The sequence below is a fragment of the Puma concolor genome, chromosome A3 (assembly GCF_028749965.1).
Source record: "Puma concolor isolate L17-30 chromosome A3, mPumCon1.1.hap2, whole genome shotgun sequence".
NCBI classification, from domain to species: Eukaryota; Metazoa; Chordata; class Mammalia; order Carnivora; family Felidae; genus Puma; species Puma concolor.
Genome location: NC_141669.1, coordinates 33,531,901 through 34,684,967, shown reverse-complemented (window position 1 = coordinate 34,684,967; position 1,153,067 = coordinate 33,531,901). Strand labels below are relative to the sequence as shown.

At 37.7% G+C, this 1,153,067-nt stretch overlaps 2 long non-coding RNA genes and 1 pseudogene across 3 annotated transcripts; 1 reads left to right on the top strand and 2 right to left on the bottom strand.

The window, feature by feature from the left end:
• The first annotated feature begins 275,766 nt into the window (after nt 1-275,766).
• On the top strand, nt 275,767-1,137,888 carry LOC147582354 (uncharacterized). 2 transcript variants are annotated; one of them, XR_015249014.1, is made up of 9 exons: nt 275,767-275,891; nt 423,660-423,704; nt 799,334-799,406; nt 817,469-817,596; nt 961,289-961,400; nt 1,056,269-1,056,469; nt 1,060,852-1,060,940; nt 1,066,576-1,066,717; nt 1,135,751-1,137,888. It is a non-coding gene; the product is annotated as an uncharacterized LOC147582354 (long non-coding RNA). The 2 variants fall into 2 exon arrangements; XR_015249015.1 differs by lacking the exon at nt 961,289-961,400.
• On the bottom strand, nt 806,959-809,868 carry LOC112864134 (Y-box-binding protein 1 pseudogene; annotated as a pseudogene).
• On the bottom strand, nt 1,092,304-1,134,237 carry LOC147582355 (uncharacterized). Its single transcript, XR_015248697.1, has 2 exons — nt 1,134,153-1,134,237; nt 1,092,304-1,093,106 (listed from the first exon to the last, which is right to left on the bottom strand). It is a non-coding gene; the product is annotated as an uncharacterized LOC147582355 (long non-coding RNA).
• Nucleotides 1,137,889-1,153,067: the final 15,179 nt, after the last annotated feature.

Sequence of the window (1,153,067 nt, the reverse complement as noted above, 5' to 3'; positions counted from 1 at the left end):
CGATCCACTCGCTACAGAACATCAGGGTTGTTCTCAGTTTGGATTGTTAAGAGTTAGCCTCCGTAGACATAGCTTTTCATTCCTCTTGGTTGAATACTAAGAAGAGGATGGTTGCTTTATATGAAAAATATGTATTTCAGAAACTACCAAATTGCTTTCCAAAGTGGCTGTACTATTTTGCATTCCCACCAGCAATGTGTTTTTTTCTTTTTTCAATTTTAATTCTGGTAAGTCTCTAGTAGCATGTCATTGTGGTTTTAATTTGCATTTACTTGTTGAGGATCTTTTTGTGTGATTACTTGACACCCATGTATTTTTAGCGAAATGTCTGTTCAAGGCCTGGCCCAATTTTTAATTGGGTTGTTTGGTTTTTTATTGCTGAGTTTTAAGAGTTTGTTTTTTTTAACGTATCCTGGACATAGATCCTTTGCGTGGGATTGTGTTGACTCCGTAGATCAATGTGAGAAGAATTAACATCTTAAGAATGTTGTCTTCCAACTCATGAACACTGTATACCTCTTGTGTCTTCATGTATACCGGGTCTTACTTGATACCCCTTGTCTTTTATTGTTTTCAGGATATGGGGATGGCACACATTTTGTTAGACTTGTATCCACGTATTCTGTTATTGGAAATGGTATTTTAAAAAATTTTAATGTTTAAGTGTTCATTGCTGATCTATGGAAGCATATTGATTGTGTAACCTGGGACCTCGCTAAACTCATTTACCAGCTCTAGGAGTATTTTAGTAGATTGTGTGGAATTTTCTACGTAGATGATCGTGTCATCTGTGAATAGAAGGACTTGTATTTTCATCTTTCTAATCTGTATGCCTTTTATTTCTTTTACTTGCCCTATTGTAGAAACAAGGACTTCTGATAGAGCACTGAATAGGAGTGTTGAGAGTGGTCGTCCCCGTCATACTCTCCTGATCTTAAGGAGACAGCATTCACCTTCAGTATGATTAAGTATGACACTAGGTGTAGGGTTTTTTGTGAATGCCCTTTAGCTGGTTAAGAAAGTTCCATTCTGGGGCACCTGGGTAGCTCAGTCGGTTTGGCATCTGACTTCGGTTCAGGTCATGGTCTCATGGTTTGTGAGTTGGAGCCCCGCGTTGGGCTCTGTGCTGACAGCTCAGAGCCTGGAGCCTGCTTCGGATTCTGTGTTTCCCCTTCTCTCTGCCCCTCCCATGCTCATGCTCTGTCTTTCTCTGTCTCTCAATAATAAATAAATGTTAAAAAAAAATAAAAAAAAAAAAAGAAAGAAAATTCCATTCTGGGGCACCTGGGTGGCTCAGTCAGTTGAGCGACCGACTTCGGCTTGGGTCATGATCTCACGGTCCATAAGTTCCAACCCCAGATCAGGCTCTGTGCTGACAGTGCAGAGCTTAAAGCCTGCTTCAGCTTCTGTGTCTCCCTCTCTCTCTCTCTCAAAATAAATAAACATTACAAAAAAATTCAAAAAAAATGAAAGTCCCATTCTATTCCTACTCTGCTGAGAGGTTTTATCAGAATGAATGTTGAGTTTTGTCCAATGACTTTTCTGATTATATTTTTCTTTTTTAATCTGTTGATATGGTGAACTATGTGGATAGATTTTTGAATGTTGAACCAGCCCCACACTCCTGGGATAAACCTCGCTTGGTCATGATGTATTATTCCCCTTCTAAAATTTTTGGAGAATTTTTATGTATACATTTATAAGAAATATTGATCTGTAGCTTTCTTTTTTGTACTTACCATCTTTGTGTGATTTGGGTATTGGAGACCCACAAAATGAGTTGGCAATTGTTCCATTTTCTTATTTTCTCTTAAAGAGCTTGTGTAGAATTGGCATTATTTTTTTCCTTAAATGTTCGGTGTCATCAATCAGTAAAACTATTTGATCCCAGAGAGTGCTTTGATAGAAGCTTTTAAACTAAAAATTCAATTTCTTTACTAGAAATAGGATTATTCAGGCCATCCATTATTTTTTTATTGAGTAAGTGTAAGTAGTTTATGTTTTTCAAGGAATTGGTCCATGTCATCTAAGTTGGTGAATTTATGGGCATAAAATTATTCAGAGTATTTCCTTATTATCCTTTTAATGTTGTAGTGCTGCAATGACATTTCCTCTTTCATTTTTGACAATGGTCCTTTTCATCTATCTTGATCAGTGTGGCTAGCCATTTTTCGATTTTGTTGATGTTCTCAAAGAATCAGCTTTTGTTTATCAATTTTTTTCTATTTGTCTATTTTCAGTCTCTTTAGATTCTGTTCTTATTTTTGCTACTTCCTTCTTGCTTTGGGTTTCAATATTCTCTTTCTTTACTAGTTTTGTAAGGTGGAAGCTTAGATAATTGATTTGAGACTCCTATTTTCTTTTTTTCTTTCTTTTTTAAAGAGCAGCCTTTTTTTTTTTTAATGTTTATTTTGAAAGAGAGAGACAGAGTGTGAGCTGGGGATGGGCAGAGAGAGAGGGAAACAGAATCCGAAGCAGGCTCCAGGCTCTGAGCTGTCGGCACAGAGAGGATGCAGGACTCGAACTCACAAACTGTGAGATCATGACCTGAGCCGAGGTCGGTTGCTTGACTGACTGAGCCACTCAGGCACCCCTTTTCTAATATGTTTTAAATTCTTTAAATTTCCCTCTAAGCATTACCTAAGCTGCAACCTGCAAATTCTGAGAAGCTAGCTTTTTATTTTCACTCCATTCAAGATATTTCCTAATTATCCTTAAGTTCACTTTAACCCATGAATTACTATGTATCAGTTGCATTGTTTGCAAATACTTAGGGTGGGAAGGGACACAGGGGGAATGATAGGTCAACTTCAATGGAAGAGAGAGGAAGAATGTGAGGGTACAGGCTCAATTTAGCTGCATTATTATTTCTTTTGATGTCAGGAGTGCATCCTTGGTGATTTCCCGAATATTTGTACTTTATTTACACTTTAAATCTTTCTCTTTCCTTCTTTATATTAAGCAGTAAGCCAAGCTAATGTTTGTGCAACAACTAACAGTTTGCAAAGTGCCTTCTATTATACATTAATTTGTTTAATGTCATTGTACCCCTAAAGCCATCATTCCTATGGTAAGGACAGAAAAATGATGCCCAGCCTAGAGAAATCATGGGATTTGTCCTCGTCCTCCATTAGCGAGCGCTAAAACTCAGTTTTATATCCATATCTTTAAACTCAGATTTTCAAATCCAAGATTCTTTTCAAACACTACACCTTTGTTCTTGTAGCAGGCATATGAGCTTGCTTTAGGGGGCAGTACGCCAGGGGACATATTCTAGTGAGAGCCTTGAAGGGACATACATAGAGACTCTCCAGGTATACTCAGTAGGAAAAGGCAGCTATGAGGATGGGGGAGTTTCCCAGCAGACTGATGACTGGAATCTGCTGGAAGAACAAAAGGGATACCTAGAGAGTGGGCCCTACTTGGGTAAGGGAACTCCCAGGCACACGTAAGAAAACACCTGTATGCCCTTGGCCCCATAATCTGATGCCAGGTGCTGCCTTTCCTCTGTGCCTCTTGATGGTAGGAGTGCTGACAGGAGAGAGTCATGGAGAAGCCCATTTGATTCTCCACAGCAGCTATTCATCAAGGATCCTCCCTATGCAAAAATTCTGCCTTTATTTTTCTCGTCCATCTCGGAAGGAGAAAAGCCTGATTTGGTGATGGGAAGGGGAAGGGGCTCTGTGGGTGAGAAGGGCCTTGCCTGGCGGGAATCTGGGCTGCTGCCTGAGCCACAGAGATCAGAAGGGATGCAACTGAATTTCCTACATGTTTTGGGACATTTCCTATTTCTGATATTTTGGCTCAGAAAATTCGGTGCTGAGAGGTATAAGAAAGTTGCAGGCGTAGCAAATGGTCAGAGCGCAAATCCCTGATCCCTTGCCTACTCTTGTAGCCTCAGGCAAACTCATTACTCTCTCCAGGCCCTGATGCCTCAACTGTAAAATGGGCGTACTAGTACTCACTTCGGTGGGTTTCCTGTGGAACCCGGTATTGGCACCTTCATCTTAGGTTTTCCTAGATGGGATGCTGCTTGAGGGCCAGGACCTTGCATCACCAGTGACTAGCATAGAATTGCACTTACCACGCTGCTGCTCAACAAATGGTTGTGGACTATAAGTGGCCGGAGGGAAGTGGTAGGTGTTAGTGCGTCAGCCAAACCCAAGTTCAAATCCTAGCCTCCCTCTTTGTTAATTGCGTGAGTCCCTTCATTTCCTCCATCTCACTTTCCTTGTCCCAGTTAGACAGCATGCCTTGTTTGTTGTGGAGATTAAGGGAGGAAATGCATGTGTGGTGAGCAATGGAGAAATCACCACAGTGATGACTGTAGGTAGACGTGAGAGAAACAGTACTGAACGTGGAGTCGGGTGGTCCGCCCCCAAGTCCCCGATCTGATAAAGTACCAGCTCTCTGATCTTGGACCGGTCATCTAAACTTAACTTTCTGAGCTTTGTTTTCTCATCTGTCACATAGAGATGTTAAAGCTTCGTGGCCTCCGGACTGCTGTATGGTTCCGAGAAAGTGATGTATGGGAAAGTTTGACATTCATGAAGCCCTAACAGATATGAAGAATTATTATACTCTGAAAAAAAAAAGTATTATTATACTCTGACCCATGTTTCCTCAACCACCTGAATCCTCTGCAGGATGTCTGAGACCCACAAGGGGCTCTGAGGGTTCAGTCCATTCCTTCCTTTGAAGGAAAGTTGCTTTTCATGAGAGTCTGCTGCCCCCTGGTGGGTGTCATCGCCACATTGCAACAAATTTTCCTGGAAAAGATGAGGTGTTTTGGCTGGGGACATCTACCAAAACAACGCACTCCTGCCCCTGATATCTGAAATTGCGCAGCCGCTTTTGGGGCTGGAGCCTCAGCACATTTGGGGCAAAGAGGAGACGAACTTCTACCCTTGCAGAGGAGCTTGCCGCTTGTCAGGTGGCTGGGAGTCTTGTGGCCACACTGCCATGCCACCTGCAGCTCAAAGGGTCCTGGAGGGTCCAGCTGCCGCCCTCCAAACATCTCACGGCTATGGTATTTTTCTGCTGGAAGAAGAGACATCTGGTAGGTGCTGTTTTGGGATCCAGGAGCTCCTACGTTATTGAGCTCCTTGTAGGCCCAGAGGGGATACATTCAGCCTTTCTGCCACTGTGTAATTTATTTTTCATCCCACGGACGAACATCTGCTAGTCCTTGCCCAATTACAAGGGTCTTATATTTTATTGCCAAAATTTTGGAAAAGCTAAGAGTGGAAGGCGGGGACAAGAAACTCAAAACGAACTGTAATCTCATAGATAATCAATATCAACATTAAAAATCTTTTGTTTTCTTTTAAATATGTTAACTGTGGAAAGTTTGAAAGAATGATAGAATGAATGAATACCCATGTATTCGTCACTAGATTTGCCAGTTGTTACCGTTTTGCCACACTTTCTTCAAATCCTGCTCCAATGTTTTTTGTGTGCTGAGCCATTTGAAAGAAAGCTGCAGAAATCATAGCACTTTACTCTCAAATATTTAGCAGGCATTTTGTACAAGTGAGGAACTTCTTACACAGTTATGACATTCTTATCACAATAAAAAAATTTAACAATTTCATACTACACCTAACTTATATTCTATATTCCAAGTTTCAAGTTTCTCCAATTGTCCCCAAAATGTCTTTTGTGTGTGTGTGTGTGTGTGTGTGTGTGTGTGTGTGTGTGTGTGTATTTGTGTGTTTTAAATTTGAGCGCTAATCAAGGTTTCTGCATTGTATTGGTTGTTATGTCTTTATAGCGTTTTTAGTGTAGAATAGCCCACCTTCATTGCCTTCAATGTTTTTTCATAGTGGATTTTTTCAAGAGTCTGGGGCTGTTGTGTTATAGAATGTCCCACAACTGGATTTATCAGATTGTTTACTCACGTCTGGATTCAGGTTCGCCATTTGTGGCGGGAATCCTTCATCGGTGACATCGTATGCTTCTTGTTGTATCACATCAGGATGCTACCGATGTCAGATTATATCACTGCCTTTTAATGGCCCTGTGCATCTGAATCACCTGAAGAGCTTTTTTCTCAATACAGATTCTTGGGCTTCACATCTGGAGTTTCAATTTCATTGGTCTGGGGTGCACTCAGCACATTTAAATTATTTACAAGTTTCTCATGGAGTCAGTTGGGGGGTGGCCGGGTTTGAAGCCCATGGGAGCCCAGCCCTCCAGTCTCTCTCCTTTGTGAATTTGCACTCTCCATCCATATGTTGTAAAGCCTCTCTTCCAAACCAACAGACTCAGAGCAGTGCTACTGAGTCCCCCAAAGAACCTCCTCAACCAAATCACCTCCCACCTCCCACGGGATCCTGGGAGATGACTCACTCCAGCCTCTTTGCCTTGGGCCACAGACTCAGGGGCTAAGTTGGACCTTCTGCTGGGGTTTGGATGGTGGCAGGTCTGATTATGGGCATGGTGCTGGTGCTAAGGAGCCTAGAAGGAAGTCTTCCCGGGGAGGGGAGGTGCAACAGGCACAATCTATCCACTGAGGTGATGGGAAAGGAGCTAATGTGACCTGTGCCCCTGAACTTTCTTCCCATGGCCGGGAGTGACATTTCTGGAAAGATCAGACTGACTTTGAAAATAAGAATTTGAGGAGCGCCTCGGTGGTTCAGTTTGTTAAGCGTCAGACTTACGATTCGTGGGTTTGAGCCCTGCATTGGTGCAGAGCCTGCCTGGGGTTCTCTCTCTCTCTCTCTCTCTCTCTCTCACTCTCAAAATAAATAAATTAATTAATTTTAAAAAAAGAAAACAAGAATTTGAAGATACTCAACATTCCCTCTTCATATTGCAACAGATCAGCTAGTGACGATTCCCAACATTTGTGTTCTCTCTCTTTCTATCGGACCCCCAGACATCCCCCACAGTGCATTTAAGGCATATATGAACTTCACTCTCTACTTCAGTGGAGAAGACAATGGAAGTGTAAGTGGGCTTTAGAGATGCGGATGTCAGCATAGATGGAAAATGGAAAGAGGAGTCGGATCTGTGTGATCTTTTGAGCTGGTGACTAGGAGTCAGTGCAAGGCAGTTTAAAAAAGGTGATCAGGAGGTGTGGAGAGTCAATCAAAGCAGGAAGACTTGCAGGAACGGCCACGGAGGGAACCGTGTTCTCCTGGACCGTGAGAGGAGAGAGGCTGGCTCAGGAAGTGCTGAGTGGAATGGCTAGAGAGGAGCTGCAGAGGGGATGAAAGCAGAGGAAGGTTAAAATTAAATCCTGCAAGTTTGGGAGGGACTTGTCCTGGGACACTTTTATTCATGGGGTCTCCCACACGGAGCCAGGAGACTGTCTCCTCAGACATCTTTCTTAGTTGCATCCCTTTTCAGACCTCCAAAACCAAACTGAAGGGGAAGAAGATGGTGAGGAAGCAATGCGCGAATGAGAACACATGAGGTGAGAAAACCAACAGTGGTCATTTTGGGGCTGGGCTGAGTGTGGGCAGGCGTCTGTGTGGTAGGAGACTATAGGGAGAAACTCTATGAGCGTGTGTGTGTCGGGACATGTGTTCGTCATGCGTGGGCACCAAGGAGTGGAGTTGTGAGGTTGTGCGAGTGGCTGATATTGCTGTGTTTCAAATTGTTTGAGGTCACGGTTCCAGACTTTTAAAATGGTTTTGTCAACTCCTCAGAAGAATTGAGTCCACATTTATTTATTTATTTATTCTTGAGAGAGAGAGAGAGAGAGAGAGAGAGAGAAAGAGAGAGAGCATTAGTGGGAGAGGGAAAGAGAGAATCCCAAGTAGGCTCTGCACTGTCAGCACATGCGGGGATCGAACCCATGAACCATGAGATCAACACCTGAGTTGAAATCAAGAGTCAGGTGCTTAACCAACTGAGCCACCCAGGTGTCCCAAGTCCACATTTTGAGTTTTGGTGTCTTTTCAATCTGAGCCACCAAGCTTAAATAAGAAGGCTTAATCTAAAGTTGTGCAGAGTGAGTTCCATGGAGTGTTACTATATTTCAGAGTGGGAAAATGTTTGGAAAAGACTGGGGTTGACCAAGTCAAGGAAGTTCCTTTACTACGTATACGTCTTAGGGCCTTAGAGCTTTGTGAGTTTCCAGGCTAGACTGTGGTGTGCAGTGTTTCTCAAACCACTAGGTCGTGGATCCTTTTCCTTGGTACTTAGCATCTTGGGAAGCCAAACTTGTATGGACCACCCTTTCAGAAACAATGTTTAAGTTCTAAACATTTGTTAAGTCATAAAAAAAGACTTATTTTTAGTACAAAAAACTTTATTCATGCAATTGATTTTAAGCAACATTAAAAAAACTATATTCAAAGGTGTTGATTTTAAGTAAATTTAAAGACTCAATTTGATGTTTTTTAAATGATTCATCATGGTGGTGGTGAGACAGCATGAGATTTGCTCTTTCCACTTTTCATTCTTTTCACTGGGCAGTTATAGGCTCGATGTCTATTATTTTATATGTTAACTTGGACATTTAACATGCATATTTAACTTAAATTGACAAGTCAGAATCTTTGCTCTTCTCCCAAACCAACTCAGATGTAAGCATGCTTTAACTCTAACTATCCCCTACTGACTTATGTGTCATTGTTGTCCAAGATTTTAGTTCTGTCTTATGTCTGGAAGCCCCCAAATTAGACATGACGACTATTATTTTATACATCAGTGTTTGTATAGATCGTTTGCATGTTAACAATCTTGCTTGCTTTCTTCATTCCTTCTTGCAATTCAGACATTAGTTTTCTCACTGAGGATCTGTGTATAGGAAGCTCTGCTTTGCTTTGTCTATCGGTTCTTTATATCACTTTATATCACTTTGTATCTTTATATCATTTTATATCACTTTATATCCACTTTATATCTTTATATCACTTTATTCTTGAAGAACAGTTTTGTTTGGCATTAAATCTAGGTGGATGGTAATTATCTCTAAAGTTCAAGTTCTTCATCTATTAGATATGGATATTAAATATCGTCCTTGGTGACTTCATCGGCAGGTTCGTAGGAGGACCATATGGCTTAACAACTAAAAGCTTTAAACAATAAACGTCAAATGTTTTGTTTCTCCTCTGCTTCATGAGAAAACCTTGGAAGTTGTGTAAGACGGCACCACTTTTTCAGCAAATAGGCTCTTTGCGAAAATGTCCTAGCATATTGTTTCTCAATCTTGTTTTTGTTATGTCCCTATAAAGAGACTTTTTAGCTATATTTTCCTAATTCCTCTCCCCTTGTAAAATTTAATACAGATCTACCTCTTATGTACTATATGTATATCAGTGCTTTATTCACAAAAAGAGTAAAGATTATTTATCCCCCTACCCCGAGAATTAATTTTTCCTTCCTCTTCAGGGCCATATCAACCTCGCTGAGAATGTGTGTCTAGTGGTATTAGAAAATTAGCATTTTCAAACCACAGCATTGCCTAAGCATTAAAGGATCCAGCTTTGGAACTGGGGAGTCCTGAGATGGAATCCCTGCTCTGTCACTCACTCTGTGTCACACTGGAAAGTTATTTCACCTCTCTAAGCCTGTTTTAGGCTGACATATGGTGATATGGTGACAGTAATTAAATGAGCAATTACTACAGTGCCTGGAACACAGTAACTGCTCAATAAATGTTAGTGATTCATAAACATTTCCAAGATAGTCTGTATTTCTTAACACTTTTCTTTTATTATTTTGTTGTAAGAACAACACATACATGCTTTAATATACTGGACATTAAAGAAAAAGAAGTTATCGAACTCCACCCTTTCTTCCTCTCTAGACCCAATCCTCAATGTTGTAAGGGAGACCCCAGAGGAATGAAAAGCCTGCTAAGGTGCCTGGCTTGCTGGCCTAGTGAGAGGGAGCTGTCTCTGAGGGGCCTTATGGGAGCCCTGGGGCTGGGGAAGCAGACAGAGGTCCTTCAAGGACAGTTCTCAGGGCAGCTACGCAAAGGCCATCACAGGGTCTAGCTACCTTGGAACACGGTGGGGGAAATTCCCCAGAGGTCTGAGAACAGTAGCCTGAAGTCCTTTCTTTATCTTCCTCTAGGACAGTGATTGGCAAAATGTGGTCTCTGGACCAGCAGCATCAGCATCACTTGAGAATTTATTAAAACTGCAATTTATTTGGGCCTCACTCCAGATCTTCTGAATCAGAAACTCTGGGGCTGGAGCCCAGTGAATTGTATTTTTACGAGCTCTCCAGATGATTCTGAGGTACTTTCGCACTTGAGAACCACTGTTCAGGGACAAGTATTCCCTCTCATGATGTCCTGTGGCGGGCAGGATGGCAAAAGTTGTGCTAAGAGAGGGGCCAGCTGGGGGCGCCTGGGTGGTGCAGTCGGTTAAGCGTCCGATTTCAGCCAGGTCACGATCTCGCGGTCCGTGAGTTCGAGCCCCGCGTCGGGCTCTGGGCTGATGGCTCAGAGCCTGGAGCCTGTTTCCGATTCTGTGTCTCCCTCTCTCTCTGCCCCTCCCCCGTGCATGCTCTGTCTCTCTCTGTCCCAAAAATAAATAAACGTTGAAAAAAAAAATTAAAAAAAAAAAGAGAGGGGCCAGCTGAATCCTCTCCTAAGGAGAAGCAGGGGTTGGAAATTTAGAAGGTTTTGGACCAGAAGTCAACTGTGAATGCCTGAACATTTCTTTTTTTTTTTTTTTTTTTTTTTTTTTTATTAAAAAAATTTTTTTTTCAACCTTTATTTCTTTTTGGGACAGAGAGAGACAGAGCATGAACGGGGGAGGGGCAGAGAGAGAGGGAGACACAGAATCGGAAACAGGCTCCAGGCTCTGAGCCATCAGCCCAGAGCCCGACGCGGGGCTCGAACTCACGGACCGCGAGATCGTGACCTGGCTGAAGTCGGACGCTTAACCGACTGCGCCACCCAGGCGCCCCCTGAACATTTCTTAGAGACCTTTAATGTAGCTGGATTCTGCTCCAAAGAAACTGTTACTTAGAGGTCAGTTTGATGCCTCAACTGAACCCAACCACCAACAAAAACATATAGGAGTTTGCCTGTGTGCTGAGGGACTTCCTCCCCAGAACATTATGTTTTCTTTCTATGTGAAAACAGAAGGTCAAGGTCATGCCAACGTGTGGCTTAGTTAGAGAGTACATTGTATGTTTTGGCCCGAAATGTCTCATGAGTCCAAGGTTAATTTTGTGCTGGCCAACCTGATCCAGTCCGAAGAATGTTCTGGTAATTTACAAATGTATCATTCTAAAGTGAAGGTAGTTGAGCCGATGATAGACTTTAATTCCTCTGATTGGTTCTTTTTCTTTTTAAATTTTTAATGTGCTTTTATTTTTTGAGAGAGAGAGGGAGAGAGAGAGCGAGCAAGCAGAGAGAGAGAGGGAGACACATAATCCGAAGCAGGCTTCAGGCTCTGAGCTATCAGCACAGAGCCCGATGTGGGGCTCCAACTGAGGAACTGTGAAATCATGACCTGAGCCAAAGTCAGACGCTCAACTGACTAAGCCACCCAGGTGCCCCATCCTCTGCTTGGTTCTTAAAAGAAAAAGAAAACAGTGGAATTTAAGCAGCTTTCCTTCCACTGATTTTTTTTTTTTTAATTTTTTTTCAACGTTTTTATTTATTTATGGGACAGACAGAGACAGAGCATGAATGGGGGAGGGGCAGAGAGAGAGGGAGACACAGAATCGGAAACAGGCTCCAGGCTCCGAGCCATCAGCCCAGAGCCTGACGCGGGGCTCGAACTCACGGACTGTGAGATCGTGACCTGGCTGAAGTCGGACGCTTAACCGACTGCGCCACCCAGGCGCCCCCCTTCCACTGATTTCTAAACCTTGGGGAGAAGAGATTGGTTAGTTAAGGATTAGGCCAGGTTACATATAACAGGAAACCGAAAATAGCAGTGACTTACACATGTGAATAAAATAAGAGTTTTATTATCTCACAGCAAAGAAATCTGCAGTTAGGTAGTTCATGGGCAATGGTTACCAAGATTCAGGCTCCTTTTATATTTCCGTCGCATTGTCCTAGCTTGTGACTGCCATCCTCAGTGAAGGTCACCTCATTTCCAGAAAGCAGGGCTGAAGAAGGGGATAAGGGAAGAGAAGGAAGAGGGAGACAGGAAGGAAAAGGCTGGGGCTGCTTTCACCATGCCTCCCTGGGAAGCCTGGTACAGAACTGTTTTTTGGCCAGAAAACTGGCCGCAAAGGAGTCTGGGAAATGTAGTCCCATCCTGAAAGGCAATGATCCCAGCTGAAAATCAGGGTTCTGTTACCAAGGAAGAAAGAGGGCTGGATAGTGGGGGTAAGCAGATAATAACCCGTGTCCTATGTGAGACTGATTCTGGGGATGTACAGCATCTTCAAGGGACTGGGGAAAGAGCACTTTGTAAGGGCTGAGATGTGGTGACAGCCTCAAGCAAAAGCGTCGAGATGATGTCCTGAGACACAACCTTGTTTCTCTGCTTTTCCCAGCAGATATAGGGAGGTCTCATGCTGAGCCTTGCTCCAGGAGCAGCTCCATCCATCCCAAGGAGGAGAATTCAGGGCTTTCCCCTGGTTCCCTGCTTCCTCTCCTCATTCTCTGATAGCTGTGCCCATAATGTGTTCCCCCTTCCTCCATTTATGTCTCCTGGATTCTCACTCCAGTTCCTCCATTTTCATTTGGAAAATGGAGAAACTGAGGCTCAGGAGAGGTAAGCAACTTTCTGGTTGCAGAGCTACATTTTGGAATCGGATGTCTGAGGGTCCCCTATGTCATGATGGGTGTCCATGACCTCCTTGCACTCCTTCTATCTCCTAGCTGAGCCTGAGAGGGATGGGCTGGGAACTCTGCTAGGGTTTCTTGGGTGTTTTAATGAAATAGGGTGCATTTGACAACAGAAAAGTGTGCCTATTTGTGGAGGGGAGAGGTTACAGTTAAATAAGTTATTAGGGGGCAGAGTGTGTGAGGGACCTGGATGGGGTAGATACAAGGGCAGAGGTGCCGAGAAACTCCCAGTTTTGGGGAGATGCTGTCTGAGAGAGGCCCTCTGACTCCAATAGCACTGAAGGGTAAAGTCATCAGCAGCCCTTTCCAGCCCTATGTGGACATTCTCCCAGCCCTTTGCTCACAGCAGTAGGGGACCCTCCACAGCTTGCTGGAGCCTTGGGCTTGTGGTTTGGAGAAACTTGGAGCCAAGTGGAAACTCTTGACCATCGGGACTTCATTTCCCAGTGACTTGATAGGCCTGAGACTGCTCAGAGTCTGAGTAATCAAAGCTGTGGGCCCTGAGGGAGACTCAACAGAATTTGGCTTTAAACATTTGAATGTATAACAATAGGGGAATGGTTAAATAAGTTCAGGCATGAAAGACTATGCCGTAATTAAAAAGTAATAGGGAATAGGCATAAAAAGCTCTCTGAGATGTATTGTTAAGTGAAGGAAGCAGCTTGTAGAACAAATTTAAAAATACAATAAAATAAAAATAAAAAATAAAAATAAAAATAAAAAAATAAAAAAATAAAAATAAAATACAATAAAAATAAAAATACCAACTGTCTTCCAAATGCACATGTATGAAACTGTACCAAAATGATGTTTTAGGATTCCAGCAAAACAGTAGCTTCTCTGAGCCTCACTTGGTTGCTGTGAATCTTAAATGAGAGAATATATGAATATGCTTTGCAAAAGTTAAAAGTGGAAGACAAGTGTAAGGTAGAGGCTATGAAACTATCCTGTGCCATTACATTCTTGTCCTTGCTCTCAAGGGGAAACTGGGATAAGAAAGGAAGGAAAAAATGGAGAGCTGATTGTAGGACAGACACTGTTCTAAGCACTTCTCATGCATTACTTGCATATGCCACAACCCTGTGAAGTAGGTATTATCATCATCATCTCCATTTCACAGTTGAGGAACTAAAGCACTTTCAAGGTAATTGCTATGGTCATTCAGCTGGCAAGCTGCAGTTGGAACTTGAACCCAGAGTGTTGCTCTCAATTGCAGGAACACGTTGCAGCACCCTGGACACATTCATAGTCTTACGTATGAATAAAGATTTGCATCTGAAAATGAGTATGTGAAACTGATTTCAAATACTGCACACTTCTGCCAGGCACAGGAGTAACAGTGGGTTAACATTTTTTGGAGCGCTTGCTGTGTCCGAGACACTCTTCTGACTGCTTTACAAGCATTGATTTAATGCACGCCTTTTGCGCAGGGGTTAGCCATTATCCCCCCTTTGCAGTTGAGAAAAGTGCTGTGCGGAGTTTACATGCAATGTCAAAGTCGCATGCCCAATGCAAACATATTTAAGATGTGGTCTCCGCCCTCAGTTAAGCATGTAACAGAGTAATAAATAAAATAATGCAGTGAATGCTGCAGTGTCATATTTACAAAGTTCCCAAGGTGCTCAGAGAAGACCTGCAAGGGAAGGGGCTGGTTGACATTTTGTGTGGGGTCCTGTGAAGCGGAGGTGCACGCGATTAAGTCAGGGGGCATTGCACGCGATTAAGTCAGGGGGCATTGCACGTGCAAGGCCTGGGATGAAGGAGTGCGGCCCCAACCTGAGCTTGCGGGTCACAACAGAGCCCCATGCCAACCGCAGCGCCAGCCAAAGAGAGGTGGCAGCCGCTGTCTGAGGTGCAAGCCCTCTGCAGACCCCGCACCTCCACAACCCTTACATCCCCGCGGGGCGGGGCCCGCGCTCGGCTCCCGCCGGGAGGAGCCCAGTCTCGCCGTGCGTGACCAGCAAGGGGCAAACTGCGCTCCTGATAGGCTGAGATGGTAAGGGACCGCCCCTGAAGGCTGAGCGATGATTGGTGGGAGCGATAGACGCGTAAAGGGACTATCGGGATTGGTTGCCGCCTTCACCGCCGTAGGAGGGCCGGGCGGAGACGCCTCACCCAGAGAATTTTTCAGGTAAAAAATAAGCCCTGTCTTCCCGCTACAGACTCTTGTGGGGACTTTCCGTCATAGGTGCATCACTTTACATCTTTTTTGTAAAAAACCAAGTATCCAATAAGAGAATTATCTAGTCATCCTCTACGGCTGTTCCCGCGGGGAGCGCGGCGCCGTCAGCGAAGTTTTTGATTGGCTGCTGTGGATGGGGCGGGCTAGAGGGGAGCTCGCGCCGCCCGGGGAGGGAGCCCGGCTCCCCGCTGTTTCTCCAGCCTTGGGCGGGCGGCGCCCCCTGGTGGTTTGCAGGAGTGACGAACGCCTGGCGCTGTTGTCCCGCGCAGTCGGCGCTTGGTGTACTTGGCTCTCGGGACCGAAAGCCTTTTGACGGCCCTTGGTCGATTCCAGCTTTTACATTAACTCCGTCTCCTTTATTTCCTGGCTGAGCCCTATCTGTACAATGGGGATAATAATGTCTACCTCAGAGGGTCCCTATGAAGTTTCAATTAATTAATATGCTTAAGGTTCTCACAGTGTCAGGCACATGACAGGTGCATAATAAACGATAACTGGTGGAGATCTGTAAACTGGTTAAGAATGCATGACCAGCCATTGATTCCCAGGTTTCTTAGCCTCTTCCTGTTTCCTCTCCTGTATGTGAGACTAACAATAGCACCTACTTCGTGGAATTGGGGATTAATTGAAATACTACTGGTAAAACATACCCAATACCCAATAGCCAATAGCAATCGGTAAATGGTGGCTCCTATCACTGTTAACTGGTACGATTACTATTTCCGTTCTTCTTCCTCCAGGCAAAAGGCCACTTCAGCCCAAGTTGGCGCCTCCAAAAGAGGAATAGTAGTTTACTTTGCCTGGAATTACAGTCTGTAAATCAATGACCATTCACTTGTGTGAAGACCAGGCTTGGAAAATCTCTGTATCACGGTCCTGCCCGCCATTTCCATTATTCTTTTATGGACTGTCTTCTTAAGCTCCAGTGGGTGCCTGAGAAGAGCATAACATAATCATTAACATTTTGATGCACAGTTTATCAGAGTACCTTTTTTTTTTTTTTTTTTGGAAAATTTACTTATTTTGAGAAAGAGAGAGGAAGAGTGCGTGTGCGTGCAGGGGAGGGGCAGAGAGAGAGGGAGAGAGAATCCTAAGCAGAGGATGTCAGCGTAGAGCCTGATGCAGGGCTCGATGCAGATCTGGAACTCATGAACTGTGAGATCATGACCTGAGTCGAAGTTGGGCCCTTAACTGACTGAGCCACCCAGGTGCCCCTATCAGAGTATCTTTTATATTGAGTGTAGTGTTTCAGTATTGCGAGGACAGGGCACACAGAATGATATATTGTGATAGGGTAAGATAAGGTGTCTGGGATTTGAAAGTGAAGGACCTAAGTATACATATACTCTGAAGTGAGCCTGGGGTGGGACCAGTCATGGTGAAGCATGTGGGGGTGGTTGGGTGCGAGGCAGCTGGGAATCCTTGTGAGGCATGGGAAGAGTCTGGACTAAAACTCAGATTGGAATTCTGGATATATGACTTTGGACCAGTCACTTGTATTTTCTGAGAATTAGTTTCCTTGTTAGTAAAATGGAAATGGAATAAGATTCTCTTATATGGTGTCTGGCTCATAATAAGCACTCTATAAATACTAGTTATTGTTACTATTATTGTTTTTAGTTCCTCCCTTAAAATATGTTGAGCACTGGGGAGGGAGCAAATGCAGTCTTTTAAGTTTTTATACTCCAAGAGTTGTGGGTGCTTGAGATCACCAAATAAGCAGTTGGGAGTTTGGTGAGGGTAGTCCACATTTCCTTTCTTTTCCACTTTATACTTGTTATTTCCTCTTCTGTCCCTGGTCTATCCATTAGGGGAAGACACACAAGTGACCTAGTTTAATGAGGTCTTTATAATTCCTTGGATTCTTCCCTACCCTGATATAAATCTGCTCACCTCCGATCATTTGCCCCACATTCTTCCTTCCTTTTTGGCCTATGAGATGGGATTCTAGCTACAGCTTAGGCCCTGTGCACAGTGATCTCCATGTACCTTGGCAGCCCCAGGATTTTGGCATTCTTCTTAGGGTGACTGACTTAGTAATGGAAAGCCCAAGGGTTGAGGTGGTACTGATTAAGCAGTATAGTGGGGATGGGGAGGGTAGTTGACATCCTCTCCAGTCATTCAACAGCTATTTTTTTTGCATGATTACTATATTTTGCCCACTCTTGGGGTTATATGTGTTCCATTCTCAAGATGTATATAGAGCTGTTTCTCAGTTAAAAAAAAATAGACACATGAGGCACCTGGGTGACTCAGTTGGTTGAGTGTCCTACTCTTGATTTTGGCTCAGTTCATGATACCAGGGTTTGGGATTGAACCCCGTGTCGATTCTCTCTCTTAAGATTCTCTCTCTGTCCCTCTGACCCTCTACTACCTTGCTTGTTCTCTCTCTATCTCTCTAAAAAGAAAAAAAGAAATAGAGACAGAATTTTTAGTGAGAAAATCTGGGGCTTTCGTGTTGGACAGACTTACATTTGAATCTAGTCCTTTACCATGGTCTTAGACAAGTTGCTTATTTTCAGTTTTCTTATCTATAAAAGGGCAATAAATGGAATACTTATCAGCAGTAAAAAAGAATGAATTACTGATAAATGAAACAATGTGGATGAATTTTAAAATAATTATGCTGAATGTAATATGGCAGAAAAAAAAGAGTACATACTGCATGATTTCATTTATATAAAATTCTAGAAAATACACACTAGTCTATAGCATCAGTAAGCAGACCAGTGGTTATCTTGGAACAAGCAACTGGAGAAGGTTAGAAGGGAGGACACAAGGAAACTTTTGGGAGTGATGGTTTCACAAGTGTATTCATATATCAAAACCTATTAAGTTGCACACTTTAATTTTTTTTTTCAACGTTTATTTATTTTTGGGACAGAGAGAGACAGAGCATGAACAGGGGAGGGGCAGAGAGAGAGGGAGACACAGAATCAGAAACAGGCTCCAGGCTCTGAGCCATCAGCCCAGAGCCCGACGCGGGGCTCGAACTCACGGACCGCGAGATCGTGACCTGGCTGAAGTCGGACGCTTAACCGACTGCGCCACCCAGGCGCCCCTTAAGTTGCACACTTTAAATACGTGCGGATGATTGTATGTCAATGCCACAATAAACCTGTTAAAACAGGGATAATAAAACCTTTTTCTTAAATAGCTGTAATTTTTGTAATGAAGAAAAACATGTTAAAGTGACCAGAACAGTAACAGCAAGCAATAAAGGGCATTTCTATTCTCCCCCACTTGCATATATTTTAAAAAATAGTAGCAAAGCATTAGCTTTATTTTCATACATTTATATGACAAGGCATGTAAGTGGGTACCGACACCTTACATGGGTAACACAGGGTACAATTTTTCCTGCTTTCTTTCGGATCATAGGTACACATATTATAAGAATTAAATGAGACAATCATGTGAGGAACTTTCAGTAGTGCTAGGTATGTAGCGAACACAATATTTTTGTTGTTTTGATAACTACAGATCTTCCTTGACTTATGATGGGAAGACATGCTGATAAAACCGTCATAAGTTGAAAATATCATAGGTCAAGCACATATTTAATTTATCTGACCTACTGAAAGTCGTAATTTAGCCTGCCCTACCTCATATGTGTTCAGAACATGTACAGTTGCCTGCAGTTGGACAAAATCATCTAACACAAAGCCATTGTATAATAAAGTATTGAATATCTTATGTAATTTATTGAATACTCTACTAAAAGTGAAAAACACAATAGTTGTAAGTGTATCGGTTGTATGCCTCATGATTGTATGGGTGACTGGAAGCTGAAGCTTGCTGATGTTGCCTAGCATCTTTGAGAATCATACAGCCTATCACTAGGCAAAGAAAAGGTAAAAATTCAGAATTTGAAGTGAGGTTTCTATCAGATGCAGATTGCTCTTGCACCATTGTAAAGTCAAAAAAATTGTAAGTTGACCTATCGTAAGTTGGGGACTGTCTGTATTATCATTATTTTATTATTTATTTATTTATTTATTTATTTATTTATTTATTTATTTAATATTTATTTGAGAGAGAGCGAGAGAGCGAGCAAGCAGTGGAGGGGCAGAGAGAGAAGGAGACACAGAATCTGAAGCAGGCTCCAGGCTCTGAGCTGTCAGCACAGAGCTTGACGTGAGGCTCAGACTCATGAACTACAAGATCATGACCTGTGCCAAAGCCAGACGCTCAACTGACTGAATCATCCAGGTGCCCCTGCATTATCATTATCATAGATTTGACAGATGGCATCAAGTGACTGATCAGTGAATATTGGTTGTAATTAAGAATTATTTTTATTACTATATTGTATGGGCAGGAAAGACTTGCTAAAATGCCAACGAAGTTGATTTTCAAAAGGCTTTGCCTTTCTTGAGATTTCTTGATGGGGTTGAATTTTGGTCTCTGGCAACAAATTGTGACAGAAACTATCTGGAAGAAATTTGGTTAATGTACTTTTCAGGAATAAAATAACTCATCATGACTGCTAATACAGATAATATTAAAGGTGTATTTATAGTGGTCAGTGAAGTCAGATCAAAATAAAGTCTCCAGTCCTAACAAAGTGGTACTAGTGTTTGGGAGACATTTGTTACAGACGTAAGAACTCCTCAGAAGCTTGTCAAAATGTAGATTTGTGATGCTTACCTATAAAGATTCTGACTTGGTGGTTCTGGGATGGGCTAGGAATCTGTGTTTTAATACTCATACCCAGTTGATTTTTGATACAGGTAGTCTGTAGACCATACTTTTGAGAAGTTCTCATCTAAGACATTAGGTACCTTGGACAGCTCCTGGTACCAAGATTTTCAGGACACAGGATAGCTCCCAGCATCTCTAGCCTCTTCCTGTGGAAAACCGTCAAAGGGTCTTGCCCATTTCCCTAGAGAATAAAAAAAAACAACAACCCAACATCTGTTAAGACCACACTTTGGGAAACTCAAATTTCTGGTTTCTGATGACAAAGGAGAAGGTATACGCTGTAAGAGAAAATAAGTCCAGAATATTTGAAAACTCTGGGGCAGTGGGGGAACAGGTAGTCTTCAGAGGATCTGAGACCCTCTTGAACTTGTGTGCAAAGTTGTGAGGTAGATTATATACTTATATTTTGGTGGATGGGGAGGTTAACTTTTTCTCTATTTGAGGATGGAAATTTTCTGGATCAATTAATTTGTATACTTTTCTGTACAATTTACATATGTTGCTAGACCTTTTAAGATTTGTGTGGGAGACTAGAGAGTTTTATTTAAATTTCTCCTTGGTATTTAAGTACTAATAACTATCAGCATCACTTCAACTAGGACAACATCAATAAAAACAAGCAAACAAGCAAACAAGCAGAGTTGAATACTCTGACATCTTAAGCTGTAACTTGAAGAAATCTCAAGTGTTGTGATGTAGGTTCCTTAAAGTTGGTACAGAATTGGATATATCTCATGTTGGCTAATCTGGAAACCGTCTTATCATAAGTCACCATTAATGTGGGAAATGAGCTTATTAGGGTGATTAAGGCATTTTCTTTCATATATCATTTGATCTTTAAATGTTATCTTTGATAGTCTAACCAAAGAGAAGTCAGTGGTTATGAAGTGCTGGGTTAGCTAATATTTGCAGCAGGTCAAACTATTCCTATAGACAAAGTGATGGCTATTAACAATATTTTATTTAAAATACAGTCCCAAAGGCAAACCAATTAATAGTAAGCAAACCATCCTATATTCATTATATGTAGTCTGTCTGATGATAATCTGTAGCTTGATATTCTCATATACATAATATATGTAAAAAGAAAGTCATTCTCACAGGCCTAGTGGATTTGAATTATCTCTCTTGAAAGATGTTGTTTTTGACTATGGAGAAGACTTTCTTGAGTCAGTACAAACAAGAGGAGCTACGCCAGTGGTAGAGAGGAGGGATCAGAGCTATTAATATGTTCATCCTCCCCAAGAGGCTAAGGGCATGCATTTGGGAGGCAATTTGTATCCATGACCCTGACATTTTTCTTTCTGTGAGGAATGGTGAGATAGAAATTATTGACTCAAGGTCCTAAGCAACTTGGCAAACCTTTTGAACTATCTGTGCTAACTTCAGAGTATAGATAACCCAGGTAGTTTCTTTTCTTGGCTTCTGTGATGCCAGCTTCTCTTATTTGATCTCCAATTTCACTGGATGTTCCCTGTCAGTCTCTTGACTTGCTCCATTTTTGCTTGACCTCCAGACTCTTTCCAGGGTTCTCTTCTCTAGCTACACTCTCTCCCTGGTGGATTTCATTTAGTCCTGTAATGTTAATACCATCTATATGCAGATGACTCCTGAATGTAAGACTCCAGTCTTGACTTGTCCTTGTGCTGCAGGCTCATAAATCAAACTGCCTACCTGATGTCAAACTGCCTCCCTGACTTGAATGTCTAATAGGCATCTTCTTTGTAACGGACCCCAAACAGAGCTCTGTTCTCTATTGTCCCCTCTCCCCAAACTGTTCTTCTCCCAGTCTCTCCTCAATGGCATCACCTTTTCCCAGTTTCTTAATATGAAAGCTTGGGAATATTCTATTCTTTTCATTGGGTGTCACATCCAGCTAATCATTTCCATCTCTGAAATATATCTCCAATATATTCACTTCTTTCCATTTCTACAACCATCACTTTTGGGTTAAACAATCAAATACGCTCATCTGGACTATTTTAATGGTCTCTTAAGTCTTCCCTCAGCTTCCATTTTTGTCTCGCTCTAATCCTTTCTCCAAACAGCAGCCAAAATAATTATAAGTCAGGTCATATAATCTCCCTTCTTAACCCTTACCAATGGTTTCTCATGGAATTTAGTGTAAAATTCAGTCTACTTTCTATGTATATATGTATGTGATCTCTATACTCAGCCTGGGGCTCGAAGTCATGACTTTGACATCAATAGTCCCATGTTCTTCTGAATGAGCCAGCCAGGCGTCCCCAGATTATCTTTTTATGACTTTTAAACCCTAAATGATATGGTCATGCTTATTTCTCTGACTCACCTACTGCTTTCTTGCTTTCTGTGTTCTCAACACATTGGCCTTCCTTGAGTTCCATAAACACACTGAGTTTATCCCCACCTCAGAGCTTTTGCACTTTCTCTTCTGCCTGGAACTTTCATATTGAAGAACTTCATGTGGCCAGCTTCTTCTCAATATTTAGGTTTCAGCTCAAAGATTATTTTCATAGAGATAATTTATTCCTGACAGAGAAATCATTCATTTATTTCTCTGTTAGTCTCTATTTCCCATGTCACCTTGCTTTGTTTTCTTTGTATTTATCACTTACTGGGTACAAATTTTAAATGTCACATATTCAAACAAACAAAAGAAATGGAAGTTTTGGGGCACCTGCGTGGCTCAGTTGGTTGAGCGTCCAACTTCGGCTCAGGTCATGATCTCATGGTTTGTGAGTTTGAGCCCCACATTGGGCTCATTGCTGCTAGTGCAGAACCCTGTTTGGATCCTCTGTCCCCCTTTGTACCCCCTCCCCCACTTGCACATTCTCTTTCTCTTTCAAAAATAAATAAACGTTAAAAAAAAGAAATGGAGGGGTGCCTGGGTGGCTCAGTTGGTGAAGTGTCTGACATCGATGCAGGTCATGATCTTGCGGTTCATGAGTTCGAGCCCCATGCTGGTCTTTAGGCTGACAGCTCAGAGCCTGGAGCCTGCTTTCATTCTGTGACTCCCTCTCTCTCTGCCCCTCCCCAACTCATGCTCTGTCTCTCTGTCTCTTTCTGCCTCTCAAATAAATAAACATTAAAAAAAAAAAAAAAAGAAATGGTAATTTCCTTGTTTTTAATAATAACCACAGTAAGCTAAACTACTGTCACAAACAGCCTCAGATTTCATTGGCTTGACACAATAAAGTCTCTTATACATGTCAGAGTGGGATAGATTACAGGAATAAGGGCTAGAGAAGGAGGGTCTGACCTATTTCGACTTCTTGTCCACTCTGATCTCTTTTGAGTGGTTGAAGACTTTTGCCTCTGCTGCCGTCGGTCACCTCATGCTGCCCTCCCTTCTATTTGGGTCTTTGCCAGTCATCCAGCATCCTTTTTGTCTAAGGCAAGTTGCCTCACCTGTTCCACCGGTATTGTCCATCGGGATTAGGGGAAGCTTTTTGACGCTCTCCCCTACCATTCTGTGCTGATGAATACTGGGGTAGGGTGTTGTAGGACAGCTATGCTGGGTTTTCTTTCTGCTGGAACATGCCAGCCTCCATTCTGCTCTGCTGGGAACACTCCCTGCCATGTGGGACATAATGTGAGGTTGTAAGAAATTCTCTGCTGTCAGATTCCTGAACCTATTTGGGGGCTGTATCTTCACCCAACTCAAGTTTCTTTTCTGAGGTGGGCCAGGAGGAAGGGACTCTATTTAAGGAACCACCACCAATAATTTTCTCTCTTGCTTTTATCTCCCAGTTTTGAAGCTCTTTCCTTCAACTCAGAAAGATCTTTGATCTCCTCTTTATGTGGTGAGGAAACTGTCATCTCATCTATACTCTTTTGCAAGCTGTGTTTATGGATAAACTCTGTGTCCTCTTCCGGGCTTTGTCTTCTTGACAAAACTTATTCAAAGCCAAGGTTTTTTTTTTTGTGTGTGAAATTTAAAAAAACAAGGCAAAAATAAAGCAAAACGTTTCCTCTCCAAACATCTCGATTTGCAATACTGTTGTTTCTTCTATGAGTTAAAAAAAAAATCTGTGTATGCACTCAAAGCCACCAAGAGTTGAGCCAATGTTAAAGGACCCTTGCTTCTTAAAGGGTATAGGGAATGTGAGGGCGGAATGAGGTTGGCTGTGGAAATGGAAGCCTCAGTGAAGGTTTCAGAATATTCCTCCTCCACCACATCTTGTGTATGACCTCTTTTCCTCCCAGAACATAATCTCCATGTGAGTAAAGATCTTCATGATCTTGTTTATTTATGAATTTCTGGGACTTAAAACAGTGCTTGTACAAAGTAAATGTTTGTTAATTAAACAATTTATAATGATTAATTCATTAATATTTGTTGAATGAACAGAATAAAGGCTTTGGCATTTTTCTGAGCTTCTGTTGAAGCTACGACTTCTGTCTGCTCATATCTTCCTATTTCTATACCCCTTGAAATGATTTGAGTAACCATGGATTACCAACTGAATTGTGTTGACCTATGAGAAGCTCTTAGCAGATCCTCTCTTTAGACTCAGCCATATAAATAAAGACTGAATTCAGTTCCTTTTCTGAAGCACAGTTACCAGGGGAGGCAGCTGGATGGCTAACACAGACCTTAAGAAGGTCCCTTCTAATGGTAAGAACTGAAACAAAATGGGGTTTTGTTATCCAAAAGTTAATATGATTCAAAAAGATAGAACTAAAGTATTTCTATGTTTTTTTATATAACATATTTTCTTGACGTTATTTTAACTTCTATTGCATTATATGATTTGGGCATGACATTCGTCTTAGATTGAAATGATTTATTAATATGCTGTTTCATACTGTTCATTTTTTTTTAATTTTTTTTTCAACGTTTATTTATTTTTGGGACAGAGAGAGACAGAGCATGAACGGGGGAGGGGCAGAGAGAGAGAGGGAGACACAGAATCGGAAACAGGCTCCAGGCTCTGAGCCATCAGCCCAGAGCCTGACGCGGGGCTCGAACTCACGGACCGCGAGATCATGACCTGGCTGAAGTTGGACGCTTAACCGACTGCGCCACCCAGGCGCCCCATGTTTCATACTGTTTAAAGGAAGTAAATGCTTTATAAAATTTGGAAGAAGACAAAGAAAGGAAATCCACTTCTTTTCATGAGGGTCAAATTTTGAGGTGAAGATTTTGCTCCCTAGTCACAATCAGACCCCGATATGTGGCTCTACCTCTCTTTTCCAAGGCCATCTCCTCAAGTGCCGTGTGTGTGCCCAGCCTTCCCAGGCCAGCCAGGCTCTTCTGTTTCAACATGCTGTTCCCTCAGCCATTCTTCCACTTTGGGCTCATCCTAAATTCCACATATTCTTTAATACCTTACCTCTTCTTCCTCCCCATTGGGATTAACTTCCTTTTTCCCCATAGCATGATTTTATACCTCTGTTCACCATGTATTTCATTCTGCCTTGGGTTTGAGTGGATTGATGGCATGTGGATCTCTTTTACTAGCCTTCCAGCCTCTGTAGAGGCTTCACTCGCTATGCCTACCACAGTGCTTTACACTCCACAAATGCTCACTTATTAATGCTGTCATTCAGCACTTAGGTGTCCATGTTCCAAGAACTGGTCTAGGCCCTTAATATAGCTACCTAGGCAAAGCTTTCTGCTTGTGGCTAAACAAAAGTCTGTATTACACTATTATTTCAATTATATAGCCTTGGGTTTTATTTCAGTGTTTCAAGATAGATGGTTTTTTTTCTTCTTCTTCTTTGTCTTCGTCTTCATCTTCTTCTTTTACTTTTGAAACTTAAATGCAGGACTTAAACAGAGGATTATACTTTTGATTGTACATCATCCCCAGATTTATTCATACTTCTGCCCTTTTCTCATGATTCAGAAAGGGAGCTGAATCCTTTATATACCTGAACACATAGAGACATTTCTTCCAGTGTAGGAGGGGGTTGGGGTGAAAGTTCCACCTGTGTTCACCCTCTGCCATCTTGGTTTTAGTTTGAATTGCTTTATAAGGTAGGGAGTCCCTTTTGAAACATTAATTTATTAAATACGTATTTTTTGAGCACCTTCTTTGCATAAAGCAGTGTGACCAGTTCTCCTTAGGTGTGCTTTTTTTCTCCTAGGAGGCACCATCTTCCCTAAGTGAACATCTCCAGTCTTGCATGTAGAGCTGGTAGTGACTAGAAGGATGAAGGCTCCTGGTCATAGCTGATAGTGTTGAGGTGGAACTAGAATTCAGGACACTTGACTTCCAGTCCAAAATTTCTTTTCACCTTTCTAATGTTTCGTCATTTCATTGTGTGCTTCTCACTCTACCAGTTATTTTCAAATGCGATGATACTTACAAACTGCAGCTTTCTGTGATTATTATTACTACAGGTCAACCTGAACTGAATAGTAATATTTGAATAAAAGTCATTTTACATTAAAATTAAAATGATACCCTTCTTCTTATCTGTATTTCCTCTTGGCATAAACTAGCATAAACCATCCAGTTTTGAAGGGATTATTAATTTCCTGCCAAACCTATCCGCACATTGACTGTGTTAGCTTATTAATTATGAAATCACTCAGTGCTAAAAGGGACAATCTCTGAAATTTCTGTGGTTGAACCAATAGGAATTATTCATATAATAACATTTGAGAGTGGCTGCTTGTTTTTTAATGTTTATTTATCTTAGAGAGAGAGAGAGAGAGAGAGACAGAGAGACAGAGACAGAGCGTGAGTGGGAGAGGGGCAGACACAATCTGAAGCAGGCTCCAGGCTCTGAACTGTCAGCACAGAGCCTGACATGGGGTTCGAATTCACAAACTGTGAGATCATAACCTGAGCTGAAGTCGGACGCTTAACTGATTGAGCCACCCAGTGCTCCTCAGTGATCAGGTGTTTAGTGGGAGGCCTTCCGTGTAGTGATTCAGAGACCCAGGCTTCTTCCATTTTGTGGCTCTACCATTTCTAAGGGCTTCAGAATCCTTTGCTCCGGATGGTAGATGGTAGATAGAAAAGAGAGAAGACAAAAAATGTGTAGAAGATTTTTATAGGCTAGACTTGAACTGGAGTACATCATGGCCCACAATCCACTGTCCAAGAGGCTGTCGTGTGGCCACAACTAGAGACAAAGGGAAGCTAGCTAGAGAATATGGTCTTTGCCTGAGTGGCTGCTTCCTAGCAACAGATGTAGCACCGTGGACTGGAGCAGGAATGTTCAATCTCTGTCGCCGTTCGGGCTAAATGGTGAAGCCAGTGAGGTCTGAATTCTCATGCCCCCAGCGTCTTGTTTCTTTTTCTTTTGCCCTGCTCCATGACCCACCCTTCACCTCCTCTCTCACCCTAGAGGTACCCAGTCATCTGTCCTTCATCAGAAACTGCTCTCAGGAAGGAAGCCATGGCTGTATTGAAGTCTCAGTGACAAACGAGGCTCAATCTAGGGCTGCTTGCATTTGAACAGAAGAAAACCTCATTTGATATAAATAAAAAAATATGAAGCTCTAATAAGAGAATTTGAAAGCATGCAAAGTATTTGGATGGAACAAGAAGCATGCAGTCCCTAAAATTAAACCACATGTTAGATCTGGCTCTGTCTTTCTACACAGCCCCAAACAACCACAGGGCTCTTAAGAATGGATTTCTTTATTGTTTCACATAATTTGGAAACTTTCCATAAAGACAGGCTTTTATGGACTAAATTGTGTCCCCCTAAAATTCTTCTGTTGAGGCCCTAACCTCCAGTGCCTCAGAATGTGGCTATATTTAGAGATAGGGCCTTTAAAGAGGTGACTGAGTTAAAATGAGGCCATTCATGTTGGCCCTAATTCAATCAGACTGGTGGCCTCAAAAAAGAGGAGATTAGGACACACACGGCATGTGCACAGAGGCATGACCATGTGAGGACACAGCAAGAGGCCAGCCGCCTGCAAGCCAAGAAGGAGAGGCCTCAGAAGAAACCCAACATGCCACCCCCTCCATCTTGGACTTCTGGCCTGCAGACCTGTGAGAAATTACATTTTGTTACTCAGACTGTTGTGGTTTGGTTATGGCAGTCTGAGCAGGTGAATACACGGGTTCTCCCATTTTGTATATGGATCAGTATTTTTAGGTATGAGAGGGGGCTATGAGAACGGTTGGGAGCAAGGAGTCCTGACTGTCAAAGAATCACAGGTTAGTGGAAAAGGCTAATAACTGAGGGCGAATGGGTGCCCAGGGTGTACTCTGTGAGGTGTTCTCCTGAATAGTGAATCTGCACTGTCAGCTCACAGTGAGCACCCCTAAGTGGTGATCAGGTAAATTGGTGCTTGTCTCTATTTGTGTTTCTTTCCACCCGTTTATCTTTTTTTTTTAATTTTTTTTTAACGTTTATTTATTTTTGAGACAGAGAGAGACAGAGCATGAACAGGGGAGGGGCAGAGAGAGAGGGAGACACAGAATCTGAAACAGGCTCCAGGCTCTGAGCCGTCAGCACAGAGCCCGACGCGGGGCTTGAACTCACGGACCGCGAGATCATGACCTGAGCCGAAGTCGGACGCTTAACCGACCTAGCCACCCAGGCGCCCCTCCACTGGTTTATCTTAAGTTACACTGTGTGAATGGAAGATTCCTGCAAAAGGCTTTAACACGTGGAAGATAAAAATTCTAGCTAAATATTAATCAAAAGCTGATTTCCCTAAACTGTATCAAATACCTAGCTACCAATACATATCGGGATGGCTCAGTTTTAAGTTTTTATTTGAAAGGTGGTTCTGTGGTTAGCACAGTCAGCATGGAGCCTGGGCTGCCTTTTTTCTTTTTTTTTTTTTTGCTAAGAAGACAGACACTCAAGTCTTAGTTCTCATTTGCTTCTGAAACTCAGCAATTGCCAAAATATTTTTTTAGCACCCAAAGCCGAGTTTGGGACTCTAAAGTACCTTAGGGCATGCCAATGCTGGGTTGGCAAAATGTTTCTCCTTTCTTGCAGACACACCAGTGGCTCTGGGGCCTTTTCCAGGAAACAGTGGTGGAGAATTCAAACCCAGTCACAAATCCCCTGTGGGTGGACAGGAGAAAGCAGGCATCTGGCATCCAGAGATAGGAAACAGAAGCAACATGGTCCTGTCAAGTAGCTTTCCACAAGGCCTTGTTAGAACTCAGTTCTCTTTATCTTAAGAAGCAGTCATGAGCTGCTTAATTTGAGATGTTTTGGAACGCAAATCATACTTTTGGCAAAAAACAAAAAAACGATGTCAACCATCTGGCTACATCAAAGGCATCAGCGTAGAAGAGGGAGCTTGTGCAATGGGGGGGGGGGCATGCAGTATGGGAGAATGAGTCCTGAGCTGGGGTTCTGCTTCCCACCCTGCCACCAGCTGCTTGTGTATCGTGGCCCAATCACTTTAACCTTGAGTTTTCCTCACCTGGTACAACAGAGTGGGTCTTGGTGGGACTAAGCGGGGACTCTTGGTGAATAGAGTTACTCGCTAAACCCAAGTTTACAATCACTTATTTGCCCAGGAGAAAAGGACTTCATCGCTGTCCACCATTGGGTTTCAAACATTTATAGACATATCTGATGGGTTGGTGCATGTGTAATGTCTCCGACTAAAGTCCTATTCTAGGGGAGTGATAGAAACCACGGAGAGAGAACTCAACAGAAGGAAGAAGGAGTTGGGCAGGGAGAACCTGATTTAAAAATAAGACATATGGGGCACCCGGGTGGCTCAGTTGGCTAAGTGCCTAACTCTTGGTTTCAGCTCAGGTAATGATCTAATGGTTTGTGAGTTCGAGCCCCACGTCAGTCTCTGTGCTGATAGTGCAGAACCTGCTTGGGATTCTTTCTCTCTTCCCCTCCCCTGCTCACAATCCCTCTCTCAAAATAAATAAATAAACATTAAACGAATTAAAAAAAAAAGGCATAAGTGCCTGGGTGCAATATAGTGGCAGAATCTTGAACTCATATAGTTATCCTAGGACAAAGGTTTTGTTTGAGAATTTAAGGTGCTGTATCAATAAACTTGCTGAGGATCCTTCCTCCCATTGCTGATGATGATGTAGAAGGAACAGTGCCCTTCTCATTTTGAAAGAAGGGCTTGTTCTTATGGGCAGGGCCAACTTTTACCTCCATGACACCATCATGGGATGGGAACCATGGCAGTGGCCATGACCATCAATCCAAGTCATGAATACATATAAGCATCCCCAGGGCTACAAGGAAAGCAGAGAATGGTAACATGTAAAAGATAAGACTTTCTGCCAACAGAAAGATAAAGGCTTAGAGCCTTTAAGATTTAGGTAGATTGAAATATTCAGCTTCCAAGTAAGAGGATGTGGTTGGAGAAATGGACTTTGAACTCGATTCCAGTTCTAATCTTCAGTATTTCTCAGAATCTGAGGGAGAATTAAACCAACTCTCACAAATGAAATAATAGTGGTACTGAGCATTTGTTGAATCACCTACGTTGTGCCGGGCATCGTGATGATTACTTTACATTTGCAACGAATCTGAGGGGTGGATGGCAGTAAACCCAGTTTAAGATGAATTTGGAAAACTAATTTGCCAAACTCAGCAAGTGGTATTCAAATATTCCTGATTCCAGATCTTATGCTCTCTCCACTCTATCATAACATGATGGCAGGAGATGTTATGGAAGGGCCTTTTGACCATGCTCGACCAGATGCCCAGAAGGTGTGGCTGTCCCCGGGAAGCTGCCATGTCAGAGCCCTGAGGTGAGATGTCCAGAGAGAAGGATGAGTCGGGACAAGCTGAGGCAGAACCTTTATGTCATTGAGGTGCTCTGGTCGCTCTGTCGCTGCTCCAGGATGGGGGCAGTGGAGGATGCCCCCACTGAGTTACATTTCTGGGCACATTGTCATCAAGACTGGATCTAAGTGAAACAGTGAAATGGGAAAATAGTGATGACAATAAAACAACAAACGGAGCACCTAGAATTTTTCCAACATTATTTCATGTTAAGAGCTGAGCGAAACACTTTATAAACCTCTCTTTTAATCCTTATTCCTTCACAAGTATCATTATTTTGCAGTTGAGGAAACAAAAGCTCAGGAAGATTAAGCAAGTTGATTATGAAATGCGTGAGTGGCAGGCAGAGCCAGGACTTGAAGCCAGGTAAATGGAGCTCCAAAGGTGTTTGTGCAGAATCACTATCCTGTTGTGCCTTTCTAGAACAATTCTCTCTGTCCAGTGCTCTCTTCTTCCACCCTGAATCACCCACATTCCTTTCTTGTTCTGAATGTTGGACCCTCTTCCTCACTGAATGATCGCCGGACTCTAGTGCTCTCTGGCTCCAGCTCTGCTCCTCATTTATGATCCTGCGGAAGGTACTTGATTTTAGTTACATATTTCAGGGCTGCAGAGGAAAAAGTTGAGATCTTTTGTGTTGTGTCAGTTGTCTCTACTGTAGTCATTGTTTATATTTACTTATAAAATAATTAGTACCAGGAAAAAGACAGGTGATTTTCAGTGACTCCAAGAGGATCTGAACAGTTCTGGTTGAATTACTATAACAAGCTCAGTGAAGTGGTGTGGGTTTAATATTATAAAATGCAATTTCCTGTAACAGATAAACAGTGATTGGTGAATGCAATTTCCTACAGCAGATACTTAGGTGATTCTTATCGTCTCAAGGCTAGAGGTTGTGCAAAAATTAACCATTATAGCAAAATCCTCAAGAGACTTTTGTGTGAAACTACTAAATTTTATGATGACAAAATACAGAAAAAGTACAAATCTGACCAAAAAAAAGGATTGTACCTTTCCAGCTTATCTTCTGTTTATATTCTTTGTGGCTTTAACTTAACTGGCAAATATTTTCCAGTTCCTCCCTTATCTGTATAACAAGGTTTAATTGTTAGTCCTGTGCAGAATATTGTCAAAGTCTCATGTGACTAGTTCAAAGCTTCTTAATCTCTCAAAAGTCTATCAAAAAACTTGTGGCTTTTGGATTTTTTAAAAATTATTTTTATCTTTTCCCCACGTTTATTGAAATATAATTGACATACAAGATTGTGTAAGTGTAAGATGTAAATGCGATGGTTTGGTAAAGGTACATATTGTGAAATGATTACCATAATAAAGCTAGTTAACACTTCTATCATGCCGCATAATTACCATTTGTGTGTGTGTGTGTTTGTGTGTTGTGAGAACATTTAAGAGCTACTCTGTTAGCAGCTTTTAAGTATATAATACAATATTGTTAATCGTAGTCACTGGGCTATACATTAGATCCTTAGAACTTTAATTTTAATCAATGGTTAATTAAAGAGTTTTGGTTTATAATTTTTATTTCTGTAGTGTAAATTGAAAATATATTTGCATTTTGACTTGTCTCTAGTTGAGAAACAATAGCTTTGATCCCCACATAAAGGAATTTTGAGCATCATTCAAGGAAAAGTACTTTTTTTGTGTTGGCACGGGGAGTGACTTTTCCCTTGGGTTTTGAAATCCTGAGGTACAGAAGTGCTTCCTGAAGCTGGTCCAGCAGGTCATGCAATATGGGCACTGTTTTCTCCACGCTGATGTGACTGGTGAACAATTGCAGAGGTTGGGAATGTAAGTGATGGTGCACACAGGGCTTGCCAGAAGGTTGTGTAAACCAGAATATGAAGCAGAATATGAAGCCACACTCCTAGGAGAGTGGCCATATGGACTTGAATTTCTTGATACTTCATATATTCTTTAATATATTCTGTTAAAACTTTATTGATGGTGTGTTCTATGCAATGTGCTAACATTATGATACAAAGGTTAGCAAGACAGACCAGTGTCCTCAAGTGATTTACAGCTTAATGGGGAAAACACAGTTAGATGAGCAATTATGGAAAGGTAGGATAAGTGTCATGATAGAGAAAGTATGGGAAGGGTGCTAGGAGAACAGAACAAGGGCATCAAATGCAGGTCAGGAAGTGGCATTGTCTGAGCCTTCCTCTTTGACCTATGAGTTTTATTTTTTTATTTATTATAAAAAATTTTCAATGTTTATTTTTGAGATTGAGAGAGAGACAGCATGAGTGGGGGAGGGACAGAGGGAGAGGGAGACACAGAATCCAAAGCAGGCTCCAGTTTCTGAGCTGGCAGCACAGAGCCTGACGTGGGGCTTGAACTCACGAACTGTGAGATCATGACCTGAGCCGAAGTCAGACGCTCAACTGAACTCAACCACCCAGGTGCCCCAACCTATGAGTTTTAAAGAAGTGTGTTGTTTAGTTTCTGAGTGTTTGGAAATTGTCCTGTTATCTTTGTTATTGATTTCTGGTTCAATTCCATTTTAGTCACATAACATATTCAGAAATATATATATATTAGCCACATAATATATTCTGTATTATTTTAATTCTTTTAAATTTGTGAGGTTTGTTTTATGGGCTAGGATGTGGTCTATCTTGGTATATGTTCTGTGAACACTTGAGTATGTATTCTGCTCTCATTAGGTAGGGTGTTCTATAAATGTTGGTTAGGTGCTATTGGCTAATGGTATTGTTGAGTTCTTTTATGTCCTTGCTGATCTTGCTGTAATACCAATTAGTGATTGAGGAGTGTTGCAGTCTGCAACTGCACTTTTGGAATTGTCCGTTTCCCCTTTCAATTCTATCAGTTTTTGCTGTACATACTTTGCAGCTCTGTTGTTTGGTGCATTTACATTCAGGATTGCTGTGTTTAATTGGTGGACTGATCCATTTGTCATTGTGTAATGTCCCTCTCTGTCTCTGATACTTTTCTTTGCCCTGAAGTCAACTTTATCTGATATTAATATAGTCCTTCCTACTTTCTTTTGATTAATGTTTGTGTGGCATATCTTTTCCCATCTTTTTGCTTTCAACCTTTAACTTTCTATCCTACTGTTTACATTTAATGTTATTATTGTTATATTTAAGGTTTAAATATACAATTTATCTTTGTGCTTTCTACTTGTCCTCTGTTTAAAATTTTTTCTTTTTGCTGCCTTCCTGTGGTTTACCTAAACATTTTATAGAATTCCATTTTGATGTTAACACCAAACCTGTAGTGTTTTTTTTAAATGTTCATTTATTTTTGAGAAAGAGATAGAGCATGAGCAGAGGAGGTGCAGAGAGAGAGGGAGGCACAGAATCTGGAGCTGGCTTCAGGCTCTGAGGTGTCAACACAAAGCCTGACGTGGGGCTTGAACTCAAGAACTGTGAGATCATGACCTGAGCCAAAGTCAGACGCTTAACTGACTGAGCCACCCAGGCGCCCAGACCTATAGTGTTTTTGAATGTTTCTCTCTATAGAGTGTTTCTAGTAGTTGCTTTAAGTATTATGCCACACACAGTTACACTCACACAGGCACACACATGCACACATGCTCATATCTTATCAGTCAACTCTTGTCATCATTTTACCAGTTTTTCATGGAGTGTAAAAATCTTACCTCCCTTTATGTCTCTTTATCTTCCTTATTTATAATAAAGATGTTTTAACCATTTCCTCTACATACATTCAGAACTGTGTCAGCAAGTATTATAATTTTTGTCTTAACTATCAAGCATAATTTCTAATACTCAAGAGGAGAAGGAAAGTCTATGGTAGTGACTTATATTTTTGCTTATTATGTTCTTTCTAACAGTATTCCTTCACCCCTCTGGAGAAAGACAACAAGGTGAAAAATATATGACTCATCAAATATTGTGACTTACCCTGAAATATTTTTTTTTTTTTCTTGGAAACTGCCATTTCCCTCAGGAACCCTTACTGGAGCATGTAACTCATGTTTTTATGCCCTGTGTGGAGATTTGGCTTTTCTGTTTATGTGAGTTTTGATAAATACAACCAGGCTGCACATTTAGCTGATGTCCCAGCAGGAACTGGAGAGGCAAGTTTGTCAAATGTAAATTAACATATGTAATCTTAACATACTTCCACTAACTGGTTTAATATGTGCTCTGTTGACAAAGAAGTCTCCCAGGTAATAAATGTTGAATGCCTGGGAATAGAATATAGACTAAAACCCCAGCCAAAAATTTAGCTCCTGAAGCCAAGATTTGGGCAAAGAGACAAAGCGGTTGTTTTGCTATTTTTTTTTTTTTTTAAACTCCGGATGAATTAGTTAACTAGATAAAGAAACATAAAAATGATATAATCCTTTTTAGTTGAGTTCTCATTAAAGAGAAGTTTGATTAAAAATAACAATGAATACATTAGCTCATTTTAGTATAACCATGTGTATCGTTATCATATATATGTAAATATATTTCAGTAAGGGGAAAAAACCTTAGTATTTTTGAATACTGTAATTGGCTCAGGGCTTTGGAGAAACCAGTTTATTTATTTATTTATTTTTATTAAAATATAATTGACATATAACGTTGTATTAGTTTTAGGTGTACAGCATAATGATTTGATATATGTATTTATTGCAAAATGATTGCCATAATAAGTTTAGTTAGCATCCATGACCACAGAATTACAAATTTGTTTGTGTGTGTTGTGTGTGTGTGTGTGATGAGAACTTTTAAGATCTATTCTCTTACTAACTTTCAAGTGTATAATATAGTATTGTTAACTATAGTCACCAGGCTCTGTGCTACATCTCCAAGATTTATAGAAGCCCTGTCTTAATAAGTAAAAATGTTTAAAGTATGGAATATTTGGATGGATGTATACTGTTAATACTTCTAAGAATTAATAATCAATGAAATATTGCCAAATAAAAATCCTGATACAGGGGTGCCTAGCTGGTTCAGTTGGTGGAGCCTGTGACTTTTGATTTTGGGGTTCTGGATTTGAGCCCCATGTTTGGGATAGAGATTACTTAAAAATAAAATCTTAGAAAAATCCTGATACATTGGTTTTAAGGAAAAGATAAAAAAATTGTCATTGCTACACTCAGTGTTGATATGCAAGGAAGTTTCTCAAATATTGCAATTTGGTTACTGAATTAAAGTAATATTTTCATTGATCATTTTAGTGCTGTTAATCTGTCAAGAAAGTGTTTCTTTTTATAGTTGGGCCAAATTCAAATTTCAAAGTATATTATGTCTGGGGGCGCCTGGGTGACTTAGTCAGTTAAGCCTCTGACTCTGATTTCGGCTCAGGTCATAATCTCATGAATGGTGAGATTGAGCCCTGAGTCGGGCTCCACACTGGCAGTGCGAAACCTGCTTGGGATTCTCTATCTCCTTCTCTCTGTGCCCCTTCACTGTTTGCATGTGTGTGCGCACACACACACACACACACTCTCTCTCTCTCTCTCAAAATAAATAAATAAATAAATAAACATTTAAAGTATGTTTGAATTAAAGTTTGTCAGTAGTGGAACCATTAACATTTGGGTTGGGTAATTTATTTTTTTATTTTTTTTTAAGTAGGCTTCATGCCCAGCATGAAGCCCGATGCCAGGCTTGAACTCACAACCCTGAGATCAAGAGTCAGACGCTTAACCAACTGAGGCACTCAGGTGCCCCAGGTAATATTTTATTGTGTGGAGATACTCTGTGTATTGCAGGATGTTTAGCAGCATCCTTGGCCTCTACGTACTAGGTGCCAGTAGCAAAAACCCCCGCTCTTCAGTTGTGACAAATAAAAATGTCTGCAGGCATTGCTGAATGTCTCCTGGAGACAAACTTGATTCTTTTTGAGGACCACTTGTCTAAGTTATTGGAATGTCCAAAACAGTGCAGTTAAAATGACTAAGTCTTACTAAACATCTATTCTACAATGAACATGAGAGAAAGGATGCCTTTAAATCAGAGTCAGTTATGTTTAAGTAGACCATACTTGATGGCATCCGGAGACCTCCATTTCCATTCTCATCCAATGACTAAATTTGGATAACTATAGCGGACTCTTTGGTTTACATATGTTTTCATTTTCCTCTTTTTCTTGGCTTGGTTTTCCTTTCCGTGGTTTTGGTGGATAGCCTATCTCCTCCAAGGTAGCTTAGAACAAAGTATACCCCATTATATTCAACATAATATTTCAAGGATACCCATGTTAGCTAAATACATTGTTGATTTAATTACTGTGGCATTGAATAAAGAGGTTGGACCTCTTCTCTCTGAATAAGTGCTTTATTGACCTTTTCCTTTATAGCTCTTCATCACCCTAATGACATATTCACTAATTTCAAAAGGAGTAATTCTCCTCCAAAGGCTGATAATTTCAATTAACTATTTTGATCGAGGGAGGATTTATGTCTTTGCCAGTTGGGCTAATTGCTCATTCCAGGCTTTTAACTGTTCCCTGGCTAATTTCTTTTTAAGAGGCATCCGAACCAGCCTTTCTTTTGCTTGTTAGGTGCTTGGCAGCTTCCCAAAGTAAGCAAAGATTGACTTCCAGTATGTGGTACTTAGTACACTGAGGATTTTGCCATCTCCTTCATGTCGTCTACTGTCCCCTTCACTTCCTCTAGGCCCAGGTTTCTTTCTCTTAGGATGCTCTTTGCTTTCTTATTGGACTAATAATGTAACTTTAGGAGCTCAAGTGAGGCTCGCATAGTGAAAATCATTAGCATTTATTTTTGCTGGGCTTGGTATTACCATTTTGATGTAGACTAAGAAAATGGCCAGTGTGGGGCATGTTCAGTATAAGGGTTGAGTGGTTAGGGAGTCCTTAGGAAGTGACCAGCCATTTTAGTTTGCCTGGGACTGAGTGTTTTCCCAGGACATGGGGCTCCCTTTGCTAAAATTAGGAAGTCCCAGGCAAACTGGAATGAGTTGATCACTCCAGGAATACTACTGTAATCCACATGTCTCAGGATTCAGCAGCCTGTGAACCCAAATATTGCCACATAGTCAACAATACCTAAAAATCAATAATTCTAAATCCCTGCATCATAACTGCAGACACTTAGTCACCTGAAAAATCTCCCAGATTTTTCTAGGAATTTCCAGACAGTGCCTAATATTTGCTCAGAAGTAAGGGCTTCTCTCTCTTTCTCTTTCATTTTTCTTTCCTTCCGCTTCCAGTTTCCAGCAGTGGCCTTCAGTCTGCAAGCTGCCTAAAGAAGTGCCTCCTTATTGCCAGTGATGTTGGAAATGCCTTTGAAAATACTGGTACACCCCCTGATCTGGTCTTTCTGCTGCTTTGCCAAGGATGGTTTTCAATTGTGGGAGATTCCAGATTCTAAAGCCTTCAGCCTATTCAAAATGCCCAGAAAGTCAGAAGGTCCTTTTGCTCTTGGGCCCCCTCCTCATTTCTCCAATCCCTGTTTCCTCCAGCTCCCTTTCTTCTATTATCCTTTTCTCTCCCCGCCTCCCACCCCCACCCCGCCCAGCCTTTGCCAACTTATTTTCAGGTGTTTCTGCCCCTCCAAAATGGAGAATCAAAACTCCTTTATACAACACCAGCCTGCACCATGGAGAGAGTATGGTCTTGGTCATCTCTCCCACTCATTCAGAGGCTTCTTTTCTGCTCAGCCAAGCCACTGTCTTACATGACTGTGAAGTGGAAAGATTTTCCAACCTGACCAAGAATTTCCTTTTAGGCTCCAACTGCTTAATTAAAATCAGCTTAGGCTGTTCCTAGCTCCTATGGTTGTATAGCAGAGGTCTGGGCCTTTATCCATCAAATCCAGAGTTACCAGAAAACCATCTGGGCAGGTGGCAGGAGGTCAAGGGTGCTGTCATATGCTGCATCAGTTGATGAGCACTGATGTGTTTCAAAGTACTGAATTACAGGGCCATCAGTGACCCAAACTCTCATTTCCCCATTAGCCACTCTCACCGTAACGTGGGTCATTCTTACATCTTTTGTAAAAACAGCAGATGAAAAACAAGCTATCATTTAGAAGGATTTTCGCTGCAAGTTACATAATTCTGATTCAAACTGGCCTAAACAAATAGAAAATCATCTTGTAACAGTAACAGTAAATCCATAAGTAAGGTAAGCTTCAGAGTTGATTGATTCAGTGGCTCAGAAACATCAAGAAACCAGATTGTCTCCATATCTATGATATGTAATCCATACACTGTTTTGTCTTTAAAATAGTTCTCCTCCTTGTTGCAAGATGGCTACCAATAGAAACTGGGAAAACCTGTGCCCTTGATTTCACACTTTAGAAGAAAGAGAGAGGGAGAAGAAGATAGAGAGATTGGGAGAGGAAAGGATTAAGTGAGGGAAGGATGACTTTCTCAAATATGGAATGCAAATTCATTTAATCAGATTGGGCCTTTAGGTCATATACCCACTCGGTGATCAGTAGAGTCACTAGGAGAATGCCATCCATTGGTTTGGCATAGACTAATCAGAGTCTATGCCCCAAGTGAGCTTCTCTGAGTCACATGAAAGATGGATGGGTAGTTGAACAGAATTGGGATTCCTTTAGGAAGGAGGAAGAAGGGAATGGATGCTGAGTAGCCAACTGACAGAGTCTCCTACACAGACAATTCCATTTTATGCCATTTCTCTATCCCTGTGAGGGCCTTTCAGGAGCTTTGCTAATATCCTTACATGCTGGCAGTATGAAGAGTGTAAAGAGGATGGGTATTGGAGTCCTGTGGACTAAATTTGAGTCATGGCTTTGTTGTCTTCTGTCTGACTTCAGACAAGTAAGCTAATCTTCCTAAGCTTCTATTTTCTTAGCTGTTAAATAGCTTAATGCTACTGACTATGGAACATTATTGTGGGCATTAAAGATATAATGTATGTGAAATATTTATCATAGAACTGGGCACATGTAAGTACTCAGGGATGTTAGTTTTCTTTGACCTCTCCCCCCCGCTCCCCCATCCTGGCCAATAGGCCATAACTGCCTATTGACTCCCTGTCCCCATCCATTTTGGTCAGTTCTTAGAAATACTCATTTGCAATTCTTCCTTTTTGGGGCTATTCTGCTGGGCTTCCTTGGGCCATCCAGGGGGCCTACAATGAGGGTTATGTGTCTAGTCAGTCCTTGCCGAAAGGTGAAATTGCTGATGTGATACATACCTCTTTACTATATAATGTCAGGTTCAGTCCCTCTCTTTGTGGGTGATTACCCTACAGTGTTCAGCTTCTTGAGTACCTAATCCTGGAACAAAAACAGGTTGGGATTGAAATACCTAGATTCTCCCCTTTCTGGATATAGAAACCGTCATTTGAAGATCTCTGAGTTTCAGGTTCTTTGTGATACAACTGTGATAATAAAACTTTCTCTTGGTTATTCTTTGATATTACAGTAACTTGGATAATATATATGAATGCACTTTAAAAATGAGTGTATGAAACCATGTTGAATAAATTGGAAAATCTGCTATTCTCCAGTTTCAGCCTCTCAGGCATCTAAGATGTAGACCCAGAAGTATCACAACTGAATACAGAACCATCTTACCGAATAGGGGATGTCTGGTTGACTTCCTAGGCTCACTCCCATTTCATTCCTTTTCTTCTTTTATTAATCAAATTTTTAGGACATTCTGTGGGTGGTAAAAACGGGGGGGGGGTGCAAAGACAGCTAAGATACCTGGCCTTACTCAGTAGTGACTTATTTACCTCTCTCCACTTCCCCTGAATTCACAAAACTTGGTTGAGTAACATAAAATACGAGAGCCCCCTGCTTCTCCAACTCCATCTGAAGAGGATGCCTTTCAGTGCTGTTGCAGCTTTTGAGCATCTGAGTGCCTGGTTCCAGTGGATACTGATGCTGAGGATGAAAGCACCCTCCAGGGAAGGGAAAGGACTTGTTCTAGGTCACACAGATTGTGTACTACTTTGTTCACAGTCTGTCTCCTGATGAGCTGGTGAAGGTAGAGCTCAGTCCAAGGCTCTGTTCTCTCTCTCTAATTCATGGGTTCTTCTAAACTTTCATGAGTGGGTTTTCTCTAGGATCGAGGGACTCACTATTTAAAACTACACTCATCTCTTCTTCATACCTGGAGTTCCATCAGTTCTCTGGATCAGGTTGCTGTAGATAGAGTCTGGAACTGGTAGAATGAAGACCACTTGGTTCTTTTTTCAGTGCAGGCTTGGTGAGGAACCTTGGACCAGTCACCATCTGGCAAAGGGAGGAGGGTGTGGCAGTGGGGACAGAGGTGAATCCTGTTCTGTTTTTGAAACCTTCAGGAAAGAAGCCTCTTCTTCCTACCGTATACCAGAGGTATGGAAAGGAAGTGAGAGTTTGACTAAAGATTGGAGGTTCACAGTTGCTCTTTAATGTTTCTGTTTTGATAATTGGTGTTTCAAAGACAGATAATCAAAATGGTAATGGACAGGGGAATAGGGTATAGATGAGGCTGAAGTATGTTGAAATGTTTTAAGGAACTTTTAAATGTATTTACATAGCAATGTGGGAATGTTTTTCTAATATAAATTCTGAGACGGAATTAGACAATACCTGTGAAAGGCTTTCAACTCTTAGGAGGTTGGACACTATTCAAATTTGAAGTGTGCGCATTATTTAAAAAATTTTTAAGTTTATTTATTTATTTTGAGAGAGAGAGACAGGGCAAGCGAGGGAGAGGCAGAGAGAGAGAGAGAGAGAGAGAGAGAGAGAGAGAATCCTGAGCAGGCTCTGTGCTGCCAGCCCGATGCAGGGCTTGAACTCACCAAACCGTGAGATGGTGACCTCAGCCGAAACCAAGGGTCAGATGCTTAACGGACTGAGCCATCCAGGCACCCTGAAGTGTGGGCATTATTAATGAAAATAGTTTTAAGATATGTCAAGCACTTTGCTCTTCAAAAGACAGGGGTGTTATGAACACAAGGCCAAGTAGGGATGACGTGCACGAGTTCCCAGTGGAGTGGCTGCCCTTTCCTGGTGGACCGACACCTGCGGCCACTTAGCCACTCTCACTGCTTAATCACGGGCCAGAAACACTTCCTTTTTCTGTTTCCTTTTTCTCCGCCCTCCCTACCATGCCCCTTTACTCCTCAGTTTCCTTTTCTTCCCCCCTTTCAAATCCTTTCAGGAGGTTTGGACCTTTGCTGTAGGCCTGACTGACTAGCAAAGCCAGTATGTTCTCAGGCATCTGTTTTTCTTCTGCAAAAATGGAACAGTAGTGCCCGTCCTTGGTGTATGGTCAGAACTAGGACTCGTATCATGCTAGGGATGGAGGGAAGAACATTGGATTTCAAGGTAGAGTATGTGTTTCCTACTTATCAAGGCAGTTATTTTGAGTAAGCCATTTACTTTCTTTAAACTGGCTACTGCATTTTAAAAAATAGGTGATAATTAAAAAACAAGCTAAAAGGGTATTTGCAAGGATCAAAGAATGCATACAAAAATGCTTCAGTGTCCATAAAGCTCCTTACAAATGTCATTATCTTCGAGGCAGAATGGGCTTCCAGTTTGCCAGGCAAGTGGAGATAGAGGAATTCACCACAGTTGATCCTGCTTACAAGTGCTAGAGAGTTTGTTTGCCTCTGCAAGGAATCTGCCCCTCTTTAGGAATGAGGATGTTTCATAAGAGTTAATCTGTTTCTTTAACAATTCTAGCATATTTTTTGTGTGCCTATGAAGTATAAGGTAGTATCTTGGGCACTGGGCATAATGATCCCTGGCCTCGTGGAACTTAGTCACATGGGGAGGGGCACAGAAGATAAACAAGTAAACACACAATTAAATTTATAATTCCCAGTTATGATATGCTGTGAAGGGAACTGTTAGGGCTGTGGTGGAGAATTCTGGAATGTGGAGTGGAGGGAGCTGCCCTCTGTGGACCCTCCTAGGATGTGGCTCTCTGAGCTGGGAGGAACCCTGAGACGTCACCAGTCTTTCCTCTTGTCCTTGGTTGGAACTCTACTTAAGTATCCCAGACTCAGGAAAGCTAATCTTCTTTTAGAAGAGCTGCCCTCAGTCACTGGTTCCTTGACACTTGCCTTCTGCCCTGCTTTGGGGATAACATGCCACTACTTTTGCCCCCTCCCTGGGTCTGGGCCCTGGGATCTGCCACCTCAGTGTCTCCTCACCCTCAGCGGAGGACAGAGACTCCTGATCTACCAGGGAAGAGCCCTTGCCTAAGCCTTCACCTGTAGCAACCAGGCCAGTGTCTGCGATGCCAGCTCCCAAGCCTGCGGGCTAAGTGAATACCAGCAGCAGTCATTTGGGGAGCTGACTAGGCTTTTAGCAGGAAGCTAATGGAGCCTTCTTTCTTCTCATGCATGCCTCCCTGCGAGAACTTGGCACTTCCTCAGGCGGCTCACTCAGTACCTGTCTTCTGGATCAGGTGTTCTCCAGGGAGTCAGAAGCTTGTTGGCATTTTTTTCCTTTCCCAGCTTTAAAAAAAACAAAACAACTCTGCTCTCTGAGATAGAGCAAGTAACTTCCATGAAATAGAACTGGGCAGTCACATCTAGAGGTGAAGGGTAAAATAAGTGGCAGGAGTTTTCATGATCTTGCTACCCAGGGGGTCTAATGGCCCATTATGGCTGGCAAAGAGGGCAACAATTTGAGAAGCTGTGTGGAAATGAATTGCACCCTGGGCTGGGAGTCACAGTACTTGGACTCTGCTCCTAACCAGATGGTGACTTTGGGCAAATCACTTCACCTTTTTGGTCTCAATTCCCTTATTTGTGAAATGAGGGGGATGGTTTGGATGATGTCCCTAGATTTTTCTACATCAAATGAGATTTGACATGGCATTTTCAGATACAGTCATTGAAAAGCAATACTTACTAGTCTCTTCCCTTTCCTTCCTTCCTTCCTTCCTTCCTTCCTTCCTTCCTTCCTTCCTTCCTTCCTTCCTTCCTTCCTTCCTTCCTCTCTCCCTTCCTCCCTCCCTCCTCCTCTTTCTCTCTTTCTTACTTTCTTTCTGGCCAGGAAAGAGGCTAATTCTCTGCTGGTGAGATAACATGTGATTTCACAGTTCCTGTAGATTGGTGACTTAAATTCTTTGTGACTGATAGGTAATTTCTGCAAATCTCAAAGACCCCACCCCATGCTCCCCCCACTAGACTGGCCTCTAGCCCCTTTCTCATTGGTAGGTTCAAGAAAGTGATTCAGTTGTTCCTCCAATCTCCAGTGGGCAAGGAGGAGGAGGGGAAGTCAGGTGTTGGGTGGAAAGGCCAGATTGGCACAGAGAATTGGAATTATTGGTCTGACATCACTCCCTTGGTATACTTCCAATTCTGGCATGCTCTGTGTGCCCTCCAGGAGTGTCACTCCAGGCTTCCTTGCCAGCCTGGAAGGTGGAAGGAAGGGAGGTCAGTGTACCTGTGTATGGCATCAGTTCACTTCTATGACGATGGCTCTCCCACAGCCCCGGCCCACACTGGCCTCTGGTAATGCTACTCTGTTGCTTTTCCCTTAGTATTAAGTATTAAGAACTTAAGTATTAAGAACTTTCTGCAGGGTACATTTGTTCCCTTAATCCTACCCACGTTTCTACAAACGGTCTCATGTGGGGTCAATTCTGTTCCTTGTCAGGACACACAAAGCAACCAGCAGTTAAGATTATATTTATCTGTGGTTTTCAATCATGACTGAACATTAGAATTTCCTGGAGAGTTTAAACAAATACTGTACTCGGTCCCTATCCCTGGAGATAACGATTTAATCAGTCCAGAGTGGTGCCTGGGATTTATATTTTAAAAAAGTCTCTAATTTGCAGCCTGAATTTGAAACAGACACTACCACTGATTGGTATTAATTGTTGGGGCTGGGGAAAATACATCTTTTTTTCTGAGAATCAGGGTCATTTCCTTGGTTACAGAGACCCACTGTTTTTATTTCTTTTAAAGGTTTTATGATCAAAATTTCATATATACCCAAAAGTGGAGAGAGTAGACTAATGATTATGCAGGTACCCATCACTCAGATTCAACAGTTACCAACTCATGGCCCGTCTGATGTAGTTGTACACTTTTATACACTGACCAGCAACACATGGAGTGTTCTGGTGGCTCTACATCCTTACCAATATATGGTGTCGTCAGTCTTTAATTTTTGTTGTTCTCGTTGGAATGGAGTGATAGTGTGGTTTAAATTTTCACTTCCCTGATGTCTAATGATGTTGATTACCTTTTCATGTGTTTATTGGCTGTTGTGTGTGTGTGTGTGTGTGTGTGTGTGTGTGTGTGTGTGTGTGTATCTTTCTGCATTTAGAAGTGTCTCCATGTACGTTAAGTCAGTCTTTCATCTTTTTACTGTTTTTGCATATACCGAGTACATGTTTTTTTGGGTTTTTGTTTTTGTTTCTGTTTGTTGGTTACGTATGTTTGCTGAAAATAATTTTTCCCAGTTGGTGACTTGACTTCTTTTTCTTACTGGTATCTTGTGATGAACAGAAATTTTTAATTTTGATGAGGTCTAATCTGTCCATTTCTTTCTTTTATGGCATGTGATTTTTGTGTCTGGTACAAGACAATTTTGCCAACTCTGAAATCATGAAGATATTTTTCTATGAAATCTAGAAGTATCAGGGTTCTGTGCTTTGTTCTTAGAACTTTGATCCATCTGAGGTTAATTTTGTGTGTGTGAGGTGAGATTGAGTTGATGTTCATGTTTTCCTACCTAGATATCTATTTGTTCCAGCAATGTTTGTGAAAAAAGATCATTTTTACCCTTTAAATTGACTTGGTAAAATCAATTTGTTGAAGTCAGTTTGTTTTATGTTGTGTGCCTATTTCTGGACACCCTATTCTGTTCCATTTTATCTATTTGTCCTTATTCATTACCCTACTATTGATTAATACAGCTTTATAGTAAGTCTTGAAACCAGATAGTGCAAAACCTACTTTATTCTTTTTCGAGATTATTTGAATATTACAGATTCATTGAATTTCCTTGTATATTTTAGAATCATGGTGTCTATTTTTTTTCAATGTACCTTGTTAGCATTTTTTGACATAACGTTTAGCTTATTTATCAATTTAAGGAGCCTGGACATCTTAACAATATTGATCCTTTCATTCCACGAGGCTCACACATTTCTCCATTTATTTAGATCTTTTAAAATTTCTCAGAAATGTCTTAACAGTTTTCAGTGGAGGGATCTTGCATATATTTCACTAGATTTATTTCAAAGTGTATAATGTTGCTACTGCTTTGAACATTAAAACATTTTTATGTTATAATTCTTTGCTGTTGTACATAGAATAATCTAGTCCCTAATGGTTCCAACATAATTTTTCATTTGCATTATCTCACAAAAGTCTCAAAACACAAATACCAAAACTATAACCAATTATGAAATTAGTTTGAGCACCTTTTAAGTTCCTTTTGTACTGAGTTAGAGGTCAGCAAATTATAGCTATGAGTTGGCAGGCTGTTTTAGTCAATAAAGTTTTATTGGAACACAGCCATGCTCATTCCGTTAGATATTGTCCATAGCTCCTTTTTCACTGTATCAGCAGAGTTGAGTAGATAGATGCAAGAGAAACTGTATGATTCACAAACCTAAAATATTTAGTGTTTGTTCTATTAAGAAGAATTTGCTGATCCCTGCCCTAAACAGGATTTCTCAGTACTGCTCAACAGTAATATTGATATTTGGACCAGACAGTTTTTGCCATGGGGAGCTGGCCTGTGTATTACACAATGTTTACCAGCATTTCTGGCCTCTGATTACTTCTTAGATACCAGTATCAATTCCTGCCTGTTGTGGTAATCAAAAATGTCTCCAGACATTGCCATATGTCTCTGGGGGTCGAAATTGACAATAGTTGAGAACCAGTGCCTTAAGGTATACCCCACTAAGGATAAATTGTCAAGTTACTGTATTATAAAGTTTTTTGAAACATTTCCTTTTTGTGTGGTTATATCGTCAAGCTGATACATACTTAGATCCATTTGGTTAATTTTACTTTTGAATCTTAGCTTTGCTTTAAAATTCAATTTTATAATTATATGAAATATGGACATGGTTCCAAAGTCAGATCTATAAAGCAAGATATAATTGCAGGAATCTAGCTTTTAATTCTGTACCTTCCATTCTGCTTTTTACCTTTTGCTGTGAGTAACCATGAAGAAGTTTGCTTTATCCCTCAAGTGTATGTTTCTTTCTTCCTTCCAACCTCCCTCTTTCTTTCTTTCTTTCTTTCTTTCTTTCTTTCTCCCTTTCTTTCTTTCTTTCTTTCTTTCTTTCTTTCTTTCTTTCTTTCCCTTCTCCTTCCTTCCTTCCTTCCTTCCTTCCTTCCTTCCTTCCTTTCTCCCTCCCTTTCTTCCTCCCTGCCTTCTTTCTTTCTTTCTTTCTTTCTTTCTTTCTTTCTTTCTTTCTTTCTTTCTTTCTTTCTTTCTTTCAAATATCAAAAAGAGCCATTCATACCAGAACAAGGAAAAGGATGTATTATCCAGATTACATCAATACAGGAAATACCAAGCTGGTGTGTGTGTGTGTGTGTGTGTGTGTGTGTGTGTGTGTGAGCATGATTGTGCCTGAATGATTTGACACATGCCTTCTAGACTACTCTAGGTGGCTTCTTCATTTTATCTGCTATTGTCTATGTCACTTGGGGTTCCAGTAGGAAGCAGATACTATACCAATGGCGTAACCATGGAGATTTTAGTGAAAGGACTATTTATAATGGTGTGGGAAGGATTAAGGGAGAACAGTAAAGGGTGGTGCATCATTCTGGGCTAGCATGTCAGGAGCCCATCCCTAGGCCTGAGCAGCAAGGGGAGAGTGGTAATGGGAGTCCAGAGAGAATGGCTTTTTTTTTTTTTTTAATTTTTTTTTTTCAACGTTTTTATTTTATTTATGGGACAGACAGAGACAGAGCATGAACGGGGGAGGGGCAGGGAGAGAGGGAGACACAGATTCAGAAACAGGCTCCAGGCTCCGAGCCATCAGCCCAGAGCCCGACGCGGGGCTCGAACTCACGGACCGTGAGATCGTGACCTGGCTGAAGTCGGACGCTTAACCGACTGCGCCACCCAGGCGCCCCGAGAATGGCTTTATAGAGAGGGCTGCCTTTGTTAGATGTGTGCACCTAGCTCAGCTGACCTGATGGGGAGGGAGATAGATGATTTTAAAACTTGATTTTACTTTCTTCTTCTCTTCCAGTACCCAGCTGGTATTTCTGAATGCCTGGGATCTAACTAATGCCAAGGGCAGGTGAATGCACTGATGCAGTCTGAACTTGTCCACCTCTGACAGCAAAGAGTTGAGGAAGATGGGTAGAGAGCAGATTTGAAAGGGTGAAAGGGAAATAGCCAGCACATTGCTGGTTTACCTTCTTGTATGGAGGAAGGGAATTACCTTCTATGGAACAGTAACCATTCTCTAGGCTCTGTGCCAGACACTTATATCATTCCTATAACACTCCTTGTTCCTATCCCTCAGAGGAAGAAGCACTCGATGACTTACCCTAGGCTGGAAGTGGGATTCACAGTTTGTACTGGCTCATCTCAAAGTTGTTATTCTGTGCATCACACCATAATGACCCTAGTACTCTGTGTTCTGTCTTGTGCCCAGGGAGACAAACAATAGACAAAGCACAATAGAGCTTCTGTGTTGTCTTATGTGAACATTCTTTCTTGCAATAAAAAATGAAAAAATAGGGAAGAGGTGGCTAGCTCAAGGAAGTTGTCTTCTCTGGATCAGAGGAGAGCATGGGGCCGATAATGACCTGTTTGCAAAGATGGGGAGCTGGGGACCAAAGGCAACTCACTGGTTATCATTGGTTAGCATGTCCATCCCAACCTGTGTCTTTGGTAAGTGTATCCCTTACTGGGTCCCTTCTCATGGGTTCTTACTTGGCATTCATGGGGCCTTGGAGATCCATGGACAAAACTGTGTTTCAATATGATTGGTCCGTTTGTGATACAATGTACTTTACTTGTGCATTTATAGATTTTACTGACTGATATAGACATCCATCCCACTATGCAAAAGGTTAAGAACATGTATGTGACAAAGAATTCAACATTGGTTAGTCATAGAGGACTTTAGTTTTAGTGAGAATATGATTTGAAATCACACATCCCTTATATAGGGCAGAAGAGGCAATCCATGTGATGCCCAGTTTCACTGTTCTAAATGGGCAAGGAAAAGGCAATGCTTTCGTCAAGTAGAGACGAAAGAAAGCAAGCATGCCGAGGAATAGTTCATCAAGAAATGTTTATTACATAAATATTAGGCATTGTAGTAAGTGACAAAAAAAGGGAGGGGCTGTAGCTATATAGTTACCCCTCCTTTTCTCTGTCCAAATATTAGATCTTGCCTTACATTCTTGCTTTGTTTTGACAGACAGGTTTGTTCTTGGCGGACACAGTTGAGGTAAGGTGGGATTGGAAGATTAAAGACCTTGCTGACCCTTTGTATGTGTTAAACCATAGAAAGACTAAGTCACAGAGACATGGAGTTAGAAGGCACATTGGAGTCCATGAGATTCAACCTCCTACCTAAGGAAGGACTCTCCTACATAACTTGGGTGACAGCTGGTCATTTGGCCTCTGCTTGACATGCCACCGATGGAACACTTAAGATCCTACAGAGCACAACATTTTCTTAACAATAATGAAATAGTATCAGTACCACCACTAATTTCATTTATTGAGTGCTTACTGTATGCTGGGGACTGTGCCACGCACTTTAAATGCATCTCATTTAATGAAATTAAATGCATTTAAATGGTCTCATTTAATTCTTAAAATGACTCTGTGGAATTGGTGATACTATTTTCATTTCACAGGTGGTTGAACTGAGGCTTAGTGATTTGCCCTCACAGCTACTGTCACAGGTATGAATGTGTGCATCTGTGTTTGTGTTTGTAGGTGTATGTTTGCATGTAAAATAAATATGGGGTGCTCTGCTAATTCTCCCACAAGTACAGGCCTCACACACGCTGCAGCAGATCTGGTAGGACACTATCATGGGTGTCCCAGACAAGCCAATCATTTGGTGACTTCTTAAACTTATTTGGAATTTCCTAGAAGTCATATTTTTTTCCTCCCTGATAACTTATTGGGAAATTAATGTATATATTTATCCTTATCTACCTTCTTTCTTTAACTCATGTTGACCTAGTATGGATCCAAAGTTGTGTCTTGGAGATTATGACCTCAAATACTGCTTGGTTTGATTTGCCTCTTAATCCAGTGCCGGGTGGCAGTTTCAGAACCTGTAGGTGGGACATTTCTAGGTAGGAGATTTCCTCCCAGCATTCATTCCTTCAGTAGCTGACTTGGGGGTGAATGGCACTGTTGATGAAAAGAGGGATGCTCAACACAGAGACAGATTTCCTCCTCTGTAAAATGATGCAGGCAGGTTCAATGGATGCCTAAAGTTCTTTCTGGCGATAACATTGTGTGAATCTATGAATCTGAAAGTGAAAATGTCAGCTTGGGGATAATAGAGAACACAGCACTAGTTGGCTTGGTGGAATAATGGCAAAATTTTATCATAGATAAAATTACTTTTATCCTATTAACTTAATTACTTATCATTGCTAAATAAAAATGAAGCTGTTGTTTTCCCTCAAGGCTGAATGCTGAACACTTAGCTAATGCCAAATTCCTGTTAAAGGGAAAGGTCCTTTGTAATTTTTGATGTGACAGCTAGATGGCACAATTGCTCCACACTGTTAGTCAAAACAACCCTGCATTTTTAGGTAAAGTGGGTCTGCAGGAGGTTGCTGAACCTGCTGCTCAGTGGGAATACAGGATGCTATAGCTGGAAGGGACTTCTGGAATTGTCTGGTTCAATCCATTTTATTTTATTTTTTATTTTATTTTACTTTATTTTGTTTTAATTGCACAAGTAATACATAAATACATTTTGTTTAAAAATTTATTTAATTTACTTTTTAATTTTTTGGGGGAGAGAGAGAGAGAGAGTGCACACACCTAGGCAGGGGAGGAGCAGAGAGAGAGGGAGAGAGAGAGAATTTTAAGCAGGCTCTGCACTGACATTGATATGGGGCTTAATCTTGTGAACCATGAGATCGTGACTTGAGCAGAAATCAAGAGTTGGAGACACAACCGACTGAGCCACCCAGGGCCCCACATAAGTACATTTTAATTGTAAAAGTTTATGTCCCTCTTCCCCATCTGCTCACTTTTCCTCTGCTGTGTCCATTCCCCACTCCTAGAAAAAACCTGTTGTTAACCCTTTAGGGTATTTCTTTAAGGTACTTCCCCTGCATGTATACACATACGCATATGTACACGTATGTGCTTCTCAACAAACATCCACAAATCTCCTCATATTATAAGTGAAGAAAGACACAGTATGGGGTTTGGAGCCCAATATTGTGTTATGGGAAAAGCCTATGGTGTGAAGTTCCAAAGACTCCATTATTTAGTGCTCATCTTAGCCTCATTTCCCTCATCTTGCAAACTGTTCAGGTGTACTAAATAGGATGAATAGATGCAAATTCTCCTAGCTCAGCTGGCCTGACCATAAGTGTTAATTTCCTTTCCTATCAGTCTTTGCCACATTCACTCAACTGATCAGTGCAAGAGCACAGTTCTCTCCATCCTGTGCCTCTGAGGAAGCTTTGAAAGATGTGAGTACCTGTGTACACGCATAATCACATGCAAACTCTAGCTTACTGGCCCAGTGACACATAAGTACGAATCCTGCTGTTGCCAAAGCCTTGCCTGGCCACTGTGTGCCTTGCTGCTATCCAGCTGTATTTGCTGCCTTGAGCTGTATTTGAGGGCAGGAGGGAAAGACCCTTGTGCAAAGTGGCACAGGAACTCAGAAAGGTTCAATTGACCAGGGGTTCAAGTTCAAATTCATCTCAGCTCGTAAAACTTGTGCAAAATGCTTATGTCCCCTATCCCCAGGCTGTAAAGCCAGAAAGTGAGTTTGGACCCCATTAGAGCTTATACTAGTGAGAAGATACATAAGCCAGGAAGCTCACAATGCTTTTCTTTTGCATTGTTTTCCAGAAAGCTCAGAGCCAAATTGAATGTGAATTGAAACCACTCTCCTGGGTTTCTGGGGTAAGTGTCTTCCATTTCAGTTGGTTATTATTGTGATGGTGTGGATTGTGGATCTGTAAAGGTGGCGATGAGGAGGTAGGCTGCATTGTTTGCTGAAGCATGGGGCTTCAGGCACTGCCCTTTGGGGTATCATGGGTGGGGAAGGGGTTCTGACCATTTTTAAAATGCCACACTCTCAGTTTTCCATAACAATCTCTGTATTTCATTTGGCCATTTTTAGAAAATACTTTCAGGTATGTATTTGAAAATATTTAAAAATAAGATCTTGAAGTCTCCGAGGCTTGATTGGACATTAATTGAATGGTGTTTCATAAAAACAACATGACCTTAAAAACATTTTAAAAACAAAACAAAACCGAGAGTAGTAGCTTTCCTGTCACAGTTAAGAAAACTCTTTCCTGAAATGCAAAGCTGGCTTTGGAGGAAGCTAGATGGCAGGCGGCACAGGTCTTAAGGGCAGGCTACAGGCTTTGCAGGTTGATGGATTTGTTCTGTCCCCTGACCAAGCTCCATCAGATGGGGCCAGATCCTCCCTTGTCTCTGTCTGGTTCTGTGCTGCTCACTGAGTGATAGCTCTTTTCTTCTTTTCACTGTGGATGTGGATCTCCCTTATGGTCACCGTGTGGTTTTACTCAGGAGGAGAGAGGGGCTATATAACCTGCGTTGGAGGTCACAACCTGCATTGTTGGCTCTTGGCTCTGCTGCTCTCTGCAAAATGAGAACTGTCTCTCCACTTGGTTCATATCCTGCCTGAAGTGACTAGAGAATCTAATGGAGGTTCCTAGGGTGGGGACCTGGAACACACTCGAGGGGGATTATCTTAGGGACTCCCTGGGGCCATGTTTTTATGACACCTGGATGGTGCTTCCTGAGATACAGAGGGATCAATTTTCCAGTTAAGAAGAAAGGATGAAGAAATAGACCTCAGAGCACAGCCTTTCAGTCACTCCTCCAAGCAGCCCCATTACTGTCAATCTGGTACTTAGCTTGTTGTGAGATAAACCAGAATGACCACTGCCGCTTTGACAGGTTTTCTCCTGCTCCCAGGCAGGTGGAGGGGGGAAGCAGCTGAGGCTTTGGATTTTAAGTATGTCTCCTGTCATGATGTAAATGCCAAGCTTCCCAATGAAAAGGAAAGAGATGATTTGATGGCTCAGTGGAGGTATGGAAGAACTCCTTCACATCCCAGCAGAAGGGATGGCAGAAAGGATGGGAAATAAGTTTTGACAAAGTCTCCCTTGAAGAAGCTTAAATGAGTCATTTTTCTTTTCCAAAGTTAGACGCAGGCACGGTCTACAGTCAAGGCTATGGGTTATGCTACTAATAATTCTATTTAAATAGAATTTCTTCTCTTTTCTGCATGAATTGCTATTGACAGTGTTTCAGCATCTTCCTTGCCAACGGCCTCCCATTGGAGAGGCTTGTCTCCGAGTAGAACTGTACCTGAACCACTCAGGTAAAAGCTGCCCAGAATTAAGCAGGAAAAAAAAAAAAATGCCCGCTAGCAACAGCCGTGTTTAAATGGTTGCTATCTTGCCTCTGCAGGGAGCTGGGCAGATTTAAAAAATGCAACGTCAGCTATGTTGGTGCAGTGCTCAGAACTGATTAAGAAGGCTTCGCTATTCAGTTCTCTTTAAATGAAATGATTTTCAAACTCCTAACAGTTTAGATGCCAAAGGAGAGGGAAGAAAGCCCAAGCTGAAGGGGGAAAAAATCACTCTCTAAACACAGGGGCTCTTTTCACAATGAGAGGAAAAATCAGTTTTGAATTGCTGCAGTGGGACAAAGGCGGACTGCTTCAGATCTAGGCTTCAGGGCCTGTGTGCAAAGTGTGTGGAGGACCCTGTCACTTGGAAGGAGCCCGCTGACCCAGCTGGCCATCAGCTTGGTCCAACTTGTGAATCCTACAACAGGGCTCCTTCCTGACTCTGGGCCTCTGACCTCCTTTTCCTTAGAGCACTTACTTTGGAAGAACTTCAATTATTAATTCTTTCTCTGCTCCTTTGAGATGTCAATCTTCCCCTTGCCTCTTGCCAGTTTTAAAGCCAGGAGTGTCTTTCTCTGGGATCTGGGAGCCGTCCCTTTGAAATACAGTCATCAGGAAAGCTAGCACCCCATCTCCTGTTCTCTTTGGGCAGGTAGGAGTCTAACTTCCATAGCACCAATTAGCAAACACACACGGCCTACTGACATTGGCCAGCCTCTCTGCTAACTTCCTCTAATATTTTTCCACCAGCTCGCTCCAACACTTCACAGCTCTCCCACCTTGCCTTTTGTTCAGTCTCTCCTCTCTACTGAGAGAGTCTTGAATAAAGTCTTCTTTGCCAGTTTCTCTGTGTGGTGCAATTTTCCTTTGACACCGCTCAATCCCAATCCCCTTTCTGAGACTCGGGGGTCATGCCACCCCCTGTGGAGCAGTCTTCTCCCCAGATGGAACCACCTGGAAGATGCCTCCCCTGCCTTTACTTCTGGGCTGGAAGAAGACCCCTCTGGCTCCTCCCTCTTTCATCTGTAATCCTGGAAATGCTCACATCAGCAATCCTTAGGAGAGAGGACACAGGGAAAGGGAAGGGAGGGGCCATCTACCCCCAATTCTTAGTTATGCCTTGGGTCTAATCTCTTTTCCCACAAGGTTCTCTCTATTTTGCAATTTTATTTTAAAAATACTGTTTTATTTCTTGAGTGGAGAATAATCTGAAAATGCTATGCATCGTTGTGGGAGGGAACGTCTCTTGAGCAGCTGCATTGGGGTTCCAGGAGTGAGTGTCTCGATGGCTTTCCTTTGAGAAATAAGGGTCCACTGGGTGGAGATGATCCCTCTCAGTGTGCTGCTGTATAGCCTGGACTCTGGAGTCCACCTGCCTGGGCTGGCAGTACTCCACTACTTGTGGAGTATGACTTGATGCGTGACCCTGGCTACGTTGCCCAGGTCCCTCCCCATGCCTCAGTTTCCTCACCTGTAAAATGGGGGTTACTCATAAGGCTGGCATGAGGGTTATAAGCTTATGTGAAAAATGTTTAGTGCCGTGCCCAGTGCAGAGTAGATGTCCAATTAATGCTTAGCCATAAGCATCATTATAAAATGCACATTATTTTCCTGGAAGGAGGCATGTGCAGTTGTTACCAAGGTAAACTTTGAGGGGAAACATAGTACGGAGGGAGATGCATCTTTTGTACTTCTTTGTACTGTTTCAACTTTTTACCCCAATACTTCTTTTATGTAAAGATTTTAATTAAGTAAACATTTTTTCTCTCTGGCAATTAAGTGAAATAGCCTGTTGATAGCATGGAAGGAAATGCTCTTCTAGAAAGGATGTTTTAATAGGTCTTTGCCATTTCAGAGTAGAATTTAGTCTTGAGCCTGTTTTTGAAAATGAAAAATAAACATGTGAAACAATGCTACCTACTGCATACTTCCTTCTTCTACACCCTTTTGATTTGATTGAGTTAAATTTACCTGGTGATCCAACAGCATCACTGCTAGGAAAACACTGTTTCAGAGATGAACTGCTGTTCATGATGGCACCACGACACATGCTGGGGGTGGAAAAAAATGTATTGTTTTCAACCTGATAGAAGAATTCCTGTCTGAGATTTGCCTTTGTTTTGAACAATTCATTGTTAGCTCCTTTAGATATGAGGGGATGTTCTTCTTGCTCTGTTTTCCTGCCCCCATTGGCTGAGTTCAGAGACCAAGAGAGGGCAGAATTTCTCTAAGAATCTGGGAGCAGTTTTAGAGTCCCATAGGCAGCTGAGAAATGAATTGATGAGGGACTCAGAGATGGAGAAAGGCAAGAAAGTTGACCGGGGAGAGGTTCTGGTAGGAATGATTGAGGGGATCTTTAGAATAGGGTGGCTTTGATTTTAAGTTACTCACTGGGCATTAGTATGCCCCACACCCACACTTATGTTCCACATAACCGCTGTTGTGTAAGGGTTTGGGGAGAAATGAAAGAAAGAGACTGGGGTGATGAGGGAGAGGAAGAGAAGAGGGTAGCCTTAAGAGGACTGACCTGACTAAGATCATTATTTAGGGGATGGAAGAAGGCAAAGCTAGAGGAAGAAAATGCAGCCTGCCTGAGATGAGATGGGATGTTGGGCTTCCCATCATGTGGGACTGGGAGGCTATAGCCATTTCCTCTATTAGTGTGGCAGTGACTTCTAATTGTCTACCAACATCTATTCTTGCTTTTCCATCTAGGACTCACCAAGGCACGTGACTGCCTTGCTAGAGACTATGTTTGCTTTGCAGCTAGATGTGTCCTTTTGACCGTGCATTTTGTCAGGGGAGGGTGAATAAAATGTGCAACATGAGTAATTTCCATTTTATTTTCTTGATGGGAAATGACTTGCCCCTTATCTCCTTTTTTCCTCCTTTCCATGGCCAAGAACATGGAAGTAGCAGTAAGTCCAGTTTGACCTCAAAGATAAGGGCAACTCCTAGAAGGCTTGTCAAGTGCAGATTGCAGAGCCGTACCCCAGAGTTTTTGACTCAGTAGATATGGGGTTGGGCATGAGAATTTGCATTTTTAACCAGTTCTTGTGTGATGCTGGTGCTGCTGGTCCAGGGAACCGCATGAGCTGGCACAACAAGGCAGAAGGAGGCTAGGTTCCCATATGCTCTTGTGGAGCAGAGCCATTCAATGTTGTCTCCTGTCTGGACTGTTACCATAAAGGTGGAGTAAACTTCTGTCTTGCTGGACCCACAGTGTTTTTGTATCTCTTTCTCTTTATTTATTTATTTATTTTAAGTAGTTGAACCTGTATCGTACTTGATACAAATGTTACAGGGAAGGGTTACTTGGTAAAGGCTGGAGGACTTGGGGACTCCTGGCTCTTAGGTTTGACATGGTTGATTTTTTATTTGGAAAAATAATAAAACAAAGGCGATTACTTGTTGAATAACATAATGACTTCTTTTATGAGAGTATCTCAAATAGGCAGTGGACTGAAAACATTCTTTCCACATTTGAATCACTGCTTCTTTTCTTGCCTTGGGGAAATCTAGAAACTTGTAGGCCTTTGTGTTCTCATTTAAATGGGGCATGTGATTTCAGTGTTGTTGCTCAAAGAGGGATACTTGGGGCATTGCCTTACATCGTTGGACATTCAAATATCTCCTATGTGCTTGTTAATATAAACATGAAGATAATGATAAAGTTAGAATGAATATTTTCTGAATGCTTACTGCGTACCTGGTACTATGTCCTTTATATGCATTATATCATTTATTCTTTTTAAAAAATGTTTATTTTTGAGAGACACAGACAGAGCATGAGCGGGGGAGGGGCAGAGAGAGAGGGAGACTCGGAATCTGAAACAGGATCCAGGCTCTGAACTGTCCATACAGCCCCATGCGGGGCTCATACCCACAAACTGTGAGATCACGACCTGAGTCGAAGTCAGATGCTTAACCAACTGAGCTACCCAGGTGCCTGCATTATGTCATTTATTCTTACGCTAACCCTGTGAGGAAGCATTACTATTGCTTGATGAAATTGAGGCTTGGAAGCCTCAAGCCACAGGTGAAGATTCCATTCTGGGTCTGCCAGATACCAGAGCCGATGACCTTAGCCTTGGTAATATTCTCTCCCTCCCTGGGAGATGACCCAGTCTGAGATCATTTTCAGGCTCAGTGCATTGGGATGAACATTTCTTAGCAATTGGGTATTTTAGTGCCTATGTGTTTTCAAGTGCAAATATTGTTTTTTTTCTCTGAGCAGTCAGGCTTACCTTGCACAGTCTAGACTGCTGTGCTCTGGCTCTAGGCACCTGCTGTGGGGACTGTCAGTTGGAAAGAGAAAGGGGAACAGGCTTTAAAAGAAGACAGATGGCTTTGGGTTGCCTAGACTTAAGGCTGTGAGAATTTACCACCATGCAAGATGTTGGATTCCAATACAGTGTTGGGATTTGGTAAGTAATCACCTGTCTATGGGGGCAACTGTGAGGGAGCCCATCTGATAGCAGTCTCAGGCAGGGACCGTGGTAATTTTCTAAGTTATGTGCCTCTGGAGCAACGTCAAACCCTAACAAAGCCAAGCCAGCATGGTGGGAAGCATTAACCACTATTGGAACAAATCTATCTCTGCAGAGGCCCCTCTTGGGCCTCTGGCTACTTCTTACAATACATTTTCTTCCCAGCCTGTCTTTCCTTTAAAATTTACTTGTTCTGGTTCTCATTCTTTTCCTTCATCTGTCTGTATCAGAGCAGAAGAGTTTTTGAATTAGTTAATAAACAGTTAATTAATTAATCCCATTCTTACTTTGATGAGATTATTAGGATCAAGCAACACCAAGAGCAGAATGTATCTTGAATTCTACACAGACCCTAGGAATGACTGCATTTTTACATGTATTCAAAACTGTATGAACCGCTGTTCCTAAATGTCCTGATTAATCATTTGTAATAAACTGTAGGCCCATAGCACCCTGTCTTGACTTGATTTGACTGGATATACATACATACATACATATATACATATATATATGTGTATATATATATGTATATATGTATATGTATGTATGTATGTATATATGTATATTTTATACATATATATATTTCAAGACTTTAGTTTGGGGATCAGTAAACATTTTCTGTAAAGAGTCAGATAGTAAAACTTTTGGTTTGTAGACTATATGGTTTCTGTTGCAACTATTCACTTTGGTATTATAGTGGAAAAGCAGCCATAGACGATAGGCATATAAATGATTATGGCTGTGTTCCAATAAAACTTTATTTACAAAAGCAAGTGGTGCCTTGGATTTGGCCCATGGGCTATAGTTTGCCTACCCCTGACTTAGTTTATTCAGTCAGCTGCTGAGAAAGGTTGCAGGAGGAAGAAGTAGCTGAAGCCATGGTTTACAGGATGAACATTCCAAGCTATCTTGGCATTCTGGCTCCTTCTCAAGACAACCAGATTAGCAGCGCCTGGGTGGCTCAGTTGGTTAAGTGTCCAACTTTGGCTCAGGTCATGATCTCATGGTTTGTGAGTTCGAGCCCCGCATCGGGCTCTGTGCTGACAGCTCACAGCCTGGATGGAGCCTGCTTTGGATTCTGTGTCTCCCCCTCTCTCTGCCCCTCCCTGACTCATGCTCTGTCTTTCTCAAAAAATGAATTAACATTAAAGAAAAAGACAACAAGACTAAATATGGTAGAGATAAATAGAAAATACAAATTTTTGGTTCAAAATATGACCTTGAATATATAGGATGAGGGTAAAGTGTTGGAACGGAATTTACATGAAAAGACCTGAGTCTTACTTTGCCTTAAAGAGGAAGCATCTGGGAAGCCTTGCCTGTGAACAGAGATGAACATCTTGGGTTGTATTGCAGGTGACTGAGTGTAATCAGTGATGTTATAGTCCTGCTGGGTTCTCTGATGGTCAGATTGTCCCTGGGGTGTGGTGTGCAGTATGGACATCTTATTTTGAAAGGTTTGTCCATTGACAAATTAAAGTGCATCTCAAGAAGGGAGACCAAGATGGTTAGGGGCCAGGACACTATTCATTGTCTGTGAGGAATCATGAACTGAGCTGTATATCTTTAGTCAGGGAAGAGAGGACCAAACTGAGGATTGTCTTTATCTTCATTTGTCTATTACGAAAGGCAGTCGGTCTTGTCTGTGGCTTAAGGGCCATGGCATTTGAGCACAGCAGCTGCCCAATTTGTACTTGACTAAACAATGGGCAGAGAGGTTACAGGAAGGGGGTCAGGCCTGGGATAGGGTAAACTCTCTCAGCGAGCATTGTCTGCCAGTGGAATGGCTGCTTTGGTTACTTCTGAGCACGAGGACAGCCGTCGGGCACCAAAGAGTCACTGCAATGCAGTAACATTTCCTTCTGCAGTAGGGAGACTGAATTTTTTAATACTCTAACAAAATGGCCTTTAAACAAAGATAAAAACAGCGAGGCCAGATGGGTTATATTTATTGTTTGTAAAATCCAATAGAAATATTCTCTATAGTGTACAATGTCTTTGGCTGAGCAGGCATTCAAGTATCGAGGGGGATAATAAACACTATTTTCAACAAATTGCTTGTATCACTCAAGAGGGGAGAGGGAGAGGTAATCATGTAGTATTTAGAAGTTTGTCAGGTGGCTGGTGCCACCTGGGTCCCGTTACCAAGGCCTTTGATGGATGGAGGGTGATTCAGAAATGTGTAACTTTATTAGGAACTCTACAAGAATAGTGAAATCCTCTGTTACAGGGCAAACTGTCTCCCTGTTCTTCAGACTCTGTTATCCTCCGGGTGGAGTTGTGGAGCATTTGCTATGTGCCAGGAATAGGTCTAAGCATTCGATGTGTATTGATTTGTTTATTCTGTCCTTGGTGCTAAACCAAGGATGGTTTGGCACCCCAGGGAACATTTGATAATATCTGGGAGACATTTTGATTTTCATAACTGAGGGGGCGGGAAGTGCTACTAGAATCAAGTGGTTGGATGCCAGGGATGCTGCTAACATCCTGTGAGGCCCAGGACAGCTCTCCACAACAGAATTATCCAGGCCCAAATGCTGATAATGTTGACGTTGAGATTCCCTGTTGTAAAGTAGGTGCCATTATCATATCCATTTTACAGATAAATTGAAAAGTTAGAAAATTGGGTAACCTGTCTTGCCTCCTTGTTTATTTAGTGATGTTATAATGTGTGTAGCCTAGGAAATACTATGTGTGGTTGTTATATTGTTTTCTGGGAACCAGGCAAAAATGGGATTCTATTTTCATTTTTTATTTTATGCTTAATACAAACATTCTTTTTTTTTTTTTTTAAATTTTTTTTTTCAACGTTTATTTATTTATTTGGGACAGAGAGAGAGACAGAGCATGAACGGGGGAGGGGCAGAGAGAGAGGGAGACACAGAATCGGAAACAGGCTCCAGGCTCCGAGCCATCAGCCCAGAGCCCGACGCGGGGCTCGAACTCACAGACCGCGAGATCGTGACCTGGCTGAAGTCGGACGCTTAACCGACTGCGCCACCCAGGCGCCCCAATACAAACATTCTTAACGAGTAAACCAGTTCTTTCCTGAGGAGTTTGTTAGTGGAGTCAGACTAAAAATGCAGGGAGACTCTGGAAGCTTGGAGAAAAGAAGGCATGGTCCATTTTTCTTCATTGTGTGTGGTGCTCTTTAGGGCTGATGACAGAGACATTACCTGTTACCTGTGTAGGTCGGTACAGGTGAATAGTACTTCCTCACTAGAGCTCGTCTATGTGTCCGAAAAGGAAACCACTTATATCTGTGACTTAAGAAGTAGATCAAAATTCTCTGTTTTTTTTTTTTTCCCTCTTTGATGTGGTCCTTAATCCTGACACTAATCCCTAGCTGTGAACCTGAATTTCTTCTAGAAGTAACTTGTTGCTCACTGTGATAAAGCGGTTTAAGGTGCAAATGTGTTATCTGGAAGGGATAAACTAAATTAGGCTTTTGCATTTGTTCTAGAGGCGTCTCAGGATTCTTAGGGAAGGAGAGAGGTCAGAGGATTTTAGTGGAGAGAAAAGATAAAGGAAAAGGAAAACATCATTTATTACAAAGGAAGGGCTGCTGTGCCTGGGGCCTGGAAAGGAATGGAAATTGAAACAGCATTTGTTTACCTAGTTGGTAGGAAACTGGCCTTTTCTTCTTTCTCCAGTTTTTAGGTCCCACTGGTTTGGCTCTGCTGGTTTGGCTCTTCCAGAAACAGTCCCATTGATGGTATATATGTCTCTGCATAGTGTATGTGATTCACCTTTGAGACTTTAGTACTTAGCGCAAAGCCTGGCATATCTTTATAGATGCATCCAATCAGCTGGCATTTAGGGAATACCTAATCCATATCTGGCACAATGCTAGGTATTATTTCCTGATTTCAAGAGGCTAAAAGTCACGTGTAGGAACAAGGTAAGTAAAATGAAGGCTAAACACAGTATGGAGAGTGCTTAGAATAAAGTATGCGCAGGGTGCTCTGGGGCATCAATGCACGCAAGGCAAACCTGGGGTAGAGGGCAGTTAGGGAAGGTCTCCTCAAATAGAAATTTCTTGACTTGGGGCCCCTGGGTGACTCAGTGGGTTGAGCATCCGACTTTGGCTCAGGTCATGATCTCACAGTCTGTGGGTTCGAGCCCCACGTCGGGCTCTGTGCTGGCAGCTCAGAGCCTGGAGCCTGCTTCCGATTCTGTGTGTGTCTCTCTCTCTGCCCCTCCCCCACTCATGCTCTATCTCTCTCTCTCTGTCAAAAATAAATAAACATTTAAGAAAAAAAGAAATTTCTTGACTTGATTTTTGTAAGGCTTGATTTAGTTAGCTGGTAAGAGAAGTGGTGGAAAGGTATCTCAGCCCAAGGGAGTAGCATGGGCCAGGAACAGAAGTGTAAACTTTAGTAAGAGACAACGTTGTAAGGGGTTCAGCAAAATGAATGTGAGGGAGGGGTGGAGATGAGGCCAGGCATGTGGGCATTAGCCACACCTAGAGTCTTCATGTCATTCTAAGGGTTTTGAATGCTGACCTGAAATCTGCAGGACTCTGCTGAGGGCACAGACTGTGCTTTCAAAAGTGACCTCTGGCCTCTGCTTGCAGAATGGATTGGAGAGAGGCCAGACCAGCAGTGGGAAATGGTACAGTGCAGGTGAGAAGTACAGAGGCCTGAGTGCTCAACGCATAGTAGCGATGGCTAGGAAGGGAATGATCTGGGAGATCCTTGGAAGTAGAATCTACACGGGTTGGTGACTGCTTTGATGTGAATAATGACAGGATACTTTCTGACTCCCTTGAAGTTAGGCATGACCATGTGACTTGCTTTGGCCAATGAAGTATGAGTGGAAGCACTTTATGATGCTTCATCAGAGACTGAGATTGAAGTTACAAAATTATTTAACAAAACATTTTAGTAGAATATAACATTAAAAAAAAAAAAAAAACCAAGACAGGCACTAGAAAAACAACCCTTGGGATTTAATTTTTCTACAGATTTTTCAGCATTTGACTCGTATTTTTTTCTACATCTTAACTGGATATACTCTTCAGCACAAACACCCACCCACCCACACACACATACACACACAAAAACACATCTCCATTCAGGCTAGGATATAAAGTTCTAAAGGTATTTAAATGTTTATTCATTTTTTGAGAGAGAGAGAGAGAGAGAGAGAGACAGAGACAGAGACAGAGACAGAAAGAGAGGGAGACACAGAATCAGAAGCAGGCTCCAGGCTCTGAGCTGTCAGCACAGAGCCCGATCCTGGGCTCGAACTCATGAACCATGAGATCATGACCTGAGCTAAAGTCAGACGCTTAACTGACTGAGCCACCAGGTGCCCCTAAAGGTATTTAATGAGAACAGAACAGTTTGACTTTGGTGTGGAGTGAGTCCAGTGATGAAGACACACATATTAAATGGTCAAAGTTGTTGGTTCGTAGCGTCCTTCTCTTTCAGTGGTTTGGGCATGGCCCTGCACTCAGCTTTACAATATTCATGGACTAATTAATGAGGACAGTCTTCATTTGCCTCTTTCTCCTTCCTCTCCCACTTGATCTGCTGACCTGCTTTTTTGACCACCTTATTGCTAACTGCACTGTTGTGGCAGGGAAAGAAGATCCAGCTAAATCAGTCTGGTTTGCTAGTACCTGCTCCAGAGGACTGGCAGAAGGGACTGAAAAGTGACCCAGGAGAATAGTCTACTGATAGTGTTTTTAAAATTCAGATCATTCTCTTCCTCAGCTGCAAAGACCACTTTGATGGGTGTTGACTTCAGGGTTGAGAACTCCTTCCCAAGAAGTTATTCTATAAGTGATGAAATATGTCATCTTGAACCTATATCTCTGTCTACCATTTGAGAGCTACTATACAGTCTTTGATGGTCCATAAAATGAGATGGGTGCAGAGTGAGGCTTTCTGGAATATGTGGCCTGGTAGGAAATGCCCTTGGCAAAATTTCCCTTCTGCCCTTCTCCCCTACCAACTGCCAAGATTTAAACTATCAGATGGAGAGATGAGCTCTGGAAGTCTCATTTATTACCAAGATGCAAAGGTACTGAAATAACCACAAAGAAATGAGATTCCTTCTTCAGATTGCTGAAGAAGGAAGTGAATTGATCTGTGACTTAGAGGTGTCTCCTTCAGTTAATCATTGCTGACTCTTCACTGCCTGCAATCACTATAAATCACCAGGAAACTGTGGAGAAAACGGACACATGCGGCATGGAAGGAAATGGAAATGGGCTGCATATTTCTACATAGTCTTGCTGAAACAGGACTCCTGTTTTTAAGATGCAGTGCCTGACACAGAAGGCAGGGAATGACAAATGTGTCTGAATTGTTGGTTAGCAAAGCTGGCCTCGCTTGGCTGACGGCCGTCTGATGGTCGCTGCCCTTTCCCATCTGCTTCACAGGTTCGTTGCCAGTAGGGGAAACATGCTTCGCTTAGAACCATGTCCCAGTCTTGCTTGGTGTTTTGATAAATCACAGGAACCTTAGAAGCAGCTGAAGGTGACTAGAGAAAGTATCTCTTCTGCACCCTGTCCTGCATCAGAGTGCCGTGGTAAGCTGGTTCCACCTTGGCAAGACTAAGCCAGGGATGCTTTTTCCCAACAGGGTGGGGAAGAGGGAAGGCAGCTTTGGTTTTCAAATGAGAAGGGTCCCTTGGCACACTGAGTCTACTTCCATAGTTACGGCCTTGGCAAGCTGACTAAGGCAGTTGTGTTTTATGGGAAGCCTCATAATGCTTTGCAGAAATGTTCTCCCTCCTGGTGCTTCTGCCTGAAAGCATAGAGGCCCTTCTTTTTTTGGACAAGGCATTTTGCAGTGTCCTTAAATGTAACCTTTATTCCTGCAGGCCCCAGTAACTGGGGGCAATAACTGAAGAGTGTATTTGTTTGTGACTTGTGATACCCACCACTGGTCTCTCCCTTTGTAACCAGACGCACGGGGGGCATCTCTCTGTGCTGTGTGGCAGCCATCATGAACCTGATCTTGCCTCCACTCAAGTTCCCTGTATTCACTATAGTGGATTGATCTAGTGGATTGATCTCGCTCCTTAAGGCCATTGCTTCGGGTCTGTTACTGCTGAGTCATAAACATCATTTGGGGATGTGAGAGATTTAAGATGCATCACCAGCAATAAGGTCCCAATGACAGAATTGTAAAGATGGTGCTAATGGAAATGGAAAACCAGCAGCAAGGTTGGTGACTGGATGGCTTTCAGTCATTTGAGGAATTGGAGTTCTATTCAGGTAAACTAAGGAAGAACCTAATTGTATAAACAGTAAGAAGAGAAAATAATTAAAGGGAAGGTAGGAAGAGGAAACATAGGTGCAGATTGCTTGGGGTCTAGTGGAAAAAGTGGTGAGTTCTGTTCTAAAATGGATGTAGCATTGGTGAGCTGTCAGTGAAGGCAGGTGGTTTTGGAGTCATGTTTGGTAGGAAGCTGGAAATCTCAGAAGGAATGAAGATTTAGAAGTGAGGTCTGCACTAGTGAAGTAAGTTTGAGTCTTTTGTGTTGATGTGATAATAGCCAGACCCAGGGGAGTAGGTATGATTGCACAGAAGCATGTGTGGAAGAGAGAAGACACCGGTGGAGGACGTCTGAAATGTTTACATTTGAGGGCTAGGAGGAGAAAGGGGCAGGGGCAGTGGAGATGAGGATGATCCGTAGGAGGAGAGAGCACAGAAGGAAACAGAGTTTCAGGAGTGTTGTGGAGGGGTCACATAGGAGGAGGACTGAGATGAGGCCATAGGATTTCCAATTAGAAAGGTCTCAGGGATAGTGGAGAGAGCATTTTTGGTGGAGTATTTGACATAGAAGCTTGATTCTGGGCAGTTGAGAGGTGAATGAGTGATGGAGAACCATGGGAGCTAGTGGGAGCTAGTGAACATTTGAGAGAGGGAGATGGGCTGATTAATGTGATGGAATCTAGGAGAACCAAAGCCCAGTGATCACCATTAGCACTGGAGACAGGTTGAGATCCTTACTTTGCATACTGAAGAGGCCAGAGGGGCAGGTGAAGCACTGAAGCTACTTTGAGGTGAAGGAAGGGGGAGGTGAGGGGGAGAACCTTAAAGTTTTCAGTGAAGTAGGAGGCTCAGCTCAGGTCATAGATCTCATGGTTTATGTGTTCAAGCCCTACATCAGGCTCTGTGCTGACAGCAGGAAGCCTGCTTGGGATTTTCTGTCTGTCTCTCTCTGCCTCTTCCCTGCTTGCACTCTCTGTCTCTGTCTGTTTCTCTCAAAAAAAAAAAAAAAATAAACATTAAAAAAAAAAGAAGGGTCTTGGGTACTTTAAGATTATAAGAGTAGAATAGATTGGAATTGCTGCCATATGGAGTAGGATAGACAGTTAATAAGGATGAATAAAAGGATTAGTGAACAACTGATGTGGAATAACATAGATTAATAATGGGAACTGGTCAGCTGGCTTTTATAATTTTCAGTTGCTTAGGAACAGGAGTAGATAAAATGGATGATTGGGTTTACCCAGGGCTGAGGATTGGCATGATTGGAGTCATCATAGGTTGGGAGTAGATCTGGGAAGAGGATTTCAAGGTGTCTCCATGTGTCCCTGTTTAACCACAGAGACCCCTTGATGAGTGACAGAGAGGCCTCAAGGTCCCAAATGGCGCAGCACAAATGAGCTTACCAGCTTTCTTTCACTCAAAAGGTTCACAGAGATTTTCCTGACGTAGTACCTTTTGAAGAAGAGTGTTCATGGAAAGGAGTGTGGAAAAATGGGAGCTGCTAAGAGGATTAGGACAGTCTTGGAAATCAGGGGTAGTAGGGACCCTGGGCTTCTAATCTATGTCAACAACTACATCAGTTTTTAAGAAAATGTTTATTTATTTATTTATTTTGGAGAGACAGAACACAAGTGGGGGAGGGGCAGAGAGAGAGAGAGAGAGAAAGAGAGAGAGAGAGAGAGAGAGACAGAATCTGAAGCAGGCTCCAGGCCCCTTGCTATCAGCGCAGAGTCTGATGCGGGGCTTGAACCCATGAACTGTGAGATCATGACCTGAGCCAAAGTCAGACGCTTAAGCAGCCGAGCCACCCAGTCATCCCAAGAACTGCATCATTTAATCCTTTCCCTAAGGATGTGAAATAAGCACAGAAGGCTCAGACATGGGCCTAGGGTTGCCAGGATTGTCAGTAAGAAGATGGACCAGGAATCAGGCTCAGGTTTGTATGGCACCGAAGTGCATGAACCAGTCACTGCCCCACATCACCACCTTCCTTGGAGCTGTAGAAAGTTCCAGGAAAGGAAGCGGCTGATTGGTTCCATCACTGAGCTCTGGGGTAGTTCTGAACATGGGGTTAAGTGCACTGCTGAAGAGGTTTTGGACAAGTAGCACCAGCCTTTGCTCTGCTCCTCATAGGGCAGCTTCCCAAGCACAACAGGCTTGGACAAGTGTCCTTCTGTGAAGTGTGGACAATAATGAGGGATGAGATTGTTTCTGGTGTGATGTGAATTCCTCATAACTCATTTCTTAGGAGAATGCTCCTCAGTGGGCTTTTCAGTTCTCTTCTCACAAGCTTGGAAATTTGTGTTTAAACTGAAGGTGGGAACATTCTGAAGTATCTCTTGCCTATGTAATTGTACCTTCCATTTCTTTCTCGGTGGAAGCAGGACAGGCTACGATTTGAGTGAGAAAAGTATGTGTCATTCATTCACTTGCCTTCCTAGGAAAATCTCCTGTCAGGAAGCAATGGTCCTGTGTCCTGGGCAGTGGACAAAGGCCTTCAGAGAGGGAAATACAGTAGCAGTTGACAATGAATGAACTAAAGCTCAGAGAGAAAGAAAGGAAAGAAAAGAAAGGGAAAAGAAAGGAAAGAAACATCCTGAGGGACCACATGAGTCATGAGCCAGTGAGAGCTGTGAGCATAAGTGGTGTGGAGACCAGAAGCCCAGAGCCAAAAGCAGACCCCAAGCCTGCAGCTAGAGGCTTGTGTGTTATAAAAAATAAAAACAGCCCCCCTGGGGCTACTATGCCCAGGAAAGCCAACATTTTAGAAGATCAAGAGCTGGCCTTCTTTCATTTCTGAGTTTTATTTTACTCAGAGCTGGGAATAGAGGAAAACAATCTGAAGGGAAGACTTCCAGAGGCTATGTTTGGTTAGTTGTTAAGTTCACTATTATGATAGCAGCATCTCAAATGACCCCTGGGGCGCCTGGGTGGCTCTGCCGGTTAAGTGTCCAACTCTTGATTTTGACTCAGGTCATGATCTCATGATTTGTGAGCTCGAGCCCTGCATCAGGCTCTGTGTTGACAGCACAGAGCCTGCTTGGGATTCTTTCTCTTCTCTCTCTCCGTCCCTTGTTCTGCTTGTGCATTCTCTTTCTCTCTCAATAAATAAATAAACATTAAAAAAATGTGTGTTTAAGATGTTAAGTTTGGGGGTAACTTATTGCACAGCAATAGATAACTAATACAACTCTGAATTTCCACATGACTACTTTCTGTGCCTTTGGAGTAAAACAGGCTCTTCCTGGAAAGATAGAAAAGAAAGCTTTATAATCACTCCAGGCCATATGTCAGTTGGGCTCCTGAGTCTATAATCCTCCTTGCCAAGACACTGATGACCTCTCGAAAGAAACTGGAGAGGTTAAAGTCTCCGTGTCTTCTGATGGTGCCTATTACTCTACTTGTGTTCCTAGATAGGAAAGGTTGTGAAAATTCTTTGGTATGTGGTTCAGTAACACTTAGCACTCCCTGAGGAAATGGAAAGATTAGGTAGTGGTGTTAAGGTCAAGTTTTAGGCCAGGGTAGAGCCAAGGCCTTATCAACTGGGCACTCTCTTTTCCATAGGAATCTGCTTTTTGATTGGGCTCTGTTCTGGATGGTGGAGCATCCCCTTCCACTTTCCAGACAATGTCCTGCTGTTCCTGACCTCACCACAGCAAACTGTCCCCCCTCATTTTCTGAATTACTAACCATCTTGTTATTTATTTATTTATTTATTTATTTATTTATTTATTTATGGTATAATTTTCATTTATTTTTGGTTTTACATTCCCAGTCGAACATTGTTTTCTAAAGTTACTTAGGTCAGTTCCTTTATTTTTTTTAAAAATTGGATTATGGTTAACATACAGTGTTACGTTAGTTTCAGGTGTCTAATATACCGATTCAGTAATTCTATACATTACTCAGTGCTCATCAAGGTAAGTGTACTCTTAGTCCCCATCACCCATGTCACCCAATCCCCCTACCCACCTCCCTTCCGGTAACCACCAGTTTGTTCTCTGTATTTAAGAGTCTGTTTTTTGGTTTCTTTTCTTTGTTTGTTTGGTTTTTAAAATTCCACATGAGTGAAATCACATGGTAGTGGTCTTTCTTTGACTTATTTCACTTAGCATTATAGCCTCTAGATCCATCCGTGTTGTTGCAAATCAACCATGCTGCTTTTCATTAACTCTAGATACCAACCAAGTATTTTTATGATACCAGCCTTCTGAGCTACCACCACTTTTTAAACAAAAATTGTTTACCATACTGATAGTTGCACTTACCGTTCTTCTCCTGGCTCTAGCCACCCATCATCATTGTACAGGAGGAAGAAGGCCAGATTTTGCCTTAAATTATAGTGTCTGGAAAAAGATTTTAGTGTTTTTCTTCCTTGAGGCTGATATCCTATCCTTTCCTAGTACCACCCATAGACAATTGTTAGGGAGCTCCTCACTTGGCAATATTTCAGTTTGTTCTTGGATATAGACACCTATGTTTGAAAAAGGTGCTGCATGAGACAATATCTTCTAATGGCATAGCTACCCCTTTTGACAAAATTATGTGTGCGTTTCTCTTCTTCCCACACTTGGAATAGAAGTAATTATATTACATTTGAATTTCAGGTACTTATTAACTAAAAGATAATGAAGCACTCCTCCTCCTTCCCTTCCCCCAAATAACAGTTATTGCAGACCCCCTCTCTCCTCAAACTTTCAACACCTTCTCTCCCAGCATTGCTTTCGGCTGGTGTTCACGCATCCTACTTTATTGAGGGCATCAAAGCAATTGGATGTGGCTTCCACAGACTGCTCACCTGCCAGTGTGTACCTTTCAAACTCACAGCAAGTGCCTCCACTTGTTCACTAGATCCCATCTTTCTCTTGTTTCAGGACATCACTATAGCCACTCTCCCTTATCTCTTACGTCACTGACTACTTATTCTTTACTGAATCATTCTTATGAATGTACTATTATACCTCCCATCTTAAAATTTCATGTTCTCCACCAGCTCCCACTCCATTCTTTGCACCAGATGCAGCAAAAATCCCAGAAAACACTATCTATGCTCCCTGTGTCTAATTTCTTTCTTCCTGATTTCCCTTAAATATGCTTAATCAGGCTTTCCCCCAAGTCCTTCTTGGAAATGACTCTTATCAAGGTTACCTGTGACCTCCATGTTGCTGTTGTCCCATGGTTAGTTATCAGTCTTCATCTTTCTTGAACTGTTAGCAGCATTTGGCATATATGTTCATTCCCTGTTCTTTGATAATACTTGCTCTGCTTGGCTTCCAGTATGCCATACCCTCCCGGCCCCTCCTCCTTGGCTTCCTTTGCTGGTTCCTTCTCTTCTCCCTAATCTTTTAACATAGGAGTGTCCTAGGGCTCAGTCCTTGATTTTGTCTTCTTTTCTATCTCTAGTCAGTTCCCTGATGATCTCATTCAGTTTCATGGCTATTAATACGATCTATATGTCAGTGACTCCAAAATCGATATGTCCACTCCAGACTTTTATACTCCATATTCTTATCTCCGTTTGTCGGCTTGGCATCTCCACTTGGATGTCCCATCGACTTCTTAAACCCAATCTGTCCAAAACTGAATTCCTATCTCCTGATTTTTGCCAAACTTGCAATAGCTGCAGCCTTCCCCATCTTAGTTGATAGCAATCTCTTATTCCATTATTTAAGCCCCCAAACTTGCAATTACCCTTGACTCTTTTCTTTCTCTCACCACCCATGTGTAAACAGTCAGGAAGTCTTGTTGGCTTTATCTTTAAGATTGATCCAGAATCTGACCACTTTTCACCACGTCTTCTGCTTTCACCAGATCCACCATCATCTCTTGCATGGATTCCTGTAATAGCCTCCTGGGTCTCCTTGCTTCTGTTCTTGCTTCTCTACAGTCTTTTTCCAACCGAGCAGTCAGATCAACACTTTTGAAAGATCATGTCACCTCTTAATGTCCTTAAAATGGCCTGCCTAATTTTATTTCTATTACTTCTGTGATCTTGGCTGTGGTATTTAACTCCTCTAAGCCATAGGCTCTTCATTTGAAAAGCGGAGAAGGGTATAATCCTTATAGTACAGGACTGTTATAAGGATTAACTGAGATAATACATGTAGTAGTAAAAAAAAAAAAAGAGCAGTTATTTTATCAATATTACTAGTAATTATTAAATAATATTGTGAAGGTTACTGACCTTAGCTTGGCGCTCAAGGCCATTTATGTTTTTTCCCAATTATTCCTTATGCTGTATTTCTCATGGTTCTCCCCTGTTTTCCCGTTTTCTTGCTTATAAAATTTGCAAAATGGAGATAAGCCCTACCCTTGCTCATCAAGCTCCTCTTATTATAAAAGGGGCTGCACAAATAGAAGATATTGTCATTCTGTTCCCAAGGACTAAAAGGGCTATTCTTTCTCTGCAATAATAACATGGTGCTTTTCCTTCAAATGTTTCACCTGGGAACCTGAAAAAACAAACAAACATATGTATTGCTATGGCAGCATCAGAAAGGGAATTAGCACCCGAAGAGCTTATAAGTACTGCCTCCGAGCAGGCTTCAAGGATGGGTACTTGCTTTGACAATTTAGAAAACAGCAAAGACCCTTGCTTCCCTGCCTTGTGATACTATTAGTCCTTGTCATCTCTGTTTGATTAATTAATGTTACAGTGGAAAAGAGATGCCACTCATTGTGTATTCTTCTTGGTGCTTAAAGTTGATGGGGCTTGTTTCTCTCCTTTAATTGAAATGCTTTCCACACAAGAGAAAGAAGCTCAGCTTGTTAGATTCTCAGAGAGTATCCACTCACCCTTAGGCCCAGAGCACAATCATTTCAGTGTAAGTTGTGACAGAAGAGGAAAATGTGTCATTACTCAGTCACCTTGTAAAAGATTTTATAAAAAAAATTGGTGAGATGTTTGAGTTCAGCCAATGGATGGATCTCAGGAGATGAAAGATTGTGCCTTAGAACTTTGTTGATGGGCCTTGAACTCCTGTGTTTGAGGTACCCTGCAAAGCTCCTATGTGAGATCTGATCCTTTAATCCTGCCTTTGAAATTTTCTCTCTCTAGGGTTGTCTGTATGGTTGGAGCTGGACAATAGGTTTGGGGAGGAGGAGGAAGAGGGAAGAGGTCCTGGACAGAAGTAAGGCACAGCCAGTTCTCTGAAGACAGAACTCTGACTAATGTCCCATTAGTTCTCTATTTTAAATTAGAGAAGACCAGGATATGTGAACCACAAAAATCAAAATCTGATGTAATGAACAGAGAGGTGGCAGCCACTGTCAAATACCTTAAAGTCAACTTGGTCCTTACTGTGTTTAGCAATTGAAAAATTGTTACCATGTACGTAGTATTTGAAAAGAAATTTAACTTACCAGCTATTTAGGGGGCTTGGGTCATCTGCGAAGCATTGTAATATGGTAGGAGATAGGCTTTGTGATCCTCGATGGTGGGATAAGATAAGAGAAGCATGACCACCATGGGCTAGCTTCACCGCACCAGCTGCATGCCCTTGGGCTAGATATTGAATCTCTCTATCCCTCAGTTTCCTTCTCTGTAAAATGATCAATATGATAATAATGATAATATTTTACAGGGTTGTTAAGGGTTAAATGAGATAATGTATGTGAAACTGATTGGACTGAAGTTACATTGTTTGACTCTACATGCTTTCAGGACCATAAAGGGCTGAGAGGAGCATGACAAGATCATAACACGATTCCCACCCCTCACCCCTAGATGTGCCAGGAAAGTAAATAGACAATATCAATACAATGCAAGTGATTATTCTTTAAAGAAAAATGATTAGGAAGACAAGGAAATGAGATGACCTTTGACTAAAGAGAAATCGGAGTGCTTTGGAGAAGATGGAATGGGTGGATAGAATTGCTGGTGGGGATGTGGACAGACTTTCTAGGTGTAGGGAAGAGCAAAAGTCAAGGCCCAAAGTCTGGAGAGCCCTGGGTATATTAGGGTAACCTTATCAGGATGGCTTTCCAGGAGCAGGCTGGCTGGAAGAGAATTGGAAAAGAAGCCCAGAGTCCAATTAGGTTGAGATTGAATGCTGCTGGATGAGTAGTTTGGGTTTTATTCTGTAAAACATTGGAAGCTGTCGACCTAGGATATTTTGTTTATTTTTTTCGCAGTTGAGTGACAATGATCAGGTCGGTGCTTTAGAAAGATAATTCTGGCTCTAGTGTGTCTTAGGGGTGGTGGACAGGGAGACTGCAAAATTCTAGGGGAGGGATGATGAGGGCCTTAACCAGGGAGGCTAGATGCAGGTGGGGGGAAATGGATGTGAGAGATGTTGCTGAGGGAGAATATGCAGAATCTGGGAACTTACCGATGTGATGGCTCAGGCTGAGACAGGCCAGGCCTAGGTGAGACCCAATGTTGCTTGGAAGGCTTGACAACGGGGAAGGTAGACAGGCTAGGTACCTGTGGTTGCTGAATGACTAATTAGGATCACTTCCCCATCAGTCACAAGCAAGGGTAGGGGAAACTACGCAAAACTGAAAATCACCACAGGCTCCATTCAAGGCCCCTGGATCTGTAACTCTGGCTCGGGATAGAGTCACAGCACTCACTTTATCCAGGTACTCTGGGAGATGAAGCCTGAATTTCCAGTGTTCTCATGTGCAGCCATTGGAGGAATCAAGCTCTCACCCTGTCTACTCTTTCTGTTCCTCTCCAGCAGACTGCCTGAAGACCGAGGCTTTGCCCAACCTTCAGCTGTCTGAGGGAGTTAGCCCCGATAGCTGAGGTGAGGATGCTTTTTTGGGAATTCTACTTCACTGCCAGCCCCAGAGTCCCAGCCCTGGTCCAGCCACCAACATCAGGGAGCAGGCACACATATGTTTAGGAATTGGCATATAGAACCTAAAGAAGTAATTGTTTTGATTGTTACTCTTTTCTGCCCTTTTCTTTGGTTTCATTTACTATCATTATCTAATCCTTCAACAAGAAGTTCTTGAATGCCCAGTATGTGCATGGGAGAGTACTTCTTATAGTATGATTAGATGTTGAGGAACTTTGTGTTGCCTAATATGCTTTTCTGTCTGTTAACAGAAAAAGAACTGCCCAGGGAGAGTTAGCACTGGGTTTTAGAGTGGCTTGCTCTTTAGCTCAGTTGATCATCAGCATTATTTTTGGTTAGAGCTTGCAGTCTTTATAAATCTAGTCTAACTCCCGTATTTTACAGACTTGAGCTCAGAGATGAGGTCAAATGACTTCAAAGACGACACAACTAGATTGTGTCAAAATTGGGTTTGGAACTCATGTTTTCCAGCATGTGTCTTTTGAAATTCCCTTGTCTCTGAAGCTGAAAACCCCAGAATATATCACAAAAATATCCTCGTATAGAATCTTTTTTTTTTTTTTTGGCAGAGGAGTCAAAGGGTAGTAACACAAATTTTGTTTTATTTTAAAAATATATTTGACAAATAAAAATTATATGTATTTAAGACATACAATGCGATGTTTTAATATATGTATAAATTATGAAATGATTATCATAGTCAAAGTAATTAACATCTATCACCTCCCATAGCTATCTTTTTTTTTTTTTTGTAGCAAGAACACTTGAGAGGTCTCAGCAAATTTCAAGTATATAATACATTATCATTAACTATAGTCACTATACTGTACATTAGGTTCCCAGGACTTATTCATCTTATAACTGAAAGTATGTACCCTTTGATCAATATCTTCCCTTGTCCCCCACCCCCAACCTCTGATAACCGCCATTCTACTGTCTGGTGCTATGACTTTATTTATTTATTTATTTATTTATTTATTTATTTATTAGATTCCACATACAAGTAGTATTATATGAGATTTGTCTTTCTCTGGCTTATTTCACTTAGTGTAATGCCCTCTAGGTTCTTCCATATTGTTGCAGATATCAGGATTTTCTTCTTTTTAAAGGCTGAATAATATTCCATTGTGTGGAATAAAATTCCATTATATTTATATCTAAGTATTTCATTTTTTGGGTGCTATTGTAAATGGTATTGTGTTTTTAATTTCATATTTCAGTTATTAATTTCTGATATATAGGAAAGTAATTGACTTTTGGATATCAACTTTATATCCTGGACTTTCTATGCTTGCTTATTATTCCAGGAATTTTTAGTCTATTCTTTGGGATTTCCTACTTGGACTATCAGTCATTTGAGAACAAAGGCATTTTTCCCCTTTCTTCCCAATATATATACATTGAGTCCAATATTGTATTATTTATGTACATATATATTATAATACATATATTATGGATATGTATATGTACACATATTCATATATATGTATATTTGTGTATAAATATATATATATATATAAATATATATATATATATATATATATATATATATATATATATATTCCCTATTTAAAAAAAACACTTCTCTGACATTCTTCGTCTTTTAAATTGGTGTGTTTAGACCGTTCTCATTTAAAGTGATTATTGCTATTTTATCTACTCTGTTTTTGCTTGTATGGTTTCTGATAAGTCCACTGTAATTCTTATGCTTATACCTCTATAGGTAAAGTTTTTTCCTCTGACTTCTTTCAAGAGTTTTTCTTTCCTTTTCAGTATGATTATGATATAACTATTGTAGAGTTTTTGGTATTTATCTCCTTTGGTTGTTCCTAGGCTTCCTATATCTGTGATTTAGTGTCTGCCATTAACTTTGGAAAATTCTCAGCCATTACTTCAAAATTTTCTTCTGTTTTTTTTTTTTTTTTTCTTTTTCTGGTAATTCAATTGCACATAGGTTATAAGTTTCAAAATTGTCCTTCAGATCTTGGATGTTGTGTTTTTTTCATTCTTTTTTATCTTTAGATTTTAGTTTGAGTAAGTTTTATAGACTTATTTCAAGCTCATTGACTCTTCAGTTCTGTCTTGTCCACTGCTGAGCCCATCAAAGCCATTATTTTTATGTTATAGTGTTTTTGATTTCTAGCATTTACCTTTGATGCTTTCTTAGAATTTCCATCTTTCTGCTTAGACTTCCCATCTGTTCTTGTGTGTTATGTGCCATTAATATATTAGTCATTGTTGATTTAAATCTTCTGTCTGATGGTTCCAAAATCTGTGTTGTATTTGAGCCTGATTCTGATGCTTGCTTTTTATCTTCAGATTATATTTTTTCTTGCCTTTTAGTATTCTTTGTAGTTTTTTAATTCCTTGTAATTTTTTCTTAAATCTAGGCAGGATAGGTATGATGTATTTGATAGGTGTATTTGGTAATAGGAACTGAGATAAATAGACCTTTAGTGTGAGGTTTTTTTTAATTAACCTAGCCAGGAGTTGTTTGTTTCCTTTATTTCTGGGTGCCAGAGGCTTTAATTTTTTTTTTTTAATGTTTATTTACTTTTGAGAGAGAGACAGAGGCATGAGCAGGGAAGGGGCAGAGAGAGGAAGACACAGAATACGAAGCAGGGTCTAGGCTCTGAGCTGTCAGCACAGAGCCCCAACAAGGGGCTCAGGCTCACAGACAGTGAGATCATGACCTGAGCTGAAGTCTGACGCTGAACCAACTGAGCCACCCAGGCATCCCCTTGGTTCCAGAGCCTTTAAATTCCTCTAGTGTCCTAGTTGCCCCTCTTATCTTTTGGGCTTTCCTAAGAACTCCTCATTAGTCTGCTGCAACACTTTAAGATGTAATCCACTGTTAATATACTGGAGCCCTGTTGGTATGGTAGTCAAGTGTACTGGTGGTTAGGTGTTCTATATTTTTATGAACAAATCTCAGTCTTTTAGTAATTCTGTGTTCCTGGTCTGTAATCTTCACAACAGTTTCTTAGCTTTTACTTTTTCTATCTTTGGTGAGACAGGAAGGCTAGAGAAGAATGGAGTTGAGGAAATGTCCTTCCCTTCAGAGGAGATAAAGAGTTTTCTCCTTTATCCTTATCCTTTATCCTTATCCTTCCCTTCAGAGGAGGTAAAGAGTTTTCCTCTGCAGAATGGTCCTTTGTCATGGAGAATTCTCTGGTATGTTTTACTATGGTTACTTTCCCTACTCCCCTGACAGATCCATGAAGGAACTTTCTTGGCCCTTTACAGTGAGAAATGTATAGAGTTCCTGGTGGTAAATCCATGAAAGTCTGGGCTCCCCTCTAAGACTGTAGCCCCTAGGAATTTTTCATTCCCAAGATAGGAAACCCAGCCACCAGGGATTTATGAACATGACCACTTAAACTCTACTAGTTTATGGCTCCAGTAGTCTCTGCTCCAGGTCATGATTCCATACCTGCTCCAGGTCATGATGATCATGATTGTGATATCAATTATTCATCTGTCTTTCCAGATTTCAGGATAGTGGTTGGCTCTAAGACTTGAGTTCTCTTGGATCTAAGAAAAGTCATTGGTTTTCAGTTTGTTTAGTTTTTTCCCTGCATTGTTGTAAGGATAGAAGTGATGACTATCGACCTCTACATGTTGGAGCTAAAACTGGAAGCCTATCAAAGTTATTTTTAACTAGAACTAGCTTCTACCACCATTCCCAAATCCTAGCTTCCTGAGAACATGACTCATGTTCTTGCCCATGACTCACTGAAGGAATTTTACACAGTGCCAGTCATATATTTGGGCACCGTGGAGTAACTTTGGAGCAAGACAGACTTGGCTTCACAACTCAGCTTTGTGATTTGCTATGGAAGAGGCTTGAAAGTTTTTATTAACATTGTTAATAGTAGAATTCCCCCAGTTCATTCAATAATTGTTTACTGAGCACATATGTCAGACATGGTTGTAGCTGTGAACAGACTAAGTCGCTATTCTAATATAGTTTTCTTATTGTTTTATCATGCTAAGTTCCAAACAGCATCGATACAGCCAGAGTTCTAGATTAATCCCCGCAAAGTCCTATGAGAATTATGAATGGGATCTTGACTAGTAGAGTTCTAAGGGTGGGTGCTTAGAGGAACAACAGAATTTTCTGGGCCTGTGGGAGCCAGAAGTATGATCCAAAGTGTTCTCAATCTTCTGGGAACATCTTAGATCCTGTTCTTAAAAAGTTCTCACCGTGGGAAGATTGGGGCATTTGTTAGATCCCTCAGGGAGAAAAAAACTCTTACTAACCCCACTTTGGGAATGTTTGCTTGTGAGTTACCTTTCCAAACTTAAAAATTAGTAGGCATTTATTGATGATTTTGTGGGGCTTATGGAAGAAGATGAAACAAAATTGAAATTATATTTTATAAGATAGGCTAGATATCTTCTCAAGTGGAAAATAAGCAGTTTCTCTTCAAGCAGATTTCAGTATCAAAATTTCTGGACAATCCTGGAATGCCCTCAGGGAGGTTTAACAGGACCTGACCTCAGCTAGTGCTTAATAGTTTGTTTTAAAGATATAATATAAATCCCATTTACCAGGGAGTTGCTCATATAACCTCTGACACACATTCTTTATTAAGACCTGTTCAATGTAGGCACAGGTTTTTAGCCCACAGGAAATCAGGATTGTGCCTTAAGGAAGTTTCAGAGCATTTTGCAGAAAATATTATGAATTGAGAAATACCCAGGGAGAAAAGTTTAAATGGAAAACAAGTAGTTGAGGTTTTTCTTTAATCCAGGTACCTTTTTTTCCCTGTATCTCTCGTCTTGGTGCTCTTGTACTTCTCAGGTGCCCATATCCTCGTGGAACCTCCTAAAACCCAGAATAATCTTGAAGTGCCAGTTTCTTAAACAATTAAAAAAATTTTTTTTTAATGTTTATTTATTTTTGAGACAGAGGGAGACAGAGCATGAACGGGGGAGGGTCAGAGAGAGGGAGACACAGAATCCGAAGCAGGATCCAGGCTCCGAGCTGTCAGCACAGAGCCCGACACGGGGCTCGAACTCACAAACCGCGAGATCACGACCCGAGCCGAAGTCAACCACTTAACCGACTGAGCCACCCAGGCACCCCTTAAACAATTTTTTAAAAATGTTTATTTATTTTTGAGAGAGAGAGAGACAGAGCACGAGTGGGGGAAGGGCAGAGAGAGAGAGAGACAGGCTCCAGGTTCTGAGCTGTCAGCACAGAGCCCGACTCAGGGCTGGAACTCATGAACTGCAAGATCATGACCTGAAGTCAGATGCTTAACTAACTGAGCCACCCAGGTGCCACTTGAAGTGCCAGTTTCTATTAAAAGAAACTCCTGAATAAGTGAATAACTTTGGGGTCAGCAATTCATACTGAGTTCTTTAGAAGCAGACCCTGAGAAGGGGATTCTGGTGCTTGTGATTTAATCTATAAGGGAAAGAGTGAGTCAGGATAGGGAAGGGGAATGAGTTGAAAGTTTCATGTAAAGTCTAGCACTGGCCTGATCCATGTGTGTGCATGGGGGAAAGAACTCTGGAGCATAAATGACATGTAGTGCCAATCCCTCTGATACCCCTGAATCAGTCAGTTTCTGGTAATGAGTTGCCCTAGGTCTGTGTGTGGGAGGGAGCATAATTTCCTATGGTAAGTGGCTCCTATTATTCAAGAGCAGTTCTCTCGTGAAGTAGGACAAAGTGTTAGCCATTAGCCGCTGTCTTAGTAAACTCAGGCTGCTATAGCAAAGTACCATGGATTGCGTGGTTTATATTCATCTGAAATTTATTCTCACAGTTCTGGAGGCTGGATGTGCAAGATCAGGGTGCCAGCATGGTTGAGTTTGTTGAGAGTCTTCTTCCTGGTTGCAGATTGCCAACTTCTTATTGTATTCTTTCGTGGTGGAGAGCAGAGAGAGGAAGAAACTCTCTCATTCTTTTTATAAGGGCATTAATCCCATTCACCAGGGCTTCACCCTCATTATCTTATCTAATTCTAATTACCGCCCCAAAGCACCACTTAATACTGTCACATTGGAGAGTAATAATTCAATATATGAATTTGGGGGGACAGAAGCATTCAGTGCTGTGTTCCAGCAGCTGAGGGATAGCTACATAGCCCTATGAAAGAGATCTAGATGGGGCACCAATAGCATCGACTCACGGTTGGAGATGAACAATGAACAGTCTCCCACGGGCCAAAGATAGGACCAGATGAGATTGGTTTCAAACATATACAGTGTTAAAAACCATGTGTTCATGATGTGGTTATAAATAGAACAAGGTTGGCTATCAGTTGACAATTATTGAAGCTGGGTAAAAGATACCATTGGATTTATTATATTATTCTTTTTAATTTTGCATAAGTTTGAGATTTTCCACAATCATGTACATGAAAGTCAATTCCAGGTAGATTGAAGTTTTATTTATTATTATTATTTTTTTTAAATATAATTTATTGTCAAGTTGGCTAACACACAGTGTATATAGTGTGCTCTTCGTTTTGGGGGTAGATTCCCGTGATTCATCACTTGTATACAACACCCAGTGCTCAAACCAACAAGTGCCCTTCTCAATACCCATCACCCATTTTCCCCTCTCCTCTGCCCCGCACCCCATCAACCCTCAGTTTGTTCTCTGTATTTAAGAGTCTCTTATGGTTTGCCTCCCTCTCTCTCTGTGTTTATAACTATTTTTCCCTTCCCTTCTCCCATGGTCTTCTGTTAACTTTCTCAAGTTCCACATATGAGTGAAAACATATGATATCTGTCTTCCTCTGACTGACTTATTTCATTTAGCATAATACCTTTCAGTTCCATCCACATTGCTGCAAATGGCAGGATTTCATTCTTTCTCATTGCCAAGTAGTATTCCGTCCTGCATATAAACTACATCTTCCTTATTCATTCATCAGTTGATGGACATTTAGGCCCTTTCCGTAATTTGGCTTTTGTTGAAAGCACTGCTATAAACATTTGGGTACATGTGCCCCTATGAATCAGCATTCCTGTATCCTTTGGATAAATTCCTAGTAGTGCTATTGCTGAGTTGTAGGGAAGCTCTATTTTTAATTTTTTGAGGAACCTCCACACTGTTTTCCAGAGTGGCTGCATTAGTTTGCATTCCTACCAACAGTGCAAGAGGGTTCCCGTTTCTTCACATCTTGGTCAACATCTGTTGTTTCCTGAGTGTGAGGTGGTATCTCAGTGTGGTTTTGATTTGTATTTCCCTGATGATGAGTGATGTTGAGCATCTTTTCACGTGCCTGTTGGTCATCTGGATGTCTTCTTTAGAAAAGTGTTTATTCTGTCTTCTGCCCATTTCTTCATGGGATTATTTGTTTTTCAGGTGTTGAGTTTGGTAAGTTCTTTATAGATTTTGGATACTAACCCTTTATCCGATGTTATTTGCAAATATCTTTTCCCATTCCATCAGTTGCCTTTTAGTTTTGTTGAGTGATTCCTTTGCAGTGCAGAAGCTTTTCATCTTGATGAGGTCCCAATAGTTCATTTTTGCTTTTATTTCCCTTGCCTTGGGAGACGTGTTGAGCAAGAAATTGCTGTAGTTGAGGTCAAAGAGGTTGTTGCTTGTTTTCTCCTCTAGGGTTTTGATGGTTTTCTGTCTCACATTATATTGATTCACAAATCAATCAATGTGATACATCACATTAATAAAAGAAAGGATAAGAACAAAATGATCCTGTCAATAGATGCAGGAAAAGCATTTGACAAAATATACTAATCTTTCTTAATAAAAACCCTCAAGAAAGTCGGGATAGAAGGAACATACCTTAACATCATAAAAACCATATATGAGAAGCCCACAGCTAATATCATCCTCGATGGGGAAAAACTGAGAGCTTTTTCCCTGAGATAGCTGAGATCAGGAACACAACAGGGATGTCCACTCTCACCACTGTTGTTTAACATAGTGTTGGAAGTCCTAGCCTTGGCCATCAGACAACAAAATGAAATAAAAGGCACCTAAATTGACAAAGAAGATGTCAAACTTCCACTTTTTGCAGATGACATGATACTCTATATGGAAAGCCTGAAAGATGCCACCAAAAAGCTGCTAGAACTGATACATGAATTCCCATTTACAGTTTCACCAAGAACTGAACCATAAAATACCTAGGAATAAATCTAATGAAAGATGTAAAAGATCTGTATGTTGAAAACTATGGAAAACTTATGAAGGAAATTGAAGAAGACACAAAGAAATAGATTGAAGTTTTAAATGTGAAAGGTAAAGCACTAAAACTCCTGGAAGATATCAAAGGGGAATGTGAATATGACCTTGGGAAGAAAGAGAGCACCAATCAAAGAAAAATTAGGATTCCTTATTCATTTAAAGAAACCATTAAGAATATGAAAAAGACAGCCGTTCATTCACAAAATATATTTGCAATATGTATCACTGACAAAAAACTCATTGTCGTAAGATATTCCTGCAAATCAAGGAAGGAAAAAGACAGACAACCCAATAGAAAGTGGGCATAAGACTTGCATAGATCTTTTCCAGGAAAAAGCATACTTAGTGTCCAACAAAGAAAGAAAGTTGTGGGGTGCCTGCGGGGCTCAGTCGATTAAGCGTCTGATGGCAGCTCAGGTCATGATCTCATGGTTCATGAGTTCAAGCCCCACAACAGGTTCTGTGCTGACAGCTCAGAGCCTGGAGTCTGCTTCAAATTCTGCACCTCCCCTGCTCATGCTCTGTCTCTCAAAAATGAATAAATGTTAAAAAATTAAAAAAAAAAAAAGAAAGTTGCTCAACCTCAGTAAACTGGGAAATGGAAACAAAAACCATAAGGGGGTATTTCTTTACTTTTTTAAGTCATTTAAATTTCCTATGGGCTCTAGGTGAGCATTTAATAAGTAACACAGAGTCTTTTAAATAAAATTACTCATGAGAGTGATTCATTTTTCTCTCATTTCTCTAAGTATTATTGTGATACTACATAATGTGATTATTTCTACACATCTGCCAGAATGACTAAAATGAAAAGGACTGACCATACTAACTCTTAGCAAGAAGGTGTAAGAACTGGGACTTTTAAAAAAAGTTTTTATTTTATTTTGGGAGAGAGGGAGAGAGAGAGAGCACGAGCGAATGAACATGGGAGGAGCAGAGAGAGATTCCCAAGCAGCCTTTGCATTGTCAGTACAGAGCCAGATGAGGGTCTCAATCTCAGTAACCTTAAGATCATGACCTAAGCTGAAATCAAGAGTCAAATGCTTAATTGACTGAGCCGCCCAGGTGGCCCACAGCTGGGACTTTTATATGCTGCTGGTGCAAGGTATAAGTTGTTACAACTACCCTGGAAAATTGATAGTGTCTGTAAAAGCTCAACATACATGTATACCCTCTGACCTAGCAGTTCTACTCCAAGGTATATATGCACAACTGAAATGTATATAAATGTGTACTATATGTCAAAGAATGTTCAGAGCAATTTTATTCTTCATCATTCTTAACAGCATCAAACCAGAAACAAGCCAAATATCTGTCAGTTGTAGAATGAATAAATAAATTGTGATACATAACACTATGCACTAATAAAAATAAACAGATCACTTTTTCATCTTTCCAACCTAAAATCAACAGGACCAATCACAGGTTTCCGAATCTCTACTGTTTATTAGTGAGTTAGTAGTTTACCAGGAAACATTTCATATACCCATAAAACAATAGCACCACAAAAAATAACCTTGGGACAACAAGAAGGAACTAGAACAGAGCCTTGTGTTCACTGCCAATTTCATCCCTATGGTTCAGGAAGTAGGAGGTGCTAAAAAACAGAGATGGTTCTTCATCATCGTCATCATCATCATCATCATTATAACTTTTTTATGTCTCTTTGTGTTCACAAGATTTTGAAAGTAAAAGTGGAGATTTTCCCTCTCTTAAGGTTGTGGAAAGGATCCACTAATTAGGCAGAGGCATTGCCTTTTATTTTTGGGGACTTTTTTTTTCTAATCATTGACATCTGCTCACTGAGATAACAGGAGTTTATATTTTGCCTTTTTTTTTGTGGAGAAACTTCTGGAAGGCAGACAGAATTGAGGTGTTCCAAGCTTGTTCTCAGAAACCTACCTGTCTAATATGACTCAGCTTAGTTTCTTATTCCCATACTTCCAATACTCTCTTACGGCTCCCTGATAAGTGTAATAGCATTTATCATAGGTTTTATTGCTTAATTGGGTAATTACTTATTTAGGGTCTGCTAAGCTCCATGAAGGCTGAGATCATGTCTGTTTTGCCCACTGCTGGCTCCCCGGTGCCTAGTGAAATATCTGGTACATAATAGATACTAAATTATTTGTTGAATGAGTCAAGCTTAGCTTGTCATTGAGTTAACCCAATAAAATCAGGCCAGTTTTATACTGCAATTCAGAATGGATTTATTCTTATTCTATACACAATTCTCATAAGCTTATTTACCTTGTTTCCAAGCTCATAAGTGATCAAAAGTAGGATTCATATAGAAATTGTATATTTATATCTATGTCTGTCTGAAAGATACTGTACTTCCTAAATTTAATACAAAGTTGGAAAGAAATCTCTCCTCCACACAAAACTTATTGACTTGGTTATATTTTCTATGTTGCAGTATCAATCATCCCATAGTTTTAAGTGTTTTATTATTTTATGTTCATTGTTGAGGATAAACCCTCAACAACAGGAAGTTCCTGGTAATGCCAGCGGTGCATAGAACTCAACATATATCAAGACTGTTGGGTCTAACCACTTACCCAGTTCTTGAATCTCTCTTCATCATCTAGCAGCATCAGTATTGCCTCGTGGAAGAAAGGGAGAATCACAGGCTCAACTCCAGACTTACTAGTCAAAATCTCCAATGATGCAAATGTCACAGTAAAATCTGAGAAGCACCCATATGGACCATCATGAACACTCTTGGTGAGGTGAAACTCAACTGCATTTTGGAGAGGCCCATTTCATCTTAGCAGATTCTTAGAAGGCTGATACTGAGCCCAAATTTGACCTTCTGTCATTTCCCATTTGTTCCTAGTTTCACCTCCAGGGCCTTATACAAGTCTACTTCATTTTCAAATGACAGTTCTTCAAATATCTCAAAGCAGCTTGTCCTACCTGAGGATGTTCCAAGCCAGTATCTCCTAGAACTTCAGGGGATGTCAGTTTTATAAACTGTCCTGTGGAAACAGGTGGTTCAGTGCTCACATAAACTGCATCTATGTTTTGTCTTGGAAAGTTTGATTTGAGGCTCTGAGAAATAAGAACAATTGCTTATTTTCACTTAATCCATTTTCCCCAAACTAATTTGTTCAGGAAAAATTTTTAACTTGTGTAACGATTAGTAACATCTTCAAGATTTGAAGAACATATTTTGGGAAATATGACTCTTGGCTGAAATTGCTTCAGGTGTTTGTGACAGACTGAATAATGGCTCCTGAAAATATCCAGGTTCTAATCCCTGAAATCCATAAATGTTATCTATATGGCAAGATGGACTTTGCAGATATGATCAAGATAGGGATCTTGAGATGGGGAGATTGTCCTGGAGTCCTTGATGGGCCTGAAATGTAATCACAGGTATCTTTGTAAGAAGGAGGCAAAGGGAGATTCAACGTTAGATACAAGTAGGGGATGTCACAATGGACAAAAGGTTGGACTGAATGAGAGAAGGAGAAAGGAATGTAGCAAGTAGGATTCTAGGATCTGGGAAAGGCAAGGAAATGGATTCTCTCCAAGAGCTTCCAGAAGGAACCAGTCATGCCAACACTGTTTCCTTTAGCCTAGTAAGAATGATTTCAGACTTCTGGTCCCTAAGATGATAAGGAACTACATTTGTGTTGGTTTAAGCAGCTAAGTTTGTGGTAATTTGTTACAGCATCATAGGAAAGTAATATGCTCGCCACGTCACTGCCTACTCAAACCTTCCAAATGGCTTTCAAATATTCAAAGGAAAGAAAATCCAAGCTCCTTACTGTGGCCTGCAAGTCTGTACCCTATTTTGCTAACCCTTGGACAAGAGCCCTCCCTTGTCCAGGGTGCTTGAATTGTACTCCTCTTCTGTTACTCAGACCTGCCAAACTCAATCTTGTTTTAGGGCCCTGCACTGCTCAGCTCTCTTATTTAATTGTTACCTATTTATTGTCAGTTCTTTCACCGCTCTCAAGAGAAGAGAGCCTGGCACAGAGTCAGGGCTCAGAATACATTTGTTGTTGAATGTATAAATGGAGAATTGAATATGAATGTGGTTTCAACTTCCTTTGCTATCCTGGTTGCTTCCTTTGGAATATATTCTGTTTGGTTTATGTGTTTAAAAATATGATTTCCAGGGCTGACTCCCAATATTATGGATTGTTAAACAAAGCAGAGATGATATTTCTGGAGAGTTTTAGGAAGCTTATATTTCACAGTTAAAAGCATACTATACCCTTTTGTGTCTGAATTATTTTATAATGCATTTTTTAAAAAGGAGGAAAATCTAAACCTCTTTTTTTTTTTTTTTTTTTTTTAACCAAACTCAGGCAACTTAACCTGACTGCCCAGTCTAAAGTTGCAAACCACCTGTGGTCAACATTCCCTATTTGCTTCCCTACTTTCTTCTTCTTCTTACTACTCAACACTAATATCTCATGTAGGTCACTTATTTTTCTTGTTTGGTGTCTGACCACACAAAAATGTAAGCTCTATGCTTACAAAGACCTTGTCAACTTTTAAAAAAGCTGTGTTTCCTGTGCCTAAAGAGTGATTAGCACAGACTAGATGCTTGATAAATGCATGCTAAGTGAAAGTGTACATGAATAAATTAACCAGGTGAGTTTGTTCCCCCAAATACTGGCCAAAAATTCATTTCAAAATCATTATTTTTATAATAATTTCTGGGAAGAGAGAGCTAGACACTCATGAAAATCCATTTCCTTTTTTTTTCCCGAGGTACACAGCGAAATTATAGTTATTTCCCAGAGTTTGCCTGCAGTTCAGTATAGCTAATGCCACATGAGCAGAAGCATTATGTCTGTCTCACAGGTATGCTCCATTAAACGCACCAAACCTAATTCTCTCTAGTCTTTACCCTCTTGTGTTTAACGTGTCTGTGACAGGACAACATTGCATGTATTGAGGCTGACAGAACCTCTGTCAGTCTGGGGCCCTGTATAGTTTTGCAGAACCAAACAGGAAATGCCTTAGACTCTTCATGTGAGGGAGAGAGAGACTCCACTTGCACAAGTCTGTTACGCATCTTTGGATGTATTTGTTAACAGCGGTTAGGCTATCGTAACAAGTAAACTTGTCTAAATAAGTACTGTAAATCTATTAAAGCAGTTAACATGCAAAAAAGCCTAGTATAACATTTTCATTATCATCTTTATTTTTTTCCCTGCATGCTGTCTTTGAGGTCCTTGGTTACACATGACAACTTGAGGAATGGGTTATTGGACAACTAGGTCACCCCTAAAGGAACCCTTAAACCATTCATTCTCTCTTCTTGGCAGCAGAAAGCAATATCCCTGCTTTAGCATTTCGTTCTCATCTGGGTGATTTATGGAGGCCTCTGAATTATTGGGATTGCAGCAACATTTGGCTGTTCCCCAGGTGCCAATACACTGTCATTAAAGAATCAGCAGGCTTGCAGTTCCTCTCACACACACCCTCATTTGCAAAGGCGTGTGTAAGCACCGTGGACCCCAGAAGCGCTCAGTGAAAAATCAAATCAAACCAATGATCTGGTGTGATCAGCAAACATAGACAGAAGAGATTGGAAGCAGAATGGACAGAGCCCATTACTGCTGACACATGCACTCTTCACCAACAAAATTGCACAAATGTGCAATGTTTCATCCATAATTCAGAATATATTTATGTTTCTTCCTGTATTTTATTTTCACAATATCATACCTTGTAGTGGTTTGGCACATATTATAGTTCTTATTTTGTGGGGAAACTGGGACTCAGAGGAATTAAGGAGAGTACCCTCTCTGGGTTAAGTAACAAGCTTCTGTGGGAGAAAGGGGGGTACCATCAACAGATGGGGTAAGCTGGCATTTCCTGCATGAGCATCCCCTTCCACTGGCAGAGAAGGACAGGATTGGGGTCAAAGTATGGGCAAAATGGTTGGGCTTTAGGGGGATGTGAACATCTTGAAATTATTAACAGCCTTTATGTGTGCCTGTGTGCATTTTCTTAGAGAGAAAGCCCACAGCCTTCAACCAGTTTTTGAAGGAGATAGATAGACACCCCCAAGTGATTAAGAGCCATTGTTAAAGTGTTCTGTAGCTGCAGATTGTCTTGGGCACGACCTAAGGAACTAATATCCAAAGCCCTGCTGTGGGAAAATAGTACTTTTGTATAAGAGGAACGGGACACAGAGTCTTAGGCAGGATTTCTGCCTTATGGATATTTATTTTACTACACAAAACAATATGAATATCCAATCATATAATCCCAGAAAATTCATCTGGCTCCATGGTGATCAGATTTATATTTTGCCAAAAAATAATAAAGACAAGCTTGACATTCGAAGAAGAAAATGCTTAGCCTTAACAAAATCCCGTGTTTCCATTCCAGGTAAGCTGAATGAAACTCAGAAAGCTTTTATCTTGGACACCAATATCTATACAGTGGAAGAGTTAGTTTAGAGTTACTGAAAGCAGCCATAGGTGCTGTGGCATCAGATAAGGGAAATAGAGACTTAGACGGTTATTTTGTAGGCATTAGAATTTCAGAGGGGTTGACAAGGTCATACTTACAACTCCGGCTCTGAACATACCTGTCTTAGGGACAGTTATACACTGACATTTTCAGAACCAGTGCTTAACCAAGCATGGACCGTGAATGAAACCATCACCCTGGGAGGGCACTGTGGTCGGGACTAGGGGTCAACTGAGGGAGGGAGTGTAATGGAAAGAGGAATAGCCCTGCAAATTGCACTGAAATGGGGGAAATGATCAAGTTTATTTCATTTTGTTGAAATTAAATATTAAGTCCTCCTTGGGGCACCAAGGGCAAACCCTCAAGCCAGTTGCTGGTTGTTTTCTATTTTGGCTTTAGGAGTTAACTCTGGGAAGCTGTTTTTCCTAGCTTAGGAATGAAGTCGCTGAATTCTCAGCACAGTGTTGATTCAAGGAAATAATTTTGGTTTGTACAATTTGGGGTACTTCTGAGAACAGAAGTAATCAGAGTGGCAGTGATAGGGTCAGGAGCCCCAAGAGGCTTCCTGTTCTTGGTGAAAAAGTCTCTAATCTACATGTTTTTGTAAGAAATCAGAATTTTTTAGAAGTCATCCCATGATTGCTGGCAACTTTAGAGTGAGCAGTGAGTGGGACTAATTTTCCACTCAGGATGTAAAGTATGTATAAGAAACTGAAATGAAATGCAAAACATGAAGAATGTATCTTCTTTATATGCTCTCTCTCTTCACTCTTTACCCACTGATTGTGAAATTACTATTTATCTCAACGTTCATCTCTTCGCCTTTCTAGAGCTTGTCAACTCATGTTTTTAGCTGCAAAACATTACTGTGGCATTGCAACCAGGCCTGAGTTCTTATCATATTCTAAGTCCTAAGGTCTGTTGGGCAGGTTCTTGAATTTTTTCTGCTGTTTAAAGGAAAGAGGTGGATTCAAATTGCACTTGCCCACTGAAGGTATGTATGTATGTATGTATGTATGTATGTATGTACTATGTATGAGTATTCCTATGAGCAATAGAACAAGAATTTGGAGACAGGATAGAGATAGAGAAGGATACTATCTTTTGAGCTCATTCTTTAGTTAGAGGATATGAAATCTAGTCCTCTGTACAGCATGCTAGCTACATGAACTATGGGCAATCCAGATAACCTTTTGTTTTTTTACTGGCAGCCAGATTTATTTTATTTTATTTTAATTCCCGTATAGTTTACATACAGTGTTATGTTTGTTTCAGGTGTACAATTTAGTGACTCAACAACATTACTCAGTGCTCATCACAGTAAGTGTGCTCTTAAGAAATCCCCGTCACCTATTTTACCCATCCCCCCATCCACCTCCCCTCTGGTAACCATTAGTTTGTTCTCTGTAGTTAAGAGTGTTTTTTGGTTTGTCTCTGTTTTTCTTTGTTCATTTGTTTTGTTTCTTAAATTCCACATATGAGGGAAATTATATGGTATTTGTCTTTCTCTGGCTGATTTAACTTAGCCTTGTACTCTCTAGATCTATCATGTTGTTGCAAGTGGTAAGATTCCATTCTTTGTTTTCTTAAATTAGGCTTACACCTAGCACGGAGCTCAACATGGGGCTTGAATTCACAACCCTGAGATTAAGACCTGAGCTGAGATCAAGAGTTAGAAGCTTAACCAACCGAACCCCACAGGCACCCCAAGATTCCATTTTTTTTTATGGCTGAGTAATATTCCATTGTGTGTGTCTACCACATTTTCTTTATCTATTCCTCTATGGATGGACACTTGGGCTGCTTCCATAACTTGGCTATTGTAAATCATGCTGCTATAAACATAGGGCTACATATATCTTTTAAAATTAGTGCTTTCGTATCTTTTGGGTAAATACCCAGTAGTGGAATTACTAAATCATATGGTAATTCTATTTCAAATTTTGAGAAACATTTAAACTGTTTTCCACAGTGATTGCACCATTTGCATTCCCACCAGCAGTGTGTAAGTGTTCCTTTTTCTCCACATCCTTGCCAGTACTTGTTTCTTGTGTTGTTGATTTTATTCATTCTAACATTGTGGTTTTGATTTACATTTCCCTGATGGTGAATGATGTTGAGCATATTTCATGTGTCTGTTGGCCATTTGTAGATCTTTGGAGAAATGTCTGTTCATGTCTTCTGTCCACTTTTAATTGGATTATTTGGGTTTTGGTGTTGAGTTGTATAAGTTCTTTACACATTTTCGTTACTAACCCTTGATTAGATGTGTCATTTGCAAATATCTTCTCCCACATAGTAGGTTGTCTTTTAGTTTTGATTGTTTTCTTTGCTGTGCAGAAGCTTTTTATTTTGATGTCGTCTCAATAGTTTATTTTGTTTTTGTTTCTCTTACCTTAGGAGACATACCTAGAAAAAGGTTGCTATGGCTGATGGCAGGGAAGTTAATACCTGTGCTCTCTTCTAGGATTTTTATGGTTTAAGGTCTCACATTAGGTCCTTAATCCATTTTTAGTTTATTTTTGGGTATTAAGAAAGTGGTCCATTGTTCTCTGTGTCTGTTTTTGTGCCAGTACCATACTTTTTTGATTACTTCAGCTTTGTAGTGTATCTTGTTATCTAGGATTGTGATAGCTCTAGTTTTGTTCTTCTTTTTCAAGATTGCTTTGGCTATTTGCAATCTTTTGTGGTTTCTAACGAATTTTAGGATATTTTGTACTAGTTTTGTGAAAAATGTTATTGATATTTTGATAGGGATTGCATTAGATCTAGTAAATTGATAGTAGATTGCTTTGAGTCATATGGACATGTTAACAATATTTGTTCTTCTAATACATGAGCATGGAACATCTTTCTGTTTGTGTCATCTTTAATTTCTTTCATCAGTGTTTTATAGTTTTCAGAGTATAGATCTTTTACCTCCTTGGTTAGGTTTATTCCTAGGTATTTTATTACTTTTGGTGCAGTTGTAAATGGGATTTTTTCCCTTGATTTCTCTTTCTGCTGCTCCATTTTTAGTCTATAGAAATTCAGTGTTCTTCTGCACATTGATTTTGTGTCCTGTGACCTTCCTGAATTCATTTATTAGTTCTGTGGTTTACTGGTGGAGTCTTTAGGGGTTTCTACATATAGTATCATGTCATCTGCAAATAGTTACAGTCTTACTTCTTTTTTAATTTGGATGCCTTTTTTATTTTATTTTATTTTTTGACTTATTACTATGGCTAGGACTTGTAGTACTATGTTGAATAAGAAAATGGCAAATGTGGGCATCCTTGTCTTCTTCCTGATCTCAGAAGACAAGCTTTCAGTTTTTTTTTTTACCATCGAGTATGATGTTCACTGTGGGTTTTTCATATATGGCCTTTATTATGTTGAGGTATGTTCCCTCTAAACCTACCTTGTTGAGGGTTTTTGTTATGGATGGATGTTGCACTTTGATGCTTTTTCTGCATCTATTGAAATGATTGTATGGTTTTTATCCTTTCTCTTATTGATATGATGTCTCACGTTGATTGATTTGCAAATATTTTTTTTAACATTTATTCATTTTTGAGAGTGAGAAAGACAGAGCGTGAGCGGGGGAGGGGCAGAGAGAGAGGGAGACACAGAATCCGAAGCAGGCTCCAGGCTCCGAGCTGTCAGCACAGGGCCCGATGCAGGGGTTGAACTCACCGACTGCTGAGATTATGACCTTGAGCTGAAGTTGGCCGCTTAACCAACTGAGCCACCCAGGTGCCCCGATTGATTTGCAAATATTGAACTACCCTAACATCCCAGGAATAAATCCCACTTGCTTGTGATGAATGTATTTTTTAATGTATTGTTGGATTTAGTTTGCTAATATTCTGTTGAAGATATTTGCATCTATGTTCATCAGAGATATTGGCCTGTAGTTCTCTTTTTTTTGTAGTATCTTTATCTGGTTTTGTTATATGGGTAATGCTGGCCTCATGGAATGAATTTAGAAGCTTTCCCTCCTCTTCTATTTTTTGGAATTGTTTGCAAAGAATAGATTTTAACTCTTCTTTAAATGTTTGGTAAAATTCTCCCGTGAAGCCATCCGGTCTGGACTTTTGTTTGTTCAGAGATTTTTGATTATGGATTCAATTTCATTGCTGGTAATCAGTCTGTTCAAGTTTTCTATTCCTGATTCAGTTTTGGGAGGTTGTATGTTTCTAGGAATTTGTCCTTTTCTTTTAGGTTGTCAGTTTGTTAGCATATAACTTTTTATAACATTCTCTTATAATCCTTTGTGTTTCTGTGGTGTCAGTTGTTATTTCTCCTTTTTCATTTCTGATTTTGTTTATTTGAGTTCCCCCACCCACTTCTCTCTCTCTCTCTCTCTTTTTTTCTGTTGATGATCTGGCTAAATGTTTGTCAATTTTGTTGATCTTTTCAAAGCACCAGCTCCTGTCTTCACTGATATGTTTTGTTGTTTATTTTTAGTTTCTATTTCATTTCTTCTAATCTTTATTATTTCCCTTCTTCTCTAAACTTCTCTCTTAGAACTGCTTTTGCTGCATCCAAAAGATTTTGGATCACTGTGTTTTCATTTTCATTTGACTCCATGTATTTTTTTTATTCTTCTGATTTCTGGTTGACCCATTCATTGTTTAGTAGCATGTTATTTAACCTCCATTATTTGTGTTCTTTCCAGATTTTTTCTTGTGATTGATTTTTAGTTTCATACTATTGTGGTCAGAAAAGATGCATGGTATCACTTTGATATTATTGAATTTGTTGAGACTTGTTTTGTGGCTTAACATGTGATCTATTCTGGACAGTGTTTCATGTGTACTTGAATAAAATATGTATTCTACTGTTTTGGGATGGAATGTTCTGAATATATCTGTTAAATCCATCTGATCAAATGTGTCATTCAAAGCCACTGTTTCCTTGTTGATTTTCTGTTTGGATGATCTATTCATTCATGTAAATGGGTTGTTAATGTCCCCTACTAGTATTGTATTAATATTGATTGCTAATAAAGGTATTAGCTGCTTTATGTATTTGAGTGCTTTCATGTTGGGGGTACAAATATTACAATTGTTATGTCTTCTTGTTGGATTGTTCCCTTTATGATTATATAGTGTCCTTCTTTGTCTCTTATTACAGTCTTTGTTTTAAAGTATATTTTGTCTGATGTAAGTATTGCTACTCTAGCTTTTTTTTCACTTCCATTTCATGAGAAATTCTTTTCCATTCCTTCACTTTCTTTTTAAAATTAAAAAAAAATGTTTATTTTTGAGAGAGAGAGAGCAAGAGAGAGCGAGCACAAGTGAGGTGGGGGGTGGTGCAGAGAGAGGGAGATGCAGAATCCAAAGCAGGCTCCAGGCTCTGAGCTGTCAGCATAGAGCCTGATGTGGGGCTTGAACTTGTAAACGGCAAGATTATGACCTGAGGTGAAGTCGGATGCTCAACGGGCTAAGCCACCTAGATGTCCCAACCATTCTTTCACTTTCAATATGCATGTGTCTTTATGTTCTGAATAATAAGAATAATTCATGATAGCTACACCTTCAGTTTTGTGGATAACTTTATTAATTTTAAGGAAAGAGAATATAAGGAATTAAACAATTATAGTAAACATAAAGGGGAGAAGAGTATACAAAGAAAGCTTAATACATCAAATTGGGTGCATACAACATCCAGCTTTCTGGCTGGGGAAGCCCTGTGGTGAACAGCCCAGTTAGAGTCCTGATTGAGGGTACTGGGTCCAGTGCCCTCCCCTCAGTTGAGGCTTCCAACTAGCTTTTCCCATTAGGGCAATATATATACTGTGTTTGTGATTAATGGTTAGTCATTATGTTTGCCTAAGTGCAGTACTGAGTGAGCTGGTTTTTTCTCTGTTTCTTTTATCATATCTCACAATCTTAGGAGCCTGGGCATTTGCATATTCCTCTTCCCTCCCTGATCCATTCCAGGGGGACAGCCTGGTCTGGCTCAAGGAGGTGTGGCACATTAATCCTTATTAGCATCAGGAACAGAAGGGCCAGTTCTGCTCCTGTGGTCAGATATGGAGTACGAGCCAACTAAGCCCCCATGATTGTGTATGTGTGACTCTGGGCAGAAATGCATGCAAGTCAAACAAACAGCTTCTATACAGAATACTGTATGTCTGGAATGAGTCTCTCTGTCTCTCTCTCTCTTCTTAAATTTTTTTATTTTTATTTTAGCACGCGCACATGAGAGAGAGAGAGGGAGAGAAAGAGAGAGAGAGAGAGAGAGAGAGAGAGAGAGTGGTGGGGAGGGACAGAGAGAGAAAGAGAGAGAATCCTAAGCAGGGTTCATGCTCAGCTCAGAACCCAATGTAGCGCTTGATCCTCTGACCCTGGGATCATGACCTGAATGAAATCAAGAGTCAGATGTTCAACCTACTGAGCCACCCAGGCACCCCTGAAATGAGTTTCTTGTAGGCAGCAAATGGATGAGTCTTGCTTTTTTATCCATTCTGTCACCCTATATCTTTTGATCGGAGTGTTTAGTCCATTTATATTTAAAGTGATTATTGATAGATATACACTTACTGCCATTTTGTTACTTGTTTTATGTTTGTTTCTGTAGTTCTTCTGTGTTTTTTTCTTCTCTTGCTCTTTTCTTTCATGGTTTGCTGGCTTTCTTCAGTGATATACTTGGATTCCCTTTTCTTTCTTTCTTTCTTTTTTTGCACGTCTATTACCAGTTTTTGATTTGTGGTTACCATTAGGCTTGTATATAATATCTTATGCATATAGCAGTCTATATTGTTGATGTTGCTTAAGTTTCAACCCATTCTTCTCTTCCCACTCTGTTTTAGGTATATGATGTCATACTTTACAGTCTTTTATTTTGGATCCCTTGACTAAATTTTTATAGATATACTTAATTTTACTGCTTTTGTGCTTCTTACTTTTCTTACTCCTACTTATTGTCTTTCCTTTCCACTCAAGGGGTCCCCTTTAACATTTCTTTTAGGGTTGGTTTAATTGTCATGAATTCTTTTAACTTTTGTCTGTCTAGGAAACTCTTTATCTCTCCTTTTATTATGAATGATAGCCTTATTGGATAGAGTATTCTTGGTTGCAGGTTCTTTTCTTTCAACACTTTGAATATATAGTGCTACTCTCTTCTGGCCTGTAAAGTTTCTGCTGAAAAATACGCTGACAGAATTATGGTGGTTTCCTTTGTGTGTAACTGTTTTCTCTTGCTGCTTTTAAAATTCTTTATCACCATTTTGCCATTTTAATTACTATGTGTCTTGGTGTGGACTTTCTTAGGTTGATTTTGTTGTAGGCTTTCTGTGCCTCTTGTATTTGGATTTCTGTTTCCTTTTCCAGATTCGGGGGGCAGGAATAAATTTTCTGCTCCTTTTTCTTTCTCTTCTCCTTCTGGGATCCCTATAATAGGAGTGTTATTGTGTTTAATGGTGTTGCTGAGTTCCCTAAATCTATTTTTATTTTTATTTTTATTTTTTCTCTCTCCTGTTCAACTTGATTGCTTTTCGTTACTCTGTCCTCCAGGTAGTCTTCTGCTTCCACTTGTCTACTATTTATTCCATCTAGTGTATTTGTAATTTCAGTTATTTAGTTCTTCATCTCTGATTTGTTCTTTTTTATGTTTTCTGTCTCTTTGTTGAGGGTCACACTGAGGTTTTCCACTCTTTTCTCAGGTCCACTGAGTGCCTTTATGACTATTATTTTAAATTCTCTATCAGACATATTACTTATCTCTGTTTCATTTAGTTCTCTTGCTGTGATTTTGTCATGTATTTTCATTGGGATGTATTCCTCTGTATCCTCATTTTGTCTACCTCTTTCTGTTGCCATGTGTTAGGAAAGTCATCTATGTCTCTTGATCTTGCAAGTAGTGGCCTTAGGAAGAAGAGATCCTGCTGTGCTCTGAAGTGCAGTGTCCCTTGTTTACCAGAATCTGGCACTTCAGGGTGTCTTCTATGTGTGTTATGTGTACTCTATTGTGGCTAAGCCCCTTTTGCCTTCAGCTAGTTTTCTGCAATGGATCTCTTTGCCTATTGTGATTTCTGTGCTGTTAGTGGGCCAGTCTCGGGCTGCCTTGGGCTTGAGTTGAGTCAGACCAGGCGTTTGCCAGAGATGCAGTAGCACCACACTGCAGGGTGCTTTCCTTGTCTTGTCCCCTGAGAAGCTTTCATTGGTGGGTGGGGCTTGCAGTCAGACCAGATGTCTGCCCCAAGTCCACTGCTGGAGCTGCAGTGGGACTGATATATGTGGTTATCTTCCCCTCTTCCTGCAGCAAGAATCACTTTGTAGTAATGCTGGCCCCTGTTGGGGCTGCATGCACACGGCCAGGCCTGTGACACCACTTTGGATGAGCTCTGGCCATGGTCATATTGGAGGGGCAGGTCTGTAGGAGAACGTGGGGGCAGGGTATCTGGTGTTAGCAAAGTTTGTATGGGTCTGCTGTGGGAGGGGATTTGGAGCCACTTTAGAAAACTCCTGCTGTAGGGCTGGAGGGGGTGAGTCGGTAGGAGAGGTTGGGGGTGGGTGTGCAGTGCCAGTAAAGTCTGCAGAGGTCCACTGTGGGGAAGGTAGAGGGCTGGAAGTGCAGGGGGAGGGGACCTGCAGCCCCTCAGGAGAACTGCCGACCTGCCTTGGAGGGGGTGGATCTCCACAGAAGTGCAAGAGGGTGGGATGCACCAGTGGCTAGCTAGGTGGAGAGTGTTGGAGCTGTGCTGGTTCCTGTAGGTATAGGTATACCTAGGCTGAGGAGGCAGCAGAGGGAAATGGTGGCCACTAACTCCTTTGTCCTTGAAGTCTCCTGAAGATCCTAACTCCTTCAGCAAATGCTCTGAGATTAGTAAACAAATTTCCTTCCCGATACTTCAGGCATTTTTCAAACTGTTGCTTCTGTGCTCTAACTCACAGGGCCGGTTATTTTGTTCCCTTTAAGGGCAGGGACTCCGTTTCCTATGTCCTATAGGCTCTCCCAGAGCTGAGCCTGCTGGTTTTTAAGTTCCAGGTGGTAAGCCTCACTGATTGTAAGGACTTGTAAAATTAGGCTGCACTGGATTTCAAAGCCAAATGTTATGCGGATTCATCTTCCCTGTGTCTGGGGCTTCTAGAGTGAGGGTCTGTTTCTCTCTCCTCTCTGCACCCATGGCATCCATACCTCCTGTGGACAGTTTCCAGGGCATTTATCTCCTGACTGTGTTTTTGCCCTTGCTACCCTTTATGATGTGGCCTCTTCTCTACATTTAGCGGTGGGGAGTCTGTTCTGCCAGTCTTTGGGTTATTTTCTGAGTTATTTATACTGATATGAGTGTTATCTAGTTGTATCTGTTGGACGAGATGAGATTACGGTTCTCCTACTCTGCTATCTTCCCCAGAAGTCCCTCTGTTAATCTTTTTGAGCCTCAATTTCTTTCATCTTTAAAATTCTTATTTATTTATTTATTTGAGAGGCAGAGAGAGACAGAGCATGAGTGGGGGAGGGGCAGAGAGAGAAGGAGACAGAGTCCAAAGCAGGCTCCAGGTTCTGAGCCAGCTGTCAGCACAGAGCCCGACGCGGGGCTCGAACCCACAAACCATGAGATCATGACCTGAGCCAAAGTCAAATGCTTAACCAACTGAGCCACCCAGGAACCCCAATTTCTTTCATCTTTAAAATGGGAATAGTGTATGCCTTGCCTGCCCTATGGTATAGGTATGAAGACCAAATGAGGTAATTCCCTATGCCAATATAAGATTGTGTTTCAGTCAGGAGAGGTTATGTTTTAGTAACAGACAATTCCAGAATTTCAGTTGCTTAAAGCAACAAAAAAAATTTTTTTTTTTTGTTTCACAGTACATGTCTAAAATTGGTTGGATGGGTTGGCGGGGGGATTCTTCTCACTGACGTTTCTCAGAGACCCAAGCTGACAAAAATTCCATTTTCTCATGATGCAGCCCTCTCTATGTGCAACCACTATGTGCTTCCATGATTATTGCATCAGGGGAGGAGAACAGTGGAGACTCAAATGTTGACAATTTTATATATACATTGGCCTAGAAGTGACATCTACTTCTGCTCATGTTTTATTGGTCCAAACCAGTAGATGGTCTTCTCTAACTTTAGAGGGGAAGAAGTGATCATTCCACAAAAACTTCCTGAACTTTAATAATGCCCATCATAGATGGTATTGTTGTATTTCACTGATTCTATGATGTGTTTTTTGGGTACCATTCTAGTATCTCTGAAATTGGGATACATTGAACAATCAATATCTTTTTATAATCACCAAAGCCATTCTTTCAAATTTTACCTCTGAAACCATAATGCATTTGACAGTTGGTGATACTTTAGATTTGGTGATAATATAGTATGATTGCTCTTCTTCATAATATAGTATGATTGGCCTTCAGTGTTTTTAAGGGACCATGACATGGATAGAGTCTGTAACCTATGCTGTGCTAGGTAGTGTCCTAGTTACGATTATGAGCTCTAGGTAAGGCCTTCTTCTCAGCCTCTAAATTTTCTTGTACCATTTGTGTGAGGCCAGGGGGAATAGAGAGTTTCTTGAGGCTCTCTTTCATTCCCAAGAATGACCAATCCTCTTCTCTCTTGCCCTGACATTGGACCCTGGTTCTAACACAAGTCTTTGAGGCTGTAAAGGTTTATAAGACTCATAAGTCTTATAAATGCTTATAAGACTGCAGTTTCTCAAGTGCAGTGATAGTATCTTTTCTCTCTTTTTCTCCAAAAAATCTCCCAGATACCCAGAGGGCCACGATAAATGCTGATTTTTGATTCAAAAATCCCATTCTATCTAGTGAAGAAGTGTGACTATCAGCCTATAACTGGGCCAGTGTACATGATCTCTTGCTTTGAGGGTGATGTTTTTTTTTACCTACATCATTCCCATTGCCTTCCAGGTCATTACCTTCTCTCTCTTTTCTGGTTTCCTAACCCATGGGCTCCCATAATATTTGCTTTACACACTGCTGCACTCAAATGATGATGGTTAATCAGAAGTAGGAGAGACTGAGGTTGGGGGTTGGAGGAGAGTAGGCAATAGAATGGAGGGTGGGTTGAATCTCAGACTGAAGCCATCTGAGGGCTGAATTCAGAAGAAGAAAGCACAGGTTTTCTCCATGGCTTGTCCCCAAATTGTGTGGTTCTCCCAAACCCAAGATCATACATCATAGTACTTTACACACATGACCATTAGTAATGTGAGCTTTAGCAAAAGGACTGAGATGAACCTTCCACACTATTCTCATTTGCAGTGTAGGCAGCCTTTTATGTATAATTTGGTATTTAAATTCTCCTGATTATAGCCAAGATAATGACCTTTATGGAAATTAATGGCTGAGTAAAGGCCTGCCCTCTTTGGGAGCTTCCTGGTAACACATCTGATTCTAAGATCCAACTCACTGGCAGTCTTGCCCTGTTGGAAACTACATGCGGCTGATCTGGGACCAGAGAGCCTTTTTTTTTTTTTTTTGTCCAGGAGTTTGGGGTTATGTTCTTTTCCAGAGCCTTCTTAGCTTGAGCTCCTACTCAGATACCCTGGGTCTTGACATTTTTTTTTTCCTGTAATCTCTGCTTTTAACCTGATTCACTGGTTTATGTTTTGTTGGAGATCTTTGAATACCATAGAGTTTATGGGCCACTGCCTGGTAGCTGTCTGGTGTCTTACCAATCTCCTCATCAGCTTCCTGCCCTTTGTGCTTCAGAACTGGATCTTAGGCTTTGCTCTGACTTTCCTCCTGGCCTAATCATAGTCTCCTGAGACTGACTCCAATTGGATCTGTTCTAGTTCCTTCCTGCTGCTTTCCTTGAGGGTATAGAATGTCCCTTTGTGTGTGTGTGTGTGTGTGTGTGTGTGTGTGTGTGTGTGTGTGTTCCTAGGGCTCCTCCCAGTGCATAGAATAACTGCTCATGCATTCCCAACCCATGCTGCCTCCAGCTGATGCTGCCATTGTCTCCTTCCTCTTCCTAACATAGCCAGTCCTGCCCTGGCTCAGCCACCACTAAGCCTCCGTAGTCATAGGTGCTGTTTGCAGTCTTGCTCCGTTTTCTCATTCCAATCTGCCTCTGTACATTGGGCATTTGGATGATATCACAGCCGGCTTTGAAGTCAGACAGAATTGGGCTCAAATATTGGTACTACACTTATTTTACTGGGGTTGATTTCCTTAACTTCAAAAATTGGGTTTAGCACTGCCCAGTGAAGCACCCAGCATAGTTTGTGTGCAATAACCCTTAGTCTATTATTAATATAAGAATGAGGGTAATTGTGGTTAAGTTCATGGAATTTTTAAACAAACAGACTGGAGTTCAGATTTTTGCCTCACTGCTTAACCAATGTCAGTTTTAGTGTCTGACTCCTAGCCTAGTGCTCTTGGCATTTCTCTGGGCTCTGTCTCCACATCTTTTCATGTTGGCAGACGTGGACCTAGCCAGCAACTTGGGTGCAGACCATTGTACACTGTTGGATCTGAATAAAGGCTTGATTATCTTTGTAGGGGGGAGAGTGTGTGAGTAATTGATGGTCATTCAGCCCAGTCTCTTAGCAGAAGAATGCTGGTTCTGCATGGCTCCAGGCAGCCTCAGCTTTTCTTAGCTCAGACTATTTTGGAGAAGAGTTAGCACTAGGGTGTATTAGGGACAAAGAGTGATGGGAAAATTAATAAGGTGCTTGTAAGAAAAAGTGCCCCTTCTTTTTGGACAAAAAAGAGGTAAGAACCATCATTAGGTTGAGCTGAGATAGAAGGGATAAGCTGATAAGACTTAAGAAATTTGAAGCTAGTTTGTTTGCTGGGAAAGCAAGCCAATGATTCAGCAATTTTCTCAAGTCAGCAGAAGGAGAAGGGCTGAGAATGGCAGAGATCATGACTCTGAAGGGAGCAGGTAATCTTTTTTTGGAGACTTAACAGCAGTCAGGCTAGAGAGAGATAGGTTCAGTATGGATAACTAAAATTCATATGTATTCCTCAATTCTCATTATTGATAGTAGTAACCACCTCCTCTCTTATGTAGTAGGTCTTTCTTCAGAGCTGTTCAGAAGCAGCAGCAATGATTGCTTTGATTTTATTGTGTTCCATTTTCTCTGCCCACCTTGAGGGGAACTGCAGATAAACCAGGGGAATGAGCTTAAAGATGAACTGGCAAACCAGGAGGGAGGAGCTAGTGGCCTGGGCCCTGGGGTTCGAGTTGGTGGAGGAGGTGTGCCACACAGAGGGCTGGGAGCAGCTCAATACACCTCCTGCCTGTCCCCAGGGGTACACAGGTTCACTTCTTCCTGGTTACTTGGGTCACATGTGTTTCTGTACACAAAGGCCTTTTACGCTTGGTGTAAACATTTTGAGGATTGTAGAAACACGATATTCCACTGTACAACTCAAATTCCTGAAGTGTCCTGCTTTAACTGCGTCATAACAGGAACTGTGTTTGGAGTGGACTGGGGAGAATTGCCTTTTCAGAGCTTTTTTTGGAGCCCTTTTAGAAGTAGGGAAATCAGTTTTGGATTATCTTTTTGTAAAGCTCTGCATTTCCAATTATTCAGAGTGTGCGAAATCTCCCTCTGTTCTCCCCCCTCCCCCCACTTCTAAGTTAGTCCTTTAGGTAATTCTGAGAACTCCAAATTTGTATTCTCAAAACTTGTTTTTAAAAATAGTCATGTAATTTCTCTACAGAATAATAGAATTTGCAGGAATTCTTGATGTGCTTCTTGGCTTTCCCAAAAGGTATTTCTTCACCAGGGGACCCAGTGCAGAGTGAAGCCCTGCATGATGATAGAGAGGGCCATCCCCAGAGCTCTGCAGGAGCAAAGGAAACAGAAATACCTGCCAAGTGCACACAAAAAAGTTAATAGGACAAGAACCTTGGGTTAGAAACTCAGAGTGCTCAATCCCAAGGGGCTGGGAACTTGCTATTTGGATGATCTTGCTGTAAAAGTTTCAAAGACTCAAGGGATTTATTAATAGTTAGGGCATTGAAACCTTTGGCTGCATGCAGCATTGCCCTTTTCAATAGTAAATTTGTCTTTTAAAATACCTAGAACTCGTACTTAATGTTCTTTACTGATTTAAACCAGGCAAGGAGGCAGTAAATCAGATTATCATCATTCTTGGGAAGGAGAGCAATCTGGAATGTTAATTTTTTAGGTGAAATTACTGGGAATTTCTTTCTTCTTTTCTCTTTCTTTCTTTCTTTCTTTCTTTCTTTCTTTCTCTTTTAAGAGAGATAATAAAAGAGGAGGAAAGCCAAAGGTAAGAAGTTTTTCTTTTTTCTTTTTTTCGGCAAAGTGTATATTCCAGGTTTCCATTTTTGTCACTTGGTGAGTTATAACTTATTGTCTATGTCCCCTAAAAGCGTACAGGTCCAGAGACCCACTTTCAGTGGAATAAGAGATTTTGTTCCTATGTGGAATATGGTCTGTAGGGATTTGTTTAGGGATATTAACCACCCTGTAATCACAGAAGAGATTCCCCTATGGCTGATCAAATTTGAGACTGTTGTGCTTCATACCTTGTCCACTGTGGCTGTATTGAAAAATGCCTTAATTGGCTTGGTAACTAACATATGGGGGTTTGGCAAATATGTTTGCTTTTTTAATTGTAAAGTGGAAATTTCTTTCCATTTAGTAAGGCTATTAGATATTTCCCTTTTCCGATGAGACTTGTCTCTCTATATGTATGGTGTGATACACTTTGTCCTTTACAAACCCAATCTTCTTAGAACATGGAGCAAAGCAGCTTCTCTGGCAGTGAGGGTAGGTCAGGGAGGAGACCTACTTAGGGAAAGGCTTAGAGTTAGGTGCTGGAGAGCCCCAGACTCATACTGGCACTGCCACTTACTACTGGTCGAAGCCAGTGAGTGCTTGGAGATTCACCTTCCCACTTATATACTTGGAATAATGGCATTGGCTTTGAAGAATGTTTGTGAGGTGGAGAGTGTGCATCCATGAAGAGTGCAACATATTGTCTGACTGGTTGGTATGACTTCATGAATATAGGATTGGCTCAATCCAACACTTTTCTGCTGAATCTGCCCTCTGCCTCCAACTTCCACCCCAGAACCTGGTTTTGTGAAACTGAAGATTGAAGTTGGAGGGAAGACAAGTAATTCTATTATGAATAGAGATATCTTGCACCCAGAATTCCAAGTCCCCTCAGAGAGCTTGAAATACCAATTCCTGCTCCCTTTTGTGGGAAGTGCGGTAAGATTCTTAAACACAGGCTCCAAAGTCTTCCCTGGAATCAAGGAATTGTAGGCTAATTACAGTGTCAGAGTAGTGCTTCATGACTAATGGTTGCATTCTGAATTGGCTCTTGGGATAATTAATCAGTGTAATTTTGCAAGCCTTCCATGGCCTTCTTTTCTCAGCAGTGACAACTTGATTAGTTTAGACATATAATAATAGTTTGGTACTTAAACAGGACTGGCTTCGTGATGCTCATTTTCATGATACTCATTTTCTTCCCCTTGAGTTTTTTTAACTTTTAATTATTTAAAGTCCTGAACAATCTTTTAAAAAATTAATGGAGAATCTTGAGGCTCTAGTTTTGATCATTTATGTGTTATAATTAGTGGAGAGAATTTTATCCCTCTTAGAGGGGACACAGCTGTGGGGCAACTGTCAAAACTGTATCTCTTATCTGTGGGATCTTCCTGGGCTTTCTTATTTTAGGCAGAACCAGTAACATTTCATCAAACTGGTGAAAGGGGAAGATTTATGTAGGGACTCGAGCACTGGACTTAGAGTGACCAACTGGTACCAATGTGTCTGGGACTTTTCCTGTTTTTGCACTGAAAGTCTTGTATCTTGGGAAACCTTTCAGTGTCAGGCAGAGACAGTTTGCCTGGGCTTCTCCTGCTTTCAAAACAGGACATTTCATTTCCTGGGAACCTTGGCTAAACTACAGCAGTTGGTCATCCTAACTGGACTGGGAGTGTAGAGGCCCAAGTTCTAGTCCTTGCTTTGCCACTACATTGGCATGTGACATTGGGCAAGTCACTTGTTAAGAGGATGATGGGGTGGATCATATAATCCTGAAAGTCCCTGTTAATGTTGACAGGAACAACTTTATGCTTAAGAGGCAGCTTATTATTGGAATTTACCTTGTGTGTCTTTACTTTGGGGTTTTTCTTTTTTTCTGAGAAACTAGTATCCAGTTTGTCCTGAAGGGTCACATAAAGGTTTCAAAGTCCAAAGTGGATAAAAATGTTCATAATACTCTGGATCAAATGTGAGATGTGGAGGTAGATGATGCTAATAAATGTTGGGGTGATAGAGTGAGCAGGTGCTGCTCTTGTTGATGTTATGAATCAAAGACCCAAAGCAACTATCCTACATTTCATGGCCGGGGAGGAAGTGGGCTTGGATTTTCTGTTTTTGCTAACGTGTAGTATTTCCCCACTAGAGGGGTTGAAGCCTTGGTTGTAACTCTGGAATCAAGTCTATTTATAAATAGGAATAAAAGGTTGCCAAGGCAACATAAACTGTGTGCACAGAGGTCGGGTGGCACTGGTGGTCTTTGGGCACTTGGAGTTCAAACTGTTGGTTCCCAGTGGACTGGTGATCACCTAATACAGCCATAACTTCCCAATTTCTCATCTCGTGCTTGGGATCCAAATACAAATAACACATGACTCTACCCGTTAGAAGCACACTGGCTTCCACTGGTCATGGAATAGTAATTAATTGCTAAACACAATATGGTAAGTTCTGTAACAGAAGCATAAGCAGAATGATGTGGGAGGGCAGAGCAGGAAGCAGTTGATCTACTACTATTCTGCTCCATAGGCCAATGGCACCCTGCTCCCCAGCCCACTGGCTCATGCAGATATGTCTATAGCCCAACGGGGTATTATTTAGGGTGGGACCAAGATGCTTCAAAGCTGCCTTTTTGTGGTTTTGTTTTTGGATGTAACAGGCTACGATGACATTAGTATTATTATTGTTCTGTTCAAGACAAAAAATAAAGATAACAAGAATGATTTGATTTTACATTGAGTTTTCCTGAAATCCACCACTAACTTACTTCTTGAGCTTTTCAGTGTATTAGTAGGCAGAGCAGTATGTACACCCGTGATAAATGTGTCCTTTTAAAATCCAGTGCTTTAACTTATTCCCTGCAACAGGAGATAGCAAAGAAATTTGGCTTCTGTCATTTTGAATCCTCATTCTCCTTTTAAATGACAGTTAAATGATGACTCCAACATGAAGTTTCTAGTTAAAATGGACACCAGTGTAGCCCCCCTGGTTAATGGTGCAATAATTTTTGGCATAAAGTGATACAGCATGTTTGATTTTAACTGTCTTATATTCAGGGTAACTTGACTTTGGCGTTTAATGATGGAAAATGTAAAGATTTGCAGAATGCAACAAGAAGCATTTCATGTATATTACTGATTTGTCTTCACAGCATCCTTGAGAGAAAGGAGGGGGAGGTATTGCAGTGTATGTTTTATAGAAAACAGAATTGGGGCCCAGGACAGGTAAAGGCCTTGCTCAAGAATGTGCAGCTGGTCAGTAAAAAGCCTTTTCCCTGCTCCCTTGTCTCCTCACCTATGTCCTTTTACCAGGCTGTGCTGCTTTTCTGTGGTCATCAAGATAGCTCAGGGAAGTCCCCTTTTGTAATGGAAAATTACACTTGCACTTACAGAATCTCAAAATACTACATCTGTGGGAGCCATTTCTTCAGATGTCATTATAGCTGAGATCACACTATTTTGAAACTTTTATGTCAGCATTCTTCAGGTCTTTTCCCAATGGTTACAGTTCTGGAGGGATCACACACCTTTCTTTAAAAAAGCAATGTTTGGATCGATGCTAAGTTTCACGGTACAATAGTGCATGTTGCAACAAAGCCCCAGCACACTGCGTTAAAGTTGGAAGCAGCTAGGAAGCCTCCAGTGAGACAATGACCTGGGCATGACAGCTGAGGAGGGTGCGAAGAGAGGGTCAGAGAATGTGGGGCCTGGGTCTTCATTCTAACTCTGGTCATAAATTTGCTGGGTGATACTGGGTCTCAAGGTCCTATCTATTTGTAAAATGGATGGGCTAAGCTGTATTGTCCAGTATGGTAGCTATTTAAATCAATTACAATGAAATAAAAAATTCAGTTCCTATGGTAGCTATTTAAATCAATTAAAATGAAATAAAATAAAAAATTCAGTTCCTTAATTGCACTAGCCATGTTTCAAGTGCTTGGTAGCCACATGTGGCTAGTGGTGCCATAATGGACAGTGTAGATGTAACACATTTCTATCATTGCAGAAAGTTCTACTGGAGAGCCCTAGGCTAGACCTATTAGTGGTTCTCCAAATGTGTTTCAGTGGATTTCCAGAATTCCTTAGAAATTCCTTAGGGGCTCTAAGAAGAGTGAGGGAGAGCTCAACAAGCAAGTGGGCCTCTGAGTCCCCCACCCTGGCTTCATTTTTATTTATTTTAAATAACATAGGTATTGTAATTTTGAATACCTTTGAATACCTTATGAACCTAAAACTAGATCCCCCCCATCCCCATTCCCTATTCACCATTATAACTCTAGAAGGAAGGGGGTGAGTGAAGAATAGAAGAATGTTCTAATCGAAGAGAAAGAGGAAAGAAGAAAACCTGTTCCTTACAGCCCGAGGAGCTGTGGGAAGAAGAGGGGAGATCCAGGAATGGGAGGGAAGACACATGTGTTCTGTTTCTGCTCAGCTGAAGCTGAGAAGGGGGACTAAGTTTGCAGATTGAGGGAAGCTGGGTATTTGTACTGCTTCCTATTCAAGGCCCTGGAAGACTATCTTGAGATGTACCCACCGCAAGGTGGAATGGCCATTTGATTAGGCAGAGTAAAAGCCTGACCTCAGTTCCCAACAGAGCAGAAGGAGCCTTTCTTTAGGGAACCTGGCTGGGAAGTTTGCTAGAAGTGGAAGTGGGTGGGGCAGTGTGGGTGGTCATGTTGCCAGGGCTGCAGGGTAGAATGTTGGGGTTAGGACTGTAGAAGAGTCACAGACAAACTTTAGGGCCACTGCAGGGTGGGAGGGAGCTGAGGTGGGGCCAAGAGAGAATGGGGTACCCTGGGCATAATCAGGCCAACAAAGAAGAGTCTGTAAATTCCATAAGTGTCAGCAGTGGAAACCAGTGGAATGCCTTGGGGTGGGGTTGTGGGGTTGATCAAACATGTCGCTCATGTGGATCCAGGCTGGCATATACCCAAGAACTAGCACAAGGTGGTGGAGGATGGGGCCTTCTCTCTTCATCCCAACCCCCAATGCCATAAGGCCACATACGCTCCCTTTACACCTGGATATCATCTTGGAGAGGAACTGGGGACAGGGAGAAAACCAGAAAGGCTGGGTCAGTCAAAATGAGACTGTTTACTAAATTGAAATGTATTTCTCCATTTCTCTTCCCCATCTACCCAGTGTGGTAACTGGGTTTTGAGGAGTAAGTTTGGTGGTTTGGGGGCTTTTAAAAATCCAATCTATTATAGAAAATTAAAAAAGAATGTATTTGAGGTGCCTGGGCAACTCAGTTGGTTGAGCTTCTGTCTCTTGATTTTGGGTCAGGTCATGATCCCAGGGTCATGGGATTGATACATCGGCCTCCACACTGAGCTTGGAGCCTGCTTGAGATTCTCTCTCTCTCTCTCTCTCTCTGTCCCTCCCCCCGACTCTCTCTCTCTCTTAAAATAAAATAAATAGTTTTCATAAAAACCCATGTCTTCTTTGCACTGAGTATAATGTAAATAAATTTATGACCCTGTACCTAATATATTGTCCTTCAACTAAGGTTTCACTTGGAGAAAGGATCACTTACTAAAATGTTGAAAGTCACTGGACAAGATAATCTCTGTGGTTTATTGTCTCTTAATCTTTATGTTTATTTTATTCTAGGATGGTAAGAAAGCAATGTAGCCATCAATCAACATATCAACCAGTCAACCAACAAGTATATTTGAATAAGAATCCTGGGCTGTATGTATTATCCTGAGGGATAATATGCTGCTTATGATTGTATATGTGTGTAGACCAGGTCATGATACAGAACGTATTTCTTACTTTGGGTTATGGTCAAAGAAGTTAGAAAATATTTGTCTAGATGGAGAGACAAGATATATATTCATGTAATGGGAACTTTCCTAGGTCTCAACCTTTTATAAGTAACTGGTTACATCAGCAATGCCAAATGAAAGTGCACTGGGGCTTAGTCTGTTGACCCAGAATCTTGGATTCAAAACCCTGGTGAAGCTCAACTGCTCTTCCTGACCTTGGATTTCCCTAATAAAGTTCCCTTCTTCAAGCATTTTTACATGTGCTTAATTGAAGAAATTTATATTACTTGCAACCAAAAGTACCTTTAATAAGAAAAGAAGAGCAATCTTGGGAGCAGGGAGCATATGTGGAAGACTTACCATAAATGGTAAAGCATCTGAGAGTGGAAAGAAAGCCAACCTCCTTTTCATCCCATTTAGGGTGCTCTGAGTCTGTCCTCAGGTTTCCCACCATATTCTCTGTCCCCATCATGCTCCCTGAGCTCCAGCAAGGATCCTCTTTTTCATGGCCTCCACCTGCCTCGCCATTTCCCATTTCAGTCTCATCCCCCAATTTTTATTCATCTTTCAACTTTGTCTACTTTCTACTTCCCCCTCAAAGGTCACCTCCATACCAAACTCTGTATTCCTCAGGGATGCAGCACTGTATGGTTGTACAAATCTTGGTTCTGCCAGTTACTAGCTGTGCAATCTTGGGCATGTTATATAAAGTTTGTGGCTTGGTTTTCTCATCTATAAATAGGGTAATAATAGCATCTCTTCTTAGGGTTGGTCTAAAGATTAATTGCCGGGAAGTGCCTGGCATGGTGAGCACAGTTTGCTATCATCAGTTTTGCATTTACCTCTCTCATGGTTAATTGCTTATTGATATGTGTGAGTCATGGCTCCTTGCCTGTTTCTCTCTCACTACTTGGTTCTAAGCTTCTGTTGTTTACTAATTAGTAGTACAGCTTCTCAGTCTATTTCACATTTTCACAGAATCCAGCTACTTATCTTTTTGTTAACGGAGATCCTATTAGCCTAGCTTTAGTCTCTGACTTTGCCTTCATTGTTCATGATTTCCCAGATTTGTGGCCCTGGGGCTCTGATAACATCTGCAGGTTCTTTCAGTGTCTTGGAATTGATTAATCTGTGTCAGAGCCTTGAAAAAATGTAAAGCAGCCATTATGGGATCTTACTATCTTCTCATCCATCCCTGCCTTCCATTCTTTATTGACATGCATGTTCTACTCTGCAGAGTCAGCAATCATTTTTCTTAGTAGCAAAGAGGAAAAGCAAAATAGGATTTGAGTAATTCTGCCTTCTCTCTGCAACTGAGTAACATCATATTTTCTGACTTGGGGATTGTACTCATTCTCTTTTTGTACGTAACTAAATGTGCCTTTATGGTTGTCTCTGTCATGTTGTACAAGGCTTCCCTTACACTCTGTGAATCTGAGCCATGCAGCTGAACCACTGCAACATGTCTGTGCTCCTTCTAGAACTTGTCTGTCTGATTCCAGTTTTCTCTCTTTAGCTCTTACCCATGGAACTATGTGCTTTTACTTCTTCATTTTGCTTTTTTCATGGTCTGTTTTCTTTTTTTTTTTTTTCCTTCCCCCTGCCCTACTTTGTTTCTTGGGTCTAGAAATTCAGGGTTCAGATGCTTAATTTCTCTAGGGAGATGTATCTTATAATTCAGAAGATCTTTCTTTAGTCCTGGCATAATTTGGGTTTGTTGGGGAGATAGAAATAAACTGCATTTTGGAATGTGGTTGGTGGGATATTATACTGTGTTGATCAGGTTAAGACTATATACATTTCTAAACCTGATCTTTGGACTCTGATTACTTTGTTTGAGTTTTTCTCTAGGGAAAATTTGTTGGCCAATGTCATATTGAAGTCAGGAAGATGTTAGAGGAAGGCAGTTTCCAACTCAACATAAAGAACTTGCTAATAAGCTGCTTTCTGTGGCATTAAGTTACCTGTCACTGGAAGTATTCAAACTATAAGTAGATAATCTTCTGTTTAGGATGTTGGAATAAGATTTCTGGATTGGATGGAAGAAGAGAGCCCCTAGAATCCCCACTACACAGAAGATTAACCTCAAGGATACTTTTTTTTTTTTTTTTTTCAACCTTAAAGACATATCTTGGTGCTTCTATCCCAGCACCAAGGACAGACAGGGCTTAGAGCAAATGCTTGTTGTAGGGCATATATTGTCAAAGCTTAAAGGCCCAAGCCTTTTATTCCAGGCTCACTTTTCACTTGAGGCTCTGGACATACTGGATTATTTTCATCCCTGTAAACATATCCTGTTCTTCCTTCCTTGTCTTTGAATATATAACTTCTGGTTCATGGAGTTTGCTCTTCTCCTCTTTTCATTTGGTTAAGTCTTACCTTGACTGTCAGGGCAGTCTGGTCTGGGGTGTCCCTCAGTGTCCTCCACTGCACTCTGGGCTTGTTTTGTAGACACATTGGACCCACTTCATGGTGCTGTCTGTAACCCTCCCTTCGATTGTTTCCCATATGAAATGCAACTTGTTCTGGGGCCCAGGGACTATGTTGAATGCCTCTTTGTTTCCCTTAGTGCCCATCACAGTGCCTGGCACAGACTAGGTGCCTAATTGATGGTTGCTAAATGAGTGAAAGGAGCTGCACCTGTGGGTTCCAGGCCTTGCAGTGCTAATGTGTCTCTGTTCCCTGATTTATTTCGGTCTCTGACACTTCCTTTATGAAACTGAATTACAAAGAACTTTTGGGGAAAAAAAATAATGATATATGAAAAATTGCCTTAGTGCATTGGAGACACCAAGCCACCCAGCATTTCTTCCTTCGCCAAGGCTGGCATGAGACAGAGAAACTGAGCTGTGCTGGGTGATCCTTATCATCTTTTTAGTGTGACTTGGCAGAATTAAATTATTCTCTCTTGCAGTTGAGGGTGTGGGTGGATGCCTTAAAATTTAATCCAGTACCTTGTTTGGGATATCAGATCTAGAGACGCTTTTGTCAAAACAGATAGGTGGATGGAGTAATCATTCAGTGTGCATTGAAACTTTCTCTGGGCGTTGGTTTAATTAACAAAGTTTGTCACAGAGCTGTACTTGGTGTTCTTTAATGCATGCATATCATTTCCTAACCAAATTTATGAAAATGTTTTGGGATGGTGAACTTCAGGGAATAAGTCAGAATTGAAAGTTCCAAACAAGTGTAATTATTATTGCATGCATGTTGTTTTCAGGCCCTTGGCCCTCCCAGGAATAGGCTGACTTCACAGTGTCTTATTAATTAAAGCAAAAACAAATGTGCTGCGGGAGTAGCTCTTTCCTCTCCTTGGGCTAAACTTGGGAGAATCACTTCAGCTTTTTGAGACTCAGTTTTCTCAGCTGAAAAGTTAAGAGTTTGTTCATTTTCAGGATCTCTTCAGCTTTTTAAATCTGTAAATAAGGCACAAATGTCTGCTTTTCCTTTTTCCAAAGACCTGCACCTGAAAAGTAGCTTTGTGGCTGAAATGATAAACTTATTTATTCATGCAAGGAATGTTTATTTGAATACTTATTATGTGCAGGTCACTGAGTTGATAGCAAAGTCCTTGTTTAGGAAGCCTAGAGTCTAGAAGAGGGGTTGACAATTTCTTTCTATAAAGGGCTAGATAGTAAATATTTTTGGGACAGTCTCTGTCACAACTACTCAACTTTTGCTTTTGTAATGGGAAAGCAGCCACGGGCAATATGTAAGCAAGTGGGTGTGGCCTGATTTGGCTCATGGGCTATAGTTTGTAGATTACTGACCTAGAATGTAGAGACATTTAGAGAATATATAAACAGATAGATATATGATATGTAAGTGGTAAGTGTCAATTTCACAGAGATACAAGATTAACAAGAGATACCACATTCACCAACAACTTAGTGTTTGTGATCCAAACAACCTCTCATTTTTGCACAGGCTTCAGTATCGGCTAGATATTCCCTGTGGCATGGCTTTGCCATGATAGAATTTAGGGCCATTTAGAGAAGTTTATCTGCATAAGTTGAGGATGGGAACAGCCGTGACTTGTCCTAAATTGCAGGGTGAAGGGGCGCCTGGGTGGCTCAGTTGGTTGAGCATCCGACTTCCGCTCAGGTCATGATCTCACGGTCCATGAGTTCAAGCCCCGTGTCGGGCTCTGTGCTGACAGCTCAGAGCCTGGAGCCTGTTTCAGATTCTGTGTCTCCTTCTTTCTCTCTCCTCCCCCACTCATGCTCTGTCTCTCTCTTCTCAAAAATAAATAAATAAATAAATAAATAAATAAATAAATAAATAAACATTAAAAAAAATTTAAAAAAATTGCAGGGTGAAGAGCTGCTGAAGGCAGATAGATTTCCACAGAGATTGGTCATTTTGAAGTTACTATTATGGGATTTGGTTACATATAATTAATCAATAATGCTGCAATTTCTGCTTTGCTTCTGTTCAATCAGTCTTAATAAAAGATTTTCTATAATTTAAAAATGATTTAGAACCAATAAAAAAGGTTTAATCATTAAAAAAATATGTCTTTTGCGGGGGGGGGGGGGGCGCCTGGATGGCTCAGCTGGTTGAGCATCTGGCTCTTGATTTGGGCTCAGGTCATGATCCCAGGGTCATGGGATTGAACCCTGCATCGGGCTCCACACTGAATGTGGAGCCTACTTTTGATTCTCTCTCTCTGTTCCTTTGTCCCTCCCCTGCTCATGTCCTCTCTCTCCAAGAAAAAAAAAAGTGTGTAAAAATGTATTTTGGGGTAGGGATTCAAGATGGTGGCATAGGAAGATCCTGAATTCACCTCCGCCCATGGACACAACAAATTTTGCCACTGTGTATAGAATACTTTCCTCTGAAAAAAGACCTAAAAACTGGATGAACAGAACCTCTACAACAAAAGATAAAAGGGTAGCATCAGAACAGATAGGAGACCTACAGTCCAGCAATTGCACTACCAGGTATTTACCCAAAGACTACAAAAATTCTAATTCAAAGGGACACATACACCCTGACGTTTACAGCAGCATTATCTACAATAGCCAAATTATGGAAACAGCCCAAGTGTCTATTGACTGATGAATAAATAAAGATGTGACATATGTACACAATGGAATATTACTTAGCCACAAAATATGATGAAATCTTGCCATTTGCAATGATGTGGATGGAACTAGAGAGTATTATGCTAAGTGACGTAAGTCAGTGAGAGAAAGATATATACTGTATGATCTCACTCATACATGGGATTTAAGAATCAAAACAAACAAGCATAGGAAAGAGAGAGAGAGAGAGAGAGAGAGAGGACAAACTTATGTTTACCAGAGGGGCGGGGGGCAGGGGGATAGGTTAAATAGGTGATGGAGATTAAGTAGTGCACTTGTTGTGATGAGCACCTGGTGTTGTATGAAATTGTTGAATCACTATATTATACACTTGAAACTAATATTACACTGTATGTTAACTGATATTAAAAAAAAAAAAAAAAACTTAAAAGAAAAAAAACAGTAGGAGAGGCAGAGACATGGTCTTCCCAAACAAACAAACAGACAAACCTGTCCTAGGTGTGAGATCCACATTCAGGAGGGATCTCAAAAATATACAACTTTTCCCTGAAAAGTGAGGGGTTTGTGTTTCACATCAGGCACCCCAACCCCTAGATACTACATAGGAGAGATGAGCACCCAAAATGCTTGGCTTTGGAATCCAAATTGGACTATGTCCAGGGAAATTATAGAACTGTAGAGAGTAAAAAAAAAAAAAAAACAAAAACAAAAAAACAAACAAAAAAAAAACAAACAAAAAAACAACAAAAAAACCCTGTAGAAAATAAAGAACATACTCTTAAAGGACTTGTGCACAGATTCACTTGCTCTGGAACCGTGTATAAAAACACCAGTTTGAAGAGTGCCTAGACCATATGTGAAGGATGCATACTTACTAATCTTGAAGCATTTGTTGGACAGGCAGGAATTTACTGACATTCTCTCTGTGGATGGAGACACCAGCAGGTGCTCTTTGTTGTGATATCATTCTAACTTAATGGTGTTGGTGCTGATGGGTGCCCCACTGAAGGCCCCCACCCATCCCCATGTTGTACCTATGTGTCACAGCTGGGCTGAATGAGAGCTCTGCTCACCTCTGTGCTGCAACCACGGCCCACCACAGTGTGGGCACACAGGGGATGCCCCTTGCGTGCCTGGTGCAGGTGGGTAGGGGGAATAGTGCTTATGAGCCCCACGGGACATCTCCTACACAAGGCCACTCCTTTAAGGTTGGGAGAGGTAGATAATTTGCCTAATACATAAAAACAAGAGAATCGGGAAAAATGAAGAGACAGAGAAATATGTTTCAAACAAACAAACAAACAAAAAAATAAGACAAAATCTCAGAAAAAGACCCTAATGAAGCAGAGATAAGCAATAGAGAGTTCAATGTAACGGTCATCAGGATACTTACTGAACTTGGGAGAAGAAAGGATGAAGACAGTGAGAACTTCAACTAAAAGAAAATATAGGAATTATCAAAAGAAATTACAAAGCTGAAGAATACAATAACTGAACTGAAAAAAAAAACTCTATAGAGAGGTTCAATAGCAGAAGGACAGATCAGTGAGCTAGAAGACAAAACAATGTAACTTACCTAGACAAACCAGCAAAAGGAGAAAGGATTTTTAAAAAGTTGAGGTAACATAAGGAATCGTTGGGACACATTAAGCAGAATAATATTCCCATTATAGGGGTCTGAGAGGGAGAAGAGCAAAATGGCCAGAAAACTTATTTGAAGAAATAATGGCTGAAAACTTACCTAATCTGGAGAAGGAAACAGACATCCAGGTCAAGAAAACCCAGAGAATTCCAAATAAGATGAACCAAAGGAGATCTACACCAAAACACATTACAATTAAAATGGTACATTTGAAGATAAAGAGAGATAAAAAATTAAAAATAAGAATTACCCTATGACCCAGAAATAGCACTACTAGGAATTTATCGAAAGGATACAGGAGTGCTGATTCATAGGGGCACATGTATCCTACTGTTTATAGCAGTACTTTCAACAAAAGCCAAATAATGGAAAGAGCCCAAATGTCCATCAACTGATGACTGGATAAAGAAGATGTAGTTTATATATATGAAGGAATACTACTTGGTAATGAGAAAGAATGTAATCCTGCCATTTGCAGCAACGTGAAGGGTATTATGCTAAGTGATATAAGTCAGTCAGAGAACGACAGATATCATATGTTTTCACTCATATGTGGAACTTGAGAAAGTTAACAGAAGACCATGGGGGGAAGGGAAGGGGAAAAAGTAGTTATAAACGGAGGGAGAGGGAGGCAACCATAAGAGATTCTTAAATACATCTGAGGGTTGATGGGGGGGGGTGGGAGAGAGGGGAAAATGGGTGATGGGCATTGAGGAGGGCACTTGTTTGCATGAGCACTGGGTGTTGTATGTAAGTGATGAATCATGGGAATCTACCCCCAAAACGAAGAGCACACTGTATACACTGCATGGTAGCCAACTTGACAATAAATTATATTAAAAAAATAAAGATAAAGAAAATATTAAAAACAGCAAGAGAAAATCAACATGTTACATGCAAAGGAAATTCCATAAGATTATCATCAGATTTCTCCACAGAAACTGTGACTGTGCAGGCCAGAAGATAGTAGCATGACATATTCAAAATGCTGAAAGGAAAAAAAAAAACTTCCAGCCAAGAATTCTCTACTGAGCAAGGCTATCATTCAGAATTGAAGGGGAGATTAAGAGTTTTCAGGACAAGCAAAAACTAAAGGAGTTCATCACTACTAATCTGGTCATACTAGAAATGTTAAAGGAACTTATTTAAGCTGAAAATGGATGACACTAATTAATAGCAAGAAACCATCTGAGTGTAAAAATCTCACTGGAAAGGGAAATATATAGTAAAATAGTGGATCAATCACTTATAAAGCAAGTGTAAAGGTTAAAAGACAATAAGTACTGAAAGCAACTAAAACTACAGTAATTAGTTAAGGGATGTATAAAATAAAAAGATTAAAAATATGAAATAAAATATATACAACATTGGAAGGGGGCATAAATTATAAGTAATTAATTATTAATAAATTAATAATAAATTAATAAATGATAAGTAATTAATAAAATGTCAATAAAAACATACCTATAAATGATTAAATGTAAATGAACTAAATAAAAAGACATAAGGTGAGTGAATGGGTCCACAAAAAAGACTCATCTATATGGTACTTATAAGAGACTCACTTCAGATGTAAAGACACACACACAAACAAAGGGAAGGGATAGAAACGATAATCCATGCAAATGGAAAGAAAGCTGGGGAAGCAATACTTTTATCAGACAAAATAGACTTTAAAACAAAGGCTCTACCAAGAGACAAAAAAAGGGCATATTGAATAATGGGTCAATCCAGCAAGAAGGTATAACACTTATAATTATGTATGCAGCCAACATAGGAGCACAAAAATATATAAAATGCAAATATTAATGGACTTAAAGAGAGAAAATGAGAGTAGTATAATAATGATAGGGGATTTTAATACCCTACCCACTTCAATGGGTAGATCACTCAAACAGAAAATTAAGGAAACATCAGCGTTAAACAACACATTAGACCCTATGGACTTAATGGGTATATAGAGAACATTCCACCCAAAAGCAGCACAATGAACATTCTTCTCAAGTACACATAGAACATTCTCCAGGATAGATCACATGTTAGGATACAAACTCTCAGTAAATATGATTGAAATCATATCAAGTGTCTTTTCTAACCATAATAGCATGAACTAGAAATCAATTACAAGAAGAAAGCTGGAAAAGCCACAAAATGTGGAGATAAGGCAACATGCTACTGAACAATCAGTGAGTCATTGAAGCAATTATAGGCAAAAGCAAAAAATACCTAGAGACAAATGGAAACAGAAATATGACACACCAACATCTTTAAGACACAGCAAAAGTGGTTCTAGAGGGAAATTCTTAGCAATACAGGCTTACCTCAAGAAACAAGAAAAATCTCAAACAATCTAACTTTACACCTTAAAGAACTAGAAAAAGAAGAACAACTGAAGGTTAAAGTTAGTGGAAGGAAATAATAAAGATCAGAGTGTGAAAAATGAAATAGAGACTAAAAAGACAGTGGAACGATCAACGAGACTAGGAGATGGTTCTTTGAAAAGAGAAACAAAATCAACAAACTTATAGCTATACTAACCAAGAAAAAAGGAGAGTACTCAAATAAATAAAATCAGAATGGAAAGAGAAGTTACAACTGGCACCACAGACATACGAAGTAACATAAGAAACTACCGCAAACAATTATACACCAACAAATTGGACACCTTATTATAAATGGGTGAATTCCTATAAAGACAATCTTCCAAGACTAAATCATGAAGAAATAAAAATTTGAGTAGACCAATTTCTAGTCAGGAGATTGAATCAGTAATCTAAAGCCTCCTAACAAAAGCCAAGGGCCAGATGGTCTCACTGGTGAATTCTATCAAATATTCAAAGAAGACTTAATACCTATCCTCAAACTCTTCCAAAAAAACTGAAGTGGAGAGAATGCTTCCAAACTCATTTTATAAGGCCCGCATTGCCTTCATACCAAAACTGACAAGTACACCACAAAGAAAGGAAAATTATTGGCCAATATCCTATATCCTTGATGAACATACATGCAAAAATCCTCAACAAAGTGTTAGCATGATGAATTCAACAATGCATTTAAAGGATCACACAGCACAATCAAGCAGGATTTATCCCAGGGATTCAAGGATGGTTCAACATTTGCAAGTCAATCAAAGTGATATATCATATCAACAAAATGAAGGATAAAAAGCATATGATTATCTCAGTAGGTACAGAAAAAGCATTTGACAAAGCTCAACATCCACTTATGATAAAAAAAACTGTCAGTAAAGTGGGTATGGAAAGAATGTACCCCTATATAATAAAGGCCACAGATAACAAACCTACAACTAACATCATACTCAATGGTAAAAACTTGAAAACTCTTCTTCCAGGGTCAAGAACAAGACAAGGAGGCCCACATTTGGCACTCTTTTCTTCAACATAGTATTGGAAGTCCTGGCCATAGCAATAAGGCAAGAAAAAAAAAGTAAAAGGCATCCAAATTAAAAAGGAAGACTGTTACTATTTGAAGATGACATGATATTATATATAGAAAACCCTAAAATGGTCAACAAAAGACCGTTGGAACTAATAAATGAATTTAGTAAAGTTGCAGGATACAAAAGCAACATGTAGTAACCTGTGGTGTTTCTATACACTAATCATGAACTATCAGAAAGAGAAATTAAGAAAGCAATCCCATTTGCAATTGCATCAGAAAGAATTAAATACTTAGGACTAAATTTAACTGTGGAGGTGAAAGACCTATACACTGACAACTGTAAGACGTTGATAAAAGTAATTGAAGAAGATATAAGTTAATGGAAAGATATTCCATGCTCATAGATTAGGAGAATTGATATTGTTAAAAGTGTCTATACCACCCAAAGAAATTTACAGATTCAGTATAATTTCTATCAAAATTCAAATGGTATTTTTCATTTTTCATAGAACTAGAACAAATCATTCTAAAATTTGTATGAAATCACAAAAGATCCCAAATAGTCAAAACAATCTTAAGAAGAACAAAGCTAGAGATATCATGCTCCCTGATTTCAAGATATAGTACAAATCTATAGTAATCAAAACAGTATACTATGGGAATAAAAAATCATACATAGATCAATGGAACAGAATTGAGATCCCAGAAATAAACCCACATATATACAAGCAATTAATTTATGGTAAAGGAGCCAAGAATGTACAATGGAGAAACGACAATTTCTTCAATAAATGGTGCTGGGAAAACTGGATAGCCATATGCAAAAGAATGAAACTAGACCACTATCTTACACCATACATAAAAACTAACTCAAAATGGATTAAATACTTAAATGTCAGTCCTGAAACCATAAAATTACTAGAAGAAAAGATACTAAGCTCCTTGACATCAGTTTTAGTGTTATGTTTGTGGATCTGACTCTAAAGCCTAGGGAAACAAAGCAAAACTAAAAAAGTGACACTACATTGAATAAAAAAGCTGCACAGCAAAGGAAACCATCATCAAAATGAAAAGGCAACTTACAAAATGGGAGAAGATATTTGCAAATCATGTATTTGTTAAGGGATTAATATTCAAAATATATAAAGAACTCATACAGTTCAACAGAAAAAAAAACAAACAGCCCAATAAAAAAATGGGCAGAGGATCTGAACAGACATTTTCCCAAAGAAGACATACAGATGGCTAATAGGCACACAAAAAGATGCTCAACATCAGAGAAATGCAGATAAAAACTACACTGAGATAGCATCTCACACCTTTTAGAATGGCTGTTATCAAAAAGGTAAAAAATAACAAAGGTTGAAGATGATGTGGAGAAAAAGGAACTCATACACTGTTGTTGGGAATGTAAATTGGTGCAGCCACTACTGAAAATTGTATGGACGTTCCTCAAAAAATTAAGAGTAGATGTACCATATGATCTAGCTATTCCACTTCTAGGTATCTATCTGAAGAATACAAAAACACTAATTTGAAAAGATATATGCAGTCCTTTGTTCATTGCAGCCTTATGTACGATAGCCAAGATATAGAAACAGCCTACATGTTCACTGACAGACGAGTGGATAAAGAGGATGAGGTATGTGTGGATACACACACACATACCATCCAGAATACTAAGCCATAAAAAAGAATGAAATCTTGCCATTTGCAACAACATGGTTGGACCGAGAGGGTTATATGCTAAGTGAAATAAGTAAGATGGAGAAAGACAAATACCATATGATTTCACTCATACGTAGAATCTAAAACATCAAAACAAGTGCACAAACAAAACAATACAAATATAAACTCATTGTTTGTATAAACTCATACAAACTCAGATTGATGGTTATCAGAGGGGAATGGGGTTAGGTGAGTGAAATGGATGAAGCGTGTAAATTGCCTGGTGATAGGTGGTAAATAGAATTGAGATGATCACTTTGTAGTGAATACAGATATTAAATGATAATGTACACCTGAAACTTATATAATATTGTATACCAATTTACCTTAATAAAACTTGGGGGGTGGGAATCTATATGCATTTCTTCTTTGTTACCAATGTAGAGGCCAAAAAAAAAATTTCACTTGCTCTGTGGTGCCGGGCTTCTTTAAAAACGACAGCAATTTAATGATACTCCTCTTTGCAGAAGTACATTTGCAGACCTGTCTAGGAGACTTACGATTAGGAAAAAAAAAGAAACGCCCAAGTCTACTATGCAGAGATGATTTTGCTGCTCTATAGCTGTGATGGTGATTTTGCCTTACTCTGCAGTCATTTTTAGTTCTTTGTTTCTGTGGTGAACTGATGTGATGCAGAGGAAGGCTGGCCAGGTCCTTGGCCATGCTTCCGTATGTGCCTTTCCCCTCAAACCTGGTCTGCATCAGGCCTGTGGGGCTGATGGAGGAAAAAAAAAAAGACCCTGTCAATGATGTGCCTGGACAAAGAGCAAGTGACATTTAGACCCCCTCCCCCCCGGTGGAGTAGGCCCCACCAAACAGATATATAGTGATACTTCACTCCAAGGGAATTAGCAGCAGGATTTTCTGATGAATGTGAAAGGCAGACAACTGGACCCCTTCACTATGTACAGACCCATATGTTACAACTGAGTGTCATTTTTTCCTGTTGCTTCAGCAGTCAACAGCAGGCCACCTGAAGAGGCTGAGCAGCCTGTTCAAGAATCCCTAGGCAAAGGGGGAAAGAAATGGATATTTACTGATTGCCTTCTTTGGGGGCATTTAATATACTTTATCTCACTTAATCTTTGTAATACCTTATGTGGGAGGGATTATTATACCATTTGCTTTAGGATGAAATCAAGGCTCAGAGAGGCTAAGGAGGTTAAGTAAGCTGCTCCAAGTCATGTACCTAATAAGTAACTGACCAGGGATTTAACTGCAGCTTGGGTTCCAAAGCCTTGTTCTACTCTACATTGCTTCAAAATAGTTTAATGAGAAACAGTCAAGCTATTTTGCTAGCAGTTCAAAAAGAGAAATAGAATTGCACTCTAGTACAAATTGGAATTTAGTGCAAAGCCTTCCACTCATAGGCAGGGAAGATAAGGGCCCTTGCAGTGCTTCTCAACTTTGAGGACACACTGGAATCATTTGGGGAGTTCAAAAAAATGCCTAAGCTTGTGTCTCATCCCAGTGATTCTGATTTGATTGTCCTGGAGCGTGACTTGGGTGTGGGGGTTTTTTTACAAGCTCCTCAGGTGATTCTAATGTGCAGCCAGCCAGGGCTGAGAACCACTGGCTTGGAGAGATTATTATATGACATGATAAGGGTTGACATCCTCTTGTAGCTCATCTGGACGTGTTTCATGGGAGACTTAAAAATATAGATAAGTATTTCTGAGAGAGAAAAGAGATAATCTCTGAAGTTTCTGGTTACAGCGGCTTTTTGTCCAAACCGCAGTCAATTTCATGGCTTAACGTGAATCCCAGTGCTGGTTTGATACCCTCTCAGACTGTGTCTCTTAGGGACATATGGAACGTGATTTTAAAGCATAATAACTATGATTTTGAGATTTAATATTTGGGATTTTGCTTTAGAAAGAAGGTATGATACTTGAATAACAAAAAATGATGGAATGTACAATTTCAGAAAGGCCAAGAATAAATGACACCAAGCCTGGAAATTATTCTCCTTGATTTTTAATTCTGGAGGAAATTTCTAACTTAATAGAATGTAATGTGGATGGAGTCTCAGAGTAAAGCATAGAGAAAAACGTCATCTGAATTCAGGGAACATAAGGAAAGCCTAATACACTGATTCTCATTACATGGTTTTGTCTAGCTCTTGTCTACAAGCTCAGCTGGGAGAGATGACAGCTATGAAAACAAGCTGTCCTTGGATTGGTGGCAGTAGCTGGTGCTTTTTTTTTTTTTTTTTTTCAACGTTTATTTATTTTTGGGACAGAGAGAGACAGAGCATGAACGGGGGAGGGGCAGAGAGGGAGGGAGACACAGAATCGGAAACAGGCTCCAGGCTCCGAGCCATCAGCCCAGAGCCTGACGCGGGGCTCGAACTCACAGACCGCGAGATCGTGACCTGGCTGAAGTCGGACGCTTAACCGACTGCGCCACCAAGGCGCCCCGCTGGTGCTTTTTGAAACAAGTGGGTTTAAAAATTTTTTTTAAATTTTTTAATGTTTATTTTTGAGAGAGAGAGAGAGCAGGAGAGGGGATGGGCAGAGAGAGAGACACACACACAGAATCTAAAGCAGGCTCCAGACTCTGAGCTGTCAGCATAGAGCCCGATGGAGGGCTTGAACCCACAAACTGTGGGTTCGTGACCTGAGCTGAAGTCAGACACTTAACCACTGGGCCACCCAGCACCCAAGACAAGTGCATTTTAGATAGGGACCTGATAGTACGGCATTTTACATTTTAAAAGCATATTTACATAATTCTATCACAGAGTGATTGCAAAATGGCCCTAATTCTCCACTCTCCCATGTATACAGGCCTTTTGAAATATGATTTTGGAATCTATTTTCAGCCTTTGAACCTAGGCTGGTCTTGTTATTTACTTAGCTGACAATGTGATGTAAGTAATGTTATGCCAGTTCTGACCTAGGACTCAAGAGGACTTACATGCTTTCTCTGCCACTATAATGGGAACAAGCCTGGGCTTGCCTATTGGAGAGGAGAGGTCACATGGAGCAGAGCTCATTATCCTAGTGAGGCCATGCTAGGTCAGCCAACAACCAGCTGACCACCAGACTCCTGGGCAGGCCATTAAAACTATCCCATCAAATCCAGCCAAGATCAGCGACCTAGCTTTCTCATGAACCCAAGAGAAATAGCAAATTAAATTACTGTGGCAAAAGACAATAGATACACATCCTCATGTGACAATAGAAGGAGTTATAATCCTTTCTAGATGAAGAGACCGAGGTTCAGAGAAGTTACATTTAGGAGGTTATCTCAGCATTGTGGAAAGGGTGGGTGTTTTCAAATTATACACATGCTTTCAAACCAAAGGGTTTGGTTTCAAACCAAAGGGACACCTTTGGTTCTGATATCTACTAGTTGTAAAACATTGGGATGATATTTCAGTTTTCTGAATCTGTTTCTTCATTCATAAAGTGGGGTTAACAGGACATGCTTGTAAAGTCGCTGTGAGGATTGAAGGAGGCAACCTGTGTGAAGGGCCCAGTTCATTGTAAGTTATCTATCAGTTATAGCTGTTGATGGTGATGACAATGGTTCAAGATTACGTGGCTAGGATGGGTCAGGGATATGAAAGCAGATCTTGTAATTCCTTGTAATTCAGCAAACTTTTTGTTTCTTCTTTTTCCCTTTCCCGGCCTATTTCCTTTCCCCTCTTCTTTCCATCTTTCTGTCCTCCTGTAGTGTGTTCTAAGGACTTATTTTGTGTTTTCCAGCCATTATTGGTTCTACCTGCCTTTTAAAAACCTTGATTTTTCCTTGAAGTATCTTCTACTTACTTTGCATAAAGATTATTCACCTTCCAGTATAATGTTGTATCTTACCCAGATATAAGAATTGTCCACCTCTTTGCAGTTGAGAATACAATTTTATTCTTGATTTCCACTTCATTGCAATGAAGTGAACTCCTTGGAATAAATATTTCAGTCCTTGTTTTAAGCCTTATGTTTATTTTGTTTATTATTTGTTTATTGTTTCTCCACAGTCAGAGGATTTCTCTTCACAGACTCCTAAGAGTCAGCAAGCAAGGACATTTTGCAGTGCACTGCCCAGAGCAAGAGTTGTGTGGAAGAAAACCAGTACATCTCAGAGTCCCACTGTCTGAAATTGTGGAGAGAAAGGAAATACACATCAAGATTATTTGTAGAAACAATTATTCGGTACTGCTGGTTTCATCAAAATGTCGTTTAGCTAAAATTTGGAAGCCTACTATTAATCAAGTTGCCTTGGGAAAGATCACTACTTCCCTTAGGACCCTGCTTTTAGCATCAAAAAGCAGATGTTTTGCTAGATAAGAAACAAGCATTTTTAACAGCAACATGCAGAGTTTAGTCAGCAAGAAACACCAAGTTTAATTTACGGTCACGACTCCATTTTTCCCTTGGAATTATTAACTCCAATGATGCTAACAAGAACTAATCCCTAGCCTTCTGAGATTGCTGGTCTATTTATTTTAGATCAAGATTTTCTATATTTCTAGGTTTAAGTTGGTTAAACCATTAAAGCCCTGATGATTCAATCTATGGTACTCTGGGTATAATTACATACACAAATTTTAAAAAATCGGTAATTGCGGATCTTTAAGATAATTTTTGAAAGCCATGCCTCCAGAAGTCTGGCTCGCCACACTTGTATTTTCATTTCCTGTATTCATTTCTATATGTAAATTACCTTTGATATCCCCTCAGGTAGCAAAACTGGGTGTTATTTTAAGTTGAAAATGACTTGAGTGGAATGTTCTGGATTTGTTTATAAGTAGTAGTTATAGAACAATCTATTTGAGAAAAGAGAAACAAAACACTCATTTAGGTTGTCAATTCAGATCAGATTTTTTTGGTTTTGATTGTTTTTTGCCCTTCCTACATCATTGTTGAACCAAGGACACTGATAGCCAGAGCTGGAGTTGTGGCTTGGTAAATGGTCACTTTGTTTTTTTTTTTTTTTTTTTTTTTTTTTTTTAAATAGCTGACAGATTTAAGTGCATAGAATCTTTTTTTTTTTTTTTTTTTAAATTTTTTTTTTTCAACGTTTATTTATTTTTGGGACAGAGAGAGACAGAGCATGAACGGGGGAGGGGCAGAGAGAGAGAGAGACACAGAATCGGAAACAGGCTCCAGGCTCTGAGCCATCAGCCCAGAGCCCGACGCGGGGCTCGAACTCACGGACCGCGAGATCGTGACCTGGCTGAAGTCGGACGCTTAACCGACTGCGCCACCCAGGCGCCCCAAGTGCATAGAATCTTGAAACCTGAGCATTGGGTGGTATGTGGCTGTCATTCAGGCTTCACACTCAATAATGAAGCCCTTTTCAGCATCCCATCAGATGGTCTTGCTCTCATTGTTGGGAGGAGAAGAGGCAGAGTATCCATTATGGCACCATACATTTTGTTATAAAAGTTGTAATTAGCTTCCAGTTCCATGCTCCACAAAGCAATCTTACCAGTTGGGGCAAAGGCACCGAAATAATTCAGAATCTGAAAGTAGGCCCAAGGGTGGAAATTAAATGCTCCTTTATGTTCACCATGCACAGTCTGGATGGTACCGGGTTGCAGTGCCTTCATCTGATACTTTTTTTTACCTTTCTGCTAAGTGATTTGAGGGACGTCATAGCATCAGGATATATTTTAGTTTTTTCTACAGTGTTCCTCTTGGCCCTGAACTCGGCTGCAGCAGCATAGATGGACATTGAGGATGTTATTCTTTCAATTTAACCATAGAATAGGAGTGGACAGTGGGGTGGGGATGTCTGTCTGTGGTTGGGCTTGACTTGGCACTAAACAAATTTGGTGTATCCAGAAATATATCTTCATCAGCTTTTAAAAAACCTGCTTCTTGAGATGAGTTGAATCGTAAATTCAGAGGTTTATTTTTCTCTAAGAATGTCAGTGGTAAAGGCCCTTCTTTCATGCCAACTGCTCATGAGTTTTCTTCGTACGGGTAAAAAGGATATATACATATAAATGAATTCTGGGGTGAAGCTTTGAACTACTTTTAGAAGTTTAAAAGGAAATCTGAGTACCTTGTCATTGTGTAGTTTATTTTTTTTTCTTTGTGTTACTTGCTCTATATCAATAAATTCCATTTTCTTTTCCTGTGCAAACAGAAAGACTATGTTTCCTGCTATCCCTTGCAGATGGGTTGGGACCATATGTTAGATTTTATCCGGTGAAATATGGTTGAAATTAATGTATGCTACTTGTAGGCTGGTCATTAAACCCACTGTGCAATTTTCCCCATTCTCTTTCTCCTTATGGGAAAGGCTATGTGTTGGGGATGACAATATCAAAAGATAAGGAGATTTAATCCTTGAGTCATTTAATTAAGTTCCTATTTTTTAATTTTTATTTAATTTTTAATGTTTATTTTTGAGAGAGCGAGCGAGAGAGAGAGAGAGAGATAGGAGACACAGAATCTGAAGCAGGCTCCAGGCTCTGAGCTGTTAGCACAGAGCCCGACGCGGGACTCAAACTCACGAACCATGAGATCATGACCTGAACTGAAGCTGGACACTTAACTGACTGACCCACCCAGGTGCCCCTAATTAACTTCTTAATTATTCCATAATTATTTTTGACATCAGAGCCATTATTATTTCAATTATGCAAGTAAAAGGAAAAAAAACCCTTCCCTATTTTTTTACCTTATTCTATAGATTAATTTTATAAGTGAGATAAATAAAAAACATGATAAGTTGGCAATTTAAAAATAATGACATAATTCTAAAGGGAATTGCTTTATACATGAGATAGAGGAGCAGGGAAAAAGACTTTAAAACCTTAATATTCAGAGGTTGGACCAATGGAACACTGACAAATTGCCTTTCAAAGATCATTTCAATGTGAATGTTTTTAAAACTTGATTATATGCTGCAGTGTTAAAATCGATGCTTTCTTCCAATGCTAAGACAAATGATTCCTGACGGGTGCAGTTTGTTTTACAATACCGCTTAAAATCAAAAGGAAAATATTAGTGCAGTAAAGCATGGACTACTGCAATAGAATTTTCCCCTCCGTTTACTGTAGTGCCATTGCCGCAGTGGTAATGGTGTGGGTCGCCATGTACAACATATTATTTTTTAAAATCTTAATAAAAATATGCATTTTTAGCAGCTTTAAAAACATTTTTTTAAGTTTGTTTTTGAGAGAGAGAGAGTGGGGGAGGGGCAGAGAGAGGGAGAGAGAGAGCATCCCAAGTGGGCTCTACACTGTCAGCTCAGTGTGGGGCTGAAACTCACAAACTGTGATATGATCTGAGCTGAAAACCAAGAGTTGGACCCTTAACCGACTGAGCCACCCAGACGCCCCTACTAGCCTTTTCAAGATTGATACACCCCAATCAATATGACACAACTCTTATTGAGAAATCACAGGCAAAACACAAGAGAAACACACTTTCAATTTATTTTTATTTATTTATTTATTTAAAAAAATTTTTTTTTTCAACGTTTATTTATTTTTTTTGGGACAGAGAGAGAGCATGAACGGGGGAGGGGCAGAGAGAGAGGGAGACACAGAATCGGAAGCAGGCTCCAGGCTCTGAGCCGTCAGCCCAGAGCCCGACGCGGGGCTTGAACTCACAGACCGCGAGATCGTGACCTGGCTGAAGTCGGACGCTCAACCGACTGCACCACCCAGGTGCCCCACACTTTCAATTTAAAGTACAGGTTGTCCTGGTAAACAGTTTGTAATGACTAATCTGTAGGAAACTTCATTACTCAATAGAATCGATGTACTGGCATATGCGATGGTAGCAGGTACCAGGTTTCCTGCTCATCCACGTCCACCCACCCACCCAGTTGCTGCTTCTAGTTCATAATGTACTCTCCCACATTTCTACTTTGGAAGCATTCTTGGAATATTCTCAGTCTTGTGGATGCTATGCACTTTTTTTTGGTGAGCATATATAAAGCTTAATTAACCTTTATTACTTTGAAACCCATATTTATTCTTAGTTTCAATTTATGTCTTTCTGCTTTTGAATTTTCAAAGATGGGGTTAGATAACAGTGGAAGCATTTGGGAAAATCTAATGATTATCCCAGCTTGGCCACTACCAGGTTGCATAATTGCAAGCAAATTATTCTGCTTTGCTGAATCTCTGTTTTACTGTCAGGAACTGACAGCAATTACCACTATTTACCTCCAAGTAGATTATTCCTTTTGATATTTGTCTTTTAAAATGCCAGAAAAAACCGTTATGGCTGATAAGAGAGCTATAAAAAAGACAATGTGGTGTGGAGCTTTGCATCAGGAAAGCGGGGTGTGAATCCAGGCTCTGTCATTTATTGGCTTAAGATCTTAGACAAGTCATTTAATCTCTAGGCCTGCTTCTTCAAATATGGAATGGGATAATCTTACCACTATCACAGGGTTGTTTTGAGGTTGACATGAGATCATGCAGACAAGTGCCCAGCACAGTGCTGATCTATAGAAAGGGCTCAATAAATATTTGTTAACTCTGGAGAAGTTAGGTACGAAACCTAAATTCTCTTGCAAGAGGCCTAGAGCAGAGGAGAGTGACACTGCCCTGTAAATAGTTACCTGTTTGTTGATTACATTCAACTGGCTGGATCAGTTGGTAAAGCATGTGACTCTTGATCTCAGAATCATGAGTTCGAGCCCCATGTTGGGTGTGAAGTTTACTTAAAAAAAAAAAAAAAGACAAAAATTGAGTCTAGTATTACCAGATAAAAAACAGAAACACAAACAAATTCATGCTGAATAAAGAATTCTGATTTAATTCTTATGTCACTAACCTTGAGAGTGGAGAAAGAAAGGGCAAGAATCTTTTGACCATTTACTTATAATTCCATAAGAAAATCAATCAATAAGGCTAAAACTCCTGTCTGTCATTCTGTGCTCCAAAACTTATGGAGTCCATCATATTTGGAATAAAATTAAAGTCCTTACCAGGGCCCAAGGGCCCTACAAGGTAGGAGGCAGGTTGCCTCTGTACTTCATCCTTCATCTCCTCCTCCACACTTTTCTCCAGCCCCACACACCTTCTTGGTGTATATATGTATGTATGTATTATTATTTTATATATAGAGAGAGCTTGTGGATGAGTGGGGGAGAGGGGCTGTGGGGGGGGGGGAGAGAAAGAGAGAGAGAGAGAGAGAGAGAGAGAGAGAGAGTGAGAGAGAAAATCCCAAGCAGGCTGCTGCTCAGCACAGAGCCAGATGTGGGGCTTGATCCTACAATTGTGGAATCATGACCTGAGCCGAAATCAAGAGTCAGACTCTCAACTGACTGAGCCACTTAGGTGCCTCTTGCTGTTTTTAAAACACTCTGACTGAAGCTCTAACTGAAGCTCTTTCCTTCAGGGAGCATCTTTCCCCTTTCTCCCAGATTCCCCCCCATACCTGGGCCCTTTCTGCCACCTAGATGTCCCCTCTAATACCATTTCTTCAGTAAGAAATCTCTTAAATAGTCACCCCTGCTCCTCTGTCCCATTCATCTGCACATTTTTCTTATATAGTTATAAAAATATAAAACAGCACTTTTAGTTACTTAAAATTATGTTATGTACATATTTGTTTACTTGTTTCTTATTTGTCTCTCCCACTAAAATGGAAGTTCCAAGAGAGCAGAGGATGTTGTTTGACTTACTGCTGTCCCTCGAACCTAGAACAGCACTCAACACAAGCACACACTCCAAAATCCTTGTTGCATGGACGTGTTTACTGTGTAGATCACCTCTCTGGTCGTCTCAGGCACTGGGATACTATGTTTACCGTGTGGGAAGATGTCAAAAGGTCCAAATGCTATGTGTTCAGAGGTAGCCACACTTAGCCATCTACAATGGAGAGCTTGCTGAAGGCAGATACTTTTCGAGATACTGAATGTTCTGTTGGTAAAGAGGGGGAGGTGACGGGAGGAAGACGTTGACTTGGGAACTCACGAACACTCTGAGTGCCAGGAGCCCTCAGGAAATCAGAAAAAGCATTGTGATTCCCATGGCCGTGCTGAAGGCGCTGTGACTACCAGGCGCTAGGGCAGAGAAAGCAGTCTCACTAGACATTAGAAGGGTGAGGACTGGAGATGGAGGTGAGCTGAAATGAGATGAGGTGAATGTGTTTTGTTTGCGAACGCTGTTGATAGAGACCTGCCGACGGTAATCCCTGAAGGGTCATCCTGACCCACAGAGCGTCCTTGCGGTTGTGTCCTGCACGTGGGCATTGTTCAGCTACATTCCCCCCTGCTCTCTCTGGTCTCCTTCCACCTTTAGTTTTGTAACCTTTATCTATGGCCTCATTTACTCCCTCCCTCTATCCGACTTTATTCTTCCATTTTAAATTTGTTTAAACATTTCAATTTTTCTGCAAAGTAACGTATGCCTAGGATAATTCAAGCAGTATAGAAGAGTTTCTGGAAAAAAAAGCAAGTGGCCCCTGCCCCTTGTGTCTCCCTCAGTTCTGTTTCCCTGAGGCCAGTTCCTTTATTTGTCTTTTTAGTCTTGATGTTCAATGCCAAAACTTTAGACTAGTCCTAATAGATTTAATGTGAGCCACATGTATAATTTGTAGATTTTTTTGTTAAAATTTTTTTAATGTTTTATTTATGTTTGCGAGAGAGCAAAAGAGGGGGAGGGGCAGTGAGGGAGGGCGACAGAAGATCCAAAGTGGACTTTGTGCTGACACTAGCAAGCCTGATGTGGGGCTCGAACTCGTAAACTGTGAGATCATGATCTGAGCCGAAGTCAGGTGCTCAACTGATTGAGTCACCGAGTCGCCCCTATAATTTCAAATTATCTAGTAGCTACATGAAAAAGTAAAAGTACACATATAAAACTTATTTTAACAATACATTTTAATTAACCCAAGGTATCTAAAATATTATCATTTCAACATATTATCAAATAGAGCTTATTAATGAGATAGTTTACATTTTTATATTGTTTTCAAAATCCGTTGTGTATTTTATGCTTACAGCACATTTCAGTTTGGATTAGACATGTTTTAAGTGCTCAATAGTCACATGTGGCTGGTGGCTTCTACATTGGAAAGTGATGCTCCAGGCAATGTGTGCCAGATCATATTTTAAAATTTATAGTATGTACTATACATTTATCAAATATAATATATAATATATATAATTTCTCCTTGGTATGAAAGATAAGATTGCTTATACCCTACTCTCTCCTCTTCCTCATGATTTTAGATCTATACACACACAAAAATGTATATCTGTGTTTACACACACAGACACACATATGTACTTATGCTTTCAGTTCTTTTACAGGTCACTTTTATAAGTTTAATGAAATAATATACCTAATGCTCTACTTCTGATTCTTCAGCTTCAGTAATATCTCAGTTATTTCTCTTGACCCCTCACTTTACGATGTTACCATTTCTACCCCATTCTTTCTGTACATTTCCTCCCTCATTTTCTGTTCCTTGTTTTGGCAGCCACGCTTCTGTAAAGCCCAGGTTGTAAATATTTACAACTGCACTCATGTGTTTTAATCTTGCTACAAAATTATATAGACAGGAAGTGAGTCTCTGTGTAATTTTGATTAATATTGATGGGCATACAGACAACCAGAATTTGATCTACCTGGAGCTGGAGACCAAAGAGAAAAGGAGTTTCCTTTCTGCCAGCCAATAAATTATGTAGTAATGGTTTTTGATAATGGAATGAAGTAGCAGATACTAATTTGAACTGGGACTTTTATTATTTTATGAGACCATTCCTGAAGATTAAATATAGTAAGGAAATAGATTCACATTTGATATGTAAATGATTTTTTCTCCTTCTGAAAAGTTGATTCTTTATGGATCAGGGTTATGTTCTGCAAAAGACAAAATGCTGAGAGCCTGGAATCAAAGAAACACAGAATCAGAAGTGTCATGTTGTGTTTTAGTGGTATTGGGGGCTCATATTATTCACAGGAAAGAGCATTTTCAGTAACTTTTGTTTTTAAAAAATTAGAATTTGATGTATTAAAATCACAAACTAAAAAATATTTTTAATCTCACTGCTAGATTCAATTCCTGATTATTATTATTCTATTTATAAATCTAGTAAGTGTTACCAAACACTTTAAAAAGTTTATTAATTACCTGATTAGGGGTGCCTGGGTGGCTTAGTCAGTAAGCATCTGACTTTGGCTGAGGTTATGATCTCGTGGTTTGGGAGTGTGAGCCCCACATTGGGCTCTGTGCTGACAGCTTGGAGCCTGTAGCCTACTTTGAATTCTGTGCCTCCCTCTCTCTCTGTCCCTCCCTTGCTTGCACTCTGTCTCTCTCACACTCTTTCCAAAAATAAATAATAAAAAAACACATTAATTACCTGATTAATTGTAGTCTTTTAAATATTTTAAACTTTAACGGACTTGCTTTTCTTAAGAAGTGAATGCCTATAACAAGTAAATCACTAAATCACTTCTAAGTACTTAAAATGCTCTAGTTAATTTAATGAATAAAATTTGTAAGTATTGTAAGTATCACATTCTTTTATATATTCTAATATATATAAATGTAGGCAAGTGCATTTATGTCTTTTAAACCGTAAGTCTATGGCACAAAAACAGACACATAGACCAATGGAATAGAATAGAAACCCCAGAACTAGACCCACAAACGTGTGGCCAACTCATCTTTGACAAAGCGGGAAAGAACATCCAATGGAAAAAAGACAGTCTCTTTAACAAATGGTGCTGGGAGAACTGGACAGCAACATGCAGAAGGTTGAAACTAGACCACTTTCTCACACCATTCACAAAAATAAACTCAAAATGGATAAAGGACCTGAATGTGAGACAGGAAACCATCAAAACCTTAGAGGAGAAAGCAGGAAAAGACCTCTCTGACCTCAGCCGTAGCAATCTCTTACTCGACACATCCCCAAAGGCAAGGGAATTAAAAGCAAAAGTGAATTCCTGGGACCTTATGAAGATAAAAAGCTTCTGCACAGCAAAGGAAACAACCAACAAAACTAAAAGGCAACCAACGGAATGGGAAAAGATATTTGCAAATGACATATCGGACAAAGGGCTAGTATCCAAAATCTATAAAGAGCTCACCAAACTCCACACCCGAAAAGCAAATAACCCAGTGAAGAAATGGGCAGAAAACATGAATAGACACTTATCTAAAGAAGACATCCGGATGGCCAACAGGCACATGAAAAGATGCTCAACGTCAATCCTCATCAGGGAAATACAAATCAAAACCACACTCAGGTATCACCTCACGCCAGTCAGAGTGGCCAAAATGAACAAATCAGGAGACTATAGATGCTGGAGAGGAGGTGGAGAAACGGGAACCCTCTTGCACTGTTGGTGGGAATGCAAATTGGTGCAGCCGCTCTGGAAAGCAGTGTGGAGGTTCCTCAGAAAATTAAAAATAGACCTACCCTATGACCCAGCAATAGCACTGTTAGGAATTTATCCAAGGGACACAGGAGTACTGATGCATAGGGGCACTTGTACCCCAATGTTCATAGCAGCACTCTCAACAATAGCCAAATGATGGAAAGAGCCTAAATGTCCATCAACTGATGAATGGATAACGAAATTGTGGTTTATATACACTATGGAATACTACGTGGCAATGAGAAAAAATGAAATATGGCCTTTTGTAGCAACGTGGATGGAACTGGAGAGTGTGATGCTAAGTGAAATAAGCCATACAGAGAAAGACAGATACCATATGGTTTCACTCTTATGTGGATCCTGAGAAACTTAACAGGTACCCATGGGGGAGGGGAAGGAAAAAAAAGAGGTTAGAGTGGGAGAGAGCCAAAGCATAAGAGACTGTTGAGAACTGAGAGCAAACTGAGGGTTGATGGGGGGTGGGAGGGAGGAGAGGGTGGGTGATGGGTATTGAGGAGGGTACCTTTTGGGATGAGCACTGGGTGTTGTATGGAAACCAATTTGACAATAAATTTCATATAAAAAAAAATAAACCGTAAGTCTAAAAATCAATTATTCAATTACATACTTTAATTTGTCAGATGCTTTGATATACCAGATTAAGCAATTAAAATTTTTTAAATATGTTTATTTATTTTTGAGAGAGAGAGAAAGAGAGAGAGAGAGACAGAGCATGAATGGGGGAGGGGCAGAGAGAGAGGGGGAAACACAGAGAATCTGAAGCAGGCTCCAGGCTCTGAGCTGTCAGCACAGAGCCCAATATGGGGCTTGAATTTTCGAACTGTGAGATCATGACCTGAGCTGAAGTCAGAAGCTTAACCAACTGAGCCACCCAGGCACCCCAGATTAAGCAATTTAAAAATATTGATACCTTGGATTTGTTTACTTTGTTATCTCTATTTGTCTCTCAGTCTTCTGTCCATTAAAAAATTTACCCACTGAAGATAGGGTCATCACCCTGAGCAGATTGGGGCTACTTCTCAGTGGCTGAGAAGGCTAATTAACCAGAGATTTGGGGCTGGGGCAAAACTGGGGCAGTTTTCCTTATGACTGTGTTGAGTCTTGCTCAAGACCCTGATCTATAAAATGCCATTTGTTTTGCAGCCTAAGTCCCTGGAGGCTAAGTTAAGACCTTAATTGTTATGTGACATATGAACTTTATTGTTTGATTTGGGTAGATGAAATTCTAGAACTCCTATCTAGATGGCTTTATCATTAGATGGGAATCAGTTGACCAATTTGAAGTTTGAGTCTATAATTATGTTTTTTCTTCATCCCCCTCTAACTGGCAAGGCCAGGACTCATAGGTATTTTAGTGGATTCTATAGGTTTCACATCTTTTCATGGCTTTTCAGTTACCACACTAAGGCCATGCTATTAAGAGGGGATAGTAGCCACTGTTTTGTTTTGTTTTGTTTTTGGCAAATAATTGGGAAGTCATGATTTTCTTTGTATGTCATGAAAATGGCCACTGTGTTGAACCTTGCAGTAGAACAAATGAACGAATGAAATTCCTCCCTTCCTCCCTTCCTCCCTTCCTCTTTCTCTCCTTCCCTCCTTCCCTCCCTCCCTCCTTTCCTTCCTTCCTTCCTTCCTTCCTTCCTTCCTTCCTTCCTTCCTTCCTCCTTTCCTCCCTCCCTCCCTCTTCCCTTCCTCCCCTTTTCTTTCTTTCTTTCTTTTCTTTTGTTTTCTTTCTTTCTTTCTTTCTTTCTTTCTTTCTTTCTTTCTTTTTCTTTCTTTTTCTTTCCTATCTTTCTTTCTTTTCCTTCCTTCCTTCCTTCCTTCCTTCCTTCCTTCCTTCCTTCCTTCCTTCGTTCTTTTCAAGTTAGTTAACATACAGTATAGTATTGGTTTCAGGAGTAGAACCCAGTGATTGATCATTTACATATAACACCCAGTGCTCATCACAGGTGCCTTCCTTAATGCCTGCCACCCATTTGACCTATCCCCCCACCCAACCACTTCTACAGTAGAACTTCCAACTAAACTGGAAGCTTCAAAACATGTTGAATCAGAGGCTGGAGGAACTCTAGAAAGGGACACTGGCTTTGGGGGAATGTAGAACTTTATAGCTTCCAGTGTCCCTTATGCTTCCATATATTAGGGTGAAAAACAGAGGCTATAAAAGTTTTAGGGCTCTTATTTTTCAGACTCTTTCCCTATTAACTCCAGCTTATACTGCTATTACTACTTCTTGAGTGACTGATACGTGCCAGGTCATGAGGTGTTCTAATCTCTAATGAGAACAGGCGATCCTTCCATTGGTATCTTAATATTTTTACCTCTGATCTATTACTCACTATTCCCTACTAAAGGGAAAATAGCTAATCTCATGGGTCAGAGTCTGAAATACTCCTTGGGTGACCCTTCCTTGGGGAACTGAATTACAGGACTTTGAGGTGCTTTCTGCTCTCATTTGGCCCCTCCCTTCCTGCATTCTGACTCCATGGGCTTCTCCCCTGCACCTATGTGGGTAAAGTGGGCCAGGCATGCTGTCCAGGCAGCTTGGTAAGTAGACTAGGAATCTTCTCAGATGGGCCATCGTTCTAAAGTTTAGAGAACAGGGAGGAGGAAGCCTTGCGTGAACTCCTTACCTCGTTCTTCCATCCACCTGTTAGTAGAGTTGGGGTTTGGGATACTTGTCCACCTATTGGTTAAATTGGTATTTGTTTCTCATTTAGCTATTGGTTCTTGTGGGCATGTTTCTTTTGGTTGAGAATCCCAGAGTGATAGATGGAGAATGGGGAGGATTTAAAACGCCACTCTAAAGCCCCTCAGGTCTTCATATTCAGATAGATTAAGTAACTTGCCTAGGTCACATAATCTAATAAGTGGTCAAACTAAGGTTTGAACATAGGTCTGTCTCCAAGACGGGGATGCATTCCACGCTGCTTCACTGCTCCTGAACCACTGCAGATTTGGAGCCAGGGAGTGGTCATGACCACCGCATGTGGCTGCTACTTCTTAGGGAGTACCTGTCACACTGTAGGCATGTAACCCACTCGTTCCCAACATTTTTGGTCTCAAGGCCCCCTTATGTTCTTAAAATGACTGAGGATTCCAAAGAGTGTTTGTTTGTGTGGATTATCTTTCAGTATTTTACTGTATTGGAAATTAACTGTGAAAATCTTATAACCCAGTAGCATACATTCCATTAGCCCTCAGAGCAATGAGGTTATCACATGTAGGATAGCCTCTGGAAATCTCCACTGTACACTCATGAAAGAGTGAAAAACATGTCTTAACATTATCATGAAAGTACTTGTGACCTCCTGGTCCCTTGAAAGCACCCAGAGGATCTCCAAGGCCCCTTACCACACCTTGAGAACCACTGTAGTAGCTGACTTGAGAGCAGGTGGGCAGGGGTGGAGATTCAGTCTCCCCTTGAGCGTAAGAAGCTGCAGGACAGACTTCCAGCAGAAGCCCTTACGTGCCCACTGGCATGCCCTGTGTCCAGTGTGACAGCATGTGGTGTTCTTTCACCTGCTGATCTTGGTGGCCGGATTTCAAACCCTGCCCGCCAAACTCCAAACCTGTCATAGCCTCTCACTTTGGGATTGGAGTGTGTGTGCTTGTGTATGTGGACATGCACATTGGGTATCTACTGCCAGTAACATTTACTTCTTGGCATTATGGGGACATGTGAGTAGGTGAACTATATGGCTATGGCAAGTTGTTCAGGTTGTGCGTTCATACACTAATTTACACATACAAACCTGCATCCTTTTTCTCCTTTTAACTTAAGGGGGTGTCATATTTCTAATCTGCTCAAAGATGTTAGTGGTAGTTCTGAACTAATTTGATTGGACAGGCTCTTTTAGAAAACTACTCGGGCATCAGCACGTGTCAGATAGTTTGGAATGGCAGAGGCAAGCATTGGGCAGGTCCCTTAAAAAGATTCCACCCAGAAAAATTAAATTAGTTAGGATTATTTACATTTATAAAGTTACCTATATTGCTAAACAGTTTCTGCGGGTTGGTCAGTCAAATTGCTAAACTAATATGTAGCATAAAGTTGGGAGTTCCCTGATAATTCTGAGTTTACTTTTTAACCTTAAATTTACATTTGACTCCATGTATAATTTATTACCAATTTTTACCCCACGGTTAAGCTATTTGTCATTAGCCCTAAGGGGCTTTTTGTGCTTCAGATCTACTCTTGAATCTAAAAGACATTTTGCTTGTTTCAATTTGCTACTCAAAAGGAAATGTGGCCACAGCGGTTGACACCACTTACCTTCAGTGCCCTTTGTGGGCTCAGTGATTGATCTGAGGATGAATGGAAATTGAGAGCAAGCTCCATATTCCTCACAGATAAGAAGCTTGTTTGTATTGCAAGCTTGGCTTTGTAGCATACCTCACGTGCACTCTTAGCTATCCTTCATGTGTGCAGTCACTGTGCCTCACCACTCGCTTTTAAGGCACCCTGTGGGAATCAGCAAAGGCGGGAAAGCCGTGAAGCCCAGGTAGTATGCCATTTAAATCAATTAAGTGGCGTTTAAAAATTGCTGCTCTCTCTCTAGGCTTGTAAAAATGGAAGACTATTCAGGAGAAAAGTTCGCTTTTATTGCGTGAAATTAAAAAATGTACTTTGTATCTGCAAACAATATGATGTTTTTGGATTGCTTAATATTAAGGACTAGATGGTGTGTACTTTTTTTCTGCTGCTGGTTGCAAAGGAGAGGTACTAGAGAAGGGCTATGTCTATGTTCCCAATGAACTACATTCACGTAGAGAAAGGACTTTTAATTGTATAGGACTTTTAATTCTTTAATTTAATACACATTGATCGATGACTGATTTCATCACATGGTACATGAATGTAGAGGAAAAATATAGTAAAGATTTGTAGTTCCTACCTTCATAAAGTTTATGATAGTTCATAATCTCTCCCTCTGGAGGGGCCTTCAGCCAGGCTGGAAGGCAGCCTTCCATTGATAAGCTCTGTAGTCACATGACTTAATGCCAGTGTCATGGCCTGAACTGTGCCTTCCACCCCCACCTGCCCAGATCCTTATGTTGAAGCCCTAACTCCTAATGTGTCTATATTTAGCAATAGGGTCTTTAAAAAGGAAATTAAGGTGTAATGAGGTCATAAAGGTGGGGCCCTAACCTGTTAGGACTGGTGACCTTACAAGAAAAGGAAGAGATACCACAGATGTATATTCATTGAGAAATCTAAATCTGCTGATATCTTGATCTTGGACTTCCAGTCTCCAGAACTGTGAGAAATACACTTCTGTCATTCAAGCCACTTGCTCTGTCGTATTCTTTTATGGCAGCCCAAGCAGACTAGTAACGTCCAGCAGGGAGGAGACTTGTTTGACAGTCTTGGAGAGAATGTGCTGTGCTGTGTTCAGTACAAAGGTGAAACATTCATTCATTTGCTTGTAGACCTTTTTGCCGTCATCATTATAATTTGATTGCTTTTATAGCAAGGAGGAAGGAGAAATGGGCTTGTGCTGGTCACCCGGTTGGGCCTTAATTCTAGCCCACAATCCCCTTCACAGCCCTGCCCTAGTCCTCTTCTTATCTTTTTTTTTTTAATGTTTATTTATTTTTGAGAGAGTGCAAGTGGGGGAGGGGCAGAGAGAGGGAGACAGAGGATTTGAAGCAGGCTCTGTGCTCACAGCAGTGAGCCTGATGTGGGGCTTGAACTCATGAACCGTGAGATCATGACCTCAGCTGAAGTTGGATGCTCAGGTGACTGAGTCCCCCAGGTGCCCCTCTTCTTATCTTTCTGGCTGCAGAGAACAAGTTATCTGGCTTTGTTACCAAGTGCAGGGTTGGTTAGCATAGGTAGTAGCAGGAGGCGGCAGGAATTCAGGGGATGGAGGCAGAGAAATGAGAGGGAGGATGGCACACTGAAGTCAAGGCAAAGGTCTGTGAGGGAAACGGGGCAGGCTAGGGTGGTTTCTCACGGACTGTGGAGCAAGACTGCCCAGGTTTGAACCCTGGCTCTGCTACTTTTCAGGTGGTGATTTGGGTAAGTTACTTAACCTCTCTTTGCCTCACTTTCCTCCTTTTTTAAAAAAAGATATTAATAGAGTTGTTGTGAGGTTTAAATGAATTGTATAAAGTGTTTAAAACAGTGCCTGGCAAGTGGTAAATGCTCTATAAGCATTAGTGACAATGCCTATGATAATGGTGATGGTGATAATGATGATAGTTGTTGGCTTTTCACATGTACTTGGATGAAAATTGGGACATACTTGTGTTGTCATGTTTCTTTCCCAAGGTTACTCTCAGTTCCATCTCAGGCAGCTTGAGCAACTTGGGTCCATCCATCCTCCTCCAGCTCAGAGGAGGGAAACTTCCTGTTCCTTATAATCTGGAATGTATAGAGTCTCCAGCACTAACACACAAAACTGTTCCTAGTCAGCATCTTTTTCACAGACTTAGGGCATTCTGGTCTGGGACTTGGATATCTACCTTGTGCCAAAAGGCTAAGTTACTTCCCTCAGATCGGCTCTCTTGGGTATTGGTGCCAGCCTGGATTTCTTTTCTGCAGATTTAATATTTGGGCTCCAGCCCCTTCATTTCTGATTGATTTTTCACTCTCTATCCCACTTGGGCCTCCTTGTTTTCTTCTTTGCTCAGGGAGCTCTCACTGAGCTGTGGGCTCCATGCTTGAGCTGTACCATTTATGAAATAATGACTTTACTCTTTGCTTTCCTTGGCATGTCATTTGCCATAAGCTCTATGAGTCTGTTTCCTGTATATCAGCTGAGTTCTATCTCACATGTCACCTTCCCACAAAACTTCACTATGTTCTAAATTTTCCCTGAATGGATGTCTCATGTGACATCTTGATACAAATTTAATCTCCTGAGTAGGTGATGGATGTTTCTAAAGAGCACATATAATCTTATATCACATGCAGAAGAAAATAGACATAAAAATAGGATGTTATATTAGAAATTTAGATTAAGGTGCTAAGGTCCAAAAGATAGGAGATACCAGAAGTTATCAGACAACAACTTCAGATTTGGTGACAGGAACTGGTTAGATTCACTTAACTGCATGCACTAAACATATATGAAAGGATTGGGTTGTTGGAGATGAAGGATGATGGCACAGAGGATTTCCTTGGACAGAGTGTGTTTCATCCCACAAAAGCCAGAAAACAATTCCTAGGCAGTGTTTAGAATGGCCACATCCACTTTCTTCTCACAGTGCCTCGTCACAATTGGTTACGATACTTTGATTAAGCTTGATTAAGCAGTTTGAGTCTTATAAAAATTAAATGAATTATCCACCAACTAGGGTTTGTTTCCAGTAAATGATTTTTTTTCCACAGAATTTTATAGATAATTGATGACTCTAAACCAGCTCATAAGGAGAGTCAACTATATACACTGGAATGTGATGATCATGTGATTCGCAGCTTGATTGTAGAATGATTCAGCCTGCATACTTAGCAAGCCATCAAATATCTGCTAATAGAGTGTCAGACACTCTCACGTGGTTGTTAAGTGTCTTCTTACGTGATGAGCATAGCGATCTTCACAATAAGCCCCAGTTAGTGTCCACATCAAATTCTGTGTACGCTCTGGTACCAGGCACATTATTGACATGTAGACTTCAATTCATTCAAACAGAAGGAACATGGGTTTTTTTTTTTTTTTTCGGATACTAATGCTAGCTGGGTATGATTGTTTTCCCCCAAATTTACAGTGACATCCTAACCCCTCGTGCTTCAGAATGTGACCTTGTTTGGAAATAGGGTTATTGGGGATGTAATTAGCTAAGATGAGGTTGTTGTACTGGAGGAGGGTGGGCCCCTCATCCCATATGACTGGTATCCTTATGAAAAGGGGGAATCTGGACACAAATATACACATGGGGAGAAGAGCATGTTATGTTGAAGACAAAGAATATCATGTTGAGGTGAAGACGAAGAAGGCAAAGGTGATGCTTCTACAAGCCAAGGAATGCCAGGGATTGCCGGAAAATCTCCAGAAGCTGGAGGAGGGGCACGGAGTAGATTCTTCCTCACAACCCACAAAAGGAACTGACCCTGACAACACCTTGATTTCAGACTTTTAGCCTCTAGAACTGTGAGACAATAAACTCCTGTTGTTTAAGCCATCTAGTTTGTGGTACTTTGTTACTGTAGCCCTGGGAGATGAATTCACTGTGTTTGTGAAATGGGTGAGATCTCCAAGAAGGAATATTTTGCAGCTTTGTGGACTCCTTTCACCATTTCCCATGCTTCATGTGCTGTAATAACCATCACTCATCTATTGCTTTTATCCCTGTATCTCATCTTTCCTTTCTCTTTAGAGAAACTGCACAAAGCCTGTAGTATCCAGAACGGATGGCTATTTGATAGATTAATTTGGTTAAGGCATGCAGAGATTTACTAAACGGCCATGGAATGTGTTTAGAATGTCCATCTCTAGCAAATGTGAGAATTTTCCGGTTGCCTGTGTACATTTTCTATAATCTTAGAAGTAAAGGCAAATGTCTAAAAGAATGGTAGACATTATAGCACACCCAATAAGGAGACGAAAGAGCAGAGCCGCAATTAACTGTAACACTTAGTAGGTAATGAACTTGGAGTGGAGGATTTTATATGTAAGCTAAGATTAATTCATTGTATTCTATGAATAATGAGAGCTACAAATAACTTCAGAAGGGAGTGAAATAATCAATTATTTAAACCTTTATTTTGAAATAATTGTAGATTCACTGGAAGATGTAAAGAAATGTATAGGTAGGCCCCATGCACCCTTTCCCCAGCCTCTTAATGTGAACATCTGGTATAACTATAGTATAATATGAAAACTGGGAAGTTGACATTGGTGTAATGTGCTTATTCAGATTTACTGGTTAATATAAGCACTGACTTATCTCATTTGTGTGTGCATGTGTGCATAGTGCTATGCGATTTTATTATATGCATAGCACATATATCCAGTATTACAATAAACATTCTTAACTGTACCATTACTGTAAGACTCTCTCATGTTAGCCTTTTATAGCCTTCTCCCCTACACATTCCTAACCCCTGGCAAACACTGACTTGTTCTTCATTTCTATAATTATGTCATTTCATAAATTTCACATGCATCAAATCATGCAAAATACATCCTTCCAACATTGGCTTTTTTCAATCAACATAAATTCTGTGGGGTTCATCCAAGATGTTACTTGTATCAGTAGTTCATTCCTTTTTATTGCTGACTAATATTCCATGGCATATCTATACTATAGTTTGTTCAGCCATCCACCCCTTGAAGGACATCTGGGTAGTTTTTTGGCTATTGCAAGTGAAGCTACTGTGACATTTGTGCATGAATTTCTTCGTGAAAATAATTTTCTTTTCTCTGGGATATATGCCCAGCAGTGCATTTGCTGGTTTGTATGGTGCAGTCCATTTTTAGTTTTAAAAGGAAATGTTACGGGCACCTGGGTGGCTCAGTTGGTTAAATATCTGACTCTTGATTTTGGCTCAGGTCATGATGTCATGGTTTGTGAGATCAAGCCCTGCGTGGGCTCAGTGATGACAGTAAGGAGCCTGCTTAGGATCTCTCTCTCCCCTTTTCTCTTCTCCTCCCCCACTTGAGCACACATGTGCCTAAATAAATAAATAAATAAATAAATTTTTTATTAATAAAAAAATAAAAGGAAATGTTAAACTATGTTCCAGTGTGGCTCTACCATTTTACATTCTCACTAGTGATTCAACATCTCCACATCCTTCCCTGAATTTGGTGTTATCACTGGTTTTTATTTTAGACATTCCGATAGGTGTAGTTGTATCTCATCGTATGCTTAATTTACATTTATCTAATTTTCATGTGCTTATTTGCTATCTGTATATATTCTTTTTTTCCGTGTCTCTGCATGCCTTTTGACCATTTTTGAGTTGGATTATTTGTTTTTCAAATGTTAAGTTTTGAGAGTTGTTTATACATTCTCGATACAAGTCCTTTGTTGGATATGTGATTGTGAATGCTTTCTTCCAGTCTATACTTTCTCTTTTTACCCTCTTAATAGGATTTTTTTAAATGCAGTCCAATTTATCAATTTTTCCTTTTATGTATTATGATTGTGATGTCAATGATGTGATCAGTTTTGTATTTTCAATGGGGAGGATGAAAAGAAGAGCATTAAACATGGGGAAAAGTAGATTGTTGCAAGGCTGATTCAATAGCCCGGATGAAAAGGCAGAGTCAGTATAGCAAGAGAGAAGAGGATAATAGTTCTGTTGGTAGTAAATGTAATAGGACTTCATGATCAAACATACATACATAGAGGGTGGGAGTATCAGATGATGTTTGGGATTTGGGTTTACACAGTTGAGTGGATAGTTTTGCCATTAACTGGGATGATTACATGAGGGAAGAGTAGGTTTGAGAGATGGGGCCGGGGTGACCAGGACTTGAGAATAGACACAATGAGCTTAAGGTGCCTATAGGACATCTAGGGTGAAATATTTAGTGGGCACTTAGAGAGATGGGTCTAGACTGAGGTGAGTGTTTGAAACTGGAGACGAGACTTGGGAGTCATTGACACTCAAGTGTGCTTGAGGCCATGGGAATAAGTGAGACCCTTGGGGAGAGACTGGCTGTATGGTTTCAGTTCTGCATGAGATTTTGGAAGATAGTAGTGGTGTTCGCTGAACAATGCAGAAGACCTGAAAACTGGCTAAGAAATTCCAGGTCCTCTTCTATTATCGAGAAGTTCTGGAAATCTGGACAAATGAGAATCTTTGAATATCTTCCTTTGAAAAGTGAATTCAGGGAATGATTCTAATTTATTTTTTATTGAGTTGTTGAACCTTAAATATAAGACAGAAAAGTCACTAGACAGGTCCCTGACTTTAACCTCCAATTCTCTCCGACCTATCTTTCTGTTCCACACTTATCCAGAAGGAATGGGGTTTAGCATTCTATCTTGTTTGCAATGAGAGAGACCCATTTCAGTCTGCTGCATCTCTATAATGCCACGTGAAGTAAATAAAAGAAAAATGAAAAAAAAAAACCTTTATAAAAAAGTAATAGCCGATGGAAATAGGTATTTGAAGATCAGCTTTTAATCAGCATGTGCCATTTAAGCCTTTAATTTTTAAAATGCTTGAGCACAGTGATTTATTTTCATGCTGTGAGTGACTGAAAGGGGAAGATTGAAATTCTTTTAAAAAGAAAGCTTGCTGCCTGTGGTCTCGTAAAATAATAGCACTATGTTCGGAAGCTGGAAGCCCACACTGCCCTTAGATATACAAGCTGTGCTTGTAGGAAAAGCAAATATGCGGGGAAGAATGGACCTTATTATGTTTAAAAGGGATTTGGAGGGATTTTGTTGTTCGAGAGTGGCAAAAAAGCCTTGAGGGCTCTGCAAATAGGCAACTGGATTCACAGATGCAGCGGGTTCTCGTGGCTGCTGTCACAAGCCCACACAGCCTCCCCCCTCCCCCACTGCCCTCCCCTGTCTCTGGAATGTTCCCTTGTGCTCTTGGCTCCTCTCCACCACCAACATATGCTTGGATTCCCACCTACATTTCTTTGCTATCAGTCTGAAAAGGATTTTTGATCTGAAACGAAAAATTCCTCTTGAGTATGACACCTTAAAATGCGAAAAGGAGGTGATACAGTGTGAGTAATCCACTTGACCAGCTGTGCCAGTCTCCAGGTGGACCATTAGGGAAAGGGGAGATGCGTGCCATGTCCAGCAGGTGGCAGTGTGAGCACGTGGCAAGGCAATGCTGGGAGCTGGTTCTGCATCTCTCTGAAGGTATGGTTCCAGTCCCCTACCTCCGACCTTTTAAGTTATTGGGAAATTGTGTAAAAGACTTTCCATTTGATAATTTATGGAAGCATCACTTGTCTCTCTTCTATCCAGTGGCTTATTTTGAAAGGCTGAGCTCTTTTAACAAATGAGCAACCTATACAATATGAAGGGAAACAAATGGCTTGATAGCCATTTGACAGCAAGTGTTTTTCTGCCTTAAGCACCCCATTGTTATAGTGATACAATGAGGACAAGGTCTTGGTTTTGATCTCTGCAGAGGCCAATTAGCTTTGTTCTATTGTGTGGCCAAGAACTTAACCTTAAATGTGTTTAACCACCTGGAAGTGCCTGTTGTACATATGGGGGTCAATGCTGAAGTGTTTGCTCAGTCAAAGAAATTCACTTGGGTTAAAAAAAGAAGATTGGTCTGAGTCATGCAGACTTGGGTCCAAATCCCTGCTCTTTCACTCAGTGGCTGTGTGATTCAGGTAAGTTAACTCTCTCTGAATATTTCTTCCTGTCTCTGTAGGTGCTGTGTGAAGATGTTAGCCAGTGTAGGTGAAATGCATGGCACACTGTAAGTGCTCTGTCAAGGGTAGCTACAAATAATAATGATGCTAAAAATCCATGGACTCTTCCTGTGACAATTTACCTGGATTTTTTGTACATCAAAGAGAACATGGTTTTGTCCTTCTGCTCTTTGCTTCAGTTAACTCTTTGCTCTAGTTAGAACATTCTCCATCCTGTCCTGGTCTCAGGCTGCTGGGAGGGGCCTGATGTGGAGGACTGCCTGGGCTAGAAAGGTTAAGTATACACTGTTCTCACATCACTGCATCCCACAGCTAAATATGAATGACCTTTGGATGATCAGTTGTTTTCCCGGTTGGTAGAACTATTCAAAGAATATGAGATACACAGGTCATGTGACTTCTTCAAGGGAAGAGCACCCAGATTTCTCGCCCTGTGATAACTCACATACATTGTTATGTTATAGACGGCTCTCTACCTTCCGTTGCATTGCACGCTGCTGCTACACGGACCTACGTCGTGCTTCTTCATCTCAGTGCACAGCTTCACTATCCATCCAGTTTTGTAAGCTGGATATCCAGGAGCTATTCTTGATGTCTCTCTCTGCCTCTTGCCCCATCACCAACTTTTGTCAGTTTTATCAAATCTGTGCCATGTGTCGTCACCTGGATTACAACCCCTCTTGTCCATTTATCCTAACTTCTTCTGGATGTCTACAGTAAACTTCTAGCTGGCATATGTTCATTCACTGTCCCTTCACAGCTCTCTGCTCTACTCTGAAGGTAGAGTGGTGGTCTCCTTACAGGCTCTGTCTGATTGCCTGTAGGTTGAAAATAACACTCCTGACTCTACTTACAAAGTCCTGCCTGGTCTGACTTCATTTCTCAACTGCTGTGTTAGTGGCCTCCGTTTCGTTCCTTGGATTTGCTACCATCCTTCCCACCTCTAGGCACCTGCCTCTGCCCTTCCCTTTCTCATTTCATCTAGATAGCACTACTGATTTTTGACTACCTCAGCTCAAATGTTACTTCCTAGGAATCCTTTGCCCCAATTAGGCAAAGTAATAATAATGAAAGAGCAAATCCTTATACAGCAGTTATCAAGTACCAGACCTCTCTATATTAACTAACTCATTTAATCTTCCTAACAACCCTATATGTTAAACACTACTGGTACCCCTCTCTTACAGGTAAGTAAACAGAAACATAAGGAAGGAAGTACTTTGATTTGCCCAAGGTCCTGCCTGATAAGTGGTAGTGTTAGAAAGCAAACCCAGGCCAGCTGGCTACAGCTGGGTCACTGCCTTCCCCATGGTTACCTGTGCTCACAGTATAATCTTCTCTATGGCACCAACTATAGGTGCCTGTTTGTGTTTATTTGAATGTTCATATCCCTGAAGAGTCTGTAAGCTCTGTAAGCATGAAAACATGATTGTTTTGCTCTCCCTTGTAACCGGAGCAGCTTAATATAGTTTTTGGTTGGTACGCAGTAGAAGTTTAATAAATACTAGGATGAGCAAATACAGATGAACGGAGGCTGTGAACGTTGACTGTTAGGTGCTTTCACATTTATGCTAGACATGTTTTACATAATCTGATTCTCATGACAACCCAGACAATTTTATCTTCATTTTTTACCTGAGGAAATGAAGGTCTATAGAGGTCTGGGGACCTGCCTGAAGCCAGGGCTGAGGAGGGGGAGTACCCAGTGGGTGTAAATGTACATTGACTTCAGAGCTCAAGGTCTTTGCGTGCCTCTGTGTGGTCTCTTGTTCTTTCAACCTGCCTTTCCTTATGCTTCTCCTAACATTTTTTGTTCGTGTCTTCTAAGTTCTCAAACAAGGTCCTCTATTCTTCAGGGTATCAGAGGCTTCAGTAAGAATTGAAATCCTAGCCAACCCCTCTCAAAAGTAAGGTGGGAGATTGCTATTTAGTACCAATATTACTTTACTTAAATACTCAATTTGACCATATCATGATTGTAGACATTTTCAGTACAGTCCAGGAAATTCTTTTCTCTTCTTTCTTTCTTTCTTTCTTTCTTTCTTTCTTTCTTTCTTTCTTTCTTTCTTTCTTCTTTTCTTTTTTGGATTTTGTCACAGTGTTATCTGAAGTCAGGACTTTTCTATTTTTATATGCAGGTGTTGGAATCCTGACCTTTTGTGAGTTAGTCTTTATGCTGGGCACGGAGTGGAGGGAATATGCTTTGCTATGCTGGGGATACACGGAATAGCCCTGGTGTCAAGAAGCTCACTTCTTGTGGAAAGAGATTGACATATAAGCAAAATACTATAAAGCAATGTGTCGTAGAGGTGAGTGCAGGACTGAAATGTGGGGGGGCGGGGGGACTGCAGGAAACCTTCAGACAGACATCTTGCTTGACAGACGTTTGTGTGGGTTCTGAGCCTCCTGCTTAGAGCTAAGACCCTGTCCTTGTGAAATTACAATATAGAAGGAAAGAAGGGCATTAAGTATATAAATGCATCAATGCACATGGAGATAATGCCTATGAAGAAGAGCAGGGTATGATGAAAGAGAGTAACAGGGTCATGATTCAGTTTGTGGAGGCAGGAAAGAGCTCCCAGAGGGAGTGACCCTGGGGCTGAGAGGGAGGTAGGGTCTGCCAGGATGGACAGGGTGCCAGCATTCTCAAAGCAGAGGCTGGTGTGCACGTGAAGGTGGGAAGGGCTTGGGGTTCAAGGAACTGCAGACTGGTCAGTGTGGCTGGACACAGGGAACAAGTGGGAACTCATGGGGTTCAGATCAGGCAGGACCTTGCAGGTCATGGTCAGGAGAAAGATTTCACTCATGTGTAATGGGAGGAGAACAACTGAAGTTTTTTTTTTTTAATTAAAGTATAGCTGACATACAATGTTATAGTAGTTTCAGGTGTACAACGTAGTGATTCAACAATTCTGTACATTACTCAGTGCTCCCTTGATAGTTGGTCGCCATCTGTCACCATACAACAGAAGGCCAGCGCCATGATGGGATTTATGTATGGGAATTTTGGAGAGTGGGTTGGAGAGAGGCAAATAGGGAAATGGAGTGAGCAGGGAGGGGGATTCTGTTAGTAGTTGTGTGAGACATTGGGTGGCTGGAGTGTGGTTTCTCAAAGGGCAGACATGGCTGGACCAGAAGGACAATGATGGGAACAGAATGTCCGAAATCAGGAGGAAGCAGACCATGCCAGGGAAACTGGCTCTGTAAGAGGCAGAGGGAGGAACAGGGGAGGAGAGCTGGGTGGTGAGCTGGAAAGGAAGGGAGGGAACATTGCTGTGCCCACAGTCTAAGCCAAGAAGATAGAATTTTTCCCTGACGGGTGGAACTACTAAGCATTCAGAACAGGTTCTAACAGATCAGCTTTGCATGGCAGAAGGAGCCCTCCTGGGACACTATCAGGAGGCTCAGGGGGTACAGAAGGTGGAGTCTCGTGCTTACCAAAATAGTCCAGGGGCATGAAGAAATAGCATTGCCCAAAGAGTTGCCAGCAATGATCACTGCCATTTATCAGATGCTGGTGATGGCTACCACTGTACCCAGTACCTGTCGTCTGTCATTTCTTTTTTTTAAATTCTTTTTAATATTTATTTTTGAGAGAGAGAGAGAGAGAGAGAGAGAGAGAGAGAGAGAGAGAGAGAAAGAAGAGAATGAGAGCGCAAGCAGGGGAGGGGCAGAGAGAGAGAGGGAGACACAGAATCTGAAGCAGGCTCCAGGCTCAGAGCTGTCAACACAGAGCCCAATGCGGGGCTGGAACCCCTGGACTGCAAGATCATGACCTGAACTGAAGTCGGATGCTTAACTGACTGAGCCACCCAGGCGCCCCTGCCATTTGTCATTTCTAATCTTTGTTACAGGACACTCTCCTGCCCCCAAGGGGGATTGCAACTGGGAAGAGCACGGGGTGGGGGTGGGGGGCAGGAAGCTTTTACCAGCCACACCATCCTTGCAGCCCTGAAGCCTGTCAGCACTCTGCAGGGTAGTGTTCCTTTACTACCAGGACATCAGAGTTCTTTAATGAAGTAGATTTTCTAAAGGTGATAGAGCTGAACACATTGCAGAAGTGGGATTTGAACCCTAGTTTCTCTGATTCCAAAGAACATGTTCTTCCCATTACCTCAAATAGTTTCTCATATCTCTAGTAAAATCTAACGATGCAATGCAGTTATTTATATGAATATTTTCCCTGTCCTCCTTGAATGTGAGTTTACCAAGGACAAGGACTGTGTATTATTTATTGCTACACCCCCAGTGCCAAGCACAGTGGCTGTCACAGAATAGATATATGTTTGTTGACTAAAAGACCCTGTAGAGTGGATGGAGGTTTATTATTTACTAAGAATCTGAAGTCCTTTTCACTGGAGGAGTTTTATTCAAAAGGTACAGCATAGGGAATATAGTCAGTGGTAGTGTTGTATGGTGACAGATGGTAGCTGCAGTTGTGAGCACAGCATAAAGTACAGAGAAGTCGAATCACTGTGTTGTACACCTAAAACTAATGTGGCATTGTGTGTCAGCCCTACTGAAAAAAAAATCTGAAGTCTTTCATTCTTTGCCCAGTTGAATGGCCCAACTCTTCCCATCTTTGTAATCAACCCCAGCGGCTGCAGGGAATACAACCCGAGGAACAAAACCCATGCTCCCTGCCGAGCCTCCTCCAGACGTCCTGCTTACACTTATGCCCCACTTCCCCGAGCCCATGTACCCTCACTTTGACATCTTTCACTCTGAAAGCGTTTGCAGGGCTGAGGATTGGAGAACCAGAACATAGGTTTCCTGAAAGGATATGGATCACAGGCACCTAATGGGATCTGAGAATTATGCACACAAGCTGTAGAGAAGCAGGGCTGCTGGAAGAAGGGATGGTGGTTATGTAGACAATTAAAATGCATACTGCGTAACACCAGCATTTCCCCACAGTGCTAGCGAACAGTAGGGTTTAATTATGCAGTAATAAAAAAACAGAGAAACAGCAGTAAATTATAATCTATTTCTGTGAATGATCTTAGTCCAATAGCTAAAATCTACAAATTATATAAAAGCAAATATTTCAAATTAAATCATGGAGTGTTTGTAAAGCACTGCTTGTCCATAAGGCATCAACATTTTTTTTATTGCTACCTTACTGTTTATGGTTAGGTAGCCTGGTCGCTGAGTTGGGGATGGAGTGGGGGACCCATTGGCTGGGGCCAAAATGGAATTGGCACATGTGGGAGGGACTGGGAGTGAGAAACTCTAAGTCCTGGGATAATGAAAAGGAGCCTGAGTGATTTGCAGGGCCATAGAGGGTTTTCCTTGGTTCCTCACAGCTTCTGGTATCAGGCAAAGGAGGGGAGCTCTGTACTCTTGGCCAGGTGGAGAGAAGAGGGTATCAGCCATGCCTGAGGCAGGGGACTGCAGTTTTTTATTTTTTTTTAAACTCAGACCACAACCCATAGGTGTTGAGGGATCCAGGCTGCCAGGAAGCATTCTATTTCCCTGTGCTCTCAGCGTTTCTGAACCCTGCGTGGCAAATCCAGGTTTTATGGAGCCTGAAGCTTAAAGAATTTTGGGAACCTCCCCCCCAAAGAAATGAGCTTGAAAATATTTTATTTTTGCAAATTTTATAAAAATATATGGCATGTGAACACCTTGCTAGGACTTGTTAAGTTAGTTTCACACAAATCCACCTTCATCAATCATCAACCTTCGGGGTCTACACACTTGTAAGATGTGTACTGACTGTAAGATTTTTATGAACCACGTGCAGCCAGAAAATGCTGTGGCAGGAAGGTAAAGCGGCATCTCTAGCCTGTCACTCACTAAGTTATACACATTTGGTCAAGATTTACATAAATCAGCCGTCATTGATTGAGTGTTTACTTCGTGCCGGGCACTGTTAGCACTGCTGGTGCTTTGTTGCTGGATGGTCTAGCACAGACTGGCATAATCTTTCATTCTGTCCATTTCCAGAATAATGCTAACCTGAGCCAGCCACTTTGTTTTTCTTAAAACTAATTAATTTTTAAAAATCAAGTGTAATTAACATAGGGTTATATTAGTTTCAGGAGTACAACATACTGATTCAACAATTCTATACATTACTCAGTGCTTATCATGATAGTGTACTCTTAATCCCCTTCATCTATTTCCCCCACCCCCCACCCACTTCCCCCCTGGCAACTACCAGTTTGTTCTCTGTATTTAAGAGTCTGTTTTTGCTTGTCCTTTTGGCTTTGTTTTGTTTCTTAAATTCCACATATAAGTGAAATCATATGATATTTGTCTTCCTCTGACTTATTATGCTTAATGTTATACCTTCTAGATCTATCCATGTTTTTGCAAATGGCAAGATCTCATTCTTTTTTATGGCCAAATAATATTCTATATTTATTCCATCTATATCTATATCTATATCTATATCTATGTCTATATCTATGTCTATATTTATCTATCTATCTATACACACACACACATACACATACACACACACACACACACACACACACACACACACCCCACATCTTCTTTATCTATTCATCTATTAATGGATGCTTGGGTTGCTTCCATATCTTGGCTATTGTAAATAATGCTGCAATAAACACAGGGGAGCATATACCTTTTCGAATCAGTATTTTCATTTTCTTTGGGTAAATATCCAGTAGTGGAATTACTGGGTTATACGGTAATTCTATTTTCAATTTAGTGCAGACTGTCCATACTGTATTCCACAGTGGTGGCACCAGCTTGCATTCCCACCAACAGTGCATGTTCCTTTTTCTCAACATCCTCACCAATACTTGTTGTTTCTTATATTTCTGATTTTCACCATTCTGACAAGGGTGAGGTGATATCTCATTGTAGTTTTGATTTGCATTTCCTTGATGGCAAGTGATATTGAGCATCCTTTCATGGGTCTGTTGGCCATCTGTGCATCTTCTTTGGAAAAATGTCTGTTCAGGTCCTCTGCCTATTTTTCTTCTAAGATTTTTTAAAAACAGATTTTATTTTTAAGTAATCTGCATACCAACATGGGGCTTGACTCATAACCCCAAGATTAAGAGTTGCACACACCACCAGTTGAGATAGCCAGGCGCCCCTCTAGGTAATATTTTTAAGAGACTTCAAATAATATATGTTTGGGCCCCTTGGCTTGCTTCATCATCTTTCCTCACAAGTGCCTCTGTCCATTTTTTTTTTTTTTTTTAATTTTTTTTTTCAACGTTTATTTATTTTTGGGACAGAGAGAGACAGAGCATGAATGGGGGAGGGGCAGAGAGGGAGACACAGAATCGGAAACAGGCTCCAGGCTCTGAGCCATCAGCCCAGAGCCCGACGCGGGGCTCGAACTCACGGACCGCGAGATCGTGACCTGGCTGAAGTCGGATGCTTAACCGACTGCGCCACCCAGGCGCCCCCCCTCTGTCCATTTTTAATTGGATTATTTTTTGTGTGTTGAGTTATATGAGTTCTTTATATATTTTGGATACCAACCTCTCACTGGCTATGTCATTTGCAAATATCCTCTTCCATTTGGTAGGTTGACTTTTTGTTTTGTTGATGGTTTCCTTTGCTGTGTGAAAGCTTTTTATTTTGTTACAGTCCCAATAGTTTAATTTGCTTTTATTTTCCTTGCCTGAGGAGACGTAGCTAGAAAAATGTTTCTACAATAGATGTCAAAGGGATTCCTGCCTATGTTTCCTTCTAGGAATTTTATGGTTTCAGGTCTCACATTTATGTCTTTAACCCATTTTGAGTTTATTTTTATGTATGTTGTAAGAAAGTGGTCTGATTTCTTTCTTTTGCATGTAGCTGTCTAGTTTTTCTAATACAATTTATTAAAAAAATTTTTAATGTTTATTTTTTTTTTAATTTTTTTTTATTTTTTATTTTTAAATTTTTTTTTAACGTTTATTTATTTTTGAGACAGAGAGAGACAGAGCGTGAGCGGGGGAGGGTCAGAGAGAGGGAGACACGGAATCTGAAACAGGCTCCAGGCTCTGAGCGGTCAGCACAGAGCCCGACGCGGGGCTCGAACTCACGGAGTGTGAGATCGTGACCTGAGCCGAAGTCGGCCGCTTAACCGACTGAGCCACCCAAGCGCCCCTTTAATGTTTATTTTTGATAGAACACAAAGGGGGGGGGGGAAGAGAAAGAGGGAGACACAGAATCCGAAGCAGGCTCCAGGCTCTGAGCTGTCAGCACAGAGCCTGATGCGGGGCTTGAACCCACAGACCATGAGATCACTACCTGGCTGAAGTCAGTCGCCCAACTGACTGAGCCACCCGGGTGCCTCTCTAATACCATTTATTGAAGAAACTGTCTTTTCTCCCAATGAATACTATTGCTTTCTTTGTTGTAGATTAATTGTAAGTTTATTTCTGGGCTCTCTATTCTGCTCTATTGATTTATGTGTCTATTTTTATGCCAGTACCATACTGTTTTGATTACTACAGCTTTGAGGTATACCTTGAAATCTAGGATAATAATAGCTCCCATTTTGTTCAGTCTTTTTCAAGATTGTTTTTAGCCAGCCACTTTGAATGACAGAGAGTAGAGTGGGGAGAACACTTTCTCAAGGGGCTATGCATTTGCTGTTGCAACCTTTGCCATTAGCTGGGGGATGATTTTTTTCTTTATGAGATCTTGGTATCCTGTGACAGTGACCATGGTAGCCCCAGAAGGTTCCTGGCTTTCTTGGATTTCCTGGTGCAAGGGTCCCCTCGCTCATCAACAACCAGTATCAGTGACTACAACCACCCAGGATTACATAGATCCTACACTCTAACTAGGACAGTTCATAATTATCTGAGGCCCTTGATAAAAATGTAGATTTCTGGAGCTTTTCTGGCTTCCTATCCCAGACATCCTAAAACAGAAGATTTGGAGACAGGACCTGTGAATTTGTAGTTTTAATAAGTACTTTAGGTGTTTCTTGAAATCAGGTAAGTTTGGGTATCATTGAATCAAGGGACAGGTGAAACACATTCTAAGGTAATAAGAGGGTGTGCATTTTCACTAGGTTAACTAATTGACTAGCTTGGAAAAGACAGAGGAGCATAATATTCCTGATGAGTGATAGAAATAAATTAACAATCAGTAACATAATTGTGCATGTATTGCATGCCAGTAACTGCACTAAACATCATATGAATATTTCATTTAAAGCTCCCCACAGTCTTTAAGTCTTTAAGGCAGAACCATTTTTACTTCTCTTTTACACCTAGGAACACAGGTTCAGAGATGTTAAGCACTTGCCAAAGTCACATAGGTATAAAGGATGGAGTCCAGATTTGAACCCTGGTGGCATGATGACAGAGCTTATATTCTTTCTGCTATGTTACACAGACTGAAACATTGCCCAGTCCTGGAGAAGCTATAATGCCCAACATGGCGGTTCAGGGAGAGCCTAGAATTCTCCCTCGCAATGGAAGCCACCGCCTAAAGAAGGCCCTGTTGGTGCACCTCAACACCCAGCACACTAAAGCTGCCATCGTGGTTGAAGGCAGTGGTGTGGAGGCTCATGAGCATGTGGCTGTCCCTCAGGTGTGGGACACTGTGGGCTCCCTGGGCAGTTAGCTGCAATGATGCCCTTGGCCACATAAGAGAGGACAGAAGCCTTGGCTGAGAGAGGCACCGGGGGCAGTGAGGGGTTGGTAGTGTGTGCTGACCCACTTGGCAGGGGGAGTGGTTAATGGTGTAGTATGATGTCTAAGAATGTGGGATTGAGAGTCAGATAGCCTCGGGCTGACCCGTATGACTGACTCGACCCCTTGTTCACTGTGTGTCTGTGTTCCTTCTCTGTTGATGCTGCAGCAGGTTCCTATGAATAGCAGTTTAGAATAACACCCATTTATTATCTCACAGTTGTGTGGGTCAGAAGTTTATGTAAAGTGTGGCTTAGAAGCATCCTCCACTCAGGGACTCACAAGACTAAAATCCAGATGTTGGCTGCATTCTTATCTATAGGCTCTGGGGAAGATTCCACTTCTGAGCTCATTTAGGATGTTAGCTGTATTCAGTTCAATTCAGTTGCCATTGCAAGCCTAAGGTTCTTATTTACTAAACATGTGGCTCCTTTAATTTTCAAATAAAAAAGGGCCTATCAAATCTTTCTCATTCTTTGAATCATTGACTACCTCTGCTACTAGCCAGAGAAAGATCCTGCTTTTTAAAGGCTCGTTTGATTAGCTTAGACTCATTGTGGATACTCCAGGATAATCTTCCTAGTTTAAGGTCAACTGATTAGTAACCTTAAGTACATGTGTCATGTGATGATGTAACAATACAGATGGCATATTCACAGGAGTAAGACCAGGGAGCAAAGATCATGGGGCCAAAAGTCTACCTACCACAGTGACCTTGGGCAAGAGCTCTTGGACTTAGTGGCCTAAAAACACCAGTTTTATAGATATGTGATATTTGCAGAAACCAAGATTTTTTTTTTTTTATGGAGGGAATTACATATTACTCTGAAATTCTGTGTTCCATTCAAAGGCAGCATATATTTTCCCAATGATGACTTTAAAGCTAAGAATAAGCTAAAATAACTTCTTTTGGAAAATATGCTAAAATAGTATCCAGAAGCAGCATGCATCATTTATCAACCACATCCTCCACCCACCCTCCCACCTCCTCACTCACCATGCTGATTTGAAAGTTTTCTAAAATCCTTTTCATTAAATTCTGGAGTGTAAAGCTAATGGACATGATGAAGCCAATGATAATGCCAGATTATACTTCAGTGGTGGTTTCCCCCCAGAAAAAGCATACTTACAAGCAATGCCATTTAATGAGTCTTTGAACCAAAGTCTAATTTGCAGGAAATGAGTACCTTGAGAAATAACATGGATACCTTATAATTTTTTAGTCAAAAACTGTCAAACAGAAGTTCTCACATATGGCAATTTTTTTCATAGTAATTCACTCAAAAGTATTTCTCTTCCACTGTGCCCTTTGCAAAAGCTCACTGAAAGTCACCCTCTCTTGTAAGCTATTGACAATGAAGGTGGTCTTTCATTCTATGTACTCTCCAAAGAACATTTTGGCATTGAAGAATGATAAAAAAGATGGAAAAATGAGAAACTAAATGTAGTTCCAGTTTCTAAGAAATAAATGCACCATATTTTAAGGTTGGCAACTGTTATATGCCTGCCACTTCTTGGTAGTTCAAAGAGAACAAGCAAGAACCTTACTTTTTCTGGGTATAAAACAATGGGAAAAACCTACTTTTAATTAGCTCAGACAGATATAAACAATAAAAGCAATGCAGACTATATGTTTTATTTGTGTTGTTTTTCCAGTTGCACAGAGAGAAATGACCTTGACATCAGTATAATGGATGAGACTTTTAATCAGTTTTTATATGGACAATGACTGATTGGAAAATTTTGCTAAGTGAGATAATCTGTAGTTTGCTGCCTGGGACCCCATGTGCTCGACAGTTTTGTGCTGTAGTGTAGATAGTGAGTAACACGCCTGTGCTCTGGTGTCACTTCTGCACAGTGGTCCTACTTACACTGCTTTATTTTTATGAGAATTGAAGTTATTCATATTCCTATGTGTGCATTTTAGAAAAATTAGAAAATACAGATAAGCAAAAGAGAGGAAAAAAATTCCACCTCACAGATGGCCTCTTTTCCTCATGATGTGTGTATATATATATATATATAGACACACACACACATATGTATGATATATATATATATATATATATATTTCCAGATTTTAAAAAAATGCACATGTAGATAAATTAAGCAATGTACTATGTCCTATGTATATTTTCCCCACTTAGTAGCTGGTGTCTCTTGTGGCCATGTTTACTATGGTCACTGATCATAATCACAGTTCCAAAAAACCTTTGTGCTTCTCGCTTTCCATTGTGATCCTTTGAGTCTGATGCTCCAGCCATCCTTGTGCTCATTTAGCATTTCAGTGTTTTCCACAAGGTAGAGGCTAAAAGGGAGCTAAACTCTAAAGACTGGTTCACAACAGTATTTTTGGATTTCCCCATTCAGAGCTCTAGGGATTTGTCTCCTGCTACAATTTGATTCCATAGGGCCTTCAAAAGTCACTTCACTGGATTCCCCGAATCCTCAGAGGTTGATAAGTATCACTGATGGAAAAATAGACTGGTATTTGAGTCACTTACCCAAAAGATCAGCCAAGACTAGAAGTGACACCCCTTAATTCCAAGTCCATGGCGTGTCCTGTTATTTCACTCCATCTGTGTGCCGCAAGAAAGGGAACATTGCACAAATGTTTGCATGTTTAATGTGACCGAGGAATCCTAGTGTGAAGTGAACAAAACTCCCATGATTACATCTTAAGCATTTCCCCCAGAAAATGTTTGCTTCTTTGAATAGTGTCCAAGCATATTTTGAAAACAAATTAAAAAAAAAGATACAACTTGAACATAAAAATATCTTCAGCAAATTTCTTTAAATATTTTTAAAGAGAATGAATATGAGTCATAAACAAAAAGCAATTTCACACAAGAAACACAATAGTACTTAACCTGTTAAATGGGAGGACTGTTGCCCTTCAGAGGGGTTGCTATGAAAGAATTTGGTTTTGTTGCTATGAGGCTGTTGTTTTCTCAACTAATTTTGAAATTCATCATAGCTTCAGGATCAGTTTATAAGGTACATTGGGAAAAGACCTCCATTACCTCACAGTCTCACTACCCTGGTATTTGAGCAAACCCAATTGTGTTATCCAACTTTAACACCTATTTCAGTTGGCTCCAAGTAATGTTTATATCTTGAAAGCTAAATGAATTAAGAACAACTCTTGCGTGATGCTGATTTGCTACCCCAGAGGCTTTTCGAAGCAACATGTACCAAACCCTGAAGACAATTCTGAAAGAGAGGCTGTAGAATGTTCTGAGCAAGGACAGCATTGCTTGTGAGAGTAGTGAAGATACAGTCTGAGCTGACTGCTTTGAAGGAGATAAAAAATCATTTGAGTGTTGAATTCTGGCATGTTGCTCAAATGAAGAGTTTCTATTATCTTGTATGTTGATCCAGGATATAAGATTCCTCTGTTATTTATAATAGCTGTCATCCTTTTTGCCTGCCAAATCAACAGTGAGAATTTCTTTGCCACTAGAAAATATATATGAGGAGCTACTCTTCTGGAAAGATCATAAAGTTTGAATAATTGAATGGCAGGGTTTTATTGGAGCAGTATAATTTCTGCTGTGTTTAGTTAAAGAATCTGCTTTTTCTTTGTAAACATTAAAAGTTTGTAAATGAGGGACATGTAGGGAGCCAAAAGCCAATCCATCTTTAATCCTTCCAGTCACTATTAATAGACCTGCAATTGCAGAAGAGAAGAGAAGGCATATAGGGATGGAATGGAGAGAGGCAACTGTGCAGAGTGGAGAAATAGAGATGTATCCAGTTTTCTTCTTTTTCCATCCCACCCCACAGAACGAATCTGAATATGCCTTTGAATGTAATACCTTTTCTTCTTTGGTTGGGACAAAGCACAGGCCAAGGGCTGATGTTAGAAGTCTTTGTTGGCAGTAGTAAATTTGGGCACTTGACATTCTTATTAAAAGATAGGCAGGTAGAAGGATATGTGAGTGGGGGCAGTCCTTATGTGATGCGCTAATCACTTACAAAGTAAGGAAGCTGGAGAATTCCTGGGCAACTTGCACTGTCTATATTGATTAGTAAAAGTAGGAGGGTAAAGAATGCTAAAGAATACAAAAAAGACATCTGATTTTTTTTTTTAAAGAAAAGAGCTTATTCATGAGTATAGTATTCTTACCACAATACATAGTAATTATTTATTTGGAAAAGATGAACCTGCTTTATTCATATCATTTGCTAAAAAATGACCTTGCTAAAATAGTGGGAGGCTAAAGATGAACAAACAATTAAATAACAGATGAAAACACTGGATGTTTTACTGAAATGCAGTCTTCCACCACCATCCTAAAGAAAAATAGACTTGATTTTATGGAGTAATCTGTTTATTTCATGCTTTTTCTTACCAATCTTATTTGTTTACAATGCAACTTACTTTTGTACTTGGATAGAATACAACTTTCAAAATGAGGTATTATACATATATATGTATGCATATGAAATATATAATATATGTAATATAAAATTATTTCTCTAACAAAGGTCTTCTCCCACTTCCCAAAATGGGCCTATGTTGAGTGGCAAATACTTTAAATACAGTGGTTCCCTTTATCCACAGTTTCACTTTCTGTAATTGGACATGGTCTGGAAACAGATGATCCTCCTGATGCATTAGAAGGACCATTATTCCAGTGTATGATTATAATTGTTCTGTTTTATTGGTCTCTTACTGTGCCTACTTTTAAAATTAAAGTTTATCATATGTATGTATAAGGAAAATATAGTATATATAGTGTTTGGTACTCTCTGTGGTTTCAGTCATCTGCTAGGAGTCTTGGAACATATCCCCTGTAGCTAAGTGGGGACTACTGTAGATGATTTTGCATGGGACATTACCTACCATTGACCAAAGGGTATCATACTTTAGAGGAATATTGAAAACAACAGAACTTCCTTTGCATGTAAGATTAGATCCTCATTTTTATTTCTGATGGTGTTTGTAATGAAAAGCAAAGATAGTCATTTAATTGGCCCCTCTGTAAAGCCCATCACCTGTGTTCTAGGTATCGAAGTGCTCTTAATTAGGTAGGCAACCTCATGAAAGAGAAACGGAAATATTCAATAATTGTGCATGTGACCTAATGAAGGTATTACTAGATGAGCCAAGGAAGATGTATTTCTGCATAAAAAAGAGCAGTCAGTTCCTTTGTATGACATTATTTTCTTAAAAGAATGGAAAAACTTAGAGTACGAAGAGTACATAGAAATTCAGATTGAAAGAATTCAAAGAGTACCTGAACTACTTGGCTTTGCTGTTCTCCAAGCATGAGCCTTTAAGTTGGATGAGTGAATGCTGGGAATGAGTGAGTGAGAGATTTCAAATCAAGACTGAGTTTGAGAACTAAGAGTCAGGACAAGAGAATTAGGAAAGAATCTGAACTCCTGCATATAACAAGACACCCAAATGGAAACTTCTAGAAGCAAAGTGGATGAAACTGGTATAGACTGGTATCCCTAATACTACAAACACAGACACATGCTAGATAACAACAGCAACAACAACAATGTAATAATAAATGCTGAGCTTAAAAAAATGAAATAAGTAAGTGCAAAATAAAGAGGGAACTCAAAGCTAGAGCCATGGAAGAGCAGGAAATATGGAGTTAGGCTGCAGAAAATTTGAGGGGGGCTCTTGCATAAAACATGGAAGACTGGATGGCTGCCTCATCCATGGAGGGAAACTGGGGAAAACTAAGGAAGAAGCAAGGAAGTTTTCTGGGTGCTGGGGACTGTAAGTGAGGTAACAGTCAGTTACAAGAAATCAAATCGCAGAATTTAACTCATTTTACTATTTAGTATTGGGATTGCAGTTTTATTAAATTTTTAATAAATTATTAAATTATTAATAAAACTGGTTCTGATACTTTTGAAGTCCTCAGAGAAGCAAATGTTAAACCACTCTGTATGGATAATTCCATAAATCAGAGCCTTGAGACATCTTAGAAAATACTATCTTCACTGAAAATGAGCTCATAATGAAAATTATAAATTACGTGAGAAAATTATGCATCATGAAAGAAAATTAACTGATGCAAGATATAGGAGAATTAGTACTCCATTAAGTAGAGGAATAGAATGATCTGAAAGATTTTATACAGGAAGTGTATTTAAAGAGCTTATAAAGCTTAATGAAGGAATAGAAACCATAATAAATGAACTGATGGTATAGAAATAGAACGTGTAGATTTGAAAAGTCAAGTGGAACTTCTGAACATAAAAAGTATTTTTTAAAATTATAAACTTAATACATGCCTTAAATGGCATGTTAAGTACAACAAAGAGATAATTAATGAAGTAGAAGATGGATCTGAGGAAGTCACCTAATGTGCTGACTCAACAGTAGATAGAAAGTATGGAAGAATGGTTAAGAAATATGAGAGAATGAGATGGACCAACATAAACCTAATAGTGAAGATAAGAAGATAGGGCTTTTTTGGGGCAACTGGGTAGCTCAGTCAGTTAAGCGTCTGACTCTTGATCTCAGCTCAGGTCTTGATCTCAGAGTTGTGAATTTAAGCCCTCCGTCAGGCTCCATGCTGGGCGTGAAGCCTACAAAAATAAATAAAAAAAAAAAAAATAGGGGCTTTTTAATAACTGAAGCTATAATACCTGACTTTTTCTCTTTTTCTTCCTTCTTTTTCTTTTTTCTTTCTTTCTTTCTTTCTTTCTTTCTTTCTTTCTTTCTTTCTTTCTTTCTTTCTTTCTTTCTTTCTTTCTTTCTTTCTTTCTTTCTTTCTTTCTTTCTTTCTTTCCACAACTGAAGAAATATATCAATCCCACATTGAAGACGTACTGGGGTTCTAAAGAATATGAAATATATTTGCTTATAGGCCTCCTATGGTGAACAGTGCCGAATCATTTAAGGCATAGACAAAACTGTAAAAGCAACCGGAAAGCAAAGGCTAATTGCCTGCTGATGGATATCTCATCAGCAGTACACTGCATAGGAAAATGGAACAATAGTTTGAAAGTTTTGAAAGAAAATCTGTTAGCACAGAGCCCCCTTCAGATCCTCTGTTTCCTCCTCTCTCTTCCCCTCCCCAGCTCGTGCGCTCTCTCTCTCTCTCTCAAAAATAAATAAACACTAAAAAAATGTTAGAAAATTTGTTTACTTAGAATTCTATACCAAGTTAAACTATAATTCAAGAGTGAAGGCAAAATACAGACATCTTCAGTTGGACAAAAACAAAACATTTAAAGATTTTTGCTCTAAGATCCACAAAAGAATGTACTTCATTAGGGAGGAAATTGAGCTATGAAAGAAGTTAGAATAAAAAACATTGGAGAGCTAAGATACTGCTGAGCATATTTGTAAATTTGAATAACCACTGACTGTAAAAATAAAATTGATTTGAGTGACAGTCAACATGGAAGCAAAACATTCCACAGCAATATTGTGGACAAGATTCCTCTCCAAGGAAGATTGGAGTCTATATTATTTAGGAGGATGACATAACTATTAATTTCAGACTATGTTAAGTCATACATGCATGTTCAAAATATAAAGGTAATAACTAAAAAAAAAGTAGAAAGAAATCAAGTCAACAAAGCAGTAGCAGGAGAAAAGGGAATTAAGAAATTCTGTCAGACAATGATAGGAAAGAAAGAAGAAAAAAATCAAAACAAAGGGATCATATGGTTACCTGGATGAATTTTTCTAGACTTTCAAAGAGTTGATAATCCTAGCTTATTCAAATTACAATATAGCTAGGAAAAGAAGAAAAGCTACTTACCACATTTCTTGGATCTGGTAAAACTTTCATCTTAAGATTGGGAAATAATTATGCAATAAAGCAAGTAATGTCTGTTTTACTTATGATTGATAGTGCACAAATCCTAATAAAATACTTTTTACCTGAATCTAACAATGAATTAGAATTAATATGTGATTAGTAGAATTTATCTGAGGAGTATAAGATGGTCCAAGCTCAGAAAATCAATTAATGCAACTTTATCCTCTTATGTACTGATAGAATAAAATCATATGATTGTCTCAATAGACAAACAATAGCATTTTTGAAAAAGTTCAGCTTCTATTTGTAATTAAAACTTTCAGGTAACCTGGAATAGAAAGAAATTTCTTTTTTTAACTTTATTTATTTTGAGAGAGAGAGAGAGAGAGAGAGAGAGTGAGAGTGGGGGGCGGGTGGGCAGAGAGAGAGGGAGAGAGAGAGAGAATCCCAAGCAGGCTCCACATTGGAAGCATGGAGCCAGTCGTTGGGCTTGAACTATATATAATGCCAACTTACAAATATCAGCAGTATTCTTATATTACAGCAGTGGTAAGTATAAAATAAAATATAAGAGAAAATACACTATTTGCCATAGCAACTAAGTTGATCAAGTACCTAACAGCTTATAAAAATATGCACAAGACTTTTATAGAGAAAACGTTCAGGTTATATTAAAAGACATAAAAGGAGACCTTAATAAATGAAGAGAGATAGCATATTGAAGGAGAGTTGAACCTAATGTAGCAAAGATGTCAAATTTCCTAAAAGTATTCTATACGTGGTCCCAGTCAGGATTCCAGTGAAGTTTTCATTTGTTTTGTAGATGTGAGAAAATTATTCTAGTACACCACATGAAAAAGATAAAGCTGAATCCTTGCATACTGGATGGCTTAAAGAACTCAGTGGAAAAGGTAGAACTATAAACTAATAGATGAAAATGTAAGGGAATATTTCTATTAGTTTAGGGTTAAAAAGACCTTTTAGGAAAGCTCCTGAAAGCAAAAACTGTAAAATAGATTGATGGATTGTTCTACCAAGGACAGTATAGACAAAGTTATACATACAGCTGAAAGACAGGAAAAAAATTATTTGTAATGTCTAAATTGACAAGATGTTAATATCTGGAGTGTATAAAAAATCCAAATCAATGAGAAAAATAGGCAACATACATGAATAGGCGACTCACAGAAGAATTCTGAATGACTATAAATATACAAAGAGAGAATGCTCAAAGTCACTAGGAATTAGAGAATTATGAGAAGACAATAATATATTATTTTACACTGATCAAATTGTAAACGCTACACAGGTGGCTAACATACAGTGTTAACAAGCATGTGGAGAGACAGAAGCTCTCATGCAAGTTCAATGTTTCCAGCCATTCTGGAAAATAATTCACAGTCAGTTCTTAGTGAAATTACACACAAAGCTTTTGTATTACCCAGTAATGCCAGCCTCAGAGAAATTCTTCCTCTAGTTTACAAGAGGACACAGATAAAAATGAAATGCTCTTTGTGTGTTGTTTGTGGAAGTGGAAAGTGAAGGACCTGGGGTCCCCAATCTTGAACGCCTAAAATGTAATGGTTGCATATTATGAAATAATAGAGTATTTAGAATAAACAAACTAGATGTACCTACAGCCACATAGATAAATCTTAAAAACAATATTGAGTCAAACAAGCAAGAAAGAGAATGAGAGTTAGTGTATTTATGTAAGTTGAAAAAATACCTACTCAAAACAGGTACACATTTTATAATCACATTAGGCAGATTAATGATGTATTCCCATCACATGAGACGGTGATATATGAAGGAGGGAAATGAGAAAAAAACCAAAAAACAAAAATGAAATGTGTACTACTAGTGATAATTTGCTATAAAATGAAAAATGTAATTAACTCAATTCTTTGCACTTGAGATCCAACTCAAACTTTGTGGTGTAGGCAAAATCAGACGAAATAAATAAATTCAAGAATATCAGTAATCATAATAAATGTAAATAGATTCAATCTGCTAAAAGACAAAATCTCAGATTGAAGAGAAAACTTTTTTTCCTCATTTTAAGAGACACAGCTCACACCTGACAGAAAGTAAAGAGATGGAAAAGCACATATCAGGCAAACAGGAATTGAGAGAAACCTGGTATAACATTATTAACATATTAATATCAGACTAAATAGATTCTAACTCCTAGAACAATATTAGGAATGAAAGCAAGAATTATGGATAAAAGAGAGTGTTTACCAGGCGGCTATCCCAATATAGTGGCATAGCAAATACACTGAATTATTAGGTACAGTACCCTTCACAACACATATATTTTATATAAATATAGAAACTGAAAACTGGCAGAAATACAACTGTAAATTGATAAAGTTCACGTAGTGGGTGATTTAATAGACTTCTGAAATCTATAAGTAGAAAAACATTTATATTCTCTCTAAGCACAGATGAAATATTCATAGATACTAACCACATACCTAGTCAAAAGTGAAGTCAGTATTCCAAAGAATGCCTATTATAGAGATCATGTTCTACAACTTTAATATAATAATAATAATATTAGGTACCGATAACAAAAAAGATATCAAAATTATAATTTAAAAATCCTCAAAAGCAACAACTCTATATGTAAACTGAAAAAATAACATACCTACACCTAAAATGGTGATCCCATGGAAGGCCTTTTCTGTTTTTGAATAACGGATAAGTTTGAGGATGGTAAGGAGGGCAAAAAAAAAAAAATAATGAAATCCATGTGAGAACAAACAAATCTTTATGTTATTTGGCCCTCAGAGCAATTCTGAGGTAGAAGTTTCTATTCCCATTTTTCCAGGTGAAGAAACTGAGGGTCAGGAACTTGCACAGAGTCCTACAACTTACAAGTTATGGAAGGCGAATTCACATCTATTTCCTTTCCTACTGGAATAGACATATACATGTTGAAAAGGAAATGACCTCTAAAGAGAAAAGATAGAATGGCTGATCTATACCAGAAATCCAAGGAAAAGAGGTGTTGTTGGTTTAGTCATTCCTTGGCCACTTCTTCTGGGAGGCAACAGGTAGAGGAGGCCACATGTGACCTCTCTAAAGAGTTGATGTTAGATAATCAAGCTTTCCCAGAAGAGAGACTAGCTCTCTGTCTCGTTCCTAAACACATTTTATAAATTATAAGTCATGTAACAAATGTTAGGTATTATCATTAATTTTATATGTTGCCCAGAAGTCATTGTGCTTCCTGGAAACTTTATGGAAAAAATTAATATTATTTGATCAATAAATTTTCAGGTAACGTAATGTGTGCCAAAAGAGTGACACAAGAACTTTATTAGGAGATTTGCAGTATGTCCCTGGACTAGAAAATAAAATGAGGTGGTGCATGTGAAACTTTACAGTGAGATAACAGTACTGTATTGCATATTGTAAAAATTGTTCATTTAAAATTTGCTAAGATCTTACGTCTTATGTTCAGTGTTTTTGTCACATACCCAAAAATAACAGCAATAAGTAAAGAGACTGGAGGGAAACTGTTTGGAGGGGCCGGATGTGTTTATGGAATGGATTGTGGTGATGTTTTCACAGGTATATATGTTTTCTCCCAAACTCACCAAATTATATACATTAAATAGGTACAGCTTTTTGTATGTTAATCATACCTCAATAAAGTGGCTTAAGAACTGAAATTCCAAACAGAATTATGTGGTTTCTGTCAGACCCGCTGTGTACTACCAAGCCGAGGTACTTTCATTTTTTCAGTTTAGGGTATCACCTGCAGTGAGGGTGGTGTGGGAATGAGGCCTGAAAGAAAGCAGAAACAAATATAAGATTACAAATTCTCAGGGTCTCTATAGTTATCATTATTAATATTTCCACTGTTAAGAAAAATTATCCAAAACTTGGAAATAAGACAAAAGGATGACGGCATGTCCTTTCAGTGTCATACTGGAGCATTGTCTAAGAAGCCTACCCAAGGATGATTTAGTTCTCTAGGGGAGCACAACCCAGAACTTCTTGTGGTGATGAATCTGCGGTGTGCGTATAGTAGCCGGCAGTCACCTATGGCTACTGAACACTTGAAATGTGACAAATGAAACTGAGATGCTGAATTTTAATTTTATTTTTAAATTTTATTTAATTTCAATTAATTTCAATTTAAATTTATATAGCCACATATGTGTAATAGCTCCTGCAAAGGGGAACCTACCTTTGTTTGCCATACTGTTTACTACTGATTAGGGCTCAGACTCTGTTAAGTTACCTGTTTATTTGTAGAAAACTGGCTATATAAAAAAGAGTTATTTGTTAGAGATGCTAATGATTTCTGTCTGGTAGAAAATATAACTCCAGAGTTACAGTTTTAATGCTTTCTAGGATATTAACCAGGACTAACATAGCACTCATATTTCACCTGGGCTCATCCAGCTGACCTTTTTATTAATCAATTAAGTAAATCTTTGATGCATGTGAAATCTATATTTGTAGAGAGTCATGGATTTTTACCAGTTTTGAAATTTATATTTTTACCCCATCAGGAGCTGTAGCTGAGATAAACAGGTATCCTTCTCTTTTCCTTTGGAAGCAGATGGATTTTCTTCTAGCTCACTTTTTCACTGGGTGTGGTTCTTTTAAACTTAATGCTTCCCTTTCATGTTTATTTGTAGAAAATTGGCTATATAAAAAAGAACTGCTTGATAGAGATGCAAATGATTTCTGTCTGGTAGAAAAGACACCCCCAAAATTACAGTTTGGACCCAAGTTCCAATGGGCTTTCAATGGACCCAAGGTTTAAGCTCCTGTTCTCCCATGCAACCATTAGTCTCCAGAGCTCTAGTTTTGTGTTATTAACATTTATTCCCAGGGCAGCTCTGGCTTCAGAGTTTGCTTACTATTGGTTTCAGCACATTGTTATTTTCCATGGGATTTGGGGATTTCTCTTTCTTTCCTGTTAGCCCAGCAATGCATTAAATGTATGTTTGCATTATTTTTTTCCAATATGTGGATGTACTGTGGCAAGTAGGCTTTCCAGAACTTCTAGTCTGATAAGTGTATATCCTTAAAGCATTCTCTACACTGCAGTAAGAGTGAAATTTCCAAAAGTGAATCTGACCGTATCTCAGTTTACTGTTCAAAATGCATCAGTGGTTTCACCAATTGTAAAGGTAAAACTTACCTCCTTAAAATGGCCTGCCAGGTCCTATATGATTTAGAAAATGCGTCTATCCTCATCTTGCGCTTCACTCTCCTCACTTGAGCCTAAGACTCCTTTCCATCTGTGAAGGTCATATTTTTTTCAGTCTCAAGACTTTCACATATGCTGTTCTCTCTCCCTGATCATTTTCCTTGAATCCTTTTTATCTAGTTCACTCTTCACTGCAATGTTAGCTCTGTGAAAGGAAGGACCATGTTCGTATGTTCATTGCTCTCTGCCCATGATCTTATATTGTAGGCATTCCACAAATATTTGTTGAGTGACTGCAGTCATTCAGTGAGTGAATGCCCAGTGAGTGATTTCCTTATGTTCTTTTTTAGACTTGCTACTCCTCCTGCATTCCTTACATTTTGAATAGGACCATGGATTTAGTCCTTCAGGCCAGAAATTGGGAATCTCCTAGTCTCTTCTTTCTCCTTCACTTCCATTGTTTATTAATCATCTTCTAAATATCTAAAGAAATTGTTCTTTATTTTCAGTCTTATTACTGTTGCGCTGCCTGAGTTCATTATTTCTTACTTGGATTATCATATTTCCTAATTGATTTCTATGCTGTAGCTTGACCTCTGCAAGAAAATCTGTTTCTTTCCTTCTTAAAGTTCTTAGATGACTCCCCATTAATGCCTTAATTTGACATATACATTTTTTTGTGATTCTTCCTCATCTCCCATCCCTCCCCTATTCCTCATGCATCTCAAGCTTGAGCTAAATTGAACAAACATTCATAGAGCACCTACTATGTGCCAGGCTTTGTACCAGGTACTGTAATGTTCATTACCTTAATTAATCCTCAGAAACCACTCTGAATTTGCATTTTCCTAGTGAAGATACAGGGATATAGACAGGAGAAGTGGCTTGGCTTCTAGGTCACATGGCTAATCTATGGCATAGCCAGGATTAGAAGTCAGGTCTTCTGAACCCCAGAGCCTATGTTCTTTCCACTAGTGTGTTGTCAGGGAAGAAGTTGGAGAACATCTTGGGGAAGAATATAAAATCTGTCATTGGATCACCAAGGTAAATGACAAAATGATGTCATGGCGCATGTAAAAATTAGATGTCAATAAGGGGTGTATTTTTAGAGATCCTGAGGAAGTTTTTTTTTTTTATCATTTTCTGGTTTTTTTTTGTTTTTTTGTTTTTGTTTTTTTGTTTCTTTTGGTTTGCTCCTCACCTGTTCCTTTCTCATTTTCTGTAAACAAAATCAAATAACAGTCCTTAGAAACAAACTCAGATTTACTCCAGTCCTGGACAGAACTAGAGAGCAGATTTCATATTAATAGTTTTGATTTGTCTTCTGGCAGGGTTTGGAATTAAATTTTTCTTGACTTGCAGTCTCGTGGTCTACTTATTACTGTTTGGCCCCTATGTTGCTTTCCTCCTATCAATCAGACCTAGAATGAGCTCCTGGGACCTACATGTTCCCCCAGTTCTCTACCTTGGGAACTGCCAGATCTCAGCCTAACTACTGGTTCTTAGACCTAAGAACCTGATATGCTGAGCTAATCCATCTACTTACACTCATCCTTGTTTTACCTCTAAATAACTTTTAAATTCTTTATTTCTTCTCCAGCCTCCAAATAAGTCTTCCCCGCCCCCCCCCCCCCAACAGTTTGACTGTCACAGACCTATCCTGCAAACCATTTCTGGAGTAATCTTTTTACAGCACAGGTAGAATTGTGCCATTCCTCTGCTTAAAACCTTTCAGTGGCTCCTGGTCAGCACAGGCTAAAGATCAATTAGCTTAGCATAACTGATACCTGCACCTGCCCAGCTTCCTCTCACAACCCAGCAACACTGAATGATTGTGGTGTCCTGGAATACTGAGTTTTTGGTTTTTTTTTCTCGTGATGTATCTTACCTGAAAGCTTTACTAATTCCTCATTTTGACCTCTACTTCAATGTTGCTTCCTGAGGGAACTCATCCCTAACCACACTGTCTAAAATATCCCTTTCTTTCCTTTATCCTCTCCCTTTACCTTATATGTTCTTGATGCTTCCCAGAATCTGCCATTACAGTGTGCATTTATTTATTTATTATTTATTTCCACCAGTAGAATATGTGTTTTGTCTGCCTTGCTCACTGCTATATCCACCCCCACCCCCTCAAATAGAATAGGGCCTGGAATGCAGAGCGTGTTTAATAAATACTTAAACTGAATGAATAAATGAATGACTGGAGTCTGTCCCCTCTGTCTGACATTCCTTTCTCCTTCTGGGCTCACTCTTCTCTAACCAGTAATATGTAGCTAAATGCTACCTTTTCCAGAAAGCTTTCCTAGTTACAGGGTGTCCTCAACAGAATCCATATAAGATGTTCCTCTTTAGTACCTCCATGATACTTTCAACATGTGTAGGAATGATAAGTATATAAATTATTAAGTGCTTACAATATGTCAGGCATATGCAAAGTACTTTTTATATGCTATTTCATATACTTTCCATAATAGATATCATCAACCCCAGATTGTAGACAAGAGAACTGAGACTTAGGAGGGCTTTACCTTGCTTGTAGTGACACAGAGAGTAAGCAGTTAAACTGAGATTGGAACCCCGGAAATTATGACTCTAAAGTCCTTGTTCTTAATAGAGATTGAGTATAAGGATACAAGGAAACATGTCATAGTGTCCACAGTTAACACTGGGATATGTCATGGGCTTCAGAGAGAAGGAGACAAATTGATAGGCATTACTGAGAAAAATAATCCGAGTTCAAGGAACCACTTGTATACTTCAGAGAGATTACAAGATTGCGTGATCATCTGTATGCATGCCTATTGGCAATTTTCTTTGAAAATGCCTCAAAGATAAATGGGCTTCTAATTCCCTGGTATCCAATCCAATCCAGTCCAATCCAGTCCAATCCAGTACATCTAGGGAAGCTGGCTATTTTATAATAAAGTATGGTATGGGAACCATCAAAACAATAATCAGGTGGGGAATTGAGGCTACATCCATTGGAAGGTGGATGTGTGCATGGATAATAATTAAAGTTTTATGGACTCATCCTTCAGTCACTCTTGTAAAGGCATTCTCAAGAGTTCAGTGCTAGTTACGTTAAAGACTACACTTAGCTTGGGTTCGTTCTTCCACTCCTCAATCCTGCTCATCCAATAGAAAAATAAATATAATAAACTCCTAATCCTCAAATTGTAGCTTAGAAATACCAGAGGTGCGATAGAGTTAAGCAGTTTCTAGATGTGATGGGATGGGTGTCAAAGACATTTCTATACTGAATCATTAGAGCTCTAGGCAGAGGAAAAGAAATGGCAGGACAATGATGCCTTTACCAAATAGTCGAAAGGAAACAAACCACAACATAACATGCAAAAGAGAGCTGAAGAGAGTCTGAAATTAAGCATAATATAAGGAAAAGAATATGCTATATAAGTGTGCTTCATGCTCTGGAAAAATCTAAAGGATATGAATTTGATAAAATAGGAGCCCCAAGGTATTATGGTGAAACAATAGAATTAGAAAGAAGGAGGGATTGTAGTGCCGACACAATTCCATTACAGGTAACAAATAAACCCCAGATAGGAAGTGACAGAATAGACAAAGCTTAAAATCAAATCACTAGCATGAAGGAGAAGCTTGGGGTGCAGTGGCATTGAAGATTTAAAAAAAAGAAAAGAAACTAAAGCAATTAGAGAGAAAGTGCTCTATATTGTGGACAAAGGATTCCTCCCAGGAGATTATGCCCCCTAAAATAAAGAAACCATCAAATGGAAGAGAAAAGATGCCCTGAAAAATAATTCAAGAGGATTCTCCTGAAATAAAAAAAGAACTGGGGCACCTGGGTGGCTCAGTCAGTAGAGCATCCGACTCTTAATTTTGGCTCAAGTCATGATCCCAGGGTCATGGGATGGAGCCCCACACTGGGCTCTGCACTGAGAGTGGACCCTGCTTGGGATTCTCTCTCTCTCTCGTTTTCTCTCTCTCCCTCTGCCCCTCTCCCCTACTCGTGCTCTCTCTCTCTTAAAAAAAAAAGAACTGAATGAGCATGTTGAAAAGACATTGTATACCAGGGAAAAATGTATATAGCTATCTAGATCAAGCCATATTCTTCTTAAGTTATGAATGATGTCAAAGATTAAAAAGAAGTACTTCTGGGAGAGTAGTAGTGCACGTACAAGAGGTCAATACTGGGAATGGTTTCATACTTCTTCCCAGCATTCAGTGCCTAGAGGCAGCATCTACAGAGTTCTGAAGGAATGTGCCACCTCCAAGTAATATAGTTGGCCAAGTTTTCATCCATTTATAAAGGCAGTAAGTAAAAAATTTTAAAGATGAAAGAATGTATAGAATATGTTGCCCATGATTCCTTAAGAAAGCACTACTTGACAAAAAACCAAAACAAAACACAATGACCTAGCCAACAAAGGGTGAGTCAACATTGTACTCAGAGATGAGGAATATGAGGTAAAGGTGCATGTAGGATCACTAAATCCAAAGAAGTACTGAAGTAAGGCTGAGTAACTAGAGGATTATGGTGGTGCAATAGAATGGAAATGTTTCACATCTTAGTGAAGAAAAATAGTAAGGGACCCAGATAAAGTGGAGGTAGGAGAGGAAAAGGGAGAAATGTTGACTACTTATTGTTCATAGCAGGGAGTCAGTTGATATGATCTAAAGCTGAACCATGAGGTTAAGAACAAGGAAAATATAATGGTTCTAATCTTTTGATGTACTTCATAATGTTTTTTTCTTACCTAAAGGAATATAACATTTTGGGGGATGAGTAGTCATTTATCTGGAGTTCTGCAATTTCCTTTAGTTTTATTTCAGATTATTTTACTTATATTAAATTCATGTGAAATAACATTTAATATATCAAATTAAATATTATTTGTATGGTTGTCCTACTGTCATAAAATTATTTCTGTTCTTTTATGCTTGTTTACCTATGAAATAGTTTGGTTTAGAGCAAAGCTTTTCTTTTAAAAAAAATCTTTATATAACTTTGAGAGAGAGAGAGAGAGGGCGGGGCAGAGAGAGAGGGAGAGAGAGAATCCCAAGTAGGCTCCACACTCAACACAGAGCCCAATGCTGGGCTCGATCTCACGAATCATGAGATCATGACCTGGGCCAAAATCAAGAGTAGGATGCTTAACCAACTGAGCCACCCAGGCGCCCCTGGAGCAAGGATTTTCAACCTCATTGTGTCTATGAATCACCTGGGGATCTTAGTGGAATGCAGGCCTGGGATGAGGCATGACGTTCTGCATTTCTAGTAAGGTCCCAGGTGTTGCTGCTGGTGCTGGTGTTGGTGCTGGTGCTTGGAACTTACTATGAGCAGCAAGAGTGTGTAGGCCATGAACTGACTCAGATCCCAGACTGCCTAGGTTGGATTTCTGGTGCCACAACTTACTAGCTGTTTGACTTTGAGCAAGTCCAATGCCTGAATTTCCCAATCTGTAAAACAGGAATAATAAAAGTGTCCCCATGTCAAATATTTAGAACAATGCCTGACAACATATGTCAAGTATTATAAAAATTGGCTATTATTACAGACCATATTAACCCTGGACCAGAAACCTAACTTCTCCGAACTTCAGTTTCCCCATTCATAAAAATAATTACCTCACAGAGCTGTTGCGACAACTAGAAATAACTTAAGAGGACTGCATAGTATCTGGCGTGGCATAGATAATTAAGAAATGATAATTACCAATGTTTGTAGTTAATTATATAAATTGTAATGTAATAATACTTATAATTTCATACAATAACCCATATAGTCTTAGGTCTACCAATCCATTTATTCATTCACTCATGTTTTATTCATTCACTCTACAACTAATGTTTGAGTTTTTCCTGTGTATTAGGCAGCACTATTCAAGCACTGGTATTGTAAACAAGATAGTCCCAGTGGACCTTTCCTTCTAGTGGGAGAGAGGAAACAGAAATAACACACAAAGCAGTAAGAAAACTAAAGCAAGATAAAAGAAAATGATGCGGGGGGTGGAGGAAGGGTTGTTGGAGACAGGGTGGTCGGGGGAGGCCTCTTTGAGAAGGGACAGTCGAGCAGAAACCCAACTGAGGTGAGGCAACTGAGGTGCCTCAGTTATTATGGGCACCTGCATGGCTCAGTCGGTTGAGTGTCCAACTTCAGCTCAAGTCATGATCTCACGGTACATGGGTTTGAGCCCAGCATCGATCTCTGTGCTGACGGCTCAGAGCCTGGAGCCTGCTTTGAATTCTGAGTCTTCCTCTCTCTCTGCCCTTCCCCTGCTCTCTCTCTCTCTCTCTCAAAAATAAATAAACATTAAAAAACATTTAAAAAAAAATAAATGAAGGATGGATCAGAATTTCCAGAGTATACAGTAAGGAGAGGTACTGTTTTGTGGAACTGTACAAACACACATGCTGGGTTATGATTTAAAGGGTTATTATGGGTACTGGTGTAAAAAGTTCCAAATACCCTGGGCTAAATTATGTAGACCCTTGTAGGTTGTGATAAGGAGTGTGGGTTTTATTCAGAATGTGAAGAAGCCGCGGAAGGAATCTGAGTACAAGAGAGACATAATGTGATCACTGTTTTCAAGTGCTTTGACTGTGTGGGAAGCTGACTGAGGGGAGCAAGACTGAAAGAATGTAGTGGTGATATCTTGCCAATTTACCTGTTACCTATGGCACTGTGGTGGGCAGAACAATGCTTCCCTTACCCACAAAGATGTCCAGGTCCTAATTCCTGGAATCTGTGAACATGTTAGGTACTGTGGCAAATGGAACTTTGCAGATGTGATCATAAATAAATAAATAAATAATAAATAAATAAATAAATAAATAAATAAATAAATAAATAAATAAAAATTTGATGAGATGTGAGGTTGAGATGGGGAGAGTATTGTGGATTATCTGGGTGGACACACTGTAATCACAGGAGTCCTTACACTTGGAAGAGGGAGACAGGAGAGGGGGTCAAAGTGATGGCATGTGGGAAGCATTTGACCTGCCATTGCTGGCTTTGAAGGTGGAGGAAGGGGCATGAGTCAATGCATATGGGCAGCCTCTAAAAGCTGGAAAAGGCAATGAAGTGGATCCTACAGCTTATAGAAAGAAACGTGACACCTTGATTTTAGCCCAGTGAGATCTGTGTCAGACTCGTGGCCTGCAGAACCATAAGGTTATAAATGTGTCTTTTTTTTTTTTAACAAACTTTTATTTATATTTCTTGAAGTTATTTATTTTTTTAATTAAAAGTTTTATTTGAGAGAGAGAGAGAGAGAGAGAGAGAGAGAGTGTGTGTGTGTGTGTGTGTGTGTGTGTGTGTGTGTGTGTGAGTCAGAGAGAGGGGCAGAGGGGGAGAGAGAGAATCCCAAGCAGACTCCATGCTCAGTATGGAGCCAAGCGCCCGGGCTCGAGCTCACGACCCTGGGATCACGACCTGAGCCGAAATCAAGAGTTGGATGCTCAACTGACTGAGCCACCCAGGTGCCCCTGAATGTGTCTTTTTTTAAGCCACTGCCTTTGTGCTAATTTGTTATGGCAGCAATAGAAAACTGAGACAAGTTTGTAATCTCTTAAACCTGGCTTCATTCCTCCCTCCTCCCAGACCTCTTCAGAGTGTTGACATGACATGTGGGTTTAAGTGCCCTCAGCAGTCCTTACTGTCCCAAGGCTTCCCCACGGAGGCCTCTGCTCCTTTCTGCTGGCTGCTGTGTGTCTGGTTCCCGTTCTGGATGTCCAGTACCCTCCTTGGCTGATTCCTGTACGAGTGACTAGCAGTTCAGGCCCATTCAATCTGAGATCTTCCGTTGCCAAAAAGGGATGTAGAATTAAGTTGTGGAAATTTGAGGAAGAGAATGAGGTGGGGGAGAAGTTCCTTTTACTTTTTAGTTTTCATTTAAAAATGCTAAAGCAGATGGATCATCTCGTAGTTGCTGGTATTAAATGATGGAAAGTTGATTAATTCACTCTGGGTTTATCACAACAAAGGACATTGGCTTCATTTGTCCAACCTGAAATATGGAGCCAAGCAAATAGCTTTTAATTCTGGAAATGTGTGGGCAGTGCTATGTGGATGTAAGCTTCTTTGTGTTGTGTCTCTGTTGAGTAGATCTGTGTTTCTCAAGTACACTGCTGCCATATGGTCTTCAAATAGAAATGAAACATCATCATTTTTATTATGAAGGACATCATTGGGTTGATCTAATGAATAATATCAAGGATAAATTATTAATGCCATTTATTCAGTAATAATAATGTCGTGTACTGACGAAACTCTATAATTTTGACAGTGTTCTAATGTTAAAAATATTTTTAAATTCTTACATGTATCTCGAACTCTTGCAGATGAGAGGTCACTAGGTCTGTCCAAAGCGAGGGCCAGAAACTAGAACCCAAGGTATCTGCTTCTTAATTAGCACCTTCACCAATTACCCCTGATAGCTTTAAAAGCTCCATTTTTGTGTGATGGCTTTTGGGAAAACGACTTCCATGAGTTTAGTAGCACTGATACATTAGAGCTCCCAGTTGTTATACGTTTCCAAGCATTCCTTTATCTCTTGATAAACAATGGCTAATGGATACAATTTAACCACTTCTTTGTGGTTAGTGTGTATTATTATGAATGTTAATTATTGTATTGTGAGGTTCATAGGAAATTTTAGCCGTTGATGCTTTTGCAATGTGATTCTACACTACCAGGCTTTTAAAGTTTATTTTATTGTCCTTTCTCTTTGTTTTTGCCTCCTCAGTATACACTGGCTTTTAATACTTCCTTGTTTCCTCCATATAGAAAGTTGCTTGGGGGACACACCTCACCTGTGGAGCAAAGTGCTTGGTCTTTAAACAGCCTCCTCTCTTGAATTTGATATTTGATATATTCTGGATGGTTTGCGGCGTCAGAAATCTGACTGCTGAACACATTGGATATTACTATGGAAATATAAGTAATGCACGCTTTAAAAAAAGTCTGTGAAGCTTATTTTAAAAATATTGCTTCCAGTTTTATCTCTTATCAATCTGATGACAAGTGTTGAATAACACGCAAATATATATGACAAATGTGGCAACTTGGAATTTGTTCTCTTATGAGATTTTCTTCTGTGGAGCAGCAACCAAGTAGCACGGTTTAAAATTTTTTTTTTTTTCAACGTTTTTATTTATTTTTGGGACAGAGAGAGACAGAGCATGAACGGGGGAGGGGCGGAGAGAGAGGGAGACACAGAATCAGAAACAGGCCCCAGGCTCCGAGCCATCAGCCCAGAGCCCGACGCGGGGCTCGAACTCACGGACCGCGAGATCGTGACCTGGCTGAAGTCGGACGCTTAACCGACTGCGCCACCCAGGCGCCCCATCAAGTAGCACGGTTTAAATAGCAGATTGCAACAAGGAATAAGAACGTCAGCTTAATAAAAAATTGTTTTAATTTGTTATTTTTGTAAATTCTTATTCCAGGCTTAATAATCTTTTTTTTTTTTAAGTTTATTTATTTATTTTGAGAGGAAGAGAGAGCGAGAGGGAGAGATAAAGCTTGCCTGTGTGGGGGAGGGGCAGAGAGAGAGAGAGGGAGAGAGAGAATCCCACGCAGGCTCCATGCTCAGCATGTGGATCCCGATGGGGGGCTTGGTCCCAGGACTGTGAGATCATGACCTGAGCTGAAACCAAGAGTTGGACGATTAACTGACTGAGCCACCCAGGTGCCTCAAGTCTTACTAATCTCTAATTATGTTTTGCTCTGTCATTATAAAAAAAGTACTAATTTGTTATTTGGTGAGCAGATCAATAGTGTTTATATGTTAATCTTAGAACAAGCTGTTAGGCACCTTACGAGTTCTCATTAAAAAATTGAAGCAATAGTACAGTGTGGGGGGATGGGGGGAAGGTTTCTTAACTTTGTATGATATAGCTCATTAGATACATAAAGTGCTCACACCATCCGGGAGAATTTTAATTGAAAACATTTTTTAAAAGGACAATCGAAGCCATGTAAATGTGTGGAGGAAAGCAAAGTGCTATCACTCAACAAGATGTAGTGTCATAACTTAAACACGGTCCCTGGCAGAGCATTTCTGGGGACTTGGCCTGTGGTGGAACTGAGCGCGTAGAGGTGCGCGAGCCTGGCGAGGTGGCATAGCAGATCCTGTAGGTCTTGATGCCATCCCGAGCCTCACTCCTTACTTCTGCGTTAGGTTGCCTGAAGTTCTTTCTGTCCCCTGCCGGTCTGCTGCCGGACCGGTGCTGAATAAAATGCTGGCGTGAAAACTGGCACATGAACCTGGAAGAAGAAGCTGAGGCCTGCCTCGTTTTAGGCACATCTAAGTAGGCGTCATCATGTTCAACGTATCTATTATCTTTTTAGAGGAGTGGAGGAGAGCAAGCTCTAAGATTAACACCGCCTGGCTCTTCCGCTAACTAGCTTTTTTGCCTTGAGCAAGTCACTGAACGATGCTGGGCCTCAGTTTTCTTATCTAAATAAGGGGGCTAATGATAGGAACAACCTCGCAATCTTGTCACGAAGGCTAGGTGAGGTAATATGGATAAAACACTTGGATCAGTGCCTGGTGCTTTAGTAAGTATAGACAGTTCAAAGTACTAGAGTGTCAACTCTTTGAGATCATTGACTGTATGTTTCAAATTGCTGTATCCACAGTATCTAGCATGGCACACAGTAGAGTGTAGATTGGATGTTCATATCACCTACTTCTGCATAGCAGGTTTTCTAGAAATCAAATGTGAATGGATACCAGAACTTCATATTTTTAGATCACATTGTGATGTAACAAGTATCTGTTAATAAAAGGTCAGGTTGAAAACATCAGGTTAAAAATATAACCTATAAAAGAGCATTTAGATCAAAATGCTTACAGCAGGGGCGCCTGGCTGGCTCAGTTGGTAGAACATGTGACTCTTGATCTCTGGGTCATGAGTTTAAGCCCCACGTTGGATGTAGAGATTACTTAATTAAATAAAACTTAAAAAAAGCTTTAAAATGATTACATCAAAAGCTTTGTTTTATTCAGAGGAAAAATATATGTAGATATGTATGTATAGGCACAATTCTTATGACAGAACAGTGATCTTACAATTTTCATCTATTTTTGGCTATTCAGTGATTATTGATTACTGAGGACTGAAACTTTGATCAGGTCTTTGTTTAATGTTGTCTTCTCAGTGGGTGCTGCCCTGACCACCATTCTTATTCCCACCCAAATCTGACAGTCCCAGTCTCCGTCACCCTATTCTAGGTGCAGAGCACCTAATTACATTACATTCTCTGTGGTTTATTTATGTTTCTTATTATCATCTATTGTCGTCAGCTAGAATGTAAACTACATTCTACAGAATGTACTATCTACAGAAGAATACTTGGTTTAATAGTACGTAGACATTCAACAAATATTTTTTGAATAAATGAATGAACTGATCCCATATGTGTAATTCTTTAAATTTCTCTTTCTTTCTCCCTTATTCTTAACTTTGGCACAGGAGTTTCTGTGTGCCCTTGTGTGAGTTCTGTTACCTCTTCTAGTTATCACTTCAGGTTCCTCATGTCAATTCAGCTTGATGTTCCATGTTCCTTGATAAAAGTGAAATTAGATGGTACTGAGATTTGATCCCTAACATAGAAACACTGAAACAGCATTGGAACACGGAGTGTTTGAAATGAAGTATGATTGTCTAAAGAATTTTATGTCAACACAATATCACAACCTTCTCTTTGAGAAGTCACAGAACCTACTTCTTTCTAATGTTGGTCTCTGTGTAAGACACTGTAAGCTGGACCATTTCAATCCATTTGCAAATGAGTATGTCTCTCAATATAGGACACATCTGACCTTCGTGGGCCTGAATAGTGACTGGAGAATTTAAAAATTAGGTTGAATTCCCTATTATCCTCTATGGTTTTTAAAATAAGTTTATTTACTTATTTTGGGAGAGAGAGAGAGAAAGAGAGAGATAGCAAATGAGCTGGGAGGGACAGAGTGTTGAGGGGGGTGGTGGTGTGGGGAACAAAGGATCCAAAGCGGATTCTGTGCTGACAGATGCGGGGCTCAAACTCATGAACTGTGATGTCATAACCTGAGCAGAAGTTGGACATTTAACTGACTGAACCATCCAGGTGCCCGATATCCTATACTGTCTAAATAGAAAATCCCACTGGTAAGATGGCTACATTTTTTCTTTAAATTTCTTCAAATTAAATATTTTGAAATGTTTTAAATAGGTAATCTCCTTCCTAAATGTCACTGGTGAATTTCAGATTCAAAGGAGATACTAAAGAACTATACAAATTTGTACTGTCCTCTTGCTGCACAAATACCATAATAACTTGGAGTCTGGTCTATGTTCACTTGACATGAGGAGAATTCTATTTCCAGTTTAATTCACCTGAAGGTACTATTTTCTTTTCTTTTTCTAAAATTGAGCTATAACTGACATATTAGTAATGATTTAGTATTTATAAGAAGGTACTATTTTCTAAGAAAGCAGTTATAAGTTCTTATGAGTTTTCTTCTTAATTATTATTATGATTTACTTATTCTATGATTTTACTTCAATGCAATAAATACAAATCTATTATTTAACAGGATTGACAAGCTGATGTCCATCTGTGAGTTGATCTTCTATTAATAATTTATTAATATTTTTATTTTATTTATTTATTTTAAATATAATTTGTCAAATTGGCTAACATACAGTGTGTAAAGTGTGCTCTTGGTTTTTGGGGTAGATTCCCAGTGGTCCATCGCTTACATACAACACCCAGTGTTCATCCCAACAAGTGCCCTCCTCAATGCCCATCACCCATTTTCCCCTCTCCCCCACACTCCCATCCACCCTCCGTTTGTTCTCTGTACTGAAGAGTCTCTTATGGTTTGCCTCCCTCCCTCTCTGTTTGTAACTATTTTGTTCCCCTTCCCTTCTCCCATGGTCTTCTGTTAAGTTTCTCAAGATCCACGTATGAGTGAAAACATATGATATCTGTCCTTCTCTGACTGATTTATTTCACTCAGCATAATACCTTCCAGTTCCATCCACATTGCTGCAAATGGCAGGATTTCATTCTTTCTCATTGCCAAGTAGTATTCCATTATATATAAACCACATCTTCTTTCATTCATCCATTCATCAGTTGATGGACATTTAGCCTCTTTCCATAATTTGGCTATTGTTGAAAACACTGCTGTAAACATTGGGTACATGTGCCCCTATGCATCAGCACTCCTGTATCCCTTGGGTAAATTCCTAGCAGCACTATTTCTGGGTCATAGGGTAGTTCTATTTTTAATTTTTTGAGGAACCTCCACACTATTTTCCAGAGTGGCTGCACCAGTTTGCAATCCTACCAACAGTGCAAGAGGGTTCCCATTTCTCCACATCCTCGCCAGCATCTGTAGTTTCCTGAGTTGTCAATTTTAGCCACTCTGACTGGTGTGAGGTAGTATCTCAATGTGGTTTTTTTTTTTCAACGTTTTTTTTTTTTTTTTTTTTTTTTATTTTATTTTTGGGACAGAGAGAGACAGAGCATGAACGGGGGAGGGGCAGAGAGAGGGGGAGACACAGAATCGGAAACAGGCTCCAGGCTCTGAGCCATCAGCCCAGAGCCCGACGCGGGGCTCGAACTCACGGACCGCGAGATCGTGACCTGGCTGAAGTCGGACGCTTAACCGACTGCGCCACCCAGGCGCCCCCTCAATGTGGTTTTGATTTGTATTTCCCTGATGATGAGTGATGGTGAGCATAATTTTCATAGGCTTGATTGGTGCAGATGGTTCAAAAATTAATCCAGTCTCTAGGGAAGAAATACTATTAACTTTGGTTGCACATGGCAGAATAAAACTCTTAATATTCACAAAAAGAAAAAGACATGATTAGAATGAATGCTTTCTTTCAAAAGTCATAAGTCACTATGGACAGGGCTAGGGCTTATTCTTATTTTAGGATGAAGTAACCTTGGGTCCCTCCCTTTTCTCTTAGCAGCACGCCTGTTGTTTCTGGTTTTCTAGCGCCTTGAAAGAATTCAGTCAGCTGAAATTTGGGGTGTGAAGCTTTGGGCCATTTGCTTCAGGGTCAATGCTTTGTTATCATGTGGCAATAGGACTGGAGAGTACAGGGAGAGATTCAGCCTGAGAGAATTGGAATAAGGGACAGAGGACTGACAACATGTCCCCAGCATCTGAGATCTTAGGGTTAATGAGCAATGCCATCAATTAAGCAGGGGAGAAACAGGGACCAGAGAAAGCACTTTTGCAAGAATATCTTGCTTCTCAAACATTAAAAAAAATACCTGGCAGAAGAAGCCAACAGAAGCTTATAATTCTTCATAGGAAAAAGGAATGTGGTCCCATGAGGGAGGGAGAGGGGCATGGAGAAAATAACTAAACATTTTTTTCCTTTTGATTTGGGCCCTGTAACTTCTTGCCAGTGACCAACGCAATATCTTTCAGAGCCAGCCTAGGGATAGTGTGTGTGTGTGTGTGTGTGTGTGTGTGTGTGTGTGTGTGTGTAAGGAAAACTGAGGAATATAAATTTCCCTTTTCCCACCTATGATGCAATTGCCCCAACACACAGAGTAGCATCTTTGCCAAGTGCTTCATATTCCCTTACCAAAAACAAAGCCCTTTAGTCCACAATGTATTCCATAAAATATTTAAAATGAAAGTAGGTCTGGGCAAGTTGACACAAGAGAGTGAAGGATCTTGACTCAGAGCATAAACATGCATAGGCTTTTTTTAAGGGAAAAGGAGTAGAAAGGATTGTCCAGACATAGAGTTTGCCTAGGGTCTGCATGTTAATCTACAGAGGATCCCCATTAACATTTCTGTTGCTCTGAAGGAAAATTACAGTCAAGAATGTAAAAGCAATCTGATCTTGCCAATTCTGTCTCCCTGGTAGTACCAGAGACCGCCATTTTGCAAAAAAGACAATACTAGTTTTGCTAAGACATACTAACATGTTTGCTTCCAAAAAAAAATCTTATAATAGAGAAGAAGATAAAATCTAGCAACATTAGCTTGTGTTTTATGAAATACATCCTTAGGCAACTGAAGTGGCCTTGTCAAGTCAATTTTCTCATGGAGAATGCAAAGCCTAGAACAGGCAAATCACTTGCCCTTGTGTTCCAGGAGAGGCTATGCTGAGAGCATCCGGAAGCTGAAGTCAAGCTCTGCAGAAATCTCCTCGAGGCCAAGTTGGCTCCTCATGAATCTCTTCTGCTTCCCTTGGCCTCTTTGTAGTCCTTTTCTTATGCGACTTAGCCCTCTGGCCGTACTGGTCTCTGCCACTGGATGCTTAGGTTTGACTATATGAAAATTGCACATTTAAAATTCTTTAGCTATTTAACCTCTGTCCAACATGACCTTGGGCAAACTTCTGTTTTCAGTAAATTGAAGACAAGAAGATTAGTTCTTACAGTAAAACAATGACCGCGATCCCCCAATTCTCTTTCTAAATAAAATGACCGTATCTCTCTTTATTTTTTGACGTATAAAATGTTATTAATAAGCGATAAAAAGCCTTCTTTGTCATCACTCTTCAAAATATGTACTTCATCTATGAGGCATTGTTTCACAGACTTGTTTTTCTTGGTACTGGGCTGGATTTTATCAGGTGTGTAGCCTTATCTCCTCACCTGCTAGTCCCCTTACAGGTAAGGAATTCATTCCCTCTGATCATGACACTACTGGCTGCTTACTGAGTGTCACGCATTGTGGTAAGACCGTCGACACATACCATCTCATTTAATCCATCCCAGAATTGTACAGGTATGAGGACAACAGCACTGGGAGTTGTAAATTCATTTCTTAGCCAAATTGAAACAGCTAGTAGATGGTGGAATTAAGTCTTTAAATACTATATTGTAAAATTCAATTTTCAGTGGACCATTTGACTATATTGATTATTCTTACAATTTCCTAACTTCTGCTTATTATCATAATACCAGCCAGTTGAAAATTTAACTTTAAAATGTATTAAGAGGACTAGAGTGTGAGAAATGAAGTACATACTTCCATGAAATGTGTCTCTATTTGAATGAAAAATAAATACATGGATTTGTACCTCTTAATCCCTTTTATCTGGTAAGAGGTATACACTTCCAATTATAAAATAAACCACAGGGATGAAAAGTACAACACAAAATACAGTCAATAATATTATAATAATTTTGTATGGGGACAGATGGTAACTACACTTACCGTGGTGAGCATATCATAATGTATGTAATTGTTGAATCACTATGTTGTACAATTGAAACTAATATAATACATGCAACCTCTTTTTCGATTAAAATTTTTAAAAATGGAAAAAATAAACATTAAAAAAATTAGAAAAAAAAATAGAGGACCCCATCACTCCAAAGAATGTGCTCTTCAGCCACTATACTTCTTGCTTCTACAACAATCCTGAAAGTTGTCATATAGGTCAGGCTTGACTCGTGACTTCATGGCAGTCTAGGGCAGCTCATTCTCTCTTTGAGTGTGAGAATTGTCTTCCACATCTTGCACTGATGTTGGTGGCCCTTAACCTCTGTCCACTGGCCCTAATTGTCTCTATGGGGACTTTGTCTTTTCCTTATCCATTGTCAATGTCCAGAGTGGCACAGAGGGATGAAGCTGGAAAAAATAACATCAACCTAGTGCTTAGCAACAGACACAAATCATCACTAACAATCTTCAAAGTGCTTTTTGACTGCAGCAAAATGTCAGTTTCAAAGTACACTGTGGGGCTTAATTTTATTTCTCTTGCTAAAAAGTTGGGGCCTTTTATACTCATTTTCATTTTTCAATAAGAAGTCACTGAATTTCCTGCCTAGATCTGGAAAGGCCTAATAAGCTATGCATGTGTGCGTGTGTGTGTGTATTTATGTGCACAATTGAAGGTGTGGGAATAAGCCAAATTCCAATTTGAGAGTGGCTTCCTTCATATAACACACAGGGTCACATGTTGACCTCCCCAGTATCTTGTATTTTGCTTTTAGATTGTGCTTTTATCTTAATGGTGCAGCTTATTAACTTGAAGAGAATGCTTACAATGGATTCTACCTAGTATATTGTCTTTATTATATTTTACTAATTATTTTCCACATGGAGAATATTTTTTTCAACTACATTATGAAACTCGAGGTTTTAGGCCTTAGTCTCTTCTCTCTTGTGCTGATTTTATTCTGTGTTCCTTTTAGCTTTCACTGTTGAGTAAACACGTATAGAGTATAGTTCGCCTTTGCATTCAGTTTCATGACTAGTTGAGAACTTTGATGACAGTGGATCATTTGTGATGATTTATGCCAACAGTGAAACACTCTTGAACCTGTTATTTACTATAAATTTTAATGTATCTACAAAACTGTTGTCTGCTTTTTCAAATAAGCCATCATGCTCAATATATAATTTCCCCAGGTGCCTTCTCTCTTAAAAGGCTGCCTGAAAAATACCTTTGTAATGAGCCAAATACAGCAGAAAAATTTTTTTTCACTTGAGATTACAGACTGAACGATGTTCATTTACCAAAATAAAATATTTCATTTCTTTTACATTTAGTATGTAACATTCAAAGCTTAATGTCTTTTTGAGGTAAAATTTAAATACAGAGAAATGAACAGAACTTCAGTGTATGATTCATTCTGATAAATGTATATGCCAATGTGACCACCATGAAAATCAAGGTGCTAAATATTTGTCACTCCAGAAAATTCCCTTGTTCTCATTTCCAGTTAATTCCTATACCCATAGGCAACCACTGCTCTGAATTCTTTTGAACTGCATGTAAATGGAATTATATAAAGCATACTCTATGTCTGGCTTCTCTTGCTGAATATAAAGTTTTAAGATTCACTTACATTTTTATGTGAGTCAGGAGCTAATTTAAAAAATTTGATTAGTATTTCATCATATAAATATACCACCATTTGTTTATCTAGTCTCCTGTTGATGGACATTTGGATTGTTTCAGTTTTTGGTTATATGTACAGAGCTGTTTGAACAAGTCTTTTTGTGGACATATGCACATCTTTTTTTGTGGACATAGTTTTTCATTTCTCTTAGGTAAATACATAGATGCGGAACTGCTATTGTAAAGTAGGTGAATACTTAGCTCTATAAGCAACTGCTAAACTTAACTTTAAAATAAACTGACAAACCTAATGCCTTTTAGCAAATGTTTTATTTATTTTTGAGAGGGGTGAGGGGCACAGAGGATCTGAAGTGGGCTCTGTACTGACAGCTAAGAGACTGATGTGGGGCTCAAACTCACAAACCACGAGATCGTGACCTGAGCTGAAGTTGGATGCTTAACCCACTGAGCCACCCAAGCACTCCTTTAATGACTTTTTATTCTGTAATAACATGAGAACTGTGTAGCTGCATTGAACAGCCAGACTTTGATGTAGCATTTTTTCTTAATAGCTTCTGATATGAGTTTTAAAAATACACTTAATTTAATTGATGTATTATTCCAAATAGACTTAAATTTTAATTCAAATTCAGGGTAAAAAAAAACTATAAATATCTTTTGATGTGTCTGTGTAATATATTGCGTCCCTACAGAACATACTTCTGGTTAAGACAAGTCTGAAGGATGTTGTTCTAGGTCCTGTTATTCAACTATTCAGCGACATTTAACACAGATTTTTTTTGTGTACCCACTATGTGCCAGACCTTTGGGATATATCAATTAAAACAAATACACAAAGATCTTTATGGTAGTGAAGCTGTTGGTACCCATATTTCTTTGGCTTATCTTTGGAGTCTCAGAGGCAATGCTCATTATGCTAATGTCTTCCTGCATCTATCTGCCAGAGGATATTCTCTAGCCACCGAAGCAAGCTTGGATGTGGGTAATCCAGACATGCTGTAGAGTTAGAGCCCAGGAGTGATCTTCAACCAGCGAAGTATGGAATGATTCTGAAGCACACCTACCCAGTCTTTCTGAGGGTCCCCTGTAGGGTGGCACTTGTCCCTCCAGTGGTATCCTGCTTAGTATCGTACACTGTATTGGCTTCCTTCTTTTTCCTTTTTCATTATCAGTTATCACAGTGCTTTCTGGCATTGCCTTTCAAATGAACTACTCGCAGCCACATCTTTATTTCAGGGTCTGCTTGAAACAAACTAAGGTTACAGTCTGGTGGGGAAGATATTAATAATAGATAAAAAGGGAAATAATGCAGTAATTTCAAGATGGTAAGTGCTATGGAGGGAGAAAAGAGCAAGGTAAAGAGTATTTGGAACAATAGGTGTGGATTTGCAATTTCATATTGGGCAGTCTGGGTGGGCTTCATTGAGAAGTGGCATTTGAATAAAGACTAAGGAAGTGACAAATTTAACCATATGGTTGTCTGGGGGAGGAGCATTCCAGCTGGAGGTACCAGTCTGCCTGTAGACTCGGGGAGAATGTGCCTGGTATGTTTGAGGAACAGCAGAGACCACAGCATGGCTGGACAAGCCACATGGAAATCAGTAGTAGAAGTGGTTTAAAGGGTAGTGGAACCAATTCACATTAGGCCATTATGTGCATTTTGGTTTTTACTTTGAGTGAAATGGGGAGCCACAGGAGGGTTTTGTGAAGAGGAGTGACCTGATTGGCTGCAAGTTTTACAAAGAGTGGTGGGGCTGCCACGGGTGGAAATGGTCTCTAGGGAGCCCTAGGCAGATCAGGGAGATATGTTTTAGAGGCCACTTCCATAATTCAGATGATATATGAAGTGGCTTACTTGAGAGTAGGGTCAGTGAAGATGGTGGTCAATGGCCACTTCTGTAAATATTCTGATGGTGGAGACAAAAAGATTTCCAGATGACTGAATATGGGATGTGAGATGAAAAAAGGGGTCAAAGATGAGTCCGGAGATTGGCTGTAACCATCCACTAAGATATACATTTCCTGGAAATGGGATTGTTGGTCAGGAGTAAGGTGATTGATATTTTGAAGGTATTGCCAGGTTGTTCCCTTCGGTAGTCCCATCTGTGACAGATCAAAGGCCTACCAAAAACCTTCTGGCAGTAACTATTCTATTTTTGAAGATCTGAAAATTTGTTTATTTTACCCTTGCTCTTGAATTTAGTTTCACTGAGTATAGAATTATACTTTGGCAATTAGTTTCTCTTAGTATTTTAAGAGCATTATCCAGCTGTCTTTTGGATGTCATCGTAGTTTGTAGAAGTCAGCTGATAGACTAAATTGTTGTTCCTTTATAGATGATGTGACTTTTTGGCTACTTTTTTTCTTTAATTGAAGTATAGTTGACACACAATGTTACATCAGTTTTAGGTGTTCAATATAGTGATGAGACACAGCATGTTATGCTGTGCTCACAGCAAGTGTACGTACTATCTGTCATAGTACGATGCTATTACAATACTGTTGACTATATTCCTTAATATGTGCCTTTTTTTTTTTACAGTTTATTTATTTATTTTGAGAGGGAGTGTGAGCAGGGGAGGGGAAGAGAGAGAGGGAGAGAGACAGAATTCTAAGCAGGTTCTGTGCTTTCAGCACATAGACTGACATGGGGCTTAATCATGACATGAGCTGAAACCAAGAGTCAGATGCTTAACTCACTGAGCCACCCAAGTGCCCCCCTAATATGTGTCTTTTATTCCTGTGACTTACTCACCCCATAACTGGAAGCCTATAGCTTCCACTCCCCTTCACTCATTTTGGCAATTCCCCACCCCCTTCCCATTTTGGCAACCATCAGTTTGTTCTCTGTATTTATGGATCTGTTTATGCTTTCTGTTTGTTTTTTCATTTTTTTTTTATATTCCACATGTAAGTGAAGTCATATGGCATTTGTCTTTATCTGACTTGTTTTATTTAGGATAATACCCTCTAGGTCCATCCATGTTGTCGCAAATGGCAAGATCGTATCCTTTTTTATGGCTGAGTAATATTACATTGGGTGTGTGTGTGTGTGTGTGTGTGTGTGTGTGTATCTTCTTTATCCATTTATCTATATATAAATGGGCACGGTTTGCTTCCATGTCATGGCTATTATAATTAATGCTGCAATAAGCATAGGGGTGCATATATCTTTTGGAATTAGTGTTTTCATTTTCCTTAGGTAAATACCCAGTAGTGGAATTTCTGTATCATATGATATTTTTAGTTTTAGTTTTTGAGGAACCTCCATACTGTTTTCCACAGTGTCTGCACCAATTTTATTCCCACCAGCAGTGCACGAGGTTCCTTTTTCTCCACATCCTCACCAACACTTGTCGTTTCTTGTGTTTTGATTCTAGCTCTTTGGTTATGTTCTATTTCTCTTTTTTGTCCTTGATGTTATGCAGTTTCACATGTCATGGGTAGGCATGGATTTCTTTGTCTTCAACTTGACATTATAGTGTTTCTAGAACTTGAGGGATGCTCTCTTTAAGTAATTCAGAAGATGAGAGCCAATATTTCTGTGAAGTTTACCTCTTTCTCTCTTCTCTGTGGAAAATTTTCTGGAGCCGTAATACTCATCTTATTCTCCATATCACTTTACCTCTATTTCACATTTTCCATGAAGAAATTTCTTGAGGACAGTACTGTTAATATGTTTAGTTCTATCGTTATCTTACTTGCTCTCACTTCATTTGTGTTGATCACGTAGGCTAGGTTATGCGGCAGAAACACTTAACTCTTCAACTCTTAATGGCTGTAATATGAAGTTTATTTCACATTCATACAAATTGCTCTGAGGGTCCAGTGTTTCTAAAAAACAGCTCCCTTCCACACTAGGATCCAGGAATCCAGTCTGCTTACATTTTGTGGCTTTACTATTTCAAAATGGGGTTTCAAAGCTTGCCATGGCAGGGGAAGAGAGAGTGTGGAGAACTTATGCCTATTTTTAAGTGCTTCAGACCGGAAGGGACACATATGACTTCTGCTGCTAGCTCATTAACCAGAAATAGTCACATTGGCTACAACTGAATTTCAGAGACTGGAAAATGTAAAGGAACACATGGAATAATCAGTGAATAATAATGATCTCTGCAAAACTCTAAGTTTTAGATTTCTATTTCTGCATTAACTTACAGTGCTTTTTGCCATATAAACATATTAGCAAAAGCTATATGTACAGCTTAATAAATGATAAGAAATTCTTCAATATAACCACCACCCTGATTAAAAACCTTATCAGCACTCCAAAGCATACCATTTGCCTCTCTTCATCACAATATTTCTACCCCCAAAGATAACTACTATCCTGACTTATATAATAACCATTTCCTTATTATTCTTTACGGCTTTCCATTTATAAGTGCATCCTTAGATAATTTAGTTTGTTTTTGCTTGTTTGGGACTTCATATATACTGTGTGTGTGTGGGTGTGTGTGTGTGTGTGTATTTATGTCATGAGATTCATCTGTGTTCTTGCATATATTTGTAATTTGTTCATTCCATTTGTCAGCTACAGATGGACATTTAGTCTTCAGGGTTTTTTTTGTATTTTAAATAATGCTGCTATAACCATTATTGTATAGCATGTATTATATACATGAATACAAAGAATACTCTTTCTTCAGTATTCATACATTAATGGGATTAAATAAGGTAGGGGGTATTTTCCATTCTAATAGATAATGCCAAACTTTTCCAACATTGTGTATCAGTTTATTCTCTCACCAGTTATATGTAAGATTGAGATTCCCCTTGCTCAGGGAATTAAAAGCAAAAATGAACTACTGGGACCTTATGAAGATAAAAAGCTTCTGCACAGCAAAGGAAACAACCAACAAAACTAAAAGGCAACCAACGGAATGGGAAAAAATATTTGCAAATGACATATCGCACAAAGGGCTAGTATCCAAAATCTATAAAGAGCTCACCAAACTCCACACCCGAAAAACAAATAACCCAGTGAAGAAATGGGCAGAAAACATGAACAGACACTTCTCTAAAGAAGACATCCGGATGGCCAACAGGCACATGAAAAGATGCTCAATGTCGCTCCTCATCAGGGAAATACAAATCAAAACCACACTCAGATATCACCTCACACCAGTCAGAGTGGCCAAAATGAACAAATCAGGAGACTATAGGTGCTGGACAGGATGTGGAGAAATGGGAACCCTCTTGCACTGCTGGTGGGAATGCAAATTGGTGCAGCCACTCTGGAAAACAGTGTGGAGGTTCCTCAAAAAATTAAAAAGAGACCTACCCTATGACCCAGCAATAACACTGCTAGGAATTTATCCAAGGGATACAGGGGTGCTGATGCATAGGGGCACTTGTACCCCAATGTTTATAGCAGCACTCTCAACAATAGCCAAATTATGGAAAGAGCCTAAATGTCCATCAACTGATGAATGGATAAAGAAATTGTGGTTTATATACACAATGGAGTACTACGTGGCAATGAGAAAGAATGAAATATGGCCCTTTGTAGCAACGTGGATGGAACTGGAGAGTGTGATGCTAAGTGAAATAAGCCATACAGAGAAAGACAGATACCATATGTTTTCACTCTTATGTGGATCCTGAGAAACTTAACAGAAACCCATGGAGGAAGGGAAGGAAAAAAAAAAAGAGGTTAGAGTGGGAGAGAGCCAAAGCATAAGAGACTCTTAAAAACTGAGAACAAACTGAGGGTTGATGGGGGGTGGGAGGGAGGGGAGGGTGAGTGATGGGTATTGAGGAGGGTACCTTTTGGGATGAGCACTGGGTGTTGTATGGAAACCAATTTGACAATTAACTTCATATATTGAAAAAAAGAGATTCCCCTTGCTCTACCTACTTGCCAAACTTGACATTGTCAGACTTTTGAAAATTTTCCAGTGTATTTTAATGTGTAATGCAGTTTTTCCTCTGATTTTACTTTTTACTTTCCTGAGTGAACACCTTTTGATGTGTTAATTGGCTATTTGTGTTTCTTTCTTTTTCTTTTTCTTCCTCTTCTTTTTTTTTTTAACTAGATTGTCTTTTTTATTGATTTCTAGCACTTTTAAGACAATTTAAAATCCTTTCTACATATATCTTCTATGTGACTTTTCTTAAATATTTAAACAGTAAACATATACATGTAAATCTTTACTTGACATTTCTAATATCTGCATCTAAGTGGATCTGCTCTTGTTATTTCTACTGACTCTTGCTTATGGTGGGTTGATTCCTTGTGTGTTTTCAGTTTTTTGGATTGTGAATTCATGTTCCTTGGGAGTTCATCTGTGAACATTGTTTCCAGTTTTGGTTTTAAGGTGTTTTCTTCCAGAGTACTCAAATTTGCCTCTGGTTGTTGTCAAGGCCTAATTCAAGAACACTTTAAATTATTGGCTAAGGCTTAGGGGGAGCCACAGAAGCAAGTAGTATGATTTCAGTTCCATTTCAATTGAGATTAGGCTTCTGGTTAAGAATTTTCAGAAGAGATGGTCATTCCTCCTCATCCCAGAGCTAACAGAAATAGAATAGGCAGGTGTCTGTATCTTCTCCCTGTGCATTATGGAATCTTTTAAAAATTTCAGTTCATTATTCCACTAAGATGTCAGCTCTCAGGGATTTAATTTGTTTTCTGAGAGTCTGATCCAACTTCCCATTTGGTTTAGTCCCTAGGTTTATCCCTGTTCTTTAGTCACACAGCCTGGTAAGCATGAAGCTGTACGCCTCTCGGGATCAGCAGATGTTCCCATGACAGACACTGACATCAGCGTTTTGTTCTCTCTCTGGATTCTGCTCGTCATTTCTGGCCTCTCAGGATTGCTCTCAATATCTTGTCAGTTCTTTTATGCAGTTACAGAGACTTTTTTTCTGCCATTCCCCCCCTCCCCCCCTCCACTGAATCCAGCTTTTTAAAGCATTCTCTTCTATAAAGATTTTGCATGATATCTTATGACTTATATGGTGGAATAAGAAGTGAAGTATCTTCTTTTTCTTAAATAAGCCATAGAACAGATATCATTATCAAATGATACTCTCCCTTGTTTCATGTTTTGTTTTGAATGGTTTGGGAACTGTTGGTGTTAATCCTAACAGATTAGAAATGTGCATGAGTGGGCCATATGGGTAAGAAGGGAAAATATTTGAAAACTAATAAAAGACAATGGGGAAAACTGCTAGAGAGGATGCCCTTGTATTGCACTGTTTCCTCTTAAATGTTGATAAGAGGAACTAAGAAGGGAATTGCTATTGACACTGATTTCTCAAACTGCCTGTTTAAATCCAATGATGAAGAAATTAAGATAGAATTCATTTTCTTTAGAAATAGTGCGTTTAACATATTATTTAAGGTCAATGTAACAAATAATAAAATGTACAAAATTGTCCTACAGACACTGTTGACTAACATAAATATTGACTTGGGGTACTAGGGGTCACCAATCAATATAATTTAACACCACATTGCAATCATTGGTCTCAGAAACTTTTATTCTTGATGCAAAATTACCAGTTTTGATTTTTGAGATGTTTTCAGCCAGCAGTTGAAATTTATTCTTATTTTTAAAAAATGCTTATAAGTAAAATTCTTTACACATTTTTTAATCTGAGCAAAATGATATCAGAAGAGATTATTGTCAACAATTATGAAGCACGTTTTTGAATTTCTAGATGCAATTGCTGAAAGATGGTTATGACATTGTAATTTTAATTTTCTTTTTACTAATTTCTATTGTCTAAAATATATAATTAAATTTTTTTTAATGTTTATTATTTGAGAAAGAGACAGAGAGCAAGCAGGGGAGGGGCAGAGAGAGAGGGAGACACAGAATCGGAAGCAGGCTCCAGGCTCTGAGCTGCCAGCACAGAGCCCGATGCCGGGCTCGAACCCACAGAGTGAGAGATCATGACCTGAGCTGAAGTCGGGTGCCCAAACTGACTGAGACACCCAGGCTCCCCTAAAATATATAATTTAGATATCTAGCATGCAATATATGTGATTTTAAGAAACAATTTTTCACAAGTGGAAGGTTAGTATATAAACCACTATTACATAATTCTACTTTCACTGGCAGGTTAAAAGTGATTAGGTTTGAAGCTTAATAGCAAATAATCTTTTATGAAAGAAGAATGAATTTTATTTTGGTGTATTTTAATAATACCCTTTTCAGTTCCTCATGCACAAAATCAAATATTATAACATTTACATTGTAATTTAAGTTTAATCTGTAAAACATGCCTATAGTATTGTTAAATTTATTTATATATGTACTGTAACTATTGTTTTTGGCTGGAGTGTTCTATGACCAAATAATTATGCAGTGTTGACTTGAGTACATTATTTTATAGATTTTATGGGTAGTACTGTTCTTTAAAGAATTTTTTTCCCTATTAAGAAGTTGAGTTAAAAGTGAATGCTAATATTTATTTTATAATAGCCAAGACAGTAAAACTTTCTCTTTAGTGAGTTTTTAAATGAAACCGTAAGTTTTCTAATACTAGTTTATATTACTTCATCCAGAACAAAATGTTTTAGAAGTAGAATTTATATAACTGGTGGAAGGGGTGTTGATTGGCATTTTACTTTCCACAGACTATTGAGCGAGGAGAACATCTACTGTTTAAATGTTGTTTAATCTCTACTTCTCTCCCCCTATAAATCCATTAAACAGCATTCCCTTGTGGCATAATAGTTTTCCAGTAACCATTCGCCCTTTTTTTTTTTTTTAGAAATAACACCTTCCTGGCCCAAGTTGTAGATGTGCATACAGCCACACAACTAGACCATCTTTCCCAGCCTCTGTAACAACCAGATGTGGGTACAGTCATCTTTTAGCCACAGAAGTGTAAATGGAAGTTATGTGTGCAACATTCTGTCCTATTCTCTGTAAAGAAAATTTACTGCCCTTCATATTCTCTTCTTTCTCTTCTGACACTCTGGAACATGCAAATAAGATGTTGTAGACCCAGTTCCAGTCATGCTGAATGGGGTAGCATCCTAAAGGACAACAAAAGAGGAAAGAAGGACGTAGGTTCGTGGAGACCTCATGGGCTGAATTTGCCTTCTACCTACCAGTCCTGTGCTGGGACCACCCACAAATCTAGACTTAAGAAAGAAAGGAACTTCTTTCTTTAACAGAGCTGAGTGAGCCACTATACTTTTGACATTCTTATAAATATAGCTGGTTCGTCTCTATCCTAACTAACACATCTAAAAAGAAGCTAATACAATTTCCATATCTGTGCTAGCCATCTGCCCTATAGCCACTGAGCACATTAAATGTGCCTAGTGTGAATGAACAACTGAATTTTTAGTTGTATTTAATTTTAATTTGTTTACACTTAAATAACACATGTAGCTATTGGGTACCATAATGGACAACACAGCTCTAAGCTTTTAGACATTATATACACATTAAGGGGCGCCTGGATGGCTCAGTCAGTTAAGCATCTGACTCTTGATTTCGTCTCAGGTCATGATCTCACAGTTCATGGGCTCAAGCCCCACTTTGGGCTCCACGCTGGCAATGTGGAGCCTACTTAGGATTCTCTCTCTTCCGCTGTCTCTGCCCCACCTCTTTCTCCCAAAATAAATAAATAAACTTAAAACAACTTATACATTTATCAGGTTAAAAGTTTGCAGAAAAAACCGCATTGATTAAAAAACTATTTAATCAAGTTCTCCTAGTAACTAAAATTAAAAGCTTATATATCATGTTCTTAAAACATTTGAATACCTTAAAGATCAGGAAGAAGACATAAACATTGCCAAAAATCTAAGACTTAATGAATTACAGAGGCATTGATTTTTATGAAGTTCAGTTTACTGCTTTATTAGCTTAGAACATATTATAGTTGTCAGGTCTTCCTTCCTGGGGTTAGAATCCTGCCTTGAACTTTCCAAGGTTATAGGTTTTTGAATTACCAAGCATCTGACACTGATTTATTAGCTATTTGAGTCCAGCTGCAGTTTCCCAATCTGAGGTGACATGCTTTGGGCTGGGCCCCTTTTTAACAGGAATAAAGCTATTATATCAAGGGGGACTTTAAAAACTTGTTATATGCCTTTTTTTGGTAGGCTTTAGTTGTTTGGAACTTGATATTTTTATCCAAATGGTATGTCCTTTATGTTCCCTTTAGACAATGTTATATACACAAATTTTACATATTGTCCTGAAATTGTTATATTTTGACCTCCTTTGCAAGTATCACTGGAAAATTATGCATAATACATGTTAACACCTTATTTTAATTAGTAAGGCCATCAAGGTTGCATCTCCCAGGAGACAAGGGATGAAACCTGCATAAAAGCATCTCTTTTTTAGGATATTTGGCTAATCCATCATCTTGGAACACAGTTAGGCTGTATATGACCAGTGATGTTGAGTAACTTTGGGTCATCTTTCTACTTAGTCACTGGAAATGCCCACTAGTGGGGAATCTTTCCTGCTCTTGGAGTAGTTTCTGCTGTTAATTGGAGACTTTGATTTACTCCAATTTTTTCAATCTCTCCTATTTACACAGGATGAGGATAGTATGTCTGCATATGATATATATTTAATAAACAGGATACTTACCTTTGTTAGCATATCGCTCCAAATTACAATTGATACAAAGTGATTCTGTTCTGTTAGGATCACTTTTCTTCTGTTGTTTTACATTAATTTTCTTAAAAAAATATAATGGACATTTAATCATTCAATTTGTGTCAACTGACTAGTTATTCTTCACTTTTGGATATTTGAATGATTGCAGTTGGCCAATGAGAGTTCCCGTGAGCTGTCTCTTTAGTCTCCCCAAATCACATACATTTTGAAAGTACTCTTACTTTTTAACCACAACAAGGTGTTGCATTTCCTTCATGAAAATTTACTTGGAATTGGTTACCTTCCAAGTTTCCTTGTCTTTTTGCTGTAAGGAAGTGTGTATGAATGTTGATGAGCAAACATTTTGAGTTGAGTTACTTCTAATGGCAGAAATGCAAAAAAAAAAAAAAAATTGTCCTTAAGTCCTTGGGTTCACATTGATTTTTTTTTCTTTTACCAACTAGTGTTATTAAGTCATTTAAACTCTATGCCTAATATAAACTTTATTTTCTTTATAACGTGCCTTTTAGATTTTTGGCTTGTTGCTTCAGCTTTCAGTACTCTCTTCTTACTGAAAACTTTTGTCTCATCCATCACCATTTTGAAGGGAGGTGGGGAGAAAGAGATCTAACTTGAGGAATCAGAATTTTTGAACTGGCAAGGGCTTTAGAGATCATTAGTGTGTCCCTGTCATTCTACAGATAAAAAATTGAATACTCAAACATAGTGGACAACTTATCCTAAGTTGTATGTATGTGTGTATATGTATGTGTATACACACACATATACCTTTTCTTAAATTGTTAAAAAAATATTAGTCATACCCTGCTGGAGCTGGGGTTTGGTGGCTTCCCTGTAAGTGTCTTGAGATCCCTAGACAAATTTGGAGATGGATCAGATGTCCTGGGTCTGGGTTAGGACTGATGCTCTCTTCCTGAGAGATTGCTCTGAGGCTATACCTGAAGGTAGGAATTAAGTTAGGCCTCTCTCAGATCAACCTCAATCTAGAAACTGAAGGGTTTGTCAAGACACTCCATACTTAGAATTGGAAAATGCAGGAGGGACAGTTCAAGTCTCAGGTCACTCTGAGCTCATACAATCTGTGTGTCTGCCATAATGCTCTGCATTTTAATAAATTTTTGAGGTAAATGATATGCCTTATGACTGAATTCTAGCATGAAAAACTAGGTAAAACAATAGATAATCTTGGAAATCATAGATATCATCTAATTCTTTTTCCTTATATACAGAACAGAAAGCAAATCTGGTTTAAGTTTTATACAACATTAAATTATTGTGGCATCAGAATTCATCATCAACAGTTGTTCTATTTCTTTTCAAAGTTTATTTATTTTTGAGAGAGAGAGAGAGAGAGAGAAGGACGGGGGCAGAGAGAAAGAAGGTGACAGAAGATCCAAAGTGGGCTCTGTGCTGACAACTGAGAGCCCAATGTGGAGCTCAAACTACGAATCGTGAGATCGTGACCTGAGCCGAAGTCTGACGCTTAACTGACTGAGACACCCAGGCGCCCCAATGTGTTCTAACTACTTAAAAAGTTACAATAAAAATAAGCAACAATGTACTTTAATTAGATATAAAATATTTTCAGATTAAAGTATTTTTGGATTATTAGTTAAAACTTTCTACATAATATTTTAAGCCATTTTAATTTCAAGTAGATGTCAGTGTGCTCTATGCATTAAAAACACATTTTGTAATTTTGCTACACAGAGAAAGCTGAGGGATGAACATCCATTAGCATTACAATCTTATTACTAATAAGATACATGTAACATAAAAATCTAAAATTGTGAGACTGTTATCCCTCATTTCAGTAGAAGAATTTTCTTTGATTGTGCTTTCTTACATTTGTTTCTTTGGATCTTTTTTTTGGAAAAGCTACATAACTAAGAACACAAGGTTTAAGGACAAATTATTTGTTATTGGGCTAAAATACTTTTGTTTGCTTATATTAGAATTTAACACTTTAGATAACTATGATATACGACAACATAATCTTAGTGAAATTAGACCATGATCTTTCTATGATGAATGACAAAGTCAATATGTTTTGTACAAGTAATTTTACACATACATGTATATAAATATTTATATATAATATATAATATAGTAGTCAATCCTATTATAACAAAATATAACAAGAGTCAATCCTATTACTTTAAAAGCTACATTCTTAAAGAACAAAGATGAGAAATTAAAGCTTTCCTTTAGAAAATGTCTTAAAAAGCTGTCACCAAGTCAAGGAAGTAATTTGATAAAGACAGCAGTCAACTAGAAATAGAAACTGCTGTTTAGCCCCTGGAATAAAGCCCTGGAAACAGACAGCTACATAGCTACATTTTATAGACTGTACTGGGCTATTAGCTTTATTGTTCAGAGCATATTGATTTATGAAAAAGAATCGGCAACCTTAACTATTTCTTGGAAGAAATGAACAATTACTTTATATTAAAACTTAAGAAAAAATTACACAGTTCATTTAAATTCATGGTACTGCCTAGGTAATTTTCATTATACCAATTTGCAAATATAATAACTCATCCCTGAAATCCCCTCGTCTGGCACTTTTCTCTCCTTAGCAAAACCGAATAGGGCAGAATTTCAGTAAAGTCTCATGTTATAATGATTTCTCTTCTTCTCTTACTTGGGGAAGATTTTTTTCTTAACCTACTTTAAAGCAGTCAGGAAAATAAATGATTAAAGCACATCTCATGATGCAGTGTCCTTAGTTTTGTAGCATAAGTTGCTTTCTTAATGCAAAATATTCATTGTAAACTCATTGTGAGGGGAGATATGTATGAAGATGGCACACCATAACTCAAATGTGTGAAGAAAACCATATATCTTCTTTTATTTTATAACTGATCTCATTTGTCCTCAAGCCCTTCATCTCACAAAGGGAAAGGAAAACTGAATTTGTCAATTAAAGTAATTCCATTATTCCCCAAAGTTAATTTTTTTAAAATGTACTTTATTTTATTTTTTAAATGTTTGTTTATTTATTTTGAGAGAGAGACAGAGAGAGACAGAGAGAGAGAGAGACAGAGAGAGAGAGAGAGACAGAGAGAGAGAGAATCCCAAGTAGGCTCTGTGCTGTAACAGAACCTGATGCAAGGCTCAGTCCCATGAACCATGAGATCATGACCTGAGCTGAAATCAAGAGTCAGATGCTTAACTGACTGAGCCACCCTGCTGTCCTGAAACTAATTTTTTAAAAAGGAAATTGACAAATACTTCAAGTCTTTTCTGTTCTTATTTCGGGAAATGGAGAAGAACCCATTCCCACATGGTGTTGAATGAGAGCCCGATGCACATTTATTGTTCTTCCATTGAGGCATTTATCTTAATGGTGTCTGGGCAACAAAGTCTCTTGTCATTGCTATCTTTCATCTGCTCATGTCTGGTGTGATTTTTGTTTTTTATTTTTTGTTTTTGTTTGTTTTGTTTTGGTATGGTCAAGATACAATGGTAGCCCCTTTCTTGTCTCAAGTCTTGCTGGCAATAGTTTCCTTGATTCTGGTTGAGACTCCAATTTGCTCATTTTCTTAGATAGTCTCTCCTATAAACATTCTACTGCAGAATCCCTTGTTTTCTTCCTGCAATAATCTTATTAGTGAGCTCACCAGCTGGAATCCTCAGCTACTCTTCACATCTTCTCTAGAACCTGCTGGGAGTTCTGCATTCTCTACAGAATTCTCTATAGGGCAGAACACAGGATCTCTATAGATCTCTATAGATCAAAACACAGGATCCTGACTCTCCTATATTTCCTCTCCTATATTTCCACAGCCTTCTTCAAGGTGGTCTCCTTCTAGAGTCCCAAATGTAAATGATGGCACAAACCTTTTTTTAATTTCTCTGGCATTTTTGGACTTTTTGTATCACTTTTCCTTTGATTTAGCCCTGGTGCTGAGGGTACCTTGGGAACAAATCAGGACATGGGAGGTCACTCATGAGTAGCCTCTTTTCTTTTTCTCTCTCTATTTGGCTTCTTTTCCCTTGGTCAGAAAAGTGCTTTATTCTTTCTCTTCTTTTCTCATCAAGATTTCTTTCAGTCAAAGCCTTCTATTTTCTTAGCTGGATTTGCCCTCCTAATGGGGGGGGGGGGCAGAAAATGGTTAAAGATTGCGAAGAAAGAAACCAAAAGGGAAAATATATTTGTAGATATTTTAAAATATCCTCATTATATTATTCTTCATAATACCCCTGGAATTTTGTATAATGCTATCTTTATTTGAGAAATAAAAAGAGAAATTAAGAGAAATTAAGGACAGTCAGGACTATACAAGCCTGAAACTTAGGTTTTTCCCTGCTTTAGAAACACATCATTCAGTGCTGTTTATCAGCACTCCTACATTGTGTGTGAAGTTTTGAGAATATTAACAAAGAATAAGACATTGGCCCCTGTCCTTCTAGTTAGGCAGATAAAATTGATGTGTTGTTGATTAAAAATGGCATGTGAGCGTTCAATGAATCAACACTGCCATAATTCATAGGTAGAGTGATTGATTCAGACTGGGCTGGTGAAAGAGCATTTCATGAGAGTGCAAAATGTAAGCTACACTTAGAAGTATGGATAGGATAATGGAGGGTAATGGAGTAATGGGGTAATGGAGGAGGATGATAGTCTAAAGGAAAGACACGAGTGTAAGAGTGGAGGAGGAGGATAAAACTTTTATTTGAGAAATAGATAATTCATTTCCTTAGTCAATCATTTATGTAAGAAGTGCTAGGGAAATGAGACTGAACCAGAAGTTTCGGGGTGTTATATCTTGAGACATGGCTCAGTTTGCCGTGATTAACAGGACACTTAGGAAAAGTTAGGACTTGGAACTAAAGGTTACCAGTACATAGGAACTCAATACAAGTCCCAGAGAAACTGGTGGTCAGGTCACAAGGTTCCAAAGAGTGTGGAAACTGATTGTTGTTTAACAAGGCTGCGGTGGTGTGGATAAATATGGAAGGAAGCCAGAGATCTTTAAGTGTGAGTAGAGCTTAGAGGCTGTGATACTTGAAGACCAGAAGGCTGCACGGAAAATTTCTTAGGGATGGAAAGGCTCCAGTCCAAAGAATGGCTCCAGTCTTGACAGTAGCAAGAAGGAAGGGCCCCCATCCTTGATAGCATCACCAGGATAATGACACAGGCTTGAGGAGCAGCAAAGGTCATTTATGCTCTCTGGGAATCTCATCCAATCTCAGGGTTTATTGATGACATGCACATGTATGGGACTTGCTCATGGCAGCACAGTTTATTGGAAAGAACGGAGTTTGAAGTCAGACCGACCTGGAATTCAGACAGGCTCAGTTACATTATCGGCTCCTTGGATGATCTTGGGACATTAACCTTAATATCCATTGAAACGTCTCTTAAATGGAGATTAAATCTCATAACTAAAGAGTCATGTTGACAGTTGTTGGTAGAGGAGGTAATATATGTAGACTCTCCAGTGTATAACACAAAGTAAGTATTAATTTTTCTCCCACTTACTGACACAACTTTCTTATTCTCAAATGCTTAGAGTCTCCTTCACTGGATGCCCGCACAGCACCTCAGATAAAATGCCTGCTGTTGAATTCATTATCTCCACTCCCAAGCCTGCTTTTCTTTCTCTTTCCTATTTGCATTTATAGCACTACCATGCTCCCATTGTAAGCCTTTAACCCAGAGGCTATAAAGGATACAGACCCAGGATTGGGGTGAGGTTAGGGATGTGAATTGTGCAACAGCAAGGTTGGAGCTGGTCTTTATTGAAATTTTTGATATTTTCTGGCACAGCCACTGTGGAAAACAGTAGGGAGGTTCCTCAAAAAATTAAAAATAGAATTATTATATGATCCAGTAATTCTACTACTGGGTGTTTACCTAAAGAATAAAAACAACATGAATTCAAAAAGATAATAGGCACCCCTGTTTATTGCAGCATTATTTACAATCGCCAAATTATGGAAGCAGCCCAAGTGTCCATCCACAGATGAATAGATAAAGGAGAGGTGGTGGGTATACACAATGGAATACTACTCAGGCATAAAAAAGAATGAATATTACTCAGCCATATAAAAGAAAGAATGTGTATGGATGCAGAGGATATAATGCTAAGGGAAATCAGTCAGAGAAAGACAAATACCATATGATTTCGCTTATATACAGAATTTAAGAAATAAAACAAACAGACAAAGGAAAAATGGGACAAACCAAAAAATAGACTCTTAACTGTTAAGAACAAATGGATGGTTACCAGAGAGGATGTGGGTGGGGAGATGGGGGAAATAGGTGAAAGGGATTAAGACTACACTTATTGGGACGAGCATAGAGTAATGTATAGAATTGCTGAATCACTATATTGTACACCTGAAACTAATATAGCACTATATGTTGACTACACTGGAATTAAAATAATAAATAAATAAATAAATAAATAAATAAATAAATAAATAAAGGAGGTGAATTTTATGGTATGTAAATTATACCTCATAAAGCTGTTTAACGTGTATAAAAAAGGAATTTTTGCTACTTTCTTGTTGATGCATTTTTTGGCAATAAATTTTACTTAAAAATCATTGCATTAAGTATTATTTATGTTGATTATTGAAGTTTTGGTGCCTCTTTAAATGTGCATGAGGTGAGTGCTTCTCTTGCCTCACCCTACTCTTGGTGCTGAAATGATGCTCTACCTGCAGATATATTGTGTTTATTTTGCATATTGTTCTTTAAAATTTGAATTAGTGTGCCCACATTTAAAAATGAAGAGTTATCAGATAAGCATCCAGATTTATGGCTTTTTTGGAAAGATTCTAAAACCTGGCACCACTCGATCTGTATTTCCTTCACCAGCAGTCAGAGAAGAATAAATAGTAGCTACTTTCTGCAGAGGGGTCAGGAACTCTCCAGTGGGCCACAGTTCCCACCTTTCTCTCCTGTTTGTATCTGTATGTTCTTTTTTTTTTCTTTTAAGTTTATTTATTTTGAGATAGAGAGGGAGGGATGGAGAGAGGGAGAGAGAGAGAGAAAGAGAGAGAGAGACAGCGTGAGTGGGGGAAGGGCAGAGAGAGAGGGAGAGAGATGGAATCCCAAGACTCTACTCTGTGAGCACGAAGGCACATGTGGGGCTTGATCCCATGACCGTGGTGTCATGACCTGAGCCGAAATCAAGCGTCAGACGCTTAACTGACTGAGTCACCCAGATGCCCCTGTACCTGTATGTTCTTATACTTTACCTTTGTGCCCCATCTTTTTCTTCTCTCATTCCTTATTCTTTTCCTTCCTTCCTTCCTTCCTTCCTTCCTTCCTTCCTTCCTTCCAGACTGTTCATTTCATTTTCCATTATTTTTTAAGATACTCTTCTATCCTTTTCCTGGTCAGCTCTTCTCCATGTTCTGCTGCTCTATATCTATAGGATCAAAGAAAAATAGAACTGAAAGATAATTCAATCTCTTCACCTTATGTAGAGGAAAGAATGATGAAATATAAGAAGGTTGAGAGTTTTCAAAGATCATGTAATTAATAAATGAAACAAATTATACCCAAGCCCATGTCTTTGAAGATAAACTTTACTACTTGTACCCCCTTGTTAATATTTTTTAAAAGCCCCTTATCTCTTCTTCCTCAACCCTGAAAATCTAACAATCACTGAACCCTTGTTATGGTAGATTTTATTTAGGGTAAAATCATCATGTTTAGGGTTCTGTCTTTTGCCCCCGATGCAACAGTTTTGTCTAAAAATGCTTGGATACTATGGGCACAGCAGACTAAGAGCCCCAGGGACAGCTGGGTGTGTTTTTGCTGTGATAAATGACAAAAGAGGAGAGAAAAAGAGGTGGTAAGAGGATCTGCATGACTCTGGGTGGCCTTTGCCTCTAGGAAAGTCAAACCAGTTTCTTGGATTGAAACCAGGTCACATCTTTGCTTCCCACTCCTGTTTTCTTTTTGAGATAACAGTTGAGAAAATTATTCCATAGGACCTGGAGTGTTTTCTTTTTCTTGTCATGGGTCTCAGTTGGGATAGTATTAAACTGGGTACTTAGTACACCACCATCTTAGTTAGGGTGACTGAGGCATATGAGAGGATAAAAAGATGAAAAGTGATGTGTGCAATGACAGGTTCTTGAAAGCCTCTTACATTAACACTGTGTGAAGGTGAAGATCAGACTTCTAATAGTTGTAGCCCGTTTGTATTAAGTCAGAATTTGTTAACAAGGCTCAAAATCCAGGGCAAAGTTGACTTCTCTAGCTTACCAAGAATTTGTGAAGGAGGGTATGATGGTCTTTATCAGTTATTCAAACACTAATCTAGGTATTGCTGTGAGGGTGTTTTATAGATATGATGAAAGTCCATAATCACTTGGCTTTAAGTAAGGGAAATTATCATAGATAATTTGTGTAGGTCTGATTCAATCAGTTGAAAGGCCTTAAGAAGAGAGCTGACTCTTTCCTAATAAGACAAAATTTCCCTATGGATAGCAACTTCAGTCTTTCCTGAGAGTTCCAGCCTGTCTTTCCTGATGGCCTGCTGTTTGGGTTTCCCACTTTTCCAGACAGTACCTACAATTGTGTGAGCCAACTTCTTGGGATAACTGTCTCCTTATATGTCTCCTACTGGTCTGTTTCACTGCTTGAACCCTGACAAAGTAGGGAAAGAGAGGTATCTGAAGGGTTTTGTTCTGTGTATAGCATTGGCACCTTGAAGATGCTAGAGCTGAGTACTGGGGTGGGAAATATGAACATGTTTAGATGCCAAATCTGAGTTCATAGGCTTTTATAAAATCAGTGAAATGTTTCTAATTTGGAGGAAGTGGTTCATACTGACTAGTGATATTCAAATAAAATTTGATAGGGTGATAAGCATGTCTTATGTACCAACTATACAGAATGATGTAGATATTATAGTTTTTAGGCTTCCACAACTGAAGTTCCTTAACTTCAAGCTCATTTTCCAGTTCTGGATGTCAAGGACAAAATGTCAAGGAATTACACATTTGAGAGATCAGCTGTAGAGATTGGTGAATTTCACTACCCTTACCCCAGAGGTCTCATTTCGAATACAAGAAGTGCATCTGTGAAACATTAATATTATTTAGTCCTAATTGTCAAAGCCTTTCTCAACAAAATGTTTCCTTTCTCTAGCCTCCTGCTTTCTTTCCAGGTCCCAGTCTTTGATCACATTTCTTTTACAGAGAGACATCTCAATGTGCATCTTCCAGAGGGAAGAATGTTACAGAGCAAGGCTTAGAGCTTTAACACAGGAAAACTAATGGTATGTAAGCTGTATGTTCCCTGCTTTTTGGCATAGTTGAATTAACAGAGTTAATCTACATGACTCGTATATAACTTCAGAATTTTAGCAGAAATGGCATCTAGAAAGAAACTATAGATAAAGGATATTGAGATCAAAATCTTAAAACTTAACCATTAAAAAGTATAGAAAATGTACCAAAATAATGAGAAAGATTGCTGACAATTTATTAACAAATGAATTAACCTCATATTTTATCAGAGGTCTTCTGCTGTGAGCCTCTTTTAAACTATGTTGTATGTAGAGCTAGAGTTCTGAATCTTTTGTAATATCTCTTAGAAATGTTTATAAAGAGCTATCAATCATATCTCTAAGGTCAGTGCTTTCTATTATGATTTTGCAGAAAGTACCACTCAATCTTTTATTCAATAATTTTATATTTCTATAGTGAATATGATTTTTCTGGACAATAGTTATGTCAATAAGTCAGCTTTTAGGGCCTCAATATAATTTCAAGTCAGAAAAAACATAACATTTCAGATAGGATCAAATTCAGTTATATATAACAGAAAATCCAAAGCAGCAGAGGTTTAAATAAAATAGAAATTTCTTTCTTTCTCCAGTGAAAGATAGCTGGAGGTATGATGGCCACTCTTCCATCATCAGTGAGCCAGCAACTTCTGTGTTTTGGCTCCACCACCTTGGAATATGGCTTCCACTTTCATTGCATGTTTTAAGATGACTGCAGATATGCCGGTCATCATGTTCGTGTTCTAAGCAACACAGAAGAATGGAGAAGGACAAAAGGGGGGCAATTACCAGCTCAGTCAGAGCCCCTTAAGAAACCTCCATGGAATTCCATACAGCAATCCTCTTCTTCTCTAAGTCCCTTCATGATAATGAGTGTTTGGGAATCTGGGAACACTGTCATTTAGCTGTTACGTTACTGCCTTGGGTGAAGTAGGGCAACAGTGAAGGAGGCAGAGAGCTAGCTGACCCTAACACACATCTCTATTGGAAATCACATTTAAAAAAAGGAAACAAATGTTAAATGCATTGTCTAAATTAGAAGGAGAACCAAGAAGAGGATTATTTTAAGTCTGGCTTCTAACAGGGTAAACATGTTCTCTATCAAGTTTGTTATCATTCACTGGAGCATTTTGATTTCTTTGTGGTCTTCTGTATGACTTTGAAAGTTGATATGGTATAACTGGGGCAGAGAGAAGAGAATGAGTTGCTGGAGTAGATGTAGGAGCACACGGGTGTAGTATGTGTATGTGTGGAACGAAAGGCCTTGTGAGTATGGAGATATGGATGGACTGATGAGTGCCTGGTGAAGAATGGAACCCTTCTTACTATGCTAAATGGACTAAAATGTTGGAGGCCCAATGTGTTTGGGAAATGAAATGTGATGATTATAGTAGACAGATTTGAAAGCACAATTTTCCTTTGCTTTTCCCTTGTGGGAGATGGTGCCTTTGTGATGGATTGTGATGCTTTATATAATCTTTCATTCTCTTTTATGCCAGAGCAATGTATAGTCTCCTTTTGTGATTGAATTACATTTATATAGATCAAGCTGTGTGTTTGAGAATTCACACAGTCTTGGTGTTGGCTGGATGTTGGGGAGAAATACTTGAATCTTAACAATAATCTTTGCACACCAAAATCTTGGAAGTTCCAAAAGCCACTGGGGAACTTTTTCAGTGCTAACTGGAGCATGTAGCCTATCACAGGATTTCTAAGTCTCACAAGAAGAAAGTAAGATCATTAGAAGAGGTCCCAGAGGAGATGCATTTCTGAACTGGGGCAAAGATTGTGAGTGCAGTCTTTAGCACAGCTCCCTCCCCCACCTTCATCTCTTAGGTTTAGTGGACTGGGGATTGGGATTGTGAAATATGATAAGTACTTAACCTGCACACAGCCAGCACCTCTTGGACTTTATCATACTACTGGACCAAGCACTGCTGTCTACTTTAGCCCAGGACCCCTGGGAGGGCATGCCTACTGGGGAATATGCTTGTAGTAATACTTAACCAGTTGGCATACCACGTGGCTTCATTTAATAGTTATTTTTAAGGAGATGGTTAAAATAAAGAGTTAATAACAATATTTCAAAGGTGACACAAGGTACATATGATTTCCTAGGTCTGTCCTTATTATGTATTCAAGTATATGACAAATGAGCTCTTTAACAATTTGTCTGTAGCTCAGCATCCTGCTTTCAGAACACATGAGAAATTTCAGAGTATTTTACCCACAGAAACCTATCAAAGTTTTGAGGTGGCTGGTCTAATCAGAGGAAAGCTCGAACATCATTCTTAACAAACTTCATAAATTTTTATCCTGGGAATTTGCATCTATGTCATGTGTAATGATACTGAGAAGCTCCTTAAATAAGTTGTGTGGGTAAGTGAAAGATTTAAAAAATGATCAGCAACATATTTATGGTTTACGCTAGACTATTTTATGACCTCAAGAAAAATATTTGCATGTGTTCTCATTTTCATAAATGGTTTACTTTTCCTCCAAGATGTTCTTGAGATTTTTGATGAAATTAGACAGAATATATTTGAAAGAAAATGAAGCGAATACATAAATTTGTTATCTGAAAGAATACGTGAAGGCTACAAACATTAAAAAAAGTAAATTCCCATACCAGGAGAAAACATGGTTTTATAGCAGAATCAAATATAGAAATAGATGATAACAAAAAAACCCCCATAAGAACTGGGAGCTTAGATGCTTAGATAAGCATAAAATTCAACATCAGCCAAAATATATGACTAAAAAGAATGTCACTTTAATTGTCATAAAGTTTTTCAGGCAATTTTTTGTTATGCTTTTGTGAATGTTTAAAAAAACGCCCCTATTAGAAGGGAACTTGGGATGATGGTGGAGTAGGAAGACCCTGAGCTCACCCCATCCCACATTTACAACTAGATATCATACACATCCGAGTCAATAAACTGAAGAGTGAGATAGCAAACTAAACAACTAAATATAAAGAAGAAGCTGCATTTGCAAGATTAGGAAGGTCAGGAAGTGTAGGGAGGCTGTCCATAAGAGGGAGAGAGCAGGGCAGAGGGAGAGGGCAGAGAAATGGGGCCTCACACCAGGGAGCTCACATGAGAAAGAAGCAACTCCATCAAATGTAATGGCATTCGATTATGGGAGTCCTGGAAGAAGAAAAGAGAGAAAATGGGGCAGAAAATTTATTCGAAAAAAATAAGAGCTGCAAGCTTCCCTAATGTGGGTAAGGAAACAGATATCCAGATGGAAGAGGCACAGAGAACTTGGATCAAAATCAACAAAAGGAGGCCAGCCAAGGCATATTGTAAATAAATTGGCAAAATATATTGATAAAGAAAAAAATTTAAAAGCAGCAAGACAAAAGAAGTCAGTAACTTATAAGACACAAACCTATAGGGCTGGCAGGTGATTTTTCAACAGAAACTTTGCAAGCTGAAAGGGAGTGGCAAAATGTTGAATGTCCCAAAATGTTGAATGGGAAAAATCTGTGGCCAAAAATACTCTATCCAGCAAGGCTATCATTCAGAATGGAAAGAGAGATAAAGAGTTTTCCCCAATCTGACAATAAATTATATTCAATTAAAAAAATAAAAACAAACAAATAAATAAATAAAATTAAAAAATAAAATAAAATAAAATAAAATAAAATGGTGGAGTTAAAAAAAAAAAATAGTTCCCCTGACAAAAGCCAAAGGAGTTCATGATCACTAAGCCATCTCTGCAAGGAATGTGAAAGAGGACTCTTTGGGTGGAAGAGAGACTAGAAACAACAGTATAGATGTGGGAAATGCAGAAACAGTAAAAATGAATATTTCTGTAAAAAAATCAGTCAAGGAACTCACAAAAAAGGATATAAAATAAGGGCACTTGGCTGGCTCAGTTGGTTAAGCATCCGATTCTTGATTTTGGCTCAGGTCATAATCTCACGATTCAAGAGATTGAGCCCTGTGTCGGGCTCTGTGCTGACAGTGTGGACCTGCTTGGGATTCTTTCTCTCCCTCTCTGTCTGCCTCTCCTTAACTCATGCTCTCTGTCTCTAAAAATAGATAAACATTTTAAAAAAAGATATAAAATATAATAATATATACCCAAAATGTGCACAGGAGAGGAGAACAGAATGGGTTCAAACTTAAATGACTATAAACTTAATATAAATTGCTATTGGAAGAAGAGGTTATGTACAAACATAATGGTAACCGTATATCAGAAGCCACTAATAAACATGAAAAGAATAAAGAGAAAGAAATCAAATATATCACTAAAGAAAATCAGCAAAATATGAAAGTTAGACAAGAAAGGATCAGAGAAAATCTTCAGGAACAACCATGAAACAAGTAAATACATACCTATTAGTAATTACTTTGAATGTAAATGAACCAAACACTCCAATCAAAAGACATAGGGTGACAGAATGGATAAAAAATCTAAGACCTATCTATATGTTTCCTACAAGAGACTCATTTTAGTTCTAAAGACATCTGCACAGTGAAAGTGAGAGGTTGGAGAAACATCTATTATCCAAATGGGTGTCAAAAGAAAGCTGAAATAGCAATAGTTACATCAGACAAATAGACTTTAAAACAAAGACTGTAAGAAGAAACAAAGGACACTGTATAATAGTAAAAAGGAAAATCCAACAAGAAGATGTAACAGTTATAAATATTTATGCACCCAAAATAGGAACACTCAAATACATAAAAGTTAATAACAAACATAAAGGAACTAATCAATAATAATACAATAATAGTAGGGGACTTTAACACCCCACTTACATCAATGGATAGATCATCTAAACAGAAATAAAACAAGGAAACAATGGCTCTGAATGGCACCCTGGAACAGATGGATTTAACAGACACATTCAGAATATTCCATCCTAAAACAGCAGAATACACATTCTTTTCAAGGGCACATGAAACATTCTTGAGAATAGATCACATATTAGCCCACAAACATCAACAAATTCAAGATTGAAATCATACCATGCATATTTTCTGACCATAATGCCTATGAAACTAGAAGTCAACCACAAGAAATAATCTGGAAAGACCACAAATACATGGAAGTTAAATAGCATACTACTAACTAATGAATGGGTCAACCAGGAAATAAAAGAAATAATTAAAAAATACAAGGAAATAAATGAAAATGAAAATACAATAGTCCAAAACTTGTAGGCTACAGCAAAAGCAGTTGTCAGTTATAAGAGGAAAGTTTAAAGCAATGGTGGTCTACCTCAAGAAGCAAGCAAAATCTCAAATAAACAACCTAACCTTACAACTAAAAGATCTAGAAAAAGAACAAGAAAATCTAAAATCAGCAGAAGGACAATAATAATAAAGATTAGAGCAGAAATAAATGCCATGGGGACTAAAAAACCCATAGAATAGATCAATGAAACTAGGAGCTAGTTTTTTGAAAAAAATCAATAAAATTGGTAAGACTGTAGTCAGACTTATCAAGAAAAAAAGAGAAAGACCTCAAATAAAATCACAAACAAGAGAGGAGAAATAACATCACAGAAATACAAACAATCCTAAGAGAATATTATGAAAAGCTATATACCAACAAATTGGACAACCCAGAAGAAATGGATAATTTCCTAGAAATGTATAAACTACCAAAACTGAAACAGGAAGAAATAGAAAATTTGAACAGACCAATAACCAGCAAGGAGATTGAATCAGTAATCAAAACTCCCAACAAACAAAAGTCTGGGACCAGATGGTTCAGGTGAATTCTACCAACATTTTAGTAGAGTTAACACCTTTTCTTCTCAAATTATTACAAAAAATGGAAATGGAAGGAAAATTTCCAAATTCATTCTGAGGCCAGCATTTAGCCTGATACTAAAACCAGATGAAGACATAACTAAAAAAAGAGAACAAAAGGCCAATATCCCTGATGAACATAGATGCAAAAATTCTCAACAAAATGCTAGCAAACTGAATTCAACAATACATTAAGACAGTTATTCACCATGATCATGTGGGATTTATTCCTGGATTGCAAGCGTTGTTCAATATTTGCAAACCAATAAACATGATACAGCACATCAATAAGAGAGAAGATAAGAACCATATGACCATTTCAATAGGTGCAGAAAAAGCATTTGACAAAGTAGAACATCAATTCATGATAAAAACCTTCAACAAAGTAGGTTTAGAGAGAACGTACCTCAACATAAAAAAGACCACATATAAAAAACCCACAGCTAACATTATCCTTAAATGGGGGAAAACTGAGAGCTTTTCCCTAAGGTTAGGAACAAGATAAGGATATCCAGTCTTACCACTTTTATTCAACATAGTTCTAGAAGTCCTAGCCACATCAATCAGACAAGAAAAAGAAATAAAAACATCCAGAATGGTAAGGAAGTAAAACTGTCACTATTTGCAGATGACATAATACTATATATAGAAAATCTGAAAGACTCCACCAAAAAACTGCTAGAACTGAAAAATTAATTCAGTGAGGTCTGAGGATACAAAATATACAAAAATCAGTGACATTTCCATACAGTAATAATGAAACAGCAGAAAGGGAAATTAAGAAAATAATTCCATTTACAGTCACACCAGAAATAATAAGATACCTAGGAATAAACTACCAAAGAGGTAAAAGACCTATACTCTGAAAACTATAAAATGCTGGTGGAAGCAGTTGAAGACAACACAAAGAAATGGAAAGACATTCTATGTTCATGGATTGGAAGAACAAATATCATTAAAATGCCTATACTACCCAAGGAAATCTACACATTTAATGCAATCCCTATCAAAATACAGCAGAATTTTTTTTTTTACAGAACTATAGCAAATAATCCTAAAATTTGTATGGAAACAAAAAAGACCCCGAATAGCCAAAACACTCTTGAAAAAGAAAAGCAAAGCTGGAGGCATCATAATTCTGGAGTTCACATTATATTACAAGGCTGCGGTAATCAAAACAGTATGGTGCTGGCATGAAAAGAGACACATAAATCAATAGAACAGAATAGAAAATCCAGAAGTACACCTACAATTATATGGCCAATTAACCTTGGACAAAGCATCAAAGAATATCCAATGGGAAAAAGAGTCTCTTCAACAAATAGTGTTTGGAAAACTGGACAGAAACATACAAAAGTAAGAAACTTGACCACTTTTTTTTACACCATACACAAAAATAAGTTCAAAATGTATTAAAGACCTAAATGTGAGACCTGAAACCATCAAAATCCTAGAGGAGAATACAGGCAGTAACTTCTCTGAAATCAATCCTAGCAACTTCTGTCTACATATTTTTCCTGAGGCAAGGGAAACAAAAACAAAAATAAACTTTTGGGATTACATCAAAAAAGCTTCTGCACAGCAAAGGAAACAATCAACAAAACTAAAAGGCAACCTATGGAATGGGAGAAGATACTTGCAAAATACATAACTAATAAAGGGTTAATATCCAAAATATATAAAGAATGTATACAGTAGCTCAATACCCAGAAAACAAATAATCCAATTGAAAAATGGGCAGAAGACATGAACAGACATTTCTCCAAAGAAGACCTACAGATGGCCAACAGACACATGAAAATATTCTCACTGTCACTTATCATCAGGGACATGCAAATCAAAACTATGATGAGATATCACCTCACGCCTGTAAGAGTGGCTAATATCAACAGCACAAGAAACAACAGGTGTTGGCAAGGATGTGGTGAAAAAGGAACCCTCATGTACTGTTGGCAGAAATGCAAACTGGTGCAGTTGCTGTGTAAAAGAGTATGGAGGTTCTTAAAAAAATTAAAAATAGAAGTACCCTCTGATCCAGCAATTGTACTACTGGGTATTTACCCAAAGAATATGAAAACACTAATTCAAAGGGATACATGCACCCGTGTTTATAGCAGTGCTATTTATAATAGCCAAGATAGGGAAGTAGTTCAAGTATCCATCAATTGATATTTTTTAAATTTCTACAAAAGTTTATTTATTTGTGTGTGTGTGTGGGGGGGGGGGGTGGAACAAGTGGGGTAGGGGCAGAGAGAGAGGAGAGAGAGAGAATCCCAAGCAAGCTCCATGTTCTTGCAGAGCCCTACATGGGGCTCAATCTCACAACTGTGAGATCATGACCTGAGCCGAAATCTAGAGTTGGATGCTTAACCAACTGAGCCAAACCCCTTCGATTTATTGATGAATGGGTAAAGAACATGTGGTGTGAACACACACACACACGCACACACACACACACACACACACACAGAGGAAAATTATTCAGCCATAAAAAAATAATTAAATCTTGCTGTTTGCAAGGACATGGGTGGAGCTAGCGAGTATAATGCCCAAATGAGTCAGAGAAACAAATACTATATGGTTTCGCTCATATGTGGAATTTAGGAAACAAAACCAACAAAGAAAGGCAAAAAAAAAATAAGAGAGAGTGAGAGAAAGAGAGAGACAAATGAAAAGCCAGACTCTTTTTTTTTTTTTTTTTTTTTTTTTTAACGTTTTATTTATTTTTGGGACAGAGAGAGACAGAGCATGAACGGGGGAGGGGCAGAGAGAGAGGGAGACACAGAATCGGAAACAGGCTCCAGGCTCTGAGCCATCAGCCCAGAGCCTGACGCGGGGCTCGAACTCACGGAGCGCGAGATCGTGACCTGGCTGAAGTCGGACGCTTAACCGACTGCGCCACCCAGGCGCCCCGAAAAGCCAGACTCTTAATCACAGAGAACAAACTGATGGTTATCTTAGGGGAGGTTGGTAGGGAGATAGGTTAAATAGGTGATGGGGATTAAGGAGTGCACTTGTCCTGATGAGTACAGGGTGATGTATGGAGGTGTTGAATTACTGTGTTGAACACCTGAAACTAATAAAACACTGTAGGTTAACTAACTGGTATTAAAATAAAAACTTGAAAAAAATTGCCCCTATTAGTAGGATAGAACATGGGGAAGGGGATATTTATTTCATTTTTAATGCCATATTATGATGTGGTAGTTGTTTAATTTAGCTTGATTTAACTTGTGGTATGTATATTTATATATGTAGATGCATATGCATATATGTGTACTTATACATACATGTATGTATGTTTATGTGCCTGTATATCTTTCCATATATGCTTATGTATATATACGTGTGTTATGTATAGAAATAGAGTTCTGAATGTCTGTTTCTTTCATAAGTTCTTTTAGAAATATTTATAAAGAGGGGCGCCTGGGTGGCTCAGTCAGTTAAGCATCTGACTCTGTCTCAGGTCATGATCTCATGGTTCACGAGTTCAAGCCCCGCATCAGGTTCTGTGCTGACAGCTCAGAGCCTGGAGCCTACTTCAGATTCTGTGTCTCCCTCTCTCTCTGCCCCTCCCTTGCTCATTCTCTCTCTCTCTCTCTCTCTCTCAAAAATAAATAAAACACACACACACACAAAATATATATAAAGAACTACCAATCATATGTCTAAAGTCAGTGCTTAAGTCTGTTGTAATTTTCAAAAACTACTACTCAGTTTTCATTCCTAAGAAACATAAAAGAAACAGACATTGAGAACTCTAGCTCTGTATATAACACATGTATTAACACATGTATGTGTATCCACACATATATGGAAAGATATATATCTATATACTACATACACAATATACACATACACACACACACACACACACACACACATATATATATATATATGTATATATATACACACACATATCTTCTTATAACAATTAGGTTTGCTGTAAATGGGTTTTATTACAGTTGTGTGTGTGTGTGCATGTGTGTGTGGTAAAAACTTGGCATGAAATGTGCCCTGTTAAAAAAAATTTAAACTGTGCAATATAGTATTGTTAACTAGAGACACAATGTTGTACAGATCTCTAGAACTTATTCATCTTGCATAACTGAAACTTTATACTTGCTGAATAGCAACTCTCCACTTCCTTCACCTCCAGCTCCTGGAAACCATCATTCTACTCTCTGCTACTATGAATTTGATTATGAGATATAGGTATCTCATGTAACTGGGATCATGCAGTATTTGTCCTTTTGTGACTGGATTATTTTATTTAACATAATGTCCTTAAGGTTCATTTCTGTAATTACATATGGTAAGATTTCCTTTTTCTTAAAAGCAATTAATATTCCATTCCGTGTATACACAACATTTTCTTTATCCAGTCATCTGCTAATGGACATTTAGCTTGTTTCTACATCTTGGCTATTGTGAATGATGTTGCATTGAATGGGAGTGCAAATATCTTTTCAGGATCTTGATTGCAATTCTTTTAAGGTATTATTGCTACATTGTATGGCATTTAAAAACCTTTGAGGAACTTCCATAGTAGCTAAACCTTTTTACATTTCCACCAATAGTGTACAAGGGTCCCAGTTTCTTCACATTCTTGCCAACACTTGCTATCTTTTTAAAAAATTTTTTAATAATAGCCATTCTAACAGGTGTGAGGTGATATCTGCTTATGGTTTTGATTTGTATTTCTGTGATAATTAGTGATATTGAACATTTTTTATATAACTGTTAGTCATATGTATGTCTTCTTTGGAGAAATGTCCATTCAAGTCCTTTGCCCATTTTTTTTCCCATCTAGTTATTTGGTTTTTGTTTGCTATTGAGTTATATGAGTTCCTTACATTTGTGGATAATCACCCCTTATCAGATATATGGTTTGTAAATATTTTCTTCTATTTGGTAGGTTGCCTTTTTTACTCTGTTGATTGTTTCATTTGCTGTACAGAAACTCTGTACTTTGATATAGCCCCACTTGCCTTTTTTTGCTTTCATTGCCTATGTTTTTAGTGTCATATTTAAGAAGTCATTGTCAAGACCAATGTCCTGAATCTTTTCCCCTATGTTTTATTCTGGGAATTTCACAGTTTCAGGTCTTACGTTTAAGCGTTTAACTCATTTTTGGGTTGATTTTTGCATATGGTGCTATGTGGTTCAGGGTGAGCTACTCCAAAATATAGCACTTTGGCATATTGATTATTTTGAGTTAAAGTTACTTAAGAAACAGCTGGTGCAAGAAGGACATACTGACCCTTCTTTGTCCTCCTGAAAGTGGAAAATAAATTTCTTCTCTGGTAGGTACCCTCCTTGTACCAGGGGAAAGAAAGGTATTTTCATTACCAAAGATAGGGAATTTAGGGCTGAGAGGCTGTATAACCGAAGCTTGTTATTTCTTTGCTAATTTACTACCCCAACCCCCAAATTCTTTGTTTTGTCAATGTTTCACAAATTCATTGTTTCCTTGTCTAAAAGGTATGAAAGCTGTCTGCTTTAGTCACTTCTTTGAGTGACATTTTTTTATGAGCTCCAAAACATACAAAATTAAATTTGTTTTTTACTGTTTCTCTGTCTTATATCAATTTAATTATCAGGCCAGCCAAAAAACCTAGAAGGGAAGAAGGAGAAAGTTTTCCTCCCCTTCAGGTATAAGATAGGGGTCCAATTTCATTCTTTTGCATGTGGATATACAGTTTTTCGCACATCATTTGTTTGAGAGACTATCCTTACCTTATTATGTATTCGTGGCACCCTGTTGAAGATCAGTTGACAGAGTATGTTTGATTACTTCTCTGTTCTGTGCAAATGGTCTATGTGTCTATCTTTATGGTAGCACTATACTGCTCTAATTACTATAGCTTTTCAATATATTTTAAAATCAGGAAGTATAATACTTCCAGCTTCAGTTTTATTTCTCAAGATTATTTTGGCTCTTTGGGGTTCTTTATGGTTCCCATATGGATTTTAGATTATATATGTTGAAAACCCTAAAACTGCACAAAAAATTTAGAACTTATTTATTAGAACTAATAAGTGAATTCATTGAAGTTGCAGGATACAAAACCAACGCAAAAATCAGTTGTGTTTCTATACATTGACAATGAACCATTCGAAAAGGAAATTGAGAGACAATCCCATGTATAACAGTACCAAAAAGAATAAAGTACTTAGGAATAAACTTACCAAAGAAGATGAAAGACTTGTATACTGAAACTTATAAAACATAGATTAAAGAAATCTAAAAAGACACAAAGAAATGCGAAGACATGTTGTTTTCATGGATTCAAACACAATCTACAGATTCAATGCAATTCATATCAAAATCCCAATGACATTTTTTACAGAAATAGAAAACAAATCCTGAAGTTTATTCCAATTCTGAAGTGCTTTTCTCAGTTTTTGCAGTTTCTATATTTTAGCGGTCAAGTTTCTCTTCACTAGAGCTGTTATCGTAGTACATCATCAGTTGTGATGATGGTGACAGGGTAGTTTAATTGCTCATTCTTACTGGAGAAAATGTGAAGAAAAATTAGCCACAAACTACTTACAATTAAAAATATACATGTTATGCTAAGTGAAATAAGTCAGTCAGAGAAAGACAGGTACCATATGTTTTCACCCTTATGTGGATCCTGAGAAACTTAACAGAAGACCATGGGGGAGGGGAAGGAAAAAAAAAAGTTAGAGGAGAGAGCCAAACCATAAGAGACTCTTAAAAACTGAGAATAGACTGAGGGTTGATGGGGGTGGGAGGGAGGGGAAAGTGGGTGATGGGCATTGAGGAGGGCACCTGTTGGGATGAGCACTGGGTGTTGTATGGAAACAAATTTGACAATACATTTCATATTAAAAAAATAATAAAAGTCTACATGGATCCCTGGCTGGCTCAGTCAGTAGAGAATGTGACTCTTGATCTCTGAGTCATGGGTTTGAGCCCCACATTGGGTGTAGAGATTACTGAAAAAAATATATCAACTTTCTTAAGATTGTTAAAATTTAAGTATTAAATACATTCCAGAACTTTAAAGTATTGTGGAGGAACCCGTTGAGTCAGAACAAAATTTCTGATATATACGTGTGTGTGTGTGTGTGTGTGTGTTCTTCCTCATGTAACATTTAACATTCTTTCTCTCCTCCTTTCTTTTTACTCTACATATTAAAAGCTTTATTTTCTCCTCTATTCTCTTCTAATCCTAAATTGGCCTCAAATCCCAGGTAGCTATTCCTTCAGTGCTCAGTTCTGGATATTTGTTTGCTTAACTTTAGGTAATAATCTGCCTTACTGATTTCAAAGAAGTTATAATATATTCAATTCCTGGAGATAAAAAAAAAAACCCTCATGGTCAAACTCTTTCCAGTTATAGATGTAATTTTTTTAAGCTCTGAGAATAATTGAGGCGGAGCAGGAACTCTGGGAGTGATACACTTTATTATTTGAGAGAGACAGAGACAGTGTAAGCAGGAGGGGCAGAGAGAGACAGAGCGACAGAGAGAGACAGGGAGAGAGAATCCCAAGCAGGCTCTGCACTGCCAGTCACCCAGGTGCCCGAGAGTGATACACGTTAAACCCTCCAATGTTTGACTTATTTGAGGGACAATAACTGAGAGTAGTGTTTTGTAGCTCTTTTCCTATTTACCCAGCAACTACCCTCCAGCCACTCAGAAAAGGATTTTTCAAGTGAAGAATCCGTGAAAGAAACACTCAATCCTGTAGGTGTTGTATATAAATATGCACGCCTATATACCCATAGGTTCACCTAGAAATATGGGAAAGATGTAATTACATCCAAAACCAAAAACAAGAAACCAAACCAAACCAAAAGTACTTTCCTGACTCGTATCACAATCTTGTTGGGTGCATGTTGAAGAAGATAAATGCATTTTTAAAGAGTTTTACCGTTTGGGCTGTTCTTGACACTAGAGAAACAACAGGATTAACGTTTCAGACGGGATTTAGATTAACCAGTGGTAGGTTCCTTTAAGAGTTCTCAGAAATTGTCAGAATTATTGTTCAAAAAGGTAGAATCTTCACTACGTTTGTTTAAGAACAGCATCAACTATAATTTATTTTTCATTGTTTACATAGAAACCTGGGTAATGAATTAAATGATCTTCAGATGGTTTATACTGACATGAATATGTAATTTCTACATTGATAGGCTGAGTGTTTATTTTCATTAACTAAATCAGAGAGCTCTGCTTATAAAAAAAAAACCCATCACCTTTGTATTCCAATAATCATTAATTGGAGTAAAAAATTAGACATTGTCCCAATGGGACTATGATCATTATTCAAACATAGTTGCTCTCTAGTTAGAGAAGGTAAGCATTTGAGAATTATTTTTGTTACAATTTATACAAGCAAAATCATCTAATTGGTTACTGTGTAATATAAAGAATGGTATTAAATAGATGAATTAAAAAAATCTACTCTTTCCAACTGTTGTATAATCAACTTTTACTTATTCACATTCACAAATATGAATAGTGACAGCCTTCTATCATTTAGATGAGAATTTGGGAACATTAAATTATTTTTTTTTTTTTTTGCAGGATCATGCTTATCTTCCTCTTTGATTTGCTTAAATGAGAATTAAAATTAGTTTGCATCTACAGGATATACAAAAACTCTTATTAGGGAGAAACAACTCAGAAGCATGCTCAAAGTCAGGGAATAATTAAAAGTTGAATTAAAAATCATCTGGGCATAATTAAGCATCTTGTTTCAGAGACTCAGTGACAGGATTTTAATGTTTTATTTCATGTGCCTTGTTAGGATGTTAATTTCAGGCCATTTACAATTCCAGAAATAAATGCAGGACGGGCATTTTGTGTTGGACAAGTAACGATCAGTAATTTGGATTAGAATGTCCTAGAGCTCCCAAGAATTTTTTTTTAAGTTTGCCTTTATTTTTTAAATATTTTAAATTTAATTTTTACTTTTTGCAAGAGAGAGTGCACATGAGCAGGAGTTGCGGCTGAGGGAGAGAGAATCTTAAATAGGCCCGGTGCCCAGCACAGAGCCCATTATGACACAGGGCTCATCTCACACCGTGAGATCATGACTGGAGCCGAAATCACAAAGAGGATGCTTAACTGACTGAGCCACCCAGGCGCCCTCCTAAGAAAATTTTAAATCTATATTTTACCTTTGATTCTCTCTTCTTTTCTTCTTCTCTCCATTCCTTCTTAATTATTCTCCCAGGTTATTTTTACTGCTTCTGCAGGTTATTTATTACCTGCCTCTGCAAACCTGGTAATTGTTTGAACTTCAAGTTTTCAAAATAGAATAATTTAGACTAGAAAGGAGAAATCTGAACAACTTAAACTTTAATTCCTCTCCTAATTACTTAGGTGCAAACATCTCCTTTACGTATTTCCATTTACAATTTCAAAGTTCTCTTTCAAGGTACTCTTGGTGCCTATGATGGTTGAAAAGTATTACCATTTCCCTTGTTACATGAGATGCTTGCTATTTCATATTTGTTAGGACACTGAACAAAAGGCTACATAGGAAGATATAGCTCTTGATCTAACACTGCCCATAGACTTCCCCTGAACAGCAGCATGGGTACACATGCCATTGTAAGTTCATTTGACGGGCTGGAAACTAGAACAAGGACAGGTCATAATAACATGACAAGTCACTGCCATTATACTCCGTCTACTTGGTTCCAAGACATTACGTTTTTTATGTTTCACATTTGTAAGATTGGGATACATCATAAAATCGATGTGTACGTTCACTTGGGTAGTTCCTTTTTTTCTTTTTTCACCTGAAAAGCTATTATTAAATTGATGTTTCCTTTCTAATCCATATCACCTTAGAATTAAAGAAATATGTCATCTTAAACACACTAAGAGGCAACCAGGCCAGAAAAAAGCAAAAGAGCAAAATAGTGCTCTTAGAAGTTTCGAGTCTTGCATGGGCAGGCTTAAGAGAATAGTGTCAGAGGACTACTTTAGCTTAGATATAGCAGGAATTGATTGTGTACAAAATTGCATAAAAGACATTTTTGTTTTCTTATATCAGTTAGCATTTATTAGATGCCAGTAATATGCCAGGCTCTATATGAAGCACCAGTCTTACAAGATGATTAAGATGAAGCCTGCACATTCCGAAGTAAAACTTAAGGTTTTTGTTTAAAAAAATTGCCTCCGTTTTCTAACTATATGAAATCACTGCTTATTAAATGAAAGACACACTTTGAAGAACCTAAAAGAACGTAGCAAAAGCAATTTAATGGGGTATAATAACATATAAGCCAACTATGGGGTGCTCTTTAGCCGAGAATCAGTCATGAGTTTAACAGTAATGGATTTATGACTCATTAAGACTAAGAGAGGTTGTAATTTTAAAAGGAACATGATATTTAGGTGACAGTTTAAAAGGCATTAAATTACTGTGTTCAACCTTGTATTTCACAAATCTGTAAAAGGGTAGCAACAATATTTGTAACAGTGTGCCTTGCTCATTTTTCTTATTTGTAACAACTTTTAATTGTCATTTTGCTAGTGAATTAAATTGTATTGATTGATGATTGTTTCAATCTAAGACTTCAAAAGGATTTTAAAACAGGCTATTCTTACAGACTTTATATATTTAAAATCTGTTTACTGCTCTTTCTTTTTCCTGTTTTGGGTGTTTGCTTTAATAGAAAGTCTTACAAATAACCATGAGTTATATGAAATTAAGGCTCTAACAGTGATAACTTGATAAAGTAAGGTTTGACAGCCAGTTAAATTTATTCAAACTATAGATTGGGAGTACTAAACAGGTCCACATTCTTCACAGCTCAGATCTGGGCTAGTAAGAGAACTTAAGTATAAAATAAAGGGCAAGACTGTTTGATCAATAGTAGTGCATGGGGGTCTAACCATGAGAGGCAGAAGGCCAAGGGAAGAGTTTGGTAACGTGTGTAAAGGGTTTCCTGTGTGGCTGACCCCTAAGAAGGAGCTTCTTTGCTCCTTTGCACTTTGTGCACTTACACAGGACCATTTTGGGCTGCACCAAAAAGTCCATAAAAGTCAAGTCCATAAAACTCCACAATATTCTTGAATTGACTGTGATGTGATTGGGAAACCAGTGGCTGGTCTTCTATTTCTAGTTCTATGGGTTTCCAGCATATCCCATCAGGCTAGGGTTTGTTGCAAGTACAGAAAAGGGCTGGTTCTCCTTTTGCCTCTAGGATAGATTATTGTTTTGGCAGGGTGGTACTTTCTATCGGCATACACACGTGAAAAAATAAGCCTGCCTCAGAGGCAGGCATAGTGGTGGACCTGGAAGTACATTCAGCCTTTTTAGAGTCAGCAGGAAGCAGCTAATGAGGCTGCACTGTGCTGGTTTCTCTCTGTGTTACAGGGAAGGCCCAAACACCATATCTGGAGAGGTCAAGTGTGGGGCCTGAAGCAATGCCACAGAACCAAGAGTTTAGAACTAGGACAACAATATTAAAGTAGGTAGGAGGGGGGTAGAAGATGTGAAAGTGTCTCAAGTACCAGTAGTAGTAGTTGTTGTTGTTTTGAGGCTGAAAGACAAAAATTCAAGGAGACCTTCTATTTAAAACACCTTGTAAAACACAAAAGGTCTTGATAAAGACCAGGTGAAATTCTCTCCTACTGTCTCTCTCCTACTGTCTTCTTTTCCGTGTTTCCTGTGCACGTGGCAGTAAGTTACCTCTATGTCTATATCTGTAGCCGCGTTTATATCTCTACATATATGACCTTAACCCTTTTTGGTTTTTGAAGTAAAACAGAGGAGACTTTTGTTTAGGGAATGTTTGGACAGAAGGGCTGAAAATAGACCTAGTATGTTAGTTAGGCATGGATGATGATTTATGGAAGTATCACAAATGTATTTTGGGGTGAACGTGTATCCTAGGAAACATTCTAGAGCATTATCCAAATCAGTCAATGATAATAAATGTAAAAAGTGTATAAATTATTTAGGAGAAAACAGTATCTCCCTGGTAATTCTGTGGCAACTGCATTCTGTGAACTGCTGTTCATGTATCTTTAAATAGGAATATTTTTTAAAGGAGATTGTAATTTACAAATTAATTCTGCCATTTTATAGTTTTCTGAATATATGCAATATTCAAACATCTAAATTAGAAACGAATAGTGCAAAAACTATTTTGTAAGGGTAATAGTTTAAAGATAAGGTTTAAAGGTAACAACTTCTTGTGATAAATATTGTTTTGTTTTAAAAAAAAATTTTTAACGCTTATATGTTATTGAGAGACAGAGAGAGACAGAGAATGAGCATGGGAGGGGCAGAGAGAGGAGGAGACACAAAATCTGAAGGAGGCTGCAGGCTCTGAGCAGTTAGCACAGAGCCTGACCCGGGGCTCAAACTCATAGACCGCGAGATCATGATCTGAGCCAAAGTCGGACGCTCAACCGACTGAGCCACCCAAGCGCCCCAATATTGTTTTGTTTTTAAAAAATTGTGGCGAAATATACATAATGTGTATCTCTTTAACCATTTGTACGTATATAATTCAGTGTGAATATATTCACAATGTTTGATGTTACATTTTGAAAATCAAATTTTGTTGTCTCCATATCAAAATATCATGTGTCTATCTACTGGTCTAAAGAAAAATGGAAAGACAAGATTAAAAAAATGTGTGGAAGATGGAGGAATAAGCAAGTCGACTAAAATGAAATTTAAAAAAAATTTGATCTTTATTTTTGAGAGAGAGACAGAGTGCGAGCTGGGGAGGAACAGAGAGAGAGGGAGACACAGAACACTAAGCAGGTTCCAGGCTCTGAACTGTCAGCACAGAGCCCGATGCGGGACTCGAAGCCACCAACGGCGAGATCATGACCTGAGCTGAAGTCGGATGCCTAACCGTCTGAGCCACCAGGCGCCCCAAATGAATTTTTTTTTGACTGACAGTGGTGTTTTTCTTTTTTCTATTGGTTTCATAAAGTTATAAAGCACTATCGTAAAATCAGATGGAGTGAAAGACAATTGCATTCTGTAGATATAAAATCCTTTCTGAAATTGGTATTTCTTCACTTTTCTGTCTAAGCTCTTAGCAAAATGTTGCAATAACACATTAAAAATATGGTATATTTAAAACAAGATTTCATTGTTGTACCAAAATTTATGTGAGAATTCTGGGCTTTGGATCTGGAAAATACCTCAGTGATCACCTGGTCTGAATCCCTCATTTTATAACTGAGGAAAATGAGGCCCAGAAGGATTTATCTTTCTGTCTACCCATCTATCTGTCTAGAACATGCTTTGTTCCAGAAAGTACTTTACAGTGGTTTGTAAGAATATGTAAAAGATAAAAAGATAACAAATTGAAGGTGAAAAAGGCAAGGGGAAATAAAGAGGAAGACCATAAGAAGAGTTAGGACTGAAATTAACTCAGAAATGCACATTAAAAAAATTTTTTTTTAATGTTTATTCAATTTTGAGAGAGACAGAGAGAGAGAGAGAGAGAGAGACAGACAGAGCACGAGCAGGGGAGGGGCAGAGAGAGAGGGAGACACAGAATCCGAAGCAGGTTCCAGGCTCTGAGCTGTCAGCACAGAACCCGATGTGGGGGCTCAAACCCATGAACCGCGAGATCATGACCTGAGCCCAGGCACCTCAGTGATGCACATTTTTAAATCCTAGGTATTTGATAGACATAAGCCTCAGATTAGACTGGTCAATGTATAGAAAGAAATCTGATTAGTTAAGCCATTTAGTTCCTCCAAAGATGAAAAAAAAACCCACCATCTAATTGTTCAGAAGGTGCACTGCTATTTACAACACAAGAAAGAAATGTCTCCTGAGCATCTTGTGAAGAGAACACATTTTCTAAATCAGCAACATCTTCAAAGCCTTCATTGCAGGAGACAGAACAACAAATTCCTGTTTCTCATGGCATATCTCACTGCAAGCTGGTTGGGTCTCACCTTGATGCAATTTAGTAAGAGGTCTGAATGATGTGAATCCTTATCCTTCAGTCCTGGGAAGGATAATGGTATGTTGAGTTCCATTCAGCCATCAGAGACTTAAAAGAGTTGAAAAGTAGTTGAAAAGAGAGCTATGTGACTTGCAATCATGAGACTTACTAGAACTCAGCTTTCCTCTAAATCAGTATTTCACAAATGTATTTTAGGCATGTGAATCTTCTGGGATGCTTGTTAGTAATTCACAGTTTTCTACCTTATGTTTATTGATTTGGATTCACCAAGTCTAGGTATGGCCCAGGAATCTGCATCTGATGTAGGTGTGAGGAGATGTACGTTGAGAAATGCTGGAATCATCTTTTCCTGGAAGGGGTACTGGCCAATTGATCCTTTAAGGGTAGCACATCTATACTTCAAGCAAAGTCTTTATAGGATGTTTTTCCTCTTTGTTTTCTGCCTTTTCAGCTTCCTCCTTCTCTTTCTACAGTTCTATACAGTATAAATAATTGTTGGTTTCAGAGCTGGATAGAGAATTATGTCTGGCTAGAACTGTGATGTATTGGGGTGCCTGGGTGGCTCAGTTGGTTAAACATCCAACTCTTGATTTCAGCTCAGGTCATGACCTCACAGTTTGTTAGTTTGAGCCCCATATCGGGCTCTGCCCTGATGGCATGGAGCCTACTTGGGATTCTCTCTCTCTCCCTGTGTTTGCCCACACACTCTCTCTCTCTCTTTCAACATAAAGAAACTTAAAAAGAACTGAGATGTTTTGACATGTGATGTCGAACATCTTTTCCTATGCTTATTTTCCATCTGTATATCTTCTTTGTTGGGGTGTCTGTTTAGATTTTTGTCCAATTTTTTTTTTTTTTTAAATTTTTTTTTTCAACATTTATTTATTTTTGCGACAGAGAGAGACAGAGCATGAACGGGGGAGGGGCAGAGAGAGAGGGAGACACAGAATCGGAAACAGGCTCCAGGCTCTGAGCCATCAGCCCAGAGCCCGACGCGGGGCTCGAACTCCCGGACCGCGAGATCGTGACCTGGCTGAAGTCGGACGCTCAACCGACTGCGCCACCCAGGCGCCCCAAGATTTTTGTCCAATTTTTAATTGGGTTGTTCATTTTCTAATTGGTTGTTGATTTATGAGTTCTTTGTATATTTGGGGTAGTTGTCCTTTATTAGATATATGCTTTACAAGTATTTTCTCAGTCTGTGGCTTGTCTTGTTATTCTCTTGACACAATGGTACTTCTTAAATGGGCCACATGGAATCACCCAGAATATCTTAAAAGATACTCAGTGCTTCGGCCCACTGATTATGATATAATTATCATAGACACTGGGACTTGGAATTTTTAAGAAACCTCTTTAGGGGATTCTTATGTAGTTCCACTGTGAGATGCACTGTGGTGAGATGAAAACTTGGGCGTGCAGTGTAATCACCTGGGAGTTTTTCTAGTTTCGCTTTTTAAATGCTGATGCCTGAGTCTTACCTCTAGAGATTCTGATTTGATTGGCATGTGGTTCAGTCTAGGTATTCCAAGTTTTTAAAGGTTCACTGGGTGATTTTAAAGTGAATTAAAGTTTGAGAACCACTGCCCTTGAATGAACTCTTCAGCAATGCCAGAGCTGTTCCTAACACAAGCTGTGTCTCTGAGAATTAAAAAAAAAAAATACCCAATAAGTAGAAGAATTAGTAAAAACACATCTGTTTCTCAGCCCATGCAATGGCATAGTTTTAGGGAGCAGCGTGTGAGCCCTTAAGCTCTTAAGGGCTTAAGCCAAGCGTTGTTATGCTTTGAGTTCACACAGTCACAAAATTACCTAATTCATAGTCACAGGGTAGAGAAGACAAGATAATATCATGTCAGGGTGATAGTACAAAATCATTACCATGTGGGGGTAAAACAGCCTTTCCCATACCCCATGTGACAAGAACAGAAAAACCTTAAGCAGTACCACTTGGCTTCTTCCTTTCCAGCTTTGAGGAAATTCGAAGGGCACAATTGTCCACCTTGGGGACGGTGTGCAGTAGAGGGTGAGAGGACAGGGGAGATGTGATGGAGGAGGCAAGATGGCAGGGTCCTGAAAGTATATATGAGACAGAATATGTTCACAGGGAAGAATAGGAGGCTCTCAGGGATGATGGGCAGCCAGAAAATATGAAATGATGGATAATTTGGAAAGAAGAAAATAAAGCTTGAAATTAACTTTGGGGATTGCTTTGTTGAATGATGCATGATTTACAACCCTAGACCACATGGGTTATGGATTTATGAGCATCACATTGTTGTGGGAAGCTGAAAAAGAAATGAAAGAAAAGATCCCAGATCTCTACTCCTTCTCGGGGAGCTATCACTTGATGAAGGAATTAGGTGTCATTAACTTATTGTACATATAAAGAATATGGGACCCAGAGATGTTAAGTGACTCATCAAGGTTGTAGAGCCAAGGACGGAGATTAAATTCGGTGTCCCCACCCACCCCTGGCATCAAAGCCCAACCTTTTCTACTAAACCTGTGCTGTTTCCTACGTAATAATGATTACGACTTACTGAGAGATTACTACATGCCAGGCACAGTGAAATGCATGTTAAACACATTATCTTATTTAATCTTTGTGAGGCATGTAATGTTCACCCCATTTTACAGATGAGTAAACTGAGGATATGATAGTTTAAGGAACTTAAAACCAAGTCACATAGCTATTAAATCATGGAACAGGGTAGTCACATAGCTATTAAATCATGGAACAGGGTAGTCACATAGCTATTAAATCATGGAACAAGGAACTTAAAACCAAGTCACATAGCTATTAAATCATGGAACTTAAAACCAAGTCACATAGCTATTAAATCATGAAACAGCTATTAAATCATGGACTGGGTGGCGCAGTCGGTTAAGCGTGCGACTTCAGCCAGGTCACGATCTCGCGGTCCGTGAGTTCGAGCCCCACGTTGGGCTCTGGGCTGATGGCTCGGAGCCTGGAGCCTGTTTCCGTTTCTGTGTCTCCCTCTCTCTCTGCCCCTCCCCCGTTCATGCTCTGTCTCTCTCTGTCCCAAAAATAAATAAACGTTGAAAAAAAATTAAAAAAAAAAATCATGGAACAGGGTTTATATCAATGTCTGCCTCATTCCCTTCTAACATGTGATATTGATTCTTTTTTTTTTTTTTTTTAATTTTTTTTCAACGTTTATTTTATTTTTGGGACAGAGAGAGACAGAGCATGAACGGGTGAGGGGCAGAGAGAGAGGGAGACACAGAATCGGAAACAGGCTCCAGGCTCTGAGCCATCAGCCCAGAGCCCGACGCGGGGCTCGAACTCACGGACCGCGAGATCGTGACCTGGCTGAAGTCGGACGCTTAACCGACTGCGCCACCCAGGCGCCCCTGTGATATTGATTCTTATAAAAATAAATGAGAAATTCCTCGCCACTCTGAACTAGTTTTTCTCTGTTTACATTCAGAGGGTCTAGTTCCTGGGCCACTGAAGGGGCTGAGCTCTGACTTTCCAACCAGAGTTCCCATCTCACACTTCCTGTCTTACTCAGGTGTTGGAACACATTGACCGATTAACAAGACTTGGTTTGTTCTCAAGGGCCCCAGCTTACACTCAAGCTTTAGAGGAAATGAAGATTCTTTGTTAGTACAAGACTTTTCCCTATGTCTTCTGCCTATTAATAGAGATATTTAGGGAAAGGCCACTAAGTAATAAAGTGTCCTGGGGTCAAATCTGTCTTCCATAAATATATATTTTTTTGTTCATCTATTTTGTGTAAGGCCCATTGGTAGGAAGCAGGAGATTCAAAGAAGTTTAAGACAAAATTCTGACCTTCAAGGAGCCTGTAATTTATTTGAGTGGTTAGAGCTTTTGGTCCAAACAAAATCACCCAACTAGCTATATCAAAATACTGTTTTCTGCTTTTTAAAAATGTTTACTTTGTGAGAGTGGGTGTGCGTGCAAGCAGGAAGGGACAGACAGGGAGAGAGAGAGAATCCTCAGCAGGCTCTGTGCTATCAGTGTGGAGCCTGACTCGGGGCTTGATCCCGTGAGCTGAGAGATCATGACCTTAGCTGAAATTAAGAGTTGGGTGCTTAACTGACTGAGCCACCCAGGCACCCCACCATTTTCTATTTTAAACTTGCATGTGTCTAGTAGACTAGTTTAAAACACTAAAAAATTCCAAACTTTAAATGGAATACTGATATATAAAACAGATAAAAGCAAAGCTGTTTTGATTGAAATGGTGGGGTATACCTGGAGGCCCACCTACCCAGTCTCCTCTTAATCTTATCTGGTGGCTTCTGAGGTATCTTATCAGCACCTGACTCCAAGGAATATATGTAAAACACTGCTAGATGCTTGGAAGGACCTGGGTTTTATTCCTAGCTCACTAATAACCTTGGGCAACTCTTCAATCACATCATTAGGAAACTTGTGGTTAATGCAAATTAAACAGGTGTCTGTGTTGGAGGTCTTCTCTGGCTTCTTCTCAGAGACTTCTTTAGAGAGGATGCACTATATAGGAGTATAACTTGGTGTCTGTATAGGAACATGACTTGGAAAGATGTCCATGGTCCTTTACCACTTCAACATCATTCTGTTTTTATTCTGGACGGTTTAGGAAGGCAGTATGGAAGAGTGGAGCTTTCACATTTGAAGGCCCTGAGTGAAAGTTGCTGATTCTTTTCGGTCCAGCGATAACAGGGAAGGGAGGAAATGAATGCCTTCTCTTAATGCTTCCTTGCTATTACTAAGGCATTTTTTTCCCACATAGAAGTGAAGTCTCCTCCAGGCTTCTCTCATCTTGAACTAAAGAAGTCTCTCGCATGGCTCTGTGTCTGTGCCATTACAACCAAATCTTGGCTCTGATCTGTGCTGATTCTCTGTTTCTTTGTCCCTCATTAATTGCTACACTCATTTCCATCAGTTTTTTACTGCCTCCATCCCTCCTCCCTCAGCACACGTTAAATCAGTCCTAACAAAGGTTTAGCGAGTTTTAACTACCAGCCAGTTAGGGAATGCTCCCAAATCTCTTCTGACTGTATATATGCAAGAGCCACAAAGGGAGTCTCTCCGAGCCCCACCAGCATTTTAAACAGGATGACCTCTAGCTAACTCTCATCTCTTCTGTAGTCTCCAACCTTCCCCCACAATCCCGTTTGCAACCTTTTTTTTTTTTTTTTTGGAACTGTTTCCTTTCTTTGTTAATGGCAACATTGTCATTCCAGCAGCCTAAACCGGAAACTTTGAAGTCACTCAAGATTTTTTTCCTACCCCCACCCCCTCCGCTCCCACCTGGCCCCTATGGTATGCTCACTACTGTGTAGTCACTGAGTCATGTTGATTCTCTTTAAACATTTCTGTTTTGTCCCTTGACTCTTAATTTTTACTATTATGGTCCAGTTAAGACTGTGTCTTACCACCATTGTCATGGTTTCTCAGATGGCTTATCTGTCTTAATGGCAGCCCTTCTTCCAAATAGTCCTTCCTAATGCTACCAAAATGATTTCTGAAATGCAAATCTGTTCATGTTACTCTTCCACTTAAAACTCTTTCTGGTTTTGTAATAGGTCTCTAGAATATCACAGTTCCCTTTCCCGGCATGTAATACCTTTCACAATCCTGGTCCCTGACTGCCTACCTTTCGGGCCTCATTCTCAAGCCATCGCTGTGTGGCAGTGCGGAATGCTTTCTTTCCAATGGTTACGAACAGACCTCTTCTTCATTTTTGAGGTCCTGACTGAAGGGTTTTCGGCTTGTGAAGGGCTAGAGATCTCCACACACTTGTCACATTGTATTGCATTACTTATTTACATGTTGACATAATTTGCTAGACAGAGCTGTCTGTGTCTTTATCTTTGCAACCCAGTATGTAACACACTGACTGGCACACCATCAGCACTCAGAAAATGTTTGCTGAGTAAAATTGAAAAGTGCTGTAGGTTAACAAAATGTGACTAGAAGGAAATGCACCAAAACAAAGACAACAGATGTGTTCAGATGATAGGGTCTTGGGTGACTTAAAAACAATTCCTTGGTAGCTCCCCTGTTTGCTAGATGGGATGCTGCCTGATTCATGAATCATTTAATAAAGCCAATTAGATCTTTAAGGTTAAAACATAAATAATTCCTGTGTCTCCTGTAATTTGGTAAAGTTATTATAAGGAAAAGCAGTACAAATTTAAAGGGAACTAATACAGATGGGAAACCATATGGTATGTGTACTTCCAAGCTAACATTTCTCAGGAAAGGCTCAGGATAAATAAGTAACTTAGACTTTGGCTCAGGGACTTGGTAAAAAGCAAGCAAGCAAACAAACAAACAAATAGAACAATGAGTTTAGAAAGGTAAATTAAAAAAATTATGTATGCTTTTCTCATTCATTAATTCAAAATAGTCATACCTTTAAATCATTTCATCTTCCTTGTTCCAGTGAGTCTATAAATAAACTTACAATGAAACATAAAATATAGAAAGTTTAACTAAATTAAAATTAGTTTAGAACAAAAAACAAGGTGAAGGAAAATAAAGCCAGCTAAGTAAAATGAAGGCAGGAATGAAAATGGTACCTCAGGTTCAAGCTATGAAATTTTATGTGCAGGCCAAATGTGGGCTACAGATTGACTTTGACCTTTCTAGTGATCAGTCAGAGAGAGAAAATGGATTGGTGATAAGATTCATAATGAGCATAGCATAGAATTAAGTCATTCATTTGGGAATTAAGTCTACTAAGACCAGTGAGAAAATTTTCCTATGGATTCTTAAATATACACAATATTGAGTCTCATAATTTCTCATAAGGTTCATCAATGTTGGGAAAAAGCACTGATACTAGAATATAATTCAGTAGAATCTGTTTTCTAGGGGACCAATATGATCATTCTTTAATGATCTGGCTTAATGTAGCAAAGGTTGTGGGTAATTCATTTAAGTGTAGCTTCATGAATCTCTCCCATCCTTATCGCCCCTAGGAGATTCTGACTCAGTAATTTGGAAGTGGATTGCTAGAGTCTGAGTTTGGGTAATCACCTTGGGAGTCTTTGATGGTACAAGAGGTCTATGAACCACACTTGAGAAATACTTTTTTAGAGTCTTTAGAGGAAATAGTGGACTCCATAGACTTCAATCAGTCATCCAAAAATTTGGTTTCTCTCAGCTGAGTTAAATATGGTGTGCAGATAATTTGAGATGGTATTTTCTGGCCAATACTTGGAGTATGACTAGCTGGTCTATATTGCTAATTAATTATGGAGTCATATAGTTAATAATCTAGCCAAGCTGGTGGCAAAAGAAGTTCTTTAATATTTAGAAGACAATATGAACCAAAATTATATTTAAATCAAAGCCCTGAGAGTCAGTACTAAGAGTCTTTTTAAACAAACTAATTTAGGACTTAGTCTAAAACATGCAACAACTAATAATTTAGAACTCAATTTTCAATAATATAAAGCATGACTGCAATAATGTTAGGTTAAACAAAATTAAGATAGGTATAACTGGAAGTCCAGCTTGGCCATAGAAATCTTGTATACCTCCAAAATACAACTGGCTTTAAGCAATGTATCCTCCAAGTGAATATACTCTAGGATAAACTTGTAACATTTTAACCTCTAGGATGGCTCCCAGAGATCCCCTGTCTGCATGTATTCATATCTTTGTTTACTTCCTCCCTGCTGGGTATGTACTGGAGTTACTAACTCAGTTCTAACACACTGGAAGTGGTGGAAATTATCGATGTCACTTTCAAGATTAGGTTGTAAACAAGACTGTGGCTTCCAGCTTGAGTATGCTCTTTTCTCTCTTTTTTTCTCTCTCTTCCTCTCCTTCTCCCTTTCCTTCTCTCCCTTTCTCCCTCTGTCCTTCTCATTTTTCTTGTTCTGAGGGGGAAGAAGCTGTCCTGAGCCCTATGGAGAGGTGCACATGGCAAGGAACTGGAGCCCCCAGCCAGCTGCCAGTGAGGAACTGAGGCTTGCCAACAACCCTGTACATGAGTTTGGAAATTAATCCTCCAGTGCCAGTTGAGACTTGAGATGACTACAAACCCAGTCAATGGCTTGACTACTAACTAAGGAGAGATCACGTCAACCCAAGTCGGCTGTTCCTAGATTCTTGACCCTCAGAAACTTTGTTTTAAGCCGCTAGAGTTTGGGTAATTTGTTATGCAACAATAGAGAATTAATACAAATATGAATACATAGATAAACAGATGAGATTCCTTGCCATATGAAAGTATCTGCTGTGAACTGACTAAAATGATCTTTGTTTGGAATAATCGATCTGTAATGCTTTCTGACAGTCCTTACATAGTCTGACCACTCATCTGTTCATACCATTTTTATCTTGTGAGACTAGAAACGTTTAAGGGGATGGAAGTTTTTCTCTTCTTTATGAATGGAGAACAGCTCATTCAAAAATGTTATCAAATCACCAGGATACAACATACAAGGCCCTTTTACTTCTGGAAACATCATCTTCTGTCATATCCACCTGCTGTTTATATAATGATTGTTGTTCAAGTTGAGGGCCTAATTTGACAAATTTTAACTGGGGCCAGTGACGTGTTGTTCAGCAGTTAAGTATTGTGGATTTGGATTCAGAGATGGATGAGCTTAGTCCCTGTTCTCAAATTGCTCACAATCTGGGAGGAGATTCAGGGCAAGGAGGACCAGGGATAAAGAGATAGGGGAGGAAGGCTACAAAGTGGTGTGGTGGGTGCAAACTGTAAGAAGTTCACGAAGCTCTCCTAAGAGATGGTGACTTCTGAGCTGTCATTCCTCCCCTCCCCCCCAAATTATTTAGTTTTCAGGCAGGCATAAGCAGAGTAAGACATTCCAGAAGAGTGAGAGAAAAGGCTCAGAGGCGCAAAGCAGTTTAATATGGCCTAATAGTCGTGCGTCTGGAGGGTAGGGGTGAGGTAGGCAGTGAGAGGGAGCATCATGTGTCTGGAAGGTAGGGGTGAGGTAGGCAGTGAGAGGGAGCATCAGGGGATGACACTGCATCTTTAGACACAACAGATCTGGAAGGAAGGTTGAGGTGGCAAAAAGAGCCAAACCTGGGTGTTTTCACCTACAAATTCTAACCTAAAGCAAGATTTAAAAAAAAATTTGCTGAATCACAGCTTCTCATCTGTCACATGGCAATGACAGCACCTAACACACAAGCTACCTTGTTGACTTTTAACTAAGCTGAAGTGTGTCCTTTGCTTGTACACTTATTAAATATTGATGTTAAATAAATCCAGAACCTACCCGTATCTTTGAAAAATTTGAATTTGAAAAATCTAAGTCTTTATTCAAATTAGAATTTGAAAATCTAAGTCTTTATTCAGAAGCAATATTTTGCTTTATATAAATTTGAAAATCTAAGTCTTTATTCAGAAGCAATATTTTGCTTTATATAAAATCTTATAAATACTGAAGCTATGGCTGCAAGAAAGAAAATTGTGGATCTTAGGAAATAATAGAAAGCAGAAGAAATAGAAGCAAAATATGAGAATGTAGGGGTGCTTGGGTGTCTCTGTCGGTTAAGTCTCTGACGCTTGATTTCAGCTAAGGTCTGATCTCATGGTTTGTGAGATTGAGCCCCGCGTCGGGCTCCATGCCGACAGCACAGAGCCTGCTTGGGATTCTCTTTCTCCCTCTCTCTCTCTGCCCTTGCCCTGCCTGTTCTCTCTCTCTCTCTCTCTCTCTCTTTCTCAAAAAAAAAAAAAAAAGTTAAAAAAAAATGAGAATGTAAGCTGTCATGTAAGCTGCTCTAATTCTGACAGTTAAAGAAATAAAATCTTTTCAATTTGATTTTTATGTGCTGATAATTTGATTATTTAAATCTGACTAAACTTAATACAGAGCTTAAACATCCAAACTCTTTAAGGAGAGGGGAAAATGTACATTTTGTCTATTAGTACACATTATCACTAAGGATGGTGTGCTGAAATTAATGAATACAATGTTACCTAACCTCGGGATATGGGTTGGCATCTTTAACCTGTTCTTTTTACCTCACTAATTCCTGAGGTAGGTCCTTTATTTTTTTTTTTTAAATTTTTTTTTTTTCAACGTTTTTTTTAAATTTATTTTTGGCACAGAGAGAGACAGAGCATGAACGGGGGAGGGGCAGAGAGATAGGGAGACACAGAATCGGAAACAGGCTCCAGGCTCTGAGCCATCAGCCCAGAGCCCGACGCGGGGCTCGAACTCACGGACCGCGAGATCGTGACCTGGCTGAAGTCGGACGCTTAACCGACTGCGCCACCCAGGCGCCCCTGAAGTAGGTCCTTTAAAGAATCTTACAAGATAAATACTGTAGTGTTGTTATTGTTAGTGGTTTCCAAAATTTTGTTGAAGAACTATGCGAGAAGATAAATTGCATTGGAACATTTGATAGTTCCTATTAAGAAATTTAATTTTTGGTCTCTTATGATTTCTGCACTATACGGCTTCCTGAAGGGAAAAAGAAAAAAGCAAAAACTAGGGAGAAATAAATCATTAGCTTTACTGATGTGTGGAGATATTTGAGAAAATGAACTTCTAAGGTCAAAATTTTTTATTTTCCTCAGCTTCCATAGTGGAACTAAGAACTGAATTTGGAGGTTGAATTGAGACAGATGTTCAGGTATGGCTCCCACTCAATCATATGGGATGCAGAGCTCAGGGCTAACTCTCCAGGAAGGCTCAAAGAGTGAGTAGGCTCATAGTTCAAGGCAATCTTACAAATGCTTCGTTGCTGGAGGAAGAAATTACAGTGGAACTGAAATGCCATATTTTCCCATATGTATAGAAAGGCAATACTCTTGGGGTACCTGGGTGGCTCGGTCGGTTGAGTGTCTGACTCTTGATTTCAGTCAGGTCATGCTCTCGGGGTTCGTGAGATGAGCCAGGCATCAGGCTCTGAGCTGACAGCATGGAGCCCACTTAAGATTCTCTCTCTCCCTCTCCCCCTGCCCCTCCCCTGCTTATGTGCATGCACACATTCTCTCTCTTCAAAAAATAAAAATAACAAAAAAGAAAGAAAGGGAAAATTCTCAGGAGAAAAAAAGGAAAATCCAAGGGCTGAGTAGGTTATGCTTTTTGAGTGCGCTCCAGGAGAAACATGATGTCATGGTGTATTGATTTAACGACCAACTCACAGAACGTAGGAACTGTAATTAAATATACTCTTGAGAACATAATTAGGTAGGGAGTACTATTATTTAATGAGGAATGAGAACTAAACACTTAAAGTAATAAAAGCAGGGAAAAGAACATTTGGACAGGTACCGTTTTCTAAGAATCCAGATTTCCTTTAATTTAAAAATATTTCTTGAAGCAATGCTGATGTATTTCCCACTGAGAACTTTCACTCCCCAGTTTGCCTTCTCTTGAAAGCTGTTGGGTTTTCATTTTTAAAAAAATCCCTTTCATCTTTTCACTAACGGTTCCATGCCAGCCTCTTTGTACCTTCCTGGACTTTACATCTGCCCCCATTGTGCCATTTGCTGCCTCCTCCTCGAGTCAGCAGTGGTTACAGATGCAGCTTTTGCATTCAGGATAGTTGCACATTTGGGGGCATGTCTTCAACCTCATTTTTTCCCAGGTGTAACAGGTTAGTATCAGCAACATGCTTCTGACCACACAGGGTGGTGCTGGTAATATTTACAAGGAAAATACTGTACAGTTATTCATTATTTACACACATTTGCATCTTCCTGATTTGATACGAAACATAATTAAAAACAGAACTATCTCTGTTTTTATGCAAGTAACTATCCATGTGATTTTGGAAATATCGTGATGATAAATGAAAGAAATCTTCATGTTGTAAAGCAATATACTATCTTTCTTCAAAGACACACAGTTTTAGTTGCCAGCAACATCACAAATAGAAGCAGCAAAGGAAACATTGTACACGTGATAAGCTGAGGCACTGTGTTTTAATTTTTATGCCATTGGTTTCTCAGGCCAAATCAAGGGGAAAAATCCCACATTTAAAAATGCTTGAATACATTCACATGTTAAGCTGTTTATTTAAATCAGGACAATTTAGTGTGTTGCAACTATATGTCAAGAGCCACATTACACTGCCGTAAAACAACTCATAAATCACAAAGAAGTACCAAGAATAAAGGAACAGTGGTAGAACTCTTAAGAGACACTGTAATAGCACAATTGGCAATACAGATTGTTGAGTTCTGAACAGACCAGAATGATGCAGCTTTTGCCAACAATAACAGGGAAGAAAAGGACTTTCCCTGGTAAATCCAAGTACTGGGAGAGTGTGGCTATAGGGCTATTAAAGAGCCCATGGAGACAAATGAAAAGAAAACATGCTTTATATCTTGTATATCACATTATTAGAGGGGCTTTACAAAGGCTCGCATGTGTCTACAAATTACTTAAGTGAATGGCCAAGGGCTAATAGGCAATGTTTTTCAGACATTGATTCAGGTTTATGACAATGATTAATGTAAATTATTTTTAATTTGTATGCCTCAGGCAACTTCAAACAGCAACATTTCCAAAGCTTCTAATGTTTTAAACAGTCCTATCTGCTTTCTAACCGTGGTGTATTAGCTTTTGCCGTGGTAACAAAAGACTGTGATAACTCGATGGCTTACGAGCACAAGCATTTACTTTTAACCTATACTGCAAGAGGGCTGAAAGTTGGCGGAGCCGTCTTGGCTGGGCTCGGCTGGGATTTGCTCCATCGATCTTCCCATTCCAGGACCCAGGCTGAAGGAGCAGCCCCGACCCTCGTGCTGTTCTTCGTGGCAGAAGGCAGAACCCAAGACGGGCAGAACTTAACCGCACGAGCACAGTCTCTGCCTCCGTGGGAAGACGGCATAAGTTTGCTCACATTCTTTCGGCCAAAACAAGTCACAAGGCCAAGCCCAAAATCATGCGGTTGGAAGTGTATCCCTCTTACTGAAAAGAACAGTGAAAATGGGGAGTAAAACAGTTACTGAGAGCAAATAATGCAGGCTGACACTGTTGGTAAAAGGCACTGTTTGTGGTAATTAATATTTTGGGGAAGGTCATTAATAAAAATCTTATGTCAAAGATCACTGATAGTCTCCCCTAGTATAATCTGAAATGTATTCTAAGTCCTTATCATCTTCCCCTGGCCTGAAACATTCGACAGTTTCCTCCTTGAAACTGGTTCCTCTAGGGGCGCCTGGGTGGCGCAGTCGGTTAAGCGTCCGACTTCAGCCAGGTCACGATCTCGCGGTCCGTGAGTTCGAGCCCCGCGTCGGGCTCTGGGCTGATGGCTCGGAGCCTGGAGCCTGTTTCCGATTCTGTGTCTCCCTCTCTCTCTGCCCCTCCCCCGTTCATGCTCTGTCTCTCTCTGTCCCAAAAATAAATAAAAAACGTTGAAAAAAAAATTAAAAAAAAAAAAAAAAGAAGAAACTGGTTCCTCTTTTGGGTTCTGTAGCATTTTTTCCTGGTTCTCTTCTTACCTATCTGAAGTCCTCTGTATGTCCTTCTTTAGTTATCGATCTTCTGTCATACTGGGAATAAGGATTTCCTGATGGCTTTCATTGGCCCTCTTATTGCTAAGCAATTCAAATTTCAACTACTCCTATGAATTCAATGATCTCTTCAATGTGGAAAGAATTCAGATGACCCACTCCAGCACCGATTTCCAGACTTGCACTTCCACCTGCCCTCCCGGGAATTCTGTTTGAATGCCTTCTGGCAATTTGAATTTCATATTCTCACCAGAAACTTGTCATTTCCCCCATCTAGATGTATCCCTTCTGATTCCCCTATGCCTGATAGCAGCATCATTTTCCAGATCATTTTGACTCAGACCTGTAAGGTGTCTTAGACTCCTCTGTCATTCTCACATCTAGTTAGTGAATGCTAAGCCACAGGATATATTCCATTATCATGTTTCTCATAACTGTCCCCTTATGTTTTTCCTACCACCACCATTCTGGTTTATATCCTCATTCCATCCGAACCACTTTTAAAGTTGTGAATAGTTTTCTTCATTGTTCTACATCCTCTAGCTTCTTGTTTGTCACCATTCCAATGAATGGAATGGATCAGAGCTCGTAGTACTTTCTAGTTACCTTCTGTGCCTAAATCCATCACATACTTACTGTGGTTGAGAAGACTTTCCACAGTCTATTTCTGATTCAACTTTTTGCGATCATTTCTAAAAGTTGATTTTTTTACTTTACTGTTTTATGTGTGTATGTATGTATGTATGTATGTATGTATGTAATTAGAGAGACAGAGAGTTGAGTGAGTAGGACTCACTCAGAAGGACAGAGAGACAGGGGGAGAGAGAGAGAATCCCAAGCAGGCTCTGCACTGACAGCATGGAGCCCGATGTGGCGCTTGAACTCATGAACTGTGAGATCATGACCTGAGGTGAAGTCAAGAGTTGGATGCTTGATGACTGAGCCACCCAGGCACCCCTAAAAGTTAATATTAACTGAAGCTCCTGCCAAAATAGGTAACTTGATATTACTTGAACACATCTAAGATTTCCCACTTGTCTTTTATCTGCTATTTTTTTTCTTTCTGGGGTATACTTTGGCCTCAACTTTTGTTCAAATTCTACCTGTGCTTTTCAAGTTTAGTCTCAAAGGATATCTCTTCCAAGAATTTTGTCAAATAGCACTTGATTTGCACCTTTCTTATACATAGATTTGTGTGTGTGTGTGTGTTCCAGTGATTTGTAAAATTATTTCTTCATGAGACTACAATATTTGGGGGAACCATGACTGGATATTGCTCATACTTATAATTCCCATAGCATCTAACCCAGAACTCTCTATACAGTAAATTTATAATATTGTTTTGAGAGCATGAACTCAGGAATTAAACTCTCTGGCACATAGTAAGCACATTCTAAATGTTGATTATAATTATTTTTGTTATTAAATCTTCAGTAAGCGCTGGCAGAATGTGGTTACATTTATTCGAAACAGTTTTCACATTATTTCCTACCTTGTTTATAAAGTGATTAGCAAATGAGAGGGGCGCCTGGGTGGCTCAGTCAGTTGGGCGTCCAACTTCGGCTCAGATCATGATCTCGCGGTCCGTGAGTTCGAGCCCCGTGTTGGGCTCTGTGCTGACTGCTCAGAGCCTGGAGCCTGTTTCAGATTCTGTGTCTCCCTCTCTCTGACCCTCCCCCGTTCATGCTCTGTCTCTCTCTGTCTCAAAAATAAATAAACGTTAAAAAAAATTTTATGAAGTGATTAGTAAATGAGAAAACAAGCATGGTCTATGCAGGGAGAATTGAGAAATCATTTATTTTCCTGTTTACAATGGACATTCATTATAAGCCTTTTTTGGGAAGTTAGTAAGGCCTGTTCTTTGCATGAAGTTAATTTAGGTGGTTAGGCTAACCTATACAGCAAAGAAATTTCTTGAAATAAATTCTCTCTGCATCCTGCAAAAGATCATTAAAATAACTGTGAAGTTCCTTAGAAAATAAATACAAAAAGAAATCATGTACTTTTTACTGTGACTGTTATTATTCTCCCTGAATAAATAGTTACCTTCCACATAATTGCCTTGTTTCACCGTGAACTTCGGGTGTTATTCAAGAATAGGCCAGGGAGAATCAGTACATGGGTGGGAGAGTGTGGGCTGATCCACTAACAACTTCAGTTTTTAGCAGATAGACTTTAATGAATGTCTCTTGTTTGTTACTCTGTAGTGATTATTGTTAGGGTCAGGCGTAAGGCAGGGTAAAGATAACAGTCAGAAGCTAAAAAATTTTAGCAGTCAAAGGCTTTATTGGGAACTAAGGTCTCGGGCGAGGTTCCGTGACAGAGAGAGAGAGACAGAGAGAGAGAGAGAGAGAGAGAGAGAGAGAGGAGTCGCGCCCGGGTGTGGTGGGATGGGGTAAGCTGCAGGTCGTGCTGTCGCTGGGTGATTGGTTGACCTCCAATTCATTCTGGCACGCTACTTGGGGCTTTCCGTTGGGTTGCGCTGGCGCTTGGTGATTGGTTGACCTTCAAGTGTTCTGGTGCACCGCTAGGGGCTTTTCATTGGGTTGCGCTGGCAAGATGGCCGTCCCCTCTACTGTGGTTCCAAGGACATCCTAACAATTATATGACATGGTTTTAGGAAATGCTAATATCTCAGAGTCCTCACACTAAGTTAACACAACTGGGAAATAGCAAAATAGTACTGAGGTCAAGAAAGAAGTGAATGTTCACTTAAACATTTAAGAGAGTGGATCTCATGCAAAGCATGCTTACTTACCCACAGAAAGAAGCAAAAAATGAAAACAAACAAAAATAAATAACTCCAAAAGGACACAAACTTATGGAGGTGATGAATGTATTTATTACCTTGATAGTGGAAATGCTTTCATAGGTGTATGCATATGTCCCATAATCATCAAACTGGATACATAAATATGCTCAGCTTTCTGTATATCAGTTATACCTCAAGTTTACTTTGCTGTAAAACAAAACAAAACAAAAATATTTTGCATAGAACCCAACACATATTCAGGGTATAGTAACAGTTTCCAGAAGTCCCCGAGAAGCTGATGAAGGAAAAGGACCATGATAACCTAAAATGAGGGTAGGTTTTGGAATAACATTAAGTGTACTTCCAATACCATAATACCTGTTGTGCAGCATAAAACTAGATAAGCTTCCCAATTCATTTTAAGAAACCAGTATAACTTAACTCCAGAACCTTCCAAGGCTGAATAAAAAGGAAATCAAAGATCAATTTCATTCGTATGATTGTTGCAAAAATTATTAAGATGTTGGCAGTATTAAATTGAATACACCAAAAAAAGAAGAATTGAAAAGTATTATGTCCAATGTGTTTTTTAAAATTAAATTTGAACTTTTGGAGAAAGAAATATAAAATGTGTGAATTTCTCATTGGAATTTCTTGCCATTAAGCTTTCAAAATATTTTTGTGGTTACTCTCAGAGGTAATAATCACACTTTCGTTTTCTTCCTTTGACGCCCTGGTGTCTGGAGATTATTTCAAAGAATTAAAAATTACATTGAATTCTTCTTCCTCCTACCTTTAAATAACTTACCTAAGATTTGTATGCAAGTATCTTCTTTCTTTCTTTTTTTTTTTAATTTTTTTTTTTAACGTTTATTTATTTTTGAGACAGAGAGAGACAGAGCATGAATGGGGCAGGGGCAGAGAGAGAGGGAGACACAGAATCAGAAGCAGGCTCCAGGCTCTGAGCCATCAGCCCAGAGCCCGACGCGGGGCTCGAACTCACAGACTGTGAGATCGTGACCTGAGCTGAAGTCGGACGCTTAACCCACTGAGCCACCCAGGCACCCCTCTTCTTTCTTTTTAAGCAAATATATTCTTAATATGATGCGATTTAAAACTTCCTGAAACACAGAGATCTTGCCTTATTCTTTAAAGATTCGTCAAAACAAATATGCAAGTTAATTACTTAACATAGGGATCCTTAGATGGTAGATGGTTGTATATTTAATATAGCTCATCTTTACCTCACTTTAAAAAGCAATACATCTTCAAATGTTAGGAACCAGATACTTCTGCTTGTTTCAGTTATAAAAGAGGCAAATAAATATAAATTAAAAATCACTTGTACAGGTATAAAACGTTAAGTATACGTGATAATTCAGCCTCTAGTATTGACTAGTCATGTGCCTATATTGAAGTTATTTAGCCTCTTAGAGTTTTGAATTTCTTATTTGTAAGTAAGAGGTAATGACTCAATGGTTTTTTAGGTTCCAAATTATAAATTTCCTTCCCCCACACCAAAATTAGTCTTTGAGTAGGACCCATAGATGGCAGTACCATATAATAAAATCAACAAAAAGAAAAATGATAGTTTTTTCTTTTTTTTTTTTTTAACTTGTTCAGATTAGGAAAAAACATAAAATTAAAACACATTCATTGTAGGATTTCAAATGGGAAAAAGAAGAAAACAAAAACAAAATGGTCATCATCATAATTACTTAATATATTTTCTTTTATAGAATAAGATTCTAGTTACATGAGGTGCAGATGGGAGCAACACTAAAGTCTGACTGTTTCTATGTAATGCATTGAAGAGCACACAATTATGAGATGTCTAACGGAATTAGAGACTCCAACTCTGGTTTCAAAAAAATTAGATTTTGAAAAAGCCACTAAAAATAATGCACCTCTTAAAGTACAAAAGAAAAAAACCTAAAAATCTTCAACCAAAATGACATTTAACTGTGCAGTAAAAGCTGTTCACTTTAGGAAGATTTACAGGTTAAAAATACGAACCTGCTCTAATAAAAAATCTGCATTGTAAGGTATTTTGAAATGAACATTCCTGGCATAAAGTATCTTAACCTAAGTTAACGCAATATTTTCTCTTGGAGGGCAGAGCGGTGACTGTCTTTGGCAATGACAGAGAGTGTCTGTACAGCATTTTACATATCCATTTGTAGAGTAGATGATTTGAGGAGCTCTGAACACATAATCTGACCATGAAGAATGATATTCCCGAATAAAGTCACAATTCAACCCTCTCTTTGTCCCACTTATTGTGGATTTGGAATTAATAAAATGCAAATTTCATTAAGAAAAAGTTCCTTGAAAGCTATAATTGAGTATGCGATCACTGTATTACAAAGCGTATAAAATCAGAACGTGTGAAATATGTACAGTCAGGAACAGTTTTTCTCTTCCCAAGTGCTTCCTCATGTCATCACCGTGATGAAACTGGACAAATAGCCAAGAAGCAGCTACTCACAAAATAGAAGTTGTTTAACCCATGGCTAATGTTCTTCACGTGAAATACATCAAGGTGCTAGTGAACAAAGGCGAACTTCATTCAACTTTACAGAACACGAATGATGTTAGGCTGTAAAAAAAATCACATATCTCGGGGCGCCTGGGTGGCGCAGTAGGTTAAGCGTCCGACTTCAGCCAGGTCACGATCTCGCGGTCTGTGAGTTCGAGCCCCGCGTCAGGCTCTGAGCTGATGGCTCAGAGCCTGGACCCTGTTTCCGATTCTGTGTCTCCCTCCCTCTCTGCCCCTTCCCCATTCATGCTCTGTCTCGCTCTGTCCCAAAAATAAATAAATGTTGAGAAAAAATTAAAAAAAAAAATCACATATCTCAACAGCAAAAGAGGTAAAGAAAGTGTTATCTATTCATATACAGAACAATTATGACATGGGTGGTAGGGCTAAAATGCCTCTAATTCATACATTCAAAAAGGCACTGTTTCAGCACAAACTGTCCTATATGTTGGAGTACATGTCAAAAACTTATGTAGGACAATGCCATTGCTCTCTGGTTGCCTACAGTCTCATTGTGGAGATAGACATGTACATCTTCAAAGTAGCTGACAAAGATATAGGTGCCAGGGACATAGCAGAATATCAGAGTGGAGTTGGGGTATCCTGGAGGTGAGTTCTGGGCATCACATGGAATGACAGGGAGAATGAGAACAAGGAATCTAGAAAAAGGAACACTTTTGCACGGTTGGTGGGAATGCAAACTGGTGAAGCCACTGTGGAAAACAGTATGGATGTTCGCCAAAAAATTAAAAACAGAATTACATAGGATCCAATGATCGCAGTCCTGGGTATTTACCCAAGGAAAACAAAGACACTAACTCAGAAAGATACATGCACCGCTATGTTTATAGCAGCATTATTTATAATAGCCAAATTATGGAAGCAGCCCAAGTGTCCATCAATAGATGAATGGATAAAGAAGAGGTGGGAGATATATATATATATATATATATATATATATATATATATATATATATATTTATATATATATAATGGAATATTATTCAACCGTAAAAAAGAATTAAATCTTGCCGTTTGCAACAACATGTATGGATGTCGAGGGTATTATGCTAAGTGAAATAAGCCCGAGAAAGACAAATACCATATGATTTCACTCACATGTGGAATTTAAGAAACAAAACAAACGAACAAAGAAAAAAATAAAAGACAAACCCCCCAAAAAACCACTCAACTACAGAGAACAAACTGACAGTTATCAGAGGGGAGATGGGTGGGGAATGGGGAAAATAGGTGAAGAGGATTAAGGTACACTTATCGTGGGGCGGCTGGGTGGCTCAGTCAGTTAAGCAGCTGACTTCAGCTCAGGTCATGATCTCATGGTTTGTGAGTTCGAGCCCCACGCCAGGCTGTGTGCTGACGGCTCGGAGCCTGCTTCAGATTCTGTGTCTCCCTCTCTCTCTGCTGCTCCCCTGCTCTCTCTCTCTGTCACTCTCTCTCTCCCTCTTTCTCAAAAGTAAACAAACATTAAAAATAAAAGGTACACTTATCGTGATGAGTACTGTGTAATGTATAGAATTGTCGAATCACTGTCTTGCACACCTGAAACAAATATAACACTGTATGTTAAGTACACTGGAATTAAAAAAAAAGAACTAGGAGTCTAGAGGGATGCAGAGGCAGTATTCCCTATTTGAAAACAGGGTATGGGGCGCCTGGGTGGCGCAGTCGGTTAAGCGTCCGACTTCAGCCAGGTCACGATCTCGCGGTCCGTGAGTTTGAGCCCCGCATCAGGCTCTGGGCTGATGGCTCAGAGCCTGGAGCCTGTTTCCGGTTCTGTGTCTCCCTCTCTCTCTGCTCCTCCCCCGTTCATGCTCTGTCTCTCTCTGTCCCAAAATAAATAAACGTTGAAAACAGGGTAGACTCCATGGCATCCTCTCTTACATAAGTAGACACCTTAGAAGGTTTTATCCCTTCCAAGCATACTCATTCCTAGTCTCTGTTGATGGCTACTGCTCAGGGGTCTGGTTCTCGTTTCTGTCAGCTACATTGGGGTTGTTGCTTCTTAGACCTCATACACACCTCAGACTTGCCAGATCCCTTCCCATGCTCACTGCCCAGTACCCTCCATGCACGACAACCAGGGGGCAAATGTGTGTGTGTGTGTGTGTGTGTGTGTGTGTGTAACCAAAAGCAATTTGCTTTTATTTATTTTATTATTTTATTTCTTAATTTGCAATTAAGAAAGCATTACTAAAATCAACCAGGGTTGTGAGGTAAAAGTGAGAGAATCGTTAGGTCTGAGATGGACAAGAAAAGACATCTGGTTTGGTGTGATAGAAAATAGTTGCTGAAAGATGCTGAATAGAAGAGGCATATAAAAAATGTCGTTTAATCACAGTGCCTATTATTTGGAAGAAGCATGCTAGAGAGAAATATGTTTTCTCATCAGGATTATAATCCGTTTGGAAAAGGGTGAAAATTATATTTCAGGCAGTGCAGACGACACTTTCAATGGTATGGAGGCATTAAAGGGTTTGCCACATTTGTGGATTGTCAAACTTTTGAGTGGGTTTGGTAGTAAATGCATGAGATGGGGTTGGTGGCAAAGTAAGTTGGGGTCAGGTTGTAAAAGATCATGATAAGTAATTTGGGCTTTTTCCAGTTGGCAGTGGGGTCTCCACTAAGATTTTCAAAGTCATTTTTGGCTTTACTTCTTTTAGCTAAAAACTGAAGAAAGTAAAGTTATTTAAAATCAAAGAATGCTTTGTCTTCCCCCAAAGCAACTGCAAACAGATGTTCTTGCCTACCATGGTGTGATACGAGTCTCAGGAATTACTTCTGGTAGGTTCTTCAGCATTCCCCTGCGCCTAGCTTTTTGGTACTACCTCCTTGGAACTCATGACTGTCTTCTTCCAAGGTCAAGGCTTTTCTGATTCCTCCCAGTACCCCTTTCCTGCAGTGTTTTTAGCACAAACACATGCTCTGTCTGTCAAGTACAGTGTAAAAATGACTTTGCTGGAAGGCGTGGAGATTTCTGGGCATAAGCCACACACAGAGCAAACATTACAAGCAGATGGCCTCATTACTAGATCCAGCATGAGCCAGATAGAAACAGCGCTGGGCTTTTACAGGATGAGGTGGTTATGGTCCTCCGATCTTAAGCTCTGTACTTTGCTCTCAGGTCTACTCCTTAGTTTCAGTTCAAAACAACTCTCTTTGGAACTTTTCCATTTTATATTTCTTTCCCTCATTTAGATTCTGCTCAGCATGATAAAAAATATATTAATAAATCTCTTCTCTAGGAGCTTTCTTTATGCCTGGATAGTTTTACGTACTGGTGTTTTTTGCTCTGATCTGCCCAAATTCCCATAGGTTCTTTCTCCATTCTTCAGTCTCACTCAGTCATCCTGTCTCCTGATTTTGCAGTTTTCGGAAGCATCTTTCTTCCATCACCATCCCTAGATTGCACTCGAATCACGTGAGCATTTCTCAGTCTAACTTTCTGTTGCCTGTCAATCTGGTTTAAAATTAGTGTGCCAACACCTCTCCTTTTCTACAGAAAAACATGGTTATAAGACGGTTCACAATAAAGCCAGCACAGGGTAAGGGGTAAGAATATTTTTACCCATTAATATTTAAGAATGTGAGCTGACGGGGAGAAAGAAATGAAGAAAAGATTGAGAGACAAATGAAAACCTACATGCCTAATTTAATACTCCTTCAAATTCGCTTTTCTCAAGTTTGAGTGGATTGGCAGACTCTCCGGTGTATCTCAGTAGAGAAGAGATGAACACTCTTGTTTTATTTCCTTGACTCCTTGTGGTATAACTAGAAGAGGGTTGTTTCCCAATTTCCTTCTTTTTCTTAAGTATTACTCTTATAGTTATTATGTTTTCGCAGATGTGTTTTAAGCTTTGAAGGTGGAGGCTTTGCAATTACTACACTGTATCCCCCAGGGCACTCAAAACACAGCTATGGATATCTCTTGCCTATATTTTATTCCATGCTGTCTTTATCCTCAGACTCTTGGTGGGGATAAGCTGGTTTCTAGTTGCTGCACTCTTAACATCTCCCCACATTCATATTCCAGAAAGCGTCTCCCTAAACAGTCCAAACTAAATATCTGTACCCGACTATCATTTGCTTTAATGGAGTCTTGGGTATGCTCAATTAATTTCTGTGGTCAGAGTGATGAAATGGTCCAGTTGGTGGAGGAAAGGGTGCAGGAGCGAGACAAAGAGTCACCTCCACTTGAAGCACACAAACTTAAGTGGAAGAGAAAACTGAGTTTCTGTTTCCAAAAGATGGGGAAGTGGATGATGGTTATCTAACATAATAAATGTTCACTACAATGTCTTTATTAAGAAGATTATGCTATTGTAGTTCCCATGAGCCTTGAGCAACAAATCGCGAATGCCTCTCTGAGAGTTATACGTTTCCCCAAAATGACTCAGGACAGATCTGATGAGAATTTGGAAGAGACTAGAGTCAGTGTGAAGGGCACAAAGTGTTGCTAAAAAAAGGATTGTAGGAGACCTCCTATTGCTGATAGAATAAAGTACAGAGCCTTAGCTTGAGGCGTAAGATCTTTTACAATCTGACCCCAATCTACTTCTATTTCATCTCCTGCCAATTTCTACTGAACCCTCTATAATCCAGTCCAATATAGTTTCTTATCATTCTCTAAATACATCATGCTGTTTATGACTCAAACTTTCCCCCCATCTTTGTCCTTTCCTTTTATTATGAGCTTGAAAGAACACATAAGGAAAAATGCTCAACTCAATGCCTTCTTGAAATTCTTGTTTCATTCTTGGAATGCTCTTCTGTGTTCTTGCCAAACTGGCACATTTCTATTTATTTATGAGGACGAAGCTCAGATGTTATCACTTGTATGAAGGTCTCAGAGTATTAATAACCTCTGACTTGAATGCCTGGGTGAAAAGGGACAAAATTAAGCTAAAAAAGGATTATAGAAGGGAGAACTAGTTTGCCTAGAGAGTGGCTGGGGAAGATAATGGATTCCATTTGGGGCAGGCAAGTCTGAAGTACCTGGATAGGGATGCCTGGTTGGTATTTAGATGCAATGGATCTAGATATTCAGCAGAGTGACCTGGCATGAAGATACATATGTAGGTGTTGCCACATAGAAATGGTGGATAAGATTTCTCAATGAGAAAATTATCAAGGGTGGAATCCTGGAGAACACAGCATTTAAGAGGAGGGCTGAGGCACTGAATGGTCAGTAATGGAGATGAGGGAGAATGAGTGGAGACCTATGAGGAGACCAAGAAAAACTATTCTCAAGCAGTTAAACACAGTGACTAAGGAGATAGAGTTTTTGAAGAAGGGAGTGATTAGTGTCAAATGATAAAGGATGTTCATTCCTGAATAGCCTCAAGAAGGCATTGAGTTGAGCATGATAGAGATAAATGATCAATGCCTTGGGAGACATGGGTGATGATTTTGAGAGAGTTTGAAAGAAACTTTGGGGGCTACAGAGGGAATTACAGGAGCAGTGCCTCTTTTGGATATAATGGTGCTAAAAGATAGTTCTTCTGAGCATTCTGTGATCTGAACTGGAGATTCAAAATCTTTTCCAGCATGAATAAGAACATGGAAGTTATGGCTTTAACTCTCTATCCTGAATTTGGTGAAGGACACTCATTACAGCCTCATAATGGATTTCTTTCTAGCATATTTCCTTTGAAGAGAGCACTCCTTTATGTGAACATAATGACAGAAAAATGTAACTTCTTAAAAATCATGTCAATAACTCTTTGAGGACAAAGCTGACCAAACACATTATTACCTCTTACCACATAGCACAAAAAGTGAAGTCTACTGATCTGGATAGAAAGGAACAATTATTACCTTATTCCCTCTAAACAAATGTTATTCTTTATTATATCCTCAGGATGTCTATTTTTCAAATGAAAAAAAATTATTTTCAGTCACTAAATTGCTCACTGCTGGTTCCCTGGTGAGAAAAAAGTAATAAACATATAAGGGAAGGAAAGTACTAGAACATGTGAGCTTTTTTGATATTCAATATTGGCATATTAAAACTCCAGGTTAAACCTGTGGTAGTGAGGGGCTGTGTGGTTTGGGCTTATGGCTGGTTGTCAGAAAAGATCTCAAAGACATCAGGGACTTATTTGGTTGTTGTTCCTGGGTCCAGTTCTCCAGTTCAATATGTCTGGAAATTCAGCAATTAACTTATTCAGAGAAATTCAAGCCCTGAGAAAAAGGACATAAAGGGCCTATTTCAAATTCATGAAACTGATTTTTAGCTAAAGCAATAATTGAAGTTAAGATATATATCCTAACTCTACATGGGACATAAAACAAAAAGGTTGCCTGATGAGTATATGGAATCAGAATAATATCTAAGTAATCTTTTCTACTAATCTGTGTTCTCTGGTCTTGCCAACAAAGAGACATATTGCCCATTTCCCCCTATTAACTTTGGTTTTTAGGCCTCTTTGAGACTCTAATTAATGCTATGGAATCTCTTACCAGTCAAAAGCACATGCACACAAGCCTTTTCATATATTTCTTTAAAAAAATTTTTTTTAATGTTTAATTTATTTTATTTTTGAGAGAGAGAGAGAGACAGAATGCGAGCATGGGAGGGGCAGAGAGAGGGAGTCACAGAATCGGAAGCAGGCTCCAGGCTCTGAACTGTCAGCACAGAGCCCGATGTGGGGCTTGAACTCACGAACCACAAGATCATGACCTGAGCCAAAGTCGGACGCTTAACTGACTGAGCCACCCAGGTGCCCCTCATATATTTCAGTAGTTTCAAAGACTCCCCCAAACCCAAGACTTAAAATCCCAGGTTAAAAGTCCCCAGGCTAAGGATGCATGGTTTAGAGACTTCTTTTTCAATGCTTAAAACATGTTTTCTCCTGGGGTGCCTGGGTGGCACAGTCCATTAAGCATCCAACTCTTGATTTGGGCTCAGGTCATGATCTCATGGTTGTTAGATTAAGCCCTGCATGGGCTTCCCACTGGTATGGAGCCTGCTTAAGATTCTCTCTCCCTTTCTTGCTGCCCCTCACCCACCCTCACTCACTGTCTCTCAAAAACAAACAAACAAACAAACAAACAAACAAACAAGCAAACGTGTCTTTTCCATTACTCCAACAACATTTAGATTAATCAGTCCTTGCTTGCTTTAGGCCAAGAAATTCTCGTCCTTCATGCCTCATTATCTAATTGACTCAAAGAGGTTGGTGTTTAGATATCTTCCTCAGCTAGGATATGAGAACACCAGTAGTCCTAGAATTCTGCCCATTTGGTAGAATCAGCAGAAAGTCCTACCACTACTTTTTGTTCAAATAGAGGAGACAAAAAGATTAGAGTTTATGTCAGACTCCAGGCAATAGAAATAACAACATGAAGAGTTGGTGTACTTCTTTTGTGATGTCACATAAACCTTCCTATATTGGAAATCTCTTTCAAACTTAACCCTAGGCCCTGTCTTGAAGTATGGGTAGTTGAAGGGATAGCATGTCATGGGTGTTTCCCTGTAATGGAAGGAGCTGATAATAGGTCATTTACTCAGTACCACTGTGGGTTAGATTTGTTTGAATTGTTCTGATACAAAACATACTGAGGCAATAACAGAATTTTGATCATGCTTGAATCCTATACTTTGCTGATTTAATTGGGAGAAATTTAGTTTTAATTGAGAGAAATATAGGAGCAGAACAATGATAATGTCTTTCAACTATTAGCATTTGTTGTCACTATTGGAAGATATCTGTTCTCAAATACTTGATCAAATCAGTTCGTCACTATATTATATAAGGTTGCTATATATATATATATATATATATATATATATACATATATATATATATATATATATATATATATATATATAGCAAATATATATATTCGCTACCTTGTGAAATGGCATGGCGTGGTAGAAAGAAATTTGGTGACTATGTTAGTCAGGGTCCCTACAAGAAAGAGAAGTATATTCTAATTAAGATAATCTGAGAAGGGCTTCAAAAGGGACTATTTCTCAAGGCAGGGCAGAATTTAGGAAATCATGTCAAGTGTAGCACTGCAGACCTGTTACCATGACTAGACCCGCTAGCCTAAAAAATGTGAGCATAACTCGGAAGGGAGAACTGTTGTAGCGCAGGCCAACTTCAGTGGAACCCTGAGCTCTAGTGAAGGGACTCAGCCAGCAGGGAAGGAGGCAAGGACATAAACTTCCCATCTGTCCTCACTCCCTATTTTCCCTAGTATCTCTTTCTGGGTGTCCCTATTGGCACACTGATGTAATCATACAGGTCAGCCATCCTGGTTGGAGGCAGAGTGGAAATGAATGGAGGATGAATGGGTCTGAAAAGCAAACAAAAATATTTGGGACAGATCCAACAAATCCGGGGTCAAATTCTTGCCCCATTACTTATCAATTCTTTGTCGTATGTAACTTCTCTAATACCCTGTTCTCTAACCCTCAGGATTTCTGGAAAAACTAAATGAATAATGTAAACAGTGGAATGTCTGTTTATATCACTTGGTACATACATGCTCCAAACATGCTTATTGGATGTTTATTGAATGAACGAGTTCCTGATTAATTAAAAAGGAAAGACTGGTGAAAGCAGAGGCTAAGAATGGTTTCCTTTTACAATTTATACACCGTAACTACAAGTGTTGATGTGTGTCCATCTGAATAATACATTTTAAATGTACAGGAAATATTTTCTAGGCAATGTTCATCGGGAAATAGGCACGAAGAAAATAAATAATCATTACCGATAATGTGCGATAATGTGTTTTAAACAGTTAAAATTTAAAGTTTACATGCCTTTGATGAGTCAGGGTGTCTTTCCAATGTTCTCATTTTATGAACTACAGTACATAAAACTAAGCATCTCTTAGAAACCCTAGAATTTTAGAACTGGAAATGGCCCATGGAAAATCATCTGTTTCAACTTTTTATTTTGCAGTTGAGAAAACTGAGGCTCAGAAATGTAAACTTATCCAAGGCTAATGACCTTGGAAGTGGCAGGCTTACAGCTAGAATCCAGGCATTCTGGCCTCAGTCTAAAAGCCATCTCCTTCTAGAGTTTGATTAATAACATCCTAAAGAACAGAACTGACGAAAAGTTCCACACCTTATAAATCAGCATGAAGTTTACCCAGAGGATAGAGTAAGCTTATGGTTTCAGTCCCCATCTAGATTCTGAGAGAGTAAATTAAATCATTAATGTTTTGCAATTTAAAAAAGAACCTCTCGCCATAAGTGGTTATCATCATTATGCTGCTCTCTGATGTGGATACAAGCAGTCTTGAGGCTCTTGTAAATAAATTATATATACTCCCAGAAAACTTGAAATTAGGCTCTGTGTTATAGGGAGAAGCAGTAGTAGATAAATGCACCCACTTGATACAAAGGATGACTATTGTCCTTATGGAACAAGGAAAATAAGCCAACTTTCTGTATCAAAGTATAAAGTATCTCACTTGGGTTTTTCTTTTTTTTAATTTTTACTTAAACACTTTTTTTAATGTTTATTCATTTTTGAGAGAGAGAGAGAGCATGAGCGAGGGAAGGGGAGAGAGAGAGAGGGAGACACAGAGTCTGAAGCAGGCTCCAGTCTTTAAGCTGTCAGCACAGAGCCCAGCGTGGGGCTCGAACCCACAAACCACGAGACCATGACCTGAGCTGAAGTCAGACACTTACTGACAGAGCCAACCAGGCGCCCTTCACTTAGGTTTTTCTTAGTGTGATAGGATAGTTTTCCTTAATGTTTCACAAGAATTTGAGTGATGGTGATTTAGAATATTACACTTACGGTTATTTGTTCTTAGAAAAGGGAAAGTGAAAATTTTAAGGACAGTAGAACATTGTCATTTATCCTCAAGAAAAACAGATTTTTCTGGAGGGCTTGTTATCCATCTTGTTTGTTATGTCTCTTATAAGAGGAACCACCATGAAGGCTGTCGAAGCATTCTGGGACTCCAGACAGAAGAAAACATTGTTTAGGGGACCAAGGCTAAAATAATGCTGGTCTCCCACCATGCCATATGGAGGGGCCACGGAAAAGCTCCTAGAATGCTCGTTTCCTTAATTAGGACAAACCCCAGTCCCGAATGCTTTCGAAACAACAAACGCTCTAGGGGATCAATCACAGCTTCAGGCTTTTCAATTAACTTCCCTTTTATTACCCCTCATTGATAGCCTTTGAAGTATGTTTCAATTAACATAAAATTTAGAGCCAGAAGATTTCTAACCTTCTGAGCTTCTAAAATACTATACATGTTATCCAAAATAATTCTTATGAACACATCAGTAAAACAAATTATTATCATTCTACTAACAAAAGGCTACTAGCAAAAATGGTAGACTTAAAAGACTTAATCCTTTCTTAATCCTCACAGTGAGTTTGAACTTTGTACTTGGGTATCCTTAGTCCTGTTTTACAATGGCGGAGACCAAGGTTGAGAGAGCTTAGGAAGCTTGGCTAAACACACAGAGCAAGAGGAAGGGCTACAGTTCCAAAATAAGTCTGTCTGACTTCAAAACCCGTGGCTTTAACCACTGCACTGTATTTGCTTCCAGATTTGTGAAGAATCTCTCCTTCATCCTTATCATCCTGCAAGGCCATAGGATTGAATAGAATAGAGGCCTCTGCAATTGTGTTGTGGACTAAGTTCTGGCTGTGTATTTTTTTTTTTTTTTTTTAAATTTTTTTTTTTTCAACATTTATTTATTTTTGGGACAGAGAGAGACAGAGCATGAACAGGGGAGGGGCAGAGAGAGAGGGAAACACAGAATCGGAAACAGGCTCCAGGCTCTGAGCCATCAGCCCAGAGCCTGACGCGGGGCTCGAACTCCCGGACCGCGAGATCGTGACCTGGCCGAAGTCGGACGCTTAACCGACTGCGCCACCCAGGCGCCCCTCTGGCTGTGTATTTTTAAAATCAAACATGACTTTTATCGTTTATTCTTTTTACAAAAGCAATATATGCCTTTTGTTGAAATATTAGAAATTACTACTAAAAAAAAAGGAGTAAAATTACATATTCTTTCCATCCAGAGATAATCACACTTAACTCTTTGGTTGTATGTTCTTCTGCTATTTGTGTTCTCAATTCCATCTAGTGCAATTATTTGTTTTTCTTTGGTTATAAAATGTTTACAACTCATTGCAATATTTCCATAGAAATAAATAAATAAGGGTTTTCTTTTCTACGATGAGTAAGGTATTTTCTTTTTTTTTCCTTTTAAAAAACGTTTATTTATTTATTTTGAGAGAGAGTGTGAGTGTGTGCATGAGTGGGGGAGAGGCAGAGAGAGAGGGAGAGAGAGACTGGCTGAGCATAGAGCCCGACTTGGGGTTGGGTCTCAGGATTGCAAGATTAGGACCTGAGCCGATATCAAGAGTCAGACACTTAGCTGGCTGAGCCAACCAGTCGCCCCAAGACATTTTCTTTCCATTTAATCATTAAGTGGCACAAAGCCTAGACTGTGGTTTACCAGTGGGGTTTAGCCCAATATTTTTAATGACCAAAAAGTAAAATAAGGACACAAAAATGAAAAGTAAGAATATTAGAAACTCTCTTGGAAAAAGAAAAATCAGGGGTGGTTGGGAATTCTTTGCATTGTTGGCTTTGCCCTCAATGTTATTCCACTTTAATAAGTCGGTAATAATGGACATAATCTATGCTCTTTCTCCAGCCCAAGTCCCTATCCTTGAATTCTTTGTGTGGGATTATTTTTTTTAACCAGAAGAAAAAAATGATAATAAAAAGGGTTCCTTAACCTCAAGGCATTTACAATTCACTCATTTGCCAGTGAATTTAAAGGCAGTAATAGCAAAAGATCAGTTTGTGCCACCTCAGATTTTAGGAGTCATGGAAAGGCTGCAATGGATTACTGGTGAATTCCACTCACAGATTTTAAAGACATTTTATGGACTTTGCTCAGGCATCTAGCACCCTTTCTGTTGGAAAACAAACAAACAAATGAATAAACAGAAAAATAAAACAGAAGTTAAATTACCAATTGGTAGAAGGGATAGCACTTTCCTTTCTCATCTACTTTTTTACTTCAAGTTGGAACTTCATATAATTTTCAGTAAATCCTTGCCACTTCTGGGTAGGGTGCCTATAATGAAACAGAAATCTAAGGTAGAGTAAAAAATGACAGAATTGGAGGGCAAAAAGGAAACAGACTTTTCAAGATACAGAGTGATGTCTAAGAACGCTAACTTCTTAGTGGCAAATTTAATATTCTAGTTTAACCCAGAACTGTTTTTCATGGAGTCAGAATAAAGAGGTCAAATTTAATTTGCCTTGATGCAAATTCAATTTAGTTTTTAAATTGATACGAAACATTTTGAATTCTATTAGTTTTGTGTTTTTTTTAAAAAAAAAGTCTGTTAGATTAAAAAAAAAACTAATAGTGTTTAAGGTAACTACTAGTCACTTAAATCACAGATAATTGGATGCTTTTCTTTCTTAGGATTTTTAGTGTTTGCTCACTCCACAAGTTTTATACTTTTAGATGCACCTGCTAATACAAAGAGGAGTAACTTTTGCAGGGGATTTGACATTGATAGTCACACATAGTTATCTGAATGATTGTTTCTTAGACCCCAGTTTAGTTTCTTTATAATTGTACTGCAATAAAGCATAGCACATATAGAACAAAACAGCTATTCTACATAATATGGACCATTCTCTCCATTATAGTATGAAGAAGGATTTTGACTTAGATATCCATATCTGTATTTAGAACTACAGTGTTAAAGTCCTTTAAAGTCACTGTGCCCCCTAATATATGCCCCAAAGTATATATTTTTACAATTTTTTTACAATTATTTTTACAATTTTTTACAATTATTTTTTACAATTATTTTTTTACAATTATTTTTAATGTTCATTTATTTTTGAGAGACAGAGACAGACGGAACATGAGCAGGGGAGGGGCAGAGAGAGAGGGAGACACAGAATCCAAGACAGACTCCAGGCTCTGAGCTGTCAGCACAGAGCCTGACGCTGGGCTCAAACTCACGAATGCAATCATGACCTGAGCCAAAGTCGAATGCTTAACCGACTGAGCCAAAGTATGCTTTCCTAGTTTTACCAATATTTATTGGACATAAATTTTAAAGATTTAATTTGTATTTTGTATTCTAGGTCCCTGGTGTGGATAAAAGATGCATTTGCTATTCAAGTCATTTAGAAAATAATGGTAGCCACATTTAATGAAAAGTAGAGACTCAAAATCTACTTTAATATTTTCTCAGCCTTACTCATGACCGAATATAACTGATTTCCATTGCTTTGAGGGCTGTTTTACCTCTGAGATCCTATGATTCAGCGCTCATACACAAAAGGTGTCTGTCCTGCATGTGTCAGGGCATAAACAAAGCCTCCAGCCGTATGGAAATCCTGTTTCGGCATATCAGTCATTGGCATGCTTTGTTGTTGTTGTCAGTTTTAAAAATATTTTTGCAAAAACACACCTGCAAACTGGGACATAGAGAAAAAAGGACAGAGAGTAGAATCAATGGCAGCTGAGCGAGGCTTTCTTTTTTCTTCTCTGCCAAGGCAAAATTGTAGCCAGCACCCACTGGAGTGGTGTGAACATGGGATTTCTCTTCATTTGCAACTCACGTCTTAAATACAGCACATAAAATTCCCACACACATGAATAACAAGGTTCTGGTTGTCTACAATTATGCTGCAAGCTTTCTGAAACATCCGAAGGACTGCAGTTCAACTTCTTTATCCAACTCCTTAGACTCCCTGTTTTGGAGGTTTCAATAGAGGCAGATGTCTATTCGATTGATGTCGACATGTAATTGTGACAGCATCTTCAGACATATTTTTCTGTCTTTGGGTTAACGCATAGTTACTGGATCTGAAAACAATTTGCCTATAGGTGTTAAAATCTGTCCATTGGTAATCTAGTGTGTGGTTATTTTTTTTTATAAGTATTAATTTGGAGCTTTGCACAAGGGCAGTATCATAGCTGATGAGGTTTATCCGAGGTGCGTTTGTTGCTAACAGAAGTATTGATTTGGGATACTTTGACATTCAGTCAGGAAAAGAATATCAGTGGAAGTCTGCCATATCCGGGTTGTGATTTTAGTTACTATGCATAGTCTCTCTGAACAATGAGGACAGTGGGTCCTATCTTATTGCTTTTTATTGGACACTTATATTTGTGCTTACCCATCATATTTTTTTTTTTTTTTTTTTTAAATTTTTTTTTTTTTTTTCAACGTTTATTTCTTTTTGGGACAGAGAGAGACAGAGCATGAACGGGGGAGGGGCAGAGAGAGAGGGAGACACAGAATCGGAAACAGGCTCCAGGCTCTGAGCCGTCAGCCCAGAGCCCGACGCGGGGCTCGAACTCACGGACCGCGAGATCGTGACCTGGCTGAAGTCGGACGCTCAACCGACTGCGCCACCCAGGCGCCCCAACCCATCATATTTTTTAAGTCTTTCTATATTGAAGGAAATCACCAACTTATGAGGATAGTTTTATTGTTATAGAAGTCAGAACTGAAATTCCTACCAACCTCCCTTGCACCTAGGATATACCTGGGCTTCACAAGTCAAAGGTATCATGGGAGCCTATATTTTAGTTATGAGCAATGGTAAGGAAGAGTTTGGTGCTTGATTTTATTTAGCTGGTGGGGCTGGCAGTTGAAGCATCTGGTTATTGGAGGAGATACTACTTACTAAAAGAATGTATAAGTTATAAATGTTTAGGATAAAGAAAATATGGTAGCTTGCACTATAGTGTGAATGTTTAGTGGTTTTGATCCTTTTCTGGGACTGGCTCTGGTTTTAAAAAGAAGCCTGCCAACTCCAATCAGTTTTTAATAGAATAGGTAAAGGAGTGATAATTAAGGAAGGCGTTCTCACCAGAGATTTTGTTCATCTCTTAACTATGTTAAAGTTAGGTATCCCTCTATTTGTCCCCCCAAATTTGAATTTATAAGGAAAAGACACTAGAGAGGTATCTTAGTCATTTGGGGCTGCTATGACAAAATACCATAGATTGGGTGATTTATCAAGATAGAAGTTCTGGAGGCTGGGAAGTCCAAGATCAAGGTGCTGGCAGACTCTGTGTCTGATAAGGGCCTGTTTCCTGCTTCACAGATGACCTTCTTTCTCCTGTTTCCTCGCATGACTACAGGAAGGAACAAGGAGCTCTCTGGGGTCATTCTTGAGAGCTCTGTCTTCCTTATCCACTGACCTCCCAGAGGCCCCACCTCCAGATACTATTACAGTGGGGGTTAAGTTTCAACAAGTGAACTTTAGGAGGGACACACTGAATTTACAGCAGTTAGTATTGTTTGGAAACCTGACCTATGTTCACATACATGATTTTATTAATTTCAAACAAGCCTCCTTTTAGCCTTTGTCTTTTCAAAGGGAAAGTTCCTAATCTTTAATCTGTACTCTGTATAAAGTATTCCATTCTTTAATGAGTTTAGTCAGAAGTATTCTGCATCCTGATGGCTACCTTATGGAAGTAAACACCAGAAGTCTCCTGTTATTTGAGATGTTAAAGATAGTTGAGTGTTTACGTATACAGTACTAGATGCAAGCTAGTAACTATAATTCTGCTTGGAAAAAAATTGCAAAGTTAATAGTTTGGAATAAAGTTAAGCTTTCTTTTTTTTATGATCAGACCAAATAATCTTTAAAGTAAGGCATTTAACCAAAATCTATGTAGGATGGCTCATTACTTTTGCATCAGTTTCTATAATGAAATGAGAGCATCAAGGAAGAGAGAATCATAATACATTCCAACGGAATGACTTGGTGGTTTCATGGTTGAGATCATCAGGGAACATCTCGTTAGAATTTCATCCAAATGCACTTCTGTAAAATTTGTACAGAAGGGCCCTTGGAACAAGAATGATTATGTAAGGGACGGTCATTTCACAGATGAATCAGCATTCCTCTCTCTCCTCCTCCTTTGTCAGATTTGTCCCTTGATTCACCATGAAACAACCCAGGAGAAATAAACTTGATTTCTCAGCAACGATCTCAAGGGCATTTCTGCTTCTTGTTGGTCTGTCCAGGTAGATGCAAACAATAAGGTCCACACTGAAGACCTTGTTTTTTAGTTGCTGCACATTTTACATGTGTATAATTACCTCTTAATTAGCCCAAAGGGAGAGAGATGAGAGTTTAGGCTTTGTTTGGCTTAAAATAATTGTTTTTCAGTAAAATAATACAGCTATTTTATTTATCACTTATATAGAAATTCAAGAGGTTACTCATCAATTTGGAACTTAAAAAATGTCTACAATAGGGGCGCCTGGGTGGCTCAGTCTGTTAAGCGTCCGACTTTGGCTCAGGTTATAATCTCGCGGTTTGTGAGTCCGAGCCTTGTGTCGGGCTCTGTGCTGACAGCTCCGAGCCTGGAGCCTACTTCAGTTCTGTGTCTCCCTCTCTCTGCCCCTCCCCCACTCACATTCTGTCTCTCTCTTAAAAATAAATAAATATTTAAAAATTTTTTAATAAAAATATCTACAAGGAAGTAGAGTGAAGCACCAACTGACTAGTGCAAACTTTTCCACGCATGCATGGAATGCCTCTACTAAAAGCAAATGAAATTGATAGAGTGTTCAGGTTATTGCCCTTCTGGTTATAATTTAGTTTACTTGAATGAACATTTATTGAATATCTATTATGTGTCAGGCCCAGTGCTGGTATAATCATGAATGATGCATTGTGCTTGCCCATAAAGTCCTCATAGTCTTGTGTCTCAGAGACTCAGATGGGTAACAATGCAAGAATTGCTGAGTATAAATAAATCTATAATGAAAATTACTTTGATTAAAAATTTGCTTTAGTGAGGTGCCTGGGTGGCTCAGTGGGTTAAGTGTCCGACTCTTAATATTGGTTCAGGTCAGGATCTCACAGTTCGTGGGACCAAGCCTTGCATCAGGCTCTGTGCTGACAGCATAGAGCCTGCTTGGGATTCTCTCTCTCTCCCTCTCTCTGTGCCCCTCCTTCACTTGCTATCTCTCTCTCTCTCTCTCTTACTCTCTCTCAAAATAAATAAACATTAAAAAATTACTTTAGTGAAGAGTTTTAAATAAATTTTAAGTAAGGATCATTATAGTAAAACCAATATTGTTAATATATATTTAACTGCTGTTCACTATTCCCAAATGGTCCAAATTATATAAGGGGCTGTTGAGAAAGGACATACAATACAAGGAAAATAAACTACAGAGTCAACTGTGTTTAGCACAACTGAATGTTATCCTTTCTTTTGAACACAAATTTAAAAACTTATCATACTACCAACCTACATTAATTAATTTACAGTATCTCATTGGAGCCTCACAACTCTGTGAAGTAGAGTTTATTAGAGCTTTTAGTTGCAAACAACAGAATTCACCTTGGATAGTTGACTAAAACCACAGACATATAAAAAGGTATTCAAATCTTTGAGGGGGCTGAGGATCACATTCAAGGCTATGCATATAGAAACAATATTCAACATTTACCTGTAGAACCTTCATATTGAAGAGAATGCTTTTGTTCTGTCCCAATAAATATGAAGTGCCAGGAACTCAAGTTTACTGCCATGATTGTGGCCATCGACACTCATTCAACTTCTGTGTCAGGAACTCAACCTTACCACCAAGTTCACCAGTATGTTTTACAATCAGTGGTAGCATATAATTGTAGAAATAATACAGGTGTAATCCTATTGGTATTCTTTCTTTTGGCTCATCCACTTGTTCTTCATGTTCTGCATTTCCAGCAGCTCTGAGTTCTCCAATCAATACTCATTGCTCCCAAATCATGAGCTTTCCCAGGAGAAGGGGGTATATGATTGGATATTGGGGAATGGGTTGGCCATTTTGGAGGCTCTTAACTTTCAGGAAGAGAGTGGTCCTGAGTAAAGAGCTAGAGAGGGCCTGAAGCAGTGTGAAGATACTCAGCCTTTTGGGGAAACAGAGTCTGAGGGCTGATGAGTAAGAGGAGCAGAAAGGGAGATAGGAGAACATCAAAAGAAAACATTTTCTTAAGACACCTGTTGTGATGAACATCTACACCGCACTAACAGTCACCTCATGGCACATTTAAAATCATTAAATCAAAATAGTTATCCTTGGGTGAAAATTCATGTTGCCACGTCTTTAGATTAGAGATTGTATTTTGGGTTTTTAAAAGCAGAAATGACATAAAAAATTAAGAACCATAAGTAATTTGTTGCTGAGAATCAGATTTAAAACAGGCAATTCCTGCTGATTACAACTCACTGATTCCATTTTGCCGTCAGACTTTTCTTTATCGCTCATCCATATTTGTCCATTTATTTGAGGGTTTCCTCCTAGGTCAATATGCTACATAGTGATTTAGGCAGTTAAAAAAAAGTTGAACACCATCTTCCACCATGGAGATCAAAGCTCCCCTTCCACTTGCTCCCCTCTCTCTACTCTTGGCCAAAGTGAGTGATCATGAGCCTCGCCCTACAGCTTTCACATCTTCTGCCCAAAAGACTCTCATGTAATTCTGTTTTCCCTTTAAAGCTCTCATTGATACTATTTATAAGGTTAAGACAAAGGAAAATAACAAAAGGATCAACTTAATAGAGTTTTAAAATAAACTCTTAAAACAAGCCCTCATTGAAAAGACTTCAAATATGTATATGTTCAAAATGATTATGTTTCAAAAGAATGGTATCAGTGAAATGATTTTCAATCTTCTGCATAAAACATTTATTTACCAAGAGAAGAAAGCATGTGACTGCAAAAAAGGAGATTTGAGGCCTTAGAATCATGCAAAAAAAAAACCCCAAAACCAAAAAACAAAACCTTAAAAATTCTAAGAAGTCAAGAAAAATATCATCAAATGTGTGTGTGGTGAATATATTTTTAGATAGGTAAAATTTATGTTAGAAGTTTGTTTGCAGGCATTGGGGCATTGATATATAATCATTTGGAAATTTGTATTTATATGTATATAATTGTGGTATTTGAGAAATAATTATATTAACTGTCTAACAATAATTTAAAGATTTCTTTTCTACTTTTGATTTAATATATTTTGGGTCCTAACTATAATTTATTTGATTTGGTTGTTGGGTTATGGATGCAATCCCCCAATTATAATGTTCACATGAAGAAATATGGTACAATTAATGACAACTTAGTTTATGACGACTTCTAGGAGAATACTGTGATGAGAATTAGAAGTAGCATATTTGTGTAATTCTCTTATAGCTTCCTGTAAGGGTGCCAGGCACATAACAGATGCCAGGTTCAATAAATATTTCAAGGTATATTAATTGAAAAAAGAAAGTTTCTGAGTAGCATGTATAGAATATTTACATTCATGCAAAATTGAGGGGGATAGATAAATACATATTGTATTTGATATTTTTGTGTATACATGTTTTTGGAAGAATACACAGACACAATAATGACAGTTACCCTGTTTGAAGTTGAGGAAGGGGAGGAGGACTTGATGGACAGAGGACCAGGCTAGGAAGGATGCTGTCACTGTGGACATGTTCAGAATTTTTTTTTTTTTTTTAATTTTTGAAATTTGTGACTATGTTATTTCTTCAAAACTAATTAAAAAATAAAGACAATTAGACTTTTTTTATATTTAAAAATGAATTATTACTCTTGTGAAATCTTTTTCATAAGCAATATAGCTGTAATTTTCTTGTTTTTAATACTCTTTCTTTTTATTCTTGTTCTTTTTACTCAAGGCATTCTAAATGACCAAAGTATAACATCTGGGATGTAAATTACAAATAAATTTTACTGTAATTACTTTTTGGTCGGCACTTCACTTGAAAACTATAAGTTTTTTTTGGACTCTCCGTATGTCCAATTTTACAGTCTTTAAAATTGATGGGTTTTTCAGAAATTTGGCATGGTCCACAGAAGAAAAAAAAATTGAAAAGATTAAGAACTAAGTAAAAGTGAAAAACCAAGAACAGGAGTCTCAAATGTAGACCTCAAGTTTTCACTATAAATGTCAGCTTTCTGGGAAACTCTGGTTGCTGGTTGGGAGACAGACAGAGAAGATCTATCTGTGAAAACCATGAAGACTTCTCAGCGCCCATATTGAAAACCACTGAACAATATAGTCTAAAAGTTCCTTCCAGCTCTACCAGTCAGTCATTCCATTGCAAGAGAGATACAGAGAAGCAGGAAAACAGAATCCAAGAGAGTCCTTTTAGAGCAAGTTGAAATAACTTTCAGTTGATTGCTATGACTATACCATATCAGCGCATAACTTTGACCAGCTTAGCTTAAACAAACATTACAAGGGATAACTTGTGGTAAGAGAAGGAAGAAGCTCTTGATGATAAAAATCTTCATGAACAAGACAAATCTTCAACCCTGGAAATCTCTAAAAACAAAATCAGAAGTTCCTTAGGTGATTTAGGCATTTTCTGGATAAAAAGCTCTTTTTGAGTCTTGAGTCTCCGTAGACTATTTAAGAAGTGTCACAGATAAATTGTCACTTGGTAAAATAATTATTTTCTTTATCATGTAAGTGATTCAATATCTAGGCAAGATGTTTAAGATTTCATATTTTCAAGCTGTATACCCTAGTGGTATGCTTTTTGTAGATATTTTGTTTAAAGCATTAACTGTTCAAAAATTTTTTTCTAATGTTTACTTATTTTTTCGAGAGAGAAACAGAACACAAGCAGGGGAGGGGCAGAGAGAGAGGGAGAAAAAGAATCCGAAGCAGGCTCCAGGCTCTGAGCTGTCAACCCAGAGCCTGACACGGGGCTAGGACTCACAAACCATGAGATCTTGACCTGAGCTGAAGTCAGCCGCTTAACTGACTGAGCCAGCCAGGTGCCCAAAGCTTTAACTGTTTTAACCAGTACAGCCATTTTTGGTAGTTATAGGAATGATTTATTAACATTGGTATTTAGTGCAAATAAGAAAGAATTTATAGAATTAGAAATTGACATTTATTTAAATTTGCATTATGTTTCATAATTTACCTTGTAATTGCTTTACTTTTTCACAGTATGGTATTCTTGTAAAATATATATTTGCTCCAGTGGCTTTTATTGTCCCTAACATATTGCCAACATCAATCTTAACATTCTCAAGTTCTTCTAAGAGGGCACAATGTACAAACTAAAACACCCATTCTTTTTATTTTTTATTTAGTTTTTCTTTTCTTGTAAGTAATAATCTCTATTCCCAAAGTGGGACTCAAACTCGTGACCCTGCCATCAAGAGTAGCATGCATACTCTACCAAAGGAGCCAGCTAGGTGCCCCTAAAATATACATTCTTAGTTAATAATGGCTTTAGGATAAAATAGTTCAACAGTGCAGACTGGCCAGAATTTAGGCTTGAGGGGAAAATTTTATTTCCCTAATCCATTGGTGTTAGAATTGGATTCTATTTTAAACTATGCTGGGAGATACTGAATATTAACACAAGCTAACTACTGGGAGTCTATTGCATCAGTGTGCTGACCCACATTTTGAAGCCTCAATATAGTTTCAAAGACCTCCATAATGCATTATTCTGTTGTATTGTTCTTTTGAATTCTTAACTAATTATAAGATAATGGCTTTAATGTAAATTAATTAGGAATTAATCAGAAATTCCTCAGCAGGAGGGAACATTGAGGTATCAGCTTTAACCAGACATTTAGCTTGAGTGATTGTAATATCAAGTCACCCACAATCATGCACCCAACGTCTTAAGATCCATAAGGAGGTGCCATAACTTGTTTAGACATTTGTTTCCCCGTTTATCAACCTTCACTCTGAAATGTATTCTATCTACCTGAATCTCTTAGGCTCCATTTCACGATTAGATTTCTTGTTTAGTGAGGTAAGGGAAGCGAATGGGTCATCACACATTATTTCCCCAACTTTTTATTTTAAAGAACTTGAAGAAGATATCTATCTTAAGATATCCGTCTACTTAAGAAAATGGGCACTTATATATCCCTCATTCAATTGTAAACATTTGCCCCTTTTTCTTTCTTTCTCTCTGACTCCCCTAATCTATCTCTCTCTCTATCTTTTCTAAAAAAAAATGTTTATTTATTTTGAGAGAGAGAGTGAGAGAAAGAGAGAGAGAGCACCAGCATGAGGGAGGGGCAGAGAGAGAGGGAGAGAAAGAATCCTAAGCAGGCTCCACACTATCAGCACAGAGCCTGATGGGGGGGCTCCACACAGGGTGCCGTCTCACCTGTGAGATCATGACCTGAGCTGAAAGCAAGAGTCAGACACACAACTGACTGAGCCATCCAGGCACCCCTCTCCCTCTTTATCTTCTTCTAAGTTTCAATCATCCTGACACTTCACACTTAACCACTTCAGCTTGTAAAACCTAAGAACAAGGACATTCTCTTGCATAACTACAATGCCAGTCTCCCACCTAAAATGTTAATTCAGTAACATTGCCTGATGTGCTGTCCATATTCAACTGAGGAAATGTCTTTTAAGAATCCAAGATCCAGTCAAAGTTCTTGCATTACATTTGGTTGTTATGTGACTTTAGTCTCTTAATCCAGAGCATTCTGCTTGCCTTTTACTTGTTTATTTTTTTTTTATTTTTTTTATTTATTTATTTATTTATTTTTTTTTAACGTTTATTTATTTTTTGGGGGACAGAGAGAGACAGAGCATGAACGGGGGAGGGGCAGAGAGAGAGGAAGACACAGAATCGGAAACAGGCTCCAGGCTCCGAGCCATCAGCCCAGAGCCTGACGCGGGGCTCGAACTCCCGGACCGCGAGATCGTGACCTGGCTGAAGTCGGACGCTTAACCGACTGCGCCACCCAGGCGCCCCTTACTTGTTTATTTTTAATGACATTGACTTTTTCTTGAAGAACATTGACTTATTGTTTTGTAGACTGGCCTATATTCTGAACTTAAAACTTTTTTTCCTCATGATTAGAATCAGGCTAAATGTTTGGGGCAAGATACCACACAGATAATGTTGGTGTTTCTTATTGTATCACCTGACATCCAGTTGTCCCACAGCAGTGGGTTTTTGAATGTGAGATCTCCCCATTGTAAAATGTAGTTTCCTCTTTGCATTTGATATGTAATCTGTAGGATGATTGAGAGACTGTGTGAATTTTGGTGGCTTTGGCACCCAGTAATGATCGATCCTTGTCTGGGTCAGCTATTCCATTGGTGATGGAAATGATGTTTTTCTGGTTTAGTCCTTTTATCTACATTTATCAGGTATATTTCTGTGTATGCATCATTATTATAGTTGAAGTTAAGGATAAAAATGAGCCCTTTTCCTTTGTTGGGAGTAATCAAAGAGGGTGGTCAGTTTAGTGGGATGGCTTAGTTGGTCAGCACATGCTGCTAAGGAGCCAAGGCCATGGCTACAGTGTTCATATGGACCAATTATCCAGGCTCTGTTTCAAGGCCAGGATAGAATTTTCCTCTGCCAACTTAGGAATGTGTGCCAGTGGCCACCTGGGAAACAGAGCATGCAATAAGGCTAGAGCTGTGCAGATCATTCTAATTCAAAACACAAGCTCAACTAATGGTGGATTATCTCTTTACATGAAAGATGGCAATTCTTACTATAAAAAAGTCATTTTCCCCCAATTTACTTCTTTCGGTCCTATTTTATAAATATTTAAAGATTTTTGTGAGTTGCTCTTCTATCTGCAGAAATTAAAGACTAGTTTCCCTAAATAATACTTCTGCTGAAAGCAATGAAAAATGATGTAAATGGTTTTATAGTTAAAAATGATGCAAATGATGTAAAATATATTCTTTTTAAAACAATTTTTTTAACATTTTATTTATTTTTGAGTGTAAAATATATTCTAAAAAGACATTTGAAGGTTAAAAAACAAACAAACAAGAAACAGGAGCCTACTGCCAAGAAATCTATTCTCATGAAACCTCCAAAATCTAAAGACTATTTTAAAGACAAAGCCGAAACAATCACAAAACAAAAGAAAAAAACCTGTTGAACAATCCAGATAAACATTGTCTGAATAAAATAATGATGTTAGTGTCAAATAGTATGTAAATTGGGATAGGAGGAGATGATCAAGGCTACTCTGTTTTAAAGTTCAGGGATGGTTTAATGTTAGACTTTGTTAAGTTAAACAAGCATGGTAAAATGTTACAGGTAATCATTATATAAATAGAAAGAGTATAAATTCCAAGTCAGCATATGGGAAAAACAGTGTGTTAATGAAAAAAAGAAACAAAAACTCAATAAGAAAAAGCAAGAAAACAGGAAAGAAGTGAGAGAAACAAAATAAATATATAGTAGAAATAATTTCACATGTTGATAATTATAATAAATGTAATTAAACTTAACTCACCAGTTGAATGACAGAGATTGCAAATTGATAAATAGCTCAGATAAATGTCATTTACAAAAGATGCATCTGAAGTGTAAGGACACATAACAGTTGAAAGTGAAAGGGTAGAGAAAGGTTTGTCGGGAAATTCCTAATGAAGGAAACCTGGTGTACTATATTAATATCACACACAAAAAAGATTGTAAGGCAAAAGTCTAATGCATGCAGAAAGTTGTAATGCAATGAGAAAAAATTGGTTTCCTGAGGAAAATATAACAAATCTAAAAATGTGTGCAACTAATTAAAATAACCTCAAAATATATGTGAACTGACAAACCCACCACCATCATAATGAGAGATTCTGTACTTCTCCCTATTATTGGTAGGAAAAACTGCAAAAAAAATTAAGCCAATTTTTTACAGAATTAGAACATATAGATGCAAACTTGATTTAATGGACATATATGGAATTTTGTGTTCAACATTAGACAATACATTCTTGTCAAGCTTTTATAAATGGGGTATTTATGAAATTGATTATGTATTGGGCAATGAAGCAAGTTTCCATTAAATTTCGAAGTTACTGGGGCGCCTGGGTGGCGCAGTCGGTTAAGCGTCCGACTTCAGCCAGGTCACGATCTCGCGGTCCGTGAGTTCGAGCCCCGCGTCGGGCTCTGGGCTGATGGCTCAGAGCCTGGAGCCTGTTTCCGATTCTGTGTCTCCCTCTCTCTCTGCCCCTCCCCTGTTCATGCTCTGTCTCTCTCTGTCCCAAAAATAAATAAACGTTGAAAAAAAAATTAAAAAAAAAAATTTCGAAGTTACTGTTCTGGGAAAACCCCTAACCACAATGCAATTAAATCAGAGCTTAAGAGCAAAGAGAAATAATTTTCTTAATATTTGGAAATTAAAATAATTTTCTAAATTACTGAAAAATCACAGAAAAATTCACAATATTAAAAAGTGCTAAGAACTGAAAGAAAATAGTTCAGACAAAACTTGTAGGAGGCAATAAAAGTAATGTTTTGAGAAATATTTTTAGCCTTAAATTCTTACATTAGAGAAAAATAAAAGTTGAAAATTAATGAGCTAAGTATACAACAAGATATTAACAAAAGGATAACAATATTAACCTAAAGAAAATAGGAAGAAGGAAATAACATAAGAGCAAAAAAATCGATGGCACAGAAAACAAAGACACAATAGAAATAATCAAGAAATAAAATTGAAAATAAGAAAAACATTTGGCAAAATTGAGGGAGGTAAAAAAAAAGGGAAGGCATAAATAAATAGCATATGAAAATATTTTTAAAATAAACTAAAGGAGGGGCGCCTGGGTGGCGCAGTCGGTTAAGCGTCCGACTTCAGCCAGGTCACGATCTCGCGGTCAGTGAGTTTGAGCCCCGCGTCAGGCTCTGGGCTGATGGCTCAGAGCCTGGAGCCTGTTTCCGATTCTGTGTCTCCCTCTCTCTCTGCCCCTCCCCCCGTTCATGCTCTGTCTCTCTCTGTCCCAAAAATAAATAAACGTTGAAAAAAAAATTAAAAAAAAATAAATAAAATAAACTAAAGGAATAAAGATTGGAAAGGAGGAAATAATGGTAATTATACATTGACTAAAGTTGAAAAGAAAATATTTCAGATTATATAAAAGCATATAGATGCAGGATATTTACAAGACACACACCTGAAACATAAGGGCATGAAACGTTAGAAGTAAAAGTTTGAAAAAAATGATAGAGGAGGCTAATACTACAAGAATGATAAAGAAGCTATATTAATATCACACCAAATCAACTTTCAGACATAAAATTCAAATAATGCACTGCTAGAGACATAAAAAATTACTACTTAGCAATGAGTTTCAATCCACTAGAAAGTTGTAATAGTTTAGAACTTCTATGAACTTAATCACAAGGCCATAAACACCCTCCAAAACTATAAGTAGAATTTATCAAATTTACCAACATAGCAGAATATTTTAACAGATACCTGTCACAGTAATTCAGAGATAGAATATGTTGATAAAATCACTTTGGAAAACTATTTAACATTATTTTGTAAATTTAAATATTTGTGCTAATCGTATACCTAGGAGAACTTCCTCTCCTAGGCACATGTTTAGTAGAAAACTTGTATATATGAGCCAAGAATGTTTGTATCTGCAATGATTGTAGTTGCAAAAATTTTAAGCAACCAAAAAGTCCAACTGAACTGAAAGTGGGTATATTCATACAGTAGAACAAAATGCAAGACTGAGAATTAATGAATTTCAGCTCTATGAATCAACCTGCATGAACCAGGTTTGAAACAAGTAGATAATTTTCAGAAGAATTATGCCATTTGTATAAAGTTCAAATAATGCAAAACTAAATACTGCATTGTTGAGATACAACCATAGGTGATAAAACCACAAAGAGAAGTATGGGATTAACACACACAGAATTATTGGGAGCCAGGTTGCGTAGACCACAGCAGAGGGGGACATCATGTGGGAGCACACAGGAACATCAAGATCGTTTTTGATGATAAAAGATAAAAGTGTTTTATCTTTTAAGCTAGGTCAGCTGGCAGCATAAGTATTCATTATAAATTCTGCATGTAAGTATTCTTTTGTACTTATTCAATAATCACTATAAACCATATAATATGACATAAAATGATATAAATAAGATTGAACAAAGAGAAATAGGACTTTCAGAATCCTTAGATGATTTTGCCTGGAGAGGGTCTGGGAAGTTATGGAATAAAAAAATCAGATATATTAATCAGATAATGTCTCTTTTTCCAAATATAATACTCAAAGTGTTAAAAAATTTTAAACATCTGGGGCTTTGCATCTTCTCTAAGTTCTTAATGTCTTTTTTGTTTGTAGTAAAAATTAGACCTATCATTATGGGTTTTTCAGTACCAAATAGTACGTGTTGATAAATTATTTTTCCTTTTCCTAAGCTCATATTTCTTCTTTCTTGGGTCATCCTGGTTTTTGTGATTTTGGCCCCTTAAATGTGTAAATAGGCAACTATCAACTCCCCCTAACTCAACTTCTCCTAACTCAACTCCCCCTAACTCAACTCCTCACTAACTTGAGTGAGTAGGGTGGGATGATGCAGCCTGTGCATTTTCTGGGGCCAGGGAAACAAACACTCTTTTACTTGTGGCAAGACTCCAGGCCCCAGAAGAGATGAAAGTTGTATCCTCTAAGAGTCCAAGCAATGAGCCTCAACTGGATAGTTGCTGAAAAGGTTTGGGTGGGAAATTAAGCCCGAGGTGTGGAGTCAAAAAAGTGGGAGATATATAAGAGTGTGTGTAGGGATGGGAGACCTTGGGGGAACTGAGGTGCTAGAAAAGCTCAGAGTAAGAGGTAGTTACACAGGGAAGTGGCAACTAACCTGCATAAATTTGGGGAACAAAAGGCAAATGTGATAGGTTTTTATGAACTCCTTGTCCTGTTTGGTGGCTGGGAGCTGGCTTCATCATACAGGACTGAGAAGCGGATGCTCTATCTTCCTGCTTCATCTTTTAAAATATTGTTTTTGCTTTAGAATATTCCATCAAAGTCACTTATTTCTTTTATTTACGGACTTACATACACATAATATTTCACTCTTAGTTCTTAATAGAAAATTGAACTTCATCAATAAAAGTGTCACTGTCGCAGAGGGTGGTCAGTGGTATGTAAATGGATAATTTTGGCAGACTGCAGATAAAATCCTAATCATCAATCATCTTGCAAAGAGGGCAAAAATAAATTAAGTTTCAAAGGAGCATTTTAATCAAAGAGCAGTGAGTAAAGGTTGCGTATGAATTAAAGAACCAAGACCAAATAGTTTGATTATTTTTGGATTTCCTGATAGCAGCCATTTCAGCTCTAGTACCTGTATCTTTAATGTTTTCTAATTACACACTTATCGATTCCCAGCTCTCGAGTCAAGAAAAGGATTAAAAAACAGGTCACCATTTAAAATGAGTACATAAAATAGAGTATGCATACCTGCACAACTCAGAGATGTGGAGAACTACTTTGGCCACATTCTTTTCTTTGCAAAAAAAGTCAGAGATTACCTGCTAGTTAGTGCCTAAGAATTTTGGACAAATGATTAACATCACAGAGTTTAAAGACTCTTAAAAATAAGTGTCTCATTCAGACAATCACTAAGTATCATTTAGGTTAACAAAAAAAATACGTTACAGCTGTTTTCTTCATTCCACAGCTAAAATTGAATGCCCCTTGGATCAATAAGTCCAATAGCAATATTGTGACTGAATCAGAGTATGGCATGAAAACTATGAAGGAAATTAATTGCTGCTGTCTAAAAATGCTGTAGGGGAGAATCTATCGCTTCCTCTTTGTCCCACAACTCTTCTTGCCCAGATCTTACATTGGGAGACATTGAGTACTATGCACAAAAATGCAGAAAAGCGTCTTACAGCAAGAAAATGGAAAACCACCCATCACAAGATCCTCATCTTTATGGCAATTTGCACACTTGTCAATATCAGGAGTCAGCTCCCGTTGGAAGAGTTCCTGGACGCTCGGTTAGCTCTCAAGAGATGTAAACATTGATTATGATAAAGTTTGACCTCTAGAGAACTTTAAAAATTGTTTAATATGCACATTTTCCTTAATGAAGCCCCATATAAGCAAGCAAGCAAGCAAGCAAGCAAGCAAACAATAACACAACAAACAAGCACACCAAATTTTGAAACTGCTGTGTAATGGCAAAATACATGAGGCTTATCCAGGACTCACGTTAATTTAGTTTAACTGGATGCTGAAATGGATTATGAGTAAATTAGAATTTTAAAAGACAGTGACCATATATATAATAAATCTCATAAATATAACAGGGTTATATTTCCTCTGTCTCCTCAAAGAGGTCATTGTCACCGATACTTACTGGATAGGTCCTTGTGTTATATAGCCCCTTAATAATGAACCTCTATTTGCACATGGAAGGAAAAAAATGAGATCTAGGTTCACCTATTCTGGTCTCCTATTTTGAAGCATGCTCTATCCATCTGTCCTCAAGAGATGTGAAGAGTAATGCCTTTTGATTGTTTTAGAAATGAGCTGGTTGACAAAACTTAATGCATCGTTATCCCTTGTTGGAGGTGGTCCTCCAGAGGAATGTGCTGTCAGTTCACCTGTACGTGAGAGGCTCAGTACTGCAAAATTGTGGAAACTGAGGCTCAGTGTGGCCTGGGTGAAGCTGGCGAATGGCATGCTGAGCGCAGGGTGGTGGTGGGTAAATGGAACGAGGGCCAGAAGGGAAAGCAGTGACTAGGCAGAAGGACTTTAGGCTCTGGTACGGGAATGACCGGTTTATCGTTTAAGCGATGGGACCCCCCTCCCCTCCCGCCCGCCTCCCTCCACCCTCCAGCCTCCACCCTCCAGTCTCCAGCCTCCATCCTCCACCCTCCACCCTCCACCGCCTCAGGCGCTTCTGGGCCCGCCCACAGGGCCTTCCTCAGCTCCCCGCCCCCAGACCGGAAGGGAGTGGAAGCACCGCCGCCGCCAGGGCCGCCCCCACCCACGCGTGACCGCGAGCAAGTCTGGCTTTCCTGGACTGGTGGGGACCTCCAGCGCCACCGCCACTTGAGGTGTGATAGCTGCTGTCCTTGTCTTTTAAAAAGGAGAGACTGCCCGCTTTTTTGTCACGGTGTCTGTGCAAGACCCCACCTGCCTGCAGGAGGGGAACGTGGAGCGGGAAGCCATGGCTCCAAGGTTGACGACCGCCTGGTCACAGGACACGGGGACCCTCGAGGAAGTGGCGGTGCACTTATCCCAGGAAGAGCGGGCATTGCTGGAGTCTGCTCGGAAAATCCTGTACAGAGACGCAACACCATAGAAGTTTAGGAACCTGGCTGGCTTCAGTGCGGTCTCATCTCTGAAAGCCCAAGCCTGCTGGCGCTGGAGGAGCAGGAAGAGCTGCGGACCCGGGAGAAACTTCTCAAGGACACGTGTGCAGACCAGAAGGCTCAATCAAGAACCCCAGAGACCACCGCAAAGCAGAATGAAATTTGGGAAAAACCATCTACTGGCAGGAAAAGGCGCAGGTTTTCTATGGGGGAGAATCCCTTTGAGCGCAATGAAAGCGAGAAAGCCTTCAATTACCACGTAGCCTCCAATTACCACGTATCCCTTAATCGGCAGGCATCTACTCAACCTGGAGAGAAACCCTATGCATGTTACCGATGTGGACAAGCCATCTGAAGCGAATCTAACCATATTATGCCCAAGAGAAATTCCACAAGAGAGAAACGCAATGAATGTAAAGCATGTGGGAAAGTGTTTAGTAATCCTACGTCCCTTAGGAGCCACCTGCTGAGCTCATGCTGGTGAGAAACCCTACAAAATTTTATTCATTTATTTTTGCCTGGATGGGGCAAACCCTAAAGGCCTTTTAAAAACCCACAAAACAGTCAGGGCAGGGGTGGGGGAGAGGGCTAGCAGTTCCCCCTGCCAACGTCGAAGTCCCCGAAGGCCACCTGCTCCTCTGTGTCGATGACAGGCCACACGTCCCAGGGTGGGCTTAGGATGGGGGCCTTCCCTGTAAACTGGGGGAAGTTGCTGACATTTGTGCCGTCTGACAGAGTGTGTACAGCAGGCAATTCAGCCAACAGGGCATCTCAGCTCAGCGTCCTGAAGGGTTGAATCTTTCGCATCCCTCTCCCTGAGCAGGGGAGTGACCTCATATCTAAGTTTAGAAAGATCACATTAAAATAGATGTCATCGTTATTACAGGTGCCAAATCTCTTCAGTTGTTAGCATGAGGAAGGCCTTGGAGATGTGGTCTAACACCACCTATAGGCATAGAGTTTTATGTTTTATTTTAAAAGAATCCCCGAGGGCTATTTCTTTCTCTGTCTCTGTCTCTCTCTCTCACATGCTTTTGAGATATTTCTGATATACCCCCTTTGGCGGGTGGCAGAATGATCTCTAAGAAGCTGTCATTCTGCTTTCTACATCTTACTGTCAGAGTCACCTGCATAAAGAGCTCCCTCATTTTTTTAAGCCATGCTGTTGCAACTTGGCTTAAGAAAAGTCCAAAATGAGAGGTAAGTTTTAGCCAACTTCAACAACTGTCCACGTGGAGCTTTAGTAAGATCCTATTTGAGCAATGTCCTGAATATATAAATAAGAAAAAGTTCTATTGCACATAGATCAAGTGAACAAATGCCAAAGAATTTTTTGTTTTGTTTTTAACATTTATTTATTTTTGAGAGACAGAGAGCACGAGTGGGGGGGGGGCAGAGAGAGAGAGAGAGAGAGAGAGAGAAGGAGAGGGAGACACAGAATCAGAAGCAGGCTTCAGGCTCTGAGCTGTCAGCACAGAGCCTGATGCAGGGCTCGAACCCACGAACCGTGAGATCATGACCTGAGCTGAAGTAGAACCGACCAAGGCACCCCTATTTTTGAATTTCTTAGGTCAGGACTCTCTTCAGGTTTTCCTTCTGCAAATTGTTGAGTACGAAAACCTTATTTGCGGATATGGAGAAACTGTACGGAGAACCCTATGATTCTAGTCATCTCCAGCAAGAAGAAATGCTTTTGAAGGTTAGTATTTGAACACATTTCAGTCCTTTGCTTAGGGCAGCTAATGTTTGCCAAGCGCATGCTGTGTGCTTGGCACTGCTCTGGACATTGTGGGTACAAAGATAAATTAGACACGGGCACTGTAACTTGTTGGTAAAGCCCAGTTTTCTTGGTGTTTTGGATGTTGGAGGTAAATTTTGCGTTAGAAAATTCATGAATTCACGTGAGAAGTCAAAATGTAAGGCCATTTTCTTTTTATTGATATATAATTGACATATATAACATTATGTTAGTTGCAGGTGGACAGTGTAATCATTTTATATTTGTATATTTTGCAAAGTGATCCCAGTAATTCTGTTTAACATCCAGTCATCTTAATTACCAAGCCAGCAGGCAATAAAGCCAGTTTCACTCTACAGGCTTCCCCAATTAGTCCTCTGTCAGAGAGGAAGAAGTCACCTGAGTAGGTCTTCCTTCGACAGAGGAAAGAGGGGTAATCGAGGGGGATCACACCCTGTTGGTCTAGGATTGGGCTCCACACACTTTAGGTGCCAATCTGGTAATTGGGTATTGACTAGGCCAAGGAAGATAAAACAAAGGGGGTCGGGATCTTTCTTTTCCATTGAAGTTCAGGCTCAAACACCAGGCTGAGTCACCCTTTAGAGCCCTTGGAGCTGATGGAAGTCTTTACTTTTCTTCACCCTTGGCATGCTTGTCTGCTGAGAACATCATCTTTGGAGAACCACTTTTTGCTTATGTTACAATTGCTGCAATGTTAGGCCTGTCAAATAGACACCTAATTGGGAATCAGTGGAGCTCCAGAAGTTGGCTTCCTCCTTGTTTGTGCTCTGGCAGCTCGTCTCAAGACCCTGTCTATGAAGTGAAGTAGGTCTGTAGTTCCTAGTTTTCCCGAGCTTGACCTGAGTTTCAAAGCTATAGCAGGATAGGATGGGTTTCCTGGCAGGAAGTTAATGCAGTTCTCTCACTGGGAGGGTTTAGGTATGTTACAGTAGAAATTTCTGCATGGTGTGAGAGGCTAGACTAGAGGGTCATCAGAGTTCAGTTTCTAAGTCAGCAGATCTTTGCAGTCGTTATTTGGGTGGTGAAACGCAGATAACGCTCATCCATTCCTTTACGGGCCTTTGTCTTAACCAGGCTTGTATCTGTCTATATTTATAATTGGCCTGTAAGAGGTTTGTCTCTAGAATGGGGGCAGGAATGCAAGGAGGGGAATTGAAAAAGATTTTTCTCCTGCCCTCCTCCCTGCCACAGTGATCGCAGCCACTTGGGATTTTAAACCTTTTTGACTGCTCCTTGCCTAAATGTTGTTTCCATGGAGGTGGGGTTAGAAATGCAGAATTTGTGTAAACAAAGTAAAAAAGAGGTCTTGGAAATAGTTTTCTGTTTCTATTACGAGCATAGATGTTAAACATTGTAAGCTGCTAAACAGTACTGAATTTTGCTCTTGTGTTGAAAATGTGATCAAAGAAGCGATGCCTTATTCATCATCTTTCCCCCTTATGTTCTCTTTGGGTTGCAGCACAGCAGATTATCAGATTCTTGATTATGTTTTGAACTGTGTACAAACAAATCTTCTTGTGGCTTCCTCAGGTGATTTTAGAGGGCAAATAACAATCTGTGAATTGAAAGAAAGCTGATGATGTTTCACAGAGCTATTTTATGAGATCTCCTGAACCAAAGCACTTTTATAGCAGATTTGAATGATATTGAGTATTATATAATTAAAATGTCCAGAAACTGCTTCTCAGTTTCAGTTTAAGAGCTACAAATTCATATGCAAAGCATTTATCAAAAAAGTGTTGTGTGCTCGCTCTTTCACATATATTACTTAGAGTCAGTATAACACTCCGAGGTGGGATCACATTACCGTATCTTACAGATAAAGTAACTGAGGCTTAGGGAAGTAATAGGACCAAATGGTCATAGCTCAGGGCAGGAGCTAACCCCACGTCTGCCTTTACTGCAAAGCTCATGCTCTTTTCAGGACATGAAGCAACCTGTCTTTCAGTAAGCATGTTTCCCTTCACATCAGATGGATGCTGTGATTTTTCTAAGAATATTAGAGGCTTCCTGAAAAACCTCTTGAGAATATGACTGTGGGGTGGTGAAACCATGCTAAAGACCGGGAAGAGGGCTAGCAAGAAGGTTGGTTCTGTTCTAAATATTCCAGATTGGGGGTACGTGTGGGGCAGTCTAATACTGGTAGCTTTCTTTCCTGCCTCGTAAAACACCATAGATTTTTTTCAGTGTTCTTTTTTTAATTTCAATTCTAGTATAGTTAGCATATAGTGTTATATTAGTTTTAGGTGGACAATATAGTGATTCAGCAATTCTATACATTATTCAGTGCTCATCATGATAGGTGCACTCTTAATCCCCGTCACCTATTTCCCCCATCTCCCCACCCACCTCCCTCTGGTAGCCATTAGTTTGTTCTCTATGGTTCAGAGTCTGTTTCTTGGGTTGTTTCTTTTGTTCTTTGTTTTGTTTCTTAAATTCCACATGAGTGAAATCGTATGGTATTTGTCTGTCTCTGACTGATCTCACATAGCATTATACCCTCTAGGTCCATCTGTGTTGTTGCAGATGGCAAGGTTTCATTCCTTTTTTTATGGCCCAGTAGTGTTCCAGTGTATACCCACCACCACCTCTTTATCCATTCATCTATGGATGGACACTTGGGCTGCTTCCATAGTTTGGCTGTTGTAAATAATGTTGCAGTAAACATAGGGGTGCATGAATCCCTGTGAATTAGTATTTTAAAAGGCGAATGAGGGGGCGCCTGGGTGGCGCAGTCGGTTAAGCGTCCGACTTCAGCCAGGTCACGATCTCGCGGTCCGTGAGTTCGAGCCCCGCGTCAGGCTCTGGGCTGATGGCTCGGAGCCTGGAGCCTGTTTCCGATGCTGTGTCTCCCTCTCTCTCTGCCCCTCCCCCGTTCATGCTCTGTTTCTCTCTGTCCCAAAAATAAATAAAAAAACGTTGAAAAAAAAAAAATTAAAAGGCGAATGATTTATACGATTTGAAGAGAAACCAGAGTACTGTGAGTTAGTATTTTAGTAGTAGAATTAGTGGATCTTATGGCAATTCTATTTTTAATTTTTTGAGCAACGTCCGTACTGTTTTCCACAGTGGCTGTGCCAGTTTGCCTTCTCACCAACAACGCATGAGAAAACACAGAGTTTTAGATAGAACAGATACAACTGCAAAAACCAAAATTAAGTGTATTAGTTCAGATTGTATCGTTAAAGTCCTATTCAAATATTTTAAGATGTGTTTTGCTCATTGTGGTTTATTCTGCTCAATGAGTTTCTTTCCAGTCTATTTCTCAGCTGTCTGGTGAGCAACAGAGTTTGGTACTTTGTTTTCCAAATTTTACACTTGGCTCAGTGGTAGTGGTGGTCATAGTGATGGTGAAATGTGTGTGTTTGTGTCGGTGGGGGGGGGGGGGCGTGCATGCACACACCTGGTTGAGGTTACAGCGTATCTTCTGAAACTTAAAGGGTTGGCAGTACATCTAAGTAGAGTTTAGGGCCACCCATGTAATTTGAGAGGTATTGAAAGTGTAGGGAAGAGAATTTGTGTTCCTTGAAACTTAGACTATAGTACTTGTGGGGATTTGTTATTGTTAATCTTTCTCCCAGAATGGGAGTTGTGGGTAGCCATGGACCAAAAAGATTGGCACAGTGATGTACATTAAATTGAATGTTGCTGAGTCAAAAGCCAAGAAAGGCATGGAAACATTGGGGTTAGTTCCAAGTTCCTTTTAAAGTCAGGAGCCAAGAGATCTGTGACCCTAGCCAACCGTTAATTTGACTTCCATCATATGAAGACCTTCCTACGAAACTCATCAGCGACAAGGCTACGGGGAAGACAGGGAAAAAAAAAAAAGGGTTCATGACACTCACATGTAAGATAGGTACAGTGTTAATACTTAACCAGTTTTTGACTGAGCTCAGCTGTCTTTATACTCCTCTGGCTTAGTGGGAGCTGATCCTGAGTGAGCCTGGGTTGGAGACTTATTAATGCTAAGATTAAACTGTTAACTGAAATTACTCACGCTAAGATTAAACCATTTTTATCAGAGCAGTTTCTGAAACCTGTAGACCTAATACAGTATTTCAGAGTGTTTTCGAAAGAATACCCTTTGAAAGTGCAGCAAATATGGCCCTTAGACTACCTTTCCCGAGGAGTTCTCAGCATTTTTCTGAGGAAGGTTCTCCTTTTCTCAAATCTTGAGTCACCGAAATATAGGGGAAACAGATGCAGAAGATCAAGACAGAAAGCATTGCTACCTGGGAGTCAGACTACCAGGCAGAAGACACCCTCTACTGTGTCCTTGCTGGGAATCCTCTGAAGCCTTAGGCAGGGGTTTGGAGCAGAAAAAACATGACCTTGGAAAGTGGTTGGGAAAACAAACAGGGAAGGCTTTGAGGCCACAGCCAGGTTCTGATCGATGGGTCAGATGCTGTTAAATTAAATCATTGATATGAATTTGTGAATAGCTGAGCAGCCATTTAATGCAAGGACATAAACATAGGCTGCAGACTAGAAGTCAGTCCTTGCTTGGACGCTAAGCCAGGGTACCTTTCCAGGCTCATAAAAACCCTGAACACTTGTCTCTGAGCACTTGATTAATTTGCAGAGCTCAAACGTAAAACAAAAAAAAAAATCTTGATTTTGAGTTCTTGTAGCTAGCCTCATCTTGGTAAAGTACAAATTTGAAATTTTACTTCACTCTCATTATTTCCTTCAACTCTTGATTGCAACTTTTATCTCTGAATGGCTTCCTAAGTGACATATTGGGAAACATGTGAAGTCTCCCAGTCACTTCTAGGTTAACAAACAAACAAACAAAAATCCATCCTGTTTAGAATTCCACTCCTGCCTAACTTACATCTTATAGCTCTAGATGACCTGGAGTGAGAAGGGTTGTGTTGTCCCTGAGGTTCGTCGTCAGTGTCTTTCTCCTTTTTCTAGTTCCTCTTACATACTAATACTGGTAAGTGGGGAGGAGAAAGTTACTAGTGTCTTTTCCTTAACTTGCCCCGCGTGGCTTCTTCATTGTTACTGCCAGTCTGGACAACATTGAATAGCTACTGATGGCCTCTGTGTGACAGATGTCCAAAGGCTGACTCTCTGGAAGTTCATGTGTATTTGGGATGATCCTTTCTGGAGAGTGTGTGTGAAGGGCATGGTATCTCCTTACCACACAGTTGGAGAAAATCTGGCTCTGGTTTAGACTTAGGTTTGAATGCACCTTTCCTGGCAGCCAGCCTCTCTGGGTCTTGTACTGGCAAGACAGCTTAAGCCTAGCTTCTCTCTATTGTGTCCATATGACCCTGGAGGAAGACACACTTTTTGCCATTCCAAGTAGAGCATGTTTAGGCCCTCCACAGTTTCCTCTTCTCTCTGTCCTTCTTTCTCTTGCCACTTTTCTTCTCCTGGTTCTGAAGGTGCAGTGGGGAGGATCTCAAAGTTTTCTGAATAAGCAGACATCCTTCAGGAAATGAGATCATGGTCTCTTCTCAGATTGCCCTCTTCTCTCTGAATGATCCCCTGGGAGCTTCCCCCATCACTGGGGATGTGTTTAAATTCCACTTAGGTTTCTGGTCCCCCCTCTAGGCCAGTAACTCAGGACTCCCGTGTTTCTTTCTTCTGTCCACTTCAGTTTATATGCTAAACGGAGTGCTAGGGCCAGGGATTTGGATGGGGCTGGATTGGTGATTTGACAATATTGGGGCAGGTTTGTCTCTTCCTAATGAGCTTTGACATAGGCTTCTAACTCTTGATAATGGCCATTCTGTTTCAAACGCGACTTCCTCTATGTCTGTTTACTATCAGTTTTGGGTTTTAGGTAATTAAGGGGCAACAGAAAATGTCCCACTCAACCTCCAGTTACCCTTTGATCCCTGCACAATTTAGCCTATCATTGGTGTTTCCAGAACCTCCCTTCAAGGTGTACAAGTAGAGGAAAAAAAGGGCACAGTTGAAGCATGACTGTTAATAAGAGGACCATATAAGTAATCAGCCCAAAGACAACGTTTTTGAGGGCAAAAGGGATTCACTAGGCCAAACTGGATGCCAGGACAATGCACGTTAAGAGGGCCTATCCTTGGAAAATTGGGATATATGGTCATGGTAGCTACTGATCCCTTGAATGTGTTGGTTCTTTCTGCCGTGTCTTTATTTTTTTTTTTTAAATTTTTTTTTCAACGTTTTTTATTTTTATTTTTGAGACAGAGAGAGACAGAGCATGAACGGGGGAGGGGCAGAGAGAGAGGGAGACACAGAATCGGAAACAGGCTCCAGGCTCCGAGCCATCAGCCCAGAGCCTGACGCGGGGCTCGAACTCACGGACCGCGAGATCGTGACCTGGCTGAAGTCGGACGCCCAACCGACTGCGCCACCCAGGCGCCCCACTGCCGTGTCTTTAGATAGTTGTGCTGGTGTGAGGATAAGGAATAGCAGGTATATCCTGGTCTCCAGAAGGAGTCAGGCTAAGCAGGTGTTTATGGCTGGTGAAGGGCATGCTCTTTGGGCTATCTTCTCTGTCTCCACAGGAGGTTAAAAAACAGAGGATGAAGTTATAAAAGTGTAGCTTACATCACTTGTTATGTAAACTCAACTCTGCCAACACTTTTGGTACACCTCCTGGGTGCTAAGCTCTTTGGATTATAAAGATGGTTTATGCATGGGCCCTGCCAAGGGAGTTTATGACCCAGTGTCGGAGGAAAATGTGAACAAATAGCTACAGCTTAGTAGGGCAGTAGTTAAGAGCTTTAAAGGAAGGAGCAAGGCAGAGTTTCTGAGATTTTTGTCTCAAATCTGGTAAAAGGTAAATTTTTGTTGGAAAGAGGGTACTTTTGTAGTATTTTATAATAATAGAGTGATTTCTTTCAGATGTCGACCCAAGTTATGGAACAGGAAGGTATCACATAATGGAATGACATTTCGCAAACTATGCTAATGTGAAGATTCATATATTTCAAATCCCTTTGTGTGTGCAAACAAGCATCAGCAATTTTGTTTGGAGCCATTTTTTGGTGTCGTAATAGTAAATTTGAATAAGTCATAAAGATTATCCCTTGTGAGAGAAGTGAATACAAAAGAGGCAGAATATAACATTTTGCAGTCAACCAGCATGTGAAAAAGTCATTTTCGCATTGTTCTCTCAAAGTATTAACAGAATTTTAAAAAAATCTTTCTTTTTTTAACCTGAACTCGGTAGAAACTTGCAACAACACCAGGAAAGGTGTTCTGTATGTAGTAAGTTGGTATAATTTAAAAAATAAAACACATCAAAACAAAAAATAAACAAGCAATTGCAACTCATTATTCCTTAATAGATCAAGTTCATTAGAAACTTTGATTGCAAGAAAGTCAGGTTGTTTTTCCAGTTAGTTAATGCTCAAGAACATTTTGGGCAAGACTGAGATCAATTTTTAAATCAATCCTTTGTTGTACAAGCAGGACAAACAGCAGCTATACCCAAACAGACTTGGAAATAAAGAGCTTTTAATTTTGATGGAAAGTAGATGAGAGGCTGGAAACCAGTAGTAACTAGAGAACTAGTCTGTGAAGTCATGGTCAAATATATACAGTAAATGTGTTTTGCTTTATAAAAAATGTAACTGAACAGTAATGCCTCGGTGTCTGAATATTACTTTAACCTATTTATGCATATAGTTTTTGCTTTCTTCTTTTATATTAGAAAATTCATATAGTGTTATATATTTCTTGACCAGTATTTTATGTACCTGATTACTGATTCAAATAAGTAGTAGAGTAGAAGGAGCTTGAAACTAGTCTGTAGCCTAGTTTCTTCCCATATACAACAGTCAGCTGAACATCCTGGCATGAGTCATTTTACCTTTCTGTCACTCACTTTTCAAGACACAAATGTGCTCCTCTTAGCTGAAAGCTCTTGGTTTTGCATAGCATTTCACAACCGTTTTTCCATTTGATTATTTTAAATGCCTCAGCTATGTAAACATAGTATAGTTCTTTTTTTTTTCTTCCCCAGTGGGAAACCAAAGCAGGGAGGTTAAGATACTGACTGAAGCTACCCAGTTAGAAAGGGTAGGAACAAGGACTGCTAGAAGGCGTCTGGTTTCCATGCGTTGGTATATTCCCACTCCACCATGAACTTCCACCCAAACCATGGAGGCCAGATTAGAAGAATTATTGAAGCAATCCCTATAACGAACAATTGTATTCCATAGCCATATACAATAAATAGCTTATGCATTGGTTTTATACACACTAGGGCATTTAATCTTTTCAGTAATCCTATAGTCAGGCATGTGATATGTTATTTTATAAATAAGGAAATTAAGCTTAGATAACTAAAGTGACAAATCAGCTGCCTCTTTGATTCACTCTTGGGTCTCAGAAGTGGCCTGCTTGTTGATGCTAACCTTGGCAGTCATGTACAGAGAGACACAGTTCACAATTCTGATTCATAGTATTTTCACCCAGCCCAACACTTCACCATTTTCCTTAAGTTTAATTCCCGTTACTGCAGAATTTTAGATTAGAAAATTCTCTTTAAAAATTTAGATGAGGGGCGCCTGGGTGGCGCAGTCGGTTAAGCGTCCGACTTCAGCCAGGTCACGATCTCGCGGTCCGTGAGTTCGAGCCCCGTGTCAGGCTCTGGGCTGATGGCTCAGAGCCTGGAGCCTGTTTCCGATTCTGTGTCTCCCTCTCTCTCTGCCCCTCCCCCGTTCATGCTCTGTCTCTCTCTGTCCCAAAAATAAATAAACGTTGAAAAAAAAATTTAAAAATTTAGATGATAGAGCACCTTTAGATGATTGTCAATGAATCCGAGTCTATCTGGGAAGCCCAGGCAAACCAGCCCTAAAGAACTAGCTCCTTATTTGTTAACATACTTCCACTGACATTAGCCCAAATTGTTACTTTCCATAAGGTGCTTACGTTTATAGTATGCAGTAGGATTTTACTTTTTCTTTCTCCTTATATTTTCAATGGCATAAAAAAAAAAATCTCGAGTTTGTCAGGTGTCAGATTTCATCACGGTGTGTTCCAGGGATAAAATACACAGAGTCACTTCCCAATGCCAGGCATTGTGCTAAGAATTTGGGAGGAAGAGGTTAGAGTGGGAGAGAGCCAAAGCATAAGAGACCCTTAAAAACTGAGAACAAACTGAGGGTTGATGGGGGGTGGGAGGGAGGGGAGGGTGGGTGATGGGTATTGAGGAGGGCACCTTTTGGGATGAGCACTGGGTGTTGTATGGAAACCAATTTGACAATAAATTTCATATATTTAAAAAAAAAAGAATTTGGGAGGAAATAAAGAGTAAGATGAGGTCTCCGTCTCATCTAGGCTCCTTTGGGCCTAGAAGAGAGAGATTGAAGTGAAGAGATTTTCTTCACTTAATGGACAAGGTTTTTCTCAACTGACTATTGAATCAAAAAACAAAGCACTCTTCAAGTCTTTCAAGTATCATTCAAATTTTTCAAACATACAGACAATGAAAGGAATGAACTGGTGGTCTTAAATTTATGCCTATTCCGTAGATTGTTTTTTTTTCTCCCTAAACTGTGTCTTCTCTCTTTGAAACTGATATAAGTCTCTCTGAACTGTAATAGTTTCTATAAATGTTCCTATTTTTCGCTGTTTAAAAATGATGAAAGCACTCACCCAGTTGGTGACAGAGATTATTCCCAATAGAAATGGGGTAAAGTAGCAAGTATATTATTGAGTAATTAAGGAATTGATGACTCAGTAAAACTGATGATTGGAATCCCTGGAATGAACATTTCTAGATAATTTTCCTCAGATTTAGCCATCATTAGAATAACATGCCCAAGAAACAATTTCGACGGTTCTGCATTAATTCTGTATTCACTTTGCATAACAAATAACTCTTAAAATGACCTCCTCAGGTGAAGAGAACTTTGTAGTTGCAAGAACATCATTAGCAATTTTTTCCCTTTAGGAAAAATAAGATTTGCATATATTGAAGCTAAGTGTAATTTTTTAAACATCTGTCCTGCTTCAGAGGCAAACAGCAAGACTAAATTTCTTATTTTTATGTAGCTTTAAAAAAACCCATAGAGCACAGAGCAATAGATTTTTTTTTTTAACCAAGAGGAAAATAATTTACCTGAGTATAAAATACCAAGGTGGGTTGTGGAGAATTGGTAAAATGGCCCTACCTTGAGCATTAATATCTTTCTCTGGCTTAACCTCATCTGTGAGATATGACATTCTACACTGAGGTCATCATAAACTCATTCCAATTCTCACCTAAAAAGAAGAAACTTATTCTCATGGTGGTGGTCATGACCTTCACAGCAAGTGAAATTTCATCTTTGCTGTTTATTCCCTTTAAAAAATACAGTGTGCTTATTTACTGTTCTGAAAAGAAATCCATAATCTGAGGAAACTATAGGTCCCAATGAGCCCCCAAACCGAAACAATGAAAGCCCTTTAAAGAATTGCAGAGGTCCAAGGTGCCACCAGATGACAAATTGTTAACTTATTTCATGTGCTTTACTCGTCTATTGGAATACCTATGCATAGAATAAACCATAGAAACCGGTGTGTGGAAATGCTTCTGCTACAAAAAAGCTTCTGCTTCCAAACTCTGTTTAGAGTTCATATTTTGGAACTATCAATGAAGAATTCTGACCTGTTTTAAATGTGGGACAGCAATACCCACATGTCCAAAAATAAGATTTCATATTGATTTTCTTGTAAATTTTGAATTTTACGTAGAGTTTTTTTTGTCTCTGAATTCTTTCATATTGTCTGAATGTTTTCCTTGAAATGTATAACATTTATACATTTGGATTATCTTCGGTATTAAAATGCCATTTGTGCAAGCTCTCTTTAAAAAGTACCTACCAGGGGCGCCTGGGTGGCGCAGTCAGTTAAGCGTCCGACTTCAGCCAGGTCACGATCTCGCGGTCCGTGAGTTCGAGCCCCGTGTCAGGCTCTGGGCTGATGGCTCAGAGCCTGGAGCCTGTTTCCGATTCTGTGTCTCCCTCTCTCTCTGCCCCTCCCCCGTTCATGCTCTGTCTCTCTCTGTCCCAAAAATAAATAAACGTTGAAAAAAAAAATTTTAAGAAGTACCTACCAGACTGTAAAATGTTTATCATTCCACCAAGTGTCAAAAAGGATGTATTTGGTGCCTGTGAGCCTGAGGAAGTACAGCATTTTTGCCTGTGTTAGGTCTCATGCTTCATTTTTCTTACAATGACTTGCCTGTAGCATGGTTTCGTTTCAGTTAATCGTATTTCTTTTCAGATCTGCAACTATGCTAATTGTCATGGCTAATTAGTCTTACAGCAGAGGCAGGCAAACCAACAAATGCCCTTTCAAATAAATGCTTTTTGACACTATATTTTACTATACAGTAATATGGCTGACGAGTAAAACAATCTGACAAACACTGAGTGTTTAGTCTAGAAGTGTCACATGTCTTGGCATTGACCTGTATGTATATCAAACATTTTGTCTGTTGGACAGGATAGTTTTTTATTCTTTAGCATTTAATGTTGTTAGAAAATACCCGTATCAGAGGAGTTAACATTCAGAGTAACTCACATTTAAATAAGAATATGATTAAATAGTAAGATTTAATAAGTAAGAGTTGATTTATGTAAACAGTATTTGCTGGACAGGTGCATCTCCTAAAAGAGACCATTCTGGGATGGATGAGGACTTCTCCTTACCCTCTATCATAAGGAGTGAAAAATCTCTATGAATGATAAATTGCATGTAGGCATGCTGGAGTCATTGGGATGACAGCCTCACGAACTGGATTAAGTTGGTATTGTCCTTGATCCTGATTCACTGGGTGTGCATGAAAACTTCAGTTGTCTAAGATACTAGGAGTGAAAATTAATAGGAAATCTCCCAAAGCTGTGGACTCCCAGAACCAGGGAGCTTGCAGCTTGTACGAGCACCAGAGCAGTGGCCTGAGTTGCAAGTTGTCTTAGGGAATAGCTGCTTCTACTGCAATTATTAACTCCATTGCCATCAGTCAGTCTACTGAGTACCAGTTCTATGCCAGGTATTGTAAGTATATCATCTCTTTTAATCCTTAAGGAGTCTATTTTGAAAAAGAGGAAACTGAGTTTCAGGAAGATTAAGTGACTCTCTTAAGGCCACAAAACTAGTTAAAGGAGCAGAAAACCAAAATGTCTCTGTCTCTGTAATGTATCATCTCATTAGCCAGTGGATATCAGGCTTATTCAGTTGGAGGAAGGGAAATAGGACATTAGTTAAGATACTTTTTCCATAGCAAGGGCTTGAAAACCTGTTACTGTGTTTCCTGAAGTGTTTTTCTTCCAGAACAAATCTGTTGAATAATTCTACTTAAATAGCAATGATACATCTGACTCACTTTAATGAAAGAAACATAATAGGAAGCGGATTTTCTTCTTTTAAACTCAGGTATTTCAATAGCTGAGTTTTCTAAAAGCGACTGCTATGCTAGTCTAAAAAAAGAATGAATCATGTCAACAGTGCATTTTCTGAAAAAGGTCATTATAAACGGTGTACAAAATCACATGCAGTATGTCTGTAGTGAACTTTTTGTGTTCAGCCTGAAAAGGCTTCTTGCAAAGACAGGCAGTATCTGAAGTGACATATTCCTAAATCTGCTGAGTTACTGCATGAAACCAGTGTTGTGGGACCTCAGTTTCTTACCAGGATTTAATGCAGTTCAGTGCAAGGCACATTTGGAATAGATCTGCTTTGTGGCAGTTTCAGAGAAGGCACCCTTGGTGTTCTGTTTTTTAAGGCTGATGTTCTTGACCACAAGGTGGTCATTTTGGACATAATGTGCTAATTTGGCAGGCTTCCCATGCCAATCATCTTCCATAGACTCAGCATATTCCCCTCAGTGCCTCTGCCTATGGCATCATCTTCTCGGACCTTTAATAAGGTGCCGTTTACTTTCAGCCGAATGAAACGTCCCAGTGGAAGAGAATTAAGAGGGAATAGAACATCACAAAGAATTTTGGGAGCTGTGAGGAATATTCTGTGTTATCATCTGGGTAAAAAGGTGAAGGAGGAAGAATATGCCAGTTTTTTAAAAAGGACTCAGAAGCTTTAGGGTATGAATTAAGTATCAATTTAGCATAGAAATTCAGGGTTCTACTTGAATGGCTGTAGGAATTGATGTGGAATGGTCAAATGAATTGCTTCTCTCCATACCCACCGTCAACACTGTCCACTCAAGTGTAAAGTCCTTATTGTCAGGGGGCATATCTTGTTCCTAGATGTAGCTCCCCATTTTCTAGCACAGTGCCTGACATCTTGGGAACTAAAGAAGTGTTTGTTCAAAGAATAATAGAACCCTAGTTTGGGATTTAGACCCTTAGATAACAAAAACAATATTCCCACTTGCCAAACTGCTTAGTCTCGTAGTAACTTACAGATAGGTGCTAACTATTTTATAAATGGTTAGTTTAACTTTTCAAATGAATATTTGGGTATTGCTTAGTTTTAGAAATATATTTATATATTTAACCTTGGGTTCTTTTTTTTGAAGACTTTCAATATGACCTTGAGGTGTCTTGCGCGCGCGCGAGACAATACTGCTTAACTGCTATTTTGTTTTCCTCTTCTCTAGCAAGAAGAATGACTTTTATGTTGTAAAATGTAAAATAAACATGACTAAGGGCCACTGAGGCACAAAAGGATGGAACAGTGGAAGGAAAGCACCCATACATAGGTTTTCAGTGATTTCTAGTCTGTATGCACAAATGCACACTGTAGCTGTGGGTAGTGAAACAACATTTGATGTGATTGGGAAAACACTTTCAGTAATTTTAGAAAAATCACACAGATGGAACAGTGTGAGGTTGGAGATTGTGCCTTAGTTTTGATTTTCCCCAGAGCATACTCAGAGATAAGGATTTGGGTACAAGTAGGTTTTTGGGAAGTGATCCCAGGAAACAGAATGGGATTGGGAAAGTGAGAGGAAGGGAGGAAAGCAAGCAGAGGTACATTGTAGCGAATTATTCCGGTTGGGAATTTCACTTGTGCTGTCTTAGGTCCTTCTGAGAGACTGACTGTGAGACATGCCTCAGAACTGTCTCTCCCAGGGGGATGCAGCCGCCCTGCTCATGGATTCAGCAGGCTCCATTGGCAGAGAATGGAGGAAGAAAGTGCGTGGTGACCTTCAGGGAAGACTGAGGGGGTGTAAGTGGCGCTCTGTAAACATCTGCTCCGGATAGATAAAAGTGATGTTAAAAGTGATGGATAAAAGGAAAATTCCAGAATCTTTATACCAGCAAAATGTATCTTAACTTCCAGAAGAAAATGCCTACTGTTTTTGAACTCTCAGAGAAAAAGCAATGAAACTAAATAATGCCAAATTAGCCTCATTAAAAAACATACTACTAGAATGGATCATCAGAGATCCTGATTTGGAAGCGCATGCGGTCAACTTTTTTTTTTTTTTTTTTTTTATATCCTGTAGACATAAACAGATGAAAGTGCAGATGGGCAGAGTCACAGGTAATTGATCAACAGTACCTAGAACGTTGATGAATTATTCTTTGTCATCCTAGTTCAGTTTGCCTACTCCTTTAAAGCAAATTCTTGTTCTTTTGAAAAATATAAAAATATCTCATGCCCACACTAGGATTTTGATATGTCCTTGTAAGGCGTGTGTTTCCTCTTGGTCATGACTTATCTTTGACCTAGGTGAAGGTGTCTAGTGGCAAGCCCTAATTTTTATTTATGTATTTATTTTGTGAATGCTTTGGATGAAGATGTGAAAGGCATATCTGACAATTTTCTGTCCGGTGAATACTGTCATAGATGACACCACTGGGTCCAATAAAGCTCACAACTGGAATGATGACCTGAACCTAATGGCTAATCTCATTAGGGAGAAAATGTACAATCTTGCACACATGCCCCAAAAATAAAAATGTGCCAGTATAAGAGGAGTAGCTGACTTCCAACAGTCCCTATAAGAAAGATCTAGGGGTTTGGTTCATTGTAAGCTTAACATGCACTAATTTTAATTTCAGCTCTCCAAGAAAACCTAATGTAGCCTTAGATGGGATACATAACATCTTTACGTCCAGAACAACAATGTTCCGCTGTATGTGTCACCAGGTCACTTTTCTCTGGTGGATTGTACTCTGTTCCAAAGGCATAGCATTTTTGAGCTGGTGAGAACATTTGAGGCCACTTAGGTCCAAGCCCCTTAGCCCAACTATGGTGGTATGTGAGTTGTGCCAGGCATACTAGAAACCGTATGATAAATATATTGAATCTTCCAGGAGTACCAGGATTACTTATTTGGTGAGGGAAAGGGGGTTAAAGTTACTTATGAGTTGAATAGTTTGAAAAAATGATATTTAGGTTAAACTACATACTGTGATGTTGTTATTAAACCACGTATGCAATATTATGAAGTAGAACACAAAGTCCACATAAAGTTTTAAGTTAAACTATGAAACTTGGAAGAAGTTTCAGCTTGTAGAAGGTGACTTTTGAGAGCCGTTCCAGAGCTCTTAAAACCATGCTTTCAATATCCTTTGCAGATATTTTAACAAATGTTTACTGAGTACCTACTATGTGCTAAACAGTGGTCTAAGTGCTTGAGATATATCAGTGAGCAAAACTAAGGGAGTCCTGCCTTCATGGGAACGCAGAAGTAGACAAGTTCGAGACTCACAGCATATCCTTATTTTACAGTTGAAAAGGTCAAGAGACAGGCAGTTCTGAGTTCTGTTCCTAGTTCTGCCATTTGCTAGGTCTTTGATCTTGGGCAGTTATTTGAATCCTCCATGTCTCAGTTTCATCATGTATGTGATGGTGGAACAAGACCTCTCTACTTCACTGATGTGAATATTTCATGAGATGCCATGGCAAAGAGTACATGTTCACTAGGTCAGAAGATGATGGTTATTATTACAGAGATTAGGTGGCTTGTTTAAATCCACACCATCAGACAGCATCAGGTTTGTTCTCAAACTCAGGACCTCTGATTCCCACTTCTGAGCTCTTTTTGTGACAGCACAATTCTGGGTGTTTTGACCTAAAAAATAAACAAGACTTATTAGTACTTTTCTTATTACTAAAATAATTCATGTGCAGTAAAAAAAAAATTTAAAAAATGCACAGATGCAGAAAATGGAGCAACAATAAAACAAAATAATGATGAAAAAGAAAAACATTACAATCATTTATAACATCTTAATTAACATTTTGGTGCAATCTGTCAGCCCTCTTTTTTTTCTCTTTTTTTTAAATTTAAATTTTAGTTAACATACAGTGAGATATTTGCTTCAGGAGTAGAGTTCAGGAATTCGTCACTTACATACAACATCCAGTGCTCATCAAAAGTACCCTCCCTAATACCCATCACCCATCTAGCCCATCTCCCACGCACTTCCCCTTGTCAACCCACAGTTTGTTCTCTGTCATTAAGGGTCTCTTGTGGTTTGTTTCCCTCTCTTCTCTCCACTCCCATCCCCTATGTTCATCTGTTTTGTTTCTTAAATTCCACATATGAGTGAAATCATATGGTATTTGTCTTTCTCTGATTGACTTATTTAGCTTAGCATAATACATTCTAGCTCCACCCACATCATTGCAAATGGCAAGAATTCATTCTTTTTGATGGCTGAGTAATATTCCATGATATATATGTACATATATACATATGTATACATATGTATATATGTACATATGTGTATGTGTATATATACACACACACACGCACACACATACATGCATACACACACATTACATCTTCATTCATCAGTCGATGGACATGTGGGGTCTCTCTGTGGTTTGGCTGTTGTTGATAAAGCTGCTATAAACATTGTGGTGCATGTACCCCTTCAAACCTATATTTTTGTATCCTTTGGGTAAGTACCTAGTGGTGCATTTGCTGGTTGGTAGGGTAGTTCTACTTTTAGCTTCTTGAGGACTCTCCATACTGTTCTCCAGAGTGGCTGCACCAGTTCTATCAGCCTTCTTTTTTATACATAATTTGGTTTTTAGCAGTTCTATTGCATCTCCTTAGTTTGCTATCTTCTTTTTATTTATTATTAAAATATATGCTTTCCCCCATGTAATCAGAACCTTTTTACTAACATCATGTTTAATAATTGCATACCAGTCTTTTGAGTATATGACAATTTCATAACCATATTTTTCAGAGTGGACATTTAGCCTGAAAAAAAAAAAAACACCATGTATGTGAATAGCCATCCTGGCTATAAGAGTACCCTCTTTACCTACAAGCAAAGCCCAATCTTCTGTGCAGTGTGGTCCTGCTTTACATATTGGTGCTTCAGGGAATTCAAGCCTGAGACTTCTGTTCACCCTCCCAGACTTGCTTAACCCAGTTGAAGGTCTTTTCTGGGGACATGGTTTTTTACCTGGTCTCCCTTGTCTTGGATGTTTCTTTGAATAGCTTCTTTGGTTCACAGATTACTGCTATTCTAGAATGGTCTCTGTGGGTCTCCTTTGCTCCTCATTTCACAAACAAATTTATCCTGCCTCCACTTGTCCATCTTGGTTCTTAGAATGTACCCGTGAGATACCTTGGTGAAGTGGCTGAAAGACTGCTTAAAATGTGTGTGTGCCTGCATGCATGTGTAGGCATGCAGCATGAATTATAGTATCAGACTATAGTTCTGAAAAGTTCTAGAACACTTTGAGCTTTATGGATTGTTAGACGCTGAAAGAAATTATCTGTGGGAGTTGCATTTGGGTTAGGTGTTAAAAAATATATTGCTGGGGGTGTTTGTTGAGAGAAGTTTTATACAATGGAGAAACATGCCTTGCTACTCGGATATATACTGCACACAAAAAGATGATCAATCCAGATCTTCTGTAATATAAAGAAAATATGACCCATAGATTTTGGTCATAGCATTGTGACTCTGCAGCTCAGAAATTGAAACAAATTTTGCCATAAAACACTGGAGAATGATGAAAGCTTCAGGGAAGAAAGCATACACTGTCTCTCATTCTAGTGCTTTATGGAATAAATGTAAAACATTACCGAGGCTTTATCTGAAGGTCAGAGAGTTTACACAGTGGGGGTTATATGAGTATCAGGCTTTCTGAATTAAGATTCAGAATTCATACCTAAAACCTGAGGCTGTGTACTGTTCCACATGACTGATTTTTTTTTAGATACATCAAATATTCCTTTCCAGGATAATTAATGCCAGTCTACTGACATCAGTGGAATGCACATGAAATTCTAAATGAAATGCCATTATACTTCTTACCTAAAGTCAGAGAACATCAACAAAAACAGAAATAACCTTCTGTTATAGCAGGAACTGTCAATGCAGAGTATTTGGAACATGTTGAATTGTAGAAGGAAAATATTTGTGTATTCTTCAAGATCAAATTTTCCTAAATCTGGAGACCAAGAATTATTCAAATTTGGGTTTTTCATAGAATTTAGGTGGTAGAGTATTAGAGTGATGTATGATCTACTCTTCAAACTTATACAGGTACTGATTTCTAATTTTGACCACATTCCTTTACAAACTTATCTTTTGGTATTTTTATAACTAATCCCCTTGGATATGTGATTGGGGTAGTTTTAGAGGCACTGATAGAACAAATTGACATTTTCTCAAAATGGTCATATAACTTCTTCAACCCCCAGGTGAACCTTGTTTTGTTTTGTTTAACATCTCCTTATTTTATTTTTATATTGTCTCTCTCTCTCTCAGTGTGTTTTCTCTTGTTCTGACAGATCTCATATATCTTGTCAGGAGTCCGAAGTCAAATAGAGCCAGGACTTGGGTTTTCAGGCATGGCTTCCCCAGGACCTCATTGACCTTAAAGTGGATGAGCCTCTACTGCTGATGAGCTCAAAGCCAGAGATTTTCATTCAGCTTGCCTTGTGACGTCTAAGTCTACTAGGTGCCTGGAATGTGTTCTGTGTCCCCTTAGCTTGGCTTCGTTCTAAGACAAGACCTGCAGACTGGATATAAGAGCATTATAGGCCCATGTTCTTGTCTAACCACACTGTAATAGACCCCAGTGGAAGGGAGCAAGAACCAATGTGATGGAGCCCGCAAACTTTCTATAGGCTATGGGATTTCAAGGGAAGAGAATTCTAAGATGGGGGTGAGGTGTGGGATGAGTGCACTCCATTTCTCTCTTTTTCACGAGAGCTGAGATACTGCCTCCCCTTTAGGGCACAACAGTCCAACACTTCTCCATTCAGATCAAATGCATTTAGTTTTCTAGATGTCTGCCATTGTGGTAGGTTCTAAAGGGAATATAAAACTGAAAGATACTTGTATTCAGGTATCTTTGGTGAGCTTCCAACTGTGTGCGCTTATGATTGTGAGCTTTCAGTTTAGTAGGGTGAGAGGAAAGTGGGAAGTGAAGGAACAGAAGGAGACATAATTAACCATAATGTGAGGTAAAATGCATAGTAGGTACTTACCAAATACTCGCTGGAGGAGTGAACTGATGCATGCATGATTAGTGTACCACCAGGAATCAGAAGCCAGAGAGATCACATCTATTTTGGGGAACCAATTCTTGGGGTGGTGTTTTGGGTCAGCTTTGAAAATAGAAATAGGATATTAGAAGGCGGATAGGGAAGGAAGTCTGGGTTAGAATATTGTGCAAATCAAGAGTAGTAGGAAAAATACTGGGAGCTGTTTAGAGGACAGTGGGCCACTTCACAGGCTGGAGTGAGTATGTGGGAGAGGGTAAGAAGGGGACGATAAAAAGGGCTGGAAAGATGGGCTTAGATTTCACTATGGAGAACCTTGAACTCGAGGCATAGGGGCATGTGTTTTAGTTTCTGAGTTATGGAGAACCTTCAAAGATTTTTTGAGGAGGGCAGTGGCCTGATTGGGGGTATACTTTGGAAGATCCCCTGGTGGCATTGTATTAAATATGTTAAAAGGAGAGATGCCAGAGGAAGAGGTATGCTGCAGAGACACTCGATATTCTGTAGACAAGAGAGGGGTAGGGCCAACAGAGGGAAGGGGACAAGTGACATTCAGGGGGGAATTATTGGAGCTTAATAATTGATTGAACTTTGGAGGAGGTGAGAGGAGAGGCCTCAAAGATGTCTCTGAGGATTCGAGCCTGAGTTACCAAGAATTTTGGTGCGCAGAACTGAAAATGTGGAGTCATGAAGGAAAACTAATTCGGGGGAGAGGGAAGATTAGTTTGTTCACGGATACATTGAGAAACTAGCACGGAAAGACATACCACGAGAGATGTCTAACAAAAAAACAGGTGGGCATTAAACATAGGAGAGAGCAAGCATTGGGAGCAATGTTTGAGAGATAAGAAACAGACTATGGAAGGACCGGGTTTGAGGTGGCAGATGAGTCTGCTTGAGGGGCAGATGTAAGTAGCAAAGGAGAGGGTCAGGGAAAAGGAATTCTAAAACTGTAGCTGCGGATTTCACTATGTTGAAGTTCCTGTTATTTTTAAGCTCTCTGTGGGCTGAATATTTTTGAGATCCCTATAGAACCAAATGTTCTCTAGGGATCTGGTTATATCATTGTCTACTCTAGTGGTCCAACCTCAGCTGTCATTTAACAAATAAAACTTGGTCTGTCCTCTTTCTCTTTATGGTTTGTCTTTATAATCTCCATGTGTGTCCTAACTCATTTATTTGTTTCTTTAGTTTTCCTGTATAAATCCTTTGATTGACGTTTGTCATTTTTGTGTTTACTCATCTCTAAGTTTTCTGTCTTCTTTTCTAATGGTAGAACCAAGGTTAGGCTACAGTTTTAACAAGGGCCTGGCTAGTGCTTTAAAATCAACAAAAGTCATGACTTTGGAGGTCTCTGTGGTACTGTTTGCTCTTACCGCTTCACTGTTAATGTCTAAGGAAAATGAGAAATCCCGGACTGTTGAATCACAGGACATAGAGGGTGGAGACAAGCTGTGCACTGTGCGTGTGTGCACGTGTGTGGCAAAGTTAGCTCAGTTGATAAAGTAATCCATCAAAGAGTGACGCTCTTTCAAGGTCCAAAGTGATAAATACAAACCATTTAAAATTTATGAAGAATGATGCCACCCTTTTATGCCATTTGGGGTGAATCCTAGGCATGTGCCTACCTCAAGGCCTTTCTCTTGCAACACCTCTGCCTGGAATGTTCTTCTTATAGATGTTAACACAGTTTACTCTCTCACTTCACTCAGATCTCTTCTCAGAAACCAGTTCCTCAGAGAGAACTAGCCTCCCTTCCCCCAACCAACGTGTCCCTGCCCTGTCATTCTGTGTCCCCTTACTCTGGTATACTTTCCTTATAGAGCACTCGTTATTCCAGGAAGGTATACATCCATCTAGTTATTTGATTTCTGTCTTTCGCTCTTTCTTTTTTAAATGTTTGTTTATTTGTTTTGAGAGAGAGGATGAGTGAGTAGGGGAGGAGCAGAGAGAGAGAGAGAGGGAGAGGGAGAATCCCAGGCAGGCTCTGCACTGTTAGCACATGGAGCCTGTTTGGGCTCGATCTCATGAACCTTGAGATCATGACATGAACCAAAATCAACCGTTAGATGCTCAACTGACTGAGCCACCCAGGTGCCCTTATCTGTCTTTCTTACTAGAATGTGAGTTCTAGGAGGGCTGTACAAATGATGTCTAGAACACTGACATTCAAAAAGTGTTTGTTAAAATACATTTTAGAATGCATGAATTTGATTCTTAAAATAGTCTTATAAGGCAGGCTGGAGAGGTAGTCCTGTTTTACAATGTGGATCTGGAGCCAAGCGAATTTGACTTATCCAAAACAAAGACTTGAAATCGAGATCTCTTGGCTCAAAGTTCATAAGATGTCCTAATTTATCACTTATATGCCTATGAGAAGGGTAGCCCTGACAACTTTTTAATCTCAGGCCTTGGACTGAATTTAGTTTCATGCATACTTTCTGATACATTGCTTTTTTTTTTTTTCATGCCAAGGATTTCTGTGATTATTAAAAATGCTTTTTAAATTTTGCTTTCTTTCTTCTTTGGAGAAATCCAGTGAAAAAGAGATGTTTTAATTTTGTTGTGTTCAGCAAGTCTGTAAGGAACATATTGATGAAGAATAGAGCTGCAAGATAGCTCTTTTTTCAGCATAATGCAAACAATTCTCAGTGTTGAAGGAGAGAAAAAAGATTTCATACTTCTAATTCATTCTGCTACCAGGCTCAGGATTTAAAGAGAATGCTGTGCTGTGCTCAACCATCTGAGATTCAGGAGAAAGGACAAAAGGGATTATGAACGTAAAGGTTTCCTACTAACCACTGTGGCAATGGAAGCCATCTGTAGACTGGAAGAGAAAGTTGGTCTTTTTCCAGTCCTTTAGTTCTCTTCATTTTAGAAGTCTCTCTTTTGCTTTTCCTATTATATTTTCCTTGTACCCGCATCCCCAATACTTGTTTGCTTTACGTAAGAAAAATGCCATGTCATTTTCATTTCTTCACTTCCTCTGTTCACCAAACATTTCTTAGTTGCTTACTCTCCACCAGTTATTTTACTAAGTGCTGGGAATTTAAAATTTAATGAGGATATAGTCCCTGCCCTTAAGGAGTTCACTCTTTAGACAGCAGGATAGTCAAGTAAACCATTAATTACATAATACATGGTAATACATGGTCTGATCCCCAAAGCACAGCATTTTTTAGGATCCCAGGCAGGGTTCTTAATCCAGATTGATGAGTCAGGGGAAACTTCCTGAGAAGGTAGTTAATGCTTGAGATGATTGTGACAAGGAGGCAGAGATATTTGTATGCCGTATTATGTTTACTTGTCATAAAAAAAAAATAGTTGGCCTGGGAGGGATTTTAAGCAGGGAATGATGTGATTAGATCTTTTTGTCAATAGACAATTCAGTAGTGACTAGGGGAAAAGTGATGAGAGTAGCAGTAAGAAGGATGGAGGAAGAATCAGTCAGGTTGTAGGGACACTAAGGAGAGAATTTATTGCCTACATATATTGCCTGATGGAAGGCAGTGAGTGAAGAGGTGGAGACGTGTGAAGATTCCCCCAAATTCCTCTCTGGAGCTACGTGTGGGCAGACAGCTTGCTGTTCACTGAGAGAGGGGATGGAGGGAAAGGGTTTTGATTAGGAATGAGATAACAAGTTTATCTGGTCATGTCATGTTTGACGTCTGGTTGGATTACATATCAGACACTCAGCATCAAGAATGATTAGATTCATATTTTGGAATGTTTGTCAGTGGGAAAAAAGTCGATCTCTTTGGGGGAGAGTCTGTAGAAGGGGAAGAGATGAACAGTGGGACTAGAAGTTTTGGGGAATAGACATTGAGGGTGAAAAGAGGAAGGTAATTGACAAAGGGTCCTTATAGAGGTACAAGATCACCAATGACTATTCATTCTACAAGGCTCTTAATAATTGGATGGCTCTTTCTTTAAACTGATTCATTTGCATCCTTCAAGAAATGGCTCTCTGTATTCCTGCAGGATTTTCTTTTATTATTATTTTTAATGTGAAATTGATTGTCAAATTGGTTTCCATACAACACCCAGTGCTCATCCCAACAGGTGCCCTCCTCAGTGCCCATCACCCATCCTCCCCTCCTTCCCACCCCCATCAACCCTTAGTTTATTCTCCTACAGGATTTTAAAGATGTCACCCAACTTAATTATCCATTAGAGAGACCAAAGTTATGCATTGATTTCATCCAATGACAAATCAAGAATATCTGAATTTAGACAAGTGAGAAATGACCTGTCATGAAAGGAAGCTTACCATTATTCTAAATAGTTACAGTTTGAAACATTAACTTGTCTAGATTGAAAGTGGCATTTTCAAAACTGAAACATGACACTTAGAATTTAGCTTCCGTGTGGTGTCACAGCATTATATAAAATAAGACATAGACATTAAATAAATCTTGGATCAGAATAGTGCACACTGTGCAAAGTGGAAGACAATCCAGTGACGAGTGGCTCCCTGTTTATTAAAAGACAAAATATATAGGTTTGGAGTAAACTCCAGGAAGTGGCAGTCTTAGTCACCTGAAGGTAAGTTAGTTTTTTGTGTTTCTAATTTTGCTGAGTATGTTAGGAATATAGCCCTCTATATTTCCCCAAAGTCTGGTCCTCTTTGTGTATTTTAAGTTGAACAGCTGCATAAAAAGATTGGGGCCCTAAACTGACTATTGGTTTGTGGCGAAGGGGAAACAAGGTGGCAGATTAGTAAGGGAGTAGAATGGGGCATGAGACCAAGTATTAGGAATATGGCAAAGCAGTTGCACTTATTTTCGTTCGTTCATTCATTCATTCATTCATTCATTCTTATAGTAAATAGGTATTGAGGACTTAATATGTGCAAACAAATGTCAGCTCCAGGGTCACAGATGTAGTTGAGTAAAAGATATATCCATGGAAGTGGAATAAGTACCAGGTAGATCAAGAAGCTGTAACAGGTAAGATCCAGGTGGTTATAGACACAGGTTCCATTATAGATAGTTTGGGGGAGAAAAACCTTACTTTAAGCAGAACTATACAGAGAAGCTTAAAAGAGAGGGTAAAGTTTGAGCTGTGTGGGGAGTAAGATTTAGGAATGGTGGTTCTCAGTTCTAATCAACAGAATCACCTGGGGAACTTTAAAAAAATTATCAATGACTAGGTTTGTCTTTAGACCACCTAAAACACAATCTACGGGAGGGGTTCCAGAAAGTTTTAAAAAGTTCCTCAGGTGATCTTCTTGTGTATTTAAGGTTGAACACCACTGAATTAAATTATAGGAAAGATGGGAGTTTCCAGTCCTTTTATTTTATTTTTATTAACTAGAACACAAGTAAAATAAAATACTTATTTTTTATAACTGATTTCTTATTCTATGACTTTTAACTCCTTATAATTGAGTTCTTTTCATTTTTCTTTTTTTTTTTTGGAATATAACATTGAAAATAGATTAAAATAACAATAAATCAAGAAAGCCATTGGGTTTCATTTGTTTAAAAAAAATCTTCTCCAAAAAAATAAAGAAAGAATAAAAATTAAAAAAAAAACTTCAAAAATTATTCTGAATTTATTATAATTTACCTTAATTTCTTTCTTTTTTTTTTAATGTTTATTTTTGACACAGAGAGAGACAGAGCATGAACGGGGGAGAGGCAGAGAGAGAGGGAGACATAGAATCCAAAGCAGGCTCCCAGGCTCTGAGCTGTCAGCACAGAGCCTGACATGGGGCTCGAACTCACAGACTGTGAGATCATGACCAGAGCTGAAGTCGGACGCTCAACCGACTGAGCCACCCAGGCGCCTCTACCTTAATTTCTAATGTAGTATATGCTTATTATTACCTCTGATTATGAGAGAACTATTCAGTTATGGTGACTCTATCTGATAAGGCTGGTAAGTACACACATACATTTTGAGAAAGATTTTTACTGTAAGGCTTGGGAATTAAAATATTCTAAATTGACCAGAAAAACATAATTAATAAAGAAACCATTTTCCTAGGGCATTCTGAATCATCGCGGTTATTGTTATATGTGCCATTCAAATGTCCATAGGGAGGATCATATTATGCTGACAGAGTAAATGGAAAGCTATGTAGAACATTGGAATGCTTTTTATTTTAGAGAACATAGATATCCTGTAATTTTTAAATGACATCTCCACTCTAAGTAAATCAAGGCAAAATTAAATGAATCATAAATGAACTAAATGAATAAGCTCCAGACAACATCGGTGAGGTTTGTCCAGGTCCTACTGTTACGAGGAAGAGGAGACGATATTCAGTTATATTGGCAGATAAATAGACATAAAGTGATTGGTAGCATTTGCTTATGATTTCTCTATTCCTGAAATACTTATTTTACCTGATGTGGGGCCAACCATCTTCAAGGAAGTCCAGTGCAGCTACCATTCCGAATGGTTTCCCTTACAGAGACTGTCAGGGTTCTAAAATTAAAATGGAAAGTATTGAATTGGTTTTGCAGCTTCCATCACAAAAATGTGATTTTATCTGCTTTCTGTTCCTGAAGCCTGCTTTTGAGTAATTTCCTGTAGTCTCAGTGTACTTTTGCTGAAGTTTCATGGTGAATTTTTTTTCCCTGATTTCTTAGTATATTTAGAGTGATGATGATTTAGATATATTCTTCAGCTGAGGAATCCTACACGTACCCACTTCCAAGAAATTAGTCCCTAAACTTGGTGGGAACCCTATTTCCTTTGCCCAACCCTTGCCCTATTCCTGGCTTCCTTGCTGTTAACCCTGAAGTAAGATTTTAAAATTATATGTGATTATATGTATGATTATATAATTAAAAATTATATATGGTTATATAATATAAAATTATATATAAGTTGTAAGCATTGTATTAGTTGTGTTGCATTTATTTAATATATTAAAGAAGTCAGATTGTTTCTTAAGGGATAAGAATGTCTAGTTTTTTAATTTATTGAGCTGTAAGTCACATATCATAAAATTCATCCTTTTGAAGTATACAATTAGTGGTTTTTAGTATATCCACAAGATTGTGCAAGTGTCACCATGATCTAATTCTGGAACATTTTCATCCCCTTCACAAGAAACCCTGTACCCCTTAGACTCTTTCCTGTCTAAAATTTCACTTAATCCAAGAAGTAGCAGAGAGTTTTTCACGTAAGAGGATAACTGCTAGGATAAAAACAAAGGTCGCTTAGCACCACTTACGGTAAAAGCTGTCATATCTAGCTCTCCCATTGTACGTTACCTAGCATTTCTGTGAATCTGTTAATCTTCCACAATTAAAACAAGAAAGGTTGGCCTTCACAATGATAATCCTAAGAGTTTAGAAGATTTTGATGTGTTTTATAGTGGAAGAAAAATTGACCATGTTCAATATATGTTTAGTGTTACATTCAAGTATAAAATACATACATATGCATATACATTTGTGTATATATACATAAATGACATTTGATTAATCAGAATAGCTGGTTATGTAAAGTTCCTCATTTTATGACATCACAGAATACTGTTTTTGTCCTTTTCTGCTGCAATCTGGGACTCTACAGTACTTTGTGACTCAAACAAGTGTGTAGGACCTAACAGTCTTGTTTAAATGTGATATTATAAAAAAGCTTAACAGCTACAAAAGAATTTTTTTTCTGGGATATTTTATTATGACCATGATTGCTCAGAAAAGGAGTAATCTAGTAAACTTCTGCAAAGCACACTGGGTACTTACTATTTTGTGGAATGGAGGAAAATGGCCATTGTAAGCACCACTAGTTTCTATGTAGCCTAATTTTGGTCCTCAATTAATACCCAGTTGAGCATTGACTATATGCATGACCCTGTCATGTGTGCTATGGCAACCTGAGAATTTAACTGAAATTAGGAGGGCTAGTCTGTTAATTGTAAGCATCAGCTTCTAACCTGACAGGCGGTATTTGAAAATGAGTTCTCCTGGAGTCTAATTGAGTTTTTTTTTACAGCAGTTTCCTAATCATCAGAACCAGCTGCAAAGACAAGGTTAAATTAATTTTTTTTCTGTCATGCAACCACAAATTGGTATGACTGATGTTTCCTTTGGTCAAACAGGTAGATTGTTTACGTATTCAGTGACAAGATAATTTGTTTTGCCATTTAGCTATCTTTTGTCATTTAGCCATTAACAACTTAGCATGGTTTCCCCTGTGATACCATAGCAGCTGCTTTTTCAGTGGTTGAACTGGTGTTCCGTAAGCAATTCAAGTGACCAGACAAAACATGGTTTAAGAGATGCAGGGTGCCTAGGTGGCTCAGCCGGTTGAGCATCCAACTTCGGCGCAGGTCATGATCTCACAGTTCATGCGTTTGAGTCCGCATCAGGCTCTGTGCTGACAGCTCAGAGCCTGGAGCCTGCTTTGGATTCTGTGTCTCCCCCTCTCTCTGCTCTTCCCCTGCTCATGCTCTGTCTCTCTTTAAAAAAAAAAAAAAAAAAAAGAGTACCAAATGCAATTTGCTGTGGTCAAATTTAAAGCTAAAGTGTGGCCTCTGATAAAAAATGGTTTGGAAATGAAAGAGAAAATCTGGAAATTCCAACAGAGAATGGATAGAAGCAATCTTTATTGTTGAAAGGCCAACAGAGAGATGAAAACTGTTTTCATTGAACAGTTATATTTTTCAAAAGAAGGTATTTTAAAAATAATATTTATCTTAGATAGTTTGACTTGTTTCTATAGTATCTGTGTTGAGTCTATGCTTTGTCATATAATCTATTATGTTTAGATGATTTGCCTGATTATTGACTGGATCTGATTGATAGCCCAGATGTATTAATTGATTGCTCATGAACTGACCATGTTATCCAAAGTAACCAGATCAGCTTTGGGTGGTGGGGATGGGTGGAGAATTTTATATAGAATTGACCTGAATATCTGTCACTATATTTGTCCAGAAACATTGAAGAAGATTTTGCATATAGAATTTGCAGTATAGGAAACAATGTCAAAGTATTCCTGACCAGTAAATCTATGCATTAAAAAATTCTAAGACTAGGATGGTTAACAAAGAAAGGCACTGTCTCTTGAGAAATAATCCTGATTTCAAGATTTTATCCTCTAATTTGCCAATTAGAAGTCTAAACCACTTGAGAAATTATTGTTTTTCATTTTAACCTACTCTGCATTTCAACAAGCTCAACAAACTTGCAATTGCCCAAGAAACCAATTGCAGTAAACATGGTATATTATAGAAGCTTCTGTCAAAAGAGCATTAAATATGTATATAGGATACTGGGAAAGAAGTTACTAGAATTGGAAAGATATTAATGGTAATTAGCATGATTACCAAAATGAAATTTTGGTGACATTACCAAGTAGTTCTGAAATCAACTGGTAGTTTATTTTCACCAAAGCTTAGATGGGGGTAATTGGCCAATGTGATGGTCTATAGATCATCATGTGGTTTTTTATAATTAGGGTTTACATATGGTGTTTTAAACAAATCAGGATAATTTTGAGCATGGAAGGTGGCACTATTAACACTTAATGTTGGGACATCAAGTATACATTGGGATTGCCCCAAACATTTAATTTGATTATATAACTTAAATATTACAACTGAAAATCAGTGATACTGTTGATAGTTCAGTATTAAATTTATTTGTGAAGAATCAGTTTTAATGATAGCATACAATAGTCCTATATATATTCCCATAGTCAGAGATATGCATTGTCTATAGCATACAATAGTCCTATATATATTCCCATAGTCAGAGATATGCATTGTCTAAAGTGAGAAGCAGGAGACCTGGTGGAGTGCTGAGAGGTAGGTTGAGATAAGATTGGACTAAAATAGGAAGAGGGAAAGACTTTTCTACTAGTGGCTTGCTAGAACCAGAACATATTAGGATGAAACTTATCTCTATCTCCAAATCCCCTTGTTACATGTAATAAATAGCATTTCTTCCAAAGCTCTACCCAGATTAAATTTTAGGATGACCTGTATGGAGTGAATTGGGCTAAGTCCTGTCATTCTGTGTCAATAGGCATCTTATCATTATTAATTGAATGGATCATTTGTGTTCCTAATGAGCTCTTTTTGCTGTCACCTTCCTTTCTCCCCTTATAGCTTTGAACAGAATGAGAAGGCAAGTGATATTTAAATATGTTCACATGGGGCTTATGTTAAACAATACACTTCTTTCCCAATTTTGGTCAGAAGGATTCAAATTTTAAGCCAGCTTTGTAGTTGTGATGGTATAGCTTCTTTTCTTTTCAGCAAATATTCACTTCCCTCCACATCTTTCTGTGGTAGAGTATACTCTTTTTTTTGATTTTGGGCTCAGCCATGTGACTAGCTTTGGTCAGTGCAGTGTTAGTAGACATAAAGTAGACATAAAAGAAAGGCTTAGTGGTGGAGCTTGTTCTTTTGCCATTGTCATGAGAAGAGCTTTCTCCAGGTAACTGCATCCTTTTCAACTTAGGTCCCAGACACCCAATCTGCACTAGAGATTCAAGCCCAACTGCATCCTCTCAGTTGTGCCTAGCCAAGATCAGTCCATTGGTGGCCAACCTGAAGACTCCTGAGCATGAGAACAAATGCTTATTGTTATATTCTGCTGAGTTTGGGGGTGGGTTGTTAATTAGCATTATTGAAGGAGTAACTAATACAGTAGTACCTTGGTATCACTTTAATTCTCATATTAAAGAAGCTTCAGGCATTTGACTCTTGTTTTGTTTTCTGTGGTCATTCTAAGAATGGCAGGTGCTATTAAACCTCCTCAAGTACTCCTAGAGACTCTCTGCAAACACTTCTCATATATACCACGTAATATTGCCAAACAACTCATCAATTCGAGTACCATCTAAAGGTCTTGATACTTAAGACCCAATCTTCATCTAAATTATCATTATTAATTCCTCTTCCTTCCTGAATGTTTAACTTGAAAAATATTGGGAGGAAAACAAGCATTTGTTAAGAAATCATTGAATAAATACCAAATAGGGGAATTAGAGGTAATCAAGGTTCTTAACTTGAGATATCTTGAAGGGCCTGTTCGTAAGTAAAGTGGAGAAAGCTTCTAATCCTGTAGGGCTACCATCACTTGAGCCCTCGAGTAATTAGCTACATAGCTTCCAACAACACATTCCAACCCTATAACTGACTGGCCTTGTTAGTGAAATGAAGAGGTTGGACTCAGAGCTCTTTGAGAGTCCATCCATTCTAAAGATCTATGTTTGCATTTTTACAAGTGTGGTCTAGGATCACTTGCATCAAAAATGCGTGAAGTATTTGGTAAATTAGTATCTTGGACTCTAAGGCAAGTTAACATTTAGGTAGCTTTATGTTCTTGGTTCAAACTGTGAGGAATTTTAAATATCCATAGATAGAAAGGAACATATAATTTTCATCAAAAAAAAAAACACTTTTAAAGCTCTTTCTTCTGTGTGTGCCATCAGAAGAAATTATAAAGCAAAAGATTTGTTTTCTGATCTCAGGAAGCATGTGGTGTAATGGACGTGCTGAAGAAAATCCACGACTCTTTGGAGACCATGCTCTGAGGAAAGAAAAGTCCTAAAACCCGGTGTTTGGTTTATTCATTTGAGTTCCTTTTTCATATATCTGATACATACTTTTTTTTTTTTTTTACTCATTATTCACTCAGCAGTGAGCATTTCTTATGCACCTATAGTGTGCCTTTTTGTTGGGATAAGGGAGTTGAATAAGAGGTGATTCTTTCTCCCAAGAGCTAATAGTTTAATGTGAAAAGTATGAAGGAAGACAGGAGGTAACAGAAGTTTGTTATCTGGGCTGTGGGAGGAGAAGGAGATCTTAATGTCTGTTTGGGCAGGTGGAGTGGGAGGAGAGACGGTGTTAAGAACTATTCCTCAGAGGACATGATGCTTCAGTTGAGTTTGAAGAATGAGCAGGAGCAACATAAATGTGAGGGGCCAGCCTGAGAGGGAATTTTTATAGAAGGGTTACTATGCATGGGGCTAGGGACTGAAACAAGAATGTGCATGGGCAGTGCAGAGAACTGCAGTTCAGTATGGCTTGAGCTTACTGTACATGAGGTGGTAAAAGACAAGACTGGGTGTGCTCTGGGATGGGAGTAAGCCTGCTAATTGAGAGGAATTGATTTTTTTTTAAAAACAAAAGAATAAAAGGTGAATGATTTCTTCTGTGGCCTGATATCTGCTTTTCTGTAGGCAAGTCTCCTTAATATTTGTTCACTAGTACATGTAGACAAGCCAAATGGCAAGGGTATGCCTAGTTTTAATTTCTATCTCCCTGGTAGTCTATAATAAAGAGTTGTAGGAGGTTGGGAGTGGATGATCATGGGGGAGATGAAATAAAGAGAAAATAAAAACTAAAGGATCATCAAAGGAAAAAGGAGGTCCTCCTGAAAACCATAAGGAAGGAATATTCTCTATGATAGAAGCATAGAATTTATTTTTTAGTCTATGAAATAAGTTGATAACTTTAGATTAACAAAGAAGATTGTAATATAATAAAACATTTCCCCAGAAGTTGCTCTACTTTGTGCATAATAGTGCTGTAGAATGTGGTGTATTCTATACAACATGAGTTGATTCATGTATACTATTGCAATTAAGAGTTGTGTTTGAAAGGCACATAAAGAATTCATCTGTGTTGAGTTGTTAGGAGAAGTTTAGCAAAATATGTCACACCAAATATATTACTTGTGGTACTTGCTTTGCATTTACTATTCAAGAACTGAGTGTAGATTCATTTATATGTGGAATCTAACAACCAAAACAAATGAACAAACAAAAACAGCAGGAGCAGCCCCATATATACAGACAACAAACTAATGGTTGCCAGAGGAGGGGAGGGTGGGGGGCTGGGCAAAATGGGCGAAGAGGAGTGAGGGCAAAGTAGGTGAAAAGTCTTCTAGTTATGGAATGAATACATCAATAGTCAATAGTATTGTAATAGCTTTGTATCGTGACAGATGGTAGCTATACTTGTGAACATAGCATAACGTATAGAGCTGTCATGTCACTAATGTACACCTGAAACTAATGTAACATTGTGTGTCAACTATACTCCAGTTAAAAGAAATAAGTAAGTAAATAAATGCTATTGACTGCAAGAAAATAACGTCTACTGTATAGCCTTTCTTTTCCTACTGCTCTTTATGTTTCAGGCAATAAGGCAATGAATAGAAAAGAAAGAATATGGAAAAAAAAAGAACTGAGCGTGGGTAACCTGACCCCTCTTTGTATGTGAAATTAAGGCCCATGAAGGTAAAGGAGGCAAGATCAGGAAGAGGCAAGATCAGGAAGAGGCAAGATCAGGATTAGAACCCAGGTCACCTAACCCAGAGTCTAATTCTCCTTATATCATGCCCCTGCTCTTCTTACCCAAAAACTCTCAACACCATTTCATCTAGCAAATAGTTTGGAGCATCCATTCTGTGCCAGATACCATCCAAGTGACAGTTATTATGTCATGCACAATAAACACATGTTACCTGTTTCACTATAATTTCCCATATTTTTATTGTGTCTGATCAGATAATAGTTGTTTAATTTATCCTGCTCAGAAACCATGTTAATATAGAGCAGACTTCATTTCTGCCTGGGCAGGATTTAAACTGTAATCCTCAATTAAGATTTTACTGTTAAATATTTTTAATTAATATGATCTAGTGTGGGATGGAATAGAATATAACAATGTTTATAAATCAACAGCGTGTTCGTTGTTAGGGCTTTTGTCACATGTAATTGAAGCTGATTTTGATACGAAGAAAAGGCCAGCTTTCTGCCTTTTTGTATTGTGGGAGCATTATAATAAAAAGCATGGAACATAATGACATTATGTACTTTCTGACCCCAAGGAGTTTCAGTTGACTTAGGAGATAATATTCACTTATAAAATGCAGATTGTTAAATTAGTAAGTTGGATATGTTAAGTGATAAGTCATAATTATAGGCACTAGATTGTAAATTTCATCCAGGCAGAAACCGTATCTGTCCTGTTTACCACCCTGAATCTAAATAATGTCTGATATAGAATAGGTGGACCTCGTAACAGTTTTTAAAGAAGTAATTGAATAAATGTATAAGCAACTGTATCAATAAACTGAAAGAGTTCAAAGAAGAGAGAGAGAGGCTGAGAAAGAGATTGAGGTTGAGAGAGCAGTGGAATGATCAGAAAAGGCTTAAGGACAGGTAAAGCTTATTAAAAATGGTTACTTTGGCAATAGAATAACATTGATTTAAAAATTTCCTTCTTTATATATGTTTGTATTTTAAAAGTTTTTTAAATAATTTTTTAATGTTTATTTATATTTGAGAGAGAGAGCATGAGTGAGGTAGGGAGAGAGAGAGAGAGAGAGAGAGAGGGAGGGAGGGAGGGAGGGAGACACAGAATCTGAAGCAGGCTCCAGGCTCTGAGCTGTCAGTGCAGAGCCCGACGCAGGGCTTGAACTCACAGACTGTGAGATCATGACCTGAGCCAAAGTCAGATGCTCAACTGCCTAAGCCACCCAGGCATCCCTAAAAGTTTTAATACTGAACATGTATTTAATGCTAATAAAATTTATTATTTAAAAAAAATACTGGTCCTGAACAAGAGCTGTGCAGACGAATAGGATTTGGGTAAAGAAGAGAAAGGAGAGAATTTCGGGTGGGACGCATGGTAGTAGACAAAATACAGAAATGGAAAAGGACAATGTATGTTCGGAAGGGGTGGCCAGAGGGGAGAGAAGTGGGAGGCATGGCAGCTAAGCTTTGATGGGGCAATTACTGCACCAGCGTCTACTTTAATTCATGCCATAGGTACCATCTGTGCAGATTAATTTCAAGACCTGAGACATGTCCTGGTTCTCTATAAGTTACCCCTGTCTGTGGACTGATTTCTGAAAAATGTGGAGATTAATTTTAATAGTTTAAATCTCATTATCATAAAATGAATGTCTTTTAGGTTTGTCTTCTTGGCGTAAGTTGTTTCCATTGTAACATGAATGAAGAATATGAGAGCAGAGGCTGGTAATTGTATGGGCCAAGGAAACATGAAAGCGAAGAAAACATGAAGTCATTGCTGGGTAGGAAAAGGATCCAAAAAAGAGGGCGAGGGATCATGCATAAATTGCCTCTTTACATTGTAGTCCTGTCCTGAGACGTTGGTAGCAGGAAAGGTCAACAGTGGTGGAAATGGAAGGTTGATTGGAAGGGCACATGGGCTCATTTTGTATATAGGTTCTCCAGAGATTCATCTGCTTCACTCCTTTGGAATGTAACATCTAATTTCTTTATTGTTGGCTTTGACCTTCTTGGTTTCTTGGAAGAAACTCGGCGTCTGTACTCAGGTAGAGCTGTGACTACAGAGACAGCTCTGATGCTTACTCATTTTATGATGATGGGCAAGCTCTATAACATATGTGAGCTTCAGTTTTCCCATATCTAGTAACGGGATAGTACCCTTCAGTGGTAGGGTTTTGTATGAGTGAAATAATATATCAGAAGTGCCTTACACGTAATGATTACTGTTTTCCTTTTCCCCTTCTGAGGTTGGCCTCTGTAAGCTTATTTCACCTTGGAGATTTGTTTTTCCTTTACTGCTTCAGCTTGTTGAGAATTCATGACCATTAAAAAAGATCATTTACAGGACCACAGCCCATAAAATGTGCCTTTTAAACAATATGCATTAGGAAATATCAATCACTTCATGTTCTAACCAAACAACCATCAGAAATATTGTATGTGACAAAGCATTTTTCCCCTTTGCTAGGCAACAATCCGTTATGTTTTACATTTACATTCAGTACAAATAGACTTGCTACTTCTTAGTGCAATCACTGAATGCTACAAACCAGGATTTATTATCTTCCTGCTGTCTGCACACTGGGTTTCTTTAGCATTTTATAGATGACTGTTGCAGTCTAACTTCAATTGTAGTCCAGCTACAGCCTGTCCAGGTGGTGGATTTTCTTGTATTGTTGGTACTTCATTTCATGAAATAAAATGGCTTTAAGTGGCAGGGAGAGTGACCTGAGGCCTCTCCTCATGTCTGCAGAGCAAGCTGTAGCTAGTGTATAGGTACTGAATAAAGTATCCTCATCTGGTCCATTCGGAATCAGGAAGTCTTAGGTCACTGCAGTCCAGAAAAGTTCCAGTTCCCCTGAGCTTTCAGTCCACTGGAACAGATAGCCTGGTGTGAACCAGCAGTCTGGTCTCAGATGCTGGAAGGAAATTTTAAATGTAAATCAGTTCATGTGATTCCCTTGGTTAAATTCTTTCAGTGGCTTTTCATTGTATTCCTGACTCCTTACAAGGAGAGTAAAATCCAACTCCTTATGATGGCTTACAAGACCCTACCTAGTCTGTTCCTGCTTATTCTTCTGTTGTCATCTCTAACCGTTCTCCTCCTCTCTCACTAAATCAACTCACTCAGAGCGTCTTTCTGTTCTATGAATGTATCCGATTCATTCCACCTTAGGATGATACTTCATGTTTTCTCTGCCTACAATATTGAATCCATGAGCTCCTACTTCCTGTTGTTCAATCTTAGTTCAGTGTCATTTCCTTTGAGAGCTGTTTCTGACTCCCAGGCTAATCTACTCTCCAGCACATCCCTGTGTTTTATTTACTTCACAGCACTGAGTACTTTCTGAAATGATATTACCTATGTTTTAACTTGTTTATTATAAATGTCCCTTTTGCAGAAAGTAAGCTCCATGATAGTATGGGACTTGTCTTGTGTTGTTTGCTGCTGCATCACTACTGCTTATAATGCTGCCTGGCCCATAGTGAGGTGCTTAATACATATTTAAATAAATGAGTTGTGGATATAAAAACACAGAAATGGAAAACAGTCAGAAGTGAGGTTTGAACTAACATTATATTCATAGATAAGCAGTTCATATTCTTTCCTTAGTTATTAACGATTTGTGAATGGGAGCAACCTACAGATTATGTAAATAGAAGATTTCAAGTTTGTTTTCCCTCTCCCTGAATAGGAACACTGGTCAGTGTTCCCGCAAAGTAAGATTGTACATGTATACACCCAGTTTCTAAGTGGTTTAGATCCCACTTTTGGTATCCATATCATGTTGGTCTAGACTCGCTCCCAGAAAATCCCAGGCAAGTGCACTTGAATTAGGGACCCCAAATAAAGATCTTATTACTGTTAAGACTCACAGTTCTTTGTTAAGATATTCGGGACCTGATGGCAATAGTAATTTTCTAAATCTTTAGGTTATGTCAGTAAGAACTCTTTTTGAAGGTGAGCTTTAAGTCTGTTGTATGAATTGGAGTTGTCTAATTTTAAACATTAAGTATGCCTTCAGTAAGGCATAGGCTTCTTCAGTGAAAGTAACTATCCTGGGGCGCCTGGGTGGCTCAGTCAGTTAAGCAGCTGACTTCAGCTCATGCCATGATCTCATGGTTCATGGGTTTGAGCCCCGTGTCGGGCTCTGTGTGGACAGCTCAGAGCCTGGAGCCTGCCTCAGCTTCTGTGTCTCCCTCTCTCTCTGCCCCTCCCCTGCTCACACTGTCTCTCTCTCTTCAAAAAATAAATAAATATTTTTAAAAAATTTTAAAAAGTAACTATCCTGGGCATAAGTTGCTGGCATGATTTATTCTGCAAATGGGTGAGGGGAATTAAGAACTCGTTCCCAAGATTGCTGTCACTAAGCCTTCAGGGGTAGCAATGAAAGAAGTAGGCAGATGGCTGCTGTATCCCTAATGGAAATACCATTGCAATAGACTTCCTGAGTTCTCAGTCTTCCTAGCTTGTCTCTTTACTTCTGACTGCAGAAAAGACCTAACAGAGGCCTATTCTTTCATGATAAAGGCCTACAGGAAAGATTAAAATTCTTTATTAAAAGAGAACAACAGAAAGTCTCATTTGATGTTTACCCACTGTGGAAATGGAATTAACTTTATTCTGTAGATTTCACAGAGAATAAAGAAGATGACATATGTATAGAGAGTTGCCATTCCCATTTAGAAGGTTTAATTTAACAAAAATGAGACTGCATTTTTAAAAATTGACTTCTTAAAATAGATTAAGAATCTGGAATGAGCATTTGATGGAACATAACATTTGCTTGTGGCTGATATATATGCATATCAAGATCACTGAAATCCAAACTAAACTACTAAAGACAATTCTTCAGGGATGTTTTAATTTCACATACCTACGTGATTATTATGAGTTTTGTCTGCACTGTAAGGGGTAAACATCAATTCTTCTTCCTTTTTTTTTTTCCTTCTTCTTGAACTATCAGGGTTTTAGTAATGCATTTTAACTTAAGATCAGGTGCGATCATTCCAATATAATTAGGTCTGGTGACTCTCAAAGCTATTTGGGGATTAAACTTTAAATGTTATGCGGCATTAAGAATAATGGATTGTTGAGTTTCATTTGTATCCCCTTGCTATTTTTTTCATCAGTGAACAACGGAGATTTTCTAACCTACTTTTATTCCATTTCAGCAGGATTTATGTTTTCAGAACAAGAGTTAAAGAATGGAACTCACAGACTTAATTTGAAAGATGCATTAATTTGATGCATTAGGAAAAAAATGTAAAAGACCAGATATTCTATCTTTACTACCTGTAATTCATCTTTTTTATCCTAAAAGAATCAAAGTATTTTTTGGTAGGTAATTTTATTTTTATCTTTAATTTTATAAATTGAATACTTAATATGAAGTTTGTAAGTTACTCCTAAAGCCTCTTTTTATCCTTAAAATGGACTGGTTAGTCCATTACTTGGATGGTTATTTGGATGATGGCTTTGATTTGGAGAAATTGATAATGGTATGTCCCCACTCTCCCTCTAGACTTCCTTACCCTGAGGTGGAAAAGTTACAAATACTGTGATGTACCTAATGATAAGCTCTAGGCTGTAAGGAATCAGTGTTGTTCATGGCATCTCTCGTTGACTGTAGTTCTCATAGGGCTTAGCAGCTAAATGGAGCCTTTTTCCTTTAGCAGTAGGTCTCCTGGTAGCCTCCTAACTGGTACTGTAGTCTCTTTACTCTTGGCCAGCTCTGAGTGGTTCTCTCCACTCACTACAAGGTTATTTGTGATGGCACTCCTTTTGAGGAATCATTCCTTAAAAACAAAATCATTCCTAACACTTTTTGAGTTGTATTAAGGGAGCATGTCAAGGAGATTAGATATCTGATTAGAAGAAATAGAAATTCCATTCAAAATAGTGTAACAGAAACAAAGGATGTACAACTGAGCATCAAGAAAAATCAGACCTGAGAGCAGAAGTTTCAGCAAAACCCAAGAAACTTCCCTTCCATTAACCCTCTACTTTGATACATCTCTTGTCTCTGCCCTTTGCTACAGATGCAGCCTTGTTGGTCATCAGTATACATTGTTTGAGAATGGTTGCCTCAGCTTCTGTGTTGACGAGAACATCTGGATCTAGAGGCCATTTCTAACTGTTTCCCAGTTTATGTCTTAGTTTAAAATCCTGAGAAAGAGAGAATATGTCTCAGCCCATAGGCCAGAGGTCTGAACCTTAGCTTCATCCAGTGTCGTCAGGGTTGGCAAAATGTGATAGCAACATGGCATCAGGGTGCAACCCTATTATCTGAGGCTGTCAGTAGTGGTTTACTGAAAAGAAAATGTAGGATAAACAGGCTTGCTGCTTGAAGTGTGTACTTTAAATACAATTTAGTGTTCTGATTCTTGGTGCATTTTAACTTATTTATTTCAGAGAAGGTCACTAATCTGTTGAGTTTCCTTTGCTTTAGAGAGTATGCCTAACAAGTCAAGGATGCTCAGTTGTTTTCACCCTCCTGTCATTTTGCTATGAAGTGATGTTGGCAACAGCTTCAAATTTCTCTTCAGACATTCAAGTAATAGGGTGTAAAGATACTTCCAATTAAGGCCAGGGTATCCCAAAGTAAATATGCAAACTGAATTGTAATGAACACCCAGGTTCGGTCTGTAAGAATTTCACAACTAGGAAGCTTGATTTCAGATTCTCTATCTCAATATAGTAGAGGCATTGTTACTGTCTTTTCTCATTATACCAAAGGAAATGGTATTTCCTACGGCTACAGTAACAAAGTGATACATACAGTGTGGCTTAATACAATAGAAATTTATTGTATCTGTTCTTAAGGTTAGAAGTCTGAAATAAAAGTGTCAGTAGGATTGGTTCCCTCTGGAGGCACTGAGGGAGAACCTGTTCCATGCCGTTCTCCCAGCTTTGGCAGTTGTGAGCGACCCTTGGTGTTCCTTGGCTTGTAGATTCACCACACCAGTGTTGTCCGCTGCCACCACATAGCATTCTCTTCATGTCTGTGTCTGAATATCCCTCTTATAGGGATACTAATGAGTATGACATCATCTTAACTTGATTACATCTGCAAAGACTTTATTTCCAAATAAGGTCACATTCATACTGAACATATGTTTTGGGGAGACACATTCAACCCACAACAGTCCATCCTCTGGCACCCCCTACCCCCAAATTTATGTTCTTCTAACATGCAAAATATATTCATCTCATTCCTATATCCCCAAAGTCTTAACTCATTCCATTATTAACTCTAGCTCCAAAATCTCATTCAGATATAATCAACTTAAAAAAGTCCCAAATCTTCTGAACCATCATTTACAAGTTCTACTCCACCCCAGCCAAACTTATCAAAAAAGAAAAGAGAAATGACTCAAAAAAAAATGGTGAATGAGAGAGGAGAAATTACAACCAACACCACAGGGAAAAAAAACACCCAATTAGAATATTATGAAAAATTATATGCCAACAAATTGGGTGATCTGGAAGAAATGGATAAATTCTTAGAAACATGTAAACTACCAAAATTGAAACAGAAAGAAATAGAAAATTTGAATAGACCTATAACCGGCAAAGAAATTGAATCAGTAATCAAAAATCTCCCAACAAACAAAAGTCCAGGGCCATATGGCTTCCCAGGGGAGTTATACCAAACATTTAAAGAATTAATACCTATTCTTCTCAAACTGTTCCAAACAATAGAAATGGAAGGGAAACTTCCAAACTCATTCTGAGGCCAGCGTTACCTTAATTCCAAAACCAGACAAAGACCCCACTAAAAAGGAGAATTACAGGCCAGTATTCCTGATGAAAATGGATGTAAAAATTCTCAATAAGATACTAGAAAAGCAAATCAGATGGTACATTAAAAGAATTATTCACCACAATCAAGTGGGATTTATTCCTGGGCTGCAAAAGTGGTTTAATATTTGCAAGTCAATCAATATGATACAACAGATTAATAAAAGAAAGGATAAGAACCACATGGTCCTCTCAATAGATGCAGCAAAAGCATTTGACAAAATACAGCATCCATTCTTGATAAAAATCCTCAACAGAGTAGGAATAGAGGGAACATTCCTCAGTATCATAAAGGCCATAGCAAAAGACCCATAGCTAATATCATCCTCCATGGGGAGAAACTGAGAGCTTTTCCTCTATGATCAGGAATAAGACAGGGATGTCCACTCTCACTATTGTTATTGAACATAGCACTGGAAGTCCTAGAGTCAGCAACTAGACAATAAAACAAAATAAAAGGCATCCAGATCAGCAAGAAAGAAGTAAAACTTTCACTATTTACAACAACATGATACTCTATGTAGAAAACCTGAAAGACTCCACCAGAAAATTGCCGAACCAATACACAAATTCAGCAAAGTTGCAGGATATAAAATCAATGTACAGAAATCTGTTGCATTTCCATACACCAATAATGAAGCAGCAGAAAGAGAAATCAAGGAATCGATCCTATTTACAACTGCACCAAAAACCATAAGATACCTAGGAATAAACCTAACCAGAGATAAAAGATCTGTATTCTGAAAACCGTAGAACACTTATGAAAGAACTTGAGGATGACACAAAGAAATGGAAAAACATTCCATGCTCATGAATTGGAAGTACAAATATTGTTAAACTGTCTACACTACCGAAAGCAATCTATACATTTAACACAATCCCTATCTGCATTTTTCACAGAGCTAGAACAAACAATCCTAAAACTTGTATGGAACCGTAAAAGACCCTGAATAGCCAAAGCAGTATTGAAAAAGAAAAACAAAGCTGGAGGCATCATAATTCTAGACTTCAAGCTATATTACAAAGATGTAGTGGTCAAGACAGTATGGTACTGGCACAAGAACAGACACATAGATCAATGGAACAGAATAGAGGACCCAGAAGTGGACCCACAACTATATGGTCAACTAATCTTCAACAGAATATTAAAGGATATCCAGTGGAAAAAAAAGATAGTCTCTTCAGCAAATGGTGCTGGTAAAACTGGACAGCATCGTGCAGAAGAATGAACCTGGACCACTTTCTTACACGAGACACAAAAATAAATTCAAAATGTATGAAATACCTAAATGTTAGGAAACTATGAAAGTCTGAGAGGAGAGAACTGGCATCAACTTCTCTGATCTTGGCTTGAGCAACTTCTTACTGGACACATCTCTGGAGGTAAGGGAAACAAAAGCAAACATGAACTATTGGGGCTTCATCAGGATCAAAAGCTTCTGCACAGTGAAGGAAATAATCAACAAAACTAAAAGGCAGCCTATGGAATGGGAGAAGATACTTGCAACTGACATATCAGATGAAGGGTTAGTGTCCAAAATCTATAAAGAACTTATCAGACTCGACACTCCAAAAACAAATAATTCAGTGAAGAAGTGGGCAAAAGACATAAAATAGACATTTTCCCAAAGAAGATACACAGATGGCCAACTGACATACGAAAAGATGCTCAACATCACTCATCATCAGGGAAATACAAATCAAAACCATGATGAGATACCACCTCACACTGGTCAGAATGGCTAAAATTAACACAGGAAACAATAGATGTTGGTGAGGATGTGGAGAAGGGGGAATGCTTTTACACTGTGGGAAGGCAAACTGGTGCAGCCACTGTGGTAAATGGTCTGGAGGTTCCTCAAAAAGTTAAAAATATGACTACTACATGATCCAGCAATTGCACTAGTAGGTATTTGGCCAAAGGATAGAAAAATGTAAGTTCAAAAGGGCACATGTACCCTGATGTTTATAGCAGCATTATCAACAATAGTTAAATTATGGAAAGAGCCCAAATGTCCATTGACTGGCAAATGGATAAAGAAGATGTGGCATATATATAGTGGAATAGTACTTGTCGATCAAAAAGAATGAAATCTCGCCATTTGTAATGATGTTGATGGGAGCTAGAGTGTTATGTTAAAATACCTAAGGCCTAATGTGCTCTAATCTTGAGCCATTTTGTAGCTAGTCGGGTAGACATTTAAGGCATCCTCAATGCCATGGCTATAATATGACAACTCTCTCCTTGGTGAATGGGGACTGGCTTGTTTACTACTTGCTATAAAAGTTGCAGAGCCTTTAGTCCTGAGTTAGCACAATGCAAGTGTATCTGCAGTATAGGACTTCATATCATTCTGTGGGACATGGGGGCAAGGGCATAGTGCTAACATACTGATGCTCCTGCTTGTCTGCTGTGCTGTGAGTTATAAACTGTCTTGCTCTGATCCACTGTTTCGTTGTGTACTTTTGGCAACTACAGAGTTATGGCAAGCCAACCTGCTTTTGTGCTTAGTCATCTCCTTTGGAATCTGTTGTTGTTTTGCCATTCTCTATGAGGTTGGGGTTCTCCCCCAATACTGGGTTTCTTCTTTTTTGGCATTTACTCCTTTAGGATTCTGAGCCTTTACAAACACTGTTCCTCTTCACCTAGGATGCTTTCTGCTAAGGCTTCATGCATGTATGGTTGCACTGGGTCTTGCACTTAGAAGGGTCCCACACTTGCTTTAGTTCTTTGCTCTGCTGTCCTGAGTTCTTAACTTTTGAATAAGAAGTTCTGCATTTTTATTTTGTACTGGATTCCATATATGTAGTAGCTGCCTTCTCTGATCAGGTGATGGTTTTTCAAAATTAAAAATCATACTTGATTGCCTCCTTCTCTTTTTACCACTCCTCCATTCTTTGTTCCTGCTGCGGTTGATAGAGTTGCAGCTGTCCCATGGAAATTATATTCATTCTAATTCTAATGACCTCGGTTGGCAAACATCCAAAGGCAATGAAGTCCACTTGTTTATGAGGCAAATTTCTGTTTTGACTTTCGTTTTAAGAGATCATCCTTGTGAGCTCAGGTACCTCTCAAAACCTGAACACATACTCAAGGGCAGCAGGGGTCTTGCTAAGGTGCAAAGACTGACCATATAGAATGGATCAATGTATCACTTTATTCACAGGCAGAAACTCTATGTTTAGAACAAAGATAATATTATGTGTTTCCTATGTCTGCACACATTTCTGTAATTTATCATTTTGAGATCCACACACGTACATATATTTACCTTTATTTTATTTTATTTTTTAAATGTTTATTTTTGAGAGACAGAGAGAGAACACACACACCAGTGGGGGAGGGGCAGAGAGAAGAGGACAGAGGGTCTGAAGCAGGCTCTGTGCTGACAGCAGAGATCCTGATGCAGGGCTTGATCTCAAGAACTGTGAGATCATGGCCTGAGCTGAAGTTGGATACTTAAGCAACTGAGCCACCCAGGTGCCCCTATATATTTATTTACCTTTTTTATTTATAACTATTGTTTTTCTTTCCTACCCTAATCTATCACCCTTTGTCCACCCTGCTATAAACACAGTGAAACGTTTAATGTATTTTACACTGGGTTCTGCCACCATAACTTGGGGAGTGTCTTGTTGGAGGATTTGGTTGCTTAAACTTAATTTTACTAGGCTCATCCTGAAGACTAGCATACACCTTTGTCACCCAGGCAGAGACATCTGGTCAACAGATCTTTTTATATTAGTGAACAGAAAAATGAGACAGCTACATACTGCTTATAAAACTGTGACCACCACCTACATAATGAGAAGAAAAAACTGACACTTGCCAAAATATGAAAGACCTAGTAAGGGGGGAAATTCATTAAAAAATGAATTAATTGGGGAAGCCTGGATGGCTCAGTCGATTAAGAGTCCAACTTCGGCTCAGGTCATGATCTCACAGTTCGGTTCGTGAGTTTGAGCCCCACATCAGGCTCTGTGCTGACAGCTCAGAGCCTCGAACCTGCTTTAGATTCCATGTCTCCCTCTCTCTGCCCCTCCCCCATTCACACTCTGTGTCTCTCTCTCTTTCTGTCTCAAAAATAAATAAACATTAAAAAAATATAAAAATAAAAAATAATAAACTATCTGGATTAGACAACATGATTATTCAAAATGGCCAAGTTTGTAGGTTGTGGGAATCCTGATAATTATTCTCGTTAACTTTGCCTTAACTGGTATGATTTTTCTCACAACATACATTGTGAATTTGAAGTAGCCTGCTTGTCCTCCATTTTATAGCATTAGTGACATAAACTGTTCCCAGCATCACTGTTTTCTGAAGAGATACGATGGGATACTTCTAACATTATAAATTTACTTTGAATACTGAAGGCACTTGAAAAAAGAGATAAATCCATGCTCTTTTTTATTTATGGAATATTCCTTATAGATTGTTAATATTCCTATAGATTGATAAACTACTCATTGAGTGACCCAGCGTGTGTGGTGTGTGTGTGTGTGTGTGTGTGTGTGTACTTATAAAGAGTATATTTTTAGTTTAAACTTTATACAAAGGTATTCCCATCATGGTATACTTTATGCTGAATGCTATTGGCATTTTATGTTTCCATTTTTTTTAAACTGCCTCCTGGTATTTTACTTTTAAGACTTCCATTTTCCTGCTTTAATAACACTGGGTTTCTGTTTTAAATAAGTCCAACTAGAACAAAGGAACTGGAAGTTTTAGCTGTTGGGAACTTTCATGTGAAAAGAATTACATGCTCTCTGTCTAGTAGTTTTATTCCATAAGAATGTTATTACCTTGTCCTTCTCACTTCACTTTCACCTCCTTGTTTCTCAGTTAGGCTGGTGAACAAGTGGATAATGTTATCACTGTGTTCTTTCTAGAATATTCCTGATGGGTAATGACAAATTGATGAACTTGATACACCAGTTGTACCTTTTCAGTATAGGTGTGGAAAGAATTTCTTTTGACGTAAAGTTTCACCTTTGGGGAATCCTGAGTTTGGATAACCTGAATTCCTTTCTGTTGAATGTGATATTTAGAGTTGGTATTATACCTGTTGCAGCTTTGCAAGTAAGAATGACCTGGGTTATTTAATTGTTAGCTTTTACCTTGACACATGCATGGAATAAATTCAGCGTCGTTAAAGGTCACTTTTGAAATAACAATTACCAGATGGGTTTTCTGAATTCCCAGAAGTAGCCATGAAAGTAAATATGTATTAATTCTCTCACCATGAACTAAATATAGTTTGGGCCTTGAAGAATTCAGAATGCAGGAAACTAAAAAAGTTCAATAGTAATCAGGAACGTGACCCATAGTATTTGGACAATAAATACTCATTGGTCCCTATTGCCAAAGTGTCATTGTTATAAGAGAGATATTATGGAAACAGCTGCTACCTACCCACTCTATGGGCTGAGAATATATGTAAGTTTAAGAAAATGCTAATAAGGAAAAGTGAAACATGACTAAATCCTAGCTCCTGGTTGGACTTGAGACCCCACATAGTCCAGCCCACCCCTATGTATTCAGGTCATACTTGAAACCCCATGGTTTGGAGAGGCCACTTAGTTATATGTTTTAGTCCTCAACAGTGGCTATTCTCAAGATGTTTTTTTTCTGATACCTACCTTCCATTTCGTAGAGTTGTGCTAAGAAAGAAGTAGCAGCAGGTCAGAACATCTAATGGAACAAACCTTCCTCTAATTGAGGGATTGGTTAAGTCTATCTGCAAAGAATGAGTCAATTGAAAAGGTAAAATACCTGCTTTCTACTCCTTTTCTACTATCAAGAGAAGAGCTCAGCTCTGATTTGTATACTGTGATGCACACTCTTTTAAGAAGTTTCACTTTGAAAATGGAAATTTCTTCTTCCTAGTGGTACAATACAAACCAATATTTTATTTTTTATCGACTCTCACTGAGGAATTTCAAGATTTCTTCCCAGAGTGGTTAGTTGAACTAGAAAACATGTCAGAGATTTTTGTGAACTTGATCATTGTTATCTGCTTGTACTTGACTAAAAAATTTTGCTTTTACATTTATGGTCGTTTTTCTGAAATAATTTTCTACTTTTAAAAATCTTTAATTTTCATAATGTCAACACTGTTTAAGATCACAGTATTTAGAAATATTTTAATATATTTTTGATAGGACCAGATCATGAAAAAGATGACACTACAGTCTTTTGAAAGGTAAATTATACTGCATAATCCTTCATCATGTCAATGTGAGCTGATTTAGTCAAAATGACACTCATATTAGCATAGATTGAATCTCATTTTGTGAATCTCAGCAATTCATTTTGTCACTAGGGGCATTTTCTGTCAGGGACTTTGACTTTATCTTTGTTCAGCCAGCAAAGTGAAGGGGCTCAGCATCCAATTAGATAATTAGAGTGCAATGTAAGTAATGTCCCCAAAGAATTGTGGAAACAGAGGAGAAAGAATTGCTAATAGTCAGTCATCTTCTCCCCACCCCTCAAAAAATTTCCACTAAAGTACAGAGAGGTAGATCAATAAATACAACCAGAGAAATTTGCCTGATACAAGAGTGAAATACCATTAAGCCTCAAATTTAATTTTTAAAATTCACTTATATTTTGCAGTGTACTATACTTCATAATATGTCCACATTTGTTTAAATAAAATAGTGTTATGTTGTTATCAAGACACAGATTCATTCTCTAAGAACTTGCATCATATTTATCCTACAGTTACACATAATTTTTTGTTGGTTTAACCTTTATACCCTAGGAGTGGTTACTATACTCACTTGGAAAGTAGGAGTGTATAAACATAGGTCTTGGATCCAGGCAGTTACAACTCAGGCAAAGTCTAAGTACCTGGGATCAGAATGAAGGAAAATTCTAAATAAAAGATAAGGACTTTGCCAAGATGTAGCATCCAGAAAGTAGGATCCAAACTTTTTCTCATCTCAGGAACTGACTCCTGTGAAGGCAGCTGCGGATCTTCCAGCTTGGCTATCTAAATGATATTGGAGTCTTCTGGAGTAGATTAGAACAGACAGTTAACCTTAGGACATCAGAATAAGAGGCAATGCCCAGTGTCCTTTGGTACCTGAGGTAATTGCTCTACATCAGTTTAGAGAGTGCGAGAGAGAAATAGACAGAGACAGACTCAGAGAGACCAAGAAAGACTATGATTATAATATGAGCAGGCCTGGAGAGGACAGTGGCTTTACAACTACTGTCATCTTTCTTTCAGGCTATCAAGACCTTTCTTCAAGACATTTTCTTTAATGTTTCATTATCTAAGTTCAGTTATAGTTTCATCAACAGTAAAATTTTAAATTTCCAAAAGGTCGTAATTGACAGAGTAAAGATACATTAGGTACAAGATATAACGGGTTCTGAAACTGTGAAGTATGTGTATTCTAAGTGGCAAGGCAATTATTTAACTGAATTTCAGACGTAACTTGTTATTAATATTTTTATCAACAAAAACACCTAATGAGCCTGTCCTCATGGAATGTAATTCTTGTATTCAAAATATGGGCTGGATCAGAAAGCAGTGAATGACAGGAAAACATAATACCTCAGTTCCTCAGTTGACATTCAGGATGTGATTTGCTTTTAAATATGCTTGATTGTTAAACATTGAATACTTTTTTTTGCTATTAGAATAAGCATAGATAGTACTTCAGAACTAAAAGGAATTTAGAGATCAGTTAATGTTACATTTAACGGATGAGGAAAATGAAGACAACAGGGCTTTAAGTGCCTTGTTTAAGGTGACACAACTGTTTGACAGTAGAACTTGGATTTGAAACAAGTGTTCTGGGTCCTTCTTCCTTATCATGGTGCCATACAGTTATCCTGGGTCAAGAACCACTTAATTACAGAGAGAATGAGAAAAATGAGGCTGTTGTAATGGCAAATCCATGCAATCTTCAGAATATTTCAGGTAAATTGATTTCTGTTGCTTTGAAGTATCAGACAAACTTCAAACAAGATTTTCAATCCTACCACTCTGCAATGTAGACCTTGTAGGAAATAGTAACTTACAAATGAATGTGGTAGCCTTTTTAAATGCTAGTCTTTCTTCTTTTAGATTGCTGAAATAGTGGAACAGTGGCAATATAGCATTCATTACTCATGAAAATGCGCCTTTCTTCTGCCCGGTGATTATTCAGATATTACTGATTAAAAATATTAACTCACATGTTACCTGGTGACATTTGGGTGCATTGTGATGCAGATTTTCTCTCTAGTTCTTGCAGAATGTCATTATCATTTTGGGAAACTACAGAAAAACTCTTCCCCATTGTCCCTAGGGAAGTTCATCACCACTTACAATCACTGCACGATTACACACTCAGTTAATGTCTGTACCAACCTTATGGCAGTATGTTCCAGTTGGGGTCCCTAAAGTTAGTGCAGTGATCCCCTCTTATTCATGGTTTCCCTTTCCACAGTTTCAGTTACACTTGGTCAACTGTGGTGTGGACACTGATGATCCTCTTTCTGATATATTATCAGAAGGTCAGTAGTAATCTGATGCAACATCATGATGCCTACATCATTCACCTCACTTCATCTTATCATGTAGGCACATCATATCATCACAAGAAGAAGGATGACTACAGTACAGTAATGTATCGAGAGAGAGAGAGAGAGAGAGAGAGGGAAACTACATTCACATAACTTTGTTACAATATATTATAATTGTTCTATTTTATTATTTTTAATATTGTTAATCTCTTACTGTGCCTAATTTATAAATTGGACTTTATCATATTTATGTATGTATGGAAAAAAACCTGGTATATACAGGGTTTGGTACTAACTGTAATTTCAGGCATCCACTGGGTGTCTTGGAACGTATCCTCTATGGATAAGGAGGAAACTACTGTAGTAAGGATTTGTAAGGTACTTTCAGTATTTTAGAAAGCCTAATGGAAATTCAGCATCTGTAACCTTGTACAAGCTGATTTAAATGCCAAGTTGGTTTTTAGCTTTTGTAGGGAGTCACATTAATTCCTTGTGGTTATTTGTGCTCATGAGAAGTTCTGATTGGCAGTGACAGATGCTTTTGATGAATAAAGCTAGGAAAAAGAATAAATACATTTTTAATGAATACAGTATTTTTACTAGACAGTGATCTCCAAAATGTAGGTAATAAAGATATTGTAGATGAGAATCATGGGAATCATAACTTTGTCTATTAATAAGATAGATAAAATTATATTTTATCTCATACACAAAATAATACATCTCTGCCTTCATACTTGTATCTTACCTCTAGAGAATCTTTACATTATTTTTATATTGAAGGTGAATATACTCTTAATATTTACTGTTGTATTTATAGTATATTTGAAATGATTTCAAGTAATCGATGTTGTAGTAAGGAAAAGTTACAGGAAGGCATTTATAGCCTCTGTTTCAAATCCCAGAGAATCATATTCTTAAGGGTAACAGCTGATCGCAGGAACAAAAATCCCTTCTATCCTAGATTTGTTTTCTTTAAAAAGTGGCTTCTTTAGCATACTCATTTTGATGATGCCAATACTAGTAGATCTGAATCTTTGTTTATAGAATTTTAAGTGATGGGATCCTTGATTCTCTTCTGGTTAGTTGCTGTTTCTTGCCCATTTATTCTAACACCTACATCTCTCAGAGTTTAAAAACACTGTTAAGCTAAGAGAGATACTTCTGTAAGACTCATTATTACTGGCTTTTATTCCCATTCTGCATTTACATTTCTGGATCTCTGCTTTAGTTTTCTGTGCCGCTTTCTTTGCATATTGAAATACTTCCTGTATGCATATACTTATAATTTGAGCCGTTTTTCCTCTGTTACTGTCTTTTAATATTCTGCATCTCAAATGTTAATATTTTCCCGATATGCGTATTAGTCTGTTCTCTTCTACATTCTGTTGATTGGCGGTAGTGGTGGGTATACCTTAACACATTTTATATTTTTCATCACATGGTTATGACAAAGGTTCAGTGTCTTGGGCCCTTCATTGCTTTCTTCATGCTGCCTCCTGAATGTCATGCTTGACTTCTCCCTTTCTCTCGCCCACCACATCCTATACATCACTAAGTCCTGTAGATCCTGTCTCATAAATGTCTCCCAGATATACCCACTTCTCTCTGTCCCTGTTATCTCCATCCTAGCACATCATATTTGGAGTACTGAGATAGTTTCCTTCCATTTGCATCTTGTGCTTCTGGTCCTGTTTGTCTCTAATCTGTGTCTACAGTATAGCTCTAGAAGGTTTCCTTTACGGAAAGCTCTCCAGTGGCTTTTCATTGCCTTTTCCATAATGTCCAAACTCTGCAATGTGGCTGACCTTGTCTCCAGCCTAAGTCCTGTTAGGACTGTTATTTTACGTAGCTTTCTGTGATCTAGTTTTATAAGATTTCTACTAGTGTCTTGACGTGGGTGAATCCACCTTCTCCTTCTTTATCAGGCAGATTCCTATTCCTCTTTCTGGGTTCACCTTCATCTTCATTTTTGTGAGAAGTATTTCCTTATTACTGGAAAGATGAGGGGTTCTGCTTTGCCCCTGCAGGTCCCTGAACCTTCCTGGTCAAAACACTCTTGACACTTTCTTATTGTTACTTATTATGTCACCTTCCCCATGATGGCACCTCCATTATCCTGTTCATTGCTGTGTCTCCATGTAATAGATCAGTGCAGTTTGTTGAAAAAGAATGTTAGTCAAGAGACTTAAAATTGCTTAGTGAGAGCCTGCCACTCTATAGCATGGTGTTATACACAGAGATCTTGAGTTCAAATGTCAGCTCAGCCACTTTACAAACTGGGTAATTATGTTGAGTTCTCCATCTCTACTGGGGTAGTGGCTATAAACCTATCTCATGAGTTGTTAGGATTGAATGAGTGGATATGCCAGTGTTAGGACAGTGCTTTTGGATGATTTATTGTGGAGTCAATTTTTGTATCTTTTACCTTAAATTTGATTAATTTGTCTAGAAAGTTAAAATCGTACATACTCTAAGTTCAAAATAATTTGGGCTGCCTGAGGGGGGGATACATTTTCTATGTAGAAATTTAGAGAGGGGAATGACATGGTTTTTGTAAGTCATATTCTTTTCTTCACCTATTTGGGTATTTGTTTTGTTCAGGGGAAATGAAGAGATAGTTAAACTCCAAGTCTTTGTCAAGATTTCTCCCTCTTTAGATGAGTGAAAATGAAAACACATCCAAAATCTTTGGTATTCAGCCAAAGATGTTCTAATAAGGAAGATTATAATGGCATAAGCCTACCTCAAGAAGCAAGAAAAATCTCAAATAAACAACCTAACCTTACAACTAAAGAAGCTAGGAAGAAGAACAAACAAAGCCCAAAGTCTGTAGAAGAAAGGAAATAACAAAGATTAGAGCAGAAATAAATGAATAGATACTGAAAAAAAAAAAAAAAAAAAAAAAAAAAAGATAAATAAAACCAGGCACTGGTTCTTTGAAAAGCTCAACAAAATTGAAAACTATTAGCCAGACTTATCGGTACGAGAGAGAGAGAGGGAGAGAGAGAGAGAGGAAATGAGAGAGAGGACTCAAATAAAGTCAGGAATGAAAGAGAAACAAAAACTGACACCACAGAAATATAAAGGATTAGAAGAGGATGTTATGAAAAATTATATGCCAACAAATTGGACAACCTAGAAGAAATGGTTACATTCCTAGAAACTCATGACCTCCCAAAACTGAATCAGGAAGAAATAGAAGATTTGAAGAAACTGATTACCAGCAGTGAAATCTAATCTGTTATCAAATAACTCCCAACAAACGAAAGTCCAGGATCAGATGGCTTCACAGATGAATTTTACCGAACATTTAAAGAAGAGTTAATACCTATTCTTCTCAAATTATTCCCAATATTAGAAGAGGCAGGAAGCTTCCTAATTCATTCTATGAGAACAGCATTACTCTGAAATGAAAACCAGATAGACACTTACAAAAAAGAACTATTAGCTAGTATCTCTGATGAACATAGATACAAAAATCCTCAACAATATACTAGCAAACAGAATCCAACAATACATTAAGAAAATCATTCACCGTGATCAAGTGGGATTTATTCCTGGGAATCAAGAGTGGTTCAGTATTCACAAATCAATTCATGTGATATACATCCCATTAATAAGAGAAAGGACAAAAACCATATGATCTTTCAATAGATGCAGAAAAAGTATTGGACAGAACACAACATTCATTCATGATACAAACCCTTAACAAAGGTTTAGAGGGAAGACACCTCAAAATAATAAAGACCATGTATGAAAACCCACAGCTAACATTATCCTCAATGGTGGAAAACTGAGAGCTTTTCCTTTAAGAACAGGAACAGGACAATGATATCCACTCTTACCACTTTTAGCCAACACAGTACTGGAAATTTTAGCCCCAGCAGTCCTACAAAAAAAAGAAATAAAAGATGTTCAGGTTGGTAAGAGAGAAATAAAACTTTCACTATTTGCAGTTGACATGATAGTGTATACAGAAAAACTGAAAGACCAAAAAATGCTAAAACTGATAAGTGAATTCAGTAAAGTCTGAGGATACGAAATCAGTGTGCAGAAATCTGTTGCATTTCTATACACTAATCATGAAGCAGCAGAAAGAGAAATCAAGAAAACAATCCTCATTTACAATTGTATTGTACCAAAAATAATAAAATATCTGTGAATAAACTTAACCAAGGAGGTGTAAAACTTGTACTCTGAAGACTATTAAACATTGATGAAGGAAATTGAAGGTGACATAAACAAATGGAAAGATATTCCATGCTCATGGATTGGAATAACCAAGATTGCTAAAATATCCATAGCACTTGAAGCAATCTACAGATTTAATGCAATCCCTATCAGAACACCAACAACATTTTTTCACAGAACTAGAAGAAACAATCCTAAAATGTGTATGAAACCACAAAAGAGTAGCTAAAGCTATCTTGAAAAAGAAAAACAGAGTTGGAAGTATCACAATCCTAGATTTCAAAATATACTACAAAGCCAGTACCAGTGTGGTACTGGCACAAAATAGACACATGTCAATGGAACAGAATAGAGAGAACACAAACACATGTTTTTATGGTCAACTAATCTTTGAAAAAGGAGAAAAGAATATACATTGGGGAAAAGACAGTCTGTTCAACAAATGACACTGGGAAAACTGGGCAGCTACATGCAAAAGAATGAAATTGGACCACTTTCTTACACCATGCACAAAAGTAAACTTAAAATGGATTAAGGACCTAAATGTGATACCTGAAACCATGAAATTCCTAGAAGAAAATAAGGCATAAATTTCTTTGACATTGGCTGTAGAAACATTTTTCTATGTAGATTTCCTGAGACAAGGGAAACAGAAGTAAAAGTAAACTATTGGGACTGCACCAAAATAAAAATCTTCTGCATAGCTTCTGCACCAACAGCAAAATGTCATCAAGGCAACCTCCTGAATGGGAGAAGATATTTGCAAATGATACATCTGATAAGGGGTTAATATCCAAAATACATAAAGAATTTATACAACTCAACACCAAAAAAAAAAAAACCCAGAAAACAAAAAAACAACAACAAAAAAACAAATAATTCAAATAAAAATGGCAGAAGACCTGAATAGACATTTTTTAAAGAAGACATATATGTGGCCAACAGAAACATGAAAAGATGCTCAATATCACCCATCATCAGGGAAATGCAAATCAAAACCGCAATGAGATATCACAACAGACACATGAAAAGATACTCAGCATCACTTATCATCAGGGAAATGCAAATCAAAACCACAATGAGTTATCACTTTACACCTGTCAGAATGGCTAGAAGAAAAAAAAAAACACAAATAACAAATGTTGATGAGGATGTGGAGAAAAAGGAACCCTCATGCTCTACTGGTGGGACTGCAAATTTATCAACCACTATGAAAAAATGGTATGGAGTTTCCTCAAAAAATTTAAAATGGAATTACCATCTGAGTCAGTAATGCTAGTACTAGTTATTTACCCAAAGAAAACAAAACACTAATTTGAAAAGGTATATTCACCCCTGTATTTATTGCAGAATTATTTTCAATAGGCAAGATATGGAAGCAATCCAAGACCTATCCATACATGAATAGATAAGGAAGATACAGTGTATGTATACATACATGCATATGAACAATATTACTCAGCCATAAAAAAGAATGAAACAGAGATGGGATTTGAATCCAGTCAGTCTGGCTTCAGGATTCATACTTTTAACATTATGAAGATGTTGTATGATGTATGATGTAGAACAGAGAAATAGGAGGAACATGAAGACAGCCGAAGAAATCAAAGAAGGAGTTTTAAGAAGGAAGAAATGATCAAAAGTGTCAAGAGCTACCTCTGTAGCTCATTAATCTGAAGTCAGAAAATTCTCCAGTGATTTAGCAATAAAGAAGTTGATAACTTTGGTGAGAATAGTTTCAGTAGAGTAGCGATGTAAAAGCCCCACACTGTACTGGATTGAAAAGTAAATGATAGTTGAGAATGTGTAGACAGTGAATGCACATAAATCTTCCAAGACTAGTTTTATAAATTTTTAGATGTTAATCTTTAGTCAAGCTATTAAGCCATGTCTAATGAAAATGATTTGCCAACCTAGAGAGCCAGACAGGGTTGTTTCTCTGTTGGGAATGAGCAGGAATCCTCTATTGAGTGAGATTTCAGGGTATTAACATTTCTTTCCTATCAGCATATCACTGATACATGACATTCTGCCATTAATGTTGCATGGCTTTGAGCTAGTGATACGGGGGAGGATAACAAAATTAAACTTCAATTAATTATTAATTTTTACATGAAAATGAGTTTATTATGTCTTTTCCAGGAAGTGGTAAGTTGAGAGCAGTTCCCTAGAGGTAAGTTATAGAAATTGGTAGAGAAGAAGGCCTGGAATGGAGATGGGGGGAGCGGTTGGAATCTAGTGCATGGAGGGTATACATATCTGAAGAGTAAAAGAGCCTTAGGTACGTGTATGTATGTATCTGGATGTGGAGGGCGGTCGGCAGGAGAATGACAATCCAGAAAATAAGTAGTGATTTCTTCAACCTCAACTCTGTATAGAAGTCACCCTGTATCTAGGCCTGTACTGTCCTGGCTGTGCATACATAATGACCAAAGCATATTAGTACAACTTATCGGTAATAGTACACTTCACTAAGCAGTTCTAAAAACTTCTCAGATTTCTCTTTGCGTAGTTAAGGGAGCAGTTGTTAGTAGGTACATGGCTCGGTAAGAGTGCCTTTCTACATAGGCACAATTTGAATGAGGAAGAAGAAACTGAATATTGGCTATTTTGATGGAGAGGAATATCACAAGTCTGGAGATAGTTATAGAAATATCTTTCATCCTCTTTATGAGTTTAGACAGTATTGACTTTCAGAATTAATGCTTGTCAACTTTGTGTGTGTGTGCATGTATAATTTTAAATGTGTACTATCCTCAGGTACTGGGGGTTTATTAGTAGATATCACTGATGACCGGTGATACCTGAAAGAAATCACTGAACTGAAAGATCCCATTCCACTGTGGAAATGTACCGCTGGAGAAGGAGGGATGGATCTTGAAGTGAGATTAGGAAATTCTCCTGGGGAAAGTTGAAAGATTGAGGAACTGTAAGGAAAAGATTGGAAGAAAGGAGCTCACCTAAAAACAAGTGGTGCCTTTCATACAGGGATTCCCTGATAGGTTTTTTTTTTTTTTTAAAGTTTATTTATGTATTTTGAGGGAGAGAGCGAGAAAGAGAGAGAGAGTGAGCAGGGGAGGGGCAGAGAGAGAGAGAGAGGGAGAGAGAGAATCCCAAGCAGGCTCTGCACTGTCAGCACAGAGACCGATGTGGGGTTTGATCCCACAAACTGTGAGATCATGACCTGGGCCAAAATCAAGAGTCAGATGCTTAACTGACTGAGCCACCCAGGCGCTCCTTCATGAGAATGTTTTAACTCCTTGGATCCTTCCTTCACCTCCCACACATGACAAACTGAATAAAGTCATGTTTAATATATAACCTTAGGTCTTAGGTTATTCTCTTGAACTATTCCATACTCTGTAGGAATTCTCATACACCTGTATGTGATGGTGGTGAAGATAATATAGAGAGAAGCAAGTTAGGAAGGTAGAATCAGCCTCCACTTAACACTTTCTTCTGCTGCCTGTGTAATACTACATTTTACAGATGACAAAATACTATAAATGTTTCCAATGACTACTACCTTGAGGTCAGACTGGAAATTGGCATAAGATATTCAGAGGAGCCCATAGTTTCCACAGACAAAGAGGTGATATTTGTAGAACAACAATGAACTCAAAACAAGAGTCTGTCCACAAATTGGAAGTTTACAGGTTTTTAATATCTAAGAACAAAGAATGCAATATATGGCATCTAAAGTAAGGCTGTTGAGTAGCCATGGTTTCTAGTGGTGTTGGTTTGTGGACTTTAGAAGCTCTGGCAGTTCTTAAGTCATAGTCTGAAGGAAGAGTGAGCACTGCCCTTTTATGTTACTATTCTCAATGATTGGAGCTATGGGTAGCTACCATTCCCTTGGTCCCCAAGGCAATGATCCAGTTCTTGCCTTTCAGTTCATTAAGATTATTCATGATTATTGGTCGTTGTCCTTGTAAAAAGTCTTGGCACACATCTCAAAGCTTCAGCACGGGGCATATTTCACTAGAAAAGCCTGGCTTTTGGCTTAGTATGCTGTTTCATAGATATTAGTTCTATAGGGACCATCAAGTTAAATGTGAAAAGATTGGAGCATTCTAATTCACTGTGCTCCAGCTAAGTCTGTCAATGAGCAATCTCCAGAAGCACTTAAGTTTTAAAGGGTAGAGTTTTACTGTCTTTAAATTTATATATCTTGATGAGTCTTAGATAAGTAAAGGTTGACTACCACAGAGCTTTAGGAGACCTATTTAACCAGTAGCCTAGAGCTTTTAATTAGAAAATTAATTAAAATTAATTAAAATTAATTAAAACTTGTTAATACGGATTTGGGAACTGATAACATGCTTAAAACATTTTTCTGGGACATGTGACATTGCTTCATTTAAAGGATGTTATTTTAAAAATTGATAATATTTCAAACATACAGAACAGTTTAAAATACATCATTGACGTCTACATATCCATCTCTCAATTTGAAGAAATATTATTTGGCCATATTTGCTTCAAATCTCTCTCTTTCTTCCTCTGTCTTCTCCATTCCCCTCCTCCTCCTATCCTCCTTCTCTCTCTCTCTCCCTACTTCCCATCTCAAAGAAATACAAATTACAAATGCAACTACACCCACCCCTGTCCCTTCTTTTTCTTTCTCCTTCCCCAGAAGTTGGCATGTGTCTCAGAAACATGATATGGAGTGCCAAAGAAAGTTGTAAAAGGATACTTATAGTTCATCAACATCTGTGTAAATTTTAAAAACACATAAAGCAATATTGTGCATTCTTTGATTAAAGACATTTAAGACCTTTCTCTATAATAAACAAAAAAGAAGTAACCTGCTCATGAGGATTTACTATATCACAACAACTTGCAAAATTGAACAACTTGCAACAAATGTCAGGATATACTGAAATCTGACATATCCCCTCAAGGACATCTTAATATTCTAAATTATTAGTCAATAGTAATCTGTCTTGATATATTTAAGTAATAAGAATACCTTTAGTACTAGAGCTGTAAACAACTCCCCTGATTTGTTGGTTACATATCTCCTTCGCTATATAAACTTAGGGCCTTATCGATGTGAAATATGCTGCATAATAAAATGCTTTCCTTGGTTAGACTTAGCTAGTAAATAAAGTAATTAAATGCCATGGCTTAGAGTCCCAGCTGATTTACTTCAGTAGAAATGACCTCATAAAGTTCTCACCCGGTTGTGTACGCTAAGTCTCCATTCTATTACATTTTAAATGATTTATAGAAATGTTGAGGCTAGCAGAAATAGAAAAATGGAAATGTATAATATACCAAGGTTAGTTCTTAAAATAATTGATCAAGGTATATGTAGTTAATAAAGAGAGTATTAACTATCTTAGCAAGTCTTGATTTTTTCTTTGAAGCATGCCCGAATTCATTACCCCCCAGTAAATTCTCTTCTTTCATTCCTAGCATTGAGTTACATTATTTTTTTGTTGTGGTTTGTTCTCTATTTTATGTGTTTGCTTTAATTAATTAATTAATGTATGTATGCATTTGTGTATTTATTTATGTATACCCATGGTGCTTAGCACAGCACTAGTAACATGGATGTTGATGAATAATTGTATTTTGCATGGTTTTAAATATGTTTGAAATAAAATGGATTTGTCTTAGGCACAGGATTATGTAAATAGGAAACACAAAGGATATGGTTAAAAGTGAATTGACTGTTCCCTCCACCTGATTCATGAATCCAGTTGGTTAGGCACTAAGGGAAAAATTATAGAGTAATCCTGAAAACTTAAAATAATAGGCATCAAGAAAAAAAAAAGAAGAGGGCTTTTTTTGTACTGTATTGTAATTATTATGCTCTTGATTATCATTCGTGGTGAAAAATGTTCAACTGAATAACTAGAATAAATGATTTGTAAATAAGTACTGTCAACTATTTGCCAATACAAACATGAAACCATTCTTACTCTTATTACTATTTTTTGTTCGTGTCATGGCCTTTGTGAGGACCCTCCAACTGTCCCTTTTCTGTTCCTCAATAGAACTTGGGCAGATTGTGTAACTTCCTGTCATGTTCAGTTTTTAAAGGTCTTATCTACTTTAAATCTCATTCAAGTTCTACTTCTCCCCTTCTCCCCATGCCAGACCCCAGAGTGTTAGAATGGCAAGGAAGGAGAAAGCTTCTTTATACAAGAGACCCCTATGGTAGACTCCTTTCTTTGAGTTACTACTGCTTTTTTTGTTTGTTAACAAGGACTAGTTATCTACTCCCCCTGCACTGCAGATGTCCAAATATTTGTTCTCTGTGTGCACATGTGTGAGTTCTTAGGTGGGTCCAGGGCTTGGAGGAGCTGTGAGGCTTTCTCACTGCATAGATTACTCCCTTGGCAGCTATGACTCCAGCTCTATCACTTCCACTCAATCTTTGGATTTAAATGGTTGCCACTGACATTCACCTCACAGCTTCTTGAGCCTGCATGTATATATGTATGCACTCACGAGTATGTGTGTGTGTGTGTGTGTGTGTGTGTGTATTTCCCCCAGTGTTAGCATTTTTTAGGAGGGTACTAGCAAATTGTCTATAGCCCAGCTACGTTCCATGATGTCCATTTGATCTATGGGAAACTGACCCATGTTGAGCACCCCAAATAGTAGAAGTGAAGATTGCTAACCTGCTGGTCATTCATTACCCTCTGCCTGCCATTTCTCTCCAGCTCCCTCTTCTTTTCTATAGGCGCAGGGGTTCCCTCTCCTTAGTCACAGTCCCACTACTGAATGGAATGGTGTTCACCCTTTCATGCAGGCATTCCCAATCTCTACAGTGATTCACTTGGAGTCTTCCCTCTTACTTGGCTAGGGAATTGTTTGGGATGGGAATAGCAGTTGGGAGAGTAGCTTTTTCCTCCTGTTCCCATCCCCCCTTAGCTTCTCCGATGCTTATGGTAGTAAAACCATTTCCTTGGTCTCCTTGTAATCCCTCGGGAAGCTGTTTGACTCCAACCTTTGGTGGTTCTTTTTTGTATGTGGGCTCTTCATTTAATGCCTCCTAGTCCTCAGGTTTTGGCCCTATTTGCCAATTTCAGGACTTTAGGGAAAAACCTCATTTGATATTGGATTAAAACTGAGCCAGTTTATATGAGTTTATTTGCTCTTAAACTGTCTTTCACACACATACACATGTATTTTTGTAATGTAAAGTCTACATGAATAATTATACTTCGTTCTTTTTTTAAAGAGCTACATTTTATGTTTTATTTTACTTTATTTCATTTCATTCATTTCATTTCATTTTATTTATTTTTGAGATGGGGGGAGGGACAGGGAAAGAGGGAGACAGAGAATCCCAAATCTGAAGCAGGATCCATGCACTCAGTGCAGAGCCCAATGTGGGATTTGTACTGATGAACTGAACCAGGAGATTATGACCTGAGCGAAAATTAAGAGCTGGAAGCTTAATCAACTGAGCCACCCAGGTGCCCCAATTATACTTTGTTCTTAAATTAATTAATTATTTATTTATTTATTTAAAAAAAATTTTTTTTCAACGTTTATTTATTTTTGGGACAGAGAGAGACAGAGCATGAATGGGGGAGGGGCAGAGAGAGAGGAAGACACAGAATCGGAAACAGGCTCCAGGCTCTGAGCCATCAGCCCAGAGCCTGACGCGGGGCTTGAACTCACGGACCGCGAGATCGTGACCTGGCTGAAGTCGGACGCTTAACCGACTGCGCCACCCAGGTGCCCCTTAAATTAATTATTAATATAAGTTACCTCAAGAAGATTAAATTTAATTTAATTAGCATTTTTCTCAGTGCTTTCCTGGTCTGCTCTTATTATAGTTACCAAAACATTCTACATTTATGATACCTTGGGGACAACTTTTACTGGGATGATATGTGGAATCATTTTTTTGGATTGGATCATTAATAACTTGGTGGAACATTATAGCATTGATGCCTTGAATTAAAAAGGAAAGAAACTAAGACCACCAATTAATGTCTGGATACTGCATAGCATGCAAATACTCTTGGAGGCAGGATTAACTCCTCAAACTTTCATCATTCATTGGAAAAGAGACAGTTTCTTGAAAGCATAGTAGGCCTCCAGAGCCTGAGGTGAGTGGAAAACCAAGAATCCTAGAAATAGGAAAAGGCACTCAAAGAGAGTAGGGGCCTGCTAAAGCCATCCTTCTCTCCCATCCCACTTTTGCATGCTTGGATATTAGGCACCCAGATCAGCAATGATACTAAATGGATAGTTAGGGGAATCAGTACCCTACAAAGGAACCTGTTCAGTACATGCATGTGTACAAGTTTTCTCTGTGGAATTTATAAACATTACTCGTGTTATGCCAGGCTTTATTACTCTTTATGCTTGACTGATAAAAACCATTCTAGTTATTGGTAATCTTCTATGAAACAGAATTTAAGACATATTTTGTTTCTTTTTTATAAAGATATGAATATTAGACCATGCTGCAAAGATTAAGAATATATGAATGTTTATAATTAAAATAAAATCAGATAAAACTGATTCTGAAATTAATGCAGAGTTATTGATAATGCACACTCATAATTGAAGAATATAGAATGCGAGAATATGCCCAAGTTTTGTGATCAAACAACTCTAGGTTAGAATCCTGGCTTTGCCAATTACGTGTTGTGCAAACTTGGGCAATTTCCATAAATTTGCAACGTCTCAGTTTCTTCATTTGTAAAATAGGCATAACAATATTAATTTTTTCAGTATTGTTATTGATTAGAAATGACATATGCAAACTTACTACCTTGTAGAAAGAGTTAAGTGATTGCTCATATTAAAAGTTCTAATGCAGGGAGGGTTATAACTAATTTTGATGTTTTTTTGTCTGTGTCAGAGTTTTCCAAATTTTACATGTACACTCCTTTAATTTGTTTAACAAACATTTGAAAAGAATTTATTAGGTTGAAGGTTCTGGTGGCTTCTAAAAACTTTTAAAGGAATTTAATGCTTTCGTAAGAATAATCAGCTTAGCACAAATAATTTTTAAAATAACCTTGCTAGACAGATCTCTAAAAAGTATGGCACATTTTCTTGCCTTTTGAGATACTGACTATACAGGGTCTTTACTATGATCATTGTTTATATGCTGAGATGTAATGCCATAATTTTTCAATCTTATTTAGGTGTGAAAGGATCTTTGTTTTTCATTATATTTCTTGAGTCTTGTCATCTGGTGTTCATGTTTGCTGTTTGTCCCTAATGTTCTTAGTTTACTTCCACATTTCAACTTTGCCATTTCTATCTTAGGCTCTCAAAGTACAAGATAGAGAAGCGCCAACTTCTGAATAGGTCATGTGGAATAGTTCAGTTAACCTTAAGTTAGCAATTAGCTTACAGTGTTGGGTGACTGCTAACACAGTTGACAAAGTCTTAATCTGTTTTTATAGAAATGTAGCTTCCAAAGCCAGAAAGCCAGTTTTCTGATGGTCAGCCTATATTGAGAGTTTATCTAGTAAAATGCTTTTACATTATAATGTGATATGAGTGACTAAGATAGAAAGATTGTAAAAAAAGTTATATGAAAATATGAAAAAATACTTACACAAATGGGGATAGTTTGCTGTAGGAAACTCTAATGGGAACATAGTATGTATACAAGAGCATGAGAGAATTAAAGCATGGAAGCAGAATGAGAGAGAAAAATAAGTGACAGCTGACGCAATACACTCTCTCTAATCTTCTTTAGGGAGAAAGAGTGAAACCACTGATTTGGGGGGCAAAGAGGTGTCTCATTAGGCTCTCTTGCCTCTATTTCTGTCTGCTGCTTCAGACTTCCCATAAAATCCTTTTGCTTGCTAGGTTTGACCTAACAGAATAGAATTCTTGGCTAAGAGAGGGAAGGGTCTCAAGTGCTCACAAGTTTTCTGGAGAGTTGTCTAGTTATGCATCCAGCAAACCAAGGACAGCAGATATGGCACTGAAAAAAAAAAAAAAAAACCCTCATTTTTCCCTGATGAGTTTTTGTATTCCTTTCCAGTGGTAAGTTGGTATAATGACCAGCTCTCTGAAGAAAAAAAAAAGTAAGTTTATGATAAATTTTACTGACAGCCTATTGATTTTCACAAAATGCTTTCATTAATTTTTGCCCAACTTGAATCCATAGCCACCCTAAGGTTAAATCCATGATTTGACAAAATCAGACTATGAATAATTGCTTCATATCTGATTCAGCAAAAAAAAATGGCTGCCAGTTTTCAGAAATGGGCATAGTTCCAAGATAAATGTTGGTTAATACTTTCATTTATGTTAGTGACTAAGGTAAAGTGAAACAGATGTGTGTTGGAACTTTACTCATTTGTCAATGACATGAGCAACTTTGTTAAATTGGGTGATGGTTTTTGAATGCTGAAAGGATATTTCCTCATTTTTTTTTTTTTTTGCCTACTCACAATGTGATAGCTACTTACCTGACATACATTTAAGTTAAAGTGTTATTAGCATTATTGGTGTTAAAGTTGTTAGCATATTCTCCATTACTTTTTTAGGTCTTGACAATCAATAAGACAGTAGGTTGGGGCGCCTGGGTGGCTCAGTCAGTTGGGTGTCCGACTTCGGCTCAGGTCATGATCTCGCAGTCCGTGAGTTTGAGCCCCGCATCGGGCTCTGGGCTGACAGCTCAGAGCCTGGAGCCTGTTTCGGATTCTGTGTCTCCCTCTCTCTCTGACCCTCCCCTGCTCATGCTCTGTCTCTGTCTCAAAAATAAATAAATGTTAAAAAAAAAAAGACAGTAGGTTGAGCCCAGTTTGTAGTATTTGCTGATTTCTGTGGTCAGTTTTAAACTACCAATGTGATGTTGTACATGGGATTGGAAAGAGATGTGCAATAATACATAATTATATGTATTTTCATAATACTATATTATTAATACTATAGAATAAATTATATATTGTATATAAAAATTTCATAATAGTATTTTCATATATAGCTACAGTAGATGCAGTAATCTAAGGAGTACAGATTATAGTGAAATCTTAAAATGTAAGTTTATAATAAAATAATTAGGAGGTGATGAGTTTTGAGAATTTGTTACCTTTACTTTTAGTGTATTAAAAAAAAATTTTTTTTTAATGTTTATTTATTTTTGAGAGAGACAGAGACAGAATGAGTGGGTTAGGGGCAGAGAGAGAGGGAGACACAGAATCCCAAGCAGGCTCCAGGCTCAGGGTTCTTTCAGCACAGAACCCAGCGTGGGGCTCGAACTCACGAGCTGTGAGATCATGATCTGAGCCAAAGTCGGACGCTCAACCGACTGAGCCACCCAGACGCCCCACTTTTAGTGTATTTTAATTGTAAGTTTATAAAATTTATTTATTTTATTTAATTTATTTTTTAAATTAAGTTTATTTCTTTTGAGAGAGAGAGAGAGAGAGAGAGAGAGAGAATGCAAGTGGTGGGGGGGGGGAGAGGGAGAGAGAGAATCCCAAGCAGGCTATGTGGAGTGTGGAGCCTGATGTGGGGCTCCATCCCAGAAACCATGAAATCATGACCTGAGCTGAAATCAAGAGTTGGATGCTTAACCAACTAAGCCACCCAGGTGCCCCTATTTATTTTTTTATTGAAGTATAGTTGCCATGGAGTATTATATTAGTTTGAAGTGTACAACATAGTGATTCAACAACTCTATAACTTATGCTCACTACAAGTATAGCTACCATCTGTCTCCATACAACACTATTACTGTACGATTGGCTCTATTCCCTGTGCTGTACCTTCCATCCCATGATTTATTCATCTCATAAGTGGAAGCCTGTGCCTCCTGCTCCCCATCACCCACTTTGCCCATCTGCCCTTGACCTCGCCACTGGCAACCACCAGTTTGTTCTCTGGATTTATAGGTCTTTTTCTGCTTTGTTTGTTTTAGATTCTACATGTAAGTGAAATTATATGGTATTTGTTTTTCTATATATGACTTATTTCACTTAGCATCGTACCCTTTAGGTCCCATCCATCCATGTTTTTTCAGATGGCAGGATCTCTCCTTTTGTATGGCTGAGTAATATTCTATTATATGGAATCCATTCATTTATTGATGGACGCTTGGGCTCCTTTCATATCTTGGTTATTGTAAATAATACTTCACAAACATCATGGTACATATATCTTTTCAAATTATTCATTTCATTTTCTTTGGGTAAATACCTAATAGTGGGATTATTGAATCATATGATATTTAAATTTTTTGAGGAACCTCCATACTGTTTTCCACAGTGGCTACACCAATTTACATTCCTGTCAACGTGCACAAAGGTCCCTCTTTCTCTACATCCTTTCCAACACTTGTTTCTTGTCTTTTTGATTCTAGTCATTCTGACAGGTGTAAGGTGGTATCTCATTGTACATTTTTTAAGTGTTTATTTAAATTACAGTTAGTTAACATGCACTATGATATTAGTTTCAGTGTACAATACAGTGATTCAGCATTTCCATACAACACCTGGTGCTCGTCATAACAAATACACTCCTTAATCCCCTTCTCATTTTGGTTTTGTTATGCATTTCCCTGATAATTAGTGATATTGAGCATCTTCTCATGTGTCTCTTGGCCATCTGTATATCTTCTTTTGAAAAATGTCTAAATTGATTGAGAGAGAGAGAGAGAAAGAAATATTTATTTCCTGCATATTGGTCTAAGTGTTTTTTTTTTTTTCAACGTTTATTTATTTTTGGGACAGAGAGAGAGACAGAACATGAACGGGGGAGGGGCAGAGAGAGAGGGAGACACAGAATCGGAAACAGGCTCCAGGCTCCGAGCCATCAGCCCAGAGCCCGACGCGGGGCTCGAACTCCCGGACCGCGAGATCGTGACCTGGCTGAAGTCGGATGCTTAACCGACTGCGCCACCCAGGCGCCCCGGTCTAAGTGTTGCTTGTGGTTGTGTTTATCTGGCCTCCACTGGGTTTAATTCCAGGCATCAGGCAGTTTCTAGTCTACTTCAAATTTGTTCTCATTCTGTGACCCAGTCTCAAGGAGCATGGAACATGTTGCTTTTAGGGTGGAGGGCAGACACTCAAAGGTAAGCAGAAACATGAACTTCCTCTTTTTTTGTTTTGAAAAATTTTTTAAGATTTATTTGAGAGGCAGAGAGAGAGAGAGAGAGAGAGAGAGAGATACAGAGAGAGTGTGCGCATGAATGGGGGAAGGGCAAAGAGAAAGGGAGACACAGAATGAGAAGCAGGCTCCAGGCTCTGAGCTGTCAGCACAGAACCCTATGCGGGGCTGGAACTCTCAAACCTTGAGATCATGACCTGAGCCGAAGCCAGACATTCAACCCACTGAGCCACCCAGGTGCCCCAGAATCACGAACTGCCTCTTAAAACTTGTGCTTAGAGCTGGCATGCTGTCATTTCATTGGTGAAACAATGACACTTCCAAAGTCAGTGGAGTTGGGAAGAATACTCCACCCACATTGAGGCATGGCAAAGGTGAGGAGGTAACAAAGGACTGTGAACAAAACATATAATCTAAAGAAAGATAAAAATGATTTTTTAAATAATTATGAAGCACGTAGGTTTCATTTTTTATTTTAAAAAGTTAATATTGATCTAATAATTTGCAACATTTTAAAGAACTGACAGTTTCAGTTTGAGACAAAACAACATTTCAAACAAAGAAACATTATTTAAACAAGTTAGGTTTAGGTTGCTGAGGTGAATTCCATTTGTCATTTCCTGTGATTTATATTAAAAATTAATGATGCCTAAAACAAAAGCATTAGTTATGAAAAGAATAATATATGTTAATTTTCATTTGCAATTTGTACTTCATAGGCAGAGACATGGTGATCTAGGGCATCCATGTGTCTCTAAGAACTGGGATATGCCATCTCAAATTCTGTATAAAGGTGATCCTTGAATAATGTGGGGGTTAGGGGTGGCAACCCTCTGTTCAGGTGAAAATCCTCCTATAACTTATGTTTCCCGAAAACTTAACTAATAACCTATTGTTAACCAGAAGCCTTGCCAATCACATAAACAGTCAATTAATGCATATTTTTCATGTTATGTGTATTATATATTGGATTCTTACAATAAAGTAAGCTAGAGAAAAGGTTAGTTAGAAAACCATAAGAGAAAATACATTTATAGTATTGTACTGTATTGATTAATTCTGTAAATTTATGTCACGTGTTGGTAAGATAAATCATCTCTCTGTTAGTACCTATATCAATATTATATTAGGGGGTACAAATTTAAGTGCTTCATGTACTCATGTAATAGTCAATTATTCAATAACATAATAGCTTAATAAGGCTTATTTCTTAAGGATTCTCAAATTTCTTTCAGAAACTTTAAGTTTATTCTTCTGTTTCCTTATCTAGCAGATATGTTAATTAATACCTTTGGCCAGGCAAGATGGCATGTGACTTTGCTTGAAGTGTTTGATGGCAATTTTAGTAGGTTCTTAGATGACAAAAGTTAGACTAGTAGAAATTCTGTTTTTCCTTAAAGGTCAGTAACTTCATTAGGGTTACCATGTTTTAACCCCAAATATGCTTTGGATATAGCCCATCATTAGAATATGCAGTTTCAGTTAAAAAATTTTTAAGAAATATTATGAGTCCCTTTTCCCTGATACCATTCAAGAAAGGGACAAGATGTGAAGGGAAAGCAGATTTTCCATTTCCCTAATCTAATATACTTATTTGACCTTTCTGTTTGAAAGTTCTAAAATATACTGTCCTTTTGGGGGAAAAAAAGTACCAGATTGAGTCTCCTGGGAATTTTCCCAGTTTTAATTCTGCTATAAATATTTCCTTTGCTCTAGATATCATGAATATATATATATATATATATATATATATATATATATATATATATATATATATATATTTAAAATTACTATTGCTCAGAGCAGGCAGGCAACACATTTTTCTTTTCTTTTTTTTTAATAAGGGTTCCAGGCATATGGTCCAGGCATATGTGTGTGTGTACAAGAATATGTACATTAGATAGTACAGCAATCCTTCCAGCATCCTAAGACTTGAGGAGAAACTATGTCCTCTAGTCTTTTTTTTTTTTTTTTTTTTTTAAATTTTTTTTTTCAACGTTTATTTATTTTTGGGACAGAGAGAGACAGAGCATGAACGGGGGAGGGACAGAGAGAGAGGGAGACACAGAATCGGAAACAGGCTCCAGGCTCTGAGCCATCAGCCCAGAGCCTGACGCAGGGCTCGAACTCACGGACCGCGAGATCGTGACCTGGCTGAAGTCGGACGCTTAACCGACTGCGCCACCCAGGCGCCCCATGTCCTCTAGTCTTTTAAAACTTATGTGAGACGCCTGTTTAACCTTCATTACATTTTTGTATTTAACATCATATTCCAGTACTTCAGATCAAGGACACAGATAATTAAAAAAAAAATTTTTTTTTAACGTTTATTCATATTTTGAGAGAGCATGGGTGGGGGAGGGGTAGAGAGAGGGGGAGACAGAATCCGAAGCAGGCTCCAGCCTCTGAACTGAACTGACAGAGCCCGACGCGGGGCTCGAACTCACGGACTGTGAGATCATGACCTGAGATGAAGTCAGACGCTTACCCGACTGAGCCACCCAGGCGCCCCAAAGGACACAGATAATTTAGTTGTTTGTTTGTAGCACTGTTCTGGCACTTCGGGGTTATGTGCTTAATTCGACAGCCCTAATATCAGGCCTGCCAGCATCCTTTGTTCAATCTGTCTTTCTAATCTGTCCGTCTTTTCTGTGTGTTAGTTATCAGGCCTCAAGCTAAGCCTCAGCTCCTCAAGAAAGTGCTTGAATGCTCTTCCACTCATCTCTCTGATTTCCTACTGCTTATGGATTTTGTTTCCCCCGTAGACTCTTGTATTTATTTGTTCATGAATTGTTTCGAATATACAAGTTTTTGTTTCCTAATTTATGCATTGCAGTCAAGGCCCTGCTTTTTTGTTACCTAGTTAAGTAACTACAAAACTTGACTCTAGACTGAAAGTGGCAAGTAAATAGAGGTGGTATTTTTTTAGTCCTTGGAAAGTTGATGGGATAGATATTTTTGACTCAGGCTATCTGCCCAGTTCTTTTGAAGAATTCCTCCAGAACAAAGTTAGGTGCAGGTGAGTGTGATTTCAGTAGGGCAAACTCCCTTCTTGCTCATACCCCATAAGTCCCTGCTGGATTTTGCTATTATGCTTAAAGATTTTCCCTTAACTCTTAATTGATTCCTGAACCAGTCATATTATTTTAAAATATACTTCTCCACTTAGCAAGATTATTATAAATATGTTATATTCAATTTACAGAGGGCTCAATTTCTGTTCAGTTGTCAGTTTTTCTAGTCCAGGTTCGTTGGTAATCTCTCATGGGTCCAATCGCCGTATTACATCTTAGTTATATCTCTTCAACAGAACCTTAAAAAATCATTCACAGGATATAAAAATGACCATCTGCTAAAACTTAAACCTATGGGTGAGTTTGACAGTTTACACAGAAGAGGAGACACAGGCTAGGTATCCCCTCAAATGTTAAAACAGATTTCAGTAGTTCAAGTTTAGGGTGTGTAAGAGAAAGACGAAAAGTGGGGTTAGAGAAGGGAGAGAAAGAAGGAAGGAAAAAGAGAGAGGAAAATTGTTAGAGGTCATCCTTCAATTTAAGTTAGTAATGTGTGACTTTCCTGGAGCTGAACATTCAAATGTAATGATAAACGATTCATGAAAATTGAACTGAAAATATTGACCAGCTTTGTCAACACTAAGAGGCATAAATGCAGTAATTTATTTGACACGAGAACTGTTTTCCTTTAGGAATTGGAAAAATACAAAGACTTTGGTTTGGTAAAGTGCCAGATATTTCAGGGAAGTGAAAATAATTGTCCACCCAGATGTTTGCAAATATTTGAATATTTAGAATTGTATGGACATCTGTTTGAATTTTCATGTTCGATATGATCATTATTATGCAAATGTAAAATCTGACATTTAAGTCACACGAATAATTACTAACTGCCTGCTGATGATTATGTGCTTATGGAAGATAAGAGAAGTGATAGAAGATGAAGAAGAAAAGGTTGCCTTGAAGCTAGAATTTTGTATAAAATAAAGAATCTTAAAATTTCTTGAATAGTACAGTACCATCCAGTATTCTTTTAAAATCTTATTTTTAAAGATTTCCTACAGTATAATTGGATTTTTCTTTTGTACAATTCTGCTAATCTTAATACCTGTGTAGATTAATTAACTATCACCACAGTCAGGCTATGGAGCAGTTTCATCACTCCAAAAACTCCCTTGTGCTACCCCCTTATACTCATGTTACCCACACCTAACTCTTGGCAACCACTAATGTATTCGCAATAGGTTTTTTCCTTTTATTTAAAAAATTTTTTTAAAACGTTTATTCATTTTTGAGAGAAGAGAGAGAGCACGCGTGAGCAGGGGAGGGGCAGAGAGAGAAGGAGACACAGAATCCGAAGCAGGCTCCAGGCTCCGAGGTGTCAGCACAGAGCCTGACGCAGGGCTCAAACTCACGAACCACAAGATCATAACCTGAGCTGAAGTCGGACGCTCAACCGACTGAGCCACCTAGTCGCCTCAGTTTTTTCTTTTTGCAAGTGTCATCTTAATGGAATCATGCAGCATGTAACCTTTATGGACAAGTTTCTTTAACTCAGCATAATACCTTTGGTGTGTGCATCAGTAGTGTGTTTCTTATTATTGTTGAGTACTGTTCCATTGTATGGATGTGCCATTGTTCATTACCTACTGAAGTACATTTGGTTATTTTCAGTTTGGGTGACTATGAATAAAGCTAATATAAACATTTGTGTACAGATTTTTTTGTGAATGTAAGTTTTCATTTCTTTAGGGAAAATCCAGGAGTGGGATTATTGGTGTGTCTATATATGTGTGCATGTATATATACATATATGTATATATATATATAGATATATATATAGATATAGATATATACATCTAGAGATATATACATATAGATATATATCTCTGTATATCTCTATATAGATATATATCAGTTAAAAAAATTATAAGAACCTGGCCAACTGTTTTCCAGAGTAGCTTTCCAATTTTCCATTCTCACCAGCAAGGTGTGAGTTCCAGTTGCTCTGCATTCTCCCAAAATTTGGTATCTCAACTTTTTTTTTTTTCAAAAATTTATTTAAACTCTAGTTAGTTAACACACAGTACAGTACTGGTTTCAGGAGTAGGATTCAGTGATTCATCACTCACATACAACACCCTATGCTCATCATAATGTCCATCAACCATTTAGCCCACCCACCTCCTTCCATCAACCCTCAGTTTGTTCTCTACCTTTAAGAGTCTCTTATGTTTTGTTTCCCCCTCTCTCTTTCTCCACCTCCCATATATTCATCTGTTTTGTTTCTTAAATTCTACATATGAGTGAAATTATATGGTATTTGTCTTTCTCTGACTGATTTATTTTGCTTAGCATAATACGCTCTGGTTGCACCCACGTTGTTGCAAATGGCAAGATTTCTTTCTTTTTGATGGCCGAGTAATATTCCATTGTGCATATGTATGTGTGCGTGTGTGTGTGTGTGTGTGTGTGTGTGTGTGTGTGTGAGAGAGAGAGAGAGAGAGAGAGAGAGAGAGATGTTTATCCATTCACCAAATTCACCAGTTGATGGACATTTGGGCTCCCTCCATAGTTTGTCTATTGTTGATAATGCTGGTATAAACATTGGGGTGCATGTATCCCTTCAAATCTGTATTTTTGTATCCTTTGGATAAATGCCTAGTAGTGCAATTGACAGATGGTGGTGTAATTCTATTTTTAATTTTTTGAGGAACCTCCATACGTTTTTCCAAAGTGGCTGCACCAGTTTGCATTCCCACTAACAGTGTAAGAGGGTTCCCCTTTCTCTGCATCCTTGCCAACATCTTTTGTTTCTTGTGTTGTTAATTTTAGCCATTCTGAAAGATGTGAGTTGTATCTCATCATGTTTAAATTAATTAATTTAATTAATTAATTTAAATTCAGTGTAGTTTATATATAGTGTAGTATTGGTTTCAAGAGTTGAACCCAGTGATTCATAACTTGCATATAACACCCAGTGCTTATGCCAACAAGTGCCCGTCTTAATTCCCATCATCCGTTTAGCCTACTACCTCTCCCCTCCATCCACCCTCAGTTTGTCCTCTGTATTTAAGAGTCTCTTATGGTTTGCCTCCCTTTCTGATTTTATCTTATTTTTCCTTCCATTCCCCTATGTTCATCAATTTTGGTTCTTAAACTCCACATATGAATGAAATCATGTGATATTCGTCTTTCTCTGAATGACTTATTTCGCTTAGCATAATACCCTCTAGTTCCATCCACATTGTTGCAAATGGCAAGATTTCATTCTTTTTGATAGCCAGTATTCCATTGTATATATATATACCACATCTTTATGCATTCACCAGTTGATGGACATTTAGGCTCTTTGCATAATTTGGCTACTATTGATAGCACTGCTGTAAACATCATGTGCCCCTTCAAATCAGCATTTATTTATCCTTTCGTAAAATACCTAGTAGAGCAATTGTTGGGTCATAGGGTAGTTCTATTTTTAATTTTTTGAGGAACCTCCATACTGTTTTCCAGAGTGGCTGCACCAGTTTGCATTCCCACCAGCAGTGCAAAAGAGATCCTCTTTTTCCGCATCCTCGCCAACATCTGTTGTTTCCTGAGTTGTTAATTTTAGCTATTCTGACAGGTGTGAGATAGTATCTCACTGTGGTTTTGATTTGTATTTCTCTGATGATGAGTGATGTTGAGCATCTTTTTATGTGTCTCTTACCCATCTGGATGTCTTCTTTGGAGACGTGTCTATTCATGTCTTCTGCCCATATCTTCACTGGATTGTTTGTGTTTTGGGTATTGAGTTTGACAAGTTCTTTATAGATTTTGATACTAATCCATATCTTCTCCCGTTTTGCCTTTAGTTTTGTTGATTGTTTCCTTTGCTGTGCAGAAGCCTTTTATCTTGAAGTCCCAATAGTTCACATGTGTTTTCATTTCCCTTGCCTCTGGAGGCATGTCTAGTAAGAAGTTGCTGAGGCCGTGGTCAAAGAGGTTGCTGCCTGTTTTCTCCTCTAGGATTTTGATGATTTCCTGTCTCACATTTAAGTTTTTCATCCATTTTGAGTTTATTTTTGTGTATCGCGTAAGAAAGTGGTCCAGGTTCATCCTTTTGCATGTCGCTGTCCAATTTTCCCAGCACCATTTGCTGAAGAAACTTGTCTTTTTTTCCATTGGATATTCTTTCCTGCTTTGTCGAAGATTAGTTGGCCATGCATTTGTGGGTCCATTTCTGAGTTCTTTCTTCTGTTCCACTGATATATGTATCTGTTTTTGTGCCAGTACCATACTATCTTGATGATTACAGCTTTGAACCAGAGAAGACCCCAAATGGCCAAAGTAATGTTGAAAAAGAAAACCAAAGCTAGAGGCATGACAGTTCCAGACTTCAAGCTGTATTACAAAGGTATCTCAATTTTTCAACAAATATAGCAGTTCTTGTAGGTGTATGTTCAATTTGCATTTCAGTAATGGCTAATAATGTTAAATAGTCTTTCATTATTTATTTGTATATTTGTATATCTGTATATTTTTTTTGTTGAAGTGTATGTTCATGGGTTTTTTTTTTTTTTACTCATTTTAAATTGGTTTGATTATTTTCTTTCTGTTGAGTTTTGCAAATTCTTTGTATTTTTGAATGGCCTGACAGTGGTGTTAATGTAGACAATAGATGAGGCAAAAAAGGGAGGGAGCAGTAATTGATTATCTACTATACATGGCTTCTTAAACTTTGAAATGTTCTCTGTATATCTGTTAATGTTTTGGATTAAGGCATAATGCTTATTTCTTATCTCTAAAAATCCGCTTGAATAGTGAATAATTGATCTGACTTACTGGTTTCAATAGACTTCAGCTTGTATACTTGATTCTCACACCAATTCAGTCAGGTACTATCACTCACATGTCACACATGAGGAAACTTAAGGGCTCAGAGAAACCGGGACTTGTTCAGGATCCCTTAGGTAGATGAGCTAGAACTGGAAACCAGCAATATGGTCCCCATTCCCTGTCCTTTTGTCATGGTCCTGGAACAGCTTGAAAATGAAATTTATTCCATGATCCAAATGTAATCCATCAGGTCACAGTTTGGGAGAGCAGAAACCTTGTGAGCAGACCATTCATTACCCACTTACACCAAGAGCATGTATATGGTATATATTTTTGGTGATGGTGTAAGATTCTTGGGTATTTTTTGGTGGGAAAGTCAAGGCTTGACCTCTAGTGCTCAGCTCTAAAGTCACGTGAGATCCTCGGTCATACTGTAAATACGTGCTAGTTCATAGCTATTTATTCCTTTACTATTAGAAATTTTCCATAAAGAATTTTTCCATAAGGAAGTGTCAAAGTAAAATTATTTAACTTTTATTAAAATAGATAGAAAATTTTGTATAGATTAGTAAAATTATATGTAAAACTGGTTATAGTTTAAAAATAAAATATAACTGGAACCACAACATAGACTAATAAATTGGAACATTATTTAAGCTTGGATGTGTATTACACAAAATGACTTGAGGAAAATCATATTTTCCAAACCTAGCAGATGTTATTATGCCTCTCAAATCCATTTCCATTTTTTTTTTAACTCCTCTGAATACAGCTTTCTCCAACTGGTATTTATGGTCTTTGGAAAGTCATTTAGCTGTTCCCAAGGACAGAGATAGTATTACAAACTTTGTATAGTGGTATACAAATAGCTAAGTGGAAGAACTGGGAGATTATCCTCTCTGACCAACCTCTAAGTTGGGTTAAACCTCCCTTCATTTACAGACCAAAGAAAAGTACTTTTCCCTGTCCTTCACTGGAAAATTACGGAATTATAGAGGAGTCTTTGCACATGATTAGACCATGAAATTTGAAGGAGTGTTAAACTTACTTGGGTTTAGGAAAGCTTTTCTAGGAATATTGCCCTGGCAGAGGTGAGGTATTTTCATCAGATTTATTAGCCAAGAGAGAAAAGCTTATTTTAATGTTCCCACTGGCCCCATAAGTTATTTCTCTCTATCTGCTGTGGAGGAAAATAATTAAATTATTGATGTTTGTTGGCCCATACGTGCAGCTGCTTTTTCACTTATGTTGTTCATACACCCAATGTAAATATTCCAGACTTCAAGCAAATCAGTGACTCAGGACCAAAGATATATTAGTTTGACTAGCAATGCCAGTGTTTTAATTCCTTCCAAGGAAAGTGGTGTGGACTGATTTTATTTGCTGCCAACATTAACCCCAGTATGATTAAATTCAGAATATTTAAGTATGTATTTCCAGGGCTTGAAAATTCCCCTCACTAGGATTGCTTTAGAAATGTAAACTAATCTTTCTTTAATAACCATCCCTCTGAACAATACTGAAGGGCAATTACACAGGCTCACCTGTCACATTACGGACCCTGTGTGCAGACTACATGGCATTCCTGGGGGAAATGAGGGGTCAGGGAAAAGAGGTGGAGATCTCTTTACCTGAAGCCATACTCTAAATATGATCTTTAAAAAACGTTCTCGGGGTGCCTGGGTGGCTCAGTCAGTTGAGCGTCCGACTTCGGCTCAGGTCATGATCTCACGGTTCATGGGTTTGAGCCCCACATCAGGCACTGTGCTGACAGCTCAGAGTCTGGATCCTGCTTTGGATTCTGTATCTCCCCCTCTCTCTACCCCTCCCAGGCTCATGCTCTGTCTCTCTCTGTCTGTCAATAATAAATAAACATTAAAAAGAAAACATTTAAAAAATGTTCTCTTTCCATTTCACATTTGTGCTGGGATCTCTTGTTCTGGGGTCAAATCAGTTTTATCTGAGAGTCTGTGTTACACAGACTATGTAAGTTATTATTGACCGTTTTGCACCCCTCCCCCCAAAGACTTCTCATGATCTGAACATTGGAGAAAAGTATTTCCAGATTATATTGAAAAATACAAAATGCCTTCTTTTATTTATTTATTTTTTTTAGCCATATGACCTTTTAATTATTTTTTTTCCCAATATATGAAATTTATTGTCAAATTGGTTTCCATACAACACCCAGTGCTCATCCCAAAAGGTGCCCTCCTCAATACCCATCACCCACCCCCCATCAACCCTCAGTTTGTTCTCAGTTGTTAAGAGTCTCTTATGCTTTAGCTCTCTCCCACTCTACCCTCTTTTTTTTTTTTTTCCTTCCCCTCCCCCATGGGTTTCTGTTAAGTTTCTCAGGATCCACATAAGAGTGAAAACATATGGTATCTATCTGTCTTTCTCTGTATGGCTTATTTCACTTAGCATCACACTCTCCAGTTCCATCCATGTTGCTACAAAGGGCCATATTTCGTTCTTTCTCATTGCCACGTAGTACTCCATTGTGTATATAAACCACAATTTCTTTATCCATTCATCAGTTGATGGACATTTAGGCTCTTTCCATCATTTGGCTATTGTTGAGAGTGCTGCTATAAACATTGGGGTACAAGTGCCCCTATGCATCAGCACTCCTGTATCCCTTGGGTAAATTCCTAGCAGTGCTACTGCTGGGTCATAGGGTAGGTCTATTTTTAATTTTTTGAGGAACCTCCACACTGTTTTCCAGAGTGGCTGCACCAATTTGCATAAAATGCCTTCTTTTAAAAACTATTTCTGTTGGAGTAGATTTAGAAAATGTCATTCTGCAAACATTGGAGAACACCTAACTGGAATATTAATAAGAACATTCTTTGGTGTTCCTTTAACTGGCAGAGGACTTACACATAATCCTTCCACCTGAGATATTAGTGAGAGAAAGAGTACAGAGTGTTGGTTTCTACAGATAACCATTCACTTCACTTTGCTACCTTGACAGACTTTGCAACAGAAATAAGAAGCAGAGAATTCAGTAATTTGAGATCTTTCTCTGAAGAGAGTAAATATAGATTGAACTTTGTATTACGGGAGGTACTGATGCAACGATTTAGGACAAACCCTCTCTCATTCCCTTTTAAATGGCAGCAAAAAGAAAATTTGGGGGGGATATTGCAACATCTTTGAGGGGCTTTGATTTGCTGTGTGAAGTTGGGAGAACACACTAACCTGGGCAAGGGGAAGCTTGATGCTCTGGGGAAGTTATTTTACTTTTTTCTACCTAAGTATATAGTGCAACAGGGCACTTTCAGTGTCCTTCATACAGTGCTTCCTTTTTGAATTTGCTCCAGATCTCTTGTCTTATCACCAAAACTTTTAAGCTAATCAACTCCTTAAACAAGTTTTAGCAAAGTAATAAAATAGTCCAAGGGGGAAAACTCTCCAAACAGTGTGCCTGCTTTAATGAAAACATTTTGGCATTTCAATGATAAAAATGTGCTAATCATATCCTTTTATTAGTTAAAAAGTGCTTTACGGTTTTCATATTCTTGTAGACAAGAGGGAAAATAGCCAAATGTTGTCATTTTTGAGAACAAGTAAAGAAGCATGGATCACTCAATAATTCTAAAACAAATGCCACATTGTTTAATGTATGTGGGGAACTAGATAATGGAAGAATTAATTACTTGGCAAAACACTTAATGCAATGCAGTAAGAGAGGGAAATGGCCTTAGGAAAGGGTCATGTCAGTAATATTGTGGGGCAAGGGGTCATGCTGTCTATTTTTGTACAGTGTTATCAGAAAATTTACAAGCAAACTGAGTTTTTAATTTCTGTCCCTCTCTCACGTCCTACTATAAGTCTCCTCAAATGTCTCACAATCTTGGTGTCAAATAAATGCAGTCTCAGTTGACTTGGGGGGGGCGGTTATTAAATGATTTTTCCATAGAGAGCTCACACACAGCCTCCAGGCCTGGGGTTTACATTATCAAAATGTTTACTTGCTCCATTTGAGCATGAGCGAGTTTAACCAGTTTGAAACAGTTTTGCAGTTGGTTTGGGGTGTCCTTTTTATTCCGATGGATTAAAAGCAATGTGTGTGTATGTGTGTAATTTAGTACGTGAATTCTTTCTACTTCTGGACACTATGTCATTATTGTTATGGACTAAACATTGTGGTAGATAAATGTATAAATAAATTAAGTATTAACAATGAATTTAGAATTATATAGGGAGCTTTAGGGTGTAAATGAGGATGTTGCAGACAGACACCCTGTAGAGAATGGATCCCATTTTCCAGTTCCAGTTTGGATTGGTTTGGATTGTGTTCCTAACGAAAACAAACGTCTGAGCCTTGTTAAGCTTGTGTTTAGATTCTGACCCTAGGTTTTGCCTACTTTTCTTGGTGACAGCTCTGCTATAGTCCCTAACGTTGGATTTTAGCCCATCATTAGCAATAGTGTGAGCTGGTTATCTCAGCGCTGGGGCAACGTGCTGAGACTCCTGAGATCAGCAAATTTATAAACATTTGCACAAACATTTCAGATTTCCGACCTGATGTGCCTACCTCATCCTCTTTTCCCAGTTTCCCACAAATGTAAATCTGTCCTCTGCTGGCAAAACAAATCTTATGAGAGCAAGATTTGGTTGCTTTGCTAGGCTTTGAGAAACTTTACAGAGAATAAAAGTTTAATCAGTTTTGTCCAATGAATGGAGAGAAATTCCGGTAATGAAATGGCAGGTTTCTATAGTTACACATTATGTTTTCTACGTTTAACAAAAGGAGAGCTCTTAAGCAGGAAGGAATATAAATGGTTTTTATTAATATTCATATAATATTACTTCCCACTCACAATAAAACACATTAAAATGCAATCAACTAGTTAGCAAATGAAGGCACCTAATGTTAATTCTCCAATCATATTGTTCATATTGGGTTCTCCACTCCAATGTTTCTTTGCTTGGAGATGTGAAAAAAAAAAAAAAAAAGCCTGTGTTCAACATTGTGTTGGCGTGCCATTTTCACAGCCTAATACCTTATGGAACATTAGTTCCCGTAAATTATAATTAAATAGTTTTCAAGCTGCCTCTGCAGTGTTATCGTCTATAATTAATATGCAACATAACTTTGGATGAGTAGGATAGTAAATAAGTTTTATAACAATATTTTTTTTTTTTTTAATTTTTTTTTTTTTTTCAACGTTTATTTATTTTTGGGACAGAGAGAGACAGAGCATGAACGGGGGAGGGGCAGAGAGAGAGGGAGACACAGAATCGGAAACAGGCTCCAGGCTCTGAGCCATCAGCCCAGAGCCCGATGCGGGGCTCGAACTCACGGACTGCGAGATCGTGACCTGGTTGAAGTCGGACACTCAACCGACTGCGCCACCCAGGCGCCCCGAGTAAATAAGTTTTAATACCCAAACTAGTTTAAAATTGGGGCAAAACTTTCTGTATGTCCCTAAAATCTTAGGTCTTCAGTCACTGGAGGGCTTTGTAAACAATACCGTTATCAACAAATTAGACTCGTTTAGTCTAGAAGGACAGTTCTCAGAGGCAATTTTGACCCCTTTTCCCAGAGTATATGTGACAATTCTAGAGACATTTTTGGTTGTCATAACTTGGTGATGCTATCAGTACCTAGTGACTAGAGGCCAGGGACACCTGCTAAACAACCTTCAGATGCACCATCCATCCTCACCCCCAACAAAGATTATTCAGTCCAAAGGGTCAACAGGACCGTAACTGAGAAATCTTCATTTAGGACAGTGTCTCTTCATTTTGTGATACATTGTGCAACTGGGATATGTTAAATGACTTGAATTACTAAGGAGTCCTAGAAGTTAATGCTTTGATTTTGGAGCCAAATAAGATACTGTTGATAGTATATGAATTTTCATTTAGTGTCTTTTTTAGGGAGAAAAATGTAGAACAAAGATGCAAAAAGAAAAAAAATCATAGTAAGATTTTTTAGACATTGAGTGATAAAACTTATTTTTTCTTTTTAAAAAAAATTTTTTTAACGTTTATTTATTTTTGAGACAGAGGGAGACAGAGCATGAATGGGGGAGGGCCAGAGAGAGAGGGAGACACAGAATCCCAAGTAGGCTCCAGGCTCTGAGCTGTCAGCACAGAGCCCGAAGCGGGGCTGGAACTCACAGAGCGCGAGATCATGACCTGAGCCGAAGTTGGATGCTTAACTGACTGAGCCACCCAGGCGCCCCTAAAACTTATTTTCAAGTGTAAATTTTCCCAAGGTTCTTTGGGTCAGCTTGAGTAGATATCTAAGGAGAAGAAAATGTTAGACAACTTTTCAAGGTTCTGTTGAAGAGATATAATGGAGAGAAAATGTGTGACAACACCGTTTCTTGGAATAGGAATAGTCAAGGCTGAAAAAGTTAATTGATTGAATCTTATTCATCTTCAGAATATTACAGATTTCTCCTCCTTCCCCAAATAAAATTAATGGATTTTTTTAAACCCCCAGAGCTCTTAAAAAGCAAAGTATTTTAAAATTGTTCTACTTAACCATATCAGTATGTACTTTAAAATTTTTTTAAATTGTGCTTTTAAACAAACCCTGTGAAGTCTGAGAGAAATGCTACTCAGATACAGAATATTAAAACTCAATTAACTCACAAACGAAGCTAACTCAGTAGAATATATGCTGTATGGAGACAGGGACCTGGGCTGTCATGAAATTAGCTCTGGACCCAACACCTGGAAGAATCCATTGTACAACATTCAGGAAATATTAGTGAAATCCAGACACACAGACCAGTTTTCCTGGACTGTGGGCTCTCCGATAAATGGGCCTGTGTTTAGGCAAGTGAAACATTCATTCAGAAGAGGCTACTTCGAATAAGAAGTAGCATTAAAGAGTCTACAAATAAGCAAGTCTAGAATAGTGACTTTTCCGAGCCCCCAATTTAAGTGCATGTGGGCCATATTGCTGTTGAGACCACCTTCTCTTGCTTTCTTAACCCAGAAATGTTGTATGGGTTATAGGCCATAGACATTAGCGCAATGACAGTGAACTGCATGGCTTATACTACCTTTGCCATAACACTCCCCATCCTGTGTACATAGAGTGATGACTGCCGCCAAAACGAAGTCTCACCCAAACTAGAAATTCTCCAGTTTCTTCAAGGGCATTTTATGCATTTTAAAATGTATTCCTTTGACTCTTCAAAACATTTATTTATGTCTTTACTTTTGAAGTGCATTTAACTAATTTTATTTTTCCACTTGCATAAATTGTGATTCAAAGTAAACTAGGAACAGTTAGAACTTACTTGAAGATACTTTACCTAAAATGAGTTGAATGGACAATATTTTTACTCCCAAAGTTAGAGCTTCGGCCTGTGCGTTGATGTCTCCCACTTCATAAATCCAGCCCAACCTCTCCAGCAGCTCTGATTCTACATATCTAACTTATTACTGGAAAACTCGGTTTGGGACTCCATTGGACTCCGGCTACATTTGCTTTAAAGTAAACTCGCTGTTTTCTCCTCTCCCAAACCTGATTTTCTGCATTTATTTTTCACCTAAGCAAATTTATTTTCCTAGCTTCTTTCAATGAAAAAGCCCCAAATCATAATTCAGTATTTGCCCACTATTCAATCTTGTTTCTCAGCAAATTACAATTTTGGTCATTAATTTAAATAGATTAATTTTTTCATAACTCATGCTTATATTCTATTGTTGATTACTCATGTTGCATGGTTAACAATTTGGCATTTAAAATAAAATTAGGAAGGGGTGCCTGGTTGGCTCAGTCATTTAAATGTCCACCTTTGGCTCAGGTCGTGATCTCACGGTTTGTGGGTTTGAGCCCCGTGTCAGTCTCTGTGCTGACAGCTCAGAGCCTGGAGTCTGCTTCAGATTCTGTCTCCCTCTGTCTCTGCCCCTCCCCCACTCGTGCTTTGTCTCTCTGAAAACTAAACATTAAAAATTTTTTTAAATAAAGTAAAACTAGGAAAACATTGATTATCAGTAAAAAGATCCCTTGAATCTTCATGATTGGTCTATGAATCTTTATTTGCTGATATGAGGAAGGTTATATGAAAGTTAAAATTCTGTGAAGCTATTTTCAATTGAAAATCAATGATGACAAAACATGCAATAATAATACTTGACATTGATCCAGGATAGTTTCTCATTAAGTTTTGAAGTACAATACACTCTGAGAATTATGGAGAAAAAATTAGTTTAATCCACTTTACAGATTTGGAAAAGCAGATCTGTAAAGACTGTGCTTTACTAAATTCATATAATGCATTGAGAGGAAGAACTGGGATTCAGTTCATTTTTATAGATTTCTAGTTCAGTATTTCTTTTACTAAATCCTATTGTTTCCTGTCTTTGAAAAATTGTAATTAGTAGGAATTTAGGATTAATTAAAAAAATTAGTTCTTTGAATGTACCTTGCTCCTTCATATCTCAAAGCATGTGACATTTTCATGTTTGGAATGTTTTGTTTTCTCCCAACCTCGTTTTCCTTTAGCTAATTGACTGCCTTCATTCTCAGATCCCAATTGCAGCATCTTTTCTTCAGGGAAGGCTTCACTTACATTCTGTATTAATTCAGTTGAGATATATATATATATATATATATATATATATATATATATATATATATGTATTTTTTTTTTCAAAACTGTCCCAGTGTTCTCTTTTTCTTTTAGGTTGTGCGTGTGATTATTTGCTTAATGACTTTGTTCCCCCCCCCACCCCCACCCCCCAACTCTCCTCTGAGCAGTATAAGGGCAGGGCTTGAGTTGATTTTGTTTATCACTGTATCTGCAGGGGAAAGGATGATTGGTATGTAATAAAATATATTAAATTCCTAAAGGAATATGATAATTGAATAAAGTAAGGGGATGTACTAAAGGAAATTGTATTTAAATTGTAGAAGAGAAAAAAATAAAAATAAAGAAGTGAAAAACACAAAGAGTATTTGTTACGGGTGGAATTAGCTCCTAGAAGTCCTGAGACTAAAGAGGAATTTCATAAACCAAAATTTTTTAAACCTAGAGGTGGTTCTAAAAACTGTTTTCTATTATTTACTTATATTACTCAATAACAATAGATGTTAGAGTATGCTTATCATAAGTTCTATGATTGTGTACTTGCCTAAGGATTGTGATCACTAATTGCTAAATTAATGGGTGTCTCTGGGCTGCAGGGCACTAAATGAGGCATTTTATGGAAACTAGAGAAGACACTGTACTTATCATTAAGTTGCTCTCTGTGACTGTATTTTATGGTTGAAATATTTTATTAAACATCTGCTTCTCTGGGAGTGGACACCATCTGCTAGAAAAGAGGGGAGCAGAGAGGGTCAAGAATGGATTTTTAAAAAGTGTTGATGAACTATATTTACCACTACTATGTAGTTTCTGTGTTTAATGTTTGATTTCTATCAGTGCAGTTCTCTTCAAGAAATTTAATTTCATTTCCCAGTTGACCTGAGTGGAATTTTTCAACAAGTGTTTATTGTGTGTTTTATTCTGTGCCAGGCACTGTACTAGGTCATGGTGATAGACAGATAAAAGACACATCCCTTGCCTTCAGGGATCTTACAGACTACAAGAGACAGAAGAATGCACCACGGCTGTGTCATAGTGTTTGAGACGTGGGTGTGTGTGGATATTATTAGGGCACAGATAAGAGGCCTGGGCCCGCAGTGATTTTAGTTAGGCTTCCTGAAGGAAGTTTATCCTGAAGGAACTTCCTGAAGGAAGTTTATTCTTGAATAAACAGCAGGAGGTTACCACATGAAGAAGAAGGATATCAGAAGGACCAGTTTAGAAAGAGGGAAAGTATAGGCAAAGGGACAGAAAAATGAAAGATTTATCCACGTCTGTGGAGGGGAGTGCAGAAATGTCATTTTAGAGGTAGCAGGGACCTTACAAAGCATCCTGAATATCTTGGTAGGGTGGTTGAATTTCATTCTGGAGGTGGTGAGAATCCTTTTAGGAATTTTAAGGAGAGGGTGGAGGAAAGATCTGTTGTAACACTTCATGACTGATTAGGTAGTTTGATAAGATTCAGGAAGGAATATAGAATAATTCTTTCGATTCTGATTTGGGCCAGATAGAGAATACAGAAGAAGTGAGTCTGACAGGTAGCTAATTAGTTGGCTTTTCTCATTAAATTAAATCTGTAGCATATTCAAGTGGCATTGTGAAATAAGTAGTTGGATTAAAGGATTTGGATACCAGAAGAGTATTTGGGGCAACAAACAGACAGATATTTACATGTAGATTATTATATAGGTGGTAGTTGCAAACAGGTGTGGATGAGATGTTCTTAGAAAGCATACACAGGGAGAAGAGAAATTATCTTGTGTTGTAAATATTTTGGTTTAGCGTTCATTCATCTTACTCCTTAAAGAGTACTCCATGTTTCCTTTGGGTTGTTACTTCTGTCTAACTTTTACTGCAAGTGGTTGGGGCTGATCCCATGTCCAGCTCTAGGGGTAGCTATGTAACTAGGAATAAGTCATCTGGCTTAATCCATTCTTTTGGCCTCAGTGTTTGGTTCACTAGTGGGAATGTGACTGAAATAGGCTATTAGCAGCCAGAAACAGGACTTAGGTTGGAACTATTGTAGGGAGGAAATCTCTCTTTTCTTCTGGACTTGAATTTGGAGGATGTTAGCTAGGAACTATTGGAGGCCACCTGAATAGCCTGAGCGTAAAACCAACAAACACCAAAGAAGCCAGAGCCAAGAGATGGAGAGAAATAGTCATGATAAAAATCTTCCCATCTAGCTCTGCTTAAAAAGTATTTAATACTGCTCCATTAGAAAAACAACAAAAGCAACAACAACAACAACAACAACAAAAAAAAAAACAAAAAAAACTGCAGCATTGTTAATGTGAGTTGCAAGATGGTGCATGAGCTTCCCCTGGCTGTCTCTTCAGCCTCATCTTTCCCTCATTCCCTCGGAATGTACCATGTTCTTTTCCATATAGGACCTTTGTGTATGCTGTTTCTATCTTTAGAGGTTTACCTTTTGCTCATTGTCTAGTAAATATTGACTATTTCTGGGAACTGAGAACCACCGCCTTAGGAAAGAAAGCCTTTCCTGGTCACCACATGCCCAGTTGAGGTTATGTTGCTTTGTTATAGATCAGGAGTTGGTAAACGTTTTTCTGTAAAAGGCCAGATGGTAAGTATTTTAGGCTCTACATGCCATGTGGTCTCTATCATAACTGCTCAACTCTGTTGCTGTGAAAGCAGCCATAGACAATATCTAAATGAAGAGATATGGCTGTGTTTCAATAAAACTTCACTTACACATAGTCAGTGGGCCATATTTAGCTCACAGGCAATAGTTGCTGGAGTCCTTTTATAGACCTTTATTTCCTTCAGAGCTCTAATCTGAGTTTGTAATCATATATTCATGGTAATTATTTGATTAATGTTTGTGTCTACCACCAGATACTCAGCTCCGTGGCATCAGGACCATGTGTTTTTGCTCATCACCATATTTCCAGTGTCTAGCATAGTGTCTGGTACACAGCAGAGTTTTATGAATGTTGTAGTTATATGTTTACAACATAAATAGAGAAGGAGCCCATAAAGAAGATTGAGAACAAATGAGCTGAGAAGTAGTTGTAACATAAGGATGAAATGGAATCCTGACATTTTTAAAGAGAAAGTTTAGAGAAGGAGTGTTTAGTTAACAGCACCAAATGCTAGTCAACTGAACAAGAATGGAAAGATTCCCATTTGGCAACTGAAGAGATATGGATTGGCTTGGAGAGAATGGCTGCATCAGAGTAGAGGGGGTTAGCAGTTGGGGGTGGTGAGTAGTAGGTAGGAGCGGTCAGAAATTAGATTACTTTTGAAGAAAAGGTGGGGAATGTGGACAACTATTATATGAGGGAGCGGGAGTTATAGCTAGAGGGGATAATAGGAAGTTACTTATATTAAAACAAAGTTTCTAGAATAAAACAGAAGACAGTACCTTCTTGACATTGCAGTATACAAAAATGTCTTGAGTAGAACACACACAAAAAAAACCCCCACTAATCATGAAGGAAAAATACGAGAAATTGGACTCCGTTAGAACGAAGCACTTCTGTTAAATAGGACACTATTTAAAGTAGTTAAAGGCAAGCCACAAGGTGGAAGATATTCTATATATGTATAATATAGTATATTAGCTATATATGTATATATTTACATATTTTATCATAAATTATATAAACATATATGAGAATTTATATGTAAAGTATAATTGTATGTTATATTTATAGATATTATGTGTACATATTATATATATGTATATTACATTTATAAGAGATGGAGAGAGAGAGGGAGAGAGCAGGAGGTAGAGATGGGAGGGGGAGAATAACATATCCATAGCATTATAAAGAGAAACTGGAAACACCCCATATAGAAACATGGGCAAAACACTTGAACAGATCCCTCACATATAAATGGTCAATAAACATGGGAAAAGGTGGTCAGTATCATTACTCTTCAGATAAATGTAAATTAAAACCACATTAGATATCTCTTCACCTATGCCAGAATGATTATCACCACCCCCACAAAATTGAAAATACCAAGTTTTGGATAGGATGTAGAACACCTGAAACTCTCATATATTGCTGCTGGGAGAGTAAATAGATCCATCTACTTTAGAGAACTGTTTGAAAGTATCTGATAATGCTGAATATATTCTGTGATATAGAAATGCCATACTTTGTTGGGTATATATACCCAACAGAAATGTATATATATTTTCATCTAAGAATGTTCATGGTAGTCCTATTTTACAATCCATATTTAGTAACAGATGTACATTGGAAACAAATCAAATCTCTATCAACCATGGAATAAATTGTAGTTTATTCATACAATAGGATACTCTATGGTAATGAGAATGAATGGACAAAACCACATGCATGCAACAACATGGGTATATTTTACAAACAGTACTGATCCAAGAAGCCAGATATAAGAAAGAATATGTGGAAAATTATATTTAGAGAAAATTTTCAAACAGAAAAAATTAACCAGTGGTTTTAGAAGTCAGAATAGTGGTTACCTTTGGCGGAGGGAATGCCTGGCGGGGGGACTATGGAGACTTCTAGGGTGCAGGTAACATCCTACTTGTTGATTTAGATGGCATTTACCCAGGAAAACTTCTCTCTTATGATTTGTGCACTTTTCTCTATGTATATCTTCTTTACTAAACATTTTTCTTTTCTTTTTTTTTTTTTATAGAGAGACTGTGAGCATGAATGGGGGAGGGGCAGAAGGAGAGGGAGAGAGAATCCTAAACAGGCTCCAAGCCCAGTGTGGAGCCTGACACAGGGCTTGATCTCATGAATGAGATCATGACCTGAGCTGAAATCAAGAGGCAGATGCTTAACTGACTGAGCCACCCAGGTGCTGCCCTAAATAAGTTTATTAAACAAATGAAAACTTTTGAGTTGTTTGCCCCCATTTGTATATTGAGTGGAAAGGGGTGGTAGAAGGGAAAAAGAGGAGGAGTTTGATGGGATGCTGCCCTGAAGAAGTGAGTGGGAAGAGGTCAGGGCACAGGTGAGAAGGACAACCTACCTCCCCAAGGATGGAAGGGAAGGTGATACGCATTTTTACAAAAGGCTGGAGGATGTTTTCAATCAGGAAGGAAAGTCTCTCCTTTTCTTAAAGTCTTTAAAATCCTAAACTTTCCTTATTTATGTCTCTCCACCCCTCCCCCACCATTTTGGGTAGTTCAAATTTGTGTGAGGATTGCAAAAAATTGCCTTGATTTGGAATTCTTAGAAGTGTTGAGGCTGGTTTTGAAAGGGTCTTCTTGGGGCGCCCGGGTGGCTCAGTTGGTTAAGTGTCTAACTTCAGCTCAGGTCATGATCTCACAGCTCGTGGGTTTGAGCCCCACATTGGGCTCTGTACAGACAGCTCAGAGCCTGGAGCTGCTTCAGGTTCTGTGTCTGTCTCTTTCTGTCTCTGCCCCTCCCCTGCTTGCACTCTGTCTCTCTCAAAAATAAACATTTTGAAAATGTCTCCTTAAGGTTTTCTTCTTGGTTAGGCTCCTCTTATGTTGATTAGTAACTAAGACAGGTTATGTTTTTTCTCTTTTCTCTGTGCATGTGAGAATAAAGATTTGATTGGGACCTCTGCTATAGACACTTACAATAGAATTAAGTACAGAATAAAAATATCCTCTGCATGGAATTAAAAGATAATAAGGCCCTAATGCATACTAAAAGCAATTTATTATGTTCTAACAACTTGATTATCTCCTTTGGAGAGAGTGAGCATTCCTGCCTACTTCATTCCCATCACTGCCCAGACTTGCCTGGAATGAGTTTCCACCTCACGGTCTCAACTGACTTATCCTCAAAATTGCTTCAGTTTTCCATTTAACTGAAGTTATAGGGGCTTTATCTTTCAGGACTGGTCCGAATTAGGCTTTCTTTCAATGACTGTACTATATGGCGTACAGAAAATTAAAGGACAAATTTGCAGAGGAAATGAAGGTAACTCCTTGGGAATTGGAGCTGTATAAGCATTGAGATTTCTGAAAATTTTTTGATCGGCATAGTAGTTCTGCATTGGACCATCTTGGCATTGTAATCTCTTCTTTAAGGGCTTTGTAGATAATCTTGCTTTCTGATCGGTTCTCTCTTGACTAGTGGAGAGTAGGTTGTGCATGTGGTTTCACAGAGCCTTAGAGATAAAGTCACTGAGATTAAATTGTGGGAAGAAAAAGTAGTATCTTAACATATCCTGTTTGCCCTGGCTCCTAGATTTGTTCAGTAATGACACAAATCGTCTTTATATTACTTTTTTCTCTCATCAAGGGAACCTAAATTTTTCTTTTCTCCTTTGTAAAAAAACATGTTGTAACCAGACCTACCTAGCCACATGTACACGAAACAAATTCTGTCCAACTTTTGAGATCCAATTTAAGTTTCATATGTACGTGAATGTTTTCAACATTACTGCAATCCTTAACTACCTTCTTTGTGAACATATAAAATGCACATAGTCCCTACCATGCAATTCATTGTTTAGCAATGTAACTGGTTTATTGCAGGTACCTGTCTGATATTTCCAACTAGATGAAATTTCTCTGAAGATAAGAATTGTACACACTGCTTCTAATTTGTGAACAGGTGTTCAGTAAATGATTTCTATTTTTTATGACATCTTAAAAATAAGTACAAGAACCTATTATTAAGAAACAAACATCCCAAGTCAATTTCATAAAGTTTCAGAATTAGATATTTTTGCAATAAGTCATTCCTTATTTGGAGTCCATAAGAAAAAAGGGAGGATAAACCAGAGATGAAATGCAAACTTCAATTTCAGTCAGGATGATGAAATAGAGAGTAGAGAGAATTAGGAGGAGCTTGGCCGTTTAGGTATGGAAATAATTTTTTCCTCTGTTATTTGGAACATAGCCACACACATCTGCTTATGTGCCAGAATTTGGGTTTGCACCTTTGGTGTGATGGAACTAATTTTACTAAAAATAACTTGACCCAATGATTTTATAGCTTTAAAACCAAGTATTACTTTCATGGAGTTTTAGCCATTTCCTTTTTTTCCTTCTCTTTTCTGTTTTCGAAATGTTAGGACTGAGGAAACAATGGCAACTAACCATCAGTGGAAGCTGTTTGTTATAATGACAAGTCATGGTTGCCATGAAGAAAATAATAAGTCATGGCACACAAAACATCAACAGCAAAGTACAGATTCTTTTCAGCTTTTTTAGGCACCTGGTTTCATTTTTTTTTTAAATTTGTGCTTTAGTGTGTATACAACTTGATTTTTACTTTTATTTTTTGTTTTGATTTTCTTAATAAGATCCTATGGATGGTTCAGGGTGCAATTAGTAAAATACACATATTTGATAATTACTGGTGGGATCAATCAGTTCCATGACCACAGAATGCAACTATTATCCCAACCTGCCCTCACAGAGATGTCAGACCAGGGCTGCAAGAAGTGTCAGAAGGACAGATGGCAGCTGAAGGTCTCCAGGTGGAAGAGAGGAATTGATTCTGGGGTCGTGGAATGTCAGAGAGCCTGTGATGGCAGAGCTTGTCAGCAGCAGGCAGAAGTGACTGTATTATGACTCACCAGGAATACGGAGATATTGTGCCTGGATCCCCAAGTCTCATTCCCCTACAGTTTCTCTCCATCATGTTCTCATTCAATCTTATTCCACATCCCAGTTGGCCAAGAATTTTCTATTTTTAATCACTTCTTCTTTTCAAAATTCCCTTTTGTCTCTGAGTTTCAATCCCAGCTAGTCCCTTCTCGGCTTTAGCTTTGCCCAGGTTATTAAATATATTTGCGGTATAGTTGTCACTTTCTTCCCTAATTCCTACAGAACTGGATCTCATTTTCTTGTCATTTCTCAAGGGCCCTGAGAGTCACTATAGAAATTTAAAAATACGATTCATCTTATTTTTACAAAGGGTTTTCTACTTCTTGACTGAATTGTACCTTTGACACTACTTCCTTCAAAATCCAAAGTGCCCTGAAACCACAAAGTAACTCAGTAGACTGAGTGCTGTAGGTTCGGCAGTAGCATTAGTAAGTACTTCCTGCTGTGTGTGTAGAGAGCGGAGAGGGGCTTACAATAAGCCCTGGAGAGAGATGTAATGTGGGTTACATGAGTATAAAGTGGAATTGTATCTGGGAACGGAACGTGGCAAGGGTGGAGGACTGAAGGGGTGAAAGGACTTTAGATGCCTAATTCTCTGGCTGTGAGAGAGGGAAGATTAAAATGAAGGAGGGAGGGGGGTTAATGACATTGAGGGGTGGATTGATTTCCTCTCTAGTTTGCCTGTAGATCTGATAAGAGATTATGGTAACAGAATCAAGCAGTCAATCGATCAATCAATCAATCAGCAAGCCTGATTAACAGTGCACAAAGACAGCATAGCTTTAGAAAGTGGCTGCCGTAAGTTTCGGTGCAACTGCCCAGGCAGTTATTAAGAGGTTGAGGACAGTTCAATGTCCAGGGGATCAGTTGCATCATATTCATTTCTAATAAATAAAACGGTATATTCTCTTTTTGTTTAATTTCACATTTACTGAGCACTTAGAATGGGCTAGGCCTGTGTCATATGCTGAGGATAGTGTAGTGAGAGAAAGGAAGAAAGGGAGAAATTGTAATGCCTGAAGTTCCGAAACCTCCCACAAAAGTCCACCAGAGTTGTAAGTCAAAGCCAAGCGGCAAGGGTCGTTTATTGCAGGTTCGAACCTGGACCTCTGCGCACTCGTCGCCAGTGACGAGCAGAGGCCTCGATCAGGGTTGGTACAGCATTTTTATAGACAGAGACAAATAGCACAGGGGAGGTTTCAAATTATGAGGGGCCTGATTAGTTGATTTTAAAGTAAGGACATTTGTTGTTCTCTGATTGGGCGTCCTTTGTCCTTTGGCGGGAAGGCTTTGTCTGTTACTTGTGGGGGAGAAAAAGGGGGAAGGGGGAAGGGGAGGAATGTGTTGAGCAAGCAGGTTTACAGAAGCGAGAAATGCCGGTTAGTTCATGTACAATCACTTATTCTATTACACACCAGACTACATTTAAGAAGTTTTACAACTTACTCTATTATATAGCGGGTTACATTCAGGAAAGGTTTCACAACGCTCGTAGCAAACAGCAAGCAAAACAGACTTCTCAGCAACTGTATTTCTTATCAAAGATCCATAATAAGCAGAAAAGAGAACTTTAGCTTTAAACTAAGGCAGGGCTGTCATTTGGATTTAAAGCTGTTCTTTTCAAAATGATAATATAAAGAAATAAACAGTGAGGGACCGAGGAAGGAAGAGAGGTAAGATAGAAAGAAGGAGGAAGAGAGAAAGAGAGTAGTTCCTGTCCTCGGGGGATATAGTCTCTAATGAAATTTGTTGTTACTATCTTGAACTGTATTAATAAAGTGTTCATAAGATAGAATGAAGTCACAATACAAGTGAATATTATTGATTGTTCTAACTGGACGGTCCAGAAGGTCTCACTTTTTTTTTTCCAAATTGTGTATGCTGGCCCTGAAATAGCTGAGTGATTGCTTCAGCTAGCTTCTTCATCTTTTGTGTAAAGAACCAGGCATGATACCATTATTTATAAATGGCCCTCATGGTGACAGCTCTAGTGTTTATTTTTTTCAACATTATCAGACATCTGATGCATAGTTTCTCTGTACTACAAATTTTGGTCAGATGGTCAAGTGGATATGAAAAAAAAACAATTCAGTGGCATCCATCATTTTCATGTGTTCATGATTTGAGGTAAGCCTGGGACAGAGACAAAGCCCATAGTTAAAGATAAAAAAGATTGCTTGATGATAGTGAAGTTATGCGATGCCAAGTAGGAGCATCTCTGTTTTTCAGAAATTGATAATTAAAACCCACAACTGAGAACAAAAGACTACTCTACGTTTTAGTGTAGAGGACCCAACATCCATTGGGCTGACCATGGCCCTACAGGGATGGCTAAGAGGTGCCTTTTCATCAGAGGTGGGTTGTCTCCACCTGGCTCCCCCCAACTCAGTTCATGTAGGAGAAAGACTGGAAGTGAGCTGCTTATGCCCTCTGCGGGGAGTGTGTTCTTCCTGAAGGGAAGCTACCCCTTTCTTCTCTGTCTTGTGGGAGATGAGAGGGTTACTCAACTGGTTGATTTCTCCTATGGCAAGGGAAAGGGCTAAGAGAATCACAGAGTTTGGGCACATCTGCTAGAGCAGAAGTGACATCTAGTATCCTGTGAGATCTCTGCCAAGCAATTAAGCTTGCTGATCTGCTCTGATGATGCTGAATCAGGCAAAGAGCTCCGAGGAGAGTTGGCATGGTGGTACAGCTCCTTAAGTTCCAAGTCCTTGGAGTTAGGGGGAATGTACTTAATCTGTGCCACTAGGCTTCAGAGTTGAGTGCTATGGTGGATGTGTGAGATTGGATTGCAAGTTTGCTGGGGATTGCTATAGCATGGAGCAAATGCTTATGTGCAGAATAATGCTACTTGATGCAAGTACTTGGGGGTGCTTAAAAGAAGAAAAGAGGGCCAAGTTTGCCACAGGCAACACAACCTTCTTCCTCCAATAGTATCAAAGATAACCCAAATGAAAGTGTCAGGGACCAGAGTCTAGAGATAGTGCTGGTATAAGAATGTTCTTACCTGTTATATATTTAAAGAACTTTCTCTAATTGTGAGGTTAAATATTGTAAATGAGCAGAAGAGTCTTAAAAATGAAAATGGGACTGCTTTAGTACATGCTAAAATTCTTTAAAAAAAGAGAGTAATATGTACTAATGCAATTCACTGTCCAGAAAAAATGGGAACTTAATACGGCATGTTGGTTACAGTTATTGATGAAAATAAAATTTTTATATTTATACCTCATGACTCGATATTGCTCAGTTTCAAGAATTACACTTCTGCTCAGTGAGCCCTGCAGGAGGTGGATAGCCCCAACAGCTGATGATACTTGGAATCTTTCATCCTTAACTATGAGCTTTAATGATGAACTCTGGGAAAATAGGATATATTTCACTAAGAATTACACACCATCCACACCATCCTGTTACACTAAGAATACACTAGATAAAACCACGAAGGACAAACATTCTACTTAACAGTGACACATTGAGTTTTCTCTTTGTTACTAGGAATAAGAAAAGATGTCGCTAATCAAAACTTCTTTTCAAGCAGTTTATTGAAGGCATTAGGCAGCAAGAAGAAAAGATACAAAAGATACAAGTATTGAAAAGGAAGATATAAAATTGTCAGTATTCGCAGATGACAATCCCCCCCCCATCGATACATAAATTGCTACAGTAAGAGATTAGCAAGTTTCCTGAATACCAATTAATGTTAAAAAATGGACTGACTTTGTATATATTAGGAGTATAAAATTAGAGAATGATACCATTTAAATGGTTAAGAATATCAGATAAGAATTCTAGACTCTTATAGAATTATGGTGACTACCTAAATCTGAATTTCTCCATGTATCCTCTAAAAATATTAAGATTAATAACGAGAGAAAAAATGTATCCATAATTCACACCTACGGATCTCCTAACTAGGAGATAGAGAGTACTTCAAACTTACTTGAACTTGTAAGTGGGAAAACAGATATCTAAAATCATTAGAGTCATCTCTGGACCCCATTCCAGGTGAGAGTCAGGTAGAGACTCTACAGAAATAGGAGAGGGAAACAGGTACTAGCAGGAGTGAAACACAGACTACATCACCCCCCAAACAAAGATTTCCACGCTGAGAATGGAAGTACTTAGAATCCGTGGGAACTGAGATGTAGGGGAGTATTGACTACTGAGGAATCAAAAGAAAGAGGCTTGAAAATTTATACAACCAGAGGCCACCAACTTGAGAAGGCACCAATTCTGGGGGACCAGGAAGCAATTTAGAAAGGAGGGAAGTTTTCTTTGAAGGCTGATTGGTGAAGGGAAATAAGGGAGCAAGAAGATCTAAAATTTAAGTGCATTAAATAAAAGAGTATTAGTGAGTCACAAGAAATATCAACCATCCCCAGAAGGTACATCTATTGAAGAAACTCAACTTTTCTATACCAATAGGAGAGCATGACCTTGAACTAAGACACCATTGATCTACCCAATGTTATGCCCAGAATTCGTGATCCCCAAAGACCACTAGGGAGCCGAGTCCGATGCAAAAGCAAAGAGCCTTTATTCGAGCTAGCTCAAGCTCAATCCCCTACCCGCACTGACGCAGCGGTGAGATACCAGGGAAAGAGAGCGAGTTTCAAAAGGACAAAGGTTTTATTGGGGCCTGGGGGCAGTTGGTGAGGTAATGGCTATGGCCTCAGCCGATTGGCTGGGGAAGGGTCCTGGGGAAGGGTCGAGTCCTGTTAGGCAGGTGGGGGGGGGGTTACTCAAGGGGAGGAGGTGTGGTCAAGGTGAAGGACACAGAACAAGAGGGAGTCGGCTGGCGTAGGCCCGCCCTTTCACCCAACACCTTAACCTCAAACTCTTCCCATGGAGAAACATTTGTTATCTATGGTTCAGAAAAACCCAAAACATTTAAAATTGAACAGCAAGTGTCAGGTAACATCCACACAAAGCTACTTTAAGAGGGAAATTAGAAGTGAAAAACAAAGTTTTTCACATGGTAAAAGCATTTGTTACCTCCCTCACCATGAGGAAAAAAACTATGCAGCAGAGGACAACTGTAATGTGTCTTCAGATTCATTAAATATCACTAAACAAGTATTTTCACACATGAAAGAGAACTTTGAATCAGAAATTCAAAACAAACTTAGAATGGAAATGAACAGCAACAAAAACAGAAAAGAAAAAAGAGGAACACGTGAGACAAATGTTAATCAAATAAACTTGGGGAAGAAAGAAAAAAATTGAAAAATTATTTCAGAAGTGAAGATGAAGATGAAATTACAACTTACTCAAGAGAGAATATATGGATGGACTGGAAACATGGAGGAAAGACATGGAAATAGGCAAGAGCAGGAAGACCAAATAAAAATGGTAAATGGATGGGAAAGGATTAGATGTAGAAGGCAAAGAGAATCCAATACTTGTGATTGTAGTCTCTAAGGGAATAAAAGGAAAATAATAGAAGAAAACTAATATTTGAAACTATAAATCAATAAAAAATAATGGAAATTTAAAAATATACTTACATGTACATATTGGAAGGGACTACTGGGTACCTGGAAAATTGACCATACATTGTCACCTCTGAGACTTATCCTAGTAAAACTATTAGACTTAAGGAAAATTCTTGAAAAATAGGCCAAAAGATCAAGTCATTCACAAAACAGAGAAAATCAGGCTGGCCTTAGAATTTTTGATAGCTATACAGTAGAAAGCAACAGTGGAACAGCATTGTCACAAAACTCAAGGAAAGGAAATATAATCTAAGGATTTGATATTTATTGAAGTTCTTCAACAATTAATGCTATAGAAAAATAATGCTAAGCATGGAACTTAAAAACCTTTCTGTGGAACCTACTGAAGATATGCTTCATTAAACCAAGAGATGACTGGGGAATAACCCAGTAAAAGGAATGAGGTTGAGTATTTAATATACTTACTTGTAGATCTAAGACCAAAACAAAGATGGTGGGGGGTTGGGAGGCACTGTGTGAAGGTTACATGTTCTCAGAAAATTGAAATAATACAACTCAAACAAAAAGAAGTATAAGTGAGAAAGAGGAAAATAGAATAAGCTCACTAATCACCACGTAAGTAAAAGAGGAATTAAAGCTATAGTAGAATGTTAAGTAAGGGAAAGGAGGCCTAGGAACATGATAAAAGATCTAGGCATAAAAGTCACCATTAGAATTATAAAATTTTCTAAATGCAAAAATAAATGCATTAAGAGGGCACGGGAAATGCATAAGACAGCATTAAATATAATATAAAAATAAAAAATATAATATAAAACACATTATGAGGTAGAGACTAAACATTTCACTTATATCATTAAATAACTGGGCTAAATTCAATTAAAAGGAGTTAAAAGGAAGGGATTTTTATATTAGTTCAGAAAGAATATCTAAATTTGTGCATGACAGATATGCTGTCTACAGCATGAAATATTGGGCAGCTTTAAGAATAGTGTGGAAAATTCCTGTGCATTGATCTGGAGTGAATTCCAGGGTAACTTAAGTTAAAAAAAAAAAAGTGCAAGCATTTAAGAGTGTGTATGATATGCTACTTTATAATTTTCGGGTATTTTCCTCTCACCCCCAAATTAGTCCATTAAATTATTTACTAATGAATCACTAATTGCTTAAAGATGATGACCAGAGAAATTTAAATGTAAATATTTAAGGGCACTGAAACTTGAATATCAATTAAAAATGTCATCTTTAAAAAGGCTATAAATTAATGAGAATGTAGTATTCAATCTACAAAAATGTACTTAGACACAGCTGTTTTGAAGAACACGTGCACTACATGGGAGATACCTGTATCTGAGTTGGGCAGACATTGTTTCTTAGGTAAATTTGTTAATAAGCAAAGGGTTATTACATCTACTGGTCAAGCCGTTTTTTTTTTTTTTTTTAAACCACTGTCCTTCTTTGGGACATCTAGGGGGCTCAGTCGGTTAAGTGTCAAACGCTTGATTTGGACTCAGCTCATGATCTCGTGATTCATGGGATCGACCCCCGCGTTGGACTCTTGTGCTGACAGAGTGGAGCCTGCTTCAGATTCCCTCTCTCCCTTTCTCTTTGCCCTTCCCCTCCCTATGCACCTGCTCACCCATTCTCTCTCTGTCTCTCAAAACAAATATTAAAAACAAAACAACACTGTGTTCTTTGGGGTGTGTGAATGGCTCAGTTGGTAGAGTGTGCAGCTCTTGATCCCAGAGTCATGGATTCAAGTCCCACATTGGGCATGGAACCTACTTTAAAAAAAAAAAAGTGAATAAAAAATGCTATCCTTGGGGCGCCTGGGTGGCGCAGTCGGTTAAGCGTCCGACTTCAGCCAGGTCACGATCTCGCGGTCCGGGAGTTCGAGCCCCGCATCAGGCTCTGGGCTGATGGCTTGGAGCCTGGAGCCTGTTTCCGATTCTGTGTCTCCCTCTCTCTCTGCCCCTCCCCCGTTCATGCTCTGTCTCTCTCTGTCCCAAAAAATAAATAAAAAACGTTGCAAAAAAATTAAAAAAAAAATGCTATCCTTCTTGAATAGCAGATGAACATATCTGTGGCAGATACAATAGGCTGCATTATTCAATCTCTATTCCAATTCTTTCTAGTATTCTTTTCTGTAGTACATGTGTTGTTGAGCTAAAAACATCATTTCTCAGATGTCATTGTGGCTCATATTCTGTGTATGATTTAGGTTCTACTAGGCAGATGCACACATGGAATTGTGAATTTGGAACTGAATTAACTGGAGAGAAGCAGTGGTGTGCAGGATCCTTTGCTGATAGGCTCCAACGTGAGTAGCATGGCATCAGAGTCAGCGGTTTTGTCACTAGCTTCTGGACATCAAGATTGTGACCGAGGTTGTGTGATGCTGGAACCAGGAGTTGGCACAATTACTTCAAAACTCTGCTGCATCCTGGCAATAGCAGAGATCGCTTTTTCCCTTTTGGGCCAGTTCTGGGGTTTTCTGGGAGTCAACCTTGGAGCATAAGATCACTTAATGCTTTATAAAATCACTTTATTCTTAGATATTTCCTTTTTTCCTGATACTGAATTTTAAATGATAAAATATTCTAGGGAAACTACCTTAAAAATATGATGTATATTCTTTTAAAGTTCCCAAGGCATAGAATTCTGTATAGAACACCCTGAACTATTAAACTCACCACCAGCTAGCAGCCTTCCGTGTGCTGAGTAACCTGGCTATTCTCCATTTCCCTTTGGCATAGTCATTAAAGAAACAATCCCAAATCCATCATTTCCTTCCTATCTTGCTCTTAACCTCTTATCTTTTGTTCACTGCTTTTTAATGAGTGCAGCAACTACTGCCTATCAGTCAAAGCAAGCCACCTCTATTGATTCTACAACATGCATTACAAAGAGATGATTTAGGCTCTTTTAGGGAATGTTAGCCACTCAAACATCTTGGCATATATGGCTTGGGTTAAAGACAAATAGGGCCATCTCTACACATAAGAAGGTTCTTTGTCATGGGGCTTTGGAGTCTGGCCTAGGAGCTAAAAGCTTTTCTTTTAAATAGATATCATTCCTAGCTCCTTGCTGCTGTTTACTGTTTCCTGGGGAAGGTGAGTTCTTAGAAAGGCCTTCCAGAAGAAGAGAATTGTATTCCATTACAAGAGTCAACAGTTTATCTAGGCTAAGACCCAACAGAGACCTGGAGTTTGATTACAGAAAAACTTTGTCTAGGCCAAATCTGGAAAAATGAAAGGATAATTTAGGTTGGTTCAACACAAAGGAAATAATAGGGTAACGGTAGAGAAAGTGATGGGTTGCCTGTCACCTGCTTGTCACAGTGAGACCAACTGGAAGGTTATTTAGGAATGGAAAGGTAAAAATCTTTAAAAGGAGCCACGTCTATCCGCGTAGTAAGGGCTTGTTGATTTTTGTCTCAAGTGCTTAACTGCAAAGAAAATTCTTCCCAATAGCTTCATGCAGCTGATATTTCTACTGTTAGAGGTGATATTGGATAATAATTAAGAACATGAACTCTCTGGAGACATTGGCACAATTTCTCCAAATCCCAGTTTTACCCATCAACATATCTGTGACCTAGGGCACAAGATTCATAACTTCACTGTGTCAGTTTCCACAACTATAAATGGGGATAACAACAGCACTTCTCTTGTAAGGTAAGGTTGTCATAAGGTATACAGGGGTAATTAGATGTAAAGCAATCAGAATGGTGTGTCACATACACCACATAAATGCTAGTATTCAGGTCTTCATTTCCTCCTCAGAGGTCCTTTATGATAATCATATGTAAGAAATGATCCCCTGCTGTCTTTGTCTCTCGCAGAACCTTAGGTTACTGTCTTCCCAACACTATTTTTTAAGATGGATTAAGTTATTAATTCCCCCCATACATATATACAAATAAATTTTCAAACTAAAGGTATGGTCCATTTGTAGGTGATGAAATAAAGGTGCTAATAAAGACTTTCTCAGTGAATGGGGGAAAATGTGGGAGAGAACTTGGAATTGATGAATTCATTTGTTTAATCAGCATTTTTTGGGGGATTAGTATGAGTCAGTTGCCATCATGGCATCGTGGGTATCAAGATTGGAAAAAAAAAAAAAAAGAACAAAAGCAGTTTTCTCTCCCTTACTCACTGTACGTTTTCAGAGAGAAGGTGAATATCATCTCCATGCAAGGAACGTGTACCCCATAGTCCCTAGTATAACGTATGGGACATTTGAGCTTAATAGTTTATTCATACATGTAGATAGTTAAACTCAAAATGGAAAGATTAACTTAACTATTCAATAATCACTCAACAATCTGCCTTGCTAAGATTTGTGGGCCTCAGAGAGAATTAAGATTCCATTTTGCATGATAATTTAATAATGGATTAGCTTATCATTTTTCTTTTGTTTACATGGCTATTCTTCCAAGATCAAAATTGCAGTGAACTAACAGACTGATAAAGACAGACATTTCAGGAATATTTATATTGAGCCTTTTGGAATGTTTGAAAGGAAATATAGTCCCTTTAAGCCTAACTTGGGGTTTCTTTTTTTTTTTTTCAATATATGAAATTTATTGTCAAATTGGTTTCCATACAACACCCAGTGCTCATCCCAAAAGGTACCCTCCTCAATACCCATCACCCACCCTCCCCTCCCCCCCATCCCCCATCAACCCTCAGTTTGTTCTCAGTTTTTAAGAGTCTCTTATGCTTTGGCTCTCTCCCACTCTAACCTCTTTTTTTTCCTTCCCCTCCCCCATGGGTTTCTGTTAAGTTTCTCAGGATCCACATAAGAGTGAAAACATATGGTATCTGTCTTTCTCTGTATGGCTTATTTCACTTAGCATCACACTCTCCAGTTCCATCCACATTGCTACAAAAGGCCATATTTCATTCTTTCTCATTGCCACGTAGTATTCCATTGTGTATATAAACCACAATTTCTTTATCCATTCATCAGTTGATGGACATTTAGGCTCTTTCCATCATTTGGCTATTGTTGAGAGTGCTGCTATAAACATTGGGGTACAAGTGCCCCTATGCATCAGCACTCCTGTATCCCTTGAGTAAATTCCTAGCAGTGCTACTGCTGGGTCATAGGGTAGGTCTGTTTTTAATTTTTTGAGGAACCTCCACACTGTTTTCCAGAGTGGCTGCACCAGTTTGCATTCCCACCAACAGTGCAAAAGGGTTCCCGTTTCTCCACATCCTGTCCAGCATCTATAGTCTCCTGATTTGTTCATTTTGGCCACTCTGACTGGCGTGAGGTGATATCTGAGTGTGGTTTTGATTTGTATTTCCCTGATGAGGAGCCATGTTGAGCATCTTTTCATGTGCCTGTTGGCCATCTGGATGTCTTCTTTAGAGAAGTGTCTATTCATGTTTTCTGCCCATTTCTTCACTGGATTATTTGTTTTTCGGGTGTGGAGTTTGGTGAGCTCTTTATAGATTTTGGATACTAGCCCTTTGTCCGATATGTCATTTGCAAATATCTTTTCCCATTCTGTTGGTTGCCTTTTAGTTTTGTTGGTTGTTTCCTTTGCTGTGCAGAAGCTTTTTATCTTCATGAGGTCCCAATAGTTCATTTATGCTTTTGATTCCCTTGCCTTTGGGGATGTGTCAAGTAAGAAATTGCTATGGCTGAGGTCACAGAGGTCTTTTCCTGTTTTCTCCTCTATGGTTTTGATGGTTTCCTGTCTCACATTCAGGTCCTTTATCCATTTTGAGTTTATTTTTGTGAATGGTGTGAGAAAGTGGTCTAGTTTCAACCTTCTGTATGTTGCTGTCCAGTTCTCCCAGCACCATTTGTTAAAGAGACTGTCTTTTTTCCATTGGATATTCTTTCCTGCTTTGTCAAAGATGAGTTGGCCATACTTTTGTGGGTCTAGTTCTGGGGTTTCTATTCTATTCCATTGGTCTATGTGTCTGTTTTTGTGCCAAGACCATGCTGTCTTGATTGCAGCTTTATAGTAGAGGCTAAAGTCTGGGATTGTGATGCCTCCTGCTTTGGTCTTCTTCTTCAAAATTACTTTGGCTATTCGGGGCCTTTTGTGGTACCATATGAATTTTAGGATTGCTTGTTCTAGCTTCGAGAAGAATGCTGGTGCAATTTTGATTGGGATTGCATTGAATGTGTAGATAGTTTTGGGTAGTATTGACATTTTGACAATATTTATTCTTCCAACCCATGAGCACGGAATGTTTTTCCATTTCTTTATATCTTCTTCAATTTCCTTCATAAGCCTTCTATAGTTTTCAGCACACAGATCTTTTACATCTTTGGTTAGATTTATTCCTAGGTATTTTATGCTTCCTGGTGCAATTGTGAATGGGATCAGTTTCTTTGTCTTTCTGTTGCTTCATTATTAGTGTATAAGAATGCAACTGATTTCTGTACATTGATTTTGTATCCTGCAACTTTGCTGAATCCGTGTATCAGTTCTAGTAGACTTTTGGTGGAGTGTGTCCGGTTTTCCATGTATAATATGTCACCTGCAAAAAGTGAAAGCTTAACTTCATCTTTGCCAATTTTGATGCCTTTGATTTCCTTTCGTTGTCTGATTGCTAATGCTAGAACTTCCAACACTATGTTAAACAACAGCGGTAAGAGTGGACATCCCTGTTGTGTTCCTGATCTCAGGGAAAAAGCTCTCAGTTTTTCCTCATTGAGGATGATGTTAGCTGTGGGCTTTTCATAAATGGCTTTTATGATCTTTAAGTATGTTCCTTCTACCCCCACTTTCTCGAGGGTTTTTATTAAGAAAAGTTGCTGAATTTTGTCAAATGCCTTTTCTGCAACGATTGACAGGATCGTATGGTTCTTTTCTTTTATTAATGTGATATATCATGTTGATTGATTTGCGAATGTTGAACCAGCCCTGCATCCCAGGAATGAATCCCACTTGATCATGGTGAATAATTCTTTTTATATGCTGTTGAATTCGATTTGCTAGTATCTTATTGAGAATTTTTGCATCCATATTCATCAGGGATATTGGCCTGTAGTTCTCTTTTTTTACTGGGTCTCTGTCTGGTTTAGGAATCAAAGTAATACTGGCTTCATAGAATGAGTCTGGAAGTTTTCCTTCCCTTTCTATTTCTTGGAATAGCTTGAGAAGGATAGGTATTATCTCTGCTTTAAACGTCTGGTAGAACTCCCCTGGGAAGCCATCTGGTCCCGGACTCTTATTTGTTGGGAGATTTTTGATAACCGATTCAATTTCTTCGCTGGTTATGGGTCTGTTCAAGCTTTCTCTTTCCTCCTGATTGAGTTTTGGAAGAGTGTGGGTGTTTAGGAATTTGTCCATTTCTTCCAGGTTGTCCAGTTTGTTGGCATATAGTTTTTCATAGTATTCCCTGATAATTGCTTGTATCTCTGAGGGATTGGTTGTAATAATTCCATTTTCATTCATGATTTTATCTATTTGGGTCATCTCCCTTTTCTTTTTGAGAAGCCTGACTAGAGGTTTATCAATTTTGTTTATTTTTTCAAAGAACCAACTCTTGGTTTCATTGATCTGCTCTACAGTTTTTTTTTTAGATTCTATATTGTTTATTTCTGCTCTGATCTTTATTATTTCTCTTCTTCTGCTGGGTTTAGGCTGTCTTTGCTGTTCTGCTTCTATTTCCCTTAGGTGTGCTGTTAGATTTTGTATTTGGGATTTTTCTTGTTTCTTGAGATAAGCCTGGGTTGCAATGTATTTTCCTCTCAGGACTGCCTTCGCTGCATCCCCAAGTGTTTGGATTGTTGTATTTTCATTTTCGTTTGTTTCCATATATTTTTACATTTCTTCTCGAATTGCCTGGTTGACCCACTCATTCTTTAGTAGGGTGTTCTTTAACCTCCATGCTTTTGGAGGTTTTCCAGACTTTTTCCTGTGGTTGATTTCAAGGTTCATGGCATTGTGGTCTGAAAGTATGCATGGTATGATCTCAATTCTTGTATACTTATGAAGGGCTGTTTTGTGACCCAGTATGTGATCTATCTTGGAGAATGTTCCATGTGCACTCGAGAAGAAGGTATATTCTGTTGCTTTGGGATGCAGAGTTCTAAATATATCTGTCAAGTCCATCTGATCCAATGTCTCATTCAGGGCCCTTGTTTCTTTATTGACCGTGTGTCTAGATGATCTATCCATTTCTGTAAGTGGAGTGTTAAAGTCCCCTGCAATTACCACATTGTTATCAATAAGGTTGCTTAAGTTTGTGAGTAATTGTTTTATATATTTGGGGGCTCCTGTATTTGGCGCATAGACATTTATAATTGTTAGCTCTTCCTGATGGATAGACCCTGTAATTATTATATAATGCCCTTCTTCATCTCTTGTTACAGCCTTTAATTTAAAGTCTAGTTTGTCTGATATAAGTATGGCTACTCCAGCTCTCTTTTGACTTGAAGTAGCATGTTAAATAATTCTCCATCCCCTCACTTTCAATCTGAAGGTGTCCTCAGGTCTAAAATGAGTCTCTTGTAGACAGCAAATAGATGGGTCTTGTTTTTTTTTATCCGTTCTGATACCCTATGTCTTTTGGTTGGCGCATTTAGTCCATTTACATTCAGTGTTATTATAGAAAGATATGAGTTTAGAGTCATTGTGATGTCTGTAGGTTTCATGCTTGTAGCGATGTCTCTGGTACTTTGTCTCACAGGATTCCCCCTTAGGATCTCTTGTAGGGCTGGTTTAGTGGTGATGAATTCCTTCAGTTTTTGTTTGTTTGGGAAGACCTTTATCTCTCCTTCTGTTCTAAATGACAGATGTGCTGGATGAAGGATTCTCAGCTGCATATTTTTTCTGTTCATCACATTGAAGATTTTCTGCCATTCTTTTCTAGCCTGCCGAGTTTCAGTAGAGAGATCCATCACGAGTCTTATCGGTCTCCCTTTATATGTTAGAGCACGTTTATCCCTAGCTGCTTTCCGAATTTTCTCTTTATCCTTGTATTTTGCCAGTTTCACTATGATATGTCATGCAGAAGATCGATTCAAGTTACGTCTGAAGGGAGTTCTCTGTGCCTCTTGGATTTCAATGCCTTTTTCCTTCCCCAGATCAGGGAAGTTCTCAGCTATTATTTCTTCAAGTACACCTTCAGCACCTTTCCCTCTCTCTTCCTCCTCTGGAATACCAATTATGTGTAGATTATTTCTCTTTAGTGCATCACTTAGTTCTCTTAATTTTCCCCTCATACTCCTGGATTTTTTTTTTATCTCTCTTTTTCTCAGCTTCCTCTTTTTCCATAATTTTATCTTCTAGTTCACCTATTCTCTCCTCTGCCTCTTCAATCCAAGCTGTGGTCATCTCCATTTTATTTTGCAGCTCATTTATAGCATTTTTTTTAGCTCCTCCAGGCTGTTCCTTAGTCCTTTGGTCTCTGTAGCAATAGATTCTCTGCTGTCCTTTATACTGTTTTCAAGCCCAGCGATTAATTTTATGACTATTATCCTAAATTCACTTTCTGTTTTATTGTTTAAATCCTTTTTGATCAGTTCATTAGCTGTTGTTATTTCCTGGAGATTCTTTTGAGGGGAATTCTTCCGTTTCGTCATTTTGGATAGTCCCTGGAGTGGTACGGAACTGCAAGGCACTTCCCCTGTGCTGTCTTGAATAACTTGTGTTGGTGGGCGGGGCCGCAGTCAGACCTGATGTCTGCCCCCAGCTCACCACTGGGGCCACAGTTAGACTGGTGCGTACCTTCTCTTCCCCTCTCCTAGGGGCAAGATTCACTGTGGGGTGGCGTGGCCCATCTGGGCTACTTGCACACTGCCAGGCTTGTGGTGCTGGGGATCTGGCCTATTAGCTGGGGTGGATTGGCAAGGTGCACAGGGGCGGGAGGGCCAGGCTCAGCTCTCTTTTCCTTGGGTGATCCCCTTCAGGAGGGGCCTTGCGGCACCGGGAGGGAGTCAGACCCTCTTCCGTGGGACTCTTGTCTACGCTTGGCTCTGAAGAGTCCGTTCTGCTAGTCTTCTGGCAGTTTTCTGGGTTATTTAGGCAGGTGTGGGTGGAATCTAAGTGATCAGCAGGACGCGGTGAGCCCAGTGTCCTCCTACGCCGCCATCTTCCTCCTAAGGCAATCCATTGGAGACTCTTAAATACAGAAAACAAACTCAGGGTTGCTGGAGGGTTGTTGGGTGGGGGGATGGGCTAAATGGGTGATGGGCATTAGGGAGGGCACTTGTTGGGTGTCATATGTAAGTGATGGATCACGAAATTCCACTCCTGTCATCATTATTACACTGTATGTTACCTAACTTGGATTTAAATAAAAAGGTTTTTTTTTTTTTTGCAAAAAAAATTAATCAGGTCAAAAAACAAAATTGAGTGGAATCAGAGAATACAGGCATTTAATAGCTCAGAGAGAGAGTGGTAAAGAGTGTTTGAGAATAGAATGGATTTAGGCATGAGACAGACTGAAAAATCCCCAGCAAGGCTGAACTGTGTATCCATTCTCAGCATCTGAAATTTCCCTATTACCTAGATATGTTTTAATCATTTGATAAGGTTCAGAAGATGTGAATCTGAAATAAGGAGGAAATGACCATGACCGTAGAAAGGTGAAGTCTCAAAACTTGCTGCTTGCAGCAAAGGCATAAGAGTTCTAAAAGGCCGAGACAGAACAACAGGAAGTGAGCATTCTGTACTCCGGGATGAGTAGTCGGACCGTTTTAGGATCTTGCAAATAACAAGGCCGTAAATAGCTCCTGAAATCCTTAGCTCAACACCCACCCTCAGGTTGGGCATACGAAGATGAAGTAAAAGAAGTCTTTGGAAAACGTTGTTGGAATGTTATGACATGAGGAAGTTACTTCTCCTCACCTAAAGCTCAGCAAAAAGAGAACATATGCAAAGGCCTTGACAATGTCCCCTGAAGTTTGGCAGAACATAAGGGACTGTAACTTTAGTGTGAAGCTGTGTTAGGTTAGCTGCCTAGTGGTACTAGGGACAAAAATAGATGGTAGATGTTGGCGGAAGAAGCGTATGGCTCAGGAGGGCCAAATGAAGACTGCACTGGACAAAGAGGCAGCCTCAGTGTTTGAATGTTTATTTATTTTTGAGAGAGACAGAGACAGAGTGTGAGTGGGGGAGGGGCAGGGAGAGTGGGAGACACAGAATCCTAAGCAGGCCCCAGGCTCTGAGCTGTTAGCACGGAGCCCAATGAGAGCTTCAAACTTGCACTCGTGAATCGTGGGATCATGACCTGAGCTGAAGTCTGAGGCTTGCCAGACTGAGCCACCCAGGCGACCCTAAAAGGGGGCATTATGTAAGAGAATTTCAGGTAGAGTTTGGAAGTGAATTATTAGATACAAAAACTCTCAGTGTAGGGGCGCCTGGGTGGCTCAGTCGGTTGAGCGGCCGACTTCGGCTGAGGTCATGATCTTGCGGTCCGTGAGTTTGAGCCCCGCGTCGGGCTCTGTGCTGACAGCTCGGAGCCTGGAGCCTGTTTCAGATTCTGTGTCTCCCTCTCTCTGACCCTCCCCTGTTCATGCTCTGTCTCTCCCTGTCTCAAAAATAAATAAAACGTTAAAAAATAAATTTAAAAAAAAAATTAAAAAAAAAAACTCTCAGTGGGGTCCTACATGTAGAGAGGTATTATCTACATCAAAGAAGGTTCTCTAGTATTTCTAAAGATGGTTGGTTTTCCAAAATGACACAAAGGTACCTCATGAGAGAGACTTGGTTTGTATAGAAATAATGCCTGACACATAACGAGCATCTATCTGTCTCAGAAATTACGAATGCCTTGTATGTGTTAACTCAAGTTCTCGCTGCATGGGGAAAGGAAAGCTCAGAGAAGTTAACTAAATTGCCCAATTCATGTAGCTAGTTTGTAGCCACCACTTACAAGTCATAACAGTAGAATAAGCCATTTCTTGCCTGTTCCTTACCTACCTTTCCTCCCCACTTTAGCCCAGAGGAGTCAGTGTAGGTAGGGGTGGAACGGGAGAGGAGTCAAAGTATAGGTGGGGATGTGGAGAAACAGACCTGTTTTCCCATTGTAGTTTACACTATAAAGCAGAAACAAGCTGTAGAAAGAATATGTCTTAGCTTTAAGTGAAATTTGGACTTTTGTTACTATAAGGCCATTTTACTCATATTAGATGCTGTCTTAATGAAAAGGTTCTAAGGAATTTTCATTTTTTGAGAACTGTCCAGAAAAGTCATGAGATCTGCCCTCAATTTAATCTTAGTATGGAAAATTAGCCCGACATATCTGGGAAGCAGGGGGAAGCAGTGACATTGGTTTCTGCTTCCCCTCTATGGAGTTCCGTTCTTTGAACATGGCATACATCATTTGTTGAGTAGGAACTGTTTGTAGAATGCTGTATTCAGAGCTGTAAAGAATCTTAGAAGGAGCTTTAAACATATAAAGATAGGTAAATAGATAGACAAGCAAGAGGTAAAAAGTAAAAACATGTTTTCATTTACAGCTATAAAAATAGTTATGATGTTTAGAATGCCTGAGTAGAGTTTTATGGAGGACAGCCAAATATAGCATAGAGGAGAGGCCCACACAACAGAAAACAATGGGAAATCTCAGTCCTAGGGAGAAAATCTGTGGGAGGATGGGAATAGATCACTACTGAAGGGAGTTAAGGGAAGGATGCAGACTCCATTTATCAGACAGAATAGAGTAGAACTTCATTGGTAGCAAGAAGGTCAGTGGAATAGGACTACTGTGGAGGGTTTGAAGGCCATTGTCTCATATTTAATCTAACCCCCTGTGGTGTAATGTACCACCTGGTAAATCACATTGCACACTAATTTTACCGGCTTAGGCCAAGTAGCCTAGGGGAGTCTTTGTTTCTGTAATTGAGAAGCTCTATAAGAATCAAAGGTTTTCTGGATGAGCTATCATCTGTATCAACAAAATTTGGTACTGCACTGGAAGTGAAAGACATACTTGATTATTAAATGTTCTGCTTTATTTAGAGAAACATATTTGTGACAAGGGTAAACAGCAAGCTTGCAAAGTTTTATTTGCTGAATCTAGGAACAGACTGGTGATAACTCTATTATTTATGGTAATGGATTCACAATGGTGGTTGTAGAATTTCTTTTCCTGGGTTTCTGATGAGGAAGAAAGAGGAAGAATGAATATTTTCTCTCTAAAACGCTTAAATCAACTTTCTAGTGTTTTAAATACTTGGATTCTTGAGAAGCCCAGGCATTACATAGCTGAGTGAAGTAGGGTTTCAAATGGATGTCTTCCCCAGGTCAGATAGCTTGTCTCAATGAGGTAAAAAACAAAACAACAACAAAACTGTCTGGCTACTGAAAAACACTTAGTGTCCTTTTAGCTGAGAGTCTCATAAAGAAATAAAACCAAACTGCATAGGCAGAGAATATGGCTCATGATACTTATTTTTTCAGGTATATTTCACATGTTTTTACCCATTCCTTGACTTTTTTGTAAGTGGTAATCTTGCTAATTTTTATGTGGCTGATTTAAGAATGTGATTCTGAATCTAGGAGAGATGTCTGGAAAAAAGGAGAGGGCAGTGCACTTTGTCATTAAGACCCCCATAATTATTTGTGTAATGTAAACAATCACAGAAATTCAATTGGTTTAATACAGTCTGAACTTGAAACTCAAAATCATCATTTTTATTCAACATCAAATTATCAAAAAGGAAAGAGAGCAGTTATTAAGTTGGCCTTGCAAGAACTGTATCTTGTGATTCTTGGAGCTCAAAGGATGTACTGATTTGGTGAATATTCATCTTATCCTTGCCAGAAAACACTGACTTCTTCATTGAAGGAGGTCCTGAGTTTTTGCTGTTGGATTCCCAAACCACATGATTAATTTATCATTATTATTTTTTTACCTGCAGATACATATTACTTCTTGTCATTAAGAACATAGATCTTAGATTAAAAAAGACTAAAGATAGCTTTAACATACATATGCCACAGAAGGCTGCTGCTCTGTGTTGTCACTTAAATCAGGCGGTAAGAGAATTCTTTCCTTGTTTGGCTGACAACATAGCAGTGAGCTCCGCGTGGAGAACACTGCTGTATTTCCCTTGGGCACTTTGACTGACAATCGCTTGTAATAAGTTAAATACCATTTTAGGTGCCAGCACAAATGAAATTTTAAAAAGAAAGCTCCTGTTCGTTGATGAGAGTAGTTGGTGAGTCTTCTTGAAAGACTAATTGCATTCAAATGCCTTTAAAAATTCTTCTTTTCACCTGTGTGCAAACTAAAAGTAGAGACCTGTGTTAGGATCCAATTATCTGACACATTTAATCTCCTCTGCAGTCAGGTAGCCAGTAGATATTCTGGGAGAGAAATATTTTGTTTTTATATGGTAAATGCCAACAAAAATAACAGACTGGTCCTTGCTGGGTCTAAGTGAAAATTTACCTTTAGAGCTAAAGGACCACATGAGCCTCGTCTGTGTACATGCCCACATCTGCCAATATATATTTGCATAAATGATTTGATTGGGAAAAAGAGTATATGAGGATAGACATTGGGTATCTAGGGCAAGAGAGAAAAATAGAGCATCCCCTACTTCCACGGAAGTTGCATTGGGCTAAGTCTGCACCCTACCCTTTCTAATCCTGCTTCAAATACATCCTAGTTTCAGCACAGTTAAAACGGAAAGATCATCATCCTGTCTTGGGTATCCTGTGGGTTTTTTAATTCATGCAGCTCAGGAGTCCATATCCTGGACAAAGTGATAATCCCCTGATGAACAGTGAAGAACATAGAGGAGAGCTTGATACCTGGTGGGTGTAGAAGATTCTCACCGTATACCTTGGGTGCCATGCTGAGGCCTGGTGGGCAAGTGGCAGAGCCTGGTGAGCACAGACTATGAATATGTGAGTGCTATGTGAGACTTCTCCCAGGCCCTTGCAGGAATATGTAGGAATGTTCTCTAGAATATGGCCTCTTAGAGCCACACAAACAGGGTAATGTATCACTGCCCTGTTTGGGTTGCGTCATGAACTAAACTGAGCAGTGGATTTGGTTATTTGGGACTGAGGAGTGTAGGGAGCTGACATGCCTTTTGCAATTTTGGTGAAAACCAGTTTATCTGAGTAATTTGAGAGATAAATATTTTGGTACATCAAATGCATTTTATGAAAGTAGTGTGGGTTTGAATTTACAGATTTAATTAAAGTGTTTATATTCCTGATCTTTATAAACCTTGTTAAAAGCACTCCTCTTAGAATTGGGTTACAGACAAAAGCAGTTTGCCTTCAACAAACTTTGGAATTTGTGTCACCAAAATATCCCAAAGCCCCACCAGACTATGGAGGGAAATAAAAACACATTAGTGTGAAAACTCAGATTTTACTACCTAAATGCCCCTCCATATTGACACAAACCTCAGTCCGTGGCTGGTGGGAGTGGCAGTAATTCTGCCACTAGGAGGTTGAGATACTGATGCACTAGCAATGAACTCTGGTTTTCCATGTAATCGCCAAGTCATGCTACTTCCTTACCTCTACATGTTGACTGAAACTCTAGAACCAGGCTTCTGCTTTTGAGCACTTCTGTTCCTTGAAGGAACTGGGGCCCACTCTCTATGCCTGGTATTCTGATAATCTTAATAGCTTTGGCCAACTAGGGTAGAGGGCTTGACCCTGAGGAGGGATATTTCCCCCATTTTCTATCTCTGCTGTCACTTCTTGTGGTCATGATGTCATTGCCAGTCAGATCTGATCTTAACTGTCCATTGTGGTATCTCACCCTCTGGGTTATTTCTCAACCCTCTCCAGAATATGACCAGTGATTCTGATCCCCATCTGCATCTTCCTTGCTCTTCTGGGACTACCTTCTAAACTGATGCTTCTCAAACCTTCTAAATATGCACATGGCACATATGGAGATCTTGTTACAATGCAGATTCTGATCAGTAGGTTTAGAGTGGGGCCTGTGATTTCTGCTGATGCTACTGGTCCAGGACCACATTTTGAGTAGCAAGGCTTTGTACACAGAGTTCTTCTTCAGACTTCTTTCTGCTGAGTTCCAGGTTCCTCCCTCCTCTTTTTTTTTTTATACCTTTTACCAAAGTTACTACATACTTTTATTTAGGTTATCATGAGCACTTTCTCAATAAAAAGTTCCAAACCATTTGTGGACCCCAAGAGGTGACCTTCTCCAAGTCAGCCAAGCAGATTTTTACTGCAAACCAGAAGTTCTCCAGTCTCTTTCTTCCTGCGGGATGTCACCTCCTCTAACCTATGAAGATAATTCAAGCTCAATAGCAGTTATATTCTTTAGAACATTCTGGTTTTGAGAATCCCTGTGTCACTATGAGACCATGCCTCTTAGGTCTGCTGACAGTCATTTAGAAGCATGAGTCTAAGTTCATTCAAAAAAGGCAGAGAGTGTTTCCACTGAATTTAAGAAAATATGAGGTAGCACATTATTCTCTTTCTTCTTTGCCATGTTGTACCTTCAATTTCCTCTAAATTAGTATGTAAAACTGTTGAAGGATCTTCACTGAAGAGTTGGGGTACTTTCAGAAAGGAATGAAAACAGAGAGGAGAAAGGTTAAAGTTCTAGCTAAGTTGAAAAATTGTTTTGAATAGCTGTAGAAAGGTGTTTAATGATTGTACCTTCACGAGGAGAGTGGATCTTTCCAGGGTTAACCTTGATCTCTTGATCTGAATTTTGCATCTGTGTTTTCTGGGATTCCCTGTGACATCTCTTATCCTAAACAAAAGCAGACCTCACTCCCTGCACCCTTGTCCTTTTTCTGTCCCTTATAATGTCCTAAGGGCTTGAGGGGTGGCATGGACTTTGCCTGGGTGACAGCAATTCTTTCCATTTTCTGGTTTCATACACCCTCCAACCTGACTTTGCTCTTAGATATTCCACCAATGGGAGCTGTGGGCTTGAAAGCTCTTGAATGAATTGACCTATTGGAAAGCCTATAACACAGAATACATTTAATTAAAAAATACTGTTTAAATCTATGGCAAGAAAAGAATATTTCTTTAATTAACAAGGCATATGTTATTCTACACTTGGAGTTGATGGGTATCTGTTACAGCAATCGTTTTTTTTCCCCCTGGGATGAGGTGGGTGGTGGGATCTGTTGAAAGCACAAAAAAACTATGTCAGTCTATAATGAACCAAAAAAAGTATGAGATGTCGACCTATTCTGTAATCTTTCAAAGCCATGGTTTCCTTATTAAGACAGATAAACTCTCCCAGGCTCTAAAAATCTCACAGAATTTCACAAGGGGATTTGAGACTATTTTTAATGTGGTGCCACAGAAGAGCAGATAAACCTTCATTCTAGTCCTTTGCTAAACGGGGCTCAGCAGATTTCTAAATCTGATTTCTATTAAGAGTAAGTTCTAGAGCTGATATTTCTATTCTGATTTATATTCGTGTGGTGCAATTCATGTGCTAAAGGAGATAAATATAATATTATCAGTTGTAAAGTGTTCTATTTTTAGTGGCCTGCACTTCCTAAACATTTTTGAAAAATCAGGAAGGGCTTTGCCCGTAGATCAGTCATCATCAACCTAATCATCATTAGGGATGCAACAAGATTCCTCTCTCTCTCCTCTCTCCTCTCTCCTCTCTCCTCTCTCTGTCTCTGTCTCTGTCTCTCTCTCTCATCTGTGAGGAATGTGATGTTCAGAAAGATTCTATAAATTTCTCAAGGTAGCATAGGGCATGAGTAGCACAAAGGTGCTTGAATTTTTACTCTCTGTTTAGAGCACTATTTAATAAACCAGTCTACATACATTTCTAAAGCCAAATGTGATTTTAGGAGTACTTCATTTTCTCTGGTAATAAAAACCTCCATTTCAACAAGCCCTCTGGCTACAGTCTACATTTTCTTTATAGACCCTAGCCCCAGAAAGTGTGATTAAAAACTGAAATGTACTTCTGGGAAATGAGAATATTCTCTGAAACTCTATGTTTGGTGCTTTTCCACTTGCAAAACAGTTAAAAGTGCTTTTTACTGTTCCTCTTTTTCCCTCATACTTCTAATACAAAGAAGCTCAGTATTATTATCATTCCAGTTTGCCAGCAGCTATTTCAGTGCCCATCCGAGTGTCATCCAATAAGCTAGTAATGAAATGGAGACAGGTTGTCAGAGCTGTTAGGTGTGTATTATTGATGGACCACTTAGTCTGGTCCTTGCAACCTCTCTGAATTTTGCTTTCTCATCTTTAGGATTCCTTACAGTACCAGATTTTTTTAAATGTTTATTTATTTTTGAGACAGAGAGAGACAGAGCGTGAACGGGGGAGGATCAGAGATGGGGAGACACAGAATCTGAAGTAGGGTCCAGGCTCTGAGCTGTCAGCACAGAGCCCGACATGGGGCTCAAACTCACGGACCGTGAGATTATGACCTGAGCCGAAGTCGGATGCTTGACCTCCTGAGCCACTCAGGCGCCCCTACAGTACCAGATTTTTAAACTCTGTTCCACATTATTTTTAATCTTTAAAAACCTTATAGCATTTATTATGTTCTAGGCACTGTCCTAAGAACTTTACACATACCAACTTACTTACCTTTTATAATAACTTCTATTATAGGTAAATACTATCATCTCTCTGTTTATGGATAAGGAAACTAAGCTTTACAAAGGCTAATTAACTTGCTTAAAATCCCACCGCTACTAAGTGTCAGTGTTGCCATCTGACCCAGTCTGGCTCCAGAATCCGTGCTCTTGCCCACTGTATTCTTCGTTATGACATTGCCTTGCTTCAGTCCTTATAGCTCTAAGTTTCTTAATTTGTGGTTTGAGAGGTCTTTCTATACTTACCAGTGCTTTGAGATTTGTTCTACTATATTTATTATGAAACACGTCTGGATTAATAATGAAAGAGCTCACTGAGTCCCTTGGTTAGCCTTGTAAGTTCCCAGTCAACAATATTCAACACCTTTGAGAAGATTGTCTTTGGGCAGTTCTAATCTAGTACGTGAGAAGTTATGTGTGGTTGAATCACTCCAGTCAGCTCTCCTTTACCCTTCCAATCCCTCAATGGCTACCATGAACACTGGCAGTCAGTCACCATAATTGGAGATCAGGCCTTAGCAAAACTGAATTCTGAAACAGATTTGATTCAGATGAGAAGGGACTTGAACCTTGATCTTCAACTACCATAACTTTCTTCTTTTGAAAGGAAACTCATTATGGAAAAACTTATTTTTTTCCCCTGAGTTTCTGAAAAGCCAGATTGTATGAAAGCCTTTTATCTTGAACACTTGAGATATTATCAACCTAATACCTGAACCAAGAAATAGAATTTCTACAGAAAATTCTCAGGTGACATTTTTGGACTATCCAAGAGGAAGTTCAGTCCCTAGGTGTTTAATAAATCAGGCCTGCGCATTGGGTTATGAGGTATATTTCATTGAGAGTACTTGGTATGGGAAGTCCTCTGTTTGATTTAAGGCTTTATTATGGGAAATGGGGGGAGCCCAGCTGTGACTAAGAGGTAGCATCTGTGTTTGTTTCTTAGCATTTGGTGGGTACCTGGAAGGCCCTGAGCATCTTCTCCTTCCCTATGGGGACAGTGGTATTGTGGTTGTGAGTGTGACCCAAGAAGGGCCTGAGCCCTTCAACTGTCATCTGTCAACTGCCAGATGTTGCTGACAGCAGTGCAGCTGTGTCCCACTTCCAGACAACATCATATATAAAGTCCAAGGTTTAAAAACTGATTACTTAGGGATTGTCTGTTTGCATTTTAGAAGCATTCTTTATTTCATAAGAAGTTTAATAGGGAGTTACTTTAGATAGTTCTCTTCATGTGCTTAAAATAGAATTTGATTTATAAACAACTTCACAGAAGCACAACTACAATGAGGGAAGCGTGATTTTCACTTGAAAAAGAGAAGAATATGATTCTTTAGATAGACCATGTCCAGGGGAGATAATTGTGATGTTGTGTCCATTAAACCCTTATTTGACATTCAAATTACCTGATAGTATGCAGTCATCTTACAATATTATCACGGTTTACAGTTTACATTGCTTTCACATGTGTTCCCACAGCGACTTAGATCTTCACAATATCCCCATGGGGTCAATGATGGAAGAAGTAATAACCCATTTTACAGACAGTCGAGTTTAGCTAAGCTTCTGAAAAATTGGGGCATGCCTTTTATGAAATAGTTTGAACAGCATTTTTCAACCTTGTCAGTCTGTTTAAATGGTATCTGTTTAGGCTCCCCTCTTCTAAGCTTTGATTCAATGGGGTGAGTCCTGAGAATCTATGTTTCCAATGTTCCACAGGTAAATTTGAAGAATATCTAGGAAATAACTAGGAGGATTTGAAAGAATTTGATTCAAACTCAGGTCTTTGATACCAAGTCTTCTCTACTTTTTCTTATATACCCCGCCGCTTCCCTGAGCCTGAATTCTCTATGTGATGATTACTAGGTAAATTCCTAGGCATTCTTGTAAGTTTGAGTAGAGAGCCATAAGAAAGCCATTTATGAAAGGTGACCATGTCAAAGCCTGTAAGTTCAAATCCTACTTCTACCATTGTCTTGTATGACCCTTTAGGTCGGTTAAATAAATATTTAACAGGCACACACTATGTGCTGGGCTCTGAGCCAGGTGATGGGGGTTGCTCTAAAACTGTTTATAGGCTTGTAGGGGAGATTGGGATCCTTAGATTTTTTTTTTTTAATTAAAAAATGATCCCAGGGAGTGACTTCAGCAAGATGGTAGAATAGGAAGCTCCAGATCCTTCTTCCCCTAACGGAGAGATTGACTCAAAATGATACACAGACCAGTTTCCTTTGTGAGAAATCCAGAAAACAGGTAAGAGGCTCTTGCACCCTAGGCAAGTGCAAACCAGCTATATGACACTGTAGTCCTTCCTGCTAGCTCAGTGTAGCACTATCAGGAGGAAACTTCCAGCCCCTTGGTTCTCAGTGGGGAGGGAAAGAGAAGCTTGGATTAAATTTTTGACATTCAGATTTTTCTGGGGGGCTAAGGGGATGGGTTTCAGTCTTGCTTGAATCTAAATGCCACCAGGAAAGGGTGTCAAGTTGGGGACCACTGAAAACAAAGGTGATGGCTTGGAGCATTCACTTGCTAAACTCTCCCCACCACCCCCCCCCCCCCCCGCCCCGGGTACCCGAGAATAAGTAGGAGAAAACCCCCAACTAGTGGTTTCTCCTTGGGGAGGAGCATTTGTCCACTGACTTTTCAGAGATATGTTCAAGGGACTGGTTTCTGTTTCTCCTGACTCAAGAGTGCTGATACCTGGCATACACTAGAAGTCTGCTGCTGAAAACAAAAGAGAGCTGGGTGTACTGAGGCAATTCCAGAAACTTGCAATACTGCAGACTGACACCAGAGAGAGCAAGAGATTATGAGTTACTGCACGCCCCCCCCCCCCCCCCCCCCCGAAGCCCCTCAAACAGGAAATCCCTCTAGTTTGGAATTTATAAGCACAAGTCCAGTGAAGATACAGCTCCAGAAAAGATTTGGAAGGTCCCCACAATCTCTAGCTGGGCTAATGGGTGAAGATTTTCCTGTATGAAACCAGTCTTTAAAGATTAGGAGAGGTGTCTGCTTTTTTCAAATGCAGAGATCCCAACAAAAAGTTGCAAGGGTACAAAGAAACAGGGAAACATGGTCCAATCAAAGGAACCAAAGAAGTCTCCAGATACTGATCCTTAAAGAAGGAATTATGTGAATTAGTTGACAAATAATTCACTCATCCTAAAGATGATCAGTAAACTCAGAAAAAAATGCTGCATGGACGAAATGAGAATTTCAGCAAAAAGATAGAAAATATAAATAGAACCAAACAGAGTTTTTGGAGCCAAAGAGTACAGTAAATAAGCTGAAATATTCTTTGGAGGAGTTCATCAGCAAACTTGATGAAACAGAAGCAGAAAGGAGAATGGTAGCTGCCAGGAGCTCAGGGAGAGGGAGAGGAAGCAGAAATGGACAGTAGTTGTTCAACAGGTACAGAGTTTCAGTCATGTCAGATGAAAATGTGTTAGTGGTCTTCTATGAAACAGTGTCCGTAGAGGTAACTACTGCACCATACAGTAACATTTTGTTAAGAAGATAGATTTCATGTTGTGTGTGGGGGCTGTTTTTTAAAAGCCATACACCCACAAGTGTAAAAGTGACTGATTATATCTTTATTCTCCTCCCAGGAGCTTAAATCATTTGTCAGTCAACGTGAATTGATGAATGTTGGCTAGAGATCCTAAGTGAGAAAATATCCCTCATTTGGTAGGAGAAACATGTTTGATTTGAAAATCCAATCAATGAAGAAAAGAATCACTGTTTTTTTTTTTTTAATGTTTATTTTATTTTTGAGGGAGAGAGAGAGAGAGAGACAGGACGAGTGGGGGAGGGGCAGAGAGAGAGGGAGACACAGAATCTGAAGCAGGCTCCAGGCTCTGAGCCGTCAGCACAGAGCCCGATGCGGGGCTCAAACCCATGAACCGCAAGATTGTGACCTGAGCAGAAGCCAGATGCTTCACTGACTGAGCCACCCAGGCACTCCAAGAAGAAACACTTTTATGCTTAACTAATGCCTTTAGCCACTTGTCTTGAAGACTTTCCTTTCAGTAATTACCTTTAAAGATAAGCAAAAACTTCCCGTAACAGTTAAATTAACCTACCGGTTCATCTGGATAATGAGATAGAAATAATTAATAAACTTAGGTTTAGAATTATTTTTGAAAGTAAACTTTGGGACTGGGAAGGGAACCAGTTATGCTGGGCCATTCAGTGTTGTCCTTAAGGCAGTGTTGAGAACACTGGTGAGCCCAGCCTGAATCCTGACATTCTTCTGTCTCCTTACCCCACATTAAAGGCTGACTGCCCTCTATAGGCTCAACTCAAGTTTCCAGCAGTACTCGCCCTACACAGGAGATGGATAACCAGCTCCCATTCAGGCTTGCTCTAGCATCTTGTCTTGCCACAACAGGCGTCCACTTTGTAATGGTTAGTTTATGTGTCAATTTGACTGGACTAAGGGATGCCAACACAGCTGGTCAAACATTTCTTTTTTTTAAAATTTTTTTTTTTTTTTTCAACGTTTATTTATTTTTGGGACAGAGAGAGACAGAGCATGAACGGGGGAGGGGCAGAGAGAGAGGGAGACACAGAATCGGAAACAGGCTCCAGGCTCTGAGCCATCAGCCCAGAGCCCGACGCGGGGCTCGAACTCCCGGACCGCGAGATCGTGACCTGGCTGAAGTCGGGCGCTTAACCGACTGCGCCACCCAGGCGCCCCATGGTCAAACATTTCTGAGTGTGTTTTCTGGGTGTGTCTCTGAAGATGTTTCCAGAAGAGAGCATTGAAGTGGCAGACGGAGTGAAGATCACTTTCACCAATGCAAGTGGGCATTATCCCATTTATTGAGGCCTGAATAGAACAAAAAGATGGAGGAGGAGTGAATTTACCCTCTGTTTAAAAGACATCGAGACTCCTGATTCTGGGGCATTCAAACTCAGCCACGACCTACACCATTGGCCAGCTCTTGGAACTTTGGACATGGACTAAATTACACCACTGACTTTCCTGGTTCTCTTATTTGCAGATGGCAGATTGTGGGACTTTTTGGCCTTCATAATTGCAGGAGCCAATTTTTTGAAAATGTTCATTGATTTTGGGTGGGGGGTGAAGGGTAGAGAGAGAGGGAGACAGAGGATCCAAAGCGGGCTCTGCTATTGGCAGCAGAGAACTGATGTGGGGGTTCAAAGTCATAAACCGTGAGATCATGACCTGAGCTGAAGTCAGACACTTAACTGACTGAGCCACCTAGGTTCCCCTGCATGAGCCAATTTTTGTAATATCTCCTTTATAAATCTCCTGAGGTATATAAATGAATATATATCTATATATCTCCTATTGGTTCTGTTTCTTGGAAAACCCTGATACACATTTATAACCACAGAGCTGCCATTATCCTTCTTGTCACAACATTCCCTGTTTTGGCTTAGTTCTAACCTCTGAGTAGTTACTAGAAGCTTTGGATCCTAATGGGATTTGGGGTTAGCTTTTTCAGCCCTGTCTCGGGTAGAACCTACTCAGCAGGTGAGACGATGACCATGTTATGCACTAGCAGTTCTCCCTGGTGCCCACAGTGTACCTGCTCTTTCTGAATCATTAGCTAATGAGCTAATTAGATTTCTATCTATGTACCTGCTCATCTGTTAGGAGATGACTTTACTTGATTTTGGATCTTCCTCTCCCCGATGCCTTTTGCTCTTAGCACTTAACTATTTGTACAGAGATCATATCCTCAAATCTTTTTAATGGTATGCTAGGTCAGCAGAGTGAATTCTGGTGCCAGAACTTGTGGTTTCCAATCACAATCGCAGAACTTGTGCTTTCCAATCCCTACATCCACACCAACTTTTTCTGCTTGATCAGAACTTGAGAAGTGATGACAAGAGGAGCACATTAGTATTTCTCAACTAGGTAAGTGAAATGTCTGTGTTTGCCCTTTAGTTTCTGCCATGTGTTGGTGGTCTGTCTTTATGGCAACATTATGCTCCACCAAATTTACAATAAAATCCAAAATTTTTGCCACAACTGGTGTGTGATTTGGCTCCTGGTTGTCTTTCTGATCTCATGTCTGCCACTCTTCCTTTTTATGATTTGATAAGTTTTTTTTTGTTTCAATTTGATAAGTTTTAACATTTGCAAACATCCCTGAGACCATCGCCACAATCAAGATAATGAACATTATCCATTATCCCCCCAGATGTTTCTCCTGTTCCTTTGTAATCCTTTCAGAATACCCCACCCAGTGCCTGTAAATTGTGAGATTATTTCCAAACTGGCCCGTGGTAGCAGAACCGACTCCTTTGTGAGTTCCAGGCATTCTTTCCTTAAATGCCTTAAGATGTTCCTTTCTCTGGCCTCAGGTGTTTCCTCACAGGCATGTGCACATGTCCTAGGTGCTCTCTCTGTGAAGCTCTCTCTTGAGTCACACTCTGTGCTGCAAAACCCTAGCTTCTTTGATCTCCCTGGACTCTCAGCTCAGTGTTCTTGAAGAATCAACTCCTCAGCACCTTGGGGAATCTGCTGGCCTCCACCTTGACTCCCCCTCCCTACACTCTACCACTCTTCTTGCTCACTATCCTACTTCCTTTCTCACTGGCCTTTTTTCTGTCTTGCAAAAGCCAGGCATATCCTACCACAAGGTCTTTGTTCTTGTTCTTCCTGAAGCCTGGGAGGATTCCCGCAGATATTTGCATGCTTGTCTCTAAAAGCAATACTTTCTCGAATAAGCCTTTACTAACTCTCTTATCCAAAATGATACCTCATCTCACCCTCTCTCATCTTATCTGGCTTTATTTTTTTTTCCATAGGATTAACTTCAGTGTGCTACTATATTTTATTTGTTTATGTGAATTTGTTTATTTTTATTTTCCATTTCCTCCATTACAGTATGAGATATCTGAAGACAGACATTCTGCCTATTTTGTTTAACCTTGTGACTTAGCACATAGTGTCTGGCACCTTATTAAATAAATCAATGAATGTTGAATGAACAAATGAATTTTAAAAATGAGTCAGTGAGACTCTACTGTTGGTATTCCTGACTTGCTTATTACCAACATAACTTAGAGCAGATTTGTTTCTGAGCCATGATTCTTGGTTTCTGTCTTCTTTACCCCAAAGTGAATTCTCCCTTGAATCTATTCATCTGATCCCCAAAACTCATAGCTCTCTTTCATATTCTGTTTTTAACTTTATCCTCAATCAGACTGACCCTGGTTGTAACAGCAGCTTCACCGGAAGCATATGACCATTATCTTCTGAAATTAGGGCTTGCTTGACAAGAGGTGAATAGTTGCCCATTCTAGTGACCAGCATTTGAGTAACAGTTGGGTTCACATTCTTTAGTACGTTGCCTTCAATTATGTTGATAAACTAAATGCTGCTTCTCTTAATCAGAATAAATGACAAAATTATACTGCCATGGGAAACATTTCTAGTGATTTAGAAAATTAGAATTCATTATAAAGATTTAGAGTAATTTTCTTGTGGTGCAAACAAACAGGTTAAAATCTATCCCCTATAATTCCTTATCTTCCAAATTTTTGAGAAAAGATTTTTTTTGCAAATGGTAGAGGTGGACATCATATTAAAAACAGTTTTTCATTTCAGGAACATTTGTTAGTACTGTTAGTTTCTGTTATAAGAACATATAAACAAGAAAATATTAGTAATAGTATATACTAGTAAGAATATATGCAATATTATTGCACATAATAGTGAGAATGACATTTCAAAATATCCCACCTGCAGTGGGATGTACAGAAGGCATATCAAACTTAGTAGGTCCAATAGCTGTTTCCTACCCACATACCCACCCTGAAAACCAGCTCCCTCTGTGATCTTCTGAGTCTCAGTGAATGAATTTAATTTTTCCAGTTGCTTAGACCAAAAGCCTTCAGGTTATTCAGTTCTATCCTTACACCTTTCCTTCCTGTCTACTCCATCACCAAATCAGGATCTTACATTTTTCACCGTCCCTTTAGTCCAACCCACTGTCATCTGGCCTGAATTATTTCATTGGCGTTACTAATACATCAATGCTTGAAGATGAAATTAGTTTGAATTTTCTCCCATTGTGTTATTCTTGTCAGCTTATACTAATTTTGTAAGTAATTTGGGGAGCTGTAATATTTTGCTGTGATCTGGCATAAGTTACAAAAGGTAGAAATTATCCCTTGAAGCTTGATAAAAACTTGCCTATGGAACTGTCTAGCCTGGCACCTTTTTTGTATATTTTTTTGTCAGTCTTCCATTTCTCTGTTACTAGCCTATTCTAGTTATTTCTTGAGCTAATTTTATTTTGTACTTCTAAATGCATCATTTATTTTTAATCTAAATTTTTTCAATGTAATGGCATGAAATAATAAATTATATTTTAAAGTACTTATTGATTTTTAACATGGAGATACCAAAGAAAAAACAAAATGAAATTTATAAAATGGCCCTAGTATTTCAAGCCAGACTTAAAAAAAAAGGGAAAAGTAAAACTTGTATAATAGAAAATGACTATACACATTTCAGAATGAAATGTTAAAGTTGCCACTGATCCCCTCAACCCACAAGTCCCTTTCCCAAATGTAATCACTTTTAACTATTTCTAATGAGGAGATTTGTTTTTAGGTTTAAAAATGAATGCAAACATAAACATCAGTCATTTTAAATTTCCGTCTCTGCACCTTGGCGAGTATATTTTGGATATTTGCATCTGTTTGTATTCATGTTCATTTACGAGATTGAACTATAGTTTCCCTTTCCTGTGCATCTCTTTCAAAGTTTCATTATCTTTACTGGATTGGTCATATGATTTTGTTATTATGTTTTTTTCCTATGATCAAGAAAACTTGATGTATAATTATGTCTACAGTTATCCACAACTGAGATGCTCCTTGTGGAAATGTTTTTAATTGAAGTTGAATTTCTTTTTGATTATTCAGATTTTTTATTTACATTCGGTTGGTTTTGCTTTGATACATTTTGTATTTTTAGGGGTTTTTGAATTTTATCTAAAGTTTCTTCAAATTTACTGGTGTTAATAATATTTCTTAATAGCTTTTAAATCTATCTTGGATCTGTAATGTCTCCTTTACATTCCTAATCATATTTATTTTGTCTCTATTCTCAATTTCTTGATCACTTTCTCCAGTTTATTAGTTTTATTCAAAGAACTTAGTTTTATTCATCTTCTCTTTGTTCTATTTTCTAGTCCATTAATTTCAACATTAAAAAAAATCTATTTTCTACTTTATTTGGTTTATTTTTTTAATTTCTTAATTTGGGTGCTTTATTAATTTTTAATCTCTTTTGTTTTATATTATAATAATTTGAGGATAATATTTTTTCTATTAACACTATTTTCATGTTATCTTTCCAAACTTTTATGCTTTCATTATCATTAATTCCAAATATTTTGTTTTTTTGAGGTTTACTTTTCCCAAAATGTTATTTATCTTGTGTGTTTATATATTCTGTTATATGAAAACTTAAAAAAAACCTTTTTATACTGATTCCTTATGTAATTATAATATGGTTGAAGACTATGGTCATATGATACTGATTTTTCAAATTTTGTTGAGACTTGCTCTGTGGTTTCCTGTATGGTCGATTAAAAAAATGTCTATTTCATATACCTGTGAGAAGAACATATAATCTCTGTTAGGGGCAGAGACACATATATTAGACTTATAAATAAAATTTATTAAAAAAGTTAATTTATTTTAATTTTTCTTTAGTGTATTTGACAGACAATGTTACATTAGTTTCAGATGTACAACTTAATGATTTGATGAGTTTATACATTATGCTGTGTTCACTTGTGAGTATCACTACCATCTGTCCCATTACATTGCTATTACAATATCACTGACTGTATTCCTTATATTGTACTTTTTATTTTTGTGACTTACTCATTTCATAACTGGAGGCCTCTGTCTTCTCCCCTTCACTTATTTTGCCCAACCCCCATCTCCCTTCCCTTTGGCAGTCATTAGTCTGTTACCTGTATTTATAATTCTGATTTTGCTTTTTGTTTATTTTATAGAGTCCATTTATGAGTGGAATCAGGACTTATTTACTTTAGCATAATACCCTCTAAGGTCATCCATGTTGTCTCAAATAGAGAGATCTCATTGTTTATGGCTGTGTAATATTGCATTCCATCTATCATCTATCTATCTATCTATCTATCTATCTATCTATCTATCTCACATTTTCCTTATTCATTTGTCTATTGATGAACACTTAGGATGTGTCTATGTCTTGGCTATTGTAAATAATGCTGCAGTAAACATAGGGATGTGCATATCTTTTTGAATTAGTGTTTCAATTTTTCCTGTAAATACCCAGTAATGTAATTATTGGATAATGTGGTTTTTCTATTTTTAATTTTTTGAGGAGCCTCCATACTCTTTTCCACAGTGGCTATACCAGTTTATATTTTGACTAGTAGTGCATGAAGGTTCCTTTTTCTCCACATCTTAACCAACACTTGTTGTTTCTTGTCTTCTTGATTTTAGCCATTCTAACAGGTGTGAGATATTTCACTGCAGTTTTGATTTTCATTTCTTTGATGATTAGTAACATTGAGCATCTTTTCATGTGTCTGTTGGCCTTCTGTATATCTTTGGAGAAATGTCTTCATGTCTTCTGCCCATTTTTTTAAATTGAATTGTTGCTATTTCTGATGTTGAGTTGTATATGTTCTTTATATATTTTGGATATTGACACCTTGTCAGATATGTCATTTGCAAGTATCTTCTTCCATTCACTACATTGTGTTTTTGTTTTGTTGATGGTTTCCTTTGCTGTGCATAAGCTTTTTATTTTGATGTAGTCCTAATAGCTTATTTTTGCTTTGGTTTCCCTTGTCTTAGGAGACATATCTGTAAAAATATTGCTATGGCTGATGTCATAAATTACTGCCTGTGTTATTTTCTAGAATTTTTAGGGTTGCAGGTCTTTAATCCATTTTGAGTTCATTTTTGTATATGGTATTAGAAAGTGGTCCAGTTTTCCCAGTACCATTTATTAAAATGACTCTTTTCCCCATTGTATATTCTTGCTTTCTTTGTCACAGATTAGTTGGCCATATAAACATCGGTTTATTTCTAGGGCATCTGTTCTGTTGACCTATGTATCTATTTTTGTGCCAGTATCATATTGTTACGATTACTATAGCTTTGTAGTATATCTTGAAATCTGGAATTGTGATACTTCCAGCTTTGTTTTTCTTCCTCAGAATTACTTTGGCTATTCCAGGTCTCTTGTGGTTCCTTGTAAATTTTAGTATTATTTGTTATAGTTTTGTGAAAAGTGATTTTGGTATTTTGATAGGAATTGCATTGAATTTGTAGATTGCTTTGGGTAATATGGACATTTTGACAATATTAATTTTTCAAATCCATAACCATAGAATATCTTTAAATTTTTTTGTATCATGTTCAACTTCTTTTATTAGTTTTTATATTTTTCTTTTTCTTTTTTTATTATTTTTTTATTAAAAATATTTTTTTTGGGGCGCCTGGGTGGCGCAGTCGGTTAAGCGTCCGACTTCAGCCAGGTCACGATCTCGCGGTCCGTTAGTTCGAGCCCCGCATCGGGCTCTGGGCTGATGGCTCAGAGCCTGGAGCCTGTTTCTGATTCTGTGTCTCCCTCTCTCTCTGCCCCTCCCCCGTTCATGCTCTGTCTCTCTCTGTCCCAAAAAAATAAATAAACGTTAAAAAAAAAAAATTAAAAAAAAAAATATTTTATTCTTTTAGGTACAATTGTAGATGGTGTTGTTTTTTTAATTTCTGTTTCTGTGACTTCAGAGTTACTATATAGAAACATTACCAATTTCTGCATATTAATTTTTTATCCTGCCACTTTAATGAATTTATTTATTACTTCTAGTCATTTTTTGGTGGAATTGTTAGGATTTTCTGTGTACAGTATCATGTCACTTGGGAATAGTTACAGTTTAATGTCTTTATCAATATGGATGACTTTTATTTCTTTTATTTTCTTTTTAAACGTAAAGAAAATTTAATGTTTATTTATTTTTGAGTGAGAGAGAGAGACAGAAGGTGAGCAGGAAGGGCAGAGAGAGAGGGAGACACAGAATCTGAAGCAGGCTCCAGGCTCTGAGCTGTCAGCACAAAGCCCAACATGAGGCTCGAACTCGATGAGAGCATGACTTGGGCTGAAGTTGGACACCCAACTGACTGAGCCACCCATGTGCCCCTATTTCTTTTTCTTGTCTGATTGCTGTGGCTAGGACTTCTAGTACTATGTCATAATGAAAGTGGTTAGAGTGGACATCCTTATTTGGTTCTTGACCTTAGAGGGAAGGCTCTCAGTTTTCCCCCATTGAGGAGGATGTTAGCTGTGGGTTTTTCACACAAGGTGTATAGTGTGCTGAGGTATGTTACCTCTCCATTTTGTTGATTTTTTAAAAAAAAATTTAATCAGAAATAGATGTTGAATCTTATCAAATGTTTTTTCTCCATCTTTTGAGATGATCATGTGATTTTCATACTTCGTTTTGTTGTTATATATATGATGTTGATTGATTTGTGAATATTGAACCATTCTTGCATCCTGGGAATAAATTCTACCCAATCATGGTGAATGATCTTTTTAACGTATTGTTGTATGTAGTTTGCTAATATTTCATTGAGGATTTTGTATCCCTTTCATCAAAAATTTTGGCTTGTGGTTTGTGTGTATGTGTGTGTGTGTGTGTGTGTGTGTGTGTGTGTGTGTGTGTGTGTGGTTGCTGTTTGGTTTTGGTATCAGGGTAATGCTGGCCCTTCTCTAATGTTTTTGGAAGTTTTCCTTCCTCTTCTATTTCTTAGAATAGTTTGAGGAGAATAGGTATTAACTCTTTTTTAAATGTCTGGTAGAATTCACTTGTGAATGCATCTGGTCCTGGACCTCTATGTTTTTGTTTGTTTGTTTGTTTGTTTTAATTTTTATTGGTTCAATGTTGTTATCCGTAATTGGTCTGTTCAGATTTTTTACTTCTTCCTGGTTCAATTTTGGAAGAGTGCATGTTTCTAGGAATTCATCTATTTCTTCTAGTTTGTCAGCATATAATTTTTATAGTCTTCTCTTAAACTCTTTTGTATTTCTGTGTTATCAGTTCTTACTTCTCCTTCCTCCTTTCTGATTTTATTTATTTAAGTCCTTTCTCTTTTTTCCTAATTAGTCTGGCTAAGGGTTTGTCATTTTTGTTTAGTTTTTCAAAGAACTAGCTTTTGTTTCATAGATTTTTAAAATTGTCTTTTTAGTTTCTATGTCATTTATTTCTGCTCTGATCTTTATTATTTCCTTTTTTTCTACTCACCTTGGATTTTGTTTTTCTTATTCTAGTTCCTTTAGGTATAATGGTAGATTGTTGGAGTTTTTTCTTGTTTCTTGAGGCAGGCAGGCCTGTATCTCTATGTACTTTCCTTTTAGAACTGCTTGTGCTGTGTCCCAAGAGATTTGGAACCATTGTGTTTTCATTTTCATTTATCTCCATGTATTTTTTTATTTTTCCTTTGATTGCTTCATTGACCCATTGGTTGTTTAATATCATGTTGTTTAGTCTTCATGTTTTTGTGTTTCTTCCAGTTTTTTTCTTGTGATTTATTTCTAGTTTCATACTGTGTAGTTAGAAATGATTCATGGCATGTTTTCAGTCTTCTTAAATTTGTTGAGGCTTGTTTTATGTCCTAGTATGCGTTCTATACTGGAGAATGTTCCATGTGCACTTGAAAAGAATGTGTATGCTGTTTTTTTTTTTTTTTTTTTAATTTATTTTTGAGACAGAGAGAGACAGAGCATGAACGGGGGAGGGGCAGAGAGAGAGGGAGACACAGAATCGGAAGCAGGCTCCAGGCTCTGAGCCATCAGCCCAGAGCCCAACGCGGAGCTCGAACTCACGGACCGCGAGATCGTGACCTGAGCTGAAGTCGGACGCTTAACCGACTGAGCCACCCAGGCGCCCGTATGCTGTTGTTTTTGGATGGAATGTTCTGTATATATCTATTATGTCCATCTGGACCAGTGTCTCATTCAAACACATTGTTTCCTTATTGATTTTCGTCTGGATGATCCATCTACCAATGTGAGTAAACCGTTAAATTCCCCATTTTATTGTATTACCACCAATTTTTTTCTTTATATCCACTCATGTTTGTTTTATGTATTTAGGTGCTCCAGTTTTGGGTGTGTAGATATTTACAATTGTTATATCTTCTTGTTGGATTGATCCCTTTATCATTATGTAATGCCGTTCTTTCTCTCTTATTGCAGTCTTTATTTTAATTTTGTCTAATATAAGTATTGCTATCCCAGCTTTTTTTTTTTTTTTCATTTGCATGGTGAATATTATCTGTTCTTTCACTTTCAGTCTGTATGCATCTTTAGGTCTGAGATAAGTCTCTTGTAGGTAGCATATTGATAAGTCTTGTTTTTTTTTTTTTTATCCATTTCACCACTCTGTGTCTTCTGATTGGAGCATTTAAGCTATTTACATTTAAAGTAATTATTGATAGGTATATACTTATTGCCATTTTAAAAATTTGCTTTCTATTTGTTTTTATAGTTCTTCCTTGCTCCTTTCTTCCTCTCTTGCCTTTTTTATTCATGATCAATGAGTATCTATAGTGTTTTGTTTGCTTTCTTCCTCTTCATGTTTTGTGTATCTATCATAGGTTTTGGGTTTGTGGTTACCATGACGTTCATATATAACATAGGAAGTAAATAGCAGTCTATATTAATTTGATGGTCTTTTAAGCTCAAACACACTTAAAAAAAAGAAAAAGAAAAAAAAAACTTCATTCTTTTTCTTTTTCCCTTTCTCCATTTTTTCTCTCTTCTCCATACTTTATATGGTGTCATATTTTACATCTTCTTATTCATATTTTTCTTATGTGTAATTGTGGTCATTTCTTTTCTATGTAAAAAACTACCTTTAACATTTCTTGTGAAGCTGGTTTAGTGGTGATAAATTCCTTTATCTTTTGTTTTTCTGGGAAACTTTTTATCTCTCCTTCAAACCTGAATGATAACCTTGCTGGGTTGAGTATTCTTGGTTATAGGTGTTTTCCTTTCAGCACTCTGAATATATCATGCCCCTCCCTCTGGCTTGCAAAGTTTCTGCTGAAAACTCAGCTGCTAGCCTTACAGATTTTTCCTTATTGGTAACTTTTTTTCTTCTCTTGCAACTTTTAAGATTTTATCTTTATCTTTGGCATTTTAATTACTGTGTCATGATGTGGACCTTTTTGGGCTCATTTTGTTTAGAACTCTGTGCTTCTTAGACTTGGTTTCTCTCCCCAGGTTTTTTTTTTTTTTAATTTTTTTTAATGGTTATTTATTTTTGACAGAAAGAGAGAGCATGAATGGGGGAGGGGCAAAGAGAGAGGGAGACACAGAATCCCAAGCAGGCTCCAGGCTCTGAGCTGTCAGCACAGATCCCAACGCGGAGCTTGAATTCACACAATGCGAGATCATGACCTGAGCCCAAGTTGGACGCTCAACCGACTGAGTCACCCAGGCTCCCCGAGGAAGTTTTTAGTTATCATTTTGTCAAATAAATATTCTACACCTTTGTCTCTTTCTTCTGGAACCTATACTGCAATTTTTTTTTTTTTTTTTTGCTTGATGTTGTCTAAGAGATCTCTTAACCTATCCTCATTTTCAAAAATTTTTTCTCTATTTTCTGTTCAGCTTGTGTGTTTTCCATTACCCTGTCTTCCAGATTGCTGACACTTTCTTCTGCATCCTCTAGTCTACTGTTGATTCCCTGTAGTATATATTTTTTCTTCAACTCTGGTTGGTTGTTTTCAATATTTTCTACCTCCTTATGGTAAATCTTACTGCATTTTTCCATTCCTTTCTTCAACCCAGTGAATACTTTATAGTCTAAATATATAAACATTTAATTTCTTTATTAGGTATATTGCTTGTCTCTGTTTTATTTAGTTCTTTTTCTGAGGCTTTTTCTTGTTCTTTATTTTGGAGCGTATTTCTCCATCTCCCCATTTTGCTTGACTTTCTGTGTTTGTTTCTGGATTAGGTGAAATGGCTACTTCTCCTAAAGTTGAAGGAGTGGTCTTGTGTATCGTGTCCTCAATGCAGACTGTGTGTGCTTGGTGACTTTTGCTGACTGGCTGGAGCTGTGACTGTATATGCTAGTTACTCTTTTAAACCAAGATTTTTTACAGAAAGAATAAAGAAAATAATAATAATAATAATAATAATAATAATAATAATAATAATAAACAAAAAAGGAAAATAGTAAAAAGAGACAGGGAAAAAAACAAAAAAAAGAGAGAGAAAGAAAAAACAGATTTTTTTTTTAAATGGAGTTATTTTTAAAAAAGAAAAAAGGAACAATAACAAAACGATCAAAACCAAACAGATAAAAAGAAAAAAGGAAAACACAAAACCGTGGCATGTTTTCTGTGCCCCAGCACCACAGGGTGGCTTGTATGGGCTTGTGGACCCTGGGCTTACTGAGGCCACAAGCTCACTGTGTGTTGGACTCTGCTCCAGTCCAACTGGAGGGGGAAAGAATATTCTTAGTTCCCAGGCCCTTTTACACCATGGCTTTTTTCCTGTGCTCCTGAGCATCTAAGGCTGGTGTGTCTAGAGGGCCCTGGGCTTGCTGAGGTTAGAAGCTCCCTGTGAGCACTGAATCTATCAGTTATGGCCCTAAACCTGTCATGCCATGGGACCAGTCACTTATGGCATCTGAATGCCTTTTTTGGCATCCAGGTCCTGCTCAGGTTCAAGCTTTTAACGTGGAGGCACCATAGCTCCTAGGGGCCATTTAAACTGCTTCTTTTTCTGTGCCCCAGCACAACTAGGGCTGGTGTGGGCTTGTGGATCCTTGGGCTGGCTGAAGCCATGAGCTCACCAAGATGACCAACCTGCCTATTAAGTTGTCTGAACATAAACACCATGTGTTTTTCTCTAGTCCGTCTGACCTGGAGAGCTTTCCTGCTGCTCCTCTGCCACTTGGAAGAGTTCTAGTGTTGTCTGTTTTATATGCTAAACCACAGGTTTTTTCCTCCTGTTCTCCAGGACAGAAGGATATGTTTCCAGTCCCTCAATACTATCCTTCCCCACTTCCATTTGCAGCATTGGCTGTGGGGGTGCTCTTTGCTGCTGCGTGTTCATCTCTCTTGCTGTTCTCTTGCTGTTCTATCTTTGGTTTTTCAGTAGCAATGTCAGCCCTCAGTTCTTCAGGAGGAATTTTTCTGTTAACTGTATAGTTTAGTGTGTTCATGGAGGTGAGTTCAGAGTCTTCCTACTAGCCATCTTGAACCAGAACTAAATAAAAATTTTAAATTTGGTCATCAAAATATTTTAACCTTTAACAATTTTGTGTTCACTTATCATAAGCATAAAATCTCCTGCTATACTAGCAAATTTACTTATAATATATTCCTGAATTCTATCAATTTTTCTTTACATATAATAACAAATTTATGTGCAGTATATTTCTGAATTTTATCAGGTTTTTTCTTTGCATATTTACATTATTTACATATAAGTTTATTATTATTTTTCTCTTATCAATTAAAAATTTTCAACATATAATGGCTTTCTTCATTCTTACTAATGTAATGGTCTTAGGTTCTAATTGTATATTAATATAACTGTCTTAGCTTTGTCATAGTTAGAATTTATCAATGTATTCTTCCATCTTTTCCTTTTAACCTTTTTGTGTCTTTAACTTGTGCATTTATTATATAAATAACATCAGCCCATTGAAGATTTCCTTCGTTGTTTCTTTTGAAAAGCCTTCTGTTATTCTAATTATTTTTTTTGAAAAGCTTTTTGTTAGTCTCATTACTTTTTACTATTTTGTAGATTTGTCTTTACTCTGTTTTCTTTTAAAATTTTTGTCATTTTCTTTGGTGATTTGTAATTTTACCACAACTTTTTAATGGGTAATGCTTTTATTTTTGCTTTTTGTATGCCCGCTTATATACATTGTACTTCTTTTTATTTGTGAATCCAGACAATGTTCTAGACAATTCTCAAGTATTAAATGTTTGAATATCTTCTCTTTGTTCTATTTTTTCCTGATGAGGCGAGGATTAGGCATATGTTATATATTCTTGTTTCATCCTCTATGTCTCTTACTTTCTCTTTCACATCTTTCATTTTGTTTCCTCTCTGTGCTGTGTTGTACATAATTATTTGGCTTTAGCACAATGTTCACTAAATCACTTTTTAGCTGTATCTATTATATCTTTATCTTTTTTGCTTTATCTGTTATATAACGTGTCCATTCAGGTTACTTTGAATTTCAAAATCATATTTTTCAGTTCTAAATTTGCATTTTCATATATTCCTGACATTAATGTTTTATATTGCCAATTAATTTATTATTCCATTTTTTCTTTAAATGTTTTTATCTATTTTATTTTATATTTGATAACTCAAACATCTTAGATCTTTGAAGATCTACACCTCTTGTTGGTAATTATTTATTTATTTATTTTTAACAATCAAAAGAGGCCCAAGACCATTTAATCTGGGCTCACAAACTGTTACAGGCACCTATTATATTCACATCAACTTGTTTGTCTTATGAGGATACAGGGAGATATGTTACCCTCATTTTTTTTTTTCCAGTTGGGACAGAAAAAAAGTAAAGTGACTTAACCCAGGATAATTTACAAGTCATAGCAAAAGAGAGTAAATGAACATGGGCTCCATGTTCATTCCTTTTCTCTTCATACACCACAAAACGAATGGCCACATGTATCTATAAATTATATTCCCTTTCTTGTCTCAGTTACAATAGTTTTGTCCATTTATTTACTGTCAAGTTAACTTATTCTAATTTCCTCTGCCTTTTGAAAAATTGAGGTGTTTTCTTATAGAATGTTCCACATTCTGGAGTTGATTCTTCTCTCAGAATCAATTGATCTGTTCCTCTATCTCTGTATTTCCTGTAAAATCCAGCCTAGTGAACCCAGCTATGCCATTTCCTTCCTTTTCAGCTCTGCCCACTCTGCCTCTTGTTGGTAGTTATTTTTGACTCTTATTCCTGGTGACCTGTTTTCATTCGTATTTACTTTTTAATTCACTATATTGCCTGATGAATAAGGCTAAATTAAATATTTCACCCACAAATGGAGTTCTGTTGATAGCATTATTTGACTTGAAATATAAGTGATACTCAATATTTTAGATATACTTATGCTTGTTAAAACCCTCTTGCCATAGTAACAGGGGTGAATGAAGTATTGGCCATTGATGAGCTTTCTGAGTGTGTTCAGTCAGTGCCTCCTAGAAAATCTTTGCCACATGCGTTGAAAAGATTCATGAGCCTTATGTTTAGAATGGCTAGAGGCTTTCCGTATTATAAGGAAACAGTGTCAGTAAAATCCAAGTATCAGGTGAGATAAATCACCCATTTTAAAAAAATTTTTTTTTTTCAACGTTTATTTATTTTTGGGACAGAGAGAGACAGAGCATGAACGGGGGAGGGGCAGAGAGAGAGGGAGACACAGAATCGGAAACAGGCTCCAGGCTCTGAGCCATCAGCCCAGAGCCCGACGCGGGGCTCGAACTCACGGACCGCGAGATCGTGACCTGGCTGAAGTCGGATGCTTAACCGACTGCGCCACCCAGGCGCCCCTAAATCACCCATTTAAATTAAGGATTTTCAAGAGTCTGCTTTTGTGTATTTTTAAAGGAAAAAAAAAGGTAATTTCCACTAGGTGGCTGTTAAATATTGGGAGAGAATTGAAATATCTTCTCTTGTTTAAGAAGGAAAAATGAGAGTAAGGAATAAAGCAAAATGTGAAATTGTTAATAAATTGATTAAAAATTAATTTTTAAGATGTTTTTATTTATATTTGAGAGAGACAGAGAGCATGATCAGGGGAGGAGCAGAGAGAGTGGGAGACGCAGAATCTGAAGTAGGCTCCTAGGCTCTGAGGTGTCAGCACAGAGCCTGACACAGGGCTTGAACTCATGAACCGTGAGATCATGTATAGTTTATACAATGTATAGCTCTTTATATTTTATTATTTATTTATTTATTTTAGAGGGAGCATACAAGTGGCAGGGAGGGGCAGAGGGAGAGAGAGATTGAATCTTAAGCAGGCTCCATGCTCAGCTCAGCACAGAACCCACAGAACCCGCCGTGGGGCTTGAATTCATGACCCTGGGGTAATGACCTGAGTTGAATTCAAGAGTCTGACACTCAATGGACTGAGCCACCCAGGTTCCCCTATGGCTCTTTACCTTTCTTGAGTGCCCTGTTAAGAATAAATGAAGCAGTGGTGCATAAAAGGTTTTGACTCATGTTATCTCAGAAACTGAGAGAATATTCAGAAATTTAGTTGGACTCTATCATCATCTTTATTAAATGATGATTTTCAGTGTGGAAATTTGCAGAATCCTGTGAGATGGTGGGCAATTATACATTAATTTTTTTTCTATGTGAAAAATTGTCCCGTATCTTCCCTTTAAAAAAACCCTTAAATTTCAGATAAAGGAATAATTATATAAATCTGTTGGTATGGGTTTCTGTTGTATTTGTTTATTCCATTAGGTATATTCCTGATGTCTCATTGTTTTTGTCTATCAGAGTTCACATTCCTGTTTTCTTTTTTTTTTTTTTATTTTTTTTTGACATTTATTTATTTTTGAGACAGAGAGAGACAGAGCATGAACAGGGGAGGGGCAGAGAGAGAGGGAGACACAGAATCTGAAACAGGCTCCAGACTCTGAGCTGTCAGCACAGAGCCCGACGCGGGGCTCGAACTCATGGACCGTGAGATCATGACCTGAGCCGAAGTCGGACGCTTAACCAACCAAGCCACCCAGGTGCCCCTCGCATACCTATTTTCAAAAAATGAAGATATGTGTGGTTTCATTAGACCTGTACTTCCTAAGGAGACAATTTAGAAGGAGGAGGATGTATTTACTAGTTTGTCATCTTCACAGAAGACTCTCTTTATTAGTCATTAAAAACAATAGTAGATTTCCAAGTGTTATCTGCACTATGAGTACTAAAGTTTGTTGTAACTATTGTTATAGACAATTACAAATAACGACACCCTACGGGGGACCTTTCATTTTTGGTCATGATCAATTTACATGTATTGCACAAATATAATAACATTTATTAAGCAGTATTCTTAATACTGCTTATTATTGAGAGGACAATAATTGCAGGACAGCAGGTGAGGATTGAGGACAGTGGGTGAGGGTGTCAATATCCAGGTTCACAGAGTCCCTTAGTTTTCCATTTATGAATATCGGTTCAAACTCTTTTGTGCAGATACTGTAGGAATACTGCCGAAAATATACTGAATATGGGGGGAAAACCCACCAACAATTTGAGCTATATAGCTTCTAAATAAGGGAGGCAAACAGGGAACAAAAACAAAAGGATAGGACTAGTTACTGGGTTTGGAACAGTGATTAACTTTTTTCCTTGGAAAAACATTGTCACCGTTTCCTCTGAAATTCAGGGACACAAGGTGCTTCTTTAGCATGTTGTGTTTATCTGTTTGAGTCACAGGAGCAAGTGACCAATGCAGCCTTTTTCATTTCTTCCCAAATCATTAACTGGCATAAGAAATGGCTCATTGATCGCTCCTCATTATCAGGGTTAATTTGAAGAATCATTTAGCTTTAACCTCCTTCCTCGAAGAGAGGTTTTCTAACTTCCCGAGATAAATCAAATCTACCTGCATTGTCTGTCTCTGCCAGGCCAGCTTAAGTTCGTAAGATGTCCAGATATTCTGCAATCAAGGGGAGAATTTTCTGCAGAAAAAAGAGAAAGTGATGAAATTTTATTCACACAATTGGGATACCTTTTATGTGGATCTATAATCTGTAATATCATCTTTAATGGCTGCTTTTCTGAAATAATATCTGAAGTCATTAAATGACAGAATAAGAGTAGGGCAGATCTCAAGGAGTTTTTAAAGGTAAATGTAAAAATGGCAACAAAATATGGATAATTGAATAAATAAACACAGCAGGGATAGCTCTTTGGGTATGATAGGCTCTTCATATCACTCATGGGAATACAGTGGAATATGTCACTAAGGCATTATGTGAATGTTATGTGCAGAAACTGCTAATAGATTGCATAAAATTGTCCTCTTGAACTGTGAATTTTTGTTCTGCTGGTGAATGCTATTTAGGGCTATTTCTAGGACTGGTTTTGGACACATTAAAAAAAGATATAAAATGTCCGAATAAATTTTTCCATCCTCAGTATATTAAGGTGTTTCTTTTAATCATAAACACACAGTATGTATAGATTAATAGGTCATCTCATTTCATAGAAAATCTTACTAGGATCCCTCTTTTTAGGCATACTTGGTAATTGGGTTTAGGTATCAGAGATGCATGGGAAGACATCTCTGGATAGCTAAATACGTTAACCTTACTCACTGCCCATGATCATAAATCAGGAAGGGTGTTTAATAAATTCAGAGACAAATTCAAGGAAGTGTTGATGACTACTAACATTATTTAAGTTTCCTCAGGGCTGGTTCTTAATCTTTTTAGGTGGAAAGACTTACAACATACAATATGCATTTTTGGGTAGTAACTGTATTATAGAAACAAATTTAATTTGCACAATCCAAGGGAAATAGTGGGAAAGGGAAAGAACGGAAAATGCGTATGTCTGATGGTTATTTAATAATTCCATGAAACATAAGGTTTTGTGGGCTTCTAAAAGAAGAAACAGATTTCTGCTTTTGCACCGTCTCTAAGAACATATTGTCAGAGCTCCATACAACATCATAAAAGTCTTATTAATTGTTGCGTTGAGAAATTTCACCAGTATGTTAACTATTCTGTTTCAATTTCAGTGGACACCATTATATTTCCCAGCAGTTAAAAATGGATCAGAAAGGGGCGTATGGGTGGCTCATTCAATTGAATGCCCTACTCTTGATTCGGGCTTAGGTTATGATCTGCGTGGGATTTTCTCTCCCTCTCTCTTTGTTTCTACCCCCACTACCTTGTACACCCTCTGTCTCTCAAAATGAATAAAAATAAACGTTTAAAAGTTTTTTTAAAAAATGGATCAGAAAAACTGACAGCCTCTTGCAGGTTGTACTAAATGCTACTGAGAGCAGTTAGTATTTTTTAAAAAGCTCTTTCTCCACCAAAAGGACTTTTCAGCATCAGATATGCTGGCAGGATAATAGTAGGCTTTATTACCATCAACACAAGACTGTCAGTATATAAGCAGAATCTTAGATGCTATTCCTATACATAAATACACTGTTAGCTTTTTTAAGCAGTGTGATTCACTGCCTCATGTACAAATAGCAAGGGCATACAAAGTGAGAAACCAACTGTCCGCCATTTACCAAACTTCATTCATTTTGCTGGAAACAGTACCAGCTTTCAAACTGCTAAAAATACCCTGTGACTAACTTAATAAAAGACAGTGCTCCCTTCCGGAATCTCAGTTCCATGAGCAAGTCAAATGGAGAATCAATGTTCTATTTAAGCTATGTTTGAAAGGCACCAATGATGAAGTTTACATGTATAGTGGAAGGAAGTGACTAGTTTATTGTATCATTTGTCATAAAGAACATAGCTTTCGAATGTAAAAGCTTGTTAAAAAGAATTATGGTAAAGGCCTACTGCCATTAGGACATGTCATAAGCAAACAAAATTAATGTACATGGTGGAGCCAGGACAGAATTGTCTCCCTGGAACATAACTTGTATCATGTAAGAAAATCTGAATATTTTTTTGTTTCAGTAAGCAATTGTCTTTCCATGATCACCTTTATGCATATGCAAAGACTGAATATAGTTTTATTTTCATACCACTTTCATCCTTTTAACATTAATAGAGCTTTTGGCCTGAAGCACACAGATGCAATTATTCTTTTTCTGTGCATTGTCTGAATATCTCTGTATGCAAAACACCTGGGTTAAGGGCAGGATTATCCCTGTTTCTAAAGGAAAGATCTTGGATATCTCAAAATTTAAATTTATACCAAACTACCTGTTGTTTCTGTTCTTTTTTCCTTTTTTATATTAGGGTAAAATATAGATTGTATAAAATTCAATATTTTAACCATTCTGAAGTTCACAGTTAAGAAGCATCAAATACATTTACAGTGTTGTACAACTGTCACTATCCATCTCTAAAACTTTTCATCATCTCATATTGAATTCTGCATCCATTGAACAAACACTCCTCATTGTCCCCTCACCACAATCCGTGGCAACCACAATCTTACTTTTTGTCTCTATGAATTTGACTACTGTAGGTGCCTCATATAAGTGGAATTATACCATATTTTTCTTTTTGCAACTGACATATTTCACTTAACATAACGTCTTCAAGTTTTATCCATGTGTCAGAATTTCATTCCTTTTTGTGGCTGAATAATATTCCATTGTATGTGTATATTACATTTTACTTATCCATTTATCTGTTGACGGACATTTGAGTTGTTTTCACCTTTTGACTATTGTAAATAATGCTGCTATAAAATCTGAGTAGTGTATTTTCTTCCTCTTATTGTGGCCATATGTTCAGCACCACATTTATTTATGTTGATTATATATTTTCTGTGGGTGAATTATAAGCTCCTTGAGGACAAAGTTCTTGCTGTTTTATGTTTATAAACCCATAGTAGACAGCATAGTTTTTAGACATAATGAGTGTTAAATAATACCAGATGGATTACTAAATGCATCTCAGAGAAATTCTAGACTTTGTTAATAACTGCCCATTATCAAAAACAGGGACAGAGAAAAGCACTTTTAACAGTGATTGATAAATTGCTCTGCTCTTTTCTTGCGTCTCCAGTTTCCTTTAAGAATGCTCGGAAGAAATAGGGAAAAGGAATCCCTCTAGGCTATACAGAATATATAAATGTGATGAACTGCATTAGTAAACTACTGAAAGTAGTACAGAAATTATATGAATGTTATCAGTGTGAATCTGAAAGGTAGAACATTTAAGTTTCAGCCTGATTTAATGAGTTGATGAACAGCTTTCTTTGTGATTATGATCTAAAATCTCAGTAGACAACAGACCCTATTTGCCAATCTTGTAGTGCAGCCTTGCAGGTGAATTGAATACCTAACTAGCCTGCCAATAGCTAGCTAGCTAGCTAGCTAGCTAGTTATTTATTTATTTATTTAAGCTAGTAAGATTTTCAGCACCATATTTATCTATATAACATCTTTAGAAATATTCTTTAGCAAGACTATGCATCAAGTGTTTCTGAATTTAGAGAAAGAGCTAGAACTTAAAATATAATAATAATAATAATAATAATAATAATAATAATATAACCTGAGCACTGCTCCGACCTAGATGCTGTACCAGGTACTAGCGGTAATTTGTTAATCATCACAGCTCTGTTAGGTTTCTGCTTTTATATCTCCTGATATATATTCTGAGGAACAGAGAAGCCATTTGATTCATCAGGAAATTAGGCCAAGAATTGAATCCTGGTTTGTTGGACACCAAAATTCCAACTCCGTCTTGTTTTTAAGAATTTCCTTTGCAATTAATGTATTCATGCATTTTTCAAAGTGTTTTTACTTTTTTCTTTTCCAACTGTGTGATTTTTCTTTTTTCCAAAATCTGTATCTCTGACTTGGATCTTGTGTCCGTACCTCTAACCTAAATCTGATGTTACTCATTTTAATTTCATGTCTCTTTTGCTGTAGATTGCAGGTTAGTTTCCACTGGTTGATTCAAATTACTGATCTGACTTAACTCCCTGTAGATGTTGTACCTGCTTACATTTTGTTTATATGCTAATTAAGTCTGAAGTTTTTGCCTCTTTTATTGCTTATCCCTTTATTCATGCTATCCCTATATCTCTCCCCAATTAAATTCTTTTCAATCTAAGCATAGGACTTTATTAAAGCACCGAGGTGGAAATAAAATATTAAATATCATTCTATTTAAATGAGTCACACATTTTAGAGCAAGGGTATAATGAAATAAATCTATGACATAGTTAAGCACCTTGATGCTTAAACTAACCTAGTTTCCTCCTAGTCTTGAGCAGAAGAAATCTATCATAAATCAGCCAAAAGCTTTTCTGTAGACTGTGAGATTCTGGTTCTTATTTTTGAGAGTTTAAGGGCACATTGCTATCATGAGCTCTTTAAAGTTCTATGAATACACAGGTCAATAGCCAGCTTACAAATAATCAGGAAAGGGTTTCTGTTTGCTTTTCAGCATTTCCTGTTCTTAATTCTTTTTCTTTATTTCTTGTGGCTAATCAGAAAGTTTAAAGAGAACATCATGGCATTCTTTTTGTTTAAAAAATATTAACCCTTAGGCTAAAATTGTTTTTAATTGAAGTATAATTAACATACTATTAGTTTCAAGTGTACACCATAATGATTCAACAGTTCTAAACATTACTCACTGCTCACCATGATAGGTGTAGTTACCATCTGTCACCACACAGTGTTTATTACAGTATATTCTTTGTAAGTTTTATTTCTTTCTTTGATTGTCAGTGTTGCACATATAGCTTGCATTCATAGGATTTAACTAAAGATTCCTTTTGGTAAGAGCAGGAAATTAAGATTTTAATACTGTAGAAGCTTTAACTAGAAAAAATAATGGTTTGCTTTTCATTTCTTTGTGACAATATAGTGTAATACTTGAAAATTTTTTCCCAAACTTACTATAGATGCGAGGTAGCACAATCCTTATCATCCTTTCACTCATTTTACTCCAAATATTTCCTCTTCTTTTCTGTAGCTACCAGTACTGAGTAGTTTCTTGTTCTATTTCAATTTTAACCCTTCATTATCCCATTATTATGATTGTTGGCATTTCTTATATTCTGGTCCTTAAGTAACACAAATCCATGGGTTATTAACTATATAAACAATAGGAGCTGTATGAAGTGCTATTCTCCTTATGGATTTTGAGGATGAAAAAGGGGTTTAGAAGAAACTGTATCCCAGAGAGCTCTGTTTTTGTCAAAGCCTGATATGAACAAAGTGGTATTTTCCCACCTTCAGTGACCTGCTGAGGAAGAACTATTAAAAAGTGCCATTTAAAGCAGTCATTTTTATTCTGAAAAAGGCTAGATGCTATAAATCAGAAAAAAGTTTCCAAGTGAGAAGAACATTATTCTTCTGAATGATGAAAATGAGCTCCTTGGTATTATATATAATGGAGGAGAGGAAAGGCATGTAGGTTTCAGGTCTGCAGAATGTATATGTTGCTGCTAAGGGCATGGGCAGCCCAACAATGCGTAGGGTTATTCTATACCTCATGATTGTGCCACACCGCAGTTTATGTGTGTGATGTATTACTCAACGATATCAACAAGGCAGAAATGGGAATTATATGGACCAAATGTGGTAATCATGGACAATTATATATAGGGCATTCTTGGTACTTAATAAAAATGTATTGTTTAACTATAATGTATAATATGGTAGCAATACAAAACAAACCAACAAATACAGAAGGATAAAAGTACTTCAAGAGTTTATTCAAGCTAGAAAGAAAAGCTGGTGCAGCTCTGTGTCTGCTGCATTATTCATCTGAAAAAGTCTTATGAAATGTTCAATCAGGCTTTTTGTAAAATGTAATAAAACAGTGATCACAGATATGAATTTCCCTCCCTCCCTTTTTTCCTTCATTCCTTTGTTCCTTCCTTCATTCCTTCCTTTATTCTGTCTGTCTGTCTGTCTATCATCATCTGATCTATCTATCTATGTTTTTCAGCTAGGGTCGGTTTAGGGTTATTTGAAAAATTTTAACCAAAGTGTGGAGATTATTTTAATGAAAAGTAATCCATATAGGAAGAGTGATGATTTGCTGAGCTCCTTTCTTTAATTCAAGGTCTTGGAGTGATAAGGCTCTGGGAACTGAAATCATTAGATCTCTTGTGGTTTCGAAGATGGTGCTTTCATACTACTCTGACAAGGCATATTTTCTTTACTAAACTGGTGATCACAACAAAAATCTAGAACACTATTGAATGCCAGAATGTTTAGAAGTTCAGAGGACAGACAGACAGGAATTGAGCCAATGACAATGAAGACTGTTTTCCTTATAGTCAAATGCTCTAGGTTCATTGGAGTCGCGGAGTTTGAAGAACTGGAGTTTTTCTTTGAAAATGAAGTCACACCAAGGGCCTGCAGAGATTCTTTATCAAAGATGATATGCAGATGGCATATAATAATATGGTTAACATTATGTGTCATTAGGGAATTGAAAATTAAGACAATAAGGAGATAGTACTACATACCTGTTGGAATTGCCAAAATCTGGAACACTAACAGCACCAAATGCTGGCAAGGATGTAGAGCAGCAGGAACCCTTATTTATTGCTGGGGGGAAATCAAATTAACCATTTTTAAAACAAAACTAATCACACTCTTACTATATGTTCTAGCAATTGTACTCCTTGGAATTTACCCAAATGAGTTGAAAACTTATATGTTAATACAAAAACCTGCACATGGATGTTTATAGCAGCTTTATTTATAATTGCCCAAACTTGGAAACAACCAAGATGTCCTTAAGTAGGTGAATAGATAAATAAACTGTGGCTCATCCAGACAATAGAATTTTATTTAGCGCTAAAAGAAATGAGCTTTCAAGTTAAGAGAAGATACAGAGGAACCTCAAATGCATGTTACTAAGTGAAAGAAGCTAATCTGAGAAAGCTAAGTACTGTAGGATTCTAACTCTATGACATTGTGGAAAGGCAAAAAAAAAATGGAGACAGTAAATGTGTCCAGTGGTTGCCAGGGGTTGAGGGTAGGGAGTGATGAATAGGCAGTGCGTGGAGGGTCTTTAGGGCAATGAAAAACTCTCTGATTCTATCATGGTGGGTACGTTTGTCCAAATGCATAGAATGCACAGTACCAAGAGTGAAACCTAAGAGAAACTATGGAATGTGGGTGATAACGGTGTGTCAGTGAAAGTTCATCAGTTGTAACACATGTATCACTCTGGTGACAAATTTTGATAGTTGGGGAGGCTGTGTGTATGGGAGGAAGGGGTATATGGGAAACCTCTATATCATCTCAATTTTGCTGTGAACCTAAAAGTGCTCCTAAAAAAAGTCTGTTTAAAAAAATTAATATGAGATTTACTGAGATGGCTGGGTAGAAGATAAAATATACAAAATTGAATATTTTTCTTTGTTATAGCAGTAAGAGAGATATAAATGGGAAAACCATCCTATTTTCCCTTCCCAGCTTATTTTAATTTATTGTATTCTTTGCCTTACTTTTAGGAACCTACTGCTTCTTCTCTTCATCCACCTTTACTTTCTGACCCCATGATGCTGTCCTGGAATCCTCTCATTATATTTAAACATACGTGTTCCTCCCTTGACCTCTTATCCTGGTATATTAACATCCTTTCTTACCACCCTTTTATTTCCTATTCCTCTTTCTCATAACCAAAGGAAGCTAAAATACATTTTAGGAAAGCATATTCCTCTCTACTTCAAACTTAACTAAAAGTCATAAAAATATATCTGGGGTCATTTGTATTTTTTTAAATTAAATTGTTAAATATGGAGACATGGTCCACATATATTCATTGAACATACATTGTTTGCCACTGTGAGTGGTGTCATGGCTTTTTTCTAACAAATCTTACAGATAAGGTAAAAATAAATAAGCAAGCAAGCCACAGTTTCAGAAGAAAATTCTAGTTTGTTTTTTGCCTTTTTTTTTTTTTTTTTTTTTTTTTTTGAGGGAGAGAGAGAGTGCAAGCAGGGGCAAGGAGCAGAGGGAGAGAGAGAATCTTAAGCAGGTTCTACACTCAGTGTGGAGCCAGACACGCGGCTTGATCCCATGACCCTGGGATCATCACCTGAGTCGAAATCAAGATTTGGACACTCAACCAACTGAGCTACCCAGGAGCCCCAGAAAATTCTAGTATTTAATGATATAAATAATACTTTAAGATGTATTTCAGCTTCTTTAGACCATAAGCTTTATGATATGTATGTATTATCAGGTATTTGTCTTGTCCATGTAGCCGAAGTAAACTGACCAATGCAAAAGCAATCTCTGCTTCCTTAAAGATAGAGTATACCTAAAATTCTGACATAGGTATTAGGCTTCTCAAATTATTGGCTTTTGTGAACTTCTCAGATTATTATCTTTTGTGCAATTGCTAAGCTAAATTTCAGAAAATTTAAGCTAAAATTAAGAGGGACTAGAGACTGAATCTGCTAGTCTTAGTTTTATGACCTACAGCTATTTGAATTTTCTGAGTCTCAGTTTTCTTTCCTGTAAAGAGAGGCTCATAGTAATACATACCACATTTGGTTTTTGTAAGGTAAAAGAAGATGGTTATTCCAAGGCCCTTAGTACAGTGTGTGAGCTTAAAAAAACTGTAGGGTTTTATTAATAATAATAAATTAGAAAATCTGATAGCAAACATTGCATTTACCAATAAGCAATATATGTAAGATATCCAGATAAATTTTATAAGAAATGTGTAAGAAGGAAGTTACAAAACTTAATATGATTAAATAAATAAATTCAATGGGCATGCGTGGAGAGAGTTCATATTACGAAAGTTTGTTACTTTTAAAGCAATATATGGATTCAGTACAATTCTAATAAAAAACTTAAATGACTCTAAGATGTGTGGGGTATACTTGTGCTTAGAATTTTATTATAATGTGAATTTTATTTGATTCTCCAGTCAAATGAGTTTAAATTAAACTGTTCTATTATTGGTATGAGAAAATACTAAGCATGAATTCAACATTTGTTTAAATGCAATAATGTATTTTTGTCATTAACACAGTTCTGGTGTATAGAAAATTATTCATAACTGCTAGGTACTATTATAATTCTCTTAGTGACATTTAAATCTCAAGCATGTGCACTTTGAAGTAAATTCAACAGAAATTGCAATAAAAGAAAACGTTAGGAAAAATAAGACAATGAAACCAAAAAAAGCAAGTAGAAAATGTTTGTGGTCCTTTTAAGGTCATTATTAGAACTAACTCAGAAAGTAAATCTCTTGTAAAAGAAGATAATTTAGTAAAGTATATCTGGGAATTGTATGTATAGGAAGGTCAGTTTTATCAGAAAATAGGCAGCTAATAGTTACAGGAAACCATATATCGCTGATATATTGATTATGAAACCATTAATTGCTGCATTATAAAATATTGAAAAATTCATACTTGAATATCTTAACTGGGTGAGAGATTTGGTTTAAACAGTCTTAAAGCTTTTTGTCCTACTGGTCATATTATTGTTTTGTTGGTATTTTACTTACACATACAAAGCAAAGCATATTCGTTTACAGCCTCCTTGGTGATGATACAAATAATTTGCAAAGAATTATCCAATAAGATACAAGAATTTTCAGCACAAATGTTATTGATTAAGAAAAAAGATATTTGGGGATTAACACAGTTTCAGCCATACCTCCTATGTTTAAAACTACAGGAATAGGGGCACGTGGGTGGCTCAGTCGGTTAAGTGTCCGACTTCGGCTCAGGTCATGATCTCATGGTTTGTGGGTTTGAGCCCCGTGTCGGGCTCTTTGCTGATAGCTTGGAGCCTGCTTTGGATTCTGTGTTGCCCTCTCTTTCCGCACTTACCCCATTCATGCTTTGTCTCTGTCTCACTCTCAAAAATGAATAAACATTAAAAAATTAAAAAAAAACAAAACTATATGAATAAAAACCGATAAAGGCTATTGTTCACCCTGAACACATCATCAGCTACTACACAATTCTGTGAGACCTTCTTTTCTTAAACTGTTTGCCATTTGTGCTCCTCATTTCGGAGCTGATGGTGTTATAAAGGTGATTTTTGTTTTTCTGTTTGTTTTTTAAAAATAAATTTATAACAAAATATATAATGATTCTGCAAGTTTTTCTACTCATTTATATGCTAGCTTAGCTGTGTGCATTGGCTGTTCAGAAGTTTCACAGTTGACTTTTGTATTTTTCTTCATGGACAATAAAAGGATCTGATAACAGACAAAAGTTTATATTTCAAAGACAGGTGAATATTGACAGTTTCATTTGACTTAACCTAATACTGCAAGAAGAGCTATAACCATATGCAAGCTTGAAACAACCACAGACATTTTCTATGTTCAACTAAATGATTGAAGGGCTTACAAAGCGGGCTTATTAGTTGTCATTTTTCTCAGGACTGAACACTTCCAGCAAACAATCATGTTTCCAAGTTATGTACATTTTTTAAAAAATTTTTTTTTTAACATTTATTTATTTTTGAGACAGAGAGCATGAACAGGGGAGGGTCAGAGAAAGAGGGAGACACAGAATCTGAAATAGGCTCCAGGCTCTGAGCTGTTAGCACAGAGCCTGACGCGGGGCTCGAACCCATGGACCACGAGATCATGACCTGAGCCGAAGTCGGACGCTTAACCGACTGAGCCACCCAGGCGCCCCTGTACATTTTTTTTTTAATTTGATAGAGTCACTTCAATTAAAAAGAAACTTTGAGATTTGGAAGAAGAAAAGAGACCGTGAAGATGTGAATCTTTGGAGATTCAGTGGTAAAATATTAGTGATAAAATAAATAACTTTACATGGTGTCTTTCTTTACCAAAAAAGTCCTCTTATTAATATTTATTTGAGATAACAGAAGAAGCTATCCATTGGATTATTTCAATCCACTATGGTCTCAGTATCTTGACCCACAGTAGCCTGCAATGTTGAGGTAGACTTCCTGTTTGATCACATGATGAGCATTCTATACTGTGGTCACCCTGACATGCCACATAAAGCAACAAAACATGGTATTTTAATTCACAGGTCCATTGGAAATGAGGGACCTTTGGAACACACTTCCTCATTCTTTGATGAAAGTTAACTTATACAAGAAAGTGCTGGGGTTGTGTAAAGTCTGTTTTCTTCAATGAAGGAATCGGTGTTCACACTTTACAATTGTCCTAGTAGAGGATGACTACATTCTAATTTTTTTTTTTTAATGTTTATTGATTTTTGAGAGAGAGAGACAGAGAGACAGAATGAGCAGGGGAGGGGCAGAGAGCAGAGACACAGACTCCAAAGCAGGCTCCAGGCTCTGAGCTGTCAGCACAGAGCCCGATGTGGGGCTTGAACCCACGAGCCATGAGATCATGACCTGAGCCGAAGTTGGATGCTCAACTGACTGAGCCACCCAGGCACCCTGAGGATGACTACATTCTAAATTAATAATAATTCAAACCACTGAAATTTAGCAAGTGCTGTTGTTGTCTTTTTAAGAAGGAAAAGTTGACATGAAAATTAAGTGATTTCTAGATTTGTATATTCATAGAAATGTTGAGCAGAAATGAACTATGAACTTAGAAATGATCAACCTCAGCTTTTGTTTTTTTAATTTTAATTTTTTGGTTGGGGGGGATGAGAAATTGAGGTATATAAAAGGTGGTGATTGTCTCCAGATCACTTAGCTAGTGTTTGGCCCATGACACCAAATAAAGTCTTCTGACCTTGCCTCTTGTGCTAAGGAACCCTAGAAAATTCTGGAAATGTTCTGAGAATTCTCTAGTTGAATTAGGGGTATATGCATCAGGTTATGTACTTTAATCATTCTAATTGTAACTAAATTTGATTCCTCGGAGTTTGTTAACACTAAATCTCCTTTAATTTTAGAGACTTCCTGAAGAACCATGATCCTGGCAGTTGAGTCCTCGTATGGTGAGTGATGGGGAACATGCAAATTCCCTATGTTGCTTAAACATGTTGAATAAATAACAGTTGTCAAGATGTTCCCTGGCTTCTTGGAGAGTCCCTAGTGATGCCCACTGGATTGCCTGGCTATGATCAAAGGAAGCTCTCTACACTTCTAGATAGGAGGAGCTTCAGGGTAACAATCTGGTTGAGGGTATTTAGGGAACATCCCCTTAAGCAATATTGTTAAGTTAGAATTTATGCTGATTTGAGATGGCTTGACATTGGAAAAGGTGATGAAGATTATTGCGGGGGGGGGGGGGGAGGGAGGGGGTCGGTTAATCCTCCACCCCTGCAGCCACCAGTTCCTACTGGTTCTGCTGCAATAAATATCATTGGCTTCAGTCTAAGTCTTACTGGATATTGAACCCAGGGGACCTCCTAGATTCTAAGTCTAAGCAACAGCAGCTACTTTCTTTGGGAATTAAGTTTATTAATTTTATTTTTTTTTTGCACACAATATGACCACACTTGTTCACAAAATAAATGTAAACCATGATCAAATCTCCTTTTATTACTGTATGCATTAAATACTTTGTTTTAATTGTGTTATTTAGCAAGTGTTTCACTCTCATTTGAATCCAGAGAAATGAGAAGGGAAGTTTCTGAATGGCATTCCATTGATATAAGGTTGCTTTTTGCAGGATAGGTGGGGATAAAAATTGCTTCTAACAGGAAGTTTTATTAGAGCAATAAGAAAAGGGAAATGTGATATACAGTTGGTTAACATTTTAAAAAGTACTGGATAAAAGCCTCAAATAAAGTGTTTGAACATTATTTAGGTCAGTCATCTATATGCCTAACCACCTAACACCAAACTTTTTAGAGGTGATGGGAATGGAAGTGATCCCAAGTTAGAGGCTGAGGAGAGCTTGGTTTGTTTTACAGCGTTCTTGGGTCTGGCAAAGTATCTGGTATGGGGCTCAGAGCCAGTCTCCTAGGCTTTGAAAATAAAAAAAGGGATTTTAGCTAAAATTCATGTCTTTAAGTATTGTTATATTCAGTTAACGGGCAACTCACACCTACCTTGCCATGAGGAACTATTTGAGAGGGCAAATATACCCACCACAGGTGACCTCTCAGCCTAAATATATCTTTTCTCCCAAACATTTACAATATGAGCTGTAAAATAATTTTTCCTCATTTTTTCATTCTTGATTTATCTTTAAAAATAAGTGCCCTGTGCTTCCAAGTACTCAATGATGAATGAGGTTAGATTGCAGATGTGTATTCTTTGTTAAAGTAGAAGTGTCTTGTCAGAGTTTTCTATAGAATATCTGACATCCCTATTTAAGGAAACTTAGGAATGTGCCTCCTGTTATTTTTAGAGCTGTAGCAAGGATTTCTTTGCAAGAACCTTTCCATAGACCCTGACACTGAAGTTGTAATAACTTTGAAAGCCAGAAATGGGAAATTTTCAGAAAAGAAAACAATAGCTGAATAAAAAAAAAAAAGTTTCGGGAGAGTCACTGTCATCATCAAAAACAATGATCTCATTAGTAATCACATAAGTAAAAATAAACAGCATTTTTTGGGGGCCTCCTATTTTGATAAAAGCAAAAACAAAACTGCTACCCACCATTGTTGAGGGAAATGGGCACTCTCAAAACATTTTAAAGGCAAGTTCGCAGTACCTAGAAAAAGCTTTAGAAATGTGCCTCATTTTGGACTCAGAAAGGCTTCTTAGAGGATTTTAGGACTTTTGTTAAAGAAATACAGATGTGTGAAGTTTTTCACTATAGTTTCTTTATATTATTGACAAATATAAATAACCTGCCTATCCTGTAGTAGAGATTGACTACACAAATTCTGATATACATACAATGCACAAGATTAAATTCTACTTAAATATTAAAATCACAGATGTGGTTATTTATTGACATAGACTAATGAAAAAGCATGTTAAAAAGTAGTCTGAGTTAATAAAAATGTCTGGAAGGATATACAAATGGTTTTATTTTGTTTTTTTAAAATAAGCTATGGATTTTATTGTGATTTCACCAGATATTCTGGTACTGTCCTTTTTTATTTTCCAGAAAATAGACAGGATACCACATTACATTTAGTTATCATGTCTGCTTAGGCTCCTCTAATCTGTGACACTTTCTCAGTCTTTCCAATTTCTCATGACCTTGACACTTTTGAAGGGTGGTGGCCAGGTGTTTCGTAGAATGTCTGGCAATTCCGATTTGTCTGATGTACTTTTCATTAGATTGGGATTTTGAGTTTTGGGGAAGAATGTACAGAGGTTACGTGCTATTCTATTTCATCTTCAGGAAGTACATGGTAGAGCGCTGACTTATCAATAGAGATCACAACCATGATTTCTGGGTTTAAGGTGGTGTCTCCCTGGGTTTCTCAAAGAGCCTGGTTACAGAGCCTGTGCTCTTAGTGATTTCTCTGTAATACGGATCCTTAAGTCCTTACCTTGGGAAGAGGTGTTCTTTAATCACTTGGTTGGTAGGAACTGAGCAAGCAGAATTTTCTTGACAGAATTTCCCAGACATGAGAGTTCTGGTGACAGGAGCGGAATGGATGGATACCCTGTGCAGCATTGCTTTCCCAGAAATATGGTCACGGGACTCATTCCTCAGTCTTACCAGATTCCTCCTGTGCCCAGAACTGCACTTTGGTTCATTCTCTGAAAAACAAAAATTAAGAAAATCTGCTTCTAACATGGAAGTCTAGCAATACTGAGTTAAAAGAGATACCAGAATTTGATTACATTCTTTTGCACACCAAAAAGTTAGTTTCCTTAACTTATAGAGAACTACTATAAATGTTTAACCAAAAAAAGGGCAAGTGATATTGCCCATTTCAGGTAATTGCAATATCAGATTGCAATATCAGATAATTGATAGCAAGGGAAATAGAAATATCTTTTAAACATTTGAAATGGTGCTCAAGGTATCAGTAAGATATATGTAAATTAAAATTACAGTGATAACATGTAAAAATTATTTGGGTAGGAAAGACCAGAATGCTTGATTTTAAGCTGTGTTGGCAAGTGTTTGGGGAAACAGACACTTCCTATTTTTTATGGTAAAGTACATTGGTTCAATTTGTATTGAGAGCAATTAGACGTTATGTTTCACAAAAAGAAATAAAATGTTTTTGACTTGGTAATTCCACTTCGATGTTATATCTTCCGTATGTATCACATTTATATAATATAGATATGCTGGCATGAGCATAAAATGATTTTTATGTAATAATATTTTTGTAGGAGGAGATTAGTTAAATAAATTGCTTCATCAGCATACAGTGAACGGCTAAGAATTTTATGTGTACTAATAAAATCTCCATGACATTTTAAGTTAAAAAAGCCAAAAACAAAAACATGGGGCAGAATGACATATAAGATATATATGAAACTAATAACAGTGGTTCTATCTCCAAAAGGGATTTGGATGGGTAACATCAGAGGTGAATGGAGTCTTATTTTTCACTGTGTACCATTTTGTGCCTTTTGAATTTTGTACATATATGTATGACCTACTAAAAAAACACAATGAACATTTTTATCAGACAACATCTACCACCTCTTATCTTGAAGAGAAGAACAAATGTATGCTTTGGAACTGAACCCCAAGGCTTGAATTCTGTTCTCGGATCTGCCACTAACGATCTCTGTTATTGTTGTGATGGCTAAGTTTGTGTTAACTTGACTGGGCCACAGGGCACCCAGATATGTGATCAAACATCATTCTGGGTATGTCTGTGAAGGTATTTCTGGATGAGACTCACATTTGAATTAGTAAATTGAGTAAAGCAGATTGCCCTCCTAGCTAACGTAGCTGGGCCCTGTATAATCAGGTAAAGGCCTGAATAGCTCAAAAAGACTGACTCTTCTGAGAGTAAAAGGGAACTCCTCTTACCTTTCAGCCTTGAACTGGGACATCAGTTTTTTTTTTTTTTCAGTTTAACTGAAAAATAGGCTCTTCCTGGGTCTTGAACTTGCCAGCCTTAGGACTGGAACCACACCATCAAGTCTCCTGGATTTTCAGTTTGCTGACTGTAGCTTGACACTTTTCAGCTTCGATAACCCATGGGCCAATCCCTTATAAATCTCTTTCTAATATATAAAATACTATATAATCCAAAGGGGATCTTAAGTGTGTATGTATGTATAATATTTATGTTTCCTTTTGGTTCTTTTCTTCCTGGAGCACCCTAATACACTTAAGAAAAGTACCAAAGTAACAGAAATAACAACTGCCTCAGTGGTTCAGTTTTCTCTATATGGTGAGAGACTTAAAATAACAGCTACATGTTCCCTTGTGGTTCTGGACATACATATAGTACAGTAATTTCTCTACAGATGGTCCTTCAAGTCTGTCACTTGAGCTCAAGTTGTATTTTTCTCTCTGCTTGCTGGTTATTTTCCCTAAAATTACAGTATGCTTAGCATATCCCAAATTGAACATGTCTATCAGGAAAATCGTCTCTTCTGTTATTTTCTATGGTGCCATGTTCTTATTGTAGGAATGAACAAAATTTGGGTTATCTCTTCTTTCTGGGCAACATAGTACTTTGGTCATTTATGATGGCAATCAAACAAACATTCAAGAATACTAAGAGAAGAAGCAGGTCAAAGGGTTTTAGTCTCTCAGTTCTCTATAAAGTACAAAGCCAAGTAACAAGTGGAGTTTTTCAGTTGTCTGAATAGCTCTAGGTTCTAGAACTGACATTTGTGTCCAGTCAGTGGGGGTGTATAACAAAACTGTTGCTGGAGCCTTGTAGACAGGTCTTTGTAGAAAGCTGTGCTCTGGAGAAGAAAACGTTTCTGGCCCTTTTACTGTTTTACTGTTTTATTCATAGAAAAAAACATTGGATGCATGGGACAAGCAAATAATAATCTTCTCTTGCTTTGGTATACCTGGTTTATAAACAGTTGATAAGGCTTTATCATATTGTTAACCATTTATGCTTCCCAGGACAAGGAGATGACTTTTATATTGATGTTTCCAAGGGTCTCATGTTCTTTGTGAAGCATTTCCCAGAGATTCTTCTATAGTATGTTCCCAGTAGTCAGATATTGGTTCATTCTTCTTTCTTAGTCTGATGCCCAATCCTAGTGTTGACCCTTTTGTGATAAATCTATCCTGTGGATTCCCTAGATACCCATTGCTGCTGTTCTATGCTGGACCCTCAGCATCCTACCTCAATTTATGCAACAAAAATCCAAAAATATTTTCTATTTCTGTCTTTTCCATTGCAAATCCATGCTCTGCACCCATTATTTCATGACTAATTTGCTGTAAATACTGCTTTTTTTCTGTCATGTTTTTGCTGAGAAATCCTGCAGTGATTCCAATGAGATTCCAAAGTCATCCAATTTTTTTTTTTTTCTTGAGAGAGAGAGTGCAAGCAGAGGAGAGAAGGAGAGAGAACCTCAAGCAGGCTCCATGCTCAGTGTGGAGTCTGATGTGGGGCTTGGTCCCACAACCCTGGGATCATGACCTGAGCTGAAGGTCAAGAGTCAGATGCTCAACCAACTGAGCCACCCAAGTGTCCCAAAGTCAGTCACTTTTTAAGGAGTGTTTATAATAAGTTCCACTTTCCATACTCACCAGTATCTTACCTAATCAACCCTCCAGACTGGCTAATTTTACTCCCAAACTTTCTCTTCTCTAACATAGTTCATTCTCTACAGAGCAGAAATGCAGAGTTATTTAGATAAATAGGTATATAGAAAGAGATATAAATATACTTTACAAATATAAACATATAAATTCACAAATACTTACTTTTAATTCATAAACATTTAAGTTCATAAGTTAAAATTATTTGTATTCAGATGGACAAGAGTTAGAGGGCTTTTTCTTTTGTTCTTTTTTGTTTTTGTTTTATCTCTTATTAAGCTATAAAAACCTTAGCAAGTTATTTAATCTCCCTGAACTTCAGATACTTAACTCTGCTGAATTCTGAGGATTAAATGATATATTTAAATTGTCTGGCATTTTCTGGCATATAGTATCTAATAAATTAATGCATATTTCTTTTTTTAATGTTTTATTTAGTTTTGAGTGAGAGAGAGAGAGAGAGACAGAGCGCAAGTGGTGGTGGGGGCAGAGAGCGAGACACACACACAGAATTGGAAGCAGGCTTCAAGCTCTGAGCTGTCAGCACAGAGCCCGACGTAGGGCTCAAACTCATGCGCGGTGAGACCGTGACCTGAACCGAAGTTGGATGCTTAACCCACTGAGCCACCCAGGTGCCCCAGCATATTTCTTGATTTTAGGTTTCGCTTTCTTCTTTCCTATTTTTCACACTGCAGTAGTTTGCATTTGATCGGGAGACAGAAACTATGCCACAAATTAAACAAGTGAAGTTAATATAAAGAATTATTAGCTATGATGAAAGAGACACTGTGGGATATAAAGCAACTTCATATGTTACCCTAGGGTTGAGGGAGAGTAACCAAGGAAGGACGCACTTGGAAGAGGTTTGGACCTTGTTGGAGAAGTCATTCGGCCCACCGGGCAGCAGAAATGTTTACTGGTTTGGCCCGGCCTACACCTGTCCGCAGTTCCTGGGCAGGCAGGCCAGCAAGCAGGTGGTCAGAGGCTGGTGATGTGGGTGTGCAGGGAGTCTGGTGCCGGCCAAAGTAGATGACCTTTAGGACATGCAGGCTTCCATGCGGGTGGGGCTCGAAGGACTGCTTGGCGCGTGACCCTGCAGACCACAGCACGGTCCCAGAGCTAGGAGGGCAGAGGCCTTCAGAGTAAAAGTTGTGTGGGGGTGTGTGTGTGGGGGGGGAGGGGTCTGGTTTCTATGTCTATAGGACCGGGGAAAGGTTATTGCTAGCTGTAGGATGCAAGGTTGTAGAGGGGACTGTGCTCTCAGCCAGTGGCTGGGACAGGCTCAGCAGAATGTTTTCATATTCACAAGGCTGACCCCCTGGCCTATACAGGAAAATTTGGAAAGCTTCTTCCTCTTGTGATGTCTCTCTGGTGCCCCCTGCTGAGAAAGTTCTTCATTATGCTCACTTTAAAGGAACAGTTTTGCAGGACTTCCCTTGTTTATCGCAGAGCGTACAGTGAAGGGTCCACTTGAAGATGAGAAACAATAAAAATCGATAACTGGCCCATCAGCTATACCATAAAACCAATTAACTCTGTCTTATGAAGATGTAATTTTTCCCCATATATTTTATCTGAAGAAATGACAGGTTTTCCTTATTGGGAGTGATATTTTCAAATGATTAATCAGGAATACAGCTTCACTTTGTAATAGCTGAGTAAGTATTTGAATACGAATCCAAGTTTTATTTACGGAATTTTATTTTTTATTTTATGTTTCAAATTTTTTAAATGTTTATTTTTGACAGAAAGAGAGACAAAGCATGAGCAGGGAAGGGGCAGAGAGAGAGGGAGGCAGAATCTGAAGTAGGCTCCAGGCTCTGAGCTGTCAGCACAGAGCCCGACGCGGGGCTCGAACCCGCAGACCGCGAGATCATGACCTGAGCTGAAGTCGGACGCTTAACCGACTGAGCCACCCAGGTGCCCCTATTTATGGAATTTTAAACACCATTCTGTGTGTTGGTCTATTCTAAAGAAGAAAGAAATGACACTCTGCAAGGTTTGAACACTAAGAATACATTTGCATTATCCAGATGGTCTTTCAGTGGGTCTGTAGTTTTGTGTATTTTTTTTTAACTGTCATTTGTGGCTTCTTTGTCTCACTATTGATCTCTACTAATAAATTCTGCTATTCCTCCCTTGGCAGTAAGCAGACATGCTCCCCCCCAGCAGGCTGCAGCACTTTAACAGTTAGCCATGACCCTGAATTTCTATTCCTTTTAAGCACATGGTCTTATTTCCGTGCTTTGGAGAGATCATATGGTCTTTCTTCTTAGCTTGACTCTTATTTTCCTCTGTTGCTGTGAGCAAGGTGTCTTACAGATTTGAACATATCCACTGCTCATTAAAATATGCCAAGCCCAACTCTGTAAAGATTGAGTTTGAGGCTTCTCTTCCTGTTAAAGGTGTAAGAAATGCTAACAGTCTAGGAATCCATCCGGTGGGAGATATCTGTACCTTTTTATTCTTCGGTGGACTCCTTTTCCTGTGCCTTTTTGTCCATAGCTGAGAGTCACCTCCTGCACACAATTTGATTTCATCAGCCTGGTAGGTCAATGACCTCTCACCCTCTCTCTTTCACTGTGGAGGCTACACTAGGTTGCTGTGAAGCAGAATAATGGATTTGAATCCTGGGCCTGCCACATATTAATTGTGCTATTTTCTGTAAACCGAGGGGCAATTCATGTATGTAAAAGTTATTTGCACAGACTGTAAAAATTAAATTATAAAAATGAAGTACAGGGATACTGGATCATAATATTGAGGATGATAGCGATGATTTTGAGGGCCGGGATATTTATAGATACAGTGAACAAATTTTCTAGAGAAATTCCACATGAAACTTTTGCTGTCTGCTTCCTGGGAAGAACAGTTCAGACTTTCTTTTAGCTCTTCTGTCCTGCTGCTCCCTCCCCCCCCCCTTTTTTTTTTTTTTTTTTTTGGTTTGTGCTATGTCATCCATGTGTTCTTCGTGGGACCAGTGTAAGGCAGGAGATAATACAATTTTAGGACAGCTGGTTTCTGGGTCAATTTTGATGTCTCGTATCTAGCAAGTTTCCAATTTAATAAGACAGAGTGAAATAAGTTTATATTGATTTTTAGAAGACAGAGCAAAATAGGAAGAATTATAATTTAATAGATCCAAGAACTATTGGAAGAGGAAAACTACAAGTAACTAGTTCAAACTGACATTAATTCCCACTGAGATGAAAAGAAGAGATGTAAATGTATTTGAGAACACCCCATTTTCATGTTGACCAAAGGGTTATAAGCTTTTCATCCTCATAAATGGATTTCATACTAGACTTTTCAATGTATCACTATATGTAAGGTTAATAATTCTATCTTTTGTGAGCAAAAATTTGTTTATCAAGCCCCTGCTTTGTGCAAAGTACCGAGGTTGGTGTTTTAGTCTCCACTCAGATTTGGGCTAGACATACTTATGCCCAATTTCTAAATGAGGACATACAAATGCAGGTTAGTACTTTGTGAAAGGTGAAATAACTACAAAGTTTACATACCCAAATCTGTCTTTGGTCCTGCTTCTCTTACCCTATCCATCTTTAAATGTTAAGAAGTAGAGATTATGGATATAAAGCAACATGAGTAGAAATAATATGATAAGTTAAATGAGAAAAGAAACTGCCTCCCATGAAGGCAGTAATCCTAGGATATCAAGGCAAACTAACATACAGATTTCTTTTTAAGGAAAATTTTACTTTTGGAACTCCAGTGTTGACTCAGACTGTTTTGATAATGTTACAAATGCCCAAAGATGAAGCTATGTATAAATTCCTTATGTTTATGGTTCTCATTCCACTTAAAACCAAACCAAATGTATAAATTAAGTACTAACAAAATTAAAAACCAATAACACCCAATTAAGAAGCACTATATAATGTGTTCGATTATATTTTGTGGAAATCAAGTTGCTATTGCAACAAGAATATGATATCAACAGCTAAGGCCCATGTTCTTTTCTGTTCACAGTACCTACATGTTTTTTATTGGCTCAATTCTGTCATTCTTTTGTTCTGTTTGACATTTGTGACACTTTTATTTTGTACATTATGTTATTTTTCCTTCTCTTTATCATTGTGTTATTTTATATATTAAGTACAATTCTAGTCTTTATTTTTTTCCACAATAATACATGTTTATGGTGTTAAAGTTCAGATGGATTATAAGGATTACAACAAAAATGCAGCTTCTATTATCCTCTTACCTCCTGAGACCCAGTTCCAAATCACTTTCAACTATATTTTAGCTGTTTTTATCTTGATACTTAGCCCTGCAGTAGAGACTGCAAGCTGCCCCTGTAACATCCATTTTCTCTCTATTTTATTAACTAATGAAGTCTCAGTTTTGAAGTTGACATCATGTCCAGCTAAAAAAAACTACATTTCCCAGTTTCTCTTGCAAAAATGGATGGTCATCACATTGTCAGATTAGGTTTAAAATTTGTTTCAAATGCTGTCTTTTGCTTTCTGTCCTTCCTCCTTCCTCCAGCCTGCCATACAGAAGCTATGGCTATAGCTTGTTGTTACTTTGTGACTGACCTGAAAGAAAGGCTTACAGGGTCACAGAAATCTTGGCCCCTTATTATTGAGCCACTGTCCATGCCTGGACTGACTGCTTCTGTATTTCTTGTTTTGTGAGCAAAAACCACACCCCATTTGTTAAGCCAGTATTGATTGCAGAAGAATTACATCTAAATCAGTTAATAGATAATTAAATATATTTCTAAATCTATTAATCATTTCTAGATAATGTTTCTTTTGTCTTATCAAATGCAGACATTATTTAGTTCCTAATATGAAAGATTTGATGCAATTTTTCTGTCCAGCCAAACTACTTATTCAATTTTTTTCCCAATAGTTTTTCATCAAACTATTTAATATTAATTTTCAGTAATCCAATTAATGATATAAAGGATAATAATAGTTTTATTCAGGCTTCAGCCAAACAAAGTACCAAGACAATATTTATTTCTTGAACAATTTTCTGGTTTCCCTGGAAATAATAATTGTTTTGTATAATTGATTCCTTCTTATTTGGTTTCCTTATCACTAATTCTTCCCAGTGTCTGGAACAGAGTATTATTTTCTGTATAGTCATGTAAGTAATCAATTAGTTCAAATTTCTTTCCTGGGGACATCCCTTCTGGAGCACCCCGTATTCCTATCTCACTCTGGACTAGCTGCCTGCTAGCCTCTGCATGTGGACCCTACACATTCTTTCTCCCTTGCTTTGGTGAAGCATATCTTCAGTAGCTTACTGAGAAAGGGCACAGGGAATATTGCTGGTCTGAAAATATCTTTGTCCCAATCTTATACCATTTAATGGTTATCTGGATTTTATGCCAAATTGAACAGTGGCACCCGGGTGGCTCATTTGGTTAAGCATCTGACTTCAGCTCAGGTCATGATCTTGCAGCTCATGGGTCCAAGCCCCCCGTCGGGCTCTGTGCTGACAGCTCGGGAGCCTGGAGCCTACTTCAGATTCTGTGTCTCCCTCTCTCTCTGTGCCCCTCCCCCCGTCATGCTTTATCTCTGTCTCTCAAAAATGAATAAATGTTAAAAAAAAAATAATTCCAAATTGAACAAAGAATGTTTTATTTCGATTTGAAGGCATTTCCACAGACTTTTGAGCATTTAGGTTCGCTCTTGAGAAGTCTTTATACCTTTAAAGGTAAATAGTCTTTATACCTTTAAAGGTAAATTCTTCCAGTTCTTCACTTGGATTCTCCGTATTTTCATTATTTCATGTGCAGTTTTTTTTTTATTGTTTGTGACTCTTTGAAATGTTCTAATATTCTTATGTCTTCTTTTCTTCTATTGTCTATATCTTTGTTTATTTTGCTTTCTAGAGTTTTAAATTTTCCCCATATATGGATGCTTTGGTTGACTTTTCCCCATTGTTTTAGCTACCAAGATGTCTTTAAAGTTTTGATTATCTTCCTTTAAATAAAATATTATTCGTATTATGTGCAGTGTATTGGTTATTTCCACATTTGCCTGGGGAAAAATCTAGCTTGTGTGGATATTAGTATATAAGTATTTGTATGAACATGTGCTTTAATTTATCTTGGATAAATACCCAGGGGTAGAATGGTTGGGTCATATACTAGCTATGTTTACCTTTTTAAGAAATAATCTCAAACTGTTTTCAAAAGTGGTTATACCAATTTGTATTCTTCAAAGAGTACTTGAGGAACATTTCTCTTGTGTCAAGTCTTCAAATAGTCTTTTCACAGTTGATTCTTGATATTCTTTCCCCAAATCAAAAACAAACAAAAAAACCCACAGAATTGTTTAAATTCCCTTGTATTTGATCTCTGGCAAACTGACTTTCTCTGGCTTAACAGCCTATGTTCTGGCTTCCCAGTCTGTGGGTACATAGTGTTTTAGTAATTGCTAATTCCAAAATTTCTAAATATGCTGTATTAGACCCCCTATGAAATGAGCTTCTTATTAAGAAAAAAAAAAGTCACCAAAGTTTTTTACAACTAACCATGCTAGACAGATTATGGAGATGGATTTCAATATGGAAAGACAAAATTTTCACTTATTTGGTCGTTAAGCAGAATGGCATGTTTTGATATTCAGTATGTTTACCCTGAAAGTCAGTCGGAAATTATGCTTCCTTTTGAAACAAGGGTGAGTCTTAAAATACCTCGAAAAATATATATCTAGCCAAGAAGCTGGAATAGTTCCAAGAAGTAGCCCCATATTCTGGAACTGACAGGTCCGGAAACACAGGTTTGCATTTCACATGAGAAATTATATTTTCTATTCTGTGTCACCCAGTGACCACATGTATTTATTATATACGTATATAAGGGCATATATGTTTATAATATATATGTAAAACATATGCATTTATATTTAACGCCTATATTTGTATCTATATTGCATATATATTTTCTTAAAATTCAAAAAAGCAAGTAAAACTATCTGCAGGGTATTTTTCTCATATTTTAATTTTTAGTGTGAAAATGCAAACTAAGATCCTTAGATATTTTAAAAGCTGACTAAAGCACTGAAAATTACAGTAATCATTGAGCTTCAGTCTGATGCTTCTAGTACTACAATGATAAGGTTTAGATGGGCAGAAAAGAGGATGGATTTCTATCCTTAAATTTGTGCTAGACCCTCCAATACCCCTATGACCACCTACGCCACAATAGCTCTGACAGTCTAGAAAGCTGAGTTCTCTCTAGAAAACATGGCCTTTCATTAAATTGTAAAATTTTAGAGAAAGAGATAACACCTCATTCCACATGGACAAACTTTCCATATATTTTTTTTTTAATTAATGCTTTTTGCCTGTGACAATAGCTGATGCTATCATTTTGGATGTCTCCTTTTAAAATAATTAAACATTTATAACGTATCTACAAAGTACAGGCCTGCAGAGATAAAAAGCTGGATAAGAATGTTCCGGGCCTTGCAGGAACATCCAGAGCTCACTGTTTAGGAGACAGGTTATTTAATCTACTCATTTTCTTTTCTTCTTCTTTTTTCAACCCACTCATTTTCTAATTAAATTTCTCAGCTCTACCTAAGGAGTTTAGGTGCATGAGTACTGAATACCCCCACACACCATCTAAAAAATACCAGAACTTTGAGAAAAACAAAAACAACAATAAAAAGTATGGTGGGTCCTTTATCTTTGCCTTTAAATAGTACAGCATATAAAGGGTTTAATGGGAGCCGTCAAGAATTTCAAATATATGCTTAGAGAAAGGATCCCATTATCAAATATATCATACCCTTCAGAGAAGTTCGTGGTTGCTTGACAATTAACACTTCCTTATAAGGCTTGATGTCTCTGATATCATCAGAAAGGTGGGAGTGTGGGGAGCAGGAATGCAAAGTATTTGGGGACCATTATTTGCTTCCACTTGATTTTTTAACATTTCTGAGTTGTCTGGAAGCTGGTACTGAGAAGCCATCTACAAGGAACACCAAAGTATTCTAATACTGCCTTTGCTCTTTCCCCAAACTCTCTGCTACTTTTGCCCTAGATCCTGACTCATGCTATTGAGGTGGTATTTTGAACACTCATGATGTGTAGGCCAATATAAAACCAAAGGCACACCCAGTTAGAGACCGATACAGTGGAAAGGCAATCTCCAGATAGGAAGTGTTCCATCAGCTACTGACATGTTAACTCAGAGTTTCTCCTTCCATTGTGTCTTTGACTTGGGAGTCAGCTGCCTCTAGAGTGCTGGCTTCCAGGGTTACTTTTCTTCCTCTATCACAGACCATGTTACATGCTGATCTCTTAGCTATTAGATAAAAAATCTCTGTCTATTGTTCTTGACACAGAAATATTATAACTTAATAACTTAATCTATTAAATGAAAAATATAATAGAAAAATCCTTCCTTCCTTCTTTCCTTCCTTCCTTTTCTTCTATCCATCCTCTTGCCTCACATTGTTAATGAATCTGCAATTTAGATTGGAATCGATGGACAAGGCACATCTGGTTTGTATGGCCTTAGCTGAGATGACTTACTTTAGGGCTGGCATCTTTGATTCTAAGATGGGTCGCCCACATGACTGAAAAGTTGATGCTGGCTCTTGAATGACTGGGACCTCAATTTCCCTCCTTCTGTGCCTCTCCATGTGACTTGGTCTTTCACCCTAGTGGGTGAATTTCAGGGTGGATTATTTTAAGAGAAAGTCAGGTGGAAGCTATACTACCTCTTATGACCTAACCTCAGAAGGCATATGGATTTATTTTCTACTTTACATCTTGGGTTGAGGTGGTCACAAAGCTCACTGAAGTTTAAGCGGAGGAGTGGACAGAGACTCCACTTTTTGATGAGGGAGTGACAAAGAGCATTTGGGATAGGAAGCATCGCTGTGGCCACATAGACTACAAAGGCAGACCCATTTCCTGGCCTCGAGGAGCTTACTATCAAGCAGGGATTTTAGACAAGTGAATGATCACCCATGATACTGTATTTTTGTATGACAGGAGGAGGATGCAGCTCCATAGAACCTTAGTACTGAAGACTTCTTGGAGGAAGTGACAGCTAAGCTGAGATCTAAAAGATGAGTACAAGTCAAAAGCTTAGGTTTGAATGATGAGGGAAAAATGTTTTAATTCCTTCTCTGCCATCAGGATATCTTTCCACCCTGGTCTTCCCAGATTGTATAGTTCTGACCCTTGTCGAAATGCTAATGCTTATGTAGACAGGAGCAATTCTGCATGGAAACTCACCTTAGTTGAGCATGTCTCATGAGCCAGACACTGTGCTGCCTGCTTTATATCCTCCATTTAAACTTTATGAAAATTTCACAAGGTGGGTATCCTCTTCTGTACAGTTGACGAAACTGAGGCTTAGATATGAATTAACTGATACGTGATGTAAACCAAGGCCTGCTTGACTTCTGACATCTTTCAACTACCCCATACTCATTTCACCTTAAGAAATATGTGTATCTCTGGGGCGCCTGGGTGGCGCAGTCGGTTGAGCGTCTGACTTCAGCTCAGGTCACGATCTCACAGTTGATGAGTTTGAGCCCCATGTCAAGCTCTATGCTGACAGCTCAGAGCCTGAAGCCTGCTTCGGATTCTGTGTCTCCCTCTCTCTCCGCCCCTCCCCTGCTCATGCTCTCTCTCTGTCTCAAAAATAAATAAACATTAAAAAAATTTTTAAAAAGAAATATGTGTGTCTAGCAGAGGATTAACATTTTAGTAACCAGAAAAATACTAATGACAATAAAAATGGCAGCCAATACTTATTACATGCTGACTCTATGTCAGACACTGTTCTGTGTTCTTTCTTTAGATGGATAAGCTTATTTATTTATCAATTCTGTGTGAAATAATTCAGCAGACCCTTCACTGAAAGCACATTTTGACATGGATGGTTAAAGAAGACAAGGACAGTGACACCTAGAGTAGGTGGCTAGAGAGACAAGAGGGACTTGGTAGCAGTAGTGGGATAGCCGGGCACAGGAAGAGGAGTGGGGATCCAAATATATACTGTCAGTTTCACAATTTTGCTTGAACTGTTTTGAGAGAAATAATGAACTAACCAACCTTGGTGACCGAAAGCAACCATTGCAAGGTTACAGCAGTGGCCATCCTGATAAGACAGTTTTTCTAGGAGCAGAGTGCAGGATGAAAGGGTATAAAAGTCCCCTGCAGTTGGTCCAGATCTTAACTGTGACTAATTTTCATTCTAAATCCAGCATAGTGTTTTGATGTCTGCATTATTTGCTACCAAGAACTTTAACTCTCTGACCAGACAGTAAGGGACTTGCATAGTCTTCAAAAAAAGTCAATGATGGTTGTCTTTTCCCCTGCTTAGGATCAGCAACATAATTTGTGGGGCCCAGTGCAAAACAAAAACGTGGGGACTCTTGTGGAAAATGCATTAAGGTCTTCAAAATGGCAACAGTAGAACCTTAACCAACTGTGGGACCCTGTGCAACTGCTCATGCAGCTATCCCTATCCCTGTCCTGATAAGTTACACATTCTGCAGATGTCATGTGTGGCTTGGTTGTACATTAAGAAATGCTGGGTTCTGAGTGCAAGGCCACCTGTGAATTTGGGTTTGCGTGACATCAGTACCCTCTGGGAGCTACCTTCTGAGAACAGATATTACATCGACTGTTGTCCACAGTGAACCTCTTTTTAATTAAGCATCCTACTTCTCTTCCAGTGTTGTCACACCCCAAGTTATTTGGGAAGGTTTATCACTCTGTGGCCTGGCTTCTTAGTATATTCTCATGACAGGTAGGGATACACCAACCCAGCAAGTTGGATATAGAGAAGCATATGAATTGCTGATGGCTTGAAACCTTCCACTCCCTTAAATTTTGCTGATCATTGAGTTCCCTTTTCAGAGGCAATGCAACTAGCTGCTATTAGCTGTGAGTTACAGCTCTCACTTCTTAATTTGGATGGCTGCTTGCCAGGTGACCTCTGTAGTAGTGAAAAAATTTCTGTTGACTTCACAGCTAAATTAAAGTAAAAATGTACTTGGGCTTTTAATCAGACCCAGAGACTGGGGAGTGTGGTGAATGGAACATAAAGAAACAGACTCCATATCAAAAAACCCCCTTGGTGGGACACATACTGTGTCCAATTTATTTAAAATAGTTACCTGAATGAATCTTGTTTTTCACTGACTTGTTTAAATCTGGCAAGGAACAAAATAACAAGTGCCTAATTACAGTTCAGTGGCCTGCATTGCAAAACATCTCTAATTATTTAATCAGTGTTCCTCTTGCTTCTCAAATGGAGCTTCTCAAGCACCAGGTTTTGTAAGAACTTGTTTTCTTAATATAATAGAATATTAGAAATAAGTTACTCTAAAGGTCATTTATTTCCGTTTTATCCAAGAAATGTCTGTAGAATTGGTTTTCCATAAAAGTGTTCTGGTAAATATTGGGCTACCAAAATAAGGAGATCCCAGTTCCTCTTACCATTCAAAAAGCTGGTAATCCAGTAAGGGAGAAAGAATAAAATCCAGAACAAAAATACGAGAAAAGGCTGCTCTGGTATGAATTAAATGTTAAATGTTATGGGAACACAGAGCGGGGACTGATGATTTAATTAATTCAGTTATAATTATTCAGCTCCTACTGTGTGCCCACCACTTTACTAAGTAGAGGATAAAGAAGCAAAGAAGATATATATGGTCTCAATCCTACCAGGGAAAATGATAACAAACAAATCGTTCTTCCTCGAGGGATGATAAGCCCTCATGCAGGAGATAAGAGTTGAACTAGGTCTTCAAGTTCAAATACTATCTCACTGGGCTAGCATGGAGCAGGAAGAAAGGAACAAAGGAGAGCACGCTCTGTATATGTTAGCTACGTCTTAGTGAGTTACAGTCATTTCTTTTCATGGTTTCACTTATTTCCAGTACCTTGGGTTTTTCTCAGTTTTAGCATACATAATAACCATGTTCCAGTCCAATTTCCCTTTGTTTCATTGGAGACTAATTCTTTATGGTGTGATTAGTGATCCATCTACAGCCTAACAGTGTCCTTGGTCTTTGCTGGTGAGTACATAGATGCCGGACTAGGTGTGGGATGGAATAGGGGTGGGGCGATCAGGAGTGATTTCTGTGCCCTGGAATGAGTTCTCCCAGTGTACGAGTAACAGGCCCACTGGTCTCTGCCAGAATCTTTCCTGCTGCCAGAAAGATACTAAATATGTAGCCTCAGTAGCATAGATCAAGTGGATGAACTTTTGGGGAAATGAGAGGTTTTACATTTGTAATGTCAGCAAAGGAAAACGGGAGCTATAAAGTTCCTTCTTGTCATTAGTATCACGTTTCCAGTAGGCTTCAGTAATGCTACTGAATCTATATCCCGGGGAGATTTGGCGTCTTGCTAGCTATTAGATTTTACATTTTAATGATAACTTCTCTGAACTGCCTTATCCAGCAACCATGCTTGTAGGGTGGGAGCACAGAAGACCATGGTGGGATCAATAATACTATTGTGGTAAAGTATATATGCCTAATTTTCCAAAGGATTCAAACTCATTTGGAGCATCTCAAGACTATTAGCCACAAAACAAGTGTTCTGTTTTGGAGGTGAGCAAGTTGAGAAGGCCTGAGCTTTGATTTCACGTACTAAAAAAACCCAGGATCTAGAATTAGATCTGTGTTCAAATTTTGGCTCTACCACTCATTAGCTATGTTCACTTAGGCTACCTTCTCTGGGCCTTAGCTTCTTGTCCTAAAATGCAGCTAACACCTTTCCGGTTGGTGCTAAAAAATAATTAAAGGGTATAGGGGATATAATGATAAAACATTTTATTGACTTAATAGCGCTGTACAATTCTTTTTTTCTTTATTTTTTTTCTTGCACAATCATATGCAACTTACATTTGGTCAAGAGATTTTAATTCTGTGTGTTAAAGGGAGGTGAATGGGCTAAGTGCTAGGGAATCTGAGCTCTAGTGGTCTCTGCCCCTTTGGGCAAGTCATTCATTCACTCATTTAGTCATCCATTCATTTGCTGTCTCATTTTGTAAACCATGTAATATGCTTTGCCTAGGTCACTTGGTCTTCTGATGCTTCAGTTTTCAAATCTATAAAAGATGTTAATATTAGCAGCCCAGTTACTCTACAAACTTCTTAAGAAGATCAAATTACTGTGGACCTACCAAAAGGATGACCCTAACCTCAAACAATAATAGCAACATTGGTTTATTGCATTGAAGAAATGAAGTTGAGTTTGTTAGTGGCATTTAGAGAACACTGAAAGAGTGGAAAAGAAACATGTCTCCAGGAGAGAGCAACATTCCCAGGAATGACCTCCTTGGAGCTCTAGAACTCTGTGTCAGAGAAGGGGCAGGAGATGTTTGAGCACTATTCTGAATGTGGCAAGATGCGAGAAATAGAAAAGATGTACCAGGTACCAGCCACAGTATGGTGGACATTCATGCTTGAGTTGGAAAGCATTTCCTCTATAGGTAAGAGAAAAGAAAGGATACATTTTCACATTTGATCTGCAAGGACAGGCAAGTGACTTCTCCTGGCTATTCAGTTTCAATATTCAGCCAAACATCTGCTTAAGAAGTGCCATTGACGGAGGTTCTAGGTAGCCTGAGTCATGTGTGGGCTGATGAATTATTACTACTGCAGTTAAAAAAAAATGGTGACTGGTTCTGATATATCCACTTAAAGGGAAAAACAAATTCAGGTAGGGCTAAAATTGCATCATTCTAGCTGAAGGGGGCTAAGCCCAACCCATTCATTGAAGTGTTTACAAAACTACAAAACAGTAAACAAAATATGAAAGAAAAAAGGAAACATATTATCTTTCCTTTTATCCAGTTAGGGATCAACTAGGGGTAGAAGACTTTTTGAAAACAGGATTGTAATGGTATTTCCAATTCCCTAAGCCTTCCCAGTCTTTCTCTTATTCTCCCCCAACCCCCATGCGTATACAGAGTCTCCAACTTCTTCCCCAGCCCTCACATTCTACTAAAGCTGATGCGTGGCCAAGGAAGAGCAGTCTTCACCCATCCTTGGTATGGGGTTAGATTGAAGAGGAGGAATCAGATAAGACAAGCCTTTACCGTGAGAGTCCACCAGAAGAGGTTAACGTAATTCACTCGGGTCATTTAAAAAAGTGGCAGTGTTCAGCAAAGGAAACAACCAACAAAACTAAAAGGCAACCAACGGAATGGGAAAAGATATTTGCAAATGACATATCGGACAGAGGGCTAGTATCCAAAATCTATAAAGAGCTCAGCAAACTCCACACCCGAAAAGCAAATAACCCAGTGAAGAAATGGGCAGAAAACATGAATAGACACTTCTCTAAAGAAGACATCCGGATGGCCAACAGGCACATGAAAAGATGTTCAGCGTCGCTCCTTATCAGGGAAATACAAATCAAAACCACACTCAGGTATCACCTCACGCCAGTCAGAGTGGCCAAAATGAACAAATCAGGAGACTATAGATGCTGGCGAGGATGTGGAGAAACGGGAACCCTCTTGCACTGTTGGTGGGAATGCAAATTGGTGCAGCCGCCCTGGAAAGCAGTGTGGAGGTTCCTCAGAAAATTAAAAATAGACCTACCCTTTGACCCAGCAATAGCACTGCTAGGAATTTATCCAAGGGACACAGGAGTGCTGATGCATAGGGGCACTTGTACCCCAGTGTTCATAGCAGCACTCAACATAGCACTCTCAACAATAGCCAAATGATGGAAAGAGCCTAAATGTCCATCAACTGATGAATGGATAAAGAAATTGTGGTTTATATACACAATGGAACACCATGTGGCAATGAGAAAGAATGAAATATGGCCTTTTGTAGCAACGTGGATGGAACTGGAGAGTGTGATGCTAAGTGAAATAAGCCATACAGAGAAAGACAGATACCATATGGTTTCACTCTTATGTGGATCCTGAGAAACTTAACAGGAACCCATGGGGGAGGGGAAGGAAAAAAAAAAAAAAAAGAGGTTAGAGTGGGAGAGAGCCAAAGCATAAGAGACTGTTGAGAACTGAGAACAAACTAAGGGTTGATGGGGGGTGGGAGGGAGGAGAGGGTGGGTGATGGGTATTGAGGAGGGCACCTTTTGGGATGAGCACTGGGTGTTGTATGGAAACCAATTTGACAATAAATTTCATATATAAATAAAAAATAAAAATAAAAAAAATAAAGTAAAAAAGTGGCAGTGTTATAGTTGCCCCTACTCCTATCCATGAGATGACTCATTTGGGACTCCCGGGATCTTCACTGATTCTGTTGGCTTTTTGCCCTTCCGATATCAACCAGAGCATTTTTCTGAGGAGGTTATTTTGTCCTCTTCCTCTGTTAGAATGTGCCGTGTCTGCTTGTGCTAATGTGTTATGGTCACGCACACCACAAGAGTTGGGAGCCCCGGGAAATATAATTTTCAGCAAAGTGTCAAAAATCTTAGCGTTTATCTGTACTTTATTCCGATTCCGAAAGTTTCTAGGCTGAGAGGAAACTTAACTTGTTTCATCATGCATTCCTTCTTATTCCTTGGATGAAGTTAGGTATGAGGGCTTGATACCATATGTATGATTTCAAATTGTGAAGACCCTTATCTTTCCAAGGCTCTATTTTGCCTCTTTCTAGTTCTAGTGCCAAAACTTGGTTCTTCTTGTAGTTCTTGCCATTGTTATCTATAAAGGAGCAGACACAGTCGGCAGTGGTAGCTCTAAAGAGAGGCTCTTCATTAATGTTTTTGTGTTAGAATAAAATCATCAGATTTGGCTGGCAGGTGAAAGAGCCAGAGCTAAGTATTGGCCTTTTCTTTGCCTCTCCCCAACTTCCTTGTGACTGAAAAACTTATTTTACAAATTAGATAAGAACAGTTCTGGGGAAATTAATCTTGGTATGATTCTTTCAGCCCTGGTAATCTGATACTTACGCATAATGGTAAATTGCCATGATCTATCATGTCCTTCTTTTTTAATACTTTAATCACACAGGTGATACAAAGCTGGGTCTTGGCCATAAATAATGCATAGAAAACAATGCTGATATACAATGGCAAAGCACAAAAGAAAATCAAATCCAACATTTAGTAACAAATCAGAATTCATCATAGTAACACACATAAATGTTTTACTTTAACTGTGTCCCTCATTGAGGAAGTTAGGCTTTTAGATTTTCATTATTAAAGAGGTTTCCTTATTTTTCTTATTTCTTCTATTTTAGGATATAATACTGTCATATCATTTTTCTGCCAAGGCAAATGATTTCTCTGAGTTGACAACACCTCTAGAACATCTACATTTCCTTCCTCTCCTTTTTATGAAAAGCTGCGGCTAGCTTTTAGTTATATAAATGTGTCATATTATAGAGCTCTGAGATACAGGAATAAGAAAAATGTCAGAGACCTGAGGCAAGAGGACAAATCTTTACAATAGCTGAACTTTATATAATATTTGATTTTTTGAAAAAGGACATTATAAGAATTCAAGTGTATATTTTTTTACCCTTAGAATTTCAGAAAAACTCAGCTAATTCCTTATCCAAGGTAAGGAACACATGTTCTTTGCTTTTGTTTTGATTTTGCTTTTGAAATTTACGATACAAAGTGAAATCCTAAATCACAGACCTAAATATAAAATGCAAAGCTACAAAACTTCTAGAAGATGACATCGGAGAAAACCTAGATGAACTTGGGTATGGGAATGGCTTTTTAGATTCAACACCAAAGGTTGGACCCATGAAAGAAATAATGGATAACCTGGACTTTATTCAAATTAAAAAATTTTGCTTTACAAAAGACAACGTCAAAAGAATGTGAAGACAAATCCCAGACTGGGAGAAAAAATTTGTAAAAAAAACCCAAAAAACAACACATCTGATAAAGGATTGTTATCTAAAATGTACAAAGAACTCTTAAACTCAACATTAAAGAAACAACCTGAATAAAAAATAGGCCAAAAACTTTCACCAAAGAAAGTTGGATTTTTCACCAGGGAATATTCACAGATAGCGAATAAGCACGTGAACAAATGCTCTATGTCCTGTGTCCTCTGGGAAGTACAAGTTAAAACAATGAGATATCACTACACATCTCTTAAGATGGTCCAGTCCAGAACACAGTCAACACCAAATGTTGGCAAAGGATGTAGAGCAGCGGGAAGTCTTATTCACTGCTGGTGGCAATGCAAAAGGGTACAGCCACTTTGGAAGACACTTCAGCAGTTTCCTACAAAATTGAACATACTTTACCATATGATCCAGCAATCATGCTCCTTGGTATTTACCTAAAGGAGTTGAAAACTATGTCTACACGTAAACCTGCACATGGATGTTCATAGTATCTTTATTCATAATTGCCAAAACTTGAAGGCACTCAAGAGGTTCTGTGGTAGATGAATGGATAAACAAACCGTGGCACCTCTAGACAATGGGGTATTATTCAGTATCAAGCTGAGCTATCATGGCTTAAAAAGACATAGAAGACCCTTAAATACATGTTACTAGGTGAAAGAAGCCAATCTAAAAAGGCTGTATACTATATGATTCCAGCTATGTGACATTGTTAGGAAAGGCAAACCTACGGAGACAGCAAAAAATCAGTGGTTGCCGAGGATTGAGAACAAGTGAAGGGATGAATACTCAGAGTACAGAGGATTTTTAGGGCAGTGAAAAATACTCTGTATCCTGTAGTGGTGGATATATGTCATTATACATTTTTCCAAACTCATAGAATGTACAACACTCAGAGTGAAACCTAAGGTGAACTGTGGACTTTGGGTGATAATGATATATCAGTGTAGGTTCATCAGTTGTAACAAGCTTACCACTCTTCTGGGGAATACTGATAATTGGGGAAGCTGTGCATGTGTGGGAGCAGAGGGTATATGGGAAATATCTTAATTCTTTGTGAACCTAAAACTGCTCTAAAAATTCAGTCCTTAATAAAAAAAAAACTTTAAAGAAATTTAACATTTGCAAGAGTTGAAATATTCTTTTAAATGGGCAAAGGACATGAATAGACATTTCTCCAAAAAGGAGGTATGAATTGCCTGCAAGTATATAAAAAGATGATTAACATCCCTAATCCTTCAGGAAACACAAATCAAGACTGTAATGCAATATCACATCTCATACACATTAAGATTAGTATGGCTACTATAAAACAACAATAACAACAGAAAGTAATAAATGTTGGCAAAGATATGGAAATATTGAACCCTTGTGCACTGATGCTGGAAACCTATAATACTGCAGCCACTCTAGAAAACAGCACGTCAGTTCCTCAAAAGTTAAAAATAGGGTTAACATATGATTCGGTAATTCCACTTTCAGGTATATATCCGAAAGAATTGAAAACGGAATCTCAAAGAGATATTTATACATGCATGTTCATAGTAGCATTATTTACAATAGCCAGGAGGTGTAAGCAACCCAAGTGTTTATCAACTGATGAATGAATAAACAAAATATTCTGTATACATACAGTAAAATATTATTCAGCCTTAAAAACGAAGGAAATTGTGCCACATGCTACAACATGAATGAACTGAGGAGATTATATTAAGTAAAATAAGCCAGGTACAAAAAAACGAAAGCTGTATGAGTTCAATTAAATGAAGCCCGAAGAGTAGTTGAATTCATAAAAACAGAAAGTAGAATGGCGGTTGTCAGGAGCTGGGAAGATGGGCTCATGGTGTTTTATTGTTTAAAGAGTATAGAGTTTCAGTTTTGCAAGGTGAAAAAGTCCCAGCGATTGAGTCGCACAACATTGTGAAAATACTTAACTCTACTGAGCTGTGTGCTTGAAAATCATAAAGGTGGTTGGCGCCTGAGCAGCCCAATCAGTGGGGCATTTATTTGACTTGGGCTCAGGTCATGAGCTCATGGTTTGTGGGTTCAAGCCCTGTGTTGGACTCTGTGCCGACAGCTCAGAGCCTGGAGCCTGCTTCAGATTTTGTGCATCCGTCTCTCTTTCTCTCAAAAATAAGTAAAACATTAAAAAAAATTTTTTTTAAATAGTAAAGGTGGTAAATTCTATGTTATATGTATTTTACCATAATCAAAAGTTTAAAAATTGAGGGAGCGATCCTAAAACTACATATCCTAAAGTTTTAAGTTAAAATTAAATTTTTTTTTTAACGCAAGTACCACTTATCTCTGTTTCTATGGATCCACTCAACAAATGTTGATCAAGTGTTGTCTAACAAATTGGGCTATTCCTTGGCATTTATTTTATGTAACCTTCACAACAATCCTGGGGAGATAGAAATAATTAGTTACATCGTTCTCTTAAAAAAAAAAAATGAGACACAGAAGAGATGCTTGCCTAAAGTCACAATGTCACTTGATAGCAGATCTTCCGGGATGGCCAGTAGAATTTATCTTCTGTGTCAACTCTGATGGATCCGTCGGGGCCTCCTGAAATGCTGTGTTGGGGAGGATTTGAAGCCGCATCTGTACTCAGCTGCCATAATCCACATCTGTCAAGAGAAAGGAAGGGAAGGGACAGCTGACCCTCTCCTGCCAGGCATTTATAATCCTTTACCTCATCCAGGTCTAAATTCCTTTCATTATGTATCAACTGAATTGGACCCTGCAAGAAGTGTCAAGAGGCAGTGTTAAAGTCAGCGTAGATAGATTAGTTGGCATGCTGTTTTTCAGAAAGTTGCAAGACGTGAAATACCCACATCTAATAGAAAAGGTAGGGCAGACGTTTACTCTGAGAAGCCCGACCTCAACTGCTGTGCTCTTACCGGATGATGGTGAAAGAAGGAGTGGGATTCTCCTTTTATGTTTCTTCTGAAGAGAAAGTGAGTTATGGGAATGGCCCAGTTTGCTTCAGTTTGTTTTCACATGCATGCATAAAAAGATGGCTTTTTATTCATCTGAAGGCAAAATTGGCTAAGTGAATATATATATGAAGCTGATAGTTCAGCATAGTTGTCAGTAATTTCAGATATTTGTCAAGTTGCCTCTGTAATGTGTTTTCACACATAGCTTAGCTCCTGATTCACATAGCTTAACTCTAGGCAATATATTTTTTAGCAGCTCTCTGAGGAGTTATGTATCTGAATTTCATTTGAATAGCTATTAAAAAATAAAATTAAGTTCATCTAGAAAATTCCCTCTTCGTCTGAAAGTACCATTTGAAAATTTCCCAGCTTTGGAAAACCTGCTTTCTGGGCTATTGTAGAATTGAATGGAACGTGTACATCAAATCATTCCTGAGAAAGATATTAGACAGATGTGCCTAAAGCTTTGAAATGTAACTACAATAAAATAAAGAATCACTTTCTTTAAAAAGTGATGGATTGGATAAATCTTGTGCTGACACTTTCACATAAGGTATAAAACCAAGACTCTAAGGCACCTTAGATTTGATGAAATCAGTAGATATGCTAATGTTGAAATATTTATAATATTTAATTATGTGAAAAAAAGGTGACAGATAATTATGATACAGTATTTTTATAATATACACATAAGTGTTCGTAAATGAGTAGAAAAAGATTTAAGAAACACACAAAGACACACTCTAAGATATATACAAAACTACTTCTGGGGAGGTGGTAAAGGCAGGGAAGAATGAAGCAAGGGTTGAATATTTTATTACATACTTGGTTTGATTTTTTTAAATGCCAGTTTATCAATTTTGTGACTTGAAACTTAAAAAAAAATGATTATTTGGGGAACACTGTATATATTCTGGTACTACAAGTAAACAATACACAGAGTGGAGCCAGTATATTTCAGTTGATGCTAATTCTTCAAATCCCTGAGTCATGTAGTCTAGAGTAGTGTTTTCCAAATTCTGAATCCAAATCTATTAGTGGATTAAATCAACATAATGGATCACTTCTGCTTCCTTCATCTCTTTCGACAATTTTTCTGTTGGGTTGTTTGTCCTTTTCTTACTGATCTGTGGACTTCCTTAAGAATCCAGCATACTAGGGGGCGCCTGGATGGCTCAGCCAGTTGAGCGCCAGACTTCAGCTTAGGTCATGATCTCGTGCTTCATAGTTTCTGAATTTAAGCTGTCCTGTTTGATGTCAGCATGGAGTCCGCTTGGGATCCTCTGCCCCCTCCCCCAATTTCCTCCCCCACTCGCAATCTCTCTCTCTCTCTGTCTCTCTCTCTCTCAAAAATAAATGAACATTATAAAGAATTCAGCATAGTAGTCTTTTGGCAATTTGTATGTTTTGTTTTGTTTTTTTAAGTTTCCTCCAGTTTGTTGCTTGGATTTTCACTTTCATTATAGAGTATCTTAATGAGCAGAACTCCTTAATTTTCATGTAATGAATGTATAGATCTTTTCATGGTATATGTTATTAATGTTATTTTTTGATCCAGTTTAATCAATCCTTATGTCATTACCAACCATATATCTTCTTTAATGACTTATCGCTGAGTTTTAATTTTACTTTAATATTTGAGTCCTCATTCAGTTGGAATTTGTTTATGGTGTAATATAAAATCTCATCACAGGGGCGCCTGGGTGGCGCAGTCGGTTAAGCGTCCGACTTCAGCCAGGTCACGATCTCGCGGTCCGTGAGTTCGAGCCCCGCGTCGGGCTCTGGGCTGATGGCTCAGAGCCTGGAGCCTGTTTTCGATTCTGTGTCTCCCTCTCTCTCTGCTCCTCCCCCGTTCATGCTCTGTCTCTCTCTGTCCCAAAAATAAATAAACGTTGAAAAAAAAAAAATTAAAAAAAAAAAAAATCTCATCACATTACTTCCATATGGAAAATTTACTGTCTCAGCACCATTTTTTGAGAACACAAGGTTTTCCCAATTGGTCTGCAATATTAACTATGTTGTAAGTAAATTATATTGTAATTTCTATATGGATGGTTCTGCTTTGGGGCTCTTAATTTTGTTGTTATTTAGCTTATCTTTCCTTCTGTCAGTTTCCCTATGGCTTTTTTTTGTATCTATAGAATAGTATCTCCAATTTATTATTTTTCTTCAGGAGATTGCAAAATTCTTCAGAGAATTCAGAATCAGAATTCTGTGGTGATTTTTTTCTTGTAAAATTTTAAAAACTCAGCTGTCAACGTATGTTGTGAGTTTTATGTTCCATAAAATGTGGAATTTTATTTGAATTTATTGATGCATTTGGAAAAACAAACTAACATCTTTATGATATTGAGTATTCCATATCACTCTAAGTTTTCATGATGTCTTTGTATCAGAAGCCTCTTGTTTAACATTTCAAATCTTTCAAGTTCTGCCTGTTATTCCAGCCGTTGCTTGGTGACCAGTTTGCACAGGTTTGACATAGGGGCATCCATACTTTTCTTGGATTTGTAACACGTGCTTCTCACTTCTTGCCCATTGAACACACTAGCATGCCTACATGTGCACCCAGGAAGTATGGGAAAAACAATTAAGTAACATTGGTGGAGTCACCTGGATCAGTGAAAAGCAAGGGCTAACGGATAAATGCTTCCCTCTTCCATTCCCCTGTCTACCTGGACGACATAGTATTTCTGCCAGGTAGGGCTGGACATGAAAACCGAAACTTTGCTGCTTGGAAGGGGCTGACTTGATTTGGAATTGAGTGCAAAAAACACATATGTAGTGACAATGTCAGCAAAGTAGCAAACTTTGGAGTAAATGGGTAAGAGAGGACTGCCACTTTGCCAGCCTTAGTGGTAAGCTAACCCTAAGTATGGCAAACTAGCCAGAAATCAACAGAAGAAATCCTCAAAGTGGGAGAACTGAGAGGGACCACCCAGGGTTTTCACATATCCCTCCCTGCTTTGTATTCTGCACACACAGCACAAATTTTCTCCGCACTTCCCTGGGTGACTAGAAGCCTATGAACACACGTAGGGGAGATCTGAGTAAACCAGCAGAAAGTAAAAGCTGGGTCAAACTTGAAAACTGCCTGAACTTTGAATATATTTCCCACCCCACACATAATTTAACCAGCCAAGCATTGAAGCCTTATACCAGATCAAAGTTTCTGAGTACAACCTCATAGCAATTATTAACTGACCACTAAGTTAAGATGACCGTTAGGAAGTAAGGCTAAAAAAAAAAAACAAGAATTTTTTAAAAAATGATGAGAATCATCAGAAAACACATGCCAAGAGGGTGACAGCTTCTGTAGATTATGTCCAGGCATGTTAAATAAATTAAAAAAAAAAACAGCAATAAAAACTCTTGGGGGAAAAATAAAAATCTAGAACAGCTGCAATATATTGTCTAAATGTTCAGTTTTAACAATAGCAAGAACAAAAACCAAACATAAAACATGTAAAGAAACAGAGAAGTGTGACATAATCAGGAAAATAACCAGACAATAGAAACTGACTTTGAGTCCACTAAGGTGTTGGATTTCTTATAGAAACATTTTCAAGTAGCTATTTTAAATGTGTTCAAAGATTTAGAAAAAGCCTTGTTTATAGAATGTAAAGGGAACATAATTAAGAATTACTCCCAAAGTGGGTGCCTGGGTGGCTCAGTCAGTTAAGTGTTCCACCCTTGATTTCAGCTCAGGTCATGATCTCAGGGTTTGTGGGTTCGAGCCCTGTGTCAGGCTCCACACTGGCAGCATGGAGCCTGCTTGGGATCTCTCTCTCTCTCTCTCTCTCTCTCTCTCTCTCTCTCTCTCCCTCTCCCTCTCCCTCTCCCTCTCTCTCTCTCCCTCTCTCTCTCTCTCTCTGTGTGTGTCTTTCTCTCTCCCTCTCTGTCCATCCCCTGCTCTCTCTCTGTCTCTCAAATAAACTTAAAGAGAATTATTCAACAAAAAATGCATCTCCGTAAAGGAATAGAAATTCAAAACAGGGAGGAGGATTCTAGAGTTTTAAAATATAATCAGCAGGTTATCTGGGTGGCCCAGTTGGTTAAGCATCTGATTGAATTTTGGTTCAGGTCGTGGTCTCACAGTTTGTGAGTTTGAGCCCCACATCGGGCTCTGTGCTGACAGCTCCCTTCTTTCTCTGCCCCTCCACTGCTCATGTGCTCTGTCCTGCTCTTTTAAAATAAATGAATAAAAACTTAAAAAAAAATTAACGTACAGTCACCAAATAAAAAAGGTCATTATATGGGCTCAATAGCAGATATGAAATGGTGACTCAGTGAACTTGAGGATTTGTCAATAGAAATTATACACTGTGAAGAAGAGGGAGAACAGATTGAAGAAAAATGGAAGAACCCCAGAGACCAATGGAACAACATCAAACATTCCAACATCCGTGAGGAGGAGGAAACATGTGAAGAGAGGAAAACCAGAAAGGGGTAGGTGGCCTTTGGAGTCAACTTGGCATGTTGTTGCACCTGTCAGTTAGTTGTTCTTTCTTTTTTACTTCTTAAGACTATTCCATTGAAAGATGTATCATACTTGTTTAACCAATCACCAGTTGATGAACACTTGGGCTATTTCATGATTTTGTCATTTATATATCTAGCTGCTGTAAATATTTAGGAATTTGTGAGAATTCTCTATTTTGAACACAAACCCTTCATAAAATGTTTTCCAACCATATTCTCTCTGCACGTGGCTCTCCTTTTTGTTTTGTAGTAGTGTTTTTTAAAGTGTTTTTTAAAGTGTTTTTTAAAGGTCTATAAATTTGATGAAATGTAATTTGTTGATCTTTTCCCCATATAGTTTGTAGTTTCTGTGTTTTATTTAAACAATCTTTGCCTTTCCTATGCTCACATTAGGCCTTCTACTAAAGTTTTTTTTCTAGAACTTTCACAGTTTGAGTTCTCACAGTTAGGTCTGATGCATTTTAATTACTTTTCCGGGTAATGTTCTGCCTTGAACACCACTTATGTGGTGGTCCTTTCTCTGGCTTTAAGTAGTGTTTTCACAACATGAGCTCTCATCAGTACTCAGCTGAGGGCTCGAAAAGAACTCTGAAGAGCTCCAGAGCTTTTCTGTTTAGCTCATTTCCGTCTGCTACATTATCCTATTGATCTAGCTACCTTGGCCTCCACAAATTCTCTAGTCTTTCCCTCAACTCGGAAACTGACAAGTTCTGTTTGGCTTCCCCCTCCCTATGCTGCAGCCTGGGGACCTCCTCTAGGCAATACGTTGGGGCAATCTTAGGGCACAGCTCAATTGTTTTCCTTTTTAAAATGTTTTTTTTTTTTTTAATGTTTTATTTACTTTTGAGAGAAAGGGAGAAAGAGGCAGAGTATGAGGGGCAGAGGGAGAGAGAGAGAGAGAGAGAGGGAGACACAGAATCCAAAGAAGGCTCCAGGCTCTGAGCTGTCAGCACAGAGCCCGACGTGGGGCTTGAACCCACGAACCGTGAGATCATGACCTGAGCTGAAGTCGAACGCTTAACCGACTGAGCCACCCAGGCGCCCCTGTTTTCCTTTTTTCAGGACTCACAGTCCTGTGCTGTTTATTGTCCAGTGCCTGAGAGTTGTTGTTGCCAGTAGTTTCCCCAGTGTTTTTAGTTGTTTAAAAATGGAAGGATACATCTAATAAAATGTGAAGTTCCCAAGCAAAGTTCTTATCCTTAGAATCTCAAAAATCTTAGAAATTAGGGCCAAACAAATATAAATAACACAAGTATCAGAAAATACACTGTGAATGGAACTTATTTATAGCAACTTAAATTGGATTTCAAAAAAGAGAGATATAGATGGGAAATGGGAAAGTTTCATAGAATCTCTTAAATTTTAAGGCTAATGATGACTTGTGTAGTAGACAAGAACATTTAAAGTTTGCAGGAAAGAGCTTGATCCGAGGCACAAGGGGAAGCATGAATGAATGATCTGAGCACCAGTAGAAGGAGACAGAAGAAATATTTAGCTGCAGTGGGCCAGATAATATCAAATCTTGGTGCACTGTGTTGTGACGTTGACAGAGAAAGGACTTTTGTTTTTATCTGTTATCTTAACTATTCATCTGGCTGTGGTGTGGCAATGAAGATAGAGATTCAAAATAAAGGAGACAATTTATTTTATTTTATTTTATTTTATTTTATTTTATTTTATTTTTCAATATATGAAATTTATTGTCAAATTGGTTTCCATACAACACCCAGTGCTCATCCCAAAAGGTGCCCTCCTCAATACCCATCACCCACCCTCCCCTCCCTCCCACCCCCCATCAACCCTCAGTTTGTTCTCAGTTTTTAAGAGTCTCTTATGCTTTGGCTCTCTCCCACTCTAACCTCTTTTTTTTTTTCCTTCCCCTCCCCCATGGGTTTCTGTTAAGTTTCTCAGGATCCACATAAGAGTGAAAACATATGATATCTGTCTTTCTCTGTATGGCTTATTTCACTTAGCATCACACTCTCCAGTTCCATCCACGTTGCTACAAAAGGCCATATTTCCTTCTTTCTCATTGCCACGTAGTATTCCATTGTGTATATAAACCACAATTTCTTTATCCATTCATCAGTTGATGGACATTTAGGCTCTTTCCATCATTTGGCTATTGTTGAGAGTGCTGCTATAAACATTGGGGTACAAGTGCCCCTATGCATCAGCACTCCTGTATCCCTTGGGTAAATTCCTAGCAGTGCTATTGCTGGGTCATAGGGTAGGTCTATTTTTAATTTTTTGAGGAACCTCCACACTGTTTTCCAGAGTGGCTGCACCAGTTTGCATTCCCACCAACAGTGCAAGAGGGTTCCTATTTCTCCACATCCTCTCCAGCATCTATAGTCTAACGGAGACAATTTAAATGTCTGCTGCAATCCAGGCATACTTGTTCGTATGCAGTTGTGGAACAAAACCTAAGAGGAAGAAAGTATTTTGGGGATGTCTTCAAAGGTTGAAACAAGAGGATGTGGTGACCAGTTAGATGTAATGGTAGAACAAAAGTGAACTAATATGAACATAAAGCATGTTGGGGAGAAGGCATTGTATTTTGAAAATGCCTCTTTAGCTTTATTTGTAGAGTTCACCAAAATAGCCATGTTAGAGTAAACTGGAAGAAAATGGAACCGTGTTCAGACCCAATCATCATATTGTAACATATGCAACTTATGATTGTATTATGTATAAACGTATATAAAATACATTGTGATATATGCAATTAATTCCATTTTCCTGTTCAGTGATTCTGTTTACTTTCTATAGTACAGCTGAGAAAGGTTTCCAGTTTCTACAACAGAAAATCTTAAAAATGATTTATCCAGACTAACAGGGAAGAGGGACTGTGAAAACATAATGATCCGTAAACCAAGGCTGGATGTTTCCTGCAAATCTCAGTCTTGCTTGGGGTTAACGCAGAGTCATAAGAGCTACTGGCAACTGGGACGGGTGTTTGATTTCTGAGGGCAGTACCACAGGGAGGCATAATGGGATGGTGTACTTCTCAATGAATATTAGAGTTAGTGGAAATATGGCTCTTACTTGGTTTGCACACCACATGTGAGAAGAAAGGGCAAAGAGGAAGGAAGTGGGTTGAGATGGTTTTAGCTGTTAGGTCTGTTTTTAAGTGCTAAAGACATCGCTCTTCTTGGAAAAGTCAGGCTTGATGTCTGGAGTGCTGAGCTGCAAAGCTAAGGCAGGCCTTCTGCCCCTTTAGTGTATAATAATACTTTTGTCCATTTTCACTTCAGATCTGAATTTTCCTTTCCTTGACATCTTATTAATTCATTCTTCTGGGGAGTCTTTCAAAGAGGAAAACTCATCCTGAGGAAAAAAAAAATCAAGCCAAGTCTAATTGACTAAACTTTCCTAGTGCTCAGTGCTGAGAAGCAAACCTTTCAAGTTTTTGCCAATTGGCAGGAGTTTTAATGACAGGCTTCCAGGATCAAAGCAAACCTTTTAACTTCTTTTAACAGTAAATTCAGTGGTGACTATTGACATGTAAAACATTCTCCATGGCAGACACAGAAATCTGAGATTAGTTGAATATTACCATGTATCCTATGCGGAGGACAGCTCAGTATGCTCCCCATTAACCCAACAATAAAACATCAGAGCCAAAGAGGGAAGAGAGCCCATATAATTGTTTGGCTAGGAAATGTTGAGGAATAAGCACTTACAAATCACACAGTTGGTATGGGACTATAATGGCACATTCACTGAAACACCAATAATTAAAAAGAAACTACTGTGGAAATGAAACAAGCGTACAGGAAATGCATTTGCTTCTAAAAGGCACTATTCCCTTTCGATTTCAAGAGAGGTGACATCAAATGAGAGTAGAGGGTGTGGGGGCAGAAGTCAAATGATCTGTTGTCTAGCCCCTACTTTGTTAGTCCAGTGTTGTGGTTTTAGTCAAATCACTTATCCTGGCTGCGTCTCAGGTCCTTGATTTTTCAAATCAATAAGTTAGATAAAAACTTTCACATTCTAAATTTGCACAGAGCTGTGATTTTACCTTTTTGAAAATTATACTTTAACAGCATCTTGGCTGAATTCATAGCTCTCTGGTCACTCTCAGAACATTTTCAATCTAGTCTAGATGAAAACTATAATCGCTCATCTAATTTATTTTTTTAATATTTTTAATCTTTATTTTTGAGAGAGAGAGAGAGAGAGAGAGAGAGGGAGAAAGAAAGAAAGAAAGAAAGAAAGAAAGAAAGAAAGAAAGAAAGAAAGAGAAAAGCAACGTGTGAACGGAGGTGGGGGAGAGGCAGAGAGAGAGGGAGACCCAGAATCAGAAGCAAGCTCCAGGGCTTGATGCGGGGCTCAAACTCACAAACCGTGAGATCATGACCTGAGCCAAAGTCAGATGCTCAACCGACTAAGCCACCCAGGTGCTCCAGTCTCTCATCTAATTTAAATCCCCTCATCTCCTTCATCACTACTCAGGCCACAGTGTAAGACTTAAAGGGGGAAGAGGGGTTGGTCTGCATTTTAGTATTCCTACTTTTCCCTGAACATATTGTTTTGTACTTAATAATATTAGAAATTGAGAGGAAAGAATGGAAAATGCTGGCCTCTTGCCTCTACTTAACGGTCTCTACCATCGTCTTAGGGGTAGCATGCTATGTGGCAAGCACACAAATACTAGTCCTCCCAATGGGATCATGTTTGAGTTCAATGAGAAGTGTCACGGGTAGGGCCTCTCGTGGTTCAGGCCCCTCATGTGGGAGATAAACTCTGGCTCGATATCTTCCCATCCCATTCCTGAACATTACGCTTCAGATTCATATCCTGCTTTATCCTTATGCAGAGTACCCCTGAGCAGAGTACCAAAATTATGGCTCACGCCCCTTGAACCATGGGAAGCTCATGCATCTAGGTCACCCCACTTAACCTACTTTCCATCGTCCAGATGGGTGTAGGGCAGACCTGACTGGTTAAGTACATCTATAACCAGGATGTAGGTGCTAGTCTGTCCTTCCACAGACTCTCCAATCTTGAAAACTGATTCTTTTAGAACCTTCTTCCTTCGGTTTATGTGGTAGGTAGTATCATGCCTCCTCCAAAGATGTCCCACAACCCAATCCCAAGAACCTGTGACTATGTTATGTTACACGGCAAAGAGGAATTAAGGCTGAAGATGCAATTGAGGTTACTAATCAGCTGACCCTACAACTGGGAGATCATCCTGGATTATCTGCAATCATAAGGGTCTATGAAAATAGAAGAGGGAAGAGTCAGAGTCAGAGTATAATGATGTGAGACAGTCTCAACTCATGTTATTGGCTTTGATGATGAGGAAAGAGACCATGGAACATGGAATGTGGATGGCCTGTAGCAGCTGGAAAAGGCAAGGAAATGGATTCTCTTGTAAAGCCTCCAGAAAGGAATGCCACCCTACTGATATCTTAATCTTAGCCAGTGAGGCCCATTTTGGACTTCCCAACTAAAGAACTATAACATAATAAATACGTGTTGTTTTAAGCCAGTAAGTTTGTGATAAATTGTTATGGCAGTTCCAGCTTAAATAGGCTTGAAGAACCCACTATTCCTTTTCCCTTCCTATCCTCACAGTCTGGTATCCAAAGATTCTCAAAATCCTAGTCTTCCGCTTACATAGGTAGTGGGAGAGAGGGGGAACTGCTGGGTGTAAGATTCCCTAACCCCTAGAAAGTGTGAAAGAGGTGTGTCAGGCTCCCTAGTCTCTCTTTGGAATGTGGCACCCACTGTTTCAGCTTTGGGAATTTAACTGCAAGTTTAAGATGATAGGAAAGGATCTATCAAGCTAGACTAAATATGGGAGAGAGAGGAATTTGGTCTAAAAAGCTGTGGCTAAGTGTCACAGGCTTATCTTGGGTATTTGTTTAAAATAATGATTAATGGGGGCGCCTGGGTGGAGCAGTCGGTTAAGCGTCCGACTTCAGCCAGGTCACGATCTCGCGGTCCTTGAGTTCGAGCCCCGCGTCGGGCTCTGGGCTGATGGCTCAGAGCCTGGAGCCTGTTTCCGATTCTGTGTCTCCCTCTCTCTCTGCCCCTCGCCCGTTCATGCTCTGTCTCTCTCTGTCCCAAAAATAAATAAACGTTGAAAAAAAAATTTAAAATAATGATTAATGAATCTTATTCCAAACTTATCTAATCAATTATCTCTAGGGATGAAAGCTCAAAGCAAATGTTTTATACCTTCCAACACTCAAAAACTTGATAAACCCTGTCACAGAGGAATACATGTCTTCACCTCACTTCTCACTGTTACAGAAGCCTATAAGCCTACAAACAAAGCTTTTGTTTTTATAGCTAGATTAATGAAGGAACCAGTAAAATGTAACTGATTCAAAGAACATTTTAGAAGCTAGTGTATTTATAGGAGGATAAGATTGCTGGGTTATATACAAAACTGATAAATGTCTAACAGGGCCATGTATCTTTAAGGTTATATGTTTCATTAGGAATTATATTGCTCATGTACAAAAAACTACAAGTTTACAAGTAACTTTACTATTTCTTGGAACTTCAATTAGGCATAAACAGTGAAATGAACAAAGATCATACTCTTAGATAGTACCCGAGTGACTTCTGTCTCTGTACAACATTGAAGGAATGTACTGTATACCTTTTGGTGCCTTATTTTCAAGTTTTAGAGTGTGAGTGGGGGAGGAGAAGAGAGAAACAGAGGGAGACACAGAATCTGAAGCCGGATCCAGGCTCTGAGCTGTCAGCACAGAGTCTGACATGGGGCTGAAACTCATGAAGTGCAAGATCATGACCTGAGCCGAAGTCAGATGCTTAATCGACTGAGCCACCCAGGCATCCCACTAGCAATATTTTTAAGAATGGGAAAGGAAGAGTCAGATTTTGTGTGAAAGCAATGAGAGGGGGAAGAATTAGTTTTTACCTCACCGAGTTCAAGTGTGACTAGCAAAATACAGCACAAATTTAAGATTATGAAGTGATGACAAAATGTAGTTTAAGGCTGCATTTCCTGAAATGTGACAAATGTGTTTTTCTGTAAAATATAGGATAGTGTTTGTGTATTGCTGACTCCCAAGAGTGGTTTTGTGCCAGGTTGTATCAGACAGAGTCAAGTCAAGTAATGATGAAATCGTCTATCATCATTACTATTTATTTCCTGATGAGATCTAGTCCCTTCTAGGAGTAGCTTACATAAAGAAGTGCAAAACCCTCAGTTTTCAGCCTTTAGCTCACTTAAATGTCTTGTGGGTATCTTTTTGATATTTTGAATTCCGTTTTTACCAACAAGGCATAGTTTAGATGAGTGGTTTATTTTCCCTTACTGGATTCCAAATAACACATCTTTCAGTTTGACTAGATCTTTTCAGAATCGCTAGATGGCATAATTTCTAATATAGGGTTCACATTACTGTGGCCTGTGAAATGTGATGTTAGAACATTTAAATAAGACAAAAATTAAATTTTCTGCCACTAAAATCTGTCTAGCATCTCTAATGATTATGGAAAATAAGTTAAAAATAAATTAAGCAATGATAGGATATAATTCTTGTGTTCTTCCATGTAAGTTGTCAACACTGTTACAAATTTATTTTAAATTATTTTCTCTCAGGTGAAATTGTTTACTTTATCCTTCAGCTTAAGAACAGACTGGTTAGGGTCACTGGATCAATGATTTCCACTTTAAATTGGTTAGAAATCAAATGACTCCTTAGTCCCACATGTGAATATCTTCTGATAAAACAAATTACATGAAATGAAAACATTGAAATTCATGTGTTTTTTAGTAGAACTGAAGAAAACAGAATAATAATGTGGTCCCTTTTGATCTACTGTTTAATCATCATATGATGTGGACCAGTGCCTCATGTGATTTAACATCATGGGAAAGCCCAGTTCATCATTATGACTATTGTAAATATTCTTATTAAATATTTACTTTCCAAACAGCTGTTGGTTAATTGTAACCAGAGGTCAGCATTTAGATAAAAACGAAATTATAGATACCCTTATAGATACCCCTAGTAAATCTACTGTCTCTGAAATGTTGTGTTCATCTTACTGTATATCTTGTGAAGGATGTACAGAATGCAATCATGGGTGACAGTTTTGCTGTTACTCCCATTTATAGAATTTTGATATTGTTTATAAAATAACCTCAACAATTCTTTCTAACTAAAGCATGGATGCTGAGACTCAGTAAGACACCAGGAGAAAGGTAGGCTTGGACTCTTAAAAATGGAGAATGGTGAGTGATATCTCACTACTTTACTTCCAGTCGACCTGTGTTTCTATCTCATGTTGACTCCTGGTCTCCTATAGTTTCTCCAATTATTATAATCCCTTTGTTCTTCACTTTCCAGCAAAGACAGTTGAGATTTACCATCTTGGTTGTCTAATAGCCTGTTCCCCCAACCTTCTTGTGCCCTTTTAATATTGGTGCATCGAGAACCAAACTTTGTTTCAATCCAACTATCCATATTCTGGAGTCACATGGAGGGCTTGTGAAATATAGTGCTGGGATGTACTCCCAGAGAGCCCAATAGAGTTGGTCTGCTTTGGGACCTGAAATTTTCCATTTCTGTCAAGTTCCATTGCTTGTTGATGCTACTCCAGGGACCATGCTTTGAGAGCCATTCTATAATACATATCCTGAGTTATTCTGTGTATCCTTAGGAGGCCATTGTAACTCTTTTAGTTAATCAAGACCACTGGTGGAGTGACATCAGCATCATAGTGGCATAAGACATCCCTAGTTTTGGTCCCCATCCTCAACAACAAAAATTTGGCATCCATCCATGGTTAAGAATGTCTTTGAGGTGGCTGTGGGATCCAGCACCATACTCCAGGGGACTTGGGAAGAGTCTCTTTGGTGCATTGGGTAACAGGCAGATAAACCTCAGTCCTGGCTGTGGACCTCACAGTGGCCCATGAACTGGCTTCAGCCCCTCTTGACCAAGGTCCCTCTTGGCCCTGGAAAACAATGACTTAGAAAATCACTCACAGATGAGAGAGCCTTTGTGGTAGTTCACATTTCCAGAGGAGAAGGTCCACTCTGTAGGAACAAAACATGTGAATTTGGATACTTTGGAATGGTTAAATTATTAGAGACTGAAGGAGGGGACAACGATTTCCAATGTGAAGATAGCAACACAAAATTTTAAGAAACATGAAAAATCAAGGACACAAGATGACATGAAAGGATCACAGTTATCTTCTAGTGACCAAACCCAAATGTATGGCTATGTCTGATTTACCAGATAAAGAATTCAAAAGAACTGTTTTAAGGAAATGCAATGAGCCACAAGAAAACAAAGAAAATTAAATTAAATTAAGAAAATAATACACAACAAAAATGAGATTTTAACAGAGCAATAATAATGAAAGAATCAAATTCTAAAGCTAAAGAATGCAGTGAATAAAATAAAAAAAATGCAATAGATAGCATTAACAGCAGACTGGATCAAGCAGAAGAAAATTTCTGAACAGGAACTTTGCAATTATCCAGTTAGAGGAGAACAAAGAAAAAACAATGAAAAAGAGTGAAAAAGCCCATGTGGTTTATGGGATGCCATCAAGAGGATCAATTTGTGAATCATCTAATTTCCAGAAGGGGAACAGGGAGAAAAGAGAAAGCATGTGTAAAGAAATGATTGAGAACTCCAGTCTGGGAAGAGATTTGGATATTCAAAATTAGGAAGCTTAGGTCACTAAACAAAGTCAACTTAAAGAGATTCACTCCATGACACATTATAATGAAATTGTCAAAACTCAGATGCAAAGCATCTTAAAAGCAAGAGAAAAACAGCCTATAACTTATTGGGGGGGGGGGCGCCTGGGTGTCTCAGTTGGTTAAGTGTCTGACTTCAGCCCAAGTCATGATCTCACAGTTCATGAGTTCAAGCCCCGCATCAGGCTCTGTGCTAACAGCTTGGAGCTAGAGCCTGCTTCGGATTCTGTGTGTCCCTCTCTCTCTGCCCCTCCCCAGGTCACGCTCCACTCTGTCTTTGTCAAAAATAAATTAAAAAACTTAAAAAAAAAAAAAAGAGATAGTTGAATGGTGGTTGCCAGGGGCTGGGATGTAGAGGAATTGGGGCAATGTTGGCCAGAGGGTACAAATTTCCAGTTACAAGATGAATAAGTTCTTGGGATCTAGTGTATAGCACAATGCTTATAGTTAATAGTACCATATTGTATACTTTAAAGTTGCTAAGAGAGTAGATCTTAAATATTCTCACCACAAAAAAGAAATGGTAATTATGTGACATGATGAAGGTATTAACTAAAGCTATGGTAGTAATCACTTTGCAATATATATAAGAGTATCAAATGTAAGCATTGTATGCTTTAAACTTAAATATTATGTGTCAGTGATATCTTAAGCTGGGAAAGTGAAAGGACACTGGGACACATACATATATACACACATACATACATATATACACGTACATATCTAGTTTACAACTTCTTGTGTCCTGAGATCTACCTCATAATTTCTGTGAATTCTGAGAATTTCATAAATTCTATGAATTCCCAAATCATCTTCTCAGTGGCCATTCCAAAACTTTACTGTTTAAAACCCTGGCTTGGGGCGCCTGGGTGGCGCAGTCGGTTAAGCGTCCGACTTCAGCCAGGTCACGATCTCGCGGTCCGTGAGTTCGAGCCCCACGTCAGGCTCTGGGCTGATGGCTCGGAGCCTGGAGCCTGTTTCCGATTCTGTGTCTCCCTCTCTCTCTGCCCCTCCCCCGTTCATGCTCTGTCTCTCTCTGTCCCAAAAATAAATAAAAACGTTGGAAAAAAAAATTTAAAAAAAAAAAAAAAAAAAAAAAAAAACCCTGGCTTACGATGAGATGATGAGACTCCTAGAATAAATAGAAGGCCATCAAGTAGGAATTTGCTTAAATTTAAGATGGTCACCTACTAAAAAATTAATTGTACCCTCCCCGCTTCTTGCTTCCTCTCAGCCCATCTTTCTTCTGTTTTTGTGGAGGAGGTGTTTTTGTGGCTCATTCCATCACTTGTATGCTCAGTTCTATAACTTTTCATTAATCAGGATGCATTCTTAACCTCTTACTCTCCATGGCGTATTTTTCTTCAGCATAAAAATATGATGCAGATCTCTCTTATAGTTATAAAATAAGCCAAAACCCGCTTTTGAAACTGGTAGGAAAATTGGATATCCAGTTTGTTCCATATTCAAAGGAATGAATTTGAACCCTTACCTCCCACCATTTAAAAATGTTAAAATGGACCAAAGACTGGATGGAACATAAGACCTAAAATGATTAAACTCTTAGAAGAAAACATACATATAAATCTTTTTTTTTTTTTAATTAAAAAAAAATTTTTTTTTAACGTTTATTATTTTTGGGACAGAGAGAGACAGAGCATGAACGGGGGAGGGGCAGAGAGAGAGGGAGACACAGAATCGGAAACAGGCTCCAGGCTCTGAGCCATCAGCCCAGAGCCTGACGCGGGGCTCGAACGCACGGAGCGCGAGATCGTGACCTGGCTGAAGTCGGACGCTTAACCGACTGCGCCACCCAGGCGCCCCTAAATCTTAATGACATCAATTAGGCAATGATTTCTGATATATGATACCAGAAGCACAGGCAACAAAAGAAGGAACACATTAATTGGGCTTTATCTACATTGAAGACATTTGTTCTACAAATGACACCATTAAGGTGAAAATTATGTGTGTGCGTGCATACTTCTGCCCATATTTTCCCAACTCTGTATTCAACGTTTATTTATTTTTGGGACAGAGAGAGACAGAGCATGAACGGGGGAGGGGCAGAGAGAGAGGGAGACACAGAATCGGAAACAGGCTCCAGGCTCTGAGCCATCAGCCCAGAGCCTGACGCGGGGCTCGAACTCACGGACCATGAGATCGTGACCCGGCTGAGGTCGGACGCCCAACCGACTGCGCCGCCCAGGCGCCCCCCAACTCTGTATTCAAATATGTGTTGGTAGCTTGAAATTGGTCATGGTGGGAATATTTATAGAATGAAACTCAAACAAATGTTACAAATCAGGGCTGTTTTTTTTCCTTTCTGGAGATGCAGTTGCTAAACATTTACTACATCACCCAAGGCTTTATGGATATATATATATATATATATATATATATATATATATATATATTCTATATTCTATTCTATATTTTATTCTATATTCTATTCTATATTCTATAACTTGTCTCATTGCATGCTCTGACTGGCTTTCTTCCTGTTCTCTCTTTTTGTAGTGATGCTCTCCTCCAATCCATTCTCAGCGCTGTTTTCAGAATCATTTTTTCCCAACATGAATGTGATTGTGACATTTGTTTAAAAATCCATCAATATCTTTGTAATGGAACCAATGTGAATCTGCTCCTTGGTGAGTCACAGATACACCAGGTGGTTGTCGCACAAAGTAAACTTTATTTGCAGCGAATGAGATCATGGAGAATAACTTCCAAAGCTGTGACTCTCTGAGGAAGGATGGGTAGGTTCCTTTTATTTAGGATTAGGATGAATATTGAAAAAGGGGATCCTTCACTTATGCACCTTAAGGAAACATGCCTGTACATACATTCTATGTTATATAAATGAGGCTTGTGCTCCTCCTTGGGTTGAGATTTTAGTGTTATAGTGAGGTAAAGGTAATTGTTGGTCATTCTGTTTTTTTTTTTTTAAGTGTTTGTTTATTTTTCAGAGCAGGGGGAGGGGGAGACAGAGAGGGAGACAGAGAATCCCAAACAGGCTCCCTGTTGTCAGCCCAGAGCCTCACGCAGGGCTCAAACTCACAACTGTGAGATCAGGAGCTAAGCCGAAATCAAGAGATGCTTAACTAACTCAGTCACCCAGATGCCTCTTGTCTGTCATTCTAGAGGTCACTCCATGGTCTATCTGCACAGGCACCAGTTGGAGAGTTACATTCAAACTGGTCTGGGTCGTCTGGGCTGGCTGGCGGTCTTGTTAGGGCAGTTGCTATTGCTTAAAGGGTGGTTGTGCTTTCCATTTGCCTGAATTAAGAGAAGAGCTTAAGGAAAAATGTGGGACAAACGTCTGTGAGTACAAGCAGGTTGGCAGTAAAGGTCAGGTCTTGGGTTTTAGCTGGTGACATCTTCACATCACGTTCAGGATAAATAGTGTCAGGTCATTTCAGATTCCTTCCTCTCCTTGAAGTTTTTCCTGTTTCTTTGAAGTACTACTTGATGGCATCAGGCCCTCCCTTGCTTTTGGGTCTATGTACCTGGAATCCCTTTGTGAAGTCTTTTTCTTCTTTTTCTGTATGGTGTACTCATTTGTTCTAAGGCTTACTAAGTCAGGACATTGCTTCTGGAGAGACCTCTTGTTTTTCTCTCCTCCTGGGCTACGCTCCCTTCTTGCCCCCAAGACTGTGGATAAACTGTACTTTCTGTCTCCTTTAACCTTAACAGCTTTGATTTGGTATATTAACTTCCTTACTTCTCATTACAACCAGCTTCTTGATGGGAAGGCTGAGGTTTTATTTATTTATTTATTCTCAGCATCTAGCATATTTTAGAACATTATAGGTGATAAAAGATGATTTTGAAGCATGTTGAATTTTGAAGAGAAAAGTTTATTTTAAAAAGAACATACCGCATTTGGGAGCGATAGCATAGATGGTTTGAAGTGTTTAAAAACTTGTCATGATTGAATTGCATAGCATTTATTGAAAAGGGACAGAAAAGGCCAATATGAAGGACTTGAGTAGAGGATTTACCATAAGAGTGACTGTTTACATTTGAATAACTTTGCATTTGAGTACTTGTATTTGTGATGAAATACTAAAGGAAAACAAATTCTAATTAAGATGACAAATCTTCATTGTCATAAGTGTAATGAAAAATGTCTAGAGATTTTTCTTTAAATATTGACTTCACAGAGGTAAGTTATGACATTAGGCCATTTGAACTTCAAGAATATTTATTCCTAAGACTGTCAATTTAAAACTCCAAGAAAGGTGAATAAGATAAATTAAAGTTCCTTTAACAACTTTAAAAGTTTAATCATGGTGTAACATTAAATATGTTAGAGAAAAGCATAGATAATAAACTCACTGCTTGATCAAATCATATGTTTCAGATTTATTCTTCCTTTATATAATATTAAATATTGCTATATGTTATGCTAAATGCTAGAGAGTTCAGAAAAGGCTAGAAGACTTTTTATCTTGGGGTTCATGGCTTAATGGGAGAGAATAGTTCTAGCCAGAAAGAATGAAAGGTATGGTTATTTGTTAGGTCAGTGTATCTTGATGATGACGGTGACAGTGATGGTGACATGATGACAACTGTGGGGACAATAATGATAGCTGTGCTTGTTGAGTAAACATTTTGTTTCAGGTGATTTGCATATTGAATCCTCATTGGCTCGTCTTAATTCTGCAAGGAAAATCCTTTTTAATCCTCCTTTTTTATTAAAAACATTTTTTTTAATGTTTATTTATTTTGGAGAGACAGAGAGAGAGAGAGGGAGAGGGAGAGGGAGGAACCGAGAGGGACACAGAATCCGAAGTAGGCTCCAGGCTTTGAGCTGTCAGCATAGAGCCCTATGCGGGGCTTGAACTCATAAGCTGTGAGATCATGACCTGAGGTTTAACCAACTGAGCCACCCAGGTGCCCCTTTAATCCTCCTTTTTTAGATGATAAATCTGCATTTCAGAGAGAAATTATGTAACTTTCTTTCAAATGGTAAATAGTACATTTATTCTTAAACAGCAGATAGTAGATTTAGGTTTCCAACAAGATCTAACTTTACAGTCCAGTTTTCCTAATATTCCCTGGAATTTGAATCAAAATGAGCGAGATGAGTTTTAGTTCTTTTCCCACTTCCTTTTTTTTTAATTTTTTTTTTCAACGTTTATTTATTTTTGGGACAGAGAGAGACAGAGCATGAACGGGGGAGGGGCAGAGAGAGAGGGAGACACAGAATCGGAAACAGGCTCCAGGTTCTGAGCCATCAGCCCAGAGCCCGACGCGGGGCTCGAACTCACGGACCGCGAGATCGTGACCTGGCTGAAGTCGGACGCTTAACCGACTGCGCCACCCAGGCGCCCCCTTTTCCCACTTCCTATTGGGTTAGAGAACTTTAGTCCATGAACCCGTATTCAAGTTGGCTTTCTCATCAGTGAAATGGAGATAATAGTATCTGTCTTGTTTATATCATAGGACTTTTATAAAGACTGAATGGACAGAAGATGTGAAAACTTTTATTCTTTAAGTATAAAGCCCTTTTGTGAATAATTCTTGAAGTGTACCAACATATGTTGTCATCATAAATAATATACAAAAATATAATAATTGACATTTTTTTCTAAAACTCTACTTCTGGTATTTTCAGAGTTCCAAGGACACAGCAGAACAAATGATATAAATGAGTTATGTTGTATGCAGGCTATTAACTGTAAGAAGAAAAGTTTCTTTCCAGAATTGATTTTTAGATGTTGGTAATCTGAAATGTGATTACTAATTTTCCAGGTCCTACCTCCCAACCCGGTATTTCTGAATATTGTACTCTTATGGAAATTTTCAGGCTGCTTTATGTGCTATTTATTGTTAGGTGAGGACTGACATGAATTATGGTTAGCCACATCCAAGGATGAGTTTGAGGTAGAGCTTGAAATGGACGCAGTGTGGCTCTGTCCCAAAAGTCAAACAGTAATGTCAAGACCTGAAAATGTTTGCTTGAGTCTTTGGCCTACATAAAATGTATACTTCTCTTTAGTTCTTTTTTTTTTTTTTTTTTTTTTTTTTTTAATATTTTTCAGTTTTAGTGACAAATAATTGACATGCATGGATAAAGAAGATGTGGTTTATATGTACAATGGAATACTACTTGGCTATGAGAAAGAATGAAATCCTGCCATTTGCAGCAATGTAGCTGGAACTAGAAGGTATTATGGTAAGTGAAATAAGTCAGTCAGAGAAAGATATATATTTTCACTCATGTGAAATGTGGAACTTGAGAAATGTAAAGACCATGGGGGAAAGGACGAGGGAAAAATAGTTACAAACAGAGATGGAGGGAGGCAACCCATAAGAGGCTTTTAAATACAGAGGACAAACTGAGGGTAGACTGGGGGTAGGGGTGGGGAGAGGGGAAAATGGGTGATGGGCATTGAGGAGGGCACTTGTTGGGATGAGCACAGGGTGTTGTAGGTAAGCGATGAACCATGGGAATCTACCCCCAAAACCAAGAGCACACTGTACTCATTGTATGTTAGCCAATTTGACCATAGATTATATTTAAAAAAAGAAATAATTGACATGCATCATTATATAAGTTTAAGGCATACAGCATGTTGGTTTGATTTACATATATTGTAAAATGATTACCATAATTGGTTCAGCTGACATCCATCTTCTCATATAGACAAAAGAAAAAGAAAAAGACAGAAAAAAGGAAAAAAAAAAAGTCTCCTTGTGATGAGAACTCATAAGGTTTACTCTCTTAGCAACTTTGCTGTCTGTCATACAGCGGTGTTAGCTGTAGTCATTATGCTGTTCATCTTAAAATGGGAAGTGCGTGTCTTTTGACAACGTTCCTCCAATTTCCCTCCCTCTCTTTAGTTCTTAATATCAATATTTAGTGTAATTGGTTTTTTTAGGAAGCAACTTTTTAGAATCCTCTCATCACAGGAACAAGTTCCTTAGCCATTCTAAATGACATCAGAATATATATCTGCAGCTCAAAAAATGAGAAAATCTAATCACAACCCAAAGATTTCTTTAAAAAAATTTTAATTCTAGTGTACTTAACAAACAGTGTTATATTAGTTTCAGGTGAATGATGTAGTGATTCAGCAATTTCACATATTACTTAGTGCTCATCATGATAAGTGTACTCCTAATCCTCTGTATATATTTCACCCATCCCCCACCTCCTTCCCGCTGGTAGCCATCAGTTTGTTCTCTGTAGTTAAGAGTCTGTGTTTTGGTTTGTCTCTCTGTATTTTTTTCTTTGTTTCTTAAATTCCACGTATGAGGGAATCCTATGGTATTTGTCTTTCTCTGGTTTGTTTCACATAGCATTTTACTGCCCCATCCATGTTGTTGCAAATGGCAAGATCTCATTTTTTATGGCTCAATAATATTCCATTTTGTATATATACCACTTCTTCTTTATTCATCTCTTGATGGACATTTGGGCTGGTTCCATAGTTTAGCTATTGTAAATAATGCTGCATTAAACATAGGGGTGCATATATCCCTTTGAATTAGTGTTTTCATATTTTTAGGGTAAATACCCTATAATGGAATTATTAGATCATATGGTAGTTCTATTTTTAATTTTTGAGGAAAACCTCCATACTGTTTTCCACAGTAGCTATACCAGTTTGCATTCCAAACAACAGTGCATGAGGGTTCTTTTTTCTCCATATCCTCACCAACACTTACTGTTTTTTTGAATTTTTGATTTGAGCCATTTAGACAGGTGTGAGGTTGTTTTGATTTGCATTTTCCTGATGATGAGGTTGTTGAACATCTTTTCGTATGTCTTTTGGCCATCTGTATGTCTTCTTCAGAGAAATGTCTGTTTCTGTCTTCTGCCCATGTTCTAATTGGATTTTTTTTTTTTTTTGGTGTTGAGTTATATAAATTCTTTATATATTTTGGATCTTAACCCTTTATTAGATATGTCATTTGAAAATATCTTCTCCCATTCAGTCTTTTAGTTTTGTTGGTTGTTTCCTTTGCTGAGCAGAAGCTTTTTATTTTGATGTTGTCCCAAAAGTTTAATTTGGCTTGTTTCCCTTGCCTCAGGAGACACATCTAGAAAGATGTTGTTATGGCTGATATCAGGTAGATTACTGCCTGTGCTCTCTTCTAGGATTTTTATGGTTTTAGTCTCACATTTAGGTCCTTAATCCATTTGAGTTTATTTTTATGTATGGTATAAGTAGGTGGTTCAGTTTCATTCTTTTGTATATAGCTATCCCATTTTCCCAGCATCATTTGTTGAAGAGACTGTCTTTTTCCCACTGCATCTTCTTGCTTCCTTTGTCAAAGATTAATTGGCCATATAATTGTGGGTTTATTTCTGGGCTTTCTATTATGTTCAATTGATCTATGTCTATTTTTGTGCCAGTACCATACTGTTTTGATTACTACAGCTTTGTAATGTAACTTGAAGTCTGGAATTGTGATACCTCCAACAATCCAAGAATTTCTGAAGAAGATCTGGAAACTGATGGTTATGTGTAGGCCGCATTGTGTTTAACAAGAAAACATCTTTGAGGAACAATGCGCAGAATCCCTTGTTGTTGTTGTTTTATATTTCATAGCAGCTGAGGACGTCTTAGAAATCATTTTAACCATAAAGCACAGAGCCTTTGCAAATTAGCAGAAAGAAAATAAAAAGGACAATCAGAAGGGATTGTTCTATACTGATCTATTCAGTCTCCAAATTTATATCCATGAAAAATACTCTGTCTCCTTTTGACACAGGTATTCTGCTCTCCTTGGTTTTTCCCATAGTTCTGGCCATGTGGGTATTTGGAAATAGATAAATCAAAAAGAGCTTAAGCACTGAAATGGGTATTTAGTGTTATAACTGGTACAAGTTAAAGGCTGTTATGCAACTACTTTGTAAATACTGGCAGCACTCACCTGTGTATTTTTCATCCTGGGTATGTATTTGTTTGATCAGCATGATTTTCAGCTGCTGCCATTTCCAGGACAAATATGTATATGTAAGGCTGTGTGTAAGGCACTAAACTATTAATGCTCTGGGTTAGTTAATGATAGACAATGTTAGTAATTAAAGTGCTTGTTAAAATACACTCTAGTATTTCAGTATTACATCATTCTTTTGATGTTTATGAACATAATAGTTTCTTAGATTTGTGGAAAATGCAATGGATTGCATGCATTAATTTCACTGGCCGAAGAAAAGACCATTTTCTACTCTCAAACTTCTTCCGTCTGGCGCTGATGACTGAAATTTCTATCCCAGAAGATAAAATAAGATATTCCAGACACAGAAATACAGGTTTTCAAGATGTAGCTCTGGGAATGCCTATGTAATTTCTCACATTTATTCAGTCCAACATGTAAATATCTGTCTTTTGGGCTTTCCCGAGGCTGGGAGAAAGAAAGAATGAGTGGAGAATAATGGAAAAATTCTAAGATTGTGCAGTGTTGCCTACAACTGTTATACTTCTGTCACTAGCAATGTATGCATGAAGAATATTAACTAAATTTCTCAATGCATTAGTAATTCAGTTTTTTACTAAAATGGCCCGGTGTATTGTATACATGCTTTTTTATACATAGACTTAGAATTGAAAGGCAGGCAGTGTGTTTCTATTTCAGAAGTCAAACAGCAACATCCAGCACTGATGTTTTCATAGTTTTTTAGGACTTTAAATATGTTATAAAGCCAAACAAGCAACATCCAGCCCTGAATTCTTTCATAAATTTAAAGATGTTCCACTCTCATTTTTCCTCTAAGTTTCATATGAGAATTTGACCTTTAATCAAACCTATTTTTGCCTGTATGTAATGTGTGTGTGTATGTGTGTGGCCATGGACATATGTGTTTCTTGCCACGTTTAAACTTTGTTCTTTATCTGTCATTTTCAATAGTATGACCATGATGTGACTCAGTATGGTTTATTTAGTTATTTTCTTGATGGTTATTGAGAGTTGATGTCTAAAATTGTGTCTTTTCTCAAATTTAGCAAATTTTTGATATTATTTTCTGAAATATATATATCTTTGTTCCATTCTCTCTTTACCTTTTAAGGCTTTGGTTATACATATGTTGGACTGTTTGGTATTATCAAATAGGCCCTGAGGTTCTGTTTACATTTTTCTATCTTTCTCTCTTTGTTTTTATTATTGTTATTTATTTTTATTTTTATTTTTATTCATATATTTTTTGTTTATTTATTTTTGACAGAGAGAGAGACAGAGCAGGGGAAGAGAGAGAGGGAGAGAATCCCAAGCAGGCTCTGCACTGTCAGCACAGTGCCCGATGCAGGGCTTGAACTCACAAACTGAGTGTCATGACCTGAGCCGAAATCAAGAGTCAGACGCTTAACTGACTGAGCCACCCAGGTGCCCCCTTCTTTGTTTTTTATGTTGAATTATTTCTATTGAGCTGTATTCAAGCTAACTTACTTTTTCATCTATCATTGACATTAAAAAGTTGAGTCCATGTAGGGGAAATTTGAAATTTCAGATACTATGTTTTTCATTCTAGAATTTCATTGAATTTTTAATCATTATTTTTCTCTGCCAAGGTTTCTTATTTTTTTATTCTTTGCAAATATACATTTACTGTTTTTTTTTGTTGTTTTTGTTTTGTTTTTGATTGAGGAGAGTTATGCAAGCCAGTTTAAAATCTTTGTCTCCTAGTTGCATCTGATTCACCTTGAGGTTAGTCAGATAATTTTCTCAGGTAATTCTCCTCTCTAGAATGTGTTTCATTTTCCTGGTTATTGGTATGTTGGGTAATTTTGTATCATAGCCTGAACACTAAGAAAATTAAGTTGTGGAGAAAAATTCTGTTATTTACCTCAAATGAGTATTATTTCTTTTGTTTTACCAGGCAGTTATCATGTGTGGACGTGAACTGCAAACTGTGTTTTGGGCAGGAGCTCTAAGTCTAAGTCTGACTGTTTTGGTCTTTAGCTGAGCTGCTTTGAATTTGTTTCTTACATGAGTGGTTCTGGGATCAGTAAAAGATGTGGGTATGCAGAACCTGGGGATCCCTTCTCCGTTCCTGTCTTCAGTTTGATTCCTCTATCCTCCGTGACCATGATTTCTCCAGCTGCAGCTGTTTCATTTGCACACTTGCCTGCTTTACCTGCTGCGATTGACCTCAGGTTAAAAGCCATGAACATGGGAATTCACTTATATAATGCTCCTTTCCAACACAGTTTCTTCAGGTTGCTGATTTTTTTTTATTATATATCCACATTTTATAGTCATTTTGTGAGGGGGAATTATTCTGGTAGGATTTTACTCCATTTTTACCATAAGTGAGATCAATAGTTCTGTTTTATTTGTTTCATTGGGTGTTTTTTTTTTTTAGAAGTAATGATTAAAATGTTTCTGTTATGGTGAAGGAACAGATGAAGTTTATTTATTATATCTAATTTACCTTCTGGATAACATAACATAGCCCCTTGAAATCACAGAAAAATGAGCTGATTTCTAATTCTTTCTCTTTCATAAAAATCAAATGTCAGATATCTCTTCAAGTTTAACAAGACCTTTTAGTACTCGGCCATAATATAAATAATGTGCATCTGTCTGATACGAACATTTTTCATAATCTTTTCTCATAATATTACACAGCAATATATTCTACTTTATTTGAAGGATCTTATTTTTTATAATGTTACCCACATCAGTGATACACTTTAGTGTTTTACGTATTCCTGGCTTCAGACAACTTGCTGTAATACTTGGCTATGAATGATAAGTGAATGAATTTTACACTGAATGCTATATCTATAGCCCTATTTTAGATTCTCTTAAGTCCTAGGTAAACAACTTCTCTTTCATGTTTTTCCATGTTTTTGTTTCTCCCAGTAAAATACTGTTCTCATTAAATAAGTTATATATAACGAACAATAGATTTTTCACAATGCTAATGAATATGTTATTCAGTACTTTACAAAACAAAATACTTTCTATATTTTGGTATTGAAATAGAATCTAGCAAACATCATAAACCAAGCCAGTTAACAATATCGGTACCTTCATGTAACTATAGAACAAAACTCCCAAATAGCGTAACTTTTTTCCAAATACTTTTTTCTTCTTAATCAATATTTATTTGAGTCTTCTATGAATATTTCCCGAAAGAGAAGGTATTCAGATACTGATTTTTCCCACTTTATGATTTCACCCAATTTTAATGTAGCATCAAGAACAGGTGTTTTCTCAGTGATATGTGACTTTTGTTTTAATAAGAAATTTCAGAAGAAATATAAAATTTAATAAATTTCTGAACCATCACATTATTTTAAACACAGATGGGAAAAATGATGATTTTTCTTTATAGCCTAGATGCTTACGTTTAAAATATACTGATAATCATAACGGCTTCATGTTATCATTAATTAGAGCAGAGTAGTTACACTATAATTCTCAGCAAAATATGAACTTTACTTGATGACCATGACAATGCTCTTATTAACCATCTTATTTGGAAATAAGATACATCTAAAAAGTAATAGTCATTTGTTAAATGAGCCTCCTCATCTGGTTCAAAAATAACAGATCCTCAGGGTCAATAGGTTTCTTCATTTCCTAATTTGATTCAGGTTCTATACAATTTTTTTCTTTATTGTGAAAAAGCAATAAAATATACTTCAGTGGAAGAATCCTTAGGCCTGTTATAATCTTCTAAAAGGTAAGAGAAATCTACATCATTGCCTAGATATAACATTTCCAATTTAGTACTCTGTTGGAACTATCTGGAAGAGAGGTGTTTATCTGATTTGGCAACATGTTTTTCCAAATGTCTTGAATTATGCATTTTTTGATGTAATTAGGCCTTTTGGGGGACCTAGAATATTGAAAATAATTGCATTCAATCCATTTTTAAGGATGCTTTTTGCTGAGATCAAAAATGGCAATAATCAGTGTCAAGGCAAAGTACACATCAGTTGTCAAATATAATTACAATTTTTTGCAGTGTTAAATGAAGATATTGAAGGTAAATGTTATTTATGCCTTCTTATCCCAAATGAGTGAAATTAAATTTAGGTGAAATTATATCTATGAGAAAAAAAATCATAAATTGAAAGAAAAGGAACTTAATTTGGGGCTTAACTGCAAAGGCAATATAGATTCATCTTATTAAAGAAGAGTATAGTTTTAAAATGCAGAGAGCTTAATGCTGGGGGAAAACATAAAGGGTGATTATCCATTAACCTGATGTTGGATATATCAGTCAGGGTCTTTTTATGAAGCAGATAGTACAATAAACAAAGGGCACTGAAAATAATGTAATGAAGTAACTATTTGCAGAGGAGGAAGCTGTTACTAAAACTTGGTAAAAGCTGATTGTAGGAGAGGGGCTACTCTTGTAGGAGCAGTGACCAAAGATACTGTGCAGCCTGGTCAGACCAAAACAGTGGCCTGACAGAGAGGGAGGAGACGGAAAACTATAATCTAATCTCTGTCTTCTGCTTTTGCCTTCCATCGGCTGAAACCAATCAGAAGCTGGGGGATGCAGTCCACTGAGGGCACCTCCTGAGACACATGGGTGGAGAAGGGCAGACAGTGGACTAGAGGGGCAAAAGGGCATTGGTACACTTGGGTCACTTTCTTTTGCTAAGATGGATGTGCATTGAACTTTTTCATATTGCAGCTACCCAATGTTTGCATGTTAGCAAAGTTAAAGTTACCACGGCCAAAGTATAAAGGGCAAAGGGGCCACACAAACCACTGACGGAAAAAATTCTGCCTTGGCTATAACACAATAACTGGATCATCTCTGCTCCACTTTTGTTCTGTGAAGCAAAGTCAATACGTTTTGGTGAATTAGAAGTTTTGAGTTCATGTCCTGGCCTTGTCACTTACTAAGTATATCATCTTGGACACTTACTAAACTTCTTATAACTGTAATTTCTAAGGGTAAAATGGTGACAAGGGGTATTAGGAGGATCAAATGTAGCACTGTATCCATACATATTAAGGTTTATAAGAAATTCTCAATAAATGTTAGATATTATTAAAGATGTAAGACTACCAATAATGCCATGATTTTCCTAACTTCAATCTTGAGGTTTAAAAAAAAAAATAAATTCGTTGCTATATCAAAACTAAGTCAACTGGTTCCCTAATGAAAATTGTCTATTTGGGAGTGGAGTTCATATCTGATGCCATTTTGGGGGCCACTGTGGAGAAGCTTTGTGATATTTCTAAACTGTTGGCATGTTGTTTTGTGGTTGATAATTGTATTTTTTGGATATACTTGTGTTTTCTAAATCTCACACCACTTTAAGATTTTTTTTTTCAAACTTAGAATGATTGGTTCATAGGAAAAATAAAGATATTTTTTGTCTAGTGGACATTGAAGTAGATAAGGTTCCAACTTTGTTCTAAGCGTGGCAAAGTTGTTTAATTTTTTTCTAATTTAGTATAATTTTAGATTTATACAGAAGCTGCAGGATTATAGAGAGATTTCCTATATATTATTCACTCAGCTCCCCCTAATGTTAAGCATCTTACATAATGATGCTGGATTTGTCAAAACTAAAAATTAAGAGTGATATGCTACTGTTTACTAAACTACAGATTTTTTTTTGAAAATTTTCAGTTTTTCTAGTAATGCCCTTTTTGTTCCAGGAACCGATGTGATATGCTATGTTGCATTTAGGGCAGAGGTTTGTTTGTTTGTTTTTGTTTTCCTTTTACTTCTTATTTGTATTTTGGGGGAAATACATACAACTTCAAATATGGAGAACAGGAAATATGCCTTATTAAGCTATTTCAGTTTCAGTTGGGTGGCTGTGTAACAAATTGCCACAAACGTAATGGCTTAAGACAAGAGAAATTTTTATCTGGTTATTCGTAACATAGGAGTAGGAAGTATGGCATTGGGTCTTACAGGTGTTAATCCAAAATTCCCTTTCTCTCAGAAAGGCACTAAAGCCTCAGTTCATGTTTTAAATAATTAAACAATATGAATAATATTTTTTAGACATAAATTCAAACTGGAAACTGAAACTGAAGGAGAAATGAATAGTTGTATGCATTTTAAAGGGCCTATGTAATGCTTGTAATAGTGAAATAACTTCTGTTGCTACACTTTCTGTCTAGCCTTTTATAATCCAGATATGATTAATTCTGAATATTTTAATATAGTCAAATACTTCCAATTTAGCGATGTGCTCTAAAAACATCATTGTAGCTGATGGGGGTGCCTGGCTGGCTCAGTCCATTAAAAGTCTGACTCTGGGTTTCAGTTCAGGTCATGATCTCACGGTTCGTAGGTTTGAGCCCTGCTATCAGCACAGAGCCTGCTTGAGATTCTCTCTTTTCTCTCTCTCTTGCTCTCTGCCCCTCCCCCATCCTCTCTCTTTCTCTCAAAAAAAAATTTTTTTTTTAAATTTTTTTTCAACGTTTTTTATTTATTTTTGGAACAGAGAGAGACAGAGCATGAACGGGAGAGGGGCAGAGAGAGAGGGAGACACAGAATCAGAAACAGGCTCCAGGCTCTGAGCCATCAGCCCAGAGCCGGACGCGGGGCTCGAACTCCCGGACCGCGAGATCATGACCTGGCTGAAGTCGGACGCTTAACCGACTGCGCCACCCAGGCGCCCCCAAAAAATTTTTTTAAGAAAAATAAAAATATCATTATAACTGGAACAAAAGAAAGAAAAGTGAAACAAACTCCTACAAAACAACGGCAACTGAAAACAGACTCTAGTGGCATGTTTTAACTTTTTACTGCCGTGATCTAAATCTGGAAGCAGAGACTAACAGGGTTAGAATGGTGCTTAGAGAATTCTAGTTCACTCTTAGTTCACAGACAGGGAACTGACATCTAAGAAGACTAGGTGCTGTCCCCTCAGGTCCATTCCCATTATGCCACCATCTGTTAAACAGGATTGATCCTGAGAAAGCCCGACAGCACAGGGAGGATAGTGACTGAAAGCACAAGTTCTGGACAGAACAGGGTTATGTTCCGACTCCTCCCCTGTGTGATTTCTGACCTCCTTTTATCGTTAATATTTTAATTTGTGAGGTCCGGATAACAATGGTTTCTTTTTTTAGGTTTGCTAAAGCGTTTATTTATTTATTTATTTTTTTTCTTTTCAACGTTTTTATTTATTTTTGGGACAGAGAGAGACAGAGCATGAACGGGGGAGGGGCAGAGAGAGAGGGAGACACCGAATCGGAAACAGGCTCCAGGCTCTGAGCCATCAGCCCAGAGCCCGACGCGGGGCTCGAACTCACGGACCGCGAGATCGTGACCTGGCTGAAGTCGGACGCTTAACCGACTGCGCCACCCAGGCGCCCCGCTAAAGCGTTTAAGTAGTAGGTACGATTGATGAAATTTATCATTTGTGTAAAGCCCTAATAAAAATTCTAAATTAATGCAATATACACAGTAAGTGGTTGGATTGTAGTTAGGTGTTCTGACTCTGGAGTCTAAGAAAACTGGTTTTGAACCATTGTTCTTTTATTTAGCTGTGAAAAAAAAAGAGAGAGAGAGATAATGATAGTGCCTATCTCATAGTACTCTTACAAGTACTCCATGAGATAACTCCTGGAAAGCAAGAACTCAATGAACCTACACATTTCACCATGTTCCTACTAATAAACATGAAGATGAAGGGGTGTTGACAAAGGTAAATGACCCAATGGGCACAGTCAAAGGCTTGCACACAAATAAAGGCTTAAACGAGGGCAATTCTACATTTGATAGTGTACGTGATGTCAACAATTGTCTTTGAAAAATGAAGTGTTCTTAAGACTTTCTTATTTTTATTTTAGGGGAGGAAAATCAATATAACACATAACAAGAAATACAGTGATGAACAGATACAGCAACTCATAAGTCTTAGGTTTTATGCAATTCAAGTACTGAAGGTAATTTTTAAACATCTCAGATACCACCCAAGTGTTCTGCTTAAAGGATATCTTTTCTTATTACATTTTGCAGAAAGCAAAATGAGACTACTGGGAATAGTGTTCAAGAAAAGAATCCTGCCTGATACAGACTGTCAGAATGTCTTTACTAACCTTATACAAGGACATTGCTTTTTTTAGCAAGAATATATTGCTCCAGAAATTTCATAGCTGGAGAATGTTTGAGGGCAGATTATACTAAGTATAGAATAATACTGTCAACATTAACCTAAATAGCTCATTTTAGAACTTGTAAAATAGTACAGCATATGGTGGTGACATCACAAGACTTCGTCTGTGACAATACTATTTGCAGTAATTAAGGTCACCCTATTTTTTTCTGTAGTCTTATAAATTACCATACTAATCGCTATGGAGGAAAAATGCTTTACATTTGGGGGTAATGATGAGTGACAAATGTGAAAATGATTTGACAAAAAGAACTCTCAGGGATAAAACAAACAAATGCCGTTACAGTACTGGAAAATGTTGATATTTGAGAAGTAAGCTCTTGCTCAGTGAAATTTTTTATTCTAGATACTACATAACTAATATCCTGTACCATGTAGCATGCTTACCTATCACTTTAAAAATAGCACACTCTGAGACCATTGACGTTAAACTAATTTTGTATTGCTTATTTAATGAAGTCTCACTAACATATAGGAGTACCTTAAATTTTTAGGCAAAAGTAACCTTTAGAAAGCAAAACAGTTTCTAACTGGCTAGATGTAAAAAGGAATTCGAGAGATTTATAGGAAAATGGCTGGACAGAAAGTAGTCATCTTATATCAGTAGAGGTATAATGTAGTTATTCATTCATTCATTAATTTATTCAATAAATATTTGTTAAACTCTTTACAACATGTCATGCATTATTACAGGAAATGTTTTCAGTGTTGAGTGAGAAAGTTTGCCGTTTTGAGAGGTCACAGATTTTGGCCTTTTATGGTTCTTGGAAGAAATTCTTTCTAAGAGACACCAAACATAGGTTCATTTACACCAGAGTAGTGATATTAATAATAGTGGACTTGTTGGGAGTGTCATGACCATTTTTTTTTTGAAGATAGGTATAAAGATTACTTGGATATAATGACAGGATTTTATTTTTTACTTTGACAATCTGTAAGCTTATGTGCTAAAAAACAAACAAACAATCAGGATGGTATTTTTTGCTTGGTAGTAAGGCAGGATAGATACCTAGACTAATCGTTCCAATAAAAGATTAAGCAATATGTTGGGTGAATACATTTTTAAATGAATCAAGAGCAGTCAGGCATGTGCAAATAATCAGCGGCTGAATAAATGAATGAAAGGGGAACAAAGAGAGGTGATCTGAGCACTAAAGCCCTACTTTCCTATGAGGAACATTTGTGAAATTAAGTAAAGTTATGATGCAGTTTGTGTGCACGAAGGTATGTAGGAGATAGGAGTGGTGAGTCTAATAGGAAATCCTGTTTCACAAAGCTGGGGAGAACCTTGAGAAAACAAAATAAAATAGTAGAAAAGTGAAAATGTATCAGAAAGTAAAATAAATGTAAACAGACTAATTGTAGCAAAGACAAACTGGATGAAAATACTCATTTCAGATATTCATTTTCATAAGAATTCATATGAATTCATTTTCATATTCAAAATACTTTAGGATACTAGGTATGCATAGGATAAAGAAAGTTTGGATAAAAACATAGAAAAATGTATGCCAGGTGAAACATATACAAAAAAAAAGTTTTGTAGATGTTTAATTTGAAGTAAGATAGACTGTAAGTCAAAAGTCATTCTGGAGATAATATGTTACTACTCAATTTCAATTGACCAAGAAAATATAGCTACTTAAATTTGAATCCAAGAAATATGATAACCTGAAAATATATAAATTTTGACATGCTAGTGCAATTCAGAGAGAAACAAACATATCTACCATATCGTGGGTTCTTAAAAACACCTTTATTAATTTATAGATAAAGCTTCCCCCCAAAATAGGATATAGAACATTTAAAGCCCAGTTAATAAACTTCTTCTAATGCGAGGGCTATAAAATATTGTACTCAGCAAGGTAAGAATACAGTTTATTTTCAAACACACAAAGGATATTTTAAAAACGGCCATGTGTTAAACCATGAAAAATTATGTTATTCACAATAAAAATCTCTGATCACAGTGTAAGAACTCAGTCAAGAAGATGACTAGAATAAAACTGATATGTTTGGAAATTAGGAGACATTTCTAAATAATGTATACATGGACAAGAATCTAAAAATACAGTAACTAAAATTAAAATTTGTAATTAAAATTTGGTAACTAAACAGTAACAAAAAGACCAAATACTTTAAAATTATATGTGTGATGCAGCTAAAGTGATACTTAGAAACAAATTAGAGGCTGTATTAGTTTTGTATTGTGGCCATTACAAATTGCTGCAAAGTTAGTGACTTCAACGCAAATTGATTATCTTACAGTTCTGTAGGTCAGAAGTGTGCTGTGGACTCACTGAGTTAAAATTAAGATGTCAGTGAGTTTTCTCATGTTGCATCTTTCTGACCATGCCCCTCTTCCCCCCAACCCCTCACCTCTGCCCTCCTGTCCATTCCTGTCTTTCACTTTTAAGAGCTCACGTGATTAGACCTGACCCAGGATAGATACCTTTATCTATCAATCAAACTGTCTGTCTCAGCAACACTGGTTACAAAAAAAGACAGAAGTCCCAAAAAATAGAAGTAAAAAAGTAGACATAACTGGAGAGCATGTAAAAATTAGAAAAAGGATATGAATAATATTAAGGACTTTATGCCAGCATGTTTGAAAAACTTAGATGAAATGGCAAATCCCTAGAAAAATGTAACCCATCAAAACCGAGTTAAGGTAAAAGAAAAAATCCAAACAATACCCAAATCAAAGGTAGAATTAGATCAGTAGTTAAAAACTATCCTACAAAGTTAATTTTATATACAAATGGTTTTATATCCAGTTCTTCAGTCATTTAAGTAGCAAATAACTTTAGTTGTTCACAGAGTGTTCCAAACAATAGAAAAAAAATCACGCTAACCAACATATTTTGTAATGCTTCCAAAACTTAGACACAAAAATGTACCAAGGACTGAAGAAGAAAGAAAATTATAAATCACACATATTGAATATATAGATGAGAAAAATTTGGATTAAAATATTGGCAAATCAAACCCAGCCACATGTAGGAAAGTTAATATATCACTACTAGGATCAATTTATCTTCAGCAATGAAAGATTTGCTTGACAGAAAACCATCTATTACCATTTACCAAATTTTAAAAAATTAAAGGAGAGTAAATCATGCAATAATTTCAATATATTCAATATGATAAAATAGAGTATGTATTTCTTAACAGATTAATAAGAAAAGGTACCTTTCTTAATCTGTTACAAGATATTTACTATAGGGGCACCTGGGTGGCTCAGATGGTTGAGTATCCGACTCCTGATTTCAGCTCAGATTATGATCTCACGGCTTGCAGGTTTGAGCTTTGCGTCAGGCTCTGTGCTGACAGTGTGGAGTCTGCTCGGGACTCTCTGTCTCCCTTGCTCTCTCAAAAATAAATAAATTAATTTAAAAAAAGATATTTACTCTAAACCTACAGAAAACATCATACTCCACAGTGTTTTTATAAGAAGTAGAGTGCCTGCTATTCCCACTTTTTTTTTCAACACAATCTTTTCCTAAATAATAAGAAAAGGAAAAAAAGAATTAAGAATTGGAAAAGATTTCTAACCTCATTATTTCAGATAATGATTATTAAATAGAAAACATCAAAGTGCACTCAGAAAAAATGCATTAGATTTAATATGAGGGTATGGCAAGTTTGAATACAAAATCAAAGCATAAAAACTAACCGCATTTATATATTCTAGGAAAAATGATCAGTAAGTGAAATTTACCAACCATACCAATAACATTACAAATAAAATGCCACTAATAAATATAATATGTACAAGTTCTTTATGAGAAAATGATAAAACTTAACTTTAAGCTTTCTTTAAAAATCTATATCAATGGCATTATGCTAATGGCAGAAAAACGTAATATGGTACTGTTCAATTATTCCCAAGTTGGTCTATAGAATTAATATAATTCTAAGAGAAGTTCTGACACAGTTAGAAGTTCTAACACAAAAGTTATAACTCAGAAACTTGATTTTCAATTTTATGTGGAAGATGAAATATAAAAATAGACTAAACGCTCCTAGGAAATAATTTGGGATTACTTGCCTTCTCAGATATCTGAAATTATTGTATGGTAATAGTAACTAAGTCAGCATGTTATTGATATCTTTATCTATAAATCTATATCAATATATAAATATATCAGTGTGTTAGTTCACTAACAGAACCATGTATGCTTGAAATAATGTTTTATGACAGAGTGGGCATTCTAGATGAATAGAGAAAGGGTGAATTCTTCAACCAATGATGATTATATATTTAAAAAATAGATTCTAGGTGGAATAAAGAGAAATGTGTGGTGATAAGTGTTTAAAAACCAGATGTCCTCTCTGAGGAAAAAACAAACAAACAAAAATAACACCAAAAAGCCAATAAAGAATCTCCTATTTTTAGTGTTTTCAAGTTTCTGTGTTGTAAGAAACCATTGTGGTCAATTTCATGCTCTCAGTGTGGTGTCAATGAGCTCCCCAAATTTCTAAAAATGTAATAATTGGCTCTTGCAAGCCAGTAAAGCTGTCTCAAGAATACCATTGATTATTAAAGGCTTAAATTTGAAGGAAAAGACTTATAGAAGCCAACGCAAAACCTAATGTCTTTAAAATTGGGATAGATAGCTTAAGACTAAAAATAGAAATGATATAAGATTAATAATTCTGATTATGTTAAAAGAGCAACTTTTGGTTATCAAAAACACCACAAAAATGAAGACAAACTTTTTTCAAGAGATGTTAACAGATTTTTTTTTCCAAGAGAATATAAAGAATTCTCAAAACTCAACAAGACATATGAACAAAAACATGAACAGCTATTTCACAGAAGTAGAAACACAAGTGGTTAATGACCATATAAGATTTCCAATGTCATAAAAATCACAGAAATGCAGATTAGCCATCACAGGCGCTATTTTACTTCAACAATGACAAAAATTGTAAGTCTGACAATATCGTCTTAAAAAGATGTGAAACAATGAAAACTCTTATCATATAGTAATTGTGAGCATAAACGGAGAAAATATTTTGGGAAATAATTTGAAATGATTTAGTTAAGTTTTTTTCAGATCAGAGATTTTTGACAGATATCCATGGACTCTCAAAAGGTATGTGAATAGATTTCAGAGAGTCTATGGTCTTAGATGGGAAAAACATTTCATCTTTATTTTCATTAACTTTTAAAAGAAAGTTAGCATTTCCTTCAATTATGAATGAAAGAAATGACCTACCAATAGTATTAAGAATACCTAGGTTTTGTCACCATGGAAATTATAGATGTAATCATGTCACATTATGGTCATTGCAATATTCCCAAATATGACTTATGCTAATCGTTTATTTGAAATTTTAGCAGTCATTACAAAAATGTTAGATTTTTTAAAATGAGGCTAAAGAACATATATTACTCTAACACTTATTTAAAAACCATCTTAATTGTATTTTTTTTAACATTTATTTATTTTTGAGAGACAGAGGGAGACAGCACACAAGTGGGGGAGGGGGAGAAGGAGAGGGAGACACAGAATTCGAAGCAGGCTCCAGGCTCCGAGCTGTCAGCCCAGAGCCCAAAACGAGGCTCAAACTCACAAACCGTGAGATCATGACCTGAGCTGAAGTCGGACGCTTAACCGACTGAGCCACCCGGGCACCCCATTAATTGTATTTTCAAACAATTGGCTTTAACTCTACATATTTTATTTTACTTATTTAAAATGTGTAAATTGTTTAATTCTTCATAACATTGTTGTGAAAAGGGCAAGAGAGGCTTCTATGAACTACCAAAGGGCTTCATAACATGAAATAGTTTAAGGGTCATGGCAAACGTGTACCAGGAATTTGTACTAGCACTGTTTATGATTGCAAGAGCTGGGGACAACTCAAAAATTTATCAGTTGTGAAATGGATAAAAAAATTGTTTATTTGTACAATAGCATACGATATTGTAGTGAAAATTATGAGGTAGGGTTTCATTTTTTAACCATATGGGTAACTCTTAGAAATAAAATGCTGAAGGATATAGTGGCAGAAAATGTAATAAAACATTAAATCATACACAGAAACATTAAAAAAATTAATAGTATCTGGTTTAGAGTTTCAAAAACTGTGGCAAAACCCTTTAAAAGCAAATGAGTGGTAAAGTTAATTTAAGGTAGTGGGTACATCTGAGCAAGGGGGGAGATGGATGATGGGGAGGGGTATGTAGAGTTCTTCAAATGAAGGCAACACCCTTTATTTAAATAAGTGTTGTGGGTACAGAGCTGTCCATTGTATGAAATAATTAATTGTAACACCATAGCTCTTGTTTTGTCTGTCCTTTATATAGTTACATCAAGTTTACAGAAGGTTGATTAATATTTTTAGAAAAGCAGATACAAGGAGGGCTTTTGTTCTGAACCCTTGATCTTCTCTATGCCACAGATATAGTAGATGGTATGACTTAATAGATATGTAGACGCTTTCCTTACCTTAAAGAGTTGCAATTCGGGGCGCCTGGGTGGCTCAGTCAATTAAGCGTACAACTCTTGGTTTCGGCTCAGGTCATGATCTCATGGTTTTGTGAGTTCCATCCTGCATCAGGCTCTGTGCTGATGACACAGAGCCTGCTTGGGATTCTCTCTCTCTCTCTCTCTCTCTCTCTGCCCCTTCCCCACTCACACCGTCTCTGTCTCTCTCAAAAATAAACAAATGAAAAAAAAAAGAGTTGCATTCATGAAAATGCTTAGAAAATTAGGAAGAATGCTATTTGAAAAGAGAATATGGCAAATACGAAAAGTCACCCAATGAATGGAAGAATGGCTTAACCATCTTTACTTTTATCTAAGGATGAACTTTTCATCTACAGGTTGGTTTATTGCTTCTCTGGCTCCTAAAAATATATTAGGAAAGCTTGGTATCTTAAAAAGAATTTTTGGGAACTTTCAAAAACTAGTTTCAAAATAAGTTTCTTTGCGATAGTGGTAGGTTAATTTCATTTGTAAACAAAGGTGAGAATTCTATGAACTTTCATGCATTCTCTTGAATAAATATGACACAAGGTCCAAATTACGTTGAGAAATATAGAAAATAGCAAAGATACATGCCCGGAGCAGACCTTTGAGAATGAAAAGAGGGCAAAGTTTACATATGAATAATTAGTAAAAACTGCCAGGTCAATGAGGATGGTGACTGACTCCAAAATGGCTCTGATCCTACATATGGTAACTTAGAATTTGGAATAATCTTACTTTTCTGCAATACTTACTTTTCTGCATAGGAACCATAGGGAAGTTTCTGATGGACATTTAAAGCAGAGAGTCATAATAGGAACTGTCTTTAAGATGGAAATAAAGCAATTGGAAATGTAACGAATTTTTCCTTTTTTTGGTAGATGAAGTAATAATAATAATAATAATATAACAAAAACTCATTAATTATCATGCTTGGGAAAGTCTGAAGACCAAAAGAGTATTTGTTTTTTCCAGTGGGAGTAAGTTAATTTTAAGAAAAACAAAGATATATTAGATTTAAGAGTTGTTGTTGTTTAAGTCGGAATGGTAGATCAAAAACACCTGAGATAGATGGCTGTGTGGAGAAATCTAAGAAACATTTATTTCTTCAGAGTTGGGTATACTCTTAGAGAATATTTTTAGCAATAGCACTATTTTGTGTTATTTGAAACAGATGTACATCTAAACATAGTTGTTGGCTTCATGTCATCAAAAATATGGTAAACATGATAATTATATACTCAACCTTAATTCTAGTATGTCCTACTTTTCATTTTATTAAAATGATTTTGGTATTTCATCCCGTAGTTTATGCAAATTCGCACACACCTGTGGTAAAAATGTTGTCCTTATTTGGTGTTTGAATATAAACAGAATAAAAGAAATACCTCACTCATTGAAAGAAAGGTGTCATTTTCCTAAGGAAAGTGGCATGACTTATCATTTGCACTAATTATGCACCTTCACATTAAAAGCATATTTCAAGCAGGTAGGTCGTAGGCATTTCTTTTCCTTCTGAAATATTGCAATGATAGTACTTAGGCTGCTGATCTTGAGGCTTTCGTTTTTATAATACACCAGAAACTGTTCTTTTCTCCAAATACCAATAAATTATTTAAAAATTATTACCAATAAAAGTGAACCCATTCAGAATATTGTTCTTGTAATTGTGGAATAAGAGAGGCAAACATTAGAGAACATAACATGAATAATTCTGAAAGCACGCACAATTCTGTTTATTCTGTTAATATTTTTGTGGTATGGATTACCAAACCTTAAGGAGATTTTTGTTTACCATCAGCATTCTAATTTTTTGTTCAGAGGAACAGGCACAAAGAAAGGGAATAAAGGTTTGCCTAAAGACTGTCAATGTGATGAGGATTGAGACATGACTACCTTAAACTTAATATTGATCGAAAATCCTTGATCAGAGATGGGAAAATTAAAAAACAACTTTCCTGAAAAGGGAAATAGGAGTTGACCTGTAAAGTCAAGAGTTGAATATGAAAGACTCAAATCAGTGTGCTCAAATGATTTGAATCTTGTGTACTAATAGCACATAATAAAATAATTCCTATACAGCACTTACAGCCTTGTCAGTATCTGTGACTCTACATCTAAGACATATTTTAGAATAATGACTTCTAAGGGTCTTGACATTGTCAAGTTTACTAAGGAGTCCATTGTCTGGAGGCAGGCTCTCAGAGTTTGCTGCACTAGCTAACAGATGGACACAATGTCTATAAACAGTATATAATTGAGATATCCCTTATGTCAGTTATAAAACAAAGATTTTAGAAACTGTGATATTGAGACTTCTTGCCTCTTCTATTGTAAAGAAATATGTGGCAGTACTCCAGAGTCTAAAGATTTGGAAACCTGTCGTAGGAAAAAAACCCACAAACAAACCAAAAAAACAATTATAAGTTTATATGTTCTCAGAAAGGACACTGAAAGTCAAGAATCTTTTGAACAAAAACTTTTAAAAAAGGACCAAGTAGGAAACAACTGCCTGGTCTACAAAACTCTAGATTGAACTGTTGCTAGATTATTAGATCTGTAAAGAAAAAATTTCCCTATTTTAGGGTTTACGAATTGTTTGCCCTTTGTCAATAGCATGTCTCAATTTAATCTGACTTGGAGGTTTTCTTAGAATTCTGTCAGCATTTTATCTGTTTGCAGCATGACTATAAAGAAATGGTGCTTGGTGGATTGATTCAGAAATATGTTTCCCTAACTCCCATGATTTCAAGTCTGGAGACTAGACAGGGACAAAAATTTGAACTCCATGGAAGTCTTTTGAAGTATGTAAGTACTTTGAAGAGAAATAGGCTTGTGATTTTAATCTGCAGTAATGTGATTTATAGTTTTTATAACATTATAAATAGAGGTTTACATTTTAATATTTCCAAACAAAAGCAAGTATAGCACCGATTTCACAAACTTAAGAGCAGCACTTGTCTTTCTCAGATATTACTAACACGTAAATGTCTTTGTTATATGGTGAGATTAATACGGAGGACATTAAAATCAGGACTAAAATTTGTAAAGGACAGAATTGAATCTATGTGGCTATAACCTTACTGCAATTCTGAGTCAATCCTCTTTTATCATGACATGACTTATGAGGATAAGTCACAATATTTGAAAGTCACAATATTTTTTTCTCTGAAAATTATTCTAACTTATTGAAAAAGTCCTAAATAGGCTTTGATTGCATTTATTTGCTTTTCGCCCTTAATTACTCATCAATTTACAGTTTCAGCTCATATGTTTCAAAGAAAAAATTTTTTAGCATTCAAATTTGAGAGACAGAAACGTTTTTTAACATTATTTAAATTTGAGAGACAGAGACCGAGAGGCAGAGGGAGTGGGAGACACAGAATCCGAAGCAGGCTCCAGGCTCTGAGTTGTCAGCACAAAGCCCTGTGGAGGGCTGGAACTCACAAACTGTGAGATCATGACCTGAGCCAAAGTTGGGTGCCTAACTGACTAAGCCACCCTGGGGCCCCAGTAAAACAACTTCTAAATAAAACATTCCAGGAATGCAGTGCTCAGGGAACAACAACAACAGCAACAACTAAAGTATTTCCATGCACAGTTTATCATTTCACTTTATAAAAGAAGTTAGTTGGGTATATTATTTCTACCATAATTTGAGTCTTATGCTCTGAATATCTATTCCTTCTTCCACAATGTCTTTCGGGCTGCTGGGCATATACGTTCTTCATTCTTGCTGATGCTCTCACTATATATCTCATAAGGAAAAAAAAATCATTCATTCTTCATTTAACTTTTTAACCATTATAGACCTCTATTTTAGAGAATAGTCTTTATCCTTAGAAATAAATATAAAAACTCAAATGCTGGGTGTTCTTTGGAGATAAGGTACCCCCTTGATTGGCAAAGGCAATGGATAGTGCTTTTACATTATAATAGAGGCAAGGCTAATGGCCTTGGCTTTGAGAACTTTATAAAGTAAAAAGGTTAAAAAATAAGATAGGAGAAAGAAGTTCGTTGAAACACTGAACAACCAGTATTACAAATATTGCAAAGTTGCTCTAATATAATTCTCTGCCGGCTTTATCAGGGAAATGCCTTCTAAGCCTGATTATATACTTTCCTTTCTTTTCTAACTCAGGGGTAATTAGAGTTAGAGATAGAAATGACAGAGTTGGAGATAAAGACATAATTTTGTGATTTCCCAAAAACTACTTTTTGCAATGAGAGGTGAAATACGTTATTTGTAATACAGATTGAATTTACCCCACCACCAGTGACATAAAAGGACTTACCATTAGTAGGGGAGTACATGATCCCCCTCTAGTTCAGAGTGTCTACACTGATCTGCCTTGACAATGTTCACCTTCTGAAGATCTAGTAGAATCTTGCAGAATACCCTCAATTCCAGGCAAATGCCTTATACATATATTTTTTTTTTTTCCAAAGGAGATCCTGGTGCCTGTGTAAGAGGGAGTTGCCTCTTATGTCTTGAATAAGGTGCATAAAGTGATTTATATTGACAATCAGAAATGCAATTGCATCACAGGGTGTTTAAGTGAAATTAACTTAAGGGGCAAAAAACACACAGAGGGAATAATAAGTTAAATTATGTAAGTATAATTATATACAGTATATTAAGCAAGCCTACTTAATCTGTGTACCCTGGGAATGACTATAGGGTGGGGAATCCAGCTTTCCTTCCCTTGGTCTCCATTCTGCCTAAGTGTGAACATCTTGCCAGGCTGAGAGTGGCTCTAGTTGTTCAAAATACATAGATTTTTGTATCAGATGGATTCTCTGATTGGGTATGACAAGTAGGAAAGTTATTCAATTTCAGCAACTCCTGGATGTTATTTGAGAATTGCAATGTTTATTATTTATAAAGCATCAGATGCCTTTGAGAGTCATCATTGTGCAGCAGAGGGTAAGACTGAGCGGTTTACTTGTTCTAAAATATTTTATAGTATTTGTATAAAATATTTCTCCTTACATTTTTTCTCATTTTATATGACTGGGTTAACGTGTAAAGTAAAATACCTCTACCTAGACTCATCTATAGTATATTATGGTTTTTCTTCTTAATGATACCAGCTAGCTCTACAAAAGGACACCTCTGTTTGATGTTAATGGTACTGATTGTTCAGACATGAGAGAGAGAAACTCTTTATCTGTTGACTTTAAAAATTAAAGCCAAATCCAGGTACAGCAGCATAAAGATATTCCTCTGCATAAAGATTGGAAGTTCTGACTAATGCAACTATTTCTAACTAATGAGAAACTCCTTAAAACAAAACAAAACAAAACAAGACAAGACAAAACAAAACAAAACTCCTGGTCCTCTGAACTGCTATCGAAGCCATCTTATCTCTTAGTACTAGGTGAATAAAAAAACCTTTAATGGGACAATAATTAATGACCAGAGTAGCAATAAAACCCCAATGGCCATTATTGTCCCACTGAGAGGATATACTGGGTGCTGCTGAAATTACACCGGTGAACCAGACAAGGTGCTCCGGGAAGACATCTTAAGAAGTCTTTTAACAGAAATAAATAGCAGATGTAGACATTTTTGTCAGGGGAAGTGGCAGTGGGGGGTAGGAATGGGGATTGGAAGAGGAGGCCATTATTCTAACTGCTACGAGTACCACATCAATTTCTTTCTTTTTTTTTTTTTTTTCAACGTTTATTTATTTTTCGGACAGAGAGAGACAGAGCATGAACGGGTGAGGGGCAGAGAGAGAGGGAGACACAGAATCGGAAACAGGCTCCAGGCTCTGAGCCATCAGCCCAGAGCCCGACGCGGGGCTCGAACTCACGGACCGCAAGATCGTGACCTGGCTGAAGTCGGACGCTTAACCGACTGCGCCACCCAGGCGCCCCTCAATTTCTTTTTTAATAAAATCTAAGGTCTGGTTGAATATGTGACATACTGTAGATGTTCAATTAACATTTGATAAGTCAGTATATGAAGTCTAACACAATGTCCTTCAAATGATAAATGTCATAAAACTGTGATCTGAAATTTCACCCAATTATCCACCTTTCTGATTACAGTATTTTTAATACAATAAAGATCTGTAGAGGGCCACCAGTGTCAGAGGTTACAAAACCCTGTGGTGACTCCACTCTGTGAAGCAGCTCACATACCTCACAGTGGATTTGTTCTGTAGAATGAAACAGGAAATGACATCACATTTAGCCCACTCAGCAGAAGAGCTTTGTTTTAAGAGGAATGATGCTGGGGGCTGTTTCCATTCTTCTCACCTTTACTGTCTGCCTTAGTTTCTCTTTCCTAGGGGTTTCTTACCTATAGTTTCTTACCATGACTTTTAAAATTATAGAGCATAAAATATTAAAATAAAAATTATGATTATAAAGCATTAAGGTTTCCTGTATCAATGGTACTTTATCTAACTTTTCTTTTTAAAATTGAACTTATATACTTCATTTTCCAAACTGCCTGTTTTGGAATCTAACCAGTATCTCTCTCTAACCTGGAAACTCAGTTGGTCTTTGAGGCTGAGTAACCACAAAACCAAAAAAAAAAAATCTCCTGAGTTCTGTGGTTTGCTAAAGGACTACCGGAGCTGGCAGAATAGTTGCGGCAGATAAAATTCTCTCTATGCTTATATTCTCTAAAAAACACTTAGGCCTCCTCTTATTTATTTATTTACAAATGTTATTTATTTATTTATTTATTTCACAATCCATAAAGACAGAGGGTTAAATCATTCCCCGGCACACTGTTGTCACCTTTCTGGCAGAGCCCATGCCTTACTGATCAATTGATTCACTTTTATTTCCATTCCTCCCTCCCATTTTCCTCCCTTTATAGCCTGTGACTGTGCTTGATTTGTGCTTTTGAGTTTTTATGTGTCCTTTTAAAATCATTATTACAGTTTTGCCTGTACAGTTTGGCCTATACACATTATAATTTATGTAACATGCAGTATTTCTACCTTTCTCATCAAACACTGGCTTTTTGATAGCTATCCATGTTATAGAGGATACATGTAATTATTTGCTTCTAACTGCTAGATAGCATTCTACGGTATATGCCCACCATGTGTTTTGTATTTATTTACCTATATAGAGGTTTATATATTGCCTTCAGCTATATAATTTGAGTAGACACAACAATGAATATCCTTGATAATCTGGTGATTCTAGATTTTTGTGAGGATTTCTTTTTTGATATGAACCCTGTAGTATCATTACTGGGTCAGCAATCTTGACTCCAGTAAGTACTTCCAGGGAACTTTTCAGTCTGTCTGTAATTGTCTCCCCTCCCCCCCACCCCCCAGCAGTGTGTGAGTGTTTATGCGTCACGTCCTCACCGACATATGGCATTCTAATATTTGCTAATCTGTAAAGTGAAAGCAGTATCTTACTGTTTTAATCTGTATTCCTCTGATTACCAGTGTATTTGAGCGTTCCTCATACTTGAGTATTAACCATTTTGCATTTTCCTTCTGTGGATTGCCATTTAACATCCGCTCCCCATTTGTCTGTTATGTTTATTGTTCTCTTTTTGATTTCTTAGATAGTTATATCATAGATATATGATATATATATTCATATATATATATCATATATATATTCATGATATATATATTCATATATATATTCATATATCACTTATGAATCTTGGATGCAAGCTCTGTCTCATTCTTCCAGATTTATACGCTGTACTTGGGAGTTCTACAGTGGCCTTCGCTTAGTAAGACATTGGTTACAGTTTTAAGTTCAAATAAATAAATCTGCCAATATAAGCATCTCATAGTTTACAGTAACTCAAGGGAATAGATTATGAATAAACGATTGCCCTCATTTTATGGCTTTGAGGAGTAAAAGCATTTCTCCCCCCATGCCTGTATTCAGTCAAGTACTGTGTGTTGTGATAGCTTTGGACTGTGTCAACTAAACCTAGCTGGAACTGTGTTTCCCAAAATTCTCTTCTCTTTGGGTTAGGGTTGTCCAAAGAAGAAATTTTATGAGGTTTGGAGGGTAGATGTAAAACAGCAGTCATTTCTGCATTCTAAAGGTCAGTGTTCCTGGAACAGTTCCAGGAACTGCCACACGTTGTAGGATTGTTACTGATTTGCTGGCTCCCTCTGTTGCTTTAGAGGAACATATGTGCCTTCAAGCCTTCTGGCTCTATGGTGTCTTCTTCAGAGCGTCTCCAAAGCGCTGGATCTCCTGATGAATTTCCTTCCTCAACTTCTATGCGATTTGTGTATCGGGCTGTGGTACAGGATGCCAGCGTCACCTGTGGTCACCTGCATTATCAAGGGTGAAGGGAACTTGAGACAGATGTGGATTCCAGTTGCTTAAAGCTCTTTTACACTTTCACATTTAGATTTTCTTCACATCTGCCAGCCAAGAAACTTCAGATTCAATACCAGACACAGAAGCAGTAGATTTATATAGACTTCTCCCCCAGTTGCCATAATTACATAAAAGTCTAATCCCCGTAATAAGTCCCTTATTCCAAATTACTTACAGTTTTGTTTTTTTTTGTTTTTTTTTTGTTTTTTTTGCTACTCTGGCCAAATTTTAGTACAATGTATGTACAATAAGGATGGAAATATACACTTTTATGTAAATTTATGAACAAAGAAATTTACTTATCACTGAATCAGACTTGGCACATAATTTTGAACAGGCAAAATATATGCTTTATTTATGAAGGCAGATAGTTTGGTAGAAAATAGAATCAACTATGTTAATTAAACTCTTCAGGGGCAATCCTTTTTTTTTTTTCAATTTCAATTCTGGTAGAGTTAACATACAGTATTATATTAGTTTCAGGTGTACGATATAGTGAGTTAACAAATTTATACGCTTATTCGGTGCTCATCACAATAAGAGAACTATTAATCCCCTTCACCTAGTTCACCCATCCCCGTACCCACCTCCCCTCTGGTAACCATAGGTTTGTTCTCTATGGTTAAGGGTCTATTTTTGGATTTGTTTCTTTTTTTCTTTCTTTGTTTGTTTTATGTCTTACATTCCACATCAGAGTAAAATCGTATGGTGTTTGTCTTTCTCTGACTTATTTGACTTAGCATTGTACTCTCTAGATCCATCCGTGTTGTTGCAAATGGCAAGATCTAATCTTTTTTACAGCTGAGTACTATGTCATTGCACATATATACCACCTGTTCTTTATCCGTTCCTCTATGGGTGGACACTTGGGCTGCTTCCATGTCTTGGCTATTGTAAATGATGCTGCAATAAACATAGAAGTACATAAATATTTTTGAATTAGTGTTTTTGTATTCTTAGGGTAAATATCCAATAGGGTAATTACTGGATCATATGGTAATTCTATTTTTAATTTTTTGAGGAACCTCCATACTGTTTTCCACAGTGGCTGCACCACTTTGCATTTCCACCAACTGTGCACGAAGGTTCCTTTTTCTCCATATCCTTGCCAACACTTGTTTCTTACGTTTTTTATTGTAGCTACTCTGACAGGTGTGAGATGATATCTCATTGTGGTTTTGATTTGCATTTCAGTGATGATGAGTGATGTTGAGCATCTTTTCGTGTGTCTTTTGGCCATCTCTATGTCTTCTTTGAAATAATGTCTGTTCATCTCTTCTGCCCATGTAAGAGCAATCATTTTTTAACCTATCTTGGATAATTGACCACTTTGGGAATCTGTTGAGAAGTGGTGACTTCTTTCTTTTTAAAAACAAAAAGGTACAATGTTTTGTGTACTAGTTTAGTATGTTCACAGATCTCCTAAAACTGGTCAATAGATGCCTAAATCACTGTGGGATTATGAATACCAGGGTAAAACCTATTATCCTACACCAAGGCACACATTGTGTTTCTTGCCAACTTCGTTTGTGCCTGGTTAGCTCATTTCTTTAGAATGTGGTTCTAAAATGGATGAGATCAGGGTTGCCTGGGGGACTCAGTTAAGCATCCAACTTTGGCTCAGGTCATGGTCTCATGGTTCATGAGTTTGAGCTCATCATCGGGCTCTCTGCTGTCAGCATGGAGCCCGCTTTGGATGCTCTGTCCCCCTCTCTCTCTGCCCCTCCCCCACTTGCACTCTTCTCTCTCTTTCTTTCTCAAAAATAAATAGATACTAAAAAAGAATAAAATAAAATGGAGGAGATCACATATTCAACCCACATATAGTCCAGATGCCTTAGCACTTCTAACCAACCCAGGTCAGATGTTTTTCACGTGTGTGCTATGCGTCACAAGCAGGATCTAGTGAGAACGTAGGATGTGAACATTTATTTCACATAAGTAAATGAAAATTTATTCCTGCTAGCCGTAATGAACCATTGAAATTCCTGCCAATGGGTGTTTGATGGTACTATTTCATACTCCAGGTAACAAACTTTAAATTATGGTCTGAACAATAGTGTCTTGCTTTTGAAGCCAAGAGTTGATGATAAGCAGTTAAGCGGTCCCGTGTTCTTTGATAATGTTCTCCTGTTTATGTTTCTTTTTTTTTATTATTTATTAAAAAAAAATTTTTTTAACGTGTATTTATTTTTGAGACAGAGAGAGACAGAGCATGAACGGGGGAGGGTCAGAGAGAGGGAGACACAGAATCTGAAACAGGTTCCTGGCTCTGAGCTGTCAGCACAGAGCCCGACGTGGGGCTCGAACTCACGGACCGTGAGATCATGACCTGAGCCAAAGTTGGCCGCTTAACCGACTGAGCCACCCAGGCACCCCTCTCCTGTTTATGTTTCTGTGTGACTTCTAGAGTCCAGAAATCCAGAAAATTTCCTTCCATCACTGTGGAACAGCAAGCAAACATGGTGAATGGCAAGAGTTTGGTAATAGCAAAATTCAGTTAAGGCAGATTCAAATTTAAATTACTGCTCTTTCAAGCCAAGAACAAATAGACACCAGACATTGATGTGGAGGGAGACACAGCTGATCAAACAGTTTTCTAATAGCTTTTGTTTAGAGTAAAATATTTACATTTATTTTTTCTAAATGATGAGCAATCATTTCTAATGAAAAGGTGAATAAATTGCATACTCCTTAATTAATTTTAAAAGAGGCCACATAATATAAGGTTACGAATCAACCTAATAATTCCAGTTTCTAATTTCAAGGAAATGAAATGAGATAGAGAGCGACGATATAATCCTGGAAAATATTAAGATCTAAAGAAGAGCTAAGAAAAGCTGATTACATAACCATGACTGTAATTTTCTCAAGCTTTTCATTACATCAGTTACCAGTTCCCACCAGGTTACTTCCTAACCAACAGTAGATTTGGGGAAATAAAGTAAAGAGATTGTTCATTAAAGGATTCAGATTGATTTTAACCTTTCATAATGTGGCTATGTCAGACACACCAGCTAGTTAAGCCCTAACATACTCTGGGTTCTGTGCGTGCCTTATTACTTATCCTTTTAAATGCAGAAAATTCAAATCACCTTCTTTTAAGATGCTAGGGGATGAGTCAGAGGGGAAATTGGAGGTGATTTGTAATGGATACAGGTTTCTTTTTGGGTTGGTGAGAAAGTTCTGGAATTAGATAGTGATGGTTGCATAATCTGTTCCTAAAAACCATTCAACTCTGTGCTTTAAATGGCGGATGTTATGATATGTCAATTATATCTCAATAAAACCCCCCAAACACCATCATCAAGAAAACTATGTGAAAATAAAATACCCACCCAATAAAACTCAAATTAAGGCCTGTCTCCTTCTCTCAGCATCTGCTTGTTCTGCCCCTACCACCCTGTTACATCCTCACCCTCCAAATACGATCACTGAGACCTGCCATAGTGTGACCAGTCATCTCTGTTTTCCTGACACTGTCCAATTTTATTATTTATTTATTTATTTATTTTGTCCAATTTTAGTACAGATAATCCTGTGTCCTAGGAAATCTCTGAGTCCCGGGCAAACCTGGATGCTTGGTCATCATATTTGTCAACAGGCAGTCCCTTTCTGACTATGGCCTGTGTGTTTTTTATATTCCCCAAAACATTTCCATTTTCTCTATTGTCCATATACTGTGCCTTGCCCTCCTTCCCCTTGAAAGGAGCAGGCAGGACCTTTGTGAGCACCTGGCCTTGTGCTCCTTAGTTCAGTAGTTTAGCTGAAGCTGTGATTCTTTACATCAGAGCTTTGGCCTGGACTCACTTCAGCATTAGGATACTTGAGTGCATTTAACTAATTTTAAAAAATCCTAAAAAGATAAGAAATGAGAAACATGTCAACTACACTTCAATAAAAAAAAAAAAAAAAGAAATGCGAAACATTAGTTTTTCCTTAAAAGAAAATAATCAAAATTCTTTTTATAGCCATTGAAACTCAGTTTTCTTGTTCATTAAATACGTTTCTGCTTTAGAAATAAAGACTTAATGGAAATGTCTCATTACATATTTTAGGTTGACACAGATCCTGTCAGCACCCACAGCAGTTTGGGTTATGAATACACATTCACTTCTCAGTTCAGGGTCTCAGCACCACACAAAGTCTGAAATACGTTAGGAAAGGCTTAGCCCCAATGGCACTGTAACTCACTTGTGTTTTCCTTTGCTCTGCAAGAATGCAGAAAGGACACAATTCTAGACTGTCACCTCTGATTTGTCCTACGTCCAGAGAAATACGTGGAGACATCCCGTTTTTCTGAGACCTTCAGGACTGTTGCAGTTAATCGAGTCAATTCTTACCCTTTGTAATCACTTCTCTTACCTTAATCTTGGTCAGTCTATTGCAGAAGATGAAAGGGAGGGTGTGATGCATCACAATGACTGTGGCATAAGAAGCATCATTGAGTGCTGGAAGCTTTCCATTAATTAGCATATTTAATCTTCACAATTGACCCCAAGAAGCATGGAATAAATTATTATACCGGTAGTACAAAGTAAAGAAAAAGTAATGGTAATTAAAATAATGCTCCTAAGGTCACACCTAGCAGGTGTGGCTGAATCAAATTTCGAGACCAGTTTTGTTTGACCACAAATTCCATGCTCTTTCTGCTGTATTGTGGCTGGGCAGTGAACTACCTGTCTGGGATTTGGAAAAAATATCTACCGCTTTGATAATTAACCTTGCTTCTCTTTGATTAAAATCCTTCTGATAATACCTTTTGCTCTGTGCAATATCTAAATAAAACCCAAACCTAATTGCTTAAACTCCTCCAACACTTGTATAACATAAGGGAGTAGAAATAGCATGGGGCTTCTGAAAGATGAAAGGCTTTTGCTCAAGTGTGGCTCAAAACCAGCCCTAGGAGATTCACAACTGCTGCCCTACCCACTTCTCTGTTTTATTTTTATCCAAAGTGGTTACCACTTTCTGACTGACCACGTATTTTACTTATTTTATTGTCTTTCTCCTGATTCCAGTATGTAAATTCCATGGGAATAGGGGTTTGTCTGGTTCCTTGCACTATCTCCAGTGTTTTAGTGCCTGGTACCCAGTGTATATTTTTGAATGAATAAATGAATGAATCCCTCAATAGGACACAAAGGTAAAATATGGTGGAGTTGCATCTCATGGGAAATTAGGGTAGAAAACCCCTTTAAAGTACAGTACATATACAGAGAGACCTGCTGTACCCTACTAAATCCAACAGGTAGTTGTCCCCCCGGCACTGAAAGAGATGTATGTTTCTTTAATTGGACTTGCCTTGCTAAAAGTTTAGTTACCATATTATATTGAAAATGCTTATCTTTAATGACTGAAGTCACAGTAATCACAGGATTTCTGTAGTGGAACACAGATAAATGAAATAAATGCCCCACTAGTATCATCAAGAGAGATGCCCTTTCCTAATCCAGCCAGACATCAATACCAGATGGTAAAATTCCTTTGCCTCCAGCAGACTGAAGTAGAGTGAAGATCCTTGCTGGCTAGGCATGAAATCTGGGCTAGTTAAAAAATCTAGCTTTCGGTCTACAGTATTGTTTAATGTTCCGCTGGAATGCCTGCAGCTCTGAGTGAGGTCTGAGAGTTGCTGGCAGTGCCATTTTGCATTTTTCAGAGCTGGGAGGGTGACACTGGCATGACATTTATTTTGCAGTCACTGGGGAATAGTACTGCCCTGAGTGCTTCCAGTTCAGCTAAAAGTCAGGATACATGTGGGAATTAAAAAAAAAAAAAAAGAAAAAAAGAAAAAAAAAGGTTCGTCCTTTGGATTTCTATGCATTCTTGAATTTCTTGTGTGGCTTTGGTCTCCCACTGCCAGGTTGATTTTTTTTTTCCCCCCAGCTGTCCTGGTATCTTTGCCCTGGCAGTGACCAGATCATCCGAGTTCATTGTCAGTTTGGGTTTTGTGTATCACACCTGTTTGGCTTGGTATCCAAGAGAGACGTTCCAAGTATTACTTGAAGCCTTATGCTCTGCATTTTTATCATATCATAATGTACTCAGGCAGATGATGGCTTTTGGCAAATAGGAGGACTTTTCTATTTGCAGATCATCCATTCACTTGCCATATGACTAGGGAAAGACATTGAAAATCTATGTCTATTTTAATGTCTGACTTGTTCCAGTGGGAAATAAACCAAAGAAACAAATCCCCAAACTTTTCAGTGCTCTTTAGAATATCGTCTTTAGTCTTAAATATTCCCAGTGGGTTTAAGTAAGGTCCACAGGTATGATGGACATGCCTGAAGCACAGGGAATGTAGGGAGAAGGAAGTGACCAATCAACCTTGGTTGCCTGGGACTGAAGGTTTTCCCAGGAAGTGGAGCTTGACGGCTAAAAGTAGGAAAGTCTTCAGCAAAACAGAATGGTTCATCACCATAGATGAGAAGTGAGAAGAAAGGAGAGAAAGTAGTGGACATTGTTGTGCCACCCACATGCAATTCTTTTAGTCACTCACTGAGTCAGTGCTTTCTGAGCATCTGCTGTGAGCCCAAACATGTGCTGAGCTCAGGGCATACAGTGCTAACTAAGCGTCCTGGTATATAGAGTTTATAGAACCCACTTGTCTAGTGGAGTTTGAAAGGCCAAAACTGAATAGGAACCTAAATGTGTTGTAGTCGAAACCATCCTGCCCTGATTAACAGATGACTCTTACAACTCAGAGGTTTCGAATAGCTGATGCTCCTATAGTGAGGTAGACTCTCAGTTCTAAGAGATGCTCTCTTCACTGCACCAAACTGTCTCCTTCCCTGTCCCCCATGCTGCTTGCATTTCAGACCATGCCAGAGCTCCTCATTATGTTCCACCTGTGCCTACCCAGCATCTACATTTACACTCTACCTTCTCTACATCAACTTCTAGGTGTCAGGTTAAATTACAACCCATTACTGAAATGAGAACAATAACTTACAGAGAAATGCTGACTTCGCATAATTACAAACAAAAGAGGGAGAATACCCACATGGAAATATACATGTTGAAATTTTGTGTCTATGCACTCGGGTTAATCCTATATATTTTCGTCTCTAAGACACTTGCCACTTTCTACTTTGTGTCACAATCATTTGCAGGCACACACTGTATCCTCTTGGGAGGGATCCATAGCCTATCTATATTTTCACCTCTAATCTCAGCACTTTTATTGGTACCTTGAACATAGTAGGTTCTCTGTAAATGGTTGCCAAGAAATAACCACATGAATGGAAACATACATTTCCTCAAAGTCAAAGTCAGTTAGTTTGGGCACTTTCTTTCCTTAGCTCAAGGACAACTGGCTTGACCTTGATTTGAAGCAGTCTCACAAACAGGCTTTTAGCTTACTAAATCCCTGCATGGTTGGGGTTTTTTAAAAGGATTTACTGCCACAGGTCCGTTCTATTTATCTTTTCCATTTCAGATAGCTCTTAGTGGTATGGACCAGTATCTGAAGTCTCAGAAAATAGGGAAAGAGCTGGTAGAACCTTACTTGGAAGGGGATTTGCCAAGTAAACTTGTTTTTTTTCCACCATGTAGTACAGTGCTTGGTGCGTTGTAGGTCTTTAAGAAATTCTTACTGGATGAATATGGTAAATTAGGTAAACAACACACATGTATGAGGTACAAAGAAGGAGAAGGACTCAGCACCTCAGGGGCAGGAGGTGTCTAGTTTAATTCAATCAAAAAGGAAAGTGATTTTCAAGTGTTGGGAGCACAGGAACTGTGGAGATGGTAACTTCCGTTTGAATTAGAATAAGAGTAGGAATAACTTTCCTCATCCCTAGGAGAAGAGAGTTTGACCCAATCACACATTTAAAGTATATGTTACTTTCTGGGTTGTTTCCATCCATTAGCTGTAGCTCCACTTCAGTGTGGGGTCAGTTCATCAATTCTTACAAAATTCAAGTTTGTTTACAACGCATCTTTCAAGTTAACCAGCAAATTATTCTTAGTATCAATCCGAGAGTACCTGTTATTTCTAGGCAACCTGATTTTTTATTGTGTTCATTACTCTCTGGATCTCAAGTTCACCTTGTAACAAGAAGTACTTGACTTTATGATTTCCCTCCCAGCAGGAACCAGAGATCTTCCCCACAGCTGTACTTGAGACCATTCTCAAGGAGTTCTCTTCCCATTTTCTCTACCCGCAGGCTTCCTCTCACTCATCAGACAGATGGCTTAAAGATTGAACTCTCTTTATGCATTCCTCTGCCTTCAGAGACCTTTTCCCATTTAACTCATCCTGGATCCAACTATTCTTTGTAAAGTCTTTTTTTTTTTTTATGAAATATCACATTAAAAGTGAGATAGCTCTTGGTTGTTGGCACTGATAACTAATATTATTACGAATATTTGTCCCTGCTAGGAGTTAGTAGACTAGCACATAGAGCTGATCCTCACTTTGCCACATGCTTCTGATTTAGGCATGCTGCTACCACACTTATAATTAATAATTTCTATCAAAAGACTTGTCAAAGTTCCCATGTAAGCAGACTGCCAATGAACTGAGTTTCTTTTACTAATCCTTGGTAACATATCAATTAATTCAACTAACGGGGTAATTTTAAAAATTTTATTTATTGCTCAATAAATTCATTAATATTACTTTGCATAATACATGCTTACTCAGCTAGAAGTAAAATTTCAAATCCATTGACTTGCCAGAACACATGAAATAGTAAGTATAATTCAGAGCACTTGATTGGAGTGTTTTATTAATATTACAATAGACAGAAACTATGAATAAATGAGTCAGGTATAAATGTATTTCAGCCACCCAAATTATTCTCAAGCAATCCCCTAGAAATAATACTTGTTCATATGCTTTCTTTCTTTTTATTTTTTTAAATTTACCTTTTATTTTATTTGTTATAGAGAGAGATTGAGAGAGAGAGAGAGGGAGGGAGGGAGAAGGGCAGAGAGAGAGAGAGAATCTCAAGCAGGCCCCATGCTCAGTGCAGTGCCCGACGAGGGGCTTGATGCAAGGCTCAAAGCTTGATGCATGACCCTAGGATCATGACCTGAGCCGAAATCAAGAGTCAGATTCTCAACCGACTGAGCCACCCAGGCAACCCTGTTCATATGCTTTCTAAATGCCTTGACATTTAAAAATCAAAGGGCTATACAAGAATAATTTGATAGTTTTGCCACTTCCCCCCCCCCAAGCCTCAAATATTCTCATTGTATCTCATTGTTGTAAGAGCCAATATCAATGGTTCAGTTTAAAATGATAACAACTATGGTGGGTGTGTAGCATTTAGTTATGGGGACATAAAAAAAATTGATATCAAAGGAATATCAAAAGTCTCCTTGATTGTAATAGTTTTAAGTTCAAAGTGCGATATATTGTCTCATCCTAAGTAACTAGCCCTTAATAAGTGCTTTTCTTGACAGTCAAGACCATCACCAAATAGTGTCACAGATAGTGTAATGTGGAGAAGTAAGCATGTATTATGAAACACATACATGCATTGATTTTTATTTCCTTACAGAGCATGTTCAGAGTTGTATATGACTTTTTGGTGCTATGGAATAAGATGAAACATGTTGCATAGGGTTAGGGATGGGATCTTTGTAATTAGATACCCTAAGTTTGGATCTTGGTTCTGCTGCTTACAGGTGTATGTCCTTGGGCAAATCATTTAGCCTATCTGAGCCCTATTTTTTAGGATACAATTATCTTAGATAATTGTGAGGAAGAACAAAATAGATTAGACATATGGATATTTATTATGGTAGGGTCTCAATAGTTTCATCTACCTTTATGTAAATCTATGAAGATAACATATGATGAAGTGATAATTGTAGAGTTTATATTTCTAGTTCTTGAATTGCTCTATTCAAATCTTAATCCTATTAAGATTTTGATATTACATGACAACTTGTTCTTATTTGTCTACAAAAGTCTTGTAAAAACCTTATGTCCGCTCCATCATCCTGATTTCATTATGATCATGGTTCTGAGTCATTTCCCCTGCTACTCTGTTTTATTTCTTTTGTATATTTTAAGATAATTTCCAGCTAAACATCATATGAACCACATCACTGAAATCTAATTAGTAGATCACCTGCTCCAGCAGCATGTGCCTTTATCTCATTACTTCTCCCCTGTGAGCCATATGTCTGCTTCCAGCATCAATCTTTCTATGTGATTATTGCAGCAAGGAATTTTTTTGGTTTTGTAACAACTGTCTCACCTCCTTGCAAGGCATCTCTGGTCTTAAGTTTCCCAAAGTAGACATCCTGTAGTTGTCTTTTTCAACCCCATGCTGTGAGTATGTTCAAAGTAATACATATCCCAGGTACTGATAATTCTATCCCATGTGCTGATTTTTTTTTTTTAGTTCACTGATATTAAAAGCTACTAACTACTTAGTGATTGTTGGCTTTATTTGTTTACTCCCTCTGGGCCTTCCCTCGCCCCTGCCCCTGGCCTTGGAAACGATTATATTAGCATCATGCTGAACTTCATGTCCAAAGTTTGGAATGTGCCTTGATGTAATAGGGAGAAGTCAGAAAAGAAACTGGGAAAAGAGTAGGAAGTGAGTTGAAAACATTGACTAGTCTTGTGTTTTGTTGTTTTTTTAAGTTGGATATTATCCAGTTTGAGCACCTAACTTTTCTTCATTTGGAAAAAGCTCTTCTGGGAGAAGTCTTTCAATAATTTAATAAAACCAGGATACCAATTGGTTTGCATAATCTTATCTTAAACAGTCCAGGAACTTAATGTATTGAAATTAAAATTAAAACTTTGCTGTGAATAGTGTGCACTTTTCTATGTAATTCACGTAATCCACTGTTTTCTTTTAATATTTAACACAACAGAATTGATTCACTCAATATACCTTGGTTTAATGCCTGGTATGTGCTAAGCACTGTTGTAGAAACCGAGAATATAATGATGAACAAGACATACATGATCACTGCCTTTATGCCTCTTCTAGGCTGTTGAGGAAGGCAAACATCAAACAAGGAAACAGAGCAAATAATGGTGAGTGCTGAGAGTGGAACAGGACACCAGAGATTCCTAATCTTGTATAGAGGGCTACCCTGAGAGCACAGCATTCAGACCGATGCCTGGGAAGTGGGTAGAACTGATTGGAAGTTCACAGAGGTACTATTTCACAAACAGTGGAAGGATGTTAGGATGTAGATATCTTTGAATGAAGTTAGAGGAGAACCACTTCTAGAAGCTATTCATTCTGTAGCCCTCAGCAGATTACTCAAGAAAAATGGAAAACTTACTACTTTTAAAATAATTCCTCCTGACTCCATCAAATCTCGTAATTATATGCTTTCATAACACATTATATCTTCTTTTAAAGTCCTTACATAATTATAATGTTTCCCAAAATTTTATGAAAAATTTTAAACATACATAAAAGTTGAAACGATTTTACAGTGTGTGCGCACATGTTCAGAACCAGGATTCTGCAATTAACATTTGACTCCGTTTGCTTTTTCACATGTCAGTCCATCTATCCATCCCTCTATTCATCAGTTTGTTTTTTTAATGCAATTCAAGATTAGTTGCAGACATCAGTACATTCAACCCCTAAATAATTTCAACATGCCCATCATTAACTAGAGTTCAATATTTGCATGTGTCTGAATGTGTATGTATATGTGTGTATAAAAACAAGTATATATTTGTGTATTTTATTTATTTGTTTATTGAGAGAGAGAGAGCGTGTGCACACACAGGTTTGCATGCACTAACAGATGGGGGAGGGGGAGAGGGAGAGAGACAGAGAGACAGACAGACAGAGAGGCAGAGAGACAGACTCTCACGCAGGCTCCATGCCGGGTACAGAGCCTGATGCATGGCTCAATCTCCCAACCATGACATGATATGAGCAGAAATCAAGAGTCAGCTGCTTAACAGACTGAGCCACCCAGGTGCCCCATATTTGTGTATTTTAAGTATACTATACACATGATGAAATGGATGAAACACAGTTATATTATTCAATAAGTCTTGAAAAATGCACACACTCCTGTATGACATAGAACGTCATCATCACCTCAAAAAATACTCCCATACCCCTTCCTAGGCTTTTATTTTTTCATTTAGTAAATTGATTTTGAGATTTATTTATGTGTATTACTTGTTTGTTCCTTTCATTTGTCAAGTAATGATCGTTATATGAATAGATAGCAGTCTCTAATCATTTTCTGATGACAGACTCAGGCTTTTCCCAATTTGGGAATTTTGTGAACAAAAGGATCTATGAATATTCTTATACAGTGTTTTTGTGGACATATGCTTTAATCTCTCATGCATAAATTCCTAGAAGTGGAATTGCCAGGTCATAGAGTTAGGTGTATTTTTAAGAATGGTATCTCAGGATCCACATAAGAGTGAAGACCATGGGGGAGGGGAAGGAAAAAAAAAGTTAGAGAGGGAGAGAGCCAAACCATAAGAGACTCTTAGAATAAACTGAGGGTTGATGGGGGAGGGAGGGCGGGGGAGGGCACTTGTTGGGATGAGCACTGGGTGTTGTATGGAAACCAATTTGACAATAAATTTCATATTAAAAAAAAAAGAATGGTGTCAGCATTTTGAAATAAGTACAAGTTATAATAAACTTAAATTATTTTTTTAAGTGGTTATACTTCATGTTCTCATGAGCAACATATGAGAGTTCTAGTTACTCCACATCCTAGCCAGTTTAGGGCTTGTCAGTCTTTGATTTTAGCCATTCTTGGGGGGTGTAACAGTTATCTCATTATGATTTTGACTTGCATTTCCCTAATGATTAATGATGTTGAGCACTTTGTCATATACTATTAATCATTTATATATCTTCACTTGTGAGGTGTCTAAATCTTTCAACTATTTTTTAAAATTTTGTTGTTTTTTAATTACTGAATTATAGAAGTTCTTCATGCATTCTGAATTAGAATTCTTTGTCAGATAAGTGTTTTGTGAGTATTTTTGGCCTTTATGGCATTGGTGATTCATTTTCTTAATGGTGGCTTCTGGGGAAAGTTTTAATTTTGATGAAGTCTAATTAATCACATTTTTCTTTTTTGGTTCAAATTGCTTTGTGTGATCTGCTTAAGAAACATTAGCCTACCTCTAATTAGTGAATATACTCTTTCATGTATTCTTCCAAAAATTGTTTAGTTTTAGTTTTTAAGTTTAGGCCTGTGTATCACTTCAAATTTATTTTTTGTGCATGTTGTGAGGCAGAGGTTGAGGCTAATTTGTTTTTGTTTTTGTTTTTGTTTTTCATATGGATATTCAGTTTTCCACATTGGATTGCTTTAGCACATTTGTCAGAAATTAAATGATCCCATGGGTCTATTTCTGGGCTCTAATTTTATTCCATTTGTTGTTCTTTTTGTCTATCTTTAGACTATGGTTTTGATTACTATACTGGTAAGTCTTATTACCAGTTAGTTGTAAGTCCTCCAACTTGGTTATTTTTTTCAAGATAGATTTTGCTATTCTGTGTCATTTGAATTTCATTCAAATTTTAGGATCCAATTGTCAATTCCTACAAAAAGTGCTGGTGATATTTTGATTTAGATTGCATTAAATACATTGATAAATTTGGGGAGAATTGATAAAATCTTAAAGTAGCCTTTTAATCTCTGAACAGCATATAAATCTTTAATTTTCTCTTCAGTCTTTTGTAGTTTTTGGTGTGCTGTTAACTAAATGTTTATGCCCCCCCCAATTTATATGTTGAAACCCCATTGTATTTTTAAATAAAGTTTATTTTGAGGGGGGTGGAGGGGTAGAGAGAGAGGGAGAGAGAGACAATCCCGAGCAGGCTCTATGGGGCTTAAACTCATGAACTGTGGGATCATGATCTGAGCTGAAATCAAGAGTTGGATGCTTAACTGACTGAACCACCCAGGTGCCCCACCTCATTGTATTTTTTTAATTAGTTGCTAAATTGCACAATTTCAAGGAAAAAGGGGAAGACTCTGATGGGGGAGTGACAAGATCCTGTAAGAATATATGGCACCAGAAATTGTGTAGTGACTATTTTTGGAAACACAGTTTACCACAGTTCTAGTAGTATTTCTGTAGATTCCTTAGCATTGTCTAGATAAATATTCACATTATTTGCAAGTAGAGATAATTTTACTTTAAAAAAATCTTTCTGTATTTTATTTCTTTTTCTTATTTTATTGCAATGACTAGGACCTCCAGCACAATTATGAATAGAGTAAGAGTAAGCCTCCTTTTCTTGTTCCTACTATAAGAGGTGTTTTGATATTTCCATTCAATGTTAACTGTAGTTTTTTATAGATATTTTTTATGAAATTGATTTTCCCAATTTACATAGAGCATTAATCATGAATAAGTGTTACATTTTGTCAAGTGCTTTTTCTGCATCTACTGAGATGATCACATGGTTTTCTTCTTTAATCTGTTAATATGATAAATTACAACAATTTTTGAATATTAAACAAACCTTGAATTTCTAGCACAAATGCCACTTGTTTATGATATATTATCCTTTTTATAAACTGCTGGACTCAAGTTCGTAACATTTTATTAATGATTTTTGTGTCTGTGTTTACAATATACATTAGTCTATAATCTTTTTTTTTGTAATTATTTTGTTACTTTTGATATCAAGGTCCTACTGATCTCAATAAAACAAGTTGCAAAAAGGTCCTTCTCTCTGTTTTCTGAAAGATTTCGGTCAGTTTCTTCCTTAAAGAATTCACCAAGAAAATCATGTGGGACTAGAATGTTATTTCTGGGACACATTCTCAACAAATACAATTTCTTTAATGGATATATGATTATCTGTATTTTGTATTTCATTGTGTGGTAGCTTGGTAGGTTATACTTTTAAAGAATTTGCCCATTTAATCTAAATTGAGTATACTAGCATAAAATTAATCATTGTGTTTCCATATGGAGCCCAACGCAGGGCCTGAACTCATGACCCTGAGATCAAGATCTGAGCCTAGACCAAGAGCTAGATGCTGAACCAGCTGAGCTGCCCAGGTGCCCTTCCATATAAAATTTTAATGTCTTTTATTCTTGATGGTGGAAATTTATGTTTCATCTCTTTTTTCTTGTTTAATATTTAGCCTAGAATTTATCAAATTTTTTCTCTTTTCAGAGAACCAACTTTAATTTTTAGCACAAACGACGTCTATTAGGTGTCATTTTTAGCACAAATGACATCTTTTTAGGTAATAATTATTGACCTCAGATGCTAATGGATTACTTCAGATATCTGAGGTATCAACAACATTTACATAAAACAGGTAGCTATTAAAGTAGAACAAGTTAATTGTGTCAGAGCGCTGGATCAGGTTTGAGGAAATACATTGCACAGGAAGCTTATCTTCCGTTGCGAGCCTTTGCTCTTGCTTCTTGACTTCCACATCACCTCCACATTTCTCTTAATCTAAGTATGCTCTACTCTAAGTATACTTCTTTTTCCTCTCCATTCATTAAAACAGGTCCTCAAAACCTGAGTCAAGTCCCAAATTTTCCACATTTTTCTTTTAGTTACTGAAACATAGAGTGATTCCTCCCTTCCAGTGCCCATGGCACTATTAATTTTGCATTTTAAATATTCTCTAAAATTACTTTCTGTTTTATATATACAAACCTCTTTAGCCCAGAAGGTCTATAAGCCTTTTGGGGGTAAGTACCATCTATAATATTTCTAAAGTATATAACTTTTTCTCCCTTAAAATTTGGTTATGTTAAAATTAGATAAACAGTTAAGTAACCACATTTCGGTCAAATAAACTTAGGTTCAAATATCAAGTCCCCTATTTAATAATAAAGTTGTCATAGGTAAGTTACTTAACTTCTCTAAACATCAGTTTGTTTAATTTTATTTTTAAATAAGATAATACAAGTGTAAATTTGGAATAGGAATTTTATAGTAAGAACTCAACGAGATACTCTGTATAATGTGCATGACACATAGTTAAGAAATGCTAGTTCTTCTTATAATGTCATATTTTTTAATGTGAGCTATCTTTACCAATATCCTTTTTTTTAAAGTTTATTTATTTATTTTGAGGGAGAGAGTGAGAGAGAGAGAATGGGGGGGCAGAGAGAGAGGGAAAGAGAATTCCAAGCAGGCTCTGTGCTGTCAGTACAGAGCCTAATGTGGGGCTCCATCTGAAATACTGCGAGATCATGACCTCAACTGAAATGTAGAGTCGGACATTCAGCCGACTGAGGCATCCAGGTGCTCCTACCAATATCCTTTTTTGAACTGAGCCATTTTGAAGTGTACAGGACTATTTGGCTCTACCGTAAAGAGCCCCAAATATTATTCTGACCTTAGTTATTTATCTGTTCCTTACGTCTTTTGTTCTCTACCTCACTTTAAGGTATTGGTTATATCCTTTCTTTGATGCCTATGTCAAGGAGCCTCTCATTCTTTTTTTGCTTTTAATCCTATAGGCTATCATGCTAGGTTGGCCCTACAACCTAGTCTAAGGAATGGAGGTTTTGGTTAAGAATCCTGGCCTTTAAGTTATGCCTAGCACACACCAGTGATTTAAGAAGTATTTTCTTTAATTTGTGAGTTAATCAGCATATTAAAAAATGAATGCATGGACATATGAACAGTATTAAGAATAACTAAATTCTTACAGCTGCCCCTATTTGCTTTCAGAAACAACTTCTCTCCTAACTTCCTCTGGTCCCATTCTTTCTAGTTACTTAATGACACCAAGCTTCTACTTTGTTTAATTTACCCAGTTTTCATCTTTTGGCTTGAGTTCTCTTTAGCTCCACATATTGTCCTTGCAATTTCAGCTTCTGTAACATCTCTTTGCATTTGGAATCACACTGACATAGTGCATAGTTCCTTCTGTTTTTTCTATTATTATTATTATTATTATTATTATTATTATTTCAGTGCCTTGTCCCTGTCATATCTCTCTTTAAATTCAGATTTCAGTCATAGACCTGAATTCTGTGCTCGAGCTTGTCCAAACAATGAAAAGTAGATCCTCTCCTGACACTTTCTGAATTCCCTGCTTCAGTCCAACTTCTGTCATAATGAACACATTTCTTCCAGCCAGCCTAGTTCCAGCTACAGAATTTGTTGTTCAAGATATTCCCTACTGCTGGCCCTGGTCTTTGGTCTACTGTTTTCTTTCTTTCTTTCTTTCTTTCTTTCTTTCTTTCTTTCTTTCTTTCTTTCTTTCTTTCTTTCTTTCTTTCTTTCTCTCTCTTTTCTCTTCTTTTCTTTTCTTTTTTCTTTCTTTTCTCTCTTTTCTTTCTTTTTCTTTCTTTCTTAGGTTTCATGCCCAGGGAGGAGCCCAGCATGGGACTTGAACTCACAACCCTGAGATCAAGTCAGATGCTCACCTGACTGAGCCAGGTCTATTGCTGGTGCCCCTGGTCTATTGGTTTCTCTTGCACACTCTTGAACATGCTCGGCTTACTATCCCTATGTTGTTTCTTTTGTTTTTGTTTTGTGTTTTATAGCATGTGATATAACAAGTGGACAAGCTGGCTAGATATAATATTGCAAAATATACATTAGCCTCCAAATTCTTTTTCTCAGTCCATGGTATAGTATTTTTCACAGAAAGAGTTCAGTGCTTACCCTTTTTGATAGTAACTTCAGCTTCACAAAGATTTTTAAATACTTACGTTTCATATCTGGTCATGTTCTAGATCAGTGTTTTACAACCATTTTTAAAAATCTTAACGTACAATAAGAAGTTCAACACTAAGACACTATATGCATATATACTTACCATTACTATGCAGTGATACACTCTAATATTTTCCAGTCTGTTCTATTTTATCTCATTCTACTGATTTTTAAATAATGCTTGTTGCTTCCACTAATGGTTTAAATGCCTTATTAAATATGTTAGGTTCTTGGACTGCCTAAAAATGTGGCATTCCTCAAATTTCTTTCAGGAGCAGTAGCTGGCTTATTAACTTTCAGTCACAGTGTTCTTCACTTAGGGAAGTTTAAAAAAAAAATTGAGTGTGGAAAATATATTGTATATCATAGGTGTTTTGTTTTTTTTTAATTCTCCCACTGACTTGGTGTTTAATGTCCCTGCTGGTCTCATTGAGAATAATACTCAACCCTTTTCAAGTATTCATTGATGTTAAAATATTTGAACTCCCAGTTAGCCAGTTTGAAATGCAGTAGCCACTGAAAGTCAAAGGAATGGGAGATGTTTTGAAAGAGGGCACGATTAGGTACTTCTGTCTTTTTGGCAACAATTTTCATTAGTTGGATCCTTTTTGTGATTTTGAATGATGTGGGACAGATTTTTCCCCAATGGTGTTCTACAAAGTGGTAAAAGTAACACTTCAAAAAAAAAAAAAGTCCCATGATATCAGTTACCTTAGAAAATTCAATTTTAAACAAAGTTGCTTTAAAAAAAAACCAAAAAAGACGTATCCCAGTCTTTCTATGCTAACATGTTTTCTAAATCTCTAGTTCATCTGTCATGGAGATCATCTTCTAAATCCAGTTGTAAAACATATATTGAGAGAGAATACCCTCAGCTAGGAGTTGGGAGACTGTAGTTCTCATCCCAGCTCGGTGTGCCCTTTGTGCAGAACATTTGACCTTTCAATTTTAACATCTGTGAAGTTAAGAAAACAGAATAAATAATCACTAAAATCTCTTACGGTTTGATTAATCAAAGATGTGAGGAGTTTAAGAAGCTTCCCAAAGGGATTTGGAAACAATGTGCTGCTGATGAGCTGGGGTATAGGGCTTTAGTTTAATAATGTCTCATTTGCCATGGCTCCTCAGCCTTCTTACTCAACAAACAGTCATAGCTCTGTTCTGTTTGTAATGAAAACTTTGCATATGGCTTAATTTTCATTTCAAGCTCAATGAAACCTCCCACTAATAGTGGTTTGGGGTTGGAGCCATAGACACCTAATTTGCAGGCACCCAGGCCTAGTTGCAAACTTGAACAGGCTAAAACATACCCATCCAAGATTTGCAGTTATTTCCATTTTCTTAGCCAGACCTTGAGACTTCATATCTAAAATTCAGACTTGAAATTTGAAATGAAAGATTAAGTTATCATAGATGGATGGGTCTTATGTATTCTAAGTTGAAACAAAGGAATAAAATAGTCATTGGAAGAGGAATCGTAATTTTTAGAGTAATTTCTAACCATTTGGATTAACTCCTAGAAGTTGGTCTCGGGTAAATCATTTTAGTAACTAAAAATATTAGTTCTGAATAATTGAGAAAGCACAAATGGATTCTTTTGACCCCAGGAAGGGAGAAAGTGGTATAACTTTAATTCTGTATTCAAATGTTAGATTTGAAAATGCCTTTCTATCTCATTTTATAAACATTGTAGAATAATTTTAATGGCATTTCAAATGTAAATAATATTTTAATAAATATCTAGTGAGTCATAAAACCAAATTCTAGAATCTGTCATTTTAAAACAACTACTTTAGAACATTTACTTAAAGAAACTCATTTTTTCAGAGCACATTTCTAAAATATTTATCCTGTTTAGCTTTAATTTCCAACATTTATGTTCCAACATTTATGTTCTATGTGTGAATAGAATTTTTTAGGTAGGAAATTTATTTTGAAGTTTTTAAAAATCTTAAATTTCATGACTAAGTGAAAGTTCTTTGGCCTGCCTTATGTGGTTTCTTTATGTTCAAACAATTTGCTGGCTAGCCTTTTTAGTTTAGAATACCTATAGCTTTTAGGAAAAATAGTGTAGAGAGTTTCCATGTATCCCACCCTCACTTTTACCCTATTATTAGCATCTCACGTTAATACATTTGTCACAATTAATGAACTGATAGTGAAACATTTTTTTTATTAAAAAAATTTTTAATGTTTATTTTTGAGAGGGAGAGAGAGTGAGTGCGGGAGGGGCAGACACACACACACACACACACCCACACACACACACACGCAGAATCTGAAGTAGGCTCTAGGCTCTGAGCTTAATGAGCTTAATGTGCTGTCAGCACAGAGCCTGACGCAGGGCTCAAACGCATGATCTGTGAGATCACGTCCTGAGCCAAAGTCGGATGCGTAACCAACTGAGCCACCCAGGTGCCCTGAAACATTGTTTTTAACTAAAATCTGTATTAGCTTTTACTGAATGTCCCTTTTTTGTGTTCCTGGATCCTATACAAGATGCCACATTGCATTCAGTATTCATGGCTTCTTAGGCTCTTTTTTTACTGTGAGAATTTCTTACACCTTTTTCATTTTGCTCATCTTGACACTATTGAGGAGTACCGGGTAAACATTTAGTGGATTGCCCCTCAATTGGGAATTGTGTGTGTGTGTGTGTGTGTGTGTGTGTGTGTGTGTGTGTGTGAGTGTGTGTGTGTGTGTTTCCTTAAGATTTTGAATTTTTTGGAGGAAGACATCAGAGGTAAAGTGTCATTTTCATTACATCAGATCAAGGGTACATACTGTCAGCATGACTTATCACTGTTGATGTTAGCCTTGATCTCCTGACTCCAGTAGTTTTAGTCGTCTTTCTCTACTATAAAGTTACTCCCCTTTTCTTTTTCATACCAAATTCTTTATAAGGAAATCACTTTGTGTAGCTCACACTTAAGTAGTAAAGATGTAGTGTCTTTTTAAAAAATAATGTAAAGGTAACATGGGATGTAATGATGGCATATAGATTTATATTACCCTTGACGATTAACACAGTGACTTTAGTTATATGTGACTTAGTCATCAGTCCTACACAGTAGGCATGGATGAAATCATAGAGGTGAGAATAATTTGTAAAGCATCAAGGATATATATGTTATTCCTTTCAGGAAAATCCATTGAATGACGGCTTCTTGGCTTCAGGCTTCCCAGAATGTTCCATTGTTTCTTGCTCTTATCTTGGATCTTTTACAACTGCCACTTAGAAGTCATCGTTTGAATGTCTGGCCATCACCAGAAAATCAGGGTTCAGGGTGAAAACCATTGTATTGTCTTTCTTCTACCACTTTCATTCCATCTCTTTCACTCTCCACCTCCACCCCCCTTCCTCCACACATCCTTGTTAAAACAACTCTTTGCCCAAACTCTCCTGATTCTGCCAAGAACTACCTTTGCTTCTGTTGCCTAGCCTGAATTCTATAAAATCATCTTGATGTAATTCTTTTATCTAATTCCCCATATCTCCCTCATCAAAATGTCATTCATTTCTATCTTTTTTGGTTTTTTGTTCTTTAAGCCAGAACCCTAGTTATGCTTATATTTCTTCACGCCTGGACTTCTATGAAGTTCTATTTTTCTTTGTTTACAGTAATTCTTTCTTGCAATTATCCTTAAATGTCAATTTTTTTGACCCATTTCCCTGCTCAAAACATTCAGTAACCCTTTGAATCGTAGCACATCTCTCTACATGTCTTCTGGATTCATCATAGCAGACGCAAGCTAACTTCCCATTCTTTCATGACAAGCATGCACCATTGTAATCAGGGTGAGATAATGGCCCTAAAAGTAAGCCTGTTGTTTCCTCCTCCTTGAATCTTCTCGTAAGGTTGCCCTGCCCCCCCATCTATTCAGACCCTAGACATCCTTCAAAGGTCAGTTTAAATTCTATCTTTTCATGGAAGTACCTCTTAATAAAATCTTAGGTTCAGAGCAAGTTGAGGTCAGGAAGTGTTAGGGTAAAAATAAGCTAGCTATCTGAATCATTGGATGTTGTCTTACAATGAGGCAAAGCCTCTGGTTTCTCATTCTTTTGTACTCTCTACAACACATAGACTAGTGATAGACATATAATTGATTGCACAATCAATGCTTCATGTTGATTGATTGTGAAATTTCTATTTCTCTTTAGAGAAGTGGCCATTGAAACTTGGCTGCTTTCCTCTTGCATTTTGTGCCAGCATTAAACATTAATTAGGCCATGTATTCCAATTTTCAAATACAACACTTTCTGAAAAAAATAAATCTTCTTAAAGTGTTTTCTCGGAGTTTAACTACACTCTGCTGGCTATTTTCCAAACTTGGGACATTTTTTTCTTTTGGAAGCTTTCCATACAAAGTGGATTTTTAAATTTTCTTTTAAAATTATAGACTTATATCACAATTATGGTTTTGTTGACAATATAAAAAACTCTAACAAGGAGGAAGAGTTGAATAGAGAGCCAGTTTTTCTCTACCCAAAATGGAAAAAATGATATTTGGAGAATTTATATTTGTTTTCCTCCTGTGGAAAATTTAAAGAATTATTTTTAAGGTCATTTTAGAAACAGTTCCAAGTGAATGCAATAAAGGCCTCCCTAGTGAGTTGGAGTGGTTTCCAAATCAATCCCATCAAAAGAAGATCTTACTTAGAAGCTTCAGAACAAACTCTCAAAATGCCTCTGTCCTGTGCTTTCCAATAAGAATGAAACAGAACAAATTAGAGAGCGAAAGTGGCTCTGGAGAGTTGTTTGCTAAACATTAAAACAATTCAGGATAGTGAACTGAAGGAAATTATTATTTTTATCATCAAAGTTTATTTCAATAGAGGCTTTAAATGGAAGCATAATTGCTTTAGAAAGTGCTTGGGGGTGGTAGTGAGTGGGCATCGGAGGCCTGGAACAGTAAATTAATTCAATCAGCAAAGGGAGAGGCACCCGGCCCATCAACTCTGTAGGGATTGCCCATTCATTCATTAACTATGAAACATAACTGCTTCAGCACAGCTAAAAACCAAAACATCCATGTTAGTTACCAAACGTTGGTATACATTATTAAAGCCAGGGGGAAGAGGGAGCTTTGTATATCTTTAATCACTATATAAAATGAACTTCCCTAAAGGCAACTTGTATGTATTATACTATCACACTGAAATCCGTGTTATTTTTAGAAGAATGTATTTTGCTGAAAAGTCGTAATAAATCTTCCTGTCTTTCACTGATCATTATTTTGCAAAGACTGACAACGCCATGCTTATTATAGTCATAGATACTTCCTGTCTTTATAAAAATGAAATTCTAAAGGAGGCAAAACTAGTGAAGGGAGAGATACAACTACATCCAAAAGTCAGTATAAAACTCAGCTTCTCTCGTCTCTCTTTCTATCCTCTTCTCCTTCCATCCATTGTCTTTATTTCTTTAAAGAAATTTTGACTCTGTCTTTGGGAACTGGCCAAATTAAATTAAAGATGCAACTGTGTTTGGTGAGAGACATTGTACCTTGTTTACCAGAAGCCTGTCGTGAGAAACTTGTCCGAGCAAGAGAAAGGACTCACGTGGTCTGCTCTCTTGAGAGTTTCCTTCGGTTGTCAGCATTGGAGATCATTGGTTCAGGTGAGGCATTCTTAAGAACTAAAACCTCTCAAGAATGGCTCTTTCCATTCACAACCCCATTTTTGTTTTTGAAAATCTGTCCATCTTAAGGAAATTGAAGATGACTTTAAACTTTTAACTCACTTAAAATCTTCCTCTATTTCTCTTTCTCTCTTTTAAGGAAATGAAAATAATAAACTAGTGTGGCACCTTTTCATAAGTAACCTTTTGAAGGTCATAATGTAAAACATCAGTAAAGATTCTAGATAAAATATACCAAATTTGTAACTTAAGAAAAATATGAAAATATGAAAGCAGTAAGTAAACAATAATCCTAAGGAATCTCAATCCTAAATAATATTAGTAGGTAACTTTTGTTATGCATTAAAAATGGTTTCACATGTGTTATATCAATTGATCTCAGTTCATCCTTTCAGCGGACCTTAATTTACAACATACCATTGAGCTAAGTGAGGTCATATTCTCAGAGGAATAGGGCTGGCCAGTTGAAATAAAGGGAAGTTGGAGAAGTGAGGTATTGTTCCCTATTTCTGAGTCATTGGGGAATTTTTTTTTCCTTCTTACTTTTTACTTCCTTTCTTGATATGGTTTCCTAAGGTCTGATGTCTGGGGCAAAGGGAAATTGTTATTATTCAAGGACAAAATGGTTGTCTTGGTAGAAAATTACCTTAAATACAAAAAAGCTAGTAGAACTAATAAATGATTTTTTCAATGTGTTACAATACTAGTTCAATATACAAAAATCAATTGTAATTCTATATATTTGCATCAAACAATTGGAAATTGAAATTAAACAAAATTGAAAATAACAATAAGAAATACTCAGAGGTCAGTTGTATAGAAAATACACATTTTAAAATATTTTTAAATATTAAAATATCCAAGAGTAATAAAGGATTTAAAGAATGAAGAAAAATAGTTATTGAAGACAAATGAAGTATTCAAAACAATTTTGTTCTCATCAACCATCCTTCAAGATAATAGATTTGATAAGAATGCTTTAAGAGGACTATACCTGTGGTTTTACATATACAGTGACTAAAATTTAAATGAAACATGTTGAAATAATTGCTATAGCTACTAACTTTTTAAATAAACATGAAGGATTTTTGAGATCTGTTTTTACAGTATGAATTTTTGGTACAATGTTACATCTGCAAACTTATTGAAAAACTTCTTCCTGAATTATATTCTGCTGTATACCTGAAGATTAGTGATATTAGTAATTTAATTATTTCTGTTTCTTGTACGTTGCACATTTGGTCATGTCAAAACAATAAGAATTCATCTTTAAATCTGACAGCTCAGTGGGTAACAGTGAATTGAATCTTGCTTTGACTGGCTTGCTAAGAGATTTCTTGGTCTCAAAAAGCTAGCAACATAGTGAATTTAACTGAAGAAATATTTATAGAAGACTAAGAAAGTTGTCATGAGATTTCATGACAATTGGACAAATGGAGATTTTGAATGATTTATGCATTGCAAGCATATGATATTTTATTTCTATCCTAGAGTTGTGTGTTCAGAAAATAATGATAGCACCATGTAATGGAATGGACTTACACACTGCAAACAGAAAGAGTGTGGAACCCTTTGATCATTCTTCTTCAACTAAGGACAAACCATATGATGTATTAAAGGTTTTGGAACCAGTTTGTCATGTGTTTATATCAGATGTATAAATACCACCACAAGTTAAAAGTCTGTTGGAACCAAAGAAAAGGTTAATACTTTGCCGGTAGTAGTATTGAGAAGCAGGAGTACAAGAAATAGTCCCTTACAGAGAAGGTCGGGTGTTTCCAGAAACCAGTTGAAGTATACAAACTCAAGTGCTTCAAGAGAGCAACTATACTTAGATGATACCTGCTGAAATATTCTCACATCATTCTACTCCAGGGTAGATGCTGCAGTTGTAGTGAGGGGAACAAGAGTAGAAAAACAAATAGAAATTAAGATTTGAGAAATTGATATGCTCCATTGTCACATTTCAACAGTCAAAATGAAGAATAATTTTTCTCAAGAGATTTTGTGAAGGAGTAAGTATGTGAACAAACTTTAGAAATAAAAATGTTATAAGGAAGAAAGGCAATTTTAAGTTTCCTTCTGAAAATATTTAGAATGCATCTTGAGGGGCACCTGCGTGGCTCAGTCGGTTAAGCATCCGACTCGGCTCAGGTCATGATCTCACAGTTCGTGGGTTTGAGCCCCGCATTGGGCCCTGTGCAGACAGCTCAGAGCCTGGAGCCTGTTTCAGATTCTGTGTCTCCCTCTCTCTCTGCCCCTCCCCCACTCACCCTCTGTCTCTCTCTATCTCAAAAAAAAAAAAAAACACAAAAGAAATTTGGAATGCATCTTGAAGCTTCAGTTCATAAGATTATGAAAATATAGGGGCACCTGGGTGGTTCAGTCGGTTAAATGTCCGACTCTTGATTTTGACTCAGGTCATGATCTCGGGGCTCCTGAGTTCGAGCCCCACGTCAGGCTTTCTGCTGACAGCACAGAGCCTGCTTGGGATTCTGTCTCTCTCCGTTTCTTTCTCTGCCCCTTCACTGCTTGTGCTTTCTCTCTCTCAAAATAAATAAATAAACTCTAAAAAATTCTTTAAGTATAGGGATTGAAGAGGAGATACTAGTTCAGCTACTTTTTACTGGAGAGGGAGAAAAGCTTAATTTTATGGAGGTATTTATTGATTTAGTCTTGTTTTCTGTAAGGAAGAATTATTCATACTTCCACATTAACTTACTCCTTCGGTTATATATTCATATCAGTTGAACTGATTATAGGTATTTATTTTAGTCTTTGAATTACAATTTGACACCGTTATTCATTATTGTATTGCTTAAATTTTTCTAACTTTGGCCACTGGAAATTACTTCATGCTAACACTGTCCATGACCCTATCTTCCCTCTTCGTCCCGGTCATTTGGGAATCATACTTTCAAAACACAGAATTAGAGTGTTACTTATGCTTGTTAATGAGCTCATTTATCAGTGCTTAGAGCTATATTATTTAAAATTATCTACATGCTTGGCAACCATGATATCTGCAAATAGAGGCAGGCTTATTTCATTTTGAAGAAATATATGGTATTTTGAAGAAAGAAATATTCTTTGTATTACTTTTTCTTGCTTTGTTATGCTAGCTAAGTATGATCTTTTTTTTTTTTATTTTTTTTTTCCAACGTTTATTTATTTTTGGGACAGAGAGAGACAGAGCATGAACGGGGGAGGGGCAGAGAGAGAGGGAGACACAGAATCGGAAACAGGCTCCAGGCTCTGAGCCATCAGTCCAGAGCCCGACGCGGGGCTCGAACTCACGGACCGCGAGATCGTGACCTGGCTGAAGTCGGACGCTTAACCGACTGCGCCACCCAGGCGCCCCATAGCTAAGTATGATCTTGACTAGAAATGATGACAGAGGCATCTTTGCTTTGTTTTCATAGTCAATAGGAAAGCATTCAGTCTTTTGGCATTATGAATGATGCTAGCTCTGGGCTTTTTTGCAGTTGCCCTTTATCAGGTCAAGGAACGTCTTTTTCTGTTCCTAGTTTTCAGACTGCTTTTTTGTGGATGGATGTTGCATTTTGTCAGGTGTTTATTTTGGTTTCTTTCTTTTGAGATCATCATGTGTATTTTCTCCTTTATTCTGTCAATGTAATGAGTTACATTGGTTGATTTTAAATGTTGAACCAATTTTGCCTGCCTGGAATAAATCCCACTTGATTGTAATGTGTTCCCTTTCTATATATTGCTGGATCCAGGTTATCAATATGTTTTTGAGGATGTTTTTGTGTCTATATTCGTGAAACATATTAGCTTATAATTTTCTTCTCTTACGTTTTTCTGATTTTAATTTTAAGAAAAAATGTCCTCATACACTGAGTTGGAAAATACTCTCTACCTTTGTATTTTATGGAATGGATTATGTAGAAATGATATGTCTTCCTTAAATGTTTGATGGAAGTTATCAGTAAAATCACGTTGGAGTTTCGTGTGAGTGTGGCAGTGCGCATGCATGCGTGTGTGTGCGTGTGTGTGTGTGTGTGTGTGTGTGTATGTATTTGGAAGATTTAAAATTTTGCATTTAATTACTTTGATAGACATAGGATCATTCAATCTATTCTGAGTCATTGGTAGTTTTTGTAATTTGTGTCTGTCAAGGAATTGTTCTGTTTGTTCTGAGTTGTGGAGTATTTGGGCATAAAACTAGTATTTCCTCATTATTTCTTCCATGGCTTTGGTGTCTATAGGGGTATGTTCTACTATTATTGGGTGAAATGCTCTGTAAATATCAATTAGGTCTAATTGGTTGGTAGTGTTGTTCAGGTCTTCTACATTCTTATTTATTTTCTACTTGTTCTAGTAATTAATAGGTTGCAGATTCTAACTATAATTTTGAATTTGTTTCTCATTTCAGTTCTATCAGATTTTGCAGCATGTATTTGAAACTCTGTTATTAGCTGTATACATTTTAGAATCATGTATTTTTGGAGAATTGATCTTTTTTCCTTATGTAACATTCCTCTTATCCTTAACAGCATTTCTTAATCTTAGTTCTATTTTGTCTGTTATTAATATAGTGGTTCCCACTTTCTCTCCACTAATAATCACCTGGTAAATTATTATCTATTGTTTTACTTTATACTTACCTGTTTTTTATACATAAAGCTGGTTTCTTGTAAGCAGCATATAGTTGGATCTTGCTTTTATTTGCAATCTGATGATCTCTTTTAATTGGTCTGTTTAGTAGATTCAGATTTAATGTAAATATTTATATGGTTGAATCAGATCTGCCATTTTGTTGGAAGTTTCCATTTTTTCCTTGTTCTTTGTTTACTTTTTTCTCTGCTTAGTTTGGGGTTATTTGATCATTTTCATGATTCATATTTATCCTTTTCTATTTACTTTTGTATTGTCCTTTTTTTTTTAACCTGATCTGAACAACTTTTGAAAATAGATTGAAACAAGTAAGTAGACCTTCAGGGTCCTATGAGACTCTTACAAAAGATCTAACATTGTGTCATCACAGGCTTGAAAGAGAAGAGAAAGAGGGTAGGGTTTAAAACTACTGGAAGGAATAATGGCTGAAAATCCTCCAAATTTGGCAAGAGATATGTCTATATATTCAAGAAATTGAGTGAGCCTCAAATAGGATAAACCCAAAGAGATCCATATGCAAATATAACATAATTAAACTTTTGATTAAAACAGACTAAAAACATCTTGAAAGCAGCCACAGAAAAAAAAGATACCTTACTTACATGGGAAAAGCGATCAAAGGGACAGAGGATTTCTTATCAGAAACCATGGAAGTCAGAAGGAACTGATAAAATGTTTGCAAGTACTGAAATGAAGCAACTGGCAACCAAGAATCCTCTGTCCAGCAAAAATATCCTCAGGAATAGAGAAGAAATCAACACATTATCAGGTAGAGGAAAATTAAGAGAACTTAGTGCCAGCAGAGATAGCCTAAAAAAATGACTAAAGGAAGTTTCCTAAACAGAAGGGAGACAATTAAAAAAAAATGAAAGAAAGAAACTTTGGCAAATGAGGAAGCAAGGAAACACATAGTGGGCAGTACTTGGAAGATGTGATAATTTGGCAAAACTAGGTACATGATATTGGGAACTCAGTGTTATGTCTTACAATTACACGTGACTCTACAATGACCTCAAAATAAAATGGTTAATTGAGACAAAAAATTCATGAATTAGCTCTTTTTCCTTGTAAAAGAAGTAGGGACTTTCCTTTTAGCTCATTATAACCTAGAGTTGAAGCTGAAAGTCTAGAGAGGTATTTTTATTATTACTGTGTGATTGGAAGGAAGGAAATCCCTAAAGAGATGATATAGTCTCTACTGATTTTATACATTAATGATAGTTTAGACAACATCATAGAAGTCACATTTACTGGGTGCCTGGATGGCTCAGTCAGTTAAGCATCTGACTCTTGGATTCAGCTCAGATCATGATCTCACAGGTTTGTGAGATCGAGCCCAGCATCAGGCTCTGTGCTGACAGCATGGAGTCTGCTTGGGATTCTTTCTCTCCCTCTCTCTCTCTGTCCCTCCCCCACTTGTCCATGTGCACTGTGCTCTCTCTCTCTCTCTCTCTCTCTCAAAAATAAACAAATAAACATTAAAAAAAGAAGTCACATTTACCAACTTTTTTGATATATCAAATGTAAATGTTCCACTCTCTCCTTCTACTCTCCCTCCTCCTACCCCCTCCCTCCGTGGCTTCAAAGATACCCTCCTCTTTTTCCCTCTCCATCACAGTGAAAATTCTAGAGATGTATAACTGTCTGTAGTGGTTGCCTCCACTTATTCACCTCTGACTCTGACTTCTTTCTATGCCAATCTAATACCCGACCTCAGCACTACAGTGAAACTTCTGTTGACCAGATCACCAAACATTGGCACGTCACTACTGTCAATCTTTCAATCTTTATTTTAATTGACCTCCCAGCAACATTTAACAATGCTATTTACTAACTCCCTGAAATTCATTTTTCTTTTGCATTTCTTGGCATGATAAACTTCCAAATCCCTATTACTTCTCTGACAGTTCTTTTTTAAGGCCTTAAAAGCCAATTGTTTTTCTAGTCAACTCTTAAATGTTGGAGTTTCCTACAATTCTTTTTTTTTTTTTTTTTTCAACGTTTATTTATTTTTGGGACAGAGAGAGACAGAGCATGAACGGGGGAGGGGCAGAGAGAGAGGGAGACACAGAATCGGAAACAGGCTCCAGGTTCTGAGCCATCAGCCCAGAGCCTGACGCGGGGCTCGAACTCACAGACCGCGAGATCGTGACCTGGCTGAAGTCGGACGCTTAACCGACTGCGCCACCCAGGCGCCCCTCCTACAATTCTTTTTATGATCCTCTTCTATCACTGGATTGGTGATTACTTTATTATCATTTATATGCTGATGATTTTTGAGGTGTAAATTTCATTATCTGTAGTTTTGATCCTATGATAAAATGAATATATTTACTGAGATATTCTAAATTATTTCAAAATTAATATGTCTAAAAACAAACTCACCAGCTTTCCCCTTCATGCACTTTTTCTATGTTCCCCAAATAAGTGAACAGTACTAGCATCCATGTAAGTTTTTAAGCAAGAAGGCTGGTGTCATTGCTTTCTCCTTCCTCTCACCCTTTCTCTTGTCATTTGCTCTGTCGTTGTGTTCCACCATTGTTACTTCCCATCCCTACTGCCATTCCACAATATATGTCATAATCATCTTTGCCTGCATTGCTGCAACAGCTGTTTGTCACGTTTTCCTTTCTGTAGGCTTGTCTCCTCCAGTTGTCTCTGATGGGAGATTCATATAAGGATATGGTCCAATATGTGCTTGGGAACATAGTTTTAAAAATTAATTCGCTCACTCAATTTTCAAATATTTGTTGAGTACTTGTATGGAGCAGCCACTGTGCCAGGCATGGGTGTTGGAGTATACGGACAGGGTTTCTGCCCTCATTGACTTCATGGATGCAAATGTCATCTCACCAAAGAGCTCTTCCCTGGCCACCCTATCTAGAATGGTACTCCACTTCTGTGTACTTTTCTTTCTCTACTTTCTTGACATATTACACATTGAATTTTTCCATTTGTTTATGGTTTTCCCCGTCTAAAATAAAGATACCAAGAATGCAAGAAACTTAAGTCTGTTTTGTTCATTGTTATATCCCAAAGCCAAAACAATGCCTGCTATACTTTATAAATATTTTTGAATTAAAAAATAAATCCTAGTTTGGGAAAAATAAACAAGAATCAAAATTTTAAAAACAGTTATAAATTTTAGGTAAGTATTATGTAGGAAATAGCAGAATGCCCCAGAAAAAAAGTACTTTAAGCAGTGATTTACTTAAAATTTTTTTTTGTTTATTTGTTTTTGAGAGAGAGAGAGAGAGTCCAGAAGGCAAGCAGGGGAGGGGCAGAGAGAGAGGGAGACACAGAATCCAAAGCAGGCTCCAGGCTCTGAGCTATCAGCACAGAGCTCCACACGGGGCTTGGACCCATGGACCGCGAGATTATGACCTGAGCTGATGTCAGATGCTCAACCGACTGAACCACCCAGATGTTCCAAAGAGTGATTTACTTTTAGACAGGTGGTTGGAGAGAACCTCTTTTAAGCTGAGACTTGAACCATGAGAAGGACCCAGCCTTTCATATGAATGTCATGAGACAGAGCATTCTAAGAGGGTGAGGTGACTTGTACAAAATTCCTCAAGTGGGAAAGTGCTTTTGCATACTCAAGCAATAAAAAGAGGTTACTGCTGCTGAAGTGTGGAGCATGATACAAGACTAGGCCGGTAATGGGAAGGCATTTGGATCTTATTGAGTCATTGAGAAAGCTAGTGGCAATAATATTTCTTGATTGCACCTATCCCAAGTGTAATTATTTGTTAAATATCTCCCTCTCCTGCCAAAAGCTCCATAAGAACAAAGGGCACATTTCATTTATTCTGGGTGCTCATGTCTTAAGCAATACCTGGTATATGGCTAGCACTTACTGAATAGATTGATTGTGTGAAGGCCTGGAATCAGCCACACTGACCACATGCCTTTTCATTGCCAACCTTAGTAAACACTTCAGTAGGACCTGAATATATAATCTCAACAAGTGTTCTGTTGAATCTGTATTAGTCTCTAAGATCTTATCAAGAGTCTTTACATAGTTGAAGATTTATTATTTAGAAGTAATAAACTTTTCCTTTTTGTATGCTTGCTTCCTTTTCCACCCAAGATGAAAATTAGGATTAATGGGTAGAAATTTGCTCTTTGGTGGTTTATGAGTTCTCTCTAGTTTCCTTTCATTGGGAGTGTTCAAGCCAAGTCTTGAATAAGTCATAATTTATCAATTATTCCAAAGAAGTAATCATTTCTATTAAAAGACTACAAATAAATAAGCAAATAAACAAAGAAATACAGTCAAGGAATAAAATTAAAGGAATAAAATAACTAAAACTTTCTATTCAAAAGAAAGGAAGAGTTTGAATGACTAGTGAACACCAACATTCCCTCCCTACAAATACCAGATCTGAGTGTTAAATGGTTGCTGTAAATATATTTCTAACAACTCAATGGATAAATTCCAGTAGATGACTTAGATAAAAAGAAATTTTGTCTTGCCTCAGTAGCTCCTAACTTAGGGTTTGACTTTGAGAAGATACATTTTTGGCCTCTGGTTACACTTATGGTATACTGCCAGTAAGTATTTTGTAAACAAACTATGTGTGCAAATACTTAACATTATAATACCAACAAATTGGGGATATAGTTGAATGTGAAATGGAAGGCATGGAAATCCATTACTTGGACCAAAGTTTTTCTCATACTATAACTGAATCCATTTTAATGTATTCTCCCTGGCTTTCTTTTGGAAAAGAAGGCTTAAAATTTTGTAGGCTGTGGTCTTTTGACAGCTCTTATTTAATGGAGCGATAAATCAAGTTACATGTGGTGATGAGTTTCTATTTTCTGATTTTTTAAAGGAAAGAGCCTTCAAAAAATTATTATAGAAATAACAGCATAAAATAACTATATTCATACTTACCTTCTATATGCAGACTCCCAAGATTTACCAGAATCACAGTGTTTAGGATTAGCAGGACTGTTTATCTTCTCAGTCACCAATATGATTGTTGAATAATTTTCTGTCCCCCTTCCTGACCGAGGTGCTTAAAGCAATGTGTATGGATGATTTGGTTGTTAGCTTGGTGTCGGCCGCTTTTTCTTTCTCCTTTCTTGCTGCTCTTCTTTTTTCTTATTCCATGTAAATGTTAGTTTTCTAACTGCATATAAAAATAAGCATGACATTAATCACAGCCTAATGAGTAACCCAACTATAAAAAAAAAAAAAAACCTCACTGAGTAAAAATATACTCAGTAGCTTGAACACACCCAAATTTCCATATAAAGTAGGCTTATTTAAATATCACCACAAAGATGTGCTCTTTACAAGCTAAAAATGTCCACAAGGTTGCTGTAGTTTGGTTTATTCCCTTGATTTAAGGCACATTAATGCATGTGTGAAATATGCTAAAGCTCAATAGAAATGAATCTCATTAGTATTTAAATACAGCAATTAATTTATGTTGTTATTTATTGGCCAATTATATTAGAAATTATAGTGTTTAACAGAGGACAATCCGGTTTCCAAGAGCTGTAATTTGCCTGCAGTGTTAGAAGACAGATACAATCAATGCTCCCAGCAATAGCATCCACTGTGTTTTCCCTGTCCTCTTCTAAATATATCTAATTTTATAAATAAGAAATGTTGTGCTAAACTACACTTTCTCAAATTTTGCATTAGGGTTTATTTAGAGTAATTTTAAATCTTTCTCCCTACCACTTTTTTTTCCCTTTCCCCTTATCTGAGCCTATAGGTACAATAACCTGAGTTCCTTAAAAGGTCTATATTTCATTTAAATCTTTTTCATTCAAGTATTGCATTTTTACTTTGAGGGACAGGACAATGGCAAATATATTTATACAGGTTCTCGTTCATCACAAATCTAATCTCATAAACTTTAAACACAACACTGCTTTCATTATATGTTGGTAAAAGCAGTGTAGCAATGACCTCTTGATTATGTCTCAGTTCATAGGAGTCCTACTCACTCTTTAATGTCCTGTGCATATATTAACTCTTGTAAAAATTCTTCCCTGATTTTTCTAGCCAGGAATAACCTCTTTCTCTGTTCAGCTTCCATAGTATTACGTTTAGATTTATCTTATGGAATTTACCACATTCTGTCTTTTGGTATGATTTTGAAACAAACCGGAAGTTTGTATTGGTTGTGTATTTGGCAATAATGGTCATCATAGTAAAGCAGCTCATGCTTCTTAAGATTTTAGAAGATTTGGGGGAACTTAGATTGCTCAGTCTGTTAAGCATCCAACTCTTGATCTCAGCTCAGGTCTTGATCTCAGGATCTCAGTCTCAGGGGCTTGATCTCAGGGTCATGAGTTCAAGCCCCACATTGGGCTCCATGTGTAGCATGGAGCCTACTTAAATAAATGGATAAATAATAATTTAAAAAAAGATTTTGGAAGATTTCAAAAATAATTTGGTTAAAGTACAAATATCTTATTTCATATAGCTTTGGCATTTCCAGATTTATTTTTTGTTATTTTGAGTGGCAAAATCAGAGAGAATGGGATGGGTTTAAAGGGGAAGTTTTCCCAAAGTGTATGGTACTTTTTCATGGGAGGGAGCAGGTGACAGAAGGTGTGGATACAGGTGTCGGGTAGGAGAACACCATGACTACCAGGGACCTTCCTAGAGGTCTTGAGAGCAGTTGGCTCCTAAATGACAAGAAGTGGGGAAACAAAGTGATATGGAGGACATTCTAATCATTCTAATCTGACCTTACAGCTCAGCTCTGAGTGGCCCTAATGACCAGGAGGCTTACCTGTGTTTTGTGCTTGCAGAAGACCAGACCAGATAATAAAACAGGCTTATCTTACTTTAAAGCATAGATATGTTGGTTGGTCGTAAGAAAAACTTCTCTGTGTGAGTACACATCAAAATATTAGGAGAAGTTTTGATATTTTAAACTCAAATGCTTTTAAGAAAGAAATCATGAACTATTCTCTGGATTATTTAGTGTCTTTAAAATTCCTTAATAGAGAATACTACTGGTTGTCTGATTTTACAAGGAAGAACAAAGTCATAACCTTAGGATAAAAGATTTCTTTTCCTTTTCTTTTCCTTTCACTTTGTATTTGTGTGTGTGTGTGTGTGTGTGTGCGCGCGTGCATGTATGTGCGTTTGTGTGTGTGTGTGTGTGTGCGTGTGCATGGGAGTGTGTGTGTGTGTGTGTGTGTGTGTGTGTGTGTGTGTGTGTGTGAAGGCTATGCTTTTAGGAAGTCACTGCCCAGAGCTAACAGTAATCATTTAGGCACTATGTGGTAGGTCACAGACTTAAAGTGATCTTAACTTTATTTATCTTTTTACAAAAAAAATTTTTTAATGTTTATTCATTTTTGACAGAGAGAGAGACAGAGCATGAGCGGGGGAGGGGCAGAGAGAGAGGGAGACACAGAATCCGAAGCAGGCCCCAGGCTCTGAGCTGTCAGCACAGAGCCCGATGCGGGGCTTGAACTCACAGACTGTGAGACTATGACCTGAGCCGAAGTCGGACGCTCAACCGACTGAGCTACCCAGGCACCCCTAATCTTAACTTTAATCCTCCTTTGCCCATAGGATAAATGACAGAGAAAAATGATGCTAATGATAGAGCAACCCATGTTCCTAGGCACGCAAGTACTACTTACTGGTCCATCACTTATTCCCCATGTTAAGATAGGCTAGTAGAAAAGGAGGTACGTATTGTATGACCAAATTAATTTCCATACAATGAGCAGATGTCAGCCTGATCACATCTGTGGTATCTTGTGATGACATCCATGAATTGAGGCCTCTGTCATCTTGTGTTTTCTTCCTGTCCCTTCCTTCCATCTTTTTCTGTTTTCCTTCCTTCTTTTCCTTTGACAAATATTGAATAGCTATCAATGTCATGGTTTGAAGTGTGCATTAGATATATTGGAAATCATCTATAGTTCTATTTGGAGAGCAAAATATCAGGGTTGCAACAGTCCTTGCCAATCATCTTTAAATGGTCAATGAAATTGAGGCACAAGGGAGGGGCAGAGCAAGAACCATGCACAGGTTTTTAGTTCAATCTCGGCATGAGTTCATTTGAGCATGAGCTCAATTCCTTGCCAATCATCTTTAAATGGTCAATCAAATCCAGAGCTGACCCTTAGTAATAAAAGAGCTGCAATTTTTTTAGTACTTCTCATACACCTAGGTGTTTCCATTTCGGTGAATTTCCTCAGCAGTACTGTGAAATAGAACTTACCATCATTGTGTTTAGAGGCAAAAATTGAAGTTGGAGGAGGTTAAGGAACTTGCCTGACATTGCATAGTTTAGAGGCTGTGAAAACTGGGTTTTAGATTCTGATCAGCTTGACTTCAAGAAATGTGAGTTAATATAATACGGACTATCAGATGTTTTATTATCTTAAATTTTGTTTTCATAATAGTATTAAAAATCAAGCATAATTCACCATGTCATAATTAATTGGGAATTTGGCTGTACGATTTGGGAAAGGGGAAAATGAAGATAAGAAAGGAAAAATTACTGCCAAGTTTTTTTAAAAATATATATTTATTGTCTCATTTGACCATGGCATCAGGTATAAATAGGAATTTTGTCTTTCTTTCACTACTCTGTTGTCTAGAATTCCTCAGATTTGTTGAAGGGGTAAATTAATGAGAAGATATCTCTGACATAGGTGTCATTATCCCCACTTTGTAGTGGAGAAAACTGAGGTTTAGAGAAGTTAAATAATTTGCCTAAAAATCATACTGGTAATAAATGGCAGAATAGGAGTTTTGACTCACATCTATTGGAGTCCAACATTTTGCTGATTAACCATTGAGATAATAGCATTCTTTCCCACAGCACCATTGCTTTAGAGACTTCAGATTGACAACAATTTTACAACAAATGAAAAATAAAATGACATTTTAAGTGTTTTTCTCCTCTATCAATCGAAAACACTGCTAGTCAAAGTGCCTGACGGAACGGATTGTTTCCCATTTCACACCGGGATAAGGAGTTTCAGCCAGATGGAAATTAACTGCATCACCAAATACTCTGTTTTGTACAGCTGACATTTTCTCACAACTAGGCTTTCTTTATGAAAGAATCATTGTGTTGATTCACACTCGGGTACAAACTCCTTATCTCTCTGCCATGGACTGGGGACAGTGGTTCAAGGTCAGGCATAGCTCCTAGCTCATATGCTGAGTAGTCCTGAATCATGAGCCCATCCCAGACCTACTGAACCAGAACCAGAAGATATTGTGCATGTGAATGACATTTTGAAAACTACAGGTTTAGAGGACATTTTCAAGTGCACTTTTACACGAGTGTCAGACTAAAGTAATAAGAAAATTTTTGAATCTTCTGTTTTGACCACCCACATTTGGGTACAACCTTTGAAGATGTCCAACAAGCAATCACACATACATGAATGATACTTTAAAATATAGAAGAATTTTACATGCATGACTTTTTTTTTTTTATTTCTCAGAATGATGTTGTATTATTCCTATTACACATATGAGGAACTTTAGGCTTTGGTGAGATTAAGAACTTGCCCTAAACCACAAGCTAGTAAATTGTAGAGTCAGAACTTATTCTCAGCTTTCCAGGGCCCATTTCCAATTAATTTTTTTTTTTATGTTTTTTTTTTTCCTGTTTTCTCTTCCATTAGGAATGGGAGAGATTCACCATAGTATACATCGAATATGTGTGTTTAGGAGGAAATTACAAATTTTAGTTCACAATGTATCCCATGAAATATTTATATAATTTTTATTGCCATATTTTGAAATACACATAATTGTATATATTCAATTTGTGAGGCAATCAGGAGAAGTGCTATAATATGCAAAATTTCAAAGTCTAACCTTTGCTCAGGGGATGGAGGAAAATATGAGTTCAATTATGTTGCAAATGAACATCTTGCAACATACAAACAGCCCAAAGCACATTACATCACAATGCTCTAATAAAAAATAATTAAAACAAGAAAATAAACTGTCACAAGTATCAAAATGTACCCAAGAGCCAACAAAAAGGATGTAAATGAGATTCTCTAGAGAGAAATCTGACTTGGGCATTTGCAGGTCATTTTCCTGGATGGTGAAGTCTATAAAGAAGGTAAAATTTGAATGAATTGATTTAGGATTGAAGGCCATTTGGTAACATCTGCTCCCATGTCTCAGTCTTTGGGGTTGTTCTTTTAGTTTTATGTCATCTGTTTCTCATTCTGTGTGTGGAATGAAAACAGACATCTGTATATCAAAGGATATTATTTACTGTTTCATGATGCAGTTCTGCATATGAGGAAGTTTATGAGGACATTAAATGTGCATTTTTAAATTTTTATCATTCATCTCAAATGTTCATGTTGAAATGAGGGAACACGTGTGAAAGAGTCAGAAGCTGGAGCTGTCATCAGTGTTCCCCAAACCAGAAAATCCTAGCATTGTGCTATGGAGATTATATGTATTTTTGAGAACATAATTACAAACTGAATCTGTCCTATACATTTGAAGGTAAATATAATAAAGTTAGAGCTGCCATTCCCCACAAACTAGAAACACTGTGCACTTTGGATACAACAGCCACAGAAATGCAATGAACACAAGTGACATCACCTAGAGGAGTGAATTATCAGAATTACCCTGTACAAAATGGTAGTCCTACATTGTGGTTACTCTTTCTTATAAGTCACAGGTGAGCCAGAGCACACAACCAGGCTCAGGTAAGGTGTTGGATGGTTAGTGGTGGTGTGGGACAGTCCAGACTGACAGTCCAGACAGTCCAGATTCTTGTTGTCGCTGAAGTCTTGGGGCCTGACAAAGAGCAGCATTGAGAAATGGAGTGATATGCAAAAGCATGCATTTCCCCCTGTTTCATAAACTGACAGTGAGAGCTGGAGGCAAGTGTTTTGGATAAGAGGCATTCTACATGTATGTACAGATGACTAGCAGCCTTAAAAGTCAAAATAATAGAGGTGACTATTGATATGTATTCTGTTCCGAGAACTGTGTGATAAGATATACTTAAATTATTATAAGTTTTTGTATACCTTTGAAGTAGGTATTATTTTAGAGATAAGGATGAAATACTGCTTCTAGTACCTGCCTGTAAATAGAAGAACTAAGATTCGAGCTGCAGGGAGAGTAGCTGATCTCAAGGTTCAGTGGCTCTCTTATTACCTTATTTTTTCTTTCTCTCCTACATGAAGACATGCTATTGGCAAAGTACGATTCATACATTGAGTCACCTTGCTAGATTTTTTTTTCTGTCTTCTTTGACTTCCCAAATGGACTTTGGGAAGAACTAAACAGAGTTAAGGTACAGACTGTAGGCATAGAAGGGAATGAAGCAAATGAACTCATGCCGAGATTGAACTAAAAACCTGTGTATGGTTCTTGCTCTGCCCCTCCCTTGTGCCTCATTCAGCACTTTTCAAAGGCAGGCATCCTGGATGACTGCTCCTTTTTTCTCCCATTCGGCCATTCCCACTGGATCTATTGCTGGACCCTTTAAGAATCAGTTAATCTGGCCAATTCTTTTTCCCACCATCTATAAAAAATAAAATAGTGACATTAATTTCCCTTGAGGGCCATTAGGAGAAATGAATTGGAAATTAAGAACAAAGTGTATTCCCTATGAGAAGAATTTTGGGGGGGAAATAGAACAGAACTATTCCCTTAAATTTTCTGCAGCAACAGCACCTGTATGGTGCAAAAAATTTATACTTAGAGTTTTTCTTGGTGGCTTCAGACATATTCACCTAACCAGAATCCCCTGGTAGAGAGATATTTATTAATACTTTTTACCAGATAGGATAGAAGTTGTAAAATTAACACAGGTGATCTTTTTTGTTCAGGTATGTCATCAATTGGTAAATAGGCTGTAATCACTTCCAATCCAGTCTCTCTGCCATTTAATATGTGATTAGTGGCCTTATTCACCAGCCATACTTACATAATTTGATATTCTAAGAACACAGTTTATATTATTGTCATTATGTTTTATATTACTGTCATTAACCAGTTCTCTCTTTCTCTCTCTCTCTATATATATATAAATATATTTTCCCTCTCTGTGTGTGTGTGTGTGTGTGTGTGTGTGTGTGTGTGTGTGTGTATATATATATATATGGAGAGAGAGAGAGAGAGAGTGAGAGAGAGAGAGAGAGAGAGAGAGGTTCATGTCTCCCTGGAAGTTCTGAGTTTTCCTCCCTTTGATCATAGATAAAATATAAATATAATTTAAAGAGAAGACACATATGTTGCACTGAAGGAATAGTTCTGATGCAGTGAGGGAAGGAGAGAATTAATTTAGGAATTTAGGAGCTTTACATACCCACTGTTGATACACAGAAGGAGACTTCGGTCAGCTAAAAGACAGAATAACAGGGTAAGGTTTTTAAGAAGTAGAAGGTAGGTGGTGTCAAGATATGGGAATTGGGCGAACAAAGAAAATTTTGACTCATCTGACCAATGAACTCACTTTTGCTCTCAGATTGATTATTTTATCTTCTGTGTCGGTTCCTAGGGCTAGTATAACAAATTATCCCAGACTGGCTAGCTTAAAACAACAGACACCAACTCTGTCATAGTTCAGAATAGGAATCCTAAAGTCCAAAATCAAGGTATGAGCAAGGTCCGTTCCTTCTGGAGGCATGAAGGAGAAACTGTTCCATGCCTGTCTCCCAGCTTCTGATGGTTTCCAGCAACCCTTGGAGTTCTTATCTTACAGCTGTGTGTTACTCCAATCTCTACTTCCATCATCACGTGGCTTTCTTCCCCCTGTGTCTTTCTGTGTCCTTTCCTCTTCTTAGAAGGACACTAGTCACTGGATTTAGGACCTACCCTAACCTGCTATGATCTCATCTTTATTTAGCTAATTACATCTGCAAAAACTCTATTTCCAAGTAAAATCATATTCTGAGTACCAAATGGACATGAATTTTGTGGGGGTCGTGGGGGAGACACTGTTCAACCCTTGACATCCTCTTCCTTTCTTTTCCTTTTTATTTTGCTCCACTTGGAATGGAGAGAGGGATTTGAGATGAAGCTTGAACCATCTTCAGTGAGCAACTCCAGGTTGCTCCCTGCAGAAACTGGAACAGGAATAAGGCAGGTCCAGCTTTCTCAACAAATTATAGGAGGTTTATGGAAATGTCATGCTGTGGAGGGTTGGGTACAAATTTACATTTGTAAGAGTTATGGTTGAAATGTCTGTTTATATTGGGCACAAAAGTTATTGTTACTAGATTTTCTCCTTTAGGACACAAGATTTGCTTTATGATTTTCGGTGAGTGACAGTTTGTGTTGCATCTGGGAGAGACATGGTTTTAAATCTGGGAAAATATTTTTCTATATTGAGTATAGTTTCTAGTTCTTGATTTCTGCCTAGCAACACTGTCCTAAACAGAGTTAGGAATGCGGCAGACTGTATAATCTAGCGTAAACGCATATTGGGTAACAATGACTTTACATTTCTCTGTGTGTGGCATTTGTAAAAACCAATTTTATGATTGTTCATGTGATGTGTTCACCAACTTTCCACTCTTTTGTTTTGGTAGCTAACATGTTCTTTTGCATTTAGATGTTTGGTGGCTAATAAAGTTAGCTAATTACACAGTGCTACTAAGCTTGCATAGCTAAAATCTACATAGCAATTATTCACTGAAAATATTTTTAATTATTTTTGGTGACATTTTCAAATATAACTTATTTTTTCTAACATGGCTTCATAATCCTTTATTAGGAATGCTTAGCTCAGAATGTAATAATTAGGCAGCCTTCTATTATTATAAGGGTAGCTACTCTAGATGTTTAGACAATTTAAATCCAGCCCTAACACTGCTTCATTCTTTAGACAGTGACTAAAAATGGGACCTCAACACTCAGATGTTATGAAGGGCATCTCGTAGCTTTCTTGCTGTTGAAAATGCAGCTAGCATGGTTATGATGTCCACTCTTAGGTTTCAGTAGTGAATTATTACAGGAAAAAAAGAATATCTGGCCAGAAAATGAAATGATTTTTCTAATTTTCCAGAAAAATCATGTGATCACCATCAGCAAGAAATTCCAGTATTTTCTTTCTTAAAAACGTTTGTGAATAGAGTGTAATCACAATAATATTTTCTGATATTGTATCTAAGAAATAAAAAAAATAGAGCTACACCAATTTTTAATTTCAATTATCAAATTAAATTAGGAGGATAGCAAGGCAACGTGTCATTTAAATTGGATGCTGCCAATCGATTTGCTTTACAGAAACCTTGTGATCAGATCGGTTGGCCTATTTTTCAAACATAGACTAAACTACTCAGTTTCTCTCATCCTTTCCTATAAATAAAGGGTCAGTTTAGGAAAACATCCAAAAAACAAGTAATAGTTGGGAGAAGATAAGTCTAAGAATCTAGCTAAGACTGCGCCAATTTATAATTTAATGTTAGTCCCTTGGATTTCCTAAAGAATTGAAAAAAAGATGTGTCAGGAACATTTTGCATCCTTTGCTAAATCTCTGTTAAACACGTTGTGCATTGATAGTTTAGTTTCCCCTGTATCAGGATTTATATGACATATTCCTTTGAGAATTTAGGGACATAAAGGTGTTCCACTTCAAAAAAACTAATCTATTTTGTTTTTATGTGAAAATGAAAACCATAAAGCCTTCTGTGTTAACCATTAAGTAACCACATGGAGCTAAACATCTCTCTTGAAACTCCCCTTTTCAAAACTTTGAAACTTTGCCCTCTTCATTTTATATGTATGTTTTTTGCATTGTGTAGGTCATGCACATAATCATAAACATGAGAAGTATAATAAAAAGAATACAAACACTCCTATTTGCTGTCATTACTCCTATGCATTTTTATCATTCTGCTCTAGAATACGTATTTTTAGGTAACCTATAGTTTATAAAAAATGGGATTCATTTATGAGTAGCATTTTATAACTTGATATTTTATACAAAAATATTGTTAATACACACATCAGGTTGGATTAATCCTGAAATAATTATGCTGAGTAAAAAATTCCAAAGGTTACATATTGTATGATTTCATTTATATATTACTTTATTTTGAAATAACAAAATTAGAGAAATGGAGACTGGATTGGTGGTTGCCAGAGTTTGGAAGTGGAAGGAGGAATTAGGAATGGCTTTAAAAGGGCAACAGCAGGAATCCATGTGGTGATGAAACTGACCTTTATCTTGACTATATCAATGTCAGTATTCTGGATAATATATAGGACTACAGTTTTGCAGTATGTTACCCCTGGTAGACATTAAAGGATATGTGAGATCTCTCTATAACATTGACTGTAACTGCGTGCAGATCTACAGTTACTTAAAAAAAAAGTTTCATTGAAAAAAATTCTGGGATTATCTCTTCATGCCAGTAATTATAGGTCAGTATTTCAATGACAGCATAATATTTCACAGCTACTTGAAAATCAGTTTGGCAATTTCTTATGAAGTTAACGTTATAATTGCCACTCAATAAACAATTCTACTCTTAAGTATTATCCCAATTGAAATGAACACTTAAGTACACACAAAAAGTTCTATACACAGATGTTTAGATATATATTATGCATACTTAGCCCAAACTGCAAAGAATACAGATTTCTTCCAACTGGTAAATGAATAAACAAACTTTAAACTGTATTTATCAGTAAACTGTTATTTATCAGTTAAGGAAATGAACTATTGATATGTGCAACAAACATGGATCAGTCTTAAAAAATTTTAAGTAAAAGAAGCTAGTCTTGGATACTTACATGATGTATTATTCCATTGATGTGACATTCTGAAAGAAGAAAAATTATGAGGACAGATTACTGATTAAACATTACCTGAAGTCTGAAGTAGGAGAAGATTCTCTGCCTAGAAACAGGGGATTTTTAGAGGTTGATGAAACATAACATCTTGAATGTGGTGTTGCCCAGCCACATATTTGTTGAAACTTGTAGAACTCTACACCAAAAGGGGTGAATTATAGTGAATGGTAATACGCATAGTATAGAATATATATCTACCTTAAAAATACAACTTTCTTTTAAAAATTCTTGCAATAGGCAAAAAAAGTGCCAATGATTAGAACATCAGTAATAATAAATCAAGCTACTTTATAAACTCTAGGATAGTTTTTCATGTTAAAAACATCAAGGAAAAATCCACAAAGGCCTACAACTTCACAATATTCTAATTTTTTCTAACATCTTTAAGAAAAAACCTTCTACGAATAAATCATTTTACTGATGAATGTTAAGTATGACCAAGTTAACTTGATATACCTGGGGAATCTCTGGATATCTTGGCTAAATACAAATAGCGCAGGTCATTAGATTATGTAATTAGTGTAATTTAATTCTATGTCCCAGCTACTCATGATTCTTACATAATACATGAGAAGACATTATTAAAACTTCTTGATTTTAGATTTCCCTCTTAAATCAGTTACAGGCACTTAACCAACCCAGTCCTGATCTACATGAACTGAAGGTAACAAGCGGTTTTTTTTTTTCAAGTGTTAAAATCTCATTGCCTTGCTACATTAGTGTTTGTGTATACAGTGTGGTTTTGTTTCAAAACCTTTTGAAAGCAAAGTCATGGAGCCTGAATTATTCTAATGTCAGTGAGTCTTCTATCATGTTAATAAAGCTGTACATTTGAGAAGCTGGAAAAAATACTGTAAAATTGGGTAGGAGGAAAACAAGAATGAATTCCATTGTGTGTTTACAAGTCCAACACAGAGCTGAAAGCTGGAATTGTTTTTATATTTGTAAAGAATATATTTATATTATGTTTAACAGTAGTCCTTTTAAAAACATGAAGCTTTATTTGTATTATATTTAACGTGTAATTTAACAATTTAGCAACTATTACTCATACTTCTAACTATCAATAAATGTAATAAATCTTAGCAATATTAAAAAAACAAGAAAATTCTACTTATATTCATTGGCTTTATACATACGAACACACTGTTACTGAAAGACAATATATTGATAAATTCTAGATCAGTATTATATGAGCAAGGCATTACATGTGACAAAAAGAAAGGTTCATTGTTAACTTTCTATTGTTGTCTAACAAATAAATGAGGTCATGCAGAAGTGCATAAATGTCTTTCCAAGTATGAAACTTAGCCTGAAAAAAAAAAAGAAAACAAAACCATTGGGCCCGACTTTTAGTATTATACTTCATAATAAGAATGATGTCATTATGTCACTGTGTGGGGGTATGATCCAATTATCAGTAATTTAAAATATTCACTAATGGAAAAATGGTTATTAAATATTTACATAAGTCCCTTAGTGTTGATAAACTGCTATAATTACTTTAAAAATATTGATTCAAGTAAAGGAAGGAGAGGTGTCCATGGGCTCTGTTTGAAACATGAGGACATTAATAAACAAGTCAAAAGGTGATTATTATTTGTGATTAACTGTAGATAGGATAATTCTGTGTATTTTAAGTAGCCTCAGGAAGAGAGGGGAGAAGAACATGTGAAGACCAAGAAGCATTGGAAAAGTTATGACTTGAGTATATTTAGCCTGTAACTTCCATCGATATCACATATCAAATATCGTATTACAATGAATAATAAATACAGATTTTATGATTAAAAATAATCTAGTTTAGATAAGAAATGTAAGAAGTAGGCTGGATCTCTTCTTGAATGGTTGGCCCAAAGGTGAAAAATTGAATGGGAGTTGGGCATATCTTCTCCTCCCACCTCTAAGAGTTCAAACTGTTACTCTTTGGAATTCAGTCTGGTACTAGGGATGTTGAAAGAAGCTGAAGATTGAAGCCAGCCACTGTCACCAGGTAAAGTGCTTTTATTGGCACTATGCTGATAGTAACAGTGATCAAACAGGAAGGAAGGAATTCTTTGCTCCTCCTGCCTTTCAATATCCCTCTGCTGGTGCTCTTAGCACAATCTACAAAGTAGTTGATTGACAAATGAAAATGTAATTAACAGAGTCCCAACCAGTGGTATGTTGATATATTTAACAACTAGATTCTGGGAGAAAAGAGAAAGCCCGTATTTGTAGAGCTTGCTTATATTTTTATCTTATCTTATCTTATCTTACCTTATCTTATCTTACTTTTAGTATAGTTTAGTTTAGTTTAGTTTGAGAAAGACAGAGACAGTGTGAGTGAGGGATGGACAGAGAAAGAGAGGAGAGAGAGAATCCCAAGCAGGCTCAGTGCTGCCATGCACAGCCTGATGGGGGGCTTGAACCCATGAAACCGTGAGATCATGACCTGAGCTGAAACCAAGAGTCAGATGCTTGATCAACTGAAGCACTCAAGTGCCCCAGAGCTTGCTCATATTGATGGTGTAAATACTTACATCATAGTTAATTTCAAGATATTAACATGATATGACAGTATGATGATATTATTCAGATATAATACAGATATAGTTGATGTAAATGATCTCAAAGTAGTAAAAGGTAGTCAGGTGACATGTTTTGAAGATGTCCTTTCTATTTAGTATACTTTATGTCATATAAAATTTGCATACTTTAATTATAAATAATGACTATTTAACAACTGGCTTTCAAAACTCATGAATATTTATCATTTGGCTCTTGTGTGCCGGTGTGTGTTTGTTGGTTCCAGCACACCACTGGTCCCAGCCCAGCATCACAAAGCAGAGGACAGAAGATTATATTTGGACCAGAGACAATAGCTTAAAAACAGATGCAGCTCACCTTTTCACTTCTTCAGCTCAGTTACTCAGTTGAACCACTTTATGCTATATCTAACAAGAATTACCTATCCTTTGTACGAAGAAAGATGCTCTCACTAAAAAAGCATACACAAAATTCCAGTAGTCTCTGTCTCCATCTCTGGGCAATGATAATACTCTTCTTAGTAACTGTCGTACTTGGATATATGAGAAGCTAAAGAATAAATTGTAACATTAATAACTCCCAACAATCCTTATATGCAAGAATAAGAGAAAAGAGGGAGTAAAAAGGGAATTAAATATATACAAATGTAAATGTATGGAACAAAACAAAGAAGGTGATATATAGAGCTGTTACAATATTTTTTCTGTAAATGGCTATGAAGTTGTAGCTGATGTTTTTACCCTTTACCTTTTTTAAAAAAGTTTTTTTTTTTTTTTTTTTTTTGAGAGAGAGCACAAACAAGGGAGGAACAAGGGAGGGAGGGAGAGAGAGAGAAACCCAAGCCACCCACATGGGGCTTGAATCCATGCATGAGATCATGACCTGAGCCCAGAGCTGGAAATCAAGAGTCAGAGGCTTAATTGACTGAGCCACCCAAGTGCCCCTTTACCTTTCTTATTCCACCTGCCATTCCATTTTCCCTCAGTGCACCTTCCATTATTGTGATTTTTTACGTGGTGATTAACTGAAGATTTGGAATCTTAGGTGACCTTTTTCTCTCATTGATTTTCCATTAACTTTTATTAGTTGATATGACATAATTAGCATCTCAAAGAATTCCTAATGTTTCAAAGTTACTGCATAGCAAAAATCCATTTTGCCTTTAATAATCACTCTCATTATTTCATTCTTCACTTATTGGTCCAGTGACATAAAGAGCCCAAAATGGCCAGGACACAGTCTCAACTTTGAAATCAATGGAACCATTATTACATTTACCAATAAAAGCCTTTCCTGCCTGATTATTAAGACCCCAATCTAATAGCACCCAAGATTTCTCTGTCAGGAAAAAAAAATATTCTGAATGAATTCTTAGGTCTAATAGCAAGGAGAGTCACTTTTACTTCTTTTTGATTCCTGTACCTGTATATTATAATATGGAAGAAATAGAACTATGTTTAGGTTGCTGATTACATAACCTATATTCTGTATAATAGCACTCCCACATTTCTTGGCATTTATTTCACAACAGTACTGTAACTGAGTCTCTTAATAGGCTACTTTTTACTGTTCTCTCAGGCTAGCTCCTTCAGGATGATGGGTTATAGGGTAAGACCAGTGATTCTATGCATAACAATTATTACATCTCTTTTGCAGTAAAATAAGTTACCCAGTAATGAGAAGCGTTATGTTGAGTATGCATAGAATAAGGCATCCCATAAGTTCACACATGGTAATGTTGGCAGGGAAAGCAAATCCTCAGAAACGCATGGCTACTCCATTCGCCCAGTGAACAGAAAGCCAACATGAATGGAAAGTCCTTTCTTCTATCCTCCTGGCTCCTAATTTTCCTTGGTTCTTGCTATTGGCAGGAAACCAGTTTATAAGGGAAAGCCGCAGTTAGCAGAATCTAATCCCAGCAACAACACAATGCTGACTGTAGAAGAGTGGATGCGAGTTTGAGAATCTAGATTAACACTAGATTGACCAGATTAACACTAGAACATTCTACCTTGTAGCTACTCATTGTATGTAAGTTGAGTATAAAACACCCTCTCATTTATCAAATGATTGCTGAGTACCTACTCGATGTTAGACTTTCTGCTTGATGCTCTGGATAAATTGGTGACCAAAGACAGATGTGTGGATTCTCATTAAGCTTGCATTATCTTCCTAGATATCAACCAAATTGCCACCTTAGTTATGTACAATTGCAAACCAAAAAAGAATATAGGTATATGAAAAAAAACTCATAAATAAACTTTAAATGATTAAAGGAGGACTTCCCTGAGGAAAAGTGACTTAGCTGAGAGCTAAGGGATTAGCAAGTAGAAGGCTGGTGGTGTTGGAGAAGCATTTTGACAAAGGGAAAGCATGTGCAGAGGCTTGTGGTGGGAGGGAGTGTAGCATATCCATGAAGAACCAAAAGAGCAGAATGTCTGTGCTGCAGAGGTTGAAAGACAAATGCTGAGAGATGAAGCTTGCCAGGAAGGCAGGGTGTAGACCCAGAGTCTTAACAGGATTTTGGTCTACATGTGCAGCAAAAAAAGTTACTTTTTTTTGACTTTTGATAATTTAAAAATAAGGTTTTTACCTTTTGTGGGGTCTGAGTGGATAACTAGAGATCAGTTAATATGTTAAGTGCCTAATGAATTGCACTCAAATCTTCAGTTATTTATAGAAGGGATATTCACTTCATGGAATACTTTTAGCAAGGCTTAAGAGCCTGACACCTCGAAATTCTGCTAGGTTGACATTTTCTAACTAAGAATTATCAATCTACTCAGGAAATATACTTTTATTTTAATATATTTAAAAATTTTTTAAATGTTTATTTATTTTTGAGAGAGAGAGTGGTGGGGAGAGGCAGAGAGAGAGGGGAACAGAGGATCTGAAGCAGGCTCTGTACTGACAGCAGAGAGCCTGACGTGAGGCTTGAACCCACAAACCATGAGATCATGACCTAAGCTGAAGTCAGATGCTTAACTGACTGAGCCATCCATGTGCCCCTACCTTTATTTTAATACTAACTTGGAGAAGAAAAAGATTATAAGATGAAACATGTATTTAAAAAAAAAAAAAAAAGCATGGAAGTGTTCACCTTTTGTAATTTCCACGTCTTCCTCCCTTAAGTTGGTAACTCTCAAGTATCTTGTTCCACTGTCCCATGTCTCCCGGTAAGCTAGTCCTAAGGTATACCCTTTCTTCCTTTTATGTTCGTGGTCACATTCTAGAAATCTAAATAGTGTCATTATTATCTAATTAAGAACCACATAAAACAGGAAAAAACAAATATTACTGAAGAGTCCCCCTATGCCTTCCCCCTTCCCTCTGATTCCCAGATTTAACATGTAGTAGTTTGGAATTCACAAATAGAATTTGCTATGTGAAACCTGGTAGAAATATTTTAATAAATGTTAATGATCATGGATAAATGCTCCACAACTTACATATAGAGCAGAGGGAACTATAAATATCATTTAAATAAAGCAAGATGAGACAGCTTTTAATATTAAGGAATTGGGAGCATATGGTATGTTTGCAAAAATCTGGAAATATCCCACTTGGGTCTAGAGAAGGAAATGACGAATTGAAGAGGCTCAAATGGCAAGCTTTTCACTCTGCGTCCTTATATGTCTTTTCTTTGCGTGTGTGTGTGTGTGTGTGTGTGTGTGTGTTTCCTTTCTAGTTTTAACTACTGTTACTTTTATATTGAAAGTCATTTACAGTGACAAAGGATGAGAATTTTATTAAAGAGTTAAATTATTAAATAACAGTGCAAGTTTTCTTTAGAGTTACACTTTTCACCGGACAGCCCTCTTCACTCCACACTACCCCAGGGAAGAATTCTGGACAGAAAGATGAAAATGCTAAGTGGAGCACCTTAGCAGTACATGGTTCAGAAAAATGTGACTGGGAAGTTCTAGACTCACGCCATTTTTTTTTTTTTTTTTTTTGCAGTGTAGAAATGATAACAATGTACATTTCTTCATTGCCTTTTTTCTATAAATTGCTGTGTTGACTGACCCGTGTAATAACTGTATACAGAGTGTGTCACACTTCAGGAGGCTATTACTTCTATCATGTTAAACGAGTAATGCTTGGCAGGTTGTGGGACAAGTGGAAATTAGCAAATTCTATCCATTAGAAAGGTTTTGTTCTGCTCTTCTCCTATGAAGCATCAGACAGGTTCAGGGGCTGATTTCTGTCAACCATTTCCCTCTTTGGGGTCTAGATGGTAAATGATATTTCTAAGAAGGGGCAGCCCCCATCTCAGAATTCCTGTCATTGAGGCAGGACTTTCAGGAAAGGCAGGGTGACAGGTATGTTTTTCTTCTATTGGAAAAGTAGTGGTTAATGTCATAATTCTTGACAGATACTTGAGTGTGCCTCAAAATAGTCAGAGCCTGCCAATGACTGGTAATTCAGGTTTATGCTTCTGCAAAATTCACTCTTTCCAAGCAGCTCACCTAGAAGCATTTCATTTTTATATTGACTATTTTTGACTGGATGCTTTCACTAAGTTGAAAGATACATGGTAGTTATTATTTGCTCAAGGAAATCTGTCGATGTCAAAATTTTCCAGAAAGTTGGCCTAAGAGAGATAGAGTTATCATATGTGAGGTTCCCTTGCCATTGAAGCCTGGCAAATCCTTTCCTGAGGATGATCATCTAGACCATTATTTATATTCCAACAAGCCTTTCCTATTTCCCAGATGTCTCATTCTCTTTCTTGAAAAATATCCACATCTTTCCTTCTTTTCATTGAGTGTTTCATCCTAATTTCTTTCTTATTACTCTCTCGAGTTTTTCTCCTCATTCACTTGGCTGAATTGGTTTTCTCAGATTTGAGATTTTAGATGTTCTCAGGGCAGGGCCATATTTTTCTCCTTTGATTCTTTACCTTCTTTCCCCCTACCTCTTGTCCCTACATCCTATATCGTGTCTCCAAAAGTTTTTACCTGATATTAAAAATCTGCAAGTGACTTCAATACTCCCTTGAAATAATATATGTCTGTATAGATGTATATAGACATCTATACAGTATTAGTTTTTTCCACAAAGCTCTTATGTATAACGATCTCATTTGCTCATTTGTTATTATTATATAGTGTTTTCTTGGGAAAAGTTGCTCAAATACACATTTTAAATATCCCACATTGTAATATTTACTATTTTTCTTTATTTGTATATATATATATAAAATATATACATTTATACAAATAAAGAAAAATAGTAAATATTATAATGTAGCATATTTAAAAATATATACATATATATATTTGTTTTCAACAATATACTTTACCTTTTAGCCAGTTATTCTCTAATGTAAATATCAAAATTTAGTTCACCTGAGGGCTGATTTAGTCTAAACTTATAGAGATCAGAAGACAGAGGCCAAAATGTTAGAGGCCTTCTCCAAAATCATGTAAGTATACTTGTACGGTCAGCACTGGAACTGATAACTTGTTGTATTTGAATGTGCTTTCTTCACACGGTGCTGCTTTTGTTGAATTTTTAATAATTTATACTTATATTTAATAAATAATTTCTGAATTACTTTCAAATTAATTTTTAAAAATCGGCTATCATTCAAAATAATGACCTTTATTAAAATCAAATGGAATAAATACTTGTTTTAGGCCATTTGGGGAACTTTTACATTCATAATAACTAGCTCGTCATTGTTCGTTATTTTTCATTAAGAATGCTATGTTACGACATTAGTTAGTTCCTCCTTCATTGAAAAAGCTTGGGCTGCCATGTCCTTTATACTCAAAATAATAGTCAAAATGGTTACTTTGATATATAATTCTTTTTTACTCATGGGGTGCAGATGCATCTTGTTCCATTCCCTGAAAAAAATCCACAGTAGCACTGCGCTGATATAATTATGGTTTGTTAGTTCTCTACTGCTGCTGCTGCTGCATAACGAAGCACCACAAACTTTGTGACCTAAAATAACACCCATTTATTAGCTCACAGTCTTTACTTCAGAAGCACAGATGAGCTTGACTCCTGTGCCATGTGCTCAGGGAATCACAAGATGGAAAGAAAGGTACAGACCAGCCTGAATGCTTTTCTGGAAGCTCTGGTAAAGAATCCCCTTCAAAATTCATTCTTCTTGTTGGCAAAATTAATTTCTTTGGGGTTGTAGGACTGAGGTTCCCATTTTCTTGTTGGCTGACATAGAGGGTGCTCTCAGTTTCTGGAGGCTGTCTATTCCTCCTTGTGTGGTCTTATCCATCTTCTAACCAGAAGTGGCATGTTAAATCATTCCTGTACTTTGAATTTCTCTGGTTTTCTTTTCACCAGCCGGAAAGAAGTCTTTGAATGTAAAGGGCTTGTGTGATTAGATTAGGTCCACCCAGATAATCTAGGAAATCTCTCTATTTTAAGGACAACTGATGAGTAACCTTATTTGCATCTCAAGAGTTTCTTTGGCTGTATAAAGTAAGTATACTTGGTATAGTATCTCAATATATTCAGAGTTCTGGAGATTAAGGAAAGAAGTCTTGGGGATTCATTTTTAGAATTCTGTCACAGAATTAACTTTCTTTTCCACTCTATCATCAGAACCCATACTTTCCTCTTCACTTTCTTTTTTTCTTTCTTACCATCTTTTTAAAATTTTAGGTCATTTTTGGGGCGCCTGGGTGGCGCAGTCGGTTAAGCGTCCGACTTCAGCCAGGTCACGATCTCGCGGTCCGTGAGTTCGAGCCCCGCGTCGGGCTCTGGGCTGATGGCTCGGAGCCTGGAGCCTGTTTCCGATTCTGTGTCTCCCTCTCTCTCTGCCCCTCCCCCGTTCATGCTCTGTCTCTCTCTGTCCCAAAAATAAATAAAAAACGTTGAAAAAATAAATTCTAAAAAAAATAAAATTTTAGGTCATTTTTTGTGTGTGTTTTATTTGGGCATATGTGAATGCCTCCATTATCACCTGACTCTGTAGTATTAACAGGCTGTGCATGTATGTGTGTGTGTGTGTGTGTGTGTGTATGTGTGTGTGTTCCTGTTCTTATGGTTTATCATTGAGAAATTTCCATAGATCTTGTTCTCCTCTAATTAGTTTGGAATGCCTTCCATTTTGCAGCAGACACTGCTAGGGACTTATCTTCTACTCCTGAAATGCTTCCTGATAATATGGTACACTAAAGAACAGTTGTATCTAGGCAGGGGAGTTGACCATTCCCCTAAAATAGTTATAAATATTCTCTGCCCCATTAAAATAGTTCTAGAGAATTGTTAATTACCTTTTCCCAATAGCAGAATTACATTTTAAATTTATATTTTCTAGGTTAAATTTTATCCAAGTTAATCACTGTCCTCAAGACGGTCTAAAGTATTCTTTGTTTGAACTAAGGTACGCTATTTTCTGTATCTATTTTTAATTCCTGAAGAGCATGAATTTAAATCTTAGTTGTACTAAAAGGCAACCAACTGAATGGGAAAACAGATTTGCAAATGACATATCTGATAAAAGGTTGGTATCCAAAATATATAAAAAACTGATACAACTCAACACCAAAAAACCTCAAATAATCCAACCAAAAATGGACAGAAGACATGAACAGACATTTCCCTAAAGAAGACATCCAGATGGCCAACAGATATATGAAAAAAATTGTTCAACATCACTCATGATCAGGGAAATGCAGATCAAAACTACAGTGAGGTATCATTTCACACCTGTCAGAATGGCTAAAATCAGAAAACACAAGACACCACACTTGTTGGTAAGGATGTGCAAAAAAAGAACCCTCTTGCACTGTTGGTGGAAATGCAAACTGGTGCAGCCACTGTTGAAAACAGTATGGAGATTTCTCAGAAAGTTAAAAATGAAACTACCCTATATCCAATAATTGCACTGCTGGGTATCTACCTCAAAACACAAAAATGCTAATTCAAGGGATATACGCACCCCTATGTGTATAGCAGCATTATTTTACAATAGCCAAGTTATGGAAGCAGCCCAAGTGTCCATCGATAGATAAATGGATAAAGAAGATATGGTATATATACACAATGGAATATTATTCAGCCATTAAAAGAATGAAATCTTGCCATTTGCTACAGTATAGGTGGATCTAGAGAGTATAATAGTAAATGAAATAAGTCAGTCAGAGAAAGACAAATATAATATGATTTCACTCATATGTGGAATTTAAGAAACAAAACAAGCAAAAGGGAAAAAAAGAGACAGACTAAGAAAAAGACTCTTAACTATAGAGGAAAGAAGATGGTTACTAGAGGGGAGTTGGGGGGGTGTTGGGTGAAATAGGTGATGGGAATTAAGGCGTGCATTGGCTGTGATGAGCACTGGGTGATGTATGGAATTGTTGAATCACTATATTGTACACTTGAGACTAATATAACACTGTATGTTAACTAACTGGAATTAGAATAAAAACTGAATTTAAAAAAAACAAATCTCAGTTCTGATGAGGTTTTTAAGTCCTCCTCTTTTAGATTCATTTATAAAAATTTGAATGTCTTTAATTCGTCTAAATGTATTTCATAACTGAAGCGCTATTTCCTTTATTTTATACACTCTCTCCTTATTTAGTGCATACAAAATATTAAAGAATATCCGTCATAATCTCATGTAATGTGTCAATTCTCACAACAGATCATTCATTAAAAACAATCTCTTTACTTCACAGCTGCTGAATATGTCATTCTACCTCTATTGAAGGTTCCTAGTATATAGTCTCTGTGGATGTGGTTGAATGTTAGAGACAAAAAAGAGCTATTTTCTTCCTCCGAAGACTCATTCCTTTTCTGTTAGGATGTTATTGTTACTGATTTTCATGGAACTCCGGTATAATGTTACTCGTATATTTCTGTGTCATGAGACACTACAGATGTGGTTCCTTAGAAAGTGTCTCTTTGTCTATTTATCAATCAATCAATCATCTATCTGTAATCTTTTCCTTTTTTTAACTCCTCACCATTTTTTTTTCTTCATAGATTGCCATTTTAATAAACCTTTGAATACATTGGTAACCTTGAAAATATGTAGTGTTAACATTTGTATATTTATTTTTACCTACTAGAGGTTTTGTTCTGTCTACTGCATTTTCATCCACCACAATTTTTTTGCCCCGTGATTTACTTCTATTGTGTTGACACATCCAGTTCATTCTTTCTGACTTCTGGACTGTGTTCTTTAGTGTGTGTCCATCACATTTGACTTAACTATTTCCTTAGTAACGGGATCTAGATTGCCCCGAATTCTTTATACTAATAACACTAGAACCCTGTAACAGTCCCGGACTGCATACAATTAGACTCACTTTACGTAAGAATGAAATGAAGGTCTGTATTGTTTAAGCCACTTTTAATTTTTTTCATTTTATGTGATCATAGCTAAGTCTAAGACATTCATTCACCATTCTCTTGCTTGTAGATTCTGTTTCCTTGTATCATTTTTCATACTCCTGATCCATGATACTCTTGGTAAAAAGGATGAGTCTAATTTTTCAGGCTGCTGGAAACTAGTTGTTCTGGTTCCATGGTCCAAACTCCTTTTTATTCCTGTTGTAGGTAAACACTCTGATATTGCTAGAGCTGTATACTGTCGCTTTGATAGTAACCTGTATTTTCTTTCTTTCTCTTTTTCACAATGTTAGGAAATTCCAAATTTCCCTGTGCAGTCAAAAGTGTATACTCCAAAAATCTAGTAGCCAGCAGCAATTCTGCCAGTTTGATAGAACTATGTGAATAGAATTCCCATTAATACTTTAAAACTACAAATGAGAGGAGAGTAATTTACTTTTGGGGTATAAGTACATGGAAATTGAATTTTGTTCATGGGCAGGTTCTTGTATAATGGATTGTAATGAAAATACCTGTAAATATTTTATATTTGCCTTTAGTTTTATTTCATCTGAGAAGTCATACCTAGAACTCAGAAAATACAACAGAGAATGATGTTTAAGTTAAAGGCAATTATTTTTCATTTAATAATTATCTAGGGCGCTTTCTGTTCCTAGTTCCACATCAAATTGGGAGTCATGACACCCAAAGAAATACAGTAAGAATATTGCCCACACAACAGCACACAAATGCTTTAGAAAAGAACAAGTGTGCACACAGGTATGAGCTGATGTTCTTTATTCACAGAACCAGCAGGAACAAGAGCATATCTTACTCAAACAGTTGATTAAATATTCTGTGCCAGAGAAAGAAGTTTATATTTTGTGTACTTGGTGACCCTCAAGTTGATTGAAATTGCCTGAGAGTCACATTTTTTTTTTTTACCCTGTCTTTTGCTTGCATTTTGATTGGTGATGGCCTTGCCTAAGTGCAATTTATTTTAAAGGTGATTCACGGCCAAGCATGGGAGAGTTGTGAATAGTAGTCTCCCAAGATGTGTAGACAAATATTCCCTTTCTAAAGGATCTCATGTGGTTTTGTGTGAATAACAGATTAACTTTGTCAGTGTATTATTCTGAGAAGCCGGAAACATAGGTTGGAATTCCAGGTAATCTTTTGAATCACAGACCCTTTAAAAATCTGATGGGGGCGCCTGGGTGGCGCAGTCGGTTAAGCGTCCGACTTCAGCCAGGTCACGATCTCGCGGTCCGTGAGTTCGAGCCCCGCATCGGGCTCTGGGCTGATGGCTCAGAGCCTGGAGCCTGTTTCCGATTCTGTGTCTCCCTCTCTCTCTGCCCCTCCCCCGTTCATGCTCTGTCTCTCTCTGTCCCACAAATAAATAAACGTTGAAAAAAAATTAAAAAAAAAATCTGATGAAAATTCTAGACAGTCCATGATGGAAGTGAACATATCAGTTAAAAACAAATGTTTGTAAAAACAGCGTTAGGGGAATCATACACCAGTAAGTTCCTCTCATGCACTCCTCTTGAATTTCATGAACCTCCAAGTCGGGGCGGGGGGGTGGTGCGGAGAAAGAGCACTTGCTAGATATGTGACCTTGAGCATTTCATTTCACAGGCTCATTTTATTCATTTGTAATACGTGGTGCAGTTTGTGGAGAATATGATATTTTTTAAAGTATTTAACAGTCTCCCATTTTGCTAATTTAAATGACCAAAACATGTCAGCTAAATAGATAGTAAATAGCATTTAAAATATGAATGGGCATATAGTTCAGCTAAATTTAAGAATAAATTTAGTCCAACAAGCAAATCAATTGTCTGTGTAGCCTAAGCTTCCAAAAGTGTGTGAGTCTCTGATATCAATGCAAATTACTATAATTATAGCCTTGTATGTTTTGAAAGTTTGTTGACACAGAAAAGAGTCATACCTACCCCTGCAGAAATGATAATAGCCTCCAATTCATAGGCAAACTTTTTGTTATAATTATTTTAATGTACAAACATGCCTGACGTATGTTAATCATTAATTCAGTCAAGGACAATTTTAAGCATTCTGTTAATTTGTGCATTCCTTTATTGTATAATCAGAGAATCTATACTTCAAATGAGAACTTCCAAAGTTAAGCAGATCCCATTACATTTTTCTATCACGGATGACAAGATGAAGCTATGAATAATGTGTCTACAATTCCTCAGAGTCACCCCACAGATGTAGCACGTGCATACTTAGGTGATTGTAAAATATGTTGGCAACGGGAAATTTCCCTTTGGTTGATTGAAGAGGTCCTTCAGCAAGGGAGATGATATTGGGAGATGATATCTGAAGATTTCATAATGGGTCAGGGCATTTTCAGATCAAAACCAAATATATGAAGATGCCCTAATTTTGTCACCAGAACTGGCATACTTTCAGGGGCTGCGGTGGAGGGTCGTTCTCAAGAAGAGGTAGTTTCTGGTTGGGTATAAATCCAACAAAATAGTAGAAAAGCATAAACTAATAATACCATAAATAAAATACAACATTACTTGTATATCATTATTATGTTCTAGTTAAGGTGCTTAGCTATTCACGTGTGTCATCATCAGAAATTAACTCCCCGCTCCAGTCAGACTTTTAACCCCATCATTTCACCAAAACTTAAAGGTTGCTAATGTCCAGTCTCTTACCTCTGATGGCCAGTTTTTTCCCTTTCTTACATATCAGTGGCACTTGACACAGTTGATTGTAATTCTTTCCCTTAATTCTTTCCTTATTTGATTTACAGGATAAACAAACTACTAATTTTCCTCCTAATTCATGAATTGCTGCTTTCTTTTGCTAGTTCCTCTTCTTCTTCCTAACATCTTCATGTTGGAATGCCCTAAGACACAGGTCATCGCTCCCATCACTCCTTTATCTGCCTTCACTCCCTTGTTGGTTTTTTCCTAGTGTCGTCGCTCTAGCTGTATAGGCTGACAACTTCTAATTTATTTTATCCAATTCTTAACCACTGGGCTTATATATCTATTTAGAATTTATCTCAAAATCAATAAGCCTGACACCAATTTCCTGATGTACTCCCTTAAAACTACTGTGCCTGAAGTTCTTCCCCATCACAAGTTATTCAGACAAAACAAAATGAAAGCTGAAGTGTTAATTCCTGAAATTCGGAAAAATATCGTTCAATAATATTGGCTGTATACAGACATTTTTAGATTGGGGTGCCTGGGTGGCTCAGTTGGTTAAGCTTCCAACTTTGGCTCAGGTCGTGATCTCGCGGTTTCTGAGTTCAAGCCCTGCATCGGGCTCTGTGCTGACAGCTCAGAGCCTGGAGCCTGCTTCAGATTCGGTGTCTCCCTTCTCTCTGCCTCTCCCGTGCTCGTGCTCTGTCTCTGTTTCTCAATAATAAATAAACGTTAAAAAATATTTTAAAAAATAATAGACGCTTTTAGATAAAAACTAATGAAGTAGTAGTGCGACTGAAGGGAAATTATACCGGGTGGAAAACAAATTTCAGGAAGAAATATGTAGCAGTGGAAACAAAGATATAATTAGAAGATGTCTTTTATTGAAAGTAAAGGATAATTTTTAAATTATTTTTTAAATACACATTATTTCATGCAAACATTATAATATTGTATTTTTTTTAATGTTTTATTTATTTTTGAGACAGAGAGAGACAAAGCATGAGCAGGGGAGGGTCAGAGAGAGAGGGAGACACAGAATCCGAAGCAGGCTCCAGGCTCTGAGCTGTCAGCACAGAGCCCGACACGGGGCTTGAACTCACGAACCGCGAGATCATGACCTGAGCCGAAGTCAGACACTTAACTGACTGAACCACCCAGGCGCCCCTATCATATGGTATTATAAGGTTTCGGTGTGTGTAGGTATAGCATATAACAACCATAGCGTAAAAGTCTAGAAGGGTAAATGGAAATATATGGTTGTATCCTTTCTATATTTTATGTGAATAATAAACTATTAATACTAACTAGACTGAAAAGTTAAGGACATATTTTGATCTGTTAAGAATATATATTCTAATTGCTAGAGTAACCTATAAAAAGAATGCAATCAAGTATAGCTAAAAAGCCAATAGATAACTAAAATTGACTTATAAAAATATTCAATTAATTTAAAACAGGAAGGAAAGAGCAGCAGGACAAACAAATACAGAGAGGGCAAAAAGTGGTAAATCCAGCCAAATTAATTTAATGGAAGCACACCAATTAAAAGGGAAAGACTTTCAGCTTGAAAAAAAAGCAAAATCCACCTATATGCTACTTCAAGAGATTGTGTGTGTGTTTGTGTGTGTACACATACATACACAGCTAGGATGTTCAAAGTACAGACAGAGAAAAAAATTACCATGCAAAGTATAAGCATAAAAAAGCTAGAATGAAAATTTTCATGTGCTATTAAGAGAAATACAATAAAAGCAGGCAAAGAAAAAAAAGACACATTATGCACAATGTAACAAAGGGAAGAATGCCTACAATATTCTCATCAGACCCTGTGTAATATTAAAAGGATGGGGAAGATCTATAATGAAAACACTAAGCCTGAAACATTGGAGTGGCTGTTTTCAAGTGTTGAAAGACAAAAACAAAACAAAATGGTCAATCTAGAATTCTATCCATCAACAAAGTGAGAAAAAACTTTATTAGCTAAACAGAAGCTGAAAGAATTTGTGGCCTGTAGTAGACCTATACTACAAGAAATATAAAAAGAAGTTCAATAGGAGGATGAAAAATAATATGAGAAAGAAGCTTGGATCTATACAAGGGAATGAAGAACTCTTGGTTACTATACATATGAATACAAAAGACTTATTTTCTCCTCTAAATCTTCAATTTCTTTAAAAGACAATCTACTCTTAAGCAAAAATAATATTTTTTTAAGAGTTTATAATACATCAAGGAAAATATGAATGAAAACAATAGCAGAGAGCCTAGAAAGGGAGTATTAAATTATGTCGTCATCAGTTCTTACACTATACATGAAATGGAATGTCGTGTGAAGGCAGTCTTTTATAAGTCAAAGTTACATATCTTAAAACTGTAAAGTGGCAACTACAAAATAAAACAAAGTATAGGTAATTAGTCAAGAGTGTAGATAAAATAGAGTACTAAAAACTACTTAAGAGTCTGCTCCAGCCATGGAGGATTAATTGCCCCCTGTCCATAACCAACTAGAAAAACAGACAAAACATATGAATCAGCTGTTTTCACACACTGGACAATAGGCAGGACTGTTATCATTGAGAGAAGGAAACCAACAGAAGGAATCCTACAATTTCCCTAGCTTACTGCCCAGGAGGCAGTTTCTCGGCTGCAGTGCAGTGAGTGGTTAAACAAAGAGAACAGGATTGTTTGGTAAAGAAAGTTCAGCGAGTTTGAGATGATTCCAGGCTAGAATTATCAGGGCAAACTATGGAAAAGGAGGGAGGTGCACAGAACAAGCTTCAAAGATAGGTGAGGTGGGGAGGAGCCCTCATATTTTGACTGAGTTCTAATCCTCATGATCATCAAAGGCCATGAGGTAGGGGAAGGAACCAGAAAGCACTGTTCTCAACAACTCCAAGAATTCATGTTGTTCTGGGACATGCTCTGTTCCATGCATTTCCACCAGCATGAACAGAGAGAACTTGTAATACATGAGCCTTGGTAGAGTCTTGAGTAGGATATTACCTCACTAGTGGGGTTAACGGAGCTGTAGGCCAGAGATGACTTTGGATCTAAAGTCCTACTGAATGGTGAGAGCCTCATGAACAGATTCTGTAGAGGTGACTCTCATTGTCCTAACCAACAACCAGCACCAACAGCTGGGCTGTGAGTGAGACTATCTTGGACTTTCCAGCCCCAGCTAGATTCTCAACTGAATGGAGCTACATGAGTGACCCTAGAAAACACCACATGGAGTACAAGAACTCTCAGTTAAAGTCAGGTAGTACACAGAATCATGAAAAATAAGAAATGATTGTTCTTCCAAGCAATTGGATTTTGAGGTACTTTGTTACACAGAAGTACATAAGTGAAAATAGTATTTGCTCTTTTGAAGTGGCCCAGGAGGAGAATGAAACATGAAATATCTTCCAGAACGTGAAACTGAGAACTACAGAAAAGAATGTATTAAGGCACTATTCCCAGGGAGAGCAGAACTAGGGCTTATTCAAGGAACAGTCTGTTTTTACAGGATAGGGGGTCCTAGTGACATTTGCCCACTGGGATTTCCCTTTATCTATGGAAGTGTTTCCTGGAGTTATTCTGTCCCTTTTGCACTGCTTAATGTTGCATGTATAGGGAACAGATAATCTTTCTATTTAGTTTCTATTTAGTTGATAAGTCTCTGGGTCATGAGGAACCACATCTGGCCTTCAAGACTTGGAGAAGACCTTGGGAAAGAGAGTGGAGATTTTTGGAATGAGAGCTTTTTCTTTCTGCAAATGTAAATGTACGTGATAGATGTAAACATTTTTGAGTAAGACAGGAGACTATGGTAGATTTAGAATATTTTTCAGTGTACTTTTGACTTTATGCCTCTCCTTTCCATGACACGATTATTTTTTCCTAACCTATTGATATTGTCTTAGACCAAAGACATGATTTATGCAATGGGCCATGGGTAGCAAGGACAGTGTTCAAGTACCGAGTCTAGGCCTTAAGAAACATCACATAAGGTTTGGCTTGCCCTCTCTAGGAGCTTCAGATCTCTGCCATGAAAAGAATGGGACTCAGCTAGCTACCTACTGCCCTTTCAGCCTTGACTGCAGCATGAATCAAGAGAAACAAAGTCCAGAAGCTCTGTAGATACACAGACTGAAGTTGTGTCATGCTTAACCTGATATGTAGACAGAGTGGAGAAAACATGCTTCTGGTTGGGTACCACTGAGATTTTGTGGTTATTTGTCAGAAAGCACTATTGCAGCAATATTGGACTCTTAAGACATATTTCTCTATAATTTCTCCCTCAGATAGATCTAGGAATTCAGCTAAAATTATGTGTCCTTTAGAAGCTCATACTATAAATTGTATATGGTGAGAATAACAAAAGAAGAAATAGACAAAGACTCACCTGTATGTGGGGCAAATTTAGTAACTAAATTTGCCGGTCCCTGGCCCAAGTAATCTTTGCACTCATAATCAAATACATTACTATATAAAGTGTGGATATGTCTGTGCTCTGATAATCACTTTTAGTTGCGTGAGTTTGGAAAAGTTAATGGTAGGAGTGGGTTTTCAGAAAGGTCTTGAATGATAGCAGAGGACTGAGCAGGTTATGGGAAATACTATATGCTCGAATAAATTAGACATTCTCTTTTACTGTTATAACACATTGCAATTTGCAGTTAGTTGAAGTCTCTGTTGACATGTTTTTCAAGGTTCATCAAGAGCTTCTTGCAAAAATGAGGTTTGTAAGCTGATGCACTCATTCCAAGGATGTAGCTGCTGTGATAGTGTCTCTGATATTTGAGCTATACCTTCACTTTACAATAATGCCACGCTATATTAGTTGGGTCCCAAAGTTAATGAGTTTCAAAACCACTCCTGAGACTTACTTACCATTAGCAAAGAAGAATATGTAGAAATGAGACACATAGTCTAAGAAGATGGCAGAAAGATGAGACTTAAGTCTGAGATAGAGATTGATTTGAACTCCATAGGCTGCCAGCAAACTTTGAAAATTGCAGAACTATTTGCTAATCTAAATCTTATTAAGTCCAGCTGCTTATACCCTTTTACTTTCTGTTTCTGAGGTTTAAAGCCTCATCTCCTATGATGTTTCTTCCAACCTTTGTTCAGTAAACATTGTGTGCCCAGGACTTTAATGAGGCCCAATAAATAGGAGAAGGAAAAGAAGTAAGATGATAGAGGTTCCCTGCACCAGTGTCTGCCCTTAAAAAATTATACAGACTAGTTTTTGAGAGTCAGATAAGAACTGTTATCTTTCTCCTTTACAAGCTCTCTGATAGTTTACCTGAATTTGAATACAAATAGTTTTTCTTTGAGAAGGTTTCATTAAGCCAGAGGGACTATTACTTTGTACATACTTACGTCCCTCGCCTGGATGGACCATGATTGATGCCCTCTATTATATGTCATTAGTATTCACGGTGGTACTGGTATAGCCATTAAGACAGAAAGTCTGGAGAAAATATCCAAGACTCTTACAAACTTGAATGCATTACAGATAGCTAACCCCTTTCCCTTTCCTCTTGCTGTTCAGAATTGGAGCAGACTTTGATTTTAAAGCTGTTTCAAGAGGGGTAAAAAAAAAAAATGTAAGTGCACACACACACACACACACACACACACACACACACACACACACACACGAAGTAAAACTCCAATAGAGAAATAGATTCAACACAATAATGTATACCCAGTAACAGATTTGTAGAAGATTTATAATCCAAAATGATGTAAAGCAGCCTTAGCCCATTTCTTCATTTCTGTGGCCCAGATCTTTCTACTCATTACTGGAATACATAGTTATGGTACTCAACACCCCTTTATTTCAAAATGGGAATGTGAAGGAGCAGCAGTTTTCTCCTATCCTCTATGAAGAACTGAAGAAGCATTTATTGTTTGAATTTCCTTGATTTTTTTTTTTTTTGCTCATCACATGCTGCTTAATTATGTATTGCTTCTGTCTCATAAGTAATCGTTTCAAATAACACACTGGCCCATGTTAAGGAAATGATTCATCTTCCTAATGTATTTGAAACTATGGTTTGCAGCACTATTTTAGACACTACATTATAATTCTGTGTTATGCAAAACATCTTTGGAGGCTAAAATTAATGTAGATAAAAAGCTTATGCAACAGGAAAAATGAACACAGGGCAAAGCAAAGCAAAAATAAACCCCTCCTTCCTGATTCTTCTGCAGTCAATGAGACTGCACATTTAACATCCTCATATACTCCCAGACATAGCAAGGCCTTTTATGCATTAAAGAAAGGGGTGGGGGGACCTGAATACAAAAGGCTTTTACCTCCTGTTTTTCCTTCTGTGTCTCCTTCTACAAATCCTCTTTGTGTGATGTAGAGATTGTACAACTTCTGCAAGATGAAAAAAAGAAGAAATTTTTATGCCAGTTTGTATGCCAAATTAATTGTGACTATTTTGTCAATTCATAGTCTCCAGGTCAACAAGAAGAAAGCATGAAAAATTAAAGTCAGAAAATTATAGACCATTAAATACAGAGTGATGACATATATTTATGAGTTAATTTCTCTTCACAGAGTCCAGAGGAGATAGAAAGTTGATGGATGTCCAGAAACTGAAAAGCACAGTGTTAATGAGCACAATATTTTTTATTTTTTACACAAACTAACACAAGTACTGTTTTTCCAAGTAGTAGTCTCACATTTAAGTAACAAGTATATGTGCAGAGATGATTTATACCATGCATAATACATAAAAATTGAGTTTCTCCAATTCTGTCATCTAACACTGTATTTAATCAAGAGGACAATAGCAATTAGAGCATAGCTGAACAACATTTTTAGTACTATGATTTTTAGATGCAAATGTTTAGAGTTTTAGGCCTGGAAGATACTGACAAAGGTTAAAGGGGGAAAGCCTATAGAAACAAAGAGAAGAAATTCATACATATTGTAAAACCTCTAGGCATGGTTTAAAGAAAGAAAGAAAAACATACTAAGTACTCAAATACTTTTGTGAGTAAGAGGAATCACAAAATGATTCTTCACTTTGAAACAACAAAACTCACAGTTTTACAGGTGAGATAATTGTAAGGTTTTATATCAAGATAAATGCAGAAACGTTTAACTATAAAGGAATCCCTGTGAAATGTAAGATTCCCACAGAAGAAGGAAGAGGAAGTAAGTAGCATAAAACAGGAAATAAGAACCTGGATAAATGGAAATGTGGCAACAGAACCAATAAGAAGACAATTTTATAGCTCCCAAAATCTTCAAAGGAAGACTCTGTATCTTTAGAGGAAGATATATTCTTTCCCCATGTTTATTCTCTCACAATCTTTCAAACTCAATCTCTTCTAGTAACAGGGTGTTTTCTTTGTTTATTTGTTGTTTGTTGTGTGGTTGCATCAACCACTTAACATTATGCCTGACACATGTGTGAGGCTGCCTTACCCAAGATTTGCTCTGCTAACCACGTTTCCTCTATCAAATCAAGAAATAGAACAGTTGACAGTCAGAAAATGTGGAATTCCTATATAAAGAAAGGAAATCATGATATCCTAAGTTTTACAAAATTCTTATTTTCAAAATACTTTTATTTATGTTATTTATCAGAGTGATAATAAGGTATTTACAGTTGGATAACACATGTATTTCACATTTGAATAAAATAAGGCTTAGACAAGGGTAAGTGACTTGACCATGCTCATAGACAATAGAGCCAACTCTTGATTCCAAGCTATGTCTAACTTCATTAAGCATCTTTGCTGTATAACTAATTATCCTCAAGCGGCTTAAAATAGCACTGAACATTTACTGTGTTTACCAGTTTCTGTGGGTTAGGAATTTGAGAGTGGCTTAGCTGGGTGGTCCTGGTTCAGGGTCTTCTGTCAGTTTGCAGTTTGGATACTGGTCGTAACTGCATTCATCTGAAGGCTTACCTAGTGCTGGAGAATCTATTTCCAAGGTGGCTCATCCATGTGACTTTCATGTTGGAGCTGGCTTTTGGTAGGAGGCCTCAGTTACTCATCATGTGGACCACTACATTATGGCTACTTAAGGGTGTTCACAACCTGGCAGCTAGCTTCTTGCAGACAAGTGCTCCAAGACAGAAGCCATGTGCTTTTTCTACTTAGCCTCTGAAGTCATCCCCCAACATTTTTTGCAATATCCTTTTCATTACATAGATCAGTCTTATCTAATGTAGGGGGTGGGAAGGGATTATTGGAAGCCATCTTGAAGGCTGGCTAACAAAAGTAAATATACCATAAGTTTACTTTGTGATTCATTACTATCCTTTTTTACTTCCATTTCTAGAATTAAAAAAAAATATATATATTTTAGACAGAGAGAAAGAGAGTAGGAGCAGGGGAGGGGGGGAGAGAGAGAGAGAGAGAGAGAGAGAATGAATCTTAAGTAGACTTCACATTCAGCATGGAGCCCAACATAGGGGCTGGTATCATGATCTGAGCTGAAATCAAGAGTGGGACACTCAACCAACTGAACCACCCAGGAGCCCCCATTTCTAGATTTTTGGTTTTGTTTTTGTTCTTGTTTTTTTAAAATAGTGTATAATCATTTGGGTGGTAACTTCACATACTTGCTTTCTTCTTTACCATTTGTCTTATATAGAGAAACCAGACATAAGCTTCCTGCAGGCAAGCACTGGAACTTTCACCTTTTAACTACATATGGATTCTGTTAGAATATTTTTTTTTTAATTTTTTTTTCAACGTTTTTATTTATTTTTGGGACAGAGAGAGACAGAGCATGAACGGGGGAGGGGCAGAGAGAGAGGGAGACACAGAATCGGAAACAGGCTCCAGGCTCTGAGCCATCAGCCCAGAGCCCGACGCGGGGCTGGAACTCCCGGACCGCGAGATCGTGACCTGGCTGAAGTCGGACGCTTAACCGACTGCGCCACCCAGGCGCCCCGTATATTTTGAGCATAATGGGTTCTCCACTGACCCCGATTAAAGGAACAACTAAATGGGAGTGGGTAGATTCGTGAAATTGAGATAGTGAATTTGTCAGCTATGTCAGAATCAGGTTTAAAAGTATAGGGTTTCAGATTTCAACTCAAGAGTGCCAGAATTTGTTGCCAGGAGGAAGGTCCCCAGCAGGTCAGATTGGCCTGCCATCTCAAAACCCCAGCACAAGCAGCTGCTTTCATCTCTTTTAGGTTTATTAGTCTTCCTATTTCAGATAATTTAGTACTTTCTGCGTGAAAATCATGTAAAAAAAAGTGATGACACAATAACATAATAAAACTAAAGTATTCCAGAAGAAAATGACCAGAAAATGTTCATTTTTCTATGAATTAGCACCTTCCTGAAATAATACAAGGAACATATTGACGTAAATAACTCCTTGTCATGGAAACACTAAATTGATTTCAGGTAGTTTAGGATGCTTTGGAAGATTGTGCATTATAATGAGAATCAATTGCTAGGAGGAAGGTCAGAGACTTTTTTCTCTTCTTAGAAACAAGTAAAATGACCCTTTGCATTAATTCCATATGTTTGTGTTTCAAAACAGGGAAATATTTTTTCCAAAATAGATTCTTCTTACTCCCTAACGAGCCCGAGTTGGTTTTGATGAAGAAGAGGCAAAGAGAACACTGGGAAGAACAAAGAAATGGAACAAAATAGAAATTTTTAAAATTAAGAAAGTTAAAAACATAAAAAAGCTCCAGTAATGTCTTTTTTAAAAAACTTTTTTAATGTTTATTTATTTTTGAGACAGAGAGAGACAGAGCATGAACGGGGGAGGGTCAGAGAGAGAGGGAGACACAGAATCTGAAACAGGCTCCAGGCTCTGAACCATCAGCACAGAGCCGGACGCGGGGCTCGAACTCACGGACCGCGAGATCGTGACCTGAGCCGAAGTCGGATGCTTAACCAACTGAGCCACCCAGGCGCCCCCAGTAATGTCTTTTAGGAGACTATTAACAAAAGTCTTCATCATCCCTCTCTGACAGTCCTGCAGTAGATCACTTTCTAAACACAGGCTTAAAATTGGGAAACCACCAAGACCACCAGACCACCACACAGACCAGTTCTATTAATCCCGCACCCAGCTCCACGTACACATCTTTATTTTGTTTTAAGATGAAATATGGCCTTTTGTAGCAGCGTGGATGGAACTGGAGAGTGTTATGCTAAATGAAATAAATCATACAGAGAAAGACTGATACCATATGTTTTCACTCTTATGTGGATCCTGCGAAACTTAACAGAAGACCATGGGGGAGGGGAAGGAAAAAAAAAACAAGGTAGAGAGGAAGGGAGCTAAACCACAAGAGACTCTTAAAAACTGAGAATAAACTGAGGGTTGATGGGGGGTGGGTGATGGGCATTGAGGAGGGCACCTGTTGGGAGGAGCACTGGGTGTTGTATGGAAACCAATTTGACAATAAATTTCATATAAAAAATGACTTTACTGAGGTATAATTGACTTATAATAAATGCACATATTTAAAGTGTATTTTGGGGCGCCTGGGTGGCGCAGTCGGTTAAGCGTCCGACTTCAGCCAGGTCACGATCTCGCGGTCCGTGAGTTCGAGCCCCGCGTCAGGCTCTGGGCTGATGGCTCAGAGCCTGGAGCCTGTTTCCAATTCTGTGTCTCCCTCTCTCTCTGCCCCTCCCCCGTTCATGCTCTGTCTCTCTCTGTCCCAAAAATACATAAAAAACGTTGAAAAAAAAATTAAAGTGTATTTTGACAGATGTATATACCTGTGAAATTATCAACAGAATGAAGATAACGAACACGTCCATAACTCCCCACAGTGGCTGTGTCCTACTCCTTACTGTCTCCTTCAGGTCACTCTCACCCTCTCACTGTCTGAACCTCTGGCAGCCACACTGATCTGTTTTCTCTTGCTATAAATTCATTTTTGTTTTCTAGAATTCTACATAAGCGGAAGGAATCAAATAGAATGTACTATTTTTTGGTCTAGCTATAATATAATAGTTGTTATATATAATATTAACATGCAATTATTTTAAGGTTCATTCATGTTGAAGCATGTTCCAAAAATTTATTCACTTTTCTTTTTAAAAATTTTTTTAATGCTTTTTTTAATTTTTTGAGACACACACACACACACACACACACACACACACACACACACACACAGAGTGTGAGCAGGGAGGGGCAGAGGGGGAGGGAGACACAGAATCTGAAGCAGGCTCCGGGCTCTGAACTGTCAGCACAGAGCCTGATGCGGGGCTCGAACTCACGAGCTGCAAGATCGTGACCTGAGTTGAAGTCAGTCACTTAACTGACTGAGCCACCCAGGTGCCCCCAAAATTCATTCACTTTTCTTGCTGAGGAGTACTTCATTGTATGGATATACCATAATTCATTTATCACTTACCTATTGATGGATATTTATTTGGGTTGTTTCCAGTTACTGGTTGTTGCAAATAAACCTGCTGTGAACATTTGTGTTCAAGTCTTTGTATGAACAGATACTTTCATTCGTCTTGGTGAAATACCTCGGAATGAAAGGGCGGAGTTTATTGGCAGGTATATGTTTATTATTTTAAAAACTGCTACATTGTTTTCCAAAGTGATTGTGCCGTCTTCATTCCTACTAGGAGTATATCAAAGTTCCAGTTGCTCTAAATCCTCAACAACACTTGGTGGTGTCAGTCCTTTAAAATTTTAGCCATTCTGTTAGTGGGTGGCGCTGTGTCATCCTATGTTTAATTTGCATTGCCCTAGTGACTGACGTAGAACATCTTTCTGTGTGCTCGTTTGTTATTCACACATGCTCCTGAAGAAGTATCACTTCAGGTATTTTGGCCCTATTTTATTATTATTTTATTATTGAGTTTTGAGTATTTACAAGAATATTTTGGGTATGAGTTCATTATCAGACATATGGCTTGCAAGTATTTTCTCCCAGTACGTGGCTTATCTTTTCATTCTCTTAACACTGTCTTTCAAAGAGTAGAAGTTCTAAATTTTGATGGAGTCCAGTCTATAATTTTTTTTTTGTGGATAATGCCTTTGATATTATCCCTAATTCAATGTTTCCCTTATACAAGTTCAGAAGGTATAGTATTTCTGCTTATTATGGAATTCCAGGTGCACAAGTATTTTGTACTGTCAGCACTTAAAAGTCTGTCTCCTGCCTCACTCCTCTGGATGATTTTAAGGTTTTCTCTTTACCGTTGATTTTAGGCAATTTGGTTAGGATGTGCCTTGATGTAGTTTTCCTTGCATTTGTAGCCCTTGACCTTCTTAGATCTATAGACTTATAGTTTCATTACATTTTGAAGGATTTTTGGCTATTGAATCTTTAAATATTTCTCAGTCTCTATCCCACCCATTCTTCTCCTTCAGGGCCTCCAAGTGCATCTGAATTGGGTTGCTTCTGTTTTAACGTTTTAATACTTCTTATCTCTATATAGCTTTTCTGTGTGGAATCAGAAGAACACAACTTCTATTACATGCATGTGTAGCTACTTGAAACTGTCCACAGCTCACTGATGTTATGTTCTTTTTCTTATCTTTAATCTTTTTTTCTGTCTTTCATTTAGTTCATTTCTGTTGCTATGCATTCAATTTCACCATTTTCCTACTGTGATATCAAATTTTTTATTAACCCATCAAGTATTTTTTTATGTCACCTATTATAGTTTTCATCTCTAGATGTTTGATTTGTGTTTTCTAAAATATTCCATTTCTCTGCTTAACTTTTTAAACAAATGGGATAGAGTTATAATAACTATTTTAAAACCTTAATTCTAACATCTCTGTTAGATCTGCGTTGATTTTTTTTTTTTCATGATTGGTCAGTGTTTCCTTCTTCTTTGCATATCTGGCAGTTTTTATTTGACGCCACAGAATGTGAATATTACCTTGTGAGTCCTGGCTATTTTTTGCATTCATGTAAATATGTTGAAATTTGTCCTGGGACTCAGTTAATTGACTTGGAAAGGAGAGGAACCTTTTGAATCTTGCTTTTAAATTTTGTCAGGTGAGACCAGAGCTGTCTTATGCTAGGAAAGAGCTATTCAATTTTGGCGTTGTTAATCTTTGGAGCTGGGAAGTTCACTGTGGCTGCTGTGCGTATAAGATGATTAGTAGCACCCCTGGACTCTCCCCACCGAATGCTACAGCACTTGTGCCTCCAGTTTGACAACCCCAAATTTCTGTGAACATTTCCAAATGTACCCTGGGGATCAAAACCGTCTGTTTGAGAAGCACTGGTCTAGAGCTAATTACTGCACACTCCTGAAGCAAGCCCCTTCTTTCTTTTTTCTTTCTGAATAATGTGTTTAGTTTCTCACATTCCATGCATACATCTCTTCAGAATTATTTTGTAATACAATCTTCATCTACTCTTTAATATTTTTTATTTTTCTTTAATTTATTTTTTTTTAATTTACATACAAGTTAGCATATAGTGCAACAATGATTTCAGGAGTAGATTCCTTTAATGCCCCTTACCCATTTAGCCCATCCCCCCCTCCCACAACCCCTCTAGCAACCCTCTGTTTGTTCTCCATATTTAAGAGTCTCTTATGTTTTGTCCCTCTCCCTGTTTTTATATTATTTTTGGTTCCCTTCCCTTATATTCATCTGTTTTGTCACTTCAAGTCCTCATATGAGTGAAGTCATATGATTTTTGTCTTTCTCTGACTAATTTCACTTAGCATAATACCCTCTAATTCCATCCATGTAGTTGCAAATGGCAAGATTTCATTCTTTTTGATTGCCAAGTAATACTCCATTGAATATATATACTACCTCTTCTTTATCCATTCATCCATCGATGAACATTTGGGCTCATTCCATACTTTGGCTATTGTTGTTAGTGCTGCTATAAACATTGGAGTGCATGTACCCCTTTGTATCCCTTGGATAAATACCCAGTAGTGCAATTGCTGGGTCATAGGGTAGTTCTATTTTTAGTTTTTTGAGGAACCTCCATACCGTTTTCCAGAATGGCTGCACCAGTTTGCATTCCCACCAGCAGTGCAAAAGAGATCCTCTTTCTCCACATCCTCACCAACATCTGTTGTTACCTGACTCTTTAATATTTTGATTCGGATGCAGTTGACACACAGTTTACCTTAGTTTCAGCCGTACAACATAGTGATTTGACAGGTGTATACATTACGGTGTGCTTACCACAAGCGTAGCTGCCATCTGTCACCATACGACACTAGTAGAATGCCATTACTGTATTCTGTATGCTGTGCCTTTTATTCCCATAATTTATTCATCCCTTTCTGAGTACTCTACCTGAACTCCATGGATTACAAGGTTCCTCTTTTGGCTGGCAGGAGCAGGTACTGTTCTCCGCTTTATGGGGTATCAGTCAGTCTTCCCCCTAATCTTTTCAAGTGGCTCTTTTTTTGATCTCGGGTAGTTTCTTCATTTCCGTGGGCAGGTCATAACTGTGCTGAATTGTTGATGGGAGCTTCTGCACATCTTCAACATTCTTTCTTTGTGCAGCTCTCTCTTCTCTGATTTTGTGTCCTGCAAATTCTAGCTGCATTTGTCTCCTTTTATTCTCAGCCGTGTGTTTTCAATTCATAATGTCTGATAGGTACCTCTTCCTTGGACTGTAACCCAGCAAATCTCTCAAAGCAGAAAGTGTGTGTTCTTCTAAGCCTTACCTTGTTTGTTTCCCACCATCTATTTGGAAACACTGTACTTCAGTTTCTAACGTCGAGTGTGTCTCATTATATATATTTTGTCACAATTTTTGGTTAACTTCAGGCCAAAAAGTAAATCTGTTCCCTATTTCTCCATCTTGTCTGGAATGGTTATCTTTCATGCATATTCTTTAATCATCTCTATTTTATCCATTTTCCCCATTCTAATAGCTCTCTTTTGATTCAGCCATTTTATGCTTCCTCTGTTCTATCAGTTGATACTTTCATGATAAATGAGAGATAATACCTGGAGTTTCAGAAATATCTTTTTGAGTTATTATCATATAGCTTTTATTAAAGTTAGGGAATTGAGTAAGATTGCCTATATAAAAAGTAAAGATAGAGAAGAAAAGATGAATTAGAACTTATTCTTTTCTATGTGATATTTAAATTAATGTGTTTTTATAAATGATTTCACATGTATTTGCTTGCAGGATGACCTGAGTTGTATGTGTTTTCCCCAAGTGTGAATAAACTTTGAGTAGTAGGACTATGGCTCCTCCCTCATCTGTCACCCCAGTAAAAAGTATGTAGTTAATGAGGAAATTGATGAGTAGTGAATTTAGCATAGAAGATAAAGGGTAGAGCTGAGAAGAGAATCTGAAAAGATAATTGCCCACCTTATCATTATTTTATTCTGCAATCAAGTTGAATTTTGTAATCATAATCAGAATAGAGAAATATTTATCTTTACTAAGAAATAATGTTAAGTTAGTAGTCATCAAAATAAATATTTAGATGGACCTTTTAGTTGGTTATGTGTCTTCAAAACATTAAGGCTTCCATGTATAAATTAACGGTAAACAAGACACATGCTTATTTGTATACAGTGCCATGAAACAATTCATTTGAACTTACGGTATGTGATTACCTGGATTGTTTATGGTTATTTGGATTATATAATAAAACTAAAAAAACACTATTTGATCTTCATATGGAATCTGTGAAATCAAATGTACATATCAATATGGAAAGTCATTTTTAAAAATCTAATTGTTGTAAGAATTCCAGTCTTGCCTAGACAGATGTTCTAATTTGTTTGGTGAATGCTGTGATAATTCTACCAAGAGACTAAGAAGCATGGAGTCTGCTGAAACTTTGGATTATGAGAACCTGGTGGAGTTTCTCTGTTAAAAAGAGAAGGGAGAGACTAGCAGAGGACAATTGGGATGGGGTCAAGGAGATGGGAAAGAGAGAAGAGAAATATTTGATGCCTGTCCATTAAATAATTTGCTATCTGTGTGCAAAATAACCATGCCTTTTTGTTCTGTGAAACATTTGGTAAAGTCAATATGGCTCCTAGATATTTGGAGAGCAAGTTTTCTTTCCTCAGTATATGATGAAGTTCAGGGTCTGGGTTAAGGATTGGGATGAGACAAACCCAGAACTTTCTAAAAGGACATAGCTTTTATAGGACAAGTATAGTGTTATAGAAACACTGAAGATTTGGGTACTGTGAATAGCATCAGGGATATTTGGGTAAGTTACTAATTAACCAAAATTTTATGTGACTTTTTTTCATATTGGTATAGAAAGCCTCCTATGCTTTGTTCTGATAGAGTGTTAAAAATACTACACATCACATTGCTAGTCAGTATTATTATTTCAACCAGAAAAAACAGATTTAAGCAAAAACCATTTCATTACTTTACCTCCTAGGATTATTTTGAAGATTGAATTTATAAGTTTATTTCAAAATGTTCCTAGATAAAAAATACCTGTGGCATTTGTATAGCTCTGGACCTAAGGTCTTATTAATATCTGGCAATTTCACTTAGGTTTTTCAGAGGATTCTAATTTTCAGTGCAGTTGATAGCACCTAATGTTTCTATAAATTGATACAGTTTTCTTTTTTTTAAAGGTAGAGCTTTTTCTCCAAAGAATAGAGGAAAGTTGGGTAATAGCAAGATTTTCTTTCTTTCTTTCTTTCTTTTTTAGCGACAGACTCCCTGTTGATAAACTGGGAATGGACTTTGAAGTTGTCAGTCTTTTTAGATGAGTGGAAAAACATTTCAATGCTTTCAAAAAAAGGGGGAACAAAAGGCAATTTCCTACAAGAATTTTACCCAAGAGTAAAATGACGTAAATGTAATTCTTCATTGTTACTGCAATTGGTTCGGGTTTGAGAAATACATGATAATTATCTATGCTGTTTGATGACTCACTGATAAGTATGATACATATAAGCAAAGTGGAAAGTTGTTTAGAGTAAAGAGTGGCTTAGAGAAACTCAACATTTGTATTTATATTAGAATCAATGCAACAGCAGCATTATGCCAAAACCAGAAACTATTTTAACTGGACTTTCATATATTTTATTGAAATTATTTTTTATTTTAGAGAGGGAGCAGGAAAGAGTAGGAGAGAGAGAGAGAGAGAGAGAGAGAGAGAGAGAGAGAGAGAGAATCTTAAGCAGACTCCATTCCATGACTCTGAGATCATGACCTGAACAGAAATCAAGAGTTGAGTTGCCTAACTGACCAAGCCACCCAAGTTCCCCCATTTAATTTTTTTTTAATTGTTAGTAACCAGATAGTGTGTGAACATTTTTATCTTTCAACTGTATATGGTAGATTCACATTTTATTTTAGGCCAAAGGATGGGCTAGCTGATGTCTCAATGACCGAGGTACAGATTTTCAATAGTAAATATTTTGAGCACACGCTACCTGCGTGACATTGACAACAGTAGTTTGTGGAAGCATTCCTTACTTTTGAGTTAGACATCACTTTTTAACCTGAGACATCACCAGACAGCACTGCATCTAGATCATGGAATTATTTCTGCCATATAATTGCTAACCTCTTTCAATTACACCTTATCCCCATTCTGCTGAGGAGAACCAGAAACTTTTGTTAATTTTCTTGGAAGATCAAACTATAGGCTTCAAGTAACAAAAGGCTATTTTTATTTTATTATAAGTACTATCTACTCTGATTCAGTTTTTCAAAGTTATTTCCTAGAAGTTCTCTCATGTTTGCTTGTTTGTTTTTCTTTTTTTCTTAACAAGAAGTGAAGAAACTAAAGCTCAGAAAGGCCAAGTGACCTGACCTAGATCACAAAACCAGCAAGTGGATGAGTCAGCCAGTTAAGAAGGCAAAACTCCAGTTTCTGTGTTCCTTTAGTCATACTGAAATGGACATATTGAACAAGGAAATAGGGTGGAATATGAGACACTGGACATCATATAGTTAATCATATTAACTCATCCACATTATTGAGGTATCCCTCCAAATGCACTATCTCTAACCTCAAGGTCTTGAGAGATTATTACAGGAGTGGGAGTATACAGTCCAATATACTACAAGCTCATCTGGATAAGTTCCACACCTTACCGTGATATGATATGAAAACTATTAAAAAGTTCTGAGACCAAAAAGGAGGAGCTATACTTCCTGTAATTATCTGAGAGCATTGTAAGATGAGAAGATATTTTAGTGGAAGGGCCATTCTAGGCTTTTAGTCATCACATGAGAGATGATAAATTCTTGAATGATAATATGTGGCAATGATAATGGGATAAAAGGGAAGATTCACACATTCCAGAAACATGTTGTAGAGCCAATTACAGCAGAATTAACACCCATCTCAAAAAGAGCCTATAATAGTTTTCTATTGTTGTGTGACAAATTAATTACCACAAAATTCGCAGCTTAAAACAAGACCCATTTATTAGCTCATAGTTCTGTAGGTCAGAAGTACTGGTGGGTTTATCTGGGTCCTCTACTCGGAATCAACAAGGCTAATATCAAGGTCATGTCAAGGTCATTTTTCATCTGGATCTTAGGGTCCTTTTTTAAATTCAAGTGCTTATAGAAGAATTTAGTTTCTTGTGGTTGTAGGACTGAAGTTCCTATTTCTTGTTCCATTTAGTCAAAGGTTGCTCTCAGCTCCTAGAAGTTGTCAGTCTTCTTTGCCACGTGGCCCCTTCCATCTCCAAACCTAGCAATGGAGAATCTCCCTCATGTCACATCTCTTTTTACTTTTTTGAGTCTTTCTTTCAGGGAGAAATTAATTCCTCATATGGAATCACCTGATTAGGATAATCTCCCTATTTTAAGATCAACTGATTTGCTACCTTATTAAACTATAAACTCCCTTCAGAGCAGTACCTAGATTGGTGTTTGACTAAATAATGGAGAGAATGTGTGTATACCAGGTGCAGCAGTCTTGGATTTCATCTTAGAATTCTACCTGCCACTAGCCTGAGGAAGTAGAGGGAGGAAAAAAGAAAGTTTAAAGTAACCTCAAAGTTTTTAGAAGCTGTGCCTTCCGTGAAAGGTAATGGTCCTTTTAATTGAATTGGTAAGTATGGAATTTGAAGCTGATTGAGATCAAGGAACTGAGCTTAATTTAGGTCACATTGAATTTGAGGTTCCAGTGAAATAAGATATTCAGCAGTAAGTTGTAACTCATTCTGGAGCTTAGGGGGTCTGTAATGGATATTTGTGAATTATTAGCATTTAAGTTTTAAAATTTTTGTGACTGAGTTGACCTTAAGAGAGATGATTTAGTGAGGAGAATTTCAAATTGGTTGGGATTTAGAAGAATTGTTTTATTTCCAGTGTAAATAAAGAAAGAGAAAAAGTCAAAAGTAACAGAGAAGAAAGATGATAATAGAGAGTTATAGTTTCTTTATAGAAGGATATTTTGCTTACTATTATATCTTTAGTACTCGGTGTGCTTAACACAGAGTAAGTACTCAATAAATACTGATGGATGAATGAGTGAATACACTCATGGGTGGGAGGTACCCAATATTGCAGAGAAGGTAAGTGAAATGAAGACAAAGAAAGTCCATGGATTTGGCAATGAGAAGATAATTCATGCATTCTTAAAATCACTTTCAGCAGAATGGTGAAAATGGATATTAGGTTATAAAGAATAATAATTTGTAAATTATTATTCTGAGAAGTAAAAAGTGGGAACTAAGTTTGTTATTAATGTAAGAAGAACTTTAGAAGGTAGTTTAAATGGGGAAGTATAGTCATGCATCAGGAAGAAATGTTGCATATATGTGCATGTATGTGCTTAGGGTAGAGTGTATTTGAGTATGTACTTTGGTCGGAAGGGCAGAATTAGAAGGAATAGAAGAGGCTAAAGAAATTAGTAAGAGGAAGAGAGTAATGACAGCTAAATTATTCATTGACTTATTTATTTATCGATAAATATTTATCAAATACTTCTTATGTAGCAGCACTAGTTGAAGTGATTGGAATCTACTTGCATTCTTGGAGAGTTTCTATTCTAATGGGAAAATAGAATATAAAATATAATGTAAAAATGAGTATAATGAAGATCTGTGTGAATAAAGGACATGTAAGGCTGACTTAGGGAACGAAAGAAAGTGAGGGATAATGATGCTTGAAAAAAACAGGATGGAGAGAATATTACTGCACAGAGTTGATGCCTACACAAGCAGGTAAATATGAAACTGTGGTGCTTCTGACTAATTTGTTATGGTTAAACATTGTGAGCAAGGGAAAGGTATTAGATGAGAAATGCAGGAAAGGATTAAATCATGAATTTTTTACTTTATCCTGAAGGTAATGGACATTTATGCGAGAGTTTCAAGCGCGCACACACACACACACACACACACACACACGCACACATACTTTGGTGAGAATATAGAGAATAGGTGTCATTAGGAATGAGTTATGAAAGACTGCTGAGGTCAGAACAAGGTCTAAAAGCAGCAGTAAGGGGAGGAAGTAGGGCTGAACATGTTAAATAGAAGTAGATTTGAGTCTACCAAATGTGTGGATGGAAGAGATGTGGGCACAAGATGTTATTAGGATGAACCCAGGTTGTAGCTTCATAGCAATGGTCAGGATAGACAACTCTTGCACATGAACAAATTTTAGGGCAATTCTGAGGCACTTATGAAACATCTGAGGGAAGATATAATCAGTTGAAAATAACATGTCTATATGGCTCAAAATGAGAACAGAACTTTTGAAATCCTCAGAACTGAGTAAAATCTTAGAAGACATTCAAAAGAATGACATTGATGTAGAAAATTAGCTTCAAGAAAAAAAAAAAAACTTGAGATGAATTAAACTCTTAGACAATAAGGAAATAAGAGATGGACAAAAGAATATGACCATTTCAAGGTAAAGTCTAGTGAATATAAGATAGCCCATAACAGACTTTACCTGTGACATATGAGGCAAGAATGTCTGGTAAGATTGAGAGAAAAAAATTGGGAGGGTCAGGAATGTAAGGAATGTTTGCAATAGTTGTTATGGCAAATTTAGAAATTGAGGTGGGGACCCATCTAAAAAGGATAGGACAGAGGACCAGGAAGGCAGAGAGAAGCTAACCAGTTTGGCTTGGTTGTATTACTCAACATTTATATCAGAAAGGAGACAAAGCTCAACTGGGTTAATCCAGGTTAGGGACTTGATGAGATGGGTGCTAGGAGAAGGTAAGTGTGTGTTTCTCTTTTTGAGGGTACTACTTGAAGTAGTTGACTATAGGATCTAGTAGGCTGAGAAACTAAAAAATTCAAAATACTGGAAATCACAGAAAAGCCTAAGGACAGGATTAGTAGATTTAAGGAAATTTGAGGACTTGAAGCACAGGAAGTGGCAATCAGAGAACAGTACTTGAGATTTTATGTTTTGAGCTGGAGTACTTCAGAGCAATTTGAGTTGATAAAGTGGAGAAAATATGAAATTCAGAGATGTTAAGAAAATCAGTAGTCTGTAAAGACTGAAGGCCTAAGGGCTTATCAACATATTCTCAATACAGTCGTTCTCAACTAGGAGTGATTTCATCCCTCCAGGTAGGGTTACCGATAAAATACAGACTAGCCAGTTAAATCTGAATATCGGATAATCCACAAATAACTTCTAAAGCATAAGTCCCAAATAGGTGTGACATGTTTATACTAAAATAAATTTGTTGTTTATCTGAAATTCAAATTTAACTGGGTTTCCTGTATGCTTCTTTACTAAACCCAACAGTCCTACACCAGGGGACATTTGAAAATTTGGGTCATCACGGTGAGAGAAGCGATGCTATTGCTATCTCGTGAGTAGAGACCAGGGATGCTGCTAAACATTTCACAGTGCACAAGACAGCCCCCCACAACCACAGAAAAATTGCACTTCAAAATACCACTAGTGCTGAGGTCAGGAAATCTGGGTTTAATGTAACTTTTTCAGAGAGACTTTCCCTGAAAAAAAAGCTTTCCTCTTCATGCAGATCTTTATTATGCCCATGGTTACATCATATCTTAATCAGCATTTTTGAATAGGTTCTTCATATATATGTACATATTTAAGAATGTATACACAACAGAGTCTTGTTCTCCTCGGTAATATGTACTTATGAGCGTTGCAATAAAATACTTGTTGAAGCACAGTTTCTCCCATGACATTAGAAGCCCCGTCAGTGATGTGATCTTAGTTCTTAATCCTGCACTAAGGCCCACAACAAGAGTGCAATAAATATTTATTGAATGTGGAATGACAAAGAGGCTTTGAACTCACCTGGGATGGTGAGAGTGAATGAGAATGAGGGACATATGGTTAAACCAGGTGCCAAATCCCTTTGGAGTATAGAGCAATTTTTGGAAGAGGGCAAGCAGTGGTGATATTGACAAGAAGAAAGTACAACAATTGAACCTAATGTTTCCAAGGAGAGGCTCCAACATCCTGGCAGGAAAATTACTGTTCAGAGATTTTATATAAAAACAATTAATGAGAGCTTGATAGTTCTAGTTAATGCAAAAGAGTTTAATTCTTCAGAGTGGCTTTTTATCTTCAAAGTACATTACAGAATTTTCAAATGTAGCTTGGAACTACTTTAAAAATATTAATTTATAAACTTAAAAAAAAAAAAAAGGGGCCCCTGGTGGCTCAGTTGGTTGAGCATCCAACTCTTGATTTCAGCTCAGGTCATGATCTCACGGTCCCGAGATAGAGCCCCGTGTTGGGCTCAGCATAGAGCATGGAGCCTGCTTGGCATTCTCTCTCCCTCCCTTTCTCTCTGGCCCTCCCACACTGGTTCTCTCTCTCTCTCTCTGTCTCTCTCTCTCTCTCTCTCAAAATAAATAAATTTAAAAAATAAAAATATTAATTTGTAAGGTCAGTGGCTGAAAGACCAGAAATTCCCTGAAATACTCTAAATAGCACTTTCACAACGCTGCTGTGAAATTCTGAAAAAGTGCTATATGATCTCTTTAAAAGAGAATGACATGTTTATTGGCTCTCTTTGTTATGAAACCAGGACTTTAGAATTTATAATACCTTGCAGTTCATCATGGCAGCTACTTATTCCTTAAATGCTTTTCTTACTTTAAATATAAATCTTTCTCAAAACTCAAGCTGGTTTTGATGCTTCTTCTATTTATTACTCAAAGTATCCTTCCTCAGACTTTTATAGGAAGATACTAGTTTATCTCATTACCAGAAGACACTGTTAAAAGACAAATTTTAATCATTCTGCCATAAGGGTAGCTATTTTTCTAATTTTGCATATTGAATAAATCACTCATTTAAATAGCACTCATTAAATAACCAGAAGGTTCTATCTTTCTCTGTAGCATTAGCATACATATTAATTCATATATATTAATACAGTTAGAAATATTTAATGAGTATCACGTTTCCATAGGCTCTGTCTTAGGAGTGAAGAGGGAGAAAATGATAGTTGCTCCTTCATGAAGTTTTCTGTCAGACTGAGGAGCCATTTATTAAATAAGTTATTGTAAGATAATAATTTAGTTATAATTATCAAATGTATTATGAATACATTATGAATATGCCTATTAACACATATGCTAGGAATACTGTGATAGTTACGGATGCAGCATAACAAATTACTTCAAAGTAAAACAGCTTAAAACAACAATTATTTATTATTTCACAGTGAGATTTGACAGTCACCCAGCTGGGTTGTACTGGCTTAGGGTCTCCCATGAGACTGCAACTAATATGCCAACTAGGGATATTGTCATGAGAGGCTTACCTGAAGGATCCGCTTTAGAGGTGGCTTCCTCACATGACTATTAGCAAGAGGCCTCAGTTCCTCACCACATTGCCCTTCCCCAGTGGACTGCTTGAGAGTTCTCACGAATAAGACAACTGACTTCCCAAGAGTGAATGATCTAAGAGAGGTAAGGAAGCCACATTAGCTTTTGTGACCTAGTCTCCTAAGTTATTCAATGTCATTTCTACTGTATTCTATCTGTGAGAAATGGGTCATTAAGGACAGCCCACACTCAAGGGGGAAGAGGTGCAATTAGGCTCTACCTTTTGAGAAGAGGACTATCAAGTAATTTGTGGATATAATTTAATATCACTATATCTCTTCTAATCTGAGGCATTAAAAAATGCTTTCCTGGGAACATGGCATTGTGCTAAGAATGGAAAGATGAACAGACTTATCACAACCTAATAAGTAAAGGGTGAAAGATCAAATTGGTTCCGGACAAGGGAACATACACAGAGGTCCCACAGTAAGAGAGATCACAAAGGAAAATGGAAAAAACAACACAAGAAACTGGTGTGGTGCTGGAGGCCATAAGGGAAGGAGAGTTATGAATTGAGGCTTGGAGGGTAGAGAGAGAAACTAGGATGGACGCACAGAGCCTGTCGATCAGGTAAGAATTTTATACACTGTCCTAAGGCAGTTGGAATCCTTTGAAGGGTTTCATGTGGAAGAAGGACATGATTTAGGCAACGTTTTACAAACAAAACACAGTACTCTGTCTCCTTTATGGAGAGTGGGCTGAAGGGAATAAGAGTGGATGTAAGGAAACAGGTTGAAAGGTTGTTGCCTTGGCATTGAGACTTGAACCAGGTGTGACAGTTGATGAAGAAAGAAGAGGACATATTCTAAATATACTTAGAAGATAAGCTATATAGGATTTACTAACTAATTGGTTGTGGTAGGAAAGCAAGAGGAGGTTGCAAAGAAGATTCATAGGTTTCTAGCTTAGGCAGTGGGTGGGTGGTGGTGACACCATTTACTAAAAGAGGAAACACTTAAAGAAGAATAGATTTGGGGGCCAGGAAAAAAAAACACAACTAAGATAGTTATGGTCTAGTGAAACTGCTATGAGATACCAGAAAATGATAGGTGTAACTTGCCCAAATCACAGAGTTCGTTTTTAATTGGCAGAACTCATATCCTTTGACAACTAGCCTCATGTAATATCTACCACGTTATGATTCCCTCTTTATGATTGCTTTCCTGTTTTATTTCCATGGAGGGAGAAAGAGAGAATGAGTATAGCCTCCTGAGTAAACTCTTTATATGTTTATTGACCTATCTTTGTATTTAAAGAGATTTTTTTTTATATGTGTGACTGATTAAGATAAAACAGAAACAAACAAACAAAACCAACAAGACTTCAGTGTAGCACTTTCTTGGTAGTACAGGGCTGATGTTTGGGTATCATTTAATTGGGTTTTACCATGCAGGGACAGTACATCAGAAAGATAGACTTTTTGGTGAGCTCCTGGACATAATCAAGCGACAATAAATTATGACGTGTCAGTGTCGTTGAAGAAAGGATAGTACTTGGGGGGCATACGGTTAGATGACTTTTGCTATTCATACCACCTTTAATGTTACCAGTTTAGGGCCAATGTAGTCAGCTAGTGAAGAGTCAGGAGAAAAATTTTTGATATGTTAATACGTGACATAAATAATTAACTAAGGAGATTAATGGGGGAGAGTGTTCAGGATGCTTCCCTGTAGGTAGAGGATGGACTCAGGAAGGTCCTGTCAACCTCATCTACAATGTAAGAATTTTGTTATATTTGAGGCTTGTGAGAGCCAGACTGGATTATGGCTTTATAAGGAAGGCAGTCCAGAGAAGTGAATGAGATCATTTTAGGAATCATACAAACCCTGGTCTGTGACTTGATTGAGCAACCTTGGCTGAACTAACCAACTTCTGTGAATCTCACTTTTTCCCTTTCTAGTGTGGGAAAAATTACCTCCCTGGTGTCTCTGCTATTCTGTGGTTTGTACTTTCTGCCTTCTTTAGGATCTTTCTGTTCTCTTGCCCCATTGATCTGTCACTGGGGATATGTTGATAGCATTAAGAGGTCCAAGAAATTCTTGATTGAACTGCATATGCTAACTCATGTAAGTGATATTTAAGGGACATCATCGCTGACAATCAAATCAAGCAGATTATTAACTGACAAGTGGATTTAAAGACTAGCAAATTGGTGAATAATCTGAACAAAGACCAGAGGTCAAACTCCAGTCTAAATGGAAGGAAGCCCAAAAGGCCCAATTAGAGGGAAGCTGTAATTTTCCTGTGTTCTGGATTTGTCTATAACCTAGCAGAAATATCAGGTAATAAAGACAAAATTTCATATACTCAGGAAGTATGATTGCTGACTCTGGTGGCAGGGGTGGCTAAATCATCACAATGTTTTTATCATGTGGTTTGCATGCCACGTTCAAGAATGAGACTGCCTGGGTGCAAATACTGTCTCAGATGCTTAGAACCTGTATGTAATTTGGAAACGACTTCCATCTCCGTTATCTCAGTTTTCTTATCTGTAAAGTGTGGATAATTATAGTACTTTCTTAAAGGGGTCTTTGAAGATCAAATTCAATGTCACCTGTCTTACTTAGCCCAGTGGTTGGCACTGGCAAATGATCAGTAAATGCTTTATGTTGCCCATTTTGGTTATTATCTTCAACAACAAATATGTGGATGGCTATTTAATATATTGGAGTGTCGTGCAGCAAATATCCTCTCCTTTACCCTCATCTTTAGGACAGAGTACACTTCCTTACTCCATTGACGTTGGCTTGACCATGTTACTTGCTTTGATTATAGTTACCTGAATGGCTTGATATGAACAGAGTTTAAATGTGCCTGAATGCACTAGTGTGCCTCTTTTCCTAGATTTGCCTTAGGAAGAATATGCATAGGTAGTATTCATTCAAAGAGAGTATGGAGACATGTAAAATGGCTTTGAACCCAACCTGAGAGCTTAAGCTAAGTCCAGACAATTCATAGCCTAAAAGCTGACCCACAGACAGGTGAGGAAGAAAAAACCGTTTATGTTTTAAACCACTGAGTTTTCATGTGTACCATTATGTGATATTATTCTAGCAATAGTGTATTTGCCTTTTGTGCAACACTGATCCCTCATTAGTGAAGAAAGCATGAGGTATCTACTGCTTATTTACTTGAACATCCTGAAGCAGAGCCACCAGCCAAGCCCAGATTAGATGAGCCAAACTAATTGTTATCTAAGTTTGTGAGTATTTTTTATTATGACAATAGAGGACTGATATACCTACTTTGTGCCAGGCATAGGAAAGAAAAATAAAAGTTTTGCTGCGGTGTTTGCATTCTAGTGAATATTTATAAATAATCGTACATGCAGGCCAAATGCCCTTGCTCCTGACCAGAATGTTTTACAAAAAATGATACAGTTCGCATTTTTTTATCTTCCACCAAAATATAAAGCTAAAGTGTACACTCCCAAATCCATAAGTGAGAAGGTAAACCCCAGGATGTGTTACAAAGGAAAGCTATAGAATATCTCCCTTAAGGAATTTGAAATATAGCATACCCAGCCTTTTGGTTAGAATATTTGGATATCTGCCTGCCTGAGGGCAGGGGCATGGACTGGAAAACTTTTTAGATTGCTGTGATTTTATAATTTTAAATGATCTTAGTCTGTTTAAATTTCAAGGTAGCTAGGCATTTTCTAAATAGTTTATAATAGTTTATGAAGGTAAAGGTGATAATAAGACAGATGGTAGATAGATAGACAGACAGATAGATGATAAAATTTTGTTTTATCCTGGTCCAGGTAAATGAGTTCACCAGCTTGGAAGTCTTTGTTCTTAAGACTCTGAAAACAAAGCGAGCAGCTTAATGAAACAGCTAGGGTTGGGCATATAGTTTTATAGCAGCTGTCCACGTTCAGGTTCTAATCAATTGGTTATACCTGAATGATAAGTCGATACACAGACACATTTATCCTTGTTTGGCTGTTTAGTTCCACTTTATTACAACCTTTTTTTTTTTTTTAAAGAACTTTGAAATGTGAATGCTCAAGCTGGAAATCAGTAAGTCATGATTTTCATCTTTGTACTTGTAGTTTGCGATCTATGACTTCTTTTCCTAAGTACTATTTTTGGAAATACTAATCTTTTCCCCACTATGTTTGGTATATACAAGATAACTAACCTATACCCAGAAGAAAAGTTTTTTTTAACATAGATGCCCACATTAGAAAATCTGAATGATTAATTTCAATAGGTAAAAATTATATATTATGTCCACCATTTCGAATGAATTGTCTTTAAATTCTCTAAATTTTAAGTAATTTGAGGCTATGAAAACTTCGATTTCCTAAAACATTGGATTAGAAGAGGGTTTGCAAATTCAGGTTTTCTTTTATCAAGAACCAAGGGGAAAATCCTAAGATTAACTCATGAATCTAAGTAAAAGTAAATTGAGAATGGGGGAGGGGGAATCACAGCCTGTCCCAACTAAAAGAATTCGCATTCAGAGTTTTGAAAAATAGTGTTCAAAGAGTAAAATAATTCTTAATAAGGCAGAGGTAAAATTCTTCCAAGAATCTCTAGACCAGGACTCATTTTGCTTAACATCTTGATTTCTCCCTGTAATGCCTGAACAGAAACCCTTACCCATCTTCCTTTTTCATAGCCTTTTTTATGAAGGCACTTATTGCCTTCACTAGGTTCAAGATCTCCCAGTTAATACTCTAGTCAGACCAGTCTCCCTTAATATATAATATGTATTTTACATCTCCCCCTTCTTCCTTCTAGACCTTCATATATGACATGGAAACACAATACATAATAAAAATAGTTTATACCATTATGTTACTGAGAAATCTGAAAAATGATTTTCCTTAGGTCTGTTAAATTTTTAAATGATAGTAAAATCACAGGGAAAGCATCCTTTTTTGGAAAGGGTGTTCAGAGGAGAATTCCTTCTGGAACCCTAGTAACATGTCATATCAGAAAATACCAGTGTATGTCGAATGATATTACTTCTCATAGGCATATGAGTGCACACATACGAAGGCAATGAGACAAGATGCCACATTGTACAGAAGTCTTCATGGCTTTCTTATCCGAATTACACCTTTTGATCAAGGAATACGGTTGATCTTAATGAAGGCCCATTCTTTGTTTGGGGTGAAAATGTTTTTTGCAATTACTGAAGGTTTACAAAGGGTATACTTTTAACTCTTGGTAATTTTTTTTTCTTTCACCCGGTAATACAGTTATTTCATAGTCAGAAACATTCACCTGGCCAAAACAAACGTCTTTAAGCAAGACCATTCTTTAGCAGATACAAAAATTGAAGTGATAGAGGAAATGATATCAGCCGGAAGTTGAGCTATTTAATGAAAATGACAAGCTGGTCTTTTTAGAAGACTGGAAGGAACCCCATCAGTTTTCTCTCTAGTTAGGCTCTTGTTACTGCTGTTATCATTCACAGAGAGCAGGCAGTCCTCAATGATTATTTACCACATTTCTGATCTGTCAGAAGAGAAGTAGAAACCTTTAAATATTTTGAAAATAGATTAAAGCTTTAGTGATAGAACCGGAAAAGAATCTAGTATCTTTTTTTTTTAATCTTTGAAGAAGTATTACTTAGCAACACTTTAAGATCTGTTACTCTTCCTAAAACATTTAAGAGGTTTTTTTTCGCTCACATATTGTGTGTATGTTGCATGTCTTGCTTTTTTCCCCTTAGCTGTGATGATAATTTAACCAGAATATTAATTTTCAAAAAGAAACATAAATGGGGGAGCCTGGGTGGCTCAGTTGGTTAAGCGTCTGACTCATGGTTTCAGCTCAGGTCATGATCTCACAGTTTGTGAGATTGAGCCCCCATGTCGGGCTCTGTGCTAACAGTGCAGAGCCTGCTGAGATTCTCTCTCTCTCTCTCTCTCTCTCTCTCTATCTCTATCTCTATTTCTCTCTCTCTCAAAATAAATAAATAAACTAAAAAAAAGGAACATAAAGGTTTAACTTGATGAGATAAATATTTTAATTTGTATATATTCCTTCCTAATTTTTTCCATATGCTTACATATATACTTAGTGTCACTTATAGCAGGTGTATACGTGAACTTTTTTTTTTTTTTATTGCTCAGGATTTTATTAACCCATTTTTCATGCCACCACGACCTTTATAAATATCTACTCTAGTCACTTTTGTGTTTACTTTTTCACCATTGTAGATAATTGAACCATAAATCTCTTGAGATTTTTTAATCCATTGAATTATTGAATGAGGAGATGGGAAGAAGAAAGGAACTAGCTTGGGGAGAGGGAATAAACAGCTGTTGGGTCATGTCGATTTTGATTTAGATATACAATGGGGTAAATATTTGGGTCTGAGCTTAAGCGAGAAGTTAGGGCTGGGCCGCGAAAAGGAATGGCTTCTTCAGACACGTAGAAAAGGCATTGAGGGTTCTGTGCCAAGAATGAAATGGAGTGCCTGAGGCACTGTGGAAGAGTGGTTAAGAATCCAGGCTCTTAACTACCACTTTCAACTCCTGGCCTCACCACTTACTCATTTTGAGACATTTCCTCATCTATAAAATTGATGGAAGTTGGAAGCTGTAATGACCCTGTAGGATTGTCGTGACAAGTAAATGAAATAATTCTCTAAAGCATGTTCTGTGAAGTCTGGTTTGTCATAACCCTTTAGTATATCTCTCTCATTACTATTGCTGCTACTCCATGTACGTGGGCAGCTTAACGTGGCTGAGGAATAAAACCCAAATGTACTGACTCACCTTACTTCAATTTCACAATCACTAGGCTCAACTGGGCCCAGAGTTTTGCCCATTATATTTACCTAGTCCACTTGCTCTGCCACTCTCCTAGATTACTATTTTATAATTTATAAAATGCATTTCATTTACTTTTTTCCACTACGAGAGAAGTGGACCCAGGGTGGTGACCCTCCTCATTTACTCATGGTTCCTACTTCTCTAGATGACTGTTCCTCAGTAGGCTTTTCAGATCCCGAAACTGCAGCCTTTTCTACCCCATCTTTGCTCACGGGTGTCTGTATTCGTGGTCTCCAGTTCCTTTCCTCTTGACCCCATTGAAGCCAGACTTTAGACTTCACCACACCAGTAAAATTGCTCTGGTGGAGCTGACCTATGACATCCACTTTGTTCAGCTCAAGGATACATTATTAGACTTTGTTTTATGCGAACTTTCAGCAGGCTTTGACATAATTGTTCATATCTTCATTTCTAGATACCAGTCTCTTCAATTCTCCTATCTAACTGGTACTTCCTTCTCAGCCTCTTTCCATGTTTTTTTTTCTTTTTTCATCATCTTACTTTTAAATATCGATGTGCACTTGGCTCAGCCCTCATACTTTTTATATTCTCCAGATATATTTGTTACCTTGGTGATTTTATCAAGGTCCGTGGCATTAAATAATACATATACTCTGCAGATTTCCAAATTTATATCTCTATTTACATCTCTATTATGTAATTATAATAAAAATCCATCAAATCACCACATATAGAGTTTTATGCAATAGCTGACATTTGGCCAAATTTGCAGAGTCTGCCCATTCTCTGGTGACATAAGCACCTCTGTACATGATCAATCATGAAAGTTAATTCTGTGCTGTAAGAAAGATTTGGCCTACAATTTGGGCAAAAGAGTTTTCATTAGAATGTTTTGTTTTGTTTTCTTTTTACCAAGCAAGGTTCCTAGTATGTAATTAGAAATATTTATGCCGGGAGTAAACCTGGCAAAATGGCGATGTATTTCATTTGTATAAAGTCTTTTTTTATAGGTTGTTCTGATATTTATCCTCTTCCTTCCCCACCACAAAATATCATGCACCTTAACACACACACACAGCCACGTGCGTACCCTTCCATTTATCCTGTGCCACCCATGCTAGGTGAACCAATTTCCTCCTTTATCCCACGATATCAAAACCATCCTTCTCTGCTTCTGTGTCTTTGCCATTTAATTAGTGTTGATGCCTGTCATCCTTTCCCCAGGACATTTTTTTCTTTTTTAAGATTTGGGTTGTGATCTCCTTCTCTTGTCACTTTTTCTTCTTTAAGATTTGGGATGTGATCCGCCTGACTTGTGATGTCTAGCCTTGCACCATCAAAGAAGTTCTCTCTTTTCTCAGAAGAGATCGTTTCACCTAAATGCCCAAATCTCAGAATGTATTTCAAGTGCACGGACAAACTACCCCATGTGATAATGATCAAGACCACATTTTGTCTTCTCAATTCTCCACAGTAAATTTTTGAATGATTGATTTACTAACTGAAGATGGAACTAGTTTTTTTCAATTTTATGCAATTTTAGTGTACTCAAACTACTGACATTTCATAACTAGCTTTTGAAAAAGGTATTTTCCTATCTTATTTTTGAGGCTGTCAGTTTCTTTTCATAAATAATTACTTCTTTTTCACACTTGGTATCACTATTCTAGGGTTAGGAGAGGAAAATTTGATTTTTAAGGGATGTCTGTACTTTGGGTTTTATGTTTTAGTCTAAAAATTTATAAATAGAATCAATATTGTTTAAATGGGATGGTTAATGTAAAGCTAATTCAGTACTCACATAGAATGTCATGCTGTGGCTGAAAAGTACATGGATAGACTGTAATAGACTATGGTCCTAAAAGTGTCACCTCTGCCTAATGGCAGCATTTTGAAATGATCTACAAGTGTGGCTTCTACAAGGATTTTCCGGAGGCATACTCTCAGATTTGCATATAATTTATGTTTTTAGTGACATTGAAATCCAGCCTTAGGCATTGCCCTCATTAAATTTTTATCACTGCTCTTCTCAAGGTCATTTTTTTGGTTTGTCTTCTTTTTCAAATCTATTCAAAATAATTGGTCTAAATACACTAAGCAGTGATTCTTAAGTTTACTAGCTTACCATCTTCACCAGTTGAGGCACCTTCAACAGCAGTGGCTCATTATCACTTTGATTGAGATAGAAAGAGAGGAAGAGGAAGGTTTTATTATTTATATTCCCTTCCCAGACTCTACATAGTACCTGGATTACACTTGGTAACTATTTGTTGAGTGTACGAATGAATTAGACTCTCATTTGGAGGATGACTGATTTTGCAAATGAAGCCATAGGGAATATCAGAAGGAGTTTGAATTTTAGACTCTGATATCCTAGGTTTAAATACCAATCCTACCACTTAATTGCTGTTGTATTAACCAAATTATGTTAGTTTGAGGCTCACGCAAACTTTTCTGAGGGGGCTGGAATGTAGTTCTATATTGCCATCTATTTCTTCTTTCTTTAGATTTGTTCTTCTACTAATGGGTGCCCTGTTCTTCCCTAGGATAATGTATTATCTTCTGGAAAATAGGTATGCTATGGTTTCATGCTCTTAGAGAACATGAAGCTTCCATTTCACACTTACTAAACACCATTCCCTTGGAAAATTATCGTTACTATCCCTACTCCATTCCTACCACTAGAAAAGCAATTGAAGTAAAAATTGCGCATGCACACACACACACACACACACACACAGACACACACACACAAGGAGTTTTGTAATGTTACTCAAACAATATTGGTTCTAGGAAGAGAGACAAACTGTGGCTGGTACATTATACCCATCAAATCAATTTCTGGCTAAAATTAATGGCTTTGTGCATAGGAGTCTGCTCTTATAAAGAAAAAAAGTCTATTCTAATGACATCCTTTTAATTGTTTAGTTTGGAAAAATGCAAGATTGGGGGTCTATTAAAACAAATAAATTTGCAGAGGGTTTGAGACAATGATAAAAACCAGGAAGACACTGCTGAAAGCGGGGCTGGAGCGTTGGAATGGGTGGGGGTCTGTGAGGAAAGATTAGGAGAAGCCAAAATTGCCATTCTCCTCCCACATGGGACTTTTCTTCCTGATCTTCTTTGCTTATTCATTATATTTATTTTACAAGACTGTTTATCTCGAAGATGGAAACTTCAAGGCTGTTTGAGGTCCTGAAAGGCAAGACTATGGTGTCTGCTGGAGAGGTCACTTTGAGTCACAGCATTGGAGGAGGGTGGGAGGCGTCTGTAGAGATAATAATGGCAAGAGTCATTTCTTGGGCTCCACTCAGTGTGCCTGCCTACCATTCCCGGGGTGGCTTACACTCAGTGACTGAACTAAGAGGAAACCTGACATACTCTTCCTGAAGTCAGCTGACCCCTCTGGTCTGTAAATGAAAAATCCAGCTATGCCAGAAGTCCCACTGTGGGGATTAGTGACATGGAGTTAGCAAAGCTTTTTTTCTGAACCCTTTGAAATTAACATGCAGATATGAGGTATTTGAAACTGACACAAGTGCTATATTTTGCTGTAAGAATTTAAAGTTCTTCCTGAAGCCAGTGATGCGACACATTTCTTGTAGCAATCTGCTGATGACTCAAATTCAGAGGTGTGAATTTCTTTCTGATTCCTAATACATAATGTGCAGATGGGGGAGTATGAAGAGATACTTAGGGAGTTTTCTCTTCCCCTCCGTAAAAAGTTACATTTGTTTACTATCGATGCTTATATCATGCATTTAGTATGATACTGCTTTATTGGAGGAAGGTAAAAAAATCTTTGTGTGGTACTTTGTCATTTGAGATTTAATGTAACTGAGCACAGCTCAATTGACCATATTGATCTAAAACTGTAGCTCGAGTCAAATAAAAATGCTTGTCGTAGGGTAGATCTATTTTTAATTTTTTGAGGAACCTCCACACTGTTTTCCAGAGTGGCTGCACCAGTTTGCATTCCCATCAACAGTGCAAGAGGGTTCCCGTTTCTCCACATCCTCTCCAGCATCTATAGTCTCCTGATTTGTTCATTTTAGCCACTCTGACTGGCAAGAGGTGGTATCTCAGTGTGGTTTTGATTTGTATTTCCCTGATGAGGAGTGACGTTGAACATCTTTTCATGTCTGTTGGCCATCTGGATGTCTAGGGGAGGGTGGGTGATGGGCATTGAGGAGGACACCTGTTGGGATGAGCACTGGGTGTTGTATGGAAACCAATTTGACGATAAATTTCATATTAAAAAAATAAAGATGTGTAATATTATAAAAAAATGCTTGTCACAGGCATTTATCCTGAGGCTTATGTTTTGGAAGAGGAAAGACTTCCAAGATTTCACATGCTCTTCCTTCTTCTCAGATCATTAAATGGGTTAGGCTTCAAAATTCATTTTCTTTCCTTTAGTTCTCCCTTCTCTTTGATGCAGCCTCATTTTTTATATTTTGTCTCAGCTGACTAACTGCTAGGCCAGTAACGAACTGGGCTGGAAGTTCCTAACTTGGTGCAAAGCTGCAAGGGTTGATAACGTGATTGAACCCTGTGATTGTTGCAGCTGTAGTTAAAAATGTATAAAATATGTTGTGTAAATGGTATTTGATAATCTTCACCAAAAATGAGTAATAATAGCATTGTTTTTTTTGGATGGCATCATTTAGTGAAGTAAATGGTAAACCTCCGTAGGAGTGTGACATTTTGGTGAGGCAGTGTGGAATCAGCTGCACATTTATCACATCAGACATCACCATGTACCTTTTATTTTCTTTACTTTGCTCTTCTTATCTTTAATTTTTTTAATGTTTATTTATTTTTGAGAGAGAGAGTTGGGGGGAGAGAGAGAGAGAGGGAGACACAGAATCCGAAGCAGGCTCCAGGCTCTGAGCTCTCAGCACAGAACCCGACACAGGGCTCCAACTCACAGACTATGAGATCATGACCTGAGCTGAAATTGGATGCTTAACCGACTGAGCCACCCAGGGACCCCTGCTGTTTTTCATTTAAGGTGACTCCTTTAAGTAGCCTTGCCAAAAAAATAAAAATGCTTTACTGTTATTTAAGTCAGTGTTTTATCTGACAGCTCCTAGTAGACAGAAACCCCAATGTAGTTGAGTCTCAGTCTTGAAATTCCTCAAATGAGGAGTCTTGAAATTCCTCATGGTCAAGGACCAAAGATTTTGCCACATATATTTCCTTATTTTCAATAAATAAAATATTTTACATCAAATTTAACTTGAATAATAAAATATAAAAAATATTCTTTGTCATTTTTCTGGAGGGCTAATTTCTCTGCTAGATTAAATGGAAATTTCTGGCATCACAGGAATGAACCAGTATAATGGGTATCATTCCATATGCTGTTGAATGCCATAGAATAAAGATGACATTTTAGGGAAGTTTCTACTACAGATTTTGGTGGTAATTCTGGTGGTAGAGGTTAGGAGGTAGAATCCATTGACATTCCTAAGTTGCATTTTAGCACAGGATAGAAAGTTGTGAAATGCTTCATACCTCAATATAAGATAGAAGGTTTTTGAATGCCATAGCTATTGCGCAATATAAACGAACATCCAAGCTTTAGTTTCTACATTAAAACTACATATCAGGACATCTGTATGGCTCAGTCGGTTGAATGTCTGACTCGATTTCAGCTCAGGTCATGATTGCAGGGTCGTGCGATTAAACCCCAAGTCAGGCTCTGTGCTGAGCAGGAAGCCTGCTTGAGATTCTCTATCACTCCCTCTGCCTGTCCCAGCGCGCGCGCGCACTCTCTCTCTCTCTCTCTCTCTCTCTCTCTCAAAAAACCAGAAGCCAAACCAAACTGAAACAACAACAAAGAAACTCATTACATATCAGGATTTTAAGCAATTGTCACAATAAATTTTGTATGAAACAAAGTGTAGAAAATATGTGTAGCTTGTAAAAAGAAAGGAAGGAAGGAAGGAAGGAAGGAAGGAAGGAAGGAAGGAAGGAAGAGAAAATATGTGTAGCTAGTAATTGGCATTGCTTAATCTGGGATTGCAGATTCCATTTGGATAGAAAATTATGCCCCAGGTGGCAACAATGGGAACATTGTGAGTCAATATGAGAAAGTAAATACATTAGTTCAAAAAATTTGAGGGAAAATAATTGATAGTTTCTATTTGTAAATAAAATATTTTATTTTAAGAGAACTATAAACCATTTAAAATTTTAGCAAGGCTGTTTGAAGGCAAACGACCATGCTATATATTAGTGGGATTCCAGAATCTATCAGTCAAGAAGGGGAAAAAACCCTTAGGATACCAGCGTTCATGTTTTAGTATGGGAGCTTATTGATGTTAGAAATGTAGGCAAGTTTTGATACTAAGTACTAAAACTTCTCCACAAGACTGATATCTATGGTAATTTTAAAATTCATAAATATACTGGTTTTTGGCAGCTTGAATGGGTTTTTTCTTTCATTTGCCTCAAGAATTCTCATAAACTAATCAAAGTATGTAGAGCAATTATTCAAGAATATAACACAATATATAAGGCTTTGTTTTAACAAAGATCTTTTTTTTAACCTTCTTTTTTTTTTAAGAGAGAGAGAGAGAATGGTGTGCAAGTGGGGGAGATGGGCAGAGGGAAAGTGAGAGAGAGGGAGAGAGAGACAGACAGAGAGAGAATGAATCCTAAGCAGGCCCATGCTCAATGCAGAGCCAGACACGGGGCTCGATCCCATGAACCTGAGATCATGACCTGTGCCAAAATCAAGAGTTGAACACTCAACTGACTGAGGCACAGAGGCACCCCTAATAAGGATCTTTATAAATTTGAATGTTTTAGTCTTAAATACTGTAAGACAAGCATCAAGCATGCACATGCTATAATGCTGTTAGTGGTATGTAACGTAAGAGAAAAAAAAAAAGGGCAAAAAAACCCAAGGGCATCTTTCTACTTGTATAGAAATGTATGTGTTGCTGTCTCATTGTTAAACGGTTCTGATGTGTGCTGGTAACAGCATCAAGCTCTTGCCATTTTCTGCCAAGGAAATGATATCACTAATTGTGTTATCTTGGTAGGCTTTCAGAGATATAGTCATTTCTTTCATTTAAATATGAAATACATGCATATTAGAAAATGCATTCCTTTTAAAGCTGTTATTGCAGAGGTAACTTAGAAATCTAAGTATATCTTGCCATAAAGAGTTGAGGTTTTTTGTTTTTTTTTTTTTTAACACAACTCTATTGACTTTTACTTGTCGCTGGAAATGGTGCCTCGTGGTGCTTCTCTATGAGGTTTCCTGTATGTAAAATGAAGAGGACAGCTGTCACCTACTCGTTCCAAATTGCAGCGATTCATAAGAATCACACATGTGAAGACCTTGTACAGTGCCGAGAAATGCTAGCTCAGTCAAAGCAATTATGGGGATGAAGGTTAGTGTTCATGTCTGTCTCCATCATAACCACCTGCTCTGTTTGCATATGTATGAAATTCCCCATCACTTTGTATTGTCTCCTACCCTTGCTAGAGACACCACATGTATTTCCTGAAAAATCTCAAAGTGGAAGTAATAGTTGTGAGCCAGACTGTTTTTCAACAGAAACAGATAAGCACGTGACATAAAACCCGATCATTAAATAAAGACTGTTCAGAGGGAATCGTAATGACAGCTTTCCTTACTAACAACTGTGATGTCATTGAAGAATGAGACCTCTAAATTTCCTGAGTACATGTTGGTTGTTATTGCTGTTTTAAGGAGACGAGACTACTGTTGGCATAATTTGATTTTAGCAGCAATTTGGAGCCAAAGGAAATTGCTATATCCTGGGAAGTATTTTGCAAATATATTATCTGTAATGGTCTTCCTTGATGTAAAAACAAAAGGATCCTTAAGTTATGTGTAATATGCATACAATGGAGTACATCTCAAAAGGAATTGTGTTTCCTGTATTTTTAAATCCAAACCACCCAAATAATGTTTCCCACATGTCAGACATTAATAAGTATATGGTAAATAAAATGAATACAGAATACATAAAAAGATATACACGTAAGTATTCGGGGCTTTACAACATGTGGAAAAATTTGCTTAAATAGATTATAAACAATGTGAAGGCAGGAATTTTATCTATTTTATTCACCAGTCTTCTCTGAGCTCCTATCATAATATTTGGCTATAGCTGGTCCTCATGAAATATATTTTAATTAAGTAAGTAAGCAGTAAAACATGAATTCATTTGGTTACCACAATAACACTACAAAGCATATTTGATGAGTATTAATACTGACTACTCACAGATGAAGAAACTGATGCCCAAAATGACTAAATTATTCACGCCAGGTCACATTGTCAGTAAATATTACAACAGGAGCTGAAACCCAAATGTTCTCACACCATGGCTAACACATGATTTTGTACACCGCCACAGTATCATCTTGTTCATTTAAAAGTAGGATTGAATACATAAGAACTGATTTGTATCTGAGTCATTTTTGGCCAGAGTTTCTATATAAAAAGGTGTATCAATGGGATTTTTTAACTTCAGTTTCAGGTAGCACTTTCAGGCATTACAACTACCAGAAAAAGAACAGTCTCTTCTCCTTGTTTTCTTTTTTGGAGTGAGGAAACCCTACCCAGAATTCCCTAGTAAACTTCCCCTCAAGTGTCATTGACCAGGCTATCATCATATGCTGGTTTCTTTCTTCTTCTTTTTTTTTTTTTTTAGCTTTTTTTTTTTAAGAGAGAGAGAGAGAGGTGGGAGTGGGGCAGAGGGCAAGGGGGAGAGAGAGAATCTTTTTTTAAAATTTTTAAATGTTTGTTTATTTTTGAGAGAGACAAGGTGGGGGAGGGGCAGAGAGAGAGAGGACACAGAATCTAAAGCAGGCTCCAGGCTCTGAGCTGTCAGCACAGAGCCCGACATGGGGCTCCACCTCATGAACTGGGAGATCATGACCTGAGCCGAAGTCAGATGCTTAACCAACTGAGCCACCCATGAGCCCTGTGAGAGAGAGAATCTTAAGCAGGCTTCACACCCAGCGTGGAGCCTGACCCAGTGTGGGGCTCACTGTCACAACCATGAGATCATGACCTGAGCTGAAATCAAGGGTTGGAGGGTCAACTAACTGAGCCACCTATGCGCTCCATCATATGCGGTTTCTAAACTAATCTCAGACCCTGGGAATGAGGTTGCTACTGTATAGAGTGAAATAATGTTGGAGAATTGATTATAATGACTAAGACTTAGGGGCAATGTACTATTGTAACACAACGTGCTGATGTTATCTCATGTAAGTTTACTTGGAAAAAGGCAGATAGGTATGTCTTTCTCTTAAAAGAAAATCTGTTGTGATTCGCCGATCCACACTGAAGCAAATCATACAAACTTACGTATGAAAGTAAAAGAGTCTGACTTCAGTTTTTGATGTTTAACTTTTGATAGCTTTTAAACATCACCCCTCTCTTTCCCCTTTCTGCCCCATCCACTGAGTCTGGGCAAGCTCATAAGAAAACCCGTGTGCTTCCTCCTTTGGTGCCAGTGAGAAGTTCAGAGTGACCTTACAAGCCACTTTCAAGCCACTGTCAACCAGCAGAAACCCACATCTCAGCCCCACCCTTTTACAGTCTTAAGAACCCAAAGCCAGGCACCTTTCCCTGCTGTCTCAAGCCATTTGCAGACCATCGCGGGAGATATGTCCTGGTCTCCCCAGAAAGCCTGATTATGTGTGTTTTCATACTCTCTTGGTATGTGTGTGTGACATCATTCATAACATCTGGTCCAGAAGATGAATGGGGAATCTATCCTGTCTTTACAGGGTGATCACAACAGGAAGGATGATAGCTATCAGGGATTTATGCCATGTAAACATTGAAGGCTTAATTTCCCTTTGCTCTCAAGTAGATCAACCGTATTAATAAACTATTAACCTACTATTTATTATGTGTGGTTTGAGCTGTACTGTGAAATTTAAAATAACCTGTTTCTCCTACCCAAAGCATTCTAACCCTACTGTGATTATTGAAATTGCTGCTGTAGTAATTTCTGAGTGTTAAACTTTAGCCTTTGCTTCTAATGGTTTTGCAAATCACTCCAGGAGAGCCTATATTTTAAGACCCTAATGCCTCTTTCTAAGTGAGCTTTTCAAATGTTTTCTATCTGATAGAATAGACCTAAGCCACATATATGATGTCTGTTTGGTAGACTGGATATGGTATGAGAAACACAGAAAGAGAAAGAAGTGGAACAGGAAAATAAATGAGACAGCAACTCTGCTATAATTATGAGAAAACCAAATATTTTATGACGCTCTGAATAAGCAAGGGTCATAAGTTGCCATTAAACTATACTATTTAAGGTTCTTGGACATTAAGTTCTAAAATGTCACTTTAATTATTTCATTGATATGTTAAAAAACCTCCAATTGTTCTACTTTTTTATTTTATTTTATTTTATTTTATTTTATTTTATTTTATTTTATTTTATTTTATTTTATTTTGTTTTCATCATGATAAGTGCACTCTTTTATCCCCATCCCCTCACTCACCTCCCCTCTGGTAACCATCAGTTTGTTCTCTATAGTTACGAGTCTGTTTGTTGGTTTGTCTCTCTCTTTCTCTTTCTTTCCCTTTCTCGTTTCTTAAATTCCACATATGAGTGAAATCATATGATATTGATATATCATATGATATTGATATATCATATGGTAATAAGTCAGTCTTTCTTTGACTGACTTAGTTCACTTACCATTGTATTCTCAAGCTCCATCAATGTTGTTGCCATTGGCAAGATTTCATTATTTTTTATGAATAATATTCCATTGTGTGTGTGTGTGTGTGTGTGTGTGTGTATCACATCTTCCTTCTCCATTCATCTGTTAATGGACACTTGAGCCACTTCCATAATTTGGCCATTGTAAATAATGCTGCAGTAAACTTAGGGGTGCATGTATCTCTTTGAATTAACGTTTTTGTATTTTGGGGGTAAATACCCAGTAGTGTGATTCCTAGACCCTAGGGTAGTTCTATTTTTAATTTTTTGAGGAGCCTTCATACTGTTTTCCAGAGCAGCTGCACCAGTTTGCATTCCTACCAACAGTGCAAGAGGGCTCCCCTTTTTCTACATCCACACCAGCACTTGTTTCTGAATTGTTCTGTTTTCTGCAGCTATAAGTCTAATCTCTTCCAACAGTCATTCAAGTTCCCTTTTATCTAACCACTTTCTAATGCATATATGCCTGGTTCCCAGTATTTGTCAACTCCTTTACTCCAACGAAGTCTGTTTCTTTACTCTTTAAATTCTCTAGTAATTGACTTACTTTATTTTTCTTGCTGGGAAGCCTCATCCTTTTACTTCAAACCAGATAAATCTCATGCATCTTTCCAGACTCAGTCAAGCCATCAGTTTAGACTGATTTACTCCCTGTTTTGCCTAAAACACTGTTCTCAGGGTTGGAGATGTAAAATAGTGATACAGGTATATCGTAGAGTCTGTCCTCGGTGAAATTAGAGTTTAATGAGCAGAGAGCCAACTTAACCAACAAATATACCAGCAATGATTCCCTGAATTATAAAATGCTCTGGGAACACATTGAAAGGACACCTCAGCAAATCCTTAAATACTGGAGCCATCACTGATAATTTTAGTCTCTTAACGTCTACATAATTCTTTCCTTGCACCACACAATTTAGCACTTAATTATTCTCTTGTGCTTTTCAATGTTGTTTCAAAAGTTGAAGGTGGAGAAACTTTCACTCACTGCATTTCTCCTGGGAAGAAAACTGTATTTCTTCCATAGAAGTACTTTGATAAGTAACTCAGGGTGGAGTCTGAAATTTGATGGCAGGCATATGTAGCTGAATTACTACGAAATAATGAGAAAATAAGAATTCATATTGTTGCGGAAAAATAGGGAGGTGGGCAGAAAGAGAAAAGACAGAGACAGCAGAGGACTCAGAAACAGTGGGGATTTATACAATGTGTGATGTGAACACTATCAGTCTTGAATCTTCAGCAGTATAGCTAAACTACCAGTTTGTGGTGTAGGGGGGAGGAGGGTAATGTGGGGGAGGAAATAAGCTTTGTCTCTGACACGGGTCAAAATAGAGATAACGTTGAAAGAGCCCTGTATGAAACAGGTGTTAGTGCTAATACTCCAACATATATAAGATTTCTAAAGTCAGACTTTCTGAAGTCTGCATATAATATGGAGCAAAAAAAATATCTATTTTTTTTAACAAGTTCTGTAATTTTTGACAAATCAGAATTAATATTTGGGCTGCAGTGGACGCGGTGGAAGGTAACAGAGACCGAAGGGGATGGCATTTCTGGAAGTGAATGCACATCCATTAAATAACCAGCCAGCTATGAATGTTGCTTCTCACTGAGGATTTCCATAGACTCAGCAGCACAGCTTTTCTGCCTTTCTGATATTCTGAGTGACGTTCAGCTCCAGACCTGCTGAATGTGATTAAACAACATGAGTAACAGCATGCCTCAGGAGAACAGTGTGCGGTCGTCTGTGCCGCATGGTTGGAGGGATTGGCTCGGTGCCGCCTGTCAAGATGCATAACCTTATGGTCCAGAAAGGTCACAGCCATTTCCTGTGTGGATACAGCAAAGCTATTGAATGAATTCTTGACCAGAAAATGTCCTTGGTCAGTCAGTATACACTAGGGGGAAAACAAACTCTGTGCTATAATGGGATTTGCTTCCAACAGCTTTGGGCTTGGAGGAGAAATGGTTGATCAACTCTGATAAAATTGTAATGCAAAAGAAGCTGCCTTGCTACTCACCATATTTACACTCACCGATAATAGCTTTGTAATTATATTCCAGAAGCTCTCCAAACTGCAATTTTTGTTTTTTTGCTATTGGGGCTTTCCATGACATTTCTTATTGAAACCCCATGGGAAGCCAACCCCCTTATGTTGCCTAATCTCTTTGCTTACTGAACATATTTAATTCAAGCTTCAACTGTGGTGGGATTCCACTAGTCTGGTTTCAGACTCTCAGAACTGTATTTTCATGGTTGTCTAACGACTTTGGAAATGGAATCTCTGGAAGCTGTGCCTGGTGTGTGCATTTATGAATGCATCAGAGGTGGTTTTGATGAGAGGTTAGTCTCTGGATCCTTGTTCAAAGCAGATAGCACGGTCCCTACCACTCAAGTTATTGGATTTAAGTCTGGGCAGGGCCCTAAAATCTCCATTTTTAAAAAAATGTTTAATGTTTATTCATTTTTGAGAAACAGAGCGAGACTGAGGAGGGGAGGGGCAGAGAGAGAGGGAGACACAGAATCTGAAGCAGGCTCCAGGCTCTGAGCTGTCAACACAGAGCCTGACGCGGGGCTCGAACTCACCAACCACGAGATCATGACCTGAGCCAAAGTTGGATGCTTAACCAACTGAGCCACCCAGGTGCCCCTAAAATCTCATTTTAACAGAGATTCCTGGAAATTCTATAAACCATCCTTGAAAGTAATCAAGTGAGAGATGTAAAACAGAGCAAATTATTCCTATCTGTTTTACATAATAACAATCAAATAACATTTCCATTGATGGTTTTAGTTGTTTTGACAATAACTGGGCAGAACCTCAGAGTCTCAGTTTTAGACATTTAGATACAGTGAAAACCAAACAGAAAATAAGAGGAAAATGAAACTAATTGTAAAACTTGCTGTTTTGTAAGTTCATCAGGGGAACTGGTAGAATACTTACAAACAATAAGAAGTATAAATTGAGAGGAATTATGAAATTAACCAGGATATTATTTGCTATACTTTAATAAGAAAAGAAGTAATAAACTACATTGCTCTACATAAAGTGGGGATTAAGTACCTTTTTTATTTCAGGAAATATAGGCTCTTTCTCAGAAGACAGATTTTTCTAGGTCCCACCTCACTGAAGATTGGGAATAGCCAAGAAAATATTTCTGAAGCCACAAAATGTATAGGAATCACCCTCTATAGGCTCTCGTGTTTTGGTGAATGAATATTGAAGAGGCTGTATTCTAAGGAAGGTTCAGGAATCCAATGGCAGGCCAGAAAATTCTGTCAAATATAGAACACGTGAGAAATATTAATTGGTCATTTAAGAGAAAGTGATACAAATTTAAAGAAATTCTTTATAGTTTCTGGAATTATATAATTAAGAAAGTTTTAATAGTTCCTATGGGAGAAAGAGGTCTATTTTCAGAAAATAGAAATAGACATATTCATTTATTTAAATCTATTCTCTGCGTTTTTTTATTTATTTTTGGGACAGAGAGAGACAGAGCATGAACGGGGGAGGGGCAGAGAGAGAGGGAGACACAGAATCGGAAACAGGCTCCAGGCTCCGAGCCATCAGCCCAGGGCCTGACGCCGGGCTCGAACTCACGGACCGCGAGATCGTGACCTGGCTGAAGTCGGACGCTTAACCGACTGTGCCACCCAGGCGCCCCTAAATCTATTCTCTAGTAGGAAGACTTGAGCATGGATTTGGGGGGGCAGGTGATTTTTATGTCTGCTATGAGTTGGATAGTGACCAGCCATCTTAGCTTGCCTGGGACTGAGAGGTTTCCTGGGACAGGGAACAATCAGTGCTAAAACGTGTCTCATGCAAAGTGGGCAGAGTTGCTGACCCTAGTTGCTTGCCTTCATACCCTCCGTCCCCATCTTGGGTAGAGAGTGATTGGCCTAGCCTCAGCTGCCCTCACCACAGGGATTGGATCAGGCAGTCTATATAACCTTTGTAAGTTTGACATGTGTGAAGCCAAGGACTTTTTCTTGATAGTCTGAAAAGGAGAAGCCCTCCCTTTCAATGAACTGAACTGTTACAGCCATTTTTACAACAATAAAGAAAGCAAACCCAGGGATGATACTGATACATGGTGGAGGATGGAGTTCTAAAAAGAGCAGAGAGGGACAGGGGACCCTCTCTAGCAAACCATGTGTGAAGCCTACCTTAGGGCTCTTTATCCAGTCCAATAAATTCTATCACCTTTTTCCCTACAATTTCATATTGTACATGTTAAGTTTAAAGAGGATGAATAAATTAATACCTAAGCATTTGACATCTAGCTTAAGAAATGGTATATTATTTATACCTTACAAACCCACTGTGTTCTCCTCCTAGTTACTTTCCTCTCCCATTCTCCAGGGGTGGCTATCATCCTGATTATTGTGTTATCATTTCCCTAGCAGCTTTCTTTATGGTTATACTACATATGTATGCATTTATAAATACTTATTTTTTTAGTTTTACCTATTTTGCCCTTAATACAGTAGAATCATCTGCTACTATTCTTATATAACCTGCTTTTGGGGATCTATCAGTGTTTAAGCATACAACTGTAGGTTATTTGCCTAGTAAATATTTTTCGTTTTTCCTTTTTTTACTTCCATCTTTTCCTTCTATCTAAGGTGAATAGCAGTGTTGGGTTTTTCTTTCTTAGCTCTTTTTGTTTAGTAGATTTTATTTGTTAGAGATTTTTGGCCTACAGAAAAATTGGTAGAATAGTATAGAAGGTTCCCATATACATCTTGCACCCATACACATATAACCTTCCCCACTGTTGACATCCTGCTTCACAGTGGTGGCTTTGTTATGATTAATGAACCTACACTGACATATCATTATCACCCAAAGTCAGTTATTTATATTATGGTTCACTCTGTATTGTGCATTCTGTGAGTTTAGAAAACATATAATAACATGTATCCACTATTATAGTATCACACAGAATGGTGTCACTGCCCTAAAGAATCCTCTGTGCTCTGCCAATTTATCTCCCCCCTAACGACTGGCAACCAGTAATCTTGCTTCCATGGCTTTGCCTTTTCCAACATGTCATATAGTTGGAAACATACAGTATGTAGCATTTTCACACTGGGTTCCTTTAACTTAGTAATGTGCATTTACATTTCTCTTTTCATGGCTTAAGAGCTCATTTCTTTTTAGTGATGAAAAATATTGCATTTTCCAGATGTTCCACAGTTTATCCATTCAGCTACTAAAGGGCATCTTTGTTGCTTCCAAGTTTTGGCAATCAGATATAAAGCTGCTATAAACATCTGTATGAAGGTTTTAATAAGGACATATGTATTCAGCTCCTTTGACTAAATACCAAGGAGTATGATTGATAGATCATATGGTGAGAACATGTTTTGTTTTGTAAGAAATCACCAAAGTGTTTTCCAAAGTGGCGGTACCATCTTGCATTCCCACAGTAATGAATGAGAGTTCCTGTTGCTCCACAACCTTGTCAGCATTTGGTGATGTCAGTGTTCTGGATTGGGGCCATTCTAATAGGAATGTAGTGGTATCTAATTGTTGTTTTAATTTTTATTTTCCTGATGATGTATGATGGAAAGTACCTTTTCGTATGCTTATTTTCCACCTGCGTATCTTCTCTGGTGAGGTGTCTGGATTTTTTTTTTGTCCTTTTTTTTTTTTCCTGGTGGTTTTCTTATTGTTGAGTTTTAAGAGTTCTTTATATATTTTGGGTAGTAGTCCTTTATCAGACTGGTTTTTTACAAATATTTCATCCAAGTCTATGCCTTGCCTTCTCATTCTCTTGACACTGTCTTTCACAGACTGGAAGATTTTAATTATAATAATGTCTACTTTAGCATTTAATTCTTTCATGGATCATGCTTTGGTGCTGTAGCTTAAAAACTCATCCCCATATCTAAGGTCATCTAGATTTTCTTCTATATTCTCTTCTAGAAGTTTTCTAGTTTTGCATTTTACATTAGGTCTATGATCTATTTGGAGTTATTTTTTTGGGAAGAATATGAGCTCTGTCTCTAAATTCTTTTTTTTCCTTACATGTGAATGTCTAGTTGTCCTGGCACCATTTGTTGAAAGACAATTTTTTTTTTCTCCATTGTATTGCCTTTACTCTTTTTTCAAAGATCAGTTGACTGTATTTATGGGCATCTCTTTTTGAGCTCTCCATTATGCTCCAATGATCTATTTGCCTATCCTTTACCAGTACCACACTGTCTTGCTTACTAAGCTTTATATTAAGCCTTGAAGTCAGGTAGTGTCAGTCTTGCAACTTTGTTCCTCTCCTTCAGTACTAAGTTATTCTAAGTCTTTTGACTTGCCTTATAAACTGTAGAATTCATTTGTCTATATCCAAAACTTTGTTTTTTACTATTCTAGTTTCTCTTTTACTGGAAAATTGAATCTATTTATTACATTTTGATGAATGATACATTTATATTTTAATACTATAATATTTTGTACACATTGTCATTCACATCTAGATTATAAAAACCCTAAGCAATAGAAAAGGAAGTGATTTATGGCATATTGTAGATATTGACATTTAAAATAAAACCAGTTGGCACGTATCATTTATTTAAATATTTCCAGGGGAGACCTAATACAATAGCAATTTATAACTAACTATGAAGCACTTAAAATAGACAAGTTCTCTTCTTTACTATTATAAATGTTACATTGCTCCCTTTTTTCATCAGTTTCCATTTGCACTCTACTTCTTCAATAGAATTTTATACTAATGTAATATATTTTTTATGCTTGAAGTTCTTTTAGTAATCACCCTGTCATTCTTCTTTACAGTAAAACTGTACTAATTGAGGATTTTAATTAATTTTCTATGACCATATGGATTTATGTGTTCATTTTTCTTCTCCCCAAGTTCTTATTACAATTCTTAATGAAATAAAAATATAGAAACTTGACTATGTTAAACATTGATGAACGAATGTTAAACATAAAAAGAAAAAAAACTGTATTGGAATATATCTCTTTTGATGATGAATTATTTGTGGTAAACTGCAGGCTGTCTTTTAGGACTGTTCACCTGGTCAGACTTACTTCAGTACCTCTTGAGTGTGTAGAGGATACTGTAATTCAAATTGAGTGAGAGACAATCCTAGAGCTTTTACAGCACACACAAGGAAGGCAGTGATAAAAGGAGAGGTGAGGAAGAAGAGCCAGCATTGTGCCTCAACCAAATGTATGTGCGTGTTCAGGCAGATAAGTTTAAGACAGAGAACATATAGACATTAAAACTCTGATTATTCAGCCATAAAAGGGAATGGAGTACTGATTCGTGCTATCACGTGAGTAGACTTTGAAAACATACACAATGAGATAAGCAAGTCATGAAATGCTACATATAGATTTCTTGTATGAAGTGTGTAGAATAGGCAAATCCAGAGGCAGCAAGTAGATTTGTGATTGCCAGGGCCTGGGAGGAGGCGTAATGGGTAGGGACTGGTAATGGGTGCAGTGATTTTTTTGAAGTAATGAAAATTGTTCTGGAAGTACTTCACCGGAGTGGTGTAGTAACATACCCTATAAACCACCTCTTCATATTGGGACTTGTACAGTGATGTGAAATTCTCTGTATTCATTTGGATATAAGCACATTTTTCCACATCCTTCTCTGACTAAAGAAAATGGTGGAAGAAAGTACAACTAGACTTTATGTTAGGTGAGAAGAAATTAAGCCCTACATGTTTGAGCCACGGTACATCACTTTTTCTGTTACTTGTAGCTGAAACATTCCTAATCAAATCAGAAGATCACTGGGAGATCATATTAACCTAGCCGCCAGTTGTGTGTGAAACTGCATTTCAATAAGCAACATTTCAATGGCAACCAAAAGATGACTGAAAGCAATTGGAATCTTCATTACAGTCTCTAGAATCTCCCATTTTAACATAGAGCAGACCTTCTCAAAGCCTTCTCACCTACCCATTTTTGCAGTCTCACACATAATGTGCAAATGTTTCTAAGGATTTCACCATTTTCTCACAAAATTCCCTGAAGGTTACTCTCGCACAGTCCACATGAACTTGCAGTTTCCCACTACACAGCTCTGTTGGATTCCTTTTGTTCTCCCTCAGCCATAAATAATAAGCTATTTCTTCTGGGAATGCTTCACTACTCCAGCGCTGTTCCTATCATCACTCCAGTTCTCCCTGCAAACAAACAAATAATTGGAAACAAGTGGCTAAAGACATAATTTTTAATATTTAAGGTAATGAGAAGAGGAAGGTTAAGTGTGCAAAGACGGATTTAGAGGGCAGGGAATTTGGGGAAGTTATGACACACGTTACTTTTTGTTGTCCCTTCCACAATAGTTTTCTCTTTCATGTGATACTACTGTCACCTCCTTGGCTGAGTAGGTACATATATAGAGTAGGCAGCTTCTTACATAGCAGGATTTAAGGACCCAGTGTATGTTCTATGTGCTTAAACCATCATTATTTTACTCCACCATCCTATTTGTAATTCCCACCATTGATCATTATTTGACTAAAATGAGCACAAGTTAGAGAATTAGAACCTTTCTTTGTCTCTGCAGACTTATCTACAAAATGGACATGATAATTTTTTTTTCTGCTTGCCATGTGGGCTGCCAATCGAGCTATTAATTTTTAATTCACTGGGCAACTACTTATTGAGTATTCTCTGTGTTCCAGACACTAGGACCAAAGCTATGAGGAAGTCACATGGAACTTAAAAACTAGCTTTTGGAATGTGGCAAAATTATAGAGGGGTACTACTGGAGGAGTGTCACTATGTTTGGGGACATTAGGGATCTGGGAAGTGGGATGGTGGAAATGGAAAATAACCTGAAGTTCTGGGATGTCAGTGTGTGTGTGTGTGTGTGTGTGTGTGTGTGTGTGTGTGTGTGTGAGTGGTCATAAAAGATGAGTGCCTGGAGGAACTCTGAGTGTAAACTTCTCCTGTTAAATAATTCAGTCCATGGCTAATCTTGACCTTCTGTAAATCAGTGACCTGGTAAGAAATATAATATCAACTACAATTCCATTCTGTATTACTTGTTACCAGAAAGACTTGTAAAACTACTCATGGGTGTGCAATTGCTGCACACCATCTGAGAACCTTTAAGGGTCACAGCTATCATTAGATAGAACATTTCTGGGGGAAGGGGAACACGTCCATCATAAGAGCCTGCCTTCGTGCTTTTGTTTCTGTTAATCTCGAATTCCGTTTTCCTCTCTCCATCTGTCAAGACTTTGATGAAGCTTTTTTTTATTCCTTCAGGAAAAAGTGGGCTCTTCCTCTTGAAGCTCATAGAGAATTATGTCTGCACTTTACTTCAACACTTACCACAGACACTCTTGTATTCTTATTTCTTGTGTTACCCTTAGGTCCTTGATGGGGACTGCTCTTTGTATAACTTACCGTAAATATTTTGCAGTCCATACAGAGTACACTGAGCAGGGAATTGGAGTTTTCATAATGGTCTCATAATGGGTTGTTTGCCAATTTTCTGAATAGGCGGTGCTCTGCAGGTTTGTGTTTTAAAAATGCTTTCACTTTAAAACCAAACTGTTTTTGTCTGGAGAAAAGGGGAAACAATAGTAGCTAAATATAAGAAAGATAGACAGATTTTTTTTCCCCTGAAGAAAACTATCAATTTATATGTCAGCTTTGGAAGTTCAAATGCCTCTGCTATTGACTATTCTATTTGTCCTACTGCTGAACCCTTAAATTATAGATGGCCTGAACTGTCATCTTTTATATGAAAAAGAAGCTAATTTTCCATAAAGAACAGGGAGTCTAAAATCCTGAGATGGGTAAATGACTGTAAAGGACCAGTTTGCCCTTTGTAGTAAGCTGGCAGAGAGACCTAAGAGATAACCATAGAAGAATTTTCAAAGTCACAGAAATAATGTTGGCAGGAAGGGCTGCAGGAGGAAGGATATTCTCAGTGAGGTTATCTTTGATGAATGATGTTTTGCAGGCTGAGCCGATTTGATATAGCATGTATTTCTGACAATTATTGCAGTCAATACCATTTTTATTTAGCAAATACGTGGCTTCTAATGTTTTTGTACTTATCACTTATCTTTCATAGCACCTTTTCACCTAGAAGTATCACATGCTGTTAAGTAGGCAGAAAATACAGTATTACATTCAGAAACACAAAATACTGGGGTGACTGGGTGGCTCAGTCGGTTAAGCGTCCAGCTTCAGCTCATGTCATGATCTCACGGTTCGTGGGTTCAAGCCCCACGTCAGGCTCTGTGCTGACAGCTCGGAGCCTGGAGCCTGCTTCGGATTCTGTGTCTTTCTCTCTCTCTACCCCTCCCATCCTCAGGCTCGCTCTGTTTCTCAAAAATTAATAAATGTTAGAAAAAAAACTTAAAAAAAGAAACACAAAATACAGTCCAGTGAATACTCATTATCACATATATGTGCAAAGCACAGCATTTGGACACACTGTTATGTCTCAAACAGGAGCAACAACAACATGATGAGGAGGAGACTCTGTGGGGGTGGAGAGAAACATTACAAAAATAAAATTATAGAAACAAAGGAGAAGTAAGGGTGAAAGCTGAGCTACAGAGATAAGAGGGGTGCGGAAGATTTCTGTTGTTGTTGTTGTTAAATGTCCTTATAAAGCCCTTCTCCCTGAATCTCAATGATGAAATAAAACATGTGCAATCAAGTAGAAGAGAAAGTTACACAGAACGGGAAATTGAGCTGGATTCAGACTTCTCTACAGTAAACTACAATTTTAGAAATATTATCTCTAATGGTGGCCCAAGAAGGTCACGTTCTCTCAGCCATCTTTCATCTCTAAAGGAAATAGTCTTAAGTAGCGCAGAATTGTGGGAAGTCAGTGTAACTCATTCTTAAAACCAATAAAACTATCACATAACAAAATGGGGCATAAAAAAGAAGGAGCTGAATCTATATAAAATGATCAGCAACAGAGGAACTATTGTGGAGAAAAGAGCATGTCTGAGTGCTTAACTCCTGTAAATGTAGAACCAGTTTTTTAATGACACCAATAGTTTTGTGTTAATTTCAGATGACTCTGAAAAGAATATGACTTAGAAAAGAATACGTCTTCAAACTTTGTCTGAAATTCAGTCAGAATTTTAGCTTTATCTAATGTTTTTCCTTCATCAAAATTTGAGAAATAATTAAATATCTCCTTTCTTATTTTTTTAGACAGAGAGAGCATGAGTAGGGGAGAGAGCCAGAGAGGGGGGAGAGAGAGAGAATCTCAGGCAGGCACCATGCTCAGTGAGGAACCTGACGTGGGGCTCAAACTCACAAACTGTGAGATCATGACCCGAGCAGAAATCAAGAGTCAGGCACTCAACTGACTGAGCCACTCATGTGCCGCTAAAGGTCTCTTTTAAGAATAATGTTGTAATCTGATCCTGTTTTTCTGGTATTTTTCTTTCTTTTTTCTCTAGTTTTAATCTTTTTCCTTAGCATATTGGCATATCTAAGATCATCTACACCAGATGCCAGTAGAACTTCCTCCAGGGTGATGTGGGTTTGCTTCATTTTAGGCTTTCTTTTGATGTCTTGGCCTGTGTGATTGATTTTTTTTTAATATTAGGCACATACCATTTTATAGCAAGTCATTTTTTTAAAAAAAGAAGAACTTGGGGCGCCTGGGTGGCGCAGTCGGTTAAGTGTCCGACTTCAACCAGGTCACGATCTCGCGGTCTGTGAGTTCGAGCCCCGCGTCGGGCTCTGGGCTGGTGGCTCAGAGCCTGGAGCCTGTTTCCGATTCTGTGTCTCCCTCTCTCTCTGCCCCTCCCCCGTTCATGCTCTGTCTCTCTCTGTCCCAAAAATAAATAAACGTTGAAAAAAAAAATTTAAAAAAAAAAAAAGAAGAACTTATTCATACACTATTATGATGAAAGTGTGTGAATAAAATCTAAGGAAATAATTTGTTTATAAATGATATTCAGTACAGTTGGCAAACCAGGTAGTTTTATGATTGAAACGTGTATCTTTCTTGAATTTTTTATAATCATCTCTTTTGGCAAATCTTCCACCCTGTTGGTATCACACATCTATATAGCAAATGGTTGTCTTGCAAACGTCCCATAAGTATCTTGGACTCCATCTTGCTATGTAACAGCCTAAATGTGTAAAGGAGGATTTAAGCACAAATAAAATCACAGAGAAATTCTGCCCATGCCACTTTACTATTTTTAAAACTATCAACTTGGGGCACCTGGGTGGCTCAGTCAGTTAAGTGGCCAACTCTTGATTTTGGTTCAGGTCATGATCTCATGCATTCATGATTTTGAGCCCCACATTGGGCTCAGCACTCACAGCATGGAGCCTGCTTTGGATCCTCTGTCTCACTCTCTCTGCCCCTTCCTTGGTCATGCTTGCTCTCTCTCTCTCTCAAAAAAAAAAAAAAAAAAACTTAAAAAAAAAATAAAAATAATAAAATATCAACTTGACTTTCATATGTAAAAATAATGGTTAAGGAATACATTTCTCTCTATTTTCAACACAGAAAAAATGCATGCCGTCTCTCAAGTCTTAGAAATGGCCTTTTAAAAACTTGCAATGTTACACACTCAAACTTTTAGCTTCCATAAGGCAACACTACCAATAAATTTGTTTCCTTGCTGGCCTTTGCTGGTTCATTTAGCATTTATAGTTCTCTAGGGTTGAGATAAGGACATTGGCAGGTGCAGTTTCCTAAGACAAAGGGAGAGTAAGAACTGGAGGGACACTGCATACCAGCAGCACCTAATTCCTCAAACACCAGATCACTCAGAGGCCCTATATGGATAACAGCATCTTACACTCATATGACACCAGGAACTGTTAAGATCTTTACAGATAAGGCCATGTCTAATCATCACAACCATTCCTTTTGGTTGGTTTCCATAGGTGAAAAAACCCTGAGGTTAAGAAATCTGCCTAGTGTCACAAAGCTAGTAAGTATCAGAGCTCTGACTTGAACCCAAGAAATTTGGCTCCAGAGTTTATTTATACTGTTCATCTGGTATCCCAGAAGGTAATCTGCCTAGGTAACTAATAGCCATATTTTTAGTTTCACATCCGTTCACATGGATGGAATTACCCTGTGAGTAGCATTACCATGAAGAATATACCCCCTAAGCCCACTATTATGAACGTCCTTTAAAACCATTCCAAAAAAAGGGAAAGTGCTTACGGATTGGTGGTATTACCACAATACTTACTTAGCATGTTTACTCTCTGGGGGGCACTCTTTATAGGTGTGTGTGTGTGTGTGTGTGTGTGTGTGTGTGTGTGTGTGTGTCTGGAAGATTTGCAATTAAATCAATATGAGAAGAGGTAGGGAAGCAGATACTCCTGCTGGATGCTCCTTGGGATTATACTGACAATGTCATTAATGCTCTAATGGTCTTGAAGATAGATGTTCTTATGTTTTTATAGGAGGCATGGAGGCAAGCAGATAAAAGGAAGAACATAAATCTAAAGAATAAAAGTATTAGCAACTAACACTATGCCAGTGTGAATCAAGAAATAATAGTCTTTGTAAAGAGCAGAGCATGGGTGTTTGTTTTTATTGCGTAGCATTTAGCATTATTATGAGGCAGTGCTACTTATGTTTCTGTTGCCAACAGCATTTATAAAATCGACAGTTTTACAGGGAGGATTGTGAGCAGCTATAAAAATATTATTTCTCTATAGATAAAAGTTAATTCCGATTTCCATCAACCCATGAAACATGGTTTAGGGTGTGATGAAAAGAGTCAGAGGCAATGGAGTCTGGAATCCTATCTCAGTTGTTGAGTCTTTAAGGTTGTGCAAGTATCAGATTATATTTTCTTTGGTCTCAGGTCCCTTTCTGGCAGGAAGTTAAGAACCTAGAGATAACTTATTCTTTCAGTCCTGTAGGCATTACAATGGCCATAAAGATTCAAGTATAACAATTGTCCTCACTCCCATTGAACAGTACTAAAAAAAAAACAAAAAAAACAAAAAAAAAGCAAAAATACAAAACAAAACAAAACAAAAAAACACAAGCATTTACAGTGGCCAGTTGGGAGGTGAGAGGAAACACAAAGTGCTAGAGTTCAGGTTTTGAGAAAAAACTGTTCTTGAGGCCAGCATAATATGTATGTATGCATCTGCTTCATTGATATGGTCATCAGTAGGTCTATGCATACGAGTTCATCTTTCCAGATAGAAAAGCTTTCTGAGAAAGTTTGACTTACATGTGTGTACTTGAGAGAATGGAAGAAGATAATCTGTCAGGAATCCATAAAAAGGAAAATGAAAGAGTATGGAGAGTAATGACAGGTGTGTTTATGTGTTAGATAAGGAGGTGTTACTTTTGTCATCTAAAAAATGGAGTCAGGGGGCACCTGGGTGGCTCAGTCAGTTGAGCATCAGACTCTTAATTTCAGCTCAGGTCATGATCTCAGAGGCATAGCATCAAGCCCCTCGTCGGGCTTTGTGCTGGACACAGAGCCTGCTTAAGATTCTCTCTCTCTCTCTCTCTCTCTCTCTCTCTCTCTCTCTCTCTCTCTCTCCCTCTGCTCCCCCCACCTCTGCTCTCTCTCTCTCTTTCTCTGAAAAATGAAAAAATGTTTTGTTAATTACAAATAAAAAATGGAGTCAGATGAAAATTGAAAAGAAATCCGTACTAGAGTTTGTCCAAGAGGATAATGGAATAGAGAGGAGAAAGAGAAGGACATTCAATAAATTAAATAAGAGTACATTAAACTAGATTTTATTTACTTATTTTATTTATTTATTTAACCAATGGACATTAAGTCACTACTACGTAGTAGGTATAGATGCTTGAAATACATCAGTGGGATAAAACAGATCAAAATCAGTCTTTATGGAGTTAAGGCTTAGCAAGATGAGAAGAAAATTAACAACAGCAGCAACAACAACAACAAGAATATAATAATAATACTATAGAACATTAAGAGGTGATAAATGGTATAGCAAAAATAGAGCAAGACCAATGAATATGAAAGAATTAGGAAATTAAGGACCTCGGTACTGAATCTGGATTATGTGAATCAGTAGAATTTAATGGTTTTAACAGAATGATGAGGAGGATATCGAGGCAATAACAGTTCAAGGAAAATTGTTGATGCATGTGGTCATTGATCTTATGTGTCAACTTGGCTGGGATAAGGGATGCCCAGGTAGTTCATAAACCATTTTTGGGTGTGTCTGTGAGGGTGTCTCTGCAAGAGATTGGCATTTGAATTGGCAGACTGAGTGAGGATCACCTTGGTCCTCCAATCTGCTGAGGGCTTGAATAGAACAAAAGTGTGGAAGAAGAGTGAACTCACTTTTCCCACTTGAGCTGAGCTATCCATCTTCTTTTGCCTGCCTCTCGGTGCTTCTGCTTTTCAGGCCTCAGGACCCAGACTAAATTACATCACCAGCTTTCCTGGCTCTTGAATTTGCAGGCAGCAGACAATGGGGCTTCTTGATTTCCATAAATGTGAGTCAATTTCTATAAATAAGTCTCCTCCTATATCTATAGGTCTGTGTCTCACCATCCATCCATCTATCTATGAGGAAAGAAGCATATAGTAATTGAGATTTCCTGTTAGGTACAAGATATTGGCTGCATAGACACTGGCATGTCTAATACAGGGTATGCTGTTTTCCTAGGTAGAGATGTAATATAGGGTCTGTTACAATTCACCAACCCTGCATAGGAGTATGTACTTTCGCTCAGTTTTGTGGTAATACATCACAATATAAAAAAATACCTCATTTGTGATTATGAAGACTAGAGAAAGATCTGGATCAAGGGCAGAAGTAGTTCCTCTAATTCTTTTTCCAGTAGAGATCATCCTTTCAGAGGAGAAAGATACAGGGAAAGCCAGTATTGAAGGTCAGCATTTCCTAACTTGCAATCTTGGTTTACAGTGTGAGATTCATGGGCAAGGAGTACAGTACAGCTTGCAAAAACAAGAAAACTCTTTTGGGCAGGACACTGGAAGTGTTTAACTGAAATTTCAGGAGGAAAGAGAAGAAAACAACTAATAGCTAAGGCTGACATAGAGTAACCGCCATTAGAGGGTTTCCATGTCATTTTTTTGCAGAAATTAATAAGGAGGGGCACCTGGGTGGCTCAGTTGGCTGAGCGGCTGAGCGGCCTAGTTTGGCTCAGGTCATGATCTCGCGGTTTGTGAGTTTGAGCCCCGCGTCAGGCTCCGTGCTGCCAGCTTGGAGCCTGGAGCCTGCTTTGGATTCTGTGTCTTCCTCTCTCTGCCTCTCCCCTGCTCACGCTCTGTCTCTCCCTCTCTCTCAAAAATAAATAAACATAAAAAAAAATTAAAGAAATTAACAAGGATGTAGACAGGGAAAATGATGGATTTATGTCTACATATGTTTGCTACAATATATCATAAACAAATATCTTAAACATTTTAACACTATTGCAAGTATCAAAACTTGGTAGATAGTATGTTGTCTGTACTTGGAACATGGAAATAAAAAACAATCAAATTAAAACAGTGATACACAGAGGGAAAGAACTGTGTGTAAGAAGAAACCAACTTGTAGTGCAAGCACAGCAGAGAGAAGTTAGCTGAAATTAAAAGGAGAAAAAACAGCGACGATGTGGAGCAAGGGGACCCCTTTTTCACTGCTAGTAGGAATGCAAACTGGTGCAACCATTCTGGAAAACAGTATGGAGCTTCCTCAAAAAATTAAAAATAGAACTACCCTATAACACAGCAATTATATTACTAGGTATTTATCCAAAAGGTACAAAAATGCTGATTTTAAGGGGCACATGCACCCTAAGTTTATAGCAGCGCTATCAACAATAGCCAAATTATGGAAAGAGCCCAAATGCCCATTGACTGGTAAATGGATAAAGAAGATTATGTACACACACACACACACACACACACACACACACACACACACTGGAATATTACTCGATGATTAAAAAGAATGAAATGTTGCCATTTGCAACAACATGGATGGAACTAGAGGGTATTATGCTAAGCAAAATAAGTCAGGCAGAGAAAGACAAATATCATATGATTTTACTCGTATGTGGAATTTAAGAAACACAACAGATAAACATAAGGGAAGGGAAGGAAAAATAAGATAAAAAGAGAGAGGGAGGCAAACCATAAGAGACTCTTAAATACAGAGAACAAACGGAGGGTTGCTGGAAGGGGTGTGGGTGGGGGATGGGCTAGATGGGGGATGGGCATTAAGGAGGGCACTTTTTGGGATGAGCATTGGGTATTATATGTAAGTGATGAATCACTGAGTTCTACTCCTGAAACCAGTCCTGTGTGTTAACTAAATTGAATTTAAATAAATACATTTAAAATTAAAAAGAAGTGGCAATGACTGTGGGAAAGTACATATTCACGTGTTCTATAGAATATAGAAAAAACTGCTTTTTAGTGGGGTTCTGGGAAGTTGTTTTATGAAATATTCTTTATTTATTATAAATTAGCTACAGTCTCAAAAGAAGACAGAACTGGCTTTTTGACCTCAGCGTCTGGGGCATATTCTAGTCAAGGCTCTTTGGGTATTAAGGAAAAGAGGCCCACTCAAACTAGTGCAATAAAAGTTGGGCTTTATTTTAAGGATACAAAGACTCAAAGAGCAGGGACTGAAAAATGGTTGAGTGTCACGTGAACTAGAAAACCGGGATAGCGGACTCCGTCACTTATCTTTCGGTATATGCTCCATTTTCTTCCCTTTGCAGATTGACTTTGTTCTGTCCCCAAAATAGTGATTCCCTATTATCAGACCAGCATGACCTTTGAGTTTGTCTCCACCCAACTAACTGATCCAGTTTCTTACTGACTTGATTTTGTAATCTCTAGAGACACGCCTGATTGGGGGCTAGTACATCTTTTCTTATCTGCTCTGGCCACCTAGAATTTATCCCTGTTTATTAAAAATAAGAAATGAGTCCTTAAAATTTTTGTAAATCATAGTCCCTTAACATTACTGATAATTTTTATATATATATGTGCTTTTTGTATTGCAGATATCTGATGATTTCAGATTGGTTCATTTTTCTTCCTGATGAATAAGTTCTTTTTAAGTGATGTTTGTTCGTAATGAAGTCCTAACGCTTGTACACTAGAAAACTTCTTCCTTCATTCGAGGACTTTTTTAGGGGAAGGAGCTTTCATTTTTGAATTATATCTATCTCTGGGGTGTGTCAAGAACTATGAAGAGTTTGAGATTTTAACCCACTTTGCAAGCTAACAATTAGCCTGCTGCAGTTTTATGAATGTTAATGGAAGACACAAGACTCCTGCATGGAGTCGGGTAACTCACTGCACAACAGATACCATGAGATTCGTATCCACGTTGGTTTTTTTCTGTCCAACCTCTCATAGCCCATAGGAGCTAGGCATAGTGACCCAAGTGATTGCTCTGCACACAGTGGGTCTGTGTCACAGATGAACAATAAGATTTGGAAATCCCCAGTGTTATATAAAGGTTTTGAGCTGGTAACCTGCCTGAACTTTGCCCTGGAGGGAAATGTTACCTCTGTTACCCTGGTCAGGGAACAAATGGTCATCTTCTCTGGCGATTATACTGTCTCTGTCTTCCAAAGTTGTTTGCTACACAAATGTCCTTGAAAAGCTAGCTCAGGACAAAAACTGCCAGTGTCTCTACAAGACTATGGAAACTCAAGCGATCCATGGAAAATCGTCTCCCAAGATTATGGTTTCAGTTGTTGATTATACTGTCTGCTATTCATTTTGTGTTTAGTCCCTTTCACATAATTTCTAGTATTTTTACATTTAAGTAGCTTTAAGTTTTATTTATTTTTCAACTTGATGTTTTGAAGTTTTAGTATGTTTAACAGGGGAATTATTTTTATTTTTGTACTGCTAATCTGACGATACATATCTTTCTTATGGCACGTTCTTAAATAGTCAAGCAATAAAAGCCTGGACTAGATTCTCCTTCATTTCCTCTTGTCTCTCTCTCTCCCCCACCCTCTCTCCCCTTCTCTCTCTCTGCCATGTGTGCACACACACACATGTACGTGTATATGTGTATGAATACATGCAGAAATTGAATAAATTCAAAGGTTGGAAGCAACCAGGCTTTTATTGCTTGGTTATTGGTCTTACTTGAAGCCAAAGCCTTTCCTAACTATGATACATTAGCCATTGTAGAAAATCTCTGTGTTAAAAAGAAACACTGCCTGTTGGTTATCAATACTACCTTAACCACCCACACTCTTAGTGAATATTTTGAAATTCTTTTCACTTGTGTTTTCTTCTGCTGTGGTGTTGGTCTTTCTTGAATGCTTGACTCTTACAGGACCTAGAAGGTTATTAGACGGGGTGATGGGTGGAGGCATATACTTTGGCTCAACCTAACTATTTTGTTCCTAATGCCAACAAAATTAAAAATGAATGCTTTGTTTTTACACCAGCCTTGTTCCTGTTTGAGCATTTTTTTTCCTCCAACCCATTGCAATGATGTAATGCTATGTTTGTATTAGGAAAAGGAGAAGGGAAGCTCTGATAACCTTCATTAGAAGTAATATAATAGATTGACCACTGTCCTAGACTCTTGGAAACACTTGCCCTTAAACAATGTTTGAGTAATTCTTCAAGGATGAACAAGACATTTCAGGGAAAAAAAACTGACCTTCGTTTTAACTAATGAAAGCCATTTGGTAGAGTCTAAGAGTAATTTGCAAAGTAGTAACCTGAAGGCATCAAAGAAGTAATTTTCCTTACAAATTGCCTGAATTCCTCTCAAAAGTGTATTCAGACAGACTCTTTAAACTGAAGTAAAACTAATAGCTCTTAACCTTTTATGGGGCTATCTTTCAGGATCTCTGTAAAATATGAACATCTCAGACACAATCATATGCATATTTGTAAAAATATTGTGTAAAATGCTGAGGTGGGGGGAGGACTGCACACCTGCAGTGCAATATATCACAGACTCAGTAGCCATGGGTTTTTCTTCCTTCCATCTTACATAGTAGTCATGTTGACTACACAATGATTATAATACATCCTGAACTTTTTTGACCCCCTACATTTGCCATGGTCTTTCGATAATTACAAGTGCCAGGGTTATTATTCTGATGAGCCAAGATCATTTGGTACGTGCTCTATTGGTTGTACATGATTTATGTAAACTAGAATAGAATCCCTACAGCAACAAAGCTATGGTTACAGTTTTGGCATCAAGACTCAGGAGACATAAATGAAGAGGCATTAATCTAATACTACGGTTTAATTAGCTTTATAGAAGGATACAAAGCAGGAAATACAGAAAGTACAACATCTTGATCTCATTAAGAGACCTGACAGGTAACCCAAAATGCAGCTTTTTTTGTCTTCTCATATATATGGAGCGTATATGGCTGCCATGGTTGAGGAACAAAGAATGGGTAGGTCTCTTTGACCTATAGAAGGCTGTAACCCCTTTACCCACCAACTTTATAAACCCTTGTAGTGGAAGGCTTGCAAACCAACCCATATCTCCCCTGACCCATTGCAGTGACACACCATGGAGATATAAACAACATTCTTCATTCGTCTTAAGTAGACTTTCCAAGGAACATTTTTCCAGCAGCCCTGAATTAGCCTAGGCCTAGTGTTAGCCCTTTATTCACACTGTCCTTTGACCTCTACTAGATTCTCATGTTAGATTGGCACGCTGGTATGGGAACAGTACCATAGTGTTAGGCTAATTTCGCAGAAGTTTACAGTGCAATGTGGGTTATAAAATAACAGATATTACAGTAAAATGTACAATGAAATCAATAATATAGGAAGTGTCTAAACCAAATGCACCAATTTGACTCTCATGAGGTTGAGTGAGGAGACATCATTAAACCTTCATGGAGAAGATAACATTTAAATGGCAATTCAGAAAAGAGGCTAAGTTTGTCGGATTTTTATATTACAGTGAACGGGTGTTTGTGCAGGTGTAACTTCTTTTTTTAAAATTTGTTTTCTTAATGTTTTTATTTATTTTTGAGACAGAGAGAGACAGAGCATGAGCAGGGGAGGGACAGAGAGAGAGGGAGACACAGAATCCAAAGCAGGCTCCAGGCTCTGAGCCATCAGCACAGAGCCCAATGCGGGGCTCGAACTCACAGACTGTGAGATCATGACCTGAGCCGAAGTCGGACCCTCAACCGACTGAGCCACCCAGGCGCCCCTGTAACTTCTTAATAGAAAGGTGGTCTTTCATTTATTAATGTGGAAATCAGCCCCACAGAATTTCTTCAATATATGTCCAATATATGGAGCAAGTATTAAATTTTAAAGTGTCTTTAGTATGTGCCAGGTATGACATTGAAGTAGGTTTAGTTTTGTGTGAAGATACTGAAAGGAAAACTGACGTTTCTCATGGACGTAGTGTATATATCAGACACTGTGCTGAATGACTACAAATGCTATCTTAATTATCTCCAACTCTGTAACAATTCTGTGAGGTCAGTATTCTGAGCCTTTAAGTTGGAGACCCTAAGACTTGGGGCCATCAAAAAGCTGCCCAAGCACTCACATCTGGTAACAGTAGAACCAAGATGTTAACCAAGGTCTAACGGAATTCAATTAAAAGGATATTTTTTTTAAACCAATATACTGTGGTGCTGAGACCATATTGTAAGAGGTGCCTACACAAAGTACAGAATATTCATGAAGGGATAAACATAATTCTGGAGATTAAGGACAGCATGTAAGAAGGAACACTGAATGAACTAGGGATTATTAGGGGAAAGCTGCCAGGTATGAATAATACCCAGACTCACTCTAGGTTCTGAGCCAACTGAGATGAAGTGCAAGGGTTTGGATGAAGGACGGAATACCTCCAGTATCAGTGCTGTTGTCCAAAGCACACAGCTTGCTGTTGACGTTGCATGTGAAAATATGACTTGGACCTAAGGGCGAACCGAGGCTTTCCACACTCTCCTTGTGGAGTTGATCTCCCTGAGCTCATCCAGATTCAGGCCAAGCAGTTCAATAACAGTTATTTCTTATAGTTAGGAAGATCGTGGAGGTCTTTCGTGGCCAGCTTGCCATGTAGATAAACTTGAGAATATCTGCTATTTATAGGCATTCTTGTCATCTGAGAAAGAAATTGCTAAGCGGCCAAGACACACGTGATCGGTAAACTTGGCAATATTAGCTCTGACATGACCATCAGAGAGGAATGAATATTAGGAAGGATTTGTCTGTGTTAAGCACTTTCTCTGCATGGAAGGGGGAAGAGGAAGTAGGTAGGGAAGAATAGAGAGAGAACACAAAATTGTGTTTCCTGTACTCATGTCTCCTGAAAACATAAATATAAAATTATCCTTATGTTACCCTTTGGGTGAAGGAATGCTCCCCTTTCCCCGTTCCTGCAACTCACATACACTAGAAAGAAAAAAAAAAAAAAACAGAACCGAGAGGGGAAAATAGCAGCTGCTTTTAATTATTTAAAAGGCCCTAATGTGGTAAAAGAAAAGGCCTCATTCAGAAGACAAATGTTGATAAGTTAAGGCAAGGCAGAGTTCTGCTTATTAGAAGAAAGACTGTTCCATGAATTAGAGCTAGCCATTAGTAGAACGAGCTGCTTCAGTGTTGCATTAGCAAAGACTTATGCCAAAATAGCTTATAATTGATGTTCCAATGACCAGCAAACTCAGGAAGATTTCTTCTAATGAAAACCTTGAATCCTTACTTATCTTTAATCCTTGAAGGTCTTGACTCTGCCCACTTCTTAAATACTTGGATTGCTTTTCATCTTTTTAAAAGTCAGTAGAGTCATTTATCAGAAGCATTAAAGTAGAAGCTAATGACTATTTTTTCTCTCACTTAAAACAGAGCACATGGCTTTCCAACATTGCAGTGGAGAGACGAAGTTATTTAAAAAGTTCACCACTTGTTAGCATTAGAACTTAAATACTAGTGAAATATTCCTTGCAAAATACTTTACCACTTCCACTGGTGAATTGAGAAGATATTGTACCATGATGACTTCCATGTCTTTTTCAAATCCAAGTCTACATGCAGTGATTTTCCAGTTGTGCAGAAAGAGACTATAACAATCAAATGGCTTTTAGCTTGGAGTAACAGGAAACTCAAATTGACTTAAAAAATAGAAAATTTATTTTCTCACAAAACAGTAAGTCTAGACATAGGGTGGTTCCAGAATTTGTTGATTCAGTGGCTTACCAATGTCGTCATAAACTTGGGTTCTTTTCTTCTTCTCTGATTTTTCCACTGTGTGTCCAGCTTTATCCGTGGGCTGGTTCCTCCTCTGGTTCCCAGATGACTGAGGTAAGTCCAGATGCTTTATTGGCCTATAAGAATCCTTTCAGGGACCACTTTGAGAAGAAGGAAATCTGAGAGAGTAAAGGTTTAGGGCTTTTTCTGTTTTGCATATAATTTGATCCACATTAGATATGCATTCTCTGTATTCTATAACCTTGTTTGAAACCAATATTCACAAAGTTTTATCTATTAAAAGAAAATTTTGAGGGCCATTTTATATCATACATGTGAGGAAATAACTTGTGGCTTTATGAGCCAACCAGATTCTATTACTAAAATTAATTTACCTTCAATTTAGTAAAACGTAATTATCTAGTACTATTATTTGAAGCATCTGTACCACTAAAGTGAAACCGAGATGAAATCCTGAATTGTCACTTTCTCTTTAAAAAAAAAATTAATCCAGAGATGTTTATTATTCTTTGAAAAATGTCATAATAGTAAAAAATATTTAAGATGTATATGCACTAATTAAATGCTCACTATAAAATAAAATTGTGAATAATGCTATTTGACTTTTATTTTAGAACTACAATTATTTACATTTTCTTTCCTGAGTAGTTATACTTTTAATTCTCAGTTTCCTGTAAATCTACTTAAACATATTTAATTGCCATATATTATAATCAGACTTTATATTTACCATCAATTTTACCTGAGTGAAATAACGTGCACACATATACCATATTTCATATATACATATCCTAATTGAAATTATATTCCTGTAAGTAAAGGGCTGTATTTTTAAGAAGGTATGTGCTAAAATGGCGTAATAGGATTTCATTTGTTCAAATCTTTTGTACAAGAATATGATAAAATATCTTAGCATTTTTTCTTTTTACTTCTTTTAATAGTTTTACTTCTGTTATCTATTGTTAGTATTGGAGATGTATCTAAACAGTGAGAGTTCAATTGATTTTTACACTGGCTTCAAGAAACCCAGGAAGATAGGGGCGCCTGGGTGGCTCAGTCAATTAAGCATCTAACTCTTGATTTCAGCTCACGTCATGCTCTCACAGTTGATGAAATCAAGCCCTGTCAAGGCTCTGTGCTCACGGCATGGAGCCTACTTAGGATTCTCTCCCCCTCTTTCTTTGCCCCTCCCCAACTTGTATGTGTGCATGCATGCTCTCTCTCTGTTTCTCTCTCAAAATAAATAAATAAACCTTTAAAAAAAAAGAAACCCAGAAAATATATAGTACAATATAAAATAAAAACTTAACAATATTGCACTGTATGTTAACTAAAATATAAAACAAAATAAAACAAAAGGTTTTTAATATCTGCCTATGTTTTGACATTGTTTTGCATTTTAATAGGTTGTTTTATGCCATCCATCCTCTGTTCTACTATAAGCTCACTGAGGACAGGGGCTGTCTTATACACAGAGTGCCTAGCACAATGTCTGGCTGATATGAGAATTTCTTTATCATCATCATAATAGCAGCTACAACTTAAACACATTTTTAAATGTGTTTAAAGGAAACATTTATAAAATAAAACCAGGCTTTGCACCAAGGCTTTTAATTAAATATCTCATCATTATAGCACCATGACTATTATTTTTTTTCAGCTTGATTGAGATATAACTGACATATAACAGTGTATACATTCAAGGTGGCTTCGGGACCATCAGGATAACCCAAGGTGCTTCAATCTTATTGCTTCCCCATCCTCAACTTCCATTTTATAATCTAAGATATCTGCTGAATCTCAGGCCATCATGACTGCATTACAGCCATCAGGAAGGAGAAAGGATGATGGAAGGGTGAACCCTTCCATTGTGATAATTTCTGGAAACTCAGTTTCTTTTGATCAGAGCTTAGTTATGTCGCCAAGCCTAGTATCAGAAGAGGCTGGGAAATGTACTCTTCATCCCAGGAAGCTCATGTGTGCAGGTAAAATTGGGGATTATATTACTATATAATGTAGGAAGTTGGGAACATGGATAATGGCAAGTAAAGTTTATGCCACAGACAGAAGGAAAGATATTATACACTCGCTAGACAGAGGTGTGTAGCTTTTGTTTTGTTGTTGATGTTTCTTTTCCTTGTAACTTGCCTTTTTTTTTCTCCTCCTCCTTCTCCTCCTTCTCATCCGCCTTCTTTCTTCTTGCTGTTCTTGCTCTGATTTTAAATGGGAACAATATGGGCATTAATTTTTTTTAAATGTTTATTTTTGAGAGAGAGTGCTAGTGGGGGGAGGGGCAGAGAGAGAGGAAGACAGAATCTGAGGCAGGCTCCAGGCTCCCAGCTGTCAGCCCAGAGCCCGATGCGGGGCTCGAACTCATGAACTATCAGATCATGACCTGAGCCAAAGTCAGATGTCCAACCGACTAAGCCACCTAGGCATCTATATGGGCATATTTAAAGGCTTAGGAGAAGTGTCTCCTAAGTGGGCAGACATTAAAAATTTAGATGATGTATTGATGTAGACTGGCATCACCTATGTCCTTGAATATCAGTTTATGTTTGAAACAAATCTTGAGTATGAAATCTGTTTTTTTTTTTCTGTGCTGCTTCACTTGCAAGTACTCTATCCCAAGGTACTCATATACAAGAACCTTATTTTGCTTATTATTCTATGCCCAGTTTGATTCACTCTCATTTTAATAAAGAGAAAGACTCTCACAATTTTATTGCTAGTTTAATGTGCTTCACTGTTGCACATTGTTTTCTTCTAACCACTAGTTAAGAAAGACACCTTAGATGACCTGATGCCTGTCAAGGCTGTCAGACAACGAATACAGAGTTCTGTCTTGTTCTAGCTCTGAAAAATGTATCTCAGAAAGGATTGTGTAATATTGTGAGTAATTAATAATTGCTATAGGAGAGAAGATCCCTTGGTTAGAACTCACCCTTTCATTTTTCATAAAATGGTGCAAACTTTGGGTTTTTGATTTCAGTGTGGAAAGCATACCCACAAACTAAAGGTAGTGCCTGCCTAAAATGGCACCTAATAGCTGCTTTAGAGCTGGTACAAACGAGCAGAATCTCAGCATTACTAAATATCATAATCCAGAATTTCTGCATCAAGTTCAGATAGGTAACCCTGAAACCAAAACAGCCTAAAATACTACCTTCTGGAGGTAAAAGATGCTCCTGGCTAAGTGCAAAGAAGCAGAAGGTTCACCTTCTTCATCTTTCCACCTAAAGTGCTCTAGGGATAGCAACTGATACCTCCATTCAGGCATAAGACCCTTTGCCAAGATGTTAGTAAAGTGGGATAGGTTTGGGGACAGATGTTCTTGTGCTTTAGGGACTCGGGCACTAATAATTGCTTACCAGGCAAAATGTTTTCCTTGGTGTAAAACAAGAGAAAGTTAGGAGTAGTTGGTGCTGGGCCATTTATTCATCATGAACCAATGTCCTATGTTAATGCAATAGGCTCATCTGAAGTCCTGGATTGCTCTGCCCATTCAAGCTGCTTAATACACGCCAATGTTACATCCTGGGTGGAGGGGTATGGGTTTTCTTAAATACAACTCCCAATGTAAGAGCTAAATAAGGAAGGTAATATGTGAAGGTTAATGTCAATAAAAGGAAAATGCCGTGCTCACAGTGGCAGTGGGAATGAATAAGAAGCACAATAGAGAATTATCCAGTCTTCAACAACTCTCTAGTCTTAGAGTTTGGGAGAATTGCTATTATTGCTTCTTATCCACAAAAATCAAGTCAGAGTATGTTGAAATGGGTGGAAGTGACCCCTGGACCTCCTAACCCTGTACCTGTTATTCCTAGTGATTGGCTTTCTGATTGTACAACCTCATAATCCTAAACTTTGCCTAGTGGCCTTCTAGTATGCCATTAGAATAAGAATCTATAAGAAAGTCAGTTCCATTGGGTGAAAGCTGACTCTTAAGGCTTGAAGAGGTCTTTGGTAGCAATGGAATGAACATCTGCAAATTTAAATCCTGGGCAATGTAAGATAAAAGATATACACTGATTCCTACAACCTCAAGGGTTATGTTGGAACTTTTATTGTTTAGTAACTTTACAATGGGCAAGAGAGCAGAGATGTCAGAATAGATGGAGATGTAATTAATAACACCGTGTTTTTTGGAGTTTAAAGTTTTTATTTACATTCCAGTTAGTTAACATGAAGTATAATATTAGTTTCAGGTATAGAATTTAGTGATTTATCACTTACATACGACACCCAGTGTTTATCACAACCAGTGCCCTCCATAATACCCATCACCCATTTAACCCACCCCCCTGCCCACCTCCCCTCCAGCACCCCTCAGTTTGTTCTCCATAGCTAAGAGTCTGTTTTATACTTTCTTTGCCTCTCTCTCTTTTTCCCCTGTGTTCATTTGTTTTGTTTCTTCAGTTCCACAAGTCGGTGAAATCATATGGTATTTGTCTTTCTCTGACTTATTTCGCTTAGCAAAATACTCTCTAGCTTCATCCACATGGTCGCAAATGGCAAGATTTCATTGTTTTTTATGGCCGAGTAATATTCCAGTATATATATTGGAATATATATTATATTACATATACAATTATTATGCACATTGTATATGTAATTATTATAATAATTGTACACATAGTATATATATGTATGTGTACAATTATATATATATATAATATATACATGTAATGTATATATTATATATATATTACATCTTCTTTATCCATTCATTAGTCAGTGGACATTTGGGCTCTTTCCATAATTTGACTATTGTTGATAATGCTGCTATAAGCATCAGGGTGCATGTATCCCTTCATGTCAGTATTTTTGTATCCTTTGGGTAAATACCTAGTAGTGCAATTGCTGGATCACAGGGCAGTTCTATTTTTGGCTTTTTGAAGAACCTCCATACTCTTTTCCAGAGTGTCTGTGCTCTGAGTTTGTATTCTCACCAACAGTGTAAGAGGGTTCCCTTTCCTCCACATCCTCACCAACTTCTGTTGTTTCCCGTGTTGTTAATTTTAGCCACTTTGACAGGTGTCAAGTGGTATGTCACTGTAGTTTTAATTTGTGTTTCCCTGACGGGTGCACATCTGTGTCTGTTAGCCATCTGGATGTCTTCTTTGGAAAAATGTCTATTCGTGTCTCCCACCCATTTCTTAACTAGATTATTTGTTGTGTTTTTTTTTTTTTTTTGTCGTCGTCGTTGTTGTTGTTGTTGTTGTTTTGGTATTGAGTTTGAGAAATTCTTTATAGATTTTGGATACTAACCCTCTATCATCTGATACATCATTTGCAAATATCTTCTCCCATTCTGAAGGTTACCTTTCAGTTTTGTTGATTATTTCCTTCACTCTGCAGAAGCTTTTTTATCTTGATGAGGTCCCAGTAGTTCATTTCTCCTTTTGCTTCCCTTGCCTCTGGAGACATATCTAGTAAGAAGTTGATATGGTCAATGTCAAAGAGGTTACTGCCTGTTTTCTCCTCTAGGATTTTGATGGTTTCTTGTCTCATATTTAGGTTTTTCATCCATTTTGAGTTTGTTTTTGTGTGTGGTGTAAGAAAGTGGTCCAATTTCATTCTTCTGTATATCGCTGTCCAGTTCTCCTAGCACCATTTGTTGAAGAGATTTTTTCCATTGGATATTCTTTCCTGCTTTGTTGAAGATTAGTGACCATATAGTTTTGGGTCCATTTCTGGGTTTTCTACTCTGAGTCTGTGCTAGTACCATACTGTCTTAAACACTACAGTTTTGTAATATACCATGAAGACTGGAATTGTTATGCCTCCAGCTTTGCGTCGCTTTTTAAATATCGCTTTGGATGTTTGGGATCTTTTGTGGTTCCATGCACATTTTAAGATTGTTGTTCTAACTCTGTGAAAAATGTTGGTGGTATTTTGATTGGGATTGCATTAAATGTGTAGATTGCTTTGGGTAGTATAGACATTTTAACAATATTTGTTCTTCTAATCCATGAGCATGGAATTTTTCCATAACCAGAACCCTCTCCCCTCTGCAACACCCGTAATCCATTTCACAATCAAGCCACATCTCCACACCTTCTACCTTCCACAATGTGGGCTCTTTTCTCCCTCTAGTTGTGCAGTTTGTTCTGTCAGTCCTCAGATCGATTTCTTGGTATTCAGAATTATTTGATATTTATCAGTTGTGTTCGAGGGACAAGGTAAACCTCTGGTCCTCCTACTACTTCACCATCTTAGCTCCTACCTATCCTAATATCACCTTTCATATATGCCTTTTTGAAAATTTACTTTCGCCAGGTTAAAAGAGTAATACTTATTGAGGTAATGAGAGATTGTTTGGAAATTAGGAATGGTCACCCATATCAGTGACCAGAATTGGATTCCAATAGACTACTGACCTTCTGCACTGAACATCAGATTGGCTTGATGATGCATTAAGTTTATGAGACAACAATTTACATATGTGGCAATAGAGGGGACTTTTGAGTGTTGATGGGCTTGCTCTAAGGAAACTTATAAAAAGCAGAAGCCACAGATCTGCAGCCTTCTAATCACATGGCTTCTTTGATCACCAACCTTCAGGCACACCTCTGGGAAGAACAGTTGGAGTCATATGATCAGCCACACACACTGCAACTGTTCGTTTTTATTCTTGATCGCCAGAGTAACCCTTATCCTGCTGCTTTGCTTGTTTGCCAGTAAACCTAAGAAATAGTAATACTAGCTGAATCTGAGCTTAATAGTATTTGAAAGTAACATATGTCAATGTAGAAGCAATGACTTATGTATGAATGTATACATATATTGTGTATGAATGTATACCAAAGCAGCAAAGTTATCAAACACTACAGATGCTCCACAGAGCAAGAATAATGATATTTTTTTTTATCTCTTGTCATTTTTGTATGGCAACATTCTTTATAATATATGAAGGGTTCTAACAAAATCAGATGAATTTTTCAATGGTGTCAGTTAACCCAAAGTAGATGAACATCCAAAGGTGGTTGCCTTAAAGTAAATTTCATCTCATTTCAGACTGAAGATAAATACCATTGAAGAAATATCAGCAGTTAGTGGTTCTAGAACAGATGATATTTGAGATGTGCTGCTTGAGCTTCCTTCTTCTCCCAGACAGAAAACTAGCTTAACAATTTTAATGATACCTGGCCTAACCAATGTTCCATCATAATGACCTTCTTAATTTTTTCACCAGGTGATGAGCATCTTTGTAGGATTTTTTGACAGGCCTTTGATAGGAAATCCAAGTTTTTAAATCAGAATTTTTTTTCTTCTTGAATAATAGCTCCACACTAACCCAAAGTGTTTTGGGAAGGGGCAAAGCAAACGTGCTCTTTAGTTTTGATAGCTTCTTGTTTATGTTGGCAAGAAATTGGCACAAGAAAAAAAAGTATTGGAGTCTTTATATTCTATCACATTTGGTAGTGAATGGAAAACCAATTGACATAAAAGTTTTTAATCATATTTTCCTGCACATTTTTCTTATTCTAAATTCAGTGTAGAATTAGAGGATATGTATAATATAATGATGGCAAAATTTATCATTTTTTACTACCTCATAGGCTTTTTATTTAATTTTTATTTAAAAATGCTTTATGGAGGTATAATTGACATAGACATTGCACATCTACAAAGAGTTAAATTTAATATGGTTGATGTATATATTCAACCTGAAACCATCACCAAAATCAAGAAAATGAACTTGTCCATCACCCCCAAATTTTCTTTATTCCCCTATAATTCCTGCCCCTTCTCTACCAGACAACCTTCTTAGTGACTATTAATTTTACTACTCTACAATGAAAAAACAAATCAAAACATACAGTGTATACTCTGACTTCTTTCACTCAGGTAAATATTTTGAGATTCATCCATTTTTGTATATGTCTCAATAGTTCATTCTTTCTAATGCTAAGAAGTATTCCATTGCATGGGTGTGCCATGCATTGTAGTGCTGTACCTTTACCCGTGAGAAATTGGTGGTTGTGCCTGTATCTGTTGCTTTTTATGCAACATGTCTGCTTTGTTTGTTTCATTGTTTTTAAGGTTTTATCATACGTTTTAAGCAATTTGATTATGATGTGCCTTGGAGTAGTTCTCCTCATGTTTCTTGTCTTGATGTTTATTGAGTTTCTTGGATCTGTGAGTTTATAGTTTCCATCAAATTGAAAAATTGTCATCATTGTTTTTTTAATGTTTATTTATTTTGAGAGAGCGAGAGCATGCATATGTGGAGGAGGGGCAGAGAGAGAGGGAGAGAGAATCCCAGGTAGGTTCCACACTGTCAGCATAGAGCCAGACTTGGGGCTCAATCCCACAAACTGTGAGATTATGACCTGAGCCAAAATCAAGAGTCAGACGCTTAACTAACTGAACCACGCAGGTACCCCTGTCATCATTGTTTCTTAAAAGAAATTTTTACTGCCCTTTCCCTTTTCTTCTTCAGGGACTCCATTACATTTATATAAAGCAACTTAAGTTTTAACATTTTAATGCATACCTCTCTGTAGTAAATTATCCAGTCTGAAATCTCATGAGTACTATCTGTTTGTTCAATTAGTCTTATATCATCTTACATGCATTTAAAGTAAATGTTGATTTAATATATTTGCAAAATCAGTTTTCAAAAGTACAGTTTTAAAACAGATGTTTATTTGATTTTTATTAAATCCAATACATTAATCTCATAAAATTCTTTTTTAGCATATGATTGAAAATCCATTTATTTAATGCCTCAGAATTTTACATCATAAATATAAACTCTGTGATTGTAAGTAATTTTTTGTCTGTTTTTCCACTATGTTAAAACATATTAAAATGACAGAGGCGCCTGGGTGACTGAATTGGTTAGGAGGCTGACTCTTAATTTTAGCTCAAGTCGTGATCTCGCAATTCATGGGATGGAGTCTGGTGTTGGGCTCTGTGCTGGTGGTGTGGATCCTGCTGGGGATTTTCTCTCTCTCTCTGTCTCCGCCCCTCCCCTGCTCATGTGCTCGCTCTCTCTCTCTCTCTCTCTCTCTCTCTCAAAATAAATAAATAAACTTCAAAAACTGTATTAAAATGGCCATGTAATATTTTGGTGTTCACAATTTTGGAAATGTTGCCAACTAATGATATAGAAGTGGCCAACTTTAAAAGGTATATAAATTACATTATTTTGAGCTTTTACACTGAAATTGGAGAAGGTATGTGGCCATCATGACATAGTTGTATGAAAATATTCCATCGACACCTGTTGGTAAGATAAAAAAGTAATGGTATGGAAACATTTTGGACATACAGATCATATGGAGATATACCAGGGTATATTATGAGGGCTTTTATTTATTTATTTATTTTTTCTTTTTTTTCTTTTTTCTTTTTTTTATTTTTATTTTTTTTTCAACGTTTATTTATTTTTGGGACAGAGAGAGACAGAGCATGAACGGGGGAGGGGCAGAGAGAGAGGGAGACACAGAATCGGAAACAGGCTCCAGGCTCTGAGCCATCAGCCCAGAGCCTGACGCGGGGCTCGAACTCACGGACCGCGAGATCGTGACCTGGCTGAAGTCGGACGCTTAACCGACTGCGCCACCCAGGCGCCCCTATGAGGGCTTTTAAATATATTTTTCTTCCATTGGCCCTCTCTAATCTGAGTATATAGACTTTATATAAGAATCGGTAGTAGAACTCAATTTCCAAACCCCTTCTAACTGTTTCAGAGCTAAAATACCAGTTTTCATCCTTCTTGAAAGTAGGAGTTGCCGTAAACACAACAAAACTTAAAGGCTGGTCTGCCAGAGCCCCCCTTTCTCCTCACTCTTTCCTTCTGTCTGGAAGGAGCTGTCAGGGCTTAAAAGTGAGCAGCCATTACTAAGCATGGCAAAAAGAAGGATAAAAGGAGTTTCTTTCTGAAGATGTTTTCAAGCTTCTGTAGCAGCCTTCCTGGGACTTCTTGCTGCATGAGTTAAGTAGACTCATGTGAAACCTGGTACAGATTTTCTTTTACTTGGTGCCAAATGCATTCCTAGCTGATACAGGAACAGCATCGGTAATATCAGCCTTTGCATTCGTTTTAGTTTGGATTCGATTTTATAAAAGCTTCTATATCTGCTTGACAATAACAACATGTGCTTGGTGACTTGACTCTGGTCTGCCTACTGTATGGGGCCTTGAATGCACATTTCATGTTGTCACTCTTCAGCAACCAGAGAAAGCTGTGTGCTACTCTATAGTATAGGTTGGCTTCTAATGAAGCAGGATATGCTATGCAAAAGTCATTTATATCTTTACTATACACGATAAAAGCTTCACTGTACCCTAAGGAACATTAGTATATGTTGAAGTATGTTCTAGTTTTTCATATGCATTATGTGTGCTGAACATACGATAATTTGTAGATGACTATTTTATAGGTGACTAATTAATAGGTGGCTATTCAGTGATGAAACCAGGAGTGATTTCCAGCTCTGGAGAGTCAGGGTCCTCATATTACTATAATATAAGTTCTTACATGGCAAGATTTAAGCCTCTCTCATGTTCACAGTTTCAGCTGCTTCTGGCTTGTGATTGGCAACCAAGTGACTGATAAGCAGTCTGCCATCAGTGCGGCTCTGTCACCTAAATCTCATTGCTTCATTCTGCCTTTTGTGGAGCCCTGAGTTTATTTCTCAGAGCCTGGGCTGGCTCTCCACACCTGTAGGGCTCCAGAGACCTAAGCCTTTCTTAAATATAACGACTCTTAAAAATTTGATTCATGTGCTAAACTTCTTTGTGACAGTTTATAGAAAAAAAGCATTTCATAATAAAACTTTTTTTTAATTTAAAAGTTGAAAGCATTTAGCATACAAGATGTGTCTAGAATGACACTGAAGACCATTCATTAACTTGCTTCCCTTTCCAACATCAATTTCTCATGCTGCGTTGTGCGTGCACGCTCTAAAATCAGACTTGTAGTTTTCTGAATTTCATGGCTCAGAGACCTAAATAGTCTCAGTTTTATATTAAGGCAGTAGCCTATCCCTCAGTCTCTGTTGTAGTCCATTCCCTGTAATGCTCAAAGTCATGTAAACAGTTTCATTTGACATACATAGACTTGCTTTCTCCCTACATATTTTACATGCTATCTCCCCATGAAACTTAGAATTCATTATTCGCTTCTTTTGCAAACTTTTGCTGAGCCTAAATTATTCTAACTACTGGGGATACAAGTGGATGTCTAACAAGTTCACCCTCCAATGAGGAAAAAACACAGAGAATCTATTAAATCATAAATTCCAAGTGATGGGGTCCAGCAATTTATATACATATTTTAAAAGCTTCCCAAGAATACTGATTTGCACAAGGTTTAACAATCACAAGTATACTACATCAGAATCCCTAAGTAATTTGACAGAGTGCTTCTTATAGACATGTAGAATTTCTGCCATATTTTGCTGCTTTGTTCCTTACCCCATCCCTACCACCATCTTTTAGAATGTGAAAGAAACTTATATAGCCTTTCTACTGAAAATCCACATTTTCAGATAAGAAAAGTCAATGGACAGAGAGGTAGAGTGGTGTGGGCAATATCTGATACTGATATTACAAAGTTCTTCTAAGTCTTGGTGTAATCCTTTTGTCTTCCTATGCTGGACAAACTCATGGAAACCACAAATGTTGTCAGTCATACTAATTCTCTACATTTTTTTCAACACTTAGCCTTTTATTTTCCATTTTCTTTTTACGGGAAATGTCTGACGATGTACAGTTATCACAGTGTCATGGTATTTTAGTTTCAAAACCACATTCTGGCATCATTAATTTTCCCTACCACCCCAGCTACTCAAGGATACATTTCAAAATATGATTTTTGAGATAGGACTAACCTCTGAAATAGGAGTCAGAATCCTTTTCTAAAGGCTTAAGGGTCAAGAGTGAATCATAAGGTACCATTGAGAATATTCTGGTGATAGATGTGTTTATGGCCTTGGTCATGGTGATGGTTTCATGGTTGTATACTTCTCTGAAGATTCCTCAAGTAGTGTACATTAATTATTTACAACTTTTTGTATGCCAATCATGCCTCAATAAAGTGTCTTTTTTTTAATGAATAAAATTTAACAAGCTCATAGAATCATCATGCCCTAGGAGCTAGTGACGTTTTATACTTTGTACCTAGAAGCTAGTGACGTTTTATACTTTATACTTTGTACAATATACTTTTATATTTTGTACCAAAATATTGCATACATTTTCAACATTGTTCTTAATAATTACATTATTATATATAGAACTTGTGAGGAAAATATAAAAATAAAAGCTTTTTAAAAAATAATGTTCCTGTATATCTTCTAATTGCCCACAGTTGTAACAACACCAACAACCAAAGTCTGGGGAGTATTTTGTGATTTACACGCTATTTATATGGTCTCTCATTTGATTCGTCACAACACTTTTTCCAGTGGAGCAAATATGTTCCGAGGAAAAAGTGACTTGCCCGAGGGCACGCTGCTAATAAGTTCTCAACCAGTGACTAGATCTAAGGTTTTTTGCTTGATAATTTTAGGATCTCACATCATAACCCCTGAGGAAATCAGAGTGCATTTTCATAGTGAATGTCATAGTGATGGGTGTTCTTTAGACAGATCTACAGCTCTTTCTCAGAACAATACAAATGGGTGATAAAACTTTGTTTCATAAAATATGGAATTCATTTGAAACTACTAAAGTTACATAAAACTACTGAATGAAGAGGCAAACTAATCATTACTGTTGACAGATTTGTTATTATTGCCAGAGGAATAATGCTGGCATCGTATTTGGAATACTTTCAAGTGTATTAATTTTGTGGTCATGTTATATTATTACTGAAGATATATGGGTATTGAGTCCGATTTCACTGATTTTCACATTTCCAAACAGATAAGGACGTAATTGCATGAATTCTTTATGGTTTTCTTTTGCAGATGATACACCAATTCAGTCAGGAACATCCATGCATTTCTAATATCTAGTCATATGACAAAAGTACTTCATAGCAACCACAGTTTCATTTGAATTCAAGATAGCATTCTCACTCCAAAATAGCACAGAAAGGAGTAAAAAGAGATGGGCCTGGTTTTCAAGAAACATTATATATACTTCATTGTCTTATAGTATGTGTGTGTGTGTGTGTGTGTGTGTGTGTGTGTGTGTGTGTGTAATTATGTAATGCAATGTGTATTTTTACTATAAATATATAAATAAGATATACTTACTCTTCATGAAGAAGACTGACACGCAGAAGTATCCACTTATATAATAAGTCAAATGCAAGTGTATGTGTTGATTCTAAATAAAATGGAAGGGAAACTGAGGGTGACTCAAGGCAAGCGATAGCCTCTGATCATTCAGTGTAGCATATCAGAAAACATCCTTTCCTTTTGAAAAGAAGTTATGTGCTCCCATTCTGTGGCTGCTGATTTCTAGGTGGGTTATAAGAAACCATTTTAAGTCTTTGAGTGTCTGCAACTGGAAAATCAGAAATGCATATTAGATCAGAAATGTTCAGCCTATCTGCTTCTCTCTCTCTCTCTCTTTCTCTCTCTCTCTCTTTCTCTCTCTCTCTCTCTCTCTCTCTCTGTCAATGATCAGCATGCCTAGCTACCCACCTTGTGATGTGGGACCTTTTAAAGATGAAATCTTATATGCACCTCAAATTCTGTCACTGGCTCAGTTTTCCTTTCTTCTTCCAGAGATCCATTGGTGTCCCTTATTCTCGTCTAGACTCTCTATTCTTCCTAAGTCCCTTCTTCATACATGTATATTTTTTAAATACATGTGCATTTTTTAAATGAAATATAATTTAAAAAAAGAACTGAGCCAGTTAATCTCTCAGTTGTCCTTTTACTCCAACACTGGGTGATAGAATAAAATGAGGGGACCCTCAAAATGAATATAAATTTTATTCATATCTTCCTCCCTTCCTCCCTTTTTCTTCAGTCAGTCTGAAGTTATCACAGTGGTTGGTTTGAGGTAAATTCTAACTTTTTTGTGTGTATAAATGGGTAACCAATGCAATTCTTTTTTTTTCATGTTTATTTCCTGATTTTTGAGAGAGAGAGGGAGAGCACGAGCAGGAGAGAGGCAGAGAGGGAGAGAGAGAATCCCAAGCAGGCTCCTGCACTGTCAGTGCAGAGCCCGACATGGAGCTCAAACCCACGAATGTGAGATCATGACCTGAGCTGAAATCAAGAGTTGGACACTTAACCAATTCAGCCATCCAGGCACCCCTAATGCAAGTCTTTAAAAATTTATTATTCCCATAAATCTGTTTTCTTGCATCAATGCCATCCTGTTAAAAACCCTCATTCAAATGTCCTTAATTACTTAAATAAAGCATACATTGATTTGTGCCTTTTTTTCTAAAACAACTATTCCTGGGGCACCCGAGTGGCTCAATCAGTTAAGTGTCGGACTTCGGCTTGTGATCTCACAGCTTGTGAGTTTGAGCCCTACATCAGTCTCTGTGCTGACAGTGCAGAGGCTGCTTGGGATTCTCTCTCCCTCTCTCTCTGCCCCTCCCCTGCTCACACACTCTCTCTCTCAAAAGAAATAAACAAACATTAAAAAAAATAAAATAACTATTCCTTCATATAACATGCAATCACATAAAATTCAAATCAATTCATAATCTTCCATGTAATTAAAAAAAATTTTTTTTTACATTTATTTATTTTTGAAAGACAGAGTGAGACAAAGTGAGAGTGGGGGAGGGGCAGAGAGAGAGGGAGACACAGAATCCAAAGCAGGCTCCAGGCTCTGAGCTGTCAGCACAGAGCCCAACGCGGGGCTCGGACCCACAAACCATGAAATTATGACCTGAGCTGAAGTCAGACACTTAACCAAGTGAGCCACCCAGGCACCCCATTCCGTGTAAATTTTAATATAAGTTTGTAATTTTATTTTATGTATGTGTCGCACTTTTGACTGCAATTTTGTTATGTTCATGAATTTAATTGAGAAGAACTAATATTTTTACTAATAGGATTATAGCACATTTTACATTAATTATATCTTCTGTGATGTTCTTCACTAAAATTTCATGATTTCATTCCTATGGTCCTTATGTATTTCTTGTTGAATGTTTTCCTAATTATATTTTAATATATAGGTTTTTAAAATTATGTGTGTAGTGGGATGCTTTTTTCATTATATATTTATATTTTATGTTCATTTTATTACTTTTTTGACATGTAGTTAACGTAAAATGTTATTAGTTTCAGGTGGGCACATATAACGATCCAACAATTCTGTACATTACTCAACATTCATCATGATAAATGTACTCTTAATACTCATTATCTGTTTCATCCATTTTCTCACCCACCTTTCCTTTGGCAATGACCAATTTGTTCTCTGTATTTAAGAGTCTAGCTCTTTTGTTTGTCTCTTTTTTACTTTGTTTTATTTTTTAATTCCACATATGAGTGAAATCATATGGCATTTTTCTTTCTCTGTCTGACTTATTTCACCTACCATTCTACCCTCTGGGTCTATCCATGTTGTTGCAAATGGCAAGATCTCATTCTTTGTTATGGGCAAGTAATATTCCATTGTGTATATATACCACATCATCTTTATTCCTTCATCTATTGACAGACACTTGTGTTGCTTCTATATCTTGGCTTTGTAAATAATACTGCTGTAAACATAGGGGTGCATGTATCTTTTTGAATTAGTGTTTTTGTTTTCTTTGGGTATATGCCCAGTAGTGGAATAACTGGATCATATGGAAATTCTATTTTTACCTTTTTGAGGAACCTCCATTCTGTTGTTCACAGTGACTTCACCACTTTACATCCCAACCAGTAGTGTACAGGTTTTCTTTTTCTCCACTTCCTCGCCAATGCTTGTTATTTCTTTTTTTATTCTAGCCATTTGGACACGTGTAAGGTGATATCTCATTGTGGTTTTGATTTGCATTTCCCTGATATTGAGTGATGTTGAGCATCTTTTCATGCGTCTGTTGGCCATTTGTATGTGTTCTTTAGAAAAATGTCTATTTAGGTCCTCTGCTCATTTTTAGCTAGATTGTTTGCATTTTTGGTGTTGAGTTGTATAAGTTATTTCTATATTTGGGATATTAACCCCTTATTGAACATACAATTTTCTCATTCAGTAGGTTGCCTTGTCATGTTGTTGATGGCTTCCTTCATTGTGCAAAAACTTTATTATTTTAATCATTGACAAATGCTTTTTTAAAATGTTAAACCTAAAACTATAAACTTTTACTGGTTTCAGATACATTTCTAATTATGTTCTTGGCATCCAATCCCATCCCTCACTAAGAGTGGTAGATTTATCTCCTTTCAAATACGTATACCTGCTGGAGTATAAAATGGCACTTTTGTCAAAAGAGTAGATAGTTTCATTTAAAGTTAAAACTACACCTACTATTTGACCTTGTAATGTCATTTCAAAGTATTAATGCAAGAGAAATAAAAACATATGTCCAACCAAGAGAATTGTGCCTGAATTTTTATAGCAGCTTTTTTCACATTAGCTAACAAGTAGATGCAACCCAAATGTCTGTCAACAGAAAACTTTATAGATGAATATAGTTAATTCTACAGTGGAACTAAGCACAACAACACAAAGGAAGGAACTACAATATAGATTGATTTCACAGACCAGCTGAATGAGAGAAGCATTTTGTTCTAAGGGTAGCTTTGTATGCTGAACATTTAGATTATTTATTTTTAATTTTACTTGATTTTATTAAATACATAAGGGTATAATTTCATGACTAACTTCTGTAGCTGCATCTGTAATCCCAGAGATTTTGACATTTATTCAGGTCTACATATTTTATTAATTCTACTTATTCCTTCTTTAAGCCATGATTTCTAAGAAGATGAAAAGTGTAAGGCATATAGCAGTCAGAGAACCATATGAGTTCTGAAAGCCTGCTGGGCAGATGTTGCTAGGTCCCACTACTCCAGGATAGGCACTGAGTAGCCCCAGCTTTGCGCTGAGAATAGCACCCAAGTCCATTGCTCACACCTGCACTTGATTCCATTTTGGATGTATTTTTCTTTCCCATTATCCTCTTTGGCCATATCTGCAGAATTAAAATTGGAAAGTGCACCTTTCTTGATAAGCAAGGAGATTTTTCCAATGGCTTGTTCACCTTTCAGGAAAGAAAAATTGAGGAACTGATGTATTTTTGCATCTCAAATATGTCAATCTTTAAGGCCTGTTTGGCATCGCTTTTACTAGCGTATTTCTTTTTCAAAGATGGATCAATTCTTTTCTCAAAAGGCATCTTCACAATTATTTTTGAGATATAACGTTCTGTATATTTAATTTCAGGTAATTTGGGTATATCAAACGTCTATGTAACAAGGCATTTAGTCTTGCCAGAGCCATTTAGGTCTAGGAGAAAGGTCCGTTAGATACTGTCTAAATATTTTCAAAACTGTTAACAAATGGGTTTGTCATACTCTTGATTTGGTCGTTACCTGGAACATATTTCTTAATGTTTGCATGCTGTGTTTGGTCTTCTTCCTGCATTTAAATGGCTCACCTTTGATTTGGTGAAAAACTCTGGCTGGCCCTGAAATTTATCTTTATTTTCCTTCTAAATTATTTTGTAAACCATGCAGTTTACAAAACTGAAACAAATACAACTAGCAGAAGTCAGCTCACACTTCACATTTTTAACATTCTCTTTCAATATCTTGTTATCCAATTTCACCAATTTCTTGGGGGAAATGTCCCACTTTAGATTATTTTAGGCAATACTTTTACCAAATATTTCACACTATACGAGTCACTGTTTTCCAGCCTTCTATGTTTTCTCATATGTGGCTCAACTGTTCAAGCATATTTCAAGCCTCTACTCATGTCACATGTTCTAACATCTTGTTGACCAAAACAAGTCACGTGGCCAGTCCCTAAGTCAACATGTTGGAAAGTATAGTCTTCCCATGTAGATGGTAGTCATGGTAAGTGAATATTTTCTGAACACTAATCTTTATTTACTACTTAACTAGTATTATGATGCATTTAAAAAATAGCCTGTCTACAGAAAAAGGTAATTGGAATATTTGAAAAAATCTTCCCTTGGATTTTCAAACAGGCATTTATATGCATCTATAGAAATCTTGCTATTTCATTTGTGCCACATAAATATTTTTAATTACATTGTGGACACATACTCTTTTTTGAAAGTATATTCACATACACAAGAAATGAAGTCTCTTACTGTTTCTATCACCCTTTCTTACAAAATTTGTAACCACTTCCTATGACACATAATGGACACAGGCTATAAAGAAAAAGTTTGTGAGCCGCCTGGGTGGCTCAATCAGCTAAGCATCTGACTCTTGATTTTGGCTGAGGTCTTGACTTCATGGTCATGAGACGTAGTCCAGCATTGGGCTCCATGCACTCTGTCTCTAAAAAAAAAATAATAAAGTAATAATAATAATAAAGAAAAGGTTATTATCTGCAAACGTTTATTAATTTTCAGCCTCCTTGATATTTTCTGGCATCTTGCACAGAAAAAGAAGTATGTTCTATTAACAGAGATAGGATTGCACACATGAACATAACCCTAATGGCTTTGATGCAGGCTGGCTGAGTCCAAGAACCCAGGAAAGGGTCCTGCAGGACCAGCCAAGAGAGTTTTTGGCTTCACACAGGATAGAAATCAAATACGAACCAGAAAAAGTGGAAACAGAGTTACTGAATAGTGTAAGTGACAGGTAGAGAATAGCAGAGTGTCTGGGAGACTTGGAAAGGAAAAGAAAATGAGTCTTGTTGTTCCTTGGGGCTAAGGGTTTATATTGGAAAGGGTCTAGGGTGCGTGTTCCTTCAGGAATCTATAGTACGGTCCAATCAAAGGCAAGTGTCAGGTGAGCAATGGGTGTTATTCCATAAATTACCAAAAGTAGGAGTATTGATGCTAGAGTCAGCCAAGGTTTGTTTGAAGCTAATGTCTTGGAACATGTTTGGTTTCTGGCTCTTCTTAGGTGTTATCAGATGTTTGGGGCCTAGGACAAAACTCAGAGAATGATTAACTTTCTTGCCTCTCCCTTGGAGTGGGAACGTAGCTTCTTTGGCTTATTCAGAGGCAAAATGCAGAGCGTGAGTAAATGGGGCCTGGTGGAAAAACAGCAGAGACAGAGTCTTTCTAAAACGGAGTTCCTTCAGCTTCCCGAGTTCAGTTTAACCACTTTATAAAGAATTTCTGAGAAATACACTTTATAGAAAAAATTTACTTACTAAAAAAAATCAATTTGGTGAGTTGAATGAAACTGTCTAAAGATGGCAGACATTTTTGTTTTCTGTTTGGCTCTCTGCTGTATGAATGCTGATTGTAGGTGTTGACGGATTTGTGGGCTGGTCAGGGAAAAAGATATGACCGTGACAGGCACCAGCACACCAAGTTTATCTGGCTATGCCTTTATAGAGTCGCATGTGTGGGAAGTCTCTTTCAGCCCAAGGAGGTCTAAAGGCTTCGGGGTCTGCTACTCAGAAGGGGAGGGAGATGGAACTCCCAGGGGAGGAGAGAACCTGAGGGGAGCATGTGGCTAATGCTGCTTAGCTTTCTGGTGGGAGTTTTTGGGTCCAAGAACTCTGAAAGACAGCAGCAGCTTGGGATTTGTAACTGCAAAGCAAGCCCCATAAGATCAATAGGTAACAGCTTTGGGTAAGGTTTCGTGGGGGTATTCAAAGCATGAAGCCTCTAAATGACTGAACATGTGCTTGTGTGGGTTATTTTTAAAATAATTCGATGTGCAAAACTTCGAGTCTGGTGCTGGCAGGCTTTGGAGCTAAAGGGTCTCAGTCTGCAGTGAAGAAATAAACAAGCTAGAAGCCAATACACAGAGGCCGTTTTGTGCTCATTTATATAACGACGATGCAGTGGAAAGAAATAGCAAGTTAGGATAATGGAACCCTGGCTGCAACTTGAGCTCTAATAGAAAGATTTTGGAGATTTGGGTTAGGTATGTCACTTAGTATCTCTGAACCTGATTTTCCTCTTCTGTGAAAAAAAAAATTAGATTAGATGAGGAGTCCACAAACTATGGCTTGCTGGCCAAATCTGGCCCACCACCTGGTTTTGTAAATATTTTAATGGGACACAGCCACATTCATTTGTGTATGTATTGCCTGTGTATCTATGGCTGATTTCCTCCTGCAAAGGCAGAATTGAGTAGCTGTGAAAGAGACCATATGGCCCACAAGCCTAAAATATTTATTATTTGGCCCTTTATAGAAACGTGTGCAGACCCCTGGACTAGGCTGTTCCATAGGCTTCCTTCAGCTGAGACCATTTTGATTAAAAAAAAAAATTAACAGCCCAGCTCTTATGCTCTTGGTCAGAATTCCTCTTCTTATTGTTACTTATCTTTTGAACAGTCAGTGTTTCCCTTGTGTGGCGTCTTTGTATGTTTCATACCAAACATTACAAATATCACTTCTCCTACAGCTAAAATGATGTTGCCAGTCTTCCTGAATAAATCAGTAACTGTTAGCAAAAGCAGATGGCAAAAAAGAGTGCAGGAAAATGAAAAATACAATACTTAATTGTAATAACATGAGTATTTTATGTTGAAAAAAATGTAATTACCTAACTGGATTTTAGCCAGTGGCATACATCCCCTCTGTCTTCCTGGGAGTGGCCCCCCTCATTCCATCTGAGCAGGGGTTCAAGTGTACATTTTCAGATATCATATGGCAAAGGAAGAAAATTGGTCAGAAGCAAGCCATTCATTTTTGTCACTTAGATTTCTTTGGCAAGCATCATCCTTAATTGTTAATTCAATACTTCAGCTGGCAATCACTAGTTATTACAAGAAGCTTCAAATTGTCAGAAGTCAAACTGAAACCTCTCAGAAGTCATTATGTCTTCCTTCCCTAATAAAAGTCAAGATTGTTTTGCTATATGATGAATAAAATTTTACATTGATCTTGATTGTTATTGCCAGGTCGAAGATAGTAAAACAGATAGTAAAACACGTTATATAACTCTGCATCACATATATTTTTAAAATAATTTTAAAACGTGATAAGAACACTCATTTTTAAAAAAGGGTATATGTTCTCAGAATGCTTTTTATCGTATATATCCAAATTAATTCCTTCATGGAAACCCTTTTGAATGTGATTGAAATCACAATTTATTTAAATTCAATTCTACTATGCAAACTGTGGTGAAGGCCCAGCAGATGTAGCAAAAAGATAATGGCCATGGAGTCTCATTGACTTTCAAATAGAAAACGCAAATGGGAATTGAAAATTTTTAAATATACTTTCTGTTTACATGAAAAGTGCAGGATGCTATTTTACTGGGTTTTTAAATTTCAATGCATACTATGTTTGCTGTCTGTGCAAATTCATAATGGACCACATCTCGGTCTAGCTGATATATGCTGAATCTTTACAGTGTTCCAGGCATCGCTGTTGATGCTTTTACAACTGTTTCCTTATTTAGTACCTATGACAGCCCTGTAAACTAGGTTCTTTTTGCCGTTGTATTTGGTTGGTTTTGTTTTTTGTTTGTTTGTTTCCATTGAATAGCTGAGGATCCCGAGGCTCAGAAAAGTACACTGAAAACAGAACAAAAAAGCGGGAGAGCCAGGTTTCAAATCAAAGTCTCCTGGCTTCAGACACCCAAACAGAATAAGGACAAAAATATTTTCTTTTTTTTTTTTTAATTTTTTTTTTTCAACGTTTATTTATTTTTGGGACACAGAGAGACAGAGCATGAACGGGGGAGGGGCAGAGAGAGAGGGAGACACAGAATCGGAAACAGGCTCCAGGCTCTGAGCCATCAGCCCAGAGCCCGACGCGGGGCTCGAACTCACGGACCGTGAGATCGTGACCTGGCTGAAGTCGGACGCTTAACCGACTGCGCCACCCAGGCTCCCCAAAAATATTTTCTATCTCACCAAGCGAGGCCCATGCTGATTATGCTCTGGCTTACTGGCATCCACATTAATTATAAGATGAGTGAAATCCTGGTTTAAAAACTGAAAATTAAAACAAATCCTTGATAGTGCTTTTTGAGAAGTTTTCGTGGCAAACACCAGGCACCAACAAAAACAATGGTGGAATGGAGACAGGGAAAGAAAAAATAAAAGCTTATACGCAAATACTAATTAGTAGCAAAGTCAAATTGCGATGGTGGTGGCTGTTGTTTAAATCAAAAATATTCAAATGGGCGTTTCCTTTGTTCCCTTGCTGTGGTCAGCACTATAGCCTTACGTTTTTTTTCTCATAGTCAGACTTCTGCAATATTTCAGAAGTATCCCAGCAGAGGGGGTTCCAGCTGGCATCTGGTTTAGGCTCAGGTCATGATATCATGGTTCATGGCTTCAAGCCCCACAATGAGCTCTGTGCTGACAGCTCAGAGCTGGGAGTCTGCTTCAGATTCTGTCTCCCTCTCTCACTGCCCCTCCCCCTCTCGTGTTGTGTCTGTCTGTCTCTCTCTCTCAAAACCACAGGGGCACTTGTACCCCAATGTTTATAGCAGCACTTTCAACAATAGCCAAATTACGGAAAGAGCCTAAATGTGCATCAACTGATGAATGGATAAAGAAGTTGTGGTTTATATATACAGTGGAATACTACTTGGCATTGAGAAAGAATGAAATATGGCCTTTTGTAGCAATGTGGATGGAACTGGAGAGTGTTATGCTAAGTGAAATAAGTCATACAGAGAAAAAAGATACCATATGTTTTCACTCTTATGTGGATCCTGAGAAACTTAACAGAAGACCATAGGGCAGGGGAAGGGGGGGGGCGGAGAGAAAGAGAGGGAGGGAGGCAAACCCATAAGAGACTCTTAAAAACAGAATAAACTGAGGGTTGATGGGGGGTGGGAAGGAGGGGAAAGTGGGTGATGGGCATTGAGGAGGGCACCTGTTGGGATGAGCCCTGGGTGTTGTATGGAAACCAATTTGACAATAAATTTCGTATTAAAAAAATTAAAAATAAATGTTAAAAAAGAGTATTCCAGCAGAGTGCCTACTTGGGCCCCGTCTGATGAATGGCGATGCTGTGTAAGTGCCATGGAGAGAGAAGCATGCCATGCCAATTTGCCCAGTGATCAACAGGAGATGATCGGCCTATGTGATGGCCACCAGGTCAGACGGATCATGCTTCCTTAAGCACAGTGGATCAGCTGCCCTCATGGTGCAGCTTTTGTTGATGCTGTGGTATCTTCCCAGCCCGTCTCCAGAACAGCGTGATTTTGACAAGGTTTTTATTTCCTGCAGCTGAATGGTGCACATCCAATGCCTTGTCAGCTTGCAGCAGTGGTTAAAAGGACCCTTAGCTCAGCTTCCTTTATGTAAAGCTGTTGGCAGGTAGTAAAGAGCTGTGTGGCACACCTGGATGTGTGCTGAAATACCTTGTGTTTTGAGGCATATCTCAAATTCCAAAATGTATGCACTGTAAAGCAATTGCCTGTCGGGTGAATAACTTCTTCCCATAGAATTCCATTACGGAAGTAAAATCAAGTTTTCCAGGATCTAACCAAGATGGGGTTGTAAACCAGTTCAATAGCGTGTTGATATTTCTGTGACAAAATAAAATACATTTTTAAAAAGTTTCTGTACCTATGCCCTGCTGGCACTCCACATCCCTTCCGAAAGAATTATTAGATGGTATTATTTTATTTCTTAGATGGTATTATTTTCTTCCTGGACCAGAAATCCTTTTTCATCCATTAACTACTCACTATATGATTGCTGTGTAATAAGTTTGTGATAAGAGCTTGACATTTTCCTAAGTCTGTTTTGATACTCCAGTGATTATTGTATTCTTGTTGGTATTGAACATCTTTGGAACATTTTCTGTATTAGGGAAATTTAGTACATTAGGGGTCTAGCCTGCCCAAGCTAGAAGCCTGAGTTTCTTTTGCTACTTGCCTTCAGTTAAATTCAGACCAATGACCAAGCCTCTGTCAATCAGACAGATGCACATGAGAGTCTGATAAAGGAGAGGGTGATGTGAGCAAGAGGATGCTGGGCAGAGTTGGCTAGGGAAGGTACACAAGTGTGATGAAGAGCTATCTGGCTGTCAGAGTATCCCATGACCAGAGCTGGCAGCAAAGTGTGCCAGGGTTCGAGTTTGAGAGGCAGCCCCAGCAAGGCTTCCACTAGAGTAGCCCACTGCGTAATCTTGGTGTGGGGATTGTAACTGTATTCCTCTAGTTCTAAGTCTTTGGCCTTTGCAGAGACTCAGTGAGTTACCTCTCTCTGTCAATATATTTTTTTCTAGGTAGGGACGTAACGTAGCTAGACTAGGTGCTCTTGCAAAATAACCAAACTTTCAAACATTACCTTTTTGTTGTTTAGTCTTTGTTTAGTCTCTGTTTTGATATCTCGTGTGACGCAGAGAGAAGAGTGGATGTGTTTCCTTAAATGCCAGAATTGTATTTAATCTGTTCTCTGTTCTCTTTCTCTTTACTTTGTGTAGCTATTCACCAAGAATTGGTGTTCTCTCTCTTTCTATCTCAAAACTGTAAACAAATGACTGCATGATTTTTGTATCTTTCCCATCTATCCCAGTATCTTTCTTACAGTGAGTACTCGTTAAATATTGAATATATACCTAAACACTCCTACCAAAACCTTGTGGTATGAAGCAAATTCTATGTATCAGGGTCTTGAAGGCAAAGTATTGTCAAGTTTATCATGAGTAGAAAATGTCACCTTAGAACATAATGGCTTAAAGGTAACTTGGGGGAGGGAGTAGGAAGGTCCATGAAAAGAAGGAAGGGGAATGGTAGGACAGGAAAAATGGGAAAATTTTGTTTATGATCCACAAATTTTTCTTTTGTTCTGAACGAAAGGAAATAGATACTTTTTCATGGACAAAAAATAAACACTATCATTTCAATCCTTTGAAAACAAATATGTAGTTGTAAAATTTAATAACAATTGTCTGGAATGTTGTTGTCTTATTTTTACAGTAAAGGGTGGAAAATGCCATACATACAAAGGGTAATATAATAAGTCAAGCTGCCAGCATGATAAAACATGAGCAGAGTAATGTCATGTTTAGACTGGACTCCTTTTTACTGGGATAATGGAAGGCTAATAAAGTTAGTCTTGAGGCAATAGGAATAAACAACACCAAATCACGCAACATCAGAGGTGAGGAAGGAGGATCTGATTTAACAAAATGAGGATGAGATGTGCCATTTTCAGAATGTCTCAGGCTTGTTTGGGACAGCGCACTCATTTGGTTACTCCTTTCTTTGTTGAATTTTTGCAATGAAGCCAATTTTACTTCCTATTAAGTGTCGCCAATTCAATTTTCAAAGCCTGCATGTCTCCACACACTTCTGCCTATCCTAAGAAAAAATTAATAAGAATTCTTCAAATATGAAAGAAGAATTGGGTCAGAAAGCTACTCTGTTAAAACTGCATCATTCTCCCACAGCAGGTGAAAATCAGCAAGGTATTGTAAAGTTCAGATGTCAATATAATGAAGGTGTACAATCAAAAAATTTTAGAAGTCAAGGGGACTTTAAAACTCACCTTCACCACTTTTCTACTCCCTTAAGAATCTGTTCAACAGTATCTCTAGCAGATGAGTCTAATTTTTGCTTAAATAACCTATAGTGGTGGGACTCTGTTTCCTCCTAAAGTGTCCATGTATTTACTTGACAAAGTAATTCGTGATTATTTTGTATGCTACAAGCACAATTCTAGGAAGAGATACACTAGATATCATATGAGATGTTGCGAGAGCATATCTTTAGGATGTTTTTCCCATTTTACAATGAGCTAAAATCAGTCTCACTTTAATTCCCATTATTAGGCATACACTTATTTAATATCAGTCAATAATGAAAATATCAATTTATTTTGAGTTTCATGATCCAAACAACTGAATTTATATTTGTGGGTAGAGAGATAGGTACATGTTCCATTTGATTATACTTTTTTTTAAACAGATAATGTTCTCTATTAAAATATCAAGGCTTACTAACTTAATACACACCACATTTAAAAGAGGATATATATTCAGATTAAGACTAAAGAAATAAACATCTGAATACTCTTTATCTTCTCACTCATCACTGTTTTTAACAATCTGCTCTAATTGCCAATCTTATTCAAGAGGAGCATATTCCATCCTGTATTCTAACCAAAATCTAACATTTTCTTAACGTTCAGTTAAACATCCATAATTGAATCTAAAGCCGACTTGGCTTTGATCCTTTTGGAAATTCTACCACTGTCAAAACTTTATAAAAAAGGTTATAGTCAATTCCGACTGTATAATAGAATCATTTGGGGGAGATTTAAAAAATGTGAGGTTCACTCACTACTACCCATTCTGATTTAATTTGATTTTGGTGAGACGCAGGCTTTGGTAGATTTCTCATCTTTCCTGGGGAAAGATTCTAACACATAGTCAGGTTTCAGAACTACTGTTTAAAGGAAAGCTTGAAATCTTTTAATGAGTCTCTCCTATGTCTGTGTATTAACAGTCAGATACAAGCCCTGCTTTCTTTTCTGCTTCCATTTTCTCATATCTCTTTCGTCATATGTGTCAGTAGCTTGAAAATTATAAGAAGACAAATGACCAAATAAGTGGGCCAAACATTAGAACAGATATTTCACAAAGAAAGTGTATAAATGACCTTATCATAAACACCTACAAGATGTTCAACATCATCAGTCATACAGGCCAGGCAATTAAAGCCACTGTAATGGTTAAACCCAATATTTAAATTTTAAAAAAGAGCTAACAGTACCAAGTACCAGAAAAAATGTGGAGCAAATGGAACTCTCATACATTGTTGATAAGATTGCAAAATGGCACAACTAATTTGGGAAATTTAAAGCAGTATCTTATAAAGCTAAATAACAAATCATATGACTCAGCAATCCCATTTTTGTATACGGCCACACACAAAGTAAAATGAAATGGAAATAAGTACACACACTTATACATAAATTTTCATAACAACGTTATTCATAATAATCAAAATCTGGAAACAGCCCAAGTTGTCCATCAAGTGGTGAATGAATAAAGAAATTATAACCACACTATGACGTACCAGCCAGCAATGACAAAGAACAGCATGGATGTAACTAAAAATCATTTTGCTATGTGAAATAATTAAAAACAAAAGACTATCCACTGTATGATTCTATTTATATGAAATTCTAGAAAAGGCAAACTGATAGTGACAGTGGAGCAATGGTTGCCTGGATACCAGGAGAAGGGATCTGGATTCAATTGCAAGGGAACTTTTGAGGGTGGTGAACAGTTCTAGATTTTGATTGTGACAAAAGCCATGCAACTTTATACACTAGTGAATTCATCAAAATGTACTTCTAACTTAAGTGAATTTTGTTGTATATAAATTATACCGCCATAACTATTAGCAAATAAATCCTAAAATTAGGCATTCTTACATACTGTAGATGGAACTGTAAATTGGTACATCCTTTTTTGGAGGGCACATTAGAGACATCTATGATAGTAAAATAAACATTTTTTGAGTATGTAATTCTACATTTAGATATTTATCCTATAGAAATATTTACGTGTCCATAAATATATAAGCAGATTATTTTAGCATCAGGAAGTATTCACCTGGGACCTGCTTCAGGCAGCTATTGCATATCCATACAACGGAAAACCGTGAACCTCTTGTAAAATGTAACACATCTAAATGAAAAATTTCGATCATATATAAAATCAAAAGTATAAAGGCACAGAACAATGAAGGTAGTATGCAAATTTACCTTTTAATATGCATGAAATTTCTGGAAGGACACTAGGCTGAATGTAAAATGGCCAGATTTTACACACATAAACACATGTATGGTAAAACTTTAAAAAATAACTTTACATTTCTCTAAAAGGTAATTGTTTAAAGCAAAAAAAGTACCGATATTATATGGCAGCATTTGTAGATATTTAGAAGAGTATAACAGAAATGTAGATATTTGGAAGAATATAACAAGAAGAATGCAATTGTGTTTGTGTTTGAATTTGGGCTAGGAAATGTTTTTTTTTTTTTTTTTTTTTCCATCAACTTTAGCAACTTTATTTTTTATTTATTTATTTATTTATTTATTTTTTAATTATATATGAAATTTATTGTCAAATTGGTTTCCATACAACACCCAGTGCTCATCCCAAAAGGTGCCCTCCTCAGTACCCATCACCCACCCTCTCCTCCCTCCCACCCCCCATCAACCCTTAGTTTGTTCTCAGTTCTCAACAGTCTCTTATGCTTTGGCTCTCTCCCACTCTAACCTCTTTTTTTTTTTTTTTTCCCCCTCCCCCATGGGTTTCTCTTAAGTTTCTCAGGATCCACATAAGAGTGAAACCATATGGTATCTGTCTTTCTCTGTATGGCTTATTTCACTTAGCATCACACTCTCCAGTTCCATCCACGTTGCTACAAAAGGCCATATTTCATTTTTTCTCATTGCCACGTAGTACTCCATTGTGTATATAAACCACAATTTCTTTATCCATTCATCAGTTGATGGACATTTAGGCTCTTTCCATAATTTGGCTATTGTTGAGAGTGCTGCTATGAACACTGGGGTACAAGTGCCCCTATGAATCAGTACTCCTGTGTCCCTTGGATAAATTCCCAGCAGTGCTATTGCTGGGTCATAGGGTAGGTCTATTTTTAATTTTCTGAGGAACCTCCACACTGCTTTCCAGAGCGGCTGCACCAATTTGCATTCCCACCAACAGTGCAAGAGGGTTCCCGTTTCTCCACATCCTCTCCAGCATCTATAGTCTCCTGATTTGTTCATTTTGGCCACTCTGACTGGAGTGAGGTGATACCTGAGTGTGGTTTTGATTTGTATTTCCCTGATAAGGAGCGACGCTGAACATCTTTTCATGTGCCTGTTGGCCATCCGGATGTCTTCTTTAGAGAAGTGTCTATTCATGTTTTCTGCCCATTTCTTCACTGGGTTATTTGCTTTTCGGGTGTGGAGTTTGGTGAGCTCTTTATAGATTTTGGATACTAGCCCTTTGTCCGATATGTCATTTGCAAATATCTTTTCCCATTCCGTTGGTTGCCTTTTAGTTTTGTTGGTTGTTTCCTTTGCTGTGCAGAAGCTTTTTATCTTCATAAGGTCCCAGGAATTCACTTTTGCTCTTAATTCCCTTGCCTTTGGGGATGTGTCGAGGAAGAGATTGCTACGGCTGAGGTCAGAGAGGTCTTTTCCTGCTTTCTCCTCTAAGGTTTGGATGGTTTCCTGTCTCACATTCAGGTCCTTTATCCATTTTGAGTTTATTTTTGTGAATGGTGTGAGAAAGTGGTCTAGTTTCAACCTTCTGCATGTTGCTGTCCAGTTCTCCCAGCACCATTTGTTAAAGAGACTGTCTTTTTTCCATTGGATGTTCTTTCCTGCTTTGTCAAAGATGAGTTGGCCATACGTTTGTGGGTCTAGTTCTGGGGTTTCTATTCTAGTCCATTGGTCTATGTGTCTGTTTTTCTGCCAATACCATGCTGTCTTGATGATGACAGCTTTGTAGTAGAGGCTAAAGTCTGGGATTGTGATGCCTCCTGCTTTGGTCTTCTTCAAAATTCCTTTGGCTATTCGGGGCCTTTTGTGGTTCCATATGAATTTTAGGATTGCTTGTTCTAGTTTCGAGAAGAATGCTGGTGCAATTTTGATTGGGATTGCATTGAATGTGTAGATAGCTTTGGGTAGTATTGACATTTTGATAATATTTATTCTTCCAATCCATGAGCAGGGAATGTCTTTCCATTTCTTTAAATCTTCTTCAATTACCTTCATAAGCTTTCTATAGTTTTCAGCATACAGATCCTTTACATCTTTGGTTAGATTTATTCCTAGGTATTTTATGCTTCTTGGTGCAATTGTGAATGGGATCCGTTTCTTTATTTGTCTTTCTGTTGCTTCATTGTTAGTGTATAAGAATGCAACTGATTTCTGTACATTGATTTTGTATCCTGCAACTTTGCTGAATTCATGTATCAGTTCTAGCAGACTTTTGGTGGAGTCTATCGGATTTTCCATGTATAATATCATGTCATCTGCAAAGAGCGAAAGCTTGACTTCATCTTTGCCAATTTTGACGCCTTTGATTTCCTTTTGTTGTCTGATTGCTGTTGCTAGAACTTCCAGCACTATGTTAAACAACAGCGGTGAGAGTGGGCATCCCTGTCGTGTTCCTGATCTCAGGGAAAAAGCTCTCAGTTTTTCCCCGTTGAGGATGATGTTAGCTGTGGGCTTTTCATAAATGGCTTTTATGATCTTTAAGTATGTTCCTTCTATCCCGACTTTCTCAAGAGTTTTTATTAAGAAAGGGTGCTGGATTTTGTCAAAGGCCTTTTCTGCATCGATTGACAGGATCATATGGTTTTTCTCTTTTTTTTTGTTAATGTGATGTATCACGTTGATTAATTTGCGAATGTTGAACCAGCCCTGCATCCCAGGAATGAATCCCACTTGATCATGGTGAATAATTCTTTTTATATGCCGTTGAATTCGATTTGCTAGTATCTTATTGAGAATTTTTGCATCCATATTCATCAGGGATATTGGCCTGTAGTTCTCTTTTTTTACTGGGTCTCTGTCTGGTTTAGGAATCAAAGTAATACTGGCTTCATAGAATGAGTCTGGAAGTTTTCCTTCCCTTTCTATTTCTTGGAATAGCTTGAGAAGGATAGGTATTATCTCTGCTTTAAACGTCTGGTAGAACTCCCCTGGGAAGCCATCTGGTCCTGGACTCTTATTTGTTGGGAGATTTTTGATAACCGATTCAATTTCTTCGCTGGTGATGGGTCTGTTCAAGCTTTCTCTTTCCTCCTGATTGAGTTTTGGAAGAGTGTGGGTGTTCAGAAATTTGTCCATTTCTTCCAGGTTGTCCAATTTGTTGGCATATAATTTTTCATAGTATTCCCTGATAATTGTTTGTATCTCTGAGGGATTGGTTGTAATAATTCCATTTTCATTCATGATTTTATCTATTTGGGTCATCTCCCTTTTCTTTTTGAGAAGCCTGGCTAGAGGTTTGTCAATTTTGTTTATTTTTTCAAAAAACCAACTCTTGGTTTCGTTTATCTGCTCTACGGTTTTTTTAGATTCTATATTGTTTATTTCTGCTCTGATCTTTATTATTTCTCTTCTTCTGCTGGGTTTAGGCTGCCTTTGCTGTTCTGCTTCTATTTCCTTTAGGTGTGCTGTTAGATTTTGTATTTGGGATTTTTCTTGTTTCTTGAGATAGGCCTGGATTGCAATGTATTTTCCTCTCAGGACTACCTTTGCTGCGTCCCAAAGCGTTTGGATTGTTGTATTTTCATTTTCGTTTGTTTCCATATATTTTTTAATTTCTTCTCGAATTGCCTGGTTGACCCACTCATTCGTTAGTAGGGTGTTCTTTAACCTCCATGCTTTTGGAGGTTTTCCAGACTTTTTTCTGTGGTTGATTTCAAGCTTCATAGCATTGTGGTCTGAAAGTATATGCATGGTATGATTTCAATTCTTGTAAACTTATGAAGGGCTGTTTTGTGACCCAGTATATGATCTATCTTGGAGAATGTTCCATGTGCACTCGAGAAGAAAGTATATTCTGTTGCTTTGGGATGCAGAGTTCTAAATATATCTGTCAAGTCCATCTGATCCAATGTCTCATTCAGGGCCCTTGTTTCTTTATTGACCGTGTGTCTAGATGATCTATCCATTTCTGTAAGTGGGGTGTTAAAGTCCCCTGCAATGACCACATTCTTATCAATAAGGTTGCTTATGTTTATGAGTAATTGTTTTATATATTTGGGCGCTCCGGTATTCGGCGCATAGACATTTATAATTGTTAGCTCTTCCTGATGGATAGACCCTGTCACTATTATATAATGTCCTTCTTCATCTCTTGTTACAGCCTTTAATTTAAAGTCTAGTTTGTCTGATATAAGGATGGCTACTCCAGCTTTCTTTTGGCTTCCAGTAGCATGATAAATAGATCTCCATCCCCTCACTCTCAATCTAAAGGTGTCCTCAGGTCTAAAATGAGTCTCTTGTAGACAGCAAATAGATGGGTCTTGTTTTTTTATCCATTCTGATACCCTATGTCTTTTGGTTGGCGCATTTAATCCATTTACATTCAGTGTTATTATAGAAAGGTATGGGTTTAGAGTCATTGTGATGTCTGTATGTTTTATGCTTGTAGTGATGTCTCTGGTACTTTGTCTCACAGGGTCCCCCTTAGGATCTCTTGTAGGGCTGGTTTAGTGGTGACAAATTCCTTCAGTTGTTGTTTGTTTGGGAAGACCTTTATCTCTCCTTCTATTCTAAATGACAGACTTGCTGGATAAAGGATTCTCGGCTGCATATTTTTTCTGTCTAGCACACTGAAAATCTCGTGCCAATTCTTTCTGGCCTGCCAAGTTTCAAAAGAGAGATCAGTCACGAGTCTTATAGGTCTCCCTTTATATGTGAGGGCACGTTTACCCCTTGCTGCTTTCAGAATTTTCTCTTTATCCTTGTATTTTGCCAGTTTCACTATGATATGTCGTGCAGAAGATCGATTCAAGTTACGTCTGAAGGGAGTTCTCTGTGCCTCTTGGATTTCAATGCCTTTTTCCTTCCCCACTTCAGGGAAGTTCTCAGCTATTATTTCTTCAAGTACCCCTTCAGCACCTTTCCCTCTCTCTTCCTCCTCTGGGATACCAATTATGCGTAGATTATTTCTTTTTAGTGTATCACTTAGTTCTCTAATTTTCCCCTCATACTCCTGGATTTTTTTATCTCTCTTTTTCTCAGCTTCCTCTTTTTCCATAACTTTATCTTCTAGTTCACCTATTCTCTCCTCTGCCTCTTCAATCCGAGCCGTGGTGGTTTCCATTTTGTTATGCATTTCGTTTAAAGCGTTTTTCAGCTCCTCGTGACTGTTCCTTAGTCCCTTGATCTCTGTAGCAAGAGATTCTCTGCTGTCCGCTATACTGTTTTCAAGCCCAGCGATTAATTTTATGACTATTATTCTAAATTCACTTTCTGTTATATTATTTAAATCCTTTTTGATCAGCTCATTAGCTGTTGTTATTTCCTGGAGATTCTTCTGAGGGGAATTCTTCCACTTGGTCATTTTGGATAGTCCCTGGCATGGTGAGGACCTGCAGGGCACTTCCCCTGTGCTGTGGTGTATAACTGGAGTTGGTGGGTGGTGCCGCAGTCAGACCTGATGTCTGCCCCCAGCCCACGGCTGGGGCCACGGTCAGACTGGTGCGTGCCTTCTCTTCCCCTCTCCTAGGGGCGGGATTCACTGTGGGGTGGGGTGGCCTGTCTGGGCTCCTTGCACACTGCCAGGCTTGTGATGCTGGGGATCTGGCATCTTAGCTGGGGTGGGTAGGCAAGGTGCACAGGGGCAGGAGGGGCAGGCTTAGCTTGCTTCTCCTTAGGTGATCCACTTCAGGAGGGGCCCTGTGGCAGCAGGAGGGAGTCAGATCCGCTGCCGGAGGTTTGGCTCCGCAGAAGCGCAGAGTTGGGTGTTTGCGTGGAGCGAGCAAGTTCCCTGGCAGGAACTGGTTCTCTTTGGGATTTTGGCTGGGGGATGGGCGGGGGAGATGGCGCTGGCGAGCGCCTTTGTTCCCCACCAAACTGAGCTCTGTCGTCCGGGGGCTCAGCAGCTCTCCTTCCCTTTGTCCTCCAGCCTTCCCGCTTTCTGAGCAGAGCTGTTAACTTATGACCTCCCAGACGCTAAGTCGCGCTTGCTGTCGGAACACAGTCCGTCAGGCCCCTCCACTTTTTGCAAGCCAGACTCGGGGGCTCTGCTTGGCCGGCGAGCCGCCCCTCCGCCCCGGCTCCCTCCCGCCAGTCCATGGAGCGCGCACTGCCTCGCCGCCCTTCCTACCCTCTTCCGTGGGCCTCTCGTCTGCGCTTGGCTCCGGCGACTCCGTTCTGCTAATCCTCTGGTGGTTTTCTGGGTTATTTAGGCAGGTGTAGGTGGAATCTAAGTGATCAGCAGGACGCGCGGTAAGCCCAGCGTCCTCCTACGCCGCCATCTTCCCTCTCAAAAGTCTGGGCTAGGAAATGTTAACTGGAATTATAGTCTTGTACATTTTCTATATTGTTTAAATGTAGGCTGTGATAAAGATACATATTGTAATCTGTAGGACAATAAAAAATAATAGAAAGAGGCATATCTCAAAACTCAGCACAGGCAGTATAAATCAATTACTAGAAAAAAAATATTACTTATCCAAAAAATAAGGCAGATAAAACACTGAGGAACAAAGATTGCATCAGTATTTGGTATATCAGTATATCAATACAAATATCAAAGTACACCCGTACTTACAATAAATAGAAAGGGAGTAAATAACTCCAGTTAAAAGGTCTTGATTATAATACCGAATAAAAGAGCAAGGCCTGCCTATGTACCGTTACAAGGAGTATTAAATACAAGGACACACAGTGCTCAAGGTACACCTTAAGAATGCTAAGCGTAAGAAAGCGGGTGTGGGTTAATTAATATCAGACAAAGCATGTTGTACTTCAGGAATGAAACATTACCAAAGATAAATCCATACGCACCTAATAACAGAATTTCAAAATACAAAACAAAACTGACACACTTAAAGGAAAAATAGAAAAATTCATAAGCAACTTTGGAAATTTTAACAGTACCCTGTCAAATAGAAACCAGTGGTAATAGTAGTATCATTATTTTCAAGTGCATATGAAACATTCACCAAGATAGAGAAAATGCTGAGTCGTTAAACAAAACTCAATGTCAGAGGATCAAAATAATACAAAATATATTATCTGATCATAGAAATATTTAATTTAGGAATTGGTAGGAAAAAGTATCCCTCAAGTAACTGGAATGACCTGTTCAGAGAAGAAATCTAGGGGGGAAATTAGTCTTTACTGGATTATGCTAAAATGGTTACAGTGAAATTTCAGATTTAAATCCCTCAATTAGTAAAAACAAAACAAAACAAAAAAAAACGTAGAATGTTGATGATCTAATACCGTAAAATAGGAGAAGAAGAGTGATTTTAAAAATTAGCTAGTGGGGCTCCTGGCTCATTCAGTTAAGCGTCCAACTCTTCATTTGGGCACAGGTCACGATCTCAGCGTGGTGAGATCGAGCCCCACATCATGCTGAATATGGTTCCTGCTTAGGATTCTCACTCTCAGCCCCCTTCCCCCCTCACTCACACTTTCCCTCTCTCTCTCTCTCTCAAAATAAAATAAAATAATTAGCTAGAAAAAGGAAAAAATAAATATAAGATGAGAAATCAATGGCATAGAAAATGAAAAACAACAGAGAAAACTTAAAAAACAATTTTTTTTAATGTTCATTTATTTTTGAGAGATGGAGAGAGACAGAGCATGAGCAGGGGAGGGGTAGAGACAGAGAGGAAGACACAGAATCCAAAGCAGGCTCCAGGCTCTGAGCTGTCAGCACAGAGACCAATGCAGCCTCCAACCCATGAACTGCGAGATTGTGACCTGAGCTGAAGTTGGCGGCTCAGCCGACTGAACCACCCAGGTGCCCCACAGAGAAAAGTTTTTAAATGAAAAGCTCGTTCCCAAAAAGATCAGTAAACTCTTAGAAAAACTGATCAAAGTTAAAAGGAGAGAAGAGAGAGAAACTAGTAAGAAAATGCAAAACGCCAATATCTTGAATGAAAAAATGTTATGACAGAGACTTCATATGTTAAAATGGTAATAAAGAGTACAGCAATGCCAAAAAAATTATAAAACTTAGATACAGTAGACATATTATTTGAAAACACAGTTTTAGGACCAAGGCTTTTAATGATTGTGATTGATTGCAAATGGCAAGATATCATTCTTTTTGTTTGCTGAGTAATATTCCATTGTATTCATGTATATACATACATATTATCAAAAACAGCCAAACTATGGAAGGAGCCCACCAACTGATGAATGGATTATCCATTGGTCAGTGGACATTTGAGTTTTTTCCATAGTTTGGCTGTTGTTGATAATGCTGCCTGAAACCAATATTGCACTGTATGCTAACTAACTAGAATTTAAATAAAAATTTGAAAAGAAAGGGGCACCTGGGTGGGTCAGTTGGTTAAGCGTCCAACTTTGGCTCAAGTCATGATCTCACGGTTCATGAGTTCGAGCCCCACATTGGGCTCTGTGCTGACAGCTCAGAGACTGAAACCTGCTTCAGATTCTGCCTCCATCTCTCTGCCCCTAAGATTGTGCATTTCTAACAGTCTCCCAGGTGATGCTGATGACATAAATATGTATTTCTTAAGAAGAAAAACCCACTATGCTATTAAAGTCCTTTAATATGCTGAATGGATTTGTAATAATACAGGACAAGTATATTTTGATCAGGTGTATTTTGATCTGGAATCCAGGGTAGGAAGTCCTGATAAATGAACTGTTAACTTAAATGAGACACTTCTTAAGGATCTCTGAATGGCTAGCTAGTTGGAGTGGGCACCTTGGTACAGGGAGAAGAATATACACAGTATCTGGAGAGGTGCAAAGAAATCTTTACTTCACAAACTTAAAGGCCCTTCATGAATTGAACCGTATTGATCCCTACTAATTAGGTAAAGATACTTGGGCTAGGATAACATCAATAATGTAATTTTGGGTTGTTAATGGTGATAATGGGTACAATGGAAACCTATTTCTCTTTTTATTTTTACTGCTGGGGTGCCTGGGTGGCTCAGTCGGTTAAGCGACCAACTTCAGCTCAGGTTATGATCTCCTGGTTTGTGGGTTGGAGCCTTGCGTCAGGCTCTGTGCTGACAGCTCAGAGCCCGGAGCCTGCTTTGGATTCTGTGTCTCCCTCTCTCTGCCCCTCGCCTGCTGGTGCTCTGTCTCTTGGTTTCTCAAAAATGAAATAAACATTAAAAACCATGAGTTTTACTGCCTTTGTGATGGAGAAACATTTTTAAAGAAGATATTAAAATGATCAAAAATGGTTAAAGATCACATTAAAAAGAACCTTTGATTTGCAGATAAAAATAAGTTTAAACATTTTTCTCGATATAATGATCTTTCTCTTCTAGATGGCTTAAGTGAAGAATTTACATAAACTGATTTAAAAAAGAGGATCACTAGGGGTACCTGGGTGGCTAAGTTAGTGTGTGTGTGTGTGTGTGTGTGTGTGTGTGTGTACATATGTATGTGTACACATACATATATATGTATACATACCATATCTTCCTTATCCATTCATTCATCAACAGATATTTGGGCTGGTTCCAGACCCTGGCTATTGTGAATAATGCTGCAGGGAACATAGAAGTGCAGATATCTCTTTGAGATCCTGATTTAATTTCCTTTGGCTATATACACAGATGTCAGATTACTGGATCATATGGTAGTTGTATTATTAACTGTTTTGTATTATTAACTCTTTTCTATAGTGGCTGTACCAATTTGCATTCCCACCAACAGTGAACAAGGATTCCCTTTTCTCAGTATCTTTGCCAACTTTTGTTATAACTTGTCTTTTGATAACAGCCATCGTAACGGGTGTGATGTGATAGCTCATTGTGATTTTGATTTGCATTTCCCAGATGATTAGTGATGTTGAACATGTTTCCATATATCTATTGGCCATTGGTATGTCTTCTTTTGAGAAATGTCCATTCATGTCCTTTACCTAGTTTTTAAATCATGCCATTTGTTTTCTTGCCATTGAGTTGGGTTTCTTTTATATTTTTGATATTAAAGCCTTAGGAGGTCTCTGATTTGCAAATATTTTCTACTATTTCTAGGCTGTATTTTCACTCTGTTCATTGTTTCCTTGCTATGCAGAATCTTTTTCAGTTTGATGCAATCCAATTTGTGTATTTTTGCTTTTGTTGCCTGTGCTTTATGGATCATATCCAAAAAATCATTGCTAAGACCAATGTCATGATGCTTTTTTTCTGTTTTCCTCTAGTAGTTTTATGGTTTCAGGTCTTATATTTAAGTCTTTAATCTGTTTTGAGTTGTTTTTTTATATGGAGTATGATAAGGGTCCAATAATGTTTTTTACTATCTGCAACAGTACTTTTTACCTTTGTATGATATCCTAATGTTTCCAAATACCCAAAGAAGTTCTCAAAATTGTTCACTAACAGCAACTTTTTCACCCATTGTATTTCTAAATAAAAAATATATGCAGACTGTGTATTCTAATGGATATTCATCTCAAATAGAAGCTGATCTATAAAATGAAGAATGTAATGGAAATTTACCTTCCCTTTGAATATTGGGGTAATAACATATGTTTAATCAGCACATATCAAATTATCTATTCCTCTAATCTGTTTTCCTCTGTCCTCATTGCACAAAGAAAGGCAATATCTATAAAATGGGAGGGAAAAAAATCTAGAATGAAGAAAGGGTTTGAAAGCCAGCTTTATAACTTATATATTTTTTAAGAATTTTTTTTAACGTTTATTTATTTTTGAGACAGAGAGAGACAGAGCATGAACGGGGGAGGGTCAGAGAGAGAGGGAGACACAGAATCTGAAACAGGCTCCAGGCTCTGAGCTGTCAGCACAGAGCCCGACGCGGGGCTCGAACTCACGGACTGCGAGATCGTGACCTGAGCCGAAGTCGGACGCTTAACCGACTGAGCCACCCAGGCGCCCCGATATAACTTATATTTTTAAATTATATATGATATAAATAAAAGAATATATGTCATACATGTTAAATATAATCAGTCAACATACATTTATTGAGTAATTATTGATGCCTAATTGACATCACAAACCAAATATATTCCAGCTAAATTCCTGGTCACCCCCCACAGACTTGCTGTACTATATCTCAATTAATAGTGACTCCATCCTTACAGTTGGTGAGGCCAAAAATATCTTTGATTTTTCTTTCATTTAAAAACTCCTGTTGTCTCTACTTTCAAAATATATCCGTAATGCCAGCCCTTCCCACTACTTTCTCTGTTTGTCAGAACCACCGTCATCTCTAACTTGTAGTCTTGCTTCTCTCCTTGTTCCTCGACAGTCTAATCTCAACCTGGAAGCTAGTGCTATCTTTTCAATATAAATCAGATCATGCCACCTCTTAGTTCAGAACTGTCCAAGGGCTTCTCATCTTACAGAGAGTCAAGGTCAGCCTCTTCACAATGACCTACAAGGCCCTACGTGACCTACTGGCTCCTTGCTACTTTTCTGCCTCCTTCAGAGAAGAGCTCTAATATCTCTGGTCCCTTCTTGGTTAGTCAACTACGACATCAGGAATTGCCCTGGCTGTTCGTGCTTCAAAGGAGACTCTTTCTCCATGTGTTTGTATGGCTCACCCCTATATCTTTCCAATCTTTGTTCAAATGTGACTTTCACAGAGAGGCCTACGCTGGCCACTATATTGAAAATTGGAAATCAAACCTTGACACTTCTGATCATCTTTCCCTGCTGTATTTACGGCTAATAAACTTCTAACATTATACACTTTATCTTTCTCCCCTCACTAGACAATACAAGAAGAAAGGGATTTATTTCTTTAGCCCAAGTTCCTTGAAAAGTAGCTTATACAACCATGAAATTTCATTGATTGGATGAATGAATATATGCTTTTTAACTATATTAAACACCCAGGGATACATATACCTCCTCCTTTATGGAGCTGATAGGCGATTACACTAGTCAGAGCATTTAGAGTTTGAAGCGATTTTTAAAGTGCATGTTGTCAAATTTCAGCCGTTTATAGGTCAGGAAACAGAGGCCTAGCGATGTTATGTGGCTCTTCCTTGATCTTCAAAGGACCAGAGCTCAATTATCTGATTCATACTATAATAGTATTTCAATACACACTGTGTTTAACAGTTTTCATTTATCATAGATTGTGCTTAAGACACATTAGGTACTAAAAAAGTAAATAAAAGACCTAGAAAGTTAATGTACGATATTATAAATGGTATTATTAATGCGGAAGGAGTGGAATGAACAGATAATCCAGAAGTAGTTCTAAATTGTAAGAAATATTTGTGCCCTAAAATTGTTATGACATTCTTCAATGAGTTGCAAGATAGGTAAAATAAGAATGATGATGGAGCTAGGTATAATATGACTGAAGGTGTGCGGGCAGCATAAATAGAGTTTGAGGAGAAAAATGAAGGTGAGTGATAGCTCTGCTGAGTTAATTTAAATCTCTAGGCCTCAGTGAACTGAAATTCTGCTAGAGATTTAGACATTGAAGATGTGATCACAGATCACCTCTGTGGAAGAAGGTAACCTGAGTTAAAAATACTCCTTTCTAAAAGAAGATTTTGGTGTATATGAGTGAAGAATTCTATTAAGCTGCTAATAAAATAATATAATAAAACAACCTAGGCTGCTTTGCAAGCGTTAGACCCAAAGGATAATAGTTTTGTTTTATTCCTCAGGTCAGATCACATCGGGAGTACTGTGCCTAGTTTGTGGCCCCTAAAGAACTATGAACAAGGGGGATTCTTATGGAGTATGATTAGGACAATAGGGCCTTGAGCACTTTCCTTGCTTATCTATTTATTGTTGTTCCTAAAGGAGTTGTTATGGAAATTGTTCCAAACTTCTGTTTGGAAAATACGTGGAACAGTAGCCTACCTTGTCTTACAAATAGGTATCTCTAAATCCAGGTAGTTAGAGGAATATATAAGATTTGAACTAATGCTAGCTTACTGGATGGATAGAAGCTCTTAATGACTCTTAAGAGCAATAGGAAGTACTTTTGGTGTAAGCAAAATAACAATACAAACAAAACTTCATAGGGCTATCACACTAAGAAAATTGAACTCCCTCAAATTTTTAATGGATGCATAATTGTGGTTTCTAACTGTGAAAATATTGTGGGATATATTGATAAGCATAGATGTTTATGCAAGCCAGGAATTTGCTATTTCTAGAAGTTCTACTATTACTAAGAGTGCCATAAAACACTTTATAGTCACCAAGTAAGAGTGGGAGGATAATATAAAGCACTAAAGCAGTTGTAGCATATCATGCAGGGGTAACTTGACCGACTCACATGAAAAATTACACTGCTCTTCATTACACTCTGTTAGACTTCCAGACAGTTCATTTAGCCTTTGATTTGTTGAGTATATGAACTTCAATTTGGGCTTTCAAACCAGTTCCAACTGATTTGACAGAAGCATAGGAGACTTCTGCTTTCAATTTAAAGACTGTGATCAAAGAAATGGTGAATGAGATTTTTCTATTTGCAGCACTGGTTTTCTCCAGTGCCTTTAGCTATGATCTGATGAACTTATTGTTCTTGGAGGAAGAGTAAGGTAGGACTAATTTAGCAGAAATGCCTGCAGCTAGAATAGAATGGAGGGTTTTTTAATGTGTCATCTCAGGAATTTTAATCAATTAAGAGGAAGTGAAGCAATGAAAATTAATGTTCCATCAATATGCTGATTTTGCTTCCACCAATTCCAGAAATTCTACCAATTGGAAAAATTATTATTGTTTTAATCTTTGTCAATTTTGTTACTCAAATATGCTAGCAAAGGTCATAAAGAGAAAAGCCATAAACATTTCCACAAATACAGCACTGACGATCAAGATTACTTTATTTGAGTCACGTTAATGTATTGTGCCGAGGACCATAAAGTATTTTTCATTTAGTTATTAGTCAGCAGTGTTATTAATGGACATATTTCAGATCTATAGAAGATAAAATTGCCTCAGGTGATACTCCAGAAAGTACAAATTAGAAATGTATTCACTGAAGAGAAACACTCCATTTAAAAATATATAGACATATTTTCAACATTCCTTCTCCCTGTAAATACCAAAGATATTGGTAATATTACTGTTAATGCAAGGAACAGATTGAGCTGTTTATTGGCTTAGCACTCTAAGGTCACTGAGACTTTTGGAATTAAATGTCAGGCCTCTACACTCTAGGATAAACACGAGTTCAGTGTAAGGCTTCAAGCAGTTCAATCAATGTGCTTATTCAAAATCTTTACATTATTCAATCAGTGGACCAGGTTTTTCTTGCTAACTACAACAGAGTTAATGGAATATTGTTTAAAGTTTATTGATAACTTCATGTATCTTCTGTCTGCACTGCAGGGGTCATGAAGACCAATTACATCAAAAGAAAAAAAAAACCCAAATAATGAAAAGTTTCATAATTTTAAAAGGAAATCTACCCTTAACTGATCATCAAATAGGGTTATGAACAAAAGTACAAATTAGTCAAAAGCATTGGCTCTTTTGCATATGTCTCTGCCTAAATTTTATACTTTGCTATATAAGGCTTTTTAATTAACATAAATATGGATATGAGCATTAGTCAATATCCTCTGAACAAAGTCTTATGGGAAATGGTGTTCTAATTCAGGAAACAAACTATCATCTAAGAATATGCATTCAGATCAATGCAAAAAAATGTATAAATAAAAGTGGAATTTTGATGTTTCTTCAACAAACATGACAAGAGTTTCATGGAAAGGATGCAGTGGAAGAAGAGGAATTATTTTGATGCTTCTTTTAAGTATCCTGGCAGGACACGATGTAAACTAAGTAAAGCAAGAGTGTGGGGGAAGATATGGAAAGGATAATTTGGGGTCATATGAAGAAAAGGAATCTATAGATCCTTTAGTCATAGATGACTACTATGTTTCTGGATTGGAGATGCTGCTATTTCCAAGGAAAAAAGAGTAAAAGAGAAATAGAAAATGGATTTGAAGTGTCTGAAGTCTCTGATGCCTTTTAGATTCACTATCTGGTAAATTAATAAAGGCCTTTTTTTCCCACTAAGAATCTACATATATATTATTTATACTCACAAATGAGTTTACAAGTTTTCTATATATAAGGTCAAAATAAAAAATTAAATGCCCTTAAAAATACCAGCAACAGACAATTTACAAAAGTAAATTTAACAAATGTACTATATTATAGCAACATCAATAAAATCAAATATGAAGGAATAAACTGAACCAAGTTATGCACGAAATTTAACTGAATACTACATCACTATTGAGATTAATTAAAGAAGACCTAAATAAATGGAAGACATACTAGGTTCATGGATTGGACAAACAAATATTATAGAACAACAATCTCACAAGTTGCTAGTAGATTCATTGCAATATTATTCAGAATCATGAAACACTTCCCCCTATGGAAATTAAAAAGCTCTCTCTAAAATTTATATGGAAATTGAAGGAACCAAGAATAACCAAGAAATCTAACGGAAATCAATCTGGAATCAATATAGAAAAAAAAGATGAACTTTTAACTCTATTTTGTACATCACACAGAAAAAAATATCAGTTGCAGATGGATGGTAGAAAAAAGATTAAAAAAACAAAACTTCTATAGAGTAGCAACTATAATTCTTCTTATATTTATGGTAGGTAAGATTTTGTAGATAGTACTCAAAAGCAATAACATTAAAGGAAAAGACTAATGAATTGCAGTCAGTAAAATTAAGAACTTCCCTTCATCAAAAGACACCATTAAGATAGTAAAAACACAAACCACAGAGTGGAGTGGGAAGATATATTTCCCGTACATATCTTTAAAAAGTACTTACATTAAATATAAATAAAGAACTTTCACAATGAATTCAGCCAACTCATTTTTTTTAATGGGCAAACTTTATGCACGTTACTAAAAAGGGATATGTAAAGGTGTAGCTGGCTAGATTTATTGTCTTTTTTACTTTACACTTAGATCTAAAAATATTTAACATAAGGAGAGACTAAAATTTTCAATCCTATGTCTTTTTTGTAAAACATGACTGATGCAAGAAGGGTCCTCTTTGTTATAATTCCTAACCCAAAGCTGCACCATCTTTTTTGCAGCAATGTCAATGTTAGTTCCTAAATAACTGGTTTTCTTCTCACTTGGTAATAATAACACTAATGACAACCAATGTAAATAATAATAGAAAATCATAGCTACATTTTATTACATACTTATTATATGTAAAACATGCTAATAAGAATTCCAAATCACTATCTCATTAATTAGCATACAAGATAGGTACTGGTATCATGACCCCTCTCTTACAAAAGAGAAAGTGGGGACTAAAGATGTTAAATAATTTTTGCCAAACTAAAGAAATAATGGAAGATAGAGTTCAGATTCAAATTGTCTGTGCACCTATGGAGATTGTGCTCTTGAGCTCTATGCAATATAATGGTGAGTTATAGTAAATTCCCCTCAAATTTCAGCAGATTTACCACTACTATTCCTAATCAGTGAGTCCAAATGGGAAGGTTTATTTGGTAGTTTTTGGTCTTAGATATCCACTGAAAGACTGATCCATGAACTTATGGGAAAATAATGGGTGAAGTTAGGTTTGGAGACAACTGGAACTAAGAAGTGAGTGTCAGCCAGATTCTCTGTGTCTGTCCTTTAATATTTGCTTCCCTATTTGGGCTTTATCTTATGTGTTTCTTTTTTTAATTAATTTTTTTAAATTTTATTTTGAGAGAAAGAGTGGAGGAGGGGCAAAGAGAGAGGAAGAGAGAATCCCAAGTAAGCTCCAGTGCTGTTAGTGCAGAGCCTGACGTGGGGCTCAAACCCACAAACCATGAGATCATGACCTGAGCTGAAATCAGTAGTCAACCGCTTAATCAGCTGAGGCACCCAGGCGCCCCTGTCTTATATGTTTCTTAAGTGGAGATCATGTTCCTAGTATTTTGAATTTACATTTTCAGATGAAAGAGGAAGGGAGCTTCCTTATAAGCTCCAGGTAGAAAATCTGTGGAGAAGAAATCTTAGGTCCTTGCCAACCCCTTCTCAGGGCAGAGTTTGCTTCCAGAAAATTCCCGGAAATACCAGGCAGACTGGAAACAGTACCACTGAGGTTATCAAACTCCACAATTGGTGATATTATAAACAAGCAAAACAGGTAGTATGCCCATTCTAGAGCTCGCTGAGCTCAGTATAATGTGCTTAGGACAAAATATGTTCAGGTATGTGGAGATTAAGTAGATGCATGATTTGTTGGTAAGGTTGATAAGGATTAATAATTTGGCTGTTTATTTTTGCAATCCTGATTTGTTTTGTCTCCTTATATCTCACAAGACACGGAGGACTTAGTGAGATTTTTTGTGTGTGTGAATTGGCCAAGAGGAAAGGTAAAATTTGAACTATTTTTTGCTAAGTGTAGTTGGCTTATGATGTGTGGTTGTTTGTTACAGATGATCACTGCTTTTCTGCTGGACTGGGGTGATTTTGGTGTTTCCTCAACTGTTTGAAATGGTAACTATTCTACCACTTTTGCTTGTGTTTAAAGAAAAAAAACCCAGCTTGTATTCTACTAAAGAGGAATATATGTCAAAGATCAAATTTATATTTTAAAAAATCCAGACGAATGTCACAATGTCTAAATTTGGGAAACAGGCTAGGGCTAATTTTGAATTTTTTGCCTCTAGTTACTGCAAAATGAGTGCCATATAAAATCAAAACCTCTGTTTCAGAGATGGGAAAATGACTTTTAAAAGATAGACATTGACTTTAATGTAGTTTAATGATAGAATTTATGGATAAGCAGTAAGGGCAAGTTTGTCCTAGCTCTGGTTTACAATTGATTTCGTATTTTCTTAGAAAGTTATTTTGTTTTTTTATTGTAGGATGGGTTATACAAAATTTTTTCTGTCAACTTCTCAGATTGACAGGTGAAAATAAATGAAATATCAGGTGTACAATTTTGCATAAGAAAATCATTACCAAATGCTGCATGTTTTATTCCTACTCCTTTTAACTTGTTATTACTAACTAATACCGCCAAATAAAACACTCATTGCATTTTGTATGTACTGTGCAATCGTTTTCTAACTTGTCTATGACCCTTCATTTTAAGTCTAGCCAATTCATAGCACATCATACTGAGAAATACTCTTCCCAAAGAGAGGTTCTGAGTGTTGATCATAAAGGAAGTTTAGACATGCTGTAGCTTTGTCTCTGCCTTTTCCCCAGGGGTTAGTACAAAACTTTATCATATTTGTATACCCTTCTGTCTTCCTTTAAATCCCTTGTTTGAAAAGAAAAAAAGACTTCTCCTTTTCTTCAGAAAGAAAATGGATGTAATCTGCATGGGACTCTGTAATCTGCAGGGACCCTGTCCCTCCCCTCCCCTAAAAGTACATACATTACATTCTTATTTCAGAGGAAACCATGTAGCTTCTCCTCCCCAAATTGCTAACTCCACCTCTGTAATCAGTCATCCCTCTCAGTTTCCCCAAACCCTTGATTCAGACATTTTCTTTAATCTTGTGTCTTCTTACTTCTCTGTGATTCCATTCTTTTTGTCTATAGGTTGTTCAAACTGCCTTCATCCTTTAAAAGCTCGTTGTAACCTTATCCTGCACCCAAGCCACCACCATCTGTTGTTATTCTTTTCCTTCACTGACACATTACTTAAGCTAAGCCTCTAATTATTTTTCACTTCTTTAGCTTCTGTTTTTCGATTCATTTCAATTTAAATTTGTCATTAATTTTGAAATCAACCTTGGTAAGATCCCCAGTGAACTAAAAATCATTCATCCAATGGCTCATTTCATTGCTCACTAAATAGACCCCTTTTGAGCATGTAACTGCTGATCTCATTCTTTAGACTCTCTCCTCCTTTGATGCACAGGAAATGAATCTTTTCTGATTTGCCTTCTATTTTGGCCTAGTCACTGGGTCCACTCCTTTATTGTTCTTTTAAATGTGATATTTTTCATGGAGCTCTCAATTACCCATTCTCCTCTTCATCTACATAGGCTTCCTTGCTGTGTTAAACATATACTCACATGGCTTCACTTTCTCCCAAGCATTCATGTCTAATAAGTATCTCTGGCATGAGGATGCTTCTCTAGTCTTTCCATACCACAGTCTCCCTGATTTCATGCTATATTTCAGGGTCTTATTCAAACTCCTCCAGTAGGTGTCCCTCACTTCCTCCTCTCCCTCCTGAGATACTTTACATGGTACTTTTTGTGTCCTGTTTGTGGTGCATGACTTTCTACCTTGCTTTATTTGTGAAGATTTGCCATGTATGCTACCTGGAGGCAATGTTCTCGTTGTTTTATCTGCGTATCTCCCATAGTGCTTTTCACAATCTTTTGTATAGTAGTTTCTCAATAACCACTTGCTAAATGCATGAAAATGAATATTACAGTTGAAAAAGATCTTATACATCATTAGTTTCCATGGGCAGTCTGGGGAGTCTTATATTTTAGCCTTGCCCTATACTCAAAATAGTCTAATTTTAGATTCTACACAGTTAATGGAGGGGCTTTGATAATACACACACCCACAGGGAGCTGACTACCCTGGACTACACAGGAGACAAACCTCAGATGCAAATTTAGTTCCTAAAGTATTGTTAAAGTTGTATGTAAATGCAACAGCCTCCATAAAGTTTCTCTGATCAAGCAATGTGAGGTGACACGGTTCTTTCCTCCCTCTAAACCCAAATTGCTTCTTTTCAACTGCAGAAATAGATAGATAATACATAGCATAAATATTGGCTAATCCCTTTAGACATACACATTTTACAACATATTTGGCCACACTGATTTATGGTTTTCTGATGTGTGTGCATCAGGGAAAAAAGGGGCATAACAATGGCTGACATGTTGCTGGAAAACGTTCTTTAATTTCAAGAGCAGAATAAAGACAATGCAATATGAATGAAAGAAAAGACTGGAGATCCTTTTAGACTTCCTCAAGTAATACTGTGCTAATATCAATCCCTGCAGACAGATATTTAAGGACTATATAGAAAAAATGAGATCTGGTTTCTTAATTTGCGGGCTATATGAAAAGTTAAAGATATTTGATATTATAAAAGTGTATTTCAGAATAACAAGAGTTTAGCTAATACAGTTGAGCACCAGTTATTACTGATACTGATGTTAGATTTATTTCTATTTTAAAGCTTTATTTTATTTAGGTATAATTTACAATTAAAAATTATATATATTTATGGTATGTAATTTGGTGATTGATATATATATACATTTGGAATGATTGTCACAATCAAGCTCATAACATATCTGTCACCTTACATAGTTAACCTTTCTGTGTGTGTGAGCGGTATGAATACTTAAGATCTACTTTCTTAGCAAATTTCAAGTATATAGTAAGTTTTTAGCTATAATCATAATGCTATACATTAGATCCCCAGAACTTAATAATCTTATCATTGGAAGTTCATACCCTTTGACCAACATCTCATTTCCTTCCTTTCCTAGCCCTTGACAACCACCATTCTACTCTGTGCTTTTGTGATTTCTACTTTTTTAGATTCCACATATAAGTGAGATCATACAGTATTTGTCTTTCTCTGTCTGGTTTTTCACTTGGAATAATGTCTTCCAAGTTCATTCACATTGTTGCAAAAGACAGGTTTTCCTGCTTTTTTAAGGCCGAATAATATCCCATTCTGTATCCTGGCCACATTTTCTTTATCCATTCATCCATTGACAGACATTTAAGTTGTTTCCATATTTTGGCTCTCATAAATGTTGCAGTGAACTTGACAGGGCAGATGTCTCTTCAGGATAGTGATTTCAGTTCCTTTTGGATACATACCCAGAAGTAGGATTTCTAGTTGTAGTTTTAAATTTTTGAGGAACCTCCATACTGTTTTCCATAATGACTATATCAATGTACATTCCCACCAACGGTGTACAAGGGTTCCTTTTTCTCCCCGCCCTTACCAACACTTGTTATCTCTTGTCTTTTTTGTGTAGTTAGTTTTAGCTCTGCCAGTTCAGGAGCAAGACTCAGAGGAATGAAATGTCAAAAACAGAAAATGACTGAGATCTGGGAAAGATGGTCAGGGCACATGTTAAAATCTAAATCAGATAAGTTCAAATGAAGATGCTGGAAAAAATGAAGTAATTTCCTACCTCTGTAGAATGAATCATGTGAATTGAGATTATGCCAAGTCCTTACTCAAAGAGCAGAAGGTATTTCCCCAGAAATTCTGACTGGGCTAAGATTGGTGATTCAGTCATTCAACAGACATTTGTTAAGAATCTTAGGTGTGCTAAGCACTGTTTTATGTGCTCTGGTTATATTAGTGAATCTTTATATATTAGTGAATAATTATATATAATAATATAGTGATCTTTATATACATTATATATATAACAATATAGTGATTTTTATATACATTATATATATGTTATATATATGTATAACATATATATAATTAGTGATATATAACACCAATACATATAACATATATATAATTAGTGATCTTTATATATGATAAAGACCTGGCATCTTCTGTGGCTTATAGTCTAGTGGGAGAAAACACATAATAAGCAACAAGCATGGTAATAAGTAAATTTTATGATATGTTAGAGGATGGAAAGCTTTATGGGAAAAGATAGCAGAACAAGTTAAGGGGAATGGGAGTTTCATGCCATATTAAATACAGTGGTCAGAATAGATTCACTGGGGGAGGTGAGGTTTGAGCAAATACTTGAAGGAAGTGAGTTAATGAGCCAAACTGTTGTTAGTTGCCAGTCAAAGTCTATTTCCAAACTGTTGTAAGCTTGGCCATTAAACATGGTCAAAAGAATTTTACCCTTGGAAATGAACAAACTTGATTACAGCTTTTTATTCTTCTCTATACAGATGCAGTTCTATGTCTAAAACCATTTAAATTCTATGACTCAATTTTCTCATCTGTAAAATGAATTTTGCAAACCAATACAGTATTAGTATAGGAAAAAATTAAAAGGCTCACATTTAACAAACCTTTGATTTTAGAATAGATTTAGACTTGTCGAAAACTTGCAAAGATAGAAATTCCCCATATACCCTGTATCCACTTTCCCCTATTATTAACATCTGACATTAATATGGTAGATATATTGGTCACAATTAATTAACCAATATTTTTTTTTTTTTTAATTTTTTTTTCAACGTTTTATTTTATTTTTGGGACAGAGAGAGACAGAGCATGAACGGGGGAGGGGCAGAGAGAGAGGGAGACACAGAATCGGAAACAGGCTCCAGGCTCTGAGCCATCAGCCCAGAGCCTGACGTGGGGCTCGAACTCACGGACCGCGAGATCGTGACCTGGCTGAAGTCGGACGCTTAACCGACTGCGCCACCCAGGCGCCCCTAATTAACCAATATTAATGTGTTGTTATTATTAACCAAAGTCCATGATTATTCAGATTTCCTGAGTTATTACCCAGTGCCCTTTGCTGTTGAAGGAGCCACACCCATCTGGGACACTACATTTCATTTAGCCTCATGAACTCTGAGGCTCCTCCTGGCTGTGACAGTTTTTCAGATTTTCCTTGTTTTCCTGACCTTGATAATTGAGGAGTATGGTCAGGTACTTTGTAGAATATCCCTCAGTTGGGAATTGCCTGAGTTTTAGACTGAGGTTATGGGTTTGGGGGAAGAAGACCGCAGAAGTAAAGCGCTGTTCTTATCAGGTCATATCAAAGGAACATACTATCAATATGACTTATTAACTGCCGATGTAAAACTTGAGCAGCTGACTGAAAAGTTTGTCCAGTTTCTCCAAAAACTTCACACTTAGAAGCTGGTTTCTTAGCGACTAGCAAACTACAACCTGAGCCCATGTCTCTTGATGATGTTTGTTGAGTCTACCTCCTTGGTCAGGAAATCTATATCCATTACATGTGTATTACAGAATCTATTTGGGGCTCCATTGTTGTCTCAGGAATCAATTCCACAAAGCAACAGATCTCTATTGTGAAAGAAAGTAATTTCTGATTTATTTTCCCTAAAATGGATTTTGTGGGAAGAACAAGAGTTTGACCAGGTACTTCCTTGTTATTATCTATAAGCCTTTGGTCATATTTTGCTTCAATTCTGTTTTAACACAAGAGGGAAAAAAAACATGTCTCTTTTAACTTGTGACATGTCAAATGTATAGGTTGCTTCAGAATTTAATTGTCCTACTGTCCAGCAAATTCTGTTTGGGAATTGGAAATACATTTCCTAGTGACAAGAGCATATTTCAACTGAAGCAATAGCAAGTTGGTTATAAGGCCCTAGGTTGTATTTCAGAAAATGAAAAGCAAACTAATCAACAGAAGGATAGGCAGGCCTCTCAGGCTATCCCAAACCTTCATCTCTTTCTAATTTTGCTTTCATGATTCCCACAGAGTAAATTATATTGCTCAGAGTGAAACTGGACCCCACATGTTCACTCTCATATCCTTTTGTATATGTCTCGAAAGATGCCAGACCCAGAGCAAGCCCACATTTTAGAGCTGTACTGTCAACACTAGTGACAAAGACATTTACGTTATGTAGTGTTTTTGTTGTTGTTTGTTTGTTTTTTAAAGAAGTTCATTTCAATCAAAAGCAGCCCTGGGAGGGCACAGAGTGGCAGCTTGGGTTGGTTCATTTTAGAGTGTTTGGTTCATGATTTTGATCTGTAAACGTGCAGCAAGCAGCTAATATAGCTGCAGGTCTTAGTGTGGGAGGTCAGCTTTCCCTTTAGGGAGAGATCTGATCTTTGCCCAGAGAAGCACATTTGTCTTTGGATTGTCCTCTACTGCTGTGGTGCCCGGGGTCCCTTCTGCCCCTACACGCTTCCATTGATCCAGAGCTTTGATTCTGTGAGATGCAAATCCAAAAAGTTGTGGAAATTGACACAACTTTGAAAACTAAAACACACAGTATTTTATCCAAGAGATACATTTCTAGTCATGGAATATTAGAGAATTTTTATTTTTTTTTTCCTCAGATGATTCTGTCCACATTTATCAAACTATTACACATAGTATGACTCTGGGTAGCTATAAACTATTTTATTGCTTGGGGCGCCTGGGTGGCGCAGTCGGTTAAGCGTCCGACTTCAACCAGGTCACGATCTCGCGGTCCGGGAGTTCGAGCCCTGCGTCAGGCTCTGGGCTGATGGCTCAGAGCCTAGAGCCTGTTTCCGATTCTGTGTCTCCCTCTCTCTCTGCCCCTCCCCCATTCATGCTCTGTCTCTCTCTGTCCCAAAAATAAATAAACGTTGAAAAAAAAAATTTTAAACTATTTTATTGCCAAAGACAATCTGATATTTAGCTGCATTTGTTAAATCTACTTTACTATTTCAATATTTCTTTTAGCTACCCCTTCACTTGTTCCATAACTAAGTCAGAACCATCATCATTGTAAACTCTGATTATAGCATACTGGCTAAAAAGAGGGAAAAAGGAATAATTCATGATGGGAGGAAAATATTTTTCCTTTAATATTCCTTTTTAAAAATTTTATTTATTGTTTATTTTTGACAGAGCGGGAGAGACAGAAATGAGTAGGGTAGGGGCAGAGACAGAGATGGAGACAGAGAATCCAAAGCAGGCTCCAGGCTCTGAGCTATCAGCATAGAGCCCGACGTGGGGCTTGAACCCATGAATCGCGAGATCATGACCTGAGCTGAAGTCAGATGCTCAACTGACTGAGCCACCCAGGTGCCCCTAATATTCCTTTTTAAAAATAGTACATGGTGTCCCTTTAAATAATTGGCATTTAGTGTCCATGAGCAAAATTCCTGTCCTGTATGCCTCATTTTTCCAAATCCATGTTTTTTATAACCACATTATGTAACCATCATCAAATTCCATACCTTTCTTCCTGGGATACTTCATTTAATTCATCTTTCTTATTTATTTAACCTCTCTAAAATATCCTTTCTTAAGTAAGGGGTAAAATTCCCTGTATGAATTAAGGAAGAGTCCCAGGAATAAATAGTTGAATCAATTTGTTGGCAGACAGCCATGCTATATGGGAAATAAAACACTAAAAACATATTAGCAGAGGTGTGTGTTCTAATCACATTGGACTTACAGCATAGTTAATCTAACATATGTCTGACAATATCTGTATTATTATGCTGCATGATAATTAAGAAACAGTTAATCTAGTGTCTATATTTAACATTTCTTATGCTGAACAAAGCATGTTTTTCACACCTCTTTGCATGCTTTCCAATATGTATAAGTGACATGCACTAAAATGTGAGTTTCCCAGAGTCAACTAATATCCTCTTTATAGTGTGTCCTCAGGTCTTAGCACAATACCTGCTTTGTGGAAGTTTCATAATAAATGTTGAATGAGTAAATCTATTTATCTATCTATCCATGTCTTTAAGTTGAGAGTTGTCCACGAAAATGTATTATATAAGCCTCATTTCAGATTGGCTTACTGACTAACTGAAATGATCCTAGAAACCCACACAGTTCTGGATTTATTTTTAAGTTCCTGCGTTGTGCCTGGCATTGGTGTATAGCAGGTCTACAGAGATAAGAAGGTACTGGGTATGCTCTCCAGGAGCTAACAGTGTATGGGGAAGGCAGATAAGACAAGAAACAGTGTGGAATGGCTGCATCATAAATTCCCTATGGGAGAATAAAGAGACTGGAAAATTATTCTTAGAAATTTTATCATCTTAGAAGTAATGGATGACTTTTAAGCAGACCATGACAGGAAACACTTAATAGGTACGTGGTCTAACACTCCGAAAGCCATAATTATCTGTACTTATAACTTTAGCCCAATGCCAAGAATTCCAGTAACTGCCTTTCCAGCTTCTTTCTACCTCAGTGGTTCTCAACCTTATATGCTTATGGAAACCATCTGAAAAAGCATATAAAAGTTGGTATAGTTAAATAAATACTGTATTTGAAGCCTTTTCTGTCTTTTACACAATTGTGCTCTGTTCTCTTGTTTTCAAAGAAGCATCTGAACACATGCGCTTGCATATTCTTATCCAAAGCATCCCCATATAAGTAGGCTTTTAAAGCTGATTAATTTTTTTTCACCTACAGTAGTTTCTACAAACTTGTAGCCAATTGGCTCTGAATGTCAGTAGTATGACTATGGGAAAGGTGAACATAGTAGATTAAAACTCTTATAAAAGCTTTAAGCCAAACTATGGACTTGTACCATGATTTAACAGCATTCTTGGATCTTTCTTGCACACTGATTCATTCCTTTATTTGTACCATATCTCTGTGAAATGTCACTGTAAATTGATATTATAATCAATAAAATGCTTTTAACCAGAAAAAAATTGGTATAGACTGGGGGCTCAGGCATCATTTTTTTAAAGACACACCCCCAGGCAATTGTAATGTTCAATTATGGTCGAAATCATGATTCTGTTTGTTTCCTTCGATCAGTTGTACAACTTGGAAGAATTAGGCTTCAGAAATTCAGACAGGAAGCTACAAATGGATGGCTAACATTGGAAGCTGTGGTATTATTGTGATGCTATAAGAAGTCATGTTAGTTTGTAGCTCACCTATGTGCTTGTTTCACACATTATTGATATTTTGTTCTCCCCATTAACTTAGAAGCTCTTGGTAAAGACCCTCCAGCATTGCCAATCAGGCCAGGTCTAAATTCTACATTGATCTTTGATATAATTTTAGAATTGGCGTAGGGAGGAAAAAGAGGAGATAGAAAATAGAAACAGTCTAGAGATAGTGGAACTGAAAGTAAAGGTGGGGAGTGGGATGAAGAGAGAGAGAAAAGAACATAACCCGAAGTTACAGATCCCTTTTCATCTTCATTTTACTATCATATTAACATGGATCTCAGAAGAGTGGACCAAAAATGTTTCTCCCCATATCTGGAGAAATAATGTAATATGGAAGTGATAGAGCTTTCCATGAAAACCCAACTTTGTTCTTTACATTTAAGAGTCTGTTTGCTTTGTTTGTTTGTTTGTTTGTTAGTTTTCTAAGTACTACACATAAATAAAATCATAAAGTATTTGTCTTTGTTTTATCCTTCTAGAATTCCTATAGTGTGAATGTTATCATGCTTGATGATGTCATAGAGTTCCCTTAACCTATTCTCATTCTTTTATTCTTCTTTTTTTTTTTTTTTTTTTTTTGCTGTTCCACTTGGTTGCTTTCCATTACCCTGTCTTCCAGATCACTGATCTGTTCTTCTGCATCCTCTAATCTGCTGTTGATTCCCTCTAGTGTACTTTTCATTTTAGTGATTGTATTCTTCAGCTCTCACTGGTTCTTTTTTATACTTTTTGTCTCTTTATTGAAGTTCTCACTGAGTTAATCCACTCTTTAGTCCAGTGAACATCTTTATGACCATTACTTTTAACTGTGTATCAGGCATGTTACTTACCTCCATTTCATTTAGCTATTTTCCTTTGGTTTTGTCTTGTGCTTTCATTTGAGGCATACTTATCTCCTCATTTTGTCTCACTCTGTGTTTGTTTCTATGTATTATTAGGTAGGTCAGCTGTGTCTTCTGTCTTGAAAGTAGTGGCCTGTGTGCCTATAGTGTGCATCCATTCCCACCACCACCAAAACTGGTGCTCCAAGAATGTCCCCTGTGTGGGTTCTGTGTACCCTCCTGTGGTGGCTGAGCTGCAATTGCTGTAGGCATACTGGTAGGTGGGGCTGGCCTTCAGCCCAACCAGCTACAATGATCTGCCTTGCCTACTGTGAACGCGCTAGGCAGAGTTTGCTCCCCACACCGTTGAGAGGCCTGGCTGCAGCTATCATGGGCTTACTGGTGGGTGGTGCTGGCACTCAGTCTAGCTGTCTGCAGTTATCTTCTGCCACAGATGCAAGCATACCAAAGGACAGGGCTTGCAACCTGCACGGCCAGCTAATAGGCCTGGCTACAGCAACTGCACGTGTGCTGATATGCGGGGCTATCTTTCCCGCTCCCCAGGGCAGGGGTCACTTTGGAGTGGCACCGCTGGGGCTACCTGCCAGGTGTGGGGGGTGCAGGAGCCACTGTGGAGGGATGTCTGCTGAGGTGGGCATGTGTGTGGGGTGGGTCAGATGGTGCTAGCAAGGTAGATGGAAGCTGTTAAAATTGGCTCCAACAAACACCCAGCTACCTAGGCTGGGGGAGAGTAAGAAAAATGGCACCTGCCAGCACTTTTGTTCTTGGGGAAATCTCCTGCACATCCCTGCCCCTTTAGTACACATTTTAAGGTTAGTGAATATATCTCCTTCATGTATATCCCAAATGGTTTTCAAGCTATTGCTCCCATACTGTGTCTAGGGCTGAGTCATTTAGTGTGCTGGCTCTTTAAGGGCAAGCACTCAGTTTCCTGTCCCCCTCTAGCTCTCCCAGATTTAAGTCCTGCTGATCTTCAAAGCTGGATGCTGTGGGAACTCCTACTTTGCCATATTCTACCTTGCTTCTTTCTACTGCCTCCTCACAGTTGTTTTATTCCCTAAATTGAGGCCTTTACTAAGTAGTAAGTACAAGAAGAGTTTTGTGGGTCTCAACTGGGCAAGACCAAGAAATAAAGCCATTTTTTACCTTCGTGCCGGAAAAGAGATGAAAGTTGGAGTTACTCTGAAAAGCTTTGTAATAAATTCTTTAAATATATTAGGGACAGGCACTTGATCTCTTGTATAATTTAGAATTATATTTAGCTCTAGAAACATAAAGCTCTACTCTAGTTGCTTAAACTGAGAGATTAACAAGATTAAGTAACAAGATGTTTGGAGTTGAACTCCAAAGTGATTGCAAATGCCCAAGGACTTAGTTTCTTTTTTTTTTTTTTTTTTTTTTTTTTTAAATTTTTTTTTTCAACGTTTATTTTATTTTTGGGACAGAGAGAGACAGAGCATGAACGGGGGAGGGGCAGAGAGAGAGGGAGACACAGAATCGGAAACAGGCTCCAGGCTCTGAGCCATCAGCCCAGAGCCCGACGCGGGGCTCGAACTCACGGACCGCGAGATCGTGACCTGGCTGAAGTCGGCCGCTTAACCGACTGCGCCACCCAGGCGCCCCCAAGGACTTAGTTTCTTATTTCCTGTGTAGCCACTTTTTTTTTTTTTTTTTTTTTTTTTTTTAGTATATGCTGTCATGATCACAAGAAGATTGCTGCTTCTACAGGCATTATGCCTACTCCACTAAAAATGAGTAGACAGAGATCAAAGAGAAAAATCCAAAGTTCCTTGCAGCTGAGTTCATCCCTTTTATAAAGCTTTCCCAGAAACCCCTCACCCCCAGAAATTTTCTTTAACATTTCATTGCCCACATCTTGAGCATACGGCTGCCACTGCCTGCAAGGAAGACCAACGGGGACTACATTGGTCAGTCTAGTCTATCACCCAATTTCTCTCTCCTAGTCACCTTGCCCCAACTTCCTTTGTTCCTAAACTCTAATATCTGGAATGAAACTAAGAAGGCAAGTTCAGGGGTGCCTGACTTTGACTCGGGTCATGATCTCACTGTTTGTGAGTTCGAGCCCTGCATCGGGGTCTCTGCTGTCAGGGCAGAGCCTGCTTCGGATCCTCTTGTCTCCCAATCTCTCTGCCCCTCCCCCACTCACATTCTCTCCCTTTCTTTCTTTCTCTATCACTCACTCAAAATAAATAAATAAACAAACATTTTTTTTTTAAAAAAAAGAAGGCAAGTTCAAGTCACAAAGCTTAAATTCAGTGTTAAGATTGTTGATATTCACATCAGAAACCACAGGCTTAGGGGTTAGGTTAAGTGAAGGATCACTTCATATGTGGGATAGAAGAAATGACATTTTCCTCTTAAAAGTGCAAGAATATTTAAGAACTTCAGACTTTTAAACAATTGAGTAGATGTTTTGACTTCCGCTTACCCAGTTCTTGCTAAGAATTGTATCACTAAGTTCTCTCTCAGAATAAAATAGAAAAAAGTAACTTGAGAAAAGCAAACACCTGTGATTTTTCTCTTCAAACTATCTCAGGATCTAGATAGCAATTTGAATTGCCAGATTCCATATGGAAAGACATTTTGGTGGCAGTGTTGCTTTTTTTACGTTATTAACTACCAATTCTACATACCAGTGAGAGAGCATTAATTTTTGACTAATGAAATAGTTACTTCATCCAAGCAAATCGGTAAGAGGTATTATTTCTGTAGGTGTTCAGTGAATACATTCATTAATGCTGATTAGAAGCACTTAAGATAACGAATGTGTCCATGTTACACCTAAATAATATATACTAGTTTTAAAATCCTCTGTTTTCTTAATAAATATTTGAATCTCCATTAGGAGCTGCAGTTTCCAACCTAATCACCTGTTACTGAGTTTTTCTTGGTATATGGCCTCATGCATATAAACACATACAAACAAATACAATTCTCTATTTTCCTTATTAAACCAGTCTTGATTACTCGCCAATAGTGATAACAATTAAAACACAACACACACACACACACACACACACACACCCATCATTATTCCAGAGAGTAGTTAAGGTTACTTCCCTAGTTCTCTGATTAAGGAGAATAGAAGTTTCATTTCACTTTGATGTTAACTGCAGTTGGAGAATCTAGAATATAAAAAGAAAAGCAAATTCACACAAATTAAATTGATTAATTCATAAAGAATAGTTCCAGGAATTCTTTTGAGGAAACAGATTCAAATTTTGCTTATTGGTTCTAATTTAAATATGGCAGCAGTTTGGTGAGTGTTCAGATTTTAGTGAAGTATGGTGGAACATATTTATCAAGATGGTTTCATTTAATTTGTCACCTTGTATTTTGTGTTATGACCTTCACATTTAAAGCAGTCATGACATTGTTGACAGAGGTCTGCGCTGTTGTAATTTTACTGTCAGTAAAAATTACACATGAGTTGCTTATGTACTCTGAGGGAAGATATCCCTTGCTTGAGGGTCAAAATTTTGAATATGACCACGTTACTGTTAGTTTACAGACACATTCACTTTTAATTTTAAAGAAAAAAACATATATATATATAATCTTTTGGTCAAGAGCACAGGTCTGCATTTTGTCCATACCTAATTGTCTACTGCTCTTACAGAATTAACTTCTAGAATAAGTCACCAAAGTAAATTCTCCTAGAATAAGTCACCAAAATAAAATAGTTACAGCTGTGTTTTTTTTTTTTTTAAACACTTTTGGGACAGAATTTTCTGTTGGTAATAGTCTGTCACCAGTTGTTACTTAGAATGTTTATTAGAATTTTTCCTTGAAACTATTCTCCTATAACACAAGTAGTTAGCAATATATAATCTAACTTAGACAAAAAGTAAAAGCTCCTTTTCTAAGATCAACCGATCTTCAGTAAAGGTACCAATACCATTCAATGGGAAGGAATCGTCTTTTGTGTTGGGACAAATGGATATCCAGATGCAAAAGAGTGAAGTTTACATCATACATAAATATTAACTCAAAATGGGTCAAAAATGTAAACTTAAGAGTTACAGCCATAAATATATATTATTTCAAAATTTTCTGCTTTATGGTACAATAAGTTAATGGAACTCTTTTGGAGAACAATTTGTAATTACAAAAAAGCATCTGGTTCACCATTTTGATCCCTCAAAAGGGAGAATCAAATTTTTGGCACAGATATCTCAGTGATGTCCTCAGAAAACTGAAGTTCAGCCAAAAAGTGTCAAAACCTATAATTAAGCAGCACATTTATGACTTTGTTTCTTCTTTCCAACAGTTAGCTTGAGATGGGCTTTATTTCCTCTTAAGCAATAATTGATTGTAATTATTTTCTCTGTTTTTGAGTTACAAAAACAGGGAAGAGTTGTTTGATATTGGTTACTACTCTATGATAAACAAGAATTGTCTCAAGTTCTTTAAATGTAAAACTAGGATGATAGTATAGTGCTATTATTTTACAGTTTTTGCTTCAACAAAAATATGTGTTCCCCCGTCTATATTATCATATCATAGAAATGTGTGTATACCTGTATACACACATAGACTAAAACCTCATGCTTAATACCAAACCTGTCATTCAAATATATACTATACTAATCCATATGTACATTCATATGAGCGTGGATATATCAAATGTCTGTGTATGCATATATTATTTTTCCATTATATTTTTATTTCTTAGCCTTGGATGTTTAATCTAGATACTTTAAATCCATTATATTTTTATTTCTTAGCCTTGGATGTTTAATCTAGATACTTTAAATGAAAAGTGCTACAAAAAGTATTACATAATATGTAACACATGTGTTACATACATCTTCTGTATTATTCTTAAGGGATAAGCTGATCTACCACATGCTTGTTGGAAGATTGGGCATTTTTACATATAGGACTCAATAATTTTACAATAGAATCACTATATTCCCTTTGTGTATGCTTTACATTTTCTGCTTGAAGCAAAACCTAAAGAAGGAGGTTTCCATTGGACAATTCTCTCCTTTTATTTTAAAAGAGGGACTACAGTCCTATTTAAAAACAAATGTGAGATTAAGGTTACTCTTTGTCACTCTTTAGAGACATTTTTGAGATGTTTATTTCTTCCATTTAATTTCCTCTTCCCTTCCCTCCCCCCTCTCTCCTTCTTTCCATCTCTTTTTTCATCACTACCTGTCATGCATTAAGATTTGTGCTAGGTGCTGGGACTGAAAATAATCAGAGCAAAAATTCGAACCCCAAGGAACTCTCAGTCTGATGAAGGGAAGAGAGAAACAAAATGAAAAGTTTTCTGTTTAGAGTAGGATAAGTTACAAGAGACGGCACGGAGAGAGTTCCAGAAACACTAAAGAGAACATCCCAGCTCTCCTCAGGGTATCCCATGAAACTTGGCTGAGATGATACCAGAGTCGTAGGCTAAAGAAGAAGTAGAAAACAACAAAGGATCCTCAGTGGAAAGGGAACATTTGTAATTAGAAAAATGCAAGTGGTTTGATGTGGCTGTAGTTTCATGCATACATGCATTTTCATTTTATAATTCTTACCACTTTGGCCACCCGGGAATAGAGGCTTTTCTAACGTCACCGTCATTACCAAGACAGTTTTCTCTTTGTATTGATTTGAACCTACTTTTTGTTCTCATCTGAAGCAAATTATTTAAAAGGTTTCTAATCTACCCAAATGTAGATTTATCATGATTTTTTTCATATTAGAGCTATTTAGCTGTCCAAACGCTTTGTGACTATTTCCACGAGTCATACCTCCCCTCATTTTTCTCATGCACTTGTATTCTCCCGTAGGGGAGAAACTAAGGTGAAATGATTTTCTCATATCTACATGATGATTTAAGAAAGAAAATGGGATTAAATATATGATAGCTGCTTAGTTTGGAGCCTATTGTATATCCCATTGCATTTTAATTCTCATTATCTTTTTTTTTTCCCCTTTATGCATTTATGCCACGGTACACATCAGTTGTGATGAATCCACCTGTTCTGGAAACATTTACTCCCTCAACAAAATCTTACATAGAAGAATGCAGTTTTCCTTAATTTTTTTTTATTTAAACATCTAATTATTTTCCTTTTTTTTAGTATTTTTTAAAATTTTAACCATGTTTATTTTTTTTTTAATTTACATGCAAGTTAATTAGCATATAGTGCAACGATTTCAGGATTAATGCCCCTTACCCATTTAGCCCATCCCCTCTCCCACAACCCCTCCAGTAACCCTCTGTTTGTTCTCCGTATTTAAGCGTCTCTATTTGTATTTTTAAAAATTTTTTTTTAACGTTTATTCATTTTTTGAGAGAGAGAGACAGACCGTGAACGGGGGAGGGGCAGAGAGAGAGGGAGACATGGAATCCGAAGCAGGCTTCAGGCTCTGAACCGAGGGTACAGAACCCGACACGGGGCTCGAACCCACAAACCATGAGATCATGACCTGAGCTGAAGTTGGACGCTTAACCGACTGAGCCACCCAGGCGCCCCTATTTGTATTTTAATCCTAACATTTGATTATATCAATCATACAGCCCTATGGACTTCCTGAACTCAACATGGAAGAGGTATTTCACTATTGTTTCCTGATATGTCTAGAAACAGAATTAAAAGGTAAGGAGAAACTCCATTAGGCCTTCAAAATCTCCTCATGTGCTTCAACATTACGGCATGCTCCATGGGCTTAGGGGCCTTTTTGAAACAGAGCTAATTCTGTAGTCAAATTAATTTCTATTCTACTTTCACAGCTGCACAAAATGGCACAGAAACATTTTCTGTCCAGGATAGATGTTGACCTGTTTAGAGGTTAATATAGAGACATTAAATAGAAAAAAAAATAATTATATTGCTTATGTCTCAGCCTCCTTTACTTGCTTCCAGGATTAGAGAAATACTCCATGAAAGAGGTTCAGAGTGACAGCCAGCAGATTGAACCAGAATGCACGGTGGGAGCAAATATAAAGTAATAAACACACACAAAGATACTTACATTGCTATAGAAAGTTGATAATAATTCCATTTGTATTTGTTTGACAGCTGAGAGACTAGGAGCTATTTGAATACATTTGGAAAGTCCTCATAAGTAGTTGGATATAATGCTAGTAAACTGGTCTATAATTTCTTCTTTATATCTACAAAGGTGGACGTATTCTGACACGCACAAAGTGTCACATTGAACCTAGCTGCTTATAAATTTTAAAACCAGTCTTGGCAATTCCTGGTCTTATTATTTCTATGGACCTATCACACAATGCTTACCTTCTGAACAATTTGAGATCAAAAAGTGTAATGTAACAATACAGAGCACAAGTTTTGGAACCATACAAAATAAGGGTTTAAAATTACATCCCATTTACTGGCTGTATGACACTAGACAGATTACTTTGTCTACTAGAGGCTTTGTCTCCTCATCTGGAAAACAAAAATAGTAATAGAATATATATGGTGATTAAGTGAGTTAATGATATAAGGTACTTAATGCAGCACTTGGCAAATCAAATGCCAAAAAAAAAAAAAAAATAGTAGCACTTGTTATTAGGCTGAAGTTGAATAGTTGTGTTGCAGCCTTTCCGCCTATGGATTTTATTTCTTGTACTCAAAGTACTTGAGGGAGTAACTAAATACATGAACTTTTCCAATAACAAAGATACTATTTGTGCAGGTAGTATTGTGATATATTGGACTGAAAGAAGCATCATGGACTGAAGGAAGAAATGTTTCTTTTAATGTATCTATCTTTTGGATCAGTTTAGCTGATTATATAGGATGGATCTACTAACACCTTTTTTCCTTGTGATATTTACCCACGAATAAACCATAGAGAGCCTCCTGTAAGCCTTCCCATTTTTAAGCTTTTAATTGTTCCATTTTTAAGAAATTATTATAAGGGAAATTCATTTCCAATCAATCTATTGAGTTTTGTTGGTTAGTATGCACATGAGTCATCAGCCTGAAGTAAAGAAGGTGGCTGGACTACTGGTAAAGCTTTATCAGGACCCTGAAACAGCTGTTCCTTTTATAGAGAGAATAAAAAATGAATGAGCATGTTCCCAACAAAAGAACAAGATAAATCTACAGAAACTGATCTTAATGAAACAGATCTTATCTGATAGAGGGTTCAAAATAATGGTCATATAGATGCTCACCAAGGTCAGGAGAGCAATGCATAAACAAAGTAGGAATTTCAACAAAGAGATATAACAGATTTTAAAAGCACCAAAAGAAATTACAGAGTGAAAGAGTATAACCAGATTAAAACAATCAATACAAGCATTCAACAGCAGACTAGATCAAGAAGAAGATGAGATCAGCAAACTCAAAGACCAGGGTAGTGGCATTCATCCAGTCAGAGAAGCAAAAACAAAAATGATGAAAAAAAGTGTAGATAGCATAAGGGACTTATGGGACACTATCAGCAGGTCAATATATGCACCGTAAAGGTCACAAGAGGAGAGAAGAGAGCTAGAGAGGAAGAAAGCTTAATGAAAGAAATAATGGCTGAAAATCTTCCTAATTGGGTAAAGAAACAGACATCTAGATCCAGGAAACCAAAAGAGTATAAAAAAGATGACTCTTAAAAGAGCTCCATTTAGATCCTGAAATAAACTGCTGTAATTATAAGATATTTTATCCAAGCATTATAGTAATCACAAAGCAAAAACATGCCATAGATTCACAGAGGAAGAGAATCAAGAGCCCAGATGTAAACCCATGCATATATGGTCAACTGATTTTTGACCAAGGATCCAAGATGATATACAATGGAGAAATGATAACCTCTTCAAAAAATGATGTTGGGAAACTGGATATCCACATGTAAAAGAACAAAACTAGACTCCTATTTTACCCCATATACAAATATCAACTAAAAATAAATTAAAGACTTGAATGTAAGATCTGAAACCATAAAACTCATAGAAGAAAACATAGGGGGTAAGTTCTGTGATATTGGTCTTGGCAATGATTATTTGGATTGACACCAAGTGCAAAGGCAACAAAAATAAAAATCAACAAATGGAACTACATCAAGCTAAAAACCTTCTTCACAGCAAAGGAAACCATCAACAAAATGTCCAGATGTTTTATGGAATGGGAGAAGATATTTGCAAACCGTATATCTGATAAGGGGTTGATACCCAAAATACACAAGGAACTCACACAACTAAAGAAGACATACAAATGGCCAACAGGTACCTGAAAAGATGCTCAGCATCACTAATTAGGGAAATGCAAGTTAAAACCACAATGTGTCACCACCTACCACCTTTAGGATGTCTGTTAGCAGAAAGGCAAGAGATGAGTGCTTTTGAGGATATGGAGAAAAGGGAACCCTTGTACACTGTTGGTGGGAAGGTAAACTGGCATAGTCACTATGAAATATTATAGGAAAGTTGCCCAAGAAATTAGAATAGAACTACTGTATGATCCAGCAATCCGACTTCTGGGTGTATATTCAAAAGAAACTGAATTACTATCTCAGAGAGGTCTCTGTGCTCTCATTGTTCACAGCATCATTATTCTCAATAGCCAAGGTCTGAAACCAACATGACTGTCTGTCAGTAAATGATTGGACAAATATATATAATATATGTATATATATATATACATAATTGAATGTTATTTGGCCTTAAAAATGAAGGCAATCCTACCATTTGTGACAACATAAATGAACCTGGAGAGCATTGTGCTAAGTGAAATAAGCCAGACAAAGAAAGACAAACACTGCGTGGTATCACTTAGAGCTGGGATCTTAAAAAATAACTAAAACAAGTATAGTACAGTGAGTATAGTTTATAATGCTGAAATGTATCATTGAAACTTGCTAAGAGAGTAGAAATTAAATTTTTTTACCAAAAAGAAAAAAAAAGATAAGTATATGAGTTGATAGATGTGTTCATTAACTCAGTGGTCAGTATCCTTTCACAATGTATGATGTATATCAAATTATCATGGCATATACTTTATTACAATTTCATTTGTCAATTCTGCCTCAGGAAAGCTAAAAAAACACATAAAGGAAAATTAGGACATTAACATTTTGTGCAGTCAAGTCCATACAGTTTTTATATATGCAGTAGTTGCCTCTGTTTACTGATTTTTAGAATTGTGGTAATACATATTTTAATCTGGCTGTTTGTGCCTTTTCTGTTCAGTATTTTTTTTTTTTTTTCATTTTTAAAAGACAATCAGTCCATCTCCACCTAGTCTGTTTCTCTTGAAGTTGCTGTTTAACTCTTGTATGCTTTTACTCCACACCAGGGTTAAAACCATTATATTATTATTGATAGCATCAGAATAGCAAGTGACGTATGTTTGGATGAGATTAATAGCTATGCAGCTGGAAGATTAGATTGCCAAACCATGTACTCATGTTAAGAGTCTGTATTTATTTCTCTTTAATATTGGCAGAGGTTTTCAAAGAGATAGAGTCCAAAATCTCCCCTGGAGTTCAGAAGCTGACATGAGCCTGTCTCTGGGAAATGGGGCTGGTGATATAGTTTAGGAATATGGTTGATGAGTCGGTCATATAGAACCACACACAAAACGAGGTAGGAGCTTACTTTCATCATGACCTTCAAAAATTTCTCAGTAATAGTGTGGGAGGCTTTTTTAGGAATGGAATTGGAACAAGATGTGCTTCTTCCCATGAGTAAACTGTGAAGTCAGTCTTTTAAATTGTTTCTAATTACAATTTCTGAGCCCAGTGCTTGAAGGTGCCAGTCGAGCTGAAAAGCAATGTTGTTTATTTCATTGTCAGGGTGAGAGTATGATGGGAAAGAGTTCCTAACAAGCTTTGGAACCAATTTAAACATTGGAAGGAAGAAAGTTTCCCTGTTTGATGGTTATGTAAAATATTTTCTTTTAATGAATTTTGAGTTCAAGAATAATTTATATCTTCTCTAAGAAACTTATGTTACAGTTATTTATACTTTGGTGTAACATATTTAATAATAAGCACAATCAAAAGTTGTTTTTCAGGCCAAGGCTACTATTTTTTTTAACCAAAAATGTTATTTGTTTCATGAATTTACAGATATTGAAACCTAAGAATTTCCTCTTATTTGTACATTTTTCTTTCAGTGTTTGTGCTTCATTTTTAAAATTAAGCCAGTGACAAAAGAAAAAAATATAACTCAAGTAAAGGGAAATATTGACACAAATGAAGTTTGGCTACTAGGTTCTAAGTCTTCTATAATAGTGATATTTTTAAATGGGCAAAATATTTTTTTATTTATATACGATTTGCTATCAGGAATCTGTGAGGGACAGAACAAATTTTTTAAAAGTAGGAAACTAGACAATGGATATGTTTTGACTTGAAAGTTTTATTAAAAAATGGGTAGGGGTGCTTGTGTGGCTTAGTTGGTTAAGCGTTCAACTTTTGATTTCAGCTCAGGTCACGATCTCATGGCTCATGCGTTCAAGTCCTGCATCAGGCTCTGTGCTAAGCCTGCTTGGGATTCTCTCTCTCTCCCTCTCTGCCCCTTCCCCACTCGTGCTCATGCTCTCTCTCCTTCAAAAATAAATTAATAAACTTAAATGGACACAGAAGCTTATGAAACCAAGCAATAAAGAAGGCAGTCTGTCAAAATTATTCAAAGTCAAGAAGATATATGGAATTCTCTAGAAAATGGCATTTAATAACTTCAGGAATCCATATTAGTTAAGTCTGCCTTATTTTATATCACATTGAGGTTCTTATTTTAAAAATCCTTTAAATGATTGGAGAAATTTGTTATTTAACAAAACCATTTATTAAACATTTTCAAAAATAACCCTCTCTCAATATAAGCCACAGTTCTACAAAAAATTTTATTGTGTAAATTCATTAGTTAATAAAAAATTAATATACAACTATAATACACTACATATTTCATCAATTCTAAAATGAGCTTTTTTTTTCACTTTTTTAACATTTCCAAAATCAAACTGCATTTCACAATTACAGTGAGATAGCTACTCATAGTTTAATGTTTTCAACTTATGTGCCTTGATGGTTCTGTGCATGTTGAGGTTAATTGTCATTTAAAAGTCTTCAACATGATTATCCTGCAATTGGACATTGAAATAAAAAGACACTGTGCAATCAGCAAGGCCTGAAAGCATGGTGGCATAGCACAAATACGATAAAGTGAAGCAATGACTTCAATTCCATATTTTCTTACAGAGCAACAAAATATATTACATATCCTAAGGAAGCAAGATATTCCCAAGCAGATAAAGCTGTGTTATTATCTTTTAAAATTCTTACCAAAACCAGGTAATGCAACTGATGACAGCTGAAAAGATATGAGTACCTTAGAATAGATTAAAGAAGTTCCAAAGTGACAAGCATTTATTGTGACCAATTTATGTGCTATTCTGGACTCTTTTTAAAAAGCACGTGTCTTAGGATTTTTCCAACAGCGTATTTTTCTTAACTAATGTTACATAAAATGGTAATGTTATGACTGGCTTCATCTTAGAGTCTATACGAAATATGAGGTATTAGGGTACGTCAGATATTTATAAATGATATGCATGTACTACCTGTCTATATTAGCTGTTTTAGTAGTCTTTATCAATTAGTTATGTAATATCTCTATAAAAGTATCTTATGTGCACACATTCATGTTTTCTTTGAGAATGACCCATGGATATTGCTTATATCCTGCAGTACATACACCATACATTGGAGAACATTGACGTAATCAAATCCCCTCTAGCAGGAAAGCTTTATTTACTCAGGTACTAATTAATTATTCTTTTAAGTAATCTCTATACCCGGTGTGGGGCTCAAACTGATGACCCCAAGATCAAGGGTTGCATGCTCTTCTGACTGAGCCAACCTGGGGCCCTTCATTTCTTTTTATTAAATCACCCAATTGGATTCTTAAAAAGAATCCTGCAATAAATTACTACCTACATGCCTACATCTACTGGATCCTGTGGGATCTAGTGCCTGCTGTCCTGGATTTCTCCTTTCCCCACCCATCCTGTTTTCAAGTGTCAATACACTAACTGCTAGGAATAGCAGATACTGAGAGATCTTAGCTTTCTCCCTCACTGGGACATGTCCCAGGCCACACAAAACTGTTTCCCCCAAGGTTATAACCCTCTCCAGGCAGCTGCTCATGGCTACCAGCTCATGTAGAAATAGAAAGGCCTGGCTCCCGTGACTCAATTTGGGATAACGCCAAAGGGCCACCCCCGAGCTCCAGCAGTCGTTGTCGGACTTCGACTGAGTAGGTGGTTAGTGCCACATTGTGAGTTGGCTTCTCTCTATGCCCAGCCCTGCTTTTCTCACTTCCTTACAGGTGTTACTGCCCAATAAACCCTCTGTACACAACTCCCTATCTCAGAATATGATTCCAGGCAACCCAATCTAAGACACTACATCATATTCTAATTCTCACTGTAGAAAGAACACTGTTTGTGGAGTTTTGAATGATGATTTATATTTTTTTTATGAAAAAAATTTTTTACATTTATTTTGGAGACACAGAGCACAAGTAGGGGAGGGACAGACAGAGAAAGAGACACAGAATCCGAAGCAGGCTCCAGGCTCTGAGCTGTCAGCACAGAGCCCGATGCGGGGCTCAGACTCACAAACCATGAGATCATGACCTGGGCTGAAGTAGGTGCTTAATGGACTGAGCCACCCAGGTGCCCCTATCTGCAAATTTTTAAATAAGCTTTATTTGTAATAAAAACCACGGTGCCACGAATTAACCTAGGTAAGAGAATTAGAAAGTGGTGTTAAGGCAGGCCGGTCTGTGATTTAAAAAGAAAACTAGCCTGGTACATAAAGACTCACATACTATAGAAGTTTATTTTCTTCCCATGAAAGAATAGGTAAGTGGGTCTTGTGGTGATTCGGTGTTCCTTTCATAGGCCAGCTTACCTAGGGTGTTGTCATAACCTACATCCTAGGGACAGCAGAATGGAAAAAGGAGTAGAAAGTGGATAATACTCCTAAAGTGCTGTAGCCTAAAAATTGCGTACATCATTTCTATTCACATTCCACTGGCCTGACTCAGTTACTTGCAAGGGAGGCTGGGAAAGGTAGTCTAGATGGGGCCCAGGAAGAAGGGAAAATGGAGTTTTGATAAACTACCAGAGCCTGTGATATAAGTACCTGTCTGAGAATGCAAACGAACTCCCAGGAAAGATGGTCAAGTAAATATATAATTACCTACACCTTACTCAGTCATCTTGAAATGAAAACAAATGAACCAATTACAAGGAATGAGGCTCATTTTAAACTGTAACTCAAGAATTGTTACAATCTCATACAAACGTTATATAGTTAAACACCATACAGTTTTGAAAATATTGGAAAAAGGACTCCAGATATAATATACACCTTCCCAATGTAAGCAAAAAGTGACAATATATTCTAAAATGACCACAAGTCGTCCCTACTTTGAAGGGAAGAGAACGAGTAATTTGTTCGAATCTTTTAGGAAATTAAGAACACTACTTGAAATCCAAATAGAATTTCAAATGGAATTTTGAAACTTGACAAAATGGTTCTTGATTTGGAGTAATAAATAGATGAGATGAGCCAGTAAAAATATTGAAAATGAGCTAAAATAAAGGAGAATTTGTCTTTCCATTGAAATGTGCCATACAGCAGTTAAACCACTGTGATACTGCTATAATCACTGATGGTTACATCAGTACTTAGTGCAGTGACTGATGCATAGTAGGTGCTTGAAAAATAGTTCTTCAGGGGCGCCTGGGTGGCTCAGTCGGTTAAGCGTCCGACTTCAGCTCAGGTCACGATCTTGCGGTCTGTCAGTTCGAGCCCCGCATCGGGCTCTGGGCTGATGGCTCAGAGCCTGGAGCCTGCTTCCGATTCTGTGTCTCCCTCTCTCTCTGCCCCTCCCCCGTTCATGCTCTGTCTCTCTCTGTCTCAAAAATAAATAAAACGTTAAAAAATTAAAAAAAATAGTTCTTCAGTAAATGAATGGATTCATTGGTGAATAGTAAAAGCCAGAAGTTGATACAATTATAAATATATATTATATAATTATCATGACATTTCAAATGAGCGAGGAAAAGATGAGTTATTTACTACATATTGATAGTCTAATACATTAGTAACCTGGGAAAAAAATCAAATCTGTGTTGTATGAGAAGCAACTGACTCCAATGCATGCATTTTACAAATATTTTATTTTTAGCAAATAAATAAAAGCATAGACTATTGAAAGAACCAGAAAGATTGCATCGTTCACCATCATCACCTTACAGTAGAAGCAAACTGATTTTAGAGAGGTTAAGGCCAATCAGGGGCTTTCTGTTAAAAGGCCCGTTAGGAGCCTGAGTGGCTCAGTTGGTTACGCATCTGACTTTGGCTCAGGTTATGGGCTCGGGTCATGATCTGATAGTTCATGAGTTCAAGCTCTGTGTCAGGCTCTGTGCTGACAGCTCGGAGCCCGGAATCTGCTTTGGATTCTGTGTCTCCCTTTCTCTCTGCCCCTCCTCTGCTCATGTTCTGTCTCTCAAAAATAAATATTAAAAAAATTTTTTTAACACCAATTAATTTAATAGAGAGCCATAACATGGGTATCCAATTCAGTATTTGTTCTACTATGTTATGCTTTCTTTAAGAGAGTTAAATACATGTAGAGCCTTCTGTGAAGCTTAAATTTAATTCCTTAACATTCTCATCCAAAGAGACATAAATAGATAATGGAATTAAAAGGTAATTAAGCTTATAATCTTTATAAATGTTTCTTATTTTCAAAAAACTCCAATAAATGTAACTTCGTAACAATTCTTTTTTTTAATGTTGATTTATTTATATTAGAGAGAGACAGAGACAGAGAGCAAGAGCAGAAGGGGCAGAAAGAGAGGGAGACAAAGAATCTGAAGCAGGGTCCAGACTCTGAGCTATCAGCACAGAGCCCAACGTGGGACTCAAACCCATGAGCCAAGAGATCGTGACCTGAGCCAGTCAGATGCTTAATGACTGAGCCACTCAGGTGCCCCTACTTCATAACAGTTCTTATCAGAATGAGTAAGCCCTGGAGTTCAGTAATATACTTTGTCTTCCAAATGTCCAAACTCAATCTCACTTTCTGTAGTTTGAGCCTTTTCTCTCATATTCTTCTTGGAGTAGTTCAAGAAAAATTCTATAGAGCTGACATTTATATAACTTAATTTTAGTGGGAATCTAGAGATAGAAAAAAGTGCACATTTTCTTCAAGCAACATTAAATTAGTTTGATCTATTTTCAGAAGTTTCAGATGTAAGAAATGGCACAGTCAAAAGAATGGACCCTATTCAGTTATTATACTGATATGAGAAGGGTTAAATCATTTTCTGGAATAGTTGGCATAGCCCTGAAACACTTTTGTTTTAGGGGTTGAAAAGTGTAGGCATGCTTGGTGCCTTGCTCAGTTCCCCTTCCCTTGCTGGTACAACAGTGTCCTGGCCCCTATTGAGTACTGGCTGCTAACAGCTCAGAGTCACCTGTCACCTGAGAATTGCCACTTGGCCTGGGAATTGACTCTGTCTCCACAATGGGTCATCTTAGCTGATGACTGACTTATACTGGAATACAAAAGGTCACTCCTTGTCCATGCAGGACATTGTGTTATTATTCGTGCTCCAGAGCTCACCTGGGGTCAGACTGACTGCGGGCTTCAGGTGAATCCTCATTTTTGCCCAGGTTCCTCATATCTCATTTCCTCCATTCCTTACAAGTTTTCGTTGAGTGCTCTCACTAAGTTACTTGCATGAGAATTCTCACATCAGGTTCTGATTCTAGGTGATGCAACTTAGTAAAAGGAATTGGCAATGAGTTTCTGTGGTTCCAACAGATAAAGTGTTTTGCTTTGAACTACCAATAAAAATAAGCAAAAAGACGGGGCGCCTGGGTGGCGCAGTCGGTTAAGCGTCCGACTTCAGCCAGGTCACGATCTCGCGGTCCGTGAGTTCGAGCCCCGCGTCGGGCTCTGGGCTGATGGCTCAGAGCCTGGAGCCTGTTTCTGATTCTGTGTCTCCCTCTCTCTCTGCCCCTCCCCCGTTCATGCTCTGTCTCTCTCTGTCCCAAAAAAATAAATAAACGTTAAAAAAAAAAAATAAGCAAAAAGAAACCTTTTACTTGAAGATATGATGCCCCTTTGTTTATATCTTGTGATAATTGTTGAGTCTGCCAGCCCATAAACAGTTGCCTAAACTTCGTCTATGTTTTCTCCTAGCTTGTGACATATGGAAATATACATTTATATTCGTTATACCCATCTGTTTCTTCACCCTACTTAGCTTATGATGTTGTCTAGTGGTTTAGCTATAGCTACTTTACCCCCTTAAATTTCTCATGCAGAACTGGGTTGCAGACAGAGTATGGCTTCATGACCCACTTCACAAGGCAGCAAGCAGAGAGGCAATCACAGAACCTGGCCATGTTAACCATGGAGTGGGTTTCTGTAGTCCTCTGGAATAGTAGTACTGAGCTATGAAGACCACATAAAAAGAAATGTAGAGACAGTCAGTCATTTACTTCCCCATTCAATCATACATTCAGCAATTATGTGTTCAATATCTTCCATATGCCAAGAACTATGCTAGGGCTAGAAATACAGTGGCACCCCTGGCCTAACAGACTTAAACTTTGCCTTCAAAGAGCTTAAATACTATTGGAGAAAAAGAGCTTTCATCCAGTAATTACAATAAATGTTATAGGTTCTGTAATAATAAAAGCAGAAAATGCTCAGTAGCACATGGCAGTCATATAACTCAGCATCCAGTGTATGACTTCCTAGGGGAAGCGATGCCCGAACTTGGATATGAGTTTGAGTCACATTAGCAGAGAAAATGAGAATGTGGAGCGATCACCCCAGACAGAGTGAAGACCATATTATGAGGCCCAGCAGCAGAAGATGTCTGGAGTGTTTGAGGAAGTGAAGTGCAGTATGGCTGGACGGGGAAGGAAAACGAGGGATGAGACAGAGACTAGAAAGGAAAAGAAAGGGACAGACCACAAAGCACCTTGTGTTACTTAATAACTGAGAGAACAAGATCTTTCTCTCTCACTCCTTCTCTGTGTCAGGCTAACCATAAACTTCTGCACCGTACGTAGCCACGTGGCTTTCAGAAAACAAAAAAATTACAGTGTACTAGGAGATGTATATATTCATATTTGGTCAGTGACAAAGCAGGGGGCTTGAAAAGCAGGGGCATTCTGAAGGTCTGAGTGTAGCTATGTCCCTTTCCTCTGGTATCAACTCAAGCCTGCTTGGTCAATGTGCTGCAAAGTGCTACCGCATCCTCGTGATAACTCACGCTGACGTAGCGCTTAGACACTTACAAAGATCTTTATTCCTTTTCCTGACTACACTCTTTGCTCTTAGCTGCTAGAGACTAGTCCTTGTTGATTCAAATGACATTTCCTATTGGGTCAGTCAGATAGGCTATTTCATCACAGTCACTTAAGGGGACGGGAAAGTGAGGCTAAACCCTTGTAAATGACTTTTGTGAATTAACAGCCAAGAACACATTGGATTTTGGGCACGGTCCAGGTCTCTAGATTCCACGTCCAAATCTCATTCCAAAGCACTGTGCCCATCACATGTGTCCATCTCAGTTCTTCCCCTGGCCTCAGGTCTCCGCAAAGTCGAGGGCTGGATTAAATACTTCAAACTTTGGTTGAAATGTTTAGCTTTTATAACCTGAGGAATGGTATGTGTATCTATGTCTTGTTAGAAAAAAAATGTCTGAAAAAGATTCTTGTCAAAGAAAGAGGGGGAAAAAAAAGAGTATCGTGATTTTTAAAGGTTTTGTTTTAAAATTTTTCGAGTTTTCAGTCCTTTCAACATACACATTACACTAAGAAATAGAAATCAGTAAGTAGGATAACCTCAAATTAAGGACTACTTCAAACAGAAAATTCATGTTTATCTGTTGTGTGATCAGTGGAAATGATGACCAAATGTCTACATTACTACAACTGAATTATCACGTAATTTATTAAAAAGGTATGTGGATGGAATTTCAATCCAATTAAATTCTGCATGGTACAGTGCCTGGCAAACATTCCATTTTCTAGTTGATGAAATCGTTTTTGTCTTGTCTTTCTTGATGGTGATTAAAACCTTTTTTGTTGTTGTTCATTCTCTGTGGGAAATTAAGGACATTTTTGAGAAAATTTTTAAAAGGTTCACATTTTCTCCATGCTGAGTAGGAATAAGTTTTCTCACAGTAAGAGATATTTAGAGATATTGATGTTTTATTATTTTTTTAATTTAATGTTTATTTCTGAGAGAGGGAGAGAGAGAGAGGGAGAGAGAGAGAGAGTATTAGTGGGGGAAGGGGCAGACAGAGAGGGAGACACAGAATCCAAAGCAGGCTACAGACTCTGAACTGTCAACCCAGAGCCCGACACGGGGCTTGAACCCACAAACCATAAGACCGTGACCTGAGCCAAAGTCCCATGTTTAACCGACTGAACCACCCAGGTGCCCTGAGATACTTATGTTTTAAATCTGTTTCCTTTGTGGTGACCACAAACAGTCATATTGTGTGGGTCCATCACAGATCTTTGATGTGTCTCTGTGATGACATTTCTTTTTCTGAGTAAAGGTCAAAGAGCAGAGAGAAGTGGCCTGGCATCTGACCAGGGCACATTTTATTCAGTAGCCCACAGGGAACAAACACTCTGAAGACAACTGTGAAATAAAAGGGTTCCTTTGAGGTCTTCCCTCATCTGTTGCCAGTGCCCACTTTTACGCCTTGTAGTTCTCCATCTTTATAGCAGCTCTCCAATCATTATTTCAGTTGGGGCTGAGCCCTTAGGGACCTGGCCATTGTTGTTGAGTTCTTCTTGTCTCTCCCACAGGGTGTTTGTTTTTTATTTTTTTTATTTTTTTAAATTTTTTTTTTAACGTTTATTTATTTTTGAGACAGAGAGAGACAGAGCATGAACGGGGGACGGGCAGAGAGAGAGGGAGACACAGAATTGGAAACAAGCTCCAGGCTCTGAGCTGTCAGCACAGAGTGGGTCTCGAACCCACGGACCGTGAGATCATGACCTGAGCCGAAGTCGGCCGCTTAACCGACTGAGCCACCCAGGCGCCCCTGGTGTTTGTTTTTTAATTCAAAGTTCTCTTTCTTTTTGCTTCCTACTTTACGTATTGTTTGGAAATTCTGTAAGCATACATTGGTTTTATAACGAGAAAATGAAAAAAAAAAACGTGTCTTCATTTTGTGAAGATGCGGCGTTTGCGGGTGAACTTTTTGAAAAGACTGAATTCTAGAGAAAGATCCGTTGGACAAAATAATGGGGAAGACAGATGCTGCTCATTATTCTGTTCTGTTTAATCTGGAGATCGGTCACATGGCTGATGGAAGAGCTGAAAAGACAGCTATAAGCTAGGAAGACAACATGGTGATTAAGAAGCTATTACTATGTAACAGTAAAGAAACATTGTGAATGATTTAAAATGCAGTTTGCAAAAGATGATTTCAAGATAATGCCATATTTCTTCTGAGACATTTCTAGGAAGATAATCCTGCCTTTGACAGAAATTAGAAACTAGGAGGAAAACCTGGTTTAGAAGGAAGGATCATCTAATGGGTTTTGGTGACTGTGGAAAATCCAAGAAGACATTTTTTTTTTTTTTTTTTTAAATTTTTTTTCAACGTTTATTTATTTTTGGGACAGAGAGAGACAGAGCATGAACGGGGGAGGGGCAGAGAGAGAGGGAGACACAGAATCGGAAACAGGCTCCAGGCTCTGAGCCATCAGCCCAGAGCCTGACGCGGGGCTCGAACTCCCGGACCGCGAGATCGTGACCTGGCTGAAGTCGGACGCTCAACCGACTGCGCCACCCAGGCGCCCCTCCAAGAAGACATTTTTAATTTTATTATCAGTATTTGACACATAGGAGATACTGGGAATGTGCTTTATTATTATTATTATTATTATTATTATTATTATGTGAAAAATACCATGAAAAATATTGTGGTTAAACTATCTGTGTAAATTTAATATTTATCAGTAGTGGACAAAATCACAAAGAGAGTATATAAATGATAGATAAAAAGCCAAGGACCAGCCTTAAAGAATGCCCTAATATAAGAGCTGGAGTTAAAAAAAAAAATTAGAAAAGAAGAGGAAAATAACATATACTGTGCATATTTGATGAAGCACATACAGTGAGATGCTTTATAAGATGCAAAAACAGTAATTAATAGAAGAATCCTATCTGAGAAAGAAAATCACAAAATTGGAAATATGAGTTTCTCTCTAAAAAGAAAGCAACATTTGGGGCGCCTGGGTGGCTCACTTGGTTAAGTAAGTGTCTGACTTCGGTTCAGGTCATGATCTCGCAGTTTGTGAGTTTGAGCCCTGTGTCGGGCTCTGTGCTGATGGCTCAGAGCCTGGAGCCTGCTTTGGATTCTGTGTCTCCCTCTCTCTCTGCCCCCACCCCACGCACGCTCTGTCTGTCTCTCTCTCTCAGAAATAAATAAACATTAAAACAAATTTTTAATAAAAAGAAATAAAAAAGAAATCAACATTTAGTTAAAAGGAAGTAATGACCTTTGACCTGAAAATGCTTTTCAAATGTTCAGATACTATGTAAATGTCTTCCTTGACTGATAAGAAAAGCTAAATGATAGAAAATATTTATGAACCATGGAAATAAGTAAGGATACCTTCTTTCCCCCAGCTTTATTGAGATATGACTGACATATAACATTGTGCAAGTTTAAAGTATACAATATGTTGATTTGATGCACTTACATATTGCCAAATGATTGTCATCCTTAGCTAATCCTTTCACCATGTCACATAATTACCATTTCTTTTTTTGTGGTGAGAACATGTAAGACCTCTTAACAAGTTTTAAGTAAATAATACAATACTATTAGCTGCAATCACCATGCTGCACATTGGATCCCCAGAACTTGTTAATTTTATAACTGGAAGTTTATACCATTAAGGATCTTTTTTTATGACTTAGTTTGGGACAGAAGTTTCAAGAATAATTTTGCTCATGTTTCCATCTCTTTCAAAATTAACAGGTTTCTTCTCATTCTCTGTTTTTCTTTTTGTTTTGTTGTTTGTTTTCGTTTTTGCAAAGAGAAGGAAACTCTTGCTGCCAAATTTTTTATTTCCGAGCTTGCCTCCATCCAGCTAGAGATGTAAACGTAGTATTAACACAGATATCAATGATCAGGAGGTTTGTTGCAGGAAATTGTGGAAAGTCATAATCATGTTTTCTACATGACAAATTTTGTGGTGATTTGTGGTTAAAAACAACACAACTTTATTATCCTACAGTTCTGTAGGCAGTAAGTGCCACGGCTGGTGTTGGTAAAGCTGGTTCCTCTGGGGGCCCCATGGGAACATCCCTCTCCTTGCTTTTTTTTTTTTTGCAGCTTCTAGAGACCACATACATTCCTTAGATGGTGGCCCCCTTCTTCCATCAACTGGCAATATGCCTTTTTGACATTTGCCTTTGGCAATATGCCTCTCTTCCAGTGTCAGTCCCCCTCTGATCACAGGTGGGAAAGTTCACACTTTTTTAGGACTGGTGATTATATTGGATCCATCTGGTTAATCTAAGATAATTTCCCCATCTCAAGGCCATCTGATTAGCAACCACCATTACATTTTTAACCATAATTCCCTTTTGCCATGTTCACAGATTCTGGTGATTAGGACATAGACATCTTAGGGGAAAGTGGGTGATGGGCATTTGAGGAGGGCGTCTGTTGGGATGAGCACTGGGTGTTGTATGGAAACCAATTTGACAATAAATTATATTTAAAACTTTTTTAAAAATTAAAAAAGAATAAAAAATGCACACACACACAAAAAGGACATAGACATCTTTGGGAGGGAGGCCATTATTTTGCCTGCCATCCATAGGTAAGATATTGTTAATCACTTCAGATATAACTTTATTTAAAAGAAACTTGCTGGTTGTTTAGTTGTGTGTGTGTGTGTGTGTGTGTGTGTGTGTGTGTGTGTGTGTGTGTGTTTTCAACTCCTTTCCTAACTGGAAATTTACTAGACCTTATAGAAACCACAGAGAAACTTCTAGTGTTTGGAATCACTGACTTTTAAATAACGATCTCTCTGCTGCTGCTATTGGTAAGAAGTTTCAATCAAACTAATGTGTTTATGGAAAAAAAATTTTGAGAGACCATGTATGAGCAAGGAAGAGGGGCAGTGGGAGAAAGAGAGAGAGAGAGAGGGAGAGAGAAATGTAAGCAGGCTCCACACTCAGTGCGGAGTCCAAAGACAGGGGGGCTCAATCCCACAACCCTGGGATCATGACTTGAACTGAAATCAAGAGTTGGACTCTCAACTAACTGAGCCACTCAGGCACCCCATGTTTCTTAAATTTTATGAACATAAAATTCAATGAATATTTTTTCCTCACACATTATCTTCTCATTTATTTCTCATCACAATGCATGATGTAGGCATTATTTTTAATCTCATTATACAGATAAATCTGTGTTCAAATCTCTGATTTGCCTAATAGGTAATATTTTCAGGATTGTAATCCTCACTGCCCCGTCCTGGTCTTTTTTCTATCTTGTTTCTAAACTCCCTTGTCATCAATAATATAGGGTTGTTTGTTTGTTTGATTGTTTGTTTTAGGATTTGTTTTTACCCACTAGAAAGTTAAATTCCCAAGGCAGAGATTTTGTTGTTTTTGGACTAGGTGTTCAGTGCTACCCACCCCCAAATCCCAGAACCTAGAACAATGTCAGGCCCTTTCTATCTGTTCCACATTAACCCTCAAAGAAGGCAAAGACTAAAGATGGTTTAGAGTTGTGGAAGCCAGCTGAGTTGAGGGTGTCTTCTCTGCATTGAATATGATACAATGAACCTACTTTATGGCTCTGTCACTTATGCAACAAGAGGGAGAAACCAACCTGCCATATGGATCCCTATTCTAACATCTACATTAGAATCTAGACAGCAATACAAGCACAGACACAGGTATATATACTCACATTGGTATCAGTAAGGGCTTTCTATGGGCAAGACACTATGTGAATTTGGATAGAAGGGGCAGAAGGAGGAAATCAGTGCATTTTCACTTTAATTACTGTGACTTCTAATAACTTAGAGTGCCCCTACTCCCAATGAATTTTTATTATGTTGGTTTTTTTCCATAGTCAGAGAAAACATGAGAGCTAGCCAATTATCCCCACTGGTTTGAAAATTCCTTTGAGCACGAGAATCATAAAAAATAATTTGTAAACAACGATTTCACTAAGTCAATAAAAACCTTCGCCAAGTTGATGATAATGACTGCTGTATTCCAATCAGAAGGTACTCTGTGAACACAGTTCCTTTTCTGGTCCTAAGCCCTCACATCTCAGTCCCCTTATTTGAGAACACAGGGAAAAGAGGAAATGTTGAGAGTCATCTGTAATATGATGTATCCCTCTAAGAGAGGACTTCAAACTAACAATTTGACAAATCCTATTTTAATGGTGCAAAGCTTCTATTTTCTCTATGACTTCATCTTTTCCTGTTGTGCCTTAACTGTTCCACTCCGATAAGTTTCTTCTTGCTGTCTTTTTTTTTTATTAAATTTTTTTTTAATGTTTATTTTTGAGACAGAGAGAGACAGAGCATGAACGGGGGAGGGTCAGAGAGAGGGAGACACAGAATCTGAAACAGGCTCCAGGCTCTGAGCTGTCAGCACAGAGCCCGATGCGGAGCTCGAACTCACAGACCGTGAGATCATGACCTGAGCCGAAGTTGGCCGCTTAACCAACTGAGCCACCCAGGCACCCCTCTTCTTGCTGTCTTGACATGACATGTCTTCAACATGACAGCCATGCTCCCATCTTAGAGTCTTTCCACTTCTGTTTTCCTGGAACACTTTGTTCCAAGGCACCCAACTGAGTTACTCCTTCGTCTTCTTCGGGATATTATTTAGATGCAATCTTCTCAGCACAACATTCCCCAGGCACCCTTCATAAAATTGCAAATTCTATATCCTTTTCCTGATTTGTTATTTTTCTTTGTGATACTATTCCTCATCTTTCTTTCTCAGAATTTAAGATCGTGAGACAGAGGATATTTAGTGCACCCCCCAGCAGGTAGAGCTTTCCTAGAAACTCAATAATTATTTGTTTAAAAGAGTATATTTAAATGACACCTAATCTAATTCCAATGCATAGCTCTAATACACACTAAACACTGAGTTCTTAAGAGTAGGATCTAAATCTCTCTCTCTCTCCCTCCCTCTCTCTCTCTCATTTATTTTTTTTAATTTTTGTATTATTATTATTATTATTATTATTATTATTATTATTATTATTTTTACTTTGTAGCTCCACAGTGCCTGGCAAAAAAGCAGTCACTTAAATGTTTGATAAATTTAAAGTTGGTGATATTTTATATCACCCCTGGAAAGAATGGGGAAATTATAACTAACTTTAAAGAAATCTGTTGTCATAGAAGAGCTTTTGGGTCCCAAGCCTGTTTGATTTTATGCAATAATTCATGAAACAGGACGCATTTAGCGCAGTGGGCGATTTTGCAAAGAAGAGGTAATTGGGAAGAGAATTCAGTCCTTTCCTCATAAGAGAGAATTAACTATACTTCCTTTCACTTCAAATAGTTTTACCATATTCAGAATAGGGTGATTTATGCTAGAGAAGAACCTTATATAAATACCACAAAAACACTATTTCTGAGAAGAAGCATGGTGTGTGGGAGGAAGTTCTGGCAAAATGGTCACTAACTAAGTTCAGCCAAATTTTTGATGGCTTCAGCAGGAAGTATGGGTATGTTAAAGAGTCATGCCCACGGGGCGCCTGGGTGGCGCAGTCGGTTAAGCGTCCGACTTCAGCCAGGTCACGATCTCGCGGTCCGGGAGTTCGAGCCCCGCGTCGGGCTCTGGGCTGATGGCTCAGAGCCTGGAGCCTGTTTCCGATTCTGTGTCTCCCTCTCTCTCTGCCCCTCCCCCGTTCATGCTCTGTCTCTCTCTGTCCCAAAAATAAATAAACGTTGAAAAAAAAAAAAATTAAAAAAAAAAAAAAAGAGTCATGCCCAGAATAGAATACTTGAAGGTTGCTTCAGTTTAATTATAGATAGTTCACTGACCTTCCTGATTTCCCAAGCCAGTCTGTTGCCTGTTGGTGGCTCTTGACATAGCACTAAGATAGTGATGCTTTACATTATTGCCCGTTATTCTCCATTGCTGAACTATCTTGCTCCACTGTCTTGCTGAAGCCAACTGAGGTGTGAGTGTCTTCTCTGCATTGAAGATGATACAGTGAATCTGCTTTGTGGCACTGTCACTTACGAAACAAGAGGGAGAAACCAAGGACCCAGTGGTCAACCTTCCAGATGGATCCCTATTCTAACATTTACATCAGAACCTAGGCAGCAATATAAGGATAATATATACTCACATTGCGGTGAATGGTCAAAGACTATATACTATGTTACATATGATATATGTGAAGTATACTTTTTACACTCCCCACATACTAATACCAACCTGTAATATGAAAAAAAGGAGGAACAGAATAAATCCAGAAATCCATATATGCTGAGATAATAATAATATTAGGAGACGATTGGTGGATTTTTTTTTTCTTAGTTTTATTCTGGGTTTATCTCTGTTATTCCCTAAACTCTAAGTATACACGTAAACCGTAATTTCTGTGTTTTCATCCATTAACAAAGAGAAGAGGGTTTTTGGAGTTTCTTAAATCCAGGATTCAATACGAAAAAGATAAAAAGTATTTCTTAGGTGTTTTTTACCAGACACCAAAATATGGTCTGGTGCTTTTCTAAGATTCTCTTTGAGGTAGTATCGTACCTATTTTCTCTTTTATGGGTTCTGTCTGCTCAATCCCAATATTATCTCCTTTGCCCTATTTATTTTTTTTAAAAATTTTTTTTCAACGTTTTTTATTTATTTTTGGGACAGCGAGAGACAGAGCATGAACGGGGGAGAGGCAGAGACAGAGGGAGACACAGAATCAGAAACAGGCTCCAGGCTCCGAGCCATCAGCCCAGAGCCCGATGCGGGGCTCGAACTCACGGACCGCGAGATCGTGACCTGGCTGAAGCCGGACGCTTAACCGACTGCGCCACCCAGGCACCCCTCCTTTGCCCTATTTAAATAGTAAGCACTTAAGTAGCAAATTTGTTCATATAAAACAGACAAGATTTTGAAAACTTACATGGGATGAAAATTTGCTAAGTTCTCTTTCCCTCTAGAAAATAATCTAACACAACATAATAATTAAACATTCTCTAATGAGAGTACTTTAAGAGAAGCAGTGTTGAGCTTTCCTATTTCATCTGATTACTTAAAAATGTTTTTATGTATTTACTGTATTTGCTATGTGAACTATATAACTATATTTATATTTACTGTATATAACTATATTTACTAGAGTTAACTATATTTACCGTAACCAAATTTTTCTTTGTTTTTTTCTGGGACATTTTCCTAAAACTCAAATTGCTACCTTCTATCTTTCACTGATATACATATTTATTCCCCTTAAAATGGGAAAGTGCTGGCAGTCAAAAGTTCAAGATAAAATCATAAGATTGTTTTGAAAAGCAGCTATAATTTTCAGACTTAATGATCAACCTAATTGCCTACATTTCCCCTGAGAATTTCTCATATGATTAAGAGAATCAGTTAAAATGGATTTGGTATAATTCAGCTACAAATAATTGGCTCATACCAATGTAGATGGGAGCACCTCAATTCTCATTGACAAAACAATTGTCTGTGAATCTAGACTGGCTATGCAATTTTTTGTGCATTAAGAATAGGCCTCTATAATAAATAGTTGTAACAGATGTAGCATAGAAACATGTGAATAATCGAGGAAGTTCAGTGTAAAGTGTATGAGAACTCTATACTATCTTTGTAACTTTTCTTTTTTTATGTCCATTTATTTATTTTGAGAGAGAGAAAGCGCGCGAGAGAGCAAGCTTGAGCAGGGGAGGGACAGAGAGAAAGGAAGAGAGTGAACCCCAAGCAGGCTCTGCACTGTCAGCACAGAGCCTGATGTGGGGCTCAATCTCATGAACTATGAGATCATGAGCTGAGCTGAAATCAAGAATTGGTTGCTCAACCAACTGAGCCACCCAGGCACCCCTCTTTGTACCTTTTCTGTCAATTAAAACTATTCTAAAGTAAAAAGCTTGTTTGCATATGTTTATTTATGTAAAATTATTAAATTTGTACGTGGGTTTATAAACAGAATGTGGCAGAACATGAAGCAGTGAATGCCAACAGCAAAAATCATAAGCCATAAAATCTTAGCATTAACCCTAAGATTCACATAGTGATGAATATCTGACTCAGTCTAGGGGTTTCTTAAAATACACATGTCAGATGACTATTAATACATCAGCTAACTGAATGCTCAGTACCTTTCAAGGCAATACATGTCAGTATCTGACAGCCCTGATTATTAGAAATGGAATTCTTACACCGAGTAAAATGAATTCTTTCTCTCCTTAGGTCATCTTACCTATTAATTAATATGTAGGAAACTCCCGGATCTAAATCACCAGCCGTGTTCTCCTTAGAAATTCCAGGCTTGACTTCCAAATTGTCTTTTATTATCACCACCTGTACAGAGAGTAAACCTCTCTAACTCAATATGAGCAAAATGACCTCTGAATGTCCTTATCCTTTTTACATCTGAATTACCCATTCTACACTCCTATGTACATGAGAAAATAGATTTAATTTTGACCTCTACTTCATACCATATATTTAGTTCTTCAATAATTCATGTACATTTCACTTACAAAAATGTTATTTATGTTAATTTCCCTCATTTCCATTTTGACAGCCTCTGCAAGTCTTCCTTATTTATCCTCCTCCTTTTCTTCCTCTTCTTTATATTGATTCCTGGATGCCAACAACCATTTTTAATATAATCTGTAATTTATGATGTGTTGCCATAATTATCGGATGCATGGGTCTTTTGCTTTATTTATTCTAATGATATAATGCATACTGTGACCACATTACTGAACCCTGGAACTAGAAAATTAACAACCACTTCTCTCTGATCCTAAAACCTTCTCTTCCACTAAATTCCATTTTAATATACTTGCTCTTTTTAATGGTTTTATCACATATCTTTATTATCAACGTATATGTTGTTACTCTTTTGTTTTTAGTTTTTATTTAAATTCCAGTTAGTTCATATACAGTGTAATATTAGCTTCAGGAGTAGAATTTAGTGATTGATCACTTACATATACCAGCTGGTGCTCATCACAAGTGCACTCATTCCTTAATTCCCATTCCCTATTTTACCCATCCCCCCACCAACCTCCCCTCTGGCAACCATCAGTTCTCTGTAGTTAAGAGTCTGTTTCTTGGGGTGCCTGGGTGACTCCGTTGGTTTAGCGACCAACTTTGGCTCAGGTCATGATCTCTTGGTTCATGGGTTTGAGCACCATAGTGGGATCTACACTGACAGCTCAGAGCCTGGAGCCTGCTTCGGATTCTGTGTCTCCCCCTCCCCAACCTGTGCCCCCCCCTCTCAAAATTAAATTAAAACATTAAAAAAATGTTTCTTGGTTTGCCTCCTTCTCTCTTTTTTTTCCCTTTGCTCATTTGTTTTGTTTCTTAAATTCTACATATGAGAATTTATAAAACTCAACACCCCAAAAATGAATAATCCAATAAAAATTGGGCAGAAGGCATGAATAGACATTTAACCAAAGAAGATACACAGATGGTCTAAAGACACACGAAAAGATGTTCAGCGTCACTCATCAGCAGTGAAATGCAAATCAAAACTAAAATGAGATATCACCTCAGACCTCTCAGAATGGCAAAAATCAGCAACACAGGAAACAACAAGTGTTGGCAAGGATATAGAGAAAGGGGGAGCGCCTTGCACTCTTGGTTGGCCTGCAAACTGGTATAGCCACTCTGGAAAACAGTTTGGAGGTTCCTCTCAAAGTTAAAAATAGAAGTACCCTATTTGCCCAAACAATGCAAAATACTAATTCAGAGAGATCCACACACCCTGATGTTTATAGCAGCATTATCTACAGTAGCCAAATTATGGAAAGAGCCCAAGTCTCCACTGAATGGAGAAAGAAGATGTGGTGAACATACAGAATGGAATATTACCCAGCCATAAAAAAGAATGAGCTCTTGCCATTTGCATCTGCATGGATGGAGCTAGAGAGTATTATGCTAAGTGAAGTTAGATTGGTCAGAGAAAGACAAATACCATATGGTTATTTTTGAATTTAGTAAACAGTGATCATATTTTAGATACTCTTCTGTAATGTTCTTTATTCACTTAACATCAGTACTAATGTACTAATATTCATTTTCATTTGTGCATTATATTCCATTTTGTGAATCTACCATAAGTTATCCATGTTTCTGTTGATCACTGTTTCTTTTTGTTTGTTTCAGCTTGGGTCTTTTAGGAAAAATTGCTATGAACTTTGTCTCCTTCTGTACATCAGTGAGGGTATTTGGGGGGCATATGCAAGAATGGAATTGCTCTCTGTGTATACAAATATTTGTTTTAAAATATATAAGCATATTGTTTTCAAGATGATTCTAGCAATTTGTATTGTCATAAAATATGCAATTATTTAATAGCAAAGTTCCTACTCTCTAAATTTGGTTTGGTTAGACATTAAAATTGGCCAACTAAATGCGAGTATTATTACATCACTTCTGATTTACATTTCCCAAATAGTAATGATTTTGATATTTATTTTTGTGTATTTATTAGACACATGCATTTTGCCTTTCAAGAACTGCTGGTTTGTGTCTTTCACCAATTTATTCTAATATATATATATTTTTCCTTTTTCATTCATTTTTAGGAGTTCTTTGTACATTTTGGGTATGTTTTTTTGAGATGTTTTTTCACAGTTGATAACTTGTCCTCTCTCTTTAAGGTGGAATTGGATGATTAGGACTTTTTAATTTTAAGGTTGTTAACTTCATAATTGCTGATATTTAATGGGTTGTTTCTTGCTTAATAAACCCTTGCCTACATGGTAAGAAAGATTTATGTTATTGTTGATATTATATTGAAGTATAGTTGGCATACAATATTATATTAGTTTAGGTGTAACAACATAGTGATTCAACATGTATTTACATTACAAAATGATCACCACAGTAAGTCTAGTTACCATCTGTCACCGTACAAAGTTATTACTATCTTCCCTATGCCGTACTTTGCACCCTGTGATTTATTTATTTTATAACTGGACGTTTGTACCTCTTAATTCCTTTCACCTATTTCACCCATTCTGTCATGCCCCTCCCTTCTGGCAAACACCATTTTGTTCTGTACTTGTGAGTCTGTTTGTTTTTCTTTGTTTTGTTTTTTAGATGTTACATGAATATGAAATTTTGCAGTATTCATCTTTCTCTGTCTGACTTATTTCACTTCGTGTAATACCACAGAGATTCATCCATGTTGTCACAAATGGCAATATCCCATTCTTTTTTATGGCTGAGTAATACTCCATTATAATATATAACACATCTTCTTTTTTTTTTTTTTAATAATTTTTTTAACGTTTATTTACTTTCGAGACAAAGAGAGACAGAGCATGAATGGGGGAGGGTCAGAGAGAGAGAGAGAGCGAGACACAGAATCTGAAACAGGCTCCAGGCTCTGAGCTGTCAGCACAGAGCCTGATGCGGGGCTTGGACTCATGAGCCGTGAGATCATGACCTGAGCCGAAGTCGGATGCTCAACCAACTGAACCACCCAGGCGCCCCACACATCTTCTTTATTCATCTATTAATGGACACTTAGGTTGCTTCCATATCTTGGCTATTGTAAATAATGCTGCAGTAAACATAGGGGTGCATATATCTTTTTGAATTAGTGCTTTTGTTTTCTTCAGATAAATACCCAGAAGTGGAATTAATTACTAGATTTTATGGTATTGCTATTTTTAATTTTTTGAGGAAGTTCCATACTGTTTTCCATAGTGGCTGCAACAAATAAATTACCCCCAACAGTGCATGAGGATTGCCTTTTCTCCACATCTTCTCTAACCCTCATCATTTCTTGTCTTTTTGGTAATAGCCATCCTAATAGGTGTGACACCACCCTTATTGTGGTTTTGATTTGCAATTCTGTGATGGTTAGTGACATTGAACATCTCTTCGTATGTCTGTTGGCCATTTATTTGTCTTTGGAAAAATGTCTATTCAGGCCCTCTTTCTTTTTTTTTTAATGTTTATTTATTTTTGAGAGAGAGTGTGTGTGCACACAAATGGGAGGGGCAAGGAGAGAGGGAGACACAGAATCTGAAGCGTGCTCCAGGCTAGGAGCTGTCATCATAGAGCCCAGTGAGGGGCTTGAACCCATGAACCATGAGATCATGACCTGAGCTGAAGTCAGATGCTCAACTGACTGAGCCCCCTAGGCACCCCCTCTGTTAATTTTTTAATCAGATTCTTTGGGGGTTTTAGTGTTCAGTTGTATGAATTATTTATATACTTTGGATATTAACTCCTTATCATATGTATAATCTGCAAATACCTTCTCCCATTCAGTAGACTGGTTTTTTGGTTTTTTGGTTTTTGGCTGATGTTTGCTGTATAATTTTTTTTTGTTTAATGTAGTCCCAATTTTGTTTTGTTTTGTTTGCTTTTTTTGTCCTTACCTGAGGAGACAGATCCAAAAAACTATTGCTAAGATCAATGATCAAGAGATTACTATCTACATTTTTTAGGAGTTTTATGGTTTCCAGTCTTACATTTAGGTCTTTGATCTGTTTTGTGTTTATTTTTGTATATGGTGTAAGAAAGTAACTCAGTTTCATTCTTCAGCTGTTCAGTTTTCCCAAAACCATTTATTGAGGAGACTGACTTTTCCCCATTGCATATTGTTCCCTCCTTTGTCATAGATTAATTGAGCATGTAAGCCTGGGTGTATTTCTGTTCTGTTGACCTTGTGTCTCTTTTTGTGCTGCTATCATACTGTTTTGATTACAATTGCTTTGTAGTAGAGTTTGAAATCTGGGATTGTGATACCTACAGCTGTGTTCTTATTTCTTCAGATAGCTTTGGCTATTTGGGGTCTTTTGCAATAGCATACAAATTTTGGGGTTGTTTGTTCTAGCTATGTGAAAAATTCCATTGAAATTTTCATAGGGGTTGCTTTGAGTCTGTATACTGGTTTGGGTAGTATGGGCATTTTAACAATATTCTTGCAATTCATGAGCATGGTGTATCGTTCCCTTTATGTGTGTCATCTTTAGTTTCTTTCATTAGTGTCTTATAGTTTTCATAGTAGAAGTCTTTCACCTCCTTAAATTTATGCCCAGGTAACTTATCCTTTTTTATGCAATTGTAAATGGGATTGTTTTTTTAATTTCTGTTTCTGATAGCTTATGAGTGTATAGTAATACAACAAATTTCTGTATATTAGTTTTGTATCCTGCAACTTTACTGAGTTCATTTATTAGTTCTAATAGTGTGTGTGTGTGTGTGTGTGTGTGTGTGTGTAGTCTTCAGGGTTTTTTATGTGTGCTTTTATGTCATCTGCATATGGTGACAGTTTTACTTCTTTGCTGATTTAGATGCCTTTTATTTCTTTTTCTTATCTGATTGTTATGGCTAGGACTTCCAATACTGTGTTGAATAAAAGCGGTAAGAGTGGACACTCTTGCCTGTTCCTGATCTTAGAGGAAAAGTATTAAACTTTTCACCATTGAGGTGAGGCCTCATATACGGCCTTTAGTAGGTTGAGGTATGTTCCCTTTGTACCCACTTTGTTGAGAGGTTTTATCATAAATGGATGTTGAATTTTGTCAAATGCTTTTTCTCCATCTATCGAGATGATCAAATGATTTTTACCATTCATTTTGTAAATGTGGTGTACCATATTGAATGATTGTGGGTATTGAATCATCTTTGCATCCCTGGAATAAATCCCACCTGATCATGGTGTCTGATGCTTTTAATGTGTTCCTGAGCTCAGTTTGCTAATATTTTCTTGAGGATTTTTGTAGTTATGTTTATCAGGCATATGAAGGATGTTTATATTTCCTTTAAAAATTTTTGCTTTATGTATGCAAGTTCTTAGCTCACTTGGGGTTAATTATTGTGTATGCTAGAATCCAACTTCCTTTTTCTTCTATAGGATAACTTATCTCTATGATCTGTAACAATACACTTATCATTTATCAAACTTCCATAAATTTGTAGATATGCTTCTCCATTATCTATTTATTTTGATGGATCAGTCTACTATCCAAATGCCAAAATGGCCTTCACTTCTAGGGCTTTATAATTAGTGCTAATATCTGATATGGTAATCTGCTTCCCTGTATTTATTTTTCCTTTCAGAAGTACAGCAGGGGCTCAGTCAGTTGAGTGTCCAACTTTGGTTCAGGTCATGATCTCGCAGTTCATGAGTTCGAGCCCCACATTGGGCTCTGTGCTGACAGCTCAGAGCCTGGACTCTGCTTTGGATTCTGTGTCTCCCTCTCTCTCTGCCTCTCCCCTGCTCGTGCTCTGTCTCTCTCTGTCTCTCAATAAATGTTAAAAATTTTTTTTAAAAAGTACAGCAAAACCCTTGGTTTGCAAGCATAATTCATTCCGGAAACATGCTTGTAATCCAAAGCACTTGTATACCAAAGTGAATTTCCCCATAGGAAATAATGGAAACTCAGATGATTCATTTTACAACCCAAAATATTCATATAAAAATGATCATAATACTGTAATATAAATACAAAACAAAGAATAAAATACAAAATATAAAGAAAAATAAGCAAATTAACCTGCACTTACCTTTGAAAAACTTCGTGGCTTGTGTGAGGGAGAAAAGAGAGAGGAGGGTTATTGCATAGGATGACTTTCACTAACAGAGTCATTGCTATCTATTGGCTCAATGGAGTCTTTCTCTTTTAGTGCAACTTTAACAAGGAACATATGTAATGACCTAGAATGAAGCAAAGCCTTCCTAAGCTCACTCTTGTATGGAAAAGCAAAGGCCTGTCCATAGGTGCTTTGAAGTGACAAAAATACGCCACTACCAGTTGTGGGCACCTTCCAGTGTTCTGAAAAATCACCGATTTCTGCCAAACACCACAGCCTGAGACTGAGCATCCCAGCATAGGAGATGATCACCCATAATCCCTCAGCAAAAGGCTGGGGGGTGGGGAGAAAGAGAAGAACCATTGGCTCAGTTGTGATCACGTGACATCCAGCATCAAGTACTACTTGTATTGCAAGACATTGCTCATTTATCAAATTAAAATTTATTAGAAGTGTTTGCTCATATTGCAGAATACATGCAGAACAAGTTACTCGCGATCCAAGGTTTCACTGAATCTTGAGATTTTATGGCCATGTACCTTTCCATATAAGTATGAAATGAAAATTCTGTGTCATACTTAGTGAAAAATCTGGTAATAAATTTTTATTACAGTATCATTGAATCTATAGCATTTAGGGAGTATTGCTATTTCTACAACTATAATTTCATTGATAAACACAGGGCCTCTTTCCTTTTGTCTTTCTTACTAAATTTTAGTAAGATTTTTTAAATATTGGTTTTCTATACCTTTTGTCAGAATGTTCCCACTTTTTTTTAGTTCTTGCTTTTTATTATTGTAAATAGTGCCTATTTTTAAAAAGCCTTTTATTAGAAAATTATTGATATACAAAAAAATATTCATATCAAAAGGGTGTAGCTGAGTGAGTTTTAACAGAACATATTTGTGTAACCAGCATCAAATCAAGAAAGAGAACATTAATTGATGTCTTTTTAAAATTACCTTTTTTACTTTGTTGCATGTTTTGTGCAGCTATCTATTTTGTAAATGATACTTGTGATTAAGACGACTAAAGTTCTCAGGACAGAGTGCCAGGGAGGAGAGCGAGAGCACTTTACAAGAGAGCGACCTGAAGATTTGACAGCTGAAGACTCTGCAAAGACTTGAGAACTTCAGCCTTCCTCTCAGACCATCATTCCTAAAGCACTGAGGCATGAGCCTGTGGCAATAATAGGGTTTAATATGTTTGCTTCCCATTTCTTAGCATTGCTGACCTTTGTTACCTGATGTACAATGCTTGCAAGCCAGCTTTCACATATTTTGTTCTTTTTTTTTTCTGATTGTTTCCAGTGGAATGGTAAATGTGGCTTCTGTTATCCCATCTTGAAAGAACTTGAATTTTCTTTCCTGCTTTCATTTTACCTCTGTCTCTCCCTCTGTCTCGTAAAACAAAGAACACATAAGCTAGAGGAGGGAAAGTATTGTACAGAATTCGAGTGCAGAAAGACCCATGAAAAAGAAAGTGGGGGAGTCTAGAACAGACACTGAAGTATGAGATCGGCTTTCTGAAAAACAGTGTACATTTGACCCACTGGCATGTGCCTTTGAAGAGAAGGTCATTAATAGGTCATCATAATTCTCTAAATCTAACAGAAAACAGTTTTATATTTCAAGGTGAAATATAAAAGTTATACTTATAAAATATTAGAAATATTGGATGTATTTATAGCTGACATGGAAGTGTCATAAATAAACTCAGATCCCAAAAGGCTCTACTCATGCTGTTTTCTTAGTTTTGTTATCCTGAATGCCACATTTCCAAATCCCACTCAATCTTGGAAGATTAGTTTAAGTCCTACCTTTACCAGAAAGCCTTCCAAGCAGCTCTAAGCTTTTTAAAATTGTAGCATTTATGACAGAAGAAAACATTCCAGTGTTTTATGTTATTCTATCGTGTATTATCAATTTCTTTATATCTTAAAATCCTGTGACAACAGAAATTAACTATTTTCTCCACATTGTTAGATGTCTGCATACCTTTCTTCACCTTTTTCCGATGGCTGTTATACTAATTTACTGGATATCATCTAAATTATAATGTTATATTTATTACATACTATGTATAATAACTGTTTAGTTTAGGTGTTAAATTTCAGTCTGCCTTCAGAGGTTAGATGTAACCAAAAGAAATAGCTTTTAGTCATGCTGTTGTTTTTTTTTTTAACGTATCTATTGTTAATAAAGGCTGCTTGTGAAAGGCCAGTAATGTGAGCTTTAAGTCAAATACAGAGGTAAAGAACACTAATAGCAGAAATCCAGGCTAAAGTCCTTTAGATGGAGCCAATAACCAGCAAAAAGACAGAGAAACAGAAAATGTCAAGTGTAGCCAGGAATAGGATTGTAGCTGAGATGTAGAACCAAGTTTCAGGAACAAAATGAAATCTGATGGAAACAGGATAGATGGGGAAAGTATGAAGAAAGACAAGGAAAGTTGTTACAATCTGTCCAACTCTTTAGTCCACTGGAGAATTTCTTGGATCGTGTGGTAATGATCCAGATTTTTCCCCGGTGTGAATATTTAATTAAGTCAGCACCTTTGATTTAAAAACCCTCCTCTCCCCCACTGTATTGTATAACACTATTGCCATTAATCGGGTGATCATTTATGTGTAGGTCTGTTCTGTTCCATTTGTCTATCTTTGAAAGTTTATATTTACATATCCTCAGAATTAAATTGCTAACCTCCACAAAAGGAAAACTTCTAGGATCCTGATTGGGCTTTGTTTACATATATAGATCAATTTGAGGGGACTGATATTATTACTCTAGTGAATTTTCCAACATGTACATGGTTTACAATTCCATTTATTTAGGTCTTCTTTGTTTTTTCTCCACAATGATTTGTAATTTCCTGAGCAGAGGTACTTTTCACATAACTACCAGATGATTTCTGTCTTTTATAACTATCCTTTTAATGTCTTTACTGATAGGCTGTTCAGGGTTTGTTTGTTTTTTTTTTTTTCTTTTAATTATATTGCTTAATACTGAAGTTTTGGGTTTTTTGGTTTGGTTTGTTTTTTGTTTTTTGTTGTTTTTTTTTTTAAAGTAGGCTCCACACCTAGTATAGAGCCCAATATAGGGCCCAAACTCATGATCCTGAGATCAAGACCTGAGCTGAGATCAAGCCACCCAGGTGCCCCACAGTGCATTTTTTTAATGCATTATGTGAAGATATTGATAGGGGAAAAATAGAATGATTTTTCCCTTTCCTATAAAAGTTTAACTTATTAAAGAATAAAAATCATTTTGGAGTTGTTGCAGGCTTTGGATTAGTGTGATTCTATTCTAATTTGTATCAATAAGAAATCTGGACTGTTGGAACAGAAATTCAATTAACAATGCATGTACCTTGATAACAGAATAAGATTTGTGATAGTTTCCTGTGACTTTTGGAAAAATTCTCAAATCTGATATGCTTCAGTATGAAGGAGTGTCTGTCTCTAAGTAGATTTATAAGAAACAGACTTCTGCAAATGGATCCAACAAAAAGCAATGTACACTGATGACAGATCACACCCAACAGGTGGCTCAGAGTGATGCCAATGGAAGCCCCGAGAGACAGAGAATTATTGTCAGACATTCCTCTGTTGATTCATGGAGACCCTTGAAAATCAATAGCCATGAACTAGTCATTGTCATCCATTTCTAGTGATTTTAGTTGAGGAAAACTTTGAAAAACCAAATGGAAAAGCTTCTGAACACTTAAGTCCTAGGAAAGTCATCATTTAAATTTAAATTTTTAGAAGTAGTTCACATTATTTTTTTCAACATAAACTTTTCCATTATTAAAATTGTTTTTAATTAACATACAGTGTTCTATTAGTTTCAGATGTATAATATAGTGATTCCACAATTCTATACATTATCCAGTGCTTATCACAATAAGTGTACTCTTAATCCCCCTCACCTATTTCACCCATCCCCACCACCCACCTACCCTCTGGTAACCATCAGTTTGTACTCTAGAGTTAAGAGTCTGTATTTAGACTTTTTCTTTGTTCACTTGTTTTGTTTCTTAAATTCCACTTTTTTTTTTATTTTTTTTTAACGTTTATTTATTTTTGAGACAGAGAGAGACACAGCATGAACGGGGGAGGGGCAGAGAGAGAGGGAGACACAGAATTGGAAGCAGGCTCCAGGCTGTGAGCCATCAGCCCAGAGCCTGACGCGGGGCTCGAACTCGCGGACCGTGAGATCGTGACCTGAGCTGAAGTTGGACGCTTAACCGACTGAGCCACCCAGGCGCCCCTTAAATTCCACTTTTGAATAAAATCATATGATCTTTCTCTGACTTACTTCACTTAGCATAATATCCTCTAGATCCATCCATGTTGTAGCAAATGACAAGCTTTCATTCCTGTTTAATGGCTGAGTAACATTTTATATAAGATATAAAAGATATATGCACCCCTATGTTTATTGCAGCATTTACAATAGCCAAATTATGAAAGCTGCCCAAGTGACAATCAATATAACCACATCTTCTTTATCCTATCATCTATTGATGATCACTTGGGCAGCTTTCATAATTTGGCTATTGTAAATAATGCTGCAATAAACATAGGGGTGCATCTTTTTGAATTAGTGTTTTGTATTCTTTGGGTAAATACCCAGAGTGGAATTACTGATAATTCTAAGTTTTTTTAGGAACTTCTATAGTGTTTTCAACAGTGGTTGCACCAATTTGCAACCCTTTCAAGTGCACGAGGGTTCCTTTTTCTTCACATCCCTGCCAACACTTGTTTCTTATGTTTTTTATTTTAGTCATTCTGACAGGTGTGAGGTGATATCTCATTGTGGTTTTGTTTTGTATTTCCCTGATGAGTGATGTTGAGCATCTCTTCATGTGTGTATTGCCCATCTGTAAGTCTTTTGGGGAGAAATGTCTGTTCATGTTTTCTGCCCATTTTTAATTGGATTATTTGTTTTTTGGGTGTTGAATTCTTCAGTTCTTTATATATTTTGGATACTAACCCTTTACAGGATATGTCATTTACAAATATCTTCTCCTATTTGGGAGGTTGTTTTTTAGTTTTGTTGGTTGTTTCCTTTGCTGTGCAGAAGCTTTTTATTTTGATGTAGACCCAATACTTTATCTTTGCATTTGTTTCCCTTGACTCAGGAGACATATCTAAAAAAATATTGCTATGGCTGATGTCAGAGAAATCACTACCTGTGCTCTCTTTTAGGGTTATTATGGTTTAAGGTCTCACATTTAAGTCTTTAATCCATTTTAAATTTATTTTTGTGTATGGTGTAGTAAGAAGGTGATCCAGTTTCACCTTTTTGCATGTAGTTGTCTAATTTTCCCACCATTTGTTGAAGAGATTGTTTTTTCCCCCCCAATGCATATTCTTGCCTCCTTTGTGGATGATTAGTTGACCATATAATTGTGGGCTATTGTCTGGGTTTTCTATTGTATTCTGTTGAGCTATGTGTCTGTTTTTGTGCCAGCAACATACTATTTTGATTACTAGAGCTTTGTAGTATATCTTGAAATCTGGGATTGTGATACCTCCAGTTTTGTTCTTCTTTTTCAAGATTTCTTTGGCTATTCAAGGTCCTTTGTGGTTCCATATAAATTTTAGTATTCTTTGTTCTAGTTATATGAAAAATGCTGCTTATATTTTGATAGGGATTGCATTCAATCTGTAGATTGCTTTGGGTAGCTCGGACATTACAATATTTATTCTCCCAGTCCATAAACCTGAACTCTTATACAAAATTCCAAATTAAAAAACTAACAAAAACAGATCACATTTTGCAATGGGAAGAGGAGATCCTAAAAGCCAACTTCTCCACCAGCAGTATCAACTCCATGGGTTCTTCTTAGATATTGAGAGTAAGTAGATAAAAAATAAATATAAAAATAACAACTTTTCTGGAGGATATTACTATAGGTCCAATTACATCCATGTATTCATCATTACTCTCTTCCTTTCAAACTGAGTTACATCCCCTATGACTTTTCTTTGGGAAATTTTATTGATAATTAACCACACCTGGTGGGTAATCACAAAAGTTGGGAACTCAGGAAGGCAGTCTCTAAAGTCGTACATTTTGACTACACTTTTGCAACAACAGAGTGTCAATCTAAACCCACCCTTTGCCGTATTCATTACCACTGGAGAGAAGTCTTAGAAACATGCATTCCCAAGAGTTCTTCCAAGGACAATGACTGAACCTTCTATTTTTTGTTTTGTTTTGTTTTGTTTTGCTTTGCTTTGTTTTGTTTTGGTATCTTTGATATCAGATGTGTGTATTGCCCATCTGAGGGCATATTTAATTCCTGGTAGGACCTACAGCTATCTTGCATCTGGCAGGTGCTCAATGAATATTTGTAGTGGTAAGGAGGGGGGACTTGGAGCCAGAAACGTGGGGTTTGAATGTCTCAGCTAATAAATTGGTAAAGCCAATCCACCTCTTTAGTTTTTCAGTCCCTATATAGCTAAATAAGGATGATAATTTTAAACTAGAAGGAAGGGGGTTGTGAGAATTAGAAGTAACATCCATAACATCTGGTATATTATACGGCACTTAGTAAGCCTCTGAAATGCTAGTTGCTTTACATTTTTAATGGATATTGTTAAATTCATTGCTGGATTATTTCATTATTTCATTATACCTAATTCAATTTAATAAATGCTGTTAGTCTACTAAAAGTACCTTTATTTTTACCTAGACTTTAGAGATTTGAGAAAGAATCATTTCTTTATGATTTGGCTAACTTTATTTGTGCAAGAGAAAAATATTAACATGGGCTGGAACTCCAGAAAAATTCAATTCCATGAATCCTGAGGAATTACTTCAAGGGGATGAACCAACACACAGCCATAGATAGTGTCACTAAAACTCAGATAATTTACTCCCTTATATTAAATAATATGTAGATAAAACAAAATACCTAATAAGTTCTCAAAAATAAGTTAGTCTCTATTTTGTAGTTGGAGTCATCCTGTAATATTAGATATACAATGTTAATTCTAACCTTTTATTTTCCAGTTTATCAGTTTCCCCGATATGGTAACCAAATTTTATGCTTGATGATATAATGTAATAAAATGTATTAATCCCAATTGCCCCAGACACTCCTAATCAAAATAACTTTAAGTCAAGCTTTCAATGGTGCACTGACAGAAGACATTAATGAGTATGACTTAAATATAGAATCAAGCAGTGCTAATATGTCATTTGCTAAACTGGCAGATGATATGGGATCACTCTGTCAACCTGATAGGTGTAATTTAGAGGTATGCAACATAATTAAACCTTCTAAGGTACCTAGATCTACCTAATACAACTGAAACTTTATGTCGTCTGGAGCTTTGATTGGTACAGCTTTTATATCGTCTGAACTGTTTATTATAACATATACTAAGAAAGACTGTGCTTCAGAGCAGAGAGCTCCAGCACTGTTATAACAACTTCTTTCCATTGTCCTGACACTGAGCCATCAATGCAGTCCCCTTAAGTTTAACTATTTTGAGGTAAGTGATTCAGAGAAAATTCAAATTCAGCTGTTGACCTTGTTAGTAGATCCTAACTTCAGGTGCTAACTTGTATACAAAAAAAAAGCTGAAACAAACTTACCATCTTGACAAATTGTTGTATAAATTAAATGGCTTGTGTCAGAAACAGGTTTTCAGGGTATGCTATTTATTTAAATTTCAATTTATTTCTATGGCTCAAGCAAAGAAAGAGTACTCCAGTATTTCCTTTGGCTCTCATGAGGCCTATGAAACCAAGTGCAGTTTGTTCTTGGATTGGGAAAAGGGCTTGATTTTATAAGAATTGCCATTTCCTCCTACTCACTGCTCCATTCACAGAACAGCTGTTAGCAACAGGATATGTGGGAATTTTTGTTATCAGAACATAATAAACATCATTCTCTAGCAAAGACCAGGAAGTAGGGTGAAAAGGCTCAGTCCCATTAGGTTGTAAAGTGTAGCAGAATATTCTTCAAATGTGACACACTCTTCGTGTTGACTGAGCAACCTATTTGGCAGGTAGAAATTCCTAACAGTTAATACAGAACCAATAACAACAGAAATCACAGAATCAAGCTTTAATATATGCTGGTTTTTGAAAAGAAAATGGATGGGAGAACTCAGAGAAATCAAATTTCAGATATGACAGGGATCTAACAAGACTTTGAAGTAGTTGATTTTCTAAATTCGAGTGGCTTCTTTTCTTCCTTCCTTCCTTCCTTCCTTCCTTCCTTCCTTCCTTTCTTTCTTTCTTTCTTTCTTTCTTTCTTTCTTTCTTTCTTTCTTTCTTTATTCCTGATGCTAGGGTTTAGGTGGAAACTAAGTAAATCTTATGCTCTAAACTGACTATAGCACTGGAAGAATGACTAAGATTGAAAGAGGTGAATTAGGGTAGGAATGGTTGGATCAGTGATGCAGGGCCCTAGGGGTGATAGGCAAGATTAATCCAGCAATGACAGATAAATGGGATAAGGGGTGAAAATTACAGATGAGTTTAGAGCAGCATGAGGTCATAATTAACGTTTACCTGGAAATAATATGAATATAAATCTGTTACCAGATAAATATGATTCTCACTGAAGATGAGTCAAAAATGCAGTAAGAAGGGAATGGCACCAAATGTAAAGTAAATATTCTGCTAAACAAAACTGTAGAGGGATATGCTGTTAAGAAATACAGTAAATCTCAAATCTTGGAAACAACTTTGCCTAGCTGAAAGAGAAATAGAGGTTAGGATATGGATGGACTTTAATACTACTTTGACTAATAACAGTATGGATATAGGTAAGCCAGTTTACTGCCTTTGAAGTCAGTGTAGCAATATCTGCTCTTTTTAATTAGTTGAAAAGTGCTAGTTGAGGGGCGCCTGGGTGGCTCAGTCGGTTGGGCATCTGACTTCGGCTCAGGTCACTATCTCACGGTTCGTGAGTTCGAACCGCACGTCGGGCTCTGTGCTGACAGCTCGGAGCCTGGAGCCTGCCTCGGATTCTGTGTCTCCCTCTCGCTCTGCCCCTCGCCTGCACATGCTCTGTGTCTCTCTGTCTCTCAATAATAAATAAACATTAAAAAAAATTTAAAAAGAAAAGAAAAATGTTAGTTGAACACAAATTTTATGCCCAGAGCTATATGCTACGTGCTGAGGTTAGGTAGTATCTGTGGGGGATCACAGGAACAAAGAAGCTCAAAGAATCAAAGATACTGAGGTAGTCAACTGGTTAGGGAACACAAAACAAACACAAAAGAACAATTGGGAACTAAGTTAGATGATGTTTATGCCTAGTGTTATAGAACTCATCTTTTTATATCTCAGGTGTGATTTTTAGGACAAAATAAAACAAAATTCTTTTAAATCAAAGATGTTAAATATGTATCTAGGGTGATTTGGACTCAGAAAGACCTGGGCTAATTTCCTGACCTCTAAGAGCTGCGTGAGCTACTGTGGGTCATTTATCTAAACTCTTATTAGTTAACTATAAAACAGGAATAGTATCATTGTTGTCTTGTGACTTAATAAACTAATGCACTTAGAACATTTAACACTGTGCATGACAGCTAATAAACATTAAATAAATGACACTATTACTTTATTTACTGGTGGGATTATAATATTAAAAATGATATAAAACAGATAATATACCCATCTTATATTTATAAAGTATGGCAGCTTTTCATTCTTTTATCTTGTATTATCCCATGAATATGTATTGTAAAAAAAAATCACACTAAGCAAGGCATAGAAAAGTAAATTTGCCTGACATATATCCATATAAAAACTCCATGATTTTCAATTAACAGCTATGTATGCCATGGGTGGTATATGTTATATGATAATTTATTGTCCAAAGATACAATTAAATCAGTTCATTTTGGGGGGTTCTTTTAATGAAATGATTGTGCTCAAGGCAAAATCTTACCTTTATAATCATTTCACCTTCGTGTGCTTTCAACCATCCTATGCTTATTTCTAAGTAGCTATAAAATCGACACAGGAATAGTACAAGGTTGCATGGATTATTTAAGGCCATTTCCATTTATCCCTGTTTTCCTGGTTTTGTAACCACTTAATCTGTGTCTCTTCTCTTTCTCTTTCATTCTGTTTTGAGGAGATTTATGTTTTCATTTCCTCAACCGGCATGGTTGCTTGAAGAAGGGGATTCAATTACTAAGACTTACTAAAAATTACTCTGGGGAAGATCAATCTTTACACATTTGTTAATTTCATTGAATAAGCAAGAGTCCTCCCAGACATCCTTCCCTCCTCACTCGAAATGCCAGGAGACTCAGGAAAGACTATAGGAAGACTTTTGCCAACACTGAGAATTGGACACTCAATACTTGAGTCAATACACTTGATCACAGTTCTAGGAATGTAATACTTCTGTATTGAGAGAAAGAAAGTCTTGATCTAATTTTATAGGTACTATCTTCTTCTCACTTTCATCACTTCTTCTATATTTCTTTAGAAATCCCCACTCATGGGGGACCTGAGTGGGTCAGTCATTTGAGTGCCTGACTTTGGCTCAGGTCATGACCTCAGGGTTCATATATAAATATGTATGTTCAGTAGGATATTCTACTAAATATAACAATGAAAATGCTATATCAATTAATGGTTTCAAATATACAAATACTACAATAGTAAGCAAATAGTTTCTTGAAAGGTCAGATATTAAATCGTTCTTTTTACTTGGCTGACCAGTCTCTGGCACCAACTACTCAAATCTGCCATTATAGTACAAAAGCAGGTATGGAGAGTAGAGCGGATGTGGCTGTTCATTAAGGTCCAATAAAAACTCCTTTATAAAAACAGGCAGCCTGCCACATGCTTGCTGACTCCTGAGATAGACTATCATAAGTTTATTTCATACTTTAAAAAAAATGTTCATTTATTTATTTTGAGAGAGAGAGAGAGAGGGGGCAGGAAGTGGGTAGAGAGAGGGAGAGAGAGGATCCCAAGGAGGCTCCACACTGTCAGTGCAGAACTGGATGCAGGGCTCAACTCCATGAACTGAGCCATGACCAAGAGTCAGACACTTAACTGTCTGAGCCACCCAGGCACTCCTGTTTGGTACTTTTGAAAGTAATGTAAACGCTATAAATTTGACCTCAAGTATCTGAGATATGTTGCATCTTTTATTATACTCTGTTGTTATTTAATTATAGTTAAATATTATTTCTGTGCATGCATATCTTCATTTTGTTTACATATTTATTTATTCATCAAATACCCAAAATAACAACCAAGTCCCAAACATTGGACCTTGTGCGAAAACAACAAAGATGAATAAAGTATAATCCCTTTCCAAAATGGAAACAAACAAAAATGTTATTTTCATGATACCTCTATATTCATATGCAAGGAGAGTAGGATTAACATTATAGATCTATAAAAAAAAATGAGTAGTCTCTCAAAGTTCACAGCTGTGGTAGATTGCAAAATTGTCAGAATATTTGGCAACTCCTCCACATTCAAGAAGTGGAATCCATTCCTTCACCTCTTGAATCAAGCGTTGGCCATGTGTTTTGCTCTGATAATAGCACATTGATAAAATGATGCCAGCAGAGGCAGAAATATTCTTCAGAATTAGGGCTTGTCCTTTCTTGCTGCTCTTTTGGATCCAAAGACCACAATGTGAAGAAGTTCAGGACAGCCTATTGGAGGATAAGAGATCATATGGACCAGAAATGAGCCATCACAGCTGAGACTCCCTAGATTAATCAGTCTGCCAGCAACAGATGTGTGAGTGAGACCATCCTAAGCCACCCAACCCCAGCTGAGACTCCTGTTCACCATAAATATCAGACAAGCTGGCATAAATCAGATAAACCATAAGCCATCCAGCTTACCCATAGACTCATAGGCAATGATAACTTTTTTTTTGTCTTTAATCGTTAAATTGTGTTATTTTTATAATGCATCCAGAGATAACTGACGTAAGAGCTAGTGTTCTATCACTAGGAACACACATGCAACACCTTGAAGCATTGACATGTATGTTTCTGTGTATGTGTGTTTGGTATGTGTATTTGTATAACAAACATATTCACAGTATCCTATTATTTTATAACTCTTATGTATACAGTAGCTCTGTTAACTAAACTGAGATGTTTTGTAAAGGATGCCAATTGACGTAACATTGTATTGACATCTTACAATTGGCCTTCTTCAGCTACTGAGAGAGGGTCTGTCTTCAAGAAGAAGAAGGAAAAAAAAAAAGGAATGAAGAAACAGGCACTGCAGTGAACTTTTGCCCAAAATTAAAATGTGTAACATTTAAAAATTTGCCATGTACCATATGCCACATTGGCTTCTATTACTACAGTAATTCATAACATTTCTGGGTGCCAGCAAAACTTAGTAGTCTGTACAATATGGTCTTCACTTCAGTGGCATTTGCCATTGCTTTATGTTATATTTCTAACTGTTAGTAAAAGTATGAAATTTCTGACCATTTGGAGGGCCATTAATTCCTATACCTCATTTAGTAACAATTCCTGTGGTAAGAACCAAAGAGACTCCAGAGCTTAAACTGGATAATGCCCCCCCATCCAGTCCCCCACAGAGATGAGCAATTCTTCCTTTTTCTGCAAGTAAAAAAAAAAAAAGACTAAACAAGCACAGAGCATACTTAAATCAAGGTGCTCATCTGCACAAAACCTCCACAGCATCTAAGAGCTTTGTGGACTCTCCCATTGGGGTGTGCTCTTTCTTCCATTACCCCATCCAATTCCCGACATGGGGCTTTCCTTTTTGGCTGCTTCCACAATGAGCCCAGGTTATCCTTAGGGGTGTACCCTAAGAAGAGCATCCTAGCTGGTGGCCCTCCGTTTTCTTCTTGTTCTTGGAAAGGTAGTATATTTGTGCAAATGGGGTGGAAGAAGTGTGGATAGTTTGCAACAGTGAAGATCCTCCAGCTTCAGAGAAGGTCTCTTTTTAAGGGGGAAAATAAAGGAATAAAAAACCAGACACTGCAATGATGTTTTGCTCAAAATTGCAGTGCATAACATTTAAAAATATGATGCTTCCCCTCAACGTCCTGTCATTTCTGTAAAAACATAAAGAATATCCTAATGAACCTGACAGTCCCACAACTTGCTTTCTACTTCCCAAGAATTTGTAGAACTCATAGAATTTATTTCTGAATGCCAGGAACTACAATTTTATGAGTGTTATTATAGTATGACCACTGACTCAGTTATTTAAAAAAAAAAAAAAAACCTTTCTAAAACTTAGTGGCCTTTAACAACTAGTTGTTCTATTTTTTATGATTCTGTCAGTTGACTGAGTGGTTCCCTGCTGAATTCACCTGGATTCATGAAGCTACATTCAGCTGGAGGGTCAGTTGGTTTGGAAGGCCCAAGATAGCCTCACTTCATAGTTAGGACATATAAGTTCTCCACTTGGCCTCTCATCTGGTATTAAACCTTATTGGCTTACTTGTATATTAATTTCATGGCAATATTTCAAGCAGATGATGGAAGAAGAAACAGACTGGTTTGGTGTCTCAGGATATAAGAAACGACCTGTGTTAGGTTCCCTAAGCTTTCTTTCTGCGTCATCAATCTTGGTCTGAGTGTTGGAGAAACCAGCAACCTGGAAATACCAATGGGCACGCACAAAACAAAGCCCCAGCAAAGCCTGTTCTCCATAACTAAAAGACCAGGAAAGAGATAGTCTACCAAAATAGATACTAACCGTTGCACTCAAATCGAACACCATAGAAAAACTGTGGCCCCATTTACACTCCCAGCAGCAAAGGCTGAGCGAAGAGACTAGATTTCTACTGTGGTCAGGCTATAATGAGGTGCACCAACACTCTACCTGGGGTGGTGTTAGAGAAGGCTCAGTAGGGACTGGGGCATTTACCCTCCACCAGGTGGTAAACAAAGCCGCTCTTGCATACTGTCAGTGGAGACCAGATAGGGAGCTTGGACTTCTACTCCACATGGTGGTAATGAAGCATCATGCCTCCTTGCTGGGGTAGTATAAGAGGAAGTCTTTTGAAGATTCAGAACTTCCATGACCACCCAGCAGTAAGACCACCTCTTTACATGTGGCCATGTGGGTATGAGCTCTAGGGTATCAGTAGAGTCCCAGGTAGAGTACCTGTATTTCGGTCCACTGTTCCATCTGGCAGAAGTAAGGAGTATCCCCTTTACTTGCTGGAGTGGTATCAGAGGAAGGACACCAAAAAAAATACCTAAATAAGATCCAGAGTCTCATAAAATAATACCCCAAATGCCCAGATTTTATTTGAAAATCGCCCCTCACACCCCAAACCAGAAATATCTAAACTTGAGTGAGAGAAAGCAATCAAAGAAATCCTGTAGCTGTTAGAATTATTTGAAAAGGATTTTAAAACAACCATTATACGGGGGTGCCCGGGTGCTCAGTAAGTTAAGTGTCCGACTGGCTCAGGTCATGATCTCACCGGTTCTTAAGTTCAAGCCCTGTGTCCGGCTTTGTACTGACAGCTCAGAACATGGAGGCTGCTTCAGATTCTGTGTATCCCTCTCTCTCAGCCCCTCCTCTGCTTGTGCACACATGTGCTCACTCTCTTTCTCTCTCTCTCAAAAATAAACACTTAAAAATTTTTTTAAAAACAACCATTATAAAATTGATTCAGTGAACAATTATGAATACACTTTTAACAAATGAAGAAAATTAGAATTTTAGCAAAGACATAGAAATTCTCACAAAGGAAATAGAATACATGAAGAACCAAATGGAAACTTTAGAGTTAAAAATACAATAACAACGAAGTAATCCTCAATGGATATGCTCAACATCAGAATGGAGGGAACAGAGGAAACAATGAAGTTGAATTTAGGACAATAGATATTATTCAGTCTGAACAATGGAGAGAAGAGTGACTGGGAAAAAAAATAACAAAACCTCTGGGACTTGTGGAACCACAACAAAAGCTCTATCATTTGCATCATCAGAATTCCAAAAGGAAAGGAGAAATAGGGTTGGGATGAAAAAGCATTCAAGAAAATAATAACTGAAAATTTCTTAAACTTGGCAAATGACTTACATCACAGATTCAAGAAGCTGAGCAAACCCCAAACAGGATTTAAAAAAAAAATGCCAAGGTACATCATGGTCAAACTTACAAAACCTAGTGACAGAGAAAATAGCGAGTGAGAAATGAGATCTTACCTGTAGAGTAAAAACAATTCAAGTGACAGCAGAGTTTTTATAATGAAGCATGGAGGGCAGAATGAAGGAGCATCACATTTTTCAAATAGTGAAAGAAGAGAACTTGTCAAATCAAAATTCTGTATCCATGGGGAACGCACTTCAGGACTGAAGAGGAGATCAAGATATTTTCAAATGAGAAAAAAAATGAAAAGAATTTGTCATCATCATATCTATTTTAAAAGAATGGCTAGGGGCGCCTGGGTGGCGCAGTCGGTTAAGCGTCCGACTTCAGCTCAGGTCACGATCTCGCGGTCCGTGAGTTCAAGCCCCGCGTCGGGCTCTGGGCTGATGGCTCAGAGCCTGGAGCCTGTTTCCGATTCTGTGTCTCCCTCTCTCTCTGCCCCTCCCCCGTTCATGCTCTTCTCTCTCTGTCCCAAAAATAAATAAACGTTGAAAAAAAATTTTTTTAAAAAATAAAATAAAATAAAATAAAAGAATGGCTAAAAGAAGTTGTCTAAACCTAAAACACATGGTTTAAAAAAAAGTCTTGAAACATCAGAAAGTAAGAAAGAACAACCCAAAGAGCAAACATAAAATACAATAGAAAAATACAATGTCCTTGTTCTTGAGTTTGCTAAATTACAGATGACAGTTGAAGCAAAATTTATAACAATCTTTGGTGTGATTCTCAATATACGTAAATGAAATCTTTTTTTTAATGTTGATTTATTTTTGAGACAGAGAGAGATAGAGCATGAATGGGGAACGGTCAGAGAGAGGGAGACACAGAATCTGAAACAGGCTCCAGGCTCTGAGCTGTCAGCACAGAGCCTGATGTGGGGCTTGAACTCAGGAACAGCGAGATCATGACCTGAGCCAAAGTCAGCCACTTAACCAACTGAGCCACCCAGGTGCCCCACGTAAATGAAATCTTTAAGACAGTTATATAACAGGAGAAGTAGTGGGATATGGAGATTCTACACTGGAACTAATAAAATGTTGACACCAACAGATTGAAATAAGTTATGTGTATATATAGTGGAACACCTAGAACAAAAACTAAAAAATATACAAAGAGATACACTCAAAGAAACTATAGAAAAAGCAAATTGGAAATTTAAAAAAATCTCCAACTAACAGAAATGCTGAAAAAGCAAACAAAAGAACAAAAACAACAAAACAAAACAAAAAACAGAGAGAACATACAGGAAACCAAAAATAGAAAGTCAGACTTAAAAAACTTCATATATAGGGGTGCCTGGGTGACTCAGTTGGTTGAGCGTCTGACTTCTGCTCAGGTCATGATCTCACAGTTTGTGCATTCAGGCCCCAGGTCAGGCTCTGTGCCGACTGCTTGCTCAGAGCCTGGAGGCTGTTTCAGATTCTGTGTCTCCTTCTCTCTCTGCCCCTCCCCTGCTCGTGCTCTGTCTCACTCTGTCTCTCAAAAATAAATAAATAGAATAGAATAGAATAGAATAGAATAGAATAGAATAAAAACTTAATATATCAAGGGGCACCTGGGTGCTCAGTTGGTTAAGAGTCCAGTTCTTGGTTTCAGCCCAGTCATGATCTCACGGTTGAGGAGTTGGAGCCTTTCATCTGGCTCTGCACTGACAGTGCAGAGCCTGCTATGATTCTCTCTCTGTCCCTCCCTCTCGGCCCCTCTCTTGTCTCTTTCTCTATGTCTGTCTCTCAAAAATATATAAAAATAAATAAATAAATAAATAAATAAATAAATAAATAAATAAATAAATTTAATATATCAAAAATTAAATTTAATGTAAATGGTAAACACAAAGAAGACAGATTGGCAGATGGATTTAAAAATATAAATAGTATTCTGTCTACAAGAAACTCACTTCAAATATAACACTATGTGTGTTGCTATTAAAAGGATGGAAAAGGATATACGATATAAAAATTAATCAAAGGAAAGCAGAGTGGCTAGATTAATATCAAATAAAGTAGACTTCAGATGGAGTGAGAGGTGGATAGATGGATGAATACATCTAACTATATGCTATAAATGGTAATCATAGATGATAGGTGGTAGAGATATAGTTACTATAAACATTTTTTAGTTTTTTTGTATGTTTAAAATTTGTAATCAAGTGTTTGGAAACATATCCATATCAAAAAACAGATTAGAAAAACCCAAGGAATAGTCATGCTTCAGTACCAGATCAAAAAATTATCCATAGATCAGAAGTTGCTATGAGTCTACCTAATAAAGCCTAACAGCAAATCTCCAAAGGATAAAACAGTTTCAACAGAAATCAACTGCATTTCAGAACAAAGATAAAAAATATTTAAAAGGATTAAAAGCATCCAGCATCTAACAAAATAAAATGAACAATACCTGACAACCAAACAAAAATTATCAGGCATGTAAAGAAGCAAGAAAATACAAGCCATATTGAAAAAAAATCAATAGAAACAGGAAATAGATGATAACATAATATGCAAGGACATTAAATATTATTGTAGCTGTATTAGATATATTTAAGAATGTAGAGAAAAGTATGACTCCATTAAGGTGACATATACAACATATGATAAAGACTAAAACTGGATTTGTAAATATTAAGAAAACTGGTGTTTAATATGAAAAAGACACTGGATAGATTAACACACAATTAGACACTGCAGAAAAAATGACTAGTAAACTGGAAGACATAGCAGAAGAAATTATGCCAAATGAAACACAAAGACTAATAAAAAGAGTAGTAGTGATTAATAATAAATAGAGCACCAGTAAGCTGTGAGACAACTTAAAGTGGCCAAATATGTGTGTGAATTTCCTGAAGGATACAGAAAACAATATTTGAAGAAATAAGACTAAAATGTTCCAAATTTAATGAAAACTGAAAATTCAAAAGATCAAGAAAATTTAGTACATACTAAGTACAAGAAACATGAAGAAAATTTCACTAAAGCGTATCATAACCAAATGGCTTAAATTAATGGTAAACAGAAGATGTTACAAACAACAAGAGAAGAAAGATGTAGTACATACAGAGGAATAAAGAAAACAATGACAACAGACTTATTTTGAAAACAGTACAACTTCGATAACAGTGAAGCAACATATTTAAAGATAAAAAGGAAAATCTCTTGGAATCTGTACCAAGCAAAAATATGTTTTAAAAATAAAGGCAATGTAAATTTTTTTTCAGACATGTAAATGCTAAAAGAATTTATCCACCAGTAGGCCTGCTGTACAGGAAATTTTAAAGGAAGTCTTTTAGGAAGAAGGAAATGATGCCAGATGGAAATATGGATTTATACAAAGAAATAAAGAAAAATGGAAGTGATAAACACGTAACATGTGGATACTCGTAACTGGTTCACTGTCTTACACCCTACACAAGAATAAACTCAAAATGGATTAAAGACTTAGCAACATATTTATGGATACGTTTCTTCAGGCAAGGGAAACAAAGGCAAAAACTGAAGTATTAGGACTACACCAAAATAAAAAGCTTTTGCACAGCAAAAGAACCAATCAAAAAAACAAAAAAGCAACCTACTGAATAGGAGAAGATATTTGCAGATGATATATCTGATAAGGGGTAATACCCAAAATATATAAAGAATTTAAATAACTCAACACCAAAGACCCCCCGAATTGTCTGATTAGAAAATGAGCAGGGGACCTAAATAGACATTTTTCCAAAGAAGGCATACAGGTATCCAACAGACACATGAAAAAAATACACAAGGTCACTAATCATCAGGGAAATGCAAATCGAAACCACAATGAGTATCACGTCACACTAGTCAGAATGGCTGTTACCAAAGAGAAATAACAAGCATTGGTAAGGATGTAGAGAAAAAGGAACCTCACGCTCCCACCTCATGGTGGAAATGCAATTTGGTTCAAGTACTGTGGAAAACAATATGGAGGTTCTTCAAAAAATTAAAAATAGAAATACCAGACAATCCAGCAATTCCCTCTTTTAAAAATGTTTCAAAATTAAGCCTGTACTAGGTGTTAGGCCTTTTGTATCAAGAGCATTATATGGAGGAAATTCCTTTATATCTACGACATGTATATCTTGAAAGTAAAATTATTATGTTCATTTCATACAAAGGAAAACAGGTTGGAAAAGCTATGTGGGTTGCCCAGGGTCACAGACCTACTGAGTTACAAGACCACAATTCAAAATCAGACAATCTGATTCCAGGATCCACATTCTTTATAACCGATTTTTATCTTACCAATACTGGTAGTTTAATATCTATGTTAAAATCAATTTTGAAGCAATTCGTGTCAAATTTGCATCTCACAGTTCTTTCCTTTTCTTTCTGCAAGCCCCACCCTCACTGGAGTTGATTTTCAGCCTTGCACAATTGAGAACTAGGAAATAAGAACACTTCATTCTAACACTGTCTTTGTTTGGGTATTAATAGCTCAATATTCATGAATAGCCATATGCTATTTTTTGTTTCAGTGTTCCGAGAGGCTTATCAAGTTAATCTTATCTGGCCTTATCATTTGAGGTAGAACTCAAACTTTGAGAAAATGTATATAATTAATCTGATTATCCATACAAGTGGCTTATTAAATATGGTAATTTTGTTGTTGTTTACCTTAAGGAAATTCCATGTGGAACTGGACATTATGTACTAAAAGTCTCGAATATGGGTCATATTAAATTGTTTGAAAAATGAAGCCAGGCTTCTGATTTCTGATTGGGAAATGGCATTTGGAAATGAAGCATGCAAATAATAAAAGATAATCCATTTTATTTAAGCTGAAATAAAAAGAGACTAAATTGCAAGAAATTTTTGTCTCCAGAATCATAGCCATTTTACCAATTTTCCGGCCCAAAACATTGAAGTCCCATTTCTTATCTCTGTGGTTTTCAGCTTGGATATTTATAGTAAGTGTTTTTATTTTTTCAGTTAAAATCTTAGTCCAATTCGATTCTTTGATTTAATCCAATTTGATTTTAGTCCCTTCATCCTGGCCCTAGGCTTCGATACTGAAACACAAGGTGGCTGCAGCAAATATCTCATAACTGTAACAGTGTCCTCATCTGCACGAATATCCTGCGGACCATTTCCAGAACAACCGTTGTAAGGCACACTAGTTTCCTCAGATTCTTCCAGATCTCAGAATATCTCTGTGATTCGGTATCCTACCCAAGCTTCATAAAATTTCCCTCTTCTGCCCCCCCTCCCACTGCTAGCTCCACACTACCATTTAAAATTTCAGACTTCCACAACTTCGTCTTTAGCATGTTATATACCTATCCTCAGACCCGTGTCTGAGCTCAACCCTTCTCCTCAGTCAGGAATCCCATCTCACTTATTTAGGAATATCTGAATCCCGGCCTTTCTTTTCTACTGAAATCAAACTCTGTTTTCTACGTGGATCCCATTTCTGGATTCTCCAAACCACATTCATATCCTTTCTTTCAGGATGCCTTTAATGTTTATAATCACTGTTTAATGTTTAACTCTTGTTTATTGGTTTTAGGTAAAGCTTCTAAGATCATAAACACTTTCAGAGTGTGACATACTTTCCCTTTTGCATCAACTGCAAGTTTAAGGTAGTTGGTATACCTCTAAGGAATTACTAGCTCTTTGAATCGTAAAATATATATTTTGTACTTTGTGAGGTGCTTTTTTTGTAAAATTTTAAAGCGGTATTATTTCGATAATTTCTACTTGCATTTAATTATGTCATTACATAGCAGTATCATTACAATCAGTTTGTAGGTGAATAATGGAAAGGAGCTACCCAGTTTTATGATTCATTTCCATACATATACAAAGCATAGGGGCACCTGGGTGGCTCAGTCGGTTAAGCATCCGACTTCAGCTCTCATCATGATCTCGCAGTTCGTGAGTTCGAGCCCCGCATCGGGCTCTGTGCTGACAGCTCAGAGCCTGGAGCCTGCTTCGGATTCTGTGTCCCCCTCTCTCTCTGCCCCACCCCTGCTCACGCTCTGTCTCTCTGTCTTTCAAAAATGAATAAACATTAACAATTTTTTTTAATAAAAAAAGTGCATATGTTGTGCAGATATTGCACATATGCTTGTGTTCCTATCATTTACCACCACTATGTTCCAGATATTATAATAAATATTCCCTTTGAGCATATTATTTTGAATAATTGTCCTTACAACACCTCAGCATCTCAGAGGACTTTAGCTTTATTGTTTGGAGCAGTACTGTCCTGTGCACAGGCTTATTGATGTAGCAAGTCCAAAGACTCAACTGAATGGGTCAGCACCCTTCTGAGAAACTCATTAACTTCTCTATTTGTCTTAAAAGCATACAATGCTTTCATATAACAAGTACTGAGTGTCTGCTTTGTTGCAATAACTGTAAAAGGTACTAAGGACACAGTGTAATGGAACACAGTCTCCGCAACCAAGGAGGTTATGGTCTGTATCTTTGAGATAGAGAGTAGACCATGGAATTGCAGTGTGAAGCAGGCTGTGAAAGCAAGGCATCCAGAGTACCCTGGCATCCCAGAGGAGAGCTGTATAACCCACCCTGAGCAGTCTAGGCTAGAAATACCAAATCTTAGGTCAAAATTAAGATATACCCACTCATACTGTCACAAATTAGTACCAATTTGAACCCATTTAAAAAGATTAACTTGGGGGGCGCTGGGATGGCTCAGTCGGTTAAGCGTCCGACTTCAACTCAGGTCACGATCTCGCGGTCTGTGAGTTCAAGCCCTACGTCGGACTCTGGGCTGATGGCTCAGAGCCTGGAGCTTGCTTCGGATTCTGTATCTCCCTCTCTCTCTGCCCGTCCCCCGTTCATGCTCTGTCTCAAAAATAAATAAATGTTAAAAAAATAATTAAAAAAAGATTAACTTGGAATCTGTAGTTATTTGTTTTAATTTTTTTTAATGTTTATCTATTTTTGAGAAGTGAGAACAAGCAAGGGAGAGGCAGAGAGGGGCGACAGAGGACCCGAAGCAGGCTCTGCACTGTCAGAACTCCCCAAGGAACCATGAAATCATAACCTGCGTGATATTGGTGCTTAACTGACTGAGCCATGCAGATGACCTGTGTTCTTTAAATTCAGTTAAGTGAATATTTCTGAATCGTAGATCGCCTACTAGATTACACGCAGGCTTCTAGGCACTGTTGTTGTGCTAGAAGGCGGAAGAGACACAGTAAAGTATCCCCCAAACTGAGATGACACTTTGAGACCGGAGAACAAAGCAGGCACTCCATAACAGTTTACACGGAGTTTTATTCAGGGTAACTTACTGCCAGAGTGGATGGGGTGAAGGATGAATCACGGCAGCTGCATAGTTATTCTCCGCAAAATCTGGACCTTAGTCCACAGATTTTATAGAATGAAGGGGCATGCAGGAGAGCCCTGTTGTGAGATCAAGGGGTTGTCACATACCTCAAAGAGCTTGCATGCACCTAATTGACACCTACCCTTCAGTTAGATCTTGTGACACCACCTGTGCGTCAGAAAGAGGAAAGACTATGTTATCTCTAATGGATTCATGGAAGTCCAAAACATGCTTCATGCTTCCCCCCATCCTGGTCCTGGCAGGCATTTCTCCTCCCCCTCCCCCCTCCCCCTCCTCCCCCTCCCCCTGCCTTCTCCTCCTCCTCCTCCTCCTCCTCCTCCTCCTCCTCCTCCTCCTGCTGCTGCTGCTGCTTCTTCTTCTTCTTCTTCTTCTTCTTCTTCTTCTTCTTCTTCTTCTTCTTTTCTCCTTTTTTCCCTAAGACATTTATATTAATCTCTGAGGAGCCCAGAACCCATAGCCCCAAGAGAGGTCACTGAGCAAACATTAACAAGGTGGAGGGCCAAACATGGAGTCAGTACTGTCAGCACTGCTACATGTTGACCAAGAATAGAAAAACAAACCTTGGGGCACCTGGGTGGCTCACTCAGTTAAGCGTCCAACTTCAGCTCAGGTCATGATCTCACGGTTTGTAAGTTGCAGCCCCGCGTCGAGCTTTGTGCTGACAGCTCAGAGTCTGCACCCCGCTTCAGATTCTATGTCTGCTCCTCTCTCTGCTCCTCCCCTGCTCATGCTCTGTCTCTCTCTGTCTCTCAATAATAAATAAACGTTAAAAAAAAAAGAAATACAAACCTTTAACTTTTGAAGTTTGACTATTCTTTGCAGTGTACCTTCTCTAATTTGAAGGAAGACTTGCTTTCAAAAAAGAAATAAATGGCAAAAAGAACTTGGTCTGACAGAAAGAATGGGTGATCGGTATGCCTAATATTGTATTTGGCTAAAAATTATATGAGATTATAAAGTGATAAGGTTAATATTCTTTCATACTTTGAAAATTAATTTTTAGCAACACCAAAAATGGTATGTCAAAATTTTTTTTGAAGAGTAGAAACACCTTAAATAATAAATTATTTCTCACTTTGATATACAAGATATGAGAGTCGCTTTTATTATTTGTTTGTAGGCCCTGCCATGTCCCTTCTCCCTCTTTCATCTTCCTGAGACCTCATTTAATAGCATTGGAGTTACTCCCAGATTTTAAAATAAGAAGCACAAAGCCAACTCTACCAGAAAAATGTGTTCTGATGAAATTGAACCAATGGAATAATGTTGGTACTTCGTGAGTAAAAAATCCAAACCAATCTGAGTTTATAATATACACAACTGCCAGGAAGGAATCCAAAGAGCTAAAAAGTTTTGTCATGTTGCAAATGTTTTGCACAAAGGGAATTATTTGAATGAGTTTGCTTTGGAAGGCTTTCCTTTCAATACTTTTATTTAGTCTGTGTTAAGTCTACTGAATTTACTAATGTAAGAAGAAAACAAACACAAACAAATAAAAAGCAATCAAGACCATCCTAAGATTGAATCTACTTCAATTTAAGGTTTCCCCATTGAGGAAAACAACAGTAACAGTACCAGCCACACACACACACACACACACACACACACACGCACATACAGATATACACAAACACATACACACATACACGCTTTTTAGATTGTCTAAACTATATTTGACTTTATGTGCAAGTTATTGTGAAAATGTCAGTCTTTGATTCTGAAGAGTTTCCCTCAGTGCTCTGTTTACAATTTTGTACGGGAAACAAAACTCTCTAAAGCAAATTGTATTGCTCTTCATAAATAATAACTTCAAAAGTTAAGAAAAATTAGCCTTGCCAAATGAAAATGAAAATGCCAGTGAAATATGAGCTATAAATATTAGAACAGTAATTCAGCCACATCATTCTGATATTGCATTATAATTGGGTGATCTGTTTTAATTCAGAAGTATTATAAAATATGCACTTCATGAAAGTAAAGTATTTTCATTATCAATTTTTTATGGCAACCAAATAAAATTCTACATGACCATCTTCTTTAATACTGCTTTGCTAACTTCTAATCCCCCTCTTATCACCATAAACAAATACATCCAAACTAAGCAACTCAATTGGGAATGCTTAATAAAACTGGGAAATTGAAAGAACCCTTGAAATTGTCTTTTAAAATATCTTAATTGAAAGATACATGGCAACATGCAAACAGCTTTCTGATTCCTCATCTGCTTGGTTTCATGCACAGAGCAAAACATAAATTCATTGAGAATTAGTGATACTTAATCTTTACGTTGTCTTCAAGGTTGTAGACAGTTTGAAAGATAGTTTAATGCATTACTATGGCTTTCTAAATGTATCTCTTGAAAATGTGGATCTGCAAGGATGATCTGGAATTCGTAGAGTTGACTATATATAATCTATCCTTAGACTTATGTTTCCTTGCCTTACTCTCCTAATGCTGAATTAGGAGCCTGGAGTTTCAAATCACAATATAGAAACCAAAAGAGAGAGAATTTAAGTAAAAGGATTCAGTTTAAAGATACTAGTTTTATGGATTTAACGTTGGGTCAGACATGGTGGGATTAATGATGATCTCATCTTGACTTCTGGATCAGTGGCATAATAGAAAAAGCATGATCCCTGAAGGCACTAAACAGGGTTTCAAATCTTGAGTGACCTTTCCTATTGGCTGACCTTTTCTATGACTTAGTTTCCTCATACATAGAAGTTGCTAATAGAAGTCAATTATTGAAGAGAAAATGCAATGATAAAAATATACACACAATCTAAGACAAATCAAAAAAGTTGAGTAAAAATGACAAGGAGAGGGAGGCTAAATAGCATAAAATAAACTGGCAGTTACAAACCTATATAAGCCCAAATATTCTGATAATTATATAAAATGTGATTGTTCTAAATGTACCATTTGAAATACAGATATTTTCACACGGCATTTATTGTTATTTATTTTCAAAATTTTTTAAAATATTTATTTGAGAAGGAGAGAGAGCAAGAGCAGGAGAGGGGCAGAGAGGAAGCGGGACACAGAATCTGAAGCAGGCTCCAGGCTCTGAGCTGTCAGCACCGAGCTCTATGCGAGGCTTGAACCCACAAGCCTGAGATCATGACCTGAGCCAAAGTTGGATGCTCAACTGACTGAGCCACCCAGGCGCCCCTCACACTGCATTTAAAGTTTTAAAATATAACTATGAGTTATTTACAAAAGGCACATATATTGATACAAAACTAAAAGAAGTAAGTTGAGAGAAAAGAAACACTTTATGAACTATATCCAAAGAAAGATTGTTCAGCTATGTTAACATCAGATGAACTAGGCTTCAGTGAAGAAAAAAATATTAGCAGTAAGTAGCGGAATTCCAAATGAAAAATATGTACCAGGAAGTTAGAGTCATTTAAAATTTATATATACACAAAACATGACCACAAAATGTAGAAAGCAAAAAATAACGGATCTATGAGAAGAAGTAATAAACTGCAATTACAGGGGAGATTTGAACCAGAGTTAATATTTTATAGAACAAGATGGAAAAATCAATATAATATGAACATAAAACATAAGAAAATGAATATTACTAATGAAAAGAGTTCCCTCAAAAATTTCTTCTGCAATAACTAAGGTCTATGAAAAAGAAATTATTTTATTACATAACAGAATACGGTATCTTCTTCTATTTGTGGTTATAGTGTAAAAGAGTGAAAATTCAGCATTATCACACATTAGATATGACACAAAGTTGACATCAGGGCCAAGTTTAGAATAGCTGTGTATCCATCAATAAAATGAACAAGGACTGAAAGTAAAATTTTTGAGACCTCACCTCCTTCATTCTTTCCATTCTCTTTTTCACTCTGTGAGCACTGTGTACTCAACTACCCTGAATCTGTTAGTAACTTGACAGAATCAGACCCTTTTTAGCTTAGCACAATCTTTAATAAAAGAACATTTATTATTGCTTCACCCACTGCTTCTTAAGGCAAAATTCCACCAATAATGGACTATTCCATTTTCCGGTTTTTCAGCTTTATTAGTTTCCAGCCAAAACTTAATCACGATTTAAAGTCAATGAATAGAGTCAGTCTAACCCTTGAGGGAGTAAGAGCGAAAGATAAATGTGACTTGGAAAGATTCCTATCACTGCCGTTAGGACTATAGAAAATAAGATAACAGCTAGATGTTTAAAGACTTTAACACCTCGATAGCCTGGCTTGCTTATAATACGGAAAAGTAAACCCAGCTAGGGCCAGTCAATGCAATCACAAATAAAAAGGAAAACTTGATTGTTTTTCCATGCATGAAAACATTAAGAAAATTAGTCTTTCCCCCGTGGTCCAAGTCCTGACTGTAATTATAGATAGCAGGGATTTTTAGTTACTATAAAATATGGGAGTGCTTTTATATTGCTACTAACTATATAGCTGATTATTAAAGGAGCGTAAGAAGGCTGTTGTAATGAGTGCGCTTCTGAAAAACAATAGGGAGAATGCCATTACCGCATAATACTGTTGGGCTTGCATCATTAACTTGAACACACAAGTGGAGAGGAACATGTCTAAACTAGCCAGCTACCATTCTAATACTTATTTCCCATGGCTTGTTCTATCACTACCCGCTCTTTCATAAAAAGAGGGAAATGCCGATATTTAGTGCTGTAGTTTAAAAACTGTTTAGAATACTATTTTTCTGTAACCTGGTGCAAAATGTTCTCAGCTGGGTAGGAAAAAGAGGCGCTTGCTTTACATTAGAATATTTTTAGAAACACAATGGAAACTTGAGAACAGAAGTAGATAATAGATATCAAAAGAAACGTTCTGAATCTAAAAACATGCATTGGAACTTTAGTTAGAAGGAAAATAAAAAATCATGAATTACATTGTGAACCATTCAAGGAACTTTCCTATATTCTTAGTGATTATTGTTACTGGTTTTACAACAGTCTACATAATATTGAACACACAGGACTAAATGGAATATTATTAGATAACAGTTTGCCTCCTACAATCCCTTTACATTTACTCTGAGGGCCTACGCTTTCCCCTGCTCCCTGATTGACATATAAGGCAGGTCTAAACAGCTTTTCTGGTTAATGTTAGGTAGTAAAAACTATTCTCCAATCTCTTCAATTCACATAGCATAGTTTCAATTTATTAATCTACTGTTTAGGTCTGAATAATAGTGATTGTTTCCATCTTGCTTTTAAGTTAAAACTTCTCCAGCTTGCTTATTATAAATGAGAAGATGGAGAAAGGAGTATGTATTCCCCTCCCATTTCTGCAAAATACCTCTATTCCTTGTTCTCTGTCTAATTATAGTGTTGGGCCCCCATTGTGATTGGAGGAGTGGGAGGGAAAAGAGGAAATGGTAGCAAGAAAGTTTCTAATGATTGGTGTCACTTGGAGATGTACTGCTCTAAACTTGACAGAAGTTTAAGCTCAGTCTTTCTAGAAAACTTCCCGTCACTTTATCCACTCAACTGGGGTTCCCTAAGCAGTGGTGAACTCCTCTCTAGTCTAACTTTTCCCTTGTGATTTCTTTCACATATCCTAGGCAACTGTCATCATGTTCAACTTCTTTTTACCGAGAACTTGGATATGCTAAAAAATACCCAATGTGGCTGTGTGCGTGCCTTTTCTTTCCTTTCGCTCCCTCCCTCTCTCTCCATGCATACATGCTTTCACTACCATGAAATCCTGAAAAATTTGTGAATTCAGGCCAATTGTTACACAATGAAACGCGTTCCTTTTCTCCACCATCAAAGCAATTGGTTAGTCACTCAGTGTACCTTTAGATTTCTTTGTTGTGTGTGAAACACCAGTTCCTTCTGTCCCACAAATTAAAATGGAACCATATAGGATGCTCCGGTGGTTCCCAGTTTTAAATTCCTTTTCTTATGCTTGAGGTGAGGGAGAAGCCCTCCTCTAGCCCTTTTCAATAGATGTTGTGATAGGCAATCTACCAATTATCTTTCTGCCAAAATAGCACCACCTCTAACCACCTCAAGCCCTTTCGTCTCCTTAATAGGGATGAGGGTTTAAAAGTCATAACTGGTTGAAAGACACTTCTGGAATTACATCCTTTCCCCTCTCATTGGAATGTGGTATCTACCTTCATGGTACATCAACCACAACTTCCCTTTTACATTGTGTTACGTTAACACTGATGTTTTAATTGTTCAAATAAAGACTAGTTGGACACAACTAATTTCACCTGAGAGATTCTTATGGAACACATGTATTAGATTAATCTCAGTTTTGGCTAGACATTCAATGAACAAAAATATGTAAAGCGCTATGGTATTTTTATTACCCTCCTTAGTTGTAGCAGTGCTCTGAAAAATAAAGAATTATACTTTGGCATTTTACTAAAATCTGTAATTGCAGAGCTTTTTGCTAGCATTTTTTTTTTAGTTATTCCATAGTCCATTGCTATTTATAAAGTGAGTGAATAATTAGTCGTCGTTAGTAGTTCTTGTCTTGAAGAAATAAAAAAGTTCTGGGAAACTTGGATGCACTAAATCCTTGGGATACGTCTTACCCCTAAACAATTGTCCCCATTGTACCTCCACAATACTTGTGTCATGTTTTTTCAGATTATGCATGTACAGACTAGTAGGACCAAATTCAAGATGAGTTTTTATAATGATGAGTGCATAATATTAGGTCCTTTTGCCAAGGATAGTTTTGCTCTTTAGATGACAGGAACCACAAAATACCACACGCTAACTGGGTCCCTGAATAACACTATGTTCAGAAGTTCCTTACAAATTCATTAATGTATTTTCCAGAAAGGTTTGGTAGAAAGGTGTCCAGATCATTCTTCTAGTCACAAGAGAAACTAGTAAAGAAAATTGCTGACAGTAAAGACTGCAGGGCTAAATCCAAGAAACCTGGATTTTCCACTTCATGAAAGTGTCATCTCACACAAGACATTTAATTTCCTTGGACTTCATTTTTCTTGTTTTCCAAAATGTTTAATAATCCTACACAGCCTGCTTCACAGATGACAAAGTAAGTACCAGGCATAAAAGGGCTTTGACATTTTAATAAAAAATTATATCACTTTATTCAGTTACTATCACCATCGTTGCTGTCTCTATTCTTCGGGCTTTACTTAAATCCCAGTATGGGATATTATATCTTAAGGTTTAAAAAATAATCTAAATGTCTTGAAATTGGTGACTTGTGACCAGTTGTGACTGTGACTAGTGATTTTTTCCAAACAACAACAACAACAACAAAAGTCCTACAATACTACAGATGAGGCGGGGGGAGGTGAGAGATCAGAACTTGCTAGTTTGATACTGTATACGTTGTAGATGTTGCTCTCATTACCATTTTTGAAAGACCTACTAAAATCTGTCATTCTAGGGGCGCCTGGGTGGCGCAGTCGGTTAAGCGTCCGACTTCAGCCAGGTCACGATCTTGCGGTCCGTGAGTTCGAGCCCCGCATCGGGCTCTGGGCTGATGGCTCGGAGCCTGGAGCCTGTTTCCGATTCTGTGTCTCCCTCTCTCTCTGCCCCTCCCCCGTTCATGCTCTGTCTCTCTCTGTCCCCAAAATAAATAAAAAACGTTGAAAAAAAATTAAAAAAAAAATAATAAAATCTGTCATTCTATTTCTTTTATGGTTGTCATGACCAAAGTTACTCATCTGTAGCTGAAGATTCAAATGTATTTTTGCATCAGTAAAGAGACTACTAATGCACAGGCAAATTATATCTGTTTTGACAGGAAACTCAGTGTATTGAAAGAGTGATTTTGGACTAATCTAGAACAGGTCACCTAAAGCAAGTGCTAGGAAAGTAAAAAAAAATCAACAACACTCAGTAAAGCAGTAAAGTTAGTACATTTCCTCTAGTTTTCAATGTCTTTATTGAAAACAGATGTAAAATTAGAAAAAGATCCAACCCCAAATGTGTAAGCCATGCCAAAACCTCAAAACCACCAAAGGTATAAAACCACGTCCTATTTAATTGAGGCTGGATGAAGAATGATAGTAAAATACTGCTTGAGGTTTTAACATGGAGCTTTCCTCAAGCCAGGAGAAAAAACAACCCCAGATGTTCAGATGGCGCACACATTTCCTTTTCTAACGTTCTCATGTGGCCTTCTAGTTAATTGTTTATAGCAGCTCTAACTACAAAAAGAATAACATTTGATTTTGGAGACTGTTCCCAAAGATGGATGTTTGGATGTATAAATCATACTTTTCTCACTTAAACTTTGAATCCCATAGGAGTAAAGTGATGTAGCTTCCTGGAACCACAAAATGAAAATAATTCTTAAATCATAGCAACTTGCTGTCTGGCTAAGGAAGCACCACTTGAATAGTTGTTTGTCACAACCTTCAGTTAAGGAGTGGTCTAATTAAGACCTAGCTAAGACTCTAATTTATTTCATTAGAGACATTCAAATCAAGTGACTTACTCTCATATATATCTCCTGCTTATGACGAGTATGCAACTAGATTCCACTTCATGGAATGTTTATATTGTCCTTTATTTCCAAATGAACTAAGCTGTAGAGAAGCCAGGGTTAAAGGTATGACCTATTTAAGTTAGCAAGTGTAGTAACCTGTTTTTTAAGAAATATTCTAACTGCTATCACTATGTATAATCAATTTACTATTTTTTGTTTTTATCTATGGGCATAGCATCATAAAAGCACAGACATTGTCAAAATTATAAGGTAAGCTAGTGTGATGTATTACTTTTAGGAAGTAGCTTTGTTTTGTAAGATTTTCTCTTTCTGGCATATGGGTTGACCGTCAGGAACAAAGTCAAAGAAGCCTGAATTACCTGCTCATGTCAGACTCAGAAAGAATTATTATCTAAAACATTCCATGATCATCAGGACCTGTTTAGAATTGTGTGTGACTGAGTATGTGTGTATGTGTGTGTGTTTGGTGGTTCTTTCTTAAAGACAGTTATTTCTCAGGAACATACCCACTCAAACCTGATTCTAGTTCTTTGAAAAACCTAAAATTTAAAATACTTTTTTAGGGGTGGCACTCTCAAGGACCACCATTATTCCCTGGAGAAAATTCAACTGCTAACCTTTTCTGTTTATTTCTTTTACCCAGAAAGAGTTGCTACAGGGAAACTTTAAGTAATAGTTTAAAATAGTTTTATGTAATAGTTACATTATTATTTCTGTCATTAAAAAAATCACTACAAACTTAATGATGTAACCAATACAGATGTATTCTCTTACAGTTCTGGAGATTAGAAATCCAAAGACTAAAATCAGGTGTGTACAAAGCTGTGTTCCTCTCAACAGGCTGTAGAGAAGAGTCTGTTTCCTTGCCTTTTCCAAACTGTAGAAGGGCATGCGTTCCTTGGCTCAAAGCCCCTTCTTCCGTCTACACAGCCAGCATCTTGTCATATCTTTGAGTCTAACCCTCACTTTTTTCCCCTCCCTCTTTCACTTACGAGGACCCTTGTGATTACAATGGATCTACCCAGGTAATCTAGATCTACCCATGGTAACCCCCCCCCATGTCAAAGTCAGCTAATTGGCAACTTTACTTCCATCTATAAACATAATTCCTCCTCGACATGTAATATAATATATTCAGAGGTTCCAGGGATTAGGACATGGACATTTTGGGGGATAGAAGGAATAATCATTCTGCTTACTATAATCATCAGTCAAGGGAACATTCCTGATATGGTTTCCAGAGACAAGCCTCATACTTGAATTTTCTCTAATGCTCACATACTTTGACTTAATTTAGGAATTTTGGATTAGATATTCTATTTCATATGTGATTCCCTATTTCTGGGTTATAGTTCTTTGGCACCAAAATATATTGCTTATTATTATTTCTTAATTTATCAGAATAATCAACAAGAATTAAATAACAGAATAAGTGGGTTTATCTTTTGTTTGAAGTGCCTTTTTAATATTGTTTTTGTAATTTTAATATCTATTTTGCAATTTCATTGTGCTGTGCACCAAGAGGAACTATTCTTTAGCAAGATGCCCTCCTTTTAGGACCTTCTGTGGTGATATGGCACATACAACATAACTATTGTAAACAACAGTTAATTCATTTGAAATGCTTTTCTGTGCTACCTTTATGTTTGTGAGTCTGCATGTCTTGAGTGTCCATTGTGCACTGTGTGCTTTATAAGCAACTTTTCCCTTATCTCTATAAACCACCTTTTATAAGTGATGTGGCTGAGACGCGGAGATATTAGGACATTTGGACAAGATCACAGGCAATATATAGTGGAGACGTGAATCTGGTTCTACTTTAGATAATTACTTAACCAATAATACACTCTAGCAAAATCTAAGAAAGGGAATTAAAAAAAAAAACTAATTGTAGTTCTGGAAAGGAGTAAAGAAATAGCAATGTCTTTTTAATACAGGTAATGCAAAATTTGAAGATTGGGTGTTCAACATTGCATTTATGAAAGAGACTGGGAAGAATTCAGGTTTATGAGAAAGCCACTGAATTCACCTACTAACCTACAAAAGAGGAGTATTGGCATGATGATGGTCAGAAGGCAAACTCCAAGGAGTTCAAGGAGCTCTTTGATAGGAAATGTAGAGATAAAAATTCGATGTCACAATGAAAGCACTGAAGGAAAGGAGAGGGTTGGACAGCAAATAGAAGGTTGGAAGAAAAGCATCTGTTGAAGCTATACAAAGAAATGAGATGGAATTAAACAGTTTTGAGATTGAACCTTGATTCTATTTAATAGCCATATGTTTGACCATTCAATTAACTTGTTTGGGCTGCAGTTTCCTACCTGAGAAATAGGGACAATAATAACTCATTAATATTGTTACAAGAATAAGTACCTAATATTAGATATGATTAGTCCCGGAGGACTTAAATCGTGAAAGACAATGGTCTTGCTTGAAGACAGAGAGTCTCACTGACACCATCTTTGCCCATTGTTCTGTCTCTGTTTAGTCACTTCTGAAAGCCCTGCCAAGAAAGAATACAGGGCCATAGAAAGGCTCCTCCAAATAGACAGCATTATTAGATTTCTGCGACTTGATTGGCTTCTTAGATTTGCTATATTTATAGGTGGTCCTGTGTGCAGTTGTGTAAGGTGAAGAGTGGCACTGGTGTTTTCCCTATGGCAGTGACAGTCTGTCAGGAGACTCATGGTCAGTTGGGCCACATCTGATCTCCCTTCAAGTGAAAAAGCTACTGCAACAGTTGTAGTTTATCCCAAAAGGAAGGTGACTTAGTCTAGTCAACAATGGGACCGTGGTAAGGGTAAGCTATACAGTTCTTTCTTTTCTTTGATGTCATGAGAAATGACAACACAGAATCAGCAGGACTCCTCATTGTATTCTCTTATTTGGTCTCCTGTAAGACACCATGTGGCTTTCCATTAAAAATTAGCACTAGGAAAACTCTACTGCCCCTATTGACATCATAAGATATCTTTTATCAGACAAGGATAAAATTCGAGACTACCCGATTGCTTATTTTTTGTTTTTGTTTTGTGCTTTTTTTTTTTTCTTACGGCAAACTCATAACTAAGCAGAACACTTCAGTGCAGTAACGGTTATTTTGAGTTCATTGTAGGATTTTGTTTTTAAAATTCATATGGTTGTGCGAAGTGAAAAAAATGTGTCATTATATATACAACATAATTAGGACTAAAAAAGATACTTAGAAAAGAACTATAAGGAATTAGCAAAATATTAGCAGGAGTTGTGCTTGTATCATGGGTTAAAGGTTATGGGTTTTTTAATACTTGTATTCAATAATTTGAGTATTTTATATAAAATAAAAGGATTAATTCCATATGACTTTAAGGTTCTCTTACTGTAGTTTAATTTACACATTCCCTTATTTTGTTATTTTTGTTTATGTTTTGTTTGCCTTCTCGAATTACTGTTCTTTGGAAGCTAGCATGGAATAAATTATGTTTATAAAACAAAATGTTTTATTATGTAAATATTTTTTTTATAAATCAGAGATACATCATTGAATGTTATGTTAATGTTTTTTAGCTTGGTTATAATTTTAAAAGATCTGTCACATTGTGTTTGAGAGTAGGAAAATAAGAAAAGGCAAATGGACAGAAGTCAATTCCAAGAAAACAGAAAAGTCTAGTTGGAGAACTTTTTAGTACTAGATAGCCCAGCCTCTAGTATTTGTTCTCGTGATGAATGTTATTTAAAAAAACAAAAATGTAACTGCAGGGAAGCCTCATGGGAAATCAGAGTATTGCCATCTAAGTGTTATGATTTAAGGTAGTGGGGGAGAGTCCCTTCCTGTCCTAAATCAGTTAACTTCTCTTCTGGCCTGCTGTACCAGTTGAGAGAGAGAGAGAGAGCGAGAGAGAGAGAGAGAGCGTGCCAAAGAGAAAAAGATGAGAAGAAAGGAGGTAATAGTCTTGCAGCCTTACATTTGGTGGAAATGATGAAGAGTCATATAATTTTTCTGAAGATAAAAGATAGAGGGTGTTAATCTGAAGGAGAAAAAGGTTGTAAAGAATAACTTTTCTTGGCTTCTTCCTTCTATATAGCTTTTTTTTTTTTTTTGGTAAGAATTTGTCAGTGTTCTAAGAATTGATTATAGAGGCAATAGAATACGTGGAACTTATGTTAAATAGCTGAGTGGTTGTGTGGGAAACATTCTTTAAAAAAGAGTCTAATTGGATTTGCATATGAGTCTGAAAGTCTAGCCATTGAGTAGAGTACTGATTTTGTCTTCCAGTGTGTTACATATTATTTTTCATGTGATGTTACTGGTAGATTTAAAGAGCATTCTATTGATGTCCTTGTTCAAGGTTATAAAAATATTGACTGTGAAAGGGCTTTACATCTCCATATGGGATTTTCTTTTGGTTTTACATTTCAATATGCCATCAGTTGGTCTTTTGGTTAATCAGCTACTAATATTTCTAACTATACAGTCACTGATGCTATGAACATTTTGTAGCCGTCAGAGCATTGCTGAGTTCCTGCTGCGTTTATGATACTTTACTAGAAAAAAGTATATATAGCTTAAATAGTATGATTTAAAGACTGTATAACAAGAACAAGTTTGAAAGTATTAAAGACCAGAATAGGAAGAAATATCTTTTATTTCAGTTGCTCCAGGGGAGGAGATATTTGAATTGAGTCTTGAAGACTGGGTGGTTTTGAGTAAACAGAAATAAAGGAGGGGGGATTTCAGAAAGACAAATGTACCAGCAAAAGATTGATGTGGTAGAACATGAGACATATTCAGGAAATTTCAGGTAAGGCAAGGAAAATTAATTAAATAACTTCCACAAGATCAGTTAGCAAATAAATGGTCAGTTTGGGGAATGTTTACCTTAAACATAAACCCATATACTTTCCCTTTCTTTTGCTATCTCTCCCTTGTTTACTTTTGAGAAAGAAGGGAGGTACTCAACCAACCCATGTGGCACTACATTGTTCTAGGTATGTGATGCAGAACAGATTGCAAGAGAATGTCCTTAAGGAACTCTGGTAGTAGTTCACACCTAAAGGAGCAGTTTTTAGCCATTTATTTGAAAACCACCTGTCTTTCCTACCAAAATATTATTATTAAGATCCATAGGCCAGCTCCTCATTTATCCATCTTTACTTGGCTGTTTAGACAGTGTAAATTTTTCTATATTTATATAATGTCACTAGCAATGTGGGCATTCTTTAAAAAGCTCTTTTAACCGCGTCAGGCTCTGGGCTGATGGCTCAGAGCCTGGAGCCTGTTTCCGATTCTGTGTCTCCCTCTCTCTCTGCCCCTCCCCCGTTCATGCTCTGTCTCTCTTTGTCCCAAAAATAAATAAAAAACGTTGAAAAAAAATTAAAAAAAAAAAAAAAGGGGCGCCTGGGTGGCGCAGTCGGTTAAGCGTCCGACTTCAGCCAGGTCACGATCTCGCGGTCCGTGGGTTCGAGCCCCGCGTCAGGCTCTGGGCTGATGGCTCAGAGCCTGGAGCCTGTTTCCGATTCTGTGTCTCCCTCTCTCTCTGCTCCTCCCCCGTTCATGCTCTGTCTCTCTCTGTCCCAAAAATAAATAAAAAACGTTGAAAAAAAATTAAAAAAAAAAAAAAAAGCTCTTTTAAGACCTGTCAATTAAAGTGGAAAACAATCTAGTCACTGGATAACACGATAATCTCTGAACGGGGATCACTTTGCCCATGTTTTCTAACAATGAAGATTAAAGTGCTGTCTTGAATATAGCCATCGCTTTTTGGTCCATCCACAGCTCCAGAGAGCATTTCTATAATTCATTGTCTGAGTGGAAAATCTCACAAGGGAGCTTCATTAGCTTTTTTGACCTAATTATACAACAGAAACTTTTCTTAAAACAAAGTGGTGTTTGGGGCTGAGAGACTCAAAAATATTTTTGGTTATGAAAAGCACAAGGAAAAGCATAAATATTGAGACGTAGGAGATCTTGAATTCAGGACCTTCTAATTTGCAGAGGTAGTTAAGAAAAGTCATTACAATTCATCCTAATTTTCCTCATTTAATTAGAGATAACGTTATTTCCAGGGCTCATATCCAAGATTTGTACATGTGCCCTGAAATGTTTAAACTGCTCTGCAAATATTGTTAACATATTGACTAAAATAATAAGCAATGTTATTTTAAGAGTAAGAAACCCACATAGCACTCACCTTACATTTAAACATATAGACCTTGTTCAATCTCTTTTGGTCCCTCAAAGATACTGTTTTGAAGTACATTACCAATTAAGGGGAGCAGTATGCTCAGAAACTTAGGTTGGATAAAGGTTCGGAAATACTTATATAAAAGTTCTTTAAATCTGAATTTTGAAACTTTTGAGTTTTCTACTTTAAAATGTCATTGTATGGTGTGCCTGGGGGGCTCAGTTGGTTAAGTGTCTGACTCTTGATTTCGGCTCAGGTCATGATCTCATGGTTCCTTGAATTGCACCCCACATTGGATTCTGCACTGACAATGCAGAGCCTGCTTGAGATCCTCTCCCTCTCCCTCTGGCCCTCCCCTGCTCATGTGCTTGCTCTCTCAAAATAAATAAACTAAACTAAACTAAAATAAAATAAAATAAAAATAAAAATGTCATTTTATTACTGTTAGCTGTATTGGCTCCTTTGTTCACAGCATTCAGCAAAGCTATGTAAAAGAAGACATGTCCTAAAATTGTTGACAAAATTTTCTGACGGGAATAAAAAAACATATTATCTGTAGCATTAGAAAAGGTGCAAATTTAAGTAGCATGACTCCTTCTGTTCTCTAGTGTAAGAAATAAAATCGATAAAATCTTCCTCTCCTGTAAACTTTTTTTGAATTAAAATGTTGCTTGTTAGAGAACAATGCTATGATTTAAAATTTTTCACTTGAAAAATCGCATTCAAGATCATTTGAAACTGAAACCAATGCTGTGTACTTTGGGCATTTGACTAAGTTCTGTATTACTCGGGTGTCTTTACTCAGTTATTTACTAGTACTGTGCTTTGGATATGCTTGCCTCACTTTTTCCCATTTCAGGATGAAAACTTTTTTTTTAATGAAGGGAACTTAGAAAAATTTTATTGTTGTTAAAATAGCCAATTTCTTTGCACATGGTGCTCCTGTTAAACAGTTGATTGCAATGGTGGTAAATCACTAACTTCTGTATTGGAGATAGTTCTAGAATGTGCCAGGTACATCCATAGTCAATCTTTATAAGCTCAATATTATCCTGTGATTAGTTCCAGGAAAGTAGAGTGAAGTGTTTCAAACTTGTTTTTTTGTTTTTTTGTTAAATGGTCTAGGATTTATGGTATCCAACACCATGAATAGTAGAAATCCATTTGTTTTATGTGCTATAGATATAAATGATTACTATCAATAGAAAGACTACTGTTTAAAAATAATAAGCAATTGAACAAGGTTTAGACTATATATTCTTCTAGTTTCTTTGGTCAAATAATAGGACTTGTTTCTTCTATCACCACTGTGTGTGATTACGTAGATGTATATTGTAGAATGCAGAATAAATTTACTGGGCCAATTGCCTGTCAAGGGTTATAACTAGGGGTAACTAACTGGCTGGAGAAGAATGGGAATTTATTAGCACATGACTCCATACAAAGATTTCAAGTAAAACGAGATGAGAATTAGCATGTGATTCAAAAAAACTAAGACTTTGGTCTGTTTTAACTCTATAATTCTACAGCTTTTTTAATATATAATTTGTTATCCAATTGTTGATTTTAAATTCGTAAATGTATACAACCTACCTTGAATATCAAGAGGAAATGCTATTAAAGGCATGAATCGGTAGCTTATTTACAGGCTATTAAATTCATGCAATAGAACAAGCATTTAGTATGCATCAGCAGGTCACAGAGCACTATATTCAGTGCTAGGATTTATATGTGGTTTCACACAGTCCAAGAAAAAGCTTTCTCTGGTCTTTCTCGGCAACAGAAAGATGGCCACGCAATTATCTTTAGGTACTCTTGATTTTCCTCCTTAGTCACTACCTTAACAGAAACAAAAATCCACTTACCTGATCATTTTAATCTTGTATATAGCTCTAAAACTTGTATTAAAGTGATTATTTAAAATCATTTGAGATTTTCTAAAAACTAAGTTGTAGGATTTGGGAGAGTAGGAAGTATCTAACATGGCATTAATATTATACACAATTACACACGTATTTTTGAATTGTGTGGGGAAAATTGATGCATGTTCAAGATTGTATTTGCCATCATTTATACAAACTTGTTAGATTATAAAATCCCCTCAGATTGTTCTTACTTTCTCTTAATGTGAAACACGTTTTTCACAGTTCCCTAATTAATTTCCAGTTTCATTTTTAATGGAATCAGAACCCTAGACTCAAAATAGTCTCATTGGATGATTATTACATTATTAAATATTCCGAATCAGTTACCTTAGTTTCCATTTATTTTTCCCTTACGTGTTAGTTTTATGTGTCTAAGGACTGATATGATATGCAAGTCACAGTTGGTTTTTTATTGTTTGTTTGCTTATTTTACTTTGTGTTATCTTAAAGAAAAGTATGAATTGAGATATAAAAAATTGCATATAACTGTGCCAGTACTTGGACATCTGGGTGGCTCAGTTGGTTAAGGAACCTACTCTTGGTTTCAGCTCAGGTCATGATCTCACAGTTTGTGGGTTCAAGCCCCACATGAGGCTCTGCATTGACAGTGCGGAGCCGGCTTAGGATTCTCTCCCTCTCTCTCTGCCCTTCCCCTGCTCTCTGTCTCTCTTTCTCTCTCTCTCTCAAATTAAATTAAAAAAAAAAAAAAAACTTAAAAAAATAACTGTGCTAGTACTTTTTATTTAATTTTATTTTTTAATTTTTTTAACGTTTATTTATTTTTGAGACAGAGAGAGACAAAGCATGAATCGGGGAGGGTCAGAGAGAGGGAGACACAGAATCCGAAACAGGCTCCAGGCTCTGAGCTGTCAGCACAGAGCCCGATGCGGGGCTCGAACTCACGGACCATGAGATCATGACCTGAGCCGAAGTCGGCCGTTTAACCGACTGAGCCACTCACGTGCCCCTAGTACTTTTTATTAAGATTATCATCATTTTTGTTAAGATTCTGGTTACAAAGTTCCATAGGTTTTGAGTAGTCTTCCTGAATACTGTTTTCTCCATAAACTCTGATTTTTCCAAAGTGAGGTTTTTCAGAAGTGTGTTTATAATATTGGAGCAGAAATACTCACTGTTTCTGATCTGTTCATGCTTTTATTTAGTGAGGGAGAAGTACTGAGGCTTGAGGGGATCGGTCATACTCCAAAGTATAAAAGTAAATTTGAGGAGCATAGTTTAATAATGTTTAGTCCTATTCAGAGAGATTTACAGTGGAAACAAGACAGCCAAATATTTTTTCACAACAATCCTTTTCAAATTTGAATACATGGTCTTATTCCAGATAGGACATTTTGTAGTTACAATATCTTAATGGCTTCTGGATACTAGGATAGGGAACTAGACTTCACTAATTAAATATTCCATATTTCTTTTTCTCCTTTTGCCAATGTGTGAAATTTAAAAGAATTCAAATGTATAAAATCTGAGCATAAAATATGGCTGAGAAACAAGACTGATTCTGGTAAAACCAACCATGTTACTTTATCTGAACACATTTTCTTTTTTTTTTTATTTTTTTTTTTTTAAATTTTTTTTTTTTCAACGTTTATTTATTTTTGGGACAGAGAGAGACAGAGCATGAACGGGGGAGGGGCAGAGAGAGAGGGAGACACAGAATCGGAAACAGGCTCCAGGCTCTGAGCCATCAGCCCAGAGCCCGACGCGGGGCTCGAACTCACGGACCGCGAGATCGTGACCTGGCTGAAGTCGGACGCTTAACCGACTGCGCCACCCAGGCGCCCCTGAACACATTTTCTTAAGGAATACTGACAAAGGAAGAAAATGAAGTTAGTAATTACTCCCTAAATTACTTTCATGGTGACCTTGTGCAAATTCTCCTATAATTCTGAGTAAAAAGACATATTTCACAGCCCACAGTATATACCAATAATTACAGAAGTAATTCTGGAAGAAAAAAAAAAATAGCCACAAGTTCTTGACTCCAGCTGTTCTCCTGAAATGAATCAGAGATTGAGCATTCCAGACCTCTTTTAACCATAGCTTTAAAGTTAAATGTGGATTGATGATCAAGGATACAGGCTTGCAGAGGAGGCTTTCTGAGCTAATGATACCTATCCACGTTTGAAAAGGGAAATTAATCTATTGAATTAATAATCACAGCCATGCAAATTTTTTTCTTTTGATTTTTAATGATAGGCCTGCCACATAAGGGGAGGGAGGATTTTTTTTCTTTTTTTTTTTAAGTTTACAGTAAAACCTTGGTTTACAAGCATAATTTATTCTGGAAACATACTTGTAATCCAAAGTACTTATATATCAAAGCGGATGTCCCCATGAAAAATAATGGAAATTCAGATGATTCATTCTACAACCCAAAAATATTCATATAAAAATGATTTCAATACTGTAATATAATACAGAAGATACTAAATATAAAGAAAAATAAAAAAAAAAGAAAAATGGACAAGTTAACCTGTGTTTACCTTTGAAAACATTCATAGCGGATGTGGGGGAGATAAGAGAGAGGAGGGTTATTGTGTAGGAGGACTCATCACTAATGAATGTTGACTACAGTACAGTATTAATAAACTCTTGTCATATACTGTATTTAATGTAACTGGCAATAAGGCAGCAGAGGAAAGGGTCTATATCTGCAGGCGGCCTGACCTAGAATGAAGCATGGCATTGCTAAGCTTACTCTTGGATGGAAAAGCAAAGGACTGTCCTTAGGTGCTTTGAAGTGACAAAAAATACACTGGTGTCAGTTGTGGGCATCTTCCAATGTTCTGAAAAATCCCTGATTTCTGCCAAACACCATGCCTGAAACTGAGCATCCCAAGCATTGGAGACAATCACCCACAATCCTGCAGCAAGAGAGACAGAGAGAGAGAGAGAGAGAGAGAGAGAGAACCATTGGCTCAGTTGTAATCACGTGACATTCGGCCTCATGTACTACTCGTATTGCAAGACATCACTCATTTATCAAGTTAAAATTTGTTAGAAACGTTTGCTCGTCTTGTGGAACACTCTCAGAACAAGTTACAATCCAAGGTTTTCCTATATTTATTTATTTTGAGAGTGCACATATGAATGAGGGAGGGGCAGAGAGAGGAAGAGAGAGAGCATCCCAAGCAGGCTCTACCACACCAGAGAAGATCCCATGCAGGGCAGAGCCCATTGCAGCCCCAAACCCAGGAACCATGAGATCATGACCTGAGCCGAAACCAAGAGCCTGATGCTTAACTGACTGAGCCACCCAGGCACCCTGGGTTCCTTTCTTCTTAAAAGTAAATTTTGGCAAATCTGATGTATTATGTTTGTACATAGGCTTATGTCAAACAGTTGAGGCACAAATGATGGGATGACTCATGAGATTGCTGTTATGAAATAGTCAACTTTCAGAAATCTGGACCAATTTAGAAGTAGTGGGGTGGAGTGGACTAGTGGAGGGTCTTTTTTTTTTTTTTTTTTTAATTTTTTTTTTTCAACGTTTATTTATTTTTGGGACAGAGAGAGACAGAGCATGAACGGGGGAGGGGCAGAGAGAGAGGGAGACACAGAATCAGAAACAGGCTCCAGGCTCTGAGCCATCAGCCCAGAGCCCGACGCGGGGCTCGAACTCACGGACCGCAAGATCGTGACCTGGCTGAAGTCGGACGCTTAACCGACTGCGCCACCCAGGCGCCCCTAGTGGAGGGTCTTAAATTAGACGACTGAAGTGTGAATTCTGGCCATGTTGTTTATTAAGTGTGTGACCTTGGACATGTAACCTCACGAAGCCTCACTCTCCTCGGTTATAACAAGGTACGCAGCTCATGGTTGTGTTTTAACATTAATTTTGATCATTCTTGTAATACCACCGGTGTTCAGTAAATTTTAGATCTGGTTAGAAATTGGGGTAGCCCATTAACTGGATGGAGCCACATAACCTGTTGATAAATGAAATTGCCTCTTGTTTTTCACCGTCATAGACAAACCCCCACCCCTGGCCAGATAATAAGCACTCTCAATCCCATCTCTGGTAAGGTAGTCAAGTCTTATTCAAAAGGAGTAAATTTGTCTCTCCTCAAGAGAATTAACTACCATTTTTATGTTTCTGGGTTGTAAAGGAGCCACTGACGGTTAATAGGAAGTTCTAAAACTTTTTGTGTCAGTGCTCATGAAGCCATTGAAGCTGAATTGTCTGGAGGGAAAGGGGAGAGATGGATTCTTTTAGTTATGGGAACTAACAGCTACACACCCAGAAGGTCGTATAAACAGGAAGGGCGTGGTGGGACTTGTATTCTCTGAGAGAGGTTCCACAGTGGGTCCACCACCCAGATAGTGCGTGAAGGCATGTATGGAAAGACTGCTAGATCCATGGAAATTTCTAAAGAATGGTGCTGGATCTGAGAAGCGATCGAAGCACTTCTTCTGAGACAAAAGGCCTTAGGGCAGTGTGAGAACTGCCTTTGTCTTCTGTTATCCAGTCACAATGGAGGGGACACGGGCTTGCCTGAGGTCAGTCTTTTCTGTGGGAAGTTGTGCAATCTTGTGCAAGTGGAAGAAATACTCTGGGTCTGTCTTCAGGCTTTGGATACCACATGATTTGGCTATCCAGTGAGGATGCCTCACTGAATCCCCCACCTTCAACTTAAGATCCCTTTGGGACCCTCTGGGAGAAGAGGGGGGAGTTTCTGTATTTCTGTCTCTTGAGGCCAGGGTGGGAGTACGTTCGGTGATTCCCAACTGGGAAGAGAAGAGAGTATACATTATCATTATAATCACCTCAATATATTTCATAATTAATACTGCTGTTTTATCTTCTCAACAAGGGTGAGGAGAGTTTGATTACAAAGCTTTCACATTTGAACTCTCAGGAGAAGTTCAGCTCTACGGTTTTTGAGAGTGGAAGTATTTTTTGTTGTTTTGCTTTTTACTGAAAGATACTACACAGTTTTCATCCTTCATCTAAGATAATTTGAGGTAACTGTTGTTAATTTTGTGTACCCTGGGTTCCATCACATGAATGGTAGTATCATTGACAATCCGCCAAGGAGGAAAACTCTGAACAGAAGAGAAGAAAGAAAAATAGATTCAAAATGAAAGGATGGGAGTCAGCCCTGTGGAGAAGTTAGGGAGAGGTTGCCAGCTTTTACACTCTTTTAAAATTTTAAATGAATGTTTTTTGTTTTTGTTTTTGTTTTTGTTTTTCTGTTTCAGGTACATTGAATCTTTCCATGCCATCTGATTCACTTTATTATTTTTTTTTTAAGTTTATTTTATTTTGAGAGGGGGGAGGGGCAGAAAGAGAGGGAGAAAGAGAATGCCAAGCAGGCTCCGCCCTGTCGGCTCAGAGCCCAGCACGGGGTACAAACCCATGAACCGTGAGACCGTGACCTGAGCCGAAATCAAGAGTCCAGCACTTAACTGACTGAGCCACACAGGTGCCCTGATTCACTTTATAAAGAGCTTTTGGAAATCACTGTTTTACAGGTACCATTAACATCTTGTAAGTTAGCTTGAATGGGAGACTACTGACAGAGCTGGGAGAACTGAAGTGACAATTGCTATAGAAATGTTGACGGGTGGAAAACAATGCCCCTACGAGAAATGCGAGATCTTATCCTGTTCAATAGTTTTAAGGAAACCCAGATTTGAAACAGAAACCAACCTCCCAAGAAGTTGAGCTTATAAATTTTCCAGAGACTTGTGCCAATGTTTTACTATAGTCAGGGGTCTCCATTCATTGTGAGAGTTATTATGTATGACTTTATCCTGAGAGGGAAATGTAAGCAATTATTTCCATTTCACGAATCAGTTACATTGTACCCAAAGTGCATGGATCAACAATGTATTACACATAGAAGCCCATGTAATAATGTGTTACATATTCTTTTAGTCGTTTTGAAAACACTTCATCTTGAAGCAGAAAAGATTGTTTCTCACTGAAAGAGATTAGGTGTGAAACAGAAATAGACTTATTAAATCTTAGCCAATAAATGCATTTGAAATTTCCATGAAGATCTGCCTTTATATAGTTTTTACTTCAGAATTGGTACCAGAGAAGTAGGAAACATATTTAACAAACATTTAGAATATTTTAAAGAAGTCTATGGTACAAATAGGAGTCGAACACTGTATTTTCTATTTAATCGCTAATATTCTACCCAGATTTATTGGCTATTTGAGGAAAAAAATTACTGCCCACCATGTACTTTTGTATACATTATCTCCTTGAATTTTCAGTATGTGCATGGGTGGTTAAATTTTATTAAAAATCAGGAAGGTAAAATGAATTGACAAAAACCATTCAGTTAGGAAGTATCTGAGCTAGAATTTGGAATAAGTCCTACTCCTTTTTTCAAATATCACAGTTTTTACATGTAGACACTTTTACTGTTCTATAGCTGATTTCTTTGCAAGGTGGTAATTACTTCACTCTGTGAGTAGATAGGTGTATGTATCGAGGACCTTGCCTGATACATCCTACCCTGCCTATCCACTTCCTCTGACTTCATTTTTTTAAAGTTTATTTATTTGTTTTGAGAGAGAGAGAGAGAGAGAGAGAGAGAGAGAGAGAGAGAGAATGAGCAGGGAAGTGGCAGTGAGAGAGGTAGAGGGAGGGAGAGGTTCCACATTGTCAGCTCAGAGCCTGACATGGGACTTGAACTCATGAACTGGGAGATCATGACCTAAGCTGAAACCAAGAGTCAGATGCTCAACCAACTGAGCCGTCCAGATACCCTGACTTCAGTTTTTTTAATTTCTAAAAGAAGTCCATAGGAGTTTCTAGCCCATAAGAATTCACAGGTAATTCAATGAAGTTACACATATAAAACACTTATGTTATATGTTATATCCTTCATGTTATACTTACTGTATTATACTATAGAAAGCATATATTAAGCACTTCAGAAGTGTTAGTTATATCAGAAACTATATGATATATACATTATGAAATATATACAAACATTTATGTGATCATATATATTTTTATATTTCATAAAATATATGCATATTGATTTTTAAAGTTCACACTGTAACTCTTATGTACAGAGAATATATAAATTTAAGGGGAGGGAATCTATAAATGATCTAACCTCAGTTCAATTATATATTGTTTCTTTGCTACCATTTTTCAGTGCCTCAGGGAATTCTCTCTTCCCTCTTCTTCTTTCCCTAAGATGGGGTCACAGTGTGTAGAGAGAAGGAATCAGGGTTTGGCTCATTTATCTGTAAGGCAGGGAACAGGGATTAGGTACTCATGAAGGATGTCCTCTGTTTCTTTGATCAATGGGCACTGTCCATTGTGTGGTTGTGAGGTTTTTGGTGTATGTGGCCAGGATACAACATAGCCTGGTTATTTTTAATTTGGGTCAAGAGGTATGACTCAACCAACATTAGTCTCAACCGCTATTATAGACTCTTGAAGTCTGTCTGGCAATTACTTGTATTTGATGATGATTTGGAAGTCTCACCAACAACCCTTGCTGCATAATCATTTCATCGCTGGAGTTTTCCAGCAGGATATGTGGACACCTTAGCTATCTCTCTTTTCTTCTTGGTCCATTTGGGACCCAAAAGGAGCTTGAAAGAGAGAGAGAGAGAGAGAGAGAGAGAAGAAAGAGAAGAAAGAGAAGAAAGAAAGAAAGAAAGAAAGAAAGAAAGAAAGAAAGAAAGAAAAAGAGAGAAACCTTGACTGTGTGATATTACTTACTTTACTTGTCTGTGTTTGTAGCATAGGTTAGTATTAGAAGCCTGGTCAGGCTAATAAAACTAATTATACGTATATAAATTAGAGATACATAGTTATGTGTAAAACTGTATATCTGTACATGAGAAGTAAATGATGGGAATTGAATATTTTACATGTAAAACTTAAAGTGCCTAGATATAAAATATGAAATATATGCAAAATATCTATAAGATCAATAGAAAATAGAAATATAAAAAAAATAGAAAAATGCCAAGATAAATTAAAATAGACCTAAATATATGGCTTGTGGATTGTCCATAGATTATTGTGACTCAATGTTGTTAAGATATCCATTATCCCTGGGTGCCTGGGTGACTCAGTCGGTTAAGCATCTGACTTTGGCTCAGGTCATTTATCTTACAGTTCAGTTCTTGGGTTCGAGCCCCACATTGGGCTCTCTTCTGTCAGCATGGAGTCTGCTTCAGATCCTTTGTCCCCTTCTCTCTCTGACCCTCCCTGTCTGTCTGTCTCTATCTCTCTCAAAAAATAAAAAATAAACTTAAAAAAAAAGATTTCTGTTATCCCCTAGTCGATGTATGGATTCAGTACAATCTCAGTTGAAACCCCAGGTGTTCTTTTAAAGATATTGGCACTGTTATTCTAAAATGTGCACTGAAATGCAAAAACTTAAAAAACTAAAACAGTATTTTAAAATGATGGAAAAATTTGGAGAATTTATACTAACTGATTTCAATATCAAATAAAGCTGCAGTGGTAAAGACAGTATGGTGTTTGTGTGAGGATAGACAAATAGATGGGTGGAGTATACAATCCAGAAGTAAACTCAAACATATATGACCATTTGATTTTTGAACAAGGTTCCAAATCAGTTAAAAGGGGTGGGGGGGGGGGGGCGGAGTGCCTTAACATCTGGATATCCACATGGAAGGAAAATAAATTTTGCTTCTTATCCCATTCCAGACACAACAATTAATATGAGATGGAATGTACTTGTAAAAAATTATTTTAAAAATACTTACTTAAAAAATTAAGCAGAGTATTTTTGCTGTCTTGGAATAGGCAAAGATTTTTCTGATAAGACCTCATTTCACAAATGAGGAGTAACAAATAAGACCTCCTATAAATACAAATGTCTTGTTCATCAAAAGATACCATTAAGAGAATGACAAAGTAGGGGCGCCTGGGTGGCTCAGTCGGTTGAGCGTCCGACTTCGGCTCAGGTCATGATCTCGCGGTTGGTGGGTTCAAGCCCCACTTCGGGCTCTGTGCTGACAGCTCAGAGCCTGGAGCCTGCTTCGGATTCTGTGTCTCCCTTTCTCTCTGTCTCTCAAGTTTGCTAATCCTTGATCTAAACAATTCATTGAAATCCCCCTCTTAAATCGAGAAATCAAAATATTAGCCTATTAGATGTGTATGCTGGTGTCTTATAACAGCTTTATCCACAACAGTCAAAATCTGGAAACAGCTCAACTGTCTATCAACAAGAGAAGTAGATAAACAAATTCAGTTATTTGTTATAATAAAATACCACTTGACAATTAAAAAGAATGAAGTACTAATACGTGAAACTAACATGGAAGAAATTAGAAAACAAAAACAAATAAAAACCCTGACGATGCCAAATGAAGATGAATGAATTACCAACTCAGACACAGTTGGTTAGGATGTACAGAAATCGTACGGTATCGGTAACAGTATACAATTTGTACAAACATATTAGAGCATAACTTGTAAATTTTCTTTCTTTTTTTTTAATTTGAGACAGAAGGAGAGAGAGAGACAGACAAAAAGCCTTCAACAGAAAAAAAAAAAAAAGGTAAAAATGTTCACATATTCGTGCAGTGGAATACTAAGCAATATAGGGAACATACAAATTACTGATATCCTCCAACACCGATGAGGCTCCAACATTTTACTGAACAAGAGACTAGAGGCAAAAGAATACTACAAAACCCAAAATGCAGGAACAAACTAAATGTATGGTGATAGAAATGATTGCCCCTTGGGGCACCTGGGCGGCTCAGTCGGTTGAGTGTCGACTCTTGGTTTCTTTCTTGTTTTTCTTTTTTTTTTTCTTAACTTTATTTGTTGTTGAGAGAGAGAGACAGAACGTGAGTGGGGTAGGGGCAGAGAGAGAGGGGGAGACACAGAATCCGAAGCAGGCTCCAGGCTCTGAGCTGTCGGCACAGAGCCGATGTGGGGCTCGAATTCACAAACTGCGAGATCATGACCTGGACGGAAGTTGGAGCTTACCGACTGAGCCGCCCACGCACCCCAGTACTATAGTGTATTTAAAAAAATTTTTTTTAATGTTTATTTATTTTTGAGAGGTGGGGGGGGGGCAGAAGGAGAAGGAAACACAATCTGAAGCCGGCTTCAGGCACCCAATGTGGGGCTCGAACCTGTGAACTGCGAGCTCATGACCTGAACCAGTCGGACGCTTAACCGACTGAGCCAGCCAGGCGCCCCCAACTCTTGGTTTCTGCCCAGTTTATGATCTCACAGCTCCTGGAATTGAGCCCTGCATCAGGCTCTGGGCTGATGGTGCAGAACCTGCTTGGGATGCTCTTTTTGCCCCTTGCCTGCTCGTGCTCTCTCTCTCTTTCTCAAAATAAATAAACACTTAAAAGAAATGATTGCCTTTGCTAACATGGATATATTGACTACAATACAGAAAGAAACATTCAGGAGTAGTGGGAAACGTTAGTTATAACTCTTGGTTTGGGTCGTGGTACAGAGGTGTATACAGTTGTCAAAGCTCACAGAACTGAAACTGAAATTAATGATTGTATGACATGTAAATTATATATGTCTATTTTTAATAAACAAAGAGAAAATGACAACAAAGACAAAATCATATAAATCACAAACATTGATTTATCACAAACATTTGACTTACTCAGGCAATGACTGTACTATATATGTTGCTGGGGCTGAAGGCCAGCCACTTCCTTATTTTGACTTCAGTCTATTTTATGTGCTTAAATGTCCTTATATGTCATCCACTTTTGTCTGGGTAGTGAACCACAAACTTACACGATACCATTATTCTGCTTTGTGGTTTACAAAGCACCTGTAGTTATTTCCTCCCTCAATCCTTGATAGTGCGGTAGAGTATCCACATGGTTATTTCGCTGTTAAATTAAAAGTGGAAAGAAGCTGAAGGCTTTCTCTAAAACCCAGAAATTAGTAACTGGCAGAACTGAACTTGAGCCCTTCTCTTCTGACTCTAAAGTTTTGCTAGTATGGCTTGCACATTACCTATTCTGTAACTGACTGCCCGAGAACACATCCTGAATTTCTTTGACTACTGAACGGCACGTGGCTGTGTTTCTGTAACCGAATTGCCTCTAGTTTATGTGGCTCATCTCCCAGTGACCCTTGTCAGCCATTTTCAAAGATTGCTAAGACATTGAGAATGGTATGATGTAACAGCAAAAGGAAACTTCACAGTGGCTTCCACACAGGAGAAGAGATCTGATGCATGTTGATAGGCATTAAGAACTAAGCAAAAAACACTCCAAAGAGGTGCAATCTATTTCATTTGAATTCTCAAATCAGTGGTGTATGGTGGATGGCTGTTAAAAGAAGTTCTCATCCCAAAGTTAATGATCAGAGGTTGAACTTCAATATTTTATAGTATATATAAGATCTAGAGATGATGATGGCAGTATTTCTCTTCTAATGAAAAAAAAAAGTTATAACTGCCTGTGAAGGCACGCCATGCTCAGGTTGCAGCTTTCACCTTCAGCTGAGGACAGGAATGATAAATGGGTTTTGTTTGCCTGCCAACTCCCAGTAATGGCTGCCGGGATTACAATGATGAGAAGGAGTCATAATCTGTGATTGGGGCTTCTAAACAGGCTCAGATCTTAGAGCTTTGCAAACTGCATACTGCATTTCAGACATTCCTTAACTGTGGCCTTAGGAAATTTCCACTCGGTGAAGAGACTATGTTACGAAAGCAGCCCTCTCATTTTCTTTATCGTTTCTGGGCTTTTCCCCAGCCATATATCACCGAGAGCCAAATAATTGCAGATTAAGGGTCTTGAATGCCTACAAAATGAGAAGGTTTCAGGATAGACAATATATGTAGGTGTGCAGTGACAGAAACAAGGCAGTTTCATGCAATGTCAAGGCAAGTCCAGTTTAGGCTAGATCTTTCTGGAATTCTCTTGTTATAGTAACGGCATCACACAGAGCTATCTACCTAATCACAAGCAAATACCTTATTCATTCCCTGAGACCTCTGTCTGTTCATCTAAGAAGTTTTCTCTAGTTCTGTCTTACCATACCTTCTCTGGAACGAATAATAATAATAATAATAATAATAATAATAATAATAATAATAACAACACTACCATGGATATATATGGTATTTACAGTTTATGACATACTTTAAATTCTTTTCTACTGTCTGATTTCTTTAAATAGCTGAAGGAGATAGATCAATTGTATTCCCATTTCTAAGAGAAAAAAAAAAAATGACCAAAAGTACAAGTAAGTCATCAGGAAACTGTTTTCTTTCTTAAATTCAGAGTGACTCTAGATCTCACCTATCTGACTTCCAAATCTTTAATATTTACTCCCAATTAATGAGCATGGGCAGCCATAGAATATATATAGATAACAGTGTATGCAAATATAAAATAACAGATATCCAGGTTAGGAACAAGCTAGGTTATATGCTCAATATATTAGGGAAGTTTAACATCATGCCACTGTGTCCACATTGTTTTGTTTTTCTAATAAGTTGAATAGTGGAATGTCTGAGCCCAGTCATTTTAGGTCCATGAGTCCTAAAATGAAGCATGATCTTAGAATACTAACCACGTTTCAAGGAAAGGGAATGGTTCTTCCGATAGTCCCTCATTACATGTGCTGCTCTTAGGGTATAGGAAATCTAATGTCCGCACAACCAGTTGAAGTGTAAAACTGCACTGAGCTTTAAAGAACTGATTTTGAAAGATTTTTTTGTTCTTCTCTTTGGACTAAACATTTGTGCTGGTGTGATTTGCACAGCCTCGTTGTAAGTGCTGCACATCCTATATTTAACTCTGGACTAAAGCTTCTTTGTTCTGTTTAAATATACTCCCTGATCTCCACAAAGACTTACTGCAATGCAGTGGTAATTTGAGGTAATTGTGTCAGTGGAAAACAGGAAAATCTGTTTTTTTTCTCCCACTTATGGTAAACCAGTTTTCAATCCTCATATTTTTCAGATGTATTTGTGAAGATAAAAATGTTTTCTTGATATAGTTTCTAACCATCTTTCCTTTTTAAAGAACAGAAGATGAATAAAACACATATAGCTTTTTCAATTAGGTTTAAGTCCTCTTTTTCATGTTCATTTCTTATGTAATTAGAGAGAATCAAAATATATAACACTCCAGGATTAAATGATATGCCAAGCGGGAAATTATGGTGTAAATTGTAAAGAAAATTGTTCTTAACCTGAGATCGAGGGTCGAATTGTCACTTTCAGGACTGTCAGAATTTGTGCATAAGTTTTAGGGAATTGAGAATAACCCAAATGATAAAAAAATTTTTCTGGATGTGCATTTGTAATAGCTCACAGTTGAACACTTCTTTTTTGTGTATCAGTTTTCCCTCAGTAACATAGTGTTCCTCCTTCTCATTTTATAGATGAAGAATCTAAGAGAAGGTGGAAAATGATTTGGACAGGACTCAGGCTCAGGACCCAGTTTTCTTCATTCCAGTTCTCTGCTCTTTCCACTACACTGGACATGCTCTCAAAACCACAGCAGCAGACTTCTATTTGAATCTATGTTTCTTGTAATTTCAAAGACACAGAACGCTTCAGTTACCTACAACATATTCATGTGTGGGTTTCAATGTTCTCTGTCATAATTTCCTTCCTGTCTTATGTGGCATTTGAGTAATGGACCAAGTAAGTAGAGTCAGCATTCAAACCCAAACAGCCTCATTTGGAAAGTCCTTATCTGGAAGTTTCTGGGTGAGAAACTGCCCTCTACTGGAATGCAGTCATATATGGAGAATGTTCCAAGAGGACACGCTCCGGCAGCTATTTCTTGAGCTCCCACCTGAGACGTGGCATTGTGGTAGATATGGGGAGAAAGGGAGCTGGACTCTGCTGTCTCACTTGAGAATGGTCTTGAGCGTGCAGAGATACTATCAGATTTGCACTGCAGAAAATGAATCATGTCTGTATTTAGAGAACAGTCTGATGTATGCTGTAAAGCTGGGTGACCATTTAGGATAATATTGTACTAATCCAGGGGAAAGTAAGCAGCATAAAAGGGAATGGAATGGTAGTGGGATGCAGGGAAGGGGGTGAATTTAGTAGATATTTTAAATATTGGAATAAGAAGGCCTTAATGGCCATCAGATCGACTGATGAGAGAGAGAATGAAGGGAAGTGGGGGGTGGAGGAGGGTGCCTGTATTTCTTACTTGAGCAACCGGGATAATGATGAGATCATAAAGAACTCAGGGGATAGTGAGACCTATATATATATATATATATGTAAAATATATATAATAAATTTTTATCCATCATGTATCTTTGTATACTTTATATATTCAAACTTGGAATAATTTATTTTCCTCCGAAAGAGAACTAGTGAAAATTGAAAGGGTTTTGTGGAAAGACAAGGCTTTTGTTAGTTTGTTTACTTTTTGGACTAGGGCACTGTGGTCAGCACAGCTGCGATCTTGCATGGCAGAGAAATTTTCCACAGCTGAGGTTAGCTCTAACCAGTGTTTCAAGTGGATGAACTCTGTCCTGTCTCGCCGATGGTGAAATTTCCATGCCTGTCATATTGTGCTGTCTCATACAGCCAGTCAACTGGCCGCAGTTTATTCTATTGACCGAGAGCATTGGTAGCTTGAAATTGATTTGTTAACTTCATTCGGTGACTGCTAAGCATGCTCGGGATAGGACGTGAAGGGGAGTATGTGGGGATCTCAGTATCCCACGTGATGGGCTGAAAACTTGGAATTCTTCCCGGCTTGTGTTCAGGGTGGCTCTCCACATGTTGCCTGAACAACCTCAGAACGTGTGCCGCTTTGCCTCTCCCTACGGTGAGGTGAGGGCAGCCGCAGCAGCTGAGTGGAGTGCCGTGGGTGCCCTTTCCATGGGGGCAGGATGCCAGCGGTGTTGGGTATCTTGGTCTTATGGGGCTAGAAGATGCAAGTAAAAAACACTCCAATTACACAGAAATTTCAGGCATAATTTAACCCTTTGGCTTAAATTATGTTTTAAATAGGATTTAATGTCTGTTTTAAACATCTATGGGGGGGGGGGAAGGAACCATGAGAACCATGAGTAATACTTTTTACAGCCACATCTGTCTTTACTAGGACATTTATATCTAATGCTTGCGACCACACTAATAAATACGCAGGCAATAAGGATTCAATGCTCCTTTTTAATGATAAGAACATAAAAAATTTAGAGTTTAATGACTTTCCCAGAGTCAACAGTGTAGACCTGACCAAAGCACAAGTCTGATCATTCATGGCAAGAAATAGAACCAGGGTGATTTTGCCCCTAGGGAGCATATGGCAATGTCTGCAGACATTTTTGCTTGTCACAGATTGAGGCTCTGGTGCTCCCGGCATCTAGATGGTAACAGGGATGTTTCTAAATATCCCACAATACTCTGGTTTCTCTTCAGATCACATAAATCTTTGACTAAATATCTTTTACTAAATATCCTACAATGCACAAAAAATATCTTGAGACATGTACACATGCACGTGCACACACATGCACACACACACACACACACACACACACACACACACACACACACAGATTATCCCAGTCCTAAATGTCAGAGTTCTGGGACTTTGGATTCAGGAAGGGAAAACTTAGATAAAAGGTTGTAGATAACTAGGGAGTTGATCTTGGGGAGTTTCCATCTGTCCCACATATTGCACCTTATGCAATTCCAGGAAAAAAAAAATCCTAGTAGATATGGAAATGGACCACTTAGCTACATGAAGAAATAGTAGAAGATGTATATTATTGTTTCCACATTCCAGGGTCAATGTTGGAAGAATATTCTATTTTATCATCATTACATATATTCTCACCTATTTTTCTGAAGATAATGAGGCTTATAGAGAATAAGAATGACCCAGCAAAGTCTCTCAAGATTAGTTGACTCCAAGGAATACAAAAGCATAGTATTTACATGTATACTAAAATACATGCACACACATAAATGTGTACATATTCACATACATTAGCACATATATTGTGCATATAAACACATAACGATATTTACTAACATATATTTGGATAATGTATTTTCCAAACACATGCGCACATAGTCGACTCCACTCTTTCCCCAAAGATCGATTTATTAATCTGAAGCTATTATAATCATTTTAAGAATTCTCCCTGTATGAAACAAATTCCAGATTTGCAATATGAAGTTATTAAGAGGTTCATGATCTCTGAAATCACCCAGAAAAAAAATCCACAATTTCAGATCGAGAAGACGCCATCGATATGTGAAAATCAATTTTTCATAGAAAACATCAGAACATCCAGGTTATTAATTCTCAGAAATACTACATGTAAAACATAAAGAGAGTTTAAAAATCCAAACATAGCTTCAAATTTGCAGCATCTCCAAACAAGACTTTGGTATCACATTGTTAATTGTTAGCTGCAAAACAGCCTTACCCACTATAAATAGTTTTGTTTTTTGGTTTTTTTTTTTTTAGTGTTGGTATTCTTAGATTGAAGTCATTGATTTTATAATTTCATAGGATTTCAGCAATTCAAAATATGCTCATCATTGGAATTCTAGTCAACATGCACAAAAGTAGCAGACTTGGAAAGGAATAGAGAGAAGGAGAGTTAGCAAAGGAAAGTTTGCAGCTCACATAAATAATCAGGAGGGACTATCAGGTGTTCTGGAAAATGGAGGCAAAAGGGACCTTGAAAGAGAATTGATACCAGGCACCTGTGCTGAGGCACCGTGGGGTACACAAACATCAGATATCGTTCCAACGTTAGTGGAAGCCAATACAAATAGAAACAAGAGCTATTAAAAACCACAAGAAAAGGATGATGTTTAAAGGCTGAGAATTATTTTCGCAGTTAAATTGGCAAATAGTTTCATGGATGTATTAGTTGGCTCTTGAGTTAATCCTTAAAATTATACATTTATATTGAAATAGATAGTGAAACAAAGAGGGGTAGTTTTGTGTTTGTAGACTGTGATCAGGTCCTAAATGCTGTTTTTTAAATCTTATTTATTTAGAAACAATTTTTAAGTTTTATTAACTTGGAGAGAGAGAGGGGGAGAGAGAGAGAGAGAGCATGAGAAGGGGATGGGGCAGAAAGAGGGAGGAGAGATAGGGAGGGAAAGAATGTCAAACAGGCTCTGCACTGACAATGCACTGACAGCCCAATACAGGGCTCGAACTCACGAACTGTGCAGTCATGACCTGAGACGAAATCAGGAGTTGGACGCTTAACTGACTGAGCCACCAAAAGGCCCCTTAAATGCGATTGTTTTAATCCCAAACACCCCTCCTGTTTTACCTCTCTACTGACTACCTCCCGTGTTACCTACAGGCCTCTTCATAACCCTGTACCCTCAGCATTTTCTCACTGCCCTCAAAATTGAAACTTCTTTAGGGCAACACAACTGTCTTTTTCACTTTCATATTCCCAGATTATTATAACTATGCTACAGTGTAGACAGTCTATAAAATTGGTTTGAAATTACGAAAATGAAAGCCCAGCACAAGCTCTAGACAAGGCTGAGGACTGTCTTTACTCTTCACAGGGGAAACCGTATGTAGAAATCTTCTGAGGCTGAGTGCAGAAACAGTCACATTAAAACAGTGAGTCACGTTCAGGAAAATATTTCTGTCTTTTTAAGAGCATGTAGGGGTTACATGTGAACACATTCTGCCCCTCTTACTCACTAAAAACACTGCAAATTCTGAGAAGGGATGTATATAAATTCAGAGACTGGGAAACATGAGTAATAATGCATCTATCTTTGGAAATGTTCTCTTTAACAGAACCTTATTTACTGCTTGCTCAGAGTAAGTGTACCGATTTGAGAATTGCACACATGTACAAATATTCGCTGAAGGATTTCCTCTTTATGTAGAATCACCCTATGCAGATACTTTCTCCCGCTCCTGCCCCTGTGAAATACAACCTAAGCACTTGGTGTTGATAATTTTAGGAAGAGAATCACCCGTCCTGTGTGAAACTTCATAGGTAATGAGGGAGCTAGACTTAATGGAGATGCCATCTGTCCCATATCCTGCTAGTTAGGATTTGGGGGGCATTTCTGTGTCCTTGAGACACCCTTTTGAGCTATACAACTCAGCATATGTTTAAATGACATTACAATGAACCTTACATGACATACTTAAGACTTGAAGAAATCATCAGCAACCCAAAATCTAGCAACTCATCATGGGCTAGTAGAGATGAAACCAAGCAAGGAAGTAGCGTCCTAAGAGCGTCCTAAGAAAGTACCGATGTCCCTAATTGCTTCTATATGACTCTAGTGTCTGCAAATCCAAACTAAATTCCCCTTTAAGTTAGACCTTGAAAGTGGTAGTATAATCACAATAACAGAAAAGTGGGTAGAGCGAGCCAAGTGCACTGACAAGATGAACAAAAAGTGCACCCTTATTCAGTATCAATGACAATATTTAAAAGGAAACTGGCACATGATTAAGAATAACATCTGGCCCTTTGTAGGGGTTTAAAACAGACCCTGTTAGTTGCCTCCCATTATATATATATTCACCCTTTCTTCCTTATTAATAAGATCTTGATTGTATTCAGGGAAGCAGTGTTCTTGGATAAGTAGTCATTTCCCACCCTCCCTTGTTGGAGGGAGAGGCCATGAAACACAGTCTGACCAATGAGACCTGTTCAAGTTTATAGCATTTTCCTCCCAGAGTTTGCTTCTTGAAAAGGGGGACTTGCACAGCTGGTAGAGTTTTAAACAAGCTCCTCCTCCGATTAGCCAACTTCCCCTTCCAGATAATACACAATCTGTACAGTTTCCTTTCCAGAAAATCTTCTCAAATAACTAATTTATATTTTCTTTTTCCAATCTCCCTACTTGTACTCTGTTTTAACACATTCCAATCAGGCTGTCACCCCTGCCACTCCAGCAAAATCTTTCTTCTCCCAGTCACTAAGCTTTCCAATTGTCAATACGATGGATATTTTTTAGCCCTCCTATTAGCTGATCTGACATCAGCGTTTGAAACTCTCGATCATTTCATCCTTCTTTAAATACTTCATTAATTTTCTTCCTTTGGGACACCACTTTCTCATTTGTTTTCCTCCAAATTTTCAAGTTTCTTATTTTTGTTTTCTACACTGGATCCTCCTCTATTCCTGAACTCTATATGTTGGAGTTGCTCACAGCTTGGACCTTGGAACTCCTCATTCTTTTACAGTCCTTTGGGTCACCTACAATGTCAAGTCTTTAAAACACCATCAATTCCCTGTGAACTCCCAAAATTTTATCTTTGGCCCAGATTACTTCACTGAGATCCAAATTCTCAGATTCTTGGCATTTCCATTTGAATCTCAAGCACTCATCTAAAATTTAACAAGTTCAAAACCAAAATGCTGATTTCCCTTAAACCTGCTCCTTCTCCACCTTAGGCAACTCCCTGGTTTCATTTGTCAGAGCCAAAATCTTCCACATCATGCTTTATAACTCTTTCATTTATACGTTACATCATCCAATCACCAAATCCTATCAGGTCTACAAACAGATTATACACAGATTTTGATTATTTCTTACTACCACTACCTCACTGGTCAACCACCGCCATTTCTTACTCAGGTTATTGCAGTACTCTTCCAAATATTCTCTCTGTTTTCATTTTTGCCTCCCTTATGGTGGGCCCTCTACAGGAAAGCCAGAGCATTATCACACAGTGGAAGTCAGGTCACACCCCTTTTTGGCTCAAAGCAATCCAAATAACTACCCTTCACTAAGGGTAAAAGCCAAAATCTTGACATAGCCTCCTCAGCCCTACATCACCTGTCATGAAGTTTCTACAATGTGCAACTTACTTTCTACTGCCATTGAGACTCGTTAGGCTCTGTAGATTTGTGAAATACGAAATAATAATCATTTATTAAGCAAATGTCTTTCAGCCCATACCTTAATCAAATGTATTTTTATTATTTATCTTGTCTTTTCTTTCTGTTTGTTGGATATAAATATAAATAACAAAAAGTTAAGGAAATTCCATTTAATTAGAAACAATAGGAAATCTGTTCTGGAGACATGTTTCATGACCAGTTGTGTGTATTTTATTGACCTTGTTTCTGCTTATACACACTGTGAAAACAATAACATTGCCGATATCAGTATTTTACCATCATTATCAATATGTGCTTAACAGCTCAGAGGTAATTCATACTAAGAATATTAAAACCATTACATATATACGATGTACATTTTGGAGCACAAATCAGTTTAACATTTTAATTCTTACTATTACAGATATCAAATGTTTATAAACTTAACTGATGCAGTTTGGGTGATTATAAAATGAAATCACATGAATTCATTAGGTTATCAGATTCAAAGCCATTAAATGTTTCATTATCTACTTAATTCTCTTTCTCTAATTTCATGCCTACCAAGTGTCATTCTGATTATAATTTCCTTTTTGACATAACTTATCTTTAGAATGACAGAAATGGATGTTGGTGAAGTTCCTGTGAAGATAATCTTAACAGTAATATTTTTTCATTAATATGATTGAATTGCCATTATGTTTCATGTTTATGCAAACCAATATTTGTAAATAAATGTTTTCCAGAGGTATTTCTATGATTGGTTACATCTACATCATTTCTAATATGAGGAGACATACCAATGACACTGTAGCAATTACACAAGTAGTTAAATATTGATAAGCAATGTCATATTTTCTTAGGCTATGAAAATGCCTTTTCCAAAATAAGATATCCATAAATATGCTTAACTGAACTGAGTTGAATAGCATAGTCTAAAGGATAACACTTGTGGGGGCGCCTGGGTGGCGCAGTCGGTTAAGCGTCCGACTTCAGCCAGGTCACGATCTCGCGGTCCGTGAGTTCGAGCCCCGCGTCAGGCTCTGGGCTGATGGCTCAGAGCCTGGAGCCTGCTTCCGATTCTGTGTCTCCCTCTCTCTGCCCCTCCCCCGTTCATGCTCTGTCTCTCTCTGTCCCAAAAATAAATAAACGTTGAAAAAAAAAAAATTTAAAAAAAAAAAAAAAAGGATAACACTTGTACTTACATAATGATATGAAAAAAATTCTTGGAAAATATTGTAGTATTTCTTAATAATACCCTCCAAATATTGGTTACCTATTTTCACCAATAATATATTCTGTTTTTCTAGAGAGTAACATTAGGCTTACATTTTTGGCCTAAGAGGAAAAGCAGTATATGTACATATATGTACATGTGAGTAGTGACTGACTCAATGCAGTAGCTTTCTTCATATTTCACGAGAAAGGTTTTAGCAGCTGTTTCTTCTAATATGAGAACGAAGTTACAATAACGTACAATACTTAAGTTTTATTACTTGTTTGAAAAAAGAAAAAAAAAAACAATTCTAGCATTCTACCTGTTGCTAACGATAGTATCAACTATAGATAGGAGATATATCCTCCAAAAAAGATTGCAGACCTACATTTGGGAATAAACTTAATGTGTGACTTTTCAGACTAGAAATGCTTTATCTGTGATCAGACATTACATGTGATCATTTTTAATTTTTTATGAAGTTTTATTTCCAGAGGCATTTTATTCTATAAAGGCCGAGTGATTTTTTTTTTTCTTTTAAGTGTGTTTGTGTGTATGTTTCCCACCTACCCACCTCTAACCCCTCCTGCCTTTTAGGATTAAAGTGAGTGAATTCTGGTCTGGTTTTATTTTGCCTGAAAAGTACAAATGATTGAATTAAAATTGGTCTATATTTCTTACTATATTCTACATTTCTCTGTACACTTTGGTAGAAGAATAAAAAGTTGACACAAAAATAAGATGAAAGATCCTTTCCATCGCAGGCAAATGAAAGACTACTATTTCTAACTTATTTTCAGAAATTGGAGAAAAAATGTTTGAGACATTCAGTCAGAAGACCAAAACTTATTATAATTGTCTCCTTTTACTTTTTTTTTCCCCCTACTATGTTTCCTCTGATAGTAATAGTGAATTTCATGTTGTCAAGTAGTAATATAAAGTATGTAGGCTTGGAGTGCCTGGGTGACTCAGTTGGTTAAGCATCCGACTTCGGCTCAGGTCATGATCTCATGGGTCATGGGTTCAAGCCCCGCAAGGGGCTCTGTGCTGACAGCTCAGACCCTGGAGCCTGCTTCAGATCTGTGTCTCCCTCTCTCTCTCTCTGCCCCTCCCCTGCTCACACCCTGTCTCTCTTTCTCAAAAATAAACATTAAAGAAAAAGTATTTATAAAAAAAAGGTGCATAGGTTTTGTAATCAACAAAATAGGATTTGAATTTCATCTTTGTACTTAACTAATTCTGTAACCTCACACAAATTGACAGCACTTACTTACCTTCATTTTCTTCATGTGTAAATATAAAAAGTACTGCCAGGATTTAATGAAATAGAATATTTGTACTGTCAGGGTGCCTGGGTGGCTCAGTTGGTTAAGCATTCAACTCTTGATTTCTGTTCAGGTCATGATTTCATGGTTGGCAAGATTGAGTCCCGCATCGAGATCTATACAGTCAGCATAGAGCCTGCTTGGGATTCTGTCTCTCCCTCTCTCTGTCCCTCCCCTCCCCTCCCCCGAAAATAAATTTTAAAAAATTAAACCTTTATTCTTAAAAACGAATAAGGAATTTTCAGGTAAAAACAAAAGCTTAACAAATTTGTTGCCAGCACGTCTGCACTAAAGAAAACACTAAAAAACATTCTTGACTGAAGGAAAATAATCCCATGGAAAAGAACTGAAAGGTAGGGGAGACTAAAAAGCAATGTAAAGGATAAATATCTACATAAATCTAACTAAATACTCACTTTGTAAACAAATAATATCTATCGGGTAAAATAAATGTAGAATTAAAAATGAATGGCAACAATAATACGAGGCGATAAAGGAGGAAAAGATTAAAGCATTCTAAGATTCTAACACTAGAAAGTGGTAAAGATACCAATTTGTATCAGACTCTAATAAGGCAAGGAGACATATTCTGGGGTAAATAGTATAATAAAAATATAAGAATTTGTATCTTAAAAACTAAAAGACGATGTAATGGGAAAATTTTTTCACGTATTATTTATTTTTAAAATGTATAAATGAGACAAAATAGAAAGCTAATAAGATGGTGGAGAAAAACCAAACTATATCAGTCATTATAGCATATGGTTAAAAAACAAACAAAAAAAAGCTTTCATTTAGACTGAATATTCCATTTAAGAACAAACTCCATCTGACTAGATAGAAAAAAAGTATATGCTTATTACAAAGGAAATGTAATCTAGAACAGTTACTACTAAAAGGATTAGAAAGCAATTATGAAAATATTAACCCAAATAAATATGATACATCAGATAAAGTAATCTTTAAAACATGAAGAATCATTAGATATATTAAATGACATTTTCAATGGGACATCACTATTTTAAATCTGTATGAACCCAATAATGTAGATTGAAATTATGTAAAGCAAAAAGTAAAGAACTGTAAGAAGAAATGAACAATTCTACAGCCATAGTGGGAAATATTAACATACCTCTGTCAATAACTTGATAGAATAAGTAGCAAGAAAATAGGACAGTTGAACAACAGAAATAAACTTGACTTGTTTGACATATATAAAACATGTGATTAAAAAAAAGTATTTAATAAGCATCATTTTAAGTGAAAACTAAAACATAGAAGTGATCTTTTCAATTAATCATACCTAGAAATTCTTAGAATAAACATTGTATTTAATGGTAACTTACAATAGCTTTCCACTGGAAACAGGAGAAAAGGAAATATGCTTGCTATCGACATTTTCTTTCTTTCTTTCTTTCTTTTTCTTTCTTTCTTTCTTTCTTTCTTTCTTTCTTTCTTTCTTTCTTTCTTTCTCTCTTTCTTTCTTGCAGAATTATTTATTTACTTATTTATTTATTTATTCATTTTAATTTACATCCAAATTAGTTAGCATATAGTGAACAATGATTTCAGGAGTAGATTCCTTATTGCCCCTTACCCATTTAGCCCATTCCCCCTCCCACAAGCCCTCCAGTAACCCTCTCTTTGTTCTCCATATTTAAGAGTCTCTTATGTTTTGTCCTTCTCATTGTTTTTATATTGTTTTTGCTTCCCTTCCCTTATGTTCATCTGTTCTGTATCTTAAAGTCCTCATATGAGTGAAGTCATATGATACTTGTCTTTCTCTGACTAATTTCACTTAGCATAATACCCTCTGGTTCCATCCATGTAGTAGCAAATGGCAAGATTTCATTCTTTTTGATTGCCGTGGAATACTCCATTGTATATATATACCACCTCTTCTTTATCCATTCATCCATCGATGGACATTTGGGCTCTTTCCATACTTTGGCTATTGTTGATAGTGCTGTTATAAACATGGGCATGCATGTGTCCCTTCGAAACAGCATACCTGTATCCCTTGGATAAATACCTAGTAATGCAATCACTGGGTCCTAGGGTAGTTCTATTTTTAATTTTTTGAGAAACCTCCATACTGTTTTCCAGAGTGGCTACACAAGCTTGCATTCCAACCGGCAGTGCAAAAGACATCCTCTTTCTCTGCATCCTCACCAACATCTGTTGCTGCCTGAGTTGTTAATGTTAGGCATTCTGACAGGTGTGAGGTCGTATCTTATTGTGGTTTTGATTTGTATTTTCCTGATGATGAGTGATGTGGAGCATTTTTTCATGTGTCGGTTGACCATCTGGATGTCTTCTTTGGAGAAGTGTCTATTCCTGTCTTTTGCCCATTTCTTCACCGGATTATTTGTTTTTTGGGTGTTGAGTTTGATAAGTTCTTTATAGATTTTGGATACTAACCCTTTATCTGATATGTCATTTGCAAATATCTTCTCCCATTCTGTTGGTTGCCTTTTAGTTTTTCTGATGGTTTCCTTTGCCGTTCAGAAGAAGCTTTTTATTTTGATGAGGTCCCAATAGTTGATTTTTGCTTTTGTTTCCCTTTCCTCTGGAGATGTGTTGAGTAAAAAGTTGCTGTGGCCAAGATCAGAGGTTTTTGCCTGCTTTCTCCTCGAGGATTTTGATGGCTTCCTGTCTTACATTGAGGTCTTTCATCCATGTTGAGTTTATTTTTGTGTATGGTGTAAGAAAGTGGTCCCGGTTCATTCTTCTGCATGTCGCTGTCCAGTTTTCCCAGCACCACTTGCTGAAGAGACTGTCTTTATTCCATTGGATATTCTTTCCTGCTTTGTCAAAGATGAGTTGGCCATATGTTTGTGGGTCCATTTCTGGGTTCTCTATTTTGTCCCATTGATCTGAGTGTCTGTTTTTGTGCCAGCTATTGACATTTCTATTCAACATTTATGTGAAGGTCCTTCTCAAGTGCTAAGAGAAAGCAAAAACAGCAACAACAGCAACGAACAGAAGAAATGAAAAAATAAATAAAACTGTTAATTGTCATAAATAACATGATTCTATAATTGTGTATACCCCCCAAAAAATTCATAGATAAATGTTTACAATTAATGGGTAGTTTTTGGCATCAATCCTGATATGCAGATAGATATACACATATTTACACATAAATATATATACACAAAGTAATTTTGATGTTCCATAGAATTCCAATAATTCCATATTGGCCAGCAAATAGTAGAAAGCAAATGTAAAGTGGTACTATTTATATTAGTATCTGAAATATTAAATACCTAGGAATAAATTAAGTGTAAGGTGTTCAAACCACTGTAGATCTTCCTAGACTTTCAATGGGGTTATGTCCCAATAAACTTAAGTTGAAAACATCCTAAGTTGAAAATTCATTTAATACACCTAACCTAACGAATATCATAGCTTAGACCAGCCTACTCTACACTTGCTCAGAACACTTACATTAGCTTGCCGCTGGGCAAAATCACGTAACACAAAGCTTATCTTATAGTTATTGAACATCTCATGTAATGTATTAAGCGCTGAAGGTGAAAAACAAAATGGTTGTGTGGCTACAGAATGGTTTGTAAGTGTATTGGTTGTCTACCCTTGTGATCACATGGCTGACTGGGAGCTGTGGCTGGCTGCCTCTGCCCAGGATGGCAAGAAAGTATCATACCACATACCGCAAGTCCAGGAAAATAATACAGTTCAGAATTTGAAGTACAGTTTCTACTGAGTGCTTATCACTTTCACACCATTATAAAGTCAAAAAATCACAGGGCAAACCGTTGCAAAGTCTCAGACCATCTACACTCAGAAGATGCGAAGTATTACTCAGATAATTTTTAAAAGAACTCAATAACTGAAAGATTATATTTTGTTAATGGGTTGGAAAATTAACTGTTACAAAGATTCAGCTTCCCCAAAGTTCTTTTCCAGTTTCAATTCAATTTAATCCCAGTATTAATTTTGTAGAATTCAACAAGCTGATTCCAAAACATATATGAAATGATGAAGGTTCAAAACTGTTGAAGAGTAAGAACAATTTGAAGGAGTGTTACCAACACATGTAAAGATACTGTAATACTACATAATTAATAACAGTGTGCTATCGGCACAGGAATAGGCAAATAGGCCAAAGAAACTGGACAGGGAGTCCAGAAGTATGTGATTGTCTGATTTATGACAATAATACCACTGGCATGGAGTGGAGAAAGGCTTCTTTTGGTATTTTTGTTTTTGTTTTTATAATGATGGTTCATTGGGTAGGCAAAAAACAGATTTTCTTTTATTCCTTATCTCGATACCGTACACAAAAACCAGTTCCGGGTAGACTATAGACACAAATGCAAAAACGTAAAATAAAGCATTATCAGCTGAAACCGCTGAGATGATTCAAGGTGATCTAGATTATATTTGCAATACCTGATTTCAGCAACAACAAAGAAAGCATGAAATGAAAGTATTAAAAAACACTGCAAAATAATTTCAGAAAAGCCAGCCTAATTTAAACAACAGACTAAAGGTCTGAACAGGACTGTATCCTTTTCCTGATACACAAAAACATAGCACAGTGAGGATGAGGGATAGCTGTTGTCTTTCTAGCCTTTCTTGTCTTGGGTGCCCTTAAGTCTATGTTAATTAATATATGGAAACAAGACCTGAATTGTCCTAAAGGAAGTGAATAAGAAAGAAAATTGTGATTTAAGTCTAATTTATATTCCTATTTGTTGCCCCAAGTCTTTACCAATATAGCCTCTACTCAGTTATTCACAAAAGTCGAAAATTTAACGAATTTGAACTGTTGAAAACAAAACAACCCCTTGTTAGAGAAACTTTCATCCATAGGAATTGGGTTATTTTTGTTGTTGTTGTTACTTAAATAATTTTGTTGCAGAAAAATATCAGGACACCTAACTGTAAGAAAAAAGTGAAAGATGAAATACACAGAACAAAACAAAAACAACCTTAATTTAGGTAGCAGGAGTCATTGGTATCACAGATAAGGCAAGAATTATTCTCACAGAATGGGTAACTAAAGGCAAAAAATATCAATATATAGATGAAGAAACTTAGTTTTGTACCTATTAAAGCTTTGAATCTCTGAGTTTGGTTCGCCTGTTGGGAATCTGTTTTGAGTACTCATATTAAGAGGACATATAAATGAGGAGGAAATAACACTTCTTAGCATTATGGACAAGGGAATTTTTAAATTTGACACTGACCTTGAATGTGTTTGAGTCAGTAATTATTTGAGAAGATAAGTATTGGGATATACATTGATTTTAAAAACTCATGAGAGAACACGGTACTCTTGATATTTTATTTTACTTAAAGCAGCATGACAAAGTGTAATTTTGCAAATAATTGATACATATTCTATTTCAATAATTCATTATTTCCTCGTAGTGAATACATAGTATCACTCCTGCAACTGTCCTCCTGAAAAAGGCCCATCATTTCTGAAGCTTATGAAAGACTAGAACTGGCCATATTTCACTAACCTTTCTATATGACTTTAATATTCCCCCAAAACTAATTTATAAGCCATTCATTCTTTCCCCACCTCAGTGAAACATGCCTTTTAAATTTCCCTCTATCGGCAACTATTTTGCATTTACTATTCATAATTTCTTAAGAAGATCGTTTCTTTAAGTTACGTGATATTCTGCAACAGAGTCCTTACCAGAGAACGAGTTTGGGACTGAGGAAGGAAATCATTGTTTGGGGACCTTGAAAAAAGATTTCAAGGATTAAAGCTAATACATTTTAACAACGGTAAATATGGTAAATATACGTTTGAGCATCAGGTGTCTTTAAGCCTCATCAAAATTTGTCTGAGAGTTTTTATACTCCCTCAGGATTTATCTTAGCATCCTTATTTTATGACTATTTTATAAAAGAAAATTTTTGTAAAAGCTTTTTATAAATAATTAGCTTTATCATAGGTAAAAATGTATTTGAAAATATCAAAAAGCTTTTTATATCGTATTTGAAAATATCGTAAAAGCTTTTTATAAATAATTAGCTTTATCATAGGTAAAAATTTATTTGAAAATATCATAGGTAAAAATTTTATTTGAAATAAAATAACAGCTTTCATAGTAACCAAACAGGTAAAATTTTCTTTATAATCCATAAAGGCCACACACCTGTCTTGAACCAGAGTGTACATCATGTAACCGATTTGGAATTTTGAACCAAATAAATGACAAGAAAGAAGGTCCTACTAATAATTTCTCTTTGACTTGCAGAACCATCCTTTTTTTTTTTTTTATTACTTTGATATTTGAGGTAGTTTTCATTTCCAGAGTATCTGTGCTCACCACACTCATTTCTTGAAGTAAACAAAAATCCAATCTTAATTGTTGACCATACTCCTTCTTATTTGCAGAATTTCTCCCTTAAAATCCACTTTTGAGTGACTGAAGTTTAGCTTTTCTAGTCATAAGGCACTGTGGAAAATTCTAAGCCTGTTTTCATCCAACCTGGTAGAGAGATAATCTATGGGAAAACTTCTAGACATAATAGCATTAGGCTTGGGTTCACAGTCTGTCTGCTAGTTTCTAGTTGGAAAGTCTGGTTTCAAGGTCTTAGTCTCAGTGTTCTAGTAATTTGGAGCATAATATTATTACCTTATAAGATTAAGAGCATTAAATAAAGTTATGTATAGGAAAGTAGTCAACACAGTGTCTGGATCTTTGAACTCTCCATAAATACTATCATTCTCCCTTCCTTCTAACAAAAACTCTTTTGTTTATTCTACAGTTATTTCTTTTTCATGAACCAACAAAGGTTTAATGTGTACTACACATAGGCTTTTTGCAAGGCCAGTACCAATATTCCAGTCAATTTAATAACTTAGAATGGGATCCTCTGTAAAGACTCATTTTATGTCAAATGTGATTTACATTAGTATTCACACTGGAAACCTTCAATTTAAGTTTTTTACCCAAAGGTTTTCATCAATTTGTTTGGTATTCTGTATTTGTTCTTTTTGAGAGGTTTAGAAACTGAAACAATATTTCTGCTTCTTTGAGCTTACTTATGTCATAAATTCAAGTATATAATCCAAGGCTAAAACCTACTTAGATTTACGTCAGATGAAAAGTTATTTCAGTAAATTGATGAGAGAGGACACATTTTTTTCCTCTGAAATATAGCATCTTAAGGCAGTGCATTTAGTTCCTAACTTCAAATTTACTAGTGTGAATAAAAAGAACTTGAAGAAAATGTCATTTGTCATGGCTATACCTAGAAAATAGCATATTTCAAAGACTGCAGTCTTTTTTGTTTGCAATCTTAGGTTATCATCAGAGTTTTATGACATAAAAATGTCAAATGAAAAACAAACCCAGACTTACGTAAGGAGAGACTTTATTCAAAAAGATTGCTGCAATAGTGCAATGGGCTCATCTGTAGTTGGAGAGAGCTCTAGCCATAGGAACTGCAAGCATCTCAAAAGTCAGGGAGGAAAGGGTTTTTCTTATTTCAGAAAGAGGAAACAAGGCTAGAAAGAGCAGGTTTCAGGCAGCTGATCAGGGAGTGTCAGTGATTTGGGGGAGGGCTGGCCAAGAAGGGGCTGTTTCTCATTCTGATACTGCCTAAAGCTGTGTGGGGCTCCAAGTTCAGGATCCTGTGTGCAGGAGAAAAGTTTCACTAGAGTTTGTTCAAGTCAAGCTCACAACCGTTTTGTTCAGATTCATCAGTGGGGACAAATAGTTCAGCTAATCTTTTATTTTATTTAAAAAAAAATTTTTTTTTAATGTTTATTTATTTTTGAGAGAGAGAGACACACACGGAGTGTGAGCAGGGGAGGGGCCGAGGGAGAGGAAGACAAAATCCAAAGCAGCTCCAGGCTCTGAGCTGTCAGCAAAGAGCCCGACACGGGGTTTGAACCCATAGCCATGAGATCATGACCTGGGCCAAGTTGACTGAGCCATCTGGGTGCCCCTTGTTCAGCTCATTTTTTATAGGGCAAGGAATGGAATTTGGAGGGTCTTTGGCCTTGTCACAGGTGAACAAGAGAGTATCTTGTCTAATCTTATCTAAGTCTTATCTAAATCATCTGGGGAAAGGTGGTTATTTGCATTGGGCTCTTTCCTGAAACACAGAGGCAGGGGGATTTCTTTAACCATCTCTTTTCCAGGATCATAAGTTAAAGTCCAACATTGTCACAATGTAGCCAAATGTCTGGACTTACAGTTTCTTAACCTTTGGTAGGCAAATAACAATAGACAGCTATAGTTTTCTGATTCATATTTGTATCAGAATTCACCCCATTTCCTGTGGAAAACTAACATGCAATATCCAAGGCTCTAGCATTACTTCCAGATTCAGACAATAAACTCTTCAATAAATAAGTAATGGTGGCCTCCTGCAGCTCATGAAAGGAAATAACTTAGCCACTCCCTTAATTACAATCTCCTTTAATTACAGAACATTGCCTGACACATGCAGGCATTATGTTATATGCTGAGTGGATTGCAGTAACTCATATTTACTTAATAATTAAGGAAGGAACATTATGCTTACTGCCAAGTTACTTGACTTTACTAATATGCTGATATGTTATAAACGTTGCCTGCAATGACCTTCTTAAATTTAAGAAAAGGTCTTAGTGGGGTTTTTTGTCTGTTTGTTTGTTTTTTTAATGCTTGTTTATTTTTGAGAGAGAGAGGGAGGCTCCAGGCTCCAAGCTGTCAGCACAGAGTCCAACACGGGGCTCAAACTCACGAACTGTGAGACCGTGACCTGTGAGATCATGACAGGAGCTGAGGTCAGATGCTTAACCCACTGAGCCACCCAGATGCCCCAAGAAAAGGTCTTAATATTTAAAGAGAATACATTCTCATTCCAAATAGGAGCAGGTGGGGTGATGGCAGCAACAAGATTTTAAATCAAACAGACCTGAGTTCAAATTCTTCCTCTGCCAGACACTAACTCTGTGACCACCTGCCAATAACCTACCTTATTTTGCCTCAGATTTATTTTTTTTAGTGCTGTACTTAGAAGAGTTCTTCAGAGGATCGGGGATAGTGTATACAGTCAATCTTTACTACATGTACCTTCTGTATCTGTACATTTGCCTCCTCACTGAAATTTTTCTGTAACCCCAACGCCAATATTTGTGGCACATCTATACTTCTGGTCATACACGGATATGCACAAAATAGCAAACAATTTGACGTGCACCATCAGAGTTCTAACAAACCTATGTTTGACTTCTTGTTGCAGATCTCCTACTGCAACAGTGTGATCTCTGTAGTCCCACAGTTTTGGTATTTTTGTGCTTTTTGTTGGTGATTTCACTGTTTCAAATGGCCCCTGACTGGTGAAGAAGTACTGTCTAATGTTCCTAAATGCAAAAAGGTTGTTATGTGCCTTATAGAAAAAACACGTGTTAGGTAAGCTTTGTTCCAGCCTGAGTATTGTTGGCTGGGAGTTCAATGTTAGTGGATCAGCAATATTTACTAAATAAGGTGTCTGTAAGCAGAAAGACCATGAAATAAGGTTATGCCGTGACTGGTTGACAAAAATGGGATTAGAGGCTCGTGGGAACCTAACCCCGTATTTCCCCTAGGAGTGATGCTTCAGTATATGTGTTAACTCCAGTGGTCACAGTGACTATGAGTATGTAAATATTCACTGATAATGAAAGTGGACATATATAGCATACAATGAGAAATTGAAAAGCAGCTCCTTACATCCAGGAGCTGGCCTGACACTCACAGTTAGGCATTAGTATCCTCCTGCTGGGCAGAAACAATTTCACAGAACATCTGCATCAAGACAAGGTGACTCTGTGACCATGGCGAATCAAAGTAAGAACAAGATTACTCTGTAACTGTGTCTGGACACAGATAAAGCATGAGCATTTCCAGGTCACAGAGCAGCACACCAAACACTCTTGCTCTGAGTTAACATGAGTGACTGCAGCTTCTTTACCATACAAAGAAGATGTATTGAGATGACCAATTACAGAATTGCCCTTACTCTCAGACAGCACTCGATCCAGACTAGATCCCCACTGTTTTGGACTCTCCAGAATCACCCAACCAACCCAAATTCACATCTCTTCTAATACCCTCTTACCAAGACACCCCACAGTTCCATGATGCATTCTCCCTTATAACAATAAGAAATACGCCCCTCTCGTGTAACTACACTTGCATTTCTGGTGATCTTTGGTTGGAGGGCATTGACAATAGACATAACCAACAGGTCGTAGTGGTTTTACTAATTTTTGTTTAGAGTGGTGGTTTATTTGCCAAGTTAACCCATGCTGACTATCCCAGATGGGCTCAGAAAACGACTCCCAGAGTATAATTCCCTTATAGACAATTAGTTTTGTTATTACAACTGTGTTTCAGTCTGTTTATGGTTTCCGCGGTATTATAAGGAGTTACAATGTAGAAACCTTAGTGTATTACCCATGGCTCATATTGTTTAATCCTTTGACATCTGGGGGCCTTGCTGACCCTAGAGAGACTGCTTCTCCCAGGGTTAGCTAATTCTTAGCAAACCACTCATCCACTCTTTTCTTGGGCACACCAGCCAATGCAGAGCCCATAGCCCTAACTATCTCCTTTGGGCTCTCACATCTTAGGTCACTATTTCCCTGCCCTAATCACCCCAGGGCCAAGTACCAGACAACTGGAGGGAGCCTCTATACTCCAACACCCACTGAAATTATCCAAATGAGTCAATCCTAGGCTTAGTTATGCCCATTCCTTCCCTGGAAACCAAAATAAAGGCTCTTGCCCATATTGTCCTCTGCTTTCTCTGCCTCCTAAGTGACCCTAGTTCTTCCCATGGTGTGGCCTTCTCTCAGAATCTGTGACTTTAACAAACTACTTTATTAATGGCAATTGTCTCCTGATCTGTTGGCCTTGCTATACCTAATAATAAACCTATACTTTAGAATACTTAACCCTTGTCATAAAGGAATTTAGAGTATAATATTGGAGACTGGATAACTCTCGCAAGAGAACAAAAAGGAAAAATCAAATGCAGTGTGCAACTAGTGCAAACCTATGCAAAGACAATGACCTGATGCATTGTTGGAAGCAAACAGGAAAAGGCTTGATGGGAGACAGCAGGGCTTGGCGGAATGAGGTGTGTTTGTTGGATGAGGGAAGGTAGAGGATTTTTGTGGAGAAGGTAATGAATGAAGCAGTAAATTTGGAAGTAGGTGATTCCCCAGCAAAGTACTTAACTGAGATGTAGCATTAAATTTTTCAAGTTTTAGGGGCGCCTGGGTGGCTTAGTCAGTTAATCGTCTGACTCTTGATTTCAGCTCAGGTCATGATCTCATGGCTCGTGAGTCCAAACCCTGAATTGGGCTCTGGGCTGATGGTGGAGAGCCCGCTTGGGATTCTTTCTCTCTCCCTCTATTTCTGCCCATCCCTCTCCCCCCACCCCACTCAAAATAAAGAAAATAAACATTAAAAAATTATTTAAAAATTTATAATTTTTTTTCAGGTTTAAAATTTATTTTTAAATGTATTTGATCCAGTAATGGATTAAAAATGCATCTGAATGATGCTCACTCTCAAAAGCAAGCATTTTTCTGATTTTTTTTTTCCAAAGGCAAAATGGAATCTACGTTTTTGTTTTTATTCTTAAAGAGAATGTCCTAAAGAACATATGAAGCTTTTGGACATAAACTTCTGTATCCAGGCAACATCACTTTGAAGTAGGGGGCAGATCATTGACATTTTATAGCTGGAGTTCCAAGAACTACCTAAAGAAAAGCCTGCTGTAGAAGCAGAAATAGCCCAGAGGCCAGGGCTCCTAGAAAATTGGGATAATTACTGAAATCAATTCTGGCTTACAAAGAACACAAAAGCTGAACACACACTGTTAAATTGCCTTCTGCTCACCTGTGGTTTACCATATTTTTTTTCTTCTATAATTCTCAGATTTTGTAAAGTCCAAGTAGAATTTCTAACAGATCATTAATGAGAAGCACTTGTGTCAGTAATGGGAACACCATCCTATTACAGCTCTTAAAAATCCACATATTATGTAACTTGGAAATTCATAAAATGGAATAAAAACTACTAAGTCAATTCCAGCAAATGACATTTATAGATAACATGTATATGGAAGTACTTTTTAAAGCTTTTAACACTTACATGATTCAATTTATTTATGATGTGGTTAATACTACTTGGATTGGAGAAGTCATGTGTATATGAATAATCCCATGAATCTTTGGTAATTATTCATTTATTACTACACCCCCCGATCCATATATAAATCATGAATCATGTAGTCGATTTATCAGGGTAAGAGATAATTGTAGTCATAAGTTCTATGGTGCCAGTGACTGTCTCAGCACGGAGAGGTAGTGATCCACAGTGTGTTGGCTTTCTGCCCAATGAACAGAAGACCACATTCACGTGATCCTATGGCCTGGGAGAAGGAACAAATGCCCAAATCAAAGGAATGGTACTAATAAATCTTTAAGTCTATTTAGACCATAGGAAATCCAGACAGACTAATTCAGCAGAACTCTGCTGTGGCCTCATAAATCTATCCCATACTGTGCATTTTAAGCTTATTGCTAGAATGTATCAGAAGCGATAGTGAAATTTATCTTTTGTTCCTCAATTACTATAATTCATACCTATGCTACCTGCTTGAGGAATGACAGGTAGCATATAAAGAGTAAAGATTTTTGAGACAGAGAGACCTATTTTGATTCTTAATAGTGTGAATTTCTAGAATAATAACTGAACATAAATTATTGAACCTTTTGAGCTTTCATTTTGCTCATTTATATCATAAGTGCATCACCTATATCTTAATTATGAAAATTTGATCAAAACATAGAAGAACAAAGCTGGCACACAGCAGACACTCAAAATATGGATCGCTCTTCAAAAACTAATTCTAAAACAAATTGGGATCTATAGGAGACATGGCTTGAAGTCACCCCTGATCTTACTCAACGCTGAGAAGTGAAGGGTTTCTTTCCTCTTTGTCAGCATCCAGTTCCTCTTTCTGAACCATTAATATTTGTGTGGTAGCTTAGTGCTTGTCATCATCCCCGATCAATGCCTCTTCTAATGAGAAAAATCTGTAATTCGTACATGTGGAGCTATATTATTAATTGGATTACCTCTGCTGAGTGGTTACAAGCTTTAAAAGACAACTGTAGAATTGGAGGCTTCAGCTACTGGGTGTGTATTTTTGAGCTAGTGTGTATATCAGTGGGTGGGTGGGGACGGGGGCGGGAGGGGGGGAGGAGTTTGGAGGGGGTGGCTGGGATGTTAATTTGCTAAATTTACACATCATGGACTATAACCAGGAAAACAGCTTTACTTTCTTAACGAAAGGTTTGTGTTCTCTTTCGAAGTACAATATATGAGTAATTGTAATCAGAATATTTTCTAGGGACAGATTTCACTCCAAAAAGTTTTTAAGTAGGTTTTTACTCTACAGAACTTCTAAATGGCCTCCTATCCCAAAGTGACTGAGACAGAAAAAATTAACAAAGGAGGAAGTGCCATATTAAATGATAAAACGGATGTGTTGGGTTTTTTTAAGACTTTAAGGTTGTGTGTGTGTGTGTGTGTGTGTGTGTGTGTGTGTGTGTGTGTGTGTGTTTTGTATTTTCCTAGGCATTTAGTTTATTCACCTGTTTTTGCCATTTCCAGGGGAAGGGGTTCAGGACAGCCCCCCCTAAATGTACCACTTTGGCATGCAGACTATTTTGAGGTGAAGCAATCATAACTCTGTGGGCTCAAGAGAAACTTTTGACCGTCCCTTAACTACATAGAAGAATCTAAATTGGGGGTCTTTCCAGAGTAAGAATTATTGCCAGAGATAAATTTTATCTGAGTGACCCATCCGGATGGTAGGGCAAACATCTAATTATCAAGCATCTCTTCTTACTGCCCTGTGAATTACATTCTTTCCCTTTGAAGTCCCAGACCCCTATCCCTTCTCCTTAGTTCAGGCATATACACCCCATTTTGCCTCCTTGTCCTGAAATTTCATGTCTGTGTGGATTCCCCGTACATACAAAAGCGAATTTGGTTTTCTCCTGTTAATCTTTTGTCATGTCAATTTGATTCTTAGTCCAGCTAGAGAGATATTGAAGGGGGCAAGAAGTTCTTCCTCTCACGCAGAGTATATGTGCTTCCTTGCTTTTTACTCAGTGTCTTCTGACAGTGTGTATTAGAAACAAAAACACAATTGTAAGTCTTAAGCCTTACTGTTGAGAGTCTGACTTAGTAACAATATGATGCAGAAACATGATTTTTTTCTTAATCTCCTCAGGTTTAAAAAAATGATTAATTACCCACCACCCACCCCCTGCCCTTGCATGAGCATAGCTAGTGGTTTTCCTGTAACAAAAAGCAAAAAGCAGGGATTGGACAATTGATTTGGGGTGATAAAGGAGAAAAACTAATAATATTGAAAAGTAGTAGAATATGCCAAATATGACTGTAGAATTCAAGACGTGCCACCCCCAAATATTTGGCATTTTGAGCTGTACACACTTGAAAAATAAATAGCACATGTAGGGAGGAGCTTTCTCTGAACTTCCTGTTAGTCTACCTGAAGACATATCCTCCAAAAGGAACTCAATTGTCCTAGACCTCCCGGGGATTTTCATCAACCGAGAAAGATAGACTCATCACAGCAAAGGAGACTGGAAGTCAACATCGCATGCACACAAACTTTGTCACAAGCGATCATTTCTCCCATCTGTTCTTCGTAGGGCCCATTCATCTTTCCTAAAAATCATTTGCCTTAAGAATCCTACATCCTCTCCCTTTTGTCCCTGTCATGGTATTTGAACCCGAATTCCAAGCCACATCAGGGGGTGACTCATTTTTCCCTGGGTATCTCCCATGTATATATGAGGTAAACATGTTAATAAACTTCTGTTTGTTTTTCTCTTATTAAAGTCTTTTATTACAGGGGTCTCAGCGAAGAAGTCAAAAGGATGAGGGAAAATTACATGCGTCCCTTTTTATAGTCTGCGAAGTTTCCAGCATCCAGCAAAGCTTCATATGCTTATGTGATTAGAATGTGGTTTATCCTCCAGGCAGTCTGAGGATTGCCCTCCTCCCAGCCTAGAAAAAGTCATATACCATTGAATCAAAATAATTTCATATGGGAAAAAAAGCTATATTTGCGAGAATGTTAAATTGGGTACATGCACCTGGAGGCTTAAAAAAAAAGCACATTATAAAATTACAAAAATAATTTTACTTGAAGCCATAATGTGGGGAATATATACTGTTGATTATTTTATATAGTTATTGGTGCTATTCTGAAATGATTACTCTTCAGAGGCTTAATTCCTACCCTCCTCTGATGGCGTGCTGGAACTGATTACACAAATATAAAATTTAATCTTTCTCCAAGTCATATGTTTTACAAGTGCAGTTTAACTTTGGGCAATTACATTTAAAATTAAAGGATTTCAACTAAAGAGAAATAGATTTAGAGGCAGTATGAATTCAAAGACCTTCCATTTCCTCAAACAGCATCTAATCAAATGGATATGTAAAACCTAAGTACTCTGCTTTTTCCCACTATTCCTCTCCTCTCTTCCATTGAAACAAGGTCCTTACATAATAATGATCCTTGGACTTGCTCCCCACATGCTGTTTTTAACAATGCCTCCCAGTTCTTTTGTTGAATTGCTTTTACTTGTAAAACAGATGGTTTGAAATCAGTGCAGAACTTAGGTGTAACTTTTCCGTAGAAGAAAATTTATGAGGGAGAAAATATTTGCAAAAAAATACATGTCACAAAGGACTGTTATCTAAAATTCTTACAACCAAACAAAAAGAATTTAAACAGCCTGACTAAAAAAATAGGCCCAAAACCTTAACAGATACCCCACCAGAGAGAAGATAACAGATGGCAGATAAGCACAGAAAAGATGCTTCGCATCATATGTCTTCAGGGAAATGCAAATTAAACCAATAACAAGATATCGCTATATACCAGTTAGAATATACAAAATCCAAAACCCTGACAACACCAAATGCTGGCAAGGATGTGGAGCCACAGGAACGCTCATTGATTGCTGTTGGGAACGTGAAAGAGTACAACCACCTTGGAAGCCAGTTTGGCAGTTTCTTACAAAACTAAACATATTCTTACCATAGACCTAGCAATTGTACTCCTTGATATTTACCCAAAGGAGTTGAAAACTTATGTCCACACAAATGCTTGTAGCAGCTTTATTCATAACTGCCCAAACTTGGAAGCAACCAAGATATCCTTCAGCAGATGACTGAATTAACCAAGGTACATCCAGACAAAGGAATATTAGGATATAAAGGATAGTTAAAAAGAAGTAGGCTATCAAGCTATGTAAAGACAGGAAGGAAATTTACAGGTTTATTACAAACTGAAAGAAGTCAGTCTGAAAAGGCTACATACTGTTTGATTCAATCGTATGACATTCTGGAAAAGGCAAAGCTATGAAGACAGTGAAAAGGTCAATGTGTGTCCGGAGTTAGGGAAGGGAAGAGATGAACAGATAAAGCACAGATCATCTTTTTGATAGTGCAACTATTCTGTATGATACTATAACGGTAGATACATGTTATTATACATTTGTCCACACCAATAAAATACACCAAACCCAGAATGAATCCTAATGTAAACTATGGACTTCAGGTGATAATGATGTGTCAATATAGGTTTATCAGTTGTAACAAATATGACATTCTGGGGAGGGATGTTGATAGTGGGAGATGAAATGCATGTGTGGGGACAAAGGGAGTTATATGAGAGATTCTGTACTTTACTCCCAAAACTCCTCTACAAAATAAAGTCTGTTCTAAAAAAAATAAAGATATATACGTATATATGTTAGAGGCAGTTAGGTTCGGACAGGATGTCTGGAAGCCAGCAAAGAAGAAGGAAGTCATGGCCAGCTATTGGGAAAGTCAGAGGCCTGTCCTGGCAGCCGTCCAAAACAAAGCCACAAGAAGCCAGATCAAATAGATAGGCCCAAGATGGCTGACAAAGTAGGCCAGAAACCCCTCACCAAAAAAGGAAGAAAAAGTATAAAATCCTGCTTCCAAGAAATCTCCACCTCAAGTAATGAGTATTCTTCCCCTTAACAACTGTCCATAAAAGATAGAAATCTGAACCCCGGGGACACAGCTCTCTCTTGTCTCTCTGTTGACCTCATCTGCTCTCACATCTCTTTGAAGGTAGCTTTACTTTAATAAACTTTCCTGCTTGTGTCACTCATCTGCTATGTTGTGTTTATCCTTGAATTCTTTCTCATGAGGAGACTAAGAGCCTTCGGCGACATCTATGGAACAGGCCAGGTTGAGGCCTCAGGGCCCGGGGTCTCCTCAGTTCACGTGACTATATGTATAAAATATATATAGATATATGTGTAGAATATATACAGATACGTGTGTGTGTGCGCGCGCGCGCGCGTATCCTTAAGAACTTCTGTCTGTGATGTGCCAGTAAATGTTTAACAAGCAGAAAACAAAACAAAACAAGCTCTAAATTGTACCATTTGCTGAGCTCCATGATTTTGACAGCAAGACTAAGTTTTGGATTCTGAATTGTTAATAGGCTTTGAATAGCAGTTGACATAACTTCCTTTATCTTTGGTATGTTCATACATCACTTTAGCATTAGTAAATTGGGGATGCTTTTGCATGTACCCTGGAATGGGATGGATTTCAAGAAATCCAAACTTTAATTAGTAGTTGAGTTGTTTAATCCCATTAGAGAGACAGAAGAGGGCACAACTTCTGGAAAGATGCATTCACATCTTTGCCCCTTCCATTTATTTATCTGTTTATTTTTTGCTTTAGGCAAATTATTTAAGCTGTCTATATCTCTGTTTCTTTAATTGTAAAATGTGCAAAATAATGGTCTTTACTCCCCTGGGTTCTGTGATAGAAAATGGATATATTAAGTTCTTAGTAAAATTTAGCCATAACTCATTTGACTTCTGTGAAATGTTCCCCTGTTGGAAAATATACTTCTTTCTAAGCCTCCCCACATGCAGGTGTGGAGCAAGAAATCTTCCATCTACCCTTCTAAATTCTTGGGGAGAACTCCCCCCATCCATAATAAGAGACAAATTAACAGGAGAAAATAAATAAAAATGTAATAACATGTACACCTCTTGTTTACATGGGAGATACCGAGGAAAACCGTGTAACTCCTCAAGATGGCCCAAGCTGTCACCTTAAGTACTACCTCCAGCTGAGGACACAAGAAACATGTGGGGGTTGGGTTAGTTATTTGAGGGTACAGGAAAAGCACAATGACCAAGGGTACGATTGTTATGTAGATTTAAGTCCTGCCTCCTCTATTGAGTTTCTAGAGATTTAGCACCATCCTTTTCTTGGCATAGAGAGGGGGACACCCTTATAAATGGAGGTTCCCCTTACAAATGTAAACGTCTCTTACAAAAGGGTAAGAGCTACTTGCTTGTCCGGGCTCTTCCTATGTCTGCTATTTCTTAAAAATAATCAGCTGAAAATAATCCATATGCCAAAAAGGCATTTTCGGGGTGGAAGATTCTGTTGCCCTTCGCAGAAACTCCCCCAGACCACACAAAGCAACTCTCCGTGCTGAGAGGTCCTCAGAACTGTGTTCATTAAATTTACTATGTACATCACTGTCTTTTACTCCAGTTTCCTAGTTGATGGGAGCAGAGTTATGCTTCCTCATTGTAGATGCACATTAGAGAAGTGCACATATTTTCTTTATCTCCCTCTAAAAACACAGTGACCCTTCTGTCTTCTATACAATCTCTCACAACTTTTCTAGTGACTTCCTAATTTCCTTATTTCCACCCACACACTCAAGTTCCCTGTGTGCCTGCTATCAGTGTTTCCAGCTACTCTAAAAAATGTGCTATATGCCCTCATTTTCTTTTCCAGAACACCTGATTCTTCTTTTTTTTTTCACCTGTGATTGTTCTAACCATGACCCACCCCTACTCCTTTCTTAAGAAATTGCCTATTTCTGATTTCCCTATTAAAGCAGTAGCAGTTTTATAATATTGCAAGAATAATTTTATTGATGTGCCAAAGAGACCAGAGGCGTGTGAAAAACTGAGCTCCCTTCTAATGTGGACGCCTCAGGTTCTAGAAGCCAGAAATATCATAGCAGCTCTCATTTCAGTCATTGAATTTAACATAACCCAAAACAAAGAGAAGGTTTATACATGTGGAATGAATTTTTAAATTTCAGATTCTAGTGTTCATTTCTAGAGTGCAATATATCTATGGTCACTCGGAGGGCAATTTTACTAAATTTTCAAGCATAGATGACTGAAGTGGTCTCTTTTCCATTCATCAAACATCTGTATCTTTCCCCACGTGAACAAAAGATATCAGTAATACTTTCTTTCAGGACTTTACCTTGATGATAATAAAAACATATAGGAGGTTCCTGTTTCCTTTATTGTTTTTTATTATTTGCGTGGGGAAGTAGGTTGTGTTGAGATCATCTCAGCTATCAATGTCAATTATCTCAGCATGCATGTGGGGGATGTGTGTGGGTTCTCTTCGTGAGATTTTAAAATTGTAGAGTATGTATTTGATAATAATCACACACATATTTTTTGTAGTGAAGCAAGTTATTAATCACTAAGCATGACTAAAAAACATTCTATTAGGGTGTCCAGTGCCCCCAATTGGATTTCAAAAATGAAAAGAGGAAAATATACATTACTTTCATTTCCTTCAAGACAATAGATAAATAACATAACAATTTCAGGGGATTAGGATCAAAGAAATTAAGACTCCTTTCTATCATCTCTCTAAAAGGGGTGGATTGGCACCAGATTTTGAGAAAGTCAAATATAGTCATTCTTTCATTTTTAGCTTTTAATCTAACGGCCTAATTTTATCAATCAACAGCTGACAGTACTTTTTCCCAATTCATGCATTGGATTTTCTTTCTTGGATAATGAGAAGGAAGTAACTAAATATATCACTGTTGAAGTGCTCTTATTACCTAATACAACGAAGCAATGTTTACAGCAACTTTAAATTTGAGATAATTAAGCTATGCAACACTTAATTTGCTTTATAATAACACCTTTATTTTCATATAGACAGTGTGGTAGGTAGCTCTGAGATGGTCTCCAGTGATCTCTGCGTTTTGGTATTGATGCCTTCTGTAGAGTGTGGGCTTTACTTAATGGCTGGCTTCTAACAAATAACAGACAACAGTAATGGGAAGCCACCTTTCTGATTAGGTTAGCAAATAACTGTTTTTCCCTACCTTGGACTTCCATGTCTCACTTTCTGGCTTACTTGTTCCATGAGAAGCTAGCTGGCATGTTGTGAGTTGCCCCACAGAGAGAATCACATGGCAAGGAACTGATGTTTCTAGCCAATAGCTAGTGAGGACCTGTGGCCTGTCAACAGACTGGGTGAGGTCCAGGAGAGATCTATCAGGGCTCACAGTTAAGCCTTGTGATGACTGCAAGCCTGGCTAATCTTGAATGTAGCATTATTGAGACACTCTGAGCCAGAGGCAACCAGATAAATGCTATAATTCATGATCCACAGAGACTAAGCTAATAATTGTTTTTTGCTTTAAGAGACTAAGTTTCAGAGTATTTGTTACTCAGCAGTAGATAATAATACAGTCAGATTCTCTCCTTTTTAAATTTTTTTTTTTCAACGTTTATTTATTTTTGGGACAGAGAGAGACAGAGCATGAACGGGGGAGGGGCAGAGAGAGAGGGAGACACAGAATCGGAAACAGGCTCCAGGCTCTGAGCCATCAGCCCAGGGCCTGATGCGGGGCTCGAACCCACGGGCCGCGAGATCGTGACCTGGCTGAAGTCGGACGCTTAACCGACTGCGCCACCCAGGCGCCCCAGATTCTCTCCTTTTTAATAAATCTATCAATTTATATTTTCTCAAATTTCATTTTGTTCTGTCAATGGCTATATATAAATCACAAGTTTAGGGTTTATATAAACCACTATCATATGTTTTTGGTACTCTTTTATTTCTCATTTATGTTCCCAATAATATACTCTTTAAATTTACAGAAGATTGGGGATTTCAAGCTAACCTTTCTTATTTTACCAGGGTGTATTTTTCTTTAGAAACACTAATTTTTCTCAGTTGATAAAAATGTAGTAAGAGAGTATATTTATTTTTAAATAGAATAGCGTACATATCTGCAAAAACTATTACCTTTCTTAATCCAGAAAAGAACCAATAATAAAATCAATTCATTTAAATCATATTGGATTTTAGGGGCACCTGGGTGACTCAGTCAGTTAAGCATCTGACTTCGGCTCAGGTCATGATCTCACAGTTTGTGGGTTCAAGTCCCACATCAGGCTCCGTGCTGACAGCTCAGAGCCTGGAGCCTGCTTCAGATTCTGTGTCTCCCTCTCTCTCTGCCCCTCCCTGGCTTGTACTCTGTCCCTCTGTCTCTCAAAAATAAATAAATGTAAAAAAAAAAAAAAATTAATCATACTGGATTTTAAAAATCTTTTGTTAAAAAGAAGATGTTACAATTAAAATTTTCATCCAATAATAAGACCCTCAATAGGTACCAAAAAGAGAAATTAACCTATATTCAAAAGAATATTGGATAAATCCTGAGTCATGCTGTGAAATCCTTTCCATGAGACAAAAAGTCTTATGGAAAAGATATGACTGGAATTTTATTGGGATATACAGTTTCTAGAAGATTTTAGAAAGTTGAAGGTATACCATTTTGATTGATTCTCCAATCCTAGCCCAGTAGGATACAGTGGAAACTACCCACAGTTATATTTTTAAAAGGTCAGTTTGAAGCATATATGAAATTAAACAGCCACATTAGAAATTTTGGTGGGAAAATATTTATTTCTGTCTAATTGTGGAATGATCATATTCACTGTTTCTAGAGAACTTGGCTCTGAATTTAAAACCACAACAGGCTCTTGAGTTATTATGAACTACTCTCAGAAAATGGAAATGGCTGGCAAAGGAAATGTAACATGAAATAGAGTTAGAGGCTAAAAAGCCCCCTCAAGAGCCTTGGGATGGATCTGTCAGACACCCTCTTGGTTTCCCTAGTCTTAATTTAGAAGTTACTCCTATGGGCATATTCTCATTATATTCTCAGGGAAAGTATTTTGCTAAGTGTTTCCTGGTGAAAAAGAAATGAGCAGTAAGGAGAAGGTCAGAAGCAGAACTGTTAGAAGGAAATACACTTTTCTCAGTTCTGTCCCTCAGAAAAGACTTGCTCAACATCTCTCAAGAAGGAAGATAATATTATTCTTCTAAAATGGGATTTAACGAAAGTGGAATATAGTTCTAAGCAGGTTTCTTACTGAAATATACCTTGGTTGAGGAAAGTGTTTATATACCTAATATTAACAGTTCTTTTTATGGCTAAGCTGATTTGGTCAGATCAAGCTGGTTTGCCATGTCCTGTCTTAGTAAATTTGATTGAAAGAAATGCTGCTCTTTCTTGTAAAGATGTCTGGAATCATTACAGAAGATGATAGATAGATACATAGGTAGATAATAGGTAAATATAGATAATAATAGATCTATCTATATCTGTATCTTTAGCTCTGTTTATATCTATCTATCCATCTAAAGGTGTTTTAACCTTAGAAATAAACTTATAGACCTAGTACTGATGCTGATGACTTATTAATTTTCTTAATTATTTTAGCCTTTTTTAATGTTTTTTTTGAGAGAGAGAGAGAGAGCAAGGGAGGGACAGAGAGAGGAGAGAGAGAGAATCTGAAGCAGGCTCCATGCTGTCAGCACAGAGCCTGGTGTGGAGCTCTATCTCATGAACTGCGAGCTCATGACCTGAGCTGAAATCAAGAGTCAGATAGATGCTTCACCGACTGAGCCACCCAGGCACACCATAGCATTTTTCTAAGATTTCCCAAAGGCTTATTAATATAATAATAGAATTGGGAATATATATGGGAATTTCTCAAGAAAACTGAAAAGAATTTTGGTAGAACGGTTATAATGACAAATAAATGGCTAACACATTCTTCAGAATATTCAGTATACTCAAAATAATATTTATTCCAAACTTGAGACACAGTTTGGTTTATCTAGGCAAATGTGACAGGCAAGTTGCAAGAATACTGTGGAAAATAAAGGTAAAAATGAAAAAAGAGTACAAATTTTATCTTATTTAAAATTTTTGTAACGTACAACATTACTTTTTCATTAAAAACAAAAGTCTTATTTATGATTCAATACTATTGGCAAAGTTTAATTTTTACTTGAAGTTTAAATGTCAAAACGAACCTTCCTTTAAATTGTTCTGTTTTTCAATCTGCAGGTTCTTTTTCTCCTGAATGAATAGTTGTGATTGCAAATTCAATTCATATAAAAAAAATCTAGTACTTAAAAAAATAGGAAACAACCAGGACATTTGATAACAAATTATTTGCTGTATTGTGTTTAAAAAGAACAACTACTCAGTACCTTGACGGAAAAGTACTTAATGGACAATGTGCCCCAACAGGGACTAAAAACACAAACTATAAAGCCGGAAGAAAATCTGTAATTTTAGATAATGTGACAGAAATAGCATCACTTGAAAGAAATTCTTTTTACCTAATCAGAGTTAACCTTCTACAAACTGTTTTTTTTTTTTTACTTCTTCAGAGAAAATCTAATTTCAACATAGGCTCTGACTTTAATTTGACTTATAAATTATTTATCTAGATCAGTTAATGAAAAAGTTTAAGCATCTTTAAAGAAAAGACAGTAATTTTGAAGTAACATTATGTTATTTTAAAACATAATGTTTAAAGAAAATAATCTTATGCAAGCTATTTAATGCTTCTGTGAACAATATCAGAAACTAATTGCTCTGCATTTACTACCACCCCTTGATGACACCCCACATCATTTTTAGTAATGTTAATCAGAAAATTTAACAATGATTGATGGTTATATTAAACTCATATATTTAAAATATTTCACAATAAATGCATCTTTTGATAGATCAGACTCCTAGGGAGCTATCTTACTCTTTATAATTCCTTATCAATATAAAAATTTTGAAACTTCAAATCACATGTTTAATACTTAAAAACAGTAGTAGATTGGTACCCAGGGAGAGTGTATGCCTTAGTTATTGGTATAATCATATAATAAGTAATGTATAAAAAATAACTTCAAGAACAAGGATTAGGGACGCCTGGGTGGCTCCGTCCCTTAAGCGTCCGACTTCTACTCAGGTCACCATCTCACGGTCCATGAGTTCGATCCCCACATCGGGCTCTGGGCTGATGGCTCAGAGCCTGGAGCCTGCTTCTGATTCTGTGTCTCCCTCTCTCTCTGCCCCTCCCCCGTTCATGCTCTGTCTCTCTCTGTCTCAAAGATAAATAAACGTTAAAAAAAATAAAAAAAAAAAAAGACAAGGATTAAACTAGTGAAACCAGATGAATTAGAGGTTGTATGATACAGATAGAGCTTTGGTATAGACAATTAATTGGGTTGATGGCTGGAAGAAGGAAATAAAATAAATGTGCACACTTTGTGTCTACTTGTTTCAGGCATTTTATTAGGCACCTTCTATTTTCAAAAATAGTAACAGTGATAAAGTAGATATTCATTTTATAGCTGAGCAAACAAACCGGGGTTAAGTGACATTCCTTAGCTAAGGTCACACATTTTCTAAGTTTTAGATCCAAAGGTACTCGTAGTATCTTGGTTGAAATACTCCTATGAACTTTATTTGGGAATTCAGAGAAACTTATCATTTATACAAACTCACTTGTGTGATTTCAAAACTTAGTGTAACTGACAGCATCATGTGAGCAAAGCAGCAATGAGATGTGAACTATCATAATGTTTCTGGGTAATGGGGATGATGGCGGAAGGTTGGGTTATGAGGTAGAAATGGAGTTAACCTAAAACGTAGCCCGTAATTAACTTAAAAACCTTAAATACCAATGTAAGAAACTTGGACTTGATGCTACACTCAGTGGGGAACCATCAGAGATTTTGACCAGATGGTAACCAAATCAAAATTATGGTCTAGATGTGTGCATTTCTTTAACTTGTTCTAGAAAGAACATAACATAGCATCGTTTCTAAAAACCGTTCAGCTGAAATGCGTTATGCTGAAGTTATTTTCCCCCAAATTTATTGAGTTATAATTGACAAAATTTGTATATATTTAAAGTATAGAGATTGATGAATTTGATATGTGCACACGCTGTGAAATGATTACCACAATCAAGTCAATTACAACATCCATTACCATCACCTCACATGGTATTTTTTTAGTGAGAAAGCTTAAGATCTACTCTCTTAGCACATTTAAAATATGCCATACAGTGCTATTAACTATATTCATCATGATATAAATTAGATCATCAGAATTTGTTCACCTTAAAAAAAAAGAATTTGTTCACCTTAAAACTAAAGTTTTTACCCTTTGACCAGTGTCTCCCCATTTCCTCCATCCACCAACCCTTGGCAACCACCACACTTCTTTCTATTTCAATGAATTTGACACATACTGCAGTTATTCTAATTCAGAAGTAGTTTAATTTAATTTAAAATTAAAATATTCAATTTAAAATTAAAGTATAAGATAGCTTCATAACATTTGTATTCCTATCAAATATTTCTGTACTTTTATTTTCTTTTAAAACTGAATTCCAACATTTCTTTTTAATGATTAAACTTAAAATCTTCCCTACAAGGAACAGTTATCAGTCCCAAGGGGAGACATTAGAAGAATGTAGGTGGATAATTTGGGTTGTTTGTTGGTTTAATGTTTATTATTTATTTTGAGAGAGAGTGTGCAGGGAAGGGGCAGAGAGAGGGAGAGAGAGAATCCCAAGCAGTCTGCATGCTGCCAACACAGAGGCCAATGAGGGGCTCAGACTCACAAATGGTGAGATCATGACCTGAGCCAAAATCAAGAGTTGGATGCTTAACCACCTGAGCCACCCAGATACCCCTATAGGTGGACAATTTTATGGAGAAGTCAGAGTTTATGGTAAAATGTATTAGAAAACATATCATGGGTTGAGTTTTGAGGTGGAAAAAAAACATGGAGGTTTTCTTCAAGAGATTTACAGAATGCCTTCCGCATGTCAGAAACTCTTAGAGGTTCTGGGTTACATACAACATCAGGTAAGGCAGCCTGGCCCTCAGTGGCCTTTTATTTTAGCAAGAGGAGACATTCAATAAACAGGTAAGGAAATAACAAAACTCTGACAAATACAATAAAATGGGTGAAAGAGAATAGGAAGTTTGGGGGGCTGTGTATGAGGGGTGTACTACATGTAGAGCATTTGAGCAGAGACCTTCAAGGTGTGAGAAAGTGAACTGAAAGCTTATCTAAAGCCCAGAGTTTCAGGCAAAGGAGAGACCTAGTGGAAATGACTGAGCCAAAAAACATGCTTGGATTGTTTCACACATCCAAGTACAGTTGGTGTGTATGACAGAGTAGAGTTTGGGACAAGAGAGAGGGACGGCAGATGAGTTAACAAGAAGGTAGGTGGGGGAGACCAGAACAGGTGGGGTCTTATAAGACATTGTTTGCATTTTGGTATTTATTCTGAGAAAGGAATTAATTAAAGGAATTTTATATGAGTGACAAGATTTTATTTACATTGGTGAAAGGACCATTAGGGGAGCAGCGTAGGGAGCAAGGGCAAAAACAAGGATGCCAGTTATAAATTATTGGAGTAATCCAGATAAGAGGCAGTGATGGCTTGGAGTAAGCTTGTAGCAGTAGAAATTCTGAGGGTAAAATTCCAGATCTGTTTTGAAGCTCAGGCCAATAGAACTTACTAATAGATTGGGTATGATGTATGAAAGAAATACTCCAAATGAGGTAGAGTGGATGAGCGAGAGCTGTTGGAAGAGGTAAGGAATCAAAAGCTTAGTTTTTTTTATGTTAAGTTTGAGATGAATATTAGATATTGAGCTATAGATGTTGACTAAATAATTATATATGCAAAGTCTAGAATTCAGAGGAGTAGTCAGCTTCAGAGATATACACTGGAGAATCATAAGTGTATAAATAATACTACGTGGTTAAATAGGGTCTCCTATGGAGTAAGTGTAGGTGAAGGAGAAGTCTGAGGCCTAAATCCTGGGGCTTTCCAACATTTACAGGTTATTGGGAAGGAAAATAGCAGTGATGGAGGTAGGAGGAGAATTGAAGAGATTGATATCTTGAAAATCAAGTGAGGAAAGATGTTAGGATGGAATAAATAATCAACTCTTGAGAAGTTAAACCACTGAATTTTAGCAGGGTTGACCTTGACAATACCTGTTTCTTGGAGTCGTATGGGAGAAGGTTTAATTATACTGGCCTAAATAGAGTAAACGAAGGATAACAAGTAGAGATGATATTTTCAATGAGTCTTATTACATAAGGATGCAAAGAAACGGGGCTTTTAATGGAGCAGAATGTGTGCACAAATACATATTTTAATATGGCATATGTCTTACTGGGTTTTTACTCTAATTAAAATGATCCAACAAGGATGAAAAATTGATAACACAGCAGAGGAGGGTAAACCGACTAGACAAGAGAAGGTTAAATAATGTATAGGAATATTAATATTTTGTCCATAATAACAGAGATAGAGGTAGGTTAGTAGATGTGATCCTAGGGGTGTAGGTGGAAGTCCTCTTTGAATACTTTGATTGAGGTTCATACTGTATCCTGATTGTCCTTAAAAATATTGAAAAATATTATCCTTAAAAGATATTGAAACCCATCGCTCTAATTGTTCTTTGTGAAAAATGGCATGGTTTTTAGTTTACTGAAGAACTTTCAGGTACTTTTACTTTCAAGCCATCACTTTTTTAAAAGACATGATTTTAAATAATTAATATTTGTCAGCTTAATAGAAGGGTTGATAAATATAGACATTATTTTAATGAATCCCTCTTTTCTGACTTGTTTTCAGTTTTTGTGAATGATATCATTAATTTTCTCATGTTCTCTTTCTATTTTCTAACTGGAGCATACTAACTTTCCTATAAATATAACTATTATTAGGAAAATAAAATGGGAAATGTAATTTCTTGGCTGACATCACTTTATGACACTTACTTGAGACTTCAGACAGACTTTGTTCTTGTACAAATCACCTCTTCAAAACTGTGCTCAACTTTAGGAAACGCATTTTACTGCTCATAAAAAAAATGAGAAGAGCCAACTTTATTCTGGAATAGTAGTCCACCTAAAAACATATTCTCAGGAAGACATTCACAACCATATGTCCAATACTAAAGGGCTTTATTTTCATTTTCAAGAGAGGTCATCTAAAGGAGCCGGCAGGATCTCCAATGACTGGTTTACTTCTTGGTAAAATTGAGTAATTTCAAATCCTGTTTATAATGCACTGTTTGGCTGTAATTATTCTCCCAACTCTAAATCTACTGGGTTTTGGGGGAAACAACCAACAAAACACTTGACATTTGCATTTGTGTGGAAAAATTGAGAGCACAAAAGAAAATACTTTAGTCAAATAAGACCTAGTATTCCAGTTACAACTCTATCCTTTGGCATGGGGTCAACTCTGAGATGCTATTCAAGCAATAGGACAAAACTTCCTCCTCAGAGAAGAATGAGGACCAACACCAGAAAGGATTATATCACTGAGCATCTTTAAATCATTTCATTTTTATACATTTTGTGATGTTTTTGAAAGAGCAGAGTTATACTTTAATGATTTTTTTGAACCACTTGGTGTTTAGGTATTTGGTAATGTTCCCTACCTTCTGCAGATCCACTGTTATCCTAGGAAAATGACATGAAACCACCATCTAAAATAAGATATATTCAAAACCACTGAATCTTGAAAAGAAAATCAAATTTGTAAGAAATGGCAAGAATTTTAACATCTCAATATTGATTTTATTACGTATATACATATGTATACACACACACACACACACACACACACATATATATATGTATATGTATGTATATATTTTTTTGAGAGAGAGAGTGCAAACAGAGGAGAGGAGCAGAGGGAGAAGAAGAGAAAATCTCAAGCGTGGAGCCCGATGAGGGGCTCTATCCCACAACCTGAGCCAAAATTAAGAGTCGGATGCTTAACTGACTGAGCCACCCAGGCTCCCCAAATATTGATTTCAGTTAGATAAGTATTATTATTTACACGTCTATAATTTATTAGACAACAAGGCAATGTGATTTCACAAATTTACTGAATCATTATTCAGACAATTTTAAAAAAAGCTTTGCGGAGCAGGGAGCAGAGAACAACCACATACATCTATTACATTATTATAGCCACTTTTTAAAAGTATACTATTGATTGAGAAGAGAATACAAGGAAAACAGTGACAAGGATTGCAGTAAGAGTGAGCATATTTTATGCAATTCATTTTTAAAAATTTTCAGATTAATATAGAAAATTTGCCTGTGTAACACTGGAAGAACTTCTGTTCTTTATATTAATACTTACAAGTGAACCTTTGCTTTCATTTATCTGAAATGATTCCTGGAAAATATGGATATACACATAGATATTTTTCCATTTGTAAAAAATATTGTAATTTAAAAATCCTTTGGATATTTGTATACTTATAAATTAAACATCCATGGAAACAAGAAGGAAAACTTTATTCAGTTGACCATAGCATTGATAAATTCATTTATGCTCAACATTTTACATTTTGATCTTCTAAATTTTAGATCCTAGGTATATGTCTTCTCTAATCATAAAACAATCGGTAGAAAACCAATAGTGAATTCCTATAAAAGCCTACTCAAAGACCATCCTAAAGAGTTGGTAGTCTTCTAAGATCACTCAAACTGGTTTATTATTATCATTGCTATTTTCTTTGAGATTCATAATCTATGAGTGGAAGACAACAGAAATACAAAAGGAAGTTATCTCTTATTCTGAGCTCCCACCGACTGTATGTATTATTTTCTTCTGGGGAAAAAATTTTTGGTGTGTGTTTTTTTTTTAAACGATGAGAAAAATAAAGGTGAGCCTTCAAATAAGATTATCCCAGAAATAATGAGTTTAGGTTTTAACATATGGAGAATTTTTGTATCTCTTCCAGTATAATGCGCCGAAATATTACCAATTAAGACCGTGCAAGGAAAAATTTCATGAAAATATTTTGTTGAGTCAGATTCTTGGCTATACCTATATATATATATATATATATATAAAGGGCTGTTACATAGGTATTAATATTTCCATGTGTATTTTCTTTTAGACAAGAAAGGGGAGAAATAATTAAAATTGTTAAAAATAAAAGAGAATCAGCTGTCAGAGGAGGATATGGGATAACTGGCTATGGGGAGAAACTAGTAAATTCCTTTAGAGCAGAATTTGAAAGCAAATACAGAAGGAAGACCACTGTCTGAAGGATATCAGGATTTACCAAATGCCTTCTTTTCTAGTTGGATTTCCTATTCACGTTGAGTTGGAAATAGAGATGTTTTCTTCAGTCTTCTAATATTCATGTGAAGCGAGGTAAGTGAATTAAAGCCTAATTTTTGTTTATATTTATTTGAATTACTCTATTCAACATAATTTAAAAATGATATAATGTTTAAATTATATGTACTTGTGTAGTATGAATACTGAAAATTATGACAAAGAAAAAGACAAAAGTCTGGAAACATAGTATAGAATTATACTAATTAATTTTCATCATTTTCCAATGAAACTACATTTAGTTTTAGTTTTTTGGCCATATTTACCACAGAATACTTCCCGTGTAGTATTTTCACCGAGGGAATAATTAGGCCTTAGCAAACGAATAAGGTTTTTTGAATGTCAAAATGTGAGTTTTCCTGAGCCTTTTTTATTTCCATACAACCGAATTATTTTCTTCCTTTTCCAAATTTTCTTCCTTAATTTTCTTTAAAAAATTTTTTTTCCAACGTTTATTTTTGAGAGAGAGGGAGAGAGAGCGCGTGTGCGCGAGTGAGCAGGGGAGGGGCAGAGAGAGAGGAAGACACAGTCCAAAGCAGGCTCCAGGCTCCAGGCTGTCAGCACAGAGCCCAACATGGGGCTCAGACCCACGAACCCTGAGATCATGCTCCGAGCTGAAGTCAGATGTTTAACCGACTGAGCCACCCAGACGCCCCTAAATTTTCTTTTCTTAAAAAAATCATCTGAATGAAAGGTCTGAATTTGAATAACCTGTGATTCTATTAAAGATCATAAATTACCTCTGAGACTATTTATAATATATATTATTTGTTATGTTACTTATATAGCATAAACAACAATATAGAAATATTCAAATAACTGTTTGAAAAATGTCTTCTCTGATCCTTCCATATGCTCTATGTCACTCGTCCAACCTTTAGCATGACCTTGGTTCCTGGGTTAATTATTTTATCCTTAACCAAATGTAATTTTTATTATGTCATATATTTATAATATATATCATATCTCTCCATAAAACACTTCTGGAAAATAAAGGGAATGAAAGGCTTTGTGGTGAGTGTAATCAAGGAGATGTAAAAATATTGAGGTCATGAGGAGAAATGTGAAATGCTACATTGATCCATTTTTGAGCATGTCTGGGCCAACCAAAGAACAGTCTACTCCCAAGATGACCATACAATGATGCCTCTGCCAGGAGTCAGACAGGTGAAACTAATTATAGTAGGTGATATCATTAGGAAACACAATCACAACTATAAAATTAACCTCAATAGTGCATCTTAAAGTTTCTGGTTTTGTAATACAAGTACACGTGCAGAAAGATTGAGCTCCCTGAAAGGGAATTGCATGTTTCACTTAGTTTTTAATTTCTTGAAGCCTGATAAGTTGCTTATCATCTGTCAGATGTTGACTAAATATTTATGGTACAATAGGTTGATGTTTTATCAGAAGAACTATAGGAGTCCATTATGAAATATTCCACAACCAAGAGGGAAATCAACCAAATTGACTTTAAATATTTGGCTGAAAGTTACATCTGAAATATTGTTTTGGAAAATTACATACTGAGACAAATATAGGCACAGTGACTGGTTCTCATTATTCTGTACTAACTGTCCTCTCTCTACATATCAAATGTTGGATGATTTCAATTTTTAATTCACACCAAAAAAATATAATCCAACCAAAATAACATTGTCTCTTCCTTTAAAATGCTGTGTTTTATCTTTAAGTTTCTGACACAGTTTCTCTTCCCATTTAATATGAATTTGAAAAGAAAAAGGGCAGCTTTTATATGTTCAATGTAAGAGATGGAAAACTAAAATACAAGACTTCAGGACTGTAGTGTATGGAAAGGAAAAAATGATTATTACTATAAGTGGCTGTGCCTTCCTCCTCTGATTTTTTTGTAAATGATGCAAAGCATTATCTTTTAATTCTACTTTATAATAACAAAAGAATATTGGGTTAAATGGGGTGAATGTTGCTTCTCAATGGAAAAAAATACACGTTTCACTGCAGTCAGTACACAATGCATTTTTTTAAGTGTTTGTGTTATGTTCCTAAGGGGACTTAGAATGACCAATATGAAGTAATTATTTGAAACGGAGCACGCTTGCCTGAGAATCCATCTCACAGAAATAAGACAGTTATTTTTAACATAACTTCTACTATTTTTAACAGATTGTCACATTCAGGTCACAAAAATAATTATAGCATATGGTGCTTTATAGAAAGCTAAAGTCTCTTCAAGTATTGGAAGAGGCTTTCTAATACTTCTTCAGTTGTTTCTAACCATCTCTATTTTTATAGGAAAATCCTAGAACTCTGAGGGTAGCCATATTTCTCATGTTTTAAGAGTGAATGTTTTATAAGTGATCAGAGTAATAAAACTTCAAATTATAGATTCTTGGGGAGATTTTACGTGAAACAGAAATGTAAAATGTTTTATAATAATCATAATATCTAGTATAAATTGAATGTCATGTGTGAGGAACACTTTCATATCACTTCTTTTAAATTCCATGGGCTAGACACACCTACATTTTACAGATGAAAAGATTAGGGCATTGACAGGTAAGTAGCTGTCCGTGGTCTCACAGATACTAAATGGTGAAGTTAGAATTTAGATTTATTGTTTGGGGTTGCATGCAGAGTTCACATGCTTACTGATTATACTCTATCACCTCACCCAACTCAATGTTTGAAACACAGAAGGATACTTTAGAGTCCACGCCCAACCTGTCCCCCAGAGATTTTTAAGCTTTGTTACTGTGGAAGCATAAAAGATTTCCTGAGAGCAAGAAAAGGAAACTTGGATTTATAGCGAAGACTTCCAAAATTACAAATACCAGCCTGAAGTCAAGGTACATCTTTAAAGGTTAAAAGTAGCGAAAGTTTGGGGCACCTGGATGGCTCAGTTGGTCGAGGGTCCAACTTCAGCCCAGGTCATGATCCCGCACTGCATGGGTTCGGGCTCTGTGCTGACAGCTCAGAGCCTGGAGCCTGCTTCAGATTCTGTGTCTCCCTCTCTCTACCCCTCCCCTGCTTGCACTCTGTCTCTCTATTTCCCCAAAATAAATAAACATCAATTTTTTTTTTAAAGTAGCTAAAGGTTAAGAAGAATAGGAGCCAAATAGGCTCTGTGGCATTTGAAAATAGAATATAAAGCAAAAGACGTTGGTACAACTGGGACTGTCCTGATTAAGGGCAGTTTTCTTCTGGTCACTTTATGTACCACTTTAAGTCAAGGATCGCTAAGATAAAAAATGTGCATATATGAAAAGCAGAAATGGTTAGAATCTGGTTTTAAATACATTTAAATAAAATAATACTGAGGGTTTTATCTTCTGTCTTCGTTATATTTTCCATTTTAAGCACAATTAAATGAAGAGAAGGGGCTGTTTCTCATAGGCAGTAATTGGCACATACATTCTATTATTTAAAAAAGAATTCTATATTCTGAGGGCTAGAATTTAAACACCAGCATGTAGAGAATTGGAAGTCAATTTCATAAAGACTTTTGCAACCTCATATGCAGTGAAGTTAGAACTGATTATAATTTTAAAAGGTAAGGCTTGGGGTGCAGGGGTGGCTCAGTGGGTTGAGCATCTGACTTTGGTTCAGGTCATGATCTTGTGGTTCATGAGTTCAAGCCCCACATCGGGCTTGCTGTTGTCACCCTGTCAGTGCATAGCCCCCTTCTGATCCTCTGTCTCCCTCTCTCTCAAAAATAAATTAAACATTTTTTTTTTAAAAAGGTAAGGTTTAATGTTTGTTGCCTTCTAATTACAGAAGTAGAATTTTTCATTCAAAACATTTCATCATGGATTTTTGCTCCCTAGAGGGTCCGAAATTGGTAGAATATATAATTTCTAAATTTTGGAAAGAGATTTGTCATGGTTTTTAGTGAGTTCCTCCATTTTTCTGCCCTTGAGGACCATCAAGTATAAACTCTCATAATAAAGTGGTATAAACCTGGCATGAAGATGAGACCTCCAGATAGACTCAGATATAGAATTAAAAGTAGAAACTTTCATGTGAACACTCAGTCAGAAGTATGAGTTCCTGTTTTGCCCTGGGTTTTTCTGCTTTACCCATTCATCACCCTCAAGTTTTACAGAGTTCTGTGTTTTGAAGGAAGGAAGGAAGGAAGGAAGGAAGGAAGGAAGGAAGGAAGGAAGGAAGAGAAGGAAGAAGGGAGGAGAGGAGAAGAGAAATACCCAAAGAGGGCATTTTTATTTGTAGGGAATTTAGAGATTATTTCCACTCAAGATGGAAGTTTTGGATATTTATTAACTTCTTTGTTATTCTTGTCAAATGAAGAATTGTGGGATTAAATTAAATTAATATGACTTCCATGTTCCCATCTGATACAGTAAGAAACAAAGCGAGGGATTATTTTGGAAAATTCTTTCATCTATATAAATGTTAAAAAACCCCAAATTAGTGGAAATTGCTTATTAGATCATTTCATGTCTATGGTTCCATACCTGTTAAATAATAAAAAATACGATGATTTAAATTACTCTTTTTGCAAAAATTAGGAGAAAAATAGATTTATACTGAGCTGAAAATTTGAATTCAACCATTATTTTTTAAAAAGCAAATGTGGTTGTTTTTTGACCACTCTCTACATGCCAGCACTCACCTCTTCCCTGATTTCATGGAACCTAAGGCGTCACAATTTTTCTGTGACTATTCCCAGGTGGAGAAACAAAAACTGCACTGCAGAAGCATGGCTACAAGCCTGGCTGTGAATTAAATTAATTGCAAAGTAAGTGTTCTGTTCTGTGTTCCAATATGTTGCTTATTTCATTAAACTTCAGTTAAGGAGTGTTTACTTAAATCTGTACAGGACGACCTCAATTTTATATTCTCTCAAATATCATATATACCGAGAATATATTGAAGAGCACTTATTTGATCTTGAAGTAGAAAAATGCAAGTTAACTCAACTTGATCAACATTTATTTACCTTGATATAGAGTGGATATATGTTTTAAATGAGAAAACTGTCCAAAACTGAATTGTTTACCAGACGCAGAGAGAATCCAAGTCCTAGTTTTGACTATAACTATAGGAAAATTTTAATGCACAGATTCACACACAGACACACACAGAGGCTGTTTTGAACAGTTCCAGCGTGCATGAGTTTCAGCTATGGCGACTTAGTTAAATAACACCACCCCCCAGAAATACAGTTCAAATTTTAATTACAGTTTATTAACTGTGAATAATTGCATAAAGTACCAGTGATACTACTAGTTCATTGGCCCACAAATCACTGCATAAATAACAGAAGTGCATCATTATCGACGACCAGTCCTCTCATTTGTTTCAAAGTCTGCCCATGAGTAGTCACTGCTCACCTGTTAGTTCATAACCCGGTAGCAGGTCCCAGAGTAAGGGATGCCAGTAAAATATTCCACGTTAAAGGAACTCTCAAAGATATTTCAGACATTGAAAGCACAAAAACTAAAATGTTGGAAGGTAATCTAAATTTAGAAAGAAGTATGATAGTTTGCTAAGGCATAGAAAAGGTCTCTGCTTCATATAAATTATACAACAAGAACAGTAAGGTAAGCACCGTTCAAATGTCCCTTGGTAAGTTTTTTACAAAAGAAATAAAATATTTTAATTTCTCAGTGGTTCTAGTATTACAAATTGCAGTATACTAAATAAATATTAATTTTACTGTTTTTCATCCTTTGATACATTTATAATAGACAGTAAGAGGGCTTTGAATGCCTTGACAAAAACTTTAAAGATCATGGAACAATCAACATTTTTCTTATCAATTATTAATATTACACAGGTTCAGGCTTCACAGTCATTTATACATAACTGCACTACCATACAATGTAAGAACTACGTATAAGATGAGATTAAAGGGTTTTGGTTTTTTTTACATTTTTATTTATTTTTGAGAGACAGAGCACAAGTGGGAGAGGGACAGAGAGAGAATGAGACACAGAATCTGAAGCAGGCACCAGGCTCTGAGCTGTCAGCACAGAGCCCGATACGGGGCTCAAACTCATGAACTGTGAGATCATGACTGGAGTGAAAGTTGGTCGCTCAACCGACTGAGCCACTCAGGTGCCCGATGAGATTAAAGTTTTAACCTCCAATTTGAAATAGATGTGTATGTCTTCCTCTGAGAGTAATTTCGTTATTAGAGGACTTAACTGATCAGTAATAAAGAGAAAAATATTTCTGGTGAGAGCTTATTTTTTCTTCCTTAATTGATCCTTTCTGAATTCTGAGTAAGAAAGCTGTCAGTAACAGGAGGAAAGTGCTTTCTCAAGGACAGTATTGAGAAAGGAATAATCTTCCCTGCTAGCTAATAACTCAGCAAGATTAAAATGACAGGTTTCTGTAGACCCCTCTCTGTTAACACAGCAGGTACTGGTCCTTTTGTTTTTCTTCTTGACAATTGTTTAAACCTTCATTAATAGGTGCTTGGCGTGTGTGTTGACTTTTTTTTTGAAAAAATCAAGTTGTAAACTTTGATTACAAATTAAAAATGATCTTCTTGGGGCGCCTGGGTGGCGCAGTCGGTTAAGCGTCCGGCTTCAGCCAGGTCACGATCTCGCGGTCCGTGAGTTCGAGCCCCGCGTCGGGCTCTGGGCTGATGGCTCAGAGCCTGGAGCCTGTTTCCGATTCTGTGTCTCCCTCTCTCTCTGCCCCTCCCCCGTTCATGCTCTGTCTCTCTCTGTCCCAAAAATAAATAAAAAACGTGGAAAAAAAAATAAAAAAAAAAATGATCTTCTTAAAAATCTCAACTTGAGGGGCGCCTGGGTGGCGCAGTCGGTTAAGCGTCCGACTTCAGCCAGGTCACGATCTCGCGGTCCGTGAGTTCGAGCCCCGCGTCAGGCTCTGGGCTGATGGCTCGGAGCCTGGAGCCTGTTTCCGATTCTGTGTCTCCCTCTCTCTCTGCCCCTCCCCCGTTCATGCTCTGTCTCTGTCTGTCCCATAAATAAATAAAAACGTTGAAAAAAAAAAAAAAATTTAAAAAAAAAAAAAATCTCAACTTGACCAAATGTGAAACAATTTAAAAACCTTAAAAAAAATTTTTTTTTTACATTTATTTATTTTTGAGAGACAGAGAGAGACAGAGCACAAGTGGGGGAGGGGCAGAGAGAGAAGGAGACACAGAATCAGAAGCAGGCTCCAGTCTCTGAGCTGAGCCCGACACAGGGCTCGAACTCACAAGCCGTGAGATCGTGACCTGAGCCAAAGTCGGACGCTTAACCGACTGAGCCACCCAGGTGCCCCTAAAAACCTTGAAAAGGCCTATTGAGAAAAAACAGGCTTAAAGAAGCAAAACAAGACAAAAACAAACAAACAAACAAACATGTTTGTCATTACCAAAAAGGGGCATCTTTAGGTAAAAATAATAAAAGCCCCTTGCTACATAGATAATGCAGATAATCCTGCTTATCTGGTCCATGAGCAAAAGGCAAGCACTTAAGATCATCTGCTCCAATCTTTTGTTCATTTCTTCTTGCTGGAATTTCATATTAATTTCTTCATGTTGGGTGACTAAATCAGACGATGGTAGAGTTGGTAAGCTGGCATTTACTCAGCCCCACCCTGCTCAGCCTGGGAGCTGACTGATGAATTCTCAGCTGGTCTCTTCCTCAGCTTGTGCCTTAGGGTTTTCCCGGCATCTGTGTAGGGGTTTGAAGTAGCCACAGTACCTATGTTGAGGTGGCTGCTTGACATTGGGTCTCATCTCCTTGATTTTCCATATCTTCTGCATTGATTCTCCCTAGCCTGTGGTTGGCTCCGAGAATCCCTCCGGAACTGTGCTCTGTACCCCCAATATACTCTCTCACTGGCCTACCTTGTTCTCCTGCACTCTGGTTGTCCGCTCCCTCCATTACCTCTCCCTGTGCTGGAGGGTCAGAAGGCTGTGGCTGATTCCCAGTGGGTCTCTGCAAGCAGATAGGTGGGAACGGTGGCCTGCCGGAGGGCGGCGCTGTGGGGCCTGGCCTTCTGGAACATGCTCTGATCCCTCCTTCTTTGCTCTACTTTCGCTATTTGGGTAATTTTGCTGGGAATTGCATGGAGGACCCCTGTCACGTCGAGGGCATCTCTCAAGGTCACGGTCGGCTGCATATTTACTGCTTTGCCCTGGAGCTCCGCCAGGGCCTGCCACATTTGCTGCCTCCACACCCTTTTCTCCCTCAACATCAAACTCCGCCATCCCTGGTCACCTACCCTGCCACGATCCTTCCGGGGTTGTAATGTACAATTACATCTTCCTTGGTGTCATTCCTGTTGATGAAACCATATCCGTTTCTTACACTGAACCACTTTTGTGTTCTTAAAACCTTCCTTGTGTTGACCTCTTTGTTCCCTGGGGACAAACACTACCGATGTGAGGCCACCGGGCTGCAGCTCCCTGCACTCCTGCCTGTCGAGGTGCCGCCCTTGATGTCCGCAACGCTGAGGGTGCGGGCGGTGGGCAGTTGCTGGTCTTGGCCTTGCAGCTCTCCTGGCGGGGCGGGGACAGAGGCAGGCTGCTGGTTGCGGCACCTCCTCCGTGGGTATGACGGTGGGGCCCGGAATCCGCTACCCGTTGAACTCCTTATTGTTCCTTTTTCACAACTTCAGAAACACGTGTCTCTAGGTCATCTGCCAGTGAACCACTCGCCAAACGTAGAGATTCTCAAGCTCTACTGTTATTAGATCTACAGCAAAGGGTTAAACGGGTCCAACTTTGGCTCAGGTCATGACCTCCAGGTTTGTGAGTTCAGCCCACATCAGGCTCTGGGCTGACAGCTCAGAGCCTCGTGTTACAGCAAATACTCGGCTCCCTGGAAGGGACAGGCAACATGCACTCAGGCAATCCGAAAAGACTGTTTATTTCGAACTGGTGCCTGTCCAACGGAGTCATCTCCAAAGGCTGAGCACCTAGCTTAGGTTTTATTGGCCTTTTATACATATGTGCTTCCTGCTTGGGCGGGGCTAGTACAGTCAAGATTCTGGTTCCTGGCTGCAGGCTTATACAAGCAGCAAGCAAGACTTCAGAAGCCAAAAGCTTGCAAGGGGGAGTATCCGGCCTCTGACATCAGGCTGCCCCTCTTTGTCTGCTTTTTACCACCTTTCTTTCCCCTGGAACCTGCTTCAGATTCTGTGTCTCCTCTCACTGCCCCTCCCCCGCTCACACTTTGTCTCTCCCAAAAATAAACAAACATTTAAAGAAATTTTTCGTGGCACCTGGGTGGCTCAGTCGGTTGGGTGCCTGACTTCTGCTCAGGTCATGATCTCACGGGTTTGTGGGTTTGAGCCCTGTGTAGGGCTCTGTGCTGACAGCTCGGAGCCTGGAGCCTGCTTCAGATTCTGTGTCTCCCTCTCTGTCTACCTTTTCCCCACTCATACTCTATCTCTCTCTCTCTCAAAAATAAACATTAAATAAACAATAATTTTAAAATGTTTAAGGATATACAGCAGAGATAAATCACAGAGATTCAAACTCTACAGCAAAGAGAAAGGAACAAACTGATAATGCCCACAAGATAGATGAAACTCAAAGTCATTATTCTCAGTGAAGGAAATCAGACACAAAATAATACATATCCAATAAAAACTCTGAAATGCAAACCGATGCGTAGTGATAGAATATCACAGTAGCTAGCCAGCACATGGACTGCAGAGGGACAGAAGCATGCTTCTGTAGTTGATGGAAACAGCATTTGTATCTTGTGGTGGTGGGTTCTCAGCATATACATCTCTCAAAATTGATGGACGTGTGCTCCTCGAATGGAGGAGTCATATATACATTTTATCACACTAAAGTTATTTAAAAATCATAGACATTCAAGATTCCAGCAAGGTTAGGCTAGAGTGTGGTAAACCCGAGAGGCACCAAAATGTATTCTTTCTACAATAGAAATCTTCCACAAAGATTTCTACAATAATTTTTTAATTCTGTGTTCTCCATCACAAAACTTAAAAAGACAAACGTCACAGGTGACAGCTTCTTTGAACTGATAGGTGTTATTCAAATAGGTGTTCATTTGTGTGTATACTGGCATACCTCATTTTATTGTTCTTTGCTTCATTGAGCTTCCCAGATCCTGCATTTTTTACAAATTGAAGGTTTGTGGCAACCCTGCCTAGAGCAAGTCTGTTGGTGCCATTTTTTCCAACAGCATTTGCTTACTTCCTGTCTCCGTGTTGGTAATTCTCATAGTATTTCGAACTTTTTAAGTATTATTATATTTGTTATGGTGATCTGTAATCAGTGACTACGACTCACTGAAAGCTCAGATGATGGTTATTAGCATTTTATAGAAATAAAGTATTTTTTAATTAAGATATGTACAATGGTTTTTTTGACATAATGCTGTTGCACACTTAATAGACTATAGTATAGTGTGCATATAACTTCTGTATGCCCTGGAAAACCAAAAATCCCTTTGACTTGCTTTATTTCAACATTTGCTTTATTGCAGTGCTCTGGAACTAAATCCACAATATCTCTGAGGTATGCCAATGATTCTTTGGTGCTACATAGCAGTGCCATGGTATTCTAATCATTATTGCTATGATCAGAAAAGAAGTGGTATAGATTTTCTATATGAATTATTCCTTCCCATTAAGTGAATATTAATTTGTGCTGATCAAGCAAAGATTTGCAGAGCTCAGGAAAGGGAAACATGTATCATTAAATCTCTGCAAAGTGGGTATGTTGTTAACATCTCAACTCAAAAGTGCTTGCCATGTTTAAATAGTGAGAGGAAAAAAATCCCTTCTAATGCTTTAATTTTACTTGTATTATAGTTTTTTTTTAAATAGATGTATAAGATGTATAAGAACTTTGTCATGTATACATTATTTATACCCATACAGGTTAAATGTTATTATAAGAATAGCTCAAAGTCATTTTTCTTTAAAAGGAATTTTTAAATTATTCAAATTTGAGAAATGGCTAACAAGATCACTTTGAAAATGTTGCTAATTTTGTTGTAACTTCGTATCTGGTAATCTACGTCTATCAAAAGTAGTATGTCATTAAAATTCAATATGGAAGCATTATTTGAAGTCATAATATTCGCTCTGGTTGTTCACTGTACATATACAATATTTTAGTGATATTATCAATTAAACAAGGGTTATTAGCTCTTCTTGATAAGTGACTATGATTTTATTCAGGTACTATGAAAACTCATTTCTGTTTATAAATTGCAATTATCAAATGTGTTAGAACATAAGCAGTTCACACTTGGGATCACTGATATGTATGGCATGATTTTTAATGAACTGGCTGCATTAAAATACATTTTTTGAAAGCTGCATTTTTAAAAGATATTTCTGATAATTTCTCTGTTGGGTATGTTAAAAACAAACATGTTTTCCTTAGCAACCAGGATACGTAATGAGAAAACTGGAGACAGAAAATTCTGTGAGTCCATTTGTTCCAGCTAATGCTAAACTAGTATAAAGGCATTTTCTGATGATTTTTTTTCATGTTCTCCATTTCAATAAACCTGAAAATCATAGCTCAAGCCTCCAGTGGAAGCAAGGAAGCCAGCTGGAATTTGCTCAACCTTGAGAAGCAGGAAAAACAACAACAAAACAAGAATACCAATTAGAGAAAGCCAAAAATTGTAATGGAAAAAAAATTCATAACAATTAGAATCTCTCCCTGCCCTCGCTTCCCTTTTGTTCCTATCCAGCAACCGACTGGACAGTGGGCCTTGGACATTGGAATCGCTCTGTTTCATAGTCAACACAAAGATAGCATTCCTTTGTTTTTAAAAGAGAAGGTTTTCCAAAATGAATCCATACAATGATGGGTTTAGGGAAGAGTAGATTATTTTTATGAGAAAGCTAGTCAAAGCTATGAGGACTTAAACTGGAAATATTCAATGATACCTTTAGTCTGGCCAGTTATTTTTACACTTTGAAATCCACCTAACAATTAATTTTTAGCAATTTTGCAGAAAGAGGACAGGGACAAAGGGCTCACATGTCACATATCACTTGAGCTTCATTCTGTGACTTAACTGCTTTAATAGTGTGCAAGACAACACTATTTAAGATGAGGCAGCTAAGTGATTCAGTAGATCAGACTCACATCTTATATCCACTGGCCCGTGTGTTGACTTCTGCAAGTTACTTCCCCTTTACAAATCCATTTTATAGCTTTAAATGAAGTGAATAGACTAGCTCTGACATATTCAGTCAAAGCTTCCATGAGTATACCTTCCATGAGTATACCTCAGAGGCACCTAGGGATCAGAATAGAGAGTGACCGAGCAAATGTCTGTCCACCTGTCCCTCACCCCCATCCTTACCCCCATTCAACAGAAAACACCACTATTATGTATTTATAGAATGCACTTGGGTGGACTTTTTTTTTTTTTTTTTAGAGAAAAGGGACCTACAAATATATTTTTAAGTGCTTATAACTATTAAAATAAATTATCTCTATGGTGCCTTCTAAGATCTGGAATTAAACCTAGCAATGGAAAGTGACATTTAGAACTTGTTAATGCTGTAAATGATGATACCAGCATGTCACTAAAAGATAGGCATGTTTAATATAATAAGTTCCCCCACTTAAAACCAGGTTGTGAGGCATATATTTGTTCATAAGTTGGCTGTTTGGGAGATGGAAAGCATTTTTTCATTGAAACAGTTTTTAAGGTGAAGTGGGGGAAAAAAAGAAAAAAAAAAAAACACTAATTTAACTGCCAAAGTAAAAATGGTCCATTTTCAATAAAGAAGAGTGGGAGCTATGCTCTCACAAAAGCAGCAATTAAAATTCAGGTAGGAAAACAGTAGCGTAGATGGACTTTTAAACCTCTTTGTTTGTAATATTTGAAGACAAATGACTTTAGAGTTATTTAATCTATTTCACTATGTTCTTTGATTTTGAAAGTTACCCAGAGACATGAGTTGAGAGATAGCTCTTTTCTGGTGTTGGCATGGTGACTGGGAAATAAAACAATTAAAAAATTTAAAAAGCCAATGGTCATTGAACTTTATTCAGAATGAGAGATATGTTCAACTCCATACCCCTCAAACATTAAAAATGTGTGTTAAAAGTGGGGGCAGGGGGCGGGAAGTAGCAACAATACCTTTTACTGTGTAAGTATCCCTACCTTAGTTCAAATGTATTGATTTCTAATCAGAAGAATTCAGGTTCTTCTGAGTTCTGCCGATAACTCAGGTAGTGGCTCTATTAAGACTGCTGGAATGCTCATATGCTTTGAAAATCTTCCCTGAGGCAAGAAAGTTTGTTTAAAAGATTAGTAACTGAAGGGGCGCCTGGGTGGCTCAGTCGGTTGGGCAGCCGGCTCTTGATTTCAGCTCTGGTCATGATCTCATGGTTTGTGGGCTCAAGCCCCACATTGGGCTCTGGACTAATGGTGCCGAGCCTACTTGGGACTCTCTCTCTCTTCTGTCTCTGTGCCCACTCTCTCTCTCTCAAAATAAATAAATAAACTTAAAATAAAATAAATTAAAAAAGAAAGATTAATAAGTGAAGATCTATGAAAAGCAAACATAAGCAAATCTGTCTATGCAATCTAGTCAATAGAAATACCAATAATCTACTTATTTTACATACTATTAATTCCACTTAATTAAAAATATCATATTTGGAAATGTTTCCAATACCCTAGAGGAAAGTCTGTTTCATTTATGCTGGAATATTTTCAGGCTACGTAGTGAAATGGGAGAAGATGATTTAGAATCCATAGCTTATGAATAAATACATTGCTCAACATTCTGAATAAATGGGACAAACTTCAAAAGGTATTATAGTAATTTCTATAAAATTCTACACTGGTGAACATAGAATTTTATAATTCTTGGTTGTTTATATATTTTGGAAGCATCAGTGCCCTCTTGACCTTCCAGCAGTGGAATAATTGGGCATCCCACAAAAATTCTAGTTTCCATGAGCCTGATTGTGGGAAGTAGAAATCCCAAATTATTATATCCCACGATTATACTTATCATGAAGAGAGTTCAATGGTCATTCATTCTAAAAGCTAATACACCTTGGGCACTTTCCATATATTCCGACACCCTGCAATAATGAAGGAAAATTGCTAATAATTCACCTATAACTACTGTACTGAGGTTCATCTTTATTGTTTCATCATTAAAATAAGAATTCTTCCATATTTTTATTTTTTAAGCACCATGACAGGACCTCTTTCTTTGCCCAGTCACAAGTACACAGAATTCCTCTCCTGACTTTGATGATAGGCATGCATTAGTGCATTCTCTCACACAACACACATACACACACACACACACACACACACACACACACACACACACAATTATCTTTCCAATTCCCCACTTCCCTTATTATAGCACAAATCTCCCTGTGCAAGAAATTTGAAGGTTGAGTATATTCCTACAAGGTTTTAAACATCAGAAGGAATGTGCTTCTTAGGTAATTATTTTTAGGAAGATAGTATGTACTTTTCCAGGCAGAGGTTTCATTTAAATATGAGCATGAGTGATACATCACACATAGTAGTTCTGTGACATTTGGGGGAGAAAGGTATCACCGAAAACACACACATGCATCCTGTGGTATTAGGAAAATTATGGCTTCATTAGATTTCTGTTTAATTCCCGGAATCACTATTGTTTCTTGGAAACATACATTTCAGAAAGAGAAAAATGTATTTCCCTTTTCTGAGAAAGCAAAACCCAGGGGCCAAGTATGACTTTTCTTTATGAAATATTTGCATGGTCTTCCAACAACGTCAACATATTGGTGGATGTTGTTTTTCTTCTATATTTTCTTTCTCCTACTATGGGAGATAAAAATGACTGGATGGGAGAGAAAGATGTTCTCTAGATTATAGAGTTCTTTGGCAACATTTTGAATTTCTTTGCTATCCTGATTCATTAATCTGCATCCCACACGATTGAAGAATTACATATGCCTAACCAAAAATTTTATTTACTATAAAATAAACATTTAAATACAATATTCTACAAATTCTACTTCTGTAACAAAAATGTTTCTATTAATTTCTTGCCAAATGTTATTACGTAAGATATACTATGCAATGTTTCTTAATTTGAAATCAGGATTTTTTCCCAATCATGAAAAAAGACAGTGGTTTTTAGAAACTCTAAGGTAACAGTTTTTGTATCCTATCATAATTAATCTTGTGTGTAAATAAAGGGCTTTATAAGATTCTGCTTCTAAACCCTGTTTCTGAAGTCTTAACCCAGAATCTTCATAAAATTTATTACAAGTACACTAATTTAGAATTCTAGTTAAATGCAAATTAATATATACCTCCTTAAGAAAAGTTATTTAAATTGAGTTGAAAAAAAGTTAAAGGTGGCTTAAATTAAAAGTGGAATAGGGGCGCCTGGGTGGCGCAGTCGGTTAAGCGTCCGACTTCAGCCAGGTCACGATCTCGCGGTCCGTGAGTTCGAGCTCCGCGTCAGGCTCTGGGCTGATGGCTCAGAGCCTGGAGCCTGCTTCCGATTCTGTGTCTCCCTCTCTCTCTGCCCCTCCCCCCTTCATGCTCTGTCTCTCTCTGTCCCAAAAATAAATAAACGTTGAAAAAAAAATTTTTTTTAAAAAAGTGGAATAAAAATTAGATACAATAGTTGGGATATAAGAGAGGCACCATAAATAAGATTTAAAATGTTTTAGGTGGGGGCACCTGAGTGGCTCAGTCGATTAAGCGTCTGACCCTTGATCTCACCTGGGATGGAACCTTGTATCAGCAGGGAGCCCACTTGGGATTCTTTTTCTGCCCTCCCCCTCCTCCTATTCTCTCTCTCTCTCTCTCTCTCTCTCTCTCTCTCTCTGTCTCTCTCTCTCTGTCTCTGTCTCTCTGTCTCTCTGAAATAAATAAATAAATAAATAAATAAATAAATAAATAAATAAATATTTAAAAAAATAAAATGTCTTAGGTGGTAGGTTAGCTGAGTTGTTAGAATAGCTTAAAAAAAAACAAAAGAAAAACATGCAATTAATGCAGATTTATATTTAATTGCCTGTGTTAATAATGTTGCCTTTTAAATGGTTTAAGTATAATGTGGTAAACTGCAGTTCTAGGAGCTTCTACGTGTATATATGTACTCAGGTAACCAGCGGCCAGATTAAGATACATGATGTTTCAGAAGTGCTCATCATGCCCCTTTTCAGTGAATACCCTGCACACTCAGGGTAACCAGCATTCTCTGTAACCTATCACAATAGGCTAATTTTGCCACTTCGTGGAATTCATATAGAAAAAAATCATACACGGTGTATTCTGTGTGACCATCTCCTTTTTCTCATCTTTACATCTGTGATATTTATCTATACCGTTGAGTGTAACAGTAGTTCATCTCTTATTTCTAAGTAGTGTGCCACAGAATTTACACCACAAATTATTTGTACGCACGTGCTACTAGTAAGGAGCAGGCCAAGCCTCTGTGCTCAGTACACAGTTTATTCAAACATGCCCATCATAGTCTCTTTCGCCACCTCTCATCTCCGAAGGGGAAGGACCAACGATGGAACCCAAAGGGGAAGATCCCCATCTTTTATGCAGTAGGATGATATATTATTTATTTTTGTTGCTGTTCTCTGCATTTCCATTATCATGGAGAAATAAACCTCTAAACTCAGAATTCAAAACCCAAAGAGAGCCACTCCCTTCCATTCTTAAGAGAATGGCAGGACTCAATGACTGATAATTTTATGAATCTTCCCTGAAGGCTGTAGGCAGAGTGTAGGAAGAGGACAGGGATTTGATGTTAACAGAAATAGTCATTCTGCAGGTGGACAGGACACACGTGCTTGAAAGCAGGCAGGCGGTAACGTATTGATGGATGTGATGTGAGAAGGATGTTAGTATCATTTGAGCGGATGCATGCAAGAACTCAACAATTTCAGGTTCGAAAGTTCCTTTGGCTCAATAGATCTTTACATATCACTTGATCTAAAAACATGCCCTCAGCTTTCTCAAACTTTCAAATCATTTTTCCAGTTTTTCAGATAACTTCCCCAGCTATAAATACATGAGGTAAATTGCATGTAATTAAATTATCATGATTTAGGGGCGCCTGGGTGGCTCAGTTGCTTAAGTGTCACTTCGGCTCAGGTCATGATCTCGCGGTTCATGAGTTCGAGCCCCATGTGGGACTCTGTGCTGACAGGTCAGAGCCTGGAGCCTGCTTCAGATTCTGTGTCTCCCTCTCTCTCTGCCCCTCCCCCACTCATGCTCTCTCTCCGTCTCTCAAAAAATAAATAAATGTTAAAAAAGAAAATTAAAAAAAGTTATCATGATTTGTTTCCTGTTACCTTAGCACCTCTAGCCCTCACCTTTTTTAGGAACCTGGATGACAGCCCTTTTATTCTGAAGTATGGTTTGTATCTCAACAAATAAAATTAGATATTATATAGGACCAAGGTTATTCTTGAAGTAGTTCCTGGTTTTTTTCTGCAACGATTAAATGTGTTTTAATTATAAACATGTTTTATAAAGTTTAAAAACTGATAGAAAACATATTAAAATTTATTTTATTTTATTCTTAAAATTTTTGTGTGTGTGCGTTTCTATTTCTAAAATGTGGGAAAAAAAATTTCGGTGCAACATATTGATTTTTAAGTAAACAACAGGCATTTGCAATTATATGTTTCATGCTTCATATTTTTTCTTATTAATTAAATTATTTATTTACTCTTATTTCACTTGCACCACAGCCCAACATTCAAACTGTACTCTTAACTTATTTTTAGTTCTAGAGAATTATTGACATTTGTAGATAAATCCATTGTTCACAGAATAAATCAATGTCACATTTTATGTACTATTAAAATTAATAAGGCATCTAATTTATATATAATTCTTGAAGTTTTAGAAATATTATTTTTCACCACCTGTGATATAAAATACATTAAAATATTTGATATGGTCAGCAATTCATAAGTATTTATTTTTTCTACATCATTATTTCTTCCAGTCATGCACCATTCAATAAAGGAAAAAAATGTTCATTTTTAAGAAAATCTCACAAAACCCATGGTGTTCAGTTTTGCATAAATAATTCAACATCATGTGTTGCAGTATTTTTGTCTTATTTTGCTTTGTTTTGTTTTATTGAAATGTAGCTGACATACAATGTTATATTCGTTTCAGGTGCACACCATAGTGTTTTGACAATTCCATATATTATGCTGTAGTCACCATGATATGTGTGGCAGTGTTTATTATAAAGAATCATCACTTTGCCATCGGAAGAATGACAGTAAGCTCATTATACCAAGGTGGGTCAGTTTTATGATTGTTCTTAAAATACTTGTTTCTATATCATAGAGAAAATTGGTTGCTTTAAAAACCAATTTCTGAAGGTAATCCATTTTAAAAGGTAAAAGTAAACCTTAGACTACTCTAAAATGCTCACTTTTATGCAAACAGTTATTATGGATTAATGTATTGTTAGACATGATGATCTTTCAGTGATTATTTCAAATTGATGATGTTCTGGAGTTACCAACTAAAAATTTGAAAAGGAAAAGTCAGTAACTGGATGTCAAATGATGATACCACGTTCAGTAAGGTTTTGTCCGAACTAACCTGATTTTCTGTGGTGACAGGATTAGCAAATTGCATGTTGTGGATAGAATAAGCCCTTAATTTTATTTAGACATTATTAAAATCTTTCATAGTGTATTTTCTAAAACACTGGGAAAATATTTATTGACAGCAATATACTCCACTGATAAACTCCCAAAGAGTGTGGCTCTTAATGGATTCATAGCAGTGTCTTTTATGGACTGATACAGAGCTGTCAACAGTTTTATCAACAACTTGGAAGATGAGAGAGAAGACACGGTTATCAAATTTATAAATGACTAGAAACCAGAAAGGTTAATTAATGTAAGAAATAAGATGCAAGAAAGTGTCTATGACTATGAACAGCCAAGTCAACATGATGAATTTTAAATGTAGAATATGCATTTCACATTAAAAGATATATTAAAATAGCAGGGGAAATCAACTTGAAAATGATTCTATATAGTTTTGGGTGTGCAAGTGTGTGTGTGTGTGTGTGTGTGTGTGTGTGTGTGTCCATGTGTATGCTGGTAAGAGAGTTAGTAGTTTTATTTACAAACAAAACTAATGTTAACTAAGAATATCAAATGACACTTAGAGGTGACTGGAAGCTTGAGTTACATTAATAGAAAAATAGCAATTTGACAAGAGAAATACCAACTCTTCTGTGCTCTCTCTGGTTGTACTGCAGCATTATACACAAGTTTGGGAACCACATTTTAAGATCAACAATGACAAACTGAATAACTTGTCCATCAGTGATTCCTTATCTTTGGGAGATCACAGATAATATTTCATTAGGAATCTAAAAGAAGTTATAGATATCTCCCCAGAAAAAAAATGTGCATACACAGAATTTTATATATAATTTCGGAAGGTTTACAGTATTCCTTGAAACCCATTTATGAATTTCCTAGGTGTTCATGGACTTTTAAGAATCTCTGATCTAAGACCAAGTGGTGACACAGTAAGGATTGTGAATTCCCTAAAATATGAAAACACTGAAAGGAATTGAAAGTGTTTAGTTTGGTCTAAAGAACACAAAAGGGTAGGAACAAATTAGCTGCCATCAAACATTTTAAGAATTTTCATGTTCAAGAGTTATTATATTTATTTTATGTATCTCCAATGAGAAGGATAGAAACACCAGAGAGACATATTTTGTGTAAGTAGAAATAGAATGAATGGGAGGCATTTAATTCAATTTAACATTCAATCAGTGCTTTCCACATGGTATGCTAGACTAGGAGGGCGAATGTAAATATCAAATGAATAAAACATAGTCTTTCCTTGGGATGTTTGGAGAAGAAAGTTCTAGCTCAAAAAACAAAGTCCCTTTAAAGAGGAATTTAAAAAATATGCCAGCCCTTTTATGACTATATAGTATAGATTTATCAACCTGGAGTAGATTTTTATTGCTAGGAAAATAATGAGTTGAATGGTTACACTTAGTAATGCAAATGGATAGTATTTTAATAGGGCTCATTGCCCTGTGAAAAAGAACAGGACTTTTGAGGCTACCCACAGCTCTTATTCTGAAATTTCCCTGGTATACAGAGGTGATAGCTGAATCGTAGGTAAAAATATATGCGGGGCCAAGGAGAGTCTTGAGAAAAAGGAATACAGATTTCTTCCTCTTTTAGGATCCACCTTATTAGAGCTTCTGTCATAGATTGAGATGTTCCAGATGGATATTTCCTTGCAGGAAAAGAACTTCAAACTAAAATTTATCCTGAAAGGCAATAAGTTCTTGAATGAGAGCTCATTCTAGCAGAGTATGCTCTCTGGGCTTGGAAGCCCTACCTGACCCAACCACATGGACAGAGAAGTTCCATTTTAAGTGAAATGTTTGATCAGGTCAATGTAATCCAGAAGAATTGCAATCTTCAGAGTACAGAGTACTGTGCCATTCTTCTGTCCTCTTTACTGCTACCTGGGCTAGCAAAGTCATCTATGAGGCACAAGCATACGAATGCGTTGGACAGGGTTGCTTCAGTTTTCAATAGTGACAATTTTTGTGTTGCAGCAACAAACAAACAAACAAACAAACATGGCATCCGGAAAGTGGTCACAGTAGCTCTCCAACCCTTGTCCTTCCTGGTGAATGGATAAAATACTACTCATTTAATGTGAATAAATTCGGGGTACCTCGGTGGCTCAGTTGGTTAAGTGTCCGACTTCAGCTCAGGTCATGATCTCACAGTTTGTGAGTTCAAGCCATGCATACAGCTTGGAGCCTGGAGCCTGCTTCACATTCAGTGTTTCCCTCTCTCTCTGCCCCTCCCCCACTCACACTCTATCTTTTGAAAATAAATAAGCATTAAAAAAATGTAAGTGAATAAATTCTGAGGAACGTTAAAAACTGTGGGCTAAGGGTATAGAAAATCAGGAGGGAGATGCTGGTCTTCCTGGAATTATGAATTGCATTTATTTAATTTTTTTTTTCCAACGTTTATTTATTTTTGGGACAGAGAGAGACAGAGCATGAACGGGGGAGGGGCAGAGAGAGAGGGAGACACAGAATCGGAAACAGGCTCCAGGCTCTGAGCCATCAGCCCAGAGCCCGACGCGGGGCTCGAACTCACGGACCGCGAGATCGTGACCTGGCTGAAGTCGGACGCTTAACCGACTGCACCACCCAGGCGCCCCTGAATTGCATTTATTAATAAAATGGAAAGAAAAGAATATTTGCTCAATAGGTCATTGAATCTTGAAGGGAATACACCTGGATTTGTAGGTTTGAATTTTCCTTTCTAGTCTTGTCTATTATAAGGTAGAGTAGTGATGGGAACTGAAAAGAAGAAGATAATGCCCTAGTTTATTTCCTCAAATTAAAGTTCAAAAATTATGGTAGAAGGAATATCTCCTCCTCAAAGTCTAAGAATTGTGGTAGAAGGAAACAAGATCAATTGACCAGTGTAATGTACTGTTCACTGCAAAGGGTCTATTCATCTTGAATAGTATTTCTGTGATCAACACATTGAATATGAAAACTCTAACTCTGGATAGTACTAGAATAGTGATGCTTCAGTGGATGGACTTATTATCAAATTGACTATACTTTACCCTATGCTAATTAAATATAAATCTGTAGGTTTAGTGCCTAGTCATCAATACATATATTTTTAATTAATAGAAATTTAGATGACTTTAATGTGCAGCCAGGATTGAGAACCCTTAGCATGGAGAAGTGGTTCTCAGAGCGAGGTATAGCAGCATTTGTATGACCTGGGAACGTGTTGGAAATGTAGATTCTCTGGTCCAATTTTGACCTACTAAATCGGAGACTGACAGATGGAGCCCAGTATTCCCTGTTTTAATGTGCCCTCCAGATGATTCTAATACACACTCAATTTGTGAATAATGTCATAAAGCCTTATGAAAAGTTGCAATTTTTCTAATTAAATAATACAAAATGAATTTGTTCATTAACCAGTTACAACCAAGATGTTATGTTGGAGGTAAGAATAGTATCTGTTTCTTTTGTATACACCCACCATCGAGATAAATGTAAAGCATGCACTGAGTTCTCAATAGTATGTGCTGATTAACTTGCCCTTGTGTATTTATTTTTTTTTAAATTTTTTTTTTCAAACGTTTTTTATTTATTTTTGGGACAGAGAGAGACAGAGCATGAACGGGGGAGGGGCAGAGAGAGAGGGAGACACAGAATCGGAAACAGGCTCCAGGCTCTGAGCCATCAGCCCAGAGCCCGACGCGGGGCTCGAACTCACGGACCGTGAGATCGTGACCTGGCTGAAGTCGGACGCTTAACCGACTGCGCCACCCAGGCGCCCCTTGCCCTTGTGTATTTAAAGGTGATTTGTATGCCTAAAATGATAGAATACCAGTCATGTTCATCCATACAAAGTCCCTCGCCACTTAATGTGTTTTGTTTTCTTCTGTAGTAGGGGTGAATAGGGATAGATAAATCCCTCACCATTCACTTCCTCAGCAAATATCCATTGAGTGTGTATTAGAGGCCGAGTATTATTCTAGATTGTGAGAATACCCAGTGAGCAAAATAGACAAAGCTCTTTGCCCTGGAAAAGATAACCTTCTGATGGAGGAGTCAGAAAATAAGCAAAAAACATTAAAGTATAAATTGTGTGTTATATTTGAGAGTTATAAGTTATATAGAAATTAAAGAGCAGGTAGGGTAAAGAGATTCAGAATTGTGCAGGATGATGGGGTAAGGGAGGCCATTTTGCAAAGCCGAATAGAGTAGATAGTAAAACCCCCAGAGAGAAAATGAGATTTGAGCAGTGACTAGTGCTGGAAGAGTAAGCCAAGCAGGTTTCTGTGTGAAGGGCTGTCTATGGAGAGGGAACATAGAGAACAAAGCCGGTAAAGTAGGAGCATGCCTGCGGTTTTTGAAGACTGTAATGATAGGCCCGCACTGCTGGATCAGTGTGCACAAGGCTGGCAGTGTGAGCAGAGAGGAGGTAAGGGAGATCGCGGAGGAGGATCTTGCAGGCCGTGTAGAAGGGTATGGGCTTTTATTCTGAGTCTAATAGGAAGACATTGGGGTGACATGATCTGGCTTACCTTTTTAATGGATCACTGGTCGCCGAGTGAGAACAGACTGGTGTGCAGCAAGGGTAATAGCAGTGGAATAAATCAGAAGGCTCTTGCCATAGTCTAGGAAAGAAAATGATTACTCAGATTAGGGGGACAGCAGAATATCTGGTGTTCCGGTTCCAGGTATGTTTTGAAATTGGATCCCATAGATTTTATAAATTTACGAATCAGGTGTAGGTAGGGAAAAAAGAGGAATCACAGATTATTCTAAGGTTTTTGGTCTCAGGCAACTGGAAGAAGGACTATACACACTATTATCTCCCCCCTTAAGCCTTAAAGTGTTCATTTTCGATGCCGGAAGAAAGAACACTGGCACTTTACCCACCCTGTGCTCTATGCCAATTGATGGCTGAGTTTAAGAATCGTGGTAATTGTGTCCTTTGAACTGCTCACAGTACTTTCTCTGAAGGACACATACCTAATAGATTTGTATTCATTTATTTATATATTTAACCAGCACTGATCCAGCCCTAGGAGTTGGGGAGGCACTGGTGATGAATTACTAACGAGACAGACAGGGTACTGCTAATGTGGAGCTCATAGCAAATGAAATAACCTGATCATGCAGGACCCTGCGCTTCAGTTTGACAACTCATTGTATTCTTCTGCCTTTCCTATACTCCCTGACTGACACCTTAAAAAAAGTCAACTTCCCTAATTTGGTACCAGACAATGACTGATTTTGGGGGAAAAAAATACCTGTAGAATTAATATACGTGTAGGCAATGTTGTATTTCATATTATAAGACAGGTAGAGAAAGGTAACCAACATTCTGTGAAGCCATCAAGGAGAATGAATAGCATGAACCCGTCTGAAACGACTCAGGCAAATTGCTTTATTCTTTCTGGACAAGTTCTGTGCATATGAGAAACATAAATATGTCTTACATGGCTATAGTAGTGTAGAAAGTTAATGACGAGACTGGATCTCCAAAATCTTAAAAAACAAAAACTAATTTCTTAGCCCCCAAAAGGAACACCTTAAGTTATATGTAGGAAAATATTAATACTCCCTAGACGCTTTGTGCTAAGACTATTTATGCTTACAAATCAGCTTTCGGTAGGTACAGATATTAGCAAAATGATTTTCATGAAAAAAAAAAAGCTTTTATTGAAATATTTAAGTTTCCTAGATGATTGAGAATGTTGTATGTTTTAAAAGACCAATACCCAAAACAGGTATCATTAAAAACGGTTATTTTCTGTAGCTACAGATCCATTTTTTTCCAGTATTTAAGACTTTCATTGTGATTTCCCTACCCCAAAGTGGGTTACGAAATAATTTGATGAATTAGATGCAATTTGTGCATCATTTGACAAGATTTTTCTCTTTGTTAGTCCAGAGGACCTTTTTGATACAGAAAGATAAAGTAAAAATATTACATTTTGAACTATCCTTTGGGGAAAAATTATGTGCCCAAGGGCTGTACCCATAAGAAATAATGGGTTCCCGGAATATTGTCACAAGACATATTCTTCCATCTTCTTTCCCTCTCCACCCCCAGCAATAACACAAAGAAAAAAATAAAGATTGCAGAAAAAACACTTTCGAAGGCACGGTTTAGCCAATTCAAGTGCAATGTGTATCATCCTACAGTACTACAGGCATCCTTAGAAAAATGATTTTATAGTTTCAGACTCCTAGCCATGTTTCCCTTCTGTGCAACACTGCCTGGGAAGAGCGAGCTTGGAGTGCCAGCCTGTCAGTCGAAACCCCGATGATGTGCCAAACCCTTGCAGGCCACCATGCTTTTCACTATGGGACCTCAAGGGAAATGTGTGTTTTTGTATGAATGTGTTTCCAGAGAATACAGAAAATGCAGGTATTTTCTAATGGATAGGAGAGAAACTATGTGGAAGAAGAGACACATTTTCTACGAGAGATTATTATATGAAGGCTAACCTAGGTTAATCTTTGGAATGGAAGAATACAAACCTGAGTCTAACTATCTTAGGAGATATCTGTGTGTTCTATAACAGTAACTACAATAACGTGTGCATTATCAGCAATGCATATAGGTTTCAATTGGTTTTTTGAAAAGATCCAAGCCATTGTTTTAGAGCACGATGCGTTTATGTATGTTTGTATGTACCTATGCACGTAGTCCATACAAACCAGTACAGACCTTTAGGGGTCAACTGATATGAGCATCCGGAAACTTCTCAGTTGGACAGATAAAATTGGGTCTATTCTGAAAAGGAAAACACAGGCTATTTTTCATGGTTTCCATCCTTGTGAGGCTGAAAATCTTCTCTGGATGCCTAAACTCAGTTTCCAAGGACAATCTCTGCTTTGCTCTGGCACATTAAGCTTATCACAGAATTATGTTTTCTTCAAAGTTATTACTTGAGAGAAGAACAGATGCCAAATATATATAAAAAAATAACTTCCGAATATCTAATTTTTCTTCACATATCAAGTAAATTAAAAAAAATTTTTTTGAATTGATATTTTGGATGGCATTCAATGTTCTTCTCTTTAAATTTTAAGAGTCCTGAGTATCTTGCCAAGCATATAAACCAAATTGTATTGGAACTGCAAGGCTTTAATAAGCAGTCTCAGATATTGCCTCCCCACCCCCACATGGCAGGTCTCTCTTTTATTGGAGCCATCTTTTACCAAGCTGCCAACTTCCCCTTTTGCTAAATGCTCATAAACCTCCATCTTCTCATTGACTCTCTTCTTGAGTTCACGTTTTGTTCCTCAAGATTCCAGTCGTTGAATTTGATCATCTTATTTTCTTTTTGCAACTCACACATCCCACACCCTCTACCTAATGTCACTCGAGAATCGTCTTTACCTTTTGGAGACATTGCCATTTACATTACTAGGACCAGGGCTCTCGATGTAAAGGCTCTTTCCTTAATTCAAATAGCAAAAGCAGTCTTATTAAATTGGAGTTACAGCCAGCCACAGTGAACTTCTCTTCAGACCAAACACCTCTTTTATCCTGTCTGCTCTTTCTCTCTGAAAAGAATGTTAGCGTCTGTAAGTAGTGGTGACAGGTCCAGAGAAGATGAATTTCATAATATTGTGGAAAAGAACAATAATAAAAGAAACATTTCACTCCACTTTTACTGACTCTCCAGAGAATACATGAAATTAAATGAGTTATTTAAATAAAGCACACTAGGTCAATGGTTCCAGCTCAAAAAAAAATTTCCAGTTAAAAAAAAAAATAAAAAACAGCTAACTTGGTAAAGCAGAAAAAGTTTTTTTTTTTCAAGGCAGAAGTTCTGTTTCTCCAAAAGAAATCTTAAGTAGAGGAGGACTAATGTAAAGTATGTCAGCTTTTCTAGTCAAAAAATACACAGGTGATGTGGCACTTGGATGGCCCAGTTGGTTGAGCATCTGACTCTTGATTTTGGATCAGGTCATGATCTCAGGGTTTGTAAGTTCGAGCCTGGCATTGGGTTCTGCAATGATTCTCTCTTTTTCTCTGCCCCTTTCTCTCTCTCTTTCTCAAAAATATAAATAAAACATTTAAAAATATACACAGGTGATATTTGGAGGCTTCCCTTCCCACTCACCAGTCCTCAGTCTCCCTCAAAATCAGCAGTGAAGAATCTCAGAGCATATTTTGAAAACAACAATACTAAGAGATACCAAGCTCTGAAGGGCAATGTTTATGATCTGGAAAAATCTCCTAATGATGTATCTTATCTGGTAATCGCTTAAAATTATTACCTGAATATCTATGCTTCAAAAGAAGAAATATTTAGGGGGGAAATGGCATTATAAACAAGTCTGCCTATCAGATTGTATGTTAATATTTCCAAGAATGAGTTCAAAACTGATGAAGGTAACTATATCTCATTGCCACCTTCAACTATATTCTGTTTAAATAGCATGGTAGAATATAGTCAGATTCCAAAAGTATCATTTCAGCTGTGGTTCTCAAAGGACAAATGTATAAGGAGACCTAATACCAATCAACAGACCCTCCTGTGAAGAGAAGTTGTGCAACTAGTTTTATTATGGCATGAATGGCAATTATAGTACTTTTCATCACTCTTACTAACGTCATTTTCCTGGAGATCCCTGGGGGGCCATGAAAGATGGTAATACCTCTATGCTTCAAATAGCATTATTTAGGGTTTTTCCCCTTTTCCTCAGACAAGAGTTGATTTGAAGTAAAAATTTCATACATTTAAGGTAGCCTCTTTTTCTCTTATAGGAAAATGTGGTTTTCTTGTTAGGGTTTAAAAAAAACTAACAAATATATATATTTCCCACCATTTGCTTTTGTTTGTTCTTCCCTAAGACCTATTCTTCTACATGACAGGTTCAGTGGTTCAGTGCTGATTTCAGGATAAAATCAAGGGTCATCAACTTATTTCATAAAGCTTTTGAACAAAAAAAATCTGTATTATACTCAGATTCTATCATTTTTGTAGTACTGGATACTTTTGGTGATACAGTTTTGATGGTATACACGTGAGCCCATTATAACAGAGTTACATTTGCCGCTCCTTATAGAGGTACTAAATCAAATGCCTGCCCATATTTTAGCCATTTCAAAATCTTGTTCTAATTAAACTTGTTCAGTCCATGGCATTCACCGTGTTTTGAAACCATATAATATTTAATCAGTAGCTCTCATACAATGCATGCCATACTAGGAAAAAGAATCCTACCCTTGCTTAAACATGTTAAAAGATATTCAGAGGACTTAATGAAACAACTTTTCCATTTGAAGAACCAATTCAATGTCTAAGTAGAAAATTCTGACTGAGAATGTCAGAGAAAATGGTAAATAATTTTTTTTGAGCGAGAGACAGAGAGCGTGCATGAGTGGGTGAGAGAGGCAGAGGGTGAGAGAGAGATTCCCAAGCATGCACCACACTTAGCGTGGAGCTGGACATGGGGTTGAATCCGGGACCCTGGGATGATCACCGGAGCCAAAATCAAGAGTCAGTCGCTCAACCAGCTGAGCCACCCAGGCGTCCTAAGAAACAACTTTTTTATTTTACTTTTGCATAAGAGTCAACAAATAATCAGTTTAGCAACCTTTGGACAGGGGAACATAAATTCCAAAGAATAGCATCTATCCTTTGAGGTAACATTAAAATAGCTGTGTGGATGGAGTAACTTAGGCAGTGCTCATTCTCATCATTTTTTTTATGAGTTTGGTTTACTCAATGTTAATTTTCATAGTTGATAGATAGTATGAGTGAGAAGCAAAAATCTCTTAAATGCTGGAGAGGTATTGGATTACCATCATTTGCCTTTCTTTGGTCTCCATGGGCAACAAGGAAATGAAGGTCAAATAGGGAATTTCAACATAACTTCAATCTAAGTTCAGTATTAAATTCAATGAAACAGCATTTAAAAAACTGAGACATACTGGGAGTTACCTCAGTCACCTCATTCTTATCTTTCTGTGTCTGGCTTTTTCCACTTAGCATGGTGTCCTCAAGATCCACACATGCCATCACAAATGGTAGAATTTTCCTGTTTCACCTAATTGTGACATTTTTCAGTCGTTTGTTTTAATGCTTTTTCTGCTGCATTTACATCCTTCTTCAGGGCCTCCATTTACAAATATATTTAACATTTTGATATCCCACAGGTCCTTAAGTTTCTACACATTAAAAAAATGTTTTTCTTTAACTGTTCTTAAGATTGGAAATTTTTATTGGTCCAATTTATTGACTACCATCTTTATTTTTCCGGTAAGCCCATCCAGTGAATTTTTAATTTCAGATATTGCATTTTTTAGTTCTTGATTTTGTATTTAATTTTTAAAATAGATTCTAGTTCTTTGCTGAGATTTCTTATCTTTTTATTTACTGTGAGCATATTACCCTTTAGCACATTCAGAATGTTTATAATAGCTCTTTAAAGTCTAATGTCTTTTTGTGTTAATTCCAACATCTGGGTCATCTCAGAGTTCGCCTCTGGAAAGTATATTTTCTCTTGAAAATGTGTTGCCTTCTCTTTGTTTTAAGTCAAGTTTATTTTTTGTATCCTTCACTTTGTGAATTGTGAATGCAGTATCATAGAAACTCGGGATTCATTTCTGTTATTACAGAACACTGATATTTTTGTTTTAGTATGCAGTAATTTTATTGGACTCTAATTTGCAGTCTTTGTCTTTTGGGTTGCAATTTAAATCTCATTTTCCCCCTTCAGCATGGCTGTTTGCTCCCTGCTCCACACAAGCATGGTCAGGGCTCAGTCAGATACTTAGGGCAGAATATAAACACAGAATTGAGGGCTTCCCTTGTTTATTCCATTTCAGAGATTCCCTCTTTACTCTCCAACAGCTGTGGTTACCCTTATCCTTGACTTCTGGTTCATGATGTCAGAAATATCCTGGGTACCAGTGTTTCAGATGCTGTGTGTGGCATCTTGACTGCAGCTAGACTCATATTAAAAGCTAAAAATATAGAAAACTTCACGCCTTTCTAGTCTCTTCTTTTAACTTGTGACTGTCATCCAGAATCTCTCTGCTTTTGTTTACTCTTCTGAGACTTCAGGAAGGTGTGTGTGTGTGTGTGTGTGTGTGTGTGTGTGTGTGTGTGTGTGCACGTATGCATGCATATGCATGTGCATTTCCCAGAGCTTATACATAGTTGTCTACAGGAAAGTCAATCTGTTAGTAGTTTACCGAACCACAGTGGCAAACTTGCAAAACTTCCATTACTAATATGGCAAATTTTTGTATTGGCAAAGGAAAATCAGTATTTTGCATGTATGTGGTTGCAAAAATTCTACAGTTTTGTATTTATTCTGGTAGATATTTAAATAAATTGGTATCATTTCTATGTAGAATTTTTTCAGGTTTTTAAGGAAAATCTATAATTTAGAAATGTACTAATATAATTATTCAATTAACTTAAAAGTGAGAAAATTTAATAAATATCTGATATTTATTAAATTACATAGATATAATGTATATATGTAAATTTAAATAAATTATATCTAATATAACCCCCAAATATTTAATCAAATCACAATCCCTAATGAGAGATCAGAAAAATTGCTTAATATTATTTCAGTGGTGAAACATTAGAAGTATTATTAAATTCAGGAACATAAAGATTATACACACCTTCTTACTGAACTAATTCAGTTAGAAAAGACAAACTTTATAATATCTACCTATTGAAAAAAGAGGAGGCACAACTTTCAAATTTTGTCTGAATATTTTTAAACAACCCTCCAAATGAATTGGATAAGAAAGTATTCAGAAAAAAGATAATTTGATAATTTAGCCAATTACTGAATGAATCTACAGAGTGCATGAGTTTTGATTTATAATAATAATCAAGGAGAAAATCATAAAATAATCTCTCAAAATAGTAATATGAGAAATACGGTTCCTGGGTGGCTCAGTTGGTTAACATTAAGCATCTGATGCTTGATTTCAGTTCAGATCATGATCTCACAGTCTTGAGATTGAGCCCTGAGTCAGGCTCTGAGCTGAGTTTGGAGCCTGCTTAAGATTCTCTGTCTCTCTCTCTCTCTCTTTCTTTCTCTCCCTCTTTATCTTTCTCTCTCTCTCTCCCTCTGTCCCTGTCCCCCACTCTAGCGCTCTCTCTATATAAAATAAATAAATAAAGTAAGTAATAAGGTAAAATAAGAAATAGAAATTTACATCTTCCCAAGAAATGTATAGCATTTATATAAACTCCATAAAACTTTACTAGGAGTCATCTAAACTAATTTAAGGAAGGCAAAAATTGTAAACATATTATCCATAAAGGAATCTATAAATTTGATGATATCTCAGTTAATATTATTTCAAGGAATGTTCATTTATTTTATTAATTTGCAAAATAATTTTAAAGTTTACCTAGAAATATAAATATATTAGAAGAGCTAGGAATATTCTGGAAGGAGGATAATGAGGGAGAAACTGTCTTGTTAAGTTAAAATATAGTAATTAAAACAATTGAGTATTGTAGAGGGAACATACTAAATGATAACTGGAAGAAATGATCAGTTATCAAAATAGATCTAAATAGGGGCACCTGCATGGCTCATTTGGCTAAGCATTTGCCTCTTGATTTCGGCTAAGGTCATGATCTCACAGTTAGTGAGTTCGAGCCCTATGTTGGGATCTGCGTGGACAGCCAGTGAGCCTGCTTGGGATTCTCTCTGTCCCTCTCCCATTTGTGCTCAAGCATATGCCTGTGCATTCTCTCTCTCTCTCTCTCTCTCTCTTTCTCTCTCTCTCTCTCAAAATAAATAAATAAACATTTAAAAGAATATACCTAAATACATATGAGCATTCAATGCTTAGTAAAATTGGCTTTTTAACACACTGGGGAAATGGATTTGTTTTCTAAAAGTTAATGAAACAAATGGCTTGCTTATTTTGAGGGGGTGGAGAGGGAAACAGATTTATAATTCACTAACTAATCTGAAAAACAAAATCCAGATAGATCAGACATTTAACCATACTTGCAGTGTGTGTTCAGAGTGATTGACCTTTACCTGTGTTACGTAGATTTGTAGGAATTCTGGAAGGATATCACTGACATGAAAAGAATGAGGTATGGGGACTAGAAATGCTGCCCATCATTTATCCTGCAAATTAGAGAGCCCCATGATTATATCTCCACATTTTGAATTATATTCCAGGAATTGGAGGATTTGTTGATCAATACTGGAGTAAGATTCTGGTCATCTATTGCTGGAAAGGTGCCAGCATGAAAAAAAAAATGTTACTAAAGACTACACGAAGTCTGAAATACCGGGAGAAGGATTGGGAGGAGGAAGTGATAGCAGGGGCACAGTGTTTAAGATTCAAACTGAAGGGGCGCCTGGGTGGCGCAGTCGGTTGAGCGTCCGACTTCAGCCAGGTCACGATCTCGCGGTCCGTGAGTTCGAGCCCCACATCGGGCTCTGGGCTGATGGCTCAGAGCCTGGAGCCTGTTTCCGATTCTGTGTCTCCCTCTCTCTCTGCCCCTCCCCCGTTCATGCTCTGTCTCTCTCTGTCCCAAAAATAAATAAATGTTGAAAAAAAAAAAGATTCAAACTGAAAACTCAGTTGTCAGAGGACCTCATTTACACTTTAGGACCATAGAACCTAGGTTTCTTACAATTCATTGAGATTTACTAGCTCAAAATACAATTTTGTCATGGTATTTGTATATCTTTGAATAAAGCAAACGATTGCATTTCCATTTTGAAAAACAAAGTCCATTCACTCTCCGTATTTCACATTCATTTTTAATTCATCTTACAACCTTAAGAGTTGAGTTGATCTCCTCCTGATATGCCCCGATTCGAGAGACCCCCCAAAAACAAACCACCAGAGTCCAGAGCCAAAGCCAAGCGGCAAGGGTCGTTTATTGCAGGTTCGAACCCGGTCCTCCGCGCACTCGTCGCTGGTGACGCAAGAGGCCCCGAGCAAGGATCTTACAGCTTCTTTTATAGACAGGCACAAACAAGTTAAGGGATTTTTTTGAGGTTACAGAGTTGTTATAGGCTGGCATTTAAATTTGAACGCTCAGCAGAACTTGATTGGTTCCCGCCTTTATTTCAAACCATTCAGCAGAACTTGATTGGTTCCCGCCTTTATGTCAGACTACGACCGGGCACGCCCTGGCTGGTTTCGGAACGGCGGGGGAAGGGAAAGATTTTTCTTTGCAGTTGTGAGTACACCTGGTAACTTTTCTCTTAGCCTCTCACTCCCTTTTTTATACTATTGCACATAGCACTTATATTTTCCATTGTCACTATCCCCTACCTCAACACATATTTCTCTCTGTTCTTTGCTCTTGTCTTTTTTTCTTTTAGTTTTAGAAGAGTGAGTTCACACGTAAGTGATCTCAGCCAGCTATTGCCATTTTCTTTCCAACTGGCTTTGTCCTTAAGTCCCTACAATCTGACTTTCCTCCCCAGCAATTTTCTACTCAAAAGACCTAATTATTAAGGCCAAAAATATGTTGAAAAACAATGCTTCAACCCTTCTACTATGCTTTATGGTCACGTTGTTCACAGCTATTTACAGTTCATGAATCATCTTATCCTTCTTACCCAACCCAACTCCCTCTACAACTCTCCCTTCAGTGATAATAGCACCTAATCAGTTAAACCTTTCTCTCAAATGCCAGTGTTCATGTCTGAAATATTCTGCCAAATTTCATATTTACAAGAGGGAAGTAAGATTTTTTAAGGAAAAGAAATGGCCAAAAAAGGACTAAGTATGAGTTAGGAAAAAAGGCAAATAAAGAAATACTTGCTAATTGAATCCTGACTTATGTCAACTTCCACTGCCTTGCATGGGCATAGGGATCTTGCCAGCGTTTTCAAGGCTATGGTCTATAGGTCAAGATGACTTTTGTAGAGCTTTGTATTCTTGTAGGCTGTGTTAAAAAAGCTTTTTTTAATCTTTCAAAATATTAAAGTGAGTAGGAATAAATATTGACAAAAATGCCAAATTATAATGTCCAGCGTCACAAACTTTGGGAGATTTTAATACTTCCCCATCCCCATGGCAAAGTGACCATGTGAGTCCCGGAAAGTGAAAGGCCAGTTTACAAGTAACATACCAAAGCTGAAATCCACAAAATTTATAGAAATGTGGAATGGACCAAAGACCAGTGAAGACATGAGACAGAGAGCTCAATTTCAGAATCGCTAATCAGCTCATGTTAATATATGCATAATTAGGTGAAGTTCTGAAAAACCCAATGTATATGACCAGTTTATACGTTAGATCTCATGGACTTCATTCCCAAAAAGACATCACCAACCTGCTGGACTTGAATCAATTAGAGAAATAAAGGATACACCTAGACTATGAATCTGAGCAAAGAGACAGACAAAATATAGGCCGGAACCCAGGACTATCACCATGAAGAGAGATCCAGGGTAGTAAAGCCTCTTGTGTGCTATCAAGATTCCCTCTTTGATGTGGAGACTTCCATTCTCCCCACCCACTAAGTTGTGACTCCTGTTGATGGCTTACTGCTGGGTTCCTCCCCAGGCATTGCCTCAGGGTAAAGGGATTTGCCTTGTTAAATTTCTGCCTCTTACCAGGTAGCCTATATCTAATGACTTTTGATGTGAGAATACAAAGACCCAGCTTCTGCCTCACATTGGGAAAACTGAAAGGCCAGGCAAGCTCCAAGAGTTCACTGTTTAAGGGCCTGAGACTTTTGCTGCTGCATCATAGTTGATGTTCTCCCTGAAACTAATCCTTGCTTTCTTCACTTCCTTGTTATCATGAAGTACACTGTTATGGACTGAATGTTTGTGTCTCACCAAAATTCCTGTGTTGAAATCCTAACTCCCAATGTAATAGAGGTGGGGACTTTGGGAGGGTGAGATTTGGTCATGAGGGTAGAGCCTTCAGGAATGGGATTAGTGCCCCCATAAATGAGACTCCAGAGAACAATCTGGCCCTTCCCCCATGTGAGAATACAAGTGGGAAAGGATGACTACCTATGAACCAAATCTGCTGACACTGGTGATCTTGGACTTTCTAGCCTATCTTTTGTTCGTAAGCCACCCAGTCTATGGTACCCTACTAATAACAGCTTGAACCAAGACAAACGCTCCCCAGTAAACTTCCTGAATCATAATCTGTCTCAGAGTTTGTTTCCTGGGGAACCCAAGCTAAGATATCAGGGCTGGGTTTCAGTGTTGTGGTGGCTCAGAGGAACATTAGAGATCATCTAATCAGTCTGCTTTTGCAGAATCCAGGCAGAAGTCCAATCCTTGGACAAGAGTTCCTACCTAGAAATCCGGAACTGGTTCCCAGAGCACCCCATCTCACAGGGGCTGGAAAAGGGTTGTATGAAGAGAATCAACAGGAAAAAGGAGAGCCAGTTAACCTTGTTCACTTCTTGGAGGAATATGTATCTTGTAGTTTAAAAAGAAAAAAGAAAGAAAGAAAGGAAGGAAGGAAGGAAGGAAGGAAGGAAGGAAGGAAGGAAGGAAGGAAGAAAGAAAGAAAGAAAGAAAGAAAGAAAGAAAGAAAGAAAGAAAGAGAGAGAAAAGAGATGAGTTCTAAACATGGCCTTGCCTCTTGCTAACTATGAGATCAAAAGTGATTGCTGATATTCTCCTCCGCAATACAGGGATACAGAAGCTGGTTTTGAGTGCTGTACAAGGTAATATTTGTGAAGTACTTACCAGTACAGAAAATAAATAAGGAGCACCTCCTAATATGCTTTACAACTATTCATTTAATTCTCCACATAGTATTTAAGGTAGCATCTTTTGTCTACAGCAATGAGTAATTAAGTAGAATAAGAATGATGGAAAGAAAACAAAACAAAACAAAAAAAAAAAAACCCAAAAAAACGAAAGGTATGCAATAGTCAGTAGGTCACAGTTTGGGAGGAAGAAGAGATCATAGGCCCAAGTAGGTCAGAGGAATTCGGCACAGAGGTCTCCTGGGGCTCTTACTCTATCCATTCTCTAGTATTCAACAAATACTTGATTCTCTTAAAAATCCAACATATGAGGCAAGAAAGAAAAATTCTTATGGGCAAAAGTTTGATAGGAAGTGGTTTAACATAAATAAAATAAAATCCCTTAAAAATCATTTGAATAATGGGGACCAGGAGCTTCTAGAACTATGTTAAGTTTTCTCCCTCCATAATTCTATACTTAAAAAACCTATTAGTCACCATATCCATACTTTGAAAAGAAAATGTGATACTGTGTGGGAGGTGTTGTTTGTTTTGTTTTTTTTTTTTTTTCCTAATGGAATACTCTCTTTGCATGAGTGATCATTAACAGAAAGAGACATGGGAGCTCTTATCAATGTTTATTTGCACAGTAATTGAGGAGGGAATTCAGTTTTTTCAGTTTTTTATGAAAGGTGCCCTACCTGGTAATTAATTGATGGTGCATTTCATGATTGTTCTATATTAATGAAATAAGAGATAATCTTTTATCTTTTTTCACTTACACCATGGTGTCTGTTATCCTGGGAAACAAAAAACTTTTCCCACATTTTCATCCTAATAACATTAAAAACAACTGGGACATACTGGGAGTTAATTCGGTCACCTCATTCTTCCTATCCTGTGTTCCTTTGGTTTTATCATTGTAGTAGGAGAAGTATAATACTAGAAGGTGATATCAGTAATGTCACTGGCTGGTCTTTCAGACAATACCTTCTGGCAGCACCTTTGTGATATGACATCAGTTCTGCCCCTAGCCTTCAGTTCCATAGGCTTCGTAGCATTTGTTGGTATCCCTAAGATAATCTAAGACAAGGAGACAGATTTACATTCACCAAAATATCGAAGAGAACAAAATGCACATGTATTGATTTCCACCGAAAAAAATAGAATGAAATGTTCACATGAGGCTTATCTTTTTATTTACTCTCTGAAAGCTGCATCTGATAATAATTAGAAGATTGTTTTTAATTAAAGTAAGGCAGTGAAGTGGGATACTTTCAATGGATTTTGACATCAGATTTTAATAGTCTGTTGCATCCATGTCCATAACAGTAAACATCCTAAGCAGACCATAAGCTAGTGACCATTGTCCAGGGGCCCTCGCCCATGAGATGCTGAGGAATAAACTGCCAGCTTCTCTTTCTGACTCTGGCATTTCTGTTTCTAGTCAACCTGGCGATCCTTCCCTTTTAATTTATTAATAGCATTGTCTTAGTCACAATTTAAACATGCTAATGTAGTCATATTTTGATAGAAACTACACCCTCATCTTTTGATTAGGACTGCTTATTTCTAAGAAATAATTACTTAGGTGGGTGTTTTTCCATATGGCTGAGTTCATCCATTTACATATTGATTTTCTGCAGTCTATTCTGAAAAGTTTAACAAATGTTTAAGTTCTGAAGAAAACTGGTGCTCGTATATTACTCTTCAGACTGTGACTGAAAAGTCAGTCCTTTTATCTATTCTTCTTTTGCGGTTTATAGTCTAGACTATCTTGTATTAATTTTAAAATCAGTTTATATATTCAGTGTTTTAAATATATCATCTTTAACATGGTTCAAAACTCCAAAAAAAAAAATCAAAATGTGAAGAGTAATGTCTCTTTTTCACTTTTATTCTCCACTTTCCTTTTCCTACTACTTCTATTCTACAAATAGCAGTTAATTCCTTCTGCGTCTTTCCATAGTTGATAGGTAAAAAAAAATATGTAAATATGTATTTGCTTAGTTTCCCTTACTACAGGAATGGTAGATTACTGTACACGCTGCTCTCTCCTTTAAAGTTTAGCAAGATACTTTGGAAAGCTTTTCAAATCCCTGCACAGAGAACTACTATTTTTTCCAGCCATATAGTATTCTAGTGTATTAACGTATCATAATTTGTTCAACCAGTCCTTTATCAATTAATATTTAGTTTTGTTTCTGTTTTTTTTTTTAATTTTAACAGCAACATGAAAGTGAATAACCTGAACATATGTCATTTTGTCCTTGTGTAACTGGTATTTAACTTGCTATGCCAAAGGACATGTACCAGTATATTTTTAGAGATATTGCCAAATTTCCCTCCATATGGTTTGTACCATTTCATACTCCCACCAGTAATTTATGAGAGTATGCTTCCACAGCATCTTACCAACTTCAGATTTTTGCCAATTCGTTATGTGAAATGGCATCTCGTTGGAATTTTAATTTACCTTTCTCTGTAAGACTAGGAGTATCATTAAATTTATTTGTTGAACAGATATGTACTGAGTCTCTACTATGTATCAGCCTGATTCTAGACAATGGGAATATAAAAGTGCACTGAACAGAAAAAAATCATCTATGCGTGTGACTATATGTATATTCATATATGCAAATCATATAGCATATTGGATGGTGATAATTATGAAGAAATAAAAATAGAATAAGGTGAAGGGGGAATGAGAGTCAATATAAGATTTTGTTGACAGAATTACATATGTGCAAAAACTTGAAGATGAGGGAGTGGCCTAATCAGATATCTGGAGAAAGTGAGTTCCAGGGAGAAGGAATAACCAGCCCCAAATCCTCAAGAAGCGAGAATATCTGGCATTGTGGAAGAATATCCAGGAGTTCAGTGTGACTGGAGCAGCATCAGAGAGGGGAAGAGTGGAAGAGGCTGTCAGGGAGAGAATGGAAAGCCACAGTGCACAGGGCTTTGTAAACAACTTAAGGGATCTTGTCTTTCATTCTGGAAGAAATGGAAAGCCATTGAGGAATTTGAGCAAACGAGGGGCATGACACGTATTTTACAAGGATTCTTCTAGTTGCTATGAAAATGGACCACACAGAGCAAGGGTGGATGCGGAAAGGACAGTTAGACTAAGGCAGCGGTCCTGTTGAGATGGTGGCTACTTGGCTCAGGGTGGTAATGGAGGACCTGGGTTGTCAGGTTCTGGATACATTTTGAAGATACAGCAAACAAAACTTTCTGAAGTTTTGGATATGTGATGCAAGGGACCGAAAGGGGTAAATTATTCCTCCAGGTTTTCTGGCCTCAGCAACTGGAAGGATGGAATTGCCATTACCTGGGTTAGTTTTTAGACCTATTTGTATTTCCTTTTTACTGAACTCTCTAACTAACTACCTTTGCTTATTTTTCTAATGTGAGCCTGATCTTTTTCTTAAAGCTTTTGAGATTACCCATCTACCAGAAATTACCCCTTCATAGGTAGTATCAATTCAAAATATACCAATGTCTATTTTTCTTTGCTCCTGTTATTTTTGATGTGTTTTGCTTTTCTTTTGTTTGTTTAAGGCATGCAGAGGTCCTTTTTAAAATTACTTGAATGTCCACATTTTAAAGGCCCCTGAATTTTTGGTCAAAATGACAAATATTATTCTTGCTCCGTCGTTAAGAATGCATTATTTTATGGTCTTGCTTTATGGTTTTATTTTTTACATTTGCAACTTTAATCCATTAGATGAATCTGCCTATGTCCAGATGACTGTCCAGTTTTCCTTAGATCATTTATTGAATTAACTATTGAATTAACTTCACTGATATATATGGTGCCTTTCATAAGTCAGATTCCTAAATGCACTTGGATCAAATTCTGGAATTTCTATTTTATTCCTTTTGTTTTCATGTCTGTTCATGAGACATGGCCATAATCTTATTTATTTAGACTTTATCATTATTTTATTATTTTTAAAGCTTATTTCTATATTTTGAGAGAGAGGAGAGAATGGGAGAGGGGCAGAGAAAGGGACAGAGAGAATCCCAAGGTGGCTCTGAACTGCCAGCACAGAGCCCAATGCGGGGTTTGAACTTACAAACTCTGAGATCAAGAGTTGGACGGTTAACTGACTGAGCCACTCAGCCACCTCTACTTTATAATTATGTTAATAAATGGTACAACTAAACCTATTTCTCTGATCTTCATTTTCATAGTTTCCTCACTATTATTATTATTTTCCTACTGATCTTTTGAATCACCTTGATTATTTGCAAAAAAGAAAAGAAAGTGCTGTTCTCTTATTTGAATCATGTTAGAACTAGAAATTAACTCAGAGAAAACTGGCATCTTTATATTTTAAGACTTTCTATCAGAACATAATCTGTATCTGCATTTGTTTCTGCTTTTCTTTTTTTATGGGGGTATGTTAAACATTTTCTCCATATGGGTCTTGTGCTTTTCTTGCTAAGCATATTACCATTTTTTTTTTAAATCAGGATGTTGCTATCATAAATGAGGACGTTTTTCTTTTACCTTACACCATTGAAGCGATTTCTGTTTTATATAATGAATTGTATTGATTCTTTTGATGTTATATCCTACTTATTGCATTTTCGTGTTGTTTGTGTGGTTTTCCACTGGGTTCTATGGTAGGCTTTCAGTATTAGAATAATTTCAAGTGCAGAGAGACAGTTTGATCTCCTCCTTTCCTAATTTCTGGCTAATTTATTAGCTAATATTTTCAGTAAAGTTTAAAAAATACAGTAGTGACAGCAGACCGTGTGATTTCACCCCCATGTTCCCATGTTATAGAAACCTACAGATGAGATGGGGCACCATGCACCTTCTATACCATAGAGGAATATTCTCTCAGAAAGTCCATCACAATAATGATTATCTGTTCACCCCATATTTTTCCTTCTAATGCCGTGTGTGTTTTTAAAGCTGTATTTTGTCTATGTGTTATTATTATATACCCAGGTACATCGTATTGTACTCCCAATAAATATATGTTAAATGAACGATTAGACAGCTTAACAAAGATGGTATATCTCTGCTTAAAGAACTTATGTAGCGATACCTAAACATCTTTTTGTTTGTACACATACATTGCTTCTTAGTTTGAGATAGTGTGCTACAGTAGATGGGGCAAAGGGCTCAGAGCCCAGCACACCTCACTGTTTCCCCTTCTGGCTCTGTGATATGGGGAACAATTCTTCATCTTTCCAGTATTCAATGGGTGAAATGCAAATAATGTATCATCTAAGAGTTACTCTGAAAAACAAACGAAGCTATGGCATGCCAATTGATGATCAAATTCTAATGTCTCCCTCTCTTCAAACATGGTTTCTTCAGGGAAATATTGATTTTATTCTGTTCTATTTCCCCACGAGTATTAATCATTGGCATTTTCTCAGTTTGATGTAGACTCAACCCCTGTATCTCACCCTTTTCTGTGGAAACAGCTTTCCTTCCTTGGATATGGTTATGAAGTTTGGAGTTCTCCCCTGATAAATGAGTTAGTACCTGTCCAACTCAAATTTCTATACATTCTCCACACCCTCTATTTATTGAGGGCAGTGTGAATAATAAATCCCCCCCTCAAAAACCAACAGGGGCACCTGGGTGGCTCAGTCAGTTAAGCATCCGACCTTCACTCAGGTCATGATCTTGCCATTGGTGGGTTCGAGCCCCGCATCGGACTCTGTGCTGACAGCTCGGAGCCTGGAGCCTGTTTCAGATTCTGTCTCCCTCTCTCTCTGCCCCTCCCCAGCTTGTGCTCTCTCCATGTCAAAAAAGAATAAACATTTAAAAAAATTAAAAAACAAACAACAACAACAAAAACCAAACAAAGAAGAAAGAAACAATTTCACTGTGATTCCTGAACACTGCCCTTTGCAGTTCAAAAGGAATCTCAAGACAAAGAAGCCCCCATCAACCCCCCTTCCCCACCTCCAAACCTCCATCCCCCACTCCCCACACCTACCCTTCCATTAGGGAAAAGACAGTTGGTTAACATGAAAAAAATAGTGGCTTGACTTACAAGCAATACTGTCAGTGACCAGATATTTCCACTTTTGAGGCAATACTTTTTCATTTAAATAAAGACTAAACCAGAAATAAGGGAAGGCCATGCTCACGAAATCATATTACAACAGGCTGACTGCAGGGAGACGACATCTCATCTTGCATTGACACTTCCTCACCCAGTTTCTCATCCAGCTCTGATCCACAGGTTAGCAGACCTGATAATTAATTCTTTATAGGAGGCATTTCTACCTATTGCTACCGATTGCTCTCTGAAAATTGGAAATAGCATCCCCACGACCATCCTTCAGGACTGAAAAGAAAGGTGAATGGATTTCAAAGAAGGCTGACTACATGAAAGTCTGAGAAATATAACATGGTGGTCCTTCCTCTCAGCAAATTGCTGATTGCTGAGTAAAGCTTGCGGGGGGTGGGAGGTGATGCTTCCAGGCTACAGTAATTAGGGTAGAATGGTTTCAAGAAACTACTGGAAAGCTATGATGAAAGGCCAAGAGCATTGTGGCTTTATTAGGAAAATGCCAAACAGTGCTAACAGTGTCTGGAAAATTGGGTTACCATTTTTATTCTGGGCTCCAGAAGGAGAAAATAGCCAATTAAAGCATTCAGTACTAGGAGTACTGAGCTGGGCATTTCTTTAAAAGATGTGTTCAGAGATTATTTTGTCATTCAGCACACTGCCCCTCCATCAGCCTAATGTCCTAACAATTGTAGGGTAGGGAGGAAGGGGAGGAGGTACCACTGTTTATTCTGGAAAAGGGACCCAGCCTTAGTTTGACTCTGAGTCCAGAATTTATACTTTAGTATTTTTATATTTTAGGTATATTTTGTACTGAAGTAAAATCAGCAGGGAGGAAATCATGAAAATTAATAAAAGGATGGAAAGGAGGAGACATGGAAGGAGGGAAGGAGAGAGGAAGGAAGGTTTCAAGTAGATGCCATTCCAGAAGCACGTGTGGTGACCTCTCATCACCTTAACTTTTAACCAAAGCTAAGTGGATTCTTCTTTGAGTGTCTCCAGTATAATCATTTGCAGAAATGTCAGAATGCTCTCTGTCATTATTTGACCTTTAGGGAAGCTTAATGAAGAGCTTAACACAGTTTTCTTTCCACATATTTCTTTCTGTTTTCCTGTGTCCTCCATTAGGCAGGCTGAAGAGATAGACCAGAAGAGATAATAAAGGAAATTAAGAGAGTGGTTTCTGTCTCTGGCAAGCGAATGGCCTTCCTGTTTCTCTGTTTCTTCAGAGGAAAATTTCATTGATAATATTAGTCATGTGCATTGATTGGGGCGACTCCGTTGGCCCCGCCTTCCCAGGGTCCCGGGGCATGCGCACTCACTGTGCCTAATCCCCGGGAGGATTTTGGTTTTGCTCTTCTTTGCCTCACCCCCTGCTACCCTAGTTAACTAATTCCTCCTACCTTCCCATGTCCTACATGCAAGTAACTAATGTGCTCGTAGTTAACCCCACATAAACTTTATTAGTTCCCCCAAGTAATGATATATCTTGCAAATTTATATACCAGGGTCATGAAGTCAGTCAGTAGGACCTACACTATTTCAGGTGAATTAATACACTTTCTCAGGGCTTCCACTTCCACTATCAGATTGAAATTCCAGCTCCTGCGTTTATCCAAATCTCTTAGAAAAATTATACAACTCTGTACTGTTCACATATAACTTGGGAAAACAATTGCTGGGATATAGCCTACAGCATGTTTTGCTTAATAATAATTTGTTTAAAGCATTTTGACTTGTGTTGAGAGAAAATTAAGAACACTCACAAGCAACAATCAAAGTGATTAAAAGAGCATGGGATGACTTAGATGTTTTGAAATGTGCTGAGAACCCAACATACAGGTCAACGGCAGAGGTTATTTGAGTTGTGAGCTCCCGAGATATTTTAGGCTCCAGAAATGTCAGCCTTCCCCACCCCCCTCCTCATTACCATTAGCCTCTTGGTTTTGCACTTCTACTTTCCTTTCCCTGTCTTGTCTGTGCTAAGAAGTATGTTAATGGCAACCAATAGAAATTACATAAACACTGGTTCCCAATTATTCACTTAATACTTTCATTCCATGGCCAATGAAATTTACATTTTCATTAGAAAATTCTCAGTTCATATTCCCATAATTTAGTTTTCATGAAACAATGAAAGTTCCAAGTGCTGTGGCACAAAATTAAATAGTATCTTAGAAATAAAAGATTTATTAGTCCGACCTTCAGCGGCCTGTCCAATCCCAGTCCCTCTGTGTGTGGCCCAAAAGATAGCCTCTCACCCTCTGTTAGGATTCCTTTAGTAAACTTCCTCATACGGCCACCTACTCACTGCTTAGTCAGTTTTCATATTAAGTAGTTTTCTATAACATTAAACATTGCCTCTCTCTACCTCTTATTCATTGGTCTATTTTCTTGACATATGACATTTTTAAAAAATATTTAAAGATAGCTACCATTAATCTTCTAAGATGTCTGTTCTTCAGGCAAAAGACCCTAGATCGTCCCTTATTTGTGCATAACGTGTCATTATGTCCTTTATTCTGCATTGTACAGTGTTAATTCTAAAAATATGGTCACTACACATCAACACAAACCCTTACTGTTGTGTCACTGCTTAGTGTGGTTGAACTTTTGCTTCTCATTTTCTGTATACTAGAACCCTGCCTAAGATTAGGTAATAAAATTAGCAGATGAAATTACATATGATACAGGTTTATATTAAAATTGTATTCACTTAAAATGCAGACGAGGTCCCTGAGTGGCTCAGTTGGTTGAATGTCTGACTCTTGATTTCAGCTTAGATAGTGATCCCAGGGTCATGGGATCAAGCCCCATGTTGGGCTCAGTGTTGAGCATGGGGACTATTTGAAATTCCTCTCTCTCTCCCTCTGCTCCTCTCCCCTGCTCATACTCTTTCTCCAAAATTAAATTAAATTAAATTAAATTAAATTAAATTAAAATGCAGAATATATACATTTCATAAATTCAAAATTATAGAACATGTTTTCAGATAAATGATATTTTCCTTTTGATATTTTATTATCTGATAAATAAAGCAGGCTTCCTTTGAAAAAGTTTCTTGTATGTAAGAATATTCTCCCCATAAAATTTTGGCTCTTAACTTGAAGAAATAAAATGGGTTAGTTTCTTCTCACAAATACACAAACATAAATTGCTGATATGGTAAATATCTAAATGTAAAAATTACATGAAATATTAGCAGAAAGTATAGGAAAACTTATTTATGATTTAAGGTAGGAAAAGTAGGACCACTTACTATAAAGCAAAAGGCCATTAGAAAGAAATGAATAATTGCAGCTACACCACATTTTTAAAACTTATGTAACACAAAAGACAGTTAAAATTTTCAAGTGAAAAACTATATAATATATAACATACATATATGTAACAGATATACTCAATATATAAGAGAATGGATTAATGTCAACCATATATAAAAAGCTTGCACAAATCAATAAGATAAATGGGCAAATGAACAAGAATTCACAAAGTAGTAAATACAGCCAATAAACATAAATCAATTAACATATATGATAAATAAATAATGTAAATTAATGCAATTACTAGGTATCATGTTCTACTCCTTAGCACAGGGTGAAAGAAAAATTTGCTAGCAAGTGTGATCCAGAATAAAGGGACACAACATTTTCTGTGGTTTGTGTAATCAGAATTGTGATAGTCATTTTTAACAATAGGTATTAAATTTAAAAATTATAGTAGCTCAATTTAAAATTGTCATATCAATTGTCATAGAAGAACTCATTCATATGTACTAAGAGATTGTATATTACACTACTTTCGTGACAGGAAAATAAAAGAAAAAGAGAAAGAAAGAAGGGTTGAATTGGGAGACAGGCAAAGACAACCCACCATAAGTATAAGTGTATGGCCTGAAGATGGAAAACAAACTAATGAAACAGAAAAATATTTAAAACTATATAATCAAAGAGAAGTTTGCATAAATAAAAGAAGACCTAAATCTGCATGTTGAGACGGTCAGGTAAATACCACAGAAAGTTAACTCCAGGGGCGCCTGGGTGGCGCAGTCGGTTAAGCGTCCGACTTCAGCCAGGTCACGATCTCGCGGTCCGTGAGTTCGAGCCCCGCGTCGGGCTCTGGGCTGATGGCTCAGAGCCTGGAGCCTGTTTCCGATTCTGTGCCTCCCTCTCTCTCTGCCCCTCCCCCGTTCATGCTCTGTCTCTCTCTGTCCCAAAAATAAAAATAAAAACGTTGAAAAAAAAAACTTTTTAAAAAAGAAAGTTAACTCCAAACCAAGACGTAGCCTAGCATGATCAGAATATTTAATTCAGAATAAGTGATGCAGAAAGGTCACACCAGAATCAAGTTAGTATGGATCACATTTATCCACATCTCTGACAAAGGAGTATTTAATTCTGAGTGAAAGTGTGGATACAATAGGCCAAGTATACAAACACTTAAAATGCACACACCACTACTGGACTCATCAAATAAAAGGTTCACCTGCTAAAAAGAGATGAAGGTGGTTCAAGATGATCAGAGTTTCTTTCTGCTCCTATATCTGTTCCTCTTTGGAGATGTTCTGTCTCTAGCTGGGAAGAAATAAAATATATATGCAAGTGATCTGTTCATTATTTTTTCTTGACATGCAATGCAGATGGTTTATCCTCAGAGAGTTTCAATTGCCTTATAAAAATATGTTTTAGAGAGTGGTCAAATGCATATCAGTGATTGAAATTCAATAGAAGATGCGTTCTTCTCACATAGTGTATGTACACACTTATACATAATAATGTGGCTTCATCAATATTCTAGCCAGCATATGTTTGTGTATATGTGCATGTGTCTGTGTGACTAAAAAATGCTGCGTAACATGTGTATTCCCTCTGTCGTTCTTCATCCCATTCCTCAAAGACATATTTTATAGTTCTTGGTTAGCAAATTATGTATATTTAAGGTGTACAATGTGATGTTTACTCACCATGCTGTACATTAGATATCTAGAATTTATTCATCCTACAACTTCAACTTGGTACCCTTTGACCAACATCTCTCCATTTGCCCCACCTCCCTTCCACTGGTAATCACTGTTCTTCTCTCTGTTTCTATGAATTTGACTCATATATTTCATACATAAGTGAGATCATAGAGTATTTTTCTTTCTGTGTCTGGCATATATCACTTAGCATATTATGTTCTGCAGGTCCATTCACGGAGTCTGTTTTATCTAAGGCATGTGCATTTTTTTAAGTAATCTCTATACCCAACATGGGGCTGAAACTCAAAACCCCAAGATCAAGAGTCACATGCTCTACTGACTGAGCCATGCAGGTGCCCTGTTATGTTCATTTTGGATGCTACTTTTTGAACCTGCTTACACAGATACTCCAAAACATATCCTTGTGCTTTGGGGAAATGTCCTTTATAGGAATGAAGTGGACGGTGAATTTTGCCATTATTTTGGGTACTTGACACCTTGGTAAGACAAGATCAAAAATGACAATGCAAAACTCAGCACACATACTGTCACAACAGAGAAATTGGCAAGTAGTGTAATTTCAAAATTGTGTCCTTTATTTTCCTTTCTCTATACATATTCAATATCACTATAATTTAAAATGTTTTAGGGGTGTCTCAGTGGCTCTGTGGGTTAAGCATCCAACTCTTGATTTTGCCTCAGGTGATGATCTCATGGTCATGAGATTGAGCCCCTCTTCAGGTTCCACACTGGGCATGGAGTCTGCTTGGGATTCTCTCTCCCTTTCCCTGTACCCCTCCCCTGCTTGCTCGCTCCCTCTGTCTTTGTCTTTCTCTCTCTCTCTCAAAAACAAAATGTTTTCGTTTGTTCTTAAATGATTCAGAAAATGATATTTTGAAGAAAATCAGTCACAGGAGTGTTCACAAAAAGTTTAGACTCAAAACCAAGAAATGGGAAGTTTAAATGTTATACATATTCTCCATTATTTATTAATAATTATAAAAGAAATACAGATGGTCAATAGACCCATAAGAAGATGTTGACCATCACTCATCATCAGGGAAATACAAATCAAAAGCACAATGATATATCACCTCACACCTGTCAGAATGGCTAAAATCAAAAACACAAGAAACAAGTGTTGGCAAGGATGTGAAGAAAAAGAAACCCTCATTCACTGTTGGTGGGAATGCAAACTGGTACAGCTACTATGAAAAAGAGTATGGAGGTTTCTCAGAAAGTTAAAAACAGAATTACCCTCGATCCAGTAATCATACCACTAGGTATTTACCCCCAAAATACAAAAATACTAATTCGGAGAGATACATGCAACCCTACATTTATTGCAGCATTATTTACAATAGCCAAACTATGGAAGCAGCCCAAGTGTCCATCAATAGATGAATGGACAAAGAAGAGGTGATATATATTTATCACCTCTTATAATTATATAATGCATATATATGGTATATATATGTGTGTGTGTATATATACACACACACACATATACATACATATATATTATATACATATATACACATATTATATACATACATATGTATGTATACATATATACACATATACATATTATATACATATATATAATATATATATATATATATATATATATATATATAATGGAATATTACTCAGCAATAAAAGGAATGAAATCTTGCCATTTGCAGTGACATAGAGCTAGAGAGTGTAAGATTTAGGGAAAAGTTAGTCAAAGAAAGACAAATAGCATATGATTTCACTTATATGTAAAATTTAAGAAACAAAACAAGTGAGCAAAGAAAAAAGGAGAGAGAGAGAGACAAATCAAGAAACAGACTCTTAACTATAGAGAACAAACTGGTGTTACCAGAGGTGAGGGGGGTGGGGGATGGGTGAAATGGGTGGGGAGGATTAAGAGTACCTTTATCATGCTGAACACTGAGTAATGTATAGAATTGTTGAATCTCTATATTGTACACCTGAAACTAATAACACACTGTATGTTAATACTGGAATTAAAATTAAAGTTAAAAAATAATAATTACCAGACATAAGAAAGGAATTCTTCTACTAATGAATTGAGAGAGTGTGTAAGTCATGAAGAAGTGAAGTTAAAGAACTAGTTCTATTTCATTTTTATGTTTAAGATAATTACATCCATAAAAAGGATTTATACATTTAAAATTAATTTTAGGATTCAAAACACTAACATTAACATCTAAGACTAAAATTGTTTTTGTTCCACCAAAGACATTAATTTTAAATAGTCTAAGAAAAAAAAATCATACATAGTCTGCAAAATACAAACCAGGTAGGAATACTGAATAAAATATGTATGATTCTCAGTATAGCTAGGATTTTAAAAACATAAAGGAAATCCCATGGAGATCGAATAAGCTAAAAATCAGAGAGGGAATTTGAAGGTTGTAGCAGTCCTGAGGGAGTTAGCCATCCCTGAAACTAGGAGTATCCTTTAAAGCCATCACTTTGACCACAGAGTGGGCTTTAACCTCAAGTTGGGGAATTCAGGATTGAATAGCATAAATGAGACTGGGACCACTTTAGTGAAAGTGAAAAAAAGAAAAAAAATATGTCTTACTGGGAAAAGAAGATTATAAAATAAACATGTTTGTCTTGGCCTGAGCTTGGGTGGGAAATAAAGTCTCCTAAAAGCATTGTAACATCAGCCTTGTCTAATGTGGTTTTGAGGTTCAAATTTATTTCACCTGCATTGTACAGGAAATGGCAAATCAAACAAAAATTCAAAATGTTCCTGTGGGTCCCTGGGCCAATTCAAATAATTTTTGAAAGGACTTTCCTTAACCAAGACCCCATAAATTTCCCACAAAACATAAGCTCAATCTAAACTCTAAATTCACAAGGAAGCAAGGCATGATGAGAGAGAGTAAACCATCAAACAAAACCTGCAAACAAACAACAGAATTAGACTTTTAGTAAGTACAGTAATGAAAAAATAAGACACAGGTTATGAAATGAGTATGTTTAAGTGAATAAGTAAATGAAAGGTGAAAATAAATAAATGAAAAAGAAAAAAATATATAATATAAATATAAATATAAATATAAATATAAATATAAATATAAATATAAATATAAATATAAATATATATGTATTTAGGTCAAGACAAGTTTCAGAAAAGAATCTGTATTAGTCCAACTTCTCCAGAGGAATAGAACCAATAGAATGAGTGTTCTAGACATTTATTTTAAAGAATTCAGGAGTCAGAATGCTTGAGTTGAATCTTACCTCCAGGATTTATTAGCTGTGTGACCTTGACCTAGCCATTTTACCTCTCTTTGTTTTCTGCGAAGAAAAGGAAAAAAGTAATATTACTTACTTAAAGGTGTTGGTGTGAGGAGTAAATAGGCTACAATATGTAAAATTTTATCACAGATCTTTAAAAATAGTAAGTGCTCAGTAACTATTAGCCATAATTAAAATATTACTTAAAAGATCACAATATATAACTGAACTTAAATATTTATATTGGAGAAAAAGCCCTCAATATGCAGAGTATTTAATTAGGAAAAAAGAACACAAGTGTAAAATCAAAGAAAGGAAAAGGATAAAACTAATAAATATAAAAGCAGAAATTAATGAAACAGTATATATAAAAAGGTAAACTAGGTCCAAAAGAACCTGAAATTGACAAAATAATAGAAACATGTCAGGGAAGATTTTCAGGTAAAAATGAAGTAAGACACCAATGAGCACTGTTAGAAATAAAGTGGCCATTGTGTGGATCATATAACCTCAGTGGGAGCTGTGACACCCTTAGAGGAGCAAAAATTGGTTCTTTGGAGTCCCCTCAAATGTACTTTTTTTAGATGTAAAATCCAGGTATACATATATTACATAAACAGATACACACTATATCTGTGGTATTAAAATTTCATTTTTTGGGGTGCCTGGGTGGCTCAGTTGGTTAAGCGTCCGACTTTGGCTCAGGTCATGATCTCACGGTTCGTGAGTTCAAGCGCCGTGTCAGGCTCTGTGCTGACAGCTCGGAGCCTGGAGCCTGCTTTGGATTCTGTGTCTCGCTCTCTCTCTGCCCCTCCCCTGCTCATGCTCTGTCTCTCTCTGTCTCAAAAATAAACAAACATTAAAATAAATAAATAAATAAATAAATAAATAAATAAATAAATAAATAAATAAAATTTCACTTTTTAACATTTGAGCATTTTCACAATGTATATTAAAATAAAAGTTTTGAATCCCACAGCCTCTTTAAGTATTTGGAAAAGCAGATAATTGGTGGAAAGTTTAAATGAGATTGGCAGGGTGATTTTGGTTTGACATTCAGTGACTGTACATTCTGATATTTTTTCCTCCATTCCCAAATCCATGGTAGCAAAAACTATGTTGTCTGAAAATTATCACTGGGCTTAAGAGAATTATTTTTAAAATCCAGACAAACTGAAGATTCTAGAGGCCAAAGGGAGCTATGGGAAATAATCATCCACTCCAGAGAAATTTCCAAGAGTGATTAGTAAGGTCATAATTTGTTTTTAAAGTTATATTATTTATTTTGAGAGAGAGAGACAGAGAGAGAGAGAGAGAGAGAGAGAGAGAGCAGGAGGGGCAGAGAGAGAGCAAGTAGGCTCCGCACTCTTGGAGCCAAACATGGGGCTTAAACAAACCATGAGAGATCACTGAAACCAAGAGTTGGGACGCTTAACCGATTGAGCCACCCAGGCACCCCAGTCAGGTCATAATTTTTAAAGAGAACCCAATTCAGAATCTGCTTATTCCCAGTGTTGACTTAGGAAAATGACTTAGTCTTTCATTGTATCTGTCTAGAAAATGGGTGGTGTAATATCACAGTACTATGAATTTTGCTTATTATGATGAAAATATCCCTACATTTATTGGTCAGTTTCTTTCATTTTTTTTTTTAACTAAAATTGATTTGACCAACAACACCAACAACAAAAAGCCCTCCTCCTCCACGTTTTTCAGTTTCTTCTAATAGATTCCTATTTCTAAATGCTGCTTTAGCCTGGGTTACTTGATTGCACATAATGTAGAAAGGTTGCATATCTTTCCTTTTTGTTCTTTGTGTACACATTTGAACCTGTCCTTTATTTTTGCCTATATAAACAGATTGGTTACTTTTTAAAATTTTGTCACAACCTCATATTACCTTGGCTCAGGTAAACAAGCAAAAAAAAATGAGCAAATAATTTCAAAATTATCAGAGAGTTAAAATGATTCGGTTGTCAGATTGAACTGTTCATAATCATTTCCAGATTCTATTATTATAAATACCTTAACAAATGATCCATTTGGACTATCACTGAAAATGCATAAAACATTTACACTTTTAAAATACTACTGCTTTGATAGTCTTTAAGATCATTTATCCTAAAGCAAAAGGCTGAAATCAGTAGTATAGTATTTCTAGCAAATCATCATCTATGGGACTTCGTTTCCATGCAGTAAGTTAAGAGGGAGAAAAAATATATATAAACTGTGTATTCTGTTGTTTCTTACCAGGAAATATGAATTGGCTGATTTGTTCTTAGTACTGAACGTTACAAAGTAAATCTCTTGAACTATAGGAAGCTCTAGTCATCTGAGTAATTACTTCTATTCTAAAAGGTAAAAAGAACCTCTCAATAAGTAATGCATGATCCACAGAATAAAAATATTGAACAATACTCAAAGCTTAGAGAGTGTCATCATTGCTACTGGGCAAACATTTTGAATTCTCTTACTACGACCCCCTCTCTTTCTGAATAAGAGCAAAAACACACACAATCACGCAAGAAGCTGTGGGAGCAGAAGGCAACGTATAGGGCATGGCAGAGGATACTAGAATGGACAGGTTTCCCATTTCCTGACAATAACAACCAACCCAGGCCAGATTTCCTCTTGTTCTGTGCCAGGAATCCTGGACTTTCCCTGTCTCCTAACACTTCCATCCTCAGCCCAGTCTTCGTCAACTTGAGATTCTGATTTGAGGACTTTATTTCACCATAATGTTTCAATTACCTAAGCAAGAAATAAGATATCAAGAAATATATTTCACCAAAAGCTGATCTCACAAACATATTTGATCACCACTGTTCAATATCTTGCATGAGGTGGATAACTAGAAGTGACGGTCTGGATTTAAGGCATAAGGAGATGTCAACTCTGGTTTTGACAAAAATTTTCCTATTTACTATCTACAAAGTGACAAGCCAACTTTTCAGCTTCTTGGTGATTTAAGAAAGGTGGATAGAATTAGAAATTGGAGTATGGGGCGCCTGGGTGGCGCAGTCGGTTAAGCGTCCGACTTCAGCCAGGTCACGATCTCGCGGTCTGTGAGTTCGAGCCCCGCGTCAGGCTCTGGGCTGATGGCTCAGAGCCTGGAGCCTGTTTCCGATTCTGTGTCTCCCTCTCTCTCTGCCCCTCCCCCGTTCATGCTCTGTCTCTCTCTGTCCCAAAAATAAATTAAAAAAAACGTTGAAAAAAAAATTAAAAAAAAAAAAAAAAGAAATCGGAGTAAAGCAAAATCTATAGAAAGCACACGTTTTTATACGATTCGGTGGAAAAATTAACATGTTGAGAAAAACAGGTTATTTAGCAATAAGTTTAAGTGCAGGTGATCCTATTGACTTTTAAAATTATTTCAAATCTTAATCTTTATATATATGCACGTATATGCATACATGTATATGCATAGCCTTACTAGATACAACACTTAAACACAAACAATAAAGGAAAAAACAGGTAAATTGGACTTAATTACAATTAAAACATTTTGAGCTTAAAAGACATCATCAAAAAAGTGAAAACACAGCCGCTGAATAGGAAGGAATATTTACAGATCACAAAACTGTTAAGGGATTTGTATTTACTTTCTTTGTTTCTTTTGAGAAGTCAGCTGTTAGTCTATTTGTTGCCTATTTTTCGTTTCTATTTTTGTTTAAAGATGATCACTTTGTATATTTTTATGTTTTTTTTTTTTCTCTTTGTATTTGCTTTTCCGCACTTTTACTGTGATTGGCCTGGTGTGGACTTAATTTCATTTATCCTGCTTAGGTTCTTAACGTTTGTCATATCTACAGATTAGTGTATTTTTTTTTAAGTATTTGTATTTATTTTGAGAGAGAGAGAGAGAGCAGGAGGGGTAGAGAGAGAGGGAGAGAATCCCAAGCAGGCTCCACACTGTCAGCTCAGAGCGCAATGTAGGGCTCAAACTAACGAACCATGAGATCATGAGCCAAAACCAACAATCAGATGCTTAACCAACTGAGCCACCCAGGCACCCCAACAGATTGGTGTATTTCAATAGCATTGTAAAATTGTAAATCATTATTTCTTTAAATATTACTTCTGCCTCACTCTCTGGTATACCAATTAAACTGTGTTAGATCGTTTTATTCTGTCTCATCATCTTTGTTTCTTTAACTTCTCTTCTGATTTTAATTCTTTTGCTTCTCTGTGCTAAATTCTGCTGTTTTTTTTTTTTTTTCTGACCAATCTTACAGTGCTAATTCTCTCCTCATCAGTTAAAAACTAATTACTTCTGAACCCATCAGTTGTATTTTCAGATGTGATTATTGTATTTGTCAGTTCTAGAATTTCCAATGCATTATTTTTTATATTTTTCAGTTATCTGTTAAAGTTTTTAATCATGTATTTTATCTTCTGGAACATAGTAAATACAGCAATTTTATGGCCTATTTCAAGTAAACTCAGATGCTCTGTGGTTCTGGATCAGTTGCCTGCAATTTATGCTGGTTGGTCTCTGTTATATTGTCCCTTTGTATTTCATTGTTTTTTTATAGTGTTCTCATTATTAAATGTGCAGAATTTTTTGTAAAAATAATTTGAGGTCTAAAATGATATTATCTTCCTCCATAGAGAATTATGATTGCTTTTGGAAGGCAGTTTTAGACACAATCATGTGTTTGTGTGTGTGTGTGTGTGTGTGTGTGTGTGTGTGTGTGTGTGAGAGAGAGAGAGAGAGAGAGAGAGAGAGAGAGAGAGAGAAAGAGAGAGAGAGCATGAAGCCTCTTTATTTAAGTACCTCCCCCTACTGGTGTAAGAACAAAAGATACAGATTAACCATGCCATTGTTTTATTTTCACAATGTTTTTTCCCCCTCAAACTCCTTTGAAATTAAACAGATTTATCTGTAAAGGTACCTTACTACATGAAAACTTCTCAACCCACAAAGGCCCCATTAATTTCTATGGACACATTTTCATTTACTCATTTATCCTGTATACAAAAATCCCATCTTTTTGCCAGCAGTTAGACAACAACAACAACAGCAGCAGCAACAACAACACAGAGAACCTAAAGATTTTCAAATGACTTTCTACTGAGTCACCAAAAGGAAATCCCCAATATCCAAAACCTTTTAAACCGATAAAAATTCTATTTTCCTAAAGCTCGCTTACTCTACATTGGCATCAATATAATTTTACAAGAGCATACAAAGCATGAGGAAAGAGAAAATAATTACATAATATTTGTGATCGAGAAAATATTACCTGCCTTTAAATAAAGAGAAAGTGGCAGAAAAACAAATGGGTTTAGAGATGTCCATTTTCACAAGTAACAAAGAAGTACACAAGTAAGGAATGAAGCTAAAATATGTATGAGCTACAAGATGAACCTAGCAGAGCTTGCATATGTGTTATAAAGTGAGGTTGTTTCGAATCCTCTCTCTCAGTATTTACGTAAAAAAAAGTACAAAAAGAGCCTCACCAGAGGAGGATTTCACTGAGCTGAAATCCATCATGTGAAAAGCCAGCAGACGGATATGGTCGCTGTTACCTTGGCCTGTTGTTGCTAGCAAAACCAATCCACCAAATAACCCAAGTCCCTGTCCCCGCCCTCTTAGCCCATCCCTGTTGACAAGATAAAATCACTTTCAGGGTTTGAGTTGACATCCGTGTGAGCCGCCTATGAGGACCTCCATCCAATTCACCATTTTTTGCAGCACGCAACCTTTCAAAGGTCCAAGCCCAAAGTGAAAGATTTACTTGTGTGCTTCTACTTCTTGCTATGATCTGGATGGTATTGCTTTTCTTCTTAACCCTTGAGCGTTAACAAGACACTGTCCAGCTTTACAGCCTCTTAGCATCTCTCTCTGACTTTGGCCTCCTTCACAATGGAAAAACAATGACCCAAATGCCATACTTAGCACCTTAGGTAGAGTTTCATCCTTTTCAACATCTTCCTAAGTTTATCAATCTATTTTACCACTTGAGTGTCTTCAAGCATTAAAAAAAAAAAAAAAAAAAAAAAAAAAGTTTTGAGCTTTTCTAATTGTCTTCATGGAATATTATTGTCTTAGTCCTTTAGGGCCACTATAACTGAATACCATAGACGAGGTGGGTAGTAAACAACATGAATGTATTTCTCATAATTCTGGAGGCTGGGAATTCCAAGCTCAGGGTGCCAATAGCTTAGGTGTGCAGTGAAAGCCTGCTTCTCGGGTCATGCACAGACAGCTGTCTTCTCACTGTGTCTCCAAATGGTAGAAGGAGCAAGGGAGCGCTTTGTAGACTCTGGAAAAAGAACGCTAATCCCACTCATAAGGGCTCTACCTCATCACTTAAGCACCCCACCCCCAAGGTCTTACCTGCTATACCTTCACATTGGGGGTTAGAATTTTAACATGTGAATTTGGGGGGGGGGGGTGGGATAAAAACATTCAGTCTATAGTAATTATCCAAAGTGGATATCAAATAGATTTTAGATGCATTAATAAAAATGTAAAGTATGCATTTTTAGTGAGGTATACTGTAAGTATGGAGACCATAGAGAGCAAATTGGAGTCTAGGGCATTCAGAATTGTGATGGTTAATTTTGTGTGACAACCTAGCTGGGTCACGGTGTTCAGATATTTCTTCAAACGTTGTTCTGCATATGTCATCGAAGTTGTTTCCTAGATGAGATTCACATTGAAATAAGTGGACTTTGATAAAGCAGATTACTCTCTGTAAGGTAGCAGAACCTCCTGTAACCAACTAAAGGTCCTAACTGAACCAAGGGTGACCTTCCCCAAGCAAGAAGGACTCCTGCCAGCCAATTTTAACTCTTCCTTGAGTCTCTAGTCAGCCTGCCTAATCCATCAGATTTTGGGTTTGCCACACTTCCACGTTCACCTGAAGTAATATCTTAAAATAATTCTCTCTCTCATATGTATATACACCCACACATATCCTGTTGGTTCTCTTTCTCTGGAAAGCCCTGACTCGTATGAATATGTAATGAGATCTTGAAAAGGAAAATGGAGATGGAAGACAGATTTTAGACAATTTCATGAGAAAAAAACAGTTTTGTTAATTAATTTTATCAAGCAGTAGATGGGGGGGGGGTTACGAAAAAGCATAAGTCTAGAATTCTTCTTATTTAGAGGCTAAATATTTACGAATATATAAGCAGCACTTATCTTGATAAGCTAGTGATTAAGGGCATTCAATACATGAAGTTGCACATTAAGTTTTTAAATTGTTTCCAGCTCCCTAAAATACTCAATCACTTAATTCTATTCCCTAGAAAACTAGCTTTTTATTTTATTTTATTTTATTGATTTTATTGATTGATTGATTTTTTAATGTTTATTCATTTTTGAGAGAGAGAGAGAGACAGAGTATGAGCTGGGGAAGAGCAGAGAGAGAGGGAGACACAGAATCTGAAGCAGGTTCCAGGCTCTGAGTGGTCAGCACAGAGCCCAACACGGGGCTCAAACCCATGAGCAGTGAGACCATGACCTGAGCTGAAGTTGGAGGCTCAACCAACTGAGCCACCCAGGTGCCCCATAAGTAGCTTAAAAAAAAAAAAAAGGATAACAGCAATGCAATGCTGCTCTTGCTGTTCAATATTGTTTAGGATCTCACATTATTTTGTGACTGTAAGCAAATTTCAATCTTTGTAGATTTCACTTGGTTATACAAAATGAGACACTACTTCTCTTACTGAGTGTTCTCTTACTTCTCTTACTTACTTAAGTGTTCTAAGAACACTTAAAAACCGCATATTTGATGGGGCGCCTGGGTGTCTCAGTCGGTTAAGCATCCGACTTTGGCTCAGGTCATGATCTCATGGTTCGTGGGTTTGAGCCCCGAGTCTGGGTCTGTGCTGACAGCTCAGAGACTAGAGCTGCTTCAGATTCTGGGTCTCCCGCTGTCTCTGCTCCTCCCCCACTCATGCTTTGTCTCTCTCTCAAAAACAAATAAACATTAAAAAAATTTAAAAAAAATTAAAAAAAATAAAAAAACAATATAATTGATAATGTCAACAATTAGAAAGTTGTTGCTCTTTAAAAATATACTAAATAAAAGAGAATGCTTTGGTTAAATGTGTTCAAGACATTTAGAAACTGAATTACAGTGTATATTATGATATAAAGAATAATGAATGGAAGCTAAATGATTTACTCACTAATCTTAGATGTTGCTAGCACTGTGACCTTCACTTTTTGTGAAATCATATGAATATTTCCTCACCGTTTCATGAGGGTGTTATGAGGATAAAAATGAAATCACAAACGTGGAATAGCTTTGAAAAACTAAAGTGCATACCAGATGTTGTTATTAAATGATGGTAGTGAATGCTCAAAAAAAAAAAAAAAAAAAAAGGAAAGATTTGTTTCCTTGGAAAACCATTGTAAAGGGTTATGAGCAATCTAAGAATTTTCTCTAGGGTAGTTGGGGTCTAAAGTGAATAGATAAAAATCTGTTAGCTTTGTTTTTAAAGCAGTTATGTTTTGAGCCCCATGGCATTCCTCCAAGGCAAATGAAAAATATGCATTACATTTTGCAGAAAAAAAATCTCACAAGCACAGAGAAATGGTAAAGTTTGCCTAGGTTACATTCAGCCTCAGTGGCAGAGAAACAAAGAGAACTGAGTATTTCCGTATTTATACCAGATGGGAGTACATGGTAAAAAATGTTGTTATTTGATGGCTTTCTTGTAAGGAATGGCATTATGATATTTTCCTTGATCTTTTAAAAACATGTATTGATAGAAATATGTATATAAAATAGTAAATAATTTGTATGTACATATATGTATGTGTGTGTATATATAACATATATGTGCAAGATAAAGAATTATTTATAAACATCATTGTACCCAACATCTAGCTTACAAAAACTAGCATAATTAGTACCCTTAAAGACTTGAACCTTTACTTGTCTATACATCTGTCTTACATTTATGAATCTCCCAAGCATATAATATCCATTTTTGCTTGGTGTTGAGTTACTACAAATGGAAAAAATACACGTTGTTTTATGAATTTTATTTTTTTACACTATGTTTTTGACATTCATCTAGATTGATAAGTGAAACTGGAATTCATTCAGTGTAACTTTTTCATATTGTGACATTACATGAATGTCTAACAACTCATTTGTACATTTTACTATTAAAAATATTTGGTTTGATTCACTTTTTTGCTGTTCAGAACTGCACTGCTTTTAACATTGTGTGTATTGTCACAGTGCACATATGTAAGGGTTTCTCCAGGATACGTAAGAAATAAGAATGAAATTTCTGGGCCATAAAAGATATTTACCTTCGGCTTTATAAGACAATTCTAAATTGTTTTCTAACATGATTTCCCAAGTAGAGCATAATTATATATTCCCATTAATAATGTATAAGTAGTGCTAAAGCTTTCAACAGCCTAATCAGTGCTTGAGTTAGATATTTTAATTTTTGCCAAGCAGGAGGGCATGATTTTTTTCCTCCATAATTTCTTTGTCCCCAGTTATTAATGAGATTCATATGATGATTTACATAATAGTTTTTCTATTCTGGGGAGTTTTTGTTCTGAATTTTTCTTTCTCTTGACTGTTTTTATTTTCTCATTGGTTGCTGTAAGTTTTGTGGATTCTAGATACTAATCCTTGGCCAGTTATTTGTGTGAGAAGTAAGGGAGATGACTCATTTTCAGAAGTACCAAATAAAAGCTGTGCTGTCTAATTAACAATAGGTTTGCAGGGGCACCTGGGTGGCTCAGTCGGTTAAGCATCGTACTCTTGGTTTTGGTTCAGGTCATGATGTCTATGTTTGTGGGTTCAAACCCACATTGGGCTCTGCACTGATAGTTGGAAGCCTGCTTGGGATTCTCTGTCTCCCCATGTCTCTGCCCCTCCCCTGCTCTCACACTCTCTCTCAAAAACAAATAAATACACATAAAAAAATAGGTTTACAACCTATGGGAAAATGTACGACCACTCCCCCACCCCCACAGTGGAGCCCCAAATCCTTAGACACTTCACTTCCTGGTTCTTCCCCTCTCCATTTCCTGGGCTTATTTTCATGGGCTTTGCAATGAGCATTCTTCCAAGAACTGAAGTCTCTGCATCACCTCAAGGAAGGTACATCCACTCAGACTACTTTTTTGCCTTACATGGGCATAGGCATTGACCGGGTAAGCCAGCCAATGAGGAATCAGGGTAGGGACTTGCATGCTAGGAGATAAATTATCTGTTGTAACTGCCCCCAGTGTGCCTATCCATCAGACACCCGCTCTTACAAGAAAGGGGCTTAAAGCCTCCCTTCACTGTGCGGAGTCTCTATGTCCATAGAACCAGGCACAAGCACATTCTTGAAAAGCTTGTCTATTATGCAGATGGTTCTGTATATCAAAGGTAATCAATAAAGTATTTGACAAATTGGGGAAAAAATGTTTACATGTAGAAAAAAAGTACAGTTTGATTGGGTCACTGGACTTATTTCTCACATTTGTGGTGCAAACATCTTCTAATTAACACTAATCAACACTAAGTCTAATTAACACTAATTAACACTAAGTCTAATCAACTTAGACTTTTTCCAATTTTTAAATCTTTTTTTAGTAAAACATTTTTTCTATTCTTTAGAAATCTATACCCATTCTGTGATCATAAAGATCTTATGTTGCTTTTTAATGGCTTTGTAGTTCTACCTTTCAAATTAACACTTTAATCTCTCGGGAGGTAATTTTTTCATGGCACAAAGAATGAAACCAAGTACTGTACTTTTTTTTTTCTATATGTAAACATTTTTTTCCCACCACAATTTATCAAACAGTTTATTGATTACCTTTGATATACAGAACCGTCTGCATAACAGACTAGCTTTTCAAGAATATACTTGTGTCTGGTTCTATGCTACCCTTTTTTTTTCTCCCATTTCTCTATTAATCTACCCACGAACCAATATTGCCTTGATTATTCTAATTTTATAAAGGTGGCTATTGTTTGGACAAATCTGTCCATTTTTTTTTCTTTAAATTTTTGTTTCATCAAAATTTCAATAAATTTTGGATTTAAAATGTGAAGCATGCTATTTTTATATCAACATGTGCTAATGCAGTATCTATAGGCTTTGTTAGTCTGGCTGTTTGTTTTCTGCTCACTCTCGCTCAAGGTGATTTGTTTGCTCATAAATTTTGAAATTTTGAAATTGGAATGTTTTCTGACTTTTATCCTGGGAACACTTGAGGTCTGACTTGAGGTCTAGGTGTGTTTTTACAAAGAGCATATGCTTTTGCTTCTCCCAGGCATCATGCCAGACCCATTTTAAACTGAAAGTTTGCTAAGGATTTTCAAGGCTAAGAAAAGAGTAGAATTCTGTTCACAATGGAGCAAAGATTGAGAATGAAACACATTCCCAGTATATCTGAGACCCGGTTTTGTGTGTTTTCCTAGTAAATTCACCATGGAGGTTACTTATTAGATTCCCTTCTTCCGCCCCTGACTATACATGTGGCTTTCTTGTCCAGGCTCCCAACCTTCTCAGGCTCTAGTGATGAGGGAGCATAAGGCAAGCTGATACCCCACAAACACCGTCTGCCTCCAGGTGGGATGTAGTTTACGTTCCTCAGGCACTCCTGGCTGCCCAAGAACAAAGGAAAGGAAAGGAAACCAAATGGTTAACTGATAGAGATCACAGTCCACCAGTTTACAAATATCTTAGTAAATTACAAGAAAAAAGCAATCTTATCGATAGCCCAATCTGCAGAAACCTGCAGACTCAGTTTCCTGGAGACCTAACATCATCCTCCCCTCCTCAGCGATGTGGAGAACAAAGGCAAGAAGGAAATGGGCAGTAAAATTATATTTCCTTAAAACCTGCACCCATTGACAAATACTTGAGGCAAATACAGAGTATAACAGTCTTCCTGGAACTCCTTGCAGTCTTAATGTTAATGCCTACTAGAGGGAAAACAACCTTCGCTAGACAATAGCAAGGCCCCTGGAATCTTAGGAGTCCTCTTTAGCATATGAAAGTCTTTCTGGAGGCCTTCCTTTTGTCTTTACCCCTCCCCCCACCAACCCTTGCCTTCACAACTCCATAGTATACAGTCAGTCACTTTTACCAGTATGCAGTCAGTCACAATACCAGTGCAGCTCTTTCTGCCCGCAGATCCTGTCCCTGTGCTTTAGTAAAATTACCTTTCTTGCACCAAAGACATCTCAAGAATTCTTTCTTGGCCATCGGCTCCAGATCCCCACCACTCCAAAACCCCATCTCTAGGTTATCTCTTTCCCCTTCATAAATATATAGAAAGTCAAAACCAAATTCAAGACCAGCAGTCTCTAGTCTGTGAAGATTCACCTTTCTTTCTGCTGATGCACCCGTAGATTAAAATGTAAACACAAATGAGAAATATAGAATTTTGCACACAGCTAGTTCACCAGGTAATTGGAAATATAAAAGTACTTGAATTTTAATAAGCAATTATGTCCTGAAGTCAATTTTATACCTAGAAATTCTAGGATTGAGCCTCAGTAACTTACAAATATTATGAATTTTCCACTTCTGACACAAAATGTAATACTATGATAATTTTATGTTGAACTTTTTTGGTTATGGTGAATGCTTTCATCTACCTTGTTTATCTAGTAATCTTGTTGGCAACAGCATAGGATTTTAAAATATCAAATTTATTGTGGGGCGCCTGGGTGGCGCAGTCGGTTAAGCGTCCGACTTCAGCCAGGTCGCGATCTCGCGGTCCGTGAGTTCGAGCCCCGTGTCGGGCTCTGGGCTGATGGCTCAGAGCCTGGAGCCTGTTTCCGATTCTGTGTCTCCCTCTCTCTCTGCCCCTCGCCCGTTCATGCTCTGTCTCTCTCTGTCCCAAAAATAAATAAACGTTGAAAAAAAATTAAAAAAAATATCAAATTTATTGAGATATAATTTAAAAATAAAGTATATATTTAGATGTATTTAGACAAAGTGTGAATCTACATAAGTGCTACTACAACCAAAATTAAGAACATTTCCATCACCACAGTCAGATGCTAGGATGCCAAGTTAAATTTAAATTTCAAAAAATAAATATGTCTCATAAAATATTTGAGACATAGTAAAAATTCTTTTTTTAAAAAATGTTTGTTTATATTTGAGAGAAACAGAGAGGGAGAGAGAGTGTGTGTGGGTGGGTGGGTGGGGAGGGGCAGAGAGAGGAGGAGACAGAATCCAAATCAAGCTCCAGGCTCTGAGCTGTCAGCACAGAGCCAGACATGGGGCTGAAACTCTAGAACTGGGAGATCATGACCTGAGCCAAAGTCAGACTTTTAACCAACTGAGCCACCCAGGTGCCTCCCCTCCAAAAATCTTTTTTTTAATCTGAATTCAAATTTAACTGAGAATCCTGTATTTTAATTAATTGATTGATTGGTTGCTAAATTTGGTGACCCTACCGTGTCCTTCCCAAATAATTCCTTCCCCAGCGCTGCAAATCCAGGTTAACCCTAACTTATTCTGTCAGTATAAATTAGATCTGTCTTTTAGAGAGTCATTTGTATGGAATCTTACAGCATGCAGTCCTTTGTGTTTGGCTTCTTTCACTCAGCATGATGTTTTGGGGATTCATCCATGTTCTCCTGTGTATTAGTAATTTTTATCTATTTATGGCTGAATTGTATTTTATTGTATGAATATACCCTAATTGATCTATTCAGCTGTTGATGAATACTTGGACTATTTCCAAGTTTTAGCTGTAATGAATAAAGCTGAAGTGAAAATTCATGTAGCAACTCTGGGTGGACACATAATTTTTCTTTTTTTAAAAAAGTTTTTTTTTTAACGTTTTATTTATTTTTGAGACAGGGAGAGACAGAGCATGAACAGGGGAGGGTCAGAGAGAGGGAGACACAATCCGAAACAGGTTCCAGGCTCTGAGCTGTCAGCACAGAGCCCGACGCGGGGCTCGAACTCACGGACCGAGAGATCATGACCTGAGCCGAAGTCGGCCACCTAACTGACTGAGCCACCCAGGCGCCCCTATAATTTCATTTTTCTAAGCTAAGTTTATGTTTATATTTATAAGAAGCTTCAAAACTGTTTTCCAAAGTGGATATCTTACTTTACCTTCCTACTAGCAATGTATGAGAGTCCCAGTTGATCTACGTTATTGCCAACAATTGGTGTGTGTGTGTGTGTGTGGGTGTGTGTGTGTGTGTGTCTTAACATTCTAATAGTTGCATGAGCTATCGTATCTCATTATGGTTTCAATTTGCAATTTCCAGGCAACCATTGTTGTCACACATCTTTCTATGTGCTTAATAGTCGTTTGTGTATCTTCTTTGCTGAAGTGTCTATTCAGATATTTTCCTTATTTTATATTAGGTTATTTGGTTTTTTTACTATTGGTTTTAAGAGTTCTTAGTCGATATAGAATTATATTGTGGGATGGGCTAGAAGTGTGATGGGTATTAAGGAGGGCACTTGTCATATGAACACTGGGTAAGGGATGAATCACTGAATTCTACTTCTGAAACCAATATTGAACTATATGTTAACTACCTAGAATTAAATAAAAATTTAAAAAGAAAAAAATTATATTGAATATAATCAGCATATATGCATTGATATGTAATATATCTACATGTCACATATATGTATGTCCATATATGATATGGTGTGTGTTTGTATGTATGTCTCCCAATGTTGCTATATTTTCCTTTTTTTAATGCTGTCTTTTGAAGAACATTATATGTTGTGTTATATTATATTGTGTACATATAATACTGGGAGGATTTATATGTCTCCCAACGTTTCTTTCATTTCATTTTTTTTTTTAATTTTTTTTTTCAACGTTTATTTATTTTTTGGGGACAGAGAGAGACAGAGCATGAACGGGGGAGGGGCAGAGAGAGAGGGAGACACAGAATCGGAAACAGGCTCCAGGCTCCGAGCCATCAGCCCAGAGCCCGACGCGGGGCTCGAACTCACGGACCGCGAGATCGTGACCTGGCTGAAGTCGGACGCTTAACCGACTGCGCCACCCAGGCGCCCCTCATTTCATTTTTTTAAGAGCAGTTCATTTTCATTTTGAAAATGTCCAATTTATCAATTTTAAATGGCTTTGCTTTTTGAGTCTTATTGAAAAATTTTTCACTTACCTCTAGGTTGTGAAGATTTTTCTTTTATGTTTTCTTCTAAAAGTCTTACTGTTTTAACTTGACATTTGTATCTATGATCCATGTCAAGTTAATCTTAGTGTACTGTGTGAGGTAAGAGTCAAAGCTTGTCTTTTTACATGAATATCCAATCATTAACAAATTTTTGAGAGATAGCTACCTTAGATAGGATACAGATTGTGCAAATGGTATTGACTAAATTTATTGAGTACAGGAAGCAAGGAAACAATGACCTTATCTTCATTGATAGTAACTGAGCTTACTGGCCATAGGAATGCCAAAGCATAATAAAGGCAAGATAAGGTATGTTTTACATTATATCATTTGCAATTATTTTTAATCATCTTATCACTACTGTGTAAATTAAAATGATTCTTGAGTTTTATTTTCATTTTATCACTCTCCAAATCATTAACCCTTAATCTCTGCCCCCTGGAACTTCCATGTCTCATCAGTCTAACTTTTGGTTTAACTGGTATCCCAGCTTCCTTTCTTACCTCTCTACAATCTGTATGCAATGCAGAAGATAAAATTTACTTTAAAAATGGAACACAATTTATTTTACTCCTTCACTCACAGCCTTCTAATAATTCCTCATCTCACTTCAGAGAAAAAGTAAACAAACAATAAAAAGAAGAAAGGAAAGGAAAATGTACAATACCTTTCAGATCCTTAAAGAATCTGGTGCTTCCATTGCATTTTGATCTAATCTCCTATTACTCTCTTCCTCACTTGCATACCTCCTACCACACTAGCCTCCTTGATGTTTCACCAACATATCAGGAATTATTCTGCCCCAGGGCCTTTGCATTTGTTCTCTTTTTTTCTCTCTGATGAGACTGGCATTTCTGCAGGTAGTTGAATGCCTGCCTCTCTCATCAGTGTTTGGTCTTTATTTAAATATTTTTCTTTTCAAGGACTCCCCCCGCCCCAGCCCCTGTCGTCCTATTTAAAATTGCCTTACCATGACCACCTAGGACCTCTGTAGTCTCCTTCTCTACTTTAGTTTCTTGCATAACACATAATGTTTTTAAAATTAATGCATGTTTGTCTTCCTTCACATGAATGTTAAGAACATCTTATGAGTCCCTTCTCTGGGCTTTCATAGTGACCTGGAGTTTGTCCATAGGCAGAACTGCTAACCTCTTATATTTGCTTCCTGTTTAATTTTAAGCCCGTTGAGGTAATGGTATGTTTCATGTTCACCTTCATGGCTCTAGAATCAACTCTCGGTAAATATTTATTGAATGCATGGACCTACTGAGTGATAACAAACAAATAACAGAAGACAATGGGTTTACCATTGTTTGGGTTTTACCATTAATTGGGTTTAGTTAATTAGGAAAGAAATGTACCTTAGTTTCCTTGTTGTAAAAATAGAGATGATAAGGGTGACACCTCTTGTGGTGTTGAAATAAATACTAACGAAGTAACTATACTTCAGGAAGTTAGAGTAGGGTCTGGTACATAGTAAACGTTCAGTAAATGTTGGCATCATCATCAACATCACCACCAATACCAATACTTTATTAATAGACCACATGTTTTCTTCTTAAGTAATTCAAAACACTTTGTCAAGTTCTCCACCTCTAACACTACCTCCAGTAAAATCTTCCCACCAAGTGTGGTGTAGAGAGAGACATACAAACAAAAATAAATTAAGAGTAAAGAAAAGAAAGCTGGATGGCTTTGCATAGAAAATAAGTACCTATCCCAGAGCAGAATTATCAAGTGAGCATGAACCCAGGTTACTTGGTGTATCAATAAACATTTCCTAATTCCAAGTCTCTAAGGTGTAGGATTAGCATTTTTGATCTCTCTTTAGGGCATAAACTGGTCCATAGAAATGTGTCTCCAGTCAAGTTAATATCTGGCTTGTTATATTTAATCCATTTGATTTGGCATCCTGGGAATCTGTGTCTTCCAAATTAGATCATCTCCCTTATTTTAGGCTGCTTAAAAGGTTAAGAATCAAATTAAAACTTGTTTAATTAATTTAGGTTGGTTTTAGTAGTCCTGTGTATATCAAAGTGAACAAGGGCAATTGTATTAGTACTATTTATAATTCCAAGACATTGCATGACAGAATGAAGACAAGATATAATTTAATCTCACTCAATTTGAGAAAACCAAGCTCCAATCTTGGCTTTTGTTCAAACCCCTGAGAAACTGAAATAAAAAATTACCATTTAAAAGTGAAACTCTGGGGGCGCCTGGGTGGCGCAGTCGGTTAAGCATCCGACTTCAGCCAGGTCACGATCTCGCGGTCCGTGAGTTCGAGCCCCGCGTCGGGCTCCGGGCTGATGGCTCAGAGCCTGGAGCCTGTTTCCGATTCTGTGTCTCCCTCTCTCTCTGCCCCTCCCCCGTTCATGCTCTGTCTCTCTCTGTCCCAAAAATAAATAAACGTTGAAAAAAATTTAAAAAAAAAAAATAAAAGTGAAACTCTGTCTGTGGGAATGTTGAAGATTTTGTGTTTTTTTTTAATTTTTTTATTAAGAAAAAATTTTTTCTTAAATGTTTATTTTATTTTTTGAGACAGAGAGAGAGACAACATGAGCAGGGAAGGGGCAGAGGGAGAGGGAGACACAGAATGTGAAGCAGGCTCCAGGCTCTGAGCTGTCAGCACAGAGCCCGAGGCTGGGCTCAAACTCACGAACTGTGAGATCGTGACCTGAGCCGAAGTCGGACACTTAACCGACTGAGCCACCCAGGTGCCCCGGAATGTTGAAGATTTTGAATCACTAATTGTGAAAAGTAGCTGGGCGTTTACTTTTGCCCTTGCAATCCTCAGTCTAAAATGGCATTCTAGAAATAATAACCCAGAACACAATAGTATTAGTAGCTTGTCTCTGATGATAACTGTCACAGATACTTAGGACTAAAAGTTAAGGGCGTGAATCCTCCTCATGGAATAATAAGTGAGTCTGTGACGTATGGCAGAGAATAAAAACCTGAATCTAAACAGAGTCTGTGATGCTTGAAGCAAGTTATTTTATCTCTCCAAGTTTCAATTTCCCTCTTTGAGTAATAGGACTTAAATCATGTCTGGTAGCACAGTGCCTGGTAAATAGTATGAATTCAGTTATTATTATTAATATCAATTAAATATGAATCTGAAGCTTCCACTGGCACATCGTACCACCCAAAAAATCTCATTATAACTTTGTCCCTAAGAATGAGTGTGAATTCAGCAGCTAGGGGCTGAGGTTATTATAATAGGGGAAGAAAAAAGTGCCCCAATATCCTTTTTTAAAAATAATCTTTAGCCTTCAGCCAATACATTCCCTTAAATATGCACAGCATCTAACAATTCTTCAACCTCAGATTGCAACAAAAGTGCTGCTTTTGTAAAGGGAATAAATGTCAAGATGACATTGGCCATTGGAGAAAGATTTACAGTGCCAATGTATTCCATAAAATGATGATACCTGTAATTAAAAAACACTTTATCAAGTCTTACTCTATTCCTGGAACTACCTCCAATACCACTCAGATTATATTTACAACTCCAGGTGAAAAGTTTCCTTGCAGACCTAATGATTAGCTAATAAATACTCTAATAGCATGGCTGGAACTACATCACGGACAATGGAGATAAATTATAGTGCTAGACATCATAACAGTATCCAAAAGGAACATATGAGAGGATTATTAATAGTTATTGATACGTGAAGGATGACTAGAGGTGCTGGGGATAATTTTTAGTGAATAAACTGGGCCTAAATAGATGTAGAAGAGGCTCCTGGAACAGAAGGGGGTCAGTAATCTGGGGCTAGAAGAGATTGTCTTATGCCACTTTGACCTTAGGATAGAATTTAAAGTACTTCTATTGGATATTCAGTGCAATAGTGATTAAAGAGATAAAAACTATACTACCATCTACTCTGAATTTGTCTTTGAAATACTATTTTCAGATCATCAGCTTTCCTGGTCAGAATATCTCAGGTTCTGCAGATTCTTTGCCCTTATGCAATTTAAGGTAGCTACTCTCAAATACGTTTTATTTTTTTTATTTTTAGTTTTTAAAATATTTATTTGTTATTGAGAGACAGAGAGAGACAGAGCATGAGCAGGGGAGGGGCCGATTGAGAGGGAGACACAGAATCCGAATCAGGCTCCAGGCTCCGAGCTGTCAGCACAGAGCCCGACGCGGGGCTTGAACTCACAAACCGTGAGATCATGACCTGAGCCAAAGTCAGACGCTTAACGGACGGAGCCATCCAGACGCCCCTCTCAAATACATTTTAGACTCATAGTTACTGGTAAGGTAATCTATGCACTGAAAATCACTGAACGGCAGACTACTGATGTGCAATTTCAGTTGCTTAGTTATTCCTTATCTGATAAACACAGACGCCAAAACACTTGTGTTTTACTGCTCCATTAATTATCAGGTGTCATCTGCCCTTTTCATGGGTCACCCTTTCCTTTAGATCAATATGTTTTATGATAAATTAGAACTGGTTCACTTGCATAAATATGAGTAGAGGAACTTTCAATTTCCAAGCCTGATTTTGAAGTTGGGTTATCGTGCAATGCACAAGGGCTTTTTATTTACTTATACTTGAACCTCAAACTGAAGATGTAAAGCAGAATGCCCCTAAGATCTATTTATCAGGATTACATATTTATCAGGACTACAGTTTGATAATTTATGAATGTGTACCTTTGGTTTTACAATCAAATGCCAATGATCCCAAGTCTTGAAAGTTACAAAATTATAACGTGTCTCACCAGTATGTCATATGGAGCTTCAAGAAGAAAGGCTTCAAGAGGATGGGGATGTTTGCTTCTTTGGAAAACTCTTTCCCAAATCCTGAGTGTCTGACTTTCTGTAAATTCTTACAAAGGGAATGAAATAACTTCCAGAACTGTGATAGAATGTCCTCTGGAGCTGTGTAGCTGACATTTAGATGTTGAATGGATATGCTGAAATTGGCCTTGCAAACACATACTCCCTTATTCTAGGGATGAACATTTTAAAAAGATTTTCATAGATAAAGAAAATACTGTCTTCAGTTGTTTGTATTACCCTCTCCTTTCAATTCCAATTTGGGCTGTTTCCTGTATATAATATTCAAGCTAATATATTTATGTTAATTAATTCATCTGGAACATTTGCTGTCTTTTTAGTGTCATATTGACTAGCATCTTTTTTCAAAGCTAGTTTTCTCTGTACATTTAACTACTCATCAGTATGTTTTAAAATTTGGAAAGAGCATCAATTCCTTTGAATCCTATGACTCTTTAGAATATATGCACAATCCAACAATTTCTCACTACTTCTATTATGAGCCACTCTTAGGGCATCATCTCACACTTGGTCGGTAATAAGTTTACTAGCTGGCTTCCAGGTCCACCTTTATACCAGACACCTGCACATGCACACACACACACACACACACACACACACACACACACACAGTTATATTCCATATAGCATCCAGAGTGGTTATTTTAAAGTTTTTTTTCAGTTTATTTATTTATTTTGAGAGAAAGAGTGCAAGTGGTGGAGGAGCAGAGAGAGAGAGAGGGAGGCAGGGAGAGAGAGAGAGAGAGAGAGAGAGAGAGAGAGAGAACCCCAAGCAGGCCCCCAGCTGTCAGTACAAACCCGATGCAGGGCTCAAACGCATGAACAGTGAGATTATGACCTGAGCCAAAACCAAGAGCCTGAAGCTTAACCGATTGAGCCACCCAGGTGCCCCCAGGGTGGTTATTTTATACTTTAAATTGGATTGCATTTCCTCCATTATGTCCCCACCTCAATCAGAGAGAGAGAGAAATCTAAGTCTTTAGAGCAGCCTGTAAGCCACTAAATGATCTGACTCCTTGCTCTAGCTCCTTCTTGCTGCTCATTCTGCTTTTTCCTTCATTCATTTTGCTGCATCCAAACTGGCCTTTGGGCTATTGAACATGTTGAGCACCCCTACTTCGGTGCCTTTGTGCATTCTGCTTCCTCTAATGGGAATGTTTTCCCCCCAGAGAGCTGCATGGTTCTCTCCCTTACTCCCTTTAGATCCTACTCAAATATTGCCCTTGAAGAAGCTGTTAATTGAAGCCTTAAAGCCATGTGGTCTTTATTTGATAAGGCTCCAAGCCAGGGCTTTCAGGAAAGTAAGGTAAATGTTATTGGAAACTTGAGGAAAGGGGATCCTTGTCCTCTAGTAGCAGAACTTTTTGACAACGTTGTTGCCTAGGGTAACTGGGCGATCTAGCTGAGATTTCCAAGCAAAGCGTTAAAAGTGTTGCCTGGTTTCTTTTGCTGCTTATAGTAAAATGCAAGAGGAGAGAGATAAACTGAAGCTTCCTTGCCAACAACCACAAGAATGGGTGTTGAAGTGCATCCTCCATCCCCAGTCAAGTCTTGAGAGGCAGCTGGACGGCCTCATGAGAAGCCCTGAGCCACAATCACCCGCCCAGGCCACTCTCAGATTCCTGACCCTCACAACCTGTGAAAAATGATAGATGTTTGTTGCTCTAAGACACTAAATTTTGAGTAATTTGCTCATCATCCAGCAATAGATAACTAATACAGTTATCTCCGTTATCTCACAGTTCTCTCAAAATACCCCAGTCTTACATTTTCATAAATTTGCCAGCATTTGACCTGTTTCTCTATAGAGTTTGTTACAGCAAATACGCGGCACACGGGAAGAGACAAGCGACAGGTTCGCGGAGAATCAGAGAAGACTGTTTATTTTGCACCAGTGCCAGCCCAGTGGAGTCACCTCCAAGGCCAAGCCCCGAGCCCTAGTGCTGGCCTTCTCTTATGCCTGGCTAGCTTCTGGGTACTTGGAAACTTTCTATCAGCTGCACAAGTGGGTGGTATTGCAGGGGCTCAAGGAAAATGGAGGGGCACTATTGGTCGTGCTACACAGGCAGTTGGCTATTGCAAGAGGCAAGCAAGATTACGGAAGCCAAAGCATGCGAGGGGGAGAGAGCAGTATCCAGCTTCAGACATCTGGCTGTTCTTCTTTATCTGCTCTTGCCGCTTTCCTTCTCAAGTTAGCTCCTTAAGCAGCTTAAGAACAGGTAAACAGGAAGGGGGATTGTAGAGCAGGATTAGACACCCTTGCTGGGTGATGTAGGCAAAACATTTCCTTCTCTCATTTCCTGATAACAGAAATGAGTTATAACCTTCTTGTTTTTTGAGCTATTAAAGATGCTTCTTTTTTTTGAATACTGCGTTGAACATGTGCATCAGTTTTTTAAATTAAAGAAGTCTGGAATAGGATCAGTAGCAGTTGTGTTTAAAAATAGGCAGTATCATCTACCTTTCTTGCTGAGTGCTTTTTTGTGTATTTTCCTCACATCTCTTCTGATATTACTAAGGTTTTCTGGTTTCCCAGCACCATGCAAACAGAAGTTTTGCTGGGGCTGGGCAGTATAGACAGAGGGGTTGCTTGACATTCTGGGGACATTATGTGGGAACAGAAGGACTACTTCTAGCGCCAGGGTATCCGTTTGTCACAGCATTACCCCATTCTTCCCCAGCCTCATCAAAACGCTGGCTCCATTGAACTCATCAAAATGTATTCTCTGCTGATTTGTTCTTGATGAGTTACATGGAATAGTTGACATTCAACAGTGTATTCGACCAATAGTATTAAATGTATGGATGGCACTTTAAAATTATGTTCTATTATTGAAAACAATTTTGAACAGCCAATAACTTTTATTCAAAATCTATACTACTATTTCCCCCTTTCTCATTACCTCTTCACCTTTTATTTTTCAATGTAACCTGCATAATCTGCTTCATATTGATTACTCACTGATACTAGGACATTAATTTTTATTATAGAAATCAGGTTTCTTTTCTTTTTTTTTAACATTTATTTATTATTGAGAGACAGAGACAGAGCGTGAGCATGGGAGGGGCAAAGAGAGGGGGAGACACAGAATCTAAAGCAGGCTCCAGGCTCTGAGCTGTCAGCACAGAGCCCGACGCGGGGCTCCAACTCACAAACTGCGAGATCATGACCTGAGTAGAAGTCGGACGCTTTACCGACTGAGTCACCCAGGTGCCCCAGGTTTCTTTTCAAAACGTGATTCATTTCCCGGGCTTTACCATTTTGTTTAGTCTTATTTTTAGCTTAAGATATTTTTTTCTGAACTGCTAAGGCAAACACTGAAAATTAGGGCATGTATTTTTTTTTATGTGTAGAAGATACTAAATTTTTTAATGTTTATTTATTTTGGGGAGAGAAAGAGAGAGCATGAGCGAGGGGAGAGGCAGAGAGAGGGAAACACAGAATGTGTGGCAGGCTCCAGGCTTGGAGCTGTCAGCACAGAGCCCAATGCAGGGCTTGAACCCACCATGAGATAGATCATGACCTGAGCCAAAGTCGGACGCTTAACTGACTGAGCCACCCAGGTGCCCCGAGAAGATACTAAATTAATGTCTTCAAACTTATACTTAATAGAAGATGTATTTATACTTATAAGGGTTTCACTGTTTTCTGGGAATGTTACCAACTATTCTCAGCTCCTAAAATTGCTTAATAGGGGTGCCTGGGTGGCTCAGTCAGTTAAGTGACCAACTCTTGGTTTCAGCTCAGGTCATGATCTTGCAGTTTGTGAGTTCGAGCTCCTCACTGGACTCTGCAACTGACAGCTTGGAGCCTGCTGGGGATTCTCTCTCTCTCCCTCTCTCTTCCTCTCCCTGACTCATGTTCTCTCTGTGTCTCAAAATAAATTAAAGAAAAACTTAAAAAATAATGATAAATAAAATTCCCTAATAATGACTACTGTAAAATTCAACTCCAGAGTTTTTATCTTTACCTTACAACATAGGAAATACAGGTCTAAGTAAAAGTAGCATAGTTAAATTGTGTGTTTAGATAAATCTATCTTTGTAGGGAAAGATTGATTTTAGAGGAGTAAGTATGGAGGGAGACCGTAAGAGACTTTTAGTAATCTTGGCAATAGATGATGAAAGCCTTAACCAGTATTGAGGATGACAAAAAGGAAGGATACATCACAGAAAAGTTCAGAAATAAAACTGGCAAGATTAGTTGCATACTTTATTAACTATGAAAAGAATTAATGGGTACTTGGACAGGACTCCCAACTTAATTTCAGTATTTTGCATCGTTAGGTAAGAAAAACATCACAGAAGGAAGGGCTGGCTTGTTTGCCTCTGAGAGATTGACTGTTAAAGGGAATTAGGGAAACATGGTTAAGTTGCATATAAATGTGAGAGAAACACTTTTGCAAACAGTTAATGTAACTCATTCTGAAATCTTTGTTTTATTTGAGAAGCCCCGAGGGCATTAATGGAGTCTCTCTAGTGCCCAGTTTGCTGCAACGGTGGGACAAGACTCTGGATTTGTCAGACCCTATCACATTTATGTCACTTGTGTGAATCATATATGAGGTTGTTTGACAATTAAAACAATATAAAAACAAACCAGGAGAAGGTGAATAGCATCGCTTCGTAAATTCTCTCAAAATATCACACAAGACAGTGGGAAAGAACATGGAGATCGTTTCAGAAACAAACTAAACACACTCTGAATATAACCGCCACTCTTCACCCTCACCAGCAACCCCCAAACCAAACTGCTGTCATTTCTCACCTAAAATAATAAAATAGCCTCAGATTATTTGCAAGACAAAAAGAAGATATATAAAATGGAGCTTTTGTGTGAGGAGCTAATTGTGTGTTAATAAAGCTAAATTAGTAATCAGTAGGCCTGGTAAAGACAACTCCCATTATTTGGTCTTCATCAATATGCATGGAACTATGGCTTATAATTAGAGGAGGAAGAAGGAGGCTATTGTTGGTTGTGAATAGAAAGGATGACAAATGTAAAGCGGGTTTACTCACCATCTATCCTCTTGATTGAGTTTAAATATTTACCAGTTGAAAGACTTCTAGTCTGGGAATCATGAAACTATTTGAGAGTGACTTTTAAAAAATCCTAAGCACAGACAGGACTTTTCCCTGGTTCCTGGATAATAAAAGTGGTTAAAGAGTGGTGCAGAAGTGGGTGGGACTTTTCATCCTGCTTCTGCATAGATCCCAGCTCTGGCACCTTGAAGACTGGTAGCTCGAGATGCTTTCCCAGATAGTACATTTGAATGGACAGTGTCCTGAGTGGCAGTGATGTGATTTGATGTGAGCTCTGGGAGTGAGTGGTCAAGAAAAATTTCTTGAGACGTTTTCAGTGTGGGGAAAAAAAAGGGGTCTTACTAAAGCATAGGGACAGGACCTGTGGGCAGAAAGAGCTGCACTCAGGTTGTGAGGAGCGATTGGTTATATACTTTTAAATTGGGGCATGGGGTGGAGACAAAGAAGTTTCCAAAAGGATTTTCGTACGTTAGAGAAAACTTACAGGATCGTCCACGTCTGGCTGTTGTCAAGCCAAGGTTGCTTTGTGTCTTTAGCAAAGCTTTAACATTAAGACAGCTGGGAGTTCCTGGAGGAATGTCATACTCTGCCTGTCTCAAGCATTTGTCAATGGGCAGCAAGTTGTAAGGAAATTTAGTTCTGTCTCTATTTCCTTTCACCCTTGTTCTTCACATCAGCAGCACTGAGGATCCTAAATAAGAGACTCTTTGGGAAGTAGGGACCCAGACATGAGAGGAAGAAGGTAATGGAAACTGAAATTGCCTGCTCCTTATGAAAAAGCTGTGTCCCCTCTGGGCGGGGGAGGGAGGAGAACATTCAGGAATAACAGGATATTTTTAGGAGTCTTACATAATCTGTTTGGGTAGATTGAGGAAGCAGGTTCAGAGCCATGGTAATTTGAGTTTGCAAAAGTGCATAACAGTTGATATCAGATCACATTTGAATTATGTATAGAATGTGATCATTGCATGAGAAACACTGAATTGACATCCCATCTGTGAGTCAGATAAGGCATCATTACTAGCTGAGGAATACACCTGCCATTTTAAATGTGAACATACAAAGAAAGAAGATTATACCTGAGGAGAAAGCTCTTTCTCTAAAATCTGTCAACAAAATATCCTAAAATTGCCACTGGTGTCATAATTGAGTGATATTCAAAGTGTAGTCCTAAACTAATAGCAGCTTTACCTGGTAACTTGCCAGAAATATAATTCCCAAGCCTCATCCCACAACTACAGAATCGGATCTTTTGGGATGTAGCCTAGGAATCTATTTAGTCATGCTCTCCCGACAAGGTTCATGCCAGTTGAAGCTTGTGAATTGCCCTAAAGAATAAATGTACCCATTCACACTGTACCACTTCTCCAGCATCTTCTATAGTTATTGCCCTCTAAACTCTGCCAGTTGGCAGATGGGAAATGAGCCATATGAGCAAGTTTATCAGAAAACGGTGGGACAAAGAGCTCTAGACAAATAAGCTACTGAAGTTTAAGCCAATAGAAAGAGGTCTGATTTATGCTAAAATTGAACCCTCTAATAAAGACATCCATGTAATGTTTCATAAATGCAAACTAATGGGAGAAGGACAGCTTAAGAACTAAATAACTGTGTGTACTGTGGACCAGGATATATCAAATAGCTAGGTATCCCTGAGGACTAGGAAGGTCAATCTGACATCAGAGATTTCACTCTACTCTCTCTTCAACAGTGCTTTCCCATAGTGTAATACATTTAGTACTTCAGACTCTCTTGATAGGCCATTTGGCATAGATAGTTATTTAGGGCATTGGAAAACACTTGGAAACTTTACTAAGAAAACTCAGGTCAAACTTAAGTAACTGAAATTTCATATAAAATGCATGTCGACCTTTGTGGTGTTGCAGATGACCCTCTGTCTTTTGTCATCCACCTTTAAGTAGTTACCAATGTTGGCATTACAACAGAGAGGTTCAAACTCCAATGTAAGGAGTAACCCTTGATACCTTATTTTTTCATTTTCTTTCTTTATAAGATGGTGAGAAAACAAAGTAATGTATGGACCCAAGAAATGGGAAACTGAAATAACCTCAGAATTCAACTTTATAACCATGAGTGCAAAGCTGAAGAATTTTGTCCCCATCTTTCTTGAGGAAAAAAAAAAGTCCCTTTGTTGAAGGTGTAGCATTACCTCACTATGAGAACATAGACAGAATATCCCTTATAGTAATAGATGAGAAAAAGCTTAGTCAATAAGGACATGCTTCCTTTACACTTGATGAAAAATTGCTAAGACTCTATGTAGAATCTTACCAACTTAGGTTTCCTTCAAATAGCACATGGTTTAGCAGTTTTTAAAAATTTTTTTTAATGTTTATTTATTTTTTTTTGAGACACACACACACACACACAGAGTGCAAGCAGGAGAGGGGCAGAGAGATGAGGCAGAATCTGAAGCAGGCTCCAGCCTGCCAGCACAGAGCTGGACATGGGGCTCAAACTCACCAACCTCGAGATCATGACCTGAGCCAAAGTCAGAAGCTTAACCAACTGAGCCACCCAGGTGCCCCTGGTTAGCAATTCTAAGCCATGGGTGGTTTAATTAGGTATTCAGAGGAATCCTTACTTCCATTTCAGAAGTGGCTTACCCAATATCTGACTTTGTCATACAAAACTTCAGCCTGCCCATTCCTCCTCTTCTCATTCACTCCAAGTAGGCTCTCCAGTAGGTCTTCCTTCTGCCCAGCAAAATAAACTTCACAAGCCACATTCTAAATTCATCGACAGATCAAAACCAAATAGTTTAGGGTTCCATGTTGAAAAAAACCTGAGGGTTATGGGGGGATGGACAAAAAGGGGGAAGGGAATTAGAATTTATAAACTTTTAGTTATAAAATAAATATGTCATGGGACACCTGGGTGGATTGGTCAGTTAAGTGACTGGCTGTTAATTTTGGCTTAGGTCGTGGTCTCATGGTTCATGAGATGGAGCCCCAAGTCAGGTTCTGCATTGACAGCACAGAGCCTGTTTGGGATTCACTCTCTCCCTCTCTCTCCGCCCCTCCCCTGCTCATGCTGTCTCTCTGTCGTTCTCTCAAAATAAATAAATAAACTATAAATAAATAAATAAGTCATGAAGATATAATGTACAGCATAGGAAATATAATATTGAAATAACTCTGCATGGTGACAGATGGTGATTTATTGTCATAGACTCTAAGTCTAAAGTTCTCTTTTGGCCAGAAAAAGAGCAGATGCAGGATTGAAATGAGAGATGGCTAATGTCCAGGAAAAGACAAGAGCCCCGAATAAGGGTCCTTGTCCCATTTTTATTAGGATCAGAAGGCTTACAGATAGGGCGATGGGCGTGCACAAAGGGACAATGAATCTCTGAACATTAACTTGTGGATGTGAGGGAAAGGGGGTCTTGAGGATACTTGTGGTTAGGGATTTGGGTTAGTACAAAACAAAATCCAGGCGCATGGCAGTCAGGAGGAGGGTTGTTCATAGTGGACAGGGACACGGGGCAGCACCTCTGTTTATCTTAGCCTGGGGGATGAGGCAGATGGGGAAATAACCTCAGGGTTAATAGGCACCTTTTCTTTTGTTAACCATTTCCTCTCTGGGCTGCTTTGCCTGCAGCGCAGTGGTCCATAGTCCAATTCACCAATTTACCTAACCTGACCCTATTCTCTTGTGAAAGCAACTTTTCTGCCATAGTACTAAATTGGGGTGCTTTCACCCTGAATATCTAATCTTGTTCATTTCATATACCTCTGTATTGGGCACCTTTGCACCATTTCTATTGCAGTCCTTTGCCTCTCCCTCTCTATTCTGGGGGCTCTGCACCCCCTCTCTATTTTGGGGTGCCTTTGCACCTTCCTATTCCCGGCACCTTTGTGCCCCCCTATTTTCGGGGTGTCTTTGCACCCCCCTATTCATCAGGTGCCAATCTGATTTACCCAAACTCAGGTGTGAGCATTTTATGACTTTGTATTTCTTTATGCCTTGTCAACCCATTGGTGTAAGCCCAGGGAATTCCTAAGCTTATCCCCCACAATGTATCATGATGATCACTTAAAAATACATATAAATATTGAGTTATTATGTTTTACACCTGAAACTAATATAATATTACATGTCAACTATACTTCAATGAAAATTATTAAATATATAGTTCATGATGCAAAAAAAAAAAAGAAACCCCTCTCTGCCCCTCCCCTGCTCACACTCTGTCTCTCTCTCTCTCAAAAATAAATAAACATTAAAAAATTTTTTTAAAAAAAGAAAGAAAAAGAAAAGGACCCTGAGGGTACACCCCAGCTGAGTAAAGGAGGAGGTTACTGATGAATGATGTCTGACAGAAGGACAAGGTGGGCAGATGGCAGGCCTTGTGCCATGCTTTGGTCATTTATTTCACAAACTTAGACATGATGATATCATAGTTGTTAGCTGTTGTTTATATCTCACCCAGTAAATTTAATATCTACTATCAAGAAGAGCGTTACTGATGATTAAGATAACTATAATTTTTTCAGCCATTACTATAAGCCTGACTTCCTGCTTTATGCTTGCAATAAGCTTTGAGATGGATATTTTTCTTATTATTTTCCCTCACAGAGATGACACCACCAACTTACACAATAAGAGTAAATGTTGGTCAGGTTTACACCACTAACGTACAGAGCTGAGCTTCCAACTAGGAACTGAGAGACTCCAAATCTGCCCTCTTTGGGAAAGCTAATCTAATGACCAGTAAATAATTAGAACACATGAAACATTCCTCTGTGTATTTACCATTCAGTGTCGGTCACAATAGGACAATGTTATACTATGTAAACCGGAGTAACAGTGAGACTTATTTATGACTCTTTGGGATATACTTATACACAATAAAGTCAGGGAACCAGGGAGAATTTTGATTGCCATTCAAAAAAGAAGAGAAGACAGATTCACTCAGTAGGAGTATTCAATTGGAAAATGGCAAATAAACAAAGGTCCCTGCCAAGATTTTACATAATTCATTTAGCAATATGAAATACTTGGAAAAAGTAGAGAACAGTATTGCATAACTTGTCAGAAGTCAGTCAAAGAGCAGATCAGAAACCATGTATGTTTCAGAAACATACATGGTTTCTGATCTGCAGCTACCTAACACGAACAGTATGATTTATACCATCAGACCTACTGATAAGATGGAACAAGGATGGAGAGAGACTGTTTCTTTCCTTTGTTGTGTGTGTGTGTGTGTGTGTGTGTGTGTGTGTGTGTGTGTGTTGACTGAAGCATGTTTATTTAGTGGCCGTATCTTATAATTATTATCAATTTGAGGTGAGTTGATAGCAATATCAGATCACAAATTTAGCTCTTCAATAGGAGAGATCTATTAGGGTTAGATACTCTATTTTGGAGGAAAGACCATGAGAACAAAGCAAGTGTGAAATTTAGATGATACCAGTTCAATTATGGCACAAAATGTGGTAAATTAGGGCACAAAACATTGAGAATATGTACACATATCATCAACAAAGCTAGTGCTTTGTTGACAATTTGGAAAAAGAAAGCCTAAAATTCCATAAGAAAAACTCATATAACAAAATAGGAAAATGATATTTAAAGATATTTCATAGAGGAAGAAACATTTAAGAAGGCTCAATTTGATTAGTCATGAGAAAAATGCAAATTAAGAAAGATAGGAAGATACTATTCACACCTACAATATTGAATGTAAGAAGTTTGACTTCAGGGGAGCCTGGGTGGCTCAGTCAGTTAAGCGTCCAGCTCTTGATTTTGGCTCAGGTCATGATCTCACTGTTGTGGGATCAAGCCCAGCAGCAGGCCCTGTGCTGACAGCATGGAGCCTGATTAAGATTCTCTTTCTCTGCCTTACCCCCTGTGCATGTGCTCTCTCTTTCTCTCTCTCTCTCCCAAAATAAGGAAATAACTTTAAGGAAATAAAGCTGAATTCAATGGTTTTAAAGAGTAATAAAACCTCCCATATCCTTTGGTGGGAGGTTTTTTATTGGATGGAGTCACTTTAGATACCAGTTGGTGATCCATATAATTGGTCACTGTACAGCAATGAAAATGAATGAACTCTAGCCATACATACTAATATGGTAGTTCTCATAAATAATATGCTGAGGAAAACAAGTCACTAAAGCCTATGTATATTTCAAACATTTTATCTGAATTCCAAAGAAAAACAAAATTGCTGGGCATCCGTTTATATGAGATAAAACTAAAATGCCAAGCAAGGAAATGATAAACAGAATTTAGGATATACGTATTTGGGAAGGAGAGAGTGCAATTCACAAGGACCCAGAGGGCGTTGAAACTTTTCCAAAGAGAATGAAGGGTGGGGTAGAATAATTCATTGTGTAAACGTAAAATTCTCTCTTAGTTGCAGGAGCTGGGGGATGGTCAGAATGCTAATATGTGAGTAAATCTTGTCTCCATAAAAAAAAGCACATACTTAAGTGATCCCTGCCTTCTGTAGGATTTTCCATATTTCATAACTGATATCATTTCTACTCTTCCATTTCAATAATTTTAAAAACCATTGGATGAAGTGTGGTTATTGCAAAGCTTGCTAACTATCTACAAATCTCTCTGTTCATCACACCAGACTCTGCTTCAGTGATTCTTTCTTGCATGAGCTCTATTACCAGTTCGTATTTGGATTCTAAAAAAAGCCCTCCTCAAAGAATGTCTGCTATTGAATTTAAAAATTTCCTGTCAGTTCGCATTTTCCGTAAATGACAATGGCATTTTAGTATAGCATTTTCCTGATAAAAGCTCTTGCTCAAATTTTACTTATCTTCAGGTATCATTTAACTCAGATGAAACTACTGAGATTTATTTTTGCTATAAATTGTATCTTATTTGGAGGATGTTGATTAGGCAATACAGAGTGATGACACTCATTCAGTTCAGAGAAGCAACTGTAAAAGGCTTTCTGCAGGGGGAAAAACCCATGGAACTTAAAAACACATGATAAAAAAATAAGACAGACACAAGTTTAAATCCCTGCTCCTCAAATTAACATATGTGTGGCACTGAGTAAACTACCTCACCTCCTTTAACTCAGGGGAGTGAGTTTACATACTAAAACCACATTCCTTTGTTGTCCTAGACCTGGCTTGGTATTGTTAGAGATGTGTATGAAATTCCCAGCACAGCTCTTAGATGAGAGTAGAAAGACAACAAGCCATCCTATCATTATTGTGAATATTGGTTTGCTCTAGAAACAGTTGGAAATACATATTTGATTGAAAAACATTTGACATTTTCTCTCCCAGAACAACTTCCTTCCTGAAATTGTTTCCATGTGTTAAAAGTTGGTTTCACCATTTTATGGGAGTTAGAAAGAATACTAGTTTGAAGGCTAACTTTATAGCTTGAGGTAGCTCCAAAAAAGGATAGCTCTTTGCAAGATGCATAATTTTAGTAAGAACCGTCATCTCTCTTTTCAATGATATTGGTGAAAAATATTAATTGTCATCTGATTTTTCAATCCAGCTGAGACAATTTGCTGATTGGAACCTCTGTGGGCAGCTCCTGCCAAGAGAGCATTAGTCTTCACGTTAAGGTGATACTTTTTTCCTTGTCCCTTCTATCTTTTGCTTTTCCTTCTACCCACTGGTTTCTGTTAAATCAGTCGCTCATTCATTCACTCATTCATTCATTTCTGTAATGTCTCTTGAGCATCTAATATGTGCTCACTGGTAGTTAAAGAACATAATTCTCTGTCTTCCTTAGGACAGTTCTTCAAATGCTTTAAGACAGCTATAAAATTCTTGCTTTTCCCCTTCAGCATCACAATTTCATTTTTTTTAAGCCACTGAAATTTTGGAGTTTATTTATTTATCAAAATATATTTATTTGTTTATTTTCAGGAATAGAATTCAGTGATTCATCACTTACATATAACACCCAGTGCTCATCCCAACCATTAATTAATTAATTAATTAATAATTAAATTTAAGGCATAGATTATGAATTGTTCTAGGGTTTTATAAAGTAAGAAGACACAGTTCCTATCCCTGAAGTCTTTTAAATCTAAAAATAGAATAAAACAAACCAAAAACTGTTTCTTTTAGTCATTCGCTATACCTATATTGAGCATCTGCATTCTGAATCCTTCAAATAGTGTTCACAAAGAAGTGATAACTGTCCATATGTGAGACACAAAAAGAAGAGTGGCTATTTGAGCTAGTGTGATATTGAGGAAAGCAGATGGTCTTTAAATTCAGAGCAAGGTAGATTCACACCATGAATCAGGTAACTGTCAACTCTGATTTTTTATTAAATCATTTTACATTCTCTGAGCCTCAGTTTCTTCTTCCATGGCTACATCCTAAAACATCATATATATATGTGTAAATTTGAAAAGATTCACAGGCTTTCTTCCTATCAGAAAGTCCTGGTATATCTGTAGAAATTAGAGCTGAACCATCATCTGGCTCAAGCATTTCTCAAGAACCCAAACAAATTTCTCCCCATTGTTTGGCAATGCTTGACTTATGGTTAAAACAGAAGCAAAAATTGGGGCACCTGGGTGGCTCCATTGGTTGAGTGTCCGACTCCGGCTCAGGTCATGATCTCGGCGTTCAAGGGTTCAAGCCCTGCATCAGGCTCTGTGCTGACAGCTCAGAGCCTGGAGCCTGCTTCAGATTCTATGTCTCCCTTTCTCTCTGCCCTTCACCTGCTCATTCTCTCTCTCTCTCTCTCTCTCTCTCTCTCTCTCTCTCACACACACACACACACACACACACAAATAAATTTAAAAAAACATTAAAACAGAAGTAAAATATTCTTTTGTAAATTAGGAATTTACAATATAAATACTGGTAGAGGTTAATATTGTGGAAATAAATGAAGACCACCTAAATGAGAACAAAAACTATTTAGAGCTTGCTATAGTAAGGGAGTGAGACACCATCACTTGCATTGAGCAGAGACTTAAAAGTAGGTAGGGTAGGGGTGCCTGGGTGGTTCAGTCCGTTAAGTGTCCAACTTTCGCAAAGGTCATGATCTCATAGTATACATGTTCAAGCCCTTCATTGGGCTCTGTGTGGACAGCTCAGAGCCTGGAGCCTACTTCAGATTCTGTGTCTCCCTCTCTCTGCTCTCCCCTGCTCGTGCACTCTCTCTCTCTCTCTATCAAAAATAAATAGACATTAGAAAAAAATTTTAAAGTACGTAGGGTAATGGGAAAGCTCTATAGAAAAAAAAAAGGTGGGGAGGAAGCTTCAAATATGCTCTGAGTGGAGGTTGGCGGCATAAAGAAACTTGAGTCAGGCTACCAGAAACAGAAGCAGGCCTGTCCTCTGTGATTGGTTTGGGAAACATACTTGGCTTTCCCTGGTTGACTGACCCTAAGTTAGAAGAAGGGGACAGGAGCAAAAGTTGGGGAAATGGCAGTTACCGGACCATGTCCTAACCATTCTGGGCCGATTGCTGCAGTGAATCCATTTTCATGTAAGGACTGGCCGTTGTCCACTTATACATCCTGCCGCTCAATATGCCAGGACTCATTGCCAAAGTAAAATGTGTCAACTCTTCAGCTAGTATAAATTACTGATAGCAGATTCTAGGTCAGACTGATTAACTGACATGGTTCATTCAAGTATCCAAAGTGAGAAGGAGGCAATGGAAGATGAGCAGTGAAGGTTGGAGGAGGACATGCAAGCCAAAGCAGTAAAGAAAAATGGCAGGTCAGTGGCAGAAATCATGAATGAACTGTGAATAAACGAGCGGTTAGAACTCAGGCTTAGCGATCATAGGTACCTCTGGCTCATACATCCATCAACACAGATTTGTTGATTTCTTATAAGCCAAACTCCACTAGATGCAGTGGAGAAATAAAAGTAAAGTTCCATTATCATTGTTTTGTTTTTTCCAAGATGTGCAGTCCTTTTATTATATGAATTATCCAGAGTCCACTAAACTCAGTTTCCTTTGGCAGGGGGTTACTAAGGATCCCCAGTTTTCTCAGCTATCAGAATAGGCATTTCTCTTTTTTTTTTTTCAAATTTTTTTTTTTTTAACGCTTATTTATTTTTGAGACAGAGACAGAGCATGAACGGGGGAGGGTCAGAGAGAGAGGGAGACACAGAATCGGAAGCAGGCTCCAGGCTGTGGGCCATCATCAGCCCAGAGCCCGACGCGGGGCTCGAACTCACGGACCGTGAGATCGTGACTTGAGCTGAAGTCGGACGCTTAACCGACTGAGCCACCCAGGCGCCCCTAGGCATTTCTCTTTTTAATGTACCTCTTCTTGCTCAGTGATGAGAAAGCCACACTTGGACCTCCTTTCTACTTGCAAGGGGGCTCTCCATCCGTCCTCTGATACTTGAAACTGTACTATTATTTTGTCTTCAATCATTAAAACCATGGACCTACATTTGGGAAGTCAGTCCATATTTGTTTATTACCTCGAAGCTATATGAATGGCAATACCACTGTTTTAGTTACTTAAACCTTTAAGGGCTGTGGCCTTTCTTTACATATATATTGAATATTTTCTTTTCTTATTGATGTTAACCATTGCAGAAAAGGCAATTTATAAATATATCCTTCTGTTAAATTTCATTTTTTATATTTATTTGTTTTGAGAGAGAGAGAGAGAGCACACGCAGGAGGGGTAGAGAAAAAGGGAGGGAGGGAGAAAATCCCAAGCAGGCTCTGAGCTAACAGCACAGAGCCTGAAGCAGGGCTTGATCTCAGGAAATGTGTGATCATGACCTGAGCTGAAGTCAAGAGTCAGACACTTAACCCACTGAGCCACCTTTGCACCCCTCTGTTAAATTTTAATAATGTATAGGGTAGCCTCAGTTATCATGAGGGAACACTTAAGGGCATAACCTTCATTTAAACACCTATAAGTCTTTTCCCAATCAGAGTCCAACCTGTAACATGACTCAGACACTTACAGAGTTCTCATTACGACTTGTTTTCCCAGCAAGACTCATTTGTACTTCTGAAGCACATTTTTTAAAGGAAATGGCAGTGTTGACCCACTTAATCTTAACGCCTCTTTTTCCTTCTTCTCATCATTCCCTTTCCCCCTTTGCATTATTTTGGTAATTTGGATTCTCTTTCTTTAACACAACATCGTTCGACTGAATTGACTTTTGCTTAGCGAATCTCCCAACTCATGAAATGATTAGTCTTCCACTTATAGGAAAGGCTTTTCAGAAGTCACCGGATATATAGTCATCACATAGACATTGCATTGTGGATAATTTTATTATGTCTGTTCCAGGGGGAAGAAAAAAAAAAGAAAGACCTAAAGCCAGTGAATAACATAGCCCTGCCTTTTATATAAATCGTATATTGTCTTCCGAGGGGCGTTTTTTCTTATCCCTGGAGCTGCCGATTTATTAACTTACTAGCCAGCTTGGTTATTGCTTCTATGCATACCAACTTTTTAAAAACAAACAACATTGAAAGCAAAATGCACTGAAATGAGATTTATTTACCAAAAAGATAAAAGAACTAGCTGCTTTTTAATTTTGATGTTTTAGTTCCCAAATGGATGAGTTGGCATTCATTTAGTTCAGAGAGTACTTTTAGGAATCTTTTCTAAATTGTGTTTTTTTAAACCTCTTTGTGACTCATGTGCTTGATTATCCAGAATAGAGTCTTTTATTGTCTTTTGAACAAGCAAAAGAAACAGTAGTTACTCTCCTTTAGTTAATTTAGAAAAGCATTCCTGGCTTGTTCTGACTTTGACTCTCCACCCCCCCCTCCCAGTGCCCACCTTGGTAAATTATGTAGGTCAGTGGTGCAATTAGATCATTATAGAATTTCACTCTTGGAAGCACATTATTATTATTTCAGATTATTTTTGTTCTGTACAGATCCTTTAATTAATGCCTGACTTTTTTCGTCACTACAAAGTTTAACTACAATTTCTAATACACTAAAAAATACAAGAAGTTTTGTAGGGAAATCAGGTTAGTACAAAAAGCCTGGTTCTTTTGGTATGAGTTCTATGATGCCTTATTAATAATTGAATTATAAAGAGGATGTTAAAAATTCTGTCATTGGATAAAGACTTGTTTCTGTGGGGGAAGTAGTTGCATTAGGACAACCATGTGAGAAAGAAATGCAAAGACAGCGTATTCAATTGAGCAGATTGAGTGGAACATTGGGTGCACTGGGAGAGGAAAAATTTAGGCATGAAATGTAGGTTGGGACCAGAATGTAAGGGTTTTTGAATAGCAAACTAAGCAGTTTGAATATGATCTAGCAAGTAAATGAGAAATATTAAAGGTTTGCATTGAAATGCTTGACTCCTCTAGTAGAAATATGCCTTGTGCATTAGAGGCACTGGAGGCAATTGAAATGAATGTTTGAAAAATATAAAATATAGATATAATCATAGATATCGCAAGGTGATCACGAATAAAATTAAATTACTCAAGCTTTTGAAGATTTAGCAATGTTATAATGCTTTGTGACTGTCACTTCCAGGCCATAAAATCATACTAAATCTCCATGGTGGGGTTGGATTTTCCATGGGAAATGATGGATGTTCCCAGTCTCCAGCATCCTTGGAAGAGATTAAACCAAAGAAAGACCATGAGGACTCAGAAAACAGAGATTTAGATAGACTGGGGGACATATCCTCTCTATTTGTGGGAAGTTGCTATAAAGGGTCATATTCTGAGATGTGGAGAGGTGGTAATTGGTTCTAGTGTTGGGGAATAGAGAGAAACTGGGAGGGACATAACTGAGGACCTACACAAGGAACCAGTTTGGTAGGACAGAATAGACTATTATGTTATTGCTCGAGTTATATTCCCCTTCCACTATTCCCTCAAAATTTAGTGAAGCCTCTTTAAATTTATATTATCTGTTCCCAGTTGTCTGTGCCCATGCTTTGGAAATGAAGGGAGGATAGAGGTTGGAAATGAAGGGAGAACCGTGTTGCCTCACCCAGGGCCAGGGTCATGAGTCACCTCAGAAGATATTGGAAGACTACCTAAAGTGGCAGTCTCATGAAAAAATGGCTGGTGACACTAAGATGAAAATTAACATCAAAAATGGGACAAGGGAGCATTTAATAGTTGGCTTCAGTGACTATTAGAAAATACAGCTCGGGCCAAAGTCTTTGATGATAGGAGTTAGGGTTGCATCGAGGGCAAGTGGTTCAATGCTCTGAAATGCCGTCAGGCACTTAAGATTCAGAGAATATTTATGGAAAGAAATGAGGAAGTGGATAGAGAAAAAATAGCCACTCTGGGCTGCAAAACTGCATAATTCAATAAGACTTATTTTGGTTCAGACGATGTGTTGAGTAAATACACAGTAGGGAATATGCCTTATTTTCCTTTTTTTCTTGTTGAAATAGCCAGAAGGCAATGGTAAGCTGCAATAACATAGCCATTTCTAAAATGGCTAGTCATCTATTAATTTAAACTCCAACATATAAATCAGATTTTATTTATATGCTTATAATAATTTTTATTAATTGAAAATAAGTCACTTGTGTGTGTATGTATAAGTATTAGGGATCTATTGAAAAAAATCAGATGTATCCTCATACTCCTTTTTGCTTTTCCTTATTCAAAACATAGGGAGAAATGATTGTTTTCAGGTTTTGTAATGGTTGCAAATTCTCCTTTCTCACAAGTCTTTTTGAAATTTTGCAACAGCGTTGGTGAATAATTATCTCATGCCATATAGCTTAACATCTGAGACACGGTACACATTTTCAAAAATACGTGCTTGTGAGCAGCCATTCATTTTGAAAAAAGAGAATTATTTATGCTAAATAATCTTTAAGAAAACAGAATTACTTTTCAATTTGAAGACTTCCATAAAATGATTATATATTTTCCCTGAAGTGTACTCACTAAGATATTCATTCATATCTCCTGTCTGTGCAACTGGAATGAACATGCAATTTGAGGTTAAAAGCAAAAACAGACAAAACAAACAAACTAGCCATATTGAGTAAAAACACATGGTGGGATCTTCAATTGTTCAGTTACACTAAGTAATGAATATCTACCTTGGTAGTATCAAAATAAGTTCACATATGAGAAGATTCTTCAGATACTATGAAACTCTATGGAAATAATAGTTCTCATTGTATTGGCAAATTGATTGAGTCCTTAATGTTTGCTCTACTAATCGACATGATGATTCCCACTAAGTGTTGTTTTCCCAGTCAACAGATTTTCATCTTTATAAAGAAAATTGAATTGAGAAGGTATGAGTGTTTAGGAATGTAAAACAAAGGGAAAGATAAATCTCCTTTATTCAATAAGCATTCACACTATCAGGTATTATTGTGAATTTTTGGAGAAATAAAGGAGAATCAGACAACATCTCCCTCAAGCAATTCAGAGTTAAGTAAGAAACCAGCTACACAAACAAGAAACTGAAATGTAGAGCGGCAAATGCAATGATAGAGCAAGGTTAAGTACAAGGTCTAGAGATAATCACACAGAGAAAAAGGTAATAAATTGTGCTTGGAGGTTGAGGCTGAATTAGAGTATGTTGCAGAGTAGTTAACAATTTGAGTAGGACCTTGTTGTGGTTCTTCAGGCAGATAAGTTAAAGAGAGTCTTAGGCAGATAAAACAATATGTACACATGCATGGGTGAATGAGACAGGGTTATGTGCTTAAGTAATTTCAAATATTGTTGTAATAGAACAGAGAAAATGATAAGAAATGCAGTCTAGTCCAGGACTAGAGCATAGAAGTTCAGCCAGACTAAACTATCTGGCCTTTTTACTGGAAAGGACTGAGAGTGAAGACAGAACTACTTAGTCCCCATGTCTGAAGTCTGCCACAAGAGAATATAAAGGAAGATGGGAGCTTTTTGATCTTACAAATTCATAGACCTTAAATAAATGACAAGGCTTGTAGGAAATAGAAAATATAAGGATGCTTGACAAATGACTGGGTGAAACATATGTACACAGCCCACGGGCCAACAGATCCCTAGAGATAATGAGGAAGCAAATTTGCCTACCCCAAATCCTACACGGTACTAAATGTATGATTAAACTACTGCTTAAAGATCAAATGTATAATTCTTCATTATAAAACAAAGAGTAGGTCATTGAAAAGAAAACTAATTCCAATATTCGTGGTGCTTTTCACATAACTCTTTCCATCTGGATGTTTTCTAGTCATTTCATTTTATCGCAGCATACTTTGTGCATGGACTTTGAATAAGGTCAAAGTATACAAGTGTAGAGAATTGTATTTCTTCCTTCTGTAGGGAAAATGAAAACGTACGTAGATGGCAAACATTTTGCTCATGTGTGGCTGGTTACATAAATACTTGAAACTCATTTTAAGGGACATGGGTAATGGGCAACATCCACCTTTCCTCCAGGAAGAAGTTGTGAGGTGAAGCAAGAATGTAGCTATTAGCCACATCTAGAGCTCGATCCCATTTATGCCAATGACATTCTTTTCAGCGCTCTTAGTGCAGAGATTAAATCAAATGTTCCACATAGAGTGCTTAGCACAATGGCTAGCATATAATAAGCACTCAATAAATAACAGCTGTTGCTGTCGGTATCCTTAGTCATACCCTGTAACGTTTGGACTGTATGATATCTAAAGTCCCTTCTGGCGCTAATGTATGATTTTTTTTTTTTTACTTGAGGTGAAATATTTACTGACTCTAGGTCATCTCTTCCTTTCTCTTAGTCTTTCATGGGCACTTTTGTCCTTTGGACATTCATTGCATAGCATCAATGACGTTGGGTCATCATTTTTATTGTCCTGAAACTCCCTCTTTTCTAGGGGTAGAGATTCTCTAATTAGTGCCAGAAGAATCACCTTGGGAGGATGTAAAATGTGTAAATTAATGAGCCTCACCCACAAAAATTCTGATTTAGGAGATTTGGCATTGGGGCCCAGATGATGCTGATCATACAGTTGGAAGATCACAGTTCGCACAGGAGAAACACTGTGCCAAAGGCTAGTCCATATTAGTATATAGTGTGACTCTATATTCCACAATAGCAATTTTGGAGCTGTGATCAAGATTGTTGTTGTTTTTAAGAAATAAACGACCCGTATTACTTTTTTTTTTCCCCTAACAGAATAAGCACAAAATTCAAATTCAAGCTTAATTCCTGTATAAGACTGTGGCCTTGTAAGTGCTTATACCATTATTCACCCTGACATATCTAGACTTGTGTAGTGTACTGCAGAACATTCAGGAACTGCAGGCTCCCACAATTGCAGCCCTTTCCACCAAGCAACTGTTGCTGCATTCTGTTGCAATATTTATAGAGGCAGAGGAGTCAGAGAATCCCATAGATTGTCTATATGCTTTGCAGCTGGAAAGCTGAAGAAGAAGAAAAAAAAAGGCTCTTCAAGTATCATTTCAGTGGCCTGACCATGCTACAACAAACCCTGATGACTTTTTATAGGGGAGGCACAGAGTTTCAGGTTTTAGCAGGACTGTTCTTACTTGGCAAAACCCGCAGAGAATACGAATGACCAGGAAACAAAGAAAAATAATGCTTTATGTGACATGTTATTTCTGAGCGATTAGAATTCATAATTCATCCCTCAGTTGACACTTGAGGTTATCATATATATTATCAAAATCCCTGGAAACCTCTTGTTTAACAAAGAAGAGGAAATCGGAGAAGATAGACCTAAAATACAAAGCTGACGTGCCAGAAAGGATCAATGGGAAATGGTTCCCTGAGGCTTTAAAAGGAGTGTTAACTATAGCTTCAAAATCAAGTAAAAAAATAAGTCTCTGGGAAAGGTTGTCTCCTTAAAATATTTTTTTAATGTTTATTTATTTTTGAGAGAGAGAGAAAGTGCACAGGGAAGGGGGAAGGGTAGAGAGAAAGGGAGAGGGAGGAGGAAAATGCCAAGCAGGCTGCACGCTGTCAGCTCAGAGCCCGACACGGGGCTTGATCCCATGAATGGTGAGATCAGGACCTGAGTCAAAACCAAGAGTCTGGTGCTTAAACAAGATATTAAACTACTTCTATTTTGTCATTCTATGGGGATTTGTGCTGAAGTATGATAGCTATCAATTAGAAATGAAACCCTACTATGTGAAATTGTTAAATGACTAATTTCTAAAGTCACAAAATCAGCAAGGAAAACAAAATCATATTTCTTCAATACTCCTTGCTCAGCATAGGAAAATTCTGATACATTACAAACTCCACAGGATTTTAAGTGGATAGACCTTTCTAAAGCCTGGCTTCAAGAAATGGATGGTAGGTGGCTCAGTATGAAACACTCATACTTTTGGCTAGTAAGTTGGAACTTGAGCACGTGGGATTGTGGAGCCAGAACACAAGAAGGATTTTATGCTCTGAGATAGCAAAGGAATTTACAGACCTCAAAGCTGAATGGGACACAGAAAGCGGTAAATCAAAGAGGAGCATTCATGCCATTCAAAAACCTAACGATCTAAAAATGGCTATGAAAGCCAGGAGTTTCAGAGTGCGAGACATGAATATAAGGTGAGGGAGGATCTGATTTAAGTGAGAGTGATTTTAGAGGTTTATACACCATAAGCAACATTGTGTGTGGATGAAGTCATCCCTGAGTAACCAGCCAGGGGAGGGGAAGATGTCGGGATCGGTCACTAGGGCGGACGGGGGTAAGGCAGGTGGCGTAGTCATCATTTACCACTAAACAAATAAACAAGATTGGAGGTCCTTCCCTTATATAAAATGGCAAAATATAAACTTCCCAGATCCTTAAATTGGTCTCCTGGAATGGGAAGAAATCAAGATTATATTTCCCAAGACTACCGAGCAATGGAACGTCAGAATTATTTTTCTTTCTTTCTTTCTTTTTTTTTTTTTTTTTCACTGTTTTGCAGATTGGGTGATTTCCATCTATTGGTGTGTCTTTAAATGCACTGACTTGTTCTGTCATCTCCCTTCAGCTAGTATGCCCATCCTGTGAAATGATTAAAAATATTTTATTTTTTAGAGCGTTTTTAGATTCACAACAAAATCAAGGGGGAGAGATTTCCCTGCTTCCGCACGTGCATAGCTCACCCTCACCCTCCTGCCCAGTATCAGTATCATTCATCGGAGTGGTACACTTTTTACAACTGGTAAACCTACATTGATACGTGATAATCACCCAAAGTCCATACTTCACATTATGATTCTCTTTTTGTACAAATGTATAATGACATGTATCCATATATAGTATCAAACAGAGTATATTCATTGTCCTAAAATTCCTTTGTGCTCTACCTACTCATCCCTCCTCGCCCGCCCACTCCTAGCAACCACAGGTATTTCCACTGTCTCCATAGTTCTGTCTTTTCCAGAACATTATATAGTTGGAGTCATACAGTATATAGCTTGTTGGGACTGGCTTCTTCCATATCTTTTCATGGCTTAGTGGCTCATTTCTTTTTAGCGTTGAGTAATATTTATGGTCTAGATGTACCACACGCAGTTTATTTATACATTTACCTACTGAAGGACCATCCTGTGAATTTTTATTTTGGTCATAGTGATTTTTGGTTCTAAAATTTCCACTTGGTCCTTCTCTATATCTTCTATTTCTTGGATGAGATTTTTTATTTATCCATTGGCTTGAACAGTATTCACAATTGCTTGCTGAGACATTTTTATAATATTTGCTTTACTTGTTGTCTTGTATTTTATTTTATTTTATTTTATTTTATTTTATTTTATTTTATTTTATTTTATTTTATTTTATTTTATTTTATTTTATTTTAATTCCAGTTAGTTATCATACAGTACTAGGTTAGTTTTAGGTCTACAATATAGTGATTCAACAATTCCATACATCACCCATTGCTCATCATGACAAGTGAGCTCCTTAATCCCCATCATATATTTTTGCATGCCTCCGCTCCTCTCCCCTCTGGTAACCATCAGTTTGTTCTCTATAGTTAAGAATCTGTCTCTTGGTTTCTCTCTCTCTCTCTCTCTCACTTTATCTTTTCCTATGCTCATTTGTTTCACTTCTTAAATTTCACACATAAGTGAAATTGTATGGTATTTGTTTTTCTCTGATTGACTTATTTTACTTAGCATTGTACTCAAGCTCCATGCATATCATTGCAAATGGCAAGATTTCATTATTTTTATGACTGAATAATATTCCATTGAGTGTGTGTGTATGTGTGTGTGTGTGTGTGTGTGTATCACATCTTCTTTACCTATTTATCTATCAATGGACAATATGGACTGCTTCCATTATTTGGCTATTGTAAGTAATGCTGTTATAAACATAGGGGTGCATGTATGCCTTTGAATTAGTGTTTTTATATTTTGGATATGATAATATGATTTTAACAAAGTAATAGGATTTTAATATAATAGAATGTAAACTAATGAAAGAATGCAAAAAAAGTTGATTCCTTGAAAGTGATATTGAACACGGGAAAAACGTGGTAAATGTCAGTCAGTTAAATTCAAATTAATATAAATTACTGTTGTATGACTACAACTAATTAAAGACAACTGAAAAAAGATGGGAGAAATCATAAAAATCTAGAAGGATTCTATATTCATATTGCCTAACAAATACCTTATTTAAAGCCTATGTCACAAAATTTTAACATCTATGCCTATTAGGTGCTAGAATCTATTGATAGTCTTTTCCTATGCAAGTTAGGATTTTTTTGTAAAAAACATAAATCATAATTTTTTTTAATATTTATTTTTGAGAGAGAGAGAGAGAGAGAGAGAGAGAGTGCGTGTGAGCAGGAGAGGGGCAGAGAGAGAGGGAGACACAGAATTTGAAGCAGGCTCCAGGCCCTGAGCTGTCAGCACAGAGCCTGATGTGAGGCTTGAACTTACGAACTGTGAGATCATGGACCTGAGCTGAAGTTGGATGCTTAACCAACTGAGCCACCCAGGAGCCTTGCTAATTAAATTCTTAATACTTTGATCTTTGATATACTGAATAGTATCATATCCATGAATGAGCAGCCTGATGTGCTCATGAGTGGGGGGAAGGGGCAGGAAAGCTTCATGGAGTCATGTTATTGAGCTCCTTCCTTTCCATGATTTCCCCAGTGCTTTTGAGTTCCATGGAGCTTTTCTTTTTGGTCCTACGGTGAAAACTGAGATTTTAGTTACTCTCACTCTGCTATGAACATCTACAACTATGCCAGTGTCTGGGGTTAAGCAACAGGGAGACAGAAAAGAAACAATGGGATTCACCCAATCCTCTTGGAATCAGAGCTTACTGAACAGAGAGGAATTTCCCTTTCCTCAGTGTCTTGGGTCTTGCAGAATTGTGTTGCCAGTGTCTGTCATCACCACCAGGGCTTGGGAGCTAGAGGACCAGGGGACAGAGAAAAAGGGGCGGGGGGGGGGGGGGAGAAGCCAGGTGATTTCCATATTTCCTCTGAGTATTAGATGTTCGCTTTCTTGCTTCCCAAGCCAGAAGAACTAAGGTGCTCTTCTGGCCTCTTAGCCTGTGCCTCACTATTCACTTCTGATGTGCTGCACTCAGGCTAGGAGCGACTAGAAGAAAGGAAATGGTAAGTTCACCACTTCTTCCAAGAAACTCCAGATTCAGGTTCTCCCATTTGCTTTCTGTGGTTTACTTGACAGAGTTCACGTAGCTGTTTTATGCATTCTGTCCGTATTTTATAGTTGCTTTCAGTGGAAGGACAAGGTGGAACCAAAATGCCCAGTGTTGACTTTAAAACAAGTGCATATAAGCCGAATTTGAAAATTCACAATTTCTACAAAAAGTTAAGTGCAATTTCCTTGACACTCAGAAAAGGAATGATTACATATGGTGTCTGTCGACGTAGGCACGTGCGTTGTGCGCACAAACATGTTCAGAAGCAAATATAGGTATAAAAGTGAATAACTTAACAACTTAGGAGAATGGATTCATCCTTAGGAAATTAAAAATTCACTGTCTGAAATTACTGCCATTAGTTATTTCTTGGCTGAGCAGTTTGAAAGCTGATATTAAATTATACATATTGGAGAAAAAAGTCTAGACAATATTAGTCATTTTCACTTTTTTTTTCAAATAAGTGCAACAGCGTAAATTGTCATTAACTTTAAATGGGAAAAATGGAGTACATAGAATAATGCAATAAAAGGAGCCTGCCATTATGCATGTAATTTTCTTATAGAAACACACTCCCCATCATAATATAGTCACGTTCTCAGCAGGCCTCAGTTGAGAGAGGTCCATCATGGTTCTGTAAGTTACTAACGGAGAGACTCCCTTTTTTCTTGGGTTACATATCTCAGTTAGGTGTATCAAGTGAATAGAACACCTATAGTTAATGGAGAAAAAGTAAATACTTTCTAATAGCTACTTAAAGTACACTTTAGATTATTAAAACCAGTATCTTTCAATTTAGTATTTGCTAATGCACCCATCACTTTTCACTTGAATTATGAGAACTGCCTGGACATTTCCCTTCTGTTAATAATCAAAATACATTTACAAGATTTTAGAAAACCTTCTCTTTAGAGCTGACTATAAGACAGAGAACTTGTCAGTGAGCATTTTGAATTTAACGGTGTTAAATATAGTGTGTCTACCTCTAGAGGTTTTGAGGGAATCATTTTGGATTTTACAAAGAGAAAATGGAAATTATCTTATCTTCTGATCACTTCATGGCAGGCAAGCCAGTAGGTTGATGGCTTCAAGGGCATCCTGAACATATGGACTGAGGATACAATAATGGAGGTCAGCAGGCAGAGCCAAATTTGGAAATATATTTTGGGTCAAGGTGCTTTTATTCCATTTTCTCCTGTGGTCAGGGTTTAGATCATTGAACTGGGGAAATGAGCTGAACTGCATTTATGCAGTTGAAAATGGGGAAAGGAGAGACCAGACATGCCAGAGATCTTTCAACTCTTCCTCTGAACGAGAAGGCATTAGAAAAGTGTCCAGCGGCAAGGAATTAGAGGCTTGGAATGAGATGCTAGTCAAGATAGGCAAGAAAAAGTTTTTTTGGAGAGATAAACTATCCTGTGTACCTGGATACAGGAGCATCCTGTACAAGAGTGCAGATTTATTTGTACGAGATGCAACTGTAGAGCCAACTCTTCGTTGGGCAGCACTGGGATAATCTACTAAATACCGATTCAGTTTCTCTTGCTGACTCATTCATTTAGTCCATTGATATAAGAGGACAATGACTTATCAATATCTTTATATAGAAAAGCATAAAGTATACATGCAGGTGTAGTTCATGGACTGTGGGTCCAGATTGCCCTTGTTTGAATCTGAGCTCCAGCATTTGATAGCCATAAAGCATGAACCAATTACTTAACCTCTGTCTGCCTCAGTTTCCTCATCTACACAAGGTGGCCATAAGAGGGTTGCTATGAGAAAGAAATGAGTCAATACATGTAAATTAAGATCATGTATATCACACAGTATGTCCTCAATTAAAGACAACTGTTATTATTTTTTAATTTATTTATTTATTTTGAGTGAGAGAGAGTGAGAGCAGGGGAGGGGCAGAGGGAAAGGAGAAGAAGAGAGTCCTAAGCAGGTACCACATTGCCAGCACTGAATCCAACATGGGGTTCGAACCCACAAACAGTGACATCATGACCTGAGCCGAAATCAGGAGTTGGACACTTAACCAACGAGCCACGCAGGCACTCCAACACCTATAATTATTATTACCCAATATGAGTGAAGCCAGTAACTGCTGTGCAAAAAAGGAAAAAAAGGAAAAGAAACTGAAGTGGGATATTGTAATAAGACAAAAGTATATAATACACATAAGTATGTATAGATGCATAAAGTGAAACACAGTCAAACTCACAGTGAATATTTTATCTTTATGTAAATGGTATAAATATGTAAACACTTGGCAATCACTTCAAGTATTTAAGTTCTCTAAATAGAGTCCCACATCATCTTCTTTTATAAACCATACTTGTCATGCATTATCTATGATTTCTAGTGTTGGTTTCCTTAAAGCAGAGTGAAAACAGAGGCAATTGTTAAGCAATCTGAGTGTAGAATCTTCCTAGATCTGTATGGTTTCTCCCCATCTTTTCTCAGTTGTCTTTTTCTACTTAATATGGCAGTAATTTTTATAACATCAATTTGAGTTTAACTCATATTTATCAAGTTTTTACCCTGTGTTCAACATCATTTTCGAGGAATCAACTTTTTTGCACTAATGTTTCATTAATGTACATTCTCTTTTGTTGAACTTTGAATTTATAACAAACGATACAACTAATCTAAAAAGTCTGAAAACCAGCTCAACTGGCACTGGTAAAGCATACAGGTTTTCACTGGTTGAGGATGTGGATTGAGAGTGGTTTATCAGTTTGTTACAATGCCTGTACTGTGGGCAACAGTCCATAAGGAGGGCTGGAGAGAGAACTGTTTGATAGAACAAGTTAATAGTGAGTTAACTGAGTTTCTACTCTCTCTCTCTTGATTTACCAGATGCTCTTCTCTTCAAGCTTACCAACTTTGTAGTAGGTCATAAATTTGACCTCTCAGACTATTAAATAAGAACACATAGAGTTGGGGTGCTTGGGTGGCTCAGTCAGTTGGGCGTCTGACTTTGGCTCAGGTCATGATCTCACAGTTCATGAGTTTAAGCCCTGTCTCCGGCTCTGTGCTGGCAGCTCAGAGCCTGGAGCCTGCTTCGCATTCTGTGTCTCCCTCTCTCTCTGCGCCTCCTCTGCTCACATGCTGTCTCTCTCTCAAATATAAAGAAGGGTTAAAAAAAAAAAAAGAAGAAGAAAGAAGACATAGAGTCCATGTCAGAGAAATATTCATAATATTCTGACTGATCTTGAATTTGGTAGCAAGTAGGAAAAAACATTTTGAAAATTCTTTTTGGACATAGGGAAGCAATTGCGAGTTGAAATTCATTAAAGAAGGAGTATCTTGTAGTCCTTGGAAAGCTGAAAAGTGAAGTGGGAGAAAATAGAGCATAAAAATATGGGCTCCCTAGAGCTGTAGAATTAAGCAAGTTTTGACTTTTGTTTTACAAAATAATTCATTAAAAAAATACGAAGCCTGCTGGAAACTTTTCATTACCTAGTATTCCATTATGTAACAACAACAACAACAACAACAATAACAACAACAAACAATTGGGCATTCATTAATATATCCTCATATTGTCAGGAAAATTAAATTGAAAGAAGAAATCTACTTTCTGTCAAAAAGAATTTAAAATGTTTGGAAGTTTAAAAATCAAATTAAATTATTTAGTCTTACAACTATCATTTTAGTAACAGTGCTAGTAACTCTGCATAGTAAAACTTCAATCAAGTACAAAATCAGCCAGAGGAGACACATTATAAAACCTTCTAAAGTGTCCAGGCACCTGAATAAATACTCCACTGACACTGGGCTCCTTCCTCCTTCCTAGGCTTTTCCATATCTTTCCTTCTTTATTTTTGCATAAGGTCCTAATTTGAGAGTATACAAAACAAAACAAACAATTCCTTTACATGGCTGTGGAGCTCAGGGGCCCTGAAGAAATCACAGTGGCTGAGAGAGAAAGAGAGATAAAAGAGAAACTTAACCATGATCACCTACAGAAAAGGAGTGAAATTTCTCAAATGCTGGAGAAATTAGAGGAAAGTCCCTGAAATCTACTGACTTTTATGGACCTCTCTTTTGAGAGTAGTCTAGACAACTTTCCGAAAGGGGGCAACTGAGCAGGGCTGATAGAGCCTGTATGAGCAGAGTGCAGAAAGGGCCTTCCTCCAGGATTTTAGGTATTTCCAGGTATAGGAGGATAGGAGAATAGCTACTTGGTAACAGTCCATACAATTAGGACATTATGTAACATTCTTTTGGAACTCAAACAACTTTGCAAAGCCATTCCTGGACACAGAGATGGATCCAGAAATATACCTCTCTACAGATTTGTAATTGTGTTCAATGCTGTCTTGATCTAGTTTTGAGGGCCCAATCACTGGCAGATCAAATCTCCTTCTCAAGTGGCTGATGATGTCCACACCCCAACCTTTTCCCTTATCAGCCTTTCTCATTCCAGGCCACTGTGCATGTCCTCAGACTGCCACAGGGCTAGATACAGACAATGAGGGACAGCCTCTATATCCTGGAGCCCGTGATATTATTTGCATTAGTCTATCCACAGGGAGCCCTGAAAGTTGAGCTGCCCCACTTCCCTCGCCAAACTTGCACCGCCTCCAGCTGGCTGTTACCCTGTCCCTGGACGCAGCCCCCTAGCAGCCTTCTCTCATTTGGAGCTGAAAGTAGCAGAGTTCTGACTTTCATCCATCTGAGTATCTTTGCATTGTGTCTTGCTATCCAAAGAACCTATAATCCTACCTAATATCTTATAATTATGAAAGAAGGCCAAGTTCAGTGAGATATCTAATAACACAGCATGTGACCAATCTTGAAGGACAGGTGAAGTTGTTATTGATAAGTTAGAGCCCGCCTGGCGAAAAGATGGTCTAACGTGTAAGTGGAAAATGACTCCGAGTATTTGAGGAAAGGAAAAAATGCTAAAGTACACTGTTCAGAATAAGGGGTGATAAGAGTGATAGAAGCACGTTGACGTATGTTTACTTTTCAGGATAAAAAACATGGTTTTTATTTCATAACCAAATGGAAGTCATTTGGGAATAATTATTTTTAAGCAGAAAAAGCAGTGTAGGAGTAGTGCTTTCAGATAACTAATCTACAGAGTGCTGGATATATTAGAATGACACTAGTTAGAAAGAGAAAAGTTACTTGCGAACCAGTTTTTAAAGGCAATGACAGGGGCGCCTGGGTAACTCAGTCGGTTGAGCGTCTGACTTCTGCTCGGGTCATGATCTCAGGGCTTGTGGGTTCGAGCCTCATGTCGGGCTCTGCACTGGTAGCTTGGAGCCTGGAGCCTGCTTCAATTCTGTGTCGCCCTCTCTCTCTGCCCCTCTGCCATTTACACTGTGTTTATCTGTCTCTTCGTCTCTCTGTCTCTCTCTCAAAATAAATAAATACAATAAAAAATATATAAAATAAAGGCAGTGACATCTCCTCCGAGGATTTAAGGAACTGAAGTAAGGGGGGGGGGGCAGGGAATGAACTTTTAAGGCTTTGTATGGGAAAGTAAAGGGAGATTCAGGTTGAGTCTTGGGCAAAGCATTTGTAGTTGTCCTTGTGGCCATAAAAGTAGAAATTAAGGAATAGCGCAATGAACATATATTTCCAGTAAAGGTACCCCATTACTCTATGTTTCGAAAAGAAAATCTTTTCTAACGTCTTCTTTAACAAAATACCTAGATTTGAAAACACTCCCTCAAACCACACTCTAATGCCCTCATATTTAATAGTATGAAGACACCAGAAGGGTTAATGATGCTGTGGGTTCTGAAGAGAACTGTGTTAGAAACCCAGGCCCTACACTTAAAACTGTACCACTAGGGAGGCACCTGGATGCGTCAGTCCGTTGAGTGTCAGACTCGATTTTGGCTCAGGTCATGATCCCAGGGTTGTGGAACTGAGTCCCACGCCAGGCTCTGCATTGAGCATGGAACCTGCTTAAGATTTTTCTCTCTCTTCCTTTGCCCCTCTCCTCCACTCACATGTGTGCTCTCTCTCTTACAAAAACAAAACAAAAAACAAACAAAAAACCCCAAACTGTATCACTTAACCTAAATAGACATTAAATTCTTTCTCTGTGTAATATGATTGTCATGTAGATTTAATAAGCTAATTATTGTGAAGCACTGACACAGTTATTGGAATATAATGAGTGCTTAATAAATGGTAGTTGTTATTATTGAGAGACAGACAATGTAGATTCACATTGTGGTCCTTTGCTCTTTGGCAAACCCAAAATTCAACTTTCTAATTTTTATAAATAAACAGGATAATGATACCACGTTACATGATACTCTGGGAATTGAAATGGACCATGTGTGTAAAATTCTATAAAGGATTATCAACATGTTAGTATTATCTAATTAATTACCTGTTGTCTTCCTTTATTGTCTCAGAAGAGAAAACTTAAGTGATACATAGAATTTATTCAGCTAACATTTTGGCACCTATTATTTTCCAGCCACTATTTTAAGAAATATATCCTTTATTTAAAAGAGAGTGAGAGAGAGAAAATTGAAACAAATATATTTTGCTCAAGTAAATGCAAGCGTAAGAAATAGCATGATCTTTGCAAAAAGATAAACACATTACTTTCATTTGGATTTTTAATAATAAATTTTAATAAAGGGCACTATTTTAAAACACTGAATTACAAAACAAATTCATAAAGTTCTGGTATAATAAAAATAAGCTTGAATGTAAACTTGAGAGAACTCTAACATACCAAATCTAAGTGTGTGTGTTGGTTATAACAGCATGAAGAAATCATAAAATATTTTAAAACTCAGTATTAATTGGGAAGATGGATTTTATGAATATCAGTTTTCTGTATTCCAAATCTACTCTGCATTTATCTACATTTTAATGTGCAAAACTTAGCTTTTGTTTTCTTTCTTTTATTTTATATTTATTTATATATTCTTGACATGATCTCTGATTTCTGAATGTGTAAGTAGAATGGAAATTAAGCATTTCGTTTACATCTACAAGAGACCACTTTTACAATTCTGAGTTGTAGGCCTGATGTCCAAAGTTCAAGTAAACCCGGAGTCGGATAAGGGCTCTTGAATAATGATTAGTATGAAGTTCTTGACATCAGTGGATGAGACCAAAAGTAAAAATTAGAACTCAGTCACATTTACAGAAGTACTTCCCTGAATAATAACTTCCCTGCTTAAAATGTCATGTGGCTGTCACAGTGATGGGAAGGAGTTGAATTAGAAGGGGGTTTTCCAATGGAAACAAGCACGTAGCTTGCTTATATAATCTTAATGGTCATCATGAGAGCAGTAATTTTTGCCAAGATAATCCAAGCTAAGTGAACTAATATCTTCTTTGACTCCCTCCAAGAGTTTGGGAACCATAGCTATTGTAATAGGATACAGTGGAGGAAAGAGGGGATCTGAGGGTCAGGAATTGGCTACATTCTGGTGTGTAAAAAGATACTACTTACAATATGATTGTAAAAGGTGATAAAATAATGAGTGCTTCATGAGGTAGGCCTAGAGAAGAGCACAGATTTAGAAGCCATTTCTGAAGGACAATCATCAAGACACTTCCTCACACATAACATATGGAAATTGGATTAATTTCTCAAGTCCCCTAAAGTACTAACATTCTGAGTCAGGGGGTGGGTGATACCTGCAAATTAGTGGATACCAGTATGATATTCTTTTGGAACTAGTTTTTTACTAGACAGCATTAGTAAAGGGACCTAGGAAATCATTAAATTCAAAGTCATGATATAGAACCCCAGTTAATTAATCCAGAGTAGATAGATGTTTATATTGTCCTTATCCTTTAGGCCCCTAATCTGGTAGCCTAAGGGCAACCATAACATCTCAGGTTAGCTTCCAGACATTCTGGGCCTCTAGCACCATCTGAATTCCTGTAGATCAGTGGATATTTATTCACTCCAGTGAGAACAACAGTAAATAACTGACCATTTTTCTTCCACCTTAAGGGTTGCCAGTGTTGGGAATACTTTCCCAGTGTTGGGACCAGGAAGGCATCCTGAAAGTAAGGTACTAAGTATGATTAAACAGCTAAGGAATATTCATGAAACAAATCATTGTGTAAAAGGACTCAAGCAAACTACCATGTAACTTAAACTTGTTCAAAAATGACTGTTTTAGTTTTTGGATTTTTCCCCCCATTGTTTTGTATATGCCTAGGTGATAGGTTAGTATAAATTTGATTACTTGGATTTTTCAAACTCATATTACTTTTTTTTTTTTTTATGTATAGTCTTTAGTATCTTAAAACCCTGAAGAACAGAGTTATGCTAGCATACTCACTACAAAAAAGCAAGCAGTGGCTGACTTTTTAGAAAAATACTGGGATTAAGAACAATTTAAGTCTTTGGGGAATTCAGAATGTTCATGGAAGTGTCCAGGTCTTAGAGAAGATAAATAGATTTCCCAAGAAGAGAGTGAGATACAAGTCAATAAAACAGAGCTAGAAATGGAATACTAAGGTGAACCCTAGATGTAAGAAGATAACAAAGGCATACTTGCCTTAATACAAGTATCCTAGAACACTTCACCTAAGGTTCTTAAGTTTTCTTTAACAAAAGATAGAGTTGACCACAGCATTTGCAGTAAGAACGAGCCTGAAAGTTAGCTCCAGGTAACTGTAAAGATTTAGTATATGCAGACACCTGGGAAACGGGAAAATTAATACAAAACTAGTGAAAAAGAATGCCCTAAAAAACACTATCCAAAGAAATTTCACATGTGTCTGGAATCACACAGGTTTATAGTAGAAGCATTCTAGTGGCTGAAGATTCTCTTTAGTAATAAGTCAAATTATATATTTAATTATATTTGCAACAGATTATATGTGAAATCATAATTATAAATATTTTTAAAAAACTTTATGGGACAACCTACTTTTGAAACTAGGAGAGTTTTATTGATAATGCTAGAAGTTACCAGGAAATTCAGTAGTTTCTGTTTTACTCAGTATGGAAGCACAAACCATAGTAAACAAAAGAACAGGAAGAGAGACGTGTGTATTCATTAAGTGGGCAGACTTTTCCTCAATTATTAACACAATCAAAAGGGAAACAGAAAATTCCGAAGACTAAAGAATGGTGGGGAAAGTAAGTGCCTGAATATCACATCACGTGGGGCTAAATAAAGAAAATTAATTATGTATGGTGCTATTCTCTCCATCTCTGAGAACCCCTTCTCATTTTTAGACCCACCTTTACTAGTTCGTTACTGCTCTCGGATTATAATGGAGTACTGTTCTCCCACGCCTAACCCCAAGCTGTATAAATCTTCTTGTTTTGCCTCACTCCTAAAACCTATATTGCTTAGTTTTTTTGTTTCTCTTTTTGTTTTGGTGTTGAAACCTGGGTTGTTTAGTTTGTTCTCTTTTTTCTTTTTCTTTCTTTCTTTTTTTTTAAGTGCAAAGTCTGTCTCCGGTCCTTTTCTAAGATGTCTTCAGCTCATAAAACTTTTACCTCTCCTACATGTCATGTTCTCAGCATCCTGCTTTCTGATACATGGTTAACTTAATTGATATTTAATTCCTCAGAAATGATAGTTTTAAATAGAGGAAAGATCTACATCTTTGTAAAGTTTTATATGGGTTTTAATTCTTAGCAATCTGACAGTGCCAGATTCATTACATATAAATTCATAACCAAGTCTGGGCATTTATATCTATTTCTATATGAATTTCCATTAAAACATAAGTTGATGAATAAAAATGGCATAATACTGCAAATAAAAAGGAAGAAGGATTGGAATCAATGAGCTGATTGTAAAAGTTTATATGGAGAGACAAAAGATCCAGAATAGCCAATACATTATTGAAGGAGAAGAACAAAGTTGGAGGACTGACACGACCTGATTTCCAGACTTATTATACAGCTACAATATCCAAGACAGTGTGGCATTGGCAAAGTAATTGGAAATAGGCTGATGGAACAAAATACAGAATTCATAAATAGACCCAAATATATCAAGACACAAATATAAATATGGTCACATATGTATACACATAAATAAATACAGTCAACTAATCTTGAACAAAGGAGCAAAGGCAATACAATGGAGAAAAAATAGTCTCTTCAACATCCACATGCAAAAAAATATATCTAGAATCACACAGTCTATATCCTTCACAAAAACTAACTCAAAATGCATCATGCACCTAAATGTAAAGTGCAAACAATATAAAACTCTTAGAAGATAATATAAGAGAATATGTAGATGATCTTGGATTTGGTGATATTTTTAAGATACAACCAAAGGCATGTTCTAGAAAAGGAATAATTGATAAGTTAGACTTTATTAAAATTTAAAACTTATGCTCTGTAAAAGACACTATCAAGATTATGAGAAGACAAGCCACAGACGGGAAGAAGGTAATTGCAAGACATACGTGATAAAGGACTGTTATCTGAAATATATAGAGAACTCTTAAATGTCAACAATAAGAAACAAACAAATCAATTAAGAAATGAGCAAAAGATCTGAACAGACACCTCACCAAAGAAGATAAACACCTGGCAAATATGCATGTGAAAAGATGCTCAACATCATATGACAAAAATCCCGGGGCGCCTGGGTGGCTCAGTCGGTTAAGCGTCCGACTTCAGCTCAGGTCATGATCTCGCGGTCCGTGAGTTCGAGCCCCGCGTCGGGCTCTGTGCTGACAGCTCAGAACCTGGAGCCTGTTTCAGATTCTGTGTCTCCCTCTCTCTGCCCCTCCCCTGTTCATATTCTGTCTCTCTCTGTCTCAAAAATAAATAAACGTTAAAAAAAATTAAAAAAAAAAAATCCCAAACACTGGCAACCCCAAATGCTGACAGGGATGTGGAGCAACAGGGACTCCCATTTATGGCTGGTGGAAATGCAAAACAACACAACCACTTTCGAAGACAGTTGTGGTGGTTTCTTACAAAACTAAACACAGCCTTACCGTACAATCCAGCAGTTGTGCTCCTTGGTATTTAACCAAATGAGCTGAAAACTTATATACATACAAAAAAACTTGTACATGGATGTTTATAGCAGCTTTATTTAAAGTTGCTGAAACTTGATACTTGATAAATGTAGGTGAGTGGATAAATAAACTTCTACATCTAGACAATGGAATATTATTCAATGCTAAAAAAATGAGTTCTCAAGCCATGAAAAAACATGGAGTAAATTTAAGTGTATATTTTGTTTGTTTGTTTTTCAATATATGAAATTTATTGTCAAATTGGTTTCCATACAACACCCAGTGCTCATCCCAAAAGGTGCCCTCCTCAATACCCATCACCCACCCTCCCTTCCCTCCCAACCCCCATCACCCCTCAGTTTGTTCTCAGTTTTTAAGAGTCTCTTATGCTTTGGCTCTCTCCCACTCTAACCTCTTTTTTTTTCTTCCCCTCCCCCATGGGTTTCTGTTAAGTTTCTCAGGATCCACATAAGAGTGAAAACATATGGTATCTGTCTTTCTCTGTATGGCTTATTTCACTTAGCATCACACTCTCCAGTTCCATCCACGTTGCTACAAAGGGCCATATTTCCTTCTTTCTCATTGCCACGTAGTACTCCATTGTGTATATAAACCACAATTTCTTTATCCATTCATCAGTTGATGGACATTTCGGCTCTTTCCATAATTTGGCTATTGTTGAGAGTGCTGCTATAAACATTGGGGTGCAAGTGCCCCTATGCATCAGTACTCCTGTATCCCTTGGGTAAATTCCTAGCAGTGCTACTGCTGGGTCATAGGGTAGGTCTGTTTTTAATTTTTTGAGGAACCTCCACACTGTTTTCCAGAGTGGCTGCACCAGTTTGCATTCCCACCAACAGTGCAAAAGGGTTCCCGTTTCTCCACATCCTGTCCAGCATCTATAGTCTCCTGATTTGTTCATTTTGGCCACTCTGACTGGCGTGAGGTGATATCTGAGTGTGGTTTTGATTTGTATTTCCCTGATAAGGAGCGACGTTGAGCATCTTTTCATGTGCCTGTTGGCCATCTGGATGTCTTCTTTAGAGAAGTGTCTATTCATGTTTTCTGCCCATTTCTTCACTGGGTTATTTGTTTTTCAGGTGTGGAGTTTGGTGAGCTCTTTATAGATTTTGGATACTAGCCCTTTGTCTGATATGTCATTTGCAAATATCTTTTCCCATTCTGTTGGTTGCCTTTTTGTTTTGTTGGTTGTTTCCTTTGCTGTGCAGAAGCTTTTTATCTTCATAAGGTCCCAGTAATTCATTTTTGCTTTTAATTCCCTTGCCTTTGGGGATGTGTCGAGTAAGAGATTGCTACAGCTGAGGTCAGAGAGGTCTTTTCCTGCTTTCTCCTCTAGGGTTTTGATGGTTTCCTGTCTCACATTCAGGTCCTTTATCCATTTTGAGTTTATTTTTGTGAATGGTGTGAGAAAGTGGTCTAGTTTCAACCTTCTGCATGTTGCTGTCCAGTTCTCCCAGCACCATTTGTTAAAGAGTCTGTCTTTTTTCCATTGGATGTTCTTTCCTGCTTTGTCAAAGATGAGTTAGCCATACGTTTGTGGGTCTAGTTCTGGGGTTTCTATTCTAGTCCATTGGTCTATGTGTCTGTTTTTGTGCCAATACCATGCTGTCTTGATGATTACAGCTTTGTAGTAGAGGCTAAAGTCTGGGATTGTGAGGCCTCCTGTTTTGGTCTTCTTCTTCCAAATTACTTTGGCTATTCGGGGCCTTTTGTGGTTCCATATGAATTTTAGGATTGCTTGTTCTAGTTTCGAGAAGAATGCTGGTGCAATTTTGATTGGGATTGCATTGGATGTGTAGATAGCTTTGGGTAGTATTGACATTTTGACAATATTTATTCTTCCAATCCATGAGCAGGGAATGTCTTTCCATTTCTTTATATCTTCTTCAATTACCTTCATAAGCTTTCTATAGTTTTCAGCATACAGATCTTTTACATCTTTGGTTAGATTTATTCCTAGGTATTTTATGCTTCTTGGTGCAATTGTGAATGGGATCAGTTTCTTTATTTGTCTTTCTGTTGCTTCATTGTTAGTGTATAAGAATGCAACTGATTTCTGTACATTGATTTTGTATCCTGCAACTTTGCTGAATTCATGTATCAGTTCTAGCAGACTTTTGGTGGAGTCTATCGGATTTTCCATGTATAATATCATGTCATCTGCAAAAAGCGAAAGCTTGATTTCATCTTTGCCAATTTGGATGCCTTTGATTTCCTTTTGTTGTCTGATTGCTGATGCTAGAACTTCCAACACTATGTTAAACAACAGCGGTGAGAGTGGGCATCCCTGTAGTGTTCCTGATCTCAGGGAAAAAGCTCTCAGTTTTTCCCCATTGAGGATGATGTTAGCTGTGGGCTTTTCATAAATGGCTTTTATGATGTTTAAGTATGTTCCTTCTATCCTGACTTTCTCAAGCGTTTTTATTAAGAAAGGGTGCTGGATTTTGTCCAAGGCCTTTTCTGCATCGATTGACAGGATCATATGGTTCTTCTCTTTTCTTTTATTAATGTGATGTATCACGTTGATTGATTTGCGAATGTTGAACCAGCCCTGCATCCCAGGAATGAATCCCACTTGATCATGGTGAATAATTCTTTTTATATGCTGGTGGATTCGATTTGCTAGTATCTTATTGAGAATTTTTGCATCCATATTCATCAGGGATGTTGGCCTGTAGTTCTCTTTTTTTACTGGGTCTCTGTCTGGTTTAGGAATCAAAGTAATACTGGCTTCATAGAATGAATCTGGAAGTTTTCCTTCCCTTTCCAATTCTTGGAATAGCTTGAGAAGGATAGGTATTATCTCTGCTTTAAACGTCTGGTAGAACTCCCCTGGGAAGCCATCTGGTCCTGGACTCTTATTTGTTGGGAGATTTTTGATAACCGATTCAATTTCTTCGCTGGTTATGGGTCTGTTCAAGCTTTCTCTTTCCTCCTGATTGAGTTTTGGAAGAGTGTGGGTGTTTAGGAATTTGTCCATTTCTTCCAGGTTGTCCAATTTGTTGGCATATAATTTTTCATAGTATTCCCTGATAATTGTTTGTATCTCTGAGGGATTGGTTGTAATAATTCCATTTTCATTCATGATTTTATCTATTTGGGTCATCTCCCTTTTCTTTTTGAGAAGCCTGGCTAGAGGTTTGTCAATTTTGTTTATTTTTTCAAAAAACCAACTCTTGGTTTCGTTGATCTGCTCTACGTTTTTTTAGATTCTATATTGTTTATTTCTGCTCTGATCTTTATTATTTCTCTTCTTCTGCTGGGTTTAGGCTGTCTTTGCTGTTCTGCTTCTATTTCCTTTAGGTGTGCTGTTAGATTTTGTATTTGGGATTTTTCTTGTTTCTTGAGATAGGCCTGGATTGCAATGTATTTTCCTCTCAGGACTGCCTTTGCTGCATCCCAAATCATTTGGATTGTTGTATTTTCATTTTCGTTTGTTTCCATATATTTTTAAATTTCTTCTCTAATTGCCTGGTTGACCCACTCATTCTTTAGTAGGGTGTTCTTTAACCTCCATGCTTTTGGAGGTTTTTCAGACTTTTTCCTGTGGTTGATTTCAAGCTTCATGGCATTGTGGTCTGAAAGTATGAATGGTATAATTTCAATTCTTGTATACTTATGAAGGGCTGTTTTGTGACCCAGTATATGATCTATCTTGGAGAATGTTCCATGTGCACTCGAGAAGAAAGTATATTCTGTTGCTTTGGGATGCAGAGTTCTAAATATATCTGTCAAGTCCATCTGATCCAGTGTGTCATTCAGGGCCCCTGTTTCTTTATTGACCGTGTGTCTAGATGATCTATCCATTTCTGTAAGTGGAGTGTGTAAAGTCCCCTGCAATTACCACATTCTTATCAATAAGGTTGCTTATGTTTGTGAGTAATTGTTTTATATATTTGGGGGCTCCGGTATTCGGCACATAGACATTTATAATTGTTAGCTCTTCCTGATGGATAGACCCTGTAATTATTATATAATGCCCGTCTTCATCTCTTGTTACAGCTTTTAATTTAAAGTCTAGTTTGTCTGATATAAGTATGGCTACTCCAGCTTTCTTTTGGCTTCCAGTAGCATGATAAATAGTTCTCCATCCCCTCACTCTCAATCTAAAGGTGTCCTCATATCTAAAATGAGTCTCTTGTAGACAGCAGATAGATGGGTCTTGTTTTTTTATCCATTCTGATACCCTATGTCTTTTGGTTGGCGCATTTAATCCATTTACATTCAGTGTTATTATAGAAAGATACGGGTTTAGAGTCATTGTGATGTCTGTATGTTTTATGCTTGTAGCGATGTCTCTGGTACTTTGTCTCACAGGATCCCCCTTAGGATCTCTTGTAGGGCTGGTTTAGTGGTGACAAATTCCTTCAGTTTTTGTTTGTTTGGGAAGACCTTTATCTCTCCTTCTATTCTAAATGACAGACTTGCTGGATAAAGGATTCTCGGCTGCATATTTTTTCTGTTCAATACATTGAAGATCTCGTGCCAATCCTTTCTGGCCTGCCAAGTTTCAAAAGAGAGATCAGTCTCGAGTCTTATAGGTCTCCCTTTATAAGTTAGGGCACTTTTATCCCTTGCTGCTTTCAGAATTTTCTCTTTATCCTTGTATTTTGCCAGTTTGACTATGATATGTCGTGCAGAAGATCGATTCAAGTTACGTCTGAAGGGAGTTCTCTGTGCCTCTTGGATTTCAATGCCTTTTTCCTTCCCCAGTTCAGGGAAGTTCTCAGCTATTATTTCTTCATGTACACCTTCAGCACCTTTCCCTCTCTCTTCCTCCTCTGGGATACCAATTATGCGTATATTATTTCTTTTTAGTGTATCACTTAGTTCTCTCATTTTCCCCTCATACTCCTGGATTTTTTTATCTCTCTTTTTCTCAGCTTCCTCTTTTTCCATAACTTTATCTTCTAGTTCACCTATTCTCTCCTCTGCCTCTTCAATCTGAGCAGTCGTCGTTTCCATTTTGTTTTGCATTTCATTTAAAGCGTTTTTCAGCTCCTCGTGACTGTTCCTTAGTCCCTTGTTCTCTGTAGCAAGAGATTCTCTGCTGTCCTCTATACTGTTTTCAAGCCCAGTGATTAATTTTATGACTATTATTCTAAATTCACTTTCTGTTATATTATTTAAATCCTTTCTGATCAGTTCATTGGCTGTTGTTATTTCCTGGAGATTCTTTTGAGGGGAATTCTTCCGTTTGGTCATTTTGGATAGTCCCTGGAGTGGTGAGGACCTGCAGGGCACTTCCCCTGTGCTGTGGTGTATAACTGGAGTTGGTGGGCGGAGTTGCAGTCAGACCTGACGTCTGCCCCCAGCCCACCGCTGGGGCAACAGTCAGACTGGTGTGTGCCTTCTCTTCCCCTCTCCTAGGGGCGGGATTCACTGTGGGGTGGCGTGACCCATCTGGGCTGCTTGCACACTGCCAGGCTTGTGGTGCTGGGGATCTGGCATATTAGCTGGGGTGGGTAGGCAAGGTGCACGGGGGCAGGAGGGCAGGCTTAGCTCGCTTCTCCTTAGGTGATCCGCTTCCGGAGGCGCTCTGCGGCACTGGGAGGGAGTCAGACCTGTTGATGGAGGGGTGGCTCCGCAGAAGCACAGTGTTGGGTGTTTGCGGGGAGCAAGCAAGTTCCCTGGCAGGGACTGGTTCCCTTTGGGATTTTGGCTGGCGGATAGGCAGGCGCTGGCGAGCGCCTTTGTTCCCCGCCAAACTGAGCTCTCTAGTCCCGGGGCTCAGCAACTCTCCCTCCCTTTGTCCTCCAGCCTTCCCGCTTTCCGAGCAGAGCTGTTAACTTATGACCTCCCAGATGCTAAGTCCCGCTTGCTGTCGGAACACACTCCTTCTGGCCCCTCCGCTTTTGCAAGCCAGACACGGGGGCTCTGCTTGGCCGGCAGGCCGCCCCTCTGCCCCGGCTCCCTCCCGCCAGTCCGTGGAGCGCGCACCGCCTCGCAGCCCTTCCTACCCTCTTCCGTGGGCCTCTCGTCTGCACTTGGCTCCGGAGACTTCGTTCTGGTAGTTTCTGGTGGTTTTCTGGGTTAGTTAGGCAGGTGTAGGTGGAATCTAAGTGATCAGCAGGATGCGCGGTGAGCCCAGCGTCCTCCTACTCCGCCATCTTCCTAAATGTATATTTCTATGTAAAAGCCAATGTGAAAGGCTACACACTTTATGATTCCAGCTATATGACATTCTAGAATAGGCAAAACTATGGAAAAAGCCTAAAGGTCAGTCATTGGTTGCCAGGGACTACAGGAAGGAAGGATAAATATGTAGAACACAGTGGAATTTTTGGGCAAGGAAGCTATTCTGTTTGATACTATAGTGGTGGATACATATCATTATATGTTTGTCAAAAATTATAGATTGTTCAACCCCACCTGTGAATCCTAATGTAGGCTATGGACTTTTGTGATAATGATGTAGCAATAGTAGATTGATGATGGAAAAGCTATGCATATATGGAGTTAAAGGACATATGGAAATTGTACTTTGTATTCAATTTTGTTGTGAACCTAAAACTGCTCTAACAATAAAGTCTATTTTTTAAAAAATAGGTAGACAAACATAAGAAAAAGGGAAAAGACAACAGCAGATATATGAGACTCTTAGAAGTTACTGCAGTCAAAATAAAATGAGAAATAAGTAAAAACTACGGAGCAGGCAAGAAAGAGCTGAATCTGAATGTTTCAGTGGGAGAAGCCAATAATAATGAAGCCAGTTTCGTCACAGAACATCGAAAGTGTTGAGCAATTACAGATACACAGTATCTTAAGATTTGGAAATGATCTTGAAAACAAAAATCCTGGTTGAAAGATTTTATAAGTAGAATTCAGATTTTTAATTATCAACCATGCACAAAGAAAAGAAAAAAAAAGCACCTAAAACTATGGACCAATATTCCTCGTGAATATAGATGTAAAATCCTTAAAAATATTAGTAAACAGAACTTAGCAATATGTAGAAAAGATTATACTCTATGGCCAAGTGGAATTTGTCTCAGGAATATAAGGCTGTTCAATATTTGAAAATCAATGAATATAATTCACTGTATTAACAGACTAAAGGAGAAAAGTCACACGATCATATCAGTTGATGGAGGAAAATCATTTGGTAAATTCAACACACATTAATAACAATAAGAAAAGTAAGATGAGGGGCACTTCCTCAACTTGATAATGAGCAGGTACAAAATACTCTATAACTAACATTACACTTATTAGTGAAAGACTGAATGCTTTTCTTCCTAAGATCAGAAACAAAGCAAAGATGTCCACTCTTACCACTCTTATTCAAAATATTGCTGGAAGTTTGAGCCAGTGCAATAAAGCAAGAATAGGAAATAGAAAGCATACAGACAAGAAAGGAAGAAATGAAATTACCACTATTTGCATATGGCATAGCTGTCTAAGTAGAAATTCTCAAGGAATCTACCAAAATAACTCCTAGAACTAATACGTTCAGGTCACAGGATTCAAAAGAAACATTAAAAATTCAATTGTATGTCAACATACTGACAGTGAACACCAAAATTAAAATCACTCACCATTTGCAATCACTCAAAAAAATGAAATACTTGAGTATACAGCTAACAAAGATATACAGAAATTGTATGTTACAAACTATACCATGCTAGTGAAAAAAATCAAAGATCTAAACAAATGAAGAGATATATCATATCCATTGATTGGAAAACACAGCATAATAAGGATGTCAATTCTTCTCAAGTTGATATGTAGACATATAACAAAATTCATATCAAATTTCCACCAAGATTTTTATAAATATACAAAAAATTTTTCTAAAATCTTTCCACTAAAAAGGAGAATTACAAATTTCCCTGATGAAAATGGATGCAAAAATTCTTGACAAGATAGTGTCAAATTGAATCCATCAATATATGAAAAGAATTATTCACCACAATCAAGTGGAATGTAGTTCTGGGCTTCAGAGCTGGTTCAATATCCACAAATCAATCAATGTGATACATCACACTAATAAAAGAAAGGATAAGAACCCCATGATCCTCTCAATAGATGCAGAAAAAGCATTTGACAAAATAAAGCATCCTTTCTTGATAAAAACCCTCAAGAATGTAGGGATAGATGGAACGTACCTCAACATCAGAAAGGCCATATATGTAAAACCTATAGCTAATATCATCCCCAATGGGGAAAAATTGAGAGCTTTCCCCCTAAGGTCAGGAACACGACAGGGATGTCCCCTCTCACCACTGTTGTTTGACATAGTATTGGAAGTCCTGGCCTCAGAAATCAGACAACAAAAAGAAATAAAAGGCATCCAAATCAGGAAGAAGTCAATCTTTCACTCTTCACAGATAACATGATACTATGTGGAAAACACAAAGACTTGACCAAAAAACTTTTAGAACTGATACATGAATTTAGCAAAGTCACAGGATATAATAATCAGTGTACAGAAATCAAATGCATTTCTATATACTAATAATGAAGCAGCAGAAAGAGAAATCAAGGAATTGATCCCATTTACTATTACACCAAAGCCACAAAACACCTAGGAATAAACCTAACCAAGGAGGTAAAAGATCTATACACTGAAAACTATTGAAAGCTTATGAATGAAATTGATGACACAAAGAAATGGAAAAGCATTCCATGCTCATGGATTGGAAGAAAAAATATTGTTAAAATGTCTATACTAACCAAAGCAATCTACACATTCGATGAATCTCTATCATAATAAAACCAGCATTCTTCACAGAGCTAGAACAAACAATTCTACAATTTGTACAGAACCAGAAAAGACCCCAAATGGCCAAAGCCATGTTTAAAAAGAAAACCAAGCTGGAGTCATTACAATTCCAGACTTCAAACTGTATTACAACGCTGTAATCATCAAGACAGTATGGTACTGGCATAAAAGCAGACACACTGATCAATGGAACAAAAGAAAGAACCCAGAAATGGACTGGCAAATGTATGCCCAACTAATCTTTGACACAGAAAAACCTCCACTGCATTTGATTAGTTGCTTTAACACTGTCCCCATTGTATATGGTCTTAATGTTTTTTGCTTTCTAATAATCAGTTATGCCTCTTCAGAATTTTCTGAGAGTTTCAAGTGTCTTGTCATTTAATAGATCTTTTAATTACCAAATACATTTTACAATCACTTTACCAAGGAGCAGAAGAAAAACCCCAAACTTCCGGGAATTCTATCAGAATTGTACTGAATATTCATGTGTTCACATATCTTTAAATTTTTCACTTAAAGTACTTTGGTAGATTTATGGAATTGAATGTTACAGTGAAGATCCACATGAAGAGCCTCCGTGTTTGTCAAGCATTTTGAAATTTTCTCCTCAGTAATTTCCTGTTCTATGTAAGATTTATTACTAGGTACATCATGTTTTTATTGTATTGTAAAAATCATTTATCTTATTGCGTTTTTAAAATTTTTGTTGCTGGCATTTTGAAATGCAAATGGATTTTGTACATTGATTTTGTATCCAGAAAATGTTAAACTCTCCAATTTGTTCTAATAATATACATACATACATACATTGATTGATTCCATGCGGTTTTTTAGGTAGACAATCATATAACCCACAAATATCACAGTTTATTTCATACTTTCTAATTTATTATTTTATTTATGTGTTTAAAGATATATATATATATATATATATATATATATATATATATATATATATATTTATATACCTTTCACTCATTAGTGATTTGGCTACTTCACTAATGTTGAATTGAAATGATAACAGGTACATTTCTTGGTCCTAATATTAGAACATTCGTTTCAACATTACCATATAATTTTTCTGTAAAATTTTATAGCTTTATCAGATTAAGGAAGTTCTCTTAAATTGCAAAGCGTTCTTCTCTATTCTATTCTTTTTAGTCAGGAACTGATATTGAATTTTATCATATGGTCCTTGTGCATATATAGAAATGATCATAATACTATTCTACTTTAATGTTTAATATGATAAATATATTGGACTTCTTATGCTAATACAACATGGGCTACTTGAACAAACTAAGCATAAGTCATGCTATATTATAATTTTCTACATTGTCTTCTTGAGCTCCTTAATATTTTCTTAAAGGTACTTGCGCCTATACCTATGAGTAAAATTGCCCTATAATTTTCCATTACTACACTGTGGTTTGTTTATTTGTTTGTTTGTTTGTTTTTTGAATTTTGGTGTCAAGAATATGCCGGCTTCATAAAATAAACTGAGAAATAGCCTGTTTCCCCACAATATTCTGAAATATAAGTGCAAGGTAGGAATTATGTGTTAAAGTGTTTCATAGAACTCATCATCAATACTGTGTGAGCATAGAGTTGTATCAGTAAATCCTTTTAAACTGTTGATCACTGTTTATACTGGATTATATTTAGACTATTCAGACTCCATATAGAGCCTCTGTAACTTCTCAGGTTAGTTTTGAAGAGTTTTATGTTTTAAAATGTGTTTATTTCATAAATATTTTAAAATTGATTCACATAAATTTATTCCATAATATGTGATATTATCTACAGCATCTATAGTTATAACCTCCCTTTCATGCTGTGGTTCATGTGTTGTTGTTTTTTTAAATCTCCTCTTGTCAGAGGTTTTTTGTGGTTTTTTTTGTTACTGTTTACTGTTTTTAAAGAACCAGCTAGGGGCACCTGGGTGGCTCAGGTGGTTAAGCGTCCAACTTGAGCTCAGGTCATGATCTCACAGCTCGTGAGTTCGAGCCCTGCTTCAGGCTCTGTGCTGACAGCTGGAGCCTGCTTTGGATTCTGTGTCTCCCTGTCTCTCTGTTCCTCCCCCACTCCTGTCTCTCTCTCTCTCTCAAAATTTAACATTAAAAAAAATTTAGAGAACCAGCTTATGGTTTCATTGTTCTCCCCCCAAATAAATTTTAAATAAATTCAGTAAATCTTAAATTATTTTAATTTTTGCTGTGTTTCATTTTTAGGATAGATATTATTTGCTAGTAATCTTGGAATTTGAAGGATAGATATTTAGCCCAATAAAATTTAGCTTTTTGCTTTTTTCTCATATATACATGTAGTCTGTGAATTCACATGAAATATTGCTACAGCTGCATCCTATAAGCTTGTAAATGTACTAGCTTTATAACTACACTCAGCTCTAAATATATTTTAATTCCTATGAATTATTTATAAGTGGTTTTTATTTTAATTTCCAAATGTAGTTTAAAAGTTGTAAGTATTATAGAATTGGATTGCTTAGAAACATAATTCAAATAAAGAGGAACTTTATCTAAAACTAAATTTTATCACTAGACTGATAATCACTAGCAAGAGGAAAGTCAAGGGTATATGTGAGATGAGTGAAATATTTCCTTATCTTTATTATATGGAGAAACTTAGAAATTACATATTCCACAAAGTAAAATTAAAATAAATTTAAGGGCAGTTTTGTTGATTCAATAATTGAACTTCTACATTTGCATGTACACTTAAGTTTTAAAGGTAAATAGTCCATAATGTGAAGTTTCAAAACAGTGATTACTCTAAAATCAGCAATAAAAATCTCTGACATAAACTGAAACATTGATTTCAGTGCAATAAAGTGCTTGGCTATTATAAAGCCAGTAGTCCCCCAGGATTAGAAAAGTGAATTTGCAGAATAGTGAACCAGCTGCATTTAGGGACAGAACCTTTAATGAAATCATGTGGGAGTAGTTAAAGGTATTATCTGTATGTGAAAATTGACACTCCATTACAGCAAATTAATTATTAATTAATTTACTAGAGTCAAGTTTTTGAGATAGCTAAAATCTTAACATTTTCATTGAGTGGTTATATAACAGTTCACTTTTATAGAGTTTTAAATCACAACTATACATGATCATGTTAATGAAGCATGCATATAGTAATTGTTTTAGGAATAAACAAATGAAAGCCTTCACATTGTAAGACAATTCTAAGAATTAGATAAAAGATTACAAATAAGGATGCCTCCTTCTCACTTAATGATTTACTCCTGTTTTCTTTTTAACTTCTACTGTATTTGACTTAGCCAAAAGTAATTGTTTTTAATATATCAAACATTTTTTTAATATCTTAATTCCAAATGATCTGTCCTGTCTGTCAAGTATGGTGAATTGGTCATCAGTTCAGTTTATTTCTGCAGGTTTCATTTAGTAAATATTTTTAAGTCCTCTAATAATCCCAGAAATCTTCAGAAACACAAAATTTAATTTGATTTTTGTTGAAAGGACAATGGTTATTTTTAGTGCCTTAAAATAAACACTCAAAAATGAACTCAAAATCAACTAAAGACTTCAGTGTAAGATCTGAAACCATGAAACTCTTAGAAGAAAACGTAGGAACAAAGCTCCTTAACGTGGGTCTTGGTAATAATTTTTTGGATATGATTCTTTAAACATGATCAGGACAACAAAAAATAAACAAGTGGGACTACCAAACTAAAAAGCTTCTGAACAGCAAAAGAAACCATCAAAAAAGTGAAAAGACAACCTAGGAAATGGGAAAAAATATTTGCAAACAATTTTTGTGATAAAGGGTTAATATCCAAGATGTATAAAGAACCCACACAACTCAGTAGTGTACAAACAAATAACCTAATTCAAAATGAGCAAAGTACCTGAGTAGACATTTCTACAAAGAAGATATACAAAAGGCCAAAAGGTACATGAAAAGATGCTCAATATCACTAAAGATGCTCAACATCACTAGTCATTAGGGAACTGCAAACTAAAGCCACAAGGAGATATCATCTTACACCTGTTAGAATGCCCATCATTGAAAAGACAAGAAATAATAAATAATAAATGCTGGCATGAATGTGGAGAAAAAGGAACCCACGTGCACTGTTGGTGGGATTGTAAATTGGTATAGCCACTACGGAAAAAAGTATGGAGCTCCTCAAAAACTTAAAAATAGAACTAACATATGCCAACAGTTCCAATTTGGGGAATATATCCAAAAGAAATGAAAATACTAACTTAAAAAGATGTATTCACTCTCCATGATTGATCATAGGATCATTATTTACAATAGCCAAGACATGGAAACAGCCGAAGTGTCCATCAACAGATGAATGGATAAAGAAGTTGTGGTGTACACACATAGTGGAATATTGTTCAGCCATAAAAAATGAGGAAATCCTGCCATTTGTGACAATATGGTTGAAGCTTGAAGGCATAACGCCTAATGAAATAAATCAGAGACAGACAAATATTGTATGGTTTCACTTATGTGTAGAATCTAAAAACAAAACAAAACTCAGAATAAGAGATCAGACTTGTGATTACCAGAGGCAGAGAGTAGTGGAGAAGGAACTGGAAGAAGGTAGTCAAAGGTACAATTTATAGTTGTAAGACAACTAAGTACTAGGGATGAAATGTACAACATGATGATCATAGCTAATATGCTGTATGATATATAGGGAAGTTAAGAGAGTTAACCCTAAAAGTTCTCATCACACAAGGAGAAAATTATTTTTTTTCTTTTTATTGTATCTATATGAGAAAATGGATGTTAGCCGAACCTAGTGTGGTAATCATTTCACAATATAGGTAAATGAAACTATCACGGTGTATGCCCTGAACTTATAACAGTGATGTATATCAATTATTTCTCAGTAGAACTGGGGGGAAAATATTTTTTAAGACCCAATACACAATGGCAGTGTTAAGAGTTCCTGTTCTGAGTTTCACTGTGGTCTTTAGGGTAAAGGCCATATCTGAGCACCCAAGGACCTCTATGGTAGGACTGTTGACAACCTCTGTAACTTCATTTTCATCCTTTTCCTGACATGTACCCTTTTCTCCCTTATTATAAAATACTCTGAACTCATAAACCGATGTTTAATGGCACTACACGTTTCCTCCTTCTGCTCTCTTCTCTGGCTTGCTCTTTCCCACTTTCTCTTGTATCCCAACAATACTGTGCGATACAAGTTGAAAAATATCTGTCCCTCATCAGAATGTAAATTTCGTGAAGGCAAAAACCATGCATTGTTCAACTCTGTCTTGACCAGAGAAAGACTGACGCCTCGCAGCTGCTCAAAAGTGTTTGTGAAATGCCCAAATGAAAGAGATGGCTTGAGGTGACTAGTATGGCTCCCTTCCAGCCTGCTTGTTTCCGCTGCCATCTCTGATAAGAAAATCAGGATAAGAGTGGGAGGTAGAAGCCCGTTGTGTCAGTTAATATTAATGGGTATCTGAATATAACAGTCTTCCTGACACTTAAAGCAAATTGTGTGTATAAAATGGATCTGAAGCATTATTGTTTCCTGGCCACCTTACTTCTGAAATTCATGTGCACAGGGGCATGTGTTGTATTTTGAAAATCATAATAACTTATAGTTGTACTTGTTGAGATTTAAATACCACAGATGCAGTCAATATCCTACTGAAGGCATCTCTTTGTATGTTGTACAGACATGCAATGAGTCTCAGCTCTTCTGTTCTGGTATGCTTTTCTATGATGCAATCGAATATGAGGAGTTAATAATGAAACCCTCCAATAGCACTGATTAAATGAATCTTATTTGACATTATGAAATCAAGGGAATATGTTGACAAATGCATCCAGATTGGGAAACATCATAAAAGTTAATAGAAATGACTTATAATGTAAATACCATTTATATACAGTCTGACTCCTGAGCAGGTGAGCTCTTGTTAACAAGGTTAAAACACAGAGACGATGCAAACCACTGAATGTTTACTTGTACAGATATTTCTTGGAAACCCTTGCAGAACAACACTATGTGCTTGCTGACTCAAAGAGATGAATAACTATCCTGAAAAATTTAAACGCAGAGGGGGATTCACAGGATTGGTGGCAGTTGAGGGTTTAGGATGAGGTTGATAACAGCTAGCAGTCGATGGGGCAGAAGGTGGTTTGGGGGAATAGACAGCATTTCATTAACTATGAGCTGCCTTCAAAGAACTAGATGGAATCATGAAGAACATTTCAGTAGTCAGCAACATCATAACAAAAGGTAATTACAGGTGCAGGAAGAGAGTTCTAAGCACAGGATCCATTTTAATAGGAGATAGGATTTGTGGGCTACCACAGAATAGCAAGGATAGAGCATGCTTGGTCACATGACCACACGTGGTGTCTGGAAAGGGATTGTGAAAGAGCACACTCATTTTACCCATATACCTTTGCCATTCAGTACATCCCTCCCTAATGTCTCCCTAGTATGGCTTCTGACTGAAGGAGATCCTTCAGCTTTTAGGCTTTTAGGGGAGCCAACCACTTGTAAAAGTAACACACAGAAGCTGCCATTATTCCAGCACTGAAATAGCCTCTTGGTTTGGGATTATTTTACCCATCAGAAGAGGCAGGGAAGAACATTGGTTAAGGCTTTGGGATAAGCCAAACTTGGGTTAAAATAATAGACATGTTAGTTTAGCTATGTAACATGGAGATGGTTATTTAAATTTGCTACTCCTCAGTTTCCTTCACTATGAACTTGACATAATATCAACCATCTCCTCGTCTTGTCAAGAAATACATGATGTACTGTACATAGGTGCTTAATATAGCACTCTACCTACAAAACAAACCACTGTACTATAGATCATCTCTTTGCAACTCCATTCTGTCAATAGCTGATTAAAGATGGACAGCTGACTTAAGGGAAACCAGTCCATAAGGTAGAACAAACCATTCTTTTCCTCCAATAATTTGATTAAAGAGACATCCGCCCTGTTGTCAGTCTCTGCTGGGAGATGCGATTGAAGTGCTGTGATTGTAATGGAGCAGCAAGGGTTGTAGTCGAGTGGTCATGCCAACCATGGAGTAAGCTCCGAAAAAAAAGAATAGTCTTGAAAGAAGGAATGGGGAGGCAAATTCAGCAAAAGCATAAAGAGAAGTGGACGTGAGAGAGATGTCACTAATACCTAAGATACTTACAAGTTCCCCCAGCTTCTCACTTTGTAGTTCCAACCCCCTATAAAGCTTGGATATATTATATTTTTACTCTGGGGTGACTGTCAAAGAGTTTATGTTTATGAGTGTGAGCCATGTGAACTGTAGCCTCTTCTGTAATGTGAGATCAATTTGAATTGATACAGTTTGAATAGATAGAATTGCCATAGTATCTATTACTCTTCAGGATGGGAGGGATAATAACTATCTCTTTTGGCCTGAACTAGTTTAGATGTTCAAATGAGTCTTTTCCTTGTCTCCTAAATACCTCCATTAGAAGAGAAATAAAACCAGATAATGTAGAGTGACCTTTCTGCAGTTCCAGAACTGTCCAGTGCCAAAGGTGGGCATTCTCTGATTCCTAGCGCAGAGTTCATCCTTTTTCCTTGATTTTTAAAAATCTATTTGTTGGGGCACCTGGTAGCCTGTCGGTTAAACATCAGATTCTTGATTTCAGCTCAGGTTATGCTCTCACGGTTTGTGAGTCCGAACCCCACACTGGGCTCTATGCTGACAGCTCAGAGCCTGCTTGGGATTCTCTCTTCCCCCCTCTCTGCCCCTCTCCTGCTCACACACACTCTCTGTGTCTCTCACACACACACACAAAAATAAAATAAATAAACATTAAAAAATCTATTTGTTTAGCACCTTCTAAGTTTCTCTGTCTTTACATTATCTTGTGATGGCCCAACAGCAATTTCATATTAATTGATATTTCAATTTTTTAATGGAGTAAAGGAACTCTGAGAAGTTAAGTAGCTTAGGTCTCAAAAACATGAACTCTGTTTCCTCTGCCTTTGAAAGTTCTTTACCTCTATAATTCTACTTCCTTCAGCCATCTCATCAGAAGTGGATAAAGAGAATGATTGTTATATCTCTGTTTAAAGAGTTGGGAGAAAGAAAAATCCCTCTAAATTTTTTCACTTTTTTTGCTTTCTCGGTCTTGACAGCCTATTGTCATCTGAAGGAATACAAACCAAATATTTCTAAAGAGAATATGCATTCACTAGATTGTTAATTATTTGTTTTTAATTTTTTATATTTATTTATTTTGAAAGGGGGGGTAGGCACAGAAAAAGAGGGAGAGAGAGAATCCCAAGCAGGCTGTGTGTTGATAGCACAGAGCCCCACGGAGAGTTTGATCTCATGAACTGTGAGATCATGACCTTGGTGGAAATCAAGTCTGAGGACCGACTGAGCCACCCAGGTGCCCTGATCCCAGCATTTAAGTAGCACATTGTGTTTGTGATCTAGAAGGAACCCATCTCAGTGGAGGCCAGTGGCAAGGACTTGTGTGGAAGCTATATTATCTGAAGGATTTTTGTTGACAACATTCTTAGGGGCTACAGAAGCTGGCAGATGCTCATCAGCATACAGCAACAAAAGAAATACTTCATCATACACCAAATATTGCCGCCTGCACTGAGGCTAAGCAGTCAGAAGCATGAATTCATTAGTCAGTGCCATAAAGCAAGAAGGGTCCCATCAATTTCCAGTTGGTTGTTAGAGACAGAGTTCCCTCCAAAAGAAAAAAGTAGGCCCCAGAAATCCTTAGTGTATAGCTTTCAAGAAATCTATACCGCAAGTAATTACTATTGGGGAAAGCACAGTGCTCTATATTGTTTTCCAGTGTTACAATTTCGCAAATGGTGCTGCAATTTCATGTAGCATTGAGTTAAAAACATCACTCTAGGGTGCCTGGGTGGCTCAGTTCGTCGAGCATCTGACTTCAGCTCATGTTATATCTCACAGTTTGTGGGTTCCAGCCCCACATCAGGCTTTGCACTGACAGCACAGAGCTGCCTTTGGATTCTCTGTCTCCCTCTTTCTCTGCCCCTCCCCCCCAAACATAAATAAACATTAAAACCATTCAAAAAGTAAAAGCACTGGGGCGCCTGGGTGGCGCAGTCGGTTAAGCGTCCGACTTCAGCCAGGTCACGATCTCGCGGTCCGTGAGTTCGAGCCCCACGTCGGGCTCTGAGCTGATGGCTCAGAGCCTGGAGCCTGTTTCCGATTCTGTGTCTCCCTCTCTCTCTGCCCCTCCCCCGTTCATGCTCTGTCTCTCTCTGTCCCAAAAAAATGAATAAACGTTAAAAAAAAAAATTAAAAAAAAAAAAAAAAAAGTAAAAGCACTGTTCTAAATATTCTGAAATGCTAAATTTTTCCAGGTGGCTTACGCTTTCTGAGAGAACTAAAGCACTCAGCAGCATCCCGGCCTCTGTCAGCTCTCCTACCTTTGCTCCAAATACTGGGCTCAAGTAGAAACCAAACAAATCTATACTAGGACATTTGAGTTTTCTGAGATGTTGTCACCAAAGGGGGCACTTGAAAGGCTAAAATTTGGCCTGGTGGATCCATGTGTATGACAATGATGACAAATAAACAGAATTGAATTTCTAAATCTCAAACAATGCAAATATAGGGGGCTAAGCCAATGGGAACATTTCTAGAATTCTTTGTTGAGATCAGTAACTCTGTGACATGTACTTGCTGGTCACATCAGGAATTAGATAAGAATATCACTTACATCTGAGGTGAGGTCCATCACATTTGTTAATTTTAGATGCTGGGAACATTCTTCATGAGAAATAGCCACTATTAAAATTCAGACAATTCTTGCCACAGGTCAGAGGTAAAACAATACTATGTCTTTCATTTAAAAGAAGTTGTGAAACACTGGTTATGGCCATGCTCCTGAAACTTACAACATTCATAGACAAGTTAATGCTTTTATTTTTTTTTTTTCAGAATAGCCACAGACCATTGACTTTTGCTAATATTTTTAAAAGATGATAACAATATTTCTAAAAATAGTAAAGTTTATCACGTTGAAGAAAGAGATGGAATTACTATATCTTCACCAAGGAATCTGTGTCTAGCTTTTTAATAGATAATTTGAGGTATAGTTCGTACTTCAGTTAACTTTTCTTCTTATACTTCACTTCTAAATTATAGTGTCCTAAACTAACAATGATAGATTATTATTGAGAAAAAACATCAAGGAAAAATTACAAGTTTATTTTCCAGAAGTGAAAGACATAAGTTTTTGTATAGAAAGGACCAACCAAGGACTAGAACAATCAGGATAATAAATGATAACACACACACACACACACACACACACACACACACACACACACACACACTCATTATATTTTTCAGTATCAGGAATAATGGAGCAATTGTCTGAATGTTTTGAAAAAAATAGTACCAAATCTACAATATTATTCACAACCAAACTGTCCATTAAATATCAGGATGAAATGAACACTTTATGAGATTCACAGGTGTTTTTTTAATGTACCTTCCATGAACTCATTTTTAGCAGTCTATCAGAGGTTATACTCCACTAAAACGATGAGGAAATGTCAAAAAAGGGAGAGTTGGGGTCCAAGAAATAGGAGATCCTGTGAAAGAGAGAAAAGAAAGGAATACTCATGGCGATAGTGAAGGGAAGTTCCAGAATGATAGTTCAGCATTGGGCCTAGAGAACATTTAGTACAGATTAGAAAATAGAAGACTCCAGAAAGTATGATTCTAATGTATTTTCTTGGTAACAGCTTTATTGATGTATAATTCACATACCATACAATTCACATTAAGCCCACTAAATATTAAACTCACTAGGGGTGCCTGGGTGGCTCAGTCAGTTAAGTGTCTGACTTCGGCTCAGGTCATGATCTCGTGGTTTGTGAGTTTGAGCCCCCGTCAGGCTCTGTGCTAACAGCTCAGAGCCTGGAGCCTGCTTCAGATTCTGTGTCTTCTCCTGTCTCTGCCCCTCCCATACTCATGCTCTGTCTCTCTCTCGCTCTGTCTCTCAATAATAAATAAAGATAAAAAAAAAGAAAGAAAAAAAAATAAACTCACTGGATTTGTTTGTATTCATAGATTTACACAACCATCACCAGAATTAATTTTAGAACATTTCCAGCTCCCCAAAAAGAAACTCATCAGCTACCACCCCTCAGTTTTTACACCCATCTTAATCCTAGGCAGCTAAGAATCTATTTTATGTCTCCACGGATGTGCCTATTCCAACCATTTTGTTTGTTTGTTTGTTTAGAACAAGTGGGGGAGAGGGGCAGAGGGAGAGAGAATCTTAAGCAGACTCCATGATGTGAGTTTCCATCCCACAATGCTGGGATCGCTGGGATCCTGACCTGAGCTGAAACCAAGAGTTGGAAGCCCAACAGACTGAGCCACCCAGGCATCCCTATTCCAAACATTTTAGATAAGCTAAATCATAAAATATGTTACCTTTTGTGGTTAGTGTCTTTTACTCAGCATGGTTTTAAGGTTAATCCATGCCATAGCATATATCATAATTTCATTTTTTTATGGCTGAAAAATATTCCATTGTATGAATATATACCACATTTTGTTTATATATTAGTCAGTTGATGGAAATTTAGATTGTTTCCAGCCTTTGGCTATTATTAATGCTGCTGTAAACATTTCTGTACAGAATGTTGTGTCCATATCTTTTCATTTCTCTTGGGTATAAACCTAGGGGTGGAACTGCTGGATCCAATGGTCACTCTCTATGACTAACATTTTGGGAACTACAAGTCTACTTTCCAGTGTGCTTGTACCATTTTACATTCTCACAAGTAGTACATGAGGATTCCAATTTTCCCACATCCTCATCAACATTTGTTATTCTTTTTTTTTTTTTTTATCATAGCCATCCTAGAGAGTGTGAAGTGGTATCTTAGTGTGGTTTAAATTTGCACCTCCCTGATGACTACTGATATTGAGCATCTTTGCATATATTTATGTCAATTTATGTATCTTCTTTGGGAAACGGTCTAATCTTATCCTTTGCCCATTAAAAAAATGTATTATTTGTCTTTTTTTATTAAGTTGTGTGAGATTTTATATTCTAGAAACAAGTCCTTTATCAGATATGTGATCTGCAAATATTTTCTCCCGTTCATTGGGGTGATTTTCTATCTTCTTGACAGTATCCTTTTGAAGTACAAAACTTTTTAAGTTTAGTGAAGTCCCACTTACCTGTTTATCTTTCGTCACTTACATTTTTGGTGTCATATTTAAGGAATCATTGTCACATTTAAGGTCATGAAGACTTACCCCTGTTTTTATCTAAAAATTTTATAGTTTTATCTTTTACATGTAGGTTTTTGATCCAGTTTGAGTTCATTTTTTATATTGTATTCTTATGCTTCTTAATATATTAAAACACAATTGGCTCACTGTCAAAGAGTTTGGAAATTAATTATTGACCTCTGCATAGGAAAGGAAGATAACCAAAAAGGAGAACATTATAACTAGAATAGAAAAATAAATTCATTTAAAAGTTGCACAACAAGGAAGTTAATATACATTTTGGTTGTGAAATCTAGTTAGTTTTAATAATTTAAGCCCTGAATATTTAAACAAAAAGAATAAAATAACTATGTTAGGAAGCAGGGGAAGGAAAAAAGTGAGGGTATTATCGAACAGCTAAATTCTCATCTTCTGATTAGGACAGTCTGGGTATAATACCTACAATTGGAAAAATAGTCAAGAAAAAGGATTATAAGCATGTTACTTACAGAATGAAAACCAATTCTATCTACCCAAAGGACTAAAGGTTATTACCTCGTTGGGATCTGAATCTTGTTGGTGGTAAGGTAGTGTGACAGAATACTTGTGTTTTGCACTGCAAATTCTGTTTGATTTTTACTATGTATTGTTGAATTGAACACAACTTTTGTTGACTGAAAAATAAATTTAATGCAACAGTTTGACAGAGAAACCTCAGTGTCAGTGTAGAGGCTTTCTTGGAAGTATCTTATAACATTATGACGGAGAGTTCTGTGTATGTTTATACGAAATGTGCACCAAGATATAATAGAGCAATTACTAAGAAAAGGTGATATTCGGTGAATAATTTCACATTTGAAAGCTGGAGAGCACATAATTTGGGAAGTAGTGTCAAATTGTTTCCAAGTCCATTCTTTGTTTGCCATTTGGCTTTGCAAAATACGTCAACTCTGATGCTACATTTACATGTGGGTTTTAAGTTTGCCCTGGATATGTTGTTGATTTCTTTCTCTGATGAACGAAGACAAAGATCAAATATTAAAAAGGAACCGAGTTCACAAACTTTGCTGTCTTCACTAGTATTTAATCATAAGAAGGCATTTAATCATAAGAAGTTTATTTTTTTTTAAAGTTTATTTAAAGTTTATTTAAAATCTTGATATTTCAAACCTGAAGTAATAAGCTTGAGCTTTGCAAAATATATTGCAAAATATGTCAGGTCTTTGAAATGGTTTTCACAGACAGTGTCAGGGTTATGTAGATACGTTTTGATGCTGTCATCATTTCAAAGGGCAAAGGTAAATAAAGTCTCTTCTTTTTAGTGGCCGGCATAGAAATTTGTCTTGCATTCTGTATCTTACTGCTCCTGCAACAAATCAGCACAAATTTAGTGGCTTAAAAAAACACATATGTATTACCTTACAGTTCTGAGGTCAGAAGTCTGAAAAGTCTTATGGAACCAATATCCAAGTATCTTGACTGGAACACATTCCTTCTGAAAGTTCTAGAGAAGAATCCATTCCTTGCCATTTCCAGCTTCAAGAGTCTATCTGCCTTCCTTGGCTCATGGTGCCCTCCAGCAATGTCATTCTCTGATCTCCACTTTCATTGCCACTTCTCTTTCACCCTCATCCCTCCTTCTTGTAAGGAACGTCATGATTTCATTGGACCCAGCTGGGTAATCTTTCTCCCTCAAGCTCCTTAACTCACATCTGCAAAATCCCTTTTGTCACGTAAGGAAACACACAAGTTCCAAGGATTAGGACATAAACATCTTGGGGACCATTAGCATCCACACATTCATTGTATGTTTCTTTGCCGAGAACACAGAATGCGTATTTACACAGTGGCTCAACTTTGATCATGCTTACTATTTTCACTATTTTTAAGTTAATCATGGGCTACAGACTATTGTCTGTGAATAAAGCAATGTGTGAATTAGCATGTAAAGTGTCACCTCTCTTAATTGTGTATAATTTCCCTCCCTTGCTGTGCATAATGGAATATAAATGAAGCTCCCAACGGTTTTCCACTCCCATTAACTAAGTGATATTCTTAGGTGGAATGAATATTTTTCTAATAGCAAGAATAAAGTGCCATTGAGTACTTTTATGCCATATATGTACCACACATATGCTATTACTTGATTCAGGCTCTGTATATCAGCGGTTCATATAAATAGGAAACAAATTATCGGCTGGTATACAATATATGCTCTTTCACATAGCATGCTATTGCCATTGATTTCATATAACTATACAAAAAGTCATTTGGGAGTGCCTGGGTGACTCAGTTGAGCATCTAACCCTTGATCTCAGGGTTGTGCGTTCAAGCCCCACATTGGGCTCTACACTGGGTGTGAAGCCTACTTAGGAAAATAAAAGTCACTTGATAGTGGAGTCATGTGATCCTCCTTTTCTTCTAAGTATAATATCTGTCGTTGTCTTTGCATCTAACTCTTAGGCTTCTCACTGTAGTGTGCCCATAGCTCTTTTTCTTTCCTAAGCAAAGGTAAATTTGAATGCTCTCTTTGCAGTTGTAGCCACTTCTTATTAGCCTTCAGCAATCAAGTTAATACATTTTGTACTGGAAGGCATTGTTGTGTACTTCTAAAATAAAAATTCAATTGATTTACCAGAGAGGTCACCATATTTTGTTCAAACATGATGGCAATACATCATTGATTTCATGTAGTCTGTCTTTGATAATGTTTCATCAGAGGACCTTCACTTGGGACCAACATTGAATGCAAAGCCAGTACAGTACAGCTCAGCTTCCACTATTTTCCAGGTACTTCCTATTTAATCTTGGTATTTTTATGACCTTGGTCCTAAATCACCCCACTGCCAGATTTGCTTATTTCTCCAAGTACAGATCTAAATTATGTATTTGTCTAATGCTTGTGCTTACTCTTTAACTACATGTTATCATTTCAAGTTGACCTTCTAAATCACAACTATCATCAGTATTTTACATATCACTCTTAACAGCTTTCTCCATATGTGTAATTGAGGGATATTGTAAACTACAGAAATAACAATGAAAAAAGTAAGTTAGACAGATCTAAATAAAAACATGCAAAAGAAATAAAACTAGGTGCATCAAGAGAATGTCTACCCTATAAATTAAATGTTACTAGAAGATGAATTAGCCTATGAAACTCCAGAAATAGATGAGCAATTTTAAGAATGCGAAGACTATTAAGAATCTTCTGAAGATAATATTAATTTACAGTTCAAATTTGAAAAATGGTCATAAATATAACTCTTCTGCAAGGCTGCTGAGTGCCAAGAATCACAGGATAGACTGATGGAATCATTGTAGCCCAATGTCCTCTTTGACAATGGTTGGATGGTAGAATTCCTCTATCAGTGTTTCAATTTTCATAGTAAATACAGTGGCCAAGATGGAGCCTATGAAATCATACAAATGTTCTTAGGTATCTCACAATTTGGAATCCCTCAAGTACTCCCTTGATGCTGGCAAATATTAGTGGTCAGCCCTTTAAATCAGGGACTTTACAGGTCTCTCTGTGTATATTTGCTAAAAATACATGGGTATTAGTCAAAAATGCTTTATTCATAGACTATTTAAAACAATTTAGTAGGCTCCCAGAAGCTATTTTCTATTTGACTTCCAACTAATTAGAATATAAAGCATTTTCCAGAATATATTTTATTTTATTTTTATTTTTTTATCTAAATTCCAGTTAGCTAACGTATGGTGTAATATTAGTTTCAAGTGTACAATCTGGTGATTCAGCATGTCCTTACAACACCTGGTGCTCATTACAACAAGTGCACTCTAATTCCCATCACCTATTTCACCCATCCCCCCACCCAGTGCTCTGGTAAACATCAGTTTGTTCTCTGTAGTTAAGAGTCTGTTTCTCGGTTTGCCTCTCTCTCTTTCTTTCCCTATGCTCTTTTGTTTCATTTTGTAAATTCCACATATTTGTCGTTCTCTGACTGACTTATTTCACTCAGCATTATATTTCACTTAGCGTAAAAATACCAAGGTTTCATTCATTTTTTATGACTAATATTCCATTGTGTGTGTATATATACACGTATATATACGTGTATATATATCACCTCTTCTCTACCCATTCATCAGTTGACGAACATTTGGGCTGTTTCCATAGTTTGGCTATTGTAGATAATGCTGCTATAAACATCAGTGTGCATGTATCCCTTTGAATTAGTATTTTTGTTTTCTTTGGGTAAATACCTAGTAGTGCAATTGCTAGAACTTTGGGTAGTTCTAGTTTTAACTTTTTGAGGAACCTTCATGCTGTTCTCCAGAGTGGCTCTACCAGTTTGCATTCCTGCCAACAGTGCAGGTGGGTTCCCTTTTCTCCACATCCTCACCAACACCTGTTGTTTCTTGTGTTGTTGATTTTAGCCATCTGACAAGTGTGATGTGCTATTTTCATTGCAATTTTGATTTGTATTTCCCTGATGATCAGTGATGTTGAGCATCTTTTCATGTGTCTGTTGACCATCTCTGTGTCTTCTTTGGAAAAACGTCTATGACTTCTGCCCATTTTTAATTGGATTGTTCATTTTAAGGTGTTGAGTTTTAGAAGTTCTTTATATATTTTGGATACTAACCCTTACAAATATCTTCTCCCATTCTCTAGACTGCCTTTTAGTTTTGTTGACTGTTTCCTTTGCTGTGCAGAAGCTTTTTATTTTGATGACGTCCCAATAGTTTAGTTTTGCTTTTGTTTCCCTTGCCTCAGGAGACAAGAAATAAGTTGCTCTGGCTGAGGTCAAAAAGGTTACTGCTTCTGTTCTCTAGGATTTTGATGGTTTCCTGTCTCACATTTAGGGCTTTCATCCATTTTGAATTCATTTTTGTGTTGGTATAATAAAGTGGTCCAGGTTCATTCTTCTGCATGTTGTTGTCCAGACTTATCAGTACCATTTGTTGAAGAGACTTTTTTTTCCCTATTGGGTATTCTTTGCTGCTTTGTCAAAGATTAATTGACCATATAGTTGTGGGCACCTTTCTGGGTTTTCTATTCTGTTCTCTTGATCTTTGTGTCTATTTTTGTGCAGTACCATACTGTTTTTTAATCACCTATACCTTTGTAATATAACTTGAAGTCCAGAATTGTGATGCTTCCAGCTTTGCTTTGCTTTTCCAAGGTTGTTTTGGATATTTGGGTACTTTTTTAGTTTCATACAGATTTTAGAATTGTTTGTTCTAGCTCTGTGAAAAATTCTGGTGGTATTTTGATTGGGATTAAGTGTGTAGATTGCTTTGGGTAATATAGACATTTTAACAATATTTGTTCTTCCAGTCCATGAGCATGGAATGTTTCATTTCTTTGTGTCATCTTCAATTTTTTCATCGCAGCTTTATAGTTTTCAGGGTACAGATCTTTTAACTCTTGTTAGGTTTATTCCTAGGTATCTGATGGCTTTTGTGCAATTGTAAATGGGATTTATTCCTTAATTTCTCTTTCTGCTGCTTCATTATTGGTGTATAGAAATGCAACTGATTTCTGTACATTGATTTTGTATCCTGCAACTTTACTTAACTCATGTAACAGTTCTAGCAATTTTTCGGTGGAATCTTTCAGGTTTTAATATAGGGTATCATGTCCTCTGCAAACAGTGAAAATTTTACTTCTTCTTTTCCAGTCTGGATGCCTTTTATTTCTTTCTGTTTAGACTTCCACTACTGTGTTAAATGACACTGGTGAAGGTGGACAGCCTTGTCTTTTTCCTGATCATAGAACAAAAGGTTTCAGTTTTTCCCACTGAGGATGATACTAGCTTTTCATAAATGGCCTTTATTATATTGAGGCATGTTCTCTCTAAACCTACTTTGTTGAGGGTTTTATCATGAATGGATATTGTAGTTATCAAATGCTTTTTCTGCATCTATTGAAAGGATCATATGGGTCTTATCCTTTCTTTTATTAATATGGTATGTCACATTAAGTGACTTGTGAATATTGAACCACCCTTGTAACTCAGGAATAAATCCCACTTGATCATGGTGAATGATTTTTTAATGTATTGTTGAATTTTGTTTGCTCGCATTTTATTGAGAAATTTTGCATCCATGTTCTTTAGGGATATTGGCCTGTAGTTCTCTTTTTTAGTAGAGTCTTTATCTGGTTTGGGTATCAGGGTAATTCTGACCTCATAGAATTAATTTGGATGTTTCCCTTTCTTTTCCATTCTTTGGAATAGTTTGAGGAAAATAGGTATTAATCTGTTAATATTTGGTAGAATTTGCCTTTAAAGCCATCTGGCCCTGGACTTTTGTTTGGTGGGAGTTCTGTGATTACTGATTCAATTTCTTTGCTGGTTATCAGTCTGTTCAAGTTTTCTATTTCTTCCTGTTTCAGTTTTGGTAGTTTATATGTTTCTAGGGGCATATCCATTTCTTCTTGGTTGTTTAATTTGTTGCCATATAGTTTTTCATAATATTCCTTATACTGTTTGTATTTCTGTGGTGTTGGTTGTTATTTGTCCTCTCTAGTTTATGATTTTATTTATTTGGGTCCATTCTCTTTTCTTTTTAATAAGACTGGCCAGAGGTTTTATCAATTTTATTAATTTTTTCAAAGAATCAGCTCCTGGTTTCATTGATTTGTTCTATTGTTTTTGTTTTGTTTTGCATTTCAGTCTCAATATCACTTATTTCTGCTCTAATCCTCATTATTTCCTTTTTTTCTGCTGGCTTTATTCTTTTTGGTCCCTTTTCTAGCTCCTTTAGGTGTGAGTTTGGATTGTGTATTTGAGATTTTTCTTGCTTCATACGGTAGGCATGTATTGCTGTATTCTTTACTCTTAGGACCACTTTTGCTGCATGCCAAAAGTTTTGGATCACTGTGTTCTCATTTTCATTTGTTCCCATGTATTTTATTTCTTTTTTGATTTTCTGGTTGACCTATTAATTGTTTAGTAGCATGTTGCTTAACCTCCATGTATTTGTGGTCTTTCCAATATTTTTCTTATGGTTGACTCTCAGGTTTCATAGTGTTATGGTCAGAAAAGATGCATGGTACAATCTCAGTCTTTTTGTATTTGTGCATCCTGATTTGTGACCTAATGTGTGATCTATTCTGTAGAATGTCCCACGTGCACTTGAAAAGAATGTATATTCTAAGGTGCCTGGCTGGCTCAATCAGTTAAGTGTCTGACTCTTGATTTTGGCTCAGGTCATGATCTCATGGTTCAAGGGATCAAATCCTGCATTGGGCTCCATGCTGACAGCACAGAGCCTGATTGGGATTCTGTGTCTCCCTCTCTCTCTCTCTACCTCTCCCCCATCTCAAATAAATAAAATTTAAAAATAAAGTAATAATAATAAAAAAAGAATGGATGTTTTACTGTTTGGGGATGGAATGTTCTGAATATATGTGTTAAGTCCATTGAGTCCAGTGTGTCACTCAAAGCCATTGTTTCCTTATTGATTTTCTGTTTAGATGATCTGCCCATTGATGTAAGTTGGATGTTAAAGCCCCCTACTATTACTGTATTATTATCAATGAGTTCCTTTATGTTTGTTGTTGATTGTTTTATATATGTGAGTGCTTCCACGTTTGGAACATAAATATTTACAATTGTTAGATCTTCTTGTTGGATAGACCCCTTTATTATGATACAGTGTTCTTCTTTATCTCTTGTTGCAGTTTCTGTTTTAAATTCTAGTTTGTCTAGTATAATATTGCTATCTGGCTTTCTTTTGACATCCATTTGCATGATACATGTTTCTTCATTCCCTCACTCTTTATCTGAAAGTGTCTTTAGGTCTAAAATGAGTCTCTTATAGGCAGCATATAGATGGGTCTTGTTTGTTTTTTGTTTTGTTTTGTTTTCATCCATTCTGATACCCTACGTCTTTTGATTGTAGCATTTAGGCCATTTACATTCAGAGTAATTGTTGATAAATATGTATTTATTGCCATTTTATTCCTTGTTTTGTTGTTGTTTCTGGAGATTTTCTCTGATTCTTTCTTGTCTTTGTCACTTTTGGCCTTTCCTTCACTCAAAGAGTCCCTTTTAATATTCTCGCATGGCTGGTTTAGTGGTCACAAAGTTCTCTAGTTTAATTTCTGATGAGAACACTTAGGTTTTGTACATTTTGCTTAGGACAAGTCCATATTTTATTATTAGATTATCTGTTGCTATCTTTCAAGCTACTAGTGTTTTTAGTACTAGAAATTTCGAGTTGCAATTTTCGGAAATTATCATGTAAACTGTTTAACTCTTAGTTGGTATTTGTAGGAAGCTTTAATTTCTTGGGCTAGGAAAACCAGAGTTGTTTTAACCAAGGATACACACAGGTTTAGGTATCAGCATTAACTCCCTAAGGTCCATTTAGTAGGTGTGTAATGAGTTTCACAAACTGAGATGAACCTCTTTAATGATAGGGCAGCAGAGAAGCAGCACTCTAGAATGCTGTCATGAGTGACTTTGTGCTCCTAGCTAGCTTGAGATGAATTTCACCATGGAACTACTTACATGTTTTAAAATTGGAGACCCATTGAAGGGCCATGGCCATGCAAACAACAATTCAATGCTATAGTCAGGGAAATGGCAAACATTTTGTTGTTGGGATTGCTAAGAAAGACTTTGTGTAGATGATACAACCTGAGAACAACTTCAAGGAATGTTAGCAAGGAGACCTTTACATAATCACCCATGGTATCTTCCCTTTCTTCTACAAGATCCAGCAGGTAGTTCTACGTTTAATAAAATAAATCCTGAGAAACCGCAAGACAGTTATAGAATAAAATATTTACTTGTTATATATAACCTCCACCTTTATTAATTTTAACAGCCTTTATATGAATGGATAAAGAAGATGTGATATATGTATACAATGAAGTATTGCTCAGCAATCAAAAAGAATGAAATCTTGCCTTTTGCAACTATGTGGTTGGAACTAGAGGGTATTATGCTAAACGAGATTAGAGAAAGACAAATATCATATGACTTTACTCATATGAGGAATTTAAGATACAAAACAGATGAACGTAAGAGAAAGGAAGCAAAAATATTATAAAAACATGGAGGGGGACAAAACATAAGAGACTCTTAAATACAGAGAACAAACAGGGTTCCTAGAGGGGTTGCGGGTAGAGGGATGGGCTAAATGATAAGGGGCATTAAGAAGGACACTTGTTGGGATAAGCACTGGGTGTTATAGACAGAGGATGAATCACTGGAATCTACTCCTGAAATCATTATTGCACTATATGCTAACTAACTTGGATGTAAATTAAAAAAAAAAGGCTTTATCAAATTTACCCTCAGATAATCAAAGCTATGACAGATGGACTTCAGCTATATTCTTAACTCAAATCTTGAGTAAAAGCTCATTTTGTCTTCCCAATCCAAATTAGAAACACTCTGAGTCTTGTTATGATCTACCTTACCTCTTTTGTAATCTAGTCCCTCATATTAGATACTATAAGTCATCACCTTCAGGAGAAAGTTATACTGATTATAGCCCATGTCCTTAACTGTCTTTCTTAGCTGCTAAATGACACATGAATTTAAGGAAAGTGTACTTGTCCTTCCATGCAACTGAGATTGGGATCTTAAGTAAAATGAATTTTTTTTTAAGTGAAAGGAGTTTAAAGAAGGAGGCTGAGTTTACTGGCTTTATACTTTGCTATTTGATATATCTATCCTTACCTTGAAAATAAATAACGTTAAACATTCAGTTCCTGTCCTCTATCATTTTCAAGTGTATTCCTGCTTCCCTGCCTCCACTCTTAATATTTCCTGTACCCTTCCTAGTCTTTTCTTTGCTTCTTGAATATTCTTTATATTTTGAGACTCATATCAAGTACCAAATCCTCTTTAAATATCCCACACCATTTTGTCCTGCACTAGTCTCCACATGTTGATCATCCCTAAACACTTCTATACCCTGGGCCATTATGCTCTCTATCATTCTAACTTATATATGCTGAGGTCTCTAATTCTTCTATGCTAGGTAAAGATTATCTTTAAAATCACATGAGCTCCTTCACTTCAAAGAAATATATGTTAGGTGTTTTATTTGTTTATTTGTTTTATTTCGTGGTACTTCATTCAGAAAAGGATACGTAGTATTCAAATACATAGAATCTTGTAACTTTGGGGCTGGAATTGGCTAAAAAGTTATACACCCCAATACATATATTTATTTATATATTATATGCCTGCATGCTACACTAATATTTTGTGTGCATTATAAGACATGCAAAAAGACTGAAATCTTACTAATGATATTCAGTATAAATGGAAGTTCTAATATTTTATTCCCAAACACGTCTACATCACCCTGAGCACTGACTTTAGAAATCACTGATTTGCAACAGGTCTTTTCAAAACAGGCTCTGATGAACTTAGAGGTTTCTACAGAGATGCCTTGGAAGCTATTGCAGTGTGTAAAAGGGAACTGAAGGGAAGTCTCTGATGTTTTCCACCTGTTACCCACAACGCTTCAATCAAGTAACTTTATTATTTACTTTTTTCCATACTAGGGATTTATGAAATATTGTTTTATTGCAAAATCATGTGTTTTAAAATCATGATGTGGATAATTATTTCATTTAAAAATGAATAACACGGACATAGAATGATTTATCAAGGTGACACCAATTAAAGCTTAATAAACTCTTGTTTTTTTTTTTTTGCAGTAGAGCCTATCATATTCCATTTATGCTAGAAATATTTTCTTTTTTTTTTTTTTAATTTTTTTTTCAACGTTTATTTATTTTTGGGACAGAGAGAGACAGAGCATGAACGGGGGAGGGGCAGAGAGAGAGGGAGACGCAGAATCGGAAACAGGCTCCAGGTCTGAGCCATCAGCCCAGAGCCTGATGCGGGGCTCGAACTCACAGACCGCGAGATCGCGACCTGGCTGAAGTCGGACGCTTAACCGACTGCGCCACCCAGGCGCCCCTAGAAATATTTTCTAAGGCTTCTTATGTATCAACACAAAGACTCCTGATCTGTTGAATTTTGCACTATATCTCTTTCACTAGACGTAAGGAAAAATGGTAAGGGTTACATAAGGTGTTTAGAAACTTACTTTGGAATTTCAAAGTAGATTAATGGGGGGGGGGAAGTAACTTATATTCAAGGAATGATTTGCCAAACAAAATATGTGACCCAGAAATCTTAATGAAAGATTCAACAAATCTGAATATAAGAGAATTTAAAATATCAACACAAAAAACATTGTAAACAAAGTCAAAAAATAAGCAAGGGTTAGAAAGTTTTGAACAAAGATTTATTCATGACAGGTAAAGGCCTCCTATTTTAACATGTAAAGGTCTCCTGTAAATTAATGCAAATATGAAAAACGGGCCAACAAAGAGGCAAAGGAGATGAATATTCATTTCACAGAAGAATAAAGACAATTAGTATATAATGTATTGACATAATCAAATGCAATTTAAATAAAAATATACTTTGTTCGCTCAAATGGATACAATTTAAAATATTATGATTTAGAAAAGTATTGGAACACTAGCATAGACATCAGCATATTCCTACACTAATATTGAAATTATAACTTGAGAGAACTTTAAGAAGACAATTTGTGTCAGTCAAAAATTAAAGTACTCATATTCTTTTACCTAATACTTTTACTTCTAATGTGTGCAGAAAACTACCCATTTGCACAAGTTATTATTAAGCACTCTATCAGTGAAAAACTGGGGGAAATGTGCACATACAGAGAAATAAATGAATATATTACAATGCATCAATTTTATGGACTATTATAACAATTAAAAATAAATAAAATGTCTTCATGTTCTAAAAACTGAAGAAAAATAATTATCCAGTGAATAAAATCAACACACAATAATTCATGTGGTAGGATCTCACTCATATACTCCTCTACAATGAAACATAAAAATAATACAAGATTTCATTTTTGTGAATAAGAATGTGTCTGTGTGGGTATGAGCACACACACCACAGTTTAGTGACAGTGACCTGTGGAGCGGGAAGTGGAATGCTTTGGTTGATTTCTGGAGTATTCAGAATGATTTGATAGTTATCTAGTTGTGTTCAAGGGATGAGACTAGCCTGGGATCCCTCCTACTACATCGCCATCCTGGCTCCCTGAACCATGGAATGCTTTGTAACAAAGAGAAACTCTCGCTTTTTATTCCATTTTTTTTTCTTTTTGTTTGCACAGTTACAAAAAGCTGCTTTCTTTCTGTAATGTAAACATCTAATATACACTCAAGTATACACACACAAATCCATATTCTCTGTTGCACACACACATAAACATATGAACAAAAAAAATAATCTTACACCTGAAGATCAAGTAAAGTGTAAAGATAATAAAATGATAGTAAAGTGCAAAGATAATAAAATGGTTGGTTTGGAGTAAAAAACCAATTATGAACTTCCAGTATTCATAATTGTAGTCGTGGAATAAAAGGTCTTTGAAACTTGCCTTCCCTTGACAAAATCTTCCCTGACCCATCAATTCTTCACGGCATACACAATCACACAAATGGTTGCGAAAGAGAGGTGGAAATTAAATGAAATGAGTACTTATTATGCATCAAACAACATGCCAAATATTTTACCAGTGGAATCTCATTTAATTTTCATCCATCCTAGTGACGCAACTTACTAGTTTAATTTTTAGATGAGACATTTGAGACTCAACAGACTAAGTAACTTGCTCATGGTTACCAGCAAGTAAATCCTGAAACCAGAATTCTAAATGAGTCTTATTCTAAAACCAGCCTCATTAGTCAAGGTCTCAGCAGGAATGGCACGATTGAATTGGATAATTCTGAGGAAGAGTTTAGAGAAGAGCACATTTAGAAAAACGGACATGATCTAGGAAGCCACAAAGCATAGTGCCTTTGCAAGGACTGGCAATCCCTAAACATGAAAGGCCAGAGAACAGGACTGGTGATGGGAATCTAGAAGACAAGAGTGTCTTCAGAGAGGCTATTAATGGGACCTGTGACCTTCCCTTGAAGGGATCACCTCTCTCAGGAAATTCTAATCACCTGGAGAAATACCATGTCAATGTGTTCAGAGATTCCTTTTGCAATCGCGTCTGACTTGCCAGAGCCTTACTTTAGGACATCTCAATGAATGAGGAATAAAAGGTCTCAAGTTACCATTCTAGGTTCCATAGCTTATTGGCAAGTGTCACTCTGTGAAGGTTTCATTCCTTCGTACCAAGATATGGCAGTATTCTTTTGAAACCATTTCCTTTTATGAATCTCCATAGTGATCTTGTGACTGGTGTGGCCTATTCACCAGAACCATCCAGTAATTGGATAAGCCAAGAATTTGTTCTGTCTCTTGCTTGTTTCTGCTGCTTGACTGAAAACCATTCACTGTTCATTAGGATCTATTCAGGAGGGGAAGCCCAGAAGAGAGATAATTAGAAACTCAATGACTGATTTGACTCTTATTATGAGCAAATACACAGGAACTTAAGAAAAGGAACCTAAAAAAGTAGAAAAATAAATTATTTAAAATTGCTATGGCACCATATGAACAAAGAGTAAATTGAGTATTGGGATTCGTAGAGGCCATTCGTGGGGGGTAAGAATCCTACACTGGAAGACAGAGTTTATGAGATAAGACAATGCTTTATTTAATGAGAGATTATGTAATTGAAATGACGGTGACTTATATTTAAAATTTGTATGCATAAATGGAAAATGAAGGGAATGAATTTGAGGTTCTACTTTGGGTAAATAAAGGAAAAGTAAAGTACAGAAGTCTGAAGTTTGAAAAAAAACATTTTGAGAAAATCTTTGAAAAATCAAGCATTGGGGTGGCTGGAAGGCTCAGTCAGTTGAGTGTCTGATGTCGGCTCAGGTCATGACCTCGGGGTTCATGAGTTCAAGCCCTGTGTGCGGCTCTGTGCTGACATCTCAGAGCCTGGAGCTTGCTTCAGATTCTGTGTCTCCCTCTCTCTCTGCCCCTCTCCTGCTCACGCTCTGTCTCTCTCTCTCTCTCTCTCAAAAATAAATACACATTAAAAAAAAATCAAGCATCAAACCACTTGTGACTAGGGAGGGTAACTTCTCATTACTATCAATTTCAAATAATTCAAAAAGAGATCGTAACAATACACCAGAAGGACAATGGTATTTTGTAAGAGTAACATCATCTAAACACATAACTAACATAAAAACTAAGAAAATGTTCTCTCCTTTGAATTCTAAAACTGTACCTGAATCGGTTAACTTGCAAAATGGTTTTCAACTACATATAAATAGACTATACTATATCTAACTACAGTATTAAATACTTCCCACAATGGTTTTAATTTTTTGTAGTAAATGTACCTGCAATCTAATATGTTTATTTATGCTTTGAAAAACTTTCTGAGTTCTTCTGTAGATGTGGTATGCTCTGTTTGAGTGGCAAGGCAAGCAGTCCTATCCTTTCTTTGAGGAGGGGTGGGCAGAAATTTAGCACAAGGCTGGACATCAGAATGTGCTTTCATGCTATCGGATAAGAGATAGCAAGCGCAATATTGTGATGACCTTGTCCATGGCATCACCAACCCCAAAGGCAGAATAATAGAGAGTTGTACTTATATACTAGAATAGAGTCTCCTACTTATTAGCAACGTGATTGCAAGCAAGTCACTTAAGGTCTTTGATTCTAGTTTTTGCATCTGCAAAAAAATGGAATAATAGCACTTCCCAGGGCTACGGCATATGGCCACACAGGCTGTGCCTTGCGCAACACCAAAGGAGGCCACCAGGCAGCCCAGGCACTCTTAGGTTCCAGGCAATGCACTAGGTGTTAAATATATTAGCTCATTTAATCCTCCTACCACCTACAAAGTAAGGATTACTATTAATTCCAGCTCACAGTTGAGGAAACTGAGGCAGAAAGAGGCTGATGTTAAATAACTTTTTGTATTTGTTGTATTTGGTCTGAAGAATCATCACTCAATGACAGAAGGTGTTTTGCCATTTATCGTAAGTAAATTTCAAAAACAGAAGAAAATGCAACGCCAAGTTTAATATTTTGATAGTATGGACGCTATTCAAATTGGAAGTCGTTCTACCTGTGCATATGGCATTATTCTGCTTAGCTATTTTGATGCAGGAACATCTCTATTAACTTCTGTTTTTCTCACTCAGAGGATTAACTATGTCATCTATAAATGACATTGGCAGCTAGATATTCATAACACACTATATCCTTTGTAGTTGGAAAGGTAAGGGCACTCTATTTTACCATTCCAAGCAGTATAACTCAATGCTTTCTAATAGTCAGTTACATTTATCCTTCAACCTATATATATTCCATTTTACTTGGTTTTTTACTCATTCAATTAAACATTATACAAACCGATATATTGTGAGTGTGGCAAAAAAATGGATTGTTTTCCTATAAACAGGTTACATGTTTTGTTAACACTTGTGATGGTTAATTTTTTATGACAACTTGACTGGAGTAAGGGATGCCCCAGCTACCTGGAAAAGCATTCTTTCTGAATGTGTCTGTGAGGATGTCTCTAGAAAAGATCAGCATTTGAATCATAGATTGAATAAAAATGATCGCTGTCACCAGTGTGGGTGGGCATAAGTCAATTACTTGAGGATGTGAGTGGAATGAAAAGGCAGAGAAAGGGTGAATTTGCTCTCACTGCTTAGACTGGCACATCCAGTTCTCCTGCCCTCACACATTGATTCTCTGGCCTGCGGAGTGGGACTGAACTACACTACCAGCTTTGCTTGTTCTCTAGTTTGCCGATGGCAGATTGTGAGACTTAGTCTCCATAATTGTGTGGACCAATGCCTATAATATATGACATACTATATATATATATATATATATATATATATATATATATATATATATAACCTGTTATATGTATGTATTATATATCTATGTCCAAATCTATGATGTATATCTATATTTCTATCTGTATCTGTCTATCTCCTATCGGTTCTGTTTCTCTGGAGAACCCTGTCTCTGGAGAACATCTGAAAAGTTGATTTAAAAAGATATGGTGTTGAATCTAGGGTGAATGAGCCAAATAGAAAAATCTAAAGAAAGGGGCCTGGGGTGGCTCAGTCAGTTGAGTGTCTGACTTTGGCTTAGGTCATGATTTCATGCCTTGGGAGTTCGAGCCCCGGGTCAGGCTCTGTGCTGACAGCTCAGAGCCTGGAGCCTGCTTTGGATTCTGTGTCTCCGTCTCTCTCTCTGCCCCTTCCCCTGTTTACACTCCATCTCCCTCTCTCTCTCTCTCTCAAAAATAAATAAAATAATTTTTAAAAATTTAAAAAAAGAAAAATCTGATGAGGACTCTATCAGTATATCTACAGTCCAAGAAAAGAACAGCTAGTATGTTTTATGTTTAAGCATAATGTTTATGCTTCTCATTTTATAAGTTCTGTCTTTAACAACAAAAAATTAGGCTTAAATGTCATAAAAGATTGTAGGATATTTCTGCATATACTTAGTTATTATGATCTGCCAACCCAAAGCACTGATCCTGGGGCTGTTTTTCAAAATTTATATATCAGAATTCATAATCCAATATCTAAACACTTAGTGCATTTCCAGAAGACTCTTGCAAAAGCTATAGATGTCTCTGTCTCTGTCTCTGTCTCTATCTTCAGGGATGTAGCCATTACTAAGAAATGTTTTGTGATGGATTTTTGAGATTTGCTTTGTGAATCATATTTAAAGACACAAAAAAATACATTTTATTATGTTATGAAGGTTCTGTGTGGGATCTTAAAGATGTGTACAAACCTGGAAACTCCTCTTCCCCAGATTCTCCAAATCTAATTAATTAGAGTATTTCCCAAACACCAGACCACCATTAAGTGATGCCACAGGCTCTGCAGAAAATTCCAAGAGGGAGTTATTAAAATTGTGTTTGCAGTGAAAAGTCTTTTCTTCGTGTAAAACCTATCAAAATAAATAATTTGCTGGGACAGTACTTATTTTCTATACTTGCTTAACATAAAGATGCATTCTTTTATATTACTTCTTTAAATTTTTTTTAATGTTTTTTTTTTATTTTTGAGAGAGAGAGAGAGAGAGCGAGCAGGGGAGGGATAGAGAGAGAGGGAGACACAGAATCCAAAGCAGGCTCCAGGCTCTGAGCTGTCAGCACAGAGCCGACACGGGGTTCGAACCCACGAGCTGTGAGATCATGACCTGAGCCGAAGTCGGACACCCAACCGACTGAGCCACCCAGGCACCCCTCTTTTATATTACTTCTTTTTCAAGTAATTCTTTTATCGTTGTTAAATGCATTCAAACTAACTCTCATTCTCTTTCTCTGTCTCTCTATCTGTATATATAGATATGGATATATTTGAAATGAACATTGGGATTTCCTGGTAAAGATGGCTTCAGGTTTGAGGACATTAACTCCATTGTGGCCAGTTGTAGTCCCAGCCATATGTGGGGCTTTTGCTGATAAATATGGAAGAAATTATACTGTCTTCACATCCTAGCTAATTCTACTTACCCTTTAAAGTATTAGTTTAATGTCCTAATGCTGTTTTGACCATGCTGCCACATGTTGCCATGCTAAGTACATAGAAATCACATGTGCTTAATTGTCTAGAATAGTACCTATTTCACCGTTTTTAATAAAATTAGCCCAATATATGAGCACGTGTGATTAACATTTTCATCTTTGGAAAGCTTCATTACATAAATAAATTAAACATAAGAAGAGGTTTCTTAGATTCCATAGCCTTATCTTTCTGTTTGTTTCAGGAAAATACTTACTGCAAGATCTATAGCATGTACCCAAATCTAGCCTCTTATGATTCAGGCTTGGTTTTGGTTCTAACCAATGAAACCCAATTCTGGCTTAAGCAGAAATATGTATAGAAGAATGTTAAGTAGCTCATTTATGTACATCATGTCCACACCTGAGCACCAGCTACCACCCCTGGACTCTTAATTCCATCATTGTTGCCAGACTTGAAATACAACCAATGCTGCAATAACCACGTTGTAATTCTTCTCTAATTTTTGCATCCTTTTTCTAGTTTCAGTAGTGCAGGCAGAGAGATTCGATTAGCAATGCCTACGCAATTTATCTGCTTCCAATTATTGGGGGCGGGGGGAGAGAGGAACTGGGAATAGCTCATCTAACTCCCTTCGACCTTATATCCCACCAGAATTTTTTCAATGGGAGATTCCTCCCAAGTAAAGAGATTTCAATGTTAAAATCATGAAAAATATTCAGTAGCTAGACCCCATCTGGCTACTGGTACACTAGGTCTAGGATTGAAGACCCATCAGTATATCTTGGAAACTATGAAATTAAATAGTCCTGGGTTCAAATCTGTCTCTTACAATTTGTATGCTCATAAGTAAATAATACATTCCTCTCTTTTCACAGTTTCCAGTGTGAGTCTGTTATGCATCCCTGCACATCCTTCTAAATGTACCAAACTGCACAAGAAGTGACCATTCCTGACACTGAGCAGTTTATCCAGCTAGCAGTTAGGTAGGTTAAGGTGACCAGAGAGCATAACTCTTGTGCAAATGCTCATTTTCCATAGGAGAAGGACTGGTTTCTGCTCACTAAAATGTAGCTGAGACCTCAGCTCTGTGCTCCTTAGCTTTTTTAAAGGTCTGGGGTTTGTGACTTTAAAAACAGATGGCTCAACTGGGGCGCCTGGGTGGTTCAGTCGGTTAGGCGCCTGACCTCGGCCCAGGTCATGATCCTGTGCTTCATGGGTTCAAGCCCCGCGTCAGGCTCTATGCTGACAGCTCGGAGCCTGGAACCTGCTTCAGATTCTGTGTCTCACTCTCTCTCTCTGCCCCTCCCCTGCTTGCACTCTGTCTCCCCTAACTAACTAACTAACTAACTAAATAAATAAATAAATAAAAGCAGATGGCTCAAGAGACCATAGTCATGGGATATGACCACACTGCTGAGTCAGAAACTAGTTGTGACCTGAGAATCAGGGAGCAATCTGAAAGCTGGAAATAAAAGAATTTTCTGTAATCTGAATCAAGAAATGTCCTTGTGTGAAGTTTTAAAAAGGGGAGAGAGTGAAAGGAGAAAGAGAAGAAGGAGAAGGATGTGAAAAAAAGAAGGAAGAAGGAGGAGGGGCAGGAGAAGAAGAACTTCTCTTCATCACACATAATTTTACCAAACCCATTAAAATTAATTATGCCAGTGTGTAGAATGACTATGTGAATGAATGCATACAGTAGTTTATGTATTAATAGGTAAGTAACATTAGAAATGAGATCTTATGTTAGTCATAACTGTTTCATAAAATGAAGGTCCTTTGAGGTAGACACTGAGGGAAATACTTTTGGAGGTTTTCTATAAGAAATAGGGCCTCCAAACGCATTGAAAAGGCTACAAAAAATTGTTAGCAAATGAGTTCACTGTTAAACTTAGAGACTACTTTGACCAAGTTAAGGATAATATGCATACACCCAGAGCATTTAGATACTAAAGAAAACTTCTGCTTTTTTTGGGAATAAGTGTTGATGATACTTTTTTTTTTTTTTAGATGGAGCAAGCAAGAGAGAGACAGAGAGAGCATGAGTGGGGGAGAGGGGCAGAAAGGAGAGAAAGAGAGAAGCTTAAGCAGGCTTCATACTCAGCACAGAGCCCAACGCAGAGCTCGATATGGAGCTTGATCCCATGATCCTGGGATCAGGACCTGAGCCAAAATAAAGAGTAAGACACTCAACCCACTGCTCCACCCAGGCACCCCAGAACATACCCTTAAATTCAAAAATTACAACCTGCCTATGAGTAGATGAAAATAGTCCTCAGTTAAGGACTATGGCAATTTAACAAGAAGAGATTAGCATTTATTGTTTGATTGAGTCCTTGATCAGAACCACTGGAGACAAATCTTCACAGTCTTAATAGAGACAGATTATAATTATCTGTTTATGCATTTGTGATTTGGCAGTAGAATAGGGAGGATTTCCCACATAGACCTTTACTAATGATAATCTTCTGAAGGAATAGTTCACTGTATGTTATCTAATTAATCTGCACTATGCCCTGAGAAGTTAAATTTAGATAAGATTCTCATTTTAGACTGAGAAATTGAAGTACAGAAAATAATTAATGACCTTATGTCATGAATTAGAGCTCAAAGAAAATACAGGTTTTCAAAGTCCCTTTCCAGAGCTGGCCTCAGTCAAAGAAAGATAAGCAATTACCTATTCCTGAGATATGTGAATCATTGGGAAAGCCTTCAAATGTTTCCCATGGAAAATGTCAAAATGTCCATAATGCATTCTTTTGGATCAACAAAAGTCTTGATGACCAAATGAACCTACTGTAAATATCCCTCAGAGGATTAATGCTCTACTGTCTTAAAGTTTACTATTACAGTTAATAGATTTCCTATGAGCTGAAGAAATCTAGTTAAGAACATCTAGTTTGACATACTAGAGAGGCAGATTGTGAAGAGCTGCCCAATGAGACATTGGGATAACACAGGGCCGTTACCATATTAAAAAATGAGTGGAAAAGAATTAAGAGGTAGAAATTGCATATGTGAGTAATATGTATATGTACATGTATATGTATATGTATATGTAAACATATATATATGTATATGTATATGTAAACATAAACATATATGTTTAATTATATATATTCAATTATATATATATATGTATATATATGTATATATATATGATGGTTGAAGAAATTGTATCTACTACTGAGACTTTCCAAGATCAGTCCTTAATGAATACATAAAGCTTTAGAGAATAGATCCTACCAGACTGTGTGCCTTTCTCATTGCATATTATTATAGTTTAAATATGTCTTCACCCTGGACTATACATTTTTGAAGTAAAAAACTATGCATTTGTTTAACATATTAAGTTCCCACTGTTGTTCTGATATTCTGATAAAATAATGAAAACTTCAGGGTCCTTGCCTTTAAGAATCTTAAGGATTACAGAGGAGTTCTCTGTCATTTATCCTTATACTTCCCACGACTAACAGAATGATAGAAACACTCAAACAATTCTAATTCTCTCATTAAAATCTATTCACTTATTCCATTTTCTTTGGAAGCATTCCATTTAATGCTTGTCCCATTCATAAAGTAATAAAATTAATTTGAAGAAATGTTCACAGGCCATACCAAGAATTGCTTCAGTAAATACCCAACTAAAAATTAAGCAAAGTTAAATATATCTAGTTATATAAGTAGTAAATTTCTCACTAGATGCTGAGTATTTAAGGCCTACCCAGTATTTATCACACTGCAAAGTCCCGATTAATATTTTATGATTGAATAAATGGATGAAAGCAGTCCTGCTTCTACCACTAAATACGTGATTTCAAGAAAGAATATCTGTTTGAGTTTATTTTCTCATTTGTTGTAAATGCAAAAATCCTTGCCTTGCCCACCTCATATTTTTGTTCTAATTGGATGCGATAGAGAATATTTAATCTGTAAACTTGAGAAATATGAGACAATATTTTTGATAGATCATGTGTATATTCAAACACATATGGTATCGCCTGCAAAACCTTGTCACTGAAATGTCAAAGATGTTGGAAACTAGCAAAATTCACTTCATTTCTCTACCTTCATATTCCAGTCGATATGAAGTATTAGGAAACTCAAGTAGGAGTGCTGAAATTCTGGGTAAGTCTTAGATATGGTGCCTGGAAAAGTTAGGGGTTCTATCTGAAAGGACCTCTGGGACATCTGTTCAGGCCTTCCTGTCCAATACATAGCTTCTGTGGCTATATGTAGTTAGATTTCAGTTAATAAATTAAATACTATTAAAAATTCAGTTTCTTAGTAACACTAGCCACATTTCAAAAGCTTATTAGAGATAGACTGCCATATGGATAGCACAGACATGGAACTTTTCCATCACAGTAAGAAGCTCTGCTAAATCATTGGTCTAGTTGCCACAGGGCTGTGCCTTGAAGTGAGAAAACAAATTAGATTTTTGTTTCTGGTATAGGCTATACATTTGGGTTCTACCTAAATTCACTTACTACAAAAGTGGACTATGAAAAATTTAGTTCTTTAGGAAATAAACAGTATAGCTACTCTGAACTGAAGCCCTTAAAGTGCCAGAAAGCATCATGTCAATTTAGTTAATTTAATCTAACAGTACTAAAGTATAAGGAATGTAAATTTACATACTACTAAAATCTATGCTGGAGGGAATCTAGAAGAACTAAAGAAGCCAGTCCAATGTGATAAAAATATATCTGTAGCTAACCCCTGTCCTAGTCATTCCTGAGATTACATGAATTTATAAAATATAATCTGAGGGGTGCCTGGGTGGCGCAGTCGTTAAGCGTCCGACTTTAGCCAGGTCACGATCTCGCGGTCTGTGACTTCGAGCCCCGCGTCGGGCTCTGGGCTGATGGCTCAGAGCCTGGAGCCTGTTTCCGATTCTGTGTCTCCCTCTCTCTCTGCCCCTCCCCCATTCATGCTCTGTCTCTCTCTGTCCCAAAAAAATAAATAAACGTTAAAAAAAAAAAAATTAAAAAAAAAAATAAATAAATAAAAATATAATCTGAGTATCCAGTGCAGGCATCATTGTTTTATAATAGTTTACAATAGTACTCATTTATCTCTCTGATTTCATGCTACCCATTCCTGAGTAACTATTTTCTTTACGGGTTGAATGGGGAGTATATAAATAGAGTTTGGAAGAAAGAATTATAATATTTATCAAAATATTCTACAAGCCAGAGAAACATTCTCTTTTGCACCTCTCAGGAGTTTGTTTGCTTTTCATACTTGAAAGAGAGGGAGTTCTTCACTCCCCCCCCCCCCGGGAGTCCCTTTAATTGTTGAACATTATAGCTCTTTTATTTTTCTGTAATCCTAAAGCGGAAAAAGATAGCACAGTCCTCCATCCAAAATCTACAGTCCTCCAGAAGAAAAGGTCATTTGGTCTTTGAGTCACCATTTCCAGTGATGTTTTTGAAATCACTCATATTCATTCATGTTTTTTGGCAGCAAAGCTTTTTCTGACACCAGACTGGCAGGTACCTTGATACCAATTCTGTCCAATGATCTATCCTCCAAGTCCTTAAGGATATACAGAGAAGGTCTTCCTCTTCCACATCACTTACTTACTTTCAGATGACTATCAAGCCCCACTGCCTCCAAGGCTGCTATTCTTTCAAGGCTAAGTATCAGTAATCCCCACAATGATTCTTTCCTGTCCAGGTCTTCTTGTTGTTTGATATTCTCTTGTCAGTATGACGTGGGGATCATTTCTTTACCGCTGATGAACTGTCAAAAGACTAAGTGCCAACCCTGAGCTATTCAGCACCTTAAATCAACATCTTCAGTCTCTTTTTCTGCCAGCCAAGAGTATATCAGGGAAACTATTAATATTAATCAGGTAATTGGTGGGCCCCTGTCTTCTGCGTGGAGATGTTAAGAAGTTTCAGTGTTGCTAAAACTATAGTTATTCTCAGGAAGCCCATTCATGAGGGGGACATCAGAAAAAATAACAAGATGAATAAAAATGCATTTTGGATGTAACTTTGACCTTGGGTGTTGTTATGACAAGGGGGAAAAGGCAGAAGCATTGAAAGCAGTGTAAAGACACACACTTCATTCTAGTGTGTATCACAGAGGAGCAAGAGATGTAAACATCAAGGAAAAGATTGGTAAGCTGGAATTCAGTAACATGAAAAAACATATTCACAAGGAAAGAGTTCTTAAATAAATATAAAAAAAAGCTATTCTTTGGATAAAATTATTTTTGTGACCATTTTTTTAAATTAAAATTCTCGGAGGCGCCTGGGTGGCTCAGTCGGTTAAGCATCTGACTTCAGGTCAGGTCATGATCTCACCGTTTGTGGGTTTGAGCCCTGCAATGGGCTCTGTGCTAACAGCTCAGAGCCTGGAGCCTGCTTTGGATTCTGTGTCTCCCTCTCTCTCTGCTCCTCCTCCATTCATGCTCTGTCACTCTCTCTCTCTCAAGAATAAATATACATTGGGGCGCCTGGATGGCTCAGTCGGTTAAGCGTCCGACTTCGGCTCAGGTCATGATCTCACGGTCTGTGAGTTCAAGCCCCGTGTCAGGCTCTGTGCTGACCACTCAGAGCCTGGAGCCTGTTTCAGATTCTGTGTCTCCCTCTCTCTCTGACCCTCCCCTGTTCATGCTCTGTCTCTCTCTGTCTCAAAAATAAATAAACGTTAAAAAAAAGAATAAATATACATTATATTTTTTTTATTTTAAATTTTAGTTAACATCCAGTGCAACATGTGTTTCAGGAGTAGAATTCAGTGATTCATCACTTACATACAACCCCCAGTGCTCATCACAAGTGCCCTCCTTAGTACCCATTACCCATCTAGCCTATCTCCCACCCACTTCCCTCCATCAACCCATAGTTTGTTCTCTATCATTAAGAGTCTCTGGTACTTTGTTTCCGTTTTCTCTTCCCCCCACTTCCCATATGTTCATCTGTTTTGTTTCTTCAATTCCACATATGAGTGAAATTATATGGTATTTGTCTTTCTCTGACTGACTCATTTCGCATAGCATAATACACTCTGCTCCATCCATGTCATTGCAAATGGCAAGATCTCATTCTTTTTGATGGCTGAATAATATTTCATTATCCATTCATCAGCCAATGGACTCTCCATAATTTGGCTGTTGTTGATAATGCCACTATAAACATCAGGGTGCATGTCCTTCTTCAAATTTGTATTTTTATCCCATGGGAAAAACCTAGTAGTGCAATTGCTGGATCATAGGGTAGTTCTAGTTTTAGTTTTTTAAGGAACCTCCATACTCTTCTCCAGAGTGGCTGCACCAGTTTACATTCCCACCAGCAGTGCAAGAGGGTTCCCCTTTCTCTACATCCTCACCAACACCTGTTGCTTCTTGTGTTGTTAATTTTAAACATTTTGACAAGTGTGAGGTGGTTTTGATTTGTATTTCCCTGATGATGAGTGATATTGAGCATCTTTTCATGTGAGTGTTAGTCATCTGGATGTCTTCTTTGGAAAAGTGTCTATTCATATCTTTTGCCCATTTCTTAACTGGGTTGTTTGTTTTTTGAGTGTTGAGTTTGGTAAGTTCTTTATAGATTTTGGATATTAGCCTTTTATCAGATATGTCATTTGCAAATATCTTCTCCCACTCCATAGGCTGCCTTTTAGTTTTGTTGATTGTTTCCTTGGCTCTGCAGGAGATTTTTTATCTTGATAAAGTCCCATTTGTTCACGTTTGCTTTTGTTTCCCTTGCCTTCGTGGATGTGTCTAGTAAGAACTTGCTCTGGCCAAGGTCAAAGAGGTTGCTGCCTGTGTTCTCCTCTAGTATTTCCTGTCTTACATTTAGATCGTTCATTCATTTTGAATTTATTTTTTGTGTGTGGTGTAAGAAAGTGGTCCAGTTTCTTTATTCTTTTGCATGTGGCCATCCAGTTTTCCCAACACCATTTGCTGAAGAGATTGTCTTTTTTCCATTGGATGTTCTTTCCTACTTTGTCAAAGATTAGTTGACCATACAGTTGTGGGTCATTTCTGGGTTTTCTATTCTGTTCCCTTGATCTGTGTGCCTGTTTTTGTGCCAGTACCATACGGTTTTGATGACTATATCTTTGTAATATAGCTTGAAATCTGGAATCGTTATGCCTCCTGTTTTGTTTTGTTTTGTTTTCAGGATTGCTTTGGCTATTCAGGGTCTTTTCTGTTTCCATACACATTTAAGAATTGTTTGTTCTAGCTCTGCAAAGAATGCTGGTGTTATTTTGATAGGGATTGCATTGACTGCTTAGATAGCTTCAGGTAGTGTAGCCATTTTAACAATGTTTGTTCTTCTAATCCATGAGCATGGAATGCTTTTCCTTCTTTATTATCCCTTCAGTTTCTTTCAAAAGTCTTCTATAGTTTTCAGAGTACAGAGTTTTTACCTTTTTAGTTAGGTTTATTCCTAGGTATCTTACTGTTTTTGGTGCAGTTGTAAATGGGATCAATTCCTTGATTTCTTTTTCTGCTGCTTCATTATTGGTGTATAAATGTGCAACAGATTTCTGTACATTGATTTTATATCCCATGACTTTGCTGAATTCATGTATTAGTTCTAGCAATATTTTGGTGGAGTCTTTCAGGTTTTCTACATAGAGTATCATGTTATCTGCAAATAGTGAAAGTTTGAATACTTCTTTGCTGATTTGTGTGCCCTGTATTTCTTTTAGTTGTCTGATTGCTGCGGCTAAGACTTCCAGTACTATGTTAAATAGTAATGGTGAGAGTGGGCATCCTTGTCTTGTTCCTGACCATAGGGGAAAGACTCTCAGTTTTTCCCCATTGAGGATAATATCAGGTGTGGGTCTTGCATATATGGCCTTTATGATGTTGAGGTGTATTCCATCTATCCCTATTTTGTTGAGGGTTTTTTTTATCAAGAATAATGGATGCTGCATTTTATAAAATGCTTTTTCTGCATCTACGGACATAATCATATGGTTCTTATCCTTTTTTTTATTAATGTAGTATATCATTTGATTGATTTGTGATTACTAAACCAGCCCTGCAGCCCAGGAAACAAATCCCACTTGATCATGGTGAATAATTCTTTTAAGTACTTTTGAATTCAGTTTGCTATTACCCTGTTGAGCATTTTTGCATCTAAGTTCACCAGGGATATTGGCCTGTAATTCTCCTTTATAGAGGGGTCTTTGTCTGGTTTTGGAATCAAGGTAATGCTGGCTTCATAGAATGAGTTTGGACACTTTCCTTCCATTTCTGTTGTTTGGAACATTTTGAGAAGGATAGGTGTTGACTCTTCTTTAAATGCCTGGTAGAATTCCCCTGGGAAGTCATCTGGCCCAGGACTCTTGTTTGTTGGGAGACTTTTGATGACTCACTCAATTTCTTTGCTGGTTATGGGTCTGTTAAAATTTTCTATTTCTTCCTATTTTAGTTTTGGTGGTTTGTGAGTTTCTAGGAATGTGTCCATTTCTTCAGATTGCCCAGTTGTTGGCATATAATTTTTCATATTACAGTAAAACCTTGGATTGTGAGTAACTTGTTCTGTGAGCATTCTGCAAGATGAGCAAACATTTGTAATAAATTTTAACTTGATAAACGAGCGATGTCATGCAACGCAGGCAGTATGTGACACTGAATGTCACATGGTCATAACTGAGCCAGTGGTTCTTCTCTCTCTCGCTCACTGCAGGATTGTGGGTGATTGTCTCCCATATTTGGATGCTCAGTTTCACCAAGGTGTTTGGCAGAAATCAGTGATTTTTTTTTAGAATGTTGGAAGGTGCCCACAACTGGCACTAGTGTATTTTTTGTCACTTTAAGGCACCTATGGGCAATCCTTTGCTTTTCCATACAAGAGTATGCTTAGGAATGCTTTGCTTCACTGTAGTTCAGGTTGCCTGCAGCTGTAGACCCTTTCCTCTGCTGCCTCATTGCCAGTTACATTAAATACAGTATATGACAAGAGTTGATTAATACTGTATTGTAAACATCCGTGCAAGAGTATACAATGGCCCCCATGCAGCCAAAGGTTGGAAAAAAAGACAGGGAGAAGAAGGAAATGATTACAGTGGAAGTTAAGAAGGAAATCGTTGAGAAGTAGGAACACGGTATATGAGTGGCCAGATTTGCAAGATTTTATAAGAAGTTTATGTCTGCATCTCATCTGCAGAAGAGGAGGAGAAGTAGGTGGAGGAACCCCTCACTTCAAATGAGATTAGGAAGATGTGTAAAATGTGGGAAACAGTGCAAAATTTCGTAGAAATGCACCACCCAAATAAGGCTGTAGCAGTGTGAGCAATGAATCTGTTTAATGACAATGCAATGTCACATTTCTGAGGAAGCCTCAAAAGGAGGCAAAAGCAAGTGTCATTGGAGAGGTTCCTTGTTAAAGTTGCACAAAAAGGAAAAGATTCCATTGAGTCAATAGATAGCAGTCATTTCGTTAGTGATAGTGAAAGTCGTCCTACACAATAACCCTCCGCTCTCTTGTTTCTCTCACACCAGCCGCAAAGGTTTTCAAAGGTAAGTGCAGGCTAATTTCTTTATTTTTCTTTATATTTTCTATTTTCTTTATTATTTAAATTATATTACGGTATGTAATAATTTTTATATGAATAATTTTTGGGCTGTGGAATGAATCATCTGAGTTTCTATTAGTCCTTATGGGGAAATTCACTTTGGTATACAATTGCTTTAGATTATAAACATGTTTCCAGAAGGAATTATGCCTGTAAACCAAGGTTTTACTGTATTCTCTTATAATTGTTTGTATTTCTGTAGTGTTGGTTGTGAACTCCCCTCTTTTATTCGTGATTTTATCTGAGTCCTTTCTCTTTTCTTTTTGATGAGTCTGACTAGGGGTTTATCAGTTTTGTTTATTCTTTTAAAGAACCAGCTCTTGGGTTTTTTTTATCTGTTCTACTGTTTTTTGTTTGTTTCTATGTCATTTATTTCTGCTGTAATCTTTATTATTTCCCTTATTCTGAAGGCTTTAGTCTTTATTTGGTATTTCTTTTCTAGCTTCTTTACATGTAAGGTTAGGGTGTACATTTGGGGCCTTTCTTCCTTCTTGAGATAGACTTGAATTGCAGTATACTTTCCTCTTAGGCCTGCCTTTGCTGAATCTCAAAAGGTTTGGACTGTCATGGTTTTATTTTCACTTGTTTCCATATATTTTTTCATTTCTTCTTTAATTTCCTGGTTAACCCATTCATTCTTTAGTGGGATGTTCTTTAACCTCCATGTATTTGAGACCATTCCAACTTTTTTCTTGTGGTTGACTTCAAGTTTTATAGTATTATGATCTGAAAATATGCATGGTATGATCTCGATCATTTTGTATTTGTTGAGGGCTAATTTGTGACCCGGTATGTGATCTATTCTGGAGAATGTTCTATGTGCACTTGAGAAGAATGTATATATTCTGCTGCTTTAGGATGAAATGTTCTGAATGTATCTGTTATGTCCATTTGGTCTTGTGTGCCATTCAAAGCCATTGTTTCCTTGTTGATTTTCTGCTTAGATGATCTGTCCATTGGTGTAAGTGGGGTGTTAAAGTCCCCTACTATTATTGTATTATTAGCAATGGGTTTCTTTATGTTTATTATTAATTCACTTATATATTTGGGTGCCACCAAGTTGGGGGCACATACAATTATTTTTAATACATATCACCTATTGAAGATAAACTGCCAACAAATACAACTAACTTCTATAAATCAATAAGAAAAGTTAAAACAACATAAAAAACAAGCAAAGGTTTGAATTCATAGAGACAAAATTCAAATGGCCAAGAAAAAATGTTCAATTTAACTAGTAAAAAGCACCATAAAATTTAATTAACTAAAGTCACATCCATCAAATATGTAACAAACATGTGAGTCAACAGTAACTCTCATTCACTGCTGGAATTAATCCAAATTGGTCCACTATCTTTATGTAAAATAAATTGAGTTATTTGAAATAGTGAAAAATTATAAATAATCTAAATATCCATTGAGAAGGAGAACAATGTATATTATGACATAATCCCACAGCTGAATGTGTTCAATAATTAAAATTGATGGACCGAAAGCTACTTGGGTTAAAGTCACTAAATCTAAAAAGTATGTGTTTAAATTTTAAAACACACATGTAAATTTTTGGCAAAACAATCATTGAGGGAAGCTTACATACCAAAATCTGTTTGGGATTAATTTAGGGGAAAGGCAAGTGATTAGTGTCCAGGGAGCTATTAAAAGACCCTTTCATAAGGATCTGGATTTTTTTTATGTTTTAAAAATATATCTGAAAAAAATACTGTAAAATGTTAACATTTATTTAGACTGGATGATGGTTTGTATATGTGGTTTCTTTAAAATTCGTATGTTTTTAATAAATTATTCTCATATTTTATAAAATGTTACAAAACACAATAATCACCAAAATAAGTATATGGATTATACCTCTAAGGACAGAAACTATATTGTAAACAATAAGAGCTTTGCTTGTGTGGGGTGTCTGGGTGACTCAGTCGGTTGAGCGTCCAACTCTTTTTTTCCGGTCAGATCGTGATCTCATGGTTCGTGAGATGGAGTCCTGAACCAGACTCTGCGCTGATTGCATGGCACGTACTTGGGATTCTTGCTCTGCCCCTACCCTGCTCATGCACACTTCTTTCTCTCTCTCTTAAAATAAATAAACTTTTTTTAAACATGAAAAAAAAAAACGTTTTGCTTGCTTCATATAGTTGAATATTATTAGAATTTCTGCAGTCTTTCATACATTTACTTTTGTAAGTAGAGAAAATAAATATATAATATATAAAAAATATAAAATGACATATGTGTATGGCTGAAGCCTACACTCACGCACACAGAAATGAAATTGGACGGACGTGAACATTGTGTATTTAGTAAATGCTAAAACATGATTTTCTGGCCATGATACTTACATGACATTTTTAAAACATCTACTCGCCTGCTTCACAATCTGTATTATGTTACTTATAAATTGTGACACTAGCTCCAAAAATAGCATTCTAAGTTGAGTCTAGCCAGCATAAATTAAAACTAAGGCTAGAACTTTTTCTGTTTTTGATATGTACCTTATGTATACAGCCTGAGATTGTATTAATTTTTATTGTAATTTCATCGAATATGTGTCCTATATTGTTTTGAAGCCATGAACTCAGTCTACAGATTCACCGCCTCCTTAATACTCATCCAGCCCTTATAGAACATGGTATAGACCCTTGTTATACAAAGCACTATCTTTTGGTCTCTATAATGAAATGGATATCTCTGTATTGACATAGATACCTGCTATAGATCATGTCATTCCAGGGAAGCTGAAGGGGAGGAACGTGTGACCCAACTTAAGGGAGACCATGTGTTCAGAGATGAGCATGTGATATTCAGAATGACCCTCAGCTTGTTTTCTGGTAATTCTGGGAAACCGATTCTCTCTCTCTCTCATCCTAGACAATGTGGGATACAGATATAAGTGTGAATCATAGAACTGCAGCCATTTTGTTATCATGAGGAAAACAAAACAGTCAACAAGAAAGAGAGTTCAGAGCAGTTATCAAAAAATAAAAAAAAAAAGAACAGTTATCAAATTATTACCTTGACACTTGAGCTTTTAAGTTAATGAAAAAAATTAATTCCTTTCATCATTTTATTTATTTTATTTTTATTTTTAATTTTTTTTAACATTTATTTATTTTGAGAGAAAGTGACAGAATGTGAGCAGAAAAGGGTCAGAGAGAGAGAGAGGGAGAAAGAGAATCCAAAGCAGGCTCTAAGCTCTGAGCTGTCAGCACAGAGCCTGACACAGGGCTTGAACTCATGAGCCATGAGATCATGACATGAGCTGAAGTTAGACGCTTAACCGACTGAGCCACCCTGGCATGCCTTCCTTTCATTATTTTAAAGATTGGAATGGAGTCTTCCTCTAATTATAAATGAAAACATCCTAACTAATAACAGAATTAGACTCAAGAAAGAGGGGATTACATGTAACATGTCCTAAATACCAAATGGGTTGCAGTTAGGAGGGAACAGCAAAGTGAGCATCTCAGTTTAAAAATCAACCATTTTTGCTATTAAATTCATTTTCTCTCAAATAGTGGTTTATTGTTCCTTGATTATCAGAGCATATGCTACAAGGCTATAACATTAAGATATTTTGCAGGAAATTTTCAATATGTTGGATAGTGTTGACTATTTGTAGCCTTAACAATGTGCTGCTAGCAGAAATGTTTACATTGATGCTGACCATTCTGAGATTAGAAAGGGAAGAAAATTTTTGGTTTTCTGGAAGAAGCCTCTTCTTTTTTTTCTTTTGTTCTTTTTTCTTTAATGTGTACTTATTTTTGAAAGAGAGAGAGAGAGAGACAGAGTGTGAGCCAGGGAGGGGCAGAGAGAGAGAGGGGGACACAGAATCTGAAGCAGGCTCCAGGCTCTGAGCTGTCAGCACAGAGCCCATCTTGGAGCTCGGAACTCATGAACGACGAGATCATGAATTGAGGGCAGGTTGGATGCTCAACCCACTGAGCCACCCAGGTGCCCTCGGAAGAAGCCCTTTCTGAACATAATCTGTAATCCAAATGCACTGAGAATGGGAGTCTACTCATCGATAGTGTATTCAAGGTTTGAAAGCCAGATTTCTGTCCTCACTGGCTAGTACCAGCAGAGATAAGAAGGAATCAGACATAGCAGAAAAAAAGATTGGGGCCCAGGAAGAGCAAGCCCAGCTCCAAAGCACCTATGTTAAGCATTTTCTACCTTAAAGAGATGTCAAAACCCATTAAGAAGCTGTGGCTGGGTTCACCCTAGAGCAAAGTGTCAATGATCCTTGCCTCATCACCTACACTGTGTTTTTACATTGGTCTGTGCAGTGGAAAGCCTAGACACCAGGCAATGCCAAGTACGCCAAGGCTGACCGTCAGTGGACAAAAATCCCAAAGATAAAACATCTCTGGCTTTGGTTGTACAATAGGAAAGTAAATAAACCAGAGGTCTACGTACCTTTAAAGGAGTTGCCTATCCAAAGAAGCCCAAACTTGACTTATCACCTCTTGTTATTGTTCAAATCAGGGGAACACCTTACTTTCTTAACTCACAGTAACAGAAACAGCCAACACCTACGTTTTCAACTGAATTTCTGAGAAATCAAATCCCTTTTCTCGATTTCAACTAAAAGATGTAATTTGTCTGGGCCATTTTGAATCTTTATTCTGTGACATATATTTAAACCTTCCCTTCTTGTTACACTTTCCTCATGAATTTGTTTCTGAAAAGTCTGTAAATTTCCATCACATGATAACTATGAAGTGGCAAATGGATTAGCAGCTCACATAACTCAAGCCAGGCTGACCTTTTATTCAGTGATTTGTTCTGGGAAATAGAGTTTGAAGGATAATGTGTATTCAGCTCAAAGCAACACCAAGTGAGGGCAAATCATTCACTAGATTATTAGATTAAAGATATGGAAGATAACAGCATTCATTGTAATGTTTACAGGAGGGAGACACACATCTGTTCCCAGATATTTAGGGTCAGCAGCTTTGACTCCAGGAGAAATCTGTGCCCTGATTCACACATTTTTGTCCACTATAAATCACATCTTTTGAATTCATATAGATGAAGCATTTTGCAAGTATAAAATGCTACATAAAAACGTACTGTTGTTGGCAATGAACAAGAAGAAAACTCAAATCTCTTGGAAAATCTTCTGGTGACCTTACAGTAAAGCAAAATCATGAATTAAGCAAAGTATATTTTATTTAGGAATGAACATTATCCAACTAAAGCCATACGTTACCTTTGAGTCAAAACTGCTGAATATCAATGAAAAACAAGTTTTTAAGTAGTAGTATGTTGTAACAAAGCATTACCTGAAATAAGTTACTTAAGACCAAAGCAAATCATAATAGGCTTATTGGCCACAACAAAAGAAATTAGTCTGATTTATCTTTAAGAGAAACAGTTCAAAAACTTTCCTTTATTTCTCCTTATTAAACTTCACTTGAGAGATAGATTGATACAGGAAAGCATTTGCTTTTTTAAAGATATGCTAGTGATGTCCTATGCCTAATTTTCCAAGCAGCTCTACTGGCAAAACCAGAACTTAGCCACAGTTCTGCTAACTCCATAGTGAGCATTCTTTCTTTTTTAAATATATATTTTTTTAATTTTAATACTTTTGAGAGAGAGAGAGAGCACGAGCAGGGGAGGGCAGAGAGAGAGGGAGCCACAGAATCTGAAGCAGGCTCTAGGCTCTGAGCTGTCAGCACAGAGCCCGAGGCGGGGCTTGAATGCAGGAACCACGGTGAGATCATGATCTGAGCCGAAGTCGGATGCTCAAGTGACTGAGCCACGCAGGTGCCCCTAAAGTGAGAATTCTTTTTTATACGTTGCACAGAATGTGGTGATGTGTTACCCACCGCCCCAACACACACTTGCTGAGTTGAGTGATCATCTGCCACTGAGACGCATACTGATACGGTAAATGAGAAGAGGCAGCCATTTGCCTAATGGAAACCAGGCATCTGTGTTTAGAAGGTCTACACTTGTCAGTGAATCTGTGCATGATCCTTGAACTTTACACATTCTAGAAGGGGAAAGAGGATATTGGGTTTTGAGGAGCAGAGGACCGACCTCTACTGGAGATGTAAAAGTACTGACTGGAGGGGCGCCTGGGTGGCGCAGTCGGTTAAGCGTCCGACTTCAGCCAGGTCACGATCTCGCGGTCCGTGAGTTCGAGCCCCGCGTCGGGCTCTGGGCTGATGGCTCAGAACCTGGAGCCTGTTTCCGATTCTGTGTCTCCCTCTCTCTCTCTGCCCCTCCCCCGTTCATGCTCTGTCTCTCTCTGTCCCAAAAATAAATAAACGTTGAAAAAAAAAAAATTAAAAAAAAAAAAAAAGTACTGACTGGAGATGGGATCTCAAAGCCGTAGGCTAGCACAAGTCATATTTCAACACTTTGTGTGTTAAATGTTAAAAAGTGCTTGTGTTAAATGATATGAATTAGCAAGCCAAGGACGACTATTTTGCATTTAAGAAGGCACTGAGCCTTCTGGGCTTATAGAATGCAGGGTATCTGCAACAGAGGAGTCTTTGGGAGTTGTAGGTTTGTTGATTTCTCAGAAAACATCTAATACTTTTTAGCATTACTTTTGCAAATTTTCTGGCAAACTCTATTTGGAAAACTTAGAATATTGAGGGTGGGGAATCATCTGTACTTCACGGAAGGGAAACCAGAGATCTTGGGTGTATATTGTGAAGGTTAATTTTACGTGTCAAATTTACCAAGGCCATGTGGTGCCCAGATATTTGATCAAATATTATTTGGGTGTTTCAGTGAGAATAATTTTGGATGAGATGAACATTGAAATCAGTAGACTGAGTAAAGCAGATAGTCCTCCATAATGTGGGTGGGTCTCATCCAATAAGTTGAAGGTCTGTATAGAACAAAAATGCTAGTTCTCCTTCAAGTAGGAAAGAATTTTTTGTTTCTGATGGCCTTCAAACTAGAACATCACCTTTTTCTTCTCTTTGAACTCAAAAGGAAATATTTGTTCTTCCTGCTGGCGTTTGGACTGGAACTACATCATCAGCTCTCCTGATCTTCAGCTTACGAAATCAGCTTGCAGATTTAGGGATTGCCAGCCTCTGTAATTGTAAGTCAGTTCCTTATGCATCCTATTGTTTCTCTTTCTTTGGAGAACTCTGATAAATACATATAACTCTACATGGTGAGAATCATATGTATATTACTCCTTTTTTTCCAACTGCAACATTCATATTAATATAGTATATACATGTGTTTCCTAATTAGTGATAAGAAAACAGGGGAAATAATTCTACATGTCCATTAGTCTTGAGTAGGCTCTACTCTGCTAACCCTGAATAGGTATAAAAGTACAACACTCTCCATTATACCACCTACAGAATGCTTTTTTTCACATAAGTGAGAGTATGATTTCCAGATGTCTGCCCTGATCATTTAGGGAATATTATGAGGAATCCACCACTCTTAACTTTTCAAACATGCCTTAGAGTAATCCCTACAGAATCGTTACAAATGACTGCAAACTCAGAAAAAGAAGTGGGCCTTGGTTTGTTGAGGTGGGTTGTTTTTGTGTTTTGTTTATTTGTTTGTTCTGAATATATGTAGAAAAGGCTCTTGAAGGAGGAGAAAGAAGTTTATAATGAAAGTACAGACTGTGTGGAGAACCAGTTTAAAAAGTCTTTCCAGTGTAACACAATTGGCTTTACACAATTAGAGGAAAAAGAGTGGGTGGGAAAGAATACATTGCTGATGTCTAAGAAGCTACAAGAAAGCCTGAACAAGACAGAGCTTGCTTATGAGAAAAGCACAGTTTCAATACAAGGTTGTTAGAGTACAATCTGTTGTTTATGCTTGACCAGCCTGGCCTCCTACAACCCGTGTGGATTTGGTAGGCTGCCAGTCATGTTATCCCCCTGGCTACAATAAGTTTCCCGCAAAGTCTGTAAGATTCTTGAATGACTACCACAGTCTTTTATGTATGGAATGTGGGTCAGAGAGCTCTCTCTTCCTTTCAAGATCGCAAACACCGAGTGCTGTAAGCCTGGATCTACCCATGGGTACACCCTGCCCTCCTCATTCCTTATCCTGGCAATAGGAGAGAAAGTGGCCAACACACAAACAAGGGATAGTGTCTTATTTTTATAACATCATCTTCAATGTGGGGAAGAAACTCAGATGTAGGCATAAATTTCAATTAATCTACATTTCCTTTAAGTGTAAAGATTCATGAAATACCATTTTTATAACATTTAATGATGGAAAGCAATTCAATAATAATTGAAACCTGGGTTATTACTGCTATAAATCTTTAACAGTCTTACAAGGGAAATTTCATTGAAAACAACAGAATGAGAGTATAAAGGCTGTAGCACCACAACCTTGAATTATTTTTTGAGGTCAGTTTCAGCGACAGTTTCCAAATTGAAGTCATTGTCTTCTCTGACTGGGTCATAGGTCCGGAAGCTAAATGATTGAATGGTACATCTAAATGGTAGCTTGAGACAGGAAACTTACCTGGATGCAAACATGGATTTTATGTAACTCTAGGTTCTTTTGGAAATGATACATGTTTGTAATTCACCAAGCCATAGCCTCACCTCATCCCCTTCACTATCTATAACTTGGAGTGTAATTGGGTATTGACACTCCCATCAGTTGGGGGGATGGCAGAGAAGGCTGATGAGGGGAAATTATTATTGGGTATCTTTGCCTCTTGCGAATAATGAAGGTGAAGTAATTAGTGGAAATAAATGTGGTATATATCAGTTAAAATGAGACGAAAATTGGAAGTTTCCACATTTTACATTCTCCTTTCTTAAATAGTACTTAAAAAAATAGGCAAATGTTATACTCATTATCCCAAAGGTTAAAACGGATCATAAAAAAAAAAAAAAAAAATGAAGGGTTTATCCCCAGCTTTAACTTGCAGGTTTGAAAAAAGAGAATTTTTTTTTTCAAGGACAGGGTGTTTCTGGAAACACCTTGAAAGATGATTTTCTTCAAAAATTATATTAGAACATTTATCAACATAAAACTAATAGTTTCTCCTAGCAAAAGTAGGGGGATTTATAACAGCCTTTAAAAATAACTTCATTCATAATGGGTCCTAGTCAAACCAAATAATTATAAAATATTGATTTTTTGAGGTATAATATTTCAGAATTCCATTACATGATGGGAAATATAATGTATTTCAAATTAAAGTAGAAATTTATCTCAAATGTCTCTATATTCTTAGCTGTCAATTCAAGGTTTTTGGAGTGTGTGTGTGTGTTTGTGTGTGTGTGTATGTTTTAGTTAGCTGTTTAGATTATTTTCCCTTTATTATTTCCACTGGGTTTTTTAAATTTTTGATAAAAATCACCTGTTGTGATGGATGATTCTATATATATGTGAAAGGTTACCTATTTTATATATATATATATATATAAAATTATTTATGAAAAGTATTTTTTAATCAAAGAGAATACTTCAGCCTTGATATGACAGAAATTAAGGAACAGTACACAATTTAAAGTAATTTTATTTTCATGAAGCACTGACTTTTTATCAAGGGAGTGATTTTTAATTTTTTTAATGTTTATTTTCAAGAGACAGAGAGAGAGAGAGCAAGTTGGTGAGGAAACGAGAGGGAGGAAGACACAGAATCCAAAGCAGGCTCCAGGCTCTGAGCTGTCAGCACAGAGCCGGATGCTGGGCTCAAACTCACAAGCTAAGCCATGAAATCATGACCTGTGCCAAAGTCAGATGCTGGATGGACTGAGCCCTCCAGGTGCCCCTAGGGAGTGATTTTTAACCTTTCTGGTTCACTGATCCCTTTGTAAACCTGATAAAATGTATAGATCTATTGCCCAGAGAAATGCACATGTACATCAGAAATATATACCACTTATTAGGGATACATGAACTGCTGATTTAGACCCTAGATTTAGGACTGATTTTAAGTCAAATCTGTTTTTTAATGTTAATTGTAAAACTAATCACTGTCATCTTTATTTGATAGTTTATATGGATGAACTACAAAATCTAAAACAACTTATTCTAAATGATTAAAGAATCATTTATATATTTGAACAATTACCTGGAAAATTAAGTTTAAAAAATGAGAAATAAGCAGATACTCCACAAGCCAGAACTCTTATTGGAAAAATAGACACAAATAACTTATTTTACAATAAATCATAAAAATATATTTATTGGCATTCTAAGAGTTTAAAAGTCTTTCTTCTAAAAGTAAATGAAAACTTGTATTTTTGTGTTCTTAAAATATAAAGCTTTTCCACTCAGGGTACTAACAGGAAATAATATTTTCAGATCAATGGAAATAAAAGCAACTTATTAGAAAAAAACCACTAATTTTGACGTGTTTACAACTTGTGATAATATCAATTATTGGACATTCTTCTGCCCTCAAAGGGCTCATTTTTGCAAAGAGGCAAAGACTCAACAGTATGCAGGAACATGCACACACACACACACACACACACACACACACACTTTAATGCTCTGTTAACTAATTATCTCTTAGATTTATCATGATAACATATAACACGGGTTCTAGAGAAATGGCTAAGGGAAAATCCTGGATTCTACCACTTGCCAAATGGCAAGGTATTTATTATCATGTTTCATCACCTGTAAAATGGGTTTCCTTACCTGTAATGATATCATGTGCCTCATAGGGCTGAACATGTTATTTTAAGTGTTTATCCCAATGTCTGGAACATAGAAAGCACTCCAAATTTCAACTATGAATGATGCTGTCACTATATTGTGATAGTCGTGGTAGCAGTATTTGAGGAGTGAAAATTCTTCCAAAACTTTCTCTAAGGAGATAGAGGACCGATAGGTAGACAGACAGGTTCAGAGATAAGTATATAGACGCAGACGGCCCACGGGTCTCAAGGTATGGCCCAGGGACCTTTGAAGCTCTCCCAGATCCTCTCACGGAGTTCATGACATCAAAACTATTTCATCACAATACTAAGACATTATTTACCTTCTTCACTTTCATTCTCTCACAAATCAAGAGTGAACTTACTGAGGCCAGAAGGCAGAAGCAAGTATGAGAATCCAGCAATCCTTCATGAAGCAAGACATGAAAGAGTTTTACGTGATGCAAAATAATGCCACTATTCTCACTAAATTAATTTAATAAATTTTATAAATTTAAGTTACAATTTAACTTATAAAAATAGAATATTTTTTATAAAATATGTTATTACTATAAGTAATTTATATTTATTGTTGTGTTAAATGACTTAATAAGTGTATTCAATATGTCTCAGTTTTAATTTCTTTTTTGAAAAATTTTTTATGTTGATTTTTGAGAGAGAGAGAGAGAGAGAGAGAGAGAGCATGAACAGGGGAGGGGCAGAGAGAGAAAGGGACCCAGAATCCTAAGCAGGCTTCAGGCTCTGAGCCATCAGCACAGAGCCTGATGCAGGGCTCAAACTCACAAACTTCCAGATCATGACCTGAGCCACAGTTGGACACTTAACTGACAGAGCCACTCATGCGCCTCTCAGTTTTAATTTCTAGTAACTGTGAATAAATATAATCCACATACACAAAATTTTTCTGGTGTCCTCCATGTAAAAAGTCTCAAAACTAAAAAGATTAGGAACTGCTGCTGTATAAATTGCTTTGCAAATGGACTTTTTGTTATTTAACAATCTACCAAGTACAGTTATCCATGTCATTTCAATATATCCACATCTACAATTCCATTTCTGCATGGCTGAATTGTTGAAATGTACCAAATTTATTTAACCTGACTGAGAAATGCTGATGTTTTAGTAGAGATAATGATCGCAGATTGGAGTATGTATCCTTTGAGAAGAGATGAGAGCTGGCTTCAATTATAAGGGTAAATTTTCATTGGGGCCTTAACTATCAAGTGTTTTCAGTTTGTTTTGTTCTGTTTTGTTTGGGGTTTTATCACTATGTCGATTCCCTGAACAAATTTGATAACCGTGAAATCACACAAGGAAAATGGAAGGCCAGTCATTAATTAGACATTTTCTTATCAGCTCTAACAGAACTCATATAATAATAATAGCTATGGGGAAAGAAACTGATGGGAAATACCAAACATAATTGCCCTTAAGTCCAGGAGCACCTAATCATTATACATTTAATCAGTAACAAGGAGAGTTACCTTTGTTTACCAAGCTGATGAGATAAATATAGACCAGTGAATCCAAATTACAGTTTAGCTATGAGTGTTATTCAGTGATACTGAACCTAATCTTGAAATCTCTAAGTCTTTTAAGTTCCCTCTGATCTTTCACATTTAAAGAGCAACTGAAATAGTAAGTCATCTTTTCTTTGGGGGGATGGCATTCTTTTGTCCACCACACTCTTAATGTTTAGCTGGTCATTTTTATGGAAAAAGATTCTTGATGACTCTACTTCTATATCTCAATGCCTATTTAAAGCACCTATTATGAAATCGTGTTAGATCTCCCCAAATACCCATGAATTGGAACAATTGTACGCATCTAAATTTACTGCTAGAAAATATGCTAGCAAATAAGGAATATCAGTTGATTTGCCAGAATATAATTAAGTTATCTAGAGCAAATCTTGATTTTGAGTTTCGTTTGCCTATTTTGTTGACATTTGCATTCATGCTTTATATACGTGTTGAGGATCAGTTACCATGGAATAATCAGTGCGTTAAAAAGAAGGGTATAACACACATTCTTTTCAGCAAGGAAGGGTATAATGTTTGGGGTCGACATTTTATCTATGTTGGACACACAAATAAATATTCATAAACCATTACAGAATGGAAAATCTAAAAGCAAGTGTCTACTAATCAAGGAATGAGAGTACAAATAGTGCAAGATGAACGTGCAGAGAAGAGAGAAATCTGTTGCTGGGGTGTGTCTGTGGAGGCTCTGTGGCAGCAGGTAGGGTCCCAGTAACCGCTGGGGATGGAAGGCCAGGAGAGATCGGGCTGGGGCCTGGGGACTGGAAGAAGGCATCCCAGGTGCAGGTAGCCACATGGCGAGGCAGAGATGTCTGTGGGTTAGGAAGTCTCGTTGATGGAATTGGATGGTTCAAAGGAGCATTGAGAAAGTGAAAACAATAAGTTTGGACTAGACTGGAAAATATCTTGAATGACAGGTCCAGATTTGGGTATGACTAGGCGAATGATAAAGATAGCAATACACAGGAAGGAAATATAAGTAATAGAGAGAGCAGTAAACTAGAAGTTAGAGCATTTGAATTTTGCTGGCTGGGTAAGTGTGACCATGGCTCATGTCCTTTCTGAGTCTCAATATTTAGAGTGAAAGATCAACAGATGAGACTTTCACATCCTATTCGCATATTGCTGTGAGGATGAACTGAGACCATACATGCTAAAACGCTTTACAATTGTAAAGTAGCGTAAAATTAAAGTATTAAATATCATTAAAGTATTAAGTAGAAGATCATGCCCTGACATAAGAAAATACTTTATTTGCTCCAATGACTGTTGACAGAGATGCATTTTAGGTTAGAACAATCATATTTTAGACCTAAAGAAAATGTGAATAAGTATGTAAAAAGCAAAAGGGGGTGGGGAGAGAGATCATTCATTTTTTTTCTTCCTGTAGTGTTGTGAAATGGTACATCATTTTAGCCCTAAGTTTAAGAAAGCAGATAATAAGCAAATAAATGGGATAAGGATATATTCAAATGAACTAGACCTTTACACTTAGTTTTCCTTGAGTCAGGCCCCTTGAATTTGGTACCCTGATTTCAAAACTATTTTAGCATAAAAATACATATGTTTTTAATAGCCTCTGTTCTGTATTGTCTCTTCTATCCTCCATGAGAAAGGATAATAAAGACTGGACTCTATTATATGCAGATATCAATCGATATATTTTACATTCCACCAGCTTCAAGTTCTTGCCCACCAGAAAAAAATTTAAATTTATAGTGCTGTTCTTGTGGGAACCCTTGAGTGGAAATGTTCCTTCATTAAGAAAAGGAATGTGATCAGCACATTGGAATGTAAATTTCTTAGGCACAAGGGTTTCCTTACAGTATTTTAATAGACCTTGACTTCATGGTTCCCTTATTTTAAGAATTTATCAGGCATCAACAATAGTTCCAGGCATTTCTAATAAACCTATAAACAGATAAGAAAATATTAACAAGGTACGAAAGATTGCTTTTCGTTTAGATTTTTTGAAACAACCTGATACGTAACAGCATTAAAGTAGGCACGGTTTAGATTTCTGAGTGGTGAAAAGCACCTTTGACATTGTCCTCTAGTTTTATTTCTATGCTTATCCCAGCCATGGTCAGTCTTGGCCGCCATGAGAATCACACACATGTATCGTCGCCCATTGTGGCAACAGCACTATTTCCTCCTGGAATATTAGAAAATACCATATGCTTTATAGCGCTTTCCCACTTCAAGTCACTTTTTTTCTCTGCTTGTCTTATAAAACAGGGAACTGAATACTTCCAGGGTTGCCTCCAAAGGCATTTATTGATCTTGATTCCTGTCCTGGATCCACTGCTCTTTAGTTGTTTGACTCTAGATGAGACCTGAGACATTTAACATTATTGGGCACATCAGACATGATAAAGCATTTGAAAGTAATTTGAAAACTAATTACAAGTGTAAATTGTTCCTATTTATAATTGTGTTGGTAATAGCCTACTCTGGCAGTGTATTTCACTCATTCTCAACACACACATGAGAAAGAGAGAGCAAGAGAGGGAAAGGGAGAGAGAGAAAGAGAGAGAGAAACAGTGAGGGAGAGGAAGGGAGAAAGAGAAACATAATGCAAAACTTCTCCACCATTAATTCTTTAAAAGTGTTTTGTTTAACTGAGTGGCTCAGTTGGTTGAGTGTCCAACTCTTGATTTCTTTTTTTTTTTTTAATTTTTTTTTTCAACGTTTATCTATTTTGGGGACAGAGAGAGACAGAGCATGAATGGGGGAGGGGCAGAGAGAGAGGGAGACACAGAATCGGAAACAGGCTCCAGGCTCCGAGCCACCAGCCCAGAGCCCGACGCGGGGCTCGAACTCACGGACCGCGAGATCGTGACCTGGCTGAAGTCGGACGCTTAACCGACTGCGCCACCCAGGCGCCCCCAACTCTTGATTTCTACTGAGGTTGTGATCCTACAATTTGTGGGATTGAGCCCTGGGTCGGGCTTTGTGCTGAGCGTGGAGCCTGCTTGGGATTGTCTCTCTCCCTCTGCCCCTCACCCCTGCTAGTTTTCTCTCTCTCTAAAGAAAAAAAAAAAAAACAAAATCAATAAATAAAATTAAAAGTGTTTTATTTATATTTGATTTTAAAAATCAGGAAGCAGAGGGTTCAAGACCTGTGACTCAGCTACCTCATCCAAAAATGGTGTAAAAGCTAGGAGAAACTGTGATGATAGTTAAGATCATGAATATGAGATAGCACTTTAAAGTAAATTAGTGTTACAAACAAAGTGCATTGTTATTATTAGTTATTATTATTAAATATATAAAATTTTTGTGAAAATCTTCTTTACAAGCCAACTTGACATAACAGGTTAGCCACTGTACATTCGATAAAGAATAATGGCATAAAATAATATGCCTAGCAGGATCCGTTTGCTAACCCTTGGGATCTTTACCCCTAAGGGCTAGCAGATCAGGTGCAAATGAGAAAAAGGACTTACCTTGAGGAACGTTGGTACGTAGTTTAGCCAGATTGGAAATCTGTGTCCATTCTTCCCTGAGCATCTCTACTCCAAGGAATGACTCTAAAGGCTGTCCTTATGTCCTATCCTCTATTCCTTACAAACACAGAGACATGGAGTGGGCCAAAATTTTGTTTTCAGTGAAAATACTTCTTTGTAATCATACTTAGATTTGTTGCACACAATACATTCTCCATGCTCCTTTACACATGCTTTTCCCTTGGTCTGCAGCATCCTCTTTTCTCCAGGCCCCTCCTTTGCCCGCTTACCATCTACACACTCCTCTGTTAACTTCTCTATGGAGCATGGTGAGGCAAAGTGATATGCTTCCTGGGTTGGGCCCCAACTTGAATCCCCCTTGCCCAGGGCAGGTTTCGGAGCCCAGTCCATGTTCGGCCCCTGAGAGAGGATTTCGTGAATCCTTGGATATGGGTATCTCCGCCATTGCACATTCCCAATTCATAGGCCTCCCCCAGCGAGCAGTAAGTTCCAAGGGCTGGACATGTCTATCTGGTGCCTCACTTTGTTCTCAGTACCTCCTGCAGTGCCTTGTTATAGCCTATGTGATCAGCAAATAGTTGCTAAATAAATAGGTACAGACACTTTACCAGGAACATTGCATTGAAACCACAAAATAATTCTGTGAGGCAGATGGGCGATGCCCATTTCATATGTGAGGAAATAGAACACGTGTAAGTTGCCCAAGGGTTACATAACTAGTACAACAAAGAGAACTTTGTTTCAATACAGGCCCAAGTTTTGTTTTCTTGTTTTTGTTTCACCTGGGGCCTTGGAGTTTGGGAATGGTTCCTTTGCACCAGAGCTGGAAGTTAAAAATAAAAATAAAATAAATGAATACTTGCTTTACATATAATTTATAAAAGTTCAAGTCATGCAAAAAGGAGTATTAAATTATATTAACAAATTTAAGGTTTCTCCAGCAACACATAGAAATTGCATTTACCATTCACAGCATCCAGTGTCCTCTACTTTCTTTTGTCTGTTTTTATCATACTCTCCCAAACTTTTATAGTCAGTATTTAGCTGTAAATGATGAGGAGGTTTAATAGGAAAGGTTAACATTCTCAATGGCTTTTTGAACCTTGCACCTAGGATCTCCATTTTCAAGAAGTCCACCAATGAACAGAGTTTCTTTAACTTTCCCACCTAAAGGTTGGAAGAGAGAAATCGTGTAAGGACAGAAGTCTTTGGGAAAGTGATAATATTAATTGAATTTTATCATGCGCTTACTAGAGGCAAGGCTGCATCTCATTAATTCCTGACAAAACTTTCAGGATGTATTACTTTTATTTGCATCTTACGTGTAGGGAATAAAAATGAAGCTTGGAGAGACTCAGCAACTTGCCCAAGAGAAACAACTATCAAATGGTAGGTTTGTCTGGCAGTGGAGTCTGAACTTTTAACAGTACCTGGTATTGACTCTTACTGGACCTCTGCAAGCACGAAACATCAAGGAGTTTTATCTAAGAGAGCATCCAGGATTTGAGGTTACTTCATTATAAACATATTAGCTTATTATATAAAAATAATTGTTAATTTCTCCTCAAATCTTAGAGGAAAATTATTCACCCGAGGAGATATGTCATGCTAAAGAGCCCCTGCCTTCCCCCCGGTGCACACATAACACCCAGTTTGACATGTACAGGTATAAAAACATTCCCTGAGAATATCATTTGGTTCAGCAGAGGTTCGTACCGGAGCTAGAGGTAAATAATACATAATGCATGAGACAGGAAAGGCACAGGATCAGGACGCTCTTGTAGCCTCCACATTTATGTCAGTCACTGAGAAAGGCCTTCTGTCTACTCTCTACTTGGTGGAGAGGACAGGGGGAAGAAAAGAGCAGCAGAAAGAAAAGCAATGAATGGGAACATTCAGTGGGGCGTTCTTCTTATCTGGTGCTGAGTCTAATTCTGTAAATAGAGCACTGCTTCCCCTTCCCGCCATACCATCCACGTTGCGTTATTTTCTAGTTGCTTTGGTTGCAGGGTATGTTGGCTCACTGCATACATTTGATTTATGATTCCGAGCTAGATTATGAATCCAGAAAATATTCTTTTGCCTGAAGTTTCTGTGTCTGCTTGCAAATTCACTCGGGGAGAGCATGACTTCTGTCCATCTTTCATGGTCGTGAATTTAGTGACATGTGCAATGTAGCAAGAAGAGGATGAAAAGAAGAGGAAAGACAGTCTGGTGTCTGGAGACCACATCCGTCAGATTCACAGCGGGAGCAGAAATCACAAAGATTTCTTTGTTTTGTTTTGTTTAAAGAATTTGGCTTTGAGGATGGTGGCATTTTTCTGTCACCATGGGAGAAATTTCTTTGGGGGAAAAAAAAATCTCTGCTGGTGAACAGTTCTCAAGGTGACCTGGTAGGCTTACAATTGAAACAAGAGGTGTCAGGTGCAGAAATGACTGCTGAGGAGAATAATGTTGATGCCTTCTGAGGAGAGAACACAGAGATTTAAAAATAAAGTTGGAGCTTTTGATGTTTGGCACAATTTCCTCAAAGAAATTATGTTCAATTACAGTTCAGACCCGAGCGCTATCCCATGGTATGTAGGTGGATTTTCAATTCTCAAGTCAACAGCAACAACTCAGTCAAATGGATTCTTTTAATTCTGAGGCCGAGAAAGTTGTCAGGACTTGTTAAAGTTGCTGGAAGATGAGAGGGAATTTTGTTCTTGGGCAGGCACGTTGGGCGAGGATTAGAAATATTAAAAATAAAAAAAATACTAAAAATATTAGAAGCTCTAGGGTTGGAGCTGGAAACCAGTCTGTGACGTTTGTTGTAAGAGGCTGCTTGTGACATGAGATTCTCAAGTAACCTAGTTGGTGTTGTGACTCCCAACACACGACCTTATCAGAAAGGGGTTGTTGTGATTCCCGTTTTACCAATGGGAACACTGAGGTTTGAAAAGGTTGTTGGTTTTGTTTGTTTTCTTCTCTAAAAATTCAGGATTGAATCTACATGGTTTGACCCTGATCCTGAGTTGTTACTGTTACGAGGGATTGCTCAGATATCCTTCTGGGTTCCACATATTTTTAGTGTTTTCATATTCAACTACTTTTGAAAAACTCTGGACTAAGCAAAGTAAAGTGAGTTTCCTTTATTGCAGGACTTTTGCATTGTGACTTTTGAAATGTGGACTCTATTTGGTAGCATTCACCACACTGGCGTTGCTAGGAAAATTGTCAGGTGCTGCACATCTTCAGGGACTAAAGCTCTTCTGAATGAATTGGGGGAAATGACACAAATGGCTGGTGAATGTAACCATTAGTTGCTTTCAGTATCTTAAGCCAAGCACCTGGCAAAAGGATAATTTCAGCCACCAGAGAAAGCTGGTGAGGAAAAATAGATATTTGCTGACCTTGGAGATTCACCATTTACGTCCACCAGGTGAGTTCAGAAGGTGGCTTATTGAGTGATAAATAACGGTGAGTTTCAACCAGACTGTCTAGGTTCAACACCCAGTTCTGCCATTTATCTGATGTGTAATCTCAGATAAATCACTACACTTCTCTTTGCTTGTTCCTCCTCGGTCAAATAAAGATAATAATAATGTCTGCCTCATGAGGGTGTCATGAAGATTACGGGAATGAAAATTCCTGAAGCATTTAAAACAGTTACTGGTATTTAGTAATTGACAGCTAAGAGTTTATTAAATAAATTCCACAAATCTGGCCTTATTGACCTGGCATGGATTAGGCTCAAAACAACAACAACAACAACAACAACAACCCACAAAACCCAGCACTAAATTAATCCGTAATCCAGATGAAATTTTTAACTGAATCACAACACCATGGGAAATAGCGATTGGATGTCTATAGGTCTGATAATAACTTCTCTGAAACTTATAAATGTCTAGATTACATGATTCCAAGAACATGGGTTTGAAAGACAGAAAAGCCTGATTCTGAATCCTGTTACTTATAAAGCTTGAGAAAATTACCTAAAAATCCCTGAGTTATGGTTTTCTCACCTGTTCATCAGAAGAAATTATTCTTACCTCGTACTTAAGTATAATGCATTTTATACTCTTGACCCATGGTAGCCATTTATTAAACCATAGATCCTCTTTATTATTCCTTTGCTATTGCTAACAAAATGATGCCGTTGCCTTGTTAAGTAATGTGAACTCGACTGCCCACTGGCCTCTTACAATACTGGCCACTTAGTAAGAAAAAAAAATTTTTTCGCCCTTAAGAAGTTATGTGAACAGCAGCATAGTTGTCAGTAAACTTATACTCCTAAAATGGTACCAAATGGGATACGAATACCAGATGAGAATTTAAAGAAAAATCATAAAGTGTGCATTTTAATAAGTTCCTATCTGACTTGTCTTGTTTTCTAGCTGAATGCAATATTTCTATATTGTTTTCAATACTTCCTTTTATCTTCTCTTTTAATTAAAGCTTTGGTAGCTTTTATCTTCTAATAGCTAGTAAAGCTTTTAGCTGATTGATTGATATTTTAAAATAGCTGAACTAAATTACTTGACTTTCAGACTTGTCTATGGAAACTAAGCAAATGCTAATGTAGGATGCCTTTGCCCTCTCTCTAGTACCTACTTAATTCAAGTTACATTTTAACCTTTCAATAAGAAGACAGTACACTCTTAGCTAACTTCAAATCCTAATATTATGTTTTGCCCAGTGTGGAAAATTTTGTATGTGATGAAGCAGAATGGCATGCCTCACGTAGGCCCACTGATCGCTCTCAACACTAGTGGTGGGGATTCGGGATAAGTCTTGGAATATTTGTGATTGTCAGGAGCACAGCAAATGCAGAAGAAAATTGCTCTGTGAGGTAGAAGACTGAGTTCTGGTTTTGTCAAGTCTTTGTCTCTCGAATGTGATTCTTCCTCTGGCAGGGAGGAGGCCAAGCTAAAAGACCGACAGGGTCTCTTGCAGTCAGATCTTTTTAACACCTGCTTTAAGTTGCTGGACTAAAGCCTCTCTTTCTCAGGAAGCTGTCCAGTGTATAAGAAAGTGTTCTGAAAATCTTTATTATTTTTGTGTGAAAGATATTTTTTGTTATTTTTTATGGCTAATTCCAAACACAGGAGTATGGGGAGTTCTTTTAGATAATTGCGTAACATAAGAATTACCTGGTATATCATTCAGTTGATCTAATATGCATTTTAGAAGACTCCACAATAAATAAAAATATGCAAACTCAGATGACTTTCAGTACATTAAACTTTCAGTACATCAGTACTTTCAGTACAACCACATATTAGTCAACATATCAAACAAACTGGCTGGATGACCTTTGCAAAATATGGCTTCTCTTTAGCAGCGTTTCTTCTCCCTGAAAATTCACAAGGAGTTAAATCAATTCCCACATGATAAATCAATCTGTCATAACACCAAAAACCATTACTTTATTTATTTATTTATTTATTTAATTATGTATTTATTTATCCCAACAAGTGCCTTCCTTAATGCCCATCACCCATTTTTCCTTCTCCCCCAACCCCCATCAACTTTTTTTTCCCCCTTCCCTTCCCCCATGGTCTTCTGTTAAGTTTCTCAAGATCCAGATATGAGTGAAAACATTTGATATCTGTCTTTCTCTGCCTGACTTATTTCCCTTAGCATTATACCCTCCAGCTCCATCCACGTTGCTGCAAATGGCCAGATTTCATTCTTTCTCATTGCCAAGTAGTATTCCATTGTATATATAAAATGCATCTTCTTTATCCATTCATTAGTTGATGGACATTTAGGCTCTTTCCATAATTTGGCTATTGTTGAAAGTGCTGCTGTAAACATTGGGGTACAAGTGCCCCTATGCATCAGTACTCCTGTATCCCTTGGGTAAATTCCTGGTAGTGCTGTTCCTGGGTCATAGGGTAGTTCTATTTTTAATTTTTTTAGGAACCTTCATACTGTTTTCCAGAGCAGCTGCACCAGTTTGCATTCCCACCAACAGTGCAAGAGGGTTCCCATTTCTCCACATCCTCGCCAGCATCTATAGTCTCCTGATTTGTTCATTTTAGCTACTCTGGTGTGAGGTGGTATCTCAGTGTGGTTCCAAAGCCATTGCTTTAAACACAATATGGCTTTCTGCGTAAACTTCTGAAATTATATTCTAAGTTCTTTCATAGTTTATTAGGTTTCTAAAATCAGTCTTGTAACTACTAATTAATTATTTTGTTTTGGCAACTATCAGATTTCTAAACCAGAGATTTCTTCTGTGACACATACTTCAGTCACTTGTTAATGACTTGACTAATCCCTGATTATGCCAAAACCATGAATTCCAACTCCGTAATGTTTATTTTAGTCTCCATCCATCCACTGCCTGACTCTAACCACTCACTTTGCAAGAGGATAGCTTTTTAGTTGGTCAGTGGGATAAATGGATAAAGGAGTAATGATAAGTTAAAGCAGACATATTATCTGGGAGAAAAAATCTTTGCATATGTTAGGCTCTCAGATTCTGATATAAAATAGTGATTAAAATGAGAGCTAATTAGTTTTCTAGTTTTAATATTTAAATTAAAATGTATCCATTCAATCAAAATATAAATTTGACATGCTCACCTGTATATAAATTGTTGAAACAGTAATTATTTGTTCCCATGAAAACGTAATTTATATTACCAATACACATTTATTGGCCAGTATTTCATCAGCATATACCTACCGACCCAGTAATTATTTGTTCCCATCAATAGGTGGGTAACCAGATGCATTCACGCCAGTGTTTTCTATGTTACATGGAATCTTCCCTTACAAGTGCTCAGTGTTCATTCATGTTTACTAAGAAGTTTTGAAACTGTGTACCATGGAGACAGTGTTCCATTGTGGTATTAATCTTAATTATTAATTATTATTTATTAAATGTTACATGGAATCCTCCCTTACAAATGCCCAGTGTTCCTTCATGTTTACTAAGAAGTTTTCAAACTATGTACTATGGAGACAGTGTTCCATTGTGGTATTAATCTTAATTATTAATTATTAAATAATAATGCCTAAAACCACCATCTTGCAGAGCGCCTGGGTGACTCAGTCAGTTGAGCATCCAACTCTTGATTTAGGCTCAGGTCATGGGGTCAGCCCTCCATTAGGCTCCATGCTGAGCTTGAAGCCTGCTGAGTTTCCTCTCTTTCTCTCTCTCTCTCTCCTTCTGTGCCTGTCCCCACTCATGCTCTTTCTCTCTAAAAAAAAAATTAATTAAAAACCCCCACTATCTTGGGGCGCCTGGGTGGCTCAGTCGGTTGAGTGTCGAACTTCGGTTCAGGTCATGATCTCGCGGTTCGTGAGTTCGAGCCCCGCGTCGGGCTCTGTGCTGACAGCACAGAGCCTAGAGCCTGTTTCCGATTCTGTGTCTCCCTCTCTCTCTGCCCCTCCCCCCGTTCATGCTCTGTCTCTCTCTCTCTGTCAAAAATAAATAAACATTAAAAAAAATTTAAAAAAACACCCCACTATCTTGCATGTGTTTTATGTTTGTTTTAGTTTGTTCTGTTTCTATCAAGTAGTAAGTATATCCTTTTCTTAAGTTTTCTCATTTCCATGGTCTCCTTCACTGATAAACATGCCCCCACAGAATCCTGATTTTGCTCAGTTTTCCTATTTCTGCACCTGTCACATTTGGTCCACCCATTGTCCCAACTCATACTGGGACACACACACACACACACACACACACACACACACATTGTGAGTCTCCATTCTCTCCCATAATGCTGCCTTTTAGCACTCTCTCTCTCTCTCTCTCTCTCTCTCTCTATTACATTTCCTTTAGTGGCAGAGACCTGAGTCACATATAAACAAACAGCCAATAATAGATAATAGTATCAGTTAAAATCAGTGAAGTGCAGTTATTAGTAAGACCTAAGAAAGGAGGTTGGGGAGGTAGGAGTGTTGAGGGAAAATGACAACCAGAATGTCGGTTGACTAGGACCTTTCAGTCCTTCTGACTTAATTTGAAGTGAAAGCTGCTTTAATTCTTTCTCTGCTGGAATCTCTACCCAAGTATGGGCAGTGCTCAGTGTTACATTAACTCAAATATTCAGTGAGAGGTTTAAGGTTTAAAGGAGGGCTTGGCTGTCTTTCCACTTTTTACTTCATGGCACTATCACTTAAGTTTGCGGTATTTAAGCTGCATTGAATCATGACAATAATAAAGCCTTCAGCTTCCCTATTCAGCCTGTAGTTTAATGAGGCTCCATGTCTACCGGGACCCCCCTCTGTCCTTTATACCCCTGTGTAATATGTGAGGTTGGTTAAAATGAACTGTGGTGTGGAAATATGAAGACAAGGTGTTTCAAAAACAGTGCCAACTGGAGAGAGGTTTTGTGCTTCATATAATGGAGACATAAAGAGGTCACATATTCTTGAATAGATAAATAAGGGCAAATCACACGCTGCATGTAGCAGACTTTCCTCACCCTCGGGGAAGCATATCGCACATATTCATACCTGTTTCACTGGAGCAGAAAAGATTGCTTTGAAAACTCATCAGGTAAATGGAAATTCAAGGATCCCTTTGCCTCGATAACTTTTACAATTCAAGAAATTAGAACTGTATACAAGTCACGTAAGCTAAATGACTTGCAGTTCTGTTCCCACTTCTTCAAAAGGTCAGCACACCAAAAGAATACCTCCTGCTCTCGAACATTCATTTATACAATCATATCATTTGGTGGAGGAAACTCATAAGGACGTTCCTAGTATTTAATCACTTTAAAAATATCACACCCACCCACTCGAACCCCTGCAGTCCTTGGAAATTCAGCAGCAACCTAAAAATCTTACATATTCTTGTCTTTCACTATCAGTTTGTATTTTACGAAAGCCTTATCGTTTTTTAAAAAAAAAAAAGGTCTAATTTTACACTCTGAATGACAATCAAGTATGTGGGTAAGAACAAAGAAACACCTTGATGAAAAGCTAAAGTGAGGAAGACAGAAATGACATTTTAATTTTTGTTGTTGGAAAGCTGATTGTTGTCAGAAGGCAGGGAGGTAGAAGGATGAATAAAATAGGTGAAGGGGATTAAGAGGTATAATCTTCTACTCATAAAACAAATAAGACACGAAGATGAAATGTACAGCATAGGGAATGGAGTCGATCGTGGTGTAAGTATGGTGACAGACGGTTACTGGATTTATCCTGGTGATCGTTTTATAATGTAGGTAAATATCGAGTCACCATGTTATACATTTGAATTAATATTATATGTCCATTATACTTCTGTAAAAAGCTTTTGTTGTTTGAAAACAGAATAATAATATAAAATTGGTCAACAAAGAGCTGTAGAATTAAACATGTTTGGGAAACAGGTGTGTTTATATGATGACAAAATGAATAGGTATTTTTAAAATAGTTATTTGGTTGAATCTTCCACATTGTGGCAATAACTGACTTTATGCCCCCATCCCCATTTTTTTTTTTCTCTAAAATTTATTTATTTATTTTTGAGAATCTCACGAACTGTGAAATCATGACCTGAGCCAAAATCAACAGTCCGGCGCTTAACCCACTGAGCCAACCAGGCGCCCCGCCCCCATCCCCTTTTAAAATAGATCGTTCCTTGTCTGATTCTACTAGATTATGGTAATATGTTGGAGTAGTCTCATCTTTTAGTGATGGTAGAAGTTGGCAAAAATAAGTGATGGTTATGTATTAAATCTCAGTTCATTAGCATCTGTTTCCTTGACATACTGATTTAGTGAAAAATATTTGCTCCCAAGATTGTTTTCAAAAGGGACACTCTACCATCATATAGCCTAAGATTTTATCTTTCTGCCAGAGTTTGCGTGTTGAGACTGCTCTTATATATTAGCTCACAAGTCAAGCAAGATCAAGAATGTTTCTGACATCAGCGACTTTTCCAGGTGGCGGGTTTCCCTCACAATTTAGCAATCTCAACCATGGAGATCATGCACCTTATCACCAATTGGAAAAGAACCAGAGTTTCCCCAAAGTACAATTAATAAAGACAGCTGGTTCTGTGCTGACAGCTCAGAGCCTGGAACCTGCTTCAGATTCTGTGTCTTCCTCTCTCTCTGTCCCCTCCCTGCTCGTGCTGTCCGTCTCTCTCTCTCAAAAATAAATGAACATTTAAAACAATTCTGGGGTGCCGGGGTGGCTCAGTCGATTAAGCGTCCGACTTCAGCTCAGGTCATGATCTCACGGTTCATGAGTTCGAATCCCATATCGGGCTCTGTGCTGACAGCTCAGAGCCTGGAGCCTGCTTCCGATTCTGTGGTTCCCTCTCTCTCTGCCCCTCCACAACTCGTGCTCTATCTCTCTCTCTCTCTGAAGAATAAACATTAAAAAAAATGTTAAAAATCCGGATGGTTTTTTTCTTAAAAAAATTAATTAATTAAAAAAAAATAAAGACACCCAGGATTGGTATTTCCTCCTAGAGAGCTAAGGGCTTTCCAGAGTATCTTTGCACACGCTTCATGTGGTACAGATTGAGAATTTGCTTCCTGTGATAATTGAGAGATTTTTATGTTCCAAAACCAGTTTCCCCCATTGTAGTTTACTATTGTCCAATACACAAACACTGTCTTCATTGGCATTTACAATATTGCTTAAAGCCCCTGTTGAGTTTGTAAAACATTTTTTTTTTAATTTTTTTTTTTCAACGTTTTTATTTATTTTTGGGACAGAGAGAGAGCATGAACGGGGGAGGGGCAGAGAGAGAGGGAGACACAGAATCGGAAACAGGCTCCAGGCTCCGAGCCACCAGCCCAGAGCCCGACGCGGGGCTCGAACTCACGGACCGCGAGATCGTGACCTGGCTGAAGTCGGACGCTTAACCGACTGCGCCACCTAGGCGCCCCGAGTTTGTAAAACATTTTTGAGATTATTTCCATGAGCTGCTTCCGACCACCTGTAAGAACGGTCTGTGTTGAATTTTCAGGTAAGGAATTTGCAGCTGTAAGAAGTTATGTGGTTTCCCAGAACATCTTGATAAATTAGAAACCTAACACAGTTGACTACTTCCTAATGTGCTCCCTATAGCAATATTTCTCCAGAAAGGAGATCTGTGGGATCATTTGGGGCACACTAACAGAAAAGACAGGCTGAATTTTAGCCAGAAACCCGCTTGCCCCAGGAGACATCAAGTTCTGTGTAGCTCTGACAGAAAATGTATAAAAGCCCTCTTCATGATTTAATTTGTCCCATTTCACCTGACACGTGTCATGTGGTTACTGAACAAAAACATCCCTCAACCAAATAAAGTAATTTGTTAGGCCTAGAATTCCATGCATCTACAAACTTGTAGGTAGTTGGTATGTTATTGGTGATAAGATTCGATCTGTGGTTCATGTGAAGCTTTGTAATACTCAGTGACATTTTACTGATATTCAGTGGTACTTTAGGGTCAACCCTATACAGATAGTTTCAGTGCATAGTTTGAAACCTAGCTCTGCCCGTTACTAGCTGTATAGCAGTGTTTAGAATTTGAATTACTAGTTCGATGTGGAGAGAGAATATATCTGCTTCACTTATAGAACTCACTGGAAATAGGAGCAAAGGAAATTTTAGATATTCTCATATGATATCCATTTTTCGTTTTAAAATTTCCTTGGGTTTCAAACCATCCCTATTCAGAAACTATAGAGACAGTTTAAAATTGCAAGTCCTCGGAGAGGGAAGATGGCGGCGTAGGAGGACGCTGGGCTCACCGCGCGTCCTGCTGATCACTTAGATTCCACCTACACCTGCCTAAATAACCCAGAAAACCACCAGAGGATTAGCAGAACGGAGTCGCCGGAGCCAAGCGCAGACGAGAGGCCCACGGAAGAGGGTAGGAAGGGCGGCGAGGCGGTGCGCGCTCCACGGACTGGCGGGAGGGAGCCGGGGCGGAGGGGCGGCTCGCCGGCCAAGCAGAGCCCCCGAGTCTGGCTTGCAAAAAGCGGAGGGGCCTGACGGACTGTGTTCCGACAGCAAGCGCGACTTAGCGTCTGGGAGGTCATAAGTTAACAGCTCTGCTCAGAAAGCGGGAAGGCTGGAGGACAAAGGGAAGGAGAGCTGCTGAGCCCCCGGACGACAGAGCTCAGTTTGGTGGGGAACAAAGGCGCTCGCCAGCGCCATCTCCCCCGCCCATCCCCCAGCCAAAATCCCAAAGAGAACCAGTTCCTGCCAGGGAACTTGCTCGCTCCGCGCAAACACCCAACTCTGCGCTTCTGTGGAGCCAAACCTCCGGCAGCGGATCTGACTCCCTCCTGCTGCCACAGGGCCCCTCCTGAAGTGGATCACCTAAGGAGAAGCAAGCTAAGCCTGCCCCTCCTGCCCCTGTGCACCTTGCCTACCCACCCCAGCTAAGACGCCAGATCCCCAGCATCACAAGCCTGGCAGTGTGCAAGTAGCCCAGACAGGACACCCCACCCCACAGTGAATCCCGCCCCTAGGAGAGGGGAAGAGAAGGCATGCACCAGTCTGACTGTGGACACAGCGGTGGGCTGGGGGCAGACATCAGGTCCGACTGCGGCTCCGCCCACCAACTCCAGTTATACAACACAGCACAGGGGAAGTGCCCTGCAGGTCCTCACCACGCCAGGGACTATCCAAAATGACCAAGCGGAAGAATTCCCCTCAAAAGAATCTCCAGGAAATAACAACAGCTAATGAGCTGATCAAAAAGGATTTAAATAATATAACAGAAAGTGAATTTAGAATAATAGTCATAAAATTAATCGCTGGGCTTGAAAACAGTATAGCTGACAGCAGAGAATCTCTTGCTACAGAGATCAAGGGACTAAGGAACAGTCACGAGGAGCTGAAAAACGCTTTAAACGAAATGCATAACAAAATGGAAACCACCACGGCTCGGATTGAAGAGGCAGAGGAGAGAATAGGTGAACTAGAAGATAAAGTTATGGAAAAAGAGGAAGCTGAGAAAAAGAGGGATAAAAAAATCCAGGAGTATGAGGGGAAAATTAGAGAACTAAGTGATACACTAAAAAGAAATAATATACGCATAATTGGTATCCCAGAGGAGGAAGAGAGAGGGAAAGGTGTTGAAGGGGTACTTGAAGAAATAATAGCTGAGAACTTCCCTGAACTGGGGAAGGAAAAAGGCATTGAAATCCAAGAGGTACAGAGAACTCCCTTCAGACGTAACTTGAATCGATCTTCTGCACGACATATCATAGTGAAACTGGCAAAATACAAGGATAAAGAGAAAATTCTGAAAGCAGCAAGGGGTAAACGTGCCCTCACATATAAAGGGAGACCTATAAGACTCGTGACTGATCTCTCTTTTGAAACTTGGCAGGCCAGAAAGAATTGGCACGAGATTTTCAGTGTGCTAGACAGAAAAAATATGCAGCCGAGAATCCTTTATCCAGCAAGTCTGTCATTTAGAATAGAAGGAGAGATAAAGGTCTTCCCAAACAAACAAAAACTGAAGGAATTTGTCACCACTAAACCAGCCCTACAAGAGATTCTAAGGAGGACCCTGTGAGACAAAGTACCAGAGACATCACTACAAGCATAAAACATACAGACATCACAATGACTCTAAACCCATACCTTTCTATAATAACACTGAATGTAAATGGATTAAATGCGCCAACCAAAAGACATAGGGTATCAGAATGGATAAAAAAACAAGACCCATCTATTTGCTGTCTACAAGAGACTCATTTTAGACCTGAGGACACCTTTAGATTGAGAGTGAGGGGATGGAGATCTATTTATCATGCTACTGGAAGCCAAAAGAAAGCTGGAGTAGCCATCCTTATATCAGACAAACTACACTTTAAATTAAAGGCTGTAACAAGAGATGAAGAAGGACATTATATAATAGTGACAGGGTCTATCCATCAGGAAGAGCTAACAATTATAAATGTCTATGCGCCGAATACCGGAGCGCCCAAATATATAAAACAATTACTCATAAACATAAGCAACCTTATTGATAAGAATGTGGTCATTGCAGGGGACTTTAACACCCCACTTACAGAAATGGATAGATCATCTAGACACACGGTCAATAAAGAAACAAGGGCCCTGAATGAGACATTGGATCAGATGGACTTGACAGATATATTTAGAACTCTGCATCCCAAAGCAACAGAATATACTTTCTTCTCGAGTGCACATGGAACATTCTCCAAGATAGATCATATACTGGGTCACAAAACAGCTCTTCATAAGTTTACAAGAATTGAAATCATACCATGCATACTTTCAGACCACAATGCTATGAAGCTTGAAATCAACCACAGAAAAAAGTCTGGAAAACCTCCAAAAGCATGGAGGTTAAAGAACACCCTACTAACGAATGAGTGGGTCAACCAGGCAATTAGAGAAGAAATTAAAAAATATATGGAAACAAACGAAAATGAAAATACAACAATCCAAACGCTTTGGGACGCAGCAAAGGCAGTCCTGAGAGGAAAATACATTGCAATCCAGGCCTATCTCAAGAAACAAGAAAAATCCCAAATACAAAATCTAACAGCACACCTAAAGGAACTAGAAGCAGAACAGCAAAGGCAGCCTAAACCCAGCAGAAGAAGAGAAATCATAAAGATCAGAGCAGAAATAAACAATATAGAAACTAAAAAAACTGTAGAGCAGATCAACGAAACCAAGAGTTGGTTTTTTGAAAAAATCAACAAAATTGACAAACCTCTAGCCAGGCTTCTCAAAAAGAAAAGGGAGATGACCCAAATAGATAAAATCATGAATGAAAATGGAATTATTACAACCAATCCCTCAGAGATACAAACAATTATCAGGGAATACTATGAAAAATTATATGCCAACAAATTGGACAACCTGGAAGAAATGGACAAATTCCTGAACACCCACACTCTTCCAAAACTCAATCAGGAGGAAATAGAAAGCTTGAACAGACCCATCACCAGCGAAGAAATTGAATCGGTTATCAAAAATCTCCCAACAAATAAGAGTCCAGGACCAGATGGCTTCCCAGGGGAGTTCTACCAGACGTTTAAAGCAGAGATAATACCTATCCTTCTCAAGCTATTCCAAGAAATAGAAAGGGAAGGAAAACTTCCAGACTCATTCTATGAAGCCAGTATTACTTTGATTCCTAAACCAGACAGAGACCCAGTAAAAAAAGAGAACTACAGGCCAATATCCCTGATGAATATGGATGCAAAAATTCTCAATAAGATACTAGCAAATCGAATTCAACGGCATATAAAAAGAATTATTCACCATGATCAAGTGGGATTCATTCCTGGGATGCAGGGCTGGTTCAACATTCGCAAATCAATCAACGTGATACATCACATTAACAAAAAAAAAAGAGAAGAACCATATGATCCTGTCAATCGATGCAGAAAAGGCCTTTGACAAAATCCAGCACCCTTTCTTAATAAAAACTCTTGAGAAAGTCGGGATAGAAGGAACATACTTAAAGATCATAAAAGCCATTTATGAAAAGCCCACAGCTAACATCATCCTCAACGGGGAAAAACTGAGAGCTTTTTCCCTGAGATCAGGAACACGACAGGGATGCCCACTCTCACCGCTGTTGTTTAACATAGTGCTGGAAGTTCTAGCATCAGCAATCAGACAACAAAAGGAAATCAAAGGCGTCAAAATTGGCAAAGATGAAGTCAAGCTTTCGCTCTTTGCAGATGACATGATATTATACATGGAAAATCTGATAGACTCCACCAAAAGTCTGCTAGAACTGATACATGAATTCAGCAAAGTTGCAGGATACAAAATCAATGTACAGAAATCAGTTGCATTCTTATACACTAACAATGAAGCAACAGAAAGACAAATAAAGAAACTGATCCCATTCACAATTGCACCAAGAAGCATAAAATACCTAGGAATAAATCTAACCAAAGATGTAAAGGATCTGTATGCTGAAAACTATAGAAAGCTTATGAAGGTAATTGAAGAAGATTTAAAGAAATGGAAAGACATTCCCTGCTCATGGATTGGAAGAATAAATATTATCAAAATGTCAATACTACCCAAAGCTATCTACACATTCAATGCAATCCCAATCAAAATTGCACCAGCATTCTTCTCGAAACTAGAACAAGCAATCCTAAAATTCATATGGAACCACAAAAGGCCCTGAATAGCCAAAGTAATTTTGAAGAAGAAGACCAAAGCAGGAGGCATCACAATCCCAGACTTTAGCCTCTACTACAAAGCTGTCATCATCAAGACAGCATGGTATTGGCACAAAAACAGACACATAGACCAATGGACTAGAATAGAAACCCCAGAACTAGACCCACAAACGTATGGCCAACTCATCTTTGACAAAGCAGGAAAGAACATCCAATGGAAAAAAGACAGTCTCTTTAACAAATGGTGCTGGGAGAACTGGACAGCAACATGCAGAAGGTTGAAACTAGACCACTTTCTCACACCATTCACAAAAATAAACTCAAAATGGATAAAGGACCTGAATGTGAGACAGGAAACCATCAAAACCTTAGAGGAGAAAGCAGGAAAAGACCTCTCTGACCTCAGCCGTAGCAATCTCTTACTCGACACATCCCCAAAGGCAAGGGAATTAAAAGCAAAAGTGAACTACTGGGACCTTATGAAGATAAAAAGCTTCTGCACAGCAAAGGAAACAACCAACAAAACTAAAAGGCAACCAACGGAATGGGAAAAGATATTTGCAAATGACATATCGGACAAAGGGCTAGTATCCAAAATCTATAAAGAGCTCACCAAACTCCACACCCGAAAAGCAAATAACCCAGTGAAGAAATGGGCAGAAAACATGAATAGACACTTCTCTAAAGAAGACATCCAGATGGCCAACAGGCACATGAAAAGATGTTCAGCGTCGCTCCTTATCAGGGAAATACAAATCAAAACCACACTCAGATATCACCTCACGCCAGTCAGAGTGGCCAAAATGAACAAATCAGGAGACTATAGATGCTGGAGAGGATGTGGAGAAACGGGAACCCTCTTGCACTGTTGGTGGGAATGCAAATTGGTGCAGCCGCTCTGGAAAGCAGTGTGGAGGTTCCTCAGAAAATTAAAAATAGACCTACCCTATGACCCAGCAATAGCACTGCTAGGAATTTATCCAAGGGACACAGGAGTACTGATGCATAGGGGCACTTGTACCCCAATGTTCATAGCAGCACTCTCAACAATAGCCAAATTATGGAAAGAGCCTAAATGTCCATCAACTGATGAATGGATAAAGAAATTGTGGTTTATATACACAATGGAGTACTACGTGGCAATGAGAAAAAATGAAATATGGCCTTTTGTAGCAACGTGGATGGAACTGGAGAGTGTGATGCTAAGTGAAATAAGCCATACAGAGAAAGACAGATACCATATGGTTTCACTCTTATGTGGATCCTGAGAAACTTAAGAGAAACCCATGGGGGAGGGGAACAAAAAAAAAAAAAAAGAGGTTAGAGTGGGAGAGAGCCAAAGCATAAGAGACTGTTGAGAACTGAGAACAAACTAAGGGTTGATGGGGGGTGGGAGGGAGGAGAGGGTGGGTGATGTGTACTGAGGAGGGCACCTTTTGGGATGAGCACTGGGTGTTGTATGGAAACCAATTTGACAATAAATTTCATATATAATAAAAAAAAAAAAAGAGAAAAAAAGAAAAAAAGAAAAAATAAAAAAAATAAAATTGCAAGTCCTCTTAAGGCTGTTTATCATGCCCCTCTTCCTTCTTAAGCTAGCACCTTCCAATAAGAGAAGTCTTATGGCTCCCGTGGCACAGTGTTTACTGGGAGATTAGGATTAGTGGTTATTCCTGTTTTATCCTGGTCTTTGGGCTAGTCTCCACGGGCTGTGTGCAGTCGGGTGTTTCTTGAGGTGGGGTTAGTCTGTTCTGATACACAAGTATCCTACTAGTATGCATTAATGAGCTTTATCCTCCTGATCTAGTCATAACCCTCCAGTTCGCCCGTGCTGCCGACTCATTCCCACGGAAGCCTAAGGAAATCTGTATCTTCCTGAGCCATGACTGTCACCCCAGTTTGGTGCCCAAAGTGGCCTGCTCAGTAGCCCTTGATGACAGAGATACTTTGCCCCCACAGCAATAACCAGATGCACAGCTACTATTTTTCCCTCTCTCCTGGAGAATATAGGAATTTCTGGGTCCATGCCAGGGCGCGTGACTACAGAAGACAGCTTGGAAATGTCAGCCTAGGCTCCTCTATCGTTTAGCTGCTTCGTTCCATCTCCATGTTGGCACATGACACTCTGAATGACAGTCTCTTTCCACGTGGCCAAATAGTGGACAAACTGAAACATCTTTGCTTTCAGATTTTTTTTTTTCTCGGCCCATCCAATAAACTTTCTTACTCTAAAGTACCATTCAGAAAGAGGTATTCTAGACACAGAGTCCCATATCTCTGATTCTCTGCACCTTGCCACATGCCTTGGAGGGCAGAAAAGGCAAACTTCACTTTTTCCACTGCTAGTGGGTTATACATGTAAAGCCAAGGGGTGACATTTTTGCTTTCTTTCATATATATAAATATACATAAAGATTTGTATACAGAACATATAAAGAGATCTTACAAATCCATAATAAGTCAAATAATCCAAGAATGTTACTTCTCCCAACGTCAAGCTTCTTAGGACTACACGCGAAGGAGATATATAACTGCCTGAATACTTACCAGTAAATGTGTTTCAGTACATCATCTGATAACCCCTTCTGTTTGCATAAAATTATACACTTTATAAACCAAGTAAGGTTAATTAAAGTTAGTCCCACAATAACTGAGCTGTAGAGGAATGAGATTGTTGTCTCCACGTTTTCATTTAGAAATGAAACTTCAAAATTTAACATGCTTCCATTACATGGCATATATGTCTTCTGGAACAAAAGCGTGTGGGTGGGGGTTAATCTTTCCATGACGCATAGTTTAAAATGTTATCACTCTTAGCTGCGACTGTGTCCTAGAATTGATCAGAATTTTGTAAATAGAGCAGTAGAGATGGTTCTGCTCAGTCACGTATAAGTACTGACTCCATGAGCTTTCTTCCCTATCAACATCGTCCTGCACCCTGCAGGTTTAGCACCCTCCCCTCTCTTTTAGTAGAAGGTATAAATGTGCTGAGCAATTGAAAAGAGACTGTTCACAAGGCCTATTTGGGATTTGGTTGATTGCAATCTTGAAATGCACAGAAGTGCGTAGATGTTGAAAGACCAAGGGGTAATATGGAGGCTATTGCCTGTAGGCAGCTTGCCTTGAATATCAATGAAAGAACATTAATGGGGTTCCAAGCCCATAATGATCTGGATCTAGTCTTCCTGCAATAGGACACATCACTTCTTACCTCTTAGCTCAGCCAAGCTAATTCAGTTTTGAGAACAGGACATTCTAGATCTTTATCTAGACTTTTAACTATATTTAAAAATGTTTTCATATTTGTAATACTCCAGGTAGGGGGGAATACAGCATATAGCCACTAGAGGACAGCAAAGAGCCAGGAGCAGGTGCAGAGGTGGGTTGACGCATTGACACATTTGGAGAAGAATCTGTGACCAGTTATCTCACCCCTGAGCAAGGCTTCCATTTAATTGGAGAAAAGAAAAACATCTAAGTGCTATCTACAAAAGTGGCTTAGGATGTAGTCCTCAGGTATAGTGTAATACTAGTGTAAAATTTGAGACACCAAACGGGACAAACAACACAGAAAAATGGCAACAATGCAAACCTAGATATCAGGCAAATGTTGACCTATTCAATAAATATTTCTTGAATGCTCACTTTACACCATGTACTCAGCTAGACTTTATAAATGGAAACATATAATGCAGTGCAAGGAAAGTAATTGGCATAATAAAAGGAATATTTAAGGCAAATCCTCATGGATTAAGACATAGTCTGTGTATAATTTTAGATCTAAATTTTAGACAGGATAGAATTTTAGGACTTCTGGGAAGATATTACTCAAGATGATAGTATTTAACAAAAAATACGAAGGGTAGAGAGAAACAATGAGAGCTAAGTGGAAAGGAATATGGTAGAATGGAAGGTAAAGAAGGAGAATGTTATCAAGAAGCATACCTGAATTAATGCTACAAAATGCAAACAAGACATAAGAAAGAGAATGAGGATGCTAAAACAAACAAATAAGAGAATTCTGGATCGATGCATATTATTTGTAACTTTCTGAAAAATTGAAACTGTAAATTGGGTATTTCTCTTTTTAAATTGGAAGTGGGAGGAAAGGAAATGAAAGTGACAGGTGAAGACTACTTTTTCACAAGTTTGAAATTAAAAGGAAGGAGAGAAAGAAGACTGCAGAGTGGGTAACATTTTTAGATGAGAAAGAGAACATTTATGAAACTTGGATCCAGTCATTGGTAAGATGTGTGTTAAATGCCTCAAGAATTTAACTTGAATTTGTTTTAGAAAAAAACATAGCCAAAACCGAAACTAAAATAGAAACACAAACAAAACTCTTTGTGTTTGGAGTGTGGGGGAGGAAAAATAAATTTTCCCTCTACTCTTCTAGGTTCTTGGCTGAGACCCCCCCAGGAGAAAAACAAGTTTAATAGCACATGCCTCCTGTACACATAGGGCAGACTCAGGAAAACTGAATAACTCCCAAAATGTCCCAAGCCATCACCACCTTAAATACCATCTAAAGCTAAAGACAAAAGAAGATGTTGGGGATAGGGAAGCCAGTTATGGGAGGCTATCAGGATAAACACAGCAAACAAGGGTAGGATTGTTAGGCAGATTTAGATCATTGCCTTCTCCTTGGATGAGAGTTTATAGAGACTTAGTCATCCTTCTCTGCCTGGTACAGAGATGGAGACATCCTTTCAAATAGGGGTTTCCCTTATAAACATAGATGCCTTTTACAAAAGGACAACTTCTCATTTCAGTTTTTCCTCTGTTTGGTGTCTCTTAAAAATAATCATCTAGAAATAATCTTTATGCCACAAAGGCATATTTTGGGGTGGCAAATTCTGCGCCCCCCCCCCGGAGTCCTGAATAACACATTGCAACCTGATGATAAAGTCAGCCCTATAGACTTATCTATAATGAAGCCTTATAGGACTTTAAATATCTAAGTGGACAGAGTTCAAAATGGCCTACATTATACAGAATTTTGGGTTGTTTAGTCATGACAAAGTTTTGTGTACTAATTGCGTTTGGTGAGTTGGATGTAACCCAAGTAAGAAATGTGTTTGTAGAGTGCATTGGGTTCATTTCATTAGGCTCTAGGAGACATTACAACAGTGATATATTGCATTTAAATACAAGTGTTTGTCCACAGAACTCTAAGCACTGTATCTTTTCTTGAATGTTCTGCATGCTTATTAACTCCTGCAATACCCTTGATGGGAGAAAGTGGTAAATATTATTTATTTCCTTTTTCTCTGGTGAAGGTACAAAGAAGCAATGTAATGTGTTTACAGAGACACAGCAGGACCGTACTTGATTAGGTTATAATGGGGTTCAAGGCACGCTGCCCCCAATATGCCACTTTGGCATATTGATTATTTTGAATTAAAGTTATTTAAGAGGCAGCTGGTGCAAGAAGCATACTCTGATCCTTTGCCCCCCTGAAAGCAGGAAATAAATCTTGTGTGAAAGTTACCCTCCCTGTACCAGGAGGTAGAGACACATCCTTATCACCACAGAGAGAATTTAGGGCCAAGAAGGCTGCATAAACTTCTTCATCAATATATACTCCAAGCCGAAACTTCTCTATCTTGTCAATTCCTCACAAGTTTATTGTTTCCTTGTCTCAAAAGTACATATAGTGCTTTGGTCACTTCTTTGAGTTTCATATTTTAATGAGCTTCCATACATATGGAATTGGATTTTTCTCCTGTTAATCTGTCTTACGTCAATTTGATTACTGGATCAGCCAAAGAACCCAAAAGAGAAGAAGGAAAACGTTTTTCCTCACCTACACTTAACTGGTATTTACAAGACATAATTCATCAGTGTGCCTAGTGTCTCCAGGAAGTATAATCACGTTAGCCTCAAAAATAATCACATCTACTGAATATGTAGCCAGCTGTGAGGAAAAAAAAATCAGGTGTTCATGACTTCTGTAATACAAGTCTACACGGCAGGAAAAATCTTCTTAGGAGGGCTATGCTGACCAAAGAAAGAGAGTGGAAAACTGAACAATTTAAGCAAGCACCATAATGCATGAATTTCTATGCCCATCTTTGCTAGACTTTGTAAGTAGACATAATGAAAGTCTAATGGAGGATTTGAACTGGTATAAAAATTAATAGGAGACAAAAGGAATATGAGAATACTCGTAGATGTGAAGACATGGATGTAAATAATTTAGTCCTAATTTGGACTGGGTGGCAGGTTAGTCCTTCTACATTCTACGTGGGGTTAGGCAACATGAATTTTAAACACTTTCAGTTATTAAATATACATTTACAAATATATGGGCTTGTTTATTTCCAGAAGCACAGAGAGGAAGGTAGAAAGATATAATAAACCAATTGAATGGATTTGGCAACTCTTATTTTTTTTTCCAGTTGACCAAAAAGTTGAATTACAAATTACTCTTCTTGTGTAATAATGGAACTAAGACAGTCATCAGAGGAACATTGTTGGTGTGAAATACCTCTCTGCATTAAATGCTATCACTTATTAAGTACACATTTCCAAGTGCGTGTGTTTATTCCCAGGAGCTCAGAAAAGGTAGAAAAGTAAAAAAGTGACTGAATGGATTTGGCCACTCACATCTTCCCCATCAGTCTAACTGCTCGATTATCTCCTTCATCCATAAGGTTTCTTCTTTAAAAAACCCCAGGGTAAAATTGTATTGGGTTCTCCAAACAACTTCTCCCAGATTCTTCAGGGAAAAAGGTAGCAGGCACCTTGCCCAGCTTGTCTCCATGGTAGATTTCCTGTGTGTTACACCCCTCCAACAAATTCCAAACAATGGCCAGGGCCCTTTGCTCTCTTATGATCTTACACTCTGCCTTGAAGGCAAAAAGGTGGCCTGAAATTTCAGTAAATGCAGTAACATTAGGTGATTGGTATCGCAGGGGTATGTAGTCGGGTGTTGAAAAGTGCTGTCTGTATTTTGTACATTGAACTGTTGATTGAAATGACAGATCAGCCTAATGCCTTGTACTTCGGTGTAAGGTGTACTTTTATATAAACAGCAATGTTGGAATGGTGAGGAAAATGTTGTGTATCGATCAACAGATTCAAAATGCCCTTCTCTAGAATGAGAAAGGCCAAACCATCTTAATTAGTGCCAGTTCAGATGACACGTTTCTCTTCTCCAAGCAACTCTGCTACTTTTATGTTTAGTCAACTTTGAAGAATAGTCATTGCATTCCCTTCCGTATCCTGAGTAAATTAAGCCAACCACGTAAAAAGAGAAATGGAGTCATATCATGTCCAATGATATGATTAGAGACTCATATTGTGCAAAAAAAAAAAAGCATACTATAAAGTACTGTCCTTTCCTGGGCATGTGAGCAAATCTGTTTGACTGGAGGTATGTGCCTTCTTTACTTAGAGTGTAAACTTACTTTCTTTTTTCTTGGTCTACAGTGTTTAATATTGACAAGGCTCTTTGTCCATGTTCTCTCTCTCTCTCTCTCTTTTTAACTCTACAGATATTTACTGAATACCTACCACGTGCCAGGGACTAGTGGTATAAGAATGAACAACAACAATAAATAGTCAAATGACAAATTTCCTTGCTCTGATGGAAGTCTAATTCTAGCAAAGGGGAAAGTGAATAGATCTAATCAAGAATCACATTATTTGATGTGTTAGGAGTTACTAAGTGTTGATGGAACAAAACAGAATGTGGAATGCCTTGCTAGGTTGGGAATCACGGTTTTGCATATGATGGTCAGGATATCCCTCACCCAGGTAATATTTAATAAAGACTTGAAGGAGGCAAGGGAATGACACATATTTCCCTAATATTAGAGGGAAAAGCATTCCAGGTATAGGGAACAGCCAGTACAAATACTCAGAAATAGGAGCATCCTGGCATATTTATTCCATCTGTAAATAGTCTTTCAGGAGTTTTGTATCATTCGGGCCATTTGTCCCATGATTATTTTTTGGCAAAATCCACAATAAAAGTAGGACTTTTTTAGGTTCTCAAATCTCCCAGAGTTCCTAGGCATGGTGGCTGGGTGTGTTCCACTTCAGAAATCTTGCTTTCACATTAGGAGGCCAGAGTTATGTAATCTCTCTGAGATTACATTCAGATGTGAATGCTTCATAATGCTTCATGGGCCCTGTCTTAAATTAATATATACACATAAGGAAAAACAACATTTATGATATTTGAATTTTGCAATTTTTTTCAATTCTTTGAAATATATTAGAAGGTTTTGCATTTTTTTGTTTATTTATTTTTAAGAGAGAGAGAGAGCAAGTTGGGGGGGGGCAGAGAGAGAGGGAGAAAGAGAGAATCTCAAGCAGGCTCCTCGCTGTCCGTGCAGAACCCGACGCGGGGCTCCAACTCACAAACCGCAAGATCATGGGCTGATCCCAAACCAAGAGTCGGATACTTACTTGGCTGAGCCACCCAGGTGCCCCCGTTGTGCATTTTTTAATAGTTTTAACATTAATAGTATTAACTGCCAGCATTCACTGAGCATTTAATGTTTCTCAGGCATTGTTCTGATTTTACATACATAATCTCATTTAGTGCTTATAAAGCCCACATCCAAAAAGTCAGGTAAAATTTTTTCTATAGTATGTCAACAATTGTTATTTTTATTTATAATTTCCTTCAAGGTTTTTTAATGTTTATATTTTAATCAGCCCATTGACGTATATTCTACTTACAATCAAGCTCACTACTTCTAGGTATAGGATTCAACGCGTTTTGACAAACACGCAGTTGTGTGACTGCCACTGAAATGAACATTTAGAAAACGTCTGTTGCCACAAGTTCCCTCTTGCCTCTTACCAGTCAGTCAGTCCTCCCCCACAAGCCCATGACCCCTAGAAAATAGCCATCTTTCACTATGGCTTTGACTTTCTAGATTTAATATAAATGGAATCACTAATTCTTTGGTGTCTGGATTTTCATTTTGCAAAGGTTTTGAGATTCATCCATGTTACGGCGTTGGGTCAACACATCCTTGTCTTAGTGCTGAGCGGCATTCCATTTTAGGGATATACTACCTTCTGTCTAATCATTCACAAGTTGATGGACATTAGTATTGCTTCCAATTTAGGGCCATTATGAAAAAAAATGTGCCACAAATATTTGTACACAAGTCTTTATCAAGAGATATGCTTTGTTTTCTCTTGGTGAACACCTAGGAGTAAAATGCTGAATCATACAGTATTTCCTGTTTAACTTTATGAGAAATTGCTGAACTCTTTTCTCAACTTATTTTACGTCTCTACCTATTTCTTCCACATTTCTTCTGTTCTACAAATGAGATCTCAAGTCATCTTAGTTCTTTACCTCTTCAAGTCCTGGCTTGAAAATGTCAGATTTTTAAAAATTTTTAGACATTCTCATAAGAATCGAGTGCTATTTCGTTTGGGTATTAATTTGTATTTTGCACATAATTAATGTGCATATTTTCTTATGTTTATTTAACATCTGTATCTCTTCCTTGGTGAACTCTCTCTTCAAATCTATCCTCCATGTTTTAATTGGGTTGTTAATCTTAGTGTTGAGTTTTTTATATATTTTGAATAGAAATTCTTTTTTTTTTTTTTATTGAGAGAGAGAGAGAGGATATGCACAGTTGCGGAGGGGTAGAGGAAGACAGAGACAGAGAGAGATAGAGAGGGAGAATCCCAAGCAGGCTCTAATGCCCGGCATGGACCCAATGTGGGGCTCCATCCCACAACCCTAGGGTCATGACCTGAGCCGAAATCAAGAGCTGGACGCTCAACCAACTGGACCACCCACGTGTCCTCCCTTTTATGTTATTATTTTAAGTTTTTGTTGTTGTTGTTGTTTATTTATTCAAGTAATCTCTGTACCCAACATGGGGCTCAAACTCACAACCTCGAGATCAAGAGTCACATGCTCTAGTGACTGAGCCAGCCAGGCACCCCTCACATAGAAATTATTAATTTGATAGGTGTTTTGCAAAATATTCTCCCAGTGTTTGGGTTATCTGTTCATTTTATTGACAGTGTCTTTTCAAAGAGCAGACTTTTTTTCTTTTTTAATTTTGAAGAAGGCCAACTTACCAAGTTTTTTGTTATGTTTGTTCTTTCTATATCATACTGATGATGTCCTTGCTCACTCCAAGACCACTTAGGATTCATCCTCTTTCCTTCTAGAAATTTTAGTTTTAGTTTCTTTTTAGATCTATGATCTGTATTGAGTTAATTTTTATATATGGTGCAAGGTAAGGATTGAGATTTATGAGTTTTATGTAGGTGTTCAGTTGTTATGGCTTTGTTTGTAGAAAAAATCATTCTTCCCATTAAATTGACTTACTACCTTTGTCAAAAAAAAGTAGCTGTTTCAATTTGCATTCCTACCATCAATATATGAAAGTTCCAACTGCTCTACATCTACTGACACTTATACTGTCAGTTTTAAAAAACATTTTAGCCATTCTAATAGGTGATAGATATTTTGTCTATGGTTTTAATTTGTAATTTCCTAATGACTACTTCTTTGTGCCTTTTTAAAAAATGTTTATTTATTTTTGAGAGAGAGAGAGAGAAAGAGAAAGTGACCAGGGGAGGGGCAGAGAGAGGGAGGGAGACACAGAATCTGAAGCAGGCTCCGGGCTCCAAGCTGTCAGCACAGAGCCTGATGCTGGGCTCGAACTCATGAACTGTGAGATCATGACCTGAGCTGAAGTCGGACACTTAACTGACTGAGCCACCCAGGCGCCTGGTATCTTCTGTGTGCTTTTTTTGATGTTTACGTATGTAGATCAGTTTAGGGAAGAAATGATATCTTTAAAATATTGAATCTCCCAATTTGGGGGTTAGCAGAGCACGGACAAAGACTTATGTAGAGGGATGCAGAAACTGACTCTAGAATAAGCTTCCAGAAATGATGTCACAGAAATGGGCTGCCCGTGAAGCTGTTGCATCACTGAGACCAAAAAGCTGAAGAATCAATCCACTGTTGGATACAGAATCATACCATTGCCGATCAGTTTTTTTACCAGCAAAATAGTGCCCTCAAACCTATCTCCGTTTCTGTGTGATTCCGTCTCGAATTCACATCTTGGGAATTCAAATGTCAAATGTGATCTGCAAACCTGATCATGTCAAGAACCCTGGTTTCAGGCAGTCTTAGAAATTTAGGTTAGTTTTCTAGCTTTTGCCAGCAATAAAAACTCACTTAAAGACACTTGGGGTAGGTGTCTCAGTGTAGCACCAGTCTCATAGATCTGTCTCAAAAAGTAAATTAATAGGGGCGCCTGGGTGGCGCAGTCGGTTAAGCGTCCGACTTCAGCCAGGTCATGATCTCGCAGTCCGGGAGTTCGAGCCCCGCGTCAGGCTCTGGGCTGATGGCTCAGAGCCTGGAGCCTGTTTCCGATTCTGTGTCTCCCTCTCTCTCTGCCCCTCCCCCGTTCATGCTCTGACTCTCTCTGTCCCAAAAATAAATAAAGGTTGAAAAAAAAAATTAAAAAAAAAAAAAAAAAAAAAAGTAAATTAAGAAATTTGCCTTCTCAGTAACCAAGCCAAAATTTTAGCGATTAAGAGAACACATGAATAAAAACTACCATTTGCTAGCCTCTCCTGAAAGTAGGTGTGGCCTCGTGACGGAGTGCCGGCCAATGGGATGCATGAGAAGAATGCCTTGCATCCTTTAAGGATGACTGGTTAAAAGCCATTGACCCAAATAGAAAGGCCCCCATGTCCTTTTCTTGTTTCGTCCTTTTATTGGTCCACAGTACAAATGGGATGACTGTGGCCCCAGCACCCATCACGGGCCATTGGGTGATCTTACACACATTTAGAATGCCAGAGCGCAAAGGATGAGCATGATCACCATGGAGTCCTCATGCTAAGCCCTGGACTTTTTACTTCTGGACTTCTTTATGTTAAAGTGAAGTAGTCTCTAAATAAATTAATTAATTAATTAAATTAATAAATAAATAAGAGAAGTAGCCTTATGTTTCAGCCACTTTAATTTGGGGATCTTCACTTATATGAGTTCACCATGTTCACTTCTTAGTAACATGGACATCTCGTTCCAATCTCTTAAAAACATTTTTGATAAGGCAAAAGTATGTGTAAGTGTCTCCCTATTCTCATCACTCCAAATTAGGGACTAGAGTGGGATTTTAAGTGAGCTTTTGCCTACTTTCTGAAAAGCCTGTCTCTTCATAGGAGACATATTTATCAGTTGGTCTTACATATCTTCTTTATTTACCTGAATCTATACTTAGCTGAAGTCCTTCTATTTTCAGGTTCCAAAATTTTTCCTTTAAAAAAGTGTTGATTATTTCAATGAACTTTTAGTAGGATTGCTGCCTTATCCTGGTTTCCCCAATGTGTGTGTGTGTGTGTGTGTGTGTGTGTGTGTGTATACACACACACACACACACACACACACACACATGCACACATATAGTTTTTAATTTCACAAATAATTATTGAATATTTATTATATGCTGGTACAGAGAGAAAGATACCTTTACACATAGAGATTTCCCCCTTAAATGTAAATGTTTCTTACAAAAGGGTAAGTTCTAGGAATGCCTGGGTATCTCAGTCAGTTAAATGTCTGACTATTGATTTTAGCTCAGGTCATGATCTCACAGTCATGAGATCAAGCCCCATTTCTGTGCTGTCAGCACAGCGCTTGCTTGGAATTTTCTCCTTCTCTCCGCCCTTCCTCGGCCTCTCAAAATATATAAACAAACTTAAAAAAAAAAAAAAGATAACTTCTACTCAGTTTTCAGAGCTTCTCCTATGTCTTTTGTTTCTTAAAAATAATCTGCCTAAAATCATCCTTATGCCAAAAATCGTATTTTGGGTGACAAATTCTGTTCCCCTTCACCCATTTATACTTCACTGTATGTAACCTGAAGTATAAAACTTATGCGTATTTCACTAAATTCTTCAGATTTTTAATGTTATTTTTTTAATGTTTGTTTTTGAGAGAGAGAGAGAGAGCAAGCAGGGGAGGGGCAGAAAGAGAGAGACACAGAATCCAAAATAGGCTCCAGGCTCTGAGCTGTCAGCACCGCTGACATGTGAGATCATAACCTGAGCAGGAGTCGGACACTTAACTGACTGAGCCACCCAGACACCCCTTAATGTTGTTTTAACTAAAAATAATATATATGGACTTGTATTGTGAAATCTAAAGCACTACTAAAATTGTAAGTTGTTTTTCTTAAGAAACTAGCCTGAAAGCATTTTATAAAAGAGCTATATTTCAAAGAAAAGTATGAGACTGAATTTTTGTCCATTTAGAAACATCATACTCAGAATATACCTAGATGAAAATCTAATGAGTTCCAAATCTTATTTTCCAAGTAATAGAATTAGCTGTGTGGTTTCCCATAGTCTATATAGAAAATAATTTAGACTACTCAATAAAGACTATATTTCATGCATTAAATCAAGTCAGTGAGGCTTGAATTGATCAAATAAAGTGGCATTTCAATCACATGGGGTAGATAATCCATTAAAATAAAAGATACTTAGTGCTGAAAATGCATTGCTGAATTTTTTCTGCTTTAGGGGCATCATGTTTTTGTACATATTTAGTTACTTTGATACCTCAAATGTGTAGAGTGTGTTTAAAACAGGATGGTTTTAAACAGGATATTATCAGGTGCAACACATATTCATTTCTATATAAGTCTTTCAAGAATATAAAACTTAGCTAATGAAGAGACTTGTGCATGTTACTACTTCTCACCCACCAAAGAGAAAACATGTAACCATGTTTGGTATGTTTGGATGTTATTTGTTTGAATTAAAATCGTGTTTAAGGCTGGGGGAGATTAAGCAATGGCTCCAGTGACTAATGAGTTTCTCTCAAGAAACTGCTAAATGTTAGGGCACCACACTCGCATTATTTAAAAAACGTACTTAACAAATTCACTTGAACTAGAACAATAACTACGTTGGCTCTGTGAGAGAAAGAAAATGCACCCACACCCTCTGTGTTGGCCCCAGAATGCCAAACTTCGCTGTCCGCCATTGTTTCCTTTTCAGTTGCCATAGTGAGTGGCAGCACGGATTGCTAAGGTTCCATGAAGGAAAAAGGTTTCTTTCTTTTTAAACCAAACACTGAATTCTGAAGAAAAAGCAATATACACAATCTAGTATTTTGAAGCTTTCAGGAATCTGATCATTATGATTTCCTGGAGCATGCATGCAAAACTCTTTTACTGAAGATTTTTAAATAGTATCTTAATTTTTTTTTATTTTATTTGAGAGAGACAGAGACAGTGTGAGCAGAGGAGGGTCAGAGAGAGGGGGAGAGAGAATTCCAAGCAGGCCTTGAGCCACCAGCACAGAGCCCGATGCAGGATTCAAACCCATGAAACCACGAGATCATGACCTGAGCTGAAACCAAGAATCGGACTGACTGAGCCACCCAGGTGCTCCATACAGATTTTTTTTTTTTATGAAACTTTCTGGCTGATTTAATATTTTATAAAAAATGCATTATAGAAATTACATTCCTAACTATATAACCACATCAGTGTTTGCCCATTCCCAAAACCCATTCCAAATATAATAATAATAAAAATAAATTATAAATATGACTTAGAAATTCTGCAGATGCTAGCTAGTTTAATACCTCCTAATACCCTGACAAATGTATAATTTGATTTTATGGATATTCTTTCAGGAAATTTATATATATGTTGGAAGTCTAGTTTTTGTTTTGAAGCAAACACATATATACAGCTTGATAATATTCCCTTCTATGATCTGCTGTAACAAAAAAGATACTGGGTTGGTTACCTCACAGGCTCAGTTGGTAGAGCATGCAACTCTTGATCTAAGGTGGTGAGTTCAAGCCCCACGTTGTGGGTAGAGCTTAATTAAAAAAAAAAAAAAAGTATTCCCTTACTTGAAGTGATTAAAATAAGTCCCTATGCTTAAACAAAACCAGGGGCGCCTGGGTGGCTCAGTTGGTTAAGCAACTGACTCTTGGTTTCGGCTCAGGTCATGATCTCACGGTTTCCTGGGTTCAAGCCCCACATCAGGCTCTGTGCTGGTGGTCCAGACCCTGCTTGGGATTCTCTGTCTCCCTTTCTCTCTGCCCCTCCTCCACTCACACTGTCTCTGTCTCTCTCAAAATAAATTTAAAAAGTCTCCTCTCAAAAAAATTAAAAAAAATAAAAACGAAACCGAAGAAACCAAAATGAAAAATAACAACAACAGCAACAACCCAAAAGGTACTAACAGATTTTTGTACTATATAATATGTGGACAACATACCCTGAAAAGCTCCCAATTTTGATATAGGTAACAGGCCACTAAGAGTAAAGGCTACAATTCTCAGGAAACTTCTGAAGAGTATGGTCATATAACTAACCTCTGGCAAAAAAAGTAAGAAATGAAGCTTTGGGGGTATATTCTCGAAAGGAAAGGTGTGCCCTCTTTCTTGCCTGCCTCCAATCTGCTCTGGGAACAGAACAGAATGTGGCAACCAAAGTACAATTTGAGACTTGAGGCCAAGGGCTCTAATATAGATATCATAGAGCAGAAAGCTGAAAACAGCCCAAATCCTAAATAAGCATAAAACCCTAAACTGCCGCCATCTAGATTTAGCTTTTTTCTTATGTGAAATAGAAACTTGTTCATGGCTTAGCCATCTTTAGTTTTAAAATGGTTTGTTTTGAGGCCATTAGAGGTTCACATACGGTTGTACAAATTAATACAGCGCTATCTTATAAACGCTTCAGCCATTTTCCTTCAGTGGTGACATAATCACAACGAGAAAATTTACAATTTTATTGTGTGTTTTAGTTACAACCTTACTTCATGAATTAATATTTATTTGGAATACACAATATTCAGGTCTCTGTCACAAACTGAAGCCAAACCTACGTCCTAGCTGTTATACTTCATGCTACAGATTACTTAGAAATAAATACTGGGGTAAATATTTTAAAGTCCTTTAAAAATTATAATTGCTCATGGGGTGTCTGGATGGCTCAGTTGGTTAAGTGTCTGATTTCGCCTCAGGTCATGATCTCTTGGTTCGAGGGTTCAAGGGTTCGAGCCCGGCCTCGGGCTTTGTGCTGACAGCTCAGAGCCTGGAGCCTGCTTCAGGTTCTGTGTCTCCCTCTCTCTCTGCCCCTCCCCTGCTCACGCTCTGTCTCTTTCTCAAAAATAAATAAACATTAATTTTTTTTTCAAATTATAATTCTTACATAAAATTGAAGAATTATCAGAGATTAAAATAAAAACTAGAGTTTGACATTCTCAGGCTGAAATGGAGCAGGGCTGGGGTGGAGGTGGGAGGGACTAGTCTCTTTTAGTGATGAAAGTGGATTTTACTGCAGCTACAGAAGGACCTGGAGACATGACCTTCATTCCTCAAAAGATGGAGAGTGGCTATGCCTTCAATGAAAGCATAGACTAAAAATTAACCAATACAGGAGGGATGGCCAGGACAGGAAAGAAATGCTTCTCAGTTTATTCGCAATCAACTGCCCGCATACCCACAGTCGGGGGGGGGGGGGAGGGGGTTGGATCACATGTTTTACTCTATGTATCCATTGAGAGCCTCTAAGTTATAAAAAACTAACATAAAAAAAATTGTTTTCATTGGTCCAGGCTAGTGATACTCCTTGGGCTTCTAGAATAATTAGATGTGCACAAAGTACCCTGGACTTAAGGAACAAATCAGCCATGAGCAAGGGTAAGCAGAGACAACAAAAGTGAGATTGTATTCTATATTAATTTTCAAGGGATGCCTTAACAAATTGCCATGAAGTTAGAGGCATAAAATGACAGAAGTTTATTCTCCCAGAGAGAGACATCTGAAGTCAAGGTGTCAGCAGGGTGGCACTCTTCAGAGGCTCTGGAGGAGACCCTGTTCATTGCCTCTTTCAGCTTCCGGTAGCTGTTGGGCACTTCTTAGCTGGTAGCTCCATCACCCCAGTCTCTGCCTCCTTCATCTCCTCCTCTCTGTAACTCCTCTGTATGTCTCTTATAAAACACTCATCATTGGCTCCACTCAAATAATCCAGGGTGATCTCATCTTGAGATCCTCAATTTCGTTACATCTGCAAAGACCCTTTTTCCAAATAAGGTGATATTGGCAGGTTCTGGGGATTACAACAAGAGCATATCTTTTGGGGGGTCCACCATTCAACTCACTATGCTGTCTAAAGAATTTCAGATGATAGAACCAGCAGAGAAGTTATTGTATGTTTATTTAAAATAATCGTATTCTTTGATAAAAGAGGCACTAATATGACACTATGGAAAAATACCTACGAGTTTTGCAAGACAAAAGCAGAACTTCAGGTTGTAAATCATAGAGCCATTGAGATAAAATAAATCAGTGAATGAATTACACAGCCAATTGAACTGCCGAGATCATTGGTTATCTTTTTACATATATGAAAAAAATTGTACAAAAATCGCATAGTAATAAGGTTAAAAGACATAAAGGCTATAAGAAAGTTTTGTGCATTTATATATATATGTATGTACATATATATATGTATGTATGTACATATATATATGTATGTACACACACACACACACACATATATATATATAAATCTAAAAATACGTAATAGAACTTTCTGGAGATACCAGAATGACTGGGAGAGAGAATATATAATGAGAGTTTTCAAGAATTATTGAGGTGCTTATATAAATCCTTCTTTCAGGAATGAAAATGAATCTCAACAAGAGTACGTAAAAATTAATCCAAGTGTCGAAATGACAGCAAATCTTCAACACAACAAATAAAAAGAGAAGATATGAAGTACAACCACAGACCAAATTGTATTTTTTTTTAATCTACAAGTTGAAAACAGACTTCTCAACAGAAACAATTTAAAAGAAAATACAATAAGGGCGCCTGGGTGGCTCAGTCGGTTGGGCGTCCGACTGCAGCTCAGGTCATGATCTCACAGCTTGTGGGTTTGAGCCCCACGTCAGGCTCTGTGCTGACAGCTCAGTTTGGAGCCTGTTTCCGATTCTGAGTTTCTCTCTCTCTCTCTCTCTCTCTCTCTGCCCCACTCACGCTCATGCTGTCCCTCTCTGTCTCTCAAAAATACACATAAAAAATATATTTAAAAGAAAACACAATAGAATAATGCTATACATACTAAAGATAGGCCTTTTCAATATTTTTATTTACTTTTTTTTATCTTTTTTATTTATTTATATTTCTTATTTTTTCTAACATTTACTCTTAAGCTCCTTCCTTTATTAGAACTCAAAGTACATGACTCCTCAGACTTTCTTGCAGAGTTGCAGATGTGGTTTAGATCCTACAACTCAGATGGGCACATACAGGCCTTGGATTTAGAACCTCATTAAATGGAGTCCGAGGTAGTAGAATGAGAGATGCTCTTTCCTGGTTCTGGCAGTGAACTTGAGTCAATGGTTCCAGAGATGGCTTCCTTTTTTTTTTTTTTTTTTTAATAATTAACTTATTTATTTTGAGAGAGAGGGAGAGCCCACTCGCACATGTGCGAACAAGCAAGGGAAACGCAGAGAGAGAGAGAGAGAGGGAGAGAGAGAACCTCAAGCAGAGTCTGCACTGTCAACACAGAGTCTGACGCGAGTCCAGATCTCATGAACTGTGAGATCATGACCTGGGCAGAAATCAAGAGTTGGGCGCTTAAGGGACCGAGCTACCCAGGTGCCCCCAGTGGTGGTTTCCTCATCCTTGGACACAGCTAAGATACCATGATCCTGGGACCAAAAGTGATGGCTATTTCCAGATTCCGGCAAAGGAAACTTTCTACTGGTGGTCCAGTGCTGAAGTGCTATTTAGGAGTCATTTTGAAGGCCCAGCATGGAACTTGCTTCTCTACGCCTTCCAGTAATTTTATAAATACTCATTTCCCCCTATCAAATAAATATTCTTCTGCTTAAGATTGCTAGAGGATTTTGTTATCTGAAACCAAGTCTTACCTGGTAAAGTATTTGGTAGTAAAAGCAGCTGCAGGTAATAAATTCTTAAGGGTGGCAAATTGATTGCTTCTCTGACATGGTTTAAAAGCAAGATATACCACTTTTTCCCCTGCAGAATGGCACATGCATGGTTCATGGTGCTCAGTGTTAAAAGCATTGCTAAATGTTTCCCCTCTGAATGTATGATTCTGGCAGATTACGTGGTGGCTTCCTTAGTGTAGTGTGACAGCCACACCAAATTGAAAGTCTGTGACATAGGCTGTTTCTAACAATACTGAATAATATACAAATGAAGATAATAGAGACAAGTTTTTAAATCCTTGGCTCAAGCACACTCAGAGAACCAGGAAATGTCGGTGATCCCTCTAAATTAATTTCTTTCCTGAATTAGCTGGAGGGCTGATATAGACAAAGATCAAACAAAATCCGACCCTGTGAGATGCTAAATTGCAAAAGACACTGAATTCACAGACTCACTGGTCCCTTGTGTCAAAGTTGATTGAGGAGAAAATGATAACCCCCAAAACAGAATGTGAGGTTTGAATGATTTTCTAAGGGCAAGATTTTTAAAAGCCTAAACCCCAAAGAGCCTCACAGGGAAGCCGAAACATCCACTCATCTCCTGAATAAGGGCCTGCTTTATTGGAGAGCTGAAATGATCTCAGAGGTCACCTTGGAGGGGGATACCAATTATCTTCATGCTCTATCACTGCTATCTAATTTCCTCCAGAACTATATTTAGGATCAGATTCCAGCATGCCACAGAGGCCCATTACAATGCCAAACCAAGGAAAAGAAAATTTACGTGCCAAAATAAGTGCAAGAGAGCGGCAGATTGTATTTTTGTTTAAACTTATTTTCTGTATCCTCCTTTGATAGCAAATTAGCACATCCCTATCCATTGACTCAAGTCTCAGCCATATGGCTTAATATGGCCAATGGAATAGGAGTAGAATTGGTGTATGTAAACGTCTGAGAAGCTCTGAGAGCCATTGTGTAGTCGCCATCATGTGTCTTTTCCCCTGCTCTCAAACCAAGAATTTATAGAAAGATCCTGCCTTGCTTTCAGCTTGGGTCCTGATATGAAGACGACATAAAGCAGACTGTGACCAACCCACAAAGGACACATAACATGAGAAATAGCGTGTGTTGGGGGGGGGGGGAAGGGGCAAGGTATATGTATATGTACATCATCTTACCCATCATTGCCTTTTCTCTCCAGATTATCTTTTTAAATGAAAATTGTTTTAGAAAAAAAAATCATGAATAATGAAAACCTTAGGGTAAATAACTTTATCAACTGTTTTCTTTAGATGACAAGATACAGAAAACTTTTGGGGCACCTGGGTGGCTCAGTCAGTTCAGCCTCTGACTTCAGCTCAGGTCATGATCTCACGGTTCATGAGTTTGAGCCCCATGTTGGGCTCTGTGCTGACAGCTCACAGGAGCTTGCTTCTGATTCTGTGTCTCCCTCTCTCTGCACCTCCTCCACTCACTCTCTGTCTCTGTCTCTGTCTCTCTCAAAAATAAATAAACATTAAAAAAAATGAAAAAAAAAAAAAAGAAATAGAAAACTTTTTAGTACCAAGAGAGAAATTAAGGAAGAAACAGGAACCTAAAGTAGATGCCACAACACCAAAGAAAATTGCATTATCATTTCAAGCCAGAGAGTTTGATTATTATTTTTGAGTGATAATACACTGCTCATAACTACTCCAATTCTGTTCAAAGTTGCCCTTTGATGACTGTTAATGAAGACAGTAAATTTTGTTGTTTTCTTACCAGTATTCTCTTTCAGTGCAGTATTGCTAATATTTTGGGGTCAAACTTTAGAAGACACACGGCTAAATTTGCATCTACCCATGGATGACAGAAGAAAACTTTCTAACACTGTGACACTGTGAAATGTGCAAACATGGGTATCGGCGATACTGCAGTCTTAAATAACAGATGATTGGTGCTGGGTGCTCTGTACTCTATACAGAACAGCTGGGGAGTGGGTGTTTCTGAGGGTGACGATTTTGGTGATGGGGGGCAGATGCTTCCTTACAGAGTCCCCAACGTATAACAGGAGTAGGATTTCCAAAGTAAGGTGGTGAAAACAGATTATCGCCACGTTTCTTTTGAAATTTGCTCAAAGACAAGGTGAACAAAAATGAGAAACATAATACAAACTCTGCGTGTAATTAAAAAGAAGAAATCTGCTCATTGTAACTAAAGTAGGTAAAGGATGGAATGTAAGTCGATGATCTATCAAAAAGAAGAAATTTCAGACTCTTATTACTATGTCTAAGTTCTGTTACTTTGACCACTTCCGAACACCTACTGAGAGCTGGGGACTAGAATATTATAAAATAAAGATTTTTTTTAAGGTAATGATTACCACAGCAGCAAACTGATGCCAAGGCAGAGAGACTGGTTGCTAGTTGCTCATCCATTGTGAATGCTGCACCTCTCCTTACTGAGAGATCCGGACCACATCCACTGCAACAAAATAACTGAATAAAAGATTACATTTCCCAGTCTTCTTTGGATCCAATGAAATATAAGCAGAACCCATAAGAGAAGGTATCTAGGAAGGGTTTATTTATTTATTTTTTTTAACTTTTATTTCTTTAGGTAATCTCTACACACCTGATATGGGGCTCAAACTCACAACCCTGACATGGACAGTCTCGAGCTCCCCTGATCCAGACAGGCGCCTCTCTAGGAAACTTAAAAAAAAATTTTTTTTTGTAATCTTTATTTTTGAGAGAGAGACAGAGTGTAAGTGGAGGAGGAACAGAAAGAGAGGGAGACACAGAATCAGAAGCAGGCTCCAGGCCCTGAGCTGTCAGCGCAGAGCCCAACGTGGGGCTCGAACTCACAAACTACAAGATCATGACCTGAGCTGAAGTCAGAGCCTTACCTGACTGAGCTACCCGGGTGCTCCTCTAGGAAACTTTTTTTTTTTTTAATTTTGTTTCAACATTTATTTATTTTTGGGACAGAGAGAGACAGGGCATGAACGGGAGAGGGGCAGAGAGAGAGGGAGACACAGAATCGGAAACAGGCTCCAGGCTCTGAGCCATCAGCCCAGAGCCTGACGCGGGGCTCGAACTCACGGACCGCGAGATCGTGACCTGGCTGAAGTCGGACGCTTAACCGACTGCGCCACCCAGGCGCCCCTAGGAAACTTTTTTAAAGAGAGAGATTTGTCCCTTTACCTTTCCCTGTTTCCTCAACCTTCCTTTTTGGATTAGAGATGTCGTGTCTGGAACTGCAAGTCGTTTTGTGTCACGAGGCAACCTCAGTGATGGAAAACACATGTTGGGAAAGGAAGAATAGACAAATAAAGAGGGACAGTATTCCCTAATGCCGGTGAGGCTGCCATACCCGGGCCGGAGTCCTTATGTTCACCATTTCTGTGAGACAAAATTAAGCTTCCCTCCCTTTAAGCCCCTTTATTTTTTGGTGTTGCATTCTATGCTGCTAGCTAAAGTCAGTCCCAACTGGTACAGAGGCCTATAGTGATTTCATGTGGCACACAGTAAGAATGTTCTTAGAAAGGCTGGTGATAGAGTGAAAAACAAGCATTAAGCCTTTAAAAGAATAGGAATTCAGACTTAAGCACAGAGCCTTCCCTGAGAAACATTTTTCAGTGAGTTTATTTTTTTGGATAAGAAGTTTCTGTCTGTTGGTTTTATGATTATGTTTCTCTTCTCTATCATTAAAACAGAGTGGCTTTTGTTTGTTTCCCATGAAGCAGATAGAAGATTTGAGTCCTTGCTTTGACCATTGTTTTTCCCAGTGTTATGAGGCCTAAGCTTTGATCAAAATTTTTGTCAGCATTGAGTGTCGCAGGCTGCCGTGCGGTAATGAACGGTGGACAGTTGCCCTGCTCACTCTGTTCATAGTCAATAAAAATGCCATTGTGTGTGTGTTTGTTGGCACTGCCTGCATATGTGCGTCTAAGGGTTAGGGGAGAGGAGCAGCGATAGCTTTTCTTACTTGAGTTAATTTCAAGGCTTTCTTTTCAAAGACTTGTTGAGGTCTTGGGTATTAAAGCTCACATATATATGCATATATATACGTACATATACACACACGCATATATATATGCACACACGGTCCTGGCTTCCAGTAACTTCAGAGATTTTATCATCCTTGTGCCCAGTGAAGATACACAAATGGTCCCCCAAATATTTAACAAAGGTATATGCATGTTTTATATATATAGGTCAGAGGAAATTTTTTTCACTCTGTATATCGCCTCACATAGTTCACTGCTGCACCAACGTGATATGATAGGGACAAAGAGAAGACGTGACGTGGTTGGTAGGGGTCGTTACAAAGAGAAACAGAAGAAAGGTATTTGCCACTGGAAATATACTACCCATCTCTTTATGAGATTTTGCCAACACATATATTTCAAAACCAGCCAGCAACACCAAGGGATCTGGACTCGACTGAACTTCTGCTGTTTGAGTTTTTTGCCACATCCACAAGAATAACGAGATCTTGTAGTTCCTACACGTTGACCAGATAAAGGAGAAGAAGGAGTAAGCATTATTATCACCAGCTATCACTGTCAAAGAAAGAGGGAGATTTAGCCTGGAAATCCATACTTAATTTCTTCTGGAACGCAGAAGACTCTCCCAATTTGGTAGATGCTTATCTACCATTTTCACTGAAATACTATTTTCCCAAGGGAAGATGAGAGGAGAGAAAGAGAAGATCCACAATATCTTTAAATGCAAAGCGTCTCCAGCCATCTTTATTTTCATTCTGTCTCAGCTTCATTTTGGCAGTCTTGTCCTCCTTTAGAGGATGGAAAGAAAGGAACCAGGCCAAGCATTTATTCCCTGGGTGGAAAAGTCAACAGAGGCTTGTGTGAACAGTAATACTAGGGGCACAGTGATTCCCAGGGGCACAGTGGTCCCAGGTGTGCCTAAATAAGCACCATATGTAGGCTACAGATTGGGTATTCAGGATAGAGGGGGCTGAGCAAGATGGAGAATTTTACCATACTTGCTGGGCCAAACTACCATATTATAATAATAACCTTAAATGTTTGCTACATTATACCCATATTGATATAGTTGATTATCAAATGTTTCTCTGTCCTAGCTCACATAGAAACCCTCTGCAAGCTCTCAGTGATCCTGGTCCAAGGGTATACTAGGCTGCTTGATGCTGTTCCACCCAACATGGATGCGCTATCAGTGTTTAAATGTTTTTTGTCTGTTTGCATAGTTTCTATTGCTTGGACTCAAGCACACTGATATTTTGCACTGCAGTGTCTAATATGCTACATTCCCATTTATTACGTTTTTTTTTTTTTTTTTACCTCAGACATATTTCTATACCCATGTTTTAACATCTTCTATATCTCTATGTAATATGCTTGATTTTCTTCTACCTTTTTGGAAATATGGTTTTGAGTAATAATAATAACTTTTTGATATCACCGTCTAGTGTTTCTATATCATGTATCTGTGACATTTCCGGGTCTATTTTATCAGTTGATTTTTCTCATCATAAGTTGTGTTGTCCTGTTTTTATATATTTGTAATCCATATATATATATATATATATATATATATATATATATAATTCAGAGAGAGAGAGAGAGAGAGAGAGAGCACGCTAGTTGGGGAGAGGGGCAGAGAGAAACAGTGAGAATCTTAAGCAGGCTCCATGCTCAGCACAGAGCCTGAGGCGGGGCTCGATCCCACAACCCTGGGATCATAACCTGAGCCAAAATCAAGAGCTGTACCCTCAACCAACTAAGCCATCCAGGTGCCCCATATATGTGACAATTCGTTATTGGATATGGACATTGTAAATTTGTTGAATATCTGATACATTTTTATTCTTATAAATATCATTGAGCTTTGTTCTGGGACACAGTTTAAAAAAAAACACCAACAACAACAGTTGATTCTATAAAAGCTCTACTCTGAGTAATTTTTGCATTAAGTTATAGGAGTTTTCACTCTGGCTAAGAAGACACAAACCATTTCTCGTCCTGTGTAAGACTTCTGGTTGTCTGTTTCTTTTGGATGGTTTTTGTCTTAACCTCGGGTATTTTTATCATACACATTCATTAGTTCTCATTGAAGACTAGAGGGAGACTCTTGGCCACATTGGCTCCCCTAGATACCCAGCTTCGTCTCTTCAATTCAGAGAGATGGTCTAGTTCCCCCCATCCACCCCACCCCAGTCCTCCTTGCTGTGACTTGGAAGTTATCTCTAGGTAGTAAGCTGAATCAATTATAGGGCTCATCTCGTTTGACTCCCTTCTTTGAAGAATCACTGTCCTGCATTATCTAACATACAATGTCTGGAAACCATTATCTTCACATATTTTTTTTTTTTTCTTTTTTGTTGTATATGCACTTTCTTGTGTCAGAACCTTTGATTGATGTGTTGTTTTGCTGCATGTTTTATGCATTTTTTATAACATGGCATGTGCTATTTAGAGAAAGTTTGTGTTAGAAGTTTTGACACAAGTGCTTTAAAAAAGTCACTGCTTTTGCCTCTTGGCTTCCTATATTTATGTTTTCATTTTCTTTTTTATGACTTTTTCAGGAGGTAGAGGTTTCTCATCTTCCCGATATTGGCTGATGTCTTATTTTATTTCTACATGAATACAACTGAATCAGCTATAACTTTGAGATGTGTTGGTTGTGTTACTTGGTCACCAGGATTAGTAAGTACCAAGTAGTGCAACTGGGACCTAATGACTGATCAGAACAGTTTTACAAGTTGTTATTCTTACTTAGAATCATATGATTTGACTATAACTTCTTCTGGTTTGAAGATGTTTTGCATTAACCATGTACAACTACAATCTTTCTTTTATCTCAGCCTGGAATTAATATACCTTAATATGATTCCTACTGACAAGGACTGGTCTATGTCTCAGACTCTGTCAGACTTGTTTTTTTTTAAACATTTACTTTAATTATATTAATAGCAATAAAAGTAATAAAAGTCAGCAACTATCTAACTTTATGGGTTTTTAATACCAACTATAATTAAATGCAGAGTGGCTTACAAAAGATTTTCATAAATATACTCCTTTATTTGAAGAATTCATCCAGTAAACTAACTCTGTGATGCATGGCAGGGACCAAAAATCCCTTTGCACAGCTAACATTGAACTTGATTTGGAATGTCTTTTTACAAAAGCACTGTTGCAATAGCACATGTAACTTCTTATAAAGGAAGAATTTCTTGATTTCATGAAAATTGGCTTCTCTTAATAGGGTTCTATTTAAAAAAAAAACTATATATTTTTTTAAAGTTTTTATTAGAAACAAAAATAGAAAACAGTTTGGAAATTTGCCAGGGTCAAGTACTATCAGTTAACTGTGTGGAACCTTCTTGAATGGACAAAATAAAAATTATAGACACTAGTTATAAAATCTTAAAGCCCTTACAGCTCAGACCCCTATGCCTTCCCTGTCCAATAGAGTAGCCATAAGTAGCATGTGGATATACAATTTAAATTAGTAAGCATTCAATTGCACTAGCCACACTTCAAAACTATGCAGTAAATGATATAGAACCACTAAACAATGAGATAAAAAGAATTATTATTAACATCATATGTCCAAGAAGGTAGAAGAAAATCAAGCAGGTTACACAGAGATATGGAAGATGTTAAAAAATATACAAATCAAACTTATGGGCAAAAAAAAAATACGTCTGTGGTGAAAAATATACTGGATGGCAATGTTGGGAATGTAGCAGTTTAGACACTATAAAGGAAAATATCAGTGTGCTTGAAGTCCAAGCAATAGAAACTATGAAAAGGAAACACACACACACACACACACACACACACACACACACACACACACATTAAAAAATATTAATGATGTATCCATATTAGGTGGAACTATGTGAAACAGCCTAGTATACTTTCTATTGGAGTCTCAAAATGATGGTGTGGATAATCTTTTCAGCAAGTGGTTTTGGAGCAATTGGATAAACATATGTGAAAATGAACTTTGACTCTTACTTTAAATTGTATGTAAAAATTAATTCAGAATAGATCATGGACCTAATTATCAAAAATAAACCTAAACATTTTAGCAGAAAACATAAAACCTTAGTGACCTTAGACTTGGCAAAGATTTCTTTAAGGCAACACAAAAATCATGAATTATGAAAGAAAAAACATAAATTGAACTTCATTCAAAGGAAAAATGTTTGCTCTTCAAAAGACACATTAAAAAAAGGCAAGTCACAGCATGGGGAAAATATTGAGAAAGTCTACATGTGACAAAGAATTTATCTATAGAATAGATAAAGAATTCTTATAACTTAATCATAAGAGGCAAAAAAGAAAAAAATTAAAAATGAGGAAATATTTGAATAGGCATTACACCAACGTAGATACCTGAATAGTAAATAAACACATGGAAAGATATCCACCCAGTATTATTAGTAATTTACAGAAAGGCAAACTATGCTTACAATGAGCTACTGTTGACATACCGACCAGAATGGCTACAATTAGAAAGATTAGGAGTACCTGGGTGGCTCAGTCAGTTAAGCTTCCAACTCTTGGGTTAGGCTCAGGTCATGATCTCACAGTTCCTGGGTTTGAGCCCCATGTTGGGTTCTGCACTGACAGCATGGAACCTACTTGGATTTCTCTCTCTCCCTTTCACTCTCTGCCCCTCCCCCACTCTTTCTCGCTCAACATAAATAAACTTAAAAAAAAAAAAAAAGAAAGATTAATTATACCCAGTGTTGGTGAGGATGTGAGCAACTAGAACTCTCAAGCACTGCTGTTTGGTATATAAAATGGTAGGTATTCCAAAAGTAAGAATATTCCAAAGTGTACACCCTTGGAAAACAATTTGGTGGTACCCAGGAAGTTAAACATATGCTTGCATGTGATCTATTCCACTGTATGTACTCCATTCCTGTGGTATTTATTCAGTATCATTATTGACCCAGTTCTGGGTAAACATTTATTGTATCAAATACAATCTAGGCAAAATTCAACATTCAGTCAATAGAAATGGCAACGCTAGTGTAAACAAAATAAAATACAATGCGTAAAATAAACTTAATGTGTAAAAAAGTTGCTTTCGTTCCTTCTAGTCTTTGACAAAGAAGCTTCGTATTTTTTTCCTGGTGTCAAGCTGTAGTTCCTGTCCTTCTCTGCTCACCCTGGGGGCGCGGCTGATGGGAAAATGTGGTGCAACAGCATTGGCGGCTTTGGCTTCCACTTATGGCACCACTGCCTTTTGTTACACTTGGCCCATCATTTTCTCTCTCTGCCTAAAACAGAAAGGTATGAGACTCCATAAAAAAATTCAATAACTCAATGAGTCCTAACAGAAAACTGAATAAAAATAATACAGTAATTAAAGTTCTCAGAGCCTAGTCATTTTTTCAATATCATGGCTCTTAGCCAACGTTTTTACACCTGTTTTAGCTTAGCAGAATTGAGAAAACAATGACCAACTGAATAATAACAAAAACAAGTCTACTGATTCTCTCTACATTTTGAGAACTCTAAATAAGGTATGTTGTAGAGAATTATGTAGGTGGAGAAATGCTTGGTTGAGCAATAATCTTATTTGGAATGTAAAAGTAATTTAGCTTCTATGCGCTATTGCAGTGACCTAGAATTTAAGAAAAGATATCAAGTTAAGAGACAGTGTTCAGCTCACTGTCAAGAACTGCTACTCAACATGAAACTTATTTTCTCTGTGTTTGCTTCTGTGTTTCTATAGGTCACGGTAACCTGAAAAGTTAATTTTAACCATTCTCTCTAAGGAATTGCTGAGTAAACCCACACAATTGTGACCCTAACCATGTGCCTTTATCCTTGTTTTGGTAGGAGTTTATCCTGCAAATGCATTCACAATAAAACAGAGGTAAGGGGAGAAAAAAATCCTCTGAATAATTTATAACAAAATTTGCCTCTTCCTGAAGAATTGTGGACAAAAGTCAGAGGAGTTCCACTGCTGTCTTTTCCTGTTCAATAAAATTCTGGAAGTGATATTTTTAATTTACTTGGTCTAGAGAGGAATAAAAGAAGTAGGGCTTTCCACTAATGCAGTAGCTTTGGACTGCTTAATGTGCATAAGCATCCCTAGGGAAGCTTGGTAAGCATAGGGCACCTACTTACAGGGTATGGAGCTGGAACATGCATTTTAACAAGTGGCCTGAAGATTATTCTTTCAAAGCATGATCTCCTGTTGGCCACTCTTAGTTTCATTCAAGTGAATATTAGGTAAATCCCTTTCTTTGGAATTTTCATACTAGCAAGTCTTTTAGGAAGGTGCTCATGGATTTCGGACAGTAAGACCTCCAACTCCAATACACAAACTTTTTATACATTGTGACTGGTCAAAGGGCTTAACTTCCATTAGAAGCACCACAGAGGTGCAAAATGTAGGTAACCAGTGAGCCGGTAAAATCAACTAATCCTCCTCAGGAGATGTATTCAGTTGACCTGTCTTCAAGTTAAATTTCAAAAAGCTAGCTAATTCCATTTCTTTGTGCATGTATGTATGACGCCATTGTTGACAAATCAGTTTTACATGATGCCATCACATCAGGTTAATAGTTGTCTCCCACTGTTTAACACTAACAATGAGCAAGAAATGAGTAATAGTTCTTTCTCAACTCAAGCTGTCTCATGACATTTACTCACAGGTAATAATAAGACATTCTCTACTTAATTAGAATAAGCAGACACAAACTAAATTCAGTAAACATAACCTCCAGTGCTAATAATAATAATAATTAATAATAATAAGTTTGAGGGGCGCCTGGGTGGCTCAGTTGGTTAAGCGTCCGACTTCGGCTCAGGTTATGATCTCACAGTCCATGAGTTCGAGCCCCGCATCGGGCTCTGTGCTGACAGCTCGGAGCCTGGAGCCTGCTTCAGATTCTTTGTCTCCCTTTCTCTAATCCTCCCCCCTTCATGCTCTGTCTCTCTGTCTCAAAAATAAATAAACATTAAAAAAAATAATAATAAGTTTGAAACTTGTTGAGTTTAGATTTTTCCCCTCTGCAGCTGGGGTCTGCCTATGAGCTGGCTGCTCTCAATGAGAGAAGGGAATGTGGTATTCCCTTACTCTTCTCCCAAATTCTGCTTCTTTCCTCCCTCTGAAGCTGGCTAACAAGACTTTCCATCCTGTTAGAATGGAAAGAAGAAGAGAGGCAAAACATATATTGAAAAGATCAGTTGTAGCTGGTACGATTATAAGGGGCCTTTACTCTGTGAAGGATAGCTAGATTTTTAGGAAGATCTTTCTTAGACATTTCTGCTAGTTATTTGGCAACTCCCTTGCTGATCCCTCTACAAGCCTTTCTATCAAGAGGGCAAACAACTTCTTGGATTTCTGGGTTTTCCAGGGTCCATGCCAAATGCTTTTTCTCTGCGCATGGCCCTTCACTCTCCTAGATAGTTGCTTGGGTAAGATTTTAAGTGGTCACAGGTCCCCACTGCTACCATAAGTTTGATCCCTAGATTTTATGTAGCTTTAATCCATTGCCAGAGGGGAGGACATGAGGGTACTCCCAAGACATAACCCTTTGCTCATGTGCCCCAAGCTGCTTTCGACAACACTTAACTTAGTATTTGATGGCCGGTATATATCTGTATCTCAGTAAAAAATTCCAAATTTAATGGTTTGTTATACAAAAATCATACTTTTTACAGCAAAAAACTTAATAAGCACTATGGCATATGAATCACTTTATTTCCTAGACAAATATAAATGACACTCAATATGACAATTCTGTGACAAATATGACCTCCTTCCAAACAAACAAACAAACAAACAAAACAAGTAAAAACGGTCTCATTTGATCTATTCTGTATCTTACTCCTATTTGAATTCACTGAAAAGTTTACCATATAGCCTAACACTTCCTTAACAAAAGATGTAATCTAGTGTTTCACTCCTACCTTTGCTTACGTTCTTTCAAAAATTATTCATCTAATATTTATTCTTTGTGAAGTCAAATACCTAATGAAAAGGATAACATATTGTCTCTACCATTAACATTCTTTTCTACATTTTCTTTTTACATCTAGGCTAATATTGTTTTCTCTCTTCTAATTATAAACTTTTGGAGAAATAAGGCATAAATTTTGTGTCTAAAAAAGTTTTTACGGGACTTTCTTCAGTCATAGGGGAATGAGACATGAAATATTATGAATTATAGTTAATTAGACTCTGTAGAATCCTAATCTATATACTTTTTTATTTCCTTTCTTTTCTATTGCATTATCTAGGATTTCCAGTGTGATGTTGAAAAGAAATAGGGAAGAGTGGGCATTGTTGCCTTCTTCCTGATCTTAGTAAGTTGTTAGCTATAGGTTTTTTTTGTTTGTTTTTTGCAGATATTCTTTATCAACTTGATGAATTTCCACTCTCATTCTAGTTTAATGAGAGTTTTCATCATAAATGGGTGTTGGATTTTGTTAAATGCTTTTTTTTTTCAGTATCTAATGATATGATCATGCGAGTTTTCCTTTTTAGTCTGTTGTTGTAATGGATTCACTAATTTTCTTATTTAAAAATTTTTAATGTTTATTTATTTTTGAGAGACAAAGAGAGAGGGAGAGAGAGAGAGAGCACGAACAGGGAAGAGATACATAATCTGAAGCAGGCTCCAGGCTCTGAGCTGTCAGCACAGAGCCTGACACATGGGGCTTGAACTCACAAACTGTGAGATCATGACCTGAGCAGAAGTTGGACGGTTAATCAACTGAGCTATGCTTGTGCCCCACACTAATTGATTTTCAAATATTGAGCCAGGCTTGTTTATCTTGGATAAATCCTACCTGGTTGTATTGTATAATTCTTGTATACATTGTTGGATTGGTTTCCTAATATTTTGTTGAGGACTTTGATGTCTTATATTTTTTTAATCGGATTTTGATATTAGGATAATGCTGGCTTCATAGAATCAGTTAGGAAGTATTTTAACACCCATTCCCAGATTAGGAAAGAAGAAACAAAATTGCAAATAACAGCAGAAAGTTTAAAAGAATTGACAATTTTTTTAATTAAAGAGTGATTATGGCAAGGTTGCAGGATATAAAGTTAAAACATAAAAGCCAATTGCTTTCTGATACAGCAGCAATGAAGAAGTAGGATTTGAAGTTAAAAATGCATACCATTTAATTAGCACCCAAAAAATGAAATACTTAGGCATAAACCTAACAAAATATGTCCAAGATCTATTTGAGGGGAACTACAATAACCCTGATAAATAAAATCAAAGAAGAACTAAATAAATGGGGAAAAATTTCATGCTCATGATTAGGAAGACTAAATATTGTCAAGATGTTAGCTCTTCTCAATTCAAACAAATCTCAGCAAGTTATTTGGTGGATATTGACAAACTGAATCTAACATTCATATGGAAAGGCAAAAGACCCAGAATAGCCAGCACAATGTTGAAAGAGAAGAATGAAGTTGGAGGCTTGATAGCACATGGCTTCAAAGTTTACCATAAAGCTACAGTAATCAAGACAATATGGTATTGATGAAAGCATAGGTAAATAGATCGATGGAACAGAATAGAGAGCACAGAAATAGAGCTACATAAATATACCAACTTATCTTTGACAAGGGAACAAAGGAAAATGAAGCAAAAATAGTCAAGAAATGGTACCAGAAAAACTGGTCATCCACATACAAAGAAACAAATCTAGATTCAGACCTTGTATCCTTCACAAAAATTAATTCAAAATGGATTATAGACCTAAGAGCAAAATGCAAAACTATTAAACTCCTAGAAGATAAACATTAGAGAAAGCCTAGATGACACTGGGTATGGAGATTACATTTTGGATACAACACTAAAGGCAAGATCCATGAAAGAAATCTTTGATAAGTTGTACTTTATTAAAATAAAAAATCTTCCCTTCTGCAAAAAAGCAACGTTAGGACAATGAGAAGACAACTCATAGAGAAAATCTTTGCAAAAGACACATCTGGTAAAGGATCATTATCTACAATATACAAAGCATTCTTAAAACTCATATAAGAAATCATTCAACACAATTAAATAATGGGCCAAAGACATTAATAGATGCTTCACCAAAGAAGGTAGACACATGGCAAAAAAAAAAAAAAAAGGAAAAGAAAAAAACATGAAGAGATACTCATGTGTCATCAGAAAAATACAAATTAAAACAACAAGATAGTACTATAAAGCTGATAGAATGGCCAAAATCCAAAACACTGACAACACCAAATGCTGATGAGGATGTGAAGGGACAACTCTCATCCATTGCTGATGGGAAAGCAAAATGGTACAACCACTGTGGAAGACAGTTTGGCACTTTCTTACAAAGCTAACCATACTCCTACCATACAATCCATCAATCGCATTCCTTGGTGTGCCCAAAGGGTCTTAAAACATGTCCTCCACACAAACTCCTATACACAAATGTTTATAGCAGCCTCAGTAGGTGAATGGGTAAATAAACTCTGGTACATCCAAACAATGGAATATTATTCAGTGCTAAAAGAAATGAGAAAAGATTCAGAGAACTTAAGTGAAAGAAGCCAATGTGAAAAGGCTACATAGGGGCGCCTGGGTGGCTCAGTCAGTTGAGCGTCTGGCTTCAGCTCAGGTCATGATCTCGCAGCTCGTGAGTTCGAGCCCTGTATTGGGCTCTGTGCTGACAGCTCAGAGACTGGATCCTGTTTCAGATTCTGTGTCTCCCTCTCTCTCTGTCCCAACCCACTCACATTCTGTCTCTGTCTATCTCAAAAATAAATAAACATTAAAAAAAATTTTTTTTAAAGACTACATAATGTATAATTCCAACTGTATGACATTTTGGAGAAAGTAAAACCATGGAGACAGTAAAAAAAAAAAAAAAAAAAAATCAGTGGCCAGGGGTTGGAAAAGGAAGGGAGGAATGAAAACAGGATTTTTAGGGCAATGAAACTACTCTGTATGATACTACAATGATGTATACATGTCACTGTACATTTGTTCAAATAATTTCTGCCCTTAACCTTAGAGTTTGGAAATTTGAGAGAGAAGACTAGTAAATTACAGTTTTAAAAACATTGACTTGGAGGGCCAGAAACAACATCTAACTCTTAGTTCTGCTGGAAACCAGTTCTGAGAAACTGAGAAAATCACTTACCTTCTCAGTTTTCTTCTCTGTGGCCAGAAAGACCTCTAATATTCCTTTGAACTCTGAAATTCTATGATGCCACAAGATATAATTATTTCACATCTCTGGATGTGTGGGAGTATAGACAGGCGTGTGTTTCTCATAGGTACCGGTTAGTATTGTTCCGCATTTTCAAGCATGTAATTTTCTGTGTATTCTATTTCTTCTGGCCGTTGTTCTCCTGAGGGAACAGTTTGTATTTTGATTACAGATGGCAAAAGGCCATCCCTGAGAGAGTACAAGTTGCCTGAGGAGAAGACCAGCTCCACTGGACCTTTTTGATTTATTAATAGCCATGACTTATGTGCACTAGAGCAGCGATTGCTATGTAGAAAACAATGAAGGAACCAGTGGTGGCCAAAATGACGTTTAGAATAAGGTACAGCACCAGTCTGGGGATAATTTCTTCTTCAAAAAGTGTTTAAACCACCGAGTGGAGGCCAAATAATGTTACTGTCCACCCATATATGAGCATGAATATATATGGATTTAACAAAAGGAGCACTTGTGTGTAGGTGTGTGTGTTTATGTGCACTCTTTTTAAAATAAAAATAACTAATGTAATTTTAGGAGTGATATTGGCAATGGCACCATGCACACGCTCAGTTTAAAGGGAATGTAGTAAATTTGATCTGTTTCTTATTATTGCCAGATATAAACTTCCTACAATTAGAAAAATAAAGCAATCTGCCAACTAAAAGTAACATAAGAAGGGCATTTTCTCTTCAGGATAATTTTTGAATATATGGTCCATCAAAATCCATATCACAAGTAAGCTGAATAAATTAAGGAATAACTCAAAATAAGGCGGCTGAACCAATTTAATGTGGTGATTGAAATATTTCTTATTCAATGGAAATACAGCTATGTCAATCCTGAATCAATCTTTCACTTCCAGAAATGCCACACTTGAACTGAATTGCAAAACTAAATAATGCAAGACCGAATTAACAATTTCAAAAATGAGATTACTACCTTTTGCATTTTGTTTTTTTCCTCGGTGGCACTTCACCTTGAACTTCACTGGCTTTTAACTTGGCCAAGGCCCACCACCCCAGAAACCTTATTTTCAAGAAGCAAGGTGCAAACTAGCTTGTGAGTGGCACTGGGGAGCCTACCTGGGAAGTTTCTACTGTCCCTGGGCTTCAACTTTACTATATTTCTATGTATCTCCTTTCATGCAGAAGCTATCTCAGAGGGGCAGCATTACAGGTCCCTAAGGTGCTTGAAGTTTATAGGAATGCGTCACATTAAACAAGCTTCTACAGGATCTCCATTCCCTGCAAGTAACACTTTCCACCTTGAAAAGACTATCAACAACCTCAAGTGCCGCAGAATTTCCTGTGTCCCCGGCTAGGAGCACTGACTTCCCTACAACTACGGTTGAAATTGAGTTGGCCGCAGCGATCTTTACCCCATGTTATCTACTGCACATTTATTCAGCTTGACTTTCATACTCAACTCAAGGGTTTTATAAGAGCTGAAGAATAGAAGGTTCAGAGAGCCTAAAGAATTGAGCTAAAGAATAGAGACCTTAAGAGCACAGGTCTCCTTATCATCAGCAATGAGCGATATTAAGTGGGCACCAACTGAGTGGAAGGTTTTAGCCCCAGCTCCCAACGATTCAAAGGTGTTTTTAGATTTCAGGATTCAATATCTCCCTTTAGAAGAAAGATAACGCACCGTTTGTCCCCAAGCTATTCTAGCATCTCTTTTTTTCTTTCTCCAACTCAATCATTGTATTCCAGCATGCCAAGCTCCTTTCTGCTCTCTGAATGGCATGTCCTCGTATACCATGGCTTCATAGTTGCCTCTGTCTAAAATAATAATATTCTTGTCTCTGCTTGCTGAAATACTAATGGGCCATTAAGACCCATTATTTCTTCTGTGACACTTTCCAGACACTCTTAGAGATGACTTCCTTCCCATCAGCCTAATATAGCATTTGGGGGTACCTATTCTATTCTAACTCTTAGCACCTTACTTCATAGATATTTCTTTGTCTGTTTCCTTGAGTATGAATTCCTTTAGGACATGAACCACGTTATCCATATTTGAATCCCATTCAACGGCACAGGGCCTGGCACTCAGTAATGAGAGAGTGAAAGAAGAAACCAGTAAGGAGTATGTTTTTGCCCTTAGCCTTCAAGCTGATGTACGCTTCTGGAAGTTGCTTGAATTTTGCATTCATGGGTTGTGTTTTCAGGATTATTTTTGTTCTTCAGATATTCATGTTTTAATATTGTGAATGCTTCTTAGGTATTTCCAAGCACAACACTTATTAGAAATAACAGTATAAGATAACTTCTCATTATTGTTAATTGTCATCATTAATAAAAAAAAGTTTTGGGGCGCCTGGGTGGCGCAGTCGGTTAAGCGTCCGACTTCAGCCAGGTCACGATCTCGCGCGCCGTGAGTTCGAGCCCCGCGTCGGGCTCTGGGCTGATGGCTCAGAGCCTGGAGCCTGTTTCCGATTCTGTGTCTCCCTCTCTCTCTGCCCCTCCCCCGTTCATGCTCTGTCTCTCTCTGTCCCAAAAATAATAAATAAACGTTAAAAAAAAAAAGTTTTAAAAAACCACAAAATTAAATCAATATAGGATTTTACTTTACAGGGATATAATTTATATCTTCGGCCTCGAGTCTCCACTGAACCTCATACTTTGTAACCAAAAGTTTCCTTGACGTTTCTACCTAAATGCTAGTAGCATCTCAAACTTAAAATGTCCCGAACTGAACCCCTAATCTGCTTTCTCTTTCAAATGTGCTTCTTCCTCAGCCTTCCTTACCTCAGTAAAAGACACATCTTCTCTTCTAGTTTCTCAGGCTAAAAACCTGTATTCATCCTTGACTCATCTCTAATTTTTAATCCTTTTTCTGATTCATCAGGAATACCCATCAACTCATTTTAAAATCCATTTAAATTCTGACTGCCTCTTACCACTTCCTCCATTATGCACTCTTTTTAAGACATCATCCTCTCTGCCTGGGGTGATTCTAGTAGCCTCCTAAATGGTCGCTGGTTTTTGCCAGTGTCCCTGCCCCATAGCGTATGTTCCACATAGAAGCAGAATAATCTTACTAAAATGTAACCCAGCCGGTGTCTTTCTTCTGATCAAAATCCTCCAGTAATTCCAAGATCTACTTGGAGCAAAAGTCAGTCTCCTCTCAGTGACTTATAGGCCCTGAACAATGTAGCATTTTCTTCTATTTTCTTCTCTAACTGTGTCTCCTACCATTTTTCTCCTGGTTCAGTCTCCTCCAAATATATTGGCCTCCCTCCTTACCTTACACAAGCCAGATGTATTCCCACTTCAGGGCAATTGTTCAATATGGTCACCTTACCTGGAATCTTCTTCACATAACAACTATATGTTTCATTCTTTCAACTTCTTCAGATCTTTATTCAAACATCAGCTTCTTGTAAGATCTCCCCTGGCTGCTCTGTCTAAAACTATAACATCTCCTGCTGACTGTGTCCTCTTCCTTATTCTGTTCATTAACATTTTCTTCTCTTAGCATTTACTATCATCTAACATGCTATATACATTACTTATTTGCCTTGTCATTTCTTCATCTAAACTAGAATACAAACTCTGTAATGACACAGATTTTTTTTGTTTTAGTTCCAAAATGTGATCCCAGATTCTAAAATAGTGCCTGACATCATTGATACTCAGTAAGTATTAGTTGGATAAAATAATGAAGCTGCTAATAATTACATCCCGTGAAACCCAGTTACCCAATGTTATTGTTACATATTCATTGACAACCAAGACATTATGCTCTTAGTATAATCTTTCTATATAAAATACTTGTATTTTTGGCATATGAAACATTGTTGTATGAAAAATTTCTTATCAAGGCTCAATTTCCTTCCTATTAAAATTTGTTCACCTTTCGCACACAAGAAAATTGTTGCCTTTACCTCACTACTCTTCTTGACCCAGGAGAAAAATTACCCATGACTCAAATATGTCTCTCCAGTAAAAGGGAAAGACAATTGCGCTCAGTGTGTAGGTAGATTATAACGACTATTAATTGACCTTGGTGAATAGGAGAAATTCACCCACCTGTTCAGATCATTCTATAAGAATACCACCAAGCTCAACAGAACACTGGCTTTCAATGCTGTGGGATAAATTATGACTTGTTAACAAAGCAGCTAAAATTGCTAATGCAAAGCATAGTCTAAGTATAGTCTTCAGATTAAGGGGATTAGAACTATGATTTATTCTTCATTGTTCAGGTCACATAAAGAATATTGAGTTTCAGGGGCGCCTGGGTGGCTCAGTTGGTTAAGCATCTGACTTCGGCTCAGGTCATGATCTCGCGGTCCGTGAGTTCGAGCCCGGCGTCGGGCTCCGTGCTGACAGCTCAGAGCCTGGAGCCCGTTTCAGATTCTGTGTCTCCCTCTCTCTCTGCCCCTCCCCTGTTCATGCTCTGTCTCTCTCTGTCTCAAAAATAAATAAACGTTAAAAAAAATTTAAAAAAAAGAATATTGAGCTTCATTCTCAGTGTTGCATTATTATAAGGAAGAAGCCTATCTAAAGTACCTATAGAAGAATTGATCCAAGAAACTATAATTTAATGAACATTAAAGAACAGAGCTAAGCAAAAATCTAAAAGTTGACCGCATTTTATTTATTTATTTTTTTTTTAACGTTTATTTATTTTTTTGGGACAGAGAGAGACAGAGCATGAATGGGGGAGGGGCAGAGAGAGACGGAGACACAGAATCAGAAACAGGCTCCAGGCTCTGAGCCATCAGCCCAGAGCCCGACGCGGGGCTCGAACTCACGGAGCGCGAGATCGCGACCTGGCTGAAGTCGGACGCCCAACCGACCGCGCCACCCAGGCGCCCCAGTTGACCGCATTTTAAAATGCTGTCATATAGAAGAAAAAAGGCATATTACAAAAAAGAAAATTCAAATAGCCAATAAACAGAGGAAAATATAATCAACTTTAATAATCGCTCAGGATGTGCAAATTAAAACTACACCCACCATATTGGGCAACAGTTTTAAATCTGATAGTATAAATGTTGGAAGGATATAAAGGAAAAGGAACTTTTGTGCACTGCTTGGTGGGAGAATAAATTGGAATAAGTACTTTAGAGAACATTTTGGCAATACCTAGTAAAATGTAAGATTCATGTATCCTATCGCAGAGAAATTACACTCATGGGTATATATCCCACAGGAATTATATACGTACGTATTCAAGAAACATGTACAATGATGGTTAATGGCTTCAGGAATAAAAACAAATAAATTGTGGTGGTGTATTTATACAAAGGCATACTGTTATGTACCAAAAATGAACAAATTACTAATAAACAGCAGCATGGTCAAGTCTTACAACTATAAAACTGGGTGCAAGAAGCACTTACCTTGTAAGTGTTAAAATTACAAAGAAAGACAAGGGAATTCTTACATATCCAGTCAGAATAGTAAGTAACTACCTCTACAGATGAAGGGCAGGGTGGGATTGGAGGAACACATACATATCTTTTGGGTGCTGAGAGGGTTCCATGTCTTGATTTCATATGGTGGTTACTTTTATGCCCACTTTTGAATCATTCAGTACACTCTTCTGTATTGGTGTTATAATTAGGGACCATGGAGACAAAGCAGTGATCATTTCAAATGTTAAAAACACGAGAAGATGTAGTTCTAGATCTCATAAGAGTCAGAAATTGTAAACTAGAGAACCTCTTGACGGAGATAAAAACTCCATACCAATGAAGAATGTACCTTCTAATGCCTCAAGAAACCCATACAGAAAATGAGTTGCTTCTGGTCCTTTGATCTTCCTGTCACCTGAGAATTCAAGGAGGTTCTGGATAACCATCACTCAGAACTATGCAACGAATGTGTGATTTGGCTGAAGATATGACTTTTGTAAATTCCAATTTTGTCATTCTATAATTTTGTAATTCAAGGTTTCCCTTCCAACCATGCTTGACTGACCTGATAAAACTCATCCTGAACATTCTTCTGATCGCTACATGAGCATCAAACCTTTGCTGAGGACGTGCCATTCCTTGTTCAGGATTTGAAGCCTTGGCTTACTTGTTAGTTTCTCACTTCTGCTTTATGGATTACAAATTTAGGACATTAACAAAAATGCAAATCTAATGAGTGTTGTCATCTGGTAGGTGCCCTTTTGACCTAAAGATCAAAACGTACAATTCAAATCAATCTTGTGCAAGAAGTTCAGCTGCAAAAATATGGGAAGAGAAGTCATTGTGCACTTCACCCCCCTGAAATTAAATACTTAAAGCACAAAAAAGTGGCTCTGAAAAACATACTGTTTTCTTCTTATTCAGCCAAATGACTTTTAAATGTAAAACTGAACTAAATTCCTTGTCATTTGAAGTTCCTAAAAGTACAGGCAGCTATCCTGAAATAGAAAACATTGGAAATTGATTCCTACACTAAGCAAACTTAAGTAGATGAAATAAATGGGAAAAAAACGAGATGGAAAATGAATTAGCAAACATTGACAGGAATATGACAATGCCAAGAAAACAAGGAGAATTTAATAGAGATAAATGCTGCTTGAGATGCTTTCTATTTAGGGAAAAATAAATACTGCCTGAAACAATTTTTCTCTGTTTAGCTTTAAGAGAGGATGGAATAAATATTTGAATTGTTCTCTGGTTGTTTTGCCATATGTGATATGTCAAGGAAGCAATAATTTCTTTGAATAAATCTGTTTCCACATATAAAAATGATTAGAGGTTCCATCTGATAATATGGTTAGCATATCTCAGTAGTTAGGGAGAATAATATGGAAAGCAGAGGCACAGCTGTGTATCAGTCAGGATGGATTAGGTTATTGCATACGTACAAATGACTCCCAAATCTTAGTACTTTAAGTTAATAAGGTACAGTATATTTCTCAATTATACCACATCCCCATTGTAGGTTGACAGAGGCCTCTGCTCCATGATCTTCAATTTTGGCTCAATTTAATATCTCAGATGCTATCAGGTTCTATGTCTAAGGGAAAGAGACTGTTCAAAGTTTTAAATTGGAGATGAATGCTCCACTTTTAAAGTGACACAGGCCATTCTGCCCACAAGTCACTGGCCAGAATTAGTCACAAGTACCCACTCAGGAGGTCAAAAATTGTGGTTCTGATGGGGCCATACTTTCTTTGGCACTCCCTCTTTGAGATGTTGTTTCTGTGACCTCTGTCTTTGATTCCGGTAAGGTTTTATGACTACTTTTACACATAGGATAGAAGGAAATGACCTTATATCAATGTTCAGGTCAAGCTTTTAAGAGATGAGCAGTTTTCACTTCCTATTCAGAATACTCACTTTGGGAGAAACCAGTTGCCCTGTAACATTTCTGACTTCTCTGGCCCTGCTGTGAGCCCCTAGCCACAGCGAGATCCATGGAGAGGAAGTATGGAGAAAGTTGCCTGGCCATCAGGCATAGTCTGGAGAACTAAAGAGCCCATCCAACACCCTGATCTAAGGCCCCCCTATATGGCTTCAGTCAAATCATCCAGCTATGTCCAGCCACTGAAGCCACCCCAACTAAAGTGGCAGCGGTAAAATGAGCCGTCCCCACTGTGTCCTTCTTTAATGTCTGACCCACATAATAGAAAATATAATGAAATTGTTGTTGGCTTACCCCACTAACTTTTAGGATTATTTGCTATGCAGCTATAAAAAAAAACTAGAATATGTACCATAAACCCGAAAAATTGGGAGCATTTTGTATAATTGGGAAATATTTTGTACATAGATGACTATCACAATCTCTTTCTAAAATGCAGTGCACCTTTGTGTAAATATCATGCATCGTTTCTAAATGTTTCTCCCATTTGGTTTACTTTCTACAATTCTTCTCTCTGCTCCACTGATAAGGATAAATTTCCTCCACAGAGATTTTAATCTGAGGATTTTGTTTGCATCTACTGTATTTCACTAAAAGAACTAAAAGTTTATGCGTCCCTTGAGCTCCATAATTTGGAAGAAAATTCAGGGCATAGATGAACTCCAATGTTTTTATGTGCACATGGAACAGAAAAAAAATTAATAGGAAAGAAAGATTATATAAATGAAGTGAAAAGTCTGGATATTGGAAAATATATTGTTGCGACCCCTACTTCTCCTCACAGGAGTCAAAAGGGAGCTGAGAAAATCTGTGAGCTCTGAATTAGAGAACAACTTTCTGACCTCTGTATCCCTGGCAAAACAAAAGAGGTGATGTTCAGAATTTTGCAAATTCCTGGCAAGACGTTTGTCCCTTCCTTTTCCATAGCACTTACAGCGTTGCTTCCGCTCTCCACCTGAGACCATTAGGACTAATCTCAGGTTGTCTTTCTTTCTCCCTATGATTTCATACAAAACCATATGGTATGGAACTAGGACTCTAGTCCTCATTGGTTTCTAATACTAATACTAGAGTCAACACCCATCTGTGCCCCATTATGGCATTTCTTCTCTTCTCTTCCCTTAAAATAGCATTTATCATATAGGACATATTGTACTGTAACTTATTTACTTGACCATTTTTATTCTCTACCCTTACCCCAGAATGTGAGTTCCATACAGGTATGGATATTTATCTGTTCTATTACTTGTGATATTCCCAACACCCAGAAGAGCACATAGCACAGATTAGATTCCCACTAAATTTTGTGAAATGTGTGGTCGCATTGATAGATGAATAAATGTAAATCCCTATCACTATTTAACCCATCCCTGCCACCCACCTCCCCTCTTGTAACCCTCAATTTATTCTCTATAGTTAAGAGTCTGTTTCTTGGTTTGCCTCTCTCTCTCTCTCTCTTTCTGCTCCCTTTGCTCATTTGAATTCTACATATGAGTGAAATCATATGGGATTTGTCTTTCCCTGACTGACTTATTTCGTTTAGCATACTACTCTAGTTCCATCCACATCACTGCAAATGGAAAGATTCATTTTTTTATGGATGACTAATATTCTGTTGTAGGTACATACCCTATCTTCTTTCTCTATTCTTTGGTCAATGGACATTTGGGCTCTTTGATAATTAGGGAACTCCGTATCTTTAAAAGTGTACAATGATTTTGAGAAATGCTAAAAATAAATAATATAGGACATAGAGACCTATTTGAGTCAGCCAGCAACCCTCTTGGTGACTAGAGATAATGGGGTTATTTTTGAATTGCTGTTTTGCTATAACTTTCTTTCTTTCTTTCTTTTCCTTTATGGTACTCTACCTACAAGTATGATTACCCATTCACCAAGTGAATGGTGGTTAGCAGCCAGTAGATGAACAACTACATTTCTGCCAGAGTTGTGTTAAAAGTTTGAGAGATTAGAGATCAGTGAATAAATAACACATTTATTCATCATATCGTCCTTTAAATATGTTTTTTTCTAAGTACTAAATATAGCAACACTAAAAAAATTCTATAATAAAATATGATACATATAAAAGACAAGAAATAAAAAGGAAGAAACGTGTGTTTTCATGAAATATTAACTATTATAAATTATATGATATGGCAGTTCCACATATCTGTCAAAAATGTGGAAGACACCAAAGTGAATACAATCCAGAGTAATTGCATTTCCGAAGAGAAAAAAAGTTGGCAATATTAGAATCATTTTTAAGTATGTTTTAGGAGTCTTCTATACAAAAGAGGATATTTTTTAAAAAACTAGAAAGTATAGTCCTTTTAACTGACATTGAATTCTTTAATATGAGTTATTCCCAGGAAATTTCCTAAACTTCATTTCTGGTCAAGATAATCCAGGTCACCTTTAACGCTTTTGAATTTGTAGCCTACCTGTAAACTTAAATAGCATGACTTTTCTTACACTTCAATTACTTTTCACCAACTAGCCCATCCTCTTAAAACCTCTTCACCCCAGTCTTTCCCGTCTCATGAAATGGTGACTGCATTCTTCCAGTAACCAGTAAAATAGAACAGAACCTAGAACTCATCGCTGACTGCTCTCTGATGTGATTCCAATTCATCATCAAACCATACACGTTCTGTCTTCAAACTACATCTTTACACGCCTTCCTCATCCAAACCACCATCATCTCTCTCCTGAATTATACATTATCAATGTGGTATCCTAGGAAAACACCTTGCCTCCTCCATTGCCATCCTACAATTTATTCTCCAAACAGCAGCCATCAAAGCATATTTCTGATCATGTTACTCTTCGGTTTAATACACTGCAATGATTTTTTTTTCCATCTCAATGAGCTATTGCCATGACTACTATGCCTTACTAGATTTTGCCATCCCTCCAGACTTACCTCTTATGATTCTCTTACCCTACTCCAGCTCATTCTATTTCTACTACACTTGCTGGTCTTAAAAAGTTCATACTTACTCTTGACTGAATATTTTTACTTTCTATTTATTCAGCCTGGAAAAGTCTTCCCACATATAATTACACTGCTTATTCTATCATTTTCTTAAGGTCTCTACTCAAACCTTATGCTATCAAGCAACTTTTATTTCTTCCTCCTCTTCCTACTAGCAGACATGATCTGTTCACACAAGTTTACATCATATTGTTAATACATTTGTTTCCTTGTCACCAACTGAAATATAAATAAGCTCTATGAAAGTAAGGAATTTGTCTGCTTTGATTAATACTGTGTCTATAGCTCTGAGTGTAATACCTGACACTTAACAAAGTTCCTCATACATACATTAGTGGTTCATGACCTGAAGGCTACCCACATCCTGTGTGACTCAAAAAGGACCCTGAAGAAATGAATCTGAAAGACTCTTGGGACACCATTACTCACCAGTGCTTGCTTTCTCCTGATCAACCATAGCCTCTTCCTTTATTAAAGCCTTAGATGAGTAACCCCTCAAGAGTCTTGTCAGTACTTTCCGTTATCCAATCCTGTGTAACCGATGTGAAAGAATACCATTGAAGTGGTAGGAGAAGCTCCAGAAAGAAAAACCGTTGCGATGCATACATCCAACAAGAGACTAATATTCAGAATGTATGTCAATAAGGGGAAAAGCAGACACAACAAGAAAAACGTGCAAAGAACTTGGGCATGAATTTCACATGGCTGATTTCATAATGACTAATACAGTTACGGAAAGGTGATCAAATTCCTTAAACTTTAGGGGAAATTCAAACGAAAACCAAAATGTAATACTTGTTCTTCCCACTAAAATTGTACTGCTTGTAGGAATAACACGGCTTGTATAATAATCACTTTTGAAAATTGCTGTGAATAACTGTGAAAGTTGAACCTATTCAGACCCAATGATCTAGCAGTTTAATTGTAGTATATGTGTCCAATGGAAATGTGTATCTTTCCTGAAAGTTACACAAAGTCACACTAAAAAAAGAAGTCTCTAAAAGTGCTATTCTTTTTAAAAATTAATTTATTTTTTGGAGAGAGAGGGAAAGAGAGAGAGAGAGCACATGTGCAAGAGAGGGGCAGAGACAGAGGGAGAGAGTATTTTAAGTAGGGTGCATACCCAGTGCAGAGCCCAGAGCTGGGCTTCATCTCAGGACCATGAGATCATGACCTGAGCCAAAATCCAGAATTGGATGCTTGGCTGAATAAGCCATCCAGGCACCCCTAAAAAAGCTATTCTGAATAGTTCAAACTGAAAATATCCTGAATATCCTTCAACAGCAAATCGGGTAAAGTTTTATACATGCATATAATGCACTACTATATATCAATGATAATTAAAAATTTAAACCACATACAACAGCGTGGGTTAAATCTGCCAAAGATAATATTAAATCAAAAGCCAGATGCAAAAGAATACATTCTCCATGATTTCAGTTAGAAAAATGTGAGGGGTGGCTCAGTCGGTTAGGCGTCTGACTTCGCCCAGGTCATGATCTCATGGTTTATAGGTTCAAGCCCCCTATTGGGCTCTGCGCTGACAGCTCGGAGCCTCGAGCCTGCTTCAGATTCTGTGTCTCCCTCTCTCTCTGAGCCTTCCCTGCTCATGCTCTGTCTCTCTGTCTCTCTCAAAAATATATAAACATTTAAAAATTAAAAGAAAAAGAAAAATTAAAAAAAAAGAAAAACTAATTCATGCTGTTAGAAGTAAGGGTGAAGGGAGCATAGAAGGAGCTTCTGGTGAGCTGATATTGTTTTATTTATTGATCTGGACACCGGTTATACAAGTTTTAATGTTATAAAAAATCATGCAGTTGTGTCCTCATGATTTAAAAATTTTAAGTGTCTGAATTTCAATGAAATTTACATCATGAGTATTTCCTGATATAATCCAATAATCCTGGAGAACATGGTATTTATTTTCCTAATAGCACATAGTGTTAGTGGACCAAAGTATATTGAATTCATAACTGAATTTGGACATTGTTTCAAATTTGTTATTGTTATAAATGGAGTAGATCCCTGTGCCTACTTCAGTGTGGATTTCTCTGTTTATTTCCTTCTCATAAAATCCTAGCAGTGGAAATATATAACAGTTAGGAACAATTTTTCAGAGATTGTTGGTATGGTACTTCATACTTAGTATAAATAACAAATTGCCCTCTAGAGAGTTGATGCTGCAGAGGATTACTCTAATCTCTAGGTTATCTTCTGTACAACAATATAAAGCCAAAGGATTTGTGATAAATATGGAGTTGTCCCATGCTGTACTCAAGAAGTTCCGAAAGATATTTATTTGTTTTAAAGTATATTGTCTTTGGCGTGAGATTTTTCCATCAAGGGTTTATTCAAGGCAACAGTGCATGAAAATTTCCACATTGTAATCTTCTAAGCAGTGTTTTATAAACAGTATTATAATAGGTTTCCATTCAAGGCAAGGGAAAATGCCTACTTTGTCCAAGCCCCAATCATTTTTTATATCTTACTTTTCATTTGTTAACCGTCCTCTCCAGGCAGCTGACTACTTTCCTGTTCCTCTTCACTGTCATACTCATTCCCATTTCCATGATTTTATTAACTTTGTTCCCTGAATCAGGATTTTCCATTTTCTACCAAACCATAATTTACCCAAACTTTGAAGCTTAGCTCAAGGTCTGTCATAGTCACAAACATTATTCTAATCCTGTCACATTTGAGCCTTTTATTTGCTGACTATCCAGAGCACTTGAACGTAAACCGCTACTGTGTCATTATGGGAGCAATAACTTAACGAGGTGCTATTTCAAATTTCTTTGTCACATCAAGTTTTGTACATAGGTTTTATCTTCTTTGCTAGGAAAAATGTGCTTTTCTAGGTCATAGCTGTCTTATTTACCCCTGTATTCCAAAAGCTGTCAAGATGCTATCACAGATGTGAAATAACTGTTTTGAAATAATTAATTAATTAATTGACAAGTACTTATCTTCCCACATCAGCTACTCACACTGGGAAATTTTACAGTAAAATAGCAAAGAAAATTGTAACTTGGGTGAAAAATAACTATGTAATTATAAGATTCAGTTTGGTGATATATAATAGACACAGTCTGTACAGTGAATTCCTTAAGTTTGACTATCCAGTACGGCAGCCATTATCCACAGATGGCCATCATGCACTTGACCTGTGGATAATCCCAATGGAGATATGTTGTAAGAGTAAAAGACACACCAGATTTTGAAGATTTAGGGGGACAAGGTATAGTATCTTATTAATAATTTCCATATTGATTTCATATTGAAATGATAATATCTTGGATATATTATGATAAATAAAATGCATTACTAAAATTAGTTTTATCTGTTTTTATGTGTTTTTGACATTTAAATGTGCCTTCTAGAATATATAAAATTAAATATGTGGTTTGCATTGTATTTCTATTGAACAGCATTTCACTAAGTCCTTTTAGGATACATTCCGTTATTAAAATGGAGAAATGTTAGACAGTGTATAGAAAAGTTTGCCCCTATCCTCAAGAAGAAATTGAAAGGATCAGACAGAAAAGTAAAGCTTTCCTGAAGTGTATTGTAATGAACTAGAGTTAAGATGTGAAAATATTTGTCATGCCAAAGTTTATGGAAATTTAGGCATATTCTGAATATTGATATTTGTTCTTCCTGAAACACTCAACGTATATAATTTTATGCTTTCCCTATTCCAGAAATTTCAGATGATTCTTAAAATATGTCAACCCACTTTTGTGAGTCCATTAATTTCTCACAGAAATATTTACTATTCTATTGGATGATGAGGATTAGCACCATTATTTGAATTTTCTTTTCTTTATGCTACTTGCATTCTTCATACTTCGATTTGCTAAGTGTACACAAAGAAAGAACAATTTTTATGATAAGTAACAGAAAGATGTGTGCATAGGTGTGTGTGTGTGTGTGTGTGTGTGTGTGTGTGTGTGTGCGCGCGCGCGCGCGTGTGCATGTATACAGCCCTCATTCTTGGATATAGATATATTTGTTGCCACCACCACTAATCTTCCCCTTTAGTGTTAATTCACAAAATATAGATTATCATTCTTACTTCTCACTAAGTTCACCAATGGTTTTTAAATTGCCAGTTTCAAAATATCTTACTTAGCCTCTTAGGGTATTTACCATAATTGAACACTTATTTGAAATTCTCTCCTCTCTGTTTTTATACTTTCTACCTCTCTCATAGTTTCTTCTTGATCTTTAGGAAATCTAATGGTTACATGTTTATTGACAGTTTTCAAGTCAATGTCTTTGGGCATCCTTCTCTCCTGAGATGCACATTGATACGTATAGTTGACTGCCGAGGTGATCCTGAACATGGCCAAATCTGAACTCACCTTTTTGCTGATAATATTTTCCCATTCAATTACTCAAATCACCCTCTTCCTTACTTTATTAACTCTGCTCCTAAATCCTGTCACCTGTCCATTTTACCTCTTAAATATTTTAAATGTGCATTTTCTGCTTTCTTTTCATTTATACCACTGCCCTAGTGAAAGCCCTCATTATCTCCTTCTTAGAGTACTGTCATAACTTTTTAATCAAATATATCATTCTGACCCCAGTATATCCTCTATACTTTTCCAGTGTTAATTGTTAACAACATGAAAATCCAGACATGTTTTTCCCACATTAAATTTCTTTAAATGCTTCCCCATCATTCAGAGCATCATTTCTCAAAGCGGTATGGACCATCACCGACAGAATCACCAGATCAGAGATACTGGAGATAGGCCAGGAATTTTCAGTTGTATAAATTTGTCAGGTAATAACATAACACATAATTCAGTTTGTGAAACATTCTCCTAGAAGGAAAGCAACCAATCTACTTGCAAGGCATATATTGCCCTTCATTATCTGATTATTTTTTCTTAATCTCTTTCATTATTTGTTCCAGCACTGTTGAATCGATATGTAACCCTCTCAAGGTATCATTGTCTCTCAAAAACTTATATCTTTGCACAAAGTGATCTTTCAGCTTTAAATTCCTTTCTGTGTTTATTACCTGGCAATTTTTAATTGAACCTTCAAGGCCAGTTATTTGGCATTGGGGAGTTATTTTGAATCACTACATCCTTAGTGTTTAGTAAGCATCAAAGATTTACCACAGCGCCCAGCACAAAAGCTACCCAAATTCACCATCCCTACACCCCATATTACTCTGAAGTTATTTCCTCACCTTCTCATTCATGTTAATGATAGGTGTCTTTTCTTGCTTTTCATCACCAAGGTTACCTCATTGCATGCAGGGATTTTGTTCTCTGCCATATTCCTTTTTCCTTGAATAGTGGATGGTATTTTGGACTACTGGATGGAAAATTTGTGGACTGCCTCAATGAGTAATTAAATATTAGAAATAAATAGATAATAAATTCCTGAATTCCATGATGTATGAGGAAACAACAAACTCTGAATTAAGAACCCTGGTATTCTGGAGAAATGTGATCTAGGCCTAGGTGTCTTATTAATAAGCTGTGAGCAAATACCTCAGTGTCTCCAATTCTGCAGTTTCCAAACAGGAAAACAAGAGGCTTTAGAATGTTTGAATGGCTCTCGGCTCCAGCTGGTCTTTACAACGATGTGTGGGGTTAAAATTCACGAAACCAATCTGGGAGTAAGGCCGTAGCGTCAGTGGGTCTGAAGGCCTCCCATGTGGTTTCAATGACCAATCAGGTTGAGCTCCCCTGCAGCAGGTGAAGGTATGACAGACCCTTGGTGTTCTCACTCTGTCCTTTGTGACCTTCTGAAGTTTCATGTGCAGAGAAACTTTATTAAGCTTTATGCACATATGACCTTATTGCTTTTGGTAAAAAAATTCTTTCTGCCTCAACCTGAAGTGTGACTGGAGGCATTTGAAACTGACAAAAGATCACATCATTCCCTTCTGGGAAGCAAGACAAAAGCACTGAGGTGGACAAATGCATTTTGTTTGATTTCTCCAACCAAACATTCCCCTACCTTTTGTTGTGCTGAGAACAGTGTGTTCCTGGACACCTTTCATAATCTCTGTCCTCCTGCCTGTTGGGCTAATGGGTTCCAATGACATGACATTTATGGGATATCCAGAGAGAAGGAGACAAATTGGCCCTGACTCATTCTGAGACCAAGAGAGATGGTTGATATTTCTCTCCAACCTTGGTTTTGTACTTACACAATAAGCCTATGAGCTAAAACAAGAGGGGACCAGGAAAGATAACACAAAGAATAGTCAAAGGAAGCTAAGTCAGAGCCAGCATTGGCATATTGCATCAGTGAGGCGGCCCAGGGGAGAGCCTGAATCATTTTTAGTATTAGAGAGAGAACTCAAAAAAGACAAGAGGAGGCGCTGTGTGTAGTCAATCAAAAGAAAAAGTCAGTTCTCCTTACCTGGTATTCAAGGTTTTCTACTATTTGACCTCAGCCTTCTGTTGCAACCTTTTAATTTTTCCCTTACATTCTCATATCCAGGCAAGTCAAGCTTACTTGTTATTTTGTTTTACTCATGTTATGCTCACTGTCTGGAATCCCCATTTTTTCCAAAGACACAGGCTTAAATCTTAGCTTCATTTCAAAGTCACCCTCAAATGCCTTCATCCATGCACTCTGACACCTTCCATCCCTTCTCCAAATGGCAGGTACCCTCTCCCTGCTGGTGACTATGTAAGCTTATAATATCACATTTGGTTTGATAGGTATATTTGTACATATGTATTTTACTGTACTATAAATTCTGTCAAGGTAGATACTCAGACTCATTCGTGTGTGCTAACTTTAATTCCAGTTAGGCACTCAATAAAATTTAGTGATAAATGAAAGATGAAAATAAAATTATTTACAAAGTACATGTTGTTCCCTGACAAGAAGGAAAATATTGGCACTCAAAGACTATAGGAAGTACCAGAAAGTCTTATGTTGCCTACAGAATCCATTGCTGACAACACACACATCCACACGTAGATAAAATAGTAAATTTAATTAACATTTGTTATGCCATGGTTTCTGTTCAGAGGGCTTTACATGCATTATCTTTTTCAACCTTGACAGTAACCCTGCAAGATAGGTACTATTCTATTTTAAAGGTAAGAAAACCGAGGCTCAGAAAAGTTACTAGTCTTAGATTGAGCTTGAAATTGTCTTTTTGGTTCCTAAACCCTTGCTCTTTCCATCATGCTCCATTGCTTGGATAGAAGTAAAACTGGAAGTCTTAAGATACCTAAAGATTGGTAAAAATAATTTCCCACATCCCTATGGCCTTAAAGATTTACGGTCTCTAAAGTGAGAACAAAAGATACAAAACAGGTAGACTTCCCTATCTTCTACAGTGTTTCACTTTCAGTATTGTGATCTTGTTAGATTTTGAAAGGAGCAGATAATCATCACTACAACTATTATTGTGGATATGGGCATCTTAATGACAAGTATAGCCAATATATATCAGATAGTTATATGTTTTTTTGCACCTTGTCTGTATAATTTTATTACATCCAGAGATCAAATCTTTTATTTATTATTTTAAAATGCAATCAAATGAAAAGTAGGGATGATTGAAATGATAAGTGGTTTACAAAAACTTTTCTGGAATCCAGCTCATTCGTTATATAAGTGAGCTCTGATTTTTTAAACATTTAAGTCAGGTAATCAGGATATGAAAAAAAATAATCCTGGCCTCTTATTCCATTTTAATATTCTTCGGGCAATTTGGAAGAGCAGCATTTTAGTCATGTTAATCCAAGGACATTCCAAGGTTGATTGGCACCCTAAGATCCAAGTGATTCAATTTTGATGTAATTGAGTCTGTCTGTGCCAGTTGTCCCCTTCTGCTGATCCCATCGCTCATGTCAAAGGATTATTTTCATATGAAGAAAAAATAAGGATGGCTGAGTAGAAAATAGTTATGCAAGTTTTAAAAGTATTAGGCTAACCAAGAAGCTGAAATTTTCGGAAATTAAGAGTAATGGCATTGTGTAAGCAAAGTACCAAACCTCTGTATGTAATCCATTTTGTTATTTCTCAATTTTTTCCTGATCTGAAAGAATCACTTGATATTCAAGATCTGTAGGGGCTGTGCTTAGACAGTGTGCAAATATACTGAAGCACATGGCCTGGCTTCAAATTACCTCTGGAGGAACTAAAGAAGGTATGGGATCTAACAATTCTATCAGCACAGGCTCTTCAGTTAAGTTTTGACACTTCTATGTTTAAATATTAATTTGTTGGCTTAACAGCTTTTAAATGAAAACAACAAATGTAATAGAAACGGAGGAGAATCAGGTCTGTATTTTACAAATGTGTGCCCTTGAGAGGCTTCTCTAAGAGAGAAACAGCAACTCCAGAGTATGGGAATTCACGTTACGTTGAGACCAACATCTGTAATTGCTCTCCACTGAGCTCTGTCAGCACTGATATGCCAAGTGGCACCACTGTGAGATACAGGTTCTATAAACGGTGCCCTTTCAAAAAGACACATTTAAATTTATATCAATTTCAGGAAATTGTCTTTAATGTAGTTCAACAAGTAATGGTTTCTCCAGGGTCTAGAAAAAGGCAAGGTCAAAAGCCTTCAAGGGAACAATGTGTTTCATTTCCCGCCCTGGGAATTAAAACTGTAGCAAATAAAACTAATGCTAAATTGGGCCCACTGAGTGAACACACGTATTCCCTAGTATTTTTCATATTACCCATTAAATAGGTTTTAATCTGTCAAGCAATTAGCAATGTGTGCTGATACTTTCATGCGTGCTTCAGCTATTCAACTGAACAGAATAATGTGTTTTGAGCTTACACAACACTCTGAACTCACAAGAGTGTTTAGGCAATTTCTCTTTCAAGAGTCTTACCTCCTTCCAAATAAAATATTCCAAACAAGTTTATGATTAATTTAGATACTAACAGCAAATCCAGAAATGTTTCTCTTTTTTTTTAATTTTTTAAAATTTTTAATTATTTTTGAGACAGAGAGAGACAGAACATGAACGGGGGAGGGTCAGGGAGAGAGGGAGACACAGAATCCGAAGCAGGCTCCAGGCTCTGAGCTGTCAGCACAGAGCCTGACGCGGGGCTCGAACTCACGGACCGTGAGAACATAACCTGAGCCTAAGCCGGACGCTTAACCCACTGAGCCACCCAGGAGCCTCAGAAATGTTTCTCTTAATGCAATCGTACCACAAAGATGCTTATGAAAGTTGTTACATTTGTCAAACATGTATATTTTTTTGTTTCATCCATTTTGTTGCCTTTTTGCTTCTCAAGAAATTAGAGACAAATTCTTTCCTTGGTTGTATTCGTAGCCAATAGCCAGTCCTTAATTCAGGACTTAGATAATTTAACAATATCCAAAAAGTAGGAGCTATTAATCAACAATTTTAAACAATTGAGTTCACTGTCTATGTCAGTGGGAATTCAAATAACTACAGTATTCAATGAGTTAGTATTACAGTTGTATATATTCTCATGACATGTTCTCTTGAAAGATGGGAAAACAGCTGATCTTCATTTTTACCCAGAATTGTTTCTCACACATTATATTGAGAAAAGTGAAAGTTTGAGTCTAAAATTTAATTGTGATAGATTGTATGCACAAATGGCTGTAACCATTCTTTTCCCTATATACACCATTTTTGGCAATATAACCTCACAGCCCCTCGTATCAAGAGGTAGTATGTATTTCTCTATAATCTGAATCTGGACTGGCCTTGTGACTTGTTTTGGTCACAAGAATATGATAAATGCCACATGGCCCCTTTCTGAACCCAGGCTTAAGAATGAGGGGAATTATACTGTAAGCACTGTGTCCTGCAAATATTCAAATATATGCCATGATAGTTTCCACAAGCTGGAGTAGGAAAAAACCATAGGCTTTAAAGGTGCCTGGGGGCACCTGTGTAGCTCGGTCAGTTAAGCGTCCAACTCTTCATTTTGACCCAGGTCGTGATTTCACGGTTCTTGAAATCGAGCCCTGTGTAGGGCTCTGTGCTGATGGGGGGGAACCTGCTTGGGATTCTCTCTCTCCCTCTCCCTCTGCCCCCTGCCCCCATGTTCTTTCTCTTTCTCTCTCTCTCTCTCTCTCAAAATGAATAAACTTTTTTTTTAAAGGTGCCTGAACTAAAAACATGTAGAAAGTGCACACACATTCACTGGGTTAAATTACTATGAAAATCCTCTTGTGTAATGAGTTCAAGTCACCCGCTTAGCTTTCTCTGCAGTTATATTATAAATTTCATAATAAAATTTCATGGGATGATAGGGTTTAACTTACAAAAAATTAGGTATATTCTGGCAACTTCTATTTGTGGAATTTTGCTGATTACAGATACAAATACAAATTAATAATCCCAGCTGTGTGTTAGAAAAATACTTCGGTCCCTATTATTAAAAATAAAAATGTCCGTATTCTATCTTTCCTTAGCACATAGCCAGTAATTGCCAGTTTTTACTGTAAATTTAATTGCCTGTCTACTTCAGAAATCTGTCAAGTTCCTTGAAAGCAGGGACTTTATCTTACTCAAATTGTATCTCTGGCACCAATGAAAATGTAAATTCCAAGTACAGGAACAATGTGTTTTCATATAAATATGTCCTATATTCTAGTCCTCTGTGTGCCTAAGAATAAGCACTGATTTTCCAGTGTTAATTGTTGTTGGATTTAAGATGTCAAGGAAGAAATAAATGAGTCAAGGAAGAAATAAATTAGCAAGATTTGAATTACCAGCTCTTTCCATCTCATGGACAACACTTAATCTCTTTGCAGTTCTCAGAATCTGAGAATGTAATACTTATGTAGAGACAAGTTCTTTAGTAAGAAAGTTGTAAGAGAGTAAGAAAATAAGGAAAATACATTCTATGTTAACTAACCTGAATTTAAATTAAAAAAAAAAAAAAGGAAAAGTATTCTTACTGCCTCCTTCTCACAGAAATCAGCACAGACCTTCCTCTCCCTTTGTTCATTATTTCTAGCTTTCCAATTCCAATCAGAAATGTAGATAAAATGCAGTTCATGAATATATAAAGGTATACTAATACTCATTTGTAAGTATCAAACCTCAACTTTATTTCACTAAAATCGTTAAGGAAATAATACATCTGATATACGTGACCTCCCTTAGAAACTTTAGCATTTGTGTGACTAACACATTTCACATATTATTGTTGCCAGTAGCAGAATAAAGGGGTTCACAATTCATCTTTCTAGTCCTGGGAGGGCTTGGCCAGCAGCATAACTTGGTAATGTTGCCGAGATGACACCAGCTTCTGCTTCAGGCAGGAGGCCACAATAGAGAAAACATTCAAATGGTACCTTTAAGCTCCCAAGGAAAGAGCCAACAAAAAACTTCATTTTTGGATATGGTCCATGAGATGGAGTTTCTGACCATAGAAGACTGCGGCCAGTATTGGATTTGCTTCTGAATGAATTATTCCCATTGCATTCTGAGATTCCTGTTTCCACTTTCTTTGTTCTTTTCTCTTTACCCTACCTTTACATACATCTTCAGTCTGCCTAGCTTGTTCTCACCTTCCTTATAATGGAATATTTGAATTTTTCATATGGATCATATGAAAAATGTAAAACCATACACTCTTATTTTTATATCAAGATATGTATTAATACCTACCTTAAAATGGATAGGGTACCATAGATTAAAAGCCCACTTTGGGGATAATAAAACAATTACTTATGAAGTTCATAGTGCAAAAGTAATGTCCCCACCCATCCAATTGATGTAATAAAAATATGTATAAATTTTGCTTTGTGAATGTTATAAATAAACTTCAGTTAACTTAACTCTTAGGGTCCCTTTAGTTTTCTCTATAGTTATTATGGAAAAATAATACTTTGCAGCAGCAAAATAGTACTGATTGAATGACTTTATGTAAATATTTTCATAGTGAAGAGATATGATTAAAAAATAGAGGCTTTATAATTTTTTGCAATATAATTTGTCTTCTTTTTTTAAATGTTTATTTTTGAGAGACAGAGTGCGAGTGGAGGAGAGGTAGAGAGAGAGGGAGACACAGAAAGCAGGCTCCAGGCTCTGAGCTGTCAGCACAGAGCCCGATGCAGGGGAACTCACAGACCAGGAGATCATGACCTGAGCTGAAGTTGATGCTTAACTGACTGAGCCACCCAGGTGCCCCTAATTTGTCTTCTAAGCAATAAAGATTTCATAGCTCTTGCTTACTCCATAGTGATACATTTACAAAAATAAAATAAATACTTTACATTATTTATTTTGTTTTTTTCAACTTGTTTTATAATTCTATATACAGTAAGAAAACATAGACATGGCATAAGTTGTGCTTTCCTATAAAAAAAAAAGTTTGGGGCGCCTGGTGGCTCAGTCGGTTAAGCGGCCGACTTCGGCTCAGGTCATGATCTCGCCGTCCGTGAGTTCGAGCCCCGCGTCGGGCTCTGTGCTGACTGCTCAGAGCCTGGAGCCTGCTTCCGATTCTGTGTCTCCCTCTCTCTCTGACCCTCCCCCGTTCATGCTCTGTCTCTCTCTGTCTCAAAAATAAATAAACATTAAAAAAAATTTAAAAAAAAAGTTTGTGGTCGACTAAATAATATTCCCCTCCATTTCTTTAGATGGAGAAGGCAGTTTAAAAACTAAAAGGACAGGGGCACCTGGGTGGCTCAGTCAGTTGAGTGTCCGACTAAAGCTCAGGTCATGGTCTCGTGGTTTGTGGGTTTGAGCCCCGCCTGGAGCCTACTTGGGATTCTGTCTCCCTCTCTCTCTGCCCCTTCCCCACTTATGCTCTGTCTCTCTCTGTCTCTCAAAAATGAATAAATGTTAAAAATTTTTTTTAAATATAATATGTAATTATTGGATACAACACGAATTGACATCTTCTATTTTACTCCTAAATCAGACACATTTTAATTTTAATCATGTTAGTTAATGTCTTATTTTCAGATGACCTTACTTTTTAAAATAGAATTCTTTACAATAAATGGTTGTCCATAAAAAAAAATTTTAACTTTTGATTTTCAATACACTGAAATGAATTATTTAGAAACAATGATTTTTGACTCAAAGACACTTACAGAAAGATGAGCTTATTTGACACTAATAGTTTTAAGAATTAGTCTTACAAATTTACAAATTAGCTTTCCTAATGAATTCTAATTCTCTTATTTTTGGAGAGTCTTTATTTGTTGAGTAATTTTCTAAAACGAAGAATGATAAAGTCTTTGTAAACTTGAATCTATTTTCAAAGAATCAACCATTTTAACAGGGTCAGTAACTCAATGGCAAGAGGCAAGGTTTACATCTATGCTTCTTTCCTTTTTTGGTGATATGTTACTGTAGAAACATTCAGGAAATTCCTGGGCCCAAACAACATACCAAATGAGACAAAAATAAAAGTGTTCTCCCTGGTATTCCTCAACTTTTAAAAAGGATTAATGGCAATCTAAATGTGCTGATTTTATTGCCATATAAAACAAGAGGCAGATTGCATCAGCAAAGCCATAATGGAAAGAAACATCAAGGCTGAGATTTTGAAGATGTTAATATGAGAAAACAAATTAGAACTGTAAGTTCATAATGGAAACAATCTTGGGGGAAAGTACATCCTGAGTGTTGCGAGATGGGTCTCGCATGATGTCACCTGGAGGACAGCTGTGGAAATGGTGGGACAAACCACTTTTTCTCAATTAAGGCAAGTTCTTTGAGGGATTACTAACAATGTGATTTTAGAAGTTACAGAAAGAGACCTCTATTCTCCACAATTTCTCAACCCGGTATTTAGAGCCAGAATCGATTTTAGATTTCATCTCATATTTTATTACCATCTTTAAAAATATTAAAAGACATGCAGCACTTTAAATTTGGCTGAAAGATCAAAACACCCATTATCCCACATTATTTTTATTTTGTGTTTCATTTTACTAACTATATATATTCACTACTAATATAACATATCTATGAACACATTTATTCATTCCACAAATGCTTATCTTGTGCCTACATGTCTGACGTAGAGAATTAAAATTGTGAGAGTAAAATAGACCCAAACCCTGCCATGGAAGAGGTTATATAATCTAATGAAATATACGGACATTAAGGGAATGATAGCACATTTTATTAGTTGCTACTATAAGTTAATGTGTCATTATCAATTCTCCACATTTCTCTTCAATTCTTTTAAATAACCGTATTTGTTTTCCATTAAGGAAAATGAAACATAATGTAACCATGCGTCCACCTCCCAACGATGTGTTAATGTTTTCTAATAATGAGGAAATGGAGGCCTGTTGGGAATAATATGTATCGATTACAGATGGAGTCATGACAACTCCCTTCCTATTAGAATGTCAATATGGCAGATAAATGGAGACATCACTAGGTCCTATTTTCACCATTTTGCAATAATACACCCATGTAGATACTGGGGATGGAAAATGGAGCTCACCAGTGGATGCTTGAGGAGAGAACAGGTTGTGTCGTGTGAGGACGCAGAATTGTGGCACAGAGGGAAACGGAAACAAATTTTACATGCTCTATAGTATTTTGTAAGCCCAACCCTGTGCCCTGAAAGGACTCATTCACATTCTCAAAGGCTACCTTGCAACCTGAGTTATCTCAGAGGGATTGCAAACAGGCCTTCTGACACATCTTCCTGGAGGGAATGAGGGTGCATGGAGGAATCGAACATATAAGTGATGAGAACTTATTATGGACAACACCCTTTCATGTGTGTTTTCTCATTTAATCCCTACAATGACTGTATAGGCTGGGTATACCTGTCCTCATTTTATGGATGACCAAAATTAGACTGATTAAGAAAATTGTTCAAGATAATAAGGAGTAGAAATTTAAACCTGGATGTATCTTACTCCCCTGCACCTAAGAACTCAAATGTCTTCAATAAATACTTGAAAATTACCTATGGTAATGAGTACATTTTCCTTCTTCCTGTAATAAGGCAGAACTTGTTTGCAGTTCTAGTCCGCAGATTTTGGACCTGGGTTGTAACTTACCAAATTCTTACCAAAATCTAATTGCAGAAGTTTATTCCCCCCATTTTTTGTAGGTGTTTGTTTCAACATCTAGATTCATACGAGGTGAAAAGGAAGCTCTGCCAAAATCTGCAAGGTGGCAATCAGCACTGAAAGAGGTCAGATTTTCATTATGCCAGTTAGTGAACCCAATTCAACATGTCACCAGTAATAATACTAATACCTTATGTGCTTTAGAAGGCAAAGCATTTTAACCTAAATTAACATGTTTTAAAAATACTCACTGATATAGCTAGAGAGTATGCTAATAGGAATTAACACAAAGAACCTCATGTTTTTCTGCCAACTTTGTGAACGTTTATTTATTTTTGAGATACAGAGTACCAGCAGGGGGAGGGGCAGGGAGAGAGTGGGAAAGAGGATCCAAAGCAGGCTCCACATTGACAGCTGTGAGCTGTTGTGGTACTCAAACTCACAAACCGTGAGATTCTGACCTGGTCCTAAGTTGGACGCTCAACCTACTGAGCCACCCAGGGGCCCCATTGCCAACTCTTCTGTATTGAAAATGAATATACAAGCATGCAAAAAAGCTAACATTTGAACACCACAGGAATTAATCATCTCTATGCTATGAAGAAATCCTCTCTATGACAAAGAGTTCAGTACATGTCAATATAGGACCTTAACCTTTTTTAATAACTTCGTTTTTGTCCTAACATATATTAAAAGTACAATCAAAACACTGTGAGGTGCAGATATAATAATAGACAGATCAGTGGGACAGAGTATAAAGTCCCCAATGACAAAGAATGAATACAGATTTAAAATTAAATAAATTATTTCACATAAAAGGCAAAAAATAAGTTTTCGACAAATTATGTTAGAACAATTGTCTAGCCATTAAAGAGAAAAAGTGTTAGACTTGTATACTCTACATCAAAATAAATCCCAGATGTATTAAAAATATAAAGGCTAAAAAACAAAACTATAAAAGTGCCAGGGATAACATGGCTGATTACTTTTGTTATCTTCAGGTATAGATTTGGCAAGTATTCTCAAAAAAATATACAGATATCAAGACGATGAGCTAGGACAGGCCTCAGAGGCTGGTGTGGATTCAGTTCAAGCTAGGGGTGTATGGATATAGCCCTGCATTGTCTCTCTTGGTTCCTCATGGAGACGTGTTTGCAGTCAGTGGGCCATGCTTCTGGCCCAGAGTGGGATGTGCACCAGATAGAAAGGGCATGATCCTCCCTCATGACCTTTGATGTGAATGCCTGGGAGCAAGAACATAGCAGAACTCAAGTCTACACATTATTACCTATTGCCTTGTCCAACCACAGAACCACGCACTCGCACTTATTACTGTGCCTTGGCCTCCACAAAGGGGATATTGATATACTGAAATATACAGAAAAATTTAAAAACCTTCCATATACCAAAACATTCATAACAATAAAATTTGGAAGTATTTCTTAAAGTATCTGTGTCCAGTAGGTTTTGAGGGTAAAATCAGTTCCTCCATCACTGCCAATCTAGAAGAGTTGCATAACATACAATCTAAAATTTCAAAGTCTAACAGAATTTGTTTAATGTTTTACTCCTTCAAACAAATATCATGACCTTTTCAGAGATCTTTAATATAATACTTTCCCATTTTTCTTGATAAATGCTGTCATTCTTCTGTTCAACACATGTTTATTTAACACTCTTTCACTTTTTTTAATGTCTATTTATTTTCGAGAGAGAGACAGAGAGAGAATGAGTGGGAGACACAGAATCCGAAGCAGGTTCCACGCTCTGAGCTGTCAGCACAGAGCCCGACACGGGACTCGAACTCATGAACTGTGAGATCATGAAGTGAGCCAAAGTCAGACGCTTAACTGACTGAACCACCCAGGTGCCCCCTAACCTTCTTTCAAAGACATCTTATCAGCACTCCTTTCAAAGACTCCTTGAAACTGGGTAATTTTAAGGTTCACATTTCCCTCCTATGCTGAGCATCAAGATGCCACATTTTCCCAACATGATCTCATGAGGATCTCCCCTTTGTCATAAGACAAATCTGGCAGCAAATCAGTTATGAGAAAGGTGGTAATTTTGGTGTGTTAATAACTAGGGTGTAGTGGTTTCCAACCTTCCCCTCCTGTGTCCAGCAGTCACGTTCTGCAAACAACAGTCTGGTTCAAAATTAGTATGGTCATCATCTTTGTATCCTGGGTTTGAATCTCATTTTCCAGGGGAAAAAATAATATCAGCCTCCCTATAGAAGGAGAATTTCAGACTATGAACGTTGCCTTTAAGAATGGAAGTCAGCTTTTTTGTCCCCTGATCTTATTGTTTTCATGCTCCTGAAAACCAAAGCGAATGAGACTTTTTCTAGTGTTAATAAATTTGGTAGTTTTTAAATACGTATTGACACTTCATATTATTTTGTTGCTTCTAACTTTGGTAAATGTTACCTACATCATAAAATAATGATTTCTGTGGAAACTAATTATGGTTAGAAAATAGTATGCTGATGTAAATGATTCTGAGTTTTTCTTAAAGGAACATTTTGTAACCATAAAAATATTAATTTTAATTAAGACTTAAAAAATCTTCCCATTTTTCCTATCCTCTGTGAAAAATAGTTGCAGACACACACAGAGATGTAAATTATAAAAAGTCATTTCTGAATTTTTTTCTAAAAGCTAAACACACTCAATACTTTTGTTTAGTGAGATGTTATTTCTACAGTTGAAATCTCTGGTTGGTGGTATTATCTCCCCTTGGATGCCTAATGGACATCTCACCATTATCTCATCCAAAGGAAAGTTTGGTTTCTCCCTAAAACCTGTTCCTTCCACAGTCTTTCCTGTTTCAGAAAATAATACCATCACCCACACACTTCTTGCAGGCAATATAGTGGTCAACCTTGATCTCTCTCTCTTCTTCCCTCAACTCCTATCCAATTCATAAGCAAGTCTTGTGGGTTCTACCTCAAAAGTACATTTTGAGTCAGGTCACTTTTGTTTCTTCACTATGCTCTCAAGCCACTAACATCTGGGATGGGACTCATATGATGCTTTCTGAACTGATCTTTCTGCTTTACTCTTTCCCATGTAATCTACGCTGCACACAATAGTCAGAATAACGTATTAAAATTTAGATTACATTATAATATTAAATAATCATTGAGAGTTTACTATGTGAGAACACTGTTGTAAGCATTTTACTTTTAAAATTTTTCTCTCCTCAGGGGTACCTAGGTGGCTGAACTGGTTAAGTGTCCAACTTCAGCTCAGGTCATGATCTCACGGTTCATGAGTTCAAACCAGGCATGGGGCTTTGGAGCCTGGAGCCTGCTTTGGATTCTGTGTCTCACTCTCTTTCTGCCCCTCCCCTGCTCATGCTCTGTCTCTCTCAAAAATAAATAAACTTTTAAAAAATTATAAAAGAAATAAATAAAAATAAATAAAAATTTTCTCCTCAAAACAACACCAATGTTAAGTCCCATTTTACATACGTGGAAACTGAACTATGTAAAGGCTCAACAGTTGCCCAAATTCAACAATTGGTATTTCAATGTTTATTTATCTTGAGGGGGGAGGGGCAGAGAGAGAGGGAGAGAGAGAATCCCAAGCAGGCTCCTCTCTGTCAGCACGCAGCCTGAGGCAGGACTCGATCCCATGAACCATGAGATCATGACCTGAGCCGAAATCAAGAGCTGGATGCTTAACTGACTGAGCCACCAGGTGCCCAAAACACCTGGTATTTCATACCCAGGTAGTCTAACACTACAGCTCATACTACTAAGTACTACATCAATGTTCTCTGAACATACTATTCTCCTTTTTAAAGTTCTCCAAATGGCTTCCATCTCACTCTTGCTAAAATCCAGTCTTTATAAGGATATCATAAAAGAAGCATGTCTTCCACAGAGCCAAGCACACAATATGTATTTAATAAATGTGATTGTCATCTCCATGTCAAAGATTGCTATGTTATTCCCAAAGACTACTAAGAGCAGATTCTCACTAAATGTTCCATGAGTTGAAAGCCAGAACAAACCATTCATTAAGCATCTACAAATAAAGGTCATGTATAAGGGAGGCTGATATCCACATTCTTTAAGTTCTTCATGTTTTCTGGCTATATATATATATATATATATATATATATATATATATATGGAGGATCTAAGCCACATACAAATGTGTCATAATACAATATTTTCCCCAGAACACAGAATGGATTTAAATAATCTACTATAACCGGGAAAGAAGGTACGTACTAAAAATTTATGAGGAAGCAAGGGGTGAAATCAGTTTTGTATTTACTCTTATTTACTCTTATTTTTTAATCTTTAGGTATATAAGTTGCCTTCAGTGCATTATGTGTAATTTTATTTTTCTATTTAAATTAAAACTGCACATAGACACATATACATGTACACACACACACACACACACACACACACACATTGTTAAGATTTTAAATAGGCTTAATTGCATTCTGACTGTCAACACCCATCTCCCTAAACTGATTTTACACTTAAGTTCTCTAAAAAGAGGTGATTTGGGGATATTTAAGAAAAGATTCCTGGATTTGTTAGCTGTTTAATTAGGCCCAGTATTTGTGTTAATTGGCTGGAATACATTTAAGCCGGTAGAACCTAACTCTGAAGGGTAAAGAACGCAATTGCAGCTTGAAAGAAATGTACTGCAAACCATAGAGCTCTCCATGGTCCTGCCCCCGATGGATCTCTCATGCATCCATGCATCTCAGACAGTGAAAGCTGACATTTGTCTGGCCACCTAGAGATGAATTGAATCTGACTGCCTTAGTTTAACAGTTACAGCTACAGCACCCAGGTGCCTTAAACTATAATGTCATTCATCTGGTCCATAACGTATCTTCAAGTAATCTCATCTGCCTACTTCTTAATTGCATATAGTAATCTATTGTATGAATAATTTATGAACAACACTCTACTAAAACTGTTGAGAGAGCAATTATGAATAAGACTAGATATCTTTTCTGATTGTTTGTGATAGTGCACATAATAAGATATACATACAAATAACTGTATTTTATTTTTTTTTTCAACGTTTATTTATTTTTGGGACAGAGAGAGACAGAGCATGAACGGGCGAGGGGCAGAGAGAGAGGGAGACACAGAATCAGAAACAGGCTCCAGGCTCTGAGCCATCAGCCCAGAGCCCGACGCGGGGCTCGAACTCCCGGACCGCGAGATCGTGACCTGGCTGAAGTCGGACGCTTAACCGACTGCGCCACCCAGGCGCCCCAAATAACTGTATTTTAGTGAGGAGAACACTAAGTAAAAACAAAACAAGTTTTAATAGAGCAATGCACAAAATATGTGGAGACACAAACATACATAAATTTCTGGAAGAATAACATACGAAGATGAAAATGGTGGACGTTTGTGTGCTTAGGTAGAGAGAATTCCTATCCAACAATGAAGTTTTTGTATATTTTTATTTTTAACATCTTTAACACTTTGGAAGTCATAAATCCTTAAAAAACAAAAATCACATAAACATATGAAATTTACATCAGACCCAATATGCACAAAGACTAAGAGACACTTTGATAAAACATAGAGTACTTCTTTTTCTATATGACCAGACCACCGTTTATTAACATTCCAAAGACTTGAATTCTAGATTTTGTTCTACCACTTTCTGCCTGCATGCTTCTCTTGATCCTAGTTTTCTTATCTTTAAATTGAGACAGTTGGACCAGCATTTTAGTTTAGATGACCTACAGAGCTCTGAGTTAAAATGTGCTCTGTAAATACTTCTTTTAATAATGTTTCTAATCAAACAACCCTGATATCTGATAGATTATCAAAGACACATGGAATTCTTAAAGTTCTAGTATGTTTCAAAACTTAATTTCTAAAATATATATCAAAATAATGTAATAAAATGTTTAAATGAATATAACGTAAGAATTTCATAAGAAATTTTATATACAACACAAAAAAGTTAAGAAAGTAATAAAAGAATCAGTGATTTAGTGATCAGCAACTTGATCAAAATTGAATTTTCTTAATTTTATTAACTAATACATTTATTACTTTACATTACTAAATACATTTATTTACTTTTTTAATTTTAGAGAAAGGGTGTGAGCAGGGGAGAGAGGCAGAGGGAGAGAGAGAGAGAATCTTAAGGAAGCTTGATGCTCAGTGCAGAGCCTGAGGTGGGGCTCGATCCCACGACCCTGGGATCATGACCTGAGCTGAAATCAAGAGTTGGACGCTCAACCACCTGAGCCACCCAGGTGCCCCTGTATCTACCACTTTAAAAAGATAATGGAGCATATTATCCAAATTATGACAAATATATCACTCTTTCTCTGTTTTTTTTTTTTTTTTAATTAGAATTAAGAGGTTGCAGTAATAAACATTGTCCCCGTGGAAAGTTCATACAATTATTTGCCCAGAAGTTGCCAGTGTTCTTGAAGTTAACTGGTGTACTTGTCCCCTAGGGCAGCCACAACAAAATACCATAGACTGGGTGGCTTAAGCAACATAAATTTATTACTCACAGTTCTGGAGGCTAGAAGTCAAATGTCAAGGTGTCAGCAGGTTTGGCTTCTCCTGAGGGCTCTCTCCTTAGCTTACAGATGACTGTCTTCTTGTTCTGCTCTCACATAGCCATTCTCCACATCCCTAATATCTCTCTGTGTGTCCCAGTCTCCTCTGCCTATCAGACCACCAGTCAAATTGATTAGGTCCTATCCTAATGGCTTTAACTTAATCACCTCTTTAAAACCCTATCTCCAAATACTGTCACATTTTGAGACACGAGGGTTAGGACTTCAACACATGAAGTATGAGGTAGTGAGGGAGGGACAAAATTCAGCCCATAATAACTGGGAAAGAAGGCAGGGGGTTCTCAGTAGTCACTCGATAGCCCAGATTTCAGAATGTGTCTCTACACAGTTCTGTGCGCTGTCCACAGAAGCAGATATGCTATTCACGTTTTCCAGAAGCTAAACCTTCAGTTTTCTGCTGCTTTGGCTTCACTGCTTAGTGTGGAAGAAAATCTGAACATTTCTCCTTAACTCCATTTTAATTTCTTCTTAAGCATTTTTTTTTATCGATCCCCCTATTTTTAATCCCAGTTTCATTGCCATTTCCAAAGTAACAGGTGCTATCAACTTTTGCATGTTTGGGTTGTTACATGGTATTTAATTGGTTGCTTCTTGGTTTACTCTCCTGCTGGCCGGATCAGATTTCCAAAGCTTCTTGAGTCAAGACCATTTTGGCCACCTGCTTTTTAGCTTTGGAAACTTTATGAGCCTTAAGTCCTCTCCCATTTTTTTGTCTTTGATTATTTGTTCATTTTGTAAAAATCCTTTCCCTGGCTGACACTGAAGTGACATTTCTAGAGGGAATAAATATTTGTGTTCAACCTGCCATCTTACATCAGAGCTTACATTATAAAATTTGTGAGAATCTTTTACTGAAATGGAGATTATTCATAGCATTCAGATTTATTATACAATATATATTTGTAAGATTACGGCTACATTTGCTATTCAATGCATATTGTAAAGTTTGCCTCACAATGAAGACAGGGTGGTTTTTCCATTCTCTTCTGTAGTTATTTTTCTTGCTTATTTTCTGTGGTTGTTAAAATTCAGTTCTAAGTGAAGAAGCCAGCATGCATTCAACTGTCAAGGAATTGGTTGCCATCTAGCACAACTTTCTATTTAATTGTATGGTATACTAATTACAGAGTAATTTAATTGTATTTTATAATATTGATAAATAAAGTTGCTCTCAGAGAAAGTTTTAAAAACAAGATTAAATGGATAGTTTTCCATCTGAAACTGTATTAATATTTAATAAGTGCTTATTGAGAATATTAATAAGGGGGCTAAAAACTTTTTATACTTTTAAAATATTTACTTGTGTTTTACAAATTATTTTCACAGTTGGAAGTGTCAAAATTCAAAAAAAATTAGTACCTAACTGAAGGAGCAGTCAGTATATTTTGTTCACAGTTGTATTATATAGTCTGTTTGTCCCAATCTGGGATATATGTATATGAATGATTTGGTGATCTAATTCTGGAGTTTGCTTGGATTTCTCCTGAAGTGTTTCCTGAGATTATTTTCAAAGATAAATATTTGAGGTCATGATTCCAGACCAGAAATAACACACAGCATGATAATACATATTTAAATCAATAAACTGCATGAATTGTGGCATTGATTTTCAGGATATAGCTTGGTCTTAACTCAAAGCTGTCTTCCTTGCAAGATGCATAATTTAATTTTGAAATTTCACATGGTTAGCCTGAAAACTACCAGCTGTGAAAGCATAAAAATTATGTGTTTCAATAAAGCAAATCAAACTTTTTCAAACTGCCATGGCAACTTAATTCTAAAAAGATGATTCATTTTGGCTAAGAAAATTAAAACTATTTTAATTATTATTAAATAATTAAATAATATAATCTAATGCATGATAATATATACAAGTTACAATATAATTATAACAATTATAGATATACCTGCGTATAAGTCATATGTTATATATATAGAAAGAAATAGAGAGAGAGAGAGAGGCAAAGAGAAGAAAGACATTAGTGAAAAGCCTGTCTTGCTGTGTGCCCGGAAGCCAGGTAAATTGAGGGAATGGTAGATAAGAAGGAAGGGGTAATACAGACACTCTCTTAAATTACTAGCAAAGCTAATATTTTGGAAAAACCCTGCTGTGAAAACAATGCCTGGAACATGCTGTTATTATAGATACAGAGATATTAATGTGATGAAAGCCAAGAAATTGTGATCTTGTTTGGAAAATCACATTGAATACTGCATATTATTGTCAAGAAGGAAAAAATACCACGTGTATTTTTTTTCTTTTTGAGTTCTAAAAAACTATTTTGCTAATCCCAATTAAAGAATCATAATGTAAAGTTCCAGTTTTTATTTTTAAGCTATTTGTATTTTCTAATACCATATTCAGGATGAGAGAATTTGGATACATCTGCTCCCTTTTACTTTCTTTCTTTCTTTCTTTTTCTTTTTTTTTTTTTTTTTTTTTTGGCCAAAAATATGGCTCCAGGATTTTTAAATAAGAATTTCCACATGAAGATGAGAATGTTAATAACATGCTGGAACAATTTTGTTCACTTTCTTCTTCCATCCAGATTGATTCAAGGAAATAGGCATTAGAACTTTAAAAATCATGCTCACATTTAGGTGATTATTTATTGAATACTGGGCAAGGTCTGTCTAGGGACAAGGACAACTTTGGCTCTAGCAGTGACTTCTGAAAAGCATCCAGGAAAATGTTCAGAAATAAATAAATGGTGCGTTATAAAATTCTCCAAGATGGCTCAGTACATGATATGTTATATAACTATGTATTTTCACACCAACATTCCTGTGGTCGCACGAACGGCAGAAAATTGTGGGGATAAAGCTTGATGTGTGCTGAGACTGACATTTCTATCATAAGGGTAATTTTCTGTGCCAGACATTTAAATTTCCATAAAATTAGGCCATTTGATGAGCTCTTCAAAACCACTTCTGGGTCCAAAATGGCGTGTCCTTTAATTAGATAAACAGATAGTGTTTTCATTTTTACATAAACTTAAATCCTATTTATAGACAGCATCCATAATTTTAAAATTGGTGAGTAACAGGCATGAGCTATTTGTGAGTGGGCACATTTTCACATCTTATTTATACTGTATGTTCCCCAATGTTTTACTTGCGAGCTCAGAACAAATGAAACCATCAGGCAGTGTCCCGTACTTGTCATGATTTCTTTTCCAAGCCACTCATTGATAGGAGCTCTTCTACTAAGCCATATATACATGCCAAATTAAAGAAAAAAGTTAATCATCTTGCACGCATCGTCTTTTAGCCAACATTCTTCACTGGATGTATTCATGTCTTGACGCATATTTGGAGAATTTGGAAAATGAGTCCCTGAACTGATTTCCATTCTTTGGTAGTCTTTGCTTCTACACTGTCAAGGTGGGCAAATGGGGGAGTAAAACAACACTTTGGTGGCAGAAAATAAGTAGAATAAATTGGATTTCAAAGAAATAGAATAGCACATTAATGAGTGTCAGATTATGGAAGTCTAAAAAAATTATCGATGACTATTTTTTGAAGATTGTGTGAATATTGCAAAAAGAAGCCAGAAGTCTTATTTATATCTATGCTATTGGTAATGCTCATGTTTATTATGAAAATGTTTAAACATTGACCTTTTCTTGGATTCTATCAGTCTCTCATTCTTGAAAAGCAGTTGATGTGGTGTAGCACGCATGAGAATGAAGAGATTTAAAAACCAAAATTAAAAATCAGAGTGACTTTTTTTTAATTTTGATGTTTATTTATATTTGAGAGAGGGAGGCAGAGTGCGAGCAGAGGGGCAGAGAACAAGGGAACACAGAATCCAAAGCCGGCTCCAGGCTCTGAACTGTCAGCACAAAGCCCGAAGCGGGGCTTGAACTCACGAACCGTGAGATCATGACCTGATCCGAAGTCAGATGCTTAACCGACTGAGCCACCCAGGCACTCCACAGTGACTTTTTAATATAGACTCTATAGGGCCCAGCTTGTGTGTCTGAGGCCATTCAAAAGGCAACGTATATTTAAAAAAAAAAAAAAGGCAATGCATAATTATACCCAGGAAAAGAGAAAAGAGAAGTTTCATTGGGAAGGGGAGAAATAGGCTAAGAAACAAGGTTTCAAAATTAAGACAAAATTTTAGAAAATGTACATGTCTCTTTTTAATGTTTGTTTTTGTACCTAAGGGGAAGAAAAATGGAAAGCTGTGAGGAAGTAAGGTCATCACGAGGAGAAAGTCACCGAAGTGCCTCGGCTTCCCTGGATTCTAGATGCTACAGCAGTGGAGGAAAAAAAAGTCCTCCAAAGCTAGGACTCGGGACTCTCTTCCTTATGCTTCCTGCCTAACTGGGGTCGAGGATCTGGGGCCACCCAGACACAGTAAGACTGTGAGTGGGAAGTGCTTTGAGTTCTTTAGAGAGCTATGTTTTATAAATACTGTTATTATTCAAGCTATTATGAAAGCCGAGCCCTGGTTTTCACTGATGTGTTCCTGGAGGCAGTGGGTGGGCAGCAACCCACTCTACTGTCCTGCCAGAGGCGCTTAACCTCCTCCTTACTTCCATCCAAGCAGGGCATCTCACTTCTGTTGTTTTTAGTTCCCTTGCTTCCTCAGGGAGCTCACCCTCCCGCTTCTCACAGAAGGTCAATCCCCAGAGAGGGAGCCAATCAGGCAGGAAATCTCAGAAGAACAAATCACAGTAGCAATGTTAGTAAAAATAGCTGGATTTAGCCCATGATCACTTTTTTTAAAGAGAGTTTGCCTGGTGCACGTATTCATTACTGTACGTCTCTCCCCCATGCTGCAGGAGCCCAAAGGTGTCAGCTTGCAAGGAGTTTAAATCTTCCTCAGGCATCCTTACAGTTCCTGCAGCTACCTTCTAACCACCTGCCGCGGGCAGTGGTTGAGCCCTGATCAATTGTAGCCCATCTCCATTTATTCATGTACGTTTTGGCACGTGTGCAATTCCTGTATACCTAAGGCAGTCCATCTTATAGAAACATTTTTGGAGTCTTTTGGGTTTTTTGTCTCTTTTAAAATAAGTGTTTGAAATTACAGTTATGGATGTCCACAATTTAACGTCCTCCCATACATATTTTAATTGTAGCTTGTACCTAGGAAGTTCCGAATCATAGCGGAAGCATATATGGACATTGAAAAAAATTATGCCGGTAGGGTTGGTTTCCATTAGAATATCTGGAAGGAGAAATTCTCAACCAAAGATTCAAGATTGATGTTGAACTCAGCCATATTTGTCACACTGCAGTTTTTAGAATTGGATTTTTCTAGGGGCGCCTGGGTGGTTCAGTCGGTTGAGCTTCTGACTTCAGCTCAGGTCATGATCTCGCGGTCTGAGTTCGAGCCCTGCGTCGGGCTCCGTGCTGACAGCTCAGAGCCTGGAGCCTGCTTCAGATCCTGTGTCTCCTTCTCTCTCTGACCCTCCCTCGCTCATGCTCTGTATCTCTCTGTCTCAAAAATAAAACATTAAAAAAAAACAATTTAAGTAGAATTGGATTTTTCTAAGTTCCAGACACTCTTGAGATCATTATTTCAAACAGCACCCAAAAATGCATGGAATTAGTCTCCTCATTGTGAGTTAAGTAACATAGTACAAAATTGTTCATAGAATCGTATTTATATAATGAGCGCTTAGGTGCATGAGAAGACACGTTTTGGAGGTCATCTGCCCTAGCCTTCTCTGTCACAGATGGAGGAACTGATGGCCAAAAAAGGTTCAGTCTCTTCTGAATGACACTCAGTTTGTGGCAGAGCATGGACCAAAGTCAGGGTTTTCTGAGTGAATTCTGTTCACTATGCCTTCCATTGATACTCTATTAGTTGTATCACTTTTGAGAACCAGGAGAAAAATTTCTAAATGAAAATGCAAATGTTGGTGTTAAATTAAAACAGCTAACTAAGTTAAATGTAAAGATACGGGAACTCTATAGTTCGTCTACGGTTATAGGGTAATATATTTTTATGACAACACATATAAGATGATTGGACTAATTTGAAAATACATTAAAAAAACAGAAAAAATAAATACGGAAAAAATATACATAAATAAAATCACCTCCCAGAGCAAACAACTAGCATTTTGATGTAGTTCTTTCTAGTTTTCTCTTGCATTCTTTTCCCATAAGTACGTGTGAAGATGTTTATTCATCTATACATGTGCAAACCTATAAATAACAGACGATACTGGAAAACAATTTTATATATTCATTCTTTCCTTTAGCTTTGGTCATAAACATTTTTCCATGGCTTTCTGCAGTTTAAAAATATTTTAAAATAATATATACATTATGTCTCATTTGGCCAAAATTTCAAACCACCTCCCTCAAGGTATTCTGTATTTTATATTTATATATAAATAAATATTTTTGTCTGCTTTTCTGATTTTTTTTTCTTTTTCCAGCGGGGAAATAGCACCTCGTAGGGAAAAATACCACAGACCCTAAAGAGAAATTAATTTGTATTTACAAAGAAGTCTAAAACCTTCCAATGCACATTTGTTTTCTATTTTGATTTCTGTGGTGGTTTCTACCCAAGTCTTCAAATCAGAACAGAACCCAAGACAGAATGATTATTCTTCTTCTCTTATGAGGAGACAGAAATGGCTATAATGGGACTCTTATGGCTGATAGGATGATGGGATAAACATCTTGTAGTATCAAATCAACAAAAAAGAATTGGCTGTGGAATCTGGAAGAATAGCTAGCTCAGTGCACTAATAAACCAGGGAAAGAAAAGAAATTTTGAGACAGATTTGAAATCTGCTTATGCAAACTGAAAAAAAAATGGTATTTATGGTGTCAGCAAAAGTGTCATTGCCTCTACAATACGCCAAACATGGGATTAGGTGGCAGGAACAAACATGTACATAAGACATGATTCCACTTCTCAAATGGCTCGCATCCTGATATGACATACCTAACATATACACCAGTGACTACTCTAACATTCCAGTCCAATAATGATATTTGGAATGACAAAGGAATGGAATGATGCAAAGTGGTGTGGAAAGGCAGAGGAATGGTCAATTCAATTAATGATCAATTAACTTTGACCCACACAAAAGACTTCTAAGAAAGAGAGAGTCTTAAATTACTACCTTATTGGTAAGAGATAGGATGTTCCACAATGAAACTATTATGAATAGATAATAGGTCGTGTGCTGGAGGAAAAACAGAAGAGTCATTCAGTCATTTCTTCCACAAAAAATGTATAGAATACATTCATATGTCAGGCACTATTCCAGACATTACTAACAGAGCTGTGAACCAGATAATGAAAGCCCTGGCCTTCTGGAGTGAGAGAGAAAGTCTGGAGCCTGGAACTCAAGGTTAATTTTTGATCTAGATGTATAACTTTGAGAGTGACACATCAGCACAAAGATTTTTACTTAAAACCACAGCACTAGGTAAGATCATCTAGAAAGTGAGGGAAAGCAGAAGGAGAAAAGGGAGAAAACGTGAACCTCAGAGATGTAAAAGTTACGAAGAAAAGACAAAGGTGTAGAGACTGAGAAGAAACGGTCAGTGAATAACTTCAGGAAATGTCTGGGAAAACCATGACCATGAGGAACCCAGAAGACAGATGAAGAAGTGTTTCAAGAAAGAAAGAGAGACCGATGGAGTCAAATGTGAGTTTATCAACTGAGACAAGGGCAGAGAATTTACCATTGGATTTAGCAATGATGAAGTCATTAGTGACCTAAAGATTTATTTTGGTGGACTTTATATATATATATAATTTTAAATAAAATCACTTTCCAGAGGGATCTTATTCTCTAAACAAGGCAGAAATTGTAGAGTATCAAATGATATTGAAAATTTAGAGTGTTTAATATTGGATTTGATAAAATTGCTGTCATTGAAGACATTGACAAGGGGATTTTCACTAGAGTGTTGAGAAAGAAAGCTTGATTAGTTTAAGACAAAATAGGAGGTGAGGCCCTAAAGACAATAAAGAGAATGGAAAATAATTTCATGGATTCTCCTACAGGGGAGAAGAGAGTGCAAAGATTCAAAAAGATAAGACAGAGGGTCCCCAGTTTCCCTGGTTTCAACCATTGCTTCTGTTTTCTGGTGTTGTTTTTTTTTCTCCCTTTCCTCCATTTTGTTAAACCTCTCACCCCCGAACCTTGTCTAACCAACAAACCACAGGCTTACCGAACAGCTCTTGAAAAAAACTGTTCTGACAGTTATTGGGATGTCATTGTGCCAACCACACCAGCTAGTAGGAATGACAAACTGGAACAATCTTCCACTGTCCCAACAGCAAGTTTTACAGGTGTTGGAGATGAAAGCTGCTACCTGAGCCAAACCACATGTCCCCCTCTCTTATCCTTTCCCTACAAAATCCTGCTTTGGCTCTGAGTAACCTGGTCATGCAACCTGATGTGCAGCAGGTGTGTCTTTAACCTTTACTTGAGTTTCTTAAACTAGTTTTTCCCTTGGCAATAGAAATGTGGCAGTAACTGAAGAGAAATCGGCTCTCCAGAGAGGCATGTGTAAATAAAAGCCATTCCTGCTTGTTTCTATTGAAAACAACCCCTACTCTAAAGAGGGAAAGACTCATGATGTGTTTGTAACAGGAGTGGATAATTGCAGGATAAATGATTGTGTGTCCAAGAACAGATGGGATCTAGTAGAAAGGTGAAAAGTAGAAAGGAGCAAGGACTTAGGAAAGGAGAGAACACCAATGCAGACCATAAGAGGATGTGGTCATGGGAAGATAAGGGAATTCTCTTCTGATGTCTTCTAGTTGCTGAGTGAAACCAGAAAAGTCACCGCATAAGAACAAGGAGAGAGGAGGGGAGTGTTGGCAGAAGAGGCCAAAGGATGGAAGAGAAGGTAAGAAATGGTGTATGTGTATCATTAATACATGATTTATTGGATTGTGATCCTGGAACGAGGGCTTGTAAATTGCCAGGGCAATGTGATGAAATTGAAAGGCAATGCTAGGATTCCATTTGAGATGGTGTGCTGGGGGAACATAATTTAGATTCAGATAGCAAACGGCATAAAAATGTTATTTTCTAACCAGTGAGGACATATGATTTTTAAACAAGTGCCCACAAGATCAATAAACCTTATGATAATTTTTGACAATAATTTATTCTTAAACATATTTATATAATCTACTCTGTAAAATAAATAAATTTATTTTTATTAAATAAATTTATTTTTATTAAATAAATTTTATTTTATTAAAATAAAATTAATGATCATTACTGTTAGGGTAAAAAAATAAATGATTTGTATAAATGCATACTTAATGATCGCTTTTAAAATTTGGCTCTATAGTAATTTACAAGCCAAATAAACTGCTTTTAATGTATTAACTGTATATTATTTTCTCATATATTCCCTTACATGCTATTTGCAAGTAGGAGTATTTGGAAACAAATTAAACCCTATATTTCTCATGAAGTGTGTTTCAAAGCACGATGCGTTCTGACTACAAAAATAACACATGCCAATTATTGATAATTTGGGAAGTAAAAAAAATTGCAATGAAGAAATGTAAAAATTACCGGTAATTCTAAACACAGGTATAATAATGTAAAATTACAGCGTATTTTATTATATACATATATCACCATTTACTTCATTGGTTATAGAAGTTATTTACAGGTGCAAACCGTATTTATAAAGGACTTTTTTAATAAAAATTGAAGGAGTGGGAAGGAAGGCTGTATAATTGCGACCCAAGAGCAGATACTTTTGAAAACTACAGCAAATTAGACAAATAAAGGATGTCAAATTATGCCACCAGTATCCCAAGATGTACATTTTATCATGGCCTTCTAGAATGCAGCTCATCTCTCTACCTTCCCCCACATTAAGACTTCCACATGAGCTGGACCCAAATCAGGAATAAGCCTTGATTCGCTCTGAATCAGAGCAAAACATGTATTATATTACTTTGGGAAACCTCAGATCATATAAAACCAGGTCAGGTTAACCATATGGCCGTGTTTTTTAAGCTCGCTGCAAGTCCTTTTTATCAATGCACTTTATTATCGTGGCAGGGGAAGGTTTTCTGAGTCAGAAAATGTGCATTGAACTAGGCCAAAGTTTGGATATTTTGAAAAAATATTTTTAAATTAAAGCATTATATACAAAATGAAGCAAAGTGGTTTAAAATAACAGTTGAAACTACCTTCTCTCTTTAAAAAGAGTAATCACTGAACCCACAGGATTTGAAGAAAAAGAGACATAAGGAAAAATAAATTCCCATCAAAATCACTTAGTCTCAAGGTAACTATGTCCATGTTTAAAATCTTAGGACAAAACAACACTGAAGTTTTCCTGTGTTTTTTGGCCTTACGATGAAATCTGATATACCAAGGCAATCTGTTTTGTTTGTGGATTTTTCCCCTCATTGGTCAAAATCACAAATTCATGAAGTACAGAGATAGTAAGATCAACATGTGCCTGGAAAAAAATGAGTTCAGAGAACGACTCATCGAAAAGTAAAATAAAGATTTCAAGTTAATTGCATCTTGCTTCATTATCACCCCGCTGAAGAAGTTGGTAGCCAAGAATGAAGATAATAAGCAATTGCTGGAAAATGGCAGAAAAAAACCAACATTTCCTTTCTCTTCTAGAGAGCATCCTCCTAGTTATAGTTGTTGGACCCATGCTCGGGCCTTATCCCAGGGTTGACCTATTAGGAATGGGGCCAGTCTCCTGAAGAGTATTAAACCCAGTGATCGATCAGCCACAGAATGATAAAATGACTTGTCAAAAGATGTGGGAATGTGAAGAAATCAAGCAATAGGGAGAGTTTTGGTTTTAGTAGCCTCTAAAAGAATGTTGGGATTTTGGACTGAGTTTTAGCAGGAAACCAGTAGAGTGATTTTTAGGAGCAGGGACTAGTCACAGGCAGCAAGGCCAGATCTAATTCCTTAAATAAACCAAGGAGATGAATTCAGTCTACAGTTCTAGAGGGGTCATGTGATGGGGCAGGGGCTCCTGCAGGCAAGATAGACAACTCAGAGAAAGAAAAGTTTAGATGGAGATTAAGTCTTGATAAAACTTAAGAAGTGAAGAGTCTATAGGTGGTTTTGTCTTATGATTCAGTAAGTTTAAAAATAATTAAAAATTAACAAGAGTAGTACTTGGAAATTAAGAAATATTTGTGATAGCTCTTGAGTCAGAAAGGAAATCAAATGTGAAATTTTAAAGCATCTATAAATCAATTAAAAGAATAAATATAGGTTCATACTTCATGTTAAAAATTACAGAGAAAATAGTAACAGTCTTCAGCAGTAAAGAAAAACAGAAAAATGATACAAAAAAAATTAAGAAGAAAGAGTTGATAAAGATAGGAACTGAGGGGTACCTGGGTGGCTCAATCGGTTAAGGGTCTGACGTCGGCGAGGGTCATGATCTCATAGTTTGTGAGTTCGAGCCCTGTGTAGGGCTCTGTGCTGACAGCTCAGAGCCTGGAGCCTGCCTTGGATTCTGTGTCTCCCTCTCTCTCTGCCGCTCCCCTGCTTGCATTCTGTCTCTGTCTCTGTCTCTGTCTCTCTCTCTCAAAAATAAGTAACAATTAAAAAAAATTAAAGATAGGACCTGAAAGAAACAGAAAATGAGCAAGTCAATTAAACATTGATTTTTGAATATTTGAATTAAATATATGAATTATATAAACCTCTTTAAAATCTGATTAAAGAAAATACAGGGATAGAAAAGTAGACAAGTGTGTAAATATTTTCTTAAAGGTGTAACACATATCCTAATGAAAGCAGTAGAACTAGGGGATCTCATTATCTGTAAATCTACTTGAAACTCTAAACGAAATAGGTGATTTCACGGCAAAACATAAATTATCCAAATTAACTCAAGAAGTGAAAGAACTGGAATATGTTAATTTCCATGAAAAACTTGGAAAGGTCATCAACATTCTAAACATGTAAAAGACCCCAGGACAAGATATGTTCACAATTGAACTTCGTTTAACTGTTAAATAAAAAATCATTCCAAAGGTATTAAAACTTCCAGTCAAAAGTGAATGGAAAGCTGTGCAATTCATTTTATAAAGCCAACATACATCAGATTAAAAACTTGTTAGAGTACCAAAAAAGTGCTATTTACCTACATCTCTTGTGAATACAGAAATAGAAACGTTTTTTTTTTTTTTTTATTTCAAATCGAATCTTGCAAAGTATCTACAGATCATTGCAGTAAGATCAGGAAAGGCTAGTTCCAGAAATGTTACTGGGTGAAACAATAAGAAATTGATCAATATAATTTATTATATATGTATTCCAAACAAAACAGAAAAATATGATCATGTAAATAGAAGACATGAATCAAAATACATGAGTGTTATTCTCACTCATTCCTTCTTGGAATGAGCTTCCCAAACTGTCCCTCCCTTTGCTAAGGAAATGTCCTGCATTTACCTTTCTTGGGAAGGTAAAAGTTTCAAGTTAACAATGTATTACTACTTCAACTCATTTATCATCTAATTGGTTCCAACATTCTCCTAAACCAAGTTATTTATTTTTAACAGCATTAATTTAAATGTTTGTAATAGCACTAAGAATATTGAAGTTGTTAAAATGAAACACTTAGAGGCGAGCCTGGGTGGCTCGGTCGGTTAGGCATTCGAGTTCGGCTCAGGCCATCATCTCTCTGTTCATGGGTTCGAGCCCGTGTTCAACTCTGTGCTGACAGCTCAGAGCCTGGAGCCTGCTTCAGATTCTGTGTCTCCCTCTCTCTCTGGCCCTCTCCCTGCCCCCTCACGTTCTGAGAGAGAGAAGGAGACATAGAATCCCAAGCAGGCTCCAGGCTCTGAGCTGTCAGCACAGAGCCCGATTTGGGCAGGAACCCACGGACCACGAGATCATGACCTGAGCCAAAGTCGGATGCTTAACCAACTGAGCCACCCAGGTGCCCCACATTAAAAAGATTTTCAAATGAAACACTTAGAATCGTCTTGAAAGGTTTAAAATAGATAGCATTATTATATATCATGTCATTTTGTCTTGTTTTTTTTTCCTTGTGTCACTGTGTGATTTGTAGCCAAACATCATTTTCTTCTTTTTATAAACCAAGAAAACACACTTTTGATTACTTGAAATCTAAAATATGTTCTATGACAGAGTCTGCTCTTTTTAGGAAGGTTCCTAACTATTCACTGATTAAAATTTAGAAGATTCTTCTTTTTTGAGAGAGAGAGAGAAATCGGTCCTAGTCTACCTTTTCTTGTGTTTGTAATGTATGTTTCTTGGCTTTGGGGTGAAGATCACTCCTTCATTTATCTTTTACAGCATCTGAAAGACTGATTTAAAAAAAAAACTTCTTTTCCTCCAGACTGTTCCATAAATGTGCTTTAAATCTGGAGTGAAATTGTGACGGACTTGGAAGTATTCTGTTTGTAATTTATTTCATTTGTACACTCTTTTTTTTACTTGTAAATTACAATATACAAAAGATTTTACACAGACACATGCATAAGAAACAGATATATAGTTTAAAGAAGATTTATAAAGCAAATGCCCGTGAAAACACCACTTGAGAAATGGATATAGGGCTTAATCTCTCTTCAAAATAATCAAGTGGAAAAGAAATTTCTTCAAAGCATGCATTAACTATAGCAATGCTCTTTTATGAATTTCGGATTTTTTTGAAACCTGATATAGAATAAACACTTGAAAATATATCACATGTGCCTCAGAAAAACATGTTATGTTACAGAGTTTTATACATGTCTTTGAAGCAAACCTTATTAATTTTAGTAATTAGGAGCTTCTCTTCCCGCCCCCCCTTCCCCCATCTTGCTCACTCCCACTGACTAATCTAAGTTTGTGAATGCTTTAGAATGAATGTTTGTAGATTTACAGGGTTAGGTAAAATTTTTTTGTTCAACAGACTATAATGATAGGTTGAAAACAAGCATGTGCTGAGAAGGCTGTGAGCTAATTTGCAAAGTATTTGCTGGACATTTTTCACATATAATATCACAGGGAAATTATGCGGAATGATCTGTTTCTCACATTTGACATTGGCTTCAGGACCTCAGTTGGTTGCATTTGTTAATGCCCCAGAATTCCATGACCAGCTGAGGAGGTTGCTGAGTATATAACAGATCTGGGGTAGAACAGGGCACATGCAATGTATTTAGTTCAGCCACAAACCTGTAAAACTTGCCTTGCTTTGCACTGTTAAGGCTATCAGATTCTTTATCCTACTGGTGATTAACATGAAAACTGCTTTAAGACCTTGTGTTACTTATTTAAGAATTAATTTCCCCCGCCTCTCTTCTCATTATCTTAGATTATCTTCAGGTTGAAGACTGGAGTCTGTATGCATTTCCTTTGCTGACGGTACAAAGAGAGGAACCGGAGCTAGGGCTCTGAGTAGTTGTGGTTGATGGGCTTGGTGTTTGCTTTTCCTTCTGAAATTGTTTTTAAAACTTTGCAAGGGTGTTCAGTAGACCTATTTGTTGTGTTTGTATGGGTATTTCCCACAGACTTCCTGTAATCCTTTCCAATTCAGGATGACAATGACATGCATGGAACCTTCTCCAGACAGAGATCATCAGGCCTCAGAAGTTCAATTTCCTTCACTACCTGCCTCTCCCTCTCCGGGAGCTTTCCCCAGTCCTTTCCCAGGTACGTGATGATGAAATGATAGGTAAGCATGTGGGTTTTGGTTCGATGAGGTTCTTCTTCCATGGTGGAGAAGGATCTTATTTATAATAGTCATTCTCCCTCTCCTCCTTTCTTTTTGCCAGGTCTTTTATTCCTACCGGGAATAATTAGCTCTGGGCAATTAGGATTCATAGTTAGCTCCCTCTAGCCAGCTTCCCATTCTGGAAGAAGCTGATGGCAAGCCACAGCAATTTTCTGACTCTGGGAAGTTGCTGAGTTGACCTAGCACGGCTTTTGCACTAAGCGAATTATCTGCATATTTTCTCCATGCTTTTCTATACACCCTGCCTTTCAGCTGGTCTCCAAACTGGGGAATCGTTAGTGAGATTTTTAAATTGTGCCCACTTATCTTCACCTCCACCATGTATTCTTTCTTTGAGAAGAAATATGGGCAAAGAGTAGTAACCACTGTAAACACATCGGTCATTTTTTTTTTCCTGGAAAACCATTTTTCAAAGACTATACTATGGAGCTATTTTCTTTCTTTTGTTGATTGCTGGTTCAGAGTAATTATTATTTTACTTTTTTTTTAATTTTGAAGGAGAATCTATGATTTAGCCTTACTTGATCATGTAGAAGCATCATTGCGTTACGTCAACTTTCAAAATCGTGCTTTTTTGGAGTTCAGTATAAATGTCTGACAATATCCAGTCATCTAAATTCCAGAAGGGATGTGGTAGTCAGGCTTCTGAGAATGAGTCTCGATAGCCCTTACTTTTTATAATTCTCTCCTCTGTGACACAATGGGACATCTCTCCCATGACTATATATGTTACCTGGAAAAGGGATTTTACAGATATAATTAAGGTTATAGATCAATTGACCCAGTTTCCTTAAGATAGGGAGGTTAGACCTGGGTGGGCCAGGTCTCATGAGGTAAGCCCTTAAAAATAGATTTTTTTCTGTGGCTGGTGGCTAAATAGGAAGTCAAAGAGATTTCAGTCATGAAAAGGACTTGATGGACCATTACTGGTTGGAAGATGGAGGGGGGCTATGTGAGAAGGAATGCTAATGGCATCACAGAGCCAAAAGTGTCCCCTGGCTCACAACCAGTGAGGAAAAAAGGACTTCAGACCTACGGGCCCAAGGAATTGGGTTCTGTCAACAATCTGAGTGAGCCTGGTAATGGACTCTTCCCCCAGAGCCTCCACATAAGAACCTAATCTGGCCGCAATTTTGATTTCAACCTTGTGAGAACCGGAGCAGGGAACCCCACGTGAGCCTACCCAGACTTCTGACCTACAGAACTTGAACTAATAAACAGGTTGTGTTTTAAGCCACTAAATTTGGGTACTTTTCTGTACAACAACAGAAAACAAATACCCATTCAAGACAGTCTGCAAGGACCCTTGCAAGGCACACAACTATTCCTGGAGAAATATTTTACTGTCCGAAAGATGCTACGCACCAGCTCCCTATGCCATGTGACCACATTCACTTCCAGTGTTTTGTAATTTCCACTCTCCCTTAGTGATTCTGTTAAAAACTTTTCCCCCACACCAGTCTTTACCCTGATCCACCCACCTTAATTTCCATCAACCCTCTGTTTAGATTTCTAGCTCACTGGGAATTGGCCTCATCCTTTTTCCTCCCTTTTTGGGCCCTATACGTTCCTATTTCTTGCTTGTTATTTTTTTCCCCTCTGCCCCATAGCTCTGTTGAATAGGGGAGTATTGGTTTCTTTTGTCACTTTTCCATAAATTTCATTTCTCTTATAAATAATTAATCTTATACTCTGATAATATATACCATACAACTGTGGGTATTTAAGGAAAATTGCAGTGAAGCCCAGCAGGTATTACTTTTACAAACAAAGCAGAACTTTTTATGAGTTTAAAATAAACATTTCTAGCAATAGATATATAGAGCTAATTTTACTCAATAAGAAAATATTTAAATCCTTCAAATTGTTCAAATAGGCAGTTAGGATTCTCCATGAGACATTGTCTTCATCATTCCCTATGCCTACATTATTCAGTTCCGTAACTTTTTTTTTTAAACTAGGCAAACATCATACTCTGGGAAAATGTTTCTGAGTGGGAAAAGAAATTGCAATGAAAACAAAACAAAGGAAATAGTAAATTACCACATCTCTGGCCCCTTTCTTTCTTTCCTCCAATACAATTTACAACATTGTTTAAATAGGGAGTACAAATAAATGTATAAAGATCACAGACACATATGGGAAAGGAATAAAGCAAGTACAAGGAGGAAATATTTTTATTTGCTACCAAAAAATTGTCTTACCAAGTCTGGAGAATTAGTTCTTAAAGGAAAAAATAACAGATCTAATCGACAAACAGGCATATGGGAAAAAGTGAGGTTTCTGAGAGCTGACTCATTTTTGAAATCCGTTTGTGTAAACAAAAGTTATTCCATGGGTTTTTTGTTCTTTAAAATTAATTCTGTATTATTCTTAAAAAGGTTAAGTGTGGAAACATCGTTCATTTAAAGAAGCGCAATTATGTTTTACAAAAATAATATCCGTGTATTTTATTTTCCTTGACTGCAATACTGTTGGAGTCATAGGATATTATAGCTGATGTGAGGCACTATAAGGAAATATTTTATAGAAACGCATACTAACATTCTGATTTCTCTCCAATATGTCCTGCACTATGCCAATACCAATCTGCAATAAAAATTCACAAGGACAGACTGTGTTGACAGAATGGTACTTGGGAAGGAAATTTAGACATATGAAGCACAATTTGTTTGGAACAAAAAAAAAATGTTGCAAAATAATTTTAGTTGGTATCAAAAATGAGACAAATTGGCAAACTTATATGAAAGATTTCTATCTTAGAACTGTTGATAATTAAAGCTGGGAACCTTAAAAGTCATTAAGGTGCCGCCTCTTATATGCAGGGCAATCCAAATTACATGCAGCAGATCTCCTACAAGGAGAGTTCTCGAATCTAAAGTACGCGATCATTTCACACATTACTTCTTAGTATCCTTTAAAGGTCTTTTTCAAACTATAGGCCATCTTTCCTAGCCAGGGTACACTGGAGAGGAAAACTATGTGGAAAACTATACCTGGATCAAAAGGGGATATAAGCCATATAGAAATCTACAGAAAAATCAGTTATGTGTTAACTCCTTCATTTATTCAGCACTCCATCAGGCACTTAGATTACATGGATAATTCTGTTGCCATGAAGTGATGAATCAATCTAGTATAACTTAAATGTGTGTGTTTCATTCTCCTCTTAGATTAAAAAAAACCATAAGAGCAAAGGTTAACTGATTCAAGTTTGTCTGGACACAAAGCTCAAGAGGAATGTGTGTTATTCTGTGTCACATTTGTATATCTTCAATCATTTGTTTATAAATTGATATGCACCATCACTTATGAACTTCTAAAGGGGAGAGAACATAGTTATTTAATTCTCTTAGTATAGTGTTATGATGAAATGAAAGCCCATTAAGTGAATTTATGTTTTTATGCAACTGTCTTTGGTTGGTTTGGTTTTAGAGGCAAAAAGAAATGTCAGCTGTTGAAACTTTGCCATTCTTTGTCTTTGGATAACAGTCATCATTTTACATAGACATTAGCCTAACTAATTTTACTGGGGATTTTCACATTTCCTCAACAAATGTTCAGTGACATTTCGAGCATCCTACTAGTGTCTCCTCTATAGCCATGTCTGACGGCTGTAGACACAGGATTGTCCTCAATTAAGGTCTAATTTATTTCTCCTAATATATTGCTCTTTTTACTAGAAGTACATAAAGATAAATAGAATATGCTGCCTGTCCTTGAGGACTGCATAGCCCATTGAGGACAATAGACAAGTTAATGTAATATTAAACAAACGGAACATTTGCCATGGGACCTTTAATCTTAGTGCATAATGGCTAAAATTTGAGCCATACATGTATTGGATAAAAGAGCTAATTTTTTATATAATTTAATTTAAAATTCTGTCTTGTTGTTCTTACATCTATGCACCCTTCCTTGATAAATTGAGAGTTACCTTTACCTCTTCTAGAGTTGCTCTTCAATTTTAACATGCAGCAAAATTCTTCAACAAAAATACTGTATTTCTTGGGAAGATGATGGCATTTAATGATGAACTCCTGGCATGTACTCAATTGTTCGAAATGTGAAAGCTTCGAAATGTGAAAGCATTTTTTAACTTAAAAAAATAAGTCAAAAAACTATATAGCAGAGCAAAGTTCATATAAAACAATAGGTTATCTAGATGGTGTTTTATCATCTATCATATTACTTTGATATTTAAGGACTTATTGGTGATATTTAGTGCCACTCACTGGTTGATTCAAAGAAATCTCTCCTGTCTGTCTCTTTCTCTTTAAAGATCAGTCTTATCTTACACAATACACAAAAATAAACTCAAAATGGATTAAAGACTTAAATGTAAAACATGAAACCATGAAACACCCAGAAGAAAACTTTGGCAGTAAACTCCTTGACATTGGTCTTGGCAATGATTTTTGGATTTGACAACAAAAGCAAAGATAATAAAAGCCAAAATCATCAAGGGGAACTACACTAAACTAAAAAGTTTCTGTATAGCAAAGGGAACCATCAACAAAATGAAAAAGTGATATAAGGAAAAGGCAAATTATCGAGGAGAAAATATTTACAAACAACACATCCAATAAGGGACAAATAACCAAAATATACAAGGAACTCATATAACTCAATAATAAAAAATAAAAAACAAATTGGGGCACCTGGGTGGCTCAGTCAGTTGAGTGTCTGACTCTTGATTTTGGATCAGGTCATGATCCCAGGGTCATGGGATCGAGCCCAGAGTCGGGGATTCATTTTACATTATACTTCTCTTTGAAAAGCACTAGTTGCATTAATGGAAATGATCTTTTTCACATTATTATCTTTGTGATCTAGTTAAGGATTGATGGTATTCACTCATGCAGCAGAGGTGAAATATGAGTCTCACCGACTCAGTGTGGTTTCTCAAGCTCAAAATGTAGCAATGTCAGTGTGATGGCAAGAGACTCCAGTAAAAAGTGAAAATGCAGATGTTTTGCAAACTTTCATCTGGAACTTTTATCACTGGAACAATAATTTCCAAATATGAGTTTAGATAAAGGTTTGCTATCAGAAAATAACGTTTTCCTCTGAACATATAGGTGGCATTTTTGCATTAATATTAAAATTCTAAATTAGCAATATATCATATAAATGATAGGACCAGTATCACACACAGCATATTTCCTCTTTGTTTAGGATAATATTACTAATATTTTGCAGTGTATCTTCTCATTCTTTGTGTCTCTATTTCTACTACTCTATTCCCTAAGCACACTAAAATGGGCAGTAGGAATAGTTGGTAGATAATAGAGAAGAATGATACTTATGCACACACAAACACAATACAATGGGGTTAATTTATTTCGTGAATAATCCATGCATAATATATTGACGACTACCCAAAATACTTCTTAGAAATTTAGAAAACATAATCTCAAGGTTTTCTATTTATTTCTTTATTATTATCACTATTATTAGTAGTATTAGTATTAGTATTTTGTATTTTAGAGAGAAAGAGGGCATGCAAGCAGGGGAGAGAAGCAGAGGGAGAGAGAGAGAAAATCTTAAGCAGGCTCCATGCTCCATGCAGAGCCTGACACAGGGCTTTATCCCATGACACTGGGATCATGACCTGAGCCAAAATCAAGAGTTGGCTGCTCAACTGACTGAGCCACCCAGGTGCCCTTCTGCTTATTTCTGATAATGCGTAAGTCATGTATGCTACTGAGACAGCAGACAGAACCAATATAGTAAAATAAAATAAAATAAAATAAAATAAAATAAAATAAAATAAAATAAAATAAAATAAATTTCATGATTTGATATGAATCTGAAGTATAGAATATAGCATGGCTCCCTAATGATTAACTTCATTAGATTAACTTCATCTAGGTAGGTCAGTTCCAGACCTAGCTTTATATAAAAATTAAGTTTCCAAGCTCAGCCTATGTTTGTGATTTCTTACCCACCAAAAAATTACCAGGAATGATTCATAACTAGATTGAATAAATGGATTCAAGATGGAAATACACTCATTTCCATGAAAGTGATGATGGCAGATGATTCATTTTCTTACTAGTTCCTAAGTGTATAATTGGCCTTGTTAATAAAAATGAAATACGATAAACCCATTGCTGTATACTCTATAGGCTTATGCTGATTATTTTTCTATATGGGTATGCAATGCCAACCATAACCAGGATGTAGGTAACATCAGACATGAATAGGTTTCCTGAGACAAAAACAGATCAGTCATCAGAAAAAAAAAAAATGGATTATGATTTTTACTATTGTGTAGTAAAGAATATTGGGCATAATATGACAAAAATAAGAAATTGCCATTGTTTTTATATTTGCAGAGATCTGAATACCCTGATAACTTTGCAAGTGTTGTTTGCAAAAGAAATTGTTACAAATGCTGTCGAAGGGAAATTAACATCGCAGCATTAACAGAAACAGGTTTGAACTACCTTAAACCATTTTCCTTCTCATTTTTGTAGCTTCCAAGTTATTGGAAAATTTTTTAAAGAAAATTCAACACCTCACATTTATAAATATAATTTCTTATTTTAAAAAACCAACGGATTCTTTGGCAGGCAAGATAATCTTCAAGCAAAAACCAGTATTTTAAAATGTGTTCTCAGGAAACCTAAAAGGCTTATTTTTGGCAATACTAGTCAACATGCCGTCACTTACCTCCTCCAAGATGCAATTACAGTCAGCACTAAATAATTTTGAGCTTCCGGCAAGAGGCTATATTCAAAAAGGTTTCCACAGACCTATAAGCAAATTCACTTCTAAAAGAACTAGCAGAGCAAAACCTCACAAGCTATTTTCTGGCAGTTAGATCATGGTGGAAAAGTTTGGATATTGGCTGGTTTTTATTATTGAATATTACCTTCAAGAAGCAAAACATTAAGATTAATTTTCCTTTTATAAATTGCCAAGAATTTCTTTGTCACCAATTTTCAATTTTCTGAGAAGCGAGAGCAAATTTAAAAGCCACCTGCAGTTTGTTGTAGCTTTTACTATTACTGTCTTACTCTTACTATGTGGACTTAAATTGCATATCATTTCCTTTACTCCCAGATGCTTAAAAAATATGTGTGTATCCCCTAACATCTCAAAAAAAAAGAGGTTATGAGATGACTAATATTATTTCCATAGTACATTTGTGGAAACTAAGACAAAGACATAAAAAGGGATTCATCACATGTCTTAGCAACTTTTCGTGGTATAAGTGACAATTCAACCCTTGTTTTCTGCTAAATCCCCAAACACAATCATCATTGTCACATTAGAAGTAAAATGTACTAGAGAGAGATTGTTTCAACAAAGTAAGTGATATTGGAATGTATGGCTATAGTCTGTGTTCTAAGGGCCATTGCTAAGATCTCTTTTCTGAGTCATGGGCGTATCAAACGATGAAAAAAGCAACTTTACTGCATTTCATGAGTGGAATATAATTAATAGACAGTTTAAATATGAAAGTTTTAAAGATGCATTGATTCATGCTGTATAGAAGAAAAATTCAGGATCTGTGAATCAGATACCCTGTAGACATAAATCCTGATGTTCTAACATTATTCTCTCAGTAAAATGATTTTACCACCCAAGTGAGTAAAAGTATCTTTTTCCATTGCTTGTGTAGTCATTCTAAGCCCACCTCATTAAGTCACTGCCCAGGAAAGTACCTTAACAATACTAAAAAATATGAAGGGCTATATTCAGTCAGATTCTTATCTATTTCCAATGTGGAAAATATTCTATGATTGGCCTGATGGGAGACCAGAGAAAGGCTTGTATTTTTATTCACTGTTAAATGATCCATCTAAATAATTAGGCATATTTCATTGGTGCATCATCATATATATTATATAATATCAGTTCTTTCCCCTAAACACAACGTTTATATAAATTGAAAAACACTATCCACTGATGGGTACCACAGAAAAAATTTTTAACTTTAACTTTATTTATGTTTATTCTTTTATAATTCTTCATGCTTTACATTAAGAGGATCAATTGATTTATTTTAAAATATTTATTATCAGCCATTGCTATATGTCATTCTCTGTAGCAATTCAGAGTTGATTCCTCAAGAAACTCATGTACAAATGATGAACTTACTATAAGCTAGTCATACCTCAACACTACAACTCAAAGTTAGATGTTCTGCTTAAAATTATTAATAAGTAATGCTATAAGCCTGTCACTAATGAAAATAGTCATAATAAACTCAAATTTAGTGTGTGTTTTCATTTGCTTCATAATTTAGAAATTTTCTATTTTGGGTCTTCTTTAATTGGAACATAGCAATACAATGATATAGAGACTAAAAAGACAATAGAAAAGATCAGTGAAACGAAAAGCTGGTTATTTGAAAAGTGAACAAAATTGACAAATTTTTAGCTAGACTCACCAAGAAAAAAAAGAGATGAGGCTCAAATAGTAAAATCGGAAATGAAAGAGATGTTGCAAGTAATACCACATAAATACAAAGGATCCAAAGAGACTACTATGAATAATTATAAGCTACCAATTGGACAACTGAGGAGTAATGGGAAAATCCCTAGGAACATGCAACCTATCAAGACTGAGTCATGATGAAGCAGAAAATATGAACAGACCAATTTTTAGTATACTAAATTTAGTAAGGAGATTGAATCAGTAATCAAAAACCTTCCAACAAATAACAGGATGAGACAGCTTCACTGATGAATTCCACCAAGAATTCAAAGAAGAATTAATGCCAATCCTTCTTAAACTCTTCCAAAATATAGAAGTGAAGGGAAATCTTCCAAACTTTTTTCACAAGGCCAACATTACTCTGATACTGCAACCAGACAAGGACGCCATGGGAAAAGAAAATTACAGGCCATGAACATAAATGTGAAATTCTTAAAAAAAAAAAAAAAATACTGGCAACCAGGGGCATCCGGGTGACTCGGTTACGTGTCTGACTTTGGCTCAGATCATGATCTCCTGGATCGTGGGTTCGAGCCCCACGTGGGGATCTGTGATGACCACTCAGAGCCTAGAGCCTGCTTTGGATTCTGTGTCTCCCTCTCTCTCTGCCCCTCCCCTCTCCCACTCTGCCTCTCTGGCAAAAATAAATAAACATTAAAAAATTTTTTTTAAATGCTGACAACCAAATTCAACAATATGTTGAAAAGATTGTACACCAAGATCAAATAGAATTTAAATATATATGTATATGTGTGTGTGTGTGTGTGTGTGTGTGTGTGTATAATAAGCTCATAGATAACAGAGTGTGGTGGTTGCTATAGGTGAGGGGTGAGGGCTGGTAGAAATGGGTGGGACTGTTTTGGGTTTTTTAGTTTAAATAAATTGAATAAAAATAATTTGAGTAGTGCCTGGGCGGCTCAGGTCATGATGTCAGGGTTTGTGGGTTTGAATAACCCTCTGCGCCCCCCCCCCCCCCACCGCCCTGCCCCCTGCCCCCTTTATCGGGCTTTGCCTGACAATGCAGAGCCTGCCTCAGGTTCTCTACCTCTCTCTCTGCCCCTCCCCCACTCATTCTCTCTCTCTCTCTCTCTCAAAAATAAAAAAATTAAACAAAATATAATTTGAATATTAGAGTCATTTTGTCTGATTCTACCTTCTGTTCCTTGGCATCTTACTCAGGTATTCTTACTACCATATAAATGCTTAGTTACTTAATAAATTGCTTGATGGGGAGGAACACTTTCTATATCTACAATCCTACCTATATTTTATATCCTCTGAATTTTTTTTAAAGTTTATTTATTCATTTTGCAAAAGAGAGAATGGTGGAGGGGCAGAGATAGAGGGAGAGAGAATCCCAAGGATCTGTCAGTATAGAGCCTGACATGGGGCTTGATCCCATGAACTGTGAGATCATGACCTGAGCAGAAATCAAGAATTGGTCCCTTAACCAACGAGCCACCCAGGTGTGCCTAGCCTCTGAAATTTTTAAAAAATAATTTATTGTGGTGAAATTCACATAACATAAAATTAATTATTTTACATGAACAATTCAGTGGCATTGAGTACACCTACAATGTTGTGGAACACCTTGTTTCTAGTTTCAAAGTATTTCCATTCTCTAGAGGAAAGTTCCATACACATCAGACAGTTCTATCCCATTTCCTCCCTTCTCCCAGTCACTGACCACCGCCAATCTGCATTCTGTCTCTATGTTTTTGTTTATTCTAGACATCTTATATAAATTGAACAGTTCATTCTAGACATCTCATACAAATTGAACCGTATTTTCCATGACCATTTGTGTTTGGCTTCTCTCGGACACCATAAGGGTTTTGAGGTTCATTCATGTTGTAGCATGTATCCACAGTTCATTTCTTATGGCTAAATAATATTCTGTTGTATGTATATAACACGGTTTATGTATTCATTCATCCTTGATGAACACTTATGGCTGTATCCACCTTTTAGCTATTGTGGATAGTGCTGCTATGAACATGCACACACATGCCTTTGTTTCAGTACCTGTTTTCAATTTTTGGAAGGTAAAGAACTGCCTACTCCAACATCTCCCTGGGGGCTGAGACCACCCTTGTCTGCCCTTCTTCTTGCCTTAAAAATTCCCTTTCTATATCATTTCTATATCATTGTCCCAGCCAGAGGGCATCCTGGAGTTGGGGAAGGAGTCTTAGACCATAGAATTTGGAAGGCACTGAGAAATCATCTAGTCTTGCTTCCTGGTGTGACAGAGCAGGAGATAGAGGCCCAAAGAGAAGAAGATACTTACCCTTCATCCAGCAAGTTGGGGAAAAACTGGAAATGTAGCCCTTCGCTCAGCATGACTCACTGCCTTTCCCAGACACAAGGGACCCCATGAAACAGGCTCAAGGTTTAAGGGTGCATATGGCTCCCTGACCAGCTATCACTTTGGGGGGTCACTAGGTGGGAGGCGTGCTCCTGCCTGACTTCATGCCTTAGTATAACCAAGAGCCTGCCCATATACTTTGGCCCCAAATTCAAGGATGTATGGCCCTCACTGGCCCCTGATCCTCTCCCTGTCCTGGGAGCTTGGAGAAGGGACTGGTCTTGAAGGCTGAAGGGATATCACTTCTTTCTGCTACTCCCCCCACACCCTCCCCAGAGGGCCTGGGGACTGCCTAATTGCCTCTGCAGTCCTCTGAGGTCCACTATTGACACTTCTGCAATGCGGAAAAACACCAAATAAAGCCATATGTATTTGCAACCCCCCCCCCAAAAAAACAAAAACAAAATGTAGGAGTAGGATTGCAAGGTAACATGGTAATTTTGTATAACTCCGAAAGAATCAACAAGTTGTCTTCCAAAATGGCTGCACAGTTTCATATTCCACCAGCAATGTATGAGAGTTCTAATTTCTCCACATCCTTGCCAACACTTGTTTTTTTAAATTATAGTATACCCTAAATTTTGCACTCTTTAAAATACAGTAATTGAAGTTCTAATTGCTTTTAAAGCAAAGACAACAACAACAAAACAAAAACTCAAACCACATTTCCTGTGTGAATCCCCTCAAATCTACTTCTACTTCAGGATTTCAGAATTCTCATTTAGATGATGAGCACACATGGATAGGTAAATATTCATTCGAATACTTCTTTTTCCTCTTTTAATGTGGTTAGCAGAGTGCTGTACATAATTTAAAAGAAATGTAAAAGCCTTGAAATAACTAAACCGTTTATGTACCGTGGTAGGATGTTTTTTTGACAAAGATCAAGGAGGTTTAATTAACAATTCGTTGACTGAATCAAAGTTAAATGCACTCTCTCAGTTAAAGCAAGGGTGTAGCATTTAATGAGTCAGAGCCTACGCTTACGGAAACTAAATTGCACACACAGTGATAGTAACAATCCCTTCACAGTAAACTCGCTCAACGGGCTGTGTCTGTCCAAAATGGAAAGCTAGAGAGAACATTGAAGGAGGAGAGAATTAGCCAATATGGCCCAGCTGATAAAGAAATGTGTCAGTCCCCCAAGGGCTGAACGTGTCAGTGAACATAATGCTTTCATATTTCAATGACTTAACACAGGCAAATCAATCAAACACACACACACACACACACACACACACACACACAATTGTAAACTTTCTCTGAACAAACTCAGGCACAAATTACTTTTTCAACTAAACCCTCCTCTTTTGACACCTTCAGAATCCTACTATTGAGTTTCAATCACCTGTGTCTATAAGCTAAATGGCAATGATACCCTATTAATTACAAAGGTGTTCTATCTTGATCACAGTCCAAATACATGATTCTATTTCTTTCTTTCTTTTTTAAATGTTTATTTCTGAGAGACGGAGAGAGAGTGCACATGCGCATGCGTGCACACAAGCGGGGGAGGGGCAGAGAGAGACAGAATCCAAAGCAGGTTCCAGGCTCAGAGCTGTCAGCACACAGCCCCATGCAGGGCTGGAACCCAGAACCTTGAGATCATGACTTGAGCTGAAGTCGGATGCTTAACCAACTGAGCCACCCAGGTGCCCCACAAATACATGATTTTAGAGGCACTGCTCGTAGATTAAGACCTATTTAAGAGAACTGGAAGTAAGGAGACATTAATATACTCAATAAAACATAATGCACTCCTGTTCTGTGCTGGTCACTTGGATGCACATATATCTCATTTTTATTTTCACAAATACCCTATGAGTTAGGCTATGCCATTATTCCAATTTTACAGTTGAAGGAAACAAATCTCAGTAAGGTTAAATCACTTCTACAGAGTCACACATCTCATAAGAGATATACCAGATTTCAAATCCAATCTGCCTCCAACATCTACAGTGATACTATCTGAGCAATGTAAGAAATTATATCTCACCATGACCACCATTCTATATTTTATTTTTAAAACCAAGGTAATTCTATTGCCTTTTCCTGATTATAGAAAAGCAATAAAGTATAAAGAAAAAAGGAAATAACCTATAATGCCATCACACAAAGATAGCACTTCAGTATGTAGTCTCATTAGTTTTCTAAGGACGCAAACTCGTAAGTATATTAAAAAGAGGGAGAAAGAGACAGAGAGAGAGAGATGGCCTGGTACATACCAAGTATCTGATATTACTAGCACTTTTTCTGATGATAATCATTATTATGGCTGCATGTAGCTGTACTTCATCTATTTTTATTGCCATAAAATATTCTAGTCTATAGATATACGAAAATTTATCGTTTATGCCTTAGATGGACATTTAGGTTGTTTCCAGTTTGAGGCGATTGCAAATAATACTACCGTAAGCATTGCTTTACACATTATGTTGCTTTGCACATAGGTACTGGTGCTCCAGAGGAAAAAAAAAAGACCCAATTTACGGCATTCAACAAGATTCTAATGTAAATATGATCACTGTGACCATTTTCAAGCAACCACTGTTGTAAGAGTCAGATTACAAAGTTTCTGAAAATTTAACAACTGGCTCTCTGAGCCAGACTAGCTGATTTGAACTTTTCACTCACTTCCCTGTATATATGGAAACTACGTACATGATCGACCGTGGTGAATAATGCCAAATAGTTTATCAAAGTAATAGCACGAATTTACACCCTTACAGCAGTACATGGGAGTCCCCATTGTGTGTCAGACGTCAGACTGTAAATTTGAGTCATTCTAGACGTACATGGTAATATGTCTTTGTGGTCTCATTTTCCATTTCCCTGATTACCAATGAGCTGCCTCACTTTTTCATGGATTTATGACATTTCAATATTCTCATGGCTCTTCAACTCATTTGCTTATTTTCTGCTTACCTTTTTTTTTTTTTTAACTTATTTTAGATCTTAAGTATTTTGGATATAGCCATGTTTTATGTGTTGAAAATTTCCTTACCAAGACTACAGCTTGCCTTTTCACTCTCTTAATGGGGTCTTTTGATGAACAAACTTGAATGTACTCAAGTTTATTCATCTTAATGTCTTGATTAGAGCTTTTGGTTTGTTTGAGACATATTTTACTTATCTAAGGTCATAAAGATATTCTTCGTGATTGTCCTCCACAGATTCTTTATTGTTTTGCTTTTCACATTTTGATTTATTTTCTACATAAAAGAGAGTTTTGTGTGTGACATGAAGTAGGAGCCAATTTTCATTTTTATTTTTATGGATACAAAAATGCCCCAGCATGATTTATTGAAAAATATTTTCCTTTCCCAGCTCTGGAGTAGCACTCTCTTTATAAATTAAGACTCTACATATGTTTGGGTCTTTTTCTGGGATTTCTATTTTATTCTGCTGCTCTATTTGTCTATCTTTACATGAATATCACACTATCTTATTTAGAGCAGAATTATAAAAAGTCTGGTTGGAACAAGCCCACTCAGTTTGTTCTTCTCCAGGAATATTATGGCTACTTAAAAAAATTTTTTTAACAGATTTATTGAGGTATAATTGAGTTACAGTGAACTGCTCATATTTAAAGTATCAACCTGATCATTTCAGCATACATATACACCCATAAAAACATAATCAGAGTCAGGGTAATGACTATATCCATAATAAAAAAAAGTTTTCTTGTGTCCATTTGTTGATGAGATTTTGTTCATGTGTTTGTATTGAGTGTTTGCCTATTATAAGTAAAGTTTCTGTAAACATTCAAGTGTGAGTTTTTATGTGGATGTATATACTGAGTAGTAAAATGGCTGGGTAATATAGTAGCAATATATTCAACTCTGCAAAAAAGCCATCAAACTTGTTTCAAAGTGGTTGTACCATTATCACATTCCTAAAACCAATGGGAAGTTGCCACTGTGCCACACCCTCAGCAACATTGTGTACAGCCAATCTTTTTGACATTCATATTGGTGTGTTGTGGTATCTTACTGTGGTTTCAGCTTGCATTTTCTAAACCATTAATGTGGAGTATCTTTTTATTGGCTCATCTGCCGTCCAGAGAGCTACTTTGGCAGAGTGTTCAAATGTTTCACCCATTTTTTTCAATTGGATTGCTTGTTTTCTTACTGAGTTTTGAGAATTTTTTATATATATTTTTCATTCAAATCCTTCATCAGGTATGTGATTTACAAATATTTTCTCTTGCACTGCAGCTTGTCTTCATTCTCTTAACAGGATTTTTTGAAGAACAGAGGTTCTTAATTTTCTGAGTCTATGTTTCTCTATGTTTCTTCTATGTTTTATAATTTTAGGTTTTACATGGATATCCGTGGTTCATTTTTACTTAATTTTTGTATACAGTGCAAAGTATGGATAGATGTTTATTTTTCTTCAAGCAGATTGTCCTTTCTCCACCAATGGCCTTTGCACCTTCGTAAGATAACCCAGTTGATGTTTTATGTGTAGATCTATTTCTGGTATTCTCCATTCGTCCCAATTGATCTCTTTGTCTATCTTGATATCAATGCCATACTTTCTTGATTACTATAGTTTTATAATAAGGCTTGGAGTCAGGGAGGCTTAATTCTCCAACTTTTAAAATCAAAATTGTTTTAACTATTCTAGGTCCTTTGCACTTCCATGTTAATTTTAGAATCAGCATATTAATTCATGTCAAAAAATCTTACTTGGATTTTGATTATGATTGAATCAAATCTATAGATCAATTTGGGGAGAATTAATAGCTTAACAAAATTGAATTTTATGATCAATGATCATGTTATATCTTTCTATTTATTTAAGTCCTTCTTTAAATATCTGTAGAATCTGTAGTGATGTCACCTCTGTCATTCTTGATATTAGTCACTTGTGTTTTCTTTGTTCCTCCTGATCAGTTAGGCTAAAGGTTTGTTAGTTTTATCAATATTCTCAAAAAATCATCTTTGGACAATTTTCTTTATTGTTTTTCTGTTTGATGGTCATTTATTTTCACTCTGGTCTTTATTATGTCATTTCTTTGGCTTATGCTATATTTTGTGTTATATATTATTTGCCTTTTTAAACTGGTGTCTCGAGTAGTTAAATTGGCTTTTAATGTAGGCTTTATGTGCTATAAATTTGCCTTTAGTTACTGTATACCATGAGTTTTTGTGTTTAGTATCAAATATTTACTAATTTTACTTTTTTCCCCTTTGATCTATAGGTTATTTGTAAAGATATTATTTAGTTTCCAAAATTTATGAATTATACAGATACATTTCTTTTACTGACTTCTAATTTTATTCCACTTTTATTATATAACAATTTTTGTATGCTATTCTTATATACTTTAAGTCATTTTCAATTTACTGACATTTTTTAGAAAGCCCAGAATATGGTCTATCTTAGTAAATATTCCATTAAAAAAGTACAGATAACATGTATTATGCTATTGCTGTGTGGAGTTTTCTTTACATGATCATTCCTTATCTCTTCATCCAAAGGGAACAGCTTTGGTTCCCTTTCATTTATTCTTTCATTTATTCTTTTCTTCTATCTATTTATTTTGTAGTTAACAATACACTGAACTGTGGTTCTTGATGTTTTCAGTTAATGATAAAAACATTTTCCAACATTAACGTTTATACATTTTAATACCATTTCAGGATGAATACTATTCATTAGATGCATGAGCTATGTTTAATTTAGTTATTTGTTGGCCTTAAATACCTCCTAGAATAAGACATCACAAAAAATTAATAAATAAATATAAAATTTAATCATTACCTTTTAGATTATATTCAGATACTAATATAGGGGCATGTGGGTGGTTCATTTGGTTAAGCATCTGCCTTTTGATTTTGGCTCCAGTCATGATCTTACGGTCATGAGATTGAGCCCCACATCAGGCTCTGCTCTGGGCATGGAGCCTGCTTGGGATTTTCTCTCTCTCTCTCTCTCTCTCTCTCTCTCTCTCTTCCTCTGCCCCCATCTCATGTGTATGCACTCTCTTTCTCTCTCTCTCTCAGGAAAAAAAAAAGACAAATACTAATATAAAGTTATCATGATCATCTTTGTGGAAGAAACTGTACATCATTCTGGTTATTTCTATGTATAAATGAATAGGAATTTTTATGGATGTGGACAAATAAATATTAATTTTCTAAATGAAAGGTAAGGCTATTTTTCAGACTATTCACACATGTCCTCATACTGATTTCCAGAAAGTGTGTATCAATTTGCTATCCTGCAGAAGATTTATAAATGTCTGTGTCTCTATTAAGTTTAAATGCTATTTTCTCAAATATTCATTAACGTGGTAAATAGAAAACATATTAGTGTTATATAGTTCCCTGATTATTTTTGATATTGGGAAATTAAAAACATTTTTTTATTAGTGTTTATTTTATTTTTGACAGAGAAACAGAGCATGAGTGGGGGGATGCAGAGGGCAGGAGCAGAGAGAGGGAGACACAGAATCTGAAGCAGGCTCCAGGCTCTGAGCTGTCAGCACAGAGCCCAACGTGGGGCTTGAACTCACAAACCGCAAGATGAGCCACCCAGGCACCACAGGCAATTTTTTAAATATATTTTTGGCGTCTTCTGTGAAAATTTTGTTTTAACCCTTTCCTTTTTTTCTATTAAAGTATATTTATTGCTTTGTGGGTTAGGTTGTGAAAGAAAGAGGAAAATTAAAAAATGACACTCTGAGAAAATATCAGTATTTATAAATGCATAAGAAAAATGTTAATGAAATTTTGCTGTCCAAAATTCTCCAGCCTCTCTTTGAATACCTAAAAAAAGCACAAAGGAAGTTTTCTAAAGTTCTTATTTTCAGCAGTTTTATTTTTCTACAACATTGAGCCAGTTTTCATGAGGAGAAAACCTAAGAAAGGCAGTCATGAAACAGAAAAATCCCCTGTGACTGTGATATCCACCCCCATTGGGATTGGTCTTCTTTTGGCATACATTTTTTTTTCTTATTTGGTAGTCATATTTCCTACCTGAAAATATTCATATTGCTCTTACTTTTATTAAACTATTTCTTAGAATTTAAGGATGTCTTCCTCCCTTTCCTGACGATAGTGCTAAAGAAAATCCATGCACTACTAAAGATTCTTTACAGATAGCATCTGTAAGTAGTGTCTTTTGAGAAAATCACTACTTAACTAATGTCTAATCAATGGCCACCCACTGCAGCTCCACCTGGAATGTGCTATATTGAGAGTTGCCCCTTTGAGAAACAGATTTCAAAAACAACCAAAGCATCTGCATGTAAGATTTTGATTTATGGCTCCCATATCTAGTATGTATCTCTCTGAATAGATGGCACCTTGCTGTACTCACTTTCAACTATTCCAAAAGCGGACATCACATAGCTAGGTTGTCTAAGGAAAAGATAACTTTGTATAGTCCCTGTGGGCTTATGTTTTTTTTTTTTTTAATTTTCAAATGACCCCAAATACCCGTTTCACATGGAATAACACACAAATATACTGAAACTTAATTTTATGTCTTCCTATGAAATAAGGTTCAAGAATAGATTATTTTAAGTGTTTTATCTGACAGGTACCTATAAATATAGCTTTATTGGATAGCTACAATGAGGTCATATGTATGAGGAAAAATAATGACATGAAATTAAACTGCTATTAAAATGATATGAGCCAATATTTATTGGGCACTTACCATGTACCTGGCATTTTCTAACCTAATTACCTATATTAATGTGTGAAATAGGTAGTAGAGGAAAACAAAACACAGAGGTTTAAATACCTTGCACAAAATTACAGCGATTAAATAGTAGAAATGGGGTGGGGGAAGAACTAACACCAGGGTCAGCATTTTTAACCACAATGCTGACTTCAGAGATTTGTTTAGGAATATTCTAGAGTATGATTTCAGATCTGTTTATATCAAGCCAGAATTAAAAATCACCATTTATATCTCATCTAATGTTAAAATAATTGATTATTAGAATTCCAGGGCTATCAAGAAGAGGTGAAACCATACAGAAGATGTGAAAAAAACAATTTGTGTATGTCACCAAACAACGAGCTTGTTTTGATTTTTTTATTTATTGATCTTTATTTTTTCAGATTTGTCTAAATATTCTGGCAAGCAGAGTGCTCTAGGAATGTTTATAGCAATCCTCATTGGAAAGATACTTCCCAGGAGGGTTGCCTCTAACTGACCGGATCATTGGAGGCAAAGCCACAAACTAGAAATACGTCCTTACATCTTGGAGAATTGACTGTTAGGGTCAGACTCCACTATTCTCCCATCAGGTGCTGGTTTCCAGAGGAAGGTTCTATTCGAAGAAAGTTACTGCAAAGCAAATGGAAGAGCAAGGGTCAGCCAAAGAGACAGTAAAAAATTTTCAGAAGCAGGTCATCAGACATTCATGAGCATTTTCTTGGTGCTGGGGAATGCATGTTAAAGGCAACAAGGGCTTGGTCTTCTAAGAATATCCTGGAAATTCATATGGCTGCTGCATATTCATCCTGCTGCAACCCATTCTCTCTCTCTCTCTAACCTGTTCTCCTTTTCATTAAAAAAATATTTTTGTCTTTCTACAAGTTACAGTTCTTTTCTTAGTAAAAATGAGTCCCAGAACTTTTAGAATGCACATTAGAAGTGGAATTGCCATTTAGAGAGGGACAGCTAGGCCACACAACCCCAATTTCTCTCTGAACATTCACTGTCTCCTGGTGAATGCTCGCTGGTTCCTACAAACTCTGTCTCATGGACCTCTTGGGCTTGTTCTTTTATTTAAACATGTCAGTCCAAGCTTAGGCATACATGAGGCTTAAAATCAAAGCATTTTGTTGGGGTAAAGGGGTCATTTGAAGAATTTGCTGAAAGATGAACAATAGCCAAGGCAAAATATCTGCTAGAATATCTGCTTTGCATTGTGTACTTTGTTCTATTTCCAGTCTATCATTTACCCATGGCTTCCTCCTGCCAAGCTCTGGCTTCCACTAGATAGGACCCCCAGTTAGCCTTCACCATGTTCAAGTCCAGAGCATGAAAGTAATAGTCTCTTAGCTTACGTTTCTCCATTGGTTTCCTGATTTTCCGGGATAACTTGATATCAGAATTGACCTCCCTCTCTTGGTGTATTCAAACCTCTGGGTCCTCATAGGATGAGTACTTACTGTTATAATATGGCAACCCTAAGATTCATATAAAATATAATCCCAGTAACAGGAAGGATGGGTGGGAGGAAGCTCGGAGAGACTGTCTTTTTCTTATGTTGACTTCTCAATTTGGGGACAGGCTTTCTAATCAGAAAGATCAGCAGACATAATCAATGTGTTTTTTTTTTCTATTTTAACTTTCTATTATTTTAGAGAGAGAGAACCAGCATGAGCAGAAGAGAGCAGCAGAGGGAGAGAGAGAGAATCTCAAGCAGGCTCCGAGCAGTGAGCACAGAGCCTGATACGGGGTTTGAGCTCACGAACTGTGAGATCATGACCTGAGCTGAAATCAAGAATCAGACACTTAACTGACTGAAACACCCAGGTGCCCTAGAAATAATCAATGTTTTAAGTCTTTATCAAAGTCTGATGATATCGTGGTTTAGACAAGATAGAGCTTAAATGTGATGTGGTAAACCCCTATTTAAGCCTGTTTAAACCATGGCTGAAAAGAGAATTACTTAGCCACCCATGAAAAGGGATAGATGAGGAATGAAGTATTGGGATGACTAATGGAAATCCCTTAGCCTGAATTGGTCCGTGAGTCCCACCCTGTGGAACAGAAGGTAGAAAAGAGTCCACAACTGCTGAAGCTGCCACATACACCATTAGTATTCATTACCCACGAACACTGAATACTTAATATAATTATAACGCCCTCTGCAACCAATGGCAGCTTCTGTGAACTAAGAGGGAAATGAAGCAGCATACCAGAAATTCTTGAAAGCAAAACTCAATTCTAACAAAATTAAGAACAAAAGCGTCTCAAAAGCAGCATGTGAGGCAGTTCTTGAAATGGTGACACATGGTTTGAAAACCAACCGAGACTGAAATTCTGACTGCAACTTACATAGAATTATGAACATTGCTGTGGGTGAGCAAAGCAAGCAATAAGTACATTTTCATAAGCATCTGGAGGATTGTTTTACAGCTCAGACAATGCCAGCAAATTGGCTTCAGGGATATGATAAGAAACAGCTGGAGCTGAAAGCACCGGGCTGAGGAATGCCAAAGAAAGAAAAGGGATAAGATGGTCCTAACCATAGAACTCTTAGGGCAAGATCGAAGCCCCACCTAGGCTCATTTTAACTAATAAAGTGCAAAATGAATAATACGAAAATGTACATTGTAAATAGGAAACTGGGGACGACTGCAGATAGTAAAAAATATAAGCTAATTGATGTGGGGAGAAGAAGGGGGTGATGTAGGGTTTGTGATTGGGTATGAAAATAGAAAGAGGGTTTCAATGTTATTTTGTCGTCTTCAAACAGTGCTGAAGAGTGAAGGAAGAGACAATTCTTTCTGAACCAGTAGTAAAGTCCATGGCTGCTCTTTGCTACATTTTCATTGAATTTTAAGTGGATCGTATGAGACATGAAGGAAAATATACAATTTCCCGATTATGGTTTTCTTTTGAGTGCTCATTCTCAAACCCCTGGCCCTACTTCTAAGTGGCCAAGTGACCTTTGAATCTTCAAACTTCCCAGTTCAGTTTTCTCTGTCTTATTTTTATCCAAACTGTCTCCCCTCATACAGGACCACCCTTGTTTGCACATAGCAACACAATGTCATATTCATTTGTGACCCCTATGGAAATCTAGTCACCTGTTGTCCTGTTTGCCAACATAGATAGGCTTTCTTCCCAATTCCTGCCCAACTATCAAGGGTGAGACCCAAAACTCAGAATTTGACCCAGCACCTTCACCAGGTTATATGGATTCTCTTTCTTCCTATTGGTTTTTCAGAAACAAAGCGAAAGTGTCAAAAAATATACTACTTGAACAACAGGTACCTATTCTGAATGGAATGGTTATTCATTATATATTTATAAATTAACTTTCAACATGTATTATTCAGAATGAATCTTCTATGTGGGCATGCAGTAGGCACCAAACTATAGAATTACTCTTCGAATTCTAATTTTCTCTGTTATTGTGTTGGAATTTATTAAATTGGGTTCTGTGACTACAGAACAATAAGGGATTTACAGAAAGTTAATGTCTTTCTTGCAAGTAAATCATTGTTCCATTTTTTTCCCCTAATTTTAGAGGACACAGTGACAATGTTAATATATTTAGAGCTAGTGGTGGAATGAGAGAGGAAGTCTCTGACAGGTCTATTTTCTGGTTGGAAGAGACCACCTCATCCACATCACAGGGTCTGGGGTTCCTTCACGAATGTCTTCCACACTGCTATACTGTGCAGGACACTGTTCGTAACATTAAATACATTAACATGCCTTGAGCACAAGAGCCACCCAGATCCCCAGACATCACACCATGTGATTTAGTGTCACTTTTCCCTCACATGGTTAGAAGGCACAGGATCAATGAGGCCTTTTGAACACTAACCTAAAGGGCACATATTTGTAAGACTGTAAAAATAACTATGGTGCTATATTTAAAAAATTGGTTTTGGCCACATGTTTATGCGTTCTTAAATAACTTTCTTAACTGAATTTCATAGTGTGTGTGTGTGTGTGTGTGTGTGTATTGAAAGCTATCCATTTTTTATAAACATTATAGATGGTGTATATAATTAAAATACCTATGTGTATAAGCTTTCTTAGTATGTGCCCAGCCCTGTGAAAAGCAATGTAAAACAATATGTTAAAACAGTATGAAAAAAGGGGTTACTGAGGCACAGAAAGTTGAAATAACTTGCCCAAAGCATACAATTAATGCAGAAGTCACTACACTATATATTCAAAGTGTCAGCCAATAGGGGCACCAGCTAGTCGGGGCCGCAACAGAATCTCAATGCCATGTCAATGCTGTAATTGACATTGACCATACGAATGTTGACAGTACAGCATCTAATCCAGACAATATCCAGCAAGTGGAATTCAGATGCCTGGGGTCTGATGGGAGGTGGTAGAATGGACTATCCCAAATTTCAAGCACCAGAGAGAGCCCCATCCCCACAGCGAGCCACTCTATAAGCAAGAACACAGTGGTCTAATAGGCAATTACAAATACTTTTGGCGTTTCAATGGCTATATATTTCCCAATGTCATCGGGAGACTGCAGTTGTATTAGGTAAATTCCCCATCATGTGCTTGCTCACTGTTTTATAGTGACAGGTCAAAATAAAACTTATTCAAGTTACAATAAACTAAAATATGGAAAACCCAAGCGAATTCATTCATCATGAGTATAGGGGTGCTATTTTAGAAATCTGAGCAGTTACCTTAGTCTGTGCAGCATATTATTTTTCCGGGAAGGAATATACTACCTTGACTTTCACGTTCTCTGCCAGGGAGAGGGAGAAAGAGCACACCGTGTGGGCTTCTGATTTTTATCACATTGACATAACCTACACCTCATCACATTAAAGCATTACTCAAGGTCCTTCAGAAGCTGTAGTTGAAAGGATCTTTCCAAACATCTGAGACGCCAAGACAGAATCTAGTAGCAAATGTCGTGAGACCCACGGAAGGTCTCCAGCAAGAGATGTGTTTGTGGATTGGGGGATGTGTAACATGAACCATGGAAATACTAAAACGAATTTTCCCTTAGTGAAGAATGTCTTCAGTGGGCTTTCTTTGTGTTAAGGCAACTTCCATCTGCTATCCTGTGCACCGGGGACTTGCGAGTACAGAAGTAGTGTGAGCTGACTGGTAGATCCAGTGGAGCATCTCCTCCAATGTCCATGAGGGATTGGCGCTAAGAGAATTGGGACCCCCCCGGCAGACTAAATGCTGTCACTCTCTGCTACATAAAAATGCAAAACCATAAATGGCAGAATTCTAGGCTAGCTGAGACACTCTTTTATTTCCATCATGTTAAGGTTATGAATATGACATAGCTTTCAGTTAAATACTAAATGAAAAATTGAAATGTGCTTTATCTCACAGATTTTCTTTCAAGACCATATGTATTAATATTTCCTTTCATTTCTCCTTGACTGGGCTTATAACAAATCCTCAAGCAGTGAAGTAGCTTTCCTTGATAAGGGTTCTCAGATTTGCCCTTTGTAATGCTCTAAGCAAATTTCCTATTTTCTTGACAAAGTATTCCAAATGCTATCTTCTTTTTCTCTTCTGCTTTCAGAAATCTCTTATTGGACATTTTGGTTGAATTATTAGCTAAATTAATATATATTTATGTGGAATATATTAGTATTTGAACGTGTGCCTACAGAGTTGCTTTATTGTTACGATTTTATCAGAAGGTTTTCAGAAGCTCTTTGCACAATGCATAGTCCTCGGTGCACTTCCTGGAGACTAAAACGTTTCTTGTATCATATTTTCTTAGTCTTTTAAAATCCCCTATTATATTTAATGGCAGTAAAATCCCAAGTGTTATATCAGCTTATTGGGTGTCAAAGATTAAAACAACAACAACCAAAAAAAACTATTAGCTTGGATGGCAAAAGATGCAATATGAGTATTTAGGAAAAATGGAAATTTGGTGAATGTCTACTTTGTGCACATACTTTCCTCACCTTATACAACTTAATTCTCTTATTGATCTTGTAAGTTTTTAAATTTTACCTTTACAATCAGAATTTACAAAGAGCTCAGAGAAGCAAAGCATTTTTCCCCAACAACTAATTATGGCAAATGTGGAATTCAAACTCCTATGTATGTAATCCCAAATTCTTGTTATGTCCACGATGCCGTGCTGATTTTCACAATTCAGATATTGATCCCTGTCCTCCATACATGACATGGTAATCTCTGTTTCCCACCCCCAACCATGGCATAATTTTTAAACCGCTTTATAGAGGCATGATTGCATGATAGAAACCATGCATATTTAGTGTATAAGTTTGAAATGCCTCCCAATGATAGGTCCCAGTAAGTGGTCTTTTTTTAAAGATGTTGAATTTTAAATTGAATTTTAAAACGTCAGGGAAATCTAATAATTTTTTTAGTTTATTTGAGAGAGGGAGGGAGAGTGGGGCAGGGAGAGAGAGAGGAGAGACAGAGGATCCCATGCAGGCTCTTCACTGTCAGCCCAGAGCCCAATTCAGGACTCAAACTCATAAACCATGAGATCATGACCTGAGCAGAAGTCAAGAGTTGGGTGCTTAATGGACTGAGGCACCCAGGTGCCCCCAGATCTAATAATTTTATTTATATGGTCTTTATGGTTCTTGGAGCATAATGGTGAGGAATCAAATCTGGGCTCAATTTACTCTTCCACCACTAACTGTTGGTGTAACTTCTGGATACTTCATTTATTGGAGCCTCCGCTCCCTGATCTGTGCCTCAGTTAGAATAAGCTCTGCTCCACAATGGGTAACGACGAAATAAAGTGATACATACAAAACGTTAGCACAGATTCTGTAGAGGAAGAAACAAGCGCTGATACTTATGTAGGTAGGAGAGAGGGAAATTAAAATCAGTTTCCTCTGCATAGCAGATGAGCTAATCTGCTGAGAAAGAATACCGTGAATAATTAGTGGGTTACTGGACCACCAGCAGAAGTCTGAAGAAAAATATAAGCTTTTGTTCTCTCTCTTCTGTGAAAATAACTTATATTGACATAAGAAACAAAAGTAACTTTGAAAATCCCTTTAATAAACAAAGTAGGAAAAAGCTAAGGTAAGAATTTTATCTGCCCAAATCCGTCTCAATTCAAGAAAGCCTCCAACAGTGTAAAACATATCGCTAGTTCTCAAGCAGAGAGCTGTATTGCTCTGAAAAATAATGATACGATCCCAAGGGACCTGTGATTCATTTCTCCGGATGATGAGGGCTGGGGGTGAGGCTGACCAGGAGAAGAGTAACGTGGGAATTTGGTTCCGTGGCACCGAGCTTCAGGGAAGGTGAGAAAGAAGTGACGTCAACCATGTCCCATTGGAGACACTCCTCATAGGAGAAGTAAATGGCAAATGAGGCAGGATAGAAAGGGAAAGCAGACATCACCTTGCATCTGCTAGCAAAATTGGAGCAGACGTAAACACAAAGTTGCCCTGAGAAATCCAGGTGGGACATGTTAGAAAAGAGCGACGCTGGCGTCTGTGGCATCGGCTCCCTCTGGAGGAGTGACTCGGGAATGTGTGTCTCCAGGACAGGAAACAACATCTCTGTTTGGGAAATGTTCTGAGAAGACATTCCCAGCTGGAGAGTTCGGACTGCCTCTTGCCATCTTCACTTGTACAAAGAGCAGACCAGAACTCTACAGCCGCCGTTCACACACAAAGTTCACGAAGGATTATAAAAGGGAGTTGTCAGCGTTGACGTAAAGCAAACCAGAGAAAAGGAACACAGCAAGCGAAAGGCAACTGAAGAGGCAGAGATCAGGAAAGAATTCAAGGTAGCGATGCCATCGTTCCAGAAATGAACAACGAAGATGTTGCCTGTAATAAGACAGAGAAAATGAAAAGGATTTTAGTGATCGTGATTAGCACACCTAAGGAATTTGCTATATAATGGAACCCAAAAATGGAGTAGTAGCTAGAGGTAAACAGACAGTAAAGAAACAGAAAAATGAGTAACATGCAGGAAATAAGGGAGAAGAGCAAAAGAATAAGAAGGAACCTAAATGCTCTTCAGTAGAGCAGTTAAGTAAATCATGATACACCATATAGTAGAACACCAAGCAGAAATTTTTTCAACAGCTACTTTCCAGTGAATAAACAAGGTATAATAGAATATTTTTCATCAACTCCCATTTGTGGTAAAACAGCTGGAGACTGTATTGCTTCTCCTGAGAGGAAGTGAGGGTCAAGCGGGAAGAGTTAGGCAAAGGGGCTTGCCTTTCCCTCTACGTACATTTGTACTTCTAGAAACACACTTCTTTTACCACATATATGCCTTATTTATAGATGAAAATATGTCAAAATGACAAAAACGTCAAGAATAAATTCTTGATTCAACTTCCCCCAAAACCAGCAAATAAGAAGAGATGAAGAGGAAAGAAATTACAAAATATAAAGCAAAAATTAAGAGACTGAAATAAAACTAAAATATATGGTAGGATTCCTTAGCCACACCCTTGGTTTCAAGTACTGATAATGGTGTTGACTAAGTTATGCCTCTAACCCATACTCTCTGAATTTCCCTAACCTCCAGTTGTTATATCCAACCACAAACTTGAATTTTCACTTGCGTTTCTAAGAGGCGGCTTCAATTTAACACGGCCAAATGTGCCTCTTTCCTAATCTTTGATCTCAATAAAATGCACCATTTCTTATTTGCCCAAGCCACCATCCTAAGATTTATCCTTAAAATATTCTACTCTTTCCCTCATCTCACCCATACCCCAGTGCTCTTACCATAAAACATATACCAGTTCTGTCTGATTCTATCTGAACAACTGTCCAGAAGCCCATCTCCCCCTCATGACACATCTCCCTTCCTGTACTCTTACCTATCTGCTGTTCACAGTCCAAGCACCACCGCCATTTTGCCACCACGATAAATCCCAATGGACTTCTACTTCCATCTACGATCCACTCTCCACATCGTGGCCAGAGTGATCATTTTACACTTCCAGTTATAAAACCAGTAAGTCATGCAGATGCAACATAACAGCTCAAGGAATACATTTCATAATATTGTAATAACTTTGGTGACTGATGGTAACTCGACTTACTGGGGGATCATTTCGTAGCGTATAAAAACATCAAATCACTATGATATACACCTGAAACTAATAGGACACCGTATGTCAGTTACACTTCAATAAAAATTGTGAAAATAAGATCATGTGATCTCCCTTCTTAACACCCTCCAATGGCTTACATCACACTTAAAAATAGAATCCAGGATCCCCACCCTACCTAGAAGTCCCTGTTGATACTACTTCTCTGACATTATTTTTCCTTCCATTTTCTCTTTCATCACTGTGATGCGTCCACTCGAGGCCTTGATTTTGTTCCTTGTCATTGCTAAATGTGTGTTTGCCTAAGCTCATTTGAATGAGCTATTTCATTGTCCTGGAATACTCTGTCCCCATGCCGCTGGTCAGAGAGGCCTTCCCTACACACCAGTCTGAGGAAACACCATCGCATCCATCAGCATCACACTGCCCTCTTTTATTTACTTTATTGGCCTTATATAACTATCTGATATTTTCTTCTCTGCTTTAGTATCCGTCTATTCCCAAGTATAAGAATAAACACTGCCTAGAAAGAGTAGATTCTATTTTTGTTGAATGAATGAATGAATTCAATTTTTTTAAATGTTAGTGAGTCTTAAATATAGATCTTACATAGGTACAAAAAAATGACTTAAAGATAAACGGGGACACCTGGGTGGCTCAGTCGGTTGAGCGTCTGACTTCGGTTCAGGTCATGATCTCCCAGTTTGCGAGTTTGAGCCCCATGTCAGGCTCTGTGCTGACAGCTCAGAGCCTGGAGCCTGCTTCGGATTCTGTGTCTCCCTCTCTCTCTGTCCCTCCCCGGCTTGTACTGTCTCTGTCTCTCAAAAATAAATAAATAAATAAATAAATAAATAAATAAATAAATGTAAAAAAAAAAAAAAGATCAACAAAACAATGTGACTGGCTCTGGGAAATTGGATGGATGACCTGCAAGGAGGTGAAGTTGCACTTTTTGTTATGTGCTATGTTCACAATGCTGTGGAATTAAGTTAACTCTTGCAATAAAAATTGCATCATTTTTTCTTGTTTAATAAACACATGAAGATTTTACAAGTTGTAAGCCCTCTTCTAGAAAAAAAAATGTCAGACACAGATTACTAGAGAGAAAATATAAGACTTGGAAATGGTTTAGCCAAAGACAGGTGGGCAGAGTGCAATAAGATCTTTGTTAGTGACCATACTTTCTAACCCATCCTCCTTCCCTTATGCTATAAATGTTAGATAAAATTTTATTGATCAACTATATTCATTGTGTCTTTAAAGCCAGATGGGTGAGATTCACAAGCAAGATATAGAGAGGTTCTATTTTAATATCAGAACAGCTTTTTTTTTTTAACAATATGAGTTTATCTAAGTTACATTAAATTGTTACTGATATGCACACATTGGATAAGAGCATCTTTCAGAAGGCACTATTTTGAATTTCTTAACAGACAATGGAAAACTCCATGATACTGTAGGTGACAACGTGGGAATGTTCTAAGAAGTGCTTTTATGTTTTACCTGGATAATATTAGAAATTTCATAAGAGGTTACTATATTTAAAATGTATTATTGATAATCCAATTCTTCAAAAATATTGTGACATGTTACAATCTCAGTGCAACTTCACAGTAAGGATGGAGAAAAGAAAATATTACACTGTTGTCCTAAGTAGGTAGATGCTTTGACAATTGTTACCTTTATTTTTATATTGGCCAGCGAGTAGCTTGAGCTTTAGACACGGAAAACCTGAGTCCCTCTCAGAGACAGAGTCCACAGGCTCTTGGAACTCTACTAATCAAAATAAAATATCCAAAGGGTCACCATGAGAGGAGGGATGGGCTTTTATCAATCTGACTACAAATGATAAAGCAGGACTGCTGTTAGCTCAAATTGTATCCTTGCAAAAAATTTTAAATGGCATTTCTTTCTTAATTTATATTGTTACATTGGCCAAATTACTTTAATAAAGAGACAAACCCACAACAGTTGGATCAGAACAATGTCCTATCAAGCAGCACCCTTGTACAGTGCACAACCTGTACATACATACCCAGTGTCTTTGTAATTTAGAAATACCAGGAGACATTCCAGCTCTGAATTAGAAAGACATTTCTAATGTAACTTTTAATAGTCAGAATGAACTGTTTCAGTAAGTTCTAAGTCCCCCATGATTGGAGGAATTTAAACCCTGGATTAATTAAATTCACGTATTATGTGGAAATTATAGATAAGATTTTAAAAATCAAATGGCAGTTGGACTAGATAATCTTTAAGGTTTTTTCCCAATCCTAATATTTAATATTCTATTTCAAAAACTCTTTTTTGTTTTTTAAGCTTATTTATTTATGTTGAGGGGGGGCAATAATAATTAGTTTTTTAATTTTTTTATTAAAATTTTTTTTAATGTTTACTTATTTTTGAGAGAGACAGAGACAGAATGCGAGTGGGTTAGGACAGAGAGAGAGGGAGGCACAGAATCTGAAGCAGGCTCCAGGCTCTGAGATGTCCGCACAGAGCCCCATGCGGGCTTGAACCCACGAACCTCGAGATCTTGACCTGAGCCGAAGTCGGACGCTCAACCGACTGAGCCATCCATGAGCCCCAATAATTAAGCTTTTTAAAGATAAAACATTAAAAAGCAAGGCACACATTACTTGGAAACAATTGGTGTCATCAGGAGGCGTGGTGTTCATTATATTGGAGGCACATAATTATCAATGTTCTGACCACAGTTTCACTAAACATATTGCATCCACTGTTTCTGGTGCCACAAAACAGTAAGGTCAATTAATTATGACAGGACAGAGGCCAGGGGTCAGTTAGACGATATAGCGACAGTTTAAGAGAGAAATCGGGAAATCTGGGTGTCTCTGTTGCTTAAGCATCTCGGGTCACGATCTCGCGATTCGTGAGTTCGAGCCCCGAGTGGGGCTCTGTGCTCACTGCTCTGGAGCCTGGAGCCTGCTTTGGAGCCTGTGTCTCCCTCTCTCTATTCCCCTCCCCTGCTCTCTCTCTCACACAAATAAATAAACATTAAAAAAAAATAGAAATCAGGGATGCCTGGGTGGCTCAGTCGGTTGAGCGCCCCACTTTGGCTCGGGTCATGATATCACTGTTCATTGAGTTCAAGCCCCGCGTGGGCCCTGTGCTGACATCTCAGAGCCTGGAGCCTGCTTCTGATGCTGTGTCTCCTTCTCTCTCTGCCCCTCCCCCCCCTTGTGCTCTGTCTCTCTCTGTCTCTCAAAAATAAATAAATGTAAAAAAAATTTTTTTAATAGAAATCTACGGGTGCTATAGATAGTAAAGTAATATTACCAAACGGGTGATATTAAGGGAAGTCTGTAGAGAACAGTAAAGGAGACAAAAACACATATAAAGGATGGAGGAAGCCTAAAAAGAGCCCCACAGCTCAGAGAGGAGAGCAGTTTGGTGGCAGTATCTGTCCCTCTCCTGCAATGGGGTTGATTTGGCTGATGTGAATGAGAAGCCCCTCGCCTTCTCTCCCTTCTGTGATGCTTTCCACCTTGTCTGAGGGGAGCCGTTCTTTCAGTAGGGACACGTTTCCTTTGGGTCCCTCTCAACTCACTTTCCCCTTTGTTTGATTTTCCATTGTTATCTTTAATGTTCTGAAGGTTGACGAGATTTCTACTTAATACTTTTTGTCATAAATGCACCAGGGGACTTTAGGAATAAGAGACTGCTGATCTCTGGAACAACCCCGGACACACCACTGGGCCAACTATTACTATATAAGCTATTATGCCACCTAAGATGCATTGCTAGAAGGCAATCAACAGAAGAAATATGGAAACATGGAGGGAAAAATTGTTCATGGAGCTTAAAAAGCCATAGAAGAATCTTACTTTTATAATATATAAACACTTGCATAGTGTTTACAAAAAGCCGGATATTTTTCCAAATGCTTTACACATTATTTCACTCAGTTCTCACATAGGAGGTATTATTATTTTGCCTGTTTTACTAACGAGGATAGTCTACATTATTATCTTGTCCTAGAGACCATGAATGAAACTCAAAGGTGGATGGTCTTGATTTTAAGGAAGAAATGAATACAGATTTCTTTGCAAGGACAACACTAGAGCCAAAGATAGAGTTTTGATGTGAGAGAAAGCAAAACTTTCAACACAAATGGATGTTCGAAAGTCGAATTAGTCCATTTTATTTCTTATATGTGAATTGCCTGATCATCTTTATAAAAGTAATTTTAGCTTCATTTATATTGTTTCTCATTTTGATGTTTAACATGAGAGCACTTCTGGTTTTTGTTTTCTATCTTAAAAACCCATTTGTTTTCCATTTCCCACCATTTTCAGACTGAAGTGTTGACTAGATTTGGTTCAATAGGAGTCAACATGATGACTTCCCCCAAGCCCCCATGGTGGGGAGGTGGGGGGGGAGGGTCCCATGACCTACGATGGTGTGTTTAGTCATCTGGATTTGAAACATTTCTCCTTTTCTATTTCACATGTTCCTATTAAAGGCATGTATTTTTAGGAAATATTTCATTAAAAACTCAGAAGGTTGGGTGTGAGGGAGCTACAATTAAATGATAATATCAGGAGAATAGAGCATTGTTTCAAGATCACCTTCAGCTCTCCTGCTGGAGCATAAATGGGGGCGCAGGGCAGAAGCACTGATTTTCCAAGCAGGAGACATTTGTTGGGTGACAAAGCCTTATTACAATTTATTGACTTTAGTGTACAAATGATGAATGCAAGGGTAATTGCAGTTCTTACAGATGAGGAGACGTCATTCTCCATGTCCGTCCTTCTAGACCGGTGCAAACCACTGTTAGCTCGGCTTGCTGCCGTGGTTAATACTACCTTCTGTCAAATGTTGATGTCTCTCACTCTTTCCCATCACTATTTTTTTAGCAGTGATTTTTTGTTTCCTATTGTCTTCCTCACGCCCCCTCTTAGTTTCCTCTATGCCCTTTGGTTTGTTAATCTTCTACTGATTTTTTGTTTATTTAGCTCAGACTTAAGAAATGATTTCCAAACCTGACTGTACATCAGAATCAGTGGAACTTTTTTATTAAAGTAATTATTTCTGGGCCCCACCCCAGGGGATTCTGACTCAAGAAGGCTTTACAAAGGCCATGAAAATCAGCAGTTTTAAAAGTCTGTGTTTTTAAAAAGATTCTCATGTGATAATTATTTGCAGGTAGACCTGAAGATCCTTAACTGGTATCTTTTAAATTACCTTAGGCAACTTTCACTGTTTACTTCAAAGCAAGAGAACTTCTAGAAGGCAACATCGGGGTGTCATCCACTTTAGGACAAATGCTCCCATACACAGCCCTCAGCCTACCTGCTCTCTGACCCCCCAGAGGGCAGGTGAGCTCAAATTCCACAGGGAATGTTTCTCTGGTTGCCTGCTGTTTTGAGGAATGCAGGATTAATCAGGCAGTGGGCCTCCTGCCCAGAGAGGCTGTTCTGAAAAAAAAAGTGGCCAGTGTTTGCAAAGCCTCCGTTTGGGATCCAGGCCTCGGAAGGGAACCCCTTGAAGATGGGGGAACAGCGAGCTCCCTTCTCTGAGTTTCATGCCTCTTCAGTCTTAGCCGTGCACGCAGTTAAGAGAGACACCGTGTCTCCCAACTCTGTCCCCCATGCATTTGCAGAGTATGTGGGAACCACGTGACAAGCACAGAGAGGCTTTGTTTGCTCTTATTAAGCTGGTTCTTCAGTGAGTACCTGTGTAGCTCAGTCCCAAAAAGAGCACACAGGTCTCACATACAGGGTATGCAGCACCTGCGATGGTGAATTGAGTGCCTGAGAGCATTGTGATCATGACAGCAACTCTTATAATGCCTCTGGAAAATTCTATCATTGGGATACAACATGACAATATATTATTTATGGGATAATGTTAGGATGTTTTGGAAGGTATTTTACCATCTCTCTTTCAGTACAGTGAAAATAAAATTCTTACATGATTTTTCCAGACAAAAGGAAATGCAAACAAACACTATTTGAACTACTTAAGTAGTATCTACTTATTTAAACTTTATAGGTGAAATATAGTTTGTTAGCACACCCTTAAACTCCATAAGCTAAGTCAACATTATTGCTTCTATGTTTTTTTACATGAAATTTATTGTCTAATTGGTTTCTATACAACACCCAGTGCTCATCCCAACAGGTGCCCTCCTCAATACCCATCACCCACCCTCCACTCCCTCCCACCTCCCATCAACCCTCAGTTTGTTCTCAGTTTTTTTTTAATATTTTTTAACATTTATTTATTTTTGAGACAGAGAGAGACAGAGCATGAATGGGGGAGGGCCAGAGAGAGAGGGAGACACAGAATCTGAAACAGGCTCCAGGCTCTGAGCTGTCAGCACAGAGCCCGACGCGGGGCTTGAACTCACGGACCGCGAGATCATGACCTGAGCCGAAGTCAGATGCTTAACCGACTGAGCCACCCAGGCGCCCCGAATTAGGATTTTTAATAGTTTATTTATGAAACAAAAGATAATATATATGCAATAACTGTTGTCAGTTTTAGACACTGCAAACATTTTCTTTTCTTTAAAATTTTTTAAACGTTTATTTATTTTTGAGACAGAGAGAGACAGAGCATGAACAGGGAGGGTCAGAGAGAGAGGGAGACACAGAATCCGAAACAGGCTCCAGGCTCTGAGCGGTCAGCACAGAGCCCGACGCGGGGCTCGAACTCATGAACCGTGAGATCATGACCTGAGCCGAAGTTGGATGCTTAACCGACTGAGCCACCCAGGCGCCCCAACAATCACACCTTCTCAAAAAACACACTGTCTATCTTTGTGTTACAAGTGTGTGTGAATGGTTTTGTTGCAAGATTGTTGTTCTGCTGCCTTAAACAGCCTATTACATTTTAAAAAGAAAGATGATATAAAACTGACAGAATGATTAGACTTCCATGTCTGTATGTATCTGTCCAGACATTGTTCTAGGAACTTGCCCATACATACAGACATGTGCACACACACACACACACACACACACACACAGAACTGGACTAGTTCACACACTTTTTTCACATAACTGTAATATGGAAAACAATATGGACATTTTGTCAGTAAATATAAACATGTGTAGTCATTCATAATAAATACAGAGCATTTCATTATATGGTTGCCCTACCTTTAATTTAACGTATTTCCTATTGTTGAATATTTAAAATATTTCTTATTTGTTGCCATCAAAAATATCATCCAAATACCTGTGCATACCTGTATGCTTATTCCCTCAAGATAAATTTCTAAAAGGAAAAGTGATGGCCTAAATTTTAATTTCCGAAACATGCTTGCCCTGCAGACATGCCTACACTTCAAAACTGCACCACTTATCCCCATGTTACTCAAGAAAAAATAAGTAAAATTCTAAATCGCACACCTATTAAAAGGGATGAGATCTGGATTCCAACAAGGATTAGTCAAGATGCTTCAAACAAGGACTAGTCAAAATGGTTGCTAACATCTAACGAGCACATTAAAAACTTATTAAACTCAAATTGACTCTTGATACTATTAAAAGGTTAACTCTACCTCGTCCCTCTGTTTGGGATAATATTTCTAAATAATGAGTCCTAAGATTCCATGCCACATATGGTGGGAAGCCCCGAACCCCAGAGATTTCTGAAGTGTATCCGACACCATCCCGTCTTCTAATTAGCTCTTGTTCTGTGACTGATCTCTGCAGAACTCTTGTTTCAGCTCTCAGAGTTGCTTCTCTTTTTTGGTACCGGTTCTAACCAGAACTGGACTCTCATTCCCATTCCCTAAAACCTCATCAATACAAGATTGTGCATGTACATTTCACCAAAGATAGAGTATTAGCACAGGGGCAGCATAGAACACCTAGGAGAACAAATAATTTTAAGATTAAATATTATCCAGTTCTTCTTTTCACTTTTTTAATGTGTTTTTTTTTTTTTTGTTTTTTTTTTTTTTTGAGAGAGACAGAACATGAGTGAGGGAGAGGCAAAGAAAGAGGGAGAGGGAGAATCCCGAGCAGGCTTTATGTTGCCACCATGGATCCCCATGTGGGACTCGAACTCCCGAACTGGAAGATCATGACCTGAGCTGAAATCAAGAGCCGAACACTTAACCGACTGAGCCACCCAGGTGACCCCAGCTCTCATTTCCAAGCTTTTTTGCTTTGGCCACTCTTTGGGGTTCTTACTGTCTTCTCTTCTGCCATAAATTCCATTCCGGGACGTGGTCACCTTCTTCCCACAGATTCTTTCCCCTGCCGAGAATTAAAATTTCTGGAGAGACTTTATGAAACTGTTGTTGCTCAGCAACCCCCCCCTCCTCCCCACCAAGGAATTAGAATCTTTGGGGAGTGGAAATGGGAAACGGGTATTTTCTAAAAGTTCCCCTTGTTAATTCTAGTGTGCAGCCAGGTTGAAAATTACTGTTTATAGACCCTTCGTCCAGGCCTCCTCTTTTGGATTCCTGATTCCTGCAGTCCTCTGGCCTACCAGCCAAAGCCTGAAAACTATTATTTCTTGCTTTTGCTGAGCAAGCTGTTTCTTTTTCTGTTTCTCTTTTTCCCTTCTCTGCACAGTGCCCTAAGGCACGACCTTTTCAGACTCGAAAAGGTGATATCCTAAATAAAAGTGAAACTCTCTCCTAAGGGAAAATTTGCCATTCTTCGAAGGCAATTGGGTCAAATGTCAACCACTTTCAAACTCCAGAGGTTTTTTTCTTTCCTCACTCATCTCTGTAAGGGTCGTCCACCAATTTAGTAACACGTAGGCATTCCTACCCCCAAGCAGATCCCATAATGTCTGTGGTATTGGTGGTAAAAAAAAATCTATTAAAGTTGAAAAGGCAGCAATAATCAGCCAGAGAATCCTCTGCTAATGGCCATGATGTTGTGGACTCTGACTTAATCACAGGACCTATGGGGGAAATGGGTGAGAACCAGGATGTGGCCATTGAATCAATGCACGCCTTTCATAATAGCATGCATTATTCCAGCCATGTCACCTTTACATGCTGACCACCCTACAAGCACAGCTGACAAGTTGCCACATGGTCAAGATCACTAATTAATCTCCCAATTCTGTAACATTTGAGGAACAAAGTAAAATTTCAAATTACACCGCTTTTAAGTATACCAAAATTCATAGTTCACGTGTGTTAGATGACAAACTATATATGCCTGGGGTCAAGCATATGTCTTTGACTCACTCTAAACTTAATTTATAGTTTCATTTTTCAGTGCAAAAACACTGCCCTCAGAAACAAGTTTCACTAGGCGGTTCTCTAAAATAACAGACCTTTCCTAAGTGTGGTCCTTGCCTGGAACTCAGACATGAGCAGCTGCCCCTGACAGACAGGTCCAGTGGATTAATTCCATTATATTCATGGTGACATTTGCCTGCCTTGCCTGTAAAGCAAGGCCCAGTGGAGAAAACAAGAGGAAGTTCAGCACACACACACACACACACACACACGTATATTCTGCTTAAAAGGAGCTCATTTAAACTTCCTCGTTTTCCTTGCCAGCATTTGGCATGGTCAGTATTCCAGGTTTGGGCCACTCAATAGGTACATACATATGCCTATATTGTTAGAGAATTCTGCTCCTTACTATGTCCCAAATTAACGAATGGGTCTTTTTCAAAGTCAATGAAGGTGAAAGGTTCAGAACTCTTAAGAGTACAACATGAGTTAAAAAGATCTTTCAGTAAAATCTCTTCATTTCAACTGAAGACAAAATTAAGGGATTATCAGAAACTACCCTTCCGTGTTCTTCCGTGCTTTGCCCATAACCTTATTCTCTTCCTTAATTTCTGTTGGCCTCTTCTTTTTTAATTCTTTCAGCCATATGACCAAGACTGAAGATGCCTCCTGGTTTTAGAGGGGCACAAACAGAAGAGTGTCTCCAGTTAAAGACTATGAACAGACCTAGGCACAGCCTTTTTTTTTTTTTTTTTTTTTTTTTTTGAGCTCTGTCTTCATTTTTAATATACAAGACAGCTAAGAATGATGACACAGAATTACAGCCTTTTTATTCTAATTTGGGCTAGTAACAGGTACCTAATAGGCATTATAGGGAAGAGACACAATCTAAAGATTACCATGTTCTTATTTTATTGCCTTCTCATAAATCAAATTATGTTTTTTGTGGAAGTGGAATGCCCTATACTTTGTAGCACGCTCTCCTAGTGACAGACTCATTAAGTCCCTAGGTTCCTAGTTGAATGACTCTTGTTATCTCATGACAGATTGCCTGGGATGCCCCAGAGCGGCTGCTGCAGGATTGTCTAAACATCTCCTAACCTTGGGCATGCTTCTGCCAGAACTCCAGTCAAGTTTAATGCCAGTAGGAAGAGAATAAAAGACAATGGAAATGAGTACCCTTTGTGGGACATGAAGGAGAGAAATCAAGGAAAAAACTTGTACTAGATACCCTTACGAGTATCATCTTACTAAAACAGGAAAACAGAATAAATGAGATCTGTAGACTCACTCTGGATATTTAAATGGTACTTTTGTATACCTAATGAAAACAATATCTTAAATAATCAATGGAATTCATCACATGTTTAAAATTGCTTCCAGGTGGGGAGCCTGGGTGGCTCAGTCGGTTAAGCGTCCGACTTCGGCTCAGGTCATGATCTCACAGTTCGTGAGTTCGAGCCCCGCATCGGGCTTTGTGCTGACAACTTAGAGCCTGGAGCCTGCTTCAATTTCTGTGTCTCCCTCTCAGCTCCTCCCCTGCTCATGCTCTCGCTCTCCTTCAAAAACAAATAAAAACATTTAAAAAAATTTAAAAAAAATTGCTTCCGGGATAATTAAATTAGCCAAAAACAATAAAACCAAATCACATTCCTTTCCTTTGTCTGTACATATTTGAGACAGTCCATTTTTAAAAATTATTTATTTAGTTTTGAGAGAGAAGGGGGGGAGGGAAAGAGCATGCGTGGGGGAGGGGCAGAGAGAGAAGAACACACAGAATCTGAAGCAGGCTCCAGGCTCCGAGCTGTCAGCACAGAGCCTGATATGGGGCTTGAAATCATGGGTCACGAGATCATGACCTGAGCTGAAATCAGAGGCTTAACCGACTGAGCCACCCAGGCGCCCGGAGACAGTCCGTTTTTTAATGATAAATTTTCATTTGAAAAGTAATTCAAATGAAACTATTTTTTCCCCAATGAAAAAGTTATGAGAATATTTGAGACACAGGTTTTCTTCCTCCTCCACCTTCCCCTCTATCTTCTTTGTCTCTCTTCTTTTCTGCTACTCCTATGCATACTCTCCTAACAAGCATTCCTAAGCTCCTGGAAGAGAATTTAGCTGGCACACAAAATGGAATGCCAGATGTAGCCACCGCAAGTCAGAGAAGGTCCACACACTGGAGAAGATCACATCTCCGACCACAGGAAAATCCAAAGTTAAGGAGTCATTCCCAACAATCGATTCGGAGGTTACTGTTATTATTACTTTGGTACTGGTATTCATTTGTCCTTCCCTGATAAATCTGTCTACATTTCCACATGGAAAATCAAGTTTGAGGAGCCTCAAAAGCATTTTAAAAACATTCATTTCCCCAAGCTGCAGATTGCTGATGCCACAAGGGGTAGAAATATAAACAGCCAACAGATAAAACATGGCCGATAAGAAGAGAGTCATGGAAAGTTTCCTCTAGTCATAATGTTTTTGCTTCTCGTCCTTTAAAGGGCTTGCTTTGCTTGCTTGAATGATGGAAATGAGCCAAAGAATAAGTGTGATCATTTACTTTGCTCTTACCAGTTCTGTGATGTTACCCCCTATTCCTTAGCTGCAAAAACATTGCAGCTCAAAGTAGAAACATATGTATCACTATAGCAGCATCAAACAAATAAAACAACAACAAAAAGCCCAACAAAAGATAACTAGATGATAGATAGATAGATAGATAGATAAGTAGATAGATAGATGATAGATACATAGATAGATAGATAGATAGATAGAAATATATAGATATATGTGGAGACAGAGAGCCAACTTTTTATTTGTATTCCAGGACAAATTCTCTTCAAAGGGCCCTGAATCAGATGTATTGTTATAAAGAGTCCACATAAATATAATGTTAATAGTAACAAGTATTGAGAATTTGAAACATGTTAATTTCATGCACACACATGCCTATTACTTTTTGACTCTGCCTGGGAACCAGGGGGAGGGATCTGAGAAGTTGCTCAGAGAAGCTTCTTTCTGATCTTCCCTAAAATCTCTCTCTACCAACTTCAACTATTCGTGTTCCTTATTTAGGAAACATGTCCTTTACCTCATTTCTACCTCAGTGCAAATTATCTGGTTTCCATGGGTCCCACTCCAGAGTGGGAGAACATTCTTCATCTTCTGTCATCAAGATAGCATTCTTAATCATAGCAGAAAAGAAGGGACAGATGTAAGTGATCCTTTTGAAGTGAAAAATCAATCAAACTTGACTCTATGGTTGTGGGAGGTAAGAGAGAAGAAGGAAATCAACAACAGTGAATCAAATGTTTTGGCTTAATACCTAAGTGGTTGTTGTGGAAGTTTACAATATAGGCACTTTGCTTTTTATTTATTTATCCTTACTATTTTTTTTGCACGTTGCTTTTTAAAAATGACTTCAGTCACTATTGGTTCATTGCAAAATTGTTTAAGTGGCCAAAATAATATCAGAGCTAGTAAAAAATAGCCATCGTTAGATAATATTTATATGTGCATAAAGATTGAGTAGTGATTCAGTTATTCTATAGATTTTCTCCCACTTCCCTTATATTTCAGCCTTTCTGTACTTATATATGAGTAAGGGACTTTCTCACAGACTATTTTGATAGAATTAATTGGCTTGTGAGTGCCATTATACATAATGCAAACCGAATTCTTGTCCTGAAGATAGATTTCACTATGTGACCTAGGTCAAATTAATCTACCTTAAATGCTTCATTGAAAAAATGGGCATAATAACATCATCTTCCTAATAAGGACTTTGTAGGAATTGTGTAAGATGGTTTAATTCACTGACTGGGATGTCATAATCTTTTAATACAAGTTATCATTATAATCATTAACTGTATTCTCTTGATTGATGATCACAGAGATATCTCTTAGTTCTCTGATTGGACTATTGTCTTATGATCTAATCCCTGTAAGGGCAAGTCTAAAGATAAAGCGATTTGTACTGCTCTGATTCCGCTGTCATTTGATATATTGCCTATTCCTTATTTGTATAGCACAAGCTTAAATCAATAGCAACTACCTCTCCATTATATTTAATGTTCCTGCTTTGAAAATGTAATCAAAGCAAAGACATATATACCAGGATAGTGATTGCAGAATTGTTTACTATGGAGGAAAAAGCCATAATTTACAAATGATCTAAATGATCATCGGTAGGAAATTAAAGAAACTAGTTATGGTTCGTTCTCACAAAAAAACACAAGATAAATTTTAAGGACAGTGAAGATGCCCCTTATACTTTGACATGGGAAAATAAAAGCAGGAAACGTTTAATAAAAAATGTTTTAGAGAAAAGTAGGTATGCTGCAGTGCTATTGATATTTTAAATTAACTATAATGAGTTGCATTATATATTGCATGTGCATATATATACATATTATCATATAGGATTAATGTATCATGAAAAGATTATCTCTGGAGTATGAGAATATAAGGTATTCTCTTTGCCATTTCAGAAATTGTGGTATTATTTGTACTGTATTGTTTGTATTTGGCCATGCTTTGGAGGTATAGCATTTAAAAATCAAGAGAAAAATATAGGTAAGGGCCATAAACAGCATTTTACAACAGCAAATAAAAGCTGATAGTTATGACAGGAAGATTCCTGAGCTACAGAAGTTTTTTATTTATTTATTTTGAATCCATATGAAAGAATAAAGCCAGTCAACCCATACTGCCCCCCTCACGGTCCTGTGAGCAACAATCACTACACATGCATCAACTAAGAACTTACGATGTCTTTTTTTTTTTTTTTTCAGCCCTCTGTATCCCTACTTGCAAATTTTAAGTTAAACTCAACTCTGTTGAGAAGTTTCTTGGATCAACCCAATGCAAGAAATCATATAGTCATCTTGAAATCTGTACACTTGGTATTATTCGTACATTCGTTTTTAAACTACAAAGTTCTTTTTTATTAGGAATGTTACTACAAGACAGTTCGCAACCGTTGAAATGGTGATAACAAAAGATTCAAGAAAAGTATTATATCTATTCATTCAGAGACCACCCCTATAAATATTTCACCTTATTTCTTTCTCAGTATTTCTGTAATCATAGAGTTGGATTTTTTTCAGTTTTATATTGTTGTCCTCATAGTGACTGTACAATTTCTTCTTGTTCTGGCTTATATATCCTGCATATTAAAATGGACTCAGGAACACAATCTACTATATTCTATTATGTTTATAGAGCATGCTTTATTTATCATTATATTAATTAAACTGCTTAGTTGTTTTACATATTTTACTGTTATAGATAAGACTATTATAAAAACCGTTGTGCATAAAGTCTTCTTTAAAGAATTAAAAATGTTTTATTTACAACAATGCCCCAGAAATAAAAAAAGCATGTGCATATTTTAAAGATCTTAGTATATGTCTCCAAATTGCTTTCTAAAATGATTATGCCCATTTAATTAATCTACATGGATGAGCTTATTTCATTTTGCATATTGATTTTTAAGGCCCTTAGGAAATTGTTTGTTTGTTTATTTATTTATTTATTTATTTTGATGTTTATTTTTGAGAGAGAGAGACAGAGAGACAGAGTATGAGTGGGGGGTGGGGGCAGAGAGAGAGGGAGACACAGAATCTGAAGCAGGCTCCAGGATCCGAGCTGTCAGCACAGAGCTTGACACGGGGTTCAAATTCATGAACCACGAGATCATGACCTGAGCCGAAGTTGCACGTTCAACCGACTGAGCCACCCAGGTGCCCCCAATTTACCTATTTAAAGTGTACGATTCAGGGGTGCCAGGGTGGCTCAGTTGGTTGAGTGTCTGACTTTTTTTTTTTTTAATGTTGACTTACTTTTGAGAGAGGGAGGGAGAGAGGGAGAGGGAGGGAGAGAAGGAAGGAGAGGGAGAGAGAAGCAGGCTTCAGGCTCTGAGCTGTCAGCACAGAGCCCGATACGGGGTTTGAACCCATGAACGGTGAGGTCATGACCTGAGTGGAAGTTGGATGCTCAACCGACTGAGCCGCCCAGGTGCCCCAAGGGTCTTAGGAAATTCTAAAATCTCTCTCAAAGCAAGAAATACTCTCATTTTTTCATACTGCTGAATATTTTGTGTTTCTTGCTTTACACACAATGGTATGTTGTCAATGTCATACACTGATGGGTTGTCCTGTGAATACATTCAGTTGTCAAAAATATAGTCCGAAAAACCAGTAGAAAGCAATAGTAAACCCTATCTTTTTATGCCTTTGCCTGTCACTACCATTTCCCCATTTTAAGAAAGAAAGAATAAGTGAAAGAGACATAGAGAATAAAGAAAAAAGTCAGAAGTTTGAAAGGAATATACTACACTGATACATTGCTGTAACGAATGTTTTAAATATATGGGTTATATATATACATATATAATATATATTATATAACGCAAGAAAATATTTTAGTGTACTGAACAAAATCTCCACGTAAGTATGTTTTATAACTCAGGATAGAATATAAGTAAAAAGAAAACCAAAGAAATTTAATTATTTTGGTAAAAATAAGAAACCGATCATTTTTTATATTAAAATATTGAAAGAAAGCCAAACAACAGAAATCAGGTGGGAAATCTAGTTTTGACCATGTTGTACTGTAAGCTGATAGCACTGCACCAAAACCATTGCAACAATAAAGTATTTTTATTTTTATTAAAATGTTTATTTATTTACTTATTTTGAGAGAGGGTTAGAGAGTGCGAGCAGGGTAGGGGCTGAGGAAGAGAGAGGAGAGAGAGAATCTTTTTTTTCCTTAATTTTTAAATTTTTTTAATGTTTATTTATTTTTGAGACAGAGAGAGACACAGCATGAGCAGGGAAGGGGCAGAGAGAGAGGGAGACACAGAATGTGAAGCAGGCTCCAGGCTCTGAGCTGTCAGCACAGAGCCCGACGTGGGGCTCAGACTCACGAACTGTGAGATCATGACCTGAGCCGAAGTCGGATGCTTAACCGACTGAGCCACCCAGGCGCCCCAGGATAGAGAGAGAATCTTAATCAGGCTCCATGCCCAGTGTAGAGCCTGACGTGGGACTCAGTCTCATGACCATGAGATCATGACCTGAGCCAAAATCAAGATTCGGATGCTTAACCGACTGACCTACCCAGGCACCCCAATGATACAGAGATATCATTAACACAAAGATACATAGCCACTTTGAAAAACAATATGATAGGAATCCTGGGCATAATTCTGAAAAATGAGAAGTAAATGAGCTGAAGTTAGAGATATCGCAGTAACTTGGACCTCAGAGGGTTCAACACTGGGATACTAATGAGTGAAAATAGGTGTTGGGGTGGCCCAGTAATAAACTCTTGTCTACAAAAGTACTAAACCGGTTGGGAAATGAGAAGGAAAGAGTCACCTAATGTTGATGAACTGTGAAGAATTCGGCTTATATTTTTAAGAAAAGGGGCTCCAAATATTGATTCTCAGAATTCAATGGTCAAATGACCATCACTGAGGCAGTATGGGTCACTACACCAGGCAGAAATTCTTTCTAAAATACTCCCTTCGCTCAGCATGAAAAAGCATTGCAAAATTCTTGTTTTATGGCTAAGCCTACTCTCAAAGAACAAAAAAATATGCGTTCTAGTTTCCTGGTCCAAAATTCACCAACCGATGCCTTCCTCCAACCCTGGGATGTTTAAATTTGGGGACGGAGGAAGCACAGGAGTTTCATCCTAGCAGAACTTCCTCCCCTGGAGGAAAACATCAGTCTTGGTGAAGAAGTGTGCCCACCGAACATTTATTTACAATCCTTTTGTTCCATTTTTCCTTCAGACTTAACCACTAAGAAAAGGGCCAGGCAGCAGGGTAGCCATTCCCCTCGTGTGGGGAAATCCAAATCCATCGGGGCGTCTGGGCACTTGGCATTCATCGTATGTGAATCCCTAGAGGCATCCCATCCCCTAGCTCAGGAATAGTAGTTGAGACATTGCATCTTCTTAAATACTCAGAAATTTGCTCCATCACAGCTGGTCTTATCTCTCATGAGTAGATTTCTCATTCCTGTTTCACAGTGACTACCTCTACTATGAAATTACTTCAGCTCTGAAACTTGCCCTGAAGGAAGGTTCGCATCTGGTCTTTATATTTTTTTTTTTTTCCAACTGGAAAACTCACTCTCATTAGATTCCTTGACAGGAGCTGCTTGGGATGCTGCAGAAACTTGAATCCAGCTGGATCTCTTTCCCCTATCATGCACACTTCAAGAGGCCTCTGCATTTTCCAGGACATGAATACCATTCTTCTTTCTTTCCATTGTTTCTGCAGTAATTGGAAGTGCGGCTGGTATATTCTTTACCTATTATTTACCTGAAGATTCACTTTTCCGGGGGCTAGACGAGGGATAATGGGGAGTGACTACTAATGAGTGTGGGCTTTTTTTTTTGAGAGAGGTTGATAAACTCTGGATTAGCGGTGATGATGATGGCTGCCACTGCCACTGAGATCAAGATGACCGGTGGGGACTCACGATTTCCACAAGAATACCTGGACCAGGGAGCCAGTGCTGGATGTGTCCTGCACCAGCAGAGGCCACGCTAGAATTCTGCCCCCACCGAGCCCCTTCGCCAAGTAGCCACCATCACCAACCCGGCCACGACCTACAACTATCCAGTGCCCCTCTGAGATGATGGGAACATGACCCATGTGCCCGGCCACCATTATATTTATAATGTATATGTGCATGCGTAATATATATGTAATATTTAATGTAATATATATAAAGGATAATGAGAGCCAGTTTTTTTTCACTTTGGGAAAAGGGGGCTACAAGTATGGAAAGGGGAAAGACTAACATGGTCCTGTGGTGTGGTATTGGAATTAGTATCAACTCATATAACTATTACTGTCTACTACTAAACAGATAAATAGAGGCATACATAGGTACATCTGTTTACATAGAGAGGTGTGTGTGTGTGTGTGTGTGTGTCCATGTGCATATTTTCCAGCCCTGTCTACTGGGCGGGCCTAGAGGAAATGACACCCCAGTAGCAATGAGTACATTATTCCCTAGACTTTAGTTTCTAAATGCCATTCTCTACTGTAAAGAAATCAGGACTCATTAAAGTAAATACTAATGGCAAGCCTGGGGCAGAGAAAATCCAACATGAGTCTGGAACATTTTCACCATAAATTAAAAGAATGCTCAATAAATCTTGGAGCTGAGTCAAAAAGATTATAAATGTTCCCACCGGCCAAAATTAGGGCCACTTGAGCATAATAATAATAATAATAATAACACAATAACAATGAATTGTAACTGAATAAAATAGGAATCCATGAATCTATGTGAATATACATACACACACACATACATACACACATACATACATGAATCAATAATAGAGGAGATAAGAAATCTCTATCAATGCCAGCTAATAAAATATGGAAGAAATGATAGAGTTAGAAATCAATAGTGTTTGCTAAATTTAATGGCTAAAGTTTGATGAGGAATAGGGTATTTACATAGTCTCAAAGTGCCCATCCACAAATTACAGCTTCATTATAAATAGAAACATAATTAAATTACAGTGGAGATTCTTGGCAGGCACTGCCTAACCCCATGACCAAAGTTCATGTTACTCATGTTGGAGCAAGTAGTCAATATGTGCCTCATTAAGTGAAAAGAGCACATCACCATATCTATGGTATTCTTGCAAAAAATATATAGAACTCATATTGCATCATGAGGAAACACCAGAAACACTCAAGGTGCAGCACATTCTACGAGTTTATTATTTGTAGTATTATTCGTATTAGTATTATCTTGTCTCTTAAAAATGTCAAGGTCAACAAAACAGAAAGGCTGAGAATCTTCTTCAGATTAATAGAGCCAACCAGACATAATAAGTAAACATAACATGTGATCTAGATTAGATGCTGTACTAAGGGGACAAAATTATAAGATACCTTACAGGAACAACTAGAAAAAGTTAAATACGTGGATTAGATAACGTATTACAACAATGTTCAAGTTCTTGATTTTTAGAGGTATTTAGGAGTAAAGATATAATACCCCCAAATGATTCAGGAAAACTTTTTTCATATGTATCTGGTTACAAATATTTACGCAGACACAGGTAGATGTGTGTGTGCGTGTGTGTGTGTGTGTGTGCACGTGCACACAGGTGAAGAGAGAGAACCTGATACAGCTAAGGAGGCAAAACTGAACAGTTGTTACATCTGGGTTAAAAGTATCAGGGAATTTATAGTATGCATCTTGAAAATATTCCGTGAATTTGAAATCATCTCAAAATAAAAATTTACAAACAAAAGTACGATAATTTGCAGAAAAAGAAAATAAATACACCAAAAGATGAACGGTAGTTTGTGCAGGTACTAGGAGTGTAGGTGTTTTTTACTTGCTTTCTTTTCTCTTATTTTACCCACATTCTTTATTAAAAGTATGTTGCAAATCACCAGCTGAAAAGGTCGTGGGCACCGGAGCACATTCAGACCCTTCTAAGGTCTGCATCAACATACTTTTAGCTTGACCCTTAAATAGAATATGGCATTGCCAGACATCTTAAAATTTTTCTCTCATTTATTATTATTTATCATTTTCATTTTTCTCCTCTATTGATTTAGGTCTTTTTATTGCAGTATTTCAGAAACAGCCTTTGGCAGAAGCATTTTTGCTAACGTACGCGAAGCAATGAATTACAGCTTTCTTTTTATGGGGGAACAAAATCCGTAATTTAGTTTAGGGATTGACAACAAAGGACAGAAGATGTCGACAGTAACACTGATGTCAGAGGCAAACAGTGCTTGAACCGAGGCTATCTGTTCCTCTGTGTCAGTTCACCCCTGGCTATCCGCTCTTTCCCCACTAAATAAAACAAGCCTGTTCCTGTGCTGTCAGATGTGCGAGGTAAATACACAGCTCTCCTCCTTAGCCCCACCTGGAAAAGTCAGCGTATGTGCCCAACTCCAAGCATCAGTGTTAAACAGATACAAGTACATGTGCTTACCTGTTCCGATCTTCTCAGGGAAAGGTATTCTATAAATGTGCATTATCATCGTTAGATACCAACTCTCCCTCCTATGTTTTGATCATTGACATCTAAATGGTTTCTAATTGGAATTTGCTTAAAATACCACTAGCTGAATTTCTACTAGAACATATTTTCAAACTGGCAAATATTGGCAAAGCTTTTAGAGACATTTAGGGAATGTCCACAAAATACAGAAAACGTTATTTCTTTTGTAGCCATTTGACAATGCAATGATTTTACTAAAAATTTGATGGCATTGGGCGCCTGGGTGGTGTGGTCTGTTAAACGTCCGGCTCTTGATCATGATCTCATATTCATGAGTTCGAGCCTCGAGTTGGGATTGGCTTGGGATTCTGTCTCTCCTTCTCTCTGTCCCTCCTACTTGTGATATCTCTCTCTCTCCCTTTCTCTCTCTCTCTCTCTCTCTCTCTCTCCCTTCTCTCAAAATAAATAAATAATCTTAAATTTTTTTTTTAATTTAAAAATTTGGTGGCATTGGACTGAAACTCCTAACTTATCCAGGGCAACAATTGCTTTAAAAAAATCAAGAATTATTTTTGACTCAATAAGTCTGTAATTGCCTTTTTTTGATCAAAGAAACAAGAAGTAATACAAAATAGCTAGTCTTAATTTCAGAATTAATTCCTTTAGGCAAAAAAGTGATTGTGGTTACAGAAGAGAAAAGCTAATCCTAAGGGAGAAAATGACATTTCCAGTTATGAATAAAGTGATTTGTTTTGGTTCTGGTCTCCACCAATGACACAACATTTTGTTTCCCTGTGGAGCTAGAAATTTATTTCATTTTATTAACAGAGGTCTATTTCCTGTGGTGGTTGTGATGGTGGTAGTGGTTGTTGTTTTTAAGATAATTGACAATTACTGTATTAATGTTACTATGAAATGTGAACATTTACTATGTTAATGCTACCCAATCTTCTTTCAAACCCCAAAGTTGTCAGGGAGTGGAACTCTTGCCATAGAACCAGGTATTTGGAAGAAATTATCGGGGTGTGTGTGTGTGTGTGTGTGTAGCAAAGACACAAGCGAGATATTGGAAATGACTTTCTTCATCATAGGGAATTTTAGCAACTATCCGGCTAATAATGTCTCTGCTCGCTAAACACTATTGTGACCACTCTCCCCATTTTAAAAGTAAGCTATGGGTACATATCAAGCATTAGAAGACCCAGAAATTAGTGATACTGATGTGAATAAATGAAGGAAAAACGTCGCTCATCACAGGTGACAGAACCAACAGTCCACTTTTCAGAATTCTGGCAATATTCTTTTCCTCTCTCAAGGTCTCTTCAGTGTCCTCTCAGTTTTAGGTAAAGGACTGTGATGATCACATCACAAAAACAAAATATCTCCAAATGGCCCTGAGATGTCTTGGCTGCCAGGCCAGAGGAAAGATGAGGCAGTTGTGGCCGGTGGTTAATGCCACGATACTCATCTGCCAAATATCCCATGACAAGAATTATTCTGTGGGAGTAACAGTAGTGTATGAACTTTAAGTCTTTACGTACAGCTGTCTCAGATTTGGCCATCCATCTTCTTGACACAGTAGAAATGTACTACATTGCCATTTTACCATATAGTACCTATTATAAACAATTAAAAAAAAGATGGTTATCCAGCATTGTGTGCCAGTCCTGTACCTGTCACGAGACATACGTTGTCTCATTGTGATGGGAAAACAGTGGTCCCACAAAGATGTCTATGCCATAATTCATAGAATCTTTGAACATGTTACCTTACGTGGCAAAAGGTATTTTGCAGATATGGTTCAATTAAGGGCCTGGAGGGGCCCGTGGGTGGCTCAGTCAGTTACGTGACTGACTTCGGCTCAGGTCATGATCTCACGGTTTGTGAGTTCAAGCCCCACGTCGGGCTCTGTGCTGACAGCTCAGAGCCTGGAACGTGCTTCGGATTCTGTGTCTCCCTTCTCTTTCTGCCCCTCCCCTGCTTGTGCTCTGTCTCTTTCTCTCCCCAAAATAAATAAACATAAAAAAATTGTTTTAAAGTTTAAGGGCCTGGAGAAGGAAAGATTATCCTGGGTTGTCTGTGTGGGTCCATTCTAATCCTGCATCCTTACAAGTGAGGAATCTTTTCTAGGTGAAGAGATGGAAACAGGCGGAGGACTCTACTTGCCCTTCTTGGCTTTGAAGGTAGGAGAGAGAAAGCCATGAGTCAAGGAATGCGGGTGGTCTTTAGAAACTTGAAAAAGCAAGGAAATAGACCTACAGAGAGGAATGCCGCCCTGCCAACATCTTGATTTCAGCCCAGTGAGTTTCATGTCAGAATAGTCACCTTTAGAACGATAAGATAATAAACTTATCTTGTTTAAATCACCAAATTTGTTTTGTCACAGCATCATTAGGAAACCAATATACTCATGAAATCTCCACAAATTCATTTCAAGTGTGTAGCATTTTCTCCATTTCACAGATATCAAAAATATTTCTGCTCAAAATGATGAAAACAGTAGTTGAAAGAAAAGCTTTAATCACTGAGTTATTTAGGATAGTCAGTGTCAATATAAAAAGGTATTCTAGGGATTAATTGGATTTTTTATTTAAGAATGAAGAAAAAGGGGTGCCTGGGTGGCTCAGCTGGATAAGCATCCAACTCTTGGTTTCAGCTCAGGTCATGATGTCGTGGTTTTGTGAGTTCAACCCCGCATGGGGCTCTGTGATGCCAGTGCAGAGCCCGCTTGGAATTCTCTCTCTCTCCCTCTCTCTCTGCCCCTCCCCTGCTCATGCTGTCTCTGTCTCTCTCAGAATAAATAAATAAACTTTAAAAAAAAAAAGCTTGAAGGAAAGGATTGATATAAACAAAAACACAGACAACAACCAGTGTTGGTGACGATGTAGAGAAGTTGGAACCCTCATACCTCACTGGTGAGAACCTAAAAAGATGCAGTGAAATTCTTCAGGGATCCGACAAAACTTAATTCTGCATTGAGTGACCACACAGCCCAGCAATTCCACTTCTAGATATATATCCAAGAGAACTGAAGACATATGACCACAACTTGTACACAAGTATTCATTGTGGAGTGATTCATAATAGCAAAAAAATGCAAACAACGCAAATGTTCATCAACTGATGAATATTTAAACAAAATGTGATATATCCATATAATGGAACATTATTCAGCCATATAAAGAAATAAACTAATGATTGGTGCCACGACATGGATGACCTTGAAATCATTATGCTAAGTTGAAAAAGTCAAAGACAAAAGGCCACATATTATATGATTCCATGTATATACCATGTCCAGAATTGGTAAATCCATGGAGATAGAGTATCAGCTCTAGTTACCAGGGATTGGGGTGAGGGGTAATCGAGAATGACCACCGATTGGCATGGGCTTTCTTTGGAGATGTTGAAAACATTCCGCAATTAAATAGTAGTGATGATGGCACAACATCGTGGATATATTAAAACACTAAAAGGATATAAATGTTATGGTATGTGAATTTTATCTCAAGGAATACAAGACCCAAGGAATGTCTTTAGACAACCAAGCATGAAAAGCTGAATCCAGGGAGCTCAAAATTTTACAAGCAATTTTCATCACTGATACTTACCAGGTAGACGGAACAAGTTGCAGTCATCATGTGCAGATTTGATATTATCTCCCTAAGAATATAATAAAGGCCACTCTGAGTTACATTTGGATCATTACAATGTCAATTAAAAAGTTTTAAAAATATACTTATCATTTCTAAATAACAGGATATAATTACAAGGAGATTAGACACAAATTGATTTAAGCTAAATTTATAAATGCAAATGCATTCACATTTAAGGTTAATAGTTTGTCCTTCTCTGAAACTGTCTTGCTTGACTTGGATATTCTATTGATTTGCTGTCTCAGGGTTTAGTAGAGCACTATAAAAGGGTTTTAGTCTCTAAAACATTGCTGTTTATCCTAGAAAATCTGCGTGCACTATATCACATGAAATTTTAATTGAGGCATGTTTTATAATAAACGATGTAGCCTGGCATTGTTCTATTTGCTTACATAACAATATCTCAATTGACTATACTCATTCATTGTTAATTAGCTTCTTACCAAAGGGTATTGGCAGAGTTTCCATAATATTCTTAGCAAATAAAATAAGGGATATAAAGAAACTTAAGAGACTCTGAAGGCTCTTATTCCCAGAACTATTACTTCAGTATTTAAGCATAAAATCAATCTATTTTTGGATGCTGGGTTCTCCCTTTAAAAACAAGGGGAAGCCTACTAATATACTAAGTGCACATGCATCATTAAAAAGAGGGAAACCCACAAGAATAATAACATAGTGCAGGCCGGTAGCTATATATAAATACTCAAGCTTTCTAGAGTATATGTTTGAGAAAAAGTCTTTTTTGCCTTCCGTAGAATATCTATTATTTTGTTTTTGAAAAAAAATTTAATGTTTATTTCTGAGAGAGACAGAGCTTGAGCAGGGGAGGGGCAGGTAGAAAGGAGGTAGAATCTGAAGCAAGCTCCAGGCTCTGGGCTGTCGCACAGAGCCCAAACTCCCAAACTGCAAGGTCGGGACCTGAGCCTAAGTCCAACGTGTAACCGACTGAGCCACCCAGGTGCCCCTAGTAGAGTTTCTTTTAAAATGTATCTATCGGAGCTGTGTGAGGACTTTAATCCTTAGCAATCCCCCTTCTTGTCTTTAATAATTGCAAAATTACCTGCAAATTTCGTTCGACAAAACATAGAGGCTGGCTATTTTTATTTTAATTTTGAGATTACTGGTAACAGTCCACCAGTTTTCTCTCGTGTCATAGTTCTCAGAACACAAATTCCAGGTTTTTCTTTTGGTACCTGCATGTCTTCCTGGAGCTGTAATGGATGCTGCTGGTTCCAGGTGTGAAGCAATAGGAAAAATACACCAACGCCTGGAACTCTACTTCTTTGGGGAGTGCTGCACCTGACCTTAGCAATTTAAAAGACTGGCTGAGTTCAACTTTGAAAGACAATTAGTCAGATGTAGGTGTGGTCTGTGAAGAGCCTTCCTAGAAGAGAGAAAGTAGAAAAGCCTTGAGTGGTGGAGACCATCTGGGTGTATGGTGTTTAGGGTGGCTCTTCTCCTTGTGCTGCTGCAAAGCTATAGATGTCCCTTCCCCTCCCTGCTCTGTGGCCCAGAACTGCCTTTGGGTTACATTAGGGATTGTCTCACCCAGGCTCCTAGCCCTCCATTTTCTAGTTGGAGTCTCCCAGTGGGAGGTGTGGCAGGCATGGAGAACAGAGGACAAGGTCAGATTACTTAGTGCCCTTTCCCCACCTCCCTCCCATAGGCCATGACTCTGAACCTGGAACAGATATACTGAAGAGGTTTTATAGGGATACACCTGTGCCCACCTGCACTGCTCTAACTTCCTACTGAAGTCAATGTTTGAACCTAAGTCGTTTTCACTGATAAAACAGGGTTTTAATATCAATTTGTCAGTAGAATTGAAGTGATGTAACAAGATATGTAAAACCTATTACTTCTATTTTATAACCAGATGTGAGTAAGTTTGTGGTTTTTACTATATCAATTGTTGTTTCCAAAAAAGAACTATTTGATGATGGTACCAACATTTTCATTTTTTTTTACCATAACTTTTCCAGAATAAGTGCTAATTCTATGTTTTAAACTCTATTCGTATGTGGGGGCGCCTGGGTGCCTCAATCAGTTAAGTGTGTGACCTCAGTTCAGGTCATGATCTCGCGGTTCATGGGTTAAGAGCCGTGCATAATGCTGTCTGCTGTCTGCACAGAGCCTGTTTCAGATCCTCTGTCCCCCCCACCCCCGCTCATATGCACACACTCTCTCAAAACAAACGGACATTAAAAAATTAAACTCTATTATTATTCATTGTAATACAGCTAAACAGTAGAGACTAAAAGAGCAAAAGTATTTCCATCATAATACTCCCCTCTCTCGGGTAAACACCTGAATGTTTGGCATTTATCTTTCTGTTCTTTTTTCCTTTGGTGCGCACACACACACACACACACACACACACAGATTTTAGAATGTTTGTAAATAGCATCACACTCTACACGTATTTGTGAATAACTTTTAGGCTTTGCAATTCCTACTGGAACTTCCCCTCATATATACAAAAAAGAATATTATTTTTACCCATGCATAATAGTTCATATTGGCATGTATCCTAATTTATCTAAACCTTCTTTGGTGGATGTTCAGGTTTTTTTGTTTTTTAATTCATTTGTGCTGTTATAAACAATGCTCCAATGAATATATATTTGTTCACAGTAAGGTCATTTCTGTCAAATACTCTCTGAACAGGAGGTTTGCTGGATCAGTGGGATACATATTTTAGATGTAATAGATACTGAAGCATTATATCAGCATATGGATACTGAAAGAGTGGACCTACCCCGGCCGACTCCATCGTGTTCTGTGTCCTCCATCTTGAGTGACTATGTCCCCGACGTGGCCCCCTTTCCGGGAAAACCGCAGAAACCTCAGACCACGTCTCCTCCCCTTGAGTAACCTCCCGCTCACCCGTTCAAACTTCCCGATCAAAACATGCCCAGCAACCTGCCTAACGGGACTCCGACCCTTCCCCAGCCAATCGGCTGAGGCCACGACCCTTCCCCAGCCAATCAGCTAAGGCCACAGCCATTACCTCACCAACTGCCCCTAGACCCCTATAAAACCTTTGTGCTTTTGAAACTCGCTGGCTCTCTCCGGCATCTCACCGCTGCGTGGGTGCAGGTAGGGGATTGAGCTCAGAGCTACTAGCTCAAATAAAGGCTCTTTGCTTTTGCATCGGACTTGGCTCCCTGGTGGTCTTTGGGGATCGCGAATTCTGGGCATAACAGATACCACAATTCATGATACATAACAGTGCTATTTTGTTCCATCTGGCCAATAGTAGATGCTGACACTCAACTCTTTCTTTATAAATTGACAAGGAAAAGCATTTTATTATTATTTCCTTATGTATTACTTTGATCACAAATGAAGTCAGGGGTGCCTGGATGGCTCAGTCAGTTAAGTGTCCAACTTTGGCTCAGGTCATGATCCCCAGGTTCGTGGGTTTGAACCTCCCGGTGGGCTCTGTGCTGACAGCTCAGAGCCTGGAGCCTGCTTTGGATTCTGTGCATCTCTCTCTTCGCCCCTCCCCCACTCGTTCTCTCTCTCTCTCTCTCTCTCTCTTAATTTTTTTAATGTTGAGAGAGAGCATGAGCTGGGAAGGGGCAAAGAGAGAGGGAGACACAGAATTCGAAGAAGGCTCCAGGCTCGATATGGGCCTCGAGCCCATGAACCATGAGATCATGACCTGAGCCAAAGTTGGGCGCTTAACCAACTGAGCCACCCAAATGTCCCTCTCTCTCTCAAAAATAAATAGACATTAAAAAAAAAGATTTAAAAAACAAATGAGGTCAAGCAGTTTGTCTTATATTTATTAATCCATTTTTCCTTCTGCAAATTTTCTGTTTACATTAATTGTCCATTTTTCTATTGAACTGTCATTTTCTTCTTTATTTTAGAAACTCCTTAGATGATGGCTATTGATTTTATTATATAGAGAAAATGAATACTATTTTGTCCATGTCTGTCTATTGCTTCTTTTTACCTGAAATGTGGTAGTTTCCATGATACAGATGTTTTAAAGTTTCATGTAATCAAATTTGTAAAACTTCTTAAATTTTTGATTTTCAGTCTTGATGACATGTTTGAAAGATCTTCAATTTCAGTTTACTGCATTAGTCAGCTCAGGCCACCATAGCAAAATACCTCATGTGGTTAACAACAGAAATTTCCTTCCTCACAGTTTCTGGAGGCTGTAAGTCTGAGATCTGGGTGCCACCATGCTCAATTTCTGGTGAGAGCTCTCTTCCTGGCTTTCAGAAGACTACCTTCTCACCCTATCCTTACATGGTCTTTCCTCAATGCCTCTGCATGAAGAGAGATCTCTCTCTCTTCCACTCCTTATAAGGCTAACAATGCTGGTGTATTAGGACCTCACCCTTATGACCTCATTTAATCTTAATTACCTTCTTTTTTTTAAAATTTTTTTTCAACGTTTTTTTATTTATTTTTGGGACAGAGAGAGACAGAGCATGAATGGGGGAGGGGCAGAGAGAGAGGGAGACACAGAATCGGAAACGGGCTCCAGGCTCCGAGCCATCCGCCCAGAGCCTGACGCGGGGCTCGAACTCACGGACCGCGAGATTGTGACCTGGCTGAAGTCGGACGCTTAACCGAATGCGCCACCCAGGCGCCCCTTAATTACCTTCTAAATGCCCTGGGCTTCAACATACAAATCTGTGGGGGACACAATCCAGTCCATAGCAATTACAAAAAGGCCTTCTTCTGGTTTTTTTAAACAGGTATTTAATTCTTCTGGAATTTTATTTTTACATCTACACAGAATTAGTTTTCTGAGACATGGATCTAACTTATTTTTCCATGTGATATAACTTTCCCAATATTATGTATTGAATCCCATTCTTTTCTCACTAATATGAAATATCAGTATTATAAAATGATTCAATGGATGCATGAATTATCTTGACTTTCTTCTATTCCATTAATTAATAAGTTTCAGCACCAGAGTCACATTTTTTTAACTTCTGGAGCATTACTGTATGCTTTGACATTTGTTAATCATCTTATGGGTATTGAAATTTTCTGGCCGTTTTTTTTTTTTTATCCAAATTGTCTTGGAAATCAACTTTAGAATTTGTAAGATGTCACTTATGAAATGAAAATGTGTACTGGAAATTCGAGCCGCCTTTTATAGATTTCTCAGTAAGTTAATAGAGTTTTCTTCTTAGGAGTCTTACACACTTCAGCCAGGACTGCAATGAACTACAACAAATGTGGTCAGGAAATCTACCCACCTCTAGCCAGTTTTCCTCTCATTGGCCTCAGTGTAGCCATCTATGATACTGTCTCACATAGAGTCAACATGGCTACCAGAAGCTTGAAGATTCTGTTACAAACAAGCAGCCATTCTGAAAAGGAAGTATCTCTGTTCCAATAGTTCCTGAAATGATCTGTCATGATTTCCTTTTCAGAGATCTCCTTTGCCTTGTGTGAGTAACATGCCCAGCTCCGAACTAATCTCAGTCACCAGTGAGGTAGATTGCTTTGACTGATCAAGTCCAGGCCTGGACCTACCACCAAATGAGTTGGGTTATCCCTACCTGCCCTATAGAGACTAGAAGTGGTGAGGTGGTTCTCAAAGTAAAATCCAGATGCTATTACCAGAATAAGGAAAAACTGATGCCAGTGGTCAAAAACAATACATGCTCATCACCCCATGGTACCTTCTCATTTATGTCTTTCCCATTTCTTTATAACTTACATCTTCATTTTCCTTTAATAGTTTGGCCCTTTAAGTCACATCTTTATCATTCCAGTATGTAACTTTTTAAACGGTCATATACCAATATTAACTTGACTGCCCAGAATCTGGAGCCCCACCAAATAGAGATTCTTTCGATGTGTGAGTCTTCCTGTAGTCAAAAAAAAAAAAAAAAAAAGCAAATAGTTGTTCTTCCTGTACTCTGGCAACCAGGGGCAGGCAAGTGATCCACGTTCAACTAATTATATGTTTTGGCCTGGGACATTGAATAGAAACAGGAAATAGGTATACATTACAGTTCATTGTGTCAGTTGATGGTGGAGTCTGGTGTCCAGTGGCAGCTGGGACAATGATAGCCCCAGTTTCTGTTTGCAAGATTAGCGTCAGTGTGCTAAATACATGAGTTCTGTGGTATGACAGCAAGGGTGCCTCTGGCCCTAAAACTCCCTTTGATTTCTGCCTGTTTCCTCATCCCTGACCTCCAGTCTTCCTATTAGTCACCTAAGATCCTTTGAATCAATCCATTCTGCCTAACTTACACAGAATGAAATATTGATGCTTCAAACAAGGACCCTGACTGATAAAAATGTAAATTATTGTACATATTCTTCTATAGTTTTATCACTCATAGAATTAATTGAAATTGTGAAAGAGAATAGATGAATCATAATGAAACATCTTGACACAAAATGTGTGCAACTAAAGAAGAAATCATGGCTTTAGAAGAAGACCACCCAAGCAAAAAGTGCAAGAGGTCAGGGTAAATGTGATGAAAAAAAAAAAAAAATAGAAGGAATTGAAATGTAAGTCGGCAAAAAGTGAAATAGAAAGGAAAACAAAACCGACACAGAAATGTATAAAAAGTTGTAGGGAACTACCATGGAGAGGGAAGTATGAAAATGGAAAAATAGAGCAAAATAAAACAGAAATAAAGATGGAAAAAGGACTAGGGAGCATGTGGTAAATAGGAAACAGATAAACAAGATCAAATGTAGATGTGATTGGAGAGAATAATGAAAACAACCAAAACAATAACCAAACAAATATTTAAACCATGCATTAAGAAAACTTTTCTGTGAAAGATTTACTTTTCTACAGTGAATACTGAACTGTAAAGGTTCAAGACACATGCCTTGGTAAAGTTATTGAGATTTATATTAAGATAGCCAGGTAAAAATTCAAGACATTTTAATTTTTTTAATTTTCAATTTTTTTAAGTTGTTTTAAATGTGTATTTATTTTTGAGAGAAAGAGACACAACGCAAGTGGGGGAGGGGCAGAGAGAGAGAGGGAGACACAGAATCTGAAACAGTCCCCAACCTCTGAGTTGTCAGCACAGAGCCCGATGCAGCGCTCGAACTCACGAACCGTGAGATCATGACTTGAGCCGAAGTCGGACACTTAGCCGGCTGAGCCACCCACATGTCCCTCAGGACATTTCTAACGGGAGAATAGTCAAGCTGACCTCAGATTTCTTCACAGAAATAGATGATAACAGAGACAGTGGAACAACACTTACAAGACACGTTGTCAAAGAAACGTTTCACCAGACATCGTTAAATTGGCAAAGAAAACATTATTCAATACTATTACCACAGGGAAAAGAGATTGAAACAAGAGGTCGGATCGTTTTTTAGCACTAGGCTAAGCCAGCAGAAAAGTACCAAAGGGCATCAGGGAGGAAGATGTTCAATGTGAAGGCATAAGCTTCTGTGTTTGCCAGTCTACATGCAATGAAGGTAGGCTTCTAACCTGTCCACAAAGTCAGGGAGATAGAGGCTCTATGTTTCCCAATGATCACATTTCAAAAGGATGGCTCCCAGGTCCTTGAGAAGGTCATTTCTGGGTTATAAAACTGGAAAGAGGCTAGGAGAACATTTAGAGGTCAAAGGAGCAGAGAAAGAACCTACAATTGAAAGTCTTTAAAGTAAATGCTCTAAGAGAAGGGAATTCAGGAGCCTATCATCAGGAAGAAACATGTTTAAAATTTAGTCAGACTGAGGGGAAAAATAAGGCTGTTTTGGTCAATATGAGAAAAGAAAGTGTGAGTTAAGAGTTTTATATTTCACTAGACTATCCCTCATCCAGACCAGTTCTGTGATGAGAAGGAAATTGGGTTCATCGTATGAGGGGGCTGGCAGGCAAGAGTGTGGGGGATCCTTCTGTGGCACGTGTCCATTGTCCTTGAAGCCATTCTCCTTCAAGGCTGCCTTGACTGTGAACTTGGGGAGAACCAGGGGCCCAAACTGCCAAGGCGGGCTTGTGGGTGACACTCATGGAACGGCCCAGCCCTCAGCCAGCCCCAGGCCCTGTCCCTGTGTCAGGGAGGAGAAGCCGGGCTGGGAGAATGCTGCTGCCTGCGTTGTTCTTCCATTGCGCGGTAGACCTTGTATGTAATGTATTTAAATCAATGCAAATGTATGAATAGCAAGTCCAATTCTGGCCTTTTTTGGCTCGTTTTCTTTGGTGAAAGGACAACAGGGTAGAATGCAATTTTAAGGATATTTAACCAGGCTAATTATGAACATACAAGGACTTAGAAAATATCCTTGCCATGATTTCTTGGCGTGCTTGAGGAAACTAGTAGAACTTCAGTTATTGGGGAGAGGTGGCGGTGTGCAACGTGGCAGGAAACCTGGTAGTGAGGAGCCGCTGTAAAAAGTGGGACTCAAATAGGGGCGCCTGGGTGGCTCAGTTGGTTAAGAGTCCGACTTTGGCTCAGGTCATGATCTCGCGGTTCGTGGAGCCCCGCATCAAGCTCTGTGCTGACAGCTCAGAGCCTGGAGCCTTCTTCAGATTCTGTGTCTCCCTCTCTCTCTGCCCTTCCCCCACTTCAGATTCTGTGCTCTCTCTCTCTCTCTCTCTGTCTCTCAAAAATTAATAAATATTTAAAAACATTTTTTTAAAAGAAGTTGGACTCAGATTAGGAGGTTTAGTTAGTTAGCAGAGTGGAGCTTAAGGATTATGTTCCTCCATAAAGTGAAATGATGCAACTAATAAAAGTGAGAAGAAAGGAAGAATATCAGACCCAATTTAAGTTTCATCTTTGTCTCATCACTGATAGCTGGGAGGAAATAGGATAACATTTAGGTCGAGAAACATAAGGTACTAATGTCAAGCGTTACAAAAGTCAAAATTGAAAAGGAAAAATGGGGCATATGGGTGGCTCAGTCAGTTAAGCATCTGACTCTTGATTTTGGCTCAGGTGGTGATCTCATGGTTCAGGAGTTTGAGCCCCACATCAGGCTCTGTGCTGACAGTGTGGAACCTGCTTGGGATTCTCTGTCTCCCTCTCTCTCTGTGCCTTCCCCGCTCGTGCTCTCTCTCTCTCAAAAAACAAATAAATAAACTTACAAAAATGTCATAAGGGGAAATCATTATTTACTAAAGTTGGATGGTAGAGAACAGAGTAAGTGCAGTAGAAAAGGAAATAAACCATTTGTATGATTCATCAGAATAAGGATCCCCCGGATGCTATATGAAAAGAGGGACCTGAGACATTATGTTAAATAGAGAAAAACGCTAGCACAAATTTACTAACTTTTTATTTTATTTTATTTTATTTTAATGTTTATTTATTTTTGAGACAGAGCATGACTGGGGGAGGGGCAAAGAGAGAGGGAGACACAGAATCTGAAACAGGCTCCAGGTTCTGAGCCGTCAGCACAGAACCCGATGTGGAGCTCGGGCCCACGAACTGTGAGATCATGACCTGAGCTGAAGTCGGACGCTCAACCGACTGAGCCACCCAGGCGCCCCAAACTTACTAACTCTTTAAAATACAAGAGCTACTCACACACAAAAGAAAAGAACATACATATGCCATATAGTGTATAGATTTTTAAAACACAGAAAATTCAAAAAAATCAGCAAAATCCGAGAAGAATCAAGAAATAATAAACGCAGATATAAAGAGCAGAACCTAATAATTAGTAAATCAGAATAGCTATGCGATATAGTAACATCAAAGGTTGGCATAAAAACTAATAAAATTTTTTTAAATTATGGACATCTCCACTAAATGGAGAAACTTAGGTGAAATTGACAAACTCCACAAGAGTTAATAAATAATAATGACATGAAAAAAATGGAAAGTGGCGCCTTGGTGGCTCCGTCGGTTGGGCCTCCGACTTCGGCGCAGGTCATGATCTCGCGGTTCGTGCGTTTGAGCTCCGCATCGGGCTCTGTGCTGACAGCTATCTCAGAGCCTGGAGCCTGTCTTTGGATTCTGTGTCTCCCTCTCTCTCTCTGTCCCTCCCGTGCTTTCTCTCTCTCTCTCTCTCTCTCTCTCTCTCTCTCTCTCAAAAATAAATAAAACATAAAATACATTTTTTAAAGGAAAAAATGGAAAAATCTCATAACTATCAATGAAATTTCATTAGTAAATAGCACTTTTGTTTAATGAAAACTCCACAATGTTATAGCCTCACAAGTTAACTCTTCCAAACATTTAAAAAAGAAATATATTAATCTTACATAAATTCTTCCAGATAACAGAAAAAAAAAAGAAAAGAAAACATCCCCAACTCATTTTATGTGGCCAAAATAATTTTGATATCAAAAGTTGATAGGAAAACTACAGGTGATGTTTCTTGTGGATATAGACACATAGATGTATCCTAAAATATAAAAATGAAAAACAAGTCTTTATCAGAATACATTAGAAAATAATAAGACATCATTATCAAGGTAGGTTTATGCTAGGAATACTAGGAACGCTTGGAGTACAAGATAGGTTTATACTAGGAATACAACCAGATCAATATAGTTCGACCATGAAGTAACATTTATAAAAAGAAAACTCATGTCAACATTTTAACATAGGCAGAAAAAGCATTCGAGAAAACTGAACTTCCTTTTGTGGAAATTAGAAATATCTAGGAATGTCCTTAATCTGATAAAAAGGAATTGGTAAGAACTTGGAGCACATTGGAGCATATGACTAATGATAAACGATAAATTGTTCTTTGCCTGAAATGAGGAGTGAGGCACAAATGCTCATTATTCACAAATCCATTTGACAGTTTGCTAAAAGTCTTAGCCAGAACAGTAAGAAAAAAGAAAATATAAGGATTGAAAAGGAAGAGGTAAAAACGCCATTATGCACAGTCGATGTGCACATGAATATTGAAAATCTAAAAGAAACTATAATGAATTATTATATATAGTAAGTGATTTTTCAAGGCTGCTGGATACTGTAATGAAAAACAAAACAAATAAAGTTCTTCTATATACTAGCAGTAAACAGTTATGAAAATATTTGAAAATATGCCATTTTGGGGGCACCTGGGTGGCTCAGCCAGTTAAGTGTCTGACTCTTGATTTCGGCTCAGGTCATTATCTCGCTGTTCCTGAGATTGAGCCCTGCTTCAGGCTCCTACAACACAAGGCCTACTTGGAATTCTCTCTCTCTCTCCCCTACCCCTGCTCTCTCTCTTTCAAAATAAATAAATATTTTTTTAAAAAATAAAAAAAGGGGGCACCTGGGTGGCTCAGTCAGTTAAGCTTCTGACTTTGGCTTAGGTCATGATCTCTCTGTTCATGGGTTCCTGTCCCGTACTGGGCTCTGTGCTGACAGCTCAGAGCCTGAAGTCTGTTTTGGATTCTAGGTCTCCCTTTCTCTCTCTGCCCCTCCCCTGCTCATGCTCTGTCTCTCCCTCTCTCAAAAATAAATAAACATTTAAAAAATGTTTTAACAAAAACTCTTTAAAAATTAAAAATTAAAAAAATAAGGTCTTTTAAATAACATCAAAAATGTGAAATATTTTATATAAATCCATACTTAGATAAAATACCAATCTAATGACAGATGCATAAGACCTCTCTGTAAGCATCCTATAAAACATTATCGAGAAAAACTTCAAAAATGGAATAATATACATGGTTCCTAGATTTAAAATCTCAAAAGTTTAACTAGGTCGAATCACTCTGTAGAACTCGGTGCATTCGCCATCAAAATCTGAAAAGATGTGTGTGTGTGTGTGTGTGTGTGTAGACAAGGTTGATTCCAAAATATATATGGAAATGCAAAAACAAAAAATTACCAAGAACCCTGCAGAAAAAAACAGATATGATGACTTATTTTATCAGACATGAAGACATACTACAGACCTTCAGTAATTAAGACCATGTGTTGTTGGTTCAAGGTTAGAAAAATAGGTCAGTGGACCAAAATAGAGAATCTACAAGCAAGTTTGCAAACATGTGGGAATTTGATTTAAAGCAGTCTTTTCAATTTTTTAAAATCTTTATTTATTTTTGAGAGACAGCGCACGAGCAGGGAAGGAACAGAGAGGGAGACACAGAATCCGAAGCAGGCTCCAGGCTCCGAGCTGTCAGCACAGAGCCCAACATGGAGCTTGAACTTAAGAACCGAGAGGCTCATGGCCTGAGCTGAAGTCGAACGCTTAATCAACTGAGCCACCCAGGTGCCCCCGGAGCAGTTTTTTCAATTAGTGGAGCTGGATTAAATGGATAACCATGTAGGAAAAAATGAAGTTTGACCTCTATTTCACACTATCACAAAATCAGTTAGTGATGAATGCAAAAAAACAAGCATAACAGGCAAGTGCCCCTAGGCCATAAAACAGAAAACTATCTTATAAAATTATTGTACAGAAAATTTTCTTATGTGGGACACAAGACCATTGTACATAAAGAAAAATTAATAAATTGGGCTACGTTAAAACTTTATCAAAAACATCACAGAGTAAAAAGGCAAGTGGACGAAAATATCTAAAACATATATGCTTAATAGGGGGTCACACACAAAAAATATATATATATTTTTTTCAATTTTTTTTTTAACGTTTATTTATTTTTGAGACAGAGAGAGACAGAGCATGAACGGGGTAGGGTCAGAGGGAGAGGGAGACACAGAATCCGAAACAGGCTCCAGGCTCTGAGCTGTCAGCACAGAGCCCGACGCGGGGCTCGAACTCATGGACCGTGAGATCATGACCTGAGCCGAAGTCGGCCGCTTAACCGACTGAGCCACCCAGGCGCCCCTATATATTTTTAAACTCTCAAAAACTGATGTGAAAAATATAATTAATTATAAAAACGGACAAAGTACTTGAATAGACACTTCATAAGATGTATGCACTGGTGACTACTAAGTGTATTATTTACTAATGATTAATCACTACATAAATGCAAATTAAAATCATAGTGTGATACATATCCTAAAATATTGGAAAAATGAAGATATTCATGCAATGTTTACGGCAGTATTAACTGGTTTAATCCTACAGCAAGAGAGTCTGGCATTCTCTACAAAAGCTGACAATACGAATAGACTATGACCCAGCAATCCCAGCACTACTTGTAAGAGCCCCAAATCGGAAACAAACCAAATATCCTCCAATGACAGAATGAGAAGACACATTCAGTGGAAGATTATAGAGAAAAGAAAAGAACTACAACTATATGCGATAGCTGGATGTAACAGATATTCTATCAAATTAAAGTGGCAAAAGAATAATATATACTGTATGAATCAATTTATATTAAATTCAAATCAGTTAACAAAATGTGTGAATCTTGAATCAACCTTCATTTGAACACTCTACCGGATGCTCACTTGAAAACTGTTATAGATGGCACCTATATTTCACTTAGCAATTAGATTTGTTGTTATATAAACATACTGTATACTAATCAATTGGAAGAAACAAAGATCTTAATCGTGAAGAAAGTGGAAAAGACAGCCCTTTGTGATTTTCTTTATTTTTAATTTATTCTAGCGTTATTCTCATAAATGGAAATATATACATTATCATACTTTAATTTTGTCAAAAGATATTTTCTCTCAAGTTTTGAAGAATTGAAATTCAGCATTAGCTTATAAAGGCTTTCTTTGTTTTCATTATGTTCTCAATGTAATAATTTTTCTATTTCCTTCCCCTATGAGAAATCTCTGAGCTTATTAACCTGAAGTCTTCAGCCTTTTAAAATTACAGTGGAACAGTTTTTGTTGTCCATAAAAAAACTCTAGTTTTCTAACCTACCCCCTCCCAATTTTTTTAGTAAGAAGTAGATACTGAACTAAAGTAATCTTGGAGGACATTACATTATATTGAAAGATTTTTAGGTTAGAAATCCAAGGTGCCTTAATAAATGTATATTCAAGATGCAGAAGATTGGAACATACCCAAAACTTACAACTTGTTTTTCTAAAATTCAAATTTAACACCACACACACACATACGGGCACACACGCCCTCCCCCACACAGTCCTAGCAGAAAAAAGCTATATTTTACTATAGATTTATAAATAATTTCCACTACCTGTCTCTTCTCTGTAAACACTTACGGTTAAGATCCAAATGTGTATCTCTGTCTAGAACAGAATAGATAAATGAACAATCTAATTAACAGTAATTCTGTTCACACTGTTGCTTTGAACACCAATTATTTAAAGATTTAATTAAGACCTTGATTTAAAATTTCGTTCATGTAAGTGTTTAGGAATCTTAGATTTGTAAAATGAAATATGAGACTGGTACATTTTAATTAGAGTTTGTAAAATGCAAATACCATTTCATTTAGCCATTGAGAAAGAGAAACAGCAACTAAGCAAAAAGAAACTAACTCTGAAGTGAGGAGTAATTTTGCAAAGTGTTCCTTTCTACTACAAACAGTAATCCGTGTTCTTAACTGTTACATGTACAAAGAAGAAATATGACTCCCATATCTTATGCTTCTTATGAAGCAACTATTCATAATAGTAACTATTGCCCAAAATCTCTGTTAGTCAAACAACCCTCCTTTAGGCAAAGACTATGAAGTACCACGTGTGATTTGCTATTTTTCTTTTTCTTGTTTTAAGAAATAGTACTTTAAAGTAGTTCTTCAAATATCTGAATTATCTTACAGCATTGGATGTATCTATTATAGTTACATAATATTTTGATTTAAAAACATGCATTTGGCACACATAAGGAAAAAAATAGCTCCTAAATTTACACATTCATTATTATTTTTTTTAACGTTTATTTATTTTTGTGACAGAGAAAGGCAGAACATGAACAGGGGAGGGGCAGAGAGAGAGAGGGAGACACAGAATCTGAAACAGGCTCCAGGCTCCCAGCTGTCAGCACAGAGCCCGACGCGGGGCTCGAACTCACGGAATGTGAGATCATGACCTGAGCCGAAGTTGGACGCTTAACCGACCTAGCCACCCAGGCGCCCCTATACATTCATTGTTAAGTAAGAAGCGCTCATATTTTTGAAAAACCCCACCTGTTATAATAATCGCCAAATGATTCTTTCCATGTTTTATCTACAACTTGTTACTCCCTATTTAGCATCCTTTTTTTCCCTCTTTTTCTTTCTCTTTTTTTGCAATACCTATCAGATACTTTGCTGAATTTTGGTACTTCTAAATAGGGAATAAAACTAGGCTACGTAGGCAAAAATCTTAGAAGACAATGATGGTGATGATGATGACTGATGATCGTCATTCAATTAGTTTCTCATTTAATTCTCATGCCCCCAGGACACTTGTGTTCTTATTATCTCCATTTTTATAAATGAGGAAATTGAGGCCATTGAAATAGTTAAAATAAGTATTTAACTTCTCAGAGGTAGTGAGATCAGAGCAAGATGTTAGGGCCAGAAAGCTGGGCTCCAGAGATTTATCTTTTCAAACTAGTACAGTTTTTAAAGTCAAAGGTGCATTAAAAGTAATAAAAATTGTTCAACATGTTGATATATTTGTGACATCAAATTGGTTTTATTATGTTCACGGACATAAAACGATGTATTCAACAATTTTTGAAGATAAAATTCTTTCTAAAAATAAAAATAGCATATATAACAAAACAAAACTGGAACTTACATTGATAAATATATGTGTATATATACTTTAACATCATACTTTTAAGTAATCTTTACACCCACTATGGGGCTTAAATTTACAACTCTGAGATCAAGAATTGCATGCTTAGGGAACCTGGGTGGCTCAGTCGGTTAAGCATCTGTGACTTTAGCTCAAGTCATGATCTTGCAGTCCATGAGCTCCAGCCCTGGGTTAGGCTCTCTGCTGTCAGTTTGGAGCCCAGTTTGGATGCTCTGTCTCCCTCTCTCTCTGCCCCTCCCCTGCTTGCACTCTCTGTCTCTCAAAAATAAATAAACTTAAAAAAAATAAATAAAAAAGAGTTACACACTCTACTGACTGAGCCAGTGAGGCACCCCCCACCCGTCAAAAATTTTTTTAAATATATAAGCAGGATAATTAATTTTGGCACTTACTCCAAAATGCTTATAAATAAATTTCTTCTTCTTCTTCTTCGTCTTCTTCTTCTTCTTCTTCTTCTTCTTTCTCATCTTCCTATTTATTTAATTTTGAGAGGGACAAAGACAGAACTTGAGTGGGTGAGGGGCAGAGAGAGAGACAGACACAGAATCCAAAGCAGGCTTCAGGCTCTGATCTGTCAGCACAGAGCCTGACACAGGTTCGAAACCTGGAACCAGATCATGACCTGAGCCAAAGTCAGATGCTTAACCTACTGAACCACCCAGGTGTCCCATAAATAAATTTCTTAGCTGTATCTTACGTTGTAACATTGGGATTTTTTTTTCCTAAAGAATGCATTTTTAATATTGTTTTACTTCTTTTAATTTTTGATAAAATTGGTACAATCTTCCTTTCAAGGATTTATTTTATAGCTAATGAATGTGAAATTGTTTGTTGGCATCTTTAGTTCACGCCTTTCTGTAGAACATAACAGTTTTATTGTAAATCCCCTTGCCGCAGGGGTTGAGATACTTGATAAGCTCAGAGCAAACTGTGTGAAAAAAATAGCCTTGATTCAATTTTCAGCTGAAATGCATAAATATTTTAGGTCAAATTTTTTCGCAAGTACAATCATTTACCTCCATTCAACATACTTTCTTGGACAAATATGTTTATAAGTCAAAACTCATCAAATGGTTTTTATTCATGATTTATTTGAACACTTAGCAAAATGTAGTTGCCACGAAACTGAAAGGTCTTCTCAAAGTAGACATGAATCCAATTAAAACTAAGAGATTCTCTCAAAGATTTTTCCCAAAGTCAAGCTATCCCAGAGCCCAATTATGTAACTTTAATATTCAGTCTTATATACTGTTTACTCTCTGTGTTTAAATTCTTCCATTCCTCTTTGTTTTTGTAGGGAAATGTTTCAATATGTTTTTGCTTGCTTTATTTTCAATAACTTGCAATTCGCTAAGGCTTCAAACACTGAAAAATGTTGGCACTCTATTAATCGAATCCTTTAGCTAAAGATTTCCAAAATTGCAAAACAAATGCTATCAAAATCAGGAGTTTCATTTTCAAAAATTAGCAGTAGAATCTATAATTGTGAATTATTTCACCTTTTATTAAATGAAGTTCCAAAGCATTACTTGAATTCTATGAATTGGGTTAAAAATTGAATTATGTTTTTAATCAGATAACACTGGTTCCTGCGGCTCCACGTGTAAAATTATTCTTTCGTAAAGTCTTCTTAAAATAATCGTTAGCCTTTGAAGTAGATGCAAATGCTCATTCATCGGATTTGTCTTTGTTTAAGTGTCAAGGGACACCACCACAGCCCTCGTGAAGAATGATAAACATGGACAAAAATTTGTGCAATTCAGTACTAATCATTAAGTTGCTAAAGAAATGTAAATGTAGTACTTATTTTCAAGCTTTACATGCATTTGTGTTTTTTGAGCTATTGCTGCTTAAGAGTATCTTTCAAAAACACAAGTATCAAATATTATACATTTACACTCCAAAATCACTGTAACAAGATTTCAGACTGTTCTCTACAGACTCTGTGGGTGGAACTACTTAGCCTCTATTTCCTGCACATTGATTTCAGGTACAAGTATCCTATGATGTCCCATATTTTCCACTGACCCTACCAAACGGTTGCCTGAAGGCCTTGTGCATCTTGAAGCCATTCACACAGGCCTACTGGCTCTACCGTCAACTGCCTGGAAGAAGCAAGCAGAGTTGAGTACTTTTTCCCTTTATCAGCTGAAACCTAGCTTTTCCTGTCAACACACGCTTTGATGTATCAGCAAGTACCTGCTGGCTCCTACTTAGACGTTGGTTAATTATGGAAAGGTTTGGGATAGGAAAGATGGATTATTACAGGTCTTCTTTAAGGTTTAATGACATGCTAAAGAAAGAATTCTGTGTACTATACGTGCCTTTGTGTCTGTTCTCAAACACTATCAGATGAGACCGTGACAGAAGCTAGAAGTTCAAAGTCAAAGAGTAATAAATTCTCATTGATGCAAAGTCATCCATAAAATAGGATAAATCTAGGATTAAACAAGGTAGCCTCACCTCAGAGCTCTTGACTTTCCCAAACTTTTGGAAGTCAGTTATAATATATGTGGCCCAATGGGTTTAAAGATCACTAGAAATGGAATGTTTTGCAACATCCAGACAGACAGATCTATTTTTCTTCATCTGAGCTAGATTCTTTGTCCTCAGCCTGGCTAAGAGTTTTATAGGCATCACAATCACTGGGCCAGTCCTTTGTAATGAGGATGAAAGACAGAGAACAATCCCAAAATACATCCTCTATCAGAGTATCAGGTCAGAATATAAACAGGTAGATGGGCAGAAAGAAAATGGGGAAGCTACCTTTAAAAACAGCAGACAAATCTCATAAGGTAGCTCTCTGCTTCGCCTTGAACTGAGAAACTAAAACCACCGCTTAGCAATTTTATCTTTTCCTCTCCACCATACTATTTTTGGTTTGTAGCTATTGTGCCTGGATTATTAAATGCTTTCCTCGCTGAGCTGTCTTTTCTTCCTTTTCAAAAGCAATCTGCAAAACACTGTCAGATTAATATTCCAAAAAACTGTTTCACATGAGCCGATCATTTAGCTCAGAAGTCCTTTAGAGTTTAAAGTACTATGTATAGAATAAAGTTCAGAATAAAATTCAAGGTCCACCTGACCCTTCTGGCTTTCAAAATCATCCACTGCCTATTTCCAATACTCCACTGTACTCCCATCTTCCTCTACACGTATGTATGCACGTTACATCCTCTGCTCAGAGGATACTAATGCAAACAGTCCCCAAAACCCATCAGCCACATTCATACCACTCTGCCCTTATTCATACTATTCTTTTAGGCTAAAATGTTCTCCACCCCGGTCGCCATCTATGCAAAGCTTATTTCTTCTTAGAGATGCAATGCAAGTTCCACTGCTTGCCTCGTCATTTCGGGCACAACGTAGATCTTGCCTGCCCTGGACCTGAACATTGTTGTTCTTGACATTGCTTTGGGTTATATTCCAGGTAAACGAACTTTCTCTTCTCAAAATGAGCAGCTTCTTCAGACAAAGACCATTGGCTATATCTTTATGTATTACATGATACCTAATATAGATCTGTAAATGTGCCTATATTTATACCTATATCCTATTAATAAAACCCATTATAAATTGGTGACTTCTCAAATTATCAGTTGTAGAGTGTATTCGTCTGTTGCAAGATTGTAACATTCAGACTTTACCCTGAAAATCAACACAGTCACAAACTGAGTATCCAGCAACAGCAAACACATGCCAGATCTTTATAAAGAAAAAAAAAAAATACTAAACTAGAACCAACTTGTTGAGGATTCAGAAGAGAACTACGTCTTCTGATACATTATTTTTCCTGGGCTTTTAAACTCTTTACAGTGGCTCTTATTTCCATCAGTTTACTTTTCTGTATTCAAATTTAACACAGAATGTGCTTGAGTTGATTCTGATGTCATAATTAGATTAGGTATTGGCTTCTCAAGACTAAAATCTAGCAGTTTAAAACAATTTTTAAACATCAGTTCTACTGACTTTAATATTGTTCAAATAAGGCATAACACACCAGCACAGAGCTTTGTCCTAAATAACTATAGGTGTAGAAAAGGCAAAATTGTTTTTATTCACTCCCTGATTCCAAAATCAGGGCTACAGCGACGTTCTGGCCTCAGTGCCGAACAGATACTCATCAGAAATGCTGACACTCAGAGAGATGCTCTCAACAATTTTTTAAATATTAAATTGAATAAATGCATATTGATGTAGTCTTTCATTTCTGTTCACAAAATGTAAGAGTCTTGGATCCTGTGAGAATTGATCAGAGCTTTCCCATGGAAATAAATTAAAAATACAAATGGCAATAGTAATGATCATTTCACAAATGAAGAGAAAGGAAAGATTTGTGTCAAATAGACCATACCAAAAAAAAAAAAGAAGAAGAGAACAACTATTTAAGGAAATTGTATTGTCATTTTAAAAAATGTAAATATTTGCTGAACTGGGTTCTGTCTTTTTAAAGATGTTTAATAAAATGTGTAATATTATCTACGAGAAAAATTAGGAATAAAAATCATTCATTCAAAATATTCACTCTGAGGCTAAATTCCATTGTTAAAAAGTTAAAAATCTGCCCTAAGCCAAAGAGAATAGTTTTCTGTTTCACTTTGAGAAAGAATATTAATGAAATGTGAAATAATTTTCAAACTTTTTATTTCCTAAAAACTAAAACAAGACAGAGCACAAATGAGCAGGGAGAAAATAAACTTAATATTTTCCAAGTCTTACTTTTCAATCAGAAGCCAATTGATAATGAACAACTTGATGAAATGAATGGAGTTAGGGTAAAGAACAAATTTGTGCCTCTAAAACTAAGAGCTATCTCATTTTCTGAAATTGTGATCCAGAAAGTAACCGGAATATTAGGCAAATCCACGGACAATGCCAAAACTCCATTAACCATTTGATTGTCCTCCTGGTGCAGGGTGACAGTAAAATGGCCAGAGCTCATTCGACTATCTGTGCTCTGTAAGATAAGCATAAATAAGATGATAAGATTGCTCTACAAGTAAAATGCTCTACTTATGAAACCAACGGAGCTGAGGAAGAAGGATAAAGTCAGAGTAGCTAAAATAATGCTATCCCTACCTAATGTGTGGTTATGGATTACTTAATTCTCCCCAAAACTTAGCTGTACCGGATCTAACATCAGTCCACAATACTACATTCCATTTTCTTTCACCATCCCGATTGCATTATAGGAATACTGGCTACTAACTTCTCTTGAGGAAAGGAAGAATTTATTTATTTATTTATTAATGTTTATTTGTTTTTGAGAGAGAGAGAGAGAGCATGAGCAGGGTAGGGGCAGAGAAAGAGGGAGACACAGAATCTGAGGCAGGCTTCAGACTTTGAGCTGTCAGCACAGAGCCCAACACGGGGCTCAAACTCACATACCATGAGATCAAGACCTGAGTTGGACACTCAACCGACTGAACCACTCAGGTGCTCCAGGAAAAATTCATTTTGATATTTGGTCTCCCACTGGTCTATATGGTTAGAAAGGCAAGTTAATGATATAAAGAGATATTGTAAAGAGAATATTATAAAGAGATAATGTGGTTCAGGCTGCTGTCAGTGGAGTTGTGACTTTCCCAACCAAAGTCAAAGCTTTATAATTATATCATAAAAGGAGGGTAATGAAAGGATTTTAGTGTTGTATGATGAAGAAAGAACAACTTCTGAAAAACAAGGAAATAAAACTCTACAAATTAGCAAATAAAAAATTCTATATTAGAAAAATCCAGACATACACTTTCATAGTTTCGTGTTGGCTCAAATCTGTATTTCAGAAAATGAGGGGAAGACTTTTTCAAATACGGCATAGGTGGTAAAATAGCAACAGGGCATAAATTAAAGATTGTGACTGAATACATCTAAAAGTAAATGTATAGGGGCGCCTGGGTGGTGGAGTCGGTTAGCGTCCGACTTCAGCCAGGTCATGATCTCGCGGTCCGTGAGTTCGAGCCCCGCGTCAGGCTCTGGGCTGATGGCTCAGAGCCTGGAGCCTGTTTCCGATTCTGAGTGCCCCTCTCCCGTTCATGCTCTGTCTCTCTCTGTCCCAAAAATAAATAAACGTTGAAAAAAAAAACTTAAAAAAAATAAAAAAAAATAAAGTAAATGTATAGACACTGGCAAGACTGGATGAAATATTTGAAGTAATAAAAGATATGGCACTGCCTTGTAAAATATATGGACCCAACTTAAATTTCCCTCTCTCAACACCCTCTTTATGTCCACCTGTATGCACTGTTCACCCATTCGCTGTCACAGATTATACAAATGGCAGGCATCCACTTCAACCCCATTACTTTCTTTCTTTCCTTTCCCTTTTTTTCCTTTCAGGCGATTTCTGCAATATAAGTGGCCATGGGTATGTAGACAGTGTTTTTGCCCTCTGAAACTGATGGCTACACATTTGTACATCCCAGATTATCCTCTCACTTCGGAATCTTTGTGAGTATCTCGGGATCTCCCTTCTTATCGTGGTCCTCTTGCACCTGTCTTTCCCGAAAACTTTGCACGGGAAGCAGACACCTCTACTCTCCTAGGTGTCCTCTCTCCTTCGCCATCTTGCTGCACGAATTCCCTAGTTTTCTCTTTAACATCTCGTTTCTATTTCCCGATGTCGAATAACAAGTAAACTTTCTTCCCAGACCCCCTGCCCGATCACACAGAAATCATTCTCATCAAATTCAAGGAACTTTTGGGCGTTAGCCCCAGGCCTGGGAACTTGGGGTCTTGATCTATGTTTTCTTACCTCTAGAGTTCTATTAGTCAACGCTAGTTTTGACTGGATTTTCAAAAACACAAATTTAATAAACATTTGTTAGGTGATTATTGTGTGTCGGGCTCTCTGCTGGCTCTGGGGAGATAGAGGTGAGAAAGCCAAGACCATTTGCTCCAGTGGCCTACTGGGGAAGATAGGCAACTGCATACGCTATTACCTAAGTGATGCAACGGAAACACCAGCAGTTTGTAAGGTCTGTGAGTAGGTTATAAATAGCATTAGAAAGCACAGCATTGAAGACGGTAGCTGCCAACCATTTGATACAAACTTGCCGGACAAAAGCACCTGTGCCACTTTTTGTGCTCTCTTGCATCCTGTTATTCTCCTTACCTATGTCTCCCTTTGACCATGGGCCTTTCTTGCCCTCTCCTGGTCACTGTACCTTATGATGGTGTCATATTGTCACATTTGACATTCTGCCACTGGTCTTTTTTTCCATTTTTCTCTCTTTGTCAAGAGGAGTGGTATGAATTGGATTAAGAGATGAAGCCACGGAGATTTTTTTTTTTTAAGCAAAAATGATTAGAGAAGAGAAAGGAGATTGAGAAAGGAATATTTATATTTATAAAAGAATAATTCAGGTTTCTAATTCAAAAAAATAATCAAAAAAATTATTTTAAAATGAGATTTGCAGCTGTGTGTCCATCTACACACATTCAAGGTCACAAGTGGCCATTACCAAGAAAGGAAAATAGACCCTCTTTAGCCTTTTCCCTTCTCCCTGGATATTCTTCATCTACTAATAGTAAAATGCTAAAGAAAATAATGTTACTGTATTTCCACATTAGATCATCTTGACCTTCATTTACAGTGATGCACAAACCCCAATTTTGTCCTGTACGTTCAAGGCCAATATTATATTTTTCAGAAACTTCTGCATCCTGGGGCACCTGGGTGGCTCAGTCGGTTAAGCGTCTCTTGATTTCAGCTCAGGTCATGATCTCATGGTTTATGGGATTGAGCCCTGCATCAGGCTCTGCACTGACAGCACACAGCCTACTTAGGATTCTCTCCTTCTCTCTTTCTCTCTCTCTCTACCCCTCCCCTGCTCACATCTGCACACTCTCTCTCAAAATAAATAAAACTTAAAAACAGAAACTTCTGCATCCTACTAAGAGCCCTTCTATGCAGCAAAGATGCCCACAATCACCTAAAAGTGTGTTTCAAATAGATACAGCTGGCCCCCTGGGGAGGGAGGGGGTCTAGTGTCACTCGTTCAGGAGAGCTGTGATAGTTGCTACCTGGTACATGAGGCAGTGTGTGCAAAACTGCTTTTCCCTGGGAGGACTTAGGCAAAGTGACCGGCACTGTGTAAATCTGCCACATGGATCATATCATCAACGGGCGAAAATATTGCAGATGTTGTCAAACATCTGAAAAAAATATAGGTGAGAAAGAAAAATCCTTCTATCAGAGAATATCTGTCATACCCAAAATAGAAGTTAAAGCCTTTGTAGGATTCCCCCCACAGCCTTTATTAAGGACATGCTTCCCCTCCACCTAGTACTCTCCTTGTGGATGGACTTTATTTCCACTGTGATGTGTGCAATGACCACTATTATCATATGTGAGGATACATTTTAAGCAAGCTCCACGCTCAGAGTGAAGCCCAACGCAGGGCTTGATCCCACGACCCTGGGATCATGACCTGAGCCAAAACCAAGAGTCAGACGCTTAACCGACCGAGCCAGCCAGGTGCTCCTAGGAGAATACATTTAAATGCCATGCTGGCTCAAATAAAAATAGTCAGACTCTGCTGTTGGAAGAAAGGAATAGCGTACTATAAGGTTTGCTGTTTGGCTTTAAATTTCCCTTAAGGTATATAATGAGCTGACTTGAGAAGGGATCTGTTATCTACTAGAGCTTCAAGTTGAACAACGACCTTTATTGGGGGGGGGTATGTTAACATGAGGGCTATGCATGCGTTCATGTGCATGTTCGTGTCTAACAATAGACACTAATAGGTACACAAAACCAATTTTGTTTATGACACTCCTTTCCTCGAGCTCATTCATGCATGTGGTAAATTATGTGACCAGCAATGAGTTCATGTATAATGGACTGAAAATATTCAAGGGCGGGAAGGCCATTGGGAAAGTAGGAAGAGATGCTGTGAGTGGAGCACTGTTTATTGTCGCATACTTTCCTGACCTTTTCTTCATTTAAGGTGATGCCAATCTCTGGAGCAAGGCTATTAAATTAGCAACGTGATAGTCTCTCTTTTCATGCAGCGCAAACATGCCTGGGAAAGTGAGGCTGATTTACTGACTATACGAACCCTGACAAAGAAAACTAGGGGTATAATGATGGGATTTAGGACTTAACCTAGCAGCGTTTATTCAAATATCTCATTCATATTTTGTCTCTTTATCTCTTTGCTCCATTTGGTGTTGAGTGATATTTTACAACCTTTAAAAAGAGGGAAACACACACTCCAGCTCTAATATTCCCTTGTTACTCTTAAGGAACAGGAGTAAAAGTGCTCACAGCTGGGGAGACACAAACCAGAATTTCTTGGGACCAAAGCTTCAGTTTGAGTCGACATTGCATTGTTTTTGTTTCATCTGTCAATAAATCAATGGTAGCTGATTAAAGAAAACTTGCTTGCTGATTGGATGAAACTGGGAAGCAGGGCACTGCTAACTCCAGGGGCACAAGCCCATCACCACCCGAAAGAGCTGTCAGTGGTGTCGGGGTTGTGCTTTTAATGATGACTATGACTCAGTTGAGAGCCAGGTAGTCTATGTTGGTAACACAATGTCATTCTATCCAGGACAACAGTCTCTGTGAAGGCCAGACAAAATGCATTCTCTACTGGAAAGAAAAAAGGGCACCAAAAATGAAGAACACACACACAGTAGCTGTGGCTGCTATTTTCGGGTCAGGACAGAGGCCCATGGGTCCTCCTGAGCAGAGACTGGCTCAGGGGAGTTTGGGGATAAACCCAGGGCAGGGCAAATGCCAGAGACTTCTCCAGACTCCACCAGAGCTTGATCTCCATCTGCTTGCTTCCCTTGTAGAGCACGACATCATCAACCACTGGCACATGCAGCACGTGTGGTGATGTGGTCCTGTTGTGGTCCCTCTGACAGGTCACCGTCTCCTTTCTCACTGGTTCATGTGGCCATTTTATCGAAAAAGTGCCACAAATGCTGTATACAACAGAGGCTTCATGTGGCTACTTTTCCATATCCAGATGTTTAAAGGATTGGGTAAGAATCTGACTTTAATTTGCTTTGGGTAAAGGCTAGTTACAAGGATATGTGTTCTTGGGGGCCTCAGTTCTTTGGGATGTGTGTATATATATATAGAGAGAGAGGGGGGGGGGTATACATTCCTCTAGGGATTATCTTTCATTTCCTACTCTTCGCACCTTCCCATCTACTTGAGATCAGGTTCCTCTGAAAGGGATTTTGGTATATGCATCTATAATCATGCTTATTTAATTTCTCTGTGCGAAGAGGAACAACGTGTTAGCCTTATCAGTGCAAACGTGGCACTCTTTACCGTCAGATTTTCAGCTTCCATTAGGATCATAGTAAGCTAAGCTAAGGCAAGAAAAAAAAAATAAACTCTTTTTCTAAAGGTCAGGCTTCTTAATTAAATGAAAACTCAGGCGGCAGCATTATAAAATGAAATGACTGTAGCCTGCGCTCTTTCTGAGGAGACCCTACAGGGGATCCAGCTGACCCTGCCGAAAGCAGGGCGAGCTGAATTATTCCCTGAGGGGTAGGAGGCTACAACATTACAATGGTGGTTCCTTTTTTTTTTTTTTTTTTTTTTTTGCAAACAAATGGAATTGATTGAGTGTGTCTGTGGCCATACGGAGGCTTCAAATCCTGCAGCTGTGCTCCGTGTCCAACCCGCCTCATTGTCACCTCATCGTCGTTGACTTACCACCACCATGGCTGCCACTCCCTGGCACTTTCTGCTTTTGCTACCGCTGTCCTTCAGCCAAGGCCAGTGTGGAGGAAGAATGAATAAAGAGACCCTGAGCTAGGTCCTTTCATATTTAGGAGTTCCCGTAAATCCTGTAAGGAAAGCATCACTATCTCCTTTTGTAGAAGAGCAAACTGAAACTCAGAGAGGTTAATTATTTTGCCCATTGTCACACAGCTAGTGAAATATCAGGCAAGAATGGGCTGGACCGTCTCCTGTGCCCATTCTCTTTCTATAAGAGCTAATGTTTGTATTGCTCTGGTTCCATTCCCATTGCCTGTATTCAGGAATCTTCTGGATGGCATCTGATGACATTATTACCCACCCAGGATCACAGCAAAGCTTACTCCGTCTAAACTCTTGGCCTACCTCTGTCCTGATTTTGTTGTGGTTTTCCAATAGATCAGACCAATTTTAGTTGGTAAGGAGCTCTGTGCAGTCCTCACAAGAGTAAGTGAAGCCGAAAGTTTTCAAAAATGTTAAGAAAACTGTAAGAATTGAGAATGGCAGCTTATTGTAACTTCCCTACTTCGATGGCCACATTCCTACCTTTTCCTAGTAACATCACTCTGAACACTCTGAATAGTAATGCATGACATGGTGCTCTATCTAGAAGCTAAAGCATTTTACCCAGTTTTGTGTTTGTGATCCTGATTATATTTTTAAAAAGTTTTTTTTTAATGTTTATTTCTTTTTGAGAGAGAGACAGAAAGACAAAGTGCAAGTAGAGACAGGGAAGAGACAGACGGAGACACAGAATTCAAAGCCGGCTCCAGACTGAGCTGTCAGCACAGAGCCCGATGAACTGTGAGATCATGACCTGAGCAGAAGCTGGACGCCCAACCGACTGAGCCACCCTGGTGCCCCTATTGATTATATTTGTAATCAAATAAATATATTGATTATGGGAATTCCTGACACATATGTAGGATCTCTGAAGTTGTTAAAAACTACTACATAAAGCTAAAAGAGTTAGAAAATCTTTCCAGGCTCCGATTGTCTTCACATACACAAAGGATTCCGATTAATTATACTTATTAAAAGTCTTGGATTTGAAGGGTTTATTATTTTTTTTCCCCAGAGAATGAATATGTGTTGAGACACAGCTGCCAAACTATCCATCTCCGTGGGGCACTATCTGCATTGAGCTCCAGGGGGAGCCATCGAAATAGTGTGATGTGGTGGCATCTTCCAAAACAGAAGGCAGTAAAGTATTGAGATGGGAAGCAATGGTTTGCATCTCTGGCTGCAATTAGAATTGCCAGGGGAGCTTTAGGACCAATGCCTGAGCTTCACTTGAGGTGATTAAGCCAAGTCTCTGGTGGGTGGATCTGGGCATCAGTAATGTTTTAAAAGCACTGGCTTAGAGCATGGGATCTGGAGACATGGGACCTGGATTTGACTCCCAATTATTAAACTATCTAAGCTTTATGGGTGTCTGAAGTATGAGGCCATAGGTTGCTCTTACTTTATAAGATTGTGAATCCAACCCCTACCATTGCACTTCTATTAAACATGTAAAAACGATGATCAACTCTTCTTATTAAGAAACAAATCACTGCTGCTTTAATACTTTTGAAAAAAAATAAAAGAATACAGTAGTCCTCCTTTTTCTGTGGTTTCACTTTTCAGTTTCTATTACCCATGGTCAACTGCAGCTCAAACGCAGATGATCCTCCTGATGTATCATCAGAAGGTCAATGGTAGCCTAACGCTATGCCACAATGTCTGCGTCATTCACCTCACGTCATCGCATCACATGGGCATTTTATCATCTGACATCATCACAAGAAGAGGAAAGGTGAGTATGGTATAATAAGATACTTTGACAGAAAGAGAGACTCCATTCACATGACTTTCATTACAGTACATTGTCATGGTTATTCAAGTTTTACTGCTTATTGCTGTAATCTCTTACCGTGCCTGATTTGCAAATTAAACTTTATCATAGGTACATATGTATAGGAAAAAGCATAGCAAATATAGGGTTCAGTACTATCCTTGGTTTCAGGCTTTCACTGGGGGTTTTGGAACAGATCTCCCATGGATAAGCGGGGGGTTACTGTAATATACTATCAGTTAGGCCCAATCTTTTCTCAGAGACTCAAAAGATGTGTAAAATATATTAAACGAGATGACTCAGAAGATAATCCGTTCAATCCAACCTGCAGAAATCCTACTAAACTCTGAATGTGCCATCTACTAAGACCTAGCTAAGGTCTGAAGTGGAAACCCTGCCATTGGAGTTTTGCCTTTGGCTAATTCATCTCATTGCACTCTACTTTACCTCATATATAGAAATCCCTTCAACTCTGTCTCAAACACTAAGACTGAATTTATAATGACCTGTTCATTACCTGTAGTGACCTCAGGTACTTCCAAGTTAACTTTCCTAAGCAAACTCCTTCAAGGTTTAAACCCAACCAATGGAAAGTTCTGTCAATAATATTTCATAAAGGTCTCTCAAGTGTTACTCCTCTTCTCCATCTTCTCACCAAGGCTGAGGGCATTTTCTTTCTTGCTACCAGCTCCTAATTAATCGTCTGTGTGCTGCTAGAAATAACTTTTGGAAAAACAAATGCTCACAAACCACTTTATGCTTTAAAGTTCCCTCTATTTATGCTCTATTGCTTAAGGAATCAAGTCCAATGTCCTTAGGTCAGAGGACCTAAAAATCCATATTTAGCTTTCAGAATCTTCCTTCCACCCACCCCTTCTTTCTATAAACATCCTGGTAGCATTCTGAAGTCCACATCTCTGATCATGCCAATGTGGCTTTGTATATGCTGTTTCCTTCACTTATTTTACTCTTCTCATATTCCTTGCCTCATTAACTCCTAATTATCTTTTAAGTCTGAGATCAGGAATCATCACTGTGATGTCCTTTCATGACTCCTCTGAGCATTTGTCCTTTCTCCTTCTGTGCCCTGTAATACTTCACTTAACTGTGCCTTAATGCAATTGATTTTTTTCCCCCAGTAGCCTGAGGGTTCCTTAAGAAATCAGACTCACTAGACTGGGATGAGGGCCTTAGAAAGTTCTAGTGGAAACAAGAACTCAGACTATAGATTAATAAATGAACAATTAAACAGATGTTTCATTCAATATGGATTGAGAAACACAGCTGCATTCTTAGGGAAAATCTCCGTTGAAGCAGAAATATTTTCCTCTCCCGTCTACAGCCCCAACATGACCTGGAAGGGCCACAAAGTGTCTGGAATTGATCCTGAGTTTAATTGTTGAGTTAAAGAGAAGAAAAACTGTGCTGCTCAGGTGTTGGTATTGACACAAATACAAACATTAAAGGAAGGAAATGTGGCCTAAGTCTATTTGTGACCATCGCTAGTGCATAATGCTTGCACACGAATATTGAAATTTGAACATGTTGGATCACAGGGAAAAGGTTAAAAGTCTATTGTGAAATTTGTTCTCCAGTATGTACTTTGCTTTTGGACAATGAAGACTGAACAAAGGATTCGAAGATGGTCAGAAACCTCTTTTGAAAAGTTTTCTTCCCTGAAATTCCAGATTGATCATCTATTTTGGAAGCTAAATTAGTTAATAAAAAATGATCCTCACTGAGATGATGAAAAATTTGCCATTCATGGGACTCTGGGAAGATGGCAGAATAGGAAGTGCCAGGAATCTGTCTTCCCACCTAGACAACAATTACACTGGCAGAATCCATCTGGTGTAACTCTTTTGGAACTCTGAACTCTATTGAAAGCTTGCAACTTCCAAAGGAAGGCTTGGACACTAAATTGTGCTTAATTTCAGTCTATTTCAGCTCTTGCACAGTAGCAGCTACCCATCCCCACTCCCAACTGCATGGCAGCCATTGCACACATTCCCGGATCACCTTACCGTGTGTGAGAGCCAGAGTGGGCAAAATGGACCTCGTCCTCCAAATATTTGGGATCTTTGCTCTGACCCCTGATTGCTGCTCCTGATCGTACAGATGCAGACCAAAGAGGTGGCAGCCATTATTGCTGTACTTCATCCCATTGTTGCAAGTCCCTTCCCTTCTGGCTGATGTGACTTCCAGGGGACTTAAAGGGTCACTTCTCCTTCCCCCACCTCTTCATTTTTTTCATTTGCCTCCTTTTGGGAGCCAGACATCAAAGACTAGGACATTCAAAACAACTGCAAATATAGGGGATATTAAAAAGTAACCACAAATGCCCGGCAGAAGACTCAGAAATGACTTGAGATGACCTTATGTTTGCATCTCAGGTTGATCCTCAGCACAGAGATAGTCTATAGCAATCACACAGAAACAACAACAACAACAACAACAGCAACAACAACAGCAATAGCAAATCTTGGGAAAGAAGAAAAGCCTGATTCCCATGGTTTCTACACTGTTAGATTCAAATGTCAAGTCTTCAAAAAACAGTCATACAGGATACAAGGAAACAGGAAAGGATGGCCATTCAAAGGAAAAAAAATAAGTCAACAGAAACTGTCACTGAGAAAGAACTGATAGCAGATATCCTAGGCAAAGGCTTTTAAACAATCATCTTAAAGACACCCAAAGAACTAAAGAACTAAAGAAGATGTGGAACAACTGAAAAAAAAAAAGTGTGAACAAATGGAAATGTCAAAAAAAGAGAAAATCTAAAAACAGACCAAAATGAAATTCTGGAGCTGAAAAGTACATTAATCAAAATTTAGCAAAATTTTTGCTAGAGGAATTCAAAGGCAAATTTGAGTCAGCAGAAGAAAGAATCAGCATACTTAAAGACAAAACAATGAAAATTATGACGCCTGAGGAAGAGAAAGAAAAAAGACTGAAGAAAAGTGAATAGAGCTTAAGGGACCTATATATAGCACACTATCAAGTAGACCAACATACACGTTATGGGGATTCCAGAAAGAGAAGAGAAAGATAGAGACATAGAGAATATATGAAGAAACAATGTGAAAAACAATGACTAAAATACATGCATATAAACATCCAGGAAGCTCAACAAACTCTGAGTAAGGCGAAGTCAAAGAGACCCATATTGAGACACGTTATAGTTAAACTTTGAAAGACGAAGACAAAGAGAGAATCTTGAACGCACAAGAGAGAGAGGCAAGGGGTTTTCACTGAGGGACAGATTTCTCACCAGAAACTTTGGAGGCCACAAGGCAGTGTACTGATATGTTCAAAGTGCTGAAAGAAAACAACTGTCCATCCAGAATCCTACATCTGGCAAAATTGTCCTTAAAAGTGAGGGAGACATTGGGGTGCCTGGGTGGCTCAGTGGGTTAAGCGTTTGACTCTTGATTTTGGCTCAGTTCATGATCTCATGGTTCAGTTCATGATCTCATGGTTCAGTTCATGAAATTGAGGCCCATGTGGGACTCTATGCTGACTGTGTGGAGCCTGCTTGGAATTCTCCATCTCCCTCTCTCTCTGCCCCTCCCCCGCTTATATTCTCTCCCTCTCTCCCTCCCTCTCTCTCTCAAAAATTAATAAACTTAAAAAAAAAGAAAGTGAGGGAGACATTAAAATATTCCCAGATAAACAAAAGCTCAAAGAGTTCATTACCACTAGACCTGCCCTGCAAGAAATGTTCAAAGGAGTCCTGCAGTGTGAAATGACAAGACAACAGATAGTAACTCCAAGCTATATGACAAAATAAAGATCTCAATAAAGAAAAATAAAAGGGCAATTATAAAAGCTTATATTCTTGTAACAACTGTGAAGGTTGTAACTTCACTTTTTGTTTTCTACATGAGTTATGAGACTAATATATTAAAAGAAAACCAATTATTAGTCTAAAAGCTCATGTCATTATAACTTTGGTTTGTAACTCCAAGTTTTGATTTCTATATAATTTGAGACTAATGCATTCAAAAGAATTATTAGGTTATATTTTTGGATACACAATGTAGGCAGATGTAATTTTGTGACATCAACAACCTAAATGGGTAGGATGTAGCTATAAAGGAGAAGTTTCTTTATGTTATTGAAGGTAAGCTGGTATAAATTCAAAACAGTATGTTTTAACTTTAGAGTGTTAAATATACTCCCCAAAATAACCACAAGGAAAAATAACGAGAGAACATACACAAAAGAAAATGAGAAAATAATTTAAACAAGAAAATCAACTAAATACAAAAGAAAGCAGTAATACAGAAAATACAGGACAAACAGAAAGCTATAAGGCATAGAGAAAAGAAATAGGAAAATAACAGAAGTCCTTCCTTATTAGTAATTACTTTAAATATAAATGAATTAAACTCTCCAATCAGAAGACAGAGATTAGAATAATGGATAAAATCACATGATCCATCACATGTATATTCAGTTTACAGGATACCCACCTTAGACCCAAAGAAACAAATAGAAGGAAAGTGAAAGGAAGGACAAAGATATTTTATGCAAATAGTATCAATCAGAGCAAGGATGGTATATTAACATCAGACAAACAGACTTTAAATCACAAAAGATCATGAGACAAAGAAGAGTACTATATATTTTTAAGCTTCAATACAGCAAGAATATACAGCAATTGTAATCATTTGTGCACCTGATGACGGACCATCAAAATATATGAAGCAAAAACTGATAAAATTCAAGAAAGAAACAGTTCTACAATAATAGTTATAGACTTAAATACTCCATTTTCAATAATGAAAATAGAACAACCAAACAGAAGATAACTGAAGAGATAGAGAACTTAAACAATACAATAAACCAACTAGCCAGGCATATACAGAAACCTCCATACAACAACAATAGCACAACACAATCTTCTCAGTGCACCTAGGACATTTTGCAGGAGAGAGCACATGTTAGGACACAGATTAACTCTCAAGAGATATAGAAGGATAGCTATCATCCTTCTACAAAAGTAACTTTTCCCACCACCTTAGAAGGTAGAACAGAAGTAAAACTGGAAATTTCACAATTTTGTGGAAATTAAACAATGCAAGTGAAATTAGGAAATACTTAGAGATTGAAAAAAAAAAAAACCTTATCAAAACTGATAAGATCAGGGGGCCTGGGTAGCTCAGTCAGTTAAGTGTCCAACTTCAGCTCAGGTCATGATCTCACAGTCTGTGAGTTTGAGCCCCGTGTCAGGCTCTGGGCTAACAGCTCGGAGCCTGGAGCCTGCTTCGGATTCTGTGCTCCCTCTCTTTCTGCCCCTCCCCTGCTCATGCTCTGTCTCTCTCTGTCTCAAAAATAAATTAAAAAAAAAAAATTAAAAAAAAAAACTGATAAGATCAGTAAAAGCAGTGCTTAAGGGGAAAATTCACAGTCATAAGTGTTTATATTAAAAAAAAAAAAGAAAGATCTCAAACCAACGACCTAATTTTACAACTTAAGGAACTAGAAAAAGAAAAGACTAACCCTCAAATTAGCAGAAGGAAGGAAATAATAAAGGTTAGAGCAGAGACCAATGAAATAGAGTAGAAAAATAATAGCAAAAATTAATGAAATCAGAACATGGTTCTTTGCAAAGACTAACAAAATTAACATTTAACTCAGTGGACTAGGAAGGAAAAAAGAGAAGACTCAAATTACTAAAATGAGAATTTAAAATGTGGACACTACTACTGACTCTATAGAAGTTAAAAAGATATTAAGAGGGTACTTTGGGGGCAGCTGAGTGGCTCAGTCAGTTGAGTGTCCAACCCTTGATTTCCACTCAGGTCATGATCCCAGGTTCCTGGGATCGAGCCCTGTGTCAGACTCCACACTGAGTGTGGAGCCTGCTTGGGATTCTCTCTCTCTCCTTCTGCCCCTCTCTTCCACTCACAGTCTCTCTTTAAAACAAGTAAACAAACAAACAAACAAAAAAAAAGAGTACTTTGAACAGTTGTACACCAACAAATTGGGTAACCACTAAAATTTAACCAACTGACGTTTGGTAAGTGTTCCTCACACATGACATTAATACAAAAGCTAAGTTGTACTATGGTAATCTAGGAGGGTTGGGAATCAGACAAATATCTAAGCTACTCCAAAATGGTTATGGAACCAAAAATCAAACGGAGCTGATACAGCTAGCTGGGATTACAACAGGGATCACATTTCAACTTAATCTTCTTATCCTAAAGCAAGTATATTGTATCTGAGAAAAGGGAGTGAAAGAAAAGAATAAAAGGAAGATGCTCAAGAAACTGAGAAGCGCAAAGGAGTAAGAAGGTAGGCAATGAGAAAAAAGGAGAAAGGAAGGGATCCAGGGAGACAAGGAGAAAGCAAGAAACAGTCACAGCAACTTGTAATCAAACAGTAAGAAGTTTCTAATCGTTTCCTCTTTCCAGCTGCAAGACTTGGGCTCTGGACCATCTTTCCTGTTACTTCTCATACACTTTATTTAACGTCACTAGGGACACTGCAGGCTGATGTGTCTGCCTCAGGTCCTCTTTAGAAAACTGAACAATTATGAACAGGGCCATCATAAGAAGGAAAGGACGGCATACCACGGGCCATTATTAGTGAAATAGACACACGTAAGTCATGTTCTGTAATTGTTACTCAAGACCATTCATGTTACAAACCAATGTTCCTCAACTGTGGCCACATGTTAGAATGGTCTGGTAAGCTAAAAAACAAAACAAAGCAAAACAAAATAAAAAACCCCAAACT